Source organism: Thermobia domestica, chromosome 17 (assembly GCF_964235325.1).
Source record: "Thermobia domestica chromosome 17, izTheDome1.hap1.1, whole genome shotgun sequence".
NCBI classification, from domain to species: domain Eukaryota; kingdom Metazoa; phylum Arthropoda; class Insecta; order Zygentoma; family Lepismatidae; genus Thermobia; species Thermobia domestica.
In genome coordinates, this window is record NC_137470.1 from 72,394,673 (window position 1) to 73,548,105 (window position 1,153,433).

General features: G+C 37.1%; 5 protein-coding genes across 14 annotated transcripts; 4 read left to right on the forward strand and 1 right to left on the reverse strand.

Moving 5' to 3' along the window:
- Positions 1 to 4,922: 4,922 nt before the first annotated feature.
- Positions 4,923 to 129,172, forward strand: LOC145673723 (RING finger and SPRY domain-containing protein 1-like). Of its 3 annotated transcripts, none has more exons than XM_081743436.1 (14): positions 4,923 to 5,022; positions 12,444 to 12,559; positions 39,189 to 39,638; positions 51,903 to 52,068; positions 69,746 to 69,931; positions 75,433 to 75,499; positions 81,603 to 81,743; positions 95,263 to 95,378; positions 99,475 to 99,618; positions 109,541 to 109,755; positions 113,103 to 113,258; positions 123,121 to 123,225; positions 126,662 to 126,772; positions 128,943 to 129,172. In XM_081743436.1, the coding sequence occupies exons 3-13, from the start codon at positions 39,319 to 39,321 to the stop codon at positions 126,753 to 126,755; spliced, it is 1,710 nt and encodes a 569-aa protein (XP_081599562.1). In that variant the 5' UTR covers positions 4,923 to 5,022; positions 12,444 to 12,559; positions 39,189 to 39,318; the 3' UTR covers positions 126,756 to 126,772; positions 128,943 to 129,172. The 3 variants fall into 3 exon arrangements, with proteins under 3 accessions (XP_081599562.1, XP_081599561.1, XP_081599560.1); XM_081743435.1 differs by having other exon boundaries at positions 4,975 to 5,244; XM_081743434.1 differs by having other exon boundaries at positions 4,975 to 5,188.
- Positions 129,173 to 201,138: 71,966 nt separating this feature from the next.
- LOC145673727 (serine/threonine-protein phosphatase 4 regulatory subunit 1-like) lies at positions 201,139 to 809,351 on the forward strand. 6 transcript variants are annotated; one of them, XM_081743440.1, is made up of 16 exons: positions 201,154 to 201,268; positions 201,350 to 201,394; positions 268,659 to 268,779; positions 476,551 to 476,657; positions 564,773 to 564,915; positions 607,514 to 607,660; positions 750,530 to 750,700; positions 755,443 to 755,729; positions 756,373 to 757,111; positions 766,002 to 766,263; positions 774,110 to 774,522; positions 781,796 to 781,957; positions 788,519 to 788,740; positions 797,414 to 797,684; positions 800,787 to 800,923; positions 808,601 to 809,351. In XM_081743440.1, exons 1-16 carry the CDS (start codon positions 201,262 to 201,264, stop codon positions 808,613 to 808,615), a joined length of 3,249 nt encoding a protein of 1,082 aa, XP_081599566.1. In that variant the 5' UTR covers positions 201,154 to 201,261; the 3' UTR covers positions 808,616 to 809,351. The 6 variants fall into 6 exon arrangements, with proteins under 6 accessions (XP_081599568.1, XP_081599566.1, XP_081599569.1 ...); XM_081743442.1 differs by lacking the exon at positions 201,350 to 201,394 and having other exon boundaries at positions 201,139 to 201,268; XM_081743443.1 differs by lacking the exons at positions 201,154 to 201,268; positions 201,350 to 201,394 and adding an exon at positions 201,442 to 201,566.
- A 16,058-nt stretch (positions 809,352 to 825,409) lies between these two features.
- On the reverse strand, positions 825,410 to 922,345 carry Snx16 (sorting nexin 16). The gene is made up of 7 exons (XM_081743446.1): positions 922,206 to 922,345; positions 899,926 to 900,169; positions 872,177 to 872,300; positions 870,552 to 870,641; positions 851,378 to 851,596; positions 845,007 to 845,143; positions 825,410 to 829,334 (listed from the first exon to the last, which is right to left on the reverse strand). The coding sequence occupies exons 2-7, from the start codon at positions 900,129 to 900,131 to the stop codon at positions 829,094 to 829,096; spliced, it is 1,017 nt and encodes a 338-aa protein (XP_081599572.1). The 5' UTR covers positions 900,132 to 900,169; positions 922,206 to 922,345; the 3' UTR covers positions 825,410 to 829,093.
- Positions 922,346 to 1,003,171: 80,826 nt separating this feature from the next.
- On the forward strand, positions 1,003,172 to 1,004,437 carry LOC145674057 (importin subunit alpha-1-like). Its single transcript, XM_081743882.1, has one exon. The coding sequence runs from the start codon at positions 1,003,172 to 1,003,174 to the stop codon at positions 1,004,435 to 1,004,437; it is 1,266 nt and encodes a 421-aa protein (XP_081600008.1).
- A 10,610-nt stretch (positions 1,004,438 to 1,015,047) lies between these two features.
- Positions 1,015,048 to 1,137,046, forward strand: Nup153 (nucleoporin 153). Of its 3 annotated transcripts, XM_081743451.1 has the most exons (10): positions 1,015,048 to 1,015,223; positions 1,042,098 to 1,042,308; positions 1,051,640 to 1,051,798; positions 1,063,727 to 1,063,885; positions 1,077,447 to 1,077,550; positions 1,086,223 to 1,086,345; positions 1,103,160 to 1,103,512; positions 1,110,392 to 1,113,143; positions 1,131,477 to 1,131,610; positions 1,136,191 to 1,137,046. In XM_081743451.1, exons 1-10 carry the CDS (start codon positions 1,015,152 to 1,015,154, stop codon positions 1,136,279 to 1,136,281), a joined length of 4,158 nt encoding a protein of 1,385 aa, XP_081599577.1. In that variant the 5' UTR covers positions 1,015,048 to 1,015,151; the 3' UTR covers positions 1,136,282 to 1,137,046. The 3 variants fall into 3 exon arrangements, with proteins under 3 accessions (XP_081599577.1, XP_081599578.1, XP_081599579.1); XM_081743452.1 differs by lacking the exon at positions 1,063,727 to 1,063,885; XM_081743453.1 differs by lacking the exons at positions 1,051,640 to 1,051,798; positions 1,063,727 to 1,063,885.
- The last annotated feature ends 16,387 nt before the right edge of the window (positions 1,137,047 to 1,153,433 follow it).

A 1,153,433-nucleotide genomic window follows, 5' to 3' on the forward strand; every position in this document is an offset into this window, starting at 1 on the left:
TTTCAAATTTTTGTTTTTAAATTTATTGTTTCAAAATTTTTTGTTTGAAAATTTTTCGTTTCAATTTTTTTTGTTGAAAATTTTTCGTTTCAAAATTTTTGTTTCAAATTTTTTCGTTTCAAAATTTTTCGTTTCAAATTTTTGTTTTGAAAAATTTTTAGTTTCAAGATTTTTGTTTAAAAGTTTTCGTTTCAATTTTTGTTTTGATTTTTTTTTACTTTGAAAAGTTGAAAAAAAAGTTTTAAATGCCAAGAATCTTTCCTATCAAAGTTTCCACCTAATTCCTAGAGAACATTGACCAGGGACCTCGTCGTGCATCAAAACCAAATCATCGATCACGTGACTGTACTACACCCGAAGGGTCCTACCAAATTGAAAGGGGACACCCGTCCATACCTTATCAAATAGGATAAATTGACTCAGTAACCGAACACGTGGTTGTACTTAAAATTTTGACAATAGGACCACCGAAACATATTGAGGTCCTGTCCTATGCTTAAATTGGATAATTTCAGTGGACCCCCCATTGCCAAAATTTAAGAAGGGTGCAACAATATGATAAGAAATAAACCCCTGTAATCATAGAATCTCATCAAAGGGGATAAAATGAACCAAAAACCAAACACGTGGTACAACGTTTATATTTTGGCAATTTTGTACCCCTAAAAGGGAACGATGTGGACCATCCAAATTTATCATGATACATATTGAGGTCCTGTACTATAATACCAAATGTTTAAATTGAGCATTTTCCAAAATTTAAGGGGTGGGCCAAGGTACCCCTTCCGAGGTGCACCAATGTACCCATGTCTTATGATAGATAATGGACCCCTATACATGACCATATAACCATATAAGGTAATAGGACCCCATCAAAGGGGGATAAAATGTACCAAATACCAAACACGTGGTTGTACTAAAATTTTGGCAATTTTGTACCCCTAAAAGGGAACGAGGTGGACCACCCAAATTTATCATAATACATGTTAAGGTCCAGTACTATAATACCAAATGTTGAAATTGGGCAATTTCTAAAATTTAAGGGGGTGGGCCAAGGTACCCCATCCCAAATTTTTCAAGGGGTGCACAAATATACCCATATCTTATGAAAGGGAATGGACCCCTATACATGACCATATAACTATATAGGATAATAACACCTCATCAAAGGGGATAAAATCGACCAAAAACCAAACACGTGGTATAACGTATTGCTTACGTTTATATTTTTGGCAATTTTGTACCCCTAAAAGGGAACGAGGTGGACCACCCAAATTTATCATAATACATATTAGGGTCCTATACTATAATACCCAATGTTTAAATTGGTCAATTTCCAAAATTTAAGTGGTGGGCCAAGGTACCCCTCCCAAATTTTTCATGGGGTGCATTAACGTACCCATGTTTTATGAAAGGTAATGGACCCCTGTATACGCCCATATAACCATATAGGGTAATAACACCTCATCAAAGGGGATAAATTAGGTCAAAAACCCCCGAAATTTGAATTTTTGGCAATTTTTTACCCATGAAAGGGAACGACATAGACCCCCAATACTGATAGAGGTACATACTGTGGTCCTAAGCTACCATACCAAATTTTTAGATTTGGCAATTTCCAAAATTTAAGGGGGGTGGTCCTATGTACCCCTGCCAAAATTTAGGGGGTGGGCCAAGGTACCCCTGCCAAAATTTAGAGGGGGTGGTCCTAAGTACCCCTAGGTCATTGACCCCGGGCCAAGGTCATTGACCTTTGACCTATGACGTCATAAAGGTCGGGGTCAAAGTCCAAACTTCGGCCAAGTCACGCAATTACTACTGAGCTTTTTCGTCCTTTTTTTTTGTTTTTTTTATTTGTTTTTCAAGTCCAGAGGCATTGTAGAAGACATTACGTATGGTTTCGCACCTTCCTGTGTCGAGACATAGGAGGTGATGACGTCATAATTCTAAAATATATATTTTCGTGTAATATTTTTTTTGGGGGGGTTTATGTAAAGTATTTTTGGCGGGCTTATTTTTGCACGTAGAAGATTGAAATTTTGCAAAAAACATTCAGTCCACCGAGTAGTATTTACCAGATTTTCTTCAGATTTCTGCGTTAAAACAGGGGGGAACCAGAGGGGCTAAAATTTGAAAAAAGGGATAATTTTACCCAAAAAATCCCGTTTTTCCTCATTTTCCCGCCTTAGATACATGATGGAGACACGTGAGTCATACCGTCTGAAAGGCAGTTCTATTCTGAAGAGAATGATGTGCGACAAATGACTCTAGGGTAATTAGGGAAGTGTCAGGGAATTTTTATCAAAATATACTTCTGTATAGGGGAATTTTGGACATTTTCGGTTTTATTTTTTGCTGGCTTATTTTTGCACCTAGAAGATTGAAATTGTGCATAAACATTCAGTCCACCGAGTAGTATTTACCAGATTTTTCATATTTCTGCGTTAAAACAGGGGGGTACAGAGGGGCTAAACGTTGAAAAAGGGAAATTTTTACCAAAAAATCCCTTTCACGGGATTTTCCCACCTGAAATACATGATGGAGACAAGTGAATGGTACCGCCTGAGAGGCAGTTCTATTCTGAAGAGAGTTATGGGCGAAACATGACCCTAGGGTAATTAGGGATGTCTCAGGGAATGTTTAAAAATTTCCCTCTGTATACGGGAATATGGGGCATTGTCGGTATATTTTTTTTGGCGGGCTTACTTTTGCACCTGGAAAATTGGAATTGTGCATAAACATTCAGCCCACCGAGTAGTATTTACCAGATTTTTTCAGATCTCTGCGTTAAAACAGGGGGGTCCAAGGGGCTAAAAGTTGAAAAAAAAGAGGATATTTAGACCCAAAAAATCCCGTTTTTCCTTATTTTCCCGCCTTAGACACATGATGGAGACACGTGAGTCATACCGCCTGAAAGGCAGTTCTATTCTGAAGAGAATGATGGGCGAAACATGACCCTAGAGTAATTAGGGATGTCTCAGGAAATTTTTTACCTGAGATCATGGTGTTTTACGGTAATTTGGAGCATGGTGGGAATTCCTGATAAAATTTCTCCCGCCCTTGGTGTTCAAGATAGATCTTGCAATTTGGCACACACATTTAGTATACCAAGTACTATTTATCAATTTTTTTTAGATCTCTACGTTCACGCAGGGCCGCTCCAGAGGGGCCCAAGGTGCGAGAGAAAAAAATTCCCTCCGAAATTTTCGTTTTGACATCATTTTTCCCGCTCCGGGTATATGGTATGAACATGTAAGTGATACCATTTGAAAGCCAGCTCCATTCTGAAGAGAATGAGGTATGAACCATGATCCTATGATAAATAGTGACGATGCAGTAGCACTTGACTGAAAGTCTAAAAAATAGCCCCAAAACCCCGGATCTCTTAAGGGATATACCAGAAGTAATTTCATTTGACTTTGCAATTTGACCGTGATGATCAGGCACACATAGTTACATTCAATTTTTATTTAATAATTTATACATTACAGTGATTCAAAAATGTATGAAAAGAAGGTTACCTGCCATGCTGATTATTGATAAATAAAAACGCAAATTTTGCATTGCGTTGGCGCTAACCTCTACGCAGGGGTCGGTGTTACGAATTGTTTGCTGGAGGGGCAGACCTTTTGGTCGATTTCAGAGAGGTCTCGGTAGGTTGCCATCTTATCGGTGGCATTTTTATTTAAGTATTTGAGGGGTAATGCCCCCATAGCACCGCCGAAGTCTCTACAGGATGTGATCCTATGAAATGTGTAGTTTATGTATATAAGGGCCTTACTATAAACATCTTTAGCAAACATTGCAGAGCGTGACGTAACCCAAAACCTCCAAAGATTAGTAATATGTACTATGCCGGTGCAGATTTATTGTACGGATGCATAGACGTCATTGCATATATACTTCATTTTCAGTAAATCCACTGTCTTTATCTAACGGAATGATTTTTGGGATGTAGACTTGCATGCATCTGTGCAAAATCAATTTTGGAGGACTTCAGTATATGTATGTAAGCCATAAAAAAAAACTAATGTACAGCTAACACTAGCCACAGACAAGAATACTTATATTCTTGTCTGTGGTAATAGCCAACTTGCCTTAGGTTGCCACTAAAAAGCACTAATGGTATCTAACCAAGTCAGGGCAGGAACTTAACAGAGGAACCAGATGTGCAGAGTGCTTTCGTAGCTAGTAGGCGCGTCAGCGACGTTGTGTATACACATAAATGACGATAACATAAAAACTGCACTGTATATGACATAAAACACTTACCTTACGTGTTGGATTAGGTGTGTGTACGTTAATAAGGACGTTACAGATAATATCCCCCGATATATTTTAATTGCTTACACAATGACACGTTACTTACGTAAATTTCACAAATATATGGATCCCTTAACTGTCACAAATATATGTATTCCACAACTCTTTGACTCTTCTATATCATGAGTTAACCTGAGTCATCCACCTTGTGCAGTCATTTTGTACTATGATTAGCGACATACTAAAGGCTTGGCTACTACAGGAAACGTATGTTAGTCGAACTCTTTAGTATTGCACTAATCACACTTCAGAACAACTCTGCATAAGGCCCACTTGGCATCTTTAAATAATTTCAGTTCACTCCACTTTACTTTCTAAGCATGACTAACTCATGTACGAATCTGTGCTTAACAAATTAAATTTTAATTTATATATTTCTATGAAGAATCACGTCTCACAGGTAAGAACACAACATGTTTTTGATTATTTACACACTTGTCCATTAAAATATTATTTTAAATATGTTATGTAAAGTTTACAAATATGTGAATCCGTACAGTAAATCGACATCACTATCTTCCTAAAGCGTATATAATGCGTTGAGTTGACGCAAACTGTTACGTAATGGGCTCTTAAATATTTGATATTGTTTAAGCTCAAGAAGAAGAGGAAGTAATTATCTGTCGATTTTGTATCTATGGTTTTATGTTTGCTTGCAGCGTTTCAACTGTTCATATTAATAAACCGTAAATGGCAGAGGTATTCTGTGATAAGGGTTATTGAAATAAGTGGTAGAAAATTTGTGCAATGATATAGTGCATGACATTAATAATTATTAACAATTTAAATCACCTATATGTATAAAGTATCAAATGGAAACATTATAATGGCCAGCTTTATGGTTGATACTATAGATAAACAAAAAGTATGTATGCCTGTAGGCTGCAGTAACGTTTAGATTAATGTACAATATTTCGTGACGTAAGTTGTGGTGTATGTTATTTGTATTTATATATTTATTGTTGTGAGAAGATTAGGTTGGAATTTAATAGATGTAGTCGTTACATTATTTTTTTAATATATTCAATGAAACTTACATACTTGAAAGAATTCGATTTTTGCAAAAACAGTATTTCTTCGTACCGGGTATCGTGGGCGTACTTAAAAAAAAAAAAAAAATCAGGGGCAATATGAAAGAATTTGTTATGATGTTAATTCGATTTGCATGTCAAGAAACATATTTCTTGTAGTGTGATAATGCTTCTTGCTTGCTAATCATCCCGATTTTTGTATTTGATTATCTTCGCCATGCAGGTTCAATTACATCCACCTGTCAGGAACATTTGTAAGTTAGGTTGAGAAACTTCCCTTGTTGGTACGGTGCCTAAATTATTGAAACTTCAAATAGGTTGGATGATAAGCAAAATAGCAACTGATTTAAACTTGCGGAGTAAACTAATGCAGGTAGTAAAAGTGGTTGACGTATTTCTTCGTTGCGCAAATTAAAGCGATTTTATTCCTTAACATATTCAAGGATCCCAATTCTACATATGCATCTTGAAAATAAAACGGTGAGCATATAGGAGATCAAAGTAGAATATTCTCTCTACCTTACGGAAAGCCATACAAAAGAAAACAAGAAAAAGAGAAAGTGTGATAACAGGAATAGTAGCTGTGTATGTTAAATTTTTACTTTTTATCGACGACCTAAAAGCTAGTAGAGACCTGTATCAGTGGTATAGGGTAGACTAGAGTATGTTAAGTTAGTTTATGCTCTTTACTCTCTGGCCTCCTTTTCCAGCACTTAACAAAAAAAAAAAAAAAAAAAAAAAAAAACAAACTTAACGTGACAATTAGCAAATTATATAAATGAAAATGCTTAGAGCCTTTCCGCTTCAAGTGTGCCCATGCTGGCGCTAGTGTCTGTGTGTGTTTTCGCGTTCCTCCCTCGGAAGATGAGGGGCAAGTTGCTTTGGCCGTGGTCCTTTAATAGTTGGATGTGGACAGGGTTGCCATTTTAGATATTCCGAATTATTTCACGGGTTTTGTTAGCCATTCTAAGTAGCTTACGATCTTCACTCGCCAAGACCAAACGACTTAATGAGAAATTGGTAACACATCCGGGGTTATTCACTTCTTTCCCCAAAACAAAGGGAAGGTTTCATCTGGAAGAGGACGGGGCCGAAATATGTTTTACATATTTTCCGAGGGCACACTTGAAATAGGCTCTAATGCTGTCCGAGTCACCTCAAACTTATGCTTACAGAAACGTGGCAAAACTCCGACCACAGTTTGAATCAAGATAATAATAGACTGTAACAGGCAGTGACTACCAGTGCGTTAATCGGCGATCAGTAGCCCTTTTCTGCGATGGGATTGTGATTGGTGGTCATATGGCATAACGTGGGATTCACTCGACCTCCTGTGGAGAGGCAAAGCCGGATATTGCCAACTATATAGCCGTGGAGGAATTTCTTTGCATTTGAGTTGGCGTCCCGTTCAGCAGCGCGGCTATGTGGGGCATGAACCTGCAGCTTAGCGTGGAATCCCAACCACTTAAGCTCCAGCCATCTCATTTGTTTTTTTATATAGAGTATTGAAAGGTTCAACATGATGTTTCTGATAAATTGATACCACTGCGAAAATGAATCCGGACATAATGTCTTTGAAACAGGTCAAACTCAGATGGTTTATAATATCCAAATATGAGACATTCGTATATGATCATCTATATAAAAACAAGTATTTTACATGCTATCTATGGAAGTTAGAAAAACTACATTCGGGTTTCCCTATCTTTTAGATGTCTAGCATCTAATAAGATGTTCTACCATGTTTGCTGTTAGATTTTATCAGCTTTACTGCCTCCGTTCATACTAGTCATTAAGGTTTTCGTATTCTAGTTTTCCTCCAGCTCAGTGCTTCGTGCATATTTTCTCTTCGTACCTAAGTATTTATACCCTTACATTGCACACATACGAGCGCTAAAATTGCTTTAGTAGCTCTATACCTCATACTAAAGAACTTTGCGTCACAGCTGTGGGGTAAGCTTATTCGGTTGCGATTCACGGTGGAAGATCATGCGGTTCAGATCCCAGATTCAACTGTAAGTGCACGTATGATACAACATTACTGCTGATTGAGACAGCCGAACTTTAACAACTACAGATTACTTGGTCAATCACAGATACACTAATCACATTTTATCAATTCCGTATCAGTAGTAGTCCCAACTGCCATTCGTATTTTCGCCTATAGTAGGAATTTGATTTTCAGGTATATTTCATTTCTGTATTACTTGGTTTTGAGTTTATTGTTTCTGTAGCTTGCCTCATATAACCAATATAACACCCAAGTGCAAGTAACAAAGTTGTAATCAAGTTACTTGACGATTAAGTTAAATAGGTGTGAAAACTGCCACCTATTTGTTGCTCCATTGTAGTTCAACGTCCTTTTCATTACCAAGGATCTGGTTAAAGTGGCATCCGAACTACTACTTGGTTTGTACTTGACGGAAGTCTCCTATCTGAAATCCAGCCCAGCACTTACGATCACAGGAAGCACGCGCTTTAACTGCGAAGGAGAACAAAACCTGCGTAGTGATCTTCGTAAATGTAATCTGTTAATTCTTGTACTAGGAGGGGGAATCTGAAAATAAGTTTCCACAGGCGACTGTGGAAGAGGTGGGAATGGAAGACCAAAAATAGTATGTGACATTAAAAATCAGACGTATCTTTATTTTTCCACATAAGTAGCACGTACACTCATGTCCAAAATGATTGTCGCATATCTATAACTGTCTTTTTGTAAGAATATAAATTGATAATGATTTTGCAGGGTACTTTTAATACTGATACTATGTGTATAATCGGGAAATGTATATTTGTGGTAAATTTCATAGAAAAAGAATTATAAATACGAAAATTAGAATGAGTAAAACAGAATGTTGCTAAATGAACAAGAAAATCTTATTTTCGTTTTATTGTTGTTATTTGCTGTTCTTTTGACATGAAGAACTCATCCGTGGCTAAGCGGTTAGCGTACGCGCCTTTGACGTGGGAGACCCTGGTTCGATTCCCGGCGGGAGCTCATGTGGTTCGGATTCCACGTTAATCAGTAGGTCCACGTCTCATATAGCCTCGCTGCTGAACGGGACGTTAAACCCAAAATCAACTCAACTCAACTCTTTTGACATGAAATTTGCCACATGCATGTCTTTGCCGATTATACACATACTAGGATTATAAGAAATACCGGGCGAATTCGTTATCAAACTATATTGCTACAACAACATGTTTATAAACGTGCGACAATAATTTTGGACGTGAGTGTACATTGAGACATTTGTCATACCTGTCTATATACTTCAAAAACCCTTCCAGGAAAAATTCAGGGCTCTGCATACGGAAGAAGCGTCGAACAGCTTCTGTAACTTCAGCATTGCTTGCCAAAGCGCCTGCTGCCGAGAGTCTTCTTCAAAGCCGGAAACAGATGGGAGTCACTGGATGAGAGACTGGGACTGTATGGCGAATGGGCAAGGCGCTCCCACCCAAGAGTTGCAATATGTTTTTTCCGTTGCCATCACTGAGTGTGGTCTCGCATTGTCCCATCACATCAGGCGTGTAGACTTCCACGAGGCGGTTACGGATTTCTACTCCAGATACGCCACGTGCCCATTCATAGCGGACAACCGCTCGCATTTCCTCCTATGACCACGACGTCGAAAGGCGCCTTCTCTTCATAGCAACGAGGCTCAGAGACTGATAGACTCGTCTCCGGTTTGCGCAAGCGCTGCGACGACGCTATCTACAGAATCTCAGGCGAACGATATCCATTTGTGTTTGGGTGTTTTGCGCGTGCAACTGCTGTCTTGTTTCTCACCATTGCTTTCATAGGGAAAACGAGAGGGAAGCTTATCTTCGGACTCCCCCTCGTAAAAATTATGATGATGCGTAACTCTAGTTCTCATTCGAGTTTCAAACTTAACTGAATTTCATAAAGAAGCAGTTGAAGCACTTGGAAACAGTTAGAATACGTTGGAAACAGTTCTCGCTGGATATAAATGTCAAAGTTACAGATGTGTTTAGAATTAGGGTTATCGAAAGGCGATTTAAGTTCTTTAAGAAAGAAAAAAAATGCTTAAACCACTGACTATGCCGGCGGCTTGAAATATTTGACAGGGTGGTTTCATGACCATTCACGTCTGGTATGAAAAAAATGAAATGAAATCTCTAAGTTGAACGTCTTACACCGGCTAGGCTAAAGGAGACGGCGATGATGAGAAACGAAGAAAAGGTGGAATGAAGAAAGAGGGAGGAAATGGGAGAACCCCGAGGAAAACCACGCATAAGGTGTTTGCCCACCACAAAGTTCACTTTGCACGAGCAGGAATCGAACCAAGGACCTCATGCACCTTAGATGAACGCTCTACTACTGAGCCACCGTAGGTCTGGTATGAAGTCCGATATGTTCTAATTGTTGGAAGCATATGTAAATTGCAAATGCCTCACTTTCGTATAGTGACTCCGAAGATTCGAGTTTTTTTAATTAATATATATCCTGATCAGTTCATCCTGACTGTGTAAGGCTTTCTGCAGTAACAAAACAAATTCTTGATTTAAAATTTTTAAGGCTTCTGGAACCGGTTGTTAGAACTTGCTCTCCACCTCTAGATCCAGTACTTAAAAAAAAAGCATAATACGGTTTTTGAAAATCAATATTCATGTGTTATATGATTCAATCCTAGTCACAATTACTAGTATGATTGAAACAAATAATAATAATACAGTCATATAGTAATCATGTTGATACTACGTCAGCTTAGTATACTGATCAGTGAACTGTTGAAAAATAGTGTTAAATGATTTGAATAACCTCACTGGATATAGATCAGTCTCCCATTTGTGACATGCAGTCTTTAAGCTAGGTTGCCATGCTGGAAGAATCTTGTAGCTGTCATTAAAAAATCTCGCAACCCCATCTTTTTATTTACTCTAGATATTTCTACACATGCAGCACTAGACATACAGTGAACCTTCTCATTAAAAACGTGTATTTTGCTGCGCTTCCCCACCCCGTCCAAAAGATTCCTTCGTTTCGGAAGTGGCGAAACTGGTTTCGTTTATGGAGGGTAATAGTAGGTATCAAGCAAGACGACCCAGAAAGTTGCACATGGTTTGACTCCTTGCAAGATGAAAACTTTTTGCATGTTCCTTTCAATATTTTGTTTATATTGTAGAGTTGAAAGATTTTTTTTTTTAATGACAGTTACATGATTTTGCAGCATGGCAACCTAGCTTTTGAGACGCTTGGTATGGAGATTTAAATTATATGCATGTAGATTTTCATCTCAACGTGCTTCACTATGGTATAGGTATTTGGATGCAATCTTTGATTTAATAGAGGTATACATTTGGTAAGTCTACTTTCTGCCTCTTGAGTTACTTATTTTGTGCTTAAGTAGTTGGATGCAATACATGATTGAATTACTTGTGGTTTCTCATCGTCAACCCTGCTTCACATTGAAGAGAAACATGTTTGTATGCTCATTAAGCCTTTTTCAGGAACATGCCAGTATGTTACTAATTAAAAGATCAGATTGATATACTTAACAGAAATTGACATTCAGTGATTGTAATATTACAATGATGGTCTTATCTGGAGATATTTTGTCATTTTTTTCGGTTATTTTCAAACAGTGCTCTATGAAAGAAAGAATTTTATTTCTCAAATCCGTAGTTGTCTTTGAACTGAAGGAATGCATAATATACATCGTATTACGTTGTGTGTTCGCAGTTGCAGTAATAACATAATAGAAAAGAAACAGTACCAATAAGTGTATGCAATTGTATAGATTGGCTAAAAGTAGACGAATAGTATTTTATTTTTAATGTATTAAGAGAACTTTATTTTCCTAATTATGTTGATACTCATTTAATAATACAGCATGTCCTTTGTATCACATGTTTAGAACAAGAAATGGACATGAAATTGTTTATGAACTTTACATTTCTTTTTTAAAGCAACCTTGTATATTAAAGAGGAAAAGTGATTTACTCTTGTATAGTATTTATTTAGTACAAGAGTTTCCAATACTATTTCTTCCTTTCCAGTGCAAATTTTATGTACATATCCATGTTATTTATATGTACTTTCCAGAAAATCGGTTACAATACGGAATTAATAATGTCAACTTGTGCAGTATATTTACTGTTGTGTTTCTTGATTTGAATATGTGGTGAAATGATTCGTTTATTATTTGTTTCTCAGGTAACTGTTCTTCAACGTAGATAGTCTTCAACATCTCGACAACTGTACACTGCATGTCCGTATTATACCTTTAGTAAAGTAAATATTTATCCGTTGCATTCGATTCCTGTTGTAAGTCTGTGTGTATATGATATAAAGTAAACCTCAATATGGTGGCGCGCATTGTGTACAGTAAAAAAGATGCCACAGCAGAAAACATTCTGTATCTTTCGTTGGCAGAAGCGAATTCTGGGAAATTTCTACAACGTGCATTTTGACGTAATTTTCACGTAGAACGTTGCGATAATGCTTTTCCAATTACTCCCGTGTTCTTAGTGGTGTAAGCGGCTACGAGAAATGAGGCAATTTCTCACCAGGCTTAAAGCACTCGAAACGGAGAATGGTGTAGCAGGAAATTAATTTTAGTTGTAGTTCAATTGTAAGTTTAATTGTAGTGCTCTGTGCTCTACTTGATTTACGCCTTCTATCCAGTGTTACGAGTGGATCTTTGGGCTTAAGTCCTACCGAGTACATGTATGACACGGTGGAACGCAGCGTGATCATCAATGAGGCTTAGGTAATGACAATGGTTCAGCTATACCAAGATCAAAAGCAGGCGTGGGATACAGACATTCTTAAGGCCCAAGTTGTGAGAGATGTACAGACAAGAGGTATGAAGTGGCAGCAAGTGATGGAACGATAGAAGAAGGCGGAAAGACTTCGTGAATACCCAGACACGGCGGGATGCTGGAAGGGAAGAAGGCTGAAAGAGAGAACATTAATTGAAAAGTTTCAAATTGAATTTTAGGGTTGTGTTGCATGCCATAAAGGATATTGATTACATAAATTCACAGTCTATTTTTACAAAATCGTCTAATTATTTACAGCTGTGATTACAAATATTACCAGTTAATAATTTTATTGTCTTTCAGGCGGTTGTGTTTTACCTGTAATTCCTTTGCGAATAAGAAATCGATAACGGACATATTGTGTTAAATTTCATTAACATAAGAGCCTGTATGTCAGTGGATCAACTATCTTTAATAAGGTAAGAGTTCGTATTTTTGATCTTTATATATCCATTCCACGTAAAACTAATAATGAAAACCATACCCTCAATAATTTATTAAAAATTGACTCATTGCCAACAATACCTGAATTGTAACGCATTTTCTGTCTGTCTACCGAATGATTTCAGTTTCACAGCTCATGTTTCCATATGTTGTGGGTTCTTACCACCTTTCAGATCCTGTATAAAGGCTGAATATAGCAACAAAATTAATCTAACTTTGAAAATCCTTAAATATTTGTGGAATTAGAGTTTCTTACCAGTGAGGCAACGAATATTTTGAAGGAGATACACAAAATAATCATTTTCTGTCCAGCTCTGCATCATAGTTCTTGGAAAATATGAATAAAAAAGATTGTCTGATACATTGTAAATACAATAAACTATTCGGATGTTTTAAATTACTTCCTTACACTATTTTTGATGTATGTAACTTAATTACTTTTAAAAGTTCTACAGGGTGTACCAGCAGTAGTGACTACCTTTTGAGTCATCTGTACATTTTTATTATAAACGAGAATGGCATGAAACAAAATTGTAGGTACAGAGGAATGATGTAAAAATCAAGTGCTTTCATTAAATAAGTTTAACTACATCTCCCCAGTTACCGAACCATCAAGAAAAAACGACCCCAGCACAACGTCAAACGGTACTCCATCCCAAGCCATCACACCAGGACTGGTATCATGTTCGATCACCACATTTGGATTTTCAGGACGCCAGTACACACGATTGTGACGGTTCTCTGACCCTGACACATGGAACTTTGCCTCGTCCGTCCAGGCAGTGTGGTTCTCGCAGTCGGGATTTTCCTCCACCGTCCGCAGGAACAACTCAGCAAACTCGATATGGCGATCGGAATCATCCTGAGTGTGTTTAGCAGGTGAGTACGATACGAGCGCAGTTTCAGATTCTTGAGAACCCTGGCAACCGATGAGTTTGGGATATTTAGGTTGCGGGACAACTGTCGAATCGATTTCGACTTCTGTAGTAACCTAGCAAATTTCGTCTGTATCTGAGCCGCATTGGCGGGATGGTTGACCGACCTAGGCCTACCCGGCCTCTTACACTACCAGTGGTATCGAAGGTTTTTTTCTACCCTTGTTAGTGTCTCCCGCTGTGGTGCAGGTTCACCGTACAGCTCCTTCATTCGTCGCTGGACTTCGTAATGTTGTGTGTGTCAGAAAATAGGCTAACGCATTGGACATGTTTCGCAAGCGTCAGACGAACCACCATCTTGTAGTTTTGCCAACTGAGAAAAAAGGAAAAACACCGTTACACCACAGCACAAACAAAACAAGAAACAAACAAAGAATAACATCAATCATACAGCTTTACCTACCGCACCTAACAACAAGTGAGTCACTACTTCTGGGACACCCTGTAGTAAAATGTAATATAATGTTTCCCACATTTTCTTTCAACACATGCCCCATTAGAGGTTGAAGAAAACCAAAAATTAATGTTCAAATCATCCGGAGAAAAAACATGTAAGTTTACGTATTTGTTACGATATTTTGCTTGTCGCATTCTGTAGATTGTGCTATCTAATGCATTAAAGGTAAATTCTGGTATAGTACGTCCGCTATCCTGGTATACAGTTGCTGTCTGATGCCGACACACCGCGGGTGGTGCAGGATGTCACCAAACTCAGTATGGGGGCTTATTTAATTCTGGTCGAAGGAAAGTCAGTGAGGGTGACAGATCTGTTGTTGCCACATTTTCCCTTCTGTGTTATTTCTAGAGGTCTTTTTCTTTTTTTTAAAAAAAAAAGAAAAAAAACCTACATTAAAACACAATACCTAAGAATTTTGTATACGAGGAAACGGTTGCAAAACTGCTAATATATAGAGGAGTGGTTAGCGATTGATGATGATAATTATCCATATTTAAGTATTACGTTTGTCCTACAGATTCCCTAAGTCGGTTTTAACTGAGCACATATGATTCTTTTATTAACTAATGAATCCGTAATGACTTTTAAGAAACAAGCAATTGGAATTGTGCAGACCAGGAAATAAACCTTCATAATTATAACAAAAGCACAATAACATAAATTCACGCAGATGTTCATTTCTAATTTATATTTCTTCCAAATGCTACTGGAACTTTTTTATTTTATATTTTTTTTCACTAGTTCCTGGAGTTTTTCCTAGTGTTGCTTTAATTCTACGTCTTTCCTACACGGCTACTTAAGCGTAATTTATTGTTAGGATATATAGTATTAGACCAGTGTTGCTGCCGAGATGAGAAATATCTTTTAAATTCGAGACGAGATTAGAAAAATGACCATTGTCGTCTCAGTTTCGAGACTAGAATCTAGACGAGACGATAAATTTCACGAGTCTGGTGGACAACTGTAGTTTATCCCAGTCTTAGTTCTGAAACTTTGTTTTATTGATACATGAATCATAACATAAAATCATAAGTTGATAGAATGATTGTACGAACACTGTAGAACATTTATCATTTTTATAAAGATACGCAAGTCTTACGCCATATACTTCAATGATAAATATGGTTTGAGTGTTCCCTTCATGAACCTCTCGTTACACTGAAGGATTCTGGTAACTTCTAGATGAAATTAAGACAAGTGAATGTTGTTTCACAGTTGAAACTATGTAATACTTTCAAACCATCCGAATACAATACTTAAAACTTCGAAGTAGTCGGCTACATCTACAACTACTGGATGTAGTAGAGGAATAATATCAAAGAAAGAACTATTCGTGAGTCCATATATATATATATATATAAATTCTCTATTCCTTACTGTTTTCGTCCAGTGGCGAAATGTTGAAACCAAAAATCGTTAAATTGGATCATTTCCAGTTTGAATAGAGGATTAAGGGAGGGTACAGAATCTATTCTTGGAACGCTGAATAGATTGCAAAAGAAGTGCTTCTCAGTATCTTTTCTAGTTATTGCTCTATGAAAATCAGTATTGAAATCAGAAGTACTATAGATTGAACTGCTTCCGGTTTCGATAAAGTGTTCCAGGTTGTGATTATATATATCGGGTGTGAAAAAATTCCACCGACAAACTTCGGGAGGTAAATACTCTCATACGAAGAAACAAAAACGCTTAGTAAACATGGGTCCGGATACGCGTTGTTTCGGAGATATAAGGCGCCGAAACCGTGGGAAATGAATCTTCAAAGGCGTATATTTCAGAAACTATTCAATGTAGACGGCGCAGTTTGAAAACTCACCAGCGAAGTCATACCTGCTCTGGTTAAACATGTATGTTTCATAATCTTGCAGTGCATGCGGAAGGAATTCCCCAGAGGAGCATAGGGATTCCCGGATAATCTGCCGAGTGAAGATGGCTCGAAAGGGGTATGAATGGATGACTTCCTCACCTGTTGACAGTAATTCCTTGTACCAAGACGATAACTCAAACGGATACAAAATGGTGGACACTTGTATACCTGCTGTGTGTGGTTGCATAACCGCCACATACGGATGGTGCCCAATAATGAAGTTCGGAATATGAAGTACTGTGAATATGCAGTCGAAGGTTCGTAGTGAGGCACGTGCGGTGATGCTACAGCATAACACACTAAGCAGAGTGATTGAAATTGTGAAAACACTTAATGCAAAGGAAAACCCCAAATAGCACGATAGCGAATACAGTCAGCACATTTCCAGACATGAGTAATGTTTAGCAATGGCTAGAAATATCGTTATGTCTAGTGAACTGAGTGAATGTCACTAATGAACGAGACCCAATATTAAGTACATTACATGAATGATCTGATTAAATGTATAAGAGATTTGTGATTTGAAATCATACGAGGCCTGTCTAAAAAGTATCCGACCTTAATTTTTTCCACGCAAAGTAGTGATTCTCAGGCGGCGCCACCGTGCACGTTGGAAGGAGGAACCTTAGTGCGCATGCTTGAATTTTTTCACCGCGTTCGCGTGTGCCAGTCGTGAGCTGGTGGTCGCGAAGTGAGGTGCTGTTGGTAGTGTTCGTCGGATTTAGTGTTTCTCGCAAGATGACTGAACGAATTGAGCAAAGATACTGCATCAAATTCTGTCAAAGGCTGGGTGATTCTCAAAGCCAAACAATTCGTAAGATTCAGCAGGTGTTTGGAGAAGATGCGATGGGTGTAACACAAATTAAACAATGATTCAACCGATTCAAAGATGGCCGCACATCAGTCGAGAGTGAGCAGCGTAGCGGCAGGCCCCAAACTGCTCGGAATGCAGCTGTTGTTGAGCGGGTGCGAAATTTGGTGATGGCAGATCGCCGTTTGACAGTGCGGGAGATTGCAGAAGATGTTGGAGTGAGTAAAGATTCTGCACATGCAATTTTGCGTGACGATTTGAACATGAAACGAGTGGCTGCTAAATTTGTACCCAAGTTGTTGTCTCAGGAACAAAAAACACCCGTTTTGATGTTGCACTGGACCTTCTGGACACCACCAACACTGATTCTGGGTATCTGAATTCCGTGATAACTGGAGATGAGTCATGGGTGTACGGGTACGACCCAGAAACAAAACAACAATCGTCTCAATGGAAGCATCCCGATTCTCCAAGGCCGAAGAAAGCGCGGCAGGTGCGAAGCAAAATCAAGGTGTTGCTGACTGTTTCCTTCGATGCCCGTGGAATTGTGCATCACGAGTACGCACCGGAAGGACAAACAGTGACAAAGGAGTACTATCAAGATGTTCTCAGGCGACTCCGTGACGCAGTCCGGCGGAAAAGACCAGACATGTGGACAGCGAAGAACTGGCACGTCCATCATGACAACGCCCCAGCACATTCATCCCAATTGATCCACACGTTCTTAGCCAAACATGGAATTACAACCGTTCGCCAACCTCCCTACTCTCCAGACCTGGCTCCTTGTGACTTCTGGTTGTTTCCAAAATTGAAGGCGCCTCTGAAGGGATCCCGTTTTGAGAGTAGAGAAGACATAATGCGGAACACGACGACGGAGCTGAACAACATTCCAAAAGAAGACTTCCAGCGGTGTTTCCAGCAGTGAAAGGATCGGTGGGCTAAGTGTGTGGAAGCACAAGGGGCCTACTTTGAAGGGGATTAGGGTCCCAAATCTGTCAGGTATTCGCAACTATTTTTCTGGCCAAAGGTCGGATACATTTTAGACAGCCCTCGTATGCATTATCTTAATAAGTCTGCAACCGTCTACCTGATTTCAATGGTACTTGTTCCTTTCAGTTGTTGCACCGTTACGTGGATAAGCAAGGTAGCAACAGAAAGCAAGGTTGCACGTTGACGCGCCGTGTCGCAAGGTCAATCCCCACTAAGAGTCCAAGCTTTGGACTCAACAACCAAGAGATGGATCGGATCGCATTTGAAACTTTAGGTCCCGTCTCCATATAGCGCCGCTGCTGAAAAGGACGTTGAACATCTTAACAAACAAACAATCAAACAATAAACAATTGTTATAAACGTACAATTGAATGATAGTATAGTGCGCGAATGTGATATCTAAATGAATTGGTTTAGCTCGTTATATTAAATGTAAGTCCTGCTACGGTTTCGTTTTCTCTTCGGGTACCCAAGCCGCTCGTGTTAAGGGATTCCAAAATATATAAACAGAACAGTAAACCTCCTTCATATTTTATACCTTTTCTTTATTCCTCCATTTAAAGTTACATCAAGATTGCCTTCGTGTCCATTTTGTTAGATCTATAAGGCGGGGACGTTATTACAAAATAATAATCATAACGTCATACTCTTCTCATGTTTATTTTTGCTTACAATGCAACTGTTGGAGCCTCAAATCTATACGCCTATTCCAATTTAGCACACCAGAGTAGATTAAGTGTAGAGAGAACCGGGTACGATCCTTGTGTTCAGTAGCCGATCTTGAAAGTAAAATCTGGAGGGGGTGTCAGTATTTTGCTATGTAAAATACGTAATTTGGACTGCGTTTTGGTATTTATGACATTAGTGATTTTCTAGTAACGCAGCAAAATTGAGGGACCAAGGCCCCCCGACCTCAACCTAGATTCGCCACTCTGTTCAACCATTCGGCCAAACTCTCATAATGTAAACAGATTTAGGCTGCATTCAAATGCACACGCAGTCGAACTCTGGAGGGTAATGTCGATCTTTAAAAACAAAAACAACATTGATTTTCATTTTACTGTGTGTAAGGAGAGCTCCTCCGTGGCTAAGCGGTTAGCGTACGCGCCTTTGGCGTGGGAGGCCCGGGTTCGATTCCCGGCGGGAGCTCATGTGGTTCGTATTCCAAGTTAATCAGTAGGTCCACGTCTCATATAGCCTCGCTGCTGAACGGGACGTTAAACTCAAAATCAACTCAACTACTGTGTGTAAGAAAATTGGTTTCTGGTCTTCTTTATATCTTAAAACATGTAAGAGCTATTTCAGTTTCACACGATAATTTTAACTGAGTCCAGAATATTCAACAAAAGGGCATTGTCCTTGAAATGACAGTACATAGCGTTTTTCTTACGTCCAAAATTGTTTATAGGAACAAAAATACGATAGAAGAGATAAAATAAACATTGACTAACAGAGTCATGCTGTTAGTAGGATTCGACTCTAAGCCAATGACAGACGAGCACCTAAAGAAGCTAGTCTACCGAAGACTGACGTGTATTCTGGAAGCGACTGTGCTTGTGTGCAGTGCTTACTGTCTGTGCTTTATAAAACACCATAGTGGGAAATGGAGTTTACTTGGGCAGAATTAAGTGATATGCATCTGGCATATGGTGCAGCTTTGGGAAATGCAAGGGAGGCACAAAGACTGTATAGAGAACGTTTTCCAGAACGACAGTGCCCCCATCACACTACATTTACGTCAATTGATCGGTAGCTGCGAGAATCAGGTTCCTTACATATTCACCGGCCTGATGCAGGAAGACCACGAACAGTGAGAACACCAGCATTCGAAGAGAATGTGTTGGACCAATTTGAACAAAATCCCTCAACGAGCACGCGGGCCGTTGGGTTTTGCGTTCTACAGACTATCCAAAACGTGTGCGATTTGCCCGATGGTACCTGCGGCAGTGTGTGGGGAATCCGCAGTTCGCGCGGCATATTTTGTTCACAGATGAGAGTAGTTTTACTCGTGACGGATGTTACAATGCTCATAATAGGCATGTGTGGCAGCAAACAATCCGCATGCAATGTTTCGCCGAGGTCATCAAGAACGATTCACAATTAATGTGTGGGCCGGTATAGTGGATAATGTCTTAGTAGGACCATATGTATTACCTCCACGACTGAACATGCATACTTACAGAGTATTTCTTTCAGAGGTACTCTCGGAACTGCTAGAAAATGTCCCCCTTGCAGTCCGACGACAAATGTGGTTCCAGCATGACGGAGCTCCACCCCATCGGCCGCGGGGTGTTCAAAATATACTTTCTGATATGTTTGGGAATCGATGGATCGGGCATGGTGGTCCTGTAGCATGGCCTCCTAGATCACCGGATATGACACCTATGGACTTTTACCTATGGGAACACATGAAGGAGTTGGTCTACCAGACACCAGTGGAGAATGAATTGGACCTTGTGGACCACATTTTCGAGGCTCCCGCAAGAATTCGTGTTAACCACGACGTTTTTCCTCGTGTGCGAGACGAAGTGCTTCGACGCTATCTCTTGTGCATTGAAGTCAATGGTTCACATTTTTAGTAGATTTCGTGACGTTGTAAGGTACAAGTGAATTACAAACACCATTTCCTGTATTGACTCGTCGTCTTCTGTCTTTGTGCTTTGTGTATTTTATTTGTGTGCCTGGAGGTTATGCTTTACAGCATTGCACGCCACTAACAATGCCACTAATATGCGAATCACATTATCGCTGTTCCCAGTAGGTCATTTGTCAGCTGCTTCTTACGGATGTTAATACCATACTCCACAATGCTGCACATATGTTAACATACATTTGTCCACGATAATTTATGTACATTTTGATAGCGGGTTTGAATCTAGTTTCAACAGCTCTCAATCACTCTGCTGCGTGTATTATGCTGTAGCAACACCGCACGTGCCTCACTACGAACCTTCGACTGCATATTCACAGTACTTCATATTCCGAACTTCATTATTGGGCACCATCCGTATGTGGCGGTTATGCAACCACACACAGCAGGTATACAAGTGTCCACCATTTTGTATCCGTTTGAGTTATCGTCTTGGAACAAGGAAGTGCTGTTACCAGGTGAGGAAGTCATCCATTCATACCCCTTTCGAGCCATCTTCACTCGGCAGATTATCCGGGAATCCCTATGCTCCTTTGGGGAATCCTTCCGCATGCATTGCAAGATTATAAAACATGCATATTTAACCAGAGCAGGTATGACTTCGCTGGTGAGTTTTCAAACCGCACCGTCTACGTTGAATAGTTTCTGAAATATACGCCATTGAAGATTCATTTCCCACGGTTTCGGCGCCTTATATCTCCGACACAACGCGTTTCCGGACCCATGTTAACTGAGCTTTTTTCTTTCTTCGTATGAGAATATTTACCTCCCGAAGTTTGTCGGTGGAATTTTTTGACACCCAGTATATATATATATATATATATATATATATATATATATATATATATATATATATATATATATACAGATGATGATCGGAAAAATGGAAACACCTGTAGTTGGCAACACGTCAGATGTATGGATTGGCAGTGGTGTCGTGGCGCCCGCAGCGCCGGGCCGCTGGTGGTGGTGTGTTAGGTCGGTCTCCATACTATGTCAGGCGCAGTGGAACAGCAATGTCCAGTGGCTGCAGCAGACGGAGGTAGTGTAAAATGGGAGACCTCTCAGATTTTCAAAGAGGGCAAATTGTTGGTGCGCGGTTATGTGGAGTGAGTGTGACGGCAGTGGCTACTGTGTTAGGTGTGTCGCGTGGGACAGTGTCGAAGGTGATGACGGCCTACACAACACACGGGAAATCTACATCGGGAAGCGGAACGGTGGGCGGAAGAAAATCATGAGTGACAGGTCACGCCGGGTATTAAAGCGCATTGTCACGCAGAACCGTTGTGCCACTGCGGAGCAAGTGACGGAGGAACTCAATCAGCACCTCCCCCACCCTGTTTTGACAATCACAGTCCGCCGCGAATTACATGACATGAACTTACGGGGTCGTGTTGCACGGGTCAAACCGCTCATCAGGGACCATAACGCTTTCGCACGCCGCAAATGGTGCCGCGACCATGCAACTTGGACCGTTGAGGACTGGAAACGTGTGATATGGTCGGATGAGTCATCCTTCACCCTATTCTCAACCACGGGCCGTGTTTATGTGTGGAGAACGCCCAAAGAAGCTTATGATCTGCAGTGTCTCCGCCCAACTGTGAAACATGGCGGCGGCTCGGTGATGCCGTGGGCCGCATATCATGGTTTTCATTGGGTCCTGTGGTCACACTTAGCGGACGAATCACTGCCAACGATTATGTCGCAATTTTTAGGAGACCACTTGCATTCTATGGTCCGGATGTTGTTCCCGGACAATGACGCCATCTTCAAGGATGATAATGCACCCATTCACACAGCTGTCGTTGTTGCAACGTGGTTTGAGGAACATCGGGATGAAGTTCAACTCCTCCCCTGGCCCGCCGAATCCCCAGATCTCAACATAATTGAACATCTGTGCTCCGTCTTGGAAACACGACTCCGGCGACGATTTCCACCTCCATCCTCTCTCTCAGAGCTGGCCGATGCCCTGCACGAGGAATGGTGTAAAATTCCATTTGCTACCATTCACGATCTCTATGCCTCCATCCCACGTCACATCAAGGCTGTTCTGAAGGCGAAAGGTGGCCCGACACCATATTAATCTGGTAAGTTGCAATTTCGTTCAGGTGTTTCCATTTTTCTGATCACCATCTGTATATATATATATATATATATATATAATGCTCCTGAGATCATGAATCGATTGCAGAAAAATATTCCTCGCTGTCTATTACTATTTTTGTTCTATGGCGATAAATAATGAAACCCGAAATGATTATTTTTAATTACTTCTGGTTTGAATAGAGGGTTAATGGAGAAGACAGGACCTGTTTCTTGGGTGTTGAATCAATTGCAAAATCCGCATCTCGATATCTCCTATTGTTTTAGCTGTGATAAGTGACGACAGACGAACGGACGGACAAATCCGTTCTGTAAGACTTCGGACAGTTATGCATAATATAGTTTGAAAATCTAAAAAATCAGTTTATAAATTTTGTATGTCAATTTACAAAATGAAACGAGACGAGGACATCTTTTTCGATAATCGAAACTAGAGAAAAAAACATTCTTCGAGAAGAGAGACGAGATGTGATTTACAAAATTGAAATAAGGAAACCTATTTCTCGTGTCGACTCGTGAACTCCATTATATCAGACGTATTTCTTATTATATTGGTAATAGTATTCAAACTGTGCTAGACAATAGGCTTCAGTGTTTATCAAAATTGGAGAGTGCTTCTATTACAATACGTTCCTTAGGTTTTGCTACAGTCAATAGTTACTATTTACATAACGCTTATATTCTATTGCTATAGTATTTAATCAGTGTTCAAGGGAGATGTTTATGCTTATTGTGTTACATTGCTCTAGTTTCCAGGAAAATGTTTACTTTTTCTGAGTTACGGGAAAGTAAAGAGAAGTGTGTTGTGAATTTAAAAAAAAAAAAAATGACCGAAAAAAAGGAAAAGAGGAAGAAGGAAAACTAGTCACTGACCATCCCTTTCTTGATAATTTGAAAATACATAAGGCAACGTCGTACAAACATTGATTGATTGGTTTTGCCAGCGAGAGAGTTGCCCGCTGACGTTATTTGACGTAAACGTTTTATCATAATAATTTCAAAGTTTGTTTTTCATTGTTTTCAGGAATTGCATAATGTAGACAGATCCTTAACACACCTTTTGATGCACTGAAACATCAGCAAAGTTGCCAATTCAGAATGTTAATTTATAAAAACTACGATTTCCGTAGTTCCCCCTTACAGAGGCCTCATCCGATTAGTTATCGGTGAAAATGAAAAATTCTTTTTTCTGCTCCATAGTTTCTAAGCTACTCCAACTAAACAAACTGAAAATTAACGTTAGAACATCCATACGTATGAGTTATGAGTCAATTTACATGTTTTGCAAAAAAATTGGCATACACCTTCGTTTACATCTGGCAACTCTGTTTGGTTCTTAGCGTACTTCAATCGTTGCTTGCTAGTTTAAAAATATATGCATGAACAAGGCTTCATTTTGGTATAACCATTATTTGTGTATCACTTCAGGTTCAAAAATTCTACTATCCCAAATTCCGGGTTGCATTGTATATTGGACACCCTGTATAATATGCAGGGTTTGAAAAAGCCCAACCCACCTGGGCCCATATGGGTTTTTTCGGGTTTAATTGGGTTTTTTCGGGTTTAATCGGGTTTTTACGAAATATCTCAATGTCTTTGGGGTAAAAGTGTTAAAATGTGATTTATATTTCAAGATTGTCATTGTCACAACTTGAAACAATTTTCTACTTACTGCTGTTTTGAAAAAAAAAATGGCCGCCATTTTGAAATTTTACATTCGATTGCCGAGAAAATCTATACAGCAAATTTAGCATATCTCATGCTTCCACCGTCAAAATTTCAACTTAAAAGACTGAAAATTGCGCTTCGTAGCGTGAATATTCGCTGTTCTAAAAAAGTGGCCACCATTTTGATATTTTACTTTGATATGCCGCCAAAATCTATACAGGAAATTTAGTGTGTCTCGTGCTTGTATTCTGAAAATTTTAACTTAAAAGCCCAAAGGGTATGCCCTGTAGTGTGTATGGTAGAGGCAGACAAATAAGTTGAGTTGAATTTGTGTTTAACGTCCCTTTCAGCCGCAAGGCTATATGAGACGGGACCTACTGATTAATGTGGAATCCGAACTACGGGAGCTCCCTCCGGGAAGCAAACCCGGGTCCCACGCCGAAGACGCGTACACTAACCACATAGCCATGAAGGAGCTCGGCAGACAAACGAACAAATGTAGATCAAGTCATCCAGAAGCCTGACTGACTTTCGCCAAATATGAATGCCAAAAGGGGTCTATTAATTTAAAACAAAGATACAATTCATATTGTATGAAATAAATAAAGGTTTTAAAATGTCTTATATGAAATTAACATCTTCCAGCGTAGATAAACCTGCCATACTTTCTCCATGAGAATACGGGACACCTCAGATGCCCCCCTTCCTCAACTTTCCAACACAATCCAATGAACTGTAGTCTGGTTATGAACAAAAGTATAATAGGCCGCAGTGGCTCAGTGGTAGAGCGTTCATCTCTAGTGCACGGGGTTCCTAGTTCGATTCTAGCTCGCGCCAAGTGAACTTTGTGGTGGACAAACACCTTGTGCGTGGGTTTTCTCGAGATTCTCACGTTTCCTCCCACTTTCTTCATTCTGTCATTTCATTCATTTCTCATCATCACCGTTCCTTGAGCATAGCAGGCATAACCGTGAGACTAAAAGATTTAATTTAATTTAATTTAATTTTTTTAAGAATATAATAGGCGAAAGTTCACTAAGCAGCAGCTGCTTTTCTCTGTTCGTAAACTGCAATTAATTGTGCAGACTGAATAAAAACTTAAGATGTGCTATAAAAATGCTTTACAGGAAACCAATATGCAAATTATTTAAATTAGTGGTACAATCTACTTTCAATATTTTTCGCGCGTTTAGCAATATTTATTTACATGGCTGTATCTGACAAAATTACGTTCGTCAGTTTAATCTGATGAAAAGCTGATTTTTCTCCTTGTGTCGTGTGTAATTGTCAGGACCAGATTTACATTTTTCTTGGGCCAAAGCACAATTCTGTGCCCCTAGCCTCTGAAAAAGATTATAATTCTTGTTAACTTATCTAATGTGTTGCTGAAGAATAGGTAACTCATCTTCCCTGTGTTTGTAAATGTAGAAAAACTCAAAGCCATCTTTTTTAATGTTCCGGAGAGTATCCGAGTTTCCATGAAGTGCAGTGGAAAAAGTAGCATTGCAAATTTCGCTCGCTATCAAGTCGAACAGGGTGGTGTTATAACTTCCTCGAAACTGTTACATGCAACAGCGTACTGTTCATTCACTAATTACAGGATTCCCAGCCAATGTCAGATTTTTTTTTTTTTTTTTCACTTTTTGAATAAGCTGATATTGATAGCAGAAATGGAACGGAGTTAAAATACGGGACATTTCCCTGTTCCGGCTAAATTTACGGGGACGCGGGACACTCGGGCCCAAAAACGGAACACTCCCGTTTTTTACTTGACGTATGGCAGGCTTAAGCGTAAAATAGTTAGTTTTATTGTTGAACTATTCATTTCCGAACCTTTTGCGTTTAATTCGGGAATTTCCCGAGCACTTCTTTCACGGCGTGTATATCAAAAATTCCACTAGTACGGAAATTTGAACTCAGCACTTGAAATAGTAAGCGTTACATAGTTTTCGGAACTCCCAGCATTAAGCTTCTTAAATTTGACAAGAAGTTTTACGCTATTGCTGGTGTTGATTCTACAGAATGCTTATTTGAAGGGTAGCAAACAAATGACTGAATTAAACTATTGTTGATGGAAAATCAAATTTTAGTTGAAGAACCTTTTGTTTTACATCAAAGGTAAGAAATAATACTAATAGTTTTACTAATGTATTTACATATGTACTATTAGTACCGGCACCTATATGACCTTAAACCCGTCAAACGTATGAGTGATAATGTCCCTCGATGTCGCCAAGTCGACGAGCATACTATTCACGGAAAATATTTTCTAAAGTACAAAATTGCTTATTTTACTTCAAAAGGCTATAAGCATAATCCATACATTAATTTGTTCTATAACTATCTCAAGCTGTTTTTTTTTTTTTTTTTTTTTTTAATTCATTTAGTGCATTCAGAACTTTATAAAGGTCTTATGTTGAATATTGTTGTATACCTTAACGTGAAAGCCTCTAATTCGCCCGAGGAAAATGTAAAATCTGAAAAAAATCACTTACAATGTGATCACCTTAGTTGTATCAATAATATACTAACAAATAAGTCAAAAACCCAGGTGGGTTTTAAAGTGGGTTTTTTTCAGGTGGGTCCAACCCGAAAAGAACCACCGGGTTTTTTCGGGCTGGGCCCACTTGGTCAAACCCTGATAATATGTATACATGTATATACGACGACAGTACATTCGAGTATACCCAAACCGAATAAAAGAGTGCTTTTGGTGGTTACAATAAAATTTCGTTTTAAGTTCATTCATCAAATAATGCTCGACGTTGTTTCCAAATTCATCGCAACAAGTACCATGTAAAGTCCATCTAAACAAATGATACTCCAATATAGCAGAAATATTTCAGCGATATTAATTAGATTTAACAATCATTAGAAGAAAATAATAGAAAATGAAGAGATTAGGACTTGTCGTTTTCACTGTTAACTAGTTATTTACGTCACATTTGTTTTCAGATTCATATGCAAATCTTCTCAGTGGACCACTTGTTGAAGAATGGTTCACGATTTCTTTCCGAACGATAAACAAGTTTTGTGCTTTAATCGAATAGTCAAAGCTCCTTTTTCACAGTTTAAATTATGAAATCGCATTTGCGGTTTAAAACTATTTCAGACTGATTCATTATACTGATATGTATTTTATTTTTTGTTTAGGTAAATAAACACAATGCAATCCCTTCCGATCTACTTCCGATCACAGAAAATGCAATTGTTCTGTGACTTAACGCCGCCTTCAAGTGTCGCCGAATACACACACAGCTTTTTTCTTTGATTAAAAAAAAAAAAAGAAAAAACCTTTGCTTTTTGGCAAATTAATATGTATTCAAGTGATTAGCACGTATATTCTCAGTTCTTTTCACGGCTTATAATTCGCGCCAGGAAAAAAGTTCTGCCGCGTAAGATTAAAATAGAGATTTTTGATTGTGTACGTTTTGGTGAGACGTTTGCAGTCGAATCCGTTTTTTTTGTTTTTTTTTTTTTTAATATCAATAAATCAACTGTACGAAGTATAAGAAAAATCTGAAGACAAGGTCAGGAATTCTATAGCTTCGACTTCACTGTTGGCAGAAACTGTGCGTGATCCAGCAATGGATAAAGTGAAAGCCGCATTAACTCTGTATATAGATTAAAGACTGTAATCAGAAGGCAGTGCCTTTAAGTGGTGTAATAATTCGTGAGAGACCTTGAAGTCTGTACGCGCATTTCAAAGAACAGGCAACGGAACATCCGACTAGAAGATTTCAAGTATCAGAGGGTCGGTTGAATAAATGCAAAGTGCGAAATCACTCAAAAAAAAAAAAAAAGTCGGAGAAGCTGTATCTTCAGCCGCAGTATCATATTCAGATGAATTTTTGAAGTTAGTTATTGAAGGCGAATACAAATCTGAACAAGTGTTTGCGGATGAAACAGGCGTATTCTACATATATAAAAACAAAAGACAGTTATATTGGTGTTTCGTTCTCGTGCATAAAGATTGATTAATTAAGCTCCGTATGCTCTACACAGATCATTAAATCCATATACTAAAAAAGATAAAAACTGGAACCACTTACCAGTTTTCTGGCGCGTGAGCAAGAGAGCCTGGGTTACTGCTTCCAATTTCAAGAATTCGTTTCAGAATTGTTTTGTTTCTGAAGTTGAAATGTATTTAAAGATTTCAGGGTGGTTGTAGTTTTGGATAATGTATTCGCGCCAAGCGAACTTTGTGATGGACAAACACCGTATGCGTGGGTTTCTCGAGGTTCTCCCGTTTCCTTTAGCCTGCTCGGCATAATCGTGGGACGTAAAACTTAAAAGATTTCATTTCACTTGAATAATGCATCAGATCATCCCCATGAGGTTGAAGTATCATAATATAAAACCAATATTTTTGCTACTTCTTACTCCAACTCTTGGACCAAGGAATAATCGAGGCCTTTAAACTCTTATTACATAAGGAGAATCTTTAAAACCATACTTGACATTACGGAAAGCGATCCAAACATGGGTAGTATGAGGTACTGGAAAATTTTTTACATATCAGGGGGAACTGTTTCTATATAAGATACATTACAAGAGTTGAAACAATCCACATTGACGACATGTTGGAAAAATCTGTAGTCACTTTAACTCTCAACAATAATAACGATTCCATACCAATTGTGCAGACATTGAGTAAAAACATTATTCAAATTGCAAATAACATATGCAATTGTTATAATTGGCGAGATGGTTTCGAACAGCTGTAACTGAATAATATTCAAGAGTTGTTTGAATTGCAGGATACAGACGGAACTGAAATACAGTCGGAAGAATGATTAGCGTCGATTTTATTGAAGAACCTACAACCAGTACGGATTCGATAACATTGACCTTAAAAATTTGAGTGAAGGGATACAAATTGCTAATGATCTCTGTGGCGACTTCTTCACGAAGATTGATCCATCTATGGGCAGAAACTTTCTTTTCAAAACTGCAGAAAACTGATTAAGCCACTGCCAAATATCAGCCTGAATTACAAGATCTTTTAAAAGCTACGAAACAGTAAAAAATAACTTGATTTCTTTTAGCCATGTCTAAGAGCGATAATTAACTATGTTAATTTTGTTAAGATACTTATTTTTTTTTTAATTTTTTTTACATCATTATAGATTTGTAGTCTCGTAAATTAGGACGTATCTCGTATAGTCTCATACATCCTCCCATTACTTATTTATAGTTCCCTTGTCCATGGCGTGTTTACAGAACATAACCCCCGTGCATAGGAACTTTTGCACAAGCTGTACCACTGGCTTAAGGTAGCACAACTACGTTTTAATCATTAAGTTGCATTTTCTAAGCGTTTTGCCTTATAATTACTAATAGAACAAAAGGAACACAGTTAGCATTATAATCTAATTTACTGATCTTTTATTCCTATGACAACCAACACTTTTCAAATCGTCAGTATTTCGGACAATCTTTTTCATCAGGCGTAAGAAACAGGTTCATATCATCTTTTGGAGTATTTCGGTCACATGCTATGGTGATTTAACTTCAGTGGAATTAATGAAATTATTTTGAAGGAGTATAAGAAAAATCCACTTTATCTAACCCATATATATATATATATATATAGTGTTTTATTTCTGCCGGTACGCAACGGTATAGCGTACCGGTACCTTTTAAATGAGAAAAAAATATATTCCCCCTGTCTTAAAAAGGGGCTTCAAGAGAGACTTCGAAAATACCAAATAGTAAATCTATAGTTTTATTGAAAAATCAATTTTTGTTGTTTTCCTTTTTTTCTAGAGAAAGAGTTGCGAATCTTTGTTCCTTCTTGAAGTCGGTTATGCGATATAAGAGCCCATAGAAAAATAATAAAAGGTATGGACCACCGCACTAAACTCTCCCAATTCCTTGACCTAAATCGTGGTATGTCCCCGCATAGCGTACTTGCTAACGCTCTCGCCTTCGGTGCGAGCGGTCTCGGGTTCGATTCCCGGTGGGGCACTCGTTCGAAAAAAGTGTAAAAACTTTTTCAGGCGATCGTGAATGATAGCCTTGAAAAGTCAGCCATCCTGAATGACATTTTCCTGGGTTTGCCTCATTCACAGCAGGCCAATGCCGGGGTGGTGCCTAACTTATAGGTCCTAGGCCGCTTCCTTCCTTCCCTTTCCCCGGATAGTATGCTCGCCGAGGAACGTCATCTCTCAAAACGTGACGTGCTAAATGGTCATAGATCCCGCAAGCCCAGAAATCGAAATCGTAAAATCCTAAATCGTGGTGGACAAACACTGTGCGTAATTTTCTCGCTGTTCTGCCGTATCCTTCCACATTCTTCATTGCACCATTTCTTCTCATTACCCTCTCCTTTAGCCTAGCCAGGATAACCGTGGGACGTAAAACTTAAATATTTCGTATTTTCATTAAACTAAACCATGTCGTGCTGCAGTTACTAATGAAACATTTTCTTGTGAAATACAAGGAAAATTGTAAGGGTTTTTTGAGAAAATTCCGCCCAAAAGAAACACATTCAAAAGTGAATTTCTTGTTAAAGATTTGTCCATAAGATTATGGCATGCCATATGTTAGGTTATTAATGAAATACTTGTATTTTGAATGACAAAATCGCAGAAGTATTTCACAAAGCTGTCAATAAACTCATCCCAGGAGTAAACTACCCTTGTGAGTATTGTCATGGAAGTTAGTTACACCACACTATAGGAATATTAATGAAATGTGAACAAGGTTGTCAGAGTCGTTTTTGGGAAGATCGACAAAAATAAATAAATAAATAAATAAAATAAATAAATAAAATAAAAAAGTACACTATCCCTTTTCGACTTTTCCAATAGAAATTACATATACGACAATATAGAGTTGTTATAGAAAAATGATTTATGAAATATAGATAAAATTGACAAAATTAAAGCCATTTTTGAAAAAATCGCAAATTTTGATTTTTAGTCTTCAGTAAGGTATCCTTTCTTTTAGGGCTAGAAAGGAAATTTGAACAACGTCAGATTTAAAATTTGACCTCGAAACGTTGAACGGTATGGCTTCCAGGCGAATGTACACTCATGTCCAAAATTATTGTCGCGTGTCTATAAATATGATGATGTAGGAATATAATTTGATAAGGAATTCTCCCGGTATTTCTTATAATGTTAGTATATGTATAATCGGCAAAGACATGTATGTGGCGAATTTCACGTCAAAAGAGCAGTAAATAAGAACAAAATTTTATAAGAAATAAGAACAAGTAAATAAAATTTTCTTGTCCATTTGGCAACATTTTGTTTTACTCATTCCAATTATCATATTTATAATTCTTTTCCTATGAAATTTACCACAAATATATATGTACCGATTATACACGTAGTATCAGTATTAAAAGTTCCCTGTAAAATCATTATCAAATTATATTCCCACAAGAAGACATTATAGATATGCGACAATCATTTTGGACATGAGTGTACATCCGGACAAACGAACGCACAGACGGACAGATGCCAAAAATCACTTCTTTGGTATATTTGAACCATGAAACGTGTAATTCCGTTAAAATCTCGAATTCGGTTCTTTAACGATCATTATACTTTCATCTCTCAAAAGTAAAAATAGAAAAAGTTTCCATTAGTATATATTAGATGTCTTATAAAATTTATTCAGTATATTAAATAGCAGTTCTGTGGTACGTTACGTGGTTGTTTTCCACTGTTATTGACGAATCCCATATTTGGCTTCTACAGGCATTATTCGTTAGTGGATCATCTTTCCATTTAATGCTATGGCCCAGAAAAAAAATGTCTGGCACCTGGAGATCCGGATAAAGTCAGATAAAAAGATAAAAATAATTTTGTAAGAACCCTGCAAGCAAAGAAATACAGACATCTTATTATATACTGGTTATTTAACTTTCGTTGATAGAATTTGTCATAATTTCTACCATCATTTTCCAATTTGTCCTTTTCAGTGTTTAGTTTCGGACTTTTTGTTCTGATGAAATAGGTCTCAAATAGTTTCTTCCGGTTAGAGATGAAGCACGGTGCCAAATAGTGATGCCCTAAACTGTATACTTTGATTTTTGTTAGATGTGTAGATAACCCACAAATGACTTTTTTTTTAACCTTTTCTAGACTACCTTATCTGCTCCATCAGTTTGATAATATTGCTTTTGATCACACCAATGTACGAGTCTTTACAATGCAAAATATTTGATAACATGTAAACAGTTTTATTTATAAAATAATTCTTATATTGGCTTAAAATCTTTCAATATCTATAAGGGCTTAAAGCTAACTTGTAAGTAATGCTTGTTAGCAATTTCTTTGCAGTCTAAATGATAGAATGGAACCATTTAGACATATCTTGCTCTTTCTTTTCCGATTTTACTAAATTTTTAATATTTGTACATTCAAAAATAGTGGGGTGAGTAGGTTATGACTTTTATGTTTTGTACATCGGGAAGTTTAGTAACAGTGCATGCAGTATTGGAGCAATAAACATGGTGAAAGCTACGTACGTGCACAACGCTCATTCTGCCAACATTTTCGTTTGCCGCTTCGTGCTCTTGTCTCAGGAAGAAAAGTCATTGTTGGTTGCATTCACAACTTAAAACAATAGGTCAAACAGCACGAAGAAGAGGTAGTAGTGCAAGAAGTGTTATGAATGACACCTGATAATGTGGAGAGTGTACGACTTGCCCTCAATAGTCTGGTCAGTTGAAGCGTTCACCTCTGGTGCTTCGGGTCCCGGGTTCGATCCCAGCTCCCGCCAAGTGAACTTTGTGGTGGACAAACACCGTGTTCGTTGGTTTTCTCGGGGTTCTCCCGTTTCCTCCCACTTTCTTCATTCCACCATTTCATTCATTACTCATCATCACCGTCTCCTTTAGCCTAGCCGGCATAACCGTGGGACGTAAAACTCACATATTTCATTTCATTTTCTGGTCGGTTGAAAAGTGGACCTACTCTTTTTTGGCTTGTACACTAATTTCTAGTTGTGCTCTTACCATTGTTGCACTACATAAAGAAAACAGATTTCAATTTGCTTTTATAATAATTTTAAAAAGGAGGATTTTAACTACTCCACCCTGTATATGTAAAAATGTAATCATAGAGAGTTGAATATTACACCATAATCACGGGCAGTAAAGCGACCAGTAAGCGCGAGAACAGAGTCCTCTGAAAACCAGGCTGCCATGTTTTACGGTTTTACGGTTACGGCTGAGATCATACGTTTCTTTGAACGTCTACCACACAAACCTGGCCGTGGTTTTAAATAAAGTGAAACAATTAATCATCTCACCATACTGCATGCTTCCAGTTATCAGCGATCCGAGCTACATGTTTGTGGCACGTGTGTGGAGATTGTGCTAAAGCATTATGGTCCCTTATCAGCTGTTCCGCCCGTCCAACAGACCTGTTTGTCCATGTCTTGTAACTTGTGGCGAACTGCGATTGTCGATACAGGTTGTGGAAGGTGCTGTATGAGTTCCTCTATCACTTGTATCGCAGTCGCACGATAGTTCTGAATAACAATGATCTTTTAATTTTTACCGGGACCTGTCTCGGGGTTTTCTTTCAGCCGCTGTTCCTTTTCGTCCATGTGGTTTTGCCGTGAATTTTTTAGACCCTCATCCCTCGTGACTCGCCCAAGAAACTTGCCATATTCGTCACGCTCGCACAACATAATTGAGTGCAAAAATATGCTCTCTTTGGAAATTCAGTGAGGTCACTCATTTTACAATATCACTGTCTGTTCAGTTCACTGCATGCTGCTGTTCTACTGCTCCTCACGTAGGACGGAGTTTGCTCTAACATACCGGTACCATGAGCAAAGGACTTGCGCTGCGGTCGCCGCGTGATCGTTGCTAACCCAGATATCTTACGTGTTTCCATTAAATTTGGTACACACACACACACACACACACACATATATATATATATATATATATATATATATATATATATATATATATATATATATATATATATATATCGGGTGTTATGGTGTTATAAAAGTGACTCCCACGGACTACCGAACACTATTTTACAAGTGAAAATAAAGCATAAAGCGAGATATATATATATATATATATATATATATATATATATATATGTAATGTGTGTGTGTGTGTAATTTTCGAGACGCGAATTGCGTTATGTGGCAGCGTCGCAGATAAAGAACCACAGAGAAGAGCTACAAATCTATCAAAAAGTTATATCGATTCTTTTCAGATGGCAGTTCAAGTTGATATACGTTGATACTAGCACCATTTATTAGCAGAGCAATCGATGTAGCTGCTTGATGGATTCGTAGAATAATGCTAATGGTTTCAAGTTAACTTACTACTTGCCACATAATGACATTTTTATTCTTTATAGCGACTAAAGGAGATGCTGGAGGATATGCCATAGAATTTTCGCTTTATTTCGACCTGAAGAATAGAGCTCTGTTGTTCGTGGGCATCATTTTTAAAACACACGATATATGTATATATATATGTACAGGGTGAACCATTTATCTTAATACACCCTTGTAACTTTTAAACTAATATTAAAAATATGCTGAGTTTTTGGACCCTGCAAATATCGATAGGGATCATTGTTTGACATACTCTGCCCTGTATTCAGATTAACAGTGTTGCCAATACTACATAAACTTATGTGTTTTTCGAATGGCAGTGTCAGCTTATTAAAAATTTCTAATCTTCTTGTCAGGTGACAACTTACAAAATCACATTTGTTATTCAGTGTTGCAAACTAAGAACGCTACAGTATCACAAACATTGAAATTTTACTGACCTCTACATCAGTAATAACGTAAGTGAGACAAATGGGTCTTTGCACATCCAAAGTACTTAAGTGTCTAATACTGTGATCATGATGTGTTGGATTTTGAGTGAATAGGAAAAAAAATTAAGAAATTAAAAATTTAACAGAATTAAAAACGGAAACCTTTATTTTGAAAAACTGCTCAAATAACTATCTCATCCAATATCAGAAAGGGTTTTTAATAGACGTAAATACCATAATGCCCTTGACAGCATTTTGATATCTCATATCTTTATGAAGATATGTTAAACACTGATAAAGTTTGCAACACTGCTTAAAATTATGTAATTCCGAGAACTTGCAATTACACTTGATAAGATTATTGTTGGGATACTATAGAAGCAAATGAATAGAACAAATGTTTTAAAAAGGTCTGCTACAAAATTTTTAGTCAATATGGAAATTTTTAGGCATTTTTTACCATTCCTTTTGCTTCTTCAGAACGGTTTGAGATATTAAACTTCAGTAAATCTATGATCTTTATTGAAAACCATCTATGTATCTAAAACTTTCCTTAATACTTTTTCTAAATAAAGTACTTTAAATCTAATTTTCAGCTCATTCTAACTTCGTTTGTTTCTATCATGTGGTTCGGATTCCACGTTAATCATTAGGTCCACGTTCCATATACCCTCGCTGCTGAACGGGACGTAAAACCCAAAAATCAATCAATCAATTGTTTGTTTCTACTTGTTCGAAATATACCATATGATGATTGTAGTGTTGGGCACTATGGTATTTGAAATTTCATTTTGCCGTTCGTCTCACTTGCGTTATTACTGTTGAAAAAGACTACAAAAGTTAGTTGCTTCTCAGTGCTTGTGATACTCTAGTGTCCTTATTTTGAAACACTATGTAAATGTAACACTGTAAGTTTCCATTTAATATTTAGGTTTGAAATCGGTAATTACGTGGCGTAGTGCCATTTGAAAAAATAGAACTTTATGTTGGGTTGACAACACTGTTAATCTTTATTGCAGTATACGTCAGAGTTAACACAAAATGTAAGAGGGGAAACCGTCTCCAAATATGACGCTTTCAATCTAAACTGAAGGAATTTTTAAAATGGGATGAGTCGTTTGGGCTGTACACTTTTTATGCTCCCATTTGTTAAACGAAAATGAAACTTTGCCATTTACGTGGATCCACAACATAAGTGAATGAAGTTACTGTCTGTTATGGTAACGTGTCGATTGCCAGCCACCATTTCAAACATGCCCCCATTCACCATACTCTTACAAAATTTTTTACCTCCTGTCCCGTCCTTCCCTCCCCCAGCCTCAGGTAAATGGTAACGTTTTATTTTCGTTTAAAATTGGGCGCATAAAGAGTATACAGTCGAAACAGCTCGTCCAATTAAAAAATATTTTTTTTCTTTACATTACATTTGGGGATTGAAAACATTACACTAGGAGACGGTTTCTCCTCTTACATTTTATTGTAATTCTGATAAGAGTTACCCTATGTTAGGAGACTTTTCAGACACCCTGTGTATATATATATATATATATATATATATATATATATATATATATATATATATATATATATATATATATATATATATATGGGGCTGTTATAGAGTCCGTGCTATAAAACAAATGCTGATAAAATTTTTTAGAATAATGCATGCTGTAATGAAATAAATGTTGAGATCTTTATTGAGATTTACATTTTGTATCATACAAGGTTGGCTGGTTTAAACCAAAAAATAAAAAAATAAAAAAAAAATGTTCGTAAAAGTGTAAGTATTCGTAAAATCTTAATGAACACACATTTGTGGGTTATCACGTTTCACTCCCATATATTATTCGTACTATATTCAGACCTAAATTCCCCATTCATTACTCAAAGAGATTATATTACAAAAGCAACTTTTTTTATGTAACTTTATGGATGTTTCTTTTGTGATTTTTTTATAGTTTATTATTATTGTTATGCAACCAAAGGAAAATTCTAAATATTGTTTCGTTTTAATAATGTTTACTATTGATAAAAAAACCATCGAAATGCAGTATTTTTTTTGGGGGGGGGGGGGGTCATACAAACCCCACGAGAAACATTTATTGAAATCAGAAGTATCTTTGGTATATATTTATGTATAAATTGGTCAGAGCCAAAGTGGACTCAAATAATTCATATCTTCATTCACTTTTCTTACTGATATGCAAATTAAGTCGTCGTACTTCTTTAACTTGGACTAATGAAAGTCGTAGTGAACTTACTTGGACTAAATTAGTTCTTCTGTACTCTGCAGTATTTTGAAATTGTCCATATGTAATTCTGTATACTTCTGCAACTATATATCTTTTTGTTCTTCTGAAATGACTCTTGACAATTATATTAACAAGTACGTAAAGATCAGTACACCGTATTTTTTATCAGGAGTCCTTCGTGAGTGAGTCGCAGACGCATCGCATTTATGCCCAATTAGTCTCGATTTCGAGTTCAAATGGAGGACAATTTCTCTTGGATGTAAGCCGAGAAGCGGTTTGGATTCGGCTTTAAGCGTATGTGGCCTCTTCCAGCATAACCCGGTTGTTGCATAATAACACCAAGACGAAACAAACTAATTTCTATCGATATGTGATATAAATACATACAGCAAATTATTTAAATCAAAAAAACCTGGTTTAAACCCATAAAAGCGGTTTTTTGGTTTTTTCAATAAAAACCATGGTTTTTGCCAACCCTGGTATCATACATAGATACACCACCACCATCATCTTCGACTGGGCTCCGTTGACATCCATACATTCCTGCAACCTCTGACGAAATCCGTGAATGCTGTTCCGTCTGGCATCGTCAGAAATGTTAAGGATATAGTCTAATCTTAGCTTTCAGGTCCTTCAAGTCCTTTGGTTTTTCCGCTTACGTCTGTGTCTTAACGCGACTCCATAACCAAAAAGCGGTAGACCTGAGGGTCCAAGGCGTGGTACATCTGCGCCCAGTCTACCTGCTAGGTAGCTCACGGTCAAGGTAGTCCCTGAAGACTTGTGCAAAATGTCTGTGGAGGGGAAGGGGGGGGGGCTTTTTCGTACTGGTAGTGGATGCGATCCTTGATTCCCAACCTAACCAATTTGGGCATCAGGAAATTTTGCAAACATTTGAACGTATGTCTCCCTGTCGTAGTGTTTTCATCGAAGAAAAACTGGCCTATGAGTTGATCCATTGATACAGCACACCACACATGCACGAAAGAGACAGCCCGAAAGGGAGTTTCATATTCATGAGGGTTTTTGTTCCGCAAACAAGACAGTTATGCCTGTTTACCCCCCTGAAACATGGAAAGTTGCCTCATCTGAGAACATGAGTAACTGCAGAATTTCCCTGTCATCATCTAGTCGTGTCACCATCAGTTGACAGAACTCCAGTCTCGCTTCTGGATATCTTACGATCCAGTCTTGGTAGCGATCGTTATGTCTTGTAAGAAACTTCCTTGCTGTTAGATCTTTAAACCAAGGCTTCGCTAAACAGACATATCCTTATAATTCCAAATTCTTGCAAAATATTTTATAACCTGTGCGTTTTACCGCATCGTAGGTTGTCTTAAAACCTATGTAGAGCTGGGGTACCTATAATATTTAATCCAATGTTGATCGGATACATTAGTGATCGTCGATTATATCACCTTATACAGGGTTACCCACGGCAAGAAGAATGTTGGGAAAAACAACAGATGTACTGCAACAATCGTAAACACGCAGGACAATCGAGATCAACGTCCAAGACTATTTCAAAAATTACCCTTCCACCCACAGATGTTGTTGATATGGTAGTCTAGGTGAGGGTGATCCATTATGTTTTTCTCCATCAAGGCGAAACCATCACTGCTGTGAAATGCATGAAATGCAGTACGAACTTGTTCGCAGGCATCCAGCATTAGTCAACAGACATGATGCCCTCAAATGTTATACGACAATGCTTGCTCAGGTATCGGTTAATTGACAGCGCAGACTTTTCGTTAGTTACAGTAGGAAACCTTTCTTTTACCTGCCATACTTGCCTGACATCTCTTGCAACGACTACTACTTCCGCATCTCGATCACTTCTTGGCAGGAAAGAATTTTTTTGATGACAAGGAGATGCGACGTTTGGTTGAATATTTTTCGCATCGCAAGCTGCAGCTGAATGCGACTTCAATTAACCAAATATTGGCATCTTCATTTCCTTGGTCTTCTGAAAGTGACGCATCAGTTGGACATTTCAATCGCACGTTAAAAATTCATGTAAAGATCCATGTATAATTAAGATTTGTTGTATTACAGGAAACACTGTAAGTCAACAAATTCGTGATCTAATCTTAATTTTGTTTCTTTTGCAGAAGAGAAGAAAAGAATGGGGATATAATGCTGGTAATTTAAAATTTTCTAGTGAACATGGAGAGAAGTAAGCACAGAATAGCATATCAGGGGACTTGATAACATCTGATGGGGTGAATCAAAACTGCATATATGATCGTGACACAGTGGCTAGTAGTTTTGCTATTGCAACATCATTCAGTAATTACATTTCTGGAAGCACTGCAGCGTGTGTGCATATACGCAGTTGCTAAGATGGGTGCATGCTTATGCAAAGATGAAGCATCTGAAGCCAGAGTGGAAACTGAACAAAACAACAGACATGTACAGTCTATATCGGCTGGTGTGGAAGCTAGTGACAGCTCTTATTTCTCAACAGGAGGTGGAAGATGTTATAATAAATTTCGTTCCTCAGTTACCGTTGATAGTCTTGTGTTGGAAACATTATCTGTTATTAGGACGCTTGTTGAAAAGTAAGTCATATTCGTATCTCTGTTGTTGTGAAATTTGTGAAGTGAATGTGTTTCTTTGTTTATAAAATGAAACGTGGTTTTCTACTTGCAGGTGAGTCATGAATGATAGATATAACTGAGAAATGTTATTTTTCCTACTATGTCTAGTAATAATTATAATATCTTATATAACGCTGGTTGCCATGCTGGAAGAATCTTGTAGCTGTCATTAAAAAAATCTTGCAACCCGATCTTTCTACTTACTCTTTATACAGTACAACTTTCTGAAAGCAAGAAAGATATCTCCACCCATGCAGCACTGCATCCTAGTGGACAAATAGTGAACCTCATTAAAGGGTGTACTTTGGCGCGCTTCCCCTCCCCGTCCAAAAGAATTCGTTGTTTCGGAAGTGGCGAAACTGTTTATTTATATATATATATATATATATATATATATATATATATATATATATATATATATATATATATATATATAAATATCAGTGGGAGGGCGATAGCAGGTAGCAAGCAAGACGACCCAGAATGTTGCACATGGTTTGACTAGAGATGCAAAAAAGCCGGCTTTTTTGAATCGATGGTTTTTTTCACATAAAAAGCCGGCTTTTTTGGGAAAAAAACGAGAATTTTGGAAATTTTGGCTTTTTTCAACTTCATGATTTTTCTATCTAAATAGCTTTCTTATAGTATATTCTATAGTTAGATAAGAATTCCATGACCTGAATGTGATATTTCGCTCTGAAATTCACCATCAAGATGGATGGAGCACATGTTTTACGAATTAAAGCTAACATGAAGAATGTAGTATTTGAGGGTAATTTTAGAGGCTATTTAACTTTATTTTAACTTTTGAGTTATCGACATCTTTTTTCTTCTCTAGTTTGTCATCCGTGTTTCATTTCTAAGAGCTTTTAGTACTCTAGCTTCTAGCGCAAAAGTTAAACTTGCCCGTTTTTCTATTTATCCGTCAAAGCGTACGTTTTTCAATATATCCGTCAAACCGTACTTCCACATTTCTGTTATACTGTAGCTGTGAAGTGATTTAGCAATAATTTTTCGGACACAACCTTGAATACCAATTTATACAAATAATCAGTAGCGGATTTAGAAAAGTACTTTAGGAGGGTTTTTTCTGATTGTTTCGTTTCCTAAAAAGTCCTAATTTTATTTGGGAAGTGCTTGAAGTTTATGAGTACAGGCATAACTAATATTTCGTTTCGTTTATATGTTTCGCAATAATCTTCCGGATACAACTTTAAAAATCATTTTATACTGAGAATCAGTGGCGGATTTAGAAAAGTATTTTGGGAAGGGTTTCTTACTAATGTTTAGTTTTTTTTAAAACATTCGTAATTTTTATTTGACGGGAGCTTAAAGTTTATGAGTAAAGCCATAAATAATAGATATTTCGTTTGTTGCAGACATTCCGTAACTTTGGGGAACGGGCTTAAGTCCGAAAGACCGCCCCCCTAACCTTCGCAAAACCGTCACTGCTGGTAATTAGTAATAATAACGATTTAAAAACAATAAAAAAGGAAGTCGCCCAACTCACAGTACACGCACTATTTCTACATTCACAGATGGAATGAAGAAAAGCTTTGTCAGAATGGTCGAATGCTGGTTGAATCCCGGACTTCCCGATAGAAGCGCAAAAGCTAATCACTCAGTCATGTTTGTTGTGCAGTTGTATTTAGCTTAACTTAAATATATTCCGTAGTCTTTTTTTTTTTTTTGGGGGGGGGGGGAGAGTTCCGTAATGATATGTTGAATCCCTCTTGTTAAAAATTCAGAAAACTTGAGGATTGGGTAAACTGTGATGGTGGTTCTATAAAACTTAACTGTAGAATTTCAAGAATATACAGAACCAAAAGCTCTAGATGTGCAGCCTTTAAGTGTATCATATAAATCTAAGTATTTCTCTTATGTTTTATTTTAATTTTATTTTGTTTCAAAAAGAGGGTATGGAATATTTTGAAGTAAAAATACTACATACTATTTTGCTAGTTATTTGTGTATTCTTTAAAAAGAAGTGTTTACTTTTAGGGTTGGCTGGTTTACACCAACTTTTTTTTTTTAATAACTGGTTTAAACCACAAAAATAAAAAGAATGAAAAATGCGAATCGTGTGAACTTCACGGTAACGTTTCCAGATATCAAACCACCTGCCATAGTTTTATTTCCCTTTCACCTTTTAATCAAGGTGTCCCATGCTCAATTCTCGGTCGAACCACAAACCTTCTTTCATGCGTAACCCAAGTAGCGGTTCGGATGTCAGTTTAAGCGAAAGTCTTCTCCTTGATAACCTCGGTATTTCGTAAGGATGTTAAGCCTAAATATACAAAACAAACCAAATTGTATATTTCTGCATGCCTAAATGCGTGTTGTTTTATAAAGAAGCCAATATTGCTTAAATATATTGATAGAAATTGGCAAAATTTATCGATTGCCTACGTAGCTTCCAACATTAGCTTGGATTGGAATTTCAATGATATCTACGTACCGGTACTAAATTTGTAATTTAATACCTCAGTTTTAGCGTACTGATTATGCTACGTTGACCTTTAAATTTTACATGCAAAGCAATAACAGGATTTTCCCGTTATTGTCTTACATTTCAAGTAATGACGGGATTTTCCCAATGGCTAGGGCGGGAGATTCTCAACTTAAGAAATTTACTGACCGCACTTCTTTAAGCTTATGGTAGTTCTTCCGGCATAACCCCGCTGTTGCATAATAACATCAAGGCGAAACAAACTTATTTCTGTGAATATGTAATATAAATATATAAAGCAAAAAATCTAAGTCTAAAAAGCCTGGTTTAAACATCCCCCAAAAAACGGGTTTTTGGCATTTTCAAAAACAACCACGGTTCTTGCCAACTCTGCTTACTTTTGTATATAGGAGGGGCCGCGGTGGCTCAATGGTAGAGCGTTCACCTCTGGTGCTTGGGGTCCCGGGTTCGATTCCAGCCCCCGCCAAGTGAACTTTGTGGTGGACAAACACCGTGTGCGTGGGTTTTCTCGGGGTTCTCCCGTTTCCTCCCACTTTCTTCATTCCACCATTTCATTCATTACTCATCATCACCGTCTCCTTTAGCCTAACCGGCATAACCGTGGGACGTAAAACTCAAAGATTTCATTTTTTTGTATATAGGAGGTTAAAAAATTCTTATTATATACATTGGTTAATCCTGTGGAATTCATAATGTAAATATGTTGAAGAAAAATTGTTTGAAATATTTTTTCGAAGTTCATAGTTTATTTTCGATGTTTTATATTATTATCAGCATCAACCACTAATTAAATGATTTTTTGTGTTATAGAGAAGCGATACAAAGTCTGTTTTATCAATTTAAAGCAGTATTTTGAAAAAAGCCCAAAATTTCCCAAGCAAAAAAGCGAAGCAGAAAAAAACCGAGTTTTTTTTCCCAAAAAAGCCGTTTTTTTTTCGAGCCCTTGCATCTCTAGGTTTGACTCTTTGCAAGAGTCGTTGCATGTCCCTTTCAAGACTATGTGTACAGCGGGGGACACTTCTAAATGGTACAGCCATATGGAGATTTACGGCTAAGGTGTACCATTTAGAAGTGTCCAGCGCTGTACATGGAGAAATATTTTAGGGTTGCGAGATTTTTTTAATGACAGCTACAAGATTCTTGCAGCATGGCAACCTATCTTTACCTGCACTTTTGATGGTTATTTTTGTTTAATTCACTATGATACCCAAGGTTTGTATGCTTGAAATATTTTGGTACGAGAAATTAATTGTATTAGTTTGGAAACTATTCCATTCGGAACATTCTTTACAAAATTATTGAAAGAAATTTTATATTCTGACGACATTGTTGAGTTAGTGTATATATTTTTGTGCTTGAGGTTAGGGTAGCCCTCTTTCGAACTACTTTACTGTTTTTACAGACATATTTTGCAATCTATAAATCAAAGCTGTAGCACTCAATCTTCTCAAATATTCTTAAAGTTTGCAACATTGCTACGTATTAAATATATATTTTTCTTCATTACACAGTCATCTTATATACGTTGCAACATTACGTGATGTCATTAGAAAATAGAAATAAAAAATGCATACCGATTTGACAACATTGCATTACTTACAACATTAATGATAATGCTTTTGGATAGCCTCTATGATACGTATGTTACTAAAATTTCTTATAGATTTCTTAAATAAATTTAAAGTTTGAATTTACCTTAAAATTTTACCATTGTTTGGATTCACTTTCCCCAAATCTTTATTTTGCCGTAACTTTCTCATTTGTGCCTATTAGAACCTGTAACTTTGGAATATGTTATACCTTTAGAGCAGCGTTTCCCAACCTTTTTCAACTTGCGGCACACTACAGGTGTAACATGAATTCTCGCGGCACACTTATAGAATTATTATTATTATTATTATTATTATTATTATTATTATTATTATTATTATTATTATTATTATTATTATTATTATTATTATTATTTCTAAATATAAAATACCGTGGCATTTTTTTCTGTGATTACTGACATCCTTGTCACGGAGAACAAACTCGATCAGTGGTATTTTTCCATAATAAATCATTATGCTTATTTTTCATTTTAATTTAAAAATAGAAAATAATTGCAATAAGATATAGGACTCAAGTTTTTAAAAATACACTTTCTTTCTCGACAACTACCCAACCTTTCACTACGAAGGAAGATCACTAAATAACGAACGAACAAACAAATATCTTGTACTTTTAAAACACAAATGTAGGTAATTTGTATGCATGTTTGCTTTGCTGAAAGAATTGAATAATATTTTAAAATTTCAAATTGTGAAATAGTTTGCAACAATAAAGAAGCAATAGTAGTCATAACAATAAAAAAATACTTTTTTTTTTAATACAGTGTGAAACTTAGTGTGAAAGACAGTATGAAAAGTAACACAATATGAAACTTAAAACTGTGGATTCCCGGTAGAGGTTCATAGCAATATGAAATACAAATATACCTTTTTTCCCTATGTCTTGCAATTTGATTGCTATGGAATTAATAATATTGTTTCGATTTCTTCGCGGCACACCAGCGACCCATTCGCGGCACACCAGTGTGCCGCGGCACACCGGTTGGGAAACGCTGCTTTAGAGGGAAAATCTGAACTTATCAGATTATTCAAAACCCATTCTACAGTTGGGAATAATTCTTGGTTAGCTAGGATAGCACGGCATAATGCCATGTTTACTCGCGTAATAGTCGCACTTTTTGTACCAATTTTTTAATGTGAAAATCCAGCTGCGACTATTACGCGAGGAAAGTTGCCATTCAGTTATCGCTGCAATCAAAACAGTTTCGAATTCTGATACATACAGCATTGTGGCAGCATAAATAATAAAATATAGCCTACATACGGTAAAATATTAAATATGTAAAAATTAAACTCGTAACTTACCGATTCGTGAGAGACAAAAAGTTTTATTGGCCTTGGCATGAAAGAACGATATATTTACATAATCAGGAAACACATGAATAAGAACTACGTAACACCACAAAGAAGAAACACACACGCACAAGAAGTGTCAGAAAGTCACTATTCGTTCTTATCCGAAGTTTCATTTCTGACATATCTGCGTCTGACGAATCTGGGTAACTGTTCTACAGAGCATCATCACTTCCGTCCGAAGCATTGGATATGCAGGTCTTTTTGAAGCTTTTTGATACGGTGTGAGATGTTCTCGAAGACTAACTTTGTACTACCCACTTGCATAAAAGTTCGAGAGATGGACGCTTTATTTTGCCACCGGGTGTTTCCTCCTTGTTGCCCGGACTCCCGCAAGATAAGCAATTTAGAAGTAAGTCTCGTTCACAAGACAAAAATCCCGTAGACTGCGACTTTTGGAAGTGCGACTATTATGCGAGGGCGGCTATTATGCGAGTAAACACGGTACCTTATTTTTACATTTGGTGACACACATTCCACTTATCGGAAAGTGTAAACTTTCAAATATCAGATGCTCATTTTGAGAGGTAAGATGTCAAAGGAAACAATTCTTTAATTTTTCATCAGTCGGAAGGATAATTAAAATTTTGCTGTGACATTTCAAATCTTGAGCAGTTAATCATCGAACGTTTCAGCGTTTATAACTACTGCTTCTAGTTACCGAAAGTCTTTTTCGTATCTTCTTGCACGGTGGCTCAGTGGTAGAGCGTTCACCTCCGGTGCTTGGGTCCCTGGTTCGATCCCAGCTCGCGCCGTGTGGACTTTGTGGTGAACAAACACCGTGCTCATGTTTTCTCGGGGTTCTCCCGTTTCCTCCCACTTTCTTCATTCCACCATTTCATTTGTTTCTCATACCGTCTCCTTTAGCCTAACCGGCATAACGTGGGACGTAAAACTAAAGACTTCATTTCATTTTTTTTATATCTTCTTGGTTACTTTATTGTGGCTTAAATTGCATTCTGCAACTCTGTATATTGCGCGTCTGGCTTGCTTAAGCAATAAAGTTAGGTAGGATAGAAGGTGTAGCCTCATTTATACTCGGGGGGAGGGGGTCTGTAATGTAGTCACAAAATCACGTGCCTCGCTAATAAATAGAATATAATAATAGTAATGAATATGGACATTTACTCCTCTGTAGGAATGAGGAACGACCGAACACATTTTTTAGTTATTTTAATAAGGGGTCTGCAACCCTGATTTAAAAAACCTAAAAACCTATGCAACAATGCTTGATTCACTGTTCACGTGCTTTTGCTTGGCTTTCTCTCGTGTTAGCCTGCCTCACAGAGCAACCCTTTCATTCTTAAATTCTCACATGTTTCTTCTAAAGCAAAACTTTTTAATGCATTTCAGTGTAGCACTAGTACTACAGAAAGTATAATGAAAAATATTTTGCTGCTGTGAATTAACTTTTAATTTTAATTCCTTTCTTCTTTGTATAAATGCAAAATTGCGCATTGAATTTACAAAATTTTAACAATGTTTATAGTATTATTATTATTATAGACATTTTGCTTTTTAATGAAAATATTTTCTTTCACTCAATACTTTGATTTAATAGTTCGTTTTTCGTATTTTACTCGTAAATAACACTATACACGGTGTTACAAAATTTGACACAATATTTTGGGAATAGATTCCTCACATCAAAATAAGAAAAAAAGTTCACATGGGCGTGTGGTGGGAAGTGCATAACTTCGTAGTTATAGGGTGCAGAAAACGTGAAAAAATAAACTTTAAAGGTCCATAGTTAAACTACTATAGGATCGATCGTAGTCGGGTCAAGACTTCACTGAGGAACTAGTGTGTGAACTATGCAAATATCCATTTTCAGAACCTCCGGTACTTGCACAATCATTTTTAGAGAAGCTGTTTGGGAGTACTTGATCACTCTCCACCTACCTCTCTGAAAATTGGTGTGCAAGTACTGAAGCATTCTTAAACATGAATGTTTGGATAGTTCACATACCAGTTCCTCAGTGATGTCTTGACCTGACTACGATAGGTCCCTGTGGGAGCCCTGGTTCGATTTCCGGCGGGAGCTCATGTAGTTAGGATTCTACGTTAATCAGTAGGTCCCGTCTCATATAGCCTCACTGCTGAAAGAAACGTTAAACTCAAAACCAACATAACTCAATAACGATAGGTTCCATAATAGTGGAGCTATGAACATTTAAAGTTCACTTGTTTCGCGTTTTCGACACCCTATAACTCCTAAACTTACCGCTTTTGTTCATAGGTCTATATGAACTTTGGAACCTTTTTATGTTATTTTTATGTGAGGAATCTGTTCTCAAAATATTGTTACATGAAACAATTCATGTCTTTGTTCATACAGAAATCGACGCTACATTTTTTACTCACCACAAATATGTGACCATTACATACTGGATATTCGGAAAAAGCTCTCTTCCGTTCCCATATTGGCCAAAAATCCTGAGAGTCCTTTCTGACATTCTTTGGTGGAATTTATGGTTTCTTGAGTTTCTTTTTCTCTCTCTTCCTTATCTGGACTTTTCTTTTAATTTGGGTCGCGTGCCGCAAGAAGTCTATGAAACAATTGATTTTGTGTTAGTAGAGTCCTTTTTCCGGTTTAGTCACAAAATCATATATGCAGGATCCATGAGTTTATTAGAATCACATCGAAGAGGTGGTAAAATAATTGGAAGTACTTTTTTTTTTTTTTTTTTTTTACCTGTCGATATTACTATCAACACGATCAATTTGTCTCATGTATGAATTGTATATGGACATAACTTGGACAAAACATGCTAACGTATTCTTTTTTTTCTGTCGAATCGTTGTTTAACTGATGAATTTGTAGGTTGTTCTACAAATCTTGGGAGGGGATAAAATGCTGTTGTCTTCAAAAATAACGAGAACACCAGAAATACCAACACCATATTTAAAGAAATGATAGGCAGTGTAAAATTCAAAAATTACGTTAAGTAACTTTGAGTTACCTTGGATTGTATAATGATTATCTGCAAAATAATTATACTTCCTTATGTATCTTTATTTGTCATCGTATTTGAGTTAAAGTACTGTCTGTTGTTTCTTCTGTATCAGTAGGTACATTTCTCAATGAAATTCAAATACGCTGTAAGAGATCAGGTTTTCTCTCACAGACGTTTTCCCCGCTGATCTTTTAATTTAGAATCACAAATAGAATGAAGAGAAATAGCATCTTAATAATAGGATCTTCCTCAGAATCGTACAACTTCAGGCCATCATTACTGTCAGTTGGACACAATAATGCTCGTATTTCATTTGCAGAAAAACTCTTCTGTCGCCCCTCATCCATAATTAGATACTGATCTATTACAAACTAAAAGACTCTACAGGGTGTTATAAACAACAGCGACCACGTTTGGGAGTTGATTCCTGACACCAAGATAAGACGAAAAGTATAGACCAACCTGGGTGCACAAATATTTCCTTTCGGAGTTATAGGCTGCGGAAAACATGAAAAAATGAACTTTAAAGGTCCATAACTCCATAACTATGGGACCTACCGTAGTCGGGTCAAGACTTCACTTAGGAACTAATATGTGCCATATCCAAAAATACATGTTTCAGAATCCTGTGGTATGCAACGATTTTTATAAAGGCAGTTTGGCTACGGGCATATATTATTTGAAGTACTCACCAGCTACTTCTGTAAAAATTTTTCCGGAAGTACAGCAGGATTCTGAAACTTCGATATTTGGATAGTGCACATACTAGATCCTAAGTGAAATCTTGATCCGACTACGGTAGGTCTCATAGCATTGGAGCTATGGACGTTTAAAGTTCATTTTTTCCTGTTTTCGGCAGCCTATAACTCCGAAATGATGGATTTCTGCACCCAGGTTGGTCTATACTTTCTGTCTTATCTTGATGTCAGGAATCATCACCAACGTTGTCGGTGTTGTTTTGAAACACCCTGTATATACATATATCCTACTTCAACTTCTGCAAGGGCGCGCGGTGGCTCAGTGGTAGAGCGTTCACCTCCGGTGCTTGGGGTCCCTGGTTCGATCCCAGCTCGCGCCGCGTGGACTTTGTGGTAGACAAACATCGTGCTCGTGGGTTTTCTCGGGGTTTTCCCGTTTCCTCCCACTTTATTCGTTCCAACATTTCATTCATTTCTCATCATCACCGTCTCCTTTAGCCTAACCGGCATAATCGAGGGACATAAAACGTACAAATTTCATTTTCAACTTCTGCATCTCTGCACCAATTGTAGTTTATACAGATGAAAGTGCAAGCGTTTGCCTAACACCTCGTTAACCGTGCTTCTTGGGATTTCTAGTTCTTGGCTAGCTCTGTGCACAGATTTCCTGGGGCTCCGCACAAAGGTTTCTTTCATGCGAGCAACAACTTGCTGCGGCACTGGTGGCTGCCCGGAATGCCCTTTACGTTGTCACAGATGCACCTTTCTGCTACGAAATCGTTGTACTACTTCAAAATTGACTTGTCCGAAGGTGGTTTCACATCAAATTTGTGCCCGAACACACATTGCATAGACAACACTGTTGAGTGAAATACCAAAACACACTAGCTGTGTTGCTGTTTAGCGAGAGCCATCTTGAATTTATTGCCCTTCTGCAGAACAAGGAATGAATGTTAGACCCTGTAGGGAAAAGGTAAAAATCCTTTGAGTTAATGCATTTTCTTGCACCTTATTTACAACAATATTGCATAAAGTTTCCATTTTATAATCAACCTAAATTACGGAATGTTTTTGTGTATTTGAAATGCATACTAAGCCGGTCAGTGTCTGTCACCATGCTAAGTTTTTTAAATATCGGATTACTATCGCCGATAGTATGTTATATATAAAGGCTGGATAAAAGTAATGGAAAGATTATTATAATTCGTATCTGGCTTTATACACAGAACACCTGTTACACTCCTTCAATGTAGTCGCCTTCCATTTTTATTACCTTGTACGACATATGTGGAAGGCGTCGTCATACGCTATCGGCGCGTCAATCTTTTACAATGTCCTGGAAGACAGTCATGTGGTATGGATGATGGCTTTTCTTATGTCCGCTCGAAGTTCTTTCTGCAATGTAGTTGCCTCATTTTGACGAAAAGATCGTCACGAAGTGCCTGAAAACATGCTGTGCACCGCACCCACGTTCCACTTCAGTCTTGATCTAGGCACGTTGTTCATCTTTCCGAAACATATTCTTACGGCGTTTCCGCTTTCCTCTAATTTACAACACTGTTGCTTTACGATCCTTCACCATACTTTATTACCCCACATTGCCATTTATCAGCTACAGAACCCTTGTAGTACTGAGACACAACCCTCTCATATGAGAACAGTTTGTCACTACGTTTTATCCAACTTATGTAAAATATCCTTTCATTAAATCCAAATCCAAATTTGTTGGCCAATAACTAAGGAACGCCAGACTTCCACACCATAATATTTCAAATGTGTAGTAAATTTGTTAATTTGTATGAACATCCCAATTTTGATCAAGATCGGATGTTCTTCGATTGCGTACGGTATACTAGCTTTATTATTGATTTTGTAGAAAAATCAAATGAACGAAAAATATTTGTAAGAAAGTGGAAGAAATCAACGGTTTTTCTTTACACCATATTCCCGTATTCTTAGTAGGTTCGAATATAATATAATGAAAGTTCATAGAGTGAAGAAGTGCAGGACTTAGCCGGAAGTTGAGGTCAAGTCTTCGGGTTATCCCGCTGGTAGACTAACCACTAAGTTACCCTATTCGGTCCTTGAAACCTACATACTTTGAAGTCGGTGTTAGTACTTGTAGACCACATCGAGTGTATCAGAACTGCTGTGCTCAGACATAACTACTGTCCATATATTAATGAAATCAGTTGAACTCAATGTTATTTGGGAAAATAGAAGCGCACCGCCATGGTAAGTCGAAAATCCGGATTCGATTTTTGGCCCAATTTAAAAAAGCAAATTCACTTTTTCACTCTTTCAATTTACACAGTATTCGAACCTTATGCGGGATATGGTGTAAACAAATCAATTTGTTTATTTATTTCCATTTTCTCATTTAATATAGAGTTTAACTGCCATAGCTGTTCATTAATATATAAACAGTAGGATGGCCAAGCACAACATTTCTGATACACTTCATGTGGTTTAAGAGTATGATCACCGACATCAAGACAGAAGAATTTGCTGTTCTTCAAAACTTGAGTATAACGACTGTAATATAATTTGCAAATAATCGAAATGGTGTTTAGGTAACGTGAAAAAAAATCCTGTAATTAATTAAGCCCTCGCGGGGCTTTAAATCGCTGCTTGAACGAACAAATGGAAGGATATTTAAATTTTGTACTCTTAACTGACATTTCCAGATCATCCTCTTTAAGGTGGAGAAACTTCGACCCGAATATGTTAAATGAGTTAGATGCTATGCAGTTTCAAATATTGCACTGCAAAAGTCACTACGACGTAGTGGTGTCGGAAATTTGTGAAGAAGGGAGGTTACTGAGCGCTGAGGGTTAACAAAATCAATCATTTTATTTTACCTACAAGAGGTAATTTTAAAAGAATGCTTCATATAAATACTTAGAAGAGAACTAAATTATTGTATCATTATTTTTTGAAGATTTTTTTTTATACCAAGGTTTACCAAACAGCTTAGATTCTCGATGTGTTAGGAATAATTCACCATTCATTAGATTATAATTATAATTCCCCATGTCGTACATTATTTTTGGATCCGGTTGAAGTTGTTTGTAATCAAGTGAAATAAAGTAATAAAAAATAACACAGATACTTAACCATTTATAAATTTTATGCAGTGAGCAAGAGCCTCCGCCATCCATGATGAAGCTACATGTCATAGCAGATAAGGAAGATGGATGGATCCAAGTCGTTATGTCTATGGTGAACGTCATACCTATGAACGATCCATTAGGACCTGCTGTCATAACATTGTTGCTAGATGATTGTCCACTTCCTACTAAGGTAAGCTCTTTGGATATATAATCGTTGTAGTTTTCTGAATTTATTGTTCAATTTAATATAATATTTACTGTTTTCCTTCAGGTTGACTTCTGAGTGACATTCCAGTTCAGTGCTCAGCGGGACCTGTAACAGACGGTTTTCTTCCAACCACTCTTCATACCATTGACTAGTGGTTAGAGCGTTGGAGCGTGGTCCCGGGTTCGATTCCCGACCGGTGCTTCCCAATTTTCGGCGCCCACCCAGCGTCGTGAGCGAAACTGGGGAGTCATGTGAATGAAAGACGTGACAGCCACTAAGTCTAGAAATCTCCCGATACACCTGTTAGTGACCACGTGCTCGTCACAATGCTGGCCATAGTTCATCTGTTCGGTGACAAATGGCGTGGAGCCGCTCAGGCCCTCAAATGGGCAGTTACGCCAAGTGGTTTGGTACTGGTCCTCTTGATCGATGTATTTATGCCATGAGAGTTGTATGCCGTCATTACCTTGCACACGGTTCCTCCGGACGCACGCAATACACTTGCCGTCTTTGGGGATAAGAGAAGTCACCCATTTTATGCACTCTCTGTCAGCTCAGTTCATTATATACTGCTGTTTTACTGGGGGCTTACTGGTAGAGCGCTTACCTCTGGTGCGTGGGATCCCTGATTCGATCCTGGCCAAGTAATTTTGTTATGGTCAACATCGTGTCTGTGGGCTTTCTCAGGATACTCCCATTTCCCACCACACACTCATTCTTATCAATTCTTCCATCATCATTCACTTGCCTTAATTATATTCTCCCGTAGCCTAAAGGTTCTAACGTAGGACGTCAAACTGAAAGATTTCATTTCAATGCTGTTTCGCTGCTCTTCATGTTGTATGCAGTTTGCCTCAACACTCCACAACCAGCGACCCAGCACTGTTCAGTTACCAACCCAGACACCTGACGTGTTTCTAACTCCAGGTATTTCCATTAAATGGATAAATACAAGTGCTGGATAAAAAGTAATGGGAACATCCTTGTAATTTATATCTGGTTTTATGCTCATAACAACACCTGTTACATACCTTCAGTGCAATCGTTTCCCATTTCTATCGACTTCTCCCACATGTGTGGAGGGCGTCGTGCACCTTGAGCAAGTCGGAGAGCTCCTCCGTGGCTAAGAGGTTAGCGTACGCGCCCTTGGCGCAGGAGATCCGGGTTCGATTCCCGGCGGGAGCTCATGTGGTTCCGATTCCACGTTAATCAGTAGGTCCACGTCTCACTTAGCCTCGCTCCTGAAAGGGACGCTAAACTGAAATTCAACTCAACTCAACTTGAGCAAGTCCGTCTTTGTCAGTGTCCCGCAGGACCGCCATGATGGCTTCTCTTGTGTTATTGTTTCTCGCGAATTGATTCCCTCGTTTTTGCAAAAATGTCACGAAATTCCTGAAAACATTGTTTTTCGCATAGCACTTCCACTTTCCTCCTCTATTTTACGCCACTTTGTTTTTGACTAAATAACACAGTCGTTACCACTCACCACATTTCATCACCTTACATTCCCGTATCAGCTACGGAACTCCTGTGGTGAGATACAGCCATCTGACGTGAGAATAGTGTTGCCACTACTTTTTAACCAGTCTATGTATATGTATAACTACTGTTGCTGTGCATTGTAGAAGAAAGCGAAAGTTTTTTTTTTTTTCTTTTTAGTTATAAATTTTTATCCCCTTATCATTTACCAATTTCACTGTATATACAAATCGGACGTTAACTTTTGCAGAGAGAGTTTTTAAATTAGAGGTACATTAATTCATTCCATCAGCATTGAGTGATTTCAAGTCCATCAAGTAACGTAATAAGATATATATACGCTAATCTACCAAAATCACATTTTTACGTTAACTATTGTGGGATATGTGTTTTAAATCAGGGTTCCTACTGGTCAGGAAAATCAAGAAAAATGGTGCAGGGCATGGGAGCTCAGGGAAAAAAGACTGGAAATCAGGGAAAGTCAGAGAAATTTTATAAATTATATTTTTTCTATCATTAATTGTACACCAATTTCAGCTTAGCCAACCATTAATGATCACAGTATGGAACATTGCTCAGATTTTTATGGGTGGTAAGTGGAATGTACGTATGAACAATTGATTACTATTTGTCTCTATAGATTAAATGTTTTCATATATAAATATTCACCGTTATTTATTCCTTATTTATATGTCAACGTCATTCGACACCTGTCATGGAAGTCAAAGAATTTCCTACCATGTTCAGGGAGAAGTCGGGGAAATAGATTTCTCCAGATCAGTAGGAAACCAGTAAATCGTGGGAAGGGAGTTACATTTATTCCCTCATCCTTGACTGATTCTAAACTCAACCATTGGAGATGACGCGAATGACTTAGAAACACATACCACATATTCCACCAAAACCGATTATTAGTTTACGAAAGTTATCGTGGAACATTTTTAAATCGCTGAATTAAATCCAACTCGTATCTCTTTAATTGTTTTAAGTGCAGCCAGGGGGATTCACTTTAAAATCTCAAATAAATTGCCACTGAGTGTTGCCACTTAGTTTGTTTCTCGCCTATCACACAGGAGCAAAAACATTCGTCTGAATTTTAACCAGGACTTGAAAAATCAGATTGAAATTGATCCAGACTTTTTGACCAACCTGATGACATTTTCCGAGAATTAAACAAAATCTAAAAGGAAAGCGTTTTGATAGTATAGAGGCTGTAAAAAGAATTTCGCACAGCGCACTGGATGATATAAAAGTTGAAGAGTTCCAGAAGTGCTTCAAACAATGGGAAAGAAGACTGGAGAAATGAATCACATTCAATGGAATGGAGAGCACTTTGAAGGAGACTGAAAGAATTTTGTAAAAAACTTAATAAATTATTTTTTTAGAACAAGTTTCTTTTGGGTCTCCCCTCGCATATGTGGAAACTTGATAAATGGACTCGATTTTAATCTCATTTTCTCGCTTATTCTTGGTGGATTGCAAACTTAAAGATCAGGGTTATTTGGATGATTTAACAATTGGACAATATATGTTGTTTTATTAAATTGAATAAGTTTTACGAAAGTGCTTGTGGAACAAACAAACAAACAGATCCATAAGAAAAGTCGGTTGAGTCAAATGGTAGGAATTCGCTACGCTTGTTGCAATTATGTTTAATTTTATTTGTGAGCCTATTTTGGTTTTTATTGATGGAAGAAAAATTTGGAAAAAACTTTTTGGGAGGTGAGCTACAAATTTACTTATTTCCTTATCTTACTATCTCACCATAAAAGCGGCTAAAATAATGAAACCAGATCTATCGGGTGTACCAGAAGTACTGATTCACTTCTTAAGTAATCAGTATATTTTTATTATAAACAAGAATGGTATGAAACAAAATTGTAGGTATAGAGGAATGATGTAAAAATCAGGTGCTTCACAGAATGTAATCACTATCCTCCATTTGGAGATCCCTCTGGCAGCCATTAACGGAGACGCACATTTCTGCACATGGCGCATCTGAATGGAAATGTTGTTTAATTCCTCGGTGATTTGCGCCGTCAATTCCGCAGCACTATTTATGGGTCTTGTGTATATCTTGTCCTTCAAATGTCCCCATAGGAAGAAGTCGGGAGGGGTGAGGTATGGTGACCGTGGCAGTCACTCCACTGTTCTCCGACGACCAATCCATCCCCAGGGGAAGGTGTTCAAAAAGTCACGCACAATTCGGGCAAAGTGTGGTGGAGCACCGTCTTGCTGCGACCACAGTGTCAAAATGATCTCTCTCCTACAACAGAGATATCACAGACTTCTCCTGTAAGTTCAAGTACGTCTCCTCAGTCACCGAACCATCAAGGAAAAATAACCCCAGCACACCGTCAAGCTTTATCCCACCCCAAACCATCACATCAGGACTCTGGTGATCATATTCAATCACCATATTTGGATTTTCAGGATACCAGTACACACAGTTGTGACGGTTCACTGACCCTGATACGTGGAACTTTGCCTTGTCCGTCCAGGCTATGTGGTTCTAGGATTCGTGGAACTTTGCCTTGTCCGTCCAGGCTATGTGGTTCTAGGATTCGGGATTTGCTCCATGGTTCACAGGACCACTCAACATACTCGATACAGCGATGGGGAACGTTCTCATTGAGTGCGTAAAGCAGATGAGAATGACACAGGCACAGTTTCAGATCCTTGAGAACCCTTGCAACCGATGACTTCGGCATATTCAGGGTGCGGGACAAGTGTCGAATCAATTTCGACTTCTGCAGTGATCTTGCAAGTTTCGACTGTATCTGAGCCGCATTTGCCGGATTCTTGATGGACCTACGCCTACCCTGCCTCTTTTCGTGAGTTACACTACCAGCGGTATCGAAGGCTTTGTTTACCCTTTTTATTGTCTTCGCTGTGGCACAGGATCACCGTACAGCTCCTTCATTCATCGCTGGACTTCTGTAACGTTGTGTGTCTCAGAAAATAGGCGAAAGCACTGGACACGTTTCTCAAGCGTCGGGCGAGCCGCCATCTTGTAGTGTTGCCAACTGAAAAAAAAAGGAAAAAACACCATTACACCGCAACACAAACAAAATAAGAAACAAACAAACAATATCAATCATACAGCCCAACCTACCGCACCTAACAATAAGTGAGTCACTACTTCTGGGACACCCGTTAAAAGTGTAATACTAGACTTTATAGCTATTCCTTGAAGAAGAAAAATAACTGAAATTCCTGAAAACTCGAACACGGTTCTACTGAATGGAATAAACGTATGTCAACTCTTGCCATAAACGTAAAACAGTCAACTGATTTTTTATAACTATTTATGTTGTGTGAAACTTAGCAGTAACATTTCTGCTTTCCTTCCTTCCTTCTTGCTGTATTTCTGTTATATGTTGCTAAATTGCATTAGCAAACTTAAAGCACTTTGCTATTTTACCATGAATCAGTCAGTAGTGTCCATCTCACCACGCCCTCAAGTACTTGTACGCAATCATCCTAAATTAAAATTCTCTCCCCTCCCCCCTAAAAAGTGTAGACTAAACCAAAGTTTACGTTTATGTAAGTCTACGTAATATATATAGCCAGCGACGCAGCTAGCCTACTTGTCGCCCGGGCAAGAACTTTCCTTAGCGCTCCCCGACCAACCAAACCGAAACGTTCCCCGACTACATCTGAGCATCACACAGTAATTCCCCTATTCCATTTTTTTCTTCAAGTAGTAAAGCTTGATTTCAAAATTGCAGTACATATTTTAATTTTTAGTACAAAATAAAACGCCAAACTAATTAGTATTTGATTGCCAAATAATCTGAGAGTAGCATGTTTGATATATTCGTATATTCTTATCATAACAACTGCAAATCACAATGTGTTTGGAATTATGTCGCGATGTGCATGTGTGTAGAATGTATCAACAGTCTGTTTGTTGCTTTATAGTAGAATATTTAATTATGACAAACGGTCAAGTTGTTGTCTCGAGTATTATACTCGAACTTTCGTAAATCTCTCAAATCGACGTGATTTAAAAGAAAACATAGAAAGCTGGAACAAGAATATCACTTTGCTGGCTCTTTTTGTTGCAAAGATTTCTACAATGCCCTCAAAAGATAACTTTGAAGCTAACTTATGCTCTATGAATATGCTCCTAAGGTTAGTGAGCCGTTGTCCTTTTAAGCTTCTGAGGTATTTTTTAAAATGATCTTTAGTTTGCTAAAACTCCTTTCCTTTCCCTATAGGGAAAATAAATATTTGTTCAGTTCTGCGCCCGGGACATGTCTCGTCCCCCCACCCCCTACCCACCCTTCGTTTCGTCATTTCTATAGCTTCACTGTTGAAACAGAAATCCAAATCCCAATCTAACATTCTTCTAGTGTTACATGATTCATAGTATAAAACTTATTAATTGATAAATAATTGTATTAACATAATGAAGAAGAGTTACCAACGTTTAAAGATATTCAAGTAATTACACAACACTCCAATAATAAATATCGTTTAAATGTTACATCATGACCTTGTCGACTTCTCCTGACAGAAGTGTTCTGATAAGTTCTAGATGAAATAAGGCAAAAACTCAAGGTATAAGTTTTGTGCATACAAAAGGAGACGAAAAATTCGAGACCAGACGAGAAAAGGTCCCCGTGAATCGAGATAAGACGAGATTATATATATATATATATATATATATATATATATATATATATATATATATAACCTTATTTCTCGTTTTCAGAGAGAGAATATTGGGAGAAGTAGTTTTCCCATCAATTTTGTAATGCAGTGACAATGGTTTGGACATATAGATTGTAGGGGCGATTTTCAAAAATAGGAGGATTTACACTGTCACTGATATATATTGTGCTTAACGTATCAGACAAGAAATCAAGAAACTAAGATTCAGAATCTTTTCACAGATGATATTTCACTGATTCTGCAAATCTCAACCTAAAGTATATAGACTTAATCTGTACATCTCTAGTCAAAATAAAACTATCACAGATTCGTATGCAACTTTTTCTTCCTATGCATAAGTCGTGGTCACATATTCTGCAGGAATTGATGTTAAAGGACTTTTGCTCATGAAGATAAAATGATTTTACTCCTTAAAATTTTGTACAGCACTTGATTGTTATTATTAATTTTTGCTCATTGTAATTTTGATAGAATACAGCCAGTCAATGTCGTACTCGGTAAGATGTATATCTACCAGCTGGGAGGTCCAGACATGATCCCAGGCGAAAGCAGGTGATTGACCCAGCCTCGGTAAAATGGGTATCTGAGAAAACCTGAGGGTGAATGCCGCAGGAGCGTGAAACTATCTCATCTGAGTATGTACCGAAGTCTAATTAGTGAGGAGATTTATCTCCACCCAACACTTCGATCTCATGTGGCCTGTTACGTTTGGGGACTTCATTTATATTTTCCCTCTAGCCTTAGTTTTGGTAGAATACTCAGGAAATTTTGTAATGTCTTTGGGGGCTGCCCTTGTGTCGCCTATGCACTACATTCAGTTACCCATTAATGAGGATTAGAAATTAGATTTCTGGGCTTTCTACATCTTTTGCCATGTTAGCCTGTCAAGTTGAGGGATGACGTCTCTCATCGATCACACCACCCGGGGAATTGAAGAGGAGGAAAGGAATGGGGAAGAAAGAAAGCGGCTTGGGATCATTGTACCGTCCCGGCATTTGACTAGTAGGAATGAGGAAAATCTCATTCAGAATGGCTGGTCTGAAAAGTTTTTATACTTTTTTGGTCGAGTGTTCCCACCGGGAGTCGAACCCGGAATCCACAGTAATGAGATCTACGACCAAAAATAATGTATAATGTTCCCTTCTTCCGACTTAGATTCGGCGTTTCGTTCTCAGATAATGGCTGTGTTCGCATTTTCGGCTGGTCAAAGCGCCGAAAGGAAACATTTCTTCACCCAAGTTTATAATGTTTACTCCATAGGATGGTGATCCAGATAGAGCAAGCATTATATTCGATAGTCGTAAATAGGACGTTTGCTCGAGCGTTGACGATGAAACAAGTTATCCGAAGAAAGCTCCTTTCAACGCCAACTACACATAAGCAAAAATTCTACGTACAACTTTTAGAAACACAAAAGATTCAGCATTATATTTTCGGAAAATTAACAAATTATACAAATAAATAAAAAGTAAATTTTGCACCATGTACTCAAATAGACAGCCACGAGGCGTAGGAGATGACATGCACAATCGCAGAAAATACTCGTCAATCGATTTGAAAATTTTAATTATATTGATACTTACATAGCCTTAGAGTGGGATATAACAATTAAGGTAATACGACATATAGATGTTTCTTATGTTGTGAGAAATAATTCGATTCTGTTAAGTGTAGAACATAATTACGCAGTGTCTTGATGCAGCAGGGTAGAATGTGCTGTTATATGTCCATCTTGTTTGCGCCAAGTAAGTGTCTCCCGCTAAATCTCTTCAGCTCTCGCTGTTCGCGTGGGTTTCACGCGTTAAATGACGTAAGAGAGGACAGAGCTGTGATTGGCTGAAGAAGTGTTGATCAAGGTCACTCCGCCCACATGCGTCCGATGAGTGAGAACACACACACACTCACACATAGAAACGTCGTCTGCTAGTATATGCTAGTCCTTTTAAATTAAAAAGAGAGTTAAACTGCTTGAACTGCATATTGCCAAAATGATGCATAAATGAGTTTATGACAAATGGCACCCGAACAGTTGATAGGTAAAGTTCCGGTGAGATACGTTTATCCTAAAAACCCTGGCAACACTTATAGTTTGTGTCTGCGTATGACGAGGACACACTGTAAGTTGTTGAAGCATTCTTCATTTGGGCCATAGTTCACATTAACGTTTGGTTAACACTGCACTCACTAAAATAAAATGTTTATTCAGTCCATAAATAGGTAATATATATGAATAAATGCATAAAAAAAATATAGTTATTATAGTCCTATTAGTTGAAATGTAAATTCACTCAATACTTAAAGAAATTGGATATATAACACATACACTAAAATATTGCAAATAATGTGAATAAAATGAGAAAACACTTCAAGCAATGAATTAATTTCAACTTTTAGAAACACTTTCACCTTTGCAATTAATTGAACATAAAAGGAAAAGTGAATATTAAAATAAATATAGATATATTTTCTAATTCGAATAACAACACTTCACTGTTCATTTATAACACACTGTTTATACTTTTACTATCTGCATACGTTACACTGTCCAAATTGTCCACTATTCACAATCTACATCATGCTCCAGAACAAGGTCCAGTCCATAGGCCATCCTCTTCGTTCATTCTCTTCCCATTAAATGAACACTCGGCAACTAAATCTTCTGCTCCTATCCTCTTCCCATTGGATAGGGCTAGGTCCATCGGTGGAAGTTCTAGACGGTCTCTGCAGGCTATAATCCCTTTTATTTATTTATTTATAGGACTATTTACCAAAATTCGGCGCCAATATGAAGATGCATGGAATATTGTAACTTATTGCGTATAAACTTATTAACGTATAATTTGCATCTTCCTTTCTACCCCTTTTTTTTTTTTTTTTTTTTTTTTTTTTGACTTAAAATGTGCTGCACTTGTTTCCGCTGCATTCGTATTAAGTGGAAGTGAATAGAATGTGTGTTCTTCTTATTGTTTGGACTTACGTGTGTTCTTCCTTGTGTTGTATTCTTCGTGTATGGATATCAAGTGTATGTTTTACGTGTTACATGTAACTACTATAATAAGGTTAAAATAACATAATTATGGTTAAAAGGAAGTTGACTTGGGATGGGTTAACAAAAGAAAATGTAAGTATTTCTTCTTTCATTCTTTTTTTTTTTTTTTTCAAATCACTTCACGAGTACAAACTACGACAAGCACGCCTCAATCCTCAACGCCTTCGTGCAACTTCATCAAATAAGTACATGGTACATGATAAATTAATACTGAAATATACCTATATAGGACATAATGCTGAATAAAATATATATATATATATAGATAATATAATAAGCCTATAGATATAACCTTAATGATGACTATTACATGAATACTATAATGAAGAGAGAAATAAACCAATATAAGCTCGAATGATGGAGAATTATATTGGGGCAATGTCAGATGTCTACAGATGCCAACCTGTATCCATCTTAGGGATGGTCTGACGACTAAATGAGGAAGAGCCAACCCACAAAAACCATATAAACCTACCCACTGTAAGTACGACCACGAAGACACACAGAGATGTGGTTACAAAAACAAGTTATACTAAGGAAACCCCATAGAGTTTTATAGAAGACAAAAAGAAAACGATGCACATGAAATTCATGGCGAAATGTGGTCGTAGGTCTTAAGGTAAAACTTCAATGTTGTTCCAACAACAACAAAAGGAATACTCTAATAAACGTGTATATTACTCTAATATCTCCTGACATATCTCTAAATTCAAATTGACTTCTTCGAAGTGCTAATGGTAATACTTCTCTAATAAACTCAATAACTTTCGTTCATCTAAATAACCATGTCGTACATACCACAAAATATATCGACGAAAATGTTCGGTAATTTCACTATTCAGCGCCTTCTTTTTCTTCTTTCGCTTGCACCACGCAATCTTCGTTTGCTTTCTTCTTGATTTCCTTGGGAACGCTAATAAACTAGTCTTCGTTCGTAGGGATTCAATAGTGTTCAACTTTCTTCTCTTTTCCAACACTATATGCAAAGGTAGCAGATGACGTGATGAACTAGGTCTAATGACACCCCACTTTAACAGTTTTCGAATCTCTTCACGCACTCCTTCCTTATATTTGTGCGGAATATCATAAGGACGAGCAACAATGGGTTCATTTGTATCCACTTCTAATCGGTACTGAAATTTATTACACAGGCCAGGAAAACGGGCGAACACTTTCCTATGTTTCATTAACAACTGAAATAATTCTTCTTTCTCGTTTTCAGTAAACAGCGTAGCGCGTGTAACTGCATCTCTTATTTCATCTACTGTGAAATATAAATCCGGTGGGAAGTCCTCCACTAAGTCACTAGCTTCAATTTTCTCTAAAGGCTCGGCGCACCCACTGCGGAACACATTCATCGTTCTCGCATAAAAATCATTAAGGTCCCTTATCTCGGACAACACAACAATAGGGGCTACCTTACACTTAATTTCACTTACATTAGCTACAATGACATTTTCACTATTTCTCTGTATTAAAGGCATTTCACCACTAATTCCTTGAAATTCAACACGCAAGTTACTTCGCTTAAAATCGATGACACTGTTTAATTTCTCGAGAAAGTTTGCACCGAGTATTACGTCTTCGTGCAGTTCTGGTAACACAAGAAACTCAACTGGCACTTCCACATTTTCAATTCGTACCGGTAAAATAACCCTTCCTTTCACGTTCTTTTTCTTTCTTCTTAGAAAATCGCACAAAACGATATGCTCTCCTTTTTGCAAATGCACGTTTGCTACACACTTTGTTACTTCTCGAAAAATATTGTACCGTAATAAGCATAGTTCTGATTCACTATCTAACAGACAGATTTTGGGTTGATCGTTTAACAAAATTTTTACTCTCATTGTATTATGACCTAATTCACATTTGATCACTTCTTCTTCATTATCATTGCTTATATCATCTTCTGCTGGTAAATCTTCCTCGTTGCACATAAGTGGAAAAGTAATCCTGTTTACACTACTGAAATCCCTCCCCTTTTCAGCGACCAAGTGGGAGGGCGCTACTAGTTTAAAGGCACAGAACTTTGCGGGTAAAATCCACTTTGTTGGTATGGATATTGACGTTGCTGATTACTACCGTTATTTACACCAGGACCTCTATTAAATGTTGGAAACCAATTATTATTTTGATTCGGACTACCTTGAGAAGTCGACGCACCACTTTGATTTTCGTTTGTCCTTGCACCTTGCGTTTCATTTCGATTTTCATTTGGACTCGTGTTTTGTCGGCCATTACCTTGCGACTGATTACCACCGTTCGAATTATTATTATTTCTGTTAAAATTACCTCGCCGTCCACGTCTATGAAATTTCCTTTTCCATCCCTGTTTGAAATTCGGACGCGCACTATTATCACTGCTCACTTCACTACCGTGTTCTACTTTTACACTATTCACGCTAACACCGGCACCACCTTGCTGTTTCTGCTTATTACGCTGATTGTCGTACATATTAGTAATTCCTGACAATCCTTCAATGGACTGCACACTCGCAAGGAACTGATTTATGTTATCAGGCATAGAACCCATCATAGCTAATTGGTACCGCTTGGGCAGGAGAGTGATGATGTGTGACAACGTAATGGTTGGGTTTTCGTATTCTTCCAAAGCTTGAATTTGACTAAAGCGCTCTGTCACAAAATCAACAACACTACTATAACGTTTGGGGTCAAACGGAATAGATCGCAAGTTGCGCAGACGCGTAGCTTTCACTAAGGGACTCTCAAATGCATTCTGAAACTCTATCACAAATTCTTGAAATGTTTGACACTTCTTACCGTGTAAATCGTACCACTTAAGCGCACTGTCCTTAAGAATCAACGGCATGATCGTCAAATATTCACTTTGAGGCACTCCGGCGAACGACATTTCTCTACCGAAATTTTCTAAAAATGCACTTGCACTTTCCTTCATCATATCACCTGAAAATGTAGAGAGTTGCTTAATGTCTGCTAATCGCAACGAACAACGCCTTGCACTCACTTCACTATTTCTTGCACGCTTAATACGCGGACTTTCTCTTTCGGTTTTGATTCTCGACACGGTTCTCCTTATTACATCACTTTCCTCCTCTGTATCAGACACCGTTTGAGACTCACTGCTCGATTTTCTCTCACGCTTCACACTGTGCACGGAACCTGTGTTTCTTTGTGACATATTACTTCCAATATCATGGTGCTCATTTGCTAATTCTATACGCTGCACTCGCTCTGATAATCGTTCCACATCTTGCTTAGTTTGTTCACTTAATTCACTGGCGCGGAGACACGTTTCAAAACACTGCTGGTTAAATTTACTCTGTTCGTGGCACACTTGAATACACTCTTGCACTGCTATACCGAATTCACTTTGTTTAGTCTCGCACTTCTGAATTCTGCTTTCACGGTACTTGTCGAGACTTTCGACCAAACGCAACCTTTTTTCATAATCATCCACTCTATTGTGACATTCATCTAATTGACGTTGTTGGTCATTTACTTGGCGCGTATTTTCTTCAACTGTGCCTCGTATATCATGCACTGCATCGGCTAATTCACGTACACTTCTACGTATAACCTCACTCGTGTTAAAACACTTTGATTCGACAGCTTCAATTCGTTCTATCAATTCCTGTCGCACTACACTAATACACTTATTCACATTGTTAATTTCACCTGACAAATCATCTTTACATTGGAATATGTTTTCACGACACTCGCTACGTAATTCATTGATATCGTCTTGCATTTTCTGTTGGTTTACATTTATCGCCTCAACGCTTTCACTCACACGCTTTTGATTATCACTCAATTCGTTTTGGCTTTCATTCAACTTGTTCTGATTTTCTTTAATTTCGTTAATTGATGCACTCAGTTCTCTTTGAATTGCAAGGAGAACTGTTCTAAGATCACCCTCAGCCATGATGTTGCAAATATAACAAACTCGCTAACACAAATAATTGACTAATTTCTGCAAAAATCTAAGAATGCAAATAATAAAAATATTCTAATTTAGACAGGATTTAGGTTTCAATATGGAAGGATGAATGCACTGGACAAGGATACAATGATACGAATTTCATGTACTATTAACTCTCTAAGATGGCGGCAAAATTACGCAGCAAGTTTTGAACATCAAAAATACCTAGGCCTATGTTCGTAAACACAAAAAACTGAACATTTATACAAAAAGAAAGGTTCCTGCTTCGACATATATATCCCGGCACCATTTTATAATGTTTACTCCATAGGATGGTGATCCAGATAGAGCAAGCATTATATTCGATAGTCGTAAATAGGACGTTTGCTCGAGCGTTGACGATGAAACAAGTTATCCGAAGAAAGCTCCTTTCAACGCCAACTACACATAAGCAAAAATTCTACGTACAACTTTTAGAAACACAAAAGATTCAGCATTATATTTTCGGAAAATTAACAAATTATACAAATAAATAAAAAGTAAATTTTGCACCATGTACTCAAATAGACAGCCACGAGGCGTAGGAGATGACATGCACAATCGCAGAAAATACTCGTCAATCGATTTGAAAATTTTAATTATATTGATACTTACATAGCCTTAGAGTGGGATATAACAATTAAGGTAATACGACATATAGATGTTTCTTATGTTGTGAGAAATAATTCGATTCTGTTAAGTGTAGAACATAATTACGCAGTGTCTTGATGCAGCAGGGTAGAATGTGCTGTTATATGTCCATCTTGTTTGCGCCAAGTAAGTGTCTCCCGCTAAATCTCTTCAGCTCTCGCTGTTCGCGTGGGTTTCACGCGTTAAATGACGTAAGAGAGGACAGAGCTGTGATTGGCTGAAGAAGTGTTGATCAAGGTCACTCCGCCCACATGCGTCCGATGAGTGTGAACACACGCACACTCACACATAGAAACGTCGTCTGCTAGTATATGCTAGTCCTTTTAAATTAAAAAGAGAGTTAAACTGCTTGAACTGCATATTGCCAAAATGATGCATAAATGAGTTTATGACAAGTTGGTCCATATTTTTTAACTTATTTTTAGTGTCAGGAATCACCTCCTGAAAGCTTTTTTTTTTTGAACGTTTTCAAAAATATTGCTTTTAAGAACATGGAATTTATGCATTTTTTCTTCACGTTCAAGTCAGCGTTTATCTGAACCGTTTGTAATTAATTTTTGAACATAACTGACATTTTTTGAGCCGGGTTTTTATCATATTACTTTCCTTAAAATGTATAGGTAGATGGGGCTAAATTTATGCCGAAGATAGAGTATGCCACAGAAGACGTTTAAATTAGAGACATGTGCTTCGTGTATAGATTCCCAATTTAAAATAAGTAGACACATGTTCTAGCGTTTTCGAAAGTCCCGCTTTTAAACTTTAAATACTCTGGGGGGACTTACAGACTCCAACCGTCATATGTTCCTCTCTAAATTTAAAGACAGTCAATAGATAACCTAGCTTCTTGTGTACCCTCATAGTTTGGTGTGAACTATCATTGTATTAATAGGGACGAAAATAAGTACTGTGACTTTTTCCTACGTGAATTAACCTGGGCTGTGAAATACCCCACCAGAGTAGAAACGTTAGAGTTGTTTATTGAACATCGTGAATGATACTATATATATATATATATATATATATATATATATGTGGGGGGGTATGTATGTAGCGTTCACCTTCGGTGCTTGGGGTCCCTGGTTCGATCCCAGCTCGCGCCGTGTGGACTTTGTGGTAAACAAACACCGTGCTCGTCGGTTTTCTCGGGGTTCTCTCGTTTCCTCCCACTTTCTTCATTTCACCATTTCACTCATCATCACCGTCTCCTTTAGCCTGATCGGCATAACCGTGGACCGTAAAACAAATTTCATTTTCAACTTCTGCATCTCTGCACCAATTGTCTTTTATACAGATGAAAGTGCGAGCGTTTTCCTAACAACTCGCTAACCGTGCTTCTTGGGATTTCTAGTTCTTTGCTAGATTTCCTGGGGCTCCGCACAAAGGTTTCATTTCATTTCATTTATGTATGTATGTATGTATGGATGGATGGATGGATGGATTTATGTATGTATGTATGGATGGATGGATTTATGTATGTATGTATGGATGTATAGATGGATGGATGGATGTACGTATGGTTGGATGTGAGTATGTATGTATGGATGGATGGATGGATGGTTGGATGTGTGTGTGTATGTATGTATGTATGGATGGATGGATATATGTATGTATGTACGTATGGTTGGATGTATTTATTTATGTATGTATGGATGGATGGATGAAGGTATGGATGGATATATGTATGTATGGATGGATGGATGGATGGATGGATATATGGATGGATGAATGTATGTATGTATGTATGTATATGGATGGATGGGTGTATGTATGTATGGATGGATGCATGGATGGTTGTATATATGTATGTATGGATGGATGGATGTACTATGGATGTATGTATGTATGTACGTATGGTTGGATGTTTGTAGGTATGTATGCATGGATGTATGTATGTAGGTATGTATGGATGTATGGATGTATGTATGTATGTATGGATGTATGTATGTATGGATGGATGGATGTATGGATGTATGTATGTGTGTATGTATGTATGTATGGATGGATGGATAATAAAAAACAAAGCCAGTTGATAATGCTCCAAGAGCATTGCTATAACGAACTTAAAAAGAAGGGAGAGGTGGACTGAGAAGGATAACTGAGCGTTCTCGTACATGTAGAAGTAAATCTTTGTATACCCACCTTCTCTTTCTCGCTAAAATCCGCAAAATATCATCTCTCTATGACGTACGGTTTCCGAGATATGGCTCCTTAAATCTCCGGAAATGGGAACTATTTTTTGGCTACTGTCTCGGGAACCGTAAGTCATAGAGAGATAATGTTGGTGTTAATCAATTCCTAAGACGGTGGTAAACATTTTGGTACCGATTTTAACTGGTGGCCGCTCTGTTAGGTATTGATCCTTAAATCTCTGCAAATAGGCCATTTTTTGGCCAATATCTCGAGAACGGTAAGAGTGACGCGAAAAGTTCCATCACTTCCTCACATAGTTTTTGATGCTGTTTCGAATGGAGGACTCAAAATTGAATATATATATATATATATATATATATATATATATATATATATATATATATATATATATATATATATATATATATATATATATATATATATATACCAGAGAGAGAGAGAGAAGAAAGAAATTCAGTATCGAACGTTTTAAGTTCGTTGAAAACACCTTCTTGACACATAGTTTGTCTTAGCGGTATGATTTATTTAGAATGTTATCCCTGTAATATTTAAGCAACATAAACTTACATACTATTTAATTTTACGACAATAACAAGACAATGGTTAGCGTACGTGTCTGTCGTCAGAGACTGCGACCTCCATTTCCGATGGAAGCTCATTTGTTTCGGGTGGCACCGTATTCCCTCAGTTATCTCCCACTGGCTGCCACCTCTCCTGATATTTCGATAAATTCTTGGGACGGAAGACTTTGCTTGATGATGGGACGGTCCAACGTGTGGTTGGGAATTTCTTCGCGTCGCGGACTGCAGATTTCTTTCCTAATGAAATCCAGTCGTTGGCTGACTGATGGAAAAAAAGTGTGTTGTTGCAAACAATGACTGTTTTGATTAATAAGGAGTTGATAAACTGCTTTTTAATTTTTTTTAAACTTCTTTGGGCTTTGCAAATGAAGCACTTGGGGTGGATATTTCATTCACACTAATGTAATATTTTGAATATCGAAACTCAGAAAGGAATCTGAGTAATTGTGATAATAAGTTTAGTATACTAACTTGCGTATGTACTTTTTTCAAAATAACCAGGGGCACGGTGGCTCAGTGATAGAGCGTTTATCTCTAGTGCGTGGGGTCCCTGGTTCCATCCCCGGCAAAGTAAGTTTGTGATGGACAACATCGAGATCCTGGGTTTTCCGGGGTTCTCCCGTTTCCTCCCACTTTCTCATTCCACCAATTCTTCCACCATCATTCACTTGCTTTAATCATTTCTTCCTTAGCCTAACAGGCATAATCGTGGGACGTTAAACTGAAAGATTTTTTTTTTTTTTTTAGAATAACCATTTTGCTGAAGAAACTAGAAATGTTACTGATAAGATGGTTCGACACTTAGATATATGGACGTATATCAAATGTTCTTTATACATAGTTTTTTTTCTTTGTTTAAATATAAGTTACGCTGTTCTTAAGTATAGATAATGTCTTATTTCCATAGGTGTGATTGGGGGTCTTTGCAGTAACAAAGCAAATTAGTTTATAAATCAGTGTAAGTTCAGAGCTTTGTATTGGGCTTCAATATGTACAAGTAATTGCGCTTGTGCAATAGCAAGGAAAGCGAACTGGTATTAATTAACAGAGTGCTTATTCACGACAATTTGACTTTCTGCGGTTTTACAACCAGACCATTACTTTTATCTTGTTTCTCTTAAACAGGAATCCGTATTGAAGCTATCAAACATATTTAACTTGTCAGCGCAAAGTTCGATAAAAGGAAAATCAACCCCCACACAACAGAGGAATATTTGTGTCGTTCTTGGTTGTATAGCAGAGAAGCTCGCAGGACCTAGTAGTATAGCCATATTAACTCAAGGAACTTTGGATTATTTGATAGCGAATCTTGTAAGTATTGCATTTTATATTTTACCTACTATAGATCTAATATGTGATAAGTAGTGAGACTGTGCATTGTTGAAGCGAGCGATCATCCTGCTGATGACTTTCAAACCCAAACTGTAGGAGTAAGTTTAGCCCAGACTATAGGAGTAAGTTTCTAATGTTCGACAACACATGTATAATATTCTATACAAACTTGAGTGAGTTCAGTAAATATTCCAGAACATATGTAAAATTGGGGAGAACGCGCTCCCTTATTACTGGCCCATTTCAGCTGGAAGCAATTAAAACGATGGAAAGTTTCAAATAGAAATTAGATAGTATTGGACAAAATTGTGTTTTTTACGAAGGTTATCATAGAATTTATATTGTAAATTTTCCAAGACGTGTTAAGTGAGTCCTGATTTTTGATTGATTTCAACCACAAGCGTGGAAGTTATGCCAACATCTCAATAAACACATACATCATATTGTGTTAAAATCGAATAATATTTACATAAATCATGCATATACATAAATAGCCTCTTCATCCGCATGTTCTCGCATGCCCTCTTAGTCATGAATACTGCTACCACATTCTCAGGTGGTTGGTGAGAGTCTGTGAAGTGGATAGTCAGTGGACGTCTTCCTCCGTCCAAGATGGACGTGGACCCATCCCGGTCTACTGTTCTGTGCGTCCAGTGTTTGCGCTATTAGTAGCGCGGAGTCTGAAAAAAATAAGTACAAATAATAATAATAATAATATAAAAGAAAGGTAATCCAAAAGGAAAGGTAAAATCCAAAAACAAAGCTAAAATCCTTAAATTAAATAATAAAAACATCCGAACTTTTTGTTTCATTGTGGGCTGGTAGGGATCTATCTTCTTGTTTGGCCAAGTTCTTTCTTTTGCTTTGTTTCTTTGCTTTCTTCCTTTTCCCGGGACCATTTGTTTTTTGTCGACAGAAACGGGTTTCTTGAACTCCCATTTATCTTGACCGCGTCAACCCCACGCTGATTCTGCTGTGAGGACGTGTCACTGCAATTACTAGGGGAGTATCGTAAATTCTCGTCGTAAGTCCCTCGGTGTGAAGTTGCGGCGTTCACCTACATTTTTCTATTTATAACTGTTTCATTCGTTTTCCACGCGATCTTTCCTCTGTCATGTGTGCCACAAGTTCTGTACGGATTGTTCTCAGCGCTGGGGAAAAATCTTCATGAATTATAGCAGGACTCCTGCGAGATTGATACGTAATGTTTCACTTTTCCTTTTGTATGATCAAACTTTACTATTATAGGTGCACTGTCCTTCGCATAATTTGTGAGCTCTCTCTATATCACGGATTGTAGTCTACTGTCAGCTGTTCTCCACGGAAAGTTTTCTGTATCATCCCAAATTTCTGTATCTTGACCCTGAATGTTTCTGAATATTAAATTATTTCTTCGAGAATGCTTCTGCAATTTATCTATCGTAATTCTGTTTAGTTATATCTACTGCTTTAGTAGTTTGTTTTCTTGTAAATCACAAACTTCTTTGAAACGTTGTGTAGGTCCTTGTTGATGTAATTTCACGTCTTCACAGAGTTCCAGTTATCTTTAGTCTGTAACTTTTATTTCTTTGAAGAGATCAGAAAGGGATTTTCGGTCTGGGTTTCGTTCTACACCACCGATGACTAACAGAGCTGTCATGAGTAACCCTATGAACATTGCCAAGCATGATAGTGTTTTAGAATGTTTCATTCTCAGTTTGCCACACTTCACTCGCGAATTGTTGAAGGGATTAATTCGGGATATCCAGTACTTCACGCCAATACCCGTTTTTTTTTTTTCTACCTCGCTGAAAAAGCAAAAGAAAAACATAAATTCTTGAAAAACCTCAACTCAAGAAGCACTCGTATTATGTGTACCGATTCAGAAGAACCCTCCAATATTGCTGCAAATGAATGTGGTATTCGAACTCTGTGCATCAAAGTCGTCAATGTATGAGGGTTCGTGTCTGTATGTCAAACAATTCAAAAAGAAAAGTTGTTTCTTCCTTGTGTATATGCAATATTATATTTGTCTTCCACGCTTACCAGTAAATTTTTCAGCATTCGTGCAAGTGAATAAGATATTTATGTATTATGTATGAAGAAAAACCTTAAGTAGTGTATCCGATTTACGGTTCCAAGACCTTTTTTTAGCCGAGTGTAATTTGTGCTTTAACCAGCATTTATTTTGTCGTGACATTTCTTGTTTTCTCTGAGAAAACCAGAAGCTAAATCATTAATTTTCTTTTTTCTTTTTTTCAACGAACAATGTACTTCTCTATTGAAGAGACCAGTGAGATATTTCCCAGATCTTTTGCTGCGGACGAACTCTTGATAAGACGTGACATAGTGTGGGAACAGTAACGTCTTGTGAATTCCAAACCGCAACTGGGCAGAAAGACATATTCAGAATTGCCAATTTATTATTATTTTTCGAACTTCTTTTTGTGTGTGTTTGTGTACCGTCAACTAAAAAGATTTAATCAACTCCTCACATTTTTCATTTAAGCTAGTTGGATATATTTATTGGAGACTAGAAACCATGAGAAATATTTGTTGGCTATATTCTCAAATAGGCAGAAGCTCGTAGTGAATTTCATTGTTGCTTCAAACTGAGCATATCAGCCTAAGGACAATTGTTGCATATTTATATGTAGATTTTCATACATCTGCTAGTAACTACTTAAAAAGGCTACTACCAACACCAGGAATTTCCAGTTTTACTGATAACGCGCAGATCCAACATTGAGAAACTTTGTACCCCTTTACAGTAACCTCATTAGAAGTTGAATCCTTTCTTGTGTTGTTCGCCGCTGCATGGTGTGAGATCGTTGTCAGGCTGGTTTTAGAGAGTTGTAGTAGTCCAGCCACTCATCTTGAAGCTGCTTTGAGGTCTAGTAGAATTATTATGGTAGGGAGTGGAATTCAGCGTAGTCTTGGATAATTCTATCTGCGCCAGTGATCTCTGAGTTACTCCCTCTCACTTGTTAAGTAAATATCAGTGCGTGTAAGAGATATCAATTCAGTGTGAGAACACCAGCGAAATGGCATAATAACAATGGTAAAATTTTAAGTGTTTTAATCATTCATACATTTTAATATAGCGCTTAATGCGCGCAAGTCTTCATGTTATATTTTCATATATCCCCTCTTTTTTTTTTTTTTTTTTTTTTTTTTTTTTTTTTTTTTTTTTTTTTTAAAGAAATAATAAATATTCAGTATCCGGATAACGTATTCGAATTTCTTTTATATGGTTATTGACATTTCGTTCGCTTTCTACATCGTTGCATATACGACATTTACCAGTTTCGGGACAAAAGGATTTTAACTTCCCATATTTAACATTTACATTTACAGTGTTTTCCTGTGTACTAAGAATATTGAAAATGACCAATTTTCCGACCACTCAGCGTACTTGGAGAATGTTTTTTCTTTCATTTTAACATACTAGATTCCCGAACAGAGGTTACCTTGGCCAAGGTATGTAATAATTACTATTCGAGGACAGATCGCAATTTTAGCCTTACCACGAATAACTGAGTTCGATCCTTACGTAGCATTATTATTTCAAGTACTGAGAACTAGTAAGCGATTAACTAACTCAATGGTTTATGGAACTCGGAGGTTCAATGCCGCGTTCACCAAAGTTCTCCATTGACTTATGTCCTTCTCAACTGGATCCAGTTTCTACTTTATATTCCTATTTCTGCGAAATCCATCTTAATATTGTCCTCCCATCTGCGCCTAAGTCTTTCAAATGGTCATTTTCCGATTGGACTTCCAGTTAAAACTTTGAAGGCGTTCCTTCTTTATTCCATTCTGTCTACGTGACCTGCCCATCTGAGGCTCCTAGACTTGATGACCCAAACAGTGTTTGGTGAACGGTATAAATTCCGCCATTCCCAATTCGTGTTCCTCTTAGGCCCGAATATTTATCTCAGGATTTTATTCTCAAATACTTTCAGTCTGCGTTCTTTCCTCAGAGTAAGTGACCATGTTTCGCAACCATACAGTACAAGATGCATGATTATCGTTTTATATATTTTAAGCTTCAAATTCCTCGACAAGAATTCGCGATGACAAAAGGTTTTGAACTGAATAATAACACGAATTTCCTGCTTTTAGTCCACATTCAATTTCTTTCTTGAATACAATTCTGGTTTGTTAACATTGATCCTAGATATTTGAAAATACCTCCTTTGTCGAAAGTATTATTTGATATTTTAACGCATCCATAATTTGCCATATTACGATCCCGACGAAGTTCCACGTATTTAGTTTTCTCTGCATTTACTTTTAAACCCATGTCCCTGTAACAAAACCTCTGAATTTCTTTCTATTTTTCTCCTATCATCTCCTATTATACTTCATATTTACATAATCAACTTTACAAGCAGTGACGATAGCAAATGTCGTGCCTCTATATGCAACGGTTTCAAAGTAAATTTTTCTCCTACCTCAACGTGTAAGGAGTAGAATTTCCGTAATTAGTTCAAGTTAGTGCGATATTTATATTCTTTATATCAAGATACTGTATATAGAAAATTTGTTCGTTTTAGTACCAAATTTGAAAAAATTCTTTTCTCCTGCACCCAGCATTCATCAAAATGAATGTGATATTGTTTATGTACCCCTGTACTTCCTCCCTCTAAAAAAGAAGAAAAAACTCATGTCTGTACAACGATTCAAACGACACATTTAAATGTTCGTTCGAGGTGACTTTTTTTTTTAATTCCTGGTAATAAATGCGATATACATATTACTGTATCAGAAATCACTTATGTCCAAAGTTTGTACTTCTATCAACTGTCGAAGAAAAATCCCTTTCTTGTCTGGTATCCATCTTCTTCCATTTGGGGTGGAATTCCAAAAATTAGTATTAATGAATGAAATTTTGTATTTTTTGTTTCAGAACACATCATATACAAAAGCTCTTGTTTATTTATGTCCAATTGTTTAGAAAAAAAAAAAAGTCTCCCTTCTCTATATTCAGTTTTCTTCTCCCAACCCCTTTGAGTTGGAATTCGTCAAATTCGTGTAGACGAATGCTACACTTGTCTGCTGTGCATTGAAAAGCCATCATGTACCAAGCTTCAATACCGATACATATAAGCTTCAGAAACGCCTAAGCCGTGCTTTCGCTATATTTAATTTGTGTAAGTGAACATGTGTTTTATTCGGTGTACCGAAGAGCTCTCATAAACCATATTTCTTACAATTTGGTAAGTGGTTAGAAATCAACATATGATAACATTTTACGTGTAATAATATATTTTTCACTCTGTTTCGCCATTTATGTTGTTAGACATTTCATGGAGTCAAAGTATAATAGTGGCTTGTAACCATCCGGAAAGTAAGACTACTCAATGATGAAAAAATTATCAAAATCATAGATTACTTTAAACACACACTAACACTGTCTGTATAATATAGTCTAATATAATAATAGATGTTAATTTCAGTTATTTCGTTACTATATATTCTTCTTTTGTTTTTTACAGAGTGAAGATATCCACCCGTTTGTCATACTTTTTTCCCTGATTGCCTTAGAGAAGTTTGCTCAGACGAGTAAGAATTTCATTTATATTTTTTTCTATACAATAAGTTAGTAGTTACATAACTAGGTCATTCAGGAATTAGTTTTCCTAGGTCATTCGAGAATTCGCTATATATATATAATATGAATCTGTGCTCAAAAGTGGATAGTTTCGGAGTTATAGGATGCCGAAAACGTGAAATAAGTGAACTTTTAAAAGTTCATAGCTCCACTACTACGGAACCTATCGTAGTCGGGTCAAGACATCACTGAGGAACTGCAGGGTTTTCACATTCTGGAAAGTCAGGGAAATGAGAACATGTCAGGAAAATCATGCATTTTGCGTAAAATGTCATGGAAAGTCAGTGAACGTAAATGTGCAAGTGTAACATTCTCTTTTCAATCTAACATTGTTTCCTCTCTGTCAGTACAGATTGACAAGTGAAGAGGACCACAATGATACAGCATTCCCATAATGACAGTGATGCAGTGTTATTTCGTGATGAGGGAGTGAGGTTGCACTTTCTTCATTACACGATTTCAATCATTTCTCTTCATCATCGACTACTTTAGACTAGACGGCATAACCGTGGAACGTAAAACATGAAGATTTCATTTCATTTCATTTAGGACTGATAGTAATAGGTCTCAGGAAAAGTTGGCAATATATTCTCGACGGCATGTTATATTGCTTTTTATTGTTTTTTCAAGCAAAAAAAGAAAGAAAGAAAGAAAAGAAAAGAAAGAAAAAAGTCTAATTTGCAATGTCAAGTTATGTGGTACTGTATCATACATATATTATTATGTACTTACATGATAAATTTTGTGTAAATAACAGTTACTCATATTGAACACAACAAATATATAAATAGCGATTAAAGGAGTATGTTGGACAGGTATATAGGGATGGAGGAGGCCGTTAAAAAAGTGTCTGATAGAACTTAGCCCATATCTTTCCATTTATATTCAAAAATTTGTCAGGGAAATCGATCTTCACTTTTTTGTGGGAACCCTGTGGTATGTGAGCTGTCCACATATCCATATCTGAGAACCTCCTTTACTAGCACAATTATTTTTAGAGAGGCTGTTTGGGAGTACTTGATCACTCTCCACCTACCTCTCTAAAAATTGGTGTGCAAGTACTGGAGCATTCTTATATATGGATATTTGAATAGTTCACAAACCAGTTCCTCAGTGATGTCTTGACCCGACTACGATAGGTCCAATGGTAGGGGAGCTATGAACTTTTAAAATTAGGTTGTTTCAAGTTTTTGACATCTTATAACTCCGAAACTATCCACTTATGAGCACAGGTCCATATGAACTTTCTTATTTTGATGTGTGGAATCTGTTCCCAAAATATTGTGACACATTCATGTGACCTATATATAATATATATATATATCAAAATATAATATAATTTCCTTTCTTTTTTGTGGTGATTATGTTGTCTATGGAAGTTGAAATATAGGTGTCTGACATTTCGTCGTCGTTTGCAACAAAATAAGTTGGTAAATCAACGATCTATTTCAGGAGTGTTTCTAAATTGATAAGTAAGTTGAGAATTTTATTCCAATGTTGGAATATTATCTTCAAGAATTTAATCTTTCACAAGGTTATACAAAAGGCAAAAAGTATAGTTGTATAATCGATAAAAAATTGACAACTCATCCAATGATATGTTTTTGTTACGTGTCTTCTGCTAAAATGACTACGTCAGACGGAAAATGTGAAACAATTGAGTATAGCTAAAGGTTGCCTATTTGTCCTTGGTGTTTCTCTCTTCCGTTAAAGGATTTGGATCTTACCCATTGAGTGAAGGTGATTGCCTACAGTATCATCAAACAATCCAATCTGATGAGGGAATTGCCTACAGTATCATCAGACAATCCAATCTGATGAGGGAATTCCATAATGAATTGACTTGGAGCTCGCTATTAAACTGAATATGTTGGCCGAAACGTAGAGAATCACTTAGGTGAAACTTCTTTTCCTTCAGGCGTGAAAACTATTTTTGTACAGTTCTTTCAGCAACGCATCCTCTGTAGACAGCAACAATGTATCAAACAGTGCAGCACTTTTGGAACCTTAAATGAAATGAAATGATCTTTTCTCCGCTCTCGCACCGGAAATCGAATACCACGTGCACCAAAGATAAACGCACTAGCCACTAGACCAGTAGGGACGGCTGGAACCTTAAGTCAAAGCAAAAAGAAACAAGTGCAGAACTGGTACGAACCTGTCTGAATTATAACGGAATTGTCCAGATATATCATCATACGTTCAGTATTAAATTTCAAATCAGGGCCGGCCTTAAGCCGATTGGACCGATTTCTCCCAACCGGGCCCCGCGCTATTGCAATCTACTTCACTGACCAGTCTAATCTATTTTCCAGTGCTGTTTTAACGGCATATTAGGCCCCAGAGCAAATAAGTGTGTTGTGGTCCCTATGACTAAATTTTGCTCCTAATGCATATATTATAATTAATACATGCCATTCTGATCGCGGGGCCCCCGACAAAGTGGCTATGGTACCGTTAAGATGGCTCTGCTACTCTCGGTTTTCAAGTATACTCTACAACATATTGCAATACAGGTACATCCATGGACTTCACAAGGGAGGGTATGGTCTCTCACCAGGGTTGGCAAAACCAAGGTTTTTATTGAAAAAAAAAAGTATTTTGGTTTAAACCCGGTTTTTTTTGTTTAAACCTTTTTTTTTTTTTTTTTTTTTTTTTGTTTTTGTTTAAATAATTTGCTCTATGTATTTATATCACATATGGACAGAAATAAGTTTGTTTCTTCTTGGTGTTATTATGTAACAACCATGTTATGCTGGATGGGGTCACAGAAGCTTAAAGCGGAATCCAAACGGTTTTTCGGCTTACATCCAAGAAAAATTGTCCTCTGTTTGAACTCGAAATCAAGACTAATTGGGCATAAATGCGATGCGTCTGCCGACTCACTCACAAAGGACTCCTGATAAAAAATACGGTGTACTAATCTTTACGTACTTGTTAATATAATTGTCAAGAGTCATTTCAGAAGGACAGAAAGATATACAGTTGCAGAAGTGAAACCATTGTACAGAATTACATATGGACAATTTCAAAATACTGCAGAGTACAGAAGAACTAATTTAGTCCAAGTTAGTTCACTACGACTTTTATTAGTTCAAGTTAAAGAAATACGACGACTTAATTTGCATATCAGTAAGAAAAGTGAATAAAGATACGAATTATTTGAGTCCACTTTGGCTCTGACCAATTTATACATAAATAGATACCAAAAATACTTCTGATTTCAATAAATGCCTCTCGTGAGGTTTGTATGACCTCCCTCCCAAAAAAAGTATGGCATTTCGATGTATTTTATCAATAGTAAACATTATTAAAACGAAACAATATTTAGAACTTTCTTCGAATGCAATTGCATAACAATAATAATAAACTATAAAAAATTACAAAAGAAACATTCATAAACTTATTTTTTTAAAAAAAGTTGTTTTTGTAGTTTAATATCTTTGAGTAATGAATGGGGAATTTAGGTCTGAATATAATACCATAAGATACGGGAGTGAAACGTGATAACCCACAAATGTGTGTTCATCAAGATTTTACGAACACTTACCTCCTTACAAACATTTTTCGTTTTTTGGTTTAAACTTTTTTTTTTTTTTTTTTTTTTTTTTTAGCTGGTTTAAACCAGCCAACCCTGCCCCTCACTAACAAGTAAATGAATATTTTGTAATAAGCTTCCGAGCATAAGCAAATATTTTCTGAATTTAATGCTGCAGTGTATTCTTATTATTTTTACGTTTACAACTTCTGTTGTAAAAATAAATATTATGTCCAGGAAGTATTCTGCACACCCCGACACCCCTAATACTCTCCAAATTTCATTACACCCCCTGGGCGTAAAAATATTGTTTTCTTGGAGTTCGTGTAAAAATGTATATCATTGTTCAGGGTGCATATCCTCTTTTATTTTCAACACCCCACTAAGTAAAAGTTTTTACTGTTTGTCATGTGATACTACCGTGAATACCGAGATGATATCAAATAAATCAGCCTCAGTGCGACTTCTTTGCATATTCTTTTTCTTATCACAGCTATATTAAAAATACAAAACCAGAGGACGGACTTTGTCCTCTCCTACGAAAAATCCCGTGGATGTATTTTTTTTAAAAAAAATCAAGTCAGGAAAACCGAATATATATTAGTACATACTAAATAGGTGGCTGCTTATAAAGGTTTGTCCTCTAACTCGAATAATCCAATGGAAAATATGTAATCCATCTTCCATCAGTTAAGGTTTGTGATCGTATCATCACCATTTCATTTTGTTGCAGTCGATAACGACTTTAAGCTGATTATACCTTTTGAAAGTATCTGCCTGCGATGTTCTGACTAGCGTACATTAGGTTTCCCTAACTTGAATTCTTTTCAGAAAGATACAGCTGTTAAGGAATCTTTGAACCAACGAATTCATATCAATGTGCACTTCATTATGTCTTACAAATATAAACTTATGGAAACACAGACTTCACCATTGCACTTCCCGTAAAATTCTAGCCGAATTTGATATATTACATGACCCCGTTCCTATTTAAAGGAGTCGAGCGAGATACAAAATGACCGACTTCAAGATGGCGGCTGTGATAAGCGTATCCTCAAATGGATGTCTACTGCCTCACGGTGTCGGTTAATGTGTTTTTGTTTTTCATCCCTTACCTGCTTATTCTGATCAATCAGACTTTTGGCCACCGCGTCCGTCTTTATGGACGAAAGCACTTTAAATTTTGCTTACGCTCGTTTCTTGATATTCTACACTTTTCTGACAAGTTTGGTCAAGATACTAGATTTCGGCATCGATAAGTTTACTGTTAAGAGAAGAAAACTATGAAATCTAGTGCAGAATCTTTTTGAAAAATTGCGAGGCACAAGGGTGAAATATGTATTTTAATATTCATTCACTGTATGCATTTTCATTTGAGTTATTTTTCTGAAAGATTGGCTACTATAAGCAATAAATAGGGTGAGCGTTTTTACCAGAACATTTGCAGATAGATATATGTAGCTTTTACAGACAGGTTAGTTGAAGAACTGGGGCCCCGCAAAATTTTCCCAATCGGACTCCGCACTACCTAAGGCCGGCCCTGTTTCAAATATTAATCAAAGAGTTTTTTTTAAAATCAAATTTCGGAATCAGTTTCAAATCAACATCCGTGATACGAATTATCTAAGTGTTGTGTATTCATTGTTTTTACAATCAGTAGAAAGAAAGCCTTGCAGTATCGTGTATTTACTGATGAGAGTATTTTGTTGGGATGGGAAATCGAATAAAAATTGTCAGACTACGTACTTTACTTTAAGGATCTGAAAAAGAGGGGCTTGGTTGCTTTCGAGGTTGTAGAAGATGAATTTGATATAATTAGAAATATGTAGATTTTGACATAGTTATTTTCACCAAAAATAAACAAATAAATAAAAAATAAATAATTAGAAACAAAATAAAGGTTAATCATAACTCATTCAATATCTTACATTCGGATTTTATACTCGGTTTAGTACATGCTAGAGTGATAAATAGCATTCAGGAGTTGAAGACTATTCTTCAGTGCCGTGCCTTGGGGGAGGGGCGAGCGGGGCGAGAACCTCGGGCGCCGAAGTAATGGGCGCAAAATTGAGGAGGAAGTGATCGTATAGTGTTGCTCATGTTAGGTAATTGCATGTACACATATATAAAATGTAAGGAAAATGTAATAAGTGCTCAAAATCAAGGAAAAGCAGGGTTTATTTTTGAAAAGTTTCTTAAGCTTCGCGGCAACCGTGGTGGCGCTTCGCTGCTAGTTCGTCGACCTCACTCATATGTATGCGGGTGCCATCGTATACTCTTGCCCCGAGTGCTGATTTTCCACGGCACGGCACTGCTGTTCTGTCTGTCTTACATGCAGTAAACTGTCTGTGCGTAGGTAATTGAACTGTAAATATAAGCCTCTTGAAATCATGAAATTGTCATTATGAAAGCTCTTAGTGCTCTTATTTTGTTGTGATATAACCTATTAAACTGTCGACACTTTAAGAACTGCTGGTTTGGAAATAGTGCTAAATTGTAAATGATTTTTTCTACAGGTGAAAACAAAATTACAATCAAGAAGCGGTTAATGTGCGAGACAAAGAATCCTCTTGTTCGGCTAGAAGAGTGGGTGGATTCGAAAGATTTCGTGAAGAGACAAGTGGGCTTTTGTTCACAGTGGTGTTTAGATAATTTGTGTAAGTATTTTGTCTAAATGTTACATCCTAAGTTTCTTCTTCAAGCATTATATATTTCTATGGAAATTCCTTACCATAAAGACATGATACTTTCGTGCCACACGTTCGATATACTTTGCTTTCAGTTTGTAAACATTATAGAAGATACATAACATGTAGTAGTTATTTGGACGTATTAAAATCAATGGTACTACGTTTTTGTTTCTCATAGAGATTTATAAATTACTAGCTGAAATACCCATTCTTCGCATGGGTCAGATAAAATATCTATGTAAACAAACTGAACAACGAAAAGGAAAAAAAAAATGTAGGTCATTTTCTGCTACTTTCACATAGTGTTGTAAATAGAAAAAAAAAACCGTTCGTATTTTTTCAGAAATGTACGTTTTTTTTTTTTTTTAGAAAAAGTACATTTCCTCTCGTTTTTTTCAAATAGTCATTTGTAATGCATCTTACGTCTATTTAAGTATGAAATATTTTTATATACGTGTAATCACCGTAAAATGCAACATAAATTAAACGCTAGATACTGATACGCTACAAATATTTTACAATTTATGTGAATAGTATACCTACTAACAATTCGGGTTTCAGCAGTTTTCATCAATATCAAATAGGAAATAAAAGTAGAAATGAAATTTTGTTTTTTCGTTAAAACAGGCCTCTAATAAGTACGAAAATAATGTCACGAACAGTATAAAATTCAAATAACTTGTCTAAAGGTAAAAACTAATACTAATTTGCCTAATAGTATTTTTCTAAATATCATATATAAATAATTTGTCGAGTAGATATATATAATATGCAGAGTCGGCTCTACCATATATGCAACACGTGCATTTGCATGGAACTGGCAAGTTTGGAGAGTGCGGTAAACAGACTTCATGATGATGGTAGTTACATTTACTAAGCTGACCTATTTGACTACTACATTCATAAATTATGTTTAGGTTGCATTAGTTTAAGATCACATGGACAATGCTAAAGCAAATGGTCGAATAAATCCGAGCACAAATTGCTTGATTGTTGTCAAATGCAAGAATTCAATTCTCGAATACTAGCGAATATCTGTTCCATTTAGTAAGTTATCACAGTTTTGATATGACAACTAGTCTTGTTTTTGTCAGAAACAAGTTCCTTATCATTGAAAATAAAATCAAGTTTTTAAAGAAATGTTAACAGATGTAGAAGAAAAATCAAGAAATAAAGATAAAAGAGCTAGTTGCACTGAAATTGCAAATAGATATATTGAGATTGAAGCTCGATATTGAATTCTGTAAAAAGGATTACCATCTTTCCTCTGCTGGTGTGTTTGCTTTATCTTTCACTAACATAATAGATTAATATTTAAAGAAAAAACAACATACACAATGAGATTGTATTTTTAGTAAGTATTTAAGCCTTTTTGAGTGCGACTGCACTTACCCACCCCTTCGCTGTTCATACTTAAAACCATGAAGATTTGTTCTTTCTGGAGAAAGGGGGAAGCGGCAAATTATGCCATTGCATGGGGGCGACAAATTGCTTAGGGCCGGCCCTGATGAAATGTATATACAATACATGAATATAGGATGACACAATTTGAAGTAATGCAGGGTGTTTCAAAATTAATATTATGGTTTTGAAACTTTGTAGTATCTATTACAATTAACTTACAATTATACATATTATATCAAATGAAAGAGCAACTCAGTTTTGTACGCACGCATGGACATGCATTGTTTCTTCTGTCTGCGTTAGAAAGAGCAAGTAGCAAAGATAGAGACTAGAGAGCGGAAAGCTTTTTGTGTTGCAAAGACTGGATCTGTAGCTACAGTCCAACCGTCTGTGTGAAGAATATTAAGGAGACGCTTGCAACTACGTCCTTATCGTTTGTAGTTGCTGCAGGTCTAAAGCCTACATACAGACTACGATTTACGTGCCAATTTCGCAAGTGAAATATTGCTGCATAACAATAAAGATTTTCTGGATCGTGTCGTCTTCAGTGATAAATCGACATTTCACTTAGGAGATAATGTGAACACTCATAATGTTCACATCTGACGGTAAGCAAATCCTCAGGAGATGGTACAATTGAAACGAGACTCCCCTACATTGAATTTGTTTTGTGCCATATGCTGGAAAGTTTATGGGCCTTTCTCGCCTATCGACTATATGTGTGCCGTGTGACGAATGAGTCTCACATCGAACACTTGTGGCAAAGACTGTTAGAGGTGCTCGTTTACTTGATGTATTGTTTATAATTGTACGTAAAATGTAATAAGTACTACGAAGACTTAAAACCCCGATATTCATTTTGAAACACCCTGCTTTTCTCACCAACAGTGTTGGAACTAAGATGTAAAAAGGAGAGAAAATTTTCCTTATAAAGTTGTTCTTTACAACAAAGATATTATTATCAGTCGAGACTATAACTACTACAACAACAGGGGTAAAAAAAATGTAATCAAATGTACACTCGTAACCCTTTCGGACCCAGGTGGCCGAAGTGGCACACACGGGTGTGTCACTTTTTTAATCCGCTCCTGTGTGGACACAAATTAAGATATTGGGATATTATTTTTGCCAAATATGGTTGGACCATAGTTTATCATATTAATTTCTTTTTCTTCTGGGTGTCGAACTTCCTTCCCAAATTTCACTCCAGTCAAAAATTCGAGAATTTTCGAATTTCCTTTACTTCTTTTTTCCCTGTAGCTTCCTTCGTTGTAGAGAAACTTCCTTAAGACTTGCCAGGCAGATACCTCAGATGGATACCTAATTGTTGACATCAATTGGATGGGCCTGCGCACAGTGTTGCCAATTAGGGAAATTAAAAATTCCCTAAATTTGGGCAAAAAATTCGAAATTTTTGTTTATAAATCCGTACCTATACGTCCGAGTGCAAGTCAATTTTCGCCAGTCGAACCTTTGTCTTTACTGAACAAACGCGGGTACAGATCGTTACAATGGGGGGCGCATGGAAAATTCGTATTTAGGTTCTAAACCTTGATTTTTATAGTTTTGCTCTAATTTTGTGTTTACCGTAATATATTTTTGGTAATTAGAAGGTTTTTACCTTAAATATAGCCAGAATACTTGTAGGATATATTAGTGGTGTACCAATGTTTAATATAAGATAGTTTGCGTCTGTCTGATAGCAGTGCTGCCAGCTACAGAAAATTTTAATTCCAGATTTTAGGGGGAAATTTTGGAAAACTTCCTTTTTTGTTTCTATTATTTTCCTCTTGTTGATTGCATTCAAACAAACGTACCAGTATCTAAAAGCCTCGTTCTTAGCCTACACAGTGCACCATAAAAAGTTTCACTAGAATAATTAGGGGAAGTACAGTTGAGGTATATAATAAACCATATTGTGCAAATGGTAAGAAAATAGTGAATTTCTGAGGTAGAATGCGATTTTTTTAAAAAATTTCATGCTCACTTTGTTAGATATCGCCATGATACTTGTAGGGTATATTCTTGGGGTACCAAGGTTTATTTTCAGATTGTTTTCGTTTGTCTGATGTCAGTGTTTCCAGCCAAAACAATTAATTCCCGATTTTAGGTGAAAAATTCGGAAAATTTCCCTTTTCCCCTCTAGCATTTTCCTCTTGGTGGCCACATTGAAACAAACGTACCAATACCTGAAAGCTTTCTGTTTGGCCTACAGAACGCACCATAAAAAGTTTCAATAGGATAATTAGAGAAGCTGTAGCCCCAACATATCTGTTGATTTTTGCTTCTGAGGCGTGAGATGCGTCAAAATTTCATGTCTATGATGACAGAGAATTTTTTTTCCATCTTTGAATGGAAGTCAGCGACTTCAGAATTTCACTGTACCTTGTCAGCGTACCAAAGATTTTTTTTAGGTAACTTGAACCCGTATGGCAGCAGTGGTGCTAGACAAAAAAAAAAAAAAAAAAAAAAAAATCGGTTAGGGATTTTTACTGTAAATTTTCACCCATACATTCCCTCAATAATTTCCCACCCGTTAACAACACTGCAATGCAACTTACATCAAAAAATAGCCACATCCATTTTCTAAAAAACAAGGCCTTAACCATATCAATCGAATAAATGGTTTTTGAGCAATAAATCACTAACTGAAAATATAGGAAAACGACAAAAATGACCTGGGTCCGAAAGGAATAATTACACAATTTTGCTCGTGTAGGTACAAAGAAACAAACGATTTGTAAGTTACGAGGGCTTCAACTCAAGTTCTGTTGATTATTTCAATAATCTGCAACAATAAATCAATAAATAATAGTGGGGGGCGCGGTGGCTCAGCGGTAGAGCGTTCACCTCCGGTGCTTGGGGTCACTGGTTCGATCTCAGCTCGCGCCGTGTGGACTTTGTGGAGGACAAACACCATGCTCGTGGGTTTTCTCGGGGTTCTTCCGTTTCCTCCCACTTTCTTCATTCCACAGTTTCATTCATTTTTCATAATCACAGTCTCCTTTAGCCTAACCGGCATAACCGTGGAACGTAAAACTGAAAGATTTCATTTCATTTTCAATAAATAATAGTTGCCAGAAAAAAAACAGACATTTGAAAAAGAACATGAAAAAGAACGATTTTTATTGAAAAAAAAAAACTTCACAAAAAAAACGTATTTTTACAACAATACTTTCACATATCCCGGTAAATGCCCCTTGAGAACCCATGGTTCGAAATAAAAAAAAAAAAAAAAAAACTCTGGCCCCCAGGCGATGACTAATATCGGTTATTTTAGATTATTTTTACATGTCTCGGATTCCCTCCGTAGCAGGTGACCCCCGGCTCGCGTAAAATGGTAGCTGAAAAATGAAATGAAATCTTTCACTTTTACGTCCACGGTTATGGGAGAAGACGGTGAGTATGAGAAACGGATGAAATGCTGGAATGAAGAAAGTTGTATCCCCCCCTTCCCCGGTGACCCCCGGCCCGCAGGCGAATGGGGTTAATTTGGAAGTTAATGCGATCGGAGTTTCACCATTGACCTCAGCGACCGCGAAAACTATGAATTCGATACTGTTATTGGTCATTTTCTACTATTCCCAGTAAACTCCCCCCCCCCGGTTCAAATTTTGAAAAAAAAAAATGCTTCGTCTTGGTCTGGCGCCTGTATCAAGGTACCCGTGACCAAAATTTGGTAACGCTTGGTCCACTCGTCTGGTCCCCAGGCCGCACACAGACACACACACACACACAAACTTTTGTTTATATTAGATTAGTCGAACACAATTAGGTTTAGTTGGTTCGGAATGACGAAGGCAGTAAACGAGGAATTGTGTAAGTTTCGGACGAAAGGTGAAGGAAGAAAAACGACATTATTTATTAACTTAACCATATTCCTTTCCCTGAAAAACCTAATCTAACAAACCTCCTAATTATTTGCCAGAATACTCTTTTAACTGGTTCTCAGAAATGATAAACGTATAATGTCAAGAATCTGTCTACAAGAGCGTGACTTACTAAAGAATATCTGTAGTTGATTTACCTCTCAAGTACAGACAAGCATATACAGACCGCAACTTCGCGAAAAACTGGAAACACTCTGAAACAGTAGCGCGTTTAACATACGACGACGCAACTAACGAGTCAGTAGCATGGAAAGCTTGAAACTAACCGTCTCTAGTGGCACATGGTAGGCCAAAGCGTGGTGTGTGCATTGGCACCGTGAGCTTTTCCATCTGTTCTATGTTTGACCGCTAGTTTGTACAAATTATTTTAACACAATGTTCGATAACGATGTACAATCATGTCCAAAATGATTGTCGCATATCTATAACTGTCTTGTTGTGTGAATATAATTTGATAATGATTTTGCAGGGTAATTTTATTATTGTTACTATGTGTATGATCGGGAAATGTATATTTATAGTAAATTTCATAAGAAAAGAATTATAAATACGAAAATTAGAATGAGTAAAACAAAATGTTGCTAAATGAATAAGAAGGATTTTTTTCGTTATATTCTTACTTACTGCTCTTTTGACATGAAATTCACCACATACATGTTTTTGCCGTTTATACACATACTAACATTATAAGAAATACCGGGCGAATTCGTTATCAAATTATATTCCTACAACAACATATTTATAGACATGCGACAGTCATTTTGGACGTGACTGTACAAGAGTGGACAAAGCAATCCACGTACAATACAAGAATATGCTTTTATAAAAGTTACCGAGAAAATTATGATAGTTATTGAGTACGGATAATTGCTAATCTGATCTTGTACTGCACCTCACGCTGACATGCGAAGCAGGCTGAAAGAATGCGGTAGTTGCAATGACAACTCATGAGGTTACTTTCGAAAACCGATGGCAGTGCCATCAGATTTGCGACGAAACATCATTCTCCACCAAACATTGATGGACTCTATCGCCGTGCAGACGATACAAACTAATTTCAGTAGCGCATATAAGGAGTTGCTCTTCTGTTTATCCTTGTCTGTGCTTTCAGGTCCGTCTTTGTACAAAACAGGGTGCCTACTTTCATTCTGAAAGACATCCGAAGGTAAATAATGGTTACAATCTGTGTTCTAGGTTCTATCTTGCTTTAATTCCTTTATTTTTTTATTTTTATTTATTTTATTTTATTTTTTTATTTTTATTTATTTTTATTTTTATTTTTTTGTTTTTTGTTTCTGGAATATACTCCTCATAAGTGAAGTAAGGTTGGACACTGGAGCAAGCTAATAACAGTAAACGGCCAAAAATGATAGTATAAGTACCTAATAACGTATGGCCCTCCTCGAGCTTCGGAAGTCCACTCACATGTCGAGACATAGAGCCAAAAAGTTGCCAGTACCCTTTAGTAGGGATAGTCGCCCGTACATTGACCCTACGGGTCATAACGAGTTGTAGGCTTCGAGTCACACAGACGCTTCAAATATTTCATACAGGGTGATCATAGAGGCCAAATCATAGTGGTAAACTCAGTGATATTCTCGGGCTACTTCTTTGCAAACAAAAACTTTTCCTATTTTATGTTACATTGTTTAATTGTCCATCATCAGGATTATCGGTAGCTGTAAAGAGTGCAGATGATATGGAGAACAGGTGAAGATCTGTGTATTGCAGATCCTTGAATGGACACATGAAATCGATCAAGATACTGCATACTGCACAATAGCTTGTAGATTGGACATTTCCGATGTACGCCGACAATAATTGGACATTTCCGACAATAATCAATTTCTGATTTCAGCGTCTTTCGGGTCTGAGTTTCTACGCGACCTTCTCAGAGACTTCTATCATTCTTCTTCTTTCGCGGGAGACGCGGGTTCGATTCTCGGAGGAAGCTCATGTGGTTCGGATTCTACGTTAATCAGTAGGTCCACGTCTCATATAGCTTCGCTGCTGAAAAGGGACGTTAACTCAAAATCAACTTAATTCTTTCATTCTTCATTCTGGATCTTTCTCCATCGTATCCCACTTTCGTCCATTTCGTATTTTATCTTCCTTGTGGCCGTTTTCATTTGTGCAAATTTCTTAAGAGATCCTTTTTTTTTTTTTTTTTTTTTTTTCTTTTTTTTTTTAATGATGTTCACAACAATATTAAGTATTATAGCCTGGGACTAATGAGTTTGTTCTTCTTCTTAATTTTTAGTTTGGGCCTGGAAATGTTTCTTCCATGTTTTTCGATCTTCAGCTTCCTCTTTTAACTCCCAATATTTTCTTCTATTTTTCAAATCAATGATTACTTGTGTTCATTTTCTTCCCACTCCTTGTTTTCCTTTTGTGGCAGTGTGAAGAAGACAATTTCTTCTCAAGATGTATCCAATACAATTGGCCTTCGTACGAAGGATGTTGGTTAACCCGAGACAGCCCATGCTAATTTTACCCTGAAAAGGCCCAAGGGGTGCCTCTGAGACTCCCTGCTGCATATACAAGCTACCTGAACCCACCGCGACCATTTTTATTTTCCGTTATAAATAGAAAAGGCTAGCCACTACCTTGCTGTGAAATAATTTGTCAATGGTAATAAATAGAGACCGGATGTTAGGCAAAATGCCTATTCTTTAATATTAAAGATATGATCACAAATGACGTTTTAAAGTTTATATGGGGGGTTATAGTTTCGATTTAAGCCAATTTTATTTTGCCTATTTTGCCTATTTCGACCTTTACTGCCTAAATAATTGCTTTAGTGCCTAATATTGCCTATTCAATGCATTTTCTTCAAAATAAGCCTTCATTGGGAAAACATATAATTTACGTAACATAATACACACATATTTACATATATTATGTGTTTGAAAACACAAGCTCGTGGTACGTTACAATATATATACAGGATGAACTTCAAAGATGTTTACATACTTCGGGAGGTGATTCGTGACATGAAAAGAAGATTAAAGTCCTCTTGAATTTCACAAATCATCATCTAAAGTATGTGCGCACCTTTTATGTCCCGTTCCAATTGTCAGGATTCGATTTCGATTCCAATTTGGCACCCCTGTCACTCGAACACGACGCAGAATTCGACAACATGCAACAGCACTTTTTGTCTTCTTTTCATGTCACGAATCACCTCCCGAAGTATGTGCACATCTTTCAGATTCACCCAGTATGTGCAATGCATAATATGCCTCGCTTTTGCATATACAGTAAAAGAAGATATTATTTAACAAACAAGTATGTTTCTATATTATTTGAACATTACCTATGACTTGAATCTATTTTTTAATGGTATTGAGTATTTACCTTCATTATTTCGAGTTACATTTTAGTGCCTATTTTACTGCCTATTTTTTAAATTTTCAGTGCCTATTTGCCTGCCTATTTTCCAGGTTTTTAGTGCCTAAACATCCGGTCTCTAGTAATAAAAAATGAACAGTATCAAATAATTAGAAAAGTTCATATTTCAGTAGGAGCCTCAGAGGCACCCCTTGGGCCTTTACGTTAGTATTAAAAATTACCCTATTTTTCTGAGGTAAAGTAAAAAAAAAAAAAAAAATGCTTAGGAAACGTAATCAGGTGTATTTCAAAGAGATAGGAAACTTCTGAAGCGCAGGACATGGGACGAAATATCTATTAAGAATAATGGCATTAAAAGTGGACCAGGATGCCTGTGAGGCACCCCTTGAGCTGTCTCGGGTTAAAGCGTCCTTTTCTCTCCTATGCTTTTTATAACAGCTTCATGTGTTACTCTTTGTGTTCATTTTATCTTCTCCATCTTCCTCCAACACCACATTTCGAAGTTCTCTAAATATTTCTTCTCTAACTTCCGTAATGTCCAAGTCTCTGAACCGTACAGTCCAATATTCCATATATAGGACTTGACCAACTTCTTCCTTAGTTCAATACTAAGCCTGATAGTTAAGAGTGAGTCTTTTGTAGTTGAATGCTTGTTTGGCTATGGCAATTCTTGGCCTGATCTCTCTGGTGCACACTGAGCGTTCACCTCTGGTGCTTGGGGTCCCGGGTTCGATCCCAGCCCCCGCCAAGTGAACTTTGTGGTGGACAAACACCGTGCTCGTGGGTTTTCTCGGGGTACTCCCGTTTCCTCCCACTTTCTTCATTCCACCATTTCACTCATCTCTCATTATCACCGTCTCCTTTAGCCTAACCGGCATAACCGTGGGACGTAAAACTTACAGATTTCATTTCATTTTTCTCTGGTGCACAGTGGTAGAGCGTTCACCTCTGGTGCATGGGGTCCCGGGTTCAAACCCTGCTCCCGCCAAGTGAACTTTGTGGTGGACAAACACCGTGTGCGTGGGTTTTCTCGGGGTTCTCCCGTTTCCTCCCACTTTCTTCATTCCACCATTTCATTCATTTCTCATAATCACCGTCTCCTTTAGCCTAACCGGCATAATCGTGGGACGTAAAACTCAAAGATTTCATTTTCATTTTCTCTCTGGTGCAGTAAGCGTCTTTCACAAATACTTCCCAGATACTTGAACTTATCGACCTCTTCAACTTCTCGTTGTTCTACTTTAGACCGTAAGGGCCTGTTTCCAAGGGATATTCTCATGGCTTCCGATTTTATATATATATATATATATATATATATATATATATATATATATATATATATATATATATATATATATATATATATATATATATATATATATATTGATTTCCATTCCATACAGTTTTCCAGTGTTAACTATTTTGTCAATCATCTCCTGTAGTCCTTCTTCGGTTTTAGCTATTATAACCGTATCATCAGCATACCTCATCTTGTTAATGATCTGCCCTCCAGTCTTGAAATCTGCAATTCTAATTAATGCTTCCTTCATTAAACATTCACTACAAATGTTGAATAATTGGGGTGACAAACTACATCCTTGTCTGACTCCTCTTCCAATCTCCACACTATTGGTTTCTCGTTCATTCAGGTACAGCTCTACTCGTTCTCCTATGTACAAGTGGTAAATGAGTTGTCAGTCTCTCCAGTTGACCCCGATTTCTTTAAGTATTTTCAGAAGTTGGTCCAATTGACCCTGACGAAAGCTTTGTGCCAGTCTATGAAGCATGAACACAACTCTTCCTTTACGTCAAGGACTCGTTCTGCTACAATTATCATCAACTTAGTAGTATTTCTGGTGCCTTTTCCTTTCCGGAATCCAAATTTATGTTCCTTTAACATCTTTTCTATCGCACTTTCCAGTCGCCTGTTTAATAGGCGCCTAATAATCTTTCCAGTGTGGGAAATAAAGCTATTGTTTCTGTGATAGCTGCACTTCTTTACGTCAATTTTCTTGGGTAATGCAATCATTGTATCCAAGATTTTTCTGTTCTTTCGTGGACATTATCTTGCGTGAGTAAATCTTCTTGGAAATCTCGTCCCTGTTGCTTGATTCTGTTTTCCTCTTTTTAGTAATTTGCCATGCTTCCGCAACTTAGGTTAATTCTACGTATTGTATAGTACATGTAGCATTTTAGCTTTTCTAGGTGTTTCCTTATTCTGTTTCAGATGTTTCACGCTTTAATAAAACCATCTTACGTGCTGTATTAAAAAACTAACTCTATGGCCTATGGAACCCGGAGGTTCAATGCCGCGTCCACAAAATCTCTCCACTGACTTCTACCCTTAGCTAACTGCATCGAGTTTCTACTTTGTATTCCTATCTCTGTGAGATCCATCTTAATATTGTCCTCCTATCTGCGCCTAAGTCTTCCTAATGGTCGTTTTCCGATTGGTCTTCCAGTCAAGACTTTGAAAGCGTTTCTACTTTCTTCCATTCTAGCTACATGACCTGCCCATCTAAGTCTCCTAGACTTGACGACCCTAACAATGTTGGGTAAACCGTATAAATTATGTAGTTCCTCGTTACGAAATTTCCGCCATTCCCCATCCCCGTTCCTCTTTGGTCCGAATATTCGTCTCAGGATCTTGTTCTCAAATACTTTGTCTATGTTCTTCCCTCAGAGTAAGCGACCATGTTTCCAACCATACAGAACAACAGGCATGATTATCGTTTTATATATTTTAAGCTTCAAATTCCTTGACAGAATTCGCGACAGCAAGAGATTTTGAACTGAATAGTAACACGAATTCCCTGCTTTTAGTCGACATTTAATTTCTTCGTGAATATGATTTTCCTCTGTTAATATTGATCCTAAATATTTGAAAGTATCCACTTTATCAAAAGTATTATTTAATATTTTAACGCATCCATAATTTGCTGTATTACGGTCCCGACGCACTTCCATGTATTTAGCTTAATCTGCATTAACTTCTAAACCCGTGTCCCTGCAAGCGTTTAATAAGATCTCTGCATTTCTTTCTATTGTTCTCCTATCATCCCCTATTAAATTTACATCCTCAGCATATGCCATAACCTGGTGAATACCGTTCAACTCTAGGTCCTGGTTGCTATCTTTGATTTTTCTTATAGCGTATTCCAGAACAAAGTTAAATAATAATGGTGACAACGCATCTCTTTGTTTCAAGCCATTTTCGACGTGAAAGCTCGTGGACAAAAATTTTCTTACCTGGACTTTACTTTGGGATTCATTTAAACATATCTTAATTAATCTAATTAGCTTTCTTGGTATTTCAAGTTCTGTAAGAACGTTGTATAATGTTTCTCTCCTAACCTAGTCTTACACCTTTCTAAAATCAATAAATAGTTGATGTACCGGTGTATTGTATTCCCACTTTTTTTTTTTTTTTTTTTTTTTTCGAGTATTTGGCGAATGGTAAATATTTGGTCGATAGTTGATCGATTTCGAAGTTCAGTTAATTATCACGATATGCTTATGCTATAAGAATTATACTTCTCGTGAACCAATACCACTACTAATTACACAACTGAAACCTGTCATGGCATGCGAAAATTTCCTTTGTACTGGACAGAGAAATTGAAATACCTAGACGTATCGATGAAATCCAGGCCAGTGTGTTGTTTTGACAGTATTTTCAAAACATTTTACTTAGTCTCTGTTTTCGATATTTTTGTGACTAGATACAGTGCTTAAAATTACAATTTACAAAAATAATGGAGAGCCAATGTTAAGACTTGTTGCTCCGTCCTGCAGTAGTGCCATGATGTAAAGATAAAAAGGGAGGGCGTGGTCCTTCAAGGAGCAGCAGGTTTCCTTGTGACTGATTAATTCCACGACACGTAACCAATCACCTGACAGTGTCTTTGTGTATCACTGTAGCGTAGTAGTGGGAACAGATTAATACTGCGCTTTTCAAGCAAATCAAGACCAAAAAAAAAAAAAAAGTCTATAGATACCAGCACATTTACAATGTTTCTGGTGAAGATAAAACGCTGCGAAATATAAATAAATGTTACAAACTGCGTAAAAGAGTAACGAAGGTTGATGGATAAATAGAAGTCATTTGCAATAAATATAATGTTAATCTGCGTAAAATTACTTAAATGGCTTGGATAGTAGCATGTCTCCTCGTTAATAAGATTCCCTTGATCTACGTTTCCCATCTTCTTTCTTGAAGATTGGCGCAATTTTTTGGGTTACTAACACACCAAAATAAGCAGCTCAAATATAATTCTCCATTCTTTGCTCTCAAATTACTATGAAATTTAGTATATGATATCTAAGCGACGTATAACAACTCGTATCTTTTACTTTTTTTTTTTCCATATTACCTCCAGTTAGCTTTTCATCGCTTACGAAAGATAACTGTGTTGGAAGGTTTTGTAAACGTTGCGGTGAAAGAACGGTATGTGACATTACAAAACTTTCCCTCCGTTAGCCTTCCTTTCGGCAGATTTTTACCTCTTATATCTCTTAACGTTGAATGCTTAGAAGAAATTGTATCTATCAGTTTTCGAAATTTCACTACTCACAACGTACAGCCATTCTTATTGAGTAACAACAACACAAGTACTGTTGGGAGCGTATGCTAGTATTGTGCCACTCTTCACTTGGTCTTGAAACCACCGATCGAGAGAGAATCCTTGGTAACTCCATGACTTTAGGCCTTGAGTATATTGAAACAATAACAAACTAACAGCAACAACAAACTTAAATGAATATCAACTATGTATGGTTAAATTTTACCAAATATTTATATCATTAACTTGATTAAACTTGTCTCTTGTTTTAATTTGCAGTTTTGGTGGAAGGGAGGAAACTTTCGTACGAATGCGTGGACACGACGGGAATAAATGTCATGCTTAACACGAAAGATGTAAGCGAGTACCTGAAAATAGCACCAAATGGGTTGGAGGTATGGATTCTTTCTTTGTAAGATACGAATTATAGGTGATGTGTGTTATTGAACTTGTGTCCATAGAATCGAATGCATCTAAACTAACCGTAGAAAGAAAGGTAGTGCAGACATGTAATAGTTTTTCTTTTTTTAATTATTTTTAAGATATCAATATTAGGTCATTTTGATAAAATATTAAAAAATATGCTGAAAATTCAAATCATGTGTTACGTTAATTAATTCATAAGAAGAGAAGTGTTATTCTTGAGGGAAATTAGACTGAAGTGTTTGTTGTTTGGTTGGAGTTTAAAGAAATATCACCAATAGTACTTGAACACTACTTCATTAATAACTTTATATGACATCTCGGGTAAAAGTATCCGTCTCCTATTTAACGATATTTCTCTTTTGGTTATTTAATATCTGGTTTCGAGTATTATCTCAATTTGAATGAATAAAGCACAATTGTTAATTGTCACTTCTTCAACTGTTCGAAGTTGAGAAAAATGTGCTAGAATTTCATTCTTTATATAAATACGTTTACTTAAGTTTTAATACAATATCCATTTCGTTTTACTTCTCCTGAAGCCTATCAATTAGTGGGAACTTGAGCCTCACTGAGAATTTTACCTGGTCATTCTTTGCTCAATGACATGTATAATGTACATTTCAGCTATCTTTGACCCTCCACAAGAATGAGCCAATAATTTTTACTGGATAAAATATAAAACAGCGATAAACTTGTTACGAAGACCTATATTTCGTATAGGACACGAAATACAAGTTAGACAAGATGCGGGAGGCTCGGGTTTGATTTCCGATGGGAGCTTATGTGGTTCGGATTCCAAAGTAAGCTGTAGCTCCAAGTCTCATATAGCCTTGGTGCTGGAGGGGATGCTAAATTCCAAATCAACCAACAACAAATGAAACAATGTGAATGTTAAATCCCATATGTTGTTCGAATTTGAACTCGAAATTACCTTAGGAAAAGTCACGGTGCCTCCATCTGTTGGCCTCACTTTAACTTTCATATCGTCGCATGAGAACCAGAGGAACGTAACTCCAAAAATGCGGTTTTCGTTTTCTTCATGTTTGGACATAATTTTGGAAGCTCCACTTGGCGTAAATGGAAAGTAACGCCATCTTTTCTCATTGTAGATCACCTGTTGTAATTTCCCGGCGGGAGCTCATGTGGTTCGGATTCCACGTTAATCAGTAGGTCCACGTCTCATATAGCCTCGCTGCTGAACGGGACGTTAAACTCAAAATCAACTCAACTCAACCTGTTGTAATGTACCTCAATTACCATCTTATTAAAAACACATCTTTCTAAGAAAATAATATTTTTGCCCTCTCGTCTGTAAACCTACGAAAATGAAGTTAAGTTCCTCTGGTTCTCATGCGACGATATGTCTTGACAAAAACACTGCACCGCAACTTCCGTTGTTGAAGGCTTCTACAAAACACAGAAAGGGGAGTTGCTACCATTTCTTTTTACAGAGTTCCTACAGGCCCCGAAAGGGTGTGACACGACGTGAGGTGAGTGTTCCCTTTAGAAAACAAACCGCAGAAAGCCATGAGGTAACTTCACTGGTACGTTCTGAAATAGAATGCCGGTGGTTGTCTCCATTCATTGCAGAGATAGTGCGTAAGTGATCAGGTCTTTTCTTGGTACAGACGGACTTGATTTATGGCATTTCCTTACAGTCGAGGCAGGTGTTCTGTGTACATGTTGCTGTCACTACGTGTTGCTGATTATATGCAATTTATTTTAAGGTTTTTAGATACCTGGAGAATAGTAAATCTTCCATTATAGCAGTATCCTACGACAACCACAAATCCTTTCGAGAAAGTGCCTCGCAATTACGAATGAATTGTGGGAAGGTTTTTTCTTTTTGGTCACCTGAAGTTATGGGGAGCGAATTGTAACCCATCTGTTTTTAGTTTATGGTTTGTTATCTGACATTAAAAATGTAAGCGCAAAAACTTCTCGATTTTTCCTCGTGTATCGAAAGGGTTTTTGTAGAGAGATGAATGAATACATACTTAGAAGAAATAAAAGGGAATAAAGAAACTAGGTTGCACCGTATAATTGCTAGATAGCAATGTTTCAGATGTCTCGAAAGACAAAGTTGTTGCGTCTCTTACCCAAAAACAAATAGTAGTCACATTTTTAAATTCTCTATTGGTTTCTTTTCAGAAAGGCATTTAGTATATTACTGGCATCAGTGAAATACTTTCTTTGACTGCTCCTCATGACAATTTAGGGAGGTTTGGCAATGTATTCTGCGTATGTAGTTTCTTTAGCATAGACTTGTGTCCTTCAAATCAGGACGCAACAAGTGAGGGTAATCGGAAATGCAAAATAATACTTTTTCTGAATTTTGATGTGCGATAGCCGGACTGCCACAGACTATAGCTGCCAGTGTTATTAAACTTTAAGTAGTAGTAATAGTAATTAATATTTCTGAGCAGAAACTTCTATTAGAATCAGAAGAATTACCACTAGTAAAGGAACAACGCAACCGCTCTGAAATTATGATTCGTCTAATTTCTTATCCTTTATTTTAGTTGAATAGTGATGAAGACGTCAAAAAGTAGGTCTATTCTGTCATATGATAAAGAATTTCAGAGATTGTTCCTTGGGGAAATTGCATTGAATATTTTATATAATCATATTTCTGTCTATTGTGTTCTAATACTTAAAAGTACTTTTCCAGTGAGTAATAATAATACTTTTTCAGTGTTATGGTGAGACATCATTATAATTGTATTTTAAACTTGTGACAGACTTGGTAACGTTATACTTTCTGTTATGACAGTGTTGTTTCAATATTGGGAGGCTATGTAACTGAATTGCCTTGAATGACATTCGTGTTACCGTCATAAGCAGTTGTTGGCGATTAGTGTGTTTTGTATAGTGAAAACCAGTTGTAAATTTATAGGGAGTTGTGAACAGTGTTTGTTCATCTTGCAAAGTACATTCATTATTTGGTAATGCGAGGGCTGTCCAGAAAGTAGCAGACGTTTTGAAATATTATTAATAATAATAATAGTAATAAAAGTAGCAGAATGAACAAAGCAAATTGTATTATATACATTTGAAAGGTACACTCTTAAGCTATTTTCCCACATAATCGCCAAGCATATTAAGACATACCGTGACACAAGTTTTTCAATATCGTCGCGCTAGAAATCTGTCGCCTGCGATTTCAACCACTGGCTTACACCGGCATGCAGTTCGGCGTCAGTATTAAAACGTTGTGTAGCGAGCCGTGTCTTCATAGCTGGGAAGAGATGCTAGTCGCTCGGCGCAAAATCCGGGCTGTATTGTGTGTGGTCGTGCCTCACTCGACCTTCACGCATTATTTCATGTCCGTACAGTTCACACAGTTGTCGATGGATTTGAATTGGCTTGTCGTTTTTTGCCAACAAAAACCTAATCACAGAATCCACCTCACAAGAGGCGGGATTTTCTATTACAGCGCACATTGTAACACGTCATAGAAAGCACAGTAGGAGCGTCACAGTCCCAACGCTATGGCAGCTGGATGCGTACTGACTGTGGCAACATTTCGACACCAAGATGGCGACTCTAGCCCGCACACTGCCGCGATAGGCCAAAACGTCAGGTACTTTCCCGACAGCCTTCGTAGTTACTTAATATATATTATGAACAAAGTCCTTCACTAACCTTAAGAATATTATACGTTCATTGCGACATTAAAATGAACTTGCCTAACTGTTACAGTCTGATGTTTTAAGTTGAAGTTTCTTTCCTATAAATTTAACTAATTGCATCAAGGTTATTTTTGACGTTCCAGAAACATGCTAAACAACCATGACATTTTCATAGAACTTTCGTGAAAAGTGATTTTCAGTTTGTTATTATCAGTCAAAACTAGTTTAGTTCCGTATTTAAATGCACTTTTCCAGTAACCATTGGCTCTAAAGTTGTCCATTCGTTTAGAAAGCTTCAACAGAATAGAACAAAAAGAAAAGAAAGAAAAAATCACCCTTTGCAAAAGTTGTGGAATTCAGTAACGGGATTGTGATTTCAGTTTCTTTTCATAATACACGAAAGTTGTTACTAAACATTTTATTCTCTTAATAGGCAAGATGTGATGCGTATTCCTTTGAAAGTGTTCGCTGCACCTTTCAAGTTGACAGTGGAGTCTGGTATTACGAGACGAAAATCATAACGCCAGGCGTGATGCAAATCGGATGGGCCACCAAACATAGTACATTTCTTAATCATGTGAGTACAAAGATCAAAATAGTGAACCAAGCTTAGTGCAATTTTTTTTCTTCAGCAATTCTTTTCTGAATACTGCTCATCTTAGAAAGAAATATAAGTAAAGAAGCAGTTGTAATGGAAAAGAAATATGGATGGGTAAAAAAATGGTTAAAAAGGAATAAAAAATATGTGAAGCACTCAACTTCTTGTCTAGATGGAAACTGGGTTTTCCGAAAGCCCTACTTTATTTTTTTTTTAAAAAAAAAACTATGGTCTGCAGTGAGTACCAGTGTGGTAAGAAACTATTTGAACCAACTTTGGGACCCGACATCGAAACCAGCAGAAAAGTGCTCTGGAACTTTGGTCAGTGAGGGATAGTTGCCAGGTTATAGGGAATCCCTACGTTCCTTTGGAGAATCCCTCGCATACATCTTGCGGAGTTTTGAAACATACATTTTTCAATAGAGCCGGTATGACTTCGAGTGTCATGTTCTAAACCGCACTATTTACGTTTCGTTGTTTTTGAATTACAGCCCTCTGGAGTTCATTTTCGCACGGTTTCGGCACCTTATATCGCCGAAACTATCTCTCACTGACCAAAGTCCCAGAGGACTTTTTTGGCTTGTTTTGGTGTCAGGAATCAGCTTCCGAAGTTTGTTCAAATAGTTCCTTACCACCCTGTATATATATATATATATATATATATATATATATATATATATATATAATATGTGTGTGATTTCTAAATATAATCACCGCTCGCAATACTCATTTTAGCTTTGAAACTACATATAAATTAAATAAAAATAAAATCTCCCTAAACTAAATTTTTACTACTAATTTGTGTCGCAGTTTCGGCAGCAATTCATTGCGTTTTGTAGTGTGTCTGATGAAGGCAATGATGCATTCCCGAAACTGTGACAGATAAATAATAAAAAGTGTTCGCTGTGGTCCGATTTTATTTTTATTTAAGTCACTCTCTTCTGTTTAGTAAGTGATATACGCTGGTCTTTCAATATATAAGTTTCCCTAAGCTGTAAAAGTGTTTATTTTTTGAGATACATTTCTAAGCTATACATACATGTGTAGGTGGATCCTTCATTACCTCTCCATATAATCCCCATTGAGATTGAGGGATTTGTTTCACCGTTGCACCAATTTGTCCAAACTCTTTACAAAAATTCCAGACACTGTTTAGCAGTCTCCTTATATTCCACTTCACTCCTTCATTTGTTTGGAAACGTTCACCTTGCAGTGCAGACTTTTACACCGGAAAAAGATGGAAGTAAAACGGAGCTAAATTTTTTTAGGGTGTATGGAGAGTGGGGCAGCCGATCCCACCCTAATTCTTCAATTGTGTGTCTTGTTTGCATGTTGAGACGGGGTGGGCGTTATCGTCAAAAGGAAGAGACCAGGTCGCTTATGTCGAATTGCATTTACCTGAAGAAGAATTCAAGTTCGACATAATCGACCGGGTCTCCTGTCAACTAGTGATAAAGTGAAGCGGAATGTGAGGACAGTGCTATATAACCAAAGCCTTTTTTGCAGAGGGTTTGGACAAATTGGTGCAACGGTGAGAAAAATGCCTGAATATCAATGGATATTATGTGCAGAGATGAGGAAGGACCTATCTACACATGTATCTGTAGTTTACAAATATATCTTAGAAAATTAATATTTTACAGCTTAGGGAAACTTACATATTGAACGACCCGCGTAGTTTATTAATTTTTTTTAATCAACATATGGTCTATAAACCTTGTTTTAAAATATAAATGTGTATTTCCTAATGGACCCTTTAGGTTGCATTTTCAATATCTAATACACAACAATATCTTACCTAACATTCTTATATTTCTTGTAACACAAACGGTTTCAGATTTAATTTACTTCGAAAGCTGAATCAGACAGTGTCAACGTTTTGGATGTTCACGTTTACAGAGCCACCATATTTCATACTACAATTTTCATTTTAAAAAAAAAGAAATCATTTTTTGAGAACAAGAATTCAGCACACTTCTTAATTAAAGCTAATGATTGAAAAAAAAATTCTTACGCGTATTCCGAATAATTTCACAGGGTATCTTGATTTATTATTTGAGTTGGAGAGAAAACTTGTTTCCAGATAGATATAGACTCAGAAGTGGAAGGAACCACCTGAGAAATTGCGTAAACCAGGGGTTTTCAAACTTTTTGCAGTTGAGGCTCCCCTCAGCCATCAAAATCTGAAAGCACCTCCCCTGTCAAAAATGAAATATGTTACAACATAAATACATGTATCCCTAAAAGAAAGACTCACAATGATAAACTATGTTTCATTTATTAATCACTAATTGAAATATCTCATTAACACTGGTGATCTACATTCAGGGGCGGCTCTAGGATATTTTATACCCTAGGCCAAAAACATCCCTGCGCCTTCATAATCTCTTTCTCCGCTAAGCCCAAACCAAACTGAAGTCTTGTCATCCCTAACATTTTCACCATTAATCACATTTTTACCATTTGTTTAAGCATTATATTAAAAAGAAGCTTAGTCCCAATGCTTTATGGTATTAATAAGTAATTTATAAGCCAATTATTTTTTTAAACATTTTTATTCCTGTAGCACTTGGAATGAAATTTTACTAATATAACCACAGTTTGACAGAGAATGACAAGTTTTATTGAACTGTATACCATGTTGTAAATATGAAACAAAAGATGGTTGTAGTTCTTTCTAAAAAAAAAAAAAAATATTCCATAGAAAACGTGATTAATGACTGCAATCTGTCCAAAAAATTATTTTTTTGCCTGTTTAAAGAAATCAAAAGTTAAGAGGTATACTATAAACAGCTTTGTGTTTTAAACGTTAATAATTAGTTTAAAGTAGTAATAAAGAGTTTATTCTTACATATAATTTTTGATTGGAGTAGATTTACCTACATGCAACAAATAACATAGAAAAATCACTTCTGTTTGGAACAGTGCAAAAACAATATAAAGTTGGTGATGTTGGAATAGTACATTTTAGTATTTATATAAGTCTTTCACTCACTGTTTGAGATGAATTGAGCAACAGTATTTATATCCTTAACGGTACATGCCTTATTTATTCCTTCACTAGGACTGTCGGATCTATTTGTCTTGAAAACTCACTTTCAATAGAAATTGTGGCTAGACCTACTAGTCTTTTCTGGCACATTCTAGAACGAAGATATATTTTAATAAGTTTTAATTAGGAAAATACTTCGTTCTTCACTATCCACGGACATTGGCAACGTGAGCAAAATACGAAGAGCTACATATACGTTAGGAAATCCATTTTAGATTATGGTGGTAAATGTAGCTTAGTACTTTTCAGGGGTTGGGACTGAGTCATTAAGATGATGACAAATTCCTCTGAGCTCAGAACAAGTCCCATAGCATCAATATCACACTCCTTCACACCTTCTCTTTATTTTCAGCTGTTAAGGCCTTTTCCAAGTTTTCACACAACAGTTTGACCTCTATTGTGTTTTTGTTTTTGAGATCATGAATGTTGTACAAATTCCGAAAATAACACTACATCATTTAACTGGGAAAATCTTTCTTTGACTGCATCCATAGCCGTGTCTAACTAACTAATTAACTAACTCTATGGCTTATGGAATCCGGAGGTTCAATGCCGCGTCCACAAAAGCTCTCCACTGACTTCTATCCTTAGCTAACTGCATCCAGTTTCTACTTTGCATTCCAATCTCTGCGAGATCCATCTTAATATTGTCCTCCCATCTGGGCCTAGGTCTTCCTAGTGGTCGTTTTCCGATTGGTCTTCCAGTCAAGACTTTGAAAGCGTTTCTACTTTCTTCCATTCTAGCTACATGATCTCCCGACCTAAGCCTCCTAGACTTGACGACCATAACAATGTTGGGTAAACCGTATAAATTATGTAGTTTAGACGAAGTTTCCGCCATTCCCGTTCCTCTTGGGTCCGAATATTCGTCTCAGGATCTTGTTCTCAAATACTTTGTCTATGTTATTTCCTCAGAGTAAGCGACCATGTTTCGAAACCATACATAACAACAGGGGCATGATATCGTTTTATATATTTTAAGCTTCAAATTCCTTGACAGAATTCGCGGCGACAAGAGATTTTGAACCGAATAGTAACACGAATTCCCTGCTTTTAGTCGACATTTAATTTCTTCGTGAATATGATTTTCGTCTGTTAATATTGATCCTAAATATTTGAAACTATCCACTTTATCAAAAGTATTATTTAATATTTTAACGCATCCATAATTTGCTGTATTACGGTCCCGACGCACTTCCACGTATTTAGTTTTCTCTGCATTAGCCGTGTCTAAAACAGCAAAATAAAAATGGATCTTAAAATTTTTCGCGGAGTCAGCTACATTTGCAGATTCATCTATTGATTCACAATCAAACATTGTCTTCCTATTTCCAATGCGGATCTTCTCTTTCTCAAAAAGTGGTTCTATTCCAACTTCTTCTGCTACTTCACGGGTATAAACTAGAGTTCTCTCGAATTCCAAATCACTTCTCTCATTGATTAAATACTGTTCTCTTCTTTTCATGTTACTAATTGCTCTTTAGAGAGAAATGCTTTTCTTGCACTATGTCACTTGCTAAATTGACGTGGAGCAAAATGTTGCGCCATGTGAGAAAAGCAAATACAAACTTGAAGTCTCAGAGGTTTTTAAATAACCCAAGTGTTTCTTCCTTTGTTCTAATGCCACTGGAGCCTGTAAGAGAGGTATCTTCAGAGGTAATTTTTCCAAAGCATCACACACTTGACAACTGAAAACGCAGAACAGGGGCGTCATTTCAGGCTTCACTTGAGGGGGACAAGAGCACCACCAACATAAGACTTTCATGTTTTGTACAAGCATATTAGTAGACACTCCGTTAACACTACAGTACTCGCATGAAATTGTTGAAACATGAGTGCTCGCGCGGATTACGATTGTAGTCCATTTGATAAATATATATATCTTAGCGTTTATTCAATTGGTATTTTTTACACTATTTTGTGGGTTTTTACAAGCAATAAAGAGCACATTTCAGTGCAAACATTTTGTTTATTAATGCACAAAAAGGATTAGAACCCAAAACTTTAGAATGCGTATGCAATTTACTATATTTTTGTAAATGTTCGTTTATTTTCTTGCTATTTGATTAAAAATTGAAATAAAAGAGGAAATTTGCATTTAATGTGTTAAAAACTGTTATAAAAATAAAAAGAAGTTGTTAAATTGTTTGCAAGTTTAACTTTTACACTTGAAAATAAGGTCAAAAGTAGGCAAAATTTTGGGTGTTTCAGTCATAAGAGTCACTGCAAAGAGCGTGCTTGTAGTCAGAGCAGATCCACTTACTGCACCTGAAACATCTTTTTCTGGTACTCTTGCTTCTTTATCTTCCACAAAGAGTTTCGATAAGTTCCATAGCCCACAGATTGCAAGAAGTCTCTACGGTTGATCATAGCATCATTTTTATTTGCTTTGAAAACAATGAGAGCGTTTACTTCAGCAACGTTTAACACGTGGAAGAAGAGAGTGAGTGGCCATCTTTGCGAATTCCTGGCTGTATCACACTGGCGACACAATTTGTCCAATATGTCAACTCCAAATTTAAGTGTTGTTCTATGGAGTAATAACTATGCAGTGTAGGTATGATGTTATGACGCTGTGTTCGCGTATTTCTTGGGTGCACTGGATCAATATACCATCTGGTAATTCTGCCCTTTCCAATGTAAAATTCTCCGTAAAACCTGTCTTCCTTGATAACACCGTTCCTTTCTTCATCTTCTATTTTTTCCAAACGTCACTACCACTTTCTTCAGAGTCACTATTCGATAACATCGTCCTCTATTTCATCGTAGTGTTCTATACTCAAAACACTTTCGTTGTCACTTTCAGTTTCTGGTAGCCACTGTCGTATTTGTTCTTGCTCTGACATTTTAAACTAACACTAACATATATATCACATATATTTGAGCGAATAATGTGAAATAATACATTCAAAACGAGAACAGTTAAAACGTTAGCCAGAAAACAAACTGTCACGTCAGTACTCGCACGGATTACAATAGTAGTCCATGCGAAAATAACAATCCGTATAACATCAGTGCGTTGACTTTGGGTGCTATCACTCGACTAATGGTGTTCTAGAAATGGGGGAGGAAGGTAGACGGCTGCTCAAGGTCACAAGTGTTGCCAACCCTCAGATACCAGAAAACTGAAACACACTGGACTACAATAGTAATCCGCGCGAGTAGTGTAGTGTTAAAGTATATGTATTCCTCAAACACTTGGGGGGCAATTGCCCCCTCCTTCCCCTCCTAAATGACACCCCTGTCGCAGAGGTGTAAGTTCATCAATTCGCCTGGATCATCGTATATCACTCAGGAGTTTTACAGTCAAAGATGTCAAGTGATGGCGTAAAATCTCCCATTGACGTGTCGATGCTGAAAAGAACACACAAATTCGTTGGATCACATCAAAAAAGATGGTTACTTCCAAGCAGTATGAAGCTGCGTCATTGACCACGAGGTTTAGAGTATGCGAGCAACATGGAACATAGAATGCACGTGGATTAATATCCAAAAGTCCTTTTCTGGACACTACTCACCTTTCCTTTCATATTACTGCCATTGTCGTAACCTTGTCCTCAAATATTTTCAACAGGTAATGACACACCTTTTAAATTTTCAAAAATTTCCTCAGTCATAGACGCTCCTGTACTTTCTTGCAGGGGTATAAATCCCAAGAAGTGCTCTTTCACCAGAACTTGATTAACTTCAGATTCTTTTTTTGACGTTACCTCAAAAGAAATTATTTGCACGAATCTAATGATCATAGTCATTTTCTCTGTGTGACTAACGTCTGAGGTGCAGTCCAATATGATGGAAAAATATTTAGCTTTTTGAACTGAGGACAAAATATCTCTATTTATGGCACTAGTTAACAAATGGATCAATTCATTTTGTATATTTTCACTAGGTAATGAGTATGTCTTTTATCATCACTTCTGATTCTTCGTAGATGCTTATTCTCTTGCCAAACTGAAGAATTGTTTTTTTATTTAATTTATTTATTTCAACAGATACTCAGATACAGCATAACGAGTGCCATTTAAACAGGGAAACATAAACACGTGTTAACAATAGAAGAAAACAAAAATAATAAAAAAGAGAAGCAAAGATGAAGTTTCTTAAGTCGTTTTTAGTTATTTTGTATTTGTGTAATTATTTTCTTTAAAAAAAATGCCCCCGTCAGTTGTTATCCGATTATATAAATTCGGTGCTCTGAGAAAACCTTTGAATAATCGACAGTCTAATGCGGGTATTTGGTGCTACACAGGTAGAAATGTGGGGGAATAATTCTTGAAGTAGGGGTTCAGACCTTAAGTTTCCATTGACTACCTTATGTAGAAACTTTAGGTCAGTGATATTTCTGCGAGCATCCGGAGTCTAGATATTCAGATAATGGAGGAAATCTTCTTTAGTCATGGAATGAACAGTGTGAACACGGAAATGTACTATAGCCAAGATAGTTGTTTCTCCGCTCCATATAGATGAGCAGTAATCGATCTTGGGTGATTCCACTTTTCATTAACTTCCTCTTTCTAAATATGTAGGGCTCTGGCGCACGCACGTTTTGGCTAATGTTAATCAACCTCACGTAAAAAAAAAAAAAAAGAAGAAAAAAAAGAAAAAGAAAAAGAAAAAAAATGCCTGGCAGCCGCCTAGGTTGTCTATATGGACAAGCCGGCCCTGTCTACATTGTACACACTGACTACATCTTTTAATGTTATTACCCGTTGTTAATTATTATTAATTATGATAAGTCAGATATTTATGTGAAAATTGAAAAATACGAGCAGAGAGTGAATTTAAATAATAAAAACTGTCACATTTAAATATCCAGCGAAGTCAATGGGACAGTCCACATTGTATTATTAAAGAAGAAGGGTGCAGACTTTAGTATGCGTGTAGCATTACAAACATGTTCTTTTGTAGGATCTTTTATAAAAGTCCTCGCGCCTCCCCAGGGAGGCGCGCTGCACAGTTTGAAACCCCCTGGCGTAAACTAAATTCTCAACTCTCTAACCCTCAGTCTAAAAATGAAAAGTGGTTTTGCTTACCTCTGTGGCCGAGCAGTTCACAGAATTGCTAATATTAATGGGTCAAATGTTTTTGTCATTTCGGGAAAAAAAAGTCAGTACTCAAAAATTATAACAAAGATTCTCATTCATCGTCAGATTTTGTGAACCCACTTGTTCTTGTTTCAAATCATATACAGGCAGTGTTGGGCTAGGTACTCTTTTTGTACCTAGGTACAGGTACAAGGTACTGACAAAAATTGTACCTTGGTACAGGTATTAGGTACTAGCTGGCCAATGTACTTAGGTACAGGTACAGGTACTGATCAAAGTACCTAGGGTACTTTTCTAGGTACGAGTTGCTACCCAAGAATTTTCATATATAAATGAACAGTCGTCTGATATAGTAATATACCAAAAGGGGGGTGGGGCTTTATTGTATATTAGATAAGGACAGTTGAGTTTCGTAGAATAAATGTATATATCCATTTTGTCGCTCAGTGAACATATTTGTATTTTCTGGTTCATTTCCCAAAGTCTTTCGATATATAAAATAATTTCTTTGGAAAATCTGTGTTGAGGTTTGTAACAAAACATATCCGAAGAAAAGTATTGCAAATCAGCCAGAAAACACAAATGTGCTCACTAACCGAGCAAAATTTATCAATTTCATTTTGCTCCAGTTGTTTCTCTCATTTATATCTAAATTTTCGGATTTTTCATTGAGTTTGTACTGCAAAGTATTATTTTCACAACAATTATCAGTTAATACATGTAACTGAAATTACTAGTTTTTAATGAATACAATTTTTGCAGAGTACTTACCAACTAGTTCAGACATGACGAAGAATCTCAAAGGAAAGTACACATGACCGCAAACTACACAATTTTCTTGGAAGCTCAATGTATTTCCTTAACAAAAATTCTATTCCAGGATTTCCCGTACGCTTGAAACCTTAAGTACAACATTGACAGCAAACAGTAAACACAAATAATTAGTTCTAGGCCATTGTTTAAGAAGCGATCTGTTTTATATTATTTGAAAATGACTACTATAAACGCAATTTACATTAATAAAAAAAAATTAGCAGTTTTTTTCCATGGTTCAAAAACACAAACACTTATCCCCTTGTCCCCCACTGCAGCTTTTATTAACACACTGCAAGGCTAAATGGAGGAGTTGGAGTTTCACCAGTAACAAAAATTCAGATTTTTCATTTCTTCTTCTTAGCGTAACTTGATTTTAAAAGTAGTAAAGTTCCAAATATATCGTCAGTTAGACAGTTTCTTCTCGCAGTCAAAATTTGTCCTCTGCTGCTGAAAAGCCGCCCGACTAGTGCAGATGAGGTCAAAATTTTATTATATTTCAAAATGATCTGTTTCACAATTTGGAACGAATGCAATGCTGACAGATCTTAGCTTTTGTCCTCCAAATAGGACAGTACTTGCATTTTGGCTGTGTTACCTGCCGATGAAGGCGTGTCTGAGGAAGGCTTTTGATTCAGTCATTCAAGATGGAGCTTACAAGAGAAGAACATAATTCCATACGCGTGAAGGAGTGAAGTTTCGATTTCACTTGCTACACTAATGGTAAAATAAATTCCAAATAACAGTCATCGCCGTGCAGTTTGTCCAGCGCTGACGCCAAAAGATTCATAACTGTGATTTGCACCACGACGAACCATGTATTTTGAATGCCTGAACTGCCGACATATGCGTGTTAGTTTGGCACAATATTAATTTCTACGGGATGGATGTGAAATGTGTCGAAATGTGTTTATTAATATATTTTGTGTTAGATATTGCAGTATGTATATGCGTTATTTGGGTTAAAGAGCATATTGAACTTTTATTACAGGAGGGATATGGGATAGGAGATGATGAATTTTCCCTTGCATATGATGGTTGCCGCCAGCTGATTTGGCACAATGCCCGGAGTGAACCTCAAAACTTGCCGTGTTGGAAACCAGGAGATATTCTGGGATGCTTGCTAGATTTGAACAAACCTGAAATAGTTTTTTCACTGAATGGAGCATGCCTCAGCCCGTGCACACACGTTTTCAAAACTGCCAGGTAAGTTTTTTAATCAAGCTTCCTTAAGTAAGTTCTATTTCAGACTCACTTAAGCCAATACTTAGGGGAATATCTTTGGTGTTTTTTTTTTTTTTTTTGATTTCGTGGATCTTAGAAAATCGAAAAGTATGATCGCGGTCAGTCAGGAATTCCATGTCTCCCATTTGACGGAGTGGTGCCCTTCATTGCGTGTAGTAAATTAAGTAATGTATGGAATTCTTGTAGTGTACCTAAACAGAGGAATCCCTACGAATCCCCTCTCATGTTTGTAACAACGGCTATTTCACGTATTATATGAAAACATTATTTTGCAGTGTATTTTGTGACTGATAAGTCAAATTGATTATATTAGTTCAGAATCTTGCCAAGTTCAAGTTCCCATTGTCACTGAGTGTCTACTATATTTTTCCCTCCCCCCCCCTCTCTCTCTCTCTCTCTCTCTCTCTCTCTCTCTCTCTCTTATTTTCCCATCCTGCCATTTAGTCTTGAGTCTTTATGTAGTATTATTTATGTAAATTTGACTGTTGTGTATAATGCTATAATTCGTTCTCTGAATTTAATTGTGAAAAGTGCTGGGAAGTTTTGAAAAAATACACAAGTGATTTGCAATATAGTCCGGTTTAATGTTTTCTTTGTTTGTTGTGTCTGTCTTTCCACCTGGAGGTAGAAAATATTTATTGTTTAGTTTACTCTGACCATAGGAGGTGATTCGTCAAATTTATTACCCCTATATCTTTCGGACTGCTTAGCATTTTTCTATTACCTTTATTTAATTCTTCTACATGATCCTAGTCTAGAATCCATCCACTGACTTTATAAAGTTATAAAATAAAAGGTTTACGTACAATGTAAGGATTTCAGGTTTTTTTTGGTGTGTGTGTGTATATGTATGTATGTAATGTATGTATGTATGTATGTATGTATGTATGTATGTATGTATGTACTTACTTACTTGCTTGCTTGCTTGCTTGCTTGCTTGCTTGCTTACTTACTTACTTACTTACTTACTTACTTACTTACTTACTTATTTACTTATTTACTTATTTACTTATTTACTTACTTACTTACTTTATTTATTTATTTATTTATTTATTTATTTATTTATTTTCGATCTGTAAATGTTTCTGCTACCTGGTGATTGAGTGAAATCTGAAAAACATTTCACCAAGACTCAATAGAGAACATCACTGCCGCAGATGGTATTTATTTCTTCTCTCATAGTGTCCTAATCGAAAGTCTGTATTTTTCTTTAGAGTAGAGAAGCACCTTTCAACCTTCGGCGATGTCACCGGATTAATGAGTAAAACTTCCACAAGTTTGGCTATTTTAGAGAACCTTTTCTGATTGTTATTATGCTGAAAGATTCCACTAACTGGTCCAGATCCTGATGAGTTTTTTTTTTAAAAAAAAAAACACATTTTAAATAATGCAGTAACATAATAGAAACTCTCTGGGCCTGCCAGAAAAAATAAATTCTGGGTCTCCTAAAAGTATACTTCTGGCATATTGCAGTTGACAAGAATGCAGGTTAAAGCCCTGTTCTTCGTTACTAAGTTATATTATCTGCGGAAGTTATTCAGTTATATAGCAAATAAATTAAACCCGTTAGCTTTAATTCAATTAATTTAGTTTTTATTAGGCTTCCAAACTATGCTATGAATAAGTGTCGGAAGTCTTATAGAACGGCTATGTCCGTCCGCCTGTCAGTCGACAAATATCAGTAAAAACGGTAAAAGATATCGAGAAGTGGTTATTTTCAATTGATTCAGCGTCTCAACTCTAGTTTCCTTCTTCTTTGTTAACCCTGTATACTAAACAAAAGTGGTTCAAATTACACATTTCCGGTTTCAATGTTTATTGTCATAGAACAGAAACGGTAACAGAAAGCGAGAAACTGTTTCTTGCAAACGTTCCCTCCTCTAGACATCTATTAAATGTGAGACCAGTTTGATGCCTTGTTGATGCATGTTTAATGTGTAACAGTGTATTTGATACAATGATGGAGGCACGGTGGCTCAGTGGCAGATCACTTATCCCTGGTCATGGGGTCCCTGTTTCGATCCCCGGCCAAGTAAGTTTGTGGTGAACAACATCATGTCCGTCTGTTTTTTCTGGTACTCCCGTTTCCTGCCACATTATCATTCCACCAATTGATCCATCTTCATTCATTTGTCTTAATCGCTCGCCTCCCTTCGCATAACGGCCATAATTGCAGAACATTAAATTAAACGATGTCATTCCATTTGATGCAATGATTTCATTCTAATTTCATAATTTTGTAATCCGTAGTTCTTATCCAGGTCAGAGTGATGTGAAAATGTCGTAATGTCTTCTCCATGGGAGTTTCGCGCACGTGCAGGCAGCTATGTTATTCTTAAAAGCAAATTCATTTTTGGTTTGTATAACCATTTTGCTACTACTGTACTGTAGTTATATTTGTCATCTCTGTGTTAGCAAAATGCCAAATAAATTTTTTATGTAAATAGTTTGCAAATTACTTTGAACGGGTCACTGAACACCCTGAATGTTAAGTCTGCTGAAGAAAAATACTAAGCGCAATGTCCTTTGTGTCTGAAGCTCAAGGAATCATCTTCTTACCGAGACTATATAAGATATCTAGTATAGGATTATTCAAAAAGCGTGCCGGTTTTGTTACATCAAATTACGAACTTTATTTTTTCAAAACTCTAACAAAATTCATAAACATGTTCATCACACATTCCGATTTCAGCTTTGGTGAATAACGTCGGGCATATGACCTTCTCTATTCCGCTGGCATGCAATAACTCTGTTCTTGAAAATCGATGACTGCCTGACAAGTTTCCCTTTGGATTTCGCTAACGACTCCTCGAATTTCCTCCTTTAATTCACGGATGGAACGGGGTTTATTGACATACATCAATGATTTAAGAGTATTCCAAAGAAAAAAGTCACAAGGAGTTATGTCGCATGACCTTGGAGGCCATTGCTGGTCAGCATTACGCGAAATGAGGCGATCCGGGAACAGCTCTTGTTTCGCGGGCAGCATGGCAGGCTATAGTAAACTGCTCCATGGCTAGACGCAGACTGAAGAAATGCGAGAAATTCAGATTAAGGCCACAATAGGAATGTTTGTGGGTAGAGCAACAATACAAATCAATGTCTGCAACCGAGCAACAAAGATTTGCCAGACGATCCAAAATCGGTGCGCTTTTTCAATAACTCTTTATAACATATTGTCTGATATCCCACCGGGATCAATCGTGTTCTCCGCTATTAGTGGTGAGAAAGCTAACCAGTTGGCCATGAGTGAGCCCATATTTTTGTTTGTTCTTGTACTAATTACACGTTTCTTTACTTCATTACAGATCAGGGTTTTTTGCAGCTGCGAGTTTTATGTCTTTCCAGCAATGCGAATTTAACTTCGGAAGTCGGCCATTTAAGTATTCACCGAAAGACACGATCTTCCATAGCTTTAACGACCATGCTCAGTTAAATGCTGAGGACAAAGTAGTATTGCCAAGGTAAGTTTGGAATTGTAGTTAGATTATAATGTATAAAGGACCCCGCACTTTTCTTATGGAAAGTGGCTTTCGGCTAATGTTCTTGAAACTTCGCTGGTTGATAGTTCTTAACATGTGGATCAAAAGTCTCAATGGGCACAAAGACCTAAATCCACTCCTTCCCCCCCAAAAACCGCCTCCAAATAGCTGGGAGGGGGGATTGAACTGATTTCAGCATGTAAAACAATTTGTTGTTTTAATCAACTCAACAAGGACCCCAAACAACCACATGTTAGACTATCAAACTACCCCACTTGACACCGCCCTTTGCCCCCCACATCCCCCCCCCCCGCGAATTACCTTACGGATGTTCTATATTACTGTAGTTTATAGTTGCGCGTATGTGTTGAAATACCTACAGTTTTGGTCTTACCGACGATATAATGGGTTTCACGTATCGCTGATTACGAATCTGAGGTGAGAGTTCTAGAATTCAAGATGGATGATCAATATGGCGGATCAAAAACACGAAACTCCGGAACGTAGCCACAAATAGCTGTTTACTAGGGTATTTTGTGTCGTTGGTTACGAATCTGAGGTCAAAATTCTTGAATTCAAGATTGCAGATCCAATATGGTGGATAAAAACGTCGAAGCCACAAATCGTAGTAGACTAGAGTGTTTTTAGATCGCTGTTTAAGTACGCAACATTCCTTGATACTTCAGTCACCATGTAGAATTATTCTTCACCCTTGCCCTTTACCAAAACCCACCACAGATATCTTAATGTTGAACGGTGTTAAAAGAATTCATCAATTATCTGTTCATTATTTTCATCATTTCGGTTTGCAGCATCTAATGTGGTACTTAGCAATGAGTCATCGGGATATCTAATATTCTGTAAATGTCGTGCATGGCCTAAATACCACAAGACACTTGCAACGCACATGAAAATAACGGGATGGTATCTGTTCAAAATAGCTCCAGCTATGCGATATAAACTATTCAGTTTCTTTGCATGTTGCAGATTCAACGTCTGTGCTAGAAACTTAAAAACAGATCTTAGATGCCCATTTCTTGCCTCGAGTATTCATCGACTTTTAGTAACTAGCCGAGAAGTATTCGCTTCTTCTGTTGATAGTTGTCTTTCACGTGGCAATAGGAGTGCGGGCATTATATGATCAATTCCTAAATATTCCAGTAAAGGAATTGCATCGCGGTATCCTCTGTCTACTAACACAATGACCAGATTATGATCAAAATGTTATTCAAGGTTACTACTGTACATGTCAAAGCGGTGCTCGTACATTAGGTACATGTGCGCACGTTGCAAGTGTCTTGTGGTATTTAGGCCATGCACGACATTTACAGAATATTAGATATCCCGATGACTCATTGCTAAGTACCACATTAGATGCTGCAAACCGAAATGATGAAAATAATGAACAGATAATTGATGAATTCTTTTAACACCGTTCAACATTAAGATATCTGTGGTGGGTTTTGGTAAAGGGCAAAGGTGAAGAATAATTCTACATGGTGTCTGAAGTATCAAGGAATGTTGCGTACTTAAACAGCGATCTAAAAACACTCTAGTCTACTACGATTTGTGGCTTCGACGTTTTTATCCACCATATTGGATCTGCAATCTTGAATTCAAGAATTTTGACCTCAGATTCGTAACCAACGACACAAAATACCCTAGTAAACAGCTATTTGTGGCTACATTCCGGAGTTTCGTGTTTTTGATCCGCCATATTGATCATCCATCTTGAATTCTAGAACTCTCACCTCAGATTCGTAATCAGCGATACGTGAAACCCATTATATCGTCGGTGAGACCAAAACTGTAGGTATTTCAACACATACGCGCAACTATAAACTACAGTAATATAGAACATCCGTAAGGTAATTCGCGGGGGGGGGGGATGTGGGGGGCAAAGGGCGGTGTCAAGTGGGGTAGTTTGATAGTCTAACATGTGGTTGTTTGGGGTCCTTGTTGAGTTGATTAAAACAACAAATTGTTTTACATGCTGAAATCAGTTCAATCCCCCCCAGCTACTTGGAGGCGGTTTTTTGGGGGGAAGGTGTGGATTTAGGTCTTTGTGCCCATTGAGACTTTTCATCCACATGTTAAGAACTATCAACCAGTGAAGTTTCAACAACATTAGACGAAAGCCACTTTCCATAAGAAAAGTGCGGGGTCCTTTCTGATACGAAAATGTGTATCTGTCAATAATAATGATAATAAATAAATAAATAAATAAAATAAATGTATAAAATAAAAACAATACAAATATTTTCAAATCTAGTAATTTTTCGTCATATCTTTGCTTTAAATGAATGAAGAAATTATGTCCTGAAAAACGCAAGAAAATTTCACTGTGTTCGAAGTAAAGCTGAAACCGCATACAAGTGTGTCGCGTTCCAACACTTATAAGCTCTTTGTATACGCTGCAATAATTGGACATTTTCTTTACATCCCCAGAATGCTACAGACGCTTAGTAACGTTAGGATTGTGAAAATTACCGGTATATTTAAGAACTAGGATTTCGGTATTACTCATTTTTCTACCCCCCCCCCCAATCTTTTTTAAACTTTACAGACCAAAGTTTCTTTGTATATGGAGGGTGGACCATTTATCTTGAAAAGCTTTTGTAACTTATAAACTAATACATAAAAAGTGCTGAAATTTTGTACCGTGCAAATATCGACAAAGAGACATTGTTTGATTTACTCCGCAGTTCCACCAGACAAACAGTATTTCCAGCTCAACATGAAGTTTGATTATTTTTAAATGACACAAGCCATATTACATGTTTCAAATCTACATTGGAAATGAACACTTACAACACCACATTTATTATTCAGTGTTGCCAACTAAGGACGCTACGGTATCAATCGTCCAAATTCTGGAGTCTTGTACAACAGAAATATATTGTATGTGGGGCAATCTACACCCAGTTTCAAAAAGAATATACGTATTTCGAATGCATATATTTATTAAACTTTAACACATACGAATATGAAATTTTACACACATTTATGAACCTTTCAAGTTCAAATTACAGTTCAAAGTTCAAATTACAGATGTTCAATATCAGCGACACGAACAATATCACATCGATACTCAAATTCCTCCCATACTCGGGCAAGCATGTCCTGCGTCATTGATGTAATGACAGCACGGATCCGGTTCTTCAACTCTTCCAGGTTCTGTGGGAGTGGTGGCACATAAACGTTGTCTTTAACGAAACCCCACAGGAAGAAGTCACAGGGTGACCGTGGAGGCCAGCTGAGACATGCTAAGTCGCCAGCTCCTTGACGACCAATCCAACGGTTCGGTAGAGTTTCATTCAGATATTCACGCACTTGGCGACTCCACGGGTGCCCCGTCTTGTTGAAAAATGAAGAAATTGTCTTCGTGCAGCCTCGGAAACAACCAGTTTTGTAACATAGCGAGATACTGCTGACCGTGTTTCTATTAAAGAAGAATGGGCCGTAAACAGATGATCGGGATATCGCACAAAACACATTGACTTTGGGCGAATCTCGTACATGTTCACTGACTGCATGTGGGTTCTGTAGGCCCCAAATTGGAACATTTTGCTTGTTTACCTGACCACTAACACGGAAAGTCGCTCCATCACTGAACATGATGCGTTGTGCAAAAGTGTTATCATTGTAATAGCATCCAGAATCTCGTTACAAAATGCCACACGTTTGCGTTTGTCACCAGGACGTAGAGCTTGTAACAGCTGTCACTTGTATGGCTTCATAACCAACCAACGTCTCAAAACACGCCAAATTGTTGTTGTCTTTGTTGTTATCGGCACTTGTAACTCCTGACTGGCACGACGAGTTGATCTTGAAGGACTACGTTGGAAAGCAGTTTGAATTCGTGCAACATTTTCTTCAGGAAGACGAGGATGGCCAGGACTCTTTCCTTTACATACACATCCTGTATCTACAAACTGTCGATACCATCTGCGAATGTTCCACCCATTTGGAGGATCAATTTGGTACCTCAACCTGAAACGTCTTTGCACTGTAATCACGGAATTGCACTTCGCAAACTCGAGGACACAAAATGATTTCTGCTGCGGAGTAGCCATTTTAAACATATGACGGTTACCAAGAAAAACAGAAAACTGTCATCTAGCGGCTATTAATATAAACTAGACTATGTATTCGTTTCTCCAACAGCCGAGCCGAGGCGCATCGATCGATAGTTTGGACAAAATAATTCTTCGTAATACATATATTCTTTTTGAAACAGGTTGTATTTCAAATCATCCAATTTCAGGTTAAGGGGTCGCTGTCAAAACTTACTGGTTTCTAATTTTTATACAGGAGATTGTACTATATTTAGAGGATAAAAACAAGCATTCATTCATTTATAGATCTTTAGTTCGTTTATGACCGGTCATTTTGTATAAGCGCATAAGCCTATTTTGCACCGTACAAATGTTTGGAATGAACACCGTTGCTTCATAATTTTTCAAAGTATTAATTTGAAAGAAATACAACTTAAAAGAAAATTAAATGTACAAAATTTTATATCTAGTGCACGCTACAAATACCTGAAAAAAGCTTGTTCAATTAAGTTTTAAAAACGTAAATTGTTATTTTTAAGATTAAATTTTTTTATAAAATCAGTTTTTTCCCTAGATGTAAGCGTTACGGTATACTACAGGGTGTCTAATACACAATCCAACCCGGAGTTTGGGGTAGTAGAATTTTTGAACCTGAAGCGGTACACAAATACTGGTTATACCAAAATGAAACCTTGTTCATGCAGATATTTTTAAACTAGGAAGCAACGATTGAAGTACACTAGGAAAAACACAGAGTTGCCAGATGTAACCGAAGGTGTAAATCAATTTTTTTTGCAAAACATGTAAATTGACTCGTAACTCATACGTATGGATGTTCTATCGTTAATTTTCAGTTTGTTTAGTTGTAGTAGCTTGGAAACTATGGAGCAGAAAGTTTTCACAAATTAACACTCTGAATTGGCAACCCTGCTGATGTTTCAGTGCATCGAAAGGTGTGTTAAGGATCTGTCTACATTATGCAATTCCTGAAAAACAACGAAAAAAAATACTTTGAAATTTAATGATAAAACTTTTACTTACAAGCACCCGACAACACTGCTATTCATTTCTATGGGGCTCCTCAAAGCAAGAGGTATACAAGAACAATTCTCGAACTATTCAAGACCTGGAAACGAACATGCGCAGTGCCATTGAAAACATTAACACTTCTACTTTTTGCTGCCAACCTAGGGAAACATGTGAACCAGTGTTTGAATCAAACAGCGGTCAACTCCAGCATCTGCTGTAGGGCTGGTAACTCATTTCTGATAGTAGCAGCGTTGCCGGGTGCATGTAAGTAAAAGTTTTATCATGATAATTTCAAAGTTTCTTTTTCATTGTTTTCAAGAATTGCATAATGTAGACAGCTCCTTAACACACCTGTTGACGCACTGAAACATCAGCAGGGTTGCCAATTCAGAGTGCTAATTTATGGAAACTACGATTTTTTTCTAGTTCCCCACTACAGAGGCCTCATGCGATTAGTTATCGGTGGAAATGAAAAATTCTTTTTTTTTTCTGCTCCATAGTTTCCAAGCTACTTTAACTAATCAAACTGAAAATTAACGGTAGAACATCCATACGTATGAATTATGAGTCAATTTACATGTTTTGCAAAAAAAAAAAAAAAAAAAAAAAAAAAAAAAAAATTTACGCCTTCGGTTACATCTGGCAGCATTGTGTGGTTTCTAGAGTACTTATATCGTTGTTTCCTAGTTTTAAAATATATGCATAAACAAAGCTTCATTTGGTATGACCATTATTTGTGTATCGCTTCAAGTTCAAAATTTCTACTATTCCAAACTCCGGGTTGCATTGTATATTGGACATCCTGTACTTCCTAAAAAGTTCTATATATGAGACATCCTTTCTTTGTTACAGGCCTTCAGTCATTGCGTTTCGAAAATCGGCTGTATTCAACCTGAAACGGCCAAAGTAATATATATTCAAAGTACTTTAGTGTCGAGTACTATGGTTATTACGAATAAACAGGGATAAAGCAGAAACAGGGGCGGACCAAGGCAAAATTTTCACCCGGGCAAAGTGACTTTTTGTCATCCCCCCCCTCCATCTCCCTAATCCTTGCCTATATTTTACATTTTATTACGGTGGATTTTAATATTTGAAACGCATTTTCAAAAAGAAAAATTAATACTCAAGTACATAATATAGGTACATTTAGTACTTAAAAATATAATATGATATTAATTACATTGTGTTTTTTATTATTATTACTTATGTACTGATATGTGTAAACACAAAATAATATCGAACAACATTTATTGAATACTACTAATGGTGACATGATGGCTGTTTTTTCATAATGCCGCTTCTAATCCCCTCTAATGCTGTTGCAGAATGGTATATTCGATTTCACAAACACTGTCGAAATGGTTGATTTGGCAAGAAGTGTACATAACGAAACAATAACACCTCCTAGACACTAGGCCGACAGTTTGGTACGGCAGTGTCGTTTCTAACAAACCAAAAGTAAGTGATGTATTTACTGTTTCCCTCCACTACCATTTTAAAAGAGTAACATATAAAATCTAATAACATTGATTGCCTGGGAAAAGTTCACAAAGAACATGGCCCGCTATAAACAATACAAACTCCGCCTCCACTCTTTCTTCTACATGCCATGTCTCCATTTATCGATACAGCCGCCGTCACCCCCCCCCCCCCCAGTACTATGAAACTCTCTTCTTCCATGGTGGAAACTCTCTTCTTTTTGACGCTACTTTACAAGAATATAAACCAAAAAAGTCTGTAGAAAACACTTATAAAATTCACTATTTGAGGCTCGTTTTGGCGCCCCGGGCAGTCGCCCTGGTTGCCTGGCGTTCATTTAAACATTAGCCTCATGTCATGTAATTTAGGATGTGGCTTGAGATAATGGTACCAATGTGGAAGCACTCGAAGTGCTCAATAATAGAAAAAGCTATATTCCGAAGTACATTTTAAAGGAGTAAGAACCCAGGTTTACTGGTGTGATTCGAAATATACAATATCATAATTATAGTAATCGACACTACGAACATATTAAGTATTAATTATCCTGCAATTACAATCCAGTTTTCGTTTCGTATTCTTCCTTTCGAACTATTCATACACAGCCAGCTACAATGCTTTATATTGTGTAATATAAGGTGTCGCAGCTCCAGCACGCGAGCGGAACGTACTTTATAATTTCAACTTCAGGATTAACAGTATGCGAGCAGTCACACGTGAATAAACAACAAACATATTAAGTTTCTCTTAATCTTTAGCTGCAGACAGATCCATGGGGCGGCAAGTATTTTAAATAATAGAGACGAATTTAATATCCCAGTTTATTTGTAGAAAGTAAAGTTACAGTTGAAGTCCGTCGGTTAATTTAGACTTATAAATGCCGAAAAACAGATTTACCGACGGACTCCCGAGGTTTATAGTATGACGTGCGTCTACGAAGTTACATCAGTTTTTGGAGAGACATCACATTTATAGTAAATGCTAAAAACGTGACAAGTTTCTGCAACTTACGTCAGATCTTATGACTATTTTGTACTTTTGTCACCAATGTTAACTTTCCTTTTGTGCACCCAGCATTTTAGCTGCCTGCGCACATAGACTCTAAGTATTTTCCCTTTTCGTACACATTTTTTGTTATATTAAAAAAAATTGACACATTGATATTCAGTGCTTAAGTCCTCATCACGTGTAAGGCCTGGTGACCATTTACTAACAACATCTCCAAAAATCTTTCATATCCTGTTCTGAATTACCCCTTTGACTTTGTCTCACCCTTGAAGTCTCTTCTACGTTATATAATGTTAATAGGAATTTTCCAATGAGAATATTCTATCATTGGGATTTAAGAACACACAAAACACACATATTGAACAGATGAAATAAAAGAAACAGACATATATATATACAATATAAACAATTGGTAACTTCACAATTAAGAAGGGGAGATCGGCCGTCCTTTTAACATTCCATAGCATAATTAAATATTATTAACCAACATCAACAATCACATAATATTCAGTTAAAGAAAAAAATAAAAATAAAATAATAAGATGTACGGCTGTAACAAAGGTTTCCAGCCGATGTGTTGCGCAGCCCTATTGAGTGTGTCGCGAAATTTTAGAATTTAAAAACGATGAAACATCTCATAATTATTTAAAATCAATTTTAAAACAGACTGTACCAGCCAACATCTCCAGGGGCATCAAAAATGCTCAAGTGTTACATAATCACTACTTTATAGAAACTTGTAGTCTGACACTATTATAATTTATGTTATTATTAATAAGAAAACTAGCAAGTGTGTTGCGATGTCGTGTCGTCAGTCGAAAAAGGTTAGGAACCACTTGCTCAAAAGATTGAATCATGTGATTACTTCAATAAGCACTGCCAGCGGCTTGGAAACAACTCTATCACCACTTGCGATCCTGCTCGTTTAACAATAAAATATTGCCTATTCTGAAACATTCTTAGTAACATTACTCAGAACTTACTACTCGTTCTACAGTGTGATTACAATTAAAGTCCCACTTTTCAAAATGCTGTATATAAAAAAAAAAAAAAAAAAAAAAAAAAACGCTGGTCAGAATGACTTCAAATTTGAACTGAATATACTCGAAGAAGAGGGAAACGGTATGGCATAAGAAAAAAAAAAGTACAGTACATCAATAGATGGTGCCGTAAGGGGCATAACGAAAGTGGATTCGACTACAAGTGACATTGGCCCAAGGATAATTAAAAACCGATTTTCCCGTCCAATGCGGTACGACCTTGCCGCGGTGAATAGGCTTTCTTTCCACTAACAGTGCCACAATTATTGAATCACTTGGAAGTTATTTTTTCCGTCACAAAACCGAAACAATCATACACATTGAGGAGTACAGTTGATTTAATCTGCAACTCATGCCAAAGCCGTCATATTTCGATTCAAAATGTCACTTGTAGCCGAATACACTTTCGTTATGCCGCTCACAGCTCCATCTGTTGATGCACTTTGGAACTTGTTTCCTTATGTCATACCGTTTCCCCCTTCTTCAAGTATATTCAGGTCAAATTTGAAGTCATTCTGACAAGTGGTTCTTTCTTTATAGCATTTTTAAACCGGGACTTTAATTATAATCACCCTGCATGTAGATTTTTTTTAAGAGAGAGAGAGAGAGGAAAGATAAAACCTCTAAATTTTGAGTTAAGTTGATAATAACAGGAGAAACAGCAGTATTTTTGTTTTCAAGGTACCATGCGAAAGCGTGGTCGGATGAAAATTCTCTATGCTCTCATATCAGATTATATTCAAAATTTTGTCTTTCTCTCTCTCTTTTTCCTACTGGTTCCATCAAATGGAATATTATTTTTGTGTGTTCTAGAGTGAGTTACTGTACACTAAATGAATTCGAGCCAATAATACGTATCTAAAACAATAATGAGCTGTGATGCTACATTTTCTAAACGTCTCAGATGGACTAGAAGGTGAATGTTCAATGTAGTTGTGCTTCGTCAGCGCATCAGTTTCGCTGTCATCGTTTCTGGCTTTCTTGACCCACGATCTTTTTTTAAGTAGACCACACTCTTCTGCACTACATTTGACCAATGCGGATCAATCTTAACCCACATCAGGAATTGCACCCGGACCCGCGCGCAATGAAATTGAACGTGCTTTCGTTACTTTATGTAGGAACTTCCGTTCAAGAAGTATTTGATTTGGAAAAATTCACCTTATTATCAATTATACTAATTAAAATTAACATGTGTGTAAATTGTTTTATTTTGCTTTCTTTCAGACACATACGCTTAGAACAATTACGGAAACTTAGTGTAAGGGAGGATTCTTGCAGTTTGTGCTTCGACAGACGAGGATCAGTGCGCTTGCTGCCATGCAATCACAGGTAGTATTATCACAATAATGTATTACCATTAATCTAATCATATAATCTAATAATGTATTACCATATATCTAATTCATAGATTACATTATATTACAGCTATATTATATACGAGGCTGTCAAGAAAGTAACAGACGTTTTGAAATAACAAAGTAATAGAATGAACAAACCAAATTGTATTATATACATTTAAAAGGTACACTCTCAAGCTATTTATCAGCACAGTTGCGATAGAAGTCTGCCACACGCGATTTCAATCACTGGCTTACACAGGCATGCAGTTCGGCGTCAATATTAAGCATTGTGTAGCGAGCCATGTCTTCATCGTTGGGAAGAGGTGGTACTCGCTCGGCGCCAAATCCAGGCTGTATGGTGGGTGACCGACCACCTCCCTTTTAAAACCCATCTAGCACACAATTTATGGCAACCAAGCTTTTCCATCAGAATTTCATTCAGCAAACTCCGTGAAATTTGGGGAAAATGTTCAGCAATTTCCATAATCGTGAAACGGCTTGCACGAATTTTGTCGTCGATTTGCCTCACTAGTTCATCAAACACAAGGCTAGGCTGACCACTGCGGTCCTTATCGTGAACACTGGAACTGCCTCACTTGGCCTTCACTCTTCACTCATTATTCCACCTGTCCATACACTTCACACAGTTGGCGATGGATTTCAATTGGCTTGTGCTTTTTTGCCAACAAAAACATAATCAGAGAAAGCACAGTAAGAACATCACAGTCCTCACGTTACCATTCCTTGCTTTCATTCTCAGAGATATCAATGCTGCAACCATAATCAGAGGATGTACAAAGAATTTAAAGTAAAACATGTAATAGAAAGTTGTGTATGATTTTTTTTTTAATCGTGTGTACTAGATTTATAGATTTATTATTACTAGTCGATACTAGATTTATTATTCATCATAGCATGAATTATACATTATTTCCTTATCCTTATTAAACTTTGTTACTGTATTAAATATTAATACTCAATTTAAAAATCATATTCAGTGATTATAATAATGAGAATTGCCCATTTTTGTATTTCCATTTGAGTATTTTTACTGAATATTACCTTTTCAAAATGTGTCTCACAGTCTAAAAATTTATTTTGGTAACATTATGAATAGATCGATAATAAATTCATCAATTGAAGTAACCCAAGACAAATGAAGAACAATCTTACTGTTTCGACACTGGATTGTCTACTATTTATTTATTTATTTAACTTTAAAAGGGAATACTCTACCCACTTACAAAATTTTACATATCAGTTTTATCATAAACTTAAATTGCGCTCGTGAATTTTTGTAAGTCTCTTAAAATAGGCAGTTTGGCAACAACGTATTCAAAGGGGAAAGAATTGGAGTAGGAGTAGTGAAGCTTTCTCAACAGACTTCGCTATTTTATGTTTGAAGCATCCAGTTCCTATTTTGTATTTCCGCAGTGGTATTTTCAGAATAAAATAATGTTGTGACAAATGCAGAAAACTTAGTTAAATTACACACACTTTTCGACGAAGAACGAAAAAATCGTAAAAAGCGTGGAGGGTTGTTAAGGAGTTTCCTAACTATCAGTGCAACTGAAAGATAACTCTATTTTTGTTTCGATAGCCGTGTTTGTTCTTTCTTTATGTTAAACCTGGTTCGAATCCCACTTGGTGATTTTATTCATTTTTTTAAAAAAGTTTTCCGCTGTATTTGGTTTACAGTTTCTGATTTTGTGATTTACTTCCTTTGTTTCTTCAGAAGTCACGTTTTAGGGAGTCGCTAGGGGATCACAAGGAAATGAATAATAGAATTTTTTCGTGTTTTGACGGTACATAGATGTTATTGAAATGTGCTAATCGTTTATTCTTCCTCATTTTCAAGTACTCGGAAATTGGCAAACAGTTGAACTTCCAGTGGGAGCTTCACCTTTTTCTCCTTAATGGGTGCTCGCTTGCGAATGCATCATTTATCTTCATCAATAAGATATAAGAAGATTTTATTAAAGATTCGTAATTCAGGATATAATTTACACCCGTAACTTCTGAGACAAAACAGGTTTGAAAGCATTGGAAAACACATCTCCTTTCCACTCCCAAGATACTTAATGTGGGACCTTTTGAGATAAGGTGATGGCCAGTTTCTTGGAACTCTGAGGTCATTCTCATGATGGACCCAGTATCGAAAGGTACTACAGTGCACGAAGCATAATATTCAGACGTGGAAATGGGGTAGAAAATGTGAGATCACCGTGGAAAGCTGTCTGAAATTGTTTTGATGCACAAAGACAACAGAAAGGTTATGGGTATGATAGCAAACTTCAAAGAAATAAAATGTTGCCTCACCAGATTTAGTTCTTTCAAAACTTTTTTCTGTTTCTCATCTTTAATTTTTATTTACTTATTTTTTTATTTATTTTTATGTATTTCTGGGCATTACCGACATCTAAGAGCTTAAGTCCGTCACGTATGAGGGATAACATCCTTCGGCGAGCACGTTATCCGAGGAAGGGAGAAAAGAAGTAGAAAGGAAGGAAGCAACTTGGGACTCTATGTTACATGCCATACCGGCATGTTCCTGGTATGAATGAGGAAAACCCAGAAAAAACCTCACTCAGGATGGCTCCACCGAGAAACGATCCCGAGACCGTTCGCACCAAAGGTGTTTTGCAGCTTAATAACACTAACTGAGAGTAATTGACTACGTTGTATTAGTGTTGAAGGTGGTGTTATGGCTAATAGTGACTTCATGAACAATAGAACTCCAGATTTTTTTCACGTTAAGACAAATTTGGATCGATGTAAGAAGTCTCTCACTGAGGAGGAATTATGTTGGAGAATATAGAAATGTTTCACGCCTGTGCAACTTTCTATTTTTTGTTAGGTTAGAAAGTTGTCAATCACCCCATGTAGTGCATATAATTAAAAAAAAAAAAAAAAAAAAAACTATAAAGGCAAGGATAGCAGAATTTAAAAAAAAACCCGAGTGGGATTCCAACCAGGGTAAAAAAAAATGACTTTCAACATAAAGAAACAACTTGGCACGCACGGCTATCGAAACAATTGTAAAGATTTCCTTCAGTTGTGTTGATAGTTAACAAACAACTTACATCACTCCTTGTATTTTTACGTGTTTTTAAGCGTGTATGTTTTCTTAACCTACAACAAAGTTCTCTGCATTTCTGAAGGTAGTATTTTGTTCTGGAAGTAACATTGAATTAACAAAGAATTAACTAACTGAGTATTTAAAACAATAAACTGTGATCTATGTTCGGAAGCCTCGTAATTTTTTTCCTTTTACTTCCCTTTCGAATGTGTTTCTGTCAAACTACCTATTTTAAAGAACAGAAAAATTCAGGCGCGCAATTAAGATGTGGAGGAATGTACAACTTGAAAATTTCTCAATAAATTTAACCCATGTTTCTAAATATTTTTCTTATCCTTCATTCCAGGGGATTTTGCTCCTCCTGTGCAACATTGTTAGTGGAATGCCCTATGTGCCGTGCTTTTATCAAAGAAATAGTGAGGGAGGAGAACAATACGTGACAAATGCTGTTAGTCAAGTAAGTAACAAGAATTGATATTAACTTAAGTACCTTCTCAGTTTCTGTATTTCTAGTTTGGTCGAGTGTGAAAGAAAACTTGGTTGTCTTTGGTAGAAGAGCTAATGAGAAATTGTGTAAAATAAGTTTAAGCATTGCTCGTACCTAAGTTCAACAGCAGTAAGCAAGCAACTACGTGTATTGTGAATTTTAATGAACTAAGTGAAATAAGTGAAATTTGAAATAAGTGAAACATGAAATAAGTGAAATTTAAAAGTTCATAGCTCCACTACTATGGGACCTATCGTAGTTGGGTCAAGATATCACTGAGGAACTGGTATATAAACTATGCAAATATCTACCTTTCCTCCGGTACTTGCACAATCATTTTTGATGAGTTGAGTTGATTTTGAATTTAACGTCCCTTTCAGCAGCGAGGCTATATGAGACGTGGACCTACTGATTAACGTGGAATCCGAACCACATGAGCTCCCGCCGGGAATCGAACCCGGGTCTCCCACGCCAAAGGCGCGTATGCTAACCGCTTAGCCACGGAGGAGCTCTCACAATTATTTTTACAGAGGCTGTTTGGCAGTACTTAATCACTCTCCACCTACCTCTCTAAGAATGGTTGTGCAAGGCTCTGAAGGGTGGATATTTGGATAGTTCACATGCTAGTTCGTCAGTGATGCCTTGACCCGACTGCGATCGGTTCTATAGTAGTGGAACTATGGACCTTTAAAGTTCTGTACGTTTTCTGCACTCTATAACTACGAAGTTATGCACCTTCGACCACACAGTTCCATATAATGTTTTTCTCTTATTTTGATGTGAGGAATCTATTCCCAAAATATTGTGTCAAATTTTTGTAACACTCTGCATAAGATAATTATCTTGAAAAGAATTTGTGTGTACACTGCTATTTGTAAAAATGGTAACAACGAGAAAGAATGTTGCAAACCAAGGATACTATAGTGTTACATCACAAACCTCCAAATTTTGAAAGCCTCTACCTCACTAATGGCACAACTGAGACGGACGAAGTATTGCACATCCAAAGAACCTTAGCGTTGAATCATCATATCATAAATATTTATGTGCTTTCCAATAGATAAACAAATCATTTTGCCGTTTACAGCAATGAGATTTCTCAAACCGTTCCGTAGAAATAATAAAAAATGTTAAAAGCTGCCAATACTGTTTAAAATGGCGTATTTGTAAAAGAGTGTTTGTAATGATAGTTGTTTTCCTTTTCTTTGGAAAAAGGACACTGCAACAATAGCTTTTGGTAGTTGTAGTTACAAGTCCTTGCAGCCACATAATTTTAAGCAGTATTGAAAATTTGCCCAGTATTTATGGTATCTCCGGCATGTTCGTTCTAAATGGGAAAATGATTTGATCGTCTATTGGAAACCATTTAAGTACTTAAATACGATAATTATGTAAGTATTCTTGTTGTTGTAAAGCCTTTCGAAAAAAGTCAAATTTTCAACCTCATGTAACTTTTCCCCGTTTTTTCATGTTCATAGTATCCAACACCAAGGTACTTTAGATGTGTATTTTCTCATCTGTCTCAGTTGTACTGTTAGTGTGGTAGAGGCTTCCACAATTTGAATGTTTGCGATACTGTAGCGTCCTTAGTTTCCAGCAGTGAATAATAAATGTGATATTGTAAAAGTTCGTGTCAATATATAACCATCTATATAATGTGAAATATGTAATAATATGACATAGTGCCATTCGAAAAAACATATCTGAACTGTCCGGTGCTTATGACAAATCAGATAGGCCCTTTTAGAAAAAAACATTCCAAAATTAATAGCGCAAGTGACACGAACAGGGTAATGCACATCCAAAGTATATTAATGTCGAATACTCGGAATGTTTGTTGCACAAATGTTGCGTGCTTTTGTATTTAACTTACCTTTCATGTGCTGTTTGCTTTAACATGTTAGAAATATGGTAGCTAATTTAATTTAGTCTTTAAAGCGTTGTTTGGAATCTATGAGACATTGTTGTTGACCAACTTTTGACCTGAAGTATCATGGGACAGTATTAAGCATTAAGTGCCATTGCTTTAAACTGTAAATATTTTCTCTGTGACTACGATCATTTGTGGACTTATCGTTTTGAATATCGCTGGTGTGCATTCTTTAGTCATATGATATATTGATCTTCCCTTTCTTTTCAGATTTTCTACAGAATCAAAGATCCCTCTGCTTTTCGTATGGATGGAGAAGAGTCTGGTCTTGCTCTATTTTATCTGCAAAAGCGCAGATAACAAATTTACCCATCGTATTCTTCACAATGATTGATTATGAGAATTTCAATAGAGCAAGAAAGTGTGATCAGTTGAATTGTTTTCTGTATCACAAAAGAATGTTGTTATACTTGTATAAAAATTAAACAGTATTAACTGTACATATGGTGTTTTGTTCTTGCGAAATGTAAAACCAAAACTGAAGTTACAATGCCTTTAATTTTGTTTCAGTGATGCTCCTTGACTTCAATTTATTTCCAAGTAATTTTCTACTGGTTTGATAAATATCTTTTAGTACTTGTATTCACATTTAAGTAACATTTCATAACCGAAAAGGCAGATAATCCAATTTGTTTTGATTTAAATACTGTACACAGTAATACAGGCTCATAATGAACGTCCCTTCAGCAACAGTTCAAAATTTTATGTAACTATATTTAATGTAATACAACCGATTCAAGAACGAAACACTATTTCGTTTTTCCAACCTGCAGAAGCGTTCACTAAAATCTTTATTTGCTACTATTTGTGTGTGTGTTTCATTAGTGAACACTTTAAACCAGTTTCTGAAGTGTTACCATGGGGCTCAGAAGTCACGTAGATTTTTTTAAATTGCTGCTACAGAATGTCGCTATTCTAGAGAAAAAAAATAAACACTTCAAACTACCGAGTGTCACATCCAGACCCGTATTTATTGTGCACCCCTGTGCTCTAAATAGTTTGCCGCCCACCCCCCTTAAAACGACCAATATTAGAGTTGAATTCATTGTTTTTGGGGGCGCTGAGATGAATAGTGACAGTTAGAGACCCAATTCAACTTCAAGGTCATATTTCACTCCCCATGGAGGCGGCGAGATTTTAAAAGAAATAGAAAACGACAGATATTATTGTAGAATTCATAGTTTTCGAAGTCGCTGATTTGACGGTATCAGTTTTTATGATGCTCAAGTTCATCCTCACCCTTGAGTGGGAGTGGAAAAGGAAGAATTTTTTAAAATAATCAGATAAACTAGCTAATTAGTAACTACTGTAATTAGAGCGAATTAAAACGTGAACATATTTTCTCGTGCTTGCGCGTGATTGCACGTTGCTAGTTTTAAATATTACTTTATTGTGAATCTTTAAAAAATCCAAAATTCTGCCGCCCTGTGCTCGAGCACAGAATAGCACTTACCTAAGTACGGGCCTGGTCACATCACTTAGTTTCCTGATACTGTGTATGGGGTGCAGGTTACACACTAACACACACACACATATGATATATAGATAAGGTATTAATGAACTATACTATTATAGCAAACTCTAAGAGGTGATTTCTCACATCCAAATAGGAGAAAATGTTCATATGAACGTATGGGGGAAAGTACACGTTTTCAGATCTGTCCAAAATCGTGGGAAATCTAAGTTTGACCACGCGTTAATTTGAATTCGAGAAACCATGGAGTGGCGGTACATATCAGAGTAAAGCGAGTCATTCATACGCAATGCAAAAATGCATAATTCTTCGGTGTGCAGAGGATCCCTACAGCATATAATTCCCACATATGTTCTCAACATAATTTACAAATGTGTTCTGAATTTAAGGTGGGTCCAAAGAAGGCAGAAGGTAAGCCTTGACAACAGTGGGCACGGAATGGTTTTGCTGGAAGTCGGAAGTCTTAGAAACCGCCAGTATCACGGTTTCCTGTGTTCGGAATAACACATACTGCGATGTATTTTTTCACGGTATACTTCACGACGATGATGATGATGATGATGATGATGATGATAATGATAATAATCATCATCATTATTATTATTATTATTATTATTTCATCTGAAACAAAACTTCGCAGCACGCATTATGCAGTAGAACACGGAGACTGGTGCTGGCGGTCTCTTAACACTTCCGACTACCTGTCGAAGCATTCTGTATTCACTGCTGTCAAGGCTTATCTCTTGCCTCTTTGGATCCATCTTAACATCAAAGCATATCTGAAAATTCTGTTGAGAAGATGTCTGAAAATTATCCCCTGCACACCCATTGTACGTTGACGAAGTAAACATTTTTGAACTGCGCATGTGCGACTTGCTTTACGCTTCGATTCCGTTGGGGGTAATCGGTCGAAAAAGTATAAAACGCTTTATCAAGCCAGCCACCTTGAATGAGGTTTTCCTGTGTTTTCCTCATTCATACCAGGCAAATGCCTGGATGGTACCTAACATATAGGTCCTAGGGCACTTCCTTCCTTCCTTCCCTTTCGCCGGATAGTGTGCTCGTCGAGGGACGTCATCCCTCAAACGTAACGGGCTAAATGCCCATAGGTGCCGAAAGACCAGAAATCTAAATCCACGCTTTACGCTAATATGGACCACCACTCCACTGTTTCTCGAACTCGAAATAAATGTGAGATAAAATTAAGTTGTTTTTCCACGATTTTGAACAGCACTAGCTCTGAAACTATGAACTTTTCCCCATAGGTTCATATTAAGATTTTCTCTTACTTTAATGTTGCGCGAAAAATGGATTTGTCATACCTAAGCTATACAAGCACTGAAGTTCCAGCTTAGGTCTATATTCATACTTACCTGTTGAAATACGTAACATGTCCAGCACGTGGTGTATCAGGAAAAATATGAATACTGCTTTTAAATGTAAGTATTTATCTTGATGTAGCATTTCAGTTCAGACATGTAGTGTATCAAGCAATTGCTTGGATGATTCGGCACTCTTATCGAGAATGTTTTGTATAACGTGATGTTACTGAACGACGCGCTACATGTCTGAACGGATAATGGCAGGGATTTTCCTACACTTCTCAACACACCCCCGAATTTCGATTGACACCTTCCTTTCCCCCCAAAGAATTTCGCTCCACATACTCTGTAACACCCCCATAATTGAGATTGCAATCATTAGTATACTCAGAAAACTTTTGTCAGGCTTCCGTGCTTCTTCGAAAGACTGCAGATTGGTAGCAGCCATGCATTTCAGAAAAGATCTGTTTTATTCATTACAACTTTTTTTTATTATTATTTAACATCTGCCACACCCATCATCTGGAGTTTTTTCTTCGTTCACTTTATCTGTGAAGAGTGAGCTAATGATAGAAAAAAAATGTGTCGTCTTGATTCCTGGAAACAAACAGAAGGGAATCGCTGGAATGTTGAACAACACAACCTGTAGCCCCCACCCACAGCAGTTTCTCCTTTTCAGCGAGGGAGGAAATAAAAACTATTCCAATGTGACATATTTTAACTCTGGTTATCAGAGAGTGAGTGTACTTTGAGTGCGATTGCTTACGACTATTTGCCGTAGTTTTGGGGATTATGAAAAGAACAGGAAATACGTTGACTGGAAAAGTAATGTGTCAAAAGAAAGAAAAGTTGTTTATGCATCTCATACAAATGTCATATATTATGTAAAAAAATATATTTTTAAAAGACAGGAAATGAAATTTTGTTCTCTCTTAGATTTCTAACTGGAAATTCAAACACATTAATTCGATTTTATCAAGTGGAAAATGGAAGAGAGAGGCAAACATTGGGGTTTTTCTTTTTAAAAAAAGATATTTAAAAAATCATTTCATGCCCTTTAGGCATCTATTGCTCAGACCGGAATAGGATAGGGTGTAGGGGCAGTCGGCCAGAACCTTTCTTATGGTACCATCTAGACATTCGCCTGGTGAAACTGAGAAACCCTGGAGAATCTCAGGATAGTCGTCGTTGAGTTCGAATCCACGTTCTTCCGTAGTCCCATTGCAAATCCGAAATTCCGTACTCGAGTCATTGGACCATAGGGATGGCATGCTGGATGATGTGAAAGATACAATCAAACTTGGTCATATCGAATTAATCAAACTATAGTTTGTCAATATTAAACTATTAGCTTAATATTCGAGAGGTCCAGTGTTTATATCTTTGACACGATACTGAGCTCTTTATTCAGGTTTCGCTTGGTCTATGAAGTACATGGTGAGATTGTGTCTAAAATGAAATACAGGGCTATATACTTTCACCTGTTACAGTTGTGTAGCCAGACAAGCTTACGTGGGGGGGAAACATTAGAACGGGGGACCCTTATAGAAATACAAATGTCTGATCCTGAAAGAACTTTTTCCCTCCCCTTGTGATTATTAAGAGGGAGAAAGAACAATGCCTGATTTCCAAGTAATCTGTTACCTTCCCTTCGTACATTAGGTAATGTAGCAGCTTAGTGCAAATCTGTTTTCCTTTTTTAATACACACCAGTGATATGCGTCTACGCATAAAAATTGATAGTCTACGTTTACGTAGACTATTTTCGGCGGAGGCTTGTAGACAGAAGCGTAAATTGTGACTTGTGAAGCTCTGAACATTGAAATTCATAATTGAAGGGTTCTCTGCAGTAACAAGATAAGTGGATTTGCCTCAATTGCTGGCACGAGAAGAAGGTGTGTGGACTTACCTTCCTTTTCTGTTGCTTCTAGGGTGTATTCGAAGCGTCAATTGCGGGGATATTAATCGGTATCAAGTCGTTGTTTCCCGATACGGGTAACAGAGAGCGCCACTATCTGCAGCTAGTGAAGCGGTCACTGGTAGATGCGAGGGACCGACGTAACCTTTGTGTAACTTTGTTTTCAAGAGTCGGCTGAAGTAAAAGCACTGGTGCGGAGACCTTCTGACGCTGTTGTTCCGAAATGGACAAAATCGAAGCAGTCGAAGAAGAACGACAGAAACGGGAGGGACGAGAGAGAAAGGAAAATCGTGAACCCTGGCAGAAAATGTAGCAAAATCAAGGTGAAATGCACTGTTTTGTTTGTTTCCTTGATGTTAAGTGGAAATTAAAAAAGTGCCTTCAAAAATCTGGATTTGGGTAAATTTGGGTTATGAAACAATTAAATTCCAGATATTTGGATTTCAAATGTCGAATTTGAAAATCCAAAGTCCTGATTTCTATTCCGGATTTCAAATCCGAATCCGGTTTTCGGATAAAATACATTTCGACTTGTTAATTTAAAGGTTTCTATATTAATTATAATACATATTATAATCCTGAAGAAGATTTAAATCAATATTATACATATTTAAAATTATCAAAATATATGTATATTTCGTCAAGATACTTACCTTAAACATGTATACCTAGGTATAATGAAAGACAAATTCTGGCCATAGCATATATTAAGTAATAAATAATGGCGTTACAGTTTCGGCAAATTATCTTTGCCTTCATCAGACACATAAGATAAATGCAAAGATAATTTGCCGAAACTGTAACGCTATTATTTATTAGTTAATATATGCTATGGCCAGAATTTGTCTTTTATTATATAGAAGAAGTTCCAAAGCTAAAATGAGTGGTATTCGTATATAATGAGTTTGTTACAATGGCGGCTCGTACCAAAATGTTCAGGGTAGGCAAATTAAAATAAAGTGTATAATCTAATACACAATAAAACCAAATTTATTGTGTACTCGTCTATGTTAGTGGCCTAATATTACAAGACAGTGCAGTGCCGTGGAAAATCCGTGCCCGGGGCGAGAGTATATGACGGCGCCCCAACATAAGGTTGAGTGAGGTCGACAGACCAGCCGCGAAATGCCACCATGGTTGGCGCGAAATGTAAGAAAATTATGAAAAATAAACCCTGCTTTTCCTTGATTGTGAACACTTCTTATTACTTTTCCTTACATTTTATATATGTGCACATACATACATTTTTCTAACATGAGTAACATTAGAGGACCATTTCCTAAAGCAGGAAGATGATTTAAGTTCATATTAGTAATATTCCAAGCAGGGGTAAATGTGGATCTGAAATGATAGGGGGACGGTAGTAGCGGCATGACGTCACACCGTCCCCCTGCCTATCTGTGCTCATTGTAATTTTTTAGTAACTGCGGGGGACGCTGTACATATTTTTTGGAGGTAGAAGACACCGTTCTCCGTCGTTCCCCTCACTTTTACCCCCTGATTCCAAGTAATTTCTCCTCTTTATTCTTTCCTTTTGCGACCCCCTTACTTCGGCTCCCGGAGTCGTCGCCTCGCTCGCTCCCCACGGCACGGCACTGTTACAAGAATAGATTATATATTTATTTCAAGCCGCCATTATGGTATGTTTTATGTAAACAAATCCGAATTCATAATTGTTTATTTTTACATTATTAATTATTGAATCGACGGGTCTTTCTAAAAGTCAGTGTCAAATCGTACTTAGGCTCGCTGGTCTTTGTGAGGCCTTTGAAAGCGCGAGTCCCTAAGTTAACGCCCACCGCTTGCAATGTTACTGACACAACAAATGCATCATAACTAAATAATAATAATAATAAATTATTTTCAGATGGCCATGCCGTCTTGTTTAATATTAGAAGAAAGCACAAGTTTTTATTATTTCTGAAATAATAATTCTTTCTGTTGTTCATATGCCGATCGTTTAAGAACGAAAAGATACCGAGCGCTAACAACATGTATTATTTGTTATCGATTGCCTCTCCCTCTGGATTACTTTCTTATTTTTGTCTCTAGCACGTTTAGTTTCCTAATGCCGTTCGCAACTGTAAAAGCACATGTAATGAAGCGATACTAGTGTCCTCAGGAAAAGGAAACCAGCACTTGGCGTGGCGGCGTTGTATCTGTTGGGGTAGGGAGAGTCTGCAAGAGCTGGCCAAAGCTTTATACACATGCGCTTTGTATGCTTCGGAACATGTGTTGGATATTATGCTTATTCATGGGCTAACACTTGTAATACACACTGAAAATATCTGGCAGAGCAGGCAGATTAAAATTTCCCGGCCTTAGCTATTTCAGAGTTACTAGCGGGTTCTTCATGAACTACAATACAAAAGTTGATGAGCGTACGTTCGTCCAGGCCTTTGCGTATATCATTAATTGCAAATTTAAACATTTTGAAGACTCTGTTTCAGAAAAGTTCTGATACAATGCTCTACAAATACAAAGATTTAATTAATAAATTCTTGAATTAAACCAGGGTAGCTTAGCCTACCCTGCCTACCCTGAGGAGCCGCTTCTGGTTTGTTAAGAGAGAAATATCTTACAATAAATTTAGAGAGATATGCTCTACTTGTTGGAAACTTATTATAGTTTTCAACAATTGATATGACAAGAAAATGAACAATGCAAAGTATAGAAACAAGATTAAGAACTTTGTAAAGATTTAACGTATATCAATTTCCATCAAGTTTTTGACCAACATTTACACGTCAAACGTAAGTAAACATCCAAGCGTCAACGTTCAACTTGCAAACATCAGTGTTAAACGTTCGACGTACAACCTCCAAATATTTAACGTTCGAAGATTTTCTATATAATAAATGGATGAGAAAAAAGTGAGAGGCACGTTAATTTAAAAGAGTTCTTTATTAAAGGTTTTAAAAATTGGAAGAAAGAAAAAAAGAACAATTTTACGATGAATACATTGTAAGCAAGAACAGTCAGTAATAAGTCCATTCACGGTTTAGGAAATGAGATTAAGAGGCCTAATCACTGCGAAATTAAATACTGATAATTTTACAGTAATTATGTAATATCTTCAAATAAATAAAAGATAATCGAAATGTGGAACAAGAGCGCGCTAGATAATATTATTTTGAACGAGGTACCGTTATCACGAGTCACGGCTTTCCGTTTGCAGACGTTTAGAAACGCGAAAATAAATGCCGATTTTCTAAATGACTGGAAATCGAAACCTGATAAGTGAGTCGTGATAACGGTATCTCATGTAAAATAATATTGTCTAGCGAGGTCTTGTTCTACTCTTCGATTATCTTTTATTTATTTGAAGATATAACAGAATTACTGTAAAATTAGCGGTATTTTAATTTCGCAGTGACGGGACCTCTTAGAGAAGCAACAGAACAGAAAATCTAATAACCGAACTTATTCCTGTTGTAGAAGAAAATTTATATTGCCCTAGAACATCAGAAACATCGTTTTTCCGAGAATTATTTAAAGACGGAAAATCTCCTCCCCGAAAGAAAATAATATTTTCAGAAGTAGAATATATATGTATCCAGTGTTTCAAGAGAAAACCGAGAACACAAACTCTTTATTGATTTTCTTTCTTACTTGAGCCCAACCATGAACAAGTATAATAATGAATATCTTTCACTTCGAAGGTATAACAGACTGGTTGGCCTGGCACAACAGTAGATTTTTAGACATACAAACAAGAATTTCAGCAGAGCGATATGGTTGCGTAGTGTATGTATACACAACTTCAGAAGTGCAATACCACCTGCAATTCTCCTTTTCCTGCAATAGTAGGCAACCCAAAAGCTCGGCGGTTGGGTTGGTTACGAATTCGAAAGGCATTGGACCAAAGCTCATTTTGCAACAAATATATCAGTGCGGCAGACTGCAAATAAGAGAATTAAAAAATGTTAAAAATCACAATTTTATTATCGTGACGCAGTTGGATGGCATCAAAAGTTACAAAATGATCTTACTTAAGCAGTTCAAACAAGATGAATGGCAAGAAACAGATACAAGAGGAAACCATTTCTCTCCTCTCCCCAAAAAGTTACATAACATAAAATTTTAATATAAAAGCCCCACTCTAAATTGTGAAACTTGACACCCGAAAGGCAAGAAAACTGAATCAAAGAAAATGAAATTGTGCACTGATATTGCAGACGTAAAACGAGAGATTACGAGTTTCGTATTTTCCTGGAAATAAGAGTTGGGTGGGACACGGACCCCTACAAACCCTTGATCACGAAGTATCAAAAGTGCTAGTAACAGTACGTCAGAAGTGTGTAAAGGACATGAAGAATTGCAACGAAACTTTTTGCATGGAAAATACGCATATATATATATATATATATATATATATATATATATATATATATATATATATATATATATATATATATATATATATATATATATATATATATATATATATAAGGAATACGGGCTTTCTTAATTTTTTGCGGAAAATCGGATTTAGAGGCTAAAGCACCACCCAAAATGTTGAAACTTGACGTCCGAAAGACAAGAAGTGAACCGAATTGAATGAAATTATGCACAGATATCCAGACGTAAAACGATACGAGTTTCGTATTTTCCTCGAAAAAAAAGTTTGGGTGGGGCACGGGTTGGCACGGACCCCTCCCAACCTTTGATCACGAAAAATCAAATGTGTTGGTAAAAGTATGTCAGATGTGTGTAAAGGACATGAAGTATTGAAACGAAATTTTTTGTATGGGCAATACGCAAAAAACAAAGCAATACAGGTTTCTTTATGTTCTTCGCAAAGACGGTTTTAGGGGGCAAAATCTCAAACCCAAAATTTTGAAAGTTGACGCCAGAAAGGCAAAAGAAAGTGAACCGAAGTCAATGAAATTGCCCAGAGATAACGTAGACATAAAATCAGGGAATCCGCGTTTCGTATTTTCCTGAAAAAAAAAACGATTTGGTGAGGCATTTACCCCTCCAAACCTTTGATCACGAAAAATGAAAATTGCTAGTAACAGTATATCAGATGTGTATAAAGGACATGAAGTATTGAAACGAAACTTCTTGTTTTGGATAATACGCAAAAAAATAAAGGAATACCGGTTTTTCTAAGTTCTGTGGAAAAACGGCAGGGGGCAAAGGCTCCCAACAAATAATTTGAAAATTGACTCCCGAAAGGCAAAAAGAAGTGAACCGAATTGAATGAAATTCTGCACAGATATTGCAGATATAAAATGAGGGAACACAGGTTTCGTATTTTCCTGGAAAAATGGTTGGGTGGGGTACGGACACCTCCAAACCTTTGATCACGAAATATCAAAAGTGCTAGTAACAGTGTCTGAGATGTGTGTAAACGACATGAAAAATGGTAACATATCTATGTGTATGAACAACACGCAAAAAAAAAAAAAAAAAAAACGAATACAGGATTTTATGTTCTGCGGAAACGGTTTTAGGGGGCAAAAGCCGCCACTCAAAATTTTGGAAGTTGACGCCCGAAAGACAGAAGAAGTAAACCGAAGTGAATGAAAATTTGCACAGATATTGCAGACGTAAAATAAGGTTACGTGTTTCGTATTTTCCTGGAAGAAACTGTCGCGTGGGGCACGGACCCCTTCAAATATTTGACCACGAAAAATGAAAAGTGCTAGTAACAATGTGTCAGATGTGTGTAAAGGACATGAAGAAGTGCAACGAAACTTTGTGTATGGACAATACGCAAAAAATAAAAGAATAAGTTTTTTTTAATGTTCTGCGGGAAAACGGTTTTAAGGGGCAAAAGCTCAAACCCAAAAGTTTGAAATTTGACGACAGAAAGGCAAAATGAAGTGAAATGAAGTGAATGAAATAGTGAACAGATATTATAGACATAAAATCAGGGAATCCGCGTTCCGTATTTTCCTGGAAAAAACGGTTGGGTGGGGCACTGACTCCTCCAATCCTTTGGTCACGAAAAATGAAAAGTGCTAGTAACAGTATATCAGAAGTCTGAAACGACAGAATTGAAACATAACTTTGTGTGTTAACAATACGCAAAAAAATAAAGAAATTCGTTTTTTTTTTTTTTTTGTTTAGCGGAAAAAATGTTTCAGAGGCAAAAGACCCCACCCGAAATTTTCAATGTTGACGCCCGAAAGGCAAAGAGAAGTGAACCGAAATGAATGAAATTATACGCAGATATTGTAGACACTAAATGAGTGAATACGGGTTTCGTATTTTCCTTGAGAAAACGGTAGGGCACGGTCCTCTCCAAACCTTTGATTACGAAATATCAAAACTGCTGCTAATAGTATGTCAGATATTTGCAAACGACATGAAGAATTGCAACATAACTATTTGTATGGACAATACGCAAAAAATAAACGAATGCGGATTTTTTATGTTCTCCGGGAAAACGGTTTTAGGGCAAAACCTCCGAAACAAAATTTTGAAAGTTGACTCCCGAAAGGCAAAAAGAAGTGAACTGAATTAATGAAATTATACGCAGATATTGTAGACATAAAATGCGGAAATACGGGTTTCGTATTTTCCTTGAGAAAACGGTTGGGTAGGGCACGAACCCCTCCAAACCTTTGATCACGAAAAATGAAAACTGCTACTAACAGTATACAGATGTGTGTAAAGGACATGAAGAATTGCGACGAAGCTTTGTGTATGAACAATAGGCAAAAAGTAAAGGAATAAGTTTTTTTTTGTTTTCAAGCAAAAAACGTTTTTTTTGTCACACGCCCCCGTCCGAAATTTTTAAATTGACGCCCGAAGGGTAAAGAGAAGTGAGTGAAATTGTGCACAGATATTGCAGACATAAAATGAGTGAATACGGGTTTCGTATTTTCCTGGAGAAAACGGTTGGGTGGAGCACCGACCCCTCCAAACCTTTAATCATAAAAAATGAAAAGTGCTAGTAACAGTATGTCAGATGTGTGTAAAGGACATGAAGAATTCCATGCGTCAACTTTTGCATGAACAAAAAATAAAGGAATAGTTTTTTTCTTTTTTGCGGAAAGACGGTTTTAGGGGCAAAAGAACCCAAAACCAAAATTTTGAAAGTTGACGCGCGAAAGATAAGTAGAAGTGAACCGAAGTGAATGAAATTTGGACAGATATTGTAGACCAGTGGCGTGTCGTGACACTTTGACAATTGTTACCGGTTGTTGATATTACAAGTACGTATCTCCAGTTTTTCAACATAAGAAAATCTAGTATTTTTTTCAGCCTATCAACCATTTTAAACTATAAGCATTGGCAACGATTTTTTAGGGGGAGTCAAATCCCACTTCAATTACCTAGATCTTTCTGAAAGGTGTGGCTCTTCAGGTTCTTACATTTTTTTTTACTAAATATAATCGAAACTGTCTCTCAATGATCTTAGATATTCTCCAAAGTAATCTATTTTCTTTCTGCAGTAACATACACCATGAATTTTCTTTTGTAAAATATTGAATAAGATTTCTTATCTTGATCCTATAAAATAAAACAGTTCAAATAAAAAATTGAAGCCAAAACTTTGAAGGGCTTGATAGAATTTTGCTGCACGAATTCTGGTTTCAGAATCCCATTCGTCGATGTTTTCGTCATAGATTTAAGGAGTCCTAACAGTTCATCTTTAAAGCTATACATCACATCATTTATCCTACTTCTATAGTTCCACCTTGTGTTTGAGGCTGTTGGGATACTTTTGTTGACTACATAGTCCAAAGCATCTGTTCTTTTTGAAGACTTTGAGAAAAAAGAAGCAAATCACGACATAGTTTTAAAAAAACTTACACCCTTTTTTATAGTCAACGGAAAAACTAAAGCATATTGGAATAAAAGCGTAAATTAAGCGTATGGGAATAACAATGAAAAAAATAGTCTTCTTTATATCTCTGTTTAACAAGAGGCTGCAGCTTCCTACCTCACCAACCATAACTGAATCTCCATCGTACATTTGAGCAACAAGTTTTCCGTATTGAAAATTAGTCAAACGGTCAAACACAACTTGAGACAGTCAAACTATGGTATGGTGAAAACGATTGCACAGTTCTTTTTCAACATATCAAACTGCATCAAAGTGTAAATTCAACTATTAGGCTAGAGGCTAGGGCTGGAAATTTGCTGAATCGAAAGTATTCTATACTAAATTCAAAACAAAATATTTTCAACTTGATTAGCAAAAATCCTAAATAATAAGTAGTCGAATTAGAAGGAGCACCGGGAAACATATTTACTTCTCCCTAATTATCTCTACTATTCCCCACTTGCTCTTGCAACAGTTCACATATAGCACAATGTGTTTTATCGATGGACATTCCTATATATTCAATGACACACTTCAGAGAATGACTCTTTGCTCTTTCAGGCGCGAAACAACTGCCATCTAATTTTTCCTACCATTTAAACAGAAATAAAATCTCAATAATAATAATAATAATAATAATAATAATAATAATAATAATAATAATAATAATAATAATAATAATGATAATAATAAATTCCCATAAATTAAGTCAATAAGAAACTATTGAATTAAAGCAAACCTATATTAAATTTCTTTGTTAGAAAATTGTATTGAATATGTTCTTGTTCTCTGTTGGTATATTATTCAAATTTAAAGATTACGTATTAACATACAGTCATGCGAAAACGATATTTTAACATATAAATAATGCACTTCGGAAATACAGTCTCGCAGTAGATGTTTACTGTTAAGACAATGAAATACGGAAATTACAGCCAAGTTTCCATGTCAGCTCAGCTCGATCCTCTATAGCGAGTGGAGAGCGAATAGAATAAACATGCTGATGATATTCTAGATTCTCCTTGTTTTGACAGGGAATGTTCCTATTTTTTCCTGATCCACTCACTGAACGGTAACATAAAGGGCCATTCCGAAAGTCCAAATACGAGCGCCCAGGATACTTCTGGCTGGCACGCTGAAAGGTGCTACTGGAGTGACTGACTGCTATCGGGGTTCTCGTTACCTCTGAAATCTGTGGTATCAACAACAGTATGTTCCTGTTTGGCGCTAGCATGTTGTGTTCATTCAACATTGTAAATGCGGCATAGAGCGTCCGAACTTTTTTTAAAAAAAAGAAAAAAAGGAAAATATGTAAACATCTTCGCATGTTGATGATGAATTTTAAAGACATATGAAAACAACGGAAAACTGTCATAATTTTACCGTTACCACCGGTAACAGCGGTAATATGCACTACACGCCCCTGTTGTAGACACAAAATGAGAGAATACGCTTTTCCTATTTTCCTTGAAAAAACGGTTAGGTGGGGCACGGACCCCTCCAAACCCTTCATCACGAAATATCTAAAGTGCTACTAACAGTATATTAGATGTGTGTAAGGGACATGAAGAATTGCGTCAAACTGTATGTATGGACAATACTCAAAAAAATAAACGAATCGTTTTTTTTTAATTTTGGGGAAAAACGGTTTTGGGGGCAGGAGCTCCCGTCCAAAATTTTGGAATTTGACCCTGAAAGGCAAGAAGGAGTGGACCGAAGTGAATGAAACGTGCAGTAATATTGTAGAGGTAAAATGAGTGAATACCGTTTCGTATTTTCCTGAAAGAAAAGAAAACTCTTGAGTGAACCGAGGCGTTGAGTGGCGGGAGGAGTGGACCGAAGCGAATCAAATTGTATGTAGGTATTGGATATGTAAAATATGGCCTTCCGTATTTCACAAGTTGAGTTTCGAGTTTAACGTCCCATCCAGTAGCGAGGCTATATGAGACGTGGACCTACTGATTAACGTGGAATGCGAACCATCTAAGCTCCCGCCGGGAATCAAACCTCGGTCTCCCACGCTAAAGGCGCGTACGCTAACCGCTTAGCCACGAAGGAGCTCTGTGTTTCACAAGTGTCGTGTCTCCATCAGATTTCTTCAAATCTGGCAGAACAAGTAACAGCAAGCGTAAACAGTATAGCGTATTCTGTAGTATTTGAGGAGGCACCTTTAACCCTTGCAATGTTTTTCCGCATAAACAAAAACACGTGTCGATTTATTTCCAGTTTGCTGTTGATCTGCCAAATTTGAAGCAAAACGGATAGGAACACTTGAGAAACACGAAAAGACTTATTTTACATATGGTCTATATAATATCTACACACAATTTGATTTGATTCGGTCCACTCCTTCCTGCGCTATTACGGCAATATTTACTTTTTTCCGATGGGGCCTAGGCTCCAACACTGATTTTCCGCAAAAATTAAAACACCTTTCATATATTGTTTTGCAAATAGTCCCTTTACGAAGTTTCGTTGCAATTCTCCATATTCTTTAGGAACTTCTGATCAACTTATGCTTATTTGCACTTTTGGTATTTCGTAATCAACGGTTTAGAAGATCCGTGCCCACTCAACCACTTTTTCTAGGAAAATACGAAACCCAATTATCTCATGTTACGTCTACAATATCTGCGCACAATTTCATTCAATTCGGTGCATTTCTTCTTGCATCTTGGGTCTGAAATTTCAAACTTTGGAGTGGGAACTTTCGCCCTTCAAAACCGTTTTTCCGCAGAAAATAAAAGGAAAACCGTGTTCGTTTATTTTTTGTGTATTGTCCCTCACAATGTGTCGTTCCAATTCTTCATATCCTTCAAGCACTTCTGACATACTGTTAGTAGCAATTTTGATATTTCACGATCAAAGTTCTGGGCGTGTCTGTGTCCCACCTAAACGGTTTTCTTTTTCTTAGGAAAATAAGAAAATCGTATTCCCTCATTTTATTTCTACAATATCTGTGCACAATTTCATTCACTTCGGTTCACTTTTTGTGGCCTTTCGGGCATTAAGTTTCAAAATTTTGGGTGGGGGCTTTTGCCCTCCTAAAACCGTTTTTCAGCACAAAATAAAAAAAACGTGTTCCTTTATTTTTGGTATGTTGTTCATACATAAAGTTTCGTTGCAATTCTTTGTGTCCTTTACACACATCTGACGTATTGTTCTAGCACTTTCAATATTTCGTGATGAAATTTTTGGCGGGGCCCGTTCCGCACCTAACCGTTTTTTCCAGGAAAGTACGAAATACATGTTCCGTCATTTTATGTCTGCAATATGTGTGTAAAATTTCGTTTCCTTCGGTTTACTTGGTTTTTGCCTTTCGGGTGTCAACCTTCAAAATTGTGGGTGAGATCTTTTGCCCCTTAAAACCTTTTTTCGCAGAAAATAAGAAACAAAGGTTCGTTTATTTCATGTGTAGTAACTACCTTCCAAATTTTATCAAAATCGGAGTTTTACACTTCGGAAGTGTTACTTGTTAGTAATAATATTTTTTTAAATTTTATCAACAAATAGAGGGAATTAAAGCAAAAAAAATTGGGATCTATTGTAACTTTTGGCTTCTACCAATATTGAAAGAAATGATAGCACAAGTATTTGGATGCAAGGTAGACATGAAAGTTGAAACTGAGACTTAACTATATTTCTGTCATGATTTTAATGTACACTGCAAAGCTCCTAAATGCTTATTAAGTCAGAATTTTACATCCAGTTAAGTTGCAACATAATAATTCTTGTTAGAAAACCCGAATGGGCAATGCGGATTTAAGATAGCCGATACTTTAGATAGCATGGGAAAAAGGTGAAGAGTTTAACCTAAGTGTGTGGCCAAGTAGGTTGCGAGGCGATTTAATAATTTGCATGTCTTCTACTCGGCTGAGTCCACCTCAACCGTTTAATTTTGTTTTAAAACCAAACATTATTATCAAGAATTACATTTAGCGATGCGCACGAGACGAATCGAGACAGGATTTTCCTGACAAATTCGAGCCGAGACATGGCTCTTGCAATAGAGAAATATACATTTTTCGAGTTGAGACATCACTTTTACAGCACATTTTTGAGACGAGACAGCCACAAATCTTGTCTCGTGCGCATCCCTAGTTACATTAGCACACACTACATGAGTGACAATTTATATTATAATAGAATATACTATGAGCTTTAATAGAAAAAGTGTGGACACTCGATAATTATTATGTTGTAAGATTTCAATAGATTCAGTGCTTGATCGTTCCGTGTGTGAAGTTATGAAATATGAATTGGTTTCAACAGGCGCGGATCCAAGGGAAATTTTATAGGGCTACAGCCTCCCCCATGACGCTCAGGTATACACTGGGTAGAATGGGTTTCAACCCTACTTTATTTACACTGTGTAAAGTTGGAAACTATGGTTTAGTCCATCCCTTGATCATATCCTGGTTCTGCGGTGTTAATATCTGGTCAAAACTTGCTGTTCTAGAAGCCTCAAGTTCATACGCGATAAAATAGTATTTCTGCATTACGCACTTTTTAAAACTATTTTCAATATTTTTATGTATCTTCAGACTAACCCTCATCGAAAAGTTTGCTTTATTGGATACTGTATTTCTGACGATGCTTCCATTATCAAATAGTGTATGTAGTTTTATTTAAAATAGAATTGCATACGCCAAAACAGTTGAAAACTTTCTCATTAGTTTAACTGTTCTAGGGTTGATTTTGAGCTTAACGTCCTTTTCAGCAGCGAAGACGTGGACCTAGTAATTAACGTTGAATCCGAATCACGAACTCCCACCGGGAATCGAACCTGGGTTTTCCATGCGTTAACTTTACTTGAATTTGGACTCGAACGCTCTCAAGTGGATTTAAGAGGGTGCACTTGCTACCCCTGAGTTTTTCAATGAATGTATTTTTAGTAATTATATTAATTTTACTTTTGAAAAGGTGTAAGCATTTCGCTTTTTTTAAAAAAAAATCTTTAATTATACGTAGTCAGTGTTGAACATTGGTTTCATTTTTGTTCATGTAAATAGTAAATTCTATGGTCCCCTCGCTTGAACCTCTAGACACAGAAATATTGCTTTTAATAACTGCCAAATTACGATTTTTATCAATAGATAGTAGTTATCCTACTAACTCTTGCATCGATTTCCTGCTAAACAGGGATAAAGTGAATCTGAAAAGGTAGGGGGACGGTAGGTAGCGGCATGACGTCAGGCCGTCTCCCATGTCTACCTTTGCCCATTGTAATTTCTTAGGATCTGGCGGGACGCCATACACATTTTTTGGAGGTGGGGGACGGCGTTCCCCGTGTTCCGAAGCACTTTTACCCTTACTGCTAAGTATTAATTGCTGTGAGGATTAATGAAAAATATTATGTGATAATAATAATAATAATAATAATAATAATAATAATAATAATAAAGATCTGAATGATAAAGATATTTTTCAACTTTCTATTACAATTCCTGTGGGCTTCCGTAATTTTGGATATATTGTTTTTATAAGGAATAAAGAGGCTTCAAACAACGATTTGTATAATAGAAAAAGTCTTATCAGTTGTTTTACAAAGAACTAATCAACTGTCAACTGACCTTGTGTCTGTTTTTTTAACACAATGTTACAAAGCACAGAAACCACGCCTGCGGCCATCTTGTTTTTTTTGCCTGAGCGTAGCTTCAGTACTAAAATCAAGACTTTCATTCTGTCGTTGGCACGTGTCGAATCAGCTTGCTTGCTGTGCGATGTTTTGCCTTCAGGCAATCGACTAGATAGATAGATAGAAGAGTCAAAGAAGAAAGAAAGAAAGAAAGAAAGAAAGAAAAACGATATTCTTATTTCATGGAGATATGCTTGCTTCTTGCCATTAAGTGTTTGAAAACCTGAACTGTTCTGAATATCCATTTTGTTATTTCCATAATAAGAATAGAAACCATATATAGTAGGGGTAAAAGTGACGGAAACGAGGGGGAACGTCGTCTCTTCACTTCCAAAAAATATCTATGGCATCCCTCCACTCTCTAAAAATTTACAATGGGCAAAGATAGGCACGGAGGACGGCGTGACTCATGCCTCCCCCTACCTTTTCAGATCCACTTTTAAACCTGGTATATAGGAAGAAAGAAAGAAAAAATATATTTCATACAAATAACAAAGTAAAATAGTCTACTTCGCCTTGGCCTTGTGTGTTTCAAAATTGTTCATAATGTTTTTCCTAACTCCAATAGAAAAATGATAGAATAAAAAGAATTCTTAATTCCTATCGAAAAAGAAAAAAATATAATTACGCTTATTAAACAAAAAATACAAGATAAAATATTTCAGTCTGACGTTGCAATTCCAAATGCTTAGAACTCTTTTTATTTTCTGCTCTTGAGCACTTCAAACTAATATTAGTCTTGAACAAAACAGTCTTCAATAAATATAAAAATCGTATAATTTTAAACATAATAGTGTGTCCATAAACCATTATTATCTAACATCGCATTCATTCGAGGAGGCATGGAATCAATTAATGACTAAGGAAGACAGGAATGGGAAAGGAAGGAGGTGAACTGGGACCTGCAGGTGCCATCCCGGCATTTGCCCGGTATGAATGAGGAAAACCGAAGAAAAACCTCACTCAGAATGGCTGGACTGAAAAAGCTGTCACACCTTTTCGACCAAGTGTCCCCGTACACATAGTGAAGGACACCTCTTATTTCTCAACACTTTCAATCAACAGTTTTCTTGGAGCGTCTACATGAGATCTGATTCTTGATTATTTAATGGAAGATGAAGATGTCTGGATTATTGTCCATCTGAAAATAAAATTTTTCGTTTGATGTGGGGAGCATAATATTCAACTACAAAGTGTTTCTTATTTCTGTTACCTAAGGGTGTTTTTCCTGTTATCTAAGGGTTCTTTTACTACTTCCTTCAAGACTAAGGACGATTCTTCCTTAACCTGCTAATCTCACTTATAAAGAATTTGTGATCCAAACTTCCTCCTTAACAAAGAGAAATAGAGAAAGCTGTTGAGTTAAACGCTTGAAACAGTATTGGTGAAAATTTCACGAGCAGCAATTATGCAATAGATGATTAGGATATATAAAACACAACTTATACGATAGTAGAGATGCTACAACTATAAGATCTTTTGATTGCAATGTATGACGAGTAAACGACACGCTATAATACTGAAAACTGATAGACATGCTATTTACTCATGTGTGTGTTATTGTGTGCACAAAGTAGTGTTGCTGAGGAAACGACACAAGACGACATCGTCCAATACAAATAATTAAACCTTTTTGAAAACGAAATTGAATTTCCATGATACTTCAGGAGACGAGAGAGACCCCTTTCGTGAACAACACTAGCAAAAATCACGAATTTTATGTCGTTGTTGATAATGGTATGTATACGTTTCGAATAAAAATAACCCTCACAACTATACTGATGTAATCACAGTTCTCATTCTTGATATCTGAGCAATTGAGATTAAGAAATAAACGCTTATACCTTGTTCTGAAAAATCATATGTTTAACACCGTAACTGTAACAGGTTCTAAAAACAAAGATGGTTAATCAAAAATATACTGTTTCTGGGTGTAACAGGGTAACATTTACTGTTGTTTGGGTTTAACAAACGGTTCTGTGAACTGGAAATATTTTAACAACCGGTTTTAGCGAACCGGATGAATAGCACCACTGGACCGTGGGAAATTCCCTCGTAATAGTTAGTGCTCATTTTCGGCCCGGGAGACCCGGGATCGATTCCTGGTGCGAGTTTATGTGGCTCAGATTTCACGTTAAGATATAGGTCAACGTCTTAAATTGCTTCGCTCTGAATAGAATGATAAACTCCAAATCAATCCAACACCCAACCAATCGACGTCGGAATCGGGAGCGCCTTTCCGTCAGAATAAAAGTATGGTGGCTCAATGATAGATTGTTCACTTTTGGTTTGAGGGTCATAGGCTCCATTCCAGTCTATACTATGTAAGTTTATATGTTCGATTCCAGTCTATACTATGTAAGTTTATGTTGAACAGCATTGTGTCAATTTATTTCTAAGAGTTCTTTATTGCCTTCCACTTCATTTCTCAGTATCTTTCATTAATCATTTAGTTCACTCATCATCTGTTTCCTTTAGCCTCCAGGACATAATCGTGCGATGTTAAAATTTCCATTTCATTTTAAAAGTATTAGACCAATAATGCAGTCTTGAATTTCCGAAATCACTTTTCATTGTTCACACCTCTATTACCTGTGAGTAGATCATCAGTATTTAGATATCTAAATTAATTATAATAGGTAATCTTGCAATTGTAAACTATTATGCAAGAATTATTTGTTTCCTCGAAAACAAATTCAAGTACTCTTTTCCTTCTCTGTCTAAAATCACTAAGCTTAGTATCGAAAAGAACATTGCTTTTCAGCAGATAGTGGATTTGTTCGGGAAAGCTGCTTACAGACCCCACATGAAAGCTGCAAGTCTCTCGGAGAAGTTAACTCACGTGAACAGGGTTGGGAATATTTTCTCCTCTTGCCCGCCTGACTTATATCTTTCGTGACTGTGCGTTGTAATCCCTTCCCCTCTTTTGCACACTGTGTGATATTTAACTTGTATACTGTAGTGAGTTACAGAAAAGAGAATGCTATTTTTAATAAATGACATTATCAAATAAGATCGACCATTATCACAATATATTCAAGATGACAAATATTCATTTAACAGTCGTCGCACTTAATTGTCTGCACTGAAATTCCCATAATGTACATTCTTCTTCACTAATATGGTCTCGGAGCTTCGTGGCTAAGTGGTTACGTACGCGCCTTTGGCGTGAGAGACCCCGGCGAGAGCTCGTGTATTTCGGATTTCACGATTAATCAGTAAGTCCCGTCTCATATAGCCTCGCTGCCGAAAGGACGTTAAACTCAAAATCACATCAACTAATATGAGCTCCTTGGCAATGCTACTGGCTTATTTCATAACTTCTTCGAGAAGATCTTTGTAGGAATGAAGAATCATCAAGTAGTTAATCTATGTTGGGACATGGTACTCAGAAGTTAAGATTTCATTCTTCATAGAGTCGAAAATAATCTTTCTGGTGTCACTGAAGTCATAGGAACAATAAGGGAAAGCATTGTTAGCTTATTAACTTCCGAAAACAAATAATGAGTTATCTTTTTTCGTTTAGATTTCAATGAGACAAACAGAACTTGAAATCTACAGAACAAAATCTACAGAATCTACAAACAGAACTACGAAATATCAAAAGGGCGAATAAGCATACATCAGAAGTTCCTAAAGAATATGGAGGATTGCAACGAAACTTCATAGGGACAATTTGCAAAACAATAAGTGAAACGTGTTTTAAATTTTGCGGAAAAACAGTGTTGGGGCCTAGGCCCCATCCGAACGAAAGTAAATATTACCGTAATAGCGCAGGAGGGAGTGGACCGAAGCAAATCACATTCTGTGTAGATATTATATAGACCCTATGTAAAATAAGTCTTTTTGTGTTTCTCAAGTGTCCCTATCCGTTTTGCTTCAAATTTGGCAGATCAACAGCGATCTGGAAGTAAATCGACACTTGTTCTTGTTTATGTGCAAAAACATTGTAAGAGTTAAAGGTGCCTCCTGTAATACTATAAAATACGCTATACTGTTTGTGCTTGTTGTTGATCTGCCAAATTTAAAGAAATCGGATGGAGACGCAACACTTGTGAAACACAGAAGGACATATTTTACATAACCAATATCTGCATACAATTTCATTCGATTCGGTCCACTTCTCCCGCCACTCAACGCCTCCGTCCAATGAACAGTTACTTTCTTTCAGGAAAACACGAAACAGATATTCCGTCATCTTACCTCTATTTGTGCATGTTTCATTCAGTACGGTCCACTTCTTCTTGCCTTTCGAGGTCAAATTCCAAAATTTTGGGGTTCGTTCTTTTGCCCCCAAAAACCGTTTTTCCGCAGAAAATAAAAATTGTATTCCTTTATTTTTTGCGTATTGCCCATACAAAAAGTTTCGTTGCAATTCTTCATCCTTTACAAACATCTGACATTCTGTTACTAGCATTTTTAATTTTTCGCGATCAAAAGTTTGGAGGGGTCCGTGCCCTACCTAACCCTTTTTGCCAGGAAAATTCGAAACCCGCATTCCCGCATTTTATGTCTACAATGTCTGTGCACAATTTTATTCACTTCGGTTTCACCTCTCTTTGCCTTTCGGGCGTCAAATTTCAAAATTTTACGTGGGGCTTTTCCGAACCGTTTTTTCCAGGAAAATACGAAACCCGTATTCTTCCATTTTTTGTCTGCAATATCTGTGCACACTTTCATTCACTTCGATTCACTTCTTCTTGCCTTTCCGGCATCAGTTTTGAAAATTTTGTGTTTGAGCTTTTGCCCCCTGAAACCGTTAGTCCACAGAAAATAAAAACTCTATTCATTTATTTTTTGCGTATTGTCCATACAGAAAGTTTCGTTGCAATTCTTCATGTCTTTTACACACATTTGACATACTGCCACTAGAAATTTGAATATTTCGTGATTAAAGGTTTGGAGAGGTCCGTGCCCCAACTAAACGTTTTTTTTTTCAGGAAAATACGAAACCCGTATTCCCTTATTTTATGTCTACAATATCTGTGCAAAATTTTATTCACTTCGTTCACATCTTCTTGCACCTTGTCTCGAAAAGGTGGAGCACATTCTTTATTGCAGTTTCGAGGCAAAACGAGTCCAACTTCGGATATCTTCGGAAAAAAGTAAACCAGGTTCGAACCTCCAATTCAACCTTTGCAGTCGGCAAAAAGTTTGCAGATGTGTGTTTTTTCTTTCAAATATAATAAGACTTGTTACCAAGTGTATTAAAAAAAGCAACATAGACTGAAATACTTAATGATACAATATTTCGAAACTTTGTTATAATGTCAGCACATGCTTGTTTGTCATTTATCTCTCCATACGTAATGGAAAATTTAGATACGTAAACGAATCTTTCCATATGTAAAAGAATGCTGAAAGTTAAGACATAGAACATAATTCTCCCTGGGTACTGAAATAAAAATCAAAGTAGAAAAAAAGAGCGTTTGCAGTGGATAAGAATGTCATATTTATCTAGAGAGCTGTTATACATCGCTAGAAGCATCTTACGAAGACTACTTGTGTTAGTTCAGTGGCAAGCCGTTGGGTTTTAAATCTTAAGGTTGTAAGTTCCATTCCCATTTTTGTCAATGCTTTTTTATGAAATTATATTTTTCCACAATGCATGAAAAATTATATAAAATAATTACATTAAAATACATCAGTTGTATATATATATATATATATATATATATATATATATATATATATATATATATATATATATATATATATATAACATATAATCATTACACAACATATTATATAAATTGTATGTGTGTGTATGTTCCATCATGTGGCTATTATGTTTAAAATATAGGTGTTCACAGTACGTCTGTATTGTATATGTGAATGATAAACACAAATTATGTAAATAATATCATAGCAATAAATAAGTTATATAATGTATTTATTTGCAGTTATTTGTTATACGGAGGTTACTTCTCAATTTTCTCATTACAGCAAGTGATTTACGCTTTCTAAAAGATAAAGAGACTATGCGTTTATAAACAGAAATTATTATACAAACTGGAATCTTGGTTACAGACGCAAAACTCACGAAGCCCAAAACCATGTAAACAGGAAATCTACGAACACGAAGTCATATCCAAGAGACTTATTTATACTTTAGAAAGAAGGCAGAGTAGGATTTGTTTTCAAAAAATTTCAGTTCAATAATCTTCAATGCTTTTGCATATGGATGTGGTCTCTTTTTCTCCACACGCGCGCGAGAGAGAGTGTGTGTATGTTGCATCATGTAAACAAACATCCTACATATAGTGCTTACAGTCTACAAAAGAGTACTCTCAAGGTAAGCTATTGGGTATTGGAGTGGGATATATATATATATATATATATATATATATGTATGTATAAAGTAAAAGCGATCGATATTAGTGTCGAATCCATGGTTCTCATTGTTGCAGATATTAATAATTACAACTCCGATAGCGTTAAAGTGGAAATTCAACTTGCATTGTAAAGCTACTTTGTGGTTAAGCGTATATAGCGTTCTCGCCTTCGGCGTGGGAGACCCAGGTTCTGATCCCAGCGAGAGCTCATGAATTTCGGATGCTACGTTAATTAGTAGGTCTATGTCTCATATAGCCTCACTGCTGAATGGGACGTTAAACTCAAAATCAACTCAATCGATTCATACCCCATCGTCATTGCGGGCGATAAAGGATGTAAAATGAAATGTCCCAAGAGACTGAGATTAGTGTCAAATCCATACTTTGGGTTTGTCAAGCTATTACAAACGCAATGGTATTTAATGCCACGTGTCACCTGGATTTCCAATTTACAGGGGCAACATCCAAAGCGTTGCTTACACATCTCTAAATATTTTAATGTATGTATAAGTGTATATTCCAGCGAAACTATGAAATGTCTGGAGCAACTTTTACCTAACGTGGGAGACATTACTTTTAATCTAAGAAAAAAATATTGTGGAAGTCATATACCCCAAGTGATGAAAGTTGGGAGGAGTGACATGTAAAAATAGTGTAAAAGACTGATCGTAGAGTATTATTCATTATTTTCTGGGTTTTTCAGATGAATAGTGAGTCACTCAATGGCATTATATCAAACTTCAACCCCATCTTTACAGGATGAGGGGCTCGGAGATATGACCAATAAAATGTAAAAACTTACTTAAATATTTGTAGAATTGATAGTTTTCTGGGGTCGCGAAAGCGTTTCTAATAACTTTGGAATGTAGTTTGTACCCACTTCAAGAAGGGCTTTTTAATCGTATCAATTTCTCACCTTAAGAAGAAATTACCATCTCAAAAAGTAATGTATCAAGCCAGCCTTCACAATCGAGAAAAAATTGAGTAGATTTATGTACCATCTTTTAAATTATATACTACATGTTAAAATCAGAGATTGAGTGGGTCTGTGGGTCAGGTAGGTCAAGATTTGTGAGTGGGTCAGTGGATCGTGGGTCAACAAGATGTGATCCACTGCGAAACACTACTCACCATGAATAAAAATAAACCCATTGATCCACCGACCCATTCTGCTGAGTGCCTTGTAGATAGCATTTTCTGAACACTGGTAAATTTGTCTACGTTGTAGTTTCAAGACCCATTTTTCTTCTTCTTTCATTTGGTTCTAATGAAAAAAGATTTTCAGGCTCTTTTGGATGTTGGTATTTGCAATTGTAACTGGAAATAGGACTTACTACTTGGCTTTTGAGATGCAGGCTGTGAGATTTTAGAGGAGCTAACTACTGGAAAAAATGGTTCATTACAAATATAACCTCTTCAGTCAGTAGAGAGGATGGTGTGGATCACGGATCAAAGTTAATGACGATGTATTTTAGTGGGTGGTCGGAGTTGGTCACAATAGTTCAGAGTTGTTTATAGTTGGTGGTGGGTGAGAGTGGGTTATGTTGGGTGAATAGGTTACGTTGTGTGGTGAGTCATTGTGGGTGACGGTGGGTCGTGGAATACGATGTGTGGTGGGTCAGTATGTTGTGCATCAAGGTTTCATTGACCCACGCCATGTCTGGTTAACATTTTACTAAAGAGGAGAGGCTCCGAAAGTGCTCGCCGGTAATTTTCTCAAATTTTGCTCATAGATAGTACCCCACCAGAAAGCAATAAATCTCAAAACGGTTCACAGTATCATCTCACAGAACTCGAGATAGAGGGATTTGTTTGATTGGCTAAATTAAGACCTCAAAAATTTTTTCTTCTACAAGCGAGATTTTCTTCATCGTCTCCGTGGCGAAGTCAGAAGAATACGCGGCTAGTAAACTTAAGATTGAAGGTTCGCGTCCACCTCGAGGTACTTGCTTTTTTCCTAGTGTTTTTACACTCACCTGAATATAAACAAATCAGGCATATAGGCGATTTAACATATTTTGGGGGAGTAATTTTGCGGTTCGTTGGCGTTTCGTCGAGTCTCTGCCGCTGGAGGTATAATTTTCAAAACAAAAGTGGGGCCACCACGAATCGTAGCTGCGGCATCAGCGACTTTTGGCGAAAGTTCGTCAGTTGCTTATCCGTGGTTCACTGATGCTTACGGCATGGGGGCTTGTATCTGAAAACTAAGAGAATAACGAAGCATGATATCCATGAAGCCCGTTGGCACTCCTAAAAGTCTGAAACGATGAAACAGATGTCAAAACTGGAAAACACGTATTTTATAATTTCAAAGGTAAAAGAATTGCGCCAAGGTCCCCAGGAGGGTATAGGGAGGAGTGCAACTCAAAATTTGCAAATGGCAAGGGGAATCAAGTAATATATCATTTAAAAGTATTGCTAAAATTAAAAAAGGTGGTAAGAGTCTCGAGTCTTTATGATAAACTTGTGCAACATAGCGAGCGTTCAAGACGGTAATAAATTCTTCATTGAAAACGCCGTGACCACCTCTAGAAATGTGAAACTGATATCAGAAGAGGTAAACACTTGCCTTACCATTCCAAAAGTATAATGCACCAAGGTAAAACAAGAAGTGCCCCATTGTGGGTTTATTACATCATTAATATTAAACTCTACTTTCCACGGTTATGTCTTTAGACTAAAGGACAAGGTGATTGTGAATCATGAAAGTAATTGTAGAATACCGAAATGGAAGGAACGTTGGTGCATTATACTTTTTTGTTCTACGTCAGTGCATTATTCGTTGCAATGATAAGACAAGTATTTACATATTCTGATATCGGTTTCACAGTTTCACATTTCTAGAGGTGGCCACGGAATTTTCAATGAATTTATTACCATCTTGAAGACTCGCTATTTTGCTCAAGTTTAGCTTAGAAACTCTTAAAATCTTCCTTCTTCTAGCAATACTTTCAAATGTTTTACTACTTAATTCCCCTTGCCATGTTCAAATTTTGAGTTGGACCCCTCCTGGGACCCTCCGGGGGGCCCTCTGGCAAATGTTTTTACCTCGACACGGGGTACCTTTGAAAATATTAAACACGTGTTTTCCGATTTTGATATCTGTTTCACCGTATGAGATTATTAGGAGTGACAACGGACTTCACGGATATCATGCCGTAAGCGTCGGTGGATCACCGATGGGCAATTAACGATCTCTCGTCAAAAATTGACGGCCCCGCAGTGACGATCTACGATTGCTCCACTTCCGTTTTGAAAATTATAACACCAGCGGCAGACACACGACGGAACGCCAAAGAACCACAAATCTATGTACATCCCCAAAATATGTTGAATTTCCTATATGTGTGATTTGTTTATATTTAGGTGAGTCAGAAAAAACACTAAAACAAATATCCCGGGGTGGGCGCGAACAATCAACGTTACGATTACTAGTCACGTGTTCTTTTGACTTCCTCACGGAAACGATGATTAAAAGCTTTCTTGCTGAAGAATAAATCATTGCGGTCTTATTAGCCAAACAGAAAAAACCCTATATCTCGAGTTCTAGGAGGTGGTACCGTGAACCGTTTCAGATCTATTGCTTTCTTGTGGGGTACAATCTATGTGCAAAATTTGGGCATAATTCGGTGCCTCTTCTCTTCAGTACAATTTTAACCAGAGATGGTGTGGGTCAATGAAAATTTCATCCACGACTCACCATGTCCCACTATCATCCATCACCCAAATGACCAATTGACCCACTCTGACCCTCTACCAACGATGAACCACTCTGGACCATTGTGATCAACTCCGACCCACCAAAACCCATCGTCATTAACTCTGACCCATGATCCACGTCCTCCTCTCCATTGACTAAAGAGGTTATACTTGTAATAAAACAAGACTGTGAAATTATCATTTATCGGAGTTTGAGTTCCTACAGTCAATCGCTCAAGTACCGCTCTGTTACAACACCGGTGGATCTGACCTTTACGGTATACAATGGTAAAATGTTTTTCATCTTCCGAATTAAGATGAATTTAAATTTATCATATATAATTATTTCTTTGTTGGCTTACATATACATTTCGGTAGAAAATAGGATGAAATTTGATAGTCTCAAATCAAGATAAAGTAGACCAACGTAAAAAAACTAGTTTTCCATATAATTAATCATGCCGTACTAATTTAAAAATGCCCATTTTACTTTGTAATTAAGCTTGGAATACAAATTTTATGGCCATTTTTCTCACAACTTTATAGCTTGATTGCCTTATGCTATGAATGCTCCATATATTAAAAACCAGCTTAATCAATTGTTATAATAGAAAGCAGAGTGTATAAAATGCGAAGAACTGTAGTTTTCATTTCTCAATTTGTTTCTTAACTAATTTCAATCGTTTTAGATTATTTTTACAAATCAACCCACTACCAATTTCCAATATATAGAAAATCCCTCCGCTCATAAATGATTTTTTAAAAAAAAAATGACAGGACACGTTCTCTTTATTTTTAATAGAGTTATATACTGAATTTCAGCTTACGAGATACTCAAGCTTGAGAGATACTCAACTTGAACGGCTTGAGAGATACTGAATTTTTCGCAAAAATTCGGACCCCTACTCCCCCTAAAGATATGTATTATAATGAAAGTGATACGCGTATGATAACTTCCCTGTTGGAATTGGGGCCTGATTATATACCAAACGTCATTTCATTTGACTTTGCAATTTGACCGTGGTGGTCACGCAGACATAGTTACTTTCAATTTTTTATATAATAATTCATATATGATAGGTAATTCAAAAATACATTTTTCCAGTAGTTAGCTCCTCTAAAAGCTCACAGGCTGCATGTCAAAATCGAACTCTTGTTGCTATTGCCACTCTTACAATTGCAAATATCACAACCCGAAAGTACCTGAACATTTTTCATTAGAAACAAATGAAAAAAGAAGAAAAATGGAGATCTTGAAAGTAAAACGTAGACAAGTTCACCAGTGTTCAGAAGATGCTGTCTACAATATGCTGAACAGAATCGGTCGATGGGTCAGTGTGAGTCACAGTGAGTGGTGTTTTGCAGTAAGTCACGTCCTTTTGACCCACGATCCATTGACCCACTCACAAATCTTGACCCATTTCACTCACTTACCAACCGACCCATTGACCCAGTCCATCTGATTTTAACATGTCTTATTTCATTCAAAAGACGAAACATACATCCACACAATTTTTTCATCGATTGCGAAGGATGGCTTAATATAATAGTTGAAATGGTCATTTCTTCTCACGGTAAGAAATTAATATGATTAAAAAGCCCATCTTGAAGTGGGTACAAGTTACTAGTACCTTCCGAAGTTATTAGAATCGCTTTCTCAACCCCTAAAACTATAAATTCAACAAATATGTCAGTAATTTTTGAGGTTTTATTTCTCGCTCTCCCAGGCCATCTTCATGTGAAGATGGGAATGAATTTGGATGTAAACTTTATTGGGAGCAGCACTGCCCATGTCAACAACCGAGAAAATTATGGATAAAACGCTAAGATCAGTCGTTTTACATTATTTTTACATGTCACACCTCCCACTTCCATAACTTCATACTACTACAATATTTTCTTAGATTGAAAGTAATATGTCCGCAAAGTTTCGTAAAGGTTGTCCCAGACATTCCGGAGTTAGCTTGGAATATTCATTTATGCAGAAACATTAAAATACTTAGAGCTGTGCGAGCAATGCCTTCTATACTGCTCCTGTAAATTCAAAATCCAGCTGACATGTTCGTTCAGAAGTGTTGCTATTTATTTCGGTGATAACGAAACTATGGACTCTACACTAATATCGGTCGTTTTGAATCATTGTATGTATTGCTCTCTTCGACTCTCCTTATTAGATATGATAGGGGATCTTACTCCTACTGGAAGATGAACTTAAAGGTCATCAGAATTGCTCCCAATGAACCTGGGGACACCGAAAGGTATGGATTCGACACTAACATTGGTCATTTTCAATTATTTCTACGTGTCACGATTTCGCACACTGTTTTGGGGTTTTAATGGGGGCTTAACTATCATGGCATCTGGAGTGCCACTCTTTATCCAAGCGACCCCCAAAATGATGGATTCGACACTAATATCGGTCTTTTTTATAATTTTGATGTCATCCCTTTTGATTTCCCATAGGAGAGCAAACGGATACTGCCACCGCTAGGACGAAATTTGGTCTTAAATGGCATTAAAGTTTCTACCAATTAATTTAGAGACCAGTGCTGCATTTATTAGCTCTGCGTCCCACGCACTTTTGCTCTCGGCGACCCCAATTACTACATATTTTTCCGCCCCTTGATCCCTAACTTAAAAATAAAACAATTCGAATATGCTTAATTAGTGAATTTATTACAGTTAAATACCACACACTAGATGCTACAGCTACAACTACGTAACAAAAAATAACAAATGAGAAACATGTTCTGAATTATTTTTAGATTTCTTACGCTTTCATTAAACATATTAGAATAGTAAAAGAAATAGAATATTTGCTCTTGATTTTTTAACTTTTTCATAAAAAAATAAAATATTATTTAATTTTTAGACATTGCGCTCTTCAAAGATGTTGCCCTCTAGGCACGAGCCTAGTTGAACTAATGGGAAATGCGGCACTGTTAGCGGCGCTGAAGAATTACGATTCGACTCTAATATCGGTTGATTTCTATATTTTTATGTCGCTACGTAACCACCCTGGGTGCTAATAGGGGCTTAATTGGACTTGAATTGAAAGTTGAACAAACACCTAAGCGACCACGAACTATGGATTTGATACTAATATCGATTCTTTTCAAACATTTTTAATATGTATGCCGACAGTACTCTCTTCCATATTGTAAGAAATATGGCTTAAATTGCTCTAGACATATCAGAAATATGTTGACACACACACACATACATACACACACACACACACACACACACACATATATCTATCTATCTATCTATATATATATATATATATATATATATATATATATATATATATATATATATATATACAGAGTGAGCGAGAGAGAGAGAAAGAGGGCGACCCAGGGCATCACCACTTCAACACTGCAAAAGCATATATCAGGTATTGAATTGAAAATCTATGTAAAGACTTTCTGCTGTGGCATGCTTCATAAGGACAATTCCAGTCTGCTCACGTGACCTTTGGGGCTCATGAATTTCTTGCGAGCGTTCCGACTTTGGATTCTCTTTTTATGCCTCGGATAATTTTTCAACAACATAAATTACATGCTGTAATATGAATTTTGAGAAGTAACCTATATATGACAAATAGCTGCAAATAAATACACTATATAACCTATTTCTTGCTATGGTATTATTTTCTTAATTTGTATTTAACATTCTTATATACAATACCGACCTACTATGAACACCTATATCAGATGTTATTTTTAACCATAATAATTACTATGTTCTGCAATGATTATGTTATATATATATATACAACTGATGTATTTTAGTATAATTATTTTATATAATTTTTCATGCATTGCGGAAAATAGAATTTCATAAAAAAAGCATTGACCCAGATGAGAATCGAACTCATAATCTTACAATTTGAAATCTAACGGCTTGCTACTCAGCTAACGCACGCACTCTTCGAACGTGGTTCTAGCTATGTATGCGGCCCTCTAGATAATTATGAAATGCATATCAGATCCCTGCAAACTCAGGCCCGAAGACGGCCCGGCCCGGATGGATCTGTATTCTGTGCCCGGTTCGACCCGGCCCGACCTCGTACTACTACTACTACTCATTACTATACTAATACGACAGCGAATACTACTACAGCTATTACTAGTAATACGAAAACAAAACAATGAAAATGAAATTTTCGAGTTTTACGTCCCACAGATATGCCGGCTAGGCTAAAGGAGACGGTGATGATGAGAAATAAATAAAATGGTGGAATTAATAAAGTGGGAGAAAACGGGAGAGCGCCAAGAACCCCCCACACGGTGTTTGTCCACCACAAAGTTCACTTGGCGCGAGCTGGGATCGAACCAGGGATCCCATGCACCAGAGGTGAACGCTCAACCACTGAGCCACCGTTCCAGGAACAACTAATAGACCGTGGCGTCTTAGTGATTTACTGTATCATTATATTTTGTTATATTTGTAGTATCATACTATAAACCATACAGGAACATGTAACACCATTTGGTATTTGCCCTGCTAATTAAAAATTACTACAAATTGCACTGATTTTATGAACACGCCAGTTCAAGGTTTCGGCCTCCGTGGTCTAATGGTAGCGTACCAAATTTACTTAGTAGGTCAAGTACTTCATCATACGTTCTTTAGGTAGCTACGGCTCAGGCCGTATGGATGATAACGGGATGAATTGGTGTAATGAAAACAGTGGGAGGAAACGGGACCACCCCGAAAACTCCAACGTACACGGTGTTCGTCGACCACAAATCTCACATAGCACGAGCAGGGATTGGTCCAACGTCCTCTAGCATCAGATGTGAGTGCCTTACTTACTGAGCCATCGTTGTCCCTCGTAGATCAAGCATCGCTTCACATTCTATGCAGACCGGCCATAATAACTAGCATTTCTCCGTTTTTTTTCTGTACTTATAATGTAAATTCTGTACCACAAGACATGCCAACTCTGACGCGAAGTCGTAGCAGTTGTAATAGTATTAGCAGTGGTCGTAGTAGTAATAGTAGTAGTAGTAGTAGTAGTAGTAGTAGATGTAGTAATATTAGTAGTATTACAGTACTTTGCAGCCTTGAACAAAGAGTCAGTTTCCCAAACACATTACTATTAACATAGGCTCACAGTAAGACCGTACGAACGCGCAAAGGCAGGGGTAGTGGAGGACATTTAAGAGACTTGGCTCGGCCCGGAAATACATGCGCTCGGTTCGGCCCTATAGCATTTGTGTCCGACGGGCTCTGCCCGATTAGGGCCCGGTCCAGTTTGATATTACAAGAAACGGGCCGGGACGGGCCGAACCGGGCACGCCCGGCCGGTGCAGGGCTCTGATTCATATCCACTGCAAATGCTGTTTTTGTTCTATTTTGACTTATATTTTAGTACTCACGTGGGAATTATGTTCTATGTCTTAACTTTCAGCATTCTTTCACATATGGAAAGTTTCGTTTACGTATCTACATATTTAATTACGTATGGAGTGCTAAATGCCAAACAAGCATGTACTGACATTAATACAAAGTTTCAAAATATGGCATCATTAAGTATTTCATTCAATGTTGCTTCTTTTATACAGTTAGTAAGAAGTCTTATTATACTTAAAAGAAAAAGAAAACACATCTACAAAATTTTCCCCGATTCCAAAGGTTGGCTTCGAGGTTCGAAGCTGGTTTACTTTTTTCTGAAGATACCCGAAGTTGGACTTTCAAGATACCCGAATTTCAATCACTTCGGTTCATTTCTTTTCGTCTTTCGGGCGTCAACTTTCAAAATATTGGCTGAGGCTCTTGCCTAAAACTGTTTTCCCGCAGAAGAAAGAATCCGTATTCCTTTAGTTTTTGCGTATTGTCCATACACAAAGTTACGTTGCAATTCCTCATGTCCTTTGCACACATCGGACATACTGTTACTAGCACTTTTGATATTTCGTGACCAAAGGTTTGGAGGGGTAGGCGCCATATGCAACCGTTTCCCCCAGGAAAATACGAAACTTTATACCCTCATTTTATGTCTACAATATCTGTGCAAAATTTCATTTACTTCGGCTCACTTCTTCTTGCCTCTCGGGCGTCAAATTTCAAAATTTTGGGGTGGGGTCTTTTGTCCCATAAAACCGTTTTTCCGCGAAAAAAACCTGTATTCCTTTGTTTTCAGCGTATTGTCCATACAAAATGTTTCGTTGCAATTCTTCATGTACTTTACACACATCTGACATACTGTTACTAGCAGTTTTGATTTTTCGTGATCAAAGGTTTGGAGGGGTCGACGCTACACCCAACTGTTTTCTCGAGGATAATACGAAACCCGTATCCTCATTTTACGTCTGCAATATCTGTGCAAATTTCATTCACTTCGGCTCGTTTCTTCTTGCCTTTCGAGTGTCAACTTTCAAACTTTTGGGTGGGAGCTTTTGACCCGTCAAACAATTTTTTCCCCCAGAAAATAAGAAAACCGTATTCCTTTATTTTTAGCGTATTTTCCATTCACAATGTTTCGCTGCAATTCTTCATGCCCTTTACACCCATCTGACATACTGTTACTAGCGCTTCTGATATTTCGTGATCAAAGGTTTGGAGGGATCCATGCCCCTAACCCTTTCTCTCAGGAAAATTCGTATTCCCTCCTTTTAAACCTACAATATCTGTGCAATATTTGATTCACTTCGGTTCATCTCTTCTTACCTGTCGGGCGTCAAGTTTCAATTGTTTTATGGTGGGCTCTTTTGCCCCCTAAAACTGTTTCTCCACAGGAAATTAAAAAAAACATATTCCTTTATTTTTTGCGTACTGACCATACAAAAAATTTCATTGGAATTCTTCGTGGCCTTTACGCACTTCTGACATAATGTTACTAGCGCGTTTAATTTTTGTGATCAAATATTTGGAGGGGTCGGCGCCCCACCCAACCGTTTTCTCCATAAAAATACGAAACCCGTATTGCGATTTTACGTCTACAATATCTGTGCACAATTTCATTCAATTCGGTTCACTTCTTTTTGCCTTACAAGCGTCAACTTTCAAAAGTTTGTTGTGGGTTCTTTTGCTTCCTAAAACTGTTTTTCCGTAGAAAAAAATATATTCCTTTATTTTTTGCGTGTTGTCGAACAGAAAGTCACGCTGGAGCTCTCCATGTCCTTTACACATATGACATACAGTTACTAGCGCTTACGATATTTCGTGATCAAAGGTTAGGAGGGGTCCGTGCCTCACCTAACCGTTTTTATTTTTCAGGTAAATACGACCAGAGATGTTCACCCTCGCAAGGGTGGCCCTCTCGAGGGCATCCTCACCCTCAAGTTCCCTCGCCCACAGTGACGCGAGGGAGCGCGAGGGCGAGGACAAGTTTTGGTCGCGAGGGCGAGGGTGCGCGAGGGCGAGGACAAGCTTCGATGTCGAGGGTGAGGGTGCGCGAGGGCGAGGACAAGTTTTGGCCGCGAGGGCGAGGGTGCGCGAGGGCGAGGACAAGCTTCGATGACGAGGGTGAGGGTGCGCGAGGGCGAGGAAAAGCTTCGACGAAGAGGGTGAGGGTGCGCGAGGGCGAGGACAAGTTTCGGCAGCGAGGGCGAGGGTGCGCGAGGGCGAGGGTGTGCGAGGGCGAGGACAAGTTTCTGCAGCGATGGCGAGGGTGCGCGAGAGCGAGGACAAGCTTCGATGGCGAGGGTGAGGATGCGCAAGGGCGAGGAAAAGCTTCGACGAAGAGGGCGAGGACAAGCTTCGACGAAAAGGGCGAGGATGAACGAGGGTGAGGACCAAGTGTTACTGCGGGAGCGAGGATGCACGATGGCTAGAGACAACTTCCTTCAGGAGAACGAGGGCACGCGAGGGAGGAGGACAAACTTCCTTAAAAGCAACTGTTTTGGAGTTTGCTGTTTGACCTCTTTTGGAGAGAGGCAAAATTTAAAATATCATCTGCCATGTCCCCTAGATGAAAAGTTAGTGTCATAGCAAGGTTATACATTAATCGTATTTTTCCTTTCAATTAATTGCTGTAGACAATTTCTCCTGTGTACGTACATAATTATTAAAAATAATAATGCAAATAAGAATAATATTTGATTTTTCCCATGAAAGTTTCCGGGTAGAAATAGCGCTACATTAAGAAGTAAGTGTGCCTCATTGTTGCCTTCCCTGTGTTGGAGACGTTTTAGATAAGAAGTGTCTACTACACTGTCATGTTTAAAGAGTGTTGGTAGACAGACAGACAGTCACTCACGTCATTCAGCAGTAAATGACAAGAGCGTTGATATCTGAACAAACACAATCAATGAGAGAACCATCAGAACGCAGTAGATCAGATGGAGAAAGACTTGATGGAATGACTTTGGTTCATATATGGCCATTTTGCTCTGGACTCTCTCGGACTCGGGCTCATTCTTTTCAACTGGGCCCTCGCTCATTTATTCCTTTGGGAATCGTGCTCGGGCTCACTTCCCTCAGTTGGACTCGCGCTGACTTATTTCATTGGCGCTCGGGATGGCGCTTAATTATTGAACCCGAGAACGGTCGAGCGCGAATGCCGAGCTAGCGAGCGTTGGGCTCGTGAGTTTGGATGCCCATGAAATGGGTTGATTAATAGCATACATCCTCCTCCAATGTCCACCACTGATGAAGTTGTTACAATTAATCGGAATTTTTAACTTTTCATAGTTTTGTGACAGCCCAAACTATTATCTGAATCGATATTTGTTAAAATAATGTCAGTCACTATTGTATCGATTTTCATTGTTTCTGCTTTTATAATCTACGTGGGTAGAGCTATCATTTAGTTACAAAATAAATAATATGTGTTTTCTTGTCCTTAAATAGAAATATCTGACACGTTAATACTGAAATTTTGTTAAAAGAGCTGCGTTAACAAAATAAATTTAATAAGTTCCACAAGTTGTTTATGCAGCCGAAATTTGCAACTGTTAACTGATTGCCGTTTAGCGTCCTCTTTCGTCGGCGAGGCTATATGAGAAGTGGACCTATAGGTTTAACGCGGAATTCGATCCACTGTCGTTCAATGTTCTCCCACTCGGAATTGTCCCCAGGACCCCATGCACCAAAGGTTCGCGTGCAAGCCAGTGAGATAGGGTTTGCATGTTGTGTTGTTCAATGATTATTAGGAATAAGATACGTTACAGGATGATATACTGATTGTAAATATTATAGTGCAAGTATTGAACGATTGTGTGGTAAAAGGAGAAATATAAATTTGGACAAATTAAAAAAAGGCCTGAAAAAACTGTAGGATATATGAAACATATAAAACTTAGGAAAAGCCACTTCAGCAAAATGAGCAGGATTTTGTTGTGGGTAAACAGTTTAATCATATTATTATTAATTTCGCACAAATGTGCCACACATCATAGCATGGGCGGCGATTAGGGAGGCAAAGGGGGACAGTTACCCCTCCACTCTTTTGAAATGACCCATTAATGTCGCTATACAGTTTCATTTGGAAATATAAAGTTTTTGTTTGTATTAAGGTTCATAGAATGAAAATGAGTGCTCTGAAGTATTTTATTTGTTTGCTGACGGAGTTTCAAAATTAAGCTCTTTAGATCTTTCCCTTTGAATTTGTTCAAATTCCTCAGTTACGCTACATACATCAGGGATGCCCAACGTGTTGACTGTCAAATTCTGACAGATAGTCCGCGGCAGTCACTCTACCGCCACTAATCAAACCTTGATTTCACCTTCACCCTCATGAGAGCCGCCCTTGTGTGGCTGAATACTTATGCTTGCATCGTAGTTCAAGGAACATTTTGAAGTAAAGGCATTGGATACTGTTGATAAATGATGTAAACGTCACTATCGACCGAGATCTCCATTGTAACAGTTGTTCCATTTTAGGTGTTCCACAGTAAGTTATACGATGATATGTTTAGTTTCCTTTCTTTAGGACGTATGTTAAGCAAGGGCGGATCCAGGACGGACTTCTGGTGGGGGTGGTGGATTGTAATACTGCTACTTAGAGCTACTTTTAAGAGCTCCAAACTCTGGGATGCGTTTTATTTGTATATATAAAATAAAGAAGTTTCCTCTTCTGGGTGGGAGCGATCGCCCCGATCGCCCCCCCCCCTGGATCCGCCACTGACAATAAAGAAATAATTCAAAAATAGGTTGAATAATTGATGCTCTGATCCTCACGAAGGAGGCCCTCTCGAGGCCTCCTCACCCTCAATTACCCTCGCCCTCAATGATATGAGGGCGAGGGTGCGCGAGGGCGAGGACAGGCTTCGATGGCGAGGGTGAGGGTGCGCGAGGGCGAGGAAAAGCTTCGACGAAAAGGGCGAGGGCGAGGAGAAGCTTCGACAGCGAGGGTGAGGGTGAGCGAGGGCGAGGACAAGCTTCGATGGCGAGGGTGAAGGTGCGCGAGGGCGAGGAAAAGCTTCGACGAAGAGGGCGAGGGTGAGCGAGGGCGAGGACAAGTTTCGGCAGCGAGGACGAGGGTGCGCGAGGACGAGGACAAGCTTCGATGGCGAGGGTAAGGGTGCGCGAGGGCGAGGACAAGCTTCGATGGCGAGGGTGAGGGTGCGCGAGGGCGAGGACAAGTTTCGGCAGCGAGGGTGAGGGCGCGCGAGGGCGATGGACAATTCCATTCGCGAGGGCGAGGGTGAACGAGGGCGAGGGCCAACTGCTACTGCGAGGGCGAGGGTGAGTGAGGTCGAAGTAAAATGAACATCTATGAATACGACACCCGTATTCGCTCATTTTATGTCTACAATATTTGTGCAAAATTTCATTCACTTCAATTCACATCTTACCTTTTGGGCCTCAAATTTCAAAATTTTGGAGCGGGGTCTTTTGCCCCATGAAATCATTATTCCGCAAAAATAAAAAAACGTATTCCTTTGGTATAGTCCATACAAAAAGTTTCGTTGCAATTCTTCATGTCCTTTACACACTTCTGACATACTATTACTAGCACTTTTGATTTTTCGTGATCATAGATTTGGAGGGGTCGGCGCCCCACCCAACTGATTTCTCTAGGAAAATACGAAACCCATATCCTCATTTTACGTCTGCAATATCTGTGCAGAACTTCATTCACTTTGGTTCATCTCTTCTTACTTTTCGGGCGTCAACTTTCAAAATTTTGAGTGGGGGCGTTTGCCCCTTTAAACCGTTTTTCCGCAGAACATTAAAAACTCGTATTCGTTTACTTTCTGCGTATTGTTAACACACAAAGTTATGTTGCAATTCTTCATGATCTGTACACACATCTCACATACTGTTACTACTACTTTTGACATTTCGTGATCAAAGATTTGGAGGGGTCCGTACCCCATCCAACCGATTTTTCCAGGAAAATACGAAACCCGTATTCCCTCATATTACGTCTACAATATCTGTGCATAATTTCGTTCATTTCGATTCACTTCTTTTTCCTTTTCGGGCGTCAAATCTCAAAATTTTGGGTGGGGGCTTTTGCCCCTAAAACCATTTTTAGGCAGAAAATAAAAACAGTATTCGTATATTTTTGCATATTATCCAAACACTAAGTTTCGTTGCAATTCTTCATGTTCTTTACACACATCTGACATATACTGTTACTAGCACTTTTGATATTTCGTGATCAAATGTTCTGAGGGGTTCGTGCCCCACCCAACCCTTTTTTGCAGGAAAATACGAAACCCGTATTCCTTCATCTTATGTCTACAATATCTGTGCAATATTTCATTTACTTCGGTTCACTTTTTCTTACCTTTCTCGCGTCAACTTTAAAATTTTGTCGTGGGTTCTTTTGCCCCATAAAACTGTCTTTCTGCAGAGAATAAAAAAACATATTCCTTTATTTTTTGCGAATTATCCAAACAAAAAGTTTCGTTGCAATTCTTCATGTCCTTTACCCCCATCTGTCATTTGTTACTAGTACTTTTGATATTTAGTGATCAAATATTTGGAGGGGCCCGTGTTTCAGCCAACCGTTTTTTAAAGGAAAATAAGAAACCCGTGTTCCCTCATTTTATGTCTACAATATCTGTGCAGAATTTCATTGACTTCGGTTAACTTCCTCTTACCTTTCGGGCGTCAAATTTCAAATTTTTTCGTGGGGGCTTTTGCCCCCTGAAAGAGTTTTCCGCAGAAAATAAAAAAAGGATTTGTTTATTTTTTACGTGTTGCCCATAGAAAAAGTTTCGTTATAATTCTTCATGTCCTTTACACACATAGACGTACTGTTACTAGCATTTTTGATATCTCGTGATGAAATGTTTGGAGGGGTCCGTGTCTCACCGAACCGTTTTTTCCAGGAAAATACGAAGCCTCTATTCCCTCATTTTACATCTGGAATATATGTGCATAATTTTATTTACTTCGATTCAGTTGTTCTTGCCTTTCGGGTGTCAACTTTCAAAATTTTGGGTGGTGCTTTTATATCAAACCTTTACTTTATGTAGCTTTTTCTTTTTTATGAGATTCTTTTTTTTGGAGGGGGGAAGGAGAGAAATGCTTTTTTTCTTATATCTGTCTCTTGTCATTCATCTTTTTTGAACTGCTTAAGTAAGATCATTTTGTAGCTTTTGATGTCTTCCAACTCCGTCATGATAATAAAACTGTCATTCTTAACAATTTATTTTCTTATTTACAGTTTGCCACACTGATATATTTGTTACAAAATTGAGGTTTCGTCTAACGTCTTTGGAATTCGCAACCAACCCAACCGCCGACCTTTTGGGTTGCCTGCTATTGCAGGAAAAGGAGAATTGCAGGTGGTAATGCACTTTTGGAGTCGTGTATACATTATTAGTTATTAATAAAAGTGTTCCTTGTATGACTTTATCACTAACTCAAGGCTTCCCTTCAAGTAAGAAAAGAGATTTTTGTCTTTTTTATTCACCCTCCAGGTTTCTTTAATCATATATTGCAGGACGTAACCAAACCATATTCATGCACCGTATCATTGATGTGAATTGTATTTTGTATATTAAAGTGTTCAAAAGTATTTAACATATTTGCATTAGGTTCATGTGTTCTCATGTTCAATTCCTGGTGGGGATATACACGAAACAATTGGCTGCTAAAACAATATGAAAATAGTGTTTAAAAGTCAGGAAAATAATAGTAAAAGTTAAGCTATCTGTTGGGACTGTAAGGCTGTAATTAAATTAACCCACACGTTTCATGAAGATATATTGTGTCATTATTGTTTATTTACTATAAGCTACCAGATACATCCTCAGAGGCCATTTTACATTGTAGTAATTAACACATGAAAACAACATTGGAAAAAGAAGTGGAAGGAAAGTCTCCAGAGCCTTAGATTTAGAAATTAACCCAGCATTTGCCTAGTATTACTGAGGATCTACCCTGAAAAATTTTCAATCAGGATGGACGGTCTCCGAATTCGAATCCGGTATCACCCAATTGCGAAGCAAGAATCCTGAGAACTAGCCTAAGCTCGCTCAGAATTATTATTATTATTTAGCTAAACGTAAAGTTCTAAAATTAGTGCAAATAAAACCCTACCTTTTTATTGCCGATGTTATAGTTAAAAGACCTACATGAGACATCAGTCCGCCGGTTACAGCTAGCATTAAATGGGTCTTGCTCAATGGACTAAAACCGGCATCCAGGAAGGGGGATGAAGAGATTAATGAGGATGGGGAAATTATGTACGATGCAAAAACTGAGTAATTATGACTTCATTACAGATATATTCACTTACATACGTCAATATTTCTCTGATATAAGGCACTCTTACTTTCTATAGTGTCAGGAAAAAGGCCTACTTTTGTAAACGAACACACTAAGCACGTGTCCATGGGCGCAACATCCGTGTAAAGAAACATAGGTGAAACTAGAAAAAATGGGGAAAACTAGGAGAAAATGATAAAACGCACTTCAACTAAAAAAGACTACTAAATTCAGAGCTACGGAAGATGCGAGACGAATTTTATTGAAAATATTGTTTTTCTTAGTGATTAGTTGTGCTAATTATGAATATGAATTAAAAAGAAAACAAGTAGCGCTGAGTTCCGCAAATCAGCTGAAAAAAATATTGAATAAAATTTAATAATAAAAAGGCATTTAAGACAGTTAAAACAAACTAAACTCCTGGCACGACAGTCCCTTGAGATCTGAACCTGGCAGTGGGCTTACGTTCAAAGTGGGGATGTGTGGTCAGAGCAAAGATACCCAAAATCCCTAAATGACGGCTTTCTAGAATGGAGTCGGCTACGTTTCACTTCAAATAACTTTCCAATTGTCTTCACAATGCTGGGTAAACACCGAAATTTTTGAATACCCATTTGGAAATTGAACCCGTGACCACGAGCACCGAAGGCACGCATTTTTTTTATAGGTAACTGCCTTTTACCAAATAATCTCTGTTTAATCTGCTGAACGATTTGCACAGATTTTGCCGTAACCATTACAACACCACACAGAAATAGCAGTAAAAGAGGACAGTTGACCCATGCCCAAAGAGGGATTCGAATCCACGACACTCACAGCAAATGATCCACAACCTAATGTCACAGACGATTCTATTATGACTGCAGGGTTTTCTCGACTAAGTGGGAACACATTTAAGGTAACTGATTATATTAAATGTTGCTCCTAAATACTGACAATCCAAGTCTTATGTATCAAATATTTCCTGTGATAATATCGTACCCTCTCCGTCTTCCATAGACGAAAAGCTATAGTTACCCACATTATTTAATACAGAGATAAGTTCTGATTCTCTAATAACTGCTGTTGATGATAGTAAGGTTCGCCAAAGCATGATCTCCCAAACCCAAACTGAGATATTGATGTTACTGGAACGGTTGAAAGGTCATCGTAGATAAATGAAATTGCCCACTTGTCAGGATGAATGGCGCTGATGATGTGAAATGCGGAGATCTCATAAGGGATCATTCTTTTTTGACAATTCTATTTCTGAAAATGCTTGCTATTATCTGATGCAGCACCCAAAGAAACCGAGAAAATCAAGTTTTTAGCGGCAGACCGCAAACAGGGCCGGAGATAAAGGGTTAGCAGAAAGTGCATATAAACATCATGTAATTTTGAAACGAGTGGAGGAATTGAGATCAACTTTGAGATGTGAGTATCGAGTGTGAAGCTCTTTGGAATAGGTATATTGCACATCTTGTCGGCCATCTTAAAAGTCGCCATATTGGAGTTATCGAGAATAAAGAAACGGGAAGGAAATCATGTGAGATATCAATTTACGCTAGCTTGTTCCCAGAAATTCAAATATCAATTTAGTTTTTACCAATCCTTCTCTGTTGAGTAGTTACGGACGCTGGAAATTTTGAACAGGCGAAATTAACGGTAGTGTCTTCTGCCATTTCTTGTAAAATACTTTGTAAAATACATAACCGACATCATTCTCATGTCTTCGGACTTTAAAATTTGGCAATGAGACAACTTTATTAACCTGCAATCACCCACCCACTTCCAGTTCTTAGCTCCAAGGTTCAAGGACATGATAAGATACTGGTATGCATTTTCCAAAACTGGATATCTTCAAGACGCACCTGAATCATTTCGGACTCCTGTCGATTACAGCTTCAATTTCAATACTGGTGAAAACTGTGATGAGCCTGACCGTTTATATTTATCGTTCTTTAGATGTGCTCACTGTTGTTCCCACTTTTACATTACCCACACAATCATTCTCAAGCAGTGGTGTTATTCTAATTTTTAAACAATCGGTTCTGTACACACATACATACAGAAAGAGAGAGAGATTAGATGGATGAGTAGATAGATATAACTCTGTTACGAAACAAACCATACAAGGTAGACAAAAGGAGATCTTTTCAGACACCACTTGGGACAAGTAGGGTCCTACACAGCCTCCAAATACAAAATGATGTAACGAAATTAGGTAGCACTACGAATATCTTGGAAACGAATTATCCAAGATTAGATGGTTGTCAAAAAAAAGTATTGGGAAAACTTTAATCCAGCAATGGATCGAAAATTGTTGATAATGGTATGTATGCGTTAGTGTTGCCACGAGACGTGACATTGCTCGTGTCTCGTCTTGTCTCATACGGCCTTTAGAATGATAACACTGGCTTACAGTGGTTTTGGTGCCGGGTGTTTCTTAGCTGATTTGAAGTAGAATTGGGACGCTGAATCCAAATATGGCGTTAGTTTTCCCCTAACAGCTTTAGTTTTTGAGATATAGGAATTGCAAGACTGACCTGCTACAACGTTGAAAATTGCATAGGTGCTGTTTTACTGTAAGTGAAAAGAAAACTATGACATTTAAATCTGTTATTTGGAACACTTTGAAAATAATGAAAACCATATAAACACAAACATCAAGTACATAATAACTCTGTAACTACATTTTATAATAGTTTTTATGAATAAAAAATCAAATAATTTGTTCAAAACGATCTATTCAACACTTCGGAAGCTTCGTTTTCGTGACATCCTTGAATGTTTCTTTGCACAGTCTCTTTTTTAGGTTCCAGCAGTAATCTGCCATCATATGGGCATCCCATCTTCCTTGGTAGCGGTCCTCCATTGTTTTAATATCTTGGTGAAATCTTTCACCTTGTTCTTCACTCAGACTGCCTACGTTGTCTGGGAAACGGTCCAAATGGCTGTGCAGGTAATGAATTTTGATACTCATATTACATCCAAGTTTTTGGAATGCATTAAGCATCTGGTTCACTAGCTCAACACAGTTATCAGCTTTATTATTGCCAAGGAAATTCTTGATAACTTCTACAAATGAGGTCCAAGCTCTACGTTCAGTCTCATTCATGGACTCCACGAAAGCCGGATCTTTCATGAGTTGTCTTATTTGGGGACCATCAAATATTCCAGCTTTTAATTTTTCTGTGCTGATCTGAGGTAGCTTGTTTCCCATGTAAGCAAAGCACGGCCCGTCCTTATTTAGCGCCTTTACAAACTGCTTCATCAAACCGAGCTTGAGATGTAGAGGTGGCAAAATGATTTTGTCACACTCAACAATAGGCATGTTAATAATATTTTTCTTACCAACAACCATGTCGTCTCTCTGCGGCCACTCTTTTTTTGACCAATGGTTTGCTTTGTCTCTGCTATCCCACAGACATAGAAAACAAGGATATTTTGTGTAGCCACTTTGCTGTCCAAGAAGAAAGTTCACCATCTTTAAATCCACACAAATCACCCACTGATGGTCCTGATATTTAATTTTTTCCATAACCAAAGCAATTGCTTCATATTCTTCTTTCAGTCGTGTTGAATGAGCGATTGGAATTGAGCCATATTTATTGCCATTGTGTAGAAGGACGCATTTTAAACTTCGCTTGGAGCTATCAATAAACAGGCGCCAATCATCTGGATTGTATTCTGGAAGACCCATGTGTTCTAGGAGACCTCTAACATCGTGACAGAATACGAGATTTGTGTCTTCAGTGAAAAATGGTAAAAACTCCTTTTCCCTTGTTCGGTAGAATGTGATTTTAGTTCCTTGTTCTAGTACGTTTTTCTCCTTCAATGTGGAAGCAAGTAATTCAGACGATTCTTTTGAAAGATTAAGGTCCCTAACTAGATCATTTAGCTCATCTTGATTAAACTGTTGAGGAATTGTTGACATTCCCTCATAATCACTGTCACTTCCATCATCCATGTCACAAGAATGTTCACTACGTTCGTTTTCAGTCTCACAAAGCTCTGGCAAGTGGTGAAACGTTGGGATTGGTATTTCATCGGAATGAACAACTGGACGTCTTGCTGAAGGCAGATCAGGATATGTCCACTTGTTCCGGTTATTTCTATTCATATCCGTAACATTTACCAGGCAGAAATAACAGTCATCAACATGGTTTGTGGGTTCCCTCCAAACCATTGGAACACCAAACTTAAGACTTTTTCTTTTTCCAGTTGTCCACTGTCGCAAGTGTTCAGTACACATTTTACACACAATATGTGGAGCCCACGTTTTATCTTGGTCCCCTAGGCGTACACCAAAATATGCATGATATGCTTTTTTTACAAAGTCACTGATATGTTTTCTATTGTCTTTAAATGTGTACTCACCACATATGTAGCAAAACACATCAGGATGGTTAACACAACTTCTTCGACTTGAACTCATTTTATGTTCAGGCCACTAACACGGATGTTAAATATAAAGCCTTGGTATACGCGATACAAGTTATGATTTCAGAACAAAACTCACATGTTCCAACATGTCACTCCACCTGCAAGACAACAACTACGATCCACTAGCCAAGTAGAATACCAATGCAATCTAGTGGACGTTCCTGGAACTACTATATGACTAGTTTCCGTTTAGTACCGACAGATAGCAGCACTAATGAGAAAAGAGCGCCGTTCTTCCAAATAGAAATCTCTATAGAGCACAGTAGGATTTATTTGAGTTGCAGAGTTTATAAGATCATATTCAAACTTGTTATTACGAGAATATTTGTATTTCTTTTGCTTATTTTGTATACTATTGCAAGAAGCATGCAGAAATAGTGGTTACATCATTTATAATTTACATATTTATTTTGGATTGTAATATTTCTTCCACATACATTGTAACGTAAATAACACTACTGGTACAGTAGCCTGTATCTACCAAAGTAGAGCTGATAGAAAAAAACTGCTTACATTATTGGATTCAGCGCCCCACACATAGTTAAAATCAGCTCTAAAATTTTAGGCACCAAGAAATTTTTTTTCTGTAGGCCTGTGTAATAGCAGGCCTATGCAGGCCTTTAGAAAGCCTGGAGTTATAGCACTCATTTCTGTGGGATGATGTGTTTACAGGTCTGCACGGGCTCGGGGTACTATGATAACCATAATGGGGTTAGCCATACTGAGAGCATTATACAGTTCTACCTGAGTTGGAGCGGCAACGCCGGAATCTAGTTACAATGAAGGATTTATGGTAGGGACAAGTAAACCCTTAAGATCTTGACCTTCGAGGAAAAATTTGTTATGTTTTGTCGCGTACTATACATGAGCTTCCAGGAATATCATCCTTAATGTCTTGTTCCCAATTCCCCTTGCTGTAAACTGAGGAATTCTCATTTTTTCATTTCTGACTGAAATGATGACAAACAAAATCAAAACAAGGAAGATTTTTACAAGGTCAAGAAACCGAACTACCACCACCACTTACTCAATTTGAAAACTGGGTAATACAGGCTGTAGTTGAAAGTTCTGGCTGAGGTGGCGGAAGAGAACAGAAGAGACTACACTTGTCTTTATTCCCTGGTGGCGGTATTCTTTTTGATATATGAACCGAAATGAACCGAAAACGGCAATTGAAGTACGTCATCTTGCAAGTAAAATTTTGTCTTCTCTCTCTTTCACTCTCTCTCTCTCTCTCTCTAACACACACACACACACACATCGCTCGCTTATTATACAGCAGTCATGTTGTAAAATTCACTTCTTCGTTTGGAAGGCGGGCGAAGGACGAAGAAAGCAAAGATATTATCGGCGAACCCTTCAAATTGTTTGCTTTCAGCAAATTTATGATACTAACAATAACACTGGAGGTGAAGAGGTTTTACAGGGGGACCTTCGTTTTGTTACGCGGAAATGTTTGATCTGACCAAAGTGCGAAATTGCCCTCTGCTTCCATGTTGAGAGGAGGGGAATACTTCCCTTTCCTAATGAATAATATTCATTAGGACCTGATTTATCTTCAGAAATGGTTTCTTATAGGCGCATAAAACCTCCCGAAGTTGATAAGGGTAAAGAACATTTGGTATAATATTCATGGAACTCCGTTGAAACAGAAAATATCATGGGAATGATCAAAATTCGAACATTGAAGAACACAATTAAACAGAAAAGAAATAGGATACTTAAACCATATTTTTAAACCTGCTATAAAATGTATATCCTATATTTTTACTAATTCCTTACTCCCATGAAAGTAACCTGGGAGGATATTCTCTCAATTTTTTTCAGACTGAAATCCTTTTATCCCGTACGATTTCGCCCCCTGACAACAATACGAAAAAAACAAATGCTGTTAAAATCCATACACATGACCCTTCCGGGACTCAACCCGGGGCATTCAAGCCGATGGTTTATCGCCGCAGATCGCTCGGCTTGCTATGAAGATGTACGTTGTATGATTGCGAATAGATCACGACAATATAAGAAACTTTAATCCAAAATGGCCACCCAAAAATCTTTTTTAGACCACTAGATAATCTGGGAGTACTGTCATGAGTTTGTTACACAAACGGGGCAACCACAATATAGGGGCACACACCCTGCGGTTATGGGAACAGATTTGTACCATGGAGGTAAAGACTGGCCCCAAGCATTTTTCGTCCGATGTGTCGTTCAGCTCTCATTACTATGACACTTTAAGTAGAGCTTACTGTGCAGTAACGTATAAAATTTCAATCAAATACTTTCCATTACTCAAAAAAATATTTGGTTCCAACCCTTTTTTAAAAAAAAAAATAAGAATAGCAACGAATCTAAACATGCTAAAATGGAAAGTAGTTTTAGGATTTGTATGGGTTAACACTGTGAAACCTAAAGGCTGGAATATATGAAATCAAAGTGTACACACATCTCTCTATCTCTCTCTCTCTCTATCTATCTATCTATCTATCTATATCTATATATATATATATATATATATATATATATATATATATATATATATATATATATATATATATATATATACCGACACTATAAAGCAAGTGGGCTAATAGTATACGATAGTGTCGGGGATGGTGACACCTTTACACCGAACTTTGCTTGTCGTGTAAACATTATTTGACATTAGTGTCTTCATCTTCGACGTAGCTATGAGCAATTTACTGTATATTCGTGTATTGAAACTGGTGAAACAAATTTCAATGTTTCAGAATGTAAAAAAAAGAAGCCAGGGTCGAGAAGCCTCCGACAACTAAGACCAGAGATATATTATCTTGCAAACTATTTGTTCTTGCCTTGTGAGCTTATTTGAATTTATTTTTAAGACCTTTAGGCAACTTTTGCCCACTACGAATAGATGATGATGGGAAAATTGGTAGGAATGAAGAAAGTGGTAGGATACAAGACAACTTCGAGAAAATACAGACATTCGATATTTGTCCACCACAAAGCTCACATAGCACTAACCGAGATGAAACAGACTACCACACACACCAGAGGTGAATGCTTCACGGTGTAGCTACCGTGACATTTCTTGTCTTGTGTGTTCTGGGTAATAACTTAGTTGTATCTTGATTAGCATGGTGCAGCCTGCTACATTTTACTTTCGTTCCCATGGTATGCTGCTATATTTTTTACGAAACAAAACAAGACAAACGAGACGAGACGAGACGAGCACATTATTTCTAGACGAGACATGATTTGCACGAGACGAGACGAGACAGCCTGGTGTCTCGTCTCGTCTCATCTCATGGCAACACTAGTATGAGTTTCAAATATAAATAACCCTCACCACAGCACAGATGTGAACCTATTTTTCATTTATGATGTCCGAGCATTTCAAATTAAGAAACAAACGCTTATTCCTTGTTCTGGGAGATCATGTTTAACCCTGTAGCTGTAAGAATTTCTAAAAACAGAGATAAACTAAAATTTGCTTTTTTGGGGTATAACAAACGCTTTTGAGAACTCAAACTATTTTAACAGCCGGTTTTAGCAAACCAGTGGGAACCGGCTGAATAGCACCACTGTTCTTAAGGTACACAACAGATGCAACTAAACGTGCATAAGATATGTTGTCAATCCAAGATTAGTCCTACTTCTGAACTTTTGACACCTTAAGGTTTTATATCGGTTGCTCCCATGCACCTTTCAGGATTGCCTTAACGACATAATAGTTTCTTATCAACTGTAATAATTGTAGAACTGTTCTCAAGCACTATTTTGATCTTATTCTTGGTTTACGTTGAATCGACTGAAATGGCAGATTACACTACCATTAATTTCACCTGTTCAAAATTTCCAGCATCCGTAACTACTCAACACATAAGGGTTGGTAAAAACTAACTTCATATTTGAATTTCTGGGAATGAGCTAGCCTAAATTGATATGCCACATAATGTCCTTCCCGTTTCTTTATTTTCGATAACTCCGATATGGTGACTTTTAAGATGGCCGACATGATGCGCAGTATACCTATTCCAAAGAGCTTCACATTCGATACTGACTCCTCAAATTTGATCTCAATTCCTCCACTCATTTCAAAATTACATGATGTTTATATGCACTTTCTGCATTCTGTATTCGAACTTTGGACTCGTTTATTTGCGGCCCTGTTTGCGGTCTGCCGCTAAAAACTTGATTTTCTCGGTTTCTTTGGGTGCTGCATCCGATGATATGAAGCATTTTCAGAAATCGAATTGTCAAAAAAAAAAAAAAAAAAAAAAAAAAAAGAGTTGTCCCTTGTCAGAAGTACTACTTGTAATACTTGGATTTATAACTTTCTGTGCTGTCGGAAGCCCTCTTGAAGAAGATGATTAACTGTTAATCTTTGGTTTGAAAATGTTACATAAGAAGTTTTATTGCTATCTTTAGGTTACATATAAATCTCATCATTCCGGAATTATCTGATTTCTTTTAACACTTAATTTTCACATCTCTTCTTATTTACGAATATTTAAATCACGATTATCCCCTTAAGGTCAATTACGATTAGCCCCTTAAATGATATTTTAACTTATTTCGAACTAACTATGTATATGGTTAGTCTTGTTACATGGGAATAATTGAGACCAGAAGCAGTCTACAGGCTAATGTTGCTTGTAGACGATCCAAGAAATCTTGAACAAGACCATTCAATACTTCAAATTTACACGTTCAAAGGAGTATTGTTCAAGACACTTGAACGAGAGTCTCGATGGTCTTGAAACAACTTTTACACGATCATAGAAGTATTGAATCATGTTTTATATAATTTTTGATAGGTGGCAGTCCAAAACAAGTGACTGAGACTATGAAAACAAATGTAAGCGAAACTGCGTACTGATGTAGTTCAGACCTACATATGAATAGCTATCATATTAGCATATCTTTCCTAACTTTCTCCAAGCATTTGGAATTTAATAGTATATTAAATTCCAAATACCGGTATATTAAATCATTTAGAAAACAGGTCATTTGATTTTGTAGCAACCCCCTTCGAATTTTCACTGAGTATTTTGCTCCTTTTACATTATTTTGCTCCATTTTTTTTAATGCGGGTTAGGTTAGCTTAAGTTAAAAAAGTAAAGTGCTGCTTAGATATAAAATCCCTGTACTAAGCTTTTTCAAAATCTGATTCTTCAAATGGTGTACTGATGGCAGAATCACACTCAAAAAGAAAAAATCGAACTCTTTCCCAAAATTGTATCACGAGGCAATGACTACTTTTAGATGTTATTTATGCTATGGCATCGAAGACTGTTTAGAGAAAAGGCTGTAAACGCACAAAAACCAAACAGAGCAATGATAACATATTTTTTTCAGACACTGTACTTACCGCCCATATCTGCATCACGCTTTCTTCACAAATCTATCCCATATTTGGTAGTGGTTAAGAATAACCCGTCAAACAATTAGTAACTTTACTGTTAAAATGTGTGAGTGCGTATGAAAGAGGACTGTTTGGGATAATAATTTCCAATGTCGGGACATGCCTGTATAATGTAGGAAACAAGTATTTTATGTTTAGAAGTTTAATGTTACCAGTATCAAATCATTACAATGGCTTTAGTTAAGTTCAAATGAGTGAATACGATTTGAAGGGTTTGTTGCACTATTCATGTTTCTTGTAGCATAGCGCTTTGAACAGAAAGTGTGAACACTCAGTTAGTTGGGGTGGTTCACCACAGAGAGGCGCTGTCGTAGTTTTACGATCCCACTTCGTATGAAACGTTACGGAAATAAATGTAAATCTCATACATTTTTCTTTATTTTTTTTTATCAGTTCGTTAATTCACCTACAGAAACGTATCGTGTACTTAATTGATTTCAGTATTAAATTGTATACTTAATACATGTGTAGCAGTAATTTGTAGATAGACATAAAATTTATAAAATAACTGAAAAAGAACTTCTGCACCCACAAATTTCCAAACTCTCAAATTTGATATAATATTTTTCCATCTATTAATAAAGTCTTTGTATATTTTATACATGGCATTGAGACAAAACCCAAGTTACATTTTAAAATATAATGAAACTTGTATAAACTGGTACTTCAATAAAGTGGAAATCTGTCATTATCGGAAACTTTTCAAAGTCCCGATGTGTCTTTATATTGCTCTTCAAATTTGTACAAAACGGAAATTTGTCCCAAACGGACGAAAATGTCGGACCCATTGCTTTCCGTGCTTTATGCAAGTTTCATTATAAAAATAAATTGATAACACAGATAATATTTTATTATAAGTAGGAAATATAGGCTTACCTATAACTATACTGCAAGATTTCTTCGTTGAGCCCTGGGTCAGTAATTAGACACTAGCAATTTTTGAAAACTTGAGTGATGATTTTGCGATTTTTGACGACGCTAACTCCTTCCGAATTTCCTTTGAGCGAAAAGAGAAATTGCACTTGATATAATGTAAAATCAATTTGGGAATTAGTTCCATGGAATGAATATTCCTTCCGCATCCCAGCACTATGGCCTCAACTTTGATTTCACTCAAACTGTCCAAAGTATCATAAAAATATGTCACTTTACATGCTTTTATTAGATGCAATGTTAGCGGTCATTACTTTTCTGCCTGTAATAACACGCTAAACACTTCTTGAGTTGAGTACATTAGAAATGAATTTCCAGTCTTTTAATTTAGTGAAGACAGCGCAGTTATTTTCTTTTCAAGATATTCTTCGTAATTTGCTTATACAGCATGTACATTTAGTGAATTTTGACTCTTTAATAAGTAACCTGACAAATGATAAACGAGACCTTCTTTTACAATACTGCATTTTGGAAGTGGTGGAGAATTACTTATCCAGTCACATGCATATATACCCTTTTCAACGAAAATCAACTTAAAAATGATATTTTGTAACGCCTTTCTTTAGTTCGTTATTTTTTCTTCAGTGATTTTTTTGCCAAAAGTGAGAGAAATATTATTTGAGGTTCGCAGTTTGAACTTGAAAAAAGTACTTTTTTTTTCAGGAACATAGTACAAAGATTGCAACATATGCAAATGAAGAAAGTCAAGGGTAGAAGGGTAATCATCACATGACAATGATCTTATAATTCCGAAATGTCATTCCAGTGGATCCTGATTAAATGTTGATGTTAATATGCAGGATAACTATTATTCCACAAATAATCGGCTATTTTCAATGTACTTTGAATGGTGACACGAAGATATTCAAGTGTTCTTTCAGATGCAAAAGTGTTCTTTGTGTTGTTGATTAAATACATGTTCTGCAGAGTTTTATGGTGTAAGCATTTTTTTTTTTAAAAAAAGTCCAGAGATAGAGATCTTATTGTTCAAAGCATCGACAAAGTCATTCATGTCAGGGAGGAAACTACGCTCTGGTGAAATCTGAAAACGATCGCAGCGCCACCCTAGCCTTGGGGACAACAGAGGGTTGACAGTTTATATGGACTAGAGCGGGAGAATCCACACTTTCTCTTCAAAGCGCTATGCTTATAGTATAACCTCCATCGATGACATGACTGCTCCCTACGGTCACATTCTCGCGTGGGCCCCTTTCTATGTTCCTGCCCTGGTTCTGTTAAATAGCATTATCGATTTTAGTGCTTTTTTTTTTCGCTTTCGTATATGTGGCATATGTCTGGATGAGCATTTGTACCTTACGGGAAAGTCCCTGTAAAATTAACCTGCACGCATGAAAGCAAATCCTATCTTAAGAAATAACTTCTGAAATGCTACGTGTGAAATTCGTAATAAAATAATTGTAATCTTATAATATGACAACATGTAATAATTTCCACGGTACTTCAGTTTGCGAGCATTTAATCAATCTGTACGCAATTACATTTTTAATTATCCCAGATTAATAACAGTACTAAACGTCTAATTAAAGCAAGAAAAGTCATATATATATATTGATGGACTATTCTTTCTTAATCTACACCCGATATTCTTGTATATTAAATTCTCGAATTAATGTAGGTCTGAATTACATCAGTACGCAGTTTCGCTTTCATTTGTTTTCATAGTCTCAGTCACTTGTTTTGGAGTGCCACCTATCAAAAATTATATAAAACATGATTCAATACCTTTATGATCGTGTAAAAATTCTTTCAAGACCATTCGAGACTCTCATTCAAGTGTCTTGAACAATACTCCTTTGAACGTGTAAATTTGAAGTATTGAATGGTCTTGTTCAAGTTTTCTTGGATCGTCTACAAGCAGCATTTGACTTTGTTTAATATTATAAGCACACTGAACATCAGATAATTATAGAAGAGAGTAATGAAAATATATTTATTCAACAACAGCCGTTTTGTCACGACGCCATCATAGTTTTTCCGTATTTTCCTGCACTCAACTCGAGCGCTGATTGGCTATTGAACGTTCTTGAATTGGATTGTTTAGAACAGGACCGAAACGAAATTTCTTGAACGAACCTATTGAACCTATCGGTGCTGACGTCTTTTTCATCAAATAGTCTTGAATGGTCTTGAACAAGACTCTTGTTTAAGCTTTCTTGGATCGTCTACAAGAAGTATAAGTCCAGAAGATTCTTGGCCGACCTTCTGATAAACCACGTCTTTCTGTAAAGTGAATTGTGGCAATCCGATACACACATGAGGAAATCTTCCGGTTCAATGTGAAAGTTCCCACAAGAACTTACACCCTAATCAGTGGAATGCGTCTTGCTATTTTTTCCCCAGTGTGAAGATACCTAACTTTATTGTTAAAAATTTATAAGGTTTTTATTTCAAACAAATCGTCACTAGGATTTTCGTATTTAAACACAACACTCATGAGAAAGTCATGTTAAAGCGCGACTTACCCTTGAAAAAGAACATTGCAGTCTTTAATTTCTAATGTTCCCAAAAGTACGTGCGAAATTAGTGCAAGTGCCTTTCGTTCGCATTACATTGGCTACGATCTTGCTATTAGCACATGTTTCCGTTTCCAGATCTCAGTATTCAGCCAGATTCTATATATGATTCGAAATTTCAAACCTAGATAAGACGCACCAAAATTCATGCTTTATTCTCGGTGCTCATATTGTGATTTACTCAATAATTATTAAATCTTTTTGCAAGGTATACTTACAATATTTTGATCAGACTAACCAAGATAAGCAGACGTTAAAACTAGTCAATAATTGTCTTAACCGTTTATAGTTTCTTAACTCCCCATGAAAGAGCTCTCTTGAGAAATTTTAAATATTCGAGCTTTCTATTCCGGTTTCAGATGCATACTGGTTTCAGATGTTCCAAAGCTCAGGGTGTATCTCGGTTCTGGAACCGGGTACGGACCTAGATTCGACATTCGAACTCTCATCCAGATCAAATGAGATTTTTTTGGAAGACAAAAATCTCATCTTTAGAGTATCTCATCTTTAGAGCATTTGATCTTTACAGTAGACTGAGGGAGACAAATAGAGTAGTCAATATTCGTCTTAATTTTCTGTTTTCTTCTTCACTGTCAGAACTTCGTGAAATTCTTTTGACGAATTTTAAATATTCAAGTTCGTTACAATTTGAGATGTAGGTTTGGATGCGAGTCAAGATATGAGATCTGGATTTCGGATCCAGATCCGAATTTTGTACTCAGATCCGAGATTCGAATTTCGTATCCAGATATGAGATTTGAGAACCAGATCCAGTTTTGAGATCCAAGATCCGGATCTTCGGATCTGTCCAGATCCGGATCCAGCCATCCTTAATACAATACTTCAGCTCAGTTATATACGGACATCTTTGTGTTAAAATTTAAAATTATCGAGTGAAGGTTATACTTTTAGTATTTTAATGTGCATTTTAAAAATGAACAAAAACAGGTTTAATAGGTTTTATGGATGACTACCATAATTTTTGTGCTTAAACATGGAAGATATACATAATGAGATTAAAAGGTATTACAAGAAAAATGTAGTTGCTTCACTTCGAAGACATAATTATAACGTATTAATTTTGTGGTATAGATTTAAAGGACAAAAACAATCTAATTTGTTTGTGAATTGTTGATTCGATGTGTTCCTTGGTTTGTGTATAGAGATAAGTATGACAAGTTATGTCCGAAAACGTTCATTATTTAATCTTTAAGAAATTATTGGACAGAAATCCAAGAATATAGATACAAGAATAAGAGCTTGTGGGATAAGAAAACCTTGGTATAATTATTTGGATACATTTAGTTACTTGGAAGAAAATTGTTAGCTGATGTCCACTGGAAACTTGACAAAACTTCGCTACGATTTAGAGGATGGTCAACGATGCGTAAATATAACATTTCAGGTGGAAGTGAACACGAGGAAAGAAGTAATAGTGGATTTAAGTTTAGCATTGGAAGTCATTAAAAAAAGAATGCGTTACGCGCAAACGACAAAAACGTAACTTTTTATAAGGTTTGAAGACGTGATTAACAGATTATTTATCCCAACGGATCGACCATTTCTTACACGTGTCTGAAGTGTTTAGTTGCGCTCTAAATTGATGCTGACTAATTGCGGCTACATTAACATTTGTTTCTTATTGAGTTTGATTACCAAACTTCACTACAATCCCCGTAACGTCTCGTGTGTATTTCCACCAGATTTTTTTCTCAGGCATAGTTGATCATTCTCTAAATAGTGTCCAAGTTCGACAGCGGACGCCAGGTGACCATTTCTTACAAGGGGAAAGCAGACTTTGGTAAATGAACTTCGGGTCCATCCTTTGGGATGTAGTAGTGCACATTCAAAGTGTTAATATTACAAACTGGGACAGCACACTAGCCAGAAATAGTGGAGAAAAAGCGTCTTAAAGTTTCCTACTCGCGCATATATGGTACGACGCTTAAAGTTATCAAATGACGGCCTGACAGAGCAACGACCCCCGTGCAAAGGGTACCGGCTTAAATTCCCTCTCGAGGCAACGTTTTGTTTTTTGCTTTAACCAATACAGTAGCGATAAAATATTAATCCATCATATGCTTATAATGTATAAAACAATAAAAAAGTTCAATCAGTTGTCAAATCTTTCAATTTTCCATGTTAACTAGCAATAAAATGTAACCTATTCATCGTTGGATATTGATATCACGAGTTATATTATGGTTAGCACAGTCGTGTAAAGATGTTCTAGACGCTTTCCTGTCTATATCTGTGGACAGTGCAAATTACAAGGGGGATGAGGAAGAAATTCCTTTGGTAATACTTGATGTATGCTATAACTAGCCACGTCATTTCAGACTTCGCTTAAGGGAGGCAAGAGTACCACCGACATAAGACTTTTGCTTTTCGTATTAGTATATTACTAGACAATCTATTCAAGTATATTTATTCCTCAAACTCTTGAGGAGCAATTGCCCCTCCTGCTCTCCCTAAATGACGCCCCTGGCTACAACTCTCATAGTTTAGTATGCTATTTTCGTCTGAAGCACAATCCACCCTCCTTGGAAAAGTACGGTCAATTCGCACATTGTTCACAGATATAGACACGAAGCGTCAAGAACATTTTTACACAACGAGTGTGCTAACCATAATATAACCCATCGCATCAATATACAACGCGGAATAGGTTACATTTTATTTCTCGTTAACATGAAATATTCAAAGCTTTTACAATTGATTTGAACATTTTTATTTTTTATGTATTATAAACATATGATGAATTAATGTTTTACTTGTAGTTACAAATTGCTAATTTATTGCTTAAGGCAAAAATATAAGAAATTGACTCAAGCAGCAATCGAACCCAGAACCCTTTGCACGGTAGTCGAGAATCCTCCTAACTCTGCCACGCCGTCACTTAATAACTTTTCGAGTCGTGTCATACATGCAGCGAGTTGGAACCTTTAAGACTCTCTTCCCCACTATTTCTGGCTATTGCGCTCCTCCAGTTCGTAATATTAACACTTTAAATGTGCACAACTACTTCGCGAAGGAGGCCTCGAAGTTCATTTACCAAATCTGCTTTCCCCTTGTTAGTTAACTCTGATCGGGATTATCTCGTGTTACTTTCATACAATACATGCTCTAAGCGAGGAAAGGCGTATTAAAAATATACTCCAAAAAAGAGAGTTTCTGACGAATCTCTTATCATTGGAAGAAGAAATTTGGCATTTAAACTTCTCCTTAAAAATCTGTGATGACATGGTCCATCCTTTTCGAAAATTCCTACTCTAAGAAAGAAAACAAGGCAACTGCTACAATATCTTAATTTCCCATTTTGTGTTCATAAACTGGCCAAAGCGAGTAAGTATTTTAGCTTTTTAAAATAAATCTAGTAGATAGTTACCAGTTGGATTAACTTGGATCTTTTTCATTTCACTTCGATTGATATGCTATTCTATTGGGGAAGAAGTTTTAATATTGAGCATATAATATTTCCACAAACTTATTCTTCTCGTTCGAAGTTCGATTCCCGGAGGGAGCTCATGTGGTTCGGATTCCACGTTAATTAGTAGGTCCACATCTCATATAGCCTCGCTGCTGAACGGGACGTTAAACTCAAAATCAACTCAACTCTTCTCGTTCGAAGAATGATCGTTTCAATTTGTTCGTGTCTGACATTTAAAGAGTGCTCCAGCCTATATTTTTAAACGAATTGCATTTTTTTAATTTATAGAATATATTTATGGGTATTTTGAACCCGAATTACTAACCTAGAATAACAATTTTAGGAAGCTAAAAATCAATTTTAATTATTCTATTGGTGACAATAGTTCAGCGAGCGATCAACTTTTATACGCAGATTTATGATTTTAATCTATTTTGAGTTACGTGGAACTTGCTTCATGCATGGCTTGTAGATTAATGGAAGCCTTTCAGAGTTCACAAACCAATCATCTTTCCTCAAACTGATAGTTCTAAGACTGATCAGTTGGTTCATTGGAAGTGCAACACCCCTTTCAGCACCGAGACTATGTGAGACATTGTTCTACAACTTGGGATCCTAAACTAAATGAACTCCCATCAGGAATCAATCTCTTGATAGGGTTGATTCCATAAATATTGCATTCTTTTCATTTTCACGTGAATATTCCCAAATAGAATATGACTTTCCAGAATACATGCTGTCTTTCCACTCGGTATGAACACTAGTTTATTAATCATATTCTCATTAAATGGTGAACACTATTTATTTTTTCAACATACTGAAACATCTAATAATAAAAACAAAATGTACTAATATTGTTTCGTTCCTCTTATCTTTATGTTTTCACACAGACCAGTATTTCATTGATAACGTTGTATTTTCAAAAAAAGGTGTGTTCAGTTCACAGTTAAGACAGAGATATAACAGGCACTTGAAAGCGCCTCAGGATATATTTGCATTGCTCTTCTGCTCGGTGGTGACTCACCAACTTGCTACTTTCATTTCAATTACTTGTGTATTTAGTTTCGGATGTAAGCTTATTTTTATATTTTATTAATGGGAAGAAATCTAGAACACCCTTATTTTTTATCTACATAGGTAGTATCATGCTTGCAACTTTATATTATTACCTTAGACAAGAACAAGAAAAATCTAATTGTTTATTTGACGAAAAGTAAAAAAAGTAAATACTACAAGTAATGGCTGTTCCTTCGGCGAAAAGAAAAAAGTGCACTTGATAAAGATTCGAATATGGATCAGCTGATTGATAGGTTAGTATGTTAACCACTACGCCACATGGTCCAGTTCTTGCTTTTTCGCTATATGCTTTAAACATTCAGCTTATTTTTGCACCTGTCGTCTTACCATATAACAGTTTCTCTGCTTTCCCTGCTTGTCACATTATCCGTGTTATTTATTGTGTAAGTTGCATTTGCAAAGGGTGAAATGTTTTTAGTTTTACCAGGATCCACAGCTTTAAAAGTTTTTAAGGTCAATTGCATTAAGCGAACTGATCATCTCATATCTTCCATCGGTTCAAGGGGCAAAAGATACTATCCCGCGGAAAACATGCACAAACTTATGTGACTTATGTGACGGAGAATACATAAAACAAGATCGTCACATAAAAATATAATGTTCTACGGTTTAAGGTATGGTTCTAACACGAGAACCCTTGTCATGAATCTTAAGACACAACGCTCAAAATTCCCACCTGACGAATAACAAATGTTCTTAGAGAACATTGACCAAATATTTCTCTTTTTTTACAATTCCTATTTTTTTTTACAAGGGCAGTCCTAGGTACTTTTCTCAAAGATGTGTATCAATCTACCCTTGTCTACGATTAAAGTCATCATACTTATAATAAAGTCTTTTTAAAGGGGAGGTCAAAAACCCATCACGTGGTACAATGTATTGCTTACGTTTTCGCAATTTTTACCCATAAAAGGAATAACACGGTCATCTTACGCCAAAGGCGCGTATACTAACCGCTTAGTCATGAAAGAGCTCGTGAAATTTTTAAACAAATTATCATGGTCAGTTTTCGAGAGAAAACAATATTCTCATGTGCAAGTTTCCAAAAATAAAATTTTATAAAAGTAAAAAATGTTCCTGTACAATAACAGCGCGTTAGTGGAAAATTCTAACAAATTTCCATACAAAATTTTCGAGAACAAGGAATATGATTCACATGCGCATTTCTCAAGAAATCAAAAATTTTGGAAACTCAAAATAAATGCGCTTAAAGAATCACACCGTTGATATTGAATAATGAGCGAAATGCATAGTTTTCGAAGGTTTGTAAACTTGTCTAACAAGTAAGGATAAAATCTGAAAACCATTACTCCAACACAATAAAAGTATCTTGAAACTAAAAATTGGACTTACTGCAAATTCGTTCAAATGATAACTTGTAGAGATGATTTTTTGAAAGTTACACTGATAAATCAAGGACTAGTCTGATTAAAAATGCGCACACAGTTAGATCAACAATCTTCACCGATGTAGAATTAAAAATGAAAATTTAATTTTTATATTGGCCATTGACCAATCAGAAACGAGTGCGCTATTGAGTGATGTCATTAAGAACCAATCACAACAAAGCCTACAAATATTACATAATATTGAGAACATCATTAATTATGAAGCAAAATGGCATATAACAAGAAATTTGATTGGCTAAGCTCTATCGTGACGTCACCGAATCACAAACTCCTGATCTGATGATATCCAAATAAGTTTCTCGAAATTTACTAACACATCAAGTTACAGGATGACACCATTTTATTAGTCGATATATTTTTTTCTAATTACAACACTCCTAGCAACACACCCATCAATTCTGTTCAGGACAACATAGCGAATTATTTCTGACAAGATCGTATCACTATTTGTCAATCTAACTTCGGTAAACTGTGACCTCACAAGTAATGATGATAAGTTGCTCTCCAAAAACGTCATAAATTACAAACAAATGCATCTTCAATTACCACATTTCAATAAGCAACAAGAAAAGAATGTCATAGTATGCTCTTATGAATGATGCTGACAAAGAATATATATATAGATTTATAGTAAACACATGCAACATGATGTAGCAGTTAATTCTTGACGCTAGCCTTTGCTTTTAAAACATATGATTATAAGCCAACATACAAAGAAGCCCTTTAAATTCTTTTCAGTATTTTAATTTTAATCCATGAACGGAAATGTTATGAATTGATGTAATTACTTAAGAAGTACTAATCAGGTTTGGGGCTACCAAACTCCCAATCCTCTCTTTACTCGTCTCAGCGAATGAATATACCCTTTCAGTGTGAAACATGACGCACTAAATTTTCTTCTTTTGGCAATTAAACACCGTAGTTCGAGTCCTATAAGACCGATCAACCAAAACTGAATCCTGAACTTTTGTCCTCCAAAAGTTAAGTATCCCTCTCATTTTTTTCTATTTTTTTTGGCAATTTTATACCCTTACAAGGGAACGAGTTGAGTTGATTTTGAGTTTAACGTCCCGTTCAGCAACGAGGCTATATGAGACGTGGACCTACTGATTAACGTGGAATCCGAACCACATGAGCTCCCGCCGGGGATCGAACCCGGGCCTCCCACGCCAAAGACGCGTACGCTAACCGCTTAGCCACGGAGGAGCTCTAACAAGGGAACGAAATTAGTTCTGGACCATGAACCTGGTTCTGCCGTACAATAATCTTGATCTTTGATCCCCAAAATTTGAGAGGGTTCGTTCATGTACCCTTGTTCTACGAAAGGCAATTAAGCGTTGTATACACGAGAACAAAAATGTATTCACACTTCCAATTTTCACATCTTTCAACGTTAGACAACCAAATTTGCAGTGATGTTGGCTGGGTTGATAACTAGGTAACGCGATTCTACAAGTGCTCTAGTTTGTTCAAAAGATGTTAGTGTAGCTAAAAGCAAAAAGTAGAATAAAATTCATGCCTCTGCAACGAATAAACAATCGAAAAGAACACGTCGTTTAGTATGTACACAGCGATTGATATCATGAGACAGTTACAAAGTGATTTTATTTAGCCTTAGATATACCATGGAAAAAATAATGTTGTTCCAATTTTAATTTCGTTTCACAGCATACAATAATATATAAAATTTTTGAATGTTTTACATTATTCGTTTCAATATTACCTTCACTTTTGTTAGTTTTCAGTTTTAATATATCTACTGAAACTGTATGAAAAGTAAATATGACGTGCGGGGTGACTTCCATCTTTGTTTTGCATGAAATTTCTTCTATTTTTAATTAACCCTTTCACTGTGGAAGGCGACGGAAAGAAATTTCCCTAACCTGCGAATGTCGATTATAGTCGACGTGTTAAAATTTGTCTGTATCTTGGTTTTGTTTTAGTTAACTATAGTCGCCAAAGTTTTTCTGTGAGATTTCTATTGTTTATCGAAAACAATAGAACACAAAAAAATGAACGGTACAACTTCGGCGACTATTCTCGACAAAGCCAAGATACGGACAAACACATTTTAACCTGTCGACTATAGTCGACATTCGCATGTTAAGGAAATTTTCTTTCTGTCGACAAAAGTCGACTTCCTCTGTGAAAGGGTTAAAAGAATAAGTATTCTTATTTTATATATATTATTTTAATTATAGATTATGACATTTACAGTATTAATGTTACAGTACAGCAAGCGCCACGCACAACCTTGAAACTTCATTTGCGCTTGATCAAATTTCCTGTAACAGTGTTCAAACTCTGCTCTTGTTTGTATTTCAATAGATGAGTCTTCCAGTGCTAAATTTCCATATGAACCTATTTACAAATTAAGACAGATGTCCATTTTCATTCTTTTAAAAAAATCGATGTCCATCACCATGGTTTTACAACCATGGGTTTTCACAGTACTGTTCATACTACTTATTTTAAGTAAAAAAATTCATTCAGCTCTTGTGTTGGTGGCAAGGATTTTAAAATGCTGACTGCATTTCCTCTCTGTATTGCTAGGCTTATTCGTCGTAGTAAATAGTGTTTGCTTCTTGGGTCGCCTGACTTCTTAATTAAAGTTGATCCAAATTCATTCAAAAATTCAGTGGCTTCTTAGCTTAAAAAAAAACATCGTTTCTGTAGCAAAGGCAACGAAAAGATTATCTTCTTTCAGTCTGGAGTACTTTGTATGTTTCCGTTTTACGGCTGTTTCTGCTGCATTTCCTGCTTCCTCACAAGTTAGTGTTATGTATGAAGGAGCGAAAGTATCAACACATGTTACATCCCATACAAGACTCTGGCCAATTTTCCAAGGGATTAAAGTTACTCCGTTCGGTCGTTTACCATCATTTCTAAACAACCCTTCTGGCTCTATGATGCTAGGAATATCAATGCTGGCGAGTGCTCGTTTGATTATTTGATTTAATTCCGTGTGACGTGTGATTCTACCACCACTTCTAATGCAGCTCAAAGCATGTAAGCCTTTCTCGTCCGCTTGATCTTGGCACGTACATGTGAATGTGTGGCAAACGTTTAATCCCAAGCGTAATGCTACATATATTTTGAAAATGTTATCGTCTAAAAAAGTTCCGATTTTTTTGAAGGTGTAGCTTGTAACCAGGAGCCAGACACTTTTTTCTGAAGTGCTTTTAAGCAAGCAACATCAAATGTATTTTGTGAAATTACCTTCTTTCCAGCTATCTCATTTAGTATGATTTCATCCCATTTTCTTTGTGATTCCTTGGTCTCCGGAATGGCATTATTATAGATGCCTTTCCATAAGTCCAATGCTTCCGACAGATGAGGGATTTTCACTTTGTCATTTGAAATTTTCAAAATGTTGGAGACTAGTGATAACACCCCACAGCAAGAAGACAAACGCAGGGAGGCTCAAATCCGATGCTCTTCGAACACCCAAACAACCGAACCGTATTGGCAAACTTGCCTGAGCCCATTGACTTTCATCCAAAACCTGATTTATTATTGATTGTAAAGATGTTTTTAGGGAGCCATCCAATTGAAGAATCTTTGATGGGAGAATCCATGTGGAAGTGGTAAGCAAAATATAAGTTAATTTGGGGACACCCAGACATTTTTAGGAGAAAGAAGGCTATATGTGATGGCAGCCCCTTTAATCTATCTGTCATCATTTTTAAACTGTTCAAATGGTCTTCAAAATAACTTTCATAGCATTCGTCAAGTAGTGGTGCTCCCAATAACGACAGCTCGCGGGCCTGTATTATCCGAATCCCAGGCAAGAAATTCTGAAACTGGGCTTCAATAATTGGATCTGATTTACCGACGTGAAGAACAGTTCACATTTAGAAGGATTAACTTGTATTCCTATCTTCTTAGATTCTGTCAATAAGAAATTTAGATCTTGTATAACCGTATCTGGTGAGCCCTAATGTGCCATCATCTAAATAAAATAAATGTATTTCAGAAGAAAGCGAGCGCACTATTGGGTGGATTGCTATGCTAAAAATCATCGGTCCAGCAGGGTCACCTTGTTGGCATCCTACTTGTGATGAACTAGTTCTATTTCCATAAAATAACAATGATGGGCTAGAATAGCTCTGCCAGAAATATGGATATCGTTGAGGTAGAATTAGTTTCACTTCCTTTAACATGGAGTCTCTTTCGACTGAGTTAAAATCATTTTTGTAATCTATTTTGAGGACTACTTTGTTCGAATCTACATTTGCTTTTATGAATGTTCTGGTAGTGTGGATGACACCCTCATTGTCCTTTTTTGTAACAAATCCCAATTGACGAGGTTGTAAATAGTTAGTACAACGATTGTAGACCAATGAAACAGCAATTTTTGGAGCCAATCTTCTAAAACCACAACCTACCGCTATTGGCCTGATTCCACCATCTTTCTTTCGTAAGGCACATAAATTTGCTCCGTAAAAATATTTACATATATATATCCGGATTTGCCTTTCTATTTAAAGTTAGATTTGTCATTCTAGTTACTGATTTTAGTAACATGAGCGCTGAATCACATGCTGATTTGGACGTTAGATCTTTTAAATGTTGAGGCGACAGTCCGTCTATCCCTGAAGCCGAACCGCAGGGAAAACTATGGATGGCCTTTAATACATCATTCTCCTTAACTTTCAGACATGGGTCTAATTCATTTGGAGGATCTGGGATTATTTGAACTCTAGATGGTGATGGATGGTATGGAACTCTAGATGGTTTTCCATGCAGGAGTTTATAGGGTTCCTCATTTACAGGAGCCAAGGTATCATCTGAAGCTAGTAATCTCAAAGCCCCTTTTGTATCAAATTCAGAAGTTTTGGATATTATCCTATTTGTTAAATCAATATTACGTTTTCTACTAGGAGCGGGAGGAGTATCCATAGAGGAGGTTTCGTTTAGATTTTGTTTTATGAAGTTTGGGACAGATGTTGAGCTACGATTTCTGGGTAGACATAAATTGTAAAAAGAGAATAATAATAATTTCTTCCAAGAAACAAAATCATTCATTTCGATGCATTCCTCTACTACAGATGAGAGTTTTCTTGCTGCTACATTTATAGCTCCTCTTGGGATTCGTTTAATCAGCCAAGTGCTTGATTTTAATGTAGTGAGCTCTTGAACAAAATCCTCCGTATTTGGTTGTAGGTATTTACTGTGTGGCATATTTTCGAGTTTTATGTATACTTAAACCCTTTTTGGTTGGAAATTCCTTGCCACATTCCGAACATGTTTGAGCTTCGAGTTTGATTGACAAAGGTATGCTTTTAGAAAAAATCACAGTATTATTTTTCATATGAAATAATAACGGTACAGTTATTTCGTTGAAAGAATGTTCATTGTTAGAAAGTTTTGAAAAATTTAACGTTAGCACACTAACCGAATTCTACATTTTCGATTATGACACTTCAACCGATTGACCAAATTAAAAACAGATTTCACAAAAATGATCTCGAAGACTTCAAAAATACTTCACATCACATTCCACACATTCAAAAAACCCGCTCCCTCACTTTCTGTAAGATTTATTGCACAGAGACATTTTCAACTCACAATATCTTAACAATAACTAACAATTATTATATTTAATTAATTAACTTCTCGTCACCTAGCCGTGAACGTGGAATTATTGCGCCTGTTTCCTTTCATTGAACTCCGGCCTGTAAGAAATACAAATGCAGCATACCTGCAGCAGTATTCTTATTATGTCATTTACACATTAAAGCTAACAAGAATATTTCCTGTTCTATTATTGTTTATCAGGGTGTTCGAAAAACGCAATCGAGAAAACAAAAGGAAATTCTAAGTCAGTAAAAACGAGATGTACAGTGTGTGACATTTTAATTTTTGAAAACCATTGCACCAATAGAAAACGAATCATACGTTTCAAATATAGCAAATAGTAAAAATGTATATCTTTGAGTATTTGTGAGCACATAACAGCAGTTTGCGTAATTTAATATCCATTTAATAATACAAGTATGTCTCGATTAAAAATCATTTACGAGATCAAAGGAACAGAAGTTCTCTCTTGTAGAAAACCGTAACATATCATTCACTATCCCTTGCTATATTCTAAGTAAATGAGAACTGTAATTTAGTAAAGAATAATAAATTAAAACATAATCAAATATAAATATGGATTACTATTTCTAATATTTCAATAAGATCTAATAATCAATAAGATTTATCTCCATTCTCTAGGTTAATATGTGCATGATTATCGCATCTCATCTCGTAACGGAGAACTTTCAGCAAAGAGAATTTTTCATTCACGGTATAAGGACAAATTAAATTTAAAATGAAATGAAATGAAATCTTTGAGCTTTACGTCCCAAGGTTATGCTAATGGAGACGGTGATTATGAGAAATGAATGAAATGGTAGAATGAAGAAAGGGGGAGGAAACGGGGAACCCCTAGAAAACGCAGAGCATGATGTTTGACCACCACAAAGTCCACACGTCGCGAGCTGGGATAAATTAAAAGTATTAGTATTCAATAGAGTGTTTATAAATTTCAGACGTTGGCATTACCACACCAGCGCCTATAATACTTGGACTATTCTTCCACTGCTGACGAAGTCTCCTAACTTGATAATTGTGTTTGTAAAATGAAGGTCGGAGACAGAGAGACAGGATGAAAACATGTTTGAATGAAAAAAAGAACAAAAATAAATACAGACACGTTTCGTTTCCCGAATGAAGGTTTGTTTAATTAGCCAAGTTTTGGTTAGGACAACCCTATGGGAACTATTAACTGAGCAGTATTCGGTTAGATCCAGTGGCGTAGCAGCTGGCCCCGCAACCCCCGCAGTGCGGGGGGGCCCGAAATCTTGCGATGAATAAAGATTTAAAGAAGTAGAACTTCAATCTTACTTCTATCGGCTTTACAACTAGGGCCCCTTCTCTATACTTTGCGGGAGGGCCCGCAAAAGTGTGCTACGCCATTGGTTAGATCATACTTTGCTCTCTTAACCTATTTTTGTGATACCAGTTACCGAGAAAATTGGCAAAAAAATATGTTTTCATCAACTTACTCGGTTACTTTAGCCAAGATAAAGTGAGACAATAGTCTTTTAGTTTGTTTCAATTCTCGGTTAAAAGGTATTTTTCATCCACTCGGTTAAAAAGCGAAGTAACTTTTGACAAGTAGTGCTATGGTAAAATTTTCTTCATAGATTGGGTTACATTGAATTACTTTAACTATTGTGATATTGGGAAAGTAGGGAGACCAAGTCCTAAAACGTGTGCCTAGTTCCATTGCAATTCCCGCAGATCTGTACATAGGGAATTGCATTTTCCCTTCTTTCTTTTATAGATACTAGCTGCTAAACGTACTTGTGCTTTCAGTAGCCGAGCGTAGGCACTGGGTCTTCATTGTTTTCTTTTCTGTTGTTACTCCTCTTTTAATTACATATTTAATTTTTTTGCTGTAGCGTAACATATTATTACAGAAGCTTCCAGCTTGGGCATCTTTGCATTGAAATTGCTGATCAATTTCAAACCGACCAGAGGAAAGAAAGTCAATAAGTAGCCTTAAATTTTGGTTGAAATAATTGACCAGAATCCAAAGAACGGATTGGATGTTATCTCTTTGATTAAGTATCAGCAGCAGAGAATGCATCAGTCATGCTAGCAAGTTGATAAGTGAATACATGACTTATAGCGCTTTTCAAATGATAAGCTACATGGTTTTAAGCGGACTGTTTGCTTTCTCCAATCGCAGTTATGCGATGTCAATCTGTGGCACACAATAATATATACTAACTTTCCGAACCCTTGAAAATGTTCTCAACACCAGATGAGCTAGTTAGAAATATTGTATTAAAATATTAATCGTTGTCCATAGCAAATAGAAAGGTAAACTACGAACACATAAATACAAACCGCATGTCTGTACGTCAACTGGTGGTCATGGTACAGACTTTTAAATGTTTCCATATAAAACAATCGTGAATTTTTTTAGAATACGTTGTCTAGCATAACTGCTAGTAGATTTTGATTCAAGCTTTTGTTCAATATTTCCCTCATATGAAATCGAACCCATAATCTATCGCAGGATATTAAACAAAATAGATTACTATATACTAAGCAAAACAATACGTTTATTGTAAAAAAATACTAACAAGTAACAGTTTCGGAAACTAACACTTGGTTTCAATTACAATGAATACACAGGTAGTGAAAGATTTAATATTATTAAATCTGTCACTACCTGTCTATTCATAATGTCTGGTGAAGCCAAAGTGGATAGTTGGTGAAACTGTTACATGTTAACATTTTTTACAATAAAGTATTGTTTTGCTCCGGGAGTAGTTTAAATCAGATTTAGGTATGTTAAAAGCAAAACTTGTACAATGGAAAATAATTTACTAACATTACTTTAGCTCTCTTTGCTTGGGAATGCATAAGTAATTCTGTATTCTTAAATAAACATTTTCATGTGTAATATGATACATGTAGTGTAAATAAGGAAAGTAGAAGATTCTATTTCGTTCGAAAACAATTCTAAAGCAGGTATTTCTTTATCTGGTATAGGCAATACAAGTTTTCTTCGCATTTCACGTTTGACGATTTCTTAATTCATTTTCGCTCTTTCTTCCCTTCTACTCAACATATGAACTCACAATTGCTGAACAAACGCGCAGGCATCTAAATGTCATGCACCCAAAACAAAATTCACTGCTTCGAGACGCGGAGATCTTACACAATTAGGCGGGAACAAGGCTTCAAACCTTTAGTCGTATAACTGTTCCTTAAATTATTTTTAGTGAATAAAATTCGCATTGAGTTTTCATGAGCTGTAGAAAATGTATTTAAAAACTGTCAGTTTTTAAGTGGTGACAGAATTTATTATTAATAATTATCTTTAATTGTTTTTTCTTAACGAAAACAAAGAAAGAAATCCACATCAGAGGAAGTTAAACAAACACTTAGTTATCAAGACTGTAAAAACAGGCTTTAGAAGGAAGTTGGTTTGTCATTCATCTGTGCTGGAGCAAGGAGGTCCTAAGGGAGAAAAATCTCTTTAAACCAACGAAGAAACTACCCAGATAGCAAAAATGACTTGCAACAAACTTGCAGCAGATTTGCAACTCAAGTCTGGCAAACTTGCAGCAGACTTGTGATGCAAGTCTGCAAGTTTGATGACAGTTTAATGCAAACTTCCTAGTTGACGCTCTTCGAACTTGCAGCACGCCTGCAGTGCAAATGTATAGTAAGTTTGCAAAGCAAGTTTATGCAAAGGGTTTACTTGGACAGCAAGCCTACGGCAAGTTTCCACTTGTACTGTAAGTGCACAACAAGTCGGCAGCAAGATAGTGCAGGTTTTACGCAAGTCTCTGCAAGCATATCACTTGCACTGCAAGTGGACAACAAGTTGGCAGCATGTTTGTATAGGTTGAAAGGAAGTCTCTTCAAGGATACCACTTGCACTGCAAGTCCCCAGCAAGTCTATAGCAAGTTTGTAGTAAGTCTTCTGCAAGTATATACTTGCATTGCAAGTCTACAGCAGGTCTTCGGCAAGTGAGTGTAGTAAGTCTTCTGCAGGTATATACTTGCATTGTAAGTCTACTGCAAGTGTGTGGAAGTTAGCATAGCAAGCCTGCTGCAAGCGCTTTACTGTATACGAACATACACGCAGTATATTTTTCTCAAAAACTTTGTCAAACAATACACGTTTAAAATATAAATTACCTCTACATACTGAATACTTACGTAATCTTAATTACCCACTTATTTTAATGCTTCACAGACTTCGCACCTACTACAAATGGCGGACTGGTGGAGAGATTTCTAAGATTAGACTTTTATGCCACCTGTTGGTAGAAACTACAACTGACATACTTGCTACAATGTTGCAGCTAGCCTCCGAGGCAAGTAAAATCTAGCAAGTGAAAATCAAATTACGACATTTGCGGGTAATTCTTTCAAAAAGCCTGCAGCAGGTGTATAGTGCACGGAAAGTCTAGCAAGTTAAAATCAAATATAGTGAAAGACTTGCTGCAAACCAACATGCTATTAGGGTAACCACATTACAAGAAGACTAGGGATAATCCTTTGCGCAACATATAGAAAAGAAGAGACGTTTCATGAGAGAGTGTAGCCTGTTATAACATTTAAGACTGAGGCTAACATAATGATAAAAGACGCACTATAATAGACGAGGTGATAGCAGGATGAAATAGACGACGAGCTTTCGACAATTTTAATGGATTATACGAAAGACAATCAATTTAGTTCATATTTACATTTCCAGCATGGACAGTGAAAATTCTAAATTTTATTTGAATAACAATTTTCACATTATGAACAATGCTGCCAATTTATTTGCTATAACGCTAGGTGAGAAAGAGCGAGAAGGGGAGGAGGAGTCTGCAATCCGGCAACGCTGCGCTAAATATTGCGTTTCATTGCCTACTGCTCATGTTGCTTGTCATTTGAAGAGAACTTTAGATTACATTTTCGCTTTAAGTGACCACATAGCAGAAGTTGGTTTGTGCTTTTTGCAATCATTTTTATGGCATAGGTCAGAACGGGTATTTATACTTGTCAGGGAAAGTTTTCGAGAATTAAATCAGCATCCAAAAATGGAACTCCTATCCTAAGAAACAGTTTCTAACTAACTACAGGTGAATTTCGTGTTAATATAATTGCAAATTATACGATACAACGTTAATCATTTCTAGGACAAACCAGTTTTCACGCACTGTATGAATCTGTGCCCCATTACTTAGGCGTTTGCCAGGACAGTCTAGAAGCTTTAAGACTCATTTAAAGCAAGAAAAGTGATTTTTTTAAAAAAATTTGACATACTATTCTTAATCTGTACTGATTTGCGTTTTAGTTTATGATATCGGAGCAGGATTTATAATTGTGTTACACTCTGCAGATTTTCCGAAGGCACATACAGAATGACTCCTCTGATGAATGTGATATGAATATTCTCCGTATATCTGAACTTTCTTTACATATTCCTGGGACATGTTTCTCAATCCTATCAGATACTATGGGTTCTGTAACAACTTGCACATATCGTTAGTTGTATGGCGAATATATTTCTATGTTTTACTTCAGAGACAGTTCATGTGGAATTTGAAATGTATATTTTAAAATTCATTCTCTGAAGATTTTTCCTTTCATGTAGAGGTGCTAGTTACGTTGTAGCTTGATGCTCGATAATTTTAGGATGTTTTGCATTTTACTCCGAGAAATGTTTACGTTGATAAAAAAATAATACCTCTCATTTGTTAATGTTAATTGATCAGTGGTGCTACTTACATATTACGCTATGAGTGTTTTCATTGATCAAAAATAACCTTTATTTGTTAAGTAACTACAGTGTGTACTATCCATGTTTTCTTTCAGTATATCAAGAGATATACGATTGACACATGAGTGAATGTCCTGTAATTTTCAGCCAATAACTTACGACGAAACGTCATCCCGCTCAGTGCTTGACCAATCACACTCGTACTACAAATTCTTACGATTGTTTCAATATGGCGGGTAGGTATTGTGGAAGTGAATGAACTCAAAATTAATTTTCGGATTTCCACTATTTTCTCTTACAGTTCTTTTACATTTCAGATATATCGTTCATTCAAGATGAAGACGGAGAAAGTCCGGATGATCGTAAGTACCTATATGTGCTAGATTATATCTATGTTGTGTAAGCGAAAAAGACTCACCCAAGACGTAGTAGAAGTACTATGTATGCATGGCGTGGTGGGCTAGTTCCAATGCTCATGTATTAAGGGGAGTGAAGAGTAGATTGATAGATTATCATACGACATTCAAAATAAAAGTAAGAACAATAATGTTTATGACATAAATAGTTATTTTTATTGTAGTGTGATTGATGGAATGTAAATGATATTAAATTGCGCACTTACGCCCGTTCGAAAAGAAATCATTTTCCGTCAGTGCGTTTCTAGGAATTCGAGCTTTTATGAAGCGAGAGTAAATCGCAGATCGAAAAAGACAGGTGGAGTAAACAGTAGCACTGAAATATTTGTATTAGCAAAACTTGAGTTGAAATATTGAAGTGTTTGGAATGTGGTTTCATTAATTGAGAAAAATACTATCATCGTAAATAACTCCAGTTGTGAATGAGTAAAATACAGAACGATAAGTAAGCCTTAGTCTTAATTATGATTTACTGCTGTCTGTTTCATTCAAAAAAGCATCATTGACAGCTTCGATTTGCATCGTACAGTAATTCCGTTCTCTGCATTGTTTTGTACACTTGGTCGTGCATATGAATTGCACTGTTTTATATTGTGTTGGCATTGACTTTGTATGGAATGCGCACTGAAGGAAAACCACAGTGATAGGTCGAAGAACGGTCATCTATGTTACACAAGGCTACCGGTACGTTTCCTGCGAGTGCCTTCTGAGAAAATAAATTATGTTAGTATGCATATTTGTATGTGGTAACATGTTTCCTTTATTCATAGACGTCAGGTTAGGTAAGATTAGGTTGAGTATTCAGTATTCTAGTTCAGTGGCTTTATTCTGATACATGGAATACATTTTTAATTTTACAAATATGAACGTTGTAGCAAACACTAGCTACTTTCGTGTTCCAAAAACCGTTTTTATACTTTTTTTTTTTTAACGTAAACCTCCCAACTGTTGATTTACCAATATGTATTGATTGACTGTAGTCTGTTCGCCTGCTACAGGTCCCTTGTTTACTTTTTTCCCTATTTTTATGTCATATATTATGTATAGGGTTCATAATTACGGGTTGACTCATTCCAGGACAAACATTTGTCGATAGTCTTGTGCTTTACCGGATATTGAGTTAATCTAAGTATATATTAATACTACTTTATATCTCAGGTTTGGGATTCCGAATTTTACATCATAAGTCCACGAAAAATATACTGCTACGAACAAATTATGAGTTAAATGCCAGAGTAGCTCGAGAAGTACGGTATCAAAACTAACCTACCCTATCTTAAGCTAACCTAAGCCGTAAGATGCTGGTACTACTCTGCGACACAAAGCGCACAATCAAGTTTCGCAAAAGTGTCATCATGAGCATTAAAAAAAAAAAGTCACAGTGTAATTGCACTTAAAAATTTGATGTTCAGGGTCGTATTCACTAGTATTGTGTTATAGGAAAAAAGTAAAAAGTTTGATCCTGATAAAAGTGTTTGTTAGAAGTATCTTACTAAAGGATTTTCAGTGCAGACAAGAAGTGATACTTTATTAACGTACAGGGAAAAGGCAGGAATACGAATTATTTTTCTCACAATGAGTATTGCTACTGCTAGGAATATCAGTCGTCGCCCCTTCAGTTAAATTTTCCCTGACGCTTGTGATTGCGATAGGTTCATTTGCTTTTTTATTTTTGTAACTGACGTACAGAATATTCAGTATTCAAGGGACAAGATTGAATTTCGGAATTTTAACCGTTCGGGTGGAAGTAAAAGATCCTCCGGGAAAAGACGTAACATTCCTGGTTAATCCCGCCCAAACTGAGCCAGTTCGAGACCCTAGGTATATATTGTATACAGTTCCATAGTTTATGTACATGTACATGTGCAAGCACGCCTTTTTTAAAAAAAGAAAAACATTGTATCGCATACAGTTGCTGCTTTTCCTTTCATTCCAACACTACTCGACTTCACCTGACTTGCAGAATCCTAAGGACTCTCTGCTCACAATTTGTGATAGATATTGTTATTTACTTTATATGTGTGTGAGATTCATTTCTTAAACTTTTCTCCAAATGTTGGCAAATATTTTCTATCGTTTTATTATTTGGAATGTATAACATGAAGTAGGGTTAAGAGATGTTAATTAACTTAACGAAAATAATAAATTATTATTTCATCTTTGCTTTTAGCTGTACAAGAGGGATAGGGAGATAGAGCATACCACAGTTACATTCTATAATAGTCCTGCATTAGTAGTTTAAACTACTTTTTACTTTTTGTCTAAAATTAATTTAATTTTTTCTGATTACGTAATTTTCATCATGTAAAAAGACGTAAATAGCACATCACGGAATGTAGTCACCAATTAAGACAGCAAGGTTCTAGAACACAGGTCCTCATTCCCATTTAGCTGTAATAAAGACAGAAAACAACGTGCCCTGCGGGGCTCTAACCCGCCTTCACTCACTCACGCTCGCTCGGCAATACTATATGAATTAAATATTAAACTTTGATACAGAAAGGGACCAACCTAGCTACTGACATATATAGGGGGACCTGTGTTCTAGAACCTTCCCTTAAGGCATTGATTTTCCACGATAGATGTTACGAGATTACTTAATCGTTTTAGCAATTGCATTATTATCTCAGAGGGGTGAAATATCCAGTAGTTGGGAAGGTGATAGTTCTGTTCAGAACTGCACATGATTATGTATATGAAAGTTCAGCGAGTAACTACTCATCAACTTCTATAATAATATGTAGAATATACATTCATTAACTGTGAGTCGTCTTTTCGTCGTGTAATCAAGAAGCTTTCGTAGTCTGAGGGAAATTGTGGAGTAGAATGGTTTAAGATCCAGTACTTTTATGTTTCTCTCTGTATATATATAAATGTTGTTCTTTGAAGTGGAAATTTCCGAACACTGTCTTTGTTGACGTATTATAGTTAAATCACAAATAGAAACGCAATAACTGTTGGGATAGTGATATAGGTGAAAGAATTGTAATTTAAGACTTGACATTATTATAAAATTAAGAACACAGGAATGAGATGTTAATTATGGGAGGGGGGAGGCTTGAAGAATACCTTCATTTGTTTCTTCCCAGTGCCACACATTGTCTTGGAATGTGTCACGTTAAGTTCTTTCGTATCGCGTACATAATTTTGGTGCAGTAAATTGTAGTACAAGAAATTACTATAAGGAAGCAGATAGTATGTCATTCGGTGTTCTTGCTTCATTTATTAATTTTTAAATTCAGTTATTAGAATTTATTCAGATTTTCTACAGTGCTTTTCAGATTAGACTCTACATTAGCAGTGTCATTGATAAGCGCAGTGTTGCGGATTACTGATACCCCTTTCGCTTATATACATAAAACCACATTTCGCAATATATAACATGGCTGGATTCCTAGATGCTTTTGGATCCTCGATAGAAGAGAAAAAGAGTGGAGGGTGGCGGGGAGCACTGGGAGTCTTGTATAAATCAGTGAAACTGAATTAAAAATGCGTTGCCTATATCAAATAGCAAAGAATTTATTTTAAAGTTATTTGAATTTGTATTGAACTACCCATATATTCTGTTCTTACCGTTCTAGTCTAGATAAATATATAGTAGTTACATGTACATCTGACTGTAAGCATATACGGCAATAGGTGACTTATTTCCCCTTCTGTTCTGTAATAGGGATTGTGGATTCTAGTTGTTAGAAGGAGATCGAATTTTTCAATAAAAATCCACAGCAGCATGTATACGAAAGCCAATTTATGATAAACTTGTGATAATTGTCTTCAATGGAAACATTTGAAAGCAAGTATCGTGACAACTAGTTAATGTGAAAACATCGGGTTTCCACATATGTGTGCTCGTACTTCTTGTCTCTATTTACGATAGTGAAAAATTAATATGGTAATACATTTCTAGGTAGCACGTTTGACACTGACAGCATTCACTGTGGTGTGAAAAATCAGCACAATACTAACTAGCCTCTGTCGCAAATTAGCAACACCGCACATACCTGGTTCAATAAGGTAAAAAGCCGTTTGAATAAAAAGTAATTTGTCGTTTGGAAAGACATAATGACCCCAGATTCTTCACATAGTTTTCGAAAAAGAAATTCAAGCTCTATGTATAGTTCTCAAATAGCATCGGTCTTAAAAATCTACGTTTTGGAGATTTTGCAAACCTCCTTTTCATGGATTTTAGAACTTTCAAGTTTTCTAAAGTGATGAGATTGTTCATTGCATAGTTCCTAGTGGCTGCATGTCAGTTATTTCTCTGCAGTTGCTACTACACTATCATCATCTGTTCGACTATTCTATAAAATACTTGAATCCTTCTCATCACTGCAAATGGTCGTTATGTATGGGTATCGTACAAGTTTCTGATATTAAAATAGTTTGATTCTGATCATTGTTGTCAGTGTTAAAAATGAAACTGAATTTCTCACAGTTTTGTGCTTTCATTAGAGCATTAATCAATTATTTGTGTTCTTACGATAACTCCTACACCTCACAGTCTAAGATATATGTTGCTAAACGTGTTTTTGTCGTCAATTAAAACGGCACACGGTATGTTGTATTTATTGGCTTGAATTATATACACTTTGAATATTATTCTTTATATACAATCAAGCACAAAAAGAGTGGCACCACTGTGAAAAACTGTTACATTTTTAATATTAGCACTGTTCTTGTCTACTAATAGCGTTCTAATGCTTATGTAGTACACATATGAACACTAAAAGAAAACTCTTAAGCTTTATACATTAAGTGACCTTATAGTCCACAGTGCGTATCAGGAAACACCTACTTTTTTGTGACTGTATATATGTGTTATTTTACTTAAATAGCGTGTTTTTATTTACAAAGCATGTATACTAATAACGGTGGCCATATTGTTAGAATGACTAACTTGAATGCATGTACGTTACGGATCCAAGTAGAAATGCTTGATTCTCTGGCGGCTCGTTTTTCCGTGCACGTAATAGGCTGATAAATTGAAACATACATTGGCTCTAGATTCGTTAAGTTACATTATCTGATTGGTTGACGAATAATTCCAGTATGAGTGCAAAGAAATCTGGGTACAAATGTGATCTATCATTCTCTGATGAGTATAGCTGAACAATAAAGGTATATTCGTTAAGAAATATTTTTTTTAGCGGGGAATTGTGGAAGATGTTTCCGCAGTAACGCTTTTTTTTTTTTTTTTTTTTTTTTTTTTTTTTTTTTTTTTTTTTTTTTTAGAACTTTCTCAAGAAAGCGTAAAATTACAGTTTGAGCGTTTTGTGGCATATTGAAGGCCTAATGTTTATGCATAAGCACATGTTTAGTTCGTTAGTTGCTCGGAAGGAAGGAAACTGTGTAAATGTTTATGTATGCTTGTCTGTTTTTTTGTTCTTAACAATTCATATGGTTTTGTTCTGTTTTCAGAACGCTAATAAGTATATCACGTTTCAGTTTTAGTATATCACCTTATACAGTTTCTTATATGTACAATAAACAATTTTAAAGCAAGCTCTTTACGTATCAGAAAGCGACGGGCAAATATATTAACACGTTAGCTGCCTAGGGTAAATTTTGTTGTTCATATTTTTTAAACATAATGTTAATGCTGAAATATTATCTAAGACAAGGTATTGAATCTGTGTGCATAAAACTTGGGGGTCCAATCGGATCTACATGTGTGTTTTTTGTTTATGGGCAAGGGGATAAATTACAGTTGAACTTGCAGCTCCGTTTGATAGTCATTTGATCATTATTACGTGTGCAAGCTAGCTTTCTGTGAGAAGTGTGGATTAATTCCTCGTGGTTTTAGTGCTAATAAGCAGTTTCTTTGAGCTATGTAAAACGAAGAAATATGCACAGAACTTGATCTCATTAGTAATAACAGTATAGTGATCTAAACCTTTCCTTCACAACACTGTCATCTTGTCAAAATAAATTAAAATGAATAATAATTCCATTGTTAAACTTTTAACCTGTCATTCAAAAATCCAACAGGTAGGTCCGATCTCCCTTACAAAAACAGGAAATACTTGTTACATAAAATTCAGCTCCCCTAGCGACGTTAATCAGCAACATCTAACAACAAAACCTACAGCTTAAATCTCTCCTATATGATGTTTGATAGAAACCTCACAGTTCGTTAACATTAGAGGCAGCACTTTACAATACAAGTACTCTAACGAAAACTCGAAGAATTAGAAATTGTGAGTCCGATCGGTCCGATCAGACTCACATTCAGCTAGCGTGTTAAAGAAAACTACCGACATGTGTTCCTTTCTTGAGTAAATACAATTGAAGAAGTGAAATGCAGATGCGGCGGGGTGTGGTTGGGGAGTCTGTGAATGCTCTAGTGGTATTAACAGTATTGTGGATGAATACTGCAGGACTCATAGCGAGTCACTTTTTTCAAATTTGTCACTAAAAGTTACTTTTTTTGGGAGGTAAAGTGACTTTTTCATGTGATTTATGTTTTGCATTGGGAGTTTTCTAACAAAAATATTACAGAAGTAAATGGAAATAGGCAGAAACTTGTTACTCATTACTCTTCTGAAAGCTTCAGTACTTGGTGCCACATGTGAAACAATCAGCTTTATTCTAACTTGAGCTTTTATTCTTCCTAAAGCACAGTGGATGGTTGGTGGATGCTTGAGCTCTCAAGGTAGGGTTGAGAACCTTTCTGTGTCTATTCTTTCTTCTATCATAATAGTCTTTTAGTTTTCTCTCGTAATAGTTAACGCTCCGCTCAACGTTGAGTGTGTGTGTTTGTGTGGTTCATCATGTTCGTCTTGTGTTATGCTTCTTGTATGTTCTTCTTAAGAGTAGGTGAAGAATTTGAATATTTTATGGTTTGGAGGACTCTCAATGCTAAGTTAAATACGTATAATGTCTGGGATGAAAAATTTCGGAAATACGCCAGAACTGGTTCCACTTACTCAGAAGCTTCTTACATCTGCTAAGTCTGCTTACCGTAATTACAAAGCATATTTAGAAAACTAAGAAAGGAGGAAGCTCAAAAAGAAGTAAAGAAGAAAAGATGAAACAAAACAACAAACAAAGAGAGAGGTGATAGAGAAATTGACGAAGGAAAAAATGTGCATGATTAGATTTTGGTCAGTTTTTTATATGCTTTTGGTCACTTTTTGGTCACTTTTCAACTATTTACAAGAGACCAAACCACTATGAGCCCTGATACTGTACTTTAATACCCGTAATACTTACTGCTGTAACAATATTTTACCACTTCAGCATTGTACTTCAGATAGTACATATATCTCTGAAAAATGAGGGTAAGGAACGCAGAACAGCTGAAATAATCGTGTTTTAATTTTTTTATTGCCCCTTCTTTGTTTTTAATAGTGTTACTTGACAAAATTATGAAACAGTAATTTCCTTATTTCCTTAAATATATCATAGGGTACATATAGAGATTTCTTTTCATTAATAATTTACTTGGTTTTCCAGAAAGGATATTGCTATCTTTTTTACTTATATGTATTAATAGGGAAGCCTTCAGGAATCAAAATGTTTCATGATTATTTTTATTTGAACACGGTATATTAAGATTTTACGTATCAAGGAAACGTAGAATTAGATTTTAGTTCTCTCTTCAGTACCAGCGTATTCGTAAAACCAAAATATTACTTTCCAGTCATGGCTGAAGAACCTAACAGAACCTTTTGAAACAGTATAAGGAGCAAAAATAAGATCATAAAAATGCGAGGTAGCAAATGTTTAACAGAATAATTAACAAGTATAAATATTAATCTTTATGTCAGGTATGAGTATGAGCTGAACTGCTGCATGTAAGGATGGTTATCCACAGTGGGTGAAAACAAAAGAGAAAAGAAACACGAAGTTACCATTTAATGTACTCAAAATTAACTTCTGATCGCTTCAGAGGATAACTGGCCTTTCAGCAACTGACAAGAATCAAAGGGAAAATAAAGGGTCATAGCGTAGGCTTACTTAGTGCCAACGGTACATTTTTACTCACAAATTTACCATTTCTGTCTACTGTGCATTTGGATAGGCAAAACAGTTCTATCTTCTAGTGCACAGTAGATAGAAGCGTTAAATTTGCATGAAAAGAGCACTATCAATACTTGCATATGCTTAATAGTAGATTTGATTTTTTCAATATATTTTGAACTGTGGCTTTTATTATTGGATTATGTATTATTGTGTGAGCTTTTCTTTCTGTATATTTCTAGGGTGAAAACAACAGTATTTAGCACATGTATTGATGTAGTCAAGGTTCGGACCCCAGTGAACACTATAGGTTGTACAGTCGACAACTTTACTGAGGGTATTGAGATATCACTGCTATTTATGTTGTTAGATAAATGATCAACAAAGGGTGTACCTTCTGTAGCTTTTTAAAACCAGTAGTATTACACTGCTATTTGCTGATCTGTTTTGTTCGTTTGAAACTATGATTTTTCGTTCGTATAAGTTTGAACTAAGCAGGAAAGATATATCTGTTTTGTATCATGGTACTGCATGATAGTTGATGTGATACAGAAGTTTTAATTTGTTAATATAGTTAGAGCGACTGCTTTCAAGCTGTCATTAGCTCATCGATGAAATGTATGGCGGGAGAGTTCCTGTCCTGTTTCACTGTTAAAATTTTTGTCTTGAATATTCTGTACATCTTTTCACTCCGACGACGAGCTGTACAAGGCATGAAAGCTAAGTGTCTTAATTTGAGCGTCTCGCCAGATGCTTTACTTAAGTAAGGAATTATACAATTGTGGTTTCGCTCAGCTGTATCAGTTTGGTAACTAGTAAAATTTCTTACTTTTTTCGGTACTGCCATTGAATGACAAAGTGAATTAAATAACGAAACTTTGAATTATCTGGTAAGCATTTTTAACAACAATTGTGTGTTTCATTTGGGACAAATTTATAGTTAATGTTTTATTTTATAGTCAGCTCATTCTGATTTTTTTTTTTTTTTTTTAATTTAGTTATTTTGGAAAATGTGTGTTTTACGTGGAATTGTTCTAATATAAGAAGTGTATTTTGACACACCAGCGTTGAAAATTTCGTGTGATTATCAGTAATAAATGGGAGTGATCAATATTTACTAGGACATTGGATGATTCAAGTTCGGACGTTAATCCGCTGTAATGTGACATCTCTTGCTTCTTGCGACAGTGTGAGTGTACTGAAAGTAAATGCATTTCAATATAGTGCATATTGTTGGGGAGATAGGCAGCATTTCAATAACGCATCATTTTTTTTTAGTCCAGCTGTGAAGTATGGTAGTGTATTAAGTACAAGGAAGCGAGTGCTTGGTAGATTAGTGGCTGGGTAGGAGCAATTACTTACTCATAAGAGCACGGTTTACTTTTATGTTCATTTCAAGTGCACTCATTTGTATATTATTCTTGCGGCGTTAAAGAGATTATCTTTGGTGTGAATGGCCTCTGGTTCGATCTTAAGCCGTGCCAGTTGGTGGTGAATAACGTCGTATTAAAAAGCCTATGTAATTTTTCAGAATTGGTTTTTATTTTCTGTGACTCCTCATCTCGTTCAAAAGAGCTATTAAATGCAGCAGGTTTTGGTATAGTTCTTTTCTCAAATTTATCGTGTGGGAATATGAATTTTGTGCAGAAATGAAGAAAGAACTAGCTTGCTTTTTTTGCGAATTCTGATAAACGAATCATCAATAATATCCCATAAATCTATTCTAATTGTATACCTTCGAACAGTTTAACCAAAAGTACCACAGCATATTTTAGGGTTACATGAACTCGAAAAAAACACGAAATCATATATGTGAGGCAGTCATCAGTATTATGAGTTCATGTGAATTCCTAAAACATCACTACAAAAACTACTTGTTGCTATTTGTACAAATAGGGCAAATAAGATGTAAGGGGAAATGAATTGCACTGTGTCGTTGGTGCGAAAGAAATTAGGCGTAGACACAAACTTGATTTGGTTGTATATAATGCAGTCAGTATTGCACAGACGTGGATCATTTTCAGAAACTTCTAGAAGTGTTTTATAGTGTGTACTCGTTACCAAGAGAGCTCCTTCGTGGCTAAGCGGTTAGCGTACGCGCCTTTGGCGTGGGAGGCCCGGGTTCGATTATGGGACCTCATGTATTTCGGATTCCACGTTAATTAGTAGGTCCACGTCTCATATAGCCTCGCTGCTGAATGGGACGTTGAACTCAAAATCAATCAATCAATCGTTGTTACCAAGAAAAGAGACCGAAAATTGAAACTGTATCAGAGGAGCTAGGAGTTAGATTTTATAATATAGCAAAATATTTGATATAAGATGGGTATCGGCTTCATACCATATTCTGCTTTAGTAGCGGTTTTTAAAGATACCTCTGCAGATTTTCATAGAAGTGCTCAGGATCGTGCAATCATTTTTGGAACTTTGTATCAAGTGGATGTTAATTTATGAAATGGCCATGATTCAAGATGCTTTGCAACCTTTTCAATATTTAACTTACTTTGAAGAAAGACAGCATTCACCATAACACCTGTGTCTAAGGTTGAAACAACGGTGCATGTATCGCAAGCCATGAAACTGAATATGGTGGATCCCAAAGGGACTTTCTTTGTCATTTGGAAAAGAGAGAAACCTTTCGTGATGTCTCAGTAACGAAGCCATCAGAAGAGTCTTTTCATAGATATATGTGGATAAAACTACAGTTTTTGTTCTCTTAGGCTTAATGGATATCAAGTTTCGCTTTTCCCCAAAAAGCTTCAATGTAGCTTTCAGTGTTGGAGTGGAAGTGGCCCAAGGAAGTAAAGAAAATGTTTTATATTGACTAGAAAGTACTTGAAATTTAAGAAGAATTGAAATTTTCTTCTGACATTTCACCTAAAGTTTTGCAGAAATTTCGGGAGCACAAGGTGCAGCTTGGCTACGTAGGACAGAAAATGTCGAGACAGTATCAAAGACTTCGGTTGTCTTCCAGTCTAATGTGAAAGGGGCTTACCTTCTTCATTGTGCATCTGTAAACCGTATAAGTGCTAAAACATTAGAATCTCTACTTTTGTCACACACTTATAGTACATGGGATCTGAAATTTGCTAGAAATTCGCTTCTGAATGGCATATTGATGGGTATTTAACGCTTGTATCACCCCCCTTTCTAACACAAACCTTAATTCTATCGCTGTAAGTAGTGCATTTGTGATGTCTTCTGTTCTGAGGAGAGTCTGATAATTAATAGCAACATAGAGTAGTTAAGTTATATCTTGCTTGAGAAACACCGGAGGGCAGCTTTGAAGGACATTTGAGTTCGCCAGCCATGGTATAAAGAATATCAAGTATTGTTGTACATAATGTGTTGCCCCTAAAGTAAACCGCGTCCGTAAAATTTGAGTGGAAAAGACAAAGATTGATAATAGTACTGGTGCTAATTTTATTTCATTTTACTGTTATTCTATATTATTATTATTTTATTTACGGGTAGTACGTTCTTACGTTATAACCATCCTGTTGTGTATTACTGTTGTTTGAAAACATATGCACAATAATCACAAACGAAGTTTCAAATTCAGTGATGCATTATTCGCGTCATACAGTAAGCCTGCCACTTATTTTCCAGATAGCGATAATATAGTCAAAAGGAAGAACAATAATCATACAGTATACAGTTTGATAGATTGTTGTGGAGATTATTTTAAAGCTCCACACTGCCTTTTACATAAGTTTGAATGGAAAGTGAGACGTAATTTCGAGCCATGCGATATTTGCGGAATTGCTTGAATATATATATAAATTTTTATACCTTTTCTAGGTTGAGAGAGAATTACCATTACCACTTATGTAATCTAGATACGATGTGTGTTTTGTGTGAGTTGATAAATTATTTAATTCAGCTCGTTACTTTTGTTTCGATGTGAGTTATGCGTGCTAGGTTAATCGCCCCCTCTTCTTCTGTAGTACTTCTGGACTTTGTCAATACATTTAACGAACGTGTCATAAAAAATTTCATGCAACGTTGGTGGAACTCCGTATAAGCAGCATGAAGTACCACGGTTTTTACTTTGTGGTGGTCGTTTCGAAAATACGAAAAAAAAAATTTTAAAACTTTTTATTTTGAACTTTTTACTGGTGTTATTACTTAACTCTGGTGCCGTAGTGCAAATAAATCACGAGAGGAAAAGTTGCTTTTAAAAAAATGTGCTTATGAAGTTCGTGTTTTGAAATCACTATCGATGACGTATATATCATACAGTTTCGTTCTTATTCATTGTATAACTCGATTATTTAACCTCATATACGCAGCACCCAGTTCATATACTACTAGTAGGTTGATTCGATATCGTTGTTCAATTTCTCTTCCGAGTGAATTTGCATGAGCTTAGAACTCCATCTGAAAAGAGGAGACTTATAGCTTTCGAAACGTGTTTATTTTCCACTCCGTCTATTTATTTATGTATTAGCATTTGTGAATTACAATACAGTAATTTTCCAGTAATAGACACTGTAAACTACATGTCTAGAAAAACAGACATAAAAATACCTCGTGGTATGAAAATTTATGACTCTTTCGTATTTCCATTAATAATATTGTGCTATCGCTGATACTAAACTTTCAGACGTTGTGCATACTTTCTGCAATTTTTCTGTGTAAAGTTCTTGATAATGTTTACAATTATAACCTAACTTTTGTTTCACTGGATACGCGTAATCTCAACTACCATTTTACATAGATTCATATCATTTGTTTAATATACTCGTATTTGGCTCTTCGATCCCAGCCCCCGCCAAGTGAACTTTGTGGTGGACAAACACCGTGTGCGTGGGTTTTCTCGGGGTACTCCCGTTTCCTCCCACTTTCTTCATTCCACCATTTCATTCATTTCTCATCTTCACCGTCTCCTTTAGCCTAACCGGCATAACCGTGGGACGTAAAACTCACAGATTTCATTTCATTTTTTCGTATTTGGCTCGATATTGCAGTGTGAACATGGCGGCTATTATTAACCGTTAGAACAAGGCAAGAAGTTGTTTTCATATATTTGTTAAGAAAAGAAGGAAAAAAATTCGTAATTTTCCCGCAGTTTTGGACAAATCCCTTCCAGTTGGCGAGCTCTTTTCTGTATGCCACCTATTCGTCCCATACAGTACGTTCTGAATCAGCTACAACAAAGGGAAGTTGAAGGCAGTTATTCTAGAATCTGAACGAATGAAACTATCGCTAACCATGTATACATTAATATTCAGTTCAGGTACTCAAAATATACAGATGAATGTAACGTTAACTGCATAGAAACAACATTGGTATAATATAGTCAACTTACAATATACATAGGTACCCAACTTACAGAGTAATTAATAAGCAGGGGTGTTGCTTGTACTGGTGTGTTAACTTTCTTCAGTGTGAAAAACTAAAATTTAGGAGCTTAATGAACTCCTCTGGTGACATACTGGCTCCGAATGTTATACTCGTATAATCACTTAATGTAATGTTTTGACTGATTCAAATTTAGCTGTTTTTTAAAATTTTTTCACTTATTTTATGGTCGTTTATACTCATATTTGTGTACAAAAGTATTACAGTGTGTCGTGTTAAGTATTCCATATTCTGAAATTTATCTTAAAAATATTTCAAGTGTATCTTAAAAATATTTCAAGTGTATTCTCATTCCTTCTATTTTTGTTCAAAGAAACTTTTCAAATGTCAGCATCATGTTAATGAATAACCTACATTAGCCCATACACAACTTACGCACGTTCCTCGGTATTTACTGCAGTGCAGCTCTTTTACTAACAGTAAGGACAAGACCACGTCAAAGTTAAGAAAAGAAATTAACACAGAGAAGGTATGACGTAATAAAAATTTGGTAATACCCCCCCCCCCCAAATTTAATTTTGTTCGTGTGGGTAGATAACGAACGAAAATTTGAAGCTTTCACTGTTTAATTTTCACAAATGCCCCAAAAGCATGGCAGCAACGGAAACTCGTAAACTACACATGAGCGCTAAACAAACTAAGCTTGTTAAACTCCTCTGTGAACATTTTTTTTTAATTTTGCATTTTATTTTACATTCTATTAATTATAATATTAAATATCAGGCATATTGTAATGTGGGGTAATACGTATGAAGTGGGCAGCAGCGTTTTCATGTCTTTCTAGAGTAAGAGTTCAAAGCACAAAATCTCATATGTAAAACAAACTAGTTGATGTAACTGCCATTCGGTTCATTTAATACAACACATATAATGTATATCAAACAGGGAAAATAAGTTATATATATATATATATATATATATATATATAAAGGAAAGTGACTATGTTTGACTTAGTAACTCTTGGACCACGCGACCGATCTCGATCGAATTATTACATAGATGAGGTTCGGGCCTGGAATGGTTTTTATCATTTTACTTTGACGGTGAAACTAAGGAGAGGGGGAAGATACGTACATAAAAGTGATCGGAAAAGACCGATATTAGTGTCGAATTCATAGTTTTCGGGGAAGGGGGGTCGTTGAGATGACAGTGACACTTCCGTGCCGTTTAAATACAAATTCAGCCCATAATATTAATACTTAATTTTAAGACAAAAATATCGTGTCAGAGAGCGCTTCAGTAATAGTAAAAAGCGACTGACTAACGGAACATACTACTAATTTACTACTACTACTTATGACGAGTTTACGAAGGCACTTACATTCTTTCCCTCCGGGTCAGAAGTATGGAGAGTCTCCGTCCCTCAATATTAAAGGACCTTCTACTATCCCGAAGACTGCAAAGCTAAAGACCATCTGACTAACGCCATCTATGGCTTTCTCCACCTGATTATTCCGGGTGATGTGCCCACGGAAATTAGACCTATTTTCTTTGGAGCATCACTAATAGCTTTGAGGAAGAAAAGTGGTGGCATTCGTCCCATCGCAATAGGCAGTGTGTGGAGGAGATTGTCAGCCAAAATCACTTGCCATAGAATTAGAGAACCTCTTTAACACTTTTCTATCCCCACACCAACTGGGAGTTTGCGTCCCACATGGAGCAGAAGCAGCAGTCCACGCTGCTCGTATGTACTACTCTTTTCCACACTATCAGGAGAAAGTGTTTCTGAAGATAGACTTTAGAAACGCATTTAACGAGTTGAATCGTGATTCTATGTTCATACAGGTAAAAAACAATTTTCTGTCAATTTATCGATACGTCCATCAGTGTTACTCGCAACCGAGCAAGCAACTTATACTTAGGAGACGAAATAATCCTCTCTCAACGTGGCGTACAACAAGGCGACCCTCTTGGCCCTGGCTTGTTTGCACTAATTTTACAATCCATTGTTAACAGTATCAATACGGAACTGAACATATGGTATTTGGATGACGGGACTGTAGCTGGAGACAAGGATACAGTACTAGAGACATTAGAAATGATCCCTAGACAAACTAAGGAGATCGGATTGCAAATGAATTTCTCCAAATGTGAGGTTAGCTTTCTCGGAGTCTAATGAGTAGGCTAATAACCTCTTCAAGCTGTTTGACGAAGCCGCGCCTGGGATTCAAAGAATTTCGACAGATAACACCAGCTTACTAGGAGCAGTATTATCTAATGAGGCAAGACGAACAATATTAAAAGACAAACTTTCTAAATTAGAATTCTTCTTTACACGTCTGACCTTGATTTCAGCACACACTGCCTTTTACCTACTACGCGCCTCATTGTCCATACCAAGGCTGCTATACTTTCTTCGCTGTGCTCCATCTTGGCGGGATGCTGATCTTCTGGAATGCTATGACAACACTTTAAAAATCGGTCTAGAATCTATCCTGAATTGCTCACTCAACAATAACTCTTGGTTGCAGGCGTCCCTCCCTGTTAACCACGGAGGTCTCGGCATTTGCCGCGCCATTGACCTGGCTATTTCATCCTTTCTGTCTTATTCTATGGCGCTAAGCCATTGATCGAGACCATTCTCCAACAAGATCTTAGCCTAGTATCGGATTCGGATGTCAACGACAGCATCTCTAAATGATCATTTATCGTGGGATCAGATACCCCTGATCTTGATAAGAGAGGATTACAATCCTCTTGGGACGATCCCCTTATAAATCATCACTTTTCTTCTTTACTTCAGTCATCCGATAACCCAGAAGACAAGGCCAGATTCCTAGCTACATCATCTCCTGAAACAGGCGGCTCCATGCTATCCCATCACCTTCTTTAGGATTGCATCTTCCCAATGACAGTTTTCGAATTGCCAGTGCACTGCGTTTGGGAGCAGATGTTTGCGAGCAACACAGATGTCCTGTCTGTAGAAGTGTCGTAAACAAGAAGGGCCTTCACGAACTCTCCTGTGCTAATAGTGCAGGCAGACGTTCACGCCACTCCAGTGTCAACGACATTATCATGAGGGCATTAATTTCAGCAGGCGCTCCTTCTATACGCAAACCGTTGGGATGCAGTCGTGCAGACGGTAAGAGGCCAGATGGTATGACCCTAATACCGTGGAAAAAAGGAAAAGCACTTCTATGGGATTTTACTTGTTCCGATACCTTCGCCCGATCAAATCTACATTCTTCAGCACAAGCTGGCAACGTGGCTGCACGCCGTGAAACAGAAAAGCGCAAGAAGTACAGCAATTTACTCGACAAATATCATTTTGTCACTATAGCTATCGAATCAGGTGGTTCCTGGGGTCCCGAAGGTCTTAACTTTATAACAGAAGTCGGACACCGCATTTATTTATCGTCAGGAGACGCTAGAGCAACCTCTTTTCTACTGCAAAGCATTAGTATGGCAGTACAAAGAGGGAACGTTGCATCAGTTTTGGGAACGCTACCTTCTGGTAAGGAACTGGAGGAGATCTTTTTTCTGTAATCATCTCGACGAAAGTTTGAAAGTGCTGTTGCAAAGCTTATCAATATAATGTATATTATTTGATAATTATATTCTCCATAAACAATACGTTACAGTCAGTTTAGTTCAGACAGTTCAGTTGGGTTATACACTGATGAAGTGATCTGCTGGATGAATGAAACAACTGTTTGTGTCAAAATGGTGGATAAGTTGCTTTATAATACCGTTTTGTGTCAAGCGTTTTCTCCATGTGGGAATTATCCTGGATAATTATATTGAATTAAACACGGTCTGAACGACTGCTCTATTTCTGTGAATAACATTAACTGGACAAAGTAATGATCATAATAGCTATATTGTATATTTAATAATTTTATATAATTGATGTTAAAGAAAATATATGTAGAAAAAAAACTACTTTACTTATTTTAACCCAGCGAAGCGGGTGATTGACGCTAATGATGAAAGAAAGGTTGAAACGAAAGAATCAGAGCAGGGAAGAATAACGAGTGTCTGTGAAACACGGCAGGCGACAAAATTTACAGGAAAGAATTTTCTCGGTTTTGTGGAGTATATTTTGAAATTTTCCCTGCTACGAATTAGGCATACAGATTTCTCCATGTCGATGGAAAAGCAGGATCAAGAAAGCATGACAATGATCATACGTAAGTAATATTTTTTCCTATCAACTAGAAAAATATAAAAACAAATACAACGTATTTTATTATGAAATTACAAAACAATTAACTAATACAACTCCTGCACACAGCAAGAAATAATGAAACTTTAGTCACATGATGAAAGTTTCGTCGCATATGAATGGAAAATTCACAGTGGGACTCCATCGAAAAAGAGTGGACGCACGTACATAAAATTGGCTGTGGTATATTAACAAATCTTTTGAAAAAATCAGTAGTATTATATAAATCATTTGATTTATCCAAACACTATTTCCTCATCAATATTGCGCATATTTTCTATTATCTTACTCTTTTTACTTTCAAGCTCGTTCAGAATAATCTTTGTTTTTTTTCCTGTCTTCAGCTTGCTTTTGTTTTGTTTCCTTTCATCGTTGATTTGTTGATTTTGCTAAACAAGTACGTACAGTCAGTCTTTTAATCATTTTACTCTGGAGTATCCAAATCCTTTAGACAAAAGTAATTGAAACACTAACAACTTCTAAAATACTGACTCATTGTTTTACAGTTTAAATTCAAACAAAACTCTTTGAACTCCCTCACAACTCAGTTTCCTCTATTGCCATCTAACCAATTATTTTCAGCTAGTTCAGCAAGAAAGAAAAACTTTCTGCGATTCACTCCAACATAGACCTTGCAGAAAAATAAAAAGCACGAAAGATCTCTAGTCAATTTATAATTTAAAGGTAACTTCTCCAGAGGTTAAAGAAAAAATTCCTGTAGGCACTTGCTGAACTCTGGGCGAAAATCCAGAATGTCCAAATCCTCATCGGTTGACATTTTTAAGGTAATATATCTAGCAAACAAATGTCAACGTTCTTCCCATGAATCAAGATTTTCTTCATTTTCCATATTCGTATACTTGAACTCGAAGAACTAAAAAGTTCTGGTTTTACAAACGTACGTAGAATCACATTAAAAAAAAAAAAAAAAAAAAAAAAATCACGTCCGAGTGCTGTAAGGAAATGGACTGAGAGAAGAATAAGTCTGGAATTCAGTAACCAAGGATTCTACTTCAAAAGCTTTTTTTGAAATATTGAAAGTTCAGAAATAAATATTACTTTTTATTCGAATCTGATAGCTCGAAGAGCTGAGAATTTTATCCTTTCCGACACATTGAACATAAAGCAGAATATACGGATAAATGTTAATGTCTCGTTGGGCAATGTAACTATTTTTAAGCCAACACGGAACAGAACTTAACTGGAAAATTTTCTGAGCTTCTGTAAGTGTGTATTCGGCAGGGCGTGCTGGAAAATCCTTATATAAGTTATTCAGAGCTCCTAGAATTTCAACGATTTTCCAGTTTGTTACCTCAGTTACAGCTTTAAATGTTCCGTGCAAAGTAACTAACTCTCAGCTTTATATATATCCGGTATTACAGGATCATTTGGCAACGTCTTCGTATTTGACTTGAAGATATTCAGAAATGTAAAGCTTACATTAGCGCCATCCATTGAAATTTGAATCATCTTTATTAGGTTCAAGGGTGAATGCGGTTAAGAAGTCAGAAGCTGTAGAATTCGTTAAAATCGCTCATGCCAAATAACGCTACACACTTGCCCTTGTACGGTGCTCTAGAATTGCACACTTATGTCCCCTTCAGCAAATGAATTAGTTTACTACTGAAGTATGATGTTTACCCATAGACTAAAGTGACGTTAAAGCTGTATTTTTCCGGTAATTTCACCGTGTGGGAACGTAAGTGATACAGTAAAACCTGTCCACTTGGCCACCTGCTCGTCTTGAACCTGCATTTTCCCATGAACATTCGTTATTTATTACTCAGTAAGTTGGCCACCTATCTATCTTGGAAGTTCTGCATTGAACCAATGTTCTGCAATGATGATAAAGATGAGTTTATCTGAATATTTTGACCACACAGAACACCGTTTTGTTGTTTTTCTTAACACTTTCGTATTTCCATATGAGAGGCAGATGTTCTGTATTTGTGACTGGAGACAAAGAAGCGTGGATTCCCACGATTTGTTCATGGAGGTCAATGGCCAGAACACTACCCTGATAAAGGGGTGGTGAAGGAAGATGTGAATAAGAAAAAGCACGTACATAAATTCAGGAAATTATTGTACATATTTGTTTATCCTGTCTTTATTGGTAAAACCATTAGCGAATCGGCTCCTTTCGTCACTGGGGAATTTTAGTATAGTGATTCCAGAAAATTCTCAAGGTTAAAGCTAACCATCTGAGTTGTCAGTTGTTGGTACCTTACGACTTGTCGAAAGGTAGCGGAGGAAGAGAAAGGTATGTCACTAGTAATTTTTTCTTCTACTGTATATTGTTACGATTACTCTATATATATTATTTAAAAGTAACTGTCATGCCATTGCTTATTAAGATTTTACAATCAAGTAATACTAGAAATACTATTCTAAAAATACACCAAACACATTTATTTTCTGTAAGTTGGCTACTTTTCAATGGAACCGATGGTGACCAAGGCAGGCTTCACTGTAGTTTCACATTTTTAGCAGCAGTCAGCATTCATTTTGGCCATTGCGCTTTGAATACGAAATAATAATTCTGCTTTTATAATAGTATCCTTTATTGAGAAACCATGTAACTACTTTGTTTCGTCTCTAGACTAGTATTCACTTTCATTAGAATCAACATTACGAGACTAGTAAGTTCTGTACAGATGAGATAGAAATTAGTGCTGATAAAATTATTGAAATATATTCGTTATTGGGACATCTGAATGTTCGTTCTCAATATTCGAGCAATATATTCGTTATCCGGATAATTATTAATTTATCTGAATAACTGATATTAGTGAGTTATTCGAATTGCAACAGCACTAGTACAAATAGGATGACACTCCAAGTCAGAAAGTATTGGTTTGTTTCCTTGATTCACAAAGGCATAATTGTTCCTAATATTGATATGCTGCCCAGCGCTACCACACTGTAGATCCCTTAAATGTCATTAAACTCAGTGTGAGGCTTATTTATGACCAGGCACGGGGCAGTCGATGGATCTGAATTTCCGTTGTTGGGGCATTTTGAAAAATTAAAATGTAGGTGGTATTACCTAATTCTCATTACGTCATACCTTCTCTAAGTTAATTTTGCTTTTAGCTTTAACGTGGTGTTATCTTCATAGTTAGTAAAGTAACATCGTTGCTGCAGATAACGGGAATCGTGCGTAAATTTTGTGTATGAGCTAATGTAGGTTATTCATTAACATGATGCTGACACTTGAAAAGTTTCTTTGAACAAAAATAGAAGGAATGGGAATACACTTGAAATATTTAAGATAAATCAGTCGGAGTAGGCCTCCTTGAATTTCAGAATATGGAACAGTTAACAAAACACACTGTAATACTTTTGTACACAAATATGAGAATAAACGACCATAAAATCAGTGAAAAGTTTCTTTAAAAAAAGACCTAAATTTCAATCAATCATAACGTTATATGAAATGGCTACAGGAGTATAACATTCAAAGCCAGTATGTCACCAGAGGAGTTCATTAAGCTCCTAAATTCTCGTTTCCATAAGGAAGAAAGTTAACACACCAGTACAAGTTGTCGCATGAGAACCAGAGGAATGTAACTCCATTTTCGTAGGTTTACAGGCGAAAGGACAAAAGTATTATTTTCTTAGAAAGATGTGTTTTTAATAAGATGGTAATTGAGGTATATTACAACAGATGATCGACAAGGACAACAGATGGTGTTACGTTCCATTTAAACCAAGTGAAGCTTTCAAAATTATGTCCAAACATAAAGAAAACGAAAACCGCATTTTTGAAGTTACGTTCCTCTGGTTCTCAAGCGACGAAGTGATGCCCCAGTTTATTAATTACTCTGTAAGTTGGGTACCTATGTATACTGTAAGTTGCCTACATTACACCAATTCTGTTTCTGTGCTGTTAATGTTGCATTCATCTGTATATTTTGAGTACCTGAACTGAACATTAATGTATACATGGTTAGTGGTAGTTTCATTTTTCAGATTCTAGCAAAAGTGCCTTCAATTTCCCAGAAGGTGCTGAATTATCACCAGTATTCAATGTAGCTTTTCCAGTCATTTTTAACAACTCCCAAGGTAAATGTCAGTTGATATTCCACGTCAGACAGCTGTATGTATTTAACTATGGATGCCCTTTGTCGTTTCATGAATTCAAAGTAAAAGCGTTGTATAAGATCACTCACAAATAGCGGATGGATTCGATTCATGTTTGAGGAGTATACTGGAATACCTCGCGTAACACAGTTTTGGCCAATAGTGGTTTTATTTCGTTTTTATTATTAGACATATTTACATACTTTTAACAGGTTACGAAAATTCAAATTTTGGTATTGTTTACTATCCTAAATTTTTGTTATGAAATTGTGTTTGAACTCATTGTAAATAGTTCTCGAACAACACGAAAAAAAAAAAAAAAAAACTTTAGTCTATCACGAGCACGGAAGGAGCCAGTCTTTTAGGAAAAATATATAATGCACCACAGTTGGATACAGAAAATACAGTACTGGTAAGCATGTGGGATACTACGCACGATAAGTAGTTCTTATAAGTAATATTTTATAATGTAATGTAAATGTGAAATGCAAAATAATAGTTAATAATTACTAATAATAAATGCTACTGAAAGTTAATTTAATCGTAATGTAGAGTATTTTTTATTCAGTGTGTGTGTGTGTGTAAAATATACTGTTTTCTTTTGTCCATGACTACAAATCATACGTTATTGTGTTTCTGAATCAAAATACAGTTACATTCTGAAAATAGTCTTGTTTCTAATGGAATCAAAATTGCTATAGTCCTCGTCACCCGAATTGGCGTATGGAGTCAGCCAGTAAGCTTGCAATGCGCTGTTACCAGTCTTTCAGTGAGGAATCTAATCACTCATAAATTGTCCACAAATACGAACAAAATCAATTATGAATGATTAGATTCCTTCCTGAAGGTTTAGTAACAGCACACTGCCAGCTTATTGGCTGATGTCATACGGTACACATTACCTCCAGCCCGATTAGTCCAAAATTTTGATAAAATAAGCATTATATTGAGTAAATGAGCACAATATTCGGGGAGAACTGGAATCACAGCCGAGTATTTTACTATATATTTTAGTAAAGAAAGATGTCGAATCACATTTGAAGAAGTGAAGTTGTTATGATTTACGTATCTGGAGTCTACTTTCTTTGTATATAAATGTTAAGAAAAATTCACAATTGCTGTTGCTTCACTCAGAAAACATTGTATCATGGCACATAGTGCTTTGAGGGAATTGATTTGTTTGTTGCTTGGTTTTATGAATAATAATCATTAAGAAAAAAATGATTTTTAAGGAATAATATAAATATTTGTTCGGTAACTGTAGAAGAGTGTACAGTAATGTGTTGTGTTTATGGCTTTTGACTTCAGTCTTGTTTCTGTGGAGTTAGTTAATGTAAGTATATCAGTAGTTTCCGATGGTAAGTTTCTGTAAAATTGCACTAATTTTTTACAACCAGGTCAGTTAGATCTCAAAGGAGGATATTAGGATATCTGAGTTGCCTAGGAATGGGATAAGGTTGTTAAACTTCAGAGAGAGAATCCTCTGTGGAACGGAAGAATTTAGTGAAATTTTGTTTTTTGTTAGAACCTAAGTATTTGTTATGACGTGGCTGATGCAAGTTTCAAGATTGTTTCCAAACACAGAATACAGAGTTTTCTTGTGAATAGAAAATTTCAAAAATATTGATGGAAGCTAAAGTTGATACTGAGAGGGGAACTGGCAAGTAAATAGTGCTACCAAAACTTGCATATGCGCGAATTGTATCAAGAAATAATAGAGGAAATTTTTTTATGGGGCTGGTTTAGATTTATAAAGCGAGTGAAATTATTGTGCTTTCAATCGTGTGATATTTAAGAAGTTTTTAATGTTGTAAACTTGGAGGATCACTTTTGAAAGCTCTATATCTTACGTAAATAAATGCTAATGGCTTTATTCCGTTGTGTCTAAAATTGCATTCATTGACCGAATAACTACAATTAAAGTCCTTTTAAAGGGTAAGCGAGAATTGTAGTTATTCGTTTGTAGTTGTTCGGTATTTGATCGTGATTCTAGTCACATTTAAGGATGATTCTGCCTAGCAGTAATACAGTTTTTTTTTTTTAAAGATAAAACTGAATTTTTAATATCCTTACAGTTTTTGTTACATAGTTCGATGGTCACTTTATCCTAACCAATAAATGCATTCAGAAAGTAGGGATGAAAATTTCATTATAGAGAGCTCATGTTCTAGAATAGCAGGGCGTGTCAGAGGGGGAACCAACTGTTAATTTGATTTTACCTTACCCTAAATAGGTATAAATTCAGTAAAGCTAATAATGAAAAAGTCCGCCATGGCATAGTTTTCATAATTGAATTATATTGAGGATAATATTTAAGAACAGCAACAATTCAGGTATCTGATGGAAGCTTACGATAGAGGTCTTACATATGTACACTTATGTCCAAAATTATTGTCGCATGTCTATAAATATGTTGTAGGAATATAATTTGGTAACGAATTCAATCGGTATTTCTTACAATGTTAGTATATGTATAATCGGCAAAGACATGTATGTGGCAAATTTCATGTCAAAAGAGCAGTAAATGAGAACAATAAAACGAAAAATAAAACTTTCTCGTCCATTTAGCAACATTTTGTTTCACCCATTCTAATTTTCGTATTTGTAATTCTTTTCCTATGAAATTTACCACAAATATACATTTCCCGATTATACACATAGTATCAGTATTAAAAGTACCCTGCAAAATCATTATCAAATTATATTCTTGTAAGAAGACAGTTGTAGATATGCGACAATCATTTTGGACATGAGTGTACATGTACAAATTGGACTAAACTAAAAAAAAAAGCAAATATACTGCTACTGGTAATTGGTAATAATGTACACTTTTCCTTCCGTATCTTTCTGAAACAACAAAAAAATTCGATTATCACAGACGCAGAAAATAGTTTATATTGTGAGGTATAATGTAGTGTTAGGCCTTGTGTAAATGGATCTAAATGTAATATGTTTTCTACACTTTTGATTGTGAGTGCAGGGTACATGGAAGAATTCCTAGATCTGAGAGTTTAGCCTGGGAATTTTTCTCTTTAATTGTCAGTTCTTTTCACTTTTTCATTACGTCGTAACTTTTAGGTGCTGAAGTTTGAATTCCTGGAGTTAAAAGTTTGGCCTGGGAATTCAATAACAATAGGCAATATAGATTAGCCCTCGCTCCAAACAGATATTTTGTTCTCGTTTACTTTTTTAGTGTCCTTCCCGAAAACTTAGGTGTTGAGATAGTAAATTCCAATATTGTGTTCAGGTTTAAATGAATTTTCCGTAAGATACTTGTATGTAGTCCAAGAGACACTGCCATTCTCCGCAAATGAAAAGTAAACATGTATTTCAGAAATGTTGGTTGATAATAATAGAGAATAATGGTGGACATAATTATTTACGTAGAAAGCATCACAGTATTTGTTTCAGCCTTGGTAGTTGCAAACACTTCTGTTTTATTATCAGTAGACATCGGATTTTTATGCACTTAAAATTCAGGAAATATGCATGCAACTATGCTGTTAAATGTGTTTAAAATATGCACTAACAATGCAATAAAAGAGTATTTTCAAATATGCAGCAAATTTGTGACAAAATTTTGTAAGTGAAATATAACATCAAAGGTGTACTTTGCTTTTCAGGGACTTCTCTTAGGAATTGTATTTTTATGACAGTAACAGTTTATATACTCCTAACTTTTTGAAACACATACAAGTTATGAGATTAAGATAACAATGATATGAGAACATGATCTCTAGTTTTCTTCACAATTGTATTTTAAAATACACTTTGCTTTAAACTAAATAATACGAGCCTCAGTTTTCTACACGCAGGGTTCCCACATTCTGGAAAATCAGGGAATATCAGGAAAATGAAAACATGTCAGGGAAATGCATTTTGCGTAAAATGTTATTGAAAATCAGGGAACGGAACGTAAATGTGCAGGTGCAACATTCCTTTCTTCAATCTAATATTTTTTCATCTCTATCAGTTGTACAGATTGACATGTGAAGAGGACCACAATGATACCGCATTCACATGATGATAATACGTTGTTGCTCAGTGGAGGGCGGGTTCTTAGTCAATAATACATTTATTGTAGAAAACCAAATTGAATATTCCCTGGTAGTACAGAGGCGGCTGCATGATACAATTATGTACTATGGAGGTGGAGAATCTGTTCCTGTTGATCGAAGAATGCTTTTCTCAGTTCGTTCAGCTTGGTGACGCTATGATGAATACCTTAAACAGAAAGGAATCAAAAGTGCAGAGGAAAGTAAAATCAAAGGTGAAAAAAGAAAACTAAGTGCTGAAGTTAAGAAGAAACAAATGGAATTATGTTACAAATAAGAACAAGACACGCTCGTAGAACAAATTCAAGAACTGAAAGCAAAACAAAATTTTGTTTAAAAAATGTAATAAGGATTAACATATCTCAGAGTTGGCAATATTAGAACTGATAGTGGACCACGATGGCTCAGTGGTAGAGCATTCACCTCTGGTTCATGGGATTCTTGGTTCGATCCCAGCTCGCGCCAGGTGAACTTTGTGGTGGACAGAAACCGTGTGCGTGGGTTTTTTTCGAAGTAGAGATTTCATTTCATTGCATTTTAGGACATACTAATAGGCCTCAGGGAGAGTTGGCAATATGTTCTTGACAGCATGTTTCTTTCTTTTTTAGGCAAAAGAGTCTAATTTGCAATGTCAAGTTATGTTGTACTGTATCATACATATATTATATACTTACATGATAAATTTTGCGTAAATAATAATTACTCATATCGAACATAAATACCTAAATGGTAATTAAAGGAGTGTGTTGGACGGGTACGAGAATGGAGGCCGTTAAAAAGTGTAAGATAGAACTTACCCCATATCTTCCCATTTATATTCAAGAATTTATGTCAGGGAAATCGTTCTTCAGTTTTTGTGTGGGAACCCTGACACGTTTCCACTGTACAAAAGAAAAAAATCCGTTTGTAATGATTTACTCTTTCCCATAATTAGCATTACAGTATATTACAAGATACTTTTCTTCATTTTTGGTACCAGTTTGTGACACTTGTAGCCACAAAATGACCTGTTACCATCAATAGATGTTACTGGACAATATTTATACAGAGGAATTAAGTTTAGTGTCTATATTTACTGGCAAGTTGAAATTTAACCCTTGAAGGTATTTTCCCATGGCTTCAACTGTTTTGTAGTCATAGTTTTTGACAATAACATACGTCATAGAGCGCCCAGACTTACTAGAAACTGACTGAAGCTTGTGCCTAATTTCATCAACTTAGAGCTAAACATTTATTGAACAGCATTCCTCTTGTCTCTTGTTTCTGAGTTGATGTCGACACGATATTATAATGTCTTTATCAAATTTCTCTTAACACCTTGGCAATTGTATGCGTTTGCTGTGCTGATCGGTTGCTAACATTATTGGTCCTCCATAAACTAGGCATTCTTCGATCCTCTCGTGCAAAAAAGCGGTTCTGTTGCATAGACATGTAAATGCATTGAAAATACAATTAAAACTGGATTTACTCCATGCTATAACCGTACATCTGAAATAAAAACTTATAGAATATGCTGAATATGCTCTGAAGTACTCATCTATGCTCTAATCCTTGAAATATAGATTTATATGCACTATAGAACTTTAAGTTTGAACTTTACTGCTGTCGTTACAAACCTCTACGTAGTTTAACAGAGATGCATATAAGCAAACAAAATGTTCATTTGCATAAAAATCCGATGTCTAATTATCAGTAACACCTTATAACCAAAGTATTTCTTGTATTTGTCCTCCTGCGTGCTCGATCAGAATTTGAAATTACAATTCCTGTTTCACACTTGTTACTTCTTAGATTGCGAAGTATTAAAAGTACTTCGTCTAAATTGGATTGTGCCTAAATTTATGTGTTTCCTTGCCCCAAACTACATGTTTGAATATAGAGATTGAATTTCCATTTCCGCTCGCGAATTATTTTGGCTGTGAAATGCTTATAAGTGACTTTCCATTATTCTCATTTTAAAGATAAATCCCTTTGCAGTCTATATTTAGTGATTTTGAACTTAGTAGTCTTAGCTGTACTGTGCCAAATATTTAAGAAACATTCGAATATAGTAATTTCGTATTATACAGCACTGAGCCTCAAAGGAAAACGTACGAACAACAACTCAGAATAATTTTTCTGCACAACTTCAAACTGATTTTTCTGCCTACGTTGCATTTCCATTGATAACTTGTAAGGCAACTTATAATGAGCCTACCATTCGTTACTGATTTTCAGAATTTTGCTTATGAGCGACGTAACTAGAAAATTAATTATTTGGACATAAACGATGGTATTTTCATTTGATCCGACAAAAAGCGTGCCATAAGATCTGACTTCTCCGGTGAAGTGCTACAAGAGCCAAGAGGCTATATATATACTACTTCACAGTGGTTCGATGTTTGGCATTAATGGGTGTAGAAGGTGGGAAACTAGGAATGTGACTATTCCAAGATCTGTCTTCAGCACACAAGCTATATTGGCCTAAAGTGTGCAATTCTCGCATCTCGTGAATTGATTAAAGTACAGGGTGCGGCACGTAAAACCGGGCCGTAAAGTGAACACATAAAATGAAATGTAATGTATTGAATATGATTAACTACAACACATAAATGAAATGTAATGTATTGAATATGATTAACTACAACACATAAATGAAATGTAATGTATTGAATATGGCTACTCACCTTCACAGCAGGTGCTGAAAGTGTCCTTCGCCCACTTCAACACACATATGAGCACGATTGAGGAGATTCATATATACCCTTGTCAGTTCTTGTGTTGTAATGCTATTGGTGACATCCTGGATCCTGGACTTGAGTTCTTCAATTGTGTGTAGATTTGTTTCGTATACTCCTCCCTTTAATAGTCCCCATAAGTAAAAGTCACACGTGGACAAGTCTGGTGACCGAGGAGGCCACAAGCCTTTGCTGATTGTCCTCTCTGGTGTAAACATCTCATGCACAAGGGACAATGATGCTGCTGATGTGTGGCATGTTGCACCGTCCTGCTGAAAGTAACATAACTGACGTTCCTCTTCGGTCAAGTGTGTATAAAACTCCTCCAGGATTCCCATATACACGTCACTGTTCACTGTCGTCTCAAAGAATATGGGCCCAATAACGCGTGTGGCGGAAATGGCACACCAAACACCAATCTTCTCATCATGCAAGGGTACCTGGTGGATTGCGTGTGGATTTTCTGTCGACCAATACCAGTTGTTTTGGGAATTTACGTACCCAGACAGGTGAAACCACGCCTCGTCACTCATGATGAGCATTAGTGGATCCAAGAAACCACTGGCAACATTGCTCAGCAGCCATGAACAGAAATGCACCCTCTTCTGCAGGTCGGGCTCCTTCAGTTCTTGCACAACACTTATCCGGTACGGTTTTAACTTCAGTCCCCTTAAAATACGTCTGCAACTTCTCTCACTCGCATGAACCTGTTGACTCAATCTCCTGGTTGACTTTCGAGGATTTCTTGTCATTATCTCCTCCACCTGCATCTTTAATTCAGGTGTGCAGACAGATGGTCGTCTGTTCCTGGGAGCATTTTGAACCGATCCTGTACGCTGCCATTTTTCAATCAATTCCTGAATGGTGCTTTTTGCTGGCACAGAACGTCCTGGAAATTTCTCCCGAAACAAATTCTTTGTTTTCACAAAAGATCCAGTGAGAATGAACCCTTCAACAATGGCAACACGCTTGGCATTATCACACACTGACACTCACCCGGCTTAACACAACGAGGCCTTTTTTTCAACTGGTTTCGACAAGTTTCACTGGCTGCGGCTGCACGTGACTGCTGCAGGTCACGTAAGTCGACCCGACCTCGACACGCCATCTCTTGGTAGGAAGGTAGATTATTTAAGTGTTGCCAAAAACACAATATACCAGAATATTACGACGGGCCGGTTTTACGTGCCGCACCCTGTATGTATTGCTTGCTACTTGGGTGTCACTTCGGCGCCCATTTTTTGTCTTTATTTTGACAGTGCATTGGTTCTGCGTTTGTGGGGAAACCTGAACTTGTTGGCGTGTTGGTTGAAGTTCAGACGTGTTTGTCAGCACCGATTCTGAATGAGACGGACAAACGGACGTACTGTTCAAAGTGCAATCAGAACCGCTACTCGGATTTGTATCGGATTTAAATACCGTTCATGAGAAATTCAATCCAGGACTACGTGCGTCAGCTTTTGACCTGCAAGGAACACAAGGAGCATGAAAATCCTAATTCTTGTAATTTTTGTTGAAGATACCACACTATGTATTATCAGCATTTAGAAATCAAAATTAATATTTTGTATCAATCGATAGTGAATGCGGGGCTTCATACCTGAGACTAGTGGTAAGAATGCCGGAACTATAGGACAGGATAAACGAAGTCCAAGCGTAATACTCCTACAGCACCAAATTACCGTTTTTACGCCTTAGATGAGACGCCTCAGATGGGAAAATAAACATGGGAAAACAAATAATGTTATGGGAAATAAGAGAAACATTGAACTTAACTGCTGGAATTTACGGTATATTCATGTACATCTACTGGTACTTTTTTTTCCTAATGTAATTACGATACAACACTTGCTTATGTCAGTTTTATAGCATTCAAATTATCGGTATCATATTATACCAGTATGCATATTATACTGGTATATTATACCAGTATATACACATACACAAACAAACAAATAATTATTCACTAATTATTTATACTTGTTTCTTTTCTTGTGTTTTGCACTCTCACTCGCAAAAACAACACTGACACGTTACTGCTCATGATCTGTTTTTTCATCGGCATCATTTTCTTCCTTCTCACAATTTACATTCAACACGAGATCATCTTCGGAACCATCAGTTTGTTCGAAATGCAGCATAATGCATAATTTCGCGTAAAAAGCACGATTTCAGTTCTGCATTCTGTTCGTACTCACAAAATACACGTTCTTTACAGAGTCGTGACTAACGGGATTAGCAATTTTTGGCAAAACTCCATCTAATCTGGCCTAAATTTGCATCACTCAAATCTAAAACGCACCTTGATTTTGGAGGCAAAAAAATGGACAAAAAGTGCGTAATAGAATCACTTAAATACGGTAGTAAGTCATTAACTGAGTTCGCAAACATGTACAACAGTAATAATACAGTACAGTACTCCGGAGACTATATAAGTGATGACCAACTCCCAAGCAGCCAGAAGGAGTCGAAGTCTAATGAAGACAGTTATTGTGTTGAAACTGTTACGTGATAGTGTTTTTTTTTTTTACATATTATCACATAGCTTTGCTCAGTGTGTTATTGTGTATTAGTACAAAATGGAAACAAGGCCTGATAGAATAGTTATGTACAACAGGTGTGAGTGTATTACTCGGAGCATTGTATAACTGAGCCAATGAAACCTAAATTTAGTTTTAATAATTTTGTCTAATTTACATATACTTTTGCTAAGACAATTCTTTCACAGCTTGCTCAATTTATCAATATTTATGTAAAAAAATAATGGCATCACATTTTCGCATAGAAAGAAGTGACTTAAGAGTTACCAAGTTCAGTACACAAATAGTTTCGCGAGATTAATTTTGTATGAAGCCCCTTTTTTCGATTTTCTACTCGGGGGGGGGGGATGTGTGCTTGTTTCTATAAAAAAAAAAAAAGAAAAGAAAAGAAAAACTCCTTGCGTGCATCCAACCACCGTTACATCATGCATAGCTGCCAACTGTACGGGTTTAACAACTCAGATACGGGTGTGTACAGGTTGCTATTTAAAATGTACGGGTGAACTAATAATTTTGACACTGGTTTTCTTTTACTGTGAACCATTGAATTTGGAAAACACCTCTCAGTTGGTCTGATGTTACTGATATTGTGAATCATGTTAGAGTTAACGCAAAGTTTGAGGAGCTGTATTCAGGATTCACTACTTTAAAAAAGTGCAAAGCGAGATTTATCAGTCTTCTTCCGTTAGTTGTAAATAGTTCAAAGTTTTTCAAGCTATACCTGACTCAAGAGAGTTGTTTAATTTAGCTGCATTTGTATTATCAATACCTGCTAGCAGTGCATTTTGTGAAGGAGTGTTTAGTATGATGGGAAATGCTTATACTGATGCAAGAAACTGTATGTCTGAAAATTTACTGAAATCTGAACTAATGGTAAAAATTAACTTTCACATGACCTGCAAAGAATTTTACTCGTATGTAAAAAAGAATCCTGCTGTATTGAAGAGTAGTAAAAATGAGAAGAAGTATAAGTCTGTTCAGAAATAAATGTTAATTACAGTTTCTAATCAACCTTATTTTGTTTCTCTAATAAATATTGCTAAACATAGATTTGTTTTAAAAATATACATGCATGTGTTTCACTGAGATAAGGTTCTAATTTAACGAAATTGAATTTGGAGGACACAAGCTGTGAATGTGCGGGTGAGCAGGTTTGAAAAGTTGGCAACCCTGACACCTTGGTCGTGTTGGCTTACACATCATCAGAGGATAAACATTGGGAATGGAGTAAAAATACTTTTCTCCTCTCTTTTAATCGATGTTCTGAGTTGAGAATCAACAATCACGGGTGCTTTCAGATAGCCTTTAATAAATAAACACAGCGTGGATTGTGTTTCAATTGTGGCCTAAAAACTGAAAATTTCGAATTAAATGTTTTGAAGAAAATTTGGTATTTTGATTATCTTCAAGATTAATTTTTCGAATTTTGAAAATGTCTCATTGGCAATAAGTGCATATTATATAATAAATTGCTTTAGTGTGGGTGGAAAGTTAGTTTTTTGAATAAATAAATGAATAAATGAATAAGAACTTTTCCAAGGCGACTCAATTACTGTACTTCGAAAATACTTACTTTTCTGTTTCAAAGTATCAAGTGTCTTTATGAAGTCAGTAATTAGTTACTTCTCTACCTATATCATGACAGAATACTCTGAAACACCGTATATTTGATTTTACTTTAACTCAGTTGAACATACGATCGTCAAAGCTCGAATCCATCCTAAAATTTATTCCGGCGCAGAGATTTTCAGGCACATAGAGTAAATGCGTAAATATGCACTGGAAGAGTTGAATTATTTCTCATGTAAGCAGGAGCAATTCAATCTATGCAATGGTTTGATACCAATATTACTTACAAATAAGTAGTGTGGTCCCAAGTTTTGCTAATTTGACTTTAGTTAATGTTCTGTTTATTTGATATTGTTTTCTTGGACGTGTAACATTATATCGTCACAATTATACGACTATCCGTGCAACCATTTCCTTCTATTACGTTGGAATTGCTGTAATTCTCGTACTAGTTAACGTGAACCTTTTTACGAATGAATAGTGTTTAAAGGGCCTATCCGGTTTGCCATAAAACAACTGTCACGTGATAAGGTCAAAAGTCACGTTGTGTGCTAAATCGAGTCTGTAGATTCCAAATCCAGATGTGAGATATTTCAATCACATAATCTCCGCGTGGGGACTCCCTGATGCATAAACTTTATCATTATTATTCATTTTACTCACGCAACTTGACTTCTGACAGGGGGTGCGGTGGCTCAATTTTGGAGCGTTCACCTCCGGTGCTTGGGGTCCCGGGTTCGATCCCAGCTCGCGCCGTGTGGACTTTGTGGTGGACAAGCACCGTGCTCGTGGGTTTTCTCAGGGTTCTCCCACTTTCTTCATTCTACCATTTCATCCATTTCTCATCATCACCCTCTCTTTTAGCCTAACCAGCATAGATGGGACGTAAAACTAAAGATTTAATTTTTTTTTTTTTTCATTTTGACTTCTGACAATGTTCTATCCATATTTATATTACGTGCTATACATAGTTTCTAAGCTCTTCATTATGTCTTTGCAAAAAGCTTTCAAACAGCCATCTCCTTATAGTTTTAGAGATATCTGGACGACTTATTTTTTTCATTGATTTTCCATTGACTTTAATGTTATTGTTTCCTGATTTATTACTATGTTTCATCCACATGAGGACAATTTCTTTTTTGAATGTAGAATCTGCATAGTCTGTTCTATATTTAACACTAGAAGCACGGAAATATTTAACCCCCTAGGAGCACGAAGCAGTCGAATTGACTGCTTTCCATTTTTGACTAAATTAGGAAAGAATGGTGACACAGGAGAACTGTTTTATTAAATTTTTCAATGAGACACATCTACAAATAAGCCTAGAAAGCATATTATTTATTTTATTACTTTTATTTATAAACATTAAGCACGTCAATATGTAAAATTAAAAATATTTATGAATAAAATAAGTTTAATATCAGTATTTCTAAAATAATGAAAATAACCAAAGATTACTGTCAACTCTTAAATTTAAAATGTTGATTGTAAAATAATAATCGCTATGATGTCTTTTCAAAATATCCTTTTAGGAGGAGATCATACGAAGTCACCTGCACCTAGCGCAGATAACTCGCTCTTGGATCTCTACAGTACACTTTCCACAAACATACTATTGTCATTTGAAGCATATGTCAGGTGTTTTTTTTCTTTTCTTTTTCTTTTTTTTTGTTTGTTTGTTTGTTTGTTTTTGCACAATCGTACTTCACATTGTTTTCGCTTGTGTGTGGAAGGAACTTCCTCTTCAGATTCACTGTCAGTCATCAGTGACATTGATCATCAACTCTTCGGTCAAACGTTAGAGATACTGTCGCCTACTGATTTTTTTTCCAGCAACTTCTCTGTAAATTATCCAGGAAATCAAACTTGATAAATCAACCATGTTGAAATAAACGTACATATTCCACTGTCTATACGCACACCTCACTATGTGTTTCTTCATCACTAGATCCACGATATCTACATAAAACTTCGTCTGACTGTAATATACTTTAATTTCGAGTTTTTTTTTTTTTTTTTTTTTTCTTTCTTTGGTATCGCGGAAACTGACACTGACTTACGCAAGGAACTCAACACAGACACTTTTGTTCCACTTACATTTCTAGACAGCTAATATATTACCACTCTGATCGCGGTAAACATCACAGTGTACAGAACATTGTCTTTTTGGAGTACACAACCTTTAGGAACTCTCTTCTGGTTTGCTTTATTGTCCCAACCAACGTAGTATTTTATGTGTAAGAGATTCAGCTACTTTCCTTGTTTTGAAGAAATTATTACATTAGCCACATTTATTCCTTTTCCAGCAAGAGGATTTATCAAACTAGACACTACAAATTAACCTAATTGTGTCTCAGCATGGCGTTCCAAATCCTTGCCCAGATATGGAAAGCCATTGGAGACATACTTTGATTGTACATCGGAAAGTAACCAGAATTTGATACCACATATCGGGTTTATTTGGCATATATTGCAAAAATCAACATCTGACTTTCGTAGGATAGAGTTGCTCGTCAATGTCACCTTGTCATATGGTTTGTAACATTTTATACAGTTCTCAGTAGGTGCATCCTACAGTTCCGACGCGAGTGTGAATTTGTCCGTTTGAAATGTTACACATCTTTTGCCTTTTCATCAAGTCTCAGGTATCAAGTACAGTTTTATTTCGCAGAACCTATCCCAACTCATTGTATTCCTATAAATTGGTGGCCCGGTTGATCTTTTCCACAAGACTAATGGGCATTGCTGATGCATCTTCGTAAATAATAAGACCCAAATAAGATTGTGGTTCTGAAAGAGTTAAAAGTCCATGTTATTGACCAGTTTCCTATGTGGTTCAACAACGGTGCACTTTAGGATATGCCTCATCATTGATTCATCAAATAGTAAACGAAAAGCATTACTACATTCTTCCTCAGACACTCACCGCTTGGCAAAATTTGTCATTTCTGGAGCTTCGCGAATAATATTCTGCTTAAATGTACGGTCAACGTCACGTTGTCCCAAATCCAATTTTGTCCACATTCATGCGCACTCAATAAGATAATGTTTTCTCCATCACTGTCTTCCTCTTCTTTATCACTTGAATATACAATGTACTTTTCAGGTTCAAAATAAATCGTTTTCATCGTCTTCACCCGAATCCTGCAAATTGTCATTATTTTCTTCAGACTCATCATCTGAGAGATCATGTAAAACTCTTGGTATTTCTTGAGATCTCATCGTAAAACGTCACATATACACGGTTCAACTCAACCAACTACATGTTCATACCAACATGTAAATATTGGCCGTATATGACTGATCTAATGTGTTTGTCGACCATAAAACACTGTGAGATATCTCATAAGACAGTAAAAATATGAAGTTATTGATGGAACTAGATATCACAATATAGCAATTATAGAATAAGTTATCTTAATTTTTTCTGTCTCAAATCACAATCAATAAAGGTTTCGATGTTTCTTTAGTCAAGAAACAAGAAGTATTTAATGCTGCAATTTGTAAATCACAAACAGGCACACTAATTTTCCATACTCTCTATAAGGCTGTCAAAATGACTGTTTCGTGGTTCTAGGTGTAACTGACAGTAGCGCCCCTGTAAAAGGGAATATAAACTTATTATTAATACTGTTAACAAGTGGGCACAAAAATATTAGAAGTCAACGAATTTCAGGGCGTTATCGAAAACATTACAGATGTGATACGAAATTATATTTCTTGAAGCAGTCAAAATGACTGCTTCGTGTTTCTAGTGTTAAGCTGGTTTTCCACTATCTCCGTCTTTAGGTTTTTGAGATAAGTGAAGGAATTATTTGTTTTTCATTGATTTTCCATTGACATTAATATTTCGTGCTTTTTGGCTATGTTCCATCCATTTTAGAACAATTTGCTTTTCGAATATAGAATCTACATAGTCTGTTTTATATTTAAGCTGAATTTCAACCATCTTCCTTTTTTGGTTTTTGAGATAAGTGCAGGAATTATTTCTTTCTCATTGGTTTTCCATTGACATAAATGTTTCGTGCTTTTTGACTGTTTCATCCGTTTTAGGTCAATTTGCTTTTGGAATAGTCTCTTCTATATTTGAGCTGAATTTCATCCATCTCCCCCAAAGTCTTTTCCTATCATTGCAACAGGAAAGACTCTTTATATGGAGTAGTTCTGAAGTCCTTTCTCTTTAAAGTCACTGTTAAACATTGCAGAACGATATGAGAAACAAATACATTTGACCAAGAAATAGAACATTCATTTGTTACTGACTGTACAGCTTTTCCAGAATATGGATTTCCTTTCAATAGTAATATTCACCACATTATCTACTTCTTGAATAGTACTTCTGTCTTTCGCGGCAAATAACCTACGGATATGCGATCTGATGTCTTAAATTTTTGTGAGATTGTGGAAAGGTATCTATGAGATAAATATAAAATAATGAGATATCATCTTTTAATAGGGAGCCTAACAGCAGTTACCAGGACATATCCAGTAAAATGTTTTAAGTTTATGTAAGTTATGTGTATACACAGCGTGCTACTCCATTATACTAAGCTTCAGATAGAAACCTCAAGTACAGGTTCAAATTCCAGTTCAAGCAGTATATCCTGTCTCACTTGGCCTCCGGTATATCCTGGAGTTAGAAAGGGACGTTAGTTCTCTAATCAATCAATTGTGTAGATGCATGAATGAGATTTTAACATTTCAGTATTAGACAACTGATAAGTAGACATCCGATTTTTATGCACTTAAAATTCATGAAATATGCATGCAACTATGCTGTTAAATGTGTTAAAATATGCACTAAAAACAAAAAAGGAGAACACTTGCAAACACGCAGCGAAGTTGTGACAGAAGTTTTGTAGGTGAAATATACGGAAAGTGTACTTTACGTTTCAGTGTCTTGTCTTCAGAATTTATTATTATGATATTTACTGTTTATATATCCTAAATTTTTTAAAGCATACACAGATTATGAGATTGAAATGAACGCAGTGATATGAGAACACAAGTTCTAGTTTTTGTTCACAATTGTATTTTAGAGTGCATTTACTTTATACAAAATAATACGAGCCTCACTTTTGTACATGTTTCCATGTACAAAACATAAGTTTTTCATTTTCTTTCTCGTAATCAGCCCTACAATGTATCATGAGATGCTTCTCTATTTTTCTGCTGTCAGTTTGTGACGTTTGTAGCCAGAAAATGACCTGTCAGCATCAACAGATGTTATCGGACAGCACTTATAGTAAGGAGCAAGATAAGTATCTATATTTTCTTGCTAATTCGAATATAATCCTTGAAGGTATTTTCCCCTAACTTCAGTTGCTTGTTGTCGGGGTTTCCGGCAAGATCATCCGTCAGTTTATTTTGCACAGAACGCCCGAATTCACCAGGAACTGAGTGGATCTCGTGCTGAACTTCATCAATTAGAACTAAGCATTCACTGAGCAGCATTCCCCGCGTGTCTCGTTTGTGACTTGATGTCGACACGATATTACAATAAGTCTTAATCATTATCAGTTCTATGGTAACGTCTTGACAATTGAGAGCGTCTTTGCTCTGCTGATCGGTTACTGACAATACGCCTTAATAAAATAGGCATTCCTCTATCCTCCCATGCAAAAATAATAATAATAATAATAAAAAAAGTTGCAGATATTCGTTGAAAACGCAATCAACAATTGTATTTATTGTATGCTGTAAGCGTATATGTGAAACAAAAACTTACACAATATGCTGAATATGCTCCAGAGCATTAGTATATGCATTTATATGCATTATAAAACTTCAAATTTGGGCTGTATTATTGTTGTTAGAAAGTTCTATCAAGTTTAACAGGGATGCATGCAAACAAACAGAATGTGTATTTGCATAAAAATCCGATGCCTACTGAGAAGGAACTTACCTGTGTACCAATATTCATCATAGGTACGCCGAAATATTTTTCTCGTGTTATATTCGTGGTTTCCTGTCTTCTGTGTACCATCATTCTTTATTTCTCTGCTTTTTCACATAAGAGAGTTCAGCACTTAGTTTGTATATTGATTGTATAAACCTCTCAGGCCGTACCGCCGAAGTTGTGTACGTTCGAGTTCGGATATAACGTCCTAATGGTAACACAACGTACACCTGTACGAACTATACAGTACGTTAGAAAAGTTATTGTATTATCTTCCATAGTTTCGTAGATACAAAGAATTTTCTGACATGTGTTCAAAAACTTCTAGGACAATTTAAGTACAATCCTGGGTAGTAGAGCATGGGCAGGGGTTAAAGAAAAGGTTGTTGAAAATATACAATCGAACCATTGGAATTCCGAAGTAGTTATTACTGATCATAAAATAATGAAAGTAACATTACATAGTAAAGACACTGAGAAAAGGTACACTATGAGCTCTTTTCCTGAATGCTTCATTTAATGCAAAGAGGAAGATGTAGGAGGAAGAGAGAGCGAGAGAAAAAAGAATTACTGAAATTTAAGTAGCTTTTGTGTGTCTAGGTGGATACCATCTTGGAATGTTTTCAGGCGCTAGTTTCCAGGTTGAAAGTAGAAATTTCAGTGGAGGAAGATAAAGCTTACAGAAATAGGTGGGTTAGGAAGAGTGCTACAGAGAGAAGACAAATAGATCAGGAGAGAAGATTTATATCAGAAGAAAAGTTTATGAATAAAAGTATTTTTTGAGGAAATGTATTGAAAGTAAAGAAAAAAATTAGTACAAAAGAGGTGCTTTGGAAATGGACTGACTATATTGAGATGGGTTATACTATAGATATACCACATTGTCTTGACACCTAGCCTTCCGTTCCAAGCGCTGCCATCGGTTGAAGGAATTTCACTTTCACGGCTGCAAGGCTCTCTCGCTTAAGAACAGCTGAACCATTATTGGCTCAATGCGTGAGTGTGTCGAGGGTGAGAGTTTAGTTTGCATTTTTGCCACGGATCAAGACATTTTGGCAGCATTATAGACGGTTAATGCCAGAAGGGCGGTTCATGAGTAGTGTGATAATTTGTCTTCCCATCTCTTGTTGAGGGATACTGGGTAAGAGAGTTTTTGGATACTTAGACTAAAGATGTGATTGAATGTATTGTTTGATGGGTTGTGCATTTTGGGACAGGTAGATGGGTAATTTGAGCATTGCAAGAGTGTCATTGATTGCTAATGGAGAGAAGAGTTCATATTTCTCTGAAGTAGAAAACTACCAGAATAATGGTAAGCACTGATACGTTGGAAGGTTGAAGTTGTATCGAATAGGGAACGGGTTTTGCGATATATCAGTCGTTTTGGTTTCATTTTTTCCCCGCATAGTGAAGACCAAATTTTATTTATTAAGTAAGTCTTGCTTAAAGATTTCATCACCCTTGTTAGTTTGTCGCTTAAAATGCGAACAATTATTTATTTAGCCAAAACTTCTTCATTAGAAATTTTTCAACGTTTTTTGTTTAGATATCTGAAATGTTCAGGTATCTGGAAGAAGTCAAAATATTTAAACATTATTAGCAATTATACATGTTTGCAATTCGTTTTTCACTGTTTATTGGCCATGTCCAGATGACTGCTGCTGGGTTTGCTATTAAAATTTCATAATAAAAGTTCTAGTTCTTCAACAATAGTAGGGGCTGCGGTCGTTCAGTGAAATCTGATGCACGGCGACCCTGGTTCGATTCCAGCTCGCTCCAAGTAGGCTTTCTGGTGAACAGACACCTTGTACGTGGGTTTCTGTTTCATCCAATTTTCTTCATTCAGCTATTTCGTTCATTATCATCGTCACCGTCTCCTTCAGTCTACACAGTACAATCGTGGGACGTAAAACTGAATGATTTAATTTTTCCGCAGTTGTACTAGTAATAACTTACATTTTAGATTATACTATTCCCAACATTGTCGATAAATTAGCTAACGAACTCTTGTAAATACCTGTAGCAGTAGGAAATAAATTAGTGAAGCAAATAATCTTGTACCTAACCTGTATTAGTCTGTTATATTGCCAGACATATGATCTTGAAATTCAAAAAGCTCTTGTCTGCTCAAGTGCATTTATTGACTCGCGGGTCTGTATTTTTAATCCGAACGAACAGTAAAGCATTGGATTTGAATGGATATTGACATTTTCTTCATGCAACTGTTTCAGTGCTTCTTCTGCGTATTGGGAGTAAAAACAGTTGGTTTTCATTTTATATTAAGTGAACCCCAGGTCCCATAAATAAGTTACTTCTAGAGGAAGCATGAGGATTTTGTCTATAAGGGCAATTTGAGTCTTTTTACACAGTCTTCGTAAATGTCGTTTAGACGGAAGAGGGAATAAGTCATGCCGCAGAATAAGTCATGCCTTAGGGAATTCTATTTTTAATAATAAACGCCCCAGAATGAACTCATTCTATCATTCCTTTTGAACTGTTTAGATTACATTTGTTAATCATAGCATGTGTTACAAATTTGTCTTTTACTGCTACTTATATCATCCCTGCAGTGGCATTTCTTAATTTTGAGCTTAAATTCACAACTATTTATTTTAGCTGGAGACAAACTAAGTTTAGTAAGCACTAATTTTCTGTGGCAAGCACCGATTTTCTATTTTTTTTTTCCTTCATCAGTAGTTGCTTTTTCCTTCAGTTAGAACAATAGCAGAAGTATCATATCGCTTACTTGTTTCAGAATAGGTCAGGTTTTTATTACACTGGGTTTCATTTCTATTCCTTCTAGCATCAGAATCTTGCTTTGTGCGACACATTGGCCGTTTCCGGAAACTGATAGCTATTCACAAATACTGAAGGAAGTCTGGAAAAAATGTGGGGAACAGGGCCATGTTTCAGTTTCCATTTTTGTCTCGATAATTCAACTTTCTCTCCATTTACAATAAACGTATCGACTTTCACGATTTTTTAATTTTTTTTTTTTAAGTAAGAGAAATGAGAATTACAAATGCTGCTATTTCGCGACAACAGTCTTGTCTTGTCTTAGAATAGCTTTATCCCACTTGGGAAATTCATTCTCGTGCTTTGGTGGAGTAAATTAATGCTTACCGGCAACCTTGCCGCCCTATCCGGATTTACAATCCGGTGTAATTTTGTTAGGCTTACCAGGCAAGGTTCCTATCAAACTGGGTAACCTGTAGAAGTCATGGAATTTCGTGAAAAGCTTAAACCTGGAAATGTGGGAATTTCAGCACGGATCTTTACTTCTCAAAACCAATTTCTCTTTGCCATACACTTGGTAATGGATATACAGTATTATAAAATAAATTATTTTGGAAAAACATCTTTACTCACACACACACTGTATATATATACATGCATAGTAGGTAAGGAACCCCCTGGTCGTGAAAAGTATATTGGCTTTTTTACATTATATATAGACCTGGAAACTTGTAAATCCTAATTTGGAAAGCCTGGAAAGTCAGGGAATTCGTGATTGCCAAATGAGTTGGAATCCTACTAGTCTGAAATCCTCGTTAGGGTTTAGTTTGCTATCACGCTTACTTTTCATTATCCGTTCTACAATTTTATCAGTGGTATGAGATGATTAAACTAATTATATAAAACAGACTATACAATTGTATATAGTTCTGATAAAAGTGTCAGTGTGTAGTTATTTTCCTTTACACATGTGAAGGTGATATATGCACAATGTAAATATTAGATTTTGTTTATCCCGAAATAAACTTTTAGATAGAACTGAAATGGCTAAACTAAACACCAACGGATTTGAGACGTTTGACGTCTTTCGTCTATTTGATCTCTTTAAGTGTTATTTCACAGGTGATTCGAGCGAGTGCAATGAAACATGTGCAAGGTAGTTTTATCACTTGCGAATATGTTGCAAAATATCGAACGAGGATCACGCTAAATCACAAAACATATTCGCGTAACATATTGAAAGACATGTTGAATGATTTTACTTTATAATGTTAAGCTTTTCAATTATATTTGCTTAATACTAGTATCGTTTACTCGCCAATGTTCCCGTTTGAGAAGAGTGTATAAAATACGCCGTGGAAGCTATTGCAATGAATGAGCAAGCAGCATTTTTCATTTATGGTTTTTGAAGGTCTAAAGTGAATTTTAAGAATATCCTATATATTTCAAAGTAGACAATGTAATTTGATACCCAACTACAAACTATAAATAATATTGCATTATGCATTAACTAAATAGAATAAGAAACTGTGTAACTTACATGAACTATTTTATAGGGTTGTAACTAATATCAAACCGCTTTAAGACTTGTTACTTTTATTTAGCCCAGAAGAGCAATAGAAAATATATTCCCAGATGAAAACGTTGACGTTTCTTGTAAACAGTGGCAACAGACTGTGAAGTAACTGATACAGAAGGAAAATATAAATAGAACCGTCAGTCATTTCGTGTTGTCCGTGGCTACTACAGCTTCTCAAGAGAAGATATGTGCAGAAGATCTGAATGTGCCAGTTGCCTCAGCTCCAATGTCCAAGCAGATTTTTTTTTTTAAAAGATTATAAAGACATATTTTCACGTTATGGATAATCCCAAATTCAAGCAAGAAAATAATTTATTTCGCCATTGCATGATGAACTAAGTAGTAATCTGGGGTAGTATGGACTTTACATCGATGAATCAATGGTTCCCTGCTGTGCCAATCATATAAAGTAATTTTAAAGGGAAACCCCATTCGTTTTGGATTCAAAATCTGGACATTTTGTTTAAGTGATGAGGTCCCCATATGCAATGAAAATCTATCAAGGGAAGAATACTGATGAATGTAGCTCTCTACTTGAGATCAAAGTGGCAACCACCTTGTTGGGTAATGCAACAAATCGTTTGCAAATTGTGGTACTCTGATTCTTCACTTTGTACTCGTTGGTGAGAGCTGAAAACCAAGGAGTTCAATGGAACCGGTACAGTACTTGGAAGAAATAAATGGGAAATGTCCTCTGATCCTCGCAAATCAAATGAAAAAGAAGGGGAGGAAAGTGTGATCTTCAGTGTGATGTTGATAATTATTTATATGTACAGATGGAATGACAACTACGTAGTCACATTTGCATTAAAACTACCACTCATTAGTGGGAAGAATACAGTTATACTCTCATAGGTCAAAGGTTATGATCCATGTCCCTGAACCTCATGTAACATTGAAAGTACAGCAATGGGATGGTTGGCATTGGTGTCATTCATGGGAACATTGTAATTACAAACTTCAGCTGCATGGAAAGAAGTGGTACTCGAACAAATTCTCTATAATGGTTTAAATCTGGCAGTTGTTGCAACTTAGAAAACACACGTAGAACTTATGGGAAGAACAATACACGTTGAACTTAAATTTGTACTTGTTCACAAAAATTCACGAAGATATTCAAGGCGAGGACCTCTGTTTATCACATGCTGCATGCTGATATTCCAAGTCCCATGGAGCACTTTAATATAACTATGAAACCCCAATGTTCCGAATTGGAACATACCAGTTGACATAGATAGAAAATAATAAAACAACAACTTTGCATAAATTTCTTAATTATGTACCTAATTGACTAATTTGATAAAATACTTTCCTAGTTTTAAGTTGGAAAGTAATTCAGCGGATAAACTGTTAAACACTTTTTTTTTATTTTTAGAGTAGGGAGGGGGCTGACATTGTATTATAAGGCAATATATTATATATAAGTGGAAAATGGAACTGAACACAATCATGTTTTTCTATATGGATGGTCGGAATTTAAAATTTATATTTCTGCGTATCTTGAAGTCAGATATTAAGACGTCATCAAATGATCCTGTAATACTTGATATAAGAAGCTGTGGGTTACTTAATTTGCGTGGAGCATTTAAAGCTACGATTGAGGTAACGAACTGGAGATTCGTTAAATTTGTATGAGCAGTGCACAACATATTTAAGGATGTTCTAGAACGTCGTGCCATTTACAAATCGATGGAGTGAAGTTTGTTCTGTCTTGGCTTGAAAACAGTAGTGTTGTTTATTGAGGCTTTAAGATTTATACATATATTCTGTTGTATACCCAAGCGTGTCAGGAAGGACAAGTTAGCAGCTTATTGTGCTATCAGATGATGTCAAGTATATTGGAATAAGTTACAATGCTTCTTCGTAAACATTCATTTTTTAAATCACTTGGTTCAGAAGTAGAATCTTTCGTTCTGAGTTTGAAACTGACGCTCCATTTCTCGGAACAGGACATTTGGGCGCGGCCACTTGGGCGCAGACGTTTGGACGCAAAGCAGTCCATGATGAATTGCTTCGGCGTGGTGGTTCGTTCTTAACTGGTCATTGGGAACTCTGTCATACTGTCATACTGATTTCATATCCTTATTGAAAATAATACTGTTCTTCTTTTGCCGCCCAATCGTATCGTTCCTTTACTTTAGATATAATATAATGGACAAACATTTGTTTTGAGATGTCACAGACTGTCTACAGTAAATTTTATTTGGCCTATTCTTCCTGTTTCAATGTATAGCTAGTGCCTGTAAGTGCCTACTTTTTTAAAATCTGAAATAACTTGTTATTAATAGAATAGAGCATCAACTATCGGTCCTAATAGGCAGATCAAGTAACAAAAAAGCATTCAATAAATACTTCCTGAATCACCCATATCATTAAAAATACCATTTTTATTCAAAAAATAGCTCGTATTCTTTTCTTCTAATCTCTTGGTACAGGCTAGTACTTAATAAACATTTCTTATGTTTTGTATCACGCATTTTAATAATTTATTATTGAAAATGAAAATATGTACAGTATTGTACAGATTTTAAGATAAATTTAAGTGTGTCTGACTCAAAAAATCAAGTACACAGTGCAGTATGAATGTATAGTCACATCTTTAAAATAACTAAACAGTAACGAAAAAAGTTTTATTTATTTATTTTATTTATTTTTTTTTTTTTACAAATTACATGTCTTTATTACATATATCTTATTTTATTAAAAGGAAATATTCTTTTCAAACTAAGCCGCATAGTACGGAGACCAGATAGTCAATAGTGTGCTACGGTTTCTTTCCATATCTTTTCAACTGTTAGAAACAAGTTGTGCATGATATGCAGAAACTTCGCTGTATTCAGGATTTTATTTTTAGTTTTTGCCAAATTATTTGCGAAAGTTTTTCGAAATTTCCAGTGCTCAAACATCCAGGCTCTAGTTGTGAAATACATTATATCATATGTAGGTAGGTAAACCTATTTGGATAAAAGGTTTTGCGCCCAAACGGCCGCGTCCAAATGTCATGGACCCCCATTTCTTTACAACTTTACGGACGTGATAAGAAAAATATGATGTAAAATACGTTTATCTAACTCTACGTTTATCTAAGTTTCTGGCTCTTCTAGTTCATGTATACGAGTTGGTGTGGAAACTGAAAAGCTTCCTGTGGAAAGCTTTGACATTGGTTTTGCTTCACATATTGAAAGTGTAAGAAATGTAGAAGATTAACGAATTTGGACATTTTATATTTTCGACGAAATTCCATAAAATGTCTACAGAAATCTCTTCTTAAATTTCTGGATAAGTTGTGTTTAAATTATAAATTGACTAAAGTCGTGTAAGGATCTGAATGTTTCTGCGGGATCTGATGTTGGAGTGAATCGCATGAAGTCTCTTTTAGCTGAACTATTTTGAACTGAACTGAAATAGTTGAAAGTAATTAAGCGGTAGTATGGAGTTGTGAGACAGTTCAAAGAGATTTGTTCGAATCTAAATTATAAAACAATTATGAATGAGTGTTCTAGAACGGTACGTGACGTTTGGGCACTGGACGTTTGGGCGCGAAGCCATTTGGGCGCCAGACGTTTGGGCGCGAGTTAAATTAAAAAGTCATTATGTTAGGCGCTGAGTACTAAGTTCCAATCAAGATATCACCAGGTGTCTACTGTAGTGGAAGTCCTTGAATTATACTGGATTTTGTTTTACATACTAGAAATACTGGAACTTCAAAATTCTAAAAACTGAATTAACAATTAAATTTTGTAAATTTAAGTTTCAGCCAAAGTTAAGTGTGCTTTTTATTTGATAACTTTCCAAGCCAAAGGTAAGTAGACCAGGCTAGATATGATTGACTGCATTACATACATAGTGAACCTATTCCATTAAAAAACTTAAAGCAGGACTTCTACTGTAGTTATGCAATAAGTGTGAATGTCAAACACATTTCTAGTGGCTAAATGACCAATATGTACACTTAACAATATTTTTCACTTTGAAATAGTTCTTTTTTTTTCCTTTCGCCACTTTCTTTAATGCAGATTAAATGCTTACAATGGGACGAAAAAAAAGTGTGTTAAGTTTTGATTTTTATATTGGAATGTTAATATAAAAAAGTGATACCAGAAATACGGCATACTGCAGTTCCTAAACTCAATGTCTTAGACACCCTGTATTAACATCTTTCCCTCAACTCGATTAGGATTTTTAGATTTCTGGGCTCTCGGCATCTAAGGCCATTTAATCCGTCACGTTTGAGGGAGCACACTATCCGGGGAAAGGGAAGGAAGGAAGCGGCCTGGATCTATAAATTAGATACCACCCCGGCATTATTAACAGTCGTCTGATTCCTTCATTTTCTAGCTTTCTTATATAATACAAAAATTAGATCATTAGATCAGAAGTACAAGAATAGTGAACAAGCGAAAAATCAGTCCATGACGAGGTTAGGCAACAAATACCACAAACGCATTAAACTATTTAATTTAGAAAATATATAGATAAATGAGGTGAGATAAAAACAAAAGTGTAGGAAATGTATATATATCTTGATTCGCGCTTAGTTTTCAGTGCCTATAGCTTACTTTATATGTCGTAAATTGTGATTTTTACTATGTATCTCGCGCCCAAACGTCTGGCGCCTAAACGTCCGGCGCCCAAATGGTGGCGCCCAAACGTCCTGTCCCGTTCTAGAACTAGTCAGTGTTTAGATGACTTATACAATTTGGGTACTTCGATGTAAAATGATTTGAAGATGTTAAAATAGACTTGGTTTTCTCTAAAGAAAATTCAAATGTAGGAAGAGTATTTTCAGTCGATACACAATGTGAAACAGATATCTAAAAGATCCAAATTCATTAGCACCTCAGACTTGTGTACGATTCAGTAGCTTATTCGAGTGGTCTTGAGAAACTATTCATAAGGAAATCCACGATTCGTTATGCACGAAATGCTTGTACTGGTTTCAGAGAAGCAACAATCAACGAGATGAAGGGAAAGAAACAGAAAGGAGCTGAAGACATAATAATTCTGAACAAGTTTGAAGCTAAGAAGACTAAGATAATGGAAAATGTGCGCAGTATTCATGAGAAAATAAAACATTAGGAGAAGTCAAATCAATTACGTACTATTATTGATTTTTTTTTCTAAAGAAATGTTAATATTCCGCAGCCAGTTTTATATATATAGTCAGCAGCAAAAGTATCTCCCACTAACCCCTATAACTCCATTAAGTCGGGTCCAGTGCTTCTGCTACTATTTCAAACGCCCGGACAGATGCAACCCATTTACACCTAACATTTCAACCAGGAGACAGTTGGTAAGCCTGAAACCGGCTTTTGCTGTGGATTTGGTACACTAAGAATGTTTCCATTTTGATATTTATCTCTATTAGAGCGTGTTCAATGACTATTATATATCAATATGATAGAATCGTTGTGTGCGAAATGTATTATTTCACTACAATCTGCACTTTTCTCTTTCAATCATATATGTGGATACAACTCAAATCCTACTTGGTCTTATTATTTAATTCGTAACATTGATCTTACGAGCTCTATCCATAACCTTCAATCTGCCGAAGTGCCATTTCATTGGAACATTTCTTCCGTTTCTTAACTCATGAAAATTCTTGAAAATGGTCTAAACAGAAGGCCGTTTTGTACAAAGTTAATAACTTAAGCGGTTGCAATACGAAGTATGGTCTTTATTTTACTTTCGGAACTTCAAAATAGGTTGTTTTACATCCCATCATGTATAACCATGAACAGAAATATCGTACCTTCCATACTACTGAATAATTCATACATGAGGTAAATAATTTTGTTCGCAATTATAAAGCCACACAATCGAGAAAAGAAGTTAGAGATGTGATAAACTACATTTATGTATTTCAAGGGATGTTAAATTATTAGTATACTTACTGATAATACTGATGAGAACCATAAACAGTGTAACAGGTGAATATTACTGCAATAATGAGACTTCACTCAGCAAAATTTCAGATCAAGTTAACTAATAAGTATAAACCAATTATTTCAATGTAAATGCAGAATATTTTATCATTTTACTCTGATTTTTTTCTTTCTGTTTTCATGCAATCAGTATAATTTGAGAAACAGCAGATTGTAACTAAATTGTAATACGATTATAAACCAACATCTACATTACCATTTAAAACTTAACCAGGCATACATGAGTTCAAAATGGTTAACAGTAATTGAAAATCTGAAAAAATTAAAAGAAATAAGGTAAATCTCTGTCCCCATTCATGGACCTACTCCACTTTCCTGTCACTCTCATTATACGAACATCCCTTTCCTTCTCCACAGAAGATTATCTTGAATATTATACGGAGTATGGATTGAAATTGAGATTAAAGCATGTTGAAAATATTCGTATCTTCTGGGATTCGAACCCGTGCCACGTTAGTAGAAAACCGATGCATTAACCACTTGTCTACGTTGGCCACTTACTTCCTGTTGTACAAAACTGTTGGCTAGTTGAAAACCTTTCATGTAAGACTAATTCAGATGCTAAGGCCTGCATAAAGTAAAGTATTAAGAAAAAATGAAGAAACACAATAAATGAATAGATAAATAGACTCATTGTGTTTGAAATTCAGAATACGTTATACACTTTGATTTACAAAGCCAAAATTAAATTTATAAATTTTGATTTACGTTAGGCTTGGTAGCATAGTGCGTTTATGATGCATTCATTGCCTATTACATGGAGACAGTTTTATTCAGATGTGACATGGTAGAATAAAAGAAACTGGTTAAAAACTAAGAATAATATATGCATAACTGAAGTTGATTACTGTTCTGAACATGAACGAAACAATTACATATAAGGTAATACTCAAATCAAAATACTAAAAGAAAGAAGTATACATATACTACAAAAATGTGAGAATGCCTATTCGATATTGAAGTAGTCATACTTTACCCATACCAAGGCGCAAAATTTCAAAGTTAGACGCACTCGCCAATACAAAAATGACAGTCGTCAGTATCTCTCACGTACAAATTCCCGCGCCTTTGGTTTGACAAAGAAAGAGATTATATCAGGGCATAACATTTCAAAACCAGACTATTAGATTCAGGAGAATTCATAATCTGGAGACAATTCATATACATGTTAAAAAATATCTTACCTTAAGACTTCACTTTTGTGTAAGCTCGCTCTCTGCACTGAAGTACGAGTTGTTGATTGAAGTTTTTGGATCAGTCCATAAGTGAGGGGCCACTGATAGAAATTGTCAGCAAATCATCCAGTGTGTCTCTCTTCAGTGAATTCCTGTATGCAGTCTTAACTGTGAAACCTCTCTCATGAAACGGTACTCATAGGTAAAACTGCATAAAATGTGACAATGGAAGCAAAATTTGGGAATTAGTAATGAAAGGAGAGGCGAATTATAACGTTGTGAAGACTTCAGATTTCGTGTTTTGCCCACTGAGTGACAAGTTATTTTCGTGCAAAACAGAAGCTGCGCAGCCCTGTTTAGGCAGAAACCATTCATACTGAACACTATTCGCCAGCTCTAAATTTCTAGCCGCCAATAGCGACCTGGCGACCGGAAAATTTGCGCCCTTGCCCATACAATGTAATTATGCTTAGTTATACTTTCCTTGAATTTATAGTTAATGTCCTGGTGATTGCTTCCCAGAGGCTTCTCCATTGTTACTTGGAAACTAGTTGACGAATGATCAACAGTTAAATTTGAATGAATCTTTGGTTAAATATATGCACTATTGTCCTTGTTTGTCCAAGAATTTTTGCTTTTCGAGAAGCTTTGACATCGTATTTTTGAGTCTAAAACGTTGATGACAGAAATAAGGTGTTTTTAAAATCTGATTTATGACAAGTTGTTTACTACCAAGTTAACATGACGAAAATGTTTTTGTTTTGACTGCTGAGATATAAAATTGTTTTTCCACTTTAGGCTGTTTTGATAGTGTTCACCATTTCCACTCCTTTTCTGCATGTAAAGTATTTGCATTAAGCATAATACTGTGTGCGTATTTTTCATTTGTCCATTGTCCGTTATTTAAAAAAAAAGAAAAAGAAAAAACTATGCACTTAACGTATGATAATCAACTTATATCATAGAAGAGATGATCGTTAGTTGAGTTAATTTTCAACTTCGATTTTTTTATTTTGATAGTTATTGTAATTATTGCTTTATTATTATTAACGATTATTCCAATTCCGTAATTCCACACATTCAGTCTGCGTTTACACCAGTTATTGTGAAGTAAAAGGAAATGTAACTTGTGCGCAAAATATATTGCAAGAGACGTAACTACTAATTACTTCCCGCAAATTCAGTTAAATCTGAGTGTAGTTAATCTTAGTATGGAATAAGGAACTAGTTTACACTAAACAAATTTGAAGGATCGTGGGAAATACTTGAGCATTTTGGGTGAATAGATTGTTGACCATGTGTTCAAATCCTGGAGTTGGTCTCTTGCTTCTAACCTGCTGGAGGAGTGAGAACACTTTTTTGAATAATCCTTTATCATTTCTTTTCTTTCCAAATTCGATTAGGAAAGAGGGTGAAGTTTTCAGTGGGAGCGAATGTTGTTCGAATTCCACGTTGAGTTGTGAATCAGCGTCTCGAATAGGCTCGCTGCTAAGAGGTGCGCTCCACAGTGTTTTTTTAACAAATAGAATAGCTGATTTGTTCCTTACAAATTTTTAAAGGGAAAAATTATAACTTTTGTAGAAATGAGTGAAGAAACATTCACGTCGTCGCTATTATAATTATCTTGTATGATACCGATTTGCGCTGGTGGAAGGTGCTTAATTCGAAGTAAGACACGAGTACTATTCTGAATTGTACTTTAAAGTTCCCCTTTATATAAAAAATATCTCTGGAAACTGACATTAAATCAATATTAATTGATCAGTCAACTTAACACAGTAACAAATATGGCACAGTGCGTCGTAGGAAAATAAGAATGTACACAGCTAGGATTTGGTAATATTAAGTTGACTAAAAAGTGTAGAGTATTTGCAGGTCAAAATTGAGACGACGTTTATTGTGATTTGAAAATAACATTTGGCAACCACATGTGCACTATTATATTCAGTGACCTTCAGCCATTGTTCCTTCACTACTATAGTCCCGTAGCTAAAGAACTACTGTTATTTTGATGAAAATTGTGACCAGTGGTTTTTATCAGCTTTATTTTAAAACTGAATTCGTTCATAAGACTGACACCGTTCAGAGATTTCCTGAGGGACCGAAACAAATGACAGCATGACACTGCGAGGTAAGGAGTATACGGTGGATGCATTGATACCTCCTACCAGAGTTAGTTCTCGCAGGTTCTGACGGGTTATTAAAGATGTATACGGTGTGGCGTTGTCTGTGTGGTTGCTCGATTGATTGAAAGGGTATGGCTGGGTGCGTCGACATACTTCTGTGATATATTAAAAAAAAGAAGCAAAAAAGAATAAACCATAATATTCGAGAAAAATGGTAAATTCAGAGCGCAGGTTATATAATAAAGATGTCATTCCATTTAGGAGATAAAATATCATAGCATTTGCCATTGTGGTATATAACACCCTATTTATTGACCAGTTCCGGTCGTTTCTTTTGAATTGCTAAGTGGACTCAAGCAAATTGTCTACAGTACCCGTCCGGCTGTCAGTTTGCCCGATGTTGCATTTCGTGATGCACAATAAGCTTCTAGTTACACCAAACGCACAGCACAACCTTCCTGAAAGTCAACATGGGCTTTGGTACACAGAATTTCATTTTGAATTTTTGTATCTCGGCAGCCTTTCTCCTTTTGAGCCAGTATTATATTCAAACACGTTTCATTTCCTTAGCTTTAATAAGCTAATGTTATCCTCTTACATGTATTTATTTAACCCTTTCACTGTGGAAGGCGACGGAAAAAAATTTCCCTAACCTGCGAATGTCGATTATAGTCGACGTGTTAAAATTTGTCTGTATCTTTGGTTTGTCGATTGTAGTCGCCAAAGGTTTTCTGTGTGATTTCTATTGTTTATCGAAAACAATAGAACACAAACAAAAATGAACGGTACAACTTTGGCGACTACTCTCGACAAAGCCAAGATACGGACAAACAAATTTTAACACGTCGACTATAGTCGACATTCGCATGTTAAGGAAATTTGGTTCTGTCGACAAAAGTCGACTTCCTCTGTGAAAGGGTTAATATAATAATATCAAAAAGTCCATTTTGATACGCAAATAATTGTATAGGAAAATTACTGCAATAAAATATAAATTTCCATATGACAATGTGTTAGGCACAGTACATGTACTTACAAGGGGTAAGTGAAGTGAGGATCATCACTTCTGCTCACCTCTTTTGCCGTTTTCAGTTGTCATTATGGTTTGCCCAGGAGCTCATTGCACGTACACAGTCGATTTTTTTTTTTTTTTCCAAAAACAGCAGTTCTGTAATTACAGTGCAAAGTACTTTTCACTTAAAGTTTGCTATTCTGCTTAGTGGAAATGTTCCTGATGGGAAGACTCTTGCACTGGGTCCAGAACTTCCGAACAACAGATTTACTGTTAGAATATCGATGCTGTGTGACAGTCTGTTTTGCAGTCCCGAGAACGTTCTGCAAGGAAACATGCGGAGGCTAGGGGAAGTGTAAGAACAGAACAAAGGAACTACAAACTATTTTCAGTTCCATTTTAATATGTTTCAGTAAACATCTTTCTATCTGCAATACTTTTTATTTTACTAGCCTTTTTAATGTTGGAGGTTTTATTGGGTCACCATGTACTTTCCGTTCATAAATATATGAAAAATAGAAAATGAAACATTTCAGTTCAATGTCCCACAATTATGCCCTTTAGGCTAAAGAAGACTGATGACAGACAAGTGAATGATGGAAGAATTGTTGAAATGAGAATGTGGGAGGAAACACCCCGAGAAAACCCACCACAAACTTACTTGGTCGGAGATTTAACCAAGAATCCCACACATCAAACATAAGCTCTCTACCACTGACTCAGCATGTTCCTCATATGAAAAATAAGAGATTTTAACTTCTCAGAATCGTTTGCAAAGAGCTTCAGGAACTATAGCACACATAATAGTTGTAAATAACGTACTTGTTACATTATACAAAATTTGTTTCATTAAAATACTTCGGAATAACCGAATTGTGAGTGTTCATGCTTCGTTTTGTGTATTTTTTCTTTTTTGACAGAAAACAATGGACTGTATATATAAGAGCCTAGAATAAAGGTTATTCTCATATTCTTAGATACAATACTGTTACATACAGTTTATTGCCGAAATATTTCACATTGGTTATTGTTCGGAACTCCATAAGTGTTAGTGCAGATTTGACCATTTTTTGTGTGTTTTTGTTTGTTTTGGATGAGCGTAGCTCTGGAACGCCATTTGGCAGCACTGGTTCATTGATGAGCGCTGTAAAAAGAGGTTATCAGTCCATATATTAGTTGGATCTAGAGACAAGGGCGATGTCATGATCTGACAGCACTGAAAGTGAGCATGTTTTATTAGATGAATTGACGTGCGTAGATGGTGGCACAAGGTTTAGACTTATACTGTATATACTAGCCTTTGGCTAGCTGGGGGCTCTGCCCCAAGTCCCCGCATTTGCTCGGCCTACGGTCTTGCATTTCTTATCTATCGGCTTTTGAATCAAAAATGAATTTCGTGAACGTGCTCTTCATATTTCCTTCATTTGCCCATCCCGGTGCTTCGCCCCCCACACACTGTCTTTGCTTGGCCTACGACCTCGCATCTCTTGAAGCTACAATTCTATCGTTTCTTTCCTATTTCAACTGTCTGAAAGGTAAGATTTTGTATCCCAAGAAACAGCCCATTTAAATAGCATGAGAATTTCTTTATCCCCCATTAGACCTCTAAAAAATTAAAAATTTCACTTTTGGTAATTTTCCTGTCGGTTAGTCTTGGAATGCTACAATCATGCTAAATTTCATGATTCTAATCCTGCCGGAAGTCCCTAAACATTTTGGGGTGTAGAAGACGTCCCATATAAATAACATGGGAAAGATTATTCAGTTCCCCATAAAACCACTCTACGGTTGGAAATGTTTATTTCTGATGGTTCATTTTAGTAACGCTAACGAAAACGTAGAAGCATACTGAATTTCAAGTTTTTATTCCAATTCTAAGTACCTAAAATATGATATTATGGATAAAAAAAAGCGGCCCATTTAAATAACACTGGGAAAATTCTTCATCCCCTCTTTAGACCCCCTAAAAATTAAAAATATTCACTTTTGGCAATTTTCCTGTCGGTTACTCCCGGAAAGCTAAAATCATGGCCAAATTTAATCATTGTAGCCCTACAGGAAGTGCTCAATAATTTATGTCAGCTCATATATAATATGAAACTGGCGATAGCAAAGGTAACCAAATATATTGAAATCTGACGCAATGGCTGAAACCAGAAACTTTACAGCTTCACAAATTATATTGTCAGTGATATTATCCTGACCAAACCTTTGCAGCCACAGGTGACGACCACTCTCTTTTGTGTAGTTTTAATAGCTGAACGTTTCGTGATTGTTATTTACAGTATCACATTCGATTAAAACATGTGAGCAAGAAGAACGTATACAACTGATTCTTGTATTTCACTTACTAAACTTTGTATGGTATTGCTTTTCTCGTCTAGCCAACTTCACAAATCATCCCGAGTTCTTGAATACTTGATGTCTTCCAACTTGTCTTCAAGTGGTATAAAGCGTTAACATAGGATCAGTATCTGTTGAAGATACACATGATTTTGAGCCGGTATTTCCGAAAGGTGCAGAAAGTCGAACATTGTTTCATTCTTAAAAAGTGAGGTTGTTCATGCACTCCTAAATCGTCTGTGCGAAAGCATTAAGGTTTATCCTCTGCACGTGCGCCCTCCAAATATACAGACATTTCTCCTTTCATTTCTTCTCATGCTTGATAATGTGATGCTGAGCATCTGCTCCCTTCATCCTACAGAAATCCATAATTCCACTCTGGCTTTTCGCAAACTTATTAAATAGTAGTTATAAACCTTGCATCATTGGAAGAGAGCTAAACGTTGAACCAGTAGTTTAACAGTGAAATATTCTTATACGAATTCTTAGAAATGAACTTCCCAGGTTGAAACGATCTTGTACGAACAAGGAGCCCCATCTGGCATGAAGTACTATGTTAAACGGGAACGATAAGAATACTACCGTTGAAATTGAGGTAACAAAGAAAATCCAGTTTCCAAAACAGGTAAAATCATTAGTGTTTTCTACATTATATATGGAGAAATACTGTAGTTCGCAAGAATGAAAAATTCTTGAAACATTACAAAGATTGAATGTAGTTCTTAAAGTTAAAACAGGGATTATTGTTTGAAATGCACACATACTTTAAGTCCATATTTGTCCTCGTGTGAATAAGAAATTACTGAATTTTCGAAGTCAATTTGTGCACTTCAGGTAACAAAACGTAGACTGGCTCCTAGTCTTCAGTCCAAAAAATTGAACGTAGATCCTTACATCTCTCAGGTCTGCTTACTCTTTAATTCATTTTCCCTCCATCTGGTCACAGAATAACATAATTTTTCCCTAATAGAAATAGACTATCTGAACATCGGCTCCAAGTAAATGTACAAGTGGTATGTAGAGAACAATTATTAGTACAAGTGAAAAAGTGGCGTAGTGCCTATGGTGCGTGCACCATCAACAGAACAGCATCAGAAACAAACTGATGAGGCTAATAGTCAAGTACTCGTCTAGTGGATAACGTAACGGGTTACGTGGAAATACCAGCGTTAACGGACTACAAGTGAAAGAGCCAATTACCGTTGGGGGTAGAATAATGTTTCGTCGTAAATGCGATGACACTGTCTCATTGTAATCAGCGCATTCTTTTAGTCTGCTGCACATCTCAATCTTAGATGCAATGCAGAAAGATTAGCAATTAGCTATACTAAATAACTAATTTAAATATGTTTTTATTACTATATTCAGTGGTAACTTTTATAAAAGAATCTTCCTGTATTGTGCCCGGATTCCTTTGTAGACGTGATTTTAAATTAATTTTAAAAAATAGCAGTCAAACACAAAACAAATGGGAAAGCACACGGTGACAATGCATACACCAAGCTTTCATCAACCATGCTTCACTTGAGAAGATTATTTTCGAAAATTCCACGTTGCTGACATGAGATCGACTAGTTTGTTCCGTCGTCGTATGTTAAAGGCGCAACTCTTCGCCGAGTTTCCAGTTTTTCGCGGAGTTTGCAGTCTGTATGTATTCTTGTCTTATGCCTGGTATGTATACATCCAGTATACAAGGTGTAATGGAATCCCAATTAAAATGTTTGAGTAATTAATCTGTGCGTAAAAACAATATCACCTTCCTTTAATAGGAAGTCGAAACTTTGTATTTCAAGAATACTGAGCTGCAGAACATTGGGTTTTTCGATTTTTAAGCAAGTGTTTCTGGAATATTTCAGATCAGCATCAGACCATGTAAGAAAAACATATCGATCCATCTGGGCATCTGATATTTACCCATATAGATATATCTGGGCATTTGGTATTTATCTATATCGATATATGTGGGCATTTGATATTTACCCATGTCAATATTCTGGGCACTTGATATCTACCTGTTTCGATATACCTCCGCATTTGATATTTACCCATATCTGGGCATCCAAGATTTGCCCTTGGGAGCCAGACCACATGGACCATCCTACCATATATATTTGCCATCCCACCTGTGCGCATTTAAACCCCTGTGCGCAAGGTACTGGGAAAAGTAAGCATTTAGGATATACGTATATAGTATTTACTCAGGGTATCCCACCAGGAAAGCGTCGTATTCTGAGGAATAATAGTATGTGTCGTGACGAGCAAAAAGGTCTATATCAACCATGGGTCCATTACGCTTCGTTTTCGTATATTGATGAATAGATTTCGTACACTGTTTTGAAAGCGAATATCTTCGGAAGTAATGAAGATACCGGACTAATGAAGACAGACATAATATATCCTGAAAGGATAAAAGTTTGAGTGCTTGTGCATCTGCGTACGCCATTGATGTTCAGAACAAAGGATTATAAATAAAATTTACCACTTTTTCCAGTAAAAATCGAACACTGTTATTGCTGGATTAAAAAAAAAAAAAATCTTTTATCATGTGTTTCATGTCAAATGAGTCGAGACTGAACTCGTGATTGCTGTAAACGTGAGGAACGTGAATATTTCGAACTGAACCGAAACCTTTTTTTAACAAAATCTTTTAATAAGCAAGAAAGTAGAAATATTGCTGGCGCAATGATTTTATTACAAGGAAATAAGGTTACATTGTTAATCTCAAATGCAAGGCAAAGAGTTTATTGTTATATGTAATTATTCTAATAAAAGAACACAAATCGTACCTTTCATCAACATTGTTCTAGTTCTTACTTTGCATTATACAATCCTTCGCGTCTCTACAGTAGCACCAATCAATTTTTTTCCTGTTCTTGTGAAATACGTCGTCTCATTCTCCTTAAGAGCTTATCCGTGGATAAGCGGTTAGCGTACGCGCCTTTGGTGTGGGAGATCCGGGTTCGATTCCCAGGGGGAGCTCATGTTCAGATTCCACGTTAATCAGTAGGTCCCGTCTTACATAGCCTCGCTGCTGAAACGAACGTTAAAATCAACTCAACTCATTGACCTTAAACATCACTAGAACAGCATCTGTAAAAATGTTACAACGCAAGTCACTGCATGTCCTTTCTTTTGTTTAAAAAACAAATATAAATGTGAGCCAGAAAACTTCGATACTAATACAGTGAAACAACCCATAACGGACACTTCCATATTACGTATAGATTTTTTGTCCTGAAAAAATGTATGTAATATTTTAGAACAGAATCCTCCCTTACGCGGACACACTGAAGATACAGACACGGACAGTTTCCTTCCCCTCCAACCCAACGTTTTAGTAATCTTTCGAAAAAAAATGGTGTACTAAAGTAGACAGTAAAAGACATTCCGTACAAAATAACCCTGTCATAAGACAATGAATTGGAAAACCACTTGACAACAGTTCAAGCTGAATCTGAATTTTTTTTCCGTCCACAAATTGTTTCTTAAGGGAAATCCTAGAAAACATTCATCGAGTAAATCAATCGTGTATGACCAGTCTTATAGCTAAGAATTTTGTGCGGAACTTCTCTTTCCTGATAACTTTACTCTTTTTTTTTCTTTGGGGCTTGCATCTTTCCCTGTAGCTTCAAAGATAGGGGAATAACGTAAACGCCCACTGTTAAGGGCATCACTCTGGATAGTCCCCATGTAAAGGGCTCTCTCATGTTCAAAGCTGGATGGTCGTGGTTAGGTGGTTACCTAAAGTCACCACAATAAATATACTCTCAAATTTCCCAACACATGAGAGATGGGTGGAAGAAATATTGACACCAGTAATGCACTTATCTAATAAGATTAAAGATTAACAAAGCTATAATTGGAATTTATACAAATTAAAATTATAAAATTAAGCCAAAATAATCTTGAATATTAATTCAAACTTTTTTTTTTTTTTTTTTTTTTTTAAAAAATGAAATCCTCCTCCCACGTGAGTTCAAAGTTTATAGTCGTCTTACCCCTTTGACGACTTTCTCTGAAATGGCCTTCATCACTCACTTTCTTCTGCTATCTTGTTGCCAGAGAATCTTTTACCATCAGATAAAACTTTAATTAAATATTGAAAAAGAGAGTTAACAGCCTCTCCTGGACCCGGCCAAGTGTTACATCTGAAAAAGATTAGCAAACATGCAAAAGGACTCACCTCCGCCTCCGGGATGGTTGTAAGCATCTAAAAGTTCATAGCTCCAAGTTCGGATTATCAAAAGAAATAGATTTATTTCACTACTTCACTAGCACTACACTTTTATACACAGACACAACTAATATATATATATGTGTGTGTGTGTAGAATCGATCGATCCAACGTACGGATTTTAAATTTTGTGTAAAGTTCTTCCTTTCTCTTTTTGTTTATTTATGTGCACATATTTATAAGATTCGTCCTTTTTTTCGCTCCTCACTATAAGTAATCCTCTTCTTTGTTTCCTTCTCCGAATTTTATCCTTTCCAATTTTGGGCTATCTTCTCATATCTTCTGCTCCTGTTATTGTTCCGACCGCTCTCCTGTCGATGAGTGGTGAATATGTTCTCTTCTTCCGCAACAAGACTTACAAGTCCTTCTTGCCTTGAATTAGAAATTTTGGGTTTTGGAACTTGGTCACCGAGATTGGCTTTATGAGACAAATAAAGAACTGTGATCCATATGTTGCCTTCATTACACTGTCTCTCAAAGAAAAATTTTACTGATGCAGGTCAATTGGGCATTCAGTGTTGTTTGTTTTTGTTTCACAATTCCGCATTTTCTTTATTAGCGTAGCTAATAACACCTAACCTTATTTATTAATTTATTTTTCTAAAAATATCTAGATAGATATGTACGCATAGTTTTCACGGAACACTCACGACTTTTTTCGGTAGCACAGTCACTTACACTATCACTCAACAAAAATCCAAAAATTATTTAATTTTTTTTTCACAAGTAATATCTAGCTTTGTTCAATTTCTACGAGTCCTCACAACGATCTCAATTGATCTCTGGACCAGGATCCACTGATTGTTCATGCCTGCATCACCACTTAACAATAAACTGAACACAGTTTCCGAAAGAAGAAAATACAATTGAAGTCGGCGAACCTGCAGCTAACCACGAACTAACTGCTTACCCCCTGAGTTTCTGTATTTACTTCCGCTGGTTGTCTCTCAATAGTTGTAGACTCTCTCTGCCTTCATTGTTTTTGGGGTTGTTGACCTTTTCCCTTTGTGATGTGCCACCCTCACTTGAGACGGCGTCATATGTACAAATTTGGTAAATAATTAAAAATTTACTTATTGTCACTCTACTTTCTTTATTCACCCATAAACTTGAAACTTATTCTCACCCACCAGTATGTTCCTTTTCTCCCAAACTTCATTTTAATTACTTCAGATCATAGTTTTTACAACTTTTTTATTTGTAGTATAGAGCGTGGATACAGTTAGGGAAAGCAGAAGTAGATACTTTTTGCCCCTGATGGGTGCCGCCTCTGGTGGCCGAATTCTAAACTATGCTCAAGTGGCGGGTTGAGAAAGAATTCGTCTGCACTATTGTTTACGCCATCAACATATGAATAAATTGAGATTAGAACTTTATATAGGACAAACAATAACCCTAAATACATGATACATAATTGAATCGGTGAGATTAAGAAGGGAAAGATTCCACTTTTTTGTCAAAATGAGTTGAAATAGCCATTTTGTTCCTTTAATTAAGACGGATATTTTGGCATGAAAAACGGAAAGATTCCTTTCATCATTATGACGTAAGAGCACGTGAAAAATTTGACTGAGGTTAAGAAAGGAAACATTCCAGGAATCTTTCCCTTCTTATTCTCAGCCATGGAGCTAAATAAGAACATACTGGAGTGCCTAGGTATGTGAAGTTCGTATTGTTTTGCTATGGAACGGAATTTGTTCAAATTGAGGCCAGTTTTCGGTTATTTCCTAGGAAAGGTCCGTGTTGTCACTGTTAGAGGCTTCACATATGCAGTTCCTCTAGTTTATATTTATCTAACTCCATTAGTACGAGTGTTGTAATTGCTTTTTATAGAAAATATGATCGGTTAATATTGCCGAGTTAAGGTCCGTTGCGCGGACATGTGGTAGTGTCAATTTACCCTACTCGGTAGGCACTCCAGTATGTTCATGAGAGGAAAACACGATAACCATAAGAAATTTCCCAATGATGTTTTAATAGTGCTAAAGGAACACATCGAGTCTTGCCCCCAAAAACCTCCCACTATTCTGCAAATCCTGTTACATATTTAGAGGCTGGGCTGACATGCACAAAGAAGCATAAAATGCTTCTGGAAAAGCATCCAGAACTAAAAGACATAATAAAATATGAGTACTTTTTACCTTATTACAAGGAAAATTATGGGTACCGATTCGGTAGGCCGCAAGTTGACGTGTGTTCAACGTGTGAGGACCTAAATACCAAAATATCATCATCGACATTGAATGACGCCCGACGGGTCGCTTTAGCTGAATTGATGGTTCATAAAAGAAGAGCAAGTTTTACAAGAAAATGGAAGAAGTAACTGAACTATGCCCTAAAAGAAATGACGTACATGGAATCAGCTTTGATTTTATGCAAAATCTTCCTTTGCCGTGCATACCTGTTCAAGAAATGTTCTATTTAAGGAAGTTATGGCATTACGTGTTTTGTATCCATAGTTTAGGAAATGAAGAAGCTACTATGTACACCTATAATGAAGGAGTTGCAAAGAAAGGAGCAAACGCGGTGTGTTCTTTATTGTATGACTATATAAACAACAGTGTTGACCCTCAAGTAAAAGCTCTATACGTGTTCAGTGACTCATGTCCCAGGCTAAACCGCAATCACACTTTGGTGAGATTGTTCCTGTTTGTTACTATTATTAGGCGATTTAATGAAGTGCATGTATTTCTCCCCATTAGAGGACACAGTTTTCTCCCCTGCGACCGGAACTTTGGTGTTATTAAGGGAGCCATGAAACGCCACGATAGGATTTATTCCCCTGATCAATACAACGATATGATTAGTACTGCAAAAACCAAGCAGCCTTTGTTTCAGGTGAAATCCGTTTCAAACGAACAAATTCTGAACTTCAAAGGATGGTGGCCGACATTTTTCAAAAGACTTGTGCTAGTGTTCGAACCAAACAGCCTTTTAAAATCAGTACCGACAAACACTTAACATTCAAAGCAGCAAAAAGGGGATATGTTACAGCTTACACTTTTATAGACGGGCTACAAACTGAAGTTTTTAAACTGTACAAAGGTGGTGAAGCAAACCCTCCTGTTGAAAAGGCATATAATGGAATCGTTCCCATAAAAAGGAAGAAACTCGAGGATGTTGCCAAAGTGGTTCACTATGTGCCGGAACAAGCCAGAGTGTTTTACAATAAACTTTTAGAGTGGCCTACTCATGAGCATGAGAGTGAGGACAGTGAGTAGTAATAGAAACAGTGTACAAAGGCACAAACCAATATCTCATGTATTTTATTTTTATAACATGTGTGAATAATGTTTAATTTTTATTATTTTTGTTGGTTTAACAATAAGTAAGGAACAGTTTTGAGCTCATAAATGCGTTTTTCTTTACTTTTTTCGACATCTAAGTCTGTTGAGATTAAAAAGGGAAAGATTCCACCGTTTTTAAAATCATTTAATAACCATAATAAGAATGTAATGGTAAAACACTTTTGCGTATATGTTACTTAGGGTTATAAGGAGCAACTTTCCAATAGTACGTTTTTTCCTGTGACTATTTGTTTGGATACTATGAAGTTTTTTTCAGTTTCCCAAAAGTTTGGTTATGTGGAATCTTTCCCTTCTTAATCTCACCCGTTCAATTGTTTTACATATTTTTTTTTTTTTAATTTTTGTAGCTGTCCTGCTTTGAGATGCTAGATCCGATTGGTCTTCCAGTCAAGACTTTGAAAGCGTTTCTACTTTCTTCCATTCTAGCTACATGACCCGCCCACCTAAGCCTCCTAGACTTGACGACCCTAACAATGTTGGGTAAACCATATAAATTATGTAGTTCCTCGTTATGAAGTTTCCGCCATTCCCCATTCCCGTTCCTCTTGGGTCCGAATATTCTTCTCAGGATATAAATACTTTTATTAATACATATTTATATGTCTGAATTAATCCTAATATAATTACAAATATTCCTAACTTTGGTTATAAATTATATTAATATGTATATGTAAATTACTACATTTACATTTTGATACGCAAATGACGTTGGTGGGGTTGGCGGGTTACACCAAGCAGTACATGGATATATAACTAGAGATTGAATGTTAAGGCATTAAAAACCTGGCAAATAGGCTCTTAAAATTTAAGAATTAGGCAGTAAAATAAGCACTAAAATGTAACTCGAAACAATGGAGATAAATACTCATTACAATTAAAGAAATAGATTCAAGTCATAAATAATGTTCAAAGAATATAGAAGCATACCTGTTTCTTAATATCTTCTTTTACTAATATATATACGTGTAGTGCCCGAAGTAGGGGTGAAAAGCAGAGGCGGTATGTTTTAGTACGATTTTGACTCGACATACCGGCCATCTAAATGTTTAAATGCAGTATGGGTATATTGCCTAAAAGATTGAATTTGTATTTTACATAATGACTAAAAACCATTGGAAAGCTTCTATGTAGAAACGCGGGGTGGTGGAGCATGGAGAGAGTTTGATCTCCTCCACCAACTTTTTGAAAACAAATCCGTTTATGTTGTAATACTATATTATAGAGAATTATACACAGAAATGGTCAAAACTCGAATGAGGTTGTGAATAATTTCCTGCGGGGAAAACTCACGGTCCTCCACTCGACTGTGGGGTATTTGAAACACACGCAAGGTCCGCTCGCACACCAGACAACCCCTAAATCCGCTCATGCTCAAAATACGGAATTTATATGCATTAAGGCAAAAAAACACACATACATTCATAACAAAGAGAAAATTCAATATGACACTTCAAAATATAAACTAGGTGAACTTCTTTGAAGGCACTTCACTTTAAAAACAAAGGTAAACGTCGGTGTTGTTAGAAATTATTTCAGCATAAGAAACATTTTTTTACGTGCAAAACTATTCGTCAATTACTGTGTATAAAAATGGATTTATTAAAGGTATTTACCATCTAGTTTGTAGTGACGATATGTTTTACTTAAAAAAAAAAAAGATACGGTATGCCTTCATTACTGAAAAACCAGAGGCGGTATGACATAGCACCGCATGCTGCCTCACTTCGACCACTGTATATATATTATACCACGTGCTTGTCCTTACAAACACCTAATATATGTACGTGTTATATTATATAAACTGTATATGTTCGCAATGAAAGCTTATTTTAAAGAAAATGCATAGAATAGGCAACATTGGGCAGTAAGGAGCGAAATAGGCAAAATAAAATTAGCTTAAATCGAAATTATAAGCCCCCATTTTAAAGTTTGAAACGTTATTTTTGATAATATGTTTAATATTAAAGAATAAGCATTTTGCCTAATATCCGGTTTCTACATATAACAGTTTTAGTTTCTTTATAGTGAGTGATTTTAACTTCATCCCACCAGTAATTCAAACACTAAGTACTGACACTACTGTAAGCCAGGAAAGTTTTCCTTCCCCCATTATAATACCTGTAAAGGAAGGATCACCGGACCAGTTCCACGGCAGTACAGATTCAGGGTCACACGAAGATAGCAGCTAATAATACTCTCATCAGAAATTTAATTTTTTTTCCCGCTACAGAATTTTTCAAAGTAGGCAGGGATCTAGTCTACTATACTTCTGAAATTCAAACCTCGGAATTTCGGTAATTATTTATTTGCAACAGAAAATATATCAAACAATAACGAATGAAAATTTCCAAAGAATAAATGTAATAATTTTCAAGTCTAAAGTAACTTACTATAACTTTGCTACTGAACAGTTTATTATATATATATATATATATATATATTTTTTTTTTTTTTCAAGATTATTTAGCAAGGTAATATTAGATGAAACCACCAGTCAAGGTTCGAATACAAACGTAAATTAAGAAGGCAAGCTTGATTCTGATTCTTTTTTTCTTTCCTTCAAAGTCCAACTAAATATGAGACCACAAAACGAATTCAGTTTCCATAAAATTAAGTGAGAAATAACTTAATGGAATGGAATTCTCATCAATTTTGAGTTAGATATGCCAAATACGTTCGAATGGCAAGACCCTCTATTAAATCTTGACTTGCTTTAACTTTCAAGGAAATGGTTAATGTGGCCTTTACTTAAACAAAGTTTTTAACAAACCCTTCCAAAAATTCCCAGTCATACTTACGTGCAATTCCAACCTTCAATAGCCAAACTATCAAGATTAATACATCAATTTCATATAGGTTTCCTTTTACACAAATAAATCTTCCTCATAACATTACTTAAAAACCATTCTCATTTTGACCACTTCTTACGACCACACTTATTTCGTCTCAAATCTTACGACTACCCTTTCGGTTTACGAGAATATGTTCTGGGCAAAATCCATGTCAGAAACCTATATGCGTGAGAAGTTCCGATTGGTTTTTTATGCATTCTTATGAGATAGTGATTAAAAATACGGTATGTAATTTAAACAACACAAGAAAAGAAGTTTCACATCACGTGTATCAGTAATTCATGAAATATCTATACACCATATCTACATTAATCACATGTATTTACGTTGGAGTACTACATCTCACGTGGGATTAGTGCAAGAATCAGAAGACAGACTACCAGCACCACCTGAAAATCGCATGACATGGGAGCAGCAGCGCCACCGCCGTCCGGAGCGCCTGTATATTGGAGACTATTCAGTAGACAGGCACCAGTCTTCGATTGGTCTCCCCTCCTCTTACTTTCCTGGAGCACTAGGAGAAATCCAACCTCAAAGCCTCTAGTGTGCTGCGGGATTCTTGGCTTCCCTTCTGCCTGGCTTAGCCTGTTTCGGGGCTGTGTGACTTTCTAAGCCCCTCACTGCTTCCCTGGGGCATTGGGGTTTCTTACGCCACTCTACTTAGCTTGCCTGGAGCTCTGTAGAAATCCTGTTTAGGCCGCACGGTCTTGGCCTACCTAATTTCTACTTCACAATTAGAGAGAATTGTATTGAAGTATTACTGTAAATACTGTTGTTATAAAGGGTCTTTTTATAAGAAGCCGGTAATTGGAGTCTATTTCGGACTCTTAATTTACTCAACGTAGCTCTGCTTATTACCTGCATTAACAGAACAATATAGAAGTGTTGATAGAAAGACAATGTTATTTGCTGGCTTCACGATTACTTGAAAACTCCCAAGTTTGCTTGTGAACACTGTCCACGAGATTCTTAGCCCGTGTAATACTTTTCGCTCAGATGTGTATTTCCCACCATTTTCTAAATTTTGGTAGAGTAGTAATATGTCGTTCGTAAACTTTTTCGCGTTTTTCAAAACATTTCAAGGTAAAGCAATTGTAGAGTGAGATACACTCCAAGTTCGGGCAGAAACAAACCTGACTTGGAATGCAGTGGCGTAATTTCAGATTTTGCCATGGGAGGTAAGCTTATCGACTGACGAGTTTCACGTTTTTTAAATTAGTTTATTAGCATACAATTTACTAAAATGTATAGGTTTCTCAAACTCCCTAGAGTAAACCTATACTAAAAAGTATAAGTTTCTCAAACTCCAAATGACACTTCTGGCCGGGTGGCGAACCGCGATCTAGAATGATCGTTAAAACCTTGTAGATGTGGAAAGTACATTTATCGTTGCACATGTTAGCCCATTTAGCTGCTTCTGATAATTTTTCCTGTATTTCTTGTTGGGTTGTTCATTCTTGCCGTAATTTTAATATAAATTTACCGATATTACATTCTATAGATAGTGTTTAATTCAGTATACCTACTTTTATTTTTATTTTAGTGAGTTCGAATTCAATGATAGTTGAGGATGGCACAGAGGAACGGACAGTCAACCCAGACGATTTCTTACCAACTGCAGCACGTTTGGAGAAGTACGCGTACTCAGAAAATGTATTCAGCAGGTATGTAACTTACATTTGCTATTCTTTTGCCATGTATACAAGATCAGTTAGTAGTTAATCAGAATAATTCAATTGAGTTTAGTAGTATTATCCGGAGAGAAATAGGTATGTGAGGATTAAGACAAATTAGATTTTATTAAACTTGAAAAATATAAACTGGTGAGAAACGTTTGTTTACAATCTAGGGATGTAGAAAATTATAATGAAAGAAGCCTTGTCAAACTGCAAATATGTAGTACCATTGATTAACCCGCCCTCTGCTGATTAGGCAGATATTTGCCTTTCACGGTTATATTAAATTTAAGGGAGATAGTTATATATCACATTGAGTCTTGTCACACAGGCTTCTAAATACAATAAAATCAAATAATTTTTCGGTACTGTATCAATCCTTCATTCTGGGAAGCTAGGTTTTTATCATTCTAATATCATTTAAAGGGCTCATTCTTGGAGAGGTAGGGGAAATTTAGAATTTATGCGAGAAATATAGTATATCACATTGTTGTTGTTGTTTGTTGAATCTACTACAAGTTCTAATTTTGAGTTTGTCCGTGAAGATTCATAGTTTAGTGCGGGAGAATCAGTGTTTAATTGCACGAGTGTGGTGTCAAAATGTGCATGAACGTCTCAGGATTGCGATAGTGAAATCCTCGTCTCTAATAGTTTTCGGAAACTGATTTATCTCTCTTTTGATGTTTTTTTCTTTACTCATAACATCGTTTCAAGTACGTTACTTCCAACAATGATAGTGAATTGTGTGGATATCAATTTATAAAATTTATTCATCAATTGTTGAACGGTTTCAAGCATCGAATGTGTTTACTTTTCCAACCATTTGCTAAATATGTCGACCGGACACGATACTAGTGCAATGTCCACAAATGTGGATCACTGTGTCGCTGAACGATAGTGATGATCCGAGCATTCACATTTTAAATGCTGCCGGTGCATCTATATATCATGATTCAGTGTGTTTCCATTGCAACAAACTTTATGCAAGAGATCTAACTATCCACAACAGTAAGTGCCATCCTACTAGTACTAAAGCTAAACCTACATCGTCCACTCTCACTTCCATTTCCTCACCTTCTTCACATAGTTCTATCTTGCGCAATTGCATTGATAACCAAACGAGATGTCGATCGAAGCATGCAACACTCTCCTCGGAAAACGCAAATCCATTACTCCTATTCTATTAGAGTGCCTCGAGGAGTTAGACCGGCGTTGGCTGACTCCCTCTGTCAAGTTCTACAGAATATTGTATCTACTAATAGCTTGCAATCGTGGAAGGAACTCTTCTTTCCTTACATAACTCTATTCAGCAACAAGAACTAACAAAGTGTCTAATCTCACTACATGGGTAAAACAAAGAATCACTAGTTGGACTAATTCTCGCTGCGATGCCCTTCTTTATCGCCACCAACGACCCTGCAAACCTCGCCGAGCAACAGACCAAATCACCTTCAACATCAAGAGTATAGAGAACAAACTTTCCGACGGCAATGTCCATGGAGCAGACTTCTGATATCTGACACTTTGGCGCTTCCGAATGCTAGAGTGCTAGATCCTTTACGCAACAAACACTCTACCCACAGTCACACTTTCACACTTCCTGCACTCATCGAAAACGCTCCAGTCATTCCTAGTATTTCTGTCAAGGAAGTTCAGAGAGCTCTTCGATCCTTTCCTTCCGGATCCGCAGGAGGTATGGACGGTTTACGCCCTTCCATCCTCAAGGATCTTTTACAATACCAGAACATTGGCTCTACAAACCGTCTGTTGAGCACTATCAGTGATTTTCTTCACATAATCCTCACTGGAAACGTACCTAAAGAAATCAGGCTACTATTTTTGGGAGCGTCGCTTATAGGATTGAGGAAGAAATGTGGTGATATATGTCCCATCGTTGTCGGTAACGTTAGGAGACGGTTATCAGCTAAAATAATAATGTTATACCGTTATCTACCTTCTTGTCACCACATCAGTTGGGGGTGTGCATTCGACATGGCTCAGAGCTTGCAGCTCATGTCGCCCGACTATATTCTCATCCCCACAACCAAGAAAAAAATTTCTAGAAGCTATTTCCGGAATGCATTCAACGAAATCAACAGAGACTATGCTTACAGCTGAAAAACGCACTTCCCTTATTATATACGCTTTCAGCCATCAGTGCTATTCACAGCCTAGTGACTTTTTTTTTTTTTTTTTTTTTTTTTTTTTTTTTTACGAAGACATCTTCTCTCAGCGATGTATTCAAAAAGGCGACCCCCTAGGACCTGCTTTATTTGCTTTGACACCTCAATCTATTGTCAGCAATATCAATACTGAGTTAAACCTTTGTTATCTCGACGATGGAACTATAGCTGGAGACAAGGAAGATGTCTTGGAAGGTTTGAAAAAAATTCATTATCTTGCTGGTGGATTACATCTCAATTTCTGCATGTGTGAAGTCGCTTTTCTGGGAGTCTCAAACGAACAGGCTAGCACCCTGCACACCCTTTTCAACGAAGTCGCACCTGGAATTCAACTTATATCATCCGATAGAACCTCAGCTCATGGCTGCAGGCATCCCTCCCAGTGGATCACGGAGATCTAGGTATTGTTCTGCCCTTCGCTACTCCATCTTTCCTTTCATCCATTTATAGCTCTATGCCATTGATCACTTCTCTTCTTCGCCAGGATATTCATCAGGATTCTGAAGCTGAGATTAATGATTGTATCTCCCAGTGGACATCGTGCTGCGGACTTGCTCTACCTGATCTTGATAAGAGAAGTTTACAATGTTCATGGGACGCTCCTTCCACAAACTCGAGATTTTCTTCTCTTCTTCAGTCCTCCACCAATTCTGAGGATAAGACACGTCTTCTTGCTACTTCATCCCCTGAAGCAGGTGCCAGGATACAGGGTATTCCATCTCCATCCCTAGGGCTGCATCTTCCCGACGAAAGTTTTCGAATCGCTTGTACGTTACGTTTGGGAGCAGATGTCTGCGAACAACACCAGTGCCCTGCTTGCGGAAGTTTAGTGGATAAGAAAGGTATAAATAGCCTATCATGTCTTCATTGTGCTAGCAGTTACTCTGGCCACTCCGATGTTAATTGCCTTATCACGAGAGCCCTCATCTCCTCTGGAACGCCTTGCGTGAGAGAGCCAATAGGGTGTAGTCGTTTTGACGGCAAGAGACCTGACGGAACGGCTTTGGTGCCATGGAAACGAGGGAAGGCTTTAATATGGAATTTTACTTCTGCCGATACTCTACTCCCCCCCCCCCCCGTAATCTTCCTACTTCTTCAACAAAAGCTGGGATGGTTGCAACTCGCAGAGAATCTGAAAAGAGACGAAAATATAACAACCTCTTGGACAAATACCAGTTCGTCACCATCCCCAACGAAATTTGTGGCTCTTGGGGTCATGAAGAGGGAACGTAGCAGCGATGCTAGGAACGCTTCCCCCGGGAAAAGCATTGGAAGAAATCTTCGTTCTGTAGTCACCCTCCTCTCACCAAACTCGCGCAATTCCTGCTAAATAATAGTATATAAAATGCATTGGTGCTACGTTTTTCTATGAAATTAGAATTATTGTACTTTACAATATTAACGATGTTAATACCAAATCATCATTTTATAATCCCTTTATAATGTTCAGTAGCAGTTTAAACTTTATTCCTGGGACAAAAGAGTGAATTAGTATTTGAAGAAAATAATCATAAACGAGTAAGAAGCAACTGTAATGTGAAAGAATTTGTAAAGGGCCTGTGACACATCCATAAGGTATCTGGACCACAACAACCGATTTTGATGAAACTTGGTAAACTAATAGGACACCTTGCAAAACTAATGTAACTAGCAGGAATTTGTCGAAAAAGCTGTAGTTTCTGAGGTAAGTCGATTCATTAAAGATGACATTTGTCGTGATATCTCGAGAACGGATCCACAGAGATCAAGCAAACCTTGCGAGCCATAATAGATATATGATAGCTTTAAAACGAAATTAAAACGAATTGTCTGCACCTGCGCAGAATGCGCAAATAATTGAATACGCGATATATTTTTCTCTTGCTTAGTGTGAACTACATGACGAGTGTAACAATGCAAGAAAAAAACTAGACCCAAAGGTGAGCGTTTTCAAGCAACTGAGGTGAGAAGAGGTTGGGGATGGTCTGCTCCCAGATACCACCCTCTAGTTACGGTACTCTGGTTTCTCAGTTATACATTTCAATTACACCTCTGTAAATGTCATATAGTTAATGTTAATAGTCGCCATATTCGGGTTGTATCAAGTACAGTGATATCAAGTACTGTAAGTCATCATTGTTGCACAACAGTAACACAGTATTAAGAGAGCGTAAGGATAAACTATCAGGCCTATAGTCGCGATCTGTTGGAACTAGTGGTAGGCACAAAAACCGGTTTTTAGAAAAACAAACCGGGTTTTGAAAAGTTTCAAAAACCCGATTCTTCACCGAAACCGGTTATCCGTTTTCAAAGCAGGTTAGGTTTTTCACCGGATCCGGTTTTCTTCAAACCCGGTTCCGTTTTTTTCTTAAAATTTGTTCTATTCCTGACCAGAATAGTGTTCAGTTGTTCTCCGGAAATCGATTCCGTTTCCACAGAAACCAATTTTGGTGAAAAAAGAACCGGTTTCGGTGAAAAGCCGAACCGGTTTTGGCGAAAACAAACTCCGTTTCGGTGAAAAATCGAAGAGTTTTTTGTGAAAACCGAACTGTCTAGAAACCGGTTTCCGGTTTTTATAAAAAGCGGTTTTGCCCATCCCTAATTGTAACCAGGCTATACTTTTTGCGACGAGACTTCCACGCGACGAGTTGAGACAACCCAAAGGTCACCTCTCATGGCCACACTAACTATATATAGGTGACCGTATGACCTATGATTTTGGCAAGTTTCTTTGAAGCGTAGATGCCTGCATCACACTGATGTGTTCCAATAGACCGTAACCATAGGCCTGACAGTTTATCCTTACGCTCTCTTAATACTGTGTTACTGTTGTGCAACATTGATGACTTACAGTACTTGATATCACTACGACCCGACTATGGCGACTATTAACGTTAACTATGACTTCTACAGAGGTATAATTGAAATGTATAACTGAGAAGCCAGACAGAGTGCCGTAACTAGAGGGTGGTATCGGGGGCGGACCACTCCCAACATCTACCTCAGTTGCTTGAAAACGCTCACCTTTGAGTCTAGTTTTTTTCTTGCATTATGTTATACTCGTCATGTAGTTCACACTAAGCAAGAGAAAAATATATCGCAGTCTTCACGTTTTCGAGATATGCGCATGCGCACAATTATTTGCGCATTCTGCGCAGTTATGCGCAGGTGCAGACAGTTCGTTTTAATTTCGTTCAAAGCTATTATATATCTATTATGGCTCGTAAAGTTTGCTTGACCTCGGTGGAGCCGTTCTCGAGATATCACGACAAATGTCATCTTTAATGAATTGACTGTATCTCAGAAACTACAGCTTTTTCGACAAATTCCTGCTAGTTACATTGGTTTTGCAAGTTGTCCTATTAGTCTACCAAGTTTCATCAAAATCGGTTGTTGTGGCCCAGACACCATATGGATGTGTCACAGGCCCTTTCTAGGAAAAAAACATACGATAATGTTCCTACTAAAATCAAATTAAATCGAACTTTATGAAAAAAATCACTATGTAATCAAGTTAAGAGGAGGAAGCTCGGTAAAAAAAAGTAATTAAATATAGAGGAGAGTTACCAAAGAGTACGCACGCCCTAAGAGCGCGCAGAGCCAATTACGCTGAAATGGTAGCACATAGAATTATTATTGCTACGCTGTTTGATGCTTCTTTGTGTGAGTGTTGATATGAAGAAAACAGAGGTTAACGTATAGCTCCAAACAGAAAATGCAGATAAAAATAACTTTTTTGAATTCTTGATGTAATATTTTAGTACCATTAGTTAAGAAATTTTTCTGATATAATAGCTAACTACAGTACCTTTGTCGCATGATAGAAAACATGAATGTAAATAGAATTGTTTACCATGGCTTAGTTTCGGGGGTCTTGCATGTCCAGCCACCTGGATGAATTTCACTCGAATTGACTGCTGTTTCCCAAGGAGTGCGCGTAAGTGAGTTACCAAAGAGCGCGCGGGTACTCCTTGAGATAATTTCATTAAGTGTGTGTGTAGGTAACGGCATTCATCATACAGACTATATGGTTATTCTCTGTAGTTAGTTAGTTTAAGAAAGCTGAGTGTAACAGAATATTTGAATGGATTGTAGAATTATTTGCAATTGTTTGTCTTTGATTCAAGCACCAACTGTAAATCTTCTATGAGAAGTATTTTCAATTTACAGAATTTCTTAAATTACAATGATAATGATGGTGATCTTCTGTTCTGCCCGAAGATCCCCAGGCATGGTGAATCCATGGTAGTTTGCTATTGCCTTTCATGGTATGGCAATATCATAGAAAAAGGGAAACGCCATACACTTACAGAAGCCGTAACTTCAAACACATCTGTTCATCCGAGATACATCATTCCAATTCCGAAATAAAAGAAATACGACAAACTGCACGTACCAAACTTCGATCTGAAATTTTTACTAGTGCTTCATTTCACAAGGTCCTTCAGAGCAAACGAATTAAAGGAAATGTTAAGTCAAAAAGAAAACTTTTTCATCATCTCAATAAACCATCTACTTCAACAGAGAAAACTTCAGCTGAGATCAACCAAATTTCAAGCCCAATGTGTCACGAATTGTATGAAGAACCAATTGATGAGGACTGGATTCAGTGCATTAATTATGAACGATGGTGACGTGTTCAGTGTTCGTCTTACGAAGGGGATTTGGGTTTCAAGTATGATAGGAGTTGAGTGCGCCCTCTTAGGGACCACGAAACGCACTCTTTGGGACAGTGGTTCTTAAGAGTACGCATTTGGGTTTTTTCACTTTTTAACGTATATCTCCATATCTACATTTAGTAGTAAAGTTTTCCATTTCTTACAATGTAGCTTAACCTTCAATTAAAATTATATTCAATTATATTAAATTTTTTTGGAGCTTTTTCAAGATGAATATTAAGTGCGTGCTCTTTGGTAACCTTCCTCTAAGTGGACATGTATCACCATTTTAAAAATTTCCGTTTAAGATGGGAATAGGGATATTTTCTATATTATTTTGCCGCATTGAAACAACGTTGTATGTTGTTTGTGATCGCACGGTGGTAAAACGACATGAACAGTTCAGCATGAGGTTTTGAACACAGTACATGTCTCGAGCTAGGTTTTTGTCATGTTACTTGTATTGAAGGTCGTATCTTTAAGGGTGATTGGGGATGGTTCAATATTTACGCAAAACGTGCATCACGAGTAAATCATGTTACGGGGAGATGACATATAAGCTTCTCATTACAGATATGTGGACACGTGTCCCAGACTTTACCAAAATTTTGGATTTACGAGGAAGGGACATTTTTGTTGTTACAGTGAAATTGATGATTGTTATTTGTGACCAAATTACAGGAAGCCGGCTGAACCACTTGAAACACATTTGGAATATCTACTATCTCAAGCTGGGATTCTACCATGCCACGGGTTTATTAAAACGGTGTGCTAAGGGGTATAAGGGTTTTTAACATATATGCCAGAAGTAGAGTATCTTACTTTTTTTAATCATTACACTTTCATTGAAATGCGTATCCTAAGGGGCGAGGAAGTTTAAATATTTTCAGTAAACCTACATACAGGATTACAGTTAGTACAACCAGGATGGGGATTACAGTTAGTACATACATTATTAAAAGGACATTCGTTGTTTAGTATAATGATAAACGGGCCGAACCAATTGAAATGAAGTTTCGAATATAGCACCTACCTTGAGCTTTTTTTTTCTTATCTGACTTTAATAAAATATGTCTTGTAAGTGGTAGAATGGGTTTTAATGTATACCAAAATTAGAGTATCTCACTAACTTGTGTTAGGGAGGTGAAACGTGGTATACGAGTTGGACAATAAAGTAATGAAACTCGTAAGAAAAAAACTTTTTCAGCCAACTACAGTGGTACCAGCAAAGTAATTCCTTTGTACCTGTATATATATATATATATATATATATATATATATATATATATATATATATATATATATATATATATATATATATATCTCGGGTGTTGCAAAATAAGTGTTACAACTCTTGGGAGGTGACTCCTGCCACTGAGACAAGAAAAAAAGTTCTCTTGAACTTTCGGCTATCGGACATAGTTTCAGATCTACAAGGTGCCGAAAGCGTGGGAAAATGACTTTCGGACGCCAATAGTTCGGAAACTATTTAACGTAAAGAGAGCGGGTAAAAAATTCACTGAAGAAGTCATACTTGCTGTATTGAATTTTGTATGTTTCACAATTCTACCATGCACGCGCAAGGGATTCCCCAAAGGAACGTAGGGAGTCTCGGTTAATCTGCCAAATAAAAATTGGTCTAAATGGATATGAATTGATAGGGTTTCTACCAGGTAACAATAATTCGTTTGTATTAAGTCGATAACTGGAACAAACACAAAATGGCGGATACTTTCATGTCTGTTGTGTGTGGTTGCATAATCGCCAGGAACGGATGTTATCCAACAGTGACGTTCTGAGTATTAAGTGTAGCGAATTTGTACTCAAATGCTCTAGAAAGACATCTGGAATATCGGTAGAGGACAACAGATGAAGCAGGGTGATTTACATGTGTGGAAACATAACAAAAAATGCTCAGAAATGCACTCATACTAAGTAAACGTGAGTTCAAAGCGTTGGAAATGTAAGGAATAGCATCAAGAACATGAAAGCCATTGCCAATTCACCATTTAATATTCCCTCAAACCGATGCAATATGATGTGCACGGTTGCATACCAATAAGGATGCAACAATTGAGGCCAGGTTGAAATTGTGCGAGGGGATTCACTAAGAAACTAGGTAAACTAAAGGAATGTCACTAGTGGGATCGCATGATCGATATTGAAATGTGGCCAATGTGTGTGTGGATATCAACATGTAGCCAAATGGCATGTCCCACTTGCTGGAACACCGGCCCAGGTGCGAAAAATAGGAAAATAACGTTGTACATTCTGCTATTACACCTGGTGCACTTTTTGGTAGAACGTAACTAGAACACGATTGTATTAATGTCCCTCTTTGTTTGGGACATTGTCCCACATGCGACACATATGAAAAGAAATCTCTCAAACAATGTTTCAAATTATGATAGAGCGTGAAAATAACAAACTTGTATCATGTCCCATGTCCTCTGGGACATATAACGTACACAAAATATAGGAAAATACCTCCAGATATTCGTATCTTACACACAGTGAACATGCCAACACAAAGACGAAAATGAACCAGTTTGGTACATGTAACACTGCTGCTGGAACACCATACATATGGAAAATAAAACGACATGAGAGATAGGAAGAAACGTCTTAAAGCTCTGATTGCTTGCAACTGTGCAGTAGAAGTAACAAAATGAAACATAGAAGCATGTCGGGAGGCTGTACAAGAGCGCTTGCCAAACAAAGTGGGTACTCCTCAAAGAAATGAATACAGTGAAAGTGAGGCTCCCTTGATGCCTCAGGGCTAGAGCGCTCGCTTTCGTTCGCGTGGTCGCAGTTTCCAGACCTACTGGGAGCCCACGGCCTCAGATTCAAGACCCGAGTAGTTATTTTACTATTTTTCGCACGTGGGGCGGTGTCCCAGCAGTAGTGCGACACGTTGACATTTGTCCATTAGCTACATGTTGATATCCACATACACATTGGCCACATTTCAATATCGATCATGCGATCCCACTAGTGACATTCCTTTAGTTTACCCAGTTTCTTATTGAATCCCCTCGCACAATTTCAACCTGGCCTCAATTGTTGCATCCTTATTGGTATGCAACCGTGCACATCATATTGCATCGGTTTGAGGGAATATTAAATGGTGAATTGGCAATGGCTTTCATGTTCTTGATGCTATTCCTTACATTTCCGACGCTTTGAACACACGTTTACTTAGTATGAGTGCATTTCTGAGCATTTTTTGTTATGTTTCCACACATGTAAATCACTCTGCTTCATCTGTTGTGCTCTACCGACATTCCAGATGTCTTTCTAGAGCATTTGAGTACAAATTCGCTACACTTAATACTCAGAACGTCACTGTTGACCAGCATCCGTACCTGGCGATTATGCAACCACACACAACAGACATGAAGGTATCCGCCATTTTGTGTTTGTTCCAGTTATCGACTTAATACAAACGAATTATTGTTACCTGGTAGAAACCCTATCAATTCATATCCATTTAGACCAATTTTCATTTGGCAGATTAACCGGGACTCCCTACGTTCCTTTGGGGAATCCCTTGCGCGTGGATGATAGGATTGTAAAACATGCAAAATTTAATACAGCAGGTATGACTTCTTCAGTAAATTTTTTATCCGCCCTCTTTACGTTGGATAGTTTTAGAACTATTGGCGTCCGAAAGTCATTTTCCCACGCTTTCGGCACCTTGTAGATCTGAAACTATGTCCGATAGCCGAAAGTTCAAGAGAACTTTTTTTCTTGTCTCAGTGGCAGGAGTCACCTCCCAAGAGTTGTAACACTTATTTTGCAACACCCGATATATATATATATATATATATATACTCTCACTAACTCTCTCTCTCTCTCTCTCACACACACACACACACTCACTCTATCGGCGTTTCTATTCTTGGTAGCATCTCTGGAACTCATCTTCCGGTATACCAACAAAAGCCCTTGTTACAGCTGTTTGGATATTGTGTACTGTTGCAAGTGGTGTCCTGACTGATTTCACTGCTGGGGAAAAATCACGGGACCATACCCGGTTAATAAGTGTGTTGGGGTAGCATAGCAGTGAACTTCGACATAAACTGCCCAACAATATAGTATGAGGTAGTGCAGATCCAGTTGTCAGTAGTCTGGACTTAACATGCCGATGGAATCGTTTTCGAAGTCTTTGAAGAAATTGTGTGTAGTAATGTTTACTGCCTGACCAAGTAACTTCTTGCGTGCAATATTCATGGGATCAAAGAAGCACACAAGCATCCATTTCACCTTTGACTTTGGCATGTGCGCTTTGTTTTGGTCTTGGCAATTACCTCGAACACCATTGCGAACTTAAACGTTTTGTCTCGGGATCATACTGAACGAAAAACAACGTTCATCACCAGTGATAAATAGTTTCAGTAATTTTGTGTTCAATTCCACCTTTTCCAACAGAGTAGCATTCACAGTTGATCTTGTTGCTATGTGAGATTTTTGGAAACTATTTTGCACAATATTTTCTCATTCCCAGATTTTCAGTCAATACCAGTTGAACACTTTCCAAATTAATGTTTATTTCGTTCGCAATAATTTTTACGGTCAGTTATCGATCACCTTGCACAAGTCCACTCACCCTGGCTGTGTTGTATGTTCTTGCTGTTGATGGTCACTCAATTTTGCATTCATCTTCGAAATTGGTTTTATCTTCAGAAAACATTTGCCAACGAGACACTTGGTACTCTTGATAAAACATAGTTTCCAAATGCCTGTTTAAGCTTCCCCTACATCACAGCGGCATTCTAATTGAGCTTCACACAGAAAGAGACCAAGCTCTGCGCAATATTTCGTGATTCCATTGTTGTGACAAGGAGCAAACTGCTGGAAAGCCGATCGGATTGAAAAGAGCAGTCGGTGGTGACATGACGTGCAGGGAAACACGTGTTATGATGACGGTAACATTTTGATGGACAAATGTGGTATGTGAATGTCTGTTTAATACTAACAATACTTTCATGCACATGAAAAATAATTTACTTATCTTGAATAGATCACACGCAGTGGTACACAATACACATATGCACTTGCACACTTTCACAAGTCGAATAATGGAACAGTTTTCTCTTTTAATCTTGGATGAGGTGATGTAAGTGTAAATTACTTTTGTGTACTCTCCGTCGTCTTAACGTCATTTTATTTTAATAATGTTAATGACATCACTTTTAAAGCGCGAATGTGACGAAATGGAAAAACAATCTCTTGGCCAACATGGCCGTGTTTCAAAACTTTTACTGGCACGCACACGTAAGGTGTACTCTTCGTTATAATGGTGTGGAAAATATTTATTCTTGTGGGACTTCCTTAGCTTGTCTTGTTTAGCATGACCTCGTTCGAAAAACCAGAATGACGTAAATAAAATCACGGCCTCATTGGGATTCTAACAGATACATGTCACATGACATACTATTATAGTGACTTCCTTGTAAAGGTATCTCGTTCAAATATTTATTATTACATAGATGTATCATTCTCTGCGTCGGTGAAATGTTTTACTGGTACGTACATATTGTATACTTGCGGCGAGCGACGAGAAGCGTTGTGGTGGTGCATCTGCTTTTGATAGACTCAATGAACTGATTCGCTCGCTTGAAACAAACCTGGACGGTGATACCCTGAGGTGGTGAAACTTGTTACAACCTGTTACGACATTGACGTAGACGGAATAACCATGACATGAATGCAGTCGTCTAGTGGTAACGAAGCTTGTTTTAACTTGAACAGGACAGTAACACCGTTTAATGTTGTCGGTGATGTAAACCTTACACGTGAATTCTTTGCGGATGTGAAACTAAATTGAATAATTTCATTACACATGAGAATGTTTTTGAATTATATGGGAGAAAATAACCTTGGTATGGAAATATTTAAAGTGGTACTTTCGAATAGTATTTACAAAACATGATTCGAAAATACTTTGAAATTAGTTCAAATGAAAATGACATGAAAATAATTCAAATAGGGACATTAAGATATGACTACACAGCGCTCGTGGAGTTTTTCTAGTCAGGTTCAAACTGAAATAGAAATTTGAAATGCATACGACTCAGATTCCAGCTTCGAATTTATGGAATCTCCCAGCAAGATGAAATCCTCAGAAGAAACTTATTCGCCGCAATTTCCAGACATCTTAATAGAGGAGGATATTATAGATTTAACAATGGACCGACAGATACCTGTAGTATCAGTCGTAGCGCCAGTAGTAGCAGCAGCGGAAGGAGCACCAGCAGCAACAGGAATAACATCAACAGTAGAACATGACTTTTATGGTGAATTGGGTTACACCAGACCAGAGGCACCACCTGTTTCACCAACATCATTAATGAATAGAAAAAACATGTAACTTCAGATTATTGATTAAAACTGGAAAATATAGTGTAGAACGCATTATGTGAAAAGTGTGCTTCAAACCGTTTTAATCAATGAGGACATGGATGTTCAGAAGTGAAGCTAGTTTACAAATGGAAGTACCGTGCAATATGGTGAAGGGTGGTATGAAGGAGCAGTTGTTTATGAGTATATTAAAAAGTCATAATAATAATAATACTGATAAGATCAATGATGGAAATACTTTAATGTAGTATAACTTGGTAAGGAATGTGAAATTCCTTCCAAAATTGGTACAATTAATGGTAGAAAATCAGTGCATGTCATACACTACAAATAGTCTAATGTATATAATTTTGTTTTACTATATATAATTTTGTTTACTATATAAAATTTTGTAAATATTCTAAATACCTTATATATATATATTCGATTCCTTTCTAAATCCTAGGGTATTAACAATTTTAATATTAATTGAATAATAATCATAGGTACGAATTTTAACATTGAACTTTCAACATGTACACAATGAACTTTAAAGAACGATTTTCCAAGAAGCGATTCGTTAAATTATAGAAATTCAACATTTAATTTACAATTTTTACATTTATTTTTATTGTGTTTAGAATATAAAAGAATCATACATACATACTCATTTTATTTACAATTTTCATTCGTACATACAGTATATATACACTTCTTATTTAGAACTTAATTAATTGGTTGCAAATTTAAGTAATGACTTGTTTGAAATTAATTTTTACCAAAAGAATAAACAATTGTGAAACAAATTATTCGACAAGACAGAAAATGAACTTTTAATATTCGCAGAAAGCTTTCTCAAACGATCAGATAAATTTTTAATGACTGAATTTTTATTGATTCAAATTATATTCTCCACGAATAACTTATGAGATGCAAATACTTACAAAGATTATAAATTGTAAATATTTTTGTAGCAATAATTTTTATAAGATCAATGTTTTGTTTAACCCTTTAAGGATTTATGGTAACTTTTGTTACCATGGCATAGTATTGTCTTTGCCTGCTTATTTAGGTCCTATAACAGGTATTTAGGCCGTTTTTTATTGGTCAAGTGAAACATTGACCAAAGAACACCCCAGATGCGTTTTGGAAAAGGATTTTCAACTTGGTGGCGCCAACGGAAGGCCGTAGGGGCGCGGCAATGTTTTTTTTTTTCTTAAGGCAAATTTCAAAAAAAATTTCACGCCCTTAATTTCTGAAGATACCAGATTAAAATTTTGCATACGGATTGTGTACACCTTTGAGAATTTTTCAATTTGTTTGTGATCCCTACGTGAACCCAGACCCGAGGGGCTCAACTATTCCAAGAATTTTTTTTTAGAAAAAATGTTATTTTTTTTCGAATATCCCGGTTCAATTATGTGACACGGGCATGTGAATGGTACCGTTGGAAAGCGTTTGTTATACTGAAAGAAACGCCATTTGAACTATGACTAGGCCAAATAGTAATGACGCAGTATATTTTTATTACATATATAATGGGTCATCTTAAGACACACAAACATTTTTCGCCCTTAGTTTTCAAAATACAAGATTGAAATTTTTCACACGCATTATGTATATAACTATTTTTTAAAAAGAATTTAGATCCTTACGTAAACCCAGGCCCGGGTCAGAGGGCGCAAACTTTTGAAGAACATTTTTTCGTAAAACCTGATATTCCCCGATTGTCCCATTTCTGGTGTATAATACGGACAAGCGATTGGCTGGAAAGGACGCTCTATTCTGAAAAATAACGAAGTATGAACCATGATCCTACGATAAGTAGTAACGAAGCAGTAGCTTTTTGACTGAAGGTATAAAATTTACCTTAAAAGGTTGAAAACTTAGTATATTATATAGTGGATATTTAAGTACGAATTCAGTCGCACTTACCACTGTATGCCATTCATTATAACCACATATCACATGTCTTGTTAATACATTCATGTATGATAACTTACTTCGATTTTGAAAACATGCAGTACACAACTATTGATAATTTTTAATTTATTTTTGAATACATAGTAACACACGATGGTCACTCGCAGGAAGAGTTGACTGTATACATTGAGGGGAAACACATTGCTGTTCACAATGATGATTATTTGTTCACAGCTATCTTTTTGTAGAAACACCTGTAAAATTCATCATTGTATAGATAATGTCTTGATATGCTAAATTAAATTTGTTGATAAAACATGGTATTATATTCCCACATGTCTATTTTAAACGTTCACGGGATGTTTTCTTAATGAAGTAATAAAAAACAACAGTAGCTAAAGATTCATCCGTTTCAGTTAGACATTTATTGACTCATTTGAGAGCGGATTGCACGTCCTTCACAAAGTAAGGGTATATCATGTTTATAATCTTGGAATAATTGTTTCACACAAAGTTCATTCCCTTCATTAACACTGCAATCACAGTTCACTTAGTTGAATCTAAGAATTTCATTATATAAGTCACAAATTAATTTTTGTCCTCTTCATATGTGTCTTCATTTGGATATCTGTAATAGCTTTTGTATAGATTCACGTACAGTGTCTTGTGTATGGTATATAATTTTCACTTTATCGCATTCTTCCATAATTTCAAGATTCTACGGATGTACGAGAGCTTTCTTCTGTTCTTTACGTAGAAAATGTTTTTCTCATGGTGAAATATACTTGGAGTTCACACGTTCGCTAAGTGTTTACAAACAGAATTAGTTTGAATTTCACCATTCTTATTAGTAGAATGATATGATCGCACATGTACAACTTGGCGTATGAAGAAACGTGTTCGGAAATATCCAACTTGACTGAACTCCTTACCACAATCATACGTATCAGTAGAAAACTTCCATCTATAACTTCGCGCAGTTGCACACAAGTATAGTTATACACATGTTTTTATTGTAAAAGTCCTTATGCAAAGAAAAAATTATACATATTGAATTTTATTCGTTTATTAGCAATTTATATTGATTTATGTACAATTTGATATTTGACGTAAGAAGAAATGTGTAATATAGAAAGATTCTTAAAATGATGTGCAAATAGTAAACGTAATAAGTGCAAAATATCAGGTTACATATCACATACGTTATATACAACTCTTAACATGTATTAGCATTAACGTGTATAATCTTAGTAAAAGTAATGAATTAATACATGTTGCATACATCTATATGAGAAAATGAAAACTAATCCTTATACATCACTGTTTCCTAATGTTTGTAAGAACAGTAAATTAGCGTGATAATGTACCGTGCATAAAGATTTAGACAATAAGGTCTGCCGTTTGGCAGTCATCGGTGTGAGAAAAAGAAATGTTAATAACCATTTGAAAATGCAACTTTTGAAATAATATTTCGTATAGCGCACCGCATTTGTTCTTTAGTGTATAGTATGCATCCTTACAAGAAAACAGTTGATTACAGTACCTTGATGTGATGTTTTCTTATTATAGTTTGTATAGATGAATTCCTTTATACTTGTTATTTTATTCAAGAAAATACTAAATAATGAATGTGTTCTAGTACACTCCTATGTTGATTTAAATTGTATTAAATTAGCATTAGATCATCGGATACCCCATAAACATGCAATTTTTAGTGCTTGTTTTATAATTTATTCCCTAACAATAAAATTACTCGTTCGTCAAAACTGTTTTAAATATAAAAATATATCAAATTAGAAAGTGGAAAAGCACATATTTATACATAATTTTTCAAATGTTTACAATAAATTTACAATTGATTTATGTAAGAATATCTTAAGAGAATTACGATGTGAAGATTTTATATATCCTGTACCAATATATGTATTACCAATTAATTCTTTATGTACAGTCCGCAGGAAAAAAACTTACAACATGAGCATGTAAGTTCATTGTGAAACTACGCATAACAGCGCAGGGAATCAACATAACGTCTGACACGAATCACACCTGAAGAAACCTCGGCGTCCTCCCCTGAACATTTATTTTGTAACAAGATTTCGTCGTTTGACAATAAACTTACATGCTCATTATGCAGGATTTTGCTGCGGACTGTACATTATTAATTTTAGGAAAGAAAATGTTGACATATAAGAATTAGCTTAATTTTTTTCCATACAGATGTTGGCTTACACGTATTTATTAATCATTTGTACGAAAAGAGTATAAACATTATTGTTCATGCATGTGAAGAAATGTGTATAACATATTGTGTGATATGAATCCTGTTATTTTTCTTACGTGAAATAACTAATTGTACATAAATCAATAAATGAGTTGCTAATGAACGAATAAAATTTAATACGGATTATTGTTTTATCGACATAAGGACTTTATTATACGCAAATGTATTGCTGTGTTACTTGTGCGCAATATTTTTGGCATAGCTATGAATGGGAAAGTTTTGTATGATGCGTGCGCTTATAATATAAATAAACTGATTTATTTGTTCAGATGTAGACAAACAAATTTCGTATTTCCAATACTTTTCCTCATACACAGTAGAAATAGAAGATCAAGACATAATGTTGTACATGTGCCACAACCATGTTTTAATAATAGGAAAGGTGGAATCAAAACTTACTTTTAACACCTATGGAAAGTGTGAACCCCAAGCATATTTCACCACAAATAAAACATTGTCAACGTGTAAAACGAAAGAAAAGTTGTGTACATCTGTGGGATCCTGAATTTTACGGAAGAATGTAATAAACCACATATACACAAGACGCGATATGTGAATCTGTATGTAGACGCTATTACAGGTGTCGAAATGACGTACCATTTGAAAACGACATAAAAACTTACGTAAATACTGAAATTCTTAGATTCAACGAAGTGAACTGTGATTTAAATATTAATCAAGTGAGTGAACTTGGTGTGAAGCAATTATTCCAAGATAATAAAACTGATACACTTATTTTATGAAGGATGTGCTATACGTATTGAAAATGAGTCTGCTATACGTATTGTCTAGCTGAAATTGCTGTTTTTAAATACTATTGTATTTGATTTCTTAATGATACAACCCGTGAACAAATATTGATACAATATTTGGACATTTGAAATATGTAGACAAATACACTGAGTGCTCAGTGAATTGCGACCACTCCTACTGGTAGTATTACAGAGAAAAAACATACTCGAGGCTACACATTGGTAAACAGCGCACTGCTATAATCGGAGGTGGGCAGGATTGTGGGTATCCGACCAATATGTGCGTCAATAACTGAGACAGTAATACTTTTCAGATGCGTCCATTGCTGTACAGTAGGGTGTACAAGGACTGGAAACAAAATGTGATAAGCGTATCCAAGAGACGTAGCTACAGGGGCGTACGGAAGTTCTAAACGTGGAGCGAGCGTCACGTCAAACAGCTCGTGACAGCCAAACTAACCATCAGTGTCCGGGAATTACGTTACCAATACAATGGTAGATGTACAACACCCATATTCCACGTAACTATATGGCGTACACTCGCACCCATGCAGTTCCACAGCAGACGACGCACTAGTCACGCTCTCCTTCCGACCCGTCAACGCCGACTTTGTAGCGCTTGGACATAGGAACACGCTAATCGGATCATAAATGATTGGAAAAAGGTGTGTTTCTTCTGTTAATCACGGTTTGTGTTACTGCTCTCGGACAGGCGTGTGCATGTGGCACAAACAGCACGAAGCTCTGGTTCGGTCGTGAATGGTGTGTACTTTACAGGCAGATGGAGGCAATTTTATGGTTGAGAGATGCTTCTGTTGGCATGGACTGCAACCGTAGGTGTGCATGGACCACAGCGAGATATCCGTTGTGTACCTACAGCTGTTAGAGAATCACAGCCTACAACTCAACAGGGGGCGCGGTGGCTCAGTGGTAGAGCCTTCACCTCCAGTGCCTGGGGTTCCTGGTTCGATCCCAGCTCGCGCTCTGTGGACTTTCTGGTGGACAGACACAGTGCTCGTGGGTTTTCTCGGGGTTCTCCCGTTTCCTCCCACTTTCTTCATTCATTTCTCATTCACCACTGTCTCTTAGCCTAACCGGCATAACCGTGGGACGTAAAACAAAAGATTTTCCTACAACTGAACACTTCTACCCACATGAACACGTCATTTTCTAGGACGGCATTGTACGGTGCTACCAAAACAGGACTTGCTTGGCATACGGTATATTCTGCAGAGCTGCAGTGTATGAATTGACCCCCTAAGTCACCGCATCGTAATCCTATAAAATATTAATGGAATGAATTGAACGAGCTATTCGCACCATGACTCCTGCACCATCTGTGGGTTCATTGTGGTATGCCATCAGGAATATATGGCGTCAGATCCCCATGAGAACATACAAGCAACTACCAGAACCGACGACACCCTGTGTCCAGGGCACCCTCTGAGCAGTGTGGGCCAACAAGCTGTTAAATAGGTGGTCGCAATTCAGTAATCCCTCAGTGTATAATCCCAGGTCTTATCAACAAATTTAATTTAGCATATTGACATTAAATTGAACGATTATGTGATTTGACACAGGAAGGATTATTTAAATCAGTGTGATTTAAATCACTTGATATTTTAAATAAAAATAGTTGATTGAAATCAAATTCCGAAATAAATTAATTTGAAGTGAAAATAAGTAAAATCCCGCTTCTGTTATTTTGAATTTGGAATATAATAATCATAATACACTGACACTGAAATGTACGTACAACATGGTATGAAAACGAGTGTCATGCAGAGGATGATTAGGGAAAATCTCCTAACGGGTTTTGAACGGGTAACGGGCGAATTCTTGTTTCTTCTGTTCGTAACAGGGTTTTTAAATCAACTGTTTCAACGGTGAAATCACCTTGGGCATTTAAGACAAAAATTCTTCTGCCTGCGTGTCTGTTCCCAGATAATGGGGCGTATTTAATGGGGTCCAATCCCTCTCCGAAACTAATTTTTTAAAAGATGTTATAACTATGTGTAATTTATGTATTTTATATGAATTTCGTTCCGCAAGCTAGTTCCGATTTTTTTAAAAATATTCCCCTGCCAGATATGTGACTCTTGTGGAAAAAGTGTCATGTTAATAAACATTGCTGTATTTTTTCCTTAAGAAACATAGTTTGAGGTCGAAATATGTTAACGATTGGGGATTAGTTTAAATTCAATCCCAATACTTTCACTTAAATGGCATAAATAATATTTAATACTATTTTTTCAGTTCACTCCTTGTATTATACGAGAAGGGCGATTTTATTTAAATAAAAAAATTCGATTTAAATAAAAAATCAACAAAAATGATTTTAAAAAAAACTATTTTTCTACCCTGATTTGGCAAGTGTTTCTACAAAAAAGGTAAATGTGTGCAAATAATCAGCAGAGTGAAAAACTGCGTTTGCCTCAATGTATATAATCAATGGAAACATCAGTTTACTTCTTTTTCTGTGAGTTAACATTGTGTTACTGTTTCGCAAAATGGGCACGGTAATATCTACTATTGTGTGCTACATGGTTTGGAAATCGAAATAATGTGATTGTACAGAAATGTATTAACATGTCATTTGATATATTGTGATAATACGTGGCGTACAATAGTAAGTGTGCAAACGTTTGGATTGTATGAAGAATTTTTAACATTTCAGAATCATATTGATGAATGGGCATTTACACATGCACTGTATAATGTACTATTAAAGAAAGAAAAGATTGATCTCACAAGAGAATTAGTACTACAAAAATGTATGCAATGTAATTTCTAAGCTTTGTAATTATTTTTGCCTTAAATTATTCGTTGAGAAAATAATTTGAAACAATAAAAATTGAGAGTTACTAAAAATTACTGTGATCGTTTGAGAAAGCTGTTTGCGAGCATATGAAAAGTTCAATTGTTCTCATGTCGAATAGCTGTTTCATAATTATTTATTCTGGTAAAAATTAATATCAAACAACAGTCAATATTAAATTTGCTACCAATTAATCAAGTTGCAAATAAGAAATGTGTCTAAATTGTATCTATGAAAATAAAATAAAATAAGATGTGTATGCGCACTATTTTTTATAGTTTTCACAATAAAAGTATGTTAAAATTGAAAATTGTTTAATTTCTGTTTTACCGAATCGTTTCATACTTGACCTCGTTCTTAAAATTGAGTGTGAACATGGTAAAAGTTTAGTGTTAAGATTCGTATCAATGAATATTATTCAATTAAAATTAGCATAAGTTAAAAATTTTAATACCTAAGGATTTTGAAGGGAAAGATGAATGTCATCATTAGAATATATACACAGGGTGTTTCAAAACAACACCGACAACGTTTGCGAGGTGATTTCCGACACTAAGATAAAAGTATACATCAACTTGGATGCACAAATGCTTCCTTTCGGAGTTATAAGCTGCCGAAAATATGAGAAAGTGAATTTTAATGGTCCATAGCTCCAAAACTATGAAACTTACCCGTAGTCGGGTCAAGACTTCACTTACAAACTAATATGTACCCTTTCCAAAAATCCATGTTTCAGAATCCTGAGGTGTTCACGTAACAATTTTTATAGAGGGAGATGGCTACGGGCATATAATTTGAAGTATTCACCAACTATATAAAAATTATTGCGGAAGTAACACAGGATTCTGAAATATAGATATTTGGAAAGGGCACATATTAGTTCCTAAGTGAAGTCTTGACCCGTCTACGATAGGTCTCAGTTTTAGAACTATGGAGCTTTAAATTTTATATTTTCAAGTTTTCGGCAGCCTGTAGCTCCGAAAGGAAGAATTTGTGCACCAAGGTTGATCTATACTTTTTTTTTCTTGTCAGGAATCACCTCCCAAACATTGTCGTTGTTGTTTTGAAACACCCTATATATATAATAATGTATATAATATATATATAATATAGAATGCATTTACATTTCATGTACACTACACAAAGAAAATTATATTCATTAGAATATTTGTAGTGCGTGATACGCAGTTTTTCTACCATTTATTATACCAATTCCGGAATGTATTCCATATTTCTCACCAAGTTATATAGCATATCAAAAGCACTTCCATCATTGTTCTATCAGCATTATTATTATTATTATTATTATTATTATTATTATTATTATTATTATTATTATTATTAGTTTTAATATACACACAAAACAATTGTTCCTTCATGTTGCTCCCGCCGGGTTCGATTCCCGGCGGGAGCTCATGTGTTTCGGATTCCACGCTAATCAGTAGGTCCACGTCTCATAGCCTCGCTGCTGAACGGGACGTTAAAATCAATCAATCAACCTACCAACCTTCATGTTGCATCATGATTCCGTTTGTTAACTTCGCTTGTAAACATCTATGCCCTCATTAGTTAAAATGGTTTGAAGCACATTTTTTACACAGTTTTAATCAGTAAGCTAAAGTCATACTTTTTTCATTATTCATAAATGGTGGTACTGATACAAGTGGAGTTTTTGGTCTGATAAAATCCAGTTCACCGTAAAGGTCATGTTCTACTGTTGATGTTATTCCTGTTGCTGCTGCATCTGTTACTGCTGGTGCTTCTTCCGCTGCTGTTACTCCTGGTGCTACGACTGACACTACAGGGTTCTAGGGTCCGAAATCTGTAATATTTTCCTCTATTAAAATCATGGATATTGCGGCGAATGTTTCATCTGAGGATCTAAATTTCTTCCTGGGAAATTCAATAAACTCGAACCTGGAATCCCAGTCGTACGCATTGCAAATATCTAATTTCATTTTGACCCTGACTCGAAAGACTCCATGAGTACTGTGTAACCATCTCCCTATTTGAGATGGTTCCTATTTGAATTACTTTTACGTCAACGTCATAACGCGTGATACTTTCAAAATATTTTTGAATCATATTTTACGGAGGTTATCATTTTCTCCCATATAATTTTAAAACATTTTCATGTGTAATAAGATTATTAGTTCAAATTAGTTTCACCTGCACATGGTTAATTACAACAATAGAAAGTATGGCCATAAGTAGCTGAAAAATGATTCACATTCGTAAGGCACTAACGTATGTTTTCACCATCATCAACATTAAACGCTGTTATTGTTCTGTGCAAGTTTAGCTTCACAACCGGTGGAGGATTGTATTCATGAGATGGTTATTCCGTCCACGTTATGATTGTTTTATGCAGGTTGTATTAGGGGAGACCGGGGCATATTTTCCAACTTTTTAAAATTGCATGTGTGGTATTTTATCTGAAACCTATTTAGAGGTAAACAGAATATCGTTTTCTTATACTTTTATAGACGAAGTGGAACAGATATTTTTTCACAAAATGAATATTGAGTTTCACTACCAATGGTTAAGTGTGATCATGTGACGTTGGAAAATGTGTCCCGTATGCGGGGCAAGTTGGCCAACCTACTAAAACTATACCGGGGCAAGTGTTCCAGCTACTTCACATGCTAACAAAACAGGTAATAAATCGTTACTTTTACTAAAAATGTACCTTTCGTTTATTGCTTGGACAGTATAGAGAAGTGAGATTATGGTAGAACTAATTAACAAGTTCACAAAAGTCATCATTGTCTGAATCACAATGAATGCCAACAAAAAATACAACATATCCTTTTTGTGCAGTTTTCGTGTGCCCAGTTGTTGCTTTTGTGTACCTGACCCACATCTCCTTCGCCTGAGAGTTGGAGAAAGGTTCAAAGCAATAAATGCATAAACAATCTTTATCATCTACATCACTCGAATTAAAGTTTTTTACACAATAGACTATATGGCCAATGGCGAGCACGTATTCATTATTGTTTTCTGGGGGAGGGATAGGGCCATAGCCGCTTCGATATTTCGAGGGGGTTGTTCGGACGTCATTTTTGCAAAAAAGATGTCAGCATAGAGTAACATTAGCTTTTTTACGTTCCCCCTGGCTACGTATTGTGTACCATACATTGTTATTTCGGAGATCTCTTTATACAGTAGACCTTACATGCATTTGTTATAGTCCTACTAAAATTAGAGAAACTGACTGAGACCGTAAAAATATTGGAATACGTGCCCCGTGTGTTGGAAAACCTGCCCCATCGCCATTTTTGAACTTCAGCACAACCTTGACGAGTAATGGTGTATATTATTTGCAAAACAAACACATCATTACGTAAAGGAAGAACACCATTTTTAGTACATGCAATGTCAAAGCAGTACGTTTAAGACTAGTACATTTATTTAAAGTTTTAATGCAGACCTGCTACTTTACTCATTTACGAAAAAATGATTTCACAAGATCTCCTGCCTACGTCAACACAGCTACTCAACTGAAACTTGCGTAGATGGCGTGCCAAACATTGCTGCTTCAGCCAGTCCATCCGCAGGAGCGATCTACCAGATCCTTTCAGAACTAAAGCCAGTTGAAAAACATGCCCCGGTCTCCCCTAAGTTTCGCTACCTCGGGGTATCAACGTCCAGGTTAGTTCTAAGCGAGCGAAAACCCATTCAGTACATCGAATCCATCACTTATACTATCACTACGCTTCTCGTCGTTCACCACAAGTATAGAGTATGTACGTAGCAGTAAATAATTTCACCGACACAGAATACATGAATGTAATAAAAATTTGAACAAGATATCTTTACAACGGCGTCACTATAATAGTATGTCATGTGACATACGTACTGTTAAAATTCCAACGAGGGCATGATCTTTTTACGTCATTCTGATATATTCAACGAGGCTATACTGGCCGAGCCATCAGAGAAAGCCTCGCATGAATTATTATTTTCCCCGCCATTATATCTAGCGGCGGAGAGTACATCTAACGTGTGCGTGCCAGTAAAGCTTGAAACGCGGGCATGTTGACCAAGAGATCTAAGTTTTCCATTTCGTCTTGTTCGCGTTTGAAAGTGTTATTAACGCTATTACAGTAAATCGACATCACTACGACTGAGAGTACACAAATATCATTTACCCTTACATCACCTCATCCAAGATCACACAAGAGAAATCTGTACCGTTTGTGGACTTGTGAAAACGTACAATTCAGACATGTATTGTGTACCATTCCGTATCTTCTCTTCAAGCTAAACAAATTATTTTTCATGTGGATGAAAGTATTGTCGGTATTAAACAAGGACATATTCACATACTGTACTTGTCCATCCCCCCCCCCCAAAAAAAAAAGCCACCATGGCAAGTGTTTTCCTGCACGCCCTGTCGCCACCGACCGTTCTCTTGACGCGTTTTCATTCCGACCAGCATAAGATCCGCTTGTGCATGTACCGCACGTGCCCTGCATCGCGTTTTCAGTGTGGCGGGCTATGTACCCGCGTGCATATATCTCCACGCGCCCCGAGACTTTCTAACAGCCCTGCGGGCTATGCTCCCCAGTATAGCCTCCCGCGCTTATGCCAATCATCTTCAATCATATGCCATCCATGTGCCAAGGATGTCCTATACTAGTGCAAAACAACCTCACCAAAAGACTCTTTCTCCCTTACAAGGCCAAATAAACCTCTTCCAACCTCCCACCCAGCAATAAATCATCAAAAATATATCAAAATATAGTTTTTCAAAGCTTTGGCTATCTGCTACCGTATTTCAGTACACTTCAAAAATGCCAATACATGGTCTTCCTAGAGGTCTTGCAAAGCCCAATAAACCGCTGACTCCCTTTCCCAACACAATAACAGCCAAATGCCGACAATACACAAATGTTTGAGTAGCAAGCTCATCGTTGTTTTATCATCGTCAATTTCTAGTACATTTCTCAGAGGCCTTACCATTCCAAATAAACCTATGACAATTCTTTCCCCAACACTGTGTATAGAGTGTGTGTTCCAGTTACTCTGTCCCTGTAAGTGAAAATAAGCGCACACCACACAGTTTCTATTCAAATCTTCAGCCGCCTTCAGGACTCCCCCTGCTGGCTATATGTCAACTATTTTCTATCATAGTGCAAAAAATAAATAAAAACGCTGCAGAGACCTGTTCTGCAATAAGCCAATGTCTACCAACCACCAAAATATGCCATCGGTCAGACAATTATGCTGTATCCTAGTCTCAAACATCTAGAGATTCTAAAACATAACATGTCCGTAAGCATTCCCTACCTACGAAAACCAAATATACCTGTGTCCATCATTCCCCATCGAGCAAACATCAGCTGACAAACAATATATATATACCTTCCGTTAACCAACCAACTTCTATCCTTTTATCAAACACCGTAAAATCACCATATAGTGTCCCTCTGCTCCAGTGACAAATATTGTAATTCCTATCGGAAACCTAAGCACACTGAATCAATATATATAATCTCCCACTCGCAGAGGAATCCTCCACCACTTACAGGACCCTCTCCCAAAAATGTTCAGCTATTTACCATACAATTCACTTCCTAATACATAATGCCAGCCCAGAGGGTGCTCCATTCTTACAAAATCCTAACACTGTATTAAGAAACTCATATCCTAACACATTACTGTCCGCTGAGGGACTCCTGTCTTCTTCGTAAAGGAATATTCGCCCATCTACCATGCAACTCATGCAACTTCACTGAATTCTCATACATAGTGTGCCTTGCAGAGAAAGCGCCCTGCCTCCTATAAAACCCTCCCACAAAAATATTGCATTTTAATACCGTCGCATGAGAACCAGAGGAACGTAACTCCATTTTCGTACGTTTACAGGCGAGATGACAAAAATGTTATTTTCGTAGAAAGATGTGTTTTTGATAAAATGGTAATTGAGGTATACTTATGTCCAAAATTATTGTCGCATGTCTATAAATATGTTGTTGTAGGAATATAATTTGATAACGAATTCGTCCGGTATTTCTTATAATGTTACTGTGTGTATAATCGGCAAAGAAATGCATGTGGCAAATTTCATGTCAAAAGAGCAGTAAATACGAACAATAAAACGAAAATAATACCTTCTTGTCCATTTAGCGACATTTTGTTTTACTCATTCTAATTTTCGTATTTATAATTTTTTTTCCTATAAAATTTACCACAAATATACATTTCCCGATTATACACGTAGTATCAGTATTAGAAGTGCTCTGCAACATCATTATCAAATTATATTGTTACAAAAAGACAGTTATAGATATGCGACAATCATTTTGGACATGAGTGTACATTACATCAGATGATTTACAAGGAAACGAGATGGCTTTACGTTCCATTTACACCAAGTGGGGCTTCCAAAATTATGTCCAAAAATGAAGAAAACGAAATTCGTATTTTTGGAGTTTTCCTCTGGTTCTTGTGCGACGATACACACTGTGCTGGTGGGTGCCTACTTCTACAAGACATCTTCCATGAATACTCGACCATGTATCAAGTGCACTACAGTGGTCCCTGGAGGGTAGCCCTCGACCGCTTTAACTCAATTACGTCTATGCCATCTTTGAAATCATCACAGTTCTTGTCCTCTATGCCTGCAACTTAAACCTATGCCAAACAAGTCCTAGTCTGTGTAAACTGAAATCCTCATATAGTCCATGAAACAGTAGTTTCACATGAGGCGAGACAAGCGATATAACTTTTTCGAGACGAAAGGCGGGTCAACGGGAAACATCTACTTTTCTGAGGGAACGGGGGCTATTATGTGACCAGGGGCTATGGGGCCATCATGTGCTCGTCAGGGGCAACGGGTGCATCATGTTTTCGCCAGGGGCAATCGGGAACCATCATTTGCATCTCAGGGGCTGTCCTATTGACGACATTTCCACTTTAAAAGTGATATTATTCACCTCAAACATAAAAGAGCTATGACCTCCTTTGACAACTCACCAAACTCCCTTCTGATATTACGACACGATCCCCCACAGAGTCCCCAAATATATTTAGAAGAGAAACTGCGTCACTGTAAAACAGCAAAAGTCATGATGTGGGACCACCTTCCTGTCCAATACTACTCATTGACCACGATGGTTCAGTGGTACAGCGTTCACGATTGGTGAGCAGGGTCTCCGGTTTCATTCCTTTGACTTATGAGTTACTAGCAGCGTTCACCCCGCTTCGCTGGGGTCACCCCGGAACGCAATAAACTTTGTTACTTAGATAATTTTTACTTTTTCGCTTTCAAGTGATATGATAAAAACCATAGAAGATTGGAGTAAATGTTAACATTATATCGCCTGTCATTTATGTTAACCCGCCGAGTGACACGGTCATGTGGGTTGCATATAAATACGGTTAGATTTAGCTATGATGAGCTAACAAAGGATTTGTACGTTATGGACACTTGAATGGTCAATTATCTCAAGACACTGGTAATTGAAAATTAAAGTGATATGATAAAAACCATCTAGGGTCCAAATCTTAATAATCCCCCAAAAATGAAAGAAATTGGTTCAGCCGTATTAGCGTGATGAGCTAACAAAGGATTTGTACGTTCTCTTTTATATATATGAGTTATATCTAGCATGATAGTTAATGAAAAATGAATATGATCAAAATTTGCTGATCAGTGTTCGACTGAATAAACCTCCTCTACCGGTGTCTGTAATAAAAAAATGTAACTTTCAGATGCTAATGATTAATGAAAGTGGATGATTATCGAAGGAATTGGTGGAATGAGAATGTACGAGGAAATGGGAGAACAGCGAGAAGACCCATGGACATGATGTGCACCAGAAACTCGCATGACCTGTGATCGAAACAGGATTTTGTCCAGGATATGGCATATTTGTTTATGAATAAAATAGCCTGAGTCAACTTCGAGAATATCTTCAGAGAAAACTCGTCCTCAGGAGGAAATTATCCTTTGAAGATTATTTACACGAAGAACGAACGACATTGTAGAATAGGAATATCAATGGCGATATCAACTTAGAAAAAATATTTTCCGCCACGAGGCTATATGGGACATGGACGTATAGCTTCACGTGTGATCCAAACCACTGAGAATTGAATGGTGGTTTCCTATCCCAAACTTGCGTACACTTCCCAGATAGCAAGAAGCAGCTCATGACAGAAAGAATATATGAATAATATCGAGAAACCCGGTTTCGAGAAAACCACAATTATCAGCTTTCATTAAACCATACGTACGGACGTAGTAGAAGAGTGGCCTAGGATATTTTTCAGAAAAAAAAAATAGAAGTTACCCTAAAACGATGGATCAGTTCGAAAACAGTTGGATGGAATCACCTTCCAGAACATTTGAATTGATTGTGTGAATCCAGGAACACTGTCCTGGCACAGCAACCCATAGGTGTCTATACTCGCGAGCCCAAGTGAGTCCGAGCCCCAATAGACTTTAGTGAGAGCAAGCGTGAGTGATTGCCAGCCCAACTGAGGGAAGTGATCCCGAGTATGATTGACTGCAAGCCCAGTTGAAAGAAGTGAGCGCTAGCGCGAGCCCAATTGAATGCGCTTCGCATTCACGTGTATTTATTTACTTCAGGAACAAAAAGATAAGAAACGGGTTTTATGTGCAAAATTAAATAGGAAGATTGAAAGAACTTTACAAAAAGAAAAGCACATTCCTGATGACTTTTTGAGATCTGAAGTCTATTACCTGAAGTGTCACTTTATTGTTCAATGGACTTCAAACACTCTTCGATAGAAAACCTATTTCTTCATAATTATTATGAGGGACGAATATTTGTTTGGGTGGAAAGCAACGGGAAACCACCACTCTATTTTCCCCTACTTTGGTGATAGCAGAAATAGAGCATACGTACAATAGTCTTTCCCGGTCAAATTATAGTTTCGGAAGTAAAATATCCCCCACGCGGATGGGTTGGGAAATATTATTGGACCAAAAAGAAGCCATGTGGGGAAGATAGATAAGACATGCAAGAGCAAAACGAATGTAGGGACATGGAACGCACGTACCATGTTACAGAGAGGGAAATTAGAAAATTTGAAAGAGGAAATGAACCAAAATAATCTGGATTTGGTGGTAGGAGTTTTTGAAGTTAGGTAGGGTGTCAAGTAGCGAAGGATATAGAATGTTTTACTCAGGTAATGAAAAGAGCGGTCATAATAGTGTAGGAATAATTCTTGGTAAGCGCTTGAGAAAAAAAATAATGGAAGTACAACTTGTTGATGGTAGAGTGATGACGGTAAGACTTAAAGGAAAAAAAAAGGGTCTAGTAGAGATACAGCCATACGCACCGACGACTTCGCATACGATTGAAGAAGTAGAGGAAGATTATAAGAAAATAGAAGAAGTTGTAGACAGAGAGAAGAGTAGTGTATGTGCAATTGTACTGGGAGATTTCAATGCAGTTGTGTGGGAGAGAAACAGGATAATCTCTACTTTGTTGTTTATATGGGATATCTTTTACATTGCAAAATTATTATGCAGTTTCAGTAGGACTAGAATGATGAAATTTGGCATGATTGTAGCCTTTCGAGACTAATCCACAGAAAAAAAAAAGCCAAAAGGAGATCTTTTTTAGGAGATCTGTGGGGCTGAAGAGAAATTCCCATGTTTTTAAATGGGCGTTTTCTTGGGACACAAAGCTTAAAATTCTTTCTTTAAATTTCTGGCAAATCTTCGCAATGAATTGGAAATAATCCACTCGTTACTTTTCTTGAAAGGTCAAACTAGAGGCGGCTCGTGAAAGATGTCATGTTGGTAAAATTTCATAATGTATTAAATGTTTCATATAGCAATTACTGCATTAAATATTTTTTCTTTGATTCGATAAACTTCAATTATTTACTGCGATATCGTCGCTCTGGATTGAACTTTTCCATCCTGTGGCGCAAGGTCTGGGGCATCCACCCAACTTGTTCCACCCACGGGACGACCCATTGTTACGCCAGCTGAATAAATACCTACATAAAACCAATAAATAGAAAAATCTCTTATATAATTTTAAATTATGTACTTTATGCATACATAGAAATACATTAAAATGGATAAGAGAAACATAAAAAATCAATTTAATTTACTTTGAAATTGAGGATGCTACCTATATGCGACATCCTTTTGATGCAGCCGCAGTGCTTTCTGGGCTTTGGCTTGTACATTTAAGTGCCTTATGCGGATAAACGTTCAAAAAATGGAATGAAAATTTTGAGTTTTACATCCCACGCTTACGCCCTGTGTCCCACGCTTACCAATATCCAAAATTTGATGATTTTCGCTGTTTATTTCATTTACGGCTCAAAAAGTATTTTACGGTCAGTAATGAAATGATCATAGTTGTATAATGATAAAGGTGATGGTAATATAATACAACCATATTTAGCTTTAATAACGACAAAAAATTCATAGAAGAACGAAAGAAAAAACGGTCTCTGAGACCAGCCCCACTAAAGGTGTTTCAGAAATTCACCACACTTACAAAGGGTCAATCATCCGTCTCATTTCCATACCTAGCATAACGGTAGGACATAAAAGATAATTATTATTATTATTATTATTATTATTATTATTATTATTATTATTATTATTATTATTGAAAAAAGGGGAGGCATCGTGTCTTTTGTGCAGTAATAGAGTATAGGTCTATGCATAAATCTTGGGAGACTTGTATTGCAGGGCGCCGTTAATTGGGGAACAGTGGGACATGTCACCCAACAATTTTCTGTGTCATGTCTAAGGTTGCCAATTCGCCTGTATTTTACCTGTAGGGATTGTTGATAGCATGATTAAGGCGGGCGTATATTATAGGCATTTTATGTGTTGGCAATTTCATTTTCCAGAGTTGGCAATCCAAGTCATGCCTCATTTCAATCTTGAATTTCTTCTGTGGCATTAAATGTGATATGGGTAAATTACAGTGTTAAAACTTCAAACAGATAATCAGGAAATTCACAATAAAGGTTTCTTTTGGTATATTATGATATACTAGCTAATTTATTAGGTTATTACTACGTTCCTTCGTTATTCTTCGTCTAATATATTTATTAGACGGCAGTTTTTTTTTTTTTTTTTTTTTTTAATCGTATAATTCAGTTTCAATGCCTTTTTCGTATTTCGGCGGAGACAACTTTTTCGCTCCTGTGTACTTTTATGCTATGAATGACAGTTTTGACACGAATGAATTGGGATAAATCGTTGAAGTTTTCTTATCAGATTAAACCAAACCAAACCATTAGTATGCAGTTAAAAATAAATCGCGCATGTGAAGCGTAGCGTGGCCCCCGAATATTAAAAGGTAATGACGCTACTGTATTTTTGTACCAACAATAATTCAAGTCAGTCAAGCCGTTTTTGAGGATGGTGCGTTGATTTTTGCGTTCCTTCTGTCGCGTGTTCCCTATTCTCCACCATGGAAAAATCAATATAGTATAAAAACTTTCCAAGCACAAAGCCCTAAACTTTTGTGAAAACGATTTAAATCTTTCAAGCTGATGAGCAGACAAACGAACCCCAATTCGATTTTCATTCATTAATCGAATTTTCCTTTAAAAAATCAAGGGCACTCTGAGGTCAGCCAAATTCATCCGATCGGTATCAAACTTGGCGTGGTGATAGAGCTTAACCTACTATATAGCATGTGAAATATTACATTGTGCAGGATTTCTGTTCCTGAATTATGGTTTGTCAAGTAGCTGATCAATATAATCCGAATAATTTGTACAGTGAATACCTAATTTGTTGCGATGGATTAGCTACAGGCATTATACACAAAAGAAATGTCTATTACTTACTCAGCAACCACTGGAAAACCCAATTTGGTTACGAGCCATCTCGAAATTTGATAATGATCCCAATGATGGCCACGTTTGTTGTTTGCAACTCGACTTCCAATTCTTTCTGAATAACATTCTGCACAATTTTATTATAGGTAGTTATTGGGCTTCATCACCAAATAAATTAGTGTACGTTTACTAAGTTTATGACTACGTAAAATTCAAAATCATTTAAGCTTATAAAGTCAATATCAAAAGTACCTTCCCCAGTACATTTGCTAGTATCACAAAACTCCTGGATAGATGCAACCCAACTTACACGTACCATTTCAACCAGGGACGATAGGTGGTAAAGACTATGGATCACTAAATCGATTTTTTTGCTGAGGAGATAATGCACGAAAAAAAATCTCTTTAAGATTAATCTCTCTTTTCAGCGTGTTGTCCAATGAATATCATATATCAATGACGTAATTCGCTGTATGTATCCTCGAAATTGCACGTGAGAAGAGAAAAAAACACTGATCATACGCATATCACACCGAGTTTGGACTTGAATTGAAACTGAAGCGTAATTAAAAAAAAAAAAAAAATGAAGCTGTGGGGATTTGCACTCGGACGCAGGGTATGAATCCAATAACTTACTTTGGCACAAAGACTGTTCACTACAAAGTGCTCACAAAAAGTACTTCCCGTTTCGTTCTGATTTCCAAGAACAAGGTAATACAGGGAATTTGCCTGTGTCTGTTTCTCAACAAACTCTCCTTTAATGATAGTCATCTTTGGGGGTATGTTTCAGATGCTTAAAAATAGCACTTCCCAGAGATGATCTACTGAGAAATAGTGTTCACGAAGAAAACCCTTGAGGTTTGGAAACAACCAGATGTCACTCACTGCTAAACCTAATAAGTAGTGTGGATGTGATAGAAATTCAGTGTTGTGGTCAGCCAAGAATGAGGTCACAACATTAACACAGTATCGCATCTTATACTTTGCCCACATAAGAATGAAATTGCCATTTGTGCTAGTTTCTAAGTCAATTTTGGAAAAAATTCTGTATCCAAAAGTATACAAATACGCCGTAATTGTATGACCTTTCGGAACAAGGTGGGACAATATCACCCCGGCAATCCTAGAAGATAGCATACAGCTCCTTCTCATTGGATGCCACCTGACGAAATTTTTGGGATTGTGGTGAATCTGTGTTTTTCCTCCGAATCGACTACCTTTATGTTTCTGGGTTGAATAATGTAATCTGTAATTCATACAGTGCCTGAACACTGTTCAAGAAATAGCGTCCCTTTCTTCTGAAGCGTGTTAAATTTACAACACTTCATCGAATCCTTGCCTTTTCCTGATTGTCATTAAGCATTCGTAGAACTTAATGAGAAGAAACTTCCCTAGGCCCAGCTCGTTTGTAATTATTCATTTTACTGTTCCCACTGTTAGTCGCAGTGTATTTCAAATCTTTTCTATGGTAACGCATCTATTTTCCATTATAAATTGGTAAATACGGACAGTGTCAGCGTCAGTTGATAATGTTCTTGGACGCCCAGGCCTCTACTCGTCTTTCACACTCGTTCACCCTGCTTTGAACTCACGCGCACCCTTCCTGACAGTGCTTTCTACAGGAGCGCTATCACAAGACACCCTGCAAATGGCGATGAATATCGGCTGCATAAAGGGGCCCATAGACGAGCAACGGTTTGTGCAAACATCATGTTTGTGCAAACACTGTGTTTGCGCAAACATTCGGCCATACACGGTTCAACTGTTTGCACAAACTTCAGTTCAATTTTGAGTTTGATCGCGTAAACATGTCCACTGAAGCAGCTCGTTTAGCGATAGTAATTGCTTGTACTTTGGAAGCGGAAAGACCTGCGAAACCAAAACGGAACAAGAGGGTGTGGATGAAAGAGTGGTTCAAGAAACGGTTTTAGTCATCAAAATTTACTTAGGTAATATCCGAACTTGAAATAAGTTCGACTGTGGACTATAAAAATTAATTACGAATGGATTCAACTACATGTGTGAAATACTGGAAAATTGATTTTATTCCTCACTGACTCTCTACCCGCCTTCTAATCTATTTTCTCCATTTTATCCACCAATTTCTCATATGCTGCATTTTTCAGATTTCTGTTTTTATAATCTTCACTCTTTACCTTCCACAGTTCAGGTTAATTTCGATAAAGTTCAATAAATTCTCTCCAGAATTCGTGATTCCTATTCATTGACGCCATAGCGTAAGAAATAAGCGTCTGTACACTAGGCCTCTTACTCGGAAATAAAGCTCGTGTTCGCACAAACATGCCCATATACGGTCCACGTGTTTGCGCAAACATCATGTTCGTGTAAACAATTTTTGAACGAGTTCGATGTGGAAAAAGTTTGCAGAAACAACCTTGTTTGCACAAACCGTGGACCGTGTATGGGCCCTATAACGTCCACCTGAGGCAAGGAATTTCACACTTTTTTCTTGCTGTTCAACCGAAAATTCCATGTTTCCGGGCAGTATCAGAAACGTCTTACTCGTTCACTTACAGTGACTTAACTGGTGCCACGTAGTAAACAAATCCCACATTGCACAGTGGGCCAGAATCAGAATCTGACTGGAAAAAAGTAGTTTTGGCAACTACGTCTAATCTACATTCGAACAGCACAGTTGTGTTAAGTAATAAATAAGGTTTCTTGCTGCGTATCAGTAAACACGGATAACAGCATATAGTGGCGGCAGCAGCACTTCAAAATTGATAGTTCATTATCTGTTTTATAGCGCGCTAAATTATAGTAGTATGAACGTAAGGTTTGCGGTTTAATTGCGCTTGTGAAAAGACAACGAACGATCGTAAAATAAGCTATGAGTAAAGGTATGTATATGTACTTGCTGTTTGACTAAAGTTTTGATTGATTGGTTTACGTTGCTGTTCTGTAGAAGCATTTCTAGAGAGTCGAAGTATTCACGTATTGAAGAACTGCTATTGGAAATTGAAATTGAGATTTAGAAATGTACGTTCATGTCTGTATTGAGATCTTTCGTCATGGTGTAGTTTGATATATGTATTTCGAAATTCAGTTGTGATCTACTGCCTGTTCTTGCCCGATTTTTATATTTATCGTCTTTTCAAAGTTAGGTGTAGCGAGCCGGATACGCTCTTCGTGACGTGAAGAACCTGTACGAGGTATTGCGTTCTAAACCATCAAACGAATCACATTATAATTATGATACGAACAGTTATGGAATGTAAATTCTTTCTGTGGATGTTCTTCGCAGTGTGAGAGTGACTTTAAGTGCCTTCAAGGAGTACGTTTGAGGAGGAAGTTTCTGTAACAGAGTTTCACATCTTCCCATTCACCATTGTGAACACAAGTTTAGGGATATCATTTACTTCCTTCTCCTGAATTGGTACATTAGTAGGCTTTAATTTACGTATTTGCGTTTCCATTGAACATACCTTTTTTCTCGACGGGTCGACAAAATCTAGGCGACGATGGTTTGGGATTTTGCTACAAAATTGCTTTGTCAACCTCCCCATCTGATGTTGAATACAACTGTAAGGGAACAAAGGAGATAGCAAAAATATCTGAGCCACTAGTTCAATTTATCTTCTGTTTCAACTTTCTGCTTATATACATTAGGACAACTGCTTCCATCGCAACCCCACTCACACACTAATTTCATTATGTTAGGTGCAAAGGCAAAACATTGTGACATATATCCGTCGTATAAAGTGGTGTGGGAAGTACAATTAAAGCGTTATCTCAGAGAAAAGAATATTATAGTAACTGAACGTCAGCCGAAGATAATTTACAAGCAATAGTAAATCAGACAATTGAGTGCATCGTGATTTTACACGTTCAGTTACTATAATATTCTTTTCTCTGAGATAACGCTTTAATTTTGCTTCCCACACCACTTTATACGACGGATATATATCACAATGTTTTGCCTTTGCAACTAGCCTCAAATGTGCATACTGTATTTTTGTTAAGTTGTTATCTATAATAAGTGCCACGACTTTATCCGGAGAATAAGTGTTTGAGAGAATTTTGGTGAATGATAAGCCTTTTTGATTTTCGTTGCTCCCTTAGGTGTCGTTTGAGCGATTTCTCCTAATACAACCGCGGCATCTCTTTTTCCAGCAGCTCTCAATGAACATTGGGTAGCCAACACCAGCTGTTACTCAGAATGCTTTGTAACGAGTGGTTGTACAGCGGGGGACACTTCTAAATGGTACACCTTAGCCGTAAATCTCCATATGGCTGTACCATTTAGAAGTGTCCCCCGCTGTACAAGTATTTTCTTCGACTTTGTTTCCGGATCCTCGAAGAGTTTACTAGGTCTGCCTGATTTGCTTGTCAAAGGCCTATTCTCTTGGCTTCAAGAGATCGTTTTGAAACCAGTAAATACTTTATCAGAGAACTTAATATGTCCTTCCAAAAAATCATTATATTTGGATAAAAATTTATCAGTCATTCTATTACACAGCTTCCAACGCTTCTCGAAATCACTTTGAAGGCACTTAAAGTCACTCTCACACTGCGAAGAACATCCACAGAAAGAATTTATATTCCATAACTGTTCGTATCATAATTATAAAGTACTTCGTTTGATGGTTTAGAACGCAATACCTCGTACAGGTTCTTCACGTCACGAAGAGCGTATCCGGCTCGCTACACCTAACTTTGAAAAGACGATAAATATAAAAATCGGGCAAGAACAGGCAGTAGATCACAACTGAATTTCGAAATACATATATCAAACTACACCATGACGAAAGATCTCAATACAGACATGAACGTACATTTCTAAATCTCAATTTCAATTTCCAATAGCAGTTCTTCAATACGTGAATACTTCGACTCTCTAGAAATGCTTCTACAGAACAGCAACGTAAACCAATCAATCAAAACTTTAGTCAAACAGCAAGTACATATACATACCTTTACTCATAGTTTATTTTACGACCGTTCGTTGTCTTTTCACAAGCGCAATTAAACCGCAAACCTTACGTTCATACTACTATAATTCAGCGCGCTATAAAACAGATAATGAATTATCAATTTTGAAGTGCTGCTGCCGCCACTATATGCTGTTATCCGTGTTTACTGATACGCAGCAAGAAACCTTATTTATTACTTAACACAACTGTGCTGTTCGAATGTAGATTAGACGTAGTTGCCAAAACTACTTTTTTCCAGTCAGATTCTGATTCTGGCCCACTGTGCATTGTTTAGGTCTCCGACGACGCAATTCCTTTCCTGAAATGACAAAAAATATGGACTTTAGAACAAATCAGTATATACTTTTGGTGTACATGTACATTCATGTAAGACAAGTCTACAGGTATATCCTAAGGCCTGTGACGAGATTATAATTAGATGAGTTAATCACCATTTAATTCTTTGTCAGAATCAGGTAAAATAGCATTTCCTTAATGAGAGAACAGTATCAAGACGTTCCTCAAGTTGAGGCTGAGGTTTTATTGTTGGTCGCGGATCCTAGGAAGAAGAAAATATGGGAGACGTTATTTTGTCCTGAGTTTGAGATTTATGTAGATTTAAATCAATAAAATAATAAGGTAATGAAAAACGTAAACTGCATGTACACTCATGTCCAAAATGATTGTCGCATGTCTTGAAATATGTTGTTGTAGGAATATAATTTGATAACGAATTTGCCCGGTATTTCTTATAACGTTAGTATGTGTATAATCGGCAAAGAGATGTATGTGGCAAATTTCATGTCAAAAAAACAGTAAATAAGAACTTTAAATCGAAAATAAAACTTGGGGGCCGCGGTGGCTCAGTGAAGTTGTTTTCCTGAAATTTGACCACAAATATGCATTTCCCAATTATTCACACAGTATCAGTAATAAATGATACCCCGCAAAATCCGTTATAGATATGCGACAATCATTTTGGACATGAGTGTACATAGGAGAGTCTTGCTCCCCCAAACAATCTGAAATGACACTGTTGCTGATACCGCAGACAGTTCTCGACTTACGCAAATAGATCTCTCCAGATGTCCTTTTGTAAGTAGAGTCTTTACCATAAACTCTCGCAAACACGAGATAGTTGAGATTTGTCCCAAACACGTATAAAAAATAAAAAGTACTAAGACTTAGTTCATTAACAGTGGTTCCCAACCTCGGGGCGCACTCCGTAGTGGAGGCGTGTGGACCGAGCAAAGGAGCGGAGCTACAGGCAGAAGTAATCTACATTAGTAATCTAGTATGTAAAAGTGAAACTGATCTTGTCGATTGAGATGTTTTCTGGGTATAGTTATCAGCTACCTAGGGCTGGGTTTTTATTACACTACTTTGATAAAAGTACATATCCTAAGGGGGAAGCTGTGGTCGTAATTGATGCGAAAAATTTAGTATCTCGCAAGCTGTCAAGTTATGAATATTAAATTCCGTATGTAAACTCCTCATTAGATATTAAGGAAAACGTGCTTTAGCTTTTTTGAAAATTCATGTTTTAAGGGGGACAAGAGGGCATCATATATACACTGTTCGTCATATTGAACTCAATGTCTGTTTGTGATTGCATCGCGCGATAACGAGTGAACAGCTTGAAATGAATTTCGTAACATACAGGGTGTCCCCTTACATAGGGTAACTGGTATTATCAGAGTTAAAACAAAATGTAAGAGGGAAAACCGTATCCAAATATGATGTTTTCAATCTAAAGTGAAGGAATCTTTTAAATCGGACGAGACGTTTGGGCTGTACACTCTTTATGGCCCCAATGTTAAATGAAAATGCAACGTTGCCATTTACCTGGACCCACAACATAAGTGAATGAAGTTACTGTCTTTTGCGCCAACATGTCGATGGAGAAGTCCCCATTTCAAGCTGTAACTTCAGTCACTTATTTGTAGGTGCAGGTAAATGGCAACGTTGCATTTTCATTTAATATTGGGCGCATAAAAAGTGTACAGCCCAAACTGCTCGTCCGATTAAAAAAAATCATTCGCTTTGGATTGAAAACATCATATTTGGAGATGGATTCCCCTCTTACGTTTTAACTCTAATAATACCTTAGTTACCCTATGTCAGGGGACTTCGAGCTATTAATAGTTTTGTTTTCTTTTTTGGTCATATCGCCTTGGTTCAAGGTGGTAAGTGGGATAAGATCAAAATTTCATTAAAAAATCGAGTGTGTCACGAGCGCTTCAAGTAAGGACGATGAAACTTGGTAAGTAGATTAGTTAATAAAAATAAGCGAATACGTGTGCCAGCGCCTTGAAAATTCCAGCTTTAAGTGGGGAAGGGAGTATTTTCTGTATTGTTTCCCTCAAATTGATATTGACATTGTCTGTTATTTATCGCAGGAAAACCACTGATCCCTTGGAAATGCATTTTGGGGCATAATTACTGCCATTTTTTTGTCACTACCATTGAAGGGCGTATCGTAAGGGCGGTACGAGGTTTTAAACCTATGGCAAAAAAAGTATCTTACGGTTTTTTTTTATTATTACACTTTTGTGCAAATATGTATCGGGGAAGGGGGCTTCAAATATTTTTCTTAAACATAAGCTCTATGGGTGAAGAACGAACATTTCATCTAATTAATATTATGATTGTCGTAACATAGGGATGTTTACAGAAGTTTTCCTGGAATTATATATTCGTGGGAATTATGATGATTATTGATTTGAGAATTCAAGTAACACGAATGTTAATTATGACATAGGGAAGTAATACAAAACGTAAAATATTGTGTAGTTGATGTATTAATGTTGGTAGTTAATTAATGACTTTCATTACGTGAAATACTACAGTACTAATTTACATGATGTGCATCTTTCTACGAAGCTTGCTTTCTGTTCAGAAGTGTATACTAAAGATTAGGAAGAAAGTAAAAGGAGTTGTAATATTGTGTAAATAATATACAGGGTGTTTCAAAACAACGTCAACAACGTTTGTGAGGTGATTCCTGACACCGAGATAAGACTAAAAATATAGACTAACCTGGGTGCACAAGTGCTTCCTTTCGGAGTTATAGGCTGCCGAAAACATGAAATTTAGAAGTCCATAGCTCTAAAACTATGGGACCTCCCGTAGTCAGGTCAAGACTTCACTTAGGAACTAGTATGTACCCTATCCAAAAATCCGTTTTTCAGAATCCTAAGGTACTCACGTAACAATTTTTATAGAGGAAGTTTTGTTACGCGTATATAATTTGAAGTACTCACCAACTACCTGCATAAAAATTGTTGCGTAAATACCGCAGGATTCTGAAACTTGGGCATTTGGATAGGGCACATACAAATTCCTAAGTGAAGTCTGGACCCGACTACGATAGAGCTATGGACCTTTAAATTTCATTTTTTCAAGTTTTCGGCAGCCTATAACTCCTAAAGGAAGCATTTGTACACCCAGGTTGGTCTATACTTTTTGTCTTATCTTGGTCTCAGGAATCCCCTCCGAAACACGAAGTTCCACACGTCGGCGTTGTTTTGAAACACTCTGTATATTGTTTAATTGAATATATTGCTTATCCATAACATGATATTTTATAATTTTCTTACATTCGTACACGCGTTCTTTATCTGCAAAAGGCATCTCATGAACTGGATTCTAACCCATGCAGTAAGGAACATTAGCTTACAGTGAGTGCCTACGTTGTTGACGTTGTTTTGAAACACCCTGTATATTATTTATACAATATTACAACTCCTTTTACTTTCTTCCTAATGTTTAATATACACTTCTGAAGAGAGGGCAAATAGAATTCAATCTATTATTCCTTTGAAATGATTACAAACGATGTAGACTTCATTTTTTGGTCTGAAACTCAGGAGAGAAATCGAAGTTTTTGAACAAGGAGGGTACGAACAAAATATATGACACACTACAGTAGTTTTTAACGAACTTAAAAAGTTCGTTAGTTAATTCTCTGTACCTGTGCGTGTGTGTGTGTTTGTGCTTGAGAATTTTTCAATTTGAGCTCTGCATTCCATAGAGCATCAAAAACTATCTGAAAGAAGTGATGGGATTTTTCTCGTCACTCTTACCGTTCCCGAGATATTGGCCAAAAACTGTCCAATTTCGGGACATTTAAGGAGCCATATTTCGGGAACCATAAGTTATAGAGAGATGATATTGGCGTTGATCAATACTAAAGAGAATGGTGGACATTTTGTTAACAAATAGTAACAAGTGGCCACTGGCCAAATGGTTTGGCCAGTAGCCACCAGTTAATATTGGTATCAAAATGTTTACCACCCTTTTAGGTATTGATCAGTGCCAATATCATCTCTCTATGATTTACCGTTCCCGAGATATTGGCCAAAAATAGTTCCGATTTCGGGAAATTTAAGGAGCTTTATTTCGAGAACCGTAAGTTATAGAGAGATCATATTGGTGTTGATCAATGCCTAAGAAAATGATGAACAGTTTAGTACCAAATAGTAACCGGTGGCCCCCAGATCTTAGCCAAAAAAGTTCGAATTTTGGGAGATTAAAGGAGCCATATCTCGGGAACTGAGAGAGAGAGAGAGAGAGAGAGAGAGAGAGAGAGAGAGAGAGAGAGAGAGAGAGAGAGAGAGAGATGATATTTTGCGAGAAACAGAAGGCGCGGATAAGATAATTTACATGTAGGAGAAATCAGTTATCCTTTCCACTCCATCTCTCCATTCTTTTTAAGTTCGTTATAGGATTGCTCTTGGAGCATTCTCAACTTTTTTTTTTTACTTCCATTTAGTTTTTGTAAAGTTAGCAACACTGCTTAAAGGTGCAAGTTTCTGGTGGATAACTTGCTTTAGTTTAATAATATGTATAATATGATTATGTAATTGTTGTGTGTGATGCGTATGCGTAACTGCTTCACTATGATGTGTAACTAGTGATACTCGGTATTCACGTGTTTGCTGTATGATGCGAGGTTTCTGCGCAGAAAAATCGATCTGCAGATCTTTGCTCTGCGTCAAAATCAGTGTCAGGTATTTTACAGAGCGGCGTATTTTGTGTAGGTGTAGTGCGTTTTGTGTTACGTTTTTGTTTTTCTCGTTTTATGTCAGGGGAGGGGTATGAGTGTCGAGGAAGAGTCTGAGACGGCTTATGACAGACAATATTCCTGATTTTGTACTGGTGATCGGTTAGTCACGCCGGGTGGGTTTTCGTTCATTGACACAAGTTCGCTGAGCTTACGTTCTTCGTTTACTATTCTTAGGCTCGTGGAGCTGGAGAAGAAATATATATATACACACATACATTTTCACTCCCAGTGTTACCACTCTTGGTAGTTTTTCCTTCAATTTCCTGGAATAGTGTGCTTTATTCGTGATGCTCCATTTCAAAGAACTGCCACTTTTTACTCTTAAAAAAAAAAAAAAAATTAAGTACCACTGCCCTAGTTGCAGTTTTTTCTCGAAGGTCTGTCTCTCATGTGAAAGCAATACTAGTCACAGTGATGATTTCAGAATATTTTCTTGGGGGTGGGGGAGAGGGGATGGAGTAGAAATTACTGCAAAATAGTGCTAATCCACCTTGAATAGATTGGAGATATCTGCCATCCCTGAAATCAGGGCCGGATTAAAAGGGGATTAGGGGGCGTATAGCTCTGATCAAAATCTCAACTGGCTATCTAAAAAGAATCATGAAGATACAATCATTATCATAAAATATGACCAAAAGTATGGAACATATTCCCTTAATTTTCCTACTGTACTTTCACAGACATGTATTAGGTGGTCAGCAGGAGCCACATATTTTCTTTGGTTCCGGGCCTCTAGATGGGTTTAATCCAGCACTGTTTGAAATCATCAATGGCACTAGTGCAGGGTAAATGGGACCCTTTTTATTTTTCTTCCAACGATAGCGTGTTACATGTGTATACATGATATTTGTTCATAAAACGAATAAATTGAGATATTTCGTTGTTGCGAAAAGGATGTTAAGTAGCTTTTATATTCATTCTTGGTATAAGTTATCTGTCGGCGCGGAAGCTGCGGGTTTGGTTTCCGGTGGAAGGTGGTTTGATGCCGATCCCGTTCAGGCCCGTATTTATATATTGTGCGCCCCTGCGCTCTGAATAATTTGCCGAAAATGACCAATATTGGAAATGAATTCATAGTTTTTTGGGTCGCTGAGATCAAAGTGACAGTTTTAATCCAACTCAACTTCAAAGTCATACTCCACTCCCCAGGGAGGGGGCGAGATTTTAAAAGCAATCGAAGACGACAGATAGTAGTGTTGAATTCCTAGTTTTCGAGGTCGCTGAGTTGAACGGCATTAGTTTTGATGTTCAAGTTCATCCTTACCCCTTTGGGTGTGGGTGGGTGAGGATGACTTTTTAAAAATAATCAGATAAACTAGCTAAATAGTAACTATTGTAATTAAAGCGAATGAAACACACTAACATATTTTCTCACGCTTTCGCGATACTCTGTGGGTTGCTAGTTTTAAATATTACTTTATTGTCAATCTTTATAAAAAAAAAGTTCTGAGGGCTGCTGTGGCTCAGTGGTAGAGCGTTTACTTCTGGTGCAAGGGGTCCTTGGTTCCATCCCAGCTCGAGCCAAGCGAGCTTTGTGATGGACAAACACCGTGTACGAGGGGTTTCTCTGTGTTCTTCCGGGCCGCGGTGGCTCAGTAGTAGAGGGTTCACCTCTAGTGCTTGGGGTCCCGAGTTCGATCCCAGCCCCCGCCAAGTGAACTTTGTGGTCGACAAACACCTTGTGCGTGGGTTTCCTCGGGGTTCTCCCGTTTCTTCCCACTTTCTTCATTCCACCATTTCATTCATTACTCATCATCATCGTCTCCTTAGCCTAACCGGCATAATCGTGGGACATATAACTCAAAGGTTCATTTTTCGGTGTTCTTCCGTTTCCTCCCACTTTCTTCATTCCACCATTTCATTCATTACTCACCATCACTGTCTCCTTTAGCCTCGTCGGTATAATCGTCGGACGTAAAACTTAAAAATTTCATTTCATTTAAAAAATCTAAAATTTTGCCGCCCTGTGCTCAAGCACAGAATATCACTTACCTAATACGGGCGTGATCCCGTTAAGCTCTACGTCATCGGTACTGAACAGGACGCTTAACTTCAAGTTGAGCGCTCGCCTCTGGTGTATACGGCCCCTTGTTTGAACTCTGCTCGTGCCAAATGGAATTTATGAAGGACAAATACCGTATGCGTGTTATTTCTCGGTCTTCTTCCGTGTCCTCTCAATTCATTCATTATCATCACCGGTTCGTAATCTTGATGCATAATCATGGTCTATTGAACTTTGAAATTTGTATCATTTTATGAACTCGAAATCTAACAACCAACTACCTGATACAGCGTAGTCCATCATTTTATAGTGTTGTACATACTACAAGTTACAACACAGTAGAAAAAAGTAGGTTTTTGTATTGCAAACTGTCTGCTTCTTTGGGTAGAGGAGATTTACATGTAAATATTTCGCTTTCCATTCAGTCAAACGTAACAAAAATAATTTTTGCTTTAGTGTTTTTAGAAGAGTTGTTGATTACTCGATAGCTGGCTGAAATGATTGACAGTGTAAGGTATTAAGCTGGCAATTGCAGGACGTATATTTCGCGGGTCGGAGTCCGGCTGAAGGTATGGATGTTGTGCGGTTTCTTTCAACATTTCTCATCGTGTCGTTTAGCCTAAAGTGGAGACGCGTGGCACGTAAAACTTTCTTTTTTGTGTGTGTGTAATATAGCACATCACAATTCATTCAACTATCAGCTTTGCTTTCCTGTAATAATTTGCAATCAAATAAATGTGTTTTACAACGTACAATACTTGTGGATCCTAGGTTCATCCTACACTTTCCTTTATTTCTTTAAACCAGTGACTTTTTAAAAGTTTGAAACAGAACCTAACTGTTAACGTTTTCAACTACCATCATTATTAATATGACTGAAAGATGTTTGTTCAACATTGCTCAGCTGTCGTGTTAAGTTTCCTGATAGTTCCCTTGTCTGCCTGCAGAGTTATATTCTGGCTTCAAATTATGATTTGCAGAGTTGTAGGTCATGGAACCCCAATTTATCAGTGCCTGAAACTTGACATTTGTGTTGCGTGGTTCCCTGAATTCAATCTTACAGACAAGGAAAAACCGACAATAGCACCGAAGCTACATTTTTATCTTTGTTGGGGTGAAAGTACTTTTAAAATACTTCTTAATTTAAACATAGTTGTTTGCGAGTTTCAGATACAGTAATTGAGGAGCCTATTGAAGCTGTTGATCGCAAATTTAAGAAATTAAATGTTCTGGGTGTGTTGTAAGCATACAACAGCAGTGGCTCTTCGTGACCTCACAGGTTCCGTTTCAGGTAGAGACGTTTACCTGTGATTCCAATCCGTTATCACTTCAAGCGTTAATGCATGTTTCATATAGCCTCTGTGCTGAAGAGAAACACTCAACTCCAATCAATAAATTTATTTAGAGTTACTTGATGTTCCGTATGTGCAAATAAACTTTGGAAGTATCGTAAAAGTAATTTGGATTTTGGAAGACATCGATAAATGCGATGCAAATACTTGTTGCGCCTACGCTTCCCTTTAGTTCTGTAAACGAGTGACTTTTTGAATTTGTTTCGAACAGAATTTGTTACGTTTTCAGTACAGTTATTATTGATATAAATATAATGTCTGAAAGATGTTTTCTTGTTCAACAATGCTTCAGCTCTCGCGTTAAGCTTTCTCCTGGCTATTTGGTTAGCATAGTCTCGTCAGTGCGGAAGAACTAAGTTCGATTCCAGTTTATATTCCGGCAGTAGCTCTTGTGGTTTAGATTCCATGTTTAGCTGTATGTCCACATCTCTCATAACCTCACTGATGAAATTGATGCAAAATTCCAGTTAAATCGACACACAACTATTGTGCAGACCACAAACTGTACACTAGGCGTTGAAATTGGAAAAGTCATTGTGTCCATGAATCAGTTGTTGTCTCTAGTATGAAATTACTGATCATCATTTCTGATTTCTGGCATTTTCTGCAGATATCAGTAATTAGAAAATTATCCTATAATGAGAAGAAATTTAATATGTTGTTTTAAATTTCATTTGATACTTTGAAATCTCAAAATTTTTAATAACAGTAGAAGACTTGACAAGAAAATTGTATAAATCCCGTTCTTCTCTAATCTGTAATAACAATAAGAAGTATGGAACCAAATTTTAACTTTGGATGGCTTTATTTTAAGAAAATATTATTTTTTTCCTAATGCGTGCAGAGTAGTAATGTGTTGTTAATGGATAAAGAAATGTCAGAAATGAAATTAAGGAAGCTGCAGCACTTAGTTTTCATACCTGTTGTTTAATTGTAAAAGCCATCACATGTTTCACACTAATCGGAATTTCGATCTGAAGCCACGTGCTGTATGATGGGCTGTCATAGTATTAAATCCACCAGTGTCGTGGTTATGTACTTGCAATTTGCAATGAAATTCTTCGAACAGGGACTTCAGAGAGATTTCTTCATGTACGGGATTCCAGTGGAAACTCATGTTGGGATAGTATGTTAATATTTAGGCTCACTTCTCAACTTGAGGCTTAAAAAATGATATAGCTATATTAAACTTTCTTAGTTACGTGAAACTAAGTTAAAATACTGTAAGGTTTCATCAAGGAATTTTTCATATTATAGATGGTAACGCTGAGTAGCCCTGTAGTGAGTTACTCGGAGATTATTGCTTGGCCCCACCCCTGTTTACCCGAATTGCGCCGAAGTAACCCGAATCGTTGCGAGAGAAGTTCGTGTCCCGATGAATCCGGATGTGACGAATAGAGTAAGGGACCTCTTATAACCCACAGATATGGCGTCTGCGAGTGAGGTTAAGTGTATCGTGGGCTTGGTTGTTTGCAGGGTGATTCGTATTGCTTCGGGAAGAGATAGCTGTATAAGTGCTCGGAAGTTGCCTTTACTTGTTTTAAATAGTGTTGTGGTATAGTGTGAATGGAGGCCAACATCTCAACAATAATGCTATTCTGATGTGTTTTGGATCGTGAAAGGCGGTGGTGTTTTGTATAGTGCATATTGAAATTTTGTGCGTATTTCACGTACACGTGGTGCGTAAGAAAATGTGTAAAATTTGTGATACGATCATCAGAGCGCAGGAATATTGGGAGGAGTGTTACTGTGCTCCATGGATGAGAATTTTTCCAGGAAGGCCATTAATATACACAGGTACGTTTTCTAAATACAATAAGATAAAAGTTTACTTGTGGATATTAACCTGTGAATTCGGACAGATTCTTGATTGAAGTAATAGTGTATTTGTTGAACCTGTTGTGTCTGAAGACATTGTTAGTGAAATGTAGTTAAACTAAACATGCGCGCGCGTGAGCAGTAATAGTTCGTGCATTCTATCCTTTACTGTGTTTAATCTGGGTATGTGAATGATCCCTTAATGTAAATAACGAGCGGTTATATGACGAAGAAATACTACTGGGGAGGGGAGGGGAGCGGAGCGGAGTATGAAAGACGAGCATCTGAGAATAAGTAATCACGTCGAATATTTGAACTACATGTTGCTGTAATTCTGCACATTTCAATTACATTGAGTAAAATTAAGAGAGTACTCATGTAAAGGTTGTATAGCTATTTATAACGGTTATTGCACCTCGTGGTTTGAGCAGGTGAACTTGTCTAAATGATTTGGAGAAAAGCGAAACTATTACTACTGTCTAAAAACTGAACTGTTTACAGTTTCAAGGTAAAATTTTATGTATTTTCTATGGCATATTTCGTTGCTGCATTGTATACAAACATTATACGAGCACAGTGTAGCCATGTGTCATAGTGGAAACTACGCAAGCGGAATGCCCCTATTCATTGCATTACGTACATAGTAGTTGTCTTCATAGTCAAGGAAATCATAACTTGCTTCTTAATTCTGAAGCTAGACGTAAGGACGTTCCCTTCGCATTACATTCTGAATTCTTGAGTCTGAGATTGGGAGGGTTTCATTTAGGCAGTCATTATCCTACAATAACCATTTTTTAAAAATTACATTAAAGCAAATAAAGAATTATTTAGTGATACATGATTAGATTGTTGTACAACGATTGGATTACGATCGAAGGACTTGGTTATCAAATTTATGATTACAAATTTGATATAATCACTTGATATTAATAAAGGTCTTTCCAGTACTTAAAAAGGAAAAAAAAATGCTTAATGACAATGAGACGATAAAGGAATCGGTGACAGTATGGAGGAATTATGCATATATGAATAATTCCCAACAAACTGAGAAACAAGGTAATCTAATAGTGAACAGTTTTGTTCAAAATTGTAAGGGAAAGTTTTCTTTAAACATTATTTTGATATTCTATTACAATGGTAAAGAACACAGTAGTTCGTTCGCTAACGAATTTCTCTCAGGGCGAGAGCTTTTCTTGTATCAACAACTATTACAGTAAGATTGCGATGTTCCATCTAATTTTAACTGTATTCTTTCATAGAGGTGCATTTTTTCATGTATTCTTATAGTTTACAACATAAAGATTTGACATACTCAGACACATGAAGCTAGTAGTCGGAAGATAGAAATATTCAATTGATCTCTTGTCTGTACCACTTTTATCTTTGTTATAAAAGCTTGCCAGAGTAAGAATAGGCGAGGCGCAGACATAAACGGTATTGGCCGTCGCGAGTCGTTCTTCGGTGGAAGCTTGTGTAGGGAATATGCACCATTATTATCGATTTACACAACGCTTTTCGACTCGTGTTTGTTGTACTGTCTTATCTAAATGACTCCAGATTCTTTTCACCTACCGCATTGATAAGACCTCAGCTCGTACCTGTGGCGGTATGGCGTTTCTAAGTGAAGTGAGGTCGGTCAGGATTGTGTATGAGATAGATGCTGGAATTACTCATAATTTACCCTGTTTGCTGGTGGTTTAACAAATCTTGAGACTGCGCACAACTATTGATGGGGTCCTTCAAAACGGAGTAGCTACTCATTGGACGAAGATAAAGGGGACAAGGATATTGGGACGAACGTGACAAATTTCTTCCGGTTTTTTGCTCTCCACTTGTTCTTCATACCGAACATTATGAAATAATGTTATCAAAAATGTAAATGGTACAATCAGGGTGATGAATCTTCATATGTTACTGTCAATTATTTGTAGGTTATATGGTACTTGAAACAGAGAAGACAATTATATATTGCAAGTTTGAGAACGTAACTTTCGTGATTTCGCATTTATTTGATTGAGGTGAACTTTTGACGTATAAGCATATGTAGTTCTCATAGGTACAGAAAGAACTTACAAAGCCGGTGAACAAATTAAGCTCTGAATCCAATTTACGAGTACAGGGAAGCGAAGTCCTTTTCCTGTATTGTGTACGTGTAATAGTAGTTTGTTGATAAAGCACGGGGGAGGGTTAAGGTTGCAGATTCATGGGCGTTGTAGTTTTAATGTTTAACGGTTGGCAACAATGGTAAAGCACATGTGCAAAGAGAGGTTGTAATGATAGTTGAGAGGCGACTGAATGAGTACTGCATTATCTAAAGACAACTGTCTTTGTCACACGGCGCGGCCAGTTCAATACCTTCGTCACAAATTGTAAGAGAATTAGCTTGTGTGAAACTTCCATGGATTTCCATGCCGCTCAATTTTCCTCAATGAATGCATCATCTTTAAACTTTCAATCTAAATTGTAATGTATATTTATGAATATAGTGGCCCTGTCTTGATGAGAGTATCAGTCGGTTACGATCGGGCAAGTGTAATGTAAATTTCTTAGTAACTGTATCACATGAAATTGTACACATGCGCATAAAAGGTTAGTTTTTCCATAGAAAGGTAACACAGAGGTAACAATACTTCGACCAATGCCCTCCCCGTGATAGATTTTGACTCACCCACTCTTTCATTCTATCCCGTTATCTCGACTGACTGTGTAGCACGACTCTGAATAACCTCTTAGTTTATATACCTCATTAAGAGACACTTCCAATTTTCGTTTTCTGAATAGTACTTGGGCACAACATATGATTCTGCATCAAAATTAGATTTTCGCAATTAAAAAAAATACTCGCGACCCAGACTTTCAGAGAAACACTGCGCTAAATACGTTAAGTACTGCTAATGGTACAGGGAATAGAATGGTTAAGGGAAGCCGCCCTCTTAACACACAACTGAACCGTCTGCACTAAAAATATTTTCGAAACTTCCGGTACCTTTGTGTCTTAAGAGCGCTCAGTCGCTTTTTGTGCTCTCCACAATTTTCATGAGACGATACGAGAAGAGATTGAAGTCCTTTTCCTATCTATAATGTCGTAAGATTGCTGTCTTTATCTTTCCCTAGAGCAACCTATATGATACATCCTCAAGAGTGCTGCAAGGATATACGAACTGATTCCGCAAAATTTGTACATTTTATTTCGTTTACAGGTTTGCACAAAGCATACGCTCGTATTTGATAAATCTTGGTTTTAGCTGCCTTCGCGGTATGGAAGAAATACTTCCAGGATTGTGAATTTCACGCCTTACGAGGATGTCAGTTGTACAGCAGACTCATTCAGATACCACTCTTCAGGGTGGTCACCAACAAAAGTTTTGATTTGATTTTCAGTTTAGCGTTGCTTTCAGAACCGAGGCTATATAAAGTGTGGACCTACAGCTTAACGTAGAATCCGAATCACATGAGCTTCCGCCGAGAATCGAACCCGGTTCTCCCCACGCCAAGTGCGTAAGCTATAACCGCTTATCACTAAACAAAAGTGATACTTTTGCCATCGAAGTCAAGAGACTCAGACAAACTGGCAGTGCACTCCTCTCCATGAGATGAGGACAGGTGAGAATTTTGAGTATCATATAGTTCACTAAATTTACAGGGTTTTACTCCAATTTACGAACCATGCATGAGTGCTGCTTCAGCAAGTCTCATGTCTCTCTAGTTTAAAATAGTGCCCACTGTACTAAACCTTTTCTGTATGTTCTTCTTTCTCGCTTTTCCTTTGCAAGACTGCAAGAAACCGCTGCATTTAATTTTACCTGCTTAATATTTTCTGGAATATCGATGATGACTCGCCAAGTCTCAAGCGCTCTAAGCTTTTATATATGAATAACACAAAAATTACTAGCTAAATTAAGATAATAATTGTTAAATTTGCTTAATATTGCACAGCGAATATCAGAAACTAAACTCAACGATTACGTGGTGTGTTTTCGATACGTTTTTGTTATTTGGCCAATTGTAGCAATCACGCGGAATCTTCACTTTAAACACTCAAATATTTTCAAAGCTCATTGTCGGCGTCTTTCGTTCAATCCATTCTGCTTTCTTGTTTAAAAAGAAAAAGATCTCTCACTGCTATTTTGTAAGCAAGGTTAAGGATTTTCCGCCTCTAGGCACATGCCCAGCAAGTTTATTTGGTAATCTGCTACTGGGTGTGGCATTGTGCAGTAGCAGCAAAAATTCGAGAGTCAGTGATGATTTTAATTTTCGCCCAGCTGGATTTTCAATACACAACGAGTGAGAAGTACTACCTCAGAAGTGCTGGGAATCCACATTCAGTACGTTCTGAGATGTGAATCGGGGGAAGGGAAAGGTATTTTGTAGCTTCGGGGAGTACCTTCCCATGGCCCACCTCGTAACACTGGTCATTGCCTCTGCTGGGCCGCATTCCATACGAGTTTGTATTTGCCCTGAATGTCGGGTCCACGCTGAGGTTGGGAAAAAGGAGTCATGCATGATGTTTCATTTCCGTGGTTTCATTTTTGTGTTGACAGTTTGAAAATGAAATTGTTCCATTTTCATGTTATTTTGTATCATATTTTTTATATGTGAGGTATGTTGGATTCTCGTCTTATTTGTCATTGTGCGAATACAATTTTCTTGAATGATACAACTTTAGGGGCGTATTAGCTCATTGGTGCAGTTCGTTGGAGTGAATGTTGTCTAGTCCATCAGTGTTGCCAGATCTGAAGATGAAAAAGTAGCGACGTTGTGCTTCAGAAGTAGCGGATTTGAACTATGTGTAGCCCAAACATAAAACTATTACTTTGCAGCTACAGATACAAAGTATTTATCGATTTAATGGAAGCGCGTGGAGTTGTAAATACGTCAGGTAGCGACCGCAGTTTTCGATTGTTGGCTGTGATGTGTTAGAGCGAAATTCATAGTACATCAGAATTGCAATGTCCAATGAACTGGAAAGACGGTAATAGTATAAAATGGGCGATTTTTTGATTTACAAAACATGTTTGCTAAAATTAGTTTTGTGGACTCCGAAATACAGTTTACAGTGTTTACATTATGCTTTTTCGCTGTTTTTTCTTAATTTTTATATTCATTATTAATAAGGATATAACAAGAACACAGTTAAGTTTGCGATTTCCACGTTTACACAGCTCTGTACAACTATTAGGCATTATGAGACAGCAGCACGGTCAGTGGTAATTCAATAGCGCAGACTGAACAAAAGTCTAGTGTTAAGTCTGGAGATTAAAAGAATTACTATTGTTCATTCTGAGTGGAATACTCAAAAAACAGAACTTTTAGTGTATTATATAAAGTTAATGATTCTTGATTTGTAAATAAAAGTAAGAAGTAGACCATTCTTAAGTATTATAGCCTGTAGATAATTAAAAGTAGACCAAAAATTAGTGTCGTCCAGTTCGAAATTTTGTAGCGAGGGCACTTAAAAAATAGCCCAATCTGACAACACTGTAGTGACTATCTCAGGAATTATTACTCGGGCTTGATTCTGGTAATAATAATTATAAACAAGTTGTAATAATAGTAGTTTCATGATATCCAAACTTTGCAAGTTCAGCATTGAGACTTGAAGTACTATATTAATAACTACTTGGAAAAAATGAAATAAAATCTTTGTTTTATGTCCCACAATTATCCTGACTAAGCTAAAGGAGACGGTGATGATGAGGAATGAGTAAATTGGGAGGAAACGAAAGAACCCCGAGAAAACCCACGAACACGGTGTTTGCCTAACACGAAGTCTCCTTGGCGCGAGCTGGGATCGAACCAGGGACCTCATGCACCAGAGGTTAATCCTCTACCACTGAGACTCCGTACTCCCGCTATGCCCCGTACTTGATTAGAGGTATAAGATCAAAGATGGAACTTGTTTCTCCGACGCTGAACTTACATCTAAAAGCCATTATTCGCAGTATTTTACTGTTTTCGCTCAATTAAAATAAGTATTGAAACCGGAAGTGCCAGTAAACTTCAGCTACGTTCGGTTTTAGTAGATTTTGGAGCTGCTGGTGGTGCTATGTTTTCTTAAGATGCTGAATCGTTCCCATGGAACCAACGTCTTTCTCTCGGTTACCGATTTTGTTCTATTCCAACCAGCTACGTTAAGACCGGAAATGATCAATTCAACCATTTCGCTTTAAATAGAGGGTTAAGAGAGAAGACGGAGCCGGCTATTCGGCTGCTCAATCAATTGCAGAAACCCGTTTCTCTGTCTGTTACGTTTTTGCTTTTATATCTGTCTACATACGGACGTAGCCGTTCTATATGACTTACGACACTTATGCATAGCATAGTTCGGAAGTCTAATGATATTAATATTAATAATAGCAGCTCTTCCTTATTGGCATATATAGAATATTTTGCTAGTGGGTCTTTTCCTCTTCTGAGAGTCGAAAGAAATTTTCAGTGACCATTTTTTTGGTCCATCGGTAATATAGGAGAGCTTGGTCTCGCTCTAGATACACCTATGCTCTCCTTACTGGTCTAGATGCTAGCGCATGTAGTTCATGAACGTGGTCCTGGGTTCAGTTCTCTGTCAGAGTGATGAAAAAAAAGCCACTTTTGACGAGTCGTTAAAGACGTGGAATCGGGGTTGTCAGCGTCTTGTATTGTTGACACCCTTTCTGCTATTAGCCTCAGTCGATTACCACTAAATTTGGTCAGAATATAGAGGTTCAAAGGATGGGTATCGAGTTCGTTGGTAATGGAGGCGATATCGGAACCGAAAGTTGTACAATCCGCTGCAAAAAACCTGCAACCTGAGCATATAAGTTTATTGTGAAATGACGAAGTCTTTTGCTCCAAAATAAGTGTGCACGAGAGGAGGCCTAGGTTTATCCTGGCGTGATTCTTTTCACTTAGATGTTATGTTCATTCCCTGTGCTGTTAGGCGTAGTTTCACAATAAACTTACATCCTCATGTTGCAGTTTTTTTGCCGCGGATTGTACAAATCAACAGTATCCGTTTCTTGCGTTGATCACTAGCCAGCAAATAATGGTGATGCAGTAGCTGCTTGACTGAAAGTCGAAAAAATACCCCAAAAACTCCGGATCCCTTAAGGGATATATATGTAAAAAGAATAAAAACAAAAGTGACCGTCTTTGTGACTTCACGCTTAAACCACCCTACCAATCTTTATAAAAATTTCAATTTGGATGAAGTTCGGACCTGGGGTGGTTTTTTACCATATCACTTTGACGGTAGATCATAGGTGAGGAGAGGGGACAGATATATAAAAAATATATAAAACCTGGTAACTCTTGAACCACCCAACCGATCTCAATCAAATTTTCAACATAGATGAGGGTCGGGCCTTGGGTGTTTTTTTTTATCGTTTCACTGACAAGCCAACGTAGAGGAGGGAGATATGTAAAATAATCAAAATAAAAATGGCTGTCTTTGTGACTTCATCACTCTTGAACCACCCGATTGATCTCAATCAAATTTTCAACATAGTTTAGGGGCGGGGATTACTTTAGGCTATTCACTTTGACGATGCAACGTGAGGTTGGGGGATGGGGGAGAAATTTAAAAATGACCAATATTAGTGTTGAATCCATAGTTTTCGGGGTCGATGAGAGAAACAGTAACACTTCTGATGCGGTTTCAATCAAAGTTCAGCCCTGATTGTTGGGGAGGTGGAGGGTACAACGTAGGGGAGGGGATGAACATTTAAAAATGATCGAAAATGACTAAATGAGTGTCGAATCCATAGTTTTAGGAGTGGCTGACAACAGTGACGATTCGGATACCGTGTGCCGCAGCACGGATGTGGGGTAGGGGGGCCTATATATAATAATGATCGAAAATTACCAATATTAGTGTCTAATCCATAGTTTTCGGGATCATTCAGATTAACAGTGACATTTCCGATCCAGTTTAGGTACAAAATTAGCTCCGCCACTTGGGGGAGGGGAAAATACATACATATATTATTAGAGACCTGCACGTGTCGGGCTTGGGCGGGTCGACACTGATTTCTCTTTAGGCCGAACCGGGCTGGGGCCGATTAATTGCAATCTTTAATAATTATTGACTTTTGTTAACCGGTTAACTTACCAATTATTTCCAAAGGAGCGTTTCAATTTTTCCCTATTTTTTTATTGCTAAATTCTAACATCTAGCCTCTTCTAACATTTTAGGAACAAAACGAATGGCAACAGTGTGATTATTTTTACTGAAGGCAACAATGATTTACGTAAGCCTAAAATGTGCTTTCAATAAAACCTCGAATATACTCGAGCTTGTAAACTTTGTACCGTTCAACAGTAATCAATTGTAATAATGCCCGAATATACTCGAGGTTTTCAATTAACCGGTTAAACGATAGTTAGAATAAAGGCAAATGTTGAAGAAGTGTGCCCGTAAAAAATGTTACAAAACGAAACTTTTAAAATTTATCTGGCCCGGGCCGGGCTTGGGCCAAGAATTTAAAAAAATACTTATCGGGCCGGACTCGTGCCGAAATTCTCCAAAACTTTTCGGGGCCGGGCCTAGCTACATTCGGGCTGGATTGGGCTCGGGCCGAAACATTCGGCCCTTACAGGTCTCTACATATATATAATGTGGCCTAAACTGACCGATATTGGTGTTGAATCTATAGTTCTTGCGGATGAGGAGGGGTGACATACATTAAAATGATCGAAAATTAGCAATATCAATGTGCATTTAAATTATTTATTTGTCTAGCGAAGCGGGTAAAATCTTCTAGTTGTCAATGATAACGAATAAAGCATCCCCCTTTTAATCACCTTTAGCGCTGTCAGAGAAGAAGCGAGAGGGGTGAGCTCTCTATACCTGTTTTTTAGTCTTCAGTATAGTTTAGGTTGAAATTCATAACGCGTACCAAACGAAATGTTTTTCAAGAGCAGAAGTTCTGTGATCACATTCCAAAGAGCTTTTTGCTTAGAGTTTGCTGTTCCACATAATGGGCATGCTCCTGAATGGTGGACTATCTTGCACTTGCAGTGAGTGGAGAATTGACGAACAACGTTGAAAAAATACCTGGCCTGCATGCTTCAGTTGTTGGACTTCCTAGGGAGAGTATAAGAAGAATTTTACAAGACCTTGAGTAATTACGAGCTTTCTTTTCAATATCGTTTTGTTTTTAATAAACAACATTCTGTCTGCAATGCTTTTTTGTTTTATTAACCTTTAAAATGCGGGAGGTTTTATTGGGCCACCCTGTACAAGAAGTAGTAGTGCCGTTCTTCACACAGAAGGACTAAGGATTAATGAATACAAAGTTGGAAACTTGAATATTGTAAAAATGGCTCCGCCCCCCCCCCCCTCCCTTTTGGAAGTCGAAAGCACTACAACATATTTCCCCTAATTTTTGATTTGGGTTTATATATCTAATTTCAAACCTCCAAGTTAAGCAAATTCTCACATTAGACATTCTCTGAATAAAGGATCGAAACTTTTAATACTAGAAATTGTCCCCTTCAGGAACCAAATTTTTGAAAATGCTTACACGTTTTCAATTAAGAATATAAACCGAACTTCACACTTCCAACTTGAGCGAATACTCATATTTAGTTATTTTGTGTAAAGAATCGGTAATTTGAATATTCCGCAATAGAAGCGGAATTGTCAAGGGTGTCGAAAACGTGGTTTATTTTTAAGTACCACATTCGATAGCTTTAACTTGAGTAGATTCTCACATTTGTCAGTTTCACAGAGCGAGATTTGTAATATAATTCAGGATTTACCCGCTTTCCCAATGTAAGCGAGAGTTTTTTGAAATGCGCTGAAACACATATTCATATATTTTTAATGGGAGCTTGCATGACGTATTTCATGTTCCTAATATGAGATGCTGTATTATTGAAAAAAAAAAAAAAATGAACGCGCTCTTTAACCTTCCTGTCTTCATGACAAAAGTAGTTTGTCTAAATTTTGAATTTATGTTGAGTGAGTCAGGTTTATTTTTATATAATGCAAGTGACTTAGATATGAAAGCAAGTAATTCTAAACCACATTATAATAATTACGAACTTTCCAAATGCAATAATTAGTACTATACTGAGGGATAACATACCCAGAATTACGTCAAGGATGACAATATAATTGCCTTATGGAAGAATTGCGCTTGCGCGCGCACACACACACACATATATATATACGAGAATTGTCGCGTCACCGCCTCAAATGTGGGCCATGTGGTCGGCGACACGAATTTTTGTATTTACTTTCAGTACACAGAGATGAGATGGAAAGACAGATAAGAAAGACGTCGCATTCTTTTCACGATCTCTTCAGTTACATAGAATTGAAATAGTGATAAATTTATTAAGAAATATTAACCATGTGGAAAGTTTGGTACTATTTGAGATGCGTGTGAGACTACCTTGGCAATTTATATTTTGTAAAATTCCTGCCAATTTTCAAGCATGTACACTGTAATGATTACTACTTCGTTAGTGGGTCTTATTGCAGAGCTCCCAAAATTAGTGCTTCAGTAGTAAGGACGCTAGATGATGATAAAATTTGGGAGATGCCAACTACACGCTAACCCCTCCTGTCAAAAGTTTCATGATGAGCACTAATGTTCGGAGTTGGTGTAGTGGCAAGTACAAGCGAAGCACTAACGATTGCACTAAAGGAGTTCATTAATACTTGTAGTTTTGAATTTGCGGGAATTTGACGTGATCAAAAATTCACCATCTGTTTCTTATGAGAGTTTCGTGCAATATAATTGGTCATATCTACACTAATAATGAAGCACTAATTAAACTATTATTGTTTTCTAGAAGCACTATCGATTGCACTTGGTTTCATCGTTAGTGCTTTCTTGGGGGGGGGGTAAAGTTTCTTCCTTCTAGAGTTCAAACTATTGAAGCACTAATATTACGGGTTAGTGCTCCAACAAGCACTAATGAAGCACCAACGATTGTATTAGAAGAGACTATTAGTGCTCCTATGGAGACCGTGATGATGAGAAATGAATGAAATTATGTAATTAAGAAAGAGGGACGAAACGGAGAACGAAAACTCACGCACACGGTGTTTGTCCACCACAATGTTCATTTGGTTCGAGCTGAAATCGAACCAAGAACCTAATGCACCAGGGATGAACGCTCTACCACTGTGCCACCGCGGCCCTTAAATCTTTTCAACTCCCCACAATTTAAGTTATGAAATGGAGTTAAAATAATGTGTAATTTTATACGAATTACGAAAAGTGAAAGGTTCAGGTCACCATACTCAACTTTAGCGCTCCTACAAGTATTCCTAAATCATGTTATGCTGCAGATATTAACTATGTATTTCGTTGTGAAATAAAAATTAAAATACAGGACATTTTAGGAAAACTTCGTTGAAAAGACCTTCTTGTGGATTTTTCGTAAGGAATAACTTACGCCGTTTGTTAGAGTTGTTAAGAAAATGTTTATCAAATATCAAGAAGATGGTATGAGTCGCATTTGAGAAAATTAGCAATAAATCTAATATAATTAAAATAGTTTATTTGTGTGTTTGTCTGTCTTTGTGCGGCCTGGGGACCAGACGAGTGGACTGAGTTACCAAAATTTGGTCACAGGTAACTTGGTCCAGGCCCCAGATCAAGCCGAAGCTTTTTTTTTTTCCCGAACAAGGAGGTCGCAGGGGGCGTTTACCGGGACATGTAAAAGTAGTAGAAAATGACTGATATGTGTCGAATTCAGTTTTCGCGGTCGCTAAGATCAATGGTGAAACTCCGATCGCATTACCTTCCAAATTCACACTATTCAGCTACGGGCCGGGGGTCACCGGGGGGATGCCGAGAAATGTAAAAGTAATCAAAAATGACTGATATTAGTGTCAAATCCATAGTATTTGCGGTCGCTGAGATCAATGTTGATACTTCCTTTAGCGATGACTTGCAAATTCAGCTTCCATTGTATGCGTGCCGGGTTAGCGAGGGGGGGGGGGCAGGATACAGAGACTTGTAAAAATAGCCCAAAATGACCAATATTAGTGTCAAATTCTTAGATTTCGCGGGCGCTGAAATGAATTGTGATACTCCCACAGGCGCTGACTTCCAAATACAGCCCCCATGCGAAGATTGGGTATATTCAGCTAGTATATAAATAAAATTAAGAACATAGAAAAGTAAATTACCCATTGTGAATATTTTCATAGAACGTAATTTATTCGGCATCATGGAGTTGTTATGTTTATTATTTTTAGATTTTTCCAGAGAAATAACTTACACCACTGTGCAGAATTGTTATTGCATATTGGTATGAAATATAGAGAATCTCGAGAAGATCGCTTTCTTTCTTTCACATATCAATAAAGTTCCAACTGTTTTTTTTTTTAAGGATATGAAAAATCTCTAGTTCTCTGTAGGAAACTCTTGTATAGTAGGATTCAGAAATTTGGCGGCTGAAGCTACTTTTGGAAAGATATACAGGGTGTTTCAAAACAACACCGACAACATTTGGGAGGTGATTTCTGACACCAAGATAATACAAAAAATATAGACCAACCTGGGTGCATAAATGCTTCCTTTACGAGTTATATATAGGCTGCCGAAAACATGAAAAAAATGCACTTTAAAGGTCCATAGCTCCAAAACTGTTGGACCTATCGTAGTCGAATAAAGCCTTCACTTAGTAACTAGTATGTGCCCTATGCAAATATCCATGTTTTACAATCCTGCGGTACTTCTGCAATAATTTGAGGTAGTTGGTGAGCACTTCAAAAATTACATGCCCATAACCAAACTCCCTCCATAAAATTGTTGCGTGAGTACTTTAGGTGGATTCTGAAACATGTGTTTTTGGATAGCGCACATATTAGTTCCTTGTGAAGTCTTGACCCGACTATGGTAGGTCCCATAGTTTTGGACCTATGAACCTTTAACGTTTATTTTTTCATGTTTTTGGCAGCCTATAACTCCGAAAGGAAGCATTTAAGCACCCTGGTTGGTCTATACTTTTGTCTTATCTTGGTGTCAAAAATCACATCCTAAACGTTGTCGGATTTTGTTTTGAAACACCCGGTATATCTATTATCACTATGATAACGTCTGTCTATCCATCGACAGGTGATAAAAAGAACACAGTAATATTCCAATGCAACGGTACGCTAATCCCAGTTTCCACCTCGTTTGAAGAGTCGCCTCACCCGTCAATACTTGTGAATTCTATTTTAGTAAATCTTATGTTCAAAATTTGGTGTAGCCATAATAGTTTCTAGGCGAGTGAATCCATTGGATTCGGGCGGTGTAACAGATAATCAAAATCACTTGTTCGGTATGTAGAGGGCATGAAACGCCTAAATCCGTTATCTCGAATCAGTTATTTATTTTTTTTTTTCAGTATCGTCCCACTTCCTTTTCCCTTATTCTCGCTGGAAAGTGACGAAAGAGTGTGCACACATCACACAGACCCTCAAAATTCAAAATTTTTTTTTAAAAAAAAAAAGAGAATCTGGAAATTGTTCATCTGCATCATAAAGTGCTTTTAGCTGTGTTCCCGGAGCGGTGCGAGCAATTTTGAAAGGATGTAGCTGGAGGAAATTGCATGTATGTTTTTGTGACTTCCGATCTTTTACTCCCGTTCGATCGCTTGTAGAAATTTGTATAATTCGCAACTCAAGCCTCTATATCCATGATCGCCAAACCGTAGATGGCGATCTATTAGTAGCTCGCGGGGGCGTTTTCGGTAGATCGCGTTAACGCTCCGGTTGACTAACCTTAAAATGTAAGTTTATAGGCATTAAGGATGGTTTAAAGGGACAAGTTTTGCCAATAGATGTCACTACTGTTTCCGTATCTCTCTCATGTATTTTTTACCTTTCCCAAAAATTCACGATTTCTCCTACATATTTCAATCTAGAGACTTCAAATTTTTAAAGAAGGAACTTCATAACCTATCGAAGGCAACAATCCGTGCCGATTTTTTATTTGGAATTTTCTTCATTACTGAAATGGATTGATTGTTGAAATGTATATCGAAACCTTTATTAATATACCGTTTCAACAATAATGAAAATTCTAAATAAAAAATCGGCACGGATTGTTGCCTTCAATAGGTTATGAAGTTCCTTCTCTAAAAATTTTGAAGTCTCTAGGTTGAAAGTTCTAAGACAAATCGTGAATTTTAGTGAAAGATAAAAAATACATGAGAAAGATACGAATATTGTAGTGACATCTATCGGCAAATCTTGCCCCTTTACACCAACCTTAAACAAATACAAGATTTTTTTTTTTAATATGGTGTTTCTAGTTCTTTTGGTTGATAGCTCACAGTAAGATTTAAAAACTGCACCGTAGCTCAGATTTTTCATAAGTTTGGCGACCACTGCTCTATATAATTGAATTTGAACTAACTTGCTCTTATTTTTTTCAGTAGGATAATATAGACTGTACTATTGGATATTAGGTAGATTGTAGGAGCAATAAACTGCGAGCAGTATTCTTCTGGTATATTAAAGTGTCATTGGGGCACATGACTCCCTGCCCCTCGGGGTCTACCATTCCCTTTCGGCTTCCAAGTATGTTTTCACTGTAGTTTGAAGACAAATTTACAGTTACATCTAGTTGTTTTTAAGGGAAATTCCACTCGATTTCAGAATTCACCATTGAAAAATGACTTTCAAAGAATTCAAAGAAAAAGCAAATTTAAATAATATTTTCTCTGACATTGAACAAACAATTTATTTTACACTTCGAAAATAAAATAACAATGAATCTAAAGTAGTGAGATCAAAACAAACACAATACGAATTCGGGTGTTGCAAAATTATTCGACACCTGATCGGAAATCACTTGAGTAAAAAAATATAAATCTCAATATCCAGTGGCAGGGTTGGCTGGTTTAAACCAAGATGGTTCAAACCATTTTTAAACCTTGATTTAAACCAGCTTAAAAAAAAAGCTAGTTTAAACCAAAACAAAAAAGAAAGAAACCGCTTTAAATCGTGTGAACTTCATGGTGACGTTTCCACATATCAAACCATCCGCATTACGTTTATCTACTTTTCACCTTTTAATCAAGGGGTCCTGTGTTCAATTCTCGATCGAATCACAACCCATCTTTCAAGTGTAAACCAAGTAGCGATTCGAGGTGTCCCTTTAAGCGAAAATCTTCTCCGTGCTAACCTTGGTATTTCATAAGGATTGTAAGCCTAAACATACGAAATGAAAGCAAATTATGTGTGTCTATTGAATCAGTGCCTGTTGTTTTATAAAGAAGCAAGTTTGTTTAATTTAAATATATTGATAGAAATTGGCAAAATTTATGAATTGCCTACGTAGCTTCCAACATCAACTTGGATTTGACTTTAATTTTATTGAATGATATCTACATACCAAATTTGTAATTTAATACCTCAGTTTTAGCGTAGTGATTATGATAGGTTGACCTTAAATTTTTACATACAAATACATTTAAAGTAATAACAGGATTTTCCCAATGGCTAAGGCGGGAGTTTCCCGATTTATATATAATCCTGGTATAATGTTTTTACTTGTGTAACTGTTTATCTTTTTGTCCTTCTGAAATGACTGTTGACAATTATATTAACAAGTAGGCCTATGTAAAGATCAGTACAACGTATTTTTATCAGGAGTCCTTCGTGAGTGAGTCGGCAATCGCATTTGTGACCAATTAGTCCCGGTTCCGTGTCCAAATGGTCAATTTCTCTTGGACGTAAGTTGAGAAGCGGTTTGGATTCCGCTTTAAGCTTATGTGACCCCTTCCAGCATAACCTTTTTATTGCATAATAACACCAAGGCGAAACCAACTCATTTCTCTTCATATCGAATATAAATACATAGAGTAAATTATTTAAACCATAAAAAACTGGTTTAAACAAAAAAACTAGTTTTTTGGTTTTTTTCAATAAAAAACATGGTTTTTGCCAACCCTGTGCAGTAGGTAGTCCTTTCTGCTTAAGAACTGCGTGTAGTCTATTTGACGTACCGTTCACAAATTTGCGAGTGTATGCAACAATAATCTTGGCCCATTCTTGACGAAGCACGTCCTTCAGATGCGCCTTTGAGGTTGTAGATGTTTTTGGAACTTGTTTCTCTTAGTTTTTCACACATTTCGAGCTTGTTTTTCTAGTTTATCACACTTTTCGAACTTGTTTCTCTAGTTTATCGCACAAATGTTCAATGGTGTTCATATCTGGAGACTGAAGAGGTGGATGGAATGTCTTTGGGCAATTGTATAGTAACCAGAGTTTTACAATATGAGCTGTGTTTCGGGTTGTTGTCTTGGTAGAATTTGAATATATCTAATATCCCCATTTTTCTGCGTCCTTCTTTAAATTATCTTTGTGAATTTGCAGGTAGAGGTGTTTGTTAATTGACTGTTTGATGAACACCAGCTCACCTACTCCAGACGCTGATGTGCAGCCCCATACCATTACGCTTACTGACGGCTACAGATTTTGTTCCTCTTCTCTGTATTGAGTCTTCTCCACACCATTATCCTCCCATCAGAACAGAAGATGCTTGAACTTGCTTTCATGAGAAAACTCACGTAGTCCTACCAATTGGCACCCATATACTGGTATTATTTCGCAAAACTAGTCTTTTCCTCCGGTTTGTTTTGTTGATATGAGGCTTTCTGCATGCTACGCGGCCATGAAAATCAGTTCTACTAAGGACTCTTCTAGTTATATCGGGACTTACGTCGATCCCCATTTATTCTTCAACCTCGGCAGCAATTTTTGGAGCACTTATTCGTTGGTCTTTTTACTTTCCGGACTGTTGCGGATTCCCGTCTCTCCGAAAATGTCTTTGGACGTCCCGTGTTAGGGAGGAAATCATCTCTATCTTCAACCTTGTGTCGCTTGATAATATCAAATACTGTACTTTTTTTATTATTATTTGCGACATCTCTGCAAATTTTCTGCAGCTTTTTTTTTCCCCCTTTTTCATGGTGTAAAATTGCTAATTGCCGCTGTTCAAATGCTAGATCTACTCAATGATTCTGTGTCCAAGACGTTGCCATACAGGGCAATTCATGTCTCCAGACCCATTCTTCGTGTTGACAACGAATTCTTTTATATTACTGCCGCAATAACGACTGTAGTACTTAACACAACCCTCAATACCAGCGCCATATTTCATAGTACTTGCATCATTCTCATAGATGTCATACTGTCCGAATAATTTTGCTGGAAAAAAATTGGGCATGGTATTCATTGCCATTACTTATATCCGTATTGTTAACAGCAATACACGCTTCATTGTGTTTTTCAGGTATGCATATATAGCTCCTTTTTTTCTTAGGCAGTATTGTGTACAAAATATGTTTTTTCATTTCGGAGCCACAGCCCGTTATATGTATTTCATTGGAACTGTCCGAATAATTCTGCTAGTCATTGTATGTAAAAGGATGTTTTCCTTGTAGGGGCGCGTTACCCGCGTTTCCTGTTGTGGCTCCGCTACTATTTTAAGTTTTGACTAAAGTGACTTCCTGCTTTACACAAGGTTTTGATTAGTCAGACACGACTGAATGTGCGGGGAATAATTGAGTTGCAGCTCTTGCAACGTATAGGCAGATGTAGTTTTCTTACAAGTCACGTTTTACGTCGCAGCAGTTTGAATCTAAAATGTTGGGGGTTTGGAATGATCGATAATAATAATAATAATAATAATAATAATAATAATAATAATAATAATATTATTATTATTATTATTATTATTATTATTATTATTATTATTATTATTATTATTATTATTATTATTATTATTATTATTATTATTATTATTATTATTATTATTATAAAGCAATAATAGAATCACAATGGAAAAAAAATACCTAAACAGAATTTGATGAGGAAAATTGACTCGACTGGACTCGAATCCAAATTCGCTACTTGCCAATTCCACACGATACCTCTGCACTACAAGTCCTTCAGGTATATTTGACAAATTGAACTACAACTTACCCCCGACATAGTTTGCTAATTATATTTTACATTAAAATATCACGAAACCTAATTAATATCCTTCCAGGTCTTGATAAATCTAATATAAAATAACGCGTGTTATCTTTTCTAGGTTGCACGACGAACATTAAAACCTCAGCGTTAAGTGGAGGAACGTCTCGTTACATTTCCCTCCTTTGAGGAAGGTCTATTTAACCTGTTTCTAAGTTAAAGAATTAAATGACGAGTAACCCAAGTAATGAGTCTGTCAAAGTAGTCTTTGGAAAAGTAGCCTGTAAAATCAAACCGTTGCAAGAAGACAACGCTTTTAGAGTTTACTAAGAAATAATTTATTGTTAGGTTTCTAATGAAATACATAGATGGAAGAAATTTGAACTACCTTAGAACAGGTTTTGAAGAAAGTAGGATTTTGAATTGCTATTTCGAAATATTAAACTAATTAGTGATTATTAGTGAGACTGCTCGTGTTCCAGAGATTTTGACACAGTTACGTCATCATGAAACTTTAGGCAGCCAAAGTAGACGTTTGGTAACAATTCATAGTTTAATAGCATTTCGTAGAGCATTTACTATATGACTTCCTTATTTTTCTCGACGATATTGATTCACTGTAAGTTACTAAAATTGAAAATTATAGTGTAGCGAATTCTCTGCAACACAGCTCTTAAAATTATTTTTTTTCCCCAGTAAATTGTATTTGTTAATTTTTTTTTTGTTGTCGGTGCTGTTTCGAAACACCCTGTATATATGATACAAAGTGTTCGAATTAAACTTTCAGGAGACGAGGAATAAATGGTCTTGTGTTCACACACACACACACACACACACACACATATATATATATATATATATATATATATATATATATATATATATACATACATACACACACAGAGTGTTAAGTCGTGTGTCAGTTTCATTTGTTCACTGTGCAAAAGTGGTATGAGGTAAAGGCGTGGAATTTGGTGTAACTTTAGACGAAGGACATAAGTTCTGTTTCACCATAGATGCATGTCACTTGTACTGAAGGTTGAAGAGAGATAGGGTCAAAGATCAAATTTCGATTTTTTCCTTATGGGATTCCAATTTTAAATTCTGAAAGAGCCTGAAAAAACGTAAATCGAAGTGATAACAAAGAAAAAGCTGTATGGTATGATTCTATGTCGCAAGCTAACCAAATATGCGTCAATTAAGTGTCATGGTCACGGTCAGATCAAGGTCACAGGTCACCTTGAGAACCCATTTGACATGATAAGGTACGGACATTGCGTAGTTTTCAGTGTATTCAAGTGGGTTCTCAAGATGACCTGTGAACTTGATCTGACCGTGACCTCTGACCTTGACACTTGATTGAGGCATTTGGTCGGCTTGCGACATAGAATCATATCATACAGCTTTTTCTTTGTTATCACTTCGATTTACGTTTTATTTTTTCAGGCTCTTTCAGAATTTAACATTGGAATCCCATAAGGAAAAAATCGAAATTTGATCTTTGACCCTATATCTCTTCAACCTTCAGTACAAGTGACATGCTTCTATGGTGAAACAAAACTTATGTCATTCGTTTAGTTACATCAAATTCGACGGCTTTACTTCATAGCACTTTTGCACAGTGAACAAATGAAATTGACACACGAATTAATCAACACACTCTCTCTCTCTCTCTCTCTCTCTCTCTCTCTCTCTCTCTCTCTCTGTATATATATATATATATATATATATATATATATATATATATATATATATATATATATATATATATATATATAAAATATATAAAATATAATGTGTGTGTGAACACAAGACCATTTATTCCATATCGCCCGAAAGTTTAATTATATATAAAGATGCTTTAACCTGTCTGATTCTTAAATCTTCATTTTAAAATACAACAAATGTAATGATAATAAATTTTTCCTAGTAATTTGTTTCTTGTTTTTTTTCTGTTTGTAACCAGGCGACAGGGAGCTGCTATTGTTTGTTTTCAAAAGTCATCAAGAGTTCCACAAATATTGAATTTCAGTACAACACACATACAGTACATTGTCTACATAATGTTCTTCAGAATATTATCATGCTACCAAAATCATCTTCAGACTACTAAATTAACGGATAAACTTTGCGAAAAAAATCTAGGGGATGTTTTCACTTAATCCCCTTGCTAATAATGAATAAAAACAATGAATTGGATACATTAAAATAGGAACTGAGTGAAGGCTCCTCTGCGGAGAAAGTATAAAGGTGGATTCCCAACAGAATTTTTGTACTTTTTTCGTTAAGTCGTACTCCTGCGACAGACAAATTGTTTTTATTATTTCGTTTTGGGAGGCCAGTCTTTTAGGGGGAAAAAAGTCACTTAAAACCTTTATGGTTTATATTATCGCGTGGAAAAGGAATGAAGAAAGTAGGCACAATGATGTGCCAGCGAGTGAAAGACTGAAGGACCCAAATATTTCTAGTCCTTAAATACAATTAACTGACCTCAAGAAGGAACAAAGATTCGTAACTCTTTCTCTAGAAAGTATAAGAAGGAAAACATTGAAAACTCATATTTTCAGTATATTTACTATTTTGTTTTTCAAAGTTTCTCGTCGGCCCATTTTTAAGACAAGAGGAAATATCTTTTCTCAGTAAAAAGGTGCCGGTGCGTATCGTTGCGTACCGCCAGAAATAAAACATATATCCTTTTATGCAAGTTATGCAAGTACACACAACGTATTTTATGTCCAAAGAAAAGTTTTCCCAACCTATGCGATAGTTCTGTACTATCGAATGAATGAACTAATGAATTTTTCCTCTACGCTTGTCAAAATTGATCATATTTTAGTGTTTTTTTTCTTACTGAATAGTTACAAGTAAAATTGAAGTAAGAAAACTAACTATAAATTAAAGAGTATAAATGAGTCATATTCGTCAGTAATATAAATGATAACGTTTTAGTACTGGCAACCTTCGATTTCAAAAGTCGTAGATACAACAATTGATAGTACAATCATTGCTAAAAATGCTTGGTTCTCGGGAGGGATAAAAAAAAAAGCTCGTAAACTGTTAGGCTTACTACAAAAATTATACCTTATTTTTTAATCTCAGAAAATTTAATGTAAAATTTTATAAAATAACGTGATAATGTTCTTTACGAGACTGGGAATAATTATCCCTGCCAGGAATTTTATTTTCATGACACGAGCCGGAGATAAATTTTTACGAGAGGGGGGGGATTGTCCCCATCCTACCTATTAATTCGAACACTATATATGATAATCACTATGTGTCGTTCAGAGTCAAGGAAATGTATAAATATACTTGTAGTGAAAGAAGTACCTATACCCACCATTTTAAGTCATTATAGCCTTCCAGTGTCGAAAATGAATGTTGTATTAGTAAGTCAAGGTAATAGTAAGTCAAGATAGTGGAGTATTTGACACACACGTCGTAACTCGTAAGAATTGTTGTTGGTGTATGAATAAAATTAAAATTTATTCATCGGGCTCCAAAAGATACTGGGGTTCTATTGTAATATTGCACTCCTTTTTGGTTTTATTATTATTGTTATTACGATAGTCTTTTTGAATACTACCTCCATTGCTTGTTGAATTTTGGAATAGTGTGGGTTTGAACGTCAAAGATAAAAGCCTGATGATATAGGCATAGCTTACTATTCCTTCCGAGTTTGTTTGCACACACATATACGTAAGTTAGGATTTCCCGAGCTGGCTGAAGTTGACAACACTGGAGCCAGTAGCATTGGATCAATGCGAGAAGACCAACTCAGGCCCTCTCTTGGGTGGATTTCTAATTTCATGAAGTAGGCGCTGCTGGCTGACGCGGACTATACCATTCTTAAAGTGGGTGTGCGTAGACACTTGTGAGTAGAACGTAGGGGCAGGAACTGAGGCCAAAGGCCTTTTGTTCCCGCCGCGTTTTGGGTTTGAGATTTCATCTTCCGGTTCGTCAGAAAACTTAACGCCTTCGGTAGTTGTGTGTGTTTGAAAGTGGAAAATAACATTAATTTGAAAATTCAGTAACTAGTAATGCGATATATTGGAAAAGCAATACTTTGTGTACGTGTGACGGTTTAATAGTAAGAATGATAGTAAATTCTGTAGTGCAAATAAAGTTCCGGGTGATGGTGAGAATTCAGATAGAGAAACATGTGCCAGAAATAGGGACGCATTTAGGTAAGGTTCACAGTGTTACTTGAATTATATAGTATACATTGTTTGTGTGGCATACACACGCACGAAAAAAAAAAAAAGTTTTAATCGTTTTATCATCTCATACGACCGGAGATGACATGTACGATGTCTTGTGCGTTGGTGAAGTAAATGTAGTAAATTCTAGTAAAGTAAAGCCACCGGGTTATATAGCTTGAGTTTAGCATAAAGCATAATTTTTATTGAGTATCCGGGAGTTGCGTAGCCTAATACAATTGAACGTTAACACAGTATCACACTAAGTCTGCTGATGTATCAGCATGTTTGCATGGCACGTGTATGGAGTAATCCCTCCCTCCTTCCTTGGGTAATAAACAGTCTTTATTGAATTGTGCGCACGGACATCCATTCACGACAGACTCGTTAGTTGGTCATGAAGTCCTATTGTTGGAATACTAGTATCTGCTTGGAAGAAAGGTGTGACTTGTTCTCGTAGTAACGCAGTGTTGATTGAGAGCGTGTCCATTGGAATTAGGGTGTGAGCGTGTGGTTGTGTGTGTATATGTGTGTGCGCGCGCGTGTGTGTCTGTGCGAGTCGTGTAACTTCCTGTCCGCTTAAAAACAACTCGTACCGCGCCTTTTCTGCCGACTCTTTGAGACTTGCTTTGCTGAGAGAAAATATTTACTGATATGAACAGTCAATAGTTTGTTTTGCAAAACTGGAGCAAAATGTACTGATGATTTAGTTTTACACTATATGTAAAAATATATTAAAAGTTAGTGGTATCGTTAATGAAAGTCTTCCTGTCTGGGATAGCGCGACTCATTCTGCTATTTTTAGCTCTTTCTTCCTCTACGCCACAGACGTGGAGCAGTTCCCGCCGTTAAAAAAAAAAAAAATCTTCAGACTAGTTGATTGCCAACTGCGCTTTTTATGTTTAGATAATACTATGATGGAATGTCTTAATGCATTTTGCTGTTTTCTTCATCGGATGGAAATGAATATGCACAGAGTAAGAATACAGTTCGTTGTAAGCAACTACATTGTGTTGGAACAGTGCCAAGAACCGTAAAACCAAGTCGTGCTAGTGAGTCCATACAACAACATTGATAACTTCGAGTGCTGGACATATGACCTTGCTTTTAGAGGCCACTCACGCTCACCTTCCTGCAATCCCTCGCTCTTGCGAATATTCATTCAGTTAATGCATGTGATATAGGTCGTTGCGCGTAGTATTGTATTGAAAGGAAGTCACATGTGATACAATATTTATACTGTTATCCTTTTGATCACGTTACATAAATTCGTTCCTGAAACATTTTTCACATTGTAATCTCTTCATTCATTTTTAAAGAGGGCCGCTGTCGTATTCGACAGAGGTTGTTCAGATTTGCGTATTATACAAAACGCTTGTTTTGTATGGTGCGATTTATATAATTTGTTGAGGGTATATATGAAAATAGTAATAAAACATGGAGGTATTTATTTAGATAGATCATCTTATTTAAAAATATTCAAGTATCTTTTTTAAGGAGAAATGAAATTTTCAAACCCTCTTAACCTATACCTCGGTAATACGGGCAATTTTTCTTTTTGTCCTTGGAGAAATATATATTACTAACAGAAATGTCCATTTCTCACACGGAAGAATAACGAATACGCGTATAAAACTAGAAATAAAGAGTTGTGTAGAAACTGCTCTCCTTTACCCTTCAGAAGTGGAATTTTTAAGAGCACAAAGATGTGTTCGCAATAGGTAAGGGAAACTCAAATACTATAGAAATGACTCCTTTTCTGTTTAGGAGCTGTATTTTCGAAAGCTCATGAAAAAACAAACTATCCCTTTATTTCTAAATTCGAGTTTAATAACTGAATTTCACACCTTGTACTTAAGCAAATCATCAAATTCTACACTTTCTGAACGAATAAGTGGACTTGCAATATTATAGACCCTTTCCCTCTTAGGATTGGAATTTTTGAGAATACTGGATCTCGTATTCCGGTATTTCGAACGAATATATATACGGAATTACACATCTTAATCTTACCCGACTACTCGCATTGAGCATTCTGAATGAATAATGGGAAATTTAGGTATTGTAAAAATGACCTCTTTTCCCCTTAGGAGCGGAATTTTCGAAAACGTCCGAAGTACGTATTCCTTTATTTTCAATTGATAGTTTATATTAGTCGTCCCGTTTCAAGGCTACTCTTGTCCATGTATAGCAAATTCCAGAAAACTTAGAAAAATGTTTCGTAGAAAATGTAGGGTCGGCATGTTTCGTAGAAATGGGAATGCTCAGTATGTTCATGTGTAAAACTTGAACATCCTCAGATATTTCCAGTTCTACTAAACGCAGTTTTCCTCGGTTTTCAGAGATTTAATGTAAATGGACAAGAGCCGCTTTGAAACTGGATGACTCGTATACGAATTTCGCATCTTCAGCTTAACCATATCCTCTCGTTGGCCACTTTCTGAAGAGGAAAATTTTAGCAGTGTGGAAATGATCCCGTTTCCCCTTTAGAAGTGGTATTTTTGAAAACCCAAAACACATTTATCCTTTCTTAATTAGTGTCATGTAGAGCTCCCAGCTGTCTATATGAATAACGTACGCGTCTATGGCGCGAGATACCCGGGCTTGATTCACAGTGAGATTTGGTTTTAATTAGTGATAGGCACAAAAACCGAAATGTCATTTTTTCGGTTTTCGATTTTCCTAGAAACCGGTTTTGCCCATCTCTAGTTATAATTCCACACTACGTTGTAGGTCCACGTCTCAAATAGCCGTAGGGCTGAAAGAGACGCTGAACTCAAATCCTACTTCATATATTAATTTAACATTTCAATTTGAAATGCGTATCCTCTCGTTGTGTATTTTCTAAGTAAATAATTGGAAATTTGGATAGTGTAATATCCTACTTCTACGAACAAAATTTTCGAAACCTCGTAAACATTAGTTTGTATTTTTGGGAGACCATAGGTCTATAACTAATTTCATACACTGCGTATTTCCAACTTAGGTAAATCCTTACATTCAGCACTTTCTGTGGTAAATTGAATGTTACAGAAATGATCTCTTTTCTCTCTTAAAGGAGAATTTTTCAAAAACTCTGGAACTCGTATTTTTTATTTAGAATTGAGTGCATGTGCCCAATCTGGCGCTTCTAACTATAGCTAATTCTCATATTGGAAAGCTAGGTAAAGAAGGGGAAATATGTGTTTTACACAAATACATTTCCCCTTAGCGGAATTTTCTAAAACCCGGAAATACGTGTTCTTTTATTTTCAGTGGAAAAGTCTATACACCGAAATTTACTTCCCAAATTTAAGGGAAATCTTACATTCGGCACTGTATTAATAAACAAAAGGAAATTCGGGGAAGTAGAGATAGTCCTTTTCCCCCTTCAAGTTTGGATTTTTAAAAATTCAGAAACACTTTTTCAATTAATAGATTTTGTACCGAGGAGCAAAATTTTAACTTAAGGAAATTCCAATATTGAGCACTTTTGGAATAGAGAAAATAAAATTTTAATATTTTATAAATTACCTCTTTTCTTCCATAGAAAGGAGCAGGGTGGATTGATTTAAATCAGTCTGATTTAAATCACGATTTTAATCAAGATTTAAATCACTTGATTTTTTTAATAAAAATCGTTGATTTAAATCAAATTCCGAAATGAATTAATTTAAAGTGAAAGTAAGTAAAATCCCGTTTCTATTCTGTTATTCCGATTATGGAAGATAATAATCATAATACAGTGAGACTCAAATGTATGTAAGCACAGCATGAAACGAGTATCATGTGGGAACTATCAGGGAAAATCCCGTTTGAACGGGTTACGGGTGAACCCTGCTTTCTTCTCTTTGTAACACAGGGTTTTAAAATTTCTGTTCCAACGGGGAAATCACCATGGACATTTAAGATGAAAGCTCTTTTGTGTTCATGTCTATTTGTTTGTTTCCAGATAATAGGGGCGTATTTAGAGGGTTCAATCCCCTCTCCGAAACAAAAAAAAAAAATAGATTTTAAAATTTTGGGCGAAATTTATGTACTAAATACATAGAAGTTCCTCGGGATCGTAATACGACAAATTTTGGATGCGTTAAAATATCGAATAATACTTTTGATAAAGTGGATACTTGACCCCATTGCAGAACATGCCGCGATCTGCGATGTGATCGCAGAAAATTTGCCGCGCCTGTGCAGGAAAAATTGTAAGAGGAAATAAAATAGCCAACAGAAAAGTGTAAAAACGTGCCTGCTATGTATAGATGTCTTAAATGCACGGACAACTCGCATTTGAACTGTTTTTCACGTCACATAAAACATATTTTTAACAATCACAAGTGTTTCTTCTTCTGGAAATGATCATCTTGATTTTTTTATTTTGGAATTCCTGCAGGGAATTCGTGTTATTATTCAGTTCAAAATCTCTTATCATCGTAATTGTATCGAGGATTTTGAAGCTTTAAAATATATAAAACGATAATTATGCCTGTTGTGCTGTATGGTTATGAAACATGGTCACTTACGCTGAGGGAAGAACGCAGACTGAAAGTATTTGAGAATAAAATCCTGAAACGAATATTCGGAACCAAAAGGAACGGAAATGAGAAATGGCGAAAACTTCATTATGAGAAACTGCATAATTTATACCATTCACCAAACATTGTTAGGGTCATCAAATCTTGGAGGTTCAGGTGGGCAGGACTGTAGCGAGAATGGAAGAAAGTAGGAACGCTTTCAAAGTTTTAACTGGAAGTCCAATCGGAAAACGACCATTAGGAAGACCTAGTCGCACATGGGAGGGCAATATTAAGATGGATCTCGCAGAAATAAGAATACAAAATAGAAACTGGATTCAGTTGACTAAGGATAGAAGTCAGGAGAGCTTTTGTGAACATGGCATTGAACCTCCGGGTTCCATAGGTCATAGAGTGAGTTAGTTAATTTTAGGCGAAATTTATGTACTTTATATGTATTTCGTGCCGCTAGCTAGTTCCAATTGTTTAAAAATATGTCCCTGCCAAATATCAGTAACTTTCGTAAAAAAAAAAAAAAAAAAAAAAAGTGTCATGTTGATATACATTGCTGTACTTTTTCCTTAATGCTTAAGAAACATTGTTTGGGGTTGAAATAGGTTAACGATTGGGATTTAAATCAAAATTAAAACTCAATACTTTCACTTAAATGACATAATTAACATTTAATACTAATTCCTAATGTTTTTTCTTCAGTTCGCGACTTGTATCATACGAAGAAAAAGATTTGATTTAAATCAAAAAAAATCGATTTAAATCAAAAAAATCAACAAAAATGATTTTTTTGAAAAAAATCATGATTTTTTCCACCCTGGAAAGGAGTTACCGAAAGGTATTACTTTATTTGGAATTAAGAGATTAAATATAACGAATTTTACACCTCCAACTTGATTATGCTTAGATTTGTAATTTTTAGAATAAAGAAAATCAGATTTGGATGCAATAGAAAGGAGTTATTTTCCATCCTTAGAAACTGAGTTCCTAGAAACACAAACATATTTCCGTATTTTTAATTTAAAAAAAAAGACAAATGTACCAAATTTTATGCCTCCATGTTAAACGAATCCTTGCATTATCACTTTCAAAATAACGGGAAGGAAGGGAAATTTGGATTAATGACCCCCTCAGGAGTGGATTTTTTAAAATTTTGAAACGCTGAAACACATTTCATTATCTTTTATATGACAGTCATGACAATATCCTGTGGAAACACGCCCTTACGGATCAGAGTAGAACAAAGAACTTGAAGAGGTCGATAATTTCAAGTATCTGGGAAATACTTTGACGAAAGAAGTATTCTACACCGAAGTGATCAGGTCAAGAATTGTCATAGCCAAAGAAGCATTCAACAATCAAAGGTCACTCTTAATTAGCAGCCTTAATATTGGACTAAGGAAGAAATTGGTCAAGTGGCAACAGTGGCGAACACTGTGGGGGTATCGAAAGGTACTGTGTCTAATGTTACGAGGGCATACACAATTCATGGGCAAACGACGTCTGCAAAGCACAACAGTTGTCGAAAGACAATCTCGTCAGATAAGGACCGGAAGGCGTTAAAACGGATTGTAGCAGCTAAAAAGAAGACCACTGCTATGAAAATTACGTCTGAACTCAGTTCCGGCTTACAGAACCCGGTTTCATCGAAAACAGTGCAACGGGAACTTCATGAAATGAAAATTCATGGCAGGGCCACTATCATCAAACCCCTGGTCAGCAGTAAATGCGAAGAGGCGTATCCAGTGGTGCAAGGACCACAAGGCGTGTACTCATGAGCAGTGGAAAGACATAATGTGGTCTGATGAATTGCCCTTCACCTGGTTTCCAACAATCGGTCGTGTTTACGTATGGAGAACACCGTCGCAGGCCTATGATACAGACTGTCTGCTCCCAACTGTAAAGCACGGGTGTGGTTCTGTTACAGTATGGGCAGTGATATCGTGGTTTTCCGCAGGTCCAATCATAGCTCTGCATGGAATGATGAATGCCAAGCCGTATGAGGCCAGTTTGGGGGACCAGGTTCTACCCATGGCCCAAATATTGTTCCCTGATGGTGATGGCATCTACCAAGATGATTTGGCACTGTCACGCTGCAAAAAACGTGAAATCGTGGTTTGATGAGCATGACCAGGAGCTATCACACCTCCCCTGGGTCCCACAATCACCAGATCTGAACATGATTGAGCCATTGTGGTCTGAGTTGGAAAGGCGTGTTCGGTTTCGTTACCCTCCACCAGCATCCCTTGAGGAACTGGAGCATGTTTTGGAGGAACAGTGGTACAAAATACCAGACACCACGATTCAGGAGCTATATACGTCCATTCTACGTCGGATTTAAGCTCTATGGACGCAAAATAAGGCCCCACACCATACTAGGTATGATTTTCACACTTTTGCAAACGTTTTAGACTTTTTGTCCAACCCCTATATATAAAAAATGTATGTATATACAGAACCGGTTGTTAAAAAAATTAGAATAAAATCACTGATTGCTAGTAAAGGGCAAGCAGTCTTAAGGCAGTTGGTACCTCTTCGCTGAGTCTAGTTTTCCCCTATCTAATAACGTTGGAACTTCTTTCGTGTTTTTCTCAGCAATCAATGAACAAATCCTTACAAAAACTTGCATGGAGTCAGGTCGATAATAAAGGATTCGTTATATGAGCTTATAATTTTACTAAAAAGCCTCCAATTAAGTTATTCATTCCCCCCCTTTTTTTTTCATGTGAAGATTTGCAATAGTGCGATCTCTGTGTCTCCCTGTTTATGTTAGTAGCGTGAGGGAGACCATTTAAAACAGGTTTTTAAACTGTCCATTTCACATCTGTGGAATTAAATTTTCTAGCCCTCTCGTCTTTTTCGAGGACAGATTTATGGCACTGAGAAGGAGTTGGCACTCTTTATTTTCTTTGCTAAACCTATTGCTTTTAGTATATTCGTCTAGTCTCATTCGGAGTTCTTGTGGTTACTTTCAAACGTATCAAGGTGCCTCTCGCATCTCATGTATTTCAGTCTTACACCTGGTGATTGGTTATACAAATATAAATTAGCAGACGATTGTGATAGCAGATAAAATTCCTGTGTGGAGGCCCCGGTGGCTCAGTGGTAGAGCGTTCATCTCTGGTGCATGGGGTCCGTGGTTTGATCCCAGCTCGCGCTAAGTGAACTTTGTGGTGGACAAATACCGTGTGCATGGGTTTTCTCGGGGTTCTCCTGTTTCCTCCCACTTTCGTCATTCCTCCATTTCATTCATTACTTATCATCACCGTCTCCTTTAGCCTAACCGGCATAAGCGTGGGACGTAAAACTTAGATTTCATTTTCAAATTTCCTGTGTGAAATAATAATAATAGTAGGAAATTCGTGTGGCACAATTGATTGTAACGAGCAAGGAATATCAGTGTAGCTTGGCACTAGTAACTTAGTTAAAAATTTGTGGTCACCACTTCCTGTGTTACCCTGCTCGGAGACTGGCCGCGCTGCCGACACCAGTGGGGTTTTCACATTGAAAACACCAGCGCTCTTTGACTTTTGTAATCTCACGGAAACAAGTAAACCAGTGGAGATAGCTTTTTGAAATAATTATATATATGTATATGCAGGTCCGTATCCAGGGGGGTCTAGGGATCCGCCCCTCTAAATTTTCGCTGGCCTCCTAAACTTTTCACGGTAGGCTTGCAAATGAACTATAATATGGTGATAAACTATGATATGGTTGGATCGGGCCCACTTCAGCCGCCCCCCTACAATTTTTGGGCTGGCTACCGGCCTGTGTGTGTGTGTTTGAAACTGTGAATAGTAGTATTGAATGTTAATGCTAAATAATAATAATTTCATTTTTACTACGTACGAAGGAAATTTAGAAATAACTTCTTTTCTTTCTTTATATATATATATATATATATATATATATATATATATATATATATATATATATATATATATAAACACAAATGTGTCCTTAGCGTGAATGCTGTCGAATTCTATTCCTAGTGATGACAGATTTTTCGGTATTGTTTCAGTATCTAGAGGCAATTGGGAAACTGAAGAACTGACCACACATTACCCTTCTAACAGAGCACATTTGTAGGAGAAAGTGAAGTGTAACATCAGGGATTCTTTTACCACACAAGAAAACATCTGTACATAATGAAATATATACTGTTAATGTAGATACAAACGTCATTTTCTTATTACTTTTCGAAATATGAATATGGACTTATTTCTTGATAAAAGGGAATAGGTACTTATTAGTGTTACCTGCTAATAATAACCTTGTAACTTACGCATTCTAAATAAGAAATATTTATTTTCCAGATGGTGAACACGAAATTTCATCTATAGCTACAACATATATACAAATAGTACAACACATATTAACAGAATAATTTTAATTTTATGCATTATTTTTTCAGGCTTCATTTTAAAAGATAGGGCTTTTTTGTTGAAGTACACCAATTTGTCAATATCATACATATTAAACTAAAACATTACCGTATGAGTATAAAAAATGTGATGGAATACTTTGTTACATCAAGCCACAACATTATGTAAATGAAGTTACTCGTATTAGAAAACAAAATAAACAAGCAGTATAATCAAAATGCTAAATATCACCAAAGCACTATTCACAAATTAAATATCTGTGAGCATACTCCAAAATCCCTAGGCAAGAGTTTACATTGACAAAAAGGTAAACAAAATTCACAAGGCCACGCTAAACATAAATACAGGAAAAGTTAAATTAAAAAAAAAATTATTAGTAAAATTTCTACTCTTCCCCTCCCAAAATTGTCTCAAATCAAGTAAGTAATTTGCTTAAATTATACTGTTCTACGACTTTTTAATTTTGTTGATAAGTGGCTAAAGTTACACTCGAAGTATTGACTTCAATCAATACAAATAAGTCAAACAAAACACTAACATTTCACATATATTTATACAATCAGTATGTCATAGTTTTTTTTAGAAACAATTTTTATTTCATGTATAAATTTTAAAAGAAATAATTTGGTTTCAAATCTTACTTTCACGCAAAGAAAGAAAGAAAATATACTATGGCAAATTAAAGTGAGATTACAGCGTTGCAGCACATAAAATCTATTTTTTGTTATACTATGTACATTGTAAGATCGTACACATTCCATTTTAAAAAGTAGTTCAAATAAGATGCTAACGAAATTTTGCGGATAACATCGAAAGTTATCTAAGCAACTTTAAAAAATTAACAAAAGTTATAGATATATAGAGGGGATGAGTGAGTAAAGAAAGAATACAAATATAGGTTAAAAAGAGATATTTTTAAAAAATCTGCAGTTGACAGGAATATAATTAAACAAACCTAAAAGATTCTATAAAATAGATTTAAACAATTCTTCAGTCAGATCAATTTCTTTCCTAAATTTTCTTTGTATCACCGTTTATATATATATATAATAAAAACAAAAAAAATTAGGAATAATCCAAAAAAATGGATCAAAAGGTAGCGATCTTGGCTAAAAATTTTAAAAATGATCCAAAAAGTGCATAAAAAGATTGCGATCTCGCTAAATAATTAGTTTATGGATCAGGGGCCACAAAAGTTAGCAACGGCTCCTAAATCGAGTTTTCGTATTTTTTACGGAATATGCACATCATACTGAGTAAATTGTTTGGTTGGGTTTGGCCACACTACCTGTAGTTCTCAAAATATGGGGCGTACAAGAAAATGTTTGAATGAAATATATTGAATTTTGTGGATCGGCCCACAAAATTTTTGAAAGGTCCTTAAATCGAGTTTTTGTATTTTTTACGCAATAAGCACATCGTACTGAGTTAAGTCATAGTTTGGGTACGTTATATGTAGTTCTCGAGATGTAAGGCCTACAAGAAAATTTTTGTCTGAAATATATTGGATCTTTTGATCCAATTGGGTCTAAATGTATACAATATATATTGGTGGTGTTGTCCAAATCTAAAGTTGACTGGTAATAGGTACTATTTTGAGCAGTATTCGTTGTTACAAACCACACACTTTATTTTAAATTGAAATATAATAAATAAAATAGTTCTCTTAGCAAGATACGTCACTATAAAAGTAGTTTTTCTTTAACCAGTATAGAAGTTTATTATAAATACTTCATATATAGATAGAATGGGCACTGAAGTCAAGAAAGGTATGTCTCTTCTTGTTTTGAAAAATGTAATAATAATAATAATAATAATAATAATAATAATAATAATAATAATAATAATAATAAAGTGACATTCGCTTTCGTATACATTAGAAGGATCTTTATTCAATAGAGACAGTTCGCTTCTAATTGCTTATAACTGTCCATACTTGACGGGGGGAAAAGCTAATGTAAAGAAGAATGGATCTGTTCTCGCTGTGTTTATTTTTTTCTGCTTTGAGCAAAGAAAACGTACTCCAACGCCTCCTCACTGAAATGCCATAAATATGTTATTGTTGAAAAGGGTCCCCTCACAGCTGTGGACAATGTTCAAACTTCAAAGTAACCCTCAGTTACTCCCCGCAATCTGCTAGAAGAGAGAACGCAGTGTCGTCAATGCATTGTTGCAAATCTTCACATGAAAAAAGGGGGGAATGAATAACTTAATCGGAGGCTTTTAGTAAAATTATAAGCTCATATAATGAATCCTTTATTATTGACCTGACTCCATGCACATTTTTGTAAGGATTTGTTCATTGCTTGCTGAGAAAAACACGAAAAAAGTTACAATGTTATTAGATAGGGAAAAACTCGACTTAGCGAAGAGGTACCAACCGCCTTAACAAATAAGTTACTACACAATTTTGAAATATATGTTTAAAATCATGTTTTAAACTGTTCAAAATGTTTAAAACATGTTTTTTTCATGTGTTTTAAAATATGTTTAAAAAATTTTAAACATCTTTTTCATGTTTTAAACACATTTGTTCTTTTTCAAAATATATCTTTTCCAACCCTGGAATCAACGGAGTTATCTACCTGCCACGCAGCAAATCTCTTGTTCAGTCCTTTGTGATAATAGTGCGTTTTTCATCTGTGAAACGAGTTTCATGTTAAATTTTATTTCTTGAAGCTCCAAAGTAATAAAGCTCAAATGAGAAGTCATGTAACCAAACACGAGAAATTACTCTCCAAAGTACGATGTCTCCCGCTAAAGCTTCGAAATTTCGAACTAGTGGATATCGAATGTGCTTGCTGTTGATAATTACCTAGTGAACGCATTTTATATCAGACCTTTGATTTCAGGTTACCAACGAGGGTTCTGGTTGTTGTCCATGATGCAACTGAAGGATAAAATGTTCTTTTCTTTCTTTTAGGCAGCATTTAAATTTGATGATAAATCATCAGGGGTAGATTTTTTTTTATCATATGCAAGAGAGATTTTCTATTTACACACGGCGATATCACTCGGAGATATCTTTCGCAGTCGTCAATAGAATCTGACCTCTTTCGGAGGTTATGCGAACTATTTCAGAAAAAAAAAAAAAAAAAAACAGGACCATGATGTTGGTTGTGGTGTGTGTTAGCGCGTTTCTACCTGTCACTCGTGAAAGGACAATTCCTGTTTCTTGATAATTTGTGTTCCCACCGTACTAAAATAGAGAGCTTGAAATGGAAAAGAACGATTATGCGGCTTTTGCAATTATCACGTCCATGGCAATGACATAATTGTGTTTATGTTGAAAAAATAAAAGAAATATAGAACGGTGTTACCTATTTAGACACTTAAGAATCGTTAATCGTAAGTTGAAAGACTAGTGTCATTTTATTGCTGGGGTTTTTCATTCATTTTTTGTATTTGTGTCCACAGAATATATCTAAATTAAAAGGTAATATATACAGTACGTTTTTGCCCCAAAATATTTCAACACAACACACACACGCCTCAAGTATATATATACCTCGTATACTAATCCGTAACTACGCAACTTCTCGTTAAACCTTTTAGGATTTATGGTATCTTTAGATACCATGGCATAAGTGTTATTTTTGACCGCTTATTTTGGTTCTATAACAGGTATTTACGCCGGCTTTTTTATTGGTCAAGTCAAGAACATCCCGGATGCATTTTGGAACCAGATGGTCAACTCGGTTGCGCCAAGTGGGGGCGGAGGGAAGTGACTTATCCTTAAGGAAATTTCAAAAGTTTTCCAAGCCTTTAGTTTCCAACATACCAGATTGAAACTTTGCATACGGATTGTGTGCACCTTTGAGTATTTCTCAATTTTTTTTTAGATCCCTATGTGTACTCGGGCACGAGCCTGAGGGTTGAAACTATTCCGAGGGGGCGATTTTTTTCAGAAAAAATTCCGATTTTTCCCAATTTTTCCACTTTAAGTGTATGATACGCACATGTGAGTCATACCGTTGGAAAGGGCTTGTTATATTGAAGAAAATAGTGTTTGAGCCATGACTCTGGGCCAAATAGTAACGACGCAGTAAATTTTTATAATATGAGTTGATTTTGAGTTTAATGTCCTGTTCAGCAGCGAGGCTATGTGAGACGTGGACCTACTAACTAACTGGAATCCAAACCACATGATCTCTCACCGGGAATCGAACCCGGGTCTCCCACGCCAGAGGCGCGTGTGCTAACCGGTTAGCTACGTGTGTGTGTGTGGCCTAAATTCAGATTTTCAAAAAAAAAAAAAAAAATCATCCGTTTGTTTTCAAGATACAAGATGGAAATTTTGCACACGCATTGTGTACGTAAGTACGTATTTTCAAGAAATTTTCAGAACCCTACGTGAACCCAGGGCTAGGCCAGAGTCAGTGTCATATGTAGAAGGTAAAAAAATCGGGGAGCCAGTCAGACCCCAGACTATAATAGGTATATTATGACTTTACTATAAACTTTGAAAAATATATAAATGAAAAAATATTTTTTTCACTCAAAAAACTGGGGTCCTAGGCATGGCCGGATTTTGGGGGATGGGGTGCAAAGGTGCAAGTCCACCCCCGTTTCGTTGTAAACATGTCGTCCGCGGTGGCTCAGTGGTAGAGCGTTCACCTCTGGTCCATGGTATTCCGGGTTCAAACCCTGCTCCCGCCAGGTGAACTTTGTGGTGGACAAACACCGTGTGCGTGGGTTTCCTCCCACTTTCTTCCTTCCACCATTTCATTCGTTTCTCATTATCACCGTCTCCTTTAGCCTAGCCGGCATAACCTTGGGACTTAGAACTCAAAAATTTCATTTCATTTCATTTTCAAAAATTTCATTTCGTTGTAAATATACACTTCCAAAAGTGAGAAGCTAACAGTGAGTTTTGCCAAAGCAATAGTTTCTCAATTTTCTGAAAGTCGAAGGAAAAGAATTCATCGAAAGGAAACACTTAGCATTTCTAAAGTAATTTCTCATTCACATCACAGATGCCTAAAAGCATTTAAAAAACTCAAATTTAATTCAAATGTACTGGTAGTTATCGGTGCACCCCCCTCAGAGAATCCTGGATCTAGGTCCCCCGGCCCAGGCCTAGATCCGCGACTGGCCAAAGTGATGGTGTGTTTCGGGGGGATTATTTTAAAAATCCGGGTTTTCCCGAATTTTCCTCTTCAGGTGTATGATACGAACATGTGAGTGGTATCGTTGGAAAGGGTTCGTTATATTGAAGAAAATTTCGTTTGAACCATGACTCTAGGCCTAATATTAACGATGCAGTAAATTATATCCTGGGTGTAAAGCAAGGTTGTTTACAACGCTTGGGAGGTGATTCTACAGATGAGAACAAATAAAAATGTCCATATAACACAATGTCAATCTCGCCCTCCTAACCGAGTTACGGACGTCCAAAAGGGTGGGAAAATGAATTTTGAAGGCTAATTCTGGCAAAACAAGAGATAGAAGGGCGGTGTTAGGCGGCCCACACACTCTAAACATGGACCATCCAAAGATAAGATCAGATGTGTAGAAGGCAAGCGCCGCAAGGGATTCCCGAAAGGATGCGAAGCATGTCGCGGACGTTGTGAGGGCAAAGTGAGGTGAGAGGATGAATGTCCCTTGCACTCGCCTTGTACACATCTAATCTTTATATATCAAATCATATATATATATATATATATATCTCGAATTACTCCTCCAACCATAATTATCAACATTACATCTCCTTGTCTTTATATATGTGACTGTGTATAGCTGTGTTGAAATGGCTTCCATTATGAATGATTAATAAAAGGGATAATTCAAAAGTGATCACTTTTCTGAATATCTTATCATAAGCTATATGGAGAAATTACTAATTTTTCAGTATTAACATATTGCTTTATTAGTCTGTTTTTCTGTTAGTATCAATCATTATAAAGAATTCTAGTGACAAAAGAAATCATACTTAACTTTAAATTATCTTCATAATACTCTTCCATAATATTCCTATATTGTCTTTAACTGTATAATTTTCCTATGGTATTTTTAAATTCCTCATATTTAGAATTTCTTACGAGAAGAATAATTATCATCTAGTTTCTATATATTATTATTATTATTATTATTATTATTATTATTATTATTATTATTATTATTTCCTGGTTCTTAAGCTGGCCGAGAAAACCAATATTTTCATTATTAATAGTGAAAAGATACCAATATTTGCAAACAGTCTATTTCGGATAATAATGTTATTTGTATAATATGGGCAGCTCATGTAAACATAATGGTATGCCACATTTTCTGACTTTCGAGTAAGTATGAAAAGAAAGTTCATCATTCCTATACAATTCGATACAATCACGCATACCAAACAAGTTCTCCTTGTGGTTTAATACCAATCCAGTCCACCTAATAACTTAATTTTACCAGAAGTGACAATTATCATGATGTTCGCTAAATCCTCTCATATAATGGTAAAAACGAAATGAAATCTTTAAGTTGTATGTCCCACGGTTATGCCGGTAAGGCTAAAGGAGACGGTGATGATGAGAGATGAGTGAAATGAAGAAAGTGGGAGGAAATGGGAGAACCCCGAGAAAACCCACGAGCACGGTGTTTGTCCACCACAAAGTCCATACTGCGCGAACTGGGATCGAACCAGGGACCCCAAGCACCGGAGGTGAACGCTCTACCACTGAACTACCGAGCCCCCCACATATCAAAATAGATAAAGTGCTGACTTCGCTTCTTAATACTTTGTATGGCAGGAAATTCTTTATCTTATTCATTGGAGGCAAACGTTCTTACAGAGACTGGACTGCAACTGAACACGTGTGGTTTATTGTTCAACAACCGTGCAACTCGGGAAGTAAACAAGTTACCACCAAACGGAATCTGTAATCAGAGGTCCCTACAGAGGTTCAGACTTTTCTTTACTAAATAGTTTTAAGATCTTTCCTTTTTTATAGTAGGCAATAAAAATAGAAGAAGAACAATATTACTTTTCTGCGGCAGTGTCATTTATTTGAGCAAAGCTATGGTAGTCAAAATTTGCAGACACTCCTCAAATAACAGGAAGAATCCCACAGCTATTTACAAAGGCAATGAGAAAAACAAGTTCATTTCTCTGCTTTAACGAAATATTTACGTGTGTGACACTTTGTGTGCTGAAATTAATAATAATAATAATAATAATGAATATCTACAATATATTATCATTATTCATACTTTATTTATTTCTGACAACAGTGGTACATCATAATTTTGTCTTCTTCAATCACAAGCCACTGTTGTGCTTATCCGATTCAAATCTCTCCTCCATATCGTCCTGCCTATTTACTCAGTAAAGTACTACTAGACTAATATTCATTCACAACAATACTTGATCCAGTTTGTTTTGCATATACCCACATTAATGTCCAGTTCCATCTAAAGAAACTAGTGTAAAAACAATTTTGTTCCCGAGCGTTATAATAGTGTATAATAGGATTCCGGATATATGAAGGCCCATAAATATGCAAATTACATATGGGCCGTTAAAATTAGTGCAATATGCATTGGGCCGCGGACAACTTTGCATTTGAATCAATTTTTACACGAATCCCGAGAGAACACTTCGCGAATGTAGCATAGATTGTGTCTTAAGTTAGTCATATACAGACCATGACAATAGTCTAGGAGACAAAGTTTGTGTCTGTCTCGTATCGAAAAGGTATCGTAAAATTGGTGGTCTCTTAGGAAGTGTATATGTACCTGGAAACGTATGACTTCATGCCCATCATCAGCCATCTTTTGCAGAATTAAGTGAACGAGAGATATATATTTATTTATTTATTTACTACTAAGCTACCAGATACAATCTCAGGGGCCATTTTACACTGGAGCACTCAACAAATCAACAATAATAACAACATTGGGAAAGGAAGTGGAAGGATGGCGGCCAGGGTCTGTATTTTAAGGTATCATCTCAACATTGACCTGGTGTAACTGAGGAAAACCCTGGAAAACCTCAGTCAGGATACTGAACTCTGGATTCGAGCATGGGACCTTCCGATTGCGAAGCAAAAACGCTGTAATAATAATAAATCTTAGTTTTACGTCCTATTCTTATGTCGGCTAGGCTAAAGGAGATGGGGATTATGAGAAATGAATGAAATGGTGGAATGAAGAAAGTGGGAAGAAATGGGCGAGCCCCGAGGAAACTCATGCACACGGTGTTCATCCACCACAAAGTTCACTTGGCGGGAGTAGAGATGGAACCCGGGACCCCATGCACCAGAGGTGAACGCTCTACCAATGAGCCACGGCGGCCCTTATAATAATAATAATAATAATAATATTTATTATTATTATTAGTAGTAGTAGTAGTGCCATTGATAATAATTGTATTGTGTATGTATGATAGTTGAAGAGGATACTTGAACTACACACACGATTCGGCTTGATTTGGCTCGTTTTGCCTCGACTCGACTCGAAACTCGAACCAACTTCGAGTCGAGTTGGAAGAAATTTTTCGAGCCGAGTTCTCGAGTCAAGTTCAAAGATGTGTTTCGAGTCGAGTCGAGTTTCAAAGAAAACTCGCGCGTGCCTATTCCTAAATATCATATCCATATCTTATAAGAATTTCAGGCTTACTCAATAAATGAATTCAACGTGGTTTCTATTCGAAGTTCTATTTATTCGACTCTGATAGAAAAACAAAGAGAAACTTCGAGAACAGGTAAAAGAAAAAGGTTACTTCGGTGGGATGGAACTAACCTTTAATAGTTTCTTTCAAGTTACAAATGCCTTAGACACGTTGTTTCTTGTCTTTAAGTTAACTGATTCACTGAACGTATCTGAGTAAGTTGTCTTTATTTTCTACTCGGTTATATACGTTTTACAATCATTTCCTTTAAGCTTGAACGACAGGAACACGAATGCAAAAACATTTAGGTCAATTAAAATTCCCCCACCGGGAATCGAACCGGGGACCCGGTACACCACAGACACATGTGCTAGCCACTAGACCAGCGGTAAGAACGAATGAAATCTGTTTTGAAGTGTCTGAAATTTATGCCTATTTCGCCCTGATGTAATATGTCTATTGATGTTTTTATGTTTACCGTATTCGGTACTATGAGGAACGATATAATTTATATAGGTTCTATTACGTATTCGTCCATATATACTATATAAATTATCATAATTATTCATGATCTTTCATGGAAATTCGCTGGTGCATGCACAGTAGATGGGCAGTGTAATTAAAAGGTGAGTTCAACAGAGATTATGTATTTTGCCGACATTACTTAATAGCAATATAGAAGAGATAGCGAAAACGAGTCTACCTAATGAAGATGGAATTTCGGTAGGAGATGAAATGATGAGGTGTATACGGTTTGGGGTTGATACAGTTGTTGTTGCAGAATCTAAAAAGAAAATTAATAAGATTTAGAAAACTTGAGGAAGGCTTCTGAAGAATATGGAGTGAAAATAAATGTTAGAAAGACAAAATCCATGGTGATTGAAACGAAGCGATCGGTGTCAAATATAGAAGTAGGAGCGAGAGAAAAGAATAAATTACTAGTTTTCGATATCTGAATATTATTAGTGATTATATGCGAACGTGAAATAAAAGCAAGTATATAAATGGCGAAAGAAGCCTTTAGGATGAAGAAAATACTATTTTGTGGGACCTTGAATACAGTTGAGAAAAGACTCATAAAATGTTTCGTGTAATGTATTTTACTGTATTTATAAGGCAGAATCATGGATATTATTCACAAATGATGAGAAACAATTGAAGGCTTTCGAAATATGTGCGTTGAGAAGAATGGAGGAAATAACTGGGTCGAGAGGAAAACGAATGAGAGGGTGTTAGAAATGGAAGGAGAAAAATATTAAGAAGAGGAAGAAAAACTGGTTGGGATATTGGTTAAGAAGGAACTGTATCATGAGGGATGTGCTAGAAGGTATGGTGGCAGGAAAGAGAGAGAGGGGATTAATTAGACTATATAGAAACAGAATTAGGCTATTGGCTATATGAAAACAGAAAAATCGTATGTGAAGATGTAAAGGTTAATAGAAGATCGCGGAGCATGGCAGTTTCTCAGTCGCGGTAAATGACCCGCTGGTAATGGTGAAATACTTCTGATATAATGATGTCGATGATGCACAGGAGAAATAGAAAAATCCACTTTACTGTCATTGCTAATACGAATCACAATACAAATTCGTGATTCGCGTGACGCAGTTCCACATACCTCAAGACCACCTCTGCATCCTAAGAAGGTTATGCTGTGCGTATGGTGGAATTATCGCCATGTGATTCATTATGAGCTCATACCTCCAGGCCAAACCATCAATGGAGATGTCTACTCCCAGCAGTTGCAACGAGTGCACCGTGCATTGCAGGAAAAGGAGCCGGCATTTGTTAATCGCAAAGGTGTGCTGGTCCTTCACGATAATGTAAACCTACACGTGGCAAAAAGGACTCGGAAAACCATTCGGCAACTTGGTTGGGAAACTGTCTTATTCCCTGGACAATTACCTTCTTGGGAGACAATTTGAAAATGAGAGATACCTGTGGACCGCACTCATGGACTTCTTTGCTTCTAAGACCACTGAGACAAACCCCGTGTGTGTGGGTTTTCTCGGGGTACTCCCGTTTCCTCCCACTTTCTTCATTCTACCATTTCATTCATTACTCACCATCACAGTCTCCTTTAGCCTAACCGGCATAACCGTGGGACGTAAAACTTGAAGATTTCATTTCATTCTTTCCAAGACCGCTGACTTTCACCACCATGGCATTATACAATTGCAGGAACGTTGCCAGACGGTGCTGGATGCAGATGGCGATTACTTCGAGACGTAACCGTGAGTATTTTGTAGTACAACGTAGACTCTGTGCGGATTCTGAAATCGGCAAGAACTTTTTTTTTTTTTTTTTGATACCTTGTATGCAAAGTCTAGTTTTCATTTTTGTCATTTTCCGTTTGCCATTTTTACATTACTTGTATTTATTTTATTCAGGTTTATTTTCCTTTGTAATTAAATTAGTTAACCTATAAACGTAATTAGTTATCAATATTGTATTCTTTCTTGCATTAGTTATCTTATAATACAATTATGTTATTACTGGTGAGCTTATGTCCGCGACCCAAAGGCGCGGATCCAAGGAAGGAGCTATAGGGGCTATAGCCCACCCCCTTGATGCTCAGGTATACACTGGGTAAAATGGGCTTGAATCCTGCTTTACATTGCATAAAAGGCAAACTATGGTTTAGCCCCTCCCTTGATCATATCCTGGATCCGATATATCGGGTGTTCTAAAAATGGCGCCCACGGACCACAGGGCATTATTCTACAAGTCAAAATAAAGCAAAAAATATATATTTGTATACCTATCGAGTCGTCGTCTGGAGACATAAATTGCACTATGTAGCAACGTCGCAAATAAAGAACCATAGATTAGATGTATCAATCTATCAAATAGATATATCGATTCTTTTCATATGGCAAGTAAAGTCGATATTGATTGATACTGGCATCATTTATTAGTGAAGCAGCAGATTTAACTGCTTTGTTGTATTCGTAGAATAATGCTAATGGCTTGAAGTTACTCTGCGACGTAGTCACATTGTGAAATTTTGATTCCCCATAACGGCTGAAGGAGGCCCCGGAGGGCATTTCATCATATAACATTTTCGCTTTATTTTGATCTATAGAAGAGTGGTCTGTGGTCCGTGAGGGCCATTGTTAGTACACCCGATATATATATATATATATATATATATATATATATATATATATATATATATATATATAACATCTTGAATTCGAAATTTTAGTTATGAAGTATCTATATACAATTTCTGAATTCGGAATTGAGTTGAGTTGATTTTCGGTTTAACGTCCCGATCAGCAATAACAGGAGATAAACACTAAAACGCTTGATTGACAAACCAGAGTAAGAACTGAAAAATAAAACAAAACAATATTGAATAGGTCTACAACAAGGGTGGCTAACCTTTCTTAAGTTTGAGCGCTACTTTTCACTTCTGAAGTCACTAGCGATCTACTGATTAAAATATAGACTAATAATGAGGACGTAATTTACAGTAAAAAAACAAGTAAATACGCACCATGAAATTAAGAATATTTAAACATTTTAAAAAGCTAATTAATTCATTTTCCGCTTTCCTTCCGAGAAGCTGGCATCCAGAAAGGGTTGGAAGTGGTTTCTCTACGGGGGACTTTACCTGTCTTGCATGCAATAAGTTGGACAGTTTCTACTTATCGCACCGTACATATGCAAGAGAGATATGATGCGATAAACTAATTTAGACTTGATGTTTTCTGAAATTTATTTCTACCCTTGATGATTTATCATAACGTCTAAATTCCGGCTTAAACAATTCGCAACATGAATGCGATAATGGAAAAGGATTCGAACACATGGTGAAAACAGGGCTCATAGCGAAGAAAAGAGAACTAGTATGGAATAAAATATTCACTGGTTTGCAATATGGAATATGAATGGGATGCGTTAATGGTACTATTGTATTGCTGCTGTCGCCGACAGTACCAACAAATGTACCCCACCTGTCGTATTTTTGGGGAAGATATTTTCAGTGAACAGGTTTCTCATTTTAATCCTTCCGTTTACTGACCCTCCGAAACACAATGTATGTTTTGAAAGGGTTTCTAAAGAATGAAGATCATGTTATTTTAGTAGAACCAGCAGGTCTTTTCTCGTTAGGTGTTCAACGTATACGGTAGAATTTTAACATTAGTAGCAAAGAACATCGTTGCTTCAATACGACCAAGTTGCAAAAGAGAAGGAGGCCAGTCTTTTGGTGTGACGTCCCACATTTATACTTAAAAGCTGAGGGCTGCGATGATGATGGTAATGAACGATATGGTGGAATGAAAAACTTGGGAGGAAAGGAAGAGCTCCGAAAAAGCCCAGGCATACAGTATTGACCCTCTGCAAAGCCCACGTGCCGGGAACCGGGATCGAATCAGGGGCAGCACGCGCCAGAAGTTAGCACCCTACCACAAAGATGGATATATCTTTGCCCCGTATACAAGTCCATACCGATGATTTGGCCTAATAAATTCTATGCAAGAGAGCACTGTATTTAGGGTGTCGTACCATCTCGCCTATAACAGGTTATAAATCACTGATGTTTTCAAGATAAGAATTTCCACCTAAAATGATGTTGGAATTTCTGTACTAAAGTGAGAATTTCAGGACTAGATTATTAATCATCAGCACTAGACAATTGTTGCGTGATCAAACAAAAGAATCATATTCATTCACATCCGAGAGACCAGTTGCATTATAATCAAGAATGTCTTTGAAAGCGACTCGGTTTTTCATGGGATATTTGTTTATAAAACTAGCATTCATGAACGAAGGCTTCACCAATAGCGTGCCATTGGTTACACCATAAGGATTGATGCTCGGAACTTTTATTACCTTAAGTAAAATGTTAACTGTCAGACTCAAAGCAAAAGAAGCTGTTTCTACAAAACAGGCGCATGGTATAAGTTACATCTCCAGCTACTATAGTACCAGGGCCCGGATTTTTTAATGCTAAAAACTTTAAAATGTTTATTTTATGTGTCCTAAAAATGAAAAACAAAAGCATTTGCTAAAAGTTAGAAAATAGAGACAAAAATATCAAGGAAAAGTATGGAAAAACGCCAAAAATAAGAAAAATAAATACTGGTTCTCACCAATAGCTCCTATTCATCAGATGTCGAAATTCCATGATCATTGCAGTGAATAACTAACGTCTTTTCCAAATTGTCCATTGTAAAGCCATGCCTATTGTCACGAAATAATGCCTTATATTGAGAAAAGGAACGTTCTATATCACACGATGTTAACCTAGCGTATTTGAAAAGCGGCATATCACGAATATTCACCCAGCGTTTTATAGCCAATATTTTCCTCAAACAGATCCTTAATTTTTTTCGTACGACTTCAGCTTTCGAAGCAGAAGGAAATACAGCTTTCTTTCAATGCACTGTACTTCTTGGACCAAAGTACTCAATAAATCTACCGTAGTAGATATATTGAAAGTGTGTGTTAGTCAGTCAAGAAACCGAAACTGGCAGATAGAAAAGCCAAGTCACATTTCAAGCCACTGTCATTTACTCAATTTTGAACAATTTCAATGGATGAAGCATGGCTTGGGTTTAGTTAGTTACCAAAGATGCAAATGCTTCAAAATTATCCGCATAAAATAGTACTGCATTAAGCCAGGTATCTTACCGTGTGATTACTGGTGTTGGAGGAAGTGAAAGATCGGGATTTGTTTCTTTGGAAAGTTGAATTCTAGTTGGCGATTTTACGATTTTTTTTTTTTTTTCATTTGACACTTAACTTGTATACTTTAGGATAAAGGGTTAGAATTTTTTCACACAATCGATGTAGGACGTGTACAACACACGTCACGTGAATAGTATTAGGGTAGTATGCAGAAATAACTTCACCAGCTTGCCTCATATAAGGAGTACCATCAGTCAGAAAAGACATAACATTGTTATATTTCACATCATTCGGCCACAAAATGTGCAAAGATTCATTGAACAGTCTGACAATTGTCACGTGATTTGTAACTAAAAGTTCTTTAGAGGCAAGATATGTTATTTGGAAATTTTCATTTTTCAGTGAACCTACTATAAAATTCCCCACTTTTCCAACACTAATGGAATCATTAGTTATATCAATGCTCACCCAAAATTTTCCATTTTCACATACGGACCTAATGTGTATTAATGTGTCTCCATTACACCTGGGTAGATAGCTTTTCGGAAGCGTTGACTCATCTGGAGGACCTAACTTTGTATATTTGGTAAGAAATTTTCGGAGCTCGGGATTGTTTATCATATGTAGGGGTATGCCATTAAGTAACCTTTTTCCAATGTATATTTCTTTCGAGAGAAAGAAAAGAGCAATTTTTTGCGAAGTTTAGAATAAAATAACGAAAAATTTAAAAATATGTATTACCAAAATGTCCAAAATATGTATTTAGATAACTTTAATTTAAAAAAATATGTATTTTTTATGTTAAATAAAATTTGTAATTTACACTTGGAGACTTCTAGTTGGGATAATAAACTGTTTTTGGGCTCGTACGTGTTTGAAAAAAAAAAAAAAAAGAGAGAAACATCTCGTTACATATAAATCCAGGCCTTATATAGAACACTTTCACAGTTCAGCGACTTGTCATAAAATGATGTATTTGATCTTGATATAGTATTTTTTTATATTTTAGGAAGGTACTGAATATCACAATAGTGCAACAGGCCGTGAATTCTTGATATGCATTAAAGAAATGAGCTGGGAATAAGTCATACCCACACACCTCCAACTGGGCAAAAAATTCAAATATATTTTTCATAGTATTATTTTTCCGTGCCAAGAACGGGTATATTTCGGCAAATAGACATAGTGAATTTAAAGATAGCTGTGTACAAAAGAAAATAAAATGTTTTAGAGACTAATTTTTGTGTTGTTACGTATATCAAAACATGTTAAATGATAGGGCCATATCGTACTCAGAGCCGTAGCTAGAGGGGGGCGAGCGGGGCGGTTGCCCAGGGTGCTGATAGCAAGGGGGCGCCGAACGAGCAAGAAGAAAGAAAAAGTGTTGGGAAAGAGCAAACGACGCTGTACCCTATATGACTATTGGCGACCTACTAAATCAATATTGTTGTAGGTTTGCAAAGAAATAAATTTGTTAAAAATTGTCTTGCTTGCAACTCTCACCTTTCAATAAGAGTCACAACAAGTTTTGACTTGTTCACTGATAGCAATGGGGCGCCGAACGAGGAAGAAAAAGTGTGTAAAAGAGCAAACGACGCTGCGCCCCGTATAAGTATTGGTGCCCTATTAAATCAATGTTGTCGGTTTACAAAGAAATAAACGTGTTAAAAAATTTTCTTGCTCGCTCCGCTCGCAATTAACACGTTTCAATAAGAGTAGGGATGGGTACGAGCGAGTTTTCTTTGAAACTCGACTCGACTCGAAACAGACATCTTTGAACTCGACTCGAGAACTCGGCTCGAAAAATTTCCTCCAACTCGACTCGAATTTGGTTCGAGTTTCTAGAGTCGAGGCAAAACGAGCCAAATCGAGCCGAATCGTGTGTGTAGTTCAAGTACTCTCTTCAAGTATCTTACATACACAATACAATTATTATCAATGGCACTACTACTACCACTACAACTTATTAATAATAATATTATAAGGGTAGAGCTCAGTGGTAGAGCGTTCACCTCTGGTGCATGGGGTCCCGGGTTCCATCTCTGCTCCCGCCAAGTGAACCTTGTGGTGGACGAACACCGTGTGCATGGGTTTCCTCGGGACTCTCCCGTTTCCTCCCACTTTCTTCCATGATTTCATTCATTTCTCATCATCCCCCGTCTCTTTTAGCTTAGCCGGCATAATCGTGGGACGTAAAACTCAAAGATTTATTATTATTACAGCGTTTTTGCTTCGCAATCGGGAGGTCCCATGCTCGAATGCAGAGTTCAGTATCCTGACTGAGGTTTACCAGGGTTTACCTCAGTTACACCATGTCAATGATGAGATGGTACCTTCAAATACAGACCCTGGCCGCCATCCTTCCACTTCCTTTCCCAATGTTGTTATAATTGTTGATTTCTTGAGTGCTCCAGTGTAAAATGGCCCCTGAGATTGTATCTGGTAGCTTAGTAATATATAAATAAATATATCTCTCATTAATATTGTTTTTTTTCCTTTTTTGTTGCCTACTGTAAAAAGGGAAAGAGCTTAAAACTATTCAGTAAAGAAAAGTGTGAACCTCTGTAGGGACCTCTGATTACAGATTCCGTTTGGTGGTAACTTGTTTACTTGCAGAGTTGCAGGGCTGTTGAACAATAAACCACACGTGTTCAGTTGCAGTCCAGTCTAAATCTGTAAGAACGTTTGTCTCCAATGAATAAGATAAAAGAGAATTTCCGGCTATACAAAATATTAAGAAGCGAAGTCAGCACTTTATTTACGATATAAAAGGATTGAGCGAACATCATGATAATTGTCACTTCTGGTAAAATTAAGTTATTAGGTGGACTGGATTGGTATTAAACCACAAGGGAAACTTGTTTGGTATGTGCCATTGTATCGAATTGCATAGGAATGATGAACTTTCTTTTCATACTTACTCGAAAGTTAGAAAATGTGGCATACCATTATGTTTACACGAGCTGCCCATATTATACAAATAACATTATTATCCGAAATAGACTGTTTGCAAATATTGGTATCTTTTCACTATTAATAATGAAAATATTGGTTTTCTCGGCCAGCTTGAGAACCAGTAAATAATAATAATGGTTACATGAGACATATCCTGTATAGGCCTATATCCATCTTTGAATACCCCGGCAACCCTGTTATTTTTGTTCTGTAAGTAGCAGTTTATCTGAATCACCGCGGTGCTCGGCCCGGGTTTAGGGCTGTCAACGGCTCGAGTGGCTCGCCTCACAGGTCGTCTACTATCGAGCCGAACCGAGAAGTGAGCCGAGCCAACACCTCACCCAACCGAGCCGGCAAAAGCCGATGGTTCACCTGAGCCGAGCCGAACCAAGTCGATGGCTCATCCCGACCAGCCGGCTCAATTGAACCGAGCCGAGCCTTTTTGACATCACTACCTGGGTTGGGCTTCTGCTTAGGTTCAGAAATTCGACCGTGCAGGTCTCAGCCTTGATGATAAGAAATACTGTACATATTTATATTGGTGCTCACGACATTTGAGGCTGTCTCTTTATAAAAATATATTGTGGTCTCGTTATCGAGACGAGATGAGATACAAGCAGTGTCCCCTCTCGTGAGCAACACTAAAAATATTTCATATTACGGCTTACATTTCTCATGGCTTTCGCTTTCCAGTTCAATCAGGCCATGATTTCAAAACGAGCTAAACGAGCGAGCCATGTATCAAAACTCGACTCGAATCGAAACTCGATCTCAAAAACAGTAACTCGGCTCGGAACTCGACTCGAGAAAACTTCCTTTGACTCGGTTCGAAAATCGACTCGAATTCGAGTCGAGTTTCAACTCGACTCGTGTCCATCCCTAAAACTGTCACCAGTCAGCTCATAGACCCCGATAACTATGGATTCGACACTAACATCGGTCATTTACGATCATTTTTGTCTCTCCCCTTGAGTTTACTATGTGGTCTAATGCGGCCAATACTCTTTTCCGAGCAACTTTAGATAAATTGGTACTCCAAATGTGGGGGAATTTATAAAATACTCAGATGTCCCATTGTTTAATCAGAAAGTGTCGACCTGAAGATTCGCTGAAGTTCAGATTTGGAACTCAATAGTAGTTACAATCAATAGAACTTAGACTTAATTAAAAATAAGGAAACACGCATTTCAGCGCTTCTGGAAGTTCCAAACTGCAATATTGTCATTCAATTTCCACTGCAGTCTGTGGGTAAAATGCAGGGTAAAAGAGGCAGATCTAAGAAGAATTCGAAGAATGTAGTGCCATTTTTTTTTTTTTTTTTCGGATTTCGTCTCTTGAACGCTGTTGTGGACAGAAGTATGCGTAACTCGGGAACGTGTAGAGCAGTGTTCCGCAACCTTTTTCTACTTTCGGCACAGCATGATGTTGTTATGACTCAATTCGGCGCACCAGGGGCCGCGGTGGCTCAGTGGTAGAACGTTCATCTCTGGAGCGTTCAAACTTTGCTCCCGCCAAGTGAACTTTGTGGTAGATAAACACCATGTGCGTGTTTTTCCTCGGGGTTCTCTCGTTTCCTCCCACTTTCTTCATTCCACCAATTCATTCATTTCTCATCATCACTGTCTCCTTTCGCCTAAAGGGCATCCCTATGGGACGGAAAACTCAAAAATTTCATTTCATTTCAAGTTGGCGCACCAAGACTTATATGATACTATTAATAGAAGTGCGAATTGCAATTAATCCAATATTATGAAATAGAAACGAATCCTCCATTTATTAGTAGGGTAGTTTACTAACTGATTTAAAGAGTATTATGGCAAATAAAGACAGTAGATTTAAGCCCCATATGTGAAGTTATTCTACTGTAGAAAATACTCTTCTGTTACTATTATAATAATGTTACCCATACCTTTAATGTAATATTTGTGCCTACTTTAACTACACACAGGCGTGTGATTCTTGGAGAAATCGCTGACAATGCAAGTCTCATTTAATTTCAGTCAACGTCGACAGGCACAGTTCACACAAATATGTAGTTGAAAATGGCAATAATACTCAGTGACCATATCGGAGGTAACCGGGTATTCACTCCTTATTGTCAGCCAAAATGTATCTAAAGGAGCTTCGAGAAGTTTAAATTTTGATGTTCTGTCGGCTTTTAAATCTGCGAGTTGTTCTTACACAGGGTGTTTCAAAATAACACCGACAACGTTTGGGAGGTGATTCCCGACACCAAAATAAGGCAAAAAGTATAGACCATGTTGGGTGCATAAATGCTTCCTTTAGGAGTTATATATAGGCTGCCGAAAACATATATATAAAAAAAGCATTTTAAAGGTCCATAGCTCTAAAACTATGGGACATACCGTAGTCGGATCAACACTTCACTTAGGAACTAGTATGTGCCCTATCTATATATCCATGTTTCAGAATCCTGTGATATTTTCGCAACAATTTCTATAGAGCCAGTTTGACAGTACTTCAGATTATATGACCGTAGCCAAACTCCCTCTATAAAAGTTGCTTCATGAATACTTTTGGATTCTGAAAAGTGTATTTTTGGATAGTTCACACATTAGTGCCTAAGTGAAGTCTTGACCCGACTACGGTAGGTCCCATAGTATTGGAAGCTATGGACCTTAAAAGTTCATTTTTTTTTCCACGTTTTCGACAGCCTTTAACTCCGAAAGGAAACATTTGTGCACCCAGGTTGGTCTATACTTTTTGTCTTATCTTGGTGTCAGGAATCACCTCCCAAACGTTGTTGGTATTGTTTTGGAGCACCCTGTACATTGATTAGAAGATGTGCTAAATTCGCAGCGAGTGGATCACGAGCCCATTCGAATTCTTGAACTCTCTCCGAAATACTTTTTGAATTTCTGCTGCAGGATTTGTAAATAACGGTAATAGTGAAGGAATTACGGAACATTACCGTTAGGAAGTGGCCAGACCGTTTCGAACGTCTCGAGTGACCTCTTTTCAATTCTTCGTTCCCACAAATTTAACTTATTAATAATTCCATTAATCTTATCCATACTAGTCACATTTTCGTTCTTTCTTGCATTTCTATTTTCATCTGATTCAAGGGCACGAAAATATTGGAAAGATACGCCAGCGTACATACTCAATCACTATGTGCAAATAAATCCGCCTCCTCATGCTGTTCAACAGTCAGAAATGCTCGGACCTCCTCTTCAAGTTCAAATATTCGCCTTAACACATTTTTCTGTCTTACAAACACTATACTTCTGTATGTAGGAATGGTATGCTCTGATGCCATTTCCTGTTACAAAATAGTAAAGATCCGCGAACTTACGGTCTCGATTAGATTACGTTTACGATATTTATTACTTCGTCCACCACAACTTTCAGAGAAGATATTAAGGTCTTGAGCTACAATGGCTTCGCCGGTAATAAGCCGAAGTTGGTCTTATCGACTGTTAGGGTTTGTTTCGCGCAAATTTAGTAACACGAAATTTTCTTCACCGGTGTCTCGCTTAAGAGTTTTTTTCAAAGAAAATCCATCGATATAGGGAATATAAGCAAAAAGTTGTGCGTGGCAGCTAATATTAGTGGAGTTGTCGATCAGAAGTGAGAACTTCCCATTGCTGTTCATTTTCTTCTTCATAATGTCTTTTTCACAGGAAATGCCAATAATTCGGCGACTGATAGTGTCAGCAGAGAGAGGAATTTTGGAAATTTCACTAGCAATCAATTGTGTGTTACTTCTTTGTTTTTACGATAAGGTTGGCTACCTTAAGCCACATTGTCACGTTAGAAGAACTTGTAGCTGTCATAAAAGAAAAAAGTCTTGAAACCCGATCTTTCTATTTACTATTTATGTGTTACAACTTCTTGAAGGCAAGAAAGGTTTCTTCACGCATGCAGCACTGCACTCTAGTGGACAAACAGTGAACTTGCTCATTAAAAACGTGTATTTTGGCGTACTTCCGCTCCCTGCGCAACAGAATCCGTCGTTTCGGAAGCGGCGAAACTGATTTTTCTTTTATGTCAGCGCGAGGGCGAGAGCAGGTAGCAAGCAAGACGTCCCAAAAAGTCGCGCATCGTTCAACTCCTTGCAAGATGGAAAACATGTTTTATGACCCTTTCAAGACTGTGTACACGGTGAAATATGGTAGGGTTTCAAGATTTTTTTTTTTTTTTTTTTTGACAGCTGCAAGTTCTTCTAACATGATAATGTGGCTTTACCAGCTTTCTTAGTTAGCGTTAGCGAAGTAAATCCGTAAAAAATAAAAATTTCCAACTTTAGAGTAGTTTTATGGGCAACTGAAAAAATATTCCCGTTGTTATTCATATGGGACACCTTTTACACCCCAAAATTATTGGGCACTTCCTGTAGGGCTACAATGATTAAATTTGATATGATTGTAGTTTTTCGGGATTATCCGACAGGAAAATTACCAAAAGTGTATATTTTTAAGTTCTAGGGGGTCTAAAGGGACGATGAAGAAATTCCCCATGTTATTTAAATGGGCCCTTTTTTGGACTTATAATCTCATATTTTAGGTAGTTGGAATTCGAATAAAAACTTGAAATTCGATATGCTTATACGCTTCCGTTAGCGTTAACTAAGTAAAGGACAAATGTAAGAATTTCCGAGTGAAGAGAGGTTTTATAGGGAACTGAACATTCTTTCACATGTTTTTTTATGTGGCATCATCTACACTCCGAAATGTTTAGGCACTTCCGTTAGGATTAGAATAAAGAAATTTCGCGTAATTATAGCCTTTCTGGACCAAACCACAGGAAAATTGCCAAAGTGAGTATTTTTAGTTTTTAAGAGGTCTAAAGGGGGGTTGAAGAAATTTCCATATTATTTAAATGGGCGTTTTCTTGCAATATAAAATTTAATCTTTCAGATAGTTGAAATCAGGGTTGGAAAAAGTTTTTTTTTTCGAAAAAGAACAAAACGTGTTTAAAACATGAATAATGTGTTCAAAATGTTTTAAACATGTTTTAACACATTTCAAAATTGTGTAACAACGTATCTATTAAATCTTTTTTGCTCTTGCAACTAGTGGCGTAACAATAGCCTTTGGTGTCTGTAGGCAAAATGCCTAGTGACGCCCCCCTTACCCATCGAATAAGCTTCATGCTGACTATCTATAGCTTATGCGTACGCGCAGAAACGACTATAAAACGAAAAATATCAATGGGGCGATATTGACAGTGTTTCTTTTATATCGATGTGGTATGTCTTTTAAAAGCAGACTGGACAGTGCTCTGTTCTTTAAAAATATGCTCATGTATAATTCGGACTTTTTTGTAGTAGTAGTGTAAATAAACAGTAATGTATTAACCAATATTACTAAAAGAACCATAGAATTTGTCATTATTGTTGAAACTTATTAAGCAGTGGAATTTTCATTTAAGGTTAGTAAACTCAGTACATGTAACAGGGTTTGCCCAAGTGGGCCCAGCCCGAAAAAACCCACCGGGTTTTTTCGGGTTGGACCCATCTGAAAAAACCCACCTTAAAACCCACCTGGGTTTTTGAGCTTTTTGTTAATATATTATTGACACAACCAAGGTGATCATATTGAAAGTGATTTTTATCAGATTTTGGACTTTCCTTGGGTGAATTGAATGCTTTCACGTTAAGGTATACAACAACATTCAACACAAGACCTTTATAAAGTTCTGAATGCAGTGAATGAATAATAAAAACAAAACAAAAACAAACAAACAAAAAAAAAAACTTACCCTAGCTTGAGATAATTAAGTAAAAAATTAATGTATGGATTATGCTTATAGCCTATTTGAAGGGAAAAAAAATGCAATTTTATACTTTAGAAAATACTTTCCGTGGATAGTGTGCTCGCCAACTCGGCGACGTCGAGGTTCAAGACGTTGTCCCTCATACGTTTGACGCGTTTAAAGCCATAGATGCCGGTACTACCAGTAAACATGTAGTGCATTAGTAAAACTATTAGTATTATTTCTTACCTTTGATGGTAACACAAGTATTCTTCAGTAAAATTTAGTTTTCCTACAACAACAGTTTAGTGCAGTTATTTGTAGGTACTCTTTAAATAAGCATTCTGTAGAATCATCACCAACAAAAGCGTAAAAATTCGTCAAATTTAAAAAACTCGATGCTCAGAGTTCAGAACTACGTACCGCTTACTATTTCAAGTTCTGAATTCGAACTTTCGTACTAGTAGAAGTTTCGCTGTACAGTAAAGGGAGCTGTATTTTCGAGGGAGAAAAAAAAAAAAAAAAAAAAAAAACACGTCCCGAAAGAAGTTCTCGGGAAATTCCCCCAATTGAACGCACAAAGCATCGGAACTGAATACTTCAACAATAAAACTATTTATTTTATGCTGGAAGATATTTAATTTCATTTAAGACATTCTGAAACATCCTAACTATATATAAAACCATACATAAATTATTGAGCACTTTCTGTAGGGTTACAATGATTAAATTTGGCATGATGGTAGCTTTCCGGGACTAACCGACAGAAAAATTGCCAAAAGTGAATATTTTTAATTTTTAGAGGGTCTAAAGAGGGGATGAAAAATTTCCCCATGTTATTTAAATGGACATTTTTTGGACCTATAATCTCATGTTTTAGGTACTTAGAATTGGAATAAAAACTTGAAATTCGGTATGCTTGTACGTTTTCTTAGCAGTACCTAAGTAAATCAGTAAAAATTTAAAAATCCAACTGTAGAGTGGTTTTATAGGGAACTGAAAAATCTTTCCCATGTTATTTATATGGAACACCTTTTACACCTCCAAATTATTGAGCACTTCCTGTAGGGCTACAATGGTTAAATTTGACATCATTGTAGCTTTTTGGGACAAACCCACAGGAAAATTGCAAAAAGTGAATATTTTTAATTTTGAGGGGGTCTAAAGATTGCATGAAGAATTTTCCTGTGTTATTTAAATGGGCCTTTTGTGGACATAATCTCATGTGGACATAAATTTAAAAATCCAACTGTAGAGTGGTTTTATAGGGAACTGAAAAACCTTTCCCATGTTATTTATATGGGACGTCTTCTACACCCCAAAATGTTTAGGCCCTTCCAGCATGATTAGAATTATGAAATTTGGCATGATTATAGCATTCCAGGACTAACCGACAGGAAAATAGCCAAAAGTGAATATTTTAAATATTTTTAGGGGTCTAAAGGGTGATGAAGAAATTCCCTTGTTATTTAAATGGGCGTTTTCTTGGGATACAAAATCTTATCTTTTAAATAGTTGAAACAAGAAAAGAAATGATAGAATTGTGGGTTCAAGAGATGCGAGGCCGTAGGCCGAGCGAAGACAGTGTATGAGGGGCGATGACCCCGGGTGGGCAGATTCAGGAAATATGAAGAGCAAGTTCACGAAATTCACTGTTGATTCAAAGGGCAATAGATAAGAAATGTGAGGCCGTAGGCCGAACAAACTCGGAGATCTGGGTGCAGAGCCCCCAGCTAGCCAAAAGCTAGTTTATTTTATAAAATATGAATTACATCTTTCTTAATGGTCTTAAATTAATTTTCTGGAAAGATCCCTCTTGCAACAAGTGCTCGGGAAATTCCCGTAATTGAACGCACAAGGTATCGAAAGTGAACTTCAACAATAAAAACCATTTATTTTACGCTGTTAAATTAATATATTTGGTGTTCATATTTGGCAAACGCCACTGAGGCTTCTGGGATGTTCAATCTGCATTTGTTCGTTCGTTTGCTTGTACCACACATACTACAGGGAATCACTTGCGGTCTTTTAAGTGTAAATTTTCAGAGTACAAGCACGAGACACACTAAATTTCCTGTATAGATTTTGGCGGCATACCAACGTAAAATTTCAAAATGGTGACAATTTATTTTTTTCAAAATAGCGGGTATGCATGCTACAAAGCGCAATTTTCGGTCTTTTAAGTCGAAATTTTTAGAGTAGAAGCACGAGATACTCTAAATTAGCTGCATATATTTTGGCGATGATCCAACGTAAAATTTTAAAATGGCGGCAATTTTTTCAAAACAGCAGTGATTAGAAAATTGTTGCAAGTTGTGATAATGATAATCTTGAAATATAAATCACATTTTAACACATTTACCCCAAAGACATTGAAATATTTTGATAAAACCCAATTAAACCCGAAAAAACCCAATAAAACCCGAAAATACCCGAAAAAACCCATATGGGCCCAGGTGGGTTGGGCTTTTTCAGAAAAACCCGGGTTTTTTCAAACCCTGACATGTAATATAATACTAATATCTATTGATATAGGAGGATCGATTTCTTAATCATACACTGCTATAACCTAGACAAGTTTACAGTAATCCGAATAATTTGATACGAAAATGTAAAAAAAAAAAAAGCGGAGTGAGCAAGAACTGTTATTCTTACCATGTTCAGGAAGGAAGACTGCGATAACTTGGGGCTCTATTAATATAATTTGCCTCCTTTTTATTAACCTGGGGCGCCCCCGAATATGCCGAAACTCCCTGCACCCGTCGACAGTGCGTACCCTGCCTACCGTATTGCTGCGCCACGACTTGCAACCGATCGTTTTTATTTATTTTATTTTATTCTCGCTAAGACTGCATTGTGTTGGGTACAGAATATTTCAGTATAGATTAGTAATTCTCAAATTATTTCATATCACGACCCCCTTTTTTTACAATCTCTTGCCAGTGACTCTCGTAAGTACTTTCTTGGTTGTAATAAGCTTTTTAGGTAGATTTTAAGATCTACGCACTATGGAGATTTCACAATCTATCAATATGTATGATGAAACAAAAGTCCTCACCACCCTTGGGCAGTTGAGAACGGGTTGAGGGAGAATGATGAAACTTCAAAGTGGTCCAACACATCAAATGGTGTTATCAAGCATTATGTCGGACAACTCTGCTTGGTATTCGAAATTTCAAATGCAAAGGGAATCATTTTACACGTTTTAAGGCTAGAATTTTACCAATAATACGGTTTTGTGGTTATTTTAGCCTTAAAGCAAGTCATTTCGGAGTTATCGCTTCTAAAAGTTTTCTAGTTATGCTTTAGGGGCTAAGCTTGCGTTTGTGGAAGCGGGTCAGATTTTTGTTGCAAACTTTGATTACTATGTCAGAACATTGATGCTAATAAAACTATTTTAAAATAATAAATTTTCGAAAAGTAATGTTTGAAACACACTTCATGTTTTGCTAACTTTAGAATATTTTCTGCAAACCTATGTAACTGGTTGCTTTTGGATCAATAATTTATTGAAGAAAGGTAATATTTGGAGCATTCTGAGCACAGTGGATTCAAACCCATTTTCAATAAAGTTCGTCTTTGCTCAGCAAATGAATTCTACTTTAAAATGTAATATCTTCGCAGTGGAGAGTCCAAAACAAGTGTAACTAAAACCATGTGAAAGGCCGTATGATAGTTTCATATGGTAACCGCTAGACAGGGGCGTCAGTGGGACAGGAGAGCAACCGCTCTCATCCCTATTCTGAATTTCAGATTTTGGGGGCAGTAAGGTAATTTGACATCTTTCGATAAGCAAAGTCCAACAGAACAAGCTTGAGGTTCTTACACCGAATAAACACGGAGAACATACAAATGATTAAAACTGGAAAGTTGCTTAGGCCCAATTTCCAGAATTTTAAGAAGGCACAAAACTCGAAAGTACAGCCACCTTTGGAATCCTTGGGCCAAACAATATACAAGAGAGCAATATAGGCCTATAGCTCATTACGGCCAATGGAAATGGATTATAAATGATCAAAATCTGTATTTATTCGGTGTAAGGACTTCAACTCCCAAAATCCGAAATTGAGGGTAGGGTTCGGATGACCTGTAAACGAATGCCCCTTTCTAGCGGCAATCATATAAAATTCTAGATTGTATCTCGTCATTTAGTTTTTTTTTCTTTCTTCCATCTCGGATTCGTGATTGTGAAAATGACTTTTTTTGTCGGTGTATTCTTTTGTACACACCCTGCATCTATTTAACGTAATTATGCATCATGGACTATGACATTCTGAGCTTGACTTGCTAATCATTCCCACGCTGCAGCGTACACAATATAATGTTAATATCTGAAATTTATGAGCAAGGAGAGGGAAATTAGCCCTCCTCCACCATTCCATCAACACCCTTGTGTAGCGCCTATCCTATGAAACTCTTGTCCACACCCTTTCACGTGGTTTTTGTTTCATTTATTTCGTACTCTTGGCTACGAAGATACTACGTTTGCTGAGGAAAAGTGAACCTTACTGAAAATGGACTTGGATTCCTTATACTCTGAACGCCCCATAACTAAAAATATTTTATAAATACTGAGTTGGAGCCAGATTTATCGTGTAACCTAAGTTTGTTCGAAACGCATAAAATTAGTTTTAGTTTGATTGATTACAGTCTTGCATCAGTAGCAAGGCTATATAAGACAGGCTACCTGTTTAAAGTGAGATCCGAACCATTAATTTTTAAATTTTACGCCGAATTGCAGTCAAAATCTATACAGCAAATTCCGACATCTCGTGTCTCTACTCTCAAAAGGACCCCGCACTTTTCTTATGGAAATAGGCTTTCGGCTAATGTTGTTGAAACTTCGCTGGTTGATAGTTCTTAACATGTGGATCAAAAGTCTCAATGGGCACAAAGACCGAAATCCACTCCTTCCCCCCCCCCAAAACCGCCTCCAAGTAGCTGGGGGGGATTGAATTGATTTCAGCATGTAAAACAATTTGTTGTTTTAATTAACTCAACAAGGACCCCAAACAACCACATGTTAGACTATCAAACTACCCCACTTAACACCGCCCTTTGCCCCCACATTTCCCCCCTCCCCGCGAATTACCTTACGGATGTTCCATATTACTGTAGCTTATAGTTGCGCGTATGTGTTGAAATATCTACAGTTTTGGTCTCACCGACGATATAATGGGTTTCACGTATCGCTGATTACGAATCTGAGGTGAGAGTTCTAGACTTCAAGATGGATGATCAATATGGCGGATCAAAAACACGAAACTCCGGAATGTAGCCACAAATAGCTGTTTACTAGGGTATTTTGGGTCGTTGGTTACGAATCTGAGGTCAAAATTCTTGAATTCAAGATTGCAGATCCAATATGGTGGATAAAAAGAGTCGAAGCCACAAATCGTAGTAGAGTAGAGTGTTTTTAGATCGTTGTTTAAGTACGCAACATTCCTTGATACTTCAGCCACCATGTAGAATTATTCTGCACCCTTGCCCTTTACTAAAACCCACCACAGATATCTTAATGCTGAACGGTGTTAAAATAATTAATCAATTATCTGTTCATTATTTTCATCATTTCGGTTTGCAGCATCTAATGTGGTACTTAGCAATGAGTCATCGGGATATCTAATATTCTGTAAATGTCGTGCATGGCCTAAATACCACAAGACACTTGCAACGTGCGCACATGCACCTAATGTACAAGCACCGCTTTGACATGTACAGTAGTAACCTTGAATAACATTTTGATCATAATCCTGGTCATCTTCATCATTGGCTACATATGCTATAAAAACTTGATGCTTAGTTGCATTGCGGAATCTTGAGTAGAGACGTATGCGCAGGAATTTCGGTTCAGTTACGTTTTCGTCAAGCTGGAATTGCTCATCCTTATCTCGTATTAGTTTATCTTGGACGTAAGAGGATGAGAGATCTACTAAGTTAAGTACAGAGAAATCAATTAGGCCTTGATCATTCAGCGGTACCCATTGACCGTTCCTTCTAATAAGATTATCTACCTCCGCTCTTGCTTTAACAACGTTCGGCATGATTGACCTATTTCTCATTTCTCTAGCTAATTCAATGGTTGCATCTTGCATGAAAATAACGGGATGGTATCTCTTCAAAATAGCTCCAGCTATGCGATAGAAACTATTCAGTTTCCTTGCATGTTGCAGATTCAACGTCTGTGCTAGAAACTTAAAAACAGATCTTAGATGCCCGTTTCTTGCCTCGAGTATCCATCGACTTTTAGTAACTAGTCGAGAAGTATTCGCTTCTTCTGTTGATAGTTGTCTTTCACGTGGTAGTAGGAGTGCGGGCATTCTATGATCAATTCCTAAATATTCCAGTAAAGGAATTGCATCGCGGTATCCTCTGTCTACTAACACAATGACCAGGATTATGATCAAAATGTTATTCAAGGTTACTACTGTACATGTCAAAGCGGTGCTCGTACATTAGGTACATATGCGCACGTTGCAAGTGTCTTGTGGTATTTAGGCCATGCACGACATTTACAGAATATTAGATATCCCGATGACTCATTGCTAAGTACCACATTAGATGCTGCAAACCGAAATGATGAAAATAATGAACAGATGATTGATTAATTATTTTAACACCGTTCAGCATTAAGATATCTGTGGTGGGTTTTAGTAAAGGGCAAGGGTGCAGAATAATTCTACATGGTGGCTGAAGTATCAAGGAATGTTGCGTACTTAAACAACGATCTAAAAACACTCTACTCTACTACGATTTGTGGCTTCGACGTTTTTATCCACCATATTGGATCTGCAATCTTGAATTCAAGAATTTTGACCTCAGATTCGTAACCAACGACCCAAAATACCCTAGTAAACAGCTATTTGTGGCTACATTCCGGAGTTTCGTGTTTTTGATCCGCCATATTGATCATCCATCTTGAAGTCTAGAACTCTCACCTCAGATTCGTAATCAGCGATACGTGAAACCCATTATATCGTCGGTGAGACCAAAACTGTAGATATTTCAACACATACGCGCAACTATAAACTACAGTAATATGGAACATCCGTAAGGTAATTCGCGGGGGGGGGGATGTGGGGGGCAAAGAGCAGTGTCAAGTGGGGTAATTTGATAGTCTAACATGTGGTTGTTTGGGGTCCTTGTTGAGTTAATTAAAACAACAAATTGTTTTACATGCTGAAATCAATTCAATCCCCCCCAGCTACTTGGAGGCGGTTTTTTGGGGGGAAGGAGTGGATTTCGGTCTTTGTGCCCATTGAGACTTTTGATCCACATGTTAAGAACTATCAACCAGCGAAGTTTCAACAACATTAGCCGAAAGCCACTTTCCATAAGAAAAGTGCGGGGTCCTTTGTTAAAAGACCGAAAATTTCGCCCTGTAGCGTGGTGCGTACATACAGACAGACGAATAAATTGAGATCAAATTGTCCCAGACACTGACGTTCGGCACTGATGTTTCAATAAGTATCACGCTTTAATGGTTAGTCACGCGAGCAACTGCCATACCTTGCGCGTTCTTGACTGCCCCTTCATAGAAGCTATGCAAGGTGTAAAGTTTTAAAGAAAATTTGGAATTGAGGTGGGAAGAGTGACGAAATAAAAATTTCACAATATTATGAAAAAGATATTGTTGATACAGAATTAATTATTAGTGAAGTTTTCAGTTGCATCTCAACCATACCACTGACATTAGAATAATCAGAAGCAATTTTCGGATCAACACTTTTCGCACCCCCCCCTCCACCCCCCCGCGACAGGATTGCCTTCTTTTATAATGCTTCTTTATTCTTTGAACTAAACCAACTATTTCTTTCTTACACGTTTTGCAACGAGCTCGTATGGTCGTTTTCTTATCTTATGGAGTTTGAGTTACTTGTACTTTAAGAAATTTGCTCCAAATCATGTCCTTTTTTCTTCCCGTGAAATTTATTAAGCCATTCCAAGTGGTACGGAGACTGAGAACCAACATGTGCTGTTGTCAAAGAATGCCTGCGATATTTTAATTTCAGAACCGAAATTTAGCAAATATCATAGTTTGTTTTCTGAACACAACAGAAATATTTGTTTCCATGATAATTATTTTATTTATTTTTTTAATATCAGTTCTAGTACAAGTAGTCCAACCTTCGACTACGACACTTTTCTCGCAAGTTAACTGAGAAGCATTTAAATAATACAATATAAGTTATAAATAGGGGGGGGGGAGATAAAATAAATTGTAGATCGCCATATTGACTTGCTGTAGCCACGACGAATCAAAACATATACATGGGAGGAAAATATTCGTCTGAATGGGGAGCACTTTTGACAATTTTCTTCCCCGGGCAGATTAAAAAAAAATAAACAAGCCTTAAAAATAGACATGTTTAAAACGTATACAAAATTTATTTTAAGGAAACCGACCCTGCTTGAAATTCTGTAGAATTGTGGGTTTAAGAGGTGATAGGTCGTAGGCCGAACAAAGGCGGGGGTGTGAGGGCGAAGCCCCCAGCTGGGCAAATTTAGAAAATATGAAGAGCAAATGCAGGAAAATCACTGTTAATGGAAATGTTAATACATAAGAGATGCGAGGCCATAGGGCGAGCAAACGCCGGGGCCTGAGGGCGGAGCTCCCAGTTAGCTGAAATCTATATTATAAAATTGAAAGTGAGTATTTTTGAGACTCCAAATCTCTTGAACCACCCGACCAATCTCGATCAAATTTTTAACGTAAATGAGGTTCAGGACCGGAAAGTTTTTTTTTTTTCTTCATAATTTCACTTTGACGGTACGTATAACTTTGGAGAGGGGAAGGAGACGGGGCAGGAATATAAAAACAAATAAAACTTAACTCTTGAATTATTCGACCGATCTGGATCAAATTTTCAACGTAGATTAGGTTTGGACCTGAGACAGCTTTTGTCATATCACTTTGACGGTGTAACTTGGGGAGAGAGACATTCAAAAGTGATGGAAAATGACCATATTAGTGTTGATTACATAGTTTTCAGGGTTGCTGAGATGAACAGTGACACTTCTGATGCCGTTTAAATTTAGATTTAGCCCCACAATTTGGAACATATTTCAGTTTTTTCTTATTTAACACAACGAAGCGAGTAATTGATGCTAGTCATTTTCTGAAAATCCAAACTAAAAATCACTTTCCATTCTTTGTGGTATGGACTACGAATTCTACTTTGTGAATGTGGTATATGTAATTACGGCTAATCATTTGTGTATCGTTCATTTGAAATACCAAAATATTGTTTCTCAAAGTATATTGAACTCTTACTTACCTTTTAATCTTCACACATTTCTTTCAATTCAGTATGCTTCATTATATGCGTCTTTTATTTATCTACATATCATTACCATTTATATTTCTTTCAAATAATAATCCATAATTTGGTAGCTTTTGTTTCTGTGTTCGCACTGGTAATATATTTTTTAGGCTACTAAATTATGTATTGTTCCCATTCGTTCTTGTCTTTAATTCTTGTTTCTTTTTGTCTTTTTTCAGGTAAGCGCGCCTAGAATTGAAATTATTTGTCATATATGTGAGTATTTCTTGTAAACGTAATATTCTTATTTATCTTATCAGTGGTTATAAATTGAGCACTAATTTAATTTATTTTGAGACTTCGTTAGAATTCTTGCGAACTCAACAGGACATCATCTCCAATATAGATGTCGATCTGGGTGGATTATTGAACCCTTAATATTTGTATTGATATTTAAAAATATGTTCCATTTAAAAATATGTTCAACTTTTCAAGGACAGTTGGGTTTCCTATTTATTCATATATCCTTATTGCATTTAAATTCCCTCCAGCCTAGTATTTTCTCTATTTCTACATAGTTGTGGGCGGTGACTTACGTTTTTTTTTTAAATAAACACATAACTACATATCTTTTTGTATGGAAATTAGTAACTCTCACTCTTCCTTATTCCGTTTCTTCTTAAGAGGCCTAATCACTGCGAAATTAAAATACTGCTAATTTTACAGTAATGATATGACCTTTTTCAACTTGCGGCACACTACGGGTGTTACTTGGATTCTCGCGGCACACTTATAGGTATTGTTACCTGTAAATATAAAACACAGTGGTATTTTTTCTGCGATTATTGATCATCCCGCAGAGATGAAAGCTCTATCACTTGTTTTCCACCATGGTAAATCATTATGTTTATTTTCCATTCTAATTTAAAAATAGAAAAAAATTGCAATGAAAAAGTGGACTCAGATTTTTTTTTTTCAAAAATACCCTTTCTTTTTAAAAACTGTATCCAACCTTTTACTAACAAGGAAGATCACTAAATAACGAACGAACAAACAAATTTCTTTCACTTTTAAAACACAAATGTAGGTAATTTGTCGAAAGGATTGAATGATATTTTAAATTTTCAAGTTACGAAATAGTCGGCAACACTAAAGGAGCAATAATGGTCATAACAATGATAACCATTTTTTTCAACATTAGAAATGTACAGAACAGTAACCCGTTATGAAACTTAAAATTGTAGATTCATAGTAGAGGTTCATAGTAATGTGAAATAAAAATATATTTTTCCCTACGTTTTGCAATTTGATTGCTATAAAATTAATAATTTTGTTTCGATTCCTCGCGGCACACCAGCGGCCCATTCACGGCACACCGGTTGGGAAACGCTGCCCTTGACAATAGTGTTTTGCATGAGGTATCGTAATCACGAGTCGGCTAGTAGCTTTCCGTTTGCAGCCATTTAGAACCGGAAAATAAATGCCGATTTCCTGATTGGTTGGAAATCGAAAGCAGATAAATTAATCTTGAAAACGCTATTTCATGTAAAATGATAATGTCTAGGGAGCTCTTGTTCCACATTTTGACTGTTATCTTTTTGAAGATATTACATAATTACTATAGAATTAGGGGTATTTTAATTTCGCCGTGATGGGGCCTCTTAAATATTTACAAGCATTCTTTCTAATTCGAGAAGCTTCTAGGAAAATTTTGTTTGATCGCAGAATATTATGAATTCTAGTTTGCTAGATTTTAAGTAGAACGACACTTTGTTTTTAATTTTGTATTTGTCTTAATGTTATACCTCAGTTTTAGAAGAGGAAAAAGGGACTAGTGATGAGCGCAAGTCTTGGTCTTGCAGTTTTTGCGTAAGTCTTGCATGCAAGACCAAGACCAAGACCAGGAATCCCGATGCAAGACGAAGACCAAGGGGTTCAAGACCAAGACTCTTGCACAAGTACCGGCACTACTTGATTTTTTTTTTATAGAATGTAGAAAATAAGGACATGAATTACTTGGCTTCAGTAAAAATGCTGCTGGAGTGGATGTATTCACAGTAGTTTATGCAATCCGTGAGAGTCGATCCGCCCCTGTAGCATATAGCTACAGTATGTCGTTTTCTGAGTTGGTTGTTCGCGTTTTCTATAGATATTGCTCGTTTTCAAGCCACACAAATGTCATCTTGCGCCATGGGAACTTTTTTGGTGGAGAAACACTGTGTACGTAGATTTTCTCGGCGTTTTTCCGTTTCCTCCTATTTTCTTCATTGTATCATTTCAGTCATTTCTCATCATTACCGTCTCCCTTAGCCTTCGTGAATAATCGTGGGAGGTTAAACTAGATACTTCATTTCATTTCAAAGCATATTAGTGGTGGTGTTCTTCCAAAACTAAATAGAAATGTAGTAATGAACATCGGTAATACTATACACCATAGGTGTCGACTACATGGGTATGGCCTTGGCTTCGAGACTCAAGCGTCCGTTGGAAATTTTTAATGTGTGCTCTTAAAACTATCAAAATAACATTTTCATGACATTGACAAAAACTTAGTGCATGTGACCGGAAGTTTGATTTCATGGGAGGATAATTATACGTTGAATAATTATTAATATAACTTTTATTCTCTTTAGGTATACAGCACATCGAGAATTAATAACCAGACCCACAACCAGAGGGGGCCTAGGGAGGCCTGGCCCCCCTAAACTTTTCGTGACCCCTCTAGACATCACTACAAATATCACAATGAAGATATTTTTAAGAAAATTATTAATGACTTGCCCCCCTAAATATTCGTGCCCCCCCCCCCCAAACCTCTGTGACTGGTTTCGGGCCTGGATATAACATTATACTATCTATATTACAAAATTGAAAGTGACTATTTTTGTGACTCCTAATCTCTTGAACCACCCGACCGATATCGATCAAATTTTCAGTATAGATGAGGTTTGGGCCTGGAGCGATTTTTATGATTTTACTTTGGCGGTGCAACGTAGGGGAGTGGGAGGAGGGAGATATATATGTAAAAAATAAAAATATATGACTGCCTTTGTGACTTCATCACTCTTGAACCAGCTGATCGATCTTAATCAAATTTTCAATATAGATCAGGTTCGGACTTGGGGTAGTTTTTGTCAAATCATTTTGACGGTAGAGCTTAGAGAGGAGGAGGGGGATGGAAATGCACAAAAATAAATAAAATTTAATAATTCTTGAACCACCCTACCAAACTCGATCTCATTTTCAACATAGATGAGGATCGGACCTGAGATGGTTTGTCATAACTTTGACGGTGCAGTTTAGGGGAGGGGGTATATTTAAAAACGATCGAAAATGACCGATATTAAAATGGAATCTATAGTTTTGAGGGTCGCTGAGATAAACAGTGGCACTTCTAATTAGAGATGCAAAAAAGCCGGCTTTTTTTAATCGATGGTTTTTTTTGTACAAAAGCCGGCTTTTCTAGAGAAAAAAACGAGAATTTTGGAAATTTTGGCTTTTTTCATTTTCATGATTTTTCTATTTGAGTAGCTTTCTTATAGTATACTCTATAGTTAAATAAGATTTCATGACCTAAATACCATATTTCGCTCTGGAATTCACCATCATGATGGATGTAGAACATGTTTTATGAATTAACGTAAACATACAATACGTAGTATTTGAGAGCAATTCTAGAGGATATGTAACTAACTTTATTTTAACTTCTGAGTTATCGACATTTTTTTTTCCTTCTCTACGTCATTTCTTTTTTAGTGATCCGTGTTTCATTTCTTAGTGATTAGTAGGCCTACTCTACCACTTAAGTTAAAGTTGTTTTTCAATATATCCGTCACAGCGTACGTTGGTCAGTATATCTGTCAGAGCGTACTTCCACATTTTTGTTATATTGTAGCTATGCAATGATTTAGCAATAATCTTCCGGATACAACCTTGAATACAGTTTTATGGAAATAATCAGTAGCGGCTCAGAAAAGTATTGTGGGAGGTGTTTCTCTGCTTAATGTTTGGTTTTTCTAAAATTTCCTAATTTTTATTTGGGAGTAGCTTGAAGTTTATGAGTATAGGCATAACTAATATTATGTTTGGTTGTATTCAGCAATAATCTTCCGGATACAACCTTGAAGACCATTTTATATTGATAATCAGTGGAGGATTTAGAAAAGTATTTTGGGAGGGTTTTTCCATATTAATGTTTAGTTTTCCTAAAAATGCCTATTTTTTATTTGAGGAGAGCTTGAGTAAAGGCACAACAGATATTTCGATTGTTTTAGAAATTCCGTAATTCGGGATACAGGCTTACATTTGTAAGACATCCCCACCGTAACCCCCTTCGCAAATCCGTCAGTGCTGGCAAATATTAATGACAACGATTTGAAAAGAATAAAGGAAGTCGGCCATGATTCACAGTACACGCACTATCTCTACATTCAGAGATGGAATTAAGAAAAACCTTTGTCAAAATGCTCGAATTCGGGGTTGAATCCCGGACTTCCCTTAGAAGTGCAAAAGCTAACCACTCATTCATGGTTGTTGAGCAGTTGTGCTTAACTTAAATATATTCTCTCTCTCTCTATGGCTTATGGAATCCGAAGGTTCAATGCCGCGTTCACAAAAGCTCTCCACTGACTTCTATCCTTAGCCAACTGGATCTATTGTTTACTTTGTATTCCTATTTCTGCGAGATCCATCTTAATATTGTCCTCCCATCTACCCCTAGGTTTTCCTAATGGACGTTTTCCGATTGGTTTTCCTGCCAAGACTTTGAAAGCGTTCCCACTTTCTTCCATCCTAGCTACATGATCTGCCCACCTAAGCCTCGTAGACTTGATGACCCTAACAATGTTGGGTAAACCATATAAATTATGTAGTTCCTCCTTACGAAGTTTCCGCCATTCCCCATTCCCGTTCCTCTTGAGTCTGAATATTCGTCTCAGGATTATATTTTCAAATACCTTCCGTCTGCGTTCTTCCCCATCGCAAACGACCATGTTTCACAACCATACAGTACAACAGGCATGATTTTCGTTTTATATATTTTAAGCTTTAAATTCCTCGACAGAATTCGCGACGACAAAATATTTTGAACTGAATAATACGAAGTTCCTAATTTCAGTCGACATTTAATTTCTTTGTGGATATGATTTTGATCCTAGATATTTGAAAGTATCCACTATGTTATTTGATATTTTAACGCATCCACAATTTGCCCCGTATTAGGATCCTGGTGAACTTCCATGTATTTAGTTCTCTCTGCATTTACTTCTAAACCAGTCGCTGCAAGCGTTTAGTAAGGCCTGTGCATTTCTTTGTATTCTCCTATAATCCCCTATTAAATTTACATAATCAGCATATGCCATAGCCTGCTGAATACCATTCAGCTCTAGGGCCTGGTTGCTATCTTTAATTTTCCTTATAGCGTACTCCGGAACAATGTTGAATAATAATGGCGATAACGCATCTTGTTTCAGACATTCTCGAGTTGAAGCTCATGGAAAAGAATTTTTCTACTTGGACTTTACTCTGGGATTCATTTAAACACATTTTAATTAATCTAACTAGCTTTTTCGGTATTCTGAATTCTGTAAGAATTGTACAATACTTCTCTCCTATCCGAGTCGTAAACCTTTTTAAAATCAATAAACAGCTGATGTACTGGGTAATATATTCCTATTTCTTTTCGAGTATTTATCGAATAGTAAATATCTGGTCGATAGTTGATCGATTTCCCTAAATCCACACTGATAATCTCCAATAATTTCATCTGCGTATGGAATCAATCTTGTTAATACAGTGTTAAGGGAAATGCCTCGCTAATTATTACAATAAGTTTTGTCGCCTTTCTTGTGAATTGAAACAGTGATTGATTCTTTCCACTGTTCTTAAATGTATTCTATAATTTGTTTTTTAAACAAAAAGTTGAATTCCTGTCGTTAAAAATTCAGAAACCTTCAGGACTAGGTAAACCGTGATGGTGGTTATAAGCCTAGGAAACCACACGATCAGATGAACGGTCTATTACACATATGAACCATGAACAGAAAATTCGGTACTTGCCCGATTCTAACAAGCTTAAGGAACAGTCACTGCACTATAGAATTCGGAATTTTACCCATTTTGCAGATCCGGAGCACCTAATAGGTGGTATGTGATCAACGAATGAATAATTTGTTCGAAATATCCATACAATGTATATGAAAGTTAAACCTTATAAGTTTCAAAAATGTACGGAACCACCCAAAACCAAGCTCTTGATGTGCAGCCTTTAAGATTATCATATAAATATATTTCTCTCATGTTTTATTTTATTTTGTTTCAAAAAGAGGGTGTGTGATATTTTGAAGTAAAAATACTACATACAATTTTGCTAGTTATTTGTGTATCATTTTTTTAAAAATAAAAGTACTTACTTTTGTGTATAAGAGGTTAAAAAATTTTTAAATTTATTGGTTAATCCTTAGGAATTCATAATGTAAATATGTTAAGAATTTTTAAAAGAAATATTTTCGAAATTCATGGTTTATTTTAGGTTTTACATTTTTACCTACATCAACCACTAATTAAATGAGTTTTTGTGCTGTAGAGAAGCGAAACAGTCTGTTCTATCAATTAAAAGCAAAATTCTGAAAAAAGCTCAATTTCCCAAGCAAAAAAGCGAAGCAGAAAAAACAAATCCCTCCCCCCCCCCCCAAAGCAGTTTTTTTCCGAGCCCTTGCATCTCTACTTCTAATGCTGTTTAAATCCAAATTCAGCCCCGGAGCTTGTCGGAGGGAAGGAAAGAGAGAGAAAAATGATCGAAAATGGCACAATTATTATAAAAAATGACCAAATATTATTGTCGAATCCATAGTTTTCGGCGTCGCTAAGGTGAACAGTGATACTTCGATTCCGTTTAAATGCAAATTCAGCACCGCAACTTGGAGGAGGAACGAGATAGAAAAAAACTTATCGAAAGTGACCATTATCAATGTCGAACTCGTAGTTTTCGAGGACATTGAGATGAAAAATGACACTTGCAATGCCGTGCCTCGCAACATGGGGGAGGAAGAGATATATAAGTTTATTGAAAATGACCGATATTAGTGCCGAATCCATAGTTTTCGGGGTCTCTGAGACGAAGAGTGACGCTTCTGATGCCGTTTAAATCCAAATTCAGCCCTGCAACTTGGGGCGCAGGAGGGGAGTGAAATATAAAAATAATCGAAAATGACTGATATCAGAGAGCGCTTTACTAATAGTAAAAAGTGACTGACTAACGAAATATTATTATTATTATTATTATTATTATTATTATTATTATTATTATTATTATTATTATTATTATTATTATTATTATTATTATTATTAAGTTTACCCCAACGAAGTGGGTACTTGATACTAGTAATCCATATTCACAAGTAAGACTTCAAATAACTTAGAGTTTGATGCCGTTATTTTGTATTTCTAATACAGGTCAAAAGTATTTATATAAATTGAGTTTACACAAGACATAGACAGTTGAGACATTTTCAGTTTTCACTCAAATTATTCTAAAATATTTGATAATAATCATTATTATTTTAATTTTCACACTCTCTCTTGGCAAATATTGCTAAACATATCATCATCATAATAATAGCTATTCTGCCATTAGTAAGAGGTTACTTGCTGCAACTGAGAAGGTTCGACGGTCTTCAGCTAGTCTCTTCGTCTTGATGTAGTAATTTCCTGTTTTAATACCTTCCTTCAACTAGTCTTCTTCGCTCCCTCCCCCTCTTTCCTATCACAATATTCTCCCTCATAATACAGGTCCTCCTCAGCCAATATCCTAACCAGTTCCTCTTCCTCCCCTTAACAATATCTAAAATTCTTTTTCTTTTCCCATACTGCTAATATTTCTAACACCTTCTCATTCGTTTTCCGTTCAATACAGCTAATTCTCTCCTTTTTTCTCCATGCCCATGTTTCGTAAGCTTGCAATTTCTTCATCGCTTTTGCGTAATGTCAATATTTTTGCTCCTTAGAGTACATATTGGAATCCGTAAAACGAAATCTCAATATTCAATTGGAAGTTTAATACAAGGATTAGCTAATCGTGGTTGAAAAGAAAGACCTGACACTTCCTTTAGAGTGAAAAATAATTTTGCAATTCATGGTATTTCAGTAATTTGTGTCATCTTGATTTTCTTTGATGCGTCTCAGGGGTAAACTCAAGTTTGAGAACCATTGGAGTGTTGGATTTGTTAAAAAATATAGAAAGATGATGAAACGTTGTAATTTAGGCATATCTTATAAGTAGAGAAGCGTGGGCACTCATTAAAAAAAAGTAAAAGGTCATCACCTATGTTATACACTATCATCATACACGAAGTTAAACTATATTACATTTAGAAACATACATTGTATTTCCATTACTATTGGCGCATTGTAGAGTTTATTATCCCTTATATCCATAGTAAAATTTACCTATGAAAAGCTTGAGATTTCTTAAATGCAAGACTTGCAAGACCAAGACCACCCCGGTCTTGGTCTTACATTTGCTCATCACTAAAATCGGCATTTCCTCAGTTTTTGATGGAGCTTTAGTATAATTAGCTAGCGACCTTATTTGATAGACTCTGATATCAATTGTCAAGGCACGTCCTTAATCTATATATTAATCACTAATCTTGATTTAAAATATTTTTATATTTAATTTATATCATTATCCTAGTTTCGGTAGTATTCCGGCAGGACGTGTGTTTGTTGACTGTTATGTTTTGGAGTATTCCAACTTTCCTTGTTTTTTCTCTTTTTGTATATGTATCCAACGTATTAATATATACTGATTGTAAATAATCTTTGTAGTAGAAAAGTAAGCAATAAAACTAATTTAGCACTTAAAATAATTGTGTTGCCTATTAAGATTACTTTTATATGTAATAAACAATTCTTCCATAAAATATCCTTACAAAACATTTAATATCTCGATACGTGGTTGTAAATATTTACAACGAATCCTAATTATATGTGTTTACATAATGAGAGACGGATTGGGTTCTTTAAAGATATATATACAAATTCGGGTAAAAACGATTACTCCTGCTTCATTTGCTACGCATAAAAGGTTGTGCTATGTCTTAATTGAATCGACGAATCTAGATTGCATTACATGACGAAACCTGTATTCATTACGTAGGACTTTGTCTATTTGCCACTTGTACCTGATTTAATGTACAATAGAAAATCACCGTTGCACTGTAATTGGCGTACTCAGATTTCAGACGAAGCAACGTAGCATGACTAAAAATACGTTTTCGGGTTGTTCGCTACGATTCGAAAACAGTCACGACTTACGCCCAACAGTTTTTGTTTTTCGCAATCTAAACTCTTACTTTTGAATTCTATCATTTGGCATTTCGCCTTAAGTAATTCTTTTTATTTGTTTGACGAGGATTATTTCTATAAATCTAGTTTTTTTTTAAATAAAAATTATATAATTCAAATTACATTTATAGAAAGAAAAAGCGTGAATTAGATCTACTTTCTGATTTCCGTATGTTAGTCTTCTTCCTGGACTGGAAATGAAAATGATGCATTCTGTTCACATTTGAAGAGAAATCTTAACTTAAGAAAATCACTAAAACTATGTGGATTGTAAACTCTATTTACCTTCATCACGGTCCGAATGACGGAAATTGCAATTCATGCAAAGTCGTGAGTCACAAATCAACCATATCAGTGATCGGGAATTGAACCACAGCAAAATTTCATTGTCTGAATACTATAATTTGCTATCGAACAAATATCGAGATATGAACAAAACCAATGGCTTTATAATTTGTAACGAATCAGGAGCTAAACCCCAATCGTCTACCAACAGTCACTTTGGTCAGGATCGGAAGTCGAACCTCAAGCACTACGTAAATCGGGAGTTGGACTCGAACTCCAAGCGTCTCTCGTAAGTATTTATTGTGCATCTCCAACTAGTTATTCTAGGATTAATTGAATTATATTCGTGCAGTAATCATTGGGACCTTTTTGTATTCGATAACGTGAATTGAAATTAGTTTCTAATATTGTTTTGACATGATTGTGCGTATATATTCTATTTATGCACTGCCTTAACCATCAGGGCAAGATTCTCTTATTGACTGATCGCTTATACGTGATTACTGGTAGCAATTCTGCTTGAGTTCTTCGTTCGATTATTTCTTCTTGTTGCTTGACAATGGGTAGCGTAATGTGTCATAAGAAGTTTTCTTTTGCGTCGATATTATTGAAATCAGATTGAGAGGCTTGAACTACTGTCCTCTTTAACTTAAAATTGGAAGTATCACTAGTGCAGTTTCTGCACGAAGCAGTATACCGAGATCTCACTACTGGTCTTAGGTTCAATGATTGAACTGCTGTCAGACCCGTCAACTGCCATCGACTGACTTAGGTTCTGTTCAGACTGACTGACAACCATTTTGAAATTAACATGAACTTCTATATTTTTTATAATTGCTGAGTGGGTACGTTACCAATACCACAGAAACTGACGTACTCTTGCATGCGCGACGCAGGTCTTTTGGAAAATCTGCAGTTGCAGAAATCCGTTGTCTGTAGAAATAATCTGTCTAGACACGTTTGTCATTAAGTACAATCGCTACATAAACTGTTTACTATGAGCATATTAACAATTACAACATACTGCTGTTACTTAAACGTTGTCAGAATTAGGTGACATTATGACAGAATTACTTCTGTACCTTTCCCGAACTAAAGATTAAAAACGAAAGAAGATTGAGTCCACAAATCAATATAGTATATAATAAATATATATCATACTTCAATACTAGGATGGTACCGAGACGAGACCAAACACAATGTCGAAAATGTCGATCTTGTTGCGAATATAACAACAAGTTTCTCTAGTCAAATTTCGTTGTGATAAGTTATATGTAAGATTAGATATTTTTGTAAGATTTTCAGTCTGAGGTGTGTATTTTTTGCGCGCGGTGAGATATTTGGATATTGATGCATGAATAAGAACATAACATAAATGAAATTATATCTGATATAAATAAAATAAGTTTTTTTTGTGTGTGTGTGTGTGTCTGTCTGTCTGTGTGGACAGAGAGTTATCAAATTTGGGTCCCAGACCTAGACGAAGGGTTTTTCTTTTCAAAGTTCGAACCAGGGGGGTGTCATGGGGTTGAGTTTACTGGGACCGGCCTGGGAACCAGGCAAGTTGACAGAGAGTTACCAAATTTTAGTTACGGATATCTTTTCCAGACCCCAGACCAAGACGAAGCGTTTTTACAAAATTACAACTAAAGGGGTCTCAGGGGGCGTTTACCTGGACATGTAAAAGTAGTAGAAAATGACCGAAGTTAGTGTCGAATTCATAGTTTTCGCGGTCGCTGAGATCAATGGTGAAACTCTGATCGCATTAACTTCCAAATTTACCCTATTCCGCTGCGGGTCGGAAGAGGGTGATACCGAGACGTAAAAGTAATTCAAAATTTCCGATATTAGTGCCAAATCCATTGTTTTCGCGTCGCAGAGATCAATGGTGACATTTTCATTAGCGATGACTTGCAAATTCAGCTACCATTGCATGCGAGCTGGGTTTCAGCGGGAGTGGGGTACAGAGACATGTGAAAATAACCCAGAATCACAGATATTAGTGTCAAATCCATAGTTTACGCGGTCGTTGAAATGAATGGTGATACTTCCACAAGCGTTGACTTCCGAATATAGCCCCCATGCAAAGAATGGGTATATTCATCTAGTATGTAATAAAATAAGACAGATAAATATACCCGTAACAAGCAGTTCGGAGGATACACGAACTTCAGTAATAAGAAATAGTGGCAAGCTTTTGCTGCAAGATATCGACATGCGAAAGGCTTGAAAAACAGTAACAAAGTAGGGAACAGGAACGTCTAAGCCGCCAAACTCTTCCTTGGCCTAGAGCTCATTCGTGGCTAAGCGGTTAGCGTACGCGCCTTTGGCGTGGGAAACCCGGGTTCGATTCCCTTCGGGATATCATGTGTTTGGATTCCACATTAATCAGTAGGTCTACGTCTTATATAGACTCGCTGCTAAACAGGACGTTAAACTCAAAATCAACTCAACTCTTCCATAGCCTATATGAATAAATGGATGGATAACAATGAAATTTAAATTCATCTGTGCTTGAGAACTTAGCGGTTTCTATATGAGTTTCATACATACACGACCCAGGATGTACCACACTGGCGTTTTTTTTGTATGACCTCTTCTCTACTTCCAACTTCAAGAACCAGGCATATTGTAATGGAGCGAGTTTACGTCACGGATTCATGGCTATCAAATGTTTCTTCTTGGTTTCTTCAACCACTCCTTAGGAGTTTGAGGTTGTTGAATTATCGTCACACTGTTTCCTTTACATCGGCATCGGCTATCGGCGATCGGGACTTTCATCACTGTATTCACATGATCAGGGGAAAGTCGAACCCGCTTGAAACACAAAGTTCGGTTCATCATGGAAAATGTCATGTGCACAGAAGCTTTACCAACAGATAAGAGTAACATCAATTTAACTACGAAGGACAACAGTGGAAACATCGGTTTCTTGTAATCAGAAACGTGTTTACACAGAAATTGCATACACGAAAGATCTCCCGGCAGTCGTTGTATTATCGTGTACGCACTCAAAATAAATGTCTCCCAGAAATATGTCCAATACTAAGGAAAACTTAGTTTGGACTTCCCTATTTCTCTTTAAGGGTCTTCTGAAATAACGCAGCCTGGACTTTCCTATTTTTATTTAAGGGTCTTGTGAAATAACGCCGCAGCCTGAAAGTCGTCATAAGGCAAAAAGTACAAAAAATGCTTCGGCGTTATGACCAGCCGAAAATTTTTCGGAAAAGATGCATAAACGCATAAGTCGGGAATAGAAGGTTGGATCGAAGTTGGGTGGGAGAGAATGTTATCTTTAACCATAGATTCCATCAATGCACATTTCGGTGTGGTGCAGAGGCGGCGTTAGGGTGACCCCCAAAACAACTGAAGAATTCTGGGGTATTTTATCAAACTTTGAGGACCGTACCATAGCAAAGTTCCTGGCCGTCTGTTCCTACATGCTACCGTACATGAGCAGTAGATATCTAAAGGCCGTAAAAACGAGTTTAAAAAACTCTTTGCCTATCTTTTCCATTTTCCATTGGATAAAATCGAAATAATGTCCTTGAATTGCCAGTTACAAATGTAATAGAAAACTAAATTTCATATGCTCTGTTTTTGAAATATATATTGTGTGTTTTACGTAATACATGAAAAGTGTGAGATGTATAAACATACCTTTTTGTTTCTTCTTGAAAAAATAATTCTCAAGTATATTTCCTGTTCTCTTCATAATCCCTAAAACTAGGGCAAATAGTCGTCGTAAACAATCGCACTCGGAAGTATGTTCACTCGCTGATAACGAGAGTTAAAATGTTTTAGACCGGAATAGTTCCATTTCCTTTCTTGTTGAAAATGAAAGAAACCATCGGGGGCGGAGGTTTAAGGTTGTGTGGTTCAACATTCCAGTGATTACATTCTGTTCATTTCCAGGAAACAGAAAGACACACATCTTTATCTGACCCTTCGGAGATAAATAGAACGAAGAAAAATCGAGATGATGGGTATAGTAATGTGAAAAAAAAACTTGTAATGAACAAAAGAGATTATTTCTGAAACCCATATTTCCTACGATTCCTGCACTGATCGCCTTTTCCCTTTTCGCCTTATGACCTCTAGCAACGAAATTTCCATGTAAAATTGATTACTTTCCATCTTGATGTAAGGCGGAATGGGAATTCTCGATGTGCAGTTTCCCATTTCGCCTTGTGAAGTTTGTTGGTAGGCTTGCAAATACATTCATAGATATAATTTGATTTGTTCGAAGTCTATGATATAATGTTTGAAATATGGTTAAAATGTATAAGAATAAGAAGTTTTCGATAATTACTTGAAATATTTATTGGTATACATTTATTATTGTGTGTTAGGTAGGCTACGTTATTGAGGCTTTGGTCTTCGCAGTACGTGAATTTAGAATAATGGATTGCACAAATATGCCTATAAACTATTAATAAAGAAACAGAAATCATTTATGAAAGTCAGTTTTTTTGACTTTGCGTTTTTATGGGTATAAATGAAAGAGAAAAGCTAGAAGGAAATATAAGATTAAACTCACACATTATACAATATGTAATATAGCAATAAATTCGAAACTGTGCATCGAGTTAGGCAAATCAGAGTATCCCATTGCGTGATTAAGTTCATTTCTTAAAATTATTGTAACGTATTAGCATTGTTCATTTTTTTTAATAGAAAATAACTTCATTTTATATTACAGTCTTCATTTGGTGTACGCAGGGAGTCCTGGGGGCTCGAACCCTCTTCCCGAAATCCCGAATTTTCTGTAGATTTTGTCCAATTTTAGGAGCAATACAAATTTAAATACAATTTGTCCTCATTGAATTTGGAGACCTTCCTCCCGAAATTAATTACTGTTCACGTCCGTGGCTGTAAGTATTAAACAAGTACACATATAACAACTGAACTATATTTTGCAGGCACAATATGCTTTGGAGGCCCAGCTCTCCATTCTTCTCCGCGGCCACCCCTGTATATATCGCTATTGTAAGTTCCTTGTTCCTCCCTTTTTCTTGTTTTACTGTTAACTATAACAAATAAAACTCTCCTCTCTTTGGGTTGTGAAAGTTTTTTTTTTTTCCTTACGTAAGTACATTTTTGCCTGAAATTTTTTGCACACTAATGAACATTGGGCTCAGATTGTTTTAAGGTTGGAAAGTTTTGAGAGTCGAAGTTTCTGCAAAAATGTCTTCATTACGCAATAAATGAAGCATGATTATGAGAACTATCATTTTAATTTGTCTTTCTTTAAACATACAGTGAAAGTTATAAGTATTCGTACACCGACTGCAAACTATGAATAAATGCCTGTAGCTTCGGCTTTGTTGGAGATAGAGCATTGAAATAAACGGCACTTCATTTTACATTAAATTCTTTAGTATCTACATTAGTTTCCCGGCGGGAGCTCATGTGGTTCGGATTCCACGTTAATCAATAGGTCCACGTCTCATATAGCCTCGTTGCTGACCGGGACGTTAAACTAAAAATCAACTCTTTAGTATCTACAAAACAGACGTTCCGTGAATGTGAAAACACAAATAAATAATAGCAAAAGAAACAAAAGTGGACAGTGTTGATGTGTCAAAAGTATTCATGCACGTACGAAACGTCCAGAAAAAAATGATAGTGCAAGATTCAATACTTGGTCGGGTACCCTTTGGCCCTAATTGCAGCTAGAAGGCGCTTCGGCATCGAGTGCACCAAACGTCGCATATCTTCGACTGTTACAGAAGCCCATTCCTCTTTGAGTGCAGTTTGCAAAGAACGTTTACTCGTAATGCTGCGCTTGCGTAGGTTCTTTTCGAGTCTGTACCATAAACGCTCAATCGGATTGAGGTCGCGATTGATTAGGAGTGGCCAGTTGCTTTGGCACATTGTATAGGGACCAGAGCCTTGTATTGTGTGCCGCATGTTTGAAATCGTTATCCTGTTGAAATATAAAGTGGTTTTGCAGGCCCATTTGATCAGCACTAGGACGTACATTTTTCTTCAAGATGTCAGCATACATATGCTGGTCCATAACACCGTCGATAATTGTCATTTTGCGCGCTCCCGAAGCACGTATTCGCCCCCAAACTGGTTCTCCTCCACCTCAATGCTTGACGGTTTGTCACAGATATTTCGGATTCACCTCTGTATTTGGCTTCCGCCACACTATTTTTCTACCGTGGGAACCAAACACATTAAAATTTACTATCGTCTGAGAATATCACATTTTCCCAGAAAGCTACATCTTTGTTCACGTAAGCTTTCGCAAACCGGAGCCGCTTCTTCCTATTCATCTCGGATGCAAAGAAATTCAAGCTACACGCCCATTATAACCTTGTTTGTTATACGCATACCGTATAGTGCTTTCCGAAACTAACATACCTGATTTGGCTGCTTCTGCCAGCATCTGTGGAGCACTGATTCTTGGGTTCTTCTTAATTTCATTCAGCAGTATGCGATCACATTGTCCAAGATCTTCCGTGGACGTCCACTTCGCGGCATGTTTTTGACTGTGTTTGTTTCGTAGAATCTATCTATGATTGACTGCACGGTTGAACGTGGTCTTCGGGGTAACATCTGGTAACATCTGATATCTCCCGAAAGGATTTACAGTCAATAGTAGATCGTTATGAAGCCTTATAGCTATTTATCTCTCTGCATCTGTTGCCTCCGTCCCTTTTTGACCCATTACTTCTTCCGTCTTGAGTCACTCTTTGAACTTGAATGATATTTCACTAGCCTGTAGTTGTGTTTAGGTTTGCAAACCTCCAGAGGGCGTTCTACGTCAACAGCTCGAACAGCTGGACGCTTTTGTCTTTTAATTTCAGTGTACGAATACTTTTGACAGATCAAAAACATGTTCATTTTCGTTTCTTTTGTCATTATTTGTCTGGTTTCTCACTCACGGAATATTAGTTTTGTAAATAATAAAAAAACTTAGTGGAGAATGCAGTATCCTTTGTTTCAATGTTCTATCTGCAACAAATTCGGCATTTAATCATAAATTGCAGCCGGTGTACGAATACTTACGACTTCCACTGTAAGTAGTGAGCGTCGTTGGGGATTATTTTCACTTTACAAAAGTTTTTTGCACTCACTGATCTTAGTTGAGTTGTTTTCGAGGAATTGCAGTTCTGTTTCTGTGAACATAATAAAAAGATTGTCATTGAGGTTAAAACAAGTAATGTACACTCGTGTCCAAAATTATTGTCGCATATCTACGGTGTATAAATATGTTGTTCTAGGAATATAATTTAACTAATTCGCCCGGTATTTCTTGTAATGTTAGTATATATAATTTGGCAAAGACATGTATGTGGACAATTTCATGTCAAGAAGAACAATAAAGAACAATAAACCGGAAATAAAATTTTCTTGTCCATTTAGCAACATTGTTTTACTTATTATAATTTTCGTATTTATAATCATTTTCCTATTAAATTTACCATAAATATACATTTCCCAATAATACACACAATATCTGTATTAAAAGTACCTTGCAAAAACATTATCAAATTATATTCTTACAAGAAGGCAGTTACAGATATGCGACAGTTACACACACGTACAGTTCTAACCAAAGAAAATGTTACAATAAGTCCAGCTTAGGAACAAACTCGTGCGCCGTACAGTGGGAGATTTCATCGATCTAGGGGAACTTTATTCAGTTGCCTGTGGCAGGTTTTAACGTTATATTCGATTGAAATATGTGATTTCTTTGATAAAGAATGCTGTTTGTATATTATTTACCAAAGAAGTAACACATGTGAGAGAAAGGTAAACACGATTACACATAATTGTTAAAAGGACAACAATAGGATTGATGTGATCAGCTTATATCTAAATAAACGTTTAGTGATAATGAGTACATTACATTAGTCAGGACAATAAACAAGAGTCAGCGTGTACGCAAAACTGACGGGAAAAACAAGCTCATAAGTCTTAGTCACTGCTCTGTTCGGAATGATCAGAGAAATCATTCACATAAGGCGCTTTTAGCAATCGTAGTACCTCGGATATTATGTCTGAACGTTTGGTTTTGGCAGGAGCACGTTTACTAGCAATATATGGATCAGAGGTGATCAGGAATCTATGAATTAAATCGATGTTGGTATTTACTATGGATAATTTTCTTGTGAAGAGTTTCCTATATTTCTTATTATCTTTATTTCGAGCCTCCTGTGCTTCTTCGGAAAGCTGGCCTATCGGTAGAAATTGGACTTCGAGTACGCTTATGGGCATATGATACCAAGAATACTTTTGCAAATACAGTTCCAAAGTGCAACGAGCGCACTCACTAAATTTGATTGTATCAGTCGGAAAAACACAATTTAAGCATTCTAAAATAATGTATCATCGCTTAATTAAGTGGATATTTTACCCGAGTTATTTCGGACGATTTTTCAGCATCCCGAAAAAACTTGCAGGCTGTATTGCCATCATTGGTGTTTCCTGTTTGTTGTTTTGGCATATCTACCCCTCACTACGAAATTTTGCTTGGATAAGTTTCTTTTTTATTCGATTTTCATCCGATTTTCTTTGCCTCGTACATGCCGTGCAGTAGTAGTCCCCCCGTTATATCTCGCCGAGTCAGCAAAAATTTTTGTGACGTCATAGGTCAAAGGTCAATGACCTTGGCCCGGGGTCAATGACCTAGGGGTACCTAGGACCACCCCCTCTAAATTTTGGCAGGGGTACCTTGGCCCACCCCCTAAATTTTGGCAGGGGTACATAGGACCACCCCCCTTAAATTTTGGAAATTGCCAAATTTAAAAATTGGGTATGGTAGCCTAGGACCATAGTATGTACCTCTATCAGTATTGGGTGTCTATGTCGTTCCCTTTTATGAGTAAAAAATTGCCAAAAATTCAAATTTCGGGGGTTTTTGACCTAATTTATCCCCTTTGATGAGGTGTTATTACCCTATATAGTTATATGGGCGTATACAGGGGTCCATTACCTTTCATAAGACATGTGAATATTAATGCACCCCTTTAAAAATTTGGGAGGGGTACCTTGGCCCACCCCTTCATTTTTAGAAATTGCCCAATTTAAACATTGGGTATTATAGTATAGGACGCTAATATGGATCACTATAAATTTGGGTGGTCCACCTCGTTCCCTTTTAGGGGTACAAAATTGCCAAAATATAAACGTAAGCAATACGTTGTACCACGTGTTTGGTTTTCGACCTAATTTATCTCCTTGGATGAGGTCCTATTACCTTATATGATTATATGGTCATGTATAGGGGTCCATTCCTATCATAAGACATAGGTACATTAATGCACCCCTTGAAAATTTTGGTAGGGGTACATAGGACCACCCCCCCCCACCTCCCTTAAATTTTGGAAATTGCCAAATCTAAAAATTTGGTATGGTAGCCTAGGACCTTAGTATGTACCTCTAGCAGTATTGGGTGTCTATGTCGTTCCCTTTCATGGGTAAAAAATTGCCAAAAATTCAAATTTCGGGGTTTTTTGACCTAATTTATCCCCTTGGATGATGTGTTATTACCTTATATAGTTATATGGGCGTATACAGGGATCCATTACCTTTCATAAGATATGGGTATATTTGTGCACCCGGGAGGGGTACCTTGGCCCACCCCTTAAATTTTGGAAATTGACCAATTTAAACATTGGGTATTATAGCACAGGACCCTAATATGTATCGTGATAAATTTGGGCGGTCCACCTCATTCCCTTCTAGGGGTACAAAATTGTCAAAATATAAACGTAAGCAATACGTTGTACTACGTGTTTGGTCTTTTGGCCCAATTTATCCTCTTGGATGAGGTTCTATTACCTTATATGGTTATATGGTTATGTATAGGGGTCTATTCCCTATCATAAGACATAGGTACATTTGTGCACTCCTTTAAAAATTTGGGAGGGGTACTTTGGCCCACCCCTTAAATTTTAGAAATTGCTCATTTTATATATTTGGTATTATAGTACTGGACCCTAACATGTATTATGATAAATTTGGGTGGTCCACCTCGTTCCCTTTTAGGGGTACGAAATTGCCAAATTTTAGAACAACCACGTGTTTGGTTTTGGCTCAATTTATCCCCTTGGATGAGGTCCTATTACCTTATATGGTTATATGATCATGTATAGGGGTCCATTCCATATCCCCTTAAATTTTGGAAATTTTCCAATTTAAGCATTCGGTATCATAGTACATGACCTCAACATGTATCATGATAAATTTGGGTGGTCCATCTTGTTCCCTTTCATGGGTAAAAATTACTAAAATATAAACATAAGCAATATGTTGTACCATGCGTTTGGTTTTTGGCCCAATTTCTTCCCTTTGATGGGGTTCTATTACCTTATATGGTTATATGGTCATGTATATGGGTTCATTTCCTATCATAAGACATGGGTACATTGACGCACCCCTTGAAAAATTTGGGAGGGGTATCTTGGCTCATCCACTCGGTTTTAGAAATTGTTTTAATATAAGCATTTGGTATCATAGTACAGGACTTCAATATGTACCACTATAAATTTGGATGGTCCACATCGTTCCCTTTCATGGGTAAAGAACTACCAAAAATCGAATTTCGGAGGTTATTGACACCTATTTAGCACGTTATATGGTTTATTACCTTTATATGTTTATGTTCCCTTTTAAATTTGGGAATTATCAAATAACAAAATTCGGTAAACGTTTTCTAGGACCCATTGGTGTTCCTCTTATGGCCAAATATTCAAAATTTAAATGTTATTGACCGGTTTTATTATTGAATAAGTACAGGATTTATTACTTTTTCATAAGACACAGGTGTATTTGTGTACCAATCTTTAATTTTGGGAGGGGTACATTTCTTATTGTCATATCAATAATTGGTAATTGTTCTTTGGGTAAATCATTATGATCACGTGATCAGTTATTGACCTATGATGGGATTAGGAGTCCAGGACATTGGTACATTGAAACTTTGTAGGATAATTTGAGAATGCGTCATTGGTATTGATTATTACAGCCAAATATAAACGTAAGCAATACGATGTACCACGTGATTGACCTTGATGAGGTAGTGTACAGGGATACATAGCTAACCTTATTGAATCTTATGACTCATAGTCTTAAGGGAATACATGCTACAACACTGGCAAAGTTATTGTTGATGCAATTTGATTGGTTGATCACTATCTTTCGTGCAATCTGATTGGCTGATCACTATCTTTCGTGCAATCTGATTGGTTGCTGATTTTCAAATCTTTGCTGCATTCAGTTTTTGTTTTGTTTAACATTTAAAAATCTTGGTTTCGTTCAACATTTTGGACTCACTGATAAATATGATCAAAACCGTTTATTTGTTAATCGAATAGTTAAAAACCGGATAAAGTTTGACGGTTAACCGTGAAACGTAAAATTTTTTTAGTTTGAAATTTTTTGTTTTAATTTTTTTGTTTCAGAATTTTGTTTGAAATTTTTCAAAATTTTTTGTTCGAAATTTTTTTGAAATTTTTCGTTTCAGAATTTTGTTTGAAAATTTTTTTGTAAATTTTTTGTTTAAAATTTTTTTGTTTGAAATTTTTTTCGTTTCAAATTTTTGTTTAAAATTTTTGTTTGAAATTTTTCGTTTCCAAATTTTGTTTGAATTTCTTTCGTTTGAAATTTTTTTGTTTGAATGTTTTTCGTTTCAAAATTTTGTTTCAAAGATTTTTGTTTGAAATTTTTTGTTTCAAAGTTTGGTTTGACATTTTTAAAGTTTGTGCACTCATTAGTAAAGAACCGGAACTGTTTAGAACTAAAACCTCTGGCAACATTGTGGTGCAATAGTACACGTTAGAACATGGTGCAATAGTACACGTCAGAACATGATAATGAAACGTCATCAGTTTTGCATCATCGTTCGCGTTAGTATTCATGATAACATCATCATGGCTACTTGTCTGCAGTTTCTAAACACGCGTGATGTGATGAAATCATTTACCAAGATTACTGATTTACAACAGAATGTACCTTATAGAATCTTAGCTAGCCAAATGATCCCTACAGAGTTTGGATTAAGAATCGTAGTGAAGCTTGAAAATGATAAGAATATAATTTTACCAGCAAGATATTTACCCATGGAAGCATCAAAACAAGAACTGCTGCGTTTCTTAAATACTGGATCTGTATCTTTATGCTATAAAAGACTCTTGGGTCGAAGTCATCAGTTTGAATTTAGTACACAGCCAGATACGTCAGCAATTGTGATGAAATCATGAATTCAAACGTCAGCACATCAGACATAGTTGTATGAATGTGGTTGGTCAGCATGACGTCAGCAACTGTGATGAAACCATGAATTCAAACGTCAGCACATGACGTCAGCCGTAGTTCTATAAATCAACCAATACCGTGAAATCATTTGAGCAAGTGCTTTTCAGGAGGAAAGATGTGTACTTGTAACGATAAAAAATTCATCTTCGCAAGCTATTATCCAATAAACAAAACATGTGATGATTGGTATCAGTGCTAGAACATTTGAACCAGTGATTCGATTGGGCAAAGCAGAACAATTTGGTGTACAACTGACCTGTGAAGAATGGCACGAATCGACCAAATGAACGATGAGCTAAATGTGACCATAGTCAAATCATTAGGCTCAAATCATGAAGTGGTGTTCGAAGAGAAGATGGTGCTGTTACGTAAAAAGAGTACATTTCATGTCCCTCGCAACATGGTGTATCTAACACAAACAGAATGGAACAAATTCATCAGCGTATTCCAGTGTGCGAAACATGCAGTGGAAGTGTGCAACAAAACAAGTATATTCCTGAAAAAGTACTATTTTGAAAAATGTGTCATGCATATTGTACAACATGTATCTAGATATTGTGATGGTTGTCAACATCGTTCGTGGGTGCATACCTGTATTGATAAACAGTTTATTTGTGATCAAATGGACATTGAGTTTCCACCAATTGATATCGCAATAGACCTTAAAAGACTTCAATTGGAATTAAAATTATACGCTAAAGACAAACTAGTGCAAGAAGTTCAAAATACATTGTATCGACAATATCCAGAACCACTATCTGGTATGGATGTATGTGGAGTGTAATAAAATGATCCATTTCAATGAATTGTGTTTTTTTCATTTCAAGTACAACCCCATATTCTGACGTGTACTATTGCATCATGTTCTAACGTGTACTATTGCACCACAATGTTGCCAGAGGTTTTAGTTCTAAACAGTTCCGGTTCTTTACTAATGAGTGCACAAACTTTAAAAATGTCAAACCAAACTTTGAAACAAAAAATTTCAAACAAAAATCTTTGAAACAAAATTTTGAAACGAAAAACATTCAAACAAAAAAATTTCAAACGAAAGAAATTCAAACAAAATTTTGAAACAAAAAAAATTTCAAACAAAATTTTGAAACAAAAAATTTCAAACAAAATTTGGAAACGAAAAATTTCAAACAAAAATTTAAACAAAAATTTGAAACGAAAAAAATTTCAAACAAAAAAATTTTAAACAAAAAATTTACAAAAAAAAATTTTCAAACAAAATTCTGAAACGAAAAATTTCAAAACAAAAATTTCGAACAAAAAATTTTAATCAAAAAAATTTCAAACAAAATTTTGCAACAAAAAATTTCAAACAAAAAAATTTTCAAACAAAAAATTTTGAAACAAATTTCAAACAAAATTCTGAAACAAAAAAATTAAAACAAAAAATTTCAAACTAAAAAAATTTTACGTTTCACGGTTAACCGTCAAACTTTATCCGGTTTTTAACTATTCGATTAACAAATAAACGGTTTTGATCATATTTATCAGTGAGTCCAAAATGTTGAACGAAACCAAGATTTTTAAATGTTAAACAAAACTTAAAAACTGAATGCAGCAAAGATTTGAAAATCAGCAACCAATCAGATTGCACGAAAGATAGTGATCAGCCAATCAGATTGCACGAAAGATAGTGATCAACCAATCAAATTGCATCAACAATAACTTTGCCAGTGTTGTAGCATGTATTCCCTTAAGACTATGAGTCATAAGATTCAATAAGGTTAGCTATGTATCCCTGTACACTACCTCATCAAGGTCAATCACGTGGTACATCGTATTGCTTACGTTTATATTTGGCTGTAATAATCAATACCAATGACGCATTCTCAAATTATCCTACAAAGTTTCAATGTACCAATGTCCTGGACTCCTAATCCCATCATAGGTCAATAACTGATCACGTGATCATAATGATTTACCCAAAGAACAATTACCAATTATTGATATGACAATAAGAAATGTACCCCTCCCAAAATTAAAGATTGGTACACAAATACACCTGTGTCTTATGAAAAAGTAATAAATCCTGTACTTATTCAATAATAAAACCGGTCAATAACATTTAAATTTTGAATATTTGGCCATAAGAGGAACACCAATGGGTCCTAGAAAACGTTTACCGAATTTTGTTATTTGATAATTCCCAAATTTAAAAGGGAACATAAACATATAAAGGTAATAAACCATATAACGTGCTAAATAGGTGTCAATAACCTCCGAAATTCGATTTTTGGTAGTTCTTTACCCATGAAAGGGAACGATGTGGACCATCCAAATTTATAGTGGTACATATTGAAGTCCTGTACTATGATACCAAATGCTTATATTAAAACAATTTCTAAAACCGAGTGGATGAGCCAAGATACCCCTCCCAAATTTTTCAAGGGGTGCGTCAATGTACCCATGTCTTATGATAGGAAATGAACCCATATACATGACCATATAACCATATAAGGTAATAGAACCCCATCAAAGGGAAGAAATTGGGCCAAAAACCAAACGCATGGTACAACATATTGCTTATGTTTATATTTTAGTAATTTTTACCCATGAAAGGGAACAAGATGGACCACCCAAATTTATCATGATACATGTTGAGGTCATGTACTATGATACCGAATGCTTAAATTGGAAAATTTCCAAAATTTAAGGGGATATGGAATGGACCCCTATACATGATCATATAACCATATAAGGTAATAGGACCTCATCCAAGGGGATAAATTGAGCCAAAACCAAACACGTGGTTGTACTAAAATTTGGCAATTTCGTACCCATCAAAGGAAACGTGGTAAACCACCCAAATTTATAGTAATATATATTAGGGTTCTATACTATAATACCAAACATGTAAAAAGGGGCAATTTCCAAAATTAAAGGGGTGGGCCAAAGTACCCCTCCCAAATTTTTAAAGGAGTGCACAAATGTACCTATGTCTTATGATAGGGAATAGACCCCTATACATAACCATATAACCATATAAGGTAATAGAACCTCATCCAAGGGGATAACTTAGGTAAAACCAAACACGTGGTACAACGTATTGCTTACGTTTATATTTTGGCAATTTGTACCCCTAAAAGGGAACGAGGTGGACCACCCAAATTTATCATAATACATGTTAGGGTCCAGTACTATAATACCAAATATATAAAATGAGCAATTTCTAAAATTTAAGGGGTGGGCCAAAGTACCCCTCCCAAATTTTTAAAGGAGTGCACAAATGTACCTATGTCTTATGATAGGGAATAGACCCCTATACATAACCATATAACCATATAAGGTAATAGAACCTCATCCAAGAGGATAAATTGGGCCAAAAGACCAAACACGTGGTACAACGTATTGCTTACGTTTATATTTTGGCAATTTTGTACCCCAAGAAGGGAATGAGGTTGACCGCCCAAATTTATCACGATACATATTAGGGTCCTGTGCTATAATACCCAATGTTTAAATTGGTCAATTTCCAAAATTTAAGGGGTGGGCCAAGGTACCCCTCCCGGGTGCACAAATATACCCATATCTTATGAAAGGTAATGGATTCCTGTATACGCCCATATAACTATATAAGGTAATAACACATCATCCAAGGGGATAAATTAGGTCAAAAAACCCCGAAATTTGAATTTTTGGCAATTTTTTACCCATGAAAGGGAACGACATAGACACCCAATACTGCTAGAGGTACATACTAAGGTCCTAGGCTACCATACCAAATTTTTAGATTTGGCAATTTCCAAAATTTAAGGGAGGTGGGGGGGTGGTCCTATGTACCCCTACCAAAATTTTCAAGGGGTGCATTAATGTACCTATGTCTTATGAAAGGAATGGACCCCTATACATGACCATATAATCATATAAGGTAATAGGACCTCATGCAAGGAGATAAATTAGGTCGAAAACCAAACACGTGGTACAACGTATTGCTTACGTTTATATTTTGGCAATTTTGTACCCCTAAAAGGGAACGAGGTGGACCACCCAAATTTATAGTGATCCATATTAGCGTCCTATACTATAATACCCAATGTTTAAATTGGGCAATTTCTAAAAATGAAGGGGTGGGCCAAGGTACCCCTCCCAAATTTTTAAAGGGGTGCATTAATATTCACATGTCTTATGAAAGGTAATGGACCCCTGTATACGCCCATATAACTATATAGGGTAATAACACCTCATCAAAGGGGATAAATTAGGTCAAAAACCCCCGAAATTTGAATTTTTGGCAATTTTTTACTCATGAAAGGGAACGACATAGACACCCAATACTGATAGAGGTACATACTATGGTCCTAGGCTACCATACCCAATTTTTAAATTTGGCAATTTCCAAAATTTAAGGGGGGTGGTCCTATGTACCCCTGCCAAAATTTAGGGGGTGGGCCAAGGTACCCCTGCCAAAATTTAGAGGGGGTGGTCCTAGGTACCCCTAGGTCATTGACCCCGGGCCAAGGTCATTGACCTTTGACCTATGACGTCACAAAAATTTTTGCTGACTCGGCGAGATATAACGGGGGGACTACTACTCATGCTTTAATATCTAGGCGGTAGGCAATGTGAAGAATACATTCCATAAGACGTATCCAAGAATAAACCGGAGATAGTCAGAGTCAAAAAGTTCGGATCTACAGTTTTATGAGAAAGAATACCAAGATTATTCATCTCTCTCGCTTTTGCTCCACATAAATAACACGTCTGCATAGACGCACATGAGGATACAAAATTACACACTTTTCCATCAATCATACAAAAAATCATCTTAGGCCGAACGATACATTCCTTCTCATCTATGTTATTATGATCCGAGTGAGTTTCTCGATTTGGTCTTTTATTTTCTGGATTTCGTTTTGTACAACCTCAACCATTTCTTTTGCAAACACAGAACTTATTGGATGACAATATCTGGTAGAGGATGGAGCGGGATTTTGCCAAATAACACAGTTACGATTGTTAGTGACACTACAGTTGAATAGGGACCCTAGATACACCAAACAAACTTTCGTCAGTTGAATGCTTATCTAAAAAAGGTTGGCGATACATACTTTGTTGCTCACCACCACAGTTCCTATTAATTGGCGATACATACTTTCTTGTGCACCACCACAATACCCCTTAACACCAATATTAATGTTGCGAACATCAGACAAAGTTCGAAACACATCTTGTGTTTTACTGAGTCTTCGTATGGTATTATGAAGAAGGGATTGCACCGGTTTGTCAACGGATGTCTCTGTGATTTTTATTTCATCTGTATAACAACATTGCTTAGCATCTCTAACATTATCATAGGATGGATACATTTTACAGCCTGCTTATTTTGCCTCATCACGCATGACATTTTACTGTTTTTTTTCCAAAGATTCGCATCAACTAGTAACGACAAAGCTTCATCTTCTGATAATTTCGCCAGAACGGGAACTGCAGCGCTACCAGATTTCTTGATTTTTCGTACCCCGTGTGGGGAAAGAACAACAAAACTCATTGACGATCGCTACCGAGTCGCGTTTTCCTGCCCTACGTAGTTTTAATTCAGTCGCCATCGTCAGTTTCTCGTTGCTGGTTGATTCTATAAGTTCTTTAACTTTCCTGCATTGCACTTTTGAGGTACATTTTCGGTCTACCGCATTTATTTTCAACAGAAGTATCCGTTGGCAGAACAGGCGCTAAGTTGAAGTCCACTTCATTTTCCAGTCATGTTACATCGTGTTCTATCAACCTCTCCTGCTGTCGATTGTCTTTGTCCCGTTTAACCATTACGTATATCATTAATACATTTTCTTATTGTTGCTCGCGAACTAGTGGTCAGTTCTACTACCTCCTCGGTTTGTTCCATTATGTAATTTGTTAAAACTTCAACCACTTTGTTGACGCATGATGTTTCCACACATCTAATATAACATGCTATGTAAACACATGAGACATTTTTACGTCATGACTTCACGTTTTTGCGCAAACTTGCGCAAGGTTTCTCGATTGTTTTCACTTCTAACCTCAATAAGCGTTCAGGTGAACTTAATCCGCAGGCTGAACACCACAGAACACCTACTTGAAACCTTGTTTGTAATTCACACATAACATTTTTCCCGCACGTTCACACACACTCTTTTCCCACGCTATCCCCTAGGAACCCTAAAATGTAATGCAAAGTTCAAGTGCTCGATCTTTCCTTCGAAGACCCTCAATACTATTCCAGCACTGCACTGACCACTCCGTGTAAGCACAGCAGGACACAAGTCAAATGAACTGCTAGTGCAAAGCGTACCTGTCGCAGGCTCTACGCGCGTGCACTTGGTTGCCTCCTTTCAGGCCATATTTGCAATCGTTGCACGCGATCATCGCCCGAATTCATGTCAATTTCATACCAACGGCATATTTAGCTACCTACATCGCAGGTATTCTTTGCTCTATTGCATGGTCGTAAAATTGAATAAAGTTCCCTTAGATCGATGAAATCTCCCACTGTGCGCCGTGTGTTTATGCAATCCGAAATACACTTCTCATCGACTACGTACTTCCGGTATTCAACCCAAATCACCCCCTCCTCCATCTCTCCTCTTATAAAGCAGTGTTTGACGTAGTGTACTCTTTCCATTCAAAAAAAAAAAAAAAAAAAAAGAAAGAAAGAAAAAAGAAAAACAGGAACCATTTTACAAGGTTTATCGCTCTAAACCCGTCTCTTTCATTCGTTTGTTCTGAAATTCCTCTCTAGAGCCTGAATAAAACAAAACGTTACAAAATGTTCCCATAGCTTCATAAACACTCTTATTTGCATTCTTTCCCTTCTTCAAAGGCTGCATAACACACCAACTTAGGAAGATGCTCCCTGTGAATTCTATGGAAATTGTTAATCATGACAATAGGTTTTGTGCTTCCCAAAGTCTGTAATGCGAGCGCAGAGCTCTAAAAACTACTGACAGAAATGAGTGTTATTCATTTCTTGTCAGTAATTGCAAGCAAATGTTCCAGTTGGCGTCATTTGGGCAGGACAGAAGGGTGTAATTGCCCCCTCCCTTGAGCTTGAGAAATACATATTGTTTGATTAAATGTGTAATAATATAATAAAAAAAAGTTCGAACCCAGCTCGCGCCAAATAAACTTTATGGTGGACAAACTCCGTAAGCGTGAGTTCTCACGTTTCCTCCCACTTTTTCAACCCACCATTTCCTCCATTCCTTATCGCCACCGTCTCCTTTATCCTCCCGCATAATCGTGGGACGGGAAACTTAAAGATTTCATTTTATTTTTTTACTAATAAAAAAAATGAAACTTATGTCGGCGGAGAATTTCCGCCTCCCCCTTCCGGATCCGGGCAAAATCTAAAATAACCCTGCTTTTAACAACAATCCTCTACAGTTACGATGGCGCATTGCTAGAGCGCTTACATTTGGTTTCAAGAGTCGAAGGTTTGATCCCACATTGAGAGAGAGAGATAAAGATTCAAGTATGGAGACAGAAAGGAATGATTTACATATATAAGTTTAGAATTGAAGCAAAAATTATGGGTTAGCATCCGTATTGTGATGAAAATTGTGACTTTGTGAAACAGAAGGAAAGGTTCCGAACTGCGAGGATCACATTAGGTAGTTATTGAATTAAGATGGAGAATTCTTTTTAGAGCATGAGATGATTCACCTACCCAGGTCTTTCACCCAAGTCAGAGATTTCACTCAATCTTTTCCTTTATTACTGTCTGTTAAAGTTGTTGCAGCAAAAACGTGATAAATGTCTTGTAGATTTTACAGTGTACAGTTCTATTACAACTTCCTTTTCTTCTAAGAATGAAGTAGTGTCCATTTTATACATTGAAGAAAAAGGGTGAAATCATATAAAAATCTACAAAGAGGAATTACGAAACTTAAACGAGCCCCCTTCTGCCATGAGCCTCGCGCAAGGCGCTCCAGTTAGTCACGCCACCGTGCAGGGTGCATGATGCAGTTTTCCTTTTTAGGAACATTTTCTAAGGCAGTAAGTGTTTTTTAACTGTCATTTGGATGAGTATTTATAACTTAGAGAGAGTCATGTTTATGTCATGGCTTATTAGATAAGGGGTTATTAAACGGGCTTTTTACTCTGGTGTTCCCGAGTTCAAATTTCGTCCATTTTTGTTACTTTTTCTTTTAGCTACACTTAGTTTATGCATTCCAGATCTTCAAGCTTGAAGCAAATACAATAACAGCTAGTGAGTAGAATATAGCTAGGAAGTTGAATGTAGTATTATTTTCAAAGTTGTATATTGTAAGCTAATGAAAATCATGTATTAACGTGTCATATTTGAAAATAATGTCAGCTACAATTAATTCACTGGTGATACTATATTTGATTCAAGCTTGAAGATCTGAATGTATAAACAAAGTGTAGTTAAGGGAAAAAAGTAACAAGAATTGAAATTTCAACCTAGGACCACCAGGGAAGCAATACCGTTCACTAAACCCTTATCTGACAAGCCACGACGTGAACATAGCCATTTGTAAGTTATAATTTTGCATAAATTTGGAAGTTACATATATTACAGTAAAAATGGGATGCCGTCCGGCTGTCGTCGTCCTGCAAACATTAAGCATGATATGACGTAGGGAAGTGAATTACATAAAGATAACATAATTTAATATCAGCATTGAAACATCCTAAGTTAAAGAAAGGCATGTAATAACAAATATATTTCAATATAATTTCGTTTTAAACTAGCTGTGACTACTTCAAAATTGAGTTTCTCGATTGCACAGTGTGTGTGTGGCTGGAAGAAAGTCAATAAGAATGGTCAGGATTCGAAACTAATACCATCCAAGTAGGAATCCCTTACATAAAACATTGATGTAACAGACAACAACGCAAAGTATTGGCACTATTTCACCATATAGTTCTATCAAATATAACTTAATGAACACAATAAGAATAAAGTTTACTGACTTGAAAAGTGTTTCTGAACAAGGGGAAGTTCATTCTGCACCCTATAACTAAACTACAAGAGGTCTGCGTCTCATCTGGACAACGCATCCACCGAGTCAACGTTTGGAATATCTCATTCTTGTTGGTAAAGGAAAAGTATGAGACAGGCTGCGTAGAGTTAACCGTGGCTGAGTGGATAAAGTCATGGATCTGTAGCTAAAATGTTCGTTGTTCGAAACCCGGCTCGGGAGCTAAAGATTTTTTAAAATTCTTAATTCTCCAGATCTTAAGATCTTTCTCTCCCTTTGTAATCATCTGATGCTCTAAAAGAATTCTCCATCTTAATTCAATAACTACCTAATGTGATCCTCGCAGTTCGGAACCTTTCCTTCTTCTGTTTCACAAAGTCACAATTTTCATCATAATACGGATGCTGACCCATAATTTTTGCTTCAATTCTAAACTTATATATGTAAATCATTCCTTTCTGTCTCCATACTTGAATCTTTATCTCTCTCTCTCTCAATGTGGGATCAAACCTTCGACTCTTGAAACCAAATGTAAGCGCTCTAGCAATGCGCCATCGTAACTGTAGAGGATTGTTGTTAAAAGCAGGGTTATTTTAGATTTTGCCCGGATCCTGAAGGGGGAGGCGGAAATTCTCCGCCGACATAAGTTCATTTTTATACTAGTAAAAAAAAATGAAATTAAATCTTTAAGTTTCCCGTCCCACGATTATGCGGGGAGGATAAAGGAGACGGTGGCGATAAGGAATGAAGGAAATGGTGGATGAAAAAAGTGGGAGGAAACGTGAGAATTCACGCTCACGGTGTTTGTCCGCCATAAAGTTTAATTGGCGCGAGCTGGGATCGAACTTTTTTTTTTATTATATTACTACACATTTAATCAAACAATATGTATTTCTCAAGCTCAAGGGAGGGGGCAATTACACCCTTCTGTCCTGCCCAAATGACGCCAACTGGAACATTTGCTTGCAATTACTGACAAGAAATGAATAACACTCATTTCTGTCAGTAGTTTTTAGAGCTCTGCGCTCGCATTACAGACTTTGGGAAGTACAAAACCTATTGTCATTATTAACAATTTCCATAGAATTCACAGGGAGCATCTTCCTAAGTTGATGTGTTATGCAGCCTTTGAAGAAGGGAAAGAATGCGAATAAGGGTGTTTATGAAGCTATGGGAACATATTGTGACGTTTTGTTTTATTCAGGCTTTACAGAGGCATTTCAGAACAAACGAATGAAAGAGACGGTTTTAGAGCGATAAACCTTATAAAATGGTTCCTTTTTTTCTTTTGAATGGAAACAGTACACTACGTCAAACACCGCTTTAGATGAGGAGAGATGGAGGAGGGGGGTGATTTGGGTTGAATACCGGAAGTAACTAGTCGATGAGAAGTGTATTTCGAATTGCATAAACACACGGCGCACGAGTTTGTTCCTAACCTGGACTTACTTTTTGTAAGATTTTCTATGCTTTGAACTGTACATGTAAGGTGGATAGTGTTAAAAGTGATCTTACTGTTTTTATGTACAACGAGAAAAAAAAAATACAAATCCCGTAAAGAGAAAGGAAACATGACAACGAGAATTTGAGAGTAGCAGCAGATTGGAAGCAAACAAGTCTGTTTGAACCTACGAGTCGAAACAAGAAGGAAATATTCGTGCCTCACGTCATCGCCGATTGAACAAAATATGATTCTGAAAAAGATTTTAGCGAAGCAGGAAAATTTCATGCTATGATTACAGTGGAGTCCGGACTATCCGAATTTCGATTAACCGAGGTTCCGTGTTATCCGATCTTAATCTACACAAAAGTTTAAAAACTAATATGGTTACAACGATAAGCAGGTTACAGGCTTTTGTTTCAACAACAGAGCAATCATCAACCTGGTGTGGTGTAAAGATGACAACTCCGCCCGACCTAGCAACAAGTAAGCTAGCTTTAATTGTTGCATGTCTTGAGTTTCAGTTTGAGAAGGCAGTGTTCTACGTCGAACAGCAAGAAGGCACGGCACCAGCTGATATTATGATGTTGCTATGTCTGTGCGATATAACGGCCAAAAACGAGACAGCTTAATGAAGCACAGGACTATGAAAGACTTTTAAAAAATATGTATATGCTAAACAGTATCTTATTTGCGTCATGTTTTGTATTGTTTTACTTGCATACGTATCAACGTCAAACGCATTTTATTTACTCTATTATGGCTAATTCGTTATGTATGTGTGTTTAGTTATATGTACTGTATTGTATGTCCAATAAAAATATTACAATAATAATGAAAAATGTAATAGAGAAATATTCAGTAAACAAGAATAACAAGTACTGTACGAAATTTTCTATGTATCCTTCCATATTAACTGAGTTTTTGCTTATCCGAGTTTGATCCGGTCCACAATAGCTCGGATAATCGGGAGTCTCTTTGTATATAAATTACATGTACAAACACACACACTTACGCAGACTAGGACTTGGAGACTATGCAGTTTTTCTTTTAGGGAGCAGAACAAAAGAGCCTCCTTTGAAACTCGACTCGAATTCGCTTCAAGTTTCGAGTCGTCGAGCCAATTCGAGCTAAATCTTGTTTCAGGTACCCCCTTCAAATATCCTACATAGACAATATAATTATCAATGATACTACTACTACTACAACTTATTATAACAACACTGTTCATATCCATGAAAGATAGGCGATCTGTGTCTGAATACTAAAAACTAGTTGACGTTCGATCTCGGTTGTCGAAGTCTTCAGAAAGCAAGAATATCGGTCACGAGGTTCTGGGTTTCGGTTCTGGAGAAGCAAGTATTCGGGCTCGAGCCAAAAATTGTTAAAAGTTACAGGGCTCCGGCCAAACATAATCAAAGATGCTCGACCCGGGTTTAAGGTTGTTAACGGCTCAAGCGACCCGGCTCTCAGCTCATTCACTATCGAGCTGAACCGAAAAGTTAGCCAAGCTAACAGCTCACCCAACCGAGCCGGTTCGAGCCAGCGGCTCAGATGAGCTGAGTCGAACCGAGCCGATGTACTCGTTTCAACGACCCTGGCTTGAGCCCATGGCTCACGTGAGCCGAGTCGGTGGCTCATTCCAACCGAGCCGGCTTGAGCTGCTCGCTCAGTTGAACGGAGCCGAGCCAGTAGACATAACTACCCAGGTTGAGCTTCTGCTTGAGCTTAAAAATTCGACTGTGCGGGTCTACGAGTTGAGGAACTACAGTATTGGTGTTCATGACATTTGAGGCTCTCGTTATGAAAATCTTGTCTCTTTAAGACGAGACGAGATGCCCTAAAAGTACACCATGAGATGCATTAAAAGCAGGGTTGGAAAGAATTCATTTTTTTTGTTTTTTGGAAAAGAACAAAACACGTGTTTAAAACGTGAAAAAGATGTTCAAAATGTTTTAAACATGTTTTAAAACACAAACAAAAAAAAAACATGTTTTAAACATTTTGAACATGTAATTTATTTGTTAAGACTTTTTACTCTTTACTTGCAACCAGTATTAGAGATTCATCCTGTATATACTGATTATTGCAACATTGATAACAGAAAGAAAATCGTTTGAATAAAAATGGCTTTTATATAGTTTTTTAGTAAATTTTTTTTGGCCACTTGTTGTTAAAGATGATTTTCGAAAAAAATATTAAATGTTTTCGTAGTACACTGATGATAATGCCCCTTAATATATCAAATTTCGTTTTTGTAGCACCAGCGGTTTTGAAAATGACTTTTGAGTGTCACTGATAACGCACTTTTTTTTTTTAATCTAATTTAATTTGTGTAACACCAGTGGGTTGCAAAATGACTTCGAATGACCATTGGATTTAATGGCATCTTTTAGGGTATTTGGCTCAAATAATTGTATTGTTATTGGAATTGTACACACATGTACACTCATGTCCAAAATTATTGTCGCATGTCTATAAATATGTTGTTGTAGAAATATAATTTGATAACGAATTCGCCGGGTATTTCTTATAATGTTGGTATATGTATAATAGGCAAAGACATGTATGTGGCAAATTTCATGTCAAAAGAGCAGTAAATAAGAACAGTTAAGCGAAAATAAAACTTTCTTGTTTATTTAGCAACATTTTGTTTTACTCATTCTAATTTTCGTATTAATAATTCCTTTCCTATGAAATTTACCACAAATATACATTTCCCGATTATACACATAGTATCAGTATTAAAAGTGTCCTGAAAAATCATCAAATTATATTCTTACAAGAAGATAGTTATAGATATGCGACAATCATTTTGGACATGAGTGTACATAATATTTATTCAATTGATCACCAGGAGGTGGGTGAAATTTTAGTTGCAAAAATTCGATTGCTATTTCGGAATACTGATGCTAATAAAATTATTTTAAAATAATACATTTTTGAAAAGTAATGTTTCAAGCACATTTTATGTTGTGCTAACTTTAGAATATGTTCTGCAAGTCTGTGTATTGGTTGTTGTTTAACTCAATAATTGTATTGAAGAAAAACAATATTTGGGTCATTCAGAGCACAATGGATCGAAGTACATCTTCAATAATCTTCAGTATTGCTCAGCAAATGAATGCTATTTCAAAACGTAATATCTTCGCAGTCAAGAGTATGAAATAAATGAAACTAACACCACGTGAAAGGGCGTGCGCTAATTTCATGACAGCCCGTAGACAGGGGCGTCAGTGGGGGCAGTAAGGCAGATTTAGAAACTTTTTGATAAGCAAAGTCTAACAGAACAAGTTTGAAGTCCTTACACAGAATAAATACGGAGAAAATATAGATGATAAGATCTGGAAAGTTGCTTAGGCATAGTTTCCCGAGTTTTAAGCAGCCCCGAAACTCGAAAGTAGACCCACCCATCTTTGGAATCCTTGGGTTAAAAAAAAAAAAAAAAAGCTCCAACTCCGTATTTATTCAGTGTAAGGACTTCATTTTTTTTCTGTTGGACTTTGCGCAGCAAAAGGTTTCTAAATCTGCATTACTGTCCGAAAATTTGAAATTCAGGGTAGGCGGTAGGAAGACGAATGACCTCTAAACGGACACCCTCCCTAGCGGTAATCATATAAAACTCTAGATTGCACCTTGTCACGTAATTTTCTTCTTTTCGGATTCGTGGTTGCGAATATGACGTTTTCCGTCGGTGTATTTTTTTTTGACAGACCCTGTATTTATTTAATGTAATTATGCATCATTCACAATGACATTTGGAGCTTGACTTGTTAATCTTGCTCACGTTGCAGCGTACACAATTTCTTAAATTTATGAGCAGGGAGGGGGAAATTAGCCCTCCTGTTCCCTCGTTCTAGAAACGCTCTTGTCTAGCGGTTATCCTATGAAACTCTAGCCCACGCTACACCTTTTCACGTAGTTTTTGGTTCATTTGTTTCGGACTCTTCGCTACGAAGATATTATGTTTGCTGAGCAAAAATGAACCTTTTTGAAAATGAACTTCGATCCTTGTGCTCTGAACGACCCATATCTAAAAATATTTTTTTAAAAACCCTAACTTGGAGCCAAATTTATACTGAAACCCAAGTTTGTTCGAAACGTCTAAAATTAGTTTCTTCGGTTTACTCGAAATGATGTCCTTTTTTCTTCCCGTAAAACTCATGTTAAATGATTCCAAGTTGTACGAAGACTAAGAACTAACATGTACTGTATGTATTCAAGGATGCCTGCGATATTTTAAATTTAGAACCGCAATATAGTAAAGAGTCCTTTTGTTTTCTGAATACAACACAAAAACTTGCTTTAATGATAATTCTTTTATTTATTGTTTAATATCATTTCTACAAGTAGTCCAACCTTCGACTACAACACTTTCTCGCAAGTTAACTGACAAGCATTTAAGCAATACAATAGACGATAAAGAAAAACAAGGGGAAAGAGACGAAATAAATTGTGGATTACCACATCGACCTGCAGTAACCACGAGAAATCAAAACATTCACACGGGAACAGTGTTGTCACAGTCCTAGCTCTGGAATGGGCTGAAAAATAGTACCAAATTAAAACAAAAAGGGCTGAATTTTTATCACAGTGTAATACATGACTCTATAATATGAAAGTAAAAGAAGTAAAGTTCTAGAACATTCAGCCCCCTTTTTCCACGAGTCCAAATCAAAAAATTGTTGTTTTTAATAATTACTTTTTAAAAACATCCAAATAGGAACAATTGTGGAAGTAGCTGAAATTTTTCTCGCACGTAGAAAGTATAACAGAGGCCACAAATTAAAAGGGAAAACAGTTATCTTCGATATCTATTGTAAGGAAATCAAACGCGCCTCTATTTCAAAGTGACTAATAGACATAAACGGTATTATAGCCATATATGAAAAAGATATATAAAACTAGGAACAACCCAATCAATCATGAGATGTAGGAAAAGTCTTACTGACACTGTCCAAAATGTGGTAAGTATCTGTTAAATGGTGCTGAATTGGATAGAATTGTACCAACTTTTTTCACAAAATGGGCTAAAATTTGCCAGCGTGGTACCAACGGACCGATGAATGACAAAAAGGGCTGAATTTGATAATTGTGCCAAGTGTGGCAACACTGTACGGGAAGAAAATAGCCTTCTGAACGGGGTCAGTTTTTGGTATTTTTTTTTCTCTGGCAGATTTTTTTTTTTTTTTTACAAAAATAAAATAAAATTAAACATATGTTTAAAACAAGTTTTAATAATTTGTTTTAAACAAAACAACCCTGATTAAAAGTAGGAGACGAGATGCACCCGTGCCATGAGCAACACTGAAAGTATTTCTCATTCCTGCGTAGATTTCTCATGGCTTTCACTTTCCAGTTTAATCAGGTGTTGATTTAAAAACAAGCTGAACGAGCGAGACATTTATTAAACTCGACTCTCCTCGAAACTCGACCTTAAAAGCAGTGACTCTGCTTGAGTTTTAGCTCGACTCGTGCCAATCCTATTTTCCTTCTTTCTTTGTTCCCGTGAATTGCAGTAGGGCGTCGAAAATGCGGATTTGCGAGTCATGATGATGATGGTCGGATTCGTGGATCAAAATTTTGATGGTGGGCCAAAGTTCGCCAGTCTACCGCTGCCCTCTGATCATTAATTCTAAGTCGTGAATTCCAATTTATTACGTTGTTATTTTTTCAATGAAACTTGTTTCTTTCCAGTTTCTCAGTATCCTTCTGTTGAACATTTTAATTAATTTATATTTGCTGAAGCAGAACTAGCAAATATGTGAAAATTATTGTAAGGCGGAACGAAAATACCAGTTTTACCTTACGGTAACAAATCATTAAGTACCAATTTTTGATTGACGTTTCCTGGAATAAGAATCATAAGGCAAAACGGTAGAAGGCGAAGACACGATTTGCTACAAATCTGTAGTCTTTTTGAGAAGCAAGGAAGCAGGGTGGGAAAAAAATCAATTTTGATTTTTTTTATTTAAATCTTTCTCCTCGTATAATACAAGTTGCGAACGGAAGAAAAAACACTAGGAATTGGTGTTAAATGTTAATTAGGCAATTTAAGTGAAAGTATTGGGATTTAGCTTTGAATTAATCCCCAATAGTTAACCTGTTTCAATCCCAAACAATGTTTTTCAAGAATTAAGTTAAAAACGTTCAGCAACGTTTATCAACATGACACTTTTCTATTCACGAAAGTTACTGATATTTGGCAGGGGCATATTTTCAAAAAAAAAAAAAAAAATCGAAACTAGCTAGCGGCACGAAATACATATTAAGTACATACATTTCGCCTAAATTTAACTAATTTTCTGGTTTGACTACTACTATCCTAGAAGAGATTGGCTTGTTATATTATAAGACTTCATATACTTCAACAAAAGAATATTAATACGTGCATGTAATTGTATGAAATGAGAATGCGTGTCAAGTTAGACCAACCACCAACACTAAAACGACCAGATCATATCTAAGAATAATGGGCTATTTACGGTTGCTCTAATCCCAATTTTTGGGCTCCAAATGTTTAACGGGAAATCGGAATCAAAATGGGCGAGTCTATCTTGACATCAAGCTAGAATCCTCAACGCGGAAACAATGTTCCGATTAAAAAAAAAAAAAAAAAAAAAACAGCCGGAATTATAGGCTATTTATGGGCTAATTGGTGCTCTAGTTCCAAGTTTGGGGCTGCTACCGTTTAGCAGGAATTAATCAAATTGTGGGATTTGGCTTAACTTCTAGCTATAAACCTAGTGCTATAATACTCCGATCAAATAATTAATATGTCTTAATTATGGGTTATTTGTGTGCTAATTAGTTGCTCTAATGTCGCAAGAGATCTCATGCAAGATTGGTATTGATTTCTAGATAACGTGGTATTATAATTTCGAAGTTGAAGTGAGAAAACGTCGACGTTTATTAACTCAATTGATTTATTTGCATTCTCCGCGAATGCAAATATATATATATCTACTAGTAAATCCATGAGTTCTCTTTTCGCATGTTTATGTTCATTATGTTTGGAAGTAAGTAATGTATATTTGGAATTTATATAGAGAAATAGCATATTTTTTAAATATTTTTTTGTTTGTAGGAAATGCTTCTTCGCCGTTGCTGGTGGCCGCAGTGGCACAGCGGTAGAATGTTTACCTCTTGCGCGTGTGATCCCTAGTTCGATCCCAGATCGCGCAAGTGGTCTTTGTTGTTGACAAACACCGTGTGCTTGGGTTTTATCGAGGTTCTCGCACTTATTTCATTCCACCATTTCATCCATTTCTTATTATCACCATCTCTCTTAACCTTGGTTAATAATGATGGTCGTTAAACTAGGTATTTCATTTAATCCCCGTACTTCCGTTTTTCTTTCTTTCTTTTTCTTTTTTTTAACATTTGTGGAAGCTTTACTTTTCCAAGAAATATAAAGGTAATCTCAACTATGATAAAGATATCACATAAATCGTAACTCTATTTGGAGTAGTTCACGAAGAGTAGGGTAAAGATTGTGCCCCTCAAACATATTGGGAAAATATTTATTAAACTAATTAAAAGTGGAAAAGTAAAGTGAGCAACGCCTTTTTATGTAGGCATGGTGCAGAAAAAACACACGACCATTTGAAAGATATTATTTCTGATTATTATTTGTCCATTGTTTTGCAAAGTTTAAGTTATATTACGAGGCTTATTCCGAATGTAATGCCTCCTATTTTTTTTGTGTGTTGAGAACCTCGATATATTTTTGAGAACCTCGATAAAACCAAAGCACACGGTGTTTGTCAACCACAAAGACCTCTTGCGCGATCTTAGATCGAACTAGGAATCACATTCGCAAGAGGTAAATATTCTACCACTGTGCCACTGCGGCCCTCAGCAATGGTGAAGAGGCAATTCCTATAAACAAAAATATTTAAAAAATATATTTCCCTATATAAATTCTATATATACATTACTTACTTCCAAACATAATGAATATAAACACGCGAAAAGAGAATTCATGGATTTACTAGTAGAGATATATATTTACATTCGCGGAGAGTGCAAATAAATAAATTTTCAGTTAATAAATATCGATTTTCAGTTTTCTCACTGCAACTTTGAAATTATCATCCCACCTTATCTAAAAATCAATACCAATCTTGCATAAGATTTCTTGCTAACGACAGAAGAACAAAACTCGACATTAGAGCAACTAATTAGCACACAAATAACCCATAATTCCGACGTTTGAATTGTTTTGATCGGGGTATTATAGCCCTAGGTTTATAGCTAGAAGTTCACACAATTCACACAATTTGATAAAGAATTCGTGATAAACGGCAGCACCCCACACTCGGAAGCACAGCATCAATTAGCCCATAAAGAGCCTATATTTCTGACGTTTGATTTTCTTCGATTTGAGATGTGTAATCTTAAGGGGGATTCTAGCTAGACTCGCCCACATTGATCCCTATTTCCCGGTAAAAAGTAGGATCCCAAAAATCAGGATTAGAGCAACTAATTAGCAAACAAATAGCACATAATTCCGGAGTTTGAATTTTTAGGATCGGACCATTGTAACAGTTTTTTTAAAAGCTTGATGACAAGCTAAACTTGCCCATTTTAATTAATATCGATTTCCCGCTAAACAGTAGGAGCCCAAAAATTTGGAGTAGAGCAACTAATTCGCCCATAATTCTGGCGTTTGAATCTTTTCGATCGGACCATTCTAACCATATGGAGGGGGATCTAGCTTTATATCAAGCTAGACTCGCCCATTTTGAATCCGATTTCCCGCCAAACGTTACGAGTCCAAAAATTGTGATTAGATCAGCTAATTAGCCCATAAATAGCCAATAATTTGGGCGTTTGAATTTTTCCGATCGAACCATTGCAACTCTATGGGGTATCTAGATTGATGTCAAGCTAGACTCGCCCATTTTGATTCCGATTTCCCGCTAAACGTTAGAAGCTCAAAAATTGGGATTAGAGCAACTAATTCGCCAATAAATAGCCCATTATTCTGAGATGTTCCGTTCGTTTTAGTGTTGGTCTAACTTGACACGCATGAAATGAGACTATAATTATTCAGTTCTCATATACTTTATAACTGCCAATTCCTTCAGTTCAGTAACTTACTGTACACTAACTCTATGGCCTATGGAACCCGGAGGTTCAGTGTCGCGTTTACGAAAACTCTCCACCGATTTCTATCTTTAGCCAATTGGATCCAGTTTCTGCTTTGTATTCCTATTGCTGCGAGACCCATCCTAATATTGTCCTCCAATCAGCGCCTAGGTCTTCCTAATGGTCGTTTTCTGATTGATCTTCCAGTTAAGACTGAAAGTGTTCCTACTTTCTTCCATCCTGGCTACATGACCTGCCCATCTGAGTCTCCTAGACTTGATGACCCTAACAATGTTTGGTAAACTGTATAAATTATGTAGTTCCTCGTCATGAAGTTTTAGTCATTCCCGTTCCTCTTGGGTCCAAATATTCATCTCAGGATCTTGTTCTCAAATACTTTCAGTCTATACTCTTCCCTCATAGTAAGCGACCATGTTTCGCGCAACCATACAGAACAACAGGCATGATTATCGTTTTATATATTTTAAGCTTCAAATTCTTCGACAGAATTCGCGACAAGAGATTTTGAACTGAATAATAACACGAATTCCCTGCTTTTATTCGACATTTAATTTCTTCGTAAATATGGTTTTCGTTTGTTAACATTGATCCTAGATATTTGAAAGTATCCACTTGATCAAAAGTATTATTAGTTGATAGAGGGAGATAGAGGGTGTGTGGAAAAGGGTACCCTCTTCTGAAGGAAAAAGGAAGAAATGGAAAGAACAAAGTGGAATTAAGATGAGATCCTTTTCCTCTCCCTAGAAGGCGGCTTAAAGTTCTGAAAAGTCCCTCTTCTCCTCGGAGAAAGAAGTTCCGAGGGAAAGTCACTTTTCAGCTTTCTGAAAAAGGAAAGATTTTTTTCTTTGGCATCTTCTTTTCCTCTTTCTAAATTTTCTTTTCTCTTCTTCTTTGGACCCAAGGAATAAATAGAGCCTTTTCTTTTTATCCAAAGAAAAAAAGAGCGGGAAAACATCTCCTTGAAAAGAGAAAGGAACAAGGAAGTATAGCTTGTTTCGCCCTTTACCCTGTTTTGCCTAAAAGAAAAGAAAGGAGATGTTTAATCCAGTGGCAAAAGAAAAGGAACGAAGCCTAGCACTAGATACAATAACGGGGAAAAGTTGGGAGAAACGGAAGAAAAAATCTTTCATCGAAAACAGAATGGACCCCAACTTCCCCTCTCTTCGCTCGCTCGCTATTTTGGGGACACGATGACCTGAAAAATGAGTTAGGGAATAAAGAGGGAGAAGGAAAGAAATAACTGTAGGAAAGCGAAATGTAGGAAAACCCTTTTCCCGTTAGGTGTCCCGGTCACGGAGAGGGTTCTCTCCTCTCTCTCTCTCTCTGTCTGTCTGTCTCTCTCTCTCTCTCTCTCTGTCTGTCTGTCTCTCTCTCTCTCTCTCTCTCTCTCTCTGTCTGTCTGTCTGTCTGTCTCTCTCTCTCTCTCTCTCTCTCTCTCTCTCTCTCTCTCTCTCTCTCTCTCTCTCTCTCTCTCTCTCTGTCTGTCTGTCTCTCTCTCTCTCTGTCTCTCTCTGTCTGTCTGTCTCTCTCTCTCTGTCTGTCTGTCTGTCTGTCTGTCTCTCTCTCTCTCTCTCTCTCTCTCTCTCTCTCTCTCTCTCTCTCTCTCTGGGGGGACCTGTATGCTCTCTCTCGTCATGTTTCTTTTTGAAAAATAATACGAAAAAGGATTTGAAGGAAGAGGGATAGAATTCTTTCTCTCTGTCGTGAAGAAGAGGAAAGTCGGGGATCGGGAAAAGAAAGTAAATATTTTTCTGGGTTTCACTTTGAATTTTTCTACCCTCTTTTCTTTTCACCCCTTTCTCTTGAACTTCTTTCCTCTTGTATTTGAATAAAAGTATCCGCTCCAGAGGAAAAGAGACATAGAAAGAGTTTTCGTTATCCCCTTTTTTTTGATGAGAGAAACGGAGGAGTATCTTTATTCTTTTTCTCTTGTATCTTGTACTTCTGGCAAAGTAGAAAGGAAGATATTAATTATCTCCTTTATAAGGGGAAATTCTTCCCCTCTTTTCTATCCAGCTTTCTCTAAAAAAGAAAAAACGGACATGGAAAAGTGATTTTCTCACCATCTGTCTCTACATAGGGAACATGTGAATTTTGAAGAAAAGAAAATATGCCTCGTCCTTAGAAAGAGAATTGTAGGAAGAGAAAGGGGTAATAAAAGAAAATTCTTTGTCATGGATTGCTGTCCCTTCGTTGTAGTCTCCTTTAAGGAAGTAGGGTAAATAGTTACAGATAGTAAACTTGTGCCTTTCACTTTTTATATCTTTTTTGCCACTTCTTTTTCGTCTTTTTTCGCCGTCTGCTCTTCCCCCCCCAAGGAGTAGTGAGGAAAGAAAAAGGAGACGAAAGGAAGGTCTCACACGGGAGGGTCCCTCAAGTTGTCGCTGAAATCTGATTGCCACATAGCACATCTGATAGAGCATCATGAGAAATGAAAATTCGCAAAATTTATGGTGCTATGGACCAGAAGGATAGGAGCTATGGGGCTTCAAAATTTGAATATACCAAAAATCATATCATATCATTGAATTATGTATGTTTAAAGTAAATACCTTGAAAAGCGTTAAAGCAATCAAAACAAAAGTTGTATCAAAACAAGAGAACAAAATGCCCTATCGAAAATCAGTGTTGCTGTAGGTGAAGCAGTGTTGCCAACTCAGCATAATATCTTTTTTTGAAATAGCACCATATACAAGTGTGCACAGATTTAAAATACAATATTATCACTAAACATAAAAGTGAAGTATAGTGGTAGTGTTGCACACTATTGGAGCTAGTGTACTGAGACTGTACAATGGAGAAGTCTGATATGTGGCAATAGTGAACAATAGAGGAATGCACTAGAAAAAATCGAGGGATCTGCATTATACTTCCGTTACCCCGGTGAATAAGAAGACTACTCACGAAAACAAAATGATACACGCAAGGAAAGAAATACATGTTTTCTAATTCTGTAAACTGGTTCTCCAGATTATCTTATCAATATTTGGAAGAGTACTTTCTTGGTTTGTCTTTCGTGTTAACTGACATATTCTTTTATTTCCTCTCCTCCGTACCATATAACTATGTCTGCCACTAATAGTGCCATATTCAAATTGGAAATAGTATAATTATTTTGTTACTCTCTCATTTCGTTTTTAGTCAGCCCGGATAGATGTGTGGTCTGGAAGGCTAGACAACTGACATATCATTGATCATTGGTTCCAATCCCGCCTCGGACATGTTTTTGTCATACCTTAAATTTAATTACCTTTCTCTTTCATAATGGTTCGGATCCCACTTTACACTATAGGTCCCGTCCTATATATCTTCGGAGCTGACACAGGATGTTAAAAAGGTGTCACTCAATTTCGTTTTTCAAATGCGTCAATATTTTGTGACACTGCTCACATTTTGCTATGTTATACTATCGATGTTATACATTTGAACTAAATTCATAGTGAGACCCAGATTCCTTTATTACCTCGTGCTGTCAGATAGACTTCTCTATTGAACATTTTCAGTACACGTAGCTCCAACAGTGTGCAACACTGTACGACTACACTTCACTGTTATGTTCAAAGATAAAAGTGCATTTTAAATCTTTGCGCATTTGTATATGGTGCTATTTAAAAATATATTATGCTGAGTTGTCAACACTGCTTCACCTATGGCAAAACTGTTTGTGGTTTTCGATAGGGCATTTTGTTCTCTTGTTTTGATACAACTTTTGTTTTGATTGCTTTAACGGTTTCCAAGATATTTACTGTAAACATACATAATTCAATGGTATAATTTTTGGTATATTCAAATTTTGAAGCCCCATAGCTCCTATCCTACTGGTCCATAGCACCTTAAATTTTGCTTATTTACATTTCTCATGATGCTCTATCAGATGTGCTATATGGCAATCAGATTTCAGCGACAACTTGTGGGACCCTCCCGTGTCAGTGGAGAAAAAGCCCCCGTCACCTCAATTTTTCGTGACCAAAGGAAGTGGAGAAGGAAGCAAATTTTTTTCCTTTCCTACTTCTCTCTCTCTCTCTCTCTCTCTCTCTCTCTCTCTCGCCCTCTCACTGTTTGGAAGGGAGGGAATTTTATATTAACAAAAACGCCGCTTCACTCTCTTTTTCTGCCTCTTTTACTACGCTCTTGAATTTTTTCATGGGACGGAAGAGAGTGAGCAACGGGAAGAGTGAAGAAAGAGGTTTCTTCCCCTTACAATGTCGTCCTATACGAAGAGAACAAAAATCATAGGAAGAAAGTGCTTCTTAAGAGGCCGTTTAGACGTTATGATAAATCATCAAGGGTAGAGATAAATTTCAGAAATCATCACATCTAAATTAGTTTATCTCATGATATCTCTCCTGCATATGATACGATGCGATAAGTTCGACATGTTCAACTTATCGCATGCAAGCCAGGTATAGCCCCCCGTAGAGAAACAAAGGAATGAATAGGTCACCGCTTCCAACCCTTCTTCGCTGCCAGCTTCTTGGAAGGAAAGCGGAAAAAACAGGTTTTGCTAAGAATTTGCTTATACCTGTCGTCCTGTGATCTGTTCTGTTGACAAAAAGGAAAGAAATATCTTTTCCCCATTTTCTGTTCATGAAATGCGAATAGTTTTCCAAACTACGAAAACTACAACAAATTAGCCGTTCGATTTGGTTTGCTTTGATTTATGAAATTTAACCTCGGCTAAAGCAAAGATAGATCCATAGTTTAAAATGAGATAAAACCGACTAGCACCGAGAATTGAAACCTAGACCGCATACATCAGAAGCGGCACGTCCTTGATTGAAACCTTTGTCCATATCTTCGAAACAAGTCATTATAAACCTAAAATTAAATACAGTATTTGCAATAATACTTCCACATAAATTTACTGGGGACCAGAGATGGACACATCAACCATGGTCTACTAGTCTATAAGTAATTGTGAGAGGTAGCCCACGTTGGTCTGTCTTACTGTTTGTATCAATCAAGCATACCAATCTCGATGGACTGATTGCTAGTTTCTGATAACAAATGAACGTTTCTGAGAAAATCAAAATGAATTAATTAGTTTTTTAAATATTTAAATAATCTTAATTTTATGAATCGTATTTCCTTTTTTTTTTTTTTTTTTTTTTTTTTACTGTCCATTACGTCCTCATTATTAGTCTATATTTTAATCAGTAGATCGCTAGTGATTTCAGAAATGAAAAGTAGCGCTCAAACTTAAGAAAGGTTAGCCACCCTTGTTGTAGACCTATTCAATATTGTTTTATTTTTCAGTTCTTAGTCTGGTTTGTCAATCAAGCGTTTTAGTGCTTACCTCCTGTTATTGCTGAACGGGACGTAAAACCCAAAATCAACTCAACTCAATTCAATTCCGAATTCAGAAATCGTATATAGATACTTCATAACTAGAATTTCGAATTTTGAATATATATATATATATATATGCATGCTTCATACATATTTCACTTCTATATAAATTGTATTTTAATTTACAATGTCAGATTAAATATTTTAACCAAAGGCGAGCTCTTTAACCAATAGTAACCATTAGGCTAGAAAGGTTTATCTTCTTCCAAGAACACTTAAGATTATTATAATATAAACTATGGGTGTTCTAAAAATGGTGCCTACGGACCACAGAGCACTCTTCTGCAGGTCACAATAAAGCGAAAATGTTGTATGATGAAATGCCCTCCGGGGCCTCCTTCAGGCTCTATGGGGAATCAAAATTTTACTATGTGGCAACGTCGCAGAGTAACTTGAAGCCATTAGCATTACTCTACGAATACAACAAAGCGTTAAATCGATTGCTTCACTAATAAGTGATGCCAGTATCAATCAATATCGACTTTAGTTGCCATCTGGAAAAGAATCGATATAACTATTTGATAGATTGATACATCTAAATCTATGGTTCTTTATTTGCGACGTTGCTACATAGTGCAATTTATGTCTCCAGACGACGACTCGAAAGGTATACAAATATATATATATATATATATATATATATATATATATATATATATATATATATATATATATATATATATATATATATATATATATATATATATATATATATAAGGTATGGGTCGCGGACATAAGCTCACCAGTAATAATATAATTGTATTATGAAATAATTAATGAAAGGAAAAAATACATTAATGATAACTAATTACACTTATACGTTAACTAATTTATACTAATTGCAAAGGAAAATAAACATAAATAAAATAAATACAAGTAAGCAATGGAAAAATGGTAAACGGAAAATATGACTAAAATCCAAACTAGACTTTGAATATTAATAATCTGGCAAGATAGCCCCGACTTTAGAAAATTGAAACAATAACTAGGTCATTCGTTTGTACTATGTTTGTTTTTGTCGATTACAGGGCCATCTATCACGTAACGAAAAAATGTTCAATACAGAAGTTACGTATTTTTTCACGGAGAATCAGAATATGCGATAAAAATGGGAGTTCCTATTTAAGATTTCAAAGTTGCCCCTCCCTCCCCCGGGTGGTGGGGGCAGGGGGTCGCGTGTGGTATCTTTGGATGTTCCCCTTCGAGGTGAACAACTTTTGTTGCAACTTTTTTAAAATCCGATTTGCAGTTTTCAAGATATTCCCAAAAACAATTTTAAATGCTTCACCCGATATATATATATATATATATATATATATATATATATATATATATATATATAGGGAGAATGGACAAAAATCTAAAACGTTTACAAAAGTGTGAAAATCATACCTAGTATGGTGTGCGGCCTCTTTTTCCGTCCAAAACAGATTGGATCCGACGTGGAATGGACGTATAGAGCTCCTGAATCGTGGTGTGTGGAATTTTGTACCACCAGGGAACAATATTTGGGCAATGGGTAGAACCTGGTTCCCCAAAATGGCCTCATACTCCTTAGTATTCATCATTCCATGCAGGGCTATGATGGGACCTGCAGAAAACCACGATATCACTGTCCATACTGTAACAGAATCACCCCCATGCTTTACAGTTGGGAGCAGACAGTCTGTATCCTAGGCCTGCGACGGTGTTCTCCATACGTAAACACGACTGGTTGTTGGAAACAAGGTGAAGGTCGATTCATCGGACCACATTACGTGTTTCCACTGCTCATAAGTTCACGCCTTGTGTTCCTTGCACCACTGGATACGCCTCTTCGCATTTACTGCTGTGACTAGGGGATTGGCGATAGCGGCCCTGCCATGAATTTTCATTTTATGAAGTTCCCGTCGGGCTCTGTTTTCGATGAAACCAGGTTCTATAGGCCGGAATTGAGTTCAGACGTAATTTTCATTGCAGTGGTATTCTTTTTTAGCTGCTACAATCCTTTTTAATGCTCTCCGGTCCCTATCTGACAGTAGCTCCAACCAGACGGGCACCAACGATCATGCCTCTTTGGAAGTCTGTCAGGTCGCCCATTTTACCGCTCCACTTTCACACCACGACACTCACAGGTGAACTTGTTACTGCTAACGGAAGAGGAAGGTCCACATGACACATTGAAAACAAAAGAACGATCGGCAACCGGAACACATGTTGTACAGTGGAGGGCCAAACTTACGTGTCCTGTGTGAAGTGTTTTTAGATTTTTTGTCCACCTCTGGCCCGGATATATATAGGGCCCGATCCAGGAATCTCTGAGGGGGGTACACTAATAACTACCAGTACATTTGAATTAAATTTGAGTTTTTTAAATGCCTTTAGGCATCTGTGATGTGAATGAGGAATTCCTTTGGAAATGCTAAGTGTCTGCTCTCGAATTCTTTTCCTTCAATCTTCAGAAAATTGACTTAAACTATTGATTTTGCAAAACTCTCTGCTAGCTTTTCACTTTAGGTAGTGTATATTTACAACGGAAGGGGGTGCACGTTTACCCTTACACCCCCTAAATCCGGCCCTGTGTATATATATATATATATAGTAGGTGACTTGTGTATCTTATTCCGTAGCTCATTGGATCCCACTTTTTTTTTATTTTTATTTTTTCATTGATCAGACAGGACTCCAGTAAACAGGAAAATATAGTTACAGTTTAAGATGTGATTCGATATTCTGCAAGTATTTATATATTTATTGTCAAGCGAACAAAATGAAGTAGAATTTTACAAGCGTAAAACTGTTCTAGATTTTAGTATTAATAAAAACTACGAATATGTTTACAGCTCAAAAATAAATTGAATGCTCTTCAATTGTAGTCCTTAATTAGCTATGGTCAAGAAGATGGATTTAAGTTGTTTTGTGTGTGGTCAGCTCATTGGTTTCCATCATCTTTAATTCTGGAACTAAATATAACTAATTTTATTTTTCGTTTAGAAATAAAATAGTCACCTTTAGCTCGTAACGAAAGAGAGCAAAATGTCACTATGGCATTACATTTCGTTATATAAAGAAATGAAAAAAAAATACATTTATAGTTGAAAATGTCGGAGGTAATTTGACAAATATTATGAACAGTTCTATAATATGTAGAATTAAGTAATGGTTTATAATAAAATAAACTGCAATGAAATGCAGGGTATATGAAGTTAGCAAAAATATTTGACTCTATGAGCTGAAATACAAGTTTATTGAATAGATGGGGAAACTTCACCTTGAAATATACACCATGAATTTGATATTCGATAGAATTTGAAATATGTTAAGATCATGGGATCATTTATCATAGGATCATGTTTTATATCTCATTTTGTTCAGAATAGAAAATCCTTTCCAACTGTACTACTCCTTTGTCCGTATTATACACCAGAAACTGGAAAATCGAGGAAAACTGGGAGATTTTTCGATTTTTCGAAATTTTTGCATCCCTCTAGTTCGAGCCTGGGTTCACGTAGGGATATGAATTTTTTTATGAAAATACGTAGTTATGTACACAATACGTGTGCAAATTTAAATCCTGCAAAATTTACATTATATATATAATTTACTGCATCGTTACTATTTGGCCTAGAGTCATGGTTTAAACGCCATTTTCTTCAGTATAACAAACCCTTTCCAACGATACCACTCACATGTCCGTATCATACACCTGGACCGGAAAATTCGGGAAAAACCGGTTTTTTTAAAGGATCCCCCCGAAACACTTCACCACTTTGGCCAGTGGCGGCTCTAGCCCGGGGGACCTAGATCTAGGATTCTCTGAGGGGGTGCACCAATAACTACCAGTACATTTGAATTAAATTTGAGTTTTTTTAAATGCTTTATCTGTGATGTGAATGAGAAATTCCTTTGGAAATGCTAAGTGTCTGATTTCGATGAATTCTTTTCCTTCAACCTTCAGAAAATTGACTTAAACTATTTATTTTGCAAAGCTCTCTGCTAGCTTCTTACTTTAGGTAGTGTACATTTACAACGAAATGAAATGAATTTTTTTAGTTTTCAGCCCCACGGTTATAACGGTTAGGCTAAAGGAGACGGTGAGAATGAGAAATGAATGAAATGGTGGAATGAAGAAAGTGGAAGGAAACCCACGTACACGGTGTTTGTCCACCACAAAGTTCACTTGGCGGGAGCAGGGTTTGAACCAGGAACCCATGCACCAGAGGTGAACGCTCTACCACTGAGCCACCGCGGCCGATATATTTACAACAACGCGGGGGTGCACGTGCAATTTTGCACCTCCCTAAATCATGCCCTGCCTAGGACCCCAGTTTTTTGAGTCAAAAAATAATTTATTATTTATATATTTTTGAAAGTTTATAGTAAAGTCATGATATACCTATCATAGTCTGGGGTCTGGCTGGCTCCCCGATTTTTTACCTTCTACATCCGACACTGACTCTGGCCCGGCCCTGTGTTCACGTAGGGATCTGAAAATTTCTTGAAAATACGTATTACGTACACAATGCGTGTGCTAAATTTCAATCTTGTATCTTGAAAACAAAGGGATGACATTTTTTTTGAAACTCTGAATTTAGGCCACACACGCACGTATAACTAACCGGTTAGCGTACGCGCCTTTGGCGTGGGAGACCCGGGTTCGATTTCCAGTGGGAGCTCATGTGGTTTGGATTCCACGTTAATCAGTAGGTCCACGTTTCACATAGCATCACTGCTGAACAGGACATTAAACTCAAAATCAACTCAATCATATTATAAAAATTTACTGCGTCGTTACTATTTGGCCTAGAGTCATGGTTCAAACACTATTTTCTTCAATATAACAAGCCCTTTCCAACGGTATGACTCACATGTGCGTATCGTACACCTAAAGCGGAAAAATTGGTAAAAATCAGATTTTTTTCTGAAAAAATCGCCCCCTCGGAATAGTTGCGACCCTCAGCCTTGGGCCCGAGTACACATGGATCTAAAGAATTGAGAAATAGGCCTACTCAAAGGTGCACACAATCCGTGTGCAAAGTTTCAATCTGGTATGTTAGAAACTAAAGGCTTGAAAAAGTTTTGAAATTTCCTCAAGGATAAGTCACTTCCCTCTGTCCCCACTTGGCGCCACCAAGATGACCATCTGATTCCAAAATGCATCATTTTTTTGACCAATAAAAAAGCCGGCCTAAATACCTGTTATAGAACCTAAATAAGCGGTCAAAGACAACACTTACGCAAAGATACCATGAATCCTAAAAGATTTAACGAGAAGTTGCGTAGTTACGGATTAGTATACAAGGTATATATATATATGGGGGGGGGGGGTTGTATGTTTAAATACTTGGGACAAGAATGTATATTTTATCTTTTAATTTAGATATATTCTGTGGACACAAATACAAAAAATGAATTAAAAACCCCAGCAATAAAATGACACTCGTCTTTCAGCTTACTATTAACGATTCTTAAGTGTCTAAATAGGCAACACCGTTCTATATTTCTTTTCTTTTTTAAACATAAACACAATTATATCATTGCTACGGACATGATAATTGCAAAAGCCGCATAATAGTTCTTTTCCATTTCAAGCTCTTTATTTTACTACGGCGGGAACACAAATTACCAAGAAACAGGAATTGTCCTTTCACAAGTGGCAGGTAGAAACGCACACACACACACCACAAGCAAACATCGTGGCCCTGTATTTTTCTGAAATAGTTCACATAACCTCCGAAAGATGTCAGACTCTATTGACCTCTGTGAGGAATATCTCCGAGCGATATCGCCGTGTGTGAATAGAAAATATCTCTCTTGCATATGATAAAAAAATCTCCACCCTTGATGATTTATCATAACGTCTAAAAAGGGCCTAAGAGAGAGAGACAAAGACGGATTGTTTTCCTTTTTTCTTTTTCCCATTTATTTCTAAGGAAAAGAAGTTGCTCTGAACATCTGTTTCTGAAGAAACTGGAATAGAAAGGATTAAACTGTTTTACTCTCACCTCTCACCTGCCGAAAAGGAAAAAAGTAATCTCTTTCCCCTTTCTTCTTTTCTTTAGTTTTCTATCTTCTCTTCGCTAATATCTTCCTCAGAGGGAAGGGGGTGTAAAATAAAAGAAAAAGGAATGCATCCCCGTTTCTTCCTCTCTCAAGCCACATTGTCACGTTAAATGAATTTTGTAGCGGTCATAAAAAAAATCTTGAAACCCGATCTTTCTATTTACTCTTTACATGTTACAACTTCTGTAACTGGTTTTATGTCAGCGGGAGGGCGACAGCAGGTAGCAAGCAAGACACCCCAGAAAGTTGGACACTGTTCGACTCCTTGCAAGATGGAAAAAATGTTTTATGACCCTTTCAAGACTGTGTGTACATGGTGAAATATGGTAGGGTTTCAAGATTTTTTTTTTAAATCATAGCTACAAGTTCTTCTAACGTGAAAATGTGGCTTGAGAAAAGGGGGTAGATGAGCGAGCAGGAAAGAATAGGAGGAGTTCTAAGGGAGATCAGCTATTTCCCCTTCTCTCTTTGCACTAGGGGTTAAGGTCGGGAAGGGAAATGTAGAAGCTCTTTCTTTCAGTATGAAGGCGGGAAAGAAGCGTATAAGAAACAAAATAAGCGAAAGAAATGGATGAGAAGAAAGGCTGTGGGAGGTAATGGGAGTAGTGGAGAGTCACTGGAAGTGGGAATTTGTTTCGTTTTTGCTATCTGGGTCTCTTTTCTCTCACTTTTACTTACCTCAAAAAGAGAGGGGAAAAGCCTCTTCAACTCCCCCTAGTAAGAATAGTCCTTTTTTCCTCTTCCTCTCTTTTCTCAAAAGAGTATGGCAAGAAAACTTGAGGGAGAAAAGTGGAGAAAGGTGAAATAGACACCTCTCTTTCTGTATAATTTCTGTCTGCGTCCAGAAGGAGAGGAAGGAAGAAAAACAAGTTTTTTCTAAGACCACGTTTCCACTTTGCATGAATCTTGTATCTGTCATAAAAAAGACCTTGCTATCCGATCTTTCTATCTACAGTTTAGATTTTACAACTTCTTGTAAGCAAGTAAGGTATCACCACCCATGCAGCACTGCAGTCTAGTGGACAAACAATTAACATCCTCATTAAAAACGTGTATTTTGGTGCACTCCCCTTCCAAAAGAATCCGTTGTTTCGGAAGCGGCGAAACTGGTTTTTCCTTTGTCAGCGGGAGGGCGATAGCAGGTAGCAAGGCGTCCCAGAAATTTGGACACTGTTCGACTCCTTGCAAGATGGAAAAAATGTTTTATGACCCTTTCAAAACTGTGTACACGGTGAAATATGGTAGGGTTTCAAGACTTTTTTTTTATGACAGCTACAAGATTCATGTAAAGTGGAAACGTGGCCTAAGATAAGGTTGGAAAGAAAGCGAATATTTGTTCTTTTTTTTGTTTTTGCTTTCCTTTGTTACTTATTTCTGTTCCTCTTCCATTGACTTGGATTTTCTTTGCCCCTCTTTATGAAAAAGTACATTTCTTACTTTTCTCTTTCCCGATTTTAAGGAAAAAAGAAAAGTGAAGAGGCCGGGAGGCGAAGCGGCAGAAGAAAAAGGACCTGCAGGAAAGAGTGGGAAATGACGTAGGAGGGACGAAAATTTTCATAGGAGAGTTTCGGCGGAGAAAAGGGGAGAAGAGCCTGGCGGAGAGGAAAGGGTAGCTTCTCTCTCTCTCTCTCGGTTCTTCCTTGTTTGCGACCTATTCTTTAGCCGTTCTCTCAGCATTTCTCCTGATAAGGAGAAAATGGGTGAGAGCAGGATCCTGTCTGTAACCAGTTTACCTTTTTTAACCAAGAAAGAAAAGGAAGTGTAAATCAGAGGGAGAAAAGAGCTAATCCTGTCCTTTCTCCCTCTTTCTCTTCATTCCCTCCCTTTTACTTCATTTTATGGGCAAAATGTTTTTTTTTTTTTAATTTTATATTTGAGGCTTTATAGTAGTATAGGTAGGTAGTCAATTCTCTTTCATAGGAATATGGTTGTATTGGTACTTGTAAAATTTGGGAGAGGTACACTGACCCATCTCTTAAATTTGCGACCCGTAAAAATATATATTGGTCCTCTGAATTTGGATGGATCTTCTTATTCCATTTCTGTGGGTACAACACTCAAAAATATATTGTGAAAGATAATATTTGTTTGGCGGGGAATTTAAAAGTGACGGAGAAATTGAATTCCCATGAGGTGCAAAATTAGAATTTTCTGCGTAATGCTTTAATAAGATAGATCGTAATTCTTACGGATGGATACAATGTCCTATTGTCTTTCATTAGAAATGAATACCTTCTTAAATTTGGAGAGTATTATGTTTGACCCAAGTAGTTAGTAATATACTTATTCGTTTTGCATTGTGTTTGGTTGAAATTGAGTAGGCATGTCTTAATTCATCTCATAATTAATAAAAATGACTGTTATGATGATTAAAAGAACGAATTAAGAATTCGACAGGGTGATGAATGAATTTTTATAGGGTGATAATAAACATGAAATTAATTTATTTGTCCGATATGGATAGAAAAATTCATTTTAAAAAATCGTGAAAATGGAGTTTTGACATTGATCAGAAAGAATGGGTTTGAGAAAATTATTAATTTGCCGTTCTTGACGGGATTTAATTGTATCCGGGTTTCTGCTATTATGAAATACAAATATCTAAACACTAAATCTCTACATACAAAGAAATCTAGAAATAACTTCTGTAGTATATAGGCTATTTAGTAAATAAAACATTGATATAGTGATATTTATGTAGTAACGTTTCAGGAAAATATTTTTTGCTTCTCTTATTGATCCATGAAATTAACAACTGCTTATTATAAAGACTTCCGGAAAACGTAGTTTTTGAAAGTAAAAAACTGAATGCTGAAACCTATTTTTTTTTGTGTCGCAAGACATTTGAGCGCTGTTCTGGGGGCATGAGCAAACTTCGTTCAGGCACCAAAAGAGGAAGTGAATATAGGTCATTGAGAGAGAAAAAAGGATGGGTAATGGCATATGACATACTCTAGAAAAGCTCATTATATTTATAACTTCATTGGGATAAAATTATTAACCTTTAGAGGCTTGCCATGGATTTTAAGAAAATCGTAGACTCTCACGTTGGGCACTGCTGATCCCTCTTAATATCAGTTGGAAAGCTTTTAGAGCAGAGATTACAACGAGGTAACACTTGTGCAATTCCCGTCATATTAGTAGTAGAAGAAACAAAAATCATAAGAAATACAAGAAAATTGACTTTAGAAGGCCCTGGCACTTGGAGTTACCGTACGTTGATAAAATGATGCTAATGTCTAGGCCAGTCACATGTGACAGTAATATAGAAAAATGGTAGCCATTGCTGCAATACAAAGTGAGATAAAAATTCATAACAAAATTCCTACAAATACGCCCTGTGTATCATTTTCGAGGGTCTGTTGCAAACCTTCGCGTTGGTGGCCGTGGCGACTCCGATAATTATGAAAGTCATGATTAGTACACCATGCCACAGACTCCAACGAGGTAGCATTCGAGCAGTTCCCGCCATATTCATGGAAGAAACACAAATAATCATAAAAATATGAATGAAATAACTTTGCGGGGCCCTGGCAACCAAATTTGCCTTCTCCAACCCTATAAGCAAAAAATACACATACAGGTTATCATCATGTAGGGCAGGGGTTCTCAACCTTTTACACTGGCGTACCACCAAAGCATTACCTCCATAAGTCGTACATACCGCCAACAGAGGCTCGCGTACCACCAGTGGGATGATTACCGTAGGTTGAGAAACTCTGATGTAGGTGACTACGTCATTGTTTCACATACCAATTTTTATGGGTGTACCACAAAGGGGGGGAATGGCCCTCCAAAACCTGATGAAAAAAATATGAATAAATAATAAAACGAGCTGGTGTACCTCCCACATACATAAAATGCATACCGGCGGAAAGCATCATCCGTCAGAATTACATTGATACAAAATCATCATCCTACCTTAATTAGGGGTTGAGGTTTTGAGGTTTAAAGCTCGACGCAGCAGTTGCGTCAATGGGTGTTTAAAAGTTAACTAGTCCCGGCGGGAGATTATGTGGTTTAGATTGCACGTTAATCAGTAGGTCCACGTCTCGTACAGCCTTGCTGCTTAAGGAACGCTATACTCAAGTCAACAAACAACAACAATTATTAACTAGCTAAGTAACCTTTTGTTACACCGAAGGAAATTGTTTTGTAATCGGAAGAAGAAACACGAGAACTCAACTTTTAGTCTGCGTTTACATTATTCACGTATACAGAAGTTAATCCCTATCACGATCATGCAGGTAGTACTCGTGTCTCAATGCACGTGGTTCCGGGTTCGAGTTCCGGTGGGAGAACACAACTAATTCCACATCCAAACAGTTTCGTTAATCAGCATTGTCTAACGGGGAGACTATAAACTAAATAATATCGTTTGATTGTCTTAAGTTCATACTTCAGCTACTTTTTCATAATACCAGTTCTCCATAAATGTGTAGGTGTCGCTCCATGTGGTAACAAAAAACTTTTTTCTACCTGCCAGTTCTAGATGCACTATCATGTATCAATATTTGATTCTAATATTTAACTATTCATAGTTGTCATTACCTCCGCTGTCAGTTGTTTTATGCTAATAGATATCGCTAGCGTGAAGGAATTTTAAAGGGACTATGAGCTTGGTTCAGGAGGGGCACGGTGCTCAGGAGTGTTTACCTCTGGTGCGTGAGGTCCCTGGTTCGATCCCCTGATAAGTAAGTTTGTAATAAACAACGTAGTGCCCTTGAGTTTTCTCGGGGCGCTCTCGTGTCCTCTCACTTTCTCATTAAACCAAACCTTCCATAATCATTCACTTACATTAATCATAGTCTCCTTTAGCCCAAACCCTTTGGCGCGGGAGACCCGGGTTCGATTCTCGGCGGGAGCTCATGTGGTTCGGATTCCACGTTAATCAGTAGGTCCACGTCTCATATAGCCTCGCTGCTGAACGGGACGTAAAACAATCAATCAATCCTTTAGCCCAAAGGCATAATTGTGGGATGTTAAAATCAAATTTCATTTCATTTCTTTTAGAACAATAATACTTTTTAATACACTGCATGATTAAAGTTGTGTATAACCCTAATCGTAGTAACTCTTCTCAGTATTAGGTGCCGTTACCTACAATGCTTACCCACGGACAATACATGGACTGAACGTAGCTGTGCTAGTCTAGTAAATAGTACTTTTATCTTCCTCGGAATTTCAAATTCCGAATCCTGATGGGTGTTAAATAAGAAATTTAGGAATGATCAAAAAAATGGATCAAAAGATTCCGATCTTTTCCAATAATAAGATTTTGGATCAATGGCCACCAAAGTTTAGAACGGCCCCTAAATCGAGTTTTCTTATTTTTTACGCAATAAACACATCGTATTGAGTTAAGTGACAGTTTGGGTTTGGCTACCCTATATGTAGTACTCTAAATATAAGGCGTACAAGAAAATGTTTGATTGAATAAAATATATTGGATTTTTTTGTTCAGGGGCTACAAAATTTTTGAACGGCCCCTAAATCAATACGGCCCATTTCGTATTTTCTACAGAATAAGCATGTCATACTAAGTTAAGTGAAGTGATAGTTTGGGTTTGGCTACACTGTATGTAGTTTTCCAGATATAAGGCCTACAAGAAAATTTTTGGTTGAAATACAGGGTGATCCAAGGGTAGATATACAGAACCGTATTGATCAGCTCATTGCATTTTATATTATTTCTTATTGTTGTCCATGAGGTAGACTTAGTTTCTTATTTGTTCTTAATGTCATTTTACTTACATATTAAGCTCGGGAGAGCCGAAGCAAACAAACCCATGAACTAGAATGTTACACTTGATCAATGCAGGGATTTATACCTATTTTTGGGCTACCCTGTATATTGTATCTTTTTATCCAAAAACTAACAAATTCTTTTTAATACTTAATGCGTCTATGCATAGCCTACAAATAAAATTAAATTTATGTTTATCGTCATTTGTATAAGAATCCACTTCCGTCAAACTTTTAAATTCATTCTTTTCATATATCCACGACGAAAGTGCAAAACCTCGTATCTCCACCTTTTATGGAATTTTATATTTTCGTTGCATTCAATTTCCCGGTGTCTTCCCACTTGCGACAGTCCTATTAGCGACAGGAACTGTTAACTGTCCCATGAGCGATCGATTCGATCTGTTAACTGCCCAATGAGTCACCGATTCGTTCATACTAAGATAAGGGAAGGCTCTCTCTCTCTTCTTTTAGTTTTACGCTAATGTGATTTAGAACCTAACATAATGTACTGTGAAAAATTTCTCTCTACCTGAATTTAATCCGTGAGAATGCTCTTATTACATTAACAGTCTTTTATATGTTTTTCCTAATATTATATTTTTGAATTAAATTCTATGAATACATTGACTCTATCAAGGGGAAAACAAACTAAATATTCAGAGTAGCTCCGCCGTTGTCTATGGTTCTAATATAATTAAAAATTTCATGTTAATGTGATACGGAACATAAGTTTAGATTGAATATGTTTATGGCATAAGAAAGAAATCAGAAAGAGGTAGGGGCGCCCGAAGAAAATTTTCTACAAACGCTGGTATAAAGGGGAAACCAAGCTCTCCCTAAGCAAACGAAAAGTATGCTAGGTGTAAATGGAGGAACCGGGCTCTATGTCTCCCCTGCACACTTGAATATAAAGATTCCTAAAAACAATGAAAAACAAAGTTTGAAATTATCATGATAAAACGTTGACTTACATGCACCCGGCAACACTGCTACTATCAGAAATGAGTTACCAGCTCCGCAGCGGATGCTGCGAGTTTCCTTTGTTTTGATTCAAACACTGATTCACACGTTTCACCAGGTTGATAGTAACTTTACGAAGGTTAGAAGTGTTGATGTTCTCAATGGCAGTGTGCATGTTCGTTTCCAGGTCTTGAATACTTCGAGAATTGTTGTTGTTTCTCTCTTGCTTTAAATAGCCCCATAGAAATGAATAGCAGTTTTGCCGGGTGCATACAAGTAAAAATTTTATGATAGTTTCAGTTTGTTTTTCATTATTTTCAGGAATTGCATAATATAGACAGTTCCTTAACACACCTTTTGATGCACTGAAACAACAGCAGGGTTGCCAATTCAGTGTTAATTTATGAAAACTACGATTTCCCTAGTTCCCCATTACAGAGGCCTCATCCGATTAGTTATCGGTGGAAATGAAAAATAAATTCTTCTGCTCCATAGTTTCCAAGCTACTCCAACTAAAGAAACTGAAAATTAACGACAGAACTTCCATACGTATGAGTTATGAGTCAATTTACATGTTTTGCAAAAAAAAAAAAAAAAAATAAAAAAATAAAAATAAAAAAAAAATAAATAAAAAATAAAAAAATAAAATAAAATAGAGACATCTACATCTGGCAACACTGCGTGGTTCCTAGTGTACTTAAATCGTTGCTTTCTAGTTTAAGAATATATGCGTGAACAAGGCTTCATTTTGGTACCATTATTCGTGTATCACTTCAGGTTCAAAAGTTCTACTATCCCAAACTCCGGGTTGCATTGTATATTGGACACCCTGTACGACGGCTACAAATATAGCAAGTTCTGCACCAAAAAGATAATATTCTCTCTTCAAAAACTCGTTTCCTTTACATTGGTTTACTATTTAGTGTATATATTAGCAGTTGGTCACCACCCACCATTATTGCTACAAGTATTCGCGTCTTAATGCTTTAAGAACTTATTTAATGATGAGCGCAAGTGTCTTGGTCTTGCAGTTTTTGCAAGAGCCTTGCATGGAGGACCAAGACCAAGACCAGGAATCCCGATGCAAGACCAAGACCATACCTGCAAGACCAGGACCAAGACCAAGACTCTTGCGCAAGACTCGTGTACAAGTGCGGGCTCAGTGGTAGAGCGTTCACCTTTGGTGCTAGAGTCCCTGGTTCGATCCCAGCATGCACCATGTGAGCTTTTATGGTGGATAGGGACCGTGTGCGTAGGTTTTCGCGTCCGTTAGAAATTTTTAACGTGTTCTCAAAAAATTAATATCGAAATAACATTTTCATGACATTGACAAAAACTTGTGTATGTGACCGCAAGTTTGATTTCATGGGCGGGTGCTTATACGTTGAATAATTGTTTTACGAGAATTGAGCTATATAACAGTATACAACAATAAATAATCCATATTCACAAGTGAGAGTGATTTGTACAGTTATTCCAAATAACTTGGAGTTTGATATTGTGTTTTTCTATTTCTAATATAGGTCAAAAGTATTTGTATAAGTGAGTTTACACAAAAGACATGGACAGTTGAATAGTTTTCAGTTTTAACTCAAGTCATACTAAAATATTAAGAGGATTGATTATAATCGTTATAATTTTAATTTTTCTCTCTTTTTTGGCCAATATTGCTAACCTATCATAATCATAACTATTCTACCATTATTGGCAGGTCACTTGTTGCAACTCAGAAGCTTCGATATATGGTGATTCTCAGCTACTCTCTTCGTCTTGACATAGGAATTTTCTGTTTAATACCTTCCTTCAACCACATTCTCCTTTGCCCCTTCCCTCTCTTTCCTTCCAGCGTATTCTCTAGCATGTCCCTCATAATAAAGTTCTTCCTCAGCCAGTGTCCAAACAGTTCGTCTTTCACCTCTCAATTATATCTAAAATTCTTTTCTCCCCTATTAGTACTATTTCTAACACCACCTCATTCGTTTTCCGTTTAAGCCAGCTAATTCTGTCCTTCTATCTCCATGGCCACGTTTGGAAAGCTTCCAATTTTTTTTAATCTCTTTTGCGTAATGTCCATATTTCTACTCCATAGAGTACATATTGGAATCAGGAAAACAAAATCTCAGTATTTAAATGAAGTGTATTCAATACAAAGAGTAGCTAATCGTGGTTGAAACGAAAAAAAAAAAAATAAATCTGACTCCTTTAGAGTGTAAAAATAATTTTGCAACTCATGGTATTTCAATAATCTGTGTCGTCTTGATTTTCTTTCGTGCGTCTCAGGTTTGGCCGCCCATTTGGGAACCAGTAAAGTATTGGATCTGTTAAAAAAAATATAGAGATTACGAAACGTTGTGATTTATAAGTAGTGAAGCGTGGGCACCCATTGAAAAAGTAAAATAATAATAATAATAATAATAATAATAATAATAAAGGTCATTGTATATGTTGTACACTATCATACTTACACAAAGGTAAACTACATTACAGTTAGAAACATACATTGTATTTCCGTTGCTATTGGTGCATTGTAGAATTTAATATCCCTTATATTCAGAGAAAAATTTACCTATGAAAAGCACAAGATTTCTTGAAAGCAACACTCTTGCATGCAAGACCAAAACCGAAACTGGATGTGCAAGACCAAGAGCACCCGGGTCAGAATGTTGTGGTATTTCCGCGACAACTTTTATAAAGGTATTTGGAGAGTACTTCAAATTATATGCCCGTAACCAAACTCCCTTCGTAAGAATTGTTCCGACTAAGGTAGGTCCCACAGTTTTGGAGCTATGAATCTTTAAAGTTCATTTTTTGTTTTCGGTAGCCTATAACTCCTAAACGAAGCATTTGTGCACCGAAGTTGGTCTTTACTTTTTGTCAGGAATCACCTCCCAAACGTTGTCGGTGTTGTTTTGAAACACCCTGTATATAAAACATGAAACGTAAAGTTGTCTGTCTCATCATCACAGGAAAATTGCTGAACCATTTGAAATGAACATGGTTAACATTTGGGTCAAGCAGCGTTTTTAAACTTCCAAAGTATTGCTTAAATTTCTTCTGAAGGCTTATAGAACGATTTTGTTCGTCCGTATATGGATAGGTAGGAAAGCAGAAACGGTAAAAGATAACGAGCTTTTTAGAAAACTATTCAGGGTTCCAAAGGTAGGAACCATCTCCTGCGTTAACCCAGATTCAAGCTGGAAGTAGTAGAAATAAAATGTTTCCGGTTTCTACGTTTGTCGCCATAGAAGAAATCCTTTCATAGAGGGAACGAAGTTTTTTTTTCTTCTTTTTTTTGATCTATACAGATTCGCAAGAAATAATACTATCTCGAAATATTACTTTGCTAAAACCTTAAGTAGGAAAAAAATACTAGTACATTCGGCTCAGATATTCATGCCCATAGAGCAACAATGGTGTGCGACATCGAGAAGCGTTCTTTCGGAGTAAACGAAGAGTCTCAAGGAACAAGATCATTTTTTTTTTCCTGTGTCAACACTGATCACAATAGTGCAAAATAATAAGAGAGAGGAATAGGTTTCTAATATGAAGTTAATATCTTATGATTAAGTTCAATATTGCAAAGAAATATATATATATATATATATATATATATATATATATATATATATATATATATATATATATATATATATATATATATATATATATATATATATATATACATGGTGGACAATTTATGTTTATCATCCGCTATTATAGAGGAAACAAAAGAGAAACTATGCACGAAGCAATCATGAGGAGGAGGACATCTTTAGACGTATTAACCTTTAAACGACGGAGGGATTTAAATACCGCAGCCCCTTTTATACGGCGCCATTTAAAGCGTTTTCGTAAGAGTTTACAAACAAATCCATATCTTCACCCCTATTTATCCTAGGATCATGGTTCATACCTCATTCTCTTCAGAATGGAGCTGGCTTTCAAATGGTACCACTTGCATGCTCGTATCACATACCAGGAGAGGGGAAAATGATTTTAAATATAAAATTTCGTAGGGGGGAAATTTTTTTCCACACTTTGGGCCCCTCTGGAACGGCCCTGTGTGAACGTAGAGATCTCAAAAAAAATCTGGTAAATAGTACTTGGTATACTGAATGTGTGTGCTAAATTTCAAGTTTATATCTTGAATACTAAGGGCGGGAGAAATTTTATCAAGAATTCCCACAATGCCCCAAATTACCGCAAAACACCATGATCTCAGGTAAAAAATTTCCTGAGACATCTCTATTTACCCTAGAACTACAATCTGCCAATCATTCTCTTCAGAATAGAACTGCCTTTCAGGCGGTACCATTCACATGTCTCCATCATGTATCTAAGGCGGGAAAATCCCGATAAAAGGAATTTTTGGGTGTAAATATCCCTTTTTTCAAATTTTAGCCCCTCTGGCTCCCCCCTGTTTTAACGCAGAAATCTGAAAAAAAATTCTGTTAAATACTACTCGGTGGACTGAATGTTTGTGCATAATTTCAATCTTCTAGGTGCAAAAATAGGCCCGCAAAAAATTATATATACCGACAACGTCCCATATTCCCCTATACAGAAGTATATTTTGACAAAAATTCCCTGACACATCCCTAATTACCCTAGGGTCATGTTTCGCCCATCATTCTCTTCAGAATAGAACTGCCTTTCAGACGGTACGACTCACGTGTCTCCATCATGTACCTAAGGCGGGAAAATCCCGAAGAAAGGGATTTTTTTGGTCTAAATATCCCTTTTTTCAACTTTTAGCCCCTCTGGACCCCCCTGTTTTAACGCAGAGATCTGAAAAAAAATCTGATAAATACTACTAGGTGGACTGAATGTTTATACACAATTTCAATCTTCTAGGTGCAAAAGTAAGCCTGCCAAAAATATATATATACTGACAATGTACCATATTCTCGTATACAGAGGGATATTTTTGAAAATTCCCTGAGACATCCCTAATTACCCTAGAATCATGGTTTGCACATCGTTTTCTTCAGAATAGAACTGCCTTTCAGGCAGTACCATTCACATGTCTCCACCATGTATCTAAGACGGGAAAATCCCGAAGAAAAGGATTTTTTGATAAAAATATCCCTTTTTTCAACTTTTTCCCTCTCTGGATCCCCCCCTGTTTTAACGCAGAAATCTAAAAAAAAATCTGTTAAATACTACTCGGTGGAGTGAATGTTTGTGCAAAATTTCAATCTTCTACGTGCAAAAATAAGCCCGCCAAAAATAATGAACATAGGCTTAATAAAAGAAAATATATATATATTTGAGAATTATGACGTCATCACCTCCTATGTCTCGACGCAGGAAGGTGTGAAACCATACGTAAGGTCTTCTACAATGCCTCTTGACTTGAAAAACAAAAAAAAACCGGACGAAAAAGCTCAAATAGGAGAGTTATAACGCAATGTACCATGAAACACACAAAGGGATAGAGTGTGGACTGTCTGGACAGAAACACTCTCACACACACACAAACGCATTCACGCACACACATTTTCCCTTATCTCATCAACATCATTGGTAATAAACACCTCGAAGTGTAAGCTGAGTTCCTCACAAGAGAAACAATCTCCTCGTGTCAGCAGAAATAATTGATAAAGAAGCGGTCACAAAAGTCAACGTGAAGAAATGAAAAAAAAATAAAGGGAGGAAAAGTAACCAATTTTATAGTTTGTTTGGGTTACAACTGGTGAACCATATTTCAGTCACGTGTTTCTATGATCGTTTTAGAACACACAGATGCTAGCAGCGGAAGGTTTGATGCAGGATAGCCAGTGCTACATTAGTTATTGGTCTGAATAATTCTTTTGGTCGAAAAGGACCAAACCGTATTTTCAGCCAAAATCGCTATTGGTCGAAAACGACCAACTTCGTCGTGTAAAGGTTAAACAGAAACACCGGGCAAACAGTGTTGCCAACCCAATGTACATTTACGTTATTCAAATGGCACTATGTCAGATTATTACACATTTCAAATCAACATCTCAAACGAAATCTCAAAATATCACATTTACTATTCAGTGTTGCAAACTAACGATGTCATAGTATCACACATATACGAAGTTTTGGAGCTTCTGTCATACACAGAACACAATGGAGATGCACAGGATAATGGACATCGAAAGTAACTTAGCGTTGGATACCTTGGGCACAGTATGACTTGTTTCGAATGAATAGGAACCAAATTACTAGGGCTTGAAAATGTGATTTTTTTGAAAGCTTTTATTTCGACAAAATGCTTAAGTATGTATCATATCTAGTTACATGTGTGGTTTGTAATGGATGTGTAAATTATGTTGCCGTTTACAGCACTTCCGGAAATATGATAAACATTGCTGAATTTAGCAACAGTGTTTAAATCATGTAATTGCGAGAAACTGCAGCTGCAAGTAATTGCAGCTGCTAAAAGCTATTGCTGTAATGCTATAAAAGAAAACAACAATTTTAAACATTTTCGACAAATACGCCATTTTTAGCAGTGTTGCCAACTTTATTGGTATTCATCATATCTCCTGAACGTTTTGAGTTATCAAAGTACTGTAAACGGTAAAATAATCTGTGCGTGCATTGCAAACTATACAGATAACTGGTACTTAACTGTAAGTAATGTTGCAGCTTAATTCTGTGTTGACGAATACAATAGCTTTACTGTGCTCAACGTGGGTTCTATTCGTTACTTGGGCGGTATTACGTTTCATAAATCAACAGACTTGACTCACTCGTAATTACACATCACTAAGGAAATAAGTCAAACTTGAACAGTTTCCGTGTTCACAACTATCTTTATCATCATAACCTCGTATGACTACATGTAGTAAATGTATTCTCTAAGATACCACCATTTACATACATTAATTTCTATCCCACTTACTGAGTCAAGTCTCTACAACACAATGTAATTAACAGTTCCTCAATTGGGCTCTAAACTTCAATCGCTATGGCATCCACTTCAACAAGTATCCGATCTTCAATTCGGTACATTATGTTACAAGCACTAAATTATTCTTCTCTCTTCTTGAAGCATGCTCAAACTTCTGTCGCGGTTTTCGCTACCTATCCTTCTAATTCCCTACATTGACCTCAGCACTTTTCTTTCTTTCTTTCTTTTTTCTTTTCTTTTTTTTTCTTCGAAATGAAGCCTTTCAAAAAATTCAAATTTTGAAGCCCTAACTTTTTTGCTATTCATTCTACGGATGACCGGATTCGGTTCCTAGGGACCTGTTTTCGGCTTTGAACAGACCCGATTCTAGATCGAGTTACTGAACCGCGTTTTGGGATCCAGGTTGGAACCGGTTCCGGAATCATTTCTGAATTTATGTACAATGTCTCGTAAGGAGGAACGTATGAACGTAATCGAACGGGCGGGGAGGTCACAAACGTGTGGTCTTATTAGCAGAGTTTTGAAGTACATTTTTGTGTCTTCTTTACAGGTCTTTGGCGGGTTTGGGATCCAGGTCTGGGTTCCGGAACCGGCTTTTCGGATCCAGGTCTTGAATCACTTCCTAAGATCCAATTCTAGAACTGGATTTTCAGATGCAGGTCTGAAACTGGTTCCGAAGATCGGTTTCTGGAACCGATTCTGAAAAGTGGATCTCCAAGAACTGGTTTCTCGCGGGACCGCTTCCACCGGAACCGGAACTTTGTGGCTATCCTTAATTCATTCCAAACAAATCATACTCTGATCATGGTATCTAATGCTAAGTTACTTTCGATGTCCATTATCCTGTCCATCTCTGTTGTGCTGTGTGTGTGATAGAATCTTCCAAATTTCGGGTTTTTATGATACTATAACATAGTTAGTTTGGAACACTGACTAGTAAATGTGATATTTTAAGCTTTCGTTTGACATGTTAATTTGAAATATGTAGAGGAACTGTACCAAAAGTGGGCCCCCATTTTGTTTTTTCCATATATCTAAGAAAGTATCAATCAGAAAAAAATGCTATTCAGGCTGAAAATAATATGATATGTAATTGTTTTGCTTGTTTCTTCCAATCACAATCAAGGCAAAAATGGGTTGAGAAAAAATGGATTTTCATATGGACTGCATTTTCGGCATTCGAATAAACTGTTCCAAAACCGGGCCCCTTTAAATTTAGATAAATTACCCAAAGCGAAAACCTGTATTACTTTAAATGAGCTACGTATTTAAGCTAAAAACAACATCCTAAACACTGGGTATTGAAATAAAATGAAATATGAATGTTTAAAAGACTTTATTGGAAGAAATTGAAACAAATTCCGAAAAGTAAAGAACACATTAAAATTGAACTTAAAACTTAAATATTCCACATTCTAGTGACCAAAATGCAATCTGAAAATATTTTTCTTAACTCCAGCACAACCTTTCAAATAGATTAAACTTATAAACTGAAAATGTCTAAACTTAAATATTCCACATTTTACTGGCGGAAATAGCGAATCAAAATGTCTTTTTTTTTTCTTTTTTAAACTCCAGAACAATCTTTCATATAGACGAAACTTGAAGACTGAAACTTTCAAAACTGAAATATTAAATATTCTACTGGTACAAATAAGAAATCTAAACATCTCTCTTTCTTCAACCTACTTATCCTAAAAAAAAAAAAAAAAAAAAAAAAAAAAAAAAAAAAAAACTTCCAAATTAAACGTGATAAATGAAATGTTTCACAAAGTTAAGATTGCCAATACTGGCAAAAGTCACAAATATAAATGACTTTGCCAGTCTCCTCACAATCTACATGGGCCCACTAAGAGCACATGACACAATGGACCCACAGTTCAACTCTCGTATAACTCGAAAAATTTTCAGTGCAGAACATGCATGTGGCATCGTCATCCGTGGACGATGTTTTCCCAAGTGGAACGTTTAAAGTTGAGAATATTGTTGATGATTCCTTATATCAGAGATTGAGCCACAATCAGAATCGTTTTCCTTGGCTCTTCCTTTCACCTTCAGCTGTCTTTTACTTTCCTGGATCATAGGATCTTGATAATGACTTAACACTGCCATGCCCTTGACCACGATATTGTGTTATTAGTTTCAGCTTTGTTTTGGGCATTTTGGTCCTCTTGAAAATTGTAGATAAATTGCACGAATTATGAGAATTCGGTATGAAACATATCTTTTACTTTTGCACAACATAGTAGGGGCTCGCTTTAGGATTGACAAGGGGGCCCACTTTACGGCCATACATGTTTTTACTTTCGCTGCAAATAATTTGCCAATCCTACGTCTAAATTACTAGCTAATTACATAGAACATACCTCTTATCATTAAGATTAAATAAATAAATAGTTGGCTCACTTATCTCTTTACTAACTATGGAAAACAATGCTTGCTCGTCGGAGCTTCAAAACTTTCCACTGCATGAAAACTCGTCAGATGTTGATTGCAGAACAAAGGATTAACTGATCAACACAGGAACTAGCGCTGCATGCAACAGTAACGTTAAACTACAATTCAGCTTATTTCTAGCATTCTACGCCAATACCCGGAGCAGCAATTGAGGGGGCCCGCTTTATGGACCCGGGCCCGGGTTTGGTACAGTTCCTCTACTAATCTGACGCAGAGCCATTATATGGGGTTGGCAACATTGATTGCCCCGTGTTTGTTTAATACGTGTAAAGATGCCCTCATAGTTGCTTCAAGCATAGTTTAGCTTTTTTTCCCTCTTTTTGTTTCTCCGTTCTATCAGATGATAAACATAAATTGTCCACCTTGTATATGGTATATTTTTGTGAAGGCTTGAAAGAGAAAAAACATCGAACACTGCTCAGGGGGTATGTTGACACGTGTCGAATTCTCTCGTTTACCTAGTGACTTTTCTCTTTAGGCGTACTACTTTCGATCGAGTAGATGTACACTCATGTCCAAAATTATTGTCGCATGTCTATAAATATGTTCTTGTAGAATATAATTTGGTAACGAATTCGCTCGGTATTTCTTGCAATGTTAGTATATGTATAGTCGTCGAAGACACATATGTGGCAAATTTCATGTCAAAAGAGGAGTAAATAAGAACAATAAAACGAAAATAAAACTTTCTTGTCCATTTACCAACATTTTGTTTTACTCATTCTAATTTTCGTATTTATAATTCTTTTCCTATAAAATTTACCACAAATAAGCATTTCCCGATTATACACATGGTATCAGTATTAAAAGCACCCTGGAAAATCATTATCAAATTATATTATTACAAGAAGACAGTTATAGATATGCGACAATCATTTTGGACATAAGAAAAAAGAGGTGTGTTTATTTTGCGGAGGACACAAAACTAAAATATATTTATCTACATTTTTTTTTTTTTTTTGAAAACCCCAAAACTTTCCTGAATGTTGATGTTCTGATTTCGATAGAAGAATAGAAGGAAATGTTAATTCTCATTTTAAAATAAAGAAAAACATGTATCACACTTTTCACAAAGATAACGAAATAATAAAATAGCCTATTTATCTACGCCTTGGTATTGAGTTTCAAAACCGAGAAATTTTTCAGAATACCTTCTAATTCCCGTAGAAAAAAAACTGAATAAACGGAATAATTCTCATAGAAAGAGAGAGAAAAATATAACCCTTTTTAAACAGAAGGAACAGTCTAGTAAAATCCAAATTCTTAGAACGTAAAGGTTTCTTCGTTCTGCTCGTGAACACTTCATATCTTTGAACTAATATTAGTCTTGAACAAAAAATCTTTCAGCAAACCTAAAAATCTGTTATGATTTTAGACCTAATTGTGCTATTCATTCACCATGAATATCTGCCACCGAATTGATTCGAGGTGGCGTGGAATCCATTATTGACGAACGCACGCCAAGACTTCTACGGACTTCTCTAACATGGTTCTTCAGAGCTTCAGCAGTTGTCTCCCGTCTCGGTTCCAAATTGTACACCATCAATACCCATATATTTTCGATGGTTTAAGATCTCAGGATTTACCTTGCTAGTCGAACAAAGAAATGTCAGAATGTCTCTGGAACCACTGTTTAGTTATTCTCGTAAAGTGTGGACAGTACTGTTATCTTCGACATTAATGATTGGCATTTCATGTTTCAGATATGCGCTCCTGATGGTTGGTAACATAACGCCGTTCTAATATTTTCACATACTCCCCGAATCCTTTCTAGGCGATATGTCTACCAATTTTGAAACTCCTGCTGCCGATATCCAACTTTCAGAAAGTAACCCCTATTCTTCTTCTTGCCCTCTTCACAATATGGTCTGCAAGTAACCAGTGCAGTTGAGGCGCCACGGAGAGTTTTCCATGTTGAACAGAAAAGAGCACTTCCTTGTGTGTCCAAATCACGATATCCCAGAATTCTACACCGAAACTACATTCTTGAGGTGGGTATTAAAAAAATTCTTCTTTCACGGCAGGAATTCTATAATGGTTTCTCGTGTAATGTAATTGTTTCCTTAGTGTAACTCCTGATATAGGGAAATGCAAATATTGTCCAAGACTGGAAGCAGGCTAAAAGGGATTTTTCCGACTGGTAGAAACGAGTTCATTATCTTCCTCTGCAGTAATTTTTCCACACCTTCCTGAATTTGGTTGTTCTGTAGCCCTTCTTCGCCCTTTTTTTGATATCGTCGGATCCATTATCGAACACACTGTTTCGTTCTATTAACCGTAATAGCATAGCACATGTCCCTTGTTACCTCAAAGAATAAGGCGTGGTATCACACTCGTCTTCACTGTATTGACGTACAATAATTATAATTATGCAGTCTAACAACACCCATTACGGTAACCTAAGCACTTTAAGTAATCCGTGACGTTCCATTATGCCACCTTTTTTGAGCAAGTTTGTCAAGGTAAATAGGACGTGATTTGTTTGTGCAATGAAATCTCTCCCGAACAGGTCAACAATAGATCTCTAGTGGTAGAATTGGAAATAAACTGCCATTGTTGCATTACAGATCTGTCGTATATATACTTCAACAAGGTATAACTTACTTGTATTTTTTTATTCTTATTTATTTATTTATTTATTTATTTATTTATTACAACTGGTGTGATTTTTGGCATCTCAGTTTAATACCGTATGCCATACCAGCCCGATTTGGTCATTGTAGATTCTTCGATAACGGCTGCTGCACGGGAGATCAGTGGGAATATTCCCGCAACCTCTGAGTTCTATTTTATATGATGGTGGATTTAGAATTGAGCGTGTTGTTCAGCACCAAGGCTATGTGAGACGGGCCTATAGTTTAACGTGGGATTCGAACCACATAAACTCCCGCTGAGAATCGAACCCGTTTCTCACACCAAAGGTGCATTACGCTAACCATTCTATTTTACATATTTGCTCTAGTAACACTGTAACATCGAAACCAATCTATTTCAAAATACCTGGTATGATTTTTATTTATGTAGGTACTAACAGTATTTAAGTCCTACATAGTATTTTTTTCTACAGCTAGGTGGTGTTGCAGTTAATATTTTAGCCAAACGCTAAGAATGGCCACACAGTGGATGAGTTGTTTATACATATTTTTGGGAATTACCGGCATCAATAGCCTTAAACCCGTCACGTATGTGGGATATTCCTCCGCGAGCATACAACCCAGGAACTGAGGAAGGAAGCGTCCTGGGACCTCTGTTAGGTGCCATCGCGGCATTTGCCTGTAGTGAATGAGGAAAACACAGGATAAACCTCGGACAAGATGGCTGGGCTGAAAAAGTTGCCACGGTTTTTCGACCAAGTGTCCCCACCGTAAACAGTGGATGAAGCATTTCGTTTTGCAACACTTCAAATTAACAGTTGTGTTGTAGTCTTTTGTATGACATCTATTGTTGATTATTTAATGAAATATAAAGACATTTGGGACATTTTCGATCGAAACGTTGCATAATAAAATGTTAAATTTAGTGTGTGGGCAGTGTAATATTCAACTACGAAATATTTCTTAACCCTGTTAAATAATTTTTTTATTACCTCCTCGAAGACTAAGCGTGATTCCTGCTTAATCGCCTAATTTAACTTATAAAGAGTTTGTGATCCAAACTTCCCCGTTAACAAATAGAAATAATAATGAAACCTGTTGACTTAAACGCTTGAAAACATACGGTGGAAATTTCACGAACAGTAATTAGGGATTGGATGACTGGATGACCACACTCTAAACACAATTTCGATAGTGGAGACGCTGCATTTGAATTAAAATGGATGACGATTAAACGCAAGGTCATAATATTGATAAACTCATAAAAATGCTATTTACTCTTCTATGTATTACTGTGTGCAAAAATTGATGTTGCCGTCAAATCCAGACAGGACGAACCCGTCCAATAGAAATGGGTAAACCTTTTCGGATATGAAACTTTGTCAGTATTTTACTAGACGAGAGATTGCGAAACCATATTTCGTTACCATCACTAAAGTCTGCGTCACCCGAATTGGCGTGTGGCATCAGGCAATAAGCACGCAGTGCCCTTTTACTAAACCTTCACGGATGAGTCTAATCGTTCATAATTGATTCTGTTCGTATTTGTGGACAATTTTTATTCCTCATTGAAGGTTTAGTAACAGGGCACTGCGAGCTTATTGGCTGATGGCACACACCATTTCCGGTGACGCGGACTGTAGGAAAAATTACTTAGTTTACGTTCTGACGGAAAAATTCCCCTCGTAACTATATAGTTAGCGCATACACCTTCAGCAATGGTCATCCGGGTTCAGTTCTCGATGGTTCTACGTTAAGGTTAGGATTTAGATTTCTGCACTTTTGACACGAGACGAGACTTCAGGTTGTCTCGTTTCGTCTCGTGCAAAGCATGTCTCGTTTCGTGGCAACACTAGAGCGACTGAGGCCCACAAAAAGTTATGCCAAGTGGTTAAAATTACGTTCAGTTTGCTTAACAGCACAACACACAACACGACTACAATCTTGCAACAACGACTGCTTAGTTTTGACTGAACCACTGGCGCAAATCCCGGGGGGATGACGGGGACATATCCCCTTCAATCTTGGAACTAAGGGGACTGTTCCCTCCAATAATCCGATTTGAAATGTGATGGGGGGGGCGGTGGCTCAGTAGTAGAGCGTTCACCTCTGGTGCTTGGGGTCCCGGGTTCGATCCCAGCCCCTGCCAAGTGAACTTTGTGGTGGACAAACACCGTGCTCGTGGGTTTTCTCGGGGTTCTCCCGTTTCCTCCCACTTTCTTCATTCCACCATTTCACTCATCTCTCATCATCACCGTCTCCTTTAGCCTAACCGGCATAACCGTGGGACGTAAAACTTAAAGATTTCATTTCATTTCATTTCATTTGAAATGTGATGATTTGTGTCTGATTGCCAGAAGGAAAGTGAGATGAAATTGAAGCCTCAAATCTGGCCGCCTCCCAATGTTGGAGACAACTCTGCTTCCTTGATCGCCACAACATATTTTTTTTTTCAACTTCATAAATAGTTTGAACATAAAAAAAAAATATGGGAATGGTCTTATTTGTGTCCCCTCCCCCCCTAATGTTGAAGACAGATTTTCGCCGCTGGAATGAACCAATAATGAATTACTACGACAGGAATATTTGTCAATAACGTCGGTACAGTCGAAATGCAAGCCTTCCCCACTTATTTTGAAATCCTTTTATCAGAACTTCGGGCACCAGTTCAACAAATAAGGAGGCCTGCATGACTTTCCGATTTCAAAAATGGCTCAGGTAAGAAAAACACCATAAGACAATAAAAAAAACTAAATTTTGTTGTCAAATCAGCATTCTTTCAAAACTCAGCACCGAAAACGGTTGACACGTTTGTTTCTTTGTTCAGAACGAGAAAGACTATGAAACAATGGTTAAGTACTGATAAAACAGCCATTAAGAGAACTTGCATAAGAGGATTTTTATACGTAAATATCCCCACCAGCCCCCGGAACGAAATCTTCCGAAACACTGATCTTGATGAATGCTTTAACATTATACTTGAATCTGGAGCACTATTACAAAATAACTAAGTTTGAATCAATTGAAAAATGGAAATGAAAGCTGTTTGTAAGAATCATTAAAAAAAAATAACAAAGCAGCCTGGGACCTATAAGTTAGTTACCACCTCGGCATTTGCCTGATGTAAATGAGGAAAACCTCACCGAGGAAAGTTTTTTTAAAACTTTTTCGATCGAGTGTCCCCACCGGGAATGGAACCCGGGATCGCTAGCACGCTAAGACGAGAGCGTTAGCGACTATTCTACGCAGGGCCACTCCCACGTTATGTAGGTCCACGTCTTAACACTAACACTCAAGGCGCAAACGTTGTCATACAGGAATAGATTTGATTACCAGTGTTCATTACCTACCTACTTCACTCACTTTCTTCTGGTGTGTTGTCTATAGGGATGTTGTACAAAAAATAAACTCAGTTTTGGGGGACTATGATGTCATACTTAAAAGCCAGATGTTAAGGGTCTTCACTACAGTGAAATTAAACTATCGCTAATTTAAGAGGTTTTCTGTAATATCTTCAAAAGTAATAAAAACATTCGAAAAGTGGAAACGTAGTGAACTAGACAATATAATTTTGCATGTGATACCATTATCAGAACTCATCTATTTGTTGTCGATTTGCAACTGTAGATTTAGCATTTTTGTGCAGGTTCTGTAAATAGCGGCGTACCAGAAGCAGATAGGTGAATTATGGTAAAGGTATCACTTTCAAAATCGTATTGTCTAGTTCACTACGTTTCCGCTTTTTTGAATATTTTTTTTTCTTTTGAAGATATTACAGAAAAACTCTAAAATTAGCGGTAGTTTAATTTCGCTGTAGCAAAGACTTTTAAATGGCCAGGCTATTTACTCATGCCAGAGCTTTGTTAATAAAACTTCCTTCGCAAACCGTGAGGAAGGTGGTGTTGGTTGAATTTTGTTGTTTGTGGTTCATAGACGCAGAATCCCATGCATTTTATCCCCAATCCCCACCCTTTTCCCCTTAGGCTGTACCATCTCTTGTTGAGGCACTCGTGATAAGAAACAATTCATTGTTCTGAAGGATTTTGTGCGTGATAGTAGAACGAACGTTGCTTTTTTGGTTGTGTGGACTAGTTATAAAGAATTCTTTTTTTTTTTGTCTTATTTGTGGATTTCTCCAACACAAAAGAAGTTATTTTGTTGCTCGTGCTGTACATTTCAACAGACTTGCGAAATATTTTTTACTTCGTAATTAGAAACAACATTAGGGACGCGGTGGCTAAGTGGTAGAGCGTTCACCTCTGGTGAATGGGGTTCTTGGTTCCACCAAGTGACCTTTGTGGTGGAAGAACACCGTGTGCGTGGGTTTTGTCGGGGCTCTGCAGTTTCCGCACACTTTCTTTATTCCACCATTTAATTCATTTCTCACCATCACCGTCTCCTTTAGTGTAACCGGCATAATCGTTGGACGTAAAAATGAACTTGCTTTAGAAACTCATTTTAGAAACAATATCAGACTGGTACTTAGTTTAAATATTTAGAATACCCCACGCACTTTTCATTGGAATTATGGACGCTTACATTCAACCATGGCCGTTCTCAGGGCCCAGAAACTCGAAAAGGGGTTTTTGCAGGGATTTGTCCGATTTTTCACCAATTTTCCTTTCTACGTATCCCATCTGAAAGCTGGTTTCATTCTGAACAAAATCATGTATTAACCATGAAAAGCGAATCAATGTTGGTCTGTCCAGAATTTTTTTTTCCGATCCTATCTTTTTTCCTATTTCAACAGGATTGGAAAATCTTTTTTCTCTCTTAATTAGAAACAATATTGGACTGGTGCTTATTGAAAATTTTCGGAATACCTCGCCCAATTTTATGGTAGCACGTGCCTTTAACCATAGGCATTCTAGGTGGTCCAAAACTCCCGAAAAGGGGTTTTTGAGAGGAATTTTCCCGATTTTCCACGTAATTTCCCTTTCCAGGTACGTTAGTGTCATGAGTATTACACCATGTGATAGCTGGTTTTATTCTGAAGAAAATGACGTGAGATCCAAGACTTTCTGATGAATAGTAGGTCTACTGAAGGAGTAGCTACTTTTAGAAAGTCCACAAACCCCAAAGTGTTAATATTAAGTGTTAAATGATCTCGGTGCTGAACAACACACTAAACTGCAAATCAACCCACCAACCAATTGACGTCAGAATCGAGTGTGTTTTCCCCTCTCGTGATTGAGGTATGGTGGTTCTACCATCTCTATACATTGTTCGGCGTAAGCTCTAAACTGCGATAAACAAAGCCACGTGAAACTAAATCCCGCTGATTTGCTGTTGTTCTACTGACGCTTGTACTCCTCCGCAAAATAGTTCATGTGATTGCATTATTACTTTTACTATGAAGCTTCATATAAAACTGCTATGTTATTATAAATTACAGAAAAATATAATACGAATTATCTAGTAATAATGCAATCGAGTGTGGCTAATGAAACAGTAGAAATAAACACTAAGCATGTGCAGTAATTGTGGACGGGTGTTCTGCTTTTAAAGTCTGAAAGATGACTGGCATTAATCCCGGTTCCGCGAGTGTTGTGGTGAAACACCAACAAGGCAAACCTTTACTCACTACTGTAAGCAACAATTGTTTACGAGCGAAATTCAAATACTTTTTTTTTTAATCTTTCGAGTTTCTTTTCTGCTGCTGCTGTAAGTGTCTGGACAACACGAGACAGTATTGTCAAAATGCACGTGCACAATTTGCTCCTCCCCGTGGGAAGTGGGAGTGATACATCACTAGCCAATCGTATTTGTGACAAGCGGAAGGATACAGATATTTTGTTTATCGGAGTTTAGAGCTTACGCTGAACAATGTTTAGTTACGAACTCATAGGTTCGATTCTAGGCTGTGTAACATAAGGTTTTGGTTCACAGCAACTGTCTTTTGGTTTTTAAGAGTTCTTTTGCTTCCACTTCATGCCTCAGTTTCGCAATTCACTTTCTTCATTCATTGTCTGTTTATCTTAGCTCTCAGGATATAATCGCGCATTATTAAGAATCACATTTCATACTGTCTAGATCAACAATGCAGTCTGTTGTATTTGAGTCACTTTTTACTGTTCATATCTCAATTTACTTGTGGAAAGATCATGAATATTTCGATATCTAAATTGACTATAATAAATAATCTGTTACTTGAAAACCACTATGCATGAATAATTTTTCATGTTTTCCTCACAAACTAATTCAAGTATATCTTCTCTCTTCGAAAGCACTAAGCTTAGTGTCGAAGAGAAGATAGCTTTTCAGCAGATATTGAATTTGTTTGGGAGAGTTGTCAGTTTATATAGATCTCACGTGAAAGCAACAGGTTCAATCATGTGAACAGGATTGGGAATATTTTCCCCTTTGTGGTGTAACTTACACAGCCGATTTATTTCGTGACTATTTTATTCATCTATTATAATTTGAAGTAATCTCACCAGCGTTTGTTTTCTGGTAATGGTTAGAATTCACTGGCAACACGTGTTTGAAACGAATGTGCAGTTGTTTTTGTGAATATCCGAACTGCAGAATCGCAAGGGCTGTATATTTGAATGAACGTGTCATCGTAATAATGGAAATGACACTCCCACTTTCCACTCCTCAAATCCACGCAGCATCTGAAAGGAAGCGTTCTGCTGGAGAGTAAGACATCCTAGTCAAAATTCGAAATGACAGTATAGGAGAATGAGTGGTGCCAGTAGTTGTGATTTTAACATTTTATTTGACAAATATTTGATGAGAAAAGAATAGCTAAATAGACTACCACATTTCCTAATTGTAGTTATCCGCAAAGTCATTGGCGCGGAGGTATGACTGCAGCTGTATTTCATTAATCGGACAGTATAACTTACCAGTTCTCGTCAGTTTGTGGTGGATAAGTGCGCACGCGCGCGTGTGTGTGTGTTTGTTTATTTGCTTGTTTTCTGGGGGTGGATAAGTACAGTGTAAGTGCCGCATAACATTTAAGTAATTGAAGCGACAGTGGTGAGTGCGGTGACGTGTACCTTTTTATTACAAAGGTCAAATAATAAAGTCATTTTGATTACAAATGTGATACTCTATTCTGCGGAAAATATTTGAATCACCTTTTCACCTTTATCTCCCTTAGCACACCTATATATAATAAAAGAAACGCTTATTCATTGCTCTACATATATATAACATGGCTTCAATTTTCAGTGAATCGTTTTCACTCTTCCCTATAGTCGTATGTTTTCTTTCCCCTTCAACAGGTCGAATTTTCGAAAATCTTTAAGAACGCGTTCCGTTTATTCTAAACTAAGTTTATGAAATGAATTTTACACCTCTAACCTCAGCAAATTCGTTCATTAAGTATTTTCTTTAATAAATAAGAGGAAATTTTAATGTTGCTCGAAATCGACCTCTTTTCCTTTTTTAGAAGCAAATGTTTAGCAGACACTAATATACGTATTTAATTTTTATTCAAGAGTTTATATATCAATTTTCACATCTCTTGCAATGGGTACTCTCTCAATAGAGAAAGGGCATTTTAGATGTTTGACCCGATCCGAATATTCTTACTTAGGAACTGAATTTTCAAGAATGCTGAAATATGTGTTCCCTTATCTTTATATACAGAGTTTCTCATCTCTAACTTACGCATATCCCCCCACATTCGGCAGTTTGTAAATAAGTAAATAAATAAAGGGAAATTTCAGTGTCAGAGAAATTGTCCCTCCTCCTCAGCAGAATTTTCGGAAACACTGAAACGCGTTTCCTCTGATGCTTAATTAATAGTTTACATAGTGAATTCTCACATATTGCAATCCTTGAATAAAAAAAAAAGTAAATCGGATATTATAGAAAATACCCAAATGTTCACTTAAGTGATATTTTTAAGAATTGAGAAAATTCCTTTATTTTTAGGTAGGAGCTTATGTACTGAATTTTACTTCTCCAACATAAGTAAATCTCCACATTCGGTACTTTGTGCATAAATAGAGAATTTGAATATGATCGAAATTGCCCTCTCTTTCCTCTTAGAATTGAAGTGTTCAGAAACGCTGAAGTCCCTCCCCCCTATTTCTAATTAAAAGTCTTTACAGTGAATTTCGGATCTCCAACTTAAGCAAATGGCGGGATCCATATTTGTAATAAGTGATTCGTGACTAGTGTTGTAAAGGCCCGGAAAAAAACAGGAAATTTTGGGTAAAAAAAAGTTTTTTTTTACCGAGCTTGGAAAAAAAACGGAAATATTGGGAAAAATTGAAATTTTCGAATATTTTACTACATTATACTTTTAAAATGAAAACTATTTTATATTTACTAGTTTACAGTATACAGTCTACAGTTTAACTAGGTCATTGAGTAGTTATGTTTCCTCTATTAGAATAGGCAAATTTTGTGACAACAAATATGTTCGTACCGCTCTGTTAACGTTAGCACTGTGATAGTATGGAGTTATGACTACGAAAGATCCTAAAATATAATCGTAGTTAGATTAATTAATATAGACGTATTTAAATTATCTTAAATAATCTTATAAAGTTACCGTTTTATGGCAGGGAAGTGTTAAATAACATGGCCAGAATCATTTTAGTTAATACTAGTATGTTAAAATCAAATATAGTATATAATTTATGGAGATACGTATTGTCCTTGTGCTGTGTAAAATTTACGGAAATTTTGAATCCATTAGAAAAAATCTTTTGTTCGGAAATATTGGCAAGACCCGGAAAATATAATTTGAGAACTATTTCTTCGCCTGATATTCCAGCATATATACAACGTATTTCGCTTGCAGAAAAAATACTTAAAGCAACAGCTTTTAATTTTACTTTTAGTTTTCTGATTTCTGGCAAGAATACCTCTTTATTATTTGTATATTTTTTCGAACATCTCAAAAAGAGTGATTATCTTATTTACATATACTCACATACACCGCAGAAGTGCGTAAGTTTGAGCAGTGACAAATATATTAAAGAATTTAACGTGTGAATTTTCCGTTCGTTATTATTAAATACTAACAGAATACCCGTTCTTCGCACGGGGAGAATACGTTTCATTTTGGGTATAAAGGGCATCATAAACTGTCACCAATGGACTTACGGACCCCAAGAACTAAGAATTCGACACTAGTATCAGTCATTTTTATTTACTTTTACATGTCACTTTCCCCCTTTAGGAGTAACTAATGGGGGGCTGAATTTGGATTCAAACGGCATCAAAAATGTCACTCTTCACCCCAGCCATCACCAAAACTATGGATTCGACACTAATATCGGCCATTTTCGATCATTCTTACGTATCTACCACTGCTCCTTCCTCCAAGTGCGGCACTGAATTTGGATTTAAAGAGCACCGGAAATGTTAAATGTTCATCTCAAGACCCCAAAAATCATGGATTGGACACCAATATTGGTCATTTTCGATCATTTTGTTTATATATTTCCGCTCTCCCCCGCCCCTAAGTCACTAGGATGAATTTTGATTTAAACGGCATCGGAAGTGGTACTATTCATTTCAGCGATCCCAAAAACTATGAATTCGACACTAATATCGGTCATTTTCGATCATGTTTATATATTTTCCCGCCCCCAACTTGCGTGGATGAATTTGGATTTAAACAAAATATGAAACGTCACTGTTCATCTCAGCGACCCCAGAAACTATGGACTTGACACTAATATCGGCCATTTTCAGTCATTTGTATATCTCTCTTCCTATCCAAGTTGCGGGCTCTCATTTGGATTTAAGCAGCATCGGAGGTGTTACTGTTCATCACAGCAACCCCAAAAACTGTGAATTCGACACTACTTTTGGTAATTTTCGATCATTTGTATCTCTCCCCTCTCCCCTGCCCCTAGGTCACGACTCTGGATTTAAACGCCATTGGAAGTGGCACTGTTCATCTCAGCGACCCCGAAAACCATGGATTCGACACTGATATCGGCTATTTTCAGTCATTTTTATATATTTATTCTTCCCCCTTCCCTAAGTCGCGGACCTGAATTTTTATTTAAACAGCATCGGAAATGTCACTGTTCATCTCAGCAACTCATCATGCCATGCAGGGCTATGATGGGACCTGCGGAAAACCACGATATTACTGCCCATACTGTAACAGAGCCACACCCATGCTTTACAGTTGGGAGTAGACAGTCTGTATCATACGCCTGCCAATGTGTTCTCATACGTAAACACCACCGGTTGTTGAAAACAAGATGAAAGTCGATTCATCGGACCACATTATGTTTCCACTGCTCATGAGAACACGCTTTGTGGTCCTCGCACCACTAGATACGCCTCTTCGCATTTACTGCTGTGACCACGAGTTTGGCGATAGCGGCCCTGCCATGAATGTTCCTTTTATGAAGTTCCCGTCGCATTGTTTTCGATGAAACCGGGTTCTGTAGGCCGGAGTTCAGACGTAACTTTCATTACAGTGGTCTTCATTTTAGCTTCTGCAATCCGTTTTAATGCCCTCCGGTCCCTATCTGACAGGATTGTCTTTCGACCACTGTTGTGCTTTGCAGACGTCGTTTGCCCATGAATTGTGTATGCTTTCGTGGCATTGGACACAGTGCCTTTCGCTACCCCACAATGTTCGCCACTGTTTCCACTGAATGTCCAACCAGACGGGCACCAACGATCATGCCTCTTTGGAAGTCTGTCTAGTCGCCCCTTTTACCGCACCACTTTCACACCACGACACGCACAGGTGAACTGGTTACTGCTGACGGAAGAGGAAGGTCCACATGACACATTGAAAACTAAACACGATCGGCAACAAAAACACACGTTTACAGTGGAGGGCCAAACTTACGTGTCCTGTATGAAGTGTTTTTGGATTTTTTGTTTTCTCCTGTATATATAATATAATATGTGTGTGTGTGTATATAATACGTATTCGCCCTTTTGGTAGACTTGGCTACCGCCCTCGTTAGTATCCCAGCACGGGCCTGGACAGGGGTGCGTCGCGTCTCATTCGTTAGTGCATCTTATGGGGTAATTTCGATAACGAGACTACGATAATTTTGTATGACAAGACAGCTACAAATGTCGTCAGCACCAATATAAGTATATACTGTAGTTCTTACCATCAAGGCCGAAACCTGCGCGGTCGAATTTTTGGGTAGTGATGTCAGCCGGTTCGACTCGTTTGAGATATGAGCCATCGGGTTGGCTGGTACGAGGCATCGACTCGGCTCATGTGAGCCATCAGCTCGAGCCAACTCCGTTGCAACGAGAAATCAGCTCGGTTCAGCTCAGCTCAACTCAGGCGATCTCTCCAACCTCTCGGGTGCGGTAAGCAATCAGGTCGGTTTGTTTCGGCTCGAGTGAGGCATGGGTTCAAGCTCGGTTAAGTGAGAGCTGTTGGATCGGGTCACTTCTCGGTCCGTGTCGATAGTGAATGAGCTGTGAGCCGAGCCGTTCAGAACCCTAATCCCGGGCCGAGTTGTATTGAACTTGATTAGCCGGCGCCCTGTAACTTTTAACAACTTTGGGCTCGAGCCCAAATATTTGCTCCTCCGGAACTCAAGCCCAGAACCTCGTGACCGATGTACTTGCCTCTGAGACTTCTCTACGACCGAGACCAACAGTCAATTAGTTTTTAATATTGATAGAAACCGCCTACTTTTCATGGTTACACACGGTGTTAATAAGTTGTAGTATCACTTATAATTATATTATCTAGGATACTTTAAGAGAATACTTGGAGCTACACACAGGGTTTAGCTCAAACTGGCGGATGGGCTCGACTCGACTCAAAACTTGACCCGAAATCGAGTCGAGTTGAAGGAAATTTTTCGAGTCGAGTCGAGTTTCAAAGAAAACTCGCTCGTGCCCATCCCAGAACACTCATATATGGATACCGACGACTAGAAGAACGAGGAGGAGTTTCAAAACCTATCTTACTCGTTAAAAATTTAATCGCTGTATTTGTATCTTTACTGAATTGAAAGTTTCCTGGCATATTAAATATACAATAATATAGATTTGTTTCCATCTGCAAATATAATAACGATAGTACTCATTGATAAATCAAATGATGGATACTGAATGTTTTTCTTTTCATTATTAGTAAATCAAGATAAGAGGAATATTATGCTGTTATGTAATGCTGAAGTTTCTCTCTTTTTCCTTTACAAGTATTTAATAAATGGCATCGTTTCATCACGAAACATAACTGGCAAATTTTGTTATGCTAAATTAACCTATAATGTTGATATAATGTAGTGAACATTTATTTTCGTATGATATACCGAACAACTTCGAGATACTGTATGAGTAGTTTCTTCAACATCTTTTATATTTATTTCTATTTATGAATGTATATTAAAGGAAAAGGATTTTTCGTTTTTAGTTTAACGTCTCACGCTTATGCCCTTTAGACTGAAGGAGATGGATGAGTAATGGTAATAACTTTTTTTCTGCTCTTCCGAGAATCGAACCCGGGACAATGTGCACATTAGACGTAATAGGAGAAGAATTCGTGATTTCGTTTAATATATATGATTTAATTTCTTGTGTTACGTAGTTGTGGAGTATTTATAATTTTCTTGCATCCATACATGAAACATAAATGTTTGTATAGGATACACATTCTTAAAGAATTTCTAGCAAACAGGATTCGAATGTATGCAAGACGTACAACAGAGTTCCGTGACGCTAAGCACTACACTACGAAACCTGATTTTGGAAGTTCTCCGTCTGTATATGTCTAGTTTTCTTGGTGATCCTGTCCCTTAACAGGCTTGAATCATCAAGCATCACAAAAAATGCAAGGTTTTCACTTCTATCTGTCTATAGATATGAATCATTTATATATTTCTTTTCGATTGTATTCTATATGCCAATTATATACTTAGTAACAGCGTGAAGATGGTCCTATTGGACTTCTAAGACTACGCATGTTACATTGTCAGAATTGATGGAAAATAAATTTCCCTGTAAGCACAGGTCCGAAAGACGTAAGGATCTGGGTTTAACTTTTAGGACTTTGTCTCTGGAAGGTAGTAGGTAGTCTTTTTTTTATTATTATTATTTAGACGTGTATCATGCAAATATCAGCAAGGAGACATTATGTGACGCACTCCGTGATGCCACAAGGTTAATAGTGTTGCCAAGCCAACATAGTTACTTACTATGATCATGATATGATTGATTTGGAATGAATAATTATAGAGGTACAAAGGAATTGAAAAAAAATTCCAAAGCTTTTATTTCGGAAAACTGCTTAGATAATTACATAGGTTATGTTAAGGTTATAATGTCGTTTACAGCAACATATGTCAAACCATTCTAGAGATATGGTAAATATTGGTAAAGTGTGCAACAGTGGTTCAAGTTATGTAATTCCTCGAACTTGTAACTAGGTCTGTCACAAAATATTTTAGACAGCTTGATGCTAGAACGTGCACCTCACAGTTCGCGCCAAGTGGACTTTGTGGTGGACAAACGCCGTGTGCCTGGGTTTAACTCGGGCTCCCCTTTCTTCATTCCACGAATTCATTCATTTTTCATCACTTTCCTTTAGCCTATCCGGCATAACTCTGGGACGTAAAACTTAATTTCATTTTCATTTCTAAAAACTATTGTTGTAATGTTATAAAAGCAAAGCAAATCAAAAACTTTTAGAAAGTTACCACAACTACGCCATATAAAGCAACATATGAAATTTATTTTCATAACTGCAGACTGGTTTGAGATATCTGATTGCTATAAACAGTGCTCTTTCTGTATTGAAAGCCATCTGCGTAATTGGATGTGATACGTATCCAAACACTTTTTCGAAATAAAGCGTTTTGGAGAAAGTAAAATTTCAATTCCTTGGAAGTTCGTTTCTCCTTGTTCCAAATACCTCATATGATGACCATAGTACCGGTATTCTATATTTAGGTACTTTGGCTATTCGCTACCCCGCTTGTGTAACTTGTCTAATTACTGTTGTAGAACCCACCAGAGTTTATTTTTCGAATGTTTATGATATTGTAACGTTTTTAGCCTTTAACACTGAATAACATACAACGTTGTATGTTTTTGACTAACATGTGAATTTGAAATATGTAATAACTCTACGTAGCATGTGGGATCGCCTCCTCCTCCCAGAAGAGGAAACTTTTATATATATATATATATATATATATATATATATATATATATATATATATATATATATATATATATATATATATATATATATATATATATATATATATATATATATATAAAGTAGCATCAACTACCCGCTTCACTCGGTTAAATTAGGGAAAAAATAGTAATAGGTTTCGTTTGTCAATCTCACTTTTTACTATTACTAGCGCGCATCTTGATATTGGTTATTTTCGATGATCTTTATATATTCCCTCTTCTCCCCATGTAGCGGGCCACGGCATCGGAAGTGTCAATGTTCATCTTAGCGACCCCGAAAAGTATGAATTCGACACTGATATTGGTCATTTTGATTTTATCCCTCCCCTCCCACAAGTTTTGCGGGGTTGAATTTGGATTTAAATTGCATCAGTAATGTCACTGTTCATCTCAGCGGCCTCAAGAAATATAGATTCGACACTAACATCGGTCATTTTCGATCATTTGTAAATGTATTTTCTCTCTAAGTTACACCGTCAAAGTGGTATGACAAAAATATTCTCATGTTCGAACTTCATATAGGTTGAAAATTTGATCGAGAACGGTCCAGTGGTTCAAGAGTTATTAAGTTTTATTTATTTTATATATCTCCCCTTCCTACCTCCTCCCCTAAGTTCTATCGTCAAAGTGAATAGATAAATATTACTATGTTGAAAAGTTGATCGAGATCGGTCAGGTGGTTCAAGAGTGAAGTTTTATTCATTTTCATATATTTCCCTCCCCCTCCCCTAAGATACACTACCAAAATGAAATGATAAAAAAAAACTTCCCAGGTTTGAACTTCATAAGGTAAATAGAGGGAATATGCGCAGTTTCTGAAATAAAGCTGTGTATTATAATAATTTATTAAACAATTGAATCAACATTCGGTAATAACAAAACTTGGGTATTACGCCATAAGAAGTATTAGCAAACATTAGTACATTACGCTTACTGTTTAATACTGCACGCATAATTGCGACACGTGTCAAATAACCCATATTACCCCAAAATTAAGGGTAATATGGTTTCGTGTGTAGGGAATATGAGCAATAGAAATACATTAACTAACTATCTAACAGTACACATAAATTCTACAATAAGATGATTTAGAACAAAAGGTAGTGACAAACATACTCTTATAAACAATATTAGGAACTCAATAGCACGGAAAAGGAACTTATAAACGAAAAAAAATATTACATGGAACTCGTGAAGTTAAGAATTCTGCCTAAGGACAGTGAGGACAGATAAACTTCTTCTTGGTTTCAAAATGAACACGCAAAATGACACCACATCAAACATCGTGTACATTTGACCCACTCTTCTCCATTGTGATCAACGTGGAATCAATCACGCTTGGTACACTGAACATTCAGATTCAGTGTTGTTATCAGAAACTTCGGTGTTCACCGTCGTCTTATCTTTCTTTGTCGTTGTAGACGTCCTTCTCTTTTTCGGCATCAGAAGATTTACGTCTGCTGTCAATTCTTTGGAACTGCCTACTGTACCTAAAATGTACGTGAAATATTAATTTGTTTTACTGTATAGCAGAAAATTTTCCAACTTTGAACGTGTTTGTTTTCGATTTTTTATTTACTATTTTTCACGCGATAGGACAGGACTCATGGTTGCGAGGCTTACCCACTGTTCAACCAATTGAGCCAAGTATTTCAAACGTACCCTGTATCGCTTTCACGAGACCTTTTGTCTCTTGACCATATTACCCACGTACTCCCATATTACCCACGTATTTACCCTACGAAGATCCACGTACCCATATTTACCCCACGTAAATCCACGTATCCATATTATTCCGAATGCCTAATCCCATATTACCCCACGTTGCTATATTTTATTTAGGTTTGCAACACTGTTCGTACACGATTCTGCAGCGCACGCCATGCCTTGCGAACAAAGGGAAACTCCTTGTACTCTACACATCAGTAACCAAGTTTTTGTAATTGTTTTATATATCCGGACAATATCTTAAGATTTATAGTTACAGAATAACAGGCATTTTATGGGGAAGAAAATTGTACATCACTTATCTTCAAACCATTAATATTCTCTTAAGTTTCTGCTTACATGCTTCATAAAACTTACCTTCGCAACCAAGAATCCAACAGTGCTTCCAACCCACGTAAGAAGAAATTTCATCTTGTACTTGGTGTGCTACGAGGAGAAAAGTATTTCCGCCCATATTCCCCCTATTTACCTTATATGTTGAAAATTTGATGGAGATCGATTGGGTGGTTCAAAAGTAAGTAATTCACGAACATAGTCACTTTTATTTTTAATTTATTGATTTTTGTATATCTTCCCCTCCACCCCCTACCCTACGTTGCTTCGTCAAAGTGAAATGATAAAAATCATGCTAGTCCCGAACCTCATCTACATTGAAAATTTGATCAAGATCGGGCGGGTGGTCCAAGACTTTTTATTTTTTGTGCCCCTCCTCCCCCTCTCCTAAGTTGTACTGTCAAAGTAAATAGCTAAAAACACTGCCAGACCAGAACTGAATTTACGTTCAAAATTTGGTCGATCAGTCTGGCGGTTCAAGAGATCGAGTCACAAACATAGTCACTTTCAATTTTATAATATTGACTACCTGAACCTGCGTTCTCTACACAGCGCATCATTCGCATATGAGCATAAATATCCTTCTCATTCCTTACAACATCTGTACATGTCCCTTTAAAGGCACAAGTGAAAGAACTCTTGAAAATATCAGCAAGGCGTATTAAAAAGGGGAAATTGTATCGATTTTTGTTCTCAATATCTCTCACCATTTGCAAGATTTGAGCCTAAAACTTCCGGTTGGAGTTTCTAATTCATGCATGACCAGTGTTTTCTCTCTTCTTGCATGCAGTATGTAATAAACAAATACATTACCCAATTAATTATAAAGTCACTTATATATAGTGTTCATTGGGCAAAACACACCAAAAATAAAGATTAATCTTAGACTTGAGAAATGGTTATCCTTCCTTTTTCACTATTATGTGGCCATGAAACAAACGCCGAGACATATGCAACCCCCATATACAACAGTGTGGTGTTGGAATGTATAATGCGTAGGATATAATGCCTTAGTTTTTTTTATTTCAACGCTTCCAGTGTACCCTGAAAAATGCAATAAAGAAATAGCTTTTTTAAATCAGTTAGAACTACACAATCTACGCAAAATTTGCAATCGATCAGTGAAAACGCGTAGTTCTAGAGCCTGTAGTCTCCGAGATCTCATTGTCGAAAGGATTGACCACAAACACACAAACGTCCATAACATCTAGTAAAACGCTACAATAGCAACAAAGGGCCTGAGCTCCAACCTATAATTTTTGATTTCAAACCTTTCATTTACGGTTATTTGTGATTTCACGTTTATAGCAAAGACAAATATTTTAAAGTATGTGTACTTTAAATAAATTAACAAGATCTTTTCCCTAAAGTTTATCCTTTTAAATTATTGTTCAAACCCTTTCCATTTTAATACGCCTTCTCCATAATAAATGCGAATGAATTGTGGTGTCATCTTTGGAGTTTTTTAAACTATACGTTTGTGGACGTTTATGTGTTTGTGGCAAATCCTTTGGACATGAGATCTCGGAAACTACAGGCTCTAGAAAGATGACGTTTTCACTGATCGATTACAAATTTTGCGTAGATTTTCCAATTGTAACTCGATATTTAAAAATCATGGCCATTATTTCTTTATTACATTTTTACGGCTACACCGGAAGTGTTGAAATTAAAAAAGCTAAAGCATCGTAATTGTTTATCGGGGTTGCACGTCTGTCAGGTGTCTGTTCCATGGCCAAATTATAATGAAAAACGGAAGATAACCATTTCTCCATACCAAGATGAATCTTTATTGTTTGGAGCGTTTTGCCCAATGAACACCATATATCACTGACACAATTGATTGTATGTGTAATGTATTAGCTTATTTTAAAATATATAAAGCGATAATCATGCCTGTTCTGTATGGTTGCGAAACATGGTCGCTTACTCGGAAGAACATAGATTGAAAGTGTTCTTCCAATCCAAAGTGAAAACAAGGCCCCGAGACGAATATTCGGACCCAAGAGGAACGGGAATGGGGAATGGCGGAAACTTCATAACGAGAAACTGCATAATTTATACGGTTTACCCAACATTGTTAGGGTCATCAAATCTAGGAAGCTCAGGTGGGAAGGTCATGTAGCCAGGACGGAAGAAAGAAGGAACGCTTTCAGAATCTTAACTGGAAAACCAGCCGGAAAACGACCATTAGGAAGACTGCGCAGATGAGAGGACAATATTAAGATGGATCTCGCAGCAATAGGAATACAAAGTAGAAACTGGATCCAATTGGCTAAGGATGGAAGTCAGTGGAGAGCTTTGTGAACGCGGCATTGAACCTCCGGGTTCCATAGGCCATAGAGTTAGTTAGTTCATGTATTTGCGTACTACATATTGCATCCAGGAAATAAGAAAGCACTAATCATATATGAATTAAAAACTCCAACCGGAAGTAGGCTCAAATCTTGAAAGTAGTCTTGATTTAAAAAAAAAAAATCGGTAAGACGTTTCATAAAAGGGGAGATTTTATCGATTATTTTTCTCAATAACTCGCACCGTTTGCAAGATTTGAACCTACTTCCGGTTGGAGTTTCTAATTCGTGTATGACCAGTGTTTTCTTTCTTCTTGCATGCAGTATGTAATAAGCAAATACATTACATATACAATTAATTATAATGCCAGTTATATATGGTGTTCATTGGGCAAAACACTCCAAACAATAAAGATTTATCTTATAGACTCGAAAAATGGTTATCGTTCCTTTTTCATGTATATTTGGCCGTGAAATAAACGCCTGAGAAATATACAACCCAAATATATGTGGTGTTGGAATGTGTAACGCATAGGATTTGCTGCTTTTTTTTTTTTTTTTTTTTTTTAATTTCCACGCTTCCAGTGTATCCTAAAAAGTTTAATAAAGAAATAATGGCCATGTTTTTTAATATTCATTTGGAACTGGACAATCTACGGAAAATTTCCAGTCCATCAGTGAAAACGTCATCTTTCCAGAGCCTGTAGTTTCCGAGATCTCATTGTCGAAAGATTGACCACAAACACAAACGTTTTAGAGAAGGCTTATTACAATACAAAGGCTTTGAACAATAATTTTATATCATAAACTTTATGAAAAAGATATAGTTAACTAATTTAAACGATTTAAAGTACAAATACTCAAAATGTTTGTTAAACGTGAAATCACATATAGTAATCGTAAATGAAAGATTTGAAAGCCAAAGTTATAGATTGGAGCTCAGTCGCTTTTAGTTGCTATTGTAGCATTTTAATAGATAGATGTTTCTGGAAGTTTATATGTTTGTGGCAAATCATTTTGACAATAAGATCTCAAACTACAGGCTCTAGAAAGATGCCGTTTTAACTGATCGATTGCAAATTTTGCGTAGATTGTCCAATTCTAATTGCATATTTAAAAAACATGGCCACTATTTCTTTATTACATTTTTACGGGTGCACTGGAAATGTTGAAATTAAAAAAATAAATAAATAAAGCACCATATCCTACCCATTATACATTTCGACACCACATTATTGTATATAGGTTTTGTATCTGTCTCAGGCGTTTGTTTCATGGCCACATAATAATGAAAAAGGAAGGATAACCATTTCTCGAGTCTTAAGATAAATCTTTATTTTTTGAGTGTTTTGCCCAATGAACACCATATATAACTGACATTATAATTAATTGTATATGTAATGTATTTGCTTTCTACTGCATGCAAGAAGAAAGAAAACACTGTGTATACATGAATTAGAAACACCAACTGGAAGTAGGCTCAAATCTTGCAAACGGTGCGAGATATTGAGAAAAAATAATCGAAAAACTCTCCCCTTTATGATACCCCTTGCTGAGTTTTTTTTAAAAATCAAGACGTCTTTCACTTTTGTCTGTAAAGGGACATGTGCATATGTTGTGAGGAATGAGGAGATTTATGCTCATATGCGAATGATGCGCTGTGTAGAGAGCGCAGGTTCAACTAGTATAGTTTAAAAGAACTCGGAAGATGGAAGCACAATTCATGTGCATTGATTTTAGAGAAGGCTTATTAAAATACAAAGGCTTTGCCCCCCCCCCCTCAGAAGAGGAAACTTTCTTATTTTACATATATAAATAAAACCCATTCCAAAGTTTGGAGCCCTTAAAACTAGCAGTATGACAATCCACCGCCCCCCCCCAGAAGTCGCTCCTGGATCCGCCCCGGGTTTAGTTTATCTCTGAGGTCCAGATCTAAAATCATAACCGTAATCAACGATTATCAACCCACTGCTGGATGAAGGTCTTTCCAAGTCTTCTCTACAACTAAGCACAGACACGCTAGTTTTTGATCTTCGAATCTGACAACACTGACTCAATGATTTAAATCAACACAATGTGAGGACTCCACGTGGTCTAGTGGCTAGCACGCTTGACTTCAGTTCGCGTGGTCCCGAATTCGATTTCCGGTGAAAATACAGTTGAACGACCGAAGTGGTTCGGATTCCATTATAATCATTAGCTCCACGTCTCCTTTAGACACCCTAGCATAATTGTGGGACACTAAACTAAAAGAAAACAAACCAAAAGTCAACACAACTGTAACATGTATTACTAACTGTAAGTCCTTGAATAATCGCACACAGATATATGGTATGGATCGAGTTTGAGGTGGTCGGTGGTTAAACTAAAACAAGTGAAATGTAACTAGGGTGTAATTAGAAGTTTTAATTAACCATGATTTTGCGTACATCAGGATTAAGGCTTAGAAGAACAACTGAGGTTACTGAAAAGTTATCAGTTACATTTAATTTCATTTACAATTTGCATTTACATGTATTGCTGGAACCAAAACATTGACATTAACATTGACATTATAAAAACTACGAAAAACATTGCCTTTTGAAAACATTCTTGCACCATAAAAGAAATTACGAGTAATTTTAAAATATTTACGAGTAATTTTGCAGTTTAGGTACGTTATTTGCACTATATTTAGAATAATATTTAGCAATTTATTTAATTTGGCAACACTACTTAACAGGGTTGGCTGGTTTAAACCAAGCTGGTTTAAACCAGCTGTTTTTTTTAAAAAAAAAAAAACAATTGGTTTAAACCAAAAAGCGAAAAATGTTCGTAAAAGTGGAAGTGTTCGTAAAATCTTGATGGACACACATTTGTGGGTTATCACGTTTCACTCCCGTATATTATTCGTATTATATTCAGATCTAAATTCCTCATTCATTACTCAAAGGAATTATACTACAAAAGCAACTTTTATTTTTTTTATAAGTTTATGAATGTTTCTTATGTGATTTTTTTTTTATAGTTTATTATTATTATGCAGTTGCAATCAAGAAAAATTCGAAATATTGTTTCGTTCTAATAATGTTTTCTATTGATAAAATACATCGAAATGCCGTACTTTTTTTGGGGGGGGGGGCGTCATACAAACCGCACGAGAGGCACTTATTGAAATCCGAAATATCTTTGTTATCTATTTATGTATAAATGGGTCAAAGTGGACTTAAATAATTTGTATTTTTATTCAGTTTTCGTACTGATACGCAAATTAAGTCGTCGTATTTCTTTAACTTGGAATAATAAAAGTCGTAGTGAACTAACTTGGACTAAATTAGTTCTTCTGTACTCTGCAGTATTTTGAAATTGTCCATATGTAAATCTGTATAGTGGTTTCACTTCTGCAACTATTTATCTTTTTGTCCTTCTGAAATGACTTTTGATAATTATATTAACAAGTATGTAAAGATCAGTACAACGTAGGAGTCCGTGAGTGAGTCGGCAGACGTATTGCAGTTGTGGCCAATTAGTCCCGGTTTCCAGTCAAAATGAAGGACATTTTCCATTGGATGTAAGCCGAGAAGCGGGTGGATTCCGCTTTAACCCTTTGGGGATCTTATGGTACATTTTGTACCATACGCGTTTTTCATGGTACATTGCGTTATTTCTCTTCTATTTTAGCTTTTTCGTCCGGGTTTTTTTTTTGTTTGTTTTTCAAGTCCAGAGACATTTTAGAAGACATTACGTATGGTTTTAGACCGTCCTGCGTCCAGACATGGGAGGTGATGACGTCATAATCATAAAATGTATTTTTCCTTTTTTAAGCCTATGTTCATTATTTTTTGGCGGGCTTATTTTTGAACGTAGAAGATTGAAATTTTGCAAAAACATTCAGTCCACAGAGTAGTATTTACTAGATTTTTTGTTCCGATATTAGTGCTAAAACAGGGGGGGAACCAGAGGGGCAAAAGGGTAAAAAAAAGGGATATTTTCCCCCAAAAATCACGTTTGTCGTCATTTTCCCGCCTCACATACATGATAGGACCACGCGAGTCATACCGTCTGATAGGCCGTTCCATTTTGAAGAGAATAACGGTCGAATTGTTATTCTAGGGTAATTAGGGATGTCTCAGGGATTTTTTTGAAAAATCTACTTCTATATAGGAAAAAATGGGGCATTGTCGGTATATATATTTTTTGGCGGGCTTATTTTTGAACGTAGATTGAAATTTTGCACAAACATTCCGCCCACCGAGTAGTATTTACCAGATTTTTTGTTCCGATGTCAGTGCTAAAACAGAGGGGGAACCAGAGGGGCAAAGGGGTAAAGAAAAGGGATATTGTTACCCCAAAAATCAAATTTGTCGTCATTTTCCCGCCTCACATACATGATAGGACCACGTGAGTCATACCGTCTGAAAGGCCGTTCCATTCTGAAGAGAAGGACGGTCGAATTATTATTCTATGGTAATTAGGGCCGTCTCAGTGAATTTTTATCCAAATATACTTCTGTATAGGGTAAAAGTGGGGCATGGTAGGGAAATTTTTTCTGGCGGGAATATTTTTGAACGTAGAAGATTGAAATTTTGCACAAACATTCAGTCCACCGAGTAGTATTTACCAGAAGTTTTTTTCCGATTTCTGCGTAAAAACAGAGGGGGTCCAGAGGGGCAAAATTGAAAAAAGGGAAATTTTGCCCCCCAAAATCACTTTTTTCAGGAATTTCCCGCCTTAGATACATGATGGAGACATGTAAATGGTACCGCCTGAAAGACAGTTCTATTCTGAAGAGAATGATGGCGGATTATAGTCCTAGGGTAATTAGGGATGTCTCAGGAACTTTTTTCCCTGAGATGATAGTGTTTTATGGTGATTTGGGGCATTGTGGGAATTTTTGATAAAAATTCTCCCGCCCTTACTATTCAAGATAGAAACTTGAAATTTGGCACACACATTCAGTATACCAAGTACTATTTATCAGATTTTTTTTAATGGCTACGATCACACAGGGGGGGGGTCCAGGGGGGGCCAAAGTTCGAGAAAAAAATTTTCCCTCCGAAATTTTCACTTTGACAATTTTTTCCCGCTTCTGGTATATGGTATGAGCATGCAAGTGGTACCATTTGAAAGCCAGCTCTATTCTAAAGAGAATGAGGTATAAACCATGATCCTAGGATAAATAGTGACGATGCAGTAGCTGCTTGACTGAAAGTCTCAAAAATAGCCCAAAAAGCCAAGATCTCCAAAGGGTTAAGCGTATGTTACCCCTTCCAACATAAACCGCTTGTTGCATAATAACACCAAGGCGAAACTTATTTCTGTCCATATGTGATATAAATACATAGAGCAAATTATTTAAACCAAAAAAAAAAAAAAAATGGTTTAAACCAAGAAAACCTGGTTTTTTGGTTTTTTAAATAAAAACCATGGTTTTTGCCAACCCTGCTACTTAAAATAATGGAACAGCGACTTGTAATTAAAATCACCAAAAACTATTGTTGTAATGTTATGGAAGCAAACTAAAGCAACAATCATTTAAAAACATTAACACAAATACGTTATTTTAAGAAGTAAAAAAATCACTGTCCATGTGTTTGGTATCTAAAAAACTGTTTGAATTAACAATTGTTGTAAATGACATTATGATCACTTAAATCTTTTGGAAGCATCTACATGATGAGACGTGATATGTCAGCACGTTTTCGAAGTAAAGTGTTTAGAAAAAGTAACATTTTTCATTTCTTTTAACTTTGAACATTCATTCGAAATACATTATACCATGATCATAGTATTTGACGCTAAGATATAAAATGATGCTTGTTGCACCGTCTATGCCATTTGAATTATTAGAGATCACCAAAATGTTGATGTTGGTGATACTGTATTGTCCTTTATTACACTGAATAATGTATGTGGTATTATGGTTTTATTTAATATCTAAATTAGAAATAGGTAATACCTTACATAGTGCAATTTGAGAAAATACAACTTTATTTTGCGTTGGCAGCTCTGCTTATTTATCTAGTGGTATTGCGGAGTATTTAGAAGAATTTTCCCTTCAATATTTCACACATGGTACAGATTTTCAGCATTTTTAATATATATATATATATATATATATATATATATATATATATATATATACACGTGGAGCGAAGGAAAGGGCTATAGGGGCTATATCCCTTCTTAACGCTTAGGTATACGCTTAATAAAATGAGCTTCAATCCTGCTTTAGATAAAGAGGCAAAGTATAGTTAGGACCTCCCTCGGTCATATCCTGGATCCGCGCCTATATATATATATATATATATATATATATATATATATATATATATATATATATATATATATATATATAATATGAGAGAGAGATATTATATACAACAGCAGTGGATTATGTATCGGAATAGGCTTGAGGAACGGGTAAGAAACGTTTGTTGTACGTTCAATGCAAAAAAGATCATCAAAAAAATTTTTCGGGAGGGGCTTGAGCCCGACACCTACCCTCTAAATACGTCACTATACATCAGTCAATCAACGGTTCCCATATTATCTCACATAACAACGAAACGAATTTTGAGTAAAGAGAAAATAGCTGTTAATATTCGAGACGAGACCAAGACTTTCGAGACTGACCAAGGTCTCGTCTCGATTTATAGAGGTCTGTCTCGGTACCATCCCTATACATTTATATCATGTTAATACATAAGTATTTTTTAAAATTTTAGTCTGTCTTAATTTGTATATAGTGTTTATTTCTGTACATGAAGTTAACTGATTTTTGTTTTCCTTGCAGACAGATGGTGGTTAGAAATATATTGGAAACGTTACGAGCGGTGGCAGAAATGCCGGAGGATCTTTCAAAGGTCTTGACAGTAATAAACAAGCTTGCGGATGATATCGGTAAGTAATTGTAATATTGCTACAAACAGGACGCTTCAATTTTAGTAGTTGTTGTATAGTCGTAGCGATTTTGTATTGGTTCATTCCGAATTTCATAAGAAATAATGCCTAGTTTTAGGTACTGATATCAAAGTCGTTAGCACTTGACCGTCACACCAGTGGGTTCTCAGTACATAGTATATTGAAACATTCAACAGGTATAGGGGGAAGAAATCGTTCAGCCCTGTTCATTAAACACTACCTTTTAACAGTAATATTGTGATTTATCAGTTCTGCGCCGAGAACTTAATTTCTTCACTGTATCAGTTTGATCATTTTTTTTCCCCGATAATTTTTGTGAAATAGGCTATCAGTGGAAGTTTTGTGGAGTCCTTAAAGTGCGTTAAAATACTAACACAACTAATCGTCCTTCAGATTTAAGTTATCAGAAAATTAACCCAATTGTAAATAAGGTACTATTTAGTGTTGTAAATAGAACAAAAGACGTTCGTATTTTTTTCAGAAATGTACTTTTTTTAAAGGAAAAAACATTGCCTCGTTTTTTTCTAATTTTTTTTTTTCAAATAGCCACTTTTAATGTACGAGTGTACTTGTATGTATCTTACGTCTATTTAAGTCTGAAATATTTTTATGTAGGTGTAATTACCGTAAAATGCAACATAATTTAAACGCTAGATACTGATACGGTCCAAATATTTTACAATTTATATGAGTAGCATACTTACTAATCCGGGTTTCTGTAGTATTTCACCAATATCAACCAAGAAATAAAAGTTGTCAACCAAGAAATATAAGTATAAATGAAAATTTGTTTTTTCGTGTAAGTAGGCCTTTAATAAGTACGGAAATACCATCACGAACAATATAAAATGCAAATAACTTGTCTAAAGGTAAAAACTAATACTAATTTGCCTACTAGTATTTTTCTGAATATCATATATATATATAGTCGACTTTGTTGACTAGATATATGATATGCACTGCCGGCTCTACCATGTGCAACACGCGCATTTGCACGGGGCGGCAGTATCTGTCATAAGTGTTTTATTTAAAATAAATATTTCTTGTTGGGAAAAGACTTCATGATCATGGTAGTTAAATTTACTAAACTAATTTTCTATTTGAATACTACATTCATGAATTATATTTATGTCGCATTAGTTCAAAGTCACATGGACATTTCTAAATCAAATGGTCAAATAAATTGCAGCATGAATTCCTTGATTGTTGTCAAATACAAGAACTCGATTCTCGAACACCTGTTCCATTTAGTTAGTTATCAGAGTTTTGACATGAATGCTATCTTGACTTTGTCACAAATAAGATCAACAACTAAGTTGAAACAACTTTAAAAAAATCATAAGATGTAGAAGGAAAATCAAGAAAAAAATAAAAGATCGCTAGTTGCCCTATAATTGCAAACTGATATATTGAGATTGAAGCTCGAAGAAACGTACAACTGTCTGAAAGCCTCGTCCTTAGCCTACACAGCGCACCATAGAAAGTTTGCTTAGAATAATTAGGTGAAGTGTAGTTGAGGTTTATAATAAACCATGTTCTGTAAATGGTAAGAAAATTGTAAATTTCTGAGGTAGAATGAGTTTTTTTTTTTAATTTCATGCTTGCTTTTTTAGATATCACCATGATACATGTAATATATATTCTTGGGGTATCAGGGTTTACTTTCAGATAGTTTGCGTCTTTCTGATGGCAGTGTTTACAGCCTAAACGATTAATTCCCGATTTTAGTTGAAAGGTTCAGCAAATTTTCCCTTTCCCCTCTATTATTTCCCTCTTGCTGGCTACATTGGAACAAATGTACCACTACCTGAAAGCCTTGTGTTGGCCCTACAGAACGCACATAAAAAGTTTCAATAGGATAAGTAGAAAAGCTGTAGCCCCGGCATATCTGTTGATTTTTGCTTCTGAGGCGTAAAAAGTGTCAAAATTTCATGTGTATGGTGACAGCGAATTTTTTGTTTCTCTGAATAGAAGCTAGCGACTTCAAGTTTTCACTGTACCTTGTAAACACACCAAAGAATTTTTTTGTGTGACTTGGATCCATCTGGTAACAGTGGTGCTAGATACAAAAAAAAATCTTGAAATTCGGTTAGGTAATATTTTGTAAATTTTTACCTCTACCTTTCTCTCAGTAATTTCACACCCGTTGGCAACACCGCAATGTAACTTACACTAAGAAATTAGCACATTCCTTGTCTAAAAACAAGGTCTTACCATATCAATCGTGTAAATGGTTTTGAGCAATAAGTCACTAACTGAAAACGTAGGAAAACGCCAAAAATGACCTGGGTCCGAAAGAGATAATCACACTATTTTGCTCGCATAAGTACAAATAAATAAACGATTTCTAAGTCATGAGACCTTCGACTCAAGTTCTGTTGATTATTTCAATAATCTCCAACATAAATGAATAAATAAGAGTTGCCAGAAAAAAAAACATTAAAAAGAACGATGTTTTTTTTTTTTTTATTGAAAAAGACTTTTACAAACATTCTTTCGCCAACTGAAGTTGGCAGCTGTAGTCAGTGACTTCCTTGTTTAGAATATCGAGTCTAGAATTTCAATATATTTGTATATAGCGCAGGGGTGTTCAAACTTTTTGCAGTTGAGGCTCCGCTCAACCACCAAAATCTGAACGCCCCCCCCCTGTCAAAAATGAAATGTATCAATATGTTTCCCTGAAAGAAGTATCACTATGATAAGCTGTTTTTCATTTATTCCATTTATCACTAATGGAAATATCTCGTTAACACAGGTGATCTAGATTGTGCATAGGGATAGGCACGAGCGAGTTTTCTTTGATACTCGACTCGAATCAGAACACTTTGAGTTCGACTCGAAAAAAATCCTTCAACTCGACTCGGATTCGCTTCGAGTTTCGAGTCGAGTCGAGCCAATTCGAGCTAAATCCTGTGTGTAGTTCCAAGTACTCTTCAAGTATCCTACATAAGCAATATAATTATCAATACTACTACTACTACTACTACTAATTATTATTATTATTATTATTATTATTATTAACACTGTGTATATCCATGAAAGGTAGGCGGTTTGTATCTGAATACTAAAAAGTAGTTGACTGTTGATCTCGGTTATCGAGAAGTCTTCAGAAGACAAGGACATGGGTCACAACGTTCTGGGTTTGAGTTCCGAAGAAGTAAGTATTCGGGCTCGATCCAAAAATTGTTAAAAGTTACAGGGCACCTGCCAAACATGTTCAAAACTGCTCAGGTTTAGGGTTGTCAGCGGCTAGGCTTTAAGGTTACTATCGAGCCGAACGAAAAAGTGAGCCGAGCAGAGCTCACTGTTCACGCAACCGAGCCGGTTCGACCCAACATTCCTGGCTCGAGTCGATGTCTCACATGAGCCGAGTCGGTGTTTCATCCCAACCAAGTCGGCTCGAACCATCGGCTCAATTGAGCCGAGTCGATAGCTCGTCCCAACCGAGCCCGCTCAAGCCATCGGCTCAATTGAGCAGAGCCGATGGCTCACCCCAACCGAGCCGGCTTGAGCTGTTCGCTCAGTTGAACGGAGCCGAGCCGGTAGACATCACTACCCAGGTTGGGCTTCTGCTTGGGACTAAAAAAGTCGACCGTGCAGTAGAGACCTCCACGGGCCGGGCTTGGGCGGGCCGACTCTGTTATTTCTTTGGGCCGGACCGGGCTTGGGCGGGCCGACACTGTTATTTCTTTGGGCCGGGCCGGGCTTGGGCTGGCCGACACTGATTTCTCTTCAGGTCGGGCCGGGCTGGGGCCGATCAATTGCAATTCTTTAATAATTATTGACTTTCGTTAAACGATAATTGGAATAACGCCAAACGTTGAAGAAGTGTGTCCGTGAAAAATGTTACAAAGAATACATTAGCTATTTACAGTTTGTGTTGCTTAGCGGCTCCACTGTCACTATAGAGGATTGCAGGCATTATGCGGTAAATTGAGCTCTACCTTGACCTTCACTGAACTCAAAATATAAAAAGAAGGGGTGGGAATGTTTTGCATGTCGCTAAACAATATTGCCATCTTCACTTTATGCTAAAAATCAATTAAGTTAGATTTTTGTTACAGTAAATGGACTTTTTGTTCTCTCGATGACAGGCGAAGTTCTAGGAGGCAATGGTACCATTCGGGAGGCAAGCGTCAGGTTGTGAACCAGAGTTTAGAAAGTTTCTGAGGGTTAGGTCAAATTTAGTACTAAATTTTGAGAAACATTCGGGCTCGAGCTATATTTTTTTAAAAATTATCGGGCCGGGGTCGGACCAAAAATTTAAAAATTTATCGGGCCCGGGTCGGGCTCGGGCCGAGAATTTTGAAGAATTCGGCCCGTGCAGGCCTCAATCTTGATGGTAAGAACTATAGTATATGTATACTTATATTGGTACTCATGACGTTTGAGGCTGTCTCGTTATCGAGACGAGGTGAGATGCCCTAAAAGTGAGAAATGAGATGCACTCCTACCGTGAGGAAGACTAAAAGTATTCCTAACTACTGCTTACATTTCTCATAACTTTCGCTTTCCAGTTTAATCAGGTAATTATTTCAAAACGAGCGAGCCATTTATTAAACTCGACTCGAAATATGACATGAAAAACAGTGACCACTCGGAACTCGACTCGAGAAAATTACCTTTGATTCGACTCGAAACTCGAGTCGAGTTTTCTCTACTCGTGCCCATCCCTAATTGTACACACTGACATCCCTTTTAATGTTATTATCCGATGTTTATAATTATAAATTGTGGTAAGTCAGATAATTGTTAAAATTGAAAAATACGAGCAGAGGGGGAAACTAAATAAGTAAAACCGGTACATTTAAATGTTGAGCAAAGTTAATGGGACGTATGAGCTTGTTTTGCGTGACACAATTTATGAAATCTCGGCACATATTTTGAAATGACAACGGGTTCGAGCAATGAAAATAAAAGAAATTAGATTATTCGTGAATGGCCGTAGTACTTCAGAAAAGATTAAAACTAAAGAATCGTCTCAAAAATAACAGAGAAAAATTCCAAAGACATTTAAGAAGACATACTATTCTACAGAGATAAAGTAGAAGATTGTTAGTGGCCATCTAACAAGTATTATACACGTTTAAGCGAAAAGTGAAAGGGTTATCCCTGATCATATGTGGAACAGAGGTGATACAATGGCTAAGTCCACTATGTATTATTAAAGAAGAATGCAGACTTAAGTATCCTTATTACATTATAAATATGGGGAACAGGTCAAAACACCCACAGCCAAAATCCCCACACAAATGGACAAATCTCCCAAATACGCGAACGGTCATAAAGCCCCACAACCAAAACTCCCACACTGAAGAAATGTGAAAACGCCCACACAATCAGTCATAACTGCCACACAAACGGAAAATCTCCCAAATGCACGAACGGTCATAACTCCCACAGCAAAAACCCCCACACTGGTAATCGGTCATAATCTCCAACGGTCATAACTCCCACACAAATGGACAAAACTCCCACACATAGCAACGGTCACAATCCCCACATAAATAGACAAAACCCCCACACAAATGGACAAAACTCTCACATGCAGAAATTGTCAACTTCAGGCGAATATGATGATGCAATGTAGTGTATGGAATATATATATATAGTCATGTATGTATGATTGGACTCTTCTGATTGGTGGTTGAAATGGCGGCTTCTGATTGGTGCTTGAAATGGCGGGATATGATTGGTGTCATGTTTTACTCAGTTGGAATCTTGTGTCTCTGTTAAGGTTAGTTTTTTCTTGTATGATTGCAACGGCTTCTTTTATCCTCCTGTCCCAAACTCTTGAGCATTTTGCTATTATTTCGGCATCTGTGAACAAAATCTTATGTTGCTGTTTGATGCTATGTTCAGCCAGTCCGAATTTTTCTGGTTGGTTTAGTCTGATGTAACTGTTGGTGTTCTTTGCATCTGGCTTCAATGGTTCGTCCTGTTTGTCCAATATATGACTTACCACATTCACATGGATGCGGTAAACTCCAGGAGTTCGGAGCCCCAGGTCGTCTTTGGTTGATCGTAGTAAGTTTTTTATTTTTGCTGGAGGTTTGTATATTGTCCTGATGTTGTACCTGGCAAATAGTCTGTTGAGCTTTCTAGAAGTGTTCCCGGTGTATGGGAGGCAGATTGTGTTCTCTCGTTCTTCATTCACAGTTTCTTCTGCACTTTTGTCCTTGTTGTCACTGTCCTTCGTTCTGGTCCTTTTCAGGGCCATATTTATATCTCGCATTGAGTATCCATTCTGTAGCATGGCGCTGCGAAGGTGATTAAGTTCCTCTATTAAGCAATCCTTGTCGGAGATGGAGAATGCTCTATGTGCTAAAGTGTTGAGAACTCCAAGCCGTTGAGCTTTGTGATGGAAACTGTTTGCGTTCAGATATAAATCTCAATGTGTTAGTTTCCTGTATACCCTATGGCCTAGGCTGCCATCCGGTCTTCTGTATATCATGATGTCAAGAAATGGTAGACGTCCATCTTGTTCAACTTCCATTGTGAATTTAATATTCGGATGCTGGTTATTGAGATGCTGCAGGAATTCCTGTAAGGAGTTGCGCCCACGTGGCCAGATGGTGAAGGTGTCATCAACATATCTATAGAAATGTGTGGGTGCAAGTGGTGCTTTCTTCAGTGCTTCATGTTCAAAGTGCTTTATATAAAAATTGGCTACTGCAGGTGAGAGTGGAGAACCCATGGCGACGCCGTCTGTTTGCTCATAGTACTGACCACGGTATAGGAAGAAGGTTGAAGTGAGAACATGTTGAAAGAGATCCAATATCTCAGGCCGGAAGTGTTTCCCAAGAAGCAGTATTGTATCCTTGACCGGAACTTGTAAACAATGATACCACGTCGAAACTAACCATAAGATCTTTGGAAGAGATCTTCATCGTCTTCAGGCTTTTTACAAACTCTGAGTTTTTCACATGGTGTTCACACTTGGCCACGTATGACTGGAGTAATGTTGTAAGATACTTGGCCAAAGAGTGGGTTGGGCTTCCTATTGCACTAACAATTGGTCTCAGGGGTACCCCTGCTTTATGTATTTTTGGTAAGCCATATGGTCTTGGAGGTATGCTGCAGTGTGGTGTAAGTTGTTTGCGTGTATCTTCACCCATTCCCGACTTCTTTAGTAGTGAGGCTGTTCTTGCTACTGCAGATGTTGGATCTCGAGACAAGGTGATATATGCTTGATCTCGTAGTAACTGTGAAATCTTCTCGCACAGATGTCTATCAAGAGAATTGTTGTAGCAATTTGTCGTTGTGTATGTCTTCCTTCCGCCAAAAGTGTTTTGACAACTTCAACTTTACGGAAAGAAAGGTCTCTGGCTTTTCAAATTATGCCGCGATTACAGGACTTCAGAGAATGAAAGAATAATACACAAAACACGTCAAGATCACTTTGAACTGGTCCATTCGAACTGTTGAACGCTTTGAATGTCGTAACTGCTTACGACTGCAAGCACAATACTTCAAATTGTGACTTGTTGATAGAAACCATAATAGCTGTCTACAAATGAAATACCACTTACAGAACTCTCCCCTCTAGTAATGCCATCTGCTGTTCAACGGTTATATAACAACTTCAAGTGTACAGTAAAGAAATGAAAGATCCTATATTGGTGGTTTAAACCATTAAATTACATGTTCAAGAACTCCGAAATTAGGACTGCAGCATCAATTTAGCATATTTTCGAGGTTGAGTCTAATAGTTTGAACACATCTGTACAACAGTCTTAGTGTTCTGTTGAGTTTTCAGTATTTTGAAAAGGTTATTTCAATAAAGTGAAGAATTACAGATAACATTTTAGATGCATGACGTCATCATCATAGGTATTCTGCCATTATTGGCAGGTCACTTGCTGTAACTGAGAACCTTCCACGGTCTTCCGCTAACCTCTTTGTCTTCACGTACGATTTTTCTCTTTTGATATCGGCCATCAATTGTACTCTCCTTCGCCCCTCTCCAAAGGTGTGTGACAGTTAAAGAAAAGAATAATCATCCTTTTATTAGGCTGTGCCTATGATTGTATCCCTTGATTTTACTTCATTTTTTTGTGAAAATTTTCAAAGGTCTTGTCCTCTTGGATTTTGTCCTGCCGACGAAATAATCTGTTTAGTAATTCTAACAAAGTCTGTAAGAAGAATAACCATCAAGTTTCATCATAAATTTTATATGTTATTCTACTTGTTCTTTTCGGAAAAATGAGTAGGATACAGTTCTGTCATTAGCAGTGTTATTCACACCTACTTTAGTAAAAAACAATGATTTTTTTTTAACACCTGCAGGGAAATAGAAAATAGGTTGATTCAGTTACTAGAAAGCCGTCTGACATTGTGACTGAAACGTACATAAAAAAAACCTAATTCGGCCTAATATCAAGTCATTTCACATCAAAATTTTCTTCAGTTTTCCAGAAGTTCATTTCTAACATGCTAAGGCTCTCAGTACATAAAATGTGTCACAGTTCGCATCCTCAAGAGATGTTTGGCCACATATTAAGTAAACAATGCAAGAGAACGCATAAGGAGGACCTTAAGAAAGAGTCTTGTACATGACAACTCCTTTTTCAGCAGCATCTTATCAGCTGATTTGTCTTCTATCCCTGTACAGAATTCCCCACCTCCAAAGATTAGGCAGATCGGGAATTATTGAAGCTTTCGTAATCTGGAAATAAACTTTTGGTTTGCTTTTAATATATAAAAAGCCTGCTCCCGTAGAAAAACAATTGTAGGCTACACCCCTAAATGACTATGTATAGGTTTCTGCAAACGTATTATATTGCATATTACATTTAGTAATTTAGCGTTTTTTTTCTTATACATATCAACTCTATCAAAACACGCTGTGAAATATAGTAACTGTATTGCATAATAAATGTTCTTTGTTCAATTTTAAATTTACTGCGTTCTTAATGTATATAGTTGGTATTTAATGTTCACTCGTGAAATGTCTAGTGAGCTTTTGTCGTAATTAAGTAAACTTTGGTGGATTTTCTCCTACTCTTAATAAAATACACTCCACACAGTATATATTTCAATTCTGCATGTTTGCTTGGTTTCAGAAGTCTGGTAAAATATGCTTTTAAATATTTTTATTTATTTATTTATTTTGAATTCGTCTTGGGATTCTCGTATTTGCATTTGAAAGAAACTAATTTCTTAATCAATTATATAATTGATTCTTAGAATGAAATAGGTTATATTATGTAACTCGTGTATAAGTGCAGAATAGATAATGATGATGATAATCTTAGCAGTACAAATACAGTTGTTACCGTTGGAATTAGCTACGTTCGTAACATTATCGCTTATTAGTTGCTGCATCGTCGCAATTTCGTCTGGTGGTGGCGAATGTAAGAACTAAAGCAAGTGAATGAAAAAGGCACAAGACCTAAAAATAATTTCGCGGCACAAGTCCTAAAAGGCAAAAGACTTAAAATTTAGGTCTAGTGCCTATATTTTTAGGACTTATGAATGTCACCCTGGTCTCAATTTTTTGTGTTTTTTCGTCACCTCCATGGTGTTCTTGCATTGTGATTGTCGTAGTTTTTATACTTCTTATCTTTTGCTCTCTTATTTCTCTCTTTATTGTAATTAGACATTTCTAATTCAGTTAACCCCGGCACGTATTAGAGCTCTTTTATATTGATTAACTTGGGCCATTGTTTACTCTTGCCGCGTACGCCCGGCAAGAAATGATAATATGCCACTGTGTTACTAATTTAATCCTCGTGCTTTTAGGTCTGTATGTTTTCTTTCTTGGCACACTTACCACTGAATTTCAAACATTGACGGGTACGAAAAAACTGTAGTATATCGCACCCACTCTAATCTCTTACTTAGTTACTTACCGCTAATTGCTCAAAGGGAGGAGGATATCCTCTGCTTTTGCTAGCAAATAACGAATAAGACGAATGCAATAATAATAATAATTTGATCGTAAATACTGTTCACAAGTATTCGTTTGTATATTCTGCCAGGTCAAACCTGCCAGTTATAATCTATAGAACAGCGTTTCCCAACCGGTGTGCCGTGAATGGGCCGCTGGTGTGCCGCGAGGAAATTGGAACAAAATTATTAATTCTATTGCAATCAAATTGCAAGACATTGTGTCTCACATTATACTTCTGAGGAAAAAATATATATTTGTGTTTCACATTACTATGAGCGTCTACTATGAATCTACCATTTTAAGTTTCATACTATGTTACTATTCTGCAAATTTTTAATGTTAAAAAAGTATTTGTTACAATTGTTATCGCCATTATTGCTTCTTTATTGTTGCAGACTATTTCGTAACTTGAAATTTTAAAATATTATTCAATCATTTCGAGCATCAAACCTGCATACAAATTACCTACATTTGTGTTTTAAAAGTACAAGAGATTTGTTTGTTCGTTCGTTATTTAGTGATCTTCCTACTTAGTGAAAGGTTGGATACAATTTTAGAAAAAAGTGTATTTTTAAAAATCTGAGTCCTATATTTCATTGTAATTGTTTTCTATTTTTAAATTAGAATGAAAAATAAGCATAATGATTTACCAGAGAGGACAACCAGTGATTGAACTTTCTTCTCTGTGAAAAAGATATCAGTAATCACAGAAAAAAATACCAAGGTATTTTATGTTTCCAAATAATAATAATAATAATAATAATTATATATATATATATATATATATATATATATATATATATATATATATATATATATGAGTGTGCCGCGAGAATTCAAGTTACACCTGTAGTGTGCCGCAAGTTGAAAAAGGTTGGGAAACGCTGCTATAGAATGTAAAAATAGTTTAGGTAACTCATAGACTGTTGGACCGATTTTGATGATTGATTTTCGGTAATGAGTGAATCAAGGTCTAACAAGCTTTGTTACATTAAATTTTCCGAATGGCATATCCAAAGGGGAATAGAGGCGGGTTCAAAAATTATTCCAAGTACACAGTATTTCACGAGCCTTTCATTTTAGAAAGATGTAGCTCTGTATATATGGTCTTTACTTAAAATAAGAAATATATGTTCAACGTTTTCGAAAATACCCGTGTAAAGGGGAAAGGGCCATTAACCTCATACATAAAAATGAGTATAATTGTGACTGGACAATTCCTCCGAGGTCGCTGTACTAATTTAATTACGAGGGTCATTCGGAAAGTAAAGAACGTTTTTGTATAAACACTTTAATAACTGATATACTAAGGCGAAATTTGTGTTACATACTATGTGATACTTAAGTTACTTTTCGACATAGTCGCCGTGTAAATTTAAACACTTGTCATACCGTGGTACAAGTTTTTCTATGCCTTCGGCATACACAGTTGCCGCCAAACTGTTGAACCAATCACTAACAGCTTCCTTAAGTTCATCATCACTGCCGTAGTGCTTCCACCCCAAAAAGTCTCTCAACTTTAGGAATAGGTGGAAGTCACTGGGGGCTAAGTCTGGACTATAGGGTGGATGCTCCCAAACTTCCCACTTAAACTGCTGAAGCAAGTCCCTCGTCAATGCCGCGGAGTGAGGACGGGCATTGTCGTGGAGGAGGATGACGCCGCTGGTCAGCAATCCGCGCCTTTTGTTTTGAATCGCGCGGCGAAGTCGACGTAACGTCTGATAGTAGGCAGCTGCATTTATGATCTCACCTCTCTGCATGTATTCAACGAGCAAAACACCCTTACGCTCCCAAAAGACCGTAGCCATAACCTTTCTGGTGCTCAAAATTTGTTTGGCTTTTTTCGGCTTTTTCGGAGAATTTGAATGGTGCCATTCCATGGATTGGCGCTTTGTTTCTGGAGTGATGTGCGAAATCCACGTCTCATCTCCAGTAACAATACGATTTAAATGTTCATCCGTATGGTAACGGCTGAGAAGTCAATGCGGCTCCCATTCGCTTGGTTTTGTGTTCCTCCGATAACAGTCGAGGCACCCACCTTGCACTAATTTTTTTGTAACCAAGTTCACTACTGACAATTTCGTACAACACAGTTCTTGAAATTTCAGGAAAGAATTCGTGCAGCCCATCAATAGTGAATCGCCTATCCTCTTGAATTTTCCGCTCAATTCTTCCTTTGAGTTCGTCAGTCACAACAGAAGGCCGGCCCGAGCGTTCCTCATCGTGCACATTCGTCCGTCCGTCATTAAACATAATGCACCACTTACGAACTGAGGCTTCATTCATTACATTTCCATACACCTCAGTGATTTGTCTATAAATTTCTATCGGACGCACTTTTCTTGCATTCAAAAATCTTATCACACTACGAACCTCACACTTGGCGGGATCAGTAATTGTATCGCACATTTTAGTCGCACAGCGAAGCAATAACGGACCGTAGCGGATCGCAGCTGGTGCCAGACTGAGGCTAAAGCATGCCCAGGTCAATAACCTAGCGTTAGCGGGGGTGGGGGAACACGCGCACGCGCTAGCGCAAAACGTTCTTCACTTTCCGAATGACCCTCGTATTTTAGTACATCAGTGTACCACGGCCTCACTGGCTTTTTGTGTCACATCATTGGAATGGGGAGAGGACAGGGATGGAAAGGTGTTAAAATGTAAAGCTAAAAACATCAGATGCACAATCGCTGTCGCTGAGATAGTGACAGTGCCGATTCAAAATTCATCCCCCATTGTCATGGATTTAAGGATTGCGGAAAGGGGGTGACATGTAAAAATAATTGAAAACGACAGACAGTGTTCAGTCAATAGTTTTTGTTCTTACTGAAACTCGCGATGCCGGAAGGGAAAACATTACTAATTTTTATAATTATACTTTCATTGAAATGTGCCTCCTAAAGAGGAGTTAAATACTAAAATCAGGATGATGAATGAAAATAGGAGGTTTTGTAGCAGACTAAAGCTAGCAGAGAGGAAATAAAACATATGATGGAGTTGAAGTTGAATAGCTAAATAGTACGGCCAGTGAAGATTAAACGGGAAATAAAGGAAAAATAGCAATGGGGAGAAAATCATTCTTTAAGAAGAAAAGCTTAGTTTGTAGATTACTAAATAAAGAACTAAGAGACAAGTTTATCCTGTGTTTCGTGTAGTGGTATGCTGTTTCAAAGAGAAACTTGGACATCACAAAGAAGGTAATAGAAAAAGAAAAGTTGACGGACTTGCGAAATGTGTATTTGCAGAAGAATTGAGAAAATTGACTGGGTCGGATGGCAGTCAATGAGGCAATCAATGAGGAGGCATTCAATGAGCATTAGTAGGAGATCAAGAACCAATGTTGAATGTAGATATAGCCAAGTGAGCATAGTTTTATAGTATTAAATTAAGACTTCCAGACTTAGCGAATTCAATACTCAAACTCTTAGTGCATCTTTTACTATTAATATATTAATAAGATCAGAGGTAGAACATGTTCCTTAGAGGCTGAATCCATACCAAGAAGCCGTTACTCATCTTTTCTTACCGTTCTGTTCTGTGACGATAAATATTGAAACCAAAAGTAGTATATTTCAACCACTTCCTGTTTGAATAGAGGTTGAGGGGAGATAGAACGTGTTCACTGAATGAATTGTGAAATGACGCTTCTTGATATCTTCTACCATTTATGCATTAGTGAAGCCAGTATTGAAATTGGAAATAATAGTAAATTTGAAGTAGTTTGTTCATATCCTTATCAGTAGTTTGTTGTGCATAGTCATGATACGTTGTCTTGAGACACTGAATCGTTTACAGAAAAGCGCTTCTTGCTATTTACTACCATTTTCGTTCCATAAAGATAAACGTTGAAACTAAAAATGACTAATTTGAGCAATTTCTTGTTTGAATATAGAGTTATCGGAGGAGATAGAACTTATTCTTGAGTCGCTGAATACATGAAAAAAAAACAATACCATCTCGATATTTTTTACCGTTTTCGCTCTGATATCTGACGGACGGACAAAATCGTATTTCCGACTCCTATGCATAGCTTCGTTTGGAAGACTAAAACAGTAGCGACTGGTCAGGACGTAGTTTGAGAGAAAAGATTCTAAAGCACCCGGTAGAAAATATAATGGGAGAACAAGAGGAAGGTAAGAAAACATGAATTGTTGAAATTGTGAATACTGTATATAACTCCTGCGTCAAGATGAAACGTTTAGCTTAGCACTAGTTTGTTTTACTAAAGCTTCCTAATTTGCAAATAGTGACTTGCCACTTGCCACAGACGCAGAATACGTATTAATCATGATTATTACGGAAGGTTTTGTATATTCAACGAACTTAAGAACTCTCTCTCTCTCTTTCTCTCTCTCTCTCTCTCTCTCTCTCTCTCTCTCTCTCTCTCTCTCTCTCTCTCTCTCTCTCTCTCTCTCTCTCTCTCTCTCTCTCTCTCTCTCTCTCTCTCTCTCTCTCTGTGTGTGTGTATGTGTATGTGCGTTGTTTGCGATTTTTAGTTTTCAGCCCTCTATTCGATAGAGAATCAAAAACTTATTTGCGAAAGTGATGGTATTTGTTTTGCGTCACTTATCGTTCCCGAGATATAGGCCAAAAAAATGTTCCGATTTCCGGAGATTTAAGTAGTCGTATCTCAGGAACCATAAGTTATAGGGGGGATACGGACAAAATCTCGCGGCCGAAACATCGCCGCCCAAAATCTCGCCGGGCCAAAACCTCGCGGGCCAAAATCTCGCCGGGCCAAAACCTCGCGGGCCAAAATCTCGCCGGGCCAAAACCTCGCGGGACAAAACCTCGCCGCCCAAAACCTCGCGGGACAAAATCTCGCCGGGCCAAAACCTCGCGTGGCCAAAATCTCGCCGCCCAAAACCTCGCGGGACAAAATCTCGCCGGGCCAAAACCTCGCGTTGCCAAAACCTCGCCGGGTCAAAACCTCGGCACCGAAAACATCGCCGCGAATGAAACTTTTCTTTAAAATTTACCCAATGAGTTTCTTAATATGTCATTTCACATTACAAATAATAATAATAATAATAATAATAATGAGATACAAAACATCGTGTGCGTGGGCTTTGTCGGGTTATTCCCGTTTACTCCCACTTTCTTTATTCGATCATTTCCTTCATCCTGGTCATCTACGTCTCCTTTAAGCTACAGAACATAATCAAGGGACGTCGTAAAAACTCATATATTATTTCGTACTTTCATAAATATTATTAGATTTTTGTTAAAATTTTAAGTTTTTGGATGATCCAAAGTTCACGGAACTAACCCCGTTAGTTGTCATTACTTTCCTTATGAAGACTTCCTTTCCCTATTACCAGTTTAAAAACATCCTGTCGCCCTACCTTCACATTGAAATCCTCTAATACAGAAATAGAATTTTCATATGGTATCGCGGGACTTGGTCAAATACCCGTGATACTTCTTGTGAAACAGCGTCTTTTATACCGTCATCCTTATCATCTGTTGGAACATTTACATTTTGGTCAGGCAAGATTTTGGGTATGGCGATATTTTGGGGCGCGAGGTTTTGGAAGACGAGATTTTGGCCCGCGACGTTTTGGGTGGCGAGGTTTTGGCCCCGCGACGTTTTGGGCGGCGGGGTTTTGGCCAGGCCAGGCGAGATTTTGTCCCGCGAGGTTTCGGCCAGGCGAGATTTTGTCCCGCGAGGTTTTGGCCAGGCCAGGTGAGGTTTCGGTCCGGCGAGGTTTTGGCCAGGCCAGGCGAGATTTTGTCCCGCGAGGTTTCGGCCAGGCGAGATTTTGTCCCGCGAGGTTTTGGCCAGGCCAGGTGAGGTTTCGGTCCGGCGAGGTTTTGGCCAGGCCAGGTATTGCCCAGGCGAGGTTCTGGCCGCGAGGTTTTGTACCCAAACCGTTATAGGGGGGTCATATTGGTTTTGATCAATACCTAAGACAATGGTGAGCATTTTGGTACCAAATAGTTACCTCTGGTTACTGGATAACTATACTGGCCAACTGGCCACCGTTCCCCAAATATTGGCCAAAAAATTTGAATTTCGGGAGATTTAAGGAGACGTATCTCAGGAACTGTAGGTCATAGATGATATTTTGCGAATTTTTGCGACAAACAGAAGGTGCGGATAAGATGTAGGAAGAATCACATTTAGCCTTCCTGCTCCATCTCTCCATTCTTTTTAAGTTCGTTCAGGCAATGCTCTTGGAGCATTCTCAACTGGTTTCTGTTATTTATTTTTATATGATTACTTGCAACTAATTCTTGGAAACTCCCTTAAGTTGTAATTTTACTCTAATTTCAAAGTATCCGTATTGATGACTGGTAATACGGGTGTACAGTTTTGAGTATTTGCTTTTGATAAAGTTAGCTGCCTTTAAAAAAATGTATGTATTTCCGTGCATGTTGTTAGAATACATTTACCTTTTTTGTGGACTTTGCTGATACATCGTGAGATTTCCAGGATCTGCATATGAGTAACTTTTAATTCATTTAATGATACATAAATTTGCTAATTCCGTATTGCAAACGTAAGTTAGTTCTGCTGCAACAAATCTTTACCGTACTATAAGAATATTTAGCACCATCGCGTAGCCCATCTTTCTCACCCTCGGAACATATTCGTAGAACGTTAAAAGAAATCTTGTAGCATGGAACTAAAAATTACTTTAAGATGTACTGAGATAAGAAATCGAGGTTTTCAGGTGAGAAATACAATGAGAGATAATGTGAAAAGATAGACCAGGAAACTAATTTTCTTGTTAACTAGCGTTACTTTTCTTTTCGGATCTGTGAGATCCAAAAGAGATTTTGATTTTTGATACAGTTTTTTAGTAGTTTAGTACTGAGAGTTACGTTTGTGACTGTTTCAGTTCAGTTTTTCTAAAAATTCCGTATTTTAAATATATCTATTTTCGGAATTTTCACTCGCGTTGCTAATGTATTGTTCGGGTAAATATGAACCGAATGAGCTTTTGTGTTCGATTATATATTAATAGTAATTTTTCAACTTTATTGTGATTCTCTCGAAACATATGTTCTTGTCTCAGTTCTTGGTCTATCCGTTCATGTCTGATGCATAAGGTCCTTGGTTGGATCCCAGCTCGCGCCAAGTGAACTTTGAGGTGGGCATTCACCGTCTGGGTGGATTTTCTCGAGATTCTTCCGTTTCCTCTTACTTTCTTCATTCCACCATTTTATTCATTTCTCATCACCCAGGGTTCCCACATTCTGGAAAATCAGCGAATGTCAGGGAAATGAAAACATGTCACGCAAATTCAGGAAATCTTAAATGTGCAAGTGTAATAACCTTTCTGTTTTTCAATTTAAAATAGTTTCCTCTATCAGTTGCACAGATTCTTGTATATATATATTTGTATGAGACCGAGAGGGGGGGGGGTAATTGATCATATAAAAGCAGAAATCGAAGTATGACCTGTCATCTTTGTGAACATCGTTTTTAAGACAGACTACTGAAAGAACTGAAAGCATCAGGTAAACTAGCTTTCCGGCTTGGCTGTCGAAACTCGAAACTTAGCTCCTTTTTGAGGCTGATGAACTTGGCTGTACTTTCTACACCTGGTGTTTTGTTCAGATTTCAATTTTTGCAGTTCATCATATTAATATAGTATATTAGGATTGCAATTTAGAATTGTATGCACACGAGCAAAAATGCATACACACTTCCAATTTTTCATATCCTTCAAGGTTATAGACAACAAATAATAATGTTAAGGTTGGCTGGTTGATAACTACAGAAAGCTTTCTACAAGTAAACTTTTTCGTTCGAAACATGTCAGTGTAGTAAACTTCAAGAAACATACGAAGTATCCATGCCTCTGCGACGTATAAAAAATCGGGTAAAAGACACCGTTGAGTGTCTAAAGAGCGATTGATATCATGAGAAAGTCACGAAGGGATCTTATTTAACTTTAGAAATACCAAGGAAAAATCAACGTTGGTCAAACATTCATTGTCTTTCACAGGTTATAGTATTTGTAAACTCTATGAATGTTTGTTTTTCATTATTCGTTTTAACGTTACCTTGACTTTTTTTAGTTGTCAGTTTTAAGATCTGTATTAAAACTTTATGAAAAAAATAGCAGGCCGAGGTGCTTTGACTCTCATCTTTGTTTTGAAAGAATATTTTTTCTCAGCAAAACCATGGTATGTTTTATTTTTTAAATTTATGACTATTACTATTATTATTGTTATTATTCATTTACATATTAAAACGAACAAGAATATCTTCTGGAATTACATTACTGGTTTCAGTGTGTTCGGAAAATTGAACAAGAAAAGAAAAAGAAAATGAAGGACAATCTAAGAAAGCAAAAAACGAGATGTGCAGTGTATTCCAGTTTCATTTGTGACAACAACTGCATCAATAGAAAACGTGTTATATGTTTCAAATATGACAATAGTCATATTTTGTGTGAATACGAGTTCCTGTAATTTATCCCCAATTAATAATACAAGCATGTTTTTATTAGAAGCATATACGATATAAAAAGAATAAGAGTTATACCTTGTAATACTCCGAAATATGTCATTAACTATCTCTTGCTATATTCTAAGTAATCAAGAATGGTAATTTCGTAAAAAATAAACAGAAATGAACTAAAGCAACTACATATGAATATCGAATATGATTTCAAATTTAAATATGAATGATTCGGATATTTCAATTGGAGATATCTCCACTCTCTCTTGGTTAATATGTGCATGATTCTTGCATCTCATCTCGAGATGGAGAATTTTGAGCAATGTCAACGTATAACTTGGAAGAAAAACTTAAAAGTATTGCATTGACGTACATTGGATTTGAATTCACGACCCCAGGCTTGCTAAATTACTGCCAATAATACCTCGACTATTCTTTCACTACTGTCGAAGTTTCGTAGCTTGAGCGTTACGTTTGCTTTTGGTCATACACATTTATGACTCATACTAAGCCGTAAAGATGATCCTGATGTATTCATGAATTGTTTGGTAAAAAGTTACGTTCTCAGACAGTACGAACCAAGGTTGTAAACGTGTGACGTCATGTTAGTATTTCCCCTGGAGAAAGTAGTTTCATCTTTAGGAACAAAATTGAATGTTTTATGTTGTTACACATCAGAAACATCAATATTGTAAATGATACAAATTTCATTAATTACTCAGCGAGAATCGAACCCAGGATCTTGATATTACAAAGCAAACGTTCTAACCACTACCCTAAGACTGCCATGTTAACAGAAAAATAACACTCGTGTATGAAGCAAATTGCACACTTTTCGTTTTAATATCGCCGAGACACGCTGATTTCGGTCATAATAGGATACTATAATCCAGAGTACAGACAAAATACTATACTACACTATAGTTTGTATTGTCTCGTGAAATCAAGTGCCAATAGTAGTGCAAATTTTGAGATAAAGCCCTATAGTCCCTATTTCCACCCATATACAGCCTGTTTCATAATTCTTGTAATTTTCTAGAGCACTGGAAGATGAAATTTTGGTACTATTAATGTAGAACATGGTATTCTTATCGAAAATGTCGGAACTTTTTAAATGTTACGAGTAAACATTGAACAGTGACACTTTCGATACCGTTTAAAAAATTTAAATTTATCCCCGCAAATTGAGGGAGGGGGAGGTATTTTAAAATGATTCAAAATAATCGATATCAGTGCGAATCCATAGTTTTCAAAAATTCTTTATTTCCAAAATACTTATTTCCAAAAAATCTTTGTGTCCTGCTTTCATAAGAAAATTACATTTTATAATTAAAATTTAACGACTCTACTTTTAGTAGTATGCCCAAAAAATCACTCATCTTTACTCTTTTATATAAGGGTACAAAAGATAAATACAGTCAAACAAATGGACTTCCATGAACAGTTTCCGATTTCTTATAACTAACTTATTCATACATTTCCCACAAGCTGTGGTTGTAAATTTACACTCTGTCAAGGTCCAGGTTTCAAATAGGAACTAACTGGAAATATAATAATATTATATATTTATGTACATGTGTAATATGTATAAATTTATTGTCTTATTGAAGCTTTCGTAATCTGGAAATAAACTTTTGATTTGCTTTTAATATATAAAAAGCCTGCTCCCCTAGAAAAATTTGCAGGCCACACCCCTAAATGACTATGTAGTAATTTCTGCAAAAATGACACAGGACCTAAAATTTAGGTCCAGTGCCTATATTTTTAGAACTTGTGCCGTTTAGGACTTATGAATGTCACCCACTGTATTGCATAATAAATGTTCTTTGTTCAATTTTAAATTTACTGCGTTTTATGTATACAGTTGGTATTTAATGTTCACTCGTGAAATGTCGAGTGAGATTTTGTCCTAATTAAGTAAATTTTGGTGGATTTTTGTCCTACTCTCAATAAAATACGCTCCGCATAGTATATATTGCAATTCTGAATGTTTGCTTGGTTTCAGAAGTCTGGTAAAACATGCTTTTTAAACATTTTTTTTTATTTATTTTTGTTTTAGGAATTTGTCTTGGGATTCTCGTATCTCCATTCGAAAGAAACTAGTTTCTTAACTAATTATGTAATTAATTCTTAGAATGAAATAGGTTGTATTATGTAACTCGTATATAAGTGCAGAACAGATAGTGATAATAATAATCTTAGTAGTACAAATATAGCTGTTACTGTTGGAATTAGCTACGTTCGTAACATTATTGCCAACTAGTTGCTGCATCGTCTCAGTTTCGTGTGGTGGTGGTGAATTTCAGAACTAAAGCATGTGATTGAAAAGTGCACAAGTCCTAAACGCCAGAAGTCCTAAAATTTAGGTCTAGTGCCTATATGTTTAGGACTTCTGCCGTTTAGGACTTCTGGGTGTTACCCCAGCGCCATCCTCCCAAAACCGCACTGCTATCCTGGTCAGGCAGCAATTAATACAAAAATACCTTCTGGTAGTCCCTGATAAGGATATGGGGCCTAGGGATGATTTTTAGAAGGGGGTGTAGCCCCATCTCAGTCACTGGGACATGCGGGTAACATCCAGAAGTCCTAAACGCCTTAATTAATGTGAAATTCGGTGTTATTGTAGGAGAAAGGTATTGCCTTACCAGGATAGCAGTGCGGTTTTGGGAGGATGGCGCTGCTGTTGTGTTTACATCAGTTTCTTAACAAGCGCGGTGGAACAGGGAAGCGGAGAGTTTCACTCTGCAGTGTATCCAACGGTTCTTAAAAGTTGCAGTTTGGATGTTATGCATAGCCTAATCTCTTTCCGCTTAATAAAGAACGCCGTAAGTTATGTGGTTGTAGTGAACCATTCCTGCAGTAATGCAGATGTATTGTGAATAGTGATATATGAATGGAAATTACCAATTTAAGAACAACATAGCACAATTGCAATTCAGTGAGCTTCTACTGTGTATTAAGCAGATTGTATAAAAATTGATTACGTTTTATTCGATGTCATTATAAAACAGGAACAGCCTGTAAGACGCTGCTTGCTAATTTGTTCGCAAGTTACTATGGAGGGTATATTTCTGTTGTAGGTTTTTTTTTTTTTTTTTTTTTTTTTTTTGCTTGTTAAGATGATCTGCAAATAACTTCAACAACTTTTGAAACTGTTTGTCTTAACTAGAACCAGGGGCGGATCCAGGCTGAATGTTTGGGGGTCGGTCGTTCGAAGTCAGATCAAGGTAAGAATGTATTGCAAAAAAAAAAAAAAGAAAAGAAAAAGAAAAAGTAAAACAACTTTATAAAAGGAGAAGTAGCTATTGTCTGTAATTTCTAGAAGAGAAATCGCCACCTGCGATTTCGAAGGTGGACATTTTTTTGAGCAAGAACGCAAATGTAGGTAATTTATTGCAATTTATTGCTTTATTTGACTTCTGCAACGTAAAACAAAAAAAGTAAGGCCTACCAATTTTAGGTTTTATTTTACATTTATCGTACAAAGGTGAAAATTCTTAAGTTTTATTTTTAAAATAAAAAAAATATCCTATTCAGGAGGGGGGCAATCGCCCCGATCGCCCCGTCCCTTGGATCTGCCCCTGACTTAAGCATATGCCTGAAGTGGTTTATTATGAAGAGGACAAAATGAACTGTAATAGATTGATTACAAGAAATCCGGTTAGAAACACTGCTGCTTGCATTTTAGTTCCAAAACCGGCCGCCCGCACTCGTTCGCTGGTCAGGTAATATGTGTATTTTAATATATTTTGGATGTTATTTTGGTAACACTGCCTTAGGGCGTACAGGTACGAAAGATATGATTGTGAATCTTTATATGAATTCCAAACTTTATTCTTTAAATGCCAGTGATCGTCAGATTAATCACAAATTTCACAGAATATTCCGATGCATCTTGCATGTGTCAGTGAGTGATATGTGTCTACAGCCTCCTTCCAAAATTCCTATAAAAATTCAGCATAAATATCCTTAGCAGGAACATACGAGAAAAAACTTTTTGGGTCAATTAATCTGAAAATTGGCGTTCTTGTAGTTAAAAAAAAAAAAAAAGTATGCGCTTTTGAAATCGATTGCTGTTTTGGTAGGCAGCGCCTTAGGAGACACAGGGGGCGAAACAAATGAATTGTATAGAAGTTCCAAATTGGGTTTTGGAATTGCCAATGAGCGTAAGGTTAATCATAAATGTCACAGAATTAATACTTTGCACCTTGCACTTGAAATTTACTAATATGGGCAGTTGCCCAAACCACATTTTGCAATTATCTGCCAGGTGACTTGAAACAGAGAATTGTCCAGTGTAGAAATGATTACTCCAGATAAGTTTAACAAGGTGTTCACAGTGGCTATAGTAAATCGCATTACTTTGTCTTGCTCGTTCAGAAGGGAATTCTGAATAAATGTAAGTTGATTTTATCTGTCTTATAAGTTCATGATATTTTAAAACAATTAATGATGATAGAGCAACAAAGTGTTGTTTTCAAGAAGGCATAATTTTGAAGAAACGATTCTTATTCCTCACGAGGCATTTGTTTCTACTACAGCCGTGTGTCCATAATATACAACATCGTGGTACATTTACGTGTGCAGTACATATGAGTAGCTTATTGTCTAGAAAGGGAGATCATACTATTATTTTGTAAGAAGTGAAAAAGCCACACTATTTTTACGAATAAGCGAAACAATATTGAAATGTAAAGCTAATCTCCTGACACTTTTAAAATTTTACTTTGCATTAAGATTTCTTTTGTGTGCGTTTTTTGTTCCTGCGACATGTTTCGTTGTCATTTTATGTTCTATTTTGAGGTGGTTTTGCTTAAGTGTGCATAAAATAGTCGCTGACTTGTGTGATTTTGTGCTATAACAAGAGTCCCAATTGATTTTGAAAGAATGCAAATTCATTAATTGTATATCAGTGACACCATAACAACAAAACTATGTGCATTATCTGTTACACTGATAGAATTTAATCATTTACAGTGGGTTTGAATTTTTTTTAAATTTGTCTACAATAATGATAAAATACATATGCCTTTTACCTTCTTCTCGTATATCCTTGGTAAGGATATTTATTGTGATTTTTATGATTTTTAGAAGGGGGTTGCAGCCCCATATCAGTCGCTGGCACATGCAAGGAGCATTGGAATATTAATTGCACATTTGTAATTAATGTGACGTTAATTTTTATTTCTAGAGCAAAATTTGGCATTTTTATTTAAAAAATCACCCTGAATTATTTCGCCCCTGTATCATCCTAAGGCGGCGCGTTACCAAAATAACATTCGAAACTTAGAAAACTCATACCTTCTTACTACGATAGCACCAAATTTCACGCTAATTGATCAAGAAAATAACTTCCGGTATATTCCTGCTATGGATATTTATTGTAAATTGTTTGTCACTATTACTTTAGTCACTGGCACATCCAAGGAGCATCGGAGTATTAATTCTGTGACATTCGTGATTAATCTGACGCTCACTGGCATTTCCAGAATAAAATTTGGAATTCATATAAAGATTAACCATATGTTCTCCCCATGCGCTCCCCTAAAGCAGAGCCTTACCAAAATTACATCCTATTCTGTATTAAAATACACATACCTCTTTACTAGATTAACACGAATTTCACATTTATATGAAAATACTTTCTGGTAGTCCCTGATAATGATATGGGGGCTAAGGATGACTTTAGCCCCATATATAATTCCTACATGCAAGGAGCATCGGCATATTTTAGAAAAGTTGCGAAAGATGTGTAATGCTTCCCTTTTGTGTTAATGTATTATGAATCTGCTGTCTCACATTTCAATGGAATTATTTCCCAACGTTTTTTCTCTATATATTTTTCTGAGAACACGTTAATGAACTATAGAAAATACAACTGTTTTTCGGTTAGGTTTGGTTTCTGTTAACTGTTTTGAAAATAAAATGAACTGAAATCTGCGTTTAATGTCTCACGATTATGGCTGTTCTGTTAAGGGAGACCATGATTAAAGAAAGTGAATTATGATGGACGAATTGGTGGAATGAGAAAGTGGGAGGAGACAATAGTGTTCCCAGAAAACCACGTGCACGATGGAGTGCATCTTAAACTTGCCTTCGGAACGAACCAGGTACCCCACGCAGATAGTTCAGTGTGCGGTGCCCCGGTGGGTGAGCTTTGAAATTTTAAATTGCCTTGATGTGTGTGTTCGTTTCCCTGCCGTTCAGGGTCACTGGTAATATAAAATAGAGAGAAGTTACGGAGATACTCGTCTGTCTGAGTCTGAGGCACCATGTTCCAGATAAGGATTTGAATGACCTTTAAGACCACTTTCTCCATGTCTTTGCGTGTTTTATGTTTTTGTTTTCTAATTTAAATTTGACTTCTGGACTATAGTATTTTATCATGACTGAAATCAGAATGTTTCGGCGATATTAAAACGTAAACGTGTGCCATTTGCTTCATACACGAGTGTTATTTTTCTGTAACAGCAGTGTTCGGGAAGTGGTTAGAACGTTTTCTTTGTAATTTGAGGATCCTGGGTTCGATTCTCGCTGAGTAGTTAATGAAATTTTTATCATTTACAATATTGATGTTTCTGCTACGTGCACGAATATTATTTCCTTCTAACTTAACAGAGCAATCTTAAGGTAGTGGTTAGAACCTCTCCTTTGTAGTTTGGAGGTCGTGGTTTCGATTCTTGCTGAGATAATGAAGGAAATTTTTATAATTTAAAATATTGATGTTTCTGATGTGTAATAACATGATATATTTTAAATTTCTCTTCTTCTTAGAGTTGAAACTACTTCAGAGGAGAAATAATAACATGAAGTCAGTGTTTACAGCCTTGATTCGTACTGTGTGAGAATGTCGTGTTTAGCAAACAATTCCTATATACATCAGACTCATCTTTAGGGCCTAGTCATAAATGTCTGACAAAAGCAAACGTTATTGCTTCCAGCAATTGTGGAATTGTTCGTAACTTATTCCACTATTACTACTATCGCTAGAAACACTATTATTTTCGTTTCGTATGTCCGTTCAACCAAAATTTGTAAATAGGACTTATCCTTTTATATATTCGTAAATGTATTTTGTTAAAAAATCATTCTTTTATATATTCGTATATGTATTTTGTTAAAAAATCAATGTAACGCATACATAATCCGATTTCTTTTACCCGAAGAATTGTGACGGATCTTGTTTAGTTTTTTGGACTTAAGTTACTGAACAAGTTTCCAAATTTATGTGAACAGGAGTGTACCACTGAACAAGCTCGAAGATGCCCTCAGTCTTCTTACAATAGGACGTAATATTGAGGTTCAAACCTTTAATAATAATAATAATAATAATAATAATAATAATAATAATAATAATATAGAAGACAACGTATGAGGACAGATTGTATTAAAATCTGTAGAATCGCCCCTAACATTAGGCAAACGTTACAAAATAGTCGGGATCAGAAAAGAAGTGTCCGGACCACCAGATCATAGTCATTGTGTACGTCCCTACAAGTAGCTAGATGTTAAACGAAAGGTTTCCAATAAACTTTCATGTAGAAAGTTGGGCTACTGAACTCACAAGGGCCCTAGTAGAAATAAATTTTATGTTTTACGTTCCGACCGTTATGCATGGCAAGGTAAGGGACACGTCAATGATGAGAATGAAGAAAATAGTGGAATGAAAAAAGTGGGAGGAAATTGAACCCCAAGAAAACCTACACACACATACACACACGGCGTTTGTCCAGGACAATGCCCACTAGGAGGAAGCTGGGATAGACAAGCTCCAGAAGTGATTGGGCACCCTAAAATTAGGCAAAACTTACAAAAAATCGGGATTTCCGGGAGGGGGTCCGGGCCTCCGGAACACACCTCTGCAACTACTCACATATTAAACTAAAGCGTTCCACTAAGCTTTTGTGTAGAGAGTATTCTACTGTGTTTTAAATAAAATAACGCCAATAAAAATGACTATCTGAACAGTCGTGTATGTAATAAACTAATGCAGAAGTAATTATAATACCTTTGCTACAAAGTAACGGAATAGCATTTAAGATTGAGTTACTTAAAGAATGGACATTCAGTATTTCGATAACCGAAATAGAACGAGAAATGTTTACGATACTTTTCGTCTCGTCTCGATTCTTATCTCAAAATGGAGACCATGATTTGAATTGGCCTTGTCCTGTCTCGAATACGAAATGTTAATTCTCGTCTCGATTTTTTGTTTTTTAGAAACGAGATGAGAAATTCGTTTTCTGGTGGTCAACACTAACCAAAACCGCAGAATTCTTGTCAAATGTTTCTCTTGTAGTGGTATGACCATAGCCATGATAAGCTCGTAAATATAATATTCTTCAAAGTAATTATAATAATAGTAATTATTATTATTCCTGAAAATTTGGTAGTTCACGTATTGAAAGATCCGAGTATTCAAATATCTGAAGATAATAAAATGTGTCTTCGCCACCATATGGCCACCGAAAATTGTAAAGTTAAAAGAAATGTACTTGCCACCCGTGGAACCGATCTGGAACCTCCAGATAATAAGTCGCGTGACTTGACCACGGAACCACGATCACTACACGGTAAAAGATCTGTCTTTAGTGTGCTTACGTCAGGTTTTTTTGCTCCACTTACAAAGTTCTACTTTATTTTTCTTTGTTTCAAAACGTCTTTCGTAGTTCTTTCATGATATTAGTCAATAATCTTTGGCATAGTTTATATTAATAACTTGTTTTTAAAGCTTTGGTTCACAATTTTGTTTCTCCCACACATGAACCTACAGATATGACAAATTTAATTTTCGTACTCTCCATTTGGTTCCAAAGCAGTCGCCATTACCTGGTGAAGGACTTACGTCCGCCACGATTTATCAAATTGATTGCAGGAAGCGTAAACCAATGTAGAGTCGCGTCAAAAATCTTTTGACAGATAGTAATGTACAATTTTATCACACAAGGCGCTTGTTTTAGATTTCAGCGTAATTAAATACCTTCCAAGACGCAGGTTCCAATGATAGAAAAGAAATACCATCTCACACTCAAGATTTCTTCAAAAAGGTTATCCTAACCGAGACTTGGCTACTTAAGCCTTCAGTCTTAGGAAGTTTTTATAATTCAAAGTTTTGTTTCCGTTCTTTGTGTCTCAGACCAGGGATTTATTTGTAGCCAGGGAAGCCTGGGAATTTCCCCCCTTCTAAGTTGTGGTTTCCCTGTCTCTATAGAGCGTCCCACCCTTAGATTGCAGTACAGGAGTAAATGGCAATGCTCTTCCATATGCCCATTGTTGCCAAACTTAGCCTGAATTTTAGAAATAGTTTCTTTTACTAGGTATGAATAAATTATTGTAGAATATTGTATTCTCTATCAAATAATCTGTTTTTCTCACATCAAGAAGAGTTTTCAAGTATTGAAATAAATTGAAAGAGTGAAATCTTGCTAATGGCAAATTCTAACGTCGCGTTAAATATATCACGTCATAAGTTCGGAACTCTAAGAGATACAACGTTGAAACTTATACATTTATTAACAACATATTTGGTGCCAATGTTGGAAAAGTTTGCATTCAAAAAACCTTTTTCAATTTTAAAATAAAAAATAAAATGTAAGAGAAAGTGCATATACTATTGCAATGTAATATCTAAAAAGTTGACTAGTGAGAAACTTTTTTATTTTTCATGTTAGATGGGGGTGCAAAGCGAGAAAAATATTGAGAAAAGTTTGAAATTATTTTTAAAACAATTCGCAGGTCGATATCTTTCTTTATTTAGGTTTTATGACTTTTAGTGTTAAGAGTCAACTTTCCAAAGCGCGCGCATCTGACCAGAAGAAAGACAGTGACAAATCTTGCCAATGCTATTTTCCTTATAATGTTTGTTTTAAAGCTATTGATGTAGAGTATTGTGCTATACCGATGAGTGTTTACTGTTGATGCTATGTGAGCACGAATCTACTGCTTAACGGAAGCATATTCACAAAATCGAATCGTGGACCTCACCTACGATAAACATTGCGTCAGCTCCACTCAATCTTACGTTCCAGTACTTACTTCGCTCGTTTTCCTTGAGTTGCACACACACACACACACACACACACACACACACACACACACACACACACACACACACACACACACACACACACATATATATATATATATATATATATATATATATAATATGACAAATATCTATTAATAATAAATCTCCTCATTCCTGGTGATAAAAAGTTATTAGTTTTGTAATTGATTCATTTATGGTTCGCATGTAGTCCTTAATGCTGTTTCAGATGCTGACAATTTTGACAATAAAAGTTGGTTTCGTTTGCAATTCCACTTCTCTTATTTACTTTGAATACACAGATGAAAATGACAAAAGCGTTCATAACAAATAATTTTATGACCTCACAATGCAGAATGAAAGGCCTCTTTATTCCCCCTCCCCCCAATGCTTCTTTAGGAAGCAGGGTTTGATAATTCTGTTTGGTTTTGTAACTTGTTGGCTGTCACTATACGTGATTTAAAGTCACAACTTGCGCGTTTGTTTAGAACGGATATAATGGGGTTTATTTTCATTCTTCTTCTGTTTTCAGACTGATATGTGTCTGAGGTGTCAGAAGTGAGTATATAAACTAGGGAGGTTCAGTTCCTATTCACCATTGCATTTCTCATCATCATCATCATCATATTTTATTGGCAGGTCACTTGCTGCAACTCAGAAGCTTCCATAATCCACAGTCTTCGGTTAACCTCTTCGTCTTCACGCATGATTTTTCTATTTTGATATCGTCCAGTAATTGTCTCTTTTCGTCCCCTCCCTCTTTTTCCTGCCACCATACCCTCTAGCACGTCCTTCATGATACAGTCTTAAACATCGGAAGTGAGAAGCCGCCTTCACAATATAGGCTACTTTTTGATGTAACTTGTTTGACAAACGGAATTGGATTAGCGGATATTTTGCGTACACAGACGAATGAGCGTTCTCGTACGTCACATTTTCTCGTCACTTATCACTATCACCCTACTCCAGTTTTCACTCTTATCCAACTTCAGTAGCAGTATCTTACCCATTGCTATTCCTTAGTTTGCCGCACAATCGGTGCAGGAAATTTGTGTGTGGAACTGTTTAGCCTGCCATTTATTTCAATCATATGTTTTCTATTCGATTCATATGTTCTCTTGATTTCGTATTGCTTCCATCAAAATTTTATTGCAACGATTTATAAACCAACATTAAAAAAAAATTCTAACACACAATTGTTAGACTGTTATTTCGTATCCTCCAATTCGCCGTTCTAAATGAATTTGCGCGATTGGAATGGCAAAAGAGTTGAAAATATATGAATTTAAGAAGGATTTATTTACAGACTCATCACTCTGTCTGTCTTTCTTGTTCTTTCTTCGAAAGAAAACATACCGCGAAAGAAATGTGGCAACAGCGCGCTCCATTTACTCTGTACTGCAATCTAAGAGTGGGATGCTCTTTTATAGGTTTAATTCTATCTTCCCAGATAAGGAAATGGATATTAGACTATATTTTAATAAAGGAAAAGCTCCTGACGATTAAAAGGGAAGTAATTCCGGTACACAAAGTAAGAGGGTTTCGTGTTAATTGTGAGTGAAATTCGTGTTAAAAAGACAACTGTGATATTTAGAACTGTTTATGTTATTGCGCAAAATCATCTGTCGTTTACCGTGCATCTCATTAAATAGTAAGAAATAAATGCAATGAACCTCGAAGAAGTTCTCTACTCTAATGTTGTGTGTTCAAATATTATTGGCTTTGTAGCTACATAAATGAACGGAAAATGACCCAGTATCTTGAGAATTCCGATGAACCGTTCGCGCTAATGATGGACGAATCCTCCACTGTGTGTCATAAATCTGTTCTCACTGTGTATATCCGTACTGTAGTTAATCAGGTGTGTAGCGATATATTTTTAGGTTTATTTGGGTTATAGGTAACAATAGGCAGAGAGGTTTTTGATTCCATAGTTAAAATATGTGAAAGTATGAATCTTTCTAAACGGATATTACGGGGAATATTTATAGCAGTTTGGATTGATGGTGTAAATAATATGCAAGGCAAAATAAATGGTGCTGTTTCTTTACTCAGCGAGAATTAGACACCAATTTATTGTGCTTCACTGCATGAGTCATAAGCTGGAACTGGCTGTTCACTACGTTGTAAATACGATTTCAGATATGGTTCATTTTCGAGCCTTGTAGAGCGATTGCACGGTGTTTACTTAATGTTTCCGGAAACAGGAGAGAAATCGAATTAATATCACGAGAACTAAGTATTCGCTTCTATAATATTACAAAAGTTCTTAATGTACAGTGGTTAGGTTAGGCTTTTCATACCGTTCAGTAGAAGCATTGCGGAAGTCCTACCCTGCGCTAGTGGAACACTTCCGAGAAGCTTCTACAAATTTGAAGGGAAGCTTTCAGCAGCGTGAAATATTTTCAGATCTGTACGTAGAACTCACTAAGTGGAACTTTGTTTATGAAATATACATGATCCGAGATGCACTAGGACCTCTACATATCCTTAGCCTGTTTGTACAATCCGCGGCAAAAAACCTGCAACATGAGCATATAAGTTTATTGTGAAATGACGAAGTCTTTTGCTCCAAAATAAGGGTGCACGGGAGGAGGTAGAGCTTTATCCTGGTGTGATTCGTTCCACGTAGACGTTATGTTCATTCCATGTGCTGTTAGGCGTAGTTTCACAATAAACTTACATCCTCATGTTGCAGGTTTTTTGCCGCCGATTGTACAAGGAAGGTCTTCATCCCTTGTACAGGTAATAAGCAAAATTAAAAAAAAAAAACTCTAAATGCTCTGGAAGCGTTGAAAGAAAAAGGGGCATGTCCATGGAACAATTACGTCATTTTTAAGAAACTGGTCAGTTTTGTGGAGTCTCACTGGCAAAACCCTTAGACAGTTCTCTTGAGAAGTACCAGAAAATAAGATTGGAAGGTTCTAGCAGATAACATACGCTCGAAACGTTCAGTGGGGCCGAGGCTTTGCTACAATCCAATTGGCGAGAAGAATTGTCTGCAAGAAAGTTAAACGGCGACAAAGAAGTAATGCAAATTTCAAAAATAAAATAAAAAATAAAAGAACTAAAATTTTCCTCTGATGATTCAACCAAAATTCTGCAGGAATTTCGAGACCATAAGATGAAACCTAATATTGGACCAAATCTATAAAATCTTAACATTGAAATCAGTGTTCTTCCAGTTTATTCTGGAGAGTGTGAGAGAGGCTTTTCCAGCCTAAACTTCCGACATATTGATACTAGAAACCATTTATCTGTAAAAACCCTCGAATTTATTATTTTCATAAACGTTAATGGACGAGATATTATCTTGTTCAATTCAGAAAAGTATGCCTTCAGCTGGATAAAAAATGGACATCATGACATCATGCTACTACCAACAAACCAACTGGGAAAAAGACTGTATCCGATGTAAAACCACCTGATATTGCTACACTATTCTACGTATTGCTAAGGTGAGGTACGGTGTGAAAGTATTGTTAATTTCTAAAGACAGTGTTAGATAACATGCTGTAAATCATGCTTCAGTTAACCCTGTCTTTGTTCAATTCTGGATTCATTTTAATGCCAGTATGTTTTGTTGGCCAAAAGTTTACTTTTAGCAGAACATTGGTAGGTGCACACACCCTGAATCTAATTTTATTAAGTACAAGGAGCAAAATGGTACTAAAACTTACCTACGAGAATGAGGAATGACATTTAGTAGCGTCTTTCCCCTTCTGTTTAATAAAATTAGGCTCAAGTATATGTGCACCTATCACTGTTCTGCCCAAAGTAAACTCTTATTTTTTTGTTGCATTTCTTGTTCGGGCGGGGAATTTAGTCTTTAAAGACCAAATTGTAACAGACTAAAGAATTCCTTGTTATAGCAAAACACTTTTACGTAGGAATGCTTGTATTATTAATTGGGGATTAAATTACAACAACTCATGTTCACACAAAAGGTGACTATTTGTCATACTTGAAACATAGAACTTGTTTTCTATTGATGCAATGATTGTCGTAAATTGAACTGAAACGCACTGCATATCTTGTTTTTACTTTCTTCTTTTTCTTTTTTTTCTTTTTCTTTTTTTCTTTTTTTTTTGTTTCATTTTACGAACACACTAGAAACCAGCAATAAAACGCCAGATATTGTTGCTAGCTTTAATGTGTAAATGAAAAATAAATAATAATAATAATAATAATAATAATAAAAAATAAAACCTACGATGGTTTTCTTGAGAAAAAATATTCTCCCAAAACAAAGATGGGAGTCAAAACACCTCAACTTGCTATATTTTGTCGTAAAGTTTTAGTAGATATATTAAAACTGATAACTAACAAAAGTGAAGGTAACCTTGAAACGAATAATGTAAAACATTCAGAGATTTTACAAAATACTGTAACTTGCGCAATAAATTGTATGTTTTACCAACATTCATTTTTCCTTGGTATGTCTAAAGTTAGATAAGATTTGTTTGCAAATTTGTTTTGTACCTCATGTTTTATTCGTCGCAGAGATTTAGATATTTTTATATTTTTTGCTGTTTGGTACACCGATATTTTTCAAACAAAATAGAGCACTTGTAGAACACCTTATGTAGTTCTCAACGAACCAACCTTAACATTAATGTTGGTTGTCGAACGTTGCTGGATATGAATATTGAAAGTCTGAATGCACTTTTTCTCGTGTACATGCATTTTAAAGGAGTTACAATGTCCCACGTGCAACATTAGTTCCCAACTGCTCTGCCACCGGGAATCGAACCCAGGACCCTGTAGAACAAAGACGCACATGCTAGCCACTGGACCAGTGGGGAGGGTTATTCTCCCCGCTTCTATTAAATATCTGTCAGTAAGCTATGCTCAAACGAGATTCTAATTCATTTACCCAAGCTACAAAATCACGATCGGTAACATCTCATTTTTATTACCTAAGTACGAAGGGTATTAACAGGGCCTGAAAATCCTTGATGCTGAATTCCGAATGCTACATCACTAGACATGGCTGGTGTTTCAACATACTTAGTTGCTCTCTACCCTTTCACATTACGAAATTGCGGAGTCCATTACATGGCGCGACGAGCATATTGCGCAGTTTCATACTGCTTCGAGTTTTCCTTCCAATGATATACATTAGCTTGTAAAATTAATTACCACCAAAATATTTCATATAAAAGACGAACAATTGGATTTCTAATTTCTTGGAAAACTTCATTGATTCTAAATATCCCCACCTCTACATTCTTTTATTTATCAATTTAATTTAAATATCTATTTAATACCAATGACTACAATTGAGGGAAAATATTCACTGAAAAAAATAAAAAATGTTAACTTTCTTTGTCTGGGTTTCCAACCACCAAATTTACGACAGGATGTACACACCTTAGCCCACTGGACCACTCGGAGGATTAACATTACCACTGTGCACATGATGTGTTGAGTAACGGATTCCGTTCTCGATTTCTGATTGTAAGGACAGTTTTTCGACCATTAAAAATTTCCCAAAGCAAATTCCTGAAATTTCATTCTTAAGCCTTTATAAGGTACCTTTATGGAGAATTTCATATTTTTATTTTATTAAGAAGTACCTAATGGCTACGGACAGTTATAACCCCTTAAGATATTCCCATAGTGTATTCCTTAAATTTCGAACGTTTTTCATACTCGAAGTACCTTTATAAAGAGTTTCACGTCTCTCTCTCTCTCTCTCTCTCTCTCTCTCTCTCATTGGAATGTACCTAATCAATGTGATGAGTGAGTGAATAAACAATATCTGCTTGGCTAAGAACAGTTTTTCGCCGATAAAAAATCCCTTAGCACATTAGTTAACACTTTTCTGGGCGATGGGAAGCGTACTTCCCACCAAGGGAGCCTAGGTATGCTATTATTTGCTGCACTGGGAAGCGATATTCCAATTAGTCATAAAGTCTTTTCTGTATGGAAAAGGGAATTGTACTTCAGAAATGATTTTGTTTGTTCTGAATGTGTGCTGGGGACCATAGATGAGGTATCGTAAAAAAATTCGCCCATGAAAAGGTTAAATTTTGGACTTTTTATACAGAGTCTCACGTCTATCTCGTTGGAAAGTATCTAATCAATTTGATGAGACAATGAGCATGGAAACTGCATATTTGAGGGTTCCAGTACTCAGTTATAGTTGATGCTAGGAATGTGAGATTTGGTATATAAGCACAACTCTCAGATATATCCTTAAATTCTAAATCTCGTGTTTCTACCCTTAATAGAATCGTTTTTCGTGTCTCGAAATCGGCGACTTTACGTAAAACTCTTGTTCGTGTGTAACACGCTTACGGCAGTGCAGGCCAGTTTGTATTACTATTATTTCCGACGATTTTTTTTTTCATCACGGAACTTGGCTGCCATGCACTGCCGTGCATGTTTGTTGATTACTCATATTGAACATAAAAATATGTAAATGGTAATTAAAGGAGTGTGTTGGACAGATGAGAATGGAGGACGACGTTAAAAAACTGTATGATAGAACTTACCCCGTATTTTCCCATTTATATTCAATAATTTATGTTCGGGAAAACAAGAATTTGTGTCAGGGAAATCAATCTTGACTTTCTTGTAGGAACACTGTCACCGTTTCCTTTAGCCTAGCCGGCATAGGTGTGGGACGTAAAACTTAATTTCATTTTTGATCCGTCCGTCCTCCCTGCCTCCTTGTATATCTCTGTTGTGTTTTTGGGTAAGATAGAAGTGGATAAACATTAATTTTGTTCTCAACAGAACGATCAGAAAACGAGTTGCAGCCTTTGATTCCTAAGAAACTTGCTAATTCGTTATCATTTTCTATTGTCCTTCCTTTGTAGGGGTGTAATAGGTGGGAACTGAAAAGGTAATTTATTTGAAAGAAAACGTTTAGGAACTATGTGGATGTTTATAATCTAATATTATAAATACATCTTCAGATCCAAGAAGATAGGCAGGGACAAGAGTGTCAGACACCAGGTTTTCATTTGAGTCAATTTTATATACTAATATCGTAATGACACATTGAAGGAATAACAAGTGTCTGCTGAAAAATGAAAATCATCGATAGTGTAGTTTTTCAATCCTATATTGGACTATAATTCTAGCAGGTGTGTACAAATCGCAAGGGGAAATCCACAAATAGTCTTTAGTTTAATCAGGGAGGTCTATCTCTTTCGTGTACTACATCACTTGAAAAAAGTCCTTACTGTATCATTTGTGTTGCAATTTGATAATAAATCTAGTCGGGCAAAAGAGAAGGTATATGGATTCACTTTTGCACCTTTTCGAGATGTGTGGCAAAAGTGGGTAGAAGTTCTTCCTAAACTATATTATTATGATGATAAAGTGACAGTTGCAAGACAATTGGTAGGACTTAGAGGATATTGTTCTTAAAAATAATATACGTCCATTAAACCGGCAACTACGGTAATAAAAGTATGGACTTTAGTGACATCAAAACATCTTACGTACTCAAGCAACAGGTGCGGATGATGATCAGAAAAATTGAAACACCTGAACGAAATTGCAACTTACCAGATTAATATGGTGTCGGGCCACCCTTCGCCTTCAGAACAGCCTTGATGCGACGTGGGATGGAGGCATTAGAGGTCGTCAATGGTAGCAAGTGGAAATTTACACCATTCCTCGAGCAGGGCATCGACCAGTTCTGTGAGAGAGGATGGAGATGGAAATCGTCGCCTGAGTCGTGTTTCCAAGACGGACCACAATGTTGAATTATGTTGAGATCTGGGGATTGGGCGGGCCAGGGGAGGTGTTGAACTTCATCCCGATGTTCCTCAAACCACGCTGCAACAACGCCAGCTGTGTGAATGGATGCATTATCATCCTGGAAGATTGCGTCATTGTCCGGGAACAACATCCGGACCATAGGATGCAAGTGGTCTCCTAAAATTGCGCCATAATCGTTGGCAGTGATTTGTCCGCTAAGTGTGACCACAGGATCCAATGAAAACCATGATATGGCGGCCCACAGCATCACCGAGCCGCCGCCATGTTTCACAGTTGGGCGGAGACACTGCAGATCATAAGCTTCTTTGGGCGTTCTCCACACACAAACACGGCCTGTGGTTGGGAATAGGGTGAAGGATGACTCATCCGACCATATCACACGTTTCCAGTCCTCAACGGTCCAAGTTGCATGGTCGCGGCACCATTTGCGGCGTGCGAAAGCGTTATGGTCCCTGATGAGCGGTTTGGCCCGTGCAACACGACCCCGTAAGTTCATGTCATGTAATTCGCGGCGGACTGTGATTGTCGAAACAGGGTGGGGGAGGTAATGATTGAGTTCCTCCGTCACTTGCTCCGCAGTGGCAGACGCTTCTGCGTGACAATGCGCTTTAATACCCGGCGTGACCTGTCACTCATGATTTTCTTCCACACACTGTTCCGCTTCCCCGATGTGGTTTTCCCGTGTGTTGTGTAGGCCGTCATCACCTTCGACACTGTCCCACGAGACACACCTAACACAGTAGCCACTGCCGTCACACTCACCCCACATAACCGCGCACCAACAATTTGCCCTCTTTAAAAATCTGAGGTGTCTCCTATTTTACACTACCTCCGTCTGCTGCAGCCACTGGACACTGCTATTCCACTGCGCCTGACGTAGTATGCAGACCGATCTAACTCACCACCACCAGCGGTCCGGCGCTGCGGGCGCCACTACACCACTGCCAACCCATACATCTGACGTGTTGCCAACTACGGGAGCTTCCATTTTTCTGATCACCATCTGTATATACAGGTAAAGAACTCGATTCACAGAGTGAGAAAAACTAAGGTACACGTGTTGTAAGTGAACTTGTTTACGAAGTGAAGGGTCACCCGAGTCAAACTCATTATCACGCAAAACACCCAAATGATTTTTGTGTGAAATAAAAGAATACCAAGAATGCTAATAGTATATTGTTTGTAAAGTTCGTAATTGCGTATTGCTTAACGAAGTCTTACTATAACATGACTAATAAATAATGACTAAGTTAATGATTAATAAATACGTTAATTATTATGAGGGATAGGATGAGTGTGCCTAAAGTCAGCCGTCTCTAGTAGTCAGCCATTTTTCAGTAACAAGCAATTAAATAAGCATGTGGTAACCTGTTATCAAACAAATAGTCAACTAAAACCTAAATCAGAGCTCCAGTAGTCAACCTCATGTGTTCCGGCCTGGTGTGACTTCTCGTAGCAGAAAAGAAAAATGATCATTTGAGGTCTGTTGATGCAAGTGACCAAAGGGAGCATTTTGTTAACAAAAAAATAAGGAAGAAGCTTTACTTCAAAGTTAAATTGAAACTATATTATCGTAAAAAAAAAGTACGAGTTATTAATTTGTAATTTGTTAAAAATTCGTGGTTTTTGATACAAAACAAAATATTGCTTAGAAATAAGGGGGGCTGACTACAGATTGCATTTTTGATAACGTTTCCCGGTAATCAGGGGATGACTACTGGAAATGACCCTTGACTTCATTTTCCAGTGGTCAACCCCCCATTACCTTCAACGGACTACTACTGGATACATATATTGCAGTAGTCAGGTATCTATCATTCATTCAATTTAAATGCACATTTCTACAACTGACACACTTTACTAATACTAGAAGACATTCCTAACGATTTAATTTAAAAAGTAGCTATTATGAAATCACAAATTGTATCATGCAAGCATAACACAGTTATAATACCAGCCATTTCAATTCTTATATTTTCCTGGAACTGAGGGGAAAAAAAAAAGATGTAAGAATTTATGGCTGGTCTGAATTCTCTCTCTGTAAACTTGAAAGGATAGGTAATGAGTATTTTTTCTTTTACCTTGATCATAGGCCTAGGTTAGTCTTTTAATCTAAGGTAACTGTGAGGAAATCAGGGATATCGATATCTAATTGATTTGATAATTTAAATTACTCCGCACAATGTTGCGTTTCTGCACTTTTTAATACCAAGGTTGCAACTGCTCTTTAAGGATTATTATTATTATCTGTTCCGTTTCTAGAGTTGCCTGATTGTCAAAGCAATACAGAATAATCATAAATATTTACATTCTATCCCATGCTTCTCATTCAGTAGGCCCACCTCATAACCTAGCTACACTTTCTCATAGTAACCCACTTGTTTTCTATCAAAACCTAATTAAAAACGCGGTTGTTTTTATAACTAAATTCACGCACAGATGCGTGTTAGCCTATCTTGAAGAAAGACAACGGAAACCAAAGAGTCATAGAGAGTCATTTCAAGCAGTTCAACCAAAGAGGACTACCTGGCAGCTGTGAAAGTTATTGAATACTTGAAATTGAATCTTCATGAAAAAGCAAATAATGTTGAAAGTCTTCTTGAAGAAGTAAAGAGAACTGCTGACCGTGAGGAAAATATGTCTAAAAAAATAAGAACGCGTGATTCAGCGTTTTTTCAACCAGTCCAAAGATATCTTCTAATGGAATAGACTCAGTGTCAGATGATTTTGCAACCAGGTGCGTTGGGGTTTCTGTATCCAAAGAATCTTCTAGTTCTACACTAATGAACACAGATAGGACTATTCTTCCGTCCGAAGAAGATCGATCTGCTACATCAGTACTTGCTATCAGCGTCGGGATGTGGCGCCCCCATCGCCCAGTTCTTCGGAACTGCAATCAGCCACTGGTCCTCCAGGTTGGGGGTTGTGCCGGGCCGATTACCCGGCATTTAAAACCTGCGATCGAGCGTCGTTAAAATATAAGCCTCGGAAATGGACTGCTCTTTCTAGAAGACAACCTTGCTATGGACTGGTTTTGCTTTTGGATTTTCTTGGATGACGCTGGACCCGGGGCCGTGGGACGGAGGAGTGCAGCGCATGCGCACCCATCAGGACCGGAAGGAGTGATGCCCTGAAAGGGAATGCTGGGAGTCTGCGGTGCGGGAATCTCCAATGAACCATTGGTCCCTCCAGGGGCGGATCCAGGGGGGGCGATCGGGGCGTTCGCCCCCCCCGGAGAGGAATCTTTTTTATTCTATATATAAATAAAATATATAGTTTATTTTTTGACGCTCTTAAAAGTAGCTCTAAGTAGGAGTATTACAACCCACCGCCCCCCCAGAAGTCCGTCCTGGATCCGCCCCTGGGTCCCTCCCCTTACACGGTGGGACGTGGGTCCTCTCAAAAGTACCCATCAGTCGGCGGTGCAAGTGGCTCTGCCTCCTTGTCATTTTGACTTGGTGTCACAGCTTAGCTTGCTGACAAGGGTCATGCAGGTAGGAGCTGCCAGCCTCGTTGGCCGCTTCGAACCACGACGGGGAAGCTGAGAGAATTTTAGGCTTTCTTCAGTTATGGCTTCGCATCAACCTCCCACCCAGGATAGAGAGAGAGAGAGGAAAAGCTTGGTCTTGCACCAAGATATTTAATTATCAAAGACAGATCAACTGACACAGTTGGAGCCTTAAGTAAATTGTCACCCTTTATAGTTCATCGTCAGCTTCATCATATAGCCACAGGAACGTTTCCTCCTGGACATATTCGTAAATTACGAAATGGGACGCTACTTGTTCAAACGACATCAGAAAAACAATCTCTACTACTTTTAGCTAGTACTCAGCTAGGACCTCTTCCTATTCTGGTTGAGCCTCATCGGCAGTTAAATACTAGCAAAGGAGTCATCACATGCTTCGATTTGAGAGTTACCAGAAGCGGAAATATGTGCCGAACTTACGGATAACCATGTGACAGATGTCCATCGAATTACTACGAAGAGAAATGGTACAGTACAGCCCACAGATTCCTATATCATAACTTTCGCTCTACCTGACCTTCCAACGCATTTGAACGTTGCTTACCACCGTTTGAAGGTTCGCCCGTACATACCACTACCCTTACGGTGCTTTAACTGCCAACATTTTGGCCACTCAGCCCCTTTTTGTCATGCCTCTGCCATCTATGGCAATTGTAGTTCCACAGCTCATGGTCCGGCCCCATGTGCGGCCCCATCGAAGTGCGCTAATTGTAAAGGTGGCCATCCAGCTTGGTCACGTGACTGTCCTAATTTTATGGCTGAGAAGATGATCCGTAAACTGATGGTAATCGAGAAGATCTCCGCAGCTGAGGCTAAACGAAGGCTACAGCCAAAAGTTACCTTCGGCACCAGTTTCTCTTCCCTTCTTAAGACCAGCAGATCACAAGGTACTCAGACAGTCAATTCTGCTACCCAGACTGACGTTGAGGTTCCCAGTGCGCCAGTCTCTTCCAAGGCGTCCCGTACCACTGCTTCTTCTATGAACCCAGAACTATCCCGCACGAAGCACCGATCATCATCCGCTTCGCAGCCTAAGCTTCCATTGAATGATCATTCGCCTCCACGAATCGTTAAGCCAATTCCTGCTTCTCAGCCTCCTGCCGCTCCGGCAGCTGGCTCTATCTCGTCTGCCTCTAATCACTCCATAACCCAGTTTTTGAAGCAGTCAAACAGCCAGCCTCCTACCAAACCCCTCACTAAGAAGGAACGGAAAAAACAGCTCCAGGCTCAAGCTTCCAAGGCTGCCTCTCCCTCCTTCACAGCTTCTTCTACCAAGGCATCGAAGAAATCTTCACGCACCCAGTCTTCTAGCCCACCTGGGGCGAAGAAACAGAAGCATACATCACGTAGTCCACCTAGTGATGATGAGTCTCTTATGGATGATATGGTGGAGGAGGACCTCGATAATTTTACCATTGTGGAAGGCCGTGAAAAAGGGAAGCGCAGTACCCCCTTCTTGTTCTCGATGCTTGTTGAACATGTCTCTTCTTCAATGGAATTTTAATTCCACTCACTACGAGGAATTTAAGCAGTTATTGACATTGTTTCATCCTACCATATTCTGTCTTCAGGAAACGCATTTTACCTCCACTAGCAACTCAGTTCTCTCTGGTTACACTGTATTTCGTCATGATCAGCTTACTGCAGGTCGTGCAGCAGGTGGTGTAGCAATCGGGGTCTCTGATGCTTACCATTCTGCTCTCATCCATGTGAATAATGCTTTCCAGCTTATAGCTGTTCGTGTCTTCTTAAGACAACCTGTTACTTTTTGTTGTATCTACCTTACGCGTCATGACGTCTTTACTGCTGTCGATCTTGAACAGATTGCCCGACAGCTTCTATCCCCATTTCTGCTTGTGGGTGACTTTAACTCCTACCATGCACTGTGGGGCTCTCTTCGTACTGAGCCGCGAGGTCAAGAGATTGCCACTTTCCTTGACAACACACTCATTGCTCCTCAATGATGGCAGTCCCACACATTTTACTACTGCTACTGGTACTTACTCTCATTTGGACCTCTCCATTTGCAGTCCTCAACTTAGTGCCCATCTTACTTGGCGCGTGCATGATTATCTCTGTGGCAGTGACCACTTTCCTATTCTTGTGCATGGTCTTCCGCTCATGCATTCTGCTCCGTTCACTGCCTACAATCTACGTCGAGCAGACTGGGATCATTTTTTCCGCCACTTTTCATTTCACTTTAGAACCTCGTTTTACTGTTGATGGTCATTGTGAGGCCTTTCAGCAGAGTATCCTGGCAGCTAAAGAGTATCCTTAGTATTCCTATCTATGCTGGTTCCCGGTGTAAACGCACCGTTCCCTGGTGGTCTGAGGAGATTCGTGACGCTATTCTGGCCCGACGTCGAGCACTACGTACTTTTCATCGTGCTCCTACAGCTCATAATTTGGCTCAATTTCGTCTTCTTCGTGCTCGAGCCCGCTATCTGATTAAGCAAGCTAAGCGTCATAGCTGGCGCACTTATGTTTCTTCCCTTACTGCTGGCAGCTCCATGACAGTGGTCTGGTCGCAAATTCGTCGTCTACAGGGACATGTTTCCTCCGTTGCGGTTCCATCCCTTATTATCGATGGTGTAATGGTCACTGATCAGGACAGAATTGCTGCTGCATTAGGTCGTCATTTTGCGGATGTCTCCAGTTCTACTCACTACTCAGCTGGATTCCTCACTTATAAACAACGCACCGAACGTACGCCACTTCAGTTCCGCTCTGCAACCGCTGAAGCTTATAATCTGCCTTTTACTACTGCTGAACTTGCTGCTGTTTTGGATTCTACGAAGGACACGGCGCCTGGTCCTGATGGCATCTGTTATGCTATGCTCAGGCACCTGCCTGACGATGGCAACCAACATCTTCTTGACCTGTACAATCGCATCTGGCTTGAAGACTCCTTCCCCGATGCCTGGCGTGAAGCATACATTATTCGTATTTTGAAGCCTGCTAAACCTGCCACGTCCAGTGGAAGCTATCGCCCGATCGCCTTAACTAGCTGTTTGTGTAAACTTTTGGAGGTGATGATCAATACCCGCTTAGTCTGGTTTCTTGAACACCATGGCCTCATTTCCAATCTTCAGTGTGGCTTTCGGCGCTTCCGTTCCACTACTGATCATTTGACGCATTTTGAAAATGCTATTCAGGATGCATTTCGTCATCAAGAACATCTCATAGCCATCTTCTTTGACCTTGAAAAGGCCTTTGACACCGCTTGGTGATATGGCATTTTGCGGCAGCTCCATCTCTGGGGCTTACGTGGCCACTTGGCTTCATCCAGAATTTTCTCCAACAACGTTCTTTTTGAGTCAAGCTTGGAGCTACTCTTTCTGCTCCGTTTCCACAAGAGAATGGCGTTCCACAGGGTAGTGTGTTGAGTGTCACATTGTTTGCTGTTGCAGTGAACAGTGTGATGTCGTAGCTCTCCCCTTCTGTTCATGGGCTGCTTTATGTGGATGACTTTACTATCTACTGTCGCTCACGTGATCTCCGTACAGTTACTCGCCAGTTGCAGTTAGCGCTCAACCGCCTTCACCGATGGTCTACCACTACTGGTTTCAGCTTTTCTCTCACCAAAACACACTGCGTTCATTTTTGTCGCCTTCGTCACTGTGCCTATGATCCTGAGCTGTTCCTTGGCTGTTCTCGATTGTCCTATGTGGATCATGTTCGTTTTCTGGGCTTGAAGTTTGACCGACGACTTACCTGGGCTGTTCACGTTCGAGACCTGAAGTACCGCTGTCTCCGCTCCATGAAACTACTACGTTTGGTGTCCCATCTTTCGTGGGGTGCTGACCGTGTGGTGATGTTGCGTTTATATCGTAGCCTCATCCGCTCCCAATTGGATTATGGCTATGTTGCATATGGTTCTGCTCGACCTTCCATCCTACGTTATCTGGATTCTGTTCATCATCTTGGCCTTCGTTTGGCGCTTGGAGCTTTCCGAACTAGCCCTATTCCTAGTCTCTATGTCGAGGCTGATGAACCATCTCTTTCCCACCGTCGGGACTGCCTGCTCCTGCGCTATTGCATTCATATCCGTGCCGTACCTGACCATCCTTCGGCCTTTGCCCTTGAGGCTGGTGCTCGCTATGACAGATATCAAGCACGACCTACTGCTACCCGGCCTTTTGGCATTCGTGCTATAGACCTTGGGGCTTCTCTTGGAATCGATGTCCCTGCCATCTATCCATTGGGCCTCCTGCCCATTCCTCCATGGACAGTTCTTCCACCAGTTGTCAGCTTTCATCTAACGCAATTTAAGAAGTCTGTTACCAGCAATCAACAATTTTGTCAGGAGTTCTTCTCTTTTCTGGATGCGTACCGTACCTACGCTGTCTTCTGCACGGATGGTTCGAAGCATGAATATTCTGTTGGCTGTGCCTTCGTCACGGATGATCATAGCGCTGGCTTGAAGCTCCATCCTACTTCCACTGTGTTAACTGCTGAATTGGTTGCTATTCTGGAGACTGCATTATATTCGTCGACGCCATATCCATGTTCTCCTGTGCTCTGACTCAGCAGCGCTTTACATAGTCTCACGGATGTGTCAACTGTGCACCCTATAGTTCAGCAAATTCTACTCTCTTGCCATTCCTTACGACTTGCAGGTTGCGATGTCCAATTTTGTTGGGTGCCTGGCCATGCTGGTATTTCAGGGAACGAGCGTGCTGACCGTGTTGCCAAAGAAGCTGCCCTTACAGGACCTGAGTATCCGTCACCGCTCCCCAGCTCTGATATTCGCCCTGTAATCAACCGTCTTCTCCTTCAGCGCTGGAAGACAAACTGGGATGAGCACCTTCAGAATAAATTGCATGCTGTCATGCCGCGACTTGGTGTTTGGGCCACGAGTTCTCGTCCTTCAAGACTGGAAGAACGACGATTGGCACGATTACGTATCGGGCACAGCCATCTGACCCATGGCTACCTGTTACGTCGTCAGAACCCGCCTTCCTGCACCCAGTGTGGTGCATTCCTGACCATCCGCCACCTTCTTGTGGAATGTGTTCCTCTTGCTCCTGAGCGAGCCCGCCTTGGCTTACCAGCTGATCTGTCTACCTTGCTTGGAGACGATGTCCAGATGATCCAGCAAGTTTTCACCTACTTGCAGCTTTTGCACGTCTTGCGTGATCTGTGAGTGCATTTCTCACATTTCTTTTAATTAATTTATTTCTGCTTTTATCTACAGTTTCTGTTTTTCATGGTGGTTTTATGCTTGTCATAGCATTTCCTTGCTTTTATCTTCTTTACTGCACTGTCATATTCCTTACTAATTATGGGCTGCCACACGTGTGTGCACCTATTGCCGAGCTGCCCCGGCAGAGAAGATTAACATGCTGTTGTGTACTAACCCGTCCTTGTGTTTGTGTATCGAGTTTGCACATTTCTTGAATGCTATGAAATTTTAATTCATAAATGACCGAACACCTTTTACGTACTCCAGACTTTGCTTTTACTTTATTATATCTGTGATACTATGCTTTTTTGTTCTTGGGTACTTCATTTTTCCTGTCAGAGAAAGGTGCAAAAGACCTCGATGTCGACGCGCCCATATAAACCCTTTCAATCAATTAATCAATCAATCAGTACTTGCTAGTGAGATGTTCGATAATCTTAGTCCTAGAACATACCAGATTTCCGCAATTGGACTTCTAGAGCCTACAAATACATCTGCGATATCAGAAATAGATGTTACGTCTGACTCAAACCAGCAAACCAACATATCCGTTGTGGCATCTTATGCTGAAACGACGCAAGGTGAAAGGTCTGCTTCGGTTTCTACAATCGGTAGTGCCATAAATAACTTCATATGATTGTAGAAGAAATTCAAAGAGAACCTTCGTCAAACATTTCCATATCCTGTGCCTTTGATCAGTATATTTTCTGGCCAGCTCCAATCAAAAGCAAAACTATCAAATATGTGTACAGAGAAAAAGTTCCAAGTGCGATATCGTACCAAGAGTGGAGAAATTATCAAATGTTAAAGAATGAAAAGAAAAGAAAACTAGAAGAGGAACGTCTAAAGCGAAAAAGGGAGAGAATAAAAAAGAAAGGAAAATCTGCAAAAGTCAAGCAGAAAGAAAAAGACTGTTAAGCCAAGTAGCACTAGTACAGAGCGCGAGGGATAGCATGAGCTATGACCTTGAAATCCGCAACCACCACACTTGAAAGGAACAGCCAACCCTAATAATGTTGCTAACTGCCACAACGGTGAACTAGAATTTGTCGATTTGAAGCTTTATTCGTCGAAGAATTAAGGAATTTTATACTGTTCACGGTCAACGACCTTCTGTAAAATCACTGTTGCGAGTGATACGTGAAAATATTCATTTTAATGGAAGCACTTGGTCTTTACGGAAAATAATCCGTTCCTTAGGATTTATATGGATTTAAGGCTGAAAACAATGCTTATTGAAAAAGATGAATTTCGGCCAAAGAGATTGGTTTATTTACGAGCTATATATCATTACAGAAGGCAGAACTGCCCTATAATTTACATGGATGAGACCAATGGTGGCGATTGTACGTTAGAAGTGTGTGTGTGTGTGTGTGTTGGGGGGGGGGGGCAAGACAATCTGAATATTTGTGAATCAATGTTAGTTTTTCTGGTTGTTTCTAATACCTTGTTTGACGAAAGGTTGTAACTAATAAGATACTACCTTTTTCAGTTAAAATACCGTATACAGTATTTCATATTATATTAAATAAATTGACAAGAACAACGCAAATAAGTACTGTCCCTTTGTACTCTTAAACAACGAAAGTGTAAGAAGAGATTTGATTCATTGCTTATGAACATCTTAAAATTTAGTCTGGAAAATTGTATGATAGAATATTTAATAACAAACTGCAAAATAAATAGGTGCCTTCCATTTCAATTCAGGCAGAGCATGTACCATCACCATCTCAGATATTGTTGAAACTTTTTTTATAGCAACTAGACATGTTTTTAAGAGACCCATATTTTTTTGTTTGGTCGAAAAAAATTTTCCCGCCAAGTAATGGGCCATCAAAGACGGGGAGTACAATTTATGAATTGTAGAAGACATGGAAAATGGTCAACTTCGGAGCCTCACCATTCGGCTATGGAGACAGGTAGAGTTATAATTCTTGTTGTGGTATGTACATACGGATATAAATAAACTATATTTTATTATAGTTTGGTTTGCGCATGCGTATCTTTTTGTACATAAATTAACAAATGAACGTCAATTTATCTGAAAAGTCGAAGTTTGCGAATTTTTTTCGAGCACTTCCGGTTCGAATTTTAAAATTCTGTTTTCGCGGTTGGTAAGACCTAGCTACCCGCTTTCCGAAAAAAAATTTTGTATCGCTTCTGTGTGCAACCGTTTTGTCGCAAAAAATTCGAGAAATTGTAAAATTTTCAAAAATTGCCATTTTTGGGCGCCATTTTCTCGAAAACACCATCATTTAAAATTCTGAAATTTTGTCAGACGGTTCAACTTTACATGAATAATAAACACACCAAATACCATTCTCGACCAATGTTTCATGAATTAACTGCAACCTTTTGAAGTTAGCGAAGTTTCGTTAACTTTGATTTCACAGTTAGCAACACTGGGAACAATAAAAGTGCAATGATTTGATGATGTTTGTGGTTCACATTCATTAAATGAAGAATAAAAGCTTTTCTTGACTGTTTTTTTTTTTCATTATTTTGATCAAGAAGACTCTCTGAAATAGTAAAATGAGCCTCCCCCTACTCCGTTTTCTTAAACCGAAATAATCTTAGGTGGAAATTACGATTACGAAACACACAAATTTTAAGTTTACTTGAAATGGCCATCCAATAAATTCTGATAATCTACAAAAAGCCTGAACTATTACCTCAGTGATGATTTGGATTGCTCCAGACAAAAAGTCTCAATTAAGTGCGATGTCATTACATTGATCGAAAAAGGACAAAAAGTTTAAAAAATCGTAACGTTTTCTTACGCGTTCCAAAGAAATTTACTGACTTTTTAAACAGAACAATCCCAACATAAGAATGGGTCACTCGGAATTTTACAGTATTCGACTAAAGTGGGTCAGTCCGCAACCTGCGAGGGAAGTGTGTATATATATGTGTGTGTGTGTTGTGCAAATTTTAAGTTAGCTGCTACTGCGTTGCTACAAATCAAAGGTGCAGCCTGTATTGAAGCTGTCATGAGTGACATATTTCCTTTAGTAGTATGATCCGTAGAAAATGACAACTGTCTTCAAGAATGTGGGGAATGTCCTGGAGTGGAAGGAATAAGTGTAGTCTTTAATTATTGATCCTGATGAAAATGAAAGTGTTACGTATGCCATATGGGAAAACAATAATCTCGTTAAAAAACTGTGCGACTTTCTGTTTTCGTATGGTACATTGCTGGATTAACTGTAAGAATTGTAATTCATGACTACATCAAGAAAATCCAAAGAGAATTAATTGCTACCGAAAAGCACCGTATAAAATTTCAAGATACAAATTCTAATTTACTTCATATGGACTTCGCTGAAAACTGAACTGTTATTCTGCAAAGTGAAATTCAAAGTTATCACCGGAATATGAAACAAATGACAGTTTTGTTGTTATAAACGACGATAAAACACACGATTCGGCTCATGTACTCATAGCCATAGACAAGATTCTAAAAATACTCGAAGAAAAGCGAAAATATATTTTATAGAAAAAGATTAGAATACGAGAAAATAAGTGTCTACAATTTTCCAAACCGTGTCAGTGATTTCTGATGGTGCTGCATCCCACTTTAAAAATCGCTTTCAGATGTTCGAGATGCAGACAGGTCCGATAAACCAGTGGTTTTGCAGTGAAACCGGCCATGCAAGGGTCTGTGTGACGGTCTTGAGGGGGGGGGAGGTGTAAAGGATGTGGCAACGCGGCATAACCTTAAGCAAAAACAGATACACAGTATTAAAACCGCAGAAGAAAAAAATGAAATCTTTAAGTTTTACGTCCCACGATTATGCCGGTTAGGCTAAAGAAGACGGTGATTATGAGAAATGAATGAATGGTCAAATGCAGAAAGTGGGAGGAAACGGGATAACCCCGAGAAAACCCACGAGCACGGTGTTTGTCCACCACAAAGCCAACACGGCGTGAGCTGGGATTGAACCAGGGACCCCAAGCACCGGAGGTGAACGCTCTACCACTGAGCCACCGCGCCCCCACTAAAACCGCATAAGAATTCGTGAGTATAGTGCAAGTACAAACTCCGGGTATTACTCTCGTTTTGTTGCCTGGAACTGAATTCGACGCCACCATGAACTAACTTCATGCTTCCCCCAAAATCGAACTTGTGCAATTCAAAGTGTAGATTTAAGAAATCTCCAAAAAGGAAATTTTGTTACATACATATGTGTATGATAACCAGTGGTGCGTAGCAGAAATCTTATGAACAAATCATAAATTACGTGAAGTTGAAGTGCTGTTTATGCTTCCACATGGATCTTCAGCATTTGTGACAATCGACAATGTGCTACGCAGGGGTGGACCCAGGACGGACTTCTGGAAGAGGGGGGAAGGTAATACTGCTACTTAGAGCTACTTTTAAGAGCTCCAAACTCAGAGATTGGTTTTATTAAAAAAAAATAATAATAAAAAAACGTTTCTTCCCCCTAGATCCACTCCTGGACGAGTTGTGAGCCAACATCTATTGGAGCACCTGCAAGGTTACATGCTATTAGCGAAGAAAACACCAACCAAGCAAATGATTGGTCCAAGTAAAAAAAAATAAATAAATAAAAATAAAATAAATAAATAAATCAGTGAAATTTTGTTTCCGAAAACCATTTTAAGTAAGTGAACTTGAAATGTGTGCGTTTCGTAATCGTAATTTCTACCTAAGATTATTTCGGTTTAAGAAAACGGAGTAGGGGGAGGCTCCTTTTACTATTTCAGAGAGTCTTCTTGATCAAAATAATGAAAAAAACAGTTAAGGAAAGCTTTTGTTCTTCATTTAATGAATGTGAACCACAAACATCATCAAATCATTGCACTTTTATTGTTCCCAGTGTTGCTAACTGTGACATCAAAGTTAACGAAACTTCGCTAACTTCAAAAGGCTGCAGTTAATTCATGAAACATTGGTCGAAAATGGTATTTGGTGTGTTTATTATTCATGTAAAGTTGAACCATCTGACAAAATTTCAGAATTTTAAAAGATGGTGTTTTCGAGAAAATGGCGCCCAAAAATGGCGATTTTTGAAAATTTTACAATTTCTCGAATTTTTTGCGACAAAACGGTTGCACACAGAAGCGATACAAAATTTTTTTCGGAAAGCGGGTAGCTAGGTCTTACCAACCGCGAAAACAGAATTTTAAAATTCGAACCGGAAGTGCTCGAAAAAAATTCGCAAACTTCGACTTTTCAGATAAATTGACGTTCATTTGTTAATTTATGTACAAAAAGATACGCATGCGCAAACCAAACTATAATAAAATATAGTTTATTTATATCCGTATGTACATACCACAACAAGAATTATAACTCTACCTGTCTCCATAGCCGAATGGTGAGGCTCCGAAGTTGACCATTTTCCATGTCTTCTACAATTCATAAATTGTACTCCCCGTCTTTGATGGCCCATTACTTGGCGGGAAAATTTTTTTCGACCAAACAAAAAAATATGGGTCTCTTAAAAACATGTCTAGTTGCTATAAAAAAAGTTTCAACAATATCTGAGATGGTGATGGTACAATTTTATATTTTTTTGTAGTGATGAGCAAATGCAAGACCAAGACCAAGACCGGGGTGGTCTTGGTCTTGGTCTTGGTCTTGCACATCCAGTCTTGGTCTTGGTCTTGCACTGGAACCCTTAGTCTTGGTCTTGGTCTTGTTCTTGCACACCCAGTCTTGGTCTTGGTCTTGGTCTTGCATGCAAGAGTCTTGCAAGTCTTGCAAGTCTTGCATTTAAGAAATCTCAAGCTTTTCCTAGGTAAATTTTACTATGGATATAAGGGATAATAAACTCTACGATGCGCCAATAGTGACGGAAATATAATACGTGTTTCTAAATGTAATATAATTTAACTTTGTGTAAGTATCATGATAGTGTACAACATAGGTGATTACCTTTCCTTTTTTAATGAGTGCCCACGCTTCAGTACTTGTAAGATATGCCTAAATCACAACATTTCGTAATCTGTTTATATTTTTTAACAAATCCAACACTCCACTGGTTCCCAAACTGGGGATGCTACCCCTGAGACGCATGAAAGAAAATCAAGACGGCATAGTTTATTGATACACCATGAATTGCAAAATTATTTGCAATTTTGCAAAGGAGACTAGTTGAAGGAAGGTATAAAAACAGAAAATTGCTACGTCAAGACGAAGAGACTAGCTGAGGACCACCGAACGTCGAAGCTTCTCACTTGCAGCAAGTAACCTGCCAATAAGGCAGAATAGCTATTACGAAGATGACGATATATTTAGCAATATTGACTAAAAAAGAGAAAGAGAAAATTAAAATAATAATTATTATAATCAAACCTCTTAATATTTTAGAATAATTTGAATGAAAACTGAAAACGATTCAACTGTCTATGTCTTTTGTGTAAATTCAATCTATATAAATATTTTGATCTGTATTGGAAATACAAAATAACGGCATCAAACTCCAAGTTATTTGAAGTCCCACTTGTGAATATGGATTACTAGCATCAATTACCCACTTCGTTAGGTTAAACTTTAAAAAAATAATAATATATTTCGTTAGTCAGTCACTTTTTACTATTAGTAAAGCGCTCTGTGATATCGGTCATTTTAGATTATTTTTATATTTCCCTCCTCATCCTCCCCAAGTTGCGGGGCTGAATTTGAATTTAAACGGCATCACAAGTGTCACTGTTTGTCTCAGAGACCCCCAAAACTAAGAATTCGGCACTAATAATGGTCATACTTAATAAACACATATCTCATTCACCCCCATGTTGCGAGGTACGGTATCGGAAGTATCATTGTTCATCTCAGTGACCTCGGAAACCATGAGTTCGACATTGATAATGGTATTTTTTGATAATTTTATATATATATCTTGTTCCTCCCCCAAGTTGCGGTGCTGAATTTGCATTTAAACGGGATCTGAAGCATCACTGTTCACCTTAGCGACGCCGAAAACTATGGATTCGACATTAATATTTGTCATTTTCGATCGTTATATATATATATATATATATATATATATATATATATATATATATATATATATATATATATATATATATATATATATATATATATCTTCTCTTCCCTCCGCCAAGCTACGGGGCTGAACTGGGATTTAAATAGCATCGGAAGTGTCACTGTTTATCTCAGCGACCCCTAAAACTATAGACTCCATTTTAAAATTGGCCATTTTCGATCGTTTTTAAATATCTTTCATTCCCTTCCCCTAAACTGCACCGTCAAAGTGATATGACAGAAGCCACCTCAGATCCGATCTTCATCTATGTTGAAAATGAGACCGAGTTCGGTCGGGTGTACATTTTCCATCCCCACCTCGTACCCTAAGTTCTACCGTCAAAGTGATTTGATTAAAAAAAAAAAAAAAAAACACCCCAAGTCAGAACCTCATGTATGTTGAAAATTTGATTGAGATCGATTGGCTGGTTCAAGAGTGATGAAGTCACAAAGACAGACTTATATTTTTATTTTTTACATATTATATATATATATATATATATATCCCTCCTCCACCTCCCCTACGTTGCATCATCAAAGTAAACTGATAAAAATCGCTCCAGCCCTGAACTTCATCTATACTGAAAATTTGATCAAGATCGGTTGGGTGTTTCAAAAGTTATTAAGTTTTATTTATTTTATATATATATTCCTCCCTTCCTCCTCCCCTAGGCTCTACCATCAAGGTGAAGCAAATTCTAAAAAAAAAAAAAAAAAAAAAAAAAAACTTTCCAGGATCGAACCTCATACATGTTAAAAGTTTGATTGAGATCGGTTTAAGAGTTATTAAGCCACAAGCTTAGTCATTGTTATTTTTATTTATATTGACTTTTGTGCATCTCTCCCTCCTCCTCCTTCCCTACATTGCTCCGTCGAAGTGAACTGACAGATAACATTCCAGGCTTGAACCTCATCTATGTTGAAAATTTGATCGAGATTGGTCGTTTGGTTTAAGAGTTATTAAGTTTTATTTATTATTTTATAACTCCCCTTCTCCCCTCCCCTAAGTTTTACCGTCAAAGTCAAATAACGAAAACACACCCAGGCCCAGACCTCATCTATGTTGAAAATTTGATCGAGATCGGTCGGTTGGTTCAAGAGATTAGGAGTCACAAAAATAGTCACTTTCAGTTTTATAATATAAATTTATTGTTGTAGTATGTTATATCGTTTAATCCCGGAGTGCCGTATACCTAAGGAGGCTAAAAGTTATATTAATAAACAATTATTCAATGTATAAGCATCCGCCCATGAAATCAAACTTGCGGTCACATGCACTAAGTTTTTGTCAAAGTCATGAAAATGTTTTTTCGATATTAGTTTTAAGAGCACACATTGAAAATTTCCAACGGATGCTTGAGTCTAGGAGCCAAGGCCATACCCATGTAGTCAACACCTATAGTGTACGGTATTACCTATGTTCAATAAGACATATCTCTTTAGTTTTGGAAAAAAAACACCACTAATATGCTTTGAAATGAAATGAAGTATCTAGTTTAACGTCCCACGATTGTGCACCAAGGCGTTAAACACAGGCGTTAAACAAGAGAGACAGTGATGATGAGAAATGACTGAAATGGTGGAACGCAGGAAGTAGGAGGAAACGAAAAGATACCTAGAAAATCCACACACACGGTGTTTGTCCACCAAAAAAGCCCACATGGTGCGAGATGACACCGTTATGGCTTGAAAACGAGTAATATCTACAGAAAACGCGAACAACCGATTCAGAAAACGACATACTGATCGACTCACACGGATTGCATAAACTATTGGAAACACATTCACTCCAGAAGCATTTTTACTGAAGCCAAAACATCCATCTTCTTCTTTTTTACATTATATAAAAAGAATCAAGTAGTGCCGGTACTTGTGCAAGACTCTTGCGCAAGAGTCTTGGTCTTGGTCTTGCAGGTATGGTCTTGGTCTTGGTCTTGGTCTTGCACCCCTTGGTCTTGGTCTTGGTCTTGCATCAGGATACCTGGTCTTGGTCTTGGTCTTGGTCTTGCATGCAAGACTCTTGCAAAAACTGCAAGACCAAGACTCTTGCGCTCATCACTAATTTTTTGCCTGAGTTGAAATGGAAGGCACCAATAAATAAATAGATAAATAGAAGGGATAAAATTAATCATAGTAATGAATAATGAGCTTGTTTTGTAGAAGTTACATTTAACTTGGGATTAATGAATAACTTACATTTTCAATTCCACACATGCCATTAGGCCTAAATGTATGTTATTACTCTTAGAAAATAAAAGAAAATAAATACTACAAGCATATTGTCGAATGCAGTTCCTGTAGCTTTCTTAACTCGACGGGAAGACAAATAACCAATACGTACTCACGCAACGGCGATTACCACATGGCCAGGGTGGAAAAAAGTTATGATTTTTTTAAAAATCATTTTTTTAAATTTAAATCAAATCTTTTTCCTCGTATAATACAAGTCGCAAACTGAAGAAAAAGCATTAGGAATTAGTATTAAATGCTAATTATGCCATTTAGGTAAAAGTATTGTGGTTGAATTTTGAATTCTCCCCAATCGTTAACCTATATCAATCCCAAACAATGTTTCTTAACCCTTTTAAATTATGGCTCTTTTTAAAGATAAATTATAGACTTCCAGTCAAGCAGCTACAGCATCATTCCTATTTATCCTAGGATCATGGTACATACATCACTCTCTTTAGATTAGAACAGCTTTTCAAACGGTAACATTCACATTTCCCTATCATGTCCCTGAAGTGGTAAATTTTGAGAGTAATCGGAATTTTTTTAAAATTTGATCCCCTCTGGATTCCCCTGTGTTAACGCACAGATCTCAAAATCAACTGGGAAATACTAAGGGCTGTACTAAATGTGTATACAAAATTTCAAGATTCTATCTTGAGTAGTAAGGGTGAGGAAACTATTTAACAATAAGCTAAGAACATTTCCACAATGCCCTAGATGACCCGGATGTAATATAAACATTTCCTCAGACATCCCTCTTTATCCTAGGATCATGCTTTGTACATTATTCTCTTCAGAATAAAACTGCCTTAAAACAGGGGGAGGGGTCCACAGAGGTAAAAATTTAAAAAAAAAGATATTTTTAACAGAAAATTCCTTTTTTCGTGATTTACCCGCCCCAGATACATGTTGGAGACCTTTGGTGGGTACCGTTTGAAAATCTGAGATCTGAAACAAATCTGAAAAATACTGAGGGGTGCACTGAGTAAATGTGCAAAATTTCAGAAAAGTAAACCCGCGAAAAATAATATTCCCCAAATACCCGAGATTCCCGTATAAAACAGGATCTCAGGAAACAGTAGTTTCCTGAGACATCCCTATTTATTCTTGGAGCATAGTACGTACATCATTTTCTTCAGAATTTAACAGCCTTTCAAATGGTACCATTCATATGTCTCCATCTGAGGCGGGAAAATCAAGAAAAAAGCTATTTTTGTTAAAAATATCATTTAAAAAAAAAAACATTTTTGCCCCTCTGGACCCCGCTGTTTCCACGCAGAAATCTGAAAGCATCTGAAAATTATAAAGGGGTGCACTGAACGAGTGTGCAAAATTTAAGTTTTCTGAATGCAAAATGTAACCCGCGAAAAAATAATATGCATAACAAAAAATATCTTTTTAAATTTATGACGTCATCACACACTATGCCTCAACGCAGAAAGGCATGGAAGCATATGTAACGTGTTCTAAAATGCTTCCAATCTTGAAGAAAACGAAGTAAAAAGCCTTATTGGTATTATTTTAATCGAATAATGAAGATTCTACCCTATCACCTAAAAATAGGTGTTATAATTTAAAAGGTTATGCGTTCAGGAAAAAGTACAGCAACGTTTATCGAAGTGACACTGTTTTTTCACAAAAGTTATTGATATTTGGCATGGGACTATTTTTAAAAGCTCAGAACTAGCTTGCGGCATGAAATACATAAATTTCGCCTAAAGTTATAAAATTAACAAAAGAAAAAAGAGAGAGAGAGAGAGGTGATAAGACCCCTCTAAATACACCCTATTGTATGGGAACAAACAGGCACGCACAAAGAAGAATTTTCGTCTTAAATGTCGATGGTGATTTCTTCGTTGGAAAAGTTAACGATTTTAAAACCCAAACCCAATGTTACGAAAAGAAGAAAGCAGGAATGCTCCGTTACCTGTTCAAAACGGGATTTTCCATAATCATCCTCTGCATGACACTTGTTTTCATACTATACTGTACATTTGAGTCTCATTGTATTATGATTATTAACTTCCATAATCGAAATAACAGAACAGAAACCGGAATTTACTTATTTTCACTTTAAATTAATTTATTTCGGAATTCGATTTAAATCAACGATTTTCATTTTAAAAAATCAAGTGATTTAAATCAGACTGATTTAAATCAATCCACCATGCACATGGCACATTTTTTTTCTACATACAAAAACTTTACATTTCCAAATGAAACAATATACATTAAGGGATCACTTCAAACAAAGGGGCGGGCAATTGCCCCTTTTGCCCCTCCTAATCGCCCCCAATGGATGAGACATACTTCCGTTCATCGCACACAAAACAATCCTGTGGTGCGATAAGAATAATACAGGTTCACTCATACCTTTCTAAAGGATAACGCTTAATAATCATGCATGCTGGCGGAGGAAATGGTTTTATTCCAGACGTGTTATGTTCAAATTTGGAACGAAATCTGGCGATTATGCCGGTTAGGCAAAAGAAGGCGGTGATTATGAGAGAGAAGTGAAATGAAGAAAGTGGGAGGAAACTGGAGAACCCCGAGAAAACCCACGAGCACGGTGTTTGTCCACCACAAAGTCCACACGGCGCGAGCTGGGATTGAACCAAGGACCCCAAGTACCGGAGGTAAACGCTCTTCCACTGAGCCACCGCGCCCCCGATTATCACGAGGACATGAATTATGAAAACTATGAGAAGTGGTTGAAGACGCGGCTAATTCCTAACTTGCCAAGTAATTCATTTCTTGTGATAGACAATGCACCATATCACAATGTCTATTTAGATCCTTTACCGACACCATCTCGAAAAGGTGTAATGATCAATATGTTTGTACGACATTATATTCCTTTTAGAGAAGATATGTACAAACCAGAAATTTGTAATTTAATGAAAGTCAATAAAGCTCTTTTTAGGGCATTTAAAGTAGATTCGCTTCTTGTTGAATTAAGTTCTTCGTTTGTCCCCGTTTCATCCTGATCTAAACCCGATAGAGTTTATTTGGGCTGCAGTCAAAGAATATATAGCAGGAAGCAGCACTATTTTTTTTCCATTAACAATGCGATGAAACTCGTCGAAGAAAAGTTTACAATGATAACAGCGGAAGAGTGGAAGGCAAGGTATGATAAGATACGAAGATGTGAACAAGCATATTTGCAAATAGAATCTCAGTTAGACGTTCTTACTGAAAATATTACGATAAACTTAGCCGAGGACAGTCACAGGAATAGTGATCCTCAAAAGAAAGTGACGACGAGAGGAAAGACGAAGATGGTGATGTAGATTGTATGGACTTCATTGAACCTTTATAAATATCTACTTGAAACTAGGTAAGGCTGTCATAATGTATATGTTACGGTAAGTAGTTATTATCCATTGTTTTTACTTATGTTCGAGATTAGTTTCGGCGTGGGTTAGAAACACAACCAAAAAGTATTCCCTCTCTCTTCACTGTCACCCTCGTAACGGACATTATTCTTCCTACCTCCCGCTTCTCATAGCTCATGCTCTCTCTGTCGCTCTGTAGTTCGGAAGACGAGGTGCAAGAAGTTGTTGAAATCCGTGTAAAGTGTAAGGCCTAAGAAGAATTCATAAGTGATATTGAGTACGACACACTTAATAATATTGGGTGTGATTTTTTTGATCATTGGTGCCACTTGAAATGCACGTGCCTCAGCGATTTATTGTACGGAGAAGCTACTAAATAAGTGTTTTTGTGTCCTGAATGTGCTTAATGAACTTCATATTAAAGGATTAATGTCATAGCTAAGTATAAATATCAATGTAAATATAAATACACCTACATATTTGTTTTAAATAGGCCAGTCTAGGCCGACGCACATTTTTCTTAGTTTATAGTAAGTACAAGAAGTCTTTTTTCCTATATCGCAGTACATTTTTCACGTAGTTTTTCTCTGTAGGAACTCTAAGTGCAATATAATTGTCCCTTAATTTGATAACTGGGGAATTAGTCTTTTAAATTCCATTTAAAAAAAGTCTATGCTATAGTGTGGCTGAGTACTGGTTAAAGTAATGGCTGACCTTTGGTTTTCATAGGCTGACTACTGGTTATTTTAGGGTTTCTGGTATTTTCTTTTACCTGTGTAATTATTTATAAAAGATTTCCTATGTGAGCTACACAAACATAAAATTTAAACTCTGCTCTTTGTAATGGCATATGCAGTAAAAGTTATTAGTAAGAAATGATTTTTTATACCTTAACAAAGTTGAAAATCTCCTTAAATGGCCGACTGCTGGCACATTTACCCTAGCTACGAATCTACGACCAAAAATACCACTAATTTCGGGTTAGATCGGGAAGATAGTGGTTGGCTTGCTTGCACTGTCCACAACTTCTCCCTAGGTCTATTCAGTGGGCGTATCTGTCCCTTGGTTTTGAATAGGCCTACTAAATAGAGATGTACGCTTCCGACTAGTTTGGAGGATACATCTTGTGAACACCTTAGCACTTTAACCTTTATTTTACGGCTTGTCAGTACACTACCAGAATAGTAAATCCGTTCTTTCCCGCGTGGCACCGTACTGACACAGGCGAAAGGTCTACTTTGACCCGTGAGCACACCGGTTGAGAACCAACGTTTTTGGTTCCTTTCTCTATGGACTCTCTCTTCATACAATAAGGCACATCATTTAAAAAAAAAAAATGTGTGCGCTCGCTGGTCAAAGTAAACATTTCGCCTGTGTCAGTACAGTGCCACGCGGGAAAGAACGGATTTACTATTCTGGCAGTGTACTGACAGACGTAAAATAAAGGTTAATATGTGGGCTGACATTTTCCACATTTACATTCCACCATTTTTTTCTTTCTGTGTGTACGCATTACAGATGTCGCTTTTACATCGTACCATTCCTAGAGCTAAACGTTTATCAAATACCAGCAATAGAAATGTCTCTGACTAAGCAGTCAAACTTTCATTTCTTTGTGAATATTTCCAGTGTAACCAGATTCAAAGAAGGAACTAAAGTTGACAGATTACATGGGTCAGGATTCTGAACATTAAAATGAATAAAAATAACATAATGAAATTAAATGAATAAAAACCCATTTTGGGTGCGAAAATATGATTTGGGGAAAAACAACCCAATATGTGTTTTCCCTCCCATTGGGTGTTTCCTCGTCGCCCATCTTTACTTGGAACTATAAGGAAGATAAACCTTAGTTCCCGAAGAGTTTGTCAAGCAAAGAAGTACATTCATTATTTCATTTTGCTAACCATACTGTAAATTATATCCCGAACAAAAATAAACTTTGTACTCATGAGTACTCTTGATACATGAAAAGAAATTGACAATACATACACACAGAGACATATAACCAACTGATTGCCGTTGATACTGTTCTATAGTAAGAAGGAAGTATCTATCTATTAGCTTTAGTAGATTTGTTCTGTGGAGTTCAGCCCATCCAAGACATCTCTCACCTTAGGTCAGCGTTTCCCAACTGGTGTGCCGCGGCACACTGGTGTGCCGTGAATGGGCCGCTGGTGTGCCGCAAGGAATCGAAACAAAATTATTAATTTTATAACAATCAAAGTGTAAAACGTAGGGAAAAATGTATATTTGTATTTCACATTACTATGAACCTCTGCTATGAATCTACAATTTTAAGTTTCATACCGTGTTACTCTTCTGTACTTTCTAATGTTGAAAAAAGTATTTGTTGTCATTGTTATGACCATTATTGCTTCTTTATTCTTGCAGACTATTTCGTAGCTTCAAAATTTAAAATATCATTCAATCCTTTAGACAAATTACCTACATTTGTGTTTTAAAAGTAAATGAGGTTTGTTTGTTCGTTCCTTATTTAGTGATTTTTCTTCTTAGTGAAAGGTTGGATACAATTTTTAAAAAGATAGTGTATTTTTTAAAACTTGAGTACAATATTTCATTGCAATTGTTTTCTATTTTTAAATTAAAATGAAAAATAAGCATAATGATTTACCACGGGGAAAAACCAGTGTTCGAGCTTTCTTTTTTGTGAGCAGAAGATCAGTAATCACAGAAAAAATACCACTGTGTTTTATATTTACAAATAATATCTTTAAGTGTGCCGCGAGAATCCAATTAACACCCGTAGTGTGCCGCAAGTTGGAAAAGGTTGGGAAACGCTGCCTTAGGTGATGCACGATGGAAACAGTGTATGCGGAGAAATGAAGAATCGTAGGATTGTGAACAGAAGACAAGGAAGTGGTAAATCAGGACCTACAGTGGTAACCACAAAAAGATACTGCTGTGAAGTGTGCAATAGTTTCCATCATCCAACAAGGAGACAAACTTGTATCTGTATTATTTGCAGTATATATATCCATGGCTTTGGATTGGATATTGTAACAAAAGAAATACTGACCAAAGCTTCAGCACACACTGAACCTTATGCAGAGTCGTTCTGAAGCGTGATCCGTGCCTCACTAGCGTTCGACTAACATATGTTCTCTGCAGTAGTCAGGCTTTTATTATGACTAATACGTCAAAACGACTGTGCATAATGTAGAGACCTGCACGGGCCGGTCTTGGGCGGGCCGACTCTGCTATTTCTTTGGGCCGGGCCGGGCTTGGGCGGGCCGACACTGTTATTTCTTTGGGCCGGGCCGGGCTTGGGCTGGCTGACACTGATTTTTCTTCGGGCCCGGGCCGGGCTTGGGCCAAGAATTTTAAAAAACTTATCGGGCCGGGCTCGGGCCGAAAATCTCCAAAACTTTTCGGGCCCGGGCTGGGCCGGGCCTAGGTACGTTCGGGCCGGATTGGGCTCGGGCCGATAAATTCGGCCCGTGCAGATCTCTAGCATAATGTCCACTGTATTTTAAACTATAATGTGTTACAGTTTCGGATATCTACTATATCCATTAGACACACTATATAGACACTATGGAACAAATATATAATACAGGGTGTTAATGAATGATACCGACAAGCTGTAACAGGTGATTCCTCACACCAAAATAAGAGAAAAAGTTCATATGAACCTATTGCGAAAAATGCACAGTTTCAGAGCTAGGGCTGTGGAAAATCGCGAAAAAGCTAAAATTCAATAGGTCATATTTCGAATTCCAGGGACTATGGATGGTGGTTCTTATCAGCGTAAAGGAAGCCACGCATACACCTCAAAGCCGTTCAAGGGTTGAGGGAAAGTTCAGATTCCATGTCTACGCCATCTAGTGAGCAAGAGTAGGGGGCGTGACCAGAGACTACCTTGGGCGTAACACGTTTATCCCTGCTTCATGATGCGCATCTCTCACTTTTCTCTGATAAAAAAAGTGACCAGCTCTGTACCGTGAGTGAAGCCATCTGTAGTGTTTTCAGATGGCGGGAAATTTCCCGCAAAACGGGAAATTCTTAGCATTGACGGGAATGTGGGAAATTCTAGTTGAAAATGGGAATTTTATCAACTTTTCTTCCTTTTAATGTCGTCTCTTTCTCACGGCTTATCTTCATCTCTTTGTACATTGAATAATATATGGGTTGAAAGACTCTTTGAAGGTCAAAAGAACCACTAGCAAGAGAGGTTTATAAACCAAACCAAATGGAACTCATTGTTATTCGCGCCAAGATCCATTTTCTGCAACAAGATAGAAGAGTGGAAGGGTTTATGGCCCTTTGCTTACTATATTTGTTATGACCAGTCACTCACGTAATGTTAGGGTGAGGTGAGGGAAAAGGTGGAAGTAGCACACACACACACACACACACAAATGTATATTTATACCAAATAAATACATAAAAATAGAAGGATAGCCCTATAATAGATTTCTCCTCCTACAGAAAAGGATGTACACCTTGTCTCAAAAAGGTTGAGCGCATTCTTTATTGGTGTTTTGAGGCAATAATTTTCTAAGTCCAGCTTCGGGTATCTTCGGGAAAAAGTAAGCCAGGTTCGAACCTCCAAGCCAGCCTTTGCAATCGGGAAAAAGTTTGCAGATGTGTTTTTCTTCTTTTAAATATAATAAGACTTGTTACCAAGTGTTTAAAAAAGCAACATTGATTGAAATACTTAATGATACAATATTTCGAAACCTTTTTTTTCAATCTCAGCACATGCTTGTTTGTCATTTAGCTCTCCATACGTAATGGAACATTTAAATACGTTAACGAATCTTTCCATATGTAAAAGAATGCTCAAAGTTAAGAAATAGAACATAATTATCGCCTGAGTACTAAAATAAAAGTCAAAGTAGAACAGAAACGGCGTTTGTAATGGATATGAACGTCATAATTATCTTGAGATCCGTTATACATCGCTAGAAGGTTGTGTTAGCTCATTGGTAAGCTGTCGGATTTCAAATCCTAAGGTTGAGGGTTCGAATCCCGTCTAGGCTAATCCTTCTTTTAAAATTATATTTTCCGCAATGCATGAAAAATTATATAAAATAATTACATTAGAATACATAAGTTGTGTATATATAACATAATCATTGCAGAACATAGTAATTATTATGTTTAAAATATAACATCTGAGATAATTTTCACAGTAGGTCGGTATTATATATGAGGATGTAAATACAAGTTAAGAAACTCGTTCAATAGCAATAAATAAATCATGTAGTGTATTTATTTGCAGCTATTTGTCATATAGAGGGTAATTCTTAACATTCATAATACAGAATGTCATTTATGTTCTTGAAAAGTTATTGGATGCATAAACAGAAGGTATAAACAGAGAATCCAAAGTCGGAACGCTCGCAAAAAAAATTCATGAACCCCAAAGGTCACGTGAGCAGACTGGAATTGTCCTTATGAAGCATGCCACAGCAGAAAGTCTTTACATAGATTTTCAATTCAATTCCTGATATATGCTTTTGCAATGTGGAGGTGGTGATGCCTTGAGTCGCCCTCTCTCGCTCGCTCGCTCGCTCACTCTCTATTTATACAGAATATAAAAGTGGATTTATGTGTGTATTTCAACATAATTCTGATATATCTAGAGCAATTTTAACTATATTTCTTACAGTCTGGAAAAAGAGTACTGTCGGGATACATATCAAAAATGCTAGAAACGGGTCGATATTAGTATCGAATCTATAGTTTCGTGGTCGCTTAGGTGAATAGTTCTACTTTCAATTCAAGTCCAATTAAGCTTCCATTAGCACCCAGGGTGGTTACGTAGCGACATAAAGATATCGAAATCATTCGATATTAGAATCGAATCGTAAGTTTTCAGCGCCGCTAACAGTGCAGCATTTCCCATTAGTCCACATTAGTCCACATTTCACATTAGTCCCATTGCCTAGAGGGCAACATATTTGCAGAGTGCAAAGTTTAAAACTTGAATAATATTTTAATTTTTTCCGTATGAAAAAGTTATAAATCAAGACCAAATATACTATTTCACGAACAATCCTCTTTTACTATTTTAATATGTTTAATAATAGCATAAGAAATCTAATAGTAATTCAGAACATGTTTCACAGTTGTTATCTTTTGTTACATAGTTGTAGCTGTAGCATGTAGTGAGTGGAATTTAACTGTAATAAATTCACTAATTAACCATATTCAAATTAAGTTTTATTTTTAAGTTCGGGATGAAGGGGTGGAGAAATATGTAGTTATTGGGGGCACCGAGCTTTTCTACATTTTACTTTCAAGATCTCCATTTTTCTTTTGTCATTTGTTTCTAATAAAAAAAAGTTCAGTCACTTTTGGATTGTCATAGGATAGTAGGAGTTGGATTTTGGGATGCAGCCTGTGAGATTCTAGAGGAGCTAACTGCTTGAAAAAATATTTTTGAATCATCTGTAACATATGAAATAAGGATATGTATCATAAAAAATTGAAAGTAACTATGTCTGCGTAATCATCACGGTCAAATTGCAAAGTCAAATGAATTGACGTTTGGTATATAATCAGGCTCCATTCCCAACTGGGAAGTTACCATACGCGTGTCACTTTCATTATAATACATATCCTTAGGGGGAGTAGAAGTCCGAATTTTTCCGAAAAATTTAGTATCTTACAAGCCGTTCAACTGAGAGCTGAAATTCAACATATAACTCTATTAAAAATAAAGAAAATATGTCCTGGCATTTTTTAAAATTATCTTTTATGAGCGGGGGGACGGGGGTGCATTTTCTATATATTGGAAATTGGTAGTGGGTTGATTTGTAAAAATAATCGAAAACTATTGATATTAGTTCAGAAACAAATTGAGTAATGCAAACTAAAGTTCTTTTTGAATTTTATACCCACTGCTTTCTATTTATAATTGCTGAAGCTGGTGCCATAAAGTTAGAGAAAAATGGCCATAAAATTTGTATTCTAAACTTAATTACATGGGCATTTTCAATTAGTACGGCATGCTTAATTATATAGAAAATTAGTTTCTCTCTCTCTCTCTTTTTTTTTTACGTTGGTCTACTTTTCCTTGATTTGAAACTTTCAAATTTCACCCTATTTTCTACTGAAATGTGTCTGTAAGGCAACAAAGAAATAATTATATATGATAAATTTAAATTCATTTTAATTTGGAAGATGAGAAACACTTTGCCATTATATATCGTAAAGGTCAGACCCACCAGTATTGTAACAGAGAGGTGCTTGAGCCATTGACGGTAGAAATTCAAACTCCGATAAGTGATAATTTCACAGTCTTGTTTTATTACAAGTGTAACCTCTTTAGTCAATGGAGAGGAGGACGTGGGCCATCGGTCAGAGTTGATGCCGATGGGTTTTGGTGGTTCGGAGTTGGTCGCAATGGTTCAGAGTGGTTCATAGTTGGTGGTGGGTCAGAGTGGATCACGATGGTTGATGGGTCAGAGTGGGCCCATGGGGCATTTGGGTGGTGGGTGATAGTGGGTCATGGTGGGTCGTGGATCAAATTTTCATTGACCCACACCATCTCTGGTTAAAATTGTACTAAAGATAAGAGGCACCGAAGATGTATATCGGCTATTATGCTCAAATTTTGCTCATGGATAGTACTCCATCAGGAAGCAATAAATCTGAAACGGTTCACGGTATCACCTTCTAGAACTCGAGATGTAGGGGTTTGTCTGATTGGCTAAATTAAGACGTCAATGATTTATCCTTCAACAACCAAGCTTTTTATGATCGTTTCCGTGGGGAAGTCAGGAGAACACGTGCCTAGTAATCGTAATATTGATAGTTTGCGTCCACCCCGGGTATTTGTTTTGTGTTTTTTGATTCACCTAAATATAAACAAATCACACATATAGGCATTTTGACATATTTTGGGAGAGTAATTTTGTGGTTCGTTGGCGTTTCATCGCGTCTCTGCTGCTGGTGGTAAAGCTTTCAAAATGGAACTTGGGCCACCACGGATCGTCGCTGCGGGGCCACCAATTTCTGGCGAGGGGTCAATAGTTGACCATCTGTAGTCCACCGACGCTTACAGCTTAGAGTAATGAACGATGTCTTTGCCTTGTAGAGTTCATGACTACCGACGTCGGCAGTCAACTAGCTTTTAGTATTCCTTTACTAACCATCTATTGTTCATGTTTGTACACGGTGTTGTCATAATAAAAATAATAATAATAATAATAATTATTATTATTATTTGTAGTAATAGTAGTATAATTGATGATAGAATAATTATTGTCTATGTATTGTCTAGGTAGGACTACACACAGGATTTGGCTCGTTTTGGTTCGACTTGACTCTAATCCGAGTCGAGTTGGAAGATATTTTTCGCGCCGAGTCCAAGAGTAGACCTCAAAGATGTCTGTTTCGAGTCGAGTCGAGTTTCAAAGGAAAGTCGTTCGTGCCCATCCCTACTAATGAGAGCCTAATCGGAGTTAAGCGAAATTGAAAGTCTCACTATTTATCTAAGCGACCCCGAAAACTATGAATCTAATATCGGTCATTTTCTAGCAATCTTTTATATGTATCCCCCTCCCATTCACCATAGGTAACCCGACAGCAATCTTTTTGAAACTATAAGAAATGTGGTTAAAATTACTCTAGACCAGTGGTTCTCAATCTAATTCCTATCACGATCCCCTTTTATCACACGCTCTTGCCAGTGACCCTTTTATAATTTGTTTTATAATAAGCTTGTGTGAGATTTTTAACATACCTATTTCTATAATGGTAGAATCCATTTTTTTGTTTATAGTGAACAGTGCCATGGAAAATCAGTGCCCGGGGCGAGAGTATAGTACGATGTCACCGTATATATGAGTGACGTCGACAGACTAGCTACGAAGCGCCACCATGGTTGGCACGAAGCTCAATAACATTTTCAAAATAAACCCTACCTTTCCTTAATTTTGAGCACATTTTATTACGTTTTTCCTTCTATTTTACACATGTGCACATGTACTTTCCTAACATGAGTAACACACTTCCTCCGAAATGTGTGGCCCCTTTTTTCGGCGCCCGGCACTGACAGTGGATACAGTAACTGTAATATCTATATTCCCAATGTCGAAGGTGTTGGTTCAAGATGGATGTTAAACTCCTTCATTGAAGAGGCCATTAACGTATCCGATCTAAGCCCACAACTTCTTGACCAAATAATAGAATGATCATGCGACAAGTCTTTGCAACTGTAACGAGGACTTGGACTTTTTTGTAACGAAGACTTGGACAAGTTCTGCCTGATGAGGAGAGAAGAATATCCTGGTCTGGGGATTGCTGCTTTAAAAGTAATAATTCCATTTGCTATATCGTACTTGTGCGAAAGTGTGTTTTTTTATGGTAAACATTAAAACAAAGATAAGAAATCGCTTATCAGTTGAAAATGGTTTGATAATGTTCGTCATGAAGATTGAACCGGACATTGCTGCACTAGTGAAATTACACCATGCTTAGGTATCTCATTAGGTTTTAATTTTAATTGTATTTCAATGTGCAGGTTTTGTTGCATGTGTATTTTTCTAGTATTTCTATATACAGTTCTCATTAGTTTTATATCATACCTCTTTGATTTAAATTCATTTTTAAACAACTCTACTAACTAACTAACTCTATGGCCTATGGAACCCGGAGGATCAATGCCGTGTTCACAAAAGCTCTGCACTGACTTCTATCCTTAGCCAATTGGATCCAGTTTCTACTTTGTATTCTTATCTCAGCGAGATCCATCTTAATATTGTCCTCCCATCTGCGCCTAGGTCTTCCTAATGGTCGTTTTCCGATTGGTCTTCCAGTCAAGATTTTGAAAGCGTTTCTACTTTCTTCCATTCTAGCTACATGACCTGCCCACCTAAGCCTCCTAGACTTGACGACCCTAACAATGTTGGGTAACCGTATAAATTATGTAGTTCCTCGTTATGAAGTTTCCGCCATTCCCCATCCCCGTTCCTCTTGGGTCCGAATATTCGTCTAAGGATCTTGTTCTCAAATACTTTTAGTCTATGTTCTTCCCTCAGAGTAAGCGACCATGTTTCGCAACCATACAGAACAACAGGCATGATTATCGTTTTGTATATTTTAAGCTTCAAATTTCTCGACAGAATTCGCGACGACAAGAGACTTTGAACCGAATAGTAACACGAATTCTACACCCTTTGAAAATGTTCAGTAGACTTATTTTTTATTGTTCTTTACAGTGTGTATAAAAAATAAAAGTATGCTTATCAGAACAAAATTAAAAATAATATTTAAAAATAATATTTAAAAATAATTTCTGGTATTAGATTCTAACTATATTTATCTCTTCCGCCTATCTTCGCGATCCCCTAGGGGCCGCGACTCCCAGGCTGAGATACCCTGCTCTAGGCATACATGAGTTATGTTGGAACATACATACATACACTTTTATGTGTATAAATGCAGATAAGAGAGAGATGAGAGAGAGCGATTAAGGAATTGCCGCTTTACTTTTGCGATTCGCGAATTTCTTGCGTGACAATTTGGGGCTAGCTAGTTTTTTGTCTTGGACCACGATCCGATTTTCGATATGCTCTACCTAAATGCTGTAATGCGAATATTGAGAAGTTATCTGCGATGAAAGTAGCTGCAAATAAATACATTACATAACTTATTTATTGATATTAAACGATTTTTTAAATTTCTATTCAATATTCACACATAACACACCGACGTTCTGTCAATACCTCAGATGTTATATTTTAAAGATAAGAATTACTTATGTCGTGAAATGATATGAATATATATATTCAACTGATATATACAACTGATGATATGAATATATATATTCAACTGATATATATAGAACTGATGAATTGTAATGTAACTATTTTACATAATTTTCATGCATTGAGGAAAGTAGAATATCATAAAAGAATTTCACCGGAACGGGTATCGAACTCACGATTTAAGCGCTCGGTGGTGTACCACTGAGCTAACATGACTGCTTTTCGGAAGCTGCTTCTGAAATATAACTGAGCTCATACGTAAATGCTCTTTTCCGTATGGAAATCACAATGACGAAACGAGAGTGTGAATACATAGTCTCGAAATATTGTATCATTAAATATTTCAATGTTACTTTTTTCTACACTTAATACCATTTCAACATGTCTTATTATATTTAACAGAAGGAAAAACATATCTGTACATCGTTTCCCGATTACTAAGGTTGGCTTTGGAGGTTCGAACCAGTAGCTTTAGTTTACTGTTTTCCGAAGATACCCGAAGTTGGACTTCGAAAGTGTTTGTCTCAAAACAGCTATCATCATATCGCTCAATCTGTTTGGTATATGGTATATGTTTTTATACGTGTAAAGTCAGTATAACAATTCATTCTTTAAACAGCTTTTCGTATGTATTAATATTTCTTTATAAAAACTGTTTTTAATATTATTATTACGGCGCACCATTTTCAGATTTCTTTCGCGAGTCGTTGACCAAGTCGTTCCCCACCAGCGTTGCCAGACTCACAGCTCGGAATTATTCCAAAACCTGATCGAACTTATGCTAGATTCGGTCAAATTATGCTAGATCCTCATAATTACTAATTCAGGAGTTTAAAAAAACGAAGTTGAGATACGATAACGTAACTTAAAATACACAGAGAGCAAGAATGCATAGATAGAACTCAATACTTCACGCACCAAAATTTTAACTCAACTAAATTAATGCAGTCGTTGCCACATTCAATGGCGTATATGTCGTATAAATGAATGCAAAGTTTTTGTTTACATATTTTGAAAGAAAATTACTTCGCAGCATAAGCGGAGTTGGGAATCGTCTGCTGGGGGGGGGGGGCAGATTTTTGGTCGGTCTCGGAGCTGTCATTTCAGGAATAAATATGATCATGAAGTCAGAAATAAAGATGGTGAAGTTGTCAAAAAGTTGGGGGGAGAATGGCCCCCATAGCTCCGCCCATGCGTCGGAGTTAAAGGATTAGAAAACCCTGGGTGGAGCCACAAAAAAGCCCAAAGACGTTTCGAACTTACTTCGAAAAATAAGACTGCCTGTATGGTTTACCGACTGTATGAATCAATGGAAGAGGATAAATTTCTGCCGTTCTTTTTCTTCCCACGACCAACTTCTTTCTCATCTCCAGGTTTTACGGCTTTTCGATAAACTTGCTGAAATTGTGCTAGATTTGGGCAGGATGCTAAAAGCAAAATGCTAGATGCTAGAGACATGCAAATTATGCTGGATCTAGCATCATTATGCTAGATCTGGCAACGCTATTCCCCACAATAGGCGTGTCGTGCAAGTAACCAATCACACGTCAGGTACTAGCTTTTACCTATTGCTTCCTTCTCACAGCTCAGAACATTGGTAACTATGGATAGACGTACAACAGTAATTACTTTATGGAGTTGGAAGGTTATTCTGCAACTGCAGCTAGCAAGCGAGTAGGTGTCCCGGCCTCTACAGGAAGGCGATGGATTCGGAAATATGGTGCTACAGGTCAGACTGATAATTTACGATCTCCTGGTCGTCCGCATGTGTCAACCGAAGCCCAAGATGCGAGATTAGTAAACGAAGCCCGGTTAGACCCACTAAGGACGTCTAGACAGCTAAGGGAAGTTTCTCTCTTTCCTGGTAGTAAGCATACAGCTCTGCGAAGGCTTCGTCATGCTGGGTTACGTGGCCGTGTTGCTGCCGTGAAGGAAAAACTCTCAGGCGACCACAAAATTTACCGTCTCGCGTTTGCACAGGCGAATGTGGGTCTCAATTGGGAAAACGTAGTTTTCTCAGATGAATCCATATTCACAACATCAAAGGAGGGACGCCGTTTTGTGTATCGTCCGAGAGGCACCCGATATGACCATGGATATGTGGCTGCTTGCAATCGCAGTGGCCATGTATCTATTTTATGTTGGGGTTGGATTTCCAGTCGCGGAGCAGGACAGCTTCATAGAATTGAAGGACATCTGGACAATGCTCAGTACTTAGACATTATCAGTAATATCATGGTGCTATCTGTACGAGTATTTCAGCCTGATGGTGTAATTCAGTTCCAGCAATACCAGTCGCCAATACATACTTCCCGTGTGATTCAGGAATGGTTCGCAGGGCACCCTGAGATTGATTTAATCGACTGGCCGCTCGTGGAGCAGACCTCAATCTCATGCAAAATATGTGGGCAGAAGTGAAGCGTACTCTAAGGGAAAGTTGGCCTGAGGCAGATCCACCAAGAACTCAGGATGACCTGTGGCATCTTGTTTCCGAAGCATGGCTGGAGGTAGGGGAAGGAGATAGATTTGTCACCCATGTAATAGATTCCATGCCCAGAAGAATGGAGCGTGTAATAAATTCAGAAGGGTCTTGGACACAATATTAATGTCCCCGCCTTAACTCCCGAAAACAGCCCTTTTCAGGGCTACCTAAACGCTTCTGAAAATATTTCTAGAAGTAAACCACTCCTTGTATCCGATTTCTGTGCAATCCTACCAACAAAAGAATGATAATTAGCTGTAGGCTTTGAACTCAAGACCTCTTTATTGGCGAGTCCGTACTCTACCAGTGAGCTAACATGAACACGCAAACCCAATCTGAAGAAACACGATTTTCAATTTCTGGTATTCGATGACAATGGGTGATATCAATAAAAATAAGTAACTACTCCTGAGAAGTCCTGCTCGAGAATCGAAGTAACTACAGCTGGAGTAATCTCCTCCCTCAATTTCGTATCAATAAAACAAGCCACTACTCAGGTCTAGTCTGCTCCAGATTTATGAACGTTTACTCGCGCTTCCTCTGCACGTAGCACTGAGTCGTATCAATAAAAGAAGTGATTACTCATTTCTCCCATTCATCGCGCAGTCATTTCGTTGTTTTTAATCTATGGCGTAGTATCTTAAAAGCCATGGAAGGGGCAAGTAGCAACGATATCTTCAATCAAAGTGCATTTGTGGATATTGTAAAAGAGTTTCCAGTGGTACTTTCAAAGTCACAGCTACCAGAAAGTAAACGAAGGAAAGCCGAAACTTTGAAGGTAATTACAGTGAAATGCACCGAAATATCAAATACATCTACGACTGAGACACAAATTCAAAAGAGAATCTTTAATATTCGAGCGAGAATAAAAGAAAAATAAAAAAGAAGAAAACAATTAAAAAAACGGGAAAGAAGAAAGTAATACTAAAACCATGGGAATGAACCTATTTGAGCTGATGGATGTTGATTGGAATCCAGCAATATCAAGATTAACACGACAAGCGCATATCACGTGTTATCCAAGGTCTTTGTAGATTGTTTGGCTTTAAGAACGAAATCAGACACTTGGCTCCTTTGTTTTCTTTTTTAAAAAGTCCAGCCACCCACGTCATAAATCACGTCCATCTGATTGCGTTTTCCAGATCATACGTGTCCCCTTTCGCCTTGACATAAACTAAATACATTCTCATGTATACACCCTTTCTATCAACGTTGAGTTGAGTTGATTATTAGTTTAACGTCCTTTTCAGTAGCGTGCCTATATGAGACAGAACCCACTGATTAACGTGGAATCCAAACCACATGAGCTCCTGCCGGGAATCGAACGCGGGTCTCCTATGCCAAAGGCATGTACGCTAACCGCTTAGCCACGAAATAGCTCTTCCTATTAACGTATTACTCTTGAAAATACTAGGTTTCTTTAATGCCACTTGTGTGTAGTCAAGTGCTCCGATAGCACCCGGAAATGTATATTGTTCTTGCCACTCTGCCTTTGCTGTTTGTATATTACGCACACTTCCGGAAACAATCCATTTTCAGGTAGTCATAGACAGTACTTTGAGCCATACCAGAATTCCCTGACATTCCGACCTGGAATCCCGGATCACTCACGTAACGCAAGAAAACCCAGGGCACCGATTTCTCTGTAAATTTGGGGGGGAGGGCATTCAGATGCAGAAGGTATATATATCAGGATTTTAAGACAAATTGCACTCTAATTATATCAAATATTGTATATTCATAAATACAATAGGGAGCCCACATGAGTTTTGGGGAGCCCGGGCCCCCTCAGGATCGGCGCCCTTGAAGAAAACCCTCATCTTTTAATCATTACGTAGTCCATCACCCCGAATTTCGGTTGATTCTCCTTTAAAAATGTTGTGCTAATCACTACATTTTTTTCATAAACTTATAATGCTTTTTGTAATCTCCATTTCCAACATTTCTATGAAGTTTATAAGTTTTTCTACGTAGTAAAACAATCATACACTCTGCCATATTTCGCACGGAGTCACCTATTTAGCTTGCTCCACAAATTTGGAGAAGTTACTAGCATCACAGAGGAGTGTTTGATTTTTATTGATATCAAACGCGGAGTAGTTACTCGGCTCGAGAATAGAGGTGTGGTTACTTCAAAAGGGCGGGGCTTCTCCGAGGTCAGCCGAGGCGACTAGTGCTCAGTTCTCTTTTTATTGATACCAATGCGAGTAACTACTTTAAAATTGGGCGTAATGAGTAACTTCTCCGTTTTATTGATATCACCCATATGATGCTGATATACTTGGCAAATGTTGTATTCAACTTGGGATATTCCGCAACACACACACACACACACACACATATAAACAAAGCGAAAGAGAGAGAGAGAGAGAGAGAGAGAGAAATGAATATACAAAAGCATATTCAACGTATTCGAATGAGACTCTAAGTAACGACATTCCGTTCTAAAGAGAATTTGTGTTTCTTCCCGTGACGTTAAGGGGATCGGGAAAAGTTATGTGTCTTGAAGCAGGATACGACTTTGGATACTCTGTTTATACACTTTCTATATCCGTAGGAATATATTGTATTTCACGAATGTAAATGACATGCTGTGATGAGAATATTGATATCATTCATGAGAATATTTGTCATACATCTGTATGACAAATAGATGCAAATAAATACACTACATAACTTATTTATTGCTATTAAATGATTTTCCTAACTTGTATTTACATCCTCATATATAATACCGACCTACTGTGAAAATTATCTCAGATGTTATATTTTAAACATAATAATTACTATGTTCTGCAATGATTATGTTATATATACACAACTTATGTATTCTAATGTAATTATTTTATATAATTTTTCATGCATTGCGGAAAATATAATTTTAAAAAAAGGATTACCCTAGACGGGATTCGAACCCTCAACCTTGGGATTTGAAATCCGACAGCTTACCAATGAGCTAACACAACCTTCTAGCGATGTATAACGGATCTCAAGATAATTATGACATTCATATCCATTATAAACGCTGTTTCTGTTCTACTTTGACTTTTATTTTAGTACTCAGGCGATAATTATGTTCTATTTCTTAACTTTGAGCATTCTTTTACATATGGAAAGATTCGTTAACGTATTTAAATGTTCCATTACGTATGGAGAGCTAAATGACAAACAAGCATGTGCTGAGATTGAAAAAAAAGGTTTCGAAATATTGTATCATTAAGTATTTCAATCAATGTTGCTTTTTTAAACACTTGGTAACAAGTCTTATTATATTTAAAAGAAGAAAAACACATCTGCAAACTTTTTCCCGATTGCAAAGGCTGGCTTGGAGGTTCGAACCTGGCTTACTTTTTCCCGAAGATACCCGAAGCTGGACTTAGAAAATTATTGCCTCAAAACACCAATAAAGAATGCGCTCAACCTTTTTGAGACAAGGTGTACTTCTGATTCATTGTTCAGAGTTATCTGATTTTAATTTGAAGTTATTAATTAATTAATTAATGATTAATATTCTTTCTTCGCGGGAAATTTTGCAACCGATCGGGAAATTTCAAGGCTTTGAGCGGGTAGTCTGTTATACTGAATCTGACAACACTGGCCGTCTGCTCTGTTACGTCGCAGAACACACGTACACGATCTGACTGCTCTCTTCTTTCCGCGACACACAGACACACACACGCTTCTCTGTACCTTGCTGTCAACATGTGAATTCCTTTTTGTCCTTCCTCGGAAAGTCAAAACATTACGTTCCGGACTAACGTACCATTTGAGAGAGAGAAAGTAAAAAAGGTTATTGATTTTCCTAGTCTCTCTCTCTCACTCTCATACACACATAAGGTTGTTCATTTTTTCCACACAATACATTGGGATAAATTTTACTTCATGTTCAGAATTTAGTGTTTATCAGAAACAAATAACGGGTGATTCAAGTTTACAATAGTGATAATATAAAATAATAATACAAACATGAATAAGAATAATAATGAATATTGAAACTTTCACGTTCATCCCCCTCCTTCAAAATGGAGGTCGGGTTGAATTCTATGTTAGAGGCCTCTCTGGTCTCTGCGCTGTTTATTGGTTTTATCAGTTTGCTTTTATAATTCATTATTCACGGGACATTAGCATGTAACACTCAATTTGGACAATGCACGTTGTATCTGAGATGTGAACCGAAAACCATTTTGGGTCTCGGATTCAAACCCTGCTCCCGCCAAGTGAACTTTGTGGTGGGCAAACACCGTGTGCGTGGGTTTTCTCGGGGTTTTCCCGTTTCCTCCCACTTTCTTCATTCCACGATTTCATTCATTTCTCGTAATCACCTTCTCCTTTAGCCTAACCGGCATAAACGTGGGACGTAAAACTCAAAGATTTCATTTCATTTTTTCCAAAACCATTTTGAGAACAGTGGGGTGGTTTGAACAGATAATAGTTGAAAACATTATTGAGATAAAAAGTAGGAACAAAGGCTAAAATAATAAATAAAAATATGACGTCCGTGTTAACCACATACATAAATCAAAGCATTGGTTTGGTCACGTATTCTTTCCGAATTGTTTGTTGAGCTTAAGTGAAACCTAAACAAGTAATGTAACCCTAATTGCTCCTTATTGACTTCTCCAATCAGACGTAGACACTTTAGTTGAAGCGTTTATTTTTACACCTTTGAGTAACATACAATAACTAAAGAAACTATGTCGTTTTTGAAGGACTTAATTTAAAACTTGATTTATAAAATAGAAATATAATCGTTAGAACTGTTTTCGAAAATTCTGCAGTATTCAACTTTTACTCCTCGAATAATCTATATTTATTTTTGGAAGTAGAAAATTCTAGAAGACACCCTCTAAAACAGTGTAAAAACTTAAAATTTCAAATTAAACGTCGATACATTGAATGGAGTAGCCTCTATGCTTTGCCAAAGTACACGGACGAACATTGAAAACGAATTTCCCATCATGTAAGAGTAATGAAATGATAAAATTCATCGAAATCTCAAATTCAAATTTCTTTAAGGTTACAACTTTTTCTACATTATTTATAGTAGACATTAAAAATACGGTACATTCTACACAAAGTTTGAACCTTAGACTAATACGCCCCGTTATCCTCAAAATTAAGTTTGAAATGGATCCTACGGTCCTATGTAAGCAACCTTTCTTTACACCCAGCATTCCTCACACCAGGTTTTCGTACATCGAATCATGTTCCTCTTGATTTGTCAAATAGACACCATATAGAAAGGTAAAGTTTACTTCATTAAGACTTCAGTGCTAAGAAAATTGCATAACACATAGGCACAGTAATCCAGCAGCTAGGAAAGTCCTGTTGGGTGTTTTAGAGCCAGAAGGTTTGTTTGTTTTACCGAGTTCTACTCAGTGGCGGATTAAGCTTCGTCGGCGCCCTGGGCACAAACTTAATGTGCGCCCTTCCCAAAACAAAAATTGTATTTGCAGTATTTTAAGGCTAATATAAAATTAGTGAACATACTGAAATAAAACACGAAGGATAAAAATCAATAATAAAAGTAATACAAACTATTCATTTTGTATATGTGCTATATGTAAAATTATTTAATGTATTGAGAAATTAAATTCACCACTCACCAGTCATAAATGAAGCAGCTTCCGCCGCACTTTGGTTGCTGCAAACTCGTGTATAAGTTCTTCAAAGTTGATGTGTCCATCAGCCAAAATGTCTGCTTCGATGTGGAGAATAGATAACTCGTTCAGTCTTTTATTACACATGGTTGAACGGAGATGTCTTCAGTCTTTTTAGTTCCGAAAACGAACGTTCAGCTGAACAGTTTGTTACAGCAGTACACAAAAGTATTCTTAATGCAGTTTCCACATTTGGAAATACAGACTGCAACTTTTCTTTCCGTATAAACGCTAACATTTCTGCTGGTGAGTCATAGATACCTCTGGTTTACAGAAGTCCAATAAAATGTACACACTTATTTGGAATTGATGATTCTAGATCAGTTTCATATGCAGTCTGAAGGTTTGCTGCACGTTCAGAAATGACACAAGAAGAGCTTTGCAAAAACTTCCTAAAAACCTTGAAGTTGTCACACATTATTTTATAGCTTTCCTTCTAATTGATTCAACTTGCAATTTATCAAGAATAGGAAGAAACACCTCACCTTTAAATTGTTCTCTTCCTGCTAAAGCAACGTCATTTTTTTCTTACTTCATCGGCTTGAATGTTACGTTTCCTAAACCCTTTATAACTACACTCGTAATCCATATCAATTTTCTCCATGGATTTTTCCTCATAAGAGTCGAACGTGTCACAAAGAGAAGTTATAAAGTTCACAAGTGATTCAAATAAAACATACGATATTGTTAAATCTATGTTGACACTTTGTAATTTCACGATGGCTCTGGAATCTCTGCAGTATATCATTCCAAAAAGTGATCATGAAAGCTGTTTTCAGCCTGTATGGTTGATTAAAGAGGGATAAGGCATCTTTTCCAACTAGATGTTTCTCAAAAGGATCATCGCTTACAGAGTAAGGGTCTGAATTACACTATCCCAGTTTATATATATATACAAGTACAAGCCTCCTCTCGTTCTGATCAACGTGTCTGTGCTAAAGATTTTAGTGTTTTCGTTCCTGGATACATGAAAGAAGCAAGTAAGTTCCAGCGTTTCATTGAACTGGAAAAAAATGTAAATCTTGAAGTATAGTGAAAAAAAGAACATGCTTCCCTGCAACTGCCTGCTGCACTACTTTCGACCAAATTTAAAGAATGAGCTTCGCAGGTCACATAATACTCTTTAAAAATTTATTCCTTTAACTCGAGTCTGTAAACCTGTATATGCCCCGGCATATTGCTGGTGTTGTCGTACAACTGACCTCTGCAATTAGTAAGGTCAATAGAATGACTGGTTAAATTATCTATTACAGCTTTGGATAGATTTTCAGACTTGTGACCTGGATTTGACAGAAACGAAAAAAGCCTTTCAACAGGTTTACATTTTTCATTCACAAATCTTAACACAAGAGCTAACTGATCATTATGCAAAATATCTGTAGTTGAATCAACTATTATGGAAAAATATTTGCTTTGTTTTATGCCATTAATAATTTCTTTTCTCACTCCATCAGCAAACAGTTCAACAACTTCATCACAAATTGTAGAAGACAAGTAGCTTCTATGACCTTTCCGTGTTCCATACCGTTCAATGGGTTCCGCAAAAAATGGATTGAACTCGGCAATAAGCTCTAAAGATATCATGTATTGCCCGTTGTGCAGAGAATTGAATTTTTTCTTGTGACCATGTAAGGGAAGCCCGCGACTTGTCAACTTCTTTACGACAGAAAAAACTCTTAAGACACTGACCTAGTACGTATGTTCTGTCTGAATATGTGATTGAAAATGGTTCTCCAAGGTCCCAACAGATTTCTGCCTTGTTAAGAGTGCCAACTCGCAGTTTTTGTGTTCCTCACAATTTTCCTGTGATGCTAGAATATTTGAAATGTTTTTTCAATCTGAAATGCCGTGAGTTGGGATCTTTGACTTGCCTTTGAACAACCTACATGATGCACAATAAATGGCGCCAGTGCTACACGAATATACCAAATAATACCACAAATTCGATTCGTCATTTACAAGTTTAGGAAAAAAAGCACTCTTATTTAAAAATCTTGTCTTACCTGCTATGAATCTTTGCGATTTAGAAAAATCGTTTTCAGTATTCTGATTAATTCCATGTCTTAGAAGAATGTCAATTGTAGACTCATTCAGACACCACTCGGCAGGATCGTCAGTAATGAAATTTGCACTCCTCCAACGAACTGAGGAGATAATACTTTAAGTGTACTTTCTTCCTCCACTAAACCCACAATATTGTCAACATTTTTATTTTCACAGAGTTCACCCGATTTAACCGCTTCTACTACAGTTACTGAACTACTTTCGGAAATCACTTGTTCCTTCAGCCTAAAAATTACATCCAATGTACCAAGCTTTTTCTGTAAGGTTGCTTCTCTTTCACGCTTTTCGTTTGCAAGTTGACGATAAGCCGCCCTACCTAATTTTGTTCGCTTCATGCTGATGGATTAAAAAAAATCGCAAATGCACTAGCAACCAACTGAATGCACCTGAAAATACAGTACGACAAAAACTAGTTGTATCTTATTAGATATCTGCGAAAGTGTTTATTGCAAAGCACAAATACTCGTCTGTGTATAACAGAAGTAGCTCCGAGTAGATTAATAACACGGTTCAAAAACAACCACTTTTGCGGCCCATAAGAAAGACGCACTGACACTTAACAGCAGTCTCAAAAGTGACCGACTGTATTTTCTTTCGCCTTTTTTTTATATAAAAAAGACTGACTGTACAGGTAATGCGACTATGCGAGTTTCAAACAAAGTCTTCTTTGTCGCCTGGCCATTGGTTTCGCAAGGGTGGTGAGAAATCGACGGTTTATTTACAAAAACAAACCAGCAAGATTGGGTGGGCGCAGGAACGTACGCAGGGGGGGGGGACCTGGGGGTCCGGACCCCCCCCGAAATTTCGACTTTTTAAAAAATTTAGCCTAATTTTAGGGGCAATTTTAGGAATTTTAATATAAAATACCTTATATTTAGTTTGGACCGCCCCCGAAATAAATTTCTGGGTACGCTACTGGGTGGGCGGCTTGCATTATTGTCATTCTAAGCGATAAAAGTCAAAGCACGGATTAAAAAACAAAGTGATTGACGCCTCAATTCGAATCTCAAGGAGGCAGAGCAGACCAAACATTTCTCGATAGCACATAATTACGATACAGCAAGGTTTCTTTCGTATGAAGCGACAGGTCTAAATTGTTACTGTGTACGTAAGACATTTTTTTATATTCTGGAGAAAAGATTTGCCGCCCCTAGGCACGTGCCTAGTGGGCCTATTTAGTAATCCGCCACTGGTTCTACTATCATTAGTGTTTAAAAAAATGGTCACATGTTCTGAATCATGGTCATTATTGCGCAATGGCCGCCATCTTGAATATTCCTTTTGTATTCACTACATTTTTCTGAAATGCATCTAGCTCAAGCTGTAATTGTCGCAAAGTTATCAGTTATACCTCGTTCGATTTGCAATAGTATAGGCTTTTAGGTAACGTTATTCACTTGTCAGTAATACACACGAGAGAGCTTTTCAAAATTTCCCTCAAAATTTTCCCTTTTACCGATTTTTTGTTATTGTTATATAGTAACGCTGGGTTCTAGGCGAGAAAGAAAAATTACATACATTTCCTGTAATGTGATAAATATATGCTGAAAGTTTTATCTTGATTGATTCACTAGCAGAGAAGTAATAAAATATTTTGTATTTCATGATTTTGGTCGCTCTAACAGTCTTTGGATTTAATGAAAGTACTTTTGTCATATAGAAAGACCTGCAGCTCAGACTGTAATTGCCGCAGAGATACAAATAATATCAAGATCTACTTTTAATGATAGAGACCTTTAGGTGGCTTGCCAGAAAAGCGTATGGGAAGGATCAAAAAATGTGGAAAATACTCTTAAAAGTTTCTATTTTTCTCTGTAGCACAGTAAATACAAGAGGAAATTTTTTGGTGCGTAGGTTGGCAGCACTGTTGGAGTCTTGACTATGACCAAAAGCCGAGGTTAACGTCGAAGCCGTCAAGCTCAAATGCTCAAGCAATACACCATTTAATTAGATCCAAAACTCTCATCACCATGTTGAACCGTCAAGGGCTATGCTGCAGTTATGATGATGTACTACGTCAAGATCAAATGCTAGCAAACAGGACTATTATTAGGGCTAAAGGACACCATGTTCCCATATCTCCATCAATAAAACCCAACATTCCTGTTCGAGGTGCGATGGACAATTTCGACAGAGAAGAAGCTACATTTTCAGGAATGTATGGAACACACGACACAGTACTTGTGTTGTTTCAAGACCATCATCTGAGTGATAAACTTAACGTCTCGTTAGAAGAACCTGATAGTCCACAGATATACCTGGGAACGTTTGGCATTGATGTCACTTCACGAACTCTCACTAAAGATATAGATTCCCAAAAACTATTGTACTACACAAAACCAAAAACAAGGTGCAGCATCCTCAGTACTTTCGTTTCTAGCAATGACCTAATTACAGCAAATGAAATAAAGCAGCCACGCAGAAATGTAGATCTCATATGGTTTCTTTCAAAATTTCTTACAAAATCCAACGTACCTCAATTAAATTTCCCTCAGGAAGTTGAGATTCCCTCTAGAAACGCTTTTATGAGTGCACTGTATGAACATCCATCTCAAAAGACCAATACGGGATATACTCCAATTTTACCCTATCCTGCAACTCAGTATGACTCTATTTATACAACAATGTGTAATTTCCAAGATATCTTACACCAATTAAATATCGAAGAGAGTTCACTGTGGTGTGACGAAGGCGTATATCATATAGCTAAAGAAATTCAGCTTCTTCAACCCGAAAAGTTTTCCAACATATTTCTTGGCCTTGGGGGATTTAATCTTCAGAAAGTCGTGCTTGCATGTATGGGTCTATACCTCAAGAGCAGTGGAGCTTTAAAAATTCTTGTTCAGACTGAAACCATGGGTCCACACACTGCTGAAAGGGCTTTAAAAGGAAACCACTATAGCAGGGGAGTTAGAGCAATAGGAATGCTTTGTGAAGTAAATGAAACACTGGAGTGGAAGGCGTTCACGGAACAGATTAACATAACTAAATACGCCGAATTGTTCTCAATAGTAAAACGCATACAGTTACCAGTGTATGAAGAACAAAGTTTATCTAAAGAAACTAAATGTGCTGTCGGAAACCTGAGTGCCATCAGAATGGACTTTGAGAAATTTAGAGAAAGTGGAGCACAAAAAAGTGACATGTTTGCTTATTGGGATCAGTTTGTCTCCACACTTGCTCCTCTTCTCCGAGACTTAATTCGAGCGGACAGAGAAAATAACTAAGACTTGCATGTATGCAGCCTAAGAGAGTGTTAGCCACTTTTCTTCTCATTTGACAGAACAAATTATGCACGGTGGTGTACTCTATATTACTACGATTGCTTAAAACTAGAACAAGAACATCCTCTGATCTATAATGAGTTTAAGAACGGTCATTTCACAGTTCAACATAGTAACAATAGATTTAGCAGCGTTGCATGGGATCAAGCACTAGAGCAACACTACAATAAGCCACCCAAGGTATCGGGAGGCATAATCGGAGTAACCAGACGAAACGAAGCCGTGACAAAACACGATCTTATCAAACATGAGAAAGAAAATATAGCATACTTTTTGAGACTGTTTTGTGGCCTTAATGAAGACTACGAATATGCTCTTCATCATGAGTTTTCGAAGTCTTTAACAATTCAAGAGCAGCAAAATATTTCAGAGATGATAAGTCTTGTGCTTGAGAGAGGAAATCTCTTTTCGAAAGTCGATAGTTGTGGAATTTCTAACATTATAAGAGGAACAAAAATTGATAAAGTAAAAGCTGAGTACTTACTCTCTATACAAGGAAAAGGAGATACTAGCTACAAAAACTTCGTTCAAGAAAGGCTTATTGACAAATCCAAAGGTATTCTAGATCCCATACATAAACAATTTCCAAAGACAAAGAAACACATATCTGCAACCGAGATGGCATTCCAAGAAACAAATAATGCTGCTGAAATAATGCTGAAATAATAATGCTGAAACAAATAATAACAGAACCGGAAATATCTAATTTGCACCACTTCCAGTTTCAATAGGGAGTTAACAAAGCAGATGGATTGGGACGCTGAATGGGATACAGAAAATAGCATCTTGATAGCACGCAATGGTTTTGCACTGCGGAAATCAATTCTGAAATTGAAAGAAATAGTAAAGTTTAGCCACTTTTGGTTTCGGTAGATTGTTGTGGTTAGTCATGATAGTTTGTCGTGAGACGCTTAATCGTTTACAAAATACGTTTGCCTATCTGTTACCGATTTCCATATATCGCGATAATGTTGGAACCGGAAGTAATGGTAAATTTTAATCACTTCCGGTTTTGGTAGTGTTGTTAAATCCTCTTGTGTTGTTTTGAGATCCTGAATCGTTTGTAAAAGAAAAGAAAAAAAATGTTTTGTGCTGTCCTTTTCCGCCGTTTCCTTTATGGCGATAAATGTTGAAACCAAAACTGGAAGTAGCTAATTTGAATCACTTCCAGTACTAAAAGAGAGAGAACGAAGCAAGTGGAACTTACTCTTGAAACGATAAATCCGTTTTCAGAAAACCGATTTCGATATGTGTTACCGTTCTATGGCGATAAACGTTGAAACGGGAAGTGTCTAATTTTAACCACTTCCGGTTTGAATAGAGAGTTAACGGAGGAGATATCAACCATCCTTGGTGTTCTGAATCGATTGCAAAAATTCGCATCACGATATTGCCGTTTTTGCTCTGATACTTTGTCAACATACGGACAGCGACCCTAATGCATAGCGTAGTGCGGAAGTCTAAAAGAGGAATCAGTGTGAAGTTGGCCACCAAGTTTATTTTGTAAATATGTATTTAATTTCTTTTCGAAACAAACTATTTTTTTTTAGAATGTCAATAACAAAGGATTAATTTTGGTATTGAATCGAAATTTGAAAGGGAAGAGGCTCAATACACACATCAAAATACCGATGTATGGTTTTTGATGCATTTATTTTTAGAGAGAGTAAAATGAAAAATTACCCTATTTTACGCAACTAGGTGAATCGTATGATATATACCAATGCTTCACTATCAGTTGATATGCTCCTATAGATTTTTTTTGTGTGTGTGTGTGTGTTCATTGGTTATAGTAGGGGCGTGAATCTACGGCTTACTTGGAATCCGAACCATATGAACTCTCACGAGGAATGAAATTCGGATCTTCTGCACCGAAGACGCTTACGCAAACCATATAGGCAATAGCTTCTAGAATATTTTGTGTTTACATAGCTTAGACATATCCAAATTACTACTTTGAAAAAAAAAATGATAAACTGTAAGAGATCTTTCTCCATAAATACAACACTAACGCCCATCGCTATTGCTTCATTGCATGTATTTACGTTACATGCTATCTTAACAGAAGAAAATCGAATTTACACCTTTCATGTTTTTCTGCATCCCATAATGCATAGGAAGGGAGTTCATATGTAAGAGTACAGTTTTTATACATAACAATAAACTTAACAAGAAATCTCACTATACTTGTTTTCTTCATCCGAAAAAAAAATAAAAAAGTACGGGTCTCGTTCCCCTTTATATTTCCTGGGCTTGAGATTATGCTGGGTAATAGAATAGGCCTACACTGTGAGGATCAATCTTTCATCTTGATCTATGCATTAGCCAATTACGCAGCACTCAAGTCCCGTTTGTGGATCGGAATTAATAGTTGGTTCCGTCCTTTATAATTTCTAAGTTGAATTGTTGCATAAGAGCGAAAAGCACAAAACTTCAAACCCAAATCGATTTTTAAAATTAAATCAGGACATGCTGCAGCTAATACTAGAATATTACTTACAAAATGTGAATAAAATCGTAATAGACATTTTCGGAAAAGTACGTCAGAAGAAAACTCACCCTAAAGTGTATAATACTCCTTTCCATGAGAAATAACTTATGTAATGCTGTGGTACGAAGTGAGCTACTTCTTTCATTAATTCCAAGTATTTGATAATAACTATTGTATCTTCGTAAAAACAACACACACACTCACTCTCTCTCTCTCTCTCTCTAATCCTGCCGTCAAAGCTATTGTCTCTTTTTCTCTCTCTTTCTTATATTGTCTTCATCGCTAAATAGAGTTATGACCTAACACCGACAGTACAGGAAGTTTTAAACGAGTAACACATTTCAAAACTCCTATACTAGATAAAGATTTCAAGTTTTTGTACTTTACCCGTTAATATATTGTACAGATCAATAACATAGATATGAACTTGGGTGCTTGAACTCCTCTTTATAACGTTGTGTGTACGCCACTGGAGGTTCTTGTGTTCAATTTGAGATGCCATTTATGAATCTTTGATTAAATCTGTGCTGAGCAAATGTATTTAATTGGAATTCCAGTATCACGTGAACAAAGACAAGCAACATACTGCAAATACCGAAAAAAAAGTGCTCTCAGCAATCGGCATTTTCGTTATTCAGCTTTCTTTACAAGAAATGGAAAGATTAGCTTCAAACTCCTCTTCCGCACGAGCTGCAGATTACTAGACAGTGGTCAGTGGTATCGGGTTACTTAGAGGGATGCAAAAAGAAAATTCCTAGGAAGGTCGAAGCAAACGACATCCCACACTCTCTGCCTCATTCGCAAGGGGGAAAAATTGCGGTATGGGGTTGTATGGGTGCAAATCATGGGCGTCTCTGGCAGGGGGGACGGGGGGACGCGTCCCCCCAATATTTTGAAATACGAAATATTCAATATTTTATTTTAATTTAATTTATTTAGATACTCACTAGCAGTTAGATCATTTTCTTTGATGTCCCCCCCCCCCAAATTTTACATGCCAGAGACGCCAATGGTGCAAATGGTATGGGTGATTTACGCTTTATTTAAAGAACAGTGACAACAAGTTTTGCAACAACATTCTGAAGACCCATCGTCCTCCAAGTGCGGAAAAAATGGGTCTCCCTCCGCAATATATCTTCACACAGGATAATGACCGCAAGCATACAACCCTACATACTCGGCTCTGGTTGTTATATAACACACCTCGTTGGATGGAAACACCACCACAATCACCCGATATAAACCCAGGCCAGAACTTATGGCACTGCTTGGAACAAGACATTCGCAAACTGACATCTCTAACAAAAAGGACGTGAAAAGTTTATTAGTAGCAGAATGGGGAAAATTTTTTCGTAAGACCACAGACAGCTTGCTGCGTGCCGAAGAGATTGTGTGCAATCATCAAAAGTAATGGAATACCTACCAAGTACTAAGAATGGTAACAATGTTTAAAAAAATGTAATCATTCTAGACTGCCCAATACTTTTTGGTGGCAATTGTGATAGGTTTATTTTATTTTATTTTACTTTTTTAGTTTTGTTCCCTTGATAGAGTTACTGCTTTGTTTCTCCCATCTTACACGTTACACGGGATAATACATAAGCTGGGAGTACAGTGAATGTTCGTTTATTATTACATTTTCCTTGCATTTCATACAATGACATGTTACATATTTTGACAGACCAATACTTTTTTGAGCCACTGTACGTGCCCTCTGACAATCATGCAGTAGGTACCTCTTGAACGACTGCAACGCTGAGAGTACTTGGTTCTCTCTTTCATGTGATTACGATGTTGCCAGATCTTCATAACCTTAGCATTATTAACTTCAGCCCAATGACTCTGTTTTCGTCAATAGACTAAGTGAAGTGCAAGACGAATCTGAAATTAGTTTTTTTTTTTTTTTTTAATTGCCGTAGTCAGTAAGATTATCCGAAATGCCGTTACTTTTTAGATTGCAACACTTCTCCCACCCAAACCCAAAAGAAACTTTTAGAATCCGTAATTTTAAACAAATTTAACAATTTATGTTCCCAACATTGTCGATTTTCACATGCTAGGAAAGAGCTTTACTTTTTAGCTCATGGAAGATTTGGTTCACTTCCGGAAAAGAAATAACATCGAAATCTCACAGTGTAGGAATAGCATTGTTTCCATCGGTGGTGGTCTTTTTTGACCGACTTCTATGACGCGGTTACCTCCTGTTTCGCAGAATGCTTTATGAGCGCAAAACTTTGCCAACTTTAGTCATTTCTGTTTCGCAGAATCGCATGAAATATTATGGTAGCACCTCAATATTAGACCTAAAACACCAATATAAATCTAAAAGATGTGCGGTTTGCAATAGAGCCTTGTCGCACAAGAGCAATCGTGATTTACTACAACGAGAACAAATTACAGACGCACAAATAAATAAATAATAATTTGCATTGAACAATAGTGGCATGAACCTTAATAAATTTAGTACATAGTTGCAAGATTTTATAACACCTTCTCTTCAGTGGATTGTAATTTCATCTATTCAAATGAATAGAATGAGATTCTGCATTAAAGTACGAAATAAGGCCAACCTCAACAGATCTAAACCTTCTCTTAAGAATCCGAGTACGACTGTCTAAACGTCTTCAAAATTTTCTTCGCAAAATTAAATTGTCTGCTTCCAGCAGCCGCACTCTGGAACTGTTCTTGCTTCAAAAGTAGAATGAATCTGTTTATATAGGGATGATTTATTTCTACTTCCTATTAAACTTGAAATGCTTAACCTCGGCATTGTTTGTTCTTTTTTCGCTTCTGTTATCAAATGTGTTTCTTATTGCCCTGAAACACTTATAAAAATATAATTAGTATAAAGTAAGGAGTCAAATAATAATCCAATAAAACAAAAGTAAACTTTCAAATGTGCTGTATTTATGGGTGGAAGGTTGCATTCGGTTCGTCAACATAGTTGTCCGCCAAGTAGTCGAGAAAAACCTCTGTCTCCGGGATGTTAGGTACATCGCCTTGTGTATATGGAAATGCATAAGGAATGCCTTCAAAAGCAAGTGGAAGTGCGTCTGCTCTCGTAACCTATTTCCTCACATTATTATCAGGCTTGTAAAGTGGAGCCAACCCAATATTTTGTACCAGTTTCCGTATAGATTGAGTAAAATGAAGCAAACGAATGCGTAATGTCGCTTACTCAAATGGTTCTCTCGTAGCGTTTATTGACGCTTGTTCAAAATCAATCATAAATTCTTGCACATGAAACTGGAAATCTTAAGCTTTTTTCTTCATTTGCTGAAGCATGCATGTGTACAATGACTTTTGGCAGTGACAATGTACAGTGATTTTCAATTCGCAATATGCAGAAGAGGAGTGGAAATTATATCTGAAATGCTTTCCGTGCAATGTATATAAATATGAAAATAAGACTTGGACGAATTTTAAATGTTCCATCCATCACTATCGTTTTTTTCCTTTCTCAGTAATTTAGGAAATGATTTGTTTGTTTCTTACAATTTGTATGTGATTACAATGTTACGATGGAATCAGCTTCTTAAGATGTAATACAGATATCGGCGTACTTCTGGTGCAGTGCAGGCAGGCTTTCCACAATCTTGTAGAAATAAAATATAAATAAATAAAACAGGAACACTCCATGACGTACAGAACAACGAAAAAGGTACGATCTCGAAATTTTTTTCTTCTTGCAAAAGAAGTTAATGATGATGCATGGTTATCATGGAAAAATTCTTACATATGTTTATTATTTTGGTGGTTTCATCTTCATTTGCAGCCTTATTTTTTTGGAACAAGTTAGTGCAGGGCAAAAATAAGGTAAAATTATAAAGAAACATAAGAACGGGTCCGTTGATAATACATAGTAGCAGACGCTCACTGTAGTTATTGTTTTTCTTTTTTTAAGTTTAAAATCTGACAAGTTTTGGATGATATATTTGAATAGCAGTATGTTAGTAATTCGAATTTTTCTGCTTTTCAGAACCATCCGTAAGAGCGGAACTCATGGAGCAGATCCCCAACATAGCAATATTTTGTCATGAAGTGAAAGATAAGCTCAGTAGTGTAATACCAACACACCTTCTTCCCCTAGTAGTCAAATTCCTGACGGATACAAATAATCAGGTAAGAAGGCAGTAAAATTTTAATTATACAAAAGTTGTTCAAAAAGAACTGAGAAATTTCGATTCGACATTTTGCATTACTGCGTATAACTTCGGCATGTTTTGCAATATGTATACCATTTATTCTGGTAGCTATTTAAAAAGCGCAGGTGGTTACGAACCGTATTCTTATTGATTGTTGAATTTAAGTACGAATTGCTCTCATTTTACTCCTACAAGTGTCGGTGGTTTACGTTTCCAGGAAAGAATGGATATGAAAGAAAAGCAAGGATGTGTCATTGTTTATTTATTTATTTATTTTAAAAACAGCTGTAGAAGTCATCTGCATGAAGCTTAGAAAAAAGAATGCCTGGAAAAATCAACAAGATGCAGGTGGTTCGGTGTTACGGACGGTTAAGTATTCTTCGCTTTAATTCCGCACGGATAAAGACTGCAATATCCGTAACAGTGATGAATGTCAATATAAAAAGCACTATTATAACGATGGGCAGTTAACAATTACTGTATGGTAGAATAGTGTGGCAATCTTTGAAGAAAAAGATGGCACGATAAGACATAACAAATAGTCACTGCAGCATGATAGCACCTGTCTACATACCGCCAGTTATTTCTTATAGGAAGTGATGCCACTGTAGTTCCACAGCCATCATGTAGTACAGTTTTGTCATGTAACTTCTAGGTATTTCCATATGGGAAAATTTGAAACTGAGGTAGCCTTCACACTAGTATCCTGTGTGCCGCTCGCGTGAGCTGCATCTGCTAGCTTTATATGTCTTATATGTACGTTTCACACGTGCGCTTCGGTGCAAGTGAACCGCGGCTCTGATGTATGAAAATCACTCCGCCAGTAGTTGGCTCGATCAGGCTTATGAGAGCCCTTCACACGTGAACGTGGACTCAGTGGGAATGGAGAAAAGTGTGCATACATTTGATGTTGAAAATTTTATTATTCTGGTGTTACTCTGATAAAATACACATTTTATACTATTATATCGTTCATCAAACGAGGACATATACATCCTGAAGTAATTGAAAAATTTTCTTTCATGTTCTTTCAGTTTAGAAAACATTGTAAAATGAACATTCTTCCAGTGTTGTTCGGTTTATAGGATGAAGCCACTTTGTTCTATATCTTTGTTTCCTTTTTTCCTTGCAACTTAACGCCAGTATTAAAGCTGCAGCTGCTTCTGTGTCTAACATGGCTGCCATTTTGGTATCACGATCTTTTGATCGGCTTAGAAGTATTCAATACCTTCACACTACAGGTTTACATGAGCGGTTCACAAGATCCTACTGTGAAGACAGCCTTATATCAGCTTTATGAGGTTTCCTTAGTACTGCTGTTTAAATTAAAATAGTTAATTGTCTAAATAATGATATCGTTATTTGAATATTGAAAATGAATATTGGAGTAACAGCAGGAAAATACTAGAATTCTTGCATTCGATTCGCTGGTCAGTACCTCGAGAATGATTATCACTATCTTCATGATTAAGGCACATCTGTCTATTAACAATTTCTCAGTGGTTTTGGAACACCTTTTGTATATAATATTTATTCTTTCATGTGTTCTAGTAGGGGAACTTGTTCAATTTTTGGTTTCGTATTTCTTCTCAGTTTACTCCCCTTGTTAAGTTGGTGTGACGCGAATTAGATTAGGATCCCAAACTCAGTATCTTGGTAAAACGTTGGAATTCACAGTAAATGTTCTCTTTTTCTCGAGTTTACAGTTTTGGAAAAAGAAAAAGTATTACAGATGGTTATTACGATATTATGTATGTCAATATTTCTTTAAAAACACCTAAACGTATTCAGTTTGTAAAGAAGTCTTTTTTAAAAAACAAGAATTTTAGGAATGGTGCAATGCGATCTTGACCAATAATTAGTTTTTTTTTGGATTATGAGCCACAAAACTTTTGATTGGTCCCTAAATTGAGTTTTCATATTTTCTACGGAATAAGCACATTATACTGAGTTAAATGATAGTTTGGGTTTGGCTACCCTATGTGTAGTTCTCCAGATATAAGGCGTACGAGAAAATTTTTGCCTAAAATATAACCAAAATTATATCATTATCTAATTATGAGATCGTTTCTGTGCAACAAATATCAGTCGTATTATGATGTGCGGAGAATAATTCGCATGTCAAGAATCAACAAATCATAGGTTTTACATTAAATGTTTTCCTAGTGCATGATGTTTGAGTTAGCGTGTGTGCGTGAATATCTGAAATATCTCATATAACTATTTTAACGTAGTAAATTAAATACGGGTAGTACATAGTCATAACAATTATTCGCGGCTGATGTAATTACTAGTTCCTATATTATATTTATGGCGGGAACATGTAGTTCGATTAGATGTTAGGTCAGGTGTTTCGAATGGAGTGTAAGCTAGTGGTAGTGGCACACTCAATGTTCGAAGAAAATAGTTCTCTGCGCGTAGTTATAGATGAAGAACGCGCAGTTTTAATCAGTTATTATTAAATATAAGGTAGCTCTATTTATAATGGTAATATAGGAATAAATATAACATCCAGTTGTTGGGAATTTCTCCTTATTGTGCATATACAAGATACACGTTCGGATCTACACGCCACCAAGCAGTTCTGTATATCTGTATAGCACTGCTGTATAGCTGTTCTGTATTTTTTCCCTCCTACATGTTAAACAAATGAACTCGCGATTGCAGTTCACCTTGTAATTATAATTATCACACCTTGTAATTATAATTATCAAAGCTTCTTACTAAACATATTTACCTAGGGTTTATACGGATTAGATTCACCAAATATCAGAACTGTAATTCAGAAAAGTTGCACAATTTCTTACTTATCTTTAAAATTATATTTTTTAAAAAAACATACTGAAATGTATGTAAACATAATTAGACAATACTTAATTACACAGTATCACATTGAGTTTGCCTATTTAAATTTTCGAGTGGGTCTAATCTCTTTTTATTTTTTATTTTTTAATATAAATATCTAAATCTATCTTTACATGTCAAATATCGGAAATTATTTGACAATACATTTGAGCTGAGAAAAGGTGGATAAATCAGTGTGTTTCGGAAGATGTATGAGAAGGAAGGTTTTTACTCACAAAATGGGGATATTTCCGTATAAATGTGACATGGTAATCCTGGACAGTGCTATATAGAATCTGTTGGTTATATTAGAAGAAGAAAGAAAAATATACATACGTAGAGCTGCCAACCTTCGTTACGTACAGCAGAATTTTTCCTCCTACAGCAGGCAGTTCACAAGTAGTGTGCGGAAATATCAGTGTGAACGCCTCTTCTGATACTATTAATCAACGCACGTACGCCTTCTTCATTTGCGGACGCTGTCTGTAGAGAATAGTTTGCAACATTCATTCGTTCTTTTGCCGTACAGACAGGATTTTTACATCGAACGTTGGAGGATGATTGTTGATGTATTCTTTGTTCTATAAGTTGTGTGTTCAGTGCGGCCGGTGGAGGCCATATTCAAAATTTGATTGAAAAATTTTTGTAACTACAATTATTTTGAATTTGTAACTTTTTAAAAAAAGTTAATAAAGCTCTTCAAAGTCTGATGGTACGCTTTTGCTCTTCCGAACTGCAGGCGTTTCATTCAAATACATATTTGTGATAGTGATGAAATGCGGGTCAAAAGTTTGGAGACATACCGTAGTTTGGCACAGTGAAGCACTATTCATATAATTTTCCGAAGTAAAACTTTTATTAGTACTACTTAATATCAAAGACCGTAAGGCTGGTGAAGATCTGTAATAGTAAAACCGATAGTAAGATGCGAATGGTATTTTCTGAGCAGGACGACTTCTCGAGTAACTTTAGAGTTCACCTTAAATTATGCGAGTAAGGAATATTAAAAATACCACTATAAGATATTAGTGTTTGAAACCTTTACACGTTTAACCAAAAGAACAGTCTGAGCTCCATTTGTATATCGTTCATATGTACAATTACACGGTTTAGTCCATTCAACAAGATATTAGTGTTGAATGGACTAAACCGTGTAATTATACATATGAACGATATAAAATGGAGCTCAGACTGTTCTTTTGGTTAAACGTGTAAAGGTTTCAAACACTTTTGTAAGAAGTTCTAATGAATTAAAATTCTAAGTCTTCTAGATGTAAGTAAAGATTTTTAAAACGTTTTCAGAAACAAATATTAAAAGTTTCAACAATTAAATACACATTAAGGAACGCTAAAACTTTTATCGGTTATCGGCCTGTAACAAATTATCTTGCATTGAATGTACAGTTTTCTTTAAATAGTGCCGGATCAAGGGAGGGGTTAAACCGTAGTTTGCACTTTTGTTCAGTGTATAGCAGGATTGAAGCCCATTTTGTTCAGTGTATTCTTGATCGTCAAGGTGGAGGGGCTATAGCCCCCCTTGGATCCACCTATATATATATATATATATATATATATATATATATATATATATATATATATATATATATATATATATATATACATACATTCACCTCTTGGAAAGCCCTGTGCTGTTAGCTTGCAGTTGCAATTAAACAAATCTGAACCTGCCTTTCAATTCAGATCTCTAATTCGAACTAAAAGTATTGAAATTCTTATGTACGGTCCCCAAAATATTACATTTTAAAGCAATGTGTATGGTTTTTTAATAAAACTTCGTATCACAAAGTACATCCGTCTCTTCCTCGTGGGGACATTCGGTTTAGAAAGTGTAAAATGTTTTGCAGGCCAGTGACTCTGAGGTTTTTCCCGAGTTTTCCTCATTCATGCGAAGAAAATGAGGTACCTAAACCTCACCTGATAATACCTAGCAACAGTGATTCCAGGCCACTTGTTTCCTTGTTTATTCCTTTCTTCCTCTCTCAGATATCCTTCGTTCTTCAGCGTTTACGTGGCGTGGGAGACCTGCGTTCGATTCTCGGCGGGAGCTCATGGGGTTTGAATTTCACGTTAATCAGATCTCGTCTCATATAGCCTCGCTGCTGAAATAAATGAAATCTTTGAGTTTTACGTCTCACGGTTATGCCGGTTAGGCTAAAAGAGACGGTGATGATCAGTAATAAATGAAATGGTGGAATGAAGAAAGTGGTAGGGAACGGGAGACCCCGAGGAAACCCCACGCACACGGTGTTTGTCCACCACAAAATTCACTTGGCGGGGGCTGTGATCGAACCCGAGCCTCGTGGCTGAAATGGACGTTAACCCAAAATCAACTAAACCTTTCTTCCTCGCCAATTCCCGGCTAGTTTAAACTGCGAGGGACGTCATTCCTCATATGTGACTGGCTTACATGGCCATATACGAGGGCTATCCAGAAAGTAGATTACGTTTTGGAATAAAAAATCAACAAAGTATAGGAAACAAATTTTATTATATACAGATGAAAGCCACACACAAATACTACTTTTCGACATAGTCACCATTCAAATTAAGGCATTTATCGTAGCGATGTACGAGCTTGGAAATTCCTTCGTCGAAAAATTCGGCCGCCTGCGACTTCAACCACTTCGTTACCTCTTCTTGCAGCTGCTCGTCGTCATCAAAACGCTGCATAGCCAGCCACTTCTTCATTGCTGGGAATAGGTGGAAGTCGCTCGGTGCCAGGTCGGGACTGTACGGCGGATGAGGAAACAACTCCCACTGAAAAGATTCAAGAACTTCACGCGTGACATTTGCCGTGTGGGGCCGGGCGTTGTCGTGAATCAACAAGATCTTAGAGCTCAACATTCCTCTGCGCTTGTTTTGAATTGCTCTTCTGAGGTTTTGCAGAGTTTGGCAATACCTTTGAGCGTTTATTGTAGTGCCTCTTTCCAGGAAGTCCACCAAAATCACACCTTTTCTGTCCCAAAAAACAGTCGCCATCATCTTCCTTGCCGACATTGTTTGCATGCATTTCTTGGGTTTTTGGGGAGAACCTGTGTGCCCCCACTGCATTGATTGCAATTTCGTTTCACAGTTCACGTGTTTCACCCATGTTTCGTCACCAGTAACGATGCGATCGAGTAAAGAGTCACCATCCTTATTGTAGGCGTTCAAAAAGTGCAACGCTGCAGCCATTCGCTGATTTTTGTGGTCCTCTGTCAAGATTTTTGGAATCCATCTTGCACAAAACTTGTGGTAACCAAGCTTTTCGCTGATGATTTCGTGCAACAAACTTCGCGAAATTTGTGGAAAACTCAAAGAAAGTTCCGTTATTGTGAACTTTCGATTTTCACGGACTTTAACATCGACTTTTTCGACAAGTTCGGCAGTCACTTTGCTGGGTCTCCCACTTCGATCTTCGTCGTGAACATTGGTTCGGCCATTTTTAAATCTTATGACCCACTGTCGCACTCCACCTTCAGTGATAATGTTGTCCCCATACACTTCACACAGCTGCCGATAGATTTCTATCGGTTTACAGTTTTTTGCTGTCAGAAACCTTATTACTGCACGCACCTCGCAGCTCGCGGGATTTTCAATTAACGCAGACATTTCAAACCGTCACAGTATCTTAACGGAGCACAGCACGAACCTCTCACTAGCACGGCTAGATTAGAGATGGGCAGAATCGAGTCCAAGAATCGATTCCACTCGATTCCTTACTGTACTCGATTCTCTTGTGCTCGGTTTGTCTGGACTCGATTCTGGATTCGGTTTAATTATTCTCACTCAGTGGCCTGCGTTGATGATCCTACGTTCATGACTTCATGTACGCGCTTTCTGGATTCGATTCTGGATCGGTTCTGTATTCGGTTTTATTATGCTCAATCAGTGGCTCACCTCCCTGGCAGTGCATTCAACAAGCTGCGTATACACAACACATTTCTGCTATTCATATATCAACTGATGGGAAACTAACCCTTACGCAGCGTAAAGAGCTTTGACTGAATTCACTAAAGTAGCGTACTTCTTGTTTCGTCTTGTTATCAGCGGAGGGAGGGAAAGGCCAGTAAAGCAAGCCATGAAAGGAGTAAGAATCGAGTCCAGCAGAAACAGTAAGGTAAGAAGTATGGAAGCAACAAATGCGGCACAGCGAATTGCAACATGCTTCTGTGCATATGATGCGCATTTTTTTTTTTTTTTTTTTTTTTTTTTTTTAATATAGCGTAGGCCTAGAATGTTTGTTTATTCACATTGGAGAGCCATGATTTATTACCGAAGTTTGTCCGATTCAATTGAAGAGAATTTTAATCGAGGAAGGAAATATTTCATAACAGAATAAAGGAAGATTTTAGCAAAATATAAATAATATCTTTCTGATTGAGGTAAATGACAACGTTCGTCATATTTCTTTAACATCTCTGTGATCAATTACGCATTCACCCAGCCGAAACGCCCCGTACCTAACAAGATGTTATTAGCTTAGAAATATTTTTACATAGGATAACAATACGCCTCTTCCCAGCAGATAAGTGTAATGTCATTACAACAAGTGAAAATGCTATGCCTGTAACTCGCATAAATTTGTATCCTACTTTAAACAATGATTTCCATATCAGCTTGGGTTGCGAAAAAGCGCATTAAAATTAAACCAATCGATCAATCAATGAATATCGGGAAGAATGAAGTAATTACCTATAGGCCTACACGAAAAAGTAGAATCGAATTAAATTACGATATCAGCTCAGTTTCCCTGTAACGTATTGCAATGTAGACAATTTAGTTATAACTAATCATTCTTACATTTAACCAACACAGAATAAACTATGATTCATAAATGAACTCGACTCGTAATCGATTATTATTATTATTATTATTATTATTATTATTATTATTATTAAGTTTAACATTCTGCGAGCATGAACCGAGGCTAAGATACGGTAATAATGAGATGGATAATAATAAAATAATAATGGTGGAATGACAAAAGTGGGTGGAAACAAGATAACCCCAATAAAAACCCCACACAGTGTTTATCCACCACAAAGCCCACTTCTTCTTTTAGCACAGAAGTGCAATTTTGATCGCAGCTGTAGTTATTTCTAGTTCCCTGCATCTTTATTTATAATTATAGGCAACTGTATAGCAATCTGATAGCATTTGTGGCAGTTTCGGATCTAGAAGGTAAAAACGGGGGGTGGGGGCTACTAGGTCTCAGACTATGATAGGTATGCTATGAGTTTACTATAAACTTTCAATGTATATAAATAATAGCTTAAATTATTTTTGTCACTTAGAAAACTGGGGGGCTAGGCTCCCCGACCCCAGACTAGATCCACCACTGATTCGTGGTAGGATTTGCAGTACCTACCACAAATGCTGCATGCGTAATTGAACTCTGGACTTACTACATATCTCATAATTCCTATGGTTCATTATTATTATTGTGAGTGTATTGTAACTAGTGAATTGTAAGTAATGAGTCCAGAGGCTTTTCTAGAAATTAAAAACTGTGGGGGGCCAGCCAGACTTCAGAATATGATATGTATATCATGAGTTTACTATACACTTTCAAAAATACATAAAAAATAGCTTAAATTATTTTTGTCACTCAAAAACTGGGGGACCGAGGGCCCTGGCCTCGGGCTACAACCGCCACTGAATTTGTCGAAAAACAAGAAACGACACTGAGTCGTTGTACTGACTAGCGACGTATATAGGAATTTATTTTGAGGGGGTCCAAAGTTTTTCCGGGTGCATTCAAATTCAATATGAGAATAAATTATATTAAAATTTGTAAAATTACCCCTAAAATTATATTAAAATTACAGACAGATCGAGATTTTGGGGAGGGGGTCCGAACCCCAAGAACCCACCCTGCGTACGTCTTTGATACTGACCACGTATCATTCTGTTGAACGTTATTATCTGGCGGGATAAAGCCATTCATAGAATGAAGGCTACAATAATTATAGCAAATGTGTGTGTTAAAATACGCGTATGGAACATCTGTAATTTAGAAATTGTAATTATCTTGTATATTGGTGCCATTGATTATGTTAATGTTGTCCCTTTATTCAAGTCTGACTGACCAGTAACGAACAAATAGGCTGATAAAGCATCTGCTTTCCTGTACTTCCACTCCGAGCACAGCTGGTCTCGATTCTGCTTGTGCTCACTTTTCACAAACCGAGTCCAGGACATCTGAATCCAGAATCGATTCTGTTTGTGCTCGGAATTTTTTTCTCATAAATGAGTTCTGAGCTCCGTACTCGATTCCCTACGCTTGCTCTGATTGGCTGGAATTGATTCCGAATCCCTTTGAACAGCATGCACCGTAGAGTGAACAGCCTACACCAGAACTCCACCCACTCGCTTGGCGACATTTGGCTTATGGTAAAGAGTGAGAGTGAACTTCAGTTAGCCTCATGTGCTTGCGGGTTACAAAGCGTGGGATTCAGTGTACAGAAACAACGGGAATGCAAATAAATGTGCTCAACAATGAAACATATAGGTATGCATAAAATAGAGGGTGAGCAATATAAAAAGATTCTTCTAATTCGTGTTGCTAATCGTGGTGTACTTTATTAACTAAAATCCTACCAGATATATATATATATATATATATATATATATATATATATATAGATAGATAGATAGATAGATAGATATAGATAGATATAGATATATTACAATGCCAACTACTTAAAATTGTTATTACTTAACGTTGAATATAAATTGTTTGCCACTTAAGTACCGTTAGATCGCAAGAGTGCGCTGGGGGGGGGATAGAAATGAAGAAAACCGATTCCGATCCGAGTCCAGAATCGATTCTCTCCCTGCAGAATCGAGTACGTACTCGATTCTCAAAAGTACTCGATTCTGCCCATCTCTAGGCTAGATGCCGACTGAGCTGCGCAACGCTCTGACCCCAAGATGGCCGCGCTAGCCCCGCCCCTAGCGGACACAGACGAAAACGTAATCTACTTTCTGGATAGCCCTCGTATACCGTATTTCCTCTTTCTAATCGTCTATCTCTGAGCTTAAGGAGTAAAACGTGGAACGTTAAATCAGAAGATTGCACTTCGATATTTTAAGAGTAAAGACCTACTTTTTAAACTCACATAGTCTACTTTAAGTTATTGGATGGATACAAATTTATCAATTCTCATTGTATTGGACAATGGCTACGGTGCTGACGCCCTACTGACTCCCCACCAATATATTCTTACCTTGTTTATGGTGGGATACGGACAAAATCTCGCGGCCGAAACCTCGCGGGACCTCGCCACCCAAAACTTCGCGTGGCCAAAACCTCGCCGCGAATGAAACTTTTCTTTAAAATTTACCCAATGAGTTTCTTAATATGCAATTCCACATTACAAATAATAATAATAATAATAATAATGAGAAGAAGATGATGATACAAAACATCGTGTGCGTGGGCTTTCTCGGGTTATTCCCGTTTCCTCCCACTTTCTTTATTCGATGATTTCCTTCATCCTGGTCATCTACGACTCCTTTAATCTACAGGACATAATCAAGGAACGTCGTAAAAACTCATATATTATTTCATACTTTCATAAATATTATTAGATTTTTGTTAAAATTTTAAGTTTTTGGATGTTCCAAAGTTCACGAATCTAACCCCGTTAGTTCATTACTTTCCTTATGCAGACTTTCTTTCCCTATAACCAGTTTTAAAACATCCTGTCGCCCTATCTTCACATTGAAATCCTCTAATACAAAAATAGAATTTTCATATGGTATCGCGGGACTTGGTCAAATACCCGTGATACTGCTGAAACAGCGTCTTTTATACCGTCATCCTTATCATCTGTTGGAACATTTACATTTTGGTCAGACGAGATTTTGGGTATTGCGATAGTTTGGGGCGCGAGGTTTTGGCCGCGCGACGTTTTGGGGGGCGAGGTTTCGGCCCGGCGAGATTTTGGGCCGCGAGGTTTTGTACCCAAACCGTTTATGGTATTTCATTCAGTTTTCAAAGTTAACAGCACCATCCCCTAGCTACTTACCGTGGAAAAAATATTAAAAACCTTCCCCTCATTGAAAACAAGTCATGCATTTTGTTGATATTGCTATGATTACAAAAAGAAAAAAAGGCGTTAGTCCATTTATGCTGACTTTCTCACCAGATGATAAAACGGACACTTCATTCGTACCAACCTAATATGTATCTTTAAATACTGTAGAAATATAGTGTACTGTATTTATCGTAGTTTATAATTTAGTTGGTTGAATTGAATTTCAATATCGAGGATATAAGAAATGTGGACATTGCCGTGTAATGTAGGATGCCAAACACACGACCTCTTACCGGGATTCGAAACTGTTTCTACTGTACCGAAGACGCGTATAGCCTTGAGGATTTCTGTCGTTAACCCTTTTAAATTATGGCTTTTTTAAAAGGTAAATTACAGACTTTCAGTCAAGCGGCTACAGCAGAGTCCCTATGTATCCTAGGATCATGGTTCGTACCTCATTCTCTGCAGAATAGAACTTTTTTTTCACATTTCCCTATCATTTCCTTGAGGTAATCAATTTTCAGAGTAATCGGATCTTTTTGCCCCATTGGGACCCCGCCCATGCTTTATTAACGCAGATATCAAATAATAATAATAATAATATTAATATTAAGCGATGCGCTGAATGTTTGTTCAAAATTTCAATCTTCTAGTTGTAAAAGTAAGCCCGCCCAAAAATAAAGATAGGCCTAACAGAAATATTTTTGAGAAGTTTTGACGTCACCACCCCTTATATCTCGGGGCAGAAAGGCGTGAAACCATACGTAACGTGTTCTACAATGCCTTTATTCTTAAAAATATAACGAAGTAGAAAACTTTATTGGTATTTTTTAATTGGATGTTGAAGACACTACTTTAGTACGTAAAAATAGTATTAGAACTTAAAAGGTGTAATAGTAGTTATGTACTCTCCATAAATAACTGTCGAGTGCACGCATGCATTAAGGTGAATGTGTACTCGGAAATACGTTTGCCTTTTTTGTTCCTTCCCTCTAGAAAAGCTCCTGCAATCGTGCAGTTTAAGAATACCTTATAACATTATACATGATGCAGCCTGGGGTTATGGTGGCTCAGTAGTGGAGCTATCTCTTTTGCTGCAGAAGTCCTTAGGTCGATCCCAGGCTTAGAGTTTTATCAGACGACATTGTATCATCGTTTTTGAGCGTTTTATACACACAGACTTCCATTTCCTCCCACATTTTCATTCCGCCAGTTCTTTCTTAATCATTCACTTCCGTTACCATCCATCTCCTTTAAAGTGCATTAACATGGGACGTAAAATTGGAAGATTTTATTTTGTAGTGGAAGACAATTTGCAGTTTATGCTTAGAGCTTGAAAAGGAAAGAAAGCAAAAGAAAACTAATTTAGAAGCATCGAAATCTTTTGCAACGCACATATGCAGTCTGCTTTCGTTGATGCTCTTTTTTCTCTTTCTCATCATATTGTTTTGAATGTGTTCGTATAACACTGGCACGTGTGAGTAGTATAAGTAAAACCAGTTTCAGCGAACTTCTTTTTTATATACAAAATTGGATATATTACAAAAAAATACTATACCAATATCATGTTATGGCTTTATGTTTTTGAAGTATTTATACAACTATATAAAACACACGAAATTAAGTAAATGCTTCATTCTGGAGAAAACTGCATTATCTCCACAGATATTTAAGTTTCTTAAATTTTTTTAAGGTCAACATCATCTTCAAAACTCCAGTGGGAGAAAACTGACATCAATCGGAGAGACCAGCGCTAATGTTTTTGTTTATTCCCAGATGGATTTCTTGATTTTTAAATTCACCTTTTAGTTTGTTTTCTACTTTCCATTTCCATCCATTGCGGTATGTAAGTGTACTTGTAGATTTCCACCCAACATCAATTTCCCTATAAGTTTCAACATCCTCTTAAACAGCTCACAATCTTAGTCCTCCCAATTTATCCCCTGGTGCCAGATTGTTTTGTCATTCCATATACCAGGGACACCCAGCTTTGTGTGCGTGAGTCAGAGGTATGGACTCTAGGCACTTGTTGACATGGAAACGACTGAAAAATTCAGTTCATTTCACGAATCATGTAGAAATACAAATTTATGCCTGGGCTTTTAGACGTAAATTGGCTTTACTCGGTCCTACATTCTGAGATACGAAACCAAGCTTGATAAATTTGTGCTTAAGCTGAGCAAATTAGCGAACAGCTAACATTTTCATTGACAAATATGGCAAAAGCTTAGGAAACGATATGAATTATAAACTTCCGTTGAATTACATATTCCATGGTTATCATACTGTGGTGCAAATACGAATCTAGAAGAACGATTAGAAAGAGGGTAAAGGTATTCATCTATTAGACGAAGCTTGTAAAAAACATGATTTACATTACAGAGATAACTAAGATAGACATACTGCGAACAAAGGATTAGAAAATAAATCATGTAGAAGAGTGTTTGCTAAAGACGCAGTACTAGTTACTGAAAAGTTATCCACTTTAGTAATTGCTTCCGGAGTGTAATTAGGATTAGGATTAAAATCAGAATGAGGTATGTAAAATGGTTTTGTTCAATTAGTTTTGTTTTTTAATTTTTATGGTCGTTTTCGTGAATATTTTTCTCTGGTAATGGTGTTTAATTTAAGAAGGTACGTTGTCGATTCCTCACAACGTGGTAGTTACTCTAAAAGTAGATCATATACTGATGGAGAAACATAAACCTAAGAAAATGAAAAACACGTAAAAGAATTAGTTTGACTTTATTCTTACGATACGTGCTATAGTCGCAGCATTAGAAGCTGGCAGTTCTTTAGCAGGAGGAGCAGTCGCTATCGCTAAAATCGTAATTGATGAAAAAAGAATTAACACGAGTTGGAAGAACAAAAAGGACACAACTTAGGGATGCAAGAAAGGAAGGTGAAAAAGTAAAAAGTAGGCGAAGGAATTCACAATACTAAAACCGTTCACCAACTTCGACATAGGGAGGTTTCTTGAAAATTTATTTTAGGGTGTTTATGAGCGATGAATTACCTTTTTTTTTTTTTTTTTTTTAAAAAAAAATTGAGATTGTAGTATTTTAAACTTCGGTAAGTCCGAAAACATCAGAACACAATTTGTTATTGGAAGATGAAAATATATGTTTGATTCCTATGGGAATATACTACTTTAGTACAGTACCTCAGAATCAAAAACCTGTTTATAATGATAATTGCATGCAAGACTTCAATTGCCAACATCTTTGTAAGTTTTGAAAGTGTCGTGAAGGTTATTCTTTCAGCGCTCTGATATGTGAACTATATAAAATAGGTTGAATAGTTTTTATAATAATTGCAATTAACAATAATTAAGATAAATGTACGAATCAAAATTTTATTAATGATGAAAATATTAAAGATGTTGCAGAAATATTAGAGTATGAAAAGAACAGATGAAATTAGTTATAGTGTAAAATAAAACTACCAAATTTTATTTAGAAATATGAACAGCAAAATATTTTGGCTCCTCTGAAAACGTAAACCTTCGTAATGTATAAATGAGCATGGTTTATAGCACTTCCTTCTAAAATGGAAAAAGCCCGTGTCATGTTTCAAGATTGTATTTTTGACGTAATTCTTCCATCAGTTAAGAAAACAGGACAATATGAATTTTCTGAACCAAATGAAATATTAGAACTTACGTAAAATTTTCATAAACAATTACAAATAGAAGATGAAAAATCTATGTGATGTATGAATTACAAAATTGGAAAAAGCATATATAGTTTTAATTGATTTTGTAGTACTATTGTGAAAAAAGTTTGCTTTTAAACAAAATGTACACAGTGAGATGGTTAAATATTTCAAGAAACACAAAGTGGATTCAGATGTAAATAGCGGTAATTATGATACGTATTGTAATTAATGTTCAAGATGTAGCCTTAACTGTCAAAATTAATCTAGATAAAGTAATTGATTTATGGACTCCATAGATTCCTTGATTTTTATTTAGAGATACGTATAAATTTATTTTCGAAAATGATACTGATTTGACTAATTATCGCAAACCAAAATATTTTAATTGTGGTAGTGAAAATCTTTTTAATTACAAAATGAGGGAAATTGTTATAATTTTGTGGGATCAGTAAACTATGAAATAATACAAAAATATTTGATTTTATGGTATTGAAACATTACGAAATAAAGTTATTTCAAAGGAGATTTATAATGTGATAGATAAGCGTTTCAATACAATCAAAAGATATAATCTCGGTGCAAGACATTAAAAGGTTTAAAACAACATAAATATTAAAAATATAGTGACCTTTATTTAATACACCACCACTTTACATATCAGAAATCATTCAACTTACTACATATGGTTTAGTCTTTTGCGAACTTTTCGAAGGTTTATTATGAAGCGTGTTTTGTGTTGGTTGAAAAAACATGACACAAATATTAGTGTTGATTTTAAGAAGTTAAAGAATAACACGGAAATAAAAAATATTGATGCAGAAGTTAGGAATTAACAATTTGCTGTATAATAAATGTAGACATACACGCTGTTCATTTATTATGTATCCTAAATTCAATGGTGAACTCCTCACACACAAACAGTTTTAAAAAACGAGCCCTTTTGAATGTGGAGCGAAAACAGCGCTGTTTAAAAGTCACGCGATGCCAAAGAAAACGAGGATGCGTATCTTTGAGGCTGCGTAGCTCGGAAACTAAACGACATTAAAGGCGGTGAAAGACATAACAGGAAGTTGTACATTTTATCAAAATATTCATGTTCTACAGTTAGGTTGTACCGGCGCAACGAATTGTATGGATGCAGCTGGAGTATCGGAACGGTGATTGAAGTACGGATAAGAGGAAACAAATGTGTTTTGATAGAAAATGTCTAATTATCGGTTTATTAAGATGTGATGTGTACATGAGTATTATCATTTGTCAGTTTCACATTATCAGTAATTTTAATATCCGCAATTGTGTAACCACATATAGCGGAGGTTAAGAAAATAGAAAGTTGGTTGATGCAACTAGCAAACAGTTATATCATTTGATGACTGTGATCTAAGCAAGAAATCCTTCATATGAACAAAAGATGATAAAGAAGTGATTCTAGAGATACAGAAATCCGAAATGCTGTTACAACGAACATCAGGGCAAAGGATTCACACTACTACGTACCGAAAAGCGGTGTAGCATGGTACCGTACCTGACACTTCAATTCTTCTATCCGATAGTAGATATTGCAAGTGAATGATGATGAAAAAGTAGAATGAGAAGTTGAAGGAAACGGGAGATCTCTAGAAAATCCATGAACACGATGTTGTCCACCAGGAATTTGCGTATTATGTCACATTAGTAAAGTATAGGTCCTTTGTTTTCTACGTACTACGATGAACAAGAACTGAAAAAACACCAATAATTATAACAGATGCCCGATGTTGCCCTCCGTCAACCTCAATACAATACTCTGCACGACTTGACAATGATTCACGTACAAGATTGAAACGCATATGCTTATAAGGAATCATTGCAAATCCATCACTAATTCTTTGAGTGAATTCGTGTATGTCGTTTGTTTGTGTTTTGTACACTATACATTTGAGGTGTCTCCACAAATAGAAATCCAAAGAATTCAGGTCAGGGAAGCAAGAAGGCCACTGTGCAGCTCCTCAGCGCCCTATCCATCTGTTTTGGAAGTACTAATCAAACAACGCACGAATGTGTCACACAAAAGGTACCAGAGCACTATCGTGCATAAACAAGGTGAGACCCTCTGAAAAATGGAACATCGACCAGCCATTGCAGAAGACTTCGTTGAGAGAATCGCAGGTATGAGACATTATGGTAAAATGTGTTGCTCCAGAAGTTCGTCCCCCAATATACCTGAACACACATTAATCGAGAATTGATATTGGTATCATGTACGCAAGCTTGTATTAGGGTTTTCTTATCCCATTGGTATTCGTTGTGGATGTTGATAACAGCATCTCACGTGAAACTCCCCTTATAAGTAAATATGATTAAAGAAGGAAACAGAGGGTTTCCTACACACCGATTAAGATACCACTCGCGAAAATGTCTTCGCGGAGGATAATCTCTTTCTTCTATTCCTTCCTTGTACATGTTGCAAGTGGTAGGGATACAGTTGTCGTTTGCGAAACATTTTTCACACGAAGCCATGTTGAACACATTGGAATGCTAGCGTTGAACTATCTGAAGAATTCTCTCTTCGCTATCAGGAGTGAAGACGGTCCGAGAGCATCCAACTGAATCATAGGTAGCACGCACTGTACTCGAAGCCTCTTATCGATAGTAGCAAAAGTACTGCGGTTGGGAAGAACATGATTTGGAAACTATTCATGATATAGTCGATGTGCTTCATTAGACTTCCCATCAGCACGCCCATACCTAAGATGTATATTTGTCATTTCCTGACATCTGAATTGGTGCCATTTGGGTAATACTACACACCATACGAATACACTCCAGAACATCCAACACCATACACTGCACCGCGTGTTCTATTGAACTACTCTCGAGAACTACAGCAAAATCAAACACGCGTACCAGAGGACAACACCAGGTACTGCAAGTACTTGGAAAGGAGGCACACCTAATTCATGTGAAACATGTTTAACGTGTGTTGACCAAATAATTCAGAGAAACAAGATATGTGTACTATGTTTGATGTCTGTACATAAATTGCTTAATGTAATTTTTTCCTTCTTATAAACGGTTCAGTTAGGTTTAGGGATCCTTAAGTTGTTTTTATTTGATCTTGAAAGAAATAATGTACAATCGAATAGTCCTAACGTGTTAGAAACTCTCTTAAAGAAATGACAAGTCAGATAATGAGACTATGGGAGTTTCCTCTAAAGATGTTAATTTGCATTCAACCAAACTGTACTCTTACGAAAATTACGAATGGTTCGTCTTCACCTCATTTCGTGTACTCCCTTTCCTCTTACTTTCCTATATCACAGATGTTTCCGTAACCATTCACTTTTAACATTTACTGAAATCCTGAGCCTTAAGGTTAGAAAAATTTGACATTAAATGTAAGTTTTCATTTCTTTTCATTTACACCCGCCTAGATTGTGTTTACGTATTCACACAAGTAAACCAAGTGTCATCTTAAATACGCTATTTTGCTTTTGTTAATAACTTTCCATGCTCATTTTTTCACCCGAACGCATGTGCACACTTCGCTAACACAATTGTAACATTCTTCCCAACTGCAGAATATACTGTTGGATAGAAAAAGTGAGATGTCAGGGAACTATGCTAAGCCCGCTCCTCGTTCAGTACTTTTTCCAATCCTTTGCCCTGATATTCGTTTTAATAGCATTTCGGATTTCTGTTTCTGCAACTACTTATCTTCTGTTTGTGACATTTTTCTTGCTTAGATTACAGTCACGAAGTGATATTCAATGTTATAACTTTGTTTACAAGTGTTGTCAGCCACGTTTCTTTGTTATTAAACTTCTGTGGTGGTTCCATAATTGCGGATATTAAAATTGATGATAACGTAAAACCGAGAAAGGATAATACTAATGTTTACGCCAGAACAGCTTAATAAACCGATAATTAGACATTTTCTATCAAAACATATTTTTGTTTTCTCTCATCCGTAGTTAAATCCGCGTTACGATACCCTAGCTTCCTCTAAAATTCGTTGACAACTTGGAAACAACGCGGTTTTCGCCGTACGTTCATGTTTTTTAAGAGTGAAATTTTCACCAGTGTATTTAGGCTACATAATAAATGAACACCTTGTATTTGGTAATTCGGGGATAGGAAAGGCCTTGTTCCAAATTTTAACGTTAGTCAGGAGCAATTAAAACTATTAAAGAATAAGTAATGTAAATGCGATAACTATGTCATACATTCAACTTCCTTGAATCGTTATGCCTTTAATAAGAACTTAATTAAATCTTCACAGGAAACAAAAAATCGTAAATTAATTTTATAAGAAAGAATGGATAATATACCCAATGAAATTTTCAGTATTAGAACAGCTTGAATCTACAAACTGTAACATTGATGAATAAATAGAAAGTGATAGAAACAAATTTGAAAATGTATTATGAACAAGATGCACACATAAAGAAAGATGATATTGAAATGTTTATTACAAAGGATGATTTTCAAATAATAAAGAAATCTTAATTAATTGTGGAGGAAGAACTTAATTATGCAGAAAGAAACGTAAGCTTGTGTCGATTGAGAAATTGAAGTTTTAAATTACAATCTTCAGAATATTTCATGTAATAGTTACATATAATGAAAAAAATAACGAGAAGTAGTGGTTCTCTATGATTGAATAATCATGTGTATTGAATTAAGCCTTGATAAATACTTTTTAAACATTACTATAGTTGAAACGTTTCGTTTTATCTTTAGAAAGAACGATATAATTAAGTTTGTCAGATAAAAATTCTGCAGTGGAAGAAAAGCAATTATTGTTTAGTATGTATGTAGAAAGTGTTTTCATGATTGTCTACTAAGTAAGCAGCAATGATGTGTTAAGTTTAAAAAGCGTAATGATAAAAGCAAATATACCCTTAGAATAAAAAAATAATTAAACGAAATCTTTGTTTAATGTGCCGGGTCTTTCCTCGTTTAGGCTAACGGAGATGGATGACTGAGGCAAGTAAATGAGAAAAGATTTGGTGGGATGAAATTGTGGGAGGGTGCGGGAGTACCTCGAGAAAAAAAAAACGATGTTGCCCACCACAAAATTAATTGGCCGGTGATCGCATCAGAGGTTAGTGCTCAACCACTGAGCCGCTGTGCCCGTACCATTAGACTAGAGTAAATGAGAAATGGAAGATGTCTAGAGCAAGGTAAATACGGTATTACTAAAATGCAATTTTTAAAGTATGATTGACCAGAAGAATGTAAAAGTATTAGAGATATCATTCAAGAAATAAAGAAACCTTCACCATGGAATTTGAATTTTGAATGATTAAACATTGTTAGGAAAGAAATTGATCTATGGCAAGCCGATCTTTTGGAAATGGATAGTGGAGTGTTGAATGGAAGTTCAAAGCAAATAAAGGTTTTAAATACTTACTAACAATAATTGTTATATTTTCTAAATGTACTTTTGCCACCGCTGACTAATAAACATATGACTGCTGTTACAAATGCGTTTGAATCGGAATTAGACAACAAAATACAAACTGATCAAAGTAAAGAATTGATGACAAAATACAACATTAACCATTACTCAACTTACACTTGTAAAAAAAAGTTTATGGTAGAGTGTTTTAACCGAACTCATAAATCAAACGTAAAAATGTACTACTCAAGGAAATTATACATGGATTGAGATAAAAGAATTTGTTAATGACTGTAATAAATTTCACAGAACAATTGATGTGAATTATGTAGAAAAAGGACCAAATAATATTAATGTGTATTTTAAAAAAATCTATAAATGCATTAAACCGATTATGTAATTGATGATGTTGATATAAGCAAATCTAACATTCAGAAACGATATACACTCAACTTGCCAGTGGAAGTATTTGTTATCAGTGAGGTTATATCTTCGAATCCACTTACAGAATAATACCTTTAATAAAACAGAGAAATTGTTAAAAGAAAATTTTGTCAACCACAATTATTAAATCTGAATATAAAGATAAGTATCTTGTAGAATAAATAAAGAAATGTGGCAAAGTTTGTGTAAAATGATTAAGATTTGATGATTCACATAATACTCGGATTGTTTGTATTGTCATTTAATGTGTTTTCTTTGTATGTAGATATAAATAGAATATATATTTCAAATTAGAGCGACTTTGAGTAGTAGTAAGAATAAAATATGAATGCACGAAAAAATTAAATCAAACGATCAATATAGAAACCAGGATAAAAAATTGAAATAATCATACTATAATTGAATTCAAAAAGTCATTCAAAGGAAACCAAAGGCCTTACTCGACCAAGGAAAGCAGAGCTCATTAGCCCAATTAAACATCGTGAAGACGAAATTATCATCGATAAAATCGCATCAAGAAACACGCCTATCAAAACTAAAAAATGATCCTAGTGCCAAGCTTGTAGGAAAAAAAAATGCTTTGTCACCTACTTAAAAGGTTAAATGACAGAGAGTTAATAGAATATGCAATAGAAAAGATGAAGAATCTTAAACATCAAGAAAAAAAAAGGTATTATGAAATTCATTGGTACTTGAGTTAAGAAGTTTTTTTTTTTCTATGAATTGATCGTATAGTTACCATTTTCAAGACTAAGAAAGTCTGCATTGGACGTATTTGTATTTTCACTGAGAACTACAGAAGAAAAGAAAGAAAAAAGTAATATATGTCTTATATTTTAGATAAAAACAATGATCATTTTTCCTGATACACACACTAATCACTCAATCAGAAGTATCAGCTTTTCGATTTATCGCGTAGTTTTGAGGACTTAAAAGCAGGGATGATTTTACGGGGTGGTCCGGGCACAATATCCTATCGTGCTATGAAGATCCCAGTATTTACGTAACAATGCCTTTCATCCCCATTGTATAGAAATTCCCCCGGAGAAAACTGGAAATCATCAGTGACCAAAGCATTGCAAGTTGAAGAGGAATTTTGTATGGGATTTCCGCAAATATAGTATGGAAAGAGGGTGTTAATGTTTGACCATCATTAAGTCTAATATTAGTAAAATATTTTTCTTCTGAAAAAGAAAACTATGATTTTCTTAGTTACCTAAAAAAAAACTGCATCCGGTTACTAATTATAATTAACTACAGTATATACAAGTTTCGACATTTATGCATAAAGAGGTTGCTTTCATATGTCAGTTTTACGTTCTTCAAATGTAATTATTTATGGAAACTTCTGGGGAACCAGATAAGTAATGATGAACATTGATTTTTACTCTTGATGTGAAAGATGTTTGACGAAACCTTTTAATTGTTAAATGAGAAGAGTTCTTAAGATCAGGAACAATATTGTGGATTATGTTCGGCTTCTAAAATAATATTACTAAAGTATGGTATAAAATACGTGAGTTTATTAATCACTGCAGATTTTGAATTATTAAAATAAATTTGGACATGTCAACCTGGCCCAGAAACGTTTTATTTAAACGCTTATGATGCACATAAACCCAACAGTTCTATTTATTACGTTGAAAGTACTTCAGATTCTTACAATAGCCAAATTGTTGAATATATAGGCGATGGTGTAGCAGATGTATTTATATATATATATATATATATATATATATATATATATATATATATATATATATATATATATATATATATATATATATATATATATATATATTTTTAAAAAAAATGGTATTAAAATATCAAATATTTATGATACGTATAAACCTATTACCTAACTTACAGAAGAAAAAATGCGTTTAAATCTGCTGAAAACTGCCATATGTGTGAAATACTATTTGAAGCAGTTTCAGAACATTGAATATTTAAATGTTTTAATTAGCTGTTTAGTAAACAAGAATGAGGAAGGACTTGAAAATTTACAATAACTGTATATGGAAAAGAAGACGTCCACACAATTAATGTAGATGAATTATTAATGGAAATAAAATAGAAAGAAAAGGGTGTAAAAGATGTATTTGATAAATGTAAAAATTGTAAAGCCTCAAAGCAGTGTACAATCATGCAATCGAAAAGTGGGTGATCATGATCATTTAAGAGGAGAATTTAGAAGAGCAGCTGATTCTTATTGCAACTTATGATAAACCCAAGATTTATTCAAATGGTTATTCGAACTTTTCCACATAAGAAACACATTTGTTTACAAGAAGCTTAAGTGGAGACTAACACAAGAAAGAATACATTAATTCTCAGAAACAATAAGGTATAAAGAAAAATGTTTCAATTAAGATTTATCGGTTAATATAGATTTTTATCAACGAGTTAATCAGTTAGCGAGTAATTTAATATCAGTACAGTTTGGAAAATCATTGAAGTTGTTTCCGAGAAACGTAATTGATTTGGTAAAGAGAATCTTTGAGCTTACGTCCTACGGTTATACCGGCTAGGCTAAAGGAGACAGTGATGATGAGAAATTAATGAAATGTTGGTATGAAGAAAGTAGGAATCGGCGATCTACGGTAACTTGGCACGAACAGGGATCGAACCCTGGATTCCATCCACCAAAGGTCAACACTCTACCACTGAGCCATCGCGGCCCGGCAAAATGAAAGTTTTATATTCATATGATTATGTTGATTCATTTGAATACGCAGGAGAAACGGTTCCATTATCAGATGATGTTAAAAACAGATTAACAAGAAATGTAAGTGATGGGAATCATAATAATCATCATAAGAATCTGTAGAGTATGCGACCAAAAAATCTAAGAGAATATACACAATTTTATGGAGGCTCTTCATAGAAAAGGATACGAGTAGGAATTTTTCAATGTTCAAATTGATATGCTGTCTCGCATATGGATGCGAATTATTAATATGGATAGAGCTATGAATCATCACACTCGTATGTCTTATAGAGATATTCAGTGGAAACATTCACGAAATTGAGGAATACGGGATATATATAAAATATTACGTATAAAAGGTTCTGATATTGACTATATTTTAAAATCCTCTAGAATATCCCAAAGAACTTCATAATAGACATTCGGAATTACCATTAGTGCGAGATTATATAAATAGTAAAAATAATAATTATTATTATAATAATAAACTTCCAAAATCATTAACAACACTGTACGATAAGAATTCCATATTGCATTCTCAAAATGTAAATTCTGTTTGACAAGAACGTACAAAATCAATAATACACAACCCTCTGTGCAGAAAGGTCAGTTAATGTCTGTTTGCAATAGATTATTGTATTACTTGAAATAGCAGTTACTGTTCGAAGTACTCCTCCTTGATAGTAATACACTTCTGGGAGCCGCTGTACAAACTCTGGAAACTCCTGGCGTACTGGTCTTTAGATATGGCCTTCACCTGGGAGTAATATTACGTTCGATGTCTGAAACACTTGGCCCTTCAGGAATGGTTTCAATATGGGGATCAAGAAAACGTCCAGAGAGTATGGTGGGTGATTGACAAAACCCTCATGTTGTTTAGCAATTGCTGCACAGGAAAGGCAGTGTGTCCAAGCACCTTGCTTGGCGTACTAAGGGCGTACCCGCTTGATCCGTTACATTACACGTCTCACTGTTTTCACCTATGTAGCGGCATTTATACCCTGGCCGGCGAACGATGACAGCTCAGCTCGCGAGGACGACTGAGGAGTGCGGCGTTGCCATGTGCTTCTCGCGCATGGGGTGAATCGTCTGCTTCCTCATTGAGGGGGGGGGTGTGAGTGAAAGTTTGTCAATGTGCAGTGGTTACCATAGAGACGCGATAGGTTCTGAGCCTTAGGTTGGTTGACTTGTTGTCTTCTGCTGGCTCGCCGTGGCCTTGTGCAAAGCTGTCAGAAATCATCGTTCACCGGCCAGGGTATAACGTGGTGTCGTCGGAATGTTCTTTATGGATGAGATTCTAATTCGAGAAACACCACAAGCATTGTCCTTCTGCGGGATCTCTCCCTTTGCACCTTGCTTTTCGTGATCCTGGATCCCTCATTTCCATACTTTGTCGTAACTCAGGCACCTAACCTCGTCGCCCGTGACGATGGTTTTCAGGAACTTTGGGGACGACCAAATCCGCAGATGATTTTTTTTTTTTTTTTTGTGAAAGTGGTTGTTTTTGTAAATTTGTTAGAAGCTTCAGACACTGTTACTTGTCGCACGCAGGAAAAAATATTTTCACGTGTATGTCAGACATTGGGTACAATCATGTAAAATAGAGAAGGGCGAAAGGCCAATACTAAGTGAAAAAATTCTGAACGTGTTTCCTACGAGAATCACTCTGTACATATTTTTATAAATATTTTGGTTTGCCCTGATGCCCCTAATCGTCACAGAGATATAAACCACACCTCGTTGAAAAGCTTATGGGACACAGATTTCAACGAAGTAACTTTTGTCCCCATGCCCAACCCGTAAAAGAAGAAAAAATGAAAAATAATTCCTCGAAGTTGGCAACATTTGTCATGCGCAAGAATGGACATACCCCATACCAAAAACATTAGCAGTAAGCTCTTACAATAATGAAAAATACAAATTAGAAGATGGAATACATACCCTAGCTTAGGAGCATTATAAAATAATCTAGAACAAGAATAACAAATTAGAACGTGACATAAGAGAAAAAATAAAAAAGAGAGTAGAAGAGTTAAATAAGTATGATTAGATTTAAGTGTAAGATTTTATGGATGTGTACATAAAGACTGCAATTTATTAATCATATGCGAAGTCATTATTCAAATCTATAGTTTCTATATAGAAAAAATAGTTTTTATATAGAAGAATTAATTCAGAAGATCTTCATAATCTAATTTTATAACTTTCCGTTTTTGAAAAAAAAAAAAAAATAATTTGTACAGGACTAACGTGTTGTAAATTGTATGATGCCTCCAGTGTAAACGTTACGCAGCTTTTAACCTCCTAGTTTTGCTCCTTTTTGCTTAATTGATGTGATATACGACTTTGACTCTGTATTACTTGCAAAACGTACGTACAAATGAAAATTTGACCATTGTACTCTACTCTAAAGTTACTCTAAAGTCAATTGAAGATGCACAGAAACTTCCAGAATAGAATATAATATAGTAAGGTTACATTGTATACTCTTGAAATTTAGAACTATACCAGTCAGCCTCGTTCACGGTCCCTATGAATTGCCTCTTAACAGCTCCAAAGAAATGTTACTTGTGTGCAAACGAAAACAGTTACCGTTCTGGTTTGCATAGGACATTAAAGTACATCATACGTTGGAATCAGCCCTCCGGAATGAGCATGTGGTACCTTAAGAAATCGGTAATAAGTGCCAGTCTCGTATAGTGTTGTGATTTGAACTTTTTTCAGTGTAATTTGTATGCAAACGAGAACTGTCACCATTGGTGTACATTACTACGAGGTGGCCCACAATTAGGTATGCACCCCTGAATTGATCAAGTAAAACATTCTAGTTTATGGGATTATTTGCTTCGCTCCTCCGAGCTTAAGATGTAAGTAAAAACAAATTAAGAACAGATAATAAAGGAAATGTCTACCTGATGGATAATAAGATGATATACAATGAGCTGATCAGTACGGTGCTGTATACCTACTTTTGCGCCATCCTGTATGTTGGAATCAACCTCCTGCAATAAGTGTAAGATAACTAAATACCGGCAGTGAGTGGCGCGTTTTGATCTTTTCACTTTGATTTGTGCACAAACGAGGAACGTCAACACTGTGCTTTGCAATATTATTTACAGAGGACACTCAGTACATCATATGTTGGAATCAGCCTCCTGAGGCGAACATAAGGTACTCAAAAATGTCGCCACTGAGTGATGGCTTCGCATATATTCCATTGTAAAATTTGCAATGTTTTTACACTCTTCACCACACTTCGTTTTCTAGTCCGGACATTTTTTCGGTAGATTGTGTCTCCAAATTTAACTGATTGCACTCAATTTTCTTACCAATTCCAAATTTCGTTTTCCACTAAAAGCCGTCACAGGTCCTTCGACAAAAATTTGTCACAAAGTACGTTTAGCAAATCAACTGTGAAATAATATGTTTCTACAGTGGTGGCATACGACAAATGGGTCAAAGAATGTTCCAAAATAAAAACGTAAAATTATAAATGTTTTCTTGTAATTGGTATCTAAATTCCACAGCCTGTTATGCGGAACTGGAGCTACAGTAACCGTTGTACCCGAATTGTTCAATGTAATTGCACCGGAATCTATAAATTGAGCACCAGAAAAGCAGATTTAACCGATTAACCAAAAAAAATTTTTTGGTGAATATTAGAAGTCACGGTAAAGAAGTCTCACTTAATGCTCGTCTGGTTGTTGCGCAGATCCGTTGCAAACATGAAAGAGAATGAAGATCATCAAAATTTAAGTTGCTGTGAACTATTAAGGAGCGAAGCTAGGGTAGAGAATACTTTTAACTTCACCAAAATGAGAGAAAGGAATTAACGACGGTGAAATTTAATATCTTGCAAAGGTAAGCAATCCAAAATAAATATACCAACCATAATTAGAAAAGCAGGAACTACGGAAGACATAAACAGGATTACTATCTGGAACGCAGTGTTACAAAGTCAGCAGAAAGTTGATATGTCAGATACAACACAAGTTGGACACTTGGAAAATGCATAAGTAACAAAAAACTTTAGGAAAGACTTATTACATAGTTGTGAAAAGGGTGGACTGTATTCATGGATGGATATCACACGCGAGAGAAGACTAATGTAGAAACGAAAGTGAAATGGGAACACATGGGAAAGACGGAAGTAAAAGTTTCTGGGCAGCGGACAGTACAAATCCTGTTGCCGCGGGCTTGCATATCAGTCCTGATTTTCGACCCTGGTGTTACCTCTACGAATTCAATTCGAGTCCCAGGTGGTCATAATTATTTGGCTGATCAGGATAGACATGATTGTCGTGGTTGATAGATCTAGTGTAGACTTGGCTAGAACTGTACATATTCATAGAGAAAGTACCGAGCGTTTAACGAATTCAACAAAACATATGCAACGGAAAGCAGTCCTAGTGTTTGGAACCGAAGCAATGAGTCTGTGGTAAAGGTTTCAATTTGTATAGTATATATGACTGCAAGAAAGGGCTCGCGTAGTCGGTGTAGAAATCTAAATAATGCCAGTTAATATATAAGCTGCAAAACAGAGAGGTGTAGGGTAATTTGCCATGCTATTAGTAATGTACCAAGCAGAGAGAGTGGGATGTAAAGACAGAAATAGTGTTAGTAGTTGTAGTGGTATGGGGAGTGAGCGAATACTAGTTTTTGTGAGAGCATTTGATCACAAGTTAAGGTAATGTCAAGGAAGCAGTGTGGAAGGACTTTGGAGATGATTTGCGTCGATATGTGTACAGTCAGAAACAATATTAAGTATAGTTTGCAGGTATAAGAAATGATAGCTCCAACCTATACTTAATATTGTTTCTGACTGTACAACTTGTGAGAGGTTGTAGCTGTGAAGTTGTTAATGGATGTGTTGGATTCTCGCAGGAAACCCCAACCCGGAAGGAATGTTTTGTTGCTAAACAGATTAAAATGCAGCTCTGTGAAGAAGAGATTGCTGTGGATGAGTTGAACACACACATGATATGCGACGATGGCACAGTTAATAAGGGCATTGAAAGTGGTTTCAGCGGTGATCAGTGGCACCAGGAGGAACGATGATTCTCCGGAAAGATGTCTCTCAATCGTTGAGTACCATGAAAGCTGTAGTTCGTCATATGGTTCTTCACCACCAAAGAAAAGTGTACAAAATTCCCGGACAGTTACTTGGCCAATGCGTTTAGGATCTGGACTAAGCAGCCCAGAGAAATGGAGCCTCCCCGGCTGTCTTCTCGGCTTAGCGATTGGCATGTCACCGTCTGAGAATCATCCCTGTTATGACACACAAAAAAGTACTGCATAAGTTAGAAAGGGAGGAACGCTTTGCAGACGCCAAAATACTTCACAATCACGGCTTCATAATTTCATGCAAAATTACATGTAAAATTAGTACGAGAGTCGACGTTGATAGTGCAGCTGTTCAAACAACCGCTGCAGGCTTTAATGAAATGAAACCTTTGATTACAGAACACGAGTTAACTCCAGAGCAGATCATTATGGCAAATCAGTCCAGAGTTGGGTTCTGTCAGAAGTTTAGCCGTTAAGGGCAGCAAGACTATCTTTGGTTACAATTGCCATGGATACAATTGCTGCCACGGCTCATTCGTATATGATCATGCCGGTGATTACAATGAATGACGCACTGCTTCCATACATGTATTTTCTTGTTCCGGAGCCCAGTTGTCATATTCCAGCGAGCGTGGCCTGTGAATTCCCTAATGTGAGAGCATATTTAAGTATGACAAACTCCTATTTGCAGATCTTCCTGGATCAAGCCTTGACCTGATTTGCTGACTAAGGATCATGTTTTGCTTTTGGTTGACTCCTGGACATTAAACATGTACGTTGACCCGTACAGCGCAATAGTTCCCTGTGTTTAGTTCTGTAATAAACTGATCACAAAGAAATGTACAGTCTTTGCTGATGTATTCTTTTGTCCATTGAAAAACATGGTTAAATTGATCACAGACACATTGGTTCTATCATTTAACATTAAAGCGTGACAACGTTAGGCGTTCCCCGTCCTTACACGGGAGGGTCCCACAAGTCGCTAAAATCTGATTACCACATAACCCATCTTATAGAGTATCATGAGAAATGAAAATGTGCAAAATTTAAGGTGCTATGGACCAGTAGGATAGGAACTAGGGGGCTCCAGAATTTGAATAGCCAAAGAATTGTATCATGGAATTATGTACGTTTCAGGTAAATATCTTGAAAACTGTTAAAGCAATCAAAACAAAAGTTCACAATATAATGAGAACAAAATGAACTATAGAAAACCGCAGTGTTGCCATAGGTGAAGCAATGTTGCCAACTCAGCATATTTTTAAATAGCACCATATACAAGTGTGCACAAATTTAAAATGCACTATTATCATTAAACATAACAGTGAAGTGTAGTGGTACAGTTTTGCATAATGTTGGAGCTACATGTCCTGAAAATGTACAATGGAGAAGTGTAATATGTGGGAACAAAGGGGTAATAAAGGAATGCATTAGAAACTGAGGATTTTGCAATATACTTCCGTAGCCCCGATGAATAAGCATACAACTCGCGAAAACAAAATGAAACACGCGAGGAGAGAAACATAATTCTGTAAACTGGTTCTCCAGGTTATCAGTATTTGGAACAGTATTTTCTTGGTGTGGTCTTTGTGTTCTTTTACTTTCTCTCTTACATACCGTATGATTATGTTTGTACACTGTAATATTACCATATCCACATTGGAAATATGATTATTTTATTACTATCTTACTGTTTACCCATTCGGCTGAGACCTCTAGTTGGAGAGTGCCAAGGAGAGTCTATCTTAATGAAAGGAATGGACTGTAAAAGAAAAAGAAAAGGAAGAAAGGCGTTGGTTATTCTGGTCGGCGGTAAAGGTATTGTTTGCAGTGTTACCAACCCGGCGTAGTAAATCTATACCTGACAAGATTTTATAAATAGTAATACTATGAGAATGAAATCAAAGTGGGCCTACAGCACTGAATGCACTATGACCGATTATTATTGTCCGTAGGGCATGACTGGGGATCTACGGTGCAAGATGAAAAAAAAAAAGGAATCCAAAATTTGGAGGAGGGGATAAGCACAATACTTTGCCTTCACTGGTTGACGGTATTGGCTCCATCATAATAAATTATCAAAACGACACGCGTACACACACGCAAGCATAACCACGAAACAGGTAAGAAAAAGAACTAGAAAAATACGGTAAACTGCACACGTACAGGCGTATGTGTACTGTAGAGAAAGACACTAACAAGTTCTCCCGCGGGTTGTTGGCGCGATCAACCGAATGTCGAAGCCGCCGAAACATAATGCTAGGCTGCATTTAAAATGCGCGCGCTCTGTTCACTACGTGACATCACCTGACCAGAATGTATTGCTGACCTGGGACCAATTTACGTAGGCTCTTCTACTTCTGTCATGCGCAGAAGTGTCGAGGGACCTAATGTCTGAGGGTAAACAGTATTTAGTTTTTAGACCGGATAGCGGTATGGTCTAGAAGGCTAGACAACCGATATATTAGGCATCGCGGCTTCCAATCCCGCCTCGGACATGTTTTTGTTGTTCTTTTCAACTTACATTTCATTGTTATCTTTCTCTTTCATAGTGATTCGGATCCCACTTTGCACTTCTATATAGCTTCGGAGCTGACGCAGGACGTAAAAATGGCATCACTCAATTTCGTTTTTCAAGTGCGTTAATATTTTGACACTGCTTGACATTATACTATCTGTGTTATGCATTTGAACTAAATCCATAGTATGAGACTCAGATTCCTTTATTACCATCTGTTGCCACCTATTAGACTTCTTCATTATACATGTTCAGCACACGTAGTTCAAATAGTGTGCAATACTGTACCACTAAGCTTCACTGTTGTGTTTAGTGATAATAGTGCGTTTTAAATCTGTGCGCACTTGTATATGGTGCTATTTAAAACAAATGCTGAGTTGGCAACACTGCTCTACCTATGGCAACACTGTTTATGGTTTTCGATAGGGCATTTTGTTCTCATTATATTGTGCAACTTTTGTTTTGATTGGTTTAACGGTTTTCAAGATATTTACTTGAAACGTACATAGTTCCATGATACAATTCTTTGGATATACAAATTTCGAATCCCCGTAGCTCCTATCCTTCTGGTCCATAGCACCTTACATTTTGCTCATGTTCATTTCTCATGATGCTCTATAAGATGTGCTACGTGGCAATCAGATTTTAGCGAAAACTTGTAGGAACCCTCCCGTGTCAGTCATTTGCTCATTACCAGTGTACCGAAAGGCAATTCAAAATTTGATACGCTTTGTGGCTGTTCTAGTCAACATCCCGGGCCATTCCAAACACCTACCGAATATTGTTTCGTAACAGGAATGCTGCATTGCGTGCGATTAGCTTGCTGCGAGAAATGTTTGTGTTGAGACCACACATTCATTATCGACCTTCACGTCAACTACAGCTAAACTAAACGGCCAAGTATTGTTCTTTCTACCTTCTATTCGCCTTCTCTCGCGTGCGATGTTCACGCACAAATATCTTTAACCTTTTCGAATTTTTCTTAGTGTAGTTTTATGTACTTTCCGTGCCCGAATAGCTGTTTATTGTATCACTTCTGACATACTAACTTCATGTCGAGTTAGCAACAGAGTTCATGCATGGTGTTATATTTGCTGTTATTATGGTATGTGGGTTGTTTTGGTTTCCTTACTTTCACTTTGGCAAGATATTGACTTTCACCGTTATTAGTGCCTTTCTCTAATTTCGGCAACATTCGAAGTTTTCCCTAGCTCTTCTCTCTGTTGCCCCGTAGCAGCTTATTTTGAAGATAGCGTTTAGTGTTAATACTCTATTAGTACAGTATGTTTGCATTGAATTTGCACAACTATATGGACTTTAGTCAGACAGTAGTTTAGAAAGGAAGACAGGGCTGGATTCGAGAAGGCGCTAAAGTAAGTTAAGGTGTCAACTTTTGCATCTGACTGAGTTAATGACGTGTACCAGGGTACATAAGACAATTCAAGAAATTACGAATGGAGTATTTGGTCGGGTGTGCCTCTTAACTAGGGATGGCCGGATCCGGATCTGGCCGGATCCGAAGATCCGGATCTGATTGGGTCCGGATCCTTTGGATCCGGATCTCGGATCTGGATCCGGATCCCGGATTTCGGATCTGGATCCGGATCCCGGATCTCGGATCTGGATCCGGATCTCGGATCTGGATCCGGATCTCGGATCTGGTTCCGGATCTCGGATCTGGATCCGGATCTCGGATCTGGTTCCGGATCTCGGATCTGGTTCCGGATCTCGGATTTCGGATCTGGATCCGGATCTCGAATCTCGGATCTGGATTCGGATCTCGGATCTGGGTTCGAAATTCGAATCTGGATCCGAAATCCAGATCTCGGATCTTGATTCTTATCCAAACCCACATCCCATCCAAATTATGATAAACTTGAATATCTAAAATTCGCCGAAAGTAATTTCACGAAGTCCTGACAGTGAAGAAGAGAACAGAAAATTAAGACGAATATTGACAAGTCTATTTGTTTCCTTCATTCTACTCTAAAGATCAAACGTTTGGCTTACTTAAGAAAAAAAAAAAGGATCCGGATGAGAGTTCGAATGTCGAATCTAGTTCCACTCGGTTGCAGGACCGAGATGAATATTTAAAATTCCTCAATGCACCTATTTCATTGACAGTTAAGAAAACATAAACAGTTAAGACAAGTATTGACTACTTTTTACGTATATTTATCTTGCTCAGTCTGCTCAAAATATCAAATGTATACCCTACAATTAGATTTAATAATTATTTAGTAAATCACAATATGAGCACCGAGAATAAACTATGAATTTTGGTGCCTCTTATCTAGATTTGAAATTTCGGATTCATACATAGAATCAGGCTGAAATATAAATATTTGAGATCTGGAAACCGAAACATGTGCTAGTAGCAAGATCGTAGCCGTTTGTACAGTGGCGTATTTACGATTTTGTTTCGGGGGGAGGCTTTGCTAACTTTCGGGGGAGGCTTTGCCTGAAAATGTGAAAATTCTGCAAGATATTTCATATAGTTTACTATAGTAAGTAAGATTTCGGGGGGGGGGGGGGAAGGGTTAAGCCCGGAAGTAGTTTGAGGAACACGAGAAATTTAAAACAGATAAATATTCTTTTTCAGGAGTAAGTCGCGCTTTAACATGACTTTTCATGAGTGTTGTGTTCAAATATGAAAACTGTAATGACAACTTGTTTGAAATAAAAACCTTTTCATTTTTAACAATAAAGTTAGGTAGGCCTACTTTCAGATTGGAGAAAAATTAGCAAGGCACGTACCACTGATTAGGGTGCTGATTCTTATGGAAGCTTTCATTTGAACCGGAAGATTTCCTCATGTTAGTATCGGATTGCCACAATTCACCTTGCTGAAAGACGTGGTTTATCAGGAGGTCGGACAAGATTCTTTTGAACGTAGCCTGTAGACTGCTTCTAGTCTCAATTATTCCCATATAACAAGACTAGCCATATACATAGTTGGTTCGAAATAAGTTAAAATATCACTAATTGACCTTAAGGGGATAATCGTGATTTAAATATTCCTAAATCAGAAGAGATTTGAAAGTTAAGCGGTAAAAGAAAACCGATAATTCCGGAATAAAGAGATTTATATGCAACCTAATGATAGCAATAAAACTCTTTATGTAACATTTTCAAAGCTAAAATTAACAGTTATCTTCTTGAAGAGGGTTTACGGCAACATATAATATTACAAATCCAATTATTATAAGTAGTACCTCTGACAGCCCTGCATTTCACATCACCATCGCCCTTCATCCTGACAAGGACAAACACCGTGCGCGTGGGTTTTCTCGGGGTTCTCCCGTTTCCTCCCACTTTCTTCATTCCACCATTTCATTCATTTCTCATAATCACCGTCTCCTTTAGCCTAAGCGGCATAACCGTGGGACGTGAAACTCAAAGATTTCATTTTCATTTTTTCATCCTGACAAGTGGACAATTCACTTACCCACAATGACTTTTCAGGCGTTCCAGTGACATCAATATCTCAGTTTGGCTTTGGGATCATGCTTCGGTGAACCTTGACTATCACCATCAGCAGCTATTAGAGAATCAGAACTTATTTCTGTATTAGATAATATGGGTAACTATAGTTTTTCGTCTAATAGAAGTCGGAGAGTGTATGGTATTATCGCAGGAAATATTTGATACATAAAACTTAGATTGTCAGTATTTAGGAGCAACTTTTAAAATAATCAGTTACTGTAAATGTGCTACAGATTAGCCGAGAAAACCCGACAGCCATAGTCGAGTGGTCTGCGGCATTAGGCTGTGGATCCTTTTACTGTAAATGTCTTGGATTCAAATCCCGCTTCAAATGAACGTAAGCCCGATGGTAGGAACCAAAGGACTGTCGTGCCAAGAATTTAATTTGTTTTAATTATCATAAATGCCTTCTTTATTATTAAATTTTATCCAATATTTTCTTTTCAACCAGTTTGCGAAACTCAGAGCTAGCTACTTGTTTTCTTTTTAATTCATGTTCATAGTTAGCACAACTAATCACTAAGGAAAAACAATCATTTCAATAAAATTCGCCTCGCGTCTTTCGTAACTCTAAGTTATTTTCAGCTTTTTTTAAAAAGCTGAATGGCGTTTTATCACTTTCCCCTCGCTTTCCCTATTTTTTTTTCTAGTTTTACCTATGTTTCTTTGCACGGATATTGCGCCTATATGCACGTGCTTAATGTGTTCGTTTACAAAAGCGGGCCATTTTTCTGCCACTATAGAAAGTAGAGTGCCCTGTATCAGAGAAATATTAATTGATGTATGTAAATGAATATATCTGTGATGAAGTCATAATTTCTCAGTTTTTGCATCGCACATAGTTTCCTCATCCTCATTAATCTCTTCACCCCCGCTTCCTGAATTCCAGTTCTGGTATTCTTTCTTAAGCAAGGCCTATTTAATGGGAGACTGATGTCTCATGTAGGCTTATTAACTATATCATCAGCAATAAAGAAAGTAGGGTTTAATTTGCACTAATTTTAGAACATTACGTTAATTAAATAATAATAATAATACGGAGTGAGCTCAGGCTACTTGTTAGGATTCTTGCTTCGCAATTGGATTATACCGGGTTCAAATTCGGAGACCAGCTATCCTGACTGAGGGTTTTCCAGGGTTGTTCCTCAGTTATACTGGGCAAATACTAGGTTAGTACCTTGATCTAAGGCTCTGGAGACCTTCCTTCCATTCCTTTCCCAATGTTTTCATCTGTTGATTATTACAGTGTAAAGTGGCCTCTGAGGATGTATCTGGTAGTTTATAGTAAATAAACAATAACGACTTAATATATTTTCACGAAACGTGTGGGTTAATTTAACTATAGCCTTACAGTCCCAATAGATAGCTAAAGTTTTAATATTAATTTCCTGACTTTTAAATACTATTTTCATATTGTTTCAGCTTTCAATTATCTCATGTATGTTCCACCGAGAATTGAACCTGAGATCACATGAACAAATGCGAATATGTTAAATATTTTTGAACACTAATATACAAAACACAAAACGCTTCAATGATACGATGCATGGATATGTTTTGGTTACGTCCTGCAATGTATGATTAAAGAAACCTGGAGGGTGAAGAAGAAATAACAGAAATCTCTTTTATATTTACTCCTTCAACAAACTCCTGACCTCAGAAGGGCAAGCCATAAGTTAGGTAATAAAGTCATACAACGAACACTTTTATTAATACTAATAACACTACACAACCATATCGCTCTCCTGAAATTCTCGTGTGTATGTTTAAAGATCTACTGTTGTTCCACGCCAACCAGTCTATATTTTTTGTTGTACCTTCGAAGTGAAAGATTTGTTGATGGTTGGACTCTAGTGAGTCAGAAACTACTATTAATAAAGAGTTTATTTTGTCCAGTATTCCTGCGATTAGAAGGGTCTTATCTAAAAGATATTTCATTTGTATATGAGAAAATAAGAAAGTTTATATAAGAAAGTAAATATTGCAAGGTTAAAATAACATAAAGAACAAAGGTAGCACAAACGTGTTATGGAAACATTTAAAAGCACAGCATCCTACTATATTAGTGAATCTGAAAAAAGTTTTGACGAATTTTAGATATTCAACTTTATCATCACAATTTCAGATGTAGGTTTGGATACGAATCAATATCTGAGATTCGGATCCAGATCCGAGATCCGGACCCAGATCCGAGATCCGAATTTCGGATCCAGATCCGAGATCCGAGTTTCGGATCCAGATCCGAGATCCGGACCCAGATCCGAGATCCGAATTTCGGATCCGGATCCGAGATCCGGATCTGAGATTCGGATCCGAGATCCGGATCTAGGTCCGGATCCGGCAAGATCCGGATCCGGATCTCACTGGATCCGGGATATCCGGATCCGAAAATTTTTGGCCATCCCTACTCTTAACCCGACGGCACTTGCGCCTGTTCATGTAAATTGAGCACTGGCGCTTAGTCTCAGACCCATTTGTTAAATTTGGTAGAATTACAATTATTATTTAGTAAAACGTTCGAAAGTTTCAATATGCTATCACAAGGTAATAAATCATGTTCAGAAGTGTCCATTGAAAAGTAAAATTTTCAATTTTAACTCCAATCAGAATCAACGGCCAGCTACAAAAACAGGTGGCACGGGTCTTGTGAGACTTAGGGCCAGTGCAGGCAGGTTAACAATGATGAAGAAACTAGGTCGTGCTTAAATCCTGAAGCTTCCTCTCACTCCAGTCCCACAATGATTGATGCATGTAGGTGAATCAATGCAGAAAATTGGCAAGTCTCAGTTACTTCATCTTCTGAATGGAAAAGATCAACCTGTAAGTCTTAGGACAATAAGGCCATTATTTAGAGAAGAGCTTATTTAATTTTTGACAGTCATCGCCCTTTTGAGAAATTTTATCGTAAGGAAGATACAGATCATGATATGCAACCTTTAAGTCAGGCGAGAATAACCAGGATGAACTTGTTCTGTGAAATTCTCGTTCAGATGAACTAGAGATAGGTTAGGGTGACTTGTGTTGGAGGTTTATGAAACCACCAAAGTTTGTTGACTTCTTTCCTTTAGTTTTAGTTCCTTCGAGAAACAATTTTGTTCGTGCCAGACATAGTGTTTGTGTGCATTATTATGGTTGTGTGCAAATGTATTTTTGCGAAGTCTGTTCCGTTCTAAGACTTCCTTCACCGAGGGCGGACCAAGGCAAAATTTTCACCCGGACAAAGTGACTTCTTGGCGTTCCCCCCCCCCTAATCCTAGCCTATATTTTAAATTTTATTACAATGATTTTAATATTTTAAACCCATTTTTCAAAAGAAAAACTTAATACTCAAGTACGTGATATAGGTATATTTAGCAATTAAAAATATACATATGGTATAAATTACATTGTTTTCTTATTATGTACACTCACGTCCAAAATGATTGTCGCATATCTATAAATGTCTTCTTGTAAGAGTATAATTTGATAATGATTTCGCAGGTTACTTTTAATACTGATACTATGTGTATAATCGGGTAATGTATATTTGTGGTAAATTTCATAGGAAAATAATTATAAATACGAAAATTAGAATGAGTAAAACAAAATGTTGCTAAATGGACAAAAAAAAAACTTTATTTTCATTGTATTGTTCTTATTTACTGCTCTTTTGACATGAAATTTACCACATACATGTCTATGCCCATTATACATATACTGCCATTATAAGAAATACCGGGTGAATTCGTTATCAAATTATATTTCTACAACAGCTTATTTATAGACATGCGACAATAATTTTGGACGTGAGTGTCCGTACCTATATGTTTAAACAAAAACAATATCGAACAGCATTTATTGAATACTACTAATGGTGACATGATTACTGTTACATTGTAAATTGTTTTATCAGTAACATCAGGAGTTATTCTGCCATATATCCGACTGTGTAACAATCTACCCCTAATAACGTGAAACACCAATGAATACATTTCTCATATGTTAAATGTGATTTACGCACAGGGATATAGACAACCCCTTTTTATGTAGGTCATAGTAGTTGGAAGTTTGTAGCATTCATAAAACGTATCTCATGGATTTGTAGAAAAGCAGAAAACTTTTACAAGGGTAAAACTTAATAACAGGTCTTATCAAGTTTAGAAATCCTCTAACTTTCGTAAGATAGTAAGTTACTAAACCATATCAAAGTCAATTTAGGGAACTTTATGAGAAAGCGTCCGTATCTTTTTCTTCCATAACAAACAGTACCTTAATTATCACGCCTGAAACCAACGGTTGCAGAACTAGGAGAATTTGTGCAAATCATTCTAGATTTTAATGGCATATATTCCTCTATTACTGAAAATTAGCAACAAATTAAACAATTTAGCACCTCGCAACAATTACAATATAACCTTCCGAGCTTTTTTTTCTGCAAAATCTCTAACAATGCAGTGGTCGAAGTGACACTGTATGCATGGTATGCCATACCGCCTCTAGTCTTTCAGTGATGAAGGCATACCGCCTCTGGTTTCTGAATGATTAAAACATACCGTCACTGGAAAATAGATTCTAAATACTTTTAATAAATCCATTTTTATACAGAGTAAGTGACGAATAATTTTGGGTGTAAAAGGTTTTATTTCTTATGTAGAAATGATTTCTAAGTTGACAACACCGACATTTTTCTTACATTTTCCCTACCTTTTGTTTTTAAAAGAGGTGCCTGCAAAGAATTTCGCCTAGTTTATATTTAGATGTACCATATTGAATTGTTTCCTTGTTATGTATGTGTGTGTCTTCTTGCCTTAATGCATATAAATGCCGTGTTTTGAGCATAGACGGGTTTAGAAGTTGTCTGTTGTGGGCAGGGGCGTCATTTCAGACTTCGCTTGAGAAGGTGGACAAGAGCACCAGGAACATAAGATTTTCACGTTTTGTACTAGTATATTAGTAGACAATCAATTAAAGTATGCGTATTTCTCAAACTCTTGAGGGGGAGAAATTGCCCCTCTTTGCCCCCTCCTAAATGACCCCCCTGTTTGTGGGAGCGGACCTTCCGGGTGTTTGAAATACCCCACAGTCGAATGGGAGACCGGGAGTTTTCCTACAGGAAGTTATTAATATCCTCATTCGGTTTTTCAGCATTTTCATGTATAATTCTCTATAATACAACATAAGAGGATTTTTTTTCAGAAATTTGGAAGGGATCAAAGTCTCTCCCTGCCCCCCCCCCCCTCTCCCGCGTTACTACAGAGAAACTTTCCAATGATTTTCAGTCATGTAAAATAGAAATGCAATCTTTTAGGCAACATACCCTCACTGCATTTCAACATTTAGGTAGCCGGTATGCCAAGTCAAAATCGTAGTAAAACATACCTCCTGTTTTTTGTTTGTTTTTTTTTCCACTTCGAAGACTGTGACAATGTAAATGTCTTGAAGAATGTCGAATTCAATAGACATCATGGCGAGTCCCATGAGGCACTCCTGGCAAATGGTATATCTCAAATAATTTTAATTTTAAATATAAATAAAAAAAGTCCGTTAAAAAACACATGATAAAATTTATTACTTGGTCTGCTCGTCGACAACAGCTCGTGATGCACGATGTCCTTCCAGTCCTACCAAACTTTGCTGGGCGTCAATTTGAACTGTCTGTCTTCTGTCTTGCAACCACGACTTTTGTTACATGGTTCTTGTAGTTAACCTAGTTTTAATCACTCATGAAGACCCCTCTTTAGGAATGGCTCCAGCCTATGTTTCAGTAGAGACTGTCAGACATTGGATCGAATAAATGTTTTTGAGTCAGGTCATGCGGTACTCAAACTTTCAAGCTTCTTTTTCTAGCCAGCTTCCTCTAAATCACTCACTAAGGTTTTGTAGTAGCCTGTGTCTATATTGTTGCACCTCTTAAACTCCCAAAACTGAACAGCTCCACCATCCACTGCATCTATACTCAGTAAGAATTCTTTCCTACCACTGTTCCTAACATGCACGTCACTGCTCTGTCCTGCACTAAAAACTGTTCCAGACCTGATCTATCATTAATTCCAAACGAGTGTTGAAAAGGTTTTTTTTTTTTTTTTTTTTTTTTTTTTTTTTTTTTTTTTTTTTTGTGACTAGACCCAGAGAATTAGCCTCATGCGTGGTAATCTTCTCCATAGTCTGAAGATAGTCACGGCAGTTCCTCCGGTGTGTTTTGAACTCTGCTGACTCTTGTAACTGCTGTTCGTGTTCTGTCTGAGGTCGAACTCTGGAACCGTCAGGGTCACCTAGTAACCCTGACAGACGCTAGTGGTTCACATAACCGGACAGAAATCAGAAATTAGCTGGTGGGTCGAGTACCTCTCTCTCAATCTATCATGGTGTTTCCTTAATGTCGCTCCAGGTTGACAACGAACGTCTACGTAATTGTCTTTGGAAGCTAGAGTACTTCATCATTAGTGCCTTATGCATTAGTGGCGGTGGGTCAAGCTTACAAGTTAGAAAAATGAGCGATTCAAGGGTAACTAGGTGTTGCTGTGTGTATATTTTCGAGATTTACAACGTTAATGTTTGCTTAATGTATGTTCTTGCTAACAAGTAAAGGTTCTCTCCCAAGAATCGGGGATCCGGAAACTGTGCATATATTTAGATAGAGGAGGGCCACGAAGGAATACTAGTGAAATATGCCGGGCCTACAGCAAAGGATAAATCCAATATGGCCACACGAAGGTCATGCCAATCGACTTTTGCAAGCAACCTCTCATCCACTTCCCATGGGCAGATTGACTTAAAGTTTTGTAGATTGATTATGTATGAACACTACACATCTATTGGTTGAAACTTCCCTCGTACAATTCGTTTTCCAGACACGAGTCGTTGACACATTGACATTTTGATTGGCCATATTGAGTTCAAGACGTCAACGTCCTCGAAATTTCAAACCAATAGACGTGTAGTGTTCATACATACACCGTGAGCATAAGGTAGTGTTCATACATAGCACCTGCCCTGATTATAAAAATTTATTACGGAATAACCGTTGGACAGAATAATGTAAATTGTGGTCCATTACATAGGTTAGTATTACAAGTTTTTTTTAGACCAATAGATGGCACCAGTGCTACCCAAGAGTGTAGCACCAGTACGCAGTTCGTTACTTGGCGCGCGCGGGTTAGTTGGCGAAATGGCATCGAAGCAGGAGAAAGCGCAATGCATGCTGTGGTATCACGCTTTCCCTGCCATATACATTACTCCACTAGACTTTTTTATGGGGCTATATCAAGGACAGAGTCTATGCCACACCTGTTGCTGACGTCGAGGAACTGAAGGCTAGGATACACGCAGATGTGGGTATTGTGACAGAAGACATGTTACAAAACACCTGGCAGGAACTGGAATACGAGCTACCAAGGGGGCACACGTTGAAGTAGTCTAACGTAAGTGGTCTTGAAAAAAAAACTTGTAATACTAACCTATACAACTGACCAGTATTTACATTATTATTTCAAACGATTCTTCTGTAATAAATTTTTGTAATCAGGGCAAGATTTTATGCTCACCCCGTATATCAATCTGGCCATGGGAAGTGGATGAGAGGTTGCTTGCAAAAGTCGATTGGCATGACCTTCTGGCGGCCATAGTCCATTTTCCCTTGCTGTCGGCCCGACATATTTCACCAGTATTCCTTCGTGGCCCTCCTCTATCTAAATATATGCGCAGTTTCCGGATCCCCGATTCTTGGGAGAGGACCTTTACTTGCAAGCATGATCTATTGGTTATGATATACTTAGGTGTATACTATTTGAAGCTCCTCGCTTATCTCCGGAACAGCCGTCCGTGTATACTTTGTAATTATTATCCTTGCTTCAGCATTTAGATATTGAAAATAATTAGCTTCTGAGGGTAATTCAGATTTTGAAACAAGTGTTTTTTTTTTTTCTTTTTTTTTTCCTGCAGGTTAGCAGGAAGTCGTATGTTCAAGTGTTGCTCAGTTGGACATGTGTTGTCGTTGTACGAAAGAGCATAGTTTTAACTTTACCATGGCAAGTTCATTCCACCATTTTTTCAGTTCACTTGTCATCGTAACTCCTCTTCAATATTGATAGTTGAAGCATAGTGATAGTAAATTGACATTTCAATGTGTTATTACAATATTTGAAACATTTGTATTTTATTGCTTAAAATTTAAGTTCTGAAGTTTTCTGTGGACTTCACATAAATGTTTCCATTATTTAATCATAAATCTGATTTGCCTTTCGAAATATTTGGCAGTCATTTTAGTCAAGAGTGCAAGCCAGCAGAGTACGACCCTGGTCGAGTAATATGTAAGAAAGTAAATTTCGTAGCTTCTGTTTGATTAATCTTGTTTGGCTACATTGTGGCTACGTTATATGATGTACTTTTAATGCAGTTTTATTTCAGTTGTGTGTTCCCATGATAATGTTCGTATATTTGTTCCAGGTCCGTAAAACATCCCAGGCAGCACTCCTTGTTCTGATGGAACAAGGTTTGGTTGAGAAATCGGATGTTGAAGAACAGGTGTGTCCCGTCATTCTCATGCTTACAGAATTGGATAGTCTAGTAGAATACCATACAGGAGCTGTGGCTGTGAGTAAATATATGCATATATTTTTCCCTCTGTGCAAGATGTACAGTGTAAGGTAGTTCGATAGAAAATAGCAACATGTAATTTTTGCATGTATTTTTTCTAGCCTCTTTGGAAGGAACTACAAACAACGTGTGTTGAATCATTTAAAGTCCATACTGTCAACCTTACTGATAAGGAGGAGCTGAGGGAGGATACGGTCTAGGTGGGGACTGCGTGAAAGACATGGGTAGTGAGATGTTAGTTATCATCTTACATCTCACTACCTTGTCTTTCATGTAGCTCACACCACATTTTCGTCAGTGAAATCTTCTGTTTCTACCGAAGACATTTTATGAGTGAGTGTTCCGTGTGTGTGCGTGTGTGTTTGTGTTTGTGTGGGTGTGTGTGTGCTTGTATGTGTGTGCTTGACTGTCAATATGGCGAAAGCAAAATTTTGGCATCAAATCTGGTTTGTCATAGCAGTAGCACCACTATCACAGCCAGCTTTGATGAGCAGAAGGTTGCTGACCCATCACCGAAGGAGATGATTAAAAAAGAAAGAAATTTAAAGTGATTCGGTTAGATTGAAGCCTAATTTCATATGGGAATTGTCTGTCTCAATACCAAAAATAACCACTGAGAATGTGCTTCGATACATATATCTATACATATAAACCTTATTATATTGAATGGCTTAGACATACACACTTAATAAGAGTCTGCTACTTTCGGGAGTAATACCTAAAGCTCAGTTAATACTAAGTAATTTCCAGGAAAACTACTCAAGCAGTTTGTGGTGTCTCGATTCTTCGTTTAGTATGAATTTCAGCAGAAAAGCATCTTATGTAGAATCTGCTTTTTGAAGGAAAGTTACATAAACAGTCGCGTTTTCAGTACACGAGGAAAAACAAAATGGTTGCACGAATTTCTAGATGTAAAAGTATTTGATTGCTAATTATTATTTCTTTTACGAATATACCTGTGCTTGTACGATGTGATGCTCTGGTGGTGTCCTAATACCCACGAATCGGGTGTGTCTGGTATGTGTTTATTGAACTTTCATACTCACAGCAAATGAAGAATGTTTACAGTGTTGTAAAATATGAGAAATGATTTTTCTTAAATAAACTGTCAATAATTAAAAGTAAAATCAATCATTCACTTCTTATTCGCATTGGCTTAACTGGGTCCACCCAGTTGCGAATTTATTACACCCTCGTATAATAGTGTGTGATCTAGATGTTCTTCGATGTTATTTTTTTTAATCCATTTATACACGCACAAACGTGAAATGAAACAAATAGGCTATTTTGTTTCCTTATTAATAGTTAATTGATACATTTAGTACAGTCTGCGAATCCAACGTCAGACACTGTCAAGACCCATGAATCAGTAATATGACGCACTGAAAATGTGTGTGGTGAGTTATTACATCTTTCATATTCTGCGAGGTCTTTGTTTTATTATGTAAAACTCTTAGCCCCCTTGAAAAATTTGAGAACGCCTCCCCAAGAAGAACTTACTGGGTACAGTACTGCTGCTGCTATTATTATTGTTACCACTTTTTTTAATTTCTAATTTTGTAAGATCTACTGATGAAGAGCTAAAGAATTCCGATAGCTATGTACCCCACAAAAATTTAACTCCACTTTTTTTTTTTTTTTATGGCACTCGATAATATCTTCATACTGTTTTCAGTTGATTTATAAGGATGAGTCATAAGTCTTGCAGTACTCTGGTCCACAGCATACCTGAATTTATTACAGTAGAATTGAAGACGACGGTGACTTCTTCGTGCGGGATTGTCTGCAGCCATCTTCCTGCTAGATTCTCAATTCGACGCTGATAACATGTGTTGTCCTTAGAGGCAAAGAAGTCAGCTATTGCTGTTTCAATTTGATATTGCTTCTTGATGGAGCATCGTGATTTCAGGAAGTGCTTCATGAACCTTCAGATAGTAATCGTAATGAGTACGGTCGGGACAATGTGTCAAGGTGGCATCAGTTGAATGCCATCAAATTTCAGTATTTTGTTCGTTTTTCAAGCTTAGTGTGGTTGTGCGTTATTCTGTTGTAACGGTATGATTCGGTGTACCAATCTAGCTTATTTTTGTCGTATTGCAGGATACATTTGCTCCAGCTGTTTGGAGTAGAAGTTGGCATTATTGATACGTTCGTTAAGAACTAACTCGAAATGCGTTAACCCCTCACAGTTCCTTTACACGCAGAGCGTGACTTTCTGCTCAAAACGGCCTGTTTGACCATCTGTTGATTGAGTGAGTGGTTGAGGGTTAATGAAGACATCACCAGCATAGCTATTTCCTTGCGTGACGATGTTTGACGGTCTGTTCTGAAAGTTGGCCCTTGCTCAAATACTGTTTTTGTACATTTTGATTCTGAAAAAAAAAAAAAAAAAAAAACTTTCCCTCATATGTGACAATTCGTTTTAAGAATCTCATATCTCGCGGATTTTGCAGATGTTCTCGAAATTCATCCTCTCTTCTGTGGACCCGAGCTCATCAATTCATGTGTGAGGGTCAACTCGTGTAACAATGTTACAGCTCTTGGTGGTTTTCCCGAGTTTGTGAAGGTGACACATTACAGTGGAGTGGGACATGAGAAATTTGTCAGTCGTCGTGTGCTGGTTGATGGATTTTTCTCTGGGGTTTCGTATGACATCAGTATCTCTTATCTTGGGGCAGCTGGACCTTGGCTAATCTCAGACTTCTAGAACCTGGACATTATTTCTGGACCCAGCAAGTTGATGTGCACTGGTTCATTGTACTTTCCCCTTTCTCATGACCCAGGTTTGGTTTGCTGGCGCAGCGTTAGGCCCAAGTTCGTGGTCCTACAATATTAGTTCACAAATCAGACATTGTTGAGCATTCATCAGCACTGCCACTAAAAACACTGAACATATTGACGGCGTGGCGGCTTACGTGTTATAGTCCAGTTTGACCTTGTAATTACGGTCGATCACGGCATATACACGCGCCTTTTGTTGAGGTTGTGGAAATATTGCATGACTTAAGACTATGCCTTGTATAATAGTGTAAAACAGGAGAAATAAATTAACATGTAATTTGCTGTAGTGAAATTGTAAAATCTTGATTTTTTTTTTTTTCGATTAATAACAGTGAAATCGCTTAATCTAAAATGATCATGTTCCGTAGTACTGTCATCCTGTTTAGAAGTTAGAACCGCTTTGGTCTCATATAAGTGACAGTTGAAGGAATCTTAATAGTGTCTGTTACTTTAAATACATTAGTTTTTTTCTTTTTCCCTTTTTGCTATTTATGTGCTGGGAGTTACGATTTAGAGTTACAATTTGTTGAATTTGATAGTGCTTAAATACGTTATTTAACCATAGTATGCAGCTTGTGAGAGGAATTGAGGGTAAATTCGTTCAAAATTTCAGTATCTTTGTTTCTTAAAACGGTTTTGAAATACTTTAGAAATTAAATTACTTTAAGAATATTGGAACTACAGATTGAATATATCTTCGGCTTTATGAAATGTCAGAACTAAGAATTTTACACTTTTAATTAATAATTGTAGCTTTATAATGGTTCCATGAGTATTGAGCTTGTTACTACCGTAAGAGAAGGAAACGAACGTTATATATATATATATATATATATATATATATATATATATATATATATATATATATATATATATATATATATATATATATATATATATAGTGGCTTCTTTCGTAATATGATAGTGTAAATATTCTCGTTTATTCTCATTCGTTGGCATGCTAAGCTCATAAATCTTTCGGATCTCTTGACACAATGGCAAGAAAATACTTTATAGTGGATAAATTATGAGAATGAACATGTCGGAAACAAAACCAAAGGGGAGAAAAATTTTGGAATTTGGTTACGGTAAATTTGATATTTGTAAATTATAATTTCTGTTTTATTAAATATAATCTGTTGTTCATCGTTTTATGCGTTAAATGTCATAGCTATAATATCGTGTTTTGTTTTTCAAGAAGATTATATTGAATAGTTGTATTTTAAACGGAGTTATGTAGTTCGCTTAACCAGAATACATTTCCTTTAGGATACACAGACAGTTATTTTTGATTATGAAGTTGAATATCGTGCTAGTACTTCATAAACTGCTTTAAGCGTAATAACGCAATTATTTCTAATTTCGGGCAGGTAAGTTACACTGAGGGTGGTTGTGCTTCAAGCTGAATTTACTTTTAATGTGTATGTCATTGCCTTTTTTAATCTAGTGTGAAGTAGTTTTTTTCTTGTAAAAATTGCTGTATTGAAGCGAGATTTTTCTCATCCGCCGACCGAGCCATTTTCAGTGTGTATTTTTGGCACATTAGATGTTCGATACGAAAGTAATTTTTTGTTATTCAACAAATTTATATTTTGTCTTCCATCTGGAAAAAAATCTCCAGTACTATAAATGAAAACTATTATGTTGAAGTGAACATATGATAGATATGAGTTATTGTATGTAAGACGAAACCAAGGGAGCAACGCTTACGATACGTGGTTTAATATGCTACATGTAGTACTGTTTATTTTTGTAATCGTATAAAATAAATCTTCTTACAGTGAAAAAAAACTAGTTTTTTTGTTTTCTTTTGAAATACTCATGACTTATGGCATTTGTAGCAACAATATCTCCAATGCATTACCCAGTTTTGTTAACTCTGTAGAAATTCTAATGTATATTCGAATTGGCGAATATTTTTTATATATATATATAAAATGTATCTTTGTACTAGATTGTAAATATTCTTAATTTAGTTGTTCACATGGATATTGTTGCATACAGGATAAATTGTGTAGTAAGTTGTAGGTGTTTACTTACCCACTTGTGCAAAATATACTCTCCTGCCTCCCTTTTCTTCTCAAAATAACGCATACTGTGTGCGTGCGTGCGTGGAGGCAGTTTCGGAAGTCTTTTTTAAGAGTACTCGCTGCGTGGGTTAGACAGTCCGAAGTAAGTTGCCGCAGAACCAATTTAAGCATATCATGTGTTCAGATCCGCTTATTGTGTTTCCGAAGTAACTCTCTCTGATAACTTTTTAAAAAAAAGGTATATTTTTTTTCAATATGGCATATACTTTCTTTTAGGCTTCCCAATCACCTCACTGCATGGGATGAAAGTATCAAGAATTTAAAGTTGAATTCCCAATGAAGAATTGTGCTACAGGATACTTTCGTAAATACATATTTTTGATTTAGCAGCAACATAACACATTTCCTTTCAGTTTTTCAGTTATTACGCTAGATCCACTCAGTAAAGAATAAAGAATGGATTTATTTTACCAATCAAAAAACATGTTCTACTATAACTTTCGTATACGAATATTCCTTTTGTTGTTGTGTAGGTATGTATAAAATATGTACATGGTTCTCCAGTGATCCCAACACTTGGGTATAGGATCAGTCGAGGGTGTAGGAATGTATTTAACTCGTTCCCTGTGATTTAGAAAAAAATGTCTTACGAGATTTTTCGTAAAAATAAAATTTGTGCAGTATATCTTGACGATACGGGGACGTCTCATGGCTTGACGAGTGATGGGGTCTAGCTGCAATAACTCGTAGCCTTATTGCCTCGTATGAACATGCTAATTCAGTTGTTTTATCTTTGAAGACATTTCGATGACGCAAAGGATGGTTTCTGTACTTCTTCAACCAGATAATGATCTTTGAACGCGTGCGATCTTCCAGTCGTGGATTTTGACCTAGTCCACATGATCATCCAGCCACTTTCTCATTTCAAGCATCCATCAAAACCTAGTTAGCATTGTGAGACAACTTTTCGTCATTAACAACATAATCAATAATCTCGCCTTTTTGAGCAACAGTCGAATCTTATGTTAGGAGCCTATGGTAACCAGGCGTCACGTTTTAGCCGCTATTTCATTTTCTGATCCTCAAACTGGATGCCTAAGAGTCCCGCTTTTTAAGCAAATTCAATAAAGTGTCTCGTAAGTGTTATTTAAAATATTAATGATCAACGTAAATTCTACATTTCCGTTAAAATGGCTGTAAATAGTGCTAATTTTCGTACCATCACGTATTGAATTTTAGGCGGTACAGTCTCTCCGCTGTTCTAGGCATTTTGTCATGGATTCGAAGCTCAAGAGATAACAGAAGTTAATTTTACATTCATTTACTTTCATTCATCATCCGTCTCTTGTAGCTTAAAGGGTATAACCGTAGTACATTAAGTTTCATTTCATTTTAGGCCATGTCTGGAACTTGATGCTGTCGAGTGCTTGAAATTTCTGAATGCGTAACTTATGCATTTTGTAACTTGAGAACATTGCTGGCACCCAGTGCAGGCTGAGAACTAAGAGTTTGAGAGACCTCTTCTCCGCCTATTCATATGCATCCTGTTGTTGGAAGTTAAAGTTCTGGTTTGCAAGAGCGTATTGTTGTAGACATCTTTGTTGATACAATTTAAAGCACAGACGAATTGAACCGTACCCAAGTGTGACAAATTCAGCGGTGACGAGTGGGCCGTCTGGTGTGGAACTTCATGCGTGCCAGTGTACGCTTTATAGTTGCGTGGGATGTGGGTGTTATGCATCCACCATCGTATTGGTCGCGTAATTCCCGGACTCTGATGATTCGTTTGGCTGTCACGAGCTGTTTGACCCGACACTAACACCACGTTTTGAATTTCCGTACTCCGCTGCAGTTCAATTTCTTGGAGACCGTTACCCCATTTTCTTCTTACTCTTTGTACACCTTCACTACACACGAACGGGCGCATCGGACAAGTATTGTTGCTGTCTAGGTTATTGACACATATATTTCTCGGGTACCCATAATTGTGTCCCTTTGGGATGCTGATAAATCCTTCTCACTTCCCGTTAAAACAGTGTGCTGTATGCCAACATATAGCGTCGAGTGTGTTCTTTCTCTGCAATATAGTCGGGGTGGTCATATAGTCAGCTCTGCTGCTAGCCATGCTTCCTTGTGTGGAGAAGTGGTTGCAACTAATTGCGCATTCGGTGAATATTTTGGTTACGAAACGTAATTCTAGTTACCGCTAAATATCGCTTATATGATTATTTCTGAACAATTATTATATTGAATATATTGCAAGGTTTTTATTATAACATTTCTGATATTCTTGATTTTTTGCGAGTACCTTTAATTGTGAATGCTTTTTAGAGATTTCCTAAACTTGTTTCACAAATTATATGTATATGCTAGTTTTCGGCTAGCTAGAAACTTCTTCAGAACTGCGCACTTGTTCACCTACGGCCTCGAATATCATATTACAGTACAGCCTTTGCTTCTGTTCTACGCATGGCAAGAATACGTGTATGGCAGTTATTCTTTGCGAAAAATTCAAACCCGTTTGCGCTAGAGGATACGCATTTCAGTTAAACTGAGATGATAAAAAACCCATGTTTTGAGTGCTGTGTTATTTCAAATGATTCACTCTTCTTCTGATGAGACAACCTCGAAAGCATCTTTATATATTGAATAAATAAATAAATAAATTGCCCTCCTTCTCCCGTTAAAAGCGAAACTTCCGGAATCCGTGACATATGCCCACTTATTTTGAATCAAGCGTTTATTGTACCAAGTTCCATATCCGTAACATCTCCAGTTTTAAGCGACTTCGGGATATGGGCATTATAACAATTGTAACACCTCCCTATTTTCTTCACTTCTGAAGGAAATTTCGAAATACTCTAAAACACGTCTTTAATAATTTTAAATTAAAAGGCTAGATATTAATATCTCCAAACTTAAGAGATTCCGAGATGTGGCAGCAATACACTTTCCTTCCCTTGTAGGCGAAATATCAAAAAACGGCTAAATACATGTTAATTTACTTTAAACGAGAGGTTCTTGCATCAAATTCCATGTCCCTGGTGTGTAGGAATTCTGAGACATTTTACTATAATAATTATCCCTATTTTCTCTTTTTCCCGTCATTTTGAAAAACCCTTCGTCAGTGGTACCGTACGACACAAATTCTAAGTACTGTTAAAATTTCATGTTTTCAGCACTCACTGAGGACGTTTTCTTCTATATATAGAGAGAATTTATTGTTGCTCTTTGTGATTACAATCAATACTTGACTTTTGTTCGATTTACAGTGATTTTTTTTTTCTGTATTACTGACTGATAATTCAAACTTGAGTTTTTAACAGTATGTACTGTAATTTTTGGGATGTTACTTTTATTGTAGTATGAAATTTCTGTGTAATTTCCTGACAATGTATTATTGATAGCAGTGGCTTAAGCAATGGAGTTTCGGGTTTTAAGGTACCCCCTTGATAAAGATAGTCTGGAGAAATAAACGTTTACTATATATAAATCACTCTTGTCCGAACAGATGAAATTGAGTGTTCCGCATGTGACAAGAAACTTAATCATGATAGCAAAGAGAAGTAATTTTTGCATTCGAGGCAAGAAGCGTGCAAATCCAGTTGCGTTTTCGATTTGAGAAAAGTAGCTTTACTATTCTCGTGGGTAGCACGTAGTTCACCCACTTCGTAATCTGAAAAACTTTGAGTGTTTCATTATATACAGTATGAAAACTATAAGTTGATAGTGGTCATATGACCACAATGGAGAGCAGAGCTCCTTCGTTGCTAAGCGGTTAACGTACACGCCTTTAGCATGGGAGACCCGGATTGGATTTCCGGTGGGAACACATGCGGTTCGAATTCATGCGATTCCACATTAATCAGTATTCACCCTCTCATATATTCTCGCTGCTGGAATGGACGTTAAGCTCAAAATTAACTCAACAATGGAGAGCGGTTATCAAGGTTTAAAGATACATAAGTTATTACACAATATACCCCTATAATATAATCTAGTCTTACACCATTCGTGGAATTATCGTGACACACAAGGATTCTGATAACTTCTAGATGAAATTACGAAAAAAAATAGCATAAATTACAATACGAAACGAGAAAAACTTTTCAGTAATAAAGACAAGATGAAACTAGAAAGTTTACGAGGCAAGACGAGAAGACATTACTTTTCGTCTCGTCTAGTAGGCAGCGCTATATGAAATTCTGCGTACACTACTGATTGATAATATATATAGAAATGCTTTTTGGCTCCAGTTCTCTTAATAGATTCAGACTAAATAAATTTAGTGTTTATATGAATCTCTGTTGATATTGTTTACGTATATTTTCCTCCAACCCAATATGCGTTGTTTCTGACTGCATGACTATATTAAACATAATTGTTCCAATAGAGTAATTTCCTCTCCATTTTTTGGTATCTTACCAAGTTGTCAGTTACTAAAGGTTAGTGTGAGTTTTGAGTATATTTCTTCTTAAATGTAATTTTTGGCAAAAGCAGATAAGTGTCTCTCTCTTCCTTTCATCCTAGAGTAAGAAATCCAAATCGGTTTCTGGTTTCGACGCCAGTCCTTAACTGCAGTCATTCCTTATTCCAAGTTCCAACAGCCTGATATTTTACGCTCCGTTACTAATTTCTTTTTTATAACCATCTGTAATAATCAAACATTGTGTTCATTATTATTTCCTTTACTTTGTTTCATTATTCCTACTGATCGATACAGTTGTAGTTTACGCGTTACGAATAATGGTAGGCATTGTATCACTAGGAAGTCTTGTTACCTCCTTGAATAACATTTCCTCCTTTAATAGATGTGACTTACTAGAGAAGAAAGTGCAAATTTACTTAATATAATCAAGAGAAGTTTTACGAAATTCGTTATCATTTTACTAATTAGCGGTAGTTTGAGTATTCAAAAGTAGACAAGAACATAAAAAAAGTTTATAAACATACATTTTGTATATCACATGGCTAGAGAATTTAATTTTCTTGATTCGTTGGCCAGATAATAATGAGTTGATAGAAAATGTCGCTCTAAGTTATCGTCCACAAAACCCTGTTACATCGCTTGTCACCGTGCCAAAACTATGTAATTCAGCAATAACTGCTAAGTAATTGTAAAATTATCATTTTTGTAATTCTGATAACTTAGAATACAAACGAAACAGAAACCGAGGTACAGATTTGTACCTCTTTTACATAATGTGATAGTAACCTCAAAGAATCGAACGCAATCAAAAATATATGGAATACTATTCATTTTAACAGCAAACTATATGAATGCAGTAGTTATCGGGCTAACAGCAGGTAGATTGAATATTGTTCAACCTTTCGAAATGTGATTACATTGTTATCTTCATGATATATTATGGGAGAATCAACCATAAGAGATCCTTATATAAGTTCTTGCAAAGGAAGAGGCTGAATGTGATTGGTCGACACACACTTCCGGCCAGCGTTATTGAGTGGTGTCATTCTGATCGGTTGAGTTTGTAGGTAGGTGTTGATCAGTTTTTCTTTCAGTGCTGTCTTAATGAATGGTACTTGTTAGGCCGAGCGGTAAGCCGGTGTCTGTTATGATTGTTACCTTCAATATTCCTGTTGCTTTTTTGACTTTTCGTAGTTATTTTCATTTTGATGGTTATTTTCATTCTGGTTGAGTTGAATTGCTTTATTTTCCATAAAATATACTCATGTTTTAGAAGCAAGTGAGAATAATCATTCTTAAATTCTTAGTCCATGAGTTGAAATTCACCTGTGTCTTGTTTTGTGTTGAAAGCAAATATGGTATTTTCTTTATCTCAAAATGACAGCACGAACTAAGAAAAAAATTAGGTCAGTGATTCTAAGTGAATTTGCAGATCATTTCAGAAAACGTTATTCTACAACAGAAAATATGAACCTAAAGAATTTTCAGTGTTGCCAGGATAACAATTCTCCAAACTCCAAATCAAGGCACCGACTAGAGGAACGAACTCAACTGCATTTGATTATGTATCATGTTGTGTAGGTATCCTGTGAATTACTTTTTAAATAACATTATTATTTAATTTTAATAACTTTTTTGTTTCTTACAAACTAAATACAACTATTATTTAAAAAGTAGTTCACAGGATTCCAAGACGAACATGATACGTAATGAAATGCAGTTGAGTTTGTTCCTCTAGTCGCTGCCTTAACTTAGATTTTAGGAAAATTGTTATTCTGGGGACACTGTAACTTTTATGGATGGCAACACTAAAAATTATTCATATTCGTATTTTCTGTTGCAGAATTATCTATGATTGTGGTAAGTTGTATTTCATTATCTCCTTTCACTTATGAATAAACAATCAAAAGAAAATGGTAAATTTTATATTATTTTTACTAAGGCTAGGACCTTAAAGTTTTATGGTCAGAAAAGGCTAGGTCGTCATATATAGAGAGACAGAGTGACCATAAAATTTTCAGCTGAAAACGGTACAGGTTTCACCCTTTAATATATATATATATATATATATATATATATATATATATATATATATATATAATGAGAAATGGGTTAGTGAGTAAATTAGTTCCTGTTTACAATATAGTAGTACGTGATGTGGACTGTGTTTGCTCCTTCGCCCTAGCTCGAATCCTTAATATTACATTGAGTGAGAAGTTGATTCTTCAACTGAAGAATTCCAGAAATATTTCTCAAAAGAACTTATGAGACTTTTAGGCCTGCCTTTGTTTTCATCAGCGCCCTGATATCCCCCTTTCCCCCCCCCTCTCTCTCTCTCTCTCTCTCACACACACACACACACAAACACACAGGGCGGAGTCAAGTAACTTGGCACTTACGAAAAAGGAAATTACGTTGAAGCTTGTTCAACAAGCAAGTAATTGCTAAAACCTCGGCTGCCTTTCAAGCAATACTGCGAACTTTAGATCATGTTTAATGTAGGGAATTTCAGTTTTTTTTTTTAATTCTTGCTTCTTTATTATTAGTTATTGATACCTTTACAAAAAGTAAAGATATTGGGTTTATTATTTACTTTTTCCCTTGCATAAAACGGGACAAATACTAATTTTTTCCATCTACTGACGGGACGGCCGGGACATGCCAGTGAAATGAGACTATCTCGGTCAAAACGGGACGTATGTTCGCCCTACATATATAATAAGCCTGAGTAAAGATAGTTTCTATTAAATCCAAAGTGTTACAAGATTTGACGATGAAAGTACGAGGAATCAAAGAGCAAGTACGATAAAATTTGATGCTATACATGAAATATTCCAGCTTACAAATAAAACGTTTGCGAAGTATTATAAATCTGACCAAAATATTGTTGAAATGCTTGCGTTTTCAGCGGGTAATCTCCATCCATAGTGTTCAGTTAGTTTTAGATTGTAAACAGCGTTCCATCCTCAGTATGAAAGTTCATGGCAGAAAAAATACCCGTATCAGGATCGATCCCTAAACAATAGCACCTAAATAAATAGTGGAATGAATTGTCGCTGCAATTGCAAATACATGACGCAGTGTAACAACTGATAGGTACTATACATTGTAGATCTAGCCGAAGAATTCTACAGTAATTATAATCTTTCTCTAGTTGAACGACGCAATGCAACCGGAAGCACATTCCAAAAGATCTGAAAACAAAGAGCGATATTTTTATGTCTGCGTTTACTGATCCTGTTCCTAATAATGCACTAGTCACTTCAGTGTCGTACATTGCTCGAGAAAGAAGTGGTAATTTGCTGATATTTCCAATATAGCATAATGGTAGTGAATGCAGTGAAGCTTAAAAATTAACTCCAATACTATATTATTTTATAATTCAAAGCTCGAGTCGACACACTTGACCAAACTGCCAGTAATAATGTCTTCCCATTTGGCCTATTCCCGTTTCGCCTATTGACCTATCTATTTGTTTACATTACTATCTGTTTCATCTTACATGTAGGGAAAGAACTATTCACGTTATGCATATTTACTGTTTCGCCTACCCTTGATGAGTATCACAGGAATTTTCTTACGAAAATTCATTATAAGAAGATAAATTTCTCAACGTAAACATCAGCAGAGGCCATTTTTAACCACAGGAGTGAGCAGCTGTAATTTTGGCAGTCCTTGGACTTCTCTGGAAGAGTCTGCGAGACCAAACAAATAAATGTCTCATGAAATTACCATGAAAACTTATATTAGGCATTAATTTATTATTTGGCTTCGCACGTTCTTCTGAAGCTTGTATAGATAATAATAATTTTATTTTCTGCATTTAGGCCTTTAATTTCTATTATTATAAGCTTCTTAGCGCTTTTGTTGAAGTTTATTATTTCAAGTTCATGTATTTTTTGAATTCTTATATATCCCAGTGGTAAGATATCTGAAGGTGGGGCATATTACCTTTCTATAAAATTTGTCAGCCTGCAAAACTTGCGAGGACATATTAATCGGTCTTAAGGTTACAAATTACACATGAACATAAAGACGATATAAACACTTTCATTAAAGAGATTCACTGCGTAGCTCCAAAGACTGGAAACAGATTCTGAAACTAGAAAATGTACTCCTTGAAACAAAAAAATGAATAATGAAAATCAGTACACCTATCTTAAACTTGTGTACACAATAAAATCTATTAAAAAGTGCTTCCTTGACCTACAATTTTAAAAAAAATATATATGAAAAGTGCATACGTTTTTGCTCTCGAAAAATCCATTCTGCCGGATCAGGAGATACAATTCATCACAACAACAATACACACATTGATTTCGCGCTTCACTTCTGCTGCCAGTTAGTGTTCGAATCCAACAGTGATATCAAGTCAAAATGCACTAGTGCTGCTAATCACATGTGTAAGAACATATTGTTTACTAAAGGTAAATTATTAAGTATAATCAATTAAGATGTACCCTGTAGAGGCGGTTTAAATACTTGTTGAAATGTTACGGTTACATGAGGAAAATATTCCTTGAAAACACATTATTTGAGGTGACTGACAACATGGCAGTAAGAAAAATGTATTAAAGCTTCTTTGTTCCTGTGATACACAAATTGACTTTTTTTCCGCACAATTTTATGTTTGTTTTCCTTATTTTATGTACTCTACCTTCCTTGCATACCCTCCACATTTTGTATAGTTCACCAGCGTCTTTTTTCTTGCCCTCGTGAATGTTACCGGCACTTTTAATGCTAATATTGCTAGGTTGCTATTTTTTTTTCTTGGAAAGTCCTTACTGCAAATATTTCACATCCAAATTACAAACGAGTGAACGATTTTGAAACATATGTAGCTTGTTGAACCTACGAGAAAAGACAGGCGAATATTCGAACCTAGATCTACGGTTTTGAAAGCCTATTTACTTATCCACGAGAAACAGCGAACATCTGCCGCTAAATAAATATTGTTTAGAAGTAAGCGGGAAGTCAAAAGTCTGAATTGTAGTTAGAGGAAAAATGGATGTAATTAGGCACCTCTGAAAAGAGCTTTTTATCTTTTCTAGATTATTCAAGGTTTTATTCAAAATTAGTATTCTGTCTAGCTCCCATTAGCTTCTACGATGGCTCTTAATCTCCTTGGTAAAGAGTTAACTATGTTGGCGACATATCGGTGTGTGTGTGTGCAACTTCTTTCCATATATCAAGGACTAGCTCCTATAAATCGTCAGCTCTCCTTGGTGGATTATCAGGCAAAATGTCTTGTAGTAATCTCACTGCTGCTCAATTTTCCATCGAATTCAGATCAGATGCTCTAAGAAACTAGTCGACTAATTCTGCTTTGGACTCCTGTTGGAATCAAGTTTAAACCTAATGAGAATCTTGAACTGAGCTATGATCTTGAACTTCTACAATGCCGTCTTCAAATGCATTTCTTACAACTGGGAGCAACCCATATTGCGAAATATCGGGATACGTTGCGCTCTTCAATCTATTCACTATGTGGTGTAACTCACCTACTGTATTCTTGCATAATCAGTTCGAGCTCTAATGGGTGCACCGTGACTACCCATTAAATGCGAAGCATGTACTACGGATCTATCGTTTTGACTACAGGTCTATAAGCGAGTCTTGGGCCATCATTCGATTACGCAAATATCTTCTCGTCTGTAAATATCACTATCCCAGTTACGATTAATATTTGTCCCTGCAAATTCAGGTCGGCCGACTTATGGATGTGTGTCAACTTTACTTGTCAAACGTAAGCGATGGAACATCGTTGGCAAACGATACGAGTGTAATTCACACGCAGAGTGTAACTGAAGCTGACGAGCTACTTGATGTTCCCGTGCTATAGCATGCACTTGACGGAGGAAGTGTAGAGAGAGAGAGAGGTGCACTTGGTGGTCGCAAAGCCAGCACAGTAGGCCCTCAAAAGGTCTCAACCCAGGAATAAGATCAGACCTTGATTATTGTCAGCTGTGAAAACCGTTTGATGACTCCCCGACAGCTAGTGTTGCATCTTGTTTTCATGGTTCCTTTTGTACTGCTTGATGACGCCTCAGAGATGCGGTCTCCAGGCCTATCGAGCTGTAGGTAACGACCAATTGACAGACATCCATAAAGTCGATCGACTTGAATTTGCTGGGACGGATGTTAATCGTAATTGGGATAGACTAATATATACAGCCGAGAAGATATTTGCGTAATCGAATGATGGCTCAAGACTCGTTTATAGACCTGTAGTCAAAACGATATGATCCGTAGTACATGCTTCGCATTTAATGGAGCATGTCACAGTGCATACCTGTTAGTGATTATGCAAGAATGCATTAGGTGAGTTACACTGCATCGAGTCGATTGGATAACCCAAAGTATCTGAGTATTTTGCAATATGGGTTGCTCCCAGTTGTAAGAAATACATTTGAAGACGGCATTGTAGAAGTTCAAGATCGTAGCTTAGCTCACGATTCGCATTTGGTTCAACAGAAGTCCAATGTTGAATTAGTCGACTGGGTTCATAGAGCATCTGACCTGAATTTGATGGAAAATATGGGCAGAAGTGAGACCACTACAAGAGAATTAGACTGATAATTCACCAAGTGAAGCTGACGATTTATGGGAGCTAGTTCTTGATGAGTGGAAAGAAGTTGCACAGACACATCGATATGCCGCCAGCTCAGTTAACTCCTTACCAAGGAGATTAGCCCTTAACGAGTTTTCTTTACCATTTGGCTACACATTTTTTGATATTGATTATTGCGTTTGAAGATTATTATTTTCAGGTATTGTTCGTTGTGGTTATTTTGTGTGCATTCTTTCCGTGATGGTAGAGCAGCTATTGCCCCCTGAACACAAGTCTGGTGAATTTTACGCGGGAAGTAGTCTGTGGATATGTTGTTTCGTAAGCAGCGCCGGAAGCAGGCAGAAAAGGTAGTGAAGCGTTAAGGGTTAAGAGCTGTCATAGAAGCTAAGAGGGACTACACGGGATACTAATTTTGAATAAAACTTTGAATTATTTCCTAGACAAACATAAAATGCTATATTCAGAGCTGCCTAATTACATCTATTTTTCCTCTAACTTGAATTCAGTTGAGAATTGTAACTTCGTGCGTACTTCTGAACAATATTTATTTAGGGCACATGTTCATTGTTTCTCATGAATAAATAATTAGCATTCTTGCTTTCAAAACCGTAGATCTGGGTTCGGTTTTTTGCCTGAGTGTCTTGTGTGTTCAACGAGTTACGAGTTGTTTTAAAATCGCTCAGTGTTTTGTAATTCGGATGTGAAACATTTGCAGTGAGGACTTTCCAAGAAATAAGAAAATTAGCTACCTCGCAATCTTGCTATATAACAGTGCTACTAACACTCATAAGGGCAAGAAAAAAGAAAATCTGATGAACTATACAAAATGTAAAGGGTATGCAAGGAAGGTAGAGTACATAAAATAAGGAAAACAATAAACATAACATTGTGTGGTAAAAAGTTCATTTGTCTATCACAGGAACAAAGAACATAATTTAGGCTTTCTTGAAGTATTCCTTTTAAATCCATTCATTCCTGTCTCATTCATTTTAGATTAAGTCTACCAGATTCCCGTCCCGCCGCCAAAGCCAAACTTTTAAAAGACTACATTTAGCAGAATTGTAATGAGGCTGTTTCTGTGTTTGATAGTACCAAGCACAAAAGAAAGTTGTAGTTATTTTTATAGAATGTATTTTTTTTTTCAAGTAGATGTTACCAAAATAAACCAAAGTATATGACTTTTACTTTGAAATGGAATATGTAAACTAACCTATCCTCATCTACCTTAAACTAATCTAAACAAATGTTAATGTAATGATTTTCTGTGTTTGCGTGGAAAAAGCGCCAAGTAACATTCGTCTTCCTTTTTCAAATTTAATTATATCTTGTACTGTTATAGATATTGGTGGATCTAGAATGTAAAAACTGGTCGGGCAACTAGAACTCAGATTATATCATGGGTTTACTATGAATTTATAAAAATTTATAAATAATAGTTTATATTATTTGTCAGTTAAAAACGTGGGCCTATACTTCGCCGGCCCCGGGTTAGATCTGCCACTGGCTATAAACTTCATGAAATAAAACATGTGTTTAGCTTCCTGTCTTACAAATCAGTTGCTTATAAAGTTTATGCATTTTCCTTTTAGTTTTAAACTGAACAGCTTTGTCTTGCTATTAACTGTTTTATCTATACAGTAACAATGCCGACAACAGTTTTCCTACTCTAATAGAAAATATTCTTCGTTTACTGCATGTGTTTGTTGATAAATATTGTCTAGTGAACGGAGTTTTTCTAGTTGCATAATGAAACTTGCTATTACAGCTAAATAGCAGATGTGATCTTGTGGTCATTATCAGGTTCTACAGATATTGTCCTAATCAAATTAAGTTGATGACTATGTAATATATTGATAATAGATCCAATGTATAATTTTTGTAACTGTAGTTTAGACACAAGTCAATAAAATGTATCGTATTTGTAAACTTTAATTTGTGTAGATGCCAGAAAAATGGTGTACCTTATTACAAATAGGTTGAGCGTATTAGTTATGACTATATCGACTCCAACTTCGGGTATCTCCGGAAAGAGTAAACCAAAGGTGTCCACAAGCAAACCTCTGCAATCGAGAAAAATGTGCATATGTGAGTTAAGTATAAGACATGCTGAATACTGTGTAGAAAGTAGTAACATTGAAATACTTCATGATGCAATATGTCGAAACTGTACACCTGTAGGCACATGTTATTTTTGCCATTTATGTTTTCGTATGTAAGAGAATATTTCCAGTGGAATGAAGATCAGAGAATATAGTCTCGCATCCATAGTAGAATATAAAAGACAAAGTCTTAAAATACTATTTGAAATAGATACGAATGTCATTGTCCTGGCAATTCCGTTCTATTCCTTCAGGAGCCCGGTAGCTATTCATGTTAGCTTAGTGATAAACTGCGAGACTTTTAATCGTAAGGTTTTGAGTTCGATTCCCGTTTGTGTATAAAAATTTTCTTTGTAATGCTATTTTCCTGAATGAATGTTTATATAAAATTATATGAAATATATATATATATCTATATCTATCTATCTATATATATATATTTAGTGGGTACAAAAACCGGTTTTTCGGTTTTCACCGAAACTGGTTTCGATTTTCTCCAGAGCCGGTTCGTGTTTTCACCGGATCCAGTTCGGTTTTCTTCCAACCAAGTTTCAGTTTTTCCAAAACTGGTTCTATTTCTGACCAGAATAGTGCTTTGTTGTTCTCCGGAAACTGATTCCGTTTCCACAAAACCGAAAACTCTTTCGGTTAAAACCGAACGGGGATTTCGGAGAAAACCGAAATGTCGGTTTATCGGATTTCGGTTTTTCTAGAAGCAGGTTTCCTGTCTTCATAAAAACCGATATTGCCCATTCGTCATTTCAGAACATAAGTAATTATTACATTTAAAACAGCATCTGACATGTGGTAGGTGTTGATTCATCGTTGGAGTATAATATTTGAACGTTAAATTGGAAGTAAGAAAATCATGTAATATTAAATGAGTATGCAATGTTTTTGTCTGCAGTTGTCATATGGTAAGTATTTCCCAGTATTCTCATTCCAATGTGTGATACATGTTCTTGAAATATAGTCAGAGACGTAAGGAGAATATACAGATATAAACATAGCGTATCCAAAATCCAATCCAGAACCCGCAAACCATTGGTGCTTTAGGAAGAAAGGCAGAGGAGAACTACCTTCCCTTAGGTTTTCATTTCAATAATCTAAAATATTTTTGTATATAGAAGTGGTGAGGGTTTGGTTGCTACTTCTCTTTTCCATGTATATAATATTTGATATATATATATGTGTGTTCCAACATAACTGGAACGTCTGGAGCAATTTTAACCAAACTTCCTATTCATAATACTTTCAGACCGGATAGAATAGTGTCGGAGTAAGAGCCCCTATTATACCTATGGGAAAGGGGGGGGGGAAACGATGTAAAACGATCGAAATCAATATTGAATGCATTGTTTTTTATATCGCTTAGATACATAGCGACACTGCTATATCGTTTAACTTCGATTGAAGCTCCTTCAAAAAAATCGTAGACCTTTACTTTGGCGGTCCTAGCACCCCTCCTAATTCTTCCATGGGTATGAATTATACCTTGTTGTAAAGCTTATGAAACAAAGATTCTAGTAAGATAACCTTTGAGGCTACCGTACCCAACCCGTAGAAGAAGAAAGAAGAAATAAAAAAAATATTTTTTCCGAAATTTATGAGTGTGGCAACACTGTTTCTAGTCGTACGCTAGAAAAAATATTCTGACCTGTAGGCCATACATTGGTAATAATTATACGAAAAAATGAAGGGCAAAGGTACAATAGCTAGGTTAAAAAAAAAAGATCTGAAGATAGAATCTAGGTGAATCATCCTGTTCCTATTTTCCCGAGAAATTTTCGTCTACCCTTACGTTGGCAGGCTTGGCGACGCCCCTAAATGTCACACATAAACAAACCATACCTCGTTGGAAACCTTATAGAACAGACATTTCAGCAGAGTAACTTTCGTGTCTCTCGGACCAAACTAGTAAAAGAAGAAGAAGACGAAAATCATTTTTTTCAAAAATACATTTCTTCAGATTTTGTCAGACTATGGCAACGCTGTTATATACCGTACGCAAGGAAAAAAATCTCAGATTTACGCCATACACTGGGGGCAATGATATCAAAAAATGAAGGGTTTAGATTCAATAGAAATGGAGGGAAAATTTCTGAACACCGAACCTACGTGAATTATCCTGTATTTTCTCAATAGATTGTGGTATACGCTAACATTGGCAAGTCTGGTGATGCCCCTAATTGACACAAACATATCAGCTATACCTCGTTGGAAACCTTATGAGACACCCATTTCAACAGGGTAACTTTCGTGTCTCGGGCCAAACTAGTAAAAGAAGAAGACGACGAAAGTCAAAATTTTTGCAAAATTATTTTTTCCAAATTTGTCCGACTATGGCAACACTGGTATTTGTCGTACGCAAGGAAAAAATTCTCACATTTACGCCATAGTCGGACAAATTTGGAAAAAATAGATTTTTTCGCAAGAATTTTGACTTTCGTCGTCTTCTTTTACTAGTTTGGCCCGAGAGACACGAAAGTTACCCAGTTGAAATGGGTGTCTCATAAGGTTTCCAACGAGGTATAGCTGATATGTTTGTGCCAATTAGGGGCATCACCAGACTTGCCAATGTTAGCGTATACCACAATCTATCGAAAAAAAAAAAAAACAGGATGATTCACGTAGGTTCGGTGTTCAGAATTTTTCCCTCCATTTCTATTGAATCTAAACCCTTCATTTTTTGATATCATTGCCCTCAGTGTATGGCGTAAATCTGAGATTTTTTTTTCTTGCGTACGGTATATAACAGCGTTGCCACAGTCTGACAAATTCTGAAGAAATGTATTTTTGAAAAAAAAATGATTTTCGTCTTCTTTTACTAGCTTGGTCCGAGAGAGACGAAAGTTACTTTGGTGAAATGTCTGTTCTATAAGGTTTCCAACGAGGTATGGTTTGTTTATGTGTGACATTTAGGGGCGTCGCCAAGCTTGCCAACGTAAGGGTAGACGAAAATTTCTCGGGAAAATAGAATCTAGGTGAATCATCCTGTTCCTATCTTCCGATTTTTTTTTACCTAGCTATTGTACCTTTGCCCTTCATTTTTTGGTATAATTATTACCAATGTCTGGTCTACAGGTGAGAATATTTTTTCTAGCGTACGACTAGAAACAGTGTTGCCAGACTCACAAATTTCGAAAAAAATATTTTTTCACTTTTTCTCTTTCTTTCTTTCTTCTTCTACGGGCTGGGCACGGTAGCCCCAAAGGTTATCTTACTAGAATCTTTGTTTTATAAGCTTTCTAACAAGGTATAATTCATACCCATAGAAGAATTAGGAGGGGTGCTAGGACCGCCAATGTAAAGGTCTACGATTTTCTTGAAATCCCTGCCCGCCCTGAAAGGGTTAATGTTCAATGGATGTACAGATTATTCCCTGCAGGTTGAAATTCCCAGACATGCCATCAACCGAATTTTGAGATATGCTTTGACTTTATGATTGGTTTAAAGTACGCAAACGATAAGCCTTGATAGCAGTGAATACGAAATCCTTTGGCGCTATGTCGGAAGCGTTAAGGATCGTCAGCAGCAGTTTCTCGTACTCGTGAAGACGCATGGTGCGATGTTTTCTTTCACGCTTATAAGTGAAGAAAACGTAAAATATACCGTCACGAAATACATATCACACGTTATTCCGAACACAAAGAAACCTGGAGCTGCCGGTTCCTAACACTTCCGCCTTCCTTCCAAAGCATTGGATGTCCGTTGTTGTCAAGGTTTATCTCCTGCCTACTTTGGACCCTTCTTGAAATTAGGGTATATCTGAAAACTCCATTGAAAACATGTTTAAGAATTATACACTGTAGGGAATACCCTCTTCACCTATTGACAATTGATGAAATATGCACTTTTGGATTGTGTACGCCTGGCTTCGTTTACGCTGAGAACCACCACCATCCACAGTTTCTGGAATTCGAGGGCCTATTGAAATTTACCTTTATCGCGATTTTGGACAGCCCTAACTCTGCAACTATGCACTTTTCGCCATAGATACATTGAAATTTTTCTCTTATTTTGATGTGAGGAATCATCTCTTAGTTTTTCGGTATTATATATAATATCATCATATAGTGTCCCGTAATACCTATGACAGCGTTTGGGAAGTGAAACTAGACACCAAACAACAAAATATAGGAGAAAAACTCTACAGCGTACTCCTGTAGTACTCACGAACATACGGGAGTAGGCCTGCAGACGTCCTCATTTACTTTTACGTATCACTGCATGCAGGTTTGTGTTCACCTATCACTCCATGCAAACATTCAAACAATGTGTGTCATTTCCAGAGGAGGGTGCGTCGTTGCACAGGACACCCTTACATTTGTCCACAACAGGTTTGAAAACACGTTAATACAAAACGTAGTACATAATATTTTGTGTATTCAGCAACCGTGTTACGAAAAAAGTCTCTGTATTTGTTTGTAGTACTATCAATGGAGAGTGCAACGTCGCATGCATTTATAAATTAATCTAACCTTGAATAATACTCTGTTTCAGGTAGGGTTGAATGTGTTTAGTGGTGGTTATGCAATAACTCATAGCCACCCAACAATTCCCCATACTGTTTCTGATTTTTCCACTATGCGCATGGCATAGACGAATTGTACTTTAAATACTGTTTTCTTTCCAGATCTTTATTTGCAAACGATAATGCACCAAGTCCTCTGGGGAATTTCGTGCGCAGTTGTTCTGGAGGATTGAGTTTTGATATTATTCGATACTACTACACATCTAACCCGTGCGCAGTTCCACACCGACTGTCAAGGTCATTCATATTTGTGCTCAAGCGTGTCAAATTTGCGTACCGACATATTTCCTACGCTCATAAGTCTTATAGGACTCTGCTTTCTAGATTTTCTCCAGATGATAGTTTTTTTGTTTGTTTCGATGTCTACTTTCACCTCCCAAAACTTGTTATAGGAGTCACGGACACCCTGTACATAAGTGTGTGTGTGTGTGTGTGAGAGAGAGAAGTAGTGTTGTAAATAGAAAAAACCGTTCGTGTTTTTTCAGAAATGTACGTTTTTTTCAAATAAACATTGCGCCTCGTTTTATTCTAAATTTCGTTTTTTTTAAATAGTCATTTGTAATGCATCTTACGTCTATTTAAGTATGAAATATTTTTATGTAGGTGTAATCACCGTAAAATGCAACATAAATTAAACGCTAGAAACTGATACGCTACAAATATTTTACAATTTACATGAATACCATACCTATTAACAATTCGGGTTTCAGCAGTTCCCATCAATATCAACTAAGAAATAAAAGTAGAAATGAAATTTTGTTTTTTCGTGAAAACAGGCCTTTAATAATTACGAAAATAATGTCACGAACAGTATAAAATTCAAATAACTTGTCTAAAGGTAAAAACTAATACTAATTTGCCTAATAGTATTTTCCTAATATCATATATAAATAATTTGTCGAGTAGGTATATATAATATGCAGAGCCGGCTCTACCGTATATGCAACACGGGTGTGCCACTTTTTTAATCCGCTTCTGTGTGGACACTAATTAAGATATCGGGTTATTATTCTTGCCAAATATGGTTGGACCATAGTTTAACATATTAATTTCTTTTTCTTCTGGTGTCGAATTTCGTTCTCAAATTTCACCCCAGTCAAAAATTCGAGAATTTTCTAATCTCGAATTTCCTTTACTTCTTTTTTCCCTGTAGCTTCCTTCGTTGTAGAAAGACCTTCTTAAGACTTGCCAGGTAGATTCCTTGGATGGATACCTAACTGTTGACATCAATTGGAATGGCCTGCGCGCAGTGTTGCCAATTAGGGAAATTAAAATTTCCCTAAATTTCGACAAAAAATTTGAAATTTTTGTTTATAAATCTGTACCTATACGTCCGAGTGCAAGTCAACTTACGCCAATCGAACACTTGTCCTTACTTAACAAAGGCAAGTACAGATCGTTACGATGGGATAATTAGGGGGCGCACGAAAAATTCATATTTAGGTTCTAACCCTTGATTTTTCTAGTTTTTCCCTACTTTCCTGTTTACTGTAATATCTTTTTGGTAATTAAAAGCTTTGTTCCTTAAATATCGCCATAATACTTGTAGGATATATTAGTGGTATACCAGTGTTTAATTTAAAATACTTTTCGTCTGTCTGGTAGCAGTGTTGCCAGCTACAGAAAATTTTAATTCCAGATTTTAGGAGGAAATTTTGGAAAAAATCCCTTTTTTATGTATTATTTCCCTCTTGTTGGCTACATTCGAACAAACGTACCAGTGTCTAAAAACCTCGTCCTTAGCCTACATAGCGCATCATAAAAGGATTCAGTGAAATAATTAGGTTAAGTACAGTTGAGGTTTATAATATACCATGTTCTGTAAATGGTAAGAAAATGGTGAATTTCTGAGGTAGAATGAGATATTTTGTAATTTCATGCTTATTTTGTTAGATATCGCCATGATAATTGTAGGATATATTATTGAAGTACGGAAGTTTATTTTCAGATAGTTTTTGTCTGTCTGATGGCAGTGTTTCCAGCCAAAACAATTAATCCCCGATTTTATGTGAAAAATTCGGAAAATTTCTCTTTTTTCCTCTATTTTACCCTCTTGCAGGCTACATTGAAACAAACGTACCACTACCTGAAAGCTTCCTCTTTGCCCTACAGAACCCACCATAAAAAGTTTCAATAGGATAATTAGAGAAGCTGTAGCCCCGGCCTATCTATTGACTTTTGATTCTGAGGCATAAAAAGTGTCAAAATTTCATGTGTATGATGACAGAGAATTTTTTTCCCCTCTTTGAATGGAAGCCAGCGACTTCAGGATTTCACTGTACCTTGTCAACACACCAAAGAATTTTTTAGGTGACTTCAACCATATAACAGCAGTGGTGCTAGATACAAAAAGAAAAGAAAAAAAAGAAATTCAGTTAGGGAATTTTTTGTAAATTTTCACCCCTACATTTCCCTCAATAATTTCCCACCTGTTGGAGACACTGCAATGCAACGTACGCCAAAAAATAGCCACATCCATTTTCTAAACAAAAACAAGGCCTAAACCAATCGAATGACTGGTTTTTGAGCAATAAGTCACGCCAAACGCCAAAAATGCCCTGGGTCCGAAAGGAATAATCAGACAATTTTTGCTCGTATAGGTAAAAAAGAAACAAACGATTTGTAAGTTACGAGGGCTTCAACTCAAGTTCTGTTGATTATATCAATAATCTGAAACATAAATCAATAAATAATAGTTGCCAGAAAAAAAACAGACATTTGAAAAAGAACAATTTTTCTTATTGAGAAAAAAACCGCAGATTTTTTTTTTACAACACTAGAGAGAAGTGACCAAAGGCTTACCATTTCCATATGTGAAATCATTTCAGATTATTGAAACGAAAACCTAAGAAAAGTTACCTTGTGCCTTTCTTACTAAAGCACCACTTCCGGCTCGTTGAAGTACCTTGTGGTGGTCGAGAACTTTCCGTGAATGGTTTTGGGGTCGTGGGTTTTGTGTCGGGGATCATGTTTCAATTTTGTATATTCTCTGTTTATACCTGTGTGTTCTCTGTACACTTTTGACTATAATTCAGGAACATAAATCACATACTGCAATAAGAACTTTGAGAAGCACCTATGTGTGAAAATAAACATACCTGCAGATAAATACACTATTTAGTGCTACTACGTGATTTTCTTAATTTGTATACCGACAAATAATATACCAAGTTTGTCAACACCTACCGTATACCAGGTGTTACATTTTAAACATAATAATTACTATCCTGAAATGATTTTATGAATATATATATATATATATATATATATATATATATATATATATATATATATATATATATATATATATATAATATAATATATATAGGGTGTATCAGACCACTTGTCCCAGGCATTTTTCTCAGCTCGTAGTGCACGTAGATACTTTAAACAAAAAATTGAATGACCAAATCGTATGTGGAAAATCAAATGGTGATGCTTCCATATCCAGCGGCGTAGCGGAAATATTTTCACTGGGTGTCAACTTTAAAATTTCAAATATAAACTGGTATCAATTTAAATTTTTTTTGGAAGTATTATTGAAAAAGAAAGAACTTTACAGGAAACATTTTCGCTAAATTCTACGATTTTGCATCTATGTCTTATTTATTGTTTAATTGCAATTACAGAAAGAAAGCTTTACGAGGGGCGCACTGAAAGTCGTGAGCAATATTTTTTCACAACCGTGATCTTTATTTGTAAGTGAAACCAAATATATCGTTTCAATCTATAGACCTTTCCTTTCCTTTTCTACATAGTCTCAGTTCTCTTGCGCACATTTTCCCCCATCGTTCTCCAAGTTCGAAAGTACACTTGCCATAGAATTCCGTTCCAGCTGCCCATAGACACTGACGCACTGCTTGACGTATACCCTCCAATGTCTTTATCGATAGCCTCGCATCGCTTCCTTCACAAAACCGAAACACAGTAGTCGGAGGGTGCCATGTCGGGGCTGTAGGGGGAATTTGGAAGTGTTTTCCACCCAAATCTCCTTATCTGCTCCAAAGTGGCACGTAAAATATGCGAACGCGCATTACCCCATTTAAGAATGATCTTCTTTCCAGGGCGCTTATCACGCAAGGCACGACGGAGCTTCAAAAGTGTCTGGATGTAGCGGCCCTCTAGGGTCAAGAAAGTGAACTAGATTTGAACCTGTGCATCCCAGAAGACGCTCCCTGTAACTTTTTTCTATCCACTGCACTCTCTTGGCTTTCTTCGGTGGTGAAATCAAGTGGTGCCATTCCATACTCTGTCGTTTTGTTTCAGGTTCATAATAATGGAACTAGCTTTTATCTCCAGTCACAATACCCGTCGAAAGGTCATCACCTTCATATCGAAATCTCTAAAGAAGGGTTTGGGCAATGGTTAGTCCCTGGCGTTAATAGTCCTCGGTTAATAACTGTGGGACCCAACGGGGAAAAAACCTTCCGATAACCTAACCTGTGAATCATTTCTTGCACCGCACTATGTTCAACACGAAGTTTTGCAGCGAATCATTCACAATGATAAGTTTTACCCCTGTCTCCCCTAATCAGCTCATGAACTTTTACCTTGTTGCGTTTCGTGTAGGCACTTCGAGAGCGCGCTGCGTGGCTGATGTTCAATAATCGTGTTTCCATCCTTAAAATGTTTCGCCCATCTCCTAACACTGCTGAAACCCATGCACCCATGCACCGTGCATCATAGGCACGGTGCAGTCTGCGGTGAATTTCGGAAGCAGATTGGTTCTCTTTAACAAAGAATTCAAACACCGCACGGTGTCGAAACGAAACATCGCTGCAGGCCATTTTGGAAATCCTCCCTGTTGTTAACGTGCTAGCAAAAAACAGCGTCAACGTCTGAAAAAAAAAAAGAAAGAAATGTCTGTAGATTGAGATGATATACTTGGTTTTACTTACAACTAAAGATTACGATTGTGAAAAAAGTTGCTCATAGAGTAATTATATAGTATAAGAGGTTTCAGCTGCTCTTCCATTGAAACTGTTGAGACCGTGTCACCACCACTCAAGGAAGTTGGGTACCACGAACTATTAAAATCAAGAACGAATCAAATCATTCAGAGTGCCTGAGTCTAACACTTTCAGCCCCAACCCTCCCGGGACCAGACTACAGTTTGCTATGAACACTGTCAGCCAATGTGTATCTATTTGATACACGTGGTCCATCAGTAAACCCTCACTGTGTATCAAAAAGATACACATGGGGCTGAAAGTGCTAATATACTTAGCCAATGATGCACTTAGCTACTGCCAGTAGCAGAGGATACAGTTAGTTACAACTCTGGCCTATAGTTTCGCAGAATCACTTTCGTTGCAATGTGGGAAAAAGTTAATTCCCATTAGTTATGTAGGAAGTAGTTCATTAGGGTAATCAGTGATGTAGCTCACGACTTCCAGTATGCTCCCCGTAATTGGCAGTTACTTTAAAAGAACACCAGATAACACATGTTTTATCAAATAGCATTGTTGTTGAAAACTATTTATATAATTCAGTATCAAACGTTATGACATATCTGTTGTACGTATCAACAAGTGAAAACAATATTGCAGGACAGTATAGTTTAAATTGCGGGGTCGGAACCAATTCAAAACAGAAAAGCAAAGAAAAACACTCATAGGTTTTAAGTTAAACTACGTATGAAACAAATTTGATCTAAAGTATCAGCAATAAAACATTAAAGAAAAATTAAAATTTAAAAGTTATGAAATTATTGTCTCTCTCCCGGGGTTGTTAACAGGTTACCTAACTTATGAATATGTTTGAATAAAAATCACTTTTCAGAATAATTGCACAAATAATTGTTCAAGAATAGTACAAATAAAGTGGAGATAATAAATATAATAAATGACATGAACTGCAAGTTCTGTACATTCTTCCCAAAATATCATACTTGGACAAAATAAACACACAATAAATGTTCAAAGGATCGTCCAGCACTTGCGATGCACATGCGAATGCGTACTGGGACATAGTTCACTGTTGTTAACACTTCATTTGGACTTTGTGCACACCAGAAATTATGTCCTGTCCTCTCTTGTAGTAGGACGCTCTTGGTAAACCAGCTCCTTGACACATCCCCAAAAGAAAAAAAAATCAAGCGGATTCAGATCCGGAGAACGAGCTGGCCAGGAAACCGGGCCTCCTTTTCCGATCCACCTGTTTGGAAATAAACATTCAACAGTTTGTCTGGCAACCCTTGCAAAATGAGCAGGGCAACCGTCTTGTTGTAGCCACATCATTTCACGAGTTGCTAGTGGGACATCTTCCAAGAACTGACAAAGAACATGTGACAAAAAATTAGCGTACTCTACCCCTGTCAAAGTACCTTCGAAGAAATAGGGACCGATTATTTGGCCTCCCACTACACCACACCAGACGTTGAAGTATCCAGGTATGTTGGTTGTCAACTTCATGTACCCAGTGAGGATTCACGCTGGATCAGTAGTGAGCGTTGTGTATGTTGACATCTCCATTACTCTTGAAGGTTACCTCATCCGTCCACATAATGTTCTGGTGAAAACAGGGTTCCTGGCATTCATCCACTGACAAAACTCCAGACGGTTATGGAAATCTTGTTCTCGGAGTTCCTGATGCGGGTTAACATGGTAAGGATGCAACGAGTTATTATGCAGAATCCTCCAAACAATCATGTGGCTCATAGCAGCATTCGTGGCTAATTGTCTTGTGGGTATTTGGGGATTCATACGGACTCCAGCAAGGATGTCGAGAGACCGATTATTCTGGACACGGGCTTTGATCTGTTGACGTTTTTTGTGATGAGTTTGAACATGCCCAGTCCTCTGCACACGAAGTGCCAAGCACCGAAATACTTTTCTCGACTGCCGAGCACGATCGGAAAACCGTTGACCATATTTTTTGTTTGATGTGTTTACGTCTACTACGAGTCGAAAAAAATGCCTGGGTCGGGTGGTCTTGATTAGTGCTGGGCACAAAAACCGGTTTTTGAAAAATTTCTAAAAAAAACCTTTCGGTTTTCTTAAGCTGGTTTGGGTTTCACCGAAACCGGTTATCAGTTTTTTCCAAAACCGGTTGGATTTTTCACTGGATCCGGTTTCGGGTTTCTTCAAAACCGGTTCCGTTTTTTTTTTTAATTTGTTCTATTTGTGACCAGAATAGTGTTCTCCGGAAACCAAATCTGTTTCCACATTAATAGATTTATATGTCTTCCAAAAGTTTTCACCGAAACAAGTTTCAGTGGAAACAGAGCAGGTTTTGAAGAAAATCGAAATATCTGTTTTTCGAGTTTCGGTTTTTCTAGAAACCGGTTTCCAGTTTTTATTTTAAAAAAAAACTGTTTTGTCCATCCCTAGTCTTGATAGTGGCAATTCGACAAAAAAAAGCACTCGTAGATGCCAAACCGTAGACTTTAGCGAAGATTGTTTCCTATAAAAGTTTCCTTTTTCAGTAATACTTCTAGAGAAATTGAAATTGATACCACTTTCTATTTGGAAGTTTGAAGTTGACACCCCGTGGAAATATTTCCGCTACGCCACTGGATATGAAAGTATCACCTTTTGATTCTCCACATACGATTTGGACATTCAATTTTTTGTTTGAAGTATGTACGTGCACTACGAGCCGAGAAAAATGCCTGCTCGAAATGGTCATGTTACTCTGTAGCAGAAAGTGAGTGTGTGTGTGGGGGGGGGGAATATAGATTTCGCTGTTAGCACAACCTGATAGACTTAAGGATGTAGGGCATTTTGTTTCGAACTTCCATTTTCTTTTCTTCTAGGTTTCTTTGATCAGAAATGTACAAAATTTTAAGTTTTCTTTGTGTGTTAGTGTTACATGGACGTATGAATGTAAAGGGTCCACCCTGTTTATATACGTTCAGTTGTGCGAAATATCATAATATTCTACGTTTTGCTGGTGTCCGTTCACAATTTAGACTCAAGACATAGGGTGCCGAGTTTGAAGTTTCTTATGCGTGAATTGGTGTCACTGATGTGCTGATTTAGGTGCGATGGTTAAAATTTTGAGACTACATAACGTAATATTCAATAATATGTTCCAGTTTTAGTACTTTGCGTATACGTAGATCCTCATTTTGAATTTGTGCGTCATTCTGGTATGTGTACACGGGCACATTTTGTTGAAACCGCAGTATATTTTTCAGTGTTTATTGTAACCCTGTTGTTTTCATATTAGTGTACGAGTATATTGCATGCAAGCAACACATAATTTAATTTGGTTTATTCTTTTAGCTTTTATAGTCTCCAAGAAAAGTGTATGCCTTCTACCAACCTTTTCCCCTCCTCATTCATGATTTCGATACAGTGCGTTTATTTCGGTTATTTTGACTTAATTTAGTTGGCACTTTGTGTGGTCCAATGGAAGGCTAAAATATTTGTGTATACATTTGAGCGTATTTTCGAAAAGCGCTACGTGCATAATATTGAGTTAATCAGTTGGGAATGATTGGTTGGGATTTATATGTTTGTATTTAGTAGTGACTTGAAGCCTGATTCAAGATAATCTTACAGAAGTGTTAAACGTAGTTTGCAGTCATCAAATTGGCAGTGAAATGTCGCGCTTTCTTCATTCATATCACAGCCACTTTGATGAGCTGGGAGCTATGCGCCAACAACAAGACGTTACACGAGACATGTGGATTGGAAACTGTGTGAAGAGATGACAGCGTTGCCTGTGGCCCAACCGTCAATTTGGCTGAGATGTGTAGATTCTGCATCATATCACAGCCATTTTTGACGAGTTGGGATGCGGGCGTTCATCAACACAGCGCTTGATAGTTCTGGAGAAGAATACTCACCGAAGATAGTATCGTGAGAAATGGGTGGCTTGGAACATTAATACATGGTATCTGTGTGTACTATATGAACCACCTCCCGCTCGGACTTCAGTGCAGCGCAACGAAGTGTTCCATGACTTAATTTTAAGATTGTAGGATCTAAAATTATAGCAGTAGTTCAAGTTTTCAAAACTTGGAGTTCATGAAAGGCAGTCATCAGAAAACATCTTGAATATTTTAAAATAACGTTAAAATCTATAAGGCTATTTTCCAGTTTTTCAGATTTGTTTTACTGTGGTGACTTTTTTCCTGTTTGTAAAGTTTGAACCATTTTGCTTCTATCTATCTAAAACCATACAAAGTTTGTATGCCGTAGTATTATTTCCAAATGGCAAATGGTTTGCTTGCTGATGTTTACTGCCTTTCTTTTTGTTGATAGCTACGATTCTGTTTATACTGGTAGGAACTTTACTTAAATAATACTGGAATGTTCGTGTGTAAATAATGCATGTTCGAAAAATGTCATAGTCTTTATCTAAGACGAAAACTTGTACTTCTAAATTTAATCTCAAACTTGATACGATCAACTACGAATGTTATATTACAAAAATTGATTACACACTGAACATAAAGCTCGGATGAAGTTCAAGAATTTACTCTCAAAAAAGAAAGGATTTTACATAGAAATTACTAGATGTATTTCTTACTTAAACAATTATACATATTCTGTCTTTCCTTTGATTTCTTAATCACTTCTCCAACTTGTTGATCCAGAGTTGTTCAGGAGTTGCCGCAGATAAAATGTTACGACTTACGTTTAAAATACGACAGTTTGCAAGTTCGAACCGTAAAGAATGCGAGTTTTGAATCACATTAATTTCAATGTTTAAGTTAATTATAGTCAAACATCTTCAGTAGGTAAGGAGATAACTTGCAAATGTTTCACTCAGATTCTCTACATACAACCTCCAGTCCAGAGGCACACTACTCCCAATTGTGCCATTTACGAAATACCTATGTATCGAACTACACTTCAAAACGCACCTTGGCAAAGAATTGCAATGAAATCGTTAAAGATTGAAGAGAGTTATCCTCTACTCTTATGTCCAGACTGTGAGGTAGTATGTACCAATGTGTCATCACAAGAAACTACAAATCATCAAGAACGGATCAGCTGGGACCACCACGCGACAACATGAAATTCGTGAAGACTTCCAACTCTCATTCCTAAAGTACTGTACATCAGGTCCACAATCAACTTCTGGAGCATAACTCTCCACATGCTTATACCCCAGGATCGAAACTTTGAGCCCCAGGAATCGAATATATTGGATGTCTAAGACACTAGTATCACCGTGAACCCAATAATCTGAAACAGTTCCAATAGGGGTGTGTGACAATTGCATTCCTTTCACACCAAATACGTTTGCAGACCGAACAAGAATGCAACACAGATAAGGTTTACTGCCTGACACTTTTTTCATAGAAAACTCCAGGAAAATTCTAACTTTTATTTACTTACTGTAGTTTAGCTATTTAACTACTGTAACTTCTTCCCACTATAAACCAATATTTGTGCAGAGACCATCCATATATATCATTTCATGAGACCCATAATTAATGTATGTAAGCGTTCTAATCAATTACATCAACCAACTTTAGAACGAAACAGGCCAAACAGAAATACGACTGGACGAAGAGGAGTTGAGAATGACGAGGAAATTCAAGTACTTGGGATCAATACTTCTCGGAAATTCTGGTATAGAAGATGCAAACAGCAGAATTAGCAGCTCTTGGACAAAATAGATTGAAATGGGAGGAGTATTGTGTGAGCGTTGGGTACTAATACGCCTTAAAGCAAAAGTTTACTAAACAGTGAGACCTGCCATATTATACGGAGCGGAAAGTCGGACGACGACGACGAAGAAGAGAGAGGAACAGAAGTTGCATGTTGCGGAGATGAAGATGCTTGGGGGATGTGTGAAGTGACGCAAAAGAACAAAATTGAGAATGAAGTGATCCGGAGAACAGTAAAGGTGAGACCAGTAGTAGAAAAACAGCAAGAAATTAGACTGAGATGCTTTGAACATGTGAGAACAACTTTACATAGCACATAGTGTGTATGCTATAGGACTGACCGGGAAACAAATCCAAGGCCGTTCAAACAAGAAGTGGAGTGTTCATGTTAAGGACGAGATGGTGCAGTTTGGTCATAGCTGATAAGACACAAGATAGAAACAGGGGCTGAACGGCGATCCGAAAAGCCGATTCCAGCTAACTGGGGGAAAAAATATATGATGGTAATTCATTAATCATCCACCTCATCTAGCCTAAAGGTCGTAACTGTTGGACATTACTTTGAAAAGTTTCATTTCATTTTAAGCCGTGCCAGAAACTTTTAAGTGCTATTGAGTGCTTTAAACTTTGTAATGCGTTACTTGTGTATTTTGTGAATTGAGAACACTGTAGGCGACCAATACAATCAAAGGGTGACTGATCCCCTGGATTCATACGCGTCCCGTTTTCGTGAGTTAAAATCTGGTCACTTTAAAAGAGCTTCTACTTTTAGGTATCGTTGCGGACACTAATTGAACCACAGACACAATACCCCACTGAGCGAATAAATGTGAGGGCGTGTATTAAGGATCAAAAGGAAATTTGATTCATTTGTTGAGTCCTGTTTCATTATTGTCGATCCTGTTTTATTTTCATAACGAAAGAAGCAACTGTTCACACACGCACCATTATATTTTACTTTTTTGAAGAGAAGAACACGTGAATTTCTTTCACGTTTAGGAAACGATCACTTGTTCAGTGAGTCACCACTGAACGCTATAGGGCGAGAGAGCAATGTTATCTCAGACATTCTTTAAAATGCATGGCTTATATCTGTGTTCACTATCAAATAAAGAAACTTTTTGTAACAACATTTTGATCAATGGAATATAGGTCTCTGTGTGAAAACATCGAAAGGGGAAAATGGTAGTGTACTGCGTTCTCATTATTAGATCTTTCAGTATGTTGAGAAAAGAAATCATGCCCACTGATTAATCAGAATATGATTAATAAACTCATGTTCTTACAGAGTGGAAAAACAGTATGTATCCTGGATCTTCAGGTTCCATTTGGGAATACTCATGTGAGATTCAAAAGAAATATAACATTTTACGGAACTAATAACATAAGTAAAATCCCTTTTCTCTTCTGTTATTTTGATTATGGAAAATAATAATCATAAGACAATGAGACTGAAATGTGTGTACAGTATAATATGAAAACCATTGTCGTACAAGAGGATGATTAGGGAAAATCCCGTTTTTTAACGGGTAAAGGTGCAATCCTGCTTTCTTATCTTGGTAGCATTATGGTTTTTAAATCGTTAACTATTCCACTGGAGAAATCATCAGGAACTTTAAGACAAAAGTTTCCTTGGATGCGCGTCTGTTTGTTCCCAGTTAGTAGGTGCGTATTTAGAGGGGTCCGATTCCTTCTCCGAAACTTTTTTTTTTTTAAAAGATTTTTATAACTTTAGGCGAAATTTATGTATTTTATATGCATTTCGTGCCGTAAGCTAGTTTCGGTTTTTTTTTAAATATGCCCTTGCCAAAAATCAATAACTTTTATGAAAAAGTGCCATGTTGATAAATCCACGCGATTCATCCTTTATGCTGTGGTTAAAATGCATACAACCTCGATGTCAATATTCTCAAGGTATGTCGGAAATGGTTGTTTTTCATCAGTGTGCTTTAATAATCATTCATTCAACGTAAGTATATATATATTTTTTAAAGAGTCAATGCTCACATATAAGTCGTAAATATGTTCTGTGCAAACATCGCTAGCGGTAAAGTCCAGGAAGATTAACATTTATGATTGTTTAAGGTGTTCACGGTTTAATAAACCGAACAGTGCTTGATAAGCAGTTGATAAATGTCTTTGTGAAGGCAAAATATTCTGAAGTAAACCTTGAGTCCTCTATGTTCTTTAGTGAATGAGTGTAAAGAGTGTAAGAAGTACGTAAGAAAAAATGTAAAATAAATATTATTTTCTCTTACGTGAATACTATAATACGTTGTAAAGTATATTTAATAATTAGAAAAATCTTAGTCTCAGAGTAACCATGTGTTTTTTATTCTAGTCTTCTTCAGTAAATATAAAAATAATTATTACTGTTATCTAACCGAATATCAATACCTCGTATTATTTAGACAATATTAAGTTATGTTTGGTAATATTGTTTGTCAAATGGATTTTAAAATATTTTTATTTAGTTTTAAACATACATATTTTTTAAGTAAAATTGTATGTAATTGCCAAACCGCAGTGCACAGATTTGTCGAGATTCCATTCAGTTTCCAATTGAAACAAAAAATCGACAAGCATTCCATATTCATTATCCTCAAAAACTGTTTCGAACTTATCCTTCAGTTGATTAAGAATAATGTTCTATGTTCATTATCATGAGTTGTATAAAGTTAGTTTAAGTGTATTGTTAAATTAAGTAATGAGACTTAATTCACTTTTGTGGTATTTAAGAAAAGCACACAAAGTAAATCAAAATGTGTGTGTGTGTGTGAGATATTTCAATTACCATTATTAACCCTCGGATGCATGTCGCTTTTTTTCTACACTTTTACATATGTGGGGTCAATTTGACCCCACGCAATATTTGGTTGATAATAATATAACATAGTATGCATGTTAGGTTAATTAGATTACGTTAGGTTTGGTTAAGTTAGGTAACGCGGAGGTATGTTAAGTTTGTTTAGATTAGGTTACATTAGGCAAGGTATATAGTTCAGGTTATCGCGTTTTATTCATTAATATAAGGAATAAACCAATTACAAATATTGTTCAGATATTTTAACTGTTTTCCTCTTCCTCGCTTTCCGAATAGTTAAAAATAGTTCACTCTTCTTCATATTAATATGAGTAACAGTTCACTTACACTTATCCGAGCTGCAATTCAGCACCATAATCTTACTTGAAACAAAAGATTTCTTGAGCAAGGAAAACAACACTAAATATGAAGAAAGTACCCATGTTTTGGCTTTGTCACATCAATACACATCACTGACATTCAGAACACACTACTAACACACTACTGTGAAATTTGCACACATACTTCTCACATCTGCTGCAACGCTGTGATGTCTTCCTGTCCTCTTCCCTTGTACAGATCTGACATCTTACTCTCTTGTTCGAAGATGTAGGAGCCAATGCCTTTGTTTCCCTCTCTACACCGCAGAGTTTCATCGCATCAATCACTGGTTTCTTTAGGTTCAAACTGTGGCACCTCAGCCTGATGTGAGGAAGAATCAGTTCGTTCGCCAACTCAGTTAGAAAGACACGGCGCTTGTGACTGATCCCTGAATGATAATCCGGATGTTGTGATAAGTAGCATCTGTATGCATTGAGAGCGCCTACGTTGATTACATTATAAAAGAGGGCCATTGGCCAGCGACGCGTCTGTCTCCTACAGGTGTATGTTTGAACCAATTTGTACATGGCGTCAACTCCACTCTTTGTTTGGTTGTAAAATTTTATGATTTCTGGCTTCTTCTTGGAATCTTCCTCATCCACGCCTGTGTCATGATGCATGGTGCTGAGTAGAATGACGTTCTTATTCTTTTTCGGTACGTAGCTTACTAGGGTAACATCTTTATTGAAGACGAATTGTGATGTGCTAGGCTGTCTTGACTTAACATTGACCAGCGCAGGTGGAATTTCACGTCTGTTTTTCTTTATTGTACCAACAATAGTTACATTTTGTACCAACAGTTCCTTAGCTAAATCATAACTTGTGAAAAACTGATCAGTTGTGATATTACTGCCGGAGTTCCGCAGCGTGTAGCACAATGTCTTCACGACGTTGCTGGCGAGGTTAGTTTGAACTGGTTCCCCTGGCTGTCGTCCCAAGTACACTAAACCGTCTTTTGCGTAAAAGTTCTCAGCATCACACAACCAGAAGATCTTAATGCCGTATTTACCTGGTTTACTTGGCATATACTGCACAAACTTGCATCTCCCACGGAAAGGCACTAACTGTTCATCAATCGTGAGGAAAACTCCGGGAACCATAACTTTTCGACAATTTTCTATGAAAAGTGTCCAGATATATCGAAATGCAGCCATGTGATCAGTTTCCAGACGCAAAGCGCGGGTTCGCTTGTCATCGAACCGGAGCAGTCTTCTGATATCTTCGAAACGATTCACGCCAAAAGTTGCTTTGTATTTCGGATTAGCGAATTTGTTGAGAAAAAGTTCGCGAATAGGAACATCCCAACTTCTCTCAGTACCTGCGATAAGAAGGATGCCAATAAAAGCCTGAAGCTCTTCTAATGTTAGGTCAGTCCACTTTTTCACTGATTTCACTGCCACTCTTCTTCCTTCTAAATTCGTGCACTGCACAATTTCCTCCAAAATGTTACGGGAAATGAACAAATCAAAGGCATCTTTGGGTGACGTCAAGACAAAGCCCCGCGGGAGACCTTGTACATTCCTTACGATGTTGTGCCTAGCAGTCTGGTGAACACCGGGTGGTTTGCTTTTCCACTCAATTCCATTCTTCGAAATCATACCGAAAGACGCTTGCTCATCCCTTGCATCTTCTTCTTCTTCTTCATCATCATCACCACCATTATCCATTTCAAAATCACTGTCTTCCCTCGGAATGTTTTCCTCCTCTGAAACTCCATCATCTTCGTCAAAACTGTCCAAGTTGCTGGCAACACCATTATCATCCTCCTCCGTAAGCAGTTCGTTTATTTCATTTAGAGACAATCCTCTTTTTGTCATTACTGTCTATGGCACTTTCAGTCTAATAAACAGGATTTTATAAAATCACGTAAAAGCAATAAGCTGAACATTATATCCAGGCCAAACTTTTTATTTTGAACGTTTCTAAACTATTTTGAAACTGGGGTCAAATTGACCCCACATATGTAATAGATGGGTAATGATAAAAAATGGTAAAAAAAAATAAATAATAATAACTTGCAAAACAAATGTGTTTACATTCTTTTGTAGTTGAAGCATCCTGCTTAGATGTCACAGAACATCAGGATTTTTCAGTGAGATTTCCTTGTAATACTAGGAAATAAAAGCATGTTGGGGTCAAAATGACCCCACACATGCATCCGAGGGTTAAAATAAAAACATAATTTTGTAGTTAAACAAAAGTGAAGAGCCAGTAACTTAAACTATTCCTCAGAAAAGAATATGATTTTTTAAATATATGTTGCACTTGACAACTTGTGTTTTCGAAATTAAAACTTCTTCAAATAGTGATAGAACAACATTCCTAGATCTAAATAGGTGTTTCAATAGCATGGTCTGTTAGCACTTCATTTAAAAAAAAATGTAGGACGTTCTCAAATACACCTTTCTGTAGGTGTCCCAGTCTGTTCTCTACCACTATATTTAAGAACAATATCGCCAGTTTCTGCAGCGGTATTTGCGATCGAGGTTATGGCCTTGTCTCAGAAAATACAACTTAATCACAAAATCATTTTTGCTCGGTTTGGCACAAATGAACCAAGTTGGCACCACTGATAACACAAAGTAGTAGTTTTTATAACGGATTATAAAAACAATTCTTACCGTTCGACCAATATACAAGTAATTTTCACCTTCGTCTCTCAGAGAGTTCAAGTCTAGCCTCTTATTAAACAAAATTTGGCATTGCTCCGTTAATCAGCCAATCAAAGCTATTGTCCGAGCTTTTTTCTTGTAAATCTTAGTGCACGAAGTAAAATATACGTTGGTGTGCAAATTGTTCAAAAAGTGTATTATTTTACTTCCGGTACATAAAACTACAATAAAGAACTAAACTGTAAGTAGTTAATCATAAGTAGTACTCGCCTTAAATAAATCAGAAATTTTAAACAAGCATCATACAATATTGATACTTAAGACCTGCTTAAACAACATTTGCACAGTATGTCAATTTTTATCCATTGGTATAGGCAAATACATTGAGGTTAGAGTGGTTTTTAAAAACTAACATCCTTTCGCAAATATGGAAAATGTTCAAAACCTCAAAATTATATTGTTTTGAGTTAAAAATATTTCTAAACAAAATAGATTAAATAGTAAAGTTAGCGCATACGACTCAATTAATAAAATCCACAAAACAACGTATAAATAAAATTATTTTTAAATAAGAAATAATGTTGATTTTTAGAAGATAACCTTACGGCCGTATTCACATCTTATCAAAATGCGCTCACAAAATTCTCTTTGACACTAGTTATTGACTTCTAAATACCTGCAGTTGAAAGCTTTTTTAAAAAATATAGTTTAGTAACATCTGTCTAATGTATCATATAACGATAGGGTTGCTGTCAAAAATGTGATGCATTTACCTCAATCAGGGACATGGTTACACCTCCCTTGCGATTTAAAATGTTTGTTACATAGTTACATATACAGACCGGATTTAGGGGGTTGCACCTGTACACGTTATAACCCCCCTTCATTGTGAATATGCACTATCTAAAATGAAAAGCTAGCCGTGAAAGTAGCATCGCTTTCTGAATCTTTCTGCCATCATGTTTCCGTTTAGGGCTCAAAAGAAACCCGGGTTTTGCAAAAGCAATAGTCCAAGTTGATTTACTCAAGGTTGAAGGAAAAGGATAGTTATTTTGGTAATTATTTGTGCACCTCCTCAGAAAATCCTGGATCCGGGCCTATATATATATATATATATATATATATATATATATATATATATATATAATATTAGCAATGTGTCATTTGTAAAGCTTTATAAACAGATCATTGCTAGGTTTGTAAATCAGTTAAGAATGAGTGAGTGGACTTTTTCCCCATTTATTTCAAGTTATACGATAAGTATCTTAAAATTAGCTATGCGCACGAGTCGAGACATATCTCGACTCGAATGTCTCGAAAATCTTGTATAATTTTTAATATTATTTTGAAGAAAGTATTTACTCAGGAACAGCCTTGAAACCAATTCCAACATTTATTACTCGGAACACGCAAACTTAATAGTTAATCTTTTTGAGATTAAGATTTAATTTTCAGCTCAGTTCAGTTAATTAGTGAAGTGCTGGTCGTGTGTAGAATTAGGTAGACTCGCGATCTATTTGAGTTTGACCGAGGGCATGTTGTAATGGACCGGAGACTCGTCACGAGAATTTCAAAAACTGCGTGACTTGTCGGGTGTTCGAGGAGTGCGGTGATGTCTTCAACAAGTGGCGAAACCAAGGGGAAACAGCGTCTAAACGTCGAGGGGTTGGGCGTCTCCACCTCATTACGTATATCAGACGTCGTAGGCTTGGCAGACCGGTAAAACAGGACGGGCAGCCAACTGTGGCGGATCTAACATCGGACTTTAATTGCTGGGTAAAGTACAAGTGTCTCTGAACACACAGTGCACCGAGCTCTCGTAACGATTTGCCTTTGAAGCCAACGACCCATTCATGTGCGAATGTTAACATCACTACATCGCCAACAACGACTGAAATGAACACGTGACCATCGCCACTGGACCTTGGCGCAGTGGCAGAGCGTTGGATTGTCTGAAGAATCCCGATACCTTCTTCATCATGACGATGGGAGGGTGCGAATCCGTCGTGTTCCAAAGGAACATCTCATTGACACCTGTACTGCGGGGACGGAGAAAAGCTGGCGGCGTCTTAACTAAGCTCTGGGGAACATTCACGTGAGTATTGATATGCCTAGTGGAGCTCGAGCAAGAGACTATGGCGACCGAGACGTATCGCACACTGCTTGCAGACTACGTACACCCCTTCTTGACCACCATGTTTCCCAACGGTAGTGGCATTTTTCGACAAGATAATGCACCCTGTCACAAGGCCAGGAGTGTGATGGGGTGGTTCGAGGAACACGGGTGAGTTCCAAGTGACGTGCTGGGCCCCCCCAATTCGCCGGGTCTGGACCCAATCGAACACATCTGGGATGTGATTGAACGTGACGCAAGAGCACATCGCCCCCCTCCCCGGAATTTACGGGAATTATGTGACCTGTGTTTGCGCATATGTGGTGCCAACTCTCTCCAGCGACCTACCAAGGGTCATTGCGTCCATGCCAAGACGTGTCGCCGTTGTTGTCCGTGCCAAAGGTGGACATACTCACAATTAGGCAGGTAATCATAATATTCTGGCTGATGTGTGTGTGTATATATATTTTAACTCGTATATTTTGTCTCAACTCGAATTTCGCTAAATCTCGTCTCGAATTCCAGTCGAGACGAGACAAAAACTGTTGAGTCGTGACAAGCATATTTTCGATTCGAGATATTTTCTCGAGACTAGTCGTGACAGACTTAAATCTCGACTCGACTTGTGCGCACCCCTGCTTAAAATTTATTGAATTTAGAGTTTTATATGTTTTTGAGTCTTTCGTGCGATCTAGGTCACTTCTGCTTGGAGTTATTAGTCAAGAATGAAGGGCGAGTTTTGGTGGAATATTGCGTGTTTTTATCAGAGTTCGCAATCATCTTGGCTGCTTGAATTTGAATCGGGTGAAGTTAATTTAAATACTGATTCGGTACTTTTCTTTTTTAAAAAAATCACAATATTATATTTTTTCTCTTTTGAAATTACTATAACTGTTTGGAGTTCAAATTATTCACAGTGAAGAGGGTAAATGAATGTGTTTAGTTTCGTCACTCATGCTGTCAGCCAAAGTACATGATTCGAAAAGTCACTTTAGGTTTCCTACCAAGACATCTAGGTAAACAAAGCATAACCAAGTGCGTGTTTATTTATTTATTTATTTTCTAAATACTCTTCTTTATTCTCATGTAATTGATCTACCTCAAAACTAGTTGGAAGTGTTCGTGAAGACATTGGTTACTGCGCTCAGCAACCCAGAATTTGAGCATCGTTGTTTTTAGTTGTTCGATCCTCTATGGCTATTTACACAAGTCTCAGTCGCTGTATGACGTGGCTGTTAGAATCCTTCCTTGACCTGAAGACGCATGGTTTCATTCAACTCAGACGCCAGTGTTCGTCAGGAGGTATAATCCTCAGTTCCATTTCTCATATTTCTTTTGAGATCATAGGCGAATTCTACGACGAGACATTGTTAGACCGTAGATACACTCATAGGCTGTCCTTTTTCAGTATCGAATTCGTAAGACCATCACATTCTGTTTCATTTGCCTATAATAATAAAAATACATTCCCTAGACATTACAGCTCCTAACTATACCTTCTGAGGGGCCGCGGCGGCTCAGTGGTAGAGCGTTCACCTCTGGTGCTTGGGGCCCTGGGTTCGATCGCAGCCCCCACCAAGTGAACTTTGTGGTGGACAAACACCGTGTGCGTGGGTTTCCTCTGGGTTCTCCCGTTTCCTCCCACTTTCTTCATTCCACCATTTCATTATTTACTCATCATCCGTCTCCTTTAGCCTAACCGGCATAATCGTGGGACGTAAAACTCAGATTTCATATATATATAATATGTGGATGTGTCACAGAGAAAAAGACAAGTGAAATATTTCCAGTTTAATGTCCCACGATTATAGCTTTTACGTTAAGGGAAACATGATTTAGGTGACGGATGATGGAATAATTCGTGGAATGAAATGTGGGAGGAAACGGGAGAACTCCGAGAAATCCCATGGACATGATGAAGTTCTTCACAAACTTGGCGACAGATGGAACCAGGAACCCCACACACCAGAGGTAAGCGCTCTACCACTATGCTCCCAAACCTTGAGTCCAAGATGAGTCTTCCACTTCCAGCGCGAGAAGCGTAGTCAATTATTTATGACCGAGGAATATGATCTTCCTGGCAAATGCAGTCGAAGCTACTAAGGGTCGGTTTTCTCTCGGTGCGTATGTTGCGTTGGCATAGTGAATCGAAATCTTTCAATGAATTTAAATCTTTTAGTGTAACGTCCCACAATTATGCTCTTTCGGCTAAGGATGACGGATATTAATGCAAGTGAATGATGATGGAAGAATTTGTGAAATAAAGTATGGGGGAAATGGGAGCCCTGAGAAAATCCACGGGCGCGATTATGTCCACCACAAACTTATTTGGCGTGGGATTGGACCAGGGACCCTACGCACCAGAGGTAAGAGCTCTATCATTAAGCCACCGGGCCGCCCTTGACACAGTGAAAGGAAACAACATACATTCCTGTCTGTTTTTTTTTATGTCTTTCTTACGTAAAGCGAATAAAGATAAGCATTTTACGGGAAAGCACGTCAAACTTTTTAACAAGGGTTGCATCCAGAATTATCAAAGTATGAAACTCGAACGCACCCACATCTTCAATCATACAGGAAAAGAGCACATTTTATTAGTTCGTATCATTCGTTAACTATATATGTTTTCTCGTGTTAACATACTTTAGAACAACTTGAAGAAGCTGCTTTTTTGATAATTCAATATGACAAATCCAACGCAAAACATGGAAAACAACGTTATCGCAAGCCCAGCCAGGGTTAGCGAGAAAAGAATACAAAAGACACATACAGTTCGTTCATTTAGCGTAGCTGGAAAGCAAATACATACAGCTAGAAGCAATACGTCGCCTCTCGCGCAGTATCTTAGTTCTTATCCTTGACCGCGTGTTGCCAACGTGTTTTGAATTGGATAGCTTATTGCTTCGAGTGTACATAAGCTATGGTTAAACTGTGAAATAACTTAGTGGACTGATAAAAGAGCAAGGCTTCCGACTACACATCTACTTCTTAGTTCTCGGTTCGGAACTTTTCGTAATTTTTAGTTCGAGTCAAAGGGCGATTAATTATTTTCACTAGCATGTCTTTTTTATTTTGAAACTGCGTAAAGTGTTTTCTGTACCAAACTACGTTTAAATTGAGAATTATTCATGCACATTGTGAATAAGATTTTAAGGTATCCGGGAGAAAGTAACTATCAGTGGGTGCCCTGAAATAGGGGGCACTGTCCCGTAATACATATATTTTTGCCGAGATAAAATGTCCGTTAACGCGCTACATACAACGATATTTGGAACATTCTGCGCTGAAGAAAACACTATGTTTAGTTTTCGCCCCATTTGCTTTTGGGCGGCGAGATTGTGGCGCGTGAGGTTTTGTACCCAATCCCCTCTGAAGGTACTGCCATTCCAAAAATTCAGCTGATTTCAAGAACGTTTCTTTCCTTGATTGTGTTGTGATGTGTTATAGCTTAGTATTTTACCCGTGACTTACACTGGTTACAGTTACTGGACTTCAGTAATTGACAATAGTGCACAATAACTCAGCACAGTTGAAAAGCGCTGCAACATTGTGTATTAACAAAGTACAATGCAGAACACAAGGTTGTAGCCGATTTCATGTGTAAACGTACTATACCTAAGTAATTAGCTCCACACATTTGCACACTGACATAAGAACAACCTGATATAAATCAAGCTGCACTAAGGAAGCAACGCTGACTCGGTTCGAATCTTTGGTATACATTATTTCATGTCAATATTTCTGTGGTTTTGAGCAATATTACAGTTTTTGTTACAGACTGTATATGTCAACTTCATTACGCAAGGATCAGAATAAAATATTTCAGCTGTAAAATACATATGAGTTTCATTATTTCATGTAAGTATATGTTAGTTTTATTTAGTTATATCATTATAGTCCCAGTAAGGACCATTTTATTCTGTAGCGTATTATGAGCAATCCCAATACTTCCACTTTCGAATGGAAATTTCAGAGTTGGTAACATTCTTCCGTCCCCATTTCCCGATCAATGTTCCTTGGAGTCCCAAGTTGCGCCATAAGCAGTAAATTGGTGGGATGACAGTGGAGGAGTGTAAGAGATGCTACATCGCATACCAGAACAAACATAGCCTTCCACGTCGCCATGGTAACGAACACCCCTCGCTGCTCACAAAGTGGTTGTTGTATGTTCTCCTTTGCCATCATATCACAGCCAGCTTTGATGAGCGGGGAGGTGGTGTCACGAACAACTCATCTGGAGAAATTGAATTTGTTATTCATTGTGATCTATTTTTTTTCTTATTCGAGTGAGAACAGACTGTTTTTTTTATTATCATTATTTATTGACATCGATGGACAAGTTCTAGCTTTTCAAAATCTCAATAAGTCGAAGTCGTTGTGAAGTATACTGAAAATGTATTATTCATTTCCTGTTGCGAACTAACTAGCACTTGATAATAGTTGGGTGTATTTCTATGAACGTTACTTTTAGGACCTTTCACACTTAAAACGTCCACTCAAAATATATGACATTTACACTTTCAAATAAAACTGCTGATGGCGTGTGCCGTATGGATAATAGCTTACAGTTTTGAACTTCGTACTTGCTACTCACAGGCTGGGACAAGGTTGAGGTAGCGTTTGAAATATTGAATTGAGTTGTTCCCAGAACTTGGTTGAATGTTAAGAGTGTAAATGCAGAAATCATGGAAATTTCAAAAATTAGGTGTGTCAGCATTTGAAATATTGACTTGTGCATGTCTTTGCACACCGACATTAGGACAAATAATATCAGTTAGAGTGATGTAATGAAAACTTGTAAACAATGTCACGAGGGAAGACTAATTGTGTAGAGGCTAGCAGGAGAGAAATTCACTTCCGTCATTGCTATCCGAGAAATATGTGGATTCTGGTGCTAAGATAAACACTAAACAAACGGAAGTTTTGAATCTGTAAAGCATCTCTGCTTAACTATAAATAATAATGAGCAACAGCACTATACAGCACGACCGTAGCTGAAAAAATAATTGATCTTACAGGGTAATAATGACCCACACTGAATTCTACCTTCAAAGAAGTCAACTTACAAGAAACCGTCGCAAAGTGTTGCACTCCAATTTTCATGAAATTTTGTAGGTAAAATGTATACCTAAAATACCCGAATACGTGTATTTTCTTTCGCTCAAAAAAGGAGGGTAAAAACTCCTAAACTTGTTTCTAAGCTGTGCTGAAATTCTCGGAAAGACATGAACAATTGAAACGAAACTCTATACACAAATAGACATAAAATGAGTGCACATTTTTTTCTTTCCTGTGAGGAAAGAGTATAAGAGGGCAAAAGCCCCCTTCAAACGTGTTATTAGGCGAAAATGATATGTTTCGTAAAATTTTACCGTAACTCTTAAAAGTACATGCATGAATTTAACGAAATGTCATATAGTAAACAAAAGATTAGCGAACACATACGGAAACCCGGTTTAAGGGGCCACCCCCCCCACCCTCTGAAATTTGTTCGAACTTTCGCTAAATTCCGCAGAAAGACCTGAACTGTTGAAATGAAAATTTGTGCACAAATAGTGGATTTAAAATAAGCGAATGCGTTAGTTTTTTACGAAAAAAAAACTTGAAGTAGCCCTTGCGAAACACTAGTTACCTCAGAAATCAACAAATAATGAACATTTCGGGTAAAAGGTCATATAAACTCTAACGTTCATTTCCTTTTGTAGAACTTAAGGCACAAGCTCGCCTATATTAATCAAGACTATTTTAAAGTATCGAAGTGCGTCATATTGATTGATTCATAATTAGTGAAAATAAAGACGAGAACGTCATTAATACAGGCCCATTATTTGTGTTAGAAAGTTTTTCTTTAATTTGCGCTTTATCATTACTATTAAAGATTTTGTTGGCAATCTACAAGAAGTGTTGTAAACTAAGTGTGTGTTTTTTTCCACCACACACAATGAATTATTGCTCTCTCTCTCTACAAATATCAGGTGTCGGAGCTGCAGTCTTCTCAAAGCATTACTTCCCAGGCTTCCGGTCTGAAATCGTTCCGGACTTTCTGTTGGGAACCCAATCTGATATTACGGGTACTTGAAGAAGACTCTAAACCTTGGAGATGAAACTGATTGCATACCAGTGATTGTAATTCTCGTGTCGCTGTAAAATAACTGCATTCAAAAAAAAAAACATCGAACAAAATTCTTCCACAAACGCATGTTATTTTTTCAAAGAAATGTTCTGAAAAACGAGCAAATATTCTGTGGTTTGAAAATTTGTAACAATAATGTAATAACATCTCGTTCAACAAACAAGCAGCTTGACTGCCTACAAGGAACACTGTTAACGAGAAACATAAAATCGTCAATATTCCATTTCAATATACAGACTGGACGATCCTACAGAAAGTTCTGTGATGTACATTGGAGAGCAACAAATGTGTTGAATTGTTCGTGTCTTTCTGGAACTTTCAGGGCGAGCTAGAAACAAATCGGAGAAGGGCTTTTGTCCTCCGTTTCTCCGCAGACAAAGTAACAAATAAGTTTTTTTTTTCTTATTTTATGTCAACTAGTTGTGTATGAATTTGAATTCAAATTTTTCGTGTCTTTTTTTTGTATTTCAGCGTTGGCTCAAACAAATTGCACAAGAGACTTTGCCTCCTTAAATCGGTTTTCCGTAGAAAAGAACAATTACGTGTTCGCTTATCTTATGTTTAGTATATGTGTGACGTTTTGTTGAATTCATGCGTGCACTTTCAGGGGTTATGCTAAAAATTTACGAAAAATATTACTTTCGCCTAACAACATGTCTAGAGGAGTTTCTGCTCTCCTATATCGTTTCCTCATAGGAAGGAACAAATAAGTGTTCACTCATTTTATGTCTGTTATTTGTGTATGAAGTTCCATTTCAGATGTTCATATCTTTCTATGAATTTCAGCACTGGTTAGAAACACTTTCAGAGTGAGGCTTTTGCCCCCAGAACAGTTTTCCCGCAGAAAAGACGAGACGTTTTAGGTTCACTTTCTACGTACAAAATTTGTAAATCGGGGTGCAACACTTCGCAAAGATTCCTTGTTAGTCGAGAGAAGAAATTTTATGATTCAGCACGTAGTATTTTAAGGGAACACTCACAACTTCCTGCAGTAGATCTTACTTTATTATATTCTCAAGAACAGTTACAGGTTGTAACGGCAGGGTGGATTATTTTTTTAAAAAAATAAGAAATGTTTCTAATTGTGTGTAAAGTATGCGCCGGTAACTTACTTCTGGAACATAGAGAAGTCATATAATGATATCAATCGTCTCCAGTAAAGTAATAAAAATAAGCTTCCGGGACGTGTTCCTGCGTTCCAGTATGATAATAAAATATGTAAATTAATGTAAAGGGGGCCATCTTTCTTTCGACTGGTAGTAGGATTTCTCTGTATGGCTTACAAAACGAGGTGCATTCTATTTAGGCTCCAACCTAAGTACTTGTTCGCGGCACGGCTAAGCCTTGTTTGTAGGGATTGCTGCCAATCTGGAGTCTGCTCGTTAAATACAACTAAGGGGAGTTACTCGTGTAGCTAGGTTCTGTTACAGGAATTGCTCCCAACTTAGTCTACACCTTCAGAAGACAACCTCCAAGAGAAGGATGTGTATAACCGCAGGTACGGAGTGTTTGCGGAATTACCTAACGTAGATATACTCCTTCAAACTGACTCTCAAGCCAAAGAAAAGGTAATCGTTGTTGGCTGAGGCAAGAACCGTACTGTAGGCAGCGTGCCTTATTTACACAGTGAACTCAACTAAGATTCTACTAGTCATTCAAAATGATCCGTGAAACCCTTTATGTATGGTTTAGTTGGTACTCTTTTCAAAGGAATACACCATCAACTACTCTTTAAATCGGACAGTGGCTTTAGTAGACCTCTTTCCAATGTGCTCTGGCGCTTTCAATAGCACTACACGACCTGCCACTCGTTCAAATAGAAGCCCTATCTGCAAAAATTCTCAATAATAGGTGGCTTGTAAATAAGTCGTTTGTACATATTCCTTTGTGGCAAACAAGATGAAAGAGTTTTTCAGAAATATTAGAGCCTAGTGAACAGCAGTGCACGACATTAACGGGCATACTTACCAGTTTACTCACTCGAGTTGCCCCCATTACTTGATGGATGTCCTTCGATCGACGGCATTGCATTTCTGAGAGTGAACAACAGCTTATCCAGAGAAGGCAGCGCATGACACGCATACCTAGGAAGTGACATAAAGATCTATCTGTGTTAGAAGTGTAATTTCAGTCGCTGCTTTGAAAATGAAGTGTGTTACGAATATTGTTACACTTGTCACGTTTAGTAGTCCACAACCGGCGGCCTTTTGTACAATACGAAGCAAAAAACCTGCAACATGAAAGTTTAAGTTCATTGTGAAACTACGCCAACAACATAGGCAACCAACCTAACACCTTTGTGGCACTGATCAAGCCAGGATAACCTTCGGCTTCGTCCCCCTGCACACTTCGTTTGGAGCAAGAAATGCATAGACCACGTGACTACAAACCACAAATTTCTCACAAGATGGAGTAATAGATTGAGGTTCTTCTCATTTCTCTTCTCATTTTACATCCTCAGTTTTAAAGAGAGAGAAAAAGAAAAAGGTCAACGTGATAAAAACTAAATAAAGAGGAATATGCGAAATATAAAGAAAAAGAAAACGTGCGCATATATTGACAAATGACACATGCACTTCAAAGGAGACCACCTCAAATTTTGTTATGAACCATATATAATAACTGTGAAAATTAGCAAACCACAAAGACATAATTACACACAGTAAGTGTTATATAACACATATTTATTTAAACAAATAAAAATGCTCGCAGAAAGCTGAAAATGTCTTTAAAATCTCAACCATAACTGAAACAAGAGATTACTTCTCTATTGTTTTTCTTCGTAGCATCCATCTACATGGAGAAATGAGAAAGAGAGAACATCTTAAGAGATTCGCACGTATACAATATCGGAAACTGCTAAATGGAAAAAATTACAGACTTTGGATGGGATTCGAACCCAGAACCATAGTATTAGAAATCCCACACTCTACCGATGTAGCTAGTCTGACAGTAATACCCTGTTCCTCCATCATTACCTATGAAAGATGGAATGGAGTCTGCAGAAAACTACGTCTAACATGTCCACGACAGACCGCCTATAACCTATGTCTAATTGGTACTTAAAAAAGCTAGTTCTACACGTGCATAGAAAAGTAAAATCAAATGAGTAACTAGTACACATCACTTTGTCTGTCTCACTCTATCTCTGACTATAGAAGTCGAGGAAGAAGAAAAAAGTATAGAGGTGAGAACACAGGAAGAACAAGCAAAAATATAAGTTGCAGGAAACTGAATATCAAGGAGAGAGAGAAAGAGAGAGAGACATAGAGACAGAGAGAAAAATAGAGGAACGGAGCAAATGATTTAATATACATCGGAAAAGAAGGTTCACAACTGTGCTATACACTTAATGTATTGAATACTCTGCAGGCCCGTATCCACGGGGGGGGGCTAGGGGGCCGGGTCCCCTAAACTTTGGCTGACCCCAATAAAGGTTTCATGATAGGCTTGCAAATGAACTATAATATGGTGATGAAGTATAATATGATTGGGTCGGGCTCCCCCTAACTTCGGCCGCCCCCCCCCCTAAATTTTTGGGCTGGCTACGGGCCTGATACTCTGTTTCTTCTAAATTGCTTGCTAGATGACAAATATTAATTTGTAAAAACGTAGCAAATGCCCGCGTTGTCTTGTTTTCTTACTGTTTCAGTAATAGTGGAAAACGTGGTTTATGCAACATAATAAATTACTAATTTTCCCACAACAATCATTTAGATGTTGTTGATGATTTTGAGTTTAACGTCCGTTCAGCAGCGAGACTATATGAGACGTGGACCTACTTATTAACGTGGAATCCGAACCATATGAGCTGCTGCCGGGAATCGAAGCAACCATGTACTGTTGGTAATAAATTTCTAAGCAAAAAAAAAAAAAACTGATCAGCAAAATACATAAAACGATAGTCCTGCAAACTATTACTTAAAGAGAATTTATTGTAAAATCAATACATCCATGTGGCGGTATATAGTCGTAAAGTGATTAGAAAACTTAATATCAAACTGTCGATCACATTGTTTTACTTATTTGAATTCAATGTCGTATAGATTCGGTTTTAGCTCTAGATTTCAGCGTTCTCACTTCGATTCTTAACTTGTTGGAAATATGCATTAATCGAAATTATAAAAGTATACGAAATTTAACTAGCTAAAAGAAGAGAATAACATAAAAATCCGGATTAGAGTATTACAATAAACACGTGTATTTTGTTAAGGTTTGCAAGTCATAGCTTATAGGAATTATAGAAAAAACGTTCGTTGTGAAAGCACAAGAAAAAAAAGCAGAGAATAGACACAAACCTCAGGTGGGTTTGAATACGAGAAGGCGGAGGTAGTAGACTACTCTACTAAACCGCTCGGCTATATCTTAATTCTCTAGTACGTTTTGAAAAATATTGTCTAGAGTATTTGCACTTTACTTGTTTCTGTTTTGTTGTTTGTCATATAATGTATACGAGTGGCGAATAATAGAATAGAACTGTTTTAGACGAGTATGAACAAATTTCCCAAACAAGTTGTAATCTTATATGTATCTAAATTGCACAAATAAATCGGATTAAATCTGTAAAGTGCTTCGGGGGTTTTGATGGAAGTTAACTGTTGCATAGTTACGAGTTTTTGTTTATGCCCACCACTCGATGGAAGTTATGTTCTTGAAAGATAGTAACTGCTACTATATTCTAATGTATTGGATTTTTAAAAAAATGGAAAATATTTTGTTACTAACAGTGAGTGAGTATTTTTGCGTGCAACAACAATTGATTACAGGCACATCTACTTCTTCTGCGCATGTCTTTCATAATACGTCATGTATTACAATATTGTGCATTATCCTATATTCAAAGACGTTTTTAGCACTTTTACTTTTGTGTAAGAATGGCGCAATATGATCATTCTGTACGTGAGAGTGTTATCGCTCTTATTGAACATGCGGGATTGAGTGTTCCTGAAGCAGGTGCTCGATTAGGCGTGCATCGTGCAACAGCGTTCAGATGGTGGAAAAAATATGAGGAAACTGGAAGTCTAACTCGAAAATCTGGAAGTGGTCGGCCAAGAGTGTCCTCACCGACACAAGACCAACGATTAGTTGATCAATGCTGTCGACAGCCTTTCATGTGTGCCCGACAACTGCAGCAGTCTACCGCCTTTCCAGGTGATGTAACTACAGTCCGACGGCGACTTCGGGCCGCAGGCTTAAGGTCCTTCCGGGCTGCTGTTAAGGAGAGATTGACAGAAGATCACAAAGTCGATAGACTGGCGTTTGCAGAGCTAAATATTACTTGTCACTGGGACACTGTTGTCTTTACAGATGAGAAAATATTTTCCACTGGAAACTTTGGGCCAACACGTGTGTATCGACCATCTGGAAGACTGTTTGATCCACAATATATGGCCCGTTCAGCGCGAATGGGTCATGTGACGATTAACTGTTGGGGATGGATATGCGAGACTGCAGGTTGAGGTGGTATCCATCGAATTATAGGCCGACTTAATGGTAAAAAAAATGTTGATCTTCTCGACTTTATGCTCCCTGAAATAAAAGCACATGTTGGCGACGACGTACTCTAATCCGGATTTTTATGTTATTCTCTTCTTTTAGCTAGTTAAATTTCGTATACTTTTATAATTTCGATTAATGCATATTTCCAACAAGTTAAGAATCGAAGTGAGAACTCTGAAATCTAGAGCTAAAACCGAATCTATACGACATTGAATTCAAATAAGTAAAACAATGTGATCGACAGTTTGATATTAAGTTTTCTAATCACTTTACGACTATATACCGCCACATGGATGTATTGATTTTACAATAAATTCTCTTTAAGTAATAGTTTGCAGGACTATCGTTTTATGTATTTTGCTGATCAGTTTTTTTTTTTTTTTTTTTTTTTTTTTTTTTTTTTTTTTTTGCTTAGAAATTTATTACCAACAGTACATGGTTGCTTCGATTCCCGGCAGCAGCTCATATGGTTCGGATTCCACGTTAATAAGTAGGTCCACGTCTCATATAGTCTCGCTGCTGAACGGACGTTAAACTCAAAATCATCAACAACATCTAAATGATTGTTGTGGGAAAATTAGTAATTTATTATGTTGCATAAACCACGTTTTCCACTATTACTGAAACAGTAAGAAAACAAGACAACGCGGGCATTTGCTACGTTTTTACAAATTAATATTTGTCATCTAGCAAGCAATTTAGAAGAAACAGAGTATCAGGCCCGTAGCCAGCCCAAAAATTTAGGGGGGGGGCGGCCGAAGTTAGGGGGAGCCCGACCCAATCATATTATACTTCATCACCATATTATAGTTCATTTGCAAGCCTATCATGAAACCTTTATTGGGGTCAGCCAAAGTTTAGGGGACCCGGCCCCCTAGCCCCCCCCCCGTGGATACGGGCCTGCAGAGTATTCAATACATTAAGTGTATAGCACAGTTGTGAACCTTCTTTTCCGATGTATATTAAATCATTTGCTCCGTTCCTCTATTTTTCTCTCTGTCTCTATGTCTCTCTCTCTTTCTCTCTCTCCTTGATATTCAGTTTCCTGCAACTTATATTTTTGCTTGTTCTTCCTGTGTTCTCACCTCTATACTTTTTTCTTCTTCCTCGACTTCTATAGTCAGAGATAGAGTGAGACAGACAAAGTGATGTGTACTAGTTACTCATTTGATTTTACTTTTCTATGCACGTGTAGAACTAGCTTTTTTAAGTACCAATTAGACATAGGTTATAGGCGGTCTGTCGTGGACATGTTAGACGTAGTTTTCTGCAGACTCCATTCCATCTTTCATAGGTAATGATGGAGGAACAGGGTATTACTGTCAGACTAGCTACATCGGTAGAGTGTGGGATTTCTAATACTATGGTTCTGGGTTCGAATCCCTTCCAAAGACTGTAATTTTTTCCATTTAGCAGTTTCCGATATTGTATACGTGCGAATCTCTTAAGATGTTCTCTCTTTCTCATTTCTCCATGTAGATGGATGCTACGAAGAAAAACAATAGAGAAGTAATCTCTTGTTTCAGTTATGGTTGAGATTTTAAAGACATTTTCAGCTTTCTGCGAGCATTTTTATTTGTTTAAATAAATATGTGTTATATAACACTTACTGTGTGTAATTATGTCTTTGTGGTTTGCTAATTCTCACAGTTATTATATATGGTTCATAACAAAATTTGAGGTGGTCTCCTTTGAAGTGCATGTGTCATTTGTCAATATATGCGCACGTTTTCTTTTTCTTTATATTTCGCATATTCCTCTTTATTTAGTTTTTATCACGTTGACCTTTTTCTTTTTCTCTCTCTTTAAAACTGAGGATGTAAAATGAGAAGAGAAATGAGAAGAACCTCAATCTATTACTCCATCTTGTGAGAAATTTGTGGTTTGTAGTCACATGGTCTATGCATTTCTTGCTCCAAACGAAGTGTGCAGGGGGACGAAGCCGAAGGTTATCCTGGCGTGATCAGTGCCACAAAGGCGTTAGGTTGGTTGCCTATGTTGTTGGTGTAGTTTCACAATGAACTTAAACTTTCATGTTGCAGGTTTTTTGCTTCGTATTGTACCCAAACAGAACCTTCATAAGTAACACTCCAATAAATAAGTCTACTTACTGGTCAAACTAAATGTTGTATTTGGTGGTTAAAATAAATGTTCAAAATGGTGACCTTCAGCATCGATATATTCCTTAGTTAAGAGTGCTTCCGTACTTCGCACCAAAGCGTTTATTAGGATTTATGTCCAAGTTACGTGGATTACAAAGGTACACCTCATCTTTTATACTGTGTCCCATAAGAAATCGAGCGGCGGCAAATTTGGAGAGCGTATAGTAAACTTAATTATTTCATTCTAGACGTAAACAAGCCGTTAGGTGCCAATAGTTGACATTTGAGAATCTTAGCTTTAGTGTATGGCTAAATGATAATGCGTTTCCGATGCGTTACTCCCCCTTCTCCCGCAGCGAACGTGACCTTGTTGGGTACTCTTTAATTTTACTTTCACCGGAGTTATAAAGCACACTGTGAGCCAGTCAGGGTTTCCAGGCCCTACTACCACACCCTTATTCTCATTCATACGAATAACGACAAATAACTATTGTGTTACATGATTTATCTGTAATTAGCTAATTTTTCGGAATTTCCTTGTATTTTTGTGGATTTTCTTTTGTTGTACACACACACATACTTTATAATAACAGAGTTCCAATACTCTGCAAAAAGCATTTTCCAAGCAGCTTTTTCTTGCTAAAATCCACTTGTCTGGCAACACAATTTTCCTTCCTTTAGAATCATTTACTGATTACGAAACAGCAGACAGTCTATTGTTCTGAAACGCACCAAATACGCTCGAGCTGACGTTTTCTGTGCATTTGTATTGCTTTCGCATTTGCAGCACATTTTCACTCAGCGTATTCCAAGCATACGCATGAGCCATAAAAACGCGTTGCAAACTCATGGATAAGCCGTTCACTTAACCTTAAGCATTTTCCGTAGTTACTAAAGCTCCCCACTAATGAAAAGAGCCAATGTAGCTAATGGCTTTACCAAAATAGACAGGAAAAACAAATACGTACAACCATATCCTGAATTCCTGTACGTGCTTTTTCTTATTCACATTTTCCTTCACTACCCCTTTATCAGGGTAGTATTCTGGCCATTGACCTCCAAGAACAAATTGTTGGAATTAGTTTCTTTGTCTCCAGTCACAAATACAGAACATCTGCCTTTCATATGGGAATACGAAAGAGTTAAGAAAAATAACAAAACTATATTTTGCGTGGCGAAGATACGCAGGTATATTTATCATCATAAGATAAACATTGATTCAATGCAGCCAACTTCCGAGATATAGAGGAGTACCAAGTAATGAGTGTCTTCTGGGAAAATGCAGGTTCAAGACGACCAGGCCAAGATGAGTAGGTGGCCGACTTAAGAGAGGTGGCCAAATTGACACTTTTTACTGTATTTCGAATGGATTGTTCTTATCTGAACAACAGATACTGTTTTTCGAAGTAATCCTAGTTCCCGTTGATTCGAAAAGGCGGACCGCAAGATAGCGGCCGTTCACCTGACATGCGCCATAAAGGTCCTTATATGCGTAACTTGTCCCTACAAATACCAATTTCAACTATCCACACACGATATCATTTTATCAGGGTCGTAAGGTACTTTGACACCCTGTGAAGGCGAGCAATAGTTTTTCTTCTTATAATTATTAGTGGAGAGTTTAGTCACCTTCCACTCGTTCTTTGATGGTTTTCAACTCCAAACATCAGGAGTTGTGAGAAAGCTTCATAATGCATATTTACCAGTTCTAACACAAATAATATATATAATATAAACTATCAAACTTATTTCCTACATCACAAGGGGGTGTTAATTTACTCTGTTAAAGTAGAGTCGAGAGATTTTAAACCCAAGCATTAGGCAACTTCGAAATTTGGGGAAACTTACCTCCTGTACCCACTTATTCGGAACCGAATCTAGATGCAGCCTGTGAGATTCTAATAGTGTAATTTGGTATTATATAGTTAAGAAAAAAACTTTTGTAAATATGGCCAGCTGTTATCAATTCTGTAACTGTAATAAATCTTGAACAATGAACTATGTTTCTTTTGTCTATACCAAACTGTTATATTATGTAGGTTATAATATTACATCGATAAAGTTAATATTGTAATTGAATAAGTTTACTTGTTCCTAATTAATGCGTTAGCTCCCAAAACTGTTACGCCCTTCATTTGGAATATTTACTTACGATCAGTATACAGTATCTTAAGATTAACAACAAATGATTATGATTGCAATGCAGGTGCGTAATAATCTCCAGAAATTCCCCCCTCCGTACAACCGTTTAGGCAAGATTCCTAGGCCTAGGGTGCGGAAGATTCTTGGAGAAATCAATGGCTTAAGCTGTTAGGCGAAATGAAGTTAGGATACTAACCTTCTATGAAATTGTTCGGCTTACCCAACATCCGTGACCAAGATATATAAACTCAGTCTACGCGTTACGGATTTACACGAAAGATACACACGGTATTAATATTATCAACTGTTGCAAAGTTTCAAGGTCTAGCTCTAAAACATTCGTTAAATCAAGGTATAAGTTATAAGGAATCATAAAAATTTTATATGTACACTTAGTGCTGAGTTACAGAGAGCACGAATATTTTGTGTTACAAATAGAGGGTAAGTGGTTGTTTTTATAGGTCGTTGGCCGTGGTGGCTCAATGATACAGCGTTCACCTCTGCTGAGTAGGGTCTCTGGTTCGATTCCGGTTGTTAAACAACTTTTGGGACAACCTACACGTACTAATAGAATTGTTAATGAGAAATACACAATATGATCAAAATCTGCTGAACAATTACTGAGAGAATTGAATGGAACTTCTCTCCTGGATCCTGTTGTTTAAAAAACGAAATATTTCATTGATACATCTTACGGTTATGCCCTATAGGCTAAAGGAGGCGGGTGTTTAACGAAAGTGAATTGGTGGGATGAGAATGTAGAAGGAAAGTGGAGAACCTCAGGAATATTCAGGAATACTCTCTTCCACCACAAAATCAGCTTAAGATCAAATCAAAAAATTGTATGCAACAATGCTTTATGGCATATTCGATAGGAGTAAATGACATATTTGTTTATGAAGTATGAGCAAGATTTCCTTAATCACCTTTGAGAAAACTCTTCATCAGGAGCAGACTATCCTTTCCGTAAGAAACGAACGGCATATTACAGGGTTATCAACTGTAATATCAACTTGGAAATTACATTGTTTAGAAAGATGTGTTTAACGGCCCTTTCTGTAGTAAGACTGAGTCGTAGATGGATTTGTTTAATGTGGGATTCCAACTACGTGAGTTTCTGCTGGGAATTGAACCCGGTTCTACCGAACCAAAGATATTTACGTTATCCATATAATCACGAGGGAGCTCGCAATTTAGGATATATATATATATATATATATATATATATATATATATATATTAAAAGAAAAAGTGATTTGTATGAATCAGGAAACAACCATGTCATAACCTACAGCATATGACAAACTATGGCCAGATCATGTTTAGTCAGCGTATCGAGCTTGATCAATGCCTGTTCTGCTCCCCTAAAATGTGGTTTGTACATTTTTATTCAAGTTATTCCTTAAGTTCATCACGATGTTCGATCAACGCTGGTAATTATGTGCTACTATCAGAGATCACGTGTTCCAAAGTCACGCGTGCTACTCGGATACAGAAAAGTACTACAAAAGTATTTTCCCTTGAATAGACGATAAGTACTCCTTGTTTGAAGTGGATTCCCTTATCAATTCAATCTAAGTTTTTTCAGGGTACTCCCTTTCGGCCCCACATTCCCATTCTACCAATTATTCCATCATCATTCATCTCCCCTAGCCTAATCGGCATAATCGTAGGATATTAAACTGGAAGATTTTATTTCAATTTTTCATTAGTAGTTTCATAGATTACAAAATCCGAAGATTGACGACTCAGGAATAGAAATCTGTTGTTCACCTTCTGTATTAGTCAGTCTTAGAAGACCTGCCTAATACTGTTATTATTATTATTATTATTATTATTATTATTATTATTATTATAGTTTGGAAGTTACACATGAATATTTTGTTCAACAAACAGAATGTGTAGTATATACACGTTTTGTGTCCTGTCGCTGGAATACTGGCTGGCACATGCGTCTTCGTTGCACGAATGCCAGATTCGTTGTTTAGTATCTTTGTGGTGGACAAACACCGTGTGCGTGGGTTTTCTCGGGGTTCTCCCGTTTCCTCCCACTTTCTTCATTCCACCATTTCATTCATTACTCATCATCACCGTCTCCTTTAGCCTAACCGGCATAACCGTGGGACGTAAAACTCACAGATTTCATTTCGTTGTTTAGTATGAGAACATTCAAGTCTTACGCGGTTAGAATTTCCGCTTAAACTATAAGTCCAGTTTTCAGAGCCTCGTTGCCGAAAAGGGACGCTAAACTTATCCAGCAAGTATGTTTTGTTTAACAGACTCCATGCAGCCCCATAACTTGTAAATTTTCCTGGGGACATCAGCGTTGATATTTGAGCCCCCTTAGAAGAATTTGACGTTGGACCCCTGTTAAGTATTCTCTCTTCCGGCATTAAAACTTTAATAATCATTTGTAGAATCCTTGTAGTTGTATTCAAGTATGTCCCAGATTACATTTATGATTTATCTTAGGAAAATAAACAGGATGAGGCCAAAAGATGTTGACATTAAATGGGTTTTCACTCCGTTAAATTACAGGGCAAGGATTTGTTTACAGGTTTCGATTTGGCACCCATCCCACTCAATGCACGTACAAAGTCTTCTCATTGTATATTTTATGGTCCTCTGGGCCATTTGGGCAGGGATAGCAGCGATGACTTGAGTGATGCGGTGCTTCAGGTCGCCCAAGTTGCTAGGTTGCCAGTTGTGTTTATTCACATGACCGCTGATGTGTGAATTTTTCTTATACGATGCTTGGGTACTGAAAAACCACCATCCAGGCAGCTATTTTCCTCTGTTCCTCAATGGAATATCTGCACGCCATGGTTTAATCTGCAAAACAAAAACAAAAAGAACACCCATTTAATGTTAACTTTTTTTTTACCTCACCCTGTATTTGTTGAGAGTATGGGGAAGCAGCAGCATTTTTTTAAATCTGTTGGAACCATTCCATGCTGTACAAGCTAAATTGAGGAGATATTTGACACAACTTAAACCTTTAAGAAATTATTTTTGGAGCCCCTAATAGTACACATTTTACTGAAATAGGCCAAAATCACCTGTGTTGCTTTAGAAGTAGTGAATCTATATTATGGTTCATTTATACATTAATGTTCTAATAATATCGTTTGGAGTAAGTAATTTTTATCTTGAAGTGGGCTCCGTCGGAAGGTAGAAAGCTTAAATGGAGGAGCAGTTGCCTCCCGGCCTCTCACAAATTACAGTCTCGGCTGCATAGTGGCTAAAAAGAGAACGGTTGTTCTAAATGAGTGTTCTGTCCTTCGCCTGCAAATCGCAAGGTGTGATACACTGTGTGTTCATATCTGTGCCATTGATTATCCAAATTTGACGTTAACAGATAATCCATGTACATTTTTTTAGATGCTTAGTGCTTAGATGCACTTTCGGTGCAGAAAAGACAGATTCGATTCTCGCCAGAAACTTAAGTAATTCAGTTGTTTAAGCGGTATTTTCACGTTTGACAAAGCATCTATACTGAAATAAAACACCAAACTCAGGAACAGCCAACTAATAGTAAGTGACTCATTTAATGACATAATATATAAGGTTTATCCTAATATTTTACTTTGGTCACCTTTGTGATAATATTTGTTAGAAATTGATTGAAATTAAGGTGGTAAAAGTTTAAAACTTGGGAAAATGTAGATGTGAAGAGAATTGTTAGTAATGAAAAAATGCCAAAGTGTAAACTATTACGTAAACGTTGGAAGTAATTGTATGAATTTAAGGTAAAACACATAACTGAAAATTAAAAAAAAATGTAATTAAAACTAAACATGAAAAAACTGAAAAGCGAAAATATAGAACAGAACGCAAATGTAAAAACGCAAAGAAATGTATAAGAGAAAACTTACATGTAAACCCGAAAACTTAAAATGCTAAACTTAAAAGAAAAATACTAAACTGAAATTAAAAAAATACAAAATTGAAAAATAAAATATTAAGTTTTAAAGCTAATAATGCAGGTTAGAGAATACGTACATTGTAAAACAGAAATGCAGTTTGTGAAGATAAAAAATAGGAAACGAAACTAAACTGGGAAACCAAGATCCAAAATTGCAAACTGAAAACTGAAAATGTAAAGCTGAAGGTAAAATTGAAAAATGAAATCAGAAAATGCAGCTTTTAAAATGCTGAACTGTGAATGTAAACCTGAAAACTAGAAAACACAATGTTGGAAACTTAAATGCGAAAGAGTACTGCCAAATGTAAATTTAAAATGTGGAAGGGCAAAGTAAGTGTAATGCATTATGTAAAATTTTTAATTTTTTAACTATACAATTCCACAATGCAAAACAATCATGTTAAAATTATTTTACAAAAGATTAGGCGAAGAACTTACTAATTTTGTGTAATTACATCCTTTTAGTACAATACTTACAAGGAACGGACATGTCATCCGGCCATCCAAATCAAACCTAGTCCATTCGATAAACATGACAAAGATATGTTCATGCACAAAAAATTAGGTGCCATTGACAACGGAGTAAGTCCCTGGGGCGTATTAAACCTGTTAGTATAAACAAAATCGTAATCGCAGTGAAATAGCTATTGCAGCAACACTGTTTATTGGAAAGTAATGGTTATAGTTCTCTTCAAACAAGCTTTTCAAAGGTGTTATGTATTGAGGCCCAATAACGTACTTCATCAGGGAAAATTGCGAGATTGTCAGTGAGATTCCCTCCAGAAATCCCTCCCACAAACTTTGGCCCTCCTCTTCACTGGCCCCGGTTAAATGCCCACAATCCAAATGCATCTCGAAAGATACTATAGGGGATAAGAAATGAGAGTGCCATTTTTTGTTTTGATAAACGGAATAGGTATGAGGGGGAATGATTGTGTACCAATACGCTCTGTACATACAAAACGGAACCTATGACCTGACCTACAAAGAGAACATACTATAAAAAAATATAAACGCAGAACTATTTAGTCTTGATATCAAGATTTGTACCACATCTCTGTTCACTGAATCAAGCGTTTTAAACAGCAACTGTGCTAGAGTAGTATTGGGATAAACCCACGTTATGCACAAACACTGGGATAAACCCACGTTATGCACAAACACCCCGCACCCATGCCCTTTTCTTCCCTATTCCGTTCTTACGGTTTATATCTTCTCCCTTGTTTTAAGGATATATACCTCCTATCCATATACTGTACCTCATAGTATTTTTAAGGCATATTTTAATTGTATACTCCTACCAGTGTGTGACTTCCTGAAGAATTGGATGTATCCCTTAAGTTTTGAGCTTCCCATGTTAAATTTCTCGGATGTGCATTTCATCCCCCTTTAAAGTGTCATTTAATTCGTATCGGCTTCGCTGTTGCTTTAGAGGACGCACAGCTTCACAATAGAGCTATTTTGGAAGGTGATTTTGCGACTTCTCTAATTTCCTTCTGCACATGTCACGGAACAATATGCGTGGTAACTATTGAAGTGCTTGCTTCATTTTACACAGAATGTGGTATAATTCTTGATATCAGAATAAATAGTATTGCGTTTATATGTTTTATATTTATGTTCTCTTTGTAGGTCAGGTCATAGGTTCCGTTTTGTATCTACAAAGCGTATTGGTATACAACTTTTCCCTCATACCTATTCTGTTTATCAAAACAAAACATGGTACCCTCATTTCTTATCCCCTGTAGTATTTTTCGAGGTACATTTGGATTGTGGGCATTTACTCGGGGCGAGTGAAGTGGGGGGCCAAAGTTTGGGAGGGATTTCTGGAGAGAATCTTACTAACATTCTCGCAATTTTCCCTGTTCAAGTACGTTATTGGGCCTCAATACATAACATATCTGGAAAGTTTGTTTCATGCTGAAGAGAATGAATTATAAACCATGACTTTCCAATGAACAGTGTTCATGCAATAGCTGTTTCACTGTGAGTCTACGATGTTCTTTACACTCAGTTACTTACTCCGTTGTCTATGGCACCTCATTTTTTGTGCATGAACATATCTTTATATTTATCGAATGTACTAGGTTTGATTTGGATGTCGTTCATGTCAGTTTCTTCATTGAAGAATTCTTTCATTTTTGAGTTATCAACGTAAAATTATCCTAATCTACTGTCTTGTGTCTAATTCCTGCTCTAAAGTTGGTTATTTTATGATACTCTTAAAACCAATGGTATTGTATTATGTGATATTTTATGATTGATAAAAGATATGGAAGCGTAAAGTTAATACATAACATTATTTCACTTATACATTGTAATTGTGTACACTTGCAAAATTTCTAATAAAGCACGTTCAAATGTGTATATATATCTTCATTCAATGACAATTGTAAATCCAGCCGTCTGTTACGTTAGTTTCATAATAATAATAATAATAATAATAATAATAATAATAGATTAGTATCAAAGAATTACTACTTAGTACACGCGTATGTGTATGATATGTACATCATGAATACGTGCAGTTTTGTTCTTATTTCCAAGAACAAGGGAATACAAGGAACTAAACGTGTCTATTCCTCAACAAACTATCCCACTTTATTGATACACAGTTATCATCGATCCGTCCATTTTGTGCAGCATGTGGCGTAGTCAACTTTCGGTTTCTGTTTCAGGATGATAACACTTCCCAGGGATGACGTGATAAGATGGCGTACACGAACAGAATTCCTGAGATTCAGGAACAGCCGCAAGTCACTTCGCTCTAAATCTGGAGAGTAGGGTGGGTGAGGTGGAGGTTCAATATTGTGCTTAGCCAAGAATGAGATCACAACATTAGCACAGTGTGGCAGTTCATTGTCCATGTGGGGACTCAAATTGAAGTTTGCCATTTGTAATCATGTGTGAATCAGTTCTGTCGATAATTCTGTATCCAAACCGGTTTCCACCAAATCGACTGCTATTTTGTTTGTGGGTTGAATAATGGAATCTGCGATTCATCCATTGTCACAACACCTTCCAAATAAATTGTCCCTCTCTTCTCAAGCGTGTCAAATTGACAACACGTGATCCAATCCTTGCCTCTCTTAAATCGTCATTAAGCAATCATGAACCCATCCCCCCCAAAAAAAAACTTTCCTTATGCCTAATTCGTATGTAATTATTCGTTCTACTGTTCCAATTGTTAACCCCGGTATACCACAAATCTGTATGGTGACACACCTATTTTTCATGATAAAATTTTCTACACCGGCAATGTTAGTCAGTTGATGCTGTTTTTGGACATCCTGACCTCTTCACACACATTCGCTCTGTTTTGAACTCACGGAGATCGCTATTGCTGCACTCATCTCCAATTGGTGTTGAAAATTGGCTGCACATCGTGCAGCTGCAGTGAGAAATTCCGCAATTTTCCGTTGCTCTTCGGCCGAAGATTTCATGTCCTCGGACAGTGTCAGGAATAAGTCTTATTTGTTCCCTTATTGTGACTAACAGCTGACACTTAGTAAACAAAACCTTAAGATAAAGCATGGATTCGTAGCTAGGTGGTTAGCGTAAGCGCCTTTGGCGTGGGAGACCTTCGGTTCCCGGCGGGAGCTCATGTGGTTCGGATTCCACGTCAATCAGTAGTTCTCGCCTCATATACCCTCGCTGCTAAAAGGGACGTTAAACTCAAAATCAACAGCAACGAAGCATCGGTCTTCGGTGCTGCAGTTGCTTTTCTGAAATGACAAGTTAAAAATGTTCAGAACAAAACTGCACGTACTTCTAGTGTGCACTTCGTATTTCAGCGATTTACTAGTTGTTGATCTTCAAAAAACTAAAGCCTGTGATGTGTGAAATATAAATATTATTTTATATGATTTCGGGCTTTCGGATGTTAGCTGAATTATTTAACGGGGTGAGGTAATATTGCTTCAGATAACCTTAATATTATTTGCTGTAAATAGATTTCCTGTGAATAAAATACTATGCGTTTGTACACATTCTAATATGTAGTTTGATTAGATATCGAGAAATTTAGAAATATGACATATAATGTCTGGAATATAATTTGCTATGTTCATAGAGAAATAACATTCAAGACACAATTAAATAGTAAAAACATATCATTAAGCGCATCCTACATATATGCAAGATATTGTAGTACTAAGAATCATATCAGGAAAATAACAGTAAAAATCCGGTGGAAATAACATAGGTTATGCATGTTGTATTAAGATGTAACTATATCATATATGCTAAACTGGACATGAAAAATTCTGCGAATACCAAAACATCTGATTTAATATAAATATGCGATAATAGATATTTGTAAACAATAGTTGTGTAGTTCGGCGAAGAATAATTTCAGCTCTACTGACATGTTAGTTTATAAAATGAAATTAGTTTTGTATGATCTTACGGAACATAAATTATGTGGACGTAATTTCGTTACAATTCTTCTGATGTCATCTGTATAGTCCTTCAATAAAGGAAAAGTCCTTAATAGCTTTTACTCAACAGCATTACATACATATAAAGTTTATCATATATATGTATCAGAAAAGAAAAAAGTAGGCTAAACTGCAAACAACCATCAAACCATCATGGTCGTTTGAAACCTAAAATAATACTGTAATGATGTAACTAATTCTGAGGCAATCATTATTGATTGTTTTGTTATCCTGTACTCAAGCTATATATTCTGACCTGTTCATCCAACACCTAACATTTGTAGATTATACTTTCTTTCCTAAGGGAACACGGGAGACCCGGGTTCGATTCCCGGCGGGAGCTCATGTGGTTCGGATTCCACGTGAATCAGTAGGTCCACGTCTCATATAGCTTCGCTGCTGAACGGGACGTTAAACTCAAAATCAACTCAACTCCTAAGGGAACACGGTGGTTCAGTGGTAGAGCGCTTACCTCTGGTGCGTGGAGTCCTTGGTTCCATCCCTGGCCAAGTAAGTTATTGGTGGACAATATCGTGTCCGTGGGTTTCCTTGGAGTACTTCCGTTTCCTCCCACATTATCATTCCACCAATTCTTCCGTCATTCACTTGCATTAATCATTCGTCTCCCTTAGCCTAAAGGGGATAGTTGTGGGATGTTAAACTGAAAGATTTCATTTTCTATATTCTTAAAGGACATTGACACCAGCAAAGCCATTATAAGCTAATCTAGCTTCCATAATTTGTATTATGAAGGTGGTGTTTGCCTTGGGAAAACAGTTATACGAGTGGGAGTGAGGGTGATTTTGTTATTTTTTTTTCATTAATAGATGCGGAATATTTCTAAAGTTATCATCAACAAATTCCAGTAGTACATAGTTTCCTGTGTTTGAAGAATGTGTACTCTGGTTATGACCCCGTGAAAGTTTATCCTTGTTTGCTCAGAAAACAAACGTCAATGAAACGTTTCATAATGTGTCTGATCATGAACGCGCTGATTATGATGCTCAGGAACATACGCAGGGAGTGCAGAATCCCCCGGAAATCCCGAGTTTTCTGTAAATTTAATCTAATTTTACGGATTTTAATTTAATGTGACATATTGAATTTAGATCGCCCAAAAAGTCTGTATTCCCTCACGAAATAAATTTCTGCGTGCCTGGTGTTACTGATTCTTTTTTTTTAAACTTTGCTTCCATTATTCGTCATTATATACTTCATTGTTCTACATACGCTTATTTAAAAAGAAATAATAGATAATGCTAAACTATTAGTCGCGTACGCAGAATTTCATCAATGATAGCTTCTAGCATGAAACGAATGATATTCAGAAATTTTTTGCAGCGGAATGTTGATGTTCAACGAAACAGCACAAACTAGATTAAGAAATAATGTTGGCTACGGTTTGAACTGATATCATCTAATAAGTGAGTTAAATACAAAGGCAGGTGTAAGCAGTAATCCTTTGTAAACATGTATACAGAAATGAAGAGAATCTGAGCGCTTCTCATTTTGTATTTTGCTTCTGTCTAGTTTCGTGTTTGCCTGTAAACTTAATATCTATGCGTATGAGGACTGTGCCAAATATACTGTTCTGTCAAAGGTATTTTTCACAAAGCACGGAATTCTCTGCAGATTTCGCTGGGTGTTCACTATGTTTACGAAGAAAAGAACTTGAAATTTGTCGGTGAAAAATTGAGAGATTATTTTCAATTAGAACTTTTTATTATAACAATTATTTATATATTTTCTTTTTGGTATATGCTTCCTTGAACACATTTCTAACAGGTACATGCGTTCTCACAGGAATGTGGGTAGATTCCATTTATATAATTCCAAAAGACTTGCTACCCGTTTTGGACACAACTGTATGTGTAAAATTCCGATTTGCACGTTTTCTGCAACTAAATGTAGAAAAGGAAATATTCTAGATCTTAACTTGTGGGAGTAATGTTTATTATTGGTACTTTTATACTCAGTTACCTTGCAGGACTTGAAGTTGCATTGTACAGTTGGCAGCAAAACTAGAAATTCCATGGAAAATTTCTTTTCTTTAGAAACTTTTAAAATTGATCAGACATTTTTAACTACTGTTTTGATGTTTATCTACATTTTTTGAAATTTTAGTTAAAATCTCTAAAAGAAAATACGCATCGTCAGGTTTATAATTGTTTGGACATTGGAAATTTGGGAAGCATCAGAAATTAAAGTTTTCATGCATCATAAAATTTAACAGAGATCTTGAGGTAAAAGGCTTGCTATTTCGAAATCATTGATCTTACAAGTTGGTTAGCAGGCGTTGCTGACGGCTGTACATGAAAGAGTAATCAAAGTTTGTATTGAGAGGTATGTGCATTGATCTTATTTCTCTCCCATTACAATAGTTTTCTTAATATTACCTCGCTGTATGGTAAATTTCCTTGCACGTAACACAGTTCTTATGCAATTTTGTATAGATTAATTAAGAATATTCCTAATTTGGGGGAGAAGAAATTCAAGTAATGATTTTGTGTAAAATGTTCATAAATGCGAACTTCCGTGGAAGACAGTGCACAATATATGCTGGAATGGTGGTGTCAGACTGGAGTGTTATGTGGGTGTGGTTGCTCTCGTCAAAGTGGCCCTGATATGTTGAATGCGTCATATCACAGCCAGCTTTGATGAGCGTAAACGCACGTAGCAAGCTATGTTTCTCCTACGCGACGGAGGGAAGCTTGCTGAATGGATCAGCAGACATACAGTCGGTAATAGTTGGTTTCGTATCTTTGAACGTGACATCCCATAGTAAGTTACTATCAGTACTACAGTTTCATGTATGGTACATTTCATGCTTGAAGCAAGAAAAAAAATACTTTAGAAAGTATTAGGACAGGTGATTGATTAACTTAATGTTACATTGTATGACATTTGTTCGTACACATCGTTTTGACGGATTGGTTACCTGCTCCTTAATTGTCGTGAAGTATCCCAAATAGGTTTCTGAATAATACAAATTAACTTGGACACTGGTGGAGTTAACATGTTTTTAGTTCCAGTAATATTTGAAAAGTACGCGTTGCTTGGTGTCGGCATTTTGGTGTGTACACTGGAACACCTCATTTCACGGTATCATATTAATCTCGCCTCAGTAAGTGTCGTGAGCACTTGTGCTTTTACGTCAGGTTGTTTATGGGCTAATTGCTTGGTTTCATTAGATCATCGACCACTACTGGTCAACAGGAAGAATACGACTGTTCTGATATAATCATAGTAAACTTTGTTTTGAAGGCAATTTGATAACGAAATACCGGTAATTTTGTCAATAAGATGAATTTTAGTGTTCGATATGTATTTGTACTTGACAAATTCAGATACCGTGGGTACTTACAAGGAAGGAAGAAAAATATGAGAAACTTCTCATAATGAATAAAATTCCATCTATGTCTGCGTTTCAAATTTCCACCTAGTAGAAAGGTAGGAAGTACGTTCAGAAAATGTTTAATTTTAACATAAGATCTTGCACAGATGCTGCTTTCTTGTGAGATAGAAAGGACATTTAGATAGAAAATCTAGACAAGAAAGAAGCATTCTGGAACAACATGGTATGATTGGAGGAAAGAAAAGTATAGGTGAAGGTATGAACATGGAACAGAAGTTTGGAAATACAGAAGCGTACTGTTTCTTCGATATTGTGCATATCGTCAGAAGCAAGTGTGTACCCTCTAATTGATACAAGTGATCATGGAAAGGCACGTACAATAATATTCTGAGGGATTTGAGAAAATGTGTTAAATTCAGTGGAAGTACAAAACTATATTTCACCAGCATAGTGCTATCTCACACAACTAAATTAATGCGGCCAGGAATGTGTGAAAGCAGCTTATGGACGTTCGCCTTAATTTTCGGACTTGAGCCTCTTAGAAGACTTGACCGGCTATTTTGAAATAGAAAGTGAATACGTATGTGTTATCTGAATAGGTTCTTACACTTGCAAGAATGTAGCAATTCAATATATACAAGGTGCTAAAAAAATATATTCAGTCAAGAGTACCCGCATATTTTTAACTAATAAAACTGTATCTTTTCATTGCATGTCGTTTCGAACGCTTTAAGACTTATTAGTTTGTATTTTAGGAGTGTGTGTTTCGTTTGTGTAATATTATAAATTGGTGTGAACCTTGAAGCAGTGTTTAATCAATTTATAGTATTATTTTTTTTAAAAAAAATATTATTTCCCGGAAAATATCCAGTTTCCACAAGAAGATTTGCCAGTTTAAAGAAAATCTGGTATTGTATATACATGTTCGTATGCATCTCTTGTTGACAGCAGTTTGGTAAATGTATAGTTTTCGTCCTGTGTTGTGATGGCTGTTTCCAATATATTGAGTATTAAACTGTTAGTAAATAGTTAATCAAAATGTAGCATCGTCAAATGAAATCTAGTAATGAAAGTAAATGATGGTACAGATATGAGGATGTCTTTTAATGCAGTACTGTAAACATTGCACTAATGAGTCTCCAAACAGTGAACTAAAGGTAGCCATATTACCATGTTTAATCCTTGAACACAGCGAACAAATCTTAACCCTAAACTTCATACATACACGTAAGATCTTTAATATTGTGTTCTATCATGTAAAATATTAGCCTTTAGAAATGAACTAGTTCCTTTTTACGCGCTTCCGATATTTTCAATATTGAATTCTGCCACATACTTGAAAACGTCTGAAGCGAAATATGAGTACTGTTGTTTGTGTAGTAGCAGTAAGCCTGAGTATGTTGGTAAACAATTTGTAAATGGGAGAGGTTATAAACATCAAAATTACAGTACATTGGTATTTTTCTGCAAAGGTAATACAATACACCAAAATTGCACTAAACGTGACAAGTAATATGGGATACTAGTTAAAGTCGAGAAATACGTTTTAGTGGTTTTATATTAATGTTTATGCTCTCTAATGGATGTGAGATTTATTCTTAAAAGATGTCATCTGGTTATTTACAGAACTTGTTAGCTATAAGAACGAGGCCTGCCTTGCTAATCTAGAGACTATCGCTAGTGCCTTTCGTGCACGACTGTGTGGTTTAATGCGGTAGGCCTGTAAGCAGAGATCCAATGAGCTCATTGGAACTCTCAGATAGCCTGAAACATCTCACTACGTGTCCATAGCTCAGTCTAGACATTAAAGCAAACCATAAATAACATTGAGTTCAAGGTGCTGGCTATTTTGGTGGTGAATTATGGCTTCTAGGTAGGATGATATGTAAACTTTCCATTGAGTTCTCTCTGTCTGTTTTAGATCCTTTCGTGTATAACTACCAGTGCGTGCAAAACAGTACAGGTGTACGTAGAAGTGGATGGTTACACCTTAATTATACAGTTAGTCACAATTTTGTTCGTACGGATGACATTTTTGTGTTTAGAACATTAACCTGTCTATCTATTTTTGTAAAATGATTAAAATATTATGCTGTTCGTAAAATGTATATAAAAGCAAGCTAATGGCAGGATTGCAAAGCTTTTGTGTATGTAAGAAAGAAATAAAATAATTATTCTTCCAGAACCTCCCGTTATTTACGCCACTTTTTTGTTCGTACACTACACCTCAACCAAAACAATGATTATACAAATCGCGTCGATGCGAAAAAGAAGGCAGTAGATAGGGATGTTAGCAGCTCACTTGTGCTGTGATACTGTGATCAAGGTCGTATTCCCACCCATATCGTCTATCTATTGCGATCATAATGGGTAAGAGAAGAGAGGTTAGTTGTGAGTTGAAGGACTAATCATAAATTTGGCATTAAAGGGGTATTCGATGAGAAAGATTGGTACGTTGGTAAAGAAATCACATTCCACAGTTCAGTACATAATTAATAAGTTTAAACATAATGGGTCTACAAAGAATTTGCCGAGAAGGAAGAAAGAAAGGAAACTAAGTAAACGCGAGGAACGCTTTGTGGTGAATAAGATTAGAGGTAATCCGAAATTAAGTGTCCCAAAGCTCCGCCCAATGGTTGAAAGTGTGTGTAACAAACGTATCTGTAATGAAACTGTACAAAGAGTATTGCACAAGTATGGATTTCATGGTAGAATGTGTCGTAAGAAACGGTTCGTTAGCAGAAAGAACCGTGCTGCGAGAAGGAAGTTGCTAAAGAGCACCTTGACAAGGACCAAGAGTTCTGGGACAGCGTGATTCGGTCCGATGAAAGAAAAGTGAACGTATGTGGGTCATATGGGGCGAGCAGGGTGTGGAAAAAAGTGAACACAGCTGACAGGGTTGAGAATACAACACCCACAGTAAAGTATGGGGGTGGTTCTGTCATGATGTGGAGGTGCATGTCATTCAAGGGAGTAGGGACATTAGAGTTCATAGATGGTATAATGGACAAGCACGTGTACCTTAATGTTTTGAAGCGAAATGTAAAGCAAAGTGCACAAAAAATGCACATGGGAGCCAACTATATATTTCAGCAAGATAATGACAGCAAACATACGACTGAAATTAATAGAATGTGGTTAGTATGGAATGTACCAAAGTTGCTGAAAACACCTCCTCAGTCCCCCGACTTAAACCCCATCGAACACTTATGGGCTACTTTAAAACGTAATGTGGGTAAACACGGGGTTTCTTCGAAAGACGAGCTTAAGAGGGTAATGATGCAAGAATGGGACTCAATCAGTACTCAAACATGTAAAGACCTTGTTAACTCTATGCGTGTAAGATGTCAAATGGTCATCAAAGCAAGAGGATATGCCACAAAATATTAAATTTTCAGTTTTTGGGGTTTAGTTTTATACCTTTTGATACTATATTCTCAAGTGTACGAACAAAAATGTGACATAAAATGGACGAAGTATTTGTTTAGTGAACAATATTAGCACGAAGGAAAACATATTTTGTTTTTTGTCTACTATTAGTTAATATCGATATGTGCTTTTTTCAAAATACAAGTCGTTTTGAACAAATAATTAAATTTAACCTCAAATTTCTTGCTGACATTTGAAAATTTTCGCCTGTACGAACAAAAATGTGACACACTGTAGAAGTAGAAAGTTACAATTTGAGTGTGAGAATAGCTTCCACAACGTAAAATACAGAGATGACGGGAGGTCCACGGAACTTTGTATGGTTTATGACATTTAAATCTCATAGTTTATAACGCACTTACTTGACAAGAACGACATCTTATAAGCTGTTTGATAATGCAGTCGAAGGAATGTCGTAATGTTAGCCATCTGCCAGTAAAAGTAGAAATGGACGTTAGCTGGAAGTCTTCATTATCGTTCAAGAAACAATCTATAGCTCTAATACATAATCAGTTGCATGGAAATGGTTTACCGCCATGCTTTGCCCGCCAGCCATGACGAGCTGCGGTCTGTGCCCCCGATTTATGGTTCTGTATTGGTAGAACACCTGGGTCGTAGTTCGGCTATCCTGGACGTTTGTCCATTTACACTAAGTGCGCTATCAAGGTATGTCTATCAACCCTGCATTTAACGTCATGTCTTATATGCCTGTGGAGCGGGATACGCCTACTTCACGGTTAGACCGAATTCCCTAGTGCCTGCTAGTTTATCTTACTGCTTGAGTCTGCCTTGCAAGCGAGTCCGGTCCTTCCATGCTCTGGAGGCATGGTGCCCGAGGTGTATAAATCAAGCTTTCATCCCGCCAGTGCAAGCACCATTTGTTGAATCCCAAAGTATGAATACAGCCCGCAGTCCAACCCAAATTGTGGAGCGTCTGACGAACCCGAGGCGGCTTGATCATTCCTGGCCCAGCCTATCCTTATCCTTCAACGGCCACCGTCTAGCGGCTAGAGGTACCGCGAACACGTAGAGATACTATAATGTATCATCCCGGGTCTAATCGTACGCTGATGTCCAAAATTTGTCACATGTCTTTAGAAATTAGATAAATACAAGTAACTCTCACGAGAGAAAATTGCCTATGTCTTCGTGGAAATTTACTAAAGAAGGAATCGCATATTTCCAAGAAGATATCTCAAGAAAAGAAATTAGTTACAATTTAAAAAAATTCTCCGAAATTACCATCGCCAGATCCTAAGTTCCTTTCTCGTAAGTATGGCAAAGCGCAGCAAAATTTACAGAGGGAGGAAATTCTATGCTTCATCGTGAGATATTTGCGTTGTATTTCTAATGTTAGTTACTATACATATGGCACAGTCCTAATATGCATAGGTATTAACCGTGTCTACATGTAAGCAAATAACTAAATAAGCCACAAAATATGAGAAGCGATCAGGCATTGCGTGTTACTGATTTCCTTACATACGTTTACAAAGTTGGCAAATTTTAACAGTCTTCGTAGAGTAGTTGGTTAGTGTGTAATATCTAGGTGTTTCACTTTTTTCATGATTATCAGTTCAAGTATCATAACGTTTTTTTTTTTTTTAATGGTTTTGTCAGTTTTTGTTCCAGAAATGTTTCTTAGTATTATCAGTTTCATTCTAATTCATTTGAATATTTGCAAATAATTCAGAATTATATCTTTTAAATAGTTAAAATTATGAAGAATTTTATAAAAAGAAAGAATTTCATTTTTAATTATTATTATAACAGGACAGGAAAACATAAATGTTTGAAACTTAACATATGACCATAATTAATATATAACTGAAGTTCAGTGAAACATTACTAAAACAAAGATTTACTCCGGATAGTTTTGCAAGTATTATGTAGTAAATGGATATAAATAATGCACACAAACTATTGGCTGTCGATTAACCTTTTCAGGGCCAACGGCTCAAGGGCTCAGCCAGCAGTTTAAACCTTCGTAGCTCAGCTCCTAATTAACATAGAGATGTGATTTTAGTGTCTATCTCTTCAAGAAGAACGAAACTTTCCAACGATGTACATTTCATACACATTGGTGTCCCACAGCGGAAGGGTAGGACGAAAAGTTGAATGTTTTTAGTTCCTCCTATCCCTCTGCATTTTTGGGAAGGGGAACTCTCCCCCAAACGAGCTACAAGCATGAAAAGTGGTATCAATAAAGATAAGTGAACATACTAACTAGTGATACTCTATGTATGGCCATCGGGCTTGCGAGGGGTGTTGAATTTACCTTTTTTTCACTGTATATACTTCTATAAAACAAAATCGTTACTTTAAAATTATGAGACACTAGTAACACAAATTGCCGTACACCGAAAAAGAATGTCACATGTACATCAGACATTGGGAACAATCATGAAGAAATGGAAGGCGAAGATACAGTAGCAAGGGAGAAATAAATTTGGAACATTTTACCGACGAGAATCATCCTGTATACTGTTTGAAATGGGGCTGGCCATCGACACGTTGGCGTAAAAGACAGTAATTTCCTTCTCTTATGTTGTGGGTCCAGGTAAATGGTTGCATTTTCATTTATCATTGGGAGCATAAAGAGTGTACAGCCCAAACGGCTCGTCAGATTCAAGAAATTCCTTCACTTCAGATTGAAATCATCGTATTTGGAGACTGTTTCTTCTTTTACATTTCGTTGCAACTCTGATAATAAGTTAGCCTATGTCAGGGGCCTTCTGAGACACCCTAATATATATATATATATATATATATATATATATATATATATATATATATATATATATATATATACAGGGCCGACCTTGCACCAAGGTCTGTAGAACCAATTTAAAATACTGCGTTCTCCCTGCTGATCTATTGCTGGTCTATCCCCTTTTCCTCTATAACGTTTTTTCCATCTGCAAAATATTCTCTTGTAAACGCTCACCCTGTTCATTGCTTCTAGCAGCTAATCTTTCAGCTCAAATGAAAATGCACGCAGTGAATGAATTTTAAAATACATATTTCACCCTTGTGCCTCGCAATTTTTCAAGAAGGATCTGTACCAGTATTTCATAGTTTTCTTCTCTTACACGTAAACCTATCGATGTCGAAATGTAGTTTCTTGACCAAACGTGGCAGAGAAGTACGGAATATCAAAAAACGAGCGTAAGCATTACTTAAAATGATTCCGTCCATAAAGACGGCCCCAGTGGCCAAAAACCTGGTTGATCAGAATAAGCCATAACAATGTGTTTCAAGTTTGAATATTTCAATTTATTTGTAAAACGGGTAAAGGAATGAAAAACAAAACACATTAACCGAAACTGAGAGGAAGTAAACATCTATTTGAGGATATGCTTATCATGGCCGCCATTTTGAAGTCGGCCATCTTGTGTCTCGCTTGACTTTTTAAATAAAAAGGGAGTCATATAATATATCCAAATTGGTAGTAAGACTGTTCATGGCTTTAGATTGATTATTTTAACAAAAGAGACACTGACCAAAGCTTAAAACCCACTTTATTTTAAATTATAATTTGTAACTGTTTCGGATATCTAGCATATCCTTCTTCAGACACTATCGAAAATAAATGAAAATACAGACATATATATAAATAATGTTATGACAAAGTTTAAATTCTTTAAATAAAAAAGGACAAGGTTAAACGAAGCGGTATGCGTTGCTCTCTATCGGGTGCTACAAAACGCAGCAATTTCAGAATTATGGGTTACCATGTTCTTGCCTTAACACCATTCATATTTTCCATTTCATTATTCGTGTTAGAGCCTTTATAAGCAGCCATCTATTCAGCACGCACTAGTACGACATTCGGTTTTCCTGACTTTTTTATTTATTTTTTTTAAAAGAAAAAGTACATCCACGGGATTTTTCGCAGGAGAGGGCAAAGTTTGTCCTCTTGTTTTGTACAATAATAGAAAGAACTATTGTATGCAAAGAAGTCGCACTGAGGTTGATTTATTTGGTACCATCTCGGTATTCACGGTAGTATCACATAACATAATCAGTAAGAACACCAGAAATTTTTACTTAGGTGTTCAAAATAAAAGAGGATGTACACCCAGAATCATGATATACACTTTTACACAAACTCAAAGAAAACAATGTTTTTAAGCTAGGGGTGTGTTCAACGAAATTTGGGGAAGCTTTAGGGGCGTTGGGAATATGCACAATACTCCGTGGACATAATATATATTTTTTAGAACAGAACGTAAAAATAAATTAGTGCAGCATTAAATTCAGAAAATATTTGCTTGTGCCCGGAAACTTCATACAAATTATCATTTATTCGTTAGGGAGATGCCATACCCTCCCTTGTGGAATCCATGAATGTATTGTGTATACTTGACAACCAAGAATAGCAGAGCCATCTTAACTGTACCATAGCCAGTTGGTTGGGGGCCCCGAGAAGCAGAATGGCATGTATTAATTACATATATTAGGAGCAAAACTTATTCATAGGAACCACAACACACATGTTTGCTCTGGGGCCTAATGAGCTGTTAAAACGGCACTGGAAAGTAGATTAGACTGAACAGTAGAGTAGGCGGCACTAGCGCGGGGACCGATTGGGAGAAATCGGTCCAACCGGCCTAACGTCGGGGGATGCAAAAGTTGCCTCGTTGGAATGTCTCCCATAAAGTTTCCAATGAGGTATAGCTTATATCTCTGTGGCAATTAGGGGCGTCGCTAGGGCTGTCAACGTCTTCGAAAAGTATGTACAGAATGATTCTCTTAGGAAATACGTTCGGAATTTTTTTCTCACTTGGTATTGAAATTTCGCCCATCATTTTTTTTACATGATTGCACTCAATGTCTCGCGTACATGTGAAAATATTTTTTTCTGCGTACGAGAAGTAATTGTTAGCAGCCTTGCACAGATTTTCAAAAAAAAAAATCTCACTTAAAAAAGTCTTACGGGTTTGGCATGGAAGTACAAATGTTAGCTCGTTCAATTCTGCGTTCTATAAGCTTTGCAACGAGAGTGCTATTAGAAGTGACAATTAGAAGGGGTACTAGGGTCTCCAACGCAAAGATCTACTATATTCTTGAAACCCCTGTCGGTATTGAAAAGGTTAAAAGTATAGTAGGGATAGTAGTTAAACCAAGTAGAAAGTTCACCCTTTACTTCATGGATATAATAAACATTTTACAAAAATAATAGCAGAAATGTAATATTTACCGATCGATAAGTGTTTAGCGTTGTCACTTTGTAATTGGGAGTCCCAAGCATTCTGAATTGTAATTTTCCAGTTACGCCAGGCGAATGGTGGGATAACTTTAGTACGTAAGCCTTGGCAGTCTTCTTTTTAAAAGTTCATTCCTTTGTTGTTAATGTTTCAGTGTAAAATAGTCTTTTCACTTCATTTTAAGTCTATTACATCAAATAAAATGCGTTTAAATGTGTAATACAATCACCGTGGTTTGATAGCTAATTGAGCACAAAGCTGGAGTTAAAACATACTATTACAAGCCTTTATGTAGGTCAATGAAGAGAGTTAAATTATTTGCTCAAGTAAACTGTGGCAAATAAATGTGCATTATACCCTCAGATAAACTGTTAACGTCAAAGCTCTTTCTGTTGCTCTAGTGAGTAGCGAGGGCACCTTTAGTGTATGGGGTTTCAGGTTTGATTCCCGGTGAGGGGAACAAAAATTCAATTTCTTCGTTTACTGTAACTGTGTCCTTTAACCTTACAACGGACATCACCCAATTGTCCGGCTCCGATTTCAATGAAATTTGTTTTTCTGATAGAAGACATGTATTCATTAATTGTGATGATAGAAATTTTTGTCATGGTGCATGTTTTCAATTTTTTTTAAAATAATTTTTAAAGGTTGTGATGCGGTTAATAGACTACTGCAGAAGTCCCTTACTACCCTTTGTTAACGGAGTATTAATAAAAGAACAACCATGTAGATATATATATAAGGCTTAGGGGAAGTCGTATGGTACGTATGGCCTTGACGGCAGCCATCTTCAAATCCGCCATTTTGAATTAAGGTCAAGTTTTTTTAAAATGGGAATAGGGTAATATGATACATAATTTCGAGCTAGAATTTAATCAGGAAGACAATGGTGAAGTCAGTTTTAAGATACGCCCATTTGGGGAAAGGTTACAGGCATATTAATTGTTTATACTTCCTACAGATGGTAATCAGAAAAATGGAAACACCTGAACGAAATTGCAACTTACCAGATTAATATGGTGTCGGGCCATCTTTCGCCTTCAGAACAGCCTTGATGGATGCGACGTGAGATGGAGGCATAGAGGTCGTAAATGGTAGCAAGTGCAAGTTTACACCGTTCCTCGTGCAGGGCATCGGCCAGTTCTGTGAGAGATGATGGTGGAAATCGTCGCCGGAATCGTGTTTCCAAGACGGACCACAGATGTTCAATTATGTTGAGATCTGGGGATTGGGCGGGCCAGGGGAGGTGTTGAACTTCATCCCGATGTTCCTCAAACCACACTGCAACAACGCCAGCTGTGTGAATGGGTGCATTATCATCCTGGAAGATGGTGTCATTGTCCGGGAACAACATCCGGACCATAGGATGCAAGTGGTCTCCTAAAATTGCGTCACTATCGTTGGCAGTGATTCATCCGTTAAGTGTGACCACAGGACCCAATGAAAACCATGATATGGCGGCCCACAGCATCACCGAGCCGCCACCATGTTTCACAGTTGGGCGGAGACACTGCAGATCATAAGCTTCTTTGGGCGTTCTCCACACATAAACACGGCCCGTGGTTGGGAATAGGGTGAAGGATGACTCACCCGACCATATCACACGTTTCCAGTCCTCAACGGTCCAAGTTGCATGGTCGCGGCACCATTTGCGGCGTGCGAAAGCGTTATGGTCCCTGAAGAGCGGTTTGGCCCGTGCAACACGACCCCGTAAGTTCATGTCATGTAATTCGCGGCGGACTGTGATTGTCGAAACAGGGTGGGGGAGGTGCTGATTGAGTTCCTCCGTCACTTGCTCCGCAGTGGCACGACGGTTCTGCGTGACAATGCGCTTTAATACCCGGCGTGACCTGTCACTCATGATTTTCTTCCGCCCACTGTTCCGCTTCCCCGATGTGGTTTTCCGGTGTGTTGTGTAGGCCGTCATCACCTTCGACACTGTCCCACGCGACACACCTAACACAGTAGTCGCTGCCGTCACACTCACTCCACATAGCCGCGCACCAACAATTTGCCCTCTTTGAAAATCTGAGAGGTCTCCCATTTTACACTACCTCCGTCTGCTGCAGCCACTGTACACTGCTGTTCCACTGTGCCTGACGTAATATGGAGACCGACCTAACACACCACCACCACCACCAGAGGTCTGCGCGCTGCGGGCGCCACGACACCACTGCCAACCCATACATCTGACGTGTTTCCAACTACAGGTGTTTCCATTTTTCTGATCACCTTCAGTATGTGCGTAAGTCCCTTACCTCCTCTTCTAACCCGCGTATTAATGATAATAAGTGGATAAAAGCTTCGGTGATACACATTATGCTTAGGGAGAAGTGATACGGTAAGGGTATCCTTGACGACAGCCATCTTGAAATTCGCCATTTTGAATTAAAGTGAACTTTTAAAAATGAAGAACATAGTATGTGACACCTCATTTTAATAGCAAATTTTCCCAAATAGCCAATGGTGTGCTTATTTTTGTTCTATAGTTAACCAGTATGTATTTAAGACTGCTTCTTAATGTGCACCATACGTCCATTATTCAATCTTTCAAATTGGCAACATTCCTAAATTTCACCGCATGTTTTAAGATTCCAACTGGCACTTTGCAATTGTTGTTAGTTAGTGAATAGTGTTGGGATAAGCATCCAGCAATCTTTCTAAATTTTGAAGACTTGCAGTGTAATTATTTATTTTAATCCAAAATACATTAGGAACCTATGGACCTGTGTGACGTAAAGAAATACAAATAAAATTATAACAAATTGGTGTTATACGAACACAAAATTATTATGAAATGTAGCCTACATGTTGCGCAAACGACAAACTGTGTTTTTTTTTAAAAAATAAATACAACTTTAAAGGAACAGCAGCAATGATGGAAAATATCAGAGAGACAATATGACTGTTCCCAGCACGCTGTTTGTACAGTCAGCGACTGTAAAAAGTGGAGGTTGGATACATAAGAAATGATAGCTTTTTCCAGTAGCAGGATAGTTTCACTCTATGTCTGATAGTTGGACAACCAACATGACAGCAAATACGTGCCCAAAAACATAACATGCCAGGATATTCCTCCATTTGGAGGAAAAAGTATTACTATCTGAGAGCATCACTTAGAGAAACAACCACGAGATAAATCTGCAGAAATTCCATTCACTTTAAGATCAAACATATAGAAATTAATGCAAAGGAAACGAAAACAATAATACGCATCATGCAGAGACCGAAAAAGTATGGAAAGCTAAACAAAATAAGAAAAGAAGGAAAGGAAAAAGCAAAAGACATGGGAATAAATTAAATTTTAACACTTAAGGATAAACAGTGTCCGTCTTTCCCCCTGCCCCCATCGTGGGTTTTCTCCCTTCATAGGATAAATCTCTTTCAGTATCAAACGCGAACATCATTTATAGTGTTGGAAAAAATTTAACTCAGTCTAGGCCGAGACTCGAACCCCACACCCTTAGAATGACAGTCTCACGCGGTATCCACTTACCTACACAGGCTCTATCTATAAGTCAGCTATTACCCGCGCTGTTATCAAACGTGTTAACTCAGCCATTGTCGGTGAGCCACCCCAGTTCCATTTGAAGTTTAAATTTTATTTACCTCACTTAGCCATCTATGTGTGTGTGCGTGTGTGTCGAATTGATTTTGGATTAAAAGAGCGACTTCGTAAATTTACGGAACGCGTGTTAACACGACAGTAAGGACATCTCGTAACGTCGTTGTTACGTAACACACGCAATGTAAATAAAGTTTCAAAACCAGAAGTCGGAAGATATGCCGTGGGTAAGTCGGTAAGACGTCTGCTTGCTGAGTGGAGAAAGCCGGGTTCAAATCTGGGCTGTTACGTTTTTTTTTTTTTTTGTTCCGTTGAAAATACATTTCTATATTTTTGCGTTTGAAATTGCTTTCTTTCATTTTTTGTAGATTATCTTAAATTAGTGAAGGCCAAGTAAGATCAGATTACATATATGTCTGCTTTATCTGTGTGTACAGTCCAGAGATGGAGTGAGTCAATTGGGTCAAGATTTGTGAGTAGGTCAGTGGATCGTGGGTCAACAGGACGTGATTCACTGTGACACACCACCCACCGTGACCTCTCTGACTCACACTGACCCTACGTTTTAAATTTTAAGGTCTCCCTCTTTATTCGGCCTCCCTCCTTATTATTAAATTCAATGTATAGATAATTATTCAGTTGAGTTGATTTTGAGTTTAGCGCCCTTTTCAGCAGCGAGTCTATATGAGACGGGACCTACTGATTAACATAGAAACCGAAAAACATGAGCTCCCGTTGGGAATCAAACCAGGGTCTTCCACGCCACAGGTATATAATAGTGTCTTATATAGCAGTTAATATTTTTGCTATAAAGTATCAAATAACTAAACATTTGATGTAAATAAATGAGAAACCTAAAATATTGCAGATTACTGCAATTGCGATTTAATTCAATTTTAAGCATTATACATCCATATGATTGTTAAAGTTGCTTTATAAAGATGCAGATTATGAATTATAGTAATTTTTTCAATGAAATGAAATTAAATTAAGTTTGACGTCCCATGCTTATGTCGGCGAGGTAAAGGAGACGGTGATGATGAGAAGTGAACGAAAATTGTGCAACGATGTAGGTAGGAGGAAACAGGAGAATCCTGAGGAAACGAACGCACACGGTGTTTCTTCACCACAAATCTGACTTTGTGCAAGCTGGGATCGAACCAAGGACCCCATGCACCAGAGGTGAACGCTCTACCACTAAGCCACTTTGGCCCTATGAAAAATACAACCATATTTATTCTCTCTCTCTCTCTCTCCATTTTTATATAGGTATCAGAAGCATGAATAATTTTCATTTTGGGGGGTGCGGTGGCTCAGTGGTAGAGCGTTCACCTCCGGTGCTTCGGGTCCCTAATTCGATCCCAGCTCGCGCCGTTTGGACTTTGTGGTGGACAAACGCCGTGCTGGTGGGTTTTCTCGGGGTTCTCCCGTTTCCTCCCCCTTTCTTCATTCCACCATTTCACTCCTTTCTCATTATCACCGTCTCCTTTAGCATAACCGGCATAACCATGGGACGTTAAACATAAAGATTTCATTTTATTTCAATTTTTGTTTTGAACGTATGGTTTCAAGCTGGTATTAAACTCAGAACTCTGATCTTAATGAGTTGAATTGATTTGGAGTTTAACGTCTCTTTCAACAGCAAGACCATATGACGTGGACATATTGATTAACGTAAAACCCGAACCATGTAAACTCCCGCCGTGTGGTGGTGATTGTGATTTTGAGTTTAACTGCCCGGTCAGCAGCGTGGCTATAGGAGACGTGGACCTACTGATTAAAATGGAATACGAAACACATGAGCTCCCACCGGGAATCGAACCCGGGTCTCCCACGATAAAGTCGTGCGTACGCTAACTCCCACCGGGAATTGAAATCTGTTCTCATTGTAAGAATGTTAACGTTCCTTATTTTACCGGTTTTTGTATAACTTCATGGACCAAATTTCACAGAAGTAAATCCCCACGGTAAGCAGGTTTGCATATCCAGACTCCTAAGTATGAAAACATTTACGCTCACTTCAACCTCAAACAATTCATGAATTGAAGAATAAAGGATAATATTCCCGATAAAGTATATGGTTTGAAAAATACCATATAGGAGAGGGACATATCAGTCCTTTCTGCTCATGGAGTTATTAAAACAGGATCATCGGGCAGTGGTCTTTACCATTGAAAGATATTGCTTCTAAAATATTTCCAAGTAACTTCCAATTTTCTTGTTCTTGTTGTGGGGCTCAATGGTAAACCGCTTACCCTGGTGCGTGTGGTCTTTATTGTTTCGATCCCCGGCCAAGTAAGTTTGCGTTGGACAAGATCGTATCCGTAGGTTTTCTCAGGGTACTCCCGCTTTTTGCCACTTTTCATTCAACCAATTCTTCTATCATCATTGACTTCCTTTAAACATTGGAGAGGTCTTGGTCCCTTGAGCATTGCGGTGATGTAAGAAATCAGATTCGATCCCAAGCATTTGGGTTGTGATGTAAACCTTTGCTATGGTTCAGTCTCAGTATTTTATTACGCGAGGTAAAACCATCCATACAGCTATAAATGTTGTTTTATCTTACGCAACCAGGTATTGATATTGAGCCAATGCGGAACCACATTTTTGGCGCTTTGAGGCCAGGAACTGACTTCGAACATTACGCTGTTTTCAAACGACTAGGATCTTTCCAATGTTACCATCCGCGTCCAACAACCCCATGTTTAAAAGGGGAATAGAAAGAACCCGTGTCTAAAACTTCCGGACCCAGTTTCTTGACGTTCAAGTTTAGGGATCGACTTCTGACATCACAATTGTGCTCAACGGATCAAAACCTTTCAAATGCCGCCAACGCCGTCCAACAACTTCATCTTTAATAGGTGAATAGAAGGGACCCGAATCCATAACGTCAGGACGCCATTCCTTGAGTTGCGTGGCCTGGGCCAGACTTCTGACATTACTACTGCACTCAGGGGACCCGGACCTTTCCAACGCTACCACTCGCGTCCAGCAACTCCATGTCTAACATGGTCGTCCTGACGTAGGAGAATCGACTCCATGCTTTTTTCATAATTATTCTCCAAATGGATTTGTATACAAGGTAGTTTGGCAAGTTTAGCAGCAGGTCTAAAATAAGCCTCTTCAGAGTGGCTCTTATTTGTTAAAGAATACATAACGATCGCTTTTGGCTGTTGCAATGGTCTGTCTAAGCGGCTTGATAAAAAAGAAAAAACAGCGTAGCATAACAACAAAAAGGTGTTTCTCTTATATGTTAAAAATAAAAGCACAGAAAGAAAAAGTCAAAGTTTGGTAAGGTGAGTGTCGGGGGACGCCGAATTCTACTTCGCCCCGGGCAACGAAATTTCTAGCTACGGCTCTGAACTCCAACACTTATCGGTCATTCAGAGTCTCATCCCTTACCTACAACAGCGTAGTTTGATTAACCTGTTATACCAAAACGTTTGGAAAGAACCTTTGAGTGTGACTTATTGATAGCTATGCAATATGTTGACAGAGTGCTAGTCTTCAGTTTAGCAACGAAGGTGCCCTTAGGCGAAATTTCACGTTGCTCTCTACTTTTGTCTGTGCCTTGTAAATCGTAACATTATGTTTAAAGGCAAGCAGAAACAACGTCAGTTGCAGAGCCACTGATAAGGCGTTTGTGTCTTTTACACAAATAATTTTTGCCTGATTGCTGTTTGAAGCCTTTTTGCATTATACACTATAAAACAACATATCCAGATTCAGAGAAATACACAGAAAGTTTAAAGAAGAGGGTTAAAAATATCATTATTATTCAGATGCTTCATTATTATTATTATTATTATTATTATTATTATTATTATTATTATTATTATTATTATTATTATTATTATTTTCTTGAGTACAGAGATACAAAGAACAAGAACTCCGTCACTATTAACATGGAAGCGAAAATGACTTCGAATTGGAAATAATAGATCAATGCATTTAATTTCGAGGAGAGGCTATAGGGCAGACACGGATCCAGGGAGCGATCGGGGCAATTGCCCCCCTCCCACGGAAGAGGAAGCTTTCTTATTTTATATATAAATAAAACCCATCCCAAAATTTGGAGCTCTTAAAACTAGCTAAGTAGCAGTACTACAATCCACTTCCCCCCCCCCCCCAGAAGTCCGTTCTGGATCCGCCCCTGCTACAGGGGTACTTTAGAGTTCACTGCTTTTCCTTGCAATCCACGCTCATTGCTGGATAAGTATTATATTTTATTATATTATTTGTCAAATTGAGCGAAATAGTTTTACAGCAGCGGCAAATTCAACAATTAGGTTTTGGAAAAACAACTCATTGGTTCAAACACACACAGAAAGAGAGAGTCCATTTGTTCGGGATGTTTTTTGAGGTTCGCGGCGTCTCCCAAGAAGAAATCTTGCTAAAACATATGTTGTTTTTAACAAGGAACGTAAATGGGTATCAGGTATATCAGTACTTCAAATGAAAAGCAAAAAGAAAAGAGAGATAAAGACGAGTAATTTCCTATACTGTATTTTTGGCATTGAAGAATACCGTTACTGTTTTATTGATCTACTGTACGCACTTCTGCGTTTTACTAACCAACCCACAATCATGCTATATATACCATATATCGGCTAGGTCCAATCTGCTGCCAATGCGCCTTTTCTTCAAGGAACATTTTTTTTATTATTATTATTACACGCTCAGAAACAAGGATAATCACCCGAAACCTGAGAAGATCTGGAGAATGACCCAGTAACAATAAACTGACAAAGGGAAGGAAATACAAAAGTGGAAAACTATTGTAATCCAAAGTCGAGGCATTTTTTCTTGCAATAACCGACCCTTCAAGTCGGGGGAAGTTTCTTGAAATAATAGTAATATATTTTTAACTTGCTCCTTATTTTAGCTTATGTAGTAATTTAAGACACAAAGATGTATCGCAATTTGCAATACATTTTTCAACTTGCAGTGCAAACATGTAAATGCAATGTTGCATTTCCATGTTTGCGCTGCATTGCATTCCCATTTGCACTGCAAACTGCGATGCGATACTCCATTTAAAAAATGCAAGGAGATTCCTGACCAGTTGTTCTTTCAGAAAAAATGTTCAGGGTGAGGGGAGCACTGCTGGTACTATTCTATTTATTATTGTATTATAGACGTAATATTTGGGTCTCCTCCGGGGGGCACTCTCAGAGCTCCGGGAGGGGGGCAGTGCCCCAAAAACATATCTGGAAGAAATACTGTTCCTGACACCAAGATAAGACAAAAGATAATAACAAACCTGGGCGCACAAATGCTTAATTTCGGAGTTATAGGCTGCCAAAAACATGAAGAAATGAACTTTAAAGGTCCATAGCTACAAAACTAGGCGACCTACCGTAGTAGGGTCAAGACCTTATTTAGGAACTAGTACGTGCGCTATCCAAATATCCATGTTTCAGAATTCTAACATACTTCTGCAACAATTTTTATACAGGTATTTGGTGAGTACTTCAAATTATATGCACATAGCCAAAGTTCCTCTATAAAAATTGTCGCATGTGTACTCTAGATTCTGAAACATTGTATTTTTGGATAGCGCACATATTAGTTTCTAAGTGAAGTCTTAACCCGACTACGATAGGTAGGGATGCGCACGAGACAAGATTTGAGGCTTTTTCGTCTCGAAAATGTACTGTAAAAGTGATGTCTCGACTCGAAAAATGTATTCTTTTTTATTGCAAGAGCTGTGTCTCGACTCGAAATTTGTCAGGAAAATTCTGTCTCGACTCGTCTCGTGCGCATCCCTAACGATAGGTCCCATAGTTTTACAGCTATGAACCCTTAAAGCCCCGGATCCAGGATATGATCAAGGGAGCGACTAAATCACTGTTTGCCGCTTTATCCAGTGTAAAGCAGGATTGAAGCCTATTTTATCCAGTGTATACCTGAGTGTCAAGAGGGCTGTAGCTCCCCTTGGATCCGCACCTGTATATATATATATATATATATATATATATATATATATATATATATATATATATATATATATATATATATATAACTGTTTCTGAGTGATTAGTTTCTTCAAAACTATTTTTAAAAATATGTGAAGAGTTTTGAGACATTCGAGTCGAATCAAGATTTTTACGAGCAGTCTCGATTCGACTCGAATTTTACAAATTGTGTCTCGACTCGTGCACATCCGGTTCGGTTCTCGGTTCGGTTCGATATTGAATAAGCTGTGAGCCAAGCCGCACAAGTCGTTGACAACCGTAGACCCAGGCAGAACAGTTTTAAACATGTTTGCCTGGCACGCTATAACTTTTAACAAATTTTGGCCCAAGCACGAATACTTGATCCTCCGGAACTCAAACCTAGAACCTCGTGAACGATGTCCTTGTGTCCTAGATTTCACGACTACCGAAATCGGCAGTTAACTAGTTTTTACTATTCAGATGGAAACCGTCTATCTTTCAAGCTTAATTACAGAATTTAATAATAATAATAATAATAATAATAATAATAATAATAATAATAATAATAATAATAATAATAATAAGTTGTAGTGGAAGTAGCAACATTGATAATAATTATATTGTTTATGCAGAATAAGTGAAAAAGGAACTTGAAACTACACACAAGATTTGGCTCGACTCGACTCGAAACTCGATCCAAATTCGAGTCGAGTCGGAAGAAATTTTTCGAGTCGAGTTCCCGAGTCGAGCTAAAAGATGTCTGTTTCGAGTTGAAGTTTAAAACAACTCACTCGAACTCGCTCGTGCCCATCCCTAACCACTGCCCCTGAGTGCAGTAGTAATGTCAGAAATCAGGCTCAGACCACGAAGCTCAAGGAATGGGGTCCTGGCGTTATGGGCTCAGGTCCCTTCTATTCACCTATTAAAGATGAAGTTGTTGGACGGCGTTGGCGACATTTCAAAGGTTTTGATCCGTTGAGCACAATGGTGATATCAGAAATCGATCCCTACTCTTGAACCTCAAGAAACTGGGTCCGGAAGTTTTAGACACGAGTCCTTTCTATTTCCCTTTTAAACATGGGGTTGTTGGACGCGGATGGTAACATTGAAAAGATCCTAGTAGTTTGAGGACAGCGTAATGTCCGAAATCGGTTTCTGGCCTCAAAGCGCCAAAAATGTGGTTCCGAATTGGCTCAAAATCAATACCTGCTTGCGCAAGTTAGAACAACATTTATAGCTGTATGGATGGCTTTATCTCGCGTAATAAAATACTGAGACTGAACCACAGCAAAGGTTTACATCACAACCCAAATGCTTGGGATCGAATCTGATTTCTGACATCACCGCAATCCTCATGGGACCAAGGCATCTCCAATGATTAAAGCAAGTCAATGATGATAGAAGAATTGGTTGAATGAAATGTGGGAGGAAGCGAGAGTACCTGGAAAAACTCACGAATACGACCTTGTCCACCACAAACTTACTAGACCGGGAATCGAAACAACAAAGATCCCATGCACCAGAGATAGAGCTCTACCACTGAGCTATCGCGCCCAACGATTAAAGCGTCAATGCTAATATAGAAGTTGCTGGAATGGAAAGTGTGAAGAAGCGGGAGTACCCTGAGAAAAACCACGAAGACGATCTTGTCAACAACAAACTTACTTGACTGGAGATCGAAACAATAAGGACCCCACGCACCAGAGGAAGCGCTCTACCACTGAGCCACCGCTCCCAATGATTAAAGCAAGTAAATGATAATACAGGAGTTGGTGGAATGAAGAGTAGGAAGAATCGGGAGTACCCTGAGAAAACCCACGGATACGATCTTGTCCATTACAAACTTACTTGGCCCATCAGAGGAAGCGCTCTACCACTGAGCCACTGCGCCCAATGATTGAACCAAGTCAATGATAATAAAGAATTAGTGGAATGAAATGTGGGAGGAAGCGGGAGTACCCTGACAAAACCCACAGATACGATCTCATCCACCTCAATGTTAATTGGTCCACCAGAGGAAGCGCTATACTACTGAGCCACCGCGCGCAATGATTAAAGCCAGTCAATAATAATAGAGGAATTTGTGGAATGAAAAGTGGGAAGAAGTAGGAGTACCCTGAGAAAAACCACGGATATGATATTGTCCACTACAAATTTCCTTGGGTGGTGATCAAAACAATAAGGACCCCACGCAAAAGAGGAAGCGCTCTACCATTGAGCTGCCGTGTCGAATGATTAAAGCAAGTCAATGATAATAGAAGAATTGATGGAGTGAAAAGTGGCAAGAAGCGGGAGTACCCTGAGAGAAGCTACGGATACGATCTTGTCCACCGCAAACTTATTTGGCCGGGGATCGAAACAATAAGGACCCCACGCGCCAAAGTAAGCGGTCTACCATTAGCCACCGCGCTCAACAAGAACAAGAAAATTGGAAGTTACTAGGAAACATTTTAAGAAGCAATATCTTTCAATGGTAAAGACCACTGCCCAATGATCGTCTTTTAATAACTCCATGAGGAGAAAGCATTGATAAGTCTCTCTCCTATATTGTCTTTTTCAAACCACATACTTTATCCGGATATTATCCTTTATTCGTCATCCGGATGTAATCAGTTATCCGAATGTTCTATTATCCAGATGTTATCCGTTATCTTAATTTTATAAATTATCCGGATAAATCCATTATCCGGATATTATCCGACATCCGTTATCCATCATGCGGATAGTATCCGTTACCTCTATATTATCCGTCATTCGCTATCCGGATATTATCAGTCATCCATTATCCTGATATTATCCGTTATCCGTCATCCATTTTGTTGTCCGTCAACCGGATATTGCAAATCCGGATAAGTTTCTATCCGATATCAGTATAAAAATTATCCAGATGTTACAATCCTTAATCACCATCGCAGGAGCTAAATATCTTCAAAGTCTGCTACACAAGAGCGGGGGCGGATCCAGTGGGCGATCATGGCGATAGCCTCCCAGAAAGGGAATATTTGTTATTTTATATATAAATAAAACCCATTCCAGAGTTTGGAGCTCTTAAAAGTAGCTCTAAATAGGAGTATTACCAACCACCGAGCCCCCAGAAGTCCATCGTAGATCCACCTCTGGACAAGAGAATGGGAAACACTTATTATTCACATTCAGTTTGCGCATCTCAACAATATTTTCTTTCACTTCTGCATTCTACTACTGCATTGAACTGTAATGTCTTTTATGTTTAAAAATAATTATTAATTTTTCAATAATTGTCAATGTTTATAAGTTCAGTAATTCACCATGAATAGAGTCAACTAGAAGTGTTTTTGTAACGAAGAAATAACAACATGAACTGTGAAATATCTTCTTACAAACTGTCGAGAGTTGAGAGTCGAAAAACTTTGCTCTTTCGTTTACCGATTACCTCGAAACCGCGGTAGCCAGAATTAGCCCAGGATAGGGGACTTATATTAAGAAAATGAAAATCTTAGGAAAATGCAGAAGTCTTTTAGTCTGAGAGAAAAAAGGAATGAAATCTTTAATTTTTAGTTCTGTTAGTCTTGTAGCTCTTAGTCCGTACCAAAGTTCTGATAGAAATATAGCCAATGAATTATGACTATTTTGTAGAATATTCCACTTTAATATTACAGGAAATTCATCTTCCGGCTTGCTTGGTTGTGAAAAGTTATAGAGTGTATTGGTATACTATGTAAAGTATGTGTACTGTCGCTGATTTGTGATAACAATCAGAAACAGAAGTAAAAGGTAAATTGCAGTAATAGTTTTCTGTTAATTTTTATATTCAAGGGGACACGGAAAACCTACTTTTATCTTAACATTTGTTTTTCTTAAAATTTCTATTCGGGTTCACATTCTTCCCCCTCAACATTGAATACGGAAATGGAGAACTTATTTAGAATTTGATTGTTGATTCCAGTATATTTCAAGCATCACTTCTCGGACCTGGGCCTGTGATATGTCGATAAATCGCTATCGTTGATATATAAATATATATTATCATATATCAACATTCGATATCGCGAATATATGGACATGAATATATCATTCGAAATTTTCGATATCGATATTCGGGGGGCGGCGAGGTATAAGGGGCCCCTAAGACTTGCGATGGATGAAGAAATTAAACTTACTTATTACAGTATTGTTTTCTAATCATAATATCTTTATTACCACAAATTGCAATGTAAATACATCCACTTGCAAATTTGCAATATTATATGGTATAATCTCTTAGGCGCCAGAACTTTTCTGTTCCCTGAAAAAAGAAACAAAAAATCACGTGCAAAAGCAAGTGCTTCGAACTTTGAACTAGAATTTACCATAACAAAGTTTTTTTTATTTCTCTCTCTTGGAGATTGATTGATTGATTTTGAGTTTTACGTCCCGTTCAGCAGCGAGGCTATATGAGACGTGGACCTACTGATTAAGGTGGAATCCGAACCACATGAACTCCCTCCGGGAATCGAACCCGGGTCTCGTTACAAATCTGAGGATAATAATGGGAAAACATACTTTATATTTTGTTTTCAGCAATGGATTTTAGATTTGCAATTGATATTTTGTTCCGTCTTAGCCGAATTTGAAACAAAAGAAGTTTCCAATGGGTTATTCAAAGAAATGTTTTCCGCCTCCAAATGAAAATAGGAAGACACTTAGAAAAACTTATTATCGGGTTTTAACACACAAACATATGATTGATAGAGTATCGACCTAAACCACTCGACCATTTTGCATGCTTTTGCAGGCTTTCTTTTAACCTTTGTGAAAGCAGTTTACTGTTCCATACTCGCTTTTGTTTATTGCGATACGACTATGAGTTCTCAGTGAATATTTAGACGTCACAGCTCTTGCAATGTATAAAAGTGTTTGTAGAATAAATCACATTCAATTTTACGTCCTAATAACATATGTAAATCAGGTTGAATTCATGAAATGATTGAGGTTGGAGTGAACGTAAATGTTTTCATACTTACAAGGAAGGGTCACGCAGTGGCTCCGCAGAGATCGGAACGAGACCATTGTGTTTGCATTTTATATGTTATAACTAGATGGATCCCAAAGTTATACGTGCCACCGGGGGAATATCGTGAGTTACAACATATTTTGTAATGTAAGAACTACAAAAAATTACCATGCAGAATAGTTTGAACCGTCATTTGTTCGGAAATGGTTGAGTAAGTGAAAAACTCTGCCAACACTTATCCCACCATTTTCAACGAGAAACTTTTTGTGGTAAGAAAAAATGCCCCAGGGTCCCCCGCGGGGTCCCAGATGGGGTCCAACTCAAAATTTTCAAATGGCAAGGGGGGTTAAGTGGCACATCATTTGAAATCTGTTGTAAAATGAAAGAAAATGCAGCAAGTCTCGACTCTCTACAACAACCGTGTGCAAAAGGGCGACGGGTCAAAGTGTAAATAAAATCTTAATTGGAAAGTCCATGACTACCCCTATAAATCGGAAACGGTAAAACAAATGTGGAAACAGGAAAGAAAGCGTGGCATTATTTTCAAAGCACAACGTGAAAATGTCTTGTTCCAGGGTCCCCACATGGTCCCAGGTGGAGTTCAACTAAAAAGTTTCAAATGGCAAGAGAGGTAGGACATCGTTTTAAAGCTCTTGTTAAGTGAAAGAAGATGGAGCACGTCTCGACTTTCTTCGACAACCCTGTCCAAAATTGCGGCGGGTCAAAATATAAGCAAAAGCTTAATTGAAAATCTATGGCCACCTTGAATCCAAGAGACAGCTTAAAACCTATATCGAAAGGATAGGCATACCAAACTGCTGAAGCTAGGAAAACCAAATTTGGCATGAATGTTGATCAGTGGATGACGAAAAGATGCGAAATGTTCAAAAAACGAAACGTCTTGAGTTCAAAATGCCATAGTATGTATCGAACGCATGTCCAGCTCAAACCACTGGTGTTGGAGGTAATCCAATATGGCTGCCAGCGTGAAAAATGAGTTTGTATATAAATATGTTATTTCTTGGAATACTGTAATTAAACCAACAAAGTTTGGCGCAACTCGAAGTACTGAAATGACTTACACATGGTTTGGTACTACTCGCCAATCTTGCAAATGATTTTTTTTTTTTTTTGTATATTTGGTATTGCTTGGAGTATTATGATCAAACCAACGAATGACATACAAATGTAACCGCCACGAATACGCAGTTACGAATTACAATAGAGCCACCCACCTACTGGTGCAGCAAGTCCTTTATGCATGAACTACGTATGACAAAATTAGTGGAAGTCAGAGTTGTGTGTTCATCGCATATTCGTTATATTAAAGTAAATGATGGCGAGGGAACCAAACAAAACATATATGTGTTGTTACCGAATGAAATTATAGTTGAGGTGAATCGAAATTCAATTGTTCTTTAATCTTCCTGTTGTTTCTAAATGTATAATAGAGAAAAATAGAGATTTAAATTTGTACTGTTATGAACGACATAAGTTTTAACCGGCCATCTTGGATTCGAGGTGGCCATAGTTTATCAAATAAGCTTTTGATTACTTTTTGACCCGCCGCAATTTTGGACAGAGTTGTCGTAGAGAGTAGAGACTTGCTCCATCTACCTAGGTACTTTCATTTAAGAAGATCTTGCAAACGATGAGCTACTTAACCCCTCTTGCTATTTGAAACTTTTTAGTTGGACCCCACCTGGGACCATGTGGGGACCCTGGGACAAGACGTTTTACCTTAAATTGTTGTACTTTGAAAATAATGCCACACTTCCTTTCCTATTTTCACATTTTTCACCGTTTCCGATTTATAGGGGTGACCATTGACTTTTCAATTAAGTTTCTGTTTACATTTTGACCCTCCGCCATTTTGCACAGGGTTGTCGTAGAGAGTCGAGACTTGCTGCATCTTCTTTCATTTTGCAACATCTTTCAAACGATGTGCTACTTAATCCCTCTTGTCATTTGAAAATTTTGAGTTGGACCCCATGTGGGACCCTGCGAGGATCCTGGGCAAACTTTTTTATCCGAAAAAGTGTGTTCTTGAAAATGACGGGATACATATTATCCGAGTTTTCCATTTACCCAACCGTTTCCGAACAAATGATTCGGTCAAAATATTCTGCCAGCTTTGTAGTTCTTACATTACAAAATATATTGTAACTCACGATATTCCGCTCGGTGGCACGTATAACTTTGGGATCTATCTAGTTATAATATATCAAATGAAAACACATTTGTCTCGTTCGGATCTCAACGGAGCCACTGCGTGACCCTTCCTTGTTAGGAGTCTGGATATGTAAACCCGCTTAACGTAGGGATTTATTTCTGTGAAATTTGGGACATGGCGAATAAATACGAGTGAGCTTGGAAATGTGAAAGTTCATCTGAATTTGTTTTACAATCACTTCAAAATACAACTTCATATATACTTTTAAAAAGCCAAACCTATTTTGAAAAAAAAAATACTGTACTCAGGCTCGAACCGCCGCCCTCCGGTTCTAGAAATTTAACAGCGCTATTAAGCACGCTTGACCACAGAGGCAACTCACGAAAATGCGTTGTGATATAGCTAATAGAATCGCTCCAAGCGCAGGTTTACACTTGGAATTTTAAATAGCCAGTTTCTGTCTTTTTCAGTAATTCCAACTGAAGATATTGACTGATTTCCCATATTGGAACTTTGCGTGAAGTGTGAATTGTATGCTTATTTCAAAAATGCACTATTTTCTGTTCTTTCAATTTTACGTATTTGTGAGTGTTCCTAAGACCTGTTGTGTGCAGCGATTTTCACACAGTTCAGCGTTTTACTAACCCCCGGAGGCATAATATGTTAAACGTAGGCAGCATTCTGTTGTTATCATAGTAGTCACTTGTAAAGACACACCTAGTATTAGTTTTTTTTTTTTTTTTTGTTTTTGTGTTGACCTTGAAGGACCAACAAATGCCTTTCGTGAAGCTACAAGTTTCTTTAACTTTATACTTTATAGCAAGAATATTAACTGCTATATAAGACACAATTATATACCTGTGGCGTGGGAGACCGTGGTTTGATTCCAACGGGAGCTCATGTGTTTCGGATTACATGTTAATCAGTAGGTCCCGTCTCATATAGCCTCGCTGCTGAAAAGGGCGCTAAACTCAAAATCAATTCAACTCAATAATTATCTATACATTGAATTTAATAATAAGGAGGGAGACCTTGAAGGAGGGAGGCCGAATAAAGAGGGACACCTTAAAATTTAAAACGTAGGGTCAGCGTGAGTCAGAGAGGTCACGGTGGGTGGTGTGTCACAATGAGTCACGTCCTGTTGACCCACGATCCACTGACCTACTCACAAATCTTGACACAATTGACCCACTCCATATCTGGACTGTACACACAGATAAAGCAGACATATATGTAATCTGATCTTACTTGGCCTTCACTAATTTAAGATAATCTACAAAAAATGAAAGAAAGCAATTTCAAACGCAAAAATATAGAAATGTATTTTCAACGGAACAAAAAAAAAAAGTAACAGCCCAGATTTGAACCCGGATTTCTCCACTCAGCAAGCAGACGTCTTACCGACTTACCCACGGCATATCTTCCGACTTCTGGTTTTGAAAGTTTATTTACACTCCGTGTGTTACGTAACAACGTTACGAGATGTCCTTACTGTTGTGTTAACACGCGTTCCGTAAATTTACGAAGTCGCTCTTTTAATACAAAATCAATTCGACACACACACACATACACACACACACACACACACATATATATATATATATATATATATATAGACATATATATATAGATAGATAGATATGTTGGTGCACCAGTAAGCTCCCAAGAGTACAGATTAATTCATTCTTGATTTTAATCTACAGAACAAATGTTTTTTTATGAAAGCAAGGGGACTGCTACCCATAGATGGCTAAGTGAGGTAAATAAAATTTAAACCTCAAATGGAACTGGGGTGGCTCACCGACAATGGCTGAGTTAACACGTTTGATAACAGCGCGGGTAATAGCTGACTTATAGATAGAGCCTGTGTAGGTAAGTGGATAACGCGTGAGACTGTCATTCTAAGGGTGTGGGGTTCGAGTCTCGGCCTAGACTGAGTTAAATTTTTTCCAACACTATAAATGATGTTCGCGTTTGATACTGAAAGAGATTTATCCTATGAAGGGAGAAAACCCACGATGGGGGCAGGGGGAAAGACGGACACTGTTTATCCTTAAGTGTTAAAATTTAATTTATTCCCATGTCTTTTGCTCTTTCCTTTCCTTCTTTTCTCATTTTGTTTAGCTTTCCATACTTTTTCGGTCTCTGCATGATGCGTATTATTGTTTTCGTTTCCTTTGCATTAATTCCTATCTCTTTGATCTTAAGGTAAATGGAATTTCTGTAGATTTATCTCGTGGTTGTTTCTCTAAGTGATGCTCTCAGATAGTAATACTTTTTCCTCCAAATGGAGGAATATCCTGGCATGTTATGTTTTCGGGCATGTATTTGCTGTCATGTTGGTTGTCCAACTATCAGACATAGAGTGAAACTATCCTGCTACTGGAAAAAGCTATCATTTCTTATGTATCCAACCTCCACTTTTTACAGTCGCTGACTGTACCATGAACAAAATATGAAAAGAGGTAACTTGTTTATAAAGAGGTGTAACTTAATCGAGTTCCCGATCAATACTGATTATAAATCTTACAAACACGAACCATCGACAACAATCGCTAGAAAACGAATGACTTTTTTGTCTGACTAGCTAAAATATTGCCATAGAACATAAATAAATATACAATAAACAAATAAATATAAAACATAAGACCATTGATTTACACAACAATCATATTTCGTTTTCTTTTTTGAAGTGAATTTTCATTTGATTTCTCGTTTCATCTACTATCCATTACAAGCTACGTCTTTGGTAGTACCTGAATGCAAAGTTGGAGTGGTTTCGTTGTGCGCTGATTCATGTTAGTAAAAGAGTTTTTGAAGAGTAGGTATAGGAAATATAGAATTGCATTGCCTAGGAAATTAATAATTACATGGCAAATCTTAAAAATTCAGAAAGATTGCTGGATGCTTATCCCAACACTATTCATGAACTCTTGAATCGCAACTCTTAAAAAAAATGTAAAATGTTTAAATTTAGAAAACATGAACCATGGCAACAATTGCAAAGTGCCAGTCGGAATCTTAAAACATGCGGTGAAAATTCGTGGTAGCAATTCGAAAGATCGAATAATGGACGTTTAATGCACATTAGAAAAGTCCTAAAATCATACTGGTTAACTATAGAACAAAAATAAGCATGCCATTGGCTTTTGGAGAAAATTTGCTATTAAAATGAGGTGTCATATGCTATGATTTTCATTTTTCAAAACTTCACTTTAATTCAAAATGGCGATTTCAAGATGGCTGCCGTCCAGAATACCCTTATCGTATCACTTCCCTCTAGGCATAATATGTATTACCGAAACCTTTATCCACTTATTATCATTAATACGCGGGATAGAAGTGGAGGTAAGGGACTTACGCACATAGTAAAAATAAACGATTTGCTTGTAATTTTTCTTCAAATGGGCGTATCTTAAAACTAACTTCACCATTGTCTTCCTGATTAAATTCTAGCCCGAAATTATGTATCATATTACCCTATTCTCATTTAAGAAATTTGACCTTTATTCAAAATGGTGGATTTGAAGATGGCTGCGATCAAGGTCATACATACTATACGACTTCCCCCTAGGCCTTACACGTTTCTACATGGTTGTTCTTTTATTAACACTCCGTTTACAAAGGGTAGTAAGGGACTAATGCAGTAATCTCTATTAACCACATCACAACCTTTAAAAATTATTTTTTAAAAATAGAAAACATGCACCATGGCAAAAATTTGTCATCACAAGTAATGAATACGTGTCTTCATAAAAAAAAAAAATGAAATCTGAGCCGGACAATTGGGTGATGTCCCTTGTTTGTAGCATAATCGTGGACCTTTTTATTTTTCATGTCTGTAATTACTAATGATTTTAGCGTTAAGTTGTTGCGATCGTGCTATACCATTATGTGCCTTTATGTGTATACAAATTGCATGTGATTTGTTGCAATAGGCACGAATTTGATTGTGTTTTTTCTCTGGCTTGTTCAAGGAGTCGACAATTATTTCTTTTATCTCTGTCTGCCACTACTACTACAAGCAGTTTCTTCTTTTAAGGCGTTATCTGCGTGACACCTTCTACCCAATTCTAGGTTGTATGTTGTGCCTATGTGTTCTGCAGCTTGTTTAGCACTGTAGTCTTAATCAGTAGTGCAATAAGGCGAATTTGTCCTTCCTACATGTGTACCGCACAAATCAAGCATAGGTGCATGTCTTTAGACGCACGGGAATGTGTCATTCAGTACAGACGAGCTTCCTATTCAATTTCGATTGGTGGTAGAAGTGTCTTATACTAAAAATTGGCACATTCAGTGCACAAGGCAATTTAGTTCACGTTTGGTATTTTGGTCATTTCACCTTTCTATCCTTGAATTGCATTTCAGAGCGTAAAATATTCATGTCATGATATTGTAAAGAACTCTTACGAGGTGAAGAAAATAACAGTGTAAACTGTTTCCTGCGATTACACTTTCCTTATAAACTTTTTCTGGTTTTCTCACAAGTGTAATTGACTCTATTCGTTGTGCTCTAAACTGTGCGAAACTCAACCTTCACCAATATCTTGTTCGAGAATGATAGAAACTTACCTATATTGCAGGGCCGTACTGGCCAGGCGGGAAACCGGGAAATTTCCCGTGGGCCCTGGACGGTGAATGTTTTAGTGGGCCTTCCGTCGTGTATCGATATATGAACAAAACGGCACATGTCACGCACTCCTCGCATACGGGAGTAAGGGAACGAAGGACGATAACACGTCGAGTACCGGCAATACAATCAGCTAATCCCTGACCAGCGTTACCAGCCCAGGATGTTGCGGAAACAGCCTTTCACATTTTCCGTAATTCAGCCCTTGAATGATTCCTGATTTCCCACACTGCTTTATACTTTTGCTAATATTGAAGTATTAAGCTAAATTGAAATCTCAAATAATGGCATAACTTGAAATTAAATAATAATTTACATGTTACAGCACCGTTGTTTTCCGTATACAGAGCCGGATTAAGATCATTGAGGACCCTGAAGTGGGAAATACAAGAGGACTCCACCAAAACTTTTATGATGGGCCCTATCTCAACGTGTTCAAAAGAGTCCATGAGTTATATAGGAGTGACCCGTGTCATGTTTTTTAAACTTTTATGGTGAAAATGTTTTCGGTACTTTTTAAAATTTCCGGGAAGAAGTAGAATTCGGCGCTCCCCTCCCTTACACTTACTTCACCAAGCTTTTTTATATGCATGTAAGTGAAGCAGCTTTCGTCGGTATGCTGCGATAAATTTTTATCAAGCTGTTTGGACAGAACATTGCAACAGCCAAAAGCGATCATTAGTATTCTTTTGCAAATAAGAGCTTTTTCAAGAGGCTTATATTAGTTTTGTTAAACTTGACAAAACTACCTTTGGTTGCAAACAGATCCAATTGGAAAACGGAGAAGTCTACAACAATTTACAACGTTTGATACTATCGATAATAATTGAAATTTCAAGGCATTAGAAACTATGAGCTTTTAACATGTTCGAAATGGGTTACAGCATTAATTTCCAGTAATAATTGTAAACTTTTCAAATTTTATTCTGTATATGACCACACAAAAATGCATTTTAAATTCGATTGTTTTGCGTTAGAAAATATTTTGTGAAATGTAACGGAAATTTAGGAGCCATCTTCGCGAATTTCTCAATATTGATCGATGGAGATGAAGAATATGGTTAATGTTTCTCTTTAAAATCCAAATGTAGTTTGGCTACTACATGTGTTTGAAATAATAGTAATTACTTAATTTCTCAATGAAAGAAAGTTCTGAATTTAAGGCTACTTATTATTAATTAACATACTTAAAATACACTAACACACACACACACACACACACACACACACACATATATATATATATATATATATATATATATATATATATATATATATATATATATATATATATATATGGACGGGTGATAGTACATCTAAAAAGAAGGGAAAAAAATTCTAATGAACATGGAGGAAATTCCGTCCCGTTTAGGAGTGACAGTGTGTTGAAAGCGTGGGAACATAAACTTCAGAGGCCAACAGCTTAAAAACAATACATCCTAGAGAGTGCGGTTAAAAATGTCACTTACAAAGTCATACCTACTCTATTGAAAAATGCATGTTTGAAATCCGAGGAAAGTGTGCGCACGGGATTAAGAACGTGTGACATTCAGCATGTCCGAAAATCCATCCATTTTTGTGGGGAATCCCCCATGTTCACTAGAATTTTTTTTGTTGCTTTTTTTTTAGATGTACTATCACCCGTCCAAGTTTGTCCACGTAGTTACCGTTCACCCTGTATATATATATATATATATATATATATATATATATATAATATCCTGGCGATACAAGTAGTTGATGGTGAAATCATCCCAGTAAATTCCTTCAATTAGAAGCATTTCATGTCAGTGGAATAAAAAAGATCATTGGTAGTGGCTAGTCCTTGAAAAAGATGAAATTCGTTAGATTAGTTCTGACCTCTTCTACGGCTGCTTCATGTTCGAAAATGTTATTACTCCCCTTCTTTTTACCTTCATTTTTAATATTCTCACGTAAACAGGAGCATGCGGCCTTCTGTATCAGATCGTCATTAAGAGTCGGCGGGACTCAAGTGACCTTGACAAATCGAAGGTATCAGCCTTTCTCAGTTTCTCCTTTCAGTACAAAGTTTTTCCTTATTTTGGCAACAGATGGGGTTGTTGCTGAAATGCCGTCAAAGCAAATGGCACCCCTCCTTTTCCTTCGTTTTCCCCTGCATGTGGTCAAAGTTGGACAGCGCAGGAGGGGGGTGGTTACGGCTTTTAAATGGGACAGAAGAGTGAAATTCCTTTCTTTTGTCTAAAAGAGAAACGGAACTAAAGAAAAAATAAATAAGAGGGATCAACATGATATCAGCCCCGTGTCTAGAGAGCCACTCAAATATCTACAACGGTCATAAACATATCATAGAGAACTAAAGCACTTGTCGCCTGTCTCTTTCTCAAAGGATTCTACCTATGGTAAATAACAGAATAGTGCGGGAAAAGTCTGATATAAAATGAAGAACCATGCCAATATTAAAAAATAAACACGGGAGAGCCGATATTCTAATTTATTTAGGGCCTTCGTGGTTAAAAGAAACTTGGAATTGAAATGCAGAAAACCCATGCAAAAATCTGAAATGAATTTACAATGTGTCTCTTTTTTAGTGGAATCCATTTTCTTATTTTTTTTTCAAAATATGACCACCAGATTTACCCTCTCTCTCGCTTTCACATTCGAATGGTCCTGGGTTCGATACCAGTGGCTGACCATCCTGAGTTTTTGCTATTACAACAGGAGAGGACCCCAATGTTACATTCAGTCTTGGGGACCGGCTTAGAAGGACAGGGGGGCATTGGTGTTGGTTTTTATTTGGGGAAATAGACCACTTCACTAACAATAGAATTAAAAGATGTGTCACCTCTTCAGGAAGGTCACTCATGTCCAAAATTATTGTCGCATGTCTATAAATATGTTGTAGTAGGAATATAATTTGATAACGAATTCACCAGGTATTTTTTATAATATTAGTATGTGTACAATCGGTAAAGACATGTATGTGGCAAATTTCATGTCAAAAGAGCAGTAAATAAGAACAATAAAACGAAAATAAAACTTTCGTTTCCATTTAGCAACATTTTGTTTTACTCATTCTAATTTTCGTATTTATAATTATTTTCCTATGAAATTTACCACATATACATTTCCAGATTGTACACATAGTATCAGTATTAAAAGTACCCAGCAAAATCATTATTACATTATGTTCTTACAAGAAGACAGTTATAGATATGCGACAATCATTTTGGACATGAGTGTACAAGAACGTAACACGTGTTTGTTTCAAACATTAAATAAGTGATCGTATAAATTGAACTTATTTCCTGACGTCATAGAACTAAGAACTGTTGCAGAGCGACGTAAGTCCGGTGACAATACAATATCCCATTGTTACTTTCATACTTTGCAATATATCTATTTTCTTTAAAAGCAAGTTTTAATATGTTTTTATTTTCAACTTCTTTTTTCTAAAATAAATACTAGCCTTTAACCAGCCCTGGTTTCCCTGATTGCATATCACTTTAGGATTTGGAAAATGTGTCCAACGAATAAAAAAAATGATAAAACACCTTTTAAAGACATACTTTTGTTAATCAATTCGCACTAAAAAGTTAAAAATAATTTTGTTTATGCAAGGCTAAATAAAAAGAATGGGGCGCGTCATTTTAAGAATTTATAAAGTAACTGTAAGCCTATATTAGAGCGCTTTTTTTTTTTTTTTTTTTTTTTTGGTCATGCATAAACAAAAACGTTTTTTACTTTTAAGTGCGACTTGATTAATGAAAGAATGTCTTTAAAATATTTATTATTATTGTTAATGTTTGCATCCTTGATATGGGGTGCTTATTTTGGTAAGGTACCGTATGGTGCGTTTCTATACTACTAGGGTATATTAAAATTGTTTCCTATGCGTTACTACATACATTAAACAGTACTTTCTTTTTAAGAACTACTACAGAATTACGAATATAGAGTGTTTCTCCGCTAATAAAAGGGAGACAGATTGAGGGTACCAAAAACCCCTACCGTTGATTGAGAAATATTTAGGTGTCGACACTGATGAGCAACATCTACATTTGAATTTGAATGTTTTATCGGCTTTAGACAATTGATTCAGACCGGGATACATGGGGGACAGAATGTTGGAAGCAAGTAGTCCAGTCCCTTGTTTGAATGCCTGGAATGAGTAAGGACTCTTCCCCCCTTGGTAAAACCTTCCGGAATTGGAAGCAATATCAAAGAAAGACTGTTCGAAAAGAGAGGGAGAAACCATGGATAAATAGATAGTCAGAGTCGAGTTTAGGTTTAGTGGGGCCCCAAGTTGTTGAAGGTAGTTGGGCCCTTTATGTGTCCATTTGAACATAGGCACCCTAGATACAGAAATGAAGAAACCAGGAAGTAATTTAGGAAGCAGACTAGCAGAAGGAGTCCCATTAATTACATGAACGTAGGCTACACAGCAGGAAGCACTGTTGCTACGTATATAAAATTTTATTTTATTTTTTAATTTTCTTTATATTTTAGAAATGTAAATCCAGTTTTTCTTTAGATTTTGGAGCCCTAATCTATAGCTTGTTTAGCTTATACGTAAATCCGGCACTGTAAATAGTATACATATACAGGCGCGGATCCAAGAGTGGCTATAGAGTCTATAGTCCCTACCCCTTCACGCTCAAGTATACACTGGATAAAATGGGCTTCAATCCTGTTTACTCTGGATAAAGAGGCAAACTATGGTTTAGCTTCTCCCTTGATCATGTCCTGGACCGCCACTGTATATTATATATATATATATATATATATATATATATATATATATATATATATATATATATATATATATATATATATATATATATATATATATATGTGTGTGTCTAGTGTGTTGTACGATGGAAGCTGATGAAAGAGCTTTATATTGTTCTTGATTTTTTGACAGGTAAACAAAGAATATTTTGGGGAGTAATCTACCCTAAGTATTATAATAATGTATCTTATCTTTTCTCTTGCATGTATATTCTCAGTCCTGCAGGAAGTTTTCATTTCTTTCTTGGAATAGGTAAACGAAGACTTTGGTTCGGCTTCTCCTTCACAAATCTTTGACGAAAGGTTGACTTTTTCGCTACAAACAAATTACTTCTTCTCATAGAAACCATCTACATATACACTGTACTGCTGAGACAGAAACCATCAGCTAAAGAGGTCATAAATTTTGCCAATCCTCGTGTTTGAAGTTCCCGTTCTTCACAATAATTTCCTTTCTCCCGCCCTTGTTAAGAAGTTCAAAGTAGGTTTTCAAAAGGACTGACTCCCGCTGAGAAGGAAAGTGGGATGAGGAATGACTATAGTGCCATCTAGCAGTTAGACGGCCAAGTACGTGAACACGAAAAAATCTGATTTCTGTAGATTCAATGATGAAGGATATTATATCTCATCGATTGTGTAATGGATGTATTTGGAAACAGCGAAAAAATAGCACAGTAGCGCACAAATACAAAGACAGTACTCCATTCTCAAAGAGGTCCGAAGTTTTTAGCTCTTTTTTTTACTGTAAAAAAACGGAAGACTTTTCCCTCTAATTTTGATCATTTTCTTATGGGAATTTGGATTATAATTATCTGTATTTATAAGAAGAAAATATCACACACAGAGTTCAAATTGCACCTTTAAAATGATATGCATTATATTGAGTGAGCTATTGAGACATTTTTGCGAAAGAACGAAATGAAACCATGATTTGCCTTAAAAAATGGTTGAGATCCCATGTTAAATTGAACACCAATATTCCGACCGCTGTGGCGCACTCCTTCTCCCTCTTAAGGAATCATATACCGTAAGACGGAGTTACTTTGCACAAGATTTAAGCCATTTTAAAGAAAATCGCATGTAACTTACAAACGTAATGATTTAGAACACTGTATTTTAAACATATAATAGCTATCTCTCTCTCTCTCTCTCTCTCTCTCTCTCTCTCTCTATATATATATATATATATATATATATATATATATATATATATATATATATATAAGGAAAACATTAGTGCAAGTTCATTAGTAAACATTCAGTATAACCATTGTTATTGAAATATGAATTTTGGTGCAAAGTAACCCCATAGCTGGGATTACTTTGTACAACATACAAAAAAGTATGTTCAACGTACGAACATAACGTTTGTGTGCAATGTTTTCCCTTCAGTATTTATACACTTTACTTTCTACATAAAACTGCATGCAGTCTACAAATATTGATATTAGAATGGTCGTACGGGTGTCAGTACTTAGTTTGAATTAGCGATATTTGTGAAGAAAATTATGTATTTTCTGGAACCGGCACAGGAATTGCATTCTAATAATTTAGTATATGTCCCATAAAAATGCCAACTCAGGAACGAAAAAAAAATCCCCCTGAACTGATTTACCTTGGTCGCTGTTTATGTCCAACCGTAATTAGTGGGAGATTTACGGGATTTGGGACTTTCAGGCTGAAACCCACCCAAATTGCATGATTTCTTTTTTAAAAAAAATCTAATGTTAGTCATTCCTATGCGTATAAGCTGCAAGGCCCCCTCCGAAAAAAGTCTAGTGATTTCTAAAAACAAAAAAAAAACAAAAAATCCTGTGAGTGAAGCCTCTCTCAAACTACTTTTCTGGATCCGCCACTATTCATAGTTTATTTTCCAACAAGAAATTCATTCCGGTATCTTCCTAAATAGGATACTTACCTAAATTTAGAATACAGGAGGTTCCAGTGGTAATAATTTCCTATCTAAGCGGTATTTTGGACCATGCAAAGTAACTCCAAGTCGAGGCTGGAACTCCCTACTCCCAGTTTTACTTGTTTAATGACTTTAAAACGTTTCATATTTCAATTTCAACTATTGCATCAAAGTCCCATTATACACAGTAGTATTCTACGAAACTGACTTAACTTTGACAGAAAATCTTGTACGTGATATCTTTCAAAATTTGGCGGCATTTACAGTGACTGCTTTCCATACCTCTACAACATTGAACCCTCCCGGTAATTAAAACTGAAGTTAACCGCCAACATTATAGTCAAAATCCAGTTAAATGTTCTATCTTACGGTGCCAGCAAGGGCGCCGATCCTGGGGGACCGAGGGGCCCGGCCCCCCAAAGCTCATGTGGGGCCCCATGTATTTTTATTGTTATATGTAGTTCTTATGAATGCCCCCCCCCCCCCCCCAGAGTTAGAGAGAAATCGGCTTCCTTGGGTGCCAGTTGAAACTTCCTCTTTTCTGTTCATGGTTTTGCCGACAGAGGAGTGTGAAACTCTTTTCATATTTTGTGCAAAGTAACCCCGTCTTACGGTATAATAACTTTCTTTAAGTAATAAGCAGAGGTAAAAGTGAGGGGAACGTGGGTGGACGTCGTCACCCTGCTTCCATAAAATATCTATGGCGTTCCCCACTTCCTAAGAAAATTATAATGGGCAAAGATAGGCAAGGGGTACGGCGTGACGTCATGCGTCCCCCTGCCTTTTCAAATCCACTTTTACCCCTGGTAATAAGTAAAAGCTTGTCGTGTCTTATTGAAAGTTTGGGTTGCAAGCGAAGCGAGGAAAAATTTCTTTCTTTTTTTCTTTTTTAACAAATCTATTCCTTTCCAATCCCACAACAATATTGATTTAATAGGGCGCTAATAATCTTTTTCATTTAAAAAAAAAAAACAGGGCGATGCGTCTTTTACTCATTTCCGACACTTTTTCTTTGTCCTTGCTCGTTCGGCACCCTCTTGCTATCAGCGTCAGGGGCCACGGCCTCGCTCTCCCACCCCCCTAGCTACGATTCTGCTGTTAATACAGGACAATGGAGAAGTTTTGCACTTGTACAAAATATAAATTACTTCTGATGTTTCATATATGATATGTATTTGTGTATGTGCCTATGAAAGGTTTAAAGCACAAGTGCGGCATTGTTGTTTTAGGGCGAGATATGAAGTAATCGAGCTTGTGCAGATGATTGCACAGTTGCAAGAGAAGAATGGGGGATTTTGCATTACGGCAGTGTCAGGGAAGAAATTACTACCTTAAAAATGTTTTAAACCTATATTTTAAGACTTTTCAGTATACTTGTCTCAGTCACACTCTCGGACTACTTTTATTGTCGGGGGAGGGGGCAGTACGTACTGTACATTTGAGTGGGCCCCTAGAAAGTACTTTCCCGGTAAGCCCCTGGGTTGCAGTACGGCCCTGCCTATATGCTTATAGTATGTTTGCCTCTCAATCGTGTTTCTACTTGTTTTCCGCCATTTTTTAAATACAGTCCCCGCTGTTGATTAGTGAGCTCTAGTGCAGTGTAGAAATGACACAGTAATACGGTGTTGTTTCTCGTTAACGTATTTCTTCAGAAACATAAAACAATTGAACACATCGCGCGCTTTGCACGTTGAAATTCTCCGAATACCTAGATTTGTTTCAGTATATCTTCCTACTGGGTTTGTCTGTAGCTTCAGTACATAAGCCTTTATAATTAGATGTCCAATATATTTGGCAATCACGCAGAAGACAACACCGAAGATTCTACACTTGTGTTAATTTAACACACAATCTGTGTGTCATTTCAACTACCGGCATTTGGCATACAACTCCAAATGGAGAGTGAGATGTTCTAACCACCCGTTTGTGTTATATTTTAACACAGTCGTGTTAACACATAGGCATGTCGTTGAAACAACAAAACGAATTTTTACAGTATATTGTCAATATCGGATAACTTCCATAACGGATCCAGTAGGTCCGTCGAGAATACATGTAAATGAATGTTTACACATTGTATCCATGATGAATACTAACAAGGGAAGTACTTGAAGTGGTACGCAGGAATCTGTATATGTTATATATCGGTGGAAAGGTCATACCGAGTACTTCTCACATGTGAGGTAACTTCCTTGAATGGGGCCTGTGGGCGCCCATTTGAAGATGGAAATGGCACGCTTCGAAACACGAAAATGTGGACAAAATGGAAAGTAATGATGTAATTCTTTTGAGACGTGTTGTGTGTGTGTAGGTTTAAACGGTAGATAAATGCGAGTCTGACATTAAATGTTTTAAAAATCAACATGGCGGACACAAATTACAAAACAAGCTGTGGGCCAGAAATTAGGTACCGGTATATAGAGATGTCCGATGTCCCTGTGTATCAATCGGATACCAAAAGTGTACAATTCAAAATGACGAACAAAATGCAAAACACACTATGGAACTGAAAGCAGGTAGGTAAAGTTTTCGTAGCCGCGAAATACGAATCCCATGTTAAAAGTGCAAAATACAATATAAAAAAATCCAATGTGGAGGACAAAAGTACAGAATGGACATGTGTGTATCGAGACAAGCCTGGGATTCGTCTCGGTTTCGGCTCGATTCCGAAAAGCACATTTCGGTCCTGAATTAGAGACGAAATCGACACTAATCTCGGCATCGGAACAGTCTCTACTCATGAGAGTGGACATTTGTCATGCATATGGCTCAAAAGTGTACATACCATAATGTGAAACCGGAAGGACAGTTGTGGAAGCATAACGATGTTTTAAACTCCAACGCGCACTTCTCAGTCATTGTTCGGATCTTCAGATGGTATCTACAAATAATCGCAACATACGCTACAGACGCCATTCAAACGAGATGTTACAGATGTAAAGTGTACTTGTGGGAGCTTTTCAACAATATATAACATATGCTGATCTCCAGCTATCTCTTTGAGGTCGCTGTAAGGTCACGGGCGTCGTTAGAGGGGGTTCGAGGGACGCGTCCCCCGAGATTTTAATCAAATATTTTAAAAGAAACCATACTACTTTGTGTATGTAACATTTTTGGAAAGATTATTTTAATTTTGAGTCATCCAACCCCCCAGATTTAAAAAAGCTAACTATGCCAGTGGGAGGGAGTTGGTTGTAAAATAATTATTGTATATGATTGCAGCTTGTTCGTAACTTTCATATGCGCTACAAAACCTGCCCTGCATTCCGTGCCTTAATTTTGACGTGATTGTACACCAAACACGCTTTCTGTTTGTTAAACATCACCTGCCTACCCCTACTTGCCCTGTTATGTCCTATAGGTGTTTTTTTCTACTACATATATAAGAATCACATATGTCCGTTCTGTACATATTTGTTTGCACTTTTTGTCCGCCACGTTGGATCAGTCATATTACATTTTGCACTTTTAACATTGGATTTCTACTCAGCAACTACGAACATCTCTACCATAGCAGTGTTTGGCATTTTTAATTATACACTTTTAGTATCCAATTGATACATAGCGACGTCGAATATCTCTATACACCCAATTTCAGATCCATAGCTTGTTTTCTGTAAATTGTGTCCGACATATTGCATCCGTCATTTTGATTTGTAAACATTTGATGTTAGATTCATATGCATCTCTCTTTTATACATACATATAATATACAGGGTGTATCAGACCACCCGTCCCAGGCATTTTTTTCGGCCCGTAGTGCACGTAGATACTTCGAACAAAAAAAATGAAAGACCAAAACGTGTGTGGAAAATCAAATGGTGATACTTTCATATCCAATGGCGTAGCGGAAATATTTTCACGGGGTGTCAACTTCAAAGTTTCAAAGGGAAAGTGGTATCAATTTCAATTTTTTTGGAAGTATTATTGAAAAAGAAAGAACTTTACAGGAAACATTTTCGTTAAATTCTACGATTTTGCATCTATGTCTTATTTATTGTTTAATTGCAACTACAGAACAAAAGCTTTACGAGGGGCGCACTGAAAGTCGTGAGCAATATTTTTTCACAACCGTGATCTTTATTTGTAAGTGAAACCAAATATATCGTCTCAATCTTTAGACCTTTCCTTTTCTTCATAGTCTCCATTCCTTTGCTCACATTTTTCCCATCGTTCTCCAAGTTTGAAAGTACCCCTGGCGATAGAATTGCGTTCCAGCTGCCCATAGACACTGACGCACTGCTTGACGAATATCCTCCAGTGTCTTGATCGACAGCCTCGCATCTGTTCCTTCACCAAACCGAAAAATAGTATTTGGAGGGCGCCATGTCTGGAGCTGTAGGGAGGATGTGGAAGTGTTATCCACCCAAATCTCCTGATCTGCTTCGTAGTGGCACGTAAAATATGCGAACGCGCATTGTCCTGTTTAAGGATGATCTTTCCAGGGCGCTAATCACGCAAGGCACGACAGAGCTTCAAAAGTGTCTGGATGTAGCGGCCAGAATTTATGGTTTGTCCAGGCTCAAGAAAGTGAACCAGATTGCAACCCTGTGCATCCCAGAAGACGCTCCCTGTATCTTTTCGTATCGATTGCACTCTCTTGGCTTTCTTCGGTGGTGAAATCAAGTGGTGCCATTCCATACTCCGTCGTTTTGTTTCAGGTTCATAATAATGGAACCAGCTTTTATCTCCAGTCACAATACCCGTCCTTCATATCAAAATCTCTGAAGAAGGGTTTGGGCAATGGTTAGTCCCTTACGTGTGTGGTCCGCGGTTAATAACCGTGGGACCCAACGATAAAACCTTCCGATAACCTAACCTGTGAATCATTTCTTGCACCGGACTATATTCAAGTTTTGCAGCGATATCATTCACAGTGATAAGTTTTACCCCTATCTCCCCTAATCAGCTCATCAACCTTTACCTTGTTGCGTTTCGTTTAGGCACTTCGAGAGTGCGCGCTGCGTGGCTGATGTTCGATAATCGTGTTCCCATCCTTAAAATGTTTCACCCATCTTCTAACACAGCTGGCACACATCTCGATAGACACACTGTAGTCTGCGGTGAATTTCAGAAGCAGATTGTTCCTCTTTAACAAGGAATTCAAACACAGCGCGGTGTCTAAAGGAAACATCGCTGCAGGCCATTTTGGAAATCCCGCCTGTTACGTGCTAGCAAAAAAACAGTGTCATCGTTCTGGAAAGAAAGAAAGAAATGTCTGTAGATTGAGATGATGTAGTTGGTTTTACTTACAACTAAAGATTACGATTGTGAAAAAAAAGTTGCTCATTGAGTAATTATATTGTATAAGAGGTTTCAGCTGCTCTTCCGTTGAAACTGTTGAGACCGTTGTACTACCACTCAAGGAAGTTGGGTACTACGAACTATTAAAAACAAGAACGAATCAAATCAGAGTGCCTGAGTCTAATATACTTAGCCAATGATGTACTTAGCTACTGCCAGTAGCAGACGATACAGACAGTTACAACTCTAGCCGATAGTTTCGTATAATCACTTTCGTTGCAATGTGGGAAAAAGTTAATTTCCATTAGTTATATAGAAAGTACTTCATTAGGGTAATCAGTGATGTAGCTCACGACTTTCAGTATGTCCCTCGTAATTGGCAGTTACTTTAAAAGAACAGCAGATAACACATGTTCTATCAAATAGCATTGTTGTTGAAAATTCTTTATATGATTCAGTGCCAAACGTTGACATATCTGTTATCCGTATCAACAACTCAAAACAATATTGCAGGACAGTATAGTTTAAATTGCGGTTTCGGAACCAATTCAAAATAGAAAAGCAAAGAAAAACACTCATGGGTTTTAAGTTAAACTACGTATGAAACAAATTTGATCTAAAGTATCAGCAATAAAACATAAAAGAAAAATTAAAATTTAAAAGTTATGAAATTATTGCCACTCTCCCGGGCTTCTTAACGGGTTACCTAACTTCTGAGAACGTTTCAATAAAAATCACTTTTCACAATAATTGCACAAATAATTGTTAGGGAATAGTACAAATAAAGTGAAGATAATAAATACAATAAATGACATGAACTGCAAGTTCTGTACATTCTTCCCAAAATATCATACTTGCACAAAATAAACTCAGTAAATGTTCAAAGGATCGTCCAGCACTTGCGATGCACATGCGAATGCGTACCGGGACATTGTTGTTGACTGTTGTTAACCCTTCATTTGGACTTTGCACACATTATGGATCCTCTCCATCATGTCCTCTCTTGTAGTAGGACGCTCTTGGTAAACCAGCCCCTTGACAAGTCCCCAAAAGAAAAAAATCAAGAGGAGTTAGGTCCGGAGAACGAGCTGGCCAGGGAACCAGGCCTTCTCTTCCGATCCACCTGTTTGAAAATAAACGTTCAACAGGTTGTCTGGCAACTCTTGCAAAATGAACAGGACAACCGTCTTGTTGTAGCCACATAATTTCACGAGTTGCTAGTTGAATATCTTGCAAGAACACGCAAAGAACATGTGACAAAAATTAGCGTACTCTACCCCTGTCAAAGTACCTTCGAAGAAATAAGGACCGATTATTTGGCCTCTCACTACACCACTCGAAACGTTAAGTATCCAGATAAGTTGGTTGTCAACTTCACGTACCCAGTGAGGATTCACGCTGGACCAGTAGTGAGCGTTGTGTATGTTGACATCTCCATCACTCTTGAAGGTTACCTCATCCGTCCACAAAATGTTCTGGTGAAAACAGGGGTTCTTCGCGTTCATTCACTGACAAAGCTCCAGACGGTTATGGAAATCTTGTTCTTGGAGTTCCTGATGCAGGTGAACATGGTAAGGATGCAACGAGTTATTGTGCAGAATCTTCCAGTCATGTGGCTCATAGCAGCATCCGTGGCTAATTGTCTTGTAGATATTTGTGGATCCATATGGACTGCAGTAAGGATGTCGGGAGACCGATTATCCTTTACACGTCGTTTGATCTGTTGACATTTGTTGTGATGAGGTTAAGCATGCCCAGTCCTCTGCACACGAAGTGCCAAGCACCGAAATACTTTTCTCGACTGCCGAGCACGATCGGGAAACCGTTCACCATATTTTTTGTTTGATGTGTTTACGTGCACTGCGAGCCGAGAAAAATGCCTTGGACGGCTGGTCTTGATAGTAGCAATTTAACAACAAATAACGTTCGTAGAATCCAAACCGTAGACTTTAGCGAAAACTGTTTCGTATAAAGGTTGTTTCCTTTTCAATAATACTTCGAAAGAAATTTAAATTGATACCACTTTCTATTTGAAATTTTGAAGTTGACACCCCGTGGAATTATTTCTGCTACGTCACTGGATATGGAAGTATCACCATTTGATTTTCCACATACGATTTGGTCATTCAATTTTTTGTTTCAAGTATCTGCGTGCACTACGAGCCGAGAAAAATGCCTGGGACGGGTGGTCTGATACACCCTGTCTATACAGTATACAGGGTGGTAGGTAACTCCACCGACAAAGTTTGGGATGTGATTCCTTATATGAAATGAAAGAAAAAAGTTCTGATAAACATGGGTCGAAAAACGTATCCTTTCAGAGTTTTGAACCGCCGAATACTTGAAAAATCATGTTTCGAAACGCCCTGCCTTAGAAACAATAGGACCTATCCCAAGCGGTTTAAGGAATTATACAGGAACTAGTATGCGATATATCTAAATATCCACGTTTTAACATTTTCCGTTATCGGCGAAACGAACACGCCACTAGTACTTAAAGAAGAATCCCTATACCTCAACTTACTTTTTACAGTTCGTTTCGCCGATAACGGACCACGGTAGAACATGGATATTTAGATAGAGCGCCTACTAGTTCCTTTGTAATTCCTTAAACCGCTTGGGATCGGCCCTGTAGTTTCTAAGGCAGAGCATTTCGGAACGTGAATTTTCGAATTTTCGGCGGCTCATAACTCTGAAAGGAGACGTTTTTCGCCCCATGTTTATTAGAACTTCTTTCTTTCATTTCATGTAAGGAATCACCTCCCAAAGTTTGTCGGTGGTGTTACCTACCACCCTGTCGATATATATATATATATATATATATATATATATATATATATATATATATATATATATATATATATATATATATATATATATATGTGTGTGTGTGTGTGTGTGTGTGTGTGTGTGTGTGTGTCGAAACAATTACATTATAGCTTTCAATTTTGTCCATGTTTTGTGGTGTTTCAGAGTGTGGCTTGTTCTGATCTTCAAATGGTCACCACGCCCTCTACAGGCCCATTCAAGCGAGGTATTTCACATGTGAGGTGTACTCAGTGTTGCCTTTCCAACAATATATAACACACGCAGATCCCCGCGTATTACTTCATGTACTTCCCTTGTGAGACCTGATTTCATGTTACATTTATATTTAAATAGTTGAACGGTTAACCGATAATCTTATGTCGGTTTGATAAACGGTTCCATTTTCTTCAGGTAATCGTGTACCCCTGCTAATCAAGTAATTTTCCCGCTTTGAAGAATTAGTTTCAGAATTTTTAACTTTTTCGTTAACAATTTAACAAAACCTTGTTTGCATAGAATAGAAAGCGCTTTTTAACCATCTTCTCAGCAAAAGAAAAAACTACAATTTTTAAAAATTTTGTGTAGTAAAAAACTGGTTTCAGTACATTGTTCGCTGAAAACTTGATTTTTTTTCTGATTTGCTTATATTTTACTTGAAAAAAAAGATTGTGCATGTTTAAACTTCTCACATGATTTAGCTACCTACTAAAAAGTAATACGTGGTATATATATATATATATATATAATAAACCATATGGTACTCAGCATGTTACATAATAAAAATGTGTGATGAAGAAAAGTATCGAATGGGAAGTCATGTCAAGTTATAGATAGATAGATATTTGCATTTGTATTCATGTCATCTGGGTCATCTGATTCAGAACAACCAATCAACCGTTTGCTTGTGTGTACTCAAATTGTGATTGGTCAAGAATGTTCATAAAAGTACGGTGGTCATTTTTAAAAGACATAGATGCCTTACCCCACTCTTACACCTATAGGATCGTAAGCATCCATTTTTTTAAGCATGATAGGTCCAGGATTCACCTACTCACTTATTAGAAGGGTACATATCTGGATCTAAATACCCATTAGAAAAAGTAAAGTATTCATCCAGAGGACCATAAATTCCCATCGTAAAGGGAAATAACGTATTGAAAATTTTCATTTTTGATAATTTTTACCCAGTAGAGGGAACGACTTTCACTCATTCAAAGGAACTGTAAGTGTACGTAAGTGGTCCTCAATAGATATGAAAGAAACTAACTTACCCCACAGGATCATAAGCAAGTGTACATTAATATAGGACTATGAGCCCATCTTAGAGCATACAGGGTACATCATTGCCCAACTCCTGTCATTAAAAAAAAGGTACCACATGAACAATTATGTGATCATCGAGACCTATGAAAGGGGTTAATGTACGCCTCCATAGGACCAGAGTTAGGCATCCTTCCAAATGACCATAAGCCTCCATTGTACAGCATAAGTGGTGCAGGGTTCGGAAACAACGTGGAACACATTGGTAGGCATCTGGTCCTCGACACCCATGAAGGAATGATATATCCCTGAATATGACCAGAAACACTCATAATAGAGGACAAATATCGTGAAAACACTTGAAGTTTTCAGTTTTTGGTAATACTTTACCCATTCAAGGCAAGGAGCAAGGATCTCAAAAAATTTCAGAGGTATATGTTGAGGACCTGTAGACCACTTCCAGAACCAAGGTAAATGACCTGTGACACAACGTGACCGCGGCCAATGCTCGAGGTCACGTGACCTCGGTGTTTTCTGATTAACGGCCAGTTCCTCCATACATTGATATATAATTACTGAAAACTAAAAACATAAAGGTACGAATGATCAGGGATTATCAGCGACAGCCTTTACATAGGGCGATCGAAGGAACTGCCTGAGCTCCCCACTTCAGAGGACTGCTCTTTGAATTTTTAAAACGTATATGGTCAAGTGCGTCATCCAGTGCAATTACGAAGTTTAGAAATTCTTAATCATCCGATTACAGGTCTATAAGTAGCCTATCTACAGGATACCAGAACATGAAAAACATTGATCTAATGACATAGGAACAACACTAAGAATACCAGAGATTTTTTTTCTAAATAAGATTCCGTCCTTAATCAAATAATAAAAAGCTTGGCGCTTAATTTTCGGGTTCGTTTGCCATTTTCTAAGAAGGTAAAAATATCTGTAAAACTTAGTCCGCCTTATGCCGAGTCGTTTTGACGTATGATTAACATCGTACTAAAGGCCTGACTAGCGCAGGAAACATATGTTAGTCGGACTCAGTAGTATGGCTCTAATCACGCTTCAGAACGACTCTGCATAAGGCCCAGTATCTTTAGTTCTTCTAAGAGGTAGTTAGTAATCTAACATGTTACATTTGGGTGTATTGATAGCATATACAAGCGGATCTTTTTCATTTTTCTGTTCAGGGTAAACAAGAAAATCCGGAGATGTCTGTCAAATGTAGAGGCCGACGCTATCTAATTAGTATAGTAAAATGGTACTATTGCAGTTCCGAAATCCATCTCGCGAATTTGCCTAAGATAGATAAGACTCTTGTAGTCTGTTTTTAGGTTAAAATGTCGCCTACCAAACACCTCAGATTCTAAAGCATCTAAAGACATTTTCACCAAGTTATTCAATCCTGCGTAACTAGTTAGTAATCCTTGAGGTAAAACTTGAAACAACGAACCTAATCCAGGAATGGAAAATGCTATGGCGTGTTGAGAATTCTGAGACAGGTTTATCTGAAAGTACCAATTCATGAGATCAGATGCATTTGATGCTTAAGAGTCTTCATCCCGGCGAAATTAAAATACCGCAAATTTTAGAGTAATTATGTTATATCTTCAGATAGATAAAAGATAATCGAAATGTGGAACAAAGAGCGCCCTAGACAATATCATTTTACATGAGATACCGTTATCACGACTCACTTATCTACTTTCGATTTCGAGCCATTTTGAAAATCGGCATTTATTTTCGCGTTTCTAAACGGCTGAAAGCGGAAAGCCACTAGGTGACTTGTGATAACAATACCTCACGGAAAATAATATTGTCTTTTGTCGTGAAAGAATCTCGTGAATAGGCGGCATAGGAAAACCGGCGCTATCCTCTGGATTATCCATCTCTAATCCAATACAAATCGTTAAGCTTCCGATTGTTTTTTCGTGAGAAGAATGGAGGTACGCTGATATAAATCTAATTACTTTTTGCTTCGAGAAAATTTCAACCTTTTATCTCATACCTTTAAGTTAAAAGGGATCTAATATTGCCTCTCTGAAATGGAAATGTTGTCAGTCATTCTGATCTAATGCTCGTTCCCTTTAGCTACATTAAAATCTTCATACTATGAGAAATAATCTCTAAATTCTTCTATGACAATACAATTGTTCTTTCTATCATGAAACTGTGGGTTGTCAACGCGCCTTTTGTTAAAACTGCGGGGAAATCACCAATTTCCAAATTATAGGCCAAACCATTGTTTTTAACTGTATCAAATGTACAGTCTATGCCTATACCTTGGCTAGGAACAATTGGTGCCAAGATGATAATTTCTTCCCAGAGAAAAACTGTCAAGAGGATTATAATTCTAATGACTGGATTTGCGGAATCCATTTCAGACTGAATAACAAAGATTTCAGCTTTAGAAGATGTATTTTCATTAAGCTGCAGAACTTTTTGGTACAAACATGATCATTAAATTTAGAGAGACAGAAGTGCTTGACTTCGGCGCGAAGATTGCAGATTTTGCTGTAATATTTTTGCATAACATTCGCAGTTTCTTTCGCCACTATTCCAATTGCACGACTTTGAGGCAACGAGAACTCAAGGAACGACCATGAACGTGTCATCCGGACATCCAAATCAAACCTAGTCCATTCGATAAACATAACAAAGATACGTTCATGCATAAAAAATTAAGTGCCATGGACAACGGAGTAAGTCCCTAGGGCCTACCAACCCTGTTAATATATACAAAATCGTAGAGTCGCAGTGAAATAGCTATTGCATCAACACTATGATTTATAGTTCATTGTCTTGAGCATGAAACACGCTATCCAGAAGTGCTATGCATTGGGGCTCATAACGTACTTAACAGGAAAAATTGGGAGAATGTCGGGAAAATTCCCTCCAGAAATCCCTCCCATCAACTTTGGACCACTCCGGAGTGGCCCCGGTTAAAAGCACGCAATCCAGATGTATCTCGAAAAATACTATAAGGTGATAACAAATGCGTGTACCAAGTTTTGTATCGATAGACAGAATAGGTATAAGAGGAAAGCGTGTATTAGTATACAAGGTTTTCCCTCATATTTATTCCGTCTGTCAACACAAAACTCAATAAACACATTTCTTATCGCCTATAGTATTTTATTGATATATATTTGGAGTGTGTACTTTTATCCGGGGCCACCCCAGAGGGATCCAAAGTTGATGGGAGGGATTTGTTCAGGGCCGTACTGAGCAGGAGGGGAAACTGGGAAATTTCTCGGTGGGTCCTGGACGGTGAATTGTTTAGTGGGCCCTGAGCTTTTTATCGTAAGTAGCGGTAGATTTACATGTACAAAGAGGCAAACGTCACGCACTCCTCAAATATGGGAGTAATGGAATGATGACACGCCGAGTAACGCTAATATAGTCAGCTAATCCCAGACCAGCAGTTAGCCCATGATGTTGCGAAAACAGCCTTTCAACTTTTAAGGTGAAAATGTTTTTAGTAATTTTAAATTTTGGGGGCCCTCTTGGTCACGGAGTCCTGGAGGAAATATTGATATCTTTAGAGGTAAATCACAGAAACAATCACTATGTTACATGTAAGTAGGTTTTTAAATTATGTATTTTAAAACACGTGTTAAAAGCATCATTAGGGGCCTTGTGCAGATGCAAATTTAAGTCAAATTTCTTTCCGTTCAGCCAAAAATGCTTAAAGAAAATTAGTAAAATTCATTCATTCGTACTTTAAAAGGATTTACTTACGTATGGGTTTTCCTAAGCACTGCGTGGTTCATTGTGAGAGAAGTCCTTTGTAGGTCCATGTCTTGGCTTGTGCGAAATAGGTATAGTATACCATGCATTTGCTTTGAGTTGTGCGTACTGCCAATACACAGTACGTAGATGTTGGGGCAGTACATACATATGAATGGGCTCCCTAGAAAATACCTTCCGGTGGACCCCTAGGTTGCAGTACGGCCCCGGATTTTTTGAGGGATTTTCCACGACATTCTCCCAATTTTCCCTGTTCAAGTACGCTATGGGCCCCAATATACAGCACCTCTGGATAGATTGTTTCATGCTGAAGAGAATGAACTATAAACCATGACTTTTCAAGGAACAGTGTTGATGCAATAGCTACTTCACTGCGGGTCTTCGATTTTCTATATATATTAACAGGGTTAATGGGCCCCAGGAACTTACTCCGTTGCCCATGGCACCTAATTTTTTTTGTGCATGAACATATCTTTATTAAGTTTATCGAAGGGACTAGGTTTCATTCGGATGTCCGGATGACAGGTCATGTCCGTTCCTTGTCAGTATTTTTCCCAAACCTGACAACGTAAATATCTAAGTAGATAGTAACATGCTGTGGCAACATCTAATCGTTTCCTAAGAGAGCGGAAGAGACACATTCTTGATCAACTCGGAAGATGAATGAAAAAATATCCCTTAATTTTGAATTTTAATCTAGTTATTAAGGTATTAGTTTCAATACTATTACCCGTTGCGCCACGAATAATAGTTATAAAAATAAGTTTCCCTTTAGGAGGAAGTACTTCCCTTGAACAAACTGAAATCCGACTACCACAATCTAACACAGCTTTATAAATCCTTTTCACCTTTTTGAATTTTAGTACACGGAAGAATCCGGTCTCGAATGATAGGCGTTGTTATAGTAGTCCTGGTTGCACATCTCCCACAGTTTTGAGAATGTTTATCAACATTAAACCTGTCGGGGATTTACTTTTGTCTTAGATTGTACCATGTTTCATTCTAATGCTTTGGGATGGCAATGCACAAGGTGGCCCAAAAGTACGTGTATAGTCCCGTACTGATCTGCTCACTGTATTTCATATAATTTCTTATTGTTATCCATAAGGTAGACTAGCTTTTTATTTGTTCTTAAGATCTTTTTACTTACATGTTAAGCCTGGAACAGCCGACAAAATAAACCCATAAGCTAGAATATCATACCTGATCAATAGTGGGTTGTATACCTACTTTTGGGCTACTCTGTATAACAGTTTTATTTTGCATCGTTCTGTGACCACCGCTGTTTAAGTCTCGCTTATTGGTATGCGAAGTGCAAATAGAAGCTTTAGACTTGGTTACATTTGCGTTCTGCTTTCTATTTTTCTTTGAAACACTAGGGAAGGATGTCCAAGCAAAAAGAAACTGCTTCTTGACATTGTCTTTATTAATCATTTCCTGAGACAAAGTTGGGAGAGAACGGTGACCACTGTGTTTATTCGCCTCCGATAACTCATCTCTTACCTTCTGAACTGCAGATTTGTTTGTTTAGCTCCCCGTTATAACAGAATAAGGAGATGTAAGAACTCAACAAGTTATCTTGAGTACGCTATGGGCCCCAAAGTTTAGCCAAATTTGATATCGCCTTTCGACAACTCAATTCCATTATCTCAGATGTAGTTTAAATTTTGATTGAAGTCCTATAACATACAGTTGACTCTGCTATCTCGGAGGGTATAATTACATAATACGTCTACTGATGTGAAAGTTTTATTACAAAGAACTTTAAAATATTGGGGCAATAAAGGTTCAATCCGAAAGTTTAATTGCTGTTCAACAGCCGTCGTTTTGTCAAAACTCAAAAGTAAGTCTAGCTTCTTGTAAATATATGACAGTGTTCCTCAATCTGTTGCTCGCAAGCCCTATTATATTTTCACTTATTTGTTAACCATAAGCCCACCAAATATACTTTGTTTTAAAACAAATTCAAAAATTCATCAGTCCTAATGAATGCAAAAACCACGCCACAGCCACATCTCTTAACATGTATGGGAGAAAATTGCGTTTTTTTATTGCATTCTACTCGCAGATCACACTGCTGGATTGGAAACATTCGAAGAATTAAAAATATCCTCCCCATAATTGCCATGAAAGAAAACAGGGTACACACTGCGTAAGTGGTACCTACTTAATCACACCTGGAACCACCATTGTCTTGCATTGTATTAGTACATCTCGCCCAGAAACTCAGATAAAATCAATGCGTAGCCTACTTCAAAGTTTTAAACTCACAAACAAATATGTACAATATGGTGATGTAGTAGCAAAAGATGGTTATCTGTCTGTAGTTGCAGGTAAAATAGAATAAGAAGAAAGGCGAAATTTAATTATTTCCAACTATACGGAATATCCGGGCATATCGCAGAGAAAGTTATCCAAAGTTAAAACTCACTATGTGAGCAAATTTCAAACCAAATATTCAATATGGCAAACCATTTGTACGTTTGAACTCAAATAAGACTGCTTTATGAAAACTAACAGTGTCAATAGTAACATTTATACTACAATGTGAATGTTTTCGGAAACAATTACTGCTTCTCATTCAATCACAATATTCTTGTGCTGTTTTAGCGTGAATTAGATAGTTACCACTAGAAAGGCGGCATTACAAGTCTTTGAGATGAATGACATTAATGTTGTGTCCTGGAGTGCAAATCCACCAAACTGTCCAGAGATTTAGCGAGTCGAACGGTATTGGGCTCAAGGAAGGATTAAGTCGAAACAGTCAACCAATGTGTCCGATTTTTCTGAACAATGTAAAGTAGCCGCAAAAAACGTTCGACCGCAGTAGTACAAAAGTGCTCATGGTACACCTTGAAAGTTTTAGATTTTTATCGCAAATTTCTTCCTGTGCGCCATTCACAAATGTTTGCACTTTCTTTTGAAAGTACTGTCTCCGTATAAATTGTGTTCTGACTGTCTTCTTGCAACATTTCGGGGCGGGGGGGTGGAGCTAACTGATTAATTCTATGTAATGCCGAATTCTAATTTATTGAACTATTGTATAGAGAATATCTTTTATTGTTGTGAGCAATTCAAGATTAATTTCTTTCTTAAACAGTGAACATAGAGACGTAAAATTGGTTACTGCGTTGCTTTGCAGTACATTATCCATCGAAGCGTTGCCCCTTGGTTTACAAATGTATAATTTATTACGTATTCAAATGCTGTGCTATTTTATGATTATTTCTCAAAATCATATAAAAAAAATTGAGGTTGTAATTATGCCCAGTAGATACCAATGTGTAAATTGAAACATTTACTATTGTAAAATAATGTAAATTGTACACGCATTCTAAGCAAGTTGCTTGATGTTAAAGAATTGTGTAAAGTGTATTTCGTTTAAAGAAAAATTGTAATTAGATTTCACTTCCGTGCAAAATAGCATTGGAATCGTGTTTGATATCGTGTAAATTTCGTAGTTGAAAATATTTGCTATTGTAAGTTTGATTCTTCAAAGGTAAGTTCCCAGATAGCCTTAGTTCATGTGATACCACCCAACATACTATCTTGTACGTACTATTTTGTGTAATTTTTCTGAATAGGTTTAATAGCGAGAGAACGAGAATTAAATTTATAGATTTTATTACGGTTGCACTAAACACTGTAATAAAATAACTTCTTATAAAAAGATGATACTCTGTACTATCATTTGTGTGTGTAATTTTTAGATAGGTATCTAGTTTTGAAGGTCCATCAATTTTCACTTCACTAGGAATAATGTGTGTTGCTCCAGTTCAGGGCTGTTCGTGAAATCACAAATAAATCATTTCTGGTAGTCGTGTAAATACACCTTCCTGGTCCAGGACGAAGTTTGTAACTGTAAGCAGCATGACGAAAACGGAATGTGGGTTGAGGCCAAAGCCTGTGTGTAGGTAGCTACTTTGGTGTTTGTACGTAAAAGCACGTGTTGTGTTGATGTAAGCCGAAAGGCGTCAGTTTTGTTTTCTAGGGAAGCATATTGTATTGGGTAAGAAGCCAGGAGGTGTTACCTTGCTACAGGGTATCGATTTTCTGGGCTCTGCCCACCTCATCCTACAATGGTTCAGCTCACTTCCCCAGCAGGGGTGATTGAGTAGATGTAAGTTAAGTCGAGTATAGATGGAGTGAAAGAGAAATGTACGAATGACTTATTAATTATCCTTTGCCAGAAGTCTGTATGTAAATGTAACTACTAAAGTTTAGATCAATTCAGATAAGTCAATCAAGCTAGTGTATTTGTGTATTTTAAAATTTAAATGTCCCTTAACGTGTAAATTATAATAATTTTAGAATGTTATTTCAAGAGTTAACAAAAACTGCTGGAAGATACATAAGCTTAAAAATCGTTCGTTTGAGTACATTATTTATGATTGCAAAAAATGTTCAAGAGTTCCAAATATTCCTTGTATTTATAAGAGTACCTCGTAAGTTGTGTATACTTGTAAGTTGTGTCACTACTACTATAATATTGCATTTGCTGCAGATATATTCTTATTATCGAGAATACGCTTGAAATCAATTAGTCTGAATGGTTTTGTGACTTTAGACAACGAAGTACCCAAAGACGCGCGTTTTTTTTTTTAATAAGAGGAGACACCGATTCCAGGGGAACTAAAGACCAACACACGAGTACAGTCGCAAATAGACATTTTGATGCACACATGTAACAATACATATAAAAGAACAGTTGTTTACGCACATATCTTGATTAACTACAGTAAATAAACTGTGGTACTGTAGTTTTTAATATAGATAGATTAAGCACTACAATATGTGAGAGCAAGTTAGTATGTTTTTTAATAAATATAGAATTAAATATCCATAATTATTTTTGTTTAATAGTATTTTTTGCATTAATTGGGAAGGTACATGACTATATTACAGATCCGTTCCAAGTGAGACAACTTCACTGTAACTACACTCTCACACTCTATAGTTAATGGAACCCAAGGGGTCATTGCCACAGAAGGAAAATCTTAAGAATTTGATGGTATTCAATAATATTGTAAAAAGTGAAAAAGTTCTTAGTTTTTTTCCTAGGCCAGGAAAATTTTAACATGAAAAAGAGCCTTTTGATTTTATAAGTTGTTTGTTAAACATTTGTTGCAAAACTAAATTTGAGTAGTAAATTTTATACAACATTACCATGTTCTTCCTATTTTATTCTATTGGGTATCTACTGGTGTCAGCGATGGAATTGACTAATTTCTCATCCGTCTTCAAACATGCACAAACAAAACAAGAATTTGTTCTTGTATGCAACAAGTCGCGAACTGAGGAAAAAACATTAGGAATTAGTATTAAATGTTAATTACGCCAATAAGTGAAATCTATTTCAATCCCAAATAATGTTTCTTAAAGCATTAAAGAAAAATTACTGCAACGTTTATCAATAAAACACTTTTTTCTCAGAAGTTTTTAATATTTGGCAGGGACATACTTTAAAACAATCGGGGACTCCAGAACTAGCTTGTGGCTAGAAATACGTATAAAATGTGTAAATTTCGTTTAAAGTTGTATAAATGAACAAAATTTTTCAGGGAATCGGAGTTTCGAAGAGGAGATCGGACCTCCCAAACTATGCCCTTATTATCAGGGAAGAAGCAAATAGATGCGCAGACGTAAAAATTTTCGTCTTAAATATGAAATAGTGATTTCTCCGGTGGAGCAATTGTTAAACTCATCGCCTTGTCTCAAGATCGTTCCGAGTTCGAGCCCTGGTGGGTACTAAAGTGGTTAGAAATCTATATTAAACTATAGGTCCCTAGCAATGTTGAATCCAGACTTTATAGTCATATAGTCACTGGGGCACTTAATAAGGTTCAAGGAGAGTTTGAACACCATTACTACATACACACACCTTCTTAACTTATGAAACTTTTTATGCATCTCAGGGCAGGGACACCAGAACGGTAACGGAATTTCATTTATTTTCACTTCAAATTAATGTATATCGTAATTTGATTTAAATGTACGATTTTTATTTAAAAAATCAGGTAGCAAATCTTGATTTAAGACTGATTTAAATCAATCCACCCTGTAGGCGGGTGACCAGTTACTCTTAATAACATTGTACCTTATAGATGAATAATAATATAGAAGAAAGCGGCGGAATGGCGTATCTTTAAGAATGCTACAAAGTCGTGAAATTGTTTTGTGCGTACGAAATTCAAAATTTCGTCATATATTTTGTGGTCCTGTTGTTTGTACGAAGAGTGAGAAAAACCCTGTAATTGTATTAGGACAAAAATGATGATGGAAGATCCCGCGTGCGGATAATGGCACACAATTCAAAAGAATACACACACATTAGTAAGTAGGTTTCAAATTGACATTATATTAAAGCCCATATCTATTGATACAACTAGAAAATGAGAATACGGTACATTCTGGGAATTCACCAATTCCAAAAAAAAAAAAAGAAAAAAAAAGAAAAAAAAAGAAAGAAAAACTAGTTTCATTTAAACATACATTAATATAAATCAAGAAGTGCAATATAAATTTCTTAGGTTCAATGATAATTCTATTTAATATAAGAGGCATGAAAAATAGAGTATACTCACTGTTAACAGATCATCTCGTTACCAGGTCATAACGGAAAAGCCGGTTAAAACTAAAATCATCATTTCTTAGACAGAAAATCGTATAACATCTCCATAATGATTTTTTAAAATAGGCTTACAGTACTACAATTAAATAAATTTCGTTTTCAAAGTAAAAAGTTTCAAACACAAATTTCTTCAGTGACACACAGTTGAATGAAATACTGTATACCACCATCTTGAGCAGTTTCCTGGGTTCGAACTGTTTTGCGTTACTTCTAAAGTCTCACGAGCAAGATCATTTACCACCTGCAAAATTCGATTAGGTGCAAGAGAGGAATTATAACTATGGATCAAATAGCACAAAGCGTGACTGCACAACATACGAAAACACGTGCTTAATAGTAATTTTACTTTCAAAATTAAAATTGACAATTATATTTGCTTAATGAAAATATCTTTTTTGAACTTTTTTGACTGAAAATATACGGGATATTATGAAGTGGAAGATGTAATAAAATGTTGTTCTATAAAAGATAACAATGGAAACTAAGCTTTAAAAGATTGAGGTATGCTTTAGTTTAACATTTTGAATTATTACTATATATATATATATTCATAACTTACTGCATTTTGTCTCCTAAACGAGACGATAGATGTTACACACATATGTAGCAGACACACTTACATCGCGAGAGCTTGGTTTGGTAATACAAGAAAATTAGATTTTTTTATTAGTACTGTTATTATTATTATTAATAATAGTAATAGCTCTTCTCTAATGCACAAAGTCCTGTGTTTATTTCTCAGTGGGGAGCTTTGAAATTTGAAGTCATGCAATGGTTCGATTTCAGCTTCAACTGTAACGGATCACCAGATTTGAACATCCCACTGAACGCGGTTTGAGCACTGTAACGTACAATTTATGGGGCTGCGCGCGAAGTCGTAGATCAGCTAGAGTGTAGTTTGTATTTAGTTGCTAACTGCACCTCTAAGAGTACCAATATAGTGTAAATTTAGCTTCGTAATATACAACATTCGGAAAGTAGTGGCGTTTTCTATTACGAGATGCACACCAAAATTACGTGCCTTTATGTTCTAAATTTTAAGGACAAGAAAATACAGCGAAGTAACCTGCGTCTGTTTCTCAACAAACTCTTCCTCTTTATTGATACGCAGTCGTTATTGCTCCGTCCATTTTGTGTAGCATGTAATATAGTCATCTTTAAGTGTATATTTGAGATATTTTAAAATAGTACTTCCAAAGGGTGATCAACAGGCGAAATATCGTCCTTGATGTTTGGAACAATGATCAAGTCACTCAGGGCTAAATCTGGTCAGTAGGATAGGCGTGAAAAGTTAAATACCGTGGTCGACCAAGAATGAGGTGACAACATTAGCATTGTGTGGCGTTGCGTTGTCCACATGGAAGATGAAATTGCCATTTACCATTTCTGATCGTCTCTCATTCAATTTTGGCAAAGAATTCTCTATCCAGAAGTGTACGAAAATACTCGCCCGTAATTGTATATCTTTTTGGAACAGGACAATATCTCTCCCTGGGAAATGTCAGAAAATAGCGCAGAGCACCTTCTCATTGGATGCCACCTGACGAAAATTGTGGAGAGGAAGTGAATCTGTGTTTTTCATTGAATTGACTGCCTTTTTGTTTCTGGGTTGAATAATGGAGTCTGGAGTCTGTAATTCATCCATTGTTACAACACTTTCGAGAAAGTTGGTCCCTTCCTTCTGAAGCATGTTAAATTTACAACACTTGATCGAATCCTTTCCTATTTTTGATCGTCATTAAGTATTCGTCGAACCCATCGGGGAAAAAACTTTCCTTATGTCTAATTCGTTTGTTCCCATTGTTAGCCCCAGTGTATCACAAATCTGCATGGTGACACGCCTATTTTCCGTGTTGAAATTTTCAACACGGGCAATGTTAGCCTCAGTTGATGCTGTTTTTGGACGTCCTGACTTCTGTTCATCTTTCACACTCGTTCGCCCTGCTTTAAACTCACGCACACACGCACTTCCTAACAATGTTTTCTTAAAGAGCACTTATAACCACGCACACATCCTCCTATTGGCGATGAATATGGGCTGCACAACATCTAGCACCGGTGAGGAATTTCACAATTACTTGTTGCTCTTTGACCGAAAATTCCATTTCCCCAGACAGATTCAGGAATATACCTTTTCTTATTCAGGCACTGTGACTCAACTGCTACAACGCAGAAAATAAAACCTACACTACTTAGAGACGAAGGATTAAGGTTTCCGACGCCGCACTTGCTTTTTTTGAAAAGACAAAGAATGTGTACTTCAGAAAAAACGGCGCATGTTTTTGATGTGCAGCTCGTATATGTGGTAGTTAAATGTTTACTACTACAATATTGTTTTTTTCTTTTTGATTGAAAACTCATATGATACTTATAATGGTGAAAAACAAATGAAATGCTTCAGATAAAATGGCATGGTTAATTAAACAATTTAATTTTAATACACGCCAAAAAAGAGTTTTTATAGACGAAAACTTAAATGTACAATCAGTATTTAATAATGCTTATAATAGAACAAGTAGAAGTGCCCATTCTTCACACGAGGAGAACAAGGTTTAATGAATATAAAATCTGAACTTTGACTACTCTAAAAAATTGTCCCTTTTTCTTCCCTTTTAGAAGCAGAATTTTCGAAAACTCTGCAATACATGTTTCTCATTTGATTATTTGATCAAATGTCACGCCTACAACTTAAGCGAATACTCACATTAAGCATTTCCTGAATAAAGAATCGAAAATTTTACACATACACCGAGCATTATGTGGTGTCACCGGCTGAAACATTGTCAGCCAGAGTACGTGATGGGCTTTTGTGACACGAAGTTTAGTATTTTATTTTAGTGTATAAAGGTAAGGTTAAGTGCAGGTGAGACTAGTTATACGGTATTTGAAATATTGGTGAAATTTTCTAAGTAATAATGATAATTTAAACTTTCTGACGAAACCATGAAAGACAATGACCAACCACATAACTCATGTTCAACTGGGTGATGAGTGGCCAGTGCATCGGTTCGCAGGCGCCATTATTTTTGACTTTCTGTATCGAAGTTCAGTACTTCTTGATTCACATAGCTCTTCCAAGTGTTTCATGATGCTGGGTCAATCCTAGAAAATTGTAATGTTCCCGACGAGGATAGACCAGGAACCATGCACACCGAAGTTTCGCACGCTAACAATGCAACTAAACCGGAGCTAAATAATAATGCAATCTCTCTCTATTCGCAGCCGAAGATTGTAAATTGTGATGCTTATGGTAACGAAAAAGATATGAAAAAGATCAAGATACGTCTAATCTGCTAAACTCTTTATGTAGGGTTAAGAATAGATCTTATGGGAAGTAAGTTTTTAAACATGTATTTGTAAAGTTCGTTTTTCGTGATAGATTATCTATATAGAAGTCTTAACATATATATTTAAAAGAGCCACAATTGGAACATACTAAATGAAAGCAGAATGCATATCGGTATCACTGTACTAAAGGAGGGAAGACTGAAACGGAATCATCTCCCTGCCTAGCCGTTGATATTGACTAAACTTTATTATTCTCATTTTCCTAACTGGATGCACACAGTTGTTGCTTTCCTACGATAGACCAATACAGTGTTGCATAACTATCTGAGAGTAATCTTATTTTTTTCTTCGTTTTTTTAAAAAAATTATTTCTACTTTCAAGCGATGATAAGAGAGAAGGACGTATACTGATCTTGAAAAATATCGAATTCGAAATTTCATTTGTTTCACGCATTTCATGGCCTCTACATGTCGAAACACGGGTTTTGGGGGGTCTGTCTCGATGTAAATACGTAGAGGCTATACCGTTCAATGTATCGAGACCAAATTTAAAGCGTAAAATAAAATTCCGTAGGAATGTTTTTCAATTTTGCTCCAACCCCTAAAAATAAGGATAGTTCACTGAAAGGTGAAAGTTAAATTTGGCAATTTTCCCATAAACTGCTCTAACGATTTCGTTCGTATTTTATAAACCAATGTTCCAGCCGTTTTTCTAGGAAATATCCAGAAGGGGTAGTTTGTTCTTGCGGGTGAATTTTGCAGACTATTTTCTCAAGAACTACACAGGCGCTTTTATTCTTATTTTGTACATAACTATTTCATTAATAACCTGATAATATGGCATAACTCGTTGGTCTCGAAAACGCCCGAAAGAAGTAATTATTATTGAGGATGAGTTTTTCTGAGATAATTTTCTAAAAAAACTACTAACGCGACTGTTCGTATTTCATCAATAGATGTTTTATTAACCTTTTTAGAACCAAAGGTTCAGGGGCTGAGCCAGCAGTTTAAACCTCCGAAGCTCGGCTTGTAATTAACCTAGAGAGATGATTTAGCGCTCTCTCGCTCTCGCTCTCTCCCCCAGAAAGGATGAAATTTTCCAACGGTGTGCATTTCATCCATATCGGGGATCCCGCAGCGGAAGGGTAAGGGAAAAAGTTGGATGTTTTTAGTTCCCCTCAGAATTTGAGGGTTGGAAACTCTACCCCTAAGGAGCTATATGCATGAAAATTGACATCAATACAGATAAACTTAGTAGCTTGTGATACCCTGTGTATGACCATTGGAGTTGCGAGGGGTGAATGGAAGAAGTATTGAATATGCCCTTTTTCAGTGTATATTTTTTATAAAAGAGAAACATATTACTTGAAAATTGTGGGGCGCTGGTATCACTGTTTGCCATACGCCGGAAAATATGTCACATGTACATCGGACATTCGGAACAATCATACAAAAAAAAATGAAATGTGAAGATAAAATAGCAAGGGAGAAAAATATTCGCAGCCCTAGCAACGCATCTATCACAGAAACATGAACGGTAACTCGTTGAAAAGCTTATGGGACACAGATTCCAACAAGATAACTTTTGCTCCCGTGTCCAACCCGTAAAAGAAGAAAAATACGTAATTCAAGAAAGTCGGGGGAAATACACTTTTTCGAAATTTGAAGTTTGTGGGGCTCTGGCAACACTGTTATTTGTCGTACGCATTGGGGGCACAATCTCGTTACAATATGTGTCCCATAACTCTCCCAGCAAGGTATGGCTTATGTCTGACAGTTAGGGGCATCGCTAGGGCTTCCAACGTCAGGTAGACCAAAATACAACGGTTTCTGGGTGTCGGCCCGTAAGACTAAATTTCTCACGTTAAATTACAATGTTAATTAATACTTACATTCGCCAGTTTAAACAATTTTATAGAATAGAAACATGTACGGTAAGGATTTTACGTTCATTTGTAATATTAATGATTGGTAATATCTTTCTGAAATATAATAATACTTAAGAGCCTGAGTTACTAAAAACAATACAAAATTTACGATTTTTCTTTTGCTTGTTTATCCATAACCGAAAGGAGATAATTAAATGCAACTTACTTCAGTCGTAGATAATGTTATTCTGCAACATAAAATATGAACCTAAAGAATTTTCAGTGTTGCAATCCATAGAAATTACAATGTTGCCAGAATAACATTTCCCCCAAAATGCAGCGACTAGAGGAACGAACTCAACTGTATTTGATTAAGTATCATGCTGTTTTGGCATCTTGTGAACTACTTTTTAAATAACGTTATTATTTAATTTTAATAACTTTACGTTAAAACTCATTTCATTTTGTCTGTAGCCAATAACGGTTTCAAGCCGATTATATCTTTCACAAGTAGCTACCTTACCATGTTCTCACTAGTGTACATTAGGTTCTCATGACTTTATTTATTTATTTATTTATTTTCAAAAAAGCTACACCTGTTAAGAAATCTTTGAACCAACGAATTCATATCAATGTGCATTTCATTACGTCTTACAAATATATACTTATGGAAACATAATCTTCATCGTTGTATTTCTCGCAAGATTCTAGCCCAATTCGATATAATTACATGACCCATTTCCTATTTAAAAAGTCGAGCGAGATAGAAGATGGCCGACTTCAAGGTGGGGCCATTATATGTACACACTGAAAAAGATTTCTATTTCGTCTCAGTGTCGGTTAATGTGTGTTCTTTATCACATTACCCGTTTTACAAATAAAATGAAATTTTCAAACTTGAAACACATTGTTATGGCTTATTTTGATCAATCAGGTTTTTGGCCACTGCGGCCGTCTTTATGGACGAAAGCACTTTAAATTTTGCTTACGCTCGTTTCTTGATATTCCACACTTCTCTGCCAAATGTGGACAAGAAACCAGATTTCGACATCGATAAGTTTACTTGTAAGAGAAGAAAATTATGAAATATTGGTACAAACCTTCTTGAAAAATTTATAGGCACAAGGGAGGAACATGTATTTTAAAATTCATTCACTGTGTGCATTTCCATTTGAGTTATTTCTCCGAAAAATTAACTGCTATAAGCAATGAACAGGAGCGTTTTTCACCAGAACATTTTCCAGATGGAAAAACGTTATAAAGGAAAATGGGACCCGTCCATGCTGAGAGATTACTATCAGTTCCTCCTGAAAGACCACTCCATAACATAAGAACGGAAAAATGTTTCGAAACTGTCTTTGCCGTTAATCGTTTTTCTTAATCAAGCTTATAAGTGAACATGCAGGGTGTTCCGGGGATAAACTGACACATTTATCATATGTGTTCAGGATCAAAATACAAGAAAAATGTTTTTCTGCGACTTTGGTCGGAAACAATCACGGAGAGAAAGCTAATTAAAAGTAATCACTGGAATTGGTCATTCCCTTTACCCTGTTATTATCCCTATATCCGTGACTCGTTTGCGTTTTCGTGCCGTGAACACAGTAGATTGGGATTTACAGTTATTTTATCATTGAATTATAATTGAGGAGTTCTAGTGACCAATAAATATAAACAGTGTGTCTGAAATATGAAGTCACTGATTTTTGAAAGAATAGCATAAAGTGCAGTACGAAATGTCATTATAACATCAGGTCAAAGATTATCTTGTATCATTGAGTGTGACTGAAACAATGAAAATGAATTCATTTTCTCATTCATTCATTTTCAAATATGCCTTCAGTACGGACGACTTTTCAAAAGAAATTATACGCAGGTCTTATGTTTTATTCAGTCATATTAACACACAGTGCAAGTAGAGCCTATCATTTTAACTTAAACTAGCTGAACCTGCGCTCTCTACACAGTGCATCATTCGCATATGAGCATAAATCTCCTTCTCATTCCTCACAACATGTCTCTTTACAGCCACAAGTGAAAGACGTCTTGATTATAAACAAAATCGGCAAGGAGTATCACAAAGGGGAGATTTTTTCGATTATTTTTTCTCATTATCTTTTTCCGTTTGCAAAATTTAAGCCTACTTCCTGTTGGAGTTTCTAAGTCATGTATGACCAGTGTTTTCTTTCCTCTTGCATGCAGTATGTAATAAGTAAATACATTACATACATAATTAATTATAATGTCAGTTATATATGGTGTTCATTAGGCAAAACATTCCAAAAATAAAGATTCATCTTAGAGTGGAGAAATGGTTATCCTTCCTTTTTCAGTATTATTTGGTCAGGAAACAAACGCCTGAGACATATTCAACCCGTATACACAACAATGTGATGTTGGAATATATAATGCGTAGTATATGATGCTTTAGTTTTTTTTTTATTATTATTATTTATTTGCACACTTCCAGTGCACCCGTAAAAATGTAATAAAGAAATAATGGCCATGTTTTTTTAATATTCAATTAGAACTGGACGATTTATGCAAAAATTGCAGTCGATCACTGAAAGCGCCATCTTTCTAGAACCTATAGTTTCCGAGATCCCATTGTCGAAAGAATTGGCCACAAACATATAAACGTCCACAAACATAGTTTAAAAGAACTCCAAAGATGAATGCAAATGAATTGTGCTGCCATTTTGGAGAAGGCTTATTAAAATACAAAGGCTTTGAATAATAGCTTTAAAACATAAACTTTATAAAAAAGATGTATTTAAATAATAATTTATTTAAAGTACATATACTTTAAAATATTGTCTTTCTTAAACGTGAAGCCACAAATAGCCGTAAGTCAAAGGTTTGAAATCCAAAGTTAAAGGTTGAGTTAAAGCTTTTTTTATACGGATTCACTGCATGGATAGCCGCACTCCAGCGTCACTATGAAAAACTGAAAATGCTAGAACGACATGCCATACGAATAGCCTACAGAATAAAACGTCCTAGTCCTACTCAAGATCTTAACGAAATTATGCCTTTTCCACATCTTCTGTTTCATCTTGAAGCTTTACGGACGAAGTATATTACTAACAGATTCGAGTCCCGGCATCCCTTACTCCTCACCACAATGCAAGCAGACATCCCGTTCAATCCACCTCGCAAATTACTGGATACACCTTTGTCGCTACTCTTTGCACTTTACCGCTATACCCTACCTCCTGATCATCCGGATTTAGACGCAGTTGCAGCTTTTTCATCATCCGTCGTTCCTCATATCGCACCTTCATTTTCTACACAATAAGAACCTCATGTCTTAACAGGGCACCCGTTTGTCTCCATCACGTACAGAGTTGGAGACAAGATAACATTCATTTGTTACACTATCACGTATGTGTTGTGTTGTGACAGTGCACTTCATGTTCCTCTCTTCATTTACTTCTCCCATTTTTTCTTTTTTTCAAATAATGATAAAATAAAATAGAACCTGAATAAAATGATTAAATCCCATTTAATGAAAATAAAATAGAACATCCTGCTGTTACTTTACGAACATCTCATGGCCCATCAAATGATAACTGAGCTCCAATGAATTATCTGCATAATCTCTTACCGCACAGATGCGCAATCTTCTAACGGTTGCTGGCTTTTGCTGACATACGGGAAAAAGCTTTTTTGTAACTTTTGTAGCATTTTAATAGATAAATTTAGATTGCAATATAACTTTCGAAAGTCAAATCGTGTAAGGGCAAATTGACGAAGAAGCTATGACATTTATAGTTATTATGACGCATTTAAGACGTTATTCTCATACATTTTCCATAATATAAGGATTGTTGGTAGCTTCTGCTAAATGTACATATACAGTGTGTCCGTCAAGTTGCGCAACCCAAATTTGATTGCATATATCTTTTGATCTAAGAAAGATAAAGACCTGAGACTTGAAACAAATATAAGCATGATCTATGTAGATATTTTCGAGATCATGACCAATGCTGGAACTTGTAACATTTTTGTGTAGTAACAAAATAAATTACTGTAAGCGTAAAATAAGAAAAAAAATGTGCAAAATAAAGAAAATCAATATTCAATTGCAGAAAACTGATTTCCAGTTGGTGAATTCCTATGTACATGTACAGTATGCATCAACATTTATCCATTGGTGTGGAAATGTTTCAATGTTGATGCAGTGTTGCCATATAAAAAGGCTATTTAATGCAAGTCCGTAAAATGAGCTTTTTTATTACAGAAACTCGGCCCCTGACAAAACTGTTGACGTAAAATTACTACAACAGGTGTGTTTTAGGTTAATTCATGATAAGCAATGAGAACTTGCACATAATTGATAAAATGAATTTTTATTCGAAAATTTGTGATATCTCAAATTTATCAATGCTTACACTTGTTTTAAGTCTCAGGTCTTTCTCATTCTTAGATCAAAAAATATATATGCAATCAAACTTCAGGTTGCGCAACTTTACGGACATATATATATAATAGTATGTTCTACATATCTTGGTTCAGGTTAGTTATAAACCTGGGGCCCCGCATCACCTAAGGCCGGGCCTGCCCTATCCAAAGATCAATATTTCAGAACCCTAAGGTACTCACGCGACAATTTTTATAGAGGGAGTTTGGCCACGGGCATATAATTTAAAGTACTCACTAACTACGTTTATAAAAATTGTTACAGAAATACCGCAGAATTCTGAAACATGGATATTTGGTAAGGTCATATACTAGTTCCTAACTTTCGAAATTGCACACCAACCGGCAGAGAGAGAGAGCGCTGCGGCTTCTGAGTGCACGTAGCAGCAGATCTACCCAACAAATTGCAATTTGCCGCGTTTCGCTATGACCGATAGTTGGTGAGCTGTAGCCCCAGAAGTGAGCACGCGGACAAGCTTTTAGTCAAGACTAATGATACAGTGAATGTTAAAGAACTTGAGGAATAAGGCGTGTGTGTGAAATTTTGCTAGAAACTTGGAAAAACATTTACAGAGGCATATCAATTGCTTTTCAATTAATTCAGGGTCTTATTTTTTATTTTTATTTTTTTTAAGCATGAGTGGGTCAAAGATCAAGGTGAAGTTTGTTGTGTTTTTTGATTGGAAAGGCATTGTGCATCAATGAATTTGTATCACGTGCTCAGATGGTAAACAAACAGTTGTACCAGGACATTTTAGCGCCGCTGAGGGATGTTGTGCGCAGGAAGAGGCCTGAATTGTGGTAAAAACAGATTAGGATGGTGCACCGTGCCAATGCACCTACTCACACTTCGCTCCTCATCCTTAGTTATCTGGCAAAAGACCAAACTCCCGTTGTGCCCCATTCACCCTGTTCTCCATACCTAGCCTCAATATGCTTTTTTCTGTTTCTCAAACTTAAAATCACTTTGAAAGGCTGTCCTTTCCAAACAATAGAAGAGATTCCGGACAATGCGACATGAGACGCGTTCCAGGAGGCTTTCCAAAAATAACAGAAACTTTGGTGACGATGTATTGACAGAAGAGGAGACTACTTTGAGGAGGATAGTGCTTAAAATGTTGTACAAATGAGCAACAAACATGTTATAGCAGAAGTTCGGTTTCCTTTTGAACACATCTCGTGTGTATATATATATATATATATATAATATAAAATGTAAACTCTGATTGTGAGAAACTGGCTTTTTTTCACCTTTCTGTAAACTATTAATATTTGTAGAGTAGTAACAAAATCCGCCCTCCACCGCTGGAGAGTCTTCTGCAAACTAACTCACTCACTCTATAGCCTATAGAACCCGAAGGTTCAACGCCGCATTCAGAAAAGCTCTCCACTGACTTCTATCCTTAGCTAACTGCATCCAGTTTCTAATTTGTATTCCTATCTCTGCGAGATCCATCTTAATATTGTCCTCTCATCAGCGCCTAGGTCTCCCTAATGGTTGTTTTCCGATTGGTCTTCCAGTCAAGACTTTGAAAGCATTTCTACTTTCTTCCATTCTAGCTACATGACCTGCCCACCTAAGCCTCCTAGACTTGACGACTGTAACAATGTTGGGTAAACCGTATAAATTATGTAGTTCCTCGTTATGAAGTTTCCGCCATTCCCCATTCCCGTTCCTCTTGGGTCCGAATATTCGTCTCAGGATCTTGTTCTCAAGTACTTTGTCTATGTTCCCTCAGAGTAAGTGACCATGTTTTGCAACCATACAGAACAACAGGCATGATTATCGTTTTGTATATTTTAAGCTTCAAATTCCTCGACAGAATTCGCGACAACAAGAGATTTTGAACCGAATAGTAACACGAATTCCCTGGTTTTAGTCGACATTTAATTTCTCCGTGAATATGATTTTCCTCTGTTAATATTGATCCTAGATATTTGAAACTATCCACTTTATCAAAAGTATTATTTAATATTTTAACGCACCCATAATTTGCTGTATTACGGTCCCGTCGCACTTCATGTATCTTCTGCAAAGCTTAGTTAAAACTTGGCGTCCATATGCGTTGAATGGTACGGTCTCTAGACAGATCGAACTCACAAGGAAGAACGGTTAAATGGGCGGAGGAAGAGACAACGAAGAATTGCTTTTCTGCCTTGTAGAGATCATAAGACGTGTAAATGTGTTGAAATCTTGAATGATATTCTTTCAACGATCACCATGCTTTCTTCTCTCCTATTGTCGCTCGATAGTAAAGACGATTTAGGCAACTAACAAATATACTGTCAAATTATAGAATAATTCAGAATTTGAACTATTCGATCTTATATCAAAGTTGATATGTTTAAAACATGTTTTAAACGAGGGCTGTTGTTTTATTCAGTTTGTTTTAAACGTGTTTTTTTATTGTGGTTGGACATGTTTAAAACAACTAAATATAAGATTGAAGAAGCTAATTTAAGTTTCTAACAAACAACTAATCCTCCGCAGGATTTGTGCATGAAGAAAATTACAAGCAGAGTTATATTCTTATTATAACAGCAATTACTGAACGAAATTATGTACATCAATGTGCGTTTAATTAAAGCAACAGAAATTCAAGTGAAGTATTTGAATATTTCTTAATTTCCAAGAATAACAGGTTAAACATGCTATACACTATTTTAAGATCCAAATTCACAAATTCAAAACTTTAGTATTTTTTTCCAGCATAATTTCCATAATAATGAACAGTTCTCACATCATAAGCTAGAAGAAATACTCTGACAAATACAATACAACTCATACAAAAGAGCAGTGACTAGCGTACAAGGAGCAAATGACATTTTCTAACTAAACCGTTTTCAAGATACATCTCTATCTGCAACATAGATAACTAACAATGATTAGTGTCTTCGGCATAACAACACAATTAATCTTTAGACGCCCGCCAGGGATTTTAACAAAATGGCAGACTCTCACGTTCGGGACTCTGGTGACCCTCCTAATCATCACAGAGTCATGATTTATACACAGTTGGAAAACTTATAAACCACATATTCCAACGAGGTAACATTCTTGAAATTCCCGCCGTATTTGTAGAAACGAACAGACATAAAAATCATTTAAAAATATGAAAATATTTACTTTGCGGGGCCCTGGCAACTCTTGCAGTCACCTGCGCTGACAAAATGATGCTAATGTGTAGGCCACCTACTTGTGACAATAATATAAGAAATGGTAGCCATTGCGTAATGAATTCAGTTTATGTAGGAAGTATTAAAAATGCGCAGAAAAACATTGAATTAGACATTCTCTCCCCTCCCCCCCACGACAGTACCACGTCCATATGCAAATCATTTTTGCTGCACACATCATGTATACGAACAAGTATTATGCTTCTAGACCACTTCAGTAAAATAATCTTGCCTTATATGGAATCGTTCTGAAACTAAATGTAAATTATCCAAATTTGACCCCCTCTTCCTCTATAAACACAAGTACATATACAGCTTACTATCATGAAGGGGACTACTTCATTGCTTCACATACTAATTTTTGTAGATGTACCACAAAGGGGGAGGAATGGCCTCCAAAATCTGATGAAAAATTAAAAAAAAAAAACGAACTTCATCCTCCCTCTCTCGGCCGTACATAAATACCCCGTACATACATAAAATGTAAGGATGTGCACGAGCGAGTTTTCATTGAAACTCGACTCGACTCGAAACCAACATCATTGAGCTCGACTCGAGAACTCGGCTCGAAAAATTTCCTCCAGCTCGACTCCAGTTTCCAGTCGAGTCGAGCCAAATGCTATGTGTAGTTTCAAGTACTTTCTTCAAGTATCCTACGTAGACAATATAATTATCATCAATGATACTTACTATTACTACATTATTATTATTATTATTATTATTATACCCGCGTGTATAAACATGAATGATAGGCGGTTTGTATCTGAATTAGTTGACTGCTGACTTCGGAAAAGGTGAAGTCAAGAGGCAAGGACATCGTTCACGAGGTTCTGGGTTTCAGTTCCGGAGGAGTAAGTATCCAGGGTCGAACCAAAAATCGTTAAAAGTTAGACTGCGTCGGCAAAATATGTTTAAACCTGCTCGGCTCAGGTTCTCAACGGCTCTAGCTGCTTGCTCACAGCTCATTCACTATCGAACCGAGCCAACAGCTCACCCAACCGAGCCGGCTCAAGCTGCTCCTCAATTTAACCGAACTGAGAAAGTTAACATCACTACCTGGGTTGGGCTTCTGCTTGGCTCAAAAGTTAGATCGTGCAGGTCTCAGCCTTGGTGGTAAGGACTACAGTATATACCAGTGTTTACATTGGTGCTCAGATTTGAGGCTGTATCGTTATAAAAATCCATAGTCGTCTTGTTAATCGAGACGAGACGAGATGCAAGTAGTGTCCCATCTTCTGAGCAACACTAAAAATGTTCATATTACTGCTTACATTTCTTATGACTTTCGCTTTCCAGTTTAATCAGGCCATGATTTCAAAATGAGTTAAAACGAGAGAGCCGTTTATCAAACTCGACCTCAATACAGTAACTTGGCTCGAAACTCGACTCGAAAAAATCACCTTACACTCGACTCGAATTTGCTTCGAGTTTCGAGTCGAGTCAAGTTTTAGCTCGACTCGTGTCCATCCCTAATAAAATGCATACTAGCGGAAGGATTCATTCCTCAGGAATACTTTGGTACCAAATCATGTTTCTAGCTTAATTAGGGGTTGAGCTATTGATCTTTGTTGTAAAGAATAAATGTAATTTACGTCAAAAACTGAAACTCCAAAAAGTGGCTACTTTGCCCCCTCTCTGCTCCCCCATATAAGCAAGAAGTACAAATACACAATATTACCATGTAGTGGCCTACATCATTGCTTCACGTACCAATTTTTATGAATCTATCACCCAAGAGGGGGAGTGGCTCCCAAAAAATCGTTTAAAAAAACAAAAGAAAACTATATTTACCCTCCTCTCACCGCCACGTGTTACCCCCACATTGATAAATTGCACACCAGCGGAAAGCTGCATCCTTCAGGAATACATTGGTTCCAAAACCATCTTGCAGCCTTAGTCTTTAAACGTCAATGGACGTTTAAAGATTAAGAATGCAGACGACCAGTAGAGCGTAACACAAAGAAACTACATATTCAGTGAACAGAAATCGGGACTCCGGACTTGAACATTTGGTCGGATCGAGATTAGGGAAGTTCCCGAAATTTGATCTAACGGTTGAATATAGATGGCACGCAATACCTGTGAGCGTGTAAAAATGGAATATATATATATATATATATAATATGCCTATTCAGATGATTGTTTTAAACAAAATAAACATTTTAAACGTTAAAAACGTTTTAAACAAAAAACACGTTTTAATCATAAAAAACGTTCTTTTTTTTCAACCTTGTGTTATATAGGGCAAATCACTTAATTTTATAAGAAAAGCTTAAATGTTCGCTCTTCATATGGGTAGAAAATATTTATGGAAAGTTTTCTAAGCTCCTTTCCCTTAGGATATGCACATCAATGAATTCTTAAATAATAACTCTTTTTGCGTAAGCTTTGAAATTCCTCAACTCTTATGTTACGTCCTGCAATCAAAATGATGAGATAAAAACTCACCTTTAGGAATATAGATCTATCCGCGTTCCAAGACTAATTTCAGCTGATAAGCCTTTTCCCCATGATGCGATCACAAACAGCAGTCAACGTTGCTTTCAGTATGGCGCTAAAATATAGAACACGGGCCTTGCTTTGCCCTTAAAATGAAAAAAAAAAAAAATACAGGGATGTTAGCTTATTTTTAATGAGAGGTTTGTATATGGTAAATTTCACCATCTTAACTGAGGGATTTCGTGAGATACTTTATTTTCGCATAAATGAACCTCCTATACCTCCGTGAGGATACAAATTTTAATCAATGCAACATGGTGATAACACAGTTCGAGGTAGGTAGTAATCATATTCCAAGGTACATTTTAATAGTTCCATATTCTCGACAGTAGCTTATGTGGCTAGGATCCCACGTTAACCTGTAAATCCACGTCTCATATAACATCGATGCTGTAAAAGGAATCCGTAATCCAACCAACAATAGAAAGGTTCGGCCGGTTTCGTATGATGCGATTCTATATAAGATCACTTCCATTTCTTTATATAATAGATGAAAAACGTCAATATATTGAAATATCAAAAAGTTCGAACGTGCAAACCATGTAAGATATGAAAGAAATAATTAAACCTTTGGATTCCTGAATTCACATTGGTGTTAGGTTATATACGACATGCCACTCTTCTTCTTTGAAATTTCTAACTTACATTCAAGATAAAGGATTTCAAGATTGTGGTCATGTACCCTTCAGATTGCGCCGCCCGTCTACTACAATATCCCATTAACAAATTTCACATTTTCTTCTTTGGTTTCGAAGCAAAACAGTCTACAAATAGTTTTGACTCGTCCTGTACTTTTTTTTAAACTATGTAATTAATTCCCAGGGGGATTTAATAACATACATCCTTACCCATTGTCTTGACAACTCACTAGCTATCAGCGAAAGTTGTAATTTTGTTTTTAACCTACTTAATATAAATTCAGGTGGGTGAGTATAAACTAGTTTCATTTTATTAATTAAAATTACTCTTTGATCGACCTACACTATAATATATTCATCGCTTTGTCCATTGTATCATCGATTAAATGAAATGATAATATTTCTTAACTTCTTTTGTGTATGATTTCGATTCAACAATAATAATGCTTCGTAATTACGTTGTACAATTCAATATTTATTAACCACATACGGTAGTTATTCATATGAACCTTTCGTTGTATCGTATAGTTACCATCTGACCTGAAAATATTTGATTTCGGCAGACCAAAGGATATTATTCTAAAATTGTTTATCTTCGATTTTTTTTTCTTCAATCTCGGGGCACAGATTAAGTTTCTTCGTGAGAAATTTTCTGTGTATGCAAAGGACGCTACATAGGGTACAACTCCTTTTAGGCCTTTTTCAACATATTACTCAATTTTGGTGTAACCTCATTTAGGTTTTTCTTGTTCTCTTTTGGTTTCTATATAATTTTTCTTACCTCTCAAGCCTTTTTATTGGCACTATGTTGTATAGTGGAATGACTATTATCTAGTGGCTTTGTTATTAATTTGAAAATAGGCTTTTGAGTGCTAACTAGGTAATGAAATATTTCAGACAGATTTGCATATTATATTGCTGAAGTGTACTAATAAACGGTTATATTCATCGTGCTGTTTAGGGATATGTATTCTTTACCAGATCCAGTAGCATACCAACATGCTGAGGCACGTAACATGTTTTTTTATGTCACTTGAATGTACCTATAAAATTTATTGTGTCTGAGAGACGTAAAGTGGGATTTCCCGACAAAATATAAGGAATATAAACAGAAGTTGCGCATACTGTATCCATAGATATGTTCAATGTAGGCTAGGGATTTGATTTTATTATTTTTTTCAGGACAAATATGCTTTCTTCCAGATATGAAAACAATTTAGTTTTATTTTCTGTGGAATACAAATAGCATTATTTACAAATTACTGATTACTTTGATCGTTGAAACATACTCTTCTTTGAATTGAAAGTTGTGTGATTCAGTGGAGGGTAGCTGCCAGTGCTAGACAGAGAATTTTGATATATCATCTGATCCGCATTTGTACACTGTCTGTATTGAACAATCTTTTTGGTTGCTAGTTTGTTGGTTTGGAGTTGAAGATTCCTTTGCAGCACCAACGTTAGCTGGCGTGGATCTATAGCTCAATTTGGAAACTCAAACCACATAAGCTCTAATCGGGAATGATAGAATTTGGAAAGGAAGGAAATACTTTCTTTTATTGGTCATACAATAATATTAAACTATATTACCAACTTGCTATTTGCATTACTGCATTCATCATTTGATACATAATCTTTACATCTTATTACTTAACATATTATTGACATGGTAGAACATGAGTATTAAATAATCTTGATAAAGAACAAATAATAAGTTTGCAGCAAAAAAGTCTTGAGTGTGTACTCCTTTATAATTTTTGGTCACTGAAGTGAAATGCAATAATACCGAACGTTTATAAGTGTTCATATGAAATGAATACACCATTACTCAATTTAGATCTTCATGGAAGTTAGTTGGATAATTAAAAACTGCGCTACATAATTTTCAAAGCGCATATAATAGAGGTAATTTTAAAATACAGGTAATAATGCTTCTATAATGCAACTGTACTAAGATAGTACTTTGAAAGTAACTCTATAATATTGCGTTAGCTCGTAGCCCTCAGAAAAATGTGGCAAATTTTTATTTCCCCATTTTTAGGTTATGTATGTTAGGGAACAAATTAATCATGAGTTTATTGTAGTAAAACTATTCCTTACACGTAGCTCTTTCATCAATTGTCCTATTAGTGTTTTCACTACTTTATTTCTAATCCGTAGCTAATGAGCAAGATGGCCCCATTAGTTGGACGGGAAACAACAGAACGCCTTTTCCTGGATCGCTTTGCTGCTCTTTGTGTGGATCCTGTGTTCTACGTTAGAAAAGTTTGTGCAGCTAATTTCGGTGATCTCTGCGCTGTAGTAGGCACGGAAGCTACTGAGAAGGTGCTGGTAAGTTCGGAAATTCGATATTCAAATTTTCATTCGTCGTAAACATTTAATCAGATTATCGTATCTTATTTAAAGATGTATGTTGGTCTGAGTTGTTTCCGTAGGTTCAAGTGGAAGCATAGAATCTGCAGTTACTTATCAGGTTATTGCATGAAAACATATGAAGACTGCACGGAGAAAGATTAAGGTTTCTTATTTTGGTCCATTTTCAGCTACCATTGATACGTGTAGAATTTCACTTACAAGTGTATTCCGTCATTTATTTAATTCAGTCGTATGCATTTCTAACACCTATTTTTGCCACACCACTGGTACACATGTGTATTTGAAGGATCTTGTATGATGATCTAGGAAAGCACTTTTTAAATATTTACTGCTGTGCCTCTTTATGTACCAAGTGGTACGAAGAAAATATGCAAACGTTAAATTATGCAATGCATGTCGGACATTAGTTCGTTTATAGTTAGCAGTTGAATGAGTGAAGAGAGAATTAATCTTTTATATATATATATAAAATATGTAGTTCGACTAGTTTACCAAAAGTTCCTATTTAGATGTTTATTTAGAATATGTAATTTCGGTTAGATAATTCATGTTTATTGTTTTGTGGGGAAGTTCTTTTTCCACCTCTTACCATTTTTCTAAGATTTGTAGATACTATCAGGTGCAGTAAAAAGATTTAATAACGTTCTTGAAAAATTAAGGTAACAGTGAAAAAGTAGTAAAACAACGAAGTTTAATTTTTAAATTCATTTAGGGTATGTATATATATATATATATATATATATATATATATATATATATATATATATATATATATATATATATATATATATATATATATCACACAGACGTACACAAGAAATCAACTGCTGGTAGACAATCTGTTAAGTACGAGTCATTACTTCCCTTCTGCCCATCTAAATAAAGCCCAAAATATATAAAAACTTCCTCCGCTGAGCTTTGTGTTTGCTATGATAACAAGAACGTAAGAGAAAATATTTATAAGTATCATTATGGAAATGGAGCGGAAATGGGTAATCCGTTTAAATGTCGCAAAAATGCATAATTCAATACAAGAGTTGTTTTGGAGATTTGCTTTCTTCAAAGCAGTGAAGTATACAAAAACATCTGCATGTGTTACGAATTTGAAATCGGCAGCACTAAGGGGGATATCAGTACAAGAATGAAAATACAATAGGGACAGCAGTAAAGAATTTCACGTCTTAGGACAATCTCAATAGCTACAAACTAATAATCGACATAGTGTAAAACAAACGATTGTTACAAAAATCAGATATTATTAAAAGAAGAATGGAGAAAGTGCCGTATTGAAAAGAGCAGTCTTCGAAATTAAATTTAGACTCTGATTTCTGGTGCTGAGAGGAGAACTATGTCAAGTCACTTTTTGGCTAAAGTTATAATCTTTTTTTCTTTACTTACATTGGTACGAGGGACACTAGGAAAGTTTTGAGTAATGGACAACGGGAACGCAGGAAGTGAACAATATTTCCGTTACTAAACAATCGACACAGTTCAATAAAATATTGTCTTGCAAACACTTTTTCGCTTCTCCTATGAAATTAATATTTTATGGCTTACACTACTTTACTTCTCAGAGCACTGTTATAGACTTATGTAGGAATCTGGGACCAACTTCTAAACAGGTCTCAGTTTACCTTAGTCACGTATCAAATCTACAGCTTAGCTGACAAATACGTAGAAAACCAAGTACTATATGAAATGCTGTGGGTTGGCTTGTTTCTCTGTTGTTAGTTAATTCATTCAAAAATAATGACAACAGAATTGAATTTATATATTTTGAATGTGATCAAGTAATTTGATCGACAAAGATAAAGTAAATGAATGAACTGTGGCGGGCCGGCGGTATGCGTTTGCGTAGACCGACACCCACACAAGAGAGTTTAGTAATTAACCAAAATACTCCTAATTGGTCACCAAAGTTTCTGCAAATTACCAATTATAACTCGAGCGGCAAAGTTATACTGGAACAGGAACTCAGCTAACAACCAATCTGAAGATCTTAGCTCTTACAAGGTAGCGATGGCCTCGGCCAAGACTTAACTTCTAATTAGAGAACGGTGGAGTCGTTATCTCGACAAAAACTCGATAGTTACCAATCCTATTTGGGATATCCTTGAAAGCAAAACTCAGAAGTAAAGTACCTTGCAGTAAGCCTGCAGTTTATTGTTCCTAATGTTTACAAGTCCACGAGCTTGGGGCGCTAAGTGTGGTTATGTGTTGATATAAAAAGTGTAACTTACGTGACGGGTTCCAATCGATACTCACTGCACAGAGAAACACAAAATAAAATAAAACTTCACTAGACTGGGAGGGCACGTGTCAGTCCTAGTAGAAGGTTAGGTGCAAAAGGTGTAACTATTTGATTTTCGTCTGTTTTGGGCCAGCTAGGCAATGAACCTAGAGTCTGTCAAAAGAAACATTAAATAGGGGAGTGACAGAACTTCGACCGTCAACTTCCTAAGCACGCCAGCAGTTTCTGGGCGCACAGGTGCCGGCTGGAGCTAGCTTTTAGAAGTAGATTGCCAAGTTCGAAGGAGGTAACTTTGGCCGTCAGTTTCCTAAGCCGACCAGCAATTATGGGCAGACCCCTGGCTGTCGTCAAGCTTTCAGAAACAGAGTGCCAAGTTAGCCACTAGGATAAGGTATGGATGGAACCAAGAGTGTAGGTTGGCCTCCGGAGAAGCCGAGAGAGTAAGAGGCAGAATGACGGCTTGGACAACTAGGAACTTACTCGGAAATCCTGGGCTGAATCGTGTCTAAGACATTGCGGACTCCGTCTAGATAGCACGACTCTGAGGGGCCTCAGGAGAGGGACGTTGTCCGATGATCGAGCCAAAAACATGAGTTTTTAAAGGCTCGATCAGCTGTGCACACGGCACCAATTTACGTCTCGTGTGCATGTTTGTAACGCGTGCAGACATTGCACTCGGACCGTGAGGTCAGAGGTTGGACATGCGTGGTAGTCCAAAAGTTCCCTGGGGAGGAACCCAAGAGTAGCCAGCAGCCTGAAAAGAAAACTGATTGGTATGCACACGACACTAAGGGCAAAGTCAGCTGAGAAAAGTGCTTCTCCTAGGGGCGGAGAGAAAAGCCATTGGAACACGTGATGCTCCTAACACCAAGATTGGTTTACAATAGGATGCCTGGGCGGCGCTAAATGAAAAGAGAAGATTATGTTGGTGCGCATGCGTGTATATGTACTCCGTGTTCTTGGATGTGTTATCCCCAAACTCTGGAAGAATGGTATACATCGAAATATACTTAAAATTCATACATTGAATCACTTAAAATATAAAACATAAATAGTTTTAAATACCAACGAACAACGATTTTATATATGTTTGAACCAAGGATCTTCTTACTATAATTTATTCTTTAGACCCTTCTGGGATAACATATATAAACATCTGGAGTTTGAGGACAGAAAAATAATCTTCTTTTTAGAAGCAAAAATGAAAAGATTTTTAAACATACAGATTATATGGATTTCGTTAAAAGTCTTCTACCACTAATAATAATAATAATAATAATAATAACTAATACGAGACTACATATATGTCAGACACAGAGCCAGACATCTCCCTTTACAGAGGGAATGTGGTTATCTACCAGACGGTTGACCTCGGAGGTCAAGAAGGGGGAGATTAGATGCTCAGACGGGAGAACGAAAAAGTCTTTCGTTCTAACTAACAGAAAAAGAACAACACTCGTTTTCATGCCTCAATTGAAATACATTAATGTTGCAGACATGTGGTTTCAGCACGACGGCGCCACATGCCACACAGCGCTTGCCGCAATTAATTTACTGAAAATAACATTTGATGAACGATTAATTTCGCGAAGTGGACCTGTTAAATTGACCACGTCGTTCGTGTGATTTGACGCCACGTTCGTGTGATTTGAGATTATCTCTAGGGATATGTAAAGTCTCATGTTAACGTTTAGAAACCAGAAACAATTGAGCACTTGGAAGCCAACATTCGACTCGTTATTGCCGAAATACAGCCTGATTTACTACGAAGAGAGTGTGAAGATTGGACCTCCAGATTACGCCATGTACGCGTCAACCGCAATGGCCACATGCCCAAAATCATATTTAGACATTAATGCCATAAAATGATCTGTCAGAGTTAATTTCATGGATATTAAAAATATCTTTTCTGTGTTTTATTTCAACTTTCCAACTGTGCAAGTTTTCTGCCTCTTAAAAACTCTATTTAGCTGTTTCCAGCGGATGACGCAATTTTCCAATATATCAATGTGCCAATTCAGACTACTGGATCTGTTTAGGGGCGTGGTTTATGGGCATCGTAACAAACAACAACACTTTAAATAGCCCGTTCAGTCCCTAGACCTCAACATTATTGAACACATGGAATTTCAGTTTTGGAGCTAATTCCGTATGTCCCTCGCTGATAGAACTGAGAATCGCGTTGCATAAAGAATGGTACAATATTTATGTAGAAAAGATTCGTGATTTACATGCTGCCTTTCAACGAATAATCAGAGGTATTCGGCTGGCTAACAATGTTTCCTCTCAGCATTAGATAGATAAGTTGTATTTTCTTAAGGTTTTTCCACTATTTTGATAATCATTTGTATTTCTTGGATGTAAATTCTCATTGGGAGATATGTGTATGTTATTATTTAACTGTTGTCTTGATCCTGTAGTTGATTAATTTCTTTCTTTTTTTCAGCTACCGAGGTTTTTTGCCCTCTGCGAGGATGACATCTGGGGTGTACGAAAGGCCTGTGCTGAAGTATTTATGTCTGTGTCGTGTGCTTGTAGCCTGCAGATTCGTAAACAAGCTCTAGCCCCGGCCTTTGTAAGTCTTCTGCGTGATTCATCAAGATGGGTTAGAATGGCAGCCTTCCAGGCCTTAGGGCCGTTCATATCTACTTTCGCTGATCCTAGCATCACCGGGCTTGCGTACAATAACCAGGGAGAATTAGTTCTTATTAATCCGCATGGGGTGGAAATTAGGTAAGATTTGTAATTTCCCATTTACAATCGCTAAATTCTGTCTACAGATTAAGGGGAGAGGGTAGTAACATAGGGATTAGATCATTATACTATCTTTGTTAGTTTTAGTTGTATTCTGATTAAATATCTGTGACTGTCAAGGAAATAGTTAATTCCCACTTTGTTTTATCGGAGATTCTTTCCAAATGTGAAACACTTCATTTGTTATACTTATAATTATTCACTGTTTTTTTTTTTTCTTCCTTTGCTAATTATAATGTATACAATCGTAAGAGAAAATTTTGGTTGTAAAAATCGCTTCTTTGCGTATTTCTTAGGGGAATTTTTGAAATAAAATTAAAAGTTGTTACTAGACTACACCAGCCAAATTAGACAGCGTGATAATATAATTCAGAAGAAATTGGTACATTGTTATACCATGTGCTCTAAATACTCCATCTTTTGTGGTGCTATAATGTCATCATATCATCGAGTCCTTGTATTTACTGCACATACTACTTGAAGCAATCCAACGTTTTCTTCCTTTGCTTTGTTAAAAAAAATCTATAGTAAACATAATTTAAACTATTTAATGTGTAAGATAATTTTATTTTTAATAATACATAAGATTATGAAACAATAACGTGTTATTACATCTCAACAGATTAAATAACAACTATAATGTGAGTGATATGGCGGGGACTGAGGAACCGTATGCCAATTTCGTAGAATCATTTGAGCGAAATTGCGAAACACCTAAGGAAGAAACTATGTCGTCTGTGATACATAAAGAATGTGATGATGAAGGTGCAATTAAAAATCAAGGACACGGAAGTGTAGAGTTAAAAAATGTAGTACCTGATGATGTAAATAAAAATGTAAGTAGCAGAAAGAGTTCGAGTACTGAAATTTCTTCAGAACAAAGTGAAGATAGTAGTAGTAATAAAAATATTAGTAGTACTGAAGAACAGAGTAAAACAATACAGGATAGTGAACTTAGAAACATTGTAGTAGATGATACCAAAGAAAGTGATAGAAGTGTGACAGTACCAAGCAGGATAGAGGAACAGGTAGAATTAAAGCCAGCAGGCATGTCAAATATTGATACAACTTACAGAGAAACCACTGATTCTCAGCTTAGTGTTACGGAATCGCAAGGGCACTTACATATACACGTGGACAACGAAAATCGATTCAATACGTTCCAGTATTGGCGAGTTCCCATCCCAGATATAGAACTTGATATAGATATCGTGGAGGGAAAACCTACTAGTGTCCATGTAAAAGCAAAAGTACACGATGAAGAAAGCAAGAAAACATATGCGTCTGAGTTGAATGTTAGTATGAACATCACACCAGCAACGGATAATCTTGTAGATGCATCAGGAGCAGCAAGTATTGAGGTGAGTATGTTTTTTTTTTTTTTTTTTTTTTTTTTTTTGAAAAATTATATTCTAATTAATTTTGTGAGATTGCAATTTGTAAAATTTAAAATTCATATATTGTATTTTATCCTATTTTCTTCATACTCTATTTATTTTTATCATAATAATACATATTTCTTAGTAACGTTATTGTTCTAAGCTGAAAAATGATAGTTTGAAATTACTTGTTGAAATTGTTCCATTATTTCCTGTAATGTATATATGTATATATAATATAGGGTCTTACAAAAATGTGACACTATACTTTGGGAAATGATTCCTCACATCAAAATTAAAAAAAAAAAAAAAAAAAAAAAAAAAAAAAAAAAATCACATTGACCTGTGCTCAAAAGTGGATAGTTTCGGAGTTACGGGGTGCCGAAAATCTGGAACAAGTAAACTTGTGTAAAAGTTCATAACTTCCACTACTATGAGACCTATCTTACTTGGGTCAAGACATCACTGAGGAACTGGTATGTGAACTATCCAAATATCAATGTTTAAGAATGCTCCAGTTCTTAAACACCAATTTATAGAGAGGTAGGTGGAGAGTGATCAAGTACTCCCAAGTAGCTTCTCTAATAATAGTTGTGCAAGTACCAGAGGCTCTGAAGGATGGATATTTGGATAGTTCACATACTGGTTCCTCAGTGATGCCTTGACCCAACTACGATCGGTCCTATAGTAGTGGAACTATGACGTTTAAAGTTCATTTTTTCACGTTTTCGGCAACCTATAACTACGAAACTATGCCCTTTTAAGCACAAGTCCATATGAGCTTTTTTTCTTATTTTGATGTGAGAAATATTTTCCCAAAATAATGGCAATTTTTTTGTAACTCTCTCGCTCTCTGTATGTAGATACTTCAGACAAAAAACTGAATGACCAAATCGTATGTGGAGAATCAAATGTGATACTTTCATATCCAATGGCGTAGCGGAAATATTTTCACGGGGTGTCAACTTCAAAGTTTCAAAGGGAAAGTGGTATCAATTTCAATTTTTTTGGAAGTATTATTGAAAAAGAAAGAACTTTACAGGAAACATTTTCGTTAAATTCTACGATTTTGCATCTATGTCTTATTTATTGTTTAATTGCAACTACAGAACAAAAGCTTTACGAGGGGCGCACTGAAAGTCGTGAGCAATATTTTTTCACAACCGTGATCTTTATTTGTAAGTGAAACCAAATATATCGTCTCAATCTATAGATCTTTCCTTTCCTTTTCTATCATTCTCCAAGTTTGAAAGTACCCTTGCGATAGAATTGCGTTCCAGCTGCGCATAGACACTGACGCACTGCTTGACGAATATCCTCCAATGTCTTTATCGATAGCCTCGCATCTGTTCCTTCACTAAAACGAAAAGATAGTAGTCGGAGGGTGCCATGCCGGGGCTGTAGGGAGGATGTGGAATTGTTTTCCACCCAAATCTCCTGATGTGCTCCATAGTGGCACGTAAAATATGCGAACGCGCATTATCCTGTTTAAGGATGATCTTCTTTCCAGGGCGCTAATCACGCAAGGCACGACGGAGCTTCAGAAGTGTCTGGATGTAGCGGCCAGAATTTATGGTTTGTCCAGGCTCAAGAAAGTGAACCAGATTGCAACCCTGTGCATCCCAGAAGACGCTCCCTATAACTTTTCCTATCGATTGCACTCTCTTGGCTCTCTTCGATGGTGAAATCAAGTGATGCCATTCCATACTCCGTCGTTTTGTTTCAGGTTTATAATAATGGAATCAGCTTTTATCTCCAGTCACAATACCCGTCCTTCATATTAAAATCTCTGAAGAAGGGTTTGGGCAATTGTTAGTCCCTTACGTCTGTGGTCCTTGGTTAATAACCGTGGGACCCAACGGTAAAACCTTCCGATAACCTCACCTGTGAATCATTTCTTGCACCGGACTATATTCAAGTTTTGCAGCGATATCATTCACAGTGATAAGTTTTACCCCTATCTCCCCTAATCAGCTCATCAACCTTTACCTTGTTGCGTTTCGTTTAGGCACTTCGAGAGTGCGCGCTGCGTGGCTGATGTTCGATAATCGTGTTCCCATCCTTAAAATGTTTCACCCATCTTCTAACACAGCTGGCACCCATGCACACATCTCGATAGACACACTGTAGTCTGCGGTGAATTTCAGAAGCAGATTGTTCCTCTTTAACAAGGAATTCAAACACAGCGCGGTGTCTAAAGGAAACATCGCTGCAGGCCATTTTGGAAATCCCGCCTGTTACGTGCTAGCAAAAAAACAGTGTCATCGTTCTGGAAAGAAAGAAAGAAATGTCTGTAGATTGAGACGATGTACTTGGTTTTACTTACAACTAAAGATTACGATTGTGAAAAAAAGTTGCTCATTGAGTAATTATATTGTATAAGAGGTTTCAGCTGCTCTTCCGTTGAAACTGTTGAGACCGTTGCACTACCACTCAAGGAAGTTGGGTACTACGAACTATTAAAAACAAGAACGAATCAAATCATTCAGAGTGCCTGAGTCTAATATACTTAGCCAATGATGTACTTAGCTACTGCCAGTAGCAGACGATACAGTTAGTTACAACTCTAGCCGATAGTTTCGTATAATCACTTTCGTTGCAATGTGGGAAAAAGTTAATTGCCATTAGTTATATAGGAAGTAGTTCATTAGGGTAATCAGTGATGTAGCTCACGACTTTCAGTATGTCCCTCGTAATTGGCAGTTACTTTAAAAGAAGACCAGATAACACATGTTCTATCAAATAGCATTGTTGTTGAAAACCCTTTGTATCATTCAGTGTCAAACGTTATGACATATCTGTTGTACGTATCAACAAATGAAAACAATATTGCAGGACAATATAGTTTAAATTGCGCGGTCGGAACCAATTCAAAATAGAAAAGCAAAGAAAAACATTCATGGGTATTAAGTAAACTGCGTATAAAACAAATTTGATCTAAAGTATCAGCAATAAAACATAAAACAAAAATTAAAATTTAAAAGTTATGAAATTATTACCACTCTCCCGGGCTTCTTAACGGGTTACATAACTTATGAAAACGTTTCAATAAAAATCACTTTTCACAATAATTGTACAAATAATTGTTCAAGAATAGCACAAATAAAGTGAAGATAATAAGTAGAATAAATGATATGAACTGCAAATTCCGTACATTCTTCCCAAAATATCATACTTGGACAAAATAAACTCTCAATAAATGTTCAAAGGATCGTCCAGCACTTGCGATGCACATGCGAATGCGTACCGGGACATTGTTGACTGCTGTTAACACTTCATTTGGACTTTGTGCACGGCAGACATTATGTCCTGTCCTTTCTTGTAGTAGGACGCTCTTGATAAAACAGCTCCTTGACACGTCCCCAAAAGAAAGAAATCAAGTGGAGTCAAGTCCGGAGAACAAGCTGGGCAAGAAACCGGGCCTTCTCTTCCGATCCACCTGTTTGGAAATAAACGTTCAACAGGTTGTCTGGCAACTCTTGCAAAATGAACAGGGCAACCGTCTTGTTGTAGCCACATCATTTCACGAGTTGCTAGTGTTACATCTTCGAAGAACTCACAAAGAACATGTGACAAAAAATTAGCGTACTCTACCCCTGTCAAAGTACCTTGGAAGAAATTAGGGACCGATTATTTGGCCTCCCACTACACCACACCAAATATGTATGTGCACTACGAGCCGAGAAAAATGCCTGGGACGGGTGGTCTTGGTAGTAGCAATTCAACAACACGTACCACTCGTAGATGCCAAACCGTAGACTTTAGCGAAAATTGTTTCCTATAAAAGTTGTTTCTTTTTCAATAATACATCCAAAGAAAATAAAATTGATACCACTTTCAATTTGAAATTTTGAAGTTGACGCCCCGTGGAAATACTTCCGCTACGCCGCTGGATACGAAAGTATCACCATTTGATTTTCCACATACGATTTGGTCATTCAATTTTTTGTTTGAAGTATTTACATGCATTACGAGCCGAGAAAATTGCCTGGGACGGGTGGTCTGATATATATATATATATATATATATATATATATATATATATATATATATATATATATATATATATATATATATATATATATATATATATATATATATATATATATATATATATATATAACATTAGTATATAAAATAGATAGATGAACATCTCTGGTAGCATGTTTATTTATTTATTTTTAATTTGACATTTCTCTATGAATGATTTTCACAATTTATATGTATACATAGGGTGGATAACTTTCTTGAACACCTTTTAAATTTGTAAAGTAATACATAAAAAACACTAAAATTTATCAACAGGGTAACATGATTTGACTTACTATGCGGTACGACTAGATTGACAGTGTTTTCAGCCCAACAGTGTTTTTTTTTTTTTTTTTCTTTCTTTTTTTAATTGTGGTGCTTGTTGTTCTGTTTATCTCAAATCTACATATTAAACTAAAACTCATAATAAAACATTTACTACTCAGTGTTACAAACTAAGGATGTTGCAGTATCACGAATTTTGGAGGCCTCTGCAATAGTAATAACATAAGTGAGACTAACGGGGCAATACACATCCAGAGTACCTTAGTATCGAATACTGTGATCTCTGTATGACATATTTCGAATGACTAGAAAAGGAGCTTTATTTTGAAAAACTGCGTAGATAAGTGTCACATAAATCAGGAATATTGTTTTGTATAATATGTAGGGTGGGCCATTTTAATCAATCCACGGAAATATCTGAAAAATGATAAAACATAAAAGAATTGTTTGAAGGTTTGAAGTACATGTTATATAAAAATGAAATGAATTCTTTAAGTTTTACGTCCCACAGTTATGCCGGTTAGACTAAAGGAGACGGTGATGATGAGAGATGACTGAAATGGTGGAATGAATAAAGTGGGAGGAAACGGGAGATCCCCGAGAAAACCCACGAGCACGGTGTTTGTCCACCACAAAGTTCACTTGGCGGGGGCTGGGATCGAACCCGGGACCCCAAGCACCACAGGTGAACGCTCTACCACTCAGCCACCGCGCCCCCCAACACATGTTATATACTGCTAAGGGGAAAAACCAATTCCGCCAATAGTACCCCTCCCCGCCCCTTGTAAATGTGGGTAACGGAGGGTAACTTTGAAATGTCAAATGGTAACATGGGTCGTGTAATACCTCGTTCGAAAGTCTTGGAAAAGTAAGTAACGCTGTACCAAAAGATGTTCCATATGGAGCACAGTTTCAAAATGGCCGTCATGATATGGTTCGGAAACTCCAGTACCCGTAGTATGGAAGGTAAATGAATAGAATAAAAACGAAATAGGTAAGTATCATAGGGCATATCGAATGGTGTGGTCCCTCTGATCCCAGTGGCCTCCCTGAAAGGGTCTTGGCGGGCTAACTTCAAAATTTCAAATAGTAACATGAGTCAATTGGTACCGCGTTTGATAAATCTTGCAAAACAAACACCTTGCAGGAGAAAACGATTGAGGTGAAATAGTACTGTTCCCAAAAGGCCGCCGAAACATAATATTCGTGTCAGAGAATTGGTTTAGTACCCGTAGTATGAAAGCGATTGGAGATAAATCAACCGAAGAAAAACTGGAGTAGGTAACTGACGTAAGGCACATCGAGAGGTGTTGTCGGCCTGACTCCCGAAGCCCCCTCAAGAGTACCCGGGGCGAAAATGAAAATTTAGATAGCAAATTTGGGCGAGTAATTCCACGTTCGTTAAAAACTGAATATTAAACAGCTTTCGTAGGAATGTTTTCGCCATGGAACACAGTTTTCAAAGTGGCCGCCAAGATGGTGACTGTTTCTAAGAAAGCGCCTAATGTTCATAGTATGAATACGTTTCGAGGGGTCAACAACCTCGTGAGTCCGGTAAGTAATCATCGATCCCGCTAACGACCATAAAACCAAAGTATGTGTGAATCACCAACTGTGCATTCTACATTTTAACCAGCACAAAACACGGGAAGTCTGGTCATGCACTCTACTTTGCTGTTCTTCGGTAATTTCATTATGGAGAGAATATGATGTTAAAGGGTTACAGGAAGGTACAAGTAAGGACAAAGGGATAGGATACAAGGCTCGTGAGTTCCCACGCCTCTGACGTCCGGGGTGCTTTTTCTTCGTGAGTCCCCCTCTCACGTTCAGCGTAGTTTTCTTCGTCAGTCCACACACCATTCACGCACGAACTAAATTGTGTTCAACGATATCTCCATGTGCTTGAATACATAAAGTAATCCTTCTGCGAAAATGTGTTACAATATCCAATAAAACGTTCCGTGGGATTTGTGCACAAGCTAATCGAATTCGCTCTATCATATCTTCTCTGGTTGTTGGTTGGCATTAATACACAACGTTCTTCAAATATCCCCACAGATAAAATCTGGTGAGGTTAAATCTGGGAATCATGCAGGCCATAGCACTGGTCCGTTCCTCCCAATCCATTTCCCATTGAAACGCGTTTTCAAATACTGCACCACTCTCCGCGCACAATGGGGCGGCGCTCCATCTAACTGCAGCCACATTCTTTGTCGTGTCTCTAAGTCCACATTCTCAAACAGAAATGGCAAATCATGTCTGAGGAGAAAAATGTCACCAGTTACGTTTCGATCGAAGAAGTGTGGATATACCACGAGGCAAGCAATAGTAAGTATCTTGTTAGACACGCACTGGAGCAATGTGGTCTAGCGTAGTCTGATGAAATCGAAACTGAACAGATTGTGGCCCTTTCCGATGCTGAGCTTACGCGTCGAGCGTCGCAGAAATGTGTCAAGTGTGTAATTATCCTGTACGTCATACCATTGTGAATAGTTTTATAGGGAAACTAGCCTTTGGCTAGCTGGGGGCTCCACCCCAGACTCCCGAGTTTCCTCGGCCTACGGCCTCTCATTTCTTATCTATCGACCTTTGCATCAACAGTGAATTTCGTGAACTTACTCTTCATATTTCCTGAATTTGCCCATCTGGAGGCTTCGCCCCCACACACTGTCTTTGCTCGGCCTATGGCCTCGCACCTCTTCAACCCATAATTCTATCGTTTCTTTTCCTATTTCAACTATCTAAAAGATAAGATTTTGTATCCCAAGAAAACGTGCATTTAAATAGCATGGGAATTTCATCATCACCCTTTAGACCCCTAAAATATTAAAAATATTCACTTTTGGTAATTTTCCTGTTCGTTAGTCCTGGAAGGCTAGAATCATACCAAATTTCATGATTCTAATCCTGCCGGAAGTGTCTAAGCATTTTGGGGTGTAGAAGACGTCCCATATAAATAACATGGGAAAGATTTTTCAGTTCCCCATAAAACCACACTATGGTTGGAAATGTTTATTTCTGATGATTCACTCAGGTAACGCTAACGAAAACGTACAAGCATACCGAATTTCAAGGTTTATTCCAATTCTAAGTACCTAAAACATGAGGTTATAGGTCCAAAAAAGGCCCATTTAAATAACATGGGGGAAATTCTTCATCCTCTCTTTAGACCTCCTAAAAGTTAAAAATATTCATTTTTGGCAATTTTCCTGTGGGTTAATCTCAGAAAACTACAATCATGTCAAATTTAATTATTGTAGCCCAGCAGGAAGTGCTCAATAATTTTGGGGTGTAAAAGGTGTTCCATATAAATAAGATGGGAAGATTTTTCAGTTCCCCATAAAACCACTCTTCGGTTAGAATTTTTTATTTCTGATGATTCGCTTAAGTAACGCTAACAAAAACGTACAAGTATACCGAATTTCAAGTTTTTATTCCAATTCTAAGTACCTAAAACATGAGATTATAGGTAAAAAAAAAAAAAGGCCCATTTAAATAACACGGGAAATTTTTTAACCCCCTCTTTAGACCCCCTAAAAATTAAAAATATTCACTTTTGGCAATTTTCCTGTGGGTTAGTTTCGGAAAGCCACAATCATGTCAAATTTAATCATTGTAGCCCTACAGGAAGTTCTCAGTAATTTATTTCAGCTCATGTAGTTAAGATATGCGACACATAGTCCAGGGTCCACCACACTGACGCGAACAGCTAGAAACGGGCCCTCCGTGAGGGGAACCCCGCTGCTACCGCGTGTGGTTCGACGTATGGTGACCTCCGAAAATCCCCCTACACTATATGATGGCCAACAAATGCCGTACAATGCAAGCGACAATGAACCGCGTTATTCGCAGGGATTTACGACCCTTGTCATTTGCAAGAGTAGTGTGCACACCCTGAAACCGTTTGTATTCACGCAGCTTTTGGGGTAATTGATTTTGTGCAGTTTTTAATACACAAGAGTTGGCCCCTTTTTGTATTCGTTCTGATACACGAAGTAAGCAAGCTGACTCTCATGCTCGAGTGGTCTAAAGCAGGAGCAGTGGCGTACGTATAAATTCAAGATGGAGGAGTTACAGCTCGCAAGTTCATATATTTTCAGGAGTTCGTATACATTTCTTACTATGATAAGTGTTCATGTTTGCGTTGAAACACCTAACCTCTATGTTGCGTGTGCCACTTAGTAGAAGTGTTATCTATTTTCCTGTCACCATCTATTTCTCACAGTCTATGCTAAGCTGAGCTCTGGCACGTAAATGTGAAAATTATAATAAAATGCAATTTAAATTAACTAGCGTTAAAAAATAAGATGTCATTTTGTGTCACTGTTGAACACGAGAATCTAAAGTAATCTTTAACTTCAAGTTGAAACTAAAGGGAGGATGTTGTAAGATACGATGTGTTTTATAATATCTCACCGTTAGTGATGATATAGGTTTTTATGGACATACGTACGTAATATTATAAGTGAAGTGTGATAGTATGTAAATAGATCAATGTTTTGTTGTTGTTTTTTGTTTTTCCTTTGTAGTTTCGTAATACATTTTTCTGCGTTTCTAGACAGCACTTGATAGTCTGTCAACAAGATTAGAAAAATCTTCCATAACCTCAGATGAAGAAAAATCACATCAAATCGAGAACACTGATGATGAAGATGAACTGCAGACGGTAAAAATGAGTCAACAGGCTAGTCAGGCGCAAATTTGCACGGCCAGTGTAGCAATGGTTACAGACAATGAAAAGACAGGAGTGGAGAACACAAAAATGCTCAATTCGAGCTTACACGAAGCAGTCATGTGGATAAGACCAGGTGAAGTTACAGGTTAGTAGTGTTTCGTTGGTGGAACAGATTTTGTATGTATATGTTTATATTGCAGATGAGTTTTTGGAAAAGAAGACAATGAAATGAGGATCTAGTTTTTAAAACTATATTTGTGTTAATTCAAATCATACTCGATTAGTTCTATCACAGTTTCATTGAAAAATTCAGTGGCGGTTTTATTAGCAGATATTAATATTCGTGGAGTTCACGTACGTTTTCAGAAACCCAATATTTGTCTTGTAAACACTAGTCTAGGTTTAGTGGCGTATCTTCGGTATACCAGGTGGAAACAAGTTTTAATTTTAACTATGGCTAATATTTTAATTAAAAAAAAAAATCAGTAGCCTGAATACAGAAGTCAACAAGTGGCCAACGCGCGTGTTGTCCGAGGTTCAGTTTATAGTGGGAGTCTTGCCTCGTATACAAATTTGATCACATGTTCGTATCCCATTGTAAACATGGGTTTTTTCTTCATATACTCTTGATGTCGGAAAAAGAGATTAAATCTGTGAACATATAACCAATTTATAGTTTGCACTAACAAGGTACATTCGTGAAGTGTTCCCTTGGGATTAATGTAAAATAGATTCACATGCGAAGTTCGCTGTCCAATGTACATTGCACTAATTTAGCGGCCCATCCCGGTAATTTGCATATTTATGAGCCTTCATATATATCCTTAATTCAGTCATAAACTGCTACAACGCTCGTACACAAAATTGCTTTCAGTTCCTTTAGATGTAGCTGAGCATAAATGTGGACATACGCAAAATGAATCAAATTCTGCTTCTCTGACAAATGTCTCACACCCCGGCCGCCATCTTGGATTAAACTTTCGGTTTCTCAAATGGGAATAAGTGCAAGTGATATATCAAATTCATGTAAAATTTTCTGGGAAATTCATTGGTGTAGTGTATCTTGCCATTTGCAGGGTACTGCATGTTAGATGTCAGGCACTTCACGAATATAAGAGAAAAGTATCCTGAAGCGTTAACCTTCTCTCCAATTCATAGCGTATAATATAGGTTTTGGTTTTGTTGGTCTGCGTGCTCATGTGCGCAATACAAACTGTTAATGATTTGTAAGAGATGATTCCTCGCATAAAAAATAAGTAGCCATTGGACCACTTGTCGTCTTTTCAAGATGGCGGCCGTTTAATTGAATTGTAATCACGCTCTGTTACGGGCTCTTACGAGGAAACCGATTCAAGTGTGACACGAAATTGTGGATGAGTTTATGCGCAAACGAAGTGTTTTTGTGTACAATTAAACCCATTAGAGGGAAAAACCCTCGATCTCAATCGTTCCGGAGATATAGAGGAATAAGGGGAAGGTTGGTGCTCCGATATTTTGCGAATTTTTGGTTATGTTGCGAGTGAATATGCTTGAAAATTGCATTGAAACGTTAAGAAAGATGCACCAGGGTGGAATAAAATTGGTGTTGAATGTTGAGGTGAGTGGCATAGCTTTTACTCGGGGCCGGAAAAAGAAAGAGCTTAAGGAATAACAAATGCCACTGAAACGAAGAACAAAATTGTATGATATTACATGCTAATATATCATGTCATTAGTACGTAGAAAATGAGAAAAGGTGATATAAAAACGTATTAATTAGATTCCCAAAGGAACAGAGACGTCATTGTGTGAACAAAAATACAATGTTATATTCTGTGCAAAAGTGGTATAGAAAAACAAATCAAATAATATGAAACATAAACACACATTGTTGCAAACGTAAGTACGTCAGTGTGTAGTGTGACATATTAAAACGCAGTGTATGGATCAATAAGCAAAAATAGTATCTTCAACTTAAAAAACGAAAACCGGTACGCCTTATCTTATATATAAAAGAGAACGTACAAAATCCTTTGTTCCCTCATCACGCTAATACGGCTGAACCAATTTCTTTTATTTTTGGGGGGTTATTAGGATTTGGACCCTAGATGGTTTTTATCATATCACTTTAATTTTTAATTACCAGTGTCTTGAGATAATTGACCATTCAAGTGTCCATAACGTACAAATCCTTTGTTAGTTATTCATCATAGGTAAAAATAAACGTATTTATATGCAACCCGCATGACCGTGTCACTCGGCGGGTTAACATAAATGACGGGCGATATAATGTTAACATTTACTGCAATAGCGAAAAAGTAAAAATTATCTAAGTAACAAAGTTTATTGCGTTCCGGGGTGACCGCAGCGAAGCGGGGCGGGTTAACATAAATGACAGGCGATATAATGTTAACATTTACTGCAATCTTCTATGGTTTTTATCATATCACTTGAAAGCGAAAAAGTAAAAATTATCTAAGTAACAAAGTTTATTGCGTTCCGGGGTGACCGCAGCGAAGCGGGGTGAACGCTGCTAGTCTATATTATAAAATTGAAAGTGATTATTTTTGTGACTCTTAATCTCTTGAACCAACCTACCGATCTCGATCAAATTTTCAACGTAGATGCCGTTCTGACCTGGGAGTGTTTTTAGCTATTTACTTTGACGGTACAACTTACGTAAGGGGTAGGAGGGGGACATAAGGAAAAATAAATAAAACTTAATTCTTGAACCACCCAACCGATCTTGATCAAATCATCTATGTAGATGAAGTTCGGGACTGGGATAATTTTTCTCATTTCACTTTCATGGGCCAACGTAGGGGAGGGTTTGGAGGGGGAGATATACAAAAATCAATAAATATAAAAATAAAAGTGACTATGTTCGTGAATTAATGACTTTTGAACCACCCGATCGATCTCAATCAAATTTTCAACATATATGAAGTTCAAACCTGGGAAGTTTTTATTATCTCATTTTGACAGTAGATCTTACGGGAAGTGGAGGAGAGGAGTGGAAATATATGAAAATGAATAAAACGTAATACCTCGCGAACTACCCGCCCGATCTCGATCAAACTTGCAACATAGATAAGGTTCGGGCGTGGGATGTGTACTTCATTTCATTTTTACAGTGCAACGAAGGGGAGGAGGAGGAGGAGGAGGGAGATATATGTAAAACAAAATATATAAATAAATAAAAATAAAAGTGACTGTATTCGTGACTTATCACGCTTAAAGCACCCGATCGATCTGTAAAAAAAAATCAACATAGATGTTTTCGTTATTTCACTTTTTCCTTAGAACCTAGGGGATATATATATATGTAAAAAGAATAAAAATAAAAGTGACCGTCTTTGTGACTTCACGCTTTAACCACAGGACCGATCTTAATCAAATTTTCAATATGGATGAAGTTCGGACCTGGGGTGGTTTTTATCATATCACTCTGACGGTAGACCTTAGGAGAGGGGGAGGAGAAGGGACAGATATATAAAAATAAATAATACTTAATAACTCTTGAACCACACAAGCGATCTCGATCAGATTTTCAACATGGATGACGTTCTGGCTTGGGATAATTTTTATTATTTAACTTCGACGGTGCAACCAAGGGGAGGGGGAGATAAATGTAAAAAAAAAAAAAAAAAAAAAATGAAAGTGACTGTCTATATGACTTTACTCTTGAACCACCTGACCGATCTCGATCAAATTTTCAACGTAGATGACGTTCGGGCCTGGGATAATATTTATCTATTCACTTTGATGATAGAACTTAGGGGATGGGGTAGGAGGGGGAAATTATATATATATATATATAACTTGATCACTCTTGAACCACCGGATCTCGATCAAATTTTCAACCTGGATGAAGTTTGAACATGAGATGATTTTTGTCATATCACTTTGACGATGTAACTTAAAGGAGGGGAAAGACATTTACAAATGACCGATATTAGTGTCGAATCTATAGTTTTGAGATCGCTGAGATGAACAATGACACTTCTGATGCCATTTAAATCCGAATTCAGCCCCGCAAAAATTGTGGGAGGGGACGGGAATATATATAAATTAATGTAAAATCAAAATTACCAGTATCAGTGTCGAATTCATACTTTTCGGGGTCGCTGAGATGAAGAATGACACTTCCGATGCCGTGGCCCGCAACATGGGGAGGCGAGGGGATATATAAAAATCAACGAAAATGACCAATATCAAGGAGCGCTTTAGTAATAGTAAAAAGTGACTTACTAACGAAACATATTACTATTTTTTTAAAATTTAACCCCACAAAGCGTGTAATTGATGGTAATATACTGTATATCACAAACAGTTCCGATCGGTTAATAATTGTAGACATTGTAAATGTTTGGAAAGTTCGGACGGGCACCATTTTTTACATTTTTCGTCCTATTAGACTGATAATACTTTTATTCGATTCAGCGTACCAAGAAACCTGAACATAGGTACCTGACACGCCTATTTCAGGCAACAATGGAACTCCAGTATTTTCGTCTCCCCAGTCCAAAACATTTTTCCTCTAGAATTTTTTTATGGACTCTTCGGTTTTGTAACCATCATGTCTAAGGCGACGTATTACTACAGTTTCCTGGATAAGGGATTTATTCATTTTAAAAGACTCTTTTACTTGTACTAACGCTACATATTCAAAAATTCGCAAAATATCGGAGCACCAGCCTTCCCTTTATTCCTCTATATCTCCGGAACGATTAAGATCGAGGGTTTTCCCCTCTAATGGGTTTAATTGCACGCAAAAACACATCGTTTGCACATAAACTCGTCTATAATTTCGTGTCACACTTGAATCGGTTTCCTCGTTAGTACTGCGCTGATGCCATTTGGTGCCCTAAAAGGGTTGAAATTCCCTATATTTCGCTTATTTATATCGAAAATTAGGCAACATTGTAAGGTAATTTAATTAATTTTGATAACAAACTCCTATCAATTTACTTACCCCTTTAATCAAACACCTATTAATTTATTCAATCAAAGACGATTTCCTAGAATTAATTTATTCGCGTCTGATCATGCACGTGACGTCATTATCTTATAGTATTGTTTAATTACTTACCTTACATACATTTATTCTTCGGGCCAAAAAATTCGTTTCTTGATTGGTCGCTTTCATTTCTTCAACGGCGCTTACTTCTTCCGGTATAGAAAAGATTTGGAGTTTCCGAATCTTTATGATTGCCTGTTATATTTGTAAGTCAGGTTGTTTTAGAATATCAGTTACTTTTAATAAAATAATAATTTAATGAATTTGATATTATAATTAAAAATTATACAAAATATCGTGCCTTTAATGATTACGCAGCGATAACTGATACTTTATTTTGTGGACATGTGGGGAATAGTACATAGTTTCAGAGCTAGGGCCGTCCAAGCGTGAAAAGAATAAATTGCAACAGGCGTTATTTCGAACACACAGAATCGTAGAGTGGCGATCCATATCCACGTAAAGAAAATTACACATATGCCATCCAAAAATGCATATTTCCACAATTTGCAGTGCGCAAGGGATTTCTCACACGGCATACTTCTTACATACACGCCCAAGGAAATTTCGAAACATGCTTTAACTTAAGGTGGGTCCAAAATATGCAAAAAGTGAACACGAAATAGGTCGGCGGGAAGTCGGAAGTGTTAATTACGCCAGCTTTACGTGTTCGGAATAGGGTGTTATGGAATGAATTTTTCACGCTTTTGGACGGCCCTAGCTCCGAAATTACGCTCTTTTTCCCCACATGCTCAAATGAACTTTTTCTCAATTTGATATGGGAATCACCTCTTCCGTTCATTAACAGTATTGCCAGTTCATTTGTCAATTCATTAACAGTAATATATATATATATATATATATATATATATATATATATATATATATATATGTATATATATATATATATATATATATATATATATATATATATATATATATATATATATATATATATATATATATATATATGTATAGTGTCAAAAAGAACTTTACAAGCATATAAAATGTATTATACATTTACTTTCGAAAGCATATAAAATGTATTGAATAACTTAGATAATCAATATAAGTGTCAGTTTGTAGCACAACACTTCAAGCTTGACTCGCGTAGTGCCGCAGTACCACATTTCATCACCGCGTGCGCCACCGTAGTGCATTCTTAAAATGGCGACTTTCACTGATGCGGAGTGTTCTTGGTGTGTTGTTTCATGAAACAAACTCTTCAACATTTGTTCAGCTTAGATTTCGTAAGGGAACAAGATAAGAAACCTCCAAATAGGCCTACAATTTCGAATTGACACAAAAACTTTGTTGAGATTGATTGTTGTGTTGTTCGTCATGCGAAATCACCAGGACACCTACCCGTTACTGCTGTTGTCGAAAGGTTAGGGGAAGCTTTGTCCGTATTCTTAAAAAGTCAATGCGGCGTGCATCTCGCGAGATAGGCATTCCACAAAAGACAGTTGGGCGAGCGCTACGTAAACGTTACACTTGAAACTACATAGATCTACAATGGTACAACAGATTACTGACGTAGATAAAATTGCTCATGGAGAATTCTGTGCGGAAATCTTTAATCAGATAGAGGAAGACGAGACATTACTTAACGCAATTATCTTCAGCGATGAGAGTAGATTTCATATCACTGACATGGTGAACACCCACAACTGTAGAATCTAGGGCAGCGAAAACCCACATCAACCCATTAAACACGTCCGTGATAGTCCAAAGGTAAATGTGTTTTGTGCCCTTAGTAAATTTAAAGTATACGGTTCTTTTCTCTTCATGGAGAGCACTATCACTGGCATCATGTATCTTGATATATTGGATTTTTTTTTTTAATTCCTCAGATAGATGAAGACAAACATCGACAATAGTGACCTATTATTACCAGCAAAACGATGCACCGCCTCATATCCTTAAGGAAGTTCCAAATTTCCTTGATATTCGCTTTCCGCGTCAGTGGATTGGCCGTGCAGGTACAATTGCATGGCCACATTGTACCCCAGACTTGGCACCTATGGTCTTCTTCCTGTCGGGTGTTGTTAAAATTCAGTGTATGTTCCGTCCTTACCAGACAATCTTGCAAACCTGAGAAATCGCATCTACGCTGCCATTGCTGAAGTTACGCCCGATCACCTGGAACGAGTGGAAAGAATTTGAATTCCGGTCGGATGTTGCCGCATCACCAACGGCAATCACACCGAACTAAAATAAGAATTTCATGTTAAACTTGAAGTGCTTTGCTACAAATTGACACCTCTCTTGTTAGTGTAAGTAATCGCAGTAAATTTCTGTATGCTTTCAAAGTTGTATAGTCGTTTTTAACTCAACCTGTATAATATAATATAAAGAAATACTGGTATGTAAATTACTGGAATTCGGATAATATGGTGCAAACCTCATATTAAATGAAATTTCATGAGAGTTTGTCGCTAATCGTTTCTAGTGTGAAAAAGTGAAGTGTATGTTAGTCGGATATATTTCATCTTCTGAATTCTTTTCTAGAGTGTTACACGAAGCAGAAGGTAAGTTGTTGCTTTAATTAGTAGCTTATTCACAATATAATGTAAAGAATGTTCGAACCGAATAAGCATGCGATTAAATTTAGTAATTTGAACGTAGTTTTTTAATCCATGGAAGATGGGTTCTGAAGATACAGGTGTTAGGATAGCTATAAATTAAATTTGTTCAGTTCAGTGCAGTTCTTACCGAGAACAGATTCGTATGTCCGTCTGCGATATCGCTTTGTTCTATTCCTGACGTATAATAGTAAGCAGTACGGCAAGAGTAAAGTAACACTGAAGATGGAAGATCAAAATATTCAGTAATCAAAAATGTTAGACACATTTTGGTGCTCTATTAACGGTAATTCTATATAACATTTTGCCTATTTTTCAAAAAATAATCTTGGTTTCACATTTTATGAATATTGTTTTCATTAAGTTTAAAGACGAAATGCATAGAATCAGTTACTTATTTCTTTCAGATGTTCAGAGGACTAAAGTGGATTTGTACAGCCCAGACGGAGATGAAGTTACTGAATTCTCAAGTTTCGAAGAATACTGGGATTCTATTATTCCAGTGGGCCTCAGCAGGAGAGCACCACCATCCACGGAGCCACCGCCACCACCTACGTCGTCCCCGTCTGTGTCCCATTCTGTTTCTTCCGCTTCGACCAGTCGGAATTCACTGCCTTCAGCTTTCACCAATCAGGACATTGTACCACAGTTGCTCATCGATCATTTTGTGTCAATGACAGATCCATCTCAGGCACAGATTGTCGACAATGAAATAGCCCATCATTGTGCGTTCAGTCTACCAGCGGTGGCATTAACCTTAGGCAGAAAGAATTGGCCTCTCCTTAAAGAAACATATGAAGCTTTAGCATCAGATATGCAGGTTCGTGGTGTGTGTATATATATATATATAAAATAATATAATATAAAGTTCCCGGAAGTTTGTTGCAGTTCTTTATTGCCACAGTATATTCAAATAGTACACATTCAAAGTACATGTAGGCTTCTTTGAAACACACCTACACTTGCTCAACTGGTAATGCCATTGATGGGATTGGTATCTTTCGCAGTTCAGCCGTCACGTTTGTTGTGATAGTCTTCTACGGTGATAAAACAGCCACCTTTGAGGCCAGATTTTCCTTAAAGCATCGTCTCCGTAAATTGTTTTAAGGGTATTAGTCTCTGAAGCAGATTTCCCCAATTTGCTCATAAACTTGATGTTCGCGCTTGCTTGAACTGTGACATTGTGCCAAGTGATCACCACGCACGCCACTGTCAAGCTACACTACTCGTCTACTGTCTGTTATGACTTGTTCAGATGGTCAAATTCATAATTAGGTATCCTAAGGACTGTGCTGTACAACTGTCACTGTGATTGCATCACAAGTGTCAAAACTACAACATTACGGGAACTTTTTGACTGCCTTGTGTTTCAAAACAACACCGACAGCGTTTGGAAAATGATTTGACACCAACATAAGACAAAAAGTATAGACCAACCTGGATGCACCCACGTCAGTTATAGGCTGCAGAAAAGATGAAAAAATGAACTTTAAAGGTTCGTAGATCCAAAATTATGGGAACTAGCGTAGTCGAGTTAAGACTTCAATTAGGAACTACTACGTGCCCTATCCAAATATCCATGTTTCAGAATCATGCGGTACTTTCGCAATAATTTTTATAGAGGTTGTTGGTGAATACCTTACAATTCTGAAACATGGATATTTGGATAGGGCATATACTAGTTCCTAAGTGAAGTCTTGACCCGACTACGGTAGGTCCCGTAGTATTACAGCTACGGACCTTCTAAAGTTCATTTTTTCATGTTTTCGGCGGCGTATATCTTCGAAATGACAGACTTCTGCACCCAAGTTAGTCTATACTTTTTTGTCTTATCTTGGTATCAAAAATGACATCCTAAACGTTGTTGTTGGTGTTTTAAAACACCATATATATATATATCGGGTGTTGCAAAATAAGTGTTACAACTCTTGGGAGGTGAATCCTGCCACTCAGACAAGAAAAAAAGTTCTCTTGAACTTTCGGCTATCGGACATAGTTTCGGATCTGCAAGGTGCCGAAAGCGTGGGAAAATGACTTTCGGACTCCAATAGTTCGGAAACTTTCCAACGTAAAGAGGGCGGGTAAAAAAATCACTGAAGTCATGCCTGCTGTATTGAATTTTGCATGTTTCACAATTCTACCATGCACGCGCAAGGGATTCCCCAAAGGAACGTAGAGAGTCCCGGATAATCTCCCAAATTAAAATTGGTCTAAATGCATATGAATTGATAGGGTTTCTACCAGGTAACAATAATTCGTTTGTATTAAGTCGATATCTGGAACAAATACAAAATGGCGGACACCTTCTTGCCCGTTGTGTGTGGTTGCATAATCGCCAGGTACGGATGCTGGCCAACAGTGACGTTCTGAGTATTAAGTGTAGCGAATTTGTAATCAAATGCTCTAGAAAGACATCTGGAGTGTCGGTAGAACACAACAGATGAAGCAGGGTGATTAACATGTGTGGAAACGCGTAACGAAAAATGCACACATACTAAGGAAACGTGAGTTCAAAGCGTCCGAAATGTAAGGAATAGCATCAAGAACATGAAAGCCATTGCAAATTCACCAATAATATTCCATCAATCCGATGCAATATGATGTGCACGGTTGCATACCAATAAGGATGCAACAACTGACGCCAAGTTTAAATTGTGTAAGGGGACTCATTAAGAAACTCGGTAAACTAAATGAATGTCACTAGTGGGATCGCATGATCGATATTGAAACGTGGCCAATGTGTGTGTTGATATCAACATGTAGCTAATGGACAAATGTCAACATGTCCCACTACTGCTGGGACACCGTCTCACGTGCGAAAACTAGGAAAATAACGTTGTACATTCTGCTATTACATCTGGCGTACTTTTTGGTAGAACGTAACTACAACATGATGTATCAATGTCCCTCTTTGTCCCACAGTCGACACATATGAAAAGAAATATCTTCATCCATGGTACAAATTCAGATAGAGCGTGAAAATAAGAAACTTGTATCAGTCTCACGCCTTCTGGGACATAAGACGTACTAGAAATATAGGAAAATACCTTCAGAAATTCGTATCTTACATACAGTGCACATGCCAAGACCAAGACGAAAATGAACCAATTTGGCACATGTAACACTACTGCTAGAACACCATACATATGGAAAATAAAACGACATGAGAAATAGGAAGAAAGATCTTAAAGCTCTGATTGTTTATAACTGTGCAGTAGGAGTAACAAAATGAAACACACAAGCATGTCGCGAGGCTGTACAAGAGCGCTTGCCAAACAAAGTGGGTACTCCTCAAAGAAATAAATACAGAGAAAGTGAGGCTTCCTCGAAGCCTCGGGACTAGAGCATTCGCTTTCGCTCGCATGGTAACAGTTTCCAATCCTACTGGGAGCCCACGGCCTCAGATTCAAGATCCAAGTAGTTATTTTCCTATATTCCGCACGTAGGACGGTGTCCCAGCAGTAGTGGGACATGTTGACATTTGTCCATTAGCTACATGTCGATATCAACACACACATTGGCCACATTTTAATATCGATCATGCGATCCCACTAGTGACATTCATTTAGTTTACCGAGTTTCTTAATGAGTCCCCTTACACAATTTAAACTTGGCGTCAGTTGTTGCATCCTTATTGGTATGCAACCGTGCACATCATATTGCATCGGATTGATGGAATATTATTGGTAAATTTGCAATGGCTTTCATGCTCTTGATGCTATTGCTTACATTTCGGACGCTTTGAACTCACGTTTCCTTAGTATGTGTGCATTTTTCGTTACGTGTTTCCACACATGTTATTCACCCTGCTTCATCTGTTGTGTTCTACCGACACTCCAGATGTCTTTCTAGAGCATTTGATTACAAATTCGCTACACTTAATACTCAGAGCCAGCATCCGGAATTGGCCAGCATCCGTACCTGGCGATTATGCAACCACACACAACGGGCAAGAAGGTGTCCGCCATTTTGTATTTGTTCCAGATATCGACTTAATACAAACGAATTATTGTTACCTGGTAGAAACCCTATCAATTCATATGCATTTAGACCAATTTTCATTTGGGAGATTATCCGGGACACTCTACGTTCCTTTGGGGAATCCCTTGCGCGTGCATGGTAGAATTGTGAAACATGCAAAATTCAATACAGCAGGCATCACTTCTTCAGTGAATTTTTTACCCGCTCTCTTTACGTTGGATAGTTTCCGAACTATTGGCGTCCGAAAGTCATTTTCCCACGCTTTCGGCACCTTGTAGATCCGAAACTATGTCCGATAGCCGAAAGTTCAAGAGAACTTTTTTTCTTGTCTGAGTGGCAGGAGTCACCTCCCAAGAGTTGTAACACGTATTTTGCAACACCCGATAAACAGAGATTGGCGATTCGAACACGCCTTAGGCACTAATTATTATTATTTTTAATTCAAATAATGGAATATACCAACAGGTTATTGTTTGTCATTTAAATGATTTTGCATAATTTTCCATTATTTGGAAACAGGGAAATATTGCTTAATGTTTCGTGTTTAGTAAAATAGATCTCCCAAATTTATGAACACAGAAAAAAAATTCAAGAATGTATTCTTCGCAAGCTTTTTCTCTATAAGTAAAATATTTATTTCTCTCGAACCTCCTCAAAATACCATCAGCAAGCAGTATATATATTTAGGTTATATTTAGAGACATTGCAGGTAATATTTATGGTTATTTCATCATAGAGAAAGATAATAAATTATTTTATAGGCGTATCTAAATCTACAGTAGTCCGAATCACTGTTATGATTGAAATATCGGCGTTCAGCGCTGAAGTAGAACTCTGCATATAATTTAGTTTTACAGTGTCAGTAGTAGAAGAATGTTTGAATCATATTTGTGGCTTCTGAGATCATTATTTTGCGCTAACGTTGACTAAGAATAGTCTAAATTGTAGATGTGTTTGTTAGTAATCATTTCTTCCTCTTGATTCCTTCAAAAAATTTTAGTATGTAAAGAAAATATTTCGGTGGTATTTTCTGTAAAGGCTCATTTAAAATACACGCTACTTTACTCACATGGGTATTTTAGCATACTGCGTGTCTTTTTGTAGCTCAAAATCTGACAACCACTTCGGGTACCTACTAGAATGTGTCCATTAATGTACATAGCTATCATTTTGTCGTGCTTATATAGAAATGTTAAAATCATTTAATTATTTCACTAATGCTTTCTAAATATAGCTTTTAAGGGCTTACCGCCGATGTGACAACCTGTGTATATGCTGGTACGCTAGCGTTATACAGGGTTCATACACTACCTGGAAAACCTGGAAATCTCAGGGAAATTGATTTGGAAAACAAAATCCTGAATAAGGAAATTGATCGTAACTAGTAAAAAACTTGGAAATATCAAGGAAATTGAGTTCAATATTTTTGTATATTTTGAATGTATTCAAGTATGGAACAAAAGTATTTACTTAGTAATGGCCTTAATGGGCCTCTCAACTTAAATTTTATTTATTTTAATTATTCTTTTTGTTGTGACTCAATATTTAATTGCAATCGTTCATAGGGGAGAAGAGTGGCCATTCTTAAATATACAAATAAATTATTCTTAAAATTTGTGTATTCTCTTACTGTTAGTTTCTTCCACTAGACCTGGAAATTGCAAAATTAATACCTGGAAAACCTCAGGGAAATTGAGTTCAATATTTTTGTATGAACCCTGTTATACAGGGTGTCCAATATACAATGCAACCCGAAGTTTGGGATAGTAGAACTTTTGAGCCGGGAAGGGTACACAAATAATGGTTATACCAAAATGAAGCCTTGTTCATACATGTATTTTTTTAAACTAGGAAGCAACGATTGAAGTACACTAGAAACCACAGTGTTCCAGATGTAACCGAATGTGTAAATAAATTTGTTTACAAGTCACGTAAATTGACTCATAACTCATACGTATAGATGTTCTGTTGTTAATTTTCAGTTTGTATAGTTGTAGCAGCTTGGAAACTACGGAATGGAAGAAAGAATTTTTCATTTCCACCGATAACTAATCGGATGAGGCTTCTGTAAGGGGTTACTAGGGAAAACGTGGTTTTCATAAATTAACATTCTGAATTGGCAGCAGTGCTGATGTTTCAGTGCATCAAAAGGTGTGTTAAGGATCTGTCTACATTACGCAATTCCTGAAAACAATGAAAAAGAAATGTTGAAATTATCATGATCAAACTTTTACTTACATGCACCCGGCAACACTGCTATTCATTGAATCAAAACGGGGGCACTTCCAGAATCTGCCGTAGAACTGACAATTCAGTTCGTTATGAATAGCAATGTTGCGGATACATGTAAGTAAAAGTTTTATCATGATAATTTCAAAGTTTCTTTTTCATTGTGTTCAGGAATTGCGTAATGTAGATAGATCCTTAACACACTTTTTGATCCACTGAAACATCAGCACTGTTGCCAATTCGGAATGTTGATTTATGAAAACCACGTTTTTCCTAGTAAGCTCTTACAGAAGCCTCATCCGATTACTTATCGGTGGAAATGAAAAGAACTTTTTTTTTTTTATTCCATAGTTTCCAAGCTACTCCAACTACAAACTGAAAATTAACAACAGAACATCTATACGTATGAGTCAATTTACGTAACTTGTTTAAAAAAAAAAAAAAAATATATTTACACATTCGGTTACATCTGGCAACACTGTGTGGTTTCTAGTGTACTTCGATCGATGCTTCCTAGTTTAAAAATCTATGCATGAATAAGACTTCATTTTGGTATAACCATTATTTGTGTACCGCTTCCGGTTCAAAAGTTCTACTATCCCAAACTCCGGGTTGCATTGTATATTGGACATCCTGCACTATCGATTCATTTTTCATCGTGTCTGTAACTACGAGAGAACTCTGGAGACGCAACCACTTGGCAGAATGCAACTAAACTTCGTAGGAGTATATTTAGGAACATGCAGAAGTGATTGGTGTGGAAAATAAAATTAGTTCCAATTTTCGCCACCAGGGGCAATTATGGCGCTGTACAGCACCAAGTAAGTGCAGCGTGGAAGAAACACGATACTAATGATGCTAAATGATGAGAAAGGCTGTAATTACCTCTCCTGTAGGTCTCGTAGCATTGATTACCAATGCTATTAATACCTCGTGGTCAGTGGTGGGTTTACGGGGGAGGGGGCTTTTGAGCTGAGGCGTCCCTTTAAATTTCTTGGATAAAAATCGAAGTTAAATGTTAGTCTGTCCCGCACTCAGAGACTACAAGCTCCCCCTAAAAGGAAGGAAAAGATTAGTGTCAAATCTCGCCTCCAGAAGTTTTTGTGTTTCTGTTCAGTGTTAAGTATGGTAAGTGTTATATGGAAGACAAATGATATTATTGATATTCAATGAAAAAAGGCAGTAATTATGACTCCGTGCGACGCGTGGCATTGATTTGTACTCCTATTAATAACCCCGTGGTGTAGTAATGTGTTACGGGCGATGATGATGATGATGTGGGGTTCTGCCCAAAAGCAGGGAGGGAATCTATGGTACCGTATGAGATGATGATGACGTTCGAAAGACGGGACCTACAGGTTAACATGAGATCTGACTCACGTGCGTCTTCACCGGAAATCAATCCCGGTGGTGATTACAAGGAAAAAAGTATGAAAAAAAGAAGCAAACATCGGATCACCATCAATTCACTTCTGGCACATAGTGGCGTCCAAACCCGTATCACTAAAACACATGCAGATGTAATTAAGCACCTCGAGAGGTAATTACAATCTTTCTTATCATTTAGCATCCGTAGTGTCGGTTTCATTCCACGCTGCGCTAACTCGGCGTTGTACAGCGCCACAATTGCCTCTGGTGGCGAAAATTGGAACTAATCTTGTTTTCTACACCAGTCGCTTCTGCATGTTCCCAAATATACCCCTACCAAGTTTGGTTGCATTCTGTCAAGTGGTTATGTCTCCAGAGTTCTCTGAACAGGGATACTTATTTTATGATAACCTGGTATGAAACTTAGTTTCTAGTATGAGATTACTAAGCATTGCATTTTCAGATGTGTACGTTTTACACTTACTAATGATATATTTGTCAATATTTTATTCTAGTGGAAAGTCAGAAGAACACTAGCATCGAGTGTACATGAATTGGCTGTGATACTGGGAGAGGACATTGCTACAAAAGATCTAGTTCCTATATTTAATGGATTTATTAAGGACTTAGATGAAGTCAGAATAGGTGTTTTGAAGCATTTAGCTGATTTCTTAAAGGTAATTAATTATTCTTTATGCGTTCTTTTCTTTTAAAAAAAAAGCTACATTGCAAAAGTTTGCAACTGAAATCTACTACAGAGATTAAAGTTGTTTCGTCTTAAACTAAATTTCGCACTGTGTAGTGGGATAGAAAAAGTTATATTTTTAACAATAAATCGTAAAAATAAAAACAATACAAATATTCTATGCAGGGTGTTTCAAAACAACACAGACAACGTTTGGAAGGTGATTCCTGACACCAAAATAAGACAAAAAGTATAGACCAACCTGGGTTCACAGATGCTACCTTTCGGAGTTATAGACTGCCGAAAATCTGGAGAAATGAACTTCAAACGTCCATAGTTCCAAAACTATGGGACCTACCACAGTCGCGTAAAGACTTCACTTAGGAACTATGTGCGCTATTCAAAAATACATGTTTCAGAATCCTAAGGTACTCACTTAATAATTTTTTTAGAGCAAGTTTGACTATAGGCATATAATTTGAAGTACTCACCAGCTACCTCTATAAAAATTGGTGCGGAAGGACCGCAGAAGTCTGAAACACGGATATTTGGATAGAGCACATATTAGTTCCACGATAGGTCCCATAGTTTTGTTAGCAGTATGTGTAAAAAGTTCATTTTTCATGTTTTCGGACCCTTTAACTCCGAAATGACGGACTTCTGCACCTAGTTTGGTCTATTCTTTTTGTCTTATCTTGGTATCAGGAATCACCTCCCAAACGTTGTCGGTGATGTTTTAGAACACTCTGTATATAGTGGAAGTCAGTCTAAATACGAACAACGGTATGAGATGCACGGTAAGGCTTTGTTCCCAAACATTTAAATTAGTTTGAAGCATCTAAATTAATAGAATGAAAATTAGTTCTATCATCGGTATAGCTAGTTCATGATATTATATCTTCTCATTTGAACTTATTTTGGAGGCACCCATATTCGAAGATATAGTTGGATAAATATCTCAGTGAAATCAGATAATCCTCGTGATTGAGTTCTATCAATTCGATTCTGTCAAAAGAGTTTAACAGTATGTGAAAAACGAATTTATTTGAACAGTGATACGATTCTTTTAAAGAAAAGGCCTAACAAATTGTGCATTATTTTGACAACCTTGAGAAACATTGGTGTCTGACAGCTTCCATTGTAGGAAGCGCATTAAGTTGATGAATGTTATTGGCTTTTTTCCTGACAGAATTCGTATGGAATGAACTTTCGAGCTCCCTTGGGGCTATGGCGCGGGAGACCCGAGTTAGATTCGCGGCAGGACCTCATGTGGTTCGGATCGGATCTCACGTTAAGCTGTAGGTCCACGTCTCATATAGCCCCCCGCTGCTGACAGTGACACTGAACTGAAATCAGCTCAGTTCAAAATCAATGAACATTTATAAATAGTGGAAGGTCTATTCTATTAAATGTAATGAGATTTAGCTCAGAGTATCATATTTTATGAAAAGATGGATTTTGAACCCGTGATTCTATTGGATTTCTCACTGACTTCCGCTGGTCTACCCCAATCATTGAACAAGATCCTTTGCCAGATCTTGGATTGTAAGAAGAAATGACCCTACACTTTACTAATGTTACCAGAATTTTCTGCATTCACACCAACTTGCATTTAGTGTGCTCTCTCCACCATTGCTTGACTTTCTTGCATGGCGAAGAAACACAGCTGTGTTTGATTATAAAGCTAGACTAATACCTCTACTCATATGTTTGTCATTTGATGTACCCTGATCATGATCCCAAAAGTTACGAGTCAGCCAGTATTTTGGTACTCCAGCAGTTCCAGTTGTCAAACAATATATTTCATGGTAGAAATAAGACAAGCTAAGTTCATCAGCGAACGCGTTTGCGTCCTACTCACGCAATGACGTCACCTTCGACACACGCTCGGGATAGGAGTCGCGCTGTCGTCTGCTTGGTGCCGTGACTTTAAGATGTCTATTTGCTATTTCTAATTTAGATGTCTATTATATTAATGGAATTTTATTCAGGCATGGGAATATATTTTATTTTTTAAAAATGCACATAGAATGAAAGGTAGGATAAATCAAGTATTTCAATAAAGAATCAAATTTTCACCTCTTTATATAGACAAGTTACCCGACAACCTCTGGAGTATTGTCCGTTTTTTTTTCTTCTTCTTTCTTAAATCGTATTTTCAATAGGCCTAATCCACTTGCATTTGGCAATCAGAATTCTTTTTTACTGACCTCTTAATTCTCTTACTTCACAACTTTCTTCATTTTCTTGTAAAATATTCTTTTGGAGGAAGAACTTTTGAGTTGCTTGGTTAGTTCATTTATTATTATGCATGTTTTAAGCCGGATAAAATGTGTTAACTTTCGGTTCACACTTATTATCAAATTCATTTTTCATGATACCGTTAATTTTCTAATGGTACTCTTTCCTTTGCGGATAAATTCTCTATGATATTCAAGACAATATTTGTTAGCTACGTTGATTGTGTCTAGACGTTCCTTTGATAGAAATGTCAGTCCTCCTTTTGAAATTAATTGTGTCCAGTTGTATTGCAGTCCCTGAAGAGGTTCTTTGACAGGGAGCTGTGAATATTTGATTTTAAATTTGAAACCTACCCACCCAGCTACAAATTCAAGACACAGTTCTTCAAGGTCATGCTTATTTAATGAACACATTTGACCTTAATTTTCATTTTCATCTTAAAAATATGCATCAACAGTTGCACTATTGTATATAATTCATCATGCACTTGCAGTACGGATTTTTTTCAAGTATATATATATATATATATATATATATATATTTTAACCGTGGGTAAATAAAACTGCAGAATTCTTCCCATTATATATCCTTAGTCTGTACTTAAATCCTAGAAACTCCGGATTGTCGTTGCTTGAGCCCATGCCTCTGATATAAGAGCAAATGCTTTCTAAACTATCTTAATTTAATTTCCTTGTCAATTTTTCCTGCATACTTTTGTAATTTGATTCTTCATCAAAATGAAAGGAACAAATAGCAGCTGAGATAGATAAACGGAAAATAATGGACTATATTTCTTCCTTTTTCCCTGCTTGGTTTAAAATAATTTTAGAAATTAAGATTATTAAAAAAGATGAAACATGTAGCATATTAAAGGGAGTTGCTTAAGAATGAAATTATTGCATAACAAAAGCCACAGCTATGAAAATATTCGAATAAATTATCTTCTATTACGCTGATAAAGAAAATGAAGTTGACATAAATGATGAAAAATCATATAAATCTAAATTTTCATTCCAAAATACTCCCTTATAAATCATTACTGAATATTAGAAAATACACACATATGAATTAAAGTTACGTCATTAACTTAGGACTTCAAAAACCAATACCCAGAAATCGGTATGTAAAGTCTAGCTCATGCAGATTATTTATTGAATAACTAGCCTTTGATTAGCCGGGAACTTCGCCTTTAGACCCCTGCACTTGCTTTTCCCACGGCCTTTCACTTCTTATATCCCTAAGTTCTCTAATCTTTAGGGATTTTGAGATATGGCTATCTTATTATAACAATTGCAACGAGTAATTTTTTTCTCCTTTCTTTCCCCTTTTAAGGGTAATATAAACAAACAAAAAAAAAATGCAGAAATATATAATTAAATAAGATGTTTCTACTCTTAAGGGATTTCGGGATATGGCCATTTTATTTTACCAATTACAACTCGAACCCCTTTTTTCTAAGGAAACATTAAAAACCGCAGAAACATGTATTTAATTGTTTTAAATTTAATTATTTCAAATTAAAAACATAAACACAAATTTTCACGCCAATAACTTTAAGGGAATTCGAGATATGGCTTTCCGATTATAACAATTGTAACTTTACCCTGGTTTGTTCCCTTCTAGGGCAAACAGCAAAAAACGCTTACATACACATCTAATTATTTTAAATGAGAAGTCCAAATACTGAATTTCATGTCTCTAAGCTTAAGAGATTCCAACATGTGGACACCTTATTATAATTCTAATTCCCACCCCTTTCTCATTCCCACTTCTTTTCTTCCCATCTAGACCAAATATCACAAAACACTAAAAGATGTGTATAATTATTTTAAATGAGAAGTGCATATACCAAATTTCATGTCTTTAACGTTCAAAGATTCCAGGATATGGAGATTTTAAGATAATAATTTCCACCCCTCTTTCTCCCCTTCGTTTTTTTTCTTCAGGATATGGAGATTTCAAGATGATAATTTTCACTCTTTTCCTATACCCTGTCTAAATTTCAAGTTTCAAACTTAAGCGGTATGACCTGACCGTTGATTAATCAGTCAATCAGATAACAAAATTACGCCCTTATTATTTTACAATTGCTATTAACAATTTATAATCCTGTTTTGGAAATGAATGGAACTTGACATTCTCTTCACCAACTTTTCTATTTCATGTGTTCATTTTACAGCCATACACAACGTGTGAGGGCATTGTTAAAGCTTTCAAATTCAATGTAACAAATACAGATGAGTTTCATTTATACAATATGTACAGTACAAAATATGCAATAATATTTACACATAGAAAATGTCATTAAAAACAAAGAAAACGTAGAAAATCAACAAAAATACAACTAGCAACCTGTCAACTAATAGTATCTTGTTCGGAGGGTCAGTGATTTGGTGTCGAAGGTGACGTCACGCGAACGAAGAGGCTGCGCGTGGGTTTACCTTCTCTTAGTTCTACCATGGTATATTCTAGCCGTACTGCTACCCATGTTACTGTATTGCGCAGATTTACATATACAGATTAATCAGACAGTGAAGATTGAGACTTTCTAGTTGGAGAAGTGTTAATATTAATAACCCTTGTTTTTTAACTTTCGTGTAAATACTAGCTAAAATTTCCGTTCTTCGCCGGTGAGAATGCGTGTTTAGGAATTATTTGAATGTCCTTCCCCCTTAGGATACGCAGTCACTTAAACTATAATGATAATCTGTAAGGTACTCCACTTCTGGCGTAAATAATATGCGTACCCCCATAAAATAAGAACTTGAATCGGAGTGACATAATAAAAGCTCGCCTTTAGGTAGATACTATGTTCCAAAAGTTAATTCAAAGGGATCAGCCGTTGTTTTGACCCCGAAAATTACGAATTCCACACTATTCTCGATCAGTTTGGATATTTGAATTTTCACCCCTTCTCCCTTACCATGCCGATGGAGGCTGAACAGGGACTGAAACATCATCGAGTTTGTCAGTATTCGTCTTAGCGATTCCGAAAACTATGGATTCGACCGTAATATAGACAGTTTTCGATTATTTTTTTACATGCCACCCCCTTGCGAATCTATCTTGGGGATGCTACAGGCGTCTTACCCACACTGGTGGCTAAACTTGGACTTAATGGCGTCGGGAGTGCCAGCATTCATATCAATGACCCCGAAGACAATGGATTTGACACTAGTATGTATGGTCTTCGATTATTTTTACATGTCATCCTTTTCTATTCCCATTTCTGGTAGCTAAGAATGTCTTAATTCATAGCATTTTTTCCAGATTGTAAATCATCGGTATACGAAGTTATGTTAAAATAAATCTCTCTCTCTCTCTCTCTCTCCCTATTTTTATATGTATAATAGGGAGAGAGAAAAAGAAAGAAATTTTCGAGCAACGTCATGGGCGTTGCATCTGTCAATTCTTGTCCAGCTGTCGTCCGCAACATCACCGGCGCCTGCCCCTGTCACGAAATACAGTAATTGGAACTGAGTAGAATAAATTAGAATAAACACCGGCAAGCAACGCAGAAGCCTCCTTGGCCCTGTAAATTCCCGAGCCAGGTCAAGTGTCCGTCCTTGCCTAAACTTTAGTTTAAATGTCATTGGGAAGGCACCTAACAGCTTAGCGACACCGAAAACACAGTGATCGACAATGAATCCGATAGATTCAACATTAAGTTAGATTATCGTACACTTTTTTCACCCCTATACCGATCGGGCCTGAATTTGAATTTTAACGGTATTGACAGTGAGAGTATTCATCTCAGCGACACGAAAAACTATGGATTTGATTCTAACATCGGTCGTTTTCGATTGGTTTTACATATCACCACCTTCCATCCCTCCCCTGGATGTGAATGGGATTGAACGTGATCTTAAATGGCGTCGAAAGTGTCGCTATTCATCTCAGCCACCCGGTAAACTATGGATTCGACACTAATATAAACAGTTTTCAGGTAGTGTTGTTATACGTCATCCCCTCCCACTTCTCCTAGGTGTGCTAGTGGTGGTCTTACCCCTACAGTACTGTTTTTCAGGGTATAAGTAATGTGTGTGATAAGTTCGGTTAAAATTGCTCCAGGCGTTCCAGAGTTAAGCTGGTACATATATATAATATTAGATAGATTTTGAAGGCGTACACACACGAAAGTACCTTTTTAAGTTTTCCTTTATGGCGAACCCTGTAGCAACAAGCTTTCTGTAATGGCTGTTGTGAAGAAAAGTGTTCTTAATTTGTTAATGAGCGTATGGTATGTGCTGTGTTGTATTTAATTTTCATCTTTATTCTTTATTTATTTATCTACTTCCCTTCTCTTTTTCAGTTATTAAGGCCAGCAGAAAGGCAATCATACCTTCCAAGACTCTCTGAATTCCTGCAAACTGATAATGAGTGGAATTGGCGTTTCAGGGAAGAATTAGCAGAACAGCTGCTTCAAGTAGTGCCACTTTTCAGTCCAGCTGACAGTCGAACTCACCTAACACCTCTGGCAGTTGCATTGTTAACTGACAAAGTTGCTGCAGTTCGCCAGATGTCTTTACAACTGGTAAATTAATTAAAACTATTTTTTCTTACTACATTCCACACTCTATTTTCCATACGTATCTATTTGTAGATTTCCATCGCACATTTTCAGCACGCGAAAAGGAAGTGGATGTTCAGGATACTAGTCAGTTTCAGTGAATACGCTGCAATTCTGTTAGTTTACGGCAAGGTCGTTTATAACGGGATGGGACACTATAGAATTTGTCTAGCCAAATGAGAGACTAGATAAACAATCTGAAGAACGCTCTTTGGGATATGTGGATGGATATATGTGTTTATATTCTATGGGCAATTTTATTTTGTTTACGAGACCTTTGTGGAATATGGCGAAGGTCTGCTTTTATTCATTTCAACCATAATTCATATTATTTCAAATACTGCATTTACCAAAACTTAGGCAACGAAGTTCGTGAGGTTTCTGGAGTGATTTCGGAAACTACTGTTGTTCCACTTGGAGACATTTGTGGTAAAATCAGCACTTCCATTAATGAACCAGTCTGAAAATGGTTAAATTTTATTTCCCTTTTAACTACTTGACTTAGGAAATTGACTTAGGACTTAGGAATTTCATCGACGAAGTAACGAAGGTTGGATATTTGATGATCGTATCAAGGTTGTTAGTTCATACCTCGGTAAGACAGAGGCGTAAAAATGAATTTAACATGTTTTGCTTCTATACCCCTGATATATTCTAGTACATGTAATATTTTTCTATGTACTTTTCGCACTGATACTTGAAACTGGGGTCCATTAGCTGTATTAAATTTATAAAAATAGATTTTTCAGAAAAAATTCAGGTGATTTTCCCGAATTTATAAATCGTGACTCATGTAAAAGCATGCTTCATTTTTAAGATAATGATGTACAATCCATATCTTCATTTACTAGCAACCGTATATAATTGAAACTTGGCAGTGTATATATATATATCCTAGGACATACATTTTTGAGATTCCTTTTGTGCAGGTACCAGGGTTGGCTGGTTTAAACCAAATGGTTAAAAAAAAAAAAAAAAAAAAGGTTTAAACCAAAAAACGATAAATGTTCGTAAAAGTGTAACTATTCGTAAAATCTTGATGAATACACATTTGTGGGTTATCGCGTTTCACTCTCCTATATTATTCGTACTATATTCAGACCTAAATTCCCTATTCTTTACTCAGAAATTATAGTACAAAAACAACTTTTTTTTTATGTAACTTTATGGATGTTTCTTTTGTGATTTTTTTATAGTTTGTTATTTTTATGCAACCAAATGAAAATTCTAAACATTGTTTCGTTTTAATAATGTTTACTATGGATAAAATACATCGAAATGCCGTACTTTTTTGGGGAGGGGGGTCATATAAGCCCCACGAGAGGTAATTATTGAAATAACAGGAATCTTTGTATGTATGTATAAATGGGTTAGAGCCAAAGTGGACTCAAATAATTCGTATCTTTATTCACTTTTCTTACTAATATGCAAAGTAAGTCGTTATATTTCTTTAACTTGGACTAATAAAAGTCGTAGTGAACTGACTTGGACTAAATTAGTTCTTCTGTACTCTGTAGTACTTTGAAATAGTCCATATGTAATTCTGTATAATGATTCCACTTGTGCAATTGTTTATCTTTTTGTCCTGTCCTAATGACTCTTGACGATTATATTAACAAATATGTAAAGATCAGTCAACGTATTTTTATCAGGAGTCCTTCGTGAGTGAGTCGGCAGACGTATCGCATTTGTGGCCAATTAGTCCCGGTTTCTAGTTCAAATGGAGAACAATTTCTCTTGGATGTAAGCCGAGAAGCGGTTTGGATTCCGCTTTAAGCTTATGTGACCTCTTCCAGCATAACCCGGTTGTTGCATACTAACACCAAGGCGAAACAAGCTTATTTGTGTCCATACGTGATATAAATAGATAGACCAAATTATTTAAACCAAAAAAAAAAAAAAAAAAGGGTTTAAACCAAAAAAAGCGTGGTTTTTTGGTTTTTTCAATAAAAACCATGGTTTTTGCCAACCCTGGCAGGTACGAACATCTGGAGTCCCACTAAGGACGCCGAAAGATAATCTTTTTTTCGAATTTTTATCCGTGAGGTATGTGTGATACCATTTGGAAATCCGACACATGCTGAATACAATGATGTACAAACTATTTTTGCTAATTTTGCACGACTTTTATAATTTGAATCAACTGTTCTATCTCGACGCAAGGGTATGTACCTTTTGTTTGGGCAACTTACCCTGGGCTCCGCTAGGAAGACCCCCCCCCCCACACACACACACACCTACCTTAAAAAAATCTTCACAGGGATGCAAACTGGTCAGTAAAGTCAGTATTTTAGGCTCTTTGGTTGGTTAAACAAATATTTTCAAATTTTAAAAGCAATGATTTGTGTATGTGAATGTTTCTGAATTCGGACCCAAGAGGAACGAGAATGGGGAATGGTGAAAGCTTCATAACGAGGAACTACATAGTTTATACGGTTTACCCAACATTGTTAGGGTCGTCAAGTCTAGGAGGCTTAGGTGGGCAGGTCATGTAGCTAGAATGGAAGAAAGTAGAAACGCTTTCAAAGTTTTGACTGGTAGACCCATAGGAAAACGACCATTAGGAAGACCTAGGCGCAGATGGGAGGATAATATTAAGATGGATCTCGCAGAGATAGGAATACAAAGTAGAAACTGGATCCAATTAGCTAAGGATAGAAGTCGGTGGAGAGCTTTTGTGAACGCGGCACTGAACCTCCGGGTTCCATAGGCCATAGAGTTAGTTAGTTAATGATTTGTGTATGCCTCAAATGATTAATGAAGCACAGCTGAGAGGGCTTAATAATTGATGGAAGTGCTGCAGTTTAGAAATTTGTAAAAGGTGATAAATTATGCTGTGCTCCAATTGAAAGAGTACAGCTGAAAGAAAATTGTCAAAATAACAAGCTTTGCCTATTCCTTACGAAGAAGACACACTTGTGGATGAGTGGAGACTATTAAGGTTGGAAGACGATGAGACCACAAGTGAAAAAGAATAGATGTATATTGGAACAAATTTTTCCAAAAGACTGACATTTTAGAAGGGCATAAATTTCCAACGGAATTAAAAATTGTGAAAGCAGCCTTCTCACTTTATACTAATATACATAAAGCTTTTAGATCTGGCAAATACTGCTCCCAAAAGTTACAGAGAGTTCTGTGAGCAGGAGAGAAGCAAAATAAAAACAGCAGCAGCTGAAGAAGAATTGGAAAAATCTTTTGCTTGAGAGAGGAACAATTGAAGAGAAAAAATGTACTGTAAAACGTATAAAGGATGAAGAAGAATGAAGAGACCAACATCTGATAGGTTACTGAAGCAAGCAAATGTACGGTTGAGAGAGACCATTAAGAACAAGGATTTTGTTGGAGCCGATGTAGCACAAGTAATGCTTGACAGTGCCACAAAGATGAAGAAAGAAGTTGATGAAAGGAAACAAAAGGCTGTTAAAATTCAGAAAAGTGTGGAAGCACGAAAATGTTCATTAATTACTACATTTTCAAGAAAGAACCAAAAAAGGAGGGAACATCATAAGGTTGTTAAGTTTTGTATGAGTAAAAGGAAGCAAGGGAAATTGGCCTGAACAGCTGTAATTATTTTTTCAACTTGTGAAGATAAGTTTATTACAATTCAGTTTCCTATTTACTTGGTATTGCTTAGACAGTTTTACAAAGACAATTTTTTTTCTTGAATTTAATATACTTATTATATTGCAGTTTTTGTTAATAACTGAGTTAACATATGCTTACAGCTGTTCAGTGGGGAGTAGGATGACCAATTTAATATATTAATATATACAGGGTGACTGGTAATTCGATGCATTTCTTGCAAGGGGATAATCTACAAGTACTTTGGAACATTTTCACCTAAATGAACCGGGGGTCGCAAATCAATAGTTTCTGAGTAATTTTCACATGTGTTTCTTTCTTCGAAATTTGCCGGGTGTAATCCTGCATACCTCTGTAGGTCATGTGGTAATGTACAGCTCGTAACTCTGCACCGTTGCTGTGTTATAGGTCCGAATGTGAAGTAAGGTGTATTGGTCAAAAATCTATTACTGCACCTTAGAAAGCAGCATGGCAACATCGCAGAAAATCCTGCCCCTAGGAAATGACTGCATGGTTAGGAAGAGGTGGTATGAAGGTGGTGTGCGGTCAAGAGGAAATGCGAACTATGACAGATTTCATATCCAGGGTCGTGCATCAGTCTGGCCAACATTCGAGCAGTGAACGAGTACCTTGTTTTCCAGGAGGCGGACACCTTTTTTCAGTCTGCAACGCTCTGGAATTTCACAGAATCTCGCAACGCACGCAGTAGTGAGGCATATTATATCCTGGTAATTCTGGTACCCTTAGCCTGGAAAGCTAGTAGTAATACCTCATATGATCCTAAGAAAAAACATGATCATCACTTTGGTCGCTCAGAATTAAACACAGACTTTCTTTGGTGGTGGTACGCCGGCAAGGTGTCATTGGTTTTACTAGATTTTTATGCATGTATTATGCAAGTGAATGACTCAGGAAAGGGTTCGGACCTTGAACTCCGGGGTCACATCGGTCTTTTAGGTGAGTCTAGGATTAGGGAAGGAAGTGGCCCTGGCCTCCTAGAAGGTACCATCCCGGCTTTCGCCTGGTGGGAGCGAAGAAAACCAGGGAAATCGTAGTCAAACCAATGATAGCGTGCCGGCGTACCACCACCAAAGGAAGTCCTGTTCAACTCTGAGCGACCAAAGTCATTATCACGTTTTTTCTTGGGGTCAGAATGGGGTATTACTACTTGCTTTCCAGGCAAAGAGTACCACAATTAAGAGAATATAATATGCCTCGCTGCTGCGTGTGTTGCGTGATTCTGTGAAATCCCAGAGCATGGCATGCTGATAAAAGGTGTCCTATAAAAGATGCACTGCTCGAATCTTGGCCGGACAGATGCACGACACGGGAAATGAAATCCGTCATAGCACGCGTTTTCTCTTGGCCGCACATAATCCTCATTTTACCTCTTCCCAATCATGCAGTCATTTCCTTGGTACAAGTACTTCTGCGATGTTGTCACGCTGCTTTCTGAGGTGCAGTAATGGATTTTGGACCAGTACACCTTATTTCACTTTCGGACCTACAACACCGCATACGGTGCAGAGTTACGAGCTGTATATTACCACATGACCTACAGAGGTATGCAGGATTACACATGTAACATTTCATTGCTCTACGATATGTGGAAGTGGGTCAGGGTAAAACTTTTTCGCGCATCCCTCGCTAGCCGGCAAATTTCAAAGAAAACACAAATGTGCAAATAACTCAGAAACTATTGATATGCGTCCCCCGGTTCATATACATGAAAATGTTCCAAAGTACTTGTAGAATATCCCCTTGCAAGGAATGCATCGAATTACCAGTCACCCTCTATATTTATTAATATATGTATAGTTATTTTTTTCAATGTTTGGTCAGTATTTTCAGATTTAAAGGAGTTTGCATGTCTGTCACGAAGATTTCAAAATTTGTTATTCGAAAGCCTCATTCCTTCTAAAGACGGGTGATCTAAGTAATTAGGGTATGAGGAAGGGTTTCCTAAGTAGGGATGGCCACAAAGTTCCGGTTCTGGCGGAACCGGTACCAGACCTGGATCCGAAAAACCCGGTTCCAGAACCGGATCTTAGGAACCGGTTCAAACCTGGATCCAAAAGCCCCCGAAAAACCCGTAAAGGATGCACAAAGTTCGCCTTCAAAACACTCCAGAGAGGATCACGCGCTTGTGCCCTACCTGCTCAGACCCGCTTCCCCCCTCCAGAAAAAATTTTTGGTCCACCAGTGAGTGTTAGGCAAATGAGACAAGCGGCCGCCGCCTGGGAGCCTGCCTGTCGGTTTCACCATTTCATCTAGCACACTGTTCACAGCCTGTCAGCAGCTCGGGTTTAGCGTAGGGATGGCCACAATGTTCCGGTTCCGGCGGAACTGGTTCTTGGAGAACCGGTTTCAGACTTGAATGCGAAGAGTCTATTCCGGAACCGGATCCGTTCAGTCAAAAGCCGGTTCCGGCCATCCCTATTCCTAAGTAATACAACTTCTGTTAAAAAAGTCCCAACGATAAAGTGTTTTATATAAGATAGTAAGGTAGTGACTATTATCCGCAGTTAAGTACTTTTTCTTCATTGACTTCTTATTTGTTACCAGTATGCTTTACTTCGAAATTTATTCAGGTTTTAATTATTAATGTTATTATCGTTACCTCTTATGCATTTTGTTTTGCACAAAACCTCACGTAAAATAACCCGGTTCTAATAAATCAGACAAACTGGCAGGCCAGTTGACATTCCCAAATCGCAAAATTAGCCTGCTCGGAAACATTTCTCCAATAATATTCATTGACTTTTGTGCTGTATGGTGATAGCGACCTCTCTGATTGCAGAAATGTTCGTAACATAGTTGGGTACCGGACAGAATTAATCGTTATAAGTACGTTGTTGATTTTGCAGAAAATACTGTCACTTTTGTGCTATGCATAAGTCGTTGTTTCATTTCTTGCGGGTTGTCCCCTGCTTTCACTCGAAAGTTCTGTTTTGTAACATAAATGAACAAGTTGTCCAGGATGTCTTAAGTAATTCCAGGAACTCGTTACAAAAATGCTGCGTTTTTATCATGTCCTCTGCACTAATTTGCTGGACGATTTGGAAATTTGTAGCTGGTAACAAGGATCTAAATGTAACATTCTCGAACACTACTGACCGATAGATGATGTACGATGGCTTGCTGCCGTGCTGATGTTTGTGAATTCCACAAAATGGCGTACTTACGGAACTGTTACGTCCTGGTGACTTGCTGCTTCATAAACTTGCTTCGGCACGCTACTTTAACATACAGTATCACAGTCCTGCGACTCGAGACAGTCGACCGAACTGGCGTCAAAACACACGTTAGGTAACTGACAGATTGCGTCTTAATAAAGCCTCAACTGCAGCAATGAGCTGTTGCACACTCGAGCACTCCGTGCGTACTGAGCTGCAAACACATTTGCAAACGCTCTTGCTATTATTTGAAAGGGCATATAACGGGAACGGCGTAATTAAAGAATAAAAATAATCATGTGTTTTTTCACACCCTGAGTCACGTTAAACTTACGAGGAAAGGTGGGTATTAATCACTTATTAAAGACTGATGTTCTGGTTGGTACTTGTGATGGCTGTCATTATATTGAGAGGAGTAATTGCTCGCGTAAACCTTTGTAGAAGGAAGTTCAAAAATTATTCAAGTGTAACACAAAACCCCAAAGATGCCCAAATTGACAAAATATACATGATAAACCTTGCTCCAGTCATCCTTGAATCCATTTTTTATTTCTTTTGCCCATTCCAACCTCTTCTGTGCCATTGATGGGGTTAACTTTGCCTTTTTGTGGGGCCTTCGTGCTGGTAAGCCCGCTGCACATAATTGTCTTCTCACTGTAGACGGAGATATGTCACTTCCGTACGCCTTTAACTGATTTGACAAATCCTTGCTAGTAGCTCTTCTATAGGATTAAGTCATCTGTAGTAGTTTCCTTTAAACACGAGGGCTGATTTTACCCACATTTACCTGAGCGGTTTTGCATGTATGACTCAGCGAGCTTCAAGGCCTGACTTATTCGACTGACGTGTTTCTTGAAAAATATTCAGTTTCCATATATATCACAAGACACTCAGTTAATGTAATTTTACGTGGCGATAAGTCTTTGGTCTTGCCCATAATTGTCACTTTCACTAAACCTCCGAATACAGAACAAAAGACATGTTAATACTTTCTGCACAGAGCTTCAGCTAAAAATAACACTTAAGAAAGCAAAGTCTCATGTGTTTTGCACCTAATGCACATTAAAATATTATTTGGGATATTGAAAACATAATAACATACAAAACAAATTTAGTACGACGTATATAGTAGAAAGGACCAACTCCAGTTCATGTGCAAATATAAGTGTACAATGATGCAGTTGTTTACCATTATTACCAGTTTCGTACCACTGTTATCAGTAAGGAATAAAAAGAATCATTACTTTCTATTGTCAAGGTACACATGAAGTCTAGAACATAATTTAGCTTTAAAAAGTATCAACTGTCCACAATACAAATGGGGAGGAATGAAAAATTAATCGAAAATCCTATTTGAAAGAAATCGACATTTAGTCTAATAATTTGCACACGTCTGTGTATGTAGCGTGATATTCCGAAATGAGGATGCAAAGTCAGTCTTTAGGTGGCAGAATGACAAGTTGAAGATGGCTGCCTGTGTTGCAGATAAAGCATTTCTCGCGCTACAATTTCACGTTAGTTGGTCTATTGTGAGTGTTGAACGTGAGTTTTGTACGAAGTTGCGATGATAGATTGAATTGAGCTTCATTTTGTTTTCTGCTTATAATTTTATTATTTGTAATACTTGAAAACATTTTCATACAGGGAATATTTTCTATCATCTCTACTTACTAATTACTCAACTGTAGCCAAACACGGAAAAAAATATAATATATGCTTAAGATCATAAACTACAGTATATGCGCAATTTATTTTGCGCACGGATGTACTTTTTTTTTCTTATAGGATACAACAGTAGTAATGTAGGGATTACTAATTATGTTAAAAATTCCTTTCAGTGATAAATGTGTGAGAGGTATTTATCTGATTTCCACAGGTAACGCAGTTGATAAAACATCTATCTGGTGATTCTAATTTGGTCCGTGGACTTCTTGCGGAGCTAGCAGAACAATTTGCTCATAGTCCAAAATGGAATCAGAGGCAGACGTTTGCGTCCTTATGTTCAGAAATAATTTCAGAGCAAGCATTACCCGAGGCTCATTTTGCAAGGGATGTACTTCCACATTTGTTAGATCTTAGCTGGGATCGAGTTGCTAATGTGCGTCTTGTAGTTGCTAGGGTGCTTTCTCACAAAATAATACCACAAGGTAAGTACAAGAATGAATTTTCTAGAAATGTTTCACAGCATTTTTTTTGCATAACTTTCACAGTGTTGCACAACTTAGTGCAAATGTTGCACAGCTTTTTAAAATCTCGGAAGTTTACCACTCTGAATTGGTCTTAGTTAACTTCACTAAAATTTACAAAATCTGTAAAGAAAAATGATCGTCATATGAACTGCTACTGTAGAACCTATCTGCTATATTAGTACTTCCAACACTTTTAAAAGGGAACGTAGATTTGTGTATATCGTCTAATTCGAAAAAATGCATGACCTTTTGAGGTTTATGGTAACTAATTCGATCGGTAGTTAAAAGGACACGAACACGCCCGACAACTTATTGCAGATTGTTTGAAAGTGCTGTCTATTGATAGCAGGGACGATTACTGTGATGTGTGATCATATGGCTCCAAAAATTATGGTCTTTTGGGAGGGCTGTTCATTTGTACCTTTTCGAACATTGATTGTGGTTATAGCGAAGAAAGTAAATAGTATATGAAAAAAGAGTTCCATGCGTCAAAGAAAGAAGCCAACACTGTGTTGAATTGCAACGAACTTGGTTCTCTGCTGTTGCTAAGCCCTCCAATATTGAGCATAGTAGATATTCGTGACCCAGGTATCCACATTGTGGTGCAGAAATTGCTTTTCTAGTATAACGTGAAAATACATGGTTTTAAATAACGAAAATAGCTGGTAATTGCACAAAATCTGCACCTGGTAAAGAAGGTTAAGACTGGAGTTCATATGCTTCGTCCCTCATATATCCTGAAGGAGAAAACGAACAGTCGAAAGCTTTACGAACGCATGTTACACAGGCCAAGTGGAAATTTGTAGTAAGTCTGGTCGATGTTTGTGAGTATTTGTGAGAATATGATAGAAAGAGAGCCATCTTCTGTCGTCCCTGCGACTCCCGAGGTCGTTTTGAGTGAGTACGTGAACGTAGGAAAAGGTTTTCATATTGCTTACCATTGTTGGTGGTTACTGCTATAATGCCAGGCTTACGCTACGCAGAGTGGACAAAAAGGCTAAAATCAATACAGCTTATCAACAAACAAACATTTTGTAATCACTGTACCTCTGTGATATTCCATGCCTGTATGGCAGCAACGCATATCGCGTTGTGGTTCACCAGAATAGTGGGTCCAGCCATACCACGAAATCAACGATGAAGTACTATGAAACGTATGACACATGAAATAGTCTAGTCGATAGCTGTACATTTTACCTTGAAAAAGGTCATAAAAACTTGCTTTTTGGGTATGTTGTATATACCTAGGCATTAGTTAAAAACGTAAGTTTTCAGTCTCTCAGACGCTGTACTAACTCCGGGAGGTTTGGAAAACTATACATTTTCTGACATAAGTTAGTTTTTGCGCTTAATCGAATTTTGCTAGAAAACTCATGGTTACCTTCTCTGTAGAGATTTAAATTTGCTGCAAAAATTTGTGTGTTGTAAGGTTATTCTAAATCTCTTAGGTACCGAAATACATAAGAAAAAAATTTGCTAAATTGAAATTTTCTAAATTCAGGGCCGAAAAAAAAACCTCTCACTTCTGGATTTTACAATTACTTCAAAATTTCTTAATTTTCTGATAGGATGAAATCAAGTACAGAAATTGAAAAATAATATACCCCACTCCCTCCCAAACTAACTCGATCAGAGTTCCAAATTTTGACTTCGGTTTTTGTTTTTTGTTTTAACATTTCTCAATAATTTATTGAAAGACAGGTAAAGTTACCCATAGGTGTATTCAAACTCCTTCAACTGGATAAAAAGGGGATACCGTCCAGCTGCAAGTATCGAGAAGTGATGGAAGTTATACAGGGTGTCCCCACCGGAAATCGAAATCGGGATCGGTTACACCAAAGACGTGATCGTGGCTTAAAAACTCATTAATTTCAGGCTGGAATAGTTTATTGGAGCTGGGAATAACTGTAGAAAATTTGGAATGTTCTAAAATATTATGCCTCCCTATTATCAGGGCACCTCTAGCCAGTATGGTATTCACATCCCTGCTTGGTGCTAATGCTAACTCTCCTATTCCGATACACTTCTGGTCAAACAATGGGCATTGTTACTTAATTCTAATAACTGTATGTTAAAACTATTTTGTTTATTACAAAATAAATACAACTATTATTTAAAAAGTAGTTACGGGATACCAAGACTACAAGATACATAATCAGCAGAAACAAGAGTTTTTTGCAATGTTTGATAAAACGAAATGCGTCAAAATTAAGTAATTTTCCGTTTCTTAATGTTTTATGATATTCTATGTATATTTTCATTGGTTTCTGTTGCGCGATAAAACGCGAAATTGGCAGTTTTGCGCAAAATTTCTTACAATATGCGAAATTTTAAAAATACGTTTTCATTAATTTAAAAATGCCAGTTTTCCGCTAACGGAACGGTAGAACGTGGCATGAACGGTGCATTTTAGGTGAGTCGGAGGGCGTATTTTGTTTTTAGGTAATCAATGGTCTATTGCTGTAGTAACCTATGAATAAAAGGAACAATTTTTAAAATGTCAGCGAATATCTTTTACACGAGAGCTACAAAATGCGAAACTTTTTTTGGAAATTGCGACAATGCGCTAAAATATGAAAAACGAAACGCGAAATTTTCTGATTCTTAGTGCGAAAAACTTGTGCCCCTAATGAGCTCGTTCCTCTAGTCGCTGCCTTAATTTAGATTTTGGGAAATATATTCTGGCAACACTGAAAATTCTTCAGGTTCATATTGTCTGTTTTAGAATAAACATTATCTATGGTTGTGGCAAGATGCATTTCATTATCTCCTTCCAATTATGGAAAAGTCAGGCTCTTAAAGTTTTGAGCGTAATTTATTTATTCTTTTATTTTCTTACCTAGCACTGTTTTAGCAAAAAAGAATTAAATACTCTTCAGCTGACTAACCGAATGACTTTTGAATAATAGTGATGTGCGTATAAAGCACTATTAGGGTAAAAAAAAAAAAAAAAAAAAATGTGTATATATATTTATTTATTTGTGCAATGACTGTCCTTTCTATTAGCCACATATTTCAGTATTATAGCGTATTATAATTAATTTATTTATTTATTTTTAGAATTTTATTCAAGAGAACAAAGTCCTCACTACGAAGTTTTGATGGAAACCTTAAATAGACTGCGCAACGATCGTGACAGGGACGTCCGGTTTTTTGCCTTGCCAAAAGACGAATATACTGCAATCGCAGCAGAAATGGTAAGTGTATAAGATCAAATTTTGGAAAGTAAAAATTAAAACTACTTTTCAGGTCTTTCATCATTATAAACAACTATTTAAAAAATGATGCATTTCATTCTACGACAATTATGGACAGATCACCAACTACTTTGTAAGCTCATTCTTTAAGTCAAAATTATTAATTAATGTTTTTTCTTGACATGTGACAGATGATGTGATATAAAGTGTCATGTGAAAATGAGTGTCTTATTTAATGAAGTGTAATTCCCGTCTTCGCCTATTGTTATAACATTTCCTTCAGATGGCATGAGGTTAGTGGAACTGGGGAGATACTGCATGGATATACTATGCAGTCACGTTCAAATAATATCTACAACGAGGCTCTCTAAATAACGTTACAGTGTATGCACTCTTTTGGGGACTGGAAAGATCCTTCTTCAATAATAAATGGATTGGTGTTCGCCACAACGTTGCCACATACGAATGTAAAGTAGTGCAGTTGCCACATTGTAATTTTCAAATGAGATAGCAGAAAAAATAGCGCACTTCAGTTGGCATTTTCTTACAGTAGTAAACAGGAGAATGTGCGCGACACAATAATAATTTTCACCGTTTATATTTTTATGCTATTAAAATAAAATATTAACGTTTGGCCACCATTCCGTCAGTAACTATATATTAATATTGTTAGAGAAACTAGATTACTATAAAACCACTTTCGTATTTTCTACACTGTTGCTGTTAATCAGCAAAAGTAACTGTCTTTAAAAAAAATGTAAATTAAACAATAATATAGTCACTAAGATATACAATAATAACACTGATCTATGTCCATTTTGCTGACTGGATGGTGATAGCTGATTCTTACTAATTCGAATGTGGTACACCCGCCCTATTGTGGAACCCACCAAAATTTGTTTTTCGATGTTTGTGATAGTTTAGCGTCCTTAGTTTACAATACTGCATAACAAGTGTAATACGAGGGGCAGTCAAAAACTTCCCGGAATTCTGTTGTAGCTCTTTATTACCACTATATAAGTACATATTTACTTAATCGCCTTCAAAATTGGCACCCACAGAACACACTTGTTCCATCGCTCTTGCGATTGATGGATTTTGGTATCTTCAGAAATTCAGCCGCGGCGTTGGCTTTGATTTCTGGTTTGCTGAAACGGAAAAATTGGGAAGATCGAAACATCCGATGGTGCTAAACTGTTTTTAAGGCTATCAAAGTCTCTGAAGCAGATTTTTCCCAATTCGCACATGGACTTGATATTTGTGCATTGCTCGATCAATGCAAGTGCACCACTACACATTCCTCCGATGAGCTACTCGTTCACTGCCTGTTATGAACCTGTTAACACCTGTCAATTTCATAATTAGGCAACCTAAAGACTCTACTCTACACGATTCATTGAGATTGCATCACAAATGCCAAAACTAAAAACATCCCGTGAACTTTTCACTGCTGCTCCTCATATTGTATGCTTTAGTTTTATGTATAGATTTGAAATATGTAATATTCTGATATGTAATATTCTATTTGAAAAAATAAAACTTTGTTGAGTTGGTAAACACTGATAACTGTGATATCAAAGAACATGTCAGGCATCGTCCCCCTGCAAATGTTTGCATAGTACAAAATTTTAGCCTTTTTGTCCATTAATTTAAAAAATTGGAAGGACGTATCAAGATAAATGGTCCATTCAGTATATATTCGGTGTTCTAAAATTAGCACTCACGGACTGAAAATCCCTATTGTACAAGTCAAAGTAAAACGAAAAGCTTATATAATTGTATATCTTTCCGTCCTCATCTGAAGACGCGAGTTACACTCTGTGGCAGTGTCGCAAATCAAGAATCATAGAGTATATCTATCAATCCACAAAATAGTTACATCGATTCTTTCCAAGTGTCACTTAAAGTCGATAGACGTTGACACTACCATAACAGTTGTAACTATTTGATGATTCGTAGAACAATGCTTGATGGTTCCAAGTTTATCTACGACGTTGCCACATAGAGAATTTTTATTCCCTACAGCGGCTGAAGTAGGTCCTGGAGGGTATTCCATTAAATATCATTTTCACTTTATTTTGACCTGTAAAATATCGCTCTGTTAATGAACGTCCTATATACATATAAACAATATGATTCCTTGTAGTATGTAATTACTGGTTTCTTTGTTTTATGTGTAGATTATACCAACTTACTTTTATTGATGCATTTCGCTGTTGTATTAGTTTGCCGCTTCTATTGATGTTAGCAGAACAGAAGTAAATATGGTAACGTACCACGTATAGCATACCCACCGTTGACGTGGGAGACCTGGGTTCGATTTCCGGCGAAAGCTCATGTGGTTCGGATCCCACTTTAAGCTGTAGGTTCACGTCTCATATAGCTTTGCTGCTGTAAGAGACGCTAAATTGAAAATCAAATCAAATCAGCAAAGTACACGGAGCATAAATACATACCACTCGTGTGCACAATATAAGTATGTTGTTGGCAACAGTGAAGTACAGCGTACACTGTTTAAATTTCTGTGGTGTTCAAAGCTGCGCCTCGTTGGATGCATTGTATTGTCACATATTTGAGTAGAGCGCGCTTTAAAAGTGCCCGGTCTTCGAATAGATAACAACGAGGGCCTAGAGCTGAATGGTATTCACCGGCTTATGGCATATGCTGATGTAAATTTAATAGCAGATGATAGAAGAACAATACAAAGAAATGCAGAGATCTTATTAAACGCTTGGAGGTAAATGCAGAGAAATCTAAATTACATGGAAGTTCATTCGGAACGTAATACTGCAAATAATGGATGCGTTAAAATATCAAATAATACTTTCGATGAAGTGGATAGTTTCAAATATCTAGAATCGATATTTACAGACCACAATCATATTCACGAATAAAATAAGTGTCGACTAAAAGCAGGGAATTCGTGTTATTACTCACAAGGGACATCACCCAATTGTCCGGCTCCGATTTCAATGAAATTTTTATTGCTCATAGAGGACATGTATTCATTACTTGTGATGACAGAAATTTTTGCCATCGTGCATGTTTTCTATTTTTTAATAATTTTTAAAGGTTGTGATGTGGTTAATAGAGATTACTGCAGAAGTCCCTTACTACCCTTTGTAAACGGAGTGTTAATGAAAGAACAACCATGTAGATACGTATAGGGCCTAGGGGGAAGTAGTATGGTACGTATGACCTTGACGGTAGCCATCTTGAAATCCGCCATTTTGAATTAAGGTCAAGTTCTTTAAATGGGAATAGGGTAATATGATACATAATTTCGGGCTATAATTTAATCAGAAAGACAATGGTGAAGTTAGTTTTAAGATGCGCTCATTTGGTGAAAAGTTACAGGCATATTAATTGTTTATACTTACTATGTGCGTAAGTCCCGTATCTCCGCTTCTAACCCGTGTATTAATGATAATAAGTGGATAAAGGTTTCGGTAATACATATTATGTCTAGAGGGAAGTGATACGATAAGGGTATCATTGACGGCAGCCATCTTGAAATCCGCCATTTTGAATTAAAGTGAAGTTTTGAAAATTAAAACCATAGCATGTGGCACCAAATTTTAATAGTAAATTTTCCCCATAAGCCAATGGTATGCTTATTTTTGTTCTATAGTTAACCAGAATGAATTTATGACTCTTCTAATGTGCACGAAACGTCCATTATTCGATCTTTCAAATTGGCAACACTCCTAATTTTCACCGCATGTTTTAAGATTCCAACTGGCACTTTGCAATTGTTTCCATGGCTCATGTTTTCTAAATTTATTACATTTTTTTAAGAGTTGCGATTTGTCAGTTCATGAATAGTTTTGGGATAAGCATCCACCAATCTTTCTGAATTTTGAAGACTTGCCATGTAATTATTAATTTAATAGGCAATGTAATTATTTATTTCCTATACCTGCCCTTCAAAAACTCGTTTACTGACATGAATCATCGCAGAACGAAAGAACTCCAACTTTGCATTCAGGTAATACCGGAGACGTAGTTTGTAATGGGTAGTAGATGAGACGAGAAATAAGTTGAAAATTCACTTCAAAAAAGGAAACGAAATATAATTGTTGTGTAAATCAATGGTCTTTTGTTTTGTTTTATTTATTTGTTTATTGTATATTTATTTATTTATTTATTTATTTTCTATGGCAATATTTTAGCTCGTCAGACAAAAAAGTCAATCGTTTTCTACCGATTGTTGTCGATGGTTCATGTTTGTAAGATTTATAATCAGTATTGATCGGGAACTCAATTAAGTTACACCTCTTTATAAACAAGTTACCTGTTTTCATATTTTGTTCACGGTACAAACAGTGTGTTGGGAACAGTCATATTATGTCTCTTTGATATTTTCTATCATTGCTGCTGTTCCTTTAAAGTTGTATTTATTTAATAATAATAATAATAATAATAATGTTTGTCCTTTGCGCAACATGTAGGCTACATTTCATGATAATTTTGAGTTCGTGTTACACCAATTTCTTACAATTTCATTTGTATTTCTTTACATCACATAGGTCCATAGGTTCTTCATGTACTCTGGGTTAAAATAAATAATTACACCGCCTAGGAAATTAATAATTACATGGCAAGTCTTCAAAATTCAGAAAGATTGCTGGATGCTTATCCCAACACTATTCATGAATTGACAAATCGAAAGTCTTTTAAAAAAATGTAATAAATTTAGAAAACATGAGCCATGGAAACAATTGCAAAATGCCAATTGGAATCTTAAAACATGCGTGAAAATTAGGAGTATTGCCAATTTGAAAGATAGAATAATGGACGTTTCGTGTACATTAGAAGAGTCATAAATTCATATTTGTTAACTATAGAATAAAAATAAGCATACCATTGGCTTTTGGGGAAAATTTACTATTAAAATTTGGTGCCACATGCTATGGTTTTCAGTTTTCAAATCTTCACTTTAATTCAAAATGGCGGATTTCAAGATGGCTGCCGTCAATGATACCCTTATCGTACCACTTCTCTCTAGGCATAATATGTATAACCGAAACCTTTATCCACTTATTATCATTAATACGCGGGTTAGAAGCGGAGATACGGGACTTACGCACATAGTAAGTATAAACAATTAATATGCCTGTAACTTTTCACCAAATGAGCGCATCTTAAAACTAACTTCACCATTGTCTTTCTGATTAAATTATAGCCCGAAATTATGTATCATATTACCCTATTCCCATTTAAAGAACTTGACCTTAATTCAAAATGGCGGATTTCAAGATGGCTGCCGTCAAGGTCATACGTACCATACGACTTCCCCCTAGGCCCTATACGTATCTGCATGGTTGTTCTTTCATTAACACTCCGTTTACAAAGGGTAGTAAGGGACTTCTGCAGTAATCTCTATTAACCATATCACAACCTTTAAAAATTATTAAAAAATAGAAAACATGCACGATGGCAAAAATTTCTGTCATCACAAGTAAGGAATACATGTCCTCTATGAGCAATAAAAATTTCATTGAAATCGGAGCCGGACAATTGGGTGATGTCCCTTGTCAGTTCAAAACGTTTCGTCGTCGCGAATTCTGTCGAGGAATTTGAAGCTTAAAATATACAAAACGACAATCATGCCTGTTGTTTGATATGGTTTCGAAATATGGTCACTTACTCTGAGGGAAGAACACAGACTGAAAGTATTTGAGAATAAGATCCTGAGACGAATATTCGGACCCAAAAGGAACGGGAATGGGGAATGGCCGAAACTTCATAACGAGAAACTACATAATTTATATGGTTTACCCAACATTGTTAGTCATTAAACTTAGGAGGCTTAGGTGGGCAGGTCATGTAGGTAGCCAGAATAGAAATCCAATCGCTTCCAAAGTTTTAACTGGAAATCCAATCGGAAAACGACGATTAGGAAGACTTAGACGCAGATGGGAAGACAAGAGTGACCTCACACAAATAGGAATACAAAGTAGAAACTGGATCCAGTTGGTGAAGGATGGAAATTAGTGGAGAGCTTTTGTGAATACGGCATTGGATCTCCTGGTTGCATAGGCCGTAGAGCGAGTTAGTTAATCTTCTTTGAGCACTGCACCCTGGAGTTTCACACACTAAACTTTTTGCTGGTGAAAGATAAAGATATACGAGATGATAGTTGAACGTTATCCCAGCCCAAATAATAACAGATAGCCTCCCTTAGGCAACGTGAACACGGCGTGTTTGTTGTCATAATGTCATACATGGCTGTTTTTACTATTTAAAAAACATCACATGTAAAACTTACATCAGTATACAGCACAATCTAAGGAACTATGATTCGACGATATACCTCTGAAGATCATGTACAGTATTCGCATCATGGCCTAAAACCTGACGAGATCTCTGCTGGGACTTTTTGTGGATATAATTGATTTCCACGAAACACAACATCTCGGTAGATCGGTTGCGCATACCTTTTTTTTTTTTTTTTTCCACCCCACTTCACGGCGTGAGTCACTGTTACTTGTAACGTGTGAGTGATGGTGTGAGGTTCTAGCATTCTGTGATGCAGTGTTAGGCAACCGACAGAGGAACGTCTGAAGTTTCCTGCGTTTTGGCAGAGTGGTATTGCCAAAATGGATTGTCTAATACAAACTGAAACTGTCTGTAACTTTGTATTGTGCTGTTACCGAACATAATTAATTTCTAATAATCTAAAAATACTTAATGTTTTGCGCACATGACATTGTTTGAACTATATCAAGCTATGCTACATTATCCAATAATGCTAAATTTCATCTTCTCAGTATAGAATTAAGATACTAGTAAGATTATGCTTCATGTTCGTGAACAACTATGAATTACGTCTTGAAGATTTCTGAACAACTATTATTAACTAACTCACTCTGTGAGCGATGGGACCCGGAGGTTCAATGTCGCATTCACAAAAGCTCTCCATCGACTTCTATCCTTAGCCAAAAGGATCCAGTTTCTACTTTGTATTCCTATTTTTGCGAGATCCATCCTATTGTCCTTCCGTCTGCGCCTATGTCTTCTTAATGGTCATTCTCCGATTGGATTTCCAGTTAAAACTTCGAAAGTGTTCCTATTTTCTTCCATCCTGGGTACTCAAACACCGTGTTCATGGTTTTTCTCGGTTCTTCCACTTTCTTCATTCTACCATTTCATTTATTTCTCATCACCACAGTCCTCTTTAGCTTAGCCGGCATAATCCGTGAGACGTAACACTTAGATTTTATTTCCATCCTGGCTAAATGACCTGACCTGACCTAGATTTGATGACCCTAACATTGTTTGCTAAACGGTATAAATTATGTAGTTCCTCGTTATGAAGTTTCCGCCATTCTCCATTCCCGTTCCTCTTGGGTCTGAATATTAGTCTCAGGATCTTGTTCCCAAATAGTTTCCGTCTACGTTCTTCCCTCAGAGTAAGCGACCATGTTTCGCAATCATACAGAATAGGCATGACTTATTATTATTGATGTATAATTTAATAAACTAAAGTGATTTATTGTTAATTCTAACGATATTGTAGTTGCCCGCTTATATTCGAAACTGAAACTAGTGAAAATTAAGGAAGGAGAATCCATTTTCCTATTTTGAAATGTAGGTGTTTAACCAATTTGAAATATGCTGTGTAATGTTAAATTACCTAAATACTGAGTTTGTATTGTTTCTCTTCATTTTCAGGCACCGCCTGTGTGATGCCAGTGATTTGTATTTAAGAGAAAAAACAAAGAAATCACGTAGCATAGCTACTAGACTTCAGGAAGAAGACCTCACAGTACTCAGGATTACAGTTAATGCGTTCCTCGTTTCATTGATGCATAGTATTTGTTGAAGTGGTTTTATAAATTAAAGTGTAAAATTCAATCGAATTGCTGTACGGTTGTTGTTTTCAGTTGTTGTTATTAATATATTGAACTTCTGGTCATTTTTGTTTCAGACGCAAATTATGATATATATGAAATATACGGTTTTATTACATTTATAAAATTTAACGATCATAGAGAACATGAATATATGTATTTGTGCGTGCTTGTGTGCGTGCGTGTGTGTGTGTGTGTGTGATATTTGTAATTAGCACATATCTATTGAAATTTAGCGTTTTTGTTATGGGCATTTCTTTTTTCGTATTCCACTCATTTTGAAAGCCTAATGATACTTTTAATTCGTTCCTTGAGACCAGAAATCAATTGTGTACATACGAAATAAAATATCTGATCTACAGCTACAGCTCTATTTAAGTGCCATTAAATTTAATTATACATTTTTAAAGTGATAAGACATTCCAAAATATGTCAATGTACATTCAGTAGTAGTAAATGAACTGTACCTTTTAGCCATTCTTTTTACAGGAGAGAAAATATCATGCAAGAGGGCTCACAGAGGAATTTTTGTCTGTACACAAAAGTTCACAATAAAAATTATGCAGAAATTATTGGTGTTTTCTGTCCTTTCTTTCCTAATTTATGGAGCTTCCAGTGGCTGCTTTTGTGAAAGCCACATGCGTAACCGTTTGAATTTTATTTGTACAAGCTGAAGAAAACGTATCTAATGTATTAATTCTTGTAATTTCCTGATCTTTCTTTCTTTGGTTCTTAGCGATAACATTTAAATTCTTAACTGTGTGACTTTCCTCAAAAGCTGCCATTGGGATCTCATTCGGACGCCGAGTGTTGTATATGAAATACAAAATTAGCATTATTTCTCCTGGTAGAGCGACAACATGGCACATACGACACGCATGTTTTGCTTCTCTCTCTTGCCGCCAGAGTAGGCGGTGCATTTGATAGCTTGACAATTGAAGAACGCTTTCCGTTGGTCCTATGTACTGTTTTTGGAGGGAAAAAATATCGCAGAAACGCAAAAATGATACGAACATCTAAGTATTCTACTGCTCTTGCTTTAACGCGTTATTTTTTGTAATGCATGTTAATTTATCTTGTCAAAAGCCTTGGGGATAAAAATGCGGTTAATTATTTCGCTCTTCTATTGTGTGGGGGGAAAATGGAAACCTTTTGTTTTATCCTGTGTCGTATGCAACACTATGAAACCAGCCATTACAAAATATGATTATCTATAATCTAGAAATATCTCATGTTTTCAATCTCTTCACTTGGGTTTATGAACGCATGTGACTGTGTTCTAGGTATTGGATATTGTTGCACTGCATAGATGTCTTAAGTGTGTAATACACATAGGCGTACGTAGGAGTGGCGGCAAGGGGGACAGACCACTACCAGAACATCGTTTCTCAGTTTGTATTGGTCGATTTCCAATGTGTTCTATATGACACACATGATTGTCACTACTCTGTGCAAAACAAAAAAAAAAAAAAAAAAAAGTAATTTCTCTTGCTCTTTGCATGTATGGAACGAAAGCTTTACGAAAATATGAAATTTACAAGACAAAATTATTTTTTTCTACTAGCGACACTCAAGAGGTTATACTTCAGTAAAGCTCATCTGGACTACCTTTTATTTATAATACTTTTACTAGAAAGGAAAAAGATCAGTGTTTGAAAGCTGGATATCTGTTCAACAAAACGAGACTACAATCATGAGAACCGATTAACGAAGTGTCAAGTTACAGCACGAAAAGTGAGTGTATCTGGTGCAGGGTTTCCTTTTTTCTTTAATAATAGTTTAAATCGTGTGAACTTCATGGTCACGTTTCCACATATCAAGCCATCTCCATTAGTTTCACCTCCTTTACAACTTTTAATCAAGGTGTACCATGTTCAATTCTCGGTCGAACTTACAAGCCTTTCAAATGTAAACCAAGTAGTGGTTCGGATGTCACTTTAAACGAGTCTTCTTGATAACCTCAGTATTACATAAGGATGTTAAGCCTAAACGGACGAAATGAAACCAAACTATATTTCTACTTGCCTGAATGCCTGTTGTTTTATAAAGAAGCCAAGGTTGCTTAAATATATTGATAGAAATTGGCAAAATTTATCGACTACCTACGTAGCTTCCAAGATTAGCTTGGATTGGACATCCAGTTTTAATTTTATTGAATAATATCTGCATACTAAATTTGTATTTAGCGTGCTGATTATGATACGTTGACCATAAAATTTTACATGGAAGGCAATAACAGGATTTTCCCGGTGGCTAAGGTGGGAGTTTCCCTATTTAAGAAATTTACTGAACGGACCACTCAACCTGATAATGAAACGGGACAGTCCCGATTTCCGAATAAATGAATATGCTATTGGTGTTGGAGTGAAGTGGGTGGAACTTCCATTCTGCTCTTCCAAGTCCAAATGGAGGATAATTTCTCTCGGATGTAAGCCGAGAAGCGGTTTGGATTCCGCTTTAAGCTTATGTGACTCTTTCCAGCATAACCCCGTTGTTGCATAATAACATTAAGGCGAAACAAACTCATTTCTGTCCATATGTAATATAAATACATACAGCAAATTATTAAACAACAACAACAACAAAAAAAAAAAAAAAAACTGATTTAAACCAAAACTACCGGGTTTAAATTAAAAAAAAAAAATAACTTTATGCCAACCCTGATCCTGTTTCAGCTCGTCACAAAAACACCATGGACCAAAGAGCCAATATTAAATTTTGTTTCAAGCTACGTAAAACATTTACACAAACATTGGAAATGATGAAACAAGTGTGTGGTGATGAGTGATTATCTCGTACTTGTGTTCAAGTGGTATACGACGACGGTCGTGAGTCGTTGGAAGACGACCCAAAACCAGGCAGACCGAAAAACAAAAATAGCGATGAGTTCGTGGAACAAGTGCGTGAAATGATCGTCCACGATGCGAATTAGACTGTGAGATGGATGGCGGAGGAATTAAATGCGATAAAAGACATAATTCGCGAAATTTTGATAAAGAAACGGAAAGTCTGTGCTCGATTTGTTCCCCACACCTTAACCGACGACCAAAAACTTACAAGGACCTGATTAAAACAGTCAGACGGAACAGAACATTCTTGAAATTGATTGTAACTGGTGATGTGACTTGGTGCTTCAAATATGACCGGCAAATAAAATGCCCAAGTACTAGGTGCAAGTCTCCAGGTTCTCTGAAAGTGAAAAAAATTGTGTTCTCAAAAGTCATGTGAGAAGACAATATTGAGTTATAAGTCCCGAGTTTCGAGCGCCAGGCAGTTGGGTCTTTATTGCACGACAATGCACCATGTCACACAACCTTTCATGACTTTTTTGCTAAAAAAAACAAATCCGTGTGCTTCCATATCCTCCGTATTCACCTGTTTTATCGCCGTGTGACTATTTCGTATTCCCAAAATTAAAATTGGCCATGAACGGAACATTGTATGGCAATTTTTCACACGTCCAGTCTGCAGTAACCAGAGTCATTGAGGCTATTCCGAAACATTACATTAAAAAACTCGATGCTAGCATTGGTTGAACGTGCCCAGCGGTGATTGATGCGGAAGAGATGTACTGTATTTTGAATAAAAAGAACTACAGTTGGTAAAATACCTAATTCGTTGTTTAATTTAAAACCCGTTATTTTTCTGACATTACGTATATAAGGATATAATACATTAAATTTTCATCCAAGAGGAAATAATTGGTCAAAAACCTTAACGTTTTTCTTTTTTCATAAAAGGGAACAAGCCGTACCAACCAACTTTACGGAAATAAACATTCGACTCCTGGTGAACATTTATCATATATTGTTTTTTCACAATTCCCAAATTTAAGGGGTTGGCCAATGTACCCCTCACATTTTTTAAGGTAACTGGATTAATGTATTTGTCCTACGAAAATAGAATTAATTCTGTACTCAACCATATAGTCATACGTTAGGTCAATAACCTATCACAAGGTAATATGAATATTTTGGCAATTTTTTACTCATAAGAGGGGATAACTACGACCACCGAAATTTATAAAGTAATATTTGGCTCCTAGAAAGCGTTTACAAACTTTGTTTTTTGACAATTCCCAAATTTTGAGAAGTGGACAGTAGTATACTCATGTCCTATGAAGAGAGAATTGACTCTCCTGTACTCTATCATATAATGATATAACGTGTTACAGATTCATCAAAGAATTAGACCAATGACCGAACACGTGGCGATACTAATATTTGGCTTTTTTTAAAATTACCTACAGAAGGGGATAAGCAGGACCATCCAAATTTACAGTTGTGTATTCGATTTCTAGAGAACATTTAAGAAATTTTATTTTTTGGCATTTCCTAAATTTAAAGATGGTTGTGGGTGTGGTTCTGTCTACCCCTAGGTCATTAGACATAGGCCACCCAAAATTCTTGCTGAATCGGTGATATATATATATATATATATATATATATATATATATATATATATATATATATATATATATATATATATATATATATATATATATATATATATATACATAATATGCCGACCCCTACTATTGTAGATCACCATTCAGGTTTTATCCAAAGTTTAATACACCCATTGAGGATTGAATCTGTTAACACACGCACACAAAGCATTAGCAGCAAAGGGGTACGTAACCTACGATAATTTCCCAGTCAAGAATGAAGTGAAAATATAAAAATAGCAAACAACAAGCTGTGATACTATTTTCAATTTCACACAATTTATTTCGAGAATATCAAGACCGAGCCGACGTCGTGACCTGGTTTTCGAGACTACGATCTATAGATCGAGACGAGAGCGAAATAGTCGTCAAAAACTTGAGACCCGTGAATAGGTAATGGGGGACATTTTTATTTTTGAAATTTAATCTGTATGCCCTTCAGAAGGAAATTTAGAGGGGGAGCCCCCTTTTTTTTTTTAATGGTGGCTTTTGGACGCCATTTCGGGAAATGGCGGCCATATTAAAGTAATTGATATAACGTGAAAACAAGCAGACAGAGAAATATTTTCAAAGAAAAAAAAATGTTTGAAAAAGTAATTAAAATTGTTGTTTCTTTCCTAAATGGTCTGGTCTTTTATCCACCTGTGTACGAATCTGTTACCAACGTTATATATATATATATATATATATATATATATATATATATATATAATATAATATAATGGACGCCATATTAGTTATAGCTACAACTTATAAACGGAAAGAGGCACGAAAATGTTTTCAAAGAAAAAAAGTTTAAATAAAGAAACTAAAATTGTTTCTGTGCTAATTGCTATTTTATCCACCTCCATACGAATCAGTGTTGCTACCAACTTTTTTTCTTCATCTGGGGATTTTACTATATTACAACTCTCGACTAATAATTGTTATTTTTTTGTTTTATTTTTTTGTTCAGTTTTATTGACTTGTTTACTAATTTTAGGATTTCTCGTTTTACAGGACAAGTGAGAGTGAATGTCAAGTAGTAGTTGACCTATAGAAACGGATCAACAGACCTCTCATAGAACCAGACGAAAAGTGTTAGTAAGAGGCTCAAAGCCTAAAAAGAAAAACCTGAGACATGATTAAGCTTGCATTGTTTGTGAGAGTTCCTCTACATATAAACAAAATCCTCGACAACAACCGAATGAAGAAACATGGACAAAACTGAAAGAAACAGCGGCAGAGTGGGAAAACATTGGATCGTCATGTGTAAAGGTTCATGAACATTTTGAAAATGGAAGTTTCCCTCGTAGAATTCACAAGATATGCACATTAAACCTCACAGGCGAAAGACTAGAAACTGCGAAGAAACAAAAGTCTACAGTTGCAAAAGAAGATTCCTCTATAATCCAACAACCTGAAGAAGAACGTATCAACAAAAGAAGTAATCGCGCTTTGTTCTACTGAAAACACTGGTATATTTTGTTTGGAGGCACTGATAGGTAAGAAGGCTAGAAATAAGGATAAGAGTAGAGAAAAAGTTCCATATCACAGAACAGAGAATGAGAGTGCATGGAATACCTTTTCAAAAGCAGTAGAATTTGTTGAAGACCAAAACACAAAGGATCGTCTGCAAGCATTAGTGACATTTTGTAACAATAAAGGGGGATATCTAAAGCAGCTGCATTAGACATTGGATACCACATAAGACAACTGGAAAGTTTATTGTCGGTCTGTATACAATGTTCGAGCAACCGACAGAAAATCAGAACGAATCAGAGAAAGGCAGAAATGGGTTTGTAAGATGAGAAAGGAGTCTTTCTCTCAACTTTGTAGTTCTGTTACTGAATACATGTATATAAAGTAGGAAGTTTATACCCTGAGAGATCTACTGTCTGAGTATGAACAATTACAGCGGGAGTTAATGCTTACTGTTGCTGAAATAAGAGAGACGTGCGATGACAGATCTGCCCTTCATGCTTTACGTGTCAATCTTGAAGCACTTTGGAGAGGAAATTGGATTTCAGTCAAGATACCGAAGAAATGAGTCATCAATAGTGTTCTTTAAAAACACATGGAGGATCGTATGTAGAAAGTGCCATAAATAGCTGGGGTACCGACAGCCTAAACTTGATTGAAAATACTGCGAAAATAATCAATGATAAGCACAAGAGCCACACTGCAATGAGTTGGTCTTTGTAGCATTGCTGGCTAATCCGGAAGCAGTAAATAGAGAAAGCAGAGCTGTAGTTGCTGATAAACTTGAACCTGTGGTTCGTTTTCTGAGCCAAACAATTATGTACCTCGTACCTAACAAACGACATCCATGGCTGTGCATGACGTTACTGAAAGCAAAGGAATCCTTCAAAGGCATAAAAAATTTTGGCATTTGAAGAATTTAAGCAAGCAGAGATTTCAAAACAATTATCTGATGAAGGATTACTGTGTCCATTCCAAATTGTATCGGGAGTACCAGCTACTGTGGTTATCAACAATGACGATTTTAGAGAAGATGGTTTAACAGGTTCGGAAACAAGTAATTTCACAAACGTTATAATGGCTCAACCTATAGCACTCCGCTCTTCGAGGGGAACGTCTGAATATTCCAAACAAGGATGAGAAGAAAGGATTCAACACGCGTATCTCTAACAGAAACTGGAAGGAGACATCAACACCAATTCAACCACAGCCTGAGAAGATAAACAACAAACAAGAAGTCAAATCATATCGGGTCACTGCTCATGCACTTATTCGTAAATTATCTGATATACATGTGGTTTTATTTACGGGATTTCATAGTTCCCTTGATAGCAATATTGATAAATGGGAGACTTTTAACGCCAAGTGTTATCCTCAACCACCCACGGAAGAAGCTGTAAATGATGTGCTAGATTGGTGTCAAAAAGTTGCAGATGTGAAGGACATGTCATTTATCCAGTTAGTTTCAGACCAAGCAATATACAGGATCATCGAAAAGTTTCTATTTACACAACCTTGTAAATGGACCAAAGTTGTTACCGTATTAGGTTCCATACTGACAAGGGAACCTTCCGAAAATGATAGTTGCAGTGAAAGATGTGGCCTATGCCAAATGAAAGAGCTGTAACAGAGATGAGCATTCCCAAAAAATTAGCTGCCCATAGCAATAGGTTCAAGAAATATAAGGGGTGGAAGTTCGGGAATTAGCAAGGTTGGACAAGGGGGAAGTGCAAATTCCGCAAAAAAGGTGGGCACGGCAAAATACAATGCTGACAGGTGATGTATAGAAAGAGACTTGCCACAATAGGGAACAAATGAAGGCAACCAGTGGGGTTAACAGTGTTGCCAACTGCAATGAAAAGAACATGTTTTGCAAAGAGCATTATAGGAAGTGAGTGCAATATTCAGTGTCAACCTGTCATGTAGAACGTAAGATATGGCGTGTATAATCAGTGGTACAATCTAAGAAAAGAGAATAGAAAAAACAAAAGTACGGAAAAGACGAAGTTTGCGATAATGCGCCACATTTGATCACGAGCTGTGCATATTAGAATGCACAAAACAAGAAAGCACCAACTATGCAGGAAACCGACGTATCTAGAGTCGAAAAGAAAAACGAGTTCCAAAGTTGGCAACACTGGCCATGAACATGCAGGCAAGTCCAATATAGTTAGGCCACTCGCTTCACAAAAACAAAATTCCGGCAACAGGCATCACTCGGAATGCATCAATGCTAGAGTGATTAAAGCAATGTCAAGTCGGGGAACATGAAATTGTTGGGTTGAGCCAACAACCGATAATAGAAGTAGTGAACATTATGTTATGGTTGGGTCGTATGTGGGAATATACAGGGTGTCCCACCAAACTTTGTGACCTGAAAGATTTGCGAAACGAACAAACATGCGACGGATCCAGTTGTGCAGGAATGTACCAATGTCAGGAGGTGATAAAAGTCTGTGAGAAGCAAGTGGCCCAGGATCCCCATCATAGGGCCCCAGGAGCCAACTTCAAACTTTCAAATGGCAACAGGGACCGAGTGGTACCTCTCTCGATAGATCATGGAATGTGCAACAACACCTATAGGAAACATTTGCTATATGAAGCATGTTTTTCAAAATGGCCGCCACAAATATATGTTGTGTCTTAACATGGCATCGAACATTGTGATCTCAAATTGTTATGAAGAGAAAAGAGATGTTGCAAATCCAATTGCACAATAATGTACTCATGTCGAGGGCCAAGAAAACTGTAAGGAACAAGTCCCCCAGGGCCCCCATCATAAGGGTCGAGAGTCAACTGCAACATTTCAAATGGGAACAGGGAGCGGATGATATTTCTCTGGATAGATACAACATCGCCTATAAGAAACATTTGCTATATGAAGCACGGGTTTCAAAATGGCCGCCAAAAATGCACGTTGTTCTTGTCACCAAGCAGATATTTTTGGCGGCCATTTTGAAATCCCATATAGTAAATATTTCTGATATGCGTTGTTGCATATTCCAAGATTTATCGAAAGAAATATAACTCGACCGATGGTGCTATTTGAAATTTTGAAGTTGGCCTCTTGTACCCTATGATGGAGGACTTGAGGGCACTTGCGTCTCACAGAGGTTTGTCGCCCGCTGACATGGATTCATTCCTGCACAACTGGATGTGTCACATTTTTCACTTTGAAATTATTTTAGTCGGAGAATTAGGTGGGACACTGGATATATCATATAGGCGGTGATAGTACTGCAGACAGCAACACACAGCAGATCAAGCCTTTGATTATGTTTGTTTTCTACATGTGTGGATGTGTGATAGAAAGACCATCAAAGGTTCCGACACCTCTAGAGTACTGTTTCGAGACATTCACAGGCGATCATTGTACCATGTGTGACGGATTGGCAGTATTCCGCTGTGCTCACTGCAAAGGTATCTTCTGTTTGGATCATTGTCTCATCGAACAATTGCACGTACAATGTGGACGAGCATGTACAAATGATGCGAAGGCTAATGCCTGTTCCCAAAATTTTCTTTTTGTGAAGCGAGTGGCCTAACTATATTAGACTTGCCTGCATGTTCATGCCCAGTGTTGCCAACTTTGGAACTCGTTTTTCTTTTCGACTCTAGGTACATCGGTTTCCTGCATAGTTGGTGCTTTCTTGTTTTGTGCATTCTAATATGCACAGCTCGTGATCAAATGTGGCGCATTATGGCCAACTTCGTCTTTTCCGTATTTTTCGTACTTCTGTTTCTTCATTTTCTTTTGTTAGATTGTACCACTGATTATACACGCCATATTTTATGTTCTACATGACAGGTTGACACTGAATATTGTACTCATTTCATATAGTGTTCTTTGCAAAACATGTACTTTACATTGCAGTTGGCAACACTGTTAACCCCACTGGTGGCCTTCATTTGTTCCTTACTGTGGCAAGTCTCTTTCTATACATCACTTGTCAGCATTGTATTTTGCCATGCCCCCCCCTTCCTTTCTTGCGGAATTTGCACTTCCCCCTTGTCCAACCTTGCTGTTTCCCGAACTTCCACCCCTTATATTTTTTTGAACCTATTGCTATGGGCAGCTAATTTTTTGGGAATGCTTATCTCTGTTACAGCTCTTTCGATTGGCATAGGCCACATCTTTCACTGCAACTATCATTTTCGGAAGGTTCCCTTGTGAGATGTCATATTTGAATGCATTGGGGAAAAGGTATGCCGGAAGTGGGATTGAAGAACTGGTTGTAGCATCCGGTCTCTCAGCTCTAGGAAGTATACAAAAGGCAATGACTGGGAACATTACAACAGAGCTATGAGCTTCATAAATTAACAGCAGAAGCCTTGTTGCAAATGCTGTTAGAAAGAGTAATTAAAGAAGACAACAGCATTCTAAACGATGTCAGGCAAATTTTGGAACTGAAATCAGAACAAGAACATGAAAACGTTGTTCAATCTGAATCATTTAAGACGTTCGTGGACAAGTTATTGAAGAAAGAATTAGAAAGTGATTCTAATATGGCTAAGTTTTGGCTGTCCTACATTCACGATGTTGAAATTCTCCTCCAACATTATCACTGCATTAGAAGCGGAGCTAGTTTTTCTGAATACCTATAAAGTCACAATATGCTCCCATTATTGGCAGCATATCGAAATATAAATTACGTCCGATTTCTTTCTCTTTACTATTGGAAGATGTTGACACTACCAAAAGATTGAAAAGCTAATATGGCCAGCATTTGTTTAATCTCATTAAGTGGAAAAAGCTACAGCAAACTTGCTCCGGATCAAGTTATCGAAATGACGATGAATAAACAATCAAAAAACAGGAAAAGCGGTGGTTGGATAACCTTTACGAAGAACCACACAGTGGTAGAAATAAACATTCTCAGTAGGCCAGCAGTAAAGCATTTACGAGAACAGTTGCTGAGAACTACTCAACTACAAAGAAATTATCACTATCCTTCTGAAATTGGTCAAGAAAACGAAAAGATCTCGACGTAATTGAGAGGTTAGAAAGAGCACTGAAAGAATGGGACTCAAATCCATGGGATCTTGACCAGCCCCAACTTCGTTCTCTTAGTGCAGGCAAGCCTGCCTCTCCTGAAACAATAAAAAGCGTCCATGAAGCTCATATGCACGGAAACGCGATTGTAGAATTTCTAGAATGACTTTCAACAGGAAACAAGTCGCATTTCTAAATTAAAATATATCACATTCAAATCAGATGAAGCGAAATCTGTAAACAGGAAGCAAGAGAAACGCCAAGTACAAGATCATCAGGCCATGAAATAAATCACTGAGGTTCTTACTGAAGGAGAAACACCACATATGACTCTACGAAGAATTTTGGATTATAGAAGTCACACCACTACCTCTATCTTTGTTTACAACTGATGGTGAATTTCACAAGCCAATTAAGTCAGAGTTCCTTTCAATATTAAATCTTGAGGCACAGCCTTGTCCTCCAGCTTACGAAGTTCTTGTTGATGTGGGTATGATTTGGAACAAAGTGCCTCCTGCTAATACTTGGTCGGAATATGCAATCAGAATCTTCGATTACATTAAGTCACGCCATCCAGAAGCCAAAGGGCTTCATCTCATAAACGATGTTGCATGACAACAGTCCAAAGCAATATGAACAAAGACGAGCTCGTCATCATGGTTTGGCTCCAAACAATGTGGTAACCACTCTATGCCCTCAGGAGTTCAGTGGCGACAGTTTCTTTCCAAAGCTGAAAATAAAGAAAGACCGAGTTTTCTTTCCCAATGAATGGCGTGATTATGATTTCCATGTGATATGATACCTTACAAAGAATAAAAGTTGCATTAACATTAAAACTGGTGTGCTAGAGCAACATTTCAAGGCACGTTTACTTACGGAAGCTGACAGTAGAGCCTTCTATCACGCGGCACAATAGACACTGATCCAAATCTTGTTTTCGACTTCAAGATACGGATGCATGGGTTCTGAGTTCATACATAAGTTTCTTAACAGACCAAAGGATGTATATGTATAAAAGGAGCCACCAAGCTTTTTCGAATGCCGCAAGTTCATTTCAAATAAAGAAATTGCATCTGCAGCCGTTGGTGTGTATACATTTACGGGGTTAGATACTGTGGAAGGATTCTTTTGATGTGGTAAAGTGAAGCCAATGAAAACTATTCTCAAGGTACAGAATAAACCTTTTTTGCAAACAATGGCAGAGTTAGGACAACATGAAGAAAATGTTCTGAGTGACAAGACTATATGAAAAACTCGAACTTTTTATCATCAGGGTAATCTATGATGATCCAGTAAGCAATGAGCTGCGTTATGCTCGGGCTAGGAAATGGCGACTGAAGAATTGCTGTGATTCTGCGAAATTACCACCAGATGATGACTCATTCAAACAACCTTGCTTAAGAGTTTACAAGCATTTGATTTCAAAAATGTAAGAATAGGGAGAAAATTAAAAGCAACTGATCATGGTTGGAAATTTGAAGAAAGCATGCTTGTCCCAATCACTCACACGAGAGAAGAATTACCCAATATACCGTTTCAGGTTCCCGAAGACAAGGATGAAGATGAGTCAGAGGAGATAGAAGTTGATGGCAACTCAGAAAAAGGAGATGAAACCGGTGAAGAAGAGACAGATGATGAATTTTCATTGTAATTTTGTTAGAAGCTGCTTCTGGTAGAATTATTGGGCCTTATTCAGAGTCGTTTTGAAGCACGATTAGTGCAATACTAAAGAGTTGACTAACATAAGTCTCCTGCAGTAGTCAGTGTTTTAGTATGACGCTAATCATACCTCGAAACGTCTCTGCATAAGGCGGATTGTTTTTATCTCGTATTTACGTCCAAAAGTATGTTAGACGTTTATATTATTTTATTCCATTAACTTCTAATAAAATTTAAGAACAAAATTAAGGAGAACAAGCAAGGTTATCCACCAAAGTAAGCATCCTTATAAACTGAAATCGCAAAAAAAGGAATGTTTAAAAAATGAAATAAATTATAAAAAAACAAGTTTATTATTGAAGTTATATGCTACATGAAAATGATATAATTAATAAAAGTGCATATAGTGGTAGATTCAAAATTCACTGATATCATTTCTTAGAAAATATCAACAAAAATAAGGTAAATTTAAAGAAAAAACTGCAGTTCGACAGGAAAATTTGTATGAGATTTATTAATTAAAATGAAAAAAGATAAAATAGTAGCAATTTTTTTTTCAAATGGCCGATAAAATTCAGGAAACAAAAGTTTCTAGGTTGTTTACCATCAACCAATAGAGTTTTTAATTTTAGTAATAAACTGAAGAAAGCTCTTTCCATTTACGTACGGGTCCAGTTTCTGAATGGACTAACAGAATTTCCAAGTAGCAGCCATTTTTCCAAGATGGCGACCAGAATTCAGCAATAATTATCCACGGGCCTCTAGTTTCTGACCGGACTAAAAATGCAATTTTCGACTCTAGACAAGACAGTTATTTGTCAACCGAGACGAGACTGCATTAAGTATCATCTTGATACCATCCCTAAGACGACTACTCCATGTGAGCCAAGGTCACAACTTTTTATGTTGATACATTTTATATGGCATTTCTTTCATGGCAACTTAGAATGCGCTTCAATACATTTGAGATCGCATTAAAACCCATATCTAATAGCTGTATGGTGGCAGTAGATCTCTTACTTCTAGTTTTTGTGTAATATATATATATAGTAGGATATTATAACCGCCACCAGGTTATAGGAGTATTTTTTGTGGACGCTCTGTATATTTCGTAAAGACAGTGATTATTTTTTCGATTTATACTTTATTGTGCGACGCAAATAAGTTCTTTCTTCGGTGAGAATTGCTTCCTTCCCACGCAATTGGACAAAGAAGTCTCTCATTGTTTTTTCATATATTTATATTTAAAACATTGCTTTTTGATGAGAACATTTCAGTGAGTGACGAACCTTTTTCAGTTATATTTTGCAGTTATTTGGAACTGAATTGAGTGCTTTCTTCAATCATTTATGGAAATACTAGCTGAGCATGTGTTCGAGTGGCCGAATGGCACCAGCCTCATTGCTTTTGCAGTTCCTTATCTGTATTTTCACACGCCCGAGTTATCACAATGTCTTGTGCATCATGGCCAGTGGACTAAAATTAACATAAATGCTTTTCCGTATTCTGTTTGCATGTGCATGCAGGTGATTTAACTGAGTGGTTTTTAGAATGAACTGCCAAGACTCTTCAGCCAACCATTGCAGTTCGTATCTCGAATCTTTGCGCTCGAAGAGTTTGACTCCGGAATTGTGTGCAGCCACCACGCACGTTGCGTCGGGAATTAAGTATGATTGTGTGTTAAGGAGCACAAGCTATTAGCCGGCGAAGGACGTTTTCTTACGGCTAGCCCCAACTAGTGAAGTCCCAGGTTCACATACCTTGTGCCTGCATGTAAGTTATAAACGCGCCCTCTAACATTAGCATTCCACTTTGGACACTTATTTTGCTGAAGACTCATCTCAATTCTTCAGGATTGTTTGGAGCAGCAACTAGATTGCTACGTGGGATTATCCCGGCAACTTTTCCTCCAGTGCTAATCCCCAAGTGCGTCAATGGTGTGAGAAAAGTATTTATAGTGTAATCTCAGTCATAATCTCTCTCTCTCTCTCTCTCTCTATATATATATATATATATATATATATATATATATAATCAAAGTTATAAAAAGGGCTACAGTGCATTAAAAAGGCAACGTGTGATTTTAGTAATGAAGATTATTATACATATTCTGTGTTAAATGTTGTGTTCATTTCTCTTTGTTATTATTATTATTATTATTTTTTTTTTATAATAGTATTCTAATAAATAAGTATAGTGGTATTTAATCCAGTGTATTTCCGTTGTTTGTGTGCGTTATGGTCTGGATGACCGTCTGATCGTCCGTGAGGTTTTCGGGACGAGACACCCAAACCTCTCGGCGCCTAATGCTCCTCTCATCATTGAGACCGACGAGCGATTTTGAAACAATTGGTAATCCTTTCTTGGAGAGGTCCTTCAACGTCCTACCCAGGTAAGTTCAGGTCTCCAGAAGAATACTTATTGGTAGTCCGAACAGCGACCCGATAACCTCTGGTCGATTACAATATGTTCCCTCATACCTACATTCTATTGTCCAGTCCATGAATTAAAAGGAGACACTTTTGTGTTTTCCAGTGACACAGGAATTCATGAAAAAACACCCCAAGAGTTAACTACCTTTTACGGAAATCTTAATGCAAAAAGATTTATGCTGTACGTAGCATTGTTACTAATAAGCGACGACGCGAGAGGAAAATGTGTGGGGCTTAAGGTTGTCCAAGAAACGAGAAATAAATCATTCATGACATTGTTTTATTTATTTATTTTTTTTTTCGAGACAACATAGTCTCAACTCATGTTCCATAGGTGTTAAGGGAATAAAATATCGTGTTAATGTTTTTATAATTGCTCGATTCATTGTACGAAAGCTTTCTGTTCATTGATTTAGAAGAACCAGTTCTGTAGGAAGACTTGGAGCAAAGAGGTTCATACAGTAAGAATAATAACTTTTTTTTTTAGTTTAACGTGGCAGATTATGGACCAAGGCTAATGGAAATAGTGATGAGATGGGTGTTAATGATGAAGTAACGAAAGTAGGAGGAAATGGAAGAACCCCGAGAAGACCCACGCATACAATGTGTGTGCACCATCAAGCCGATTTGACGCAAGCTGGGATCGAACCAGGTAATGATGATTTCAGACGATTTTTCCCGGCGGAAGGATTTCAATACGCACAGGTTTAAAGTAGTACTGCGAAAATACTGGTAACCTCTTATTGAATACGATCGGAGATTCGTCCGGTGGGTAATTTCGTAGTTTCCTGGGTAATATTACCAGGTCCACCTCCTGAAAACATTACTGAAACCAGGGATCCGCATCAAAGGTGAGCACTCTAGCATTGAGTCATTCTGTATCCTTAAAATAGTAAATTGGGTTCTGATTTAAAAATAAATATGGCGAATATTTTTTTATAAATTCTTTATTTTATATATTTCTTCATATCAGTATATTCATTTTTATTTACATTACTAATTAGTGAGTTAATAGGATTTCTCAGGTATTAGTTGATAATACTTACAAAAATACAATATAGTAGAAAATAGGTAACGAACGACTTTAACTACTTTGCCGAAAGAATTATTGTTTTAAGGACCTGGTATTTAAAAAAAAAATAGCACTAGGCGCAGCAAAATGTATTAACGTAAGCCTACATGGCTTCTTGAAATTTTGATTTACTTTGTTCTATTATCTTCTAACATATTACATATTGTAATCCTCACAGTACATGGTAAATGGTATTTTACTTTATTTCTTGAGATGTTGAATTCTTTTAGAAACAAAGGTTTTCCTCTCTATCTATTATGCAACAGGTGAACAAGATTAGTCACATGTTTCCACGAAAGAGCAGAATAGTTTAAAATAGTATTGCTTGTACCATGCTGATTCGATACCATTTTAATAAAGTACTCTTGGTTTTAGTTCCAAAGACGCTCACTGGAGATGGACATGTTGATAATACTTGAATTGGCAACAAAATATGCAAAATAGATGGTCAGTTCGCATATTCTATTTGTAGATTGCCCCTATTTCGAGCTTTTTTTTTTTAATCGTTGTAGATTTGAAATACAGATAAAGTATCAAATTTCCGATTTATTTATTTTGTTTTATTATTATTATTTCTTTTTATAGTAGCTATGTTTTGATCGTACACCATACAGTCAACCAAACTACAGTATACAGTAATATTATCTTTCAATTTTCAACCCTGTACATGATAAAAATGCAGGGAAAATAAGTCAGACCTAAAGAAATTCGTAAGGATCTAGGGTCGATTTTTCGGACAGAATCTCTAGAAAGCAGCCCAGATCTCTGGGACAAGACGTGTACACTCAAAGAAATATATCTTTTCCATCTCAAAGTATGAATGGAAACATTGCACGCGCCCAAGAATAAAAGCTTCAGAAGATTCTGTAAGATAGGCGACGTATTGGTTGCGGCTTTGTTTGTTTTCCATTGAGCTGCGTGTGTCTGTTGTATCCCTTCCTCTCGGCCCCTGTCTGTGTTTGCGAAAATATTTTGTTTTTCATGTTTTGCACTGAATTTTTCATACTGTATTATCAACGAGCCAGCTTTTTGAAATGGTTATTACGTATGTTAACACGAGAAAACATATCTAGTTAAAGAATGATATGAAGTAATAAGGGTGCTCTTTTCTTGTATGATTGTAGAGATGGATGCATCCGAGTTGAAAACTTATTTACTTTCCCCAAAATTGTATTCCTTCCTTATTAGGTAAATGATGATATTAACCAAAGTTAGTTAATTGACCATTAGTTAATCAACCAGAATGTATGTTGTTTCCTTTTCACTATTCCAAAAAAACATAACATATACACAGAAAAAAATCGATCCTTAGCATCTTCCACTGCATTTCCTCGGTCGTAAATAAATGGCTAAGACTTCTCGCTTTGGAAGTAGAAGATTCATCTGGGACGCAAGGCGACTGCACATGTTCGAACGTCACAGATCTATGTCTCATATTGTCATTGAAATGTAACTATTTTGTGGGCTAAACAAACAAACACTATTCATCGGAATCTGATCGCCTGAAAGTTTTTAAACTTAAAATTTAATTTGGAAAGATTAACTCTGTGTATAACAGACATATTTCATGGTAGCAAGGGAAAAACAAGAAAAAATAAAACTCAACGTCCACAATGTAAACAGAAGTATTTTTAGAACAGCAAAACTGATCATAGATCTCATGTGTAAACAATCGTCTATTTGCGCTCGCTAGGGGTAACTGTAATAAAAGTAATACAGGAACATAATTCGAAATTTTAGAACATGTGCAGTTCTGAAGACAGTGAAGAGTTACATTGATTCTTTCTTTTTTTGGAGGGAGGCACGATGGCTCAGTGGTAAATTTGGTGCGTGAGGTCCCTGGGTCGATCGCCGGCCAAGAAAGTTTTTGGCCGACAACATCGTGTTCGTAGAGTACTCCCGTTTCCTCTCACATTTCATTCCACCAATTATGCCATAGTCATTCACTTACCTCAATCATCCGTCTCCCTTAGCTAAACTAAAATATTTCATTTGTCATTCTCTTAGTACCCTCCCTCATTATATATAGGCGCGGATCCAAGGGGCGGCCTATAGCCCCCCCCCCCTTGACGCTCAGGTATACACTGGATAAAATGGGATTCAATCCTACTTTCTTTACACTACATAAAGCGGCAAACTGTGGTTTAGCCCCTCCCTTGACCCACGCCTGTAATATAAAATTGAAACCTCTAGAGTCGAAACACGTTAAAAGTCTGAGTTGGCAACGAACAGGGCTGTTCGTAGTAGTATGTTTGGGCAAAGCCCATACTACGTAAGGAGGAGTAGGACGTCAGTGTGCAGTGAGGAGACGATGATGGTGTAAAATAAGCAACCTTTCTAATTTCAAAGGTCAAGTGGTAGACGTAGAAAACTATTTCTGTTTCAGTTGGGATAGATATGCTGACCATACAACATTCAACTGAAAGCAATCTGGTAGGTCTAGAAAGCCCAGTGACAAACACGTTGGTGGACGATGTGGTGACAACATATTGCTTCACTGTAAGCGTCTGTTAAAACCAGATATCAAATAGCAATGTGCTTACAACACATCACTCAACTAAAAGTCGTTTAATAGGCCTAGAAACTCCAGTAACAGTTGCGTTGTGGTCGATGTATTGACCATACATTACTCAACTGAAAGCCGTCTGGTAGGATTAGAAATCCAGTAGCAACTAGTGGTGGACACAAAAACCGGTTTTTAGAAAAAAAACAAACCGGTTTCGGGTTTCTTCAAACCCGGTTCGGTTTTCACCAACTTTGAAGATTGGAAAATAAATTTTCTATGATAGTTGTTTATTATTTTAAGAATCCGGTATACAATTGCAAAGTTCACGTTCAACAGTATGTGGACATGCTTACTGTCATCTGTGTTGCAAAGCTCCACGGAAGACACTGTATAGGAAAGTTATTCTGAATTAAAGAATGCAAACAGATGAGTACTGTAGTTATGTTCTGTTTTATTTTCTCCATTAGTTCCAACAAAATATGTTCTCAATTTGAAGTGTTAAAAGTTTAGATGACTGGCAAGTTCCGCACATAAATCTGTAAATTACACTCGCATATATATATTAGAATGCATTAATGGCACAGATTTATAACCTGTGCCATTATCTGATGGGGAAAACATATTACTAATGATAAATCATGACAATTATGTGTTAATATGGAATAAGTATATGGACATTTTCATTCTAATGCCAGGTATGATAATTTTAAAGAAATATTGTATTTGCTTTTCCGTAGCAGTTTTTGCACCCAATCCAAGGGTTTTAATCCAATGAAGCAAAAACACAAACTGTTTTCTTTGCAACTACTTTACGTTACCCAACAACATGGATCAAGTTTCGGTGATTTTATACTTCCAATAGCATTTTAACCCTCAATACAATTTTTTGGTAGTTAACTCAAACGTGGTATTAGAATTAAGATGCCGATATAGTGGTAAGTGGTGGAAGTCCTTCTCATCAAATACAAGAAATCTTACTGAGTTTTAATATGGCTTCACTACGCACATATCTATGTACAAGGGAAAACAATGAGATGCTATATGCCCCAATTAAAGACAATGTAAATTCAATAAAACTAAAATTAGGTGGATTATGATTTCTTTACGTACCTTAAGATACCTAGATAAGACCGTAGAACTATAGGGTATCTATCACTAGTGTAGACCATAAGTATGAGCATAAAAAGGAATTACAAACATACTAAAAATTATTTTACAAATTAAAAAAAATCAAAATGTAATCTTGCTTTCTCTTTCATAGCTCTGCATTATTATATACTAGCCACTTTTTACAATATTAGATGCTTTTATACAATATATTGCATTATGCCAAGAATGTACATCTATATATAAATATTTTTAAAACTAAATTCTCATTTCAGTCATACTCGTTCTTATGACTATTTACGCCCAACAATGAAATTCGAAAACAGAGTGCAAATGAAATCTACAGGTTTAAATAAGTACAAAAATATACAAGACACAGAGGAATATTCTTAAAGCGCCATGCAGAACATCCTCTTCGAATATATACATAAAAAAAATGGTGAATAAGCATTAAAAACAGGACGGAAGACAGAACTTCAAGAGGTTACGAAAAATGCTGATTTGTCGAAAAATAAATTGAAGCAAGGCGGAACGTGAGTGAAATATCCAGACACATGGAAGACAAACTCCACTGTATGGAGAGTCTATGTACACGTTTTCAGCACTCAAATCAATTCTTGCTTTTTGAACTTTAATATCACGTTGATTCAGCATTACTAATTCCTTCAGGGCTAGGTGACAACTCTGAGTGGTTTTCATTCTTGAAAATCTTTGTACCTGAAAACTCTTTCATGAACTGTGCGCTATTACTCTGTAACGACGATGATCGAGTAAGCTTCACTGGAGTTGAAGTCGTAAGAGGAAGGGACAAATGACTTGATGACATAGAAATGACAGAAATTTCCTTTGCACATTCTACGCACTGTTTCTTCGTAGTCCTGCAATAAATAACACATTTAAGAAAATTAGAATATTTCAATTAGCGAACATACCTAAAACTTATTCTAACTTTGAAGCCTAAAACTATTTTACTTTACAAAAAGTAACACTTAAACAATTGTATATTAAAAACACAAAAAATAAAGAAATATTAAGTTGGTTATTTATTGTTTTATTACTTTCAAATTTCAAGATAAAACATGTATGTTTTTAGACGCATATCTAACAGGAGGTGATATTAGATCATTATTATACAAGATATAAGTGAATGCTTTTTCTTATGAACACCAGATCATAAATTCCATACATTCTTGAAGCAATCAACACGAGAACATCAGAGGTACTCCTGCCTATAGCATCAAATGTGACGAAAGGTGAATCAAGGTACTGCAGGTTATAATTGGATATAGATATTGCATAGTATAAACAAAAGTTTTGAAGATGAGGCAAGATATTAGTTTTGTTTGGAAAGTGTAGGGTCACTGTAGTGACAAAAATTTGAAAGAGAAAGTAGTTTTCCAAATTTTGCAGTTCTTTATAGCTTGTTGATATGTTAACGTTTAAAACGCCAAAAATACCATACTTTGAGAAGTGCTTACGATGCTTCGTATGCTCCATTGTTGTTCATTGAAATACTAACAATGAGCATTTACATACGCTTCCACCGAGCGACAATTGAGCAGAGAAAGATGTGCACTTCTCCAATTCATAAATGCGCGAGTAAATTTTTCCAAGTCCCTTAAAATTGTCACTTTGGCAACAACGCATTCGGAGTAATCGGGGAAGTAATGAAAAAAAAAAAAAAAAACGAAGACTTACAAACACAGTTCGCTGTTTGCTTCTCAGTTGCTCTTTTGTTACTTCAGGATACCTTTAGATCAAAACAGTACCTTAGCGTTAATGCAGAAACCTTTGGTAAAGAAAACGCACACGCTTCTTGACAATAAAAAAAAGATCGTGATAAAAAGAAGGGTTGTTAAGGAATTCGTTATCTATCAATACAGCTGAAGGAGCGTGCTCTAGTTGTTGCAATAGCCATACGTGTTAAGTAGTCTACTTTTGTGTTGATGCAATACTTTTGGACCTAGGTTTAATCCCACTCGATGCTTTTATATATATATATATATATATACAGACTGTCCCATAATTCGTGTGTAAACTTTAATTTCATAGTACTCTGAACTGGTAAAAGCTAGAACTGTGAAATCTGCAGGCAATTTAGAGGAAGGTCAAAAGATTTGTTTGATAGCAAAACGAGATAGCGAATATTATTCTTTGCGGAGTTACAGGGTCAAAGGTCAAAATGCAATTTTTTCCTTATGGGATTTCAATGTTAAATAGTAGTCTCACATGCCATTTTTTTGAATATCCATCTCCGGTAGCAAAAATTGGTATATCGACATAAATTCTGATCCCAAACAATGTGATAACGAGAAATGTGGGCAATCGTGACCCGGTGACCTCTAGCAGGTCATCTGTGACCTTTGAAGAAAAAGCTCCCTTTTCAACAACTTATTGTACACAACTAATTCAGTTGAGGATAATATTAAAAACACACATGCACAAAGGATCTACTGAACACCCTTTTTAGCTAAACGAAGAGGTCAGCAATATCATCAGAGGTCAAAGGTCACGTAGTTAAAATGTCATATTTGATGTGTTAACAAATAAGAAACTGTGACATTGGAAACAATGCTTTGAAGTGCCATAGAACACATGCATAAAGATCCTTCCAACGAGTGTGTCTGGGCATAGGGAAAAGGTCATCATAAGAGGTCAAAGGTCACGCAGTTAAAATTTCATGTTTGATGTGTTAGCAACGATGAAACTGTGACGTTTGAAAAATGATTTGAGCTACCATGGAACACATGCATAAAGGTCCTTCGAATTGGTGTATATGGGCATAACAAAAAGGTCAACAATGTCATAAAAGGTCAAAGGTCACGCAGTTAAAATTTCATGTTTGATGTGTTAACAAATATGAAACTGTGACGTTAGAAAGAATGATTTGAGGTTTCACAGGACACATGCATGCTGCACAGGACACAAATCATTCCAATTGGTGTGTATGAGGATAGGAAAAAGTCAACAATGTAATAAAAGTTCAAAGTTCACGTAGTTAAAATATCACGTTTGATGTGTTAGAAAATATGGAACGGTGACGTTTGAAAAATGATTTGACGTGCCCTAGAATACATACAGAAAGGTCCTTCCAACGGATGTGTATGGGCACAGGAAAAAGATCAAGAACGCCCTTAAAGGTCAAAGGTCACACAGTTAAAATTTCATGTTTGATGTATTAGCAAGTATGAAACTGTGATGTTGGAAATAAGGATTTGAGCTGCCATAGAAAATATGCATAAAGGTCTTTCCAATTGGTGTGTATGGGCATAGGAAAAAGGTCAACAATGTCATAAAAGGTCAAAGGTCACGCAGTTAAAATATGATAGTTTGTATTAGCAAATATGAAAGTGTAACGTTTGAAAAGTGATTTGACTTGCCATAGAATACATGCAAAAAGGCGGCCATGGAATACATGCATAATTAATGGTCAAAAGTGTCATAAAAGGTCAATGGTCACGAAATAAGAAGTTTATAGTACGTATATTGGCAAGTATGAGACGGCAATGTTTGAGAACTATTTAGTTGGTATGGCATATAAAATTAAGAATATTTATTTGGGTTCTCGGAAATCTTTTCTTTTAAATAACAAGAATACTTAATTTTAGGAAGTCATTATAGAATGCGCACTATTGTGTGCAGGACATTCTAGGGCATAGTGGGTGCAGGATTTTCTTTCGTCTAGATTCTAAAAATACATATTATTTGGGTAGCATTTTTCAATGAAAATATCACATGTAAATGCAAATCACTCAGGAGTTCTCCAAAAATAAAAATTAAAAAATCCTGAGAACAGACTACTACAATGCATTGCAAGCAATGCATTGTGTTGTGAAGTTTGAGGGGAGAACAAAGATGTCCCGTATTCTCATGAAAAATAAATAGGGCAGCCTAAATATTTCCTTGATGCTTACCCAGGAAATTGAGAAAATAAAAATAATTCCACTAGAAATAAATTGCTTCCCCATATGTAGGAAGGGACGCACTCTTATCGTTTATTTATACCCTTTTGTGACTGAAGCATAAACACGATCTGTTTATGTTTTGGACTCACGTCAAATAATCAGTCTGCTTCGTTCACAAGGGTGGTTTGGTGTTACTATAATGATAATCTGGTTGGACAGAGACAGTGTGGCAGTAGAGTGTGGAGTTGAGCTTAAAATTAAACGAGTTTGTGAATCTTGTGAGTTTGTAAGAAAATAAAAACTGTTATATTTCTTATTTTCCCTATACTCATAGGCCTACGTCCTTAAAAGTGTGTGTGTGTGTGTGTGTAATTGTGTAAGTCACAATGGATACTCTAACAAAGGAACAACGTGCCGATTTGCCTCAGTTCTTAGTAGGAAGTAGGTTACAAAAACGCGGAGAGTGACGTTTGGACAGTGGGGTGTGAAAATAAGCAATACCCAAATTCTTCATCTTTACAAACAGTTTCGGAATAACTGTTTTGGCAAGGAACATCTTTCTCAGCGACAACGAAAGGCAGGACCACCTGTAAGGATCTCTACCGAGAATACTAAACGCAAAGTGGTTCGTTCTGTGCTTAGTTCACCAAGAAAATCAATCCATCGCTTGAGTGTTGCACCCAACGTTAAAAGAAGTTCGCTGAGTAGGATATTGCGGGTGCTTGAGGTTAAGGCGTACAGTATGAAGATTGTACATAAATAACATGACTTCAGTGCCAGAATTTTATTTTGTAACTGGTTGATAGACAAATTAAATGAAAATCCCATATAATGTCAGATGAAGTTTTTTTTTTTTTTTAATGGAACGCTGTCTTCGTCACATGAACGGTTCTTGGGACCCAGTCCACCGGCGAAAAGAATTGAACGCTGTGCAGATCAAAAGGGTATTATGGTGTGGATGGGACTAACAGCAACTGGTGTAATAGGACCGTTTTTCTTCGAAGAAAACGTTAATCAACTTACATACCAAAATATGTTGCGAGAATTTCTTTTCCATGAACTTGATCCCTTAAATCTTGATCCACACAATGATATGTGGTTTCAACAGGATGGTGCTCCAGCACTTCGTACTAGGGCAGCATTGCAAATTTTAAGAGGAAGGTTTGGAAACCGTTTAATAAGTATAATTTCTGATATTTAGTGGCCAGCTGGAGGTCCTGATCTAACCCCATGCGACTTCTTTCTATGGGGCTTTCTTAAGCAACAAGTTTATAAAACTCCTTCAGTAACAATTGAAGAACTTCGACGATCGATACAGCGTGCCATTGAACAGATAACTCCAGACACTCTTAAAAAAATCTTCACAAAGACACTTATACACAGAGTGAACTTAAGTTTAGCACATCACGGAGATCATGTGGAATAAATTGCAAAGTACTAAAAATATTTACAATCTACAAGGACGTCAGTGTGTGTTGTAGAGGTAAAACAATATTTCAAATATTTCTGTGCAATAAATAGCTATTAATATGTTTCAATAAGAAAAAAAAGAAACATTTCGAATGCAGTTTTGCAAGGCTAAGTAATTAACAAAAGGTGGGACTCATACTATGTTCAATTCATTGTTTTAAACATCACAGAAACATATTTACCATTGCCTGCAGCATCTGAATTACAAAATTAGGCTTCTTCACCTTATGACAATATTGACCTTTTCATTATGGTCATGTGCATCCCTTGGAAGGACCTTTCTGCATGTGTTCCATGGAACCTCAAATCCGTATTTAAAACGTCAGTTTTATACTTGCTAACACATCAAACATGAAATTTTAACTGTGTGACCTTTGACCTTTTATGACATTGTTGACCTTTTTGCTATGCCCATACACACCAATTCGAAGGACCTTTATGCATGTTTTCTGTAGTAGTTCAAAGCATTTTTCAAACGTCTCAGTTTCATACTTGCTAACACATCAAACATGAAATTTTACCTGCGTGACCTTTGACCTTTTACGATATTGTTGACCTCACACACACCAATTCGAAGATCCTCTCTGCATGTGTCCAGTGGAAACTCAAATCCTTATTTCCAACATCGCAGTTTCATACTTGTTAACACTTCAAACATGAAATTTTAACTGCGTGACCTTTGACCTTTTATGACATTGTTGACCTTTTTGCTATGCCCATATACACCAATTTGAAGGACCTTTATGCATGTGTTCCATGGTAGCTCAAATCATTTTTCAAACGTCACAGTTTCATAGTTGCTAACACGTCAAACATGAAATTTTAACTGCGTGACCTTTGACCTCTTATGATGACCTTTTCCCTATGTCCATACACACTCGTTGGAAGGATCTTTATGCATGTGTTCTATGGCACTTCAAAGCATTATTTCCAATGTCACAGTTTCTTATTTGTTAACACATCAAATATGACATTTAACTACGTGACCTTTGAACTCTGATGATATTGCTGACCTCTTCGTTTTGCTAAAAAGGATGTTCAGTAGATCCTTTGTGCATATGTGTTTTTAATATTATCCTCAACTGAATTAGTTGTGTACAATAAGTTGTTGAAAAGGGAGCTTTTTCTTCAAAGGTCACAGATGACCTGCTAGAGGTCACCGGGTCACGATTGCCCACATTTCTCGTTATCACATTGTTTGGGATCAGAATTTATGTCGATATACCAATTTTTGCTACCGGAGATGGATATTCAAAAAAATGGCATGTGAGACTACTATTTAACATTGAAATCCCATAAGGAAAAAATCGCATTTTGACCTTTGACCCTGTAACTCCGCAAACAATAATACCCGCGATCTCGTTTTGCTATCAAACAAATCTTCTGACCTTCCTCTAAATTGCCTGCAAATTTCACACTTCTAGCTTTTACCAGTTCTGAGTACTATGAAATTAAAATTTACACACGAATTATGGGACAGTCTGTATATATATATATATATATATATATATATATATATATATATATATATTGTAATTTTTCAGTTATTCTTGCCGTACACGTTTATAGTATATGTATTACACAGAGGTGATGGACAACTTTCTACTTTACCCCCCCAAAAAAAGGTGCACATGCGTAAAACCTTTCCTATATATTCACAAGCACAAAAAATATTCAAGATGGATACAGAATTCTCACACATCATTGAATCTACAATTTAATTTTGCTCCGAATCCTAAGACAGAATGACCAAGGAACAGGAGGGGAAACCAAGCTGTTATTGGATATCTCTACTAGAAGGATATCACCTCAAAAATCCATCTTGATGTGTGTCAATCGTTGAGGAACCGTGCAACTTTTAATGCTACTGTGAGCATTTGAGATGCAGATTTCTAAAAGGTCAGACGTTCATTGTTCATGAACTTCGCTGCGGTTCACCTTCAATAATACTGACCCAGAAAACATTAATATCATCCATGACATAGTATTACCGAATTCAAAACGTTTGGTGTGGTATAGAAACTATAGGCATTTCGTTTCAGAAGTTACAACATCCTATGATGAAGTCTTGAAGATACAAATATTGACGAGACAGGTTCCCAAATCTGAATGCTGAACACAGTCGGCAGCGTGTTCAGTGTTCTTTCTAGATGTACTTTCCCCTCGAAATGTAAACATCGCCCTGCACAGGATCTAAGATATATCAAATAGTGTCCCAATATGGCCTCAACTCATTTTGATTTCTCCTGAGACAAACTTTTCTATAGGAAAACGTGAGTGTGCTCACTTTTGAGCACGTCATTTATCTTTACGAGGAGAATATAACCAGGTTTTAGAAAAGAAATCATAATTCAAAATATGGCTTATATTCAGCACTTTGAAGCTGAGACAAAACTGATTTCAAAGCAGTAGAGGACACACCTAATCTCCACTCGCAAAATACTCATCTGAGATTGTTCGGGTTAAGGTAATGGCGAATGTTTTATGAAACTGAGGATATTCTTGTGGGATGAACTCGAGCAAACGCTGATACTTAAGTCGTTTAAGCTATTAAGACGTTTTAGTGAAAAAATGAGAGATCATCGTGAAAATTTATCTAAAATTCTTTCAACAACATGAAGTTCATAGGTGTAACAAATTGGGAGGAAATAAAATGTCTCACTAAATCTAGTGCCCTCAAACCTTTTTTTCTTTTCTATTCCCTACTTAAGTTTAGCCTCCCTTTCAGCAGTGAGGCTATATGAGACGTGAACCAATAGCTTAACGTAGGCCCCGAACCACATGCACTCCCGCCGGGAATCGAAAGGGAGCCTCCCACGCAAAAGACGCATATAATAATGTGAACTGCGTTTCGGTAATGATGAAGGAAGTATTAAGGCTGATAGTGATTTCCTGAACACTAGAACTCCGGATTTATTTTTCAGATTTACGAAAATCTTATGGATCGATGTAAGAAATGATTTGCACTGAAGAGAAATGACATTGGGATATATATATATATATATATATATATATATATATATATATATATAATATAGAAAAGTATTTACGTCTATGCACTTTCTTATTTATGGATAAATTAGAAAGTTGTCCATCACTTCCGTGTAATAGACTTGCTATAAAAGTATATGACAAGAATAACTGAAAAATTATTTTTAAATAAATAAAAAGCATCGAATGGGATTCGGAACAGGTTCGAAAGTACTAAGTCTCCACAGAAAGTAAGAACTTAGCACGCATGGCTATCGAACAACTATGAAGTTTCTTTCCACTTGTATGGATAGAAAACGAACTTCTTAAGAACCCTCCTTTTTTTTTTTTTTTTTTAACGAATTTTGTGGTCGAAAAGTGTGCGCTTTACCTACAACCAAGTTTTCTGCATTTACCAAGTACTATAATGTTCTAAGTATATCATTACATTAAATAACAATAGAGAAGTTGAGTATTTCAAACAGCAAACTGAGCTGTGTTCGGAAGTCTTGTTATTTTACCCTATGACTTCCCCTACCATTACTTCGAATGCAATGTTGCCAAACCTACAATTTTATGGGACTTAGAAAAATTCGGGTGTGTAATTATATGTTCGAGAAGTGTACATTGACCGTAGTAAACATTTCTCAAAGAATGGCGTTTTTTTTTTTTCTAGCATATCTATAAGGTATAGACAATTGCAAAATTTGAAAAACTATTTTCTCTTTTCAAATTTTTGTTAGTCTATTGACCCTCTATGTCTCCAGTTTCCAAACAAAACTAATATTTTGCCCCACCTTCCACACTTTTGTTTATACTATGCAATATCTACATCAAATAGTCTTTTTGGTTTCAATTTTAAGAATTGTAATTTGACAGATCATTTCCAGTACCTCTCAGACCTCAAATTCTGTGCCAAAATAATAGAATCACAGTACATGCTTACAAAAATTGGAGGTGTTCGAAATGTTTTGAGCGGTAGTATATATCTTCGTAAACACATGGAATCTGACAAGCGAGCATTACACGTTCGAGGAATATTAATTCCTGGAGTGGCGTATGTGGGTTGGCGTGGCGTAGTTAGCTCTGCGGTAGAGCGTTAGACTGATAAGGTTGTCGGTTCGGATCATGGTCAGGAAAGACAGAGTTTAAATTTACATCTTGAAGCAGAATTGTTCCACTTATCCCGTAACCCTGGATGAAGACTTCGGGATGCTCAAGAATACTAAAATTAAGAAAAGAGAAAAAGAAATTACATTATTATACTGGCAATTTTAATCATATTTTCGCATCTCTATGACGTTTCTTAGAAGGTCAGACTTACAGATGTCCTTCCTCCTCTCTTATCTGCCTCGTAAATCGAGGATAATTGTTTAATGAATCAAACATATGCTGGAGACCTTATATCCCTGTTTCTCTCTACCTCATCTCTGGAAATGAATGTTCTGACAAATAGGCTGCAGAGTCGATTTTCAAAAATAAAAATATCTGCGCTTTCACTGATACATATTGTTGTGCTTATCTTAACGTATCATACAAGAAAATGAGAATCCGAATCTATTCAGAGAAGATATTGTACTGATGCTGCTAATGTGAGCCTTAACTAGATAGACCTATTTCTTTCTTCTCTAGTCAAATTAACAACTCTATCAAAAACTCTTATGCAATCTGCCTTCCTATATGTAAGAGTGGTCAAATAGTCAGCAAGGCGAAGGGCGGTACGGTACTTTTGATCGTGAGGACACATTATTAAACAAAGAAAAGAAACTAACATTCATTACAATATTTAAAAATATCACTTCTACGCCATATATGAAGTAAAACATGCCTCCATTAAGTCAATACATTGTAAATCCAAGAATACACAGCAATTTCTTACAGAGTAATCCGAACAATGCTTCATTATACAAGAGGAGACGAATACACGGATGAATTTAGAAGTTTACCTAATGCAAAACTTCAAAATAGTCACAGGTCAAAAATATCATTCGGGTAACAGTAAAACGAAACGTCTGAAATGGGTGGAACGCTTCGTGAGAAGGTAAGTACACCTGTGCTCATTAAATCTGGCGCGTACACTGTACTTACCGGTTTTTCTCTTTTATTACATTACTCTTTCCTCTGGTTAATTTGTGTGTTTGGTAAGTGGAAGTGATAAAAGACATTCCTTGTGTTAAAATGTTCCCTAAATTTATTTAAACATAATAAAATTATAAGCAAAAACCAAAATTAAGCTCGACTGAGTGAATCTTGACAATCCTGCTTTCGAGGGATTTTTGTAGTAGTGAAGGGAAATTCATGAACTTTCAGTAAATGAGCTGGGTGAGGTACGGAAGAGAGTAAAATATTGAATCTCTTGGTTTAAACCTTATGTCTATACTGCCTGCCAAACATATGTTAGCTTCTGTAATCAAGATTTTATACGCAAACACAGAAACAGAAAAATTCTTCTCTAAGTTCGAAGCGACACGTTACAACTAGGAGAGCTTAATATATGGTACCAAGTAAGAAACTCTTTCAAAGGAGTCCTCATGAATGAGTGAGTAGAGTGAGACTACAAACTCTTAAAGCATTTTGATATCGGATCGAATCCTTTTGGCATTTCTTTTAAAACAGTAGAATACCTGTAAGATTTTCGTATTCATAAGAACTGAAACGACATAAGGAAGAAACTTCCGTTAAGCTTTTTCTTTCATCTACTCAGAAGCAGACTACTATCGGCTCTTGTACTCTTGCTCCTTTCACTTCGTTGAACAGCATTCAGATACACTTCGAACTCAGGTAAACAGGAAAAGAGAGGCACAGACACGTTGCAGTCTCACTACCATGAATGAAATAGAAAAGATTGGCGTTATCAAACCAGTTGATGGTAAATTATTTTAAATGAACTTTTGAACTTCTCACCATGTTAAGAAATACCTCCTTTGTGAGGGCATACTAAGCAAGGACTGCGAACATATTCATAAGTTTGACTACAGAGTGAAGGATGTTTTTTTTTAAAACTTAATAAATATATATTGTACCATAAGTTAAAAAAAATAAATAAAGATCCAATTATATCAACTAAAAAGAATGGTTAATTCGTGAATAAATTTAGTCAGACGATTAATTCAAATTAAAATGTCAAACTAAACGAATGGTTACAATCTCTTCTTGTCGTAAATGACAATATTTTATTAAAGAAACAATTGACTTACAACGGTAGTATAGTGGATGTTTGTCATAAACAATATAAATTATTCAACTTTAAACATTCAGGAGTGTTGCGTTCGAAACCAGACATAGTATGTTAGCTTAACTGCTTAACAGAAAATGCTAAGCAAATTATAACAGAAATAAGCTGAATATTTAAATATTCCAATTTTACCTGTCACTTTTAGAGACCTTCTAATATATATCACATGCAAATAGACAGTTAAAGTTCTCTGATGTCATAGTTCACCTTACTGCAGATTCTGTTTAGTTTAGACCAGACAGTGGTCTCTCTTTCTGTATTTGTAGTTTCTTAAAGACTTTTCCATTTCGATGTAGGATGCAGAATGCTTTCTTGGTTACAAACCTGGTCATTTTATATGAAGTAATTGTACTTGTTTGTCTTAATTATTTTTGCTTTCTAATTTGCCAAAACCATCATTTTGGATTTTAAAATTTACACAATCTTAGGAAAATGACAAAAATAATTTTATCTAATGGCGGAAAATTAAGAAGTATATTGAAGTTTAATTTACCCTGAGGTTTGCTTTAATTTTTTTCATGATTTTACCCAAAATGTTAATTACTACTAAGAAACACTATGTTATTTGACTACAGGTGATTCTTGACTATTGCGAACACCTTGCTTCTGCTTCTAACCGTTTGTCCTTGTGATTTTTTAAAAAATTATGTTATGCACGTATGCAAAATTTGAAATATTACAAAAAAACTTCGTTTGGTTTCACCCACAGAATTATGACTTTTTAATAAAACTAATGATGATTTTTTTTTATTATTATTATTCTTAGTTCGTGGTTTCATTACATTACCCCACCAACTGGAAGAAAAATTCCTGAACAATACCTTTAGTGTGTCATTACACGAACTAAGAATAAAAAAGTAAAAAGTGAATAATAAGTTTTATTCATAGTTCATGTAGACACTGAATGCACTGACAAACAATAAGCACTGTGAAGACACTGGGAGGTGACAAGCGGGGTCTTTAAATTGTCCTGATCTTGGCCATCGATGAACGAAGACTATCCCTAATCACCCAACAGAAACCGAAGTGAAGACTGGATGAAATGAGAGATGTAATTTGCAAATTGGCCTCTGTAAATGCAGTGTCTGAGAGCTGTGACTGACACCAGGGCAACCTATGGCAGTTCATGTAGATGGTTCTTTTCTTGATACGTAGTTGGGACCCTAGTGATGAATGAACAGCTACGCATTTGGTGTGTCATTAAGGCGTCATCTTTTGCTGGTAGTTGCGAATTAACGATGGTTTGGTCGTATCAAGGACCCTTGATGGTGGATGAAGAACAGTTGAGCGTCTTGGTGTCCGTGGTGTGGATTTGAGTCAAGTCAAAGCTGTAGTGATTGATTATCCAAGTTCTGGAATCGAACCCTGGACCTTTATGATGATGGGACAGAAAGCTTTGTTTTACGTCCCATGGATAGGCTAAAGAAGACTGTGAGGATGAGAAATGGGGGGAAATGATGGAATGAAGAAAGTGGGAAAGAACGGAAAACCCACACGCACGGTGTTTGTCCACAACAAAGCTCACTTAGCGGGAGCTGGGATGAAACCAAGGATCCCATACATCAGAGGTGAATGCTGTACCACTGAGCCACCGCTCACCCACTACAGAATAGAAGTCCTCATTTTATATTACTTTTTTTTCTTGTTTCGGATAACTGTCAACAGTAGATAATTTGTATGCTTTTGGGCTTTGATGGTGGATTCTTGGTACCAATATTCTTTCTCGTCATATGTTAATTTTACTTAAAGACCATCAGTGAATGAGACATGATAAGGATGCGCTACTTTGGTCTACGAAATACGCAATTTTGTTATGCCTGTGATTAGTAATACAGGTGTGACTGAAATATTTGATTTTCTTATTGGCCAAAGACATTTCATGAAAAAGCAGTTGAAAATGCTCCAAGAGCATTGCCAGAACGAATTTTAAAAGATTTTTTTTTTATTAACTTCTACCAATTGTTTTATGCACTCATTATACTCATTAAACAATTCTTGTAATATATCTATCCATTTATAATTTCCTTGAGTACCCAATTTTTTCCACATGTTTTGTTTAAGAGTTCAACGATATGTTGTTTTACGAAGACACATGCTCAAAGTTGAAAAATTTATAAAATATCGTCTCTCTATGACTACTTAAATCTCCAGAAATCCGAACTTTCTGGGGAATGTTGACCAATGGCCACTGGTTACTACAGTGTGTAAACTTAATTTCTGACCCACCTTGTTTTTTGTTACTTGATTTTTCGCGTTACACAGTTGTCACAGATCATCAAATTGACCTCTATAAAGTTCTATATCTTAATTACCACTCTCTCATAGGTTAGTTTTGAACGAATAATTTGTCATATCTACGTCACTTCCATTTTTTGTGTTTATCTATGTAGGTTGTTATCACGAACGTCTTGTTTACATATACTGCGCATGACGAGGTCTATTTTGTAAGCAATACTGTTCATTATCGGACAAATGATCACATTATTTAGTGAGTCAACTGTAAAACTTCCAGTGATACTGCTTCAACCAGTGTAAAATTGTGAGCATTTGTTTGGCGCCACCTGTTCCGGAAAATTACTCAAATGGGTCAGAAATTAAGTTTACACAAAAAAGAAATCAGTTTGATTCCCTCTTAATGTGAATTTATTGGGTAAATTTACATGGATTTTGAAACCACATACGTGTATATTTAAAATGCACTCTTTTTAAAATAACTCTTTTAAAGTGCAAACTCATATTTTTAAGTGCAAGTGTACAAGTGCAATACAGTACAATGTCAACGGATGGGGAAATGCTTCGCCATAAAATTCAAGTGCTTAGTGCTGGTGGTGAAAGTATCCGAAACAACTAAGAAACTGAGAATCAGCCAAAACACTGTAAGGAAGTAGATGCGTAAGAATGATGGGATGTTAAGGATGCACAAAGAACAGGGCAGCCAACTAAATTTACACCAAGAACAAAGAGGCAAATACGGAAATGGGTTAAAGATAAACCTGGTGTTGAAACAAGAACTGTAGCTAAAAGACTGAACTTTTCAGAAAGATATCAATCTCGGGAAAGAAGATTAGTCACATGGCAGTCTTAATATCTTCGGACTACCGACTGGGGAAGAAAGTGTTATGTGCAGCCTAGAAAACAACTGCTTTCGCAGAAAAACATATCCGATCGCTACAACTTTTGTGAGAGATTGCAAGATGAAGGCTTTGCTGATTACTCTCTTGAGGGACGGATGAAACGTACTCAAGTGCTATTTACCGATGAGTCTGATGGAGCTCTTTCCTCTACCGAACCGGAAAAATTATCGGATTCGAACATCGTCTCCTGAAACTATCCCTCCTGTACGGAAGCCCAAGTTCGTTCTAAAGGTTATGTTGGCAGGAGGAATTTCAAGCTATGGGAAAACGGAACTTATTGTTGTTGAGAAAGGAAAAAACATTGACTCCCAATACTACCGAGATAAAATACTTCCAGTTTACCGAGCGTGTCTTTTACTAATCCCATCATGTTTCCTGTTCAGCAGCACGTGATTTTGATGCAGGATGGAGCCAAATGTCACACTGCAAAGGCAACGATGAATGTGATCGCCAAGGAGTTCCCCAGAGTGAGGAATGATTGGCCAGGTATTAGTCCGGACCTTAATGTTATTGAGCACTTATGGTCTCGACTGCAGGGCAGCGTGTTTCAGAAATCAAGGCCTCGCAACAGAGAAACTTTGATTCAACTCCTCAAGGAAGAGTGGTCAGTCATCACACAAGAGGACTGTCACAACCTAGTGGAGAGTTTCCGAACTAGGATCTTACAATGCTTGGAACGTCAGGGAAACAGTACTGATTACTGATAAATTGGACATTTTTCTTTTCAAATAAATCAGATGTGCAACGTTTCTTCATTGTATTCTTACTTATTCATGCATTTTATAAAATTCCTAGGTAGGTCAGAAATTAAGTTTACACCCTGTATTTGGTACCAAAATGTTTATCATCCTCTTAGGTATTGATTAACACCAATATCATCTCTCTATAGCAGTAGTTCTCAAAGTGAGGTCCATAGGACCTAGTCAGGGGGTCCGCGGTGCATAAAAATGTTGTACCAGATTTCAATGCAATTGTGAAAAAGCACAAAGAATTTCATTCCTCACATTAGTGACTCCACATTTGAGAACGTTGTTTATCAAGTGAATTTCCTTTTTTTAAAGTGATTTTTAGTCATAAAAATTACGGTATTTTCAACTGAAATTCGTTCACTAGGAAACAGTCATGTATCTTTAGAGTATATTACTTATTGCATTATTTTTCTTTATCTGTTGCTTGTCAGTGATAATTCTAATTAGTATATCTTTAATACCATGAGAAATTTTAGGTAGCATTGCAAAGGGGTCCGCAGATTGCTTCCCGAATGAACAGGGGTCCGCGTTATCGGAAAGTTTGAAAACCACTGCTCTATGGCTTACGCTTCCCGAGATAGGGCTCCTTAAATCTCCTGAAATCCGAAGTTTTCTGGCCAATATCTAGGGAACGGTGACCAGATGGACAGTGACCACTGGTTACTATTTGGTGCCAAAATGTTTACCATCCTTTTAGGTATTTATGAACACCAAAATCATTTCTCTATGACTTATGGTTCCCGAGATCTGGCTCCATAAATCTCCTTACATCTGAACTTTTTTTGGCCAGTATATCAGGAACGATAAGGGAACGTGAAAAATTTCATCATTTTCTCAGATAGTTTCCGATGCTATATCGAATGGAGGGCTCAAAAAAAAAAAAAAAAAAAAAAAAAAAAAAAAAAAAAAAAAAAAAACAAATTTCGCAAATATACACAGACGTAGAAAATTCAGTAACAAACTTTTTAAGTTCGTTGAAAATCTAACCATTGTTACGTAATTTGGATAACTACCATGATTTTGGCATACTACCACATAAATGTTACAAACGCAAAACATTCATGTGTGTTAAAAAATGAATAAATACCTTATAAAGTATGTTAACCGCTCGTTTCTCTTGTACTCTCGGTCAAGATCTGCTTTCAGTTTCTGAATTTCCGATTCTCTATTCTTAATCTGTTGACGCAAGTGGTAAATCGTTTCTTCCAAAGCTTCGAATATTGCCTACGAAAAATAAATAAATAAAATAAAATTACATTTATGGATAAAAATTAAAGCTTTATTTAAGAACAAGAGATTCACTTCAATGTTTTTGAGAGCGAAGTATTGCAAAAACTTTACTGATAGAAATGATAAAAAAACTTTCAAGCTACCCATTAATTCGTTAATTTATACACTGAATACCAAACTAGCTACGTGAACGAGTTACGCACATCTGGTTCTGAATCTGACAAACGTACACTACCGCTCAAAAGTTTTCGAACACACTGGATTTTTATAAGCATATACTGTGACCATATTACTTTGACATGAGAACCTAGCTGCTGTGTATCAGAGGTACTTCTGCCTACAGAAAAAAAAGAAAGAAAAAAAAAGGCAATTGAATCGAGGTCTGAGAGAGGTATTGCAGATGAAATGTCAAATTGTACTTCTTAAAGCTGAAATCAAAAAATACACTGTGACATAGATTTTGGATAGTAGAAACAAAAATGTGGAAGGTGAAGCAAGATATTAGTTTTGCTTGGAAAATATGGACTTAGAGGGTGAATGCAATGACAGAAATTTTAAAGAAAAAGTAGTTTTCCAAGTTTTGCAGTTTTTATAGCTTGTTGATTCTGTAAAATGTTTCAGATGGATTCGTATGCTCCATTGTTGCTCGTTGAAATAGTAACAATGAGTATTACATATACGCTTCCACTGAGCAACAGTTGACCAAAAAAGGATGTATTTTGACCGTCGTAAACACTTCAAAGCATGGTATTTGTGGCTTTTTAAACATTAGCATATCAACAAGCTATAAAGTACTGCAAAATTTGGAAAACTAATTATTCTTTAAAATTTCTGTCACTGCATTCACCCTCCGTGTACACGCCTACCAAAAACTAATATGATGCTTTACCTTTCACAGTTTAGTTTATTCTATGTAACATCTATATAAAATGTCCTTTTTTGGTTTCAGTTGTAAGAAATATAATTTGACATATCATCTACAATACCTCTCAGACCTCGATTCAACTGCTGCCAAATTCTATGCTTTAGGCAGGAGTGCCTTTGACGCAGGGTGTTAAAGTTCCCTTGCCAAGTTAATATGATCACAGTAGATGTTTACAAAAATCTGGGGTGTTCGAAAACTTTTGAGCGGTAATGTATATCACCACAATATTGACACATGAAATTGATTGAATGATTGGATAAGGTTTAATGGGTACGTCAGCAACGAGGCTATTTGACCCCGTCACGATCAATACGACAGTAAATAAAAGCTCACGTTAACACACAGACACACGTGCCCTGTTTGTACCAAATCCCCTCAATCTAAGAATAACTGGCCATAACTTTCTAGTTTAAACGTATTTTATTTAGTTACTTTTGCTACAGATATATTGATATATTTACTTCTTAAGGACATAAAAAGGTTTCTTAATTTTTATTGTGGGTGCGGCGAAAACCTTATTACCTGAAAAAGTCGAAATTGTAACAACTACATGAAGTTCTTCGAAGGAAACCACACGCAGTGACGGAAATTTCCCATACTTTCCAATCTTCCTATGCTCATAACCTCGAGCACCACTTTTCAACCTTTTCTAAAACAGTTCTAAAACTCGCCTTTGTTCTTTCTCGTACTCCATTTCGATTACAATTACATGTAGAAAAAGTATAGTACGATCATTAATAAAAAAACTACGAAAAAATCCACATGCGGTTCCGGCTTTTCCACGCAAACCTAATATTTCCACAATAACAGCTCACAGAAAACAGACAGCGAAATGTATGTGCACAAACAATCAAAAGAGGAGGCTAGGAGACGTCACAGCTCCCAGCGTAAACCTAGTCTCAAGCAGTCATATTTCTTTTTTAAAAACGGGAAATTCCCGTCAACGCGTGTGGTTGAGTTCTAGAAACGAACAAATCAAAATATATGAAACAAAAAAGATAAAATAACATATGGAAATAACAAATATATAATGACAATGAAAATAAATAGTAAGATTAGCAACAATAACAATAAATAGAAATAATAATAATAAATAGTACTAATAGTAACAATAGAGAAAGTATACAACAGTTACACGAAGAGTAAAACACAAGAAAAAGCAACCAAAACCTCAGAGATTAACGTTTGAGGTGAACCTGTCCACGTGGGCCAAGTACCCTCCACTCAGTATCCATTAGTTCGTCTTCCACCATGTCAAATTTCAAAGAAACTGCAGATGGCTTACAGACAAGTGTAGAGTTTGTTCTTTTAGGGGGAAACAACCGTATCATTGAGCCGGTGTATATGCTGGTTAAGCTTTAGGCTGGCGATATAAGGTGAGGGACGAAGAGCTGGAGTTCACCGAAGACCAACACAAACGGAACACGTGTAGTTTTTGGAGGTTCTCTAGTTGATGCGACCCGGGTCTGAATTTCTGGACTTTTGTCGGGAACAAGATCTGTTTTGGTGAAAACGAGGGACGTCTGGGATGCCAAAGATTTGCAAGAAGTAGCTAGAACACTAGCAAAGGACACAGAAAGCGAGGAAGGGAGACTTTCTTTTAAGCGATACTAAAAATAACTTAAACATCTCACTTTACTTGATCCAGGTGCCCCCTTTCATCAATTTGTAGTTAATCTTCACTTGTACAGTCACAAGCAAAACACATCTCCAATTAAAAAAAAAAATCCCAATAACAACAGAATTATAAACCAAACACCATATCTGTAGCTATTACAAACTCCACGAATATCCCAGAACCTATTGAATTATCTATAATCGGTCTGCAGTTATGATGAAAAACGTTCGCAGAAGTTAGTTCAACCTCCAGTTAAAATACTTACGTTTTATAGAACAATGTCCTTACTGTAATTAAGATTAATATAGATATATCTGTATCAGAAATACATATTACTGTAGTGAAACTAAGAGAATATTTTTTCTTGCTATATTATGTGCTGCATTTTATATTGACAGAAAATATAATAGTATGTTAAAATGATTTTTATATTTGTATGTACCATCTACTATTCGAATAAATTACTTTACAGAAATGGTTGAGGCACTGTACGATTCAGTGACTAGAGGAGGCTACTTTTCGTGGAGATTCGAATCATTAATACATCACTAGAACACGTGACCAAACGTAGAAGTGTTGATGCAGTTGAAGAGATGTGTGTTAATGAATGTTCGCTTACAAAGATGAAAATAATGGAGGAAAACGTAATGTGGCTGAGAAATGCTGAACGGAAATCACAAGAGTTGAAAATAAAACAAAAGACGATACAGACGTTTTCAATAAGGGACAAGAACAAGCGTAGCAAAGAAGGGAGTTACTATATTCTTAATTTTCCCAGATTTCTTGACACCCTACGAGTGGTAGGTTTATATCGTTTTTTTTATACGTTTATTATAATAGTCTATATGAATGGTCAATGTGGAACACCATTTACCTAATTAACAACTCTCCCCCTTTTATCTTTTATCTAACCACTTTGCATTCTTGAATTCTGAGAACTAAACTCCTCTTCTGAGCACTATTAGATTGCTACTCCATCGCTACTCATATTAATCAGCACACTTGAGTTGTCACTCCATCGTACCTCCTGTTAATCAAGAGATTACTTCTACATCGTAACACCCCTCCCCTAAATACGTCATCTATGACAAACATTTTCTCTTTATTTATTATCCCTTCTGGACATTAACATCTTCATTTAACAATCCCACTTGGATATCATCATTTTTTCTCTTGAATACTTTCCCGGGATCCTTTTTTCTTATGGTCACCGTCACCGTCTAAATGAACTACGCTCCGTTTTCTGTTCTCTTATATAAAAATACTTATTTCCTCTTTTGTGGTTTCACCTCGTCCTTAATTTCTTCCATATATTTAATCAACACAATTTATAAAATTGATGTTGATACCTGCACAAGTTACGGTATTATATTGTGAATCACATTCGCAAAAGCGACATGCGTAGATTCCTCTCTACTACACTACGCCATTCGTTTCAATACAAACATCTATATACGTAAGTACAATCTTCGAAAGCATAAATAGTATATTCCCCGAAAACATATGACTTACACAGAACCACTTCTTTTTTAGTTGCAAATACAAAACCTCACATACATCATCAATAAACACAGATTATCTTTCGACCAACATTTTTTTCTTTCTTTTACAATATGTGCCATCTCAATGAAAGACCGTTTGCCTCAGTAACATCTCCCACCAACTGTTAATTTCCGTTTAGGAGGCAAAATGTACCAGCCCAAAATTAGGTTTCGCAATTTGTCCCTGAATTTATATGTACACGTAGGTAAAAATTTAATTTATTAATTGTAGTTACGCATACAAAAGTGTATAAAACTTCATGTTGATTGGAATATGTGAAAAATTGAGTTCAAGATTCTACATATATAAGACAAACAGGCATACCAACTGGATATAAGCATCATAAAAAGTGGTTTCAACTTCGTTTCGAAAAGATTTCACAATCTATAGTTGTAAGAAATTGATCCAAATCCAAGACTGTGCATTTTAAGATGGATGTCAAGTTGTCATATGCCTATCAAGGCTTCCCTTGTCCCATAGCATATCTAGAATTTTTGCTTTCGCATTTCTTATCCTATTTCAATTTCCTATGAAGGTCTACGCCTTTGGATCACTTTTATTAACATACGATGGTGATTCGTTTTATTATACTATTTCCATTATATAATATTTATATTTGAAGGGTAAGGGGAAAAAAGAAGGAATGTCACAAAACTGCATTTTTGAGAAAACGGCGTTTTAATATTGCAAACCGCGTAAGAAGAATAGAGTTAGTTAAATCTTTTGCCCATTTTATATGGACATTTCTACATCTACGCATGCATGACATATACAGTCAAATAGAACCAAGAGTCACCAACAGATAGGGCAAAGCACCCGAAAAAGCACATACATGGACATTCCTTGTTTTTTCCCCTTACCCTTCATTTGTATATTATTGTCATATGTGTTTTTATTTTGTCGTCAGAAAGTGTACGAAGTTTCAAATTGACTGAAACAATCACAACCATGTGAAAAATTGACTACGCGATTTCACCGAAGACAAATCAATTTAATGAAAGCTTTACATTAAAGTAGACACAATACAAGACGAAGTTTACAATAAAGTAAAGGTGACAATTGTTTTTATGTTACAAATGCAGTAAAACCTGTCAACTTGGCCACCTGTTCATCTTGGCCTGGTTCGTCTTGAACCTGCATTTTCCCATAAAACATACCGTTACTTATTACTCTGTAAGTTCGCCACCTGTCTATCTGGGAAGCTGGATGCATTGAAACAATGTTTACAATGATAAATTTACCTGCGTATCTTGGCCATGCAAAATGCCGTTTTGTTATTTATCTTAACTCTTTCATATTCCTATATGAGAGGCAGATGTACTGTAATTATGACTGGAGACAAAGAAGCATGGATTCCCACAACTTGATCTTGGAGGTCAATGGCCAGAGCACTATCCTCATAAAGGGGTGGTGAAGGAAGATGTGAATAAAAAAAGCACGTACATAAATTCAGGATATGGTTGTACGTATTTGTTTACCCTGTCTGTTTTGGTATAACCATTAGCTATATCGGTTCCTTTCATCAGTGAGGAGCTTTACTAATTCCGGAAAATTCTCAAGGTTAAAGCTAACCATCTCAATTGTCAACTATTAGACCTGACGGCTTGTCGAAAGGAAGAAGGGATTTTGAGATATGAATTCCCTTAAGATTTTTTCAAAACATCATTTGCTTCGAGGGAAACACTTGTAGCTCATTAACAAGAGTAAGTTAACTACAAAATTAGAATGTGCATATGTACTAGTTTTCAGGAAGAGAAAAGTATGTACATAATATTAAACATACTGTAGTAATTTTTTCTAGTACTGTATGCTTTTATGATTATTCTATACATTATTTAAAAGTAGCTGTCGTGCCATTCCTTATTAAAAATTCTCAAGGTTAAAGCTAACCATTTCAAAATGTGCAAATGTGTCGATAGAAATTCTATTCTAAAATACACCAATTACACTTATTTTCTGTGAGTTGGCCACTTTTCAATGGAACTGATGATGGCCAACATAGACAGGTCTCACTGTAAGTAGAATTCTTATTTAACTTTCAAATAACTGATTTTTAATTATCTCCTTTTGTGGTTTAAGCAATAGTACCCTACTAACACAGTTAATGAAATTCCAACACCAATATGATTAAAAGCAAACTTACTCGTGACTCCTCTAGGCTATCGTTGTAAGTTGGTGGTTCATCAAGGCAGAAGAATTCCTTTACAAATTTCGCGTTGGTCATGTCTGGTGAGGAAAGAATATCATCCACAAAACCTTGCAACCCTTTGATTCGTTCTTCTAAAAAATTCGGATCGAAATTATTTCCGAACCACCGCTTGCGAGGAAGGGAAAGTTTAACAGTAGGAAATTCATTCTTCAACTGTAAATAAACAAAAGTAATTAACTACTTTGTTAATTATGAACCAATATACTGTACATAAAAAAAAAAAAAAAAAAATAATACAGTGCATTCAAATAAGCAATCCAAGGCTGGGTCGGCTCTATTACATGTGCAACACGTGCATTTGCACGGGGTGGTAAATTTTGAGATATCGCAAAATCTGTCATAACTATATCATTTAAAATAAATATTTCTTGTTGGAAAGAGAATTCATGATGCTGGTTGTTAAATTTACTAGCTAAGCTGACGACCTATTTGAGTACTAGAGCCTGTCTATCTCATCTATGCCCTCGGAAAGTATGCGAACTATACTTTGGCTCCACCCCTGCCACCCTCTGACGGAGGAAATTCTCCCTTTGCTTACGGAAAAGAAGTGAATGACCTCAGCTGCGTTGCCAATTTGTCATTCAATCGTTTGGTCTTGAGTGAAGATCGTAGGCTACTTAGAATGGCTAATAAGATAGAGGACAGCGAAGTCCGTTAAATAATTCATTTTGGCAACGCTTCCGCATCTAACAATTGAAAGATCTCGGCCGCAACAACTTCTCCCTCCTCTTTTGAGGGAGGTACGGGAAAGCACACATCGACTGCAGCGCCAGAAGGGACACAGATCAAGTGGAAAGGCTCTAGATTCATAAGTCATGTTTAGGTCGCATTAGTTTGTCACATACACTGTACTAAAGCAAATGGTCACACAAAATCCAGCATGAATTGCTTGATTGTTGTCAAATACAAGAACAGTAGCGAACACCTGTTTCATTTAGTTATTTATCACAGTTCTGATTTGAAAACTAATCTCGTCTTTGTTAGAAACAACTTCCTCACCATTGAAGATGGAAACAATTGTTTTCTTTAAAAAAATTTTTTTTAAGATATGTAGCAACAAAATCAAGAAATAAAGACAAAAGAGCTGTTACACTGGAATTGCAAACTGATATATTAAGATTGAAGCTCGATATTGAATTCTATAAAAAGGATTACAAATTTTCCTCTGCAGGTGTGTTTGCAGACACCTGAATGAATAACTTTGAATGAAGGTAATAACTTCTATCATCTAAGACGATAGTTCACAATCTATCCTCCGGACGAATATTAGGTCTTGGAGGTGTGATTTTAGACCATACCTTGTAATCTAATCTCCTGAGATGATCGTATCTTCATTTTCAAAGCTTCATGCTTTAACCTCAAGTTCATGGTCCAGGAGTGTACTGACGGACTTAATTTTGACCTGGAGTACACTTGTTAAGGTCATAATCTATTTTTTATGTGAAGTTTCTGTTGATCGAAGTAGGGTAAGTAACAGTTTTGAAAGTACTACTAAAATTTCACAGGGAGTACGTATTAGATCACATCTTAGAAGCGATCTTAGGAAATTAAAATGTTTATAACAACCCTGAACAAAGGAACTGATCAAAATAAGATACATAAGAGTTTCTGGAGAAATTTGTAAAGGGGATATGCATTGGCTCACATCTTAGGTGACACTATTTTAGGAAGTTTTGTAACAAGGTGGAGACAAAATCTGCAGGAAAGACTTCCATGACATTTTTCAGTTTTCCAGAGCATTTTCTGAAATTTTCCCTGGTATGTAATTAGCCCCACAGGCTTTCCCATCTTTATGGATAAACAAGACCAAGAAAACATCGTACATAAGTAATATATAATTTTTCCACTAATCAACTAGAAATGGAATCTTTTGAGTTTTACGTCCCACGATTATGCCGGTTACGCTAAAGGTGAGGATGAGTAATGAATGAAATGGTGGAATGAAGAAAGTGGGAGGAAACGGGAGAACCCCGAGGAAACCCATGCACACGGTGTTTGTCCACCACGAAGTTCACTTGGCAGGGGCTGGGATTGAACCCGGGACCCCAAGACTAACCAACTAGAATAATCACCTGTAATATACATAAATAAAATGTATTTTATTATGAAATTACAGAACACATTATTATTATTATAATTATTATTATTAAGTATTCTGCAGGTCCTGTCCTATGAGTTTTTTCTTCTTAATTTTCAGTTTGGGACTGCAAATGTTTCTCGATCTTCAGTTTCCTCTTTTAACTCCCAATATTTTCTTCTATTTTTCAAATCATCGACCACTTATGTTCTTCTCCCTATTCCTAGCTTTCCTTACACCTTCCCTTCTATGGTGGGATAAAGAAGACAATTTCTTCGCAAGATATTTCCAATCCAATTGGTCTTTCTACGAAGGATGGTGGCTAGAAGCGTCCCCTTCTCCCCTATCCATTTTAAAACATCTTTGTTCCTCTGTCCATTTTATCTTCATCTTCCTCCAACACCACATTTTGAAGCTTCCTAAACATTTCCTTTTATATAGCACTTGACCAATTTCTTCTTTAGTCCAATATTGAGCCTGTTAGTTAAGAGTGACCTTTTCTTGTTGAATGCTTCTCTGGCTATGGCAATTCTCGACCTGAGCTCTCTGGTGCAGGAAGCGTTTTTCGTCAAAATACTTCCCAGATATTTGAAATGATCGACTTCTTCCAGTTCTCTTTGTTCTACTCTGACACGTACACACAACACTTACCTAGTAAAAATTCCTCTACGAAGCAACAACTTAAACATTTTCCCTGTAACGTTAGTCATATGATGAAACTTTCGTCACATATGGAAGGAAAAATTCACAGTAAGACCCTCACTGAAAAAGGGTGGATAAAATGTAGTGATAAGGGTTAATATAATTCGCAGTTCTATACTAACGATCCATCTTTAGGCAAAAAATCAATAGTGTTATACAATTCATTTCCCTCTTCAAATGCTTTATATTCTAGTCAATATTGCACATATTCTAATATTTTAATCTTAGCTTCAAGCTCATTTAGAATGATGTTCTTTAATTTCTTTTCTTCATCTTCTTTTTGTTTATTTTCTTTTCCTTATCCCCTCGTCATTCATTTCACGAGCACTTCGTCCATAATATATCATGAATTTTCTTCTGGATGATTCCTGAAGGCCATCAGAAGTAGCTACTGAATCGTACAAAATTCTACGCACTACTTCAATCCTTCTGCTAAACATTCCGCATTGACTGAAAATTCTCTTTATAAATTTGAATTTCCATGAAAGAAAAATCAAGACTACTTTAACATATCTCTAAATTACTGCACGCTGAAGTTTTATAGTCTTTATTTTAAAGTCATCCAAATACTGAACAGTTCTACGAGCAGCATACGGAAAGTCGTGAGCGATATGTTTTCACAACCGTAATCTTTACTTGTAAGTGAAACCAAGCATATCATCTCAATCTACAGACCTTTCTTTCTTTCCTTCCAGACGTTGACGCTGTTTGTTGCTAGCACGTGACCTCAGGAAGGATTTCCAAAATGACGAGCAGCGATGTTTCGTTTCGACAGCGTGCTGTGATTGAATTCCTTGTTAAAGAGGACCGATCTGCTTCTCAAATTCACCGCAGACAGCAGCATGCCTATGGAGATGTATGCATGGGTGCCAGCAGTGTTAGAAGGTGGGTAAAACATTTTAAGGATGGAAACACGAGTATCGAAAATGAGCCTCGCAGTGGGCGCCCTCGAACTGCCTCCACGGAAGCAACAAGGTAAGGATTGATGAACTGGTTAGCGGAGATAGGCGTATCACTGTGAATGAAATCGCTGCAAAACTTAGTGTTGGACATAGTGCGGTGCAACAAATGATTCACAGCTTAGGTTATCGGAAGGCTTGTGCCCGTTGGGTCCCACGTTTATTAACCGAGGAGACCACAAACATCAGAGACTAACCATTGTCCAAACCCTTCTTCAGAGATTTCAACATTAAGGTGATGACTTTTTGACTAGTATTGTGACAGGAGATGAAAGCTGGTTCCATCATTATGTACCTGAAACTAAACGACAGTGTGTGGAATGGCACCACTTGAATTCACCACCGAAGAAGAAAGCGAAGACAGTGCAATCTGTAGGGAAGTTATGAGGAGCGTCCTCTGGGATGCACAGGGTTCCATTCTGGTTGACATTCTTGAGTTTGGACAAATCACAAATTCTGCCCGCTACATCCAGAAACTGTTGAAGCTCGTCATGCTTTTCGTGATAAACATCCTGGAAAGATCATCCTTCAACAGGATAATACGCGTTCGCATACTGCAAGTGCCATTATGGAGCAGATCAGGAGATTTGGGTGGGAAACACTTCCACATCCTCCCTACAGCCCCGACATGGCACCCTCCGACTACCATCTTTTCGGTTTTGTGAAGGAACAGATGCGAAGCCATCGCTACGAGACACTGGAGGATATTCGGTAAGCAGTGCGTCAGTGTCTACGGCCAGCTGGAACGGAATTCTATCGCAAGGGTATTTTCAAACTTGCAGACCGATGGGAAAAATGTGTGCAAAAAAGTGGAGACTACGTGGAAAAGGGAAAGAAAGGTTTGTAAATTGAGATGATATATTTGGTTTCAAAAGATTACGGTTGTGAAAAAATGTTGCTCACGACTTCCAGTATGCCCCTCGTATAATACTATGCAGTAACCTTAAATCATGTATGTTACTCCTATATTGTGTTAAAAACTAAAATTTAACAATTGGACTGTTTGAATCATTTTAGAATCAGATTACATTAAATTATTAATTTAGCCTATACAAAGCATTTAATCTTAAGTGTACATTTAATCTCGTACATTTAATATCAGACGAACTTGTGTAAGCTTTCATATTTACTTTGTCATTATAAATTAAAATTAACCAATAAAGGTAAGACTTGTGTCCTTTCTTTCCACATCACATTCCTTTCCACATTGCAAGTGCTTCCTAGCTGAATGAACGCTAGCATCAATGTGCCCTTTCAACAAAACTACACGAGACACGTCTCAACGTGGTAGTAATGAATTTCTTAGAGATGTAACATCGAAGAAGAGAACAGCAACTTCAGGTTCAATTGGAGGCAACTTTGCTCCACGCTCTTGAATCATAGGCAAAGAAGTTCAGCGCCACAGAAGGAATCCAAGAAGAGTGATCGAACTATTTCCCAGAATTTGAAAACCCATTTGGCAATTCCATTCGTCGCCCCAGCAGTTTTGATGGCATTCCAATCGAGACGTCAATTTCATCTGATTTCATCAATTTCCAGCTAGAAAGTGGAAGACAGAGGAGCCTACACATAGTAGAGATACTGACTCATAATTGTTTTACAATTTGAATTCGAACAAAACTCTTTGAACTTTAACACAATTTCATCTGCCCTATTGCCATATAAATTATTTTCAACTACTTCAGCTAAAAGAAACTTCAGGTGATTCACTCCAGCATCAGATCATGCAGAAACATTAGGATCCACACGAAAGAGCTCTAGTCAATTTATAATTTAAAGGTGACTTCTCCAAAAGTTGTAAGCTTAGGAATAAGAATACAAGGTCTGTTCGGAAACTGTCATCAAGTCTACAAGTATGAAAAGAAAAGACATTTATTTACATAAGAATAACTGTACATTAAAATTCTTCAAAATATTGTCGTCCTGTTTCGATACATTTTTGTCAGTGGGAATTCCAATCCGCGAGAGCATCCTGGAAGATCTGTTCAGGAAGTGAGCTTAAAGCCATTTCACAAGCTGCCTTCACGTCGTTAATTGTGTAACGATGTCCTTTCAGGGGTAGCCGAGGTGTGCCACTTGGCACTTTGCCTCTTCTTTTCAAGGTCATACTAGAATATCCACGTTTCATCACCCGTGATAACATTGTCCAAAAGGAGAGGGTCATTTTCACACATTTCCAAAACGTTTTGACAAATTTCCACTCGGTGACATGTTTGGTCGTCAGTAAAAATTCTTGGGACACTCTTCGCGCACTTTCCTCATGTGTAAATCCTTGGTCACAATCTCGTGGATGAGATTTTGGAATATTTAACATGTAGGCATTAAAACGAACACCCATTCGACGGTCTGTGTGCAAAAGTTCTTCCACACGAGTCACATTTTCGTCATTAGAGATGGTTGACAGTGTCCAACGCGGGCTTCGTCATCGACCCTTTCACTGCCCTCCAAAATCGCCTTCTGCCATCTGTAGACTTACCTTTGGAATAAACACTCATCCCCCAAGGCCTGTAGAAACATCGGGAAAATTTTCCCTGCAGACTTGCTAAGTTCCACAGAAAACTTGATCGCGTATCTTTATTCCAGTGAGTGCTGCATCGCGACTTGTACAAAAGATGAAACAGAGGTCTACGAAAACGCCCGTCCTTCACCTATGCAAGCTCGAAGACAACTGAACAAGCACTCGCTCAGTAGTTGACTTACACTACCGTCGATTCTGGCGGATAGAGCGCGCTACAACGTACAGTCGCTTCCCAATAAAATGTACGAAATTACTTTGCGGACAGGTTTTGTATTATCTTATTCCAACGTACTTGATTTTACAGATTGAAGAGCTGGGAATTTTCTTGTCCTTCCTAATACTTTGAATATACAACAGAAGACGGGGATAAATGTCAATGGCTTGCTAAGCAACACTACTATCTTCTCTGTAAGATTTTGAATTCTTTAATTAGCTTATTTTACTTAAAAAGAAAACTAGAATATAATCTATTCTCTTCCACCTTTCTTTTTATTTATATATTTATTATTATTATTTAAATGTCAATTCTTATTAACAGTTAGAAACACTGTGAACAATGAACAGTAATTTTCTGGAAATGAATACGACCAATGAATGAACAGAAGTTGACTTTTTATCACCTAACATTAACATGGGTTAATCTTCGGTTGATTCACACTTTTATGCTACGCACCTAATATTTATTCATTTGTTCTGGTAACAAGTAAACGTTTTTAAAATGTTTAAGAAATATACACGAATGTTACTGAGTATTACAGTTAATTTATACCTGTTAAAAGAAATGTAAATTAAAATGCAATAATGGGAGCTCGCCATTTCAGCTAAAGAAAAAAATATGCTTCCTAGAAAGAAATAGGTTAGTTACTAAAACTTTTTAAATATTATTATTTATGCCACAAAATATTGTATATCATAACTAGGGACTGCCCTACGACATTATTTACGTTTTTATTTGCTTAACGTTTTAGGTTACAAAACCAACATTGATTAGGTATTTTCCATCTTTTATAACCAACATATCTACTGACTCGAAATCACAAATTGTTATTACATACAGTGGTAATGACCGTTCGGCATGCATCAAATGACTGAGCCATTTGTAATCCAAGTGTGTTTTTCTTTCTTCTTTCTGTGTTTTCAACAACACGATCTGTTTTTCGCTGTTGCGATGCATCTAGGTTCTTGATCCTGATGAATCAATTCACTTTTCTTCTTAACACTCCCTAAGCATGCTGCTTATCTTACAGTGAGTCGTTGACAACCACTGACAAATATTTTCTTCTTGCTCTTACATTTGCAGTGCGCAAGCAATCCTTTTTTATTATTATTATTACGTTTTCTCCTTCTAACGCTCTTATACTTGTTTGTACTCTGAGAACAAATTTTACTTTTACATAATATAATACATGTTCTTCGAATAAATAAAAAAAAATCATTTGGAGAAGGTGATGATGAGAAATGAATGCGTGGAATGAAGGAAGTGGGGGGAACAGGAGAACCCCCGAGAAAACCCAAGCACACGGTGTTTGTCCACTACAAGGCTCATATGACACGAGCTGGGATTGAACCAAGGACCCCATGCACCAAGGGTGAACGCTCTACCATAGAGACACCGCGGCCCCCGATAAATTTAAATTTGAGTGCCTGACACCACATATGTACGAGTTGCGACACACACACACAAAGAAAAAGATTGTAGTTGTATCACTAAAAATAATTAACATAATGCACATTGTTTTTGGAAAAATAAACTACCATACCTCCCATACCTAGTATAATGAACTGGACTCACCCGGCCCAGCCATTCACGAGATAAGCGACAAACAGTGAACACGTATGTCAGTGCGTTGGCGGAAAATGACGAGGTAAAAATAGAACAAAGGATAATATCAAGCAATTTTTGGCTCGAAAAACATTGCAGTGTTAGAACAACCGCCGTACTCGCCTGATTTGGCACGTTGTAATTGTTTTTTGTTCCCGAAAATCAAATCTCAACTGAAAGGAACACATTTCACTTGCGTTAATGAGATTGAAAAGAAACGGAAAACGTACTAAAGACCCTTACAGAACATGGCTTCCAGGGATATTACATACAATGGCAGCAGATGAAGAAGTGTATTGAACCAGAGGGGGACTACTTTGAAGGTGACACCACCGACAGGAACCAATAATATAAGTACCCTGAGTTATTACTCCAGTCTTTTTTTTTTTTTTTTTCGCACCTCGTAATGACCTGATTACGATCAGTTGATTTGCAGGCAATGTTTATTGAGTGGAGACACTGACAATTTCTTGCTAATGAAGTACAGAAAATATTTTGGATATTTTTTTTTCCTTTACTGGCCATGAGTCTTCAAAAGAACAGCCTTTTTCAGACAAACCAAATTCCCTACATTTTCTTTTCTTTTCATACCTAAATGTAAAAGTGATTTTCCTACTGCAAACACCTCATATGCTTCTTTGTCTCGTTCAACTACATGAACACCTATTTTGCTGACGTCATTATCTTTGTTTTCTCGTTTGCCATCTACGCATTGCAAAGTTTCTACATTTGGTGACTCAGTATCATTATCTTCAGTCTTTGGTATATGACTGTTCGTTCTCTTTAGTTTGTACAGGCAATGCCTGACTAGTTTCTTTAATTTCTGTATGTATTAACTCAACTTCTTTATTACCTTCTCTAATCTCTATCATCATCATCATCATCATCATAGGTATTTTCCCTCTCTGTCTCTGTTCCCCACGCGCACTCCACTAGCTCCGCCGACTATCCTCTCTCAACTCGAACTAAGCTGCTTGCCCATGGTTCCCAGGTTTTGTAGACCTGACAACCAGGTGGTAGCTCCTGATTGTTCTCGGGCAGTCGGAGGATCGAGTGCATCGCTCGTGGTGCCTCATCTACTTTATTATTTTCAGTTGTTACAAAAGAGACCTTGTATGGTTGAAGATTGAATACAATGTGAGCTAGAGGAATAAGATAAGGCACTCTACAAATTTTTCTCATAAAACAGTGTTGAAGAGCTTGATTATCCACATATCAATGGACGGGTCTGGGATAATGTATTAAAATAGCAAAAGCTGCTAAAAATTTTGTGACAAAAGTAGGTAATGGCCGCAGGCCCGCCAAATTGAAAAAGAATGCTCCCCTGAGCGTCCACCACTGCTAATAATGTGAGTGCAGCATCAGAGTAGCATTGTATATATGTGTTATGTCAGGCACCCAAATGAGTGCTGGTGAAGACTGAACATTGTGACATACAGACAATTATATATATATATATATATATATATATATATATATATATATATTAGGGATGGCCAAAATTTTCCGGAATCGGAAAATTTACTTTCCGGATTTCGGAAAATTTCCGGAATTCAGAAAAAATCCGGAATTCGGAAAAATTCCGGATTTCGGAAAAATTCCGGAATTCAGAAAAAATCCGGAATTCGGAAAAATTCCGGATTTCGGAAAAATTCCGGAATTCAGAAAAAATCCGGAATTCGGAAAAAATCCGGATTTCGGAAAAATTCCGACATTCGGAAAAAATCCGGAATTTAGAAAAAATCGGAATTTTTCCGAGATCCGGAATTTTTCCGATTTTACTTTCCGGATTCCGGAAAGTAAAAATTCTGGAATTGGCCATCCTTAGCTAGTAGCTGTTAAAAGAGAAACACAATAATGAATAGGCTATATATACTGTATTAATTTCTTGTAGTTGGATATGTCTTTCTCATAAAGTAGTAAATAACTGCAGTAGCAATTGTCTACGTAAATGATAAAGGTCTTATTTTCACACACAAAAAAGTCGCCGGTATGTCTCAAACATTATCGCGTTCCCACCTGCAGCTGCTCCAAAGCACTGCAAACTACTTTTTAACCAGGCGAAAGGCAGTGAAGGAAAAGAAATCTCAACAAATATTCTAATAACATTCGCTTATTGTCAACATACCTACAGTGAGCGCAGAAAGTGTTCGTACACCGTGCATACTTTATATTGAAAACAGCTAGCATGAGAACGGGAGGTGGAATATATATATATAACCAGAATTAGAATAACCAGAATATATATAAGAATAACCAGAATTAAGACTACACATTCATACATTTTATTTCTATATACAAGAGAAAGGCCAAACAAACATAATCACTGTTTTGTTCAGAAGAAAAGAGAGAATTCCGTTTTTGTAAACGCAAAAAGTCACCGTACACTTATGCTTGAATTAATGCTTATAAAGTATATTACGTTATTTAATATTTTGTGGGATTACCCTGTGCGTTAATGATTGTCTGTAGTCTTCGTGGCATTGATTTCACCTGTAGTAGTTCGTAGTTCTGTAGCTTCGGGACTGATTATGTCCCATTCTTCTTGAATAGCTTTTCTTAGGCCTTCTTTAGTAGACAAGCTGTGCCTTCTGATTCTTGTCTCCAGAACAGATCATAGATGTTCTATGGGGTTCATGTCTGGGGATTGGGGAGGTGTGCGAAGCTGTTTCAAGGTATTATAGAGTCAGGGGCGGATCCAGAGGGGGCGATCGCCCCCCCACAACAGGAAACTCTTATTTTATATATAAATAAACCCATCCATAACAAGTTTGGAGCTCTTAAAAGTAGCAGTATTACCGCCGACCGCCCCTTCCCCCAGAAGTCCGTCCTGGATCCGCCCCTGGCAAACCTTGCAGACAGGCCTCGTTCAACAGTACAAACAATAATTGCGATGTATAATGTTTCTATCACTGTGCGAAACCATAAAAAAAATAATAAAAAAATAATAATAATAAAAAAGAACTGGAAGACCAAGAGTGTTGAGTGAACAAGTTAAACGTTACATTATTAGGGAAAGAAAAAAGGTTACAAAAAGTAGTGCTGTGCAATTGGCAACGGATCTGGAAACACGCGGTGTTAAAGTATCAGCCAGTACAATGCGGAATATTTGCAGGGTATCATGGTCGGATAGCCAGGAAAATGTTCTGGGTGAACAAGACAAATCGTATAAAGAGACTAAAGTTTGAAAAAGAGTATAAAGATAAGGGATCAGGCTTCTTTCTGGAATAGGGTCATATTTTTGGACGAAAGTAAATTTAATTTTATCGAGTCCAATGGGAGGCGTATGGTATGGCGCAAGGTGAATACAGAGATGAATCCTCAAAATCTCGTCCCTAAAGTAAGACACGGAGGAGGGTCCGTGCTCGTCTGGGGTTGTATGAGTGCCTCAGGAGTGGGTCGTCTCCACCTTATCGATAGAGTGATGATCCACAAAGTGTATATTAACATATTAAAGGAATATCTCCATACTAGTGCGCAGAAGATGGTTCTTGAAAACAATTTATTGTTCAGCAAGACAACGACTCCTAACATACAGCGGAAAATACTCGATTGTGGCTACTCTATACAGGGGCGGATCCAGGACGGACTTCTGGGGAAGGGGCGGTCGGCAGTAATACTGCTACTTTTAAGAGCTCCAAACTTGTTATGGATGGGTTTATTTATATATAAACTAAGAAAGTTTCCTCTTGTGGGGGGGGGAGCCGATGGCCCCGATCGCCCCCCTCTGGATCTGCCCCTGAGGTTTGCTATCTTTCTCAAAGACTTACCCTTCTTATGCACTTTAATAATTACTTTTCTTGTCTCCTCATTTGTTTCTGTTCGGTTGCTTCCCATTTCGACAGCCCACCGTGCAGTTTTTTCACTCCTATTCACAACTAAACTCATTCTGTTACTCGTCATGCTATACAGAGGTGAATACTAGTGAACCCCAGTTGTGGTATCTTTGTTTCGTATTCGTACGTCAGGTGTACGATCACTTTTTGCGTCTACTCTATACATTTTCTACGGAATTTATTTACTTTCTGACCATTAAACTTGTCTTTGTGGTTCTTTATTGATATATTCATAAAGCTTAGTTTTCACTATTCATATTGTGTGTGTTATTACACTTCTTAAATTTTCTGTTTCTTTTTCGCAGGCATTCTCGTTTCAATAGCATAGGTGTGCGAACACTTTCTGCGCTCACTGTATGTACAGTAAATACAAATTTATAATTTTTGACTTTACGAAGTATACAATGTAATTGTTCAATAATTAACATAAGCAGGCATTCATTAATTTATATTAATATAATAATTAACAAAACTAATAAGCGGGTGATTGATGACTCAGTGGTAGAGTTTTCATCTATGGCAGCGTTTCCCAACCTATTTCACCTTGCGGCACACTACGGGTGTTACTTGGATTCTCGCGGCACACTTATAGATATTATTATTTGTAAATTTAAAACACAGTGGTATTTTTCTGTGATTATTGATCTCCTCACAGAGAAGAAAGCTCTTTCACTGTTTTTACCAACCTGGTAAATCATTATGCTTATTTTTCATTCTAATTTAAAAATAGAAAACAATTGCAATGAAATATTGGACTCTGGTTTCTAAAAATACGCTTTCTTTTTAAAAATTATATCTAACCTTTTACTAAGAAGGAAGATCACTAAATAACGAACAAACAAACAAATCTCTTTTACTTTTAAAACACAAATGTAGGTAATTTGTCGAAAGGATTGAATGATATTTTAAATTTTCAAGTTACGAAATAGTCTGCAACAATAAAGAAGCAATAATGGTCATAACAACTATAACAAATACTTTTTTGAACATTAGAAATGTACAGAACAGTAACACGGTATGAAACTTAAAATTGTAGATTCATAGTAGAGGTTCATAGTAATGTGAAATACAAATATACAGTTTTCCCTACGTTTTGTAATTTTATTGCTATAAAATTAATAATTTTGTTTCAATTCCTCGCGGCACACCAGTGGCCCATTCACGGCACACCGGTTGGGAAACGCTGATCTATGGTATTCTAACCCAGGACATGTGGGTTTTCGATGGCTAATTTTGTGTTCGAAAATTTTCCCGGTGGTACTCTTGGTTCCCTTTCTTATATTTGTTCCATCATCACTCATTAACGAATTTAGTTTATCAAAACTCTATAGCCATATATTCATTCTGTCCGTCAGTGAAACAAACAGTCTCAAGAACTATCTGATGGATTACCAATCAATTTTGGCCATGATGTACAGAGTCAATAGTTAAGAATCGAGTTCCCTGATGAATGTAATATTCAAACCGGAAGCGGTACAAATCAACCATTTCCGGTTTTAACGTTAATCATTATATAGTAAATATGGTAATAGATAGCGAGAAGCGGTTTCCAGTAATCGACAAATATAACATTCATGTAGATAGAATGCTACCCAGTTTGTGCATCTGCTGAAAATAATGAGCTTAGGTATTTAGAGAGCATTTTCCGCTTTAGAAAATGTGTGCTTGGTAAAGAATGTAGAGAATTAGCTGAGTCAGGCACGTAGCTAGAATATGGTAATAGGAAGGGGGGTCTGTCACGAAATACTGTGGTTATTTACCAGGGGCTCAATCATTCTAAACTATTTTATTGGCAACATATATTGGTTCGTTTAGCCAAGATTTCTAATGGGGGCATGATATGAAATACTGTGTTTACACACCAGAGGCTCGATCAATCTAAATATTTTACTGACAACATACCCATATTGATTGGTTAGGACAATAAAATGAGGATATATTAGTAAGTATTTTAATAAGAAGCTATGAAGAAATCTCGAGTAAAACAATATAAAAAAAGTATTGAAAAAGATATCGTCTTCCGAGGTCATTCGAACGGTGTCGAGAATTTTGCGTCTGGGAAATTTGCGCCCTACCTCAAGAACAGGGAAAATTGCGCCTGCGATGTACCTCCACCGGGAAGTTTGAGCCCTGCGAAATAAAAGAACCTATTGGAGCTTACGCATTTCCTCGGAGGGGCTGACATTACAACATAAACAATCCTCCCCCCACAACCATGCTATTTGTGATTTATTTTCATTGTGGCTATATAAGGGGAGAATAAACTTCAATATAAGCCAAAAGAACACAACGGATCAACGCAATCACTGCTTCTTCCAGAGATGATTTTGGGGGAACACTGGCCTCCCCAGAGCTCTCAGAGTGCCCCCTCGGAGGAGACCAAAATAATACGTCTATAATATAATAATAAATAGAATAGTACCAGCAGTGACCCCCCTCCGGAATACTAAATGTGCCCCCCGGAACATTTTTCCTGAAAGAACGACTGAACGCAATTATGTGTTTGAAGTGTAATTCCAGCAAGTAAACACACTGTACATAGTTTTCTTGATAATATTACTGAACTGATTTTACATTCACTTTACATTTTCTTTTCTATATTTTGTGTCCTGAAAAGCCAGACAACTCGCAAGGATTGTGAACAGAGATATCTGGGTAGAGCCAAACAGCCTTTTGTAGATTAAATTATACTCTTTGATTATATTAATAAATAATTATATATCAGTCATTTATACGTTTATTGTAAATTCTGTAGTATAATGAAAAATTGTATTTGTATGGATTGCCCTTTAGTGAACTAAAATTGTATTTTTTTTTCATTTGTTCGGAATATTATAACGGATGGAGTAACTCACTGAGACGATGAGAGGCAAGCCTAGTTCAAGTGCGAGTGGAAGTTACTTTACACAATACAATAATAAGTTGAATTGTAGGGCGCTAACATCCCAGTGCAAATATATAGCCGGCGCATTTTCCCCTCTTTTTGGGGTAGGGCGCAAACATCCCAGTGCAAATATATTGCGAGCGCATTTTTTCCTATTTTTGTGGTAGGGCGCAAATTTCCCGGGCGCAAAATTCTCGCATTCAAGGAAAATATAATGTCCGTGAAGTTGACAAGCCACTTATGTCAGACTCCAATTTCGACTTTAAACGTCGCTAGTGCTACGTTAGTGTTCGATAGTGACGCAAATCGTTAGTACTCCAACTGCATGCCAACACGCCCACTTCTAAGAATCATCTCAAAAATGAGGTTAACCTTTAGAGCAAGTAAGTGCTCATTGGTGCCATTAACATTAACGTTAATGCCTCCATCGTACGGCCCTTTGAGTAATAATAACACCACGTTTTTTGCTAGTCTCAATGCGTCCCTATATTCTCGCGAACATTCTGACGTGCCCAAGTTAGTTACTTTTTTTTTTGGGGGGGGGGGACTATTGTTTATCTGTTACTGTTTATTGCTAATCTGCAGAGTAGTCCTTACATTAATATGCCATTGTCCTTGATAATCATTGCGTATTTACAAGCAATTTGTTATTACTGTTAGAAGATATCAAAAAACAACAGATAAAATCTACTACTTAACGGTTCATATTTTTCTTTTACAGTACATAAACGATTATTATTATTATTATTATTATTAATAATAATAATAATAATAATAATAAGACTATTCCAGCATAAAAGTTATCAATTGCATCACACTGGCAACAAGCGACGCATATTTTAACTTCATAAAAATTCGTTTCTCACGATTTTCTGGAAAACTACGTATGATAACATCTTCATTATGTCAAGTTGTTTATCTCAGTGTGATATATGTCTTACCTCTGGACAATATCACAGTAAAACAAAAATTAAATATTAGGAGTACATCGTACTTTTGGACTACATCTCATTAACCATGGGAAGATTGAGTAGTGTATACTTTAGGATGTAAGTTTCAGCTTAACTTGCATCATACATTCTTAGGATTACAAAAAGGAAATTTGTTCGTTTGCATTTGAACAAAATTCTTAGGATTACAAAAAGAAAAAATAATTTTTCCGAATTCCGGATTTTTTCCGAATTCCGGATTTTTCCGAAATACGGAATTTTCCCGAATTTCGGAATTTTTCCGAATTCCGGATTTTTTCTGAATTCCGGATTTTTTTCCGAAATCCGGAATTTTTCCGAATTCCGGAATTTTTCCGATTTTACTTTCCGGATTCCGGAAAGTAAAAATTCCGGAATTGGCCATCCCTAATATATATATATATATATATATATATATATATATATATATATATATATATATATAAAGTTTACAATTTAATACCGCATATGCAACAGGAAATGATAACGACGTAACGGGCGTAGCCCAAGCAATGTAACCGGCTAGAATTTGCCTAGCACGTTTGCATTTTAATAGCAAACATCAAGGACAAGTAGAAATACTGTCTTATGAGAAAAATTTGTGGATTGCCTTATCTTATTCCTCTAGCTTCAATCATACAAGGTCTCTTTTGTAACTGTTCTAATCCCTGTCAGTAACTGCTTATTTTCCTTCCTACTTTCTCTAGCGCAATCAGCATTTGCATAGTAAATTACGTAAATCTATTTCTGATTACTATTTTTATCTATCTCTAATTACTATTTTTATCTACAATTTGTTCCTGGTTCTGAAACTACACTAACAAATTCAGGTTCAAATGCCGCATGTGTAACTTGTACGCTGCTTTCACAAAGCAATTCATTACACAATTTGACTGATTCTATCTGAATTAATTATATATTTTCTGACTGATATTCATTTTCATGTACTATCTCATATTCAACGTTAGCAAGTTCACAATTAGTCTGATAATTAAAGGAAATGAATCAGTTTTGGCCCACACGTGAAACACAAAACTTGTAGTTTATCATCTGTCAAAGTATCACATCACAGAATGTAACCAAAGTAGGTTTTACAATTTTATAACCCTATGACCAATTGCTCTCCTAAACTCCTCTGGCCTCACACATAATGCAAATTCATAATCAAGTTCAAATTTGATGAACTTAAATTTCTGAATAAAACCATTAAAAGTTCAATAACCAGCACTTTCAAAAATACTGGAAACAAACTAGGATAGGAACTAATATGTGCGCTATCCAAACATACATGTTTCACAATCCTAAGGTACTCGCGCAACAATGTTTACAGAGGAAATTTGACTGCGGGCATATAATCTGAAGTACTCACCAACTACCTCTATAAAAATTGTTGCGGAAATACCGCAGGATTCTGAAACTTGGATATTTGGATGGGGCATATCCTAGTAAACTGTTGACTCGCCTACGGTAGATCCCAAAATTTTTGGAGCTATAGACGTTTAAAGTTCATTTTTTTCATGTTTTCGGTAGCCTATAACTCCGAAAGGAAGCATTTGTGCAACCAGGTTGGTCTATACTTTTTGTCTTATCTTAGTGTAAGGAATCACCTCCCAAACGTTTTGGTGTTGTTTTAAAACACCCTGCATATTTATTTATTTGCTTATATTTTCAAAATTAATAAACCACAAACGACGACTTACCCAATGGCACTATTGTCATCATTAGTGCTTCAAGTGGGTGGGTTAATGTAATTTTTTTTTTTTTTTTTTAATCTAGAAAGAAGAAATAACTTTTTTTTAAACCCAATTTTCAACTCTGCTTTCAGTTTTCGGCTTATATCTTCGGAACTACTGAAGCAGAAACGATGAGGCTTTGAGCACACATGATGTACTAAGGGAAGAAACTAATTCCATTGTTAGTGTTTGAAAACAGGAGTCTAGTGAACTTGGCACCATACTACTTCTCCGGAACTAATGAGGCACAAACGATGGGATTTCGGACAAAACGATGCATTATTTTCATAATTAGTTCTTGATGTCAGGGTCCCGGCTGAACATTGCTTCTACTAGACTTTTGTTTGTATCTCCGAAACTAATAAAGCACAAACGATTTGGTTTCGTGCACAAATGATGCACTAAACCTATCGTTACTGCTTCAAGTAAGCGTGTGGAGAGGGTAATGAAAACTTTTTATCTGAAAAGAAATAACAAGATAGGATCAGTGTTGTTAGTCCATCGTATCCAGTTTCCAACTTTAATTTCAGCATTCGGATTATATCGTATCTCCAAAACTATCGAAGCAGAAACGACGAGGTTTTGCGCGTAAACGATGGACTAACGAAAGGCATTATTTTTATTGTTAGTGTGCTTGAAGTCGGGAGCCCAGCGTCAACTTGGCCCCGCTAACAGTTTTTCTTTAGCTTATTTCTCCGGAACTAATAAAGGACAAACGACGAGGTTTCGTGAACAAACGATGCTTTAACCAATGGTACTAATGTTAGTGCTCAAAGTCGGGGAACAAGTTCACGCGTGTACAAAACACTCCAAAAGTCAATGGGCCATTCTTCTTCGAAGAACCCACAGTGACATGCATTTCGTTCTGCGATATGTGCAGATATTTTTTCAACAACAATTGGAGCAGAATGGCATCTTGGAAACAGTGGCATTCCAAAAGAATGGGCCTCACCTCTCATTTCACACTGCCTCTTCAGTACCACGAAAACACATTTCCATAGGCGTTCACACCTCCCTTTAGACACCATGTTCTCTTGATTTAACTCTCTCTCTCTCTCTTTTTTTTTTTTTTTTTTTTTCTTTCATGGGAATACGTAAATTCACAAGTGTATAAAATCAAAATCAACTCCATTACTCATCTAAAGAAACATCAGGCATACGGTACTCAACATTACATCTACAATTATAGTGCAGCGGTGCATCACTGGTAATTCTGTGTGGGACTGCTGGGTGGTTGTACGTTTACGTCATGTAAGCTAAAGGAGACGACGATGATGAGAATGAATAAAATGTTGGAATGAACAAAGTGGATGAAATGGGCGAGCCCCGACAAAACTCACGGACACGGTGTTTATCGACCACAAAGTCCACTTGACAGCTGGGATCGAACCTGAAGCCCCATGCATCAGAGAATCCCGTGGCCCTCTACTCTACGTTAGGGTTTAAATTATGCGTAGTTTGGATGGATTTTATGTTAGCATGTATTAGGAGTTACATTTTCATTATCGGTTTGAGTGTAATATCTATTTTTCACAGAAATGAATCAAAACTTTATAACAACTCTATATGTATATATAATGAGTTTAAAGAAAAAACCCTTGGTGAGTACCTTTGATTGAAGTCGTACAAAGTCAGTGTAGCGTCGAAACACAAACCATGAATTTCCATTGGACTGGTTTTGGACTTGCAGCTTGTACACCTGAAGAAAGATAAGCATTTTTACATTTGGATATCCATCACTGACAATACGATTGCCAACATATTCTAATGATAGTCATACCAGAAAAACTTGTTAAAAGCTAGAAAACAGATTTCCAGTACTGTTAACGAAGCAGTTTCTAATGTCATAGAGGTAATGCTCTAGTTGGTTGAATTTGGATTTAGCGTACCTTTCAGTACCGAAGCTGAGAGACTTGGACCTATAAACTTAACGTGTAGTCCGAACCACATGAGCTCCTACAGTAATTGAATCAGTGCCTTCTGCATCCAAGGCTCGTACGCTAACCATATAGTATGAGGAAGCTCAGATAATGCACTAGTTTTTACACATGACACCATTTCACAGCTGAATCGAACGTGAATTTCACCAGAACCTTTACTAATCTATCTTGTTGGCTTCAAATATATTTAGTATAGGTATGATATTTAATTAAAACAAGTTAATTATTTACGATTCTTTTGAAGGAAAAAAAAAAAGAAAAAACAATATTTTAACAAAACCTAACATAAGCACCAAGCTGAGGATAGTATTTGAAGAAAGAATTAAAGAGAAAATCTTAAATGAGGAGTTCTATATAATGAGGAGTTCCATACCGGCATAAGCCTTTTTTAACGAGATTTCATTTTTAAATTCTTTGGTATTAGTTCTATACATCTGCAAAATTTCATTCCGATAACGTAAGTCTTAATGTTGCTATAGTGAAGGAACAGAGGTCGTCGTGAGACGAAAGCGAATATCTGCTGCAGTTATGTCGGTGAGGTACTTTACTCGATCGCACTTTGACGTAAATCTTGTAGCTACTATGTTAGGAAGCCAACCACTACAGCCGAACCGAGCTAAAGAACGAGACGTACGGAGTTAGTCCGTTTTCTAGATTCAGATGCTGTTGCTTGGTACGAGAAAGTGTTCCGTCAAGCCAAACATCGGGGATGCAGAGGATGATCTTCATGAGTAGATTTTACCAGCTGTACATAATGCATAGACTGCAGTGCCCAGGATTGTCATATGTCCAGTTCTCACATAATACATAATGCATTACTGTTACACGCATAGTGTTCTGTTTACTTTATCTGTGTTTCTTACTTTGTAATTACGTTTCTTTATTCATTTTCACAAAGTGTATCATACGACTGCTGCGATACATATACACAAGAATCCTACAGTTATTCTCCCTAACAAGAGCCTATAAAAGCCTTTTTAAAAACATTCATATTTATGTTATATTGAAACGAACTGTTAGTTTCTTTGTATCTTTTTCTTGTAGGGTACAAATGTACAAACGTGAAATAAAAAATATATCTGTTTAAAATGTTTACACACAATTTTCTCAAAACATAGTCCCGTTGGCATCACGAACATTTATGGCAATACTAAACATTATATTTATATTGTCTCCATCCGTTAATAACATTTCTTTCCTTTTCCCTTTCCTTGCCTTTCTCGTTCTCCAATGTGAAAGAAATATAAATACAATAAAAGGACGAACCAATGTCCCTAAAAGCCAGTAAACTTACTGTAAATCTTGCTCTTTCTTCCATCACTTCGTACCCGACAATTGGAATTCGAAACCTGCATGGCACTCCTTCATAAATTAAGGCACTAGGAGAACGAGGCACAAATGAATTAAGTCTTTTTAACCTGAAATGATATGCAAGTAGACACATCAGAAAGAATGCTCAGAATAGCAAATTCACACTCACTCTAATACATAAAACAAAGGAAGTAGTAAACAAAAGTAAGCCACAGATGATAATTCATAAAACACACACATTAATAAATAAATAATAAACATTCATTCATTACATTATAAACCAGATAATACGAGGAACGTTCCGAAAGTATGTTTCGTCATTTGTTTTGAATGAGAAGATGGTACACCAAATGAAACAAACAACCGCCATAAGAAACCATACCCGTCGCTGCTCAACGACGCAAGGAGCGTCGGTGGAGGTGGAATGACACATACGCAGAGCGCTGAAGAAGAGAGTAACAGCACACCGGCGTGCCCTAGGTTATTCGAGTACAAATCACGATGCAGACAGATGTGTGTTGACAACGTGGTAGCCAATGGAAGTGCGTGCTGTTATCCGGTATGAATGGGCACGTGGGACTAGTGTGTCTGGCATCCACGAACGCCTACAGACCGTGTATGGTAAAGAGGTCATGCCTCGTGAAATGGTTGGCCGCTGATGTTGCATGTTCAGTGAAGGAAGGCAGTGTGGAGGATGAAGGTCGAAGTGGGAATCCCTCCATATTTACGAATGGAAACAACACTGCTAGAGTACAGGGCATGGTGTTGCGGACAGGCACATAACGGTGTCAGACGTGGCGTTCACACTGCCTATTGGTTGTGTTCAGCCGCATTATATGCTCCATGATGTGTTGAGTTACCGAGAAGTGTCTGCAAGATGGAAGTCTCAACACCCTGGATCACAAGAATGCAAGAATGGGAATCAACCTCGATCACTTGATGCGGTACTCGCGAGAGGGAAATGAGTTCCTGTTCAGAATCATCGCAGGTGATGACACATGGATGCACTATTTTACTCCAGAAAACAAGGCTGCCTAAAGGTCATGGAAGCAACCCAGTTCACCAATGAGGAAAAATTTCAAAGTGTCACCCTCCGCAGGAAAGGTTATGGCCACAGTGTTGGATGCGAAAGGTGTGCTTCTCCTTAATTTCGCCCATGAAGAGACCATCAATGCAGCACGCCACTGCGACACCCTTGCCAAATTCAGGTTCGCCATTCGACGAAAAAGACCAGGGCTCTTGAGTGAAGGTGTTGTGCTCTTGGATGACAACACAAAACCACACACAGCAAGGCTAACACAAGATCAGATTCGTCGCTTCGGATAGGAGAGATTGGATCACCCTGCCTACAGCCCCATCTTGCCCCATTGGACTTCCGACTCTTCCCTGCATTGAAAGCCGCACTTTCGAGACGTCACTTCCAAAACAATGCTGAGGTGAAGCAGGCTGTGCGCAGATCACCGAGTTTTACCAGAGTAGTTTCTTCAATCTAATTGTGCGCTACGACAAATGTCTCAATGTCGGTGGCAACTATTTCGAAAAATAGCGCGAGTTGTATAGCTCATGATATCATGGTGTATTTGTGTTTGGTAATAAAGTTTTCGGGTGAAAAAATGAAGACACTTACTTTCGGAACATCCCTTGTACCAATAGTAGACTTCCTCGATGATCATATGTAAGTTTATTAATCACTTACTCAATTAATTTTTCATATTTGAATTTATTTTCATATTCGGTTTGTTATGCCTCAAAAATATATTCATCAAGTGAAGCAAATACAGCACATATACGCATAACACCAAATCGTGTAGGGATGAAAATATTCTAGATTGATTCTAAACATGGAGCTAATAGATGCTACAAAACTACAGTGAGAGCTCCGTCGTGGCTGTGAGGTTAGCGTATGCAACTTTGGCGCGGCAGATCCGTTTGATCCCGGTGGAAACTCATGTGGTTGGGATCCCACGGTCCTCAAGCTGTAGGTCGAAGTCTCGTATAACCTCGCTGCTGAATGGAACGCTGAATTCTAATCAACCAACCAAGAACCACACTGAAGTGTAACTGTGATGGCGTTCCGTTACTTAAAAAGAATACTGAAAATTAGGAAGCTGCTGCAATCGAATAATTCGGGAAGATAAACTGCTTTTACATGAAACCTCCTCAAACAAAACACTATCAAGACTACCTTTGCGAAAACTTAAGACTAACTATGTAATTATACGTTATTATTTCACCAAATTGACCTCGTTGTATTTATTTTCTATATGTAATAAACTTAATCATAACATAACATTTAACTAACAATTTGAAGTTTATTTGAAACTCTGCATTTGTGTTCTCGTTCACTTCATGAGCAGTTACCATTTGTTTACACTTTCGTACCTGCAGCGAAAATTGTCTCAACAGATACACACACTTATAAGTATTCACGTGAAGTTCTCTTTTAACTAAGTCTATTTTTGGATCAAAAGATCCAATATATTTCAATCAAAAATTATCTTGTACGCCTTATATCTGGAGAACTACATATAGTGTAGCCAAACTCAAACTATCACTTAACTCAGTATGATGTTCTTATTCCGTAGAAAACGCGAAAACTCGATTTAGGGGCCGTTCAAAAATTTTGTGGACCCTGATCCAAAAACTAATTACTGGCCAAGATCTTAATCTTTTGATCCATTTTTTGGATCATTCCTAAAATTCTTGTTCTTCCTTTCTCCATTACATATTCAAACAACTAAATATTCTTACAAGGAACATTCGCAAAGTGCCTGACTGGTTATGTCAGGAATGCAATGGGAAGTTCAACTGTAATCAATGCTTGTTGTATGAATATAGGTGCCAGAGCAATGACTGTACATATTTATGAGCGTAGATAAACAATCATACAATAATAAATAGGAAAGGAAGTTCACCTATAAATAATGTCTATTCTACTAATTTTAGCTGTTCTTACATATATTTAAACATGTGTGTTATTCTTGATGTAGAAATCAGTTAAACACACATTCAAACGACAATGTGAACATTGGATTTGAATGAGGCAGTAGGGAGCTGAGCAACTCAAATCTTTAGTGTTCCAGATAGCATTGTCAGGACCATCTGAAGCTGGAGAAGTAACTTCATATTCAACTGGAAAAGTAAGCTTTCTTCCAGGCATGCTTAATCATGTTACTGAATATGGGAGCACTGAACTAATTATGGGTAAGCGCAAGAAGGTTGATGACAGCGTTGCGGCTCTGAAGGTCAATTTTCAATGTTCTCAAGTCAATAGTTTCCCCGGAAGCGATCTGCACAAGTTTTTGATCCTCTACGATTTAAGTGATAGTTCTTGTTGAGTTGAGTTTATCGTCCCGTTCAGCAGCGAGGCTATATGAGTAGTGGGCCTATGATCAACGTGGAATTCAAACCACATAAGCTCCCTCTGGGAATCGAATCCGGATCTCCCACGCCAAAGGCGCGTATGCTAACCGCTTATTTAAGTACTAGTGGCGCCTGCAAGTTTTAAATTGAAAACAGTATTTGCAATTTTTCTTCCCGTTTATGTACTACTTCACGTGAGGATGACGGCAATTCAATCTGGCTAAATGCATCTAACATCTTATTTACGTCAACTTGTTTTTACTAGATGCAAAATAAAGGAATCACTAATTACAGATCACACTATACACTCACAAACGTAACCCAATATTATGAAGTTAGACACAATAACTATTGCACCTCCGCAACAATATTCTGCTGCACGCGCGGACCACCTTGAACTACCTACGAGTAGCGAAAGAGTCAGTATGGGCACTTAAAATTTGCATTCCTGACATCTAGTGAGTAATTTATGTTTATTTACAAAAGGTAAGATAAATACTCGCTACGCACATTGCGAATGTACCTTATTGGATATGATGCAATTTAATTTCTATAGAAGAGACATAAGCTTATAAAGAGGATTATCTTAGTGATCCAGGTCGATTGCGATCAAATTTGCCACGTAGATTCTACACATGAAATAACCGAATGTATGTTATTTTTATTTTTATTTTCTGCTGAAAAATGGTCCTTGCGAACAAAAGCACCCGCCAAAAAAATCGAAAGTCGATGCCAAAAGCGAAGGAAGAAGTAGACAAGCGAATGAAATTGCGCACAGACACAATAGGCGTAAAAGAAATACTATCTGTTTCGCATTTTCCTTGACAAAGAGTTGGGCATGGCAGAGGAGGCTCCTCCAAACTTAAGGTCGCAAAATCTCAAAATCGGTAATGAAGGTAATTTAGAAGTACCTCAAGCACATGTAGAATTGTGACGAAACTACGTACAGAGCCACTATGCGTACAATAAGACTTTTTTTTCTTATTTTCTGCGGAAAAAGTTTTTTTTTTGGGGGGGGGGGGCAAAAGCCCAAGGGTAAATTATGGCAATCCACACTATACCGACGAATGGAAACTGAAGATACATAATACATGTAAAAAGGAAGTTATGTGGAGTAGTTACCTCCAGCAAAATAGCTGAAAGGAGAGAGGTTCCTTGAAACTTCGAGAAATCTGAAAGCAGAAAGGACGTAATGCCAGAACAACAGCACAAGTACAGTTTGGAAGTAATTGAAAACAGTAATCGAAACCCCCGGGAAAGTGTAGCAGTGCCAAAACAAACATATACACATACATATATATATATACATATGTATATATATACTCATTCACTCACTCACGCTCTCTTTCTCTCTCTCTCTCTCACACACACACACAAACACTAACCCACTCATTCAATCACACTCTTTTACTCTCTCACTCTCTCCCATTCACTCAGTCGCTCTCTCTCTCTCTCTCTCACTCACTCTTTCACACACTCTCATTCACTCTCACTTACTTAGTCTCTCTCTCTCTCATTCACTCAGTCATTCACTCTCTCATTCACCCAGTCACTCTCACTCACTCACTCATTTATTCACTCATTCTCTCTTTGAGTAACTCACTCACTCATTCATTCTATATATCTATCTTACATACATATCTGAAATTTGAATGCTTTCTACTTTCAATTCTTGTATACGATATTTGTAAATATACCTAAGGGAAAGAAAGGTCATTTGGGAGCCATCCGCTCCTCTGATCAATAACCTCAATGTCTTCCAAATACACTAAGAGATTAGATTTCTCTTCGACAATGATAATCAATTACGTCTAGTGACATTTGCAAAAATGTAAGTGGTCCCGTGTAGCGTAGTCGCTAACGCTCTCGTCTTTGTTGCGAGCGGTCTCGGGCTCTATTCCCAGTGGGGACACTCGGTCAAAAAAGTGTAAAAAGCTTTTTCAGGCCAGCCATCTTGAAAGAGGTTTTCCTCGTTCACACCAGGCAAATGCCGGGGTGGTACGTAACATATAGGTCTCAGGTCGCTTCCTTCTCTTTCCTCGGATAGTGTGATCGCCAAGGGACATCATCTTTCATACGTGACGAGCTAACATGGCCATAGATGCCGAAAGCCCAGAAATCTAATTCCTAAACCCTTAATTTGTAAGAATATACTTTAATAAGAAATAAACGTGAATTTCAACCGTCAATATTTGTCGTGTACTTGGAATCACTTAAAAATTGCACCATCATTATGTATAGCAAAGTTGTATTGCCCTGCTGAAACACTGTGCTTCCTTCAGACTTAAGTCATATTCCTTTCATGTAACACGCGGAGAAAGTGTCGCAGAATGAGTTTTAGTTTAACCTTCTGAAGATGAATATATGTAATGTCCGCTAAGCCCTCACTAATGTTCTTGTATCTCGTGACATGTACAGTTCGGCACTGAAAATACTGTTTTATTTCTGTCGTACATGGTCTGTGAATTTGAGTAGCAATTTGAGCTCCTGTAATACGGAAGATAAAATAGAAGTACAAGTTTGTGCAATAAATATGCATCCAATGTTTCTAAAGTCACCTTCCGAACGAGATATGACATTACGATGTGGCAATTAGGGTTTAATCAGGATTTATCGAAGAGAGTTGCCAATACGCTTATATGGCAAATTTAGACAAAAAACACTTCTGCCCTCCTTTTTATTTAATGGAAACTCATAACTTTTGGATACGTTTGGTCCAATGTTCAGTACTTGATCTGCAGTCATTTCGGAGCTCATACCGACCGTGTTCATGTAACTAAATGGTTATTTTTAAAGAGTTTATTATTTTATGAATCGTTATTTTTTAACTGTCCAACTTTCATCATCAACTTCTTTTATATCCGGCGCGTAAGGAACAATACTACATCATTTTACACATGATAGTTATATACAACAGTATCAGATAAGGACAAGGAAACTCCTAAAAGTTTTAAAGAATACAGAAGGTCGATCCGCGTATATGTGTCCAATTTTACACCCGTAACCCTGACCACAGAAGCGACCGAACCAAGTGGTTAAACGCGTGTGCTATACCTGGAGGTCCATTCTATCGTCTGCCAAGCGAAACTGTGTATCGTGTGCATGCTGGCTCCAAAGGTGAACCGTTTTTGGAAGGGCTACGTAATTGGACTTTTCCACGCCAAATATTCGGTTTCTAAAATTCAAAAGCAGTGCAAAGAAAATGGTTGTGCATTGGGTTCGACGACTATCAAGAACATAATCAAGCAGTATAAGAAAAGAAGACATACCAGGTAAGCATTCATCCACTAAGGGGTCGAGGAAGCGAGCGTGTACCACAGTGACTCCACAAGTAGCTCAGAAGTTGCGGCGAATGGCCTTACAAGAAAATCCCCCTCCGCAACGTGTGATGGCAGCTCGACTCCCCATACCAGAGTCAACTGTTAACCGCGCCCTGAGTGGGAAATTACACCTCCGGAGGGTCTTTAAAAGTCCTGGACATTACCTAAGTGCGGCCCATCGCCGTGAGAGAAAGACCAACAGCAGGAGCCTCTATGAACGCCATCTATCTGGGGAAAAGTGGAAGTTTGTGGCCACACTAGATGAAGCATGGGTGTATCTATCAGATTGTGGCAAAATTCGCTCGATAACTTACACTTCGCGAGGTGCAAAAAACCGTCCTGCGTTCATCCGTCATTGCAAAGCAACTTTCTCGAAAGGATTTATGGTTGTCGCCGGTTACTCTTATAGGGGGAAGCTAACAATTCGTCAGGTCCCAAAAAACTGTAAAATCAACTCTGCATTCTTTCAGCAACATATATTGACCCCAATTTATACAGAAGATCTGCCTCGTTTGTATGGGCATGCCATAAAGCAAGTGTCTGTGCATATGGATAAGGCCTCCTTACATACATCTCGTTCTACCCAGAACTTTCTGAAGCAGATGGAGACAGACACCGATATTCGTGCTATTCCATTTCATGATATACCAGTGAAATCACCAGATGCCAGTCCCATGGATTTCTGCGGGTTTGGTCTACTGAAAAGGGCACTTTCTTCTCGTCGTGTCACTACTCTCGGGGGCCTGTGGAAAGCCTACCGGGAGGAATGGGAGAAGATTCCACTTCCTGTACTTCGTCGTAGTCTTCTACAGTGGAAGTTACGGTGCAGGGCTATTGCCAGAACACATGACTATCACATTGAGGCCAATCAATGGTGGTCCCATGGATTTTCATAAGGTTATTGCTGTTTCAAAATTGGACACATATACGCGGATTGACCTTCTGTATAAAATTAAAAGAATTTATTCCTGCATTATTATGCTTTCTGTAAACTAGAACACAAAAGGAACAAAGAGTATATTCAGTTACTTTTTTCTCAAACATAAAATCATATCGAACTTCGAATGATTAAGCTTAAATGGTTTAATGCACTGACTGCTCACTGAACTAATGAAAGGTAATAATGTTATGATCAGGGCCCGGATCTTGTTGACAAGTCAAGTTACGCATAGGACAAGGCAACTTCAAATAAAAACGTTATCCGTCAACTCAAGGTTCTAAAAGTATATTGTTTTAGGGTCAACTTTTGGTCACTTTTTGCCGTTTTGAAGTTTCAGGTCATTTTTTAATATTTTAAGGTAACTTTCAGGTCACTTATGGTCTTTTTAGTCTTTTTTTTCTACTTAAGGAAATCTTAAAATGAGCACTGTTCACGGATTTAAAAAATACAAAGTTATCTCTTTTCCTGGTTCCTGATTATTGGGGTGGAAAACTGCATTCCTAAGAAGCTAATGAACACTAAGCTGTAGCTGGTTGACTAGGGGTAGGGGTTGGTCGATGGCCAAACAGATGGTTTTAGATCATTGACCACATAGGATGTGATTACGTGAATAAGTAACAATGGATTAGAAGACGTACAAAGATTTTAAACGGGGTTTTTATCTATTATTCTCATGTTTACATTCTACACTTGCGAACATCTGTTCTTTAAGTATGCTTCATAGTTTCAATTCGGGAGTGAATTGACGCTTTCAGTACGTACAATGCCGTACAATGGATTGATCAATAGACTGCAACTAACTGAAACAAAACTTTTAAGAATGAGTGAGAAATGGTAATTAAAATCTAATAGACATTCAAAAAATGGCAGTTTAATGAAATAAACATTTTAAAAAATAAATTTTAGGGTCAATTTTTATGAATTTTAGGGTCATTTTAGAGAAATTTTAGTGTCATTTTATAGGTCACTTTTTAGAAAATTTTAGGTCAACAAGATCCGGGCCCTGGTTATGATGCTCTAGTGTAAATATGCATTCTCCTGTTAACATCTACGGGTCACGGTGGCTCAGTGGTAGAGCGTTCACCTCTGTGTGTGGGGTCCCGGGTTCGATACCAGATCCCGCCAAGCGAACTTTGTGGTGGACAAACACCGTGTGCGAGAGTTTCCTCGGGTTCTCCCGTTCCCTCCCACTTTCTTCATTCTACCATTTCATTCATTTCTCATCATCACCGTCTCCTTTAGCCTAACCGGCATAACCGAGGGACGTAAAACTCAAAGATTTCATTTCGTTTTGTTAACACCTCCTTTTAAATATATATATATATATATATATATAAACTGAGTTTTAAAATATTTCTGAACAATTACGAAGAGACTGTAATTAGAAATACATTTTTATTCAAGAAAAACACATTTAATTTGCTCTCGTAAATTGGCATTTGTTAATTTTTCATATCAATATTCCGCAGAAAATGTATTTTGAATGTTCATAGATAACAGAGCAGACTCCACAGGAACAGGAAAATTTATGTAGCTACGATTCTTATTTAAAAATGTTATGCAAAGCAATTATACTCCAATGGCCTTTTTAAATATCTTCTTTTCTTTTACTAGACATTTTAGAGAATTATGTTGATAGGCAATGTTTTAAAATTTGTCCTAATAAGCGAAGAAAAATTAAAATGAGTAAATTTGCAAATGTGGATGTTTGTATACAGCCTCGATGCTTGGAAATATCTGCAATTTCAAGATTCTAAATCACTTGTACTTCCACGGGTTTTCTGTGCCCTGTTAAACCTCGCTTTCACCTCAGCTAATCTCTTTTTAATATCTTCATTAGTTTGATCTGGATTAGGTTTCTTCTCGGCTTTTATCTGCTGTTTAGCTAACTTCCAGACCTTCCTCCATTTCCGACATAGTTCTTGTTCTTTTTCGTCTTCTGACATCTTTTGATCTCCATCTTTCAATTTTAGCACCTCATCGAATTTCTTGCTAACTCCCTCTTCAAAATTTTCTTCTGGATTAAGCTTCTCGAGTTTCTCCTGTTTAGGTATTTCTTTTAGACTTTTCAACTTCTGATATGTTTCATTTTCTTCTTTTTCGCTTTCTGACATCTTTTGATTCTTCTTTTCCAGTTCTAGTATCTCATCAAATTCCTTGCTCTCCTCGTCTTGGCTACTTTCGCCTGAATTAAGTTCTTCAACTGTTTCTAGCGGTGTAGCTGACCCTTTAATAATTCTCTGCCGTTGACGTAGTTTTTTCTGTTCTTTTACATCTTTTGATTTCTTCTGATTACGTTCTCCCAATTTTAGCATCTCATTGTATCTCTTGTCTACCTCTTCTACATCCTTGCCAATGTCTTGCCAACGATCTCTAACTTCATTTATGGTTTTAAGCTTTTCGTCATCTGTTGACTTTTCGAAATCTGAGAGATCTAGTACTTGCTGAAATTCTTTAAGTTTGTTAAACACACGTTCATTTGCATGTTTAAATCCTTCAAGCATTTCCTGAGGCAAAGCCTTTGATACAGTCTTATCTCTGTTCGATGTAGTTTTCCATTCGGTGTAGGTCGAATCTATTTCTTGCAATCCACGCAGTATATCATGATGGAAACGATCTAAGTTAGACATATTTATTTTTGTTATAAACTCTTAAGCACAGCAATAATGTTGATGAAAAGCTCTAGACAACGCAATGTAGTTTCTTTAGCAGAAAGTTAAGTTTCTATGTATTTACAAATATAAATCCAGTGTTAAGAAATATTGTATTGTTGCACTGCTAACAATATTTTTATTTATTGACTTCCATTGTTTATATTTTACTATAGAAAATATATAAAATAATATATCGCACAGCAAATAAGAATACTTTTACAAATTCACTTTTGATAAAATCGTTATTGAAAATTATTTACACTGCTTTAAAAAATGGGGTAACATCTTCAACAGCTTAGTAAACAGTAAATGGAACCTTGAAAAATTCACTACAATGAGCATTTACTGAGCATATGAAGTAAGTAATAGTTCTTATGAGTTAAAGTTCATTCTAAATTATTAATAGATTAAATAGCAGCTTTACTTATACAGTTGTATTTTTTAGTATAGTGCTTAAAAGAACAGTTTCGCTTACGTTAATATTCATAGATCATAAAATTTTACAAAAGCAGAAATGGCGTAGATCTTGCCATAATATAGTGTTACATCAGAAACAAAAACATGACACAACTAAATACCAATTCGTGATGTGCATTTTTATGTGACAAAGAAAAAAATCGTTCAGTTTTACGTCCCACGATTATGTCGGCTAGGCTAAAGGAGACGGTTATGATGAGAAATGAATGAAATGGTGGAATGAAGAAAATGGGAGGAAACGGGAGAACCCCGAGGAAACCTACGCTGCTTGTCCACCACAAAGTTCACTTGGCGCGAGCTAGAATCGAACCAGGGATCCCATGCACCAGAGTTGAACGCTCTACCACTGAGCCATTGCGGCCCCTTTGTGTAACAAATATAATAAAATATTTTAATTTCATATAACCGGATTTGATTTGTTTCCTCTGCCATTTCTTTATTCACTAATGAATTACATTTTTCCCCTTTCACATTCTGAAACTTTTTTTATATATCTTTCTCATATTCATGTAATTGGTCTCTTGGATTGCATTATATATTTAAATCAAATTTAAATTTTGGTATTTTATACTGTTTCATATAGTAATAATTTACATTTTGTTTGAAATCTTAGAGGCCATATAACAGCATGTACGTTGTAAGTTCTCATTTGCTGTATCTTTTTTTCTTATTTTTTAATATTTCAATATGGCAGTGAAACTATTGGCATTTGGACAGTCAGAGCACTCAGAAACGACATGTAATGAAATCTTTAAGTTTTACGTACCATGGCTATGCCAGCTAGGCTAAAGGAGACGATGATGATGAGAAATGAATGAAATGGTGAAAGAAAGGAAGTGGGAGGAAACGGAAGAACCCTCAGAAAACGAAACCACACGGTGTTTGTCCACCACAAAGTTCACTGGGCGCGAGCTGGGATCGAACAAAGGACCCCATGCACCACAGGTAAACGCACTAGCAATGAGCCACCGCGGCCCCCAGAGCATTCTGATTATTGACATTTGGATAGTACCCTATCTCCATAGCGACAGTAAATTCTCGCTACTTCAAACTCTGAGAATCCATCACTTCACTCTTATGACAACATGGAATGTCGTCTCTTCACTGAAAATTATTCTTAATAGCAAGGTTTACTCATCTTCAGCTGTCAGTAAATATCAACAGAAAGAGAGTCGTTCCGAGGGTCTATCCATCACAATTTATGGCTTAGTTACAGTTTTTACCGATAAGTAAGATATTAGACATAGCAGATTTTCGTATATTTAAATCCTGGCTAATTTGCGTAACATTTACATTACTTCCTCTTTAAACGACCAACAATCTTAGTGTCATTTCCTCTGATTGCACATGCATCCTCTCTAATGAAATTAATTGTAATACTTCACATTTGGATTGATGGATTGAAATGAAACTTCAGTCTGAAAGAACATTTACTGTCACGACATTATTTTCTTTTGCAACTTCCACAACGTACAAGCTACTTGCTACGGGACCAACTCCATTTTGTTTCACATGCAATTCGGCTGCCATCTAATGATACACAGCACAATGAGACACAATATAACAGTCAGAAGAGTACTTTCGTAAGCTGTTCATTCCAATGACGCTATTATGTAATGGGTGATATCCCCGCTACGAAATTATGCCCGTTAATCAAGACGTATGTTTGTTAACATCATGCATTTTATTGTATCGTGACATATGCATACGTTGTATCAAAGTCACGACACAGTAATAGTCGAGAGTACCGCAAACTCACTTTACAGCCAAATGAATAAATGGGAGAAAACTTATCTATATCTTATTATTGCGCGTACGGAACAATTATAATAATATAACAGCTAATCTAAATAATGTTTCTTTTTATGTAGTCTTCATCAAGGCTAAGGGCTTAAGACTATCTATGCTGGTATCACATATTTATGTTGTAACAAACAGTGGTGTGAAAAACATATATACAATTTTTTTCAATATAATTTGCTAGTGCGTTAACCCTAAATCAAACCTTATTCTGATAAGCCTGAAGGAGTTTCAGCTTCAGAACATCTTCAAACTACAAAACCTTCAGTATAAAACATAGGAGTGATATATCAAGGCATTAATAACATCGAAAGGAACGTATTTAAACGTATATTAGGACAAAACATTACTTTTGAACATCTACGAAGATCTTGAAAAAGACTGTAATACAATTACTACAAACAACATTCATAAAAACAAAAATTAATAATGTAAATATTTCATTATAAAGGGTGCCTCAAAAACAACGCCGGATTTGAAAAGCCCGTTGTTTTCAAATGAAATGAAATTTTTGAGTTTTACGTCCCACGATTATGCCGGTTAGGCTAAAGGAGACGGTGATGATGAGAGATGAATGAAATTGTGGAATAAAGAAAGTGGGAGAACCCCGAAAAAACCCACGCACACGGTGTTTGTCCACCACAAAGTTCACTTGGCGGGAGCAGGGTTTGAACCCGAGACCCCTAGCACCCCCGTTGTTTTCACTTATTGTTGTTGGCAACATTGGTTCTGCATGTTCTGTTATCAGTGATCTTTTTGAAGCTACGTTTTGATACTTACTTTTTTTTTCTAGGTCAGTGTCTGTGGAAAGATACAGTAAGGAAACTCAGATTGTGAAAACTCACAAGAATGGTGAAAGTTTCGTGGAAACTGTTCGGAAGCTCCGTACGATACTTGGGACACAACAATGCACCAAATGAATCCACTGTTCGTAGGTTGATCAAGAAATTTGAACAAACCGGTTCAACAGTAGACATCAAAAGCCCTGGACGCCCTCGAAGTGGCCGGAGTGAGGCAAATACTGATGTGTGCGTGATTCTGTTACTGTGAGTCCGAGAAAATCATGTCGCCGTCGTACTCAAGAAAAGTGCATGTGTCCAGCAACAATGCACAGAATCTTAACAAAAGATCTGCACTTACACCCATGCAGAATTCAGTTAACACAGGAACTTAAACCGGCAGATCGTGGAAAACGACAGCAATCTGTGCAATAGATCCTGGAAAAGGAACGAGAGCGCCATGGTTTCACAAAGTGCATCATTTCCTCAGATGAAGCTCACTTCCACTTAAACAGCTTTGTGAACAAGCATAATTGCTGAATATGCGGATCAAGGAACCCAGAAGTACTTCACGAAGAAGACATGCATCCTCAGTGAGTTACGCTTTGGTAAGGAACTTGGAATGAAGGTTTAATCGGTCCTTACTTTTTTAAAGATGAACAAGGAAGGGCTATCTCCGTGAATGAAGTTAGTTATCGTGCGATGCTCACTGCTTTCCTTTGGCTCCGTTTGGATCAAATACACTTCGACAATTTATGGTTCCAAAAGACGGCGCAAGTTGACACACTTCAGGAGACACAATCGCTCTGCTGCGTGAGAAGTTCCCAGATAAACTAATCTCGTTACGAGGAGACCAAACCTACCCACCTCGATCTTGTGACCTGACACCTTGTAACTTTTTCCTATGGGGGTACGCGTCACAAGTCTACCAGAACAAACCCCGTAATCTGTTGGAACTTAAACAAGAAATTCGACGTGTCCTCGACAAAGTTGATGGGGAAATGTGTGAGCGGGTGATGGTTAATTTCATGGACCAAGTGATCGCATGTAGGGCTAGTAGGGGGAAGGGGGGGGGGTAATATGCCCGATATTGTGTTTCACGTTTAAACCTCAACATCTCCTAAAAAGAACGGTGTGTTTGCTTCTTTCAAATAAATAAGTTCGATTTATAGTAGCTTTAAATGCGGCGTTCTTTTTGAGACACCCTTTATATTACTTAGGATATACAGAGAATAAAAATTGAAGGTTGAATTTATACATCAATTGGCAACAGTGTTTAATAAGGCAACATTCTACATTCAAGATTCCAACTTCCATAGTGTATAAAAACATATGCAATGCAGAATATTACACAACTAGATACTAAAAATTTTAGAATAAGATTTGATTTAGGGTTAGTTTACTTACAAATTACAATATGATGAAAAATTTTGCATATACTTTGTGTATCAATACTGTATAATTATACCACTATTGGTACAACAAAATTATGTTAAGACGAGCATAGAGGATAATATTAAGCCTTAGCTCTGACGAAGAGAACCCGTGAGAAGTACTGGAAATATTGGTTAAACATACATAATGAATGTATATATAGTAATGAATATATATACATATATATATATATATATTCCACTTATTGATACAACTTTGTCCTTTTGACAAGATTGCTACGGAAATAGAAGGGGGGAGGGATACATGGAACAACCGGTCCACCTTCTCCCTGTCGTCGCACGGACTAGGTTTTCGTGGAATTGAAAGCGAGGAGAGAGGCGAGTGTGTATATGGGTCTTCTATAGTTCACGGGCAATGAACCGTGATTTGGAATGTAAAGCTGAAATTTGTAGAATTTCTAATGGTCTTTGTAGGAAATTTGTTAACATCCGAAAAAAATATACATAGTCGATATGTTACAGGGACCGTTATAATGAGCTTCTCATAAGGACTGTCGGAAAGCAACGAACATGGCCCAGCTATAACGTACAAAGAGTGAAAAAGTGACTGACTGGACAGGGACTCGAACCCGGGACCTTCGGCATACCGTGCCGATGCGTTCTGGGAAGCAGACTGGGTGGCGTAGTGGTTAACGCATCGGCACGGCATGCCGAAGGTTCCGGGTTTGAGTCCCTGTCCAGTCAGTCACTTTTTCACTTTGTACATTATTAATACACATCTATAAATATGATGTGTTAAAAATCCATTGTTTCCTCTTTCATTAATATCTATATCATAAAGTTATGTTTGTCTTTTCGTAGAATCTTTTTTTTTAATTTTTATCTTTTTATTTTTTTTATTTTAAGGTTTAGACCAACAAAAAGACAGATGGAAACACTAGGTTGTTTCCATGGTAACAGAACAGTGTGGTCGCATTTATGCCTACTCATTACTGTGAAAGTTTTTCTGTTGTCAGATTGTTTTGACTTTTAGTTCTGCTATCATCTGAGTGCATTGATGTAAATATCGTGGTGTAATCGTTATTTCCATTTACTTGTGGAACATAATTTGTATTCGTATTATTCATAAAGACGTAACGTATAAACTTAGTGTATGTATGTGTGTGTGTGTTTGTGTTTATGAACACAATGACTGAAGTGCGTAAGAAGTGTGGAAAGGGGGTGCCCATGACAAGTCAGGCACGGGAATTTGTGTTTAATCTTAGGGAATATTTCGAAAAAGAACGTGACAACGACAGTCCTTTATTGCCATTGAATAAAGTGATTGAAAGAGTAGCATTAGCTTTACACATTAGCCCTGCAACTGTGAAAAGAATCACAAAAGAGAAGTGTCCCAAAGACCTCGCTGAACTGACGGAAACTTTATCTACCCCACGAAAAAATCGTAATAGGCCATGTGCAGTCACAAATTTGAATGATTTTGACAGAGAATCTATTTGGCGTCACATCCACGATTATTATGAGGAAAGAATACCCAACAAGAAAAAAACTTCTGGTGAGTTTGAAGGATAGTGGGTTGTTCAAAAAAGGGAAAAGTAGTCTGAGCAAAATTTTGCACAACTTAGGCTTTACTTGGAAAAAAATCTTCCGGAAGAACTGTTCTTCTTGAGAGGGAAGACGTAATGGCGCATCGTGCTCGGTTTCTAAGGGAAATAATTCGTATTCCTGTTGAGGAAATAATGTGGGTTGATGAAACATGGGTAAATGCAAAACACACTAGGTCTAGAGGTTGGACAGACAACTCAATTCGTTAGACTTCTAAAACCTCAATAGGAAAAGGTGATTGCCTCATTCTTTTACATGCAGGGTCAATAAATGGGTTTGTTCCACATTACATGATTCTTTTCCAGTTGAGAAACACAGTGGACTATCACGAGGAAATGACATCCGAAAAATTAAGTCATGGTTTCAGTACTCCCTTCTCGCGAATATTCCTCCTCTAGTATTGTTTTGGACAATGCAGAGGTTTTTCAGTCTACATTTGGCCAATTTCGACTTACCTAAAAATTTAGAAGAATCCATGGCGCAAGGTCCGTAAGTGCTCGATGTGTTTCCCTTGGTTCCTAACAATAGCCCGACAGCGTAATTTCCACTGTAATAGGCTTCTCTGAAGAACTGGGAGGGGAATCTTGTCCCATTCCCTTTGCACAGCTTTCCAAAGTCCTTCTATAGTTGTCACACGCCGTTTTCCCAAAGCCCGCTTCAGCAATCCAAATCCACAATAGTCCATAGGACTTGCATCTGGAGATTTAACAGGTACCTCATTGAAAGATATCACCTGTATACCACTTGCCTCCTCCATCTCCCTGTAGAATGCGAGGGACGATCGTGAGGTATGTGATGAGGCCTTGTCCATGTGAATGCGCACTAGATTGGCGTCATTTCGGTACATTGTTGGAATCTCATGCTCGTAGATCGGCCGCATGATCTGCTTCTGAAAATACTGCGAATTTATTTTGCAGTTCTTCGCCACCCTACAAATCTTCAGTTTACATCGGTAACAGTAACCAGTAACGATCATGAACCCTTTTAGGAAGGATTTTTTACAGACACAGACCCACCTTCTGAAGTTCTTGGCGCCTTTCTCTCGGTACATGATGGCTCTCGGTTTGCCGCAGTCGGAAAGGTAAAATCCATGCTTGATCGAGCGTTACGACGTACATCCCCATTTGTTTTGCCAGATGTCGTTCGTACAGCTTTCGGGCGTTACACTTTCGTTCTTTTGGTGGGCATCCGTGAGAAGATGGCCGCGAGCTTTCATGACTTTTTCCAGCTTGAGTTGATGGTGTAACGTCCGGCTCACAGTCCCCAAAGACACGTCAAGACGATTAACCATACACCTTTGTGTTGGCAGATTTTCTTGCAATGTCATTTTGCGAAGTTTTCTCTGCATGGTGGTGGTGGCCTTGGTGCATTTCCGCTTCCTAGGCAACTTCGTTGCCCTTGTACTTTTTAATAACATTTTTTATTCCACTTAAACAGATGTTGCAACCATTCTTCTTGCACTGTTTTCTAATGACAGAAACACTAAAGTGGGCGTCATAAAGAGTCGCAACATAGTCTTCCCAAAACTGACTTAGTTTGGGCGGCATTTTGGTCAGAGAGCGGAAACCCACACATTTGGAAACAAATTTAACACAACACTCACGACAATGGTCCTGTTTTGTGCGTTATTGTCGTCCGCGCGAAAAAACAACTCCGTTCCCAGGAAGCCACTGCACAACAATGCAGGACGCCACGAGCCAGGTCGGGTGAGTCCATTCTACCCGGGAGGGGGGAGGAACGAAATCGGCCAAACGTAGGCTGAACAACCTCTGTAATACAAAGGTAAATAAAGCGCCTACCACGTCTACACGGAAAGAAACGGTGTTAAAATGGCTTGAAGAAAATCGAATTCCTGTATTTTATTCTTCAATGAACAAAGCTGAATTACTCCAGATAGTTCGACACTACAAAAAAATAACAGAACATTTTGAGATCGATGAATTAGCCAGGACAGCAGGACAAAAAGTTATCAAATTGTCCCCGTATCATTGCCATTACAACGCAATTGAGTCATTTAGGACATAACTGAAAAGTTATGTCGCGGAAAACAACAAGACATTCACCACGCAAAATGTTCGCGGTTTAATATTGGAAGCGATTAAAGAAATTACTCCAGTAAAGTGGAAAAAGTTCGTGGATCATACTTGGGAAATAATTTTGAACTCCTAGGAGGAGAAACGTTTACTTGAAAACACTGTAGAAGAACTGGTGATCCTGTTGCAAGACAGTAATAACAGCAGGGAAGAAGATGCAACAGATGATGAAACTATGAGTGATAATTCAGAGACATACGGAGGTTCTGATATACAGGCTTTAATGGACTACTGCGAAGTAGAATTTCAACAGTAAACAGTATTAAACTGTCTACAATTGAAAGTAATTCCGTAAGTAGTTTTCATTATTTAAAAAAAAAAAAAAAAAAATACATTATGTGTTTAGAAGTAACAATTGCTTTCTTTGTGATTTTATAAACTTAACGTAATAATTTCTGTTTGTTTGACTGATACTTTCGTCAGGCTGTTAAATAATATTTTTTTCGTAACACGGAGGTGATTCTTGTCCCACAAAAAATGCTCCTTGTTGTACTGTATTGTATTATATTGTTGTATTGTATTGTTACAAAGGGAACTGCGTTAGATCACACGTGAGAGTTGTCAGAGCTGATCTTATCATGGCTAGACTCTAATTAAGTACTTGCAATAACGTGAGCATTCACGCTAATGTTAGAACTTGTTAGTCCATTACAAGAAAAGCAAATGAATTATGGCATGTCTTACCTGTCCGCCCACTTTTCCTTCGAAAGCCAAAAACTCTACGAATCTATTCAGAGTATCAGAAGAGCAGAAGCGAGCGTAGGTGGGTGGCTAGTGCTCGAAGAGGGTCACGTACTCGGCCAAGGCCAGGCCACCACCTTCCTTCGATGCACCAAACAAATACCGGAATTCATTTTGTGTATGAATGACTTCCTTTACTCTCATATGAACTGGCCCTCCGCGGTTTCTCGAATTCAAAATAACGTGTTGAAATTAAGGTTTTCCGCTATTTTGAACAGCCCTAGCTCTGAAACAATGCACTTTTTCCCACAGGTCAATATGAGCTTTTTTTCTTATTTTGATGTAAGGAACCACCTTTTGCAGTTCGTCGGTATAGTTCATTAACACCCTGTACATAAAAGGTAACCAAGAAAGTTCTTGTCGTTCTAGAGCAATCATAAACAAAGAGCAATGCAGTGGACGGTACGACCTGTAGGTTTTGGAATCTCCATCAACATTCAACGCCTTTCGCTAACGTTCCTGCAGTTGCACAATACCCTGGTGATAAACTCGGTGGTCATGGATGCAAAGAAGTCCGTGAGTGCATTCCGTAGGTCTCCCTCGCTTGCGAAAGATCTCCCACGGAGGTGGTCAAGAGAATGAAACAGGTGGTAATCTGTTGGTGCAAAGTTCGGTGAATATAGCATATGGCACAATGTCTCCCAGCCAAGTTGCTGAAGGGTCTTCCGGGTCCTCTTTGAATGTGACTTGGCATTGTCATGCAGGAACTCCACACCGTTGCAATTCACCAATGTTGGCTCCTTCTGCCGCAATGTATGGTGAGTAGATATCAGCAGTGATGGTGTGACGAGGTGGAAGGAAGCTCGTAATGCACCACTTGCCGACAATTCCACCATACAGAAAGTATAGCCTTTCGTGGGTGCAGAGGTGGTGGTGTGAGGAAAAGAGTTACGTAGCAACAACCAATGTCTGGTACACATGGGCGTGTCATATAGAGAACCCACTTTTCGTCACCAGTCAGCAAGCGATCAAAGATGGGTGTTTTTAGGTGCCGGGTGAGCAAAAGTATATAGGCTGCCAACAATGTGTGGGGTACCCACTTGCTTAAACTTGTATGACTTCCCTACCCCATGCAGGTACAATCTAACTGTTTCAGAGGAAATACGGAATCTTTCTGCAAGTTCATCACACGTTAGACCACTGTCTCCCTTGATGGTTGCCTTCAGGGCCTCGTCATCGAACACATGTGGCTGTCCACTGCGAGATTCATCCGAAAGGCTCTCATCTCCCGAATGGAATGGAATTTCTGGCGGTGTATTCGTCCACGGCATTCTCCCCAACTGCCTGCTATATGCGGCAACTTGATACGGCAGCTGACAGGCTCGCTTTAAATTCACACAACACGCGCGAAACAAGGTGCTTCGATACTTCGTCACTGGGCGAGCTATGACTGCTGTATGTGCCCAACGTGAATGTGTTACTGAAGGTCGATGGTCAAACTAACTTCCAATCGCTTGGCAGGCACGTATGTCATTTCTTTCCTCTCTGTGAGTGCATGATTAATGGGACGTAAACAATAGCAGGGACTGTTTTGGTTACCTTTATATTGTATGTTGGATGTTGTACCTAATATGAATGTACGACCCATGGGTCTGATCTGGTCAAAATCTAGTCTAAACAAAATAGTCATGGAATAGCCTACTAGTCTAAATTTGTCTGCTAAATCTTGTGAGGAAACTGACGGAATGAAGCTGTTCATCTTCTTCCCATGATACAATGTTCGTTCTTGACACCACGGAAGCGTTTAATTTCGGAATGGAAAGAAATTGAGTGGATACATTCAACAGCAATTTTCGAGTTGTTAATTGATGTTAACAAAATATTTATTAATTCTAAAATAGTGAAGTCATGAAATTTGTAATTTTAAACAGGGCGGTGTTGTTTTGTGGCACGTATACCACAAAAATACTAGAAAAAAGTGAAAAAAATCACTATTTGCGATTAATTGTGCTCAATGTTTGAAATATTGATCGTGTATTATTTGTAGTAATTGTTTTGTTGTACGAAAAATAGAAGAGGAGTTGAGTTGATTTTAGTTTAGTGTCCCTTTCAGCAGCGAGGCTATATGAGACGTGGACCTACTGATTAACGTGGAATCCGAACCACATGAGCTCCCGCCGGGAATCGAACCCGGGTCTCCCACGCCAAAGGCGCGTACGCTAACCGCTTAGCCACGGAGGAGCTCAAAAATAGAAGAGGAATAGAAATGGAAGAAAGAAAATTAAGAACAAAACTGTATATGGTTTGTATTATGTAACGTAATATTTTTTTTATCTGTCTTGATAAATTCAATTTGAGAAAGACTGGTTCAGTAATTTGTACAATAGGCAGTCAACGGTTAACGGTGTTTTTCCGTTCGAGAGATGGCTGTAGCGTAGGGCGTGTTTACTTGCCGTGTTCGATGTAAGCAGTGTGGAACACGATGAGGAGCAGTGAGCATCATGGACAGCAGCTACGCCTAGCATGGTGATTTACATATATTCAAGTTGGGTAAACGTGCCGCAAATCAAAAGCTTATAGTTCTGCGGGAACATCTTATGCCTTCGTGTAGTGTTAAATAAGAAGTGTTATTGTTTAAAATTGTGTTTTACATTAAGTAAGAAGTGCATCGTGATTGAATCAATCCGTGAAATATTTGAAGAATTTGATACAAGTAAATTGTCGGAAAGTGTAATCTAATAGTGCATTTCAATAAGAAAGTGATTTGTGAAATTAGACATAAAAGGTCTTTTGATTAGATTGAAGCTAAAAATAAGTGGTAATCAAAATTGATCATAAATTTAGTGTATCGCGTGAATTAAAATTTAATAAAATATTTTGAAAGTAATCTGATTGGCTATGGGATGGTATATATAGTAGTTTTTAATGGAAATGAGAAACAGAACATAACAAGTTGTTGCAGGTTTGGTGCTTACAATAAACCGTATATTGTGCATTTGTTTTAAATAGTAAATGCAATTCCTACTCTAAAGTGAATTTAACTTGCCGATTTGCTAAATAATTGTGAAATTAATTTGTGGGATCTTACCCGTTACTGTTAAATTCCACATAAAAAGTGTGAAAGGTCGTAGTATATTAACCCGTAGAATTAAAAGTCGAATCGGACGAAAGGTCTCCTGGCTGCATTGTGCGTCATTTGGTAATACTTTTATCTTCTTATAATTTCCTGGAGAAAATTTGGTGAATATTAAATTTCATCTATAGACATATGTAGTTGGTTGTAAAGTCTGTTAAATTTACAGATATTCCACCTTCTGGTGAAATAACTGCTACATTAATAGTAAATTTTCTTTATACTTCATTACACTCTACACTTTAAATGTAATTATGTAAGTTTTAATTTAAAACTAGCTGAACCTGCGCTCTCTGCACAGCGCATCATTCACATATGAGGATGAATCTCCTTGTCATTTCTCACAACATCTGTGCATGTCTCTTTACAGACACGAGTGAAAGACATCTTGATAAAAATCGGCAAGGGATATCATAAAGGGGGGAATTTTCTCGACTAATTTTTCAATATCTCGCACCATTTGCCTACTTCCGGTTGATGTTTTTAATTCATTTATGATCACTGTTTTCTTTCTTCTTGCGTGCAGTATGTAATAAGCAAATACATTACATACACAATTAGTTATAAGGTCAGTGATTTATGGTGTTGATTGGGCAAAACACTCCAAACAATAAAGATCCATCTTAGACTGGAGAAATGGTTATCCTTCACTTTTCATTGGCTATGAAACAAACGCCTGATAGACATACAACCCCTGTATACAACTATGTCCTGTTGTAATATATAATTCGTAGGATATGATTCTTTTTTAAGTTCAACACTGTTGAATTAGAATTGGACAATCTGCACAACATTTGGAATCGACCAGTGAAAACATCACATTTCTAGCACTTACGGTTTCCGAGAACTCGAAAGGATTGGAGACAAACATATAAACTTTTCTTTGGAGACAAACATATAAACCTAGCATTTTAATATATAGACTAGTTGAACCCGCGCTGTTTACTCAGCGCATTGGTCTGTTATGACCATGAATCTCCTTCCCACTGTGCATGTCTCCTTACTCACACAAGTAAAGAATAGGAGACTCACAAAGAAAGTGAATTGCTATGTATAGATGTTGGAGTGAGATTGCAGCAAATTTGTAGAAGAACACGATATCAAGTGGAAATAATATTTTCTAATAAATCCATATCCGTCCGAGTACGCCTCAATGCGTCTCTTGAGGTCTTTGAAGTTGCCAGCATACAATAGTTTTTGCCATTCAGATTTAAGCAAAGCGCCTGCAATATCCGTCAATCCGCCATACGTAACTTCTCTACTGGTTGCCTAACACCGTAGTTTCAGTTTGCAACAATGTTAATCTTATGGGCTCAAAACGGCCCATAAAATGTTGAATAGAACAATAACGACACGGTTTTTGAAAATTTGAATGAGAACTGGACAATGTACACAAAATTTGGAATCGACCAGTGAAAACGGCACGTTTCTAGCAGTTGTGGTTTTCGAGATTTCATTGTCCAAAGGATTGGGGACAAACATATAAACAAACATTTTAATATATAGAAGATGCTTAAGATTGTTAATTTTTATTTCGTAAAGTTAATCGTAGATTGGAATATTGATAATTTTGAACTGCTTCAAAATAACGCACAAAGAGTGAAAAAGTGACTGACTGGACCGGGACTTGAACCCAGGACCTCCGACATACAGTGCCGATGCGTAGTGTTTAACTCATCGGCACGAAATGTCGGAGGATCCAAGTTCGAGTCCCTGTCGAGTCTGACACTTTTTCACTTTTTGTGTGTTATAGAATTGGCACCTATAGAGGATTTGGTGTGTAGAAAAACCGGTTGTTTCCTTCTTTCATTAGTATATATGCTTCAAAACAGTTGAGTATAATCTAAAGAGCTAAATTCACTGGGTAATATTGGACCAATCTAAGGTTTACTCATACTAATTACTCCAATAATTCGAAATTATCCTTCAGTAATCAGCTTGTACACAGTTTATTACGAAATTAAAATCTATTTTTATTTTTTATTTTTTTATTCTCGTTCACCCATTAATTTGGTAAATTCAATTTTGGTAGATGTTTTTCTCTTCACTTTTTTCAGAGTGATACACTGTCACTTATATTCTTTCACATTGAATCCACAAATCGAAAATATCACTACCCATACTCATCAAGAGGTGGTAATTACAAACTGAAAAACTGTCTTCCGGCACTTCAGAAGAATATATATATATTACCAGTGGCGTATTTAGGATGTTGTTACGAGGAGTGCTATGCACAACACGGAGAAGCAGGGGGTCAATTGCCCACCTGAGTTTCAGAATTAAATATATTTCAATTTATGCTTAAATTGAAGTCTTAATAGCAAGAATTGCAGACTGGTGAATCTTATGTGATATGATACACACAAAAATTATTAGCAGTGAATCTAAGCTTTTAGTCTATTCATAGAAGAAAAAGAAAGCATCCTCTTGCCCTACCTAGGCAATTTCCAGGGATACTTATCCCCCCCTACCCGCCCCTCTTGATTTTCTTTAATTCAAACATTTATCTTTCTTTATAACTAAACGATATAAATATTTCTTTGCTATAATTACTGAAGTCTTGATACGTTGTTATCCTTGCAAGATGGTGTGTGGTGTGGACGAGTTTCGCTTATTAACTCCTCTTAGTTTTGGTGTTACTGACGACGGCCGACTTCAATCACAACTAACAACAGTATAAAGTATGATAGCAGAAACGAAAGAAAGTAACAACTAAGAAAATGAAACAAAAGAGTAGAATGGATGAAAGAAAAAAAAACCGCACTTCTTACATGGAATAAAATTTGACAAATACTGTCTTATTTCTGAACAAAGAGCATAAGAAAATGGTAATTCAATGAAATTCTTAGAAAATGCTAAGAGGAGGGGAGGGAGGGAACTGAGCCCGATAGTCGCCCCCTAAATACGCCACTGGATATTACAGAAGCTAACAGGGATACGGCTTGAGGGAATATTACAAATATTCTGAAGGATACAGCTCTAAAAATAAGATGTGCTACGGCCAAAAGGAAGAAAATCTCGAAAGAAACTTACCGTTTGATAAGGAAAAGAAGAGAAATGACGATTAGAAATACAACATTCAAAATAGGATATGTAAAACTTTGCACAATACGGAAATGCCTTACAGAAATAGAAAATATAAGCAAATTTAGCAATAACCACGTAAAATAAATAGAAGACAAAAATGCCTTCGAAAGGCAAAGCAGAGCCTATGGAATGGACGGATGCAGATCATAGCTCTGAAAATAAGAAAATTTCACGACCACTAAAAGTCGTGAATACTCAAGAACATTCAACTCTTCTAGAGCAAGTGATACATTCAAGTGATGAATCTGAATTTCTGGAAACGCCACCTTGAAAGAATGAGTTACATTAGACATGCTACAGGCAGCATGCGAAGAAGCGGAAAAAATGTTAGTGCCAGATCTATTCGACGATGTCGAGTCTCCAAGAAGTAAATAGGTGCCATGATCATATTGCTGCATAAGAAAGACCACAAAGAAGACACACAATTATGGGCTTATAAATCCTCTGACTGCGATTCCCTTTATGTACTGTGTTCATTGACTACGAAGAAGCTTTCGATTCAGTGAAGAACCTCGGCGGATATAAAAGATTGGTAAGTCGGGTGGTCTCGAAGAAGCAAAACCAGCGCAAATATTCAACAGTTTGGCTGTACGAAGAGTGTAACAATAGAAAACGGAGTGCGATGGGGTGATACTACGTCTCCCAAGCATTTTACAAACGTACTTGAATAAGTGTTTCGATCTATGAACTAGGAGAACAATGGGATAAATATAAACGGGGAACATCCGACTGATCTTAGTATCGCTGATGAAATCGTTCCCTTTAGAAATAAGAACTGCAAGACGTAAAACAAGAGCAAGGAAGTCGGGCCGAAAGTAATATGGAAAGGAAGAAAGATGTTCAATAACATAGCACGAAAGTCGACGAATGAAGCTGAAAATACGAAATTAGCAGAAGTGAATATCGACGCATTAAGCTAGGGAGGAGTGTATTCGAAAGAAATTGCTTCATATTGAGAAATAAAGTGCCGAGTATTATTTAATTTCTCCCCTAAATCACTTGGTAATAGAAGAACCGGCTCCGGAGCCGTCGATGAGGGGTGTGAACTTGCATTCCTCTGTGCAGATTCACTTTAGGAGGACTTGAGTGCACGTACGCGATAAGAATCATCATGCACGAAGTTGTACTGGGTGGCAACTAAAAAGCATCAATGCCATCTAACCGAGTCAGAGCAGAAACGTAGCAGGGGCCAAAGCAGAAGCGAGCAAAATTCACGCGAAGGAAGGCACAAGCATTACCATCAGAAGGGAACTGGAGCAAACACGCCAACGATCGGACATTTCTGGCTAGTATCAGTACAGGATATGAATCACGAGTCTACCAGTACGATCTAGAAACTAATCATTACAGTTGTTTTAAAGATAAAGATTTAAAACCACCCAAATATTCACCAAAACCTGCCCACTTTCGATTGTATGTAGATCACGTGAAAAATATGTACGTTCATAATTGACACTTGGTAACGGAGCAGACTATCATGAGTGGTTGCAGCCCTTGAGAATTATTGAGGCAAGTACTTTTGGCATTTTTTAATACAAGTACTTTTACCAATTAGAATGGAAAAAGTCTGAATAACATTGAGTACCTTGAAGTACGGCTGGTGCCTATTCTCTGTAAAATTGAATTAAAAAAAACATTTTTTTTAACGAAATAGCTTACAATTCACTACATACTTGGCCATCTGCTGACAAAATATTGGAATTTAATATTGTATTTACTTTTCCTTATTTTTTTGTGAAAGACAAAATCTATTATATTCAAATGTGGCTAAGGTATTAAACCAATGGAATCAGATTTAAATGCCCTGCTGTAAGTACGTGACAGCATATTTAGAAGGAAAATCCCCAACCCTCACGTCTCTTCTACAAGACAAATCCAAGAGACATCTCTGAGCAGGAAAATCTATTACTTTCGTTGACTAGCTACACCTCACGAGTTCTGCTCGTCATATTATTTAAACGATTAAATACTTCGTGTGCGGCCACACTCATTATGATTCCAATGTGCTAACCTAGCGTTCTCAAAACGATTTACCAACTATTTTTTTTTTACGTAAACACTATCTATGCATAAACAAATTTTCCTCTATACTATTACACTGCTTTAGTATCACTTAAATTTATATGAAAATTCTATTTTAGGTATAGATTAAACCAGCGATTCCCAACAGGTGTCTCTCTACATTTTAGAATATAAAAATAAATTTTATGCTCCACAGAGTTTATACTGTATCCGACACATTTTATTTTTAATATGAAGCCTTTAATTACAGTAAATGAAAGTCAATTTTTAGGCAATTGAGCCTGACACGGTAGGTAGTAGTAGCTACCGGTTAAAAGAGGTTGGAAATCATTGGATTAAACTACTTAAAAATACTACAACAAATAAAAATTACAATAATATTACTTGAATAAATTAGAAGATTGATAATCCTGAGAATCGCACGGGGAATCAGCTGACGTTCTACCGCACGAGTTTTCGTGCACTACACAAACTGGTTCTTCTGCTGTTTCAATTCCTCTCATGTTCGACACCATGGAACTGTGAGTATGAAGTCGACTTAAGGCGGTCGTCAGCTCGGATACACAAGCATCAATTCCGGTTTCCATCATTACGTGAGAAATATTGTCTCAATAAGGCATTCCGAAGTCTAAATTAAAAAATAAACAAAAAATAAATAAATAAATAAACGTATACAGCATTAATATGTGAACTATATATAATCGAGCTATATATGCGAACTATATATAACCGAGCTACGCCCAAGTTGCCAAACTGCAAAATGAATGTGTTGAGAATACAGAGGTTTTGCAGCCCTATAATTTTTTTTTTTTTTTTTAGTTAAGAGCCTGACATACTAAAAATAATATAGAATTTATCATTTTTCCTTTGCTTGTTTATTCGGAAGTGAAAGGAGATAATGAAATTGTAACTTACCACAATCATAGATAAATGTTATTCTACAACAGAAAATATGAACCTGAAGAATTTTCAGCGTTGCTATCGATAGAAATTACAGTGTTGCCAGAATAGCAATTCCCCCAAAATCTAAGTTAAGGCAGCGACTAGAGGAACGAACTCAACTGCATTTGATTACGTATCGTGTTGTTTTGGTATCCTGTGAAGTATTTTTTAAATAGCATTATTATTTAATTTTAATAACTGTATGTTGAAACTATTTTGTTTATTACAAACTAAATACAACTATTATTTAAAAAGCATTTCACAGGATTTCAAGACAACATGATGCGTAATCAAATGCAGTTACGTTCGTTCCTCTAGTCGCTGCTTTGACAGATTTTGGGGAAATGTTATTCTAGCAACACTATAATTTCTATCGATGGCAACACTGAAAATTCTTCAGGTTCATACTTTCTGTTGTAGAATAACATTATCTATGATTGTGATAAGTTGCATTTCATTACCTCCTTTCACTTATGAAAAACAAGTAAAAGAAAAATGGTAAATTTTGTATTTGGTATGTCAGGCTCTTAAATGGAAGTTTATTATTCATTTACCTATTTCGATGTAAAAGAAGCATATCTTTGCCGTACAGTAGAATAGTGAAAATCAATTCTGAAAATGAACTTAAGTGAAAACTAGTAAATGTGAACATTAATAACTTCGGCGTAGCACCAATAATATGTGAATAAAGTAACTATATTTACTTAGAACTATAGAATTTCAATATGGGTACATGAAAAATTATAATGTACTTACACATTCAAAAACTATACATTAGAAAATGTAACTATTCTATCAAGGCTTGTTTCTTTATTGCCAAACTAAACACAACACACTGAGCAAGGCCCTGTGATAGTATATATAAAACACACAATCACAGTTTCAACACAATAACTGTGTCTTCATCAAACTTCCATTCCTTGTGGCTACTTGCGAGTTGGTCACCTCTTATATACTTCCCGAACGCTATATATAAGCATCAGAAAGAGACAAACCACAGGATAACATGGAAAGAAGCAGAGAACAGGACATTGGTGAGAAAATGAAAAGAAGCCAGGGAAATGATGAAGGCACAAGACAAGGTGATGAATTAAATGCAGGATTCGCGATAAATAAAGAATGGGAGAAGATTCTACTTAAAGAAGAAGAAAGAAAGAAAATAGATTAACAAGGGAGCAAGGATAATTAAGAGGACAAGATTGCATCCAGCAAAAACGTATATTTTTAATTGGACAAGTGCGCAGCTGTACAAGTCAAAGTCAATAACACAAGTGTTACTTCTTAACGAAGGGGCGGAGCCTAATTTAAAGTTGATCTCCAGGAAGTATATAAGAGGTGATCTACGCCCAAGTAGCCACAACGAGTGGAAGTCTGATGAAGACAGTTATTGTATTGAAACTGTTAGGTGATTGTGTGTTTTTACATGACCGAAAGTAACACACATTTTGAAATAAAAAAGTAACAAAATAAACAAACCAAATTGTATTATATACATTTCAAAGGTACACTCTTAAGTTATTTTCCCACATAATCGCCAAGCATATTAAGACACTTATACCGTGGCACAAGTTTTTCAATATCGTCGCGCTAGAAATCTGTCGCCTGCGATTTCAACCACTGGCTTACAAAGGCATGCAGTTCGGGGGTTAAGTTCCAAAGTTGGGCGTCCGTTTCCAGGAAAATTTTTAAAATTTACAGGAAAGATACGGATAATTTGATCGTTTGTGTCCTTGATAATATACAAGAGTCTCGAAAAATTTGTTTATTTGTTATATATAAGAGGTTACAATCATGGGACTATACGGCGAGCGGAGAGAACTACTTGGCGCAAGATAACCGAACAGTTGCATTGTGGGAAAGAAACGAGCATTTATGTTATCAACATGGCGAATGTACAAGGGCAATGAACTAACAGTTTTAATATTTGTGAAGAAATACGTTCATAACGAGCAAACTCTTTTAAAAGTTTGTGAAGAGCACGGATTAATGAACCTAATAACAAATTGCACAAAGTGTGCAAAGGAGATAACAGCGAAAAAACGTGGCGAAAGCGGACGCCCAACTTCGGAATAAATGCCCAGTTCGGCGTCAGTATTAAAGCGTTGCGTAGCGAGCCATGTCTTCATAGCTGGGACGAGGTGGTAGTCGTCGCTCGGCGCCAAATCCGGGCTGTATGATGGCTGATCGAATTTCCCATCCAAAACCGTTAAAGAGCTCTCGGGTGTGTGGACGTGCGGTGTCGTGAATAAACAACACTTTCCCGACGCTTTATCGCGATGGATTTCAATTAGCTTTTTTTTTTTTTGAAAAAAAAAAAAAAAAAAGAAAAGAAAGAAAAACTAATCACAGAACGCACCTCACAAGAGGCGGGATTTTCTATTGCAGCGCACATTGATATGCGTCACAGAAAGCACAGTAAGATCGTCACAGTCCTCACGCCTCCACAGCTGGATGCGTACTGAGTGTAGCAACGCTTTGACATCACGATGGCGACTAGAGTCCCGTCCACTGCCGCGACAGGCCAAACGTCTGGTACTTTCTGGAGAGCCCTGTATATTTCTGTATATACTTCAGCATTTACAAAACCAGATTTCCCAATGACATTTTCAGTAAATACTACCCTACGAAGATTCATCCAGTATTGCGAAGTCTGGATGTCACATAAAATCATAAATAGCGCTCCTCTTTAGCTAAGTGGCAAAGAGGCGTATTTCTGAATTAACGATAGCAGAAGTGTGATAATAGACGCAAAGAATGCATAGATCTCTACGAGGAAAAATTCAGGCTACAAGCAGAAATTACGTTCTACACCATGTACGTCGAAGTTCAACTTAGGATAGAATTTTCGCTTTCAGAGTCATAGTCACATATAAAGAAGAGACAAAGCCTGACTACACACAACCAGTCTTCGATATTCTTTGCAGAGTTGCCAGAAAATAAAATCACCTGATTGACCAATATCTTTATTGTTTCCTTTACAGAGTTTTATAACCAAAGATTATGTTTCATAGGCTAAGAGGATGATAACCACAAATGTCACGACAATGAAAACAATTGTAATGAACGAGGGGGGGGGGGAGACTTAGAGATTAATTGATTAATTTGAATTCCATGTCTGTTTTCAATACCGACTACAGAAAACTGAGCACTGATTAAAAAAAGAAATCTTTAAGCTTTACATCCAACGATTAGGCCAGCTAGGCTAAAGGAGGAGGATGATGCAAAACGAATGAAATAGTGGAGTGAAGAGAATGGGAGAAAACAGGAGAACCCAAGAAAACCCACGCACAGGACGTTTGTTCACCACAAGGTTCACTTGGTGCGAGTTGGGATCGAACCAAAGACCCCATGCATCAGAAGTGAATGCTCTACCACTGAGCCACTGTGGCCCCGAGAACTGCTTAAAGTTGAATCCGAACACTACTGGAATATGTACGCGAGGCAAGAACGCATTCGAGTTTAAATTAGGGATCACATGTATAAAAATCAGAACTTTAGCTACTTGGCTACAAAAAGGGCGTGGGTTAACTCCATCCACGGTCCGTTAGTTTGTGCTACCCAGTCTAAAGCTTTAATAAAATAAAACCTAGGGAATAAATTCGGTTTCTGTGTGAATATCCTTTGTTATGCAAAATCAAGTGTGATTCATCATTTCAGTTCTGAGACTCCCTCCTCATGTTAGCAAACGCATCTTCGGAGTGAAAGATTATGTTTCGATTCCCAGAGCGGGATCATATGTTTTCGGTCTTACGTTGAGACAAATCTAGGAGCCTCATGTGGGCAGGTCATGTAGCCAGTATGGATAAAAGTAGGAACGCTTTAAAAGTCTTAATTGGAAGACTAATCGGAAAACAACCATTAGGAAGACTTAGGCGCAGATGGGAGGACAATATTAAGATGGACCTCGCAGAAATAGGAATACAAAGTAGAAACTGGACCTAGTTGACTAAGGATAGAAGTCAGTGGGGAGCTTTTGTGAATGCGGCGTTGAGCTGTCGGGTTCCATTGCTCATAGAGTTAGCTAGGGATCATCCGAAGTAAATATTTTATCAATCTTTTATAAATTCTTTAACATTATTTTTATGCCATGAAATTGTCTTAGGCACGTAATGCAGTATTGTAATAATATTATACCATGGGTTTGCATATATGTGGAGCAAATTTCTGCAAATAGCATTTAAAAACGCGAACTGCACACTTCACAATGGTTCTTCTGCATGAACTAGCAAGCAGGGAAGAAATCTGTGATATAATAGTCAAATGATAATCTGCCAGGAAAATACAAAAAATGACAGAACCCACGATCGGGGTTCGAGCCCTCCCAATAATATGCTTTTTTTTTTTTTCTTCAGAAAGAGCATGCTACAGCAAGAGGGTATTAAGGGTTGATATTGTCAGAAAAACAAAACATTTCATAATGACGTAACCTACATCAAGAAACACCTGCTTCATGCAAAAAATCGTCTACAGCACGAACAAACAAACTTAAATACTTTTTGGATTTCAGTGATCCAACACGGGAACGAACCAACAGGGAGGTGGAAATCTAGAACACAACTTGTAACGTTGGAGAGGGTTCAGCGAGCTGTATACGGAATGGAAAGTAATTTGTGCAGAATTAATATGAATTCCGAGAAAAAAAAAGGCAAAGTGCGTACTCGTGAAAAAGTAGACGAATGCAAGAATAACGATTTCCGTATTGGCAGTGTGGTAAAAGCAGTCAACCTCGCAGCGTGGGGTCGTCGGTTCAAATCTCACCGCCGACTATCATTTTTTTTTCTATGGAAAAATCAGTGATGAAATGTCACTGAGCATCCATCGTACTGAAAATCGGTAATTATTGTAAGAAGGGCGAAAATGCGTTGACGTACACCGGTGTGTAAACAAGGGTACAAAAGATATGTTCTAGGTACGTGTAATTGTACATAGAAATCATGTAGAATGCAAAACTATGGAAACAAATAAGACAAAAAATATGTACAATAATGGACATGCCGAAGGACAACAAAATGATGGAAGTAAAAGCATGCATTACAAAGAACACTACTAAAGTTCTGTCGAACTCTATTGCACACGATCAGTTGACTGTTTGACGACAGTGCCAAACCAGTTTTCCAAGCATGCTGTTTCAACGAACAAAAATTAATGGGAGCCGACGGTGGGACCCCATACTCCGGAGCCTACTGTCGGCCACACAACCAGTACAGTAACCATAACTCTTGCTTTGGTCTACTTTTTTCACGAATAGACACTCCGCCTTTTTTTCCTCACAATCCATTTTAATTCTACACAAATTTCTTTCCATTTCGTATATAGTTCGCTGAACCCTAGCCAACGCTATACATTGTGTTTTAGATTTTCACCTCCCAGTCGCTTCATTTCTGTGTAACTTGTAACTAGTGAAGTAATAGCAAGGTTTGTAGATAGTGTTATTAACTGAAGAGTGAAAAAGCACGCTAAATCAAAAAGAATGACTGCAAAAGATCAAATGAAACATGAAATTTTTCAGCTTAACGACCCACGTTTTGGCCAAAGGAGACATTGATTTAGGCAAGTGAATGATGATGGAAGAATTAGTGGAACAAAATGTGGGATAAAACGGGAATACTCTGAGAAAACCACGGACACGATGTTGCCCACCACAAGCTTACCTGGACGGGATCGAACCAGAGACCCCACGCACCAGCGGTAAGTGCTCTACTACTGAGCTACCGTGCCCCCCGCAACTACCAAAGATGGAAAAATGTTCTTTATGGATACTTTCAATTGTTGAAGTTGTAGCTATATTTGCTTTATGATTGAGATATACTTTTGCTTATTTTAACATTCTGAATTCTTACATAAATATACACATTCAAATGTATACAATAAAACTTGTCAACTTGGCCTGGTTCGTCTTGAACCTGCATTTTCCCCACACAACACAACATTCGTTACTTATTACTCTGTAAGATGGCCACCTGTATATTTTGGAAGTTGGCCGCATTGAAGCAATGTTTACCCTATGATGATAATGATAAATTTACCTGCATATCTTCGCCACGCAAAATACCGTTTTGTTATCTTTCTTAACTCTTTCGTATTCCCATATGAGAGACATATGTTCTATATTTGTGACTGGAGACAAAGCAGCATGGATTCCCACGATTTGTTCATGGAGGTCAATGGCCAGAACACTACCCTGATAAAGGGGTGGTGAAGGAAGATGTGAATAAGAAAAAGCACGTACATGAATTCAGGAAATGGTTGTACGTATTTGTTTTCCTTGTCTGTTTTAGTAAAACCATTAGCCATATCACAGTAGTGACTGAACCTAGCTCGAAGTTGATACTATGTACGTTCCAAAATTATTTTCAAAGTTTTCAGCCATTTTCTCGTGATGCGATCACAAATAACAAACAACATTGCTTTGAATACGGAGGGAAAAAAATAATAGACGATGTATCTTTCTTCTTAAAACGGAATTTTAGAAAAGGCTGGGACATGTGTCAGCTTATTTTTAATGAGGAGTTTTATGACGGGTTTCACCTTCCAAACTTCAGTGATTTGTGTGATACTCTGTTCTGGGAAAGACATCTGAATCATCTTCCCACCTTTACCTTCCTTAGCATACACATTAAAAAACAAAATAAAAAAAAATTCTTATTCACTGCTCTCGTAATAAAAGGAGTTTTATGTCCAAGTCTCACATTTCTACATATATCAACATGACCTGAATTTTCAGTGAATTGCTTTTATTATTCTATACAATCGAAGTTCCAAGATATTGTGTCCCCTTTCCCTTCAGCAGGCGTAATTTTCGAAAACGTTGAAAGACGTATTCCCATAATTTAAGAGTTTATGCAACGAATTTCACACCTCAGACTTAAGCGAATTATTGCATTAAAGCATTTTCTGAATAAATAATGGGATATCTTATTGTTATAGAAATCAGCCCATTACCCTTTTCAGAAGTGAAATTGTCGTTGACGCTGAAATACGTATTTAATTTTTATTTAAGAGTTTATATATATCGATTTTCACATCTCATACTTATGTAAATCCTTACCATGGACACTTTCTCAATAAAAAAGGGAATTTTACATGTTATAGAATCGACCCGACCTGTCCCCACTTTTGCCCCTTAGGAACGGAAATTTCCAAACGCTGAAATATTCGCTGATTTTTATATGAGTATCAAATCTCCAAATTAAACGATCCATTACATTGGACACATTCTTATAAAAAAAAACAAAAGAAGAAGAAAAAAAGAAATTTAGATTTTATAGAATCGACCCGTTTTTCCTCTCGGCACTAGGATTTTCGAAAACGCCGGAACAAGCGAACCCTTTATGTAAGCGTTTATAAACAGAGTTTCATTACCAACTTAAGCAAATCCCCACATTCGGCACTTTGGACATAAATAAAGGGAAATTTCAATATCAGAGAAACTGGGCCTTCGCTCCTTTAGGAGCATTTTCCACCTTCTGCCTCAGTTTCACATGTAATGTGAAAAGGTGACACCTATAATGTCTAAACCGTGACCCGACTTGCTCATCAGAATATGCATTTCATATTAACTTCTTAAAGATTCTGAATATTTATACTTTTCATATAGAATCTAAACAAAATGCATTCTTATAGAGACTCACCGTTAAACTAACCGTTCGACATTTGCTGTTCTAGGTAGTATCTCTGCTAAATTTACTTTATTATTATTATTATAGAATACTGGAAAATAGATAAGCGAAAGCAAAACTAACACAAAACCGATAAGACACTGAAAATGGAAATACATACAAAAACACGCCAGTGGGAGAGAATTAGTTTCACACGAAACACTGGTAGATAATCACACAGTAACATAGCCATTTAAAATAATATTGTACAAATATTTGAGTATTTCATTTAACAACAGAAGGTAGACAGCTGTATCTTTTTCACTTCACTTTCAGAACCTATCAACTTGAAGACTTACACGTAAATGACAGCGAGAAAGACAGATCTCAAAACCAGCAACGTTGTAACACATGTTTTGGTGTTTTTCATAAAAACCAGCTCTTACCAAAATGTTGCCATAGACACAATAAACATACTAATTCTAGAATCAGATGGCACACGACTTCGTACTAAACTGAAGATGAATACGTTTTATTACTGAAATCAGCAAATAGCAAATTGTAGCCGTTGTCTAAATTATCGTTGTGCACTTATTACAGCAATATTTAAAAAAAAAGTCTATTTTGATGAGTTTCGCTTTTTTTTTTTTCCTGTGTTGAGGTCGTGTCAAGAAGAGAAAGGATGTGGAAAGAAGAAGTAGCAGGATGGCCAGTTGAACAAAAACAGCGAATTTGAGGGATGGTCCGGAAGGGCGGCTTAGTATTGTTTTCAAAGCCCCGCTGCTGGATTATTTCTCTTCCCCCCTTTTAAAGGAAAGCTTATTTTAAGGAAAGTCTGTTTCCAAGCAAATGATAATGGCAGCCAAGGAAGCAGATTGATGCATTGGTTCTTCATCTTTGGAAAATGTGAAATTGAGTTTCAGTACTGTCGTGCACACTGGAGCAAATCCCAGGGTGGATGAGGGGTACGATGCCTAGAATGGATTCGACATTAATATCGGTCATTTCTTTTATGTTACCACTTCATTTTTCACAGTATATATATTTATATCTAATGGCATCCCACTGTTCACTTAGGATATGCATTTTAATCTATTTAATATCGAAAGATCCGAAGATTGACAATCATGCAAAACATCATTTTAATGGTTTCAATAGTTGTTGTGTGATGGATGAGACAAACTCACATTCAAAAATGAAATGAAATCTTTAAGTTTTACGTTCCACGGTTATGCCTGTGAGGCTAAAGGAGACAGTGATGATGAGTAACGAATGAAATGGTGGAATGAAGAAAGTGGGAGAACCCCGAGAAAACCCACGCACACGGTGTTTGTCCACTACAAAGTTCACTTGGCGGGGGCTTGGATCGAACCGGGACCCCAAGCACAAAACTCACATTCATTATTACATGATAGATCTATCTATGTATTGAGTTGAGTTGAATTTGAGTTTAACGCCCTTTTCAGCAGCGAGGCTATATGAGACAGGACCTACTGATTAACGTGGAATCCGAATCACATGAGCACCCGCCGGTTCACTTCGAATGAAAAAAAAAATTCGGACAATGTGAAAAGGAAAAAATTGTTAAAACAGAAACAAAGGACATATAAAGAAATAATAAATAAACAAGGGAAGAAAAGTCTTCCTTTTCGTTTCATCTACAGTAGCAGCTTTTTTTAATGGAGTGAGACAGACTGACCGTGGTTGGCAACGCTAGTGTCAAACTAGGGGCTGCTGTTTCCCTTTGCACGTGGTAGAAATGTCAAAGACCATCTCTTACTGGAACCTCTCTAGATACGTGATATTTTACCTTGAAATATACATCCTGAATTCGATTATCGACAGAATCTGAAATATGTCAAGAACTTTAAGCCTTGAGGAAGTTTAACGTCCCGTGGCTATATTGTCTCTACAAACTGACTAAAGTAACGATAAATCCAAGAGTGGCTCACTGAACAAGCTTCTATTTCCTGATTTGTTCATAAATCAACATAACTTACTAATTACATTATTACTACACGTCGGTGAGAGGTCAAAACCTACTTTCTCTTGGCATATATTTCAGAAAGAATAAACAATGTCAATACCTCGTAAGCAAATGTAGCAACAGATCAAATTTAATAATGCCTAAAACAGCCTACTTAGCTTGTTAAAACCTATTTTTGATAGAATACCCCTACATCAAGCCTTTTTACAGAATCTTTGTCCTTATACACAGTTGTTAGTTCTCTTTGATACGAATAAAATTCCATTATAAAGAAAATTATCTGCAAAGCACCTTCTAGAATATCCCTTTTAAGTTGCTGTAGTAGTTTAGCGTCTCGTTCAGCAGCAAAACTATATGAGGCGTGGACCTACAGATTAAGGTGGGTTCCGAACCACATGAGCTCCCATCAGTAATTGAAGCCCGTTTTTAGAAAAAAAAAAAAGTATCAGACCACAATCAGTTGTTACTCGTTGCAGTTGGAATCAATGTTGTATTATACTTGGCATTGGGAACCAGTAATGAACCTAGTTACGAACTTTCTGGAAGTAGTCTGACCTATGACCCGGTACGACTGAAGCAGATCCGGAAACGACTAAACAACGTCATAGGCATGAAGAATTTGTATAGTCTAGCGCAGTGGTTCTCAAACTTGTTGTCACTGCGACCCACATTAGATAATAAAAAGCATTTTGAGGTCCAACAACTTCTATTCAAATACATATTGGTATTCTACGTAATGGTGATGTATCTCAAAGCAATTCAATTTTGCAAACCATATCTCTAATTCCAGTTTGTTCAATAAAAGTCCGTAACAGTGATTAACATGAAATGTATTTTGGGATGTTCTGAACATCCCGAGCGATCACGAATGTTACAAAGTAGAGCTCAAAGCTTAAATTTTAATAGATCAAAATTTAGTTGGTTTCTTTTATGTATATCGTAAATATATCTTTGAAACTAAATTGTAATGTAAATTTATGAATATAGTGGTCCATCGGCACGAGAATATCGGTCGGTGACAATCCAGCAAGTGTAATGTAAATTTCTTTCCCAGTAACTCACCATATGAAATTGTACGCATACGCAGAGAGGGTTAAAATGTTTCCATAGAAAGGGAACTACTCCCGACGCAATGTCCTCACCCGTGACAGATTTTGACTCACCCACTGTCTTTCCATCCTAACCTAGCATCTCTACTGACGGTACAAGGCAGGGCTCTGAGTAACCACTTACTCTTCACCTCATTAACAAACACTTCAAATTTTCATTTTCTGAACAGTACTGTACAACATGTGTTTTTGCAACAAAATAACAGTTTCATAATTAAAGAAAAACTTCTCGTGACCCACCAAAAACGCCCCGCGACCCACACTTTCAGAAACACTAGTCTAGTGGCTAATGTGTGCATATTTGGTGCACATACTCCTGAATGAAATTCCTGACGGGAAATCACTGAACTTTTACTTTCATAATTATCATATTTCCCCTCAATCTTATGAGCTCTAAGGTTGATGGGCTGGTTAGTTGAGAGTTTGTCGCCCCCTTCAGCTGAGACTATATAAGACATGGACCGTGGGATCTCCAACCAAATGTATGGGGGTTCTATTAAAAATAGGTTACAACAAGCGAAGTAAAATTTTGACATTATTAAATTTTATCAGTTGCTGCATTTGCTAATGAAAATCTCACATTACTTATTCTTCCTGAAACATATGCAAAGGAAAAAATACCTTCTCCCTCAAAATCCGGCATGTAGTAACAATGTAATTAGTTATGTTGATTTATACATAAACTCGGAAACAGGAGATGGCTCAGTGAGCCTCTCCATGGATTTACTGCTAGTTTAGCCAATTTGTAATGACAATATTACAGCAATGGAACGTCAAACTTGTGTTAAATTCCTCAAGGTTAAACCTACACATAGTTTTTATTAAAAGAAAAATCCAGCAAGGTTTTTATGCATGTAAAATCCTACTTCATCCTCATCATTTGAAAAATGAATTGCACAATGATGAATCACACCTAAAATTGTAATCACATTTATCTCTCTGATGTTGCCCCACCTGATCAATGAAAACACATATGCAAAACGCGATGAAGATTCGAACACCAGTCGTGTGAGTAGTAGTTATGTACGGATCCAACAAGCCACGGAATAACATGAATCAGAACTCATGTGCTCTGTAAATATGTGGCTAACAGCCTAAGTTTCAAACCGTGAAGAACGTAGCTTCATTTTCCTCTTTTCATTACGGTTTACGATATTTCTATAGTGTCTTGTGTGAACTACAAAGAGTAAGATACTGCATTTATTGATTTTGTTACCGATTGGCCCTATAAAATCTTTGGTTAAATCGCGAGGTGGTAGAAATGTATGCATACCGATTTCATTCTCATAGTAAAAAGCAAAAGATACTATCCCGAGAAAATCATGCATTACCTTTTATGACAGATAATATATAAATAGTCTTTGGGAAAATTCTGTTCTTATCAACACAATTAGCATTAATGCATTGCCAAGCTGATTCAGTGGCTACAGATATACACCAAAGACCACTGCAAGCAATTAGTGCAATCACAAATTAAAAATTAAATTTAATGAAGCTACATTATTACATCTGACAACACGGATAACCGTTTCACATTCATACTTTTTTTCAATGATTTCACTTTATGTCGTAAGGAGCTAGTTATCACTTTAAATATTTTGCCACAATGAAAATATTTCCCATTCACAAATCACCCGCTAGAGAAAAATATAAACAATCAACATAGAGCCCAACCGTCAAACTTTATTACGCAAAGTTTTCATTGACACTTAAATTAAATTTATACGGTAGTTACTTATAGATAAGTTACAACGTCAGTGAATCTTAGACACGATTTATTTTGAATGGCACGCATGATTTTTCCGCACGGTGATCCAAACATGTTAGCAGAACGTGATGGCTTTTAGAATCTCCCCCAAATACACTGACGGCTTCGGAGCCAGTACTGTGACTTATAGTGAGCAATTGTGAACGACCTCGTTTATGCACACTCCTACCGTCACTGACGCGCCTCCATCCTGCGGACGCACCCCCTCGCTATCGCTAAGGCCCCTGCTGCGCTCCTGCAATGTTTCGGTTAGATACCATTCGTGCTTTTTAGTGGCCACCTAGCAAAAGTTGGTTCGTATTTAATGCACTGTACTTTTTGTCATACGTCCACATTGTATTTATACTCATCACATTACAAGTAAACCGTAATCACTATTAAGTGATCCATAGTTACTAACACGTAAGCATTGTAGCACCTTTAAAGATGCCATGGTAGGGAAGGGGACAGGAACGCAGGAAAGGTGTCGTCCTGGCACTGCCTAGTGTGATTGATGAGAAACACTGCTAAACTCGGTCAGAGTGGCCGGTGCAAGATATAGAACGCCGGCGTATCGACTGGGAAAACGTTTTGCCCAACTGATAATATTCTTGTTATTGCAATCAAGATACCATAGTGTGCAATATTTGTAATGCAATCAATGCGAATGTGGTTAAATGCATGCTTCTTCCTGCATGTGAGAAGCAACCACGCACAACATGTTTCGCCCGCCATCTTGAATTGGCTTACGCTATCAATATCCATCAAAGCCTCTCGTATGAACTGGAACAAGGTGTTACATTTCGCCTATTTTGGTCCATGTATCCTTCAGAAAATTGTTGGGAATCCTTTTCCTTTGGGGAATTCCTTGCTCTTTCAGTGTACACAACCAATCACTGCGCCTTTGGATTCTCCGCGTACTGTTTCTTTGTGAATTGCCTGCCGCCGCAGTTCTATGACTCGTCCTTTTGCCACAATTCCAAGTGGACGTTCAATTTTTCCCACTATCGGATGTCCCTTAACTCCGGATAGATGTGATATTCGACTTCGTGTTACACAGATACCTTTCCTTGTTTTCCTATCTAGGATCATCTCCGGGACCCCAGTGGCTCAGTGGTAGAATGTTTACCTCTGGTGCATGGGGTCTTTGGTTAGATTCCATCTCGCTCCAAGTGAACTTATGGTGGACAAACACCATGTGTGTGTTTTCTCGGGGTTGTTCCGTCTCCTCCCACTTTCTTCAATTCTACCATTTCATTCATTTCTCATCATTACCGTCTCCTTTCGCCTAGCCGGCGTAACCGTGAAACGTAAAACTAAAAGATTCCATTTCATTTCATTTTTAGAATCACCTCCCAAGTGTTGTAAACAACGAGCTGTTATATCCTGTACATCATAACTTATCTCACTCATCTAGTAGCCATGACATATCAAATGGCACACTCCCGATTTAGGATCGAGACAGACGCTAACAATATATTCAAATCGTTATATATCTATTAGAAACTGAATGAATTATGAATCATAGTTTTCTACAATCCGTAAGGACGTCTGAACATCCCTAGGTAAGCCACAGAAGAAATTTTCATTCGATCCACTTGAAGCGTACTCTTAATCTTGAATTTTCATTGCGCCGAAACATGTTACGAAATTTAAGCTGCTCATGGCGCCACTCTAATCTCCAGCGACTGTAGGTACTACTTGTAATTGTGTTACTTAAGTCATATTAGTGAAACAAACTAGAGGCAACAGCTTTCTGATTTCTCAAAGAGTGAACGATTACCAATAGTAATTTTCAATTAAATATTCTGAAGTGGCTAAGAGTGAGCGTACGCGTCTTTGGCGAGGGTGACCCGGGTTCGATTCTCGACGAGAGCCTCCACGTTAATTAGTATGTCAATGTCTCATATAGCTTTGCTGCTGAAAGGGACGCTAAATTCAAACTCAACTCAACATTCTGAACAAACTGTTCTAAGTTATTCCGTAAAATAAAGATTTTTTTCATTACACTTTTTTAGTTAAAATGATGGTATTTCACTATTGCACCCTATTAAATTTAGCTTATTACTTACGACTATCGCTTTGGTTTGCTTCTATTGAAATTGTATATTATGTTATTCTTATAGAAAATTAGTTCAATCACGTTGGGCTATGTCAACATCTTTGGACACCCCTGCGGAAACGTCGTGGCTGGCCATGTTCAAGGTGAAAATAAAATGAAACTTTAAGTTTTATGTTCCACAGTTATGCCGTGCAGGCTAAAGGAGACGCTGATGATGAGAAATTAAATAAATGGTGGAATGAAGAATGTGGGAGAACCCCGAGAAAACCAATGTACACAGTGTTTGTACACAACAAAGCCCACTTCGCGAGAGCTGGGATCGAACCTGAGACACCACGCACCTGAGGTGACGTTCGAGAGAAACCGCGTCTACCATCACTGATGTCAAAGACGTTAGTGAAGTCATCCGATTAATCTCGAACGTGGCTCGCCAGGTCTTTTGCGCATGGATGTCCAAAAGTGTTAGCAGAAGGCAACATAAGAGAGTTTTATAAAAACAACAACATAACATGCCTCAATAGAAGAAAATAAAACCAAGCAATAATCGTAAGTAATAACATAAAAGTACGTACAGTGCAGTGACGAAATTATATTTAATAATGTAATTTCGACTAACGAATTATAATAAACATTACTCATTTTCGGAATACTTTTAGAACGAATTCATCAAAAACATTAAAAGCAAATTATATATTAGTAATTGGGCAAAAGTGCACTCCGAGCAGAATATTCATAGAAACCGACATCTAACCTAACGCAAACTAACCTATGACGTACAAATAACAGTGATTACCTTTCTCCAAAGCCACATCCTGTGACAAAAATCACTTTTCCTGCTCAAAGTCAACTCTTACCGGAAACTGTACACTTCAAAAGTTCAGAAAACTTAACCATCCATAGCTTATTTCACCCATATCACAAAAGCAACACTATCAAACATACCTGCTGGTACTGAGGACCGAGTGGCGCCAACAAACTGCTTTAATTTCGAAACATGTCCGGTGCAATATCAGGTCGAAATCAAGAACATGAACAAAACAGAATGAATGGAAAATTATTCGTGGCTGATACCTTCGGACATCCTTACATCCTTCTAACGGCATAACTCCAGCAGTCGGTTCTACCAAATTTTGACACATTTCTTACATTTTCAGGATAGGTCAGAGCTTTGTATATCTGTTAGCAGAGCATGCACTAAACGAGGATCTCCAATACTACTTGAAAAATGACTTCAAGAGGGCTCAGTATAAAAACAGCGCGTACGTAAGGCATAAAATTTACGGTGCACAAAACAATAACCAACCTGGGCTAGGCGGCCACTAAAAAGCACGAATGCTATCCAACCGAGTCAGGGCAGGAGCGCAGCAGGGGCCCGAGCGCCAGCGAGTCGGCGCGACTGCACGGAGCAGGCGCGTAAGCGACTGGCTGTATACGCATAAACAAGAATAGTGGAAGAGCACACTTACACATACAATATTTTCACTATCACTCAAAAGTCTTACAATATGTTCTACACTGACAGTAATTACTAATATTCACACTCATGAAAAATGGTTCACATCGAATTTTTCACATAAATTCTCTATTTCGTAGAACAGTCTGCTCGAGTGAACCCCTTCTAGCTTCCAGAAAATAGCAACTGATAACTCAACCCATCTTGTAGGTTTGATATGATTTGAATTTGAAGGAGAACAGTTACCATTCACAGGTCCAAGTTCGAAACATGACTGAAATAGAAACAGAAAGACTGAAATAGAACTGAAAAGGCCGAAATAGAACAAAATTTGTAACGGCTAAATTCCAAACATTCTCACATCCTTCTAGATTCCATAAAATTATAGGGGAGTATTTACTTTGACTCGGACAGTGACTGCAAACGATTCATCAGGCCCGGTTCCCGGAGCAGTTTAGGAATAATCTTCCAACAACAATTCAATTCATCAGCGCATAATAGGAATCAGTTCCTCGAAACAAACAACGTGTTACGAAGCACTCATTCCAAGACTATTCCCGGGAATAGAAACACCTTTGGCAACATCTCTGAAAACCAGTTCATAAACAACCGTAACTCACAAGTTCTCCAAAACGTGCAATAAAAAAGACCCACAGATGAAACTAAGATACCTTAAGTGAAGTGAAAATCAGTTTCTAAACAAACCTAATACAAACTATCCATAATCATGAACTACGATATTTAATTCTCAGCTAAAAAGTTCTAAAAGAAAAAATATAAAATGTAGACGTTATTCGAAAGTGTACGAGGGCTGCCGCCACCCAAACCCCCTAAAAATAGCTGGATAAAATAGACCCTATCAAAACATTTCGTAATTTAAAAAATGCACAAATGTTATAACAAATCAACAATAAAAATAATATCAATTAAAAAATTTTAAAAAAGAGAAAAACAGTCAACGCTACAAGTTTTCTCAAACTACAAAGCGAACAATGTCCGAATCTAATAGAAACTTATTAAAAAAAGACACATTCAAATTCTTCGTATCAAATTTGTTAAACGACTATCGCGTTTCCTTACTCTACACACATCATGAAACGAAAATTGAAGTACATGCTTCCACAGATTTGACCAGTCAATAAAAATGACACACACATCACAAGTAGATAGGAATAGCGGAGATCGCAGTAGCAAACTACTATATCACTGTACATAATAGACAGACACCTAGTGGAAAAAATATGAACTACCACCAACCCATCTCACAACAGACACCACACCAAAGGAACAAACAGTTCCAGCAAGTGACTGAACGTATAAAAACTGGTTGCAGTCACTGTCTTAGTCGAAGTAAAATCTTGCCAAACCATAACTAATTTATTTCATTCATCTCATAAAATATAAATATCTCAAATGACACCCTCCCAAGACAGGTCAAAGAGCAGCGCCAATAAAAGTCAAAATCCCTTATCTGCTGCAAGTATTACGAATGGCTGATACCTTCGGACATTCTTCAAAATTTATGAGATGAGATGAGAATACCCTATTTTTCGTGTCGTGACGTTTCGTGAGCAACAATACTCGTAAGTGTAAATACTCATCGTAAGATCTCAATATATAATTCAATGTAAGCCATCGGGACATATTCCGTAGCTGTTTGCGTCAATGAAACACAAAATTTGAACTTAGCTTGCGTTAATCGGCAAGGGCTAATAAATAGGTTAGTGGTTTAGTAAGAAAAATGACAAGGTTTTACTTTGGTCATCTCATCTAATGAATCGATTCATTGGGACTGATTCCTCGGAACATTTCCTTCAATATCAGCAGGAACCAGTTCCTTACGAACCGAATCGGCTAGAAATCATGCTGGTTCAGCCTGTAATTTTTCTATAATTGTTTCAAACATGGCCAGATTCAAATGCTGACAGATTTAGAACAACGCTAACTTCCCATTGTACTTCTAAATTTGTCAAAACTTGAAATATGCAATGTATACAATAGTAACAGAAAGAAACCACAGTAAGAAACACCACACTTTCAGACTGCTTCAAAGGGAACAAACTGTATGCATGAGCGGATGCACCCCCCCCCCCTATTACAATACAAAACTAATGTAGTCTGCAAACTGCACAAAACTATATATTTGAAAGGAAAAGAGTCCCCGACGCAAACCTACTAAATATCTTACAATTACAGAAAACATCAGAAATAAATACCTGAGATTTTAAATTGGTGAATATAGTTCTGCTGCATGGTTCATGAATGAAAAATATTTTTGTTCAACATTGCAACCATAGCAAATACGAGTGTAACATATATAGTTCACTTTCAGCTGATAAACTGGTATTGTTCATAATAACTTACACCTTTTTCCACACACATTGCAATTTCTCTTGAGCTGTAATAATCCGGTGTTAAAAAAAAAGAAACTGTAACTATTAACAGCACTGACATATATTAATGATAAGCGATATAAAAGTAAATCTCTCATTTGTTCTTCATCGAAAGAACTTCCACCCCATTAGGCTTGTGTCACCGTAACACAATTCAAACGAACACGTGAGCAATGAATCCGTGAACAAACCACATGAACTACTGGAAAACACTAACGAAGATGGCATCAAATCATATCCACAATTACCCGCTCAAACAAAAAGGCACCAACAGTACACCATATCTTACGTGACTCGATAACAGCAATGAACCTATTGGTACGTACACTGGAACCGGACTAAAAGAACAAATCACTGAATCGAAGAATTGCATAAAATGAATGAAATGACCAAGTAAAAATCTGCCTGAAAAATAGTGTTTACGTAAACATAAGCGTTTTAGGTGAGTGACACAACTTATTAGGTGACGCTAACTGATGTTTGAATATAAGACAGTCCTAATCGTACACATGCGAACTGTATTGAATGGTTTCAATTTCACGAGGAGTTGTTAATTAATTCCCGTTTGAGAACAGAACCACGTTTGGCACATAAACTAAAGAATTCATGTGCAAAACCGCGACTGGTCAAGTTCGAGATTAATCTGGGTAGCTTTACTAATGTGTAGCTATCTATTCAAACATGACGACCACACACTGAATATTTCGTTTTGAGCACTGGCAACAACTTGTTATGGCTGGATCCACGACTTTCACTCTTAGTATGGGCATTAATGCTATATCGCTGGACCACACGAAAATCGAAAAAGAAGTATTATTAAATTTGCCCCCTCAAACCACTAGGTAGTGGCCATACCTCACATGGTAGTTATCAGTGCTCGAAATGCAGTGTGCGCGTATGGCATAGAAACTACAGCCCATAAGACACGAACTATCTTGTGGTAGGTGGCCACTACAAAGCAGGAATGCTATTTAACCGAGTCAGAGCAGGAGTGCAGCCACGGGACTCGTGTGGTAACAAGGGAACACGTAAGCAGTAGACAGGCGCGTCGACGTGGTGGGTAAAGCATAAACGAGGATAGTGGAGAAACACTATATATGGAATAAAATGCACGGCTTATGCGTTGCACAGCTTTGGGGGAGATACTAAATGCCATGAAAAAAAGTACTAAAATGTACTAAATTACGTTAGGCTAGATGTTCCTCTTCTTTTGTGTAGTTTCAATTCGTTTCTATAGTTCTGACAATCTGACAGATCAGACAGAGTAAACAATGTCGGATATAGTATACGACAGTGCCTCGTTACTTCCCGAGGACGCACGAAGTGCAGTCTTTTACAGATTATTCACTGAACATCTAGGAACTTAAAAATGGGGTAAAAAAGCGAGTGTCGTACACTTTTGTGGTGGTACGAATATAAAGAACAACGTATGTATTTCACTTTTGGGATCGTACAACTTGTTTATTTTGATGCTCGGTGAACTCTCTTCAACTGTTTGAGAGTTGTATGCAGTAGTAGCAGGTCTAGCGTGATTGATTACCGATTTTTGAAGGGTTGTTTCGTGAAGGTTTGGGCTCATTCCGTAGAGGTTTTTCTGAGCTCGCGTTTTTTTTTTTTTTTTTTTTTTTTTTTTTTTTTTTTTTTTTTTTTTTTTTTTTACTTTCGCTTATGTTATTGGTAATTTGCATTTTCGGGATTTTCTTGCGGGCCGTATAACGTCCTGCAGTTCTACATAGAGGTTCCGCCTACATGGGGGTGCCATTTTTTTTATTTTATTTTTTTTTGTTTTGGTTCTGCGTATATTGACGGAGCTTGTGCTTTGTGTTCTGCAGGTGGCAGTACGGTAGGAAGAAGATGAAAATGGTGATATTTGTACGTTTAAGTAAGTAAAGTGCGTGGATCGTGAAGTAAATGTGCGATCTTAATCTTTTTTTATATTTGTGCTTTAAAATCTTGTATTGGAGATAATAAGTTATTTTTTTTTCTGTTGATTGATAGTTTAATGTATTAAAATTTCAGCACGTTGGCGGTAAGTACTTCTATGTTGCTGAGTAGGTCATTGTAGGCATTAACTTTTCCACACCTTTATATTTCGTGATTAACAATAATATAGCCCTTGTACTTCGGGCTATATGTGCGCTTTTTCGCTTGGTACTCCCTCCCTAATTTTTATTGCATTCTTAAAATGGCCCTTGTACTTACAGATGTTCTTCTAAGAATGTGTTTTTTTATATGGTATGCGAAGAATAATAATGTGCCCTTGTACATTTTGTATGAGTATATGTGGGGCATTTGAAACACATATCGCATGTCACGTGCACGTGGATGCTTCTTACTGTTGCACTATGTATAAAAATGATTTTATTACATGTAGAAGTAGTAATAGAACACGGAAGAGACCCAGATCATGTTGTATTCACACTTCATATTGGAGTGTGAATACAACATGATCTGGGTCTCTTGCGTGTTCTATTACCACTTCTACATGTAATAAAATCATTTTCATACGTAGTGCAACAGTAGGAAGTATGCACGTGCACTGGACATAATGAGGTCCTCTTGTATACTATTACCACAATGTCTTTCACACAATTACAACAACTGACGATTGTTATTTTTTGCATAACTCGATAAAACTCAAACACGATATGCCACAATCTTGTAATTTTGCACCATTTTCACATTGCTTTTCCTATGGATAAAGCATAACAACTGTACCTTTCCGCCAAACAGTACCTTCTGCCTCCATATAACCAACCACAACAACAATTTTCTTTACTTTAACTATTCCCCTTACCTGACTTTCACTTACTTTCCTCAAAATGCAAAATAAATTCTCCAATTCACCCAGAAAATTTCCTAAAATTGGTCCGGCGATACAGCACTTAAGTCTTAGTATGATGCGGACCTAAAGTCACTAGAATTTAATACATGATGCTAAAGTGCAAGGTTACTGTGTTAATGAAATGAGACAAACAGTACATCCCTATCTACTCCAGAAATACAACACCTGGTACGTAAAATATCAATACGTTCGAAAACACCACATACTAAACTTCACCGAAGGTCGAAACATTTATTGTTGCTTGTTATAGGTTAACGTTACTTTTAGAACCGATACTATATAAGACGTTGAATCCAAATCACCATAATAAGTTCAATCCTCTTCCACTGGAGATCAAAGTCAAGACCAGGTGTACAACGCAATTTTTATCTAGGTAAGAAAATTTTCGAAAGGACAGAAGTACAATAAAACAAAACTTACATAGTGTTTAAACACGAAGAAGTAAATAATGTAACTTTACCATATATAAATATATAAAACTTGAACGTATCATTCATAACACCACAACAAAAAATATAATACAAGTACCTTCCATTCGTTTACTATTCCATTGCTCTAATTTACGTCCACATCTGATGTGTATAAATAAAATAACACACAACCAACAATTTGAGATGTATTATCAGTATTGCCATAATATAAACCCAGTAGTTAGACGACGCACAGAATATACCTCATTTTCAACTGGGCCTCATTCCGGACCGATTTCGGATAAAATTCTATTCAGGGTAATGACTCGATTATTTTAAAAATTAACAAAAATCAATTGATAAATTTAATCGGAAGTTTTTAAGATGTTATTCTTTAATTGATAAACGTTTTTAAAAAGTTCGTAAGGATTAGATAATTTTTCATTTCATTTTATTTTCATCCTAAGTGATACATGAAGCTCGAAGGAAGGCGAGCATATGAATCGGGCACATTAATATATAAGATACAAAGAAATAGTTATTATACACTAAAAAGCAATAACGCTATGATGTTATATGAGACAAAATTACACTATATAATTTACAAGTTGCATTTAGCAAACAGGTATTCATTTACTGAATAAAAACAATTGTCCAATAGTTAATTCTTTTCAACTGATTGAAATACATTCATTGACTCAATGTTACGAATATCTTTAGAGAGGTTATATAATGTTGGACTTCAGTATATGGGAAAAGGGTGGCCGGAAACGGGAAGCAATGAGGGCAGCCTCCGCCCTGAAATTTTCAGAAGGGGAAAGATACTTATTTTGCCCCCTCACTTTCAGACTGTAAAAACATCACAGAACAGTGATTATGAACTAAATTTTGGTTTTTATGTTAATGTGAAAAAATCTCTATTCCATATCCATCTTTCTTTTTGAGACATGGGACCAGGCTCTTTACCTAACCCCATGTTAGACAGAAAGATTTAGGAAATAGAATTGAAAATTCTCTTTATTTCCATTGCTGCAATGATCAAAACACTGTAAATTCTTTAAAAATTGTTGTTTAACCCTTTTAAATTATGATGGTACAACACCTGTGCCATTGCGTCGACCTTCGGAATTTCCTTTATAAGTCTCTAGTAAAGCTTTTTAGACCGGATTTTTTTTTTTTTTTTGCATTCACTCAAATATGAAAGCATCATAGAACATATTTTATGGGCATTTTGCAGCCTTGCGTGTTCTGTCTGGGGGCTGTGACATCACAAACATGGACGATGGGTTTAAAAAAGGGTATATTTGAGAAGTTTTTTTTTAAAATCCCTGACGCATCACTATTTATCCTAGAACCATAGTGTTACCTCGTTGGTTTCGTTATGAGACAGGCTTTCGAGATGTACCACTCAAATTTCCCTATCGTGTACCAGAAGTGGGAAAATCTCGTCCAAAATGGAAAAGAGGGTGTTTTTTAAGAAAAATTTCTCTTTTCCCCATTTGTCTCTTTACAGGTACACGATAGCGAAATTTGAGTGCTACCATTTGAAAGGCTGCTTTACGCTGAAGAAAATGAGGTATGACTCATGTTGCTAGTGTCAACAGACGTGTGTCAAGAAAATCTCGATTTCTTTATTTTTTTTCATTTTTTACACATTTTTAGTCAATTATTTAGTAAAGTATCTACAGTATTATCACTATTTATTCTAAAGTCATGATACGTACCTCGTTTTCTTTGGCATGAACCAGTCTTTCAAACGGAACCACTCGCATGTCTTTAGCATGTACCATAGTGGAGACAATTTGCAGAAAAGGGAAATTTTGTCAAAAAATCCCTTTTCCTCCGATTTTGGGCCCCTCTGGCCGGTCCCTGTGTCAACCCACAGAGCCCCAAAAATCTCAAACATACTAAACACTATGTGTAATAACTGTACGAAGTTTCAGTGTTATATCATGAAAAATAAGGGAGGGAAAAAATCTAAAAATGGGTTATCCATTGCTCACGTAGGGGAAAGCTGATACTGTTTGCACATGGGGCAATATTTTTTTCCTCTCTCATTTTTCAAAATATAACATTGAAAATTCGTACAGTTATTACACATAGTATGTAGTATGTTTGAGATTTTTTTGTGGAGCTCTCTGGGTTGAAAAGGTGCCGGCCAGAGGGGCCCAAAATCGGGGAAAAGGGATTTTTTGACAAAAATTTCCCTTTTTCGCAAATTTTCTCCACTATGGTACATGGTGGTACATGGTAGAGACATGCGAGTAGTACCGTTAAAGCACTGGTTTGGGCCAAACAAAACGGTGTATCAATCATGTCTCTACGATAATTAAGGATGAGTCAGGAAATTTTTATATAAAAATGGGTTATCTATTGCTCACATAGGGGAAAGCTGATACTGTTTGCACATGGGGCAAAATTTTCTCCTCCCTTATTTTTCAAGATGTAACATTGAAACTTCGTACAGTTATTACACATAGTATGTAGTATGTTTGAAATTTTGGGGGGCTCTGTGGGTAGACATAGGGGCCGGCCAGAGGGGCCCAAATTCGGGAGAAAAGGGATTTTTTGACAAAAATTTTCCATTTTGCGCGAATTTTCTCCACTATGGTACACGCTAGATGCATGCGAGTGGTACCGTTTGAAAGACTGGTTCATGAAGAAAAAGAAGGTACAATTCATGTTTCCACAATGAACAGTCTTGATGATGATGATGATAGTATAGAAATTCACTAAAAAGGTATTATCAAGGGAAAATACGTAAATCGGCTGTAGCATCAAAAGTATTCATCCCAGGGCCACTCTTTGTATCTCATTTTCTTCACCAAAAAGCAAAGTTTTATGAGTAGCATTCGCATGATCGTATCCTATACCAAAGGAAAGATATTCGCGATAAAAAAAGGGATTTTTAAAGAAGAAAATCCCTTTTTCCCACTTTGAGCAGAAATTTCCCGCATTTGGTACATGTTAGGGAAATTTTACGAATGCAGTTTGAAACACTGCTTTACTAGAAACAAAACGGGGTATGGACAATGATCCTACGATAAATAGTCTTGACGCAATAGATGATAGAGTGAAAGTCTACAAAATACTTCAAAAAGCCATACTTTAACCCCTTTAGGATCACATGCTACAATTTGTACCATACGGGTGTTTCATGGTACATTGCGTTATTTCTCTTGTATTTGAGCTTTTTCGTCCGGGTTTTTTTTTGTTTGTTTGTTTGTTTTCCAAGTCCAGAGGCCTTGTAGAAGACATTACGTATGGTTTCAGACCGTCCTGCGTCCAGACATAAGAAGTGATGACGTTATAAGTCAAAAATTTATTTTCTCATTTTCTAAGCCTATGTTCAATATTTTTTGGCGGGCTTATTTTTTTACGTAGAAGATTGAAATTTTGCACAAACATTCAGTCCACGGAGTAGTATTTACCAGATTTTTTGTTCCGATGTCAGTGTTAAAACACGGGGGAACCAGAGGGGCAAAGGGGTTAAAAAAGGGATTTTTTACCCCAAAAATCCCGTATTTCGTCATTTTCCCGCCTCAGATACATGATAGGACCACGTGAGTCATATCGTCTGAAAGGCAGTTCCATTCTGAAGAGAACGACAGTCGAATTATTATTCTAGGGTAATTAGGGCCGTCTCAGTGAACTTTTTATCCAAATATACTTCTGTATAGGGTAGAAGTGGGGCATGGTAGGGAAATTTTTTCTGGCGGGCCTATTTTTTCACGTAGAAGATTGAAATTTTGCACAAACATTCAGTCCACCGAGTAGTATTTACGAGATTTTTTGTTCCGATGTCAGTGTTAAAACAGGGGGGAACCAGAGGGGCAAAGAGTTAAAAAAAAGGGATTTTTTACCCCGAAAATCCCGTATTTCGTCATTTTCCCGCCTCATATACATGATAGGACCACGTGAGTCATACCGTCTGAAAGGCAGTTCCATTCTGAAGAGAACGACGGTCGAATTATTATTCTAGGGTAATTAGGGCCGTCTCAGTGAACTTTTTATCCAAATATACTTCTGTATAGGGTAGAAGTGGGGCATGGTAGGGAAATTTTTTCTGGCGGGCCTATTTTTTCACGTAGAAGATTGAAATTTTGCACAAACATTCAGTCCACCGAGTAGTATTTACCAGAAGTTTTTTTCCGATTTCTGCGTAAAAACAGGGGGGTCCAGAGGGGCAAAATTTGAAAAAAGGGATATTTTGCCCAAAAAAATCCTTTTTTTCAGGAATTTCCCGCCTTAGATACATGATGGAGACATGTGAATGGTACCACCTGAAAGACAGTTCTATTCTGAAGAGAATGATTGGCGGATTATAGTCCTAGGGTAATTAGGGATGTCTCAGGATTTTTTTCCCTGAGATCATAGTGTTTTATGGTACTTTGGGGCATTGTGGGAATTTTTGGTACAAATTCTCTCGCCCTTACTGTTCAAGATAGAAACTTGAAATTTGGCACACACATTCAGTATACCAAGTACTATTTATCAGATTTTTTTTAGATGGCTACGATCACACAGGGGGGATCCAGTGGGGGGGCAAAGTTCGAGAAAAAAATTTTTCCCTCCGAAATTTTCACTTTGACCTTTTTTCCCGCTTCTGGTATATGGTATGGGCATGCAAGTGATACCATTTGAAAGCCAGCTTTATTCTGAAGAGAACGAGGTATGGACCATGATCTTAGGACAAATAGTGACGAAGCAGTAGCTGCTTGACTGAAAGTCTAAAAAATAGCCCAAAATGCCAGGATCCTAAGAGGGTTAAAAGGGTTAAGTAATCTTAAATCTGCAATATGAAACGAGTCGTCCGGCGGAATTTTAAGTTTAAAAAATACAACAGTTTAAATGCGTAACAGGACTTTAAATATACTTTTTTATATAAAGTAAATTAATGTTCTTACAAACAATATGCAGAATGCAGTAAGTTTTATAGTAAGGAGGAAAAATGTATGAGGTAGGATTAATAATTCACAGCACATGAGAAATGCAAACTCCATTGTCGTTCCGTTCGTTTAAGATATACGAGGGTAGAAACAGAACACCTGTTTCAGCTCTCCTTTCAGACCAAGTTTGTGAACAACAAGAATAAGGAAGACAGTCGCTGCTTGTAATAATTAGTAGTCTTAGATATTTAGCTCACAGTGGTCAAGCAATCAGTGGATATTTGCATAGTACGGGTAATTTGATGTCGCTCCTGGATGAAAGAAAAAATTATGTGCCTGTTCTCAGCCAATGGATTAATCGACGGGATAACTAGCTTAGTGCTGATTGAAAGAATGAAATTTTGAAGATTATGGCACGTGCAATACAGAGAGACTTGGCAGCAGAAGTCAAAGAGTCTCCATTTTATGCAATCATAGCCGGCTCCACGACTGATATTTCAAAGAAAGAACAGTTGTCACTGTGTGCACTGTGTTGACTCTGATTAATCAAACCCAAAGAAATATTTATGGGAATGATGACCCCACATGGCATAAAATCGGAAACATTAGAATTCACGTTCAAAGATATTCTAACGAAACTTAACCTGAATTCAGAAAATATACACAACCAGTGTTATGTTGGTGCAACTAACATGTCGGGACTAGTGAATGGTGTGCAGAAGATAATTTCGACTCAATATCCGAAAGCTGAATACATTCATTGCAGTAATCATGCATTAGATCTTTCATTGCAGAAAGTAACACGAAACTGCGAACCTTTGTGTGATGTACAGGCCATAGTGAAAGACGTTTGTAACATCAACCTGGATTCCGCAAAACGAAAGACAGCGTTTTGTTTTTGCTGTTGTTTTTTAACCCTGTAAAACTAACAACGAAAGACATCCTAAACATTTGCTGTCTCTTTGTCCTACTCGCTGGTGTGTTAGGGGAAAATCTCTAATCAGATTTCAATCTACTACAAACGAATTCAAACCACGTTGGAAAAAGTCATTAGTAATACAAGTGGTCCAAATGTTGATCAAAAAGTAATACTAAAAGAGTTTTTGGAGTGAATGAACAAATTCGGAATGATATTTTATTCTGATAGTCAGTATACGTGTTTTTGTACCTTGCGAACAAATGACGAAAGTGCTTCATAATTCTGAAGCTTCTGCTTCTGGAGCTAAAAGAGCAGCAGCAATTCTATAGGATGTCATGAGAAACCTACGAACAAACTGTGCATTTGAAAACACCTATAAGGAAGCAAAGGAAAATGCAGACAGACTACACTTAAAACTGACCACTTCATCAAGATCAAAGAAAATACCAATGAGGTTGGAGCAGATTGATAAACCTTCTAAAGCAGCTACCCTAGACCCTGTATCAGATCTCTAAAAATGTACTTCGAAATCATTGACTATTTGTTGAATGCGTCGTTTCTATCAGCCAGGCCTCAAATAACTCACAAAACTCGAGAAGACACTTTGTGAAGGAGTTGTATGTAGTGGTGAACCTCTCTCAAGAGATTATTTGAAGCAGGAATTGGGAGTTCATTTATCGGATTTTAACCTGGATAGGTTATGCGCTCAGTTCAGGCTGCTTCCATCTACTTTGATGACGAATGAGTCGCTAACGAACACCAGAATATTAAAAATTATTAGTGCTAAAACCCCAACTGTTCGCAGCCTTCTAGACCAAGTTGTTCAGCTAGGGACTTTCGTTTTCATTGTGCCAGTTCCTTGAGCATTAGCAAAAGATCATTCAGCTCTATGCGTCGTCTAAAGACATTTGTGGACGTCCATGATGTAGGAAAAAATGTCTCATTTGCTGTTGTTGTATGTGTATAGCGACCAGACTTAGATTTAAACACCATTGCATCAGAATTCACATCAAAGACTAGCAAAAGGAAAGCCACTTTTGGTTAATTTTGACAAGAAATAAATCTAGAAACAAGTAGATGAAAATGTTACGCGCTATATAAGGTATTTTCATATTACAAAATAGCACTTAAAATTCAATATGAATTTTAATTATTCTTTATTAATTGTGTCGTACTTTATTGGTGTGAAGTGAATATAATGACATTAGGAACAGAGGTGAATGTAATAACAAACTGAATATAGCATAGTTAAAAAATACATGTAACTCTGGACAATTAGTATAGTTGAATTTTCTACATACATTTTATAAAGTCTTTGGTGAAAATTCCATCTTTTCATTTCTGGTATGAAGTCAAATAAGTAGAAAAAGATATAATTTCTTATTTATTACTTAATTATGTAGCTGTTTTATAATGTTCAAGTTATTTTCAAGTTATTATTATCCAACCAAATTAAATTATTGTTACATTACGAACATATATTTGTATTATCTTATCTATGTTACATTCCCGTGTCTATTTTCAAGACAGCAGTTTGCCCTATATCTAGTATTATGGCAGTGAAAGTTTCCTTTATTGGCAAACAATGTATTAAGATTCTGGCGCGTAAAAATTAATAACTGTAGCACATAAAGACATGGCAGTGGTAATATTTGTAGTCTTATAAAAAGTTTTTTACATGGTTCGTTTACTCTCGCATTGGCTAATACTCTAACCATTTTCTTTTTTTCTTTTCTTTTCTTTTCTTTCTTTTAAATACGGAAGATTAATTTACTTTCCCCAGAAGATAATGCCGTACATTAACAAAGATTGAAAGATACCAAAATAAATGCTTCTACAGCTATTTATATGCAAAATACTTTTAATAAATTTCAAGGCATAGAAAACATTAAGTTTTTGTGCTAACGAATGTTTTGTGGGTATCCCAAGTAAGGGTATTACTTTAATTTTTAAATTAAAAAAAAAACATACAAGATGTATATTCTACAATCACTTTATGGGCGTTCCCGATTATCTTTTTTTTTTTTACCTCAATTTGCTTTCAAAGTCTGTGTCAGTGTCACCTTTCTCCAGTGGTGCAACCAGGGTTTTATTTCGAGAGGGGTCAAGACTACCTAGTTCAGTAGGTAGTCTGCAAACGACGTGTTGCGCCATCTGATATGGATACAATTGAAAGTTTAATTCTCCCAAATACAAGAAATTTAGGTATCTCTATTTTTTAACATGCTAAAAGGCCTTAAAAAATAAATTGAAATTCGCAAATTCCTTGTTATTAACGGCTACAATTATTAAAACTTGTACTCTGTTATTTTGTACATCTTTTTTTGCATGTGATTACGCACACTTTTCTAACATTTATTACTCTAAGAAATTAATTTAGGCTTTCTTATTGGGGTTTTCCTTTGTACAGTACTCTGACTTAATTCAATATTATTTATACACTGATCTATTTTAGGTTTATTGGTACATTACAAACTTTGCAATTCGATTCAATAAAATGTACAAAAAATACAGTTTACAATTTATAATGACGGATTTTTAAATGGACCCTTTACTGCAGAGAGCACACGTGTCCACATTTCGTAATGTTTGCAGGAGAGGCAAAAAAAAAAAAAAAAAAAAAAAAAAACTGAAGAAAATTATCTTTACGATATTTCCACCGTAACATGAAAATTGAAAGCGTTGCGATGCCCATTGTTATTCCGCGGACAAGTGTAATTTCTGTGCTAAACGAACGATTGACCTATTACAAATCATTATCGTCACAGAAAAAGGAAATGTGTAAGTGTTGGACATGTTTGCTTTCTGCAATAAGCGGTTCAAATGCAGTCGTGAGTTAATTGAAATTTCCAAGGTGGGGTGCTGACTGCCACGGGTGCTGATTGCCACAGCCAATTATTGGTGCTGATTGCCACGACTGGCGCTGATTGCCAATATCAAGGTGCTGAGTGCCATGATGGCGTGCTGACTGCCACGAGCCTGAGAGAAAGTTGCTAGACGTAATATTACCGGACGCCAAGAAGCATGAAAGAAACTAGATAATCCTTACGATCGTGTTGTTCAGACCAACACCTAACAAAGGTAAACAGGTCTCTGTATGTACACTCATGTCCAAAATTATTGTCACATGATTATAAATATATTGTTCTAGTAATATAATTTGATAACGAATTCGCCCGGTATTTCTTATAATGTTAGTATGTGTATAATCGGCAAAGACAAGTATGTGGTAAATTTCATGTCAAAAGAGCAGTAAATAAGAACAATAAAACGAAAATAAAATTTTCTTGTCCATTTAGTTACATTTTATTTTACTCATTATGATTTTCGTATTTATAATTCTTTTCCTATGAAATTTATCACAAATATAAATTTTCTGATTATACACATAATATAAGTATTAAAAGTACTCTGCAAAATTATCAAATTATGTTCTTACAAGAAGACAGTTATAGATATGCGACAATAATTTTGGACATGAGTGTACTTTCAGTTTTGTCAGGGAGCGGTGCGTACAAAATTGGTACGATTTATGTGTTCTCACTTGAATTCTCTATGTCAGCATGAACTGTGTACAGCTGTGCAAATTGTTTCGAGCAGCTCTTGAAAGTTCCATCAAAAAAGCACTGCTGGCTGTACCTCACAAGGGAAGTTCAGGAGAAAGCACTCGCCTGCAGAGAAAATAACCATGCCATTTGAAGTCCCAATTCATGCTGATTATAACAAGCTAATAAAATTCCTTTACGGTTGAGAACGGTTCGAGATATTCAACTTGGAAGTTTATATGAGAAATTGAGAATATACGCATTTATACGCGTTAAGTACAACATAATTAGTAACGAATATTGACATACGAATTGAAAGCTGTCGGAAGTAACAGGAAAAAAGTGTTTCGCAATAACTAACGGGTTTGTTAGATACAATTAGTCATTACATTGTTCTCAATAATCATAGGTTTAGAGATGAAAATTGATCACTGTTGTTCTTCTGTTTTATGAAGAAATGACGCAGGCAAAATACTCCCTTGCACCATGAACATTTTATATGTGCAATTGTGTTGCATCCGTCAAGAGAACAGTTCGCAGAAGCAAAGCAAAATGCAAATTCGACAAGTGATTCAAAAGTTATAGGCCTTGTTCACAACCTGCCTTGCAGAACGCAAACTGAAACAATCCAATGTATCACGGTGATCAGAAGCGATTCGTATGGACACGAACTTTATTTGATTGTTTCGTTGGTACATTATAACGTCCAGATGAAGAAGATTCATACTATGTATATACAAATCTCCTGCCATAATCTTTGATTGATCGGAATCAAAACACATCAAATGTTTGCACAAATCGTGTGCAATTCTTTGTATCTTCTCAACCGTTAGGTCTTTGCCACCCGTCATGCAACTTAAAATGGACAATTTGTCTGTGAATGGACCTCAGTGATCAAGCAATAGCAAGTTCAAACCATCAGGCTTCGCCATGGGTGAGAATACTTAACGCATTGAAACGTGCATCCACTCATTTTCTCATATAAATTTCCAAGCTGAATATCTCGAATAGTTCTCAACGTACAGGAGTTTTATTACCTGTTGTAATCAGCATGAATTGGTCCTTCAAATGACATGCTTATTTCTCTGCAGGCGAGTGCTTCTCCCAAACTTCCCTTGTCAGCTGGCTTCAGACCATCATATCCATTAAATAATACAATAAAACAATTAATATAAACAATGCAATGTGCAAATTGTACATATAACAGAAAAGACAATCCCTTTATAAACATCCAAGTGTATGTCGTTCCACTTCTGAGCAACTTTGTAACTTACAGGATGCCACATAGATTTGCTGTGATGATTACTAAATGAATCCCTACTAAATTAATTAATAATCATAAATTTAGTATGAGGGATTAATTCCTCTCTTTCCAAATACAGTTTCTCCCAGGCTCGTGGCAGTCAGCACGCCGTCGTGGCAGTCAGCACCTTCATATTTGCAATCAGTGACAGTCGTGGCAGTCAGCACCAATAATTGGCTGTGGCAGTCAGCACCCATGGCAGTCAGCACCTATCCATTTCCAAACCCCATGATACAGGTGCAGCTGCTTTCCAAAATCAAACACTTTAATAGCTATGAAAATACAGTTAAATGGTACAATATTATGAATAACATGTAGGCTATTAATTTCAATTCTGTGGGTGCATGAAGAACCTGATATGTGACATTTTTGTGAAAAGTGAGTTATCGCCATTCATGAAGGCTCCAGAGGTCATTCGACTTCCTGTAAAAAATTCACAGTTGTGGGAAGTTTACAAGTACACTAAAAGCTGGAGTGCACATCGTATCAGGAATTAGAATTAACGCTTCTAGCGTGCAAGAACCGGCTATGTTCATGCTGCATTCTACTCTTCCCACTCTTGATGCAAACGACATTGTAGTGGATTTTTAATGATGCACAACACAATTTTATGTTACCTGGTCGTACTTTCCTATATTGTGACAGGGATTTTGGAATTTTGAAAACAAGAAAAGGTTTACAACAGCAGTAGTAGTAGAAAATGGATCGATCTGGGCCATACTTGCTCAACTCAGGAGCCCCTGGAAAAGCGAGCACCTTGAACCGTCCACCCACGGTCTTTTACGACTTCCATTTTAGGGGTGTATTTGTTCCCTTTTATGAGCACTTTTTAGGAGGTGTACTCGTTCCCTTTTATGAGCCAATTTTAGGGGTGTACTCGTTTTTTTATTGGGATACTTTCCAACCCCTATTTTAACATAGCAAAGACTACAAACACATAGAAGAGCAGAGAATACATAAGATTCATTTTAGGGGTGTATTCGTTCTCTTTTATGATCACTTTTTCAACCCCTATTTGAACATTTTATCATAGCAGAGACTATGAACACATAGCAAAGCAGATAATACATAAGACTCGTTCCCTTTTATGATCACTTTTTCAATCCCATAGCAGAGACTACGAACACATAGCAGAGCAGATAATATTTTATGAGTACATTTTAAGGGGTGGACTCGTTCCCTTTTATGATCACTTTTTCAACCCCTATTTGAACATAGCAGATAATACATAAGACTACGTAACATAGCGGGGGTGTATTCATTCCCTTTTATCAGCATTTTTGAACCCCTATTTTAACTATAAGCATAACAGACAATGAATACCTATTGAACATAGCAAAGGGGGTGTATTCTTTTAGTGGTGTATTCGTTCTCTTTTATGATCACTTTTTCCACCCCTTATTTTACCATAGCAGAGAATACGAACACACAACTATTTAACATAGTAGGGCTGTATTCGTTCCACCCCTATTTAAACATAGCAGAACTAGTAAAAGAGTATGGCTTATTTTCCAACCCCTTATTTTACCATAGCAGAAATTACGAGTACATAGCAGAGCAGATAATACATAGCAGGGATGTATTCGTTCCCTTTTATGATCACTTTTCCACCCCTTAGCAGAGACTACGAACACATAAGACTACGTAACATAGCAGGGATGTATTCGTTTCCTTTTAGGGTGGACTCGTTCCCTTTTTCCACCCCTTATTTTACCATAGCAGGGGTGTACTTGTTTTCAACCCCTATTTTAGCAGGGATGTATTCGTTTACACCCCTAATTGAACATAGCATAGATTACATAAGACTACGTTTCCACCCCTATTTAAACTTAGCAGAACTAATAAAAGAGTATGACTTATTTTACCATAACATAAGCAGGGGTGTACTCGTTCCACATCATCCACCCACGGTCTACAGGTGGTGTATTCATTCTCATTGATGACCACTTTTTTCACACCTAATTGAACATAGCAGAGATTATTTTCTTTTACGGGGAGACAATATTTATTAGCTTTTAATCAACTGTTTAAAGATTGCAAAGGAATGCAGACTTCCGTGGTTTGTTATCAGTTACATAATAACTTCCGCCATATGTGGATAATTCTCATTGCGTCATTCATCCGGATTTTAAAAACATTGTGCTAGTGAGTACAGCCTCGTGTATTTTTTTTCGATGAAAAAGTGCTGACATAATTTCACAACAGACAATACTGATTTAATAGTATGTGTTGATCGCTCGCGGTATGAATTAGGAATTGGAGACGCAAAGCTGCTAGTTGTTTTATAGGATTTACGTGATCGATGACATCATCCCTATTGCGCAATATTACACAATGCAATCACAAAGGTTTGTGTTGATCGCTCGCGATCTGTCTTGTCATTCAACGATAGGATTTAAAAAAAGGGGAAAACCCGACCGTGACTCGATGACATCATCCCTATTGCGCAATATTACGCAATGCAATCACAACGGTTTGTGTTGATGGCTCGCGATCTGTCCTGTCATTCAACGATAGGATTTAAAAAAGGGGAAACCCCGACCGTGACTCGATGACATCATCCCTATTGCGCAATATTGCGCAATGCAATTACAAAGGTATAAAAGACTGACCGAGAAGTTCTTTTTTAATCAGTTGCTTGTTTGTGTTTAAAGAGTAAACTTCTTATCGGTGAAGCTCTGATTTAGAATTTGATTTTTTTCCTTAAATTTCGTTAACTGTGTGTCAGTGTGCTTTCCTTAGTTGTCTATAGGTAAGACATCTTATAACGATAATATCATATTATAAAAACTCACTTCTGAACGTATTATAGTAACATTGTGCTATCTCAGTTCTCTATAACGATAATATCACATTTTAAAAACTCACTTCTGAACGTATTATAGTAACGTTGTGCTATTAAAAACACTTTTGGACGTATTATAGTCATGGCAACATTAGGTATGAAAAAGGTTAAACCGAATACTACCAATTTACCAACTGATACTCTATTTAATAATAGTTTTAAAAATTCATTTTAAAATGTGATGCTGTTTTACATGAGGATAGTGGTTGCTTTTTAAATAATAAAAGAAAAGACTGTTTAGATATATAAAAACAGGAACAATACATCTTTTAAAGTAAATTTTTCTTTGGCTACAACTTTTGTAAAACCAGTAGATTTAGAAACATGTAGATTCTTTGTAAGTAGTGGTAACGAAATCATTTTACCGAGTACAGATGTGAATGCTACAATTGAAAAACTATTTAATAAAATTTTAGTTGAACAAGAAAGCAGAGCAATTAAGAAATCAGGGTGGTTTCTATTTTCTCAACATAACCATCTCTTAGAAATTAAAATCAGTAAATATGATCCATTGACCGCATCATCTTATATAAAATTGCCTCAATGCATTTCATCTAAAAATGTGTTTTAAACATTCAAAATAACGATAATAGATGTTTTATGTATTGCATTCTAGCTGCATTGCATCCTGCAAAAGATAATCCACTGCGTGTAAATAATTGCATACAATATATTAATACTTTATTACCGTTATTTGAAAAAACGAATATAAAATTCCCCGTTGAAGTAGCAAACATAAGCAAATTTGAAAATATGTATAATTCCGTATTAACTAAGAAACTAATTTTTATTAATATATATGGTATTAATTATGATAATGAAACAATTTTTCCGTTACGTATAAGCGAAAACACATCTGTATGTAAACATATTGATTTATTGTATTTAAACTCTCATTATTGTTTAATTACAAATTTAAATGGTTTAGTTAGACATCAATTAGGTACTCATCAAGCATTTATTTGTAGACGATGTTTAGTATCTTTTTTATAACAAATCAAAATTAGATGAACATGAGAAATTATGTAAAGAACACACTCCAACCAAAATTAACATGCCGAAACAAGGAGATGTTTTAAAATTTCGTAAACTAAAATTATTATTACAAAATGATGTCATAATTGTTGCAGATTTCGAAAGTTTATTAAAACCGATTAATAAACAAATTGAATCCAATACAAAACAAATTCAGGAACATATACCATGCAGTTTTAGTTATATTGTGTGTTGGAGTAACCAATATATAAAATCAGACCTAGTTATTTATCGTGGTGAAAATGTATCGATTAATTTTATGTCTGCTATGGAGAAGGAATTAAAAAAATAATAAATATATTAGATCAACAAAAACCAATAATATCATTAAATAGCTCTCAGTTACAGGAGTATAATCTATCCACTGAATGCTCTGTTTGCGATAGTAAATATATGAGTAACAATAGAAAAGTTAAACACCATAATCATTTAACTGGAAAACATATTGCCACGGTGTGCAATAATTGTAATTTGCAAATTCACGTCAGAGTAATTTTATCCCTGTATTCTTTCATAACTTATCTGCATATGATTCACATTTATTCGTGAAAGAACTAGGTTGCACACCTGGCAATATATCTGTAATTGCTGAAAGCACTGAGAAGTACATCACATTCTTCAAACATTTTAATTTTAACGGTAGACCTATTGAGTTACGTTTTGTGGACTTATATAAATTTCTTCCGTACATTCTCGAAAATTTGGTGTCAAAATTAAATCTCCTCCGTGTGAGACTCCAGTCAGAGTGGTTGCAGGGACTATAGTTGTGCATTGCACGAAATGGACAACACGTAGAACATGTGTTGTAGCATTCAGTATCAAGGTAATTTCCCACCTTTGAACATTAATAACTTCTAAACTGTACTAGATAGGAAAAACAAATTACACCACTAAATTCCTGAGCTCAAGCTAGTGTTATTTGATGGGTCATACACCCCCTTCCCATTTAAAAAAAATGACGTGAATCCAAAATGGCAGACTTCAAGATGGCGGCCATGAATGACATACACTTCAAAAGTTGCGGCCCCTCATCAAACCTCTGTTCCCATCATTACTTTTTACTTTTCCCGTCGATTTTCACTTATGCAGATGTCCAAGGACTTACCCTGTATATTTTATGTATGTGTGGGAGTACCACGGTGGACATGGGAGGGTAATTACTTGTTTTTTGTTTGATTTTTGCATCAGCATTTTGGAGATGGCATTCCTTGGAGATACACTCATAAAATGCATATCAACGGATAGCTTAATTTTTGCAGAACACGTTGCTACTAAAATTACCTTCCTATCTTAATCAGAGTTTGATATATTGAGGTTTAAATTGAGACACATTAAGGAGCGACCAGAATGTGATTATTTCACACCAGTAGTCGGCTCAAAGGCCGTAATTCTGGAACGATGCATTTCCCGACATATGGTCATCGGAACGTTTTTGCTTGTCTACCAATAAGGAATCCACCCATGAAGTTTTGTCGTACCTTTTAGTTACACCCTCTATATACAAGATCCGTTTTGTTGATTTACGAAATCACTCTTTTTCCTCAAACAATTTACAAAAAGGGTCTTGAATGAGGTGGTCGCACTAGTAATGACATCCCGTAGCGTCGTTACGTAACACACACAGTATAAATAAAGCTTCAAAACCACAAATTGCAAGTTCTGCCGCAGATAATTCGGTAAGGTGTCTGCTTGTTGAGTGGGCAACCCAGATTCATATCACGGCTGGTACGGTTTGCTTTTTTTCCCTTTCAAAATACGTTTCTATATGTTTATATTTCTTCTTAATAATTACTTTCTTGCAATCTTAAATTAGTCGGGGTTAAGTAGTCAGAAGATTAAAATACATGTATGACTACTTTATCCGTGTGTGTGTACTCATATATGTATCTTTATATATTTGTTTCTTTCTTGGGGCCGCGGCGGCTCAGTGGTAGAGCGTTCAACTTTGGTGCTTGGGGTCCGGGTTCGATCCCAGTCCCCGACAAGTGAACTTTGTGGTGGACAAACACCGTGTGCGTGGGTTTTCTCGGGGTTCTCCCGCTTTGTTCATTCCACCATTTCATTCATTACTCATCATCACCGTCTCCTTTAGCCTAACCGGCATAATCGTGGGACGTAAAACCAAAGATTTCATTTGTTTCTTTCTTTCAACTAGTGTTGCCACGAGACCAGACAGAAACCTTTGATACGAGACACGAGACGAACAGACTACTTGTCCCGTCTCGTTTCCGAGACGAGACGAGACGTCTCTTGAAATGCCTCGTATCGTCTCATATCTCAAAAATGAAAAGACAGTTTTTGAAATGGTTTAAAAATTTATTAACTCGGAATAAATTATTGCCTTCGAAAGTATACCAGCGTTTATTATTTCAAATGAGGACTATCCTAAAAGAACAAGGAAGACCTAAAGTTATTTTTTAAATGATTCTTACAAACAGCTTTCATTTCTATTTTTCAACCGATTCAAGTTTAAATATTTAGTGATACTGTTCCAGATTCAAATAAAATGTTAAACCATTCTTTGAGATCAGTGTTTCAGAATATTTCATTCCGAGGGCTGGTGGTTATATCTATGTATAAAAATCCTTTATAGAAATACAAGTTCTCTTAATGCCAGTTTCATCAGCAACTAACCATTGTTCATGGGTTTTCTCGTTCCGAACAAAGACAGAAACGCGTAGGCCTTTTCCTGTACTGAGTTTGAAAGGATGCTGGTTTGACAATAAAATTTAGTTTCGTTTTATTGTTTTATGATGTTATTCGAACCAAAGTCATTTTTGAAATCAGAAAGTCACATGGGCCTTCTTATATTTTGAAGTGGCGCCAGAGGTTTTGAAAAAAGAATTTCAGAATAAGTGGGGAAGGCTTGCCTTTCGACTGTGCCGACGATATTGAAAAATATTCCTGTCGTAATAATTCATTACTGGAAACCATTGGCGCCCGAAGAATTTTTAAGGGGGTCATCTCCTTGATTGCTATATTACGCCTGATATTTAATATACGTAGTTTGCTATATTACACATATATTTTCGTGAGCAAGGGCGGCCGGGCCCCTTCCCCCTCCCTTCGGGCGCCCGTGGTCGAAACTAAGTAGTCGTTGTTTTAAGCAGTGTTTCTTCCAGACATGTTTTTGGGGTGCTGCCCCCTGGAACTCCCCTGGAACTTCCTGTAAGAGTACCCCCACGGTGAGACCAAAATAATACATCTATAATAGAATAATACCAGCAGTACCCCCGGAATCCTAAATATACACTCCCAGGAACATTTTTTCTGAAAGAAACACTGATTGGAAGATTGTAGTCGTGTTGTGTGTTGTGCTGATAACCAAACAAAAGTGGTTAAAAGCTGTAATTTTAACCACTTTGTATAACAGCTCCTTTTTGTGGGCCTCATCCGCTCTAGTGTTGCCACGAGACGAGACATTTCTCGTGTCTCGTCTCACGAGACTAGACAGCTTCAAGTTTTCTCTCGTCTCATCTCGTGGAAACACTACTTTCGACCATGTGGATTACTGCCCCGATCTTGGAAATGTCCTCGAAGGGATTGTGCTATGAATAACAGATTTTATTTGAACTAATTGACTGACTCCGATACAACATTGTTCCAATTTCGCCTATTCGCAATGTAATGGAAAAGACAAACATACGTTTATATGGTTACATGAAGGCGGTCCCGTGTTCGATTCCTGGTGAGGGCACTCGGTCGAAAAATTTAAAAGTTTTTCAGGCCAGTCACCTTGAATGAGATTTTCCTTGGTTTTCCACATTCACATCAGGAAGATGCCAGGGTGATACCTTAGGTTTCAGATCACTTCCTTTCTTCCCCAATCCTTTCTTCCTTCCCTTTCCCTGGAAAGTGTGTTCGCCTAGAGACGTCATCCCTCGAACGTGACAGGTTAAATGGTCTCAGATGCCGAAAGCCCAGAAATCTAAATCCTAAATCCTAAATTTACAAAGTTACTTCTGGGAAACATTGTTCTTTCAAAATATATTTCTATATATTGATATTTATTATTATTAATTGCTTTCTTGCATCTTTCCTACATTATTCTAGATTAGTTACCATCGGTTAGTTTAGTCACATTATGTATAGTTAAATACGGTTACGTATGTTTACCGTTTCTTTTCTTTTTTTCAAAATACATTCCTATCTGATCACATGTATTGTTAATAATTTATTTGTTGCATTTTTTAATAATTTATTTCATACACACAACAGATAAAACAACTCATACATTTTAATTACACAGCACATAGTTCTTTGACATGGAGGGAAATCTCCTTTGGTTATAGGAGAATATAGTATCACCAATGGGGATTTCCCTCATCCCCCTTGTAATTCGCACATCGTCAACAGATATAGAACATTGTTGAACATTTCTTGAACCACTTCATCACACTCCTGGCCTTGTGACATGGTGCATTATTTTGTCGAAAAATGCCACTACCGTTGGGAAACATGGTCGTCATCAAGGGGTATACGTAGTCTGCAAGCAGTGTGCGATACGCGTCGGCCGTCATTGTGCCTTGCTCGAGCTATACTAGATACATGCTCACGTGTATGTCCCCCAGAGCATTATTATTATTATTATTATTATTATTATTATTATATTTGAAGTACAATCAAATATCACGACATTAATTATTAGTTTTAATTAACGGAATTGAGCTGAAAATTAAATCTTGATTTCGAAAGATTAAACATTAACTTTATGCGTTCGGTACCTTTCTAAAGTAATAAATACTGGAATTGGTTTCAAGGCTGTTTCTGACTGAATACTTTCTTCAAAATAATATTAAAAATTATAGAAAGATTTTCGACACATTCGAGTCAAGTCGAGATTTTTACGAAAAGTCTCGATTTGACTCGTGTCTCGGCTCGAAAATTAGAGTCGAGAAATAAATTTGTCTTGACTCGTCTCGAATTTTACAAAGTGTGTCAACTCGAATTTCAGTCCAGATTCGAGACATGTCTCGACTCGTGCGCATCCCTAAATATTCATATTTTAAATGTGCAATACTACCTCGCGAAAAATGACCCCGAAGTTAATTTACCAAAGTCTACTTTCTTCTTGTTAGATTAGTGATCGTGGTTTAGGATAGATTATGTAAAGTCAGACATGGTTGTGTATGTTTACACTTTCGTTTCTTTCTTTCAAAATGCATTCCTATCTGTTCCCATTTATTATTAATAATTTATTTCTTGCATTTATTAATAACTATCAGAAAAACCCATTATTCGCATGGTGGCTGTATTTGGAAGTCAACGCCTCTATAGTATCACCGTTGATTTCAGCGAGTGTGAAAACTTTGGATTTGACATTAATATCGGCCATTTTGGATTATTTTTACATGTCAGTTATTCTCTCCGGTACCCCGACCCGCAACTAAGTGGGGTTAATTTGGAAGTTAATGCAATCGGAGTTTCACCATTGATCTCAGCGACCGCCAAAACTTTGAATTCGACACTAATATCGGTTATCTTCTACTACTTTTACATGTCCCTGTAAACGTCTCCTGAGACTTCCTGGTTCGATTTTAAAAAAACGCTTCGTCTTGATCCGGAACCTGGGCCAAGGTACCCAAGATCAAAATTTGGTAACTCTCGGTCTTCTTGTCTGGTCTCCAGGCAGCACACAGATACATACATACAGACAGACAGACACACAAACTTTTTATTTTATTTATATTAGATTAGGTGTATTTCAAACAGTGCTTCTTCCAGAAGTGTTTTTAGGGGTACTGCCCGCCCGGAGCTCTGAGAGTGCCCCCCGGAAGAGACCAAAATAATACGTCTATAATATAATAAAAAATAGAAAGTTATCGATAGTGCCCCTGGAATACGAAGTGTGCCCCCCCCCCCGGAACAATGTTTCTGAAAGAAACACTGATTTCAAACACAACAGATAGAACCAACGGCGCCGACTTTCCAAAATATATGTGGGTGCATATAAATGGCGGGACGTGTTATATGTTTTCAGGGGATTCTCGATTTTTTTTGATTGATTTCTTTTTAGTTAAAATCTTTTATGAACACTGTCATAAAGGGCTGTGCTGTGATAAAGTAAAATATACCGGTAATATAAGGATAAGTTGGGACTGTCCTAGGTCAGTCAATAACACGGCTGACTTAAACGTAAAGAAACAGGTTGAAACCCGGGTTCAAGTTTAATTCCTGTAATGCATATTCCCAACATATATAATCGTGGTATTTAGTGTATATTTTCAACAACTTACATGATGCACAATGAGTGCAAGAGGCAGTGATATTATCAAACGTTACGAAAAGAAAATACTACATTCATACAAATTAAAATGAAAATATCATCATAAAAGAAAATAATTTTAATGGTATTGCAAAAAGAACTTGCAAGGATTTTGAAAATGAAATCTTTGAGTCTTGCGTCCCACGGTTATGCCGGTTAGGCTAAAGGAGACGGTGATGATGAGAGATGAATGGAATGGTGGAATGAAGAAAGTGGTAGGAAACGGGAGTGCCCCGAGAAAACCCACGAGCACGGTGTTTGTCCACCACAAGGTTCACTTGGCGGAGACTGTGATCGAACCCGGGACCCCAAGCACCAGAGGTGAATGCTCTACCACTGAGCCACCGCGCCCCCTGCAAGGATTTTGTTGTGGACATAAAGTATAAAGTGACTAACTTAGTTTGTTCCTTGGTTGCCTTTGCAAAAACACATTTGAAGCAATCAATTATGTTTTAGAGGTTAGAAATTTTAACTCCCATATTTATGTTTTAATTGTTTATTTTTTGATAGTGTCAAGCGAGAAATATTTATTTTATTATGTTTATTATGTTTCGAAACTAAAAATCTTGCCTGCAGCGCCCTGACAAGATTATTTGTGTGAGTGCTTTAACCAGGGAACACCAAGGAGGCGGCGCACATAGACAGAACAACCCCTAGCATTTCTTACACAGTACAACGTTGTTTGGCATATAACATTGCTCCTGTACTAGCGAGTTCCAGCTAGTTAAGCCTTTTATTAACAGCCGGAGGCAGCATTCTGTTATATCGTTGTAGTGAGTGGCGTGTTAAAATACTCCTAGTATCAGTTTTTTCATTGTTCGATTGACCCTGAAGGACCAACAAATTCCTTTCGAGGAATACAAGTTCCCTTTAATTCATGAAGTTAATATAGAAATGACCTTCAAACCTATGCTGTGCATAAATGCTGGAAGTCTTATAAAACGGTTTTATCCGTGTGTCTGTAGACCAGAGCCCTGCAAAGCCAGGCCCGAAGACGGCCCGGATGGATCTGTATTCTGTGTCCGTCTCGGCCCGAATCTCGAGCCGGGCAGAGAATGGGCCGGGCTGTAACCGGGCCGGGCACAAACGGGCCGGACTCTAAACTGGCCGGGCACAAACGGGCCGGACTCTAAACTGGCCGGGCACAAAGGAGCCGGGCTCTAAACGGGCCGGGCGTAACCGGCCTGAGAACAACCAAGTTGATAAATCAAGTCAATCCTTCAATATGTAATGGAAAATGAGAAATATGTCGTCATAATATTGCACTGTCTATTTGTCCTTCTCAAATAGGAAAATCGTGTGAAAAGTTACCCAAGGTTTGTTTTCTATATCCCTATACTGTCTGTCTATTTGTTATTTGTGCTTGCTCTGTCCAGCCATGTTTATTATACAATAATACAGCTCATGGACGTAAAAGTCTTATACTACACTCATTAATGCATTACAAGTAACAGAAGATATGTAAAACTTCTACACCGTATGTGATACTAATATTACAACTACTACTGCTAATACTATTATTACTATTGCGATTACGAATGCTAGTGCTAATTCCACTATTGCCGCCACTGCTACTACTGTTACTATTACAACTACTGCTACTACTTATTACTATACTAATACGACAGCGAATACCACTACTGCTATTACTAGTAATACGAAAACAAAACAATGCAAATGAAATCTTTGAGTTTTACGTCCCACAGTTATTCCGGCTAGGCTAAAGGAGACGGTGATGATGGTGGAATAAATGAAATGAAATGGTGGAATTAATAAAGTGGGAGGAAACGGGAGAACGTCGAGAACCCCCACACATGGTGTTTGTCCACCACAAATTTCATTTGGCGAGACCTGGGATCGAACCAGGGACCCCATCCACCAGTGGTGAACGCTCAATCACTGAGCCACCGTTCCAGGAACACTTAATCCGCCCTGGCGTCTTGGTGATTTATTTTATCATAATATTTTGCTATATTTGTAGTATCATACTATGATATAAAGAATACAGGAACATGTAACATCATTTGGCATTTGGCTTGCTAATTGAACATAACTACAAATTGCACTGATCTTATGAGCACGCCAGTTCACGGTTTTGGTCTCCGTGGTCTAAAGGTAGCGTACCAAATTCTACTTAGTAGGTCAAGTACTTGACTTTGTCATACGTTCTTTAGGTAACTATGGCTCAGGCTGTATGGATGATGATGGGATGAATTGGTGGAATAAAAACAGTGGGAGGAAGCGGGACCACCCCGGAAACTCCCACGCACACGGTATTTGTCCACCACAAAGCTCACATAGCATCTGGGTGGTAGTTCTGTACGGATCCAATGAACTACGGAATAACGTAGCAGAAACTCCCTACTCTGTAAATATATACTGCTAATATTCGTAAGTTTCAAACTTGTAAAAGAACGTAGCTGTTTTGTCTTTCTATTAAGGTTTACGATATTTCTATCGTATCTTGTCTGAGCTGCAAAACGAGAAGTAATACATTTATCGATTTATGGTTAGGGATTGGTCCTCTAAAACATTTAATTAAATCGAGAGGTGATAGAAACATACTATCCCGCGAAAAACGTACATTTTCTTTTGTGACAGATGATAACACTACTTCAAGTTTCACTATTGAATTCATATTGTTTGGAAATCTTCGTTTCATACTGTGAAACGATACTCACTTCTTTTAGTTTGGTATTGGTACTGGTAACTCCTCTAATATATGCAACAAGTGGAAACTCTTAGTCATGGATTAAAAATGTAGCAATACACGTTGAAACCGAGCTTGGCTAACTTCAGCTACTTCTTTTTTGAATAGGAATTGGTGGAAAATATTCTTGGGATGCTGAGTTCTTGGAGGAACATTTCCTTACGACTCTGATATATTTAAAAAAGCCGTATCTTGATATCTCCTATTGTTTTGATTCCTGGAAACAAGAATTGAAATAGGAAATGATAGTTAATTTGAACCACTTCCTGTTGATCGTAAAAAAAGCCGTATCCTGATATCTCCTATTGTTTTGATCTATGGAAAAAAGAATTGAAATAGGAAGTAATAGTTAATTTGAACCACTTCCTGTTCCGGTAGGGTGTTGACAATAATTATGGTGTTGCCTAGAGACGGTAAATCGTTTGGACAAAAATGTTCTATCTGTTACTGTTTTTGCTTTATGGCGAGAAACGTTCAAACAGAATGTGGCTAATTTTAACAAATTCTGCTTTGATCAAAGCAGCCACGGAAATGGAGGAGGCTATTCTTGAGACGCTGAATCGATTGCAAAAAGCCACTTTTTAATATCTTTTACCATTTTTGCTCTACGGAAATCAGTATTGGAACAGGAAGTACTAGTAAATTTGAACAATTTCCAGTTTTAGTAGAGTTATATGGAGAGTAACGATATGTTTGTTGAGAGGCTGAATCGTTTGCTTAAAACTGTTTTTAGCTATCTGCTGCCGTTTTCATTCTATAGCGATAAACGTTGAAACCGTTATTGAAACCAGAAGTTATAATAAATTCTAACTACAGCCGAATTTAGTATTGTAGATATTTGTCTTTAGACTCTAAATCGTTTGCAGAAACCACTTCTCACTATCCGTTATCATTTTCTTTATATATCGACAAACGTTGAAATCGGAAATGGCTAATTTCAAGCAATTCCGGTTTGAGTAGAAGGTTAACGGAGGAAATAAAATATATTCTTTGGATACTGAATTAATTGCAAAAGACCACATCTTGAAGCATTTACTATTTCTGTTAGGCGGAAATTGGAAATTGAAACCGGAAGTAATAGTAAATTTCAACCATTTATAATTTCGGTAGAATATTTTGTGTACCCATGATGTTGACTCTAGATGGTAACTCGTTTTCAAAAATCAGTTCTCGCTATGTTACCGTTTTATGCTATGACGATAAAAGTTGAAACTGTTGTTGAAACCAGAAGTAATAATAAATTTAAACCATTTTCAATTTTAGTAGAGATTGTGAATGACCATGATATGTTGCCTATACACGTGCAATCGTTTACAAAAAGAAAAAAAACCGTTTTCATGTATGTTACCGTTTTCATCTATGGGTTAAATGTTACAACCGGAAATTGCTAATTTGAACCACTTCTGGGTTCAATATAAAGTTAACGGATGAGATGGAACCTATTCTATTCATTGGATGAAGAATCAATAGCAGAAAACCATTTCTCTATATCACTTTCTGTCTTTGCTTTGGTATGTCAACAGACACACGGATGAAACCACTCTATAAGATTTGCGACTTTATGCACAGCACAGTTTGGTAGTTTAAAACCTGTCTTTGGTTCCATAAATATTATTAACACTAACATATCAATGATACTCTTGTGTATGATTCAAAAAGTTAGCCGTGAAATTTAATCTAGATTGGAAGTAGTTGTGGAAAGGCCTCTTGCTATAACAGATTTGTGGGTGTTCAGATAAAACCAACATAATAGTTCTATTTCACTACGGGTGAGTAATGCGTAGGTCATTTCTACTGTATATCAACTTCACGGACCAAAGCGACTTGTGACTTGATGTGAAACCATTTGTTAGTTCTTCAAGGTCAATAACAACAAAATAGCTAATACTAGCACTACACGCGACCCATTACTTCGATAGAAGAGGTAGATTCAATAGACGTGTTTACGTATAAAAGAAGCCCTCCGGCACTTAGGCTGGGTGGAAGCAACAACATTCTATGCGAAAGAACGCTGTTTGTTCTATCTGTTCGAGTTTGCTTGTGTGTCTGTCTGTGTGGCGGTCTGGAGATCAGACGAGTTGACAAAAAGTAACTAAATTTTAACAACGGATACTTTTGTCCAGGCCCCAGACCAGGACCAAGTGGTTTTTATTTTAAAAAAATCGAACCAGGGGTCTCAGGGGAGGGGGACGTTTACCGAGACATGTAATAATATTAGAAAATTGCCGATATTTGTGTCGAATTCATAGTTTTCACGGTCACTGAGATCAATGGTGACACTTGAATTAGCGATGACTTTCAAAATCAGCTACCATTGCGTGCGGGCCGGGGTCACCGGGAGGGGGGAGATGTACAGAAACACGTAAAAATAATCCAAAATGACCTATATTAGTATCAAATCCTTAGTTTTCACGGTCGCTGAGATGAATGGTGATTCTTCCAGAGGCGTTGAATTCTAAATACAGCTCCCATCGCTTGGGAGCCAGAGATGTTCTTTTTAAATTTTGAACCAGGGGGTCTCAAGGGGCGTTTCGCGCGATATGTAAAAGTAGTAGAAAATTACCGATATATTTTCGTTTCGTTGTTCAGTTTGTTTACATAGATATTTTATCTGACCCATGCGAAAAGTGGTTATTTTCAGCTAGTTATTATTAAATGCATGAAATAAATTATTAATAATATACAGGGTGGCCAAAAAGTACGTATACAGTACCGTACTGATCAGCTCATTCCATTTTATATAATTTCTTATTTTTATCCATCAGGTAGACTTAGATTCTTTATTATTTGTTCTTAATATGTTTTTACTTACATCTTAAGCTCAGAAGAGCCGAAGCAAATAAACTCATACACTAGAATGTTATAGTTGATCAATACAGAGGCGTATGCCTACGTTTGGACTACGTGAACAGATAGGAGTGCATTTTGAAAGAAAGAAACGAAAATGTAAACATACATAACCGTATTTGACTTTACATAATCTATCCTAAACCGCGGTCACTAATCTAAGATAATGTAGGAAAAAATACAAGAAAGTAATTAATAATAATAATAAATATGAACATATAAAAATATATTTTGAAAGAAAAAAGTTCCCCTGGCAGAACTTGTTTACTCCAGACGCCGAAACGTTAACCAGAGTTGGAGTGGGTGAGTGGGTCGGTGGGTCGAGTTTTCTGAGTGGGACGTGGGTCAACAGCATGTGACCCACCACCCACCGTGACCCACTGCGACCCATCACCCACCATGACCCACTCTGCTCACTGCATTGTAAACAGCATTTTCTGAACAGCATATTTTTTTCACCCTCGATTCTAGCCATAGAAAGTAAAAACTAAAAAGAAGAAGAACATTGAAGAAGCAGTTGAAGTTAAATTTATATCATGGCAGTCACGGTGGTTCATATCAAGGACTGCCTAATATCAATATTAGGCAGTCAACTAATGTCGATCGTTTTCGATTATTTTTAGAAATCAATCCTATATATAGAAAATGCCCCCCCCAACAAAAGGGAGTTTTAAAAAATGATATTGAGATTATGGCCTAACTATGTATATGCCAAATGTCATTTCAGTTGACTTTGATATTGATGATCACACATACATAGTTATATTAAATTTTTATATAATAATTCATACATTATGGGTGATTCAAAATAAAACCAGTAGTTTGCTCCTCTAAAAACTCTTAGGCTGTGTCTGAAAAGTCAAGAAGTAAGTCCTATTGCTATTATTACAATTGCAAATATGATCAATTTCCTAAAGTTCTGCAAGAGTGCCTGAAGTTCTTTCTTCAATAGAAACAAATGAAAAAGAAGAGAAAAGAAGGTCTTGAAAGTAAAACGTAGACAAATTCACCAGTGCTCAGAAGAAGCTGTCTACAATGCACTGAGCAGAATGGGTTGGTGAGTCACAGTAGTTCGGTATGTCAGCGTGGGTCAGAATGGATTGTTTGGTCAAAGTGGGTCACGGTGGGTTGTGTGCCGCAGTGAGTCATATCCTGTTGACCCACAACCCACTTAAAAATCTTAATCCAATTGACCCACTGACACTCCATTATTTCAGTCATTTTTACCGAAATCCAGAACATCAACATTTTCGATTACTTTCCAAAATTGGCCCTGTAGTGGCGAAACGGTCAGTGAGTAGTGGTTGTGCCTATTAAATCCTTTTCTCAGAATCACAATATCTACAACATATCACAGTTTCAGTCATTTTTACCTAAATGCAGAACATCACCATTTTAGCTTACTTTCAAAAAAGTCATCTCGTAGTGTCCAAACGGCCAGTGATTATTGGCTGTGCCCATTAAGACTTTCTCTCAGAATCACAATATCTACAACATATCTCAGTTTCAGTCATTTTTACTGAAATCCAGGATATCAACATTTTCGGTTACTTTCAAGAAAGTGGCCTGTAATGGCCAAAGGGAAATTGATTAGTCTGTGTGCCCATTAAGACCTTTTCTCGGAATCACAAGATTTACAACATATCACAGTTTCAGTCACTTCTGTCGAAATCCAGAACATCACCATGTTCCGTTACTTTCAAGAAAGTGGCCCGGTAGTGGCCAAACGGTCAGTAATTATTAGCTGTGCCCATTAGGACATTTTCTCAGAATCACAATATCTACAACATATCACAGTTTCAGTCATTTTTACCGAAATTCAGAAAATCAACATATTCGATTACTTTCAAGAAAGTGGCCCTGTAGTGGCCAAACGTTGAGTGATTAGTGGTTGTGCCCTTTTCTCAGAATCACTAGATGTACAACATATCACAGTTTTATTTTTTCGAAATCCAGAACATCATCTTCGATTACTTTCAAGAAAGTGGCCTGGTTGTGGCCAAAGGTCAGTGATTAGTTTATGTGCCCATGGAGACCTTACAAGATCTACAACATATCACTTTTCAGTCATTTGTACCTAAATCCTGAACATCACAATGCTCCGTTACTTTAAAAAAGTAGCCCTGTAATGGCCAAACTGTCAGTGATTAGTGGGTATGCCCATTCAGACCTTTTCTCGGAATCACAAGATCTACAACATATCACAGTTCCAGTCATTTTTACCGAAATCCAGAACATCAACATTTTCGATTACTATCCAAAAAGTGGCCCTGTAGTGGCCAAACGGTTACTGATTAGGTGTTGTACCATTTTCTCAGAATAACAGGATCTACAACATATCACAGTTTCAGTCATTTTTACCGAAATCCAGAACATCACCATCCTCGCTTACTTTCAAGAAAGTGGCCTGGTTGTGGCCAAACGGTCAGTGATTAGTGGTTGTGCTCATTAAGACCTTTTCCCAGAATCAAAATATCTACAACATATCACCGTTTCAGTTATTTTTTTTAAGAAATCCAGAACATCACCATGTTCCGTTACTTTAAAAAAAAAAAGTGGCGCTGTAGTATCGAAACGATCAGTGATTAGTGGTTGTGCCTATTAAATCCTTTTCTCAGGATCACAATATCTACAACATATCACAGTTTGTCATTTTTACCGAAATCCAGAAAATCAACATTTTCAATTACTTTCCAAAATTGGCCCTGTAGTGGCGAAACGGTCAGTGAGTAGCGGTTGTGCCTATTAAATCCTTTTCTCAGAATCACAATATCTACGACATATCACAGTTTCAGTCATTTTTACCGAAATCTAGAATGTCACCATCTTTGGTTACTTTCAATTGGCCTGGTTGTGGCTAAACGGTCAGTAATTTTTTGGTTGTTCCCATTAGGACATTTTCTCATAATCACAATATCTACAACATCTCACAGTTTTAGTCATTTTACCTAATTCCAGAACATCACCATTTTAGCTTACTTTCAAAAATGTGGTCTCGTAGTGTCCAAACGGCCAGTGATTATTGGCTGTACCGATTAAGACTTTTTCTCAGAATCACAATATCTACAACGTATCTCAGTTTCAGTCATTTTTACCGAAATCCAGGCCATCAATATTTTCGGTTCTTTCAAGAAAGCGGCCTGCTTCTGGCCAATGGTCAGCGATTAGTGGTTGTGCCTATTAAGACCTTCCCTCAGAATCAGCAATCTACAACATATCACAGTTTCAGTCATTTTTACCGAAATCCAGGATATCAACATTTTCGGTTACTTTCAAGATAGTGGCCTGTAATGGCCAAACGGAAACTGAGTAGTATGTGCGACCATTGAGACGTTTTCTCGGAATCACAAGATCTACAACATATCACAGTTTCAGTCATTTCTATCGAAATCCAGAACATCACTATCTTCCGTTACTTTCAAGAAAGTGGCCCGGTAGTGGCCAAACGGTCAGTAATTATTGGTTGTGCCCATTAGGACATTTTCTCAGAATCACAATATCTACAACATATCTCAGTTTCAGTCATTTTTAATGAAACCCAGAAAATCAATATTTTGGATTACTTTCCAAAAAGTGATCCTGTAGTGGCCAAACGGTCAGTGATTAGTGGTTGTGTCCTTTTCTCAGAATCACAATATCTACAACATATCACAGTTTCAGTCATTTTTTCCGAAATCCAGAACATCACCATCTTCGGCTACTTTCAAGAAAGTGGCCTGGTTCTGGCCAAAGGTCAGTGATTATTTTGTGTGTCCATGGAGACCTTTTCGTGGAATCACAAGATCTATAACATATCAAAGTTTCAGTCTTTTTACCTATATCCAGAACATCACCATGTTCCGTTACTTTTAAAAAAAGTGGCGCTGTAATGGCCAAACGCTCAGTATTTATTGGTTGTGCCCATTAGGACATTTTCTCAGAATCACAATATCTACAATATATCACAGTTTCAGTCATTTCTATCGAAATCAAGAACATCACCATGTTCCGTTACTTTCAAGAAAGTGGCCCGGTAATGGCCAAATGGTCAGTGATTAGTGGGTGTGCCCATTAGGACATTTTCTTAGAATCACAAGATCTACAATATATCACAGTTTCACTAATTTTTACCGAAATCCAGAACATCACCATCTTCGGTTACTTTCAAGAAAGTGGCCTGGTTGTTGCCAAACGGTCAGTGATTAGTGGGTGTGTCCATTGAGACCTTTTCTCGGAATCTGAAGATCTACAACATATCGCAGTTTCAGTCATTTTTACCGAAATCCAGAACATCACCGTGGCCCTGTAGTGGCCAAAACGCTCAGTAATTATTGGTTGTGCCCATTAGGACATTTTCTCAGAATCACCACATCTACAACATATCACAGTTTCAGTCATTTTTAACGAAATCCAGAACATCACCATGTTCCGTTACTTTCAAAAAAGTGCCCTCGTAGTGTCCAAACGGCCAGTGATTATTGGCTGTGCCCATTAAGACTTTTTCTCACAATCACAATGGCTACAACATATCGCAATTTCAGTCAATTTTACCGAAATCCAGACCATCAATATTTTCGGTTACTTTCAAGAAAGTGGCCTGGTTGTGGCCAAAGGTCAGTGACTAATGGTTGTATCTTTACTTAGAATCACCACATCTACAACATATCACAGTTTCAGTCATTTTTACCAAAATCCAGAACATCACCATGTTCCGTTACTTTCAAAAAAGTGGCCTAACGGTCAGTAATTATTGGTTGTGCCCATTAGGACATTTTCTCAGAATCACAATATCTACAACATATCACAGTTTTAGTCATTTTTACCGAAATCAAGAACATCGCCATCTTCGGTTACTTTCAAAATAGTGGCCTCGTGGTGGCCAAACGGTCATTGATTAGTGTTTGTGCCCATTAAGACCTTTTCTCAGAATTACCACATCTACAACATATCACAGTTTCAGTCATTTTACCGAAATCCAGAAAGTGGCTATCTTCGGTTACTTTCAAGAAAGTGGCCTGGTTGTGGCCAAAGGTTAATTGATTAGTGTTTGTGCCCATTAAGACCTTTTCTCAGAATCACAATATCTACAACATATCACAGTTTTAGTCATTTTTACCGAAATCAAGATCATCGCCATCTTCGGTTACTTTCAAAATAGTGGCCTCGTGGTGGCCAAACGATCAGTGATTAGTGGTTGTGCTCATTAAGACCTTTTCTCAGAATCACAATATCTACAAAATATCACATTTTCAGTGATTTTGCCGAAATCCAGAACATAGCCATCTTCGGTTACTTTCAAGAAAGCGGCCTCGTTGTGGCCAAACAGTCATTGATTAGTGTTTGTGCCCATTAAGACCTTTTCTTAGAATCTCAATATCTATAACATATCACAGTTTTAGTCATTTTTACCGAAATCAAGAACATCGCCATCTTCGGTTACTTTCAAAACAGTGGCCTCGTAGTGGCCAAACGATCAGTGATTAGTGGTTGTGCTCATTAAGACCTTTTCCCAGAATCAAAATATCTACAACATATCACCGTTTCAAGCAATTGCTATGAAATCCAAAATAACGTTAAGTTCTGCTGTTGGCAAAAATGTGGCTCTGTAGTTACCAAACGGTCAGTGATTGGTGGTTGTGCTTATTGAGACTTTTTCTCAGGATCACAACATCTACGACACATCACAGTTTTACTGATTTTCATTGAAATCCAGAATATCACTATGTTTGGCTGTTTTCAAAAAAGTAGCCCTGTAGTGGCCAAATATCAGTGTTTGGTGGTTATGGCCATTAGGACCTTTTCGGAATCACAATATCTACAACATCACGGTTTTAGTATTTTTGTCCAAAATCTCGAATGTCGTTTTCTTTGGCTTTTTTTTAAGAAAGTGGCCTCATGGTGGCCAAACGGCCAACGATTTTTGGTTGTGTCCATTGAGACTTTTTCTCAGGAACATAATATCTACAACATAACACGGTTCCAAGCAATTCCACCGAAATCCAATTTCCATAAAGATTGTTCGGGGTCCTTTCTCATTTCGAAGGAGCATTGCCTCTGCAAAACTTCTCTGTGAAAAACTTCAAAACCCGTATTTTGTACTTTGAAGTCATCTTTGCATCGGCAGAGTATCGTTTCTTTAATTTGGTCCTTTTAAATCAAAGGTACATTTTTTTAAAAGGGACCCTTTGCCTCCTTTAACCTGTTCTCCAAAAGAAACAAAAAAACAAAACATGTGTGCATTTATTTTCGGTCTAGTATATATGTGCCAAGTTTGAAGAAAATCAGATGAATAATAATCCTTGTGAAGCTATCTCCTTTATAGTTTCACTTTTTGGACTTGACAAGTCGTTTGTCCCGAAGTCCTCAATTTCTTTATTACCTCAAATTGCATTGTAAATAAATGCACTTGCAAATTTGCAATATTATATACTGTAATTTCTTAGCCGATGCAATTTTCTGTCCCCGAAACACAAGAAAGCACCCGTCAAAAGCAATTCCTCGAACTTTCCCCTAGAATTTATCATAAGAAAGTTTTTTTGTTCCTCTCTCTCAGAGATTTGCATCCCTTTTACCTTTAGGGCCACTCATTGACAGAAGGTACTCACATGACCGCTATATACAGACATGCTCTTAGGTAGGTCAGAGATTGGGAAAGTAGACGATTTTTAATAATAATAATAATAATAATAATAATAATAATAATAATAATAATTATTATTATTATTATTATTATAACAATTAGGTTTACAACTAGGGTCCCATCTCTTTATCTTGTATGAGAGGCCCGCTAGTCAGCTAAGCCATTGGTGTTCCTTATTCTGTGTTTCTCTCTCTTTCTGTGTCGTGTGGACGTTTGTTTTGGGGTGTTAGGCTTTTATATTAAACCTTTACATTATATAATCTTTTTCTTTTTTACGAGATTTTCTTTTGGAAAAGGAAAGAAACTGCTTTCCTCTTATGTGTGTTTCTCACCATTCACCTTGTTTGAACTTCTTAGGTAAGATGATTTTGTAACTTTTATGTCATCCATTGCCATCACGATAATAAAATGGTAAGTCTTAACAATTTATTTTATTCTCTTATTTGCAGTTTGCCACGCTGATATATTTGTAACAAAATTGGGGTTTGGTCCAACGCCTTTCGAATGTGCAACCAACCCAAGCGCTGAGCTTTTTGGGTTGCCTGCTATTGCAGGAAAGGGAGAATTGCAGGTGGTAATGCACTTTTGGTGACGTGTATACATGTACTATATGGGTACTATACGTGCATTGTGCTGTCTGGGGATGATCATTAATGGATTTCTTACTCGTGTTTCTTCGCAGTTAAAGTTCTTTTTATCTCTTGTTTTGCCATTATCTTCCTGGTATCATCTTTCGTAGCTGTTTCTAAAGCTACCATATCCCTTGTGGTTCCCAATCCAGTTATCTTTAATTTCTCCTTCCGCGGGTCGGTGACTTCTGTAAACCTTTCTATGGTTTGCTTCGATGTTTCACCTTGGTTTGGTTTAATGAATGTGGCAGGTTTTGTTTTTGCTGTCACTTCTTGGATCTTAAATTCTGTCTCAGTTGAATTTCTTCTTACAACATCCGTTCATGATATCGTCTTATCTTCTGTATCAATTATCTCCATTGTGATTTTCTCGATCTTTCTCCCTAGTGTATGAATCTCTTGTATCATAATTTCTTTTTGGGTCTCTTCTTAAGTTTGAAGTTCTCTAATTTTCTCTTTCAACAATACATTTTCGATTTGTTTCGCAATTTCTGTTCTTTCTGACAATTGTTGGTTTTAAGTTAGTTCCTCTTTAATCTTCTCGTATTTTTTCCAACTGCCTATACTCATCTTCTAGTTTCCTTTGTACCTTTGCCTTTTCTTGTAATTCCTTTTTAGCTCGTTTTTGTTTTCTGGCAATTTCATTATTTCCTCTTCCTTATGCTTAATTTGATTATTCCTAGACGTTTTCTGATCTCGTTTTTCCTCATTGAAGTTTTCTACTTCTTTTTCCAGTTTCTTGGTGTATTCCATCTGTCCTTCTATTATTCTTTGATCATCTTCCTTCGAGCCTCTTTTTCCTTGCATCATATCCATCTCCAACTGAAGTTTCTCTTGCAGAATTTCTTGGTTTTTGGTTTGCAATCTTTCAATAATCTTTTCAAGATGCTCAATATTTCCTATAAGGATTAACTTATCTTTAACCCGTAATACAATTTTTTTTTTCAGTTTATTCAGATGTACTCTTCCAATCTTTTTCCAGTCAAGTAATTCTTCAAGAAAGGCTATTTGTTTGTCATATTGTTCCATGGAATCAAAAGTTTCTGAATTTTCTTCGTGCACTGTTGTCTTTTTCGAGATTTATCTAGGGGAAATGTTTCTTCCCTTTCTCTTTTTCTCGTTTCGGTGTCCTCCAACCTTTGTGCTCTCACCTATGGATTTACCGGTGAAAGATCCCTAGTGGGCTTTCTTTTAACACTGCTTGGTGGTGTTCTTTGCATCGTTTTTATGCCTTTGGCACTAACCAAAAGTATGTAGGTTATAAGTTTCTAAAAGCTACCAAAAGCCCGATGGGACCAACCTAAAAAAGTTATATATGGAATAACCCCATCAGGATCCTGCCGCCTACAGTCGGACAATTTGTCCATGCCGACCAGATGCCGCGTTCGGATTGCCGGCGCTGGAGACCGGCGTCTTCCCATGCGATTTTCGAGCCCGACGAGCAAAAACAGAGTTGTTCACCAAAAGAAAACAAAAAGAGTTAGAAGGTAATTTGTTGCTTTAAAATACGAATTACTGCTTATATTTCTTTCATATAAAGCTTTCTCGAAACAGTCTACAGACAGTCGGATGACGACTGCAAAAAGATACTGCCGGCAATTTCTTGAAAAACGACGTCGGCGAAAGTCCGAATATCGCGAACCAGCGGCAAGGAGTCGAAAATTGGAAAATGAATAGAACCTGTATCTTCTTAAATGATGAAGTAAAAATTCAAACTGTCCAAATGTTTTACTTGTGGGTGGACACTAATCCCATTAAATATGCCTTGTGAAAACGGAGTCGGTAGAAAGTCGGCATACAGCAGACGGAACGATCTCCGCAATTGTAAAGACCTCCGCTGACGGCGTGCCGACTATTATAAAGGTAAGTGTATGAAAAAAATGTAGTAAAGGATTGCACGTAAAGGGTATATGAGAACTAAATATTTAAAATTAAATTACAAGTACAAGAGGAGCCTTGACTAACATTTTGGAAGAAGACAGCAAACTGCGGACGGGCCGACCGCGACAAATGTTGTCGGATAGACGCTGAAACGCTGGCGAAGTGGCGTCAAATAAAGGAGCCGAAAGAAGGTCGGCAAACAGCGGATGGACCGACCTCGACAAAGATGCTCGGACAGGCGCCGAAACGCTGGCGGTTCGCCGACTAGTAAAGTAACTCTTGTACAGTCACCCACATAAGTAACTGGACCCCTGACCATTATAATTCCATTACTTGATGTCCAGGTACTTTTGTGGGTGACCGTACTATAAGACCAGCAAGCGGAACAGATTATGGAAAGTAAGTTTCACAGCTAATACAGTAAGCTGATTATCCTTTTAAAACGAGTCGGAAAAGGGTCGGAAAACGGTGGACGAAACGACTGCGGCAGTTAATACTCGTACATGCCTCCCCCATTGACAATTTGCCGCCGTCGATGACGGACCGCCTTCTACTTCAGCGGCCATTCCGCTAACACAGGCGGCTCTAAAGACGTTTATTTAGTTTAATCTCTTTTCCACTTCTCAAAAGAAACATAATTCTTTATTGTTACCTTTCGCACTCTTATTATCCGAAAAATATCGTTTATTAATAATTTTGTCACATTGTACGCAATCTCGGTTATTACGCTCTAACCCCATGATTTCTAACTGTTTGACAAGCGTTTCACATTCTCCCTCATTATGTTCTGCATGATAAGAACTATCCTCATTACGCACACTACTAGGTGAAAATTTAGCACTATCAGATAGAGAACAGTCATCTGTAGCTCCTAGAAAGCGTGCGTACGTTTCTCACTGTCTCATATTTGTCTCATATTTCTGGGGCTCTGTGACTAGATCTTTGGTTTTCACTTTCATTAGAAGAACCGTTACCCCTACTGAATTCCAGATTGTTAACCTGTTCTTCACCAGAGTATGATCTCCTCAAACCTCTGGGATTATTTCTGCCCCTGAAGGAACCTCGGTTGTTTGAACGACCCTGAGACCTTTCATTGTTATTATTCTCACCATTTCTATCCCTTGGTGGCCATGTCGTTCCATGGTTGCCAAATTGCCTACTCGTGTTCCCTCCTCACTTCTCTGTGTATTTCCACCATGATCTTGAGTATTGCGATTCTTTCGTGGGGAATATGGGCGGTGTCTATACGATGTACCGCTAGACCTTTCATTATCGCTTTCTTCTATTGACATCATATTAATCCCCCTTCTAATATTATTGTTTCCGCTATTATTTTGATACGCCACTTGCAATTCTGCCACAAGACCAACCAATTCTTCGATTGGTTTAGGTTTGGAGGATAACAGAGACCTGTAAATCCAAGATGGCAGTTGTCTTCGCAGTATCTTCAAAAGTACTTGCGGTTCTAATGGCGGCGATAAAATACTATTCTTATGCAGCAAGTCTAAAAGGTACTCGGTGGGAAGCCTACTTTAGCGGTTATCAAATCGACCCGTTAGAATGGTCGCACGTAAGTTCGCCAACATCTCTTCACTCAGATAGGTTCGTTTGAAATGCACGACAAAATCCTGATACGTCTTGCACTTAATTAGTTACTTGAGCCCATTGCAGTGATGTATTTCTAAAGCATTTCGAGACAAACTGTAGCTTTCGATCTACCACTACTCCCGTGAGATCAAAATAATTATCGAGCTCGACAAGAAAATTATGAGCCTGCACTTCACTTTCTAAACCAGTGAATGTAGGAAGCCACAGATCACGATGCATCAGTCCTACGGCTGATGCTAGCTGGCACGTAGAGACAGGCGGCTGAGCGTTTGACGATGTGCGGGATTCTGTCTCGTCTCGAAAGACAAAACAAGGAGCGTCTCGAGAGGTACCGGGTTGGTTATTATTTACTCTTTCATCTCTGTCATCAATTTCTCGAACTGATTTCTTTAAAGAAGCCATTTCTTTCTCTAATTTGGTGCAAACAAAAGAAATATTCTGTTGTATCTCTTGCATACCATCCCGGTATTCGCTCCGCACCTCTTCAAGCTGGTTTTCGTGACCAATTTCTTCGCGTAATCGACCCATTTCTTCTCTCCACTGTAATTCTACAGGCTGCATATTGTTCTCCGCTTGAGCAATTGAACCCTCAACGCTTTCCAACCAACTTGTCACCTGTTCTACACAAGTCCTGACGCTTTCTACCTGGTTGTCTACTCTCACAATGTCTTGTCCTAAAGTTAACTGTATTTCATCTAATTTTCTATTGTTACTCTCCTCGAGCTGCTGTACCCTCTCATATTTCGCTCTAATTGAACCTCGTAACTCGTTGCATGCTCCTGCTAATCGCTCATTGAACGATTCAGCTGTTGCATCCAGCCGAGTACTCAGTTAAGCTATACTGTTCATTAATCTACTGCTATTTACTTCCTGCCTTTTCACTAATTCCTGCACTGACTTTTCCTGCTGTTGTGCGATTTTTTCCTGGTTATCAACTAGTTCCTTCACTGACCTTTCCTGTTTGTCAACCAGTTCTTTTACAGTGCTCTTTACCAGCTGTTGTAACATTACAAACAGTGGATTCATAGATGGATCCATTGTCTCCATGTTCACAACACTGGATGGTCCAGGGGTCGATTCCTTTTCGTTTTCCTGACTTCCCTGATTTCCGCTTCCGTTACTAACTTCTCCCTGACTTTTTATATTTGCCATTCTCTCCTCTAACTCTAACTCGCCGAGCTGATTCTGCGGAAAGTTAACCAGGTCTTCTTCCATTTTCTTTTTCTGTAGTCCAGTGACCACCATCAACTTAAAATAAAATTACTCTCTCTAACTTTTCTAAGATATGCTAATTTCTGTATCTTATAAAAATAGCACGCAAAATAAGTGTTATCCCCCTCTTAAATTTTCCGACAGGCACAAATGGAAAAACTCTAAATGAAAATAACTCTAAATTCTAACAAATAAAACATGTAATTTCTGCTATTTTTTTTCGAAATACACAAGGAAACAAAGAAACAAAATTAGTAAATAAAATGTTGCCGGACACAAAGCTTATTACTTCATTGTTGGTGTATGGCCCTGAACATTTCATTGACAGCATCCACTTTTTTTAATATTACAACCCGTGACACTGAAGTGATCTTGCCTCACGCAGGGAAAGCCTGATTTTGTGGTGGGCTAAAGTGAACGTGTTGGGCATAGCTAGATTCATATATATTTGAACAATGACATACTTAAATATTCGCAGTACAATGGTGGAGTATCCTTAATGGACAGTCCCAAGAAGTATTTAAATAAAGTGATTAACAAGAGTTATGTAAAAGGATTACATTAATTACTTTTGATTACTTAAAATTTTAGAGAGATAAAAGAAATATTCGGTAGAGCCTTTTTTAAAAGAATTATGTGATCTGTAAATATACAAAATACTCTTTAACTCAGGTAATCAGTTGCTTTACTTCAACACAGATGCTCCATTGAAATGGTCAGATTGCAACCATACACCCTTGTCTGTTCATGTTCTTGCTGTAAAAGAAAAACATTTGCGAAATTTTCCACGTACCTTAATTGATGTCTGGAATCCGTAGAAGAAAGACTTCCATGCTATTTTGTTGAATTTTTAATGGTGATAAAATAGACACTCCACTCCCACACATATATCATACAGATTTTATACACTGATATTCTCACACACACACACACACAAATATTTTATATTCACACGAATATTAAAATGAAGCGATCGGTCGATAAAAATATAATGAATTATTAATTTCTTTTAATGAAAATTTGGCCTTTATATTTTTTTGTACATAGTTCGTGCACGTGTTGTTTTGATGTGTTCGTCACTGTCTTCTTCCTTCAATCCTCTCTCTTCTCGCTGAAGTTCGCTCGGAATCCTGGAACCTCCTAGATGATATCAATTGCTGCTACTGGCCGCTGCTCTTGTTGTTTCTTCGCTGCACTGCCTCTTTCTTAGCATCTCTGGATGATTCTCATCTGCATTGCCTCAAAGTCTCTGGAAATGTTCTGTCTCTACGGTCCAGTTTCAAAGTTCACACTACACTGGTCAAATATGATGCACGTTAAATTCCACTATTTGGATTTTTTAACACTGCGGACTACATATGAGAGTTATACGCTAGTAGTCATTGTCCTAGCTGCAGATTCAAAACTCAGTCTGCATAAAAAATTCTAACTCTCCTCTTTTTAACATCTCGCCTCGCAACATGTGCTGCCCATAAAGCATACACCGAGATGACGTTAAGTTCTGAGACAGACTTAAGACAGTTGATATTTCAGATCGAGACGAAGAAAATAAATTCAATCTCGAGTAACGTCGCGATACTGCTATTTAAATGTGCCTATCTCACTAAACTGACCATTGTCACGATGAGTCTTGCACTAAATATTACAGAGGATGACCTCTGTGTATCGCGTCTTAACACCAACTAACTCGCTCCTTCCTTGTCAAACAGTTTTCTTTCAGAGGAAAGAACACGATTTTCAAAGGCTCTCTCCTGACCTACCCAAAATTCAATGTATAGTCCCTTTTCGCGGACCCTAATGGTTTTGTCGCCAAAATGTCTGGGTAGTACACTTTCATGTAAACTTTCATTTATTCTTAAATTATTATTGCTTGTCATCTGTATTGAGTTTGACCACCGAATAGAGGAAATACTAAGCTTTAAAACGGTGTATCATACACTTTGTTATTCAAATGTTAAATCCTTGTTGTCGTATTGTTTTCCCCGGCGTTACTGTACATTTTCTTTGTAAACAACCTTTCTTGCCGAATCCAGTCCATGTGCGTTTGTTTACCTCGTCAGAGTACTCTAGTGGTGATCTCTCGCAACCTCCGTACACACACTTGCTCTTGTTTTTTCATTTTTTTCAAAATAATTATCATGAATCAACATTATATTCTATATTACATTGTACCAAATATTCCTCTGATTATATTTACATAAAATTCCAGCAGTGACATTCAATTTAGAATTAATAATCAGTAAATATACACATGTCGGCTGCTATGACATTCACGGTACTGCGTATCGCTGTTGTCTCAATTACAGCAATGTCAACACCAAGCACAGTAAAGTAATAAGCTTTTGTTTTATTGTTAAGGTAACAAGGAAAACTTCTTTTCTGACCAAAATTACATCTTATCTTACATTTCTACAATTCTAAATATGTAATCACGCTAGGATATGACTGCATTCATAATTTTCAATGGGTAGAAACCCACTCCCGGGAAGAGCGGCGGCTCTTCCTTGTCGAAACCGCGCTTTGAAGAGAAAAAATATAGACTGGATTTGCTGGCGGGAACCAACCCACGCTTTCGAAGTTTCTACTGTCAAAAATGGTCACTTGACGAAAATCTAACACCTTATCGTTCTCAAGAATTCAAACCCACTTGCTAAAATATCTGAGCAGAAATACACAAAGGTAGTGGAATAGGATATGTGTCGCCAGAGCTCTATCTGCAGCAACGTTAGCAACTCTGCTCACTTCTACCTAAGTTAGAAGTATGACTTAAATATATGAACTAGATAAAATTTCTCTGATACCACAATTCTTTTTTAACCGTAGATAGCAATCCTGTGTGCACGTACGCAGCTTTTAACTGCTACGGAACATTTTCTCTCGCCTTTTTTTTTTTTTTTTTTTTTACTAAATACTCAGTGGTGCTTTTCCAAGTTCAGTTTTCTTCCCTACATTTATTATTATATTCCAAATGAAAATGTTTAATTCACCTACTAATTAACCTAACATTACATATATATATATATATATATATATATATATATATATATATATATGTGTGTGTGTGTGTGTGTGTGTTATCAAGCTAATCCTATGCATAATTTCAGAAATAAGTGAAGACAAAATACTTCTATCCTAAGCCAACTTATATATTCTTAATTAACATATAGATAATATTATAATTCTAATATTATGCAGAAATTTCGGGTGGAATTACTATAAAAATCTTAAAAATAAAACATAGCTATATGTGTGCCTCCTATATTGGTAAAATCCCTCTTTATTTTTTGTATATTTTTCGAATAACTCGATTTGGCGTGGGAGTCCCGGGTTCAATTCCCGGCGGGAGCTCATGTGGTTCGGATTCCACGTTAATCAGTAGGTCCACGTCTCATATAGCCTCGCTGCTGAACGGGACGTTAAACTCAAAATCAATCAATCAATCGAATAACTCGAAAAGAGAGATGATCTTATTTACATATACACACATATACCTCACAAGTGAGTAAATTTGAGCAGCGAGAAATATATTAAAGGTTTGAGTATATGAAACTTCCGTTCGTTATTATTACAGACTAGCAGAATACCCGTTTTTCGCACGGAGAGAATACGTTTCATTTTGGACACAAAGGGCACTAAAACTGTTACCAATGAATTTATAGAGCCCCAAAACTATGAATTTGACATTAATATCCCTAATTTTCAATTATCTTTCATGTCACCATTCCCCCTTATAGAGTACTAATGGGACTGAATTTGGATTTAAACCGCCGGAAGTGTCACTGTTCATCTCAGCGACCCCGAAAACTATCGATTCGACACTAATATCTGTCATTTTTCCTCTCTCCTTCCCGCAAGTTGCACCTTCAAAGTGAAATAATAAAAACCATCCCGAACCCCATCTATGTTGAAAATTTTGAACAACAATTCTTTGACGTTGGATATACAGAGTCGTACTTTGATAAGCGCCATTATCCTATACGTTTTCAAATGCGTTTAACAGGTCTTTTGTTTTCAATTTGGCGTGGAGGGCAATATGGAATACCCCAAGAAAAGCATGGTATTCCTTATTCCGTATGGTATTCCGATTACATAAATATCTATCGGTATTGGGCAATTGAACATACCTTTATGATGACAATGCTAAGTGTATTTTTTAATTTTTCACAGCAAATTTTTTGATGGTAAAAGGGGTGAGCTTGGGTCCAGCGTTTATCATGTTTAATGTGAGCGCACAATGACTGTGCCGATCCTGAAAGAGAATATTATATTTTTTTGCAAATAATCACATTCAGTTATGGCTTGGCATTCAGAATTTTCATATATTGTCATTGTATATTTTGTGTGTTCAACAGAAAACTCATTTCTTTTCTATATAGCATTTGTATTCCATATTACCCGCCTATTTGATATTATCCTCGAAAGTGGTTTCTTTACAAGTTATAAATTTTGCCCAGCCCTGTGACGAAACTTCTTTATCAACATACGCATAAATAAAGCCAAATATATATAAGGTGTATACTAGTTTTCCTTTTTGTTTCAATGTGCAATTATTAACTGAGTTACAAGCGAAAGAAATATGGTATTCAATAATACCCGAACTTCCTCTACTAATGGGACTGAATTTGAGGATTTAAACGGCATCTTCTGTTCATCTCACGGACCCCGAAAAGTATGGATTCGACCGCCATTTTCGATTATGTATTTATCTGTATTTATCTATATGTATCTTCCTCTCTCTCTCTCTCTCTCTCTCTCTCTCTATATATATATATATATATATATATATATATATATATATATATATATAGTGTTTTTTAATAATAAAGGTGGCGGTACGCTGGACCTCACGTTCACAATGGTTAAAAGTTGGAAAATTGGTTGCATACCTTTCAGGGTAATAATAATAATAATAATAATAATAATAATAATAATAATAATAATACTGAGCACAATATATAGCACAATTATCTCTCAATGTTCAGACGTCAAACCCTACACTTTTGAGAACAGACTTTTTATAAAAGATAATTGAAATATAAGCACGTACGCAGCAATTTTTTCGGAAGAAAAATGAAACGAAATCTCTAAGTTTTACGTCCTACATTTATGCTGGTTAGGCTAAAGGAGACGGTGATGAGAAATTAATGAAATGGTGGAATGAAGAAAGTGGAAGGAAAGGGAGAATCCAGAGAAAACCCACGACCACGGCGTTTGTCCACTACAAAGTCCACACGGCGCTACCTGGGATCGAACCAGGGACCCCAAGCACCGGAGGTGAACTCTCAACCACTGAGACACCGCGACCCTATTTATTTCGGAAGGGTCCAAGGTATTCGGGGGATTCAACTTCAATTTGAGGATAAATTATATTAAAATTTGTAAACCTGCCCCTAGAATTAGAATAAATTTGCACAAAAATCAGGATTTCGGAAGGTACGAACCCCCAAATTCCACCCCCTGTGTTCGTCCGTGTTGAAATATCTACGTTTTATAGCCTATTCCAGACAGCAACATACATTACGAAAAGACAGCATAATATTTTAAAACATGGTTCATAGGATAAGAAATGTAGTCACATGGTCCTTGGCAATTTTAGAAAAGCGACTATATTTTTTGTCATATCTGGAGATAACTACTCGACGTTTCTCTACACACTGCACACTTATACGTACGTTTAAGATTCAATTAAAATTTTCATAATTCGAACATGTTTACAGCTTTCTTGTCTACCACACCACGCAACAAATCACACGACCAACTAAATGAAAGATACTTCATTGCTGAAAATTCATCCCACGACCTTTTAGTGTCCCCGAAACCGAAGCCGCTTGCAAAATATTCAGATTCACAGGATCTCTTGAGCCGCTGTGGTCGGAACTTCAATCTTTTCCACCTGTAATTGAGCACAAACTCGAGAGCGTGACGAGCTGAAGTTGCTTCTCAATGCGAAAAAAAGAAAAAAGACTAAGATTTTAGACAGAAAGCTTGGTTAACTAAATTGCTTTTCTCAAGGTGTCCGCAAGTAACAAAAGTGAGTGGGCTTCGATATCCAAAGAAGTTTCTGCCAAAGCATACAAAGAAAGAATACCATAATAGTTTCGATAACACCTGTGTGGTCCTTCGGTAGACTACATATCCCGTAAGAAGCTAAATCCTAAATTGTAAAATCGGTAGGAAGAAAGGGTAGTTTGGACGGCACCCGTGGCCAAACCAAAAAACTCGTAGCCGGCTTGTATAGATAATTGAATGCTGCATCTTAAACGCACATTTCCATTTACTGAATGCTCATTTGTGAAAGAGGGAGAGATTCTGACTTTTGCTCACCGTCCACTTTTGCCTTATTGCTTTATTTATCTCAGGAATTCAACCCTTACTTTTCCATCTCTAATGGCCATTGAATTAGCGACAGACAAAATTGTTGGGAGACATCAGTCTTTTCAGAAAAAATCTGGTCGGTTCAGAGCCTTTATGGTTTATATTACTGTGCGAAAAAGGAATTAACAAAGGGAAGCTCGAACACGTACCAGCGAGGGGAAGATCCCTGAATATTATTAACTGGGTTCAAGAAGGAACAAAGATTCGCAGCTCTTTCTCCTGAAAGAAAAAAGAAAACGAAAACAAACAAACAAACAAACAAACAAACAAACAAACAAACAAACAAAAAACTGATTTTCAGTAAACCTATACATTTACTATTTGGTATTTTTTAAAGTTTCTTGTCAACCCATTTTTAAGAGAGAAAAGGAAATATTCCGCTACCATTAAAAAGGTGCCAGTATGCCGTACCGTTGCGTGCCGACAGAAAAATCAACACACACACATCTCTCTCTCTCTCTCTATACACACACACACACACACACACATATATATATATATATATTCTCCCTTCCGCTAAGTTGCGGGGCTGAATTTGGATTTAAACGGCCGGAAGTGTCACTGTTCATCTTAGCGACCCCGAGAACTATCGATTCGACACTAATATCGGTCATTTTCAATATTTTTTATATATCTCCTCCCTCCTTCAAGTTGTGGGGCTGAATTTTGATTTAAACGGAAACGGAAGCGTCATTGTTCATTTCAGCGACCCCGAAAATTGTGGATTCAATACTAATATCGGTCATTTTCCCCTCTCCGCTTCCCTCAAGTTGCACATTCAAAGTAAAATGATAAAACCCATCCCGGACCTCATCTATGTTGAAAATTTTATCGAGGTCGGCCTGATGATTCAAGAGTTATTAAATTAGAAACATAGTCACTTTCATTTTGATTGTAATAGATATTTTGTCGCACTAGAAAACATGTATTTGTTTACATACAGGATTTTGTACATAAAGTTTTCATGTCTATATTAAAATATTAAATAATAGTAATTATATGTTTTTTTTTGCATGAGTATTAGTGAAATTTTCCTACTGCTCTTTCTCTTAAGAAGTAATTTGGTTAAAATTACAAAACTTCACCAGGCCAAAGAGCATATTGAGAATTCAGTATTATTCAAGAGACCTATTTGTTGCAACAGAACACTTCATGTTGGTAGGCTTGTATGTAACTGTAATTAATGCATGTCACTGTATGTAACTGTAACTTCTGTAATTAATGCACATCCACAAATAAAGGACATAACAGAAATAAGTGCAGACTATTAATTTTTTAACTAGCTTAACCTGCGCTCTCTACACAGCGCATCATTCACATATGAACATGAATCTCCTTGTCATTCCTCATATCTGTACATGTCCCTTTACAGATACAAGTGAACAACGTCTTCATAAAAATCGGCAAGGGTATCATAAAGGGGACATTTTTTTCGACTATTTTTTCAATATCTCGCACCGTTTGAAAGATTTGAGCCAACTTGTGGTTGGAATTTCTAATTCATATATGACCAGTGTTTTCTTTCTTTCTGCTTGCATTATGTAATAAGTAAATAAATTACACACACACAATTAATTATGTCAGTTATATACGGAGTTCATTTTAAAAAAAACTCTCCAAACAATGAAGATTCATCTTAGACTGGAGAAATGGTTATCCTTCGTTTTCTTATCATTTGTCCATTATCATGAAACAAACACCTGAGAGATATACAACCTCTATATACAACTATGTGATGTTGGAATATGTAACTCGTAGGGAATGAAGCTTTACTTTTAAAAAAATTCATTACTTCTAGTGTAACCCTAAAAATTTAATAAAGAATTAATGGCCATGTTTTTAAAAATATTAATTATAACTGGACAATTTACACAAAATTTGGAATCGACCAATGAAAACGGCACGTTTCTAGCGCTTGTGGGTCCAATATCTTATTGTCGAAAGGACTGGAGACAAACATATAAACTTTTCTGTGGGGACAAACATATACGCGTATATCTAGTATTTTAATACAGATAATAATTGGAATAGTTTTATTTTTGAGTGCTATATTTTAATATTTGCAATATTGAAATTTTTGAACTTATATTTTTCACGTGTTTCAAGAAAAATAATATCGTTACTAGTAAAATTAACCTAATACAAACATTCTTTTAATTTTTTTCACTGTTTCCAATTTTTTCGAAAAGAAATCGAAAAAAAACGTTTTTTTTTTACCAACAGGTTCAAAATATCCGGAAATTTTACAACACTAGGTCAGACACACTTGTATTTGGCCCGGCATTAAACTCTGATGTTAGTTCCGACGCAGTTCGCTGCCTGTCCTGTTTTACCAGTCTGCTCAGCCTACAACGTGAGGGGGCGCAAAACACCTCAAGGTTTGGACGTCGTTTCCCCTTGCTTTCGCCAATTGTTGAAGACACTCACCACAGCACTCCTCGAACACCTGACAAGTCCTGCAGTTTCCGAAATTCTCGTGCTGAGTGTTTCTGAATGAGTACTTTTTTCAAAATAGTATTAAAAATTATAGACAGATTTTCGAGACATTCGAGTCGAGTCGAGATTTTTACGAGCTGTCTCGATTCGACTCGTGTTCCGACTCGAAAATTCGAGTCGAGAAATACGTTTGTCTCGACTCGTCTCGAATTTTACAAAGTGTGACTCGACTCGAATCTCGACTCGAATTCGAGTCGAGTCGAGATTCGAGACATGTCTCGACTCGTGCGCATCCCTAACTTACACAATAATATTTACTTCATTAGTTCTATAAACCTTTATGCTTATCGTATTATAATTATCTTTAAAATTATGATTTTGTCATTTCAAAACGTAGAACAAGAAATAAATGTAATATTCTACCTACGTATTTGTTAACGAAACCTTTGAAACAGTGATGATTTCAGGGCATGACCTGTGGGAGAATTTGGGACCCTGTCGACATAAATTCGTGGCCATATCTTCGATCATGCTAAAAGTGGACTAATAATGTTCTATCAATTTCCTCTCATTCACATATTGACCATTACCCGGGGACAATCTTCTGAAATAATCAATGCTTATAATTAGTTTTTCATTACAAATCAAAGGATAATAATGAAATATTGAACATACTTAATATTTTGTTTTCAGTTTTGGATTTTAGATTTGCAATTCATATAATGCTCCCTTCTAATCGAATTTGAGAGAAAAGTAGTTGCCAAAGATTTATTCAAAGAAATGTTTTCAATCCTCTGATGAAAATAAGGAACACACTTTTAAGGAGAAAAAACGAAACCAATACTTCATACAGGGTTTGAACACATAAACTTATGATTGATAGAGTATTGAAGCAAAACGCTCGACCAGTTCGTACGTCTTCACTGACGAGGAAACGGTCTCAAGTGTAAACAACCGATTTGGCTGAGGTCCGGATATGGGTTACGGGAGATCAAAGTAGGAGACACGTATTTTGGCGTTTGGGCCCATATGCAGAAATTTCCGAAATACGGGGCCCCAAAGTTCCCCTGCATGCTATAACTAGGAAGCGAATGGCGTTACTTGTACACAACCGATTTGGCTGGGGTCCGGATATGTGTTACGGGAGTAGGAGACACGTATTTTTGCGTTTGGGCCCATACGAAGAAATTTCCAAAATACGGTGCCCCAAATTGCCCCTACATGCTATAACTAGGAAGCGAATGACGTTATTTGTACACAACCGATTTTGCTGGTGTCCGGATATGTGTTACGGGAGATCAAAGTAGGAGACGCGTATTTTGGCGTTTGGGCCCATACGCAGAAATTTCCGAAATACGGGGCCCCAAAGTGCCCCACATGCTATAAATAGAAAGCGAATGACGTTAATTGTACACAACCGATTTGGCTGGAGTCCGGATATGTGTTAGGGGAGACCAAAGTAGGAAACATGTATTTTGGCGTTTGGGACCATACCCAGAAATTTTTGAAATACGGGACCCCAAAGTGCCCCTACATGCTATAAATAGAAAGCGAATGACGTTATTTGTACACAACCGATTTGGCTGGGGTCCAGATATGTGTTACGGGAGACCAAAGTAGGAAACATGTATGTTGGCGTTTGGGACCATACCCAGAAATTTCTTAAATACGGGGCCCCAAAGTGCCCCTACATGCTATAACTAGGAAGCGAATGACGTTATTTGTACACAACCGATTTGGCTGGGGTCCGGATATGTGTTAAGGGAGATCAAAGTAGGATACACGTATTTTGGCGTTTGGGCCCATACGCAGAAATTTCCGAAATACGGGGGCAAAAGTGCCCCTACATGCTATAAATAGAAAGCGAATGACGTTACTTGTACACAACCGATTTGGCTGGGGTCCGGATATGTGTTAGGGGAGACCAAAGTTGGAAACATGTAGTTTGGCGTTTGGGCCCATACGCAGAAATTTCCGAAATACGGGTCCTCAAAGTGCCCCTCCATGCTATAACTAGGAAGCGAATGACGTTACTTGTACATAAGCGATTTTACTGAGGTCTGTATATGTGTTACGGGAGATCAAATTAGGAGACACATATTTTGGCTTTTTTGTCCATACGCAGAAATTTCCGAAATACGGGGTCCCAAAGTTGCCCTTCATGCTATAAGTAGGAAGCGAATGACGTTACTGGTACGGAATGTTGGCTTGGCTTTAGAGATGCAAAAAAGCCGGCTTTTTTGAATCGATGGTTTTTTGCACATAAAAAGCCGGCTATTGGGGAAAAGAGCGAGAATTTTGGAAATTTTGGCTTTTTTCATTTTCATGATTTTTCTGTTTGAATAGCTTTCTTGTAGTATACTCTAAAGTTAAATAAGATTCCATGACCTGAATGCCATATTTCGCTCTGGAAGTCACCATCATGTTGGATGGAGCACATGGTTTATGAATTAAAGTAAACATAAAGTACGTAGTATTTGAGGGCAATTGTAGAAGCTATTTAACTTTATTTTAACTTCTGAATTATCGACATTTTTCTTCTCTAGATCATTTCTTTTTAGTCATCCGTGTTTCACTTCTTATAGCTTAGTACTCTAGCTTCTAGCACATAATTAAACTTATATTTTTCGATATATCCATCAGAGCGTACGTTTTTCAATATGTCTGTCAGAGCGTACTTCCACATTTCCGTTATACTGTAGCTGTGCAATGATTTAACAATAATCTTCCGGACACAACCTTGAATACCATTTGATAGAAATAATCAGTATCGGATTTAGAAAAATATTTGGGAGGGTTTTTTTCTGAATAACGTTTGGTTTTTCTAAAAATTTCTAACTTTGATTTAAGAGGAGCTTAAGTTTATGAGTACGGGCATAACAAATATTTCGTTTCGTTTGTATATTCAGCTACAATCTTCCAGAAACAACCTTGAAGACCATTTTATACTGATAATCAGTGGCGGATTTAGAAAAGTATTTTGGGAGGGGCTTTTCTTATTAATGCTTATTTTTTCTAAAAATTCCTAATTTTTTATTTGAGGACAGCTTGAAGTTTATGAATAAAGGCAAAACTAATATTTAGTTTGTTATAGAAATTCCATAATTTCGGGGTAGAGGCTTCAATCCGAAAGACATCCCCACCCTAACCCTCTTCGCAAACCCATCACTGCTGGTAATTAATAATAACAAAAATTTTAAAAACGATTAGAAAGTTAGTCGGCCACGACTCACAGTACACGCACTATCTCTACATTCACAGATGGAATTAAGAAAAACTTTTGTCAAAATGGTCGAATGCGGGGTTGAATCCCGGACTTCACGATAGAAGCGCGAAAGCTAAGCACTCACCCATGTTTGTTGTGCAGTTGTGCTTAACTTAAATGTATTCTCTCTCTCTCTTTCTCTGTGGCCACAAAAGCTCTCCATTGACTTCTGTCCTTACCCAATTCAATCCAGTTTCTACTCTGTATTCCTATTTCTGCTAGATCCATCTTACTGTTAATATTGTCCTCCAATCTTAGCCTAGGTTTTCCTAATGGACGTTTTCCGATTGGATTTCCAGTTAAAACTTTGAAAGTGTTCCCACTTTCTTCCATTCTGGCTACATGACCTGCTCACCTGAGCCTCCTAGACTTGATGACTCTAACGATGTTTGGTAAACCGTATAAATTATGTAGTTCCTCCTTATGAAGTTTCCGCCATTCCCCATTCCCGTTCCTCTTGGGTCCAAATATTTGTCTCAGAATTTTATTCTCAAATAATTTCAGTCTGCGTTCTTCTCTCAGCGTAAGCGACCATGTTTCACAACCTAAAGCATAACAGGCATGATTATCATTTTATATATTTTAAGCTTTAAATTCCTTGACAGAATTCGCGACGACAAAGTATGTTTAACTCAATAATAACAAGAATTTCCTTTTTTAGTCGACATTTAATTTCTTTGTGGGTATGATTTTGGTCTGGTAATGCTGATCCAAGATATTTGAAAGTATCCACTGTGTCGAAAGTATTAATTGATATTTTGACGCATTCATAATTTGCCGTATTACGATCCTTGTGAACTTCCTTGTATTTAGATTTCTCTGCATACTCATGTCCCTCCAAGCGTTTAATAAGGCCTCTGCATTTCTTTTGATTGTTCTCCTATCAGATTTACATCATCAACATACACCATAACCTGGTGAATACCATTCAGCTCTAGGCCCTGGTTCCTATCTTTGATATTTCTTATAGCGTACTCCGGAACAAAGCTGAATAATAATGGCGATAACGCATATCCTTGTTTCAGGCCAATCTCGACGTGAAAGCTCGCATTTCTCTACTCGGACTTTACACTGGAATTCATTTAATAAATCTAGCTTTTCCGCTATTCCAAATTCTGTAAGAATGTTGTACAGTCAGCGACAGTAAAAAGTGGAGGTTGGATACATAAGAAATGATAGCTTTTTCCAGTAGCAGAAAAGTTTCACTGTATGCCTGATAGTTGGACAACCAACATGACAGCAAATACATGCCCGAAAACATAACATGCCAGGATATTCCTCCATTTGGAGGAAAAAGTATTACTACCTGAGAGCATCACTTAGAGAAACAACCACCAGATAAATCTGCAGAAATTCCATTCGCGTTAAGTTCAAAGATATAAGAATTAATGCAAAGGAAACGAAAAGAATAATACGCATCATGTAGAGACCGAAAAAGTATGTAAAGCTAAACAAAATGAGAAAAGAAGGAAAGAGGGAAAGGAAAGAGCAAAAGACATGGGAATAAATTAAATTTTAACACTTAAGGATAAACAGTCTCCGTCTTTCCCCCTGCCCCCTGTATTGCCTTGGTTTTTCTCCCTTCATAGGATAAATCTCTTTCAGTATCAAACGCGAACATCATTTATAGTTTTTAGTTCCTTGAAAAAAAATGTAACTCAGTCTAGGCTCAGACTCGAACACAGAATCCTTAGAACGACAGTCACACACGGCACCCACTTATCTACACAGGCTCTATCAACTGCGTTTATAAATAACCCATTACACGCGCTGTTATCAAATGTGTTAAATCAGCCATTGTCGGTGAGTTACCCCAGTTACACTTGAAGTTGGAATTTTATTTACGGCCTTTAGCTATCTACAGCAACAGCCCCCATGTTTTCATTAAAAGCGTTTGTTCTGCAGATTAAATCAAGAATAAATTAACCTATTATGAATTAATCTCTTGGGTGTTTGGGTGCACACACACAAACAACGCACAACAGACACACACACACACACATACTTACATTATATATATACATGGGCGGCGATTAGGGGGTGCAAAAGGGGGCAGTTGCCCCCCACTTTTTTGAAGTAACCCATTAATGTATGTATCGTAGTTTTATTTGGAAATATAAAGTTTTTGTATGCATTACTGTTTCATAGAAAAATGGTGCTATATAATATTTGCCGTTGCATGAGTACGTATTGGTTGTTTTCCCGTGAAGTTAAGAAAGCTAGAGGAATTTCGTTTTAAGTGCGACGGAAAACAATCCAAAAATTCGAGCATATTTTCAATCCAGAGATATAGAAGTCAAATCTGTTAAATTCATTTTCAGTTTTGTCAGGAAATGAAGAAGTGATGCCCTTATGTTTCAGAATTGTTGAACAATTTTCTAGTTTAGTGGTCCCTACTTAATACAAATTAATGAAATCAACCACTAAACAAAAAAAAGCTGTTCAACAATTGAAAACATGAGGCGTCACTTTTTCTTCGTTCTCAGACAAAATTCAAAACTGGATTTAGCAGGTTTTGCTTCTATATCCCCTTCTTATAAGGGCTCGATATGTTAGTCAGCCGCTTTGAAACTAATTGAGAGAACATTTCGCAAACACAAAAGTATTTCACAAGTTATTCTTTAATTGAACAAAAATTGACAATTCCTAAAATGGCTTCTCTTCTTTCTAAAGTAAGGAATATTGATTAAAAAGAGCGTAATAAGAAACAACAACTACCTTTTTCATTATTTTGTAATGTAATATAAGAGTGAAGTGGTGTGTGTTTAGGGGTGTAAATGTATATACAATTAACTTTAGCGAATTCAACATAATTCTAGGTTTTAGGATTATTTTGTATAGCAGGAGTGTGGAGTGATTCTAAGTACTGTGTTTTGATGTGTTCCAAGAAAGTTGAAACTGCACCTAATGGCAACGAACATGTTTCGGGAAGCTGCAAAAGCAAATACTGCTTTAAATGTCGTAGCATATGGTAGTAGTATTTACTGTCTTTCATTTTCTAAGAGTAATAACATACGTTTAATAGCATGTCTGGAATTAAAAATTAAGTTGTTCAATTACCGCCAGTTTCAGTATAACATCTACAAAACAAGACTCGTTATTCATTACTATGATTAATATTATCCTTTCTATTTATTTGGTTTGCAAATTTGTTATTTAATAATCTGATTACACAATTTTCCAGACAGAATTTTAAGATGTTCATGAACAAGGAATCAAATCTCTTCTTACACATTCGTTATTTAAGAGTACAAAGGTCTAGTACCTATTTGCGCTAGCCTTGTCAATTTACTTAATAAAATATGAAATACGATATATCGTGCTTTAACTGAAAAAATATAGTATCCTATTAGTTATACAACCTTTCGTCAAAGTGTTAGAAACAGTCGTCGCAACAGTAATGACATCTCGTAGCATTGTTACGTAACACACGCAATATAAATAAAGCTTCAAAAACAGAAGTCATACGTTGTGGCGTGGCTAATTCGGTAAGGTGTCTGCTTCTGGAATGGGCAGCGCGGGTTCGAGTCTCGAGTACACCGATAACTTTTTTCTTTCAAAATACATTTCTATATTTTTATATATGTTATTAATAATAGGTTTCTTGCATTTTTTGTAAATTATCTTAAATTAGAGGAGTTTAAATAAAGTCAGGAAGGTTAAGACACATATATATGATTGCTTTATCCGTATATGCAGTCTAGAGATGGAGTGGGTCAGTGGGCCACGGGTCAACAGAACGTGACCCACGGCGAACCACCGGGACCTACTCTGGTCCACCGATCCATTCTGACTTAAAGTTTTTCCAGGAACACGAACTTTGTGGCGCTCTCTAAAGAGGGCAATGCCATCGCGGACTGACCGCGCACTCTGTGGCGTTTTTGAAAAGTTTTTCAAAATGTCTTAGGAGTGAAAAGTTAAGCGTTGCAATCTTGACATCTTTGCACCAACACGGTCGAGTGTTGATCAATAACACATGCGGATTTCTGAAACAACATCTATTTCAAAGTAATTTGTTTTCCCACTCCCTCTCCCGTTGTTGGGAAGGAGAACCGGAACCGGTTTCTGGTTTCAAAACATGTGGTGAAGAATATGAAGACTGTGTGCGGTAAAAGTATACGAATAGCATGCGAATTGTTACAAACTTATGACTCTTGTAAAGTTCCTGTGCCACCGCCCTAACGAGGAGGAGAGTGAGTGAGGCCAGCATGCTGTGTCCTGTTCAGAGAATGGTGGTGACTTCAGAATTCTTTTCCATTATAAAAGTCTTTCTCCGATGCATAGTGTTTGATAAACATCGAAAATTCGACTTGTAAAGGACAAAAAAAAAAAGGAAAACAAGTGAATCAGCGACTATAGCGTCTGCACTAAAGAGCTTTTAGCTAGCAAAGAATGCTAGTACCCTAATAAAGCATTATGTACGTTGATCCCTTCTTTCTACCCTTCTATTGAACTGATATATGAATAAATAAAAAAAGGAATAAATAAACAGAGATATTTTAGGAAGCAGGTTAGCAGACGGATCCCCATTACTTGCATCATAAGACCGTAGAATGTAAACAACACAATATACTTTGACTTTTTTATATATTTATTTTAATCTACACTCAGCTTTTTCCTATAAATTTCTCTTAGGTTATTGAATAGAGTGAAACTTTTATTTTATTCATATTTTAATCCACATACGAGTACATTTTTCCTTTAAATTTCTTTGGAGCCCCAAGAGAGTAAAACTTTTATTTTACTTATTTTTCACCTATATTTAAATTTTTCTTTAATTATATATTACCTGCATTCAGTCTTTTTCTTAGGTCCCTAAAGAGTATGAAGTGTTTACTTTATTTTTCACCCATATCCAAGGGAGTGAGACCCGAATCTCATAGCTTGTTTAGCTTATACGGAAATCCAGCACTCTTTAGCTTTATTAGACAGATATTTGTTGTTTTATCCGTTATTTGGTGTAATATTGATTGACAATTAATTGCGTTTACTTTTAGGGAAGGTATGGATTATAAACCTTGACGGCCCTTGTACGGCTCATGCTAACAAGGTTCCTTAGTAATTATTTTTTACCTACCGTCGGGGGCCCCAACAAAGTGGGGCCCGGGGCGAGGGCACCGCTCGCCCTGCCCTTACGCCGCTACTGCCTAAATGTGCAATATAAGTATGCGCACGAGACAAGATTTGTGGCTGTATCGTCTTGAAAATGTGATGTAAAAGTGATGTCTCCACTCGAAAAATGTATATTTCTCTATTAGAAGAGCCGTGTCTCGACTCGAATTTTGTCAGGAAAATCCTGTCTCGGTTCGTCTCGTGTGCATCCCTAGTGCAATACTTACGTCAAGATGACAAGAATAGCGAAGGACCGAAATGCATGAAAGGTCCAGAGGCGTAGCCAGAAACTCGTGAAGGGGGGGATTCGTAAAGCATATTTTCTCTCTCTCTCTCTCTCTATATATATATATATATATATATATATATATATATATATATATATTATACCCAAACACTGTGGGGGTAAGACACCCCAGTCAGCTCTACGGGAGTTACAGGGATGTATGTAGGGGAGACCGGGGTATTCACGAACACTTAAGCTTTGATTATAAATAACTCCTTTGTTTTTAGAAATAAAACATTAACATTTCTTGTGTATAGAAACGCATTACAACCCACTGACCCATTCTGCTCAGTGTATTGTAGACAGCTTCTGAACACTGGTGAATTTGTCTACGTTTTACTCTCAAGGCATTCTTTTTCTTTTTTTTTCATTTGTTTCTATTGAGAAAAGAACTTCAGGCAATCTTAGATATTGATATTTGCAATTATAATAATAGCAATAGGACTTATTAGTTAGCTTTGAGACGCAGCCTGTGACTTTTTAGAGGAGCTAACTACTGAATAAAAAAATGTTTGAACCGTACCGTACCGAATGTATATACCGTACTTTGCACATCAGGGGTTACTTTGCACAAAATATGAAAAGAGTTTCACAGTCCTCTGTCGGCAAAACCATGAACAGAAAAGAGGAAGTTTCAACTGGCACCGTAAGATAGAACATCTAACTGTATTTTGGCTATAATGTTGGCGGTTAACATCAGTTCTAATTACCGAGAGGGTTCATTGTTGTAGAGGTATGGAAAGCACTCACTGTAAAGGCCGCCAAAATTTGAAAGATATCACGTACGAGATTTTCCGTCAAAGTTAAGTCAGTTTCGTAGAATACTACTGTGGATAATGGAACTTCGATGCAATCAGGGACGTACGCAGGAATTTATTTCGGGAGGGGTCCAAACCTTTCCGGGGGAGGTCCAAACACAATTTCAGGCTAAATTATATTAAAAATTGTAAAATTGCCCCTAAAATTAGACTAAATTTACAAAAAGTCCGGATTTCGGGGGGGGGTCCGGACCCCCAGGACCCACCCTCTGTGTACGTCCCTGGATGCATTAGTTGAAATTGAAATGTGAAACGTTTTAAAGTCATAAAAAAGTAAAACTGCGAGAAGGCAGTTTCAGTCTCTACTCGGGGTTCCTTTGCACCGGTCCAAAAATACCGCTTAGATAGGAAATAATTACTACTAGAACCTACTGCATTCTAAATTTAGGTAAATTTCCTATTTAGGAAGATGTTGGAATGAATTTCTTGTTGATAAATTATGAAAGGTGGCAGATTCAGAAAAGTAGTTTGAGAGAGGCTTCAACCACAAATACTTCTTTTTTTTTATAGAAATGACTATACTTTTTTTCGGGGGGGGGGGCTTCAGCTTATACGCATAGGAATGACTAACATTAGATTTTGAAAAGGAAATCATGCAATTTGGGTAGTTTTCATCCTGAAAGTCCCAAATCCCGTAAATGTCCCACTAATTACGGTTGGGGTGATATTCTTGGACATAAGGAACAACCAAGGAAAATCAGTTCACGGGGATTTTTTTCTGTCCCTGAATTGGCATTTTTGTGGGACATATGCTAAACTATTAGAATGCGGTTCCTGTGCCGGTAGCAGAAAATACATAATTTTCTTTACAAATATCGATAATTCAAACTAAGTACTAATACCAGTAGCATCATTCTAATGTCAATATTTGTAGACTGCATGCAGTTTTGTGTAGAAAGTAAAATGTATAAATGTTGAAGGGAAAACATTGCACGGAAACGTTATGTTCGTATGTCGAACATACTTTTTTGCACGTTGTGCAAAGTAACCCCAGTATGGGGTTACTTTGCACCAAAGTTTATATTTCAATAGCTATGGTTATACTGAATGTTTACTAATGAACTTGCACTAATGTTTTCCTTATATATCTAGCTATTATATGTTTAAAATACAGTGTTCTAAATCATTACGTTTGTAAGTTAAATGCAATTTTCTTTAAAATGGCTTAAATCTTGTGCAAAGTACACAAAGTCTTACGGTACTAAGTTTCATCTCACTAACGCGAAGTACTCTATTTGTTATGTATTTTTAACCCTCTCTCCTCTATTAGGATACGCACTTTAATAAATATGACGTGACAACAACCCAGTTTGAGGTAGGTGTTAACTATGTTAAAAACTTCACACCGAACAGTTCAACCATTTCCTTTACGTTAAACAATGTGTTTTTCATTTGCATAATACAGACGTACCCTCATGAAAAAAATGCGCGTATACTGTAACAAACGATTTTTCGCAATTATTCCATTTTCTTTACGTTTATGGGTAAAATTCAGTTATTAGTAAGTGGAGATAATAGAAAGCAATCCATACAAAAAGATATTTCCAAAAAAGATAATAAAATAATAAAAATATAACAAAAAACAAAATTATGCTCGGTTTTGTGTATACTGGCAATAATGCTTTCGAGAGAATTTTGCAGCAGCAGAGCACGACTACAGAGCGAATTTCACGATTGGTAGTATCGTAGTATCCAGAAGTTGAATCAAGGAACTAGAAAGTGGAGTAAAATGTTGCATTTATTGGTTTAAACCTAGAGTGTAAATTGTCTACCAAGTATAAATTAGCTTCTGTAATCAAGATGTTGAACGGAAATATAGAAACAAATAGGAAAACTTTTTTCTTAAGTTTGGAAGTGACATGCTCTATATCCATGAGATTTATTTGTTAAAAGACAGGCAAAAAACGTAGTGTCTGTGGTCAAGTGGATAGAGTGGCGGACTACTGGTTCTTATACTGTTTTGACACCAGATCGAATCCCATCCCATGCCATCCATTTTACTTTTTTTTACAAAACATTATAGAAAGTGTATAATTTTTATGTTAATAGGAACAAAAAGAATATAATAAGGAAATAACTTTGTTTCCTCTAATGGCATATTTATTCAGAATTAGGGTACTATTAGTAATAGCTATTGTTTTCAGTTTATGGTATGGTATGCCTGTTCCTCCCCTCTCCGTTTTTGCATAGCAGAAGAAACTTCAACTCACTTCGAGTCAGGAACAGAAAAAAATACCCTACCTGCAGCCTGACAGTCACAGCGAAAGAAGAACAATAGCTCGTTGTCATAAAAAGAAGCTTATGTTAAATTATTGTTCTAGTGTTTGTGTGTGTGTGTATGTGTGTGTTTCTTTTTAGAGTATTGACTCTCTCTGTCTCTCCTTTTTTTCATATCCACAAGTGCAAGAAATGCAATCATAAGTCTGTGTAAGGAATAAAGAATGCTTTCTTTAAACAAAACTAAATTATACAGCTCTATTTGTGAGGAACACGAATGCTTCCAAAATATGCCATTGATATTAACTATAATCATAACGTTCTTCTGAATTATACAGTAGCGTGAAAAACAGATAATAAAATGATGTAACAGGCATAAGTTTTTTTCTAGCGTGACAGTACGTTAAACATAACAAATTAAATTTTGGGGATTACAAATTATCACTTTGCGTGTCGGTGTAGGCCTATTCGTTTTCACATTCGAGCGACGAAAGAAGAAAGTGTGGTGATAGTTATAAAAATCGAATACGAGATTTCAATGGATTCAAGTTACATGGCCCCTACATACCGAAAAAATTATTTTTCCATGTCTGCCCATCTATTCGTCTGTCGGTTCGTCACAGTTTTACATGCACTGAATTAGAGGCCATACTGTTCAATGTATCTGGAACGAATTCTAGATATAACGTTTTAATAACATACTATCGTTTCTAATTTTATATCCTTCGACACCTAAAAATAAGGATAGTTTACTGAAGGATGAACATTTAAAATAATTCAGTTTTCTCAAAAAAAGCAGCTGTGACGATTATATACATTTTTATAAATATATATTTTATTAGCAACTCTTCACCGTAGTATCAATCATTTTTTCTGAAAAAATACATATGGTGTAATTTATTGTGTAGTATGCGATCTTTTTGCACAACTTTCTCAACCAAATTTCATAAATAAACGTATCATTAATAACCTAACAATATGACAACTCGTTCGTCATGTAAACATTCAAAAGTAGTAGCTTTCTCCTGATGATTTTACCATTGACGCCTCAGGCAATTGTGTTCATATTTCGTAAAGAAATGTTTCATTAATAAACTAACATACAGCATCAATCATTTATCCCGATAACATACAGAAGGAGACGTTTTCTCAAGAATTGACTTTTTTTTACAATTTTCTCAGTAATAACTGAGACAAATTTGTTGTAATTTCAGTTAAAATATATTCTGTAATAATCTCACTCACTTGCCCCGAAAAGAAAAATCGAAAAGAGAGAGTTTACTTTGACAGTGAAATTTTTCCTGACGATTTGCTTAAAAATTACTCGATATACTTGGTCCAGATTATAAATAATTTACAATATGGCATAAATCGTTTATCATCAAAATTACAGATAGAAAAGTTTACCTTTGACGGTAAGTTTTTCCCGATGACCTTCCCAAAAAATACTCAAGAGATGTTTGTTGTTCATATTTCATAAATAAATGTTACATAAATAACCTAGCTATATGGTATAATTCCCTCATCCTGAAAATCTAGAGGTGGTATATTACTTTTGACATTAAGTTTTACCCTGCGATTTTCTCAAGGACGACTCAGGCGATTGTGTTCGTATTTCATAAATAAATGTTTTATGAAAACACTAACAATATAGCATAGCTCGTTTGTCCTGAAAAGATCCACAAGGGACATTTATTCTTGGGGTGACGTTTTTCATGATTTTCTCAGAAATTACTCAGACGCTTTTGCTTATAGTCCACATACAATTATATCCTTAATAATTGTAATATATGGCTTAAGTTATTTCTAACGGAAATATGACCAATGGGTACTTTACTTTTGGGCCTAAAGTTTCTTCTAACAAGTTTTCCAAAACACGTTATTTTATTGGCAATTTCCCAAATAAATGTTTCAATAATAGCTGCAGCCTAACATGAGTCAGTGTAAGAAATTCGAGCGAGAAAGTACAGTGCGTTTGCTCCGTACCATTTCTTGAATATATTTTTAAATGTTTCCTAGTCACAATTTTCCGAACAAAATCGAAAATTCCTTTTAAATGTACCTTGTGGTCAAATGGTTCAAGTGCATTGATTCTGGATTTGATTTCCAGTGAGAGCTAGTGTATTTTTGTCCAAGAGATGTGACACGTCGGTGCAGAGAAAAAAAGTGTTTAAATAAGCCTGACCAAGCTAATCAATAATACAAAGAAATAATACAATGTTACGAAATTATTGAAGAAACGTTGATAATATTAGGTAGGTGCAACTGAAATGTCCAAACGATTATTGTCAATTTCAAAGGTAAAAAAGTGAAAAATTCAATGCCAGGTTAATCAATGGCCACTCACTATCCTACGAAGAAGTGATTGAGATACCAAAAAATGTTGTAATCGCTAGGAGACATGTTAAAAGAACACAGAGGGCGAGAGAGAGTTTAATACTGCAAATCATGGATAGTCTGCACCTTCGTTTGAGGGCGAGTATTGAAGTCCGTAGGCCTACATAGGTTAACATTGAAATGAACATTGCAACACAATACCTGTTTAATATTGATCGGGACTTGCTGACAGGTTTGCAGGGTATTTGACGGGGTTTGATATTGTAAAGAAAACGATCCTTGTAAACGACTGTGCCTTCCCCACTGTACACTGTAAGTTAAATTCGTGCTTAATTAAAACTATATTTGTTTAAATTTAAAACTGTTGACCGTTATCACCTGTGCATCACGGACAGCAATCCGCCAGTAATTCTTTGTTTCCGCCCGGCTGGAGCTCATGTGGTTCGGATTCCACGTTAATCAGTAGGTCCACGTCTCATATAGCCTCGCTGCTGAAAGAGACGATAAACTCAAAATCACATCACACATCTTTGTTTTCGCATTTGTTTTAGCCCATAAGTGTTTTGTTCATGAGCTTCTTCGTGGCTAAGCGGTTAGCGGACGCGCCTTTGGCGTGGGAGTCTCGGAGAGAGCTCATGTGGTTCGGAGTCCACGTTAATCATTAGGTCGACGTCTCATATAGCTTCGTTGCTGAACGAGATGTTAAACTCAAACTCAATGTCTTTGTTCATAAGTTGCTTTGTGTGTGGTTTTGCATATACGTGGCGTGGACATTAAATTTTGATTTCTACGCCATATGTATCTAATTACATACACACCTATAGAACGAACACAACAAACTTGGAATATATTATTTGTGTATAGAAAATCATCACGCGGCGCTGCATGGGAGAGCAGTGTGTATGGAATACCATACACATGGCAATCGTGTTGAAAAATGTATAAATAATAATAATAATAATAATAATAATAATAATAATAATAATAATAATAATAATAATAATAAATAACAGAAACTCGACAAATATTCTTCCAAATAATAGGAACAAGTTTGCGTCACACTGTTCACTTTGCTGGACACACCAGTGTGCCGCGTTATACCGATTGTGGCACACAGGAATATAGGGTATGGCTTTTTAATTTTTCCGAACTATTTCAACTGCTTCAATTGAAACGGATCTATAATAATAAGAGAGTGAATTTAATCTTTTTACCCTTCGACTCAGAAATAATGTCGGTGAGAATTTCATTAAAAAAATAATATACTCAGAATTTTATATAGTAGTTTGTTTTATTCGAAATTAATATGTCCTGCAACTGTTTTTTGATTGAAATTATTTGAAAGGAAATCTTTAGTTTTCACGTTCCACGTTGATGCCGGCTAGGTTAAAAGAAACAATGATGATGAGAAATAAATGAAATGGTCGAGTGAGGAAAGTGGGAGAAAACGGGAGAACCCCGAGAAAACGCACGCACACGGTGTTTGTCCAGCACAAGGTTCACTTGACGCGAGCAGGGATCGAACCAAGGACTCCATGCACCAGAGGTGAACTCTCTACTACTGAAACACTGCGGAATCTGAAATTATTTAAAGGAGAAAGGCACTACTTTATGAAAACTTGATGACGAACACATTTGTTAAAAAATATCAGCTTTTCGTGAAATATTGCTTATAGGCAGGGGCGGATTAAGGCTTTTGGGGACCTGGAGCCGACTATTTTAAGGGGGCTCTATGTTAAGAATAGTTTCAGCTCATAAATTTTCTTTGCTGCCTTCCACTGCCTCATAGGCTTATCGAACCACCGAGAACTATGCTGTAATATTTTAATGTGCTCCGAGTTTACAACAATTGGTTTAGTTACATTAATTATTAACAGTTAAATAATTATATTCATTATTAACAGTTAAATACTGCTGATGGATAGACTTAATTCTAGCGATACCGCGAGCGTAACGAGCCGAAAGAAATTTAGCATAGGTCTGTCTATAATATAAGTTTAATGCTATATTTTAGTATTAAACAAAGGGATTTTAAGGGGCCCCCTGAGTTTGGAGTATCGGAGCCTGGGATCCATTGACTGCGCCCTTAATGCGTTAATGCTGATAGATTCAAGGGACCGGGCCTGTCCGAGCTAAAAATTCCGATCCGTGCAGACTTCTAGCCCCTGTGTATAAGCTATCTTGGGAAATACAGTAGAGTTTCGCTTATCCGTCATAAAACAGGCAGGCAGAACGCCGGAATTTATGGATGTGTTAAGAAAAGACCTATTAAAAGTCAAACTATGATATAATTTTACATATTGCGCATCTGATAATCATGTTTTGTAAGAAATAAATATAATTCATTGAATCAGGGACGTATCGAGCGTGAGGTCCTGGAAGCTGTCCCCTTCCAAAACTCAAGCACTTGTTGAACCTTTTTCCCTTTTGAGGTTCTTTTATATCAGAGTACTTTGAGGCAGTGTCCAAACTGTGGGCAATACATTGTTGTTATGATTCTAAGAACATACTGTAATGCCATTGTAACTAGGTGGAATTAAAGAACGCTTATAATGGGAAAAGAAATCTCTAAGTTTTACGTCCCACGATTATGCCGATTAGGTTAAAGAAGACGGTGATGAGGAGAGATGGGTGAAATAGTGGAATGAAAAAAGTGGGAGAACCCCGAGAAAACCCACAAGCAAGGTGATTGTCCACCACAAAGTCCACACGGCGCGAGCTGGGATTGAACCAGGGACCCCAAGCACAGGAGATGAACGCTCTACCACTGAGCCACCGCGCCTCCACTTTTAAATGGGATTACAATTTCGATTCCGGTCTGTTTATAACATTAATGTATTAGAACGATACACTCATTGCCATTTGCTATTTTTGTTATGATAGCCATTTGCCATTTGATATACGTAGCAGACAGTTTTCCTTACATGTGTCTCAAAAATATTTTTTGACTTCGTTTGTGCTACAATGCAGTTTGTTTGAAGTAAATTGGTTCATAAGTGAAAAGTAAAAAAAAGGTTTAAGAGAAATACAGAACTGTTGCATTATTATTATTATTATTATTATTATTATTATTATTATTATTATTATTATTATAGATAATTTTGAAACATTAGAATTACGTGCTTACGAGGATTCATGTTGGTCCCATTCTGAAAAGAAAACCTGCATACGTGCCTGCACTGAATGATAGACGTATGAGTCATCGTGTAGACGGGCGTACTAGGCGATAGAGTCCAGAGCATCAAAAACAGACTAAGGGGGTGTGGTGGCTCCGTGGTAGAGCGTTCACCTCTAGTGCTTGGGGTCTCCGGTTCGATCCCAGTTCGCGCCGTGTGAATTTTGTGGTGGACAAACACCGTGCTCGTGGGTTTTCTCGGGGTTCTCCCGTTTCCTTCCACTTCGTTCCAATATTTCACTCATTTCCCATCATCACCGCCTCCTTTAGCCTAACCGCCATAATCGTGGGACGTAAAACTTAAAGATTTAATTTCATTTTTTTCAAAAACAGACTAAGACCACAACTTGCAGTTCTTCTTGCCGATTGATCCTACTTTTAACCTGTAATGATATGTCAGATGATACGGTATGTGGAGTAAACGAAGGTCAGTAACACGATTTGAATTTTTTTTTTAAGAAATGTGATGATTTGTGTCCGACTGCCACTTCAGTTACATCACCATATAATATACAACAGGTTCACCCCAGAAATCAAATTCATTTACCGTAATATGAGTCCATCTCCTTCCCTTCAGAATAAGCCTCAAATCTGCCCACCTGAAGACAATTCTGCTCCTTGATCCTCCACAGTGTTGCTTTTCAACTGAAAAATATTTTGAACATCTCTTAAAAAAATACGGGAACGGTCTTACTCGTCCCAATGGTGAAGACAGATTTGCGCCGCTGGTGTAAGGCTCCTAGACCCTAAACTTTTTTTTTTCTTAACATTCTGAAACATTGAAATTTGTTATACCAGCACAAATACACGAATACAAATTGCTCATAGATACGTCGAAAACGAAGACATTAATGTCAAGTAATGTTAACGCGACAAGTAAAGTTCAATGTGACTGCACTGGCCCCAGAGAGTACTGACTGTTGTGCGGAGCGAGTAAGGCGGCACGTTTAGAGGGTGGCAAACAACTGAAAATAAAAGCTCCTACGAAGTAAAATCCCAAACTGAATTGAAATAGGCCTTCCTGAACGTGTTCAAGATTTCAATACCGACACACTAAGACTTTTTTTTTTAAAAAAAAATAGTATTCCGTACAACCTACCTTACTCTCTAAAACCGCGAGTCAAGTCAGATAGGCATGTCTACTGCGATACTAGAGTTATTAATAGTACACAACAATTATAATAGTAAATACGATCTTAAGACAGGTTTAAAATGGCGGCGTGATTTTCCTAATTTTCACTAATCGTTCCAAAATAGCCCTTTAAGAATGTTTTTGACAGGGAAAGTGTAGAACAAAATGGAACTTGGCATTTTTAAATTACGATCGTATTTACTATTATGATTCGACCTAGTAATAGCGATGCTATGATTGGCTCCAGAGACAATAACAAAAGCGTGATGAAAGAAAATGTTTTGGCCGTCGCGTCGCCAGGTCGTGTAGTGGGTTTAAAAAAATAAAACTACAGAAAGGGTCCTGAAAGGGATAGGGAAATGTGCTTCTTAGTTGACCATTGAAAAAGTAATCAAATAATAAGTCGTGGGAGTAATTTTGTGTTTATTGTTCAGCAACATTTTTTTTTATCTCTATACTGTTTCAAGTGTTCTTTTTTTCTGTCTGATGAATTAGCCAAGTAGGTAAGCTGCTCGACTTCTAACTGGGTAATCCATGTTCAAATCTCCCTGCAGCTAACTTTTTCTCCCACTACCGAAATCAACACTGTGTGCTGTGTTGATTTAAAACAAAAAGTGGTAGTCATGCTGGGTCATCGCATTGTGTTGAACATAGGCGGAGTTAGGAATTGTCTGCTGGGAGGCAGACCTTTTGCTCGGTCTCGGACCTGTGGAATACTTCCTAGAGTGTGGAATTAATATGAATAACTCATTTTTTGTCAAAAAGTTGGGGGACAATGCCCCCCATAGCTCCGCCCATGGTGTTGAATCAACACAGCTATTTTTTACTGTGCAGGACATGCGTTGTAAACAGTAAGGTTAAGGACACATACAAAAGTCATCCAGGGCAGGGGTTTGAATTCACAAAAACGGGAAGAAATTTCATTTCCTCAGTCAAAATTAAATGTGTTGTAAGGCATCTTTACTATTGACAATAAAGTGCAATGGAACCAAAATTAAATTTCAATTATAAATGCCGGACTCATATTACTGTAGGAAATTAAGTAGTATATACTAGAAAGAGCCGAAAAATTAAACATGAAGAAATAATTTAATAAAAACAAGCTAACAAGGCTATTACACTTAACTTTATTTTAAAAAAAGAAAAAAAACGCAGAGCAAACGCAACGGTTTCAATGTTCTAACATCTTAATGTGTCATCCGAGTAACATCGAAAATGTTACGTTTGCTGTGTGTGTTTTAAATTCAAAAACTGTGTTTGCAATTTCGAGACACGAGACGAGACGAGACATTTCATGGGACGTCTCGTCTCGTCTCGTGTCCCATCTCGAAAACGAGACGAGACAAGTAGACTGTCTCGTCTCGCGTCTCATCCTAAAGAGTTCTGTCTCGTCTAGTGGCAACACTGGAAATAGCTAATTTGAACCACTTCTGGCTTGAATATGGAGTTAACGGATGAGATGGAACCTATTCTTTGGATGCAGAATCAATGGCAGAAAATCACTTTCCGATATCACTTACTTTCTTTGCTCTGGTATCTGTCACACACACGGATGAAACCACTCTATAAGACTTCCGACTTTTATGCACGGCATAGTTTGGAAGTTTAAAACCTGACTAGTTCCATAAATATTATTAACACTAACATATCAATGATGCTCTTGTGTATAATTCAAAAAGTTAGCCGTGAAATTTAATCCAGATTGGAAGTAGTTGTGGAAAGGCCTCTTGCTATAACAGATTTGTGGGTGTTCAAATAAAATCAACATAATCTTTCTATTTCACAACGGGTGAGTAATGCATAGGTCATTTCTACTGTATATCAACTTCACGGACCAAAGCGACTTGTGACTTCATGAAAATCCATTTGTTGGTTCTTCAAGGTCAATACATAAACAAAATAGATGACCCATTACTTCGATAGAAGAGGAAAATACAACAGACGTGTTTACGTATAAAAGACTAACGCCTCAGGCACTTAGTTGAAGGCTTAACTGGGTGGAAGCAACATAGTAACGTTCTATGGCAAAGAACGCTGTGCTGTGTAAAAAAAAAATGCTCTAGGTTGTTCTGTCAGTTGTATGTATGAAATACGAGTTTGTTTGTGTGTCTGTCTGTGTGCGGCCTGGGAATCAGACGAGTTGACGGAAAGTTACTAAATTTTGGTCACGGATACCTTTATCCAGGCTCCAGACCAGGACAAAGCGTTTTTTTTTAATTCGAACCAGTTTCTCAGGGGAAGGGAGCGTTTACCGGGACATGTAAAAATATTAGAAAATGAACGATATTTGTGTTGAATTCATAGTTATCGCGGTCGCTGAGATCAATGGTGACACTTCCATTAGCGATGAATTTGAAAATCGGCTACCATTGTATGCGGGTCGGTGTCACCCGGGGATGGGGTACCGAAATATATAAAAATATTTCAAAATGGCCAATATTAGTTGAGTTGATTTTGAGTTTAACGTCCCTTTTCAGCAGCGAGGCTATATGAGACGTGGACCTCCTGATTAACGTGGAATCCGAATCACATGAGCTCCCGCTGGAAATTGAACCCGGGCCTCCCACGCCAAAGGCGCTTACGCTAACCGCTTAGCCACGAAGGAGCCCTTGGTCAATATTAGTGTAAATCCTTAGTTTTCACGGTAGCTGAGACGAAAGGTGATTCTTCCAGAGGCGCTGACTTCTAAATACAGCCCAATCGCCTGCGGGCGAGAGGCGTTCTTTTGAATTTCGAACCAGGGGGTCTCAGGGGGCATTTATCGGGATATGTAAAAGTAGTAGAAAATAACCGATATCTTCTCGTTTCGTTGTTCAGTTTGTTTACATAGATATTTTATCTGTCCCATGCGAAAAGTGGGTATTTCAACTTGTTATTAATAAATGCAAGAAATAAATTATTAGTAATATACAAGGTGGCCCAAAAATAAATATACAGTACCGTACTGATCAGCTCATTCCATTTTATAAAATTTCTTATTTTTATCCATCAGGTAGACTTAGTTTCTTTATTATTTGTTCTTAATATGTTTTTACTTACTTCTTATGCTTAGAAGAGCCGCAGCAAATAAACTCATAAACTAGAATGTTATAGTTGATCAATACAAAAGTGTATGCCTATTTTTGGACTACGTGAACAGATAGGAATGTATTTTGAAAGAAAGAAACGAAAGTGTAAACATACATAACCGTATTTGACTTTATATAATCTATCCTAAACCGCGGTCACTAATCTAAGATAGGCTAATGTAAAAAAAATGCAAGAAAGTAATTAATAATAATAAATATGAGCATATAAAATACATTTTGAAAGAAAAAAGGTCCCCTGGCAGAACTTGTTAGCCCCAAATGTCGAAGCGTTAATCAGAGTTGGAGTGGGTCAGTGGTTCAACAGTATGTGACCCACTGCGACCCACCACCCACTATGACCCACTCTGAACCTTTGTGACCAACTCCGACCCACCAAAACCCATCGTCATAAACTCTGACCCATGATCCACACTCTCTTCAAAACAAAATAAAATTTACAATTGTAATAAAACAAGGTTGTGAAATTATCAATAATCGGAGTTTGAATATCTACGGTTCAACGCTCAAGCACCGCTCTGTTACAATACCGGTGGATTTGATCTTTACGATATACAATGATAAAGTGTTTGTCATGGGCCAAATTGCGATGAATTTAAATTTAATTATCATATATAACAATTTCTTTGTTGACTTACAGACATTTTCAGTGGAAAATAGGATGAAAATTGAAAGTCTCAAATCAAGGTAAAGTAGACCAAAGTAAAGAGAAGTCTAAAATTGGCCATATAATTAAGCATCCCGTACAAATTTAAAATTCTCACGTAATTAAGCTTACAGTACAAATTTTATGTCCATTTTCCTCACAACTTTATGACGTGATACCCTTATGCTGTGAACGCTCCATATATAAAGACAAGTTTCAGCAGTTGTTATAATAAAAACCAGTAGATGTAAAATGCGTAAAACTGTAGTTTTTATTTCTCAATAATTGCTTTCCAATTTGTATCTGAACTAATATCGATCGTTTTCGATTATTTTTAGAAATCAACCCTATATATAGAAAATGCCCCCCCTCCAAATAAAAGAGTTTTAAAAATGATATTGAGATCAGGGCCAAACTATGTATATGCCAAATGTCATTTCAGTTGACTTTGCAATATGATCATGATGATCGCACACACATAGTTATATTCAATTTTTTATATAATAATTCATACATTACAGGTGATTCACAAATTTTTCCAGTAGTTAGCTCTTCTAAAAGCTCACAGGATGTGTTTGAAAAGTCAAGAAGAAAGTCCTATTGCTATTATTACAAATCCAAATATGGTCAATTGCCTGAAGTTCTGCAAGAGTGCCTGAAGTTCTTTCTTAAATAGAAACAAATGAAAAAACAACAAAAAGGGAGGCCTTGAAAGTAAAAGGTAGAGAAATTCACCAGTGCTCAGAAGAAGCTATCTTAAATGCACTGAGCAGAATGGGTTGGTGAGTCAGAGTGGATCAGTGGGTCAGCGTGGGTCAGAATGGGTTTTTGGCTTAGAGTTAGTCACAGTGAGTCGCAGTGAATCACATCCTATTGACCCACGACCCACTTACAAATCTTGACAAATTGACTCACTGACTCACTCCATCTCTGGAGTGCACACACGTATAAAGTACTCATATATTTATCTTAACCTTCCTGACTTTACTTAACCTCCAATAATTTAAGTTAATTTACAAAAAATGCAATAAAGCAAATATTAGTGACAAATACAAACATACAGGAATGTATTTTGAGAGAAAGAAAATTTAAAGCGCACCAGCCGAGATTTGAACCCGCGTTGCTCCACTCAAGAAGCAGACATCCTTCCGACTTAGCCACGGCAGAACTTGTAACTTCTGGTTTTGAAGCTTTATTTATATTGCGTGTTACGTAACAATGCTACGAGGTGCCATTACTGTTGCGACGACCTCCTTCAAGACCCGTTTCGTAAATTTACGAAATAACTCATTTAATCCTTAATCAATAACATTATATATATATATATATATATATATATATATATATATATATATATATATATATATATACAGTGAAACCTGTCTTCAGCGGAATCGAGCGGGACTCGCAAAAATTTCCGTTAAAGACAGGTTTCCGCTTAATGGAGATAGACCTTTCCGTTAAAAAAATATATATGCTTATAACGGACATAATGAGAAAATATATTGATGCACGCAACTTGTTCAATTACAGTACTTTTTCCTTCTACGGATTAATACCCCAAAAAACTTAAAATAAACACAAAATATGCTGTGCACACTTTCCTTTATTTTTCCCAACAGTCAAGCAGGATTTTTTGCATACATTGCTACTACTTGGGTGCGGTATACTTCAGGACACAGAAAAGCTTTCTCTGGAATTTTGAAAATCCTCTGAACTCTTTCCTCCTTGTTTTCACGACACGTGATGGAGATATATAACTTCTGCTTTACCTCAATTCCTTTTTTCCAGAACTTTGTTTTGTCAGTTTTCTTCTCATTTTTATTCGCTGTCGCTAGTTGCTACACAAGCGGAACAGAAGTACGCCTACAAAGAAGACTGACAGCTGACATGCTACGTAGGACTAGCGAAAAATTGTGGGAGCTGAATATGAGTAGTGATTGACGAAGGTCAACACTGCCCATAAAGATTTAACAAAAGAACGAAGTATTTATCGCAGACAGTATATGTTTACCCTCTTACAGGATGTTTAAAAATTTCCTAAACGATGTAGTCTGAAACTCAGAATTTTCCGTTAAAGGTTTATTTTGCTTTCCGTTGTCCGCATAACACAGTTTCCGCTTAATGAAGGGACTTTTACATATCTTTTACTCCAAAATCCGTGGGACCATGAAATATTTCCCTTTAAGACAGTTTTCCGTTTAATAAAGGGTCCGTTGAAGGCAGGTTTTACTGTATATATATATATACAATGTATGTGTGTGTGTGTTGGTGCACCCAAGAGATTAATTCATAATAGATTAATTTATTCTTGATTTTAATCTACAGAACAAATGCTTTTAATGAAAACATGGGGCCTGTTGCCGTAGATGGCTAAAGGCCGTAAATAAAATTCCAACTTCAAGTGTAACTGGAGTAACTCACCGACAATGGCTGATTTTAGACGTTTGATAACAGCGCGTGTAATGGGTTATTTATAAACGCAGTTGATAGAGCCTGTGTAGATAAGTGGGTGCCGTGTGTGACTGTCGTTCTAAGGATTCTGTGTTCGAGTCTGAGCCTGGACTGAGTTACATTTTTTTCAAGGAATTAAAAACTATAAATGATGTTCGCGTTTGATACTGAAAGAGATTTATCCTATGAAGGGAGAAAAACCAAGGCAATACAGGGGGCAGGGGGAAAGACGGAGACTGTTTATCCTTAAGTGTTAAAATTTAATTTATTCCCATGTCTTTTGCTCTTTCCTTTCCCTCTTTCCTTCTTTTCTCATTTTGTTTAGCTTTACATACTTTTTCGGTCTCTACATGATACGTATTATTCTTTTCGTTTCCTTTGCATTAATTCCTATATCTTTGAACTTAACGCGAATGGAATTTCTGCAGATTTATCTGGTGGTTGTTTCTCTAAGTGATGCTCTCAGGTAGTAATACTTTTTCCTCCAAATGAAGGAATATCCTGGCATGTTATATTTTCGGGCATGTATTTGCTGTCATGTTGGTTGTCCAACTATCAGGCATACAGTGAAACTTTTCTGCTACTGGAAAAAGCTATCATTTCTTATGTATCCAACCTCCACTTTTACTGTCGCTGACTGTACAATGTTTCCCTCCTTACCGAGTTGTAAGCCTTTCTAAAATCAATAAACAGTTGATGTACTGGGTAATATATGCCCATTTCTTTTCGAGTATTTGTCGAATGGTAAATATCTGGTCGATTTCGAATAAATTCACACTGATAATCTCCAATAATTTCGTCTGCGTATGGGGTCAATCTTATTAATAGAATGTTAAGAGAAATGTCTCGATAAGTATTACAATCAATTTTGTCTTTCTTGTGAATTGGAACAGTGATTGATTCTTCCAGTCTTTTTAAATGTATTCCATAGTTTTTCTTTTTTATAAAAAACGTTTCGTAACTATATATTGAATTTTCTTGTTAAAAATTCAGAAACCTTCAGCATTGGGTAAACCGTGATGGTGGTTATATATTCTACAGCCTAGAAAACCATACGCTCAGATGAACCGTCTATTACATATATGATTCATGAACAGAAAATTCGATACTTTTCCGATTCTGAACAAGCTTAAGTATTAGTCAGTGCATAACAGAATTTGGAGCTTTACCGATTTTGCAGATCCAAAGCACCTGATAGGTGGTAACATATTATTACGTATGTAATCAATCAGTGAAAAAGTTGTTCGAAATATTCACACAATGTATATAAAAGTTAAAATTTAACTGAAAAATTTCAAGAATGTACAGAACCACCCGAAACGAAGCTCGTGATGTGCAGATTTCTCTCATGTTTTTCTTTATTTTGCTTCGAAAAGAGGGTGTGTGATATTTTGAAGTAAAAATACTACATATAATTTTGCGTTATTTGTGTACCATTTTTTAAAATACTTATTGTATGTAAGACGATAAAATATTATTACATAGATTGGTTAATCCTTTGGAATTCATAATGTAAATATGTTAAGAATTTTAAAAAATCTTTTTGAAATTCATGGTTTATTTTCGAGGTTTCATATTATTATCTGCATCAACCACTATTTAAATGAGTTTTTTGTTGTAGAGAAGCGAAACAAAGTCTGCTTTTTCAATTTAAAGCAAAATTTTCAAAAAAGCCCAAAATTTCCCAAGCAAAAAGGCGAAGCAGAAAAACCGAGTTTCTTTTTCAAAAAACCGGTTTTTTCCGAGCCCTTGCATCTCTACTTGGCTTGGAATAAGATGTTAATATATATGCAAAAGTATGTGACTTGTGTTTGTTGTTAGGTCCCACAAAAAGGAATGTCGAATATACAATGTTTCATATTGCTAGATTTTCAATAAAGCCATGAAGTTGGCATATGTGGTACCCATGCTATTCTGAACAAATGTTCAGCTGGCGCGAGTCGTCGAGGTGGATCTGCTGACCACGAGGGTGTCAACGGAGCAAAAGAATGTTTGCGATTTTCGGCTGTATTTCTGTAGCTAGGATGTGTGGAAACTGGGCGGAACACTTTAGTGCAAGAGAGTGAACATTAATATTTAATCGATACGGCGTGTGTTGCCACGAAACCGGGCAGTGTGGCGGAAGAAAAGTTTGCCGGCCTGTCAGGTTCGGTCGAAAAATAAAACTACATATCTTCGACTTGGGCTTATAATGGCCATATTCGGACCCCAGCGAAATCGGTTGTGTACAAGTAACGTCATTCGCTTCCTAGTTATAGCATGGAGGAGCACTTTGGGGCCCCATATTTCAGAAATTTCTGGGTATGGTCCAAAACGCCAAAATACATATTTCATACTTTGGTCACCCGTAACACATATCCGGATCCCAGCCAAATCGGTTGTGTACAAATAACGTCATTCGCTTTCTATTTATAGCATGTAGGGGCACTTTGGGGCCCAGTATTTCGGAAATTTCTGCGTATGGGCCTCTAACGCCAAAATACGTGTCCCCTAATTTGGTCTCCCGTAACACATATCCGGACCCCAGCCAAATCGGTTGTGAACAAGTAACGCCATTCGCTTCCTAATTATAGCATGCAGGGGAATTTTGGGGCCCCGTATATCGTAAATTTCTGCGTATGGGCCCAAACGCCAAAATACGTGTCTCCTAATTTGGTCTGCCGTAACACATATCCGGACACCAGCCAAATCGGTTGTGTACAAGTAACGTCATTCGCTTCCTAGTTATAAAATGTAGGGGCACTTTTGGGCCTCGTATTTTTTAAATTTCTGCGTATGGGCCTCTAACGCCAAAATACGTGTCCCCTAATTTGGTCTCTCGTAAAACATATCCGGACACCAGCCAAATCGGTTGTGTACAAGTAACGCCATTCGCTTCCTAGTTATAGCATACAGGGGAAATTTGGGGCCCCGTATTTTGGAAATTTCTGCGTATGGGCCCAAACGCCAAAATACTTGTCTCCTACTTTGATCTCCTGTAACACATATCCGGACACCAGCCAAATCGATTGTGTACAATTAACGTCATTCGCTTCCTAGTTATAGCATGTAGGGGCACTTTTGGGCCTCGTATTTTTTAAATTTCTGCTTATGGGCGTCTAACGCCAAAATACGTGTCCCCTAATTTGGTCTCTCGTAACACATATCCGGACCCCAGCCAAATCGGTTGTGTATAAGTAACGCCGTTCGCTTTCTATTTATAGCATGCAGGGGCACTTTGGGGCCCCGTATTTCGGAAATTTCTGCGTATGGGCCCGAACGCCAAAATTGGTCTGCCGTAACACATATCCGGACCCCAGCCAAATCGGTTGTGCACAAGTAACGTCATTCGCTTCCTAGTTATAGCATGGAGAGGCACTTTGGGGCCTCGTATTTTTTAAATTTCTGCTTATGGGCCCAAACGTCAAAATACGTGTCTCCTACTTTGGTCTCCCGTAACAGATATCAGGACCCCAGCCAAATCGGTTGTCTACAAGTAACGTCATTCGCTTCCTAGTTATAGCATGGAGGGGCACTTTGGGGCCCCGTTTTTCAGAAATGTCTGGGTATGGTCCCAAACGCCAAAATACGTCTCTCCTATTTTGATCTCCTGTAACACATATCCGGACACCAGCCAAATCGGTTGTGTACAAATAACGTAATTCGCTTTCTATTTATAGCATGTAGGGGCACTTTGGGGCACCGTATTTCGGAAATTTCTGCGTATGGGCCCAAACGCCAAAATACGTCTCTCCTATTTTGATCTCCTGTAACACATATCCGGACACCAGCCAAATCGGTTGTGTACAAGTAACGTCATTCGCTTCCAAGTTATACTATGTAGGGACAATTTGGGGTCTCGTATTTTGGAAATTTCTGCGTATGGGTCCAAACGCCGAATTACGTGTCTCCTACTTTGATCTCCCGTAACACATATCCGGACCCCAGCCAAATCGGTTGTGTACAAGTAACGTCATTCGCTTCCTAGTTATAGCACGTAGGGGCACTTTGGGGCCCCGTATTTCGGAAATTTCTGCGTATGGGCCCAAACGCCAAAATACGTGTCTCCTACTTTGGTCTCCCGTAACAGATATCAGGACCCCAGCCAAATCGGTTGTCTACAAGTAACGTCATTCGCTTCCTAGTTATAGCACGTAGGGGCACTTTGGGACCCCGTATTTCGGAAATTTCTGCGTATGGGCCCAAACGCCAAAATACGTGTCGCCTACTTTATTCTCCCGTAACACATATCCGGACCTCAGCCAAATCGGGTGTTTACACTCGAGACCGTTTCCTCGTGAGCTTCTTTAGACTTTTGTGTAAAGTAGTTTCCTGCTCCACTTTTTTTTTTTTTTTTTTATCGATACCACTATATGTTTGTGGCGAATATTTGGGCATTACAGGTCTTCCAATGCATAAAGGTCTTTTTCGTATAAACTACATTCAATTTTACGTCCTAATAACTTATATGCAACAGGTTGAATCTGTGAAATGATTGGGGTTGGAGTGATCGTAAATGTTTTCATAGTTAGAAGCCTGGATATGCAAACCCGCTTAACGTGGAGATTTACTATTGTGAAGTTTGGTACACTCATGTTCAAAATGATTGTCGCGTATTTATAACTGTCTTCTTGTAACAATATAATTTGATAATGATTTTGCAGGGTACTTTTAATAATGATACTATGTGTATAATCGGGAAATGCATATTTGTGTTAAATTTCATAGGAAAGGAATTATAAATACGAAAATTATAATAAGTAAAGTAAAACGATGCTAAATGGACAAGAAAATTTTATTTTCGTTTTATTGTTTTTATTTACTGCCCTTTTGACATGAAATTTACCACATACGTGTTTTTGCCGATTATACACTTACTAACATTATAAGAAATACCGGGCGAATTCTTTATCAAATTGGGGGCGCGGTGGCTCAGTGGTAGAGCGTTCACCTTCGGTGCTTGGCGTCCCCGGTTCGATCCCAGCTTGCGCCGTGTGTACTTCGTGGTGGACAAACACCGTGCTCGTAGGTTTTCTTTGGGATCTGCAGTTTCCTTCCACTTTCTTCATTTCACACATTTCTCATTATCGCCGTCTCCTTTAGCCTAACCGGCCTTTCCGTGGGACGTCAAACTTAAAGATTTCATTTCATTTTTCCGTTATCAAATTATATTTCTACAATAACATATTTATAGACATGCGACAATAATTTTGTACATGAGTGTACATTTAAAACAATACTGTCACACCACCGTCCCTTAAGAGTAATAAAAGAAATTATGTCAGTATCAAATTCAACCCGTTTAATTGCTGGTCATATTCGTTTGTGAACGAGAAACCTTGTTCCTAACTGGTGATTTTTATTTCCTTCCTCATAAAAGAACGTAAAATTTCCAGAATTCTCAGATCCATTTCCTTCCCACCTAACTTCCTGAACTCCTACTAGGTGCATCCTGTATTTCCTTAACTCACTCGTTACGGATTTTAACGCGCCTCCCTATAAAGACTTCTAATATTCTATGTTCCAAATCTCATGTCCATTATCTTTTGCTGAGGTCGTGCCAAGTTATCAGTCCTTGTCCGAGGTTTTTGTGAACATTTCTGAACAAGTGTCCTTTTTTTTTTTTTTTTTTTACAGGATGAGGTTGTTAGCCTTACCCAAAACCCCAAGCTGGAGGACCACTCCTAGTCGTCTGTCCGCGACTGCTTATTCAGTATATTCCTCGGGGTATTCCTGTTCCCCCCCCCACTTTCTTCATTCCACCATTTTCGTCATTTTTCATCACCACTTCTCCTTTAGCCTAGCCGGCATATCGTAGGACGTAAAACTTAATTTTTTTTTTCTGAATGCGAGCTGCTAATTTTTGCATAGTTTCTCTGTTGTGTTTTCTTATAAGACCGCGTTTGTCGCTTTTGTCTCCCGAATACCCAAAAGGCTAGCTTTAGTCAGCTTCGTCAGGACTAGCTCAGGAGAGTAATGCTCCCGGAAGTAGGAACGAAAAACACCGTTCTGATTGGTTGGCGTTATCCATTTCTTGCCACGTTGCATTCAAATAGCAGAAATCAAACCATTATTGCTGTCAGTCTTCGGGGTCGAGTGGGCTAGCGCTATATGCTAATAACAGAAATCTCTTTTGGCGTGAGTTCAAACCCGGCCCGAGGAAAGTTTTTTCTACATTTTTATAACACTTTTTAAATTAAAATAATATGAAAATAAAATTCAAAAAAGTGATTTACTTACTTTTGTGCAGATAAGTGGTAGTAGTAGCAGCAACAGGTTAGAAGCCCCGCAGGGCTCGTTTTCTTCCCCTTGTACTCCATGTTATAGGGCTCGTTTTGTTCCCCTTGTACTCCATGATATAAATTTTGTGACCAACTTAAACCAACTGGCTAGGATAGTGCGTAAAACAGCTGGCTAGAGTAGCGCGCGAAAAAACGTACTTCCGGGAGCATTACTCTCCAAAGCGGGTCGTGCTTCGTCAACATTCGTCCACTTTCGTTCCATCGTGTTGAATTTGTGAATTGATTAACCCTTACGGGATCCGGGGTTTTGGGGGTATTTTTTAGATTTTCAGTCAAGCAGCTACTGCATCGTCACTATTTATCCTAAGATCATGGTTCATACCTCATTCTCTTCAGAATGGAGCTGGCTTTCAAATGGTATCAGTTGCATGCTCATACCAGGAGAGGGAAAAGTGATGTAAAAGAAAATTTCGAGGGATTTTTTTTTCACAATTTGGGCCCCTCTGGAACGGCCCTGTGTAAACGTAGAGATCTGAAAAAGATCTGATAAATATTACTTGGTATACTGAATGTGTGTGCCAAATTTCAAGTTTCTATCTTGAATACTAAGGGTGGGAGATATTTTATCAAGAATCCCCACAATGCCCCAAATTACCGCAAAACACCATGATCTCAGGTAAAAAAAAAAAAAAAAAAATTCCTGAGACATCTCTATTTACCCTAGGACTATAATCCGCCAATCATTCTCTTCAGAATAGAACTGCCTTTCAGGTGGTACCATTTACGTGTCTCCATCGTGTATCTAAGGCGAGAAAATACCGAAAAAAGGGATTTTTGGGGTCTAGATATCCCTTTTTTCAACTTTTAGCCCCCCTGGACCCCCTGTTTTAACGCAGAGATCTGTAAAAATCTGATAAATACTACTAAGTGGGCTGAATGTTTATGCACAATTCCAATTTTCCAGGTGCAAAAGTAAGCCTGCCAAAAAAATATATACCGACAATGTCCCATATTCCCGTATACAAAGGGATATTTTGTAAACATTCCCTGAGACATCCCTAATTACCCTAGGATCGTGGTTTGCACATCATTCTCTTCAGAGTAAAACTGCCTTTCAGGCGGTACCATTCACATGTCTCCATCATGTATCTAAGGCGGGAAAATCCCGTGAAAGGGATTTTTTGGTAAAAATATCCCTTTTTCAACTTTTAGCCCCTCTGTACCCCCCTGTTTTAACGCAGAAATCCGAAAAAAAAATCTGTTAAATACTACTCGGTGGACTGAATGTTTGTGCACAATTTCAATCTTTTAGGTGCAAAAATAAGCCTGCCAAAAAATATATATGCCGACAATGTCCCATATTCCCGTATACAAAGGGATATTTTGTAAACATTCCCTGAGACATCCCTAATTACCCTAGGATCATGGTTTGCACATCATTCTCTTCAGAATAAAACTGCCTTTCAGGCGGTACCATTCACATGTCTCCATCATGTATCTAAGGCGGGAAAATTCCGTGAAAGGCATTTCTTGGTAAAAATATCCCTTTTTTAACTTTTATCCCCTCTGTACCCCCCTGTTTTAGCACAAAAATATGAAAAAAAAATCCGTTAAATACTACTCGGTGGACTGAATGTTTGTGCACAATTTCAATCTTCTAGGTGCAAAAATAAGCCCGCAAAAAATACTGAAAATGTCAAAAATTCCTCTATACAGAAGTATATTTTGATAAAAATTCCCTGACACTTCCCTAATTAACCTAGGGTCATGTTTCGCCCATCATTCTCTTAAGAATATAACTGCCTTTCAGGCGGTACCATTCACATGTCTCCATCATGTATCTAAGGCGGGAAAATCCCAAAGAAAGGGAGTTTTTGGAAAAATATCCCTTTTTCAACTTTTTGCCCCTTCTGGATCCCCCCCCTGTTTAACGCAGAAATCCGAAAAAAAATCTGTTAAATACTACTCGGCGGACTGAATATTTGTGCAAAATTTCAATCTTCTACGTGCAAAAATAAGCCCGCCTAAAAATAATGAGCATAGGCGAAAAAGAAAACATATAAAAGAAAATATATATTTTAGAATTATGACGTCATCACCTCCTATGTCTCGACGCAGGAAGGTGTGAAACCATACGTAAGGTATTCTACAATGCCTCTGGACTTGAAAAACAAACAAAAAAAAACGTACGAAAAAACTCAAATAGGAGAGTTGTAACGCAAAGTACCATGAAACACCCATATAGTACAAATTGTACAGCGGCGGACACTTCTAAATGGTACAGCCATATGGAGATTTACGGCTAAGGTGTACCATTTAGAAGTGCCCGCCGCTGTACCATTGGATCTCCAAAGGGTTAAATAGTTTTCGTTTGCTTAGAGCGGTGTATGAGTGATTGTCAGTTTCAATTCTCGTGATTCCATGACAAGGGCCGAAGGCTACGGAAAATAGCGTTTAATGCGTTGTTTCAGGAACTCTACTGCAAATCTATTATTACTAGCTTGAAGTTTAAACAGTGCATTATAAAATAAATCCATTTTAATAAAATTTATTGCATCAATGTCTAAAACATTATTTGAAACTGATGTATAAATGTTTGGATAGACTCAGCCTTATAGTCGCCAGCATGGACCTTACGTCCCTGATTATAAGCATTCGTCATCTACCTTAGTAAGCATGTTTAAACAAACACCTAATAGTTGAATCCATTTTGGGGCAAGAAGTTATTTGGAGGACCGGGCCCAAATTCCCCCCCTCACGTGGGTACATCCCTGGGCAGTGGCGTATTTAGGGGGGTGGCTTCCGGGCTTAAGCCCCTCCCGAAATCTTACTTAGTATAGTAAAGTAAATGAAATATCTTGCAGAATTTTCACATTTCCAGGCAAAGCCCCCCCGAAAGTTAGCAAAGCCCCTCCCGAAACAAAATCGTAAATACGCCACTGTCCCTGGGTAAGTGTCTATAGAATTTTGAATGTCCATTGTATTCGTATAAACCTTGATGTTTCTAAATCAAGAAATAATTAATCATATTTTAAAGTAAACAATTAAAAAGCCACAATAATGGTTTCTAAGCAATATTTAAATTAGAGAAGTGATTGTTATCGTTGAAATAAAACGTATAAACGCGGAGCTTGTCTTTAATTACAAAAGGTAACGAACTTTTCACAGAATGAGTTCTGAGCTGCATAATAGTTTTAAAGGCGAACTTCTATATAAAATGATAAATGATTGTAGTGACCTCGAAGCCGTCAAAGGAGTCAGAAAATTGATTCAACAAAAGAAGATTTCAACAGAAAACATTATACGATATGGAATTAATGAACTATGTATTAAACTCTTAACACCTGGAATGAGCTCTGATCTGCAATTAGAGGCAGCGATGATGTTAGTTGTAATAACGTCTGGCACCGAAGAACCAACAAATACCTTAATTCGTCTGGGAGTAATACCTCCTCTTGTTGAATTGACTGATCATCCAGATAAAAATTTAGTTAGAAATGTAGTATGGACACTAGGAAACATCGCAAAGCAGGGGAAAACACAACAAGATTTAGTTCTAGAAGCCGATGGAATGACAAAAATTTTGAATGTAATTAGACCAAACAAAAACAATCCAGTCATGCCAATTAATCTCCTGAGAACTACAGCTTGGACTATTTCTATTCTCTGCCGAAGTTACGATTCATCTGCGACCTACGAAAGAGTAAAACAATGTCTACCTTCATTAGCAAGATTAATGCATGCGATAGATAACACAGTGCTTTCTAATGTATGTTGGGCCATATACAGACTTGCTTGTCACCCAAGTGATAGCTCGCAGAATATACAGGATATTATGAATTTTATATCACAAGCGCGTCTAGTGGAACTTCTGGGCTCCAAGGATAACAATGTCATAGCAAAAGCATTGTGTGCTGTAGCTGCTATTTTATGTGGAAGGGATGATCATAAAAGTGCCATAATAAATGCTGGCTTCATGAGTTATCTCCCTGCGTTAGTGACACATCCCTACAAAAATATTTCTCACTATGCTACCATGGCAATCAGAAACTTATCAACTGGAACAGAGAATCATATACAGGCAATGATAGCAGGAGGTATTATGCCTTTGATATTCAACATTCTGGAAAGTGACAACACCAGTGCAAAGTTTGAAGCTGTATGTGCCATCAATAACATTACATTTAATGGCTCTGTACCTCAAATTACTTCCTTATGTGACTACAATGGTATGAAATTATTGTGCAACATCTTAACGGAAAAACATTGCAAAACTGTTTCTTATGCTTTGGACGCCATTGAAAATATTTTGTTAACAGCTCAAATGTCTAATAACTTGGACATAGTGCTTTTGATGATAGAACATTGTGGTGGATTCGACAAATTGGAAAGACTTCAGAATAATAACGACGATGAGCTTTACACGAAATCATTAGAAATTATAAATGAATTTTTTCCACATATGATTTTAAAACGTCAATGAAAGACTTGCAGGTATACTCTTGGATTTCTTATTCGAAAATTGTATAAGTATTGGAGTAAAACATAATAAAATTTCTCATTGTCTTTAAACAAACAAGCTCTACCACTTAAATTATGTAATTGCACGCAAATTGACAGAATACGTACCAAAAAAAAAAAAAAATGGATAGGAGGGAGGCCAACTGGTTATCTCTTGATTTTTGTAGTACAAAACTAGATTAATACGATAGTATCATACTTCTTGAAATTTGGCTTAGGGGGGGGTACGGTAATTTTGCACTTAAAGGTGAAAATTCAAGAAGAGAGGAAACTGAGCCCCAGCTTTTTTTTTATTGACTTTTGTAGTATTCAAAATTTTTAAAATTTGACTGGGGATCATAGGAGTGAAAAAAACTGGAGGTAGTAAAGTGGTACCCAGCTTACTTCGCTTAATTCTTGTAACACAGAGAGCTCCCTCGTGGCTAAGCCTTTAGCGTACGCGCCTTTGACGTGGGATACCCGGGTTCGATTCCTGGTGGGAGCTCATGTCGTTCGAATTTCATGGTAATCAGTGGGTCCACGTCTAATATAATCTCGCTGCTGAAAAAGACGCTAAACTAAATTAAATCAAAATCAAATAAAATCTTGTAATGGAGAAGTTGATTTATTTATATAAAGCCAAAATCAATGTGTAATTGTACCGCGAATGCGCAACTCATCACCATGAGATTGCCACGAGACAAGCAACAATATCTCATTGGTCACGGAATAAAGTAGTGTGGTCAAGCGTAATCTGATGCCGGCGAAACTGGACAGATTCTGAGCTCCTTCGTAGCTAAGCGGTTAGCGTACGAGCCTTTGGCGTGGAAGATCGGGATCGATTCCTGGGGAGCTCATGTGGTTCAGATTCCACGTTAATCAGTAGGTCTCGTCTCATATAACCTCGCTGCTGAAAGGGACTTTAAACTCAAAATCAACTCAACTGAACAGATTCTTGTGGGCTTCATTGTAGCCCTTTCTGACGCTAATTTCACGGCGTCGCGCATCATAAAAATGTGTCAAGTGCGTAATTTTCGTGTAGGTCGTGCCAGCTTGAATCCTATTATACGAAGACCACGCCGTTATTGCATGCAGCATGGCAACCTCCGAAAATCCTCACAAATGGCGTGTGATGGCTACCAAATGCCGCACATTGCACGCTACAATCTACTGGGCCATTCACAAAGATGCACACCTTAGGTCGTTCGCAAGAGCTGTGTGCACGCCCTGAAACTGTGTCATGTGGCTGACCGAAAATGAAATTCTAGGACACTGTATGAAGGTTATTTCGCTGGTGGTTGGGGGAAATTTGTTGCTATCCTTGATGAGGCTTGGGTATACCTTACAGATTGTGGTAAAGTTCGTGCCATTACATGAAGGCTTGTTGACAGCAAGGGCCGAAACACTTTTTACCGTCAGTGCGCAGAGAGTTTCCGAAAAGGGTTCATGATTGTGGCCGGTTTCTCGCACAGGGGCAAATTGCGTCTCCGAAAGATGGAGTGAAACGTGAAAATCAGTGCCGCATGCTACCAGACTCATGTCCTGACTAGCGTTGTAAAATTTCCGGAAATTTTGAACCTGCTGGTAAAAAACCGTTTCTCCGGTTTCTTTCCGGAAATATTGAAAAAAGACAAAAATCTTTGTATTAGGTTAATTTTGCTAGTAATGAAACCGTTTTTTTTTTCGAAGGCGTGAAAAATGTAAATTGGGAAATTTCAATATTGTGAACATTTGAAAAAGAAGTATTCGGAAATAAAACTGTTGTAAATATTCTTGAAAATTAATAGTCTACACTCATTTCCTTTACGTGCCTTGGCAGAAGAAAGTGCCCGTGCTTTGGCTGCTGTATCTAACTTGGATCACTTGGAACACATTGTAGAGCATCACTAATTTCTTGAAATTTCACGTGAAATTGTAACGCCACGTCGTTCCGTTCAACCCATCTCGTTTCACAAAATGTCTCTAACTTGGCACCAGCCGTAAGCTTAAGGACAGTATTACGTTTTGACGATGCGGTGAAAAACGCAATGATCTCTTTCATTGTTCCCAGACATTTCCTCACGCACTATACTGACGATGACCTGAAGATGGATAAGTTGAGGCTGTGATTCCAATATGAACAGTGCAGCGCGTTTGAACACCAGATGCTTCTGAATCTCCTGCACTGCCCCGCGCCTTTGAGAGACCATGACGGTGAAACCATCTGTACCAATAGTAATGCAGTTTTTCGGGTCGAGTGAGAAGTCTCGTAGCAAAGATAGAACAATTTCTCCAAATTTCCCTCCAGTCAGTGAGAGTTCGGGCGGTTCTGCGTCTTCGGATTCCGAGTTCGAACCACTGTCCTCACGTTTCAGCTCTGCTGATCGAGGATCAATGAAACTGAAACAGTCTTCTCTTATTTCACCTTTGTGTTCGTACCTTAGAATCAAAGACAGCTGAGATGTGTGCGAAACGTCTCATCAAACATAATACAGGGTGCGGCAGCGTTCATAGTAGGATATTAAAAACACACCATCAGGCAGTAACTGTAATTTATTTATTACCTCTTATGTCAATTAATAGTTAAAGGAATGCCATTTACTAATGTGTAAGTCATTGTCCATTGTTTGGATTACTTTTTGAATATGACTCCTGTCAAATGATACCCCCTCTGCATAACACATTCATCTAGGCGGCGTTAGAAGCTTTCCATAACTCGGCGTAACGTATTCCCTGGAACATTGCCGACGGCAGTTTTGATGCGATCCTTCAACTCAGAAATGGTGGCACAACGTGTTCGGAACACTTCTTGCTTCAGATATCCCCAAAGGAAAAGTCTGCACATGTAAGATCAGGTGAGCGAGGCGGCCAGGAAATGTCATCAAACTGGGAAACTACTCTACCTGGAAATGTCTGTCGCAAGAAATCCGTGCAAATTCTGGCTGTATGCGAGGTCGCTCCGTCTTGTTGAAACTACAATTGTTCCACATCCACATCGACTTTACCTAATTTTGGAAGAACGAAGTCTTGCAGCATCTGTAGGTAGCGTTCACTGGTGACAGTTACATCCACACTGCTGTCATCCTCGAAGAAGTAAGGGCCAATAATCTCAAAGGAAGCAACTACACAACACACTGTGACACGAGAACTGTGCAAGGGCTTGACGTCCAGTTCATGCGGGTTTACATCAGTGCAATAACGCATATTCTGTTTATTCACTGAGCCACATAACTCAAAATGAGCTTCATCTGACATTAGGATGGTGTGCAATATTTGTGGATTTTGGAAGGAGATCACGCATGGTTAAGCAGAATGCTTCTCGTGAAACCCAATCGCGAGGCCTAATTTCCTGAACAATCTGCAGCTTATATGAGTGAAAATGGACATCTTCGTGCAATATTCTAGGACATATGCACAGTTTGCGAATGACTTCGAACAGATCTTTTTGGGCTACGGAATATTGCAGCACGAACATTTTCCACGACTTCTGTTGTCCGCACAGTTCTTTCACGTCCTCCCGGTTTGCCATTGCAAACAGAACCTGTTGTTCAAAATGCACGTACCCATCTTACAATGGTCCGTCCATCAAGAAACTTTTCTATGACGTCCCAAGTTGAAATGTTGCCGAAATAGACGCTGGGTAGCAATAATAGGGTCGTTATTCTTGAAATAACTTTCAACAGCAAAGGCACGATGCTGTGCACTCCACCGCTCTATATCACTGTCACACTCGAAATGGAAGCTCATTAGTACACGAATGCGGCACGAGCTGGCGCGCATTCATGCAGTACGTCATTGTACTGCGCAAGTCAAATTACGCTATGAACGCTGCCGCACCCTGTAGAATAAAACCGGCCCTCCTGCGCTCGATTGACAATATTACCAGGGGTGTAGCCAGAAGGTTTGTGTAGGGGGGCGTCGTTTTTGAGGGGGGCAGCTACAATGTACAAAGCCAAAAAAAGTGTTGCTGCTAGTGTTTTTGCGGCCTGAAAGAAAGGAAAATTTTGGTTTTCTTCTGGAAAACTAAAAACACTATTTTAGCTTATTATTATTATTATTATTATTATTATTATTATTATTATTATTATTATTATTATTATTATTATTATTATTATTATTATTATTATTATTCATAAATTATATTCAAGATAGTTTTTATTATGCTTAATTAAGAACTACTGCCCGGGACCAAACCCTATACTTTTGTGCATAACTATAAAGGTAACCAAGAAAGTTCTGTCCCTTTTCGTGGAAGTCTGTGTTCAATTGGACCTCACACCGTGAGTTGAATGCGAGTGGAGATAAGGCGAACGTCAGTTGTTGGTGTGGGTATATCCAACATACTACCTGGTTGTGGCAATTCAGACACACCGTGAACTTGCGTAAAGACAGAGGGAACATGGGACATCCACAGAGTGTCATAAGAGCATGTATGCTGAACGAGTTCAAATGGAGGTCAAACGCCGCTGTAGCGGGACAGAAGATATGCCAGGCCTTTGGTGAGGGTATTGTGACGACGCGAACATTGCAGCGATGGTTTAACAAGTTTAAAGACGATGACGAAACACCCGAAAACATCACGTGCCGGAAGACCAACACATGTACAAAGAGGAACTGGGACTACAATTCAGTGTGTGGAGAAACCATTCGGCAGCACATCCATCAACTTGGGAAGCACTACAAGTTGGGTCAATGGGTCTCACATATTTTGACTCCGGGCCAGAAGGAAACGCGGTAGTCGCCTGTGTTTATTTACTGTTTCGGAGCCATTTCTGGACAGGGCGTTGACATGTGATAAAAAGTGTCCTATACGAAGCTTCACCGCGCCGTCATCATTGGTTAGCATCCCATGAACCGATTTCAAAACAGCCGAAACCGGCACTGTACCAGAATAAGTTCCTTCTGTGTGTTTGGTGCATCGTGCATCCGGAACTGCTACCAGCTGGTCAGAGTATCAATGCAACTGTGTAGTGTCAGTAGTTGAGCTGTGCTCAACAAAAACTCAAAACTCTGGAGGCATCGCTTCTGAATTGCAAATGGGTCCTCGTTTACGAGACAACGCTAAGTCCCACGTAATTAAGATGACTCAGGACACCATTTTCCGCCTTGGATGGGAAACAATATTGCAACCACTATATTCCCCGGGTATTGCACCGTCCGATTATCACCTGCTCCATTCTTTGAACAATCACCTTAGAGGACGCCAGTTCAAATCCCTAGTAAAAGTCCAAAATGCACCTGATACTTTCTTCGTTTCACGGCCCACCAAGTTCTACCGCGATGGATTCCATGGCCTTCCAGAACGTTTTCAGAAGGTCGTCGATGCTGATGGGGACTATTTTTGATCTTCCAGGTTAAGTGACATGCCAATGTTCGAAGGTGATGGGAGAAAAAGCAACAAAACCTTGGTTACCTTTAAATTTAAGACCTTGTATACAGAACCTATCTACACAAGATTGATTTTCTTTGAAATTTCACTTAATTTCTTTACGGTTTCCTGACAAAAATATTTGTTATTCGTGACTTAAAAAAAAGAAAAAAAAACAATTATTTTATTACACTGACTAGAAATAAAAGAGAGAGCGAATGAAATCCAAATTGAATAAAAGCATTGTTTCTCACCAAATTTTCCATCCTCTATATCTTTTAAAACACTTGTTAAAGCATATAAATCGCAGTAAATTGCTGTCACAAATAAAGTACCCTATTTTTCGATCGGTATAAGGAAGAGATACCATACTATTTTTCGATCGGTATGGAAAAAAAACATTTCTCCTTACTGTTTTACCATAAATTATTAATTGTCAATAAAATTTGATACTTTTAAATGAATGAAGCGAGATAATTTTACTATGATGTTTTAAAAGCTGGTCATTTGGGGGGGGGGAGCAGGAAACCATTTGGGGGGCCCGGCCCCGATGGGCCCCCCTTGGCTATACCCCTGAATATTACAGACGTGATTTCTCATCCACAACCCTCAATGAGAGCAAAAATTGTGTGGTTTCATTGGCAAAAATTGTCCTTTTCGATGCTTTCTTCCAGTGATCCGTTAAGATATCGTTACCACAAGTCATTCTAAATTTGCCCAATTCTCGAAAATTGCCCTCGTTGAACTTAGTTTCTACACCGTTACCATCTGAGGTCCAATTATCTGCACAAGCATCTTCCCTGTGGCCTTGAAAAGCAATGCCTTGCCTTCCAAGGAATATCACATTCTACAACATTAATTTCAGTTTGTCGCGATTTAGGATTACTTGTATTCTTGATGAGTTGATTTGATTCTCGACTGGTTTCACTGGTTCCCAGTAGTTTTTCAGAAACGCTTTTCCGATCTCAACAGCGTTAATGTACTATTATGCCTTCTGAGTTTCTAAAATACCGTAGAAAGTAGCGAATTTCTTCAAAGGTTTAGTCACAAGAGTTTGGAGAGGCATGTTTATTCGATAGTCCCCAACCAAACCCGTTGCAAAAAATGAATAATGTTATGGCCTCAAGTAACATCGTCCTTCTTCCTGAAATTTATCTGATATTATGACTCGAGTTATCGTTAGCGGAAACGCGGCATACTGGACAGAGACAATTTTTAAATAGAATTTAAAGAATTAACCCTCTTTTGAAATAACGCAAGAACGATCCCAAACTTTCGTTCGTGTGGCGGTAAGCTACAAGCAGCAGTGGGTGTAATTTTAATATTTTGGTAGGCTCTTGGGGGGGAGGACAATCGCCCCCTCGCCCCCCCTTTAATCAGCCCCTGTCTAGGCTGTCTGAAGACTGTAGTAACAAATGGAAGTGTTATTTGAAAATAGATTTTTCCCATGTGGATTGCTTTGCTCTGTTCTAAATTCGGGTAATTCAGAATCAACTGGCAATGACCAACGTGGAAGCTTATATCCTGTTAAAGAAGTGATATATATATATGGTGCTGGTTTAGTTTTGGCACAGCATGTTTTGGAAAATTTAGAGGAAAAATTCAATACTTTGCATGAAAACATATTTATAGGGAACACATTTCTACATTTCTACAGACGATAGCAGTCTTGGGAAGTAACGTAACGCAAGTAACGCATTACTTTTTAAGTAACGTTTCCTTGTAACGCGTTACATTTTTTCCAAAGTAACTGTAACGGTAACGCGTTACTAATTTTTAAGTGACGTACCTAGTTTGCGTTAGTTTTTTCGCGTTACATTTCGGATGAGTAACTCTATATGTATATTTTTTCGGAAACAAATGTTTCTTTCCTGTAAGTGAATTTCTCAGAATGGAACATGAACAATGTCAGTGATCGACGATTCCTCCACTGTCCGCCTTTTTCCGTTTCGCCTTATGACCTCTAGCAATGAAATTTGCATGTAAAACCTGTTATCATTCTTCATCTTAATGTAAGGCGGAACGGGAAATCTCGATGTGCATTTTCCCGTTTCGCCTTACGAACTTTATTTTGGTATTCTTGCAAATACATTCATAGATTCAATTTGATTTGTTTATTTATATAACAAAATATAGTGCCACTTGCTGTTTTTGTAAGATGAGGGCAGCCTCAGGGAAATCACGTGTACTGATTGCAAGATTTTGTCTTAGATTTTGACAGCTCCAAATCAATACATTCAGTAAGTGAACTACGAGTGCAATGGTACTGGTAATCTGTTTTACTTTGATTGGTGTTGTTTTTATAAAGATGGAGAACGAAAATATTTTATCGTTCGAACATTTGAAAGAATACTTTTTCTTAAAAGCTGAAGATGATGGTGAACAAAATTTAAAAGTAAGTGGTGCCCCGGTGGGAAATATTTATCAACAACTAGGATGCCATAATGAATGACATACAGTAAGGGGTTAATATGAATAAACTGTGTTCTCATGAGCAGGCCTACTTTATTGATGAAATGCTGATGGTATGTAATATTAGAGTTCTTTTAGATCAGTCTGCATATCCTAAAGTCCCGTTGATTATAGAGTTTGGAACAACTAGCTTTAAAAAGCATGTATCGATTTTAGAGTTATTGGCAAGTTTTGATTCACCCCCAGTTCATGTGTTCTCATTTTGTTGGTTGTAGAGTAATGCTTCTCTATATTCTGTATTTTTAATTTTACATAGCAACATTATTATTATTATATAATTAGTTTAGCAGAATAACAGTAAGCAACCGATTTTTCTAACGCATAGGGATGGGCACGAGTCAAGCTAAAACTCGACTCGAATCAAGTTGAGTTTCGAGTCGAGTCAAAAGTAATATTCTCGAGTCGAGTTGGATAAATGGCTCGCTCGTCTTAACTCATTTTGAAATCATGGCCTGATTACACTGGAAAGCGAAAGTCATGAGCAATGTAAGCTAAGCAGTAATATGGAATACTTTTAGTGTTGCACACGAGACGGGATACTGCTCGCATCTCGTCTCGTCTCGATAGCGAGATTACAAGAGATTTTTTATAAAAGCTTAGCTCGACTCCGCCTAACTGAGCCGATGGCTTGAGCCGGCTCGCTTGGGGTGAACCATCAGCTCGAACTGGCTTGGTTGGGATGAGCCATATGCTCGGTTCGACTCAATTGAGTGAAGGGCTCTAGCCGATTCGGTTGGGTGAGCTGTTGGCTCGGCTTACTTCTCGGTTTGGGTCGATAGTGAATGAGTTGTGAGCCGATCTGCTCAAGTCGTTGAAAATTCTAAACCCGGGCCGAGAAGTTATTTGGCCAGTGCCCTATAACTTTTAACAATGTTTGGCTCGAGCCCGAATACTCAACCTAGACCCTCAACCCAAATTCAGAAGCTCTTGACAATGTCCTTGACTCCTAGACTTCACAACTACCGGGGTTGGTAATCAACTACTTTTTTAGTATTCAGATATAAACCGCCTATCTTTCATGTTTATACATAGTGTTGTTATAATAATAATAATAATAATAATAATAATAATAATAATAATAATAATAATAATAATAATAATAGCAATAATAAGTTGTAGTAGTAGTAGTACCATTGATAATAATTATATTGTCTATGTAAGATACTTGAAGAGAGTACTCGAAACTATACACCAGATTTGGTTCTACTCGACTCGAAAGTCGACCCGAATTCGAGTCGAGTTGGAGGAAATTTTTCAAGCCGAGTTCTCTTGTCGAGCTCAAAGATGTCTGTTTCTAGTTGAATCGAGTTTCAAAGAAAACTTGCTCGAACTCACTCCTGCCTATCTCTACGAGTAACCCAGTATGGCATTTTAGTCAATGTTACATTACATTAAAATGTTCGTATAGCTATCAAGTTAAAATTTGTACTTGCATTTACATAAATCGATTCAGAACGTGCAATAATAATAATAATAATAATAATAATAATAATAATAATAATAATAATAATAATAATAATAATAATAATAATAAAGCGGTAGTAATAGTAGTACGGAAAACTGAAGTAATAAGATTTTTTTCACATATTCAAAGTTTCGGACCTAAAAGAAACGCGTTACTTTCGAAGCAAAGTAACAGTTACTTTTTTGAGGCAAGTAACGCGTTACATTTTAAGAAAAAGTAAAGTAACTTGTAACGCGTTACATTTTTACAAGTAACTTCACGATAGAAATGAATAGAAAGTAATAGTTCTAGGTTATTCTTAGTAGTGTAAATTCGTTACAAGTGGTTTACTACGGATAAAATATGTGGGTCCATATGAAAGATGACTGAATTAGACATGCGTGGAACCAAGGGGAGGGCTATAGAACCCCTTCCATTGACTCTCAGGTATACACAGGATAAAATGGGCCTCAATCCTAGCTTCTTTACACTAGATAATGCGGCAAACTATGGTTTAGACCCTCTCTTAATCGTATCCTGGATCCGCGGCTAGTATTGGATACTATTTTCCACCGGCGATGTTTTTCTACACAGTCTACAGAAACAGGATTTTATGTTTAAACGTGAACCATTAGTAGTGTGAATCCGTGACAATGCTATTGAAACTCGTATCATTCCCCCCCCCCCAAAATTTTTTTTTCATTATCTTCGCTTACATATATACTAAACGTCGCTGACGCGCCTGTTTCCTTCAGATGAACCCCCATGCTATCGCTTGGGTCTACCAGCTTCGCCTCGCTGACTTGGTTATATAGCATTCATGCTTTTTAGTAGGTAGGTAGCACAGGTTTGTTTGTGTTTTCTATACTAGTTTTTATGCCATACATCCGTATTTATTCGCAAATCGTAAAGAATTCTAGTTTTTTAAAACTTACTTCTGTTGGTCCCCTTGAATTTTATCTATGCTAAACATGATAATGTTATCCCACCCAGTCCAAATCTTTTGGAGAACAATAAGAAGGAAATCAGTAATCAAATCAAAAGAATCAAAAGAATTATAATTTTTCCACAGTTATTTCTAGTGGTATGCCAAAAGTAACCTGCACCATAAATGGTTACTTTTGGCATACAAGTAGAAATAACTGTGGAAAAATTTCTGAAATATATATACTACTCTTTACGTTCAATACAACTCATCTTTTCTACAGATTTTTAAAATGTTGATTCAACTTTCCTAAATTTTTAACAAAATGATTATTAACGATATTTAGTTGATAGATCAGAAATATTGAATCTTGAGTCACGTGATATTAACAATGCACCATCTAGAATCTTTGATGATCTACGGCTGTAACGTCGCCATATTGGTAGAGTAGGGAGAAGTGTGCATGAGCTTAGTTTAAAACCAAGTAAAAATTTCGGTCTTAGCAGCAGATGATGAATAGAGACAGATTAAATGCAAAAGTTAAAAGGCAAAATGCTATTGCCCCGTACGATGTATCAAACGTAAGTAGAGTTTGTTATGATTATGTGCTGTTTTGTTGTTCAAATGCGCTAAGTTTGTAACATTTTAAATTTTTTTGAATTTTACGTAATTTCAGTTACGAGAATGGGTTTCAATTTATTCTATATATTACAACTATTATAGTAGAGCTACGGATTTATAGAAACGTTCTTGCTGAGTATGGTAACAGACAGTAGCAACAAAATAAGTGTTTTCAGTAGGATTTCATGAGGTCATGAACAATAAGTGTTTGTTACATGGCGCAGAAGTAATTTTTCATATTTTCGGTATTTGTATGTAAGCTTCACAAAATTATTCGATAGGCTAAATATTGCACCTATCATTGTAGTGTTAACAAATTTAAGATCTAGAACTTCTGCACTAATGCGAGTGGACGTGCAGGAACTGTGTACCCTTGTACTTTTTTCTTGCACAGTGTTGCTTCTATGATTGGAAATCAACATGAGTACGTAGAAGTTTTGTATCTTCTATAATCCGCGTCAGGGCAGCGCAGTGGCGCAAACTTCTGTAGAGAACTCGAGCATTAGTAAAAGTGGGGGCATTTATTCCGAAGTTGGGCGTCCGCTTTCCCCACGTTTTTTCGCTGTTATCTCCTTTGCACACTTTCTACAGTTTGTTATTATGTTCATTAATCAGTGCTCTTCATAAACTTTCAAAACATTTTGCTCGTTATCAACGTATTGCTTCACAAATGTTAAAACTGTTAGTTCATTGCCCTTGTACATTCGCCATGTTGATAACATAAATGCTCGTATCTTTCCCACAATGCAGCTGTTCGGTTACCTTGCGCCAAGTAGTTCCCTCCGCTCGCCGTATAGACCCATGTTTATAACCGCTTATATATAACAAATAAACAGATTTTTCGAGACTCTTATATATTATCAAGCACACAAACAATCAAATTATCCATACCTTTCCTGTGAATTTTAAACATTTTGCTGGTAACGGACGCCCAACTTTGCAACTTAACCCTAAGTGGGGATGGCATAATGGAAGATTTGTTTAACTTGTGCAAAGACGATTGTTCGTTCTCGTGATTGAATGTAGTATCATTGTTCGTGTCTGCTTAGGGATATCAACTGAGCCGGTTTTCCAAAGTTAACTTCATAGACTTTTGGGCAAGTTTTTGCTTTGGTCATTTCATTCATTTTATTTGATTCAGTATTTGGATCTTTTGGTTCAGGTTTGAGAATATATCTGTTGTGGATTCGTTACTGGTATCGAGTCACGTGATTATCTAGTGTTGATGGTTAGGATAGGAAATGTTTCCTAGTGATATTTAATAAATTGTAGCGACGAACTAGTTCTCAACGAATAGATTCATTGGACGAAATGTCCGAAATGAAAATTTGTCGACTTCTGTTTACAGAACAAATAGCCGTGGCATGTTTTTACGTTGAGTCGGTCAGTGAGTCACTTTCAACCGGTTCTTATAGGTTGAGTCGTTTGTGGGATCTGTTTGTGCCTTTGGTGCGACATCCATGGTTGTAAGATAGATTTGTGGTAGCTCGTATTTTTTTGGCCTATGTTTAGCAGAAGGGGTCCAGCTCTTTTCTCTAAAAAATGTTACAATTTTGGTAATTTCTGTTCACATTCGCTTAGTGTAGGGTAGGGTTGGTTAGTTTAAGTTAGGTTAGGCTAATTTAGGTTACGTTAGGTTAGTTTAGTTTATGTTATATTAGTATAGGAGTCCCGCATAATTTTCCAAAAAATGATAGAATTTCGCTTATTTCTACTAATATTACGTTAATTTAGTTTAGTTCAGGTTAGCTTACGTTAGTTTATGTTAAGTTAGGTAAGATTTGGTTACGTTATGTTACGTCTAAGTACTTGCATCACTCATTTCTCCTGTAAATTTTGTGTTTTTACGTGCTGCTGGACCCCTTGTACTAAACATACCCCATTTTTTTTACTAGGTGTCTGTCTATTATGTACAGTGATATGGTAGTTTGCTACTGTGATGTCAGCTGTTCCTATTTACTTGTCGGTGTGTATTAGGTTTTTTAAAAAAAGTTAGTAGTATATTCGAACATTGTTATCACTTCACACAGCATTCTCTGGTTTAATTCAGTTTGAGAAACCTTGTGGTGGTTGTGGTCGAAGGCCGAAGCTATTTCCGACGTACGGTAAAAGTGGACGGTTAATGGTTTAGCTCGTTTGTTATAACAGGAATTGAGCTTGCTTCAATAAATCAATTTCTGTGCGAAAAGGACCATTTTTGACTAATGTAAACTTGAGTATTGGACAAGTGTTCATGTTTTGTGTGTGTGTGTGGAATCAGTAATTACGAGTTTATTATTCATGAGTTTTCTGGTGTGGCCAACACGTTAAATACTAAAACTGTCTGCTGATTTGTTTGTCAGTTGGAGAGCAATGTTTTTAATTTTTACGCCATGCAGGATCTGTATATCATTAGCGGTGAGTGTTTATTTCTTAATTGATATTATTTTTTATTCTTGATTTGTTTTGCATTCGGGCATTTTTTTTAAAAATTACGAAATGTGTTTTGATAGGGCTTATTTTATTTGGCTAGCCCCCTCCATGTAGGGGCCGCGGTGGCTCAGTGGTAGAGCGTTCACCTCTGGTGCTAGGGGTCCCGGGTTCGATCCCAGCCCCCGCCAAGTGAACTTTGTGGTGGACAAACACCGTGTGCGTGGGTTTTCTCGGGGTTCTCCCGTTTCCTCCCACTTTCTTCATCCCACCATTTTCATTCATTACTCATCATCACCGTCTCCTTTAGCCTAACCGGCATAACTGTGGGACGTAAAACTCAAAGATTTTCCCCCTCCATGTACTTTCGAATGTCTACATTTATATTTATTTTCTTTTTGAATTTTTTAGCTGAGAATTAAGTATCATAATTGATGATTTTGAATACTTTGAGTTAGGTTAGTTTAGAAGCTGGTTTTCACTTCATTTAAAGTATGTTAGATTTATCTGTGGTTGTTTTTTAATGAACGTTTTGCACAACTTGTAAGTGACTGTTTTTAAGAACTGATTTGTCTGAACCAGTTGCAGCAGCATTTTGGGAAACGGTTGCCAAATATGATTCTGTTCTCTAGAGTAGTGTGGGAGTGAGTTCCTCATAACAGGTTGTCTGTTTCGAGGAACTGATTCCTGGACTGCTCTGATGAATTGAATCATTCTTGGGAAGTGACTCCTCAACTGCTCCGGGAACCTGTCAAAAAAAAATTGGTTGTAGTCGCTTTCCTAGTAAAATAATAATAATAATTAAAAAAAAAAAAGCTGGCCATAACCATAAGGAAGAATGTCTCGGAAAGAGAACCGAAATACATTTGACGTTCGATTTTGTTCACAGAACCGAGAATCAAAGCCACATTTGGACCTACTTTTGTTGCGAAATCATTTTAAAAAATCTGAAGTTTCTGTTTGTTCAAATTTAGTGCCCTTTTTCACCACGAAGGAAGTGTAAGATGTGAATCTGCGGTTTAAGGTGGAATTCGATCTGAGTCCGCATAATATTTCACTGCTTTCTAACTAGGGATTGAACATAGGACCACGTGCATCAAGGGCGTACGCGCTAGCCCCTAGACAGGTGAGAAACAGGGCTACTGATAAGAGGGCATCACGACAATATTGCCCGTCTCGAGAAATTGCCGTAGTTCGTGACCATACTTACGATCAGCATTGTGACTGTAACTTCTCCACAGAATACAAGTATTGGAAAATAAGGAAAAAGTAAGCCTATATTTTATTGTAGTAACTATGGACATTAATTTTATGATTGGTGATTAACGAATATTGATAATCACCAGTATCGCCAATATCAAGCAATAGTTATCATATACAGCATTTTTGCCACGCCTTAAGATTTGTAATCCACAAGAATGAGTCACAAGTACGCAACATGCCTGTAAGCCGGCCCCTTGCGTTGCACTGTCTGTAGCCACCTTCTCGATTCCTGTCCATACCACGTCTCCCATAAGCAAAAAATTTTCACTTCTGTTATAACCTCCTTTTCGTTGGTGAAAGCTCCTCCGTGGCTAAGCGGTTAGCATACGCGCCTCTGGCGCGGGAGACCCGGTTTCGATTCCCGGCGGGAGCTCATGTGGTTCGGTTTCCACGTTAACCAGTAGGTCTACGTCTCATATAGCCTCGCTGCTGAAGAGGGACGTTAAACTCACAATCAACCTTTTGTTTGGTGGAGCATCCTGACCTCAGTAAGTGCGCCCTGAACCGAGGCAATAATCCGAAGGGGGCAAAGTCAGAACTGGCAATGGGTGTGGTAATAGTTCAATGTCATCAACTTATTGGATGTCTCCCTCAAATCCATCGACGACTCCGCGGCCGGTGCTGTAACGTAGTGAGCCGCTGTCAACGACCTCGTTTATGCGTATACTCACCATTGCGAACGCGCATGCTGCGCTTCTGCTCAGATTCGGTTGGATAGCATTCGTGTTTTTAGTGACCACCTAGCATAAGTTGGTTCATGTTTTATTCACTGTGTTTTTTGTGCCATATATCCACATTATACTCATCACACAAATAGCGAACCGTAATTAGTACTGAGAGGTTTGGGGCAGAAAGTTAATATCCAAATTATTATTATTGCATTTTTCAAGCAGTGTGATAACCGGTTCTGGAAGCTAGCTCTTGTTCAACCAATGTATTTGCACACTCGGATTTCGGAAAAATACACGGTTACTCTTGAATGTGGCAATCCGTTTCAGGAAGCTGACATCGCACGGATTTCGAAACAGTTCTTGGCACCCGTTCACTCTCCTCTGGCCTGAGCGGGAATTAACTTGTATAGCACAATGCGACAGCTCCTGATTGTTTTCCCGGGGACGTGAAAGTGACACACCACGGTGGACTGGGACATACCGAGTTTGATAATCATCGTGTCTTTGTGAATAGATTTCTTCAATGGCGTGTCGTCCTTAGACATCCAGATCTCGGCTGAACTTCCTCATGTTTACAACTTGCACGAAATTTCTGGGACCAAGTTGCTGAGCTGTGTATCACTGCCCTCCCCTTTCGCTTGACGAATGTTTTGAATCTGCCGCAGTGTTATTCCCGAGTTCGACACTAACGGTTGGCGTATCAGACGTTGCTGAGCATTCATCGTCTCTGCCGCTGAAAGCAGACTAAAGATACTGACGGAGCGGCGGCCTTCGTGTTAAATAGTCCGCTTTCCACGCTACATTATGAGTCAGTTTGACCATGTACTTACTATCAACCACGGCGTATACACGCGCCTACTGTGTAGATTATTGAAATACTACAAGATTTATGACCTATCCTTGTGCTATATATTTTTCAAATTGCTAAAGGTAACTTGCAGGCAGCGCTGTAATATTCTCCGAATGTTAAGGTGTATATTAAGATCAAGTGTTCAGAATGTATTTGGAGTTCTTCAGTTACGATATTGAAAGAATATTCAGCGAATATGGGCAGTATCCATGGAGCATTCAGAAATGATTGCCTTCTGTAGCCACAATCATCGCGAATAGTTTTGGATATTAGAGAGACAGCTCGTCTCACTACACAGGTTGACTTCAGTTTAATGAAAATAGTGGAAAACAAGACAGCAGGAGAGAAAAAATACTTGAAGTAAGGCTTGAACTAGGTATTTTTAATGGTTTAGGTCAGCCTTATTTACTGATTTATTTTAGTTTCCTTTAATTGTGCCTTTCAAAACTAATGTTTAAAGCAGGGTTGTTAATGGTAGTGGAACTAATAAATATTAACCTATTAAACGCCCATTAACGCAACTGCTGCGTTAAGGTTTACACCTCAATCGCTTAGCCCCTAATTAAACTAGGAAGATAATTTTGATATCAATATATTCCTAGAGGATTCCGACGATGTGCTTATGTATGTGGGGGTGCCAGGACGGAGGGGGAGGGTAAGGCTCGATTCAAATACCTGTCCCATGGGAGAGAAGGCGGGTTCAAAATGTACTTTTTAGATATTTGCCATAAACATTTTCTTTCCATACTAAACGACATTTGAGATCTTATTAAATAGAGAGAAAAATATTTAAAAAAAAAAAAGTTTTCGGTAAGAAACAGGTTACTGCTAAGATACCTTCCCTTTTATGCTATATTACCTTTGTCATACTAAGTGGATAGGGCTTGAAGTGAAATACTTGTATGCATGTAGAATTCATGCTGGTACACATGTTTACCTTAAATAGTTTTACAATTTTAAATCAGAAGATACTGATAATCGTGATTAGAAACTTGATAGGAGGATCAAAAATTTCACTAATTTCAAAAACAAAACCGTTCAACTCTCTTCGTAGCGCAGTAAAAAGTTTTTGGAGTTCGCAAAATGGTAACATATTCTACAGTGAATGTTTCACTTTGATTTGCTGATTAAGGTACTTAAAAAGAACAATTAACCTTACCCTACATTATCTTTCTTTCTTGCAGTCGCTGTGAATTGAATTCGCAAGATCATGATGATCACGGCCGCTCTTAGATATTGGGTGAACAATATTATACTGCTGCTCAGTAACTCGAGGGTGATAAACACTTTGCAAAAAATAACATATATAGCGGTAAATTTCTAATTTCCCATCTATTCTGACATGGCTTAATAATGAAATCTGAAACCCTCGCAGATTACTAATTAAGAAGAGGAATCATTTTATTATTATTATTATTATTGAATACAAGTAGTTTAAATCATGAAAATCAACAGGAAATGATTGTTTAAAAAAAAATCGTTACTTTTTCTACCCTGTCTGTGACCACATGCATCAAAATCGCGCTTTCCACTAGTATCCTACGGAAAAGACTAGTTCAGCGTTTTGGCCACATGGGAAATCCATTTTATTGTTAAATAAATAATAATAAAAAGGTTCCAGATCTTGTCGACTTGGTCCTAGCTCATATCACTTAAACTTTCCATGCCAAAGACCACACCGTGTTCAGAAACCATACCAAAGGAAAATAGTTTTCTTTTGATGATACAGTATTTATGTTGGTCATTGATTCCATTAAAACTTACAGAAAATAAGGTATTTTGAAGCAGCAACTAATGTTCATGGTATCTTACGCATTTTTTAAATGCAATAATCACTTATTACCTGCGTGCCAATTTGTATTTTCCATATGAGCTCCTCCGTGGCTAAGCGGTTAGCGTACGCGCCTTTGGCGTGGGAGGCCCGGGTTCGATTCCCGGCGGGAGCTCATGTGGTTCGGATTCCACGTTAATCAGTAGGTCCACGTCTCATATAGCCTCGCTGCTGAACGGGACGTTAAACTCAAAATCAACTCAACTCTATTGCTTGTAGGTGTTTCTTCTTTATAAATCTCTTTTCATGCAAAGTATTGAATTTTGCCTGTAAATCTTTGCCTGTAAGAATTTTGCCTGTAAGAATTCCTGTAAGAATAAATTTTGCCTGTAAGACTGGTGCGCCAGAAATACACCAGCACCTTTCTGACTTTTATTTTATTTATTTATTTATGTATTTTATTTATTTATTTATTTATTTTTTGTTTCTAAGGAGGTATCCAATTTAACGATATAGCGCTTGGTATTAATATCAGTATATCGTAGTGAGCATGGAAATTAATCAATTTTTGTACTTTTATTAAATAGGACTATTTCATAATATTGAGAAACGTCATTCAGTGAGACAGGAAAACTCTTCACGTGTATGGCACAAAACGGTGGGTTTTCCTACGAGATATGTCATAACATTTTTCCGAAGATAAATCCTAAGATATTTCCTAGGATTTATCTCGTACTGTATAAACTAACTAACTCTATGGCCTATGGAACCCGGAGGTTTAGTGCTGCGTTCACAAAAGCTCTCCACTGACTTCTATCCTTAGCTAATTGGATCCAGTTTCTACTTTGTATTCCTATCTCTGCGAGATCCATCTTAATATTATCCTCCCATCTGCGCCTAGGTCTTCCTAATGGTCGTTTTCCTATGGGTCTACCAGTCAAGACTTTGAAAGCGTTTCTACTTTCTTCCATTCTAGCTACATGACCTGCCCACCTAAGCCTCCTAGACTTGACGACCCTAACAATGTTGGGTAAACCGTATAAACTATGTAGTTCCTCGTTATGAAGCTTCCGCCATTCCCCATTCTCGTTCCTCTTGGGTCCGAATATTCGTCTGAGAATCTTATTCTCAAATACTTTCAGTCTATGTTCTTCCCTCAGAGTAAGCGAACATCTTTCGCAACCATACAGAACAACAGGCATGATTATCGTTTTATATATTTTAAGCTTCAAATTCCTCGACAGAATTCGCGACGACAAGAGATTTTGAACCGAATCTCGTACTGTATAGTGAGGCTAAGTAACACATAGTAAGAATTACTTCCGCAATAAAGAACATAACTTATATCTGAGGTTGCTATACGTATGATCAAATGTTGAATTTTAACATGCCTACCCACAAAACAGTGCAGTACATTTTTTACTCTTTTGTTACTTCCACCTGTGACAATTCACCAGTTCCAGTAAGAAAAAATCCATCATGCCGTTTCTGCTCTAGTAGTTCAGTTGTGGATTCAAAAACTAATTCATTCTATACTAGGTTGTGACAACCGAGGGATGCGATCGTACTTGATTTTTCCATTTTGCAACATTAACCTCATCTTCATTTTGTCGTACATTTCTTGTAAGTTTCCGATGGGGACAAAAGCAAATCGGTTAAGGCGATTTTACGTGATGATAATGCACTTCAATTGTGATTCTCTATTTTTTAGGGTAACTCTTTCTGCTCTCGTTCTAATATTAATATAAGTGCATGTGAGCTTATCCAGGGTGGATTTTAGATCTCTTCAATGCGAACCCTCCCTCGCCGAAGTTTGACTCTCTCTCGTACGCCCTTCTAACTTTAATATACACGTTTTGTCCGGGAAGTAGCAGGGCAGATTTTTTCCCCACCAAAACGTGATGAAGGAGGGAGATATTACTGCCCTGGTTGGGTGGTGGGGGTCTTAGCTACCAGCCTCCAAGCCTTCACGGAGTGTAGATCGAGTTTAAGGTGAACCCCTTTCAAAGTACCTAGTCTTCTTCACAATGAATCGTTTATTAGAGCAGCGTTTCGCGGTGCAGTTTTGCGTCAAATTCGGTAATACTGCGAGTAAGACCCATGACATGATCAAGAGTTGAGTTGAGTTGATTTTGAGTTTAACGTCCTTTTTCAGCAGCGAGGCTATATGAGACGTGGACCTACTGATTAACGTGGAATCCGAACCACATGAGCTCCCGCCGGGGACATGATCAAGACTGCTTGTGGGAGTGATGCCATAGGTCGATCAAATGTTTTTGAGTTGAGTTGGTCATCTTTTTAACTACAGAGAAGTGGTTCACAGAGAATTTGCGCCACCTGGTCAGACTGTGAATGGTCCGTTCTATGTGGAAGTACTTGGAAGACTCAGAAAACGTGTCGCCCGCGTCCGTCCAGCAATCGCTGCATCATGGAAGCTTCCTTACGACCATTCACCGAGCCACACTGCCTTTGCTGTCCTGGACTTCCAGACAACAAGGCATCACAAAGCTTCCCCAGCTTCCCTATAGCCCAGATGTCGCTCCTGTAGACTTCTTCCTCTTCTCCCAACTGAAAAGAGTCATGAAAAGACGGCACCACGGCTCGGTCCAGGTCATTCAAGAGTTCGTTACAAGGGAGCTGCAGAACATTCCACTTTCTGCGTCCCAGGGAACCTTCAGTCATTGGTAGGGTCACTGGAAACGCTGTGTTGATGCAGAAGGGACATATTTTGAAATCTGTGTGTCAAAATTGTGAATAAATTAAAAAAAGAAAAAGTCCTACTACTTTCCGGCCAAACCCTGTATAAAGAACGCTGAAATTTTGTAGCATGCAAATATCGACAGAGGCACGTTGTACGACTTCCTCCACATTTAAGAATAGTTTTTTAAAATACTTTTTTCTCTTCGGAAGTGTTGCTTATCATGGGATTATAAAATAAATATATCGCTAGCTGTTTTTATCCACTTCTACTCTTGACCAAAATCTCAGTTACTCCTTTGTTTCCCTATTTACTTTTCATATAATTCCTTCCCGTTTTCGGTTCCTCTTCGACGCTTTCCCTAGCTTTAGCTTCTTTCCATTCCAAGATGAAGTGTTACATTTTTCATCTCTCTTGAACAGAAATAACATGTTTCATTTACTTACATTTTCTGAGTCTTTCCCCCCTGTTCCAAGGCTCGCTGTTCAGGCGTTGAACACTAAATTGCTGCGAATATTTTCTTAGCGATTTTTTATGTATATTTGTTTCAGATTGCTCCTTTTTTAACTGCTTCTTCATACTAGTCTTTTTTATGCTTTTTCTGTAATTATTTTTTTCTGCCGTTTTCCCCCATTTTCTGTAGTTCTCTTTCTGCTAGCGAGGAGTTTGATCATTTCTCTTCTCTAATTTCCTTACTCTTGTAAGCCACTTTCGCTTTTCCTGATGTTTTGTATCCTCATTTACTGTTTACGTTATTCTGGTTTGTTCCATAAACTATAGTCTTCCTAAGTGTTTCATTTTAGTTCTCTTTTCTCAAAGCTATTCCAACGCATCTCTTCTGTTATTGTGGCATTTGCATTCAATTTATTTGCTCCTGAAGCAATCTTCCTATTTAATTTTGTGTTCCTTCTTTAGGGCATTTTCTAGTAATGTTAATTACATAAATAGTATTGCCAAGCCAGCATGAAGGTCTATTTTTTCAAATGGCACTACGTCAGTTCGTTAGATATTTCAGATCTACTTGTTAAACAAGATCTAACAATATCACATTTATTTTTCAATGGTAGGTTCTAGAACACAGGTCTCCCTTTATAAAACTAATGAAATATATTTCACGTACTTAATTTTGGTTCCTTTTCGTTTCTCATTCTATTCTTCTAGTTTTTTTTTTTTTCCTTTTTAATCGTTGAATTATATTATTACCGAAACTAGGAACAATGAACTTCAATCTTTGAAGAGTCCACTGCAATATTTGCTTCCTTAACCTCACTAGTCTATGTAGGTCTATTGTTTTATACATAGATTAATAATAATGTTTTCATTAATTATAATCTTATATATAAAAGAGAACGTACAAATCCTTTGTTCCCTCATCACGCTAATACGGCTGAACCAATTTCTTTCATTTTTGGGGGGTTATTAGGATTTGGACCCTAGATGGTTTTTATCATATCACTTTAATTTTTAATTACCAGTGTCTTGAGATAATTGACCATTCAAGTGTCCATAACGTACAAATCCTTTGTTAGTTCATCATAGGTAAAAATAAACGTATTTATATGCAACCCGCATGACCGTGTCACTCGGCGGGTTAACATAAATGACAGGCGATATAATGTTAACATTTACTGCAATCTACTATGGTTTTTATCATATCACTTGAAAGCGAAAAAGTAAAAATTATCTAAGTAACAACGTTTATTGCGTTCCGGGGTGACCGCAGCGAAGCGGGGCGGGTTAACATAAATGACAGGCGATATAATGTTAACATTTACTGCAATCTTCTATGGTTTTTATCATATCACTTGAAAGCGAAAAAGTAAAAATTATCTAAGTAACAAAGTTTATTGCGTTCCGGGGTGACCGCAGCGAAGCGGGGTGAACGCTGCTAGTTTTAGATAAATGAAGCTTATTTCCTTGATTTTATGTGCATAAATTTTATTTTAGTTTGCTTTTTATTTTATTCGAAATTCGATTCAGTTTTGTTTCCGTATTTGGAGTCGATGTCGAATTCTTCATTGGCGGTAGACGTTCTATGTGATTGTATTGTGTGAATGTGTCGAAGTATTTATACATTGCAATATGTTGCTTTACACCTTCTGTGTTCTGTGTACAGTCCTCAGCAAGAAACCTGCAACATGAGCATGTAAGTTTATTGTGAAACGACGAAGTTTTTTGCTCCAAAATAAGTGTGCAGGGGAGGACGCCGAGGTTTCTCCTAGCGTGATACGTGCCACTTAGACGTTATGTTGATTCCCTACGCTGTTAGGCGTGGTTTCACAATAAACTTACATGCTTATGTTGCAGGTTTTTTGCTGCGGACTGTACACTTTATAGTTTCATTTAGTTTTCTATTTCTTGTTTCACGTGTGTTTGAGTTTTACGGGTTTACAAAACGTTTTTGTGGTATACTGTTTGCTGTTCTTTGAGATTCATTTGTTCGCAATGGGTTTATTCTTTTGCATTGTCTGATGTTAGTTATGTTTCTTGATTGTTTTGTTGTTTAAGGTAAATTGGGTGAATTACGACAAAATAAATGATTCAAAGTTATTTACTAAAATTCCACTTGCATTCAAAGATTTTTTCTAATAGCATATATTCTAAAATTATACCGGTATACATCTGGGGATTGTGGGGTGGCTCTGCACTTCCACTGTTATTTTATAATATGAACTATTGGAAGAAATCATTTTATGCAAGTGGTATTTTGGTTAGTTAATAGTTTGAAATAGTTAACTTTGTCGTAGTTCACCTAACTTGGCCTCTGGATGGTGGGTCTGTACCTCTAGAACCTTGCCTTATTCGGTATTGCAAACTAAGGATGATAAAGTGTCAAAAATCCAAATTGTAGAAGTGTCCACAACAGTAATAACGCAAGTCAGACAGACCTAGCAATATATATCTAAGGTAGATGTCTAACACTAGGATCATAATATAACATTTCAAACCGGGACAAAATTCCAAGGGATTGAAAATTTGGCTTTTTTTCCAAGAGGCTTTATTTCGAAAAAGTGCTTTGATAAGTACTACAACTAATCACATAGATGGTTTTAAGTCCCAAAGCAGAACATTTTTCAGCTTTCTGCGTCGAATTACAAAAAAGCCAAGCGTTTTAGTAATGGCGTAGTAAAATTACAACATGAAATTTTCAAGCGTATAAAAGCAAAAAAGTTTTTACAATTCTGTTTTTCTATTTTTTTTAACTTGTAGGTTTTCTATTTATGGAGAAATATACAGAGAACTTATAGGGTTGTATAATAACTGAATAAGTAGACAATCAATAAATTCCCATATATATATTTACTAAATAAGAATTACAGGCACATACTTTTTTAAAAAAATCTTACAACATGACGATGAATCATTTCCTTAACTTTCATCAAATTCTTCTTACAAATTTGAATGACATGTTCAGACTAATTTATCCTCAGAAGTAGGCTTGAAATTGTTGTATTGACTACCATATTTCTGACATAAAGCCATTTTCAGAAATTTCCTGTTTCCTTTGTAACCAGTAAATTGTCCACTTATCTGGATGTGAGTCAACATATTAGTTGTGCCAATCTCCTCAAACGGAAAATCACTGGCTGCAGGGCGGTTAGTCGTAATATTGCTAATTAGAGACTCGTCCCCCCTAGAAAGTATTTGAGAACAAGATCCTGAGACGAATATTCGAATCCAAGAGGAACGGGAATTGGAATGGCGGAAACTTCAAATCGAGGAACTACATAATTTATACGGTTTATCAAACATTGTTAGGGTCGTCAAATCTAGGAGGCTTAGGTGGGCAGGTCATGTAGCCAGAATGGAAGAAAGTAGGAACGCTTTCAGAGTCTTAACTGGAACACCAATCGGAAAACACCATTAGGAAGATCTTTTCGCCGATGGGAGCACAATGTAAAGATGGATCTCTCAAATAGGAATATAAAGTAGAAACTGGATCCAGTTGGCTAAGGATAGTAGTCAATTTAGAGCTTTTGTGAACGCGACATTGAACCTCCAGGTTCCATAGGCCATACAATTAGTTAGGTCCATATATCGATAATATGTAAAATAGTTGAAAGAAATAAAATACTGATTTTACTTGGCTCCATTCAGTGTGTTTCTCAGCTGGATTCGAAAATGAATAAGCTCACTGTGTGTGATTATCACATTAAGCTATGACTTTGGGCAGGCTTACGTGAGCATATTAGTAGTAAAAAACTACATGTCATTTTATGAAAGCGAGTAATAAAAAAATCACAGTCATTTAGAGGGTAGTTTTGTGAAAACTTGTATTTGAAAGACTGTTAATACTCAATAAAATGTTTTTAAGTTTATCTTAGTATAGGTAATTGTTAGTTTATAGATTTTAATCATTATCATTGATTACTCTTCGTGTGAAGAGTTTGTGACCTGTGTTCATTGTATTAAATTGGGAGTTAGGAGTTAAGTAGAGAGTGTATTCATAACAAGTTCATACATGAACGCGCATACATATTCTGCTGTTCTCATCTCTTTCACTTTCTGATTTCTGTAATTAAAACAAGACCTATCTACATATTAAAATGCTAGGTTTATATGTTTTGTGGTCAAGAAAAGTTTATATGTTTGTGGAAGTTTGAATGTGTGTGGCCAAATCTTTTGATAATGATATCTCGAAAACCACAAGCTCTAGAAAGATGCCGTTTTCACTAATCGATTACAAATTTTGTGTAAATTTTTCGGTTCTAATTGAGTATTTTTCTTTTTTTAAAAATGTCGTTATTTCTTCATTACACTTTTTAGGGGTACACTGGAAGTATTAAAATTTTAAAAAGCATCATACCCTTCGAGTTATACATTCCAGCACCACACATTTTTATACGGGGTTATTATATCTCTCCGGTGTTGTTTCATTGCCAAATGATAATGGAAAACGAAGGATAACCATTTCTCCAGTCTAAGCTGAATCTTTCTTGTTTGTAGTGTTTTGTCCAATGAACACCGTGTATCACTGACATTATAATTAATGTATGTGTAATGTATTTGCTGATTACATACTGCATCAAGAAGAAAGAAAACAGTGATCATACATGAATTAGAAACTCCAGCCGGAAGTAGGCTCAAGTCTTGCATACTGAGATATTGAAGAAATAATTGAAAAAAAATCTTTCTTTTATGGTACCCCTTACCGACTTTTAGCAAGACGTTCTGTACCTGTGTCTATAGAAGGACATGTACAGATGTGAGAAATATGTGAATGATGCACTGTATACACAGCGCAGGTTCAGCTAGTAATAATTATTATTTAGAAAATACGGTAATGCATGACTTTTTTTTTTTTTTTTTTTTGTTTGCTTATTGCAAATTCTACTTTCGTTGCTTACAGTTATCTCAAATAGGTGAGAAAGAGAAAGAATATGCTTGTATTTGAAATTAGTGTATTTATATATATAAGAAATTTATTATATTTGAAATTACCAGCCTCTTGCGTATTAATTTGGTCGCCCAACCAGCATGCTGTGGCTTATGGTAATGTTACTAATAAACTGAAGCTATTTTAATCGTTTTAGTGAACACCCACTGTGAGAACTTATGAAGAAAATTGTTGAATAATCGGAGCTGTATTATCATTGTTTGGCATTGGCTTCCGATACAGAGAATCATTTCCTGGACACATCGCTGAAAATAATAATACTAGACGGCGATGTTTGCTTTTCTGTATATGTTTACCTCTTACACATTCTTTGGTTATTAATTGGAGGAATGAAATTGGATTATCTGTACATGTTCCCTCTCGTGTAATGGAGTTCAGTGCAGGTTGTCATTGGCTATAATTGAGCGTAGCGTAGCAAGAGTTGTTTTGGAGGGTCTCTCCCTCCCTTTGAACCAATGTTTGCAATACTTTCTTATTTTCCATTGGACCCCTTGCTCTAGAGTCCAAAGAAGTAAAGTACAATCGCGTTTGTGTGAATTATAATTAACATTTACGTGGAGTACTTCTGAAATATTGAGGGTTATCATTCTCAAATTAGTGTTGAAATGCTTGTTGAAGATCAGGAATGTCAGACTTGATTGTTATAATGATATAGCGAAAGTCAGGAATTGCAGGAAGTTGAATCATCAGATTCAGTTGGTTGATTTGGAGTTCAGTGTTCCGTTCAGCACCGAGGTTATGAGAGACGTGGACCTGTAGGTTAACGTGAAATCCGACCTCGTTAGCTCCCAGCGGAAATCGAACCCGGTTCACCCACCCTAAAGACGTGTGCACTAACCATATAGGCCACAAAGGAGTTCTCATCAGATTCGAATTGTCAGCGTAATTGTGTTTAGTGAAGTTGAATTATTGGGATAATCTGCTGTGCAGTGGAAAGCTGTTCTCATTTCTTTATTCGTATTATGCGATAATGCATTGTTCTTAGTTATCTCTGAAATCGTGGGATGGTTCTGGTAGTGAATCTGTCAGCCTGTTGAGAATAGTCGAACTTTATTAGGCATTGAGAACCCGTTTGCAGACAAAGCAAGTATAAAAACTGACATTTGAGGTAATTGAGAGTACGATTTTTAACCAGAACGCTGTGTGTTCAAGCACACGCTGGCCGTTACGCACGTAGTGAACTAGACACTGTGCCGAATTTTGAAGGAACAACATCGATTGAAGCAAGCATCAATTTCTTAACAGCAAAAGGATATACTATCTCATAAGTACCACAAAAGTCTGTTTTGTATTAGTGATTATATCTTTTTGTGCTCTACATTCTTTGTAATTAAGCTAATCGTAACAAGTCCATATAAATAGATTTATGTTAATTCTAACATGCCGAAGTTTGATTTTGATACACGTTTTCCCCCATGGGAATGCATTTGTGTTTGTAAGCAAAATTTCTATTACTTTGCAGTCTATTTGGTGCTCGAAATTCGATGTCTATTCTCCATTCATTTCAGGTCTTAAAGTTAGTGCAGGAAGTGTTGGAACAACCACATAAATCTTAAGTGTGATACCTTTTTCGAGATTTTCTCTGATATTCTTGACATTTGCATTTGTATCTTGATAGGTATCTTCACCAGGGAGCATCTTACGATCTTCGCATTAATACGCTTACAAAATAAGTTGAAAAATTTGAAAGCACACCTTTGGTTCTATTTGGAAGGAAGCCATACTAGATTTACAAACAAAACTAGCTTTTCTTAGCAGCACCAAAATCGTAAAAAGGCGCTAGGGCCACGTCTGATCTATCGCTAACTCAAATGTCGCTACAGTTACGTAGTGTTAACCACTTGTTATTAGAGTAACAGGCACAAAAGGATTGACCTGTTTTTCCCAAAAATAATATTAACCATAGATTTTGTCCTTAAACAGTTCATTACTGTAATATTATTACTTATTGTGTGTAAATTACACTAACGAAATCCTTTCCAAACAGGCAAATAGGTGAACTTAGTCATTCAATTGAATACTGTCAATAGTTGAACCATGTGTATAAGAATATTTTGAAAAAGCATTGCATTCTGCTGAAATTACTTATTTGTACTATAAACAGTTAGATATAAGAAAGTGTAAAGTGCATGTATAGGTTTAGCAAATGTATCGTTATAACTTAAGAAGTATATCAATCTAGATTATACATAATTAGAAAATAGTCCACAATGTACATACCTGCGGAAAACTACTAATTTTTTTATTTGTTTTTTTAAAGTGCAATTTCATTCCCATCTGAAGCCTAATGCCTTCTGTTGGGTCTTGAACATTCATTTATTGGGATATGGGTATCAAGATTTATTTATTGATATATTAATCTGGTCAGGCATGATATATAATATACAGTGTATGATGAAATAATGTGCAGATAACAGAACACAAGGGTGTTATCATGTTCATTTTCGACGATGTTGTCAATCTTCTGCTTTGCTGCTACTCAGAGCTGGTTTAGACACTTGGAGCCCTTAGAAAACATAGGAAATTCATGAAATTATGTGCAAAGGATGAACGAATGGATGGCGAAAATATGTACAACTACAGGGGTTATAATGTCGGTGGCCTGATCATGTTCATAGATAGTAAGAAGGTGATCTGATTGTGAATATGCGTAACGTGTTAGAGCTGGAGTCTGGTCTAAGAGTTCGTGGAGAATTGGATGAGCTTCCGCTATGCAGCGTTGAATGCAACGAAAGCGAAGACTATTTAGTCAGCCAATTCAGTTCAGTAATTTCGTAGTTAAAGATACAAAAAGGACTAGTGACTGTAATATATCACAAATTCCCTCACGTAAATTCTTGAAGTGTTCACTGTATTCATTTAGATTATGTATATAGCAAAATTGAGGTGATGTTGAAATGTAGGAACAAAATTTGTAGTCGCGTTAAATAATACACTTTTCTTAGAAGAATGATTATTCTCTATATACTTTCCTCTATCGGAAAAAAGTCCTTCACTGACTGTTAGGACATCTTCATCGTAATTAAAAAAATACATGTACTTCCCGTATCAAGTTTATGTGCAAGCTCGAATTCTGGTGCCCAATAACTCTGGAACTGAAGGGCCCCGCGTGACCAAATTTGAAATATTGGTAGAAGTTAGCAACCTTAATATGCATGTTCGTCAGTTATTGGGTGTTCAACTTGGGGTTTTGGGCTCCCTACTTCAATGGCTAATAACTAGAGGACCAAAAATCTGCACAGCATAATATTTTATATGCGTAGTAAGCTTGTGAAGCTGTATCACCACTCGCTTTGAGTGAAATTTCTTGATTTTTGATGACCAATAACTTGGAAACTAAAGACATGTACACAATAATATTCCACACTATGCTCGAATGTTTGCAAAGCTCGTTAACTTTTACCACAATATCAGGTTTGATTAAGATCGGGTGTGTTATGTCGATCGTCATGTAGTGATGTTTTTTCATTTTACTAAGTTCAAACTCCATTTTAGTGTCCTGTAGCTCGAGAACCAATTATCTGTATTAGTGTGGGTCGAAAAGAATTAATGGAACTGCTGTAATAGTGCGGTAAAGTTGTTTTCTGTAATAGGAAAAAAGACGTATAAATAAAATCGATTGATGTCTTCCGGTAGCGCATCGCACTTAAAACTCTCAGAAATTGGCGAAAGTTAATATTTTTCGTATTTTATTTATTTATTAGGTATTACTGAAAATTCTATGATCGACACACTATAGTTTTTCATATTTATTTTATGGTTCAATAATGTTAAATATATTAAAACATAATTAGTATTTTAATGTTTACCGGTTACGCAATGTGTTCGGAAAACGGCTGTGCTTCACTCTGCTCTTCGCCCGTTTTGTAAGAGGAGAATGACCCAGAACTCACCACGAAAAAGTGGCTGTACTTCAAACTTCGTCCATGCTTTACCTAACCAAGCGTTCAGAGTAGAGGTTTGTTAGTTGCATTATATTTTACCTGTATTTACAAGAAATTGACTAATGGATTCAGTACTTACTGTTACTTCTACTTGTTCTTTCCAGTAAGAACAAGTTTAGACTCTGACTTTTGGGAGAAATCAGGCATAACCGATCTCGTTAACAACGTAGATCTTTGGAACGGTTCAAGATATTCCGTTTATTTTCGTTTTATTTGAAAGATAATAGTTTACTGATTAAAATTTTAATCTCTCTGAATGTGTATGTTGAATTTCGCTTACTATAGCTTTTTTTAAGTATAAACGAAATAATCCAAAAACACCAGTCCCAAGAACTTTGATTTTGTGACTGTTGATCAGTACCATACAGTACTACTTTCTCTCAAAGGGAAAACTTCTACTTTAGAGTATAACAGGCTTTACAAACATGGTGTTTATTTTAACTTTCGTGGCTAATGCTTTGATTGCTCTTTTTTTACATTACGTTACGTTTTCATACGACTCAGAAATAGCAACCACAAAAATTCATATAATTTTATAGAAGTAGTATCTTTAAGGGTACTACATATTCTGGAGAGAAGAACACGCCACTTTGGTTCTGGAATTTTTCATAATGATTTTGTAAAAGTCCACTCTCGGACAGATATGCTCAATATGATGGAATTAAAAGCCATAAACTAAACAAAGTTGCAACTGGTGAAATGTTTCCATTCTTTTGAATTTTCTTTATATAGAACTTTCCAAATCATGAAAGATCTTCTTGCACAATGTAGAACGATCCAGATTATTCCAGAATATAACAGTACATTCTGGAATCATCCAGATAATTCTGTGTGTTTGGCGTACCATATAACATGATATATAAGACTACCCAAACTAGCAGCTAGTAATGTGTCCTTTTTTGCTATATAGCCAGCCAAAGCAAACCCGTTCAACGTATTTTAGTCTTTGAACTCGTTTGCAACATTAGCTTATTGAGCTACACTCAGGAGAAAACGTAATAGTTCCTTATATACTACAACTGGAAAAGGAATTAACTTCATTCTTGCCCTCAATATAACAAAAAAAGCAGTCCACATTCAACATGGAATTACTGAAGGTCGGATTTGTTGGTTTTAATTTTTTTTTTTTTTTATTATTATTACAACGGGAACTAAGTAAAATTAGGCGTATCTCTTTAAATCGTACGATAATTAAACTAAAAATAAAGTCGAGTTAACAGAACGTACCTAATTTTCCTTAATTAGGTGAATTTAAAAGTGTTATTTACGTGTTTTTAATTTTTGATAGACTGTGAGGGGAGTGAGAAAGTATTGATGCTAGCGTTTTTGTAGAGCTGACTGTGTATTGCACACTACTTGCAGTTTTAGAATAGAGCAAATTATTGTCAATAGGACCTTGTTAGAGTGAGGAATTAGGTTAAAGATTTCTAGTTCGGAGTGGTTTGGACACATGTCTTCGACATACTTGGTCCTGGGATCAGTTTTTGGTAATGGCACAGAATTGGTGTTGACTCAGCCAATATTGTGAGCTAGTAGGTGGAAGTAACTGGGGTGGATGCTTTTCGTCTGACTTAGTTTGTAGAATTATGAAAACTTGAAAGTGAGAAAAAGCGTTAACTTTTGGCATGTACCGCAAACTTTCATGCATCACTACTCCTTACGTAGAGCGGATACATCTTGTTTGAAAGATAATAAAAATGTATTTTCCAATGATATATCACACGATTAGGTTGGAAACAATGTCTGTTCAAGGTCTTAGAGTTTTACTTTTTCGCTTCGAAGCATATCGTCGTCTGAGATTAAACACCGGATGTCTCTAATTTTGGCAAATATGGGTTTTTGATACCATTAGAATCAATAGAGGATGGCGCACAATCTGGTCCAGTAGTACACTTATATCACGACAGATGGCTCTGTTGTTCTCTCAAAGTAATACGCTGCTAAAGTCGTCTGCTGTGAATTTTACTGGGCGCAGCCATATTGGTTACAAACAAACCTTTGCTAGGGTGGTTGCTAAGGGAGTTTCAATGGCGTTATATGTACCACCTCTGAGTCTTGCGAAAGACAAAATTATGAGGGGGGAAAAAAAAAGACGAGATTATTCACGAATAGCAGTGACTATATTTACCCTATGTATATAGGAAGCATATTTATCATAATATGAAACAAAATTATTCTACATTTTAATTACTGCAATCGACAATAATTTGCTGGACAACAGCTGAACGAGAATCCCATGCATGTACGTCCATGAGCGCCCCTTAATAATAATTTTAGATTGAGTTAATTAAAATTATCGAAAATTATTATGCTATATACTTTTGTCATAGTGTTTGTTTAGCTTCAATGAAAATGTTTAATATGAAAAAAAAACTTGATTTTTTTAAATTTAGTGATCAGATATTCGGAGCAAAGGAGTACAACACTAGAATAGCGAATGCATTTAAGAACATACAATCACGAATACTTGATCTCAGAAACTTAGCATCTCTTCGTGGAAATAATTTCCTACTTTATTCTTCGTTCTTTTGTTAGTGGGTGCCTGTTCCCTCCGTGACACTGGTAAAGTTGAAGGACGCCAAGGTATAATTCTCTAACTATCCTATGTAATGTTATCCGAATTATTTTCTTTGCATCTGCCACGAATCGCATACAGATTTGGAACATGCCAGCATATACATGTATTAAAACTCATAAGGAAACCACGTACCAACTTACGCTGGGTGGTCACTTCACTTAACATTACATCTATGATGATTCAGGGCATCTTGAAGCTCGAGCGCATGTAAGGATGCATCTGTAGGGAGCAGGTGGATCAGTGAAGTTTGGTATGAGTGGGGAAAAAAAGACAAGTACGAAAATCACACACCAACCTGGACTAGTAGTCACTACAAGTGGATCTGCATTTCAATTTCTCAGTACCATGACCTTTTTTTTAACGCTGTTTCTATGTTCTCCCTCTACATAAATAATTTTCTTGCACAGAACTATTTTCGTAGATTAGACGTAAATTTTCAATAAAATGATCCCGTATTTTTCGTGCGCACTTAGCATAGATCGATAGGATGGATAGGATGGTGCAATTATAGTTTGTCAAATTAACAAGTCCGGTTTAAGCTTTACTACATTGCCTGTACTATACTCTTACCAACATCCATATGCGGTAAGCTACGGTTAGATTACCTTGTGCTTACTTAAATGCGGTATATGTGTAACGCCAGCTAGAAAATCGTCCATTGGCTGCAAATCGCAATTATATTAAGAGATTCACATTTTTTACACACATATGTTACCACAAGGGTAAAATTATTATCGAACTTGCGCTGATGAGGCTTGGAAAGAGCGGAGGCAGGCGAGTATCACACTCCATGCTGGGGCAGGCACTGCTCAAAGATTTTAGTTATATATATTAAACAGTTAGCGAAATTAGCCTAAAAATGCGACAAACAAACAAACAAAGAAAGACAGAGCAAGGGAGATTTGGTAAAAGTATGAGTATTTTAATTTCCTTCTGGCAGAATATGCAATGACAGAAAGTGTCCTTCAAAAAGATGGAGACATATCTGTTCGCCCAATAAATAATTAATCATTATATGGATTATTATTGCTTCTCTTTAATATATTATATAGTACAATATTTCTAATTTTATACTTGGAGAAAAAATGATATATCTCTTAAGCTGTTATGGTTATATCGAAAGCGAAACAAATCATTTTTAGAGGCGAGTACAATGTAAACTTCTTTATATAACCCGCTCAAAGCTGGTTTGTTTATAACCAGCTAGCTAAACAGGAGGCGGAAATGACGTTTTCTTCACCAGCATATACCGCGCATACTGAGGCGAAGTTACTTTTTAAACAGTTTTTTTCTCTCCTGTAAAATTGGTGAAATGTTACTCTCGCGGTGCTGAATCTCAGACGGTGATATATGGGATTCTTGCCACATTGAATTCTTTCATATAGTAATAGTGCAAAAATCATACTCTTAGCGATTTTGTCACCTATCACTGTCTGTCTCGTCCCTTTCGTGGCGGACGTATTTATTAATAAGTTTGCTGTTTTTCTGTTGTCAGTTTTCATAGTGAGGTGGGAAATGGGACTTAGTGTTTGTGATTTTAAAGAAAAAATATTCACTCATACAATATATAGAACCTCGTTAATGTAATGGAAACGTCTTGTGTTTGGGTTGGCAACATCCAAGCGTCAACTGCAACGCAAAGCTGCTTGTAGTGGTGTTTTAGAGTCAGCTCTGCAGTACGTTAGAAACAGCAAAACGGTAGGATGCAGTGAACTGAGCAGACTCTGATACTGTAAATTGGACGATCTCGCTGATTTCCAAAGAGGGTAAACTGTTAGTGCTCTGTTATATGGTGTGAGCGTGACGAAAGTGATAAGTGTATGGTTATGTTGCGAAGAACAGTGTCGAAGACGGATACGACCTAAGAAAAACTCATTTCAAAACCAGATCGACGGAGGAACACAGATCGGAAGAGAACGCTTACTAGTCCTGTCTAGCATTAAAGCTGATTATCACTCAGAACCGTGATGTGACTACGGTGCAGATTATAGCGGAACTCAAGCAGTAACTATCACACCCTGTGTCGAAAATCACAGTTCGGGGTGAGTTACACAATAAGGACATACGGTTCCGGGTTGCACGGGCGAAACCGCTGATAATACAGTAGAATATCAGGCTTTAGCACGACGCGGATGGTGCTGCAAACATACAACATGGACCGCTGATCACTGGAAACGGACATCACTCATCTTATTTCAAAACAAGGTCATGTGGCGGATGCCCAAAAAAGTGTACGGTCCGCAGTGTCTCCCCCCAACTGTGAAACATGGCAGCGGCTCTGTGATGATGCGGGTTTTCAATGGGTTCTGTGCTGACTCCTACCAGTCGCGTCACTGCCCGTGATTATGCTGTCATTTTAGGGGACCATGTGCATTCTTAGGCCCAGATGTTGTTTCCAGGTAATGACGCGATTAGTGTTGTAAACTCCCGAAAAAAAAAAAAAATGGGTAATGGAAAATTAAAATCAAAGAGCACATTAAGAACTCAGTTTCATTCAAGATCCCTATTTGTTGCAACAGAAATGTTTCATGATGGTAGATGTGTATGCAGTTGTAAAATTTCACAACCAGGAATAAACGACTAGAAGGCAGATAAAGGAAATAACCGCAGACTATTAATTTTCAAGAATAATTACAACTGTTTTATTTTCGAATGCTTCTTTTTTAAATATTCACAATATTGAAATTTCTCAATTTACATTTTTCACGTCTTCGGGGGAAAAAAAATCGGTTCCACAAAACTAACCTAATACAAAGATTTTTGTTTTTTCCCAATTTTCCGGAAAGAAACCGGAAAAAACGGTTTTTACCAGCCGTTTCATAATTTCCGGAAATTTTACAACACTAGACGCGATATTCCAACCTGATAAGGCGCTCATTGATACAATTGGAGCTGTGGCCGCGTGGTTTGAGGGACATTGGGATAGAGTTGATCATATCCCACGCCCTGTCCACAATCCTCGGACTTGACCATAATTGAACGTGTGTGGTCTGTTTTGGGGCACAAATTCGGCGCACATTTCCAAACCCATTCTTTCTCATGCAATGGAGTAATGTACTGTACGTGGAATGGTGTAATTTTTCACTTGCTATCATTTACTTGGTGTAATTTTTCACGTGTGTGATTCCATTGCACGTTGCGCGGACACGTTGGCTCAGTGGTAGAGCGCTTACCTCTGGCACGTGGGGTCCCTGGTTCGATCCCCGGCGAAGTACGTTGGCGGTGGGCAACACCGTGCTCGTGGGTTTTCTCGGGTGCTCCCGTTTCCTCGCATATTCTCATTCCACCAATTCTTCCATCATCATTCACTTGCTTTAATCATCGTCTCCCTTAGCCTACAGGACATCCCCGTGAGACGTTAAACTCAAAAATTTCATTTTTCCATTGCACGTTGCATCAGGTCTGTTCTGAATGCGAAAGTGGTCCAATGCCAAATTAATCTGATAAGCAGCACATTTTTTTTTTAAAATGTACATCCATTAAATTAGTAAGTATCTTTGTATCATAAACTCTTTTCAACATAAAACAAAAACGTCCGAAAGAAGTAAAGATCATGTCACCAGTAAAAAGTGCCCATCCTTGGATACATTTCTTAATTGCGTTTTTATAATAATTTGAGGATGCTGAATCAATTTTTAAAACTATTATGGTTCTATGGATATGTTAATTGGAACAATGGAACTATTTTTTAAATATATGCTTCCATGAGATCACGAGAAAAATGACGTCAAATTTATATCTTAACACCGTTTATGCTAATCGTAAAGAAGTGCCGACGATTGTATACATTTTAAATTCCAATTTTTATATTAATTTGAGTATTGCAGTTTTATACTGAATCCATTGAAACTATTTTTAAGCATACGGGTACGTGGGATGCCTAGAAAAGTCACCTCATGTTTGGGGTATAAATAAATATCCCAACTTTCAGGTAAGTTTTCTTATGACTCCATGGACGGATGTGTTTTAAAATAGTTTCATTGGATTCAGTATCCTCAAATTAGTATGAAAAGAGCAATTAGAATTGTAACGTGAGCACTTTTAGTATTGGCATAAGCGGTATATTCTATATTCCAAGTTTGGGGTCTTTTTTCTTGTGACTCCATAGGCGATATGGTAATTGGATCCACCATCCTTAAATTAGTATGAAATGTGCAGTTTAAGTTAATCAAGGCATGGGTGCTTTTTTCTAGTAGTATGATCGTGAGTTCTTTCAGCTGCTTATGTACCTTCCTTCTAGTCTGAAAACTTAAAAAGTTCGTTACCGAATTCTGTCTTCGTGCGCGCGCGCGCGTGTGTGTGTGTGTCTGTGTCTGTCTGTCGGTCTGTTAGTTAGTTAGTTAGTTAGTTATTTGCGATTTTGAACCCACCATTCGATAGAGCATGAAAAAATATCTGAGCAAGTGATGGAATTTTTTCGGGAAATTTAAAGAGCTCGGGATTCGTAAGTCATACAGAGAAGATACTTTGCGAATTTCTAAATTTGAACCCTCCATTCTGACCATATCTTCGTAAAACAATATAACGTTTTGACAGGCTTCCTCCTCCTTATAAACTAAACACTTTCTCATTACTCCCAATTACACGGTTACAAAAATCCTGTGGCTTGTTGATGTGTGCCCTCGCGAATTCTAAGCGAGCATGAATATATGCATCTGTCAGTTTGACCTTCAAAGCAAAACAAAGAATATAAATACAGTTATATGTCTCTGCACTGCATTCCAGACCTAAAGTTGTTTTCAGGTTTGTTGCAGCAGCGAACGGGTTTGCTGCGTTAGCTTCAATAATCGAAATATTTTCGTCTTCTGTTGTCACTTGCGGTCTACTCAGTTTCGCTTTAATTTCTAATTCCTATTCGCCGTCTGCTTCGAATCGTTGAATTCAGTATCTTACTGTTTTAATATCTAGGCTCATGGCTCAAGCAACTTGTTTTTTAGGCATTCCAGCTTCCATATGCAATTATTCTTCCTCTAGTTATAAATGATTAATAGCCTACCATCTTTGGTTTATAGAAGTAATTTCCCGTAGACAACAAACAATTCTTTTTACATTCGTGCTGGCAGTGCTCTTGGAGCATTCTCAATTTTTTTTAATTATCTTGATTTTGTTTCAATAATCTCAGTGTTAAGAACATGAAAACCAACTAACCGAAGCATATCTTAATTCGGTTGATTTGTTAATAATGAATTGATATTTAACGGTGTCTATCACCGTGTTCATGGTATTAATTTTTCTTTTTTCAAAATTTTCAGTCTTTCGTGAAACGAGTGGCATCAAAAGTTTCCAACCTTTTGCCGCATGCATTGACAAGGTGGCTTCGGCCGTCCAGTGAGGAAAGAGTAGAAGATAATGGAAGTGACCGTATCAACAGAGATGATTTGAATTTTGATGAAGATGAGATCAATAGGGATCACAGTGTACAGGTCTTGCCCGTCCCAAGTCGACCTACGATTCCATTGAGGCGTAAGTATCCTTTATCTCAGCATTGATTCGAATTTTGAAATATGGATAACGGTAAAATTTATGCAAGAGATAAACTTAATTTTAAGGTAATACAGGGTGTTTCAAAAGTCCTTTACCACCCTTTTTAAAGTCCGTACGGATGTATTTATATTGAACTTGATGTACCTAATATACAGTAGGGCTAGAGGTACACTTTTTGGATGATGGTTCGCGCACGGGTGCCATCTTGAATTTCATATTTCAAACTGTAGGTGGGTCATGTGATATATTACCTTAGGCTAGAATTTGCTTAGGATGTCTAATCTGAAATCGGATTTCAAGTATCTTTATTTAGTGAGAAGTTATGGACAGCGACAATGGATGTTTACCTGTTAGACAATGTGCTCCATATGTAACACAGGGTGACGTTCTGGATGACACTGATTGAAATCGGCTGCTACTGCACGGGTACTTCTCCCACCCCACAGTTTCACTATCTGGATGTGTTCCTCAGTTGTTAACGTATGGTTCACTACCTGCAGAAAGAGGAATAATCACCAAATAAAGAGGAATAACTTCTCAGCAAATAAAGATACAGTGAAACCTGTCTATGTTGGCCACCATCGGTTCCATTGAAAAGCGGTCAACTTAAGACAGGCGGCCAACTTACAGAAAATAAGTGTGGTTGTTGTGTTTTTAGAATAGGGATTCTAGTATTACTTGATTATAAAATTTTAATAAGCAATGGCACGACAGCTACTTTTAAATAATGTATATAGAGTAATCATAACAATACCAGTACTAGAAAATATTATTTCAGTATATTTAATATATGTACCTTTCTCTTCCTGAAAACTAGTCTGGTACACTGAATTATTCGGATTGAAAACACAAACCAACCAACCATAAAATCAAAACATATGTACGCAGTTTATTGAAATTGATATTATAGCACACTGAGTCATTCAGACTGAAAACAAGAAAAGCAATATTATAAATTGAATAATTTGTATGTAGTTTATATGATTGTTTTTCGGCAGTGACAAATATTTTCCATAGGTACCTTTTGAAAAATAGCAAATCAGTTATTAATAACAAATTTACTCATGGTGGTTCATTCTAGACGTATGTCTTTTATTCTTTTTGGCACACATGCACATTCTAATTTTGTAGTTACCATCTCTTGTTAATGATCTACAAGTATTTCCCTTGGAGCGGATGTTTTGAGAATTAAGGGAAATAATAAGGGAATTCATATCTCAAGACCTCCGCTACCTTTTGACAAACTGCCAGGTGGCAATAGTTGACAATTGAAATGGTTAGCTTTAACCTTCAGAATTTTCCGGAATTACTAAAGCTCTCCACTGATGAAAGGAGCCGATATACCTAATGGTTTTACCAAAATAGACAGGGTAAACAAATACGTACAACCATTTCCTGAATTTCTGTACGTGCTTTTTCTTATTCACATCTTCCTTCACCACCCCTTTGACAGGATAGTGTTCTGGCCATTGACCTCCAAGAACAAATCGTGGGACCGAACATTTGGCTCTCATATGGGAATACGAAAGAGTTAAGAAAAATAACAACTTGCGTGGCCAAGATACCCAGGTAAATTTATCATTACTAGCAGGTTTAATATTGGACTTACGAAGAAGTTGGTCAAGTGCTATGTATGGAGCATTGGACTGTATGGTTCAGAGACTTGGACATTACGCAAGTTAGAGAAGAAATATTTGGAAAGCTTCGAAATGTGGTGTTGGAGGAAGATGGAGAAGATAGAATGGACAGAGAGAGCAACAAACGAAGATGTTCTAAAACGGATAGAAGAAAAGAGGACACTTCTAGCCACCATCCTTCGTAGAAAGGCCAATTGGATTGGACACATCTTGCGAAGAAATTGTCTTCTTCACAACGCCATAGAAGGAAAGATGGAAGCGAGGAATAGGAAGAACAACAACACAGCTGATCGATGATTTGAAAGATGGGAGAAAATATTGGAAGTTAAAAGAGGAAGCTGAAGATGGACCAAAGTGGAAGAAACATTTCCAGGCAAAATTCTAAAATAAAAAAAAAAGAAACATCCTCATGTAATAATAATAATAATAATAATAATAATAATAATAATATTGCTTCAATGCGGCCAACTTCCAAGATAGACAGGTGGCCAACTTACAGAGTAATAAGTAAAGAATGTCTTATGGAAAAATGCAGGTTCAAGACAAACCAGGCCAAGATAAGTAGATGGCCAATTTAGAGAGGTGGCCAAGTTGACAGGTTTTACTGTACATTAAATCTGATTTCAGATTTGACATCCTGAGCAAATTCTAGCCTAAGGTCATGTATGATATCACCCACCTATCGCTTGAAATGAAAAGTTGAAATTCAAGATGGAGGGCGTCCGCGAACCATCATCCAAAAGTTATGCCCTTATCCCTATTGTATATTTTTCGCAGCAAGTTCAATATGAATACCTAGGTACATCCGTGCGGATTTTAAAAGCAGTGGTAAGGAACTATTGAAACATGTTGTATTGTTTTATAATTTACTGTTTTTAATACTGGATATAATATAATGAACTGGAGTGAAATAAATGTCATATGCAGTTTATTTACCTATAAATCAAGTATGAGATTTAGTTGATTCGAATGAGTTGCTGAAAATGAAATTCATAATGATTAAAAATGAGTTTTGGGTTCAACGTAACCATTGAAAGTCGTTACAGAATATAATTTAAAAGTTAAATAAGAATGCTTTCAACCCAATCTTTATTTCAGACACTGTGTAAAATATTGCAAAAATCAAAGAATAATCCTAAGATGATTCTCCATAATTACTTAAAATGTTACTTGTTGAATTTACTGAGCAGTAGTTTGTGCGTACTAGAAAATTACGCAGAAAAGAAATTTAATTCTTCTGTGTTTTTGATTGGCAAGACACCACTATACTACCGAGGAAGACAGGCAAGACAATCACTTTCCATTGTTTTTTTTTCTTTATTTTTTCCAAATGTAACACAATCTTGGTTATGTTAACTAACATTTTCTTAAGTTATTTCAATATGATGGCCACATTTAGATTGAGGGAAAGGACGACTTAGTTTAAAATGAAGCGGAAAATAATTAACAATGAACTACTTTATCTGAAATATTCGAGAAGTGACTTATTCCAAATTGTGTGGTTATTACAAAGATTCAGGTTGTCCTTTTCCTACGTTTTAGTGAGGAAGGTCATACTTTCAAAAATAAGTCGTAGTGTGCAATCAAAAATAAATGTATGCAGTTAACATTTTCGTGGATCTTAAAGCTGCCCCTTGGTTGGAAGACTGTGGTTAACTTTGATTTCAGCTGCTGAAAGGCCTATTAATCAGCGGCAGTAAAATAATTTATCTGAGAGCTTTCTAGACGAGAGCAGAGTTAACCCTTAAACGCATGACATAAATTGTACCTTAGTTTCCATAACATGGCTCTTTATGATGGGTCCATGGGTCCATAACATGGTCCATAAGATTAGTCTGTTCAGAGTACATATTTTAAAAAAAATCCAATTCAAAGTACAAGACTAGTAGTAATAATACTACTACAAATATAATAACATTTTAGTAAAACAAATACTAATTTGTTATAGTAAAGAACTAATCTAATACTACTATAAAGATTAGTATTAGTATTATATACTAATACTAATATATAATAGTAATCTAATACTAAAATATACCGCGGGTCAGAAATGACCCATGTTATGTATACTACGTATAGAAATATATATAATAAAATGTAAAAAATAAATACAAAACCAAAAACTTAAATACATTATTTTTATGTAGTAAACAAACCAATAGAAGATGTCACGGAGAAAAACTACTGTGCAACAAATATTGCAGACAAAAATCTATACATAAATTACTGCTGGGTCATTTTTGACCCATGTTCTGCGTTCTAGGGTTAAAACAAAACGATTGATGTAAATGAACCTGTAGTATGTAGAAGATCCTAGTTTGACAACTCTTAGCCAGTTGCATTTTCTAGTGCATGTGTCATTACCATTCCAGAAATGTTTACAGCTGTTTCAAACAACGAAGCCACTAACTTACCTAGTGCATGAAGAAGCTTCTACCCTTGTCAGGAGCTTGTTAGGTCGCTTTGTAAACGTTAGAAAGTTTAGTTCAAAGTCTCTTGAAGAACTTAGCATTTAAATGTAAGTACCGAATGTCCCTGTTTCCGTAAGGTTCTGAGCACTACTTAATATGACGATAAAAGAAAGAAAGAAAACTAGTGCTGGAATCAAGGACAGAGGATAGTTGTCCTCACCCCTCTTCTTGTTGAAGATAGTTTTACTTCCCGTACAAGGCAGAACCAATTATTTAATTTTTAAAATCAAAGCAATTAAAGGCTGACCTATAAACATATAACTCTGTGTACATATTCCTCTCATGATAAATGTCCAAATCTCAGTTACGTAGTTTGTCGTGAAGCGTTTCAATCTATATATACAGGCTGTTTCAAAACAAAACTGACATCATTTAGGAGGTGATTCCTAACATAAGACAAAAAGTACAGACCAACCTGGGTGCAAAAATGCTTCCTTTCGGAGTTACGGGCTGCCCAAAACATGAAAAAATAAAATTTAATAGTCCATAGCTCCAAAACTATGGAACCCACCATAGTCGGGTCAAGACTTCAGTGAGGAACTAATATGTTTGCTATCCAAAAATACATGCTTCAAAATCCTGTGGTACTTTCACAACAATTTTTATAGAGGTAGTTGGTGAGTACTTCAAATTATATACCCGTAGCCAAACTGACTCTATAAAAATTGTTGTGTGAGTACCTTAGGATTCTGAAACACATATTTTTGGATAGCGCACATTTAAGTTCCGAATTGAAGTCTTGACCCGACTACAGTAGATCCCATAGTTTTGGAGCTACGGACCTTTAAATTTCATTTGTTTTAGGGGAACTTATAACTCCGAAAGGATGCATTTCAGCACCCAGTTTGGTCTGTACCTTTTGACATCTTGGTGTCAGAAATCACCTCCCAAACGTTGTCAGTGTTGTACAAAACGCAACTATTATTTTTCTTGAATCTCACTTCTTTTGCATACCTTTTTAAAAGGGTGCTGCCTATAACTAGATATGAAGCTGTAATGTTTTTCTAACTTTTCTACCTGACCAATTAAAAAAAAAAAAATCTGAGAAAAGTGAAAGAGTTCTTCTAAGTTACAGCGACGTGCGAAATCCATTGTACGACGGAATACTCAACGTGAACCGTACATTGTTAATATTGAAGTAATCACCTTATTGCTTTGTTTCTTGAAAGTACAGAAATTACTATTAAATAGTTTATTTTCTCTTATGTTATGGTGGCTTGTGTGAAGTGCAAAAATAGAGGGAGTAAATGTATGGATTTTATTTCGATTTGCACCTTCGAAAATTTGTTAGCTTCACTTAAATAGAGATAGTAAAAATGATACGTGTATAGATTTGATTCTCATATTATGAGACATCAAATAGAAATTCACGTAAAAATTACAGATATTGATCAGGAAACACTGTAGAAGTTCTAAAATACTTCTCTCAAAACATCTACTATCCATTTCATAAAGATAGGCCCCTGACTTCGCGGTGCTGCCCTGACGTTCACTCAAGAATTATATTGCATTGTCGTACCTCGTTAGAATTGTTGGAATGTTGTCTTTTCAATACTTAAGATACAAAAATTTTCTTTGTACTGTGTAATGAGAAAAAAAAAAAATAGAAATTAATGAAAAAGTGCGTATTTTATAGTACTTTTTTGGTAAATCAATGTTTATAGGACTATATCTCGGAAAGGAGATCACGTGAAATAATTTGCTGTGTACAATATGTAGAGGAATCCATTAACTGTAAGTTGTGAGAAGTTCAATTTTCATCACTTGATACTTTTTGTGTAATTGAAATAAATGTATGACAGTATGATCTCCTTTACCGTGGTAGGTAGAGAAACGTACAAATCACAGTTCGAAAATTTGGAACTCTAGTGTCCCAAATATTTGAAACTTTTAATGAAAAGGGTTTAGTTGGTAGAGTATTTATTTTTTAAATAAAAATGTTTATTCGAACATATTCTATGCGTCAAGCGGAGAGCCATGTTGCAGTCCAGCCTTTAAATTCCCCGCGCTTATATGAAGAAACAGCATACAGTAACTGGAAGTGCGGCAACGCCGTTATGCTGTGTTGTCGCGTTCAGGAAGCTTCCAGCGCGAAGCCTACTTCATAAGAACGTAATAGGAATAAAGCATTTAAGATCTCATAGCCTTTCACAACATCTTACAAATAATAACAATGCATGTACCTATCTCAATGTAATCGGAAAAAAAAAAAGTTGAAGTAACACATCCAAAAACTCATCTCTTCTTAATCTACTTATCTCATTCACTTTCGTCAGTCGTTGACTCATCATAGCTCCTGCTATCTTCCTGGACACTTATTAACAATGGCTCCATTTCTACCTCAAGATCTATCAGTATACACACATACCAGCTTACGAACATGTTAAAGGGTAAAAAAGAAATGTGGCCTTTCAATCACATGTTCAGCCAGGTGGTTCTGTGATCAATTCCCCTGCTGAATGTAATAGAGAAACATGGGTCCTTTGTTTTATTTAGGTAACGAGAGCTGTTTTTGCGTCTAATCACGTCGCACTGATTACGTTTTCAACACTTCCCTTCAGCTCGTAAGCGTAAAAAACTTACACACTCACATCATATGTGCTCATTGGAGTGAGACAGGCGAACGTGCATTTATATTTTTCCTAAGTATTTCTCGTGCTTTTTTATTGAAAAAAAAAATCTGAATATTCCTTCTACGAGCGGTGGCATTACAGAAGGAAGTGGCATAATTTTGAGCGATAATGAAATTGCAGAACTAATGAATGATTCCGATACAGATGGTTATGAGTTAGATAGTAATAACATTGATTATTCTGTGCTCAGTGGCGGATTATCCGGGAGTGAAGAAGATAGTAACTCTGTTTCAAGTGAACCTAAGGTTGCGCCCTGAAAGAAGGAAAAAGAATCGCGTCTTTCCTATTTGAAGGCAGATTCTGATTTAATTTGGAGCGATAAAACTCAAGTGTATGCAAAATCCCTGTTTAATGGTGTCCCGGGAATTAATCAAAATGCTGGGTTATGTACAGAGTATTCCCCATATAAAGTGTTGCAGCTATTTTTACCGATGAAGTTTTATAGTAAAAAAAAGTTGATTTTGAGTTTAACGTGCCATTCAGCAGAGGCGATATGAGACATGGACCTACTGATTAACGTGGAATCCAAACCACATAAGCTCTCGCCGGGAATAGTACAAAAAGAAATGAATCAATACGCAAAACACCAGATTGAGAAAAAGAAAAAATACCGCTAAGTAAAAGCGTGTTACTTCAATTGAAAACAAGGAATCTTTTACATTGATTATTCACATGTGCTTTGTAGCCAGCTTTACGCGATTTTTACAAGTCAACTACGTAAGAGCTATTAGTATGTCTATCAAATGATGGAAGAAGATGTTTTTTGATTTTTCTGCTGTTTGACTTATCACTCAGTGCTCACATACTGTACAGGAAGAAATCAGGGAAACAAATCGCACTTTGAACTTTTTATGTGAACGTAGCAGAAAAACTGCTGCACTCAGCAGGCACTGAACTACAGGGACTATCCCAGTCTTCACCCGTGGAAGACTGGTAGCAAGGGGGCGATTACCCATACAAAGTTCCCCTAATATTCGCAAATCCTAATAGAGTAGGACAAAGGAGATGCTAAGTGTGTAGCATCCGCACGGCGAAAGAAGTTTTTAATAAAATATTAGCGTTTATTGTCTGATATATGAAGTTGAACTCTGTGTGGGGAAATGCTTCGAAATGTACAACACTAAAATACTGGGACTCCTAGATCTGAAAACAGATTTTCTGTGAAGTGTAAACTCAATATTACATATCAACTAAGATTATATCATATCATAAAAACTTCGTGTGTGTATTTGTTTCGGTGCAAATGTATTTTGTACTGCGTGCAGTAAGTGAAAAGAACTGACAAAAAGCAACAAATTTTCGAGGATCATCACATCCAAATCTAAACAAGGTAAACAGTTCGTTTCTCTCTTTTTAAACAATAGGTATGTTTACTGTATACCCTGTTAATTTCTCAGAAATTAGTTTAAAATCTTTGGAGATATGAAATTTTAAAAATACCTCTGCAAAGTGCTGAACAGTGTGAGTGACAAGTTTAAATACCCGTCGGGCTGAGAGTATATACGCGCCAGGAAAATGTGGCCACGTGGTACTCCGAATAATCTGCGATAGCGAAAGGCGCAGAGCTGAGAAAATCATAATGTCATATTTGTTACTGTTTATCTTTTTAAAACAAATCGAAACAGCTTGGTTGAAAAAGTTACTTTAAGATCTTTCTAAAAGTTTTTTCAGTTTGATAATACACCGCAGCAATTCAGAGATAATGATGTCTCACCTTTTACTAAATAACAAGAAAATTACTGGGTGTTGAGTAATGAAATTTTTAGAACTTACAGGTAATAGATGCACCTACACATCGTGCACAGGGAATTATTTCGTGTGATCTCCTTTCCGAGATATAGTCCTATAAACATTACTCTAGCAAAAAAGTACGATAAAACAGGCACTTTTTCATTAATTCCTATTTGTTTTTCACTACACAGTACAAAGAAAATTTTTATGTCTTAAGTATTGAAAAGACAACATTCCAACAATTCTAACAAAATACGACAATGCAATATAAGTTTTGAGTGAACGTCAGGGCAGCACCGCGAAGTCAGGGGCCTATCTTTATGAAATGGATAGTAGTGTTAAATTTTGTACAAATCTGGTCGATAAGTGATTCTTTTAGGTGCTACAGGTATGGCAAATACGAGATACATGTTGATATACTGTAGCGGATCTAATGTCGTAGGAAAGAATCGATATCTGTTGACTTCATTGGCACAAGAACTTTCGCTTCGTAAGCTATTTCCAGAGCTCAGTAACTTGGATTGGATTTTTTTATTTCGAAATCAATGCGTGAGCATAATGCCAACATTGTTCAAATTGATTGAAATTCGAATCTCGATTTGACTGTTACGTTCATAGGATGAGAAGCAAGTTACTAATGCGGGTAGTGACTATGCTTTTGTAATGTATTGTTGTTAAAGAGTTTTGGGTCGGGATTTTTTCTTTTATAAGTTGAGAACAAGTCGAGCCTTATTTCTTAAGGGAATATACGAATAATCTGTAATACATCTTGTTAATCTTATCTTTGTGTATGTGGTGCATTTTTAGTAAAATAATACTACCAAAAATACAATTTCAGTGGCCACACGTAGAAGAATACAGGACGAGTCCTATCTGAGTTATGATTTCCCGGATATCTCAGTTCCGAATTCCAATACAGATTATCCTGTGTCTTCAACTCCTGCTGTGAGACGGAATCTGTTATTTGAGATCAGTAATATAACTGAGGAAGTTAATGGTAAGCATGTGATTTCTTTACCGTTATTAACGTGAAGTTTTGAAGCAAGCAAGGTCTGTTGGATTGGAGTTAGGCGTCCCTTTCCGCGCTGAGACTGTATGAGACGTTGGCCAAGAGCTTAACAGCCTGACATACTAAAAATAATACAAAATTTACCATTTTTCGTTTGCTTGTTTTTCATAAGTGAAAGAAGATAATGTAATACAACTTACCACAGGCATAGATAATGTTATTCTACAACAGAAATGATGATGATGATGATGAATTTTCAGTATTGCCATGCATAGAAATTAGTGTTGCCAGAATAAAATTTCCCCAAAAATCTAAGTTAATAGCCACTAGAGGAACGAACTCAACTGCATTTTGATTACGTATCGTGTTGTTGTGGTATCCTGTGAACTACTTTTTAAATAACATTATTATTTAATTTTAATAACTGTATGTTAAAACTACTAAAACAAACTAAATATAACTATTATTTAAAAAGTAGTTCACAGGATACCAAAACAACATGATACATAATCACATGAGATTAAGTTTTTTCTTGTACTCGCTGTCGTAACTTAGATTTTGGGGGAAATGCTATTTTGGCAACATTAACCCTTTCCGGATTCCAGCTTTTTGGGCTATTTTTTTAGACTTTCAGTCAAGCAGTTACTGCATCGTCACTATTTATCCTAGGATCATGGTTCATACCTCATTCTTTTCAGAATGGAGCTGGCTTTCAAATGGTACCACTTGCATGCTCATACCATATACCAGGAGCGGGAAAAATGATGTCAAAGGAAAATTTTGGAGGGAAATTTTTTTCTCGCAATTTGGGCCCCTCTGGAGCGGCCCTGTGTGAACGTAGCCATCTAAAAAAATCTGATAAATAGTACTTGGTATACTAAATGTGTGTGCCAAATTTCAAGTTTTTATCTTGAATACCAAGGGCGGGATAAATTTTATCAGGAATTCCTACCATGCCCCAAATTACCGTAAAACACCATGATCTCAGGTAAAAAATTTCCTGAGACATCTCTAATTACCCTAGGGTCATGTTTCGCCCATCATTCTCTTCAGAATAGAACTGCCTTTCAGGCGGTATGACTCACGTGTCTCCATCATGTATCTAAGGCGGGAAAATCCCGAAAAAAAGGGATTTTTTGGGTCTAAATATCCTTTATTTCAACTTTTAGCCCCCCGGGGACCCCCCTGTTTTAACGCAGGGATCTGAAAAAAAATCTGGTAAATACTACTCGGTGGGCTGAATATTTATGCACAATTCCAATTTTCCAGGTGCAAAAGTAAGCCCGCCAAAAAAAAAAATATATATATATATACCGACAATGTCCCATATTCCCGTATACAGAGGGAAATTTTTAAACATTCCCTGTGACATCCCTGATTACCCTAGGGTTGTGTTTCGCCCATCATTCTCTTCAGAATAAAAGTGCCTTTCAGGCGGTACCATTCACTTGTCCCCATCATGTATCTAAGGCGGGAAAATCCCGTGAAAGTGATTTTTTGGTAAAAATTTCCCTTTTTCATCGTTTAGCCCCTCTGTACCCCCCTGTTTTAACGCAGAAATCTGAAAAAAATCTGGTAAATACCACTCGGTGGACTGAATGTTTATGCACAATTTCAATCTTCTAGGTGTAAAAATAAGCCCGCAAAAAAATAATACCGAAAATGTCCAAAATTCCCCTATACAGAAGTATATTTTGATAAAAATTCCCTGACACTTCCCTAATTACCCTAGGACCATGTGTCGCACATCATTCTCTTCAGAATAGAACTGCCTTTCAGGCGGTACCATTCACTTGTCTCCATCGTATATCTAAGGCGGGAAAATGAGGAAAAACGGGATTTTTGGGTAAAAATATCCCTTTTTTCAACTTTTTGACCCTCTGGATCCCCCCCTGTTTTAACGCAGAAATCTGAAAAAAAAATTGGTAAATACTACTCGGTGGACTGAATGTTTGTGCAAAATTTCAATCTTCTACGTGCAAAAATAAGGCCACCAAAAATACTTTACATACCCCCCCCCCAAAATATTACACGAAAATATATATTTTAGAATTATGACGTCATTACCTCCTATGTCTCGACGCAGGAAGGTGTGAAACCATACGTAATGTCTTCTGCAATGCCTCTTGATTTAAAAGAAGAAAAACGGACGAAAAAGCTCAAATAGGAGAGTTATAACGCAATGTTCCACGAAACACCCGTATGGTACAAATTGTACCATGGAATCCCCAAAGGGTTAATTTCTATGGATGGCAGCACTGAAAATTTGTCAGGTTGATATTCTCTGTTGTAGAATAACATCTGCAATTGTGGTGAGTTACATTTCATTATCTCCTTTCATTTGTGGAAAACAAGCAAAAAAAAAAAAAAAAAAAAGGTAATTTTTTTATGTTTTAGTATGGTGAGTCGCTTAGCACTGAATCCTTCTGAAGAAAGCGGTATTCATATTTATAGTATGATAGTTTACTTATGTTAGAAAATGAGGTTGTATACGCTAGTTCATATGCTGTAACCAGATATCTATTCAGACTTCAAAATAGTACATTAAAAACTATGTTCAAAGCAAGACTAACCAGGGGAAGTGCATATGTCAGGGGTCATAGCGAGTCACTTTTTTTTAAAAAACTAAAAGTTACTTTTTTTCAAGTTGGTCACTAAAAGTTACTTTTTTTTTTTTCAAATTTGTCACTAAAAGTTACTTTTTTGGTAGGTAAAGTGACTTTTTCGTGTGATTTATGTATTGCATTGGCAGTTTTCGAAGAAAAATATTATAAAAATAAATGGGAAAAGGCAGAAACATGTTACTCACTACTCTTCTGAAAACTTCAGTACTTGCTGCCACATGTGAAACAGTCAGCTTTGTTCTCACTTCAGCTTTTATTCTTTCTAAAGCACAGTAGATGGTTGGTGGATGCTTAAGCTCTGAAGATGGGGTTGAGAACTCTTCTGTGTCTATTCTTTCTTCTGTCATAATCGACTTTGTTTTCTCTCTTAATAGTTAACGCTCCGTTCAATGTTGTGTGTGTGTGTGTGTGTGTGTGTGTGTGTTTGTGTGGTTCATCATGTTCGTCTTGTATTATGCTTCTTGTATGTGTTTGGCTTTGAGAACTCTCAATGGTAAGTTAAATATAATGTCTGGCATGAAGAAATTCGGAAATAGGCCAGAACTGGTTCCACTTACTCAGAAGCTTCTTACATATGCTAAGTCTGGTTACCGTAAATACAAAGCATACTTAGAAAACCTAAGAATGGAGAAAGTTCAAAAAGAAGAAGTAAAGAAAAGATGAAACAAGACAACAAAGAGAGAGAGGATGGAGTAATTGACAAAGGAAAAAAGGGGCACGATGAGATTTTGGTCACTTTTTCGTGTACTTTTGGGCACTTTTCAACTATTTACAAGAGACCAGACCACTATGAGCCCTGATATGTGTAGTATGTTTGTTGTTAGAAATGAGTTCACATCTTGCTGGGTTAAGTCTTACAGAATAACGATACTTTGTGTTTGTGATTGTATGTTATTTTATATAAGGTGGTTTTTGAAACTAAAAGGAAAAGGTTAATTTGTTATATTTAAAAATACTATATAGACTAAATGAAAACTTTTTTTCTGTCAAGTTCCTTTAAAGATTATGCAGTTCCTTGCTTATATCGAGTAGGGGCCGCGGTGGCTCACTGGTAGAGCGTTCGCCTCTGGTGCATGGGGTCCCGGGTTCAAACCATGCTCCCGCCAAGTGAACGTTGTGGTGGACAAACACCGTGTGCGTGGGTTTCCTCGGGGTTCTCCCGTTTCCTCCCACTTTCCTCATTCCACCATTTCATTCATTTCTCATTATCACCGTCTTCTTTAGCCAAACCGGCATAACCGTGGAACGTAAAACTCAGATTTCATTTTATATCGAGTAACTATGGTTCCTGATCAGCGGGGCTTTTATAGTCCTTAAAAGGAATGTAGCAGTTTCCCAACAATATTTATGCTACACGATCTGTCTTTTTAATAATTTTTGAACCAATTTTTTGTATGCTTTTCTAGTGCCAATACGAAGTGTTCAAAGTTTCAATGGAACAATATTCTTTCAGACAAGCTGTGTAAAACTATTTTGTTACCGGAATGCACCTTTTTTTTTGTGTGTGTGTGTGGGGGGGGGGGGGAGGGGGGAGATGGGGCCAGGCAAAAGTAGCCACAAAACTTCTGGGTGTTTAAGGGCGTGGCCCTATGAGGACACAATGCTAACAATCCTCTCAGAAAAAAAGTAACAAAGACTAGACTTTTTTAGTTATCAATTTGTAGGTAAATGAAAGAAGAGAAAAAAGGAACGGTTGGAATTTGCAATTTAGATTATCGTAAAATATATAATATTCATTATACTGTGGAAGTAAGAAAGTTTCCTAATATGCAGTTCTTAGTTTCATGTTGATATTTTCATACATTTACTGTTGGAAGAAACCGAAATATGTTCTCCATCATACTGATATGGTACCGTTTCTATCAGGGGTGGCTGGTACTATATGTTGCATGGCTGTGCAGGCACATACTTTTTTTTAACACTATTTTTTTTAAGTATTAAAGTGGTTCAGTAAAAATAAATTTTTGCTCTTCAGCGCAGAACACTATAAATATATCTCTAAACAGTTGATTTAAGAAACCTGAAAGAAAGAGGTTCACATTCTCAGTTGCAACGATTGTTGCCACTGGATCTAGTAACATTGAGCATATGGCAGGGAGCTCCTATTTCTTACCATGAGGAGACGTATTTATAGTACATCGGTAGTAACTTCCCGCATTTTCCACTGTGACAACCACTAAATAGTTAGCTTTTGGAATAGTTACGAATTCTTCCAGTTGGCACTCGACTCAATTGGTAAGAGAAGTAAGTCACGGCAGCTTGGAAGAAAATGAGACCGATTCACAAAAAACAAACTTGCAAAGAACAAATACGCGTCTGGTAGTAGTGGTGTTTCTTCTGGTCATAATTTTGGGGGATTTTGCCCTTGTCGAGTTGGACAATTACCCTCGGAACTAAGAAAAATTTAATTGCTATCCGGTCCAACCTCTTCGCATTTTGATTCTGCCCCCCGGACAAAATTTTCTGGAAGGAAGCTTGGGATGTGAAAAAAAAAACATCGTCGTAACCAGCAATGCAGGCGGGCTCGTTATTGCTTAATGGCACACAGACTCCGTTCTTTTCTAATTGAGAGACGCTGGATTACTATGGATTACTTTGGTTTTATAGTATAGTCCTAAACAGTGACACCCGCAGCGGAGACCAAAAGGGGGGGGGGAGCAATTTTTGGTGCGCACGGTCCCGGGTTCGATTTCTGGTGGGAGAGCCCAAAAATTTAACCTCTGAATCATTCTTTTTCCTTGATCATCTGTCTTCTTTAGCCTAAAAGGCATAAACGTAGGACGTTCAACTAATAGTTCCATTTCGTATATTTTCAATTTCGAAGGGAAATAGATTACTCTTCTTTATAGTAGAGCAACAGACAGAAATATTTGGTCACTGAAAATTGAATTTCTGTCCTCTATATTAATATAAAAAATGCTAACAAAATGCCGATCGTTTGAGTAGAGAGGTGTTTCTCTACCTTAAAGAAAATAAAGTGGAAAATATCTTCGGTAGCGATCCTCTCTATTCAAAAAAACTTGATAAACAGCATTCCAATTAGAATGTAATAGCAAAATAGCAAAATTCGCAACTTGAAAAGGAGGAGGAATGAATTTCCGTTTCAAATACTTGTGACTTGTTTAATCAAAATAATTTTGTTTAACTTCGTGCATGAGTATAGGCACTTTTCATTTTGTCTTTTTTCGTAACGCCCTCATTCATGTCTTACGGAACATGCTATATATTCTATTTATGTTTTGTTCAATAACATCAGTAAAATAAATTTCTTATGATACACACATTCTCAACCCTTTCATTCAGCTGCTTCGTGTTGTTGGGAAGCAGGCCCTTTTGGTGCTACAATCACGCTGACGTCACGGCAGGCAACCTCGTTCTCGCTGCACGTGTGGGAGACCTTTAGCAAAATGCTGCTTGGCGTTCATTCATTTTTGTAGAATGTGCAATATATTACGCAATATAATACTCGTATGTTACCTTATCTCATCCTTAAGTTTTGAACAACAGTGTATTTAAAGAGATTTAGTTCTAATAACTTTAAAATAATAATCATAACAGTACGTTAGTTCATGTAAAGCCATGCGTCATTATCAGGGTATTTCAGCTAGTAAGGTGAATAAAGATAAGAGGAAAGGGTAGTGAGCATAGCAGTTCAACGAATGTGTTGCATGTCACCAACATGATTTGAACGGTATTAAAAGAATTATTTAGAAATTAAATTTAAAAGCAGTATTTAGCTCGAAGCTGGAAGGACTAGATGTGTACGGTTCATAAACTCTCTTCTTGCGAAATCCGAAGCGATAATTGACAGAACTTAAGAAAAATCTGTGAAGAATATGGGATGAAAATAAAAGGAAACCTACAGTGGTGATTGGAACAAAGCGACTTGTGCCAGTTATAAGCTTCGAGAAAAGAAAGTAGAACAGGTGATTCTTTTCTTTCTTTTTTTAAAAGCAAGGTAATATTATTAATAGAGATAGGAACTGCAATCCTGATGTTAAGGCGAAGGTACTCAGAAGAAGCATCCGGCAAGAGGAATATTGTATCGATAAGAAAGTCAAGATAATGATTGAGATTTTTCTTGCTGATCATTGTATTTTACGAGGAAAAGACTGGACAACGCGCAGTGATAAAAGGAGAAAGCGTTAGAAGTAGTGAAGGAGACAGTGCAGTGACGAATTGGTTAAGAGGAGGGAAACAAACTGGTTAGGAGGGTATTCTTTGAGAAGAAATTGCTCCCCGAGGGACGTAATAGGAGTTATGGTTGAAGAAAACGGAGAAAGAAAGCCTCAGTTAGGCAGATTACCCTGCAAATATCCGACTGACATTTTCCATTGCGATGCTTAAATATTTCCGTAATTGTAATTAAAAGTAGTCGCACCATAGCACTTTTGATTATTTCTTTGCACTGTTTGTTGTAGTTATTGGTACCGCATTTTGACCACCCACATATGAATTATGTACTTAATGGAATAATGTTATTACCATTTTGCAAGAGAAAAGTCATGTCCCTTTCTGATATGTTCAACAAATAAAAAAAAAAAGATACATCAAAAACAAATGAAAATACAAACATACGAAATAAATATGTTTGAATACCATTGTTATTGCAAAATGAATCGAGCAAGATCTTACACGAGGAGTATTCATTTCGCATCCATATTGGCAGTTTTGGTCCAAGAAAGACACACACAATCAGCCCGATTCGGAATGAAAAGTGCATATTGATGCACGTCTTGACTGACACTTCAGTCTAGTTGCCATATCTAATCCCATAGCAACTGCATCATACAAAGATGTATCAAAAAAATAAGCTTTAATTTCTCTCTAAAATCCAAGTTTTGTTTGTAGGTAATTAACTTTTTTATGTTGCATATACCAAAGGTGAGGGAAGTCTAATGGTAATTACAGTCCTCTACGTCAGCTCTCCTCGTACTTACAGCAATTTAAAGATGGCTCATCAACTTGAACATTACTCCAAGGCGGAGGTGCTCGGTGTTATTCGCTTTTTATGGGGAAAGAGACAGAAAACATCTGACATTCATCGAGAATCGGTGGAGGTTTATGGAGAGAGTGTTATGTGTCAGAAACAGGTGTATGTGTTGTGGAACACATTCGCAAGTAGTAGTGGGACTGTGACAGATGATACATGTGGTAGACCCGAATCGTCCATCACCGACAAGAATGTGTCGAGTTGATGCGATGATTCATGAAGACAAAAGAATGAGGTTGCATGACATTGCAGATGTATTACAAATCTCGTATGGTTCAGTGAGGAGTATTCTCCATGACCAACTTGGCGTCAAGAAAGTGTGTGCGCGCGGGATGCCAAAACATTTGAGTGAGGACCAAAAACACCTTCGAATGGATATTTTTCTCAACCACCTCACGATATGCCCACGAAGAAACTGCATTTTTTCACCGCATCATAACGGGCGATGAAACGCCAATATCCCTATGAAAACCTAAATCAAAACGCCAGAGCACGACATAGAAACATCTGTCACCACCGCCAGCCAAAAAATTCAAGACCATAATATTTGCGGAGAAAACAATAACTACTGTGTTTTCGGATAGTCAGGGTGTTATTCATGTTGAATTTCTGGCAAAGGGTACGAGCATTACTGTGGGTACGTACTGCCAGACTATGGACAGGGCCAAAGCAGCCATATGTCAGAAACGAAAAGGGGCATTCCGAAAGTAGGTGTTGTCACTCAACGATAACGCACGATCACATGGAGCCCAACAGACCTGTACACGCATCTGAGTTTCAACTGAGAAATTCTTGACCATCCTCCGTATAGCCCTCATTAAGCTCCTTTGGACTACCATTTGTTTGAGCCCTTAAGAAACACCTCCGTGGACGGCGTTTCGATACACTGGAAGAATCACAACAGGCTACGGTTACCTGGTTAGGAAATCTGAAGGAATAGTCCTTTGCAAAGGGCATAGATTATTTGGTGTTAGGTTGAAATGCATGTTTGGACAGCAGATGGTTCCGATATCGAAATGACGCATAGTCAGTGTGATAACCATGCATCAAATATGATAGTTTTCAATATTTATCTCTGCACATTTTTCAGTAAATCGAAAATTCACTTTTTTGATACACCTTTGTAGGTTAGGAGAAAGCACCCAGGAGCATCTGCAACCATTCGCATGGTTGACTGGAATTGAACGATTCTTTCATAACTTATGCTATTATGAGACGTGATTATACTGCTTCCCTTGGGGCCCGAATCACATGAGCTCGGGTTACCTGCGCCAAAGGCGCATGTGCTAATCATAAAGACACGAGAGTTTTGCAGTCATTTGTTCATAATACAGATAAAGTTTTACTAGATTCCAATAACCAGATGCGGTAGGTTTTATTTTTCTGCCCTCCTTGTATTTCCCTGTCGAGCATTCGAAGTGAACAAAGGGTTAGAATGATTTGTGTAAATCAAAGGGGGGGGGGGTATTTTTCTCGTTCCACAACATACTTAACGTCATACACATTAAAGTGTCCTCTAGTTTATAGTTGGTTTCCAATACTTCCATAAGAAAATGCTTTCTAAGTGACTTAGAACTAACTGGTAGAATCCAGTGTCAGGTTTTTCTTAAAGAGCATACCTACTTCAGTAGTGATCATTTTTAAATTCACATGATTCCTCAGACTTTAGTCCTCGCTGTTTTGAGGTGCGGGCCGATGTAATATATACTGGTAGAAATGTTTAAGAACACAACGTTTCGAACAAAATTCTTATTACAAAATGTGTCCATAGAAGGCAAGCTGATCTTGATGCCTGTAGAGTGTATGCTGCTAGCTGGTAGTTGTAAAAGTTGTCAGACAACGTAGCCTGTGTGGTTGTACGTGTGAATCACAATGGGATACCAACGGAAACTTATTTTGAAGTTACGTGGCTTTGAGTGTCGTCATAGAATGGGTCTGCGAGAGGCTGGATGGTCGATCGTTCTGGAGAATTGTCGCATAGGTCGTGACGTGTCTGTAGTCCATCGGTGATGTGCTCGGTGCGAGGCGAGAAGATTGCACAGTAGTCATACTCTCAGAATGCCTTCGCAACGTTACGGGGTTTAGGCCATCCTCATGGACAAGATGATGACTAGCAGTGCAGTCGGAGCCAACGTGGCCCCTGTATGAGCGCACAATCGATTGTTAGATGCAGGTTTAAATTTTGGATCCATGACATTTGGGCGCAAAACCTTTTATCCAAATAGATTTATCTACCTACATATGTTACAGTGTATTTCATAACTAGAGCCCGAGTGTTTAGACACAAATATGAAAAGAGGCACTGAAAGTTTCGAAAAACTTGCACAAATAATTTTGCATAAACTAAAATTAACATCTTGAACACAGTAAAGTTGTGCACATAATGCTGCTGCAGACTCTCGACTATCTGGGTCGTGAGTATCCGGTCTCCGTACTATGCGGCTTCGTTTTTAAAAGAATGTATCTTTTTATTAAAATAAAAGACATATAATAAAGACATGTAATTTGTGCAAAAAAAAAAAAATTTCGTTAATGTTTAGTTATTTTAACGATGTGACTATATATTCATACTGCACTGTGTACTTGATTTTTTTGTCAGGCATAAATTTTATAATACTGTACAAGGTTTCTTTTTGTATGATAAATTATTGAAACATCTTCCATCATTCTGAATTTTTTAAATTGTGCAGTTAGTTTTTTGTGATATTAGTGCCTATTTTCAAGGCTTTTTAGTGCGTAAACATCCAGCTTCTAGTTACGAAATGCATTGTAACCCGTTTAAGTAGAGTAACCTATTTAGAAATTATACACCTTTGCGCCCAAATGTTCTGCTTCGTAAGTTTTCGCATATCTTTTATAAATCGCTCCTAACATTTACTCGTCGCCGAGAGAAATGAAATCTGTAGTTTTACAACCAGGTTATGCTCACTAAAGAAGACGGATGATTAATGAAAGCAAATGATTGTGAAAATTCGGGTGGAATGGTAATGTGGGAAGAAATGAAACCCACGGACCAGACATTCACCACGTTCCACCACAAATTCACACTGCATGTAGTCGAGCCACTGGGCACTTGCACCCAGGGCGAGCGCCCCAAGATTGAGCATCCATACTCCCCTGCGTATCGCAGAGATCGTTTCCGATAGTGCTTAGAGAGACTGCAGTAGTGAGATTTCCAAGATGATAAGTAGCTTTTCAATAAATATATCTAAATATGGGAACCTAAGCTATGTTAACGTTTTTGCTAACAAGATAAGAACTTTTTCTTCGTTATTGTAGCCAGGGCCGGCTCTACCATATGTGCGACACGTGCATTTGCACGGGGCGGCAAAATTTGTCATAATTATATTATTTAAAATAAATATTTCTTGTTGGAAAAAGACTTCATGATCATGGTAGTTAAATTTACTAAGATGACTTTCTATTTGAATACTACATTCATAAATTATGTTTAGGTCGCATTAATTTAAGGTCACATGGACAGTGCTAAAGCAAATGATCAAGCAAATCCCAGCATGAATTGCTTAATTGTTGTCAAATACAGGAATTCAATTCTCGAACAGTAGCGAACATCTGTTCCATTTGTTAGTTATCACAGTTTTGATATAAGAACTAGTCTTGTCTTTGACGCAAACAAGTTCCTTATCATTGAAGGTGGGAACAAGTTTTTTTTTTTTTTTTTTTTTTTTAACTTTTTAACAGATGTAGAAGAAAAGTCAAGAAATAAAGATAAAAGAGCTAGTTGCACTGAAATTACAAACTGATATATTGAGATTGATGCTCGATGTTGAATTCTATACAGAAAGATTAGAATCTTTTCTCTGCAGGTGTGTTTGTTTCACTAACATAATAGATGATTATTATTAAAAAAAAAAAAAAAAAAAAAAAAAAAGACAGCGAGATTGTATTTGTAGTGTTTAGGCCTTTCTGAGTGTTAGTGCACTTTTTCTTCCCTTTGTTGTTCATGATGGATTAGCATACTTAAAATCATGGCTTTTAAGATTTCTTCTTTCTGTAGAAAGAGGGCCGGCAAATAATGCCATTGCACGCAGCGGCAAATTGCTTAGGGCCGGCCATGTTTTGTAGCAGCAGCGAACATAAGATTTAATTTGCGAGAGATATCTCTTGGAGTTTCTTTTTCTTGTTTTATCGTAACTACTAAAGATTACACAGTTTCAACTTAATTCCTGTTGTGTATGAATCTTTGTCAACAACATAGAACATTGAGATCTAGCATGTAGGCCGTATTTATACAAATTAAGTGGAATTTGTTACTTTTGATCGTTGTTTTTCATTTAGGTGACGATCAGTCGGATACGAGTGATTCCACAAGTTGCTATTCTCTGGGTGCACAAGGAGAGAGAAATGACTTCGGTGGAAACTCCGGCCTTCATTTATTTCAGAATAGAGAAACAAGACAAAATGACACAATAATTTCTGGAAGAAGTGTTAATAAAGGTACAGCTACTTACTTCATAGATCATGATAAGACATAATAAGATCATAATAAGACATTGATGCTCAGTTGCAGCAATCGAGGATTAAGATCAGATAAGACAATCCGTTGATTATTTTCATCTTTGGATAAGAATCTTACATCGGTTCATCAACAGTTTGTGAGAAAGGATTAACTTATCCACGAATAATCGGAAGTTGCATAAAACTATGACGTTTACGACAGGACGTCATGTAGTATCGTCTTGATTGGCTAAAACGCGTAACAACTGAAAACTGATTCGCGTAGCACGTGGTAACTCTTTGTTACTAGATATGGAAAGAAAGCAAACGAAGAACTTTAATCCTCAAGAAGACGAATATGTCCTAATGCTGGTGGACAAATACAAACATATTCTTTGGAAAAAAAAAAAGTCATATCAAATACTGAAAAGAAATTCCATTTTTGATATTTCAGAATATTAGGGGTGCTCTGTTGAATCTTATGGATAATGTATTATATCAGGGGTTCGGATGTTGAAGGAAAAAGTTAACGGGTCACACTTATCTGAACCCTTCTCTGTAAGGTAGGGTAGAGCACGTTACTTACATTAGCTCACTTTACATTCAATGTTAGCCATTATTTTCAAATGTAGAGTAGAGTAGAAGTTACGTTAGCTCATCGCATGACTGCGTCACACCATGGCACTTCATTTAATAGTTATGCAACAAGAAATCTCGCCCGCAATCCTAGTTCGTAAACTTTTTTAAAACCTAAATTTTGGCTTAAGTTTACATTCGTTTAGCCAGTTTGTTTTACTCTACTCCAGCAAGTAGCACTGGTCTACGTAAATATGGCCCTTGTAACTAACAATAAGTAAACAAAGTAGTAATTTACTATTGGGTTTATGCATTAGTTCATTAAAATACTATTATAAATTTATTCTGTAAATTTTGCACCCATTTTTTAAATGTTAACTTATACACATCAGGTAATTACGTATGGTAGTGTTTTTTTAAAAAGTTACTGCTTTCTCCTTGTTAGAAGCATTGTAGTATTCAGTTTTCTGTTTTTGATTGTTAGTACTCCAGCAAGCAATAGTTTCTGTTGTAAATCTGGGTAAAATTTATAGAGCGTTGCTGCAAATTTAGTGCAAGGATGGTAGCAATTCTATATTATAGCATACACAGTTAACTGTTCTGATTTACTGCTCTGGATCATTTATCTATTTTCGTGCATACTACTGTTGTATTTACTATACAAGGGCATATTCAACTCCAATAAAACAAAATTATAGAGATTTAAAATGTTTACAGTTATGTTAAATGAATGAATCGAGCCGTGTATGCCATAAAATATAGTTGAACCCAAGGGAGTGGCATGCAGTAGAGTAGAATCTCATAAATATAATTACCTTGAATATAACACAAACTGATGTGTCCATCTGTACTAGGTCCCCACCTAAACCTAATTTCTTCAATTCATAAACTACACAGTAAAGGTAAAAGGTAATTAATAAAATAAATATTATAATAAAGTAGTGCAAATTTGGTACTTTAATCGTTTTATTGTGGTTAATGATAGATTATTAGTACAAACACCAATTTTGCGTTAGGGACGACTGAAATAACCACAGTAACAACTAACTCTCGGCTGTGATTTCCTACAAAACGCTAATCGCGGATTAATCGCCAGTTTTCGACGATTTATTTTAATCTGATGATTTGTCAAAATCTTCTGATCAGTTTTCGTGCAACAGATTATCCTCAGTTCGATGATTAGTTTTATCCCTATCCACAGATTAATCCTTGGTTAGTGCAACTCAGTATTTGTGTGTGCTTGCGATGTTACGTAAATTAGTTATAATTAGTCTTAGGGTAAACATTTAGGCAAGTGACTCATTAATTAGTCTTAATATAATTGAATTGACCTCGCTCAAATTCATTCTAAGCCTAAAGAGTTCTTGTCCCTGATTAATCAAATTTATACACATCTTGTATATTGTTACATACGTAGTTTTTAGATTTCGAACTGTTTCGCACGTAGTTTTTAAGCCACTTGATGATGATGACTGTATTATTACTTCTTTTTCGATTATCATAATCTCTTTAAATCGAGAGTAAGTTAATCCGATGAGCGTCTATACCAAGTGCAGATTATTGTAATTGTTCTTCCCAATGGACTTTCGGCCCATATGACGGGTGTTCAGAGTTATTGTTTCTTGTACGGTTGTTAGATGTTATTTTGCGTTTGTGTGTTCCAAACATATCACAGTGCTTGCAGAGACAATAGCTGAAGCTTCGGTAATAATTCGTCTTTACTGACTATAAAGACATTTCCGTCTCTTTTCGTCTGTCAGGACTTTATTTTTACTGACTTTTGTACTAAATATTGTGTATATGTTAAGAATAAGTGGATCTGAGACATCTGCGAGAGTTATTTTGTGGTCTAGTTTATTGCTGGTGGTAGTGTCCGGTCTCTTCACAGGTACTGTTAGGTCCGCTCTGATTTCCTTGTCCCAGTATATTTTGTATTTATTGTATTGTAGTATTTTATTTGGTTGATATATGGTTTGGTATCAGTAACTAGTTTCGTGGTATGTGCTAGAAACTGGTTTACGTTGTGTGTAACATTGTTGTACCCTTGTAGATAGTCCGTGGGAGCTGTTATTTGGCATAAATTTTCTTTTTTTTGTTTGACATATTTTTAGTTAATGCGAGCGTAGGGAAGTTTCTACCATTCGACTCAATCGGTATTTATTCTTTCTTACTTACTTAGTTAGTTACTTTCTAGCTTTCTTGCTTTCTTGGTTTCTTCCTTTCTTGCTTTCTTTCTTTCGTTCGTTCTTGCTTTCTTGCTTGCTGCTATTCATAGTAAAATGAGCTATATCAATGCTGAGTGCTGCTAGAGATTTCCAAGTATTCGAAGTTAAGTTTCATGTAATAAGATTGCCGGAAAACTGCAGCTTCAACGTGACACTTTCGATTATGAGTTACGATCATACTTTCATACCATAGAAGTGAATTAATCCCGTTATTGAAGAGGACATAAGTGTCATTTTTTCACATCGGCGTTTTAAGAGAATTCTACACTTTTAAATCTTTCAATCGCTTTCAGACATACATTCGTCATTGGACTTCAAAAAGATAATTTAAATTTCAATGGATGGCCCAATTTAAACTTTCTGCTTACCTTCAAGTCAAGTATCAAGATGTCGCGAAACGACCCTGTAATTCTTAACATAAAAATTTCTGGGTTACTTACTGTGCAGTGAGTATTTATGGCAACGAACTAGAGAATAGTGTAACTTCTAAGAGCTCTGCCTTACTTAAGTATATTCCAGCACATCGTGCCGAGTACATCTATAGAGAGGGTCAGAAAAATTTACAGTGAAATTTTGTTCTATATTAACTTAAAAATAGTCGTCTTGCTCAGCGAGGCATTGGCATTTATCCCTTTCTTCTGATGTACAGAGTGGCAAGAAAAGGGAAATTTTGAGGTAACGTAATTTGCACGAATAAACAGGAAAAACATCTTTTATTGACCAAAGTGCATGTATATAGTATGCTATTTATATTTTCATTACAAAATGTCTCAAACTGTCTCTTTACTTCTTAAAGATGACGTCGGAAAGATGCACTTCCTTTTGGCGTTTACATTCCAATACCCTGTTATGGAAACTCCGGAATGCTCGGTGTAGCATATCTCGGAGAACGTCAGTGATTTTATTTTCAGTATTCTGTTCATGGATAGTTGCAGGACGTGTGCGGTTCGCCTTACCTTTAACATGTTTTCACAGGAAGAAATCGCACACAGTAAGATCAGGGGATCTTGCAGGCCATGAAATATCTCACTAACGTGAAATAACACGCCTTCGAAACAATTGAACGGCTTCCATCGATTGTCTACCAATATGTAAGACCACATGTTTTCGATATTAAGATGAATATCGTGGAGTCTCGGTGTAAAGAATATCAACATACCAAGCGGATGTTACTATTGCAATGCCATCCTCACGTTAAAAGGAAGGGGCAATAATACTGTAACATGATACAGCACACCATCCTGTAACCCTAACGCTATGTAATGGATGCTCGTGAAGCTTATAAGGATTTTCCTATGCCCAATAACGGAAATTATGTTTGTTAACGTAGCCGGGGTGGAAGTGGGCTTCGTCAGACATCCATATGGTAAAGAAATTGACGTCCCCATTGATTTTAGCAAACACCCTTTCACTAAACTCACTATGCAGCACAGGGTCTCTTGGATGTTATTTCTGCACAGTCTGTAACTTAAAGGGGTGGAACTTTAATTCGTCCAGTACGCTTTGTCATCCAGTCGCTATCGTAGGTGTATGTTGTCAAACGGAGCGGCTAGGGCTCCTTTCGATGGAAACTGGAACAGCTGCAATGTTCTCCGGAATACGTACTGTTCGAACGCCACGTGCAGGCTTCTTTTTCAAGGCTGGACCAGATTCTTCAAAAGTACGCACCCCTGTTGTAATCGCATGAGCAGATGGGACACGTCCATGACGTCCTAATTTTAATGCTGTCGAAATACCCTGTGTGCAGGAGTGACTCTCAGAGCGATAGCACGTACCAGATCAGTCCAATACTGAATGATTACTAAATGGCAAGCACCCATCGGTTCCAAACAACTGCCGGTACTACAGTGTTGTCATCTCTAACGTTCAAAATTTCCCTTCGCCACCCTGTATATTGGAATACTTTCTTTGGTAGAGTAATGTACACGGGATTTGTTTTAGACTCTTCATCTTTTATTATAAATTATTATAATACAGATCTTTTCTTTACGAAGCTAAGTCCAGTGACGTAGTAACGTCCCTTTCTGTAGGTCTTCCTCCTACTAGACAGCAGCAAGACAGGAGTACAAAAAGCGTTTGTGTTCTAAAACTCTAGACCCAGGCAATTTGAAATTTGTGGATAGGTTAACTCTTCGACCCAAGCAGTTGGAATAGGATTCTCGCATCTCAAGCAGTTGGTGATAAAGACGAGGGAACTTTTTTAAAGTGCAAGCAACTAGGAGAGGAATGGTCAACCCCAAACAGATTGACTTCGAGGTGTTTGGTTGCACTCGTTTTTATTATGGGTATTTGGGAATCTTCGTCCATCCGTGTTGGTGCTGGTGTCGTTGATATCTCTACTTCGAGATCATATGATTGCTTGTTGATGGTTGAGGTGTCATCTGCTATTGTTTATACCCAATATATGATCGGGATATTACAGTATTGAAGTCGTTGAAAGATAAGCAAGTTCCCAGCTCTTCCGGCTTTCAGCTCGTGTCACATATATTGAAAGATGAACTGAAAGAAGATAAAATGCTTACTCCTTAACTTATATTTTAAAGCACTTGCTTCTTACTGAACTTCAAAGTAACGCTCCTCTCAGTTCGTTTCTTTAGCATGTAATAAAAAAAAAAAGTATAACGCAAAGGTTGATAAAACGAAAATTTTTTTTTTATTTTATTTTCTGAATTCATGTATACGAATTGCTGTGTAAAATGAAGAATATCTTCTTCCTGTGAAAATCGTTGACATTGTTTTGTGCTACACGTAGTGCTTTTAAATGCCAACCAATAACGGGTTGAACGACTTCACTTCCCGCTGACATTGGAGAAGTCACCTTTAAATTATAAATTGACTAGAGCTCTTTCATATTTGGATCTGAATGTTTCTGCGGGATCTGATGTTGGAGTGAATTACGTGAGATCTCCTTTAGTTGAACTAGTTGAAAATAATTGGTTAGATGGTAATAGGGCAGATAGAGTTATGAGAGAGTTCAAAGAGTTGGTTCGAATTCAAATTGTAAAACAATTATTGGTCCGTATTCTAGAACTTTTCAGCGTGTAGATTGTAAGGATAACGCTTATGTGCGATTATATACTATAATCTTTAGGGCAAAAAGTGCTTCTAAATGTTGCATTAACCAGAAGACAAGGAAAAAAAGTTCAAAATGTACTGATTAATATTTATTTATGTTGGTTATTTCAAGTTTTTATGTTGACTTCTGTAATATACTTGTTGCTGTGACAAGGAATTGATATTGATTTCGGATGGTATGGTGTCTTTTTGCTTGTTGATTGATATAATGAAGACAAACAGATTAGAACGCCGTACTAAGGACTCTGTGAGTTTTCAGTTATGTATTAGGAAAATAGCTGCAATATATTGGATACCAGTGGCGGTTTCTCTTAATGTTTGCATTTGTACAAACCTCCTTCCAATATTTTCAATTTTTATTTGTGCTGAATCACTTTTCGTTTTGTCAACATCATCTTTTCTTTATACAAGTCCGTTTGAAACGGGGCTGGCTAGTTGCTTTCTGCTTGAGAGTTTGCCAAGCTCCCCAGCTTAACAGCTTCTGGGCCACTGCGGGTGTTGCACAGTAAGGGGGGCTATCACGCCGTGCACTGCCTCATAAGGATCCATATGCTTGCAGATTTTTTGCAAACAAATCTACCAAACAAAAACAGCTTTTCCAAAACATAACGCTTTGGAACTGGAACTTCTCCACCGTCCCTCCCCCTGCAGTATTCGTTGATACGGTTCTCGCCTGTAGGGGAATAGTCTTTTCCTTTGTGACAATGTTGCGTACCGTAACCAAGTCGCTACAAAGAGAAAATAAAGTCTTGCGCCTTGCCTTAATGCGAGATTGCCAAGTGGTCATAACTATTGGTTCCGTCAATCAAGTAAGGTCAAGGCAGCTATGGAGACAGTAAAGGCGACCCCGTGAAGAGTGAGACAAATTAAGGGTGTCGATATTTAATACACTCGTATTTGAATGAGTAGAAATTTGGCAGCATAGATACAATGTTTTCCTTTTCATGTGTGTATGGGTGAATGAGAAAGTTGGAGAGCAGTTTTTAGAAAGAGAGCGTCAATTGGGGAAGGGGTGAGATTTTAAAGCGGATAGCGGACTTTGTAGTGTTGTATGTTTGTGTGTGTATGTGAGCCGGTCTTTGTTGTTCATTGGAATATTGTTACTGTAATTGCATTATTACGTGTCTGTCCCTGATATATGTGAACTAGCAATGCAGAAGCAATGAAATCTGTAACGTCTCTGTTGAATTAGTCGTTTTCGAAAAGAACTTCAGAAGAAAACCTATTTGTGAAAGACATCGGAAGACTGATTCCGACTCTCAATATAACGTAAGTAATTAGAAGTCAGAAACGAACATTTACAAGGAAGTTTAATCTCAACTTGTAGGAACAGCATAAGTGGTTATGTGAATGTGCAATTAAAAATGCTTTATTTTGTTTTTCCTGTTTGTTGTTCGGGGTGGGGGAAGATGCATGAAGTAAAAAAGGTGCGGATATCCAGCATCTGCACAACAAAATAAATAAAAAAAACACATGAAAATTCATCGGCTTATATAAGACACATTCTAATCTCACTGTGTTGGGAAATGTGAATATTGCTGCTCAACTAGATGCTGGTTATAGGTCCATTGAGAATCACAATCAAAAAGTGACCCAAAAGAGGTACGTGCTCAATATAATCATCAATTGCATTTGGTTTCGTGGCACCTTCGAATTGGCTTCAAGAGGATATGATGAAAAACAGACTCTTCTTCAAATTACAGTACAACCCCTCAAATCCGAACTAATTGGGGCTGAAGCCTGTTCGGATTTCGGGGGTTCGGATTACCCGGGAAATAATATTACGTACTTATTTCGTCACTGAATTGGCGGTAAAACAACGACTGAGGTTAGACAGGGTGGCCCAGTGGTCGAAAGAGCAGTGACCTTGACTGGCGGGTGTACACTCATGTCCAAAATGATTGTCGCATATCTATAACTGTCTTCTTGTAAGAATATATTTAAATAATTAGATAATTTATTTATTTATTTATTGAACAAATTCCCAGATACAGCATAATTGTGCCATTTTACACAGGGAAATGTCAACAAGCGGGAAAAAAAGAAAAAGAATTTAAAAAATAACAACAGTAACATCAATAGTATTAACAAAGAGTGCACAAGTAATATTATTTAGCTAGCACGCGTTTTATTGCTCTTTCAAACACCGGATAGCTTGAAAAAATGTCCACCTCTCTAGTTAGATTATTATAATAGTTGGGTACTCGGTAATGATTTTGAATAAGCATTAAGTCTAAAAATGTTAAAACCTTAAAAAACTAAATTTGTGTGATTAAATCTATTTTTTTTTTCATTTTCCAGCTGTAGTTATTTTTTTCTCCTGAGAACGTGTTCGGATTTGCCGGGTTTTCGGATTTCCGGGGTTCGGATTTGAGGGGTTGTACTGTAATGCGTATTTCGTAAATTAATTAATTTCAGTGCAGAACGTGACAGTGCTCTCAAGAGTCATTTAGAAAGCGCAACAATTTTCAAGAGTACGTCAGAAATCATACAAAATTAGCTTTTTCATTGCATGTTTGAAGCATGCCATGAAGAAATTGCTATTATTATTATTATTATTATTATTATTATTAAACTATTATTATTTATAACAATAATAATAACGAAAAAGCAGGGCATCTATTGTGCACCACCTAAAATTCAAAGCACGAACCGCCACTGTTGGATACTAAGGTTACTATAGCTAATGCTTTTTTATTTACGCAGTAAACAGTATACACTAGTGTGACTATTAATTGCTACAAAATACAGGGTGTCTCAAAAGTCCCCTGACATTGGGTACCCCTGTTATTATCAGAGTTACAACAAAATGTAAGACGATTACCGTCTCCAGACATGATGTTTTCAATCTAAAGTGAAGAATTTTTTAAAATCGGACGAGCTGTTTGGGCTGTACACTTTTCATCCCCCAATGTTAAATGGAAATGCAATGTTGCCATTTACCAGGAGGTGGATAAATTTGGTAAGAGTATGGTGAATGGGGGCATGTTTGAAATGGGGGCTGGCCATCGACACGATAGCGTAAAAGACAGTAACTTCATTCATTTACGTTGTGGGTCCCGGTAAATGGCAACGTTTCATTTTCATTTAACATTGGGCGCATAAAGAATATAGTCCAAACGGTTCGTCCGATTTAAAAAATTCCTTCCTTTAGATTGAAAACAACATATTTGGGGGTGGTTTCCTCTCTTACATTCTCTTGTAACTCTGATAATAACAGAGTTACCCTATCTATGACAGGGGACTTTTGAGAGAGAGACTGACGAATTGTGGCAATATATAACCAATTTAAGGTTACAAGATTACTCTTAGTTAAAGAATTTGGATACTTCATACTGTAGTGATTTAAGAGATGTTAAAATGATTTTGGTTTCTCTCATGAAAATCCAAGTCTAGTAAGAGGATTTTGTGCGCACTGCGTAGAATATTATTTATAAAAGAAAAATCTTATCAGTGCGCAGACGTGTGTACGATACAGTAGCTTCTTTCTGGGTATCTTTGAGAAATCCATAAGAAATCCTTGATGCATTATGCACGAAATGCTCGTAATCGTTTTGCAGAAGGAATAAATCAACAATAACAGGGAGGAAAAAAGACAAAAGAAGGGGAAGACAGTAAAATAAAGATCATTCTGAACGAACTTGAAGCTAACTAGGGAAGTACTTCGAAGTGGTACGCGGGGATCTGCATGTTATGTCTTATATCGTTGGAAAGGTCACCCCGAATACACCTCACATGTGAAATACCTTGCTTAAATGGGGTCTGTAGGAGGCGTGGCGACTATTTGAGGATCAGAACAAGACACGCTCCGAAACACTAGAAAAGGTGGACAAAATAGGAAGCTATGATGTAATTGTTTTGAGATGTGGTGTATGTAAGTTTAAAAGTAGCTGAATACGAATCTGACATCAAATGTTTAGAAATCAGAATGGCTGATCCAACATGGCGGACACAAATAAATAAATAAATAAATAAATAAATAAAATATGGATCTGAAATTGGGTATATGGAGATACTCGACGTCAGTATGTGTGAATCTGATACCGAAAGTGTAAATTCAAAATGGCGGAACAAAGATAGCGGGCAAAATGCAAAACACTGCTATGGAACTGAAAGCGGATAGGTAGAGGTTTTAGTGATTGCTGAGTACGAATTCAGTGTTAAAAGTACAAAATGCAATATGACGGATCCAATGTGGCAGACGAAAAGTGCAAAAAATACATACAGACTGGACATGCGTGATTCTTATACATGTAGTAGAAAAATACCTATAGTACATAACGGGGCAAGTAGAGGGCAGGTGATGTTTTACAATAAACAGGATGCGTATTTTTCTATACAGTCATGGCGAAATTGAGGCACGGAATGCAGGGCAGGTTTTGTAACGCACATGAAAGTTTTATGATACGAACAGATTGCAATAATAAACAATTATTATTTTACTACGAACTTCCCCTCCCCTGAAGAAATACGCGGGGATCGGCATGTGTTATATATCTTTGAAAAGCTCGCACCGAGCACACTTTACATTTGTAACGCCTCGCTCGAATGGCCCCTGTAGGGTACGTTGCGATTATTTGCAGATACCATCTGAAGATCCGAACAATAAAAGTTAAAAGTGCGCGTTGGAGTTTAAAACTTTTCCATAACTGTCTTTCCGATTTCACATTATGCAGTGAACAATTTGTGAGCCATATGTATGACAAATGTCCACTCTCATGAGTGGGGATGGTACCGACACCGAGACTAGTCTCGGTCTCGTTTCTAATTCGAGACTGAGATGTGCTTTTCCAAATCGAGACGAGATCGAGACGGAGCCCATACTCTTTTGGATACACATACTGGATCCGTCATATTGAGTTTTGCACTTTTAACATTGGATTCTTATTCCGCAACCACGAAAACCTCTACCTACCAGCTTTCAGTTCCATAGCAGTGCTTTGAATTTTGTCCGTTATTTTGAATTTTACACTATTGGTATCAGATTCATACATAGCGAGATCGAATACCTCTATATACTCAATTTCAAATCCATAGCTTGTTTCCTTTTAATTTGAGTCCGCCATTTTGATTTCTAAACATTTGATGTCAGATTCGTATTCAGCTACCTTTTAAACCTATATGTACTACATCTCAAAACAATTACATCATAGCTTCCTATTTTGTCCACCTTTTCTGGTGTTTCGGAGCATGCTTTGTTGTGATCTTCAAATGGTCGCCACGTCTCGTACAGTCCCCATTCAAGCGAGATATTTCACATGTGAGGTGTACTCGGTGTGACCTTTCCAACGATGTATAACACTTGCAGATCCCCGCGTACCATTTTAAGTGCTTCCCTAGTAAGAAGACTAAGATAATGCAAGATATGCAAAATTGATAAGAAAATAAAGCATATAGAGTAGTGTAATCATAATCATAATTCCATAATACTATCGATTTTTTCTAAAGATAGAACCGAGAGGTATGTCCAAAATGATTGTCCCATATCTATAACTGTCTTCTTGTAAGAATATAATTTGATAATGATTTTGCAGGGTACTTTTAATACTGATATTATGTGTATAATCGGAAAATGTATATTTGTGGTAAATTTCATAGGAAAATAATTATAAATACGAAAATTAGAATGAGTAAAACAAAATGTTGCTAAATGGACAACAAAGTTTTATTCTTCTTATTTACTGCTCTTTTGACATGAAATTTGCCACATGCGTGTCTTTGCCGATTATACAGACACTAACATTATAAGAAACACCGGGCGAATTCGTTATCAAATTATATTCCTACAACAACATATTTATAGACATGCAACAATAATTTTGGACATGAGTGTACATACTTTCATCCTTTTCGGTGTGTCTCACTTGAGTCTTTTGTCTTTCACATGTGATGAAACTTTCATCATGCACATATTAATGAATTACTGTCCCCTCTTCGGTAAAACTCACAGATTTTACATGCATTTCATCTCTCTCTCTGTTGTCCCACGTAGCGTAGTCGTAGATGCTTTTGCCTATGGTGCAAGCGCCCCATGTTCGATTATCGGTGGGGTTACTCGATCGAAAAAGTGTAAAGGCGTTTTCAGGCCTGCCATCTTAGCGAGGTTTTCCTCATTCATACCAAGCAAATGCTGGGATGGTACCTAATAATGGTCACAGGCCAATTCCTTTCCCATTCCTTTCTTCCTCTCCAATTCCCCGGGTAGTGTGACTGTCTGCGGATGTTATTCCTCATACATGACAGGCTGACATGGTCATAGATACCGAAAACCAAAAAAATGTAATTCCTAATTTTAATTTATCTCTTTTTCTACATCTCTAGAAATGAATGTTCTGATAAATGGCCGCAGAGCGGAGTTTAAAAAAAGAAGCACTTGTTGCTGATATTTGTGAGGTGCAATAGGGTAACCTAAATGCATGAGATAACGAGTCGGGAGACCAGAAACCCGTTTTGTTGAGATAAATTGCATTGATAGTGCAAGTCTGATTCTTAATTACGTACAGGTAGACTAACTGTTTAATTCTCTGGTCAAATTAACAACTATGTCACAAAAACCTATGCAACTTGCGCTTCCCATGAGTAAATTATCACACACTCTGCAATCGCGATATTAAAGGAAATTTTTGTCCACGAGGATACATTTTTTGCGAATTTCAATGTAATTTTACTCCTTGTTGATTAGATGTTCCAAAATAATTGTTGTTGTGATCAATATTTTATATATATATATATATAAATAATCAGTTCCTTCGTTAATGTAGGAGTTCTAATGAAATATTCCTAGCCTGTTATTCAGACATTTCAGTGTTCGGCTAGTTATTATCTGTTGTCAAATGCACTGAACTACAAATGTACAGAGTCCGCCAGAAGAATGTATACACTGTTAAATTATAGATCATATTTCTTAATTACATTTAATTATTGTTCAAACATATCACAAACCTTCCAGTAGGCATGTTTTCATTAGATGTTCAAAATGTTGGCCGTTGCTTGGGACGCTTGAGAACCTTCACCTGAAGATTACAGAGGCATGTGCATCGGTCTCCATTGATACATTTGACCGCTGTAGCTGCAGCGACTGCTCGTCGTTCCATGCGCCTCAAACTGGTCAACAATGCGTTTGATAGGCAAGTTGTTGGTTCAGTACCAAACTCCCCTCTTCACTGACACTGCACTTCGGTGGCATTCCCAAACCTGATAAAACACTTCAAAACGTACTTACGCCTATCAAAACATCGAGCGTGCTCCTGCCATTTGCTGATCTCATTTACTGTGCTGACAGTACCGACATCCTTTGAGCGAAAACTCGTACCACACCATTTTAACTGAAAACAATGCCGACATCTGCTGGGCGCAAAACCATACTATTTCAGATGCCAGTATCCTGATACAGGATCACAAAGAGTGTATGCATTTTTCTGGCGGACTCTGTACAATAAATTTCTACTTTCATATTTGTGTTAGAACGTGATTCAAGTTTTTATTTTTATTTATTTATTTATTTTTTGTATTATTTCGAGTCAAGTACGACTTTCATTTACAAGACCTCAATCCCCGTGTTTTAATATCTGCCAATTAGGAAGTAAAGTAACGAGAATTCGTTCACTGTCTTGAATGCCTTTTGAGATGTTTCAATATTCGTTTACAGTACAGTAACTAATTGTTGCTTTTTATCTTGCTTGTAGGTAGAAGAGATACAAATAACGGAGATGAAACTAGTAAATATCTACATTCAACACGAACTGGAAGGTCATCACGTAATATTTCATCTTTCTCATCACCCGTGTGGGTAAGTCTTGTTTGCAATGTAAGATGTGATATATTTATTGAAGAGTCGGTATTTGTCTAAAGTATATTTGTGCTGTTTTTTGGTAACTGGTTCGAGGGTAGCACTGAAAGTTTCTGCAAAATGATAGAACGCAAGAACATCAAAGTACAGCAGTTTCTTTATTTGCTTTTCAGAGTACTTTCCCTGTACAGCAATGCATTCTTTCATATGATAGAACCACATCTTGAAACAGCTATGCCACTTCAAAGTTGATACCTGTGAAACTTGCGGTTTGTATGCCTCGATGGCTTCTTTTGGAGTGCAGAAGTGCTTCATCAACATGTTGTTGATTGTTGGGAACAAAAAGAAATCACTCGGGGCTAAATCAGGGGAATAACCCGGATATTTCATGACTAAGTTTTTCCTGGTCCAAAAAATCAGTTGTGACAACTGCTGTGTGCGAGCTGGCATTGTCGTGGTGCAGAATGATTCGACGGTTGGGGTTGGACTATCTGTTCACATTCAGTGCTTCTGGTAGACATATGGTTGTGTACCATTCTGCATTGAGTGCACGAACAACGTTGGTTGGTTTCAGTTCATCGCTGAACACCCACACACCAGATTGTCGCTTTGTTTCCGGTTCGTATGCATAAATCCACGTTTCATCACCTGTTACGATGTTAAACACCAAATTAGATGATCCAGACTTAAACCGTTTGGTTAGAGCTTTGCACCACTTCACATGAGCGTCTTTTTGTGCTTGAGTTAAATTGTATGGGATCCAGTGGGCGCAAAGTTTTTTCACATCTAAATGATCATACAATATTGTTTGTGTTTGGCTCATGCCAATACCTAAGGTCCCCTGAATTTCGCGATAAGTCAAACGTCGATCAGTTTTAATTAATTCAGCTTCAGTGTTCAATGTTTTTGGACACAATGGCTATCGATGGACGAGCTGCACGATCTTCATCACTCAGGCTGACCCGACCATTGAATTCCTGAAGCCACCTATAAATTGTCGTCTGGAATGGGGCTTCATCAGGAAAAGTAGCAGTCATCCGAAGGACACACTCTAGCTGTGTTAACCCTTGGCGACAATCGTAATAAATCATGACACGGAAGTGGTCTCTCATCACGTCCATTTTTGATCACGACCACCTCACTTCAAACTGGTGCTCTGCAACGACAAATATTCCAAGTTACATACGGTTTTGCATTTAGAGTAAACAAAGAGGACAGTTTATAACTACAACAAAATCTAACGGGTTGCATTGTTCCCAGTACGTAATTCCGGAAACTTTCAGTGAAACTCTCGTACAGTCATCAACAGAAGTGGACACCCTCTTACTTTCTGTTCTCTAACTGCGGAATGAGTGGACCGATTTGGGTACAATTTGCTTTGATCTGTTCAAAATTACCACGAGTTAAAAAAAAATATACTTAGGTTTCTTCTTTGCAAAGGTATTGACAGAGGAAATAGACTGAAATAGTAATGTCGCCATTTCGCTCCGTTATCTTGGCGATCGCCATGTTTTTTTTATACAAACGCGTGAAGCAAAGAAATATTGTGCAGTCTAGTATAAACAAGAATAGTGCAAAATCATTCACATTTGTAGAACGTTTTGAAGACCAACAAGGTACATTCGCGAAGTGTCCCCTCGGGATTCATGTAAAACTGATTCAGATGCAAAGTTCTTCGCAGCCCAGTGTGTATTGTACTAATTTTAGCGGCCCATACTGGTAATTTCCATATTTATGACCCTTCATATATCCGGAATTCAATCATACACTACTGTAACGCTCGGACACAAAATTGCTTTTAGTTTCTTTAGATATAACTGGACATGAATGTGGGCATATGCAAAACAAATTGGATCAAGTACTGCTTCTGACACATGTTACCCACCCCGGCTACCATATTGGATTCAACTTTCGATTTTTGAAATGGGAATAGACGCAAGTGATACATCAAATTCATGTACAATTTTCTCGGAAACTCATTGGTGTAGTTAATTTTACCGTACCTTGTATCGTTTGTAAGGTATTGCATGTTAAATGTCAGTCACTTCACGAATATTGAACCAAATAGGAAGTTGTGCAAGGCCTCGTGTGTATATGTAATCTTTTACGCGATATATCGTTGACGAAATATTCTCTAAACGTACATACATACAGACACACAGACGTCAATATGCAAATGGTAGGTCTTCACCCAAATCTTATATGGATTTGCATTAGACATTTTGACTAATAAAATACTTGCTTGTTATAGTATAACATGGAAGTAATAATTATTCACAGAAATGTAATAGGATTATGACACCAATGTTGTAAAGAGTTTGTTTATACCCACAATATTTTTCCAATTAGAAATTGGTTTCATTTGTTAACATCAAGAACATAAGCGTAACTTATATTATTTTGTGATGTCTATTCGCGAAGTGCGTGGAGGGATTTAACAAGCATTACTTTTCAAACGGTACAAGCTATGGTAAACTTCACTACACCAATGAATTTCCGAGAAAATTGTACATGAATTTGATGTATCACTTGCACCTATACCCATTTGAAAAAAACGAAAGTGGAATCCAATATGGCGGATCCAAGATGGCGGCTGGGGTGGGTAAGATGCGTCAGAGAAGTAGTACTTGATCCAATTTGTTTTGCATATGCCCACATTCATGTCCAGTTACATCTAAAGAAACTAAAAGCAATTTTGTGTCCGAGCGTTATAGAAGTGTATGATTGATTTCCGGATATATGAATGCCCATAAATATGCAGATTACCGGTATGGGCCGCTAAAGTTTATACAATATCATTGGGCCGCGGAGAACTTCGCATTTGAATGAGTTTTACACCGATCCCACTGGGACACTTCGCGAATGTAGTTTGTAAGCTTGAATTGATGGGAAAAGGTAAACATTAGCAATTCGGAGGTACACTATTTAGAATGTTTACGAGTAAAATCTAGTAATTTACAAAGAAACAGTAACATCTAAGGAACTTACTTCTACAGGCGACATATCCCTAATAGACATAAGACAGAAACGGCATAATTAACGCTAGCGCCATCACCATGTAATCAACTGTAAGGAAAAGCAGTTATATACAATAAACGCTTTAATGTGCAGATTGACGAGTCATCGGCACAGAGAAAATAATACAAACATATATTTTTAAAAGAAATTACCTACTTCTGATTAATGCTGATTATTTTGGCATATTCACATTTCTTGTGCACAATTATAATAGGTACAAAACTTTAAAGTAAACTAACGAACTATCTACTAATGAAAGGAGGAAACAACCGATAATTTATTTTACACATCAAATCTTCTATAGGTGCGAATTCTAACGCAAAGAGTGAAAAAGCGACTGACTGACTAGACGGGAACTCGGACCCGGAATCTTCAGGATACTATGACGATGCGTTAACCACTACGCCACCCAGTATGCTTCCCAGAGCAGCCAGTCACCCTCTTACTCTCGAGGTCGGTGCTCTCGTCTCGGTCCACGTTGGTTGTACCACAGACCCCTGCTGTGATCAGACAATCCTATCCTTATACCCGAGCACCTTACGACGGTTGCGATTTCATATATACTAATGAATTTTCACTCTTTGCGTTAGAATTCGCACCTATAGAGGATTTGTTGTTAAAAAAAAGGTTGTTTCCCCTCATTTAGTAGTTATATGAAATAACGACCGTCATAAGGTGCTCGGTATAAGGACACAAGATTGCCCAATCACAGCAGGGGGCTGTGGTAGAATCCACGTGGTCCGAGACGAGAACACCGACCTCGAGAATGAGAGAGTGGGTGGCTCTTCTGGGAAGCGGACTGGGTGGCTTAATGGTTAACTCATTGGCATGGTATGACGGAGATCCCGGATTCGAGTCGTGGTTCAGTGAGTCGCTTTTTCACTCTGTGTTAATCTTATATTCATATATGTTTTGCGAATATTCAATCTGGACCGATTTCTGATCAACGTACAGGTACCGGATCTTTCCTTATATTCCGTATTAAGTAAAATATATACTGATAACACAATAAGAAATCATCCAGTTATGAGGAGTTCAGCATAGATTTTAAAGAACTGTTAAACAGTAATCTACTAAATCATATTTCTCCACAAATAATTAAATTTACTATCTCACGAGGTGGGTATACCTTAACGCTTAATGTTCTTGTTTTTTCTTATGTACTTTGTTACATTGTTTCAGTGTAAAATGGACTTAGATCTGAAACATTTATTTATAAATAAATCTCAAAATGTGTAAGTATACAAAATTTACATTATTTGGGGAATTTCAGAGAACATGTGAACCCGTTAATTCAAGTTTCAATGCTTGTCATATACTGAGTAGTATTAAATATATGTTATTACCGAATTGCTTTCTCGGTCTTTTTAAGTTTCATTTATTTGATTTTTTTTAAACACAGGGTATGTAGAATCCCCTAGAAATATAATATACTCGAAATGTTTAATAGTGCTTTTCTTGTCATTATAAAATAGACCTTTGAAAACGTTTATCGTGTTCCACCGATGTCCATCGTGTTGCTTTTGAATGTCAACAGCTAGAAAACAGAAACAAAGTGAATATATATAATATTCCACTTACCTCCATTTCTTTTATTTTTCCTATATTGCAAATCTTACGTATACAAAGTTTCGTTCAAATTGTTCCAGGCGTTCCGGAGTTATGCTGGAACATATATTACATATATACATGCATATAGATTAAATTAATAAATACTCGTGTATTCCGAAGTTGGAATATGTTATAAACCTTTAAAACAGATCTGAGTTGTGAATTTCAAAGTGATGTGGCTGATCGTTTTTTCTTTAATAATATTGTACCGACACTGTTTGCTTGTAAAACGTTGATGAAGTTCTCTCATTGTTCACTTCTACGATTTTATGAAACTGAAGAATTTTTGTCCATGAATGTACAAGCAATGTTCCCTTTAGCGTGTATGCCATAGTTATTTCAATCATTGCGTAATTATTTCGCCTTCTTTAAAACACGAGGGAGGTTCCATATTGATTTCCACTTTATTTTATTTATTTATTTATTGTTTACATTTATAAGAATCTTTATGCCTCAACAGATACATCCACTTTCTCAGCATAGGCTCCATTAAGAACTACACACTTGCGCCACTGATGTGGCAACTTCTTTATATCCTCTGTGAACCACTTTTTTGGAGTCTTTCGTACCCACGTCCGGCCATCGTCTGGCAGTTCCTGGAAGTCGGCGAAATGATGTCCACGCAACGGTTTCTTCAATGCCCCAAATAGGTGATAATCAGAATGAACCAAGTCTGGAAAATAAGGTGTGTGTGGCAGAACCTGGAACCCCAGCTCATTAATGGCAGTCGTGGTTGCCCGATTGGTGTGGGGACAAGCGTTGTCGTGTTGCAGGAGCACAACTTTCGCCCATTTTCCTGGTCGTTTCCTCTGAATTGCACAGCGTAAACAAACTCCGAAACGTTGTCACGTATGACTCGCTGTTAATAGTGTTCACGGGTTCCAGCCAGCCAATGAGGATAATTCCATCCTTATCCCAAAAGACTGTGGCCATGCGTTTACCTAGTTCCGTGGGGCTACCCACCTGGCAGACACCTTACCCATCTTAAGGTGTTCGTGCACTATGCGGTGCAGAGTGAATTGTGGCAAGTCCTGTGGCCGCCCCGAGTTCCGTGAACGTGATGTACCTGTTGTCCTGAATAAGCCGCTCCACTCGTGAAATGTTCACTGGTATTGTTACAATCACTTTCCTTTCAGAAGTTGTTCCCTTCTCCGTTGATGTGGGCCACTTTTCCAGACGTCCACCCAGTTGTATACGGTTTTGCGTGACGATGCGCACTCTCCACACACTGCTACCAATCACCTGTGAATTTCCGCAGTCTGTACACCTTCTTTCCACAGAAATCACGTTGTCCAGCGCTGTCCTTGCTGATCATCATCCTTGTCCGCTCACGTACTTACAGCTGGTGGTGAAATGTGCAGTAGTTTCCAGGGATTACACTTCTCTGTATTGTTCTTCAGACCGAAGTACTACTTCCTAATATATCTAATAGGGTACTTCTAAAGATCATTTACAACGCTTGGGAGGTGAGTCTATTCATAGAAACTAGGAAAAAAAAAATCCAGCTAACATTTCTTGGAAATAAGCACTTAACGTTCCTCACCTAATCTTGACCCTAACTTTCATTTTAGAGTTATGACTCTTTTATCGTTCCTACCAGTTTTGGGTGGGCTGTATCTCGCAACTGACGCATTAATGGATCCATGTTAAAGTACTTCTCTTTTGAGTGGGAATTTGTTTCTCATTTTTTGTTTCCGAACCCAGTGCATATATATTGATAATGAAACCTTCCTTACCCACCTCAATGCGGACAATTTTTTGTCGTAGGAAAAAAAAAGTGTTTGTATTATTACGGGACAGATTCCTTCCTTTTATGGACACTAACAGTCTCGTTCTTCCCCAATGTTTGAATGACATCTTCATAACGGACAGGAATTTTTTGTCAGTTCATAGTATTAAATACAGAAAATACACCGTGTTTCAAAAAGAACGACCTGATTATGGACGCTATAAAATTTCAACGTGGACGTCTCCTCTCTCATCCTTTTTAATTTTTTTTCCTTTTTACGATAGCGCAATGTGACTAATCATTTTCGTGGCTCGAGCTTTTTCCAATCTCGATTTCACTATCTGGGTGCACAAATGCTTCCTCTCGAAGTTACAGGCTGCCGAAAACATATAAAAATGAACTTTAAAGGTCCATAGCTCCAAAACTATTGGACTTACTGTAGTCGGGTCAAGACTTCACTTAGGAACTAAAAGATGAGCTATCCAAACGTACACGTTTCAGAACCCTGCAGTAGTCACGCAACAATTTTTATAGAGGGTGTTTTTCTGTGGGCATATAATTTGAAGTACTCACCAACTACCTCTATAAAAATTGTTGCGTGAGTACCTTAGGATTCTAAAACATGTATTTTTGGATAGGACACATACTTTTTCGTAAGTGAAGTCTTCATCCGACTACGCTAGGTCCCATAATTTTGGATCTATAGATTTTTAAAGTTCATTTTTTCATGATTTCGGCAGCCTATATCTCCGAAAGGAAGCATTTGTGCACCGAGGTTGGTCCCTACTTTTTGTCTTATTTTGGTGTCAGGAATCACCTTCCTAACGTTGTCGGTGTTGTTTTAAAATGCCCTGTATAAATATATATTGCCCTTCCAAAAAATGCATTTAATGTATACTTCATACTATTACCACATGAGTTGAGTAACCTGAAATTGAAATTTGTGCAACCTGTCCGTAACAAACACGTCTTTACAGATAAATAATTACGTCCATCGGTGTCATTCCTTTAGAGGTTTCACTGTGTACAAGCAGGGCAATTACAGTATCAGTGAAACACAGCATCAAGATCATGTTCATTAAAGAAATACAGTGAAACCTGTCTTTAGCGGAATCGAGTGGGACTCGCAAAAATTTCCGTTGAAGTCAGGTTTCCGCTTAATGGAGGTAGACCTTGCCGTTAAAAAAATACATGCTTATAACGCACATACTGAGAAAATATATTGCTGTACGTACCTTGTTTAATTATATACTTCTTTCTTGTACGAATTAATATACAAAAAAAAAAAAAAAAAGAAAGAAAATTAAAATGAATACACGTCTTCTTTATTTTTTCCAATAGTTAAGCAGGGTTTTCTGTATAGATTGCTGCTTGGCTGCCCGACTTTCCGCTCACACTTTAACCTGAGACACTACACCAAGTAAATCAAAGTCATTTTTCCGTAAGGCAAATTGTTGCAGTTCTTTTAAACTTCTGAGAGCATCTTAGTACTTCTTTATTCTACACTCGTTTTGGAACACAATACCATATTCCTCTTCTTCCTCCACCTCGTCTTCTCCTTATCGACTTCCCGTATGATTCTTGATGAAGATGGCGGGATTAAAGATACATTGTCGGCGATGAATATGAGTAGTGGTTGGGAAAGGTCAACACTGTCCAGAAATATTTAACAAAATAACTAAGATTTTATCGCAGACAATGTTATGTGTATGTTTACCCTCTCATAGAATATCTTAACATTTTCTAGTCCGGAACTCAAAATTTCCCGTTAAAGGTTTATTTTGCTTTCCGTTGTCCGCATAACACAGTTTCCGCTTAACGAAGGGATTTTTAACATTTTGTACTGCAAAATTCATGGGACCATGAAATATGTCCGTTTAAGATAGTTTTCCGTTTAATAAAGGGTCCGTTGAAGGCAGGTTTTACTGTAATATTGTTTTTACACCGCAGATTTAGAGACACCAACACAAGAAACTTTGTTCCTCTTCAGCGAAATGAAACTCATTGTTTATAGCAGGTGTTCAGTTATTACGTTTTAACCTTAATGTGCACAAGCGGATTTTTATTAGATAACGCCGTAGCTCCTCACTGAAACAACCGTTTACTTGTTTATTCTTTTATACCATAGAAGTGAAAAACTAACTTAGTTTTGTTTTGTTTACTTTTAAGAAAATATATTTAGTGTTTATCAGCTGTGTGATACAATGCATTTAAATAGTTAAGAGTTTACTTACGTTTGAACTTACGTAATATTTAAGGTTGTTGACTTTGCATTTAATATTAAGTACATTATAAAATGTGTGTCTAATTGCAGGGAGCGAAAAGAAGTAACGTCAAAGATCGCATAGTGAATTCACCGTTTTATTCTGGCGCTACAACTTATGGAGGAGCTTCTGCATATACGAAAGTGGGAAAGGAGGTTAATTTACCTTCGAATGTAAGTTCGTTGTGGTCTGTGTTACTTTCTCTTTGGTAGTGTAAAATTAAATATACCGTGTAATCTTTCCCCGATGTGTTTATTTCCAGTTTATTTGAGAACTATCGAAGAGTAGGAGGGAGATAGCCTATCAATATCAAAATAATTAATAATAAGGAACCATATATTATATGTTTTTCATAACCAGGGTGGCTGCAGACCGGGAAAGGTAATGGAATTCTGCTAAAAGTCAGGAAATTTTGATTTGGTAAGGATGAAAGTTTCAAGTGTACTCCAAATGTAGTTGAGAGCTTGTCTTTTAATTGACATGTTTAAACTTTTTTAATACTGGCGGTATGTAACGAACTTACGTTGTATAGTTCTGCACATTATTTTTGGTTTTGCTTGTGTAGTTATGAACGATCCAATGGGAAATTCCTTTTCGACGCACGCATAATTCCAACCTTGGTTTTTGTTTTCACAGGTTTCGATTTTGTCGAAGTTTCCTGTCCTGCATTAAGTGAGGGTAGCTTATCATATAAATGAAAAGATTTTGAAATACGATTACTTGTATTTTAACTTCTGTGTTTTATTGTAGAGAAGAAAACACTGAAAGTGTTTAAGAATAAAATTCTGAGGTGTATATTCGTATCCATGAGGAATGTGAATGGGGAATGGCTAAAACTTCATAAGGTGAATCTGCATAATTCATAGTGTACCAAACATTGTTAGGGTCATCAAATTTATGAGGCTCAGGTGGGCAGGTCATGCACCCAGAATGAAAGAAAGTAATTTAACTGGAAATCCCATCAGAAAAGGACTATTAGAAAGACCTCGACACAGATGGGAGGACAATATTAGGATCGATCACGCAGAAATAGGGATACAATGTAGAAACTGGATCAAGTTGGCTAAGGAAACAAGTCAATGAAATGCTTTTATGAACGCGACATTGAACCTTCGGGTTCCATAAGCCATAGAGTGAGTGAGTTAGTTTCTTATTGTAATGCAATTTGATTCGCAAAAAGCTTTATTTCAGAAGTTCTTATGAGTGAACGAAAAGAAATGATTACGTGACACATCAGCGTATGGATTGGGTCAATACTCAATGCATAGCCGGACAGATTGCACCGGAGTCGTGATCTTTAAATATGAGATACGTCTATAGATAATCAAAGTGTACTTTCTGCTTTTTGCTTATAATGCAATATTTGTTAATACTGTTTAACATATATAGGTCCATCTGGAGAGTTAATGAGGGAGGAAGTAGTCAAAATCTTATATTATTTAAGCAAGGAAATGCTATGTAAGTTGCTCCTAATATTAAGGGAACTAATCAATTACCAAATCCACCAATTATAATCGGCATAACTATGAAGAAAATTATAATGAAAGCATGAGCAGTTACAATTACGTTGTAAATTTGGTCGTCTCCAATTAAGCTACCAGGACGACCGAGCTCTGCTCGAATAAGGCCTAGTGATGTACCTTCTATTCCTGCTTAGGCCTCGAAGATTATGTATATTGTACCAATGTCTTTATGATTTGTAGAAAATAATCATTGTTGCAATTAAATAGGATGGCCGAAATGTTAGGTGATAGATTGTAAATCCATTTATGGTGTAATAAACCTCCTGTTAGGTCTTATAGTCAATATTATGATGTCGGACTGCAATTCCGGAGTAGTAGTAGTTAATATACTAAGACTTAAAAGGTTGTCTTTTATTTATGGCTTTGAAGGCCATTAGTTTTTTTTTTTTTTTTTTTTTTTTTTTTTTTTTACTTTAAGTCTTTTATTTAAAGGATGTTAACTGTTAGAGGCAGAATAATTATACCTCTTAGTGAAATAATAATGAATGTTGATCTAATTGATGTTTCTTGATTTTTTAATTATACATTTATGAGACTCCTCTCATCAGCTTTTTAAACCTTATTTGAAAATTATTCTGACATTAAAAATGATGCAGCGATTTGCGAACAATGTTTATTGTACACTAAGTTCGATCTAACTCCAACTAAACTCCTTGGTCAAGGGCTGAAGCTGTTTTAATTTAAGGGATGTGTAGTGAGCATATGACTAGTCCCATCGCCTTTTTTACTAGTTTCCTTCTCATCACCGGCAACGATATTGTCGGGACTTCTACTGACATTATCGGCGACGTGTGCAAAGTACACCGACATTATCGGGGCTTACTCCGATTTTGTCGGTATCGTGTGCAAACACACTTAGAATAAAAAGATGGGGCTTTCTGGAATTTGTTCGTGATCTCTTCCTCATTAACCTCCAGAAAATCCCAAAAAAATCCAGTTGCGGCTTTTCCGCCGTTTTGAATAAATAGTCTGCCATTTTGGATTTCTCACATGCACTTAGTTTATGCCACATAACTTCTAAACTAAATAACGTAGAAGGATCATTCTTTGTTTATTATACAGATGGTGATTAGAAAAATGGAAACACCTGAACGAAATTGCAACTTACCAGATTAATATGGTGTCAGGCCACCTTTCGCCTTCAGAACAGTCTTGATGCGACGTGGGATAGAGGAATAGAGGTCGTGAATGGTAGCAAGTGGAATTTTACACCATTCCTCGTGCAGGGCGTCGGCCAGTTCTGTGAGAGAGGATCTAGGTGGAAATCGTAGCCGGAGTCGTGTTTCCAAGACGGACCACAGATGTTCAATTATGTTGAGATCTGGGGATTGGGCGGGCCAAGGCGAGATGTTGAACTTCATCCCGATGTTCCTCAAACCACGCTGCAACAACGCCAGCTATGTGAATGGGTGCATTATCATCCTTGAAGATGGCGTCATTGTCCGGGAACAACACCCGGACCATAGAATGCTAGTGGTCTCCTAAAATTGCGACATAATCGTTGGCAGTGATTCGTCCGCTAAGTGTGACCACAGGACCCAATGAAAACCATATGGCGGCCCACAGCATCACCGAGCCGCCGCCATGTTTCACAGTTGGGCGGAGACACTGCAGATCGTAAGCTTCTTTGGGCGTTCTCCACACACAAACACGGCCCGTGGTTGGGAATAGGGTGAAGGATGACTCATCCGACCATATCACACGTTTCCAGTCCTCAACGGTCCAAGTTGCATGGTCGCGGCACCACTTGCGGCATGCGAAAGCGTTATGGTCCCTGATGAGCGGTTTGGCCCGTGCAACACGACCCCGTAAGTTCATGTCATGTAATTCGCGGCGGACTGTGATTGTCGAAACAGTGTGGGGGAGGTGCTGATTGAGTTCCTCCGTCACTTGCTCCGCAGTGGCACGACGGTTCTGCGTGACAATGCGCTTTAATACCCGGCGTGACTTGTCACTCATGATTTTCTTCCGCCCAATGTTCCGCTTCCCCGATGTGGTTTTCCCGTGTGTTGTGTAGGCCGTCATCACCTTCGACACTGTCCCACGCGACACACCTAACACAGTAGCCACTGCCGTCACACTCACTTCACATAACCGCGCACCAAGAATTTGCCCTCTTTGAAAATCTGAGAGGTCTCCCATTTTACACTACCTCCGTCTGCTGCAGCCACTGGACACTGCTGTTCCACTGCGCCTGACGTAGTATGGGGACCGACCTAACACACCACTACCAGCGGTCCGGCGCTGCGGGCGCCACGACACCACTGCCAACCCATACATCTGACGTGTTGCCAACTACAGGTATTTCCTTTTTTCTGATCACCATCTGTACAGTTCGCGGCATAGAAATTGTTACAAAAATTCTAAGTCCAAATTAATAATAAACTCTTGCCCCGTTTTCTTATGCATCCAGAAATACATGTCTCAATCGATTAGTTGCTTCTAGTATTCAATACAACTCCTCCACCTTTCCTTGTCTATAGCAGTGAGTGTGACGTAGTTCACTCCGTTCTATTTCCGTTCAGCTGGAAAAGAAACAGGAATCAAATTTGTAGTTTTTCCCCTGTGGAGGAAGTCTTTTCAACTCTAACATGACGTCACACTCTACAATCTCGATTCCTACTGTCTGAAGACTTCGCGTGTTTCGCAAACAATTCATGACTACAAACGGGTCATCCTTCAGGCCTAGTATGAGTCATAAATTTGTCTGAAACGTCATTGTGGAATTCTTATTAAGTTCTTCCACTCTAACTAGAAACAATAATATTTTCGTTCGCCATATTCAACACGTTCCATATATTCGTTCAACAAAAATCGTAAATAGGAACTATTCTTTTTTTATATTTGTTTCTATATTTTGTTAAAATATCAATATAACGCATACATAATCCAATGTCTTTTACCCAAAGAAAGGGTGTTACTATGTATCGTGATGAAGACAAATCCTACTTAGTTTCTGTTAAGGCATCCGAAGGTTTGATTTTGATATTGTCCAGTAGCTGACACCTTCATTTCCCCCCTCTTTCCTTTCCAAAGTATCTTATAAGGCAATTCATCCTTCTAGAGGATCCAAAACATTTCTTTTTATTTTTCTTAACTTGAGTATTCTAATTTGCATTAGAATAGGACGTAATATTGAGGTTTCAAATATACAGTAATAATAATAATAATAATAATAATAATAATAATAATAATAATAATAATATAGAAGACAAATTCTGTATGAGGACACACTGTATTAAAATCTGTAAAATCGCCCGTAGCGTTAGGCAGAAGTTGCAAAATAGCCGGGATTGGAGAGAAGTGTCAGGACGATCAGGACATACCCTCTGTATACGTCCCTACAACTAGCTAAATGTTATAACGGAAAGTTTCGAGGTAAATTTCATCTAGAAAGTAGGGATACAGAACTCACAAGAGCCGTAAGAAAATTTGTTTTTAAGTAATGGTTATGCCGGCTAAGCTACAGAAGATGTCGATGGTGACAATGAAAGAAATATTGGGATAAAGAGAGTAGGAGGAAGCAGAACCCGGAGAAAACCTACACACAGGGTGTTTGTTCAGCACAACGCCCACTAGGCGGGAGCTGGGTGGAAGCAGGTGAACCATTAAGTTAACAACACTTCAGTAGTAGTAGTAGTAATAGTAATAATAATAATAATAATAATAATAATAATAATAATAATAATAATAATAATAATAATAATGGTATTAAAAGTTTTAAAGTTGCCCCAAAATTTGGCAAAACTTACTTAAACGTAGGGATTTCGGAAGGGGGGAGTTCCGTACCTTCAAGACACACGTCTGCAACTACCCACATTTTAAACAAAAGCTTTCCACTAGTTTCATGTAGAAAGTATTCTACTGTATGTCTTAAGTAAAATAACTAATAAAAATAACTGAATATCACTCAACAGTAAGGCATATAATAAACTAATTTTTAGGATATGCAGAGGTAATTATAAAAGCTTTGCTACAAAAATACCTACACAGACCATAATTCAATGAGCTCTGAAATACAAAGTAACAAAAAGCCTATAAGATTCAGTCTACAGAGCAATTGTTACTTAAAGAATGGACATACACTATTTCGAGAATAGAGACAAGACGAGAAATGTTTACGATACTTTTCGTCTCGTCTCGATCTCATCTCCAAAGCGGTACGATAATTTGAGTTACCCTTGTTCCGTCTCGAATGTAAAATGTTAATTCTAATTTTTTTTTTTGTTTGTTTTAGAAACGAGATGAAAAATTCCTCTTCTCGTGGGCAACATTAAACAAAACCAAAATAATATTGCCAAATGTCACGTTTCTGTTTGTAATGATATGAACTAAGCGATAATTAGCTTCTAGCTTTTAATCTTCTACGAGATTATTATTATTATTATTATTATTATTATTATTATTATTAAGATTTGATAGTTCAAGTATTGAAACATCCGAGTATTCAAATATCTGAATATAATAAAACGTGTGTTTTCGTCGATCAATCGCCATCTAAAATCCTAAAAAAAGCCCGACGTGGATTTGAACCACGAACCTCCAGATTACTGATCCAGCGCCTTGACCACTGAACCACGATAACTACGCGGTAAATGATTCGTCTTTAGTCTCGTTACTTTAGGTTTCTTTGCCTCCGCTTGCAAAGTTGTATTTCTTCGTTTCAGAACGTCTTTCGTATTGCTTGTATGATGATATAAATGAATAATCTTCGGTAAAGTTTATATTAATAACTTGAGTTGTTCTTAAACCTTTGGCTCAAAAGTTTGTTTCTTCACACGAAACCACAGATGTGACTGATTTAATTCTCATAATCTGCCTTTGTTTCAAAGCAGTTACCATTACCTGATCAATGATTTATATCCGCCACGATACATTGTAACTAAGTTATAAGAGATGTACGTCCTATCTGAACGGCGCATCCACCGAGTCAACTTTTGGAATATCCCATTAAGTTAGCTTTCAACGTAGCTAAAGTAAACGTATGTAACGAGTATATAGAATTCTCAGTAGCAGAATGATAAAGTCGTGGTTCGAAACACGTCTCGGAAGTTTCAGATTTTTTAAATTCTTAATTTTTCAGTTCTCAAGATCTTTCTCTGTCTTCGTAATCATCTGATGCTCTAAAAAGAGTTCTCCACCTTAATTCGACAACTGCCTAATGTGATCCTCGCAGTTCGAAACCTTCCCTTCTGTTTCACAAAATTACAATTTTCGTCATAATACGAATGCTATCCGATCATTTTCCCCAATTCTAAATCTGTGTATATAAATCATACCCCCTCTCTCTCCTCTCTCTCTCTCTCTCTCTCTTTCTCTCGCCCAGGAACTCATATGGCTTGAGATCAAACCTTCGACTCTTGAAACCAAATGTAAGCTCTCTAGCAATGTGCTATCGTAACTCTATAGTTTTTTTTTGCTAAAAGCAGTGTATTATAGATTTTATTCGGGGGGGGGGGGGATTCTCCGCCGACAGAAGATTTTCACTTTTTTTATTAGTGTATTACTATACATTTGATCAAACAATATGTATTTATGAAGCTCAAGCTCAAGGGAGGGGGAATTACACCCTCCTGTCCTGCCCAAATGACCCCCTTGGAACATTTGTTTGCAATTACTGAAAAGAAATTAAATGAATCATTGAATAACACTCATTTCTGTCAGTAGACATTTTAGACCTATGTGCGTGCATTACAGACTTCAGGAAGCACAAAACCTTCTGCCGTTTTGGCAATTTCCATAGATTTCTTAGGGACCATCTTACTAGCTTGCAGTCTTTAAAGAAGGGAAAGAATGGGGAACATTGTGAGACTTTTTTTTTAAATTTAGGCTCTTCAAAATATTTCAGAAGAAACGAATGTAAAAGACTGTTTTAAAGCTATAACGTTGTAAACTTGATTCCTGTTTCTTTTTCAGCTGCATGGAAAGAGTGTACTACGTCACACTCACTGCTTTAGACAAGGAGAGGTGGAGGAGGGGGAGGAGTTGTATTGAATACTAGAAGCAACTAATCGATTGAGACATGTATTTCTGGATGCATAAGAAAACGGGGCAAATGTTTATTAATTTGGACTTAGGATTTTTGTAACAATTTCTATGCCGCGAACTACCAATGAGAGACTGTCCAGGAAACCTTTCACACATTTCCACGGTCCAGAGAGAGTGATCCTTTGACCATGCTAGACGTTGTTTCCTGTGTTGTGCTGTTAGAAGGGATACTCGCGTGGGTCGATGGCTTCTGTACCCCATGGCGAACAGATGGTTGCTAATTGTGTGGCTGCTGACACGGCGTTGTTGTCTTGCATTGAACCTCTCCGCGATTTGACGCACTTTTGCTCGTCTATCGGCTGTTACGATGCGGGCCACTCTGTGTCTACCCCTGTCGTCGACACGCCCCTGACCGCGGCAGTTTGCCCGTGTGGGTGCGGTTTTACCGGAAGCCAGGTACTCACGATACACTCTTGACACAGTTGCCTTTGAATATCCGAGAGCCGCAGCCACTTCTGAAATCGAGCCACCCAGTCGTCTGACTTCTACGATATGACCACGGTTAAGTGCACTCAGGTCCTTCGTCTTGCCCATCACACAGTGCACTGACACGGGCACCGAGAGAGGAAGTACACGGCAGCTGTACCCCCGCGATGCATTTCATTCACATGCACTGGTGGAGCATCTGCAGGGCGGTTTTTGCAACTTTCCTGCTGTCTCTAATTCAACTGCTGATCAGTGTATATGGCAAAGTAAAAAGCCTTGCGACGATAAATGAACTTAAACAAAAGTTCTAAATATATCAGTGTACTTTGAGACTTACTTTTCTCGATGGCGTTTTGTAATTGAATGTCCACAATTTTCGTTAACTTCCTTCTCAAAGAAGTTGGTTTTGGTGACAGCTTCATCATCAATTCCTTCATCTGCATCTTCAACTAAAGTAGTGCTATTACCACATTCGTGTCCACTACTCTGCCCAGAAAATGATGTACAATCTAGCTCTCTTCTGCACCCACAATTGTTTCCGCAGTTCGCGTGGCAGTTGTGTGCTATGAACTTTAGCAAATCTTTTGGAACAGGTTGTTCAAATGTTGTTACAGAAAGAAGGCAATCACCACAAATTCTCCAATCCCATTCAATTTGTGTCAACTCTTGATTTTTCCACTGCTGAACTTGATAGAAGACATGAGACTATGGTGATTTGCAGCAGCTGTTGTTGAAGATAGTACTGCTAAGTAGAAAGTGTCAATAATGCGTTGTTTAGATACAATCTTTCTGTTCATGCAGAATCTTGTACAATCCATATTTTCTTTTTCTGTACATGTATATAACGCTAAGAACATTTTTTCTCCAGCAGCTGCCACTCATCAGCAGATGATGATAGGTTGTTGAAAACATCCATTTCTCGACGCAGTTCTTTATTTTTCCCCAGTATTTAGTACGCAACTTTCTTCCCTTTACTGTGTTGAGCAGAAGTTGTATCACCACCAGTAAAGGCATGCAGAAATAAAATGCAGTTCACCATATCGCCCAATGTTCTCTGAAGTTTGGTACTGCTGCATATCTTATGTGGTGGCTTCGAGCCAGGAATAAACATGTAAGTCTCAGCTGTTGCGAGTGCTACTATCAGAATCAAAATATCGGAATCTTCTCCCACTATTACTGACGAGCCAGATTTTGCAAGGTTTGTTGCGATTAACACAACTAATGTGTGTGCATCTCCAGGTGATTGATGTACGGTACAACCAGATTTCTCGAGATATTTCGTCAGATGTGATATCAGTTCGGATTTGTTCTTTGTGTTAAAAAGGAATTTTTGTTGAGATAAACGAACAACGCGGATGCTGTTCTGAACGATTACGCGTATTCATGGTTTCTTTGTTCATGTCCATTGTTTTATATGCTTTACGCTAGGTCGACCTAGGGTATAAACATCAAATACAATAATTTATTTACCATAGTATTTCGTGTCAAACCTCACATATTGCTCATATAATTGGCCGCAAAGAATAGGGAAAACCAACAACTAGAGTTTTGGGACTTTTGTCGTAATTGCACTGTACTAGGGCTGTTTATTCAAAAAGGCGGAAAACCCGTCACTGCTTTTTTTTAAAGGATAACATCAGCAAAACATATTTCAATAAATTTCATCTTCTTTTGAAACATTTATCTCAAACTAATTTCAGTGGACACACAGGCTTACATACACAAAAATAGTGCGAAAGTCTACTTTCAGAGTTCTTGCGCACCCCCCTGTCGACGCCACTGTTTCCGAACTATTTATTAAACTAGCTGGACTTCCAAACCTGTTGATAGTTACCGGAAATTGTGATGAAAAGCCGTCTCAAATCACTAAATAATCTCTCTTTTTCTTCATGTTAAATGATTCATTCATATGTTTCAACAGAAATTGTGCGCAGTCCGACGACGTTTGAAGCTTCATTACGCATCTCTGACATTGTAAATAGTGACAATATATACACATCGTTTTAAAGCTTATGAAATTTCCAACAACTTTTATTTGAGCACTTTTTTCATATTTCTACTCTGTTAAGTTATATGAGGCAATGAAACGGATATGCCCCCTAATACAGATCCCAATTTTTCACTTTATCCTAAAGTTATGCAAAAATGGTTACTCGTAGAAAAGTGATGATAACTTGCTACATTGCCTATAATATTAGAAGTATAATAAAGAAAGAATGATCCTTCTATGTTATTTAGTTTAGAAGTTATGTGTCATAAACTAAGTGCATGTGAGAAATCCAAGATGGCAGACTATTTATTCAAAATGGCGGAAAACTCGCAACTGGATTTTTTTTTTTTTTTTTGGATTTTCTGGAGGTTAATGAGGAAGAGATCACAAACAAATTCCAGAAGGTCCCATCTTTTTATTCTAAATGTCTAGGTTTGGCTCGTTTTTGACGTAATTTGACTGGACTATATAGGCATGCGACATGAGTTTTGGACATGAGTGTACATTAACGGAATTGTCTTATTCCCTAATGGGCACTTCGATGAGATAGAGCACTGTACCTGCAAAGTTCGGCAACGGTGCAAAATATGCATAAGAAATAGGGGTTCCCATTTAAAATTTCAAAGTTACTCCCTGTATCCCCGAAAGGGATGGGGATAGGGGATTGCGTTTGGTATCATTGGACAGCTTTTTCAAAATTATTTAACACGTGTTTTTGTTTTGTTTTGTTGATCTGTATTTTTCGCGAGATATTGGACCGTTCTCGGACTACTTCTGCACCCTATATATATATATATATATAATATATGGGAGACCATTATTCGTGAAACGCTCTTGTAACTTTTCACGGAAATATAGCACCATGCAAATATCACCAGGGGACATTGTTTGGCTTTGTGATACACAAGATTAACAGTGTTGCCTGTCTAACAAATGGTTCTACTACAGGGTATTACGTATTTCAAATCTGCATGTTAAACAAAACCTTACAATGTTAAATTCATTATTCAGTTTAACAAATTAAGGACGCTACAGAATCACAAAAATCCAAATTTTGGTGGTGGTCTCTACAGCAGTAACAGCGAAGATGAGGCAGACAGAGCAATGCACGTCCAAAGTATTTTAGTGTCTAATACTATTCGCGATATGACGGATCTCGAATGAATACTAATAAAGTTACAAGAGGTTGAAAATTTGCCTCTCTTCCAGTAGCCTTTAATTCGAAAAACTTTGTTTGCAACACTGTTTCAAAGTATGTAATCCCGAGAACTTCTTGTACGTGTGATATGGTCGGATGAGTCATCCTTCACCCTATTCCCAACCACGGGCCGTGTTTATGTGTGGAGAACGCCCAAAGAAGCTTATGATCTGCAGTGTCTCCGCCCAACTGTGAAACATGGCGGCGGCTCGGTGATGATGTAAGCCGCCATATCATGGTTTTCATTGGGTCCTGTGGTCACACTTAGCGGACGAATCACTGCCAGCGATTATGTCGCAATTTTAGGAGACCACTTGCATCCGATGGTCCGGATGTTGTTCCTGGACAATGACGCCATCTTCCAGGATGATAATGCACCCATTCACACAGCTGGCGTTGTTGCAGCGTGGTTTGAGGAACATCGGGGTGAAGTTCAACCACTCGCCTTGGCCCGCCCAATCCCCAGATCTCAACATAATTGAACATCAATGGTCCGTCTTGGAAACACGACTTCGGCGACGATTTCCACCTCCATCCTCTCTCACAGAACTGGCCGACGCACTGCACGAGGAATGGTGTAAAATTCCACTTGCTACCATTCACGACCTCTGTTCCTCCATCCCACGTCGCATCAAGGCTGTTCTGAAGGCGAAAGGTGGCCCGACACCATATTAATCTGGTAAGTTGCAGTTTCGTTCAGGTGTTTCCATTTTTCTGATCACCATCTGTATATATATATATATATATATATATATATATATATACAGATGGTGATCAGAAAAATATATATATAAAACGCCCCAGAGCGTGCCTTAGAGTCCCAAATGGTGTTCAACTCAACTTATTTTTAAATAGAAAAGTATGTGAAGTGTTGTCGCTCGAAACATCTGAATCAGGTACGTAAAATCCATGTCTGTGTTTGTGTCGTTTGAGCATGTGTAGATGCAGAGGCCATTCTACACATCTCCCTAGCCCTACTATGATCAAATTCCGAGTACAATTACATGATGTAATACTGGATTGAACTTTAGCTTAAGAAATGCTGAAATTGCGCACCATTCACTTCCTGACAATAATATAAACGATCTTCAAATTTTTGACGTGCGTGCTTGAAAGTAAGTGGTGGTATCTTCTGACAAGCTGTAGGAATTTTGAGTCCTTAATTCCAGTAATGAAGTTGGTTGTGTTCTGTAGATTACAACTTTCAGGTGTCCTCATAAGAAAAAGTCATTTAGAGGCAAATCTGGGAATCGGGCCGGCCACTCAATTGCTCCTCCCCTACAAATCCATCTGTTTGGGAATCCTATGGTCCAGATACTGACGCACAATGCGATCATAATGTGCAGGACAACCATCCTGTTGAGATATAATTCCTTCTGCATCAAATTCTGGCTTAATAACCATTGTAATGAGAGGATCTACTAGATTTATGAGCAGATCTAAATTCATAAATCAATTAGAAATATTTAAAGTGCCATCACTGGTTACCGGCCATCAATGAACAGAGGCCTTCCTAAAATTCCCATTCAAACATTTACTTTTTGAGGTTCTTGAGAATGTCCTCTTAAAATATGGGGATTTGCATCGCTCCAGTAAGGCACATTTTGGGTGTTAACACGCCAATTAATAAAGAATATGCTTTCGTCACTGAAACAAACGTTGTATACAAACTTATTATTTGCAGTGATTCGTGGTCATTACTTCACAAAACTCAAGACGACGATCAGTCATCCTCACTGAGCTCGTGAGTAATGTGCATTTTAAATGGGTGAAACGAATGTTTTCTCAAGATTTTTCCGATCGTGGGTTTGAGAATGCCCAAGGAGGCACTCATTTCAGTCAAGGATTGCTAGAGTGTTATAGTAGTGTTCCCAAGGACTTCCAGCACTGTGCCCTCATCCACTTGAGGTCGACCAGAGCGTGGCCGATCTTTTACACTTCGTGTTTCGCGAAATTTCTGTACTAAATTGGATACATACTTGTGATCGATTGGTCGGCCAGGAAATAATTCCTTGAACCTTCTAGAGGTTGCTCTGCAGTTTAGATCACATTCCCCATAAAGGAAAATTATTTCTACTTTGTCTTCCGCTGAGCGTATCATCGTATGGCCGGTAAGTGCGAAAACAAAGCACGAAATGGCACAAGAAATGAAAGTGTAAATCATTCTATTCTGTTGCTTTACACTAAGGCAAAAACACACCTATTAAGTTGTGCAGGCAGTGCTTTACTGCCGCAGCTATCGTTGTTACTAACACATAAACGAGACAGTGTGGCTACACAGGCACAGAAGCAAACTCTCTTCCGCACGAAGCACAGAAAAGGATTTTCAGTTCCTGTGTGTACGAAATGTTGGTACAGAAAGAGCGTTTATCAGACGTGCCAGTAATCTTGAGAACTAGTTCGGTCGTCTCATTGTAGTTGTGATTTCTGAATACATAATTCTCCTCGCCCTTCGTCGTCGTCGTCGTCTTTTTATTTATTATTATTATTATTATTGGCGATTCCTGACAACGACTGGTACTCTTTTTAAAGCCTAGTTTCATATTATTTCTTTCTGCGTGCAATTCTTGGAATCTCTCTACAGTAAACCTACAGTATATCGTACTCCGATGGCTAACAGAGTTGAGCTCAATACCTCCAATTTGAAAATCCATGTGTCTGATACATAGTGATTTCGCACTCATTACTAGTAAAATGTCGTAGTACGAAGCATGATTGATTGATATTTCGACGCCATTATTATTTTTGGACAGTCGTGCTATAATAATACTTATTATTCAGATCTTTCGCACGACATACAATATGACAAACCTGCCTATTTGACACGTTTGAGATGAAACCCGTTTCATACCCTAAGGGAAATTAACGGGGTAATTTATTTTACCTCGATATGTTGTACTTTTGAAATGATGTGACACGTGTTGTTCGCTTTTGAGATGTAACTCACTGTTTCAGATTGCTAGGGGTGGCCACAGAATCTTCAGTGCACATTGTGTTGACATTTTGCCCGACCGCCATTTTGCACAGGGTTCGTGTAGGGACTCGGGACTGGTACGATCTTCTTTCTTTTAACAATACCTTTCCAACGATATACTACTTGACCCCTCTTGCCATTTGAAAATTTTGAGTTGCACCCCGTCTGAGACCCCACAGGGGACCCTGGGGCAACACTTTATAACTCAAATCGTGCGTCCCTAAAAATATGGGATACGTGTTCGCTGATTTTTCCATCTACCCAACCGTATACGAACAAATGACCCGGGGTCAGACTTTATTAGATGCCCTGTATATGACTGAAAGTGATTATTTTTCTCTCTTAATAACTTAATAACTCTTCAACTATCCGACCGATCTCAATAAGATTTTCAAGATACATGAGGTTCGGATCTGGAAACATTTTTGTAATTTCATTTTGACGGTAGATCCTAGGGGAGGGGATGTATAAATAAAACCTAATAACTTTTGAACCACCCAACCAATCTCGATCAAATTTTCAGCGTATATGAGGGTCGAGCCTCGGGTGATTTTTATCGTTTCACGTTGACGAGTCAACGTAGGGGAGTGGGATATATATATATATATATATATATATATATATATATATATATATATATATAGAATATGTGTGTGTAAAAAAAATAATAAAAATGACTTCATCACTTGAACCACCCGACCAATCTCAAGCAATTTTTCAACATACAGGAGTTTAGGGGCAGAGATTACTTTAGACTATTCACTTTGACGATGCAACGAAGGGGAGGGGGAGAGAAATTTAAAACTGATCAAAATTGACCGATATTAGTGTTGAATCCCATAGATTTCCGGGTCGATGCGAGAATCAGTGACACATCTGATGCTGTTTCAATCCAAGTTCAGCCCTGATAGTTGGGCAGGGTAGAGTACAACGTAGGGGAGGGGGATAAACATTTAAAAATGATCGAAAATTACTAATATTAGTGTCAAATCCATAGTTTTAAGAGTAGCTGAGATCAACAGTGACAATTCTGATGCCGTGTGCTGCAGCACAGAAGACGGGGAGGATGATCGAAAATGGCCACTATCAGTTTCGAATTTATAGTTTTCTGGGTCCCTTAGATGAATAATGATGATTTCGATCCCGTTTAAATTCAAATTCAACCTTGCAACTTGGGGGAGGAAGAGATATTTAAAAATGATCGAAAATGACCGATATTAGTGCTGAATCCACATTTTTGAGGGTCGCTGAGATGAACGGTGACACTTCCGATGCTATGGCCTGCAACGTGGGGGAGGGGTATATATATATATATATATATATATATATATATATATATATATATATATATATAGATCGATAGATAGATAGATAAATGGTCAAAAATGACCGATATCAGTGTTGAATCTATAGTTCTTGGGGTCGCCGAGATAAACAGTGACACTAATTCAATTACGAAAAAAAAAAAAAGTTATTTCTGCAGTATTAGAGCACGAATCACATTTAATTTACAACTAAGAGAAAAAAATGGTTACTACATCATAACGTTCCCAAACATTAGCAAAAACTGTGTAAACATGCTTGCTGCAGTAAACAATAAAAAATTAATGGCAATAAAATACATAAGATACAAAGATGTGCATTTAAATTATTTATTTCAACCCAGCGAAGCGGGTAATATATGCTAGTTTCTTATAAATGTTTTTAGTTGTTCGAAATACGTCATATGATGACCATAATTCGACATAGATTACTTTGGATGTGCATTACCACGTCCATCTCACTTGCATTGTTACTGTTGTAGAACCTTCCAAAATTAGGTGCTTTTTAAAGTTGGTGATACTATTGCGTCCTTAATTTGCAACGCTGCATAATAAGTGTAGTATTGTGTATTCGTTGTGCATGTAGTTTTGAAATACGTAATAACCTGATGTAGTGTAGATTTGAAAAAGAAATACAAATTTATGTTGGCAACATAGACAACTGTGTGGTTTCACAGAGTATGCGAAACAATGCCCCCCTGCCGATATTTGTCTGGTACAAAATTTCCGCGCTTTGTGTCCATTAGTTTAGAAGTTACAAGGGTGCGTAAAGGTAAATGGTCCACTCACTCACTCACACTGCATTATATATATAGGGTATTTCGAAAATATGTCACAATATTTTGAGAACAGATTCCTAACATCAAAATAAGAAAATAGTCCATATGAACCTGTGTTCAAAAGTGAATAGTTTAGGATGCTGAAAACGTGAACAAGTGAACTTTAAAAGTTCATAGCTGTACTAGTATGGGAGCTATCTTAATCGGGTCAAGACATCACTGATGAATTGTTATGTGAACTGTCCAAATATCCATGTTTAAGAATGCTCCAGTACTAATTTTTTGAGAGAGGTAACTGAAGGGTGATGAAATACTCCCAAACAGCCTTTCTGAAAATAATTGTGCAAGTACCGGAGATTCTTAAACATGGATGTTTGGATAGTTCACATACTAGTTCCTCAGTGATGTCTTGACCCGACTACGATTGGTCTTATAGTAGTAAAACTATGGGTCTTTAAAGTTTTTAATGTTTTCAGCACTCTATAACTACAAAACTGAACTTCCGACCATGGGTCCATATGAACTTTTTTTTTTTTTTTTATGTGAGGAATTATTCCCAAAATATTGTGACTTGGAGTGCAGAGTCAGAACATTTAGTGCCTATAATAATGAACTAAAGCTTTTACTTACAATGATGAACCAAATATAAAACTTCAAAGAAGTGGGGTAAATTTATCCTTAACGTAATTACTTAAATGACTCTTAATTTCATAATTTGTTCTTGCAGGTTTTACAGAGATCAAAGATTAAAGTGGCACCAGTTTCTAGTGATACATCGGGTCGCAGTAATATGAGCTACACAGCAAAGAGAATATTAAAATGCTTGGAAGAATGTTCGTCTCCCATTATAGACGCCAAAAGAATCCCTGTAGAGAGAGAAGCATCTAAGAGAAGTAAGATGGAGTCCACTACCTCGAAGAGCATTCAGACGAGTACATCTCCTGGACGTATGCAATCCTTACAGAATGTATGCAAGCCTTTGACTATACCAATGTTGCCGGATTTACTTAGAATGCAAAAGAACACCAGGTCAGGAACTGAAACTACCGTTAAAGATGGTACAGCGAAGTATACTTTAAGGTAAGGGAAATCTGGAACTACGAAGCCTATATATAATGACCGAGTTATTAGTTTTTACAAATTCTAAGTATTTAAATATATTCACTAATCTTCTAATTTCAATTTTGTTAGTTTTGTTTTTTACTTTAATAAGGTAAAGTTTATTTAGAAAAGTTCAAGCAAGATTTCGAACTTCTGTTGGATTTATTTATTGTTAGGGTGCTGAACAGACTGTCTGTTGATCTTTCCACATTACAAAAAGCGGATATATAAGTTTTCATTTGTGTAAAGTATCTGTATATATAGTCTTAGGTATACTACATATCTTTCGAACCAAACATGTAGTCCGAAAGCGTAATGATCTCAAACTGATGTTTTCAAACCAAATAATATGTTATTAGGACCTGTGATTCTCTGTTGCACAGACTGGTTATTCTGATTTTGTTTGAAACAACCTTAATTTCATAATTAGGATGATAGAGTTATTTCGAGAGAGAGGGATAATTTGATTAGTTGATCTCGTAAACGGAACATTATGCTAAGATCGAATGATGATAATGGATGGTACTGTTTCTTTTCATGATGTATTCAGCATAGTATACTGTTGCATCAGTTATACGAAATAATATATCAGTTTTGCTAAATTAGGTAGAAATCAATATATATATATATATATATATATAATATGTAGGTATTAAATAAGGACGTGCAACCAAGTTGCATTTTGCAACTATAAAATCCTTTCATATTTGATATTTGCGAATTTTCATGTGAACGAAAGTATTCTAAAATTGGATACACAACAAGGTAACGTCCGTACACACGACTCATACAATACCATGGTTATTTAATACGTTACAACAAAAGTCTTGATTTGTTTCTTCTCAGAGAATAGGTTAGTAGGTTAGTAGAAATGCCGTTAATACACTTGTACACTATGCGACAAAAGAATAGATGTTTCATACAGTTGCTGCTATACTCTTCTATCACCTATGTACCGAACTTCAAAGACCAACACTGCTAGTAAAGGAGTACTAGAGTGAAGTTTGTTATATCTGCCTCTTACAAAACTACGTTACATTAATTTTTAAATTCATAGAAGATTTCCCACTTAAAACTGGAATTTTCAAAACCACTAATGTTTTAAATGAATTTATGTACAAAGTTTCATCTTTCTAAGGTGAGAGGATATTGAATTTTCGTGTAAGTTTTGACCCCTCTCTCGCTTCCTTAGATAAGCATTTTAAGAAGACTAACATGGTAAGGACATAATATAGGCAAAGCGCAAATAAATAAGGTGCCAAAAGTCATCAAAGTCGGTCAAGAGGTCTAGGAGTTGGACAAAGATCATTACATTTATTTATATATGTATGTTCGTTCCTCCTGTACTTTTATTTACCAACCCATCCCCTGAGTTTCATTTTCCCCACAATTCGCTCTCTCTCTCTCTCACACACATATATATTTCAACTTGGTAAAAATATCACGTGTCTTCATTTTAATACCTCCTATAGAAACCTTCCTATCCTTATGTTTTCCTCCTTTTGACTTTTAATCCCGGCAGTTGGATGAAACATTCATCGAAGAGGTTTGCAGTATGAATTTTCCAGAGTTGTATTTAATATTTTCACTATTTTCTTTTTTGTTAGACATACATAGTCGTCTTGAAAGCGAGCCCAAAATGATAGTTATACTATGGCTGTCTAGAAAGTAACGCGTTTTTAAATTAAAAAAAAAAAAAAGTGACAGAATGAACAAACCAAATTATATTATATACATTTGAAAGGTACACTCCCAGGCTATTTTTCGACATAATTGCCATGCAAATTAAGGCATTTATCATATCGTGGCACAAGTTTTTCAATATCGTCGCGTAGATATCTGTCGCCTGCGATTTCAACCACTGGCTTACACCGGCATGCAGTTTGGCGTCAGTATTAAAGCGTTGTGTAGTGAGCCATGTCTTCATCCATTGGAAGAGGTGCTAGTCGCTTGGAACCAAATCCGGTCTGTATGATGGGTGATTGAACACCTCCAATCCAAAACCATTCAAGAGCACTCGGGTACGCTTGGCAGTGTGCACCATTATATTACTTGGCCTTCACTTATTATTCCATGTCCGTACATTTCACACAGTTGGCGATGAATTCCAATTGGCCTTTTTTTTTTTTTTTTTGCCAACAAAAACCTAATTACAGAACGCAACTCATAAGAGGCGGAATTTTCTATTTCAGCGCACGTTGTAACACGTCACAGAAAGCACAGTAAGAGCGTCATAGCCCTCACGCTACCACAGCTGGATAAGTACTGCATCTGGCAAAGTTTTTACACCAAGATGGTGACTCTAGCCCTGCACACTGCCGCGATAGGTCAAAACGTCTGGTAATTTCTGGAAATTTCTCGTATACCAATTAAAACTTGTGCGTATGTGCATATGTTCATTTTTCGCACATTTTTAAGTATGTTGATAAGCCAGATGTATGAATATTGTGTTCAAATATTACGAAGTAAAATTGTTAATATTTCATTCCATCTCACCAGTTTCTATGAAACTCTTAAATACTAAATTTGCTTGCAAGAATACACTTTCATAACTTCCTTTTTGCTAAACCTTCTACTCTGTTTACGACTGTGCATGTTGAAAAGTGAGTCCCTCTTCCATTTTCTCAGTGTCCCTAATCCACGCTCACAGATATTGAAGAATATTTTTGAAAGAAACAAGATAATTAGTTTCTGTTCAAAGACTTTGGGCGTTAACCTCATATGCATTTATATTTTAAGATGTTTTAAAAGCATATTTTAAGATGTCTTAAAATATAAATGCATATGAGGTTAACGCCCAAAATCTTTGACCAGAAACCAATTATCTGGTTTCTTTCAAAAATATTATTCACTATCTGTGAGCGTGGATTAGGCACACTGAGAAAATGGAAGAGGGGCTCACTTTTAAATATGCACAAGTTGAACCTGCAGTCTCTACATAGCGCATCATTCACATATGAGCATGAATCTCCTTGTCATTCCTTACAACTGTACATGTTCCTTTACAGATGAAACACATCTTGATAAAAATCCGCAAGAGGATATTTTTTCGATTATTTTTTCAATATCTCAGTATGCAAGATTTGAGCCTACTTCCGGCAGGAGTTTCTAAGTCATGTATGATCGGTGTTTTCTTTCTTCTTGCATGCAGTATGTAATAAACAAATACATTACACATACAATTAATTATGTCAGTGATATATGGTGTTCATTGGGCAAAACACTCCAAACAATAAAGATTCATCTTAGACTGGAGAAATGGTTATCCTTTATTTTTCATTATCATTTGGCCATGAAATAAACGCCAGAGAGATATACTAACCCCGTATACAAATATATGGTGGTGGAGTGTATAACTCGTAGAATGTGATACTTTTTTTAAAAAAATTCAATACTTCCAGTGTACCCCTAAAAAATGTAATCTAATTTAAAACATTAAACTAGAACTGAACACTCCATACAAAATTTGCAGTCGATCGGTGAAAACGGCATCTTTCTAGAGCTTGTGGTGTCCGAGATATCATTGTCAAAAGAATTCACCAGAAACGTATAAACCTAGCATTTTAATATATAGACAAGCTGAACTTGCACTCTTTACTCAGCGCATCGTTCTGAAATGATCATAAATCTCCTTCCCACTGTGCATGTCTCCTTACACAGTAAAGGATAGGAGACTCAAAGAAAGTGAATTAGATGTGGGAGTGTGATTGTAGCAAATTTGTAGAAGTAACACAATATCAAGTGGAAATAATATTTTCTAATAAATCCATATCCGTCCGAGTACGCCTCATTGCATCTCTTGAGGCCTTTGAAGTTGCCAGGATGCAATAGGTTTTATCAATTCAGATTTAAGCAAAGCGCCTACAATGTCTGTCAACACGGCATACGTAACTTCTCTACTTGTTGCCAAACACCGTAGTTTCGGCCTGCAACAATGTTAATCTTATGGGCTCAAAACGGCCCATAAAATGTTGAATAGAACAATAACAACACGATTTTTGAAAATTTGAATGAGAACTGGACAATCTACACAAAATTTGGAATCAACCAGTGAAAGCGGCACTTGTGGTTTCCGAGATCTCATTGTCGAAAGGATTGACGACAAACATATAAACCTAGCTTTTTAATAAATAGACTAGCTGAACCTGCGCTCTCTACACAGCGCATCATTCGCATATGAGCATAAATATCCTTCTCATTCCTCACAATATATGTACATGTCCCTTTACAGACACAAGTGAAAGACGTCTTGATTTAAAAAAAAAATCGGCAAGGGCTATCATAAAGGGGAGATTTTTTCGGTTATTTTTTCTCAATATCTCGCACCGTTTGCAAGATTTGAGCCTACTTCCGGTTGGAGTTTCTAATTCATGTATACCCAGTGTTTTCTTTCTTCTTGCATGCAGTATGTAATAAGCAAATACATTACATATACAATTAATTATGTCAGTTATATATGGTGTTCATTGGGCAAAACACTCAAAAAATAAAGATTTATCTTAGACTCGAGAAATGGTTATCCTTCCTTTTTCACCATTATTTGGCCATGAAACAAACGCCTGACACATATACAACCCCAATATACAACAATGTGGTGTTGGAATGTATGACGCATAGGATATGATGCTATAGCTTTTTTTTTTTTAATTTCAACACTTCCAGTGTACCCTTAAAAATGTAATAAAGAAATAATGGTCATGCTTTTTAAATATTCAATTAGAACTGGACAATCTACGCAAAATTTGCAATCGATCAGTGAAAACGTCATCTTTCTAGACCCTGTAGTTTCTGAGGTCTCATTGTCGAAAGGATTGGCCACAAACATTAATTTCCAGAAACATATAGTTTAAAAGAACTCCAAAGATGGCAGCACAGTTCATTTGCATTGATTTTGGAGAAGGCTTATAAAAATACAAAGGCTTTGAACCAGGAGCGTCATTTCAGATTTTGCTTGGGGGGAGCAAGACCCATTGATATTAGTAAAATTTCGCGTTTCTCACTGATTTACTACTTGTCTATTGATAAAATCTATATACATCTCAAACTCGGGGGGGGGGGGGCAAATGCCCTTCCCTGCCCCCCTAAATGACACCCCTGCTTTGAACAATAATTTTATATCATAAACTTTGTGAAAAAGATACAGTTAACTAATTTAGACTATTTAAAGTACAAATACTTAAAATGTTTGTCTTTGTTAAACGTGAAATCACACACAACCGTAAAAGAAAGATTTGAAAGCTAAAGTTATAAGTTGGAGCTCAGGCGCTTTTAACTGGTATTGTAGCATTTTAATAGATAGACTGGGGGGCGCGGTGGCTCAGTGGTAGAGCGTTCACCTCTGGTGCTTGGGGTCCCGGGTTCGATCCCAGCCCCCGCCAAGTGAACTTTGTGGTGGACAAACACCGTGCTCGTGGGTTTTCTCGGGGTTCTCCCGTTTCCTCCCACTTTCTTCATTCCACCATTTTCACTCATCTCTCATTATCACCGTCTCCTTTAGCCTAACCGGCATAACCGTGGGACGTAAAACTCAAAGATTTCATTTTTTAATAGATAGACTAGCTGAACCTGCACTCTCTACACAGCGCATCATTCACATACGAACATGAATCTCTTTGCTATTCCTCACACCTGTACATGTCCCTTTACAGACACAAGTGAAAGACGTCTTGATAAAAATCGGCAAGAGATACCGTAAAGAGGAGATTTTTTTCGATTACTTTTTCAATATCTCGCACCGTTTGCAAGATTTGAGTCTACTTCCGGTTGGAGTTTCTAATTCATGTATGACCAGTGTTGTCTTTCTTCTGCATGCAGTATGTAATAAGCAAATATATTATACACACAATTAATTATAATGTCAGTGATATATGGTGTTCATTGGGCAAAACAGTCCAAACAATAAAGATTCATCTTAGACTGGAAAAATCGTTATCTTTCGTTTTTCATTATCATTTGGAGATCAAACAAACGCATGAGAGGTATTACTCCTGTATGTAATTATGTGGTGCTTGAATAACTCGTAGGATACGATGTTTTACTTTTCTAAAATTGCAACACTTCCAGTGTACCCTTAAAAATGTAATAAAGAAATAATGGCCGTTTATTTTTTAATCAATTAGAACTGGACAATCTACACAAAATTTAGAATCGACCAGTGAAAACGGCCATTATTTATAGCACTTGTGGTTTTCGAGATCTCATTGTCGAAATGATTGGAGACAAACATATAAACCTAGCACTTTAATATATAGACTAGCCTTTGGCTAGGTGGGGGCTCCGCTCCCAGAACCCCTCGTTTGCTGGGCCTACGGCCTCGCATCTCTTAGGTATCAGCCTTTGCATCAAGAGTGAATTTTGTGCATTTGCTCTTTAATCACATTTCCTGAATTTAGCACAGCTGGGGCCTTCGCCCCCTGACCCTCAAGTTTATTCGGCCTACGGCCTCGCACCTCTTAAATCCACAGTTCTACCAAATGTCAAGTTTTTCCTATTTCAACTACCTAAAAGATAAGATTTTGTATCCCAAGAAAACGCCCTTTTAAATAACATGGGAATTTTCTCATCCCCCTTTTAGACTCCTTAGAAACTAAAAACATTCACTTTTGGCAATTTTCCTGTCGGTTAGACCCGGAAGGCTACAATCATGCCAAATTTCAACTTTCCACGTCAACCGGAAGTACCCCTTTAATTTGTCAGCTTATGTAGTTTTATATATAGTTAAGATAAGATATTTCAAAAGGCTTGCTTTAGGGAAAAAAAGTCAACATTACATTTATTGATCTTACTATATCTGTAATTGTTCTTTAAACATATTATGTTTTCGAATGTAAACTGATACTTTTTCTTTCCCTCTTGTAGGACTGATGATTGGCAAGGAAGCAAGTATACAAGTAAAATTAAGTCAAACATGTCCGTAGAGGAAGGTGGAAGTGAGCAAATAAATTTACCTAGTGTCTCATTGCCAATTACAACCTTACCGAAGTTTGACTTCAAGATTCCAGTTACCACGGACCGAACATACACAGTTCCTGTGACGAGTTTTCGGTTTTCTGCACCCATATCAGTTCGTAATATTAATCGTCCATCGCAATCCTCGAACAGCTACGCTTTCGCTAAACCATACACAACAACTCAAAGCTCGAGTGAAGCAGAAGAGCAAATGAAACAGGCAATAAATAGTTATTTTTCGTCTCTACCGCTGCAAAGTGAAAAGGAAGACGTAGGCACAACGGACATTAGTAGGATCCGTGGTACGTTAAAAAGACCTCCAATCAAGGGTAGCATGGGTAGTTCGAGTGTCGAGTTTAGTGAGCAGAGCTCAGGGAAATTGAATGAAAATGTTAAAAACGAAAAGATAAACACTGCTGTAAGTAGTGCAAGTCACGAAGCCTTGGTTAGCCAAAATAGTATTCGTCCAAGTAAACCAGAGATCTCATCTACTTTAACAGATAAACAATGTAGTGAAGGTGTGGCTGCGAATAAGAGCAACGCATCACCCAGTGTATTGTGTGAATCAACTGGTGTGGCCAAAGGTGAAAATCAACAGTCTTCATGCTCCGATAATTTTGGAGCTAAATTTAAGTTATCGTCTGGAATTTGGGAATGTAATACTTGCTTGGTGAGAAATAAGGACAGTGATTCATTGTGTGTAGCTTGCAAAGCGGAGAAACCAAACAAAAACCTTCCGGAAAGTAAATCTGTGAACAGTACAGAGGTGAATGTGGGTTTTGGGTTTAAGTTTAAACCTGTGAAAGATACATGGGAATGCTCTGTGTGTTGGGTGAGAAATCCAGTATCAACAAATAAATGTCTGGCTTGCCAAACGGAGAACACGAAAATAATCGTAGCTGAAAAGTGTGAGAAAGAAAGTAACTCAAAAAGTTCGAAAGATATGTGGATGTGCCAGGTTTGTTTAGTTAGAAATAGTGCAAATCTCACCAAATGTTCTACATGTGAATCTCCAAAGTGTGGGGTTGAGCAGCAAGGATTTCGCTTTGAAATCAAGGAATCTGTTGTAAGTAATGCAGGTACATCGACGCCTGGTTTTAAATGGGATTTTAATGGTGGTAAGGTCAGCGATGTTCAAGATTCAAATAGAAAATCTGATTTTAATTCAGGAGAAACAAAGAAAACTGAACCTGTCAAGTTTAAATTTGGTTTTCATACCAGTGAAGCTGTTACGTGTTCAACAAACTCGATGACAAAAACAACATCAAGTGATGATAAATCAGGAAATGAGTCTGAGTTGAGTAGTAGCAAGAACAAGAAATTTACAGCAGGAACTAGCGAGAATGTTTCTGCTGCACCACACAACAGCATTGATTCACTCGAGGTAGAAAAACATGACAGTGCCAGTATATCTCAACCTACAAATAAAGAAGGTTTTAGATACTCCGTTGGAGATAGTAAATCAACTGAAGTTGACGGAAGTAAAAGGTCACCAGAGACTCTAGCACCAAAGAGAACTGTGCTTTCAGCGGAAACTGTGGATTCCAGAGGAAATCCTAGCTGTTCTGTAACGTCATCAAATTCCACTTTCACTGTACCTTCGTTGTCATTTACGAGTGGCTCTGCTCCAGTCACAAGCAGTGTTACGTTCACAAACAACGGTTCCAGCAATGTATCCACCGTCAAGGCGACCTCTGCATCTAATATAGCAGCTCCCTCAGATGTATTCGGGAGTGGATCCTCAAATGGAAGATCAGTAAATGTGCTTGACTCATCCTCGGGAAAACCACCATTAAAGAAAAGCACATCAGGCTTAAGTTTTACTATTAATAGACCAGTTACTCCTTCGTCTAGCGCGACTAATTCCAACAGCATTACACAAAATAGACTAGGAAGTTCCTCTGATGTAACGTTCGGTTCACGGACAGTTCCTACAGCTACTGAAAACGTCCCAAAGAGGACAGTTACAATAACTTCTCTGCCAGAGCAGTCAGTTGCTTCAGCCTTTCCAACTGCTACAACCACGCCGACTACTTTTATTTTCGGCACAACTACTACAGCCTCATCATACATTAGCGCACAACCGACAACTTCAGTACCTACTTTCAGCGCGGGAAATAACACTACCAATTCTCTACCCACGTTTGCTTCTAAACCTGCATCATCTGTCAGCTTCGGAGCGCCAACTCGTGTACCTGTATTCGATTCTGGAACTCAGGCAACTGCTTCTACAACGAATCCCGTTTCAGAATCTGCCAATTTACTAGTTACTAGTACTGCAAGTGGTAAGAGAGAGGTCTTCACTTTCGGTTCATCGTCTGCTAGTACAGGGAAAGGAGGTCATGTGTCTACTTCTATTCTTCCTTCTACGACAAATCAAAATGTCTTCGCAACAGCAGGCAATTTTACGTTTAGTACAGCTCAAACAACACATTTTGGTGCGAGATCTAAGGCGGAGCCTGCCTTTGGCTCTTCACATGGAAGCTCGTCTAGTAGTGATTCAGTGCTGTCCAGACCTTCAGTGTTTGGGGGTAATGCATCAACCAGTGCACCACAGGGACCAGTCCAACCCTCTATATTTGGAGCTGCATCCTCGAACGCTTTTGGAACAAACAATAATACATCTTTCCAGCTACCAACGTTTAACTTGAGCAAAAATACGGTAAGTGGTTGTATTATCCGCTACTTTGATAGGTGTAATGAACCATTTAAAATAATTAAACTTATAATTGAATATGTTGAGAGTGCCAATTACTTTTTTTCAGGATTGAAAAATAACTAAATATTTTTCGGGGCCTGTGGCTAGCTTCTGTAGCCTTGCTCATGGAGGTGAGATAATATGTTGGAAAGGTCATGTTCTGTGCAAGTGAATCTTCCATCCACAATTAACCACACACCACACTACTCAAGACTGGCTGTAGAATTTACGATAATGAGAATGTGTACTTCGACATTTTATTGTATCTGAGTGCCCCAGTGGGCTCCCGAGATGGAAGATTTCTCCTTACTTTTCAGGAACTGGATTACTAACAAATATATGGGACTTCAATAATAATCTCTTCTGTCTCTTACGGGCGTCGGGAATATGGCAACCCCATAACCCAGTTCTTCGAAACTGCAATAGCCACTGTCCAGAAAGTTTCTCAATTGAGACTTTCACAGGTTTCGAACTTACTTACTTTACTGTTATTTCTGGGTTTATTTTATATGTATCTTCGTCTGTTTTGAGCTTATCGAAAACTAAAACTGCGAACTTTCCCGCTTGCCTTGCTTCATACATTTTATGCATTAGTACTCGTTTGATATTACACACTCGGTTTGAGAATTGTTCACTTACTATAATATTTGTCCCCTTCAAATTTGTTTTCGCGCTCAAGGCTTCTGTTTCCTTCTTAAAATGTTGAAATTTTACCACTACATCCTTGTTCTTTCTACTAGGAATAGCGTGTGCTCTTGCTATACCCTGCTCCTGTATTTCGACTCCCATATTATTTCGTGTTACCTCTATCACAGCCTATTTACACACCTCCCAACTGCTCGCGGTGGCTCAGTGGTAGAGCGTTCACCTCTGGTGCTAGGGGTCTCGGGTTCAAACCCTGCTCCCGCCAAGTGAACTTTGTGGTGGACAAACACCGTGTGCGTGGGTTTTCTCGGGGTTCTCCCGTTTCCTCCCACTTTCTTCATTCCACCATTTCATTCCTTACTCATCATCACCGTCTCCTTTAGCCTAACCGGCATAACCGTGGGACGTAAAACTCAAAGATTTCATTTCATTTTCATTTCACCTCCCAACTGCTCTTACCTGCACTATTACACCTTGTTTTTACATTGTGAAACACTAACAAGGGATCTTTTTCTGGTGTTACACGAAATGTGGAACGAGATTATGGTCAATCGATTTGTGTTAGTGAACAGGAAAATCCATAGGCGGGAAAAACCCTCGATTGCAACCGTTCCGTACTTATGTGGGGAAGTAGGGGCACTGACAACACAAACACGTTGTGGATAATGAGACGAAATATGGACCGAGTTCGATGGAAATATGCATAGAAGCGCAGTGAAATATATGCGCTTCTACAATGCGACATTACATTCGACAATACTCTGACAAGTAAGGGCAGAGGAGGAGGGCGGGTAGCCTGGAGTATAGCGTAGGGGAAAAGTTCCATAAACGGTATGAACACATATTCGAGCCGGACTTGAGGTGAATAGCATAGTAATATATCATAGATATGGTTTAGTACATGGGTAGAGAATAGAAAGGCAACGGGGCAATGGCCCCCACCTTTCTGAACTGATCTTTCAGTGTACAGTGGTGTATTGGACTTTCCCTGCCTTGCGTCCCCCCACTGTCAGCATTCAAATGCGGTCCGTCGTCCCTGTCACTCTACAGGGCTCATAGCGAGTCACCTTTTTAACTAAAAGTTACTTTTTTCAAGTTGGTCACTAAAAGTTACTTTTTTACAAATTTGTCACTAAAAGTTACTTTTTTTTGAGAGGTAAAGTGACTTTTTCGTGTGATTTATGTTTTGCGTTGGCAGTTTTCTAAGAAAAATATTATAAAAATAAAAGGAAAAAGGCAGAAACTTGTTACTCATTATTCTTCTGAAAGCTTTAATACTTGCTGCTACATTTGAAACAGTCAGCTTTATTCTCACTTCAGCTTTTATTCTTTCTAAAGCACAGTGGATGGTTGGTGGATGCTTAAGCTCTGAAGATGGGGTTGAGAACCCTTCTGTGTCTATTCTTTCTTCTGTCATAATCGACTTTTAGTTTTCTCTCGTAATAGTTAACGCTCCGTTCAATGTTTTGTGTGTGTGTGTGTGTGTGGGGTGGGGGGGGGGGTTCATCATGTTCGTCTTGTGTTATGCTTCTTGTATGTTCTTAAGAGTAGGTGATGAATTTGAATATTTCATGGCCTTGAGAACTCTCAATGCTAAGTTAAATATAATGTCTGGAGTGAAGAAATTCGGAAATAGGCCAGAACTGGTTCCACTTACTCAGAAGCTTCTTACATCTGCTTACCGTAACTACAAAGCATACTTAGAAAACTTAAGAAAGGAAGAAGCTCAAAAAAAAAGTAAAGAAGAAAGGATGAAACAAAACAACAAACAGAGAGAGGTAATGGATAAATTGACAGAGGAAAAAAGGGGCATGATGAGATTTTGGTAATTTTTTCGTATGCTTTTGGTCACTTTTCAACTATTTACAAGAGACCAGACCACTATGAGCCCCGACTGTAGCATCAAATCGCCAGCACTAATCAATTAGGTCATATAAATAGAATAAATCACAAACGATAATCAGCCTAGAGACTTGAGCTCCTCCGTGGCTAAGCGGTTAGCGTACGCGCCTTTGGCGTGGGAGATCCGGGTTCGATTCCCGGCGGGAGCTCATGTGGTTCGGATTCCACGTTAAACAGAAGGTCCACGTCTCATATAGCCTCGCTGCTGAAAGGGACGTTAAACCCAAAATCAACTCAACTCAGCCTAGAGACCATACTTCCTTATCATACGTTATCACAGCTATGTACACTCATGTCCAAAATGATTGTCGCATATTTATAACTGTTTTCTTGTAAGAATATAATTTGATAATGATTTTCCAGGGTACCTTTAATACTGATACTATGTGTATAATCGGAAAATGTATATTTGTGGTAAATTTCATAGCAAAAGAATTATAAATACGAAAATTATAATGAGTAAAATAAAATGTTGCTAAATAGACAATTAAATTTTATTTTCGTTTTATTGTTCTTATTTACTTCTCTTTTGACATGAAATTTGCCACATACATGTCTTTGCCGATTATACACATACTAACATTATAAGAAATACCGGACGAATTCATTATCAAATTATATTCCTAGAACAACATATTTATAGACATGAGACAATAATTTTGGACATGAGTGTACATGTGCACAGTTATGTTATTTACCTGCAGTATATTGTGCTTCTTTGGTACTTTACAGTGCATTCAACATGGGCTTATATTCTTGTCTTACTTTTGTCATAATCATCATCATCATCAACAACCATTGTCAGTCCACTGCTGGATGAAGGTCTCTCAAATACTTCTCCACAACCATCTATCATGGGCAGTCCATTATGTTGTGCTACATTTCTTTGTACCCTATATATTTTTAGTCATACTTCTCGATCAGTCTTGTTCATATTCAACGTATATGTCCAACCAGGCAAGTAGCAAATCAGAACTTTAGGGGGGGAGGGAGGATCCTAGCAGTGTTGAGAGGATGCACAGACAGTATGACGTGCGACAAACATGAAAATGAATGCCTACATAATACAACAATTTATACACATCGGACGTGCGAGAGGTGGTGGTCTGAACCCTACCAACAATCCCCTCCATAGCTCTCTTTCTTCCATTTCTGTTTCACAGTGTCGTCTGCAGGCTGTCTGTAGTTTGTGACTGATACTTGACCATGTATTATTACTGTACCATTCCCCTGATGTTTTGCTTCTCAGTTTTCCTCAATTATATGACAATTTTTACTTGTGCTTACCCACCCCCTCCTCTGTCGTTACGTGCTACGCCTCTGCCCTCACTTGTCAGAGTATTGCCGAATGTAATGTCACATTGTAATATATGTTTAACTGTGCTTCTATGCATATTTTCATCGAACTCTGTCCATATTTCGTCTCATTATTCACAACGTGTTTGTGTTGTCAGTGCCCCTACTCCCCCCCATAAGTACAGAACGGTTGCGATCCAGGGGTTTTTCCGCCTATGTATTTTCTTGTTCACTAATACAGATCGATTGACCATAGTCTCGTTCCACATTTCGTGTGACACCAGAAAAAAGTCCCTCGTAAGTGTGACTGTTTGCTCTTGTTTTGCAGATAGTTCTGTTTGTCTTCGATTTCGTTCAATCTTCTTCCTAAGTTCTCATTTGTCTCTGATAGAAACTTACTTCCATCTCTGACTCTTTGATTTGAGATGTTAACTGCTGCGTTGATGCTTCTGTTCTGGCTATTTTGTTGTCTATATTCGTGATTCATATCAGTGCCAGTTCCATCTTGTTGAGTTTCAGTAATATGTCTTCTGACTTCTTTCCCAGTTGTCCCTCAGGGGAGGGCCGGGATTTTTCTCCATTCCCTATCCATAATAGCACTAAATCAATACCTAGCGATGGTTATTTTTTTTCACTTGTTGAGGTTTTCAATTTCAGGCAAACAAAACAACCAATGCTTACCTTCCATTATGTTAGAGTATCGCCCATCGTGGCCAGGCCCATATTTATATATTGTGCGCCCCCTGTGCTCTGAATAATTTGCTCCCTCATCCCCACCCCGAAAACGACCAATATTAGAGTTGAATTCATAGTTTTTGCGGTCGCTGAGATGAATAGTGACAGTTTTAATCAAATTTAACTTCAAGGTCATGTTCCACTCCCCAGGGAGGGGACGAGATTCTAAAAATAATCGAAAACTACATACATTAGTGTTGAATTCATAGTTTCCGAGGTCGCTGAGTTTAATGGTATCAGTTTTCATTATCAAGTCCATCGTCATCCTTTTTTGTGGGGGTGGGAGAGGATGACTTTTTAAAAATAATCAGATAAGCTAGCTAATTAGTAACTACTGTAATTCGAGCGAATTAAACACATTAACTTATTTTCTCGGGCGTGCGCGGGACTCTGCTAGTTTTAAATAGTGCTTTATTGTGAATCTTTAAAAGAAATTCTGAGGGCCGTTGTAGCTCAGTGGTAGAGCGTTGCATGGGATCCTTGGTTCGATCACAGCTCGCGACAAGTGAGCTTTGTGGTAGACAGATACCATGTGCGTCGGTTTTGTCAGGGTTCTCCCGCTTTCCTCATTCCACTGTTTCATTCATCCTCACTGTCTCCTTTAGCCTCGGCGGCATAACCAACGTGGGACGTAAAACTTAAAGATTTCATTTGATTCATTTGATTTCATTTCACTTATCTAAATACGGGCCTGATCGTGGTAACAGTTAATGTCAGAGCGTTCTAAAACACGTCTGTTCGCTTTGCTGTCCTAAGCAAAACACACTCCGAAGAATTTAAACACCTAAGTGTCATTTAGTCCGTTATGTTGTGTCTCCAAGGAACTTACCTTACTGCTACTCGCTCTTGTGTTTCCAGCTGTAGTGTTTACCGCCATGACAAGAACGGCGATGGTCGTGCTGCTGACGGAGTAGCAGTTGGAACACAGGACTAATATCATTCCACTTCTACTCAGGTGAACAGCAGTTTCTAGGTTCTAGCTGTTGGATAGCGATTACTTTCTGCAGCATCTACATCACATTGCCTGAAGCTTTTTCATCGACTGATCTAGATGACATATATCACCAACTCCCACATCTAGTTATTCTGATGGGAGACTTCAACTTTTATCATGAACTGTGGGGTTCCCCGCGCACCGAGTTCAAGAATTTGTAACTTCTCTCGACCTTATCTAATTAATTGATGGCAGTCCAACACTTTTTACCACTGTCACAGAAAAATATTCGCATCTGGATCTTTGTATTTGCAGCGGTTAATCTTCAGTGGCGTGTCTACATGTTTTATGTGGCAGTGATCACTTTCCGACCACACTCACTGGACTACCTGCTTTACAATTTACTCATTTGCCTCATTACAAACTGATAGTCTTGACTTCATATCAGATCCCCAGTTTTCTGTTGAACACGTTGAGGCTTTACACCCAAGTGTGGTAGCTGCTGCTAATCCCTCAATTCCATTGTTAGATGGGGCGCCTCAAAAACGTACTGTTTTTTTAGTAATCGAAAGAAATAAAGCTATTCTTGTACGATTCCGAGCACTTCGTCGCTTTAATGGTTCTTTTATTGCTGACAATTTGGTACAGTTTCGTCGCCTCCGTGCCAGAGCACGGTACTTGCTTAAATAAGGGAAACGTAGGACGTAGCTGGCGCGAGTATGTCTCCAGTTTAACTGCAGATAGTTCAATGAGTGCGGTTTGGTCCAAAGTTGCTCATCTTCAGGGCTATTTCACGTTTCTGCACTTCTTGTGCAAGACGAATTGATTACTGACCAGAAGCGGATTGCTAACGAATTGGACGAGCATTTTGTTGCAGTTTCTAGTCGGTTTATTTTTCACCTGACTTTCTACAAGGTAAAGCACGAGCAGAATATAGATCCTTACATTTTACGTTACCAAATAATGAAGATTACAACTTGGCTTTTACTGCTGCTGAACTTAACACTGCTCTCACTAGCACTGAAAATACTGCACCTAGAGAAGACTCCATACATTATGCTGTGCGTCGCAATCTTACTGCCATTGGCAAAGAACATCATCTGTACCTCTGTAATTACGTATGTCTGGATTGAAGAATCCTTTCCTGCTGCTTGGTGTGAGGCTTATATTTTTCTTATGTTAAAAGCTGAGAATTCGGCTACGTCCAGCTCGAGTTATAGGCCAATTGCCTTAACCAGTTAACTTACAAAAGTTATTGGGGAAAATGATCAATATACTCTTAGTGTGGTATTTGAAAACTCCATGCTTTCCGATCTCCAATGTGGTTTCCGGTACTTCTGTTCCAATACCGATCATCTTGAGAATGCAATCAGGATGCTTTACGTCATCGCTAGCATCTGATCTCCATTATGTTTGATGTTTTGAACGCTTGTGATACCACTTGGCGTTAAGAAGTTTTACGTTAGCTCCTTCTTTGCGGAATGCAAAGCCATATGAGCCTCGTTCTACACTTGTTTCTTGGAGATCGATACTTTCGAGTCATATTAGGATCCACGCTCCCCGACCATTTTTTGCAAGGAAACAGCATTCCATAAGGCAGTGTCTTTAAGTGTGACTCGTTACTGTGGTGGTAAATATGACACAAGTACTCGCTGCGGTTCGTGGAATGTTATATGTGGACAACCTGGCAGTTTATTGCCGCTCTTGTGATCTTCATGTTGCTCTTAGACAATTACAAATTATTCTGAACAGTATTTCACGTTGGTCAGCGACCACTCGGTTTACTTTATCCATCGACAAGACTAACTGTGTCTTCTTCGCTTACACATATCATCCAGATCTTTATCTAAGCCATACGCGCTTGTATTCGTTTACAACATCCGATTTCTGGGCCTTCAGTTTGATACCAGGCTGTCTTGGATAGTGATAGTCCATCTAGGAGAGCTAAAATATCGCTCTTCTTGGAATGCTGATCGCGTTGTTGTTCTACTCCGTTCAAAGTTTATGGATGAATTATTTATGGATCAGCCAGATTTACCCCTTTACGTGAACTGGACACTGTCCATCATCTTGGTATACGTTTTGCGACTGGTGCACTTCGTACCAATCCTATTCCCAGCTTATATGTTGAAACATACGAGTTATCTTTGACTCAATTCCGCCATCGACTGATGCTCTGTTTTGTACATCTAAAAATCAATGCCTCATCACCCTTCATCTTTTGCACTGGAAACAAGATCGCTACCAACGTTAGTAAGGACGACCCGACACTACCAGGCCATCGAAATCTTTCTCTCCCCCCTTTGCCAGTTGAGATTTCTATCTACACTTCCATGAACAGGGCCCATTTAAGAGCAGTAAGAGCCGGGGGCTGAAGTCGGATAGGGGGCCCTTTGTGAGTAGTCATGTGGAAAACTCGAAGATCATTTAACAGGCACACAAACATGTATAACACTTAACTCTAGCACCTAGATATTCTGTAGTTTGTATATTATGTCGCATTTAAAAATACAAATAATAGAAGGGAAAGCCGCATATTGTAATAATAATAATAATAATAATAATAATAATAATAATAATACTATAAACTTACCCTAGTTTCCATGAGTAGGAGACAGTTCACATTATTGTTTCTATTGAGAATAACTCATCTTCCTTGATTTGTTCATTTTAATTACATACCCATTAAAAGTAACTCTAATATAGTTGCTGGCATTTCACTTCCATTTCCATCAATAAATGTCTTTTCGAGAAAAAAATATCTGGAACCACTAATTAATTACATGTTAAACCACATGTACTAAATTAGATAGGAACACTTGCATTCAGTTCAGGAAGAAGTATGATAAAATAAGCCTAGTTTCATACATTGAATTGCGTCGTCTTGCTTTCGGTGCAGTAAAGTTTGAAATTGTTTCAGGAAAGTCCAGTTCCCTAGTTATGTCATGTTCTGACGATAGAATGGTAAGACCATTGAATTTATCTTCCTTTAACGAAGTTCGTAGTGGGCTTTCGGTGAGTGACAATTTTGAGAATACTCTTTCAGCCTCACAACTAGAAACAGGGAGTGTTAGATACAGACGAAGAGCAATAAACATATTTGGAAAAAGTGATTGCAAATCATTGTTATACATATGTCTATATATACTGTATGCAGTCTTGTCTTGTGCTTCAAGCTGCGTTTTCATTATATAGCTAGAAAAAGGAGTGATTTCATCTTTATATTTTCATTTTCGACTCCCTCCTTGTAAATTGCAATGAATTGTTGGACATCATCTTCATGAAGTATTTCCATGCCTAATTTTGGAATAAAGTCGATAATAACGGTAAAACTTGGAATTTTTTCCTTCGCATTAAATAAATGTCGTCATTGCCGGCAGGGAACCTTTTGGTTCTGCTTCTTTCAGGTGCATCATTGCCATTTGTTACAATTTCTGTATATATCTGTAACGCTTTTTCTTCAACTTTATCAAATTTGCCTCTTAGTAAGGATACGGAAGTTTCCAGAATTTTCATCAAATTAACTGCTGTTACAACATCCAAGTCAGGCTCTTACAAGTAGTTATTGGTTTCATTAAATCTTGTTAATATTCTGTGCCACAAAACAACCATGAAATGCAGTTCATATTTCATCATCTTTCTGTGAATAGTATTAGCATCTCGTTGAGTATCGGTGTGTTCTTCTTTATTTCTGCTTTTCCTTAAGGATTTTCATTGTTACAAAAATTTAAAACTAGATCCTTACATGGTTTAGCGTGGCTTGACCATCTTGTATCACTGAGTGATTTTAAGACAAATAATCGATTGTTTCCATTAGGTTTAAGTCCCGAACACAGCAAATTCAACCTATGTGTAGAACTTGAGAAAAATGTATAGTTTTTGTAGAAACTAAAAAAAAAAAAAATCACAGCGTGCACGAAACATTGTACTGCACGTACACCAACTGAATTTAAAGAAAGAATGGCACATGGAGAACAGAAGGCAACTGTTTTTTTTTCTTTCTTTCTTTAATGTGTGCTTGCAAACCATTGTATCGCGCAGACATATTTGCAGCATTGTCGTAGCTCTGGCCTCGGTAGTGAGTTATATCTAAGCCTTGTTGTTCAGGAAATAAGAAGATAATTCCTTATAAACATTTCCCAGTATGGCGTTTTATGAGAATGAACGATCGAAAAACGCTCGTACACCTTTCCTTCGAAACACTAACGAACAATTACAAGAAGTTGATCAAATGCGCACTGTCCGCTGTCGAATCCAAAATTAGTGCATAGTACTGTGACTTCTTAATTTCTGTCACAACTTTTCTTTAATACTTCTGAACCCGTGACGTGAATAAGCTCATTATATATCGTCTGTGATAAGCAAGATACGTTTTCCTTTCCCTGATTTCCATATCTTGTTAAGTGTTCTTTCAATAATGGATCAAACTGCGCTATGAATTCATACAACCAAGAAAATTTCCATTATTTGGCTCCCCTACTAAATGAGTTTCTCCTTTGAATGGTAATCCGCTTTGCACTAAAAATTTTATAACAGCAACCATGCAATCATTCCTGTCTTTTCTATCTATTTTACGTTTTATGTCTCCGTCATGCACTGAACTATTAGTATTTAGAGAAACAGTAGGTCCGCATTCACTGCAACTATAACCAGAAGTGGTGTTGGACTTAGGCTCTTGATCTAGTAAAGCTTCATCACTAGTAACTCCCGAATTGGTTTTTGTAAAATAGTGTGTGTTTAGCACTTTTACTAAACTCTAGCCGCAACTTTTCACTTCTTTCGGTTTTCTTTTTGCAGCGTCATTTCACTTCTTGTTGGGTTCCATATTTTCAATCCCCTAGAAATTAACACACTAGCAACAAATGTACGTTAGTTGACATCAACACACCTTTCGCAATAAGTATCAAAACAGCAGCAGGTTCTCAGTTGTAAGACATCAAAAAATAAATTAAAGAAAATAACAATAAAGTGGAGGAGGCGACATTGTTCAAAAGCTCTGGACACCTGTAAATGCATAAATATGTCGTTGATCTGCATTAAAGGCATTTCCATCTTCTTTAGGAAATATCTCGACAATTGATGTTTTAGGCGGCTGCTGAAGAATAGAAATGCTCTTTTATTTGAAACCGAACAATAGGCGAGTAAAATAATGTAGGACTATTGTTTCATCGATCTTACCTCCAAATAAGCTATGTCAGAGCATAATACGAAGAATAAAGATTCTTTTTTCATAAAATTACGAAAAACTAATTTCATTTTAACCCGAAAACAAAACAAAATTCGAAGAAAGCAAATTAACACTGTAACCGTAATAGAACTCCTGAAACATTAATTGCAATACACGGTCTGTAAAACTGGTACATTGATTTTTATTTATAAACCATAAATTTTTACAACTTAAGTGACAAAAGGCCACAATTATCTTTACGTTATTCTTTCTATATTTATATAAAATGTTTAAACTTACTTTGTGAATGAACTTTTTGAGTATATATTACTTTTTAACTAGCAAGTATACATGAAGTATTATAACTCGCAAGTATTTGACGAAAGTATACGCAAGTGCAATAAAAATAATTACATATATGTTTTTAATTTTTTGTTGTTGTTGTTGTTGTTAATTACAAAACCATTACGAAAAGGTACAAATGAAACCAAATATTGACTTTCACTTTTTGTTTTCAACTGCTTAGGCGCAATTTTTCGCACTGCACTGAAGTATGGTCTATTACAAATATCCTTTGAGAACATTGATAGAACAGTTTCATGATTTGATTTCAAAACTGATGTCGGAAGTAGCAAGCCTATAACTACATTGATCTCAACACTGCTCCTCAGTTCTCGGTAGTTTGATTCACATTAGTGTTCACAATGATTGAGTCAACTAGTGTAAAATGAAATATCAAATTCCAGATGTTTTTTTTTTTTTTTTTTTTTTTATATCAGGATTATTTCCAATTATTTTCGCATGACTAGTCAATCCTGGTAATCTTACCTTAACTATGTTGTGCGCCGGGGTTCGAACACGACTGTTTCTAGCTTGCTCTTTTGTACACCAAGGGTATGGTGGACCATTCTCGTTACTATTATCAATAAGTAGCGCAGTCTTCTCTGGTATCGCACATTCCATTTCATCATCTTTTACATTTTTATCTACACTATCACACACATAAGTTGAATCTTCCCGTGCTTCTTCTGAAAGTACATAATCGATCAGCGTCGCAGTCATCCACAGTCACTTATTTCAATGCCATTTTCACTAAATTCTCCGTCATCAACCTGGTATGACCTATAAGCACAAATCTGTTATCTTTAACTGAAACCGTTTTACCTGTATTTCGTTGTTCCATGATGTCTCCAGAAAAGCATATGTAACCAAAATAATAACAAACTTTGCATTACTATAATAAAACTAGTCGAAATAGAGTACTTGGCATAGAACGTAATACGCGGTACGAGAAACCGACGCAAGAGTGACGTATACTGCAATATTCGGTATCTGGTACCAAGAGTGTTTCGAAAAGTAAACTGTAACAATCGACCGACTCAAACTGCGCAACAACAAGATTATTGTGAAGAGGGGTAAAGTGGGGCAAGCTACTGAGACGTCGATGAAGCTAAGTGAATCAGGGCTACCACACGAAATGAAATAAAATGAAATCTTTAAGTTTAACGTCCCACGGTTATGCCGGTTAGGCTAAAGGAGACGGTGATAATGAGAAATGAGTGAAAATGGTGGAATGAAGAAAGTGGGAGGAAACGGGAGAACCCCGAGAAAACCCACGAGCACGGTGTAGGGCTACCACACGACAGACAAATATTGTTCAAGGCCTCACAGACCGGTATTACGGTTAAGGTGTTAAATGAGGAAGCATTAAATTGACAGTTCCTGTAAATACTTTTATTAGTATGTATATAACGTTCTAAATCTTTGAAAGTAGATTAGAACAAAATGTGTAGGAAACGTAATGTAGAAGTTCCAATTACACAGGGGCCCCCTGAAGCTTAGAACCCGTGGGCTACAGCCCTCCTTAAATGGGCCCTGTCCATGAAAGATCCTTTGTACAGCTATTTCTTTTCAACTGGCCCAATACAAGACGGCAAGCACCAGCCCTTACGAATTTCAAAAAGAAATTCGCTGCCTCTTACAGTAGTTACAAGACTTTACTGTTATTTCAGTAATGGTTTCAAAGATACTGATTCTGTTGGATGTGTGTTATTTAGAACTACAGGTATCTATGGTCTGCGTGTCAGTTAGTTTTCTCAATACTCTTTTCCTCCCGCATTCTCATTCCACCAATTCTGCAATCGTCATACACCTCTCTTGGCCTAACGGGCATAATCGTGCGACGTTAAACAGAAGGATTTCATTTATAAGGACTTGCAGATGTGAGAACTTGGCTGGTATGTTTAATGAATCCACTGTGTAGCTTGTATCTGGTACCATCATACTATCATTTATTTCGGTCTGCGGAATTCTCTGAATTGTGTTAATTTCAAAAGAAGCCAGTAAAAACCACGTATCACAATTTTATGACCAGAAACAAGAGATCCTGGACAGGACGGGACAATGGCAAGTTATCAAATAAAATGATGCATATATGATTTCATAATGTTTTCAAATGACAATAAATGTCTTGTCAATTTTGACCTTGGAATGCTCAATACTTTTTAGTCAACCTGATACAGTATTACCAAACTTCACCTTATTACTCTTCATTCTTCCACGTACTTTCATATTTGTCATTGTTTGATTGATTAATTGGGATTTGCTATCCCTCTCTATTGTGCTGCCAAAATGTCTTGAGCCGTGGCAAAAATGCGAACTAAAATTCACACCCTCACACACCCACGCGTAGAGCCAATAAGGGTTCAGCTGTTGCTAAGCGAGAGAAAGCGAATGGAATTACTTCAGTCGATAGCAGCGCTTGCAACGGAAGACTAGGGATCAAGTCAATGTGGCATATCTTTAGCACTGTTTTTATACAAGGTGTTTCAAAACAACATTACGAGCATATAATTTGAAGTACTCACCAACTACCTCTATAAAAATTATTGCGGAAGTACCGTAGGATGCTGAAACATGGAAATTTGGATAGGACACATGCTGGTTCCGAAGTGAAGTCTTGACCCGACTACGGTAGATCGCATAGTATTAGAGCAGTGGACCTTTAAAGTTCATTTTTTCGTGTTTTCGGCAGCCTATAACTCCGAAATGACGGATTTTTGCACCCACATTCGTCTATATTTTTGTCTTATCTTCGTGCCAGGAATAGACTCCCAAACGTTGTCTGTGTTTTGAAACACACTGTATAAGAATGGACTTTTGATTTTATAATTTCAGAATGTGTAACGAGAAACACACGGAAATGAACTCTTTTGTTGAAGAAAACCTTGCGAAATGATTTTGTTACGATTCAGAAGAAAAAAAGTTTACGTTCCTTTCAGCATCGAGCCTCTACAAGATATGGACCCACAACGTAGGATCCGAACCAAATGAGCTCCTACCGAGAACAGAACCCTGGTCTCTTGCGCCCGAAAGGATAATATAATAATGAATATATCGGTCCACTCTGATACTCAAGAACAACAATATAAGTTGAGTGGACCCAGTTTGTTAAAAACATGGGCGGGGTTGTACCAGCCGCATCTCACTCGCCAGATTTTCTTCTGCCACTAACGTACTTGTAACAACAAAAGCTGTGGGAGGGGTGCAAGGGGGAAGAATGTATGTACCACAGAAAATAATTTAATCAAGGGTTTTTGACAAACGAAAGAATGCCGAGCAAGAATTTCTCACTCCCTCTTTCCTTTTCGAGTCATCTATTGTGTCAAAGATGATTTTCGTTTGAGATATTTTACAAACACATACATCATTTTCTACACGCTTTTTGGCTCTGTCTTAAAAAAAAAAAAAAAAAAAAAAAAAATCCCCGTGGAATATAGGTTACTTCTTGTAGGTCGAATATCACTTCTCACATAAATTGATTTACCATTATTAATTCGATCATTTAACTTAAAATGGTGTATTTTTCACCACTGTTTGTGCCTTTCTCAGATTGGCTTGCGGATCCCAAATTGGGAAACGCTGATATAACGTATTCTTCAAAGCTTTGCATGTTTATCATCTTAATTTTCAGTTTTAAAATGAGAAACTTAGTAGAAACAAAGAAAACTCTATGAAATCAATTTCTTACCGAAGCAGAAGGTTATATTTAAAAAAAACTGCAAGCAGTTAAGGTTTCCATCATTTTCTGAACTGTCGTAGTACTGATTTTGAATAAATCCATCACAGTCATCAAACTTACTTTTTCTGACAGGATGTCCGCGACTGTCTTACAATAACGCTCACTCATTCGTATGACCACTTGAGTCTGAGTAATAAAGCATGTCTCATAATTGCCCTGCACTAGAATACACTGTTTTTAATCCAGAATCCCTTTTCAATATGACATTCAGACGATGGATGAGGTCTTAATTCGTTATATTCAGATGTATATACTTCCTAGCATTAATAATACAAGAGTTAGGGCAAAAGTTTTATTTTTGTCTCAAAATATCCCCACCTGACCATAGTTAATACTTTGATTTCGATTGAACAAATTCATTCAGGCCTTTAATGAGAGCCAGACAGCATGCCCTACATTTTAAAAGCTACAAGGGGACGTATAATCAATTGGGGGAATTTAGTTGTCCTGTGTCCGAAGCAGACATGAGAGTTAGGCGGGCAGAAATGTTGGCAACAGAAGAGTGAACAGCTTTTGAAAAATCACCCGAAACTTGGTCAACCGAGGAGGACGAACAGACACATTGATGAAGCCATCTTGCTAGCTCGTTAGTAGAACCGCTTTAAGCTTGCTACTTCCACTTGCAGGGACTTGGAGCTTTCGGGGACATCCAGAACCGTACGAAACTGTCTTTATACTGGTGGTATTCATTGCAGGAAGCCGGTGTGAAAGGACGGGATCATATCAAATCACCGAGCTGCCAGAATTGGATTTTGTCTTCAGTATTTGAGGGCGTCTCAGGATTTCAGGGACACCGTTATCTTGTCTGATGAAAAGGAAATTTTTTTCAGATACAGACGGATGATTGGGGACAGGAGACATGCGTTACTCCCTCGACTACACCATTCCCCGGGCAAGAAGTGCCAGAATAAGCTTGGGATTTCGGGGTTGAATGTCTCCAGTTGGACTTAGAGAACTTGTGGAAATATCGCGCCGAATAAACTGGTAAATATGTAGACGTCAGGGAGAACTACATGCTTCCCAGTGTATGAGTAATATGAGCGGAAAGTGAGAGCGTGCAAGATAATAGTGTTCATGCATCGAAAGCTACCAAAGAATGGTTTAAAAATAAAAAGCATCAAAAGATGTCAATTGTTAACCGTCTCCCGAAACCACCAGACCACTTAAATTCGATCGAGTACAAGTAGGCTATCATGGTCCAGAAGTAGTACTCGAGAAATGCACGGACTCCGCTCCGGGCTTACGTGTTGGAAATAGCGGTAGATCTGAAATAGCGTCGGAAGGCGACCAGGCATTTATACGCCTTCTTCATTCCTTGAACCGCCTTCACTACATTGTGATTGAAGCGGAAGATGGGTGGACTCACTATTAAATAAAGAAAAGTAGTAAATGGGAAGACATTACGTTTTAGTTAGTTTTTTTTCTAAAGCGTGAAAATTGTCTGGTTTGAATTCTGTACTTGTTTAATTTTATTTATTTAAAACCAATTATTTGCTGAGCAAAACTGTATATTTTCATTAAAATTCAACACGTGTAACAGTTTCACCAACTAACTCTTTGGCTTCATCAGACACTATGTCTGATTTTATTTATTTATTTATTTTTGATCAAAAGATCCAATATATTTTAATCGAAATATTTCTTGTACACCTTATCTGGAGAACTACATACAGTGTAGCCAAACCCAAACTATTATTCAACTCAGTATGATGTGCTTATTTCGTAGAAATTACGAAAACTCAAATTTTCGAAAACTTTCTGGCCCCTGATCCAAAAACATCATTGGTGAAGATCGCAATCTTTTGATCCATTTTTTTTTTTTTTTTTTTTGGGTTCCTAATATTCTTATTTTACCCATAGATCCACATTTACTAGTTATATATTCCATACCCTATGAAAGGAAACTGACCAATCTACTCAACCATATACCCACATAAAGTGTTAAAGGTACTCATGCAACAATTTTTATGGAGAGAGTTTGGCTACGGACATATAATTTAAAGTACTCACCAACTACCTCTATAAAAATAGTTGGGAAGTACCGCAGGATTCTGAAACATGGATATTTGGATACGGCACATATTAGTTCCTAAGTAAAGTCTTGACCCGACTCCGGTAGGTCCCATAGTTTGGGAGCTATGGACCTTTAAATTTCATTTTTTCAAGTTTTCGGCAGCCTATAACTCAGAAAGAAAGCATTTGTGCATCCGGGTGGTCTATACTTTCTGCCTTATCTTGTTGTTAGGAATAATCTCCCAAACGTTGTCGATGTTTTAAAACACCCTGTATATAACATTTAGTATAATTTTGTTTATATCTTAAAATTCTCGACAATGTTCAAAGATTGCGTTTTAGCTAAATGACGATTGTTTTGAACTTGATTTCCTGTTTCAGACGCATACATTTATTGATTCCAATCCTTCTGATTTTCACGTGAAGTACTCTAAATGTAATAAAGCACAAGCTCACCAATGTAAAGGAGAAATTCGTTCAAATTTATTTATTTTCCTATTTATAATTATTATTATTTACTGTTACGTATCATATGTAGCCAAATGTTTGCTCGCGCGAGTTTAGTATACAAGGTTTTTGGTTGTGGTTGCCGATGTTAGCCATTGATAGGCAAAGTACGTTGAGAAATTGAGCTGCAATCGCGTTGGGGAATCAATATGTTGACCGTACATCACTCAGCTAAAATCATCTGGTAGGCCATAGTTGTTGTGGGTTGTAATGTCTGGGAATTGGATTTTATGTCCTTCTCCCCGTCTTTTCCCCACTTGTGGGGTCGATGCTTGAGGGACAACGTAGTCTAGTGGTTAAGGATTGGATTCCTGTCCGCGTGGTCCCAGTCGGTGCTTTCCCAATTTTCGGCTTCCACCCAGCGTCGTGAGGCAAACTGGGGAGTGAAGTGAATAAAAAACGTGACTGCCATTAGGTCTAGAAAGCTCCCGATACGCCGGACCACGCGTTCGTCGCTAGGTCGGACGTATTTCCACCAGTCGCTAACAAATAGCGTGGAGCGGCTGAGGCCCACACATCGGGCCGTTACACCAAGTGGTTTGGTTTGGGGTCGACGCTTCTGATGAGCCTTCCATAAAACCTTGTCCCGCAATTTTTTCTCTGTTAGAGCTTTCTCCTTGAAGTTATTCTTAACCATATTCATCCATTTCCTTCTTGATCTTCGTCTATTAGTGGCAGAGATCTTAGATTTTACTATTATTATTATTGTTCGGAGACATTAAACATTTCTTTTCGTCCCTCATAGGGTCATATCAATATCAGCTTCAACTGACGAAATGTTCACCTCGATTTCATGATCCACTCCACAATGTTGCCATAGTGTGCATTATTTATGAAATGATCCTCGTATGAGACCAAGCATGTTAATTTCAGATTTACTATGTGTATCGCCGAGCAATGACATTATAGAATAGGGCCGTTAGTTCTGGTGTTAATTCAGACGTATTTTTCCACTTAATAAATAGCATCCTCATTTTTGTGTATTTTATGACTAACCACTGATTTTAATTCTTTCAGACACCTCAACAGGAGTTCGTATTCAGTAGGAGTCAGCCAGCTAGCAAGACACCAACTGTGACTTTCGATCCTAGTGTAAGACCTTCATTCAACTTCACAGGAACAGCTAAATGTGAATCAACACCAGTTTTCACGTAAGTGTTTCATATTCATTATCTTTAAACGCCATGGTGATTTCAGCTAGATATGTAAAGCAGATTGAATAATTATAGCGGGAATGACACACATGGCTAAATCAAAATCAGTCATATATTAATGATACGAGTTACTAGGAGAGAAATTTACCTTGCGTTCCCCAGAAGAAAAGGCGGAAGTGTTTTTACATTCCTCCAACATGTAATTGCGCGCTTGAGTTTATGTAAGTCTCAAAACATTTTTCTGTTTCCTAGCTAAAAAATAATAATAATAACAATAATAATGGACTATGTTCTAGTAGTGATGAACGAGTATAATAAACTGTGCGATATCTACCTTTGCATTCGTTGAAAGGTTGAGGGGGCGCGGTGGCTCAGTGGTAGAGCGTTCACCTCTGGTGCTTGGGGTCCCGGGTTCGATCCCAGCCCCCGCCAAGTGAACTTTGTGGTGGACAAACATCGTGCTCGTGGGTTTTCTCGGGGTTCTCCCGTTTCCTCCCACTTTCTTCATTCCACCATTTCACTCATCTTTCATCATCACCGTCTCCTTTAGCCTAACCGGCATAACCGTGGGACGTAAAACTTAAAGATTTCATTTCATTTCATTTTCGTTGAAAGGTGCAAAGGTTTTCAGAATTGGAAACTGTTTATCCTATTTGTCTTTTGGCAAGACAACTATATGATATGTTGAAGACATGTCACCGTGTAAACACTCACTTTTTGAATAATTAGCTTTATTCTAAATGTAACACGCACGTATGCACAATTATAAACTTGAAATATGATTGGAGACCTGAAAGATAGTAGTTGTTGAACAGCAAAAATTCTCTGTTCTCAACTACACAATTATTGATTTTCATAAATAAAGATTTATTTTGATTATCGTACTTTTCTGAAGTGCAAAAATCTTTTATTATTTCATACCCATGTAAAACCGTAATTACTTGTTCTTTTATACTTTGGTGCTGAAAATGCTATAAAACATAACTTCTTAGACAAATTTAATTTTATTCAGCAATTTGCTATGTAAGAAAAGCAATTTCTAAAATCATCATAGGTATTCTGCCATTATTGGCAGGTCACTTGCTGCAACTGAGAAGCTTCCATGCTCCACGGTCTTCCGGCAACCTCTTCATCTTCACGTAAGATTTCTGTGTTTTGGTATCGTCTATTAATTGTAGTCTCCTTTGCTCCCTCCCTCTCCTTCCTGCCACCATACACTGAAATGTTCCTCATGATACAGTTCCTTCTTAGCCAATGTCCTAAGCAGTTTCTCTTCCTCGTCTTGATAATATCTAAAATTGTTCTTTTCTCCCCTACCATTTCTAACACCCTCTCATTCGTTTTCCGCTCGACCCAGCTAATTCTCTCCATTCTTCTCTACACCCACATTTCGAAAGCTTCCAGACAGTTTTCATCATTTTTCTGACATACAGTACAAGACTCCACACAAAGCATTTTATAAGTCTGTTTCTCAACTCTAGGCTTCTTTCGCCAATCCTATGCTTGCTTTTGTTTCACGCTCACATTTCATATAATCACTAATGATACTACCCAGGTATCGAAAAGTAGTCACCTGTTCTATTTTCTCCCCTCCTACTTCTATATTTCTAAAATAATAACTAAATATTTTACTAGGTACACGCATATGTATATTTGTTTCTGAGTTTATTGATTCCGATATATGTCTAGGTACTTTAATTAGTAAAATGTGTAGCGTAAGAAGTGTACATATGTAGAAGGTTATCAAAATAATTGATACACCTGAAGAAAGTGCAACTTTTTCCGATGCGACATGAAATGTAATCGTAGAAGTCTTGAATGGTAGCAAGTGGAACCGTACACCATTGTGCGTGCAGTTCATCACTCAGTTCCGTGAGAGAGGATGGAGCCGGACATCTCCATCGGATACGAGTCTCCAAGACAGATCTTAGATGTTCAATTGTGCTCATGTCCGTGTATTGAGCGGGTCAGAGAAAATGTTAAACTTCGAGATGTACCTAAAACCACACCGCAGCAGCACCATCTATGTAATTGGAATTATCATCCAGAGGTATAACTGACGTCATTGCAGTAGCCGTGCCGTGGAAAATTAGCGCCCGGGGCGAGAGTATAAACGGCGCTTCCGTACATGTGAGTCGACAGACTCGCCGCGAAGCGATACCATTGTTGGCGCGAGCTGTAAGAAAATTTTCAACATTAAACCCTGGTTTTCCTTGATTTTGAGCACCTTTTATTACTTTTTTCCTTCCATTTTATATATATGCACATTAGGGTGGTCCAAAACCAAATGCAAAAAAATCAACTTGTTCAAAATAATCCTCCACAGGGGTTAATGTTTTCCTCGAGTCGAAAGCTACTTATCTGCAAAATTTCAGCCCTATTGCTCAATATTTATAGGTCGCTCCATTTTAAACCTTTCTGTTCTTGTAGTATTAGCAATGATCTAATGCTAGAATTTTTGGGAGGTATACGGTGGACTGTTTTGAAAATATAGCGTATGCCTATCTCCGTATATACTCATTCATTCGTAAATTTAAGGTAAATATATGTTGCACTATAAAAATATTAGGTAGGTAATGGGTATACGCCCCATTACATTCCTGTATACTACATTACAGGTGTCAAGACTACAATGTAATTTAACATAGTATCTGTGCTAATAACTGGATAGATATAAGTTCGTAGTGTTCATTATGATCACTAGATGGCGAGATAGTCCCTTTTTTCCAAGAATTTTGTGAATTATTAAGATAAATCGCTGCGATGATGATGTAGCTGAAAGAGGAAAGTCTCATCCAAAAATATATTGAAACCTTGACAAAACACCAGGAACAGAAGCAGTTTAGTCTTCGATTGGTTGAAATCCATTGAAAAATGTTCCCGTTCCGCTGAAGAAAGCGTTTTTATAACTTGAGAATACAAATACATTAACCTTAATAAATTTAGTGCCTAACGTTAGGCGCTAAAGTAGTTTCTTCATTTTTCGATTGAAAAGGTACCAATAAAGCTTTTTACTCCGGCATTTTGTTTTTTCAAGCATGGAGGCATTGTAGAACATGATACGTATGGTTTCACCCCTATCTGCGTCGAGACATAGGGTCTGATGACGTCATAACTTTAAATTTTTTTTTTGCTTTTTGTTGCCTATTTTCATTATTTTTTTTACTTTTGCACCTATAAGACTGAAATTTTGCACACACATTTAACGCTCCCCTTAGTATTTTTCAGATCTCTGCGTTAAAACAGGGGGTGGTTCAGTTAGAATATTAAAGAAAGTTACAGAAAGCAATAATCATTCAATAGGCGTTTTGAAACCGATTTAACCAAGCATTAACGAGCTTTCTGAACAGAACTTTTTTGTCCCACCATTTAGTGACTCCTCAAACATTACTTTTAGCACTTTTATACGAAATTGCACTATCAGATTCATTCCCGAGCATCAAAAACCTATCCTTTAATGTTATAAGGATAGGTATTCTTTACCTTATTCTGCGGCATTTAAAACCTTTTGTTCACTTTCACTCTCATTCCACAAAACATGCACAGCAAATACTAAGCCAGCGAAAACCAAACGGACCAACACAACCACATGAAGACGGGAGTTCTTCACTCGACGTAGTTCCTAAACCGTAAGACGTGGCTGATACCAAGCGCACTAAGCAGGTAGCCACAGAGCAGAACAACCACGCCTATTACGAAACGCACGCAAAATCCCACAACAACTCTTACATTTGCGGTCTCTCTCAAATCTTTTTTTTTTTTTTTTTTTTTTTAAACAACCAGAGTAAATTTACACAATTTTTAGAAGAAACTTCGTCAAACCCTTATTGTAAGAATATTATCCCTTCTTTTATACCAAAAAGTATTTTTTATTTTATTTTTTTTTTTTTTTTTTTGTAAAAAATCATCCTGAAAGAGAGAGAGAGAAGAAAACAACCACCGTAGGATGGTCTCTTTACAAGGGGCAAAAATAAAACGGATACTTTTTTTTTTTTAAACAATATCCTTTTTCCGCGATTTTCTCGCCTGAGATACGTGATGGAGACATGTGAATGGTATCGTTTGAGAGGCTGTTCTATTCTGAAGAGAATGATGTACGAATCATGACCCTGGGATAAATAGGGATGTCTCAGGAAACTTTTATATTACATCCGGGTCTTTTGGAGTAATCTGGGGCATTGTGGGGCTCCTTTTTGTCGTCCTTACTATTCAAGATGGAAGCTTCAAATTTTGCACACCCCCTTACTATTTTTAGTTGATTTTGAGATCTGTGCGTTAACACAGGGGGTGTCCAGAGGGGCTCAATTAAAAAAAAAATAGAGTAAATCCCTGTTTCTCTCAGTTTCCTGCCTCAGGGACATGATAGGGAAATATAAATGGCACCGTTTCAAAGGCTGTTCTATTCTGAAGAGAATGAAGTACAAACCATGATCCTAGGATAAATAGGGATGTTTATGCAGCTGCTTGACTAAAAGTCTTCAGTTTACGTTAAAAAAAGCCAAAATTTATAAGGGTTAATGAACTACGATTTCAATTTTTAATTTTTGTTGATATTCGATGGTTTAATTTCTTTTCAGTGCAACACCTCCTGCAAATTCTACAACGCCGAACCCACGTCCATTCAAGAAGGCCATCAGAAGAAGCCAACAAAGTAGACGAGGAAAGTAATCTATTATGAAGGATATACAGAAAATTCAACCATGTAATTTAGTACATTTTAAACTTGTCCCGTACCTCCTATTTCAAGTCAGTTTTGACAAAAGACATTGGTAGTGTAAATGTGACAAAAATTTTAGTATGTTTTCAGAAGTTCCGACGTTTTTGTAATTCTGATGTGTTAAAGCAGAAACTGTACCGAATTAGCCTGTGACGTTTATGTGTTCATTTCATATCTGCTTGGTTTCATCATCTCTGTTAGTGGTTTTCGTAATCACTTTTAAAAAAGGAGGAAGAGAAAACAGCTTTGGTAAGTTGAGCAAGATCGAAATTGTTACTGTTAATGAACGACTGTTAATATAAATATAATGAATTAATAGAAATATAATGAATTTAAAGTAGCCTTTAAGTTATTGTTTATTTGGAACTCCCAGAGGAAAAATCTCTTTTATTGATCATGAAATATATATATATATTTTGTATTCATGTACATCTGATTACATAGTGCATTTCTTAATAATGAATTGAAAATTTGAAACTGTTCATTTATTTATATTGTGTAATTTCATGTGTCTTTTAATGAAATGGTGCTGATATTACAAGATAAATTGCAAGTTAGTGTGCGTTAAAAGAAATTATGTTTGAAATCCTGTGAATTTGTCTCCAAAAATTATGATGAATTACAAGTAACGATTATCTTAAGTTGAGAATTTTGCTTAACATTTTGTGGAATTTTTCATGTATTTGATTGAGAATAAAGTTTCATGATGACATTTCTATCGGTACTTGTTTACGAGGTAACTAACTTTGCCTCTTGAAAAATTGAAATGGAAAATATTCTTTATAAATTTCCGTACTTAATTCAAGGTAATACTTTACAACACTGGTGTGGCTATTCTAGCATATGTGGAGATCCCATATCGTTGTTGGATATGTATTATCTGTACCTTATTATGAAAAAGTGATAACATGGCATGTTCGCAACCAACAATGTACGAAATTACTCCTTTCACAAAATAAGGAACCAAGAATACACATAATACAAGGATATGGAATCTCCATGCATGCAGGAATTAACTTAGGAATTAAATCTTTGTACATATGCATACCTACCGTTGCTGACGCGCCTGCTCCCTACGAACGCAACCCCTCGCTATCGCTCGGGACCCCTGCTGCGCTCCTGCCCTGACTCGGTTAGATAGCAATCCTGCTTTTTAGTGGCCAACTAGCACAAGTTGGTTAGTGTCTTTCGTACAATAGTTCTTATCGCGTACCTACACTGAAGTCGTCCTAAAGTGAATCAGCACAGAGAAATGGAAGTCTACAACCCCATCGACGGCTTCGGAGCCAGGACGTGAGCCAGAGTCACTACCAAACGATTCAGGTGTACGTAATATACGTTTTACTCTACCCTACCCTAACGTAATCTTACTCTACACTAAGCATTATAGTGCTTAACTTACCTCATATTATAGGCCTTTTAAGAAGACTGTTTCCTTGCTACAAGATTCACAATTACCTTAGTGAAAGCACTCCATGATTTAGAAGTAAAGGGAGAGTATCCCTTCCTTCTGTGTCTGCTGTTACTTCCACAATCCTATATTCACTGAATTCGTAGCTTTTGCAAACCACAACACGCATAATAGTGCCACCTGTCATTTTCAATGTGAATTTATATTAAGTTGAACACCACACCTACTCCTCGTACTAAATAGTTCTAGAATGTTCTTTTCTAGTTACATTTCGGATTAATACACTAATAAGTTCAGTCAGTGGCCACATGTACGTACGACAATGCCATTCCAAGTACTGAATGCAATTACACTTTAAAAGTCATTTTAATGAAATAAGGATCTCATACTTCATAACACGCACTACCATTCAATATTTAAAAATTCAACGAAAAGTAATCAATGCCTTTTAATTTTCTGCATGTAGCAACTAACTAATCAGTTTGTGTTCGCCACACTCTAGAAATACGACTTCCGATACATGCTCGCGCGCATACCCACTGCAATGTAAACAATCAACATGGTGTTATCCGTCAAATTTTATTATGCAAGATCTTTAGTAATTTTTAAATTAAAGTTACCTATAAGTAAGATACAATGTGCGTTACCAGGAATATTAAATCTGCAACATGTCTTCATGAAAATAAAACAAAGTGCACTTTTATATACTTGGAAAGTACTACACCAGTTATGTAATATATTAATATTCACTTTTAGTATTCGTTAGCATTGAGAATTGAGGTAAGATTAAGATAGAGAAATGATGAATCAAGTAAAATTAAAATCATTAATGTATTTTTACCACTTCCGTTTATTGACATGGTTAAATTATAAATTCAGATTTTAAAATAATTTCACACCTTTAGATCTGTGAACAACGACAACTGTTTTCTATCCAAGTGGGGTCTGAAAAAGTCCACCGTTACTGCAAGATTTTGTTTAAATAGTTGTAAAAATAGCGATTGGGATTCATGCATAACTAATTAGGTAGTTTATTTATGCCGATTCCGATTCTAGACTTTGTTCATGTGAATTGCTTGCAATATAGTCCTACTACCGTAGTAACTGGTTAGTATGTGTTTTAGAGGTCTGCTCGGGCCTACAAAGCATAATTCAGTTCGGGCTCGGATCATAAATTTTTAAGTATACAATCATATTTCTCGGGCGTTTTCGGGTCTAACTTTCTAAATATACTGTATAACGATATTTATCGGACAGCTTTCTATATAACTTTCTGAAGAACTTTTAAATTGCATCTAAATTTGTAACTTGAGACGCCCGCACTAAACATCTGATTATCATTGTGCAGTTGAGATTAAAACTAACTGTGTAGTGAACAGAAAAACTAAAAATAACATAAATAAAACATACTTAGAAGGAACGGACATGAACGTGTCATTCGAATCAAACCTAGTCCATTCGATAAACATAGCCAAGATATGTTCATGCACAAAAAAATTAAGTGCCATGGACAACGGAGTAAGTCCCTGGGGCCTATTAACCCTGTTAGTATAAAGAAAATCAGACTCGCAGTGAAATAGCTATTGTATTTACACTGCTCATTGGGAAGTCATGGTTTATAGTTCATTCTTTTCAGTATGAAACAGGAAATGCTATGTATTGGCCCTGTAATGTACCTGAACAGGGGAAATCGGGAAAATGACAGTATTTTTCGAAATATATTTGGATTGTGTGCTCTTACCCGAGGCCACTCCAGAGGGGGGGGGGGGCAAAGTTGATGGGAGGGAATTTTTCCAACATTACCCCAATTTTCCCAGTTCAGGTACATTATGGGTGCCAATACATAGCACCTCTGGAAAGCTTGTTTCATGCTGAAGAGAATGAACTATAAATCATGACTTTCCAGTGAACAGTGTTGATGCAATAGCTATTTCACTGTGAGTCTATGATTTTCTTTATACTAATAGCGTTAGTGGGCCCCAGGGACTTACTCCGTTTTCCATGGCACCTATTTTTGTGCATGAACATATCTTTGTTATGTTTATTGAATAGACTAGATTTAATTCGAACGTCCGGATGACACGTTAATGTCCGTTTCTTGTTAGCTTATCTATGAGTAAAAGGACTGTTTCTTACACTGAATTAAAAGAACAAAATCGTTCAGAACAAGTTGTCTGTCTTTCTTCAAGACAATGTGAGTTTATATTTTAGTGTTATTATTTCTTTCTTTTGCTGGTATCTGAAGCATTTCTTTCACAAGTTCTCCATGAAATGTATAGCATTCCCATTTTCACTTGTAAAAAGAGAAATCAAATGTTGCCGAAAATAGCAACATACGCACCTTTTCCGCCTTATCACTCGAACAGTTCAAGAAAAAGGAAAATTTTTAATTTGAAAGCACGCCGGGAAACTTTAATACTGGTGGTTTTCTCTCTTAGAGCTGAGGTCTTAACAGTCATTTCAGCTTTTAAAAGATCTATTTCGTTACAACAGTTCTATAATCATGAGGAAGGAATGAATAACGTTAGATTGTTGCAACTCTTCACGTGTTTCCCTTGTCGCAACCATAAGAAAATAACGAAATAAACACCAATTCATCAACTATTAAAATGACTAATATTTTTTCCTTCAGTCCTTCTATTGTTGTTCAGTGGAAGGAAAAAAGAACATTGAAAGGAAAACAACACACACATATACATATGTGTATATATAATTCAGTTGCGTTTGATTTCTGCGTTTTTTGCTCCGATTTAGCGGGATTTTTTTAGTATTTATTAGGTCTTTTAGTGGGACTGAGGGTTTTAGAATTGCCAACCCTGGGAAACAATAGTTGTGGAAAGACAAGAATAATAGGAGTAGGTTGTTCGATATTGAAGATGTATGAAGTTACAACATTGATTACTACTTTGCTTTTTTGTGTATTTTGTTTGTAACACAATGGATGTCGAAAATATACTGTAAGAACAGAATTACAAAAAGGAGAATATTTATTAATTTAAAATAAGAGCTGCAAATGTAAACTGCAAAATTAAACCTTTAATTTTTGTAAATAAAAATACAAATATGCGACAAATTAAGTTTCTGTAATTCGGACTTATTTCAGGGTTATTTGATTATCACACGGTCTCGGGCCTAAAGGCTAAAAGATATTTCGGACTCAGATCTGGCCTCACATTATAAATTCACGAGCCGGGCCGGCCTCTGGATGAAAATTCCAGCCCGTGCAGACCTCTAATGTGTTTATTGCATTAAATTACGTTAATATTCTCGGAAGTGCGGTCGCTTTGAACACAAAATCTTAACTCCCTTGTGTAGTCACATTGTCCTGCCCTATTGATCTATTCAGTAGTGTAGTTCTTTTCTGGGGTATTTTTTAAGACTTTCAGTTATTTTGACCATCTGTGGGATATTTTAAAATTTGGTTTAGCGTCTTATTTCAGAAAGTGGAAAAATATAGTTAATAAACGGAATTACTAAATTGCATGGACATTCTTCATTGTTGCATGAAATAGGTTGGTGCGAGTGAAATATCCAGACGACGTCCGGTGAGAAACTCACCTCAGCAACTCATTATACGTCTACCAAACAGACTGAGGTACTTAAACAGTCAAAGAGATAGTGCGTTTTTGACGAGGGTCGTACAAAAGTGCAATGGAAAACACACAGTTGGAATTGATTTTTCGATACGAATTCAAAGTGGCACATCTTCCACATCATGTGCAAAACACATTAGAAATGCATTTGGGCGAAGAATGGCGAATGAACGCACCATTCGGTCAAATTTCGTTCTACTGACAGAACACTGCAAAATGAGCGCTGTGGATACTGATCAGCATCATGTTTGGATAAGCTCCTTAGGAATACCGTAGAAACAGAGCCTTTGCAAAGTGTGTGTGCCATTGAAAACGAGTAGACATACACCATACCACTGTCGTTTGCGTCTCCGTGCAGTCGGTAAGGTAAAAAAAAAAAAAAAAAAAAAACAGAACTCATGGGTGCCACATATGTAGACACTGAACAGTAAGAATCGCTGTCTGGACGTGTACACTTCTCTAAGTGTATGGAATAGCTTGGAAGATTTTCTGCATCATATTGTCACTCCTGCTGAAGTATGGACCTCCTACGACAGTCGTAAATGTTGATGAAACCACCCCTCTATCCGGAGATGTTCCTACTATTATGGTGAGTGTGTTTCATCATGTCCGTCTTCATCGCCCCATCGAAGAAAAAACACTTTCAATCGTTACCGTCCTAAACTCCATGAAATGCCGCCCAAACCTGTCCGCAAGCACCCATCAATGATCAACATATTGTCCTTATGTTGCACGACAATTCATGCCCACTTGTCACCCAAAGAGCGGTGCAAAATCTTTATGAGATAGAGTAGGAAACCCTTCCTCAGCCACCGCATTCTGCTGACGTCTCTGTCTCTGACTATCACCTCTTCGGTTATCTGCATCACTTTTTGGAAGGAAAGACTTTCCCTGATGATCGGATGGTTTAACGTGCGATAAATTCGATTACGTCCCACGCCAAGCAACATATTATCAATAAGACACTAAATATTTTCAGTACTTTTGCTTCGTAGTAAGAATAGCAAGAAACAAACTCTCTGAGAAGAGGTGGCTGGAATTCGAGTTTCTTACCCATCCAGACATTGTTGAGTACTACTTTTCTTTAAGTATTTAATACGTTTTATTCAAGGCTCGTTTTGTAATCAATAAATAATACTTCATTTAGTTCATAATGATAATCCTTCAAATGATGTGCCAAATGGATAGAATGAAGCTAGGAGAAAATATAAAGGGATTTTTGGGACAAATTTCGGAAATTCTCCTATTTTCCAAATTCCTTCCTCTGCTCCTGATCAAAATTCGTACAGTTCGGTTGTTGAGACCATTGTTAAAGGGTGAGGTCGACTTCAATGCCGCCTATCACTCCAGGTAGATAATGGCTGAACAGTAGCAGAATTTTAGTCTTATGTTGGGTCTTTTCTTTCAAAATTTTCGTTCTTCCATCTTCTGTCGTCGTCAAGTGAGTTATTAGGGTGGGTCGTTTTGCCACTTTTTTTTCGGAACGAAATGTAATACCTGGCAAAAGTGGCCCACCCACACGGACATTACAGGTATAGATTCATTTTTTAAATCAGATAATATCTTCTGTGCGAACTATTGCCTCAAAGTTTCAAAATTTCACTGAAAATTAGAAAAAATGCCAAAATTGTTCATTATTTTTAGTAACGTTAAAGTAAACATATTTTTGGATTTATACATGCCAGATGCTATGAAAACTGACCTTCAAGTCTCAAAATGCCAGTCATATGCCCCTGCGGTGGGATAGGGGTGCCTCCTCTGGGGCCGGCAAAGGAGGCAAATTCAGTACAATTAAGCGTTTCTACAGCTATTTTCGTCCTTGCCTTTTCCTTCTACTGGTGGTTCATAGTGGTAGCAGAGCATTGTTATTTTTCACCATGACACTCTCACCCCTCCACCTCACAATACTGCAACGCCCTTCTCCTGTCCCGATCTGCGTAACTCAGCGTCACTATCAGGAACGAGTCGGATACGCTTCAAATTGGGCGCCATTTCTCAGGCGCTATATTTGGTTACTGTTGCCTTCAGCTTATATGAATTGGCCGTGACAGATAATAGTTTGATAAACACTGTTTTCACAGAAAAATTCTGTATTTCTTTTTTTAAAAAGTCAATATTATTTATTATATCACAAAAATGACTTCAGTGACAATGAAGCAGACCTTGAAGAGAAAGCAGAGGAAAGCTCTTCTGAGGAAGAGACCAAACCCAGAGACAGAATATCTAAACCGAAGCTAGATTTGACTGAAACTGCTATGATTGCTCAGAGATACAATGTAAGCGAAGGTGCTGCGGCACATATAACATCAACTGTGCTTCAGGCAGCTTTAAAGGCTGGAATTATAACTTCTCAACAATCTAGCAACATAACTCTGTTTTAATTGTGGACAGGAGCAAAATACGGCGTACGAAAATTAAAATTGCTCAGAATTTAAAAGAAAGTTCTAGAAATGATGATCCTATTAAAAGCCTATACTTTGATGGTCAACGGGAGACACTAAAACACACGCAGGCATCGTTAGAGAAGAGCACTTAACCACTTGTGGCTGAACCTAACTCTCAATACGTTGGTGACGTGACACCATCCTCTGGCTCTGACCATGACGAGACCACGGCTATTTTCGAGTATATCATGAACCAAATCGAAGGTGGCTTTGATGAAGTTGCGGTTCTTGGGTGTAATGGAACAAACACTAACACTGGTTGGAAGGGAGGTATTCGTCGAAAATTAAAGGAACTAACAGGTTATTTGTCTCTTGCATTTTAATGAACTGCCTTTCCGAGTTCTCTTCACGCTAATTCAAGCCTCTATTCTTACACAGGTCCCATAAGTTCAAAACTATCTGACTGAAAAGCTTCCAGTGGTGTCATTCAAACCAATAAAATGTGACTTATCTCTTCATAGTCAGAAGAGCTCAGAAAACTCAGTGAAGACCTGAGATACTTATGTCATCCATTGCTAATGGTCCTCGTCACGTCTTTGAGACCACTCATAGGTCTAGATACTTACCAAATGAATACCAGGCTGTAATCCGTTCGTCCATTCAGACGAATATATTTCTCGCACTCCCGGAGAATGTTCTTTTCACCATGATGACTGATGGTCTACTTGCTGTCCGACGAGATGATTTACGTAGGATTCTAAGTGCTCGAAAACACGAAGCAGAGAATCTTCATAACACTATTAGATATAACATCATTCCCAGACTGAATTTTGAGGCGAAAGATTACACTGAAATGATCTTTTGGGAAAGCACTGATGTTTCGATAACTGTACCACCAGTTCTAAGGACGGTATCAAACAAATAGCTCATGGACAAACTTTCACTTTCTGACAACACTGTGCCAGAATAGTCCTCCACCGTCTATTCATGCCACACGGTGGCAGTAGAACGGATAGTGAAATTAATCACTGAAGCAGCCTCTCGAGTATGTGGCAGTGATGCTAGGGACGGAATGATCAGGTCAACCTTACTTTCTAGGCAAGCTGTGTCTAAATTTCAATCAAAGTCCCAATTTGTGACAATTTTTCCTAACAGTGACGAATTGGATTAGTTCATCCGTCTTATGTATGGTTGGTTGGTTGGATAGGGCTGGTGCAGGAGCCCTAAGTGCAGCCACCTCCACGTGGTAGACTCTGGGACGCTTGGACAGGCTATATGACCAGGTGAGCGAGGACCTGCACAACCGCTTAAATGTACTGAATTTGCCCCTTTTCTGGCCCCAGAGAAGGCATCCCTATCACCCCCAAGGGCACATAACTGGCATTTTGTAGTTGAATGCCTGTTTTTTAAGCAACTGGCATGTATTTAACCAAAAAATGTTTACTTTAACATAACTAAAAATAATGAACAATTTTGGTATTTTATGTATTTTTCAGTGAAATTTTGAAACTGAGGCAATAGTTCTCTCAGAAAATATTATCCGATTTGAAAAAAAAATCTATACCTGTAATGTCCATGTGGGTGGGCCACTTTTGCCTGGTATTACATTTCGTTCCGATAAAAAGTGGTAAAACGCTGCACCCTAGTGAGTCACCCTTCCAATACCGTAGTCATTCGTGCCTCTGATACATAACAAGATACTGTTTTATGTGTACGAATTCCTTATATTAAAGTTCCGAAATATGCACAAGAACCAGTGTCATATATAGTCAACTATAATCACAATATAATATGACGAGTGACTTCCGTTTCACAGTGTAAAAATACCGAAGACATTCAAATTATGGGAATTCAATACTCAAACTTGAAGTAAGTATATAACTATTGGTTGCAATAGATTAATAAGATCAAAGATGGAGTCTGCTTCTCTCCCTAACAGCACAAGATTTGCTAGACATGTGCCATTTAGGTGTCCCAGCTACTTTTTAGGTACCCGACACTTGGCACATATGATATTCATGTGCGAAGTATGTACTTCAGCTACCTACAGTTTTAGGTACTTGTTACATCTAATTGATATTTGCAACTATGTACCATAAATATAGCATTTATATACCTGGCTCAGTTTCGCACTCTTTAACAGTCGTTTGTTTTTATATCGTCACTTGGGACATATATCTATCATGTACTAGGTACATACTGTTTCACATACCCTAACAGCACAAGATTTCTAGACATGCGCCATTTAGGTGATCTAAATTCATCTCCCACCATTTGATGCATTTGTTGCTGCTTTAAGCGATTGTGTACTAGAAGCAACAACCCTAACAGCACAATTACATAGTAGACATATGCCTATTATGTTCCCTCAGGTACACGAGATTGTGTCCAGTATGTGCCTTATATACTTCTGAGAAAGAAATCACATGGATAAGTGATAGTCAGTCTATGTCTGCCCCTAGGCACACGCCTGACATGTACCTGGGGAACGTGCATGAACCACAAAATAACTCCCTCAAAATATGTTAAATCGCCTATATGCGTAATGTGTTTACATTAAGGTGAGTCTAAAGAACACTTTAAACAAGTAAAAAAAATAAATAAATAAATAAAATACGTAGGGCTACCCTAGGGTGGGCGCGAACCACCAATCTTCGGATTACTAGCCGCATGCTCTTCCGACTTGGCCACAGAGGAGATGAAGAGGACGTTGCTTGTAGAGGGATAAATTATTGAGGTCTTTTGCATTTGGCTAATCAGAGTGCTCCTTTAACTGCATACATTCGACTATAACCGTTTGGGATCGGATAAAATCTACTCGCCATGTAATTTTATAACAAATTGACGAGTGTCTATTTACTTTATTTCATGGTTCTTCCATACTCACTTTCAAATGATCGGCGAACAGTTGCTATCTAATAAAGTTGATGCTTCCAGTACACAATTGCTTAGAAAAAGAAGCAACAAATGCATGAAATGTTGGAGATGAATTTGGAACACCTAAATGGCGAATGCCTAGCACATCTTGTGCTGTTAGGGTATCTGAAATAATGTGTACCTAAAGGACGTACCTAGAACATGACAGATATATGTCCAAAGTGACACATAAGAACAAATGACTGTTAGAGTGCGAACCTGAGCCAGGTATATAAATGCTATATTTGTGGTACATAGTTGCAAATATCAATTAGATGTAACCAGTGGCGTATTAAGCTTCGTCGGCGCCCTAGGCACAAACTTAATGTGCGCCCTACTCAAAAGAAAAATAGTATTTGCAGTATTTTAAGGCTAATATAAAATTAGTGAACATACTGAAATAAGAAGCGACGTATAAAAATCAATAATAAAAGTAATAGGCCTAGTACAAACAATTCATTTTATGTAGACCCTATGTGCTATACCTAAAATTATGTAATATATTGAGAAATTAAATTCACGAGTCATAAATGAAGGTGCTTGCACTTCGATTGCTGCAAACTAGTATACAAGTTCTTCAAAGTTGATGTGTCCATCAGTCAAGATGTGTGCTTCGATGTGGAGAATAGATAACTCGTTCAGTCTTTTATTACACATCGTTGAACGGAGATGTCTTCAGTCTTTTTAGAGTCGTAAACAAACGTTCAGCTGAACAGTTTGTTACAGCAGTATACAAAAATATTCTTAATGCAATCTCCATATTTGGAAACACAGACTGCAATTTTTCTTTCCGTATAAATAATAACATTTCTGCTGGTGCGTCACAGATTCCTATGGTTTTCAAAAGTCCTGCAAAATGTACACATTTATTTGAAAATGTTGATTCGAGATCAGTTTCATATGCAGCCTGAAGGTTGGCTGCGCGCTCCGAAATGACACAAGAACTTTGCAGAAACTTACGAAAAAACATGAAGTTGTCAGACATTATTTTATAGTTTTCCTTTCTTCTAATTATTTCAACGTGCAATTTATCAAAAGTAGGAAAAAAAACCTCAACTTTAAATTTTTCTCTTCCTATTAAAACAACCTCATTGTCTCTTACTTCATCGGCTTGAACTACACTCATAACACTTTTATAACTACACTTATAATCCATGTCAGTTTTCTCCATGGATTTTTGCTCGTAAGAATCGAACATGTCACGAAGAGAAGTTATAAAGTTCACAAGTGATTCAACATGTATTATCTGTCAGAAAAGTAAATGTACACCTGTTTTTTGAGTCTGGCATTCCTGCGCTCCATCCATGGAGAGTATGAGAATTAAATCAATCAAATGTTTACTGAGGGACAAGAAGAAAAGTCTAATCTGAATAAGACATTGCAGAGGGGCACAAGCTGTGAATACGAATAGTGCATAGTGTAAATAAAGGGCGACACCGAAAGAGAAAGCCACAAACAGCTGCTAAACGGAGAAAATAGAGTAAAAATTGTCGAAGTGGGAACATAAAATACAAATACAACAAATATGCCAACAACTAAGCGTTTACCAAGCAACGATCTTGGTGTAGTGGTTAAGACGCTCGATTACAAATCCAAAGAACGGCGGTTGGAATCTGCTCCAAGTATTATATATATTTTTAAATAATGCATACAGCACATGAAAGGTGGTAAAAGAGAGCGTATTACCCGTTTAATATGTTAAGTGAAAACGAGTTAAAATTTTCGGTGAAATTTATTAGAGAAGTGAGACAATGAAAATGAGGAAGCAAGTATATTTAATCAAAGGGTGGTGACCAGAAAAACTGGAAAGTTTCCCGAATTTCGCCCATGTGAGTCTCTACGATAGGCAAATTTCTTCACAAAAGTGCCTATTGCAGAGAGAGAGAGATATGCTCCCGGAACTGAGTGTGGTGCTTCCATTCAAATCAACGAGATGACAAATAGACGCTTACATAATAGGAATGCCGAATACAAACAGCAAAGTAATAATTGCAAGCGTTATCACCTAAGGTTCCAAGATCCGAACAACATATCACTAATATCCCGAATGCCAAAATATTGTGACTTACACAACTCCCCAAATGTATCCTGTGAAAACAATCACAAGTTTTGGGATGAGGGACCATATTGAGACTACAATATTAAACTATATAAGTAGACTTTTAGGAGATTCGTATTCAGTTATTTTTTTTCCACAACCAGTTCTATTGATATTCAAGACAGCAAAAGCACTATATTTGTTAACGACAAAGCGAAGTTATTGCAACACTGCGTTACACAGTGAATCATGCATATTACACTCGTGAGTTTTGCTATGCAGAGGCTAGCCACCGAGGCACGCTGAATAACGCCTGAACGAAGCAGCGAGTACAGATAGCGATACAGTGAACGGAACAAGCAATGCATTACAGACATTTCAAGAGAAGAAAAGAGATCCCTCTTTCCACACTTCATGCTGTAGTTTTAACTTCCATTTCCCTATCAAAGTTACATGCTTAGACTATTATACAGTTCCATTACACTTAATCCAGAGCCTTCAAACAACTTTGTTCTACGAAGGAAAACGTAGAACACTACACTTATAGATATACCATACATAGACAGTTAAGTAGTAATAGATGAATGCAATGAACCCCACATAATATCGATTGTCTAAATATACACTAGTTTCAAACTACTAGACACATAACAAACATTCACAATACCATTATAACCTATCATATGTTAATTCCACTTCACAAGTGGTAGAATGAAAACCGTAGGAAAAGAATGATTTTTTTTTTTAAAATTACAATTATGAACACAAGTTAGTGAAGGAAACAGTGACAGTTAATGAAAGGAAGATGATCCGAGGTCGGATTTCGAGAAATAACTTGATATGAGATGAAAACAGAATTTTATAAAAGGAATGGTTATGATGCGCTAGACAACATGGTTGCCTGTTTCGTCTCGTCATGTGAAAATGTCTCGTTTTAGAGAGGCGTGAAAAAGCCTGTGTTTCGTCTTGTGCAGTCGCGGATCTAGCTTGGGGGCGAGGGGCCTAGGCCCCCCACTTTCAGATTGACGAAAATAATTTAAGCTATTATTTATATAGTTTTGAAAATTTATAGTAAGGTCATGATATACTTATCCTAATCTAAATTCAGGCAGCCCCCAGTTTTTACCTTCTAGATCCGCCACTGGTTTCGTGGCTATCCCGGTGTCATCTCGTGTTTCCGAAACGAGACAAATTGTTATCTAGTCTCCTGTCGTCTAATTTTCTTTCGTAAACCTCCTAATAATAGAAGTAAAATTTGAAGCCATGCGGCTTCGAAATGTAACGAAGTTTACAAGTTAGAATTGATAATCGGGCAAGAGAGGGCTATGGAATGCTTTCAAGACATTTAAAACGCGACGAGTCCAGACAAGGACCTGTCACGTCTCGTCTAGGAAAACGAGACGAGACAGACGCTTTGTCTCGTCTCGTCTCGGATTTAACAAAGCCTATATTGTCTCGCCCATGCGGGATTGGAAGCCTCTCACCAGAGATGAAGTAGATCGTGGGCCGTGGGTCAACAGGACGTGACCCACTGCAACCCACCATCCGCCATGACCCACCATAACCTATATAACCACTACGACCCACCGACACACTCTGCTTAGTGCATTGTATATAGCACCCTCTGAAGAGTGGTGAATTTGTCTACATTTTACTTTTAGGATCTCATTTCCTTCTTCTTCTTTTGCATTTGTTTCTATTTACTTACCTGAGATGAGTATATCTAACAAGGACAAGGCAGACTTTGTTAAATGAACTTAGGGGCCATCTTTTACGATGTAGTAGTGCACATTTACACTGGGAGAGCGCAATAGCCAAAAATAGCCTAGAAAAAGCGTCTCAAAGTTTCGACTCGCCGTATATATGGTACGACGCCTAAAATCACCAAGTGGCGGTGTGGCAGAGTGTGGAGCATTCACGACTCTCGTGTAAAGGGTCTAGCGTTCAATTCACGCTTGAGTCAACTTGTTTTTGCTTTTTGCCAATAAAGTAGTCATTTATAACTACAAGTAAAATATTAATTTACTATATGTTCATATATTCTAAACGATAGGAATTTTCAAATCAGTTGTAAAACTTTTCAATGTTTTATGTGATCTAGATACAAAATATAACCTATTTCATAAATATGTTGATATCACTAGCTGTATTACGGTTACCACTGTCGTGCTGTAACCGTACCGTGATGTAACCTTTACATGAGGGGGAAATCCGCTAGGGAATACTGGATGAATGCTATAGCCAATGGGGATTTCCGAATTATCCCCCTTGCAATTAGTACTCTGTCCACAGATATAGACACGAATCGTCAAGAAAATTTTTCATTTAACGACTTTACGAAATAGATTATATTTGTATCTAGTTCACATGAAACATTGAAAAGTTTTACAACTGATTTAAAAATTCCTATTGTTTCATGCATTATAAATATATGGTGAATTAATATTTTACTTGTAGTTATAAATGACTACTTTATTGGTAAAAGCAAAAACAAGTTGACTCAAGCGGGAATCGAACTCGCGATGCTTTACGGTAAATCGTGAATGCTCCACACTCTGCTACACCGTCACTTGAGAATTTTAGGCGTCGTATCATATATACGGCGAGTGGAAACTAAGACGCATTTTCTAGGCTATTTCAGGTTATTGCGCTCTCCCAGTTTGTAATATTAACACTTTAGATATGCACTGCTACCTCGCGAAAGTTCATTTAACAAAGTCTGCTTTTTCCTTGTAAGATATAGTCATCTCAGGTAAGTAAATAGAAACAAATGCCAAAAAAGAAAATAGAGACCCTAAAAGTAAAATGCAGATATAATCACCACTGTTCAGAGGATGCTATATACAATGCACTAACAAGTAACACTTCACATCGTTGCTGCCGGTCTGACGCTAAACTATACATTTTCGGAAAGCACTAGTCCTAAATAGGATAACTACACAGTGCGACGGTCAGACGTTGCCGCGTTCAGGACTTATGGAGCGTCAAACATTAACATGGGGTTTATGAGAGTTACAGGAAACGAAGAAGAACACAAGGTTTGTGACGTTTGAATCGACGTTGTCTGATTGAGCACTTGTTTGCGTAAGTTAAAGGGTACAATCAATGTGCAAATCGTCGAACAGAGCATGAGAGATGCAAAGAGTGCGCTCACAGTGTGCACACTTGACGAACGGTAGTTCGCCGCACGTGAAGCACACGTCACCTTCGTCGAGGGAGTCAAAGCAGTACTCGTGCGGAGAGATCCACATTCCCGGCTCCTCGTCCAGATAGCCAGCCTTGTGGAAAGCGTACCGGATCAGGTTCTTGAATCGGGGTGCGCTGAACTGGTAGAGTGAAAACGACTGTAGTGCCAGGAATCGATCGCGATGCCAGATATCCATGACACTGTCCATGGCCAGTGTGTCGGTCACAAAGCGTACAAAGGACTTGTACTGACGGAAGAAATGCACATCTAAAGGCTGAATCTTTCCAGTGCAACCACCAGGAATCAGTCTCTTGTGCAACGCAACGTCGGCAGGCTTCAGTGCGTTCGATAGATTGTCGTCCTTGTTCAGAGTCCACGAGTCCAATAGCAAAACGATCTTCTTCCGATCATCAGGCATGCTTGGCCAGAACACTTGCTCGTAGAAGTCCTTAAGGTCGTCCCTGTTCATGTTGGACGTTTTGCCAGCAAATGATTTGATGTTCGGTGGATCTGCAGGCTTGTTTCCCGGAAACTTTCCACTTGGTTCCGACACCAGTACATACATCGGCCGCAGAATCTCTCCGGCCATGGTGATCACGGGCATGATCATGTAGCTGTGGGTTGTTGCGCTCATGGATCCCACAACCGCTCGCACGACTGTTGTTCCTTTGGTACGGAGAGTGCGAGTACTCTGCAACAACTTCTTGAAGCTACTCTGATCTGCATTGGCAACCTGCGTTGGTGGGATGCTTTCGCTTGCAATGAGCTCGCGAGTCGCTAATACGAAAGCATCAGCCTGCTGCTGCAAGTCCAACTCTTTCAGTTGCCAGGTCCTGCCGACCCTGTGGGTGATTGCACGGTCCACGATGTTGTTGCGCTTCTTGAATCTGTACACCCACGACGGTGATGCCTTGAACTTGAGACTCTTGTTAGGGTCCAGTTCATTAGCTGTTTGCCTGGCCCAAATTCGCAACGTTCGATCGTGAATGATAGCAGTGTGCTGTTTCTCCGCGAACATGCCCCGAACTGCCTCATTGATCTCTGCCATCAGCGTCTTCTTGTCATCTTTGCCTTGTGTTGCCCCAAAGTGACGTAGCACGCCAATGTTCCGAATATACCTGAACTGATTCTGCAGAGTCGAGTGGGTAGCACGACCGGTCTTTGTGTTCCAAGGCCTACCTGTTTTTGGATTTACCGTCCAGTAGGCATAGGCTTTTGCCTTGTACTCGCGCCACTGCTCTGGTGTCATTTTGGAGTCTTCTGGAGGCTGATCCTGGAACTTCGGCTTCTTCACAGGAGAGGGCAGGTATTCTGACGCTGATGAGCCAGATGCGGAAGACGTATGAGACTGCTGCGATGACGAAGGCATCTCTGCATCCTCCTGCTCTTGGTCTTCCTCGTCTCCAAAATCCATGTCTCCGTCCCCCTGGTCACCATCACTGTCACCGAAGCCGAGCGTACGAATCTCTTCAACGACTTCCATCCCGCTGGTCAAAAGAGACTTGATGTGTGCCACCATCCTTTGCTCTTCCAAATTTGGATTGCGCTCATTTGTCCCGATCTCGGCCACCAGA

What these genes read in the sequence shown, in the direction of transcription:
- LOC145673727 (XM_081743440.1), top strand. An exon ending in CAAGCTTGCGGATGATATCG is followed by an intron (nt 476,658 to 564,772) that starts GTAAGTAATTGT and finishes TCTGCTTTTCAG; the next exon opens with AACCATCCGTAAGAGCGGAA. An exon ending in TGACGGATACAAATAATCAG is followed by an intron (nt 564,916 to 607,513) that starts GTAAGAAGGCAG and finishes TATTTGTTCCAG; the next exon opens with GTCCGTAAAACATCCCAGGC.
- Snx16 (XM_081743446.1), bottom strand. Translation starts at nt 900,131, where the DNA reads ATGATGGAAACCGGAATTGATGCTTGTGTATCCGAGCTGACGACCGCC. An exon ending in AAGAAAGAGCAAGATTTACA is followed by an intron (nt 870,642 to 872,176) that starts GTAAGTTTACTG and finishes ATCTTTCTTCAG; the next exon opens with GTGTACAAGCTGCAAGTCCA. An exon ending in ATAGCCTAGAGGAGTCACGA is followed by an intron (nt 845,144 to 851,377) that starts GTAAGTTTGCTT and finishes TATTTTTCGTAG; the next exon opens with GCAATATTCGAAGCTTTGGA.
- LOC145673723 (XM_081743436.1), top strand. Translation starts at nt 39,319, where the DNA reads ATGATCGTGACACAGTGGCTAGTAGTTTTGCTATTGCAACATCATTCA. An exon ending in GTGGTGTTTAGATAATTTGT is followed by an intron (nt 81,744 to 95,262) that starts GTAAGTATTTTG and finishes TTTAATTTGCAG; the next exon opens with TTTTGGTGGAAGGGAGGAAA. An exon ending in ATAGTACATTTCTTAATCAT is followed by an intron (nt 99,619 to 109,540) that starts GTGAGTACAAAG and finishes CTTTTATTACAG; the next exon opens with GAGGGATATGGGATAGGAGA.
- Nup153 (XM_081743451.1), top strand. Translation starts at nt 1,015,152, where the DNA reads ATGATGAATAGAGACAGATTAAATGCAAAAGTTAAAAGGCAAAATGCT. An exon ending in TATAACTGAGGAAGTTAATG is followed by an intron (nt 1,051,799 to 1,063,726) that starts GTAAGCATGTGA and finishes TTTTTCATTTAG; the next exon opens with GTGACGATCAGTCGGATACG. An exon ending in TTAACTTGAGCAAAAATACG is followed by an intron (nt 1,113,144 to 1,131,476) that starts GTAAGTGGTTGT and finishes TAATTCTTTCAG; the next exon opens with ACACCTCAACAGGAGTTCGT.
- LOC145674057 (XM_081743882.1), top strand. Translation starts at nt 1,003,172, where the DNA reads ATGATAAATGATTGTAGTGACCTCGAAGCCGTCAAAGGAGTCAGAAAA.